At 47.0% G+C, this 1,148,966-nt stretch overlaps 20 protein-coding genes, 1 long non-coding RNA gene, 2 other non-coding genes and 5 pseudogenes across 60 annotated transcripts in view; 18 read left to right on the top strand and 10 right to left on the bottom strand.

Annotated features, from left to right (window-relative positions):
- Positions 1-32,042, bottom strand: part of NRXN3 (neurexin 3) — a 1,586,092-nt gene extending 1,554,050 nt beyond the window's left edge. For 22 of the 23 annotated variants that reach the window (XM_044230674.1, XM_044230680.1, XM_044230666.1 and 19 more), the window contains exon 1: positions 31,743-32,042. The gene's annotated coding sequence lies outside the window, so the exon portion shown is untranslated. Of the gene's footprint in view, positions 1-29,634; positions 30,194-31,742 lie in introns of those variants that run through there. The other variant, XM_044230667.1, reaches the window with a different exon arrangement.
- On the top strand, positions 24,559-136,653 carry LOC122894471 (annotated as a pseudogene).
- A 97,619-nt stretch (positions 136,654-234,272) lies between these two features.
- Positions 234,273-388,384, bottom strand: ADCK1 (aarF domain containing kinase 1). 4 transcript variants are annotated; one of them, XM_044230319.1, is made up of 11 exons: positions 387,994-388,384; positions 347,780-347,925; positions 344,893-344,976; positions 301,482-301,685; positions 274,807-274,965; positions 264,165-264,323; positions 256,497-256,613; positions 242,996-243,145; positions 241,608-241,805; positions 236,391-236,584; positions 234,273-235,034 (listed from the first exon to the last, which is right to left on the bottom strand). In XM_044230319.1, the coding sequence occupies exons 2-11, from the start codon at positions 347,912-347,914 to the stop codon at positions 234,863-234,865; spliced, it is 1,572 nt and encodes a 523-aa protein (XP_044086254.1). In that variant the 5' UTR covers positions 347,915-347,925; positions 387,994-388,384; the 3' UTR covers positions 234,273-234,862. The 4 variants fall into 4 exon arrangements, with proteins under 4 accessions (XP_044086254.1, XP_044086253.1, XP_044086256.1 ...); XM_044230318.1 differs by lacking the exon at positions 387,994-388,384 and adding an exon at positions 356,797-356,883; XM_044230321.1 differs by lacking the exon at positions 387,994-388,384 and adding an exon at positions 348,605-348,657.
- On the top strand, positions 356,322-368,350 carry LOC122893360. Its single transcript, XR_006381619.1, has 3 exons — positions 356,322-356,511; positions 367,149-367,342; positions 367,585-368,350. It is a non-coding gene; the product is annotated as an uncharacterized LOC122893360 (long non-coding RNA).
- A 94-nt stretch (positions 388,385-388,478) lies between the features above and the next one.
- On the top strand, positions 388,479-422,641 carry SNW1 (SNW domain containing 1). 2 transcript variants are annotated; one of them, XM_044229907.1, is made up of 14 exons: positions 388,479-388,539; positions 393,650-393,803; positions 398,347-398,508; positions 406,992-407,087; positions 407,176-407,282; positions 408,605-408,709; positions 410,171-410,240; positions 411,149-411,214; positions 413,320-413,436; positions 414,890-415,031; positions 417,814-417,910; positions 419,616-419,733; positions 421,713-421,876; positions 421,957-422,641. In XM_044229907.1, the coding sequence occupies exons 1-14, from the start codon at positions 388,526-388,528 to the stop codon at positions 422,153-422,155; spliced, it is 1,611 nt and encodes a 536-aa protein (XP_044085842.1). In that variant the 5' UTR covers positions 388,479-388,525; the 3' UTR covers positions 422,156-422,641. The 2 variants fall into 2 exon arrangements, with proteins under 2 accessions (XP_044085842.1, XP_044085841.1); XM_044229906.1 differs by having other exon boundaries at positions 421,713-422,641.
- On the bottom strand, positions 422,631-430,271 carry LOC122893096 (SRA stem-loop interacting RNA binding protein). Its single transcript, XM_044229909.1, has 4 exons — positions 430,135-430,271; positions 426,711-426,769; positions 423,184-423,291; positions 422,631-422,750 (listed from the first exon to the last, which is right to left on the bottom strand). The coding sequence occupies exons 1-4, from the start codon at positions 430,229-430,231 to the stop codon at positions 422,679-422,681; spliced, it is 336 nt and encodes a 111-aa protein (XP_044085844.1). The 5' UTR covers positions 430,232-430,271; the 3' UTR covers positions 422,631-422,678.
- A 45-nt stretch (positions 430,272-430,316) lies between these two features.
- On the top strand, positions 430,317-454,549 carry ALKBH1 (alkB homolog 1, histone H2A dioxygenase). 2 transcript variants are annotated; one of them, XM_044230381.1, is made up of 6 exons: positions 430,317-430,495; positions 433,356-433,464; positions 437,170-437,299; positions 448,455-448,545; positions 451,504-451,697; positions 452,696-454,549. In XM_044230381.1, the coding sequence occupies exons 1-6, from the start codon at positions 430,322-430,324 to the stop codon at positions 453,123-453,125; spliced, it is 1,128 nt and encodes a 375-aa protein (XP_044086316.1). In that variant the 5' UTR covers positions 430,317-430,321; the 3' UTR covers positions 453,126-454,549. The 2 variants fall into 2 exon arrangements, with proteins under 2 accessions (XP_044086316.1, XP_044086315.1); XM_044230380.1 differs by having other exon boundaries at positions 437,137-437,299.
- Positions 454,550-481,536: 26,987 nt separating this feature from the next.
- Positions 481,537-482,346, bottom strand: LOC122894470 (annotated as a pseudogene).
- A 13,319-nt stretch (positions 482,347-495,665) lies between these two features.
- SPTLC2 (serine palmitoyltransferase long chain base subunit 2) lies at positions 495,666-606,609 on the top strand. Its single transcript, XM_044231324.1, has 12 exons — positions 495,666-495,858; positions 523,199-523,393; positions 533,954-534,108; positions 535,802-535,950; positions 537,776-537,900; positions 543,625-543,718; positions 546,956-547,061; positions 547,802-548,021; positions 550,084-550,210; positions 593,072-593,207; positions 595,978-596,107; positions 601,224-606,609. The coding sequence occupies exons 1-12, from the start codon at positions 495,724-495,726 to the stop codon at positions 601,341-601,343; spliced, it is 1,692 nt and encodes a 563-aa protein (XP_044087259.1). The 5' UTR covers positions 495,666-495,723; the 3' UTR covers positions 601,344-606,609.
- Positions 559,615-559,746, top strand: LOC122894729. Its single transcript, XR_006381803.1, has one exon. It is a non-coding gene; the product is annotated as a small nucleolar RNA SNORA31 (small nucleolar RNA).
- LOC122893977 lies at positions 576,242-577,214 on the top strand (annotated as a pseudogene).
- A 580-nt stretch (positions 606,610-607,189) lies between the features above and the next one.
- LOC122894913 lies at positions 607,190-607,296 on the top strand. Its single transcript, XR_006381910.1, has one exon. It is a non-coding gene; the product is annotated as a U6 spliceosomal RNA (small nuclear RNA).
- Positions 607,297-611,861: 4,565 nt separating this feature from the next.
- Positions 611,862-622,873, top strand: ISM2 (isthmin 2). The gene is made up of 3 exons (XM_044230328.1): positions 611,862-611,987; positions 618,822-619,188; positions 622,335-622,873. The coding sequence occupies exons 1-3, from the start codon at positions 611,862-611,864 to the stop codon at positions 622,850-622,852; spliced, it is 1,011 nt and encodes a 336-aa protein (XP_044086263.1). The 3' UTR covers positions 622,853-622,873.
- Positions 622,874-627,993: 5,120 nt separating this feature from the next.
- Positions 627,994-635,684, bottom strand: AHSA1 (activator of HSP90 ATPase activity 1). Its single transcript, XM_044231655.1, has 9 exons — positions 635,508-635,684; positions 633,989-634,179; positions 632,216-632,298; positions 631,697-631,814; positions 630,510-630,598; positions 629,586-629,714; positions 629,011-629,112; positions 628,490-628,541; positions 627,994-628,387 (listed from the first exon to the last, which is right to left on the bottom strand). The coding sequence occupies exons 1-9, from the start codon at positions 635,585-635,587 to the stop codon at positions 628,215-628,217; spliced, it is 1,017 nt and encodes a 338-aa protein (XP_044087590.1). The 5' UTR covers positions 635,588-635,684; the 3' UTR covers positions 627,994-628,214.
- Positions 635,685-635,813: 129 nt separating this feature from the next.
- VIPAS39 (VPS33B interacting protein, apical-basolateral polarity regulator, spe-39 homolog) lies at positions 635,814-660,880 on the top strand. 3 transcript variants are annotated; one of them, XM_044231653.1, is made up of 20 exons: positions 635,814-635,893; positions 640,485-640,577; positions 641,217-641,319; positions 642,992-643,138; positions 643,990-644,028; positions 644,381-644,445; positions 645,156-645,212; positions 646,676-646,768; positions 647,518-647,551; positions 648,037-648,139; positions 649,640-649,667; positions 652,578-652,651; positions 654,822-654,897; positions 655,344-655,478; positions 656,113-656,154; positions 656,482-656,571; positions 657,850-657,936; positions 658,520-658,609; positions 659,016-659,120; positions 659,854-660,880. In XM_044231653.1, the coding sequence occupies exons 2-20, from the start codon at positions 640,485-640,487 to the stop codon at positions 659,872-659,874; spliced, it is 1,482 nt and encodes a 493-aa protein (XP_044087588.1). In that variant the 5' UTR covers positions 635,814-635,893; the 3' UTR covers positions 659,875-660,880. The 3 variants fall into 3 exon arrangements, with proteins under 3 accessions (XP_044087588.1, XP_044087587.1, XP_044087589.1); XM_044231652.1 differs by lacking the exon at positions 635,814-635,893 and adding an exon at positions 636,163-636,288; XM_044231654.1 differs by lacking the exon at positions 635,814-635,893 and adding an exon at positions 636,311-636,796.
- A 2,103-nt stretch (positions 660,881-662,983) lies between these two features.
- Positions 662,984-685,921, top strand: NOXRED1 (NADP dependent oxidoreductase domain containing 1). Its single transcript, XM_044231656.1, is given in 8 exon segments — positions 662,984-663,128; positions 663,130-663,316; positions 666,519-666,690; positions 668,405-668,601; positions 670,427-670,607; positions 671,400-671,551; positions 672,381-672,603; positions 685,639-685,921. Coding segments are annotated over 8 exon segments (1,356 nt in total). The 5' UTR covers positions 662,984-663,062; the 3' UTR covers positions 685,817-685,921.
- Positions 685,922-687,486: 1,565 nt separating this feature from the next.
- On the bottom strand, positions 687,487-701,709 carry SAMD15 (sterile alpha motif domain containing 15). Of its 2 annotated transcripts, none has more exons than XM_044231915.1 (3): positions 699,794-701,709; positions 698,719-698,817; positions 687,487-688,654 (listed from the first exon to the last, which is right to left on the bottom strand). In XM_044231915.1, exons 1-3 carry the CDS (start codon positions 701,558-701,560, stop codon positions 688,436-688,438), a joined length of 2,085 nt encoding a protein of 694 aa, XP_044087850.1. In that variant the 5' UTR covers positions 701,561-701,709; the 3' UTR covers positions 687,487-688,435. The 2 variants fall into 2 exon arrangements, with proteins under 2 accessions (XP_044087850.1, XP_044087851.1); XM_044231916.1 differs by having other exon boundaries at positions 700,055-701,709.
- TMED8 (transmembrane p24 trafficking protein family member 8) lies at positions 689,466-743,884 on the top strand. Of its 2 annotated transcripts, none has more exons than XM_044231918.1 (6): positions 689,466-689,820; positions 726,332-726,410; positions 731,594-731,723; positions 733,331-733,457; positions 733,901-734,206; positions 736,576-743,884. In XM_044231918.1, the coding sequence occupies exons 1-6, from the start codon at positions 689,790-689,792 to the stop codon at positions 736,791-736,793; spliced, it is 891 nt and encodes a 296-aa protein (XP_044087853.1). In that variant the 5' UTR covers positions 689,466-689,789; the 3' UTR covers positions 736,794-743,884. The 2 variants fall into 2 exon arrangements, with proteins under 2 accessions (XP_044087853.1, XP_044087852.1); XM_044231917.1 differs by lacking the exon at positions 689,466-689,820 and adding an exon at positions 701,658-702,009.
- On the bottom strand, positions 713,105-713,390 carry LOC122894298 (annotated as a pseudogene).
- Positions 713,610-715,014, top strand: LOC122894007 (annotated as a pseudogene).
- A 5,164-nt stretch (positions 743,885-749,048) lies between the features above and the next one.
- GSTZ1 (glutathione S-transferase zeta 1) lies at positions 749,049-758,541 on the bottom strand. 4 transcript variants are annotated; one of them, XM_044231246.1, is made up of 10 exons: positions 758,435-758,541; positions 755,442-755,493; positions 754,002-754,139; positions 753,641-753,708; positions 753,075-753,155; positions 752,620-752,745; positions 751,474-751,552; positions 750,895-750,947; positions 750,393-750,442; positions 749,049-749,601 (listed from the first exon to the last, which is right to left on the bottom strand). In XM_044231246.1, the coding sequence occupies exons 1-10, from the start codon at positions 758,447-758,449 to the stop codon at positions 749,475-749,477; spliced, it is 789 nt and encodes a 262-aa protein (XP_044087181.1). In that variant the 5' UTR covers positions 758,450-758,541; the 3' UTR covers positions 749,049-749,474. The 4 variants fall into 4 exon arrangements, with proteins under 4 accessions (XP_044087181.1, XP_044087180.1, XP_044087183.1 ...); XM_044231245.1 differs by lacking the exon at positions 758,435-758,541 and adding an exon at positions 755,777-755,866; XM_044231248.1 differs by lacking the exon at positions 754,002-754,139.
- Positions 758,532-802,808, top strand: POMT2 (protein O-mannosyltransferase 2). Its single transcript, XM_044231241.1, has 21 exons — positions 758,532-759,178; positions 766,158-766,242; positions 771,036-771,140; positions 772,868-772,976; positions 774,924-775,032; positions 776,822-776,981; positions 778,317-778,423; positions 779,088-779,170; positions 781,665-781,774; positions 786,308-786,374; positions 789,097-789,166; positions 791,465-791,543; positions 792,683-792,834; positions 793,502-793,593; positions 794,637-794,713; positions 797,352-797,423; positions 797,728-797,787; positions 797,882-797,987; positions 799,081-799,221; positions 799,379-799,493; positions 800,310-802,808. The coding sequence occupies exons 1-21, from the start codon at positions 758,721-758,723 to the stop codon at positions 800,413-800,415; spliced, it is 2,463 nt and encodes an 820-aa protein (XP_044087176.1). The 5' UTR covers positions 758,532-758,720; the 3' UTR covers positions 800,416-802,808.
- Positions 802,809-806,724: 3,916 nt separating this feature from the next.
- NGB (neuroglobin) lies at positions 806,725-811,700 on the top strand. The gene is made up of 4 exons (XM_044231249.1): positions 806,725-806,813; positions 808,251-808,362; positions 809,018-809,137; positions 810,538-811,700. The coding sequence occupies exons 1-4, from the start codon at positions 806,725-806,727 to the stop codon at positions 810,670-810,672; spliced, it is 456 nt and encodes a 151-aa protein (XP_044087184.1). The 3' UTR covers positions 810,673-811,700.
- A 5,787-nt stretch (positions 811,701-817,487) lies between these two features.
- TMEM63C (transmembrane protein 63C) lies at positions 817,488-888,355 on the bottom strand. Of its 3 annotated transcripts, none has more exons than XM_044231243.1 (25): positions 888,301-888,355; positions 872,540-872,682; positions 858,419-858,473; positions 854,636-854,797; positions 853,842-853,921; positions 853,328-853,409; positions 848,724-848,761; positions 842,911-843,053; positions 841,469-841,517; positions 839,656-839,764; positions 837,688-837,761; positions 836,982-837,062; positions 836,743-836,866; positions 835,880-836,013; positions 834,126-834,248; positions 833,623-833,776; positions 832,281-832,387; positions 831,013-831,099; positions 830,396-830,461; positions 827,564-827,726; positions 827,220-827,325; positions 826,685-826,852; positions 824,629-824,738; positions 823,221-823,289; positions 817,488-820,415 (listed from the first exon to the last, which is right to left on the bottom strand). In XM_044231243.1, exons 4-25 carry the CDS (start codon positions 854,783-854,785, stop codon positions 820,215-820,217), a joined length of 2,418 nt encoding a protein of 805 aa, XP_044087178.1. In that variant the 5' UTR covers positions 854,786-854,797; positions 858,419-858,473; positions 872,540-872,682; positions 888,301-888,355; the 3' UTR covers positions 817,488-820,214. The 3 variants fall into 3 exon arrangements, with proteins under 3 accessions (XP_044087178.1, XP_044087177.1, XP_044087179.1); XM_044231242.1 differs by having other exon boundaries at positions 888,216-888,319; XM_044231244.1 differs by lacking the exons at positions 848,724-848,761; positions 853,328-853,409; positions 853,842-853,921; ... (2 more) ...; positions 872,540-872,682; positions 888,301-888,355 and adding an exon at positions 844,683-844,906.
- Positions 888,356-922,611: 34,256 nt separating this feature from the next.
- ZDHHC22 (zinc finger DHHC-type palmitoyltransferase 22) lies at positions 922,612-933,256 on the top strand. Its single transcript, XM_044231250.1, has 3 exons — positions 922,612-922,857; positions 924,688-925,227; positions 930,424-933,256. Exons 2-3 carry the CDS (start codon positions 924,702-924,704, stop codon positions 930,687-930,689), a joined length of 792 nt encoding a protein of 263 aa, XP_044087185.1. The 5' UTR covers positions 922,612-922,857; positions 924,688-924,701; the 3' UTR covers positions 930,690-933,256.
- A 14,202-nt stretch (positions 933,257-947,458) lies between these two features.
- On the bottom strand, positions 947,459-967,539 carry CIPC (CLOCK interacting pacemaker). Of its 2 annotated transcripts, none has more exons than XM_044230111.1 (4): positions 967,455-967,539; positions 960,841-961,028; positions 954,097-954,266; positions 947,459-951,060 (listed from the first exon to the last, which is right to left on the bottom strand). In XM_044230111.1, the coding sequence occupies exons 2-4, from the start codon at positions 960,974-960,976 to the stop codon at positions 950,164-950,166; spliced, it is 1,203 nt and encodes a 400-aa protein (XP_044086046.1). In that variant the 5' UTR covers positions 960,977-961,028; positions 967,455-967,539; the 3' UTR covers positions 947,459-950,163. The 2 variants fall into 2 exon arrangements, with proteins under 2 accessions (XP_044086046.1, XP_044086047.1); XM_044230112.1 differs by lacking the exon at positions 967,455-967,539 and adding an exon at positions 961,165-961,199.
- Positions 967,540-1,022,662: 55,123 nt separating this feature from the next.
- On the top strand, positions 1,022,663-1,026,809 carry IRF2BPL (interferon regulatory factor 2 binding protein like). Its single transcript, XM_044230394.1, has one exon. The coding sequence runs from the start codon at positions 1,023,579-1,023,581 to the stop codon at positions 1,025,961-1,025,963; it is 2,385 nt and encodes a 794-aa protein (XP_044086329.1). The 5' UTR covers positions 1,022,663-1,023,578; the 3' UTR covers positions 1,025,964-1,026,809.
- A 41,824-nt stretch (positions 1,026,810-1,068,633) lies between these two features.
- On the top strand, positions 1,068,634-1,069,026 carry LOC122893509 (40S ribosomal protein S24-like). The gene has a single exon (XM_044230548.1). The coding sequence runs from the start codon at positions 1,068,634-1,068,636 to the stop codon at positions 1,069,024-1,069,026; it is 393 nt and encodes a 130-aa protein (XP_044086483.1).
- Positions 1,069,027-1,148,966: the final 79,940 nt, after the last annotated feature.

Genomic DNA, 1,148,966 nt, shown 5'->3' with positions numbered 1-1,148,966 from the left:
ACAAGCACCAGGCTACCGATCACTGAAGTCTAACCCCGAAACAGTAACATGGACAGAACACTTTATCAGATCCAAAATGCCAACAATGAGTAATTAATAGTCCCCAAGGCCCCAGGAAGCGGGGAGGCTGAAGCAGAAAGGAGGCGCCTCCCTCCACACTCCCAACCCCTCCCACCTGCCCAGTAATGTACAACCCCAGGCCCCCAAGCCATCTTCTACCCAGGAAAGCCCTTTGGGAAAGTCTGCTCTCTGAACACAGATATGAAAGCAAACATCTCACATGTAAAGAGAAAGGCACAGGGGTCTCAGGTATGAACCTTAGTATGCCCCCATCTTCATAAATGTCTTCAAAGAGACAACAAGCCCCCACCCCAGCCTGGGAGGCAAAGTGGGAGGTCATGGCCCTGATCACAGCTATAGACGGGATGACTCCGCGTGCTGACCACGGGACCATATTCAAGTGTTCAGAGGTCTCTACAACTCCATGATCTCACTTGGAACATGGAGAACAGAAATCCTATTCATCCCATCTGATGTTTGTGCAAATTCTCCAACGTGAGGAATCTCACCCTAAACCTGGCACTTGGTACGTAACTTTGGTGCCACTTCCCTCTCTTGCCTTTCTTTGTTCCTGGAAAAGGCCAGGGAAGCTTAGCTGACAGAACATGCCTTCTCCCCAGCAACCAAGTCTTTCCTCTCTGGGTGTTACTAGGGGACTGGGCGCCATATAAGGAGTCTGTTTGGCCCATGTGACCAACATATAGAACAAGAAGGTCTGGGGCGCCTGGGTGGCTCAGTGGGTTAAGCCGCTGCCTTCGGCTCAGGTCATGATCTCAGGGTCCTGGGATCGAGTCCCGCATCGGGCTCTCTGCTCAGCAGGGAGCCTGCTTCCTCCTCTCTCTCTGCCTGCCTCTCTGCCTACTTGTGATCTCTCTCTCTCTGTCAAATAAATAAATAAAATCTTTAAAAAAAAAAAAAAAAAAGAACAAGAAGGTCAGCCACCGCCATTTATTTTTCCATCTAACAGGTTTCACAAGAAAATAGAGTTAAGAGTTGAGAGGGACTTTAAGGTTACCTAGATGAACCTCCTCTCCCCTGCCTTCATCCCCCTACCTTACGGCCCTGACAAGTGGCCTTCCAGGGGAGCCCCCACCAGCAGCACGTTCTGGTTACGGTATGCTCATGCACTTGACACCCCCCAGACATGGAGACAATCCTGCTCCAATGTGTTTAACAGACAGGAAGTCCACAGAGTCTTTTTACAGAGGCTGATTCAGATTTCCTTCACTTCACATATTTTTACTTTAAAAACTCTGTCAAACCCTATCTGGCTACAGACAAGAACAGACTTTCCTTTCATCTTCAGGCAGGGAAATGCAGTCAAGTCACTCAACCTTTTGTTTCTCCTCCTACTTCTCCCAGGATGGCACTCCGCTCCCCAGTCCTGGAAGACGGGACGAGATTCACCAAGGGCAGCATCTCCCCTCCTGAGTCCATGGTGGACAAGGAGCCCTGGGAGGGATGAAACGGGGGAGGGAGGGGTGCGTTCTGAGATTTCTCCTGCCCTGCTGCTTCCGTTCAGAGCTGCGTCTGCATCAGCCAGGCATTCTTGCCCCTGGCCGAGGCCCTAGCCTGAAAAAGGCCTTGGTCGCTGCAACCCACTTCTGCCCTGGTGACCACGCTCAGAGAGAGGGGGCGTGTTCAGTCGTGGTTTCTTCTTGTGGACCCAGAGGCGCGCTTCTGAAGCCCATCCCTTGAGAAGATGGGGGAGCGGCAGGTCGGAGTGTCTGACTCTGTCACAGCCGCTCTGGCTCTGCCCGCTGCTCTCTCTCCCACCAGCCCATGAGCTCCCTTCCCAAGGGAGTGATACTTCTCCTTTCTCCTCCACCTTCTGCCTCCAGCCTGAGACTTGTCAGCAGCCCCTTCGTGTAGCAAACATACGAGTTGGTTTGCCTTAAAAGGTCAATCGCAGCAGATTGGTACGTGTTCTCTCCCTCTGACGCCAAAGTCCCGTGGAAGCAAAGGGAGTACAAGCAGTCCTGGAAGCAGGCTCCCCCTGCTCCCACTCCCAGCTTCTCACCGCACCACCCCCATGCCTGAACAGTGTCTTCAGCCAAGGAAGGACAGAACGCGCACAGGCTGGATCTTTCTCCACCGTCCCTCCTTCCATGGCTCTGAAGCTCCGCGCACATATCCATTCAAGGAACCCAGCGGAAGCCCTCGGATCTGTGAGCCCCAGAGGGGTCAGACAGATGGAGACCTGGGGTGGGGGGATTCACCCCTTGTGTAGGTTGACCTCTGTGCTCAAAGACTTGGCAATGTGGGACAAAGACAGGCAGCCTATTTGGCTACGTTCTCAGGAAGTCATTTCTATTAATGAGGCACCTGTCCGAAAATGCAGTTCTCAAATCAGGGTCCAGGGCCTCAGAGCCCCAGGAGATTCTTCCAGATGGCCAGCAGGCTGTCGCTTCCAGTATTCATGCTTATGATATGACAGCATCCACACTTCTGTCTCCAGCCATGGCCTCTACTTGGCGTATCTCTGGGAACGGTGGAGTGTCACCATAAGGAGGAGACTCAAAGAGCTCCGGATCCATGCCATGTACCAGATGAAGAACCTGGGCCCAGGAACCAGGAGGAGGCATGCCACTATCGGTGAGACTCGGGCACAGCAGGGGCAGAATCCCCATGCAGATTCTCATTCAGCTACAGCATCCCACCTCAAGGAAACATCCCAAACCATTATCGAGCCACCGCTCTCCCCCCACTCAAGTCAGTGTAGGTTTTTTGTGTGGGTGGGGTATGTAGACCATGGGGGTACTTGGCCTGAATTACTGGAGAACCTGGAGGAAATCAAGGAGAACTAAGTATATTTTTCATTACACAATAGGAAGCCAGCAAGTGCTAGGTTTTCTCTTCCCTCCCTGAGAGCTGTAAGCTCTGTCCAGGACACCATATCGCCACTTACCCTAGTTTACTCTACAGGTGTGGTTCTCAACCATGAGCACGCACCAGAATCACCTAGAAGGCAGTGGTGCATAAACAATGAAAATTGGAACACTGAAAAAAATAAAATTAAATTTTCAAAAATAAAATAAATTTTAAAACAAAAAAATACAATAAAATAAAAAATAAATTTAAAAAAATGTGATATATATATATACCATCAAAAAAAAAAAAAAATGCAGCTCACTGGGCCCCATCCCCAGAGTTGCAGATTCAGGAAGTCTGGGGTGGGACCCGAGGATGTGCATTTCACCCAGATTTCCAGGGGAGAGGGGACCCATTTTGAGATCCATGAACTTGAGTTTCACCAAGACTGACATTTCCATTTCCACAAGTTCCACTCCACCTCACCAAGGTGCACACCCACAACTGATGCACCCTTGTTCATTCTCCTGCCAAGGCTACAACCTTATCTGATGGTTCTGACCAATTAAGGCAACTCACTCATGTTGCATCATAATCCATTGCCCCATTAACAGATGGCTGAAGTTTCAGACTGGCCCTCTTCCCAACATCGCCTGCCGTTGTGCTATACCACGTCTCCCCAATCCAGACAGAGCAGATGAACCAAAGAGGAGTCTCCAACCACCATCTTCACAGCAAACCTTGTTCCTGAAATGCCTCCCATTTCACCAGCCTTGCCAGACACTGTTGACCTCAGGTGCTATCACAGCACAGAGCAGAGATGCCCCACGATGCAGCAAACACCCTTAGTCTCCTCCGTCCATCCCCGGCTTGCAGGGCTTCGCTTCGTTTTCAGAAGCAGCTGGCATTCTCCTGCTGCAGGTACAAAAGTCAATGACGCCCATTCCAGGGGGACAGCCCCTCGTACATGATGCATTGAGTCCCTCCCTGGCTCAGAGCAGATTGGGTTGCCTCCAGTTCAGAAAGGGCAAGGCAGCTGCTCACACCAACAGGTGTCTTCCAGCGGGGCAGCAGCCTCCAGGGCTCCGCAAAGCTCCTGGGACACTGGGTCAGTTTGCTGGGACGTGGCCAAAGCAAGAAAACAGGGAGGTTCCAGGTCCATATTAACCAATGAAGTAGCAAAGGGCGCTTAAGAGCATGGCCGTGTGGTCAGAGAGGCCAGGATCCGCGGTCCCCTCACCTCAGGCCAGCTGCGTGGTCCTGGGAAAGTTGGTGAAGTTTTCTACACCCCAGTTTTCTCGACTATAATTTGAGGAAATAAGGATACCTGCCTTAAATCTCTGTTCACAGAATTAAAAAAAAAAAAATGCCTGTGAAATCCTTAGTAGAGCACTTGGCAAAATAAATGTTAGCTGCTCTTACTATCCATATGATCGAGGAAAACAAGAAGGCCTTAACCCCGGCTCAAACTGCTACCCTCCAAAGACCTCGGGGAGCAGGGCCTCGGATTCAACAAAGGCCCTACAAGCTGTCCGAATGCCTGTGAGCACCCTGGGGGTCCTCGTGCTCCTCATTTGACCTCCAGCAGCTCTAGCCCGGATCCGCCCCGGCCTCTGGCGGCTCCGCCTGCTCTTCTCACCGGAGGCCTCTCGGGCTGTTTTCTAGAGAGTTCATCTTGGCCTCTCCTCAACGTCCATTTTAAGCCACAGCACAGGCTCTGACAATATGCTTCTGCTGACCTTGACACTTCTTCCATTGCTGGCACCAGAACCTTCCGTGGAGCCAGGAGCCCCACCTGCAGCCAGTGAGCTGTCAGAGGTTTTTCACTCCATCACCACAGGACAGAGACATGCCTGTCCCCTGGCCCTGACAGGAATCTGGCAGCTAGGCACCAACTGAAGGAATCTTCCGGAAACCTTCCCCAAACAGTAGGGAATTAGCTGACATCTGAAGTTTGACTGCAGGCTACCTGAAAGGAAATGTAGCTCCAAAACCCAACCCCAGCCTTGCCATCTGAGAAAATTCCATTCTGCTGCCCTCACCTAAGTGCTGGACAACTCCAAGAGAAGAGTTGCACTGTTTAGTAAACTTTCAACCTGCAAGAAACAAAGGCCATCCATGGTTAGGTTAAGGGTTTGCAGGGAGGATATGAGGAGCAGGACAAGCAAGACCACAAAGCCATCCACAAAGAAGTAGCTACACACTCTTTTCTCTTTTCTTTCCCTTCATGCTTTGCTTTCTGTGTCACATTCCATTCTCCCAACTCTGCTGGCCACAATCTCCTATCCTCAGGGCTGAGTCATGGGTTTTTGAGTTCAGGAACTACCACAATCAGCTCAGCTAATTCCAAAGAACCATCAGCCCAACTCATCCTTTTTAAGCTCTAGACTCTAGGACAGGACATTGCTGACCACTGGCAAGATAAGCCATGGCTATGGGATGTGGGATGGGCAGGGTCACAAGATACAAAGCAGGGCTGCTGTCCACTTAGCAGGAGTGAGGGAAAGGGCAGCTTCTCTTAGGAGATGATGTGGCTGAGCCGTGGGGAACAAAAGAAGAAAACCACACTCATGTGCCAGGCAGAAGCCAGCCCAGCAGAGCACTTTCCTATCCAGAGCTTTGTCATGACCTTAGACTGAAACCAGTAAACCACAGCCAAAGGACCAGTGTGAACAGTAGAGCCTGGTCCCAGGAATTTCCCAAAGTGGCACAGAGTCCATCTGAGTCGTGTTCTCATGAACTGAAAATATTTTCAAATGTCCCTTGCTTCGGGAGCTGTATAAAAGCTTTCTTAAAATATATAGGCAGCAATCAATGTTCTGGAATGGACATTAGGAAAGTATCAGACAAGACAAACGCATCTCCCACAGACTAGAAAGGTTTAGAAGCCATCTTGTGTCCTCCTTGATCTAGGCAGGAGAGGAGGGATTAAGAAGAAAATGATCCCAATAGTGTTTCAAAGGGATAATGCTTTGTCACGGACGCCTCAAGGAAAGGGGTCTCAGGGCCAACACAGCTCCTTTCACCAAGAGGGGAAAGAAAGACCACCCCACCGGTAAATATCCAACCAGGAAGCAAATAAGGGAGCCCACACCCTCTCCTGCGAGCCTGTTAAACGAGTCTTGGGTACTTTAAAGGGTCCGAAGCCCCAGTAGTGCCATGAAAAGCAGAGTCAAAGTCTCAGCATGTGGTTGAGCTAAACAGCCGATCATCTCTCCAGCTGCTGGGCATGAAGGTTTGGGGCAGTCCCAGGAACCCACCTGCAAAATCCTGCCACAGAGCCTCAGAGTTAGGCGGACACAGAGGGAGCAAGCAGCGGCATGGGGAGAAAAAATGCCAGTGTGCGGCTAAATGCTGTGCACACGGAAGGTCTTCTCCAGCGCCCCAGCAAAAAGCAGTGGCAACCTCATGTACTGATTATGCACGCAGGCCGCTGCACTAACACACGGGCTGGGCAGGGCCGAGGCTCCCTGGATAATTTAGATGCTGAAGTTGGTACTCTCAGAGCCATGGGCAGAGTTCAGAGGAAGGAGCTGGAGAACAGACATTCAAGACAGAAGCAAACTGTCACCCTGCTGCTTCCGGTGGGCGGGCAGGAAGGTCTCCTCAGGAGATCACGCAGAGTGGTGCCAAAATGTGTATTTGCGTAACACACTGCTTCCACGGCCCATGACACATTTCCCAGCCTCGAATCCCAGCCACCCCTTCCCTGGGCAGATTCTCTCGAGACCAGGGGACTGTCACCACCTACGGGAAGCCTGACCTGCACTCCCAGGTTGGGCTAGGTGACCTCCTTACTGCTCTTCTAATAACCTAAGGCGGCCGCCCGGAACCTTCAGATCCATGCATGCATTCAAAGCATTTCTACCATAAGGAAGCCTTCTCCAAGACACTCGACAAAGAGGGGCCTCCTGTCAGTTTTGGACAGCTCACTACACCCCTTCTTCATAGCTCTATTCCTGCTTGTGCTCTGATTTTTCAGTACTTCTATGCTCACTTTCCTTCCCTCACCCCCCAAAATGTAAGCTCCATTCAAAAAGGGACTTTGTTAGCCCTTCCACCACTGTACACCCTGCACCTACTATAGCACATGGCCCGCACAGAAACACAGTGGATAATGACTTAATAAGTCCTACTAGAACACACTGTGGTCACATTTATTGCTCCTTCTTCCCAACCAGACTGTGCAATCCTTTAGGGCAAGAACGTGTCTAATTGGTCTTTCCCCCCACACACAACAGGAAGGCGGATGGGGTCAAATGTTTCTGGCACCTTTGGGTGATTACTTCCCATCACGGAGATAAGCCAAACATGTCCCCTCATTTAGTATTTTCAGGGTGCTCCCCAAGACTCCTAATCCCTAACAGGAGCTCAGTGTCTATTTCAGGTGATTCACCTTTCAAGGAGCCCATACCTAAGACTGATAATGCATCCTCTATGTCAGCCAGAGGCACATAGCCCCTTACGGCCATCAGACATGGATAAAAGCAGGATTTAGAGCAGGAGGAGCCCGCCAGTCCTTAGTGTGAGTCTTCACCCTGTACTTCCTGGCTAGGCAACAAGCAAAAGACGCCAAACTCCCCGGTCTGTTGTTTCATCTCTAAAAACGGAGGATATTTCCCCCAGCCCACAGGTATTGACTCTACTACCCCATATTGTGGTGACAAAATATAGTAGTTAGTCCTTTGGACCCAAGTTTGAATCCTACCTCTGGTTTTTAACTGCGTGACTCTGGACAGTTACGGAACTGACCGGAGTCTCTCAGTTTCCCCATCTGTCAAGCAGGACTAGACACCATAGTCTACAAGAATCAAATAAGATGATGCATGAAAAGAACTTGCTACAAATGAGCACAGGAGAATTTATTGATGGCTGTGGGTAATAGAAGAAAAATCTTGGTTTGGGACTGAAAAGATTGACTCTAGGAAGCCGGGTGACAATGGGCAAGCTGGGTTCTGAGGTTCAGTTTCCTTGTCTGGAAAATAGAGGAAACTGTCTCTCTTCATCCTGGCCAAGTTCACGCCCATCCAGGATGCTTGCACTTGCTGTTCCCTATAGGACAGTCCCTCCCCAGCTCTGTCGTGGTTTGCCAGGTCTTAGGTCAGCTGTTGCCTCCCCAGATGGCTTTCCTTGTGCCTCTCCAAAATCACTCACCTTCCCTTTGCTTTATGCTATTTCCTTTCTGGAAGTCATTTCTGTATGAATTAGTCTAATTTTTATGTGTTTATTGTCTACCACACTTCTCACAAGACTCTCAGCTCTATGAGAGCAGAAACCTGCTCTGCCCCAGACTCTAACGCACCACCAGAGTTTAGAACGTTACCCTGCACATGCTAGGTGCTCAACAAACACCAAATGAAAGAATGAATGGAAGAATGAATGAATGTATGAACCAATGAATGAACATCCTCCACGATTACTGTGAAGAAACAATTGAAGAACACAATGAAAATGGTTAGCAGAGTCCTGGTTCACAGTAGTCTCTTCGTGTTGATTTTTCTTGCTTTCCCTAGGAACCAATTTTTCAAGAACTACAGTCCTTAAACATTATCTCAGCTTGAGATTTAAAACTTAGTTAAATTGAGCTAAGGTTACCAGACAGAGGAAAAAAGAGAGAGAGAGAGAGGGACAGTCATAATTAACCTTCCCATGCAGATCTCCACCAAGAGCTTCTGTAACACCTCTGCAACGTCTGAGCTACCGAGCCGCCCAGGATCCCCTGAGTGTCCGGAAGACAGGTCATCAATTGAGCCACTTCTGCATCTGCCCACATTGCAGATCAGACACCAAGACAAATGGTGCTCAAATCAGTGCCAAGAGGTCAGTGTGATCCAGGGCATAGATTTAGGTTGGGCCCCTGAGATGACTCAAGACTGAAATGCAGGCCCAGTCAGGCACTGACCAGGATGGGGACTGAGTTATCCATCTGAGAATACTATAGCACCCTTCCCCCTCTGTGACTGTTGCCCTCTCTACTCAGTCATCCATCTCTAAAGTCCCTCTGCTCATTCTGGTCCATATCACACTATACTCCTTCTAACCCACCCAGCTTGGGTAGCTCTCTTACTCTGCCTGAGGTCCCCCATCAACATGGGAGATGAGTCCATCCTCCCTTTTCCTGCCAGATGCAGACAGACTATCCCAAGTTAGGTCCTGACTAATAAGAGGCAATCAATGGTAGCAATGATCTCACCTTGTCCACACATTTTAGGTGTCTACATTCTGTGCCACTGAGCCACAGCTGCCCTGGAGCTCATAGAGCAGCACATCAGAGGTCAAGAGCCTCACCCAGGTGGCTGTCAAGCCCCCATTTCCCCAGTGGGCTCTTGCCCAATGGGCTGAGCCTAAACTCTAGATACTAACCAGAATTTACAGCCTTGATATAAACTTCCATTTTAAGTGTCAAAGAAAAGCTCTGAAGTTCTCTATACTCAAACACCACGCTTCCTATCAAAATGCCAAAGTAAGGCCACAATGGGATTAATCTGTGGTTTTCAACCACTGTACTCATCCTATTGACCCCAGAAAACCCTTACCATATGGAACGAGTGGACTGATGTGGATCTCACATCATGCTCCTGCCCCAAACCCAGTTGGCATCATCTCCACAGGACTAGAGCATGAGCAGTGTTCTCCCATGTTCCAGTCCCTGTGGGTCAAAGTCCAGAGTCAGAGCGGGAGAATTAGCCCAACAGCCAGCGGCAGAAAATAGGCACTATGATACCAACTCTAGCAGAATAGGTTGGGTGAGGCAGGAAAAGACACAAAGGTGGCAGCCCTCAAGCCATAACAGAAAAATGGCTCCAGAGCCTGGGGAGAGGACTTTCCAAGGAAGGCTGACACATAACCAGAAGAACTCTATTTCATAGCCAGTTCAGCTCTAATATGGACCCCTTCAGTCCCACTTTCTCTTGACATCCAAGCTTCTTAGTAAGAGAGCCAGTTCTGTTTATAGGAATGGGGCTTTATCCTCCACTCCAGCAGACTCCTGGGCTAGACTACTCTTCCTAAATAGCACTGCCTTGACTCGCTGGGATCCCTTTCTCTAGTGCTTCTCCAGCCTCCACTCCCCGAATTTACAGTTACTTAAGCAATATTATTTCCCCATGTTCAACCATAAAGTCACAACCACTGTGTGACTTTATGTAAGCCTTAACCTCCTTGAGCCTCACTTTATGTATCCCTACAATTGGGGTTAGGGTTAAATTAGACCAGCTCCAAAGTTTCATTTTAGCACTAATATTTGATAATTCCATAATTATTTGAAAGAAGATTGTCAGCTGGAGTCAACTGTGACAATAATATCTACTTTATCAGAACTAGACCAGGACTGATTGGTCTTCCTGGGTCCCAAGCTAGAAGGGATTTCTCGAGTTTCTCTTAGCTTGGGAAATGGTCTGTAAGCCAATTTCTCCTCCCCCTATTCTTTTTTTTTTTTAATTTATTTTCAGCATAACAGTATTCATTATTTTTTCACTACACCCAGTGCTCCATGCAATCTGTGCCCTCTATAATACCCACCACCTGGTACCCCAACCTATTCTTATTCCATACAGAGGTAGGGGATCAGGAAGGTAGGAGGCACTGGGAGGATTGAGGAGACATCAGGAAGTACTGATAAGTGGCAATTTCTTGTAAGGAAGAGGGAAAAAAAACCACACGTTCAGACTCACTGGCTGATACCTCTCAGGGACCCTTGTACCATTCCCCTTTTTGAAATATGTGAGCTCTGCCCCAGAAATCTGGAACCATGCCACCCTCCCTGGGAGAGGGGTTCTTGTGCCAAGCTTCTGACAGCTACTCACATCAACACCCTGGGAGTCATTCTCCACACTCATCTCTCCCTGATCCCCATACCCAATTCATCACCAGCTCCAGTCAAGGGGGCCACCGGGATATGCCTCAACTTGGCCAGCTGTCACCCACACCACGGCCCCTACTCCATCTCCACACAGTGGAATGTCTGCACCCAGCAGGTGCTCAATAAAGATTTGTTCAACGAATGGAATCCAGGAGGACTTCCCTTTCCCTTTCAGAATTAGAAGACTAGCTCTTTTTGCAGAGTAATGGTGAGTTCAATACTTCCCACCCAGCTAAAGTCTACATAAGCACCGCACCCGAAACCCCATACCACCATCTGAGTTCAGAATCCCTCTTGCCCTCCTTCCCATTCAGGTCTCCAGTTTTCAGGAGTGACAATAAAACCACAGGCATCTCCTCACTCTGTGGGTAAGACGGAAGAATAAGATCAGTTTCATACCTGAGCAACACTGATTCCCAGGAGCCATTTCCTGCCCTCAGACAGGGTAACAATACCCAAACAACACACACCCTGCACTCCCGCACACACACACATCCATATACACCCCTTGCTCTGGCAGCAGAAGGGAGCAGGGCTAGAACTCACACCCCACTGCTAGGGTCACACGGCACCACCCCCACAAGAATATAAGACCTTGAGTCAGCTCTTCAGTCCACTGGCCCAGCTGGCACGGTTTTCATAAATGCAAAAGACAATCCTCTCTCTCCCCACCCTCCCATCCTCGTCACCAAGGTCAGATACCCAGAGCCTGCGCACAGCTCAATGGGGAGAAGGCATGTTTTAATATCCCTGCCCACCCCCAGTTTCTGGAATGCCACATCCATCTGCAGGGAGTCACTTATGCAAAGTCCTAAACTGGGGACCGTGATTTGAGTGGGTGGTTGTCTGGTTTCCCAACCATGCCTATTTCCAGATTTACCTCCAAACCTCCAAAAGCATCACCCCAGCTCTGGACATGTCGGGAGGTCGACCTCCCGGCCAAAGACACAGACCCAGGCTCTCACAGCCCATCCAGCCATGTGGTAGACCGACTCTGGGGACACAGGGATTCTCCATGAGGGGTCCTCCATGGAAAGTCCCAGCCTTTCCCTCAGCTTCGTTGAATGTACTTCCACATTGGCCTACCTGCCCCTCCAGTCGGATCGCTCTGGAAGTATGTCTCATGGTGGTCAGGAACACAGCCTCTGGAGTCAGCACCCCGGGTTCAAATCACCCAGCATCCCTGACCTCTCTACTCTCTGTGTTCTCTGTAAAATGCAACTCACAGTACCTACCACACAATCTTGCCATGAGAGTTAAACACATTCGTTATTGTATTCTTTGTATGTTTTTAATAAATATTTTATTTATTTATTTAAGAGCAAGAGAGCATGAGCAGGGAGGAGGGGCAGAGGTAGAGGGAGAAGCAGGCTCCCCACTGAGCAGGGAGATGGATGTGGGACTCGATCCCAGGACCCCAGGATCATGACCTGAGCAGAAGGCAGTCACTTAACCCACTGAGCCACGCAGGCGCCCTTAACTATTGTATATTAAACTCTCTGCACAGGGAAAGTAATCCTTCCACGGCTGTCAGTGCCCAGCTTTCCAACTCAGCCCCACACACCACACCAGTTACGAATTTGCTTGCACCGAAACACAGTTCCCACAGCCTCCAAGAAAGCTCCATCCAAGCAGAAACTTTGAAAAATAAGCAAAACAAAGAGAACATGAGTTTCCCTTGTACCTTTCCTGAGGCATCTCCATCTTCCCTGTATGCCACCCTTATCTGTTAGAAACAATCCAACTTGTTAATATGGAAAAGAGAGTCACTAAGGCGCCTGGGTGGCTCAGTGGATTAAAGCCTCTGCCTTTGGCTCAGGTCATGATCTCAGGGTCCTGGGATCAAGCCCTGCATCGGGCTCTCTGCTCAGCAGGGAGCCTGCTTCCCTTCCTCTCTCTGTCTCTGCCTGCCTCTCTGCCTCCTTGTGATCCCTGTCAAATTAATTAATTAATTAATTAATCTTTAAAAAAAAAAAAAACAAAAAAGGAAGAAAAGAGAGTCACTGATGGAAGCCAAAAGTCTTCCCAATTCCTAATCACACCCTTTCCACGGTTATCACCGCCATTTTGTCACTAGTTCCCTTAACAATACCCTTCATTCGTAGAATGACCCTCCCCACTCATCCCTCTCCCCAGGAAAGAAAAGCTGTGACTTAAGAGAAAGCCGGAGGGGTGGGGGCGCATCACAACAGTAAAACAGCGGTTCTCTCTGGGAGCTGGGACTGCAAGGGATCTTCATGGTCTTCTTTATGCATTTATTTTACTGAATTTTGGGTTTCTTTTTCTGTTCTTCTTTTCCCCCCATGTACATGGCACCTGTGTTCCTTTTTTAAAATGAGAAAAAATGCAAAGCTATTTCAGAAAGTCCCCTTGTCTCTAGAAGGTGGTTCATGAAGGAGAACGAAGGAAGATGATACATTCTCATTCCATCCTCAAAGACGAGGCAAGAAGCCACCCCATGGAACAGGGCGCCTGAATTATGGAAGCCGAGACACAGACATTCAGCCGCCCAGCAGGTGTTCACCGAGTGCCACGTGTGAACAAAACAAAGTCTCCCAACCCCCAGCCCTTGGGGTGATGAGGTCCTATTCAGGCAGGCAGACAATACGCAGAATGAACACGCATGTCATGTCAGATGGTGTAAGGTGTTTATGAGAATTAAGTCAAGTAAGGGGCTCGAGGGCTGAGAAGGGATGTGCTGTTCTGGAAGGGCAGTTGGGAGGGCTTGCCTGAAGAGGGTCTCTTGTGCAGAGACCTGGGGAATGGAAAGGACCAAAGAAATGGCTAGGACAAAAGCATGGATGTCGGACTGGGCTTAGAGGGTGGGTAGGCACTGGGGTCAGATCTGGGGGGGGTTTGCCGTCATACTGGGCACTGACTACTCCTGGCTACTGTGAGTGGCAGAGGAAGCCACTGGTGAGATTTGAGCAGAGGGACATAATTTGACTTCCATTTTAAAGGCTCATTCCAGCCTGCTGTGTAGAGGGGAAAAGCGCATGGAGTCCACAGTGGAGGCAGGAGTGCAGTCAGAAGGACACTGCAGGAAGCCAGGCAAGAGCTGGTGGCAGCAGTTTTACATGCATATGAGAGATGGTCCTATTCTAGGTCTGTGTTTAAGGGAGAGCCTACAGGTTTTTGCTGACCGTTTGAATTTGGGACGTGAGAGGAAGAAAAGGAGTCAACAACGATCCAAAGTGTGTTAGGTCTGAGCTCCTGGGAGGATGGAGCTGCTTACTTACTTCTCAGATGGGAAGACTGCGTGGGACAGGAGATAAAAATAAAGGACTTCAAAGCACAGAGTGTTTAAGCTGAATTAGTGTTTGACAACAGCTGGAGATGAAGGCCAAGCAGCTGGATATTCACATTTGAGTTGAAGGGAGAGGGTCTGGCCAGACCTATAATTCCAAGAGCCCTTAACTAGGTAGGGTACCTTCAACTGCCCAGTTAATATTCCAAACCCATCTATGGGGAGGATGTTACTTTATTCCTGTCACGTAAAGGGCAACTCTGAGACTCGGAGAGCGGGTAGTCACTTGCCCGAAGTTTATACACACAGAACAGATTCACCGGCACTCACACCTGGGCCAGTCTGATGCCAGAGCCCAGGATTCAGACCTTCAGAAATCCAGATTATAAGCACCAGGAGGCCAATTCAGTGAATATGGCAGCCCGTACCTGCCCGATTCAGTGAGCTACACCCCACCTCCTTAGGGGATCGGTGATTGTTCTCGTTGTCTGAGCAACGATGGCATCCAGGCCCCAATGTGATGTCTAGCTCCTACGCACAGACTTTTGCCTTTATCTGTTGACTTGCCCCTGAGTCTCCAAGGGACCTGAAATCAGGCTCTGAACACCAGCCTTCAGCACTGTAGCCTCACTAGCCACCACCACCCCCAGTTTTTGCCAGGCCCCTCCCTAGGCAGGCCCTGCAGGGGTCTGTTCCACCTGCAGGAGGTAAATGCGGGCCTGGAAATCCCGTGACCTTAACTGCAGGTGCCTCCTCCCTCCGGGGTAAGCTGGTCAAATCGTTTGACTGTTAAGCCTCAGTTTCTTCAACTACCAGTAGGTGGGAGTTAGACAAGAATCTTCTAAGAGTCTACGAAATAGGCAGAAAGGCGAGTTTTTCTAAGCACTGATAGCCTGCAGTGGAAAAGGCTCCTTTTTGAATCCTGTTCTGACACTTAGGGTCAAGGGAAGCCATCAGCAATTTAGCCCCTCCATCCTGTCCCTCCATCTCCAGTATGAGGGTGACAATATTAACTTTCCAGGGGTGTGGGCAGGATTCTCACGGGGCACATGGTCACTCCCTATATGCTCATTTACAAAAGTCCCAAGAGCAAACAGTGAGCCCAAGTTCCCCACCCCACCTAAAGACTCCCTTTCCTGCACAGGACACATAAAGGATTCTGCCATGTTCCACTCGGCCAGCTGACGATTTGTCTCACCTCCTGCCTCAACCTACCCCATCCCCAAGGCCCTAAGATGCTAAGAGCTCACCTTTCCACTTAACCCTGATTTCATTTCTTCAACTTCTGCTCCTAAGAAAACCCAGGTCAAGGTATCAGGAGGGAGAAAAACAGGAAGAAAAATCTCCTTGCCTGTCCCACCCATCACCAGATGGAGAAGCTTGCTATTAGCAGAATCCGATTGACACAAAACAGAAATTACCACCATCATTTGTATCACGGCTACGGTTGCTGGAGACCAGGCAGAACCGAAGTGGTAGAGAAAGGGAAGCAGAGCATGGACGTAGCATCAGACCATCTGGGTTCTAATCCTTCGTGCCAACTACAAGATGACCTCGGACAAGTCACTCGGTTCTGAGCCATCGCTCAACAACAAAGCTTATGTCATTACCTTTGGTAAGATAAGGACATGTGGGCTCAGGGGTGGTGGGAGCCACTTAACCAGTAAAGAAGCAGCAGGGAGTTACCCTAAGTCTGCTTGTGTGGTCCCAAAACTCGGGCTTTTCCTATCACACCTTGATACCCACAGCACTGCGGGCTTTTAAGTCAGAAACGACTGACCTCTCTGAGCTTTTATTTTTCTCATCTATAACGTGAAGACACTGCATCCTGCCTCGTGGCCATATCAGGAGGATCTGAACAGTACAAGTGTAGCCCAGGCACAGTACATGTGTGAAGCAGCCCCCCAGTGACCTAGAGGTTCATTCTCACGGTTACCCCAGGGCTACTGCAGAACAAGAAGCATTCACATGGGCCAGGCAGTCCTGGAACAGAGTAGGTCCTCCAAAGCTGTGCTCTGAAGCTTAAAAGCCTGGTTTAAGCCAATGCCATGTGGCTATGAAAAACAAAGCTAATATCCAAACATGGCTCTTTTGCCCCAAGTCTATAGCTCAGCCAAAAGTCAGCTCAGATCCGTTGGACGATCCTGAAATCTGGGAGCACCACGTCCCAGACCCTTCTGCTCTATTCCTGCCCTACCGCTCTTGCTCAGTTTCCGGCGGCCCAATCAGAGTCACATACAGGAGGAAAAATCACCAAGGCAGAAGAGCCCCCTTTTTGCCGGCTCAGGCGGGATCCCCTAGTAAAACTTCTGCCTTCATTTAAAGGAACAGAAACAAAAAGCATCCTATTGACTTGGAGGCATAAAGCAAATTAATTCTCCAAACACAGTCCAGAGCCTCTAATAGCCCAGCGAGGGTCAGTTAAATATGATCAGAAACCAGCAAAGCAATTCCGAAGCCATCAGATCCCTGAGGAAATGATGATTTTGCCAAGGCACCTATCAATCAAAGCTGATCCTGCGGTCACCGTGCATGTACACACTGCCAGAGGAATGAAAAAGTCTCAAATCCATAAGCATGAACTCAGGTTCCTGCACCTCAGGCTCTGCCTGGGAAGCCACGAGGCCCTTCAGGAGTATTCTGTAGGAAGCACCAACCCTCGGGCTTCCCTAAAACACTCTTAGCTCACTCTTTTCTCTGAAGAATGACAAAAATCGCAGAACAATGTTGACAGATGAAGATAGCTCTGTCCTTTATAGTTACCCCCTTGCTCTGCCTTTCTTCCTCCCTGCCTGTGTGCCAGGATGAGTCACAGGCACCCACGTGGACCCTATTCTGGCCTGGGCTCAGTGATCCCGCCTGGTGGCTTCTGCTGAGAGAGGAGAGCCGTGTCAGCCAGGTAGTGCCCTCCTTGCTCCTCACTCTCCAAAGCCAGGGACTTCTCCATCCCACATCTTGGAGTTCTTCTCTTACTACAGAGGTCAACAAGCCACCCTTCTGCTCTAATATGCCTCATGCGCCCCCGGACTCACACACTAAATTCCTAACGTCTTTGCCTACTATCCCACGGTTACCAGCATCCACTCCAGCCCCCACCCATGGTGAAGCAGCGACATAGTTGCAGTGGGCCACCTCGACCTGGATTTAGAGCCGTCCTGTCACAACTGGTTCAGAGAGGGGCACATGACCCAAGTTGGTCCAACCAAAGGAAGCCCAACACTTTTGTTCAATGGCTAGGGAAGAGAAGTTCTTTCTCACTTTTAAGTATGACGTGTGCCCACATGAGCTCTAGAGCCCCAGAGCTGTTTAATCCCATGGGCAGAGGCAGCCTGAGGCCCCGACAATATTAGGCACCCCTAGAGTGAACCACAGCTGAGGTACTCTAAACCCTGAGTTGCATAAACTCCACCCCCCAGTGTTCCCACTACATTAAGCCCAATTGAGTTGGGATTCCCATAATGGAGAGTGTCCTAACTGAAACATTTACCGTTCCAGGTTCTTCAAAAATGAGCCAGAACATACATCTCCAGCCCCATCTCTCACTTAGCCGTCTACCTACGGGCTATAAAAGATCCTTCTCATGTGTTCGGAGGATGAATTCCTCATTTTCTTTCCTTTCGTTATGTGGTTTCCTCGGCCTGTCATCCTCAGTCTTTCTTCTCCGTCTACAGATGCCATTCTTCAAATTCTACCTTCTCAGTGAAACCTTTCTCATACTCCCTTTCCTGGAAGGAAGTAATCCTCCCTTCCATGAAAACCCACATGGTTCCATCTATCCCAGACCTAGGCCTTCTGCTGTGATTACATATATTCACAATGCCCTTCACTAGAAGATGTCAACCATTACCCTCTTCTGTGTCCCTAGCACCAGACGCAAGACCCCACACCCTCCCCAGACAAAGGAAGGACATTTGCAAAATTGAGTTTGTGGAAGCCTGCACCAGCCAGCTTGTAGTGCTGGCCTTCCAGAGGTCATTCCTCTCTCACTCTGTACCTCCCAAGCCTCCACAGAACCAGTGTTCATATGAGAGATGATCACATGGGGTACACTGTGGACAGGAATGGGGTAGGAGATCAGTAAAGGATCAACAAATCAGACCTGTATTGCAAACCTCCTTTATACACAGTATCCAGACTCAAGCAAGGTCCCTGGAATCCCTCCATGCAGCCCTCGTGGGCTCCTTCTGTACCAGTCCTATCAAATCCGCCACAACCACTGTCATGAAACTCTCCCTAGATCAGTCCCCAAGGCCCACCTTCAGCTCTATCATCAACCACCTGTGTGTCCTTGGGAAAGTCACTGCCCTGCTCCTGGCCCCCATCTCTACCATGAGGAAGGTGAACCAGCCATGCGCTAAGGTTCCACCCACCCTCTGGGCTGCTAGGGTTCTGTTTAAAAGAATAGAACCTCTCCTTTCCAAACCCCTCATTGGGAGAAATCCCAGACTCTGACAGTAAATAAGGGCCAGGGTTTTTGCCACCCTTCAAACCCTTTTCTGTCCCTTCCTCATTTCCTGGGTGAAGGGACACATTTTCTCCCAAGGAGCCTAACATGGTGCCTGCCTTAGACAGCAAAGAGACAGAGACTCAACAATTCTTCCTTAAGACAGAAGATCTAAGACACCAAAACTTGCCAACTGCCTCACTACACCCAAAAAATCTAAATCTGGAAGCTCCACGACATGAGAGGATTCTGTGAGAAGTGCTCAAGCGATGTCTTAAAGTGAAAAATCAAGCTAGTTTGAGAGCTTCCAAAATGGGATGCTCGTGCCTGGCACAGAGTGGGTCCTCAATTAGTGTTAATTAAATGAGCAAATGGACTTTAAAAACAAAAGAGCACACCCTGGATTGTGGATGCTTAGAAATGAAGCGAGAAAGATGCATACCAAAATTTTCCCGCTAGTTATTTCTGGAAGGGAGACTTACTGGTGATTTTTTATTTTGGTTTTTGGTATTTTCTAAATGTCCTATAACAAACATACATTATTCTGTAATAAGAAAATAATTAAGTCACTTTTATAAGGAGTTGAATCTAAAATAATAATAATAATAATAACCACACACATAGAAAAAAATAGACTCCACAACCCACACACTAGCCAACCTTCTTACCTCCCACACATCCCATCCCTTCTCGGAGAAAGCGTCCCTGCCTTCTCGTTTTTGTCTCGATTCCAGGAATCTGGGGACAGCCCTCAAGTGTGAGCCTCATCAGAGTCAGATCCCAGGACTGGGGCAGCCCCCTCCACTCCAAGACTGGAGAAAAGCAGATGAGAAGCTGGCCTGCCCACTTCTGACATCCCCCCCACCTTGCCAGAAGCATCCTGTCAACCCCAGACGAGGCAGAGAGCAGGGCACAGAGAGGCTCCGTCTCATGGGGTGCTCGTCTGCATGCAGAGTCTCTCACCTGTCGGTCAGGTCAGAAAGGAGATTGAAGACATGAAATCCCGTGTCCTGGCAAGCTTTTTAGGAATTTAATATTTCACCAGTGCCATAAGCAGGCATCTCTTCTCGCACATCTTCTTGCCTCTCCCTCGTGACTCAAGACCAAGTCCATGACCTGAGTCTCTATACTTCTTCCTACCTACCTCCCCTCACATCTGCTCAGTACAGATCAGCTCAGGGTGGGCTGGAGGACCCCACAATGCAAGGGTAGAGGAGACCTCAGGTGAACACAGGGTGGGCGTTCAGGGAGGCACCGATGGAGGAAGAGGGGAGAACTACAGGTGACCACCATCTACTAATTAGACGGGGCTGAAGGTGGGGGATACGGGGTCAGAGGGCAAGCATTCCCTATGGGCTTGGGACCCAAAAGACCTAGAAGGCTGACCTGATGGTTCTTGCCAGAGGGAAGAGAAGTAGAGACTGCTCGTGACACAGAGGGGCAGCCATGTCCCAGAGAGAGAAGTCCTTTGCTTGCCCTTTCCCCGCATTCTCCCTGACCCAGAGCAAGCAGGCCTGTGGGTTCTGGGGGGAATCGGCCTGTCACCCACTCTTTCTGACTAGCGTTGCCCAACAGGTGAGATCCGAGCAGCCCAGACGGGGCAGAGGGCAGAGGGCCCACCGTCTGTGAACTTAACCTCTCAAAGCCTCGGGGTCCTCACCTGCAGATGGGGATAAGAATTTCTACTTGTCTTAGTTGCTGTGGTTATTCAGTGACATAATTCTGGTCAAGCATTTTGTACAACGCTTGGCATCTAGAGCTCCAGATATGGCCAGAATTATCAGTATTTTCTTAACTTTTCTGGTCTTTCCTCATGAGGACCTCATCGTTCAGCTCTCAGAACAAGTACCCAGGTCTTCTCACTCTGAGGGAGGATGTTCCGCAATGGGGGTGGGGAGGGGCGATGGTCAGACAAACCTGTTGTCATCCCAGCCTGGGCACTTCTCTGGGCCTCAGTTTCTTCATCTGCAACAAGACCTCGATAATGAGAGTACCCCCTTCCAAGACTAAGTGTGAAGAATTAAGTGACGGGATACAGGTGTCGCCCTTACAATAGGGCCCATCTAGAGCGAGCGCTCGATCAAGGTTAGCTCTCATTTCCTCTCATTTCCTCCATGCCGTCATTCTGCTTAAGGCTCCGTAATGCTCAGAGCCCCCCATACTTTTCCTTCCGAGCCCTCATCATAATTAATAATTACCTATTTCTTGTTGTTGTTTAATATTTGCCCCTCCACCCAAGTCTAAACTCCATCAGGGATCAACCAAGTGTTTCTCTTGATTGTGGCCGGATCCCCAGCACCTGGTACAGTGACTGGATACAGAAGGCGTTTAATAAGTATCTGTTGGATGAATAACTGCGTGTATAGATGATAGAATATTAGCGTTGGCGTGGATGATCACCAAGGTCCCTTCCAGCTCTAAGAGTCTCTGACTATTCTCCATTTTTTGACAGCTTTGGAAGAAAAGTATAAAATGAGCCCCAGAGAAGCTGTTTCACCGATCCCCGGGGAAGGCTCAGGATGGTAGCTGCTGACAGACTTCCAAACACTCAAGTTGTGCAGAGATTTACTCTGATTTTTTTTAAACCTGAGAAGGGAGCCTGCTGAATTTCCAGCTTAGGATCGTCCTCTCCTCCCGTGGGGCTGCTGCACCCAGGGCCCTAAACAACAGCTCTGCACTAGGGAGTGGGGACCCCAGCTAGGTGACAGGCCTTCCCATGTCAGTGATGGACAGCCAGCCCTGAGCAACAAAGGCCAAATCTCATCAAGCAACAGGCAACCACAGCAGGGCCTGTCCTTCCCTATTTGTCCTTCAAAGAGAGAAGCCTTCACAAGGACTGGCATGGAACACAGGAGGCTCTGAGGCTTCCCCCGTGTGGCATGACTTCACCCGGCCACAGAAAGTACTTGCCTTGAATGCAGATTCCTGGGCCCCACCCCAGACCTAAAGCAGATGTGCAGTGGGCCTGAGACCATGCATTTTGTAAAAGCTCCCCAGATGTTTCGATGCATACCAAAGTCTGAAAGATGTTATTCTAAATGAAAAGGAAACATCACAATAAGCCCTGCCCCCGCCGGGTCCAGGGTGTGAATGATCAATGACTTCCGCAATTGCCAACACCCTCTTTGTCCAGAGGCGGTTCTAAACCACTGGTTTGCAAGCCTGATGGAATCACCCAGGCAGCTTTAAAATATACTGATGCCAGTGTCTTACCCCTAAATATTCTGATGTAATTCGTATGAGGTGCAACACAGGTTTGGGATTTCATATGGCGATTCCAATATGCAGCAAAGTTTGAGAACTACTGCTCTAACTCAACCCTCACCCCCCAGCTCACCGTGCAGGCTCCAAGCACCATGAGCACCACAGCCTCTGCCCAACGAGACACTTGGCCTGAGCTCCCACGGGCCGAGAAAGGAAGGAACGGGGGGGCCGGTCACACAGCAAGGCCCCGGATACTTCTGGGGCACATGATCTGGTCAGAGCATCTATCCTGAAAGCCCCACGTGTTTACCGCAGTTATAGGTGACTTGCTGAGCGGCACTGTGTCCTCGGTGTGTGAGAGACAACAGAGCACAGCTGTAAAGGTTCCCAGAATCCTCTTTACTAACGGGACCTCAGCTTTTATCTCAGCACCATTTACCAACTCCGCAACCTTCCACACATCGCTCCAAGCCTCACTTTCCTCATCTGTAAAATGGGAATAACATTCCCTGGCGCTTCATCTCCGTTGCCTCACAATGTATGCCCAAGGCGCTTAATACGGCTGCTGTTGCCTAGTAAAGGCTCAGTCCGCTGGAACCACCAACAAAGTATCAAATGGACCAGTTTGTTGCCATCAGATGCTTCACTCTTTTTTCTTCTTTCTTTTTTTTTTCTCTTCACAGGAGCTTGGACCCTTGGTAGCCATTCCGCCGACCTCAGATACGTTCTGCTCCTCTGGGCCCCCCTTCCTCACCACGCTTTGCCAGTTCTTTGCTCTTGAATTTGCCACTTAACTTGTCTGAGACTCAGTTTCCTTCTCTCCAAAGTGGGGGCATCAAAGCACTAACCCCACGTTTATCAAAAAAGCTAGTGAGGGGACCTACGCAGAGCGCCGGCACGAGCGCCCACACGAGGCAGGAGGCGGCTCAACAAAGCAGAGAGACCGGGGTATGTGAGACATAATCCTTTCTCCTCCTTGAACTGAGGCTTGGCAAGAGTGCTCTCTATCTGCTCAGGCAGCCAGTGGGTAGAAAAGACGCCTCCTGAAGGCTCATGGGGAGATGGGAATTCCAAATTTGGAGCCAGGGGGAGAGGCAGCCCCGGCTCCCCTCCAAGCCCCCTGGGGCAATGCTGCAGAATTCTGACTCCAGCTTGGGGCTCCTCTTACCAGCTCCCCATCCTCCTCACTCCATTTAGCTCTAGCAATCCAATTCCCTTTCCTCCACCCGGAAATCGATGTTTAATTAACACATTATTGGAAAAATAAACACAGTCTTCAATGGGACCGCAATGAAGCTACTTGCAGCTCAGCTTGGGGACCTTGGACCCTCCCCTCAGTCAGAAAAATGTTCTTCCCTTCCCTCCCTCTCAACCAAGAGAAGTTCTTCCTTTCTCGGTAGAGTCCTCCAGCCTGCAGAATCCATGTTCTTCCCTCTGTGTATTTCCCTCCTTGGCTCTAGACAGCGAGACCTTCCCATCGCTTCTTACCCTTGACCTGATGACGTGGACACAGAGAGGAGAGGTGGGACTCGGTGTCAGCACACCTATCATTATTCCACGTCACCTTCTTCTGGATGCCCCTAGCCTCCACCTATGAAGCTGCGGATAAGCGCACCTGCCCCCAACCTCTGTGCTCCAGACCAGAACCAGCACTCCTCCAGTGTGGGGTCTGCAGCTGTCTGCCCAGGCTGACTAGGATGGTGAACCCCACGTGTCCCATCAAGCCCTCCGCCTCAAGAGCTGATCTAAAGCCCTCCCCCTTCCTCATCCCCATTTTAGATGTTCTAACTGCTGCCCCCAGCACGAATCCTAGAGTCAGACGCAAGGTCTCTTACTTCTCACTGTCCAATCTTAGGCAAGCTTTTTAACCCCAGCGGTTTCCTTGTCAGAAAAATGAGAATGCCACCTATCTAAAGGAAATGTGACAGAACACCATGCTTTGCTAACAACAGGTGCTAGATGACAGTCCATCCCCCAGACTTTCCCACTGAGGTCCAGACCCTACTGCGGGGGGCCATGGGGAGTGGAGACTCATCAAGAATCAGGGCCATGGAATAAAGCAGAGGTCAATACACTGCAGGTTCTCTGACTTCGGCCAACTTGTCACCATCCCAAACAACCTAAACTCCTTTTTCTGACAAGGTGCCTGAAGCAAGGAAGAAGGTAACAGACACCACAGGGAACATAGTTTCCAAGTGCCATCAAAAAGGCAATCAGCAAGCAGTGCCATTGCAAGGCCAGCACTGGCCTCTCCCTAAGCCTACAGTGCCTCTGACTGGCAGCAACATCTTTAGCATGTCCCAGACTTGAGGATCAGACTCCCCGGGAAGTGGGTCAATGCTCAGAATCAGGTTCCCTGACTTGGGGAACAAGAGGACAGGCCCATAGAAGTGGTGTGACACAGCAGTTAAGACCAAAGGCTTCAGAGCCAGGCCCACTGAGTCTGAATCCTGACCTCGCATTCCTACCTGCAGGACCTTGGGCATATTATTTAACCTCTTTAGGCTTGGCAGTGGGGGATGGGGAGTGTAATACAGAAATGGTAATAGCATCTACCTCATAGGGTAGATAATGTGTGTCAGGGGCTTAGCATAGTATCTGGTACACAGTGAGACCTAAATGTTGGCTAGTGGGAGTGTAGTAAGACTCTTAAAGTTAGTAGTAAGGGTAATGTTGATAGTAAAACTAGTCAAAAGATTCAGGTCTTCAACCTTTAAAAATGCGGACAAGTTGAAGTATCTCTGGGGAAAGGTTCTACTCCCAGTCACTTCCTCCCTAAAACTGGATTTCCCTCTCTTGTATTCCCCTTTCCTCTCTCTACCCATTAACAGAAAGTGGGTGATGCCATCTCAAAGAAAGATGACTATATGTTTTATCATCTAAACCAGGACACTTTTGAGAGTTAATAATTACACCAGGACAAAGGCCTAGATGGGAACTGTCTCTGCAAAGCAGGGCATCTGGTCACCCCATCTCAAGGTCGCACAGAAACAGCTTCACGCCCTGTCTCAAGGTCCAGGCACAAGGTAAGTCTTCCCTGGTTCTCAGAATCCACTTTACTCTGGCCTCCGTTCTCCCACTGCATGGACCCCCTCAACACACACACACAGAGACATACACAGACACACACATACAGAGAGACATACACACACACACACACACACACACACACAGATAAACATACGCACAATTGGCTAGCATATCTAACCCCTATCTAATTCAAGGTCAAGGCCAACCCTAGGGGTGGAGCAGAAGGACTTGGTAAGGGCCCTTTACCCACATTTCATGCTATCATGCTCCCCAGCTAGCCTCTGGACACAGAAATGAAATACACGGAGGCTAATATCTGAACCCATGTCTCCCTTTCTTGAAAAACAAGGGCTAAGCCAGTCTAGGTGAAGCACACAAGTTCCCAGGTCATCAGGATCCAGAGACCAGCTGCTTGGACTTCTGAATGGAGCCCCTGCTGCCTCTAAGAGTAACCTTAATGGACAGGACTATATGGGCTTGAAAACCTGGAGTATGCAACTGCGGTCTCTTCCTCCAGCCCATTCAGAGGTTGACCTTGACCAGCACTCAGTGACTCCAGTGACCTTGGAGTAAAGGCCACCAGTCTTTCTCCAGTATCTGTCTACTCTGCAAAAGTCAAATCTTCTCCCTTTTAAGACACACCTACCCCACCCACCTCACCAAGACCCACTCCTCTGATGGCAGAAGGAGGAGAAATAAGAGGGGTGCTCAGGCAGCCACCAGAACAATACCCTTTGAAAAGGGCACACATCCCACAAGGCAGCATGATGGTGTGGAGAAAGCACTACCCAGGCAGCCAGGAAACCTGGATTCCAGCTTTGTCTCTGGATCAGATCTGGCCTATGGCTTTGGACAAGCCACTTAATCTCTCTACACCTCAGTTTTCTCATCTGCATTTGAGGGCACTAAATGAGATGATGGTTCATCTACCTTTTATCTCCAACAGTGTAACATCGGGATCATGAACTTGGGCTCTAGAAAAGGACAGATCTGTGTTCAGATGCTTGATTTGCAAGTTTACTAGTTTACTTTGGGTAAGTCTAAGCCTCAATCTCCTCTTCTGTTCAAGGCAGATAATAAGAATACACTACAGTGTGCTGTTTGGAGAATTAAATGAGACAATGAATGTTTACTAAAAAAAAAAATCTTGGGGCACCGGGGTGGCTCAGTGGGTTAAAGCCTCTGCCTTTAGCTCAGTTCATGATCCCACGGTCCTGGGATCAAGCCCCGCATCGGGCTCTCTGCTCAGCAGGGAGCCTGCTTCCTCCTCTCTCTGCCTGCTCTCTGCCTACTTGTGATCTCTGTCTGTCAAATAAATAAATAAAATCTTAAAAAAAAAAAAAAGCTTGGTGCAGAACTTGGTAAAAAAAAAAAAATCCTCAAAAATGGAAGCTATATCACAACTATTACTAATGCCGCCGTAATGATAATGACTAATATTACAGGGATCATGAAGGAGGCAGAGTTCCTCTGAGTCAGCCATGGAGACCTTTCTCAGTCAGAAAGTTTCACACTTTCCAACCCCTCCAGCACATCTGGGACTTACAGGGAGGGATAAGACAGCCAGAGGCAAAGTTCAACTTCTCCAGACGACAAGTCCAAGGTGTTAGAGAAAAAAAGAGAACCCCAACATCAAACCCACATGGTTCTTTCCTTCAATCAACAAATATTTGCTGAGCACCAACTATGTGGCTGAAAGTGTCCTAGACACTGGGAACACCGCAATGACCAAAAACAAAGTCCCCGAGCTCCGGGAGCCTGCATTCTGGAGGAGACAAGAACATCTTCACACTTCAATATATAATATAGTATCAGGTAGGGATTGGAATTAAAGGCAGGATAGCAGGCTGGAAAGTGGCCAGCAGTGGGGTCAGAGGGCTACTTAAGAAATCCAGTCCGGATAGTCCTCTCTGAGCAGGTATCATTTGCACAGGAACCTTCAGGAAGATGTTGGGAGCAGGTCCCACACAGAGCCCCTGCAGGAGCCCAGTTCTGCCACCTGTGGCTGGCCCAGCAGCAGGGCCTCACTTAGTCCACAGCAGAGTCAGCCAGGCTAGACCTCAAGGATCAGAGCCGGCTCAGCCATTTCCCCCTGCAGGTGCATATTTGGGGGAGACCAAGTCTGATCACAGTGAGTGGACTATCCTACCAAGCAGGTGTATTTGTAGGAGGCAAGCTTTGGAAGGGACTCTTCTACTTCTGCAAGTCCCCCATCCACACACCAGGGTCATGTAAGGAGAAGGAATCGGGAATCCCAAGAATATTCTCTTCTCGGTGTTTGGCACAAAAATTTGCCCCTGAGGCATCCAACTCCCTATTTCTCCCCTTTCTCTGGCAATGACGTAACCCTTTCTCCCTAACTCCTCAAGGTCAGCCCTGGGAAGGGAGGGGGACGTCAGAAACAGAGGACAATCGGCATTTTGCTCTGAGGATTTTTTTTTTTCTTTCAGGCAAAATGTTTGCCAATTTCATTTATAATTGCATAAAGAGGGACACACCTTTAGCCAAAGGAGACGGAAAATGGCGTCTGGTAGTTAAGGCAGCTGAGCCCTGAGCACTGGAGCACTAGGGCTCGGCTGTTTTCCCGGCCCAGGGCGATCTCAGCTCCTGGAGGGGCTGTAGCCTCCACCAAGGCCCAGCTGCCCAAGGGTGGCCAGGGCCAGGAGGGCAGGGCCGTGCTCCCAGCTCTGCCTGGGGCTCCGGAGGTAGCAGGGGAAACCCTCAATTTCGCCCACCTCTCCCCCTTCAGTCTGCACCCGCCCACCCGTCATCCACGAGCACCCCCGCCCACAGCCTGGCTTAGGGACGTGGGGACCTCACAGCGATGCTTCCGCTGAAGACCCGAGTGGTTTCTCCCCCTCCACCCCCTTCCCAGCTATCCTGAACACTCCATTGCCCTCTGTCTCAACACCCCGGCTTTTTGCCCTCCCCTCCCCAAGGGGAATTCAGCTTCCCATCCCTGGCACCCCCGCACCTCCCCAGAGCCCCGCGCACGGCCACAGCCAACAATCACACTCCGGCGGCGCAGACGGGCAGGCAGCCTCCTGCGTGACCCGCACACATGGTGTTGACCCTCCCATGTGGTCCACCACATGTGAGGTACACCGCTGTTTGACAGAACACAAACACCCCTCCAGCCCCCTCCCAAAAGGCAACACAAAGGCCACCCAGAATTTCAAGACCAGACAACACTGGACATCAGAGCGAGAGCCGGGTACGACAAAGACATCAGCCCATCGTCGCAAGGAACGATGACAACTCCGGGACATTCTGCAGTGCCCTCTGGCTTGACACAGCCCACTGAGCAGAGCCGTGTGTGCTGGTGTGTGAGGGAGAGCATACATATGTGTGGGGGTGGGGGTGGTGTCTGTCTCTACTGTCCAGGCAGCAAATCCCCCCCAAGAGGTAACCCAGTCCAGACTCTGCTTTCCCTGTAACCTTCCTCCAATGTGCCGCAAATGCATATTACACGGATGGTTAAATTGGATCATTATCACTGGGTGCTTATTTGGCAAAAAAAAAAAAAAAATCATTAATGTCATCTACCCCCACTCCAATCCCCTTCTCAAGAAGTCCCCTCCCCCAAAGACTCTCCAACATGCTAATCCCATGAACTGCGACACACCACAGCTTTCGGGAAAGAATAATGGCGAGGAGAAAGAAGAGAGCGGTGTGGGGAGAAGACGCGGATAGCGTTACTGCATTGCCCGTATGAGGATGGGTGGAAAGGAGCCATGGTGGAGGTAGGGGCGGGGAGAGCCACGGAGGGGAATGAAACCAAACGAAATCAAGTCCTTGGTCGTCTGTGTCCGTGCGAGAGTGTGTGTGTGCAAGAGCGTGTGCAAGTACGTGTGTAGATGTGCCGACTTAGCCCTCCTATCAGAAGGCTGCATCCGTGTGGTATGTAGGAAAGGCCATCGCACCACTGTTGTGTTGCAAAAAAAAAAGAAAGAAAGAAAGAAAGAAAAGAAAAAAGAGCCGCAGAGCCATCAGAATCAGAATTTTCTCATGGAGATGGAAAGAGCTAGGGGAAAGGGGGAGGGGGCCACGGGGTAGGGGAGAGCAGTGTGTGGCAACAGAAGGCAGGAGCATGGTAGAACTGGGGGAGGATTGAGGGGGGGACTTGGTGGTGGGGTGGAAAACACTGCACAAGCATCTGAGCCACAAACACACACAATACCCAAACGCCAAGCCCACTGCTCCACCGCTCATCTAAGACTGACAACCCGTCCCCCATCTCCCGCTGCCTCCCTGTGCCCCCAAAGCTAGTGCGGGTGGATTTCTCTATCTCAGTTTTGCAGCAGTGGGCTAATTACAACCAAGCCCCCTTACCAAATTAACCCCTCCCCTCCCGCTCTTTTTCTCTCTAAAAGGCCAATTGAAGAATAATGTGTTTTTAGAGATAATGGATTTTTTTTTTCCCAAGAAGCGAGAGAAAGGGGGATGCAGGACAGAAATTCTGCAAACCGGTGACTTCCGACCTCACCTCCGTCTCCCCTTATGTCCCCATTTGCTGTAGCATCGCATCTACCATTTCCCAACCGTCCCCTTGTCCCCCACCACCCAAAAGAAAAGACCTTCCTACCATGCACATCGACAAACACACCAACCGCCACCCAATCTCAGTAGCCGATCTCAAAACCCCAAGCATCAATTCACCTCGATACATTCTTTCCCTTATATAAGCAGCAAATCATCAACATATTCAGAAGAAACGCAGCATTAAAAAGAAATTAACCAAAAAAAGAGGCCAGACCCCCATCAAACCCCCAATAATTAATAACAGGAAGCTACCAGAGAAGCAAAGAGATCGTAGTCTCTCAAAATCTAGCATCCCTTTGATTTCTGGCCCCCTCGTCTTAAGAAGCAATTTTTTAAATCATTATTTCACTAGAAAGGGCCGGAAAGCTCCAGAAAAGGGCATTCGCACAGTCCGGTCGTTTAAAAAAAAAAAATTAACCCAGCCCTGTTGCTCACTTTAATAGCGAACTTCCAGCGTCCAGCCTTTTCCCCCTCTTCCAGAAGGAAGACTGGCTCGCAGGATGAACCCCAGGCTGCAGAAAACGGGCCAAGAGTCCTTGCTCTCGACTCCCCAACCAAAAAAATTAAAAAAATAAAAAAATAAAAAAAATCAAACAATAGGAATATCTCTGCACAACCAGCACCCGTCTGAAATATCGTTTGCCCCAATATCACATAGGCAGATTAAGCTAGAAGATTTTAAAAAAAAAAAAAAAAAACCAGCCTTGCTATGTTTCTCTCCCCTCTATCCCTCCGCCACGTACCCAGTAGCCCTTAGGTAAACTTGCCCATCATAACCAGCGGGACCATTTTAACTGGAAAGGCGACGCAGAAGCCCTTGAACGATGAAGGAGGCTCTACCCCACAAAAGCAAATTCATAAAGGGCTAGCTCTTCAGGTTCGCCAGACCTAACCTCCAGGTGCCCCCAGATAGACTATCCCGGGGAACAGAGTCACCCAGTGCGCTGGGAGTTCAAATTTCCATTGGAACCTTCATCACAAAGGCAAACGGTCATCTGACCCCTGAAACGACACTGTCCTCCAGGTGTGACAAGGAATGCCCCTCTTACTCCCGGGCCAACCACAGGACCCAGGGCAGAGAAAGAATTAAGAATGTTGAGGAGGATTGGACTGGTAAAAGAAAACTATCTCCCCAAGCGGGAATGACCGGAGGAAGCGGGGAGAGGACAGCTCCTAACCTCCCACTTCTCCTAGGTGGTCTGTGTCTTGCTCTATCCTAGCCTAGTTGTTCAATGATCTCTGACCTTTGCATTTAAAAAAAAAAAAAATTTTTTTTAAGTAATGATCAGGGGAAATGATCTATCTTATTTGGAGCCCAATAAGAGTTAGCAAAAATATAATTTCCTCACTGCATGGTGCTATTTCTACATCCAGACCAAAAGAGAAGGCATTTAATGGAGGGAGGAAGAAATTTATTTATTTATTTATTTTTTAACAAGTAATCACAGGGTAAGTCACCTGCAAAGCAGCCGAGCCCATAGGTTGGTATTACATCACTGGCCTAGGAAGGGATGGGGGTGGGGGGGGAGGACAGATTATTTTTCCCTTGTCATCAGGATGATGTTTCTAAAGCAGTTAAGTTTCATGGTTAAAAAAGAGAGAGGGAAAGAGCCAAAAACTCTGGGTATAACACAATGCTTTGAAAAAAAAAAAATACATCGAACCAGCCTTTAAGGTCACTGAGAGCTTGTAAAACCCACAGTGCTTACACAGAGTGGAAGTTTTCAGGCAAGCCTGCTACTAAATCATTAATATAAACAAATGGAAGGCAGAGAAGGAAGATTCCCTTGTAACAGATCCAAAGAGGAGCGCACACACGCGCGCGCACACACACACACACACACAAACACTCCCTTTTCACCTTCTCTGATTATGCCCACCTTCACAACAAGATAGCAGGAGTCCAACCTGAATCTTCAGACTCAAGAAACACCTCCTCACACCACTTCTAAAAAAAAAAAAAAAAAACTCACACACACACACACACACACACACACACACACCTCAATTCCTCAACAGCTAGGGAAATCCCTGTTTCAATTCAATTTTGTCTTATGATCCTCAAAGTGTCTCTTTTCCTTCTCATTTGAACCAGTCCTTTCCCCAGGAAAAAAAAAAAAAAAATATATATATATATATATATATATATATATATATATATATAAAATTAGAGGGAAAGTAGCTACAAAATGTCAAAAAACTATCTGCCCAAATGAAGTGATGGGCATACATTATTTCAGACTAATAATCCAAACAAATAGGAGAAAGACTTAAAAAACAAAAAAAAATTACATCCTCTGACTTTTCCAACATCTGGAACACGAAGACTCAACTTCCAGGAGCAACTGAAGGAAAAGAAAGGCAGTTGAAAAGCCATTCCCATGGTCAGCCGAGGCTCTCGGATCCAGCATCCAAAAAAAAATCTAGGTTGGTCGCTCCCAACTGAAAACTTCTACCCTCTCAGGAGCAACCTCTTGCCAGAATGAACAAGAACCTTGAGTTGTTTCACACCCTGCCTGCCTGCCTTTCCCCCAAAACCTTACCTTTCCAGTTGAACAGAAGATTTGGGATCTGTTTGTTTGTTTGATGTTTAGTCAACTGACTTTGCTGGGTATGTTTCCTCTTTGGGAAGGTTCAAATTCCAGAATCTTTCTCTCTCCTTTTCCTTTTCTCTCTCTCTGGGAGGGAGTGGCGGGGAAGAAGGGAGGGGGGGGTGTCGGAGGTGTGAAAAGCAGGTCCGCGGCGGCTCGAGAGACGCTGGCAGCTCCGAGAGAGGGGAGGACACGCTCGCCTCTCCCTCTCGGGAGTTGCATGCAAGAGGCGATGTGTAGGGCTGAGCTCGGAGCCTGAGACTGCCGGGGAGCCCAGGAATTTCACGCACTCCAGAGCCGGCCCCTCCCTCTCCCACACAGACCCCGGCATTTAAAGAGACAGCCAGGCTGCCTGGCTCAGGGCTTCACCTCTTCCCTGTTTTGCAAACAGCTGTGAAGATATCGTCAGGGAGGAAAACTGGTGCAGCCCCCTGTGACTAAGGGGCAGTGTCGGGAGCGCAGTCCTCTTCCGACCCCAGCCTGAGGAAGGTTCTTTACCAGAACCGGGGCGGGCACTGAAATAAAGACAAAATTCTCATTTATAGCTTCAGCAGACTAAGCCACATGCTGAAGATACATGTGTCTCACGGCAGCCAGGAAGTGGAGAAGAGCCTGGCCTAGAAGTGTGCCTCAGTTTCTCTAAGTAGCCACTTCTTGTGAAATCAGGGCAATCCTTGAGCATCTGGTAGAGGCTAGGGCTGTAACTAGGGCACAAAGTCATTCTTTCAACCAGCATTTTAAACGCTTGCTTAGGATGAGTGAGGCCCAGTGCATAGGACAAGGGCTGGGGACATGAAAATGAAGGTTGACAAACTGGGCTTGCCATCGAAGGGCAGTTACCTACAAAGGCAGGTGGAGGCATCACCAGCCCTATCCACAGGGGCTTCGGGCTAAGAGAGACAGAGGCAGGGTTCTAGTGCTGTGCTGGGTCAGGGGGACGGCTCCCTTCTGTGGCTTGCACCCTGAGCTCAGGGCCTGCATATTTCCATTGCACCTCCAAACCCTTCCAAATTCATTGCCCATATTCCTGAACCGGTCCGTGTCTGTGGAAACATTTCCCCATTCGAGCCTAAACAAGAGATGACAGTCGGTGGCACCAAACACAAGGTTTTGTTCAGCATCAGGCCCTGGTGCCTCGCCAGGGAAATAAGCCCCACCCCCTTTCTTCTCCAACCTCCCCGTCCGAAGGGCTCCATGGCACATCCTTCCTCTGGCCAGTGCCAATGGCAGGAATATCCCTGAACAACTGTTGAGCATGTACCCATGCACTCACAGGGGTCAGCTCCTTCGGTCCACGGACACGGCTGCTCTTTGACCGTGGTCTGTCTTACAGTTGAGGAAAGCAAAGCTTTAGGGAGGCTATCCAAGATTACACAGCCAGAAATAACCAGAATAAACTTGAACTCTGACTCCAGAGCCTGCCTGCTCAGCCACAGTGCTCCCTCACCTCCCTTCTATGGAAGGTAGTTCTTAAGTTTCTGCTCGTTCCTGGATATTCTTCTAGCCATCGCAGCACTGACCCAACCCAGGAAACTTGGATACCATGTGCCCCAAGCATTGTGCTAACTGGAAACAAGATGAGTAAGACAAGTTCCCTGCCCCCAAGGAGCCCACGCTGTATTGGTGGAAGACAAAGTCTGTTCCTATAAAGCAAAGGAACAACAGTTGTAAAGCAACGTAAGGGATGCTGTACGGGACTGTCAAGAAGTAAGTGATGAATTCTGACTTGGAAATGGGGGATATTAAGGTAAGCGTGGTGGGCTAAATTGGCATGTGGGCTGGACTTGAGCACACATGTGCAAACCAGCATTCCTCGCCGCCTTTCCAGTCTGTTTTATTTTTTAGATCATAGTCTTATTTTTTTATGTGTCTTTGGGTCCCCCATCTTCAAACACCACTATGGTACTCGGCACCCAATAGGAATATAAACACATACTTTAGTGGATTCATGTCATGCATAACACATCACCTTCTGCCAGTTGATGCCAGACCTGAACAGGCCTTGCCAGCTGATGGGTATCTTCTTTACCCGGCCTTTCTTGAAGTCCGTGTACCTTATTTGTTCTCAGAAAGCAGAAGGGAAATTCAAAGAACACAATGCATGGGGTGGGGCAAGCTGTCTGGAGCTCCAGGGGGAAGAAGCATATAAAGAAACTACCATGATCCAGGAGGATGTTGGGAACAACTAACTGCACACTCACTTTGGGAAGCAGCAGGAGGAGACTTAAGGGACCCACAGGGAAGTGAGGGCACAAGCCCAAAGGAAAAGCCTGACGGCTCATGGCCCTGAGATGTCCCATCAGACTCTTTCCGCAAACACCAGCCTCAGAAAGTCATCCTCTAGAGAAGTCTACTGCACATCTACAGGACAACGAGAGGTTAGTACACGTACCTGGATTCCAACCCCAACTTAGCCACCTACGTTCCATAGGAACTTAAATAGTTTTCTTTTCCCTCTCCCTGTCTTATCATCTTCCCCTACAAAACTGAGAGAACACCTGTACTTAGCTTCATAGAACTGCTGTGAGAATTAATGATAAAATAACTCACAGAACACCCACCCCACAGAAGAGCCAAACAAGTATCTGCTATTTCGACCCAAAGGTCTGCCTTTGCCCCTGCATGGGATTATTAACTTTGGACTGCCCCCTATGGTTAGCATTCTCTTATTTCATCATTTCACTTTTAATATGTTAACTCTGAATATCACTGTAGTTACTCTCATTTACTTGCTTGTAGCCTTTTCCTTTCTAACCTTGTGTACTTTGAATATATTTGTTAGTATCATTTCATTTCATTTAGTAGTTTCTTGGGCTTAAGTGTTATTTACCTTTCAATTACTCTGGTGTACTCTTTTAGTCTGCCTTTTATCATGAAATCTCTAGGCTCATTTTGTTCATTCCTCCACAGCATTTTAGCTGCCTACACTTGGCTCATTTTCAGTGATCCAGCATCCCCCCGTTAGCTCCAGATTTATGAGGACGGATATGTACAAAAGAGCAGAGAAAGACAACATCAAAGACAATAAGCCTTGCAGACATGTAATACAACCATAAGCATAAAACAGTATCAAGTGTTTGCCTAAATGATGGTGCTATGTCAGCAATGGTACTGATTATTTTGAAAGGGAGGACTCAGGGGGTGCCTCGGTGGCTCAGTGGGTTAAAGCCTCTGCCTTCGGCACAGGTCATGATCCCAGTGTCCTAGGATCGAGCCCCACATCGGGCTCTCTGGTCAGAGGGGAGCTTGCTTCCTCCTCTCTCTCTGCCTGCCTTTCTGCCTACTTGTGATCTCTGTCAAATAAATAAATAAAAATCCTTAAAAAAAAAAAAAGAAAGAAAGAAAGGGAGGGAGGACTCAGTAGGGACAACTGAAGCCCTCTGAGATGGTCTTTCTCTGCTCACACCTCTCACCGCAAGTCATAAATTCACAATCAAAAGCCATTAGGTTAGAAGGTCTCCTGGTGGGAAGGAAGCCTATATTCCTTTCCCTGGCCTCTGTGGCTTCTGCCTTTACTCAGTTCAGAGGGAGAACAAAATGAGACAGGGACTGTTTCAGCTTTTCTCAAATGTTTCGGACTGGCACTTACAGGATGGTGCAAGGAAAAATTTCATTGCCAATCAAAAGAACGTGTTGTCTGTGGCATCCTCAAAAAAAATCAGGTCAATGTAATGATGATAATAACCGTAATAAAATCACTGCTACCACAAGTTACCCTGCTGGCCCTCTACTTGGTAGCCTTGAGGTTAAGATCCCAATGCTTCACCGAGAGGACATCTGCATTCAAATCCCAGGTCTGTCATTTGCTGGCTAGGAGACCTTGGCCAAGTTACTAACATTCCAAGCCTCAGTTTTCTCATCTGTAAAATGGGAATCATACCATACTCAACCATTTCCCATGATAATTATATCAAAAGCCCATCTATAATAGTAAATGGCACATGGAAAGTCCACAACAAAGAGTACCAGTTATCACTACCAGAGTGGAATTTTAAATATTTAATATCTGAAATACTACAAGCAACAACCAATCAGCCTGGACACTGGTCGGAAGCAACTGGTTTGACTCTACCAGGGCAAACCAACTATCAGTCCTGATCCTTAGTATTATTACTACCTGCCAGACACGAAAGCAAGCACTTGGCATGTGCTAATGCATTATCTCATTTAATCTTCCACAGTAAGTTGGCTTTATGTTATTTATTGAAATATATGCAATTGCATATCTGGGGGGTGGTGTGGGTAGAGGGAGAAAGAATCCTAAGTAGACTCCACACTCAACATGGAGCCCAACACAGGGCCCAGTCTCACGACCCTGGTGAGATCATGACTTGAGCTGAAATCAAGAGTCAGATGCTTAACCAACTGAGCCACCCAGGAACCCCTATGCAAAATTGTATATTTATTTTATATATATATAATATATATATTTTATATATATATATATATATATATATATATATATATATATCCATAAAATCAGGGTTATAGATAGACCTAACACATAAATTCCTGGTGCCCTAATGATTCTTGTATATGAATTTCAGGGATTTGCTTTGGCTGGGAGTATTAAAACTTCATTATATAGCTTCTTTCTTTTACTTACAGATTCTTTCAATAATCTTTGGAATAATGATAATGGTCAACAGTCTCAGTTTCTTCATCCATTAAATGGGTACACATACTTTCCTTTCTTTCTGAGTTTTCACTGCTCTACCCCAAGCAATCCTGGAAATATCAAAGGTTTCTCAAGCCAAGACCAAATCACTAGAAATTGGACATTAAACAGTTCTGCTAATCCCTGGCCAGCACTTCAGTCAAGATAAGTTCTCAGGTCCTCACATGTCTTGCTCCTGAGCAGATTTCAAATTCAAGTTCAAATGCTGTTGGCTCAAAGCAGTTTGCCCAACTGTCCCTACTAATATCCCTTGTGCTCTTCTTTTCCCTCTCCCCCCAAGAGCTGTGCTGCATTGCTGGCCTACTAGAATTTATTTGACTTTCTGTCACCTACGTGACAATGTTTCCAGTGTTATTAATAAGTGACTGCTTATTAATTAGTATTATTAGACATGCACCATGCAGTGCAGACAGTACCACAGAGGGACCTGGCATCTTCAAGAAGAGGATTTTTGAAGAAAGATTTGTCTCTGCAGCCCAGTTAGAGGACACAGGGCTGGCAGTGAGTCCTGGGGAGCCAACAGCAGAACACCCCAAATTCTGAAAGATGTGCACCTAATCCAGGCCACTTGTGCTCTGACATAGGATGGAAGGAGAGCAAGTGAATGTGAGATTTGCAGGCATGTGATAGCATAAGCCCACCAGGGGAGCCTGGGTGGATTAGCGCCCATGGAGTGGTTCATGAGGCTGCAGGAAAGGCCAGCTCCTGGAAAGGCCAAATGTCTCCAACTCTCAGATCCAATGGGGAGCTCTCTACCCTCATTTTCCTTTTCTGCTTATCTTGTGGAAAGAAAATGTACTCCCCAGCCAGTAGAAACCTCTCTGCCATCTCCATGAATTCAGGCAGGCTTTCGCCAGCTGAGAGGAAACAGCCCTCGGGACAGGACTCCTGACTCCAGCCTCAGGGAGACCCAGGCTAGGACGTGGAATGGCATCCCTGCGGCTGTGTCCTTGTCCCTGAGCACCCAGGCACAAACCACTCCGCGAGCCTAGTGATGACAGAATATCTCTCCAAAAACTTTACAAGAGAAAGACTGAGAAGGAAATTATTTCCTCCCACTCTGGTCATTTTCAGAGCAATTCTAGAATTTTCTGCTTGGGGATCAAATTTTAACATGGTCCAGGTATATCTGGAGAATTAATAAGTTTGAATGTTTAAGTGACAGAGAGTTACTTATTAATACGTGATAACTGCTTTCCCCAAAAATCATCATTTTCTGCACTTCTGATGGAAGTTCTCATCTGTGTTCCACTTCATTGCTCCCCCAGAGAGGTAAGAGCAGACAGGGTTGGCACAGCCACTTTCAGATCGAGGGCTGAGAGGACGGTACTGCACCTCAGGGAGAAGCAGCTAGTGTGGTGGCAAAGGGCATGAACCCTGGCTCTAGCCTGCACGGGCTGGTGTCCTGCTCTCCCCCATGCAAGCTTTGGGACCTTGGGCAAGTTGCCTGACCACTCCCCCCCCCCCCGCTCCCCCGCTGTCTGTTTCCCCTTCTGTACAATGGAGATTGTGATAGGACCTCCCTCACAGGGGTGTTACAACAATTAAACAAGGTGATAGTTTTAAAAGTACCCAAATAATGGGGGTCACAGGAGAAAGGCTATGTAAGTGTTTGTTAAATAAGAGAAATAAAACTCCCCATCAGCACTACTCCCAGGAGGCCCGTGATGATAATAATGGCAGCAGTAATGGGCTGGCTCTGGACTGCGTCAGGATCAGGGACAGAAATGTTAAGCCTGCCCTAGTTCCTGGCAACCTCAAGCTTGTGCAGGTTCAACCAGATCCAGTTCCCTGGGCCTCCCCACTGCCCCGTCGTCCCTCTCTCTCCCTCTGCTGGGCAGCCCTCGCACCTACCCCTTGACACTGCAAAGCTAGCTCAGCTGCAGGTGCAGGCAGGAAAGGCAGCATCAGCAGGGACGACGAAGCCGCGGCGTCCAAAGCACGCCTCATCTCCATCCCCAGCAACCATTCTCTCGGACCCACGCACTAGGACTATTTTTAAATGATATACTTTTGCCCGGTTGTTGGGGGAGGGGGTGGGGTGGGGAGGAGAGAAGAAAGAAACACCCTCCCTAGGATTCAAGCTGAAGATGGAATGATTGCCAAATGCTAACAGCTTTTCGAACAGGACGCAGTTAAAAATATGTCTGAAATGGTTTTAACGCAAACTCAAAAAATAGCTTAACTGACTGGAGAGCCATAGGCAGTGGGGGTGGGGAAGCAGAAGGGGAAGAGGGATTCCCTCGGGAGGGGCCACAGCAAACCTCATCACTGGGACACAGGAGAGATGCCGGATTTATTTTCCCACATGAATAATACCTTTTGAAAACACACACCAGATCTCCAGGGAAAGTAGTGACACCAGGAAGCTTGTTGCTGCTCTGTACGCAGAGAGATGCTCCTGATAAGGCCCCAGCAGGCAGTGAGGCTTCCTGGATCCTCATTGCTCTCAGTGCTCAGGGCACCAGGATTACCTCCAAGCAGTTTGCAGTGCAGATTTCTGGCCTCTACCCTCACCCCCAGTAAACCTGCTGAATCAGAAGCTGCACCTTAACATGACGCCCAGGTGAGTCAAAATCTTAGGTGTGTAGGTACTATTCTAGACTCTACCATGACACCTCAACCCTAAAAGGACTTGACTCAAAATATTTCTCCCCATTTGACGTATGAGGAAATGGACACGAGGAGGGACTCATCTAAGGTCACCAGCAGGATCAGGTCTAACAGTACCATCCAGAGTCTCATGCCCTCCCCTAGGGCTTGAAGGCCCAAACAAGGCTTCATCATCAAACCTGTGATGCCTTCTTTCCAGGGGGCAAAGGACTTGGATCATAAAACATAAAGCAATGTTTTGCCAAATATGCTCAGTTGGTCATTATTCCTGCCAAATAACTCTGTGAAAAGGAGCTCTACAGTTAAATATATTTAGAAAATTCCTAATGCACATTAATATGTTTAAGTCTCTGAGAAGTCCTATAGAAAACAAACTTGCTTAAACTTTTTTAATCCAGTGTCTTCCAAAATTATTTTACCACAAAACCCTCTGTTCCCCCACAGAAGATCTAGTAACATGAAAAAGATCATGCTCTGAGAAATACATGTTGGGATTCACCACCATTTACCACTTAATAACATGCTCAACCAGTCTTCAGGAAAGCATAATATTTCATAATGTTTCTTAAAGGTCAAAAATGCCATTACTCAATCTGTGATTGATTACCTCCTGCAACGGGGAGGTCACTACCTTACAGAGCAGCCCAACTCCTCATTGGATGACTCCAATATTTAGAAACATTACGTTAAGCTAAAATCCTCCTTCTTGCAACATCTTGAGATAAAACAATTGCTTAAATTCTGTCTTCACCACCATTGTGCATAGGGAATTAATCACTGTTTTTCACAATTGTCCCTCATACACAACTCTAGTGATAATAGACTAATAACTCTACTCTGTCCTCTACAGTCCAGACCTTCAACTATTCCCCAGAATCGTGGAATTTTAGAGCTTAACAGTATTTTAAGTATTACCTAACCCAACCTTTTTCTTTTACAAATGAGAAACACATGTCTAAGAATAGTCAAATTACTTGCCCAAGGTCAAACAGGCAGTGGAAACTTTAACCCGGAGTTTTGGATTTGAATATAGCAGGGTTCTTATGTTCTTTCCTTGGTAGGAGAGCTTTCTTTCCTCACCAGGAATTCCTAGATGCTTGAAGTTCATGTTTAACATCCAAGGCCCATCATGAAGAAACTTACAGTCTCCAACATCCTTCTTCCTGATATCCCTATCAGATGTCACATTGGGGGCCAGATGAGTCACAGAGCTCACCCAGCAAGGGGAATTGTGTTCCAGACTCTCCCCCATCCTGGAGTGGCCGAGCTGGGACTGTTCTTCACCCCACGCTGCCTCCTCACCACCACTGCCATCTGCACCCTCCCTCTCAAGGATCACCATCTGTTTTCCTGATACCACTCAGCCGCCCCCAAAACTTTGCTCAGTCTCCTAACCCACTGCTTAAGCCACTCTCCCTGCAACTTATAATTTCCCTTTCCACAGTCCATCCACTCCATCTTCCCCTCCCAGCCCACAACTTCAAGAGTTTACATGTTTGTAATCTCCTGCTTTCTTGCTCACTCCCATGCCAAGCCCCCACTAACCTAGAAATTCCTACAGAGCCCATTGCTTGGACTAAGATTTTGCAACTGTACTATGCATGCCTGCTGAATAAATAAGTGAGGCTCTTTCTTTCTGTTCCTTCTCTATCCCAGCCTGGCCTCCCATTTTCTGAAACATTGCCTAAGCCCACGTGCTCTTCTTCCTACAAGTACCCTCCCATCCTATAAAGCAAACAAAGACTGGGTACACACTAATTGCTTTTTTAAAAAAGATTTTATTTATTTATTTGACAGAGAGGGAGAGATCACAAGTAGGCAGAGCAGCAGGCAGAGAGAGAAGGGAAAGCAGGCTTCCCGCCAAGCAGAGAATCTGATGTGGGGCTCCATCCCAGGATGCTAAGATCAGGACCTGAGCTGAAGGCAGAGGTTTTAACCCACTGAGCCACTCCGGTGCCCCTGTGTACACACTAATTGTTATAGGTAAATGCAGAGTGCTAGTACTGGGTCACAAAGAAATATTCCTAAAGATGACTTCTGCTCCTTGTTTTCATTAGAAAGGTCTGTACTATAGGAGGGCAGTGATCATGTCTATGTAATCATACTTAGCACTTAAAAGTTTTCAATAAATATATGAGAAATTACTAAAAAGTTTGGACACTTATGCAGCACACAATGACTTCCACCACAATGACTTCTGGACCCTATTCTGTGCCAGAAATTTTACATACATTATCTCACTTAATACTTGAAAGAATTCTCTAAGGTTGGGAAAGGAAATTCAGGGAAGGGATTGAGATCTAGGGCCTTCTGCTTTCCATATCTGTGCACATCCCTTTTCCTCTCTGTACCCTCAAAAGTATCCATTAAGAATATCCAACCCCAGGTCCTGAATCCTCTAATTTCTCTTAATAGAGATTAGTTTCAGTGCTTTATTTTCTCTTTTGTCCTTTCTAATCAGTAGTTCTCTTCTCCAACCCCACCACCTTCTACATCTCCAGCCCCTTGAGAAGCCTTTCCCATTCTTTACTCCCAATTGGACGTATGGCATATTCAGACAAGAGCAAATGGAAGTTTTGCACCAAAGGCTACTCTGTAAGCAAATCAGAGTCCTGTATGGAGGGTAACTTGAGAAACAGATTTCAGTGATTAATGCCCTATGCACATTGGTGGCAAAAATAGATTTTAGGCAATTGTTGACTAAGAAAACCACACAAAATATGAAAATCTGGTAACTATGGGGACCAAGGAATCAACCTCTTCTCCCACCAAATGCTCTAATACATTTGCTTCCAAACTCTGAATTAACTGGCTCAAGTTTTCTCTCTACTTTATAGCCTCTGGTAAGTGAATAAGTGTGCATTATCAATGCCAAAAAAAGGAAAGAAAATTATCTCAAAGTTTAAAAAAATCAACTAAATATGGATAAGTCACCTTTGAAGAATTCAATTCTACCAAGAGCTTCACGTTCTTGGTTTTCAAATATTAACTGTCTACATTGTCCTTCCACACCCCATCACATTTTCTCCAATTTTTCTTCTAATCCATGTAGCAAGTGTGGATCACATTAAAAAGGAATGACCCCACCCCCTTTTGGTGCTGATCAGACTTATGAGGACCACATTGCTGGGGTGGTGCAAAATCTCTACAGTAGGCATCTGAGGGGGGAAGAAACCAAGATGCCCCTTTTATGTCCTTTACTTGAAGGAAAAGAGATGACAAGCTTATGAGTCAGTCTAACTGTCTCACTCTCCTAAAGCATACCCCATCCTCCTCCATGTTAATCTTCAATGTGAGCAAACATCCAGAACAACTCTGGTGGGAGAGTGAGACGTACTAGTCTCACAAATACAACTACCAAGATACCTGCTCACTTTGGCTCCCAAGAACTGGTTGCCCTTGTTGATTGGAAGTGGTTTCCTATCCAGCGCTCTTTTTATCAGCCATTTGCTGACTTTTTCTCTCTTTTATGTTTGCTCTTGAAAACCTTTCTGGATTCAGAGGATTTTATTAGGTCTCTTCTTTTCTCTTTGGATTATCCTCCAAAAGTCTAACAAACTATTCTTGAGCATGGATTCATTACTGATCGTATCACATTCCCAGTAGAGGGAATACAGCAATAAACAAGACAAACAAATCTCCTGTTCTCACATACCTTTTATACTAGGAAGGATGATGAGTAGAAAACCATAGAACACATAAACAAGGAGATACTTTTAAATAGTGATACCTACCCTGAACAAAACAAAACCATAAGATGTGATATATAAAAAAAAAAGTGGTTAGGGGAAGAAAGAGCCATTTTATGCTAGATGGGTAGGGAAGGCTTCTCTGAATTTTGACTGGTAAGAAGGAGCCCAGCATGAATGAATTTTACATAGGATAGGACAAATATTACTTGGTAAAATTTCAGCTGAGAGGTAAATAAAATTTCAGAAATGCCATTAAGGTGTATCATTCTTAGAAGTCAATCCGTAAAATGATGGAGGAGACATTTGTTATATGAAGGATGTGAGAACGGAAGAGAATTGAACCACCAAAATACTTCACTTTACCTCAAGGAACATGTAACCACTTCCCAGGAAGTTGTAATCTTCAGCTTTTTATGGCATAGTGATTAAGAAAATTGACTCTGGAGGCAGACTACCTGGCATCAAATCCCAGATCTACTATTTATTAGCTATGTAGCCTTTGGTGAGTTGTATGAGACAATTCTTTCTGCCTCTGTTTTCTGATCTATAAAATAGTTATAATATTACCTGCATCAATCTTGTCTGAGAATTAAACAATTTAATATATGTAAAGCACTCATAGCAAAGCACAAGATGTAATATGTGCTGTATAAATATTATCATCATATCACCAGTGCATCCCTTTATGAAAACACACACATCAGGCATTCTCCCAGGCCACTCCTCACGACAATCAGTGTAAAGATTCTTACAAAAATTGAGGGACCTAGATCCCAGCAGGCAGCAGATTCAAGTCCAAACTTGAAGAGATTTTTTTTTTTAAAGTCAGGGATGGAGACTGAGTTCATGTAAAAATATAGACTTCTGCTTCCTTTAGAACCCTCTCAATCCATGTGATGTTTCTCTACTGTAACACTCACATTCAGCTTATAGAAACTTCAAAAGAAGCTCCAGCATGCCCAGAACTTTTTCCAAGACTCTCGGCTACAACCACTACCTGAAGTTCAGAGTTGTTATTCACCAAATATTAGTACTTGTCAAGGCAAAGAGCAGCTTTCCTGGAATCACAGTTCATCGGATACCTGTGTGAGCCATTAGTGCACCCAAGGATCAGAACTTAATACATTGCCTCACATATTAAAGGTGCCCAACAAATGTTTGTGGAATAAATGAATTACAGCTCTTTCATTATGCTTGCGCTTCAGGTGGACAGTAATATACTCCTTGTAATTAATACAAGCTTGTACTTTCCCCTTTCACCACCAGGAAGAAAACGAAATAAACAAAGCATTATAAAACAATCAGTTGACATCATAGAATAAAAGCAAATGTGAAAGCAGTCATCAGTTCTTAGGGTAGATGGACATCCATGCAGCAAGCCCACGATAGCTTGCTACTCTGATTTCATCTCAACCCTCCAGTGATGGGGCAATGATGCCCCATAGGAGCAACTGTTTGTGGACAATTTTCACTCAAATTCCCTATAGAAGTATATTGCTTCCAGCACCACAGAGAGCTCCCAGTAGCTTCCCTCTTCTAGGAGCGCCGGGCTTTCTCAGCACCACGGAGAGCTCCCTTGCTGCCCAACATCTAGGCAGGACTTCCCATCTTTCATCATCCATCAGTGAGAAGTCCACTTGAAATTGCCAACGAATGAGCCCCAGTAATACCACCTCCACTGAAGTTCAAATATCTGAAAAGGGCAAAAGGTGATCTCGGTAAAAGGGTCCCCAAAGTTCAAGGAATATCCAAAGAATCTGCTATCCTGTGGTAGGGATAGAGAGAGTGGGTCTGAAGACAGCGGACTAATGACTGCAGATCCTTTTGTGCCAGATCGGCATTTCTATTGCTTCCCCCCCCCCCCCGCCAGAAGTAAAATACCCAAGGTGAATTCAAAAACTGCAGTCCAAACTGTGATCAGATCAACGTGGCTGCACCAGACAAAACTGATCTTATCTGTATGGTGACTTTATCCACTTTGGAAAGCAGAACTCATTACAGTAATAAGGAGTGACAGAAATGGGAGGAAGAGCAATCACAGCAGAGCCAGGAAAGAATTCACTTTACTATCATTTTGGAGGATTAATTCTAAGCTTCCCTCCTATAAATGTCATTTTTCACTTCGGCAGGAGGTCCAGGGTCTGAAATTATTCTAGCCGACTTGCAGAACGCATCACTTTGCACCTGATTTGCAATCCATTTCTGCTTCCTTCCACCAAGCTCAGTGGTGTTTGTTTAATGGTCACCTGGCCCTCCGCATGTTCTGCGGTGCTGCCATAGAAAGGTGTACACACACTGGAGGTCAGGGGGTTAGGACACAGGTGATCAGGAAGGTCTGAGAGGGTAAGGAAAATAATGTGCAAGCTTAGGAGCACAAATGAGGTATCCACATTCTCACAAACAGGGTTGTGTGGCTGCAAGAGGAAGAGAAGAGGGAAGAAAAAATGTGAAGCAGCTGTGTGTGGCTAAGAAAATGTATTATTTCTAGACATGGTCCCTCCTCTAGGTCCCTTACCTACTAGCCAATTTAAATGGGGCGACTATATAATTACCTGCCTCCTCCTCATCGGAGAAATTAAGTATTTCCAGTCTCATCTCAGCAGTCCCCTAAATACCAGCCACACTGGATTAATTGCCTTTCCTCAGACTTGCTACACACTTTTTTACACCTCTAGGCTTTTACTCATGCTGTTCCCTTATCCCCAAATTCTCTCCTGACTGTTCCTCCCTCTCCACCTCCCCACCCAATTAAAATTACATTCATGCTTCGAGGCCCGGGTTAATGGCCAGCTCTTCCATGACACTGACCCTAAATCTCCCCCATAAAAATTCACTTCTTTCTCTTTGTTCTCACAACAGGCTATTTTTAACTCATATTAGACTTATCCATTTGCATGTTTCTCTCTCCCTCTAGATTATAAACTCCTTGAAAGCAACAGTCTTTTTAATCTTTGTATTCTTGGCAACACATTGCACCATTCCTCGGTCATCATGGACACATTTCAAAATACGTTTTTGAGTAAATGAACAAAATTTAGCAATATAAAGCACAAAGCCAGAATATATTCCTCTATCATTTTTTGCCCAAAATCTTGAGCTATAAATAACTTGGGAATGGCCAAGTCTTTCCAGATGCCGATTTCCTCCCACCAGTTTAACAATTGGGAGAGAGAAGTCATCTCTGGTATCCCTGGCTAGGGCTAGATCCACAATCCCCGGGGCACCTGGGTGGCTCACTGGGTTAAGTCTTTGCCTTCAGCTCCGGTCATGATCCCAGGGTCCTGGGATCAAGCCCTGCATTGGGCTCTCTGCTCAGTGGGGAGCATGCTTCACACTGTCTCTGCCTGCCTCCCTGCCTACTTGTGATCTCTCTCTGTCAAATAAATAAATAAAATCTTTAAAAAGAGAACTCACTTATTTAAAAAAAAAAAAAAAGATCCACAATCCCCAGCAATAAACAGAGCAGAGCATTTAAGATCAGAGCACACCTCACTAACTCTTACATGTGCCACTAGCAACATCTCTTCAACTGGTGGTCAGATTCTAAACACTACTTACAGACCCACGGTGCTTAAAAGTTCCTACCCTAGGGGCGCCTGGGTGGCTCAGTGGGTTAAGCCTCTGCTTTCAGTTCAGGTCATGATCTCAGGGTCCTGGGATCGAGCCCCGCATCGGGCTCTCTGCTCAGTGGGGAGCCTGCTTCCCTTCCTCTCTCTCTGCCTGCCTCTCTGCCTACTTGTGATCTCTTGTCTGTCAAATAAATGAATAAAATCTTTAAAAAAAAAAAAAGTTCCTACCCTAGCAGCCTTATCTGAATTTTTCCTTTTGAAATTTACAGTATCTCTCTGATTTTACAAGTCCTTGCTTTCCCTCCAAAATTCACAGTCTTGCGGAGCAGTTCTTTACTACCTCACTGAACCTCAGGTCCTGAGTCTTTCAAAGCACCTCTCTACCTGGTGCCAATGTATCATCCCAGAGTCATTGTATGTGTGAGTGTGGACTGAACATGACCAGACACTACAGCATGCACGTATCAAGTTGTTTTCACTCAGCATCCCCCTATGTTCCATTATACAAAGGTCAGTGCACACTCCCATTAGGAGCAAATAAGTCTTCCCAGGAAGAATAATGATAAACTCAATACCAGCAAAATGCCTCCATTGTTTTCTTCACTACCTTTCCATCTAAGGGCAATTGTCACTACCCAGCAGCACCTACATCCTCCACATCCACCATTCTCACAATGGGAATCTGACCAACAGGAAAAGGGAGCTTAGGCTGCTGAATCTCATTTGGAGTCTGCCTCTTCACTGGCAACCTCTGGGAAGACTAGGTCTGGGGTCAATTTTCCAGCTCCCCAGCTTTCCCATTCCATGCATCTCCCATCAGTGGCTTCCTCATTTACCAACCCACGCCTTGCTCAATTCCTTTCAAGAAATCTGAATCTTGATGGGTGGGTTATGACCTTCCCACCTTCTCCGCCCACAGGAGTCTGTGTCCTTTGATTTCATTAATTTCAACTGAGTCTTAAGCTATAGTGGGTTTTGTCTTCTGATAGTCCAAAAATTTTACTTTTCCTGCCACCCACATTCCCTGATAAGACAGACAATGCAAAACACTTAAGAAGGAAGAGATGGGAAAAGCAACACCATGCTGTAGGAGAGGTAAAAGTCTTGCATCCTGAATGATTGCAGAGTCTTGTCATAATCACGTTGAGAACCTTGTGGCTAATTTCCACTGTTCTGGGATTATTCCTCAGTTTTTTTGGGGGGAGGGGGAGCGCTATTTCTGCCAGAATCAAAGTAATTAAAGAAAAAGCCAACATGTAAAAGCAGCAGCAGCATACTGAGTTTGAACTTATTTCTCCCTCTTCAATCCCTCTTCAAAATTGGGATTTACCAAACTTGAAATGGCAGAACTTGAGGACTTGCACGGTTAGTGTGGACTTGTGGCAGGTGGGGGCAGCAGAGGGCCACTGGGGCAGAGGAAAGAAAGGGCAGAAGGCCTGAATTGTTAGTTCCAAGAGAAGGCATCTCACAACAGGCCAGGTCCTCCAACAGGAAATGCAGAAAATGCAGCAAGAAGCTACACAGAGGTAAGTGGGTTGTGAGAGTCATGAGGTCAAGATGTCAGGAATTCATGAGAGAACTGGCAATGCAGAGCCAGCCATGCTAGCTGGGGAGCCTGGGGGTGCCACAGAGCGAGACCAACAACCAGCCGTTACAGAGACGTCTTCCTTCAGTGGCTTCGAGCTCCCACACCATGGGAAAAAGGGTTTCTTCGACCTCAATGCAGGTAGCCCACATCAGCAAAACTATTTTGTTGGGAAAAGGTTTTTGTGGGTTTTTTTCTTTTCTTTTTTTTAAATCTATAACTCACATCCTTAGCCCAACTATAAAGATTTAAGAGTTTCTCCTAGCCAGATAATGTCCCCGCCTTGAGGCATTTGCTAAAAAGCCCATCCCTGCAGTTTCCATGTCACATTCTCCAGCTAGAAAAATTACTCTCAAATGGGCTGCCTAAGGGCCCCGGGGTAGGTGTCAAACAGCTACCCTCGGAAATAAGAAAGCACCTGAACCTCAGCTCTGTCCTGTGTATGAAGAGGGGATTGGACTGGGCCTTTTTCTGTTTCTAAAACCGCTAAGTTTCGAAAGCTGGAAGGCTCAGTGTTCCCTTCATTCTCTTTGTGCTAAGTGGCAGCTCCACACTGAGTGACTTCTTTTGGTGATGATGTCACTTTACTGCTGGTGACCCCAAGAGGGGCACCAGAGCAGTTCAACTGTCCCAAACAATGGCTTCTGGGGCTTGGCAGCATTCAGACGTTATAGATGTGTATACCACACGTGGGTCTTATCCCCCTCCAAACCACCCCTGGCTGCACATTAGAATCACCCGGGAAGATTTTACACCGCTATCACCAGGAATTTTTATTTTATTGGTCTGGAGTAGGGTGAGGGATAAGGATTAAGAGAAGCAAGAGCCCAACCAATCGGATGGATGCTGGCGGTTCACCGCATCTGTATCTATACCACGAGCGTCCAGCCCAGCCGTGGCACGGAGTCATCAGTGTGTTTTAAAAGCAGCCCCTGGGGGTGCCTGGGTGGCTCAGTGGGTTAAGCCTCTGTCTTAGGCTCAGGTCATGATCCCAGGGTGCAGGGATCGAGCCCCGCATCACCGGGTTCTCTGCTTAGCAGGAAGCCTGCTTCCCTCTCTCTCTGTCTGCCTCTCTGCCTACTTGTGATCTGTCCAATAAATAAATGAAGTCTTTAAAAAAAAAAAAAAAAAAGCAGCCCCCAGGATTCTGATGTGTAGCCAGAGTAGAGAACCGGTGAGGCTAAGGCTAACTTGGCCTCTAGGTAAACGTCCAGTGACTGAAGATCCCTCCGTGAATGACAGCAGCTCATGAATGAACTGACCTACGGCACTGTCTACTCTGGGAAAGAAAGCAAGGAGATGAGGCCATGAGCACATGGTTTTGAGGGCAGGCACAATGTCACCTTCCACTTCCACTCTCCAGTGCCCCTCACAGTGCCTGGCATATAGTAGGGAATCAATAATATTCAAGAAATGAATGACGATCACTAGCCCTCCCTGGGCTTCTGTCAGGAGGCAAAATGGCACACATAGAGAATGCATATAAACAGTGTGCACAGGCTTCTCACTCATTCTACAGAGCTGGCTTTATTTTTATTGAATAAAGTGAAGTGGGTTTCGTTCATTTTTCACATCAAGTATTTTCAGGGCAAGCCCTAAGTAGTTTGAGAGGAAGTGGGGATTTCTCATCTTTGTGTAACTACTCCACCTGGATGCTTCTCCTGGGTCCAGGAAAGATTTCTTTGTGGATTAATTTCTTTTTTTTTTTTAATTTTTTTTGTATTAACTTTTTTTATTATGTTGTTAGTCACCATACAGTACATCACTAGTTTTTGATGTAATGCTCCATGATTCATTGTGGGTGAATTTCTAGTAGCGCCAGCCACAACCTATGTTCTCGTCTCCAGAAATTCTGATGGACGATTCAGCATCCTCCTCAGTCCCCGGATATGTCCCTGGGCTTGCTGTCCCAGCCTGAACCATGCTGGCACCTTGTCCCCACTTCTCCTGTCATATTCCCCCAGCCCCCCACAGCACTGACCCACTTCTGCCGTCTGCAACATGGTGTGGGTCTCTGGCTGAATTGCGGAGGAAGGGGGGGAACCAGACAGCTATTTGGAATCTTAATGAGACAAAGTTCATTTCATTATGTTGTCATTTCATATTTCACCGCCTTGACGGGGAAAGCACAGGAGACCCCAGAGGCCCTTTCTGGTTTGCACACAAGGTGGAGAAGCAGGAGGGAGGAGGGAAGTAGTTAAGAGACAGGAGACCATGCCCCTTCCATCAGCCTCATTGCTCACACTCAAACCAAACTAGGAGAGGACAAGTCCTTTCTTTGAGACCAACCATGAGAGCCAGACTCAGGAGGCTGATGAAGGACCTTTTTCCAAGTTAAAGACAGGCTCAGATCAAAACAGGACAGGAAGGGAAGAGCCCCCTCTATGCCAAGCTCTCACGTGTTCTCAAATACAAACAGAGCTGGCCTCGGGGCATCATAGAAATTGCTATTATAAATTCAGATGGTACACCAGGGGGTGCCTCATTTTCTATTATTGTGGTTGGTCTCGTGAGCCACTCCAGCAATAGGATCTCAAAAGTGCATGTGCTACCCCAGGGGCACCGTTAGAAACACATTATTTTAAAGCACCGCAATAAAGCATGAACTCAAACAACTTCATTGAAATAAAGACTAATCTGGAACATGTGTTCTTCAGCCTCCTCCCACCCACACAGCCCACAACCCATACCTTTTTCCCCCACACACAAATACCTGGTGGTCCACTGCCCTGCCTACCGCTCAGTGCTCGATAAGGTACAGGACACAGAACTCAGGTGACCCTCAGGAGAAGAGGACGTCAAAAGGCCAGGCAGCGTTAGACAAAACTCCAAGAAGCAGAGAGGCCACTCCCTTGAGATTCCATACCTGTTAGCAGTGACAGGAGGTCTGGCCAGGAGGCCTGGTTTCTGGCCCAGGTTCAGCCACTAACTAGAGGCATTAACCTGTGCACATCATTTAACCTCTCAGGACCTCAATTACGTTTTTGTAGTTGTTGTTTTTATAAAAGAGAGCTAAATGTACTTTCTATTATTCCTGCTTCACAGGGTTACGATGGGGATGAAACAAGGTAAGGTGGGTTGAATGAAATGTCACAAAAACTAAAATAAACCATCCCAACCTAAGGTCCATTGGCCCTTCTGTGGGGTGTGGTCCAGTGGAAAGGGCCTCTGCTCTCTGGCCACTAAGGCATAGGCAATCACGTGAGGTCCACTATGAGCCAAGGCAACCCCTTCCTCTCAGCTCAGCAGAGCTGGGAACTTTGAGGGAAGGAAGGACAGGCCTTCCTGTCCTTTAGTAGCCTATAGTAGTCTATAGAGGTCAGCCAGGGCTTGGAGAGGGGCTTACCAACTGGGACACTCTAGGCTTTTCTATATAGGCCCAGGAGATACAGGCAGTACAAAAGTGAACCAGTGAAAAAGAAAATCCATTGACCTTCTACTGACAAGGGCTTGGAAGAAGAGATATGCTCCAAGAGGAGAGCAATAAGTAATGAAAATAATCTTGCTGAAATTCATAATCCTCCCTTCCATCAGAGAGCACTGAGCTCTTATGGTCTCTAATCTCCGTGGAGAGTGAGGGCAAGAGACAGTCTTCCCTCTATAGACAGATGGGGCACAGAGAATTCACCTAAGTCAGGAGGCAAAAACAAAGGCTAGAATTCACAGATCCCCACCTCAGAGCCTGAAAACAGGGAAGGGCTGCAGTCTGGACAGACTGGACCAAGTTAAGATAAAATAAGCGGATCACGGGCTGTAGCACAGCTTCCACAGTAGACTCAGCACGCATCTGTGACTAACTGGAACAAGCTTGTGCTCTCGGGTTTGGACAGCAGATCTGGTGACGCAAGGAACGAGGGGACTGCAGGTGCAGATGGGACTACAGGAATCTAGAGGGTAAATGAGGATCAGGAGGCATTAAGGAGTTCTGCTTACCAGAAGCTCAGAGGGGACAAAGGGACTCCCAGTAAAAAGGTGGTTGTGTGAGATGCTGAGCTCCCCACCCATAGCTGCGTCCAAGCAGCATCTGAGTAAAGGACAGTTCTACATCAAGGGAGCAGTTATCCTACACGAGAACTTAAGATCCTACAATTTCATTGCATTTCTCCTCCTTCTGCCCAACCCGCCTTCACACGTACACTATTATCCTCAACTAACCATGTCACCAATCTAGTAAGAGAAGCTGGTTGGGTAATAGAGAGAAAGTACACAAGTCCGCTGAAGTGCAAGGTCATGTTCTTTCAAACAAAAGCTCTGTAATCTGCCATGGCTCAAAAGGCAGATCCAGAAACTATTTTGTGTCTCTCAGTTATAAGCAACTGGAGTGTCACTCCAGGGTTCTTCTGCCCTCGCTGGGGAACAAGGTGGTCTCCCAGGCCAGGAGCTCAACAACAGGGAATGAATCCTGGTCAGTTCAAGCTCACATGGTAATTCCACCCTGTTTGGTAGTAACTATTTTTTAAAGGGCATCGATGCCATTCTGACCAATGAGAACTGAGGGGAAAGCCTGGGCTTCCAGGAAATTTTTCTGTCTCCACAATAAGCATGAGGCTGTTTGCCTGTGACATCATCTTGAGACCATAAAGGGAAGCCAACCTGGCAGGATCAGCCAAGACACAAAGGATGGCAGAACAGAAGGAGAGAAAGAATTTGGAGACATGGTTGAGCCACAGAATGAACTGACCCTAGAATGCCTACACCTATATTCCTTGTTTTTGAAAATGGTATATTTTCCTTATTATTAAAACCACTTTTGAGTCATCTATTACTTGCAGTTACAAAACCATTCTAACTGATAGACACGCCATATTGTTCTCCGCCCAGGGCCTTCACATATGCTTTCTTCCTTCCATCTGGGCTCTCTTTCTCCTCTAGGACCTCTCTCCACCTGGCACCTTACTCATCATTCAGGTTTTAATGTGGACATCAGTTGCTCCAGGAAGCCATCCCTGACCCTTTCCCATCAGCTCCCCCGGCATTCTGTATTTCCCTTCTCCCATGCTCTGCCACCCTTTCCTGCTCCAGGCTTAAAGTTCCATGAAAACAGAGACAATGACCATACATGTTTACTGCTCTGTCTCAAGTCTAGCCCCCAGGACTGTATTCATTCAACAGATACTGGGAATAGTTAACATTTATTAAGCACTTTACATGAACCAAGTTGTATTCTAAGTACTTTAATGCTCACATGAGTCAATGAAGTGAATGAAACTCACCATTTTTCTGGTGAGAAAACAGGGTAGCGTAGCTGGAGACTGGCTGAGTCAGGGTTTAGCATAGAGGTCTCTCTCCTCCACACAATACAAAACCATTTCTGAGCACCTACCATATGCAAGGCACGGTTCCAGGTGCTAGAAAGACAGACAAAGTTCCTGCCTTTGAAGAGCTTACATTTTAATGGGATGAAACAGATAATAAATAACAAATACATAAATGTATTGGTTGAATGAATGAATGACTGCACAAATGAATGAAAGAGAGAGGAGAGAGATAAGATATAAAGCAAAACAATGTGGAATACACAGTGGTGTTGAAATCCCACTACTTAGATTTAAATCCCACTTCCTCATCTGAGAGGCAGGGAAGGAGGGTTGGGGGGGTAGGGAGGGAAAAATTAAGGAAAATGGGATCAGGTGGGAGACAAACCATAAGAGACTCTTAATCTCATGAAATAAACTGAGGGTTGCTGAGGGGTAGGGGTGGTAGGGAGAGGGTGGCTGGGTTATGGACACTGGGGAGGGTATGTGCTATGATGAGTGCTGTGAAGTGTGTAAGCCTGATGATTCACAGACCGGTACCCCCAGGGGTGAAATAATACATTATATGTTAATTTAAAAATATATATATAAATAAATAAGCCCCACTTCCTTATTTATCAATGGTACGGCCTTGGGCCAGTTATTAACCCTCAATGGAACCTCAATTCCATTGTTATGCAAAAATGGATTGGTGGGGGAATAAAATGAGACTGTAAAATGGCCTTTCACCTTATCTGCCATGTAACAGGAACTTAGTAACTCTTAGCTGAATCTAGATGCCCATGAGATAGGAGTCCTATGAAACCAAAGAAATCTTAGAACTGGAGAACTGGTTGAAAGAGTCTATCAAAAATCTGATAAATTACCCTTTCCTAAATCAGCTATCTTCTGAGTCTAGAAGGATTTCAGAGCCAAGCCAGGTCCTCACACCTATCCACCCCCCCCCAAGTTATCATCTACATCTGAGGGAGACAAGATAGGGATTAGCAATGTTGGGGACCAAAGTACTAATTTCTGATACTAATTCACCACTCGTGCTATATGAGAGGCTGCCGATGTATTTACATAATGAAGCCCTTTCTGGCCTGCTAAGGTTTTCATGACTGTACAGGAGACTGTCGTCATTAGTAGGACAGACCCAGGTGGTGGCTGGTGACAGAAAAATGAACTCCTTGGTCCTAATTATTGACGGATTCTGTCTTTTTTTTTAAGATTGCATTGAATTAACTAATGCATATTAACTAATCTATTAAAAACCATTCATTATTTCAAAATGGATGAATGGTTTTATCATTTCAAAATGATATCATTTCAAAAAACTAATTCCCCTCCTCCTATCTTTTTGACTGCTCCAAGGCAAGGAAAAAGTGAACATTACATAGAGCAGAGGAGAGCTGACCCCAGCTAACACCCATGAAGTAAGAAGCATTCTTAACTATCAGACTAACATCCTGCCCAGGCTCAGAGAGGTTCAGGATCTTGCAGAAGATGGCTTTCAAACAAGAGCAGCTCCTACCTGGCTAACATGCCCCTTAAAACACAGAAGCTCCAAGATTATAGGAGAAAATCTTCTGCCTGGTTTTGTAGTGAGAGCTTCCTGTTCTTTAAGTACAGAACCAGAAGTTTTATATCTAGAAAAGTGTTCTCCTTCATTCACCTTTGAAATCCATACACTTAAGCCAATGATTTGCCATGGCTTAAAACATTCCTGGAACTCTGCTTTTGGATATAACATTAAGTCAGATTAATCCACCCAAGAAAACCAAATTTATTACTCTATAGTCACATAGGTTTTTTGGTTTTCCCAAAATATATTAGGCAGTTTAATAATGGAGATGCCTAGGCTTGGCTCTAAATGACTTCAGGCTGTTTCCAAAAATAAAAATCTATCCTCTTTAAGAAAAATATTTGGACCACAGAGGCTATTCAAAGCCATGTGCTATAACATATTTTTAAGCAGCCTAAATGACAGTGTAAAGATTACTGTCTCAGTTCAGTGAATAAACATGCATATGTCAGTGTGTGTGTTTACATCCATGTTTGCAGATGCATAAAAAATTACCAGAAAGATACACATCAGTTTTGACAGGGCTCTTCTCTGGGTGTTAAGATTATGGATAGTTTATCTTTCTATGTTTTCTTGTACTCTCCAAACTTGCTGCAGCAAACCTATATAACTTTTGCATTCAGGAAAAAAAAAAAGCACAATAAATATTTTGTATTTTTAATGTGCCACAGACCCTGAAGGCAACTTCAAATCAGAAGTTACAACAATGCTTGGCTCAGGAAAGCGTCAATGGATTAAATGCGCTGCCTTCCGCGCTACAACTTTTGAAGGGCGCAACCCTCATTTAGATGTACAACTTCTCTTATGTTTGTTTTTTCAAAAAACAATCACTCTCCATTAACTTAGGGCCATACTGTATAATGTCATTCCATCTGTGCCAGTGGCAACTAAGCATTGTAATGAAGACCTCCCAGTATGTGTAGTCACTAACCCCCCATGGACAGAGCCCCATAACAGGCCTGCATTGTGCCAAACGCCGTCTGCTACACAGGGTCATGGTCCAGAGCAAGGCCCCAGTGAATTTCCTTTGAAAACTCCCGCACCAACTCAAGAAACCTTTCTAAAGGAGAAGAAGAAAAGGCATGACCCCATCTGAAATGTAATTTCTTGTGTTCTCTATCACAAGAAATCCAAGGGTATTGGCAAGAAGCAACAATAGCAGGGGCTGTAATGACAGGGTAATCCCAGGTGTTTCAGGAACTGTAAGCAAATAGGAACTTCCGCCCCCTTTTCAGGGACCAAGTGGCCCCAGGCCCAAATTGCTTTACGATGTCACAGTCGATACTTACTAGTAAATGGGACGACAGAGAAGGTGCAGTGAGGTGGGGCCTGGTTTTACTACACTGGCAAGAAAGTGTAAGATTCTTGCAATAAAGAAAACGTACCACTTAGATTCCTGGGATGAATTCTTCAAATTTCCAGCAAACCACTTTTTCTTACAGGAATCAAATTTTCTTTCTCTTGGTGCCTCACATGTCGTGATGTCATCTCCTCTGGTCTTCCTGATGGTATTCTGTCTTCCCTCTTGGTGCACAATCACCAGCAATACTCAAGAGCATCAACAACATTGTACACACTGCTGAAGGAAAAACAGGGAATAGAGGAAAGGAAAGGATCATGAGTGGCAGAATGACCTCCCTGCTTTCTCCAAAGTGGAACTTCAGGGTGCCTTTCTCCTGTATGAGCTGGCCTAAGAGCAGCTCGGGTTGGCTGTACAGTCAGGGGGGCTTAGATGAGGCAGAACAGGATCGACTGCCATGTCTGCCGACTTCATTCTTTTTCATCTTCGAAAACTTAACAAAAGCCCAAGGTTGCACAGAAAACTAGATGGGCAGGGAGATTTGACCAGGAAGAAGGCAACGAAGAGCCACCTGGCCTCACCATATCGCTACACTTGAAATGAGAAGGGAAGCCCTAACCAGCGATGTGCAATTTTGCTGTTTATAGACTACACCACAATAACCTGATGTTTAAAAGAGAGGAGACACAAATTCAGAGTGTGTGGCAATTCTCCTAGAGAATCAGCCCCTCCCCCCATGTAACTAAGCCCTGGGAATAAAGAGGAAGGCATGAGATCTCCCATTAAGTGTCACAGAGTAATCTAGGAGTGCTCCCTTCCCAGCTGGCCCAGATCTCATGATACTTCAATGCAGCCTTAAAGCCACTAAATGTCTTCCATAGCAATAAATGCCTTCCTACTGTGAAACATCTTTAAACTGCTCTGTACCTCTCAAAAACAGACTCCTGAAAGGTAGAACTGTGCATCTGTAATGATGTAAGAGAGAAATACTTTCCTTGCCAAAAAGCTAATCAGTCAATCAACACCTAACCTTTTAGAAAGAATTCATCCACACTTCACTGGGTTTCCTGTCTATCTAAAAAGAAGGAAAGCTTCATGGGATATATGCCTGGCAATAGTTCAGCAGATGGCCAAACTTTAAATATGGAAAACGATCAACCAACCAACCATTTGTGAACATATGTGCTTTTGAGACACAGGACTGGACTCTGGTGGAGACCAAATGTGAAAGAGTTTCTGCCTTTGGTAATTTCTGACAATCATTGGGGAGATCACTTGTTAAAAATGGAGTAGTTCAAAAAATGTTGAACTATTAAAACATGGGAGCACCTGGGTGGCTCCAAAGTGGAACTTCAGGAGAACTTCAATCTGCTTTCAGCTTAGGTCATGATCCCAGGGTTTTGGGATCGAGCACCGCATTGGGTTCCCTGCTCACAGGAGGCCTGCTTTCCCTCTCCCACTCCCCATGTTTGTGTTCCTATTCTCATTATCTCTCTCTCTGCCAAATAAATAAATAAAATCTTTAAAATATATATATATACAAGGTGAAGTACAATAGTTTATAACCATCACGTTCACAAAAATTAGTTTAACCCTTACTATACAGCTACAACAACACAAGGGTCTTTACATGGGATGGAGAGATTGACAAATGGTATGTATGGGTAATATATGCCATGGGCCTGGTTTTACAAAGGAAAGGAAACACGAGACTAAAGCTTTATGAATATAAAAATATCTGAGTGTAAGAAAAGAGAAATAAGAACATTTAAAGTAGAAAGAATAGTGTGAAGCCTAAGCATGGCTGCCTAATGACTGCCAGAGAATCAGTTACTGAGCTACAGGATACCTTGGCCCTCATCAGAATGCTAGGTTTATGGCCATTTAAATCCCATACAATGACCCTGAATGAATGCCTGTCCAAGATGGATGGGAGAAGAGCCCTAGGTAGGAGTTCCTTGGCAAAACAACTCTCTAATCTTCTCTAGAAATGTGACAATCCCACACAAGATAGCACAGAAAAATTATCAAAAAGATGGGGGAGTCCCTCCAGGCTGCTGTAACAGAGTACCACAGTCTGGAGGATTACCCAATATTTCTCATATTTATGTCTCAAATGTTTATTTCTTAGTTCTGGAGACTAGGAAGTCCAAGATCAAGGAGCCAGCAGATCTGGCATCTGGTGGGGCCCTGCTTCCTGCTTTTACATGGTTATCTTTCCTTTGTATCCTCACATGGCCAAAAGAGATGGAGAGTCAGAGACAGCACTCCTGTCTTTTTGTGAGGGTCCTAATCCCATTCATGCGGGTTTGATCCTCATGAACTAATCACTTCCCAAAGGCCCCACCTCCAAATTCCATCACATTGGGGGTTAGGATTTCAACATATGAATTTAGGTGGGGGGGACACCCATTCAGCCTGAGGCAAGTGGCTATCAAAAGGGGTTGTGCTGTGATATTTGGAAAGAGACTACTAAGTGTCAGGGTCCTGAGTCAACTCTACACATCCAGCATCACTGGGTAGCCTAATCACTTATAACTATCCCTTTCTTCTTCTACCTGCTAAGGAAAACAAAAAGAAAAAAAATTCTAAGGTCATGGATATTGCATGGCTTACTTATCATTCAATCCTCCAAAAATCTCTCATGGAAAACTAGAGGCACCTGGGTGGCTTCATAGGTTAAGCCTCTGACTCTTGGTTTGAGTTCAGGTCATGGTCTCAGGGTCCTGAAATCAAGTCCCATGTCAGGCTCTGCACTCAGTGCAGTCTGCTTGTCCCTCTCCCTCTGCACCTCCTCCCCCTTCTCCTCTAGAATAAATAAAATCTTCTTTAAAAAAAGAAAGAAAGAAAATACTACTATAGTATAAAATTCTGTCATTACCAAAACCTAGAATATTCTTGGGTTCCTATGGTAAAGAATTTATAGCCTCTTCTGACTCTTTTCGAACAGGTGGGTAGACCCAGTTGTCAAGCAAAGAAAAAAATGGCTTAAAATAAATTGTAATATTTTACTGTAATATATCAGTCACTGAATTCAAGTTTCTTCTAAACTGCATTAACCACAATGTAAAACAGTGTCCCCATCTGACGCCAAATTCTAAGCCAGTCACTTCAGAGCTGTGTGCTGTTCCCTTCTCCATGATGACCTAATGGCTAAGCATTGATGGTTGCTATTTCCGTAACCAAACAGCACTTCTGTATTATGTGCTGCCTGGCCTGCACCACAGAGGCAGCCTGAAAATACCTCAGCCGCACAGCTTTTTGCTTTTCCCTGGACAAGTGAAGCCTTAAGCAATTGTCCCATCCAGATGTATCTTTCCCCTCTAGATTGGGTCTTACCACCAGCTCAGTCACCATCTTAACCCACTTCTGAGAAACGAAGATTAGAGGCCAGAAAGTATGACTGAGTTGCATCCTCCCAGATTCCTGGCCAAGCACATTTTATTCTGCGGTCACATTTTCTGAGAGGTTGAACAAGTAGATGTTCCAAACTGAGTGATCCCATTATGGAAACTTCAAAGGAATGAAATGAACATCATAGCTCCTTATGTGGGACAACATTCCAAACTTCAAACTATTGTTCCATCTGGAGGACTTGACAGGACTTGCGAGTACCACCCATGTGCATGTGAATAGTCTTAAAGAATGCCAGCACTGGGGCGCCTGGGTGGCTCAGTTGGTTAAGCGACTGCTTTCAGCTCAGATCGTGATCCCGGAGTCCTGGGATGGAGTGCCACATCAAGATCCCAGCTCCATGGGGAGTCTGCTTCTCCCTCTGACCTCCCCTCTCATGCTCTCTCACTCTGTTTCTCTCTCAAATAAATAAATAAAATTTTAAAAAAGTCTACTTCATGGTTTGCCTCTCTTTAAAAAAAAAAAAAAAGAATGGCAGCACTGTGATTTATGGCCTCTACTTATGACCCTGTCTACTACAATAGAAGCTTCTTCCTTCCAGGAGAGATACTACTCTCCTACAGGTAATGCACACCACATCATTCCAAGTAACTCCATTGCCCAGCCTGATCGCTTCAGAAATCACAAGAATACTCAGAGCAAAATGGAGCCCACCACCTTCTGAACTACAGGACCGCCAGGCTGCTTTTACATCACCCATATGGGAGTCCTCTTATTCTGGAAAGTTTGAGATTTACAGACAGCAACATTGGACTAGAGATGAAGATCCTCATCCCTAAGGAAATGAGTTCTAGTGACCTACTTCAGTGGGAGGAATGGTGAGGATTAAATGCTTAATATTTATCGAGCACCTGCAGTGATCTATGTCCTGCTCAGAACATAGCAGAAGAGGCATAACTTCTCTTTCAATCAGGTTAATGAGGAATTGATTTTTGAAGCTTTTTAAAAACACAAAGTACGATAGCACTGTTAAACACCAATCATATTGGAAGTGGTGCTCACCTAGCTGACTGCCTGATATGGAAGGGAAAATGTGGGCATCGATAGCAGATCTATACCTCTTTCCCAGGGTGGTCTTAGAGGGCTTTTACCCTCAGCAGCAAGTGCAAAAAAGCATCCTCGTTGCTCTAAACTGTGCTGGGAATCAGAAGGGGACTCAACTTCTCCCTACAAGTAAACAAGTGCCCTTTGTGGTCAAAAGATGAAGCACAAACAAAATCCAGAAGGGAGATGTAGGCCAGGAACAAGCAAAAGGCTGTTGCAGCCTTTTGCAAAATGTGTGTTATGGTTTCTCAAGACAACTGAGCCACCTGGTGTTAGAACGTTAACAGCTGAATTTCCTTTCATCCTCCCTTCCTCGGAGGGCAAATAAAGCTCGTCCCAAATGTCCTTAGGACAGTGTTAGCCAATATCACTGATGGAGAAGGTAGACTCAGCATAAAGCTTCTTGACTGCAAATGTTCCCAGTGCTGGTCTGGGAACACTCAGAAGCATATCCTGCGCTGGTCAGATTTGGGTTGTGCAGATCAATTTAAATCTATTGAGTCTGGGTGAGACATCCACACTGGCAACAAAAACAAAAATAATGGTAGCTACTGTTTATTGAGTATTTAGCATGTGCCAGGCCCTGTGTTCAAAGGACACTTTAACTATAGTACCTCATTTAATCCTCACATCAACCTCATGGACTAGGTATTGCGATCACCATTATAATAGAGAGATGAGAGACCAAAGGTCAGGGAGGAGTTGCCCAGCTGACGAATTGTAGCATGGGAATTCTATCCCAGAGTGTCAGATGACAGGTCCTGTCTCCTTCATCACCCTACTAACTGCCTTCTAACAATTATAGCTAATATCTACTAAACACCTTACTGCATGCCATACTTAACGATGGGCGGATTACATAGTCAACTCATAACATAGGCAGTTAAGTGAGTAATTTAGCAACTCTGATCTACTGAGGACTGACCTCAGATACCATGCCAAGATGTTTCCTAAGTGGGAAGGAAACAAAGGTCACTGCCCTCAAGAAGGTCATCAATCTTTCAGCTGACCCAGAAGTAAATCCTGAGAGGACAGTGGGATGGGCTCCTCTACAGGGACAGTAATTCAGCTAGAACACATGGAAGTATATAAATAAAGATGTCTATCTCCATTCATTAAAAAGTTTGAATTATAAAACATTTTTTAAGAAATTTAATCTTTTCAGGGCGCCTGGGTGGCTCAGTGGGTTAAGCCGCTGCCTTCAGCTCAGGTCATGATCTCAGAGTCCTGGGATCGAGTCCCGCATCGGGCTCTCTGCTCAGCAGGGAGCCTGCTTCCCTCTCTCTCTCTCTCTGCCTGCCTCTCTGCCTACTTGTGATTTCTCTCTGTCAAATAAATAAATAAAATCTTTAAAAAAAAAAAAAGAAATTTAATCTTTTCCACGAGAAAAAAAATACATAATTAGACCTAATGTAACAATGTATTGCCAAGCAAAAATGCTGAATAGCTGAGAAAAATTCTATTTATCATTCCTTTCATTTTTCACAAATTAGAAGTGCTTCTATAGTGCCTGTAAATAGTTTATTCTCTTAAGAAGATGAAAGAGTCCCTCTGAAATCCAACTTCTGCCTGACTTATGACAAATTCCAAAGTAGTGGTCCCCTGTAGGATTTACATTAATGAACATATATTTTCTCTCATATTGACTTTTTGAAATAACTCTTTCCCAAGGAATGCAAATAGTTTTAGTCCATCATCTTACTTACTTTTATATAATAAAGTAAATAAACTGTGACCCACAGATGAAGTTACATTTCCCAAGTCACACATGGAAATGGAAAAGAATCCAGACTCTGCTCTGCTGAAACTTGTGGTCCAGCCCGTGTTTGCTCTTCACGTTCCTCCCACCCACTGTGGTGAATCATGCCTCCCCCTCATCTTCATGACTGAAGTCTAGAACTCCTCAGTCTGACTGTTCATGTCTTTGTGTACAAATTAATGGTTAATGTTATTAACAATTGTATTTTAGTGATAATGTCACATTTAATGATACTAGAAGTTAATCAACGAGGAAGTCTAGTACCAAGCAAGCAAGAAAGAAAACAAAGAATGAAAGGAAGATTCGTCTATTCATGTGTTTTTAAGTTGAGAAGAAACAAAGAAGTAGACCATGACACATGCCAGAACTGTTAGTTATTCCTCTATTCTAGTCTCTGCTGCCTCCTCACCATGAAATCCCAATTTTGTTCAGGCTACCATACACTCAGCTAAAAACATTAACCTTCCCAGCCTTTTTTAAAGCTAGTAGTCATATGACCCAGTTCTGGCCAACAAAACATAAGCAAAAGTCCATGGAGGAGTTCTGAGAAAAGCTTCTATTTTCTTGATACTGGCACTTTCTCATCTTTCCTCCTCTCACGTCTTTTCTGCCAAGGGTATGAGCAACCACCATAAAATCATGAGGATGAAAGTCACATGTCATGAATGATAAAATAAGAGAACAGAAGAAGCCGTGGTGTTCAGTGACACCCATGAGCATCTGTGCTATGGACACCCCTCCCCTCCTGCCACCTGTGGGCTTCTCTTATGTGAAAAATTTTTAATTTAAAATTTTATTTTATTTTCCTCCACCAAAGAGATTATTTTAAAAGATTCAGTGTATTTGGGAAGCACCCTACAAAAAGATAACCAAGACTCAGGGTACACAGTAGAATGGGTCTCTAGAGGTCATCTAATGAAACATTATTTTTAATCAAATAAAGAAACCAAAGATTAGAGAAGATGTGCTCAGGTCGCAAAGAAGGAAAAGAGAAAAAAAGAAAGAAAAGGCTCATGGACTTTAATAGCCAGAAGCTGGAAAATATTTATTAATTTTTTTTTTTTTTTTTTTTTTAGCAATCTCTTTAGAGTAAGCTGGAAATAACAATGTTGGTCTTATTCTTCTTTAAAAGAAAGTAGAAAATTGCCCTCTACTTATTTGAGAAAAAATATTCAAAAGACAGTTCATTGTCTGTGTAGTTTATACAGTTTCTGGACAGAGCCTTCTCTGTCTCTAGAGGCTTAGAGCAGTGACTCTGGAGCCAGACGGCCTAGTTCAAATACCAGCTCCACCACTTACCGGATGCATGACCTTTGGTAAGTGGTATAACCTCCCCGGGCTTCTGTTTCCATCTGCAAAATAAACTATTTACTAGTAAGGTTGTTGTGGACATTAATTGAGCAAATAATATGTAAAGTCCTTAGAAGTATGTGTGTGTATATTCACAAACATATAACTACACACAGACACACACACAAGCACACGTGGTTGTCATTCCTATGACAGCCACGGTCACATGAAATAGAAGATAAAGGCATTTAAAGAGAGAAAACTCAAGTCCCCAGGGATTTTTTTTAGCTGAGAAGAAAAGCACCCATATAAATGACTTCCTAATTTGAAGGACGCAACCAAATATTTGTTGAATGAATAAATGAACACCATCAGTTGAAGGCAGCTGCAAGCGTTTTTGATGCCTAACAGGCCTAAAGTCCCAAAGAGTCTTAAAAATCTCAGGAAGTATATGTAAGGGTAATGCGGAAAACACAAACTTTAGTCAAATGTGGAAATATGGCTAGAACTAGTTAAGCCATAAATTACAATTAATAAACAGCAAGGAAATACATAATTGTACTTCTGGTGTGTATTTCTTTTATCATCTGCTAGAAAAATAGGGTGTTTAACTTCATCTGTTTTGACAATAAAATTATATTTTTTCCACTGAAAAAATAGAATGGCTACAAATCTGAAATGGGAGCCTTAGCAACCTCAGTTAAATGCCAGGGCATGTGTAGCACCTGGGGCTCAGAACACAGTCCCTGACATCTATTGCCACTTGATAGACATTCCCCACACCTCTAAGTCCACAAGGACAGTAACACCAGTGGACTGAGAACCAGAACCCCAAGCTCTGGGTGTTGTGGCATGACTTTGGGCATATCACAAAACCTGCTTGGGCCTGTTTTCTAACAAGAAAAATCAGAGTCTTGGATTGGATCACTATCAACGTTTGTTGGTAAGTTCAGTCATCCTAAGAAATCTCTTATAGGAATACACCTAAAAGCTCAAAGATATAAATGGTGATAAACACCAAAGATATCAGGCCAAGAAAGTTCCATAAGAATTTTTTCAAGGTTTGACAAACTTGGACTCTTACTTATTTTCGATGTACCTATCCCTATTCACCTGTATAGTTTCCATAGTAATTATCACATTACTGTTGTAGAAGGAGTATCTTTTGCTCTTCAAATACCTAAGTTATTGAAATGACCAGGTATGGTTCAGATGGCACAATATCTCTGAGGCCAGACTCCCAGGAAGGAAAAACAAGGGTGCAGGGAAATAGTGGTGATGATTAGGAGAACTTGCAAGATGGAAACTAAAACACACTCCAAACTTCTATCTGAGAAATCATACTGAATGCCATGTCAATTCTGGGGGCAAGAGCAGAATTTTGAGACAAAGACTGGGTTGTAGTAGGGGACATGTGTTGTTGTCCCAGGGTCTATTCCCACGGTGCCTTTCCTAACATCATCCTGAATTTTCCAGGCAAGCAGTTTAGCAGAGACTGACTCCACCCACAGCAAGAAGAACTAAGTCCTGACTGGTTAAATCATCCTGAATATCTCCTCTGCCCTCTTCAAAGCATTGAATATTGGCTGAATGTTTGGTCCCTCCAAAATTCATATATTGAAATCTAACTGCCATCTTACGTCACTGGGAGGTAGGCCTTTGGGAGGTAATTAGGACATGAAACCTCATGAATGGGATTGATGCCTCATAAGAGAGGTAAGAGAGTTAAATGACACTCTTCCCACCGTGTGAGGATACTACCTGGAAGAACACCTTCACTAAAACCCAACCATGCTGGAACCCTGATGTCACACTTCCAGCCTCCAGAACTGTGAGAGATTTCTGTTGCTTGTAAGTCACTCAGGCTATGGTGTATTATTATAATAGTCTCAACTGACCAAAATCAGACGAATCAGAGCCAGTAAGACTCAATTTTTGGTTAAGCCCTCAAGGACAAGTTTCTCCTTCTTATGGATTTGAATGAGGAAACTGCCATGGCCAATGTTCATAACCATCTTTAGATGCAGGAGGAGAGCCTGCTTGACCACAGAGCTCACATCAAGGAATGGCAAGAGAAACCAGGTTCTGGTCACTTCATCTGAATTCTAATTCAAGTCTTGTGCAAACCATTTAGTTACAAAGCAAAGAGATTCCCCCTTCTAGCTTTAGCCAATTTGAGTTGAATTTTCCATTATTTGCAAGCAAAGACTTCCTAACTACAACATGTTATTGACTGTTGAGATGGGGATGTTAGGAGCCAAACGAGGGTGCATATTAGTCATGATTCAAGGGGAAAAAATTACATAAAGCATATGAGTTAGCAGAAAAGAATCAGCAGAGCAGGCTGGTGGGAAAAGGTCTAAGAGAATTCCACCAGAGGGGCTGGTCCATGTCTACATTTAAAAGATAAGGCACACACCTTCCTACCGGTGTCATAGGATGTCTTATATGGGAGAAATAAAGGCAGGAGACTTCCAGGATTCTGTCAAAACACAGAGAAATTCCACTAAGTCATGTCATGACCATTCTGCTAAAAGAAAGTAAAAAGGAAGGCAGGGCTCGGGAAGTGAAAATCATAAACCATTGTCCAAAGCTCCTGGAAAAGCTGAATATGACTTAAAGCAGCATCAGTAACTACACTGTCCAGCAAGATGCAGTAGTCATCTCTAGGCAGCAGCAATGCATGCAGTCAGACAGCTGGTTTGGTCCCAAGGTCAGTAATCCATTTGGAGGCAAGACCCAGGCAGGGCAAGAAGCAGACAGAAAAAGGTCCCACCTCTTGGGGCAGAAGTTGAGATGAGCAAGAACTAAGCAAGGAGAACCCTCTCCTTTCATTTCAAATGTCATTTCTTCTTTGGTTTTCCCATCCCCAGGGCTTCAATAATTTTGTGATTTGATACTATACTTTATAAAGAACTAGGCAGAAACCCTGGAATAGTCATGAATACAAGTTCTATCAGAGAAATGACTTACATCAGTTTGTTCACGGCTCTATCCTCAGCATCCAACACAGTGCCTGACACATAAAATGTGTTCAATGAATACTTGTTGAATAAATAATTATCCTTGGTAGGTTTCAGCTGCAATGGGGCAAGTGAAGCATTCCACAGGAAAATACTGGGCTACTACATGTGAGGAGGGGAAGGTTAATGGGCCTATAAGTACAGCCTCTTCACTGTTGGCATTAGGGAGAGCACTATACCTCATTTTCTGGGGAGGGGATCGATAGGGAAATCAGAGCTGACATTTGGCTAATACATATCAGTTCCTGTGGAATGGCTGTTTATAACTTAGTGGTCAATGCCATCGTAATACTTGTTTTAAATGCTGAGAATATCACCCAAAGGAGAGAGGGTACAGTACTTTGGAAAGTACTCTGTAGTCTGGACAGTGTGGCCCCTGCGCCTGGGCAGCACTAAGCATGCAGGTGAAATCCATCAGGGCCAAGAGATGACTCAAGATGGCCAAAGCAGAGGTGCCAGGGTGGCTCAGTCAATTAAGGGGGGAATGACAGGAGATGAGGTAGGAAAGAACAGGGACTCAATCTGTAGGGCCTAGAATTAGGACATCCATCAAGTTTAGTGGAGAGCCAGTGTATTTTAAGTAAATGAGAAGCATTCTCTAAGCTTGAAAAGATCATGTCCATGTAGATAATGGACTATAGGAGACAAGTATGGAATCTGAGAGAACAGTCAGGAGGAGGCTCTGTGTGGACACTGGGCAAGTGATACTGGTGGTTAGCAATGGACATGAAGAGAAGAGGAAAATTCTGCTTGGGAGCTCTTAGCACCTTGTAAAAATTTTAGTCCCTTTCTTACAGCAACATCAAAATATAACAACAACAGCTCTGAGCAGTAAATGTGTACCAAGCACTATTGTTCTAGGGATGTCCTTATCACTGAAATCTCCTTTCATCTTCTCAATAAATCCATGAGGAAGTTTATTATGGACTAAAATGTGTTCTCCCAAAATCTACATGTTAAAGTCTTAACCCCCAATGTAACTCTATTTGGAGATAGGGCCTTTAAGGAGATAATTAAGGTTAAATGAGGTCATAAGGGTGGGACCCAGATCCCATAGGACTGGGGTCCTTATAAGAAGAGGGAGTGAGGAATTCCTGGTGGCTCAGTCAGTTGAGCATCTGCCTTTGGCTCAGGGCATGATCCCAGGGTCCTGGGATCGAGTCCCGCATTGGGCTCCCTGCTCAGTGGGGAGTCTGCTTCTCCCTCTGCCTGCCACTCCCCCTGCTTGTGCTCTGTATATCTCCCTCCACACTCCCAACAAATAAATAAAATCTTAAAAAAAAAAAGAAAAAAGAGGAGAAGAATAAGGAGAAGAAGGAGGAGGAGGAGGAGGAAGAAGAAGGAGAGAGATACCAGGGATTCTCACACACAAAGGAATGACTGCCTGAAGACAGGGAGAAGGTGGCTATGTAAAAGCCACAGAAAGAGGCCTCAGGAGAAACCAAACCTAATGATACCTTGATCTTGGACCTCCACCTCCAGAAGTGTAGGAGAGAAGCCTCCATATTTAGGGGGACCTGAGTGTCTCAGTCAGTTAAGCATCTGACTCTTGATTTCAGCTCAGGTCATGATCTCAGGGTGAAGAGATTGGGGTCCATACTCAACATGGCCATTGCTTGGGATTCTCTCTCTCCATCTCCCTCTGCTCCCCCCCACCTGCCCATGCACACACTCTCTCTCCCTTTCATATAAATCAATCCATCCACCCATCAAGCAAAACCTTTTTTTAAAAATTTCCATTTTTAAAGCCATCCCATCTGTGGTATTTTGTTATGGTAGATGGAGATGACTAATACAAAGACTCTGACATGAAGTAGTAGGTAGAGCTGGACCTCAGAGCTAGAGGTTTGAATCCTGACTTAACATCTATTAACTCACTTGCTTCTTTGACTCCTTCACTGTGATGCTCTGCTGCCCACCAGAGAAATGGCAGTGACTTTAATGAATGTAAATTTACATTAAAATTATATTAACTCTACATATCATCCAGTGGAAAATGAAGGCAAAATATCCCTAGCCTAAAAAGAAGGCAATCTGTCAGTGAGTGGTTCTGTTTGACAGTAATGGAGGTGAGTGGGAAGGAAACATCGTGTAGTGCTAGTGTTCAGTGGGGAAACAGATGTGCCCCTAAAGGTTTGACTCTGGACACATGGCCCCTCACTAAAATATGTTAGAACCTCCCACACTGACTGAAGCCACCCTCGTGTGTCCCACTGGGCTACAGAATCATAGGTTAGCCCCAGGAGAAACAATGGAGTTTTTATCTCATCCAAACCTTATGTTCATAAGTGCAAAGACAGAGACCCAAAATGGCCAAGTGACTCGTAGAAGTTCACTCCGTTGGCTGGGGCCCTGCTGTGGAATTGGCCAGCTATAGCTTTAATGGATCAATTCCTTTTTAATCTCCCAGAAATCTACATATTTTAGCAGGATAGCACCAGACCACGCTTCAGCCTCAGACAAGGCTGGAGTTCAGGCTGATCTAATGACCAAAAGAGCTCAAAGGAAATCTCCTGTGGTGCTTCTTAACTATTATTTTAATCCTTTTTTCAAGGACACACAGCCCACAAGATGGTCAGGCAGGTAGGAACAAATTCCTCCAGAGCAATTTAGCCACTGGAAGGGATGGGGCACCATGTTCCCAGTAGATTTTATTTCTTTTTTCTTTTTTTTTTCTTTTTTTAAGATTTGCACATCTCCTTCCACAATTTGCAGTAGGACCACTTCGTGACACAAATTTTTTCCTATTCACATTCAGCTGCCTATCCTTTATTTCTACAGATGCTTCCAGACTTCAGATTTTGCTAGCTCTTTGTCACTGATACATTCCCGCCATTGAGCTGAAGTTAGCAGGAGGAGGGAGGTGGCACTTTTCTCTTGAATGGCTGAGAAATTCCCTCGCCCCCACATCCAATCAGCCACCAAAGTCTGTCATTTATTCCTTCCCAATGTCTCTTACATCTGTTCCTCCCTCTCCACTCCCACTAGTACTACCCTGGTTCAGGACTTGATTGCCTCCTGCCTGGGCTGCTGGTACAATAGCCTCCTGCTTTTCCTACCTCTGGCTTCTCCCTCTCTACCCACCCAGGATACCACCATTCAAGCAGACTTTGTGCTGCTTTACTCACTCCCCTGCACAAAAATCTCTCACGACTACCCATTGCCCATGGAATGAAATCCAGCCAAAGCTCAGAATTTAAACCCTTCATGCTGGTCCCATCTCCTAACTAGATCTCACACAGTCACCCTGTGCTCTAACCAAAAGATTTACCCAAGGTATTGCAAAGATGTTATGCAGCATTTTCTATTATTTCTCTGGTCTTCTAGAACTTCCTGACAGTCTTCCACCAAAGCCCTATTGATTCTCTGAGATTCAGCCCTTCATTTGTTCAACCTTTCCTCATTCAACAAGGCATTACTAAGCAATACAGTGACTCTCCTGAGGCACTGGGGAGGCAATAGGTGTACAAAGCAGATGTGATAATCCCTTGTAGGTATTCACAGGCTAGTGGGAGAGAGAAATAACTAAAATAATACTCAAAATTTGTGATAAGGGCTAGGAGAATCCTTTAAGAAATGGGGCAGAATATTAGGGTACCCCCTTTAGACTTGGAAGTCAGGGAAGCCATCTTTGGAGAAGTGAAATCTGAGTTGAGAGCTGGAAAATGAATTGGCCTGGACCAGTTGCAATGGGTTTTCAAGAAGGCTCCATTGAAGCAAGAGTGATATCAAGGAAAATAGAAGTAGGTCTTTCCTAAGAAATTAGAGAGAAAGGCAAAGCAGAAGCCACCCCCTACCAAATGAAAATGACACACACTTGGAGTACTCATTTACCTGTTCCTTTTGCAAGGATAGGAAAACTTGTAATGTGAAAATGGGCTGTCTGCCCATCACAGATCTAGTTAAGCCAATGGATGGTGCTGTCACTGGGTAAATATCTAGAGCCAAACAATTAGTAGTGACCATGAGGACACGTACCCCCTTGGCAGCCCTGCCTATTGATTCTCCCAGACCAGCTGGGAATCCTGAGAGATTCCCAAAGCTCCAGAGCATGTTTCCTAAGCTGTCCCAATGTCCCAACGCTTTGCATACCTCTGTATGTTACATATACACTCTAACTCTTTCGTTGTGCTCTTTCCCTTTCTCTTTCTCACTCACTCTTTCCCTCCCTTCTCCCCTCATCCCACACACAACATCTGTATGAGTGTAGAGGTAAGGAGCTAGAGGCATGTGTTCTAGTGGGTACTAGAGGATGCAAAGATGCTTAAGTTAGTCTCTGTTAACCTACTACCACCTCCCTGATTTTCGGTCCCTACCTCCTAATCACAGACCTTCTTGGACTTAAGGCTATCATGCAAGTAAAGCCAAATGTCACCTGAATTTGACCAACCTTTGAAACATCTGATTCTTTAAGGAGAGCTCAGTTGGCCTCTGCTTCCCCACACTTCCCAAAATTGTGCCAGTTTTAAGTGGACTCCATACCCTCTTCTTCACTACCATACCAAATTGTATGCCCAGAAACAGAAGTGAAAACCACAGTAGTTCCCTAGGATGGGTCACTGTGCTTTTGGTTACTTTTGAAGAGGCTGGGGTTGAGAAGGGATAGAAGACACACAGGGTCATCAGCCCTTTCATAAAACATACATGATAAGAAAAGGAGTGGAAAGAGATCTCCACGCAAAGGAGACAGATTTGGGAGGTCCCTCAGCAGAAAGATCTTAGCATCTCTAAAGAGCCATATTCTTTAAAAGTTGGCTGCAACACAACAGAGAATTAGGGGGATTGGGAAGTCTGGCATGAGCCAGGTGACCAAGACTTACATTCTAAGTGCGGTAGAAAGCCACAAAATGTGATGGACTTTAAGTCCAACATAGAACCCTCATCCAACTGGAACCTTCCATACCACTTAACCCAAACCCTACTCATTTCGCCTCTTGCCATGAGCAGCATGATGATGCTCCTCTATTGGTATCTACTGATTCCACACTCTATGTTCTACGTGCCAGAGTTTACTTTGGCACCTACAGGCCCCCATGAGATTTGGGCAGAAACCTCCTAATCTAACTCTGTCATTTGACCAGCCAGCTTACCTGGCCCCTTGCTCTGGCTCTTCCTTCCCACTCTAGTTCACCCACTGGGATGGAAAACCAGTCCTAAAGTCCAGCAGCACCTGACCACCCTGTTGCCCATGACTATTAGTACTAGCTGCTCCCAACACTAAGACCTATTCTTGCCAGGATATTCCTGCCCCATCTCAGTTCAGTCTCCTATATTCTCACACTGGCCACCATCAGACCTTAAGCCACAAATTCTTAAACTGGTTCATGAACCATCCATATCAAAATCACCAGAGATGTTTATTACATGCAGACCCCCATTCTGGTGCCACCCTAGACTCTCTCAAGGTGGAATCTAGTCATCTATATTTTTAACAAATTTCCCAAATAATGTTTATGGACATTAAAGTTTGAGAGGGAATTTTTTAAACCTTGGAAATTTGACAGTGTAAGTAATGGTTGCACCCCTTTACCCAAGCCTACCTTGGATTCCTTTATTTCCTCTCTGTCAAAACCTCCCAGGATACTAAGAAATCTAGACCATGGAACCCACAATGGTTCCAAACACTCTAGCTTGAACATGGTTGATAATTTACAAATATGTTCCAAATCATTGTAATTAGTCTGAATATAGACTAGTAGTCTGTTGGGGGACATCCTAAGCATGCTTGTTTCTTTGTGCCATTCTGTGTGGGTGAGAGACATCATTCCACAGAGCTAGTACATAAAATCAGGTGGCAACCTGGATAGTCACACGAGCCACATATCTTTTCCAACAACACAAGCAGCACCCTAAAAGTCAACTGGTCACTTGGTCACTGGTTCCTGCAAAGCACTTCTTTTATGACCAGCCACAAAATACCTGCATATCCAATGGAGACTGGGACACTGATATCCTCTTCACATAAAGCACAGTGTAGAGTCACTATTATTATTTTTCTTGGGACAAAATTAACTTGATTTTGCCCAACTATGTTTATATCCAGGCTAGTAAGAACAACAAAATTGGCTGCTTAATTGAGTACTCTGATCAACACTGTTACCTGTAATAACTCTCATTACTGCCAAAAGCACAGGGACACTGGAGAGCATCTCAGTACAGGCGTACCTTAGTTTATTGCACTTTGCAGATAGAACAGGTTTTGTTTTGTTTTACAAATTAAAGGTTTGTGGTAACACTGCTTCAAACAAATCTATTAGTGCCATTTTTCCAACAGCATTTGCTCACTTTGTGTCTCTGTGTCACATTTTGGTTATTCTCACAGTATTTCAAACTTTTTTTTTTAAAGATTTTATTTATTTATTTGTCAGAGACAGAGGGAGAGAGAGCAAGCGAGCACAGGCAGACAGAGAGGCAGGCAGAGGCAGAGGGAGAAGCAGGCTCCCTGCCGAGCAAGGAGCCGCATGCGGGACTTGATCCCAGGACCCTGGGATCATGACCTGAGCCGAAGGTCACTTAACCAACTGAGCCACTCAGGCGTCCCTATTTCAAACTTTTTCATTATTATATTTGTTATGCTGATCTCTGATCAGAGGCCTTTTTTTTTTTTTTAAGATTTTTTTATTTTTAGAAAAAGAGCATGTGCAAAAGCAGGAGGAGAGGCAGAAGGAGGGGGAAAGAGAGCATCCTCAAGCAGACTTCCTGCTCAGTGCAGAGCCCAACACAGGGCTTGAAGCCACACCCTGAGATCATGACCTGAGCTGAAATCAAGAATCGGCCCCCTAACTGACTGAGCCACCCAAGCACCCCTGTGATCAGTGATCTTTGAGGTTACTATTAGAATTATTTTGGAGGGTCATGAACCATGCCCCTGACTGTTCTACCAACCAGCCATTCCCCTGTCTTTCTCTCGCCCTCTCTGTAGGCCTTCCTTTCCTTGAGAGAAAACAATATTGAAGTTAGGCCAATTAGTAACCCTACAACAGCCTCCAAGTGTTCAAGTGAAAGGAAGAGTAGCATGTCTCCCACTAAATCAAAAGCTAGGAATGATTAAGTTTAGTGAGAAAGGCAGGTTGAAAGTTAAAAGCTAGGCCTCTTGCTCCAAACAGTGAGACATGCTATGAATGCAGTGGAAAGTTCTTGAAGGAAATGAAAAGTGCTACTCCAGTGATCACATGAATGATAACAAAGCAAAATAGCCTTACTGCTGATATGGAGAATCTTCTATGGTCTGGAGAGAAGACCAACCTAGCCACAACATTTCCTTAAGCCAAAGCCTAGTCCAAAGCAAGGCCCTTCAATTCTGTGAAGGCTGAGAGGGGAGTCTAAGTACAGAAGAAACGTCTGAAGCAAGCAGGGGTTGGTTCACAGTGTTTAAGGAAAGACGCCGTCTCCATAACATAAAGGTGAAGCAGCAAGTTATCCAGCTAAAATAATTAATGAAGGTGGCTACACTTAATGGATTTTCAATGTAGACGAAAATAGCTTTCTATTAGATGAAGATGCCATCTGGGACTTTCATAGCTAGAGAGGAGAAGTCAATGGCAGGCTTCAAAGCTTCAAAGGACAGGCATCCTCTCTTGTTAAGGGCTAATGTGGCTGGTGACTCTAAGTTGAAGTTAGTGCTCATTTATCATTCCAAAAATCCTAGGGCCCTTAAGAATGATGTTTAATCTATTCTGCCTATACTCTCTAAATGGAACAAAGCCTGGATGATGGCACATCTTTTTATAACATGATTTACTGAGTATTTTAAGCCCACTATTGAGAACTAAAAAAGGTTTTTTTCAAAATATTCTTGCTCAATGACAATACACCTGGTCTGGTCACCCAAGAGTCTGATGGAGATGTACAATGAAATTAACATTGTTTTCATGCCTGTTAACACAGCATTCATTGTGAAGCCCATAGACCAAGGAGTAATTCCAAGTTTCAAGTCTTACTATTGAAGAAATACATTTTGTAAGGCTATAGCTGCCACAGATAGTGATTCCTCTGATGGATCTAGGCAGGGTAAATTGAAAACCTTCTGAAAAGTATTCCCCATTCTATATGGCTTTAAAAACACTTGTGATTCATGGGAAAAGACCAAAATATCAGCATTATCAGGAGTTTGGAAGATGTCAATTCCAACCCCCACAGATGACTTCGAGGGGTTCAAGATATCAATGGAGGATGTAATTGCAGATGTAGTAGAAAAAGCAAGAGGACCAGATTTAGAAGTAGAGCTTGAGGATGGGATTGAATTGCTGCCATCTCATGACAGAACTTCAATGGATGTAGTTGCTTCTTAGAGGGGAGCGAAGAAAGTGGTCTCTGTAGATGGTGCGTCCTCCTGGTGAAGACGTGAAGATGAAGTGACAACAAAGGATTTAGAATATTACATAAACTTAGTTGATACGGCAGCAGCAGGGTGTGAGAGGATTGACACCAATGTTGCAAGAAGTTCTGTGGATAAAATGCTATCAAACAGCATCTCATGCTACAGAGAACTTGTTTGTGAAAGGAAGAGTCCATTGACGTTGTGGCAAACTTCACCATTGCCTCATTTTAAGAAATTGCCACATCCACCCAACTAAGAAGCCACCACTCTGATCAGCCAGCAGCAATCAACATCGAGGCAAGACCCTCCACAAGTGAAGAGATTACAGGTCGCTGTAAGCTCTTGCAATGGTTAACATTTTTAGCGAAGTATTTTAATTGAAGTATGTATATAGTTTTTTTTTAGACATAATGCTATTCCACCCTTAACAGACCACAATACAGTGTAAACATAACTTTTATATGTACTGGGAAACCAAAAAGTCTCTTTGACTTGCTTTATTGCTGTGGTCTGGAACCAAACCCACAATACTTCTGAGGTATGCCTGTATGGAAAAGCAGAAGGGGACATGGTAGAAAGGGTGTGACTTTGACAGACAGACCCCAGTTTCATTCCATTGCCAGAACTCATTCGTTGAATGACCTTGAATAAGATATCTGATCTTAGCTGCTAAGCCCTAGAACTTCCATTTCCTCATCTGTAAAGTGGAAATATAGTTCAAAATTGACATGGACACAGTAGCCAATAGCCCTTCCCTCCCTTCATGGTGGTTCAAACACGGGCCAGGAGGAAGGAGCCATTGGAACCCAAAGTGTTGCATCGGTTTGCGTCTTAAGCTTATGAAGTCAACATCTGTCCCAGGTCCCTCCACAGCCCCTGAGCCTCCCCATCTTCGGAGACAGATGTGGGGGGGTGAATAATGAAAAGAACCATAAGCCACCCTGGATCAGCAAGTGACAATAAACTGGGATTTGCATAGCTCCAATCTCCTGCCTGGGCCAGGACGCTTATTAGTCTTAAATCATCCAAAAATCAGAGAAGCTTTATGCTTCATACAAGAATAACTGTGGCAAGAGTAACTATGCATTTCACCTAAGCTTCCTAAGAGCAGGGAACATCCCTGCCACATTCTCTCTTGTGAACAGAGAGCACATTCTCTGTTGTAAACTGAACACATCCATGGTAGATGCTGGAGAACCCTGTATAGCCATGGAGCAGGAGAACTTCTCAGGTCTCCTCTCTGCTTCTCCCTCCCAGAGGAGGGACTTATCAGATCAGTGAAGAAGGGAGAAGGACTTAAGTACGCAGCATTCTACCCACGCTCTTCCTCATTAGCCAAGAGCCCTGACGTCTAGGTAGCTTTATCTCTACTTGTCCTTGTAGAAGGTTTACCAGGTTCTGCCCTAGAAAGAAAAAAAATCATAACAACCAATATTTACTGAGCACTTATGCCAGGAACTGGTTTAACATTTTATCGGTGTTAATGTATTTACTCCTTACGACAATACTCCATAATGTATATTACTACTATGATCTCCATTTTACAGATGAGAAAACCAAGACTCAGAGACTGAGTAACTTGCCCAAGGTCACACAGTTACCAAGTGGCAGAGCTGAGATTCAAACCTAGGCAGTCTGGTTCTGTCATTTCTTGGGACCATTATGCTCTATTGCCTCTTGTTACACTGCAAATGCGAGGTATCCATTTGGGGGGGTAACCTCGATTCAGGGGCATGTTTTTAGGAAAGAGTGTGGGGGTGTATGTTAAGTCACATTCTCATACTCAGCCCTGACCTCTTGGGAGGGAGGTAATGACTCTCAACAGCTCTCCATACCCAGCAGAGACAAAAGGCATCAGGAAAATAGCATCGGAGTGTGCACCCAAAGTTACCTGGGAGATCCACCCAGCAGGAGAGCCCAGGTGCCTGCAAGACACACTCAACCATCAGCCTAACTCATTCATTCCCAACCAGAGGCAGCATTCTTTCTACGGAAGGAATAGCAGCTGTGAAAAGCATGTATGTATGACTTGGGAAGGAAGAAAAATTATCATATTAATAGCAAACATTTACATATGACCAGAAACTGTTCTAAGGTCTTCATTCATATTAGCTTACTTACTTCTCATCACAGTCCTATGGAGAAGTATTACTGTTATTCAATTTATAGATGGAGAACCTGAGAGAAGCTAAGTAACAGGTCCAAAGAGATGCAGAGATTTGAAACCAAGCAGTGGGACTCCATAGTCCATGCTCTGGAAGCAAAAAATAGAGAAAGAAAGCAAGCTCAGGCTTTGCAGTCAGAGAGAACTGAGTTTGAATCCTGATTCTGCTACTTATAGCCAAGTAATAAGGCAGTTGTATAGAATCTCAGACTCAGTTTGCTTCTGTATAAAAGAGGACAGCTCCCCAGGAGGACTGTGTCAAGGATTAAGTACCAAAATACAGGCCCACTGACCAAGTACGTGGAAAGAAGTCAGTCACCTACTCCTACCATCTCAACACTAGACCTTCTATTGGGCCCTGGGATGCAAAGTTACCTTGACCTCAAGGATATCCCTGCCTTGCCGAGGGACGCTTGGTGGAGACATGGAAACAGGATTATGACACAAGGTGAGACCTTAGGGAGAGAGACGTGAGCCTAAGGGTAGGAGGATAGAGGGAGGGATTTCTTCTGTCTGGGAGGATCAAACACTGGTTGAAGCTTGATCTTGCTAGTTAAATGGGAGTTTGCCAGGTGAAGGAAAGGAGTGAATATTTGCCGTCCAACTTAAAAACCTTTTACTGCCACCCTTGTCAAGGTCGGCCCTAGCATTTAGATTCTGTCTTCTGTTGCTGCGACATTACGAGAAGATTAAGAATATCTGTTTCACTAACTTCTTTGAAGGACATCATAGGCCACAAGCAAGAGAGCTGACCCCATCCAGAGGGCTGTCTGTGGGTTGCATTTTAAACTGCTATTGTTCTTCTCAGAACACTACAAGCAACCCAAGGGGCTGTTTTATATTCCAAATACCTAAAGATTACAATCCATTATAGGGGTGTATTTGTTCTTGGAACTGAGATAATACTGGGCAAAGCTGCAGAATTAATTGCCCTGGAGCTATAAATCTCCTATTTATTTCTTGATGAGTTTACAATAATAACTTGTAAATTCCCTCACACCTCTCACGGATCTACCTACACACACACACACACACACGCACACGCACACACTTGGGGGATGCCTAGTTGGAAAGGTAAGCCAGGGAGTTGATTGTATCAGTGACAAGAACATAATAATGGTAATTACAGAAGTTACAATTCAGTGAGTGCTTCCTGGATGCCAGGCTCATATTAAGTGTCAAACCTACATGATCTCCTTCAGAACTCCTAGCAACCCCATGAGGTAGGTTATATTGCCCTCTTTTTATTTTTTTAATGATATTTTTATTTATTCATTTAAGAGAGAGAGGAGAATGAGAGAGAGAGAGAGAGAGAGAGAGCATGATCGGGGAGAGATCAGAGGGAGAAGCAGACTCCCTGCCGAGAAGGCAGCCCGATGTGGGACTCAATCCCAGGACTCTAGGATCACAACCAAACCGGAGGCAGTTGCTCAACCAACTGAGCCATCCAGGCACCCAAAGTGCCCTGTTTTTAGATAAGGTGACAGATTAAGGCTCAGAGCAGCTCAAAGAGGAAAGGTAACTTGCTCAACACACAGCTTGTAAACAAAGTCAGGACTCAAACCCAAAGCCAGGGATAATAGGTCCACATCTGTAACCACAATGTTACATTGAGCCATTCTTTGCTCAGAACTTGAGGACCAAAGCACTCTCCAGCAAAGACTTCTGGGAAATCCACCTGTGGATCCCCAGACTTATGGGTGGAGCTCAGTGCCTCTAGGGCTGGGAAGAGCAGAAACTAGGAGTCTGCAGGCTCAGTGCTTTGAAAACCAAGGAAGTAGGCATATGTTTCAGTTCCCAGCCTAAGAGGCTAGGTATTAGGTGAGAAAACCAGCATATAGAGTGCTCAGGGAATGATGAATGCAGACAGGCTGGACAGTAAAGGAGGAGACTGTCATAATGGAGAGGAAGAGGAAAATAAGGCAAATTAACAAATTTTCAGAAAATAGAAACTCAGGAAGGAGTTGCTAGGACATTGTAATAAATTCTGCCCAAAAGCATATTTCTCACCCAGGAGCCCTTGAGACAAATTGACCAAACACAAACCAATACCTACTTTATAACATCTTAGAGGAGCTGCCTGATTCAGGATAAGATCTGCAATGTCCCACAAATAAGCCGGAGCCCTTTGTGCTCCACACTGCTGACCCAAGCCTTATAACAAGATTATACAAGGGCAAAGCCTGAATAATTCATTCATTCAACAAATATTTATACTATAGTGCAGGCAGTGCACCGGGAGCTGCCGATACAGCAATGAATAAAACACTCATAAGGCTTAATGCCCTATGGAGAAGAAAAATAGGTAACATATAAAATACGCTACATGGCCATAAGTGGAGAGAAAGTATGAAAGGGCGGGGGCAGGGAGTGCCAGGTAGGAGATGGGAACAGAGTTTGACTTTCATTAGGAAAGTCATTGTCTTTGACAATGAGCAAAGACAAGGAGAATGTTGTGGGAACAGTGGCTGGGGTGGGTAGGCAGGATTCATGCAGAAAGAAATAGCAAGTGCAAAGGCCCCAAGGCATTAACATGACTGGAGCCACTGAAAACCATTAAGGCTGGGACTGCATGAGGAATGAGAAGTGGATTAGGTGAGAGCGGTCAAGGGTTGAGGAGATCTGAGGCCACTATGGGAACTCTGGCTTTTATTCCAAGTGAAATGGGGAGCCACTGAAGGTTTCTGAGCAGAGGAGTGATGTAGAGAGAGTTATATTTGACCAGCATCATTCTGGCTGAGAACAGACTTGACAGTCTAAGAAATGGTCTAGGGGAGGTCAGTCAGGAGGTTCTTGCAGGAACCAGGTGAAACAGTAAGGGCTGGGATCAGGATGGTCTCTGCGGAGGTTAAGGAGTGGCTGGATCAGGACTGGCCAGGGATAGGGTGCAGAGTGTGAGTGGAAGAGGGGTCAAAGTGAACTGCAAGTTCACCCACACCCACTCTGAGCTCTAAGCTCCTTCCTAAGGAGCATTCAGGTCTAAGCCCCCTTAAATAAAATGTGAGAACATCTTATTCTTCACATTTGTTTGATTTTCTTAAGGTATGCCTGAACCTGGGGAGCGGTGGGGTTTACAATATATAGGGGATGAGGAGCCACTTTCACATTTAAATCCTTCACATTATGCACTAACCACATGGGATCTCGTGTAATCCTCCCCACACCTCAAGGAGGTAAACACCACAATCACCACTTCATAAATTAAGATTCGGAGAAACGAAGAGCTTGTCCAAGGCCACACAGCTAGAGCAGGGTGACCTTTAGTCCTAAAGCCCAGACCTCCTAACTGTGAATCTCATGAGCTTTTTATTACCTAAATGGTTTTGATTTTATTCAACAAATATTTATTGGGCATCTCTAGGGTAAATGCCAGGCACTGTGTTTATATCTAGGGCATAGCCAGAAGTCCTGATTCTGGTATTTGAAGGGAACTCTCAGTCCTGGCTTAGGAGAGAGACAGACCCAGCCCCCCTTCCACTGTCCACACTTAGCAGGTGCATTCCCCTGTGTGGGGGAAAGGGAGGGAAAGACCATGTGTCCTGTGTTCTCCCTTCCCCCTTTCCCCTCCTCTCATTCACAGACAGGCACACCCTTCTCCCTGAAAAACTGCTAGAATTCAGCTCTAGACCCACTGGCTTGGAACTGGCATGCTGACCCTGTGCAAATAAAGTCACTGCAACCCGGGCCCCCAGCTGGGTGTGGCAGAATTGGCCGCAAGCGAAGAAACGATAAAGAAATCTCTAACATGTGCCAAGGGAGGGATTATCATATGGGCTCTTGCTTTTTATGAAATAGGAAAAGTGGATTTTTCTAGTTGACTGCCTTTGATCGTTTTTCCTCCATTTGTTTTAAAGTTGAACATCTGATCTGGCAGGGACTCCTCACATTCAGCTGGAAAAAAAAAAAGATATCTTTTGCACTCCTCTCCCAGACTCCCATCACAGGGGACTGGGGGTGGCAGGGCTTGGAGCATCATTCCACCACCACCCCCTAACACATCACAGCCCTCGGCATAAATTTGCCTAAAATTCCTTCTAATTTTGTTCATGCTTCCCCACCCAGGGACCTTTCCTTTCTGGATTTATCAGAATCTCTCTATGATTTCCCCCTCGTCTATTTCTTTCCCATTACCCTGAACGGTCTTCGACAGGTGTCCCCTCTCCCTGCCATAAGCCACCTGGAAGCTGAAAGAAAGACATCCCAACAGGACCAGGAGGACTGGAAATCTTCCCTATCCAAATCCAACCTAAGACAACTGTTGCCACTGACCTGCAGCTCTCGCATCTGAGTCAGGGTCGTGGCAGGCTCTGCGGCAGCAAGGCAGCAGCGTGGAGCAGGGCAGGGCATCTCACTCTTCAGTATGCACACCAACCACCTGGGATCTTGTTAACATGCAAATTCTGATTTGGTAGGTCTAGAGATTCTGCATCTCTAACAAGCTCCCAGGTGATACCCATGCTGCTGGTCCACAGACCACGCTTTGAGTAGCAAGGATGAAGTAGAAAGCTCATAGGTTGGGAAACCGTGACTCTACCATAAATCCATAAATCTTGCAAGTGGACAAGATTAATGTTTCCAGGCTGTGCCTTGCAGAATATAAACCCCTTGTGATGATCCTTTGAAGAAAATGATGCTATGGTCAAGGTCACGTAAATTCGAGAAATACTACATCGTTTATATGAACACCACACAGGCTAGCAAAAGCTCTGCAAAACCCTGTTTCAATATTGTTCAGTATTGCTTAACTTTGCCTATCCCAGCAAAATGGACTTTCAAGGTCCCATTCCCAGCATGATTTGTTAAGTTTTCAGCCACAGAAATGACAGCCATATGCCATCCCTGTGGCAATAATTCTGTTTTTGTCCAGAAAGGGACCTATTTTGGGGGACCTATTATCACTTAGGCATATGTCTGCCTTTTTAGGTTCTTCTCCTTCTCTCTCTCCTTTCCAAGTCAAAAAGAGAGGGACCGCAAGGGTGTTCTCCCCTCAGGTCTAAGATCTGGAGGGTCTCAGTCACAGAGCATGGGGCCTTAGGCACGGGGGCCGAGGCGGGGTGGATATTCCAGAAAAAGAGCGCTGGCACCACAGAAACTTGAAAGGATCATCACAAGGGGTTTATATTCTCCCACAAGACCAAAGCCTGCCTCTGTACGTAGGATGAGTTCAGTGAAGGCTGGCTGACAGTCTGGATTCAGGCAGCAAAACCAGGAATTCTGATTAGCCCAGTAAAATTGGGAAAATCCTTTCTCTCTCAGAAATCTCTTCCTAATCCTATCTCTGCAAGCTCTCCATGAAAACAAGACTAGAGAGAAAGAGAGCAGGCAGTACCCAATTTCAGTTCCCCACTTCTATGCAAGTCCTTTTGTCAAAGTGCTCACCAGCCTGTTCTAAGAGGCGGCCCTCACAGTCACAGAGAATCATAGAAACTCTTTGTCCTTGTGAGTTCTCGGGAGCTCAAAAACAAACATACCAATAAAACAGACATATAATATGCTTTATTTGTATAGCCCACCATTCTGCATAACACCTTGTAGCCTGAAGCTGTAGCATCAGCAGCACTTAATCTCTGGGGCAGGACACAAGGGGTATAGGAGGGACAGAGACCAGTAGCCAACACCCAACAAAATCATTTTAGTTCTCCAAATGAGATTTTTTGAATTGTTCAAGTACAAAATACACTAATGGAATTGATTGACCTATTAAAATTTTCAGCCACTACCTGTAGCCCAGCGAAATCACAGATTGATAAATGCAATGAACTAGTCATTTGGTAAAAGACTATCTCTGGCTCCACTGGGGCTGTGCAGAGCTGGGGTGGCAGAGGGGACAGGGAGCAGGAGCAGATGAAAAGACTGATCAAGCTCTCTGCAAGTCACTGGTCACTGTGATGAAGGTCTGAGGACAAAAGCATCAAGCATCTTCCCACTCATCCTCAAGCAAGAAATCCCAAATACCTGCACGACCTGATGTGCAAACTTAATAATTTTAGGGTCTTTAACAGTAAGTCCCCCTTAGTGCAGTAACTGACACAACTGGGGGCAGGGAGATCAGGGAACTTACATACAATCACACAGCCAATTAGTGACAGACTTTGAGCCCAGAAGAATAAAGAACTCCCTTCTTGAGTAGAATTCTACAAAACCCTTATCCAGTAACCTCCACTGGACCCCTTAGTCTAGAGGACAGGATTGGGGGCAGAGGAGAGCCAAGCAGGTAGCAGTAGGTACCAAAGGTAAATTCAGTTTAATCAACATTTGCCCAATGCTGCTCAGTCCTTCTATCTTCCAACCAGATACCAGCCAATATAATCACCACAGAAACTATTGCTAGAAATGGAGCCCAAGCTGGAAGAGTCATTTTCCCTCCAAAGTTGAGCCTTTCTTGGGATCGTAGACTGGTGGAATGAGGGAATAGAACCCTGAAGTACAGAACAGCCATCACTACAACATCCTTGACCTTTTCCCCATGTTTACAACTTCTGGCAATCTGAATGTCACTGCAGTTGACTCAGGTCCTTATTTAAAAAGAATTAAGTTTGGGAAAACTCAAGTCTACCAGTTATTATGAATCCCTGTTGCTCACCTGATTATACTGGTTAAATTGGGTGGGTGTGGGGGAGAAGGAGAGATTTTAAAACAAAGGCACTTATAGAAGGGTCTTGGTGACCTATTAATTATAGCATTCTCTTGGATAACTAAACGGCTCCCAGCAAAAAGCTAAGAATACCAAGCAAGTCTTTTCTAACTATGCTTGAAAATCCACAAGGCATTTCTTAAGTTGATAAATATGATTACATTAAAAATTTTTTAAATAAAAATATAGCAAAAAACAAACTGCTCTAAGGTGAGTCAAGAGACAATAAGCAGCAAAAACATAATAACATTTTCCACTCATGTCACTGATAAAGAGCTTATCTTTTTAATATATAAAGAACTATCAGAATCTGTAAGAAAAAGAACTACCAGAGAGTGGGTAACAATAAAGTCCACTGAAAAACTGGAAAATACAATGAGAGTTCACAGAAAATACAATGACTCCTAGAACATATAAAAAAATGTTCAATCGTCATTATAATAAGAGAAATGCAAATTAAAACACACTGCAGGGGCGCCTGGGTGGCTCAGTGGGTTAAAGCCTCTGCCTTGGGCTCAGGTCATGGTCTCAGCATCCTGGGATCGAGCCCCACATTGGGCTCTCTGCTCAGCAGGGAGCCTGCATCCCCCTGTCTTTCTGCCTGCCTCTCTGCCTACTTGTGATCTCTCTCTCTGTCAAATAAATAAATAAAACCTTTAAAAAAAAAAAAAAAACACTGCAATGCCATTCTTCACCCACCATATTTCACTCAGCAAAACTCCCAACAGTTTGATTACATACTTTGTTGATGAAGCTGCAGAGACACATGTACTCTCTTACTTCCTGGTGGTAATACAAGCTCCTACCACCCCAGTGGGGAACAACTGAATAAACTTGATCAAAATTACAAACGAATGAACCCTATGGTTCTGCAATTCCGATTCTGGGAATCTATTCTATAAATACACTTGCCGATGTGCAAAATTACATATGCACAAGGTTATTCACTGAGACAATATTGCAGAAATAGCAAAGATCAGAAGCAACCCAAGGCACCGCTGGTAAGGACTGGTTGAGTAAATTATGGTACCACAACACCATGGAGTACTATGAAGATGTTAAAGAATGATGATGCTTTCTGTTCACAGATACCAATATCTCTAAGCTATGTCACAAGCAGAAATATGCATTACACTAGCTGCTATATAATAAACCTGTTTATGAAGCAAAGCATAAGAATCTTTATTCACATTTGTTTGCATAAGCATAGAGAAACTCTGGAGGCTTCTCTAAGAAACTGATGAGAGCTCTGTCTGCAGTGGGGCTGGAGTTGAAACTGAGATGTCCAGGATGAAGGCAGGAGAGTAAAGTTTTTGAACCACATGAATGCACTACCCATTAAAAAAAAAAGAAAAGAAAACCTAACTTTCAAAAGGTAGTAAGAAAATAAGACACAGTCCTACCTTAAAAAGCTCACAGAGTAACTGTCATATTTATATTGATGCACACGCAAAAGGACCTATTAGATAGCTCTACTTAATGATGCCCCAGAAATAAGAACCTGGTTTAAGCAGAAAATGAAACCATCAGACACCATGGCAAGGCTGAGGCTTACCTACATCTCTCCTTGCCTGCAGCCTCTTGTGTCAGCACCTGTGTATCTGAACATAGCAAGGCTCCCTCGGGAATGAAGGCCCAGCTGGCCCTCCTCCAAGCTACCCATCTTTAGAAACACAGGAAGAATGTCAACATGGCTGCCATGGATATGGGCCCACTGGCAACCAAGACTCCCTGCCAGAGAAGCACCTTCTCCTGCCACCTCCAGTATCACACATGAGTGTTTATATTGAGGGCAGGGGGTGGGCACAGAGGATGCACTGAGTTCTAGGACAGTTCCTTACCCAAACCACCTGCCTTAGTTTGGATTCCCCACCAAAGTAGACCTGGAGACAGAAATTCAAGTATAGATAACTTCTTTAGGAGATATTCCCAGGAACCACAACAAAGGCACAAAGAAGTAAAACAGGAAAGAGAGGAATCAAAGTTGTGTCAATGAACAAGTCACTGCTGTGGGAAAAACTGGAGCTCAAATGCCACCGGGAGACAGTCTGAGAGACCATGTAGAACACACAGCAGGATGAACCCCCAATAGGGGAGGAAGCTGGGATATTGATCCACCAACTGCCATCCCTCATTTGTTAAAGGACAATCTTGGGTGTTATTTTGCTAGCATTTCCATATTGCACAAGTGGGCAGAGTGCTTCTGAAGCTTGAGAATGTCTGCAGGCAGAGATACAGTAAGGCATCATGTCCAAGAACTACATTAAACTGACCTCAGGGTAGGCCTCAGGGATTTGGCAGTAAACCTTCAGCATCTGTCATACTACCTGTGTAGAGCTCAAGAGGTTTAATTTGAAGGAAAAAAGACTCAGAAAGACACCCAACAATATTTTCAAATGTGTGATGGTCTCACACAGAGTTAGTGGAAGTATAAATTACTACAAACATTTTGAAGGACATTTAGAAATAGCCACTTAAAAGTCCATAAATCACCCAGGCAAGCAATAATTCAGTCTTTCCTTTCCTGATGTCTCCTTTCTTCCTTCAATAAAAACGTATGTGTACCAGACAAAGACTAAAATATCATGTTGCTATCCCCACTCAAGGAACCTCCTGGCCACCCTCCACCACACCACCAACTCCAAAGTCATCTATTCCATGTCCCATGTTTTTCAGGTGCTGTAATTTAAAACAGCTAGGGAACCAGCAAGTAACACAGATGAAAAAAGTGAGCCAAAGTAATGAAATAGGAAATAGGAAATGGCAGGGACCATGGCAACTTGAGGATACAAGTCCTCTCTGAAAATCTTTAAATATAATTTAAAAACAGAAAAGGAAGAAAGGAAGGCTACTTTTCAGGATTTCTGTTCCAAAATGGAGTAACAAGGAGATTTAACATCCTGCCTGAAACAACCAAGAAATCAAAATGTATATATATATTTTTAAAAGGTTTTCAAGACACTAGACATCAGACCATGAAAGCCAATGACACCTAAGAGTCAGGAAACAAATGAGGTGAGCCCTAAGATTATCCTAGTTTCCTGCCTTGAGGGAGTTTCCAAGCCATGATGGAAACCAACAGACTCCCTGAGCTAAAGAGACAGCTCCCACCTGAAAGTTGGATTACCATGAAGGAGAGAGTCTCAGAGAAAGAACTTCAAAGATCTACAAAACATCTTCCTCAAATTTTCATGCAAGTCAGGAAAATAACAGAGGCTAGGGAAAGAACCATCTAAAATAATTAGAGGAAAGACACCCAACACCCAATTCGGGCTGGGAACAGTGCCTGTTTCCACTAGCCAGACTGGAAAAGAACAAAATTCATCAGGCATTGAACAAAATACTCAGAAGGGTCTTGCCTCAGCAGTGGAAAATAATCTGCCCTACGTTAATCACTATTCAGGTCCTGTGTAATAAATCTTAAAATCAAGACTTGAAAGAATCATGCTATTTTCAAATAACCTAGGCACATCCCAGAACAATGATCACATTAAATACAATTGATCTAAACACCATTTATAAAAAATTCAGAGATTTCCAAATTGGATAAAAAAAATCAAGATGCAATATGCTGTTTATAAGAAATTACTTTAAATATCAAGACACAGATAGATTAAATATAAAAGAATGGGAAATGGTATACCATGTTAACACTATAAAAAAGGAAGTTTGAGTAGATATATTAATATCAGATATGATAGATTTCCAAGTAAACAATATTACTAGGGAAAAAAAAGATCATTTCATAATGTTAAAGGAATCAATGTGTCAAGAAGATATAATCCTAAAAATTTATATACCTAATTACAGAGCTTCAGAATACATTAAGAACTGACAGAAATCCAAAGAGAATAGACAAAGATGAGATTTATACTCAGATTTAAAAACCTCTCTTCCAATAATTGACATGTAGACAGAAAAATCAGAAATATAAAAGATTTGAACATTATCAGCCAACCTGACCTGACATTTAGAGAACACTCTACTCAATAGATAATACATTATTTTCAAGTACACACAGAACACTTACCAAGATAAACCATATCCTATGTTATAAAAACCCCTCAATAATTAAAAGGATTCAAGCATACAAAGCTGTTCTCTGTCCAGATGGAATTAAATTAGAAATCAGTATTAGAAATATCTTTGGAAAATACTGATATCTAGAAACTAACACACCTATAAGCAATCTATTGGTCAACAAATCAAAAGGGAAATTAGTATTTGGAACTGAATGAAAATGAGAATACAACATATCAAAATTTGTGGGATTAAATTAAGGGAGTATTCAGGGGAAATTTTATAGCACTAGCTGCCTATATTAGAAAAGAAAATAAGATATTAGTGCATGAGCTCTGTCTAAGAAACTGGAAAAACTGAGCAAATCAAAGCTAAAGTAAGCATGAAAAAGAAGTAATAAAGATTAGAGTAGAAATCAATGATATAGGAAAAATTAGGTAAGAACAGTTGGTTATTTTAAAAGAATTTATAAAATTCATAAACCTAGTCTATCCATAGTTTGGCGACTGTGGCCATTGCTGCTATAAACATTGGGGTACAGATGGCCCTTCTTTTCACGACATCTGTATCTTTGGGGTAAATACCCAGGAGTGCAATTGCAGGGTCGTAGGGAAGCTCTATTTTTAATTTCTTGAGGAATCTCCACACTGTTCTCCAAAGAGGCTGCACCAACTTGCATTCCCACCAACAGTGTAAGAGGGTTCCCCTTTCTCCACATCCTCTCCAACACATGTTGTTTCCTGTTTTGTTAATTTTGGCCATTCTAACTGGTGTAAGGTGATATCTCAATGTGGTTTTAATTTGAATCTCCCTGAGGGCTAATGATGATGAGCATTTTTTCATGTGTCTGATAGCCATTTGTATTTCTTGATTGGAGAAGTGTCTGTTCATATCTTCTGCCCATTTTTTGATGTGTTTGTCTGTTTCGTGTGGGTTGAGTTTGAGGAGTTCATTATAGATCCTGGATATCAACCTTTTGTCTGTACTGTCATTTGCAAATATCTTCTCCCATTCCGTGGGTTGCCTCTTTGTTTTTTTGACTGTTTCCTTTGCTGTGCAGAAGCTTTTGATTTTGATGCCCTTCAACGGATGAATGGATAAGGAAGATGTGGTCCATATACACTATGGAGTATTATGCCTCCATCAGAAAGGACGAATATCCAACTTTTGTAGCAACATGGACGGGACTGGAAGAGATTATGCTGAGTGAAATCAGTCAAGCAGAGAGAGTCAATTATCATATGGTTTCACTCATTTGTGGAGCATAACCAATAGCATGGAGGACAAGGGGCATTAGAGAGTAGTAGGGAATTTGGGTAAATTGGAAGGGGAGGTGAACCATGAGAGACTATGGACTCTGAAAAACAGTCTGAGGGGTTTGAAGTGGCGGGGGGGTGGGAGGTTGGGGTACCAGGTGGTGGGTATTATAGAGGGCACGGCTTGCATGGAGCACTGGGTGTGGTGAAAAAAATAATGAATACTGTTTTTCTGAAAATAAATAAATTGGAAAAAAAAAAATTCATAAACCTAGTCTAGCTAGAGCGCTCAGGAAAAAAGAGAAGATGCAAATTACCAATATCAGGAATGAGAGATATAGATGGTATCACTATAGAGTCTATAGATATTAAAATAATAAGAGGATTTTATGAACAGCTTTATGCTAGTAAATTCAACAATTTAGAATGGACAGACTCTAAGACAAAAACAGCTAAACCTTGTTCAAGAAAAATAGGTAATGGATAGCCCTATACATACTAAAGAAATTGAATTCATAATTTAAAATCTTCCCAGAAAAAATAATTCAGGTCCAGATGGCTTCACTGGTGAACTGTGCCAAACATTTAGGTAGAAATACTCTTCATTATATATAAACTCTTCCAGAAGAGGGAAAATTTCCCATCTCATTCTAATAGACCAACATTATCCAGACACCAAAACCAGACAAATATATTATTAAAAAACTACAAACTAATATTCCCTCAAGAATGTAAATAGAAATTTTCTAAATAGTATTTTAGTAAAGAGCATCCAACAATATAGTCAAGGATAATACATACTTACAAAGTAGGATTTATCTTAGGAATGCAGGGTTGGTTTGATATTTTTTTAAAAATCAATGAAATTCTTTATATTTAACAAACTAAGAGAAAACTATATGATGTCAATACACACAAAAGCATTTGGTAATATCCAATGTCTATTCTTGATTTTCTTAATAAAAAATGAAATTCTCAGCAAATTAGGAATAGAAGGTAATCTCCTCAATCTGACAAAGGACATAGCCACAAGCTAACATCATACTTAATGGTGAAAGACAGAAAGCTTTTCTGCAAAGCTCAAGAATAAGAAAAAGATGCTCCCTCCCAGCACTGTCTTCAACTTTTAACTGGAGGTCCTAGCCAGTATAATCAGACAGGAAAAATAAAGGGCCTCTCTAAATTAAAAAGGAAGAAATAAAACTATCTTTATGCAACAGGGCGCCTGGGTGGCTCAGTGGGTTAAGCTCAGGTCATGATCTCAGGGTCCTGGGATCGAGTCCCGCATCGGGCTCTCTGCTCGGCAGGGAGCCTGCTTCCCTCTCTCTCTCTCTCTGCCTGCCTCTCCATCTACTTGTGATTTCTCTCTGTCAAATAAATAAATAAAATCTTTAAAAAAAAAAACAACTATCTTTATGCAACATAGTTGTTGATGTAGGAAATTCAATGGAATCAGCAAGAACTAATAACCAAGGTTGCATAACATGTAAAATACACGATAAATACCCAAAAATCAATTGTATTTCTATATTCCAATGATGAACAATCAGATATTGACTTTTTTTTTTTTTAAGAAAACTGGGAAAGAAAAAAACACTTTCTGTCCCTCCCAGATAGTTTCACAAAGCTCTCGAAAGCCTTTAACCAGGAGAACTGAATATACATGCAATTTTAGACAAGCTCCACAAGGGAAATGCAGCTGGACAGTGCCTGAAATGCAAGTTCTGATCCCAAAGTAATCTTCGAAGATCACCAGGCTGAGCTGAGATTCCTGCCTCAGTGAAGTCTCCAGTTCCTTAACCAGGGAGGTTCCTTCGTGATTCTAGTGTCTCTGTCTTCAAAAACGACGTGACCTCAGCCATTCCTCCTGTAATTGCGCTGAAATGACCATTCAGTAGGAAAGTATGGTAGGAATGCAGGAGGTAAAAAAGGATGAGTTCCTGGGGCAGGCTCAAGGTTACCTCCACGCTGGTCTCCCCGGCTGCAGAACTATCAAAAAAGAAAGTTCCTTAAACCATGGAAAAAGGAATGTACGGATAAAAGCAGAATTTGTCCTCAGAAATTCTGGGCTAGTAAATTCCCAGAGCAGAGCCAAGCACCCAAAAACAGAGAATCCAAAAATCCAAGTCTGTCTGTGGGACAGGAAGCAGAGTAACACCACCTATCACCTCCCAAAAGGCCCCATATTTAGTCTGTAAGAGGGCGCCTTAACAAAGTACCACAGACTGGGTGGCTTAAACATTTTCCAACAATATTGGAGCCTGGAAATCCAAGATTTTCTAGGTTTCAGCAGGTGTAAGAAGGGCTGACACCTTTTTTGGCTTATAGATGGCCAACTTCACTCAGTGTCTTCATAGATGGTCTTCCTTCAGTATATGTCTGTATCCTGATCTCCTCTTAAAAGGCAGTCCTGTTGGATTGGGGTTCACCCTGATGACCTCCTATTCACTGAGTTATCTCTATAAAGACTCTGTCTCCAAATACATTTACATTCTGAGGTACTGAGCATGTGGGCTTCAACATATGAATTTAGTCCATAGCAACTGCCCCTGCTTCTTCCCTGTCATATATTTTCCAGCTGCCAAAAGATCCCAATTTTGCCCGTTCTTCTCAGCCTCACAGATCAGGTCAGAGGGAAACAGAGCTGCTCTTACATATGTCATCTTCCACTGTCCAAAGCCCATAGTTGTTTCTCCCTCAATTTGCTTAGGGATTCCTAATCCCAAAACACCAGTGGGGTCCCTGAGACCCAAGCTCACCTTCCTTCTCCCTTTGGATAGCAGTTAAGTACTTCTCCCTCCCCTGCCCTGTTCATTTTAGGATTACCACAGTTAGAGAGCCAACATGACCTATTTAGGCTCTGACCCACTTACAACAGAAATACCAATCACAAACACTGTCCAGAAGGGGAGGGGGGAAGTGACCACAAATTGAACGGATTGTAAATTAAAAGAGTGATGGAGAAGAAGTCTTTACTGGTGTACCTACTGCGGAAGCTACTGCAAAATGCCCTGAGGAAAGCTGTTATGAAAATGTGCAATACCCAAGTAGCCCCTTTTGGCATCAAGGCACTGTATAGGGTTTCCAGTCTTGTAAGTGACCTAGAAATCAGTGAAATAGGTCCGTTTATCTTGTTTTGCTCAAAGGTGAGCTAAGCATTTCCAAATTTCCAGAGGAAATCATTTTCTGCTAAGAGATGAGACAATCCATTACACGAGTGTGAAAATTGGGGAATCAAGGGAGGGGGAAATACCAGATCGGCCTTTTTCACCCACTCCAGACCAAGAATGAGTGGCACGAGTCTAGAAGCCTCTGGAACAGGGGCTTTTGTAGTAAATACCAGTTTGAATAGCTGCCTGACTCATAACAGCAGTTTATTTTTCTTCTCACTGGGAATGCTCTATTTCCCAATGATAGCTGTGTCTTTGCTAGGTGACAAATCATCTTAATCTCCTGTCACAGCTTATCAGTTCCCAGAAAGAGACTTGGTCCAAGTCTGAGCCAATTAGATTCTTTCAGAAGTCTGCAACTTAAGGAAAGAGGGGGCTGGAGATCTTTGGGATCCCTCTCAAACTCCTGATAAGGGGGCAACTGGAGAAACCTAGGCAGACCTGCTTCTTGCTCTTCCAGAGGCCTGGCTGGTCTCTTCTGCAGATTTTGGCAACCATCCTAATATCCTTCCTATTAATTGCCCATTTGGTTTACATTAGCCAGGGTTGGTTTCTATTAATTGCAATTGAAAGAATCACAATAATAACATTAAAATAATACAGTTTTGTGTTATTCATCTTTTAGTCTCAATACCTATCACAAGATGTAACAGGTCATGTGGTAGACATTCAATACCTTCATTCTAAATTGATAAAAGGCCAATTTTCCCCTGCCAGTCTACATGAGATAAGATTAAGAACAACAGAGTATCCTGTAGTGAAGAGGAAAGGTTCTTTGGTGCCAATCTTTCCTGACACAACAAATTATATAAAGACTCTGCTTTTGGTTTTCCTTGAAAGGGGAAAAGGTGCTAAAGTTTTCTAGCAAAAAGAATGATCTGGTGCCAGATGCCCAGCAAGTCAGAAGTGGGGAATATTCGATCCTAATCTCTGCTGATGTGTGGGCAGCGTCCTCAAGGCTGCCAAGAGCAGGTGGAGGCGATAGGCACTTGTCTTGTTGGGATCCGCTTACCCCAAGTGGAACTTCACACATTTATATTCTCACCCTGGTTCCTCACATTTACATATCCTCTCCTCCATCCATTTGCATGGCCTGGTCTAAGACTTGGGATCTCCAACCAGCCATCCCTCCACCATGTCTTTATTCAGCCATCCACCCACCCATGACCACCCCCTCAAGCTTAGGAATTTACTGAGCCTCTGGTTGTGCCTCTAGACTGTACCTCCCAATGATACGGGGGTTAGGACAATACTCGAAGGTCATTCCAGGTCCCCTCAACTCACCCCCAAACATCTACAGAACTTTTCTAAATGATTGCTCCCTTCCCAGCCTCTTGCTTCCTCATCCAAACTTCACTACACCAATCCTAGCTTCCCAAGATGTCAGCTTAACCATGGAACTTTCTTGTTCCTAAACCTGGAATAAAACTCAAACTGTGGGCTTGGTGTTCTAGAGCAGCTACAACCTGAACCCAACCTTTTTTTGTTTTAACTTGTGTTTTTTCTTCCAAATTTATCTCCTGCATGAAACCTCTACCCTCATAGAAAAAGCCTGTTCACTTGCCTCACTGCTGAGCAGATGGGTACAAGCATGGAGCTTCTGGAAGCCATGCTGAGAACCTGTGAGGAAAAAGTAGCCAACACAGAGAAAGCAAAACTGAGTGGTGGAGAGAAACAGGTTCTTGATGACATGGCTTGGGGACCATGATAGGACCTCTGGTTAAATCTACATCTGGAAATTTTGTCTATATAACATTTTTTTCTTTGCTTGATTCCTTTTTTACCCCAATATAACTACAAGATTACTAATATGTCTACCTACATTTCATATCCCATTTTTAGGCCCTGACTCCTCCTCAAGGCCTTCTAGGTCATGGCAACAGCTCCTGTCTCTGATTTCCTATAATACTATGGGCTGTATCACTCATGGGAAGCTTTCTGTACACAGTCTAGTGACAGGTATTTCTTAACCCCTTAATACAGGTGAAGATCTTCCAATCCCTTCCCACCAACCCCTTCCATCCCAACGTGCTAAAACCAACACGTGGTTCAGAGGTCAGATGTTCAGGCTAGGGCAGCTACAAGAACCCGGGAGGAGCAGAGCCTGTGCGGTCATCCTGGGCTAATGATCTAAACTCTCCCTTTCAGAACCCCCTCTAGCTGAGCCTTGGAGAGCTTGAGCAGTCAGTCTGGTCAAGTTATCTGTCTACAGGGACCAGCTGGGGTAAGAGGTAAAAATAAAAGGTTTCAGAGTAGGTGGAATAAGAGGGAAAGGAGAGGTAGAATTCAGAAGAGAGAACCCCCAGTCTCACACAGGCTGAGACTGTAGGATGAGGCCAAGGAATAGACTAGCAGGGTGAGCAACAAGCCAGCTGGGAGCCAGGTCAACTGAGCACACTCTGTGCCTCTGGCTTTTTGTGTCCCTCCCTCCACTTAACCCTGAGATGCTTCTCAACAAACCTATAAGGGAACTCTCAGCAAACCTTGGGGGGCAGAGTGGGTTAGATCCAACTGAGGCCAAGAGCCATAAGCAGAAGTCTACTCCATACGCCCTCAGCATCCTTCCTCCTGTGAAGGCCCTGTCTTATTGGCAATAGAGACCCAGGTAAGGTGATAGAGCCACCACAGGCACTTCAGGAGCCCCAAGACAGACTCCCAGGGGGTACAGCCTTGCCCTAGTCTTCTCCTGGGCCAGTGTTTCTCCACCACCACTGCCCATTCAAGGACAGATACGATTTCTTACAGTGCCACAGAATTTGTAGTATAAAAAAGGTGCCATGGGGGCGCCTGGGTGGCTCAGTGGGTTAAGCCGCTGCCTTCAGCTCTGGTCATGATCTCGGGGTCCTGGGATCGAGTCCCGCATCGGGCTCTCTGCTCGGCAGAAAGCCTGCTTCCCTCTCTCTCTCTCTCTCTCTGCCTGCCTCTCTGCCTGCTTGTGATCTCTCTCTGTCAAATAAATAAATAAAATCTTAAAAAAAAAAAAAAAAAAGGTGCCATGGATGGGAGCTACAGGACAACAGGCTCCATGACTCAATTAGCTTGGAAAAGATTTCAATACTATTTCCTGATGGCCACCCAAAGAGCTCCAGGGTCACAAGGAGCAATCTCAGGGCCCTCAAAGAGAGTGGAAAGGAGATGGAAAATGAGAGCACAGACAGCACTTCGACCTAGGCAGCTCCTTCACCAGCTGTCTATCCTTGTCTCTAGGATTTTTTCGGGGGGGGGGTGCAGTATGTTTTATTTATTTATACCATTTCAACCATTTTTAAGTACATAGTTTAGTGGCATTAAGTATATTCACATTGTTATGAAGCCATTACTACCACTTATCCACAACTTTTCCATCTTACCAAACTGAAGTTCTGTCCCATTAAACAGCAACTCTCCTTCCCCGCCCTCCCCCAGACACTGGCACCCACCATTCTTTCTATGAATTTAACCACTCTAGGAATCTCATGGAATTGGAATCATCCTGTATTTGTCATTTTGTGACTAGATTATTTCACTTAGCATAATGTCCTCAAGGTTCACCTGTGCTGTAGCATTTATCACAATTTCCTTCCTTTTTAAGACTGAAAAATATTCTATTGTATGTGTGTAGTACATTTTGTTTATCCAGTCATCCATCAATGGACACTTGGGTTGTTTATACCTTTTAACCATTGTGGAAAATGCTACTATGAACATGAGTGTACAAATATCTGCTTGTGTCCCTGCTCTCAACATGTTTAAGCATATACCCAGAAGTGGAATTCCTGGATGATACTGTAGTTCTATTTTAATTTTTTGGGAAATTGTTATACTGTTTACCACACTGGCAGTACCATTTTACTTTCCCACCAACAGTGTACAAGAGTTCCAATTTTCTCCAACAGTGTCCAAGAGTTCCAATTTTCTCCACTCTCTCAACAATACTTGTTACTTATTTTTGGTTTTGAAAGTAGCCATCTTAATGAGTATACTTTAAAAAAAAAAAAAGTTGCCCCTGGAAAGATTTGCAAAAAACTACTCTAAGCACTCAGAGGTCTCCGTTACTTTATCCAGCCTCCCTGTCATCCTGTTCACCCTGCATCCACTCTTTGGCCCAGCAAATCCAAGCTGAGTGAGCTCTTCTTCCCCAACCTCCACCCCCTGGGTATATCATAGAAAGACTCCAGCTACACCCCAGCCAAGCTCCAGATCCAGACTGCCTACCTCATGCCCCACCCCCAGGCTGGTAGGCTGCTTATGAAACATGCCTCCAGAAAACTCCAAATGGCTTCAGACATTCAAGGACATGTCCTTTTTCTGTCCATCCACCTCCAGACCAGTCACCTTGTCATCTCAAGAGCCAAGGTAGCCAACAGCATGTTCACCAGGACATGAAGAGAACACGAGTCCAGAAATCTCTTGTTCCAAATGAGTCTATGCTACTAACCAGCTATATGACCTCAAGACTTATGGAAGGCTAAATATTGTTCCCTGCAAAGAAGTCTACACCCTAAACCCTGGGACCTGCAAACATGTTACCCTCCATGGTAAAAGGATCCTGTAGGCAAGTTAAGGATCCTGATAGGAGATTTTCCAGGTGGGCCTGATGTCATCACAAGGCAGGATCCCAGAGAGAGAAGGCAGCAATCGACCATGGGCGCAGAGTCTGCAGTGGTATGGCTGCAAACCAAGGAATGTGGACAGCCTCTAGAAACTGTAGAAGGCAAGGAACACATTTTCCCCTGGAGCCCCAAGAAGACACCAGTGCTGCAGACATTTTGACTTTAACTCTGTAAGGTTCACTGGACTTCTGACATCCAGACCTGCAAGAGGATAAATGTGTGTGGTTTGAAGTCATATGTGTTATGGTTGTTACAGCAGCAATATGAGACTAACACAGGTCTGTTTCTTCAGCTATGAAATAAAAAATACAGGACCCCTCTGGGTCCGTTTCCTTTGAACTAAATATTTCATACCTTCCCTTTCCAACAGTCTTGATGAAAAGAGCTAATCAGGTGCTTGTTTTGTGCCAGATCCTATTCTAAGTCCTTTATGTGAATTACTTCTTTAAACCTCAAAACAAGGCAGTAAAGCACACAGCATTATCATCCCCTCACAGATCAAGGAGGAAGCCAGAGCCCAGGGAAGTAAAGTAACTTGTCCAGGGTCACACAGTCATAGGGAACAGAGCCAGGATTCGAATGCCAACAGTCTGGCCCTAGAAAACCTGTGCCCTTCACCACCAAGGAAGGCCAATATTGATGTCCTGCTCATAGATGAGGAGGCTCAAGACCTTTGTCAAAACAAAAGGCTAGATCATAGCAAATCTAGACCTTCAGAAGCCAGGGCTGGTCTCACAATTCCATCTGATTCCCAAATTCCCAAGGCATATTTGGACAAAACTCAGGACAACAAAGATCCAACTTCTTATTCCTAAAATCCAATTTTCACACTGATACCACACCTCTGCCCTCCACTCTCTCATCTTAAGTCCTCTGCTCTTTAAATGGAGCAAAATAAATTAACTACATTGATGGGTTTTCTCCTGCTCCTTCTTCCAACCTCACCAACTCAGTCTTCGGTCTGCCACCATAAATCACTGGCAATTCAAAAAATGGTTTCTGAGAAAATGGGCTTTCCTGGCTTGATGGATGTATAAATTTCCATCTCCTCCATACATGTCTTACTTTTCAGAGGGAAAAAAAATCTTTATTGGCGTTAGCACATTTATGAGTTTAAATAAAAACAAATACATCTCTATTGACTATAGTTATTATGCTCAGTTTCATGCAATGTAAGTGCTTCAAATAAAAATAGATTGATTGGAGTGAGCACGTATCTGTCCCAATAATGATGCAGCCGGTTTCCGTAGCGTACGTGCTTCAGTTAATGTTCCCTCGGCTTGCAGGAGGGAAGCACACTGCTGCACCAAGCGTTTAGGCTCCATTTCCGAAGTGTCTAAATGCTCTGGGTAGGTGTGAATGTTTATTAGTGTCATGAAATGCATCCAGCAGGCCAAGTCTGGCCTTTGCAGAAGAGACCAGAAGGCTGTAGCCGCAGATGGGCCAGACAAGGTGGAAAATGCAAATCCTGTGCCCTGTATGTCCAGCACCAACCCATCAAATGTGCACGTGGCACCTACTACACACCTGCCACCTGAGCAAGGGCCAACCTAGGACAGAATACTTCGAATGACTTGCTTAGACCTGTCTCTGAATGGGGTTGTAGCTCATGAAAGGGGAGGGACCTCTCTGTTCTGCACATCACGGATTCACATGCTGGACGTGCATGTCAGACTACAGGATTCAAACCTAAGCTCTATCATTGCAACAGCAAGTAAACATTTATGGAGCACCAGCTGTATACCAGCACCTGTTCTAGGTACTGAGACAAGCACTGAGCAAAGTCTCTGCTTCTCTGAAGTTTACATTCTATAGCAGGAGAGATGTGGCTTCTGAGGAAGCCACAACCTCTGGAACCTTAATTTCTTCCTCAGTAAGATGGGGATAATGGTACCTGCTATGCGGCAGTGCTGGGAAATTTAAATAAAATTCCTCTAATGTATTTAGGTCAGGGTCTGGCGCAAAGTGAGTGCTGAAAGTCTGTTATCAGCATTACCTTCGTAAGTACGGGCTTCCTCACATGCAACCACCCTATACACTCTGGCCTCATCTCTTACGCCAGCAGCTGCTGCCGCACACAGCTCCCTGTGGCGGCTGATAGTTCACACAGGTGCAGCCTGGCAGTCCAATGACCTTAGGTCTACCTCTAGAACGCCCCACCTCCTACTCTAAGGCTCCTGTGTTCATGCCAGGTAAGTAGCCTTGGGACCTGTGTATGTGCAACCTGGACTACAGTGGAGTTAGCATCGTGGGGAGAAGCTTTGACCATGAAGTTATGGGTTGAACTGCATCCCTCAAAATGCTAGTTGACGTCCTAAACCTCCTGCAACATCAGAAACATATATGCTCCCTCCAGGCCCACAGCTCCTAAAATTGCTGGAACTTCCAGAAGTCCTAAGGGTCCTTTGTATGCTAATGAATGATTGGTGGCCAGAGGCTCCTGGATGGCCTGGGGTTGGAAGCTGGTTGTCAGGGGAACCAAATGGGAATTCAGGATTAGAAACTTCACCCCACCCATCACCCTACCGCCAGACCTCCAGGGAGGGGAAAGGGGTTGGAAGTTGAATTAATCACTAATGGGCAAGGATTTCATCAATCGTGCCTACGTGACAAAGCCTTCATAAAAATCCCTAAAGCACTGGCTCCCAAGCTGATGAAGATGGCATCATCTGGGAGGGTGGCATGCCTGGAGAGGACATGGAAGCTCAGCGCCCCTCCCCAACCCCCTTAAACATATTAAGTCTGTGGCCGACTTAATAGTGCTTCCTTGGGGTACCCTGGTGACCCAGTCAGTTAAGCATCTGACTCTTGATTTTGGCTTAGGTCTTGCTTTCAGGGTTGTGAGATCAGGCCTGTGGTGGGCTCCTCGCTCAGGAGGGAGTCTGCTACTAGAGATTCTCTCTCCCTCTGGCCCTTATCCCCCCAAACTCTCTCTCTCTCTCTCTAAAATAAGTAAGTAAATCTTTTAAAAATAAATAAAATAAATAGTGCATCCTTGTTTGGGCTCCCCTCCTTCTTTGCTTTGCTCTTGCTGTTCTTCACTCCCGCCCCCCTTGGGTCACCCCCCAGTAAAGAACTCCCACATGAGCTATGCATCTCAGGTTCCACTTTCTGAGAAACCAAGGGTTTTTTTTTGTTTGTTTGTTTGTTTTTTAAAGATTTTATTTATTTATTTGACAGAGAGAGATCACAAATAGGCAGAGAGGCAGGCAGAGAGAGAGAGGAGGAAGCAGGTTCCCCGCCGAGCATGGAGCCCGATGCGGGACTCGATCCCAGGACCCCGAGATCATGACCTGAGCCGAAGGCAGCGGCCTAACCCACTGAGCCACCCAGGCACCCTGAGAAACCAAGGTTAAGACTGCTCGTACCTGACACATAGCTGACCTTCAACAAATACCAGCTGACTGACTGAATCCATGAAAATGTGGAGGAAGACCCAATCCTACCCTCAAGAGGCTTTCAAACAAATTATCAAAATAAAAACACATACCGTGCAAGGAAATAAATTACAGGGGCATTTGGAAGACAAAGAGAAGAACCTGAAACTCCCAGCTGCCCGATCCAGCAGAGATGGTTAAGATGGAACAGCCATTTCTAGCATTTTCTATGGCTTTCCTCCCTGGCCCCTCCACACACGTATCAATCAGGGTTCGCAGAATGTACTCTACTTTAAGTAAAGGAATCTACTAAAGGATGCTAGGTAGCTCACCGAATTTCCAAATGGGCCTAAGACGGGGGACTACAAAGGCAGGAAAAGAAGGGCTTGGCAAACTGGTGCCTGCTGTAACCAGAGAATCCCACAGAGCGACCTTGGCCCTGGGGAGATCCCTTAATGCACAAGTGAGTCAAGAAGAGGAAACTGTACCACCAACCCTCTATTAAAACCCCAGACCCAGGGTAAGCTGAGCATAGTCTCTTGTCTAGGACTTTCAGACATTACTAAAATGTACCACACTTTCCTATCTGGAAAGTAGCTACGCCAGGATTCCAGCCCAGGGTATAGGCCCCTGATGTGGTTTGTAGATGAGCAGCAGCAGTATGGCCAGAGCTGATGAGAAACACAGAAACAGGGCTCCAGCCAAGAGTGGCCTAGTGGAAACCCAAGGATCACTGTGCCTATCAAAGTCTGAGAAGCCCTGGTCTGCTATCTTTCCTCAACTCCGGGGTTCCCAGATCTAGCTGACCATTAGAATCCCCTGGATAACTTTTTTTGAAATGAAGATTCCTGGGCCCCACTCTAATTGAGCTTATTGACAGGCCTGGGGGTAAGGCCCAAACAGCTGTGTTTTTATCTAAGTTTCTTAGAGGTTCTTGTGATCAGCTGGATTTGGGAACTGCCACCCTACAACATACAGCTTTTGTCCTCCGGGAGCCCTCTTCTCAGTCAACGTCTTGACCATCTCAGAAAGGCCTTAAGTTTAGCATTCCTGGGAATCACCCGGCAAATCTGGCAAATATGCAGACTTCTGGTCCCATCCCTGGAGGTTCAGATTTCATCAGGTCTGGAAGAACCATCAAAGACTGCAGGAGGCCCCTGTCCTCTTACTGTGGGGGCACCACACCACCTCATAATGAACAGATTAAAAGCCATCTGCATCCCCCATCAAATATAAATGACGAGTAACTATGCGAGAGTGAATGGGCTTGCGGTTGAGGAGCTGACAGTTACATTTTTAAATATTTAATCAAATGTTTTAATTTTGATTTTACGATTTTCTTTTTATATATCATAGCCAACATTTTCGTTCCTCGGAGCTCAAATGTTTCTGCAGGCCCTTGAATTGCTTCTAAGCTTTTTCATCCTGGAGCACTGAATACAGTGGCAGTGAGCCCAGGAAGAGCTCAGGACTCTGCATTTCAGGAGGACCTGACGGTGACCCTGGTGAGGTGGTCCACAGACCAGACCTTGCCACAGTCGGGCCACCAGCCTTCAGAGAAGTAAGGACTGGTCTCCGGCACAAGCCTGCATTAGGGTTGGCTGACTGGAAGAAGGAGGGAAGGCAAGAGTTCAGCCGACTGCCTGGAACACGCCCATGGTTCCCCAGGAGGCTCCAACCGTGTCATATCCCCAGTGAGGGTCATGTCATACAAAGAACATGGCATGCAGAAAATGCTGCAACTGCCTGTTCTATTCAGCACCACTCAGACTGTCCCTGGGACCATGGCTGGCCTTACACCAAGGAACTTGAAAGGCTCAGAAGAATATTACAAAGTGCATAAGCAGGTTAAGAAGTGGACAGCTGTAGGAAACAAAATTATTTAGTTTGGAAAAAAGAAGGCTAGATAACCCACAATGGGCTGCAGGCAAATGATGAACAATTAATTATCGGGCTTGGTGGGGAACCCAATCAGGTAGGCCTGCCAGAGCTTCTTTGTGGGATCTCAGCATCTTTCTGGGGGAACTCATAATCCATGAAGTCCATGAAATCCATGAAGTCAGAAAGGAGAGATGAATCTAGGCAGGCTCTCAGACCTGCTCCCATCAGTCCTCATGGGAACCAAGTCTGAAGTCTGGAGGGCTGGGGGACGCTGGAAATAAAACAAGAGCGACATCTCAAGTGAAAATCTGTGAAACCAGGGCAGATGCCGAAGTGCTTTGGGATGCTACTTTCCATCAGAGCAGGACCCCAAAAGTACACTCAAAGGAATTCTCAGTCTTTACCCGACTTTCACCAATCCATGCTTTATACAGATGCAGGGACAGCCTTGGTGGCTCACCAGCTTCAGAGAAAGGATGGACAGGCATGGAGAGGAATCATGGGAAGGCTGGGAGCACCCACTGGCAATCGGTAGGGGAGACCGGCAAGGGGAAGAGCCCCATGGGCTCAGGCAAACCCTGAGACTCCAAACCAGCTCTGATGCCATCACTAAAGACTAAAGACCCCGGCCCCTGGATACTTCCAGACATATCAGGGAGAGGGCTGAGGTCCCAGATAAGCAGGTAAAGTCAGGAGCCAGGGAACCAGTCCTGGCCATTCACATGACCCACTAACACTCTCATATCTGTAAGGCCTGGGAAATAGGTTGGTGGGGTGAACAGTGGGTTGTGGTAACCAGATGGCCATCACAGGATCAAACAGGGAGCTTAAAAGCACTGACCTTGATCCTTCCCTGAAAGGCAGATGCCCTGGGTACATCAAGGAGCACAGTTAGAGTCTCCAGCTCTGAATCAAACTAAGAGAGAGATAGCAATCAACATTTACCCCACTGGCAGCTACAGATCGGCTGGGTGATGTACATTAACATGTACATTACCACAACTAATCCTTCCCACACCTCCGAAGACAGACATGGTTATCTTCATTTCCAGGGCAGGAAACAGGCACAGAGAGGTTTCATCTCTTGCTCAAAGTAACCCACCCAATACACAAAGGGGCTTTGTATTTGAACCCACTTTGAACTCCAGAGCACAGGTCCTCAGCCCCTGCACTCTTCATGCAGCCCTCGTGACAGAACTGATGAAAAAAACGGAAGCAGGTCCTGCTGGGAACACCTAGGCCCTGAGGTATATGGATCTGTGTCCATGCGGCCCTCCTAATAAGGTAGCCGGTGAAACTCATCCTCTGATTACACTGCTGCCGCCAGTGGTGTGGGGATCAGGAGACGCAAACATTCGACGCTTCACTCTCTACCCACAGCCCGCTCAGTTCCCAAAGAGCCACTGCCTGCCTCCCTCTGCCAGGCCTGCCCCAGGAGACCCAGAGCCCCCGTATCTAATGGGTTGACTGAGCCAGCTTCTCTGAGAATAACAAAGACCCCAGACCCCTGCCTCTGCATCATTCCCTCCCCTTACTGTCCCCCCCAACACACATACAACTAGTGACCCCAAGTTTGGCTTCTGCAGTCACTCTGGATCCAGGACTGCAGGGCCCTGCAGCCGTGGGAACAGATGTTCCCCTCGCACATGGCTGGACTTGGATCTCGGCAGTGATGGACAAGCATCATTGCCCAGGGTAGATGGGCAGCTGCAGAGAATGAGGAGGAGGCACCAGCTCCCACCCTCTCCCATCTCATTTGCAGAACAGTTACCACCTCCTTTCCAAGGCGAGGGAGGGCAAGGACAATTCAGATAGTTATGCACAGCCACCCCACACCCTCCACACCACTACTCCCCAGCTGAGCACCCTGGCCAGGACATCCAGAAAGCAACAGAGCCACACCACCCACCCGGCACCTCCCAGGCCCCTATAGTCTCTCTCCTCACCCTTCCCCCTCCCCCAACATCTCTCACTGCTTATTATGCTCTGACGGAATGGCCCTTCTGTTAGCACACTGGCCTCTCTGTTGTACGGGTGTGTAATGGTGGTTTAAGAGAGACCACAAGCATGTACAGCAAAGGGCATGGAGAACAGGCCGCCGTTATTCCTGAATGAAAGGACTACACCTGATTTTTATTTTCTTTCTTTCTAAATGGACCTTGTTTCTTTAAAACTAATTGGCGTGCCGTGGCCATGGGCCTTCTTTGCTGGGAATGAGGTCCTACATGTAGGTCATTCATGACAAACCACCCTTGGCACAAATAACTTGGGGACAGGGGTTATCCTGAGGCCTGAAGCAGTAAGAAGGTACCAGAAACACATACAGAACAGGAAGGTCTCAGAGACCATGGAGACCAGTTGGCTGGGATTGGGTCAGAATTCTCTATGTAAGCTGGAGGTGTCTGTGTGTCTCATACTGTTATGTATTTGTCTCTTGTTTTCTCTGAAGTTCTGGACCTTTTGGCTGTGCTAAAAAGGACTAAGAAAAAAGTTGTGCCTGCACTGGGCCCTGACCTTTAAAGGAAGGAAAAGCATATCCCTGGAATCCCTGCTTCAGTGATCGAAGGGAATCTCTCCCCACAAAGGCAACAGACTCAAGAGCCCTGGAGCTACATGATCCCTCCCTACCTGCCAGGCTTTCCTAACAATGCTGAAATGTCTGGGGTGTTTTTGTTTTTTTGTTTTTTTTTAAGATTTTATTTATTTGATAGAGACACAGCAAGAAAGGGAATACAAGCAAAGGGAGTGGGAGAGGGAGAAGCAGGCTCCCCACTGAACAGGGAGCCCAGTGCGGGGCTCAATCCCAGAACCTTGGGATCATGACCTGAGCCGAAGGCAGACGCTTAATGACTGAGCCACCCGGGTGTCCCATGTCTGTTTTTTTAAACAAGGATTATTAAACTAAAACTTTTTTTTTTTTGGAGATTTTATTTATTCATTTGTCAGAGAGGGAGGGAGAAAGAGAGAGCACAAGCAGGGAGAGCAGCAGGCAGAGGGAGAAGCAGGCTCCACACTGAGCAGGGAGCCTGTTGCAGGACTCGATCCCAGGACCCTGGGATCATGACCTGAGCTGAAAGCAGATGCTTATCGACTAAGCCACCCAGGAGTCCCTAAACTATGATGTTTTTAATAAAGAACATGATTTATTTGCATATACACACACACACCCAACACCCAGACACAAACACACGAGCTTGGTTCAGCCCAGCTGACCATTCTCGCTCCCAGAAGTACTGCTTAGTCTCCAAAAAGCAGGGTTCCCTCCAGAAGGTACCCTCCATATGGTTGTCTCAGGGAAGGTGACTCCTCTGTCACAGACCTGAGGGGTGAGCATGGTAGAGCCAGCCACCTGGTTTTGTAAAAAACGTGTTACTAGAACACAGTCGCATCCACACGCTTCTTAACTGTCCGTGGCTACTTCCGTGCCCCAGCACCAGAGCTGAGTGTGTGCAACAGACACTGGACGGCCTGCAAAGCCCAAATTCTCTCCGGGCCATTGCCTGGGTGCCGACCTCTCCAGTGGCCCAAGACAGGAATGAAGCTTCCTCGAACTGTGCTATGAACAGCCCAAAGAAAGCAGGGGCCTCCCTGGGCAGAAGCAGGGCTCAGATGGGGCACACACGGCTCAGGACCCTGAAAACTCCTCCCAGCAGCTTACTCTCCTGCTCAGTTCCCGTCTCCAGGGCTGCCAGAAAACAGTGAACATGGCAGAGAACTCGGGACTCAGTAGAGGGGAGTCAGGTGGACTTGGGAATCACCAAGCCCGCCTTCTGGGATTATATTTTCTCATCACAAAATGGTGTTGATAACAGAGTCTAATAGGATTATTGTGGGAATCAAATGAGGTATTCCAAGTTACATGGTTAGCATAGTGCCTGTCAGGTATTAAGCATTTAACCAGCATCAGCTCCCAGCAAGGGGTGGTTCTGTAATCAGTAACAGCGTGCCATTAACCCACGCTGCCTCTCCTGGGAAAGCAGCCATCCACCTCCCCACCGACAGGGCCATGGCAATGAAAGGCAGGACCGCAGAAGGACTCTGTTCACAGCCCAACACCTAGAAACCAAGGTGGGCTTAGAAGCTCCTTTGGCTGCTGGGTGCCTAGAGGAAGGTGTTAATTCTCTGGAATTGTTTCAGTAAGAATTTTTCTCAGGGATATCAGTCTCCTAATTGCACAGCACAATGCATACACACACACATTCAGAACCAGAGAGACCGAGGACACCTTCAAACTCCTTATGCGGTAGTTATGAATGAAGGGGCCAGAACAATACCACATTTTTCTATTTCCTCCTGTTTCAAGAATTAATTTCTAAAGGGTTTTGTTTTTATTGAGTGCATTTTGTGGATGCATCTGTGTGCAAGGATCCAAGACACCCTGTCACAAACAGGCAAAGACCCCCAACCATGCAGACCCTACTAGGGCCCCTAAGATAGACAAGCCCATAGGAGGAGAGGGACCATTAGAAACCAGAGGTGGGCACATGAGCAGAATGGGACAAGTGACATGGGTTCTAGAGATTCCCAGATCAGAGACATTCCTAAACATTTTTCTGATCCATGTGAAGATTTGCACATCCACCTACTTTTCTGCAAACCTTCCCCTTTCTTCAACTCTGTCTTAATTTTCTCAATTAGCTGTTAAGACCCTTCTAACAGTTGCTGATCTCCCTTTTTGAAAAGAGGTTATTAGCCAAACAAATTTGTGAATCCTTGAAGTCCCAGCTGAGGGATGGGAAGCAGAAGTCTGTGATACAACATTTTCTCGGGTCTGAGAAACTCTTAGTTATAAAAGCCATCATTGATTTAATAACAGCTCTTAGGGGAGGACAAGAATGAAACACTACACCTAAAGTATACACATTGACTGTAAGACAGGACAGAATTACAGATGCATGAAAATGGGGGAAGGGTCTTAGAACAGAGGAAAAAAATTAGAAAAATTACAACAGCAACAAGAGCTGCCATTTATTGAGCAGCTATTGTGTTCCAAGGATAGTGCTAGGTGCCTCTCCTTTGGTTTTCTCATTGAATTCTGTCCCCCTTATAAAGTAGATATTGTTAGCCCATTTTACAGATGAAGAAATAGAAACCCTGGGAGCCTTCACTCCAGAACAGCTGAGCCCAAAGTAACCAAATCCAGAGCAGCCAAGCTCTACACTTTTTTACATCTCAGACTCTCAAGAATTGGTCCCAGGGATCCACCAGAGACATCAGCCAGAAACCAAGATCCTGGTGAGACAAGCCCAATCCCTTCCTCCGAAAGAAGAAGTCACAGAGCAAAGATGCTTGCTGAGGCCTGAGCCCTCCCTTGCCCTGAGCACTCCAGTCTCCCCGTTCAATAAAATATTTAAGAAGATGCACTTGCATGATTATTAAAACTAGGATGGAAGAGGACTGGAAGAAGCAGGTGTCAGCAAGACACAGTGAGATGGTGGGGAAGGTGGGGAAAGCTCCCTTCCCTGCACAGGAAGCTGGCAGGCTCTGCCCCCTATAATCCTACTCCCAGGGCAGTGCCTTCCATGCTGCCATCCCAAGCCCCAGCCTTCTGCCTCCCCTGCAAACTCCCTGCCTACCTCCCCCACAACACACACACAGAGTCCTCAGGAGCTGGGGCAGGTTGAGCTGGAAATTACCTTTAGTTGGTCTCCTAATTGCAGATATCAAGCAGGAATCCAATCACTCCAGCCCCAGGTGGACAGAGAGGGATCGATTCCAGCACTGCCAATGTCCCCAACTTTTCATCCTCGTGGCCCAAAGGCCATGTGGTAACACCCGATGTGGGCAGGGTAAGGCCAGTGCTTGAGGGCACTTACTGTTGGCCCCTAAGTAATTGATAGAGAACCCACTGGGACTTACCTAGTCCCTCCAATTGATGACTTCCCTTCCCCTGACACTCCCAGGAAGGGAAGGCCTGATGGGGGATGGGACGACCCCGTGGCACCTAACCCTATAATTGTGCACATGACCTTCCTTAGGTAATCACCTGCTCAAGAAACACAGGAAGTGGCAGAGCTTAGACTCAAATCCAGGTATGCCCAATTCCTAGCCTCTTTCACTTTTAATATCACTTATTAAGCACCCACTGTGTGCTTCCTATGTACAAGCCTGGACAGGGAACTGGGGAATACAAAATGAACCAATATGGTACCTGTCACTGAGACACAGTCCACTACTCCCAACAGTCCCACACCTGTCTGCACATTTACAATCACCAGGAGAAGGTATTATGTAATAAGGATTCCTGACCTCCATTCCAGAATGTTCTATTTCTATATGTTTAGGGAGAGACCTGAGAAAGCTATACTTTTTAAAGACTTCCCAGGATGGAAGTGAATAAGTGGAGGGGAAATTTTTTGGTTTCTTATTAATATATATATAAACATATATTTAAATAAGAAGACTGTATGAGTGACATTTACTTTGAATGGGGGAAGGGTCAGTAGTTATCACATTAAAATTTTTCTAATTAAGTGAAAGGCTCCCCTGGTGATTCTGGAAGGGCAGCAAGGTTTGGGAACTCAACACACACACAGTGCTGCCTCCAGCATTTCTTGGGAATTTCATGCCCACTTTGATAAAAGCAGTGGAACGGGGAGCAAAGTATGGCTAATGTACAAGTTCATTCACACTGAGATTTTAGAGGTGGAATAATATACCACTCTCCCAAGGCACCATCTTTTTAAAAGAAAACTTTATGAAGAAAACACTGTTTACGCCAAAAGAATAAATCCCTAATGGTAAAATGTAGGCACCAGCAGAGCTATTTTGAGGTGAGAGTCTCCTGGCTTCTTCAAATAGCACAGTAACTGTCCACAAGAAGGAACTGGGGCCTAAGCGAGTTCCATGAGGCCTTGTCCAGAGCTGGGAGAGGAGCCAGAAGCTTCATCCCTGATGCAAGATGCTGTTCATGCTTTAGCTTTATCTCGTTGCAAGGAGGGTAAGGTTTAGTGATTTAGAGGCCAACCACCTGGTGGCCGCTGGGCCCATCTGCAATAGCTAGCCAGCTCCCGGCTGCCTTAACCGAAATCCTTAAATCCACCAGCCTATCCCGGAAGCCCTCCACTGGGAGAAGGACACTACCCTGGGAAAAACGGCTCCTGGGGATTCCTGAGGGTTCCCACAGGTCAATGAGACTGAGCATCCATCCTGCACCCAGCTCAAGTCTGGGACCTCGAGATCCCAAAGAAAAAGCCAACCACACCTACTCAGGAACCCTGTGATCCGGTGAGGAAAAGACAACAAACCCCATGTCAAATATGAAGGCGAGATAAGGGAGAATGACCAGGCTGAGTGGCCCCTGGAAACCGTAATCCACCAGGGAGGATGGAATAACCTAACAACAGTAAGCCTAGGTGACAGCCAACACCTATAAAGGTGTCATGGGCCAGGCACTATTCTAATGCACTTCACATGCATTAATTCATTTAATCCCCAAAGCAACCCTCGGCATGCAGTGTACAAACAAACTGAGGCATGTTAAGCACACACAGCTGGCAAGTGCAGGAGTTGAGATTAAACCCAAGCAGGAGAACCCGGGGCAGAGGCAGGCTGGTGCATGCCTAACCACTGGCTTTCCAGGGGGAGGGGCCCTGCTGTATTTGCTGATTTCCATGGTGTACACACTCCCGCTGTGGCCAAGATCAAGCCACCCGCATGGTACGACTGAACCCAGAGCTGGAAAGAGATGGCCAACTGCACGCCTTCGTGTAATATTTCCACCGTTAGAGCTATAACAGACACAACTACAAGAGCACAGATCATAATCAAAGTAGTAAAACAAGAAGTGAGGAGCTCTGAATACCTCTTACCTTTGTTTTCAATAGATTTGTAAGTCCTAGTTAATTTTTAATAGTGACTTGAGTAATCAGCTCCCAAAATTCCTAAAAATTTGGAAACTGGCTCTTACGAGCTGGTGCACACCAACACAAGCACCAGCGACCCAGAGCTACGACATTACGGAAGACAAAGGGATGAAAGGGGACACAACCAGTATTCTGAAGGGATCTTACATGGAAGGGCAATGAGTCAGTCCTATGTAGAAGACCAGATCTAAGATTGTAAGGACAACCATACAGACACAGCTGTCCAAAGGCAGAACTGACTTCCTAGGTAAGGACCGAGTTACCCGTCAGAGAAATCCAAGCAAAGACTACACAACCACCTGACATCCGGAGCGAATGTCAGCTCCAAGTTCCTGTTAGATTAGAACAGTGTTGGGGCGTCTGGGTGGCTTAGTCAGCTAAACGTCTGACTCTCCGTTTCAGCTCAGGTCATGATCTCAGGGTCACGGGATCGAGCCCCGTGTCCAGGTCCCCACTCTGTAGTGAGCCTACTTGAGGATTCTCTCTCTCTCTGCCCCTCCTCCCACTTGCACTCTGGTAAATAAATCAATCTTTTTTTAAAAAAAGTGTTTTCCCAGCAGCAGTTTTAGAGTTAACATTGAGATACTGAGTCATAAAATCAGTTTAGTCAGCTGAAGGGTCAACATTTTTAAATGTAATAGAACTGAAAATATAAGTAAGGGTAAGTACTGCTTTGTAAAACTTTGTTATTCTTTATATCCTTAGTATTTATGTGCATATGTAAATGTGTATGCTATATATTGGCTCATATAAAAAACATATGTAATATGTATTTTTTACCATCAGTTATAATCAAAGAAGTTTGAAAAGTACTGGAATAAGTGATAAGGTCCCCTCTAATCGTGAGATTCCTTGATTCCCTATGTTATTAGCTATCATTTGATAGGCACTTCCTGATTCACTAAATCTACAAGAATGGGGTTGGGGGCGATTGCCACACATATCTCCAATCTCTGGCCCTATATCTGGACCACAGAATGTCCTTCTTCAAAGACACGTTCAATGAGGGGAACAGAGATGGAAAGGCTAAGAACTGTTTTCCCTCCAAGGGTGGGAACTTGGTCCCATGCAATTCACCCAGGAAGAATTCAGCCTGAGAGGATGCCCTCCTACGGCATCTCTCCCTGGAACTGTCCTTCAGAGGGCAGAAAGTGCTCTGCAGAGCCCATCCTGACCACAGGATACTCCACCAGAATTTATGGCATGGAAAGGACAGGACAGGGACTCGCAAATGGAGACCAACGAGTTTGTCTATGCAGAATGTTTGTCTGGAGTTCTTCAGAAAGGGGGAATGGGAAGCTTCCATCACAAGAAGAAGGGCAAACTCACACCCAGTGCTGAAACGAGAGAGGTGAGGGGGGCTGGAGGTGGGGTGTACTGTAGAAAGCCTGGGAAAGGAAAAAGGAGAAAGGAGCAGGCAAGAGGACAGGTGTCATTTGGTCCAGAAAAGCCACATGGTAACGAAAGACAGCAGTGCCCGGGATTTGGGTACTTGTGACTATTTACATGTGTCACTACTCTAAATTCTAAATTCCTGAGTTATGAGACTCATTGGCTGTTCGATCCTGGAACCTCCTGAGAAAGCAATAAATATTTATTTGCTCAGCAGACAGAAGAGCTTATGAAAATGGGATCTATTACAACAGAGAGCTCTGCCTATCCCACACCTGACCTGCCTCCTAATTTCAAAATCACTGACAGATTACAGCCCCCAGTAATGCTGCTGCTAGAGCAAGGACTAGAATCCATCCACTCGATGTTCAGCAAGTATTTGAGACCCAACTATGCCCCAGTTGCTTTTCCAGGTGGCCAAGATTATTAGTCAAGCCAAGATCTTGGTGGGATGGCCAGGGGTTTCTAGATTCACAAACCCAAATCCAACAAGCCAGTCTGTCCAAATATAAAAGAGAAGTCTCTCTCCCAACTGACTTAAAGAACTGATTGTAGGTCTCTGAGAGCAAATGGGAGGGTATATTTCCCATTTCTCATCCCCAGCTCTCCCACCTGTGCTGAGGAAAGTGCTGAACAAGGCATAAAACTCTGGCTATTAGAACTAAACTTTGAGTGTGGGATACTTTGCCAAATGGTGACACAAACAGATCTAGGAGTTTGTGCACGCACGCACACACACACATATACACATACACACCTGTACACATACCCTACCCTAAGAGAGAAGTTTCAGGGGAGGCACAGGAGGCACCCCCTGCTGGAGCGAAAGCTGGGAAGACGCAGCAGGGCTTGCCTCCCTCCATGAGGGCTCAGGAAGCCACACAGCACAGCAGGATGAAGGCCGTTCTCAACTTTTGACTTGGTCCCTCACTAACAGAAAACTCCTAAACTCGGCTGAGACTCAGTTCCTTTCCCTGTAAAAGAGATACCAAGACCTATGCTGCAGAGTCATTTTAAGGAGCCGTGAACATGCCAGGTACATAGCAAATGTGCAATAAATGGTCGTTGACACAGACTTTGAGAACTGGGTGGCAGTCATGTCCTTTGCTCCCAGCCACACCAACACCAGAGTCCTTCTCGGACAGTTGTTGGCAACCCCTACCCTAGGGAGGCAAGCAAGCGCAGCACAGGATACTCTGATGAGCCTTTTTCTAAAGCCAAACCTCCCTCCGCCCCCTCTCACTCCCCTCACCAACGTGGGCTCTGCTTGCTTCCCTACACTTGTTCACAGGGCTGGGTATCGCTCACTCCCTCTCCTCTACTCCTTTTTCTACTCAAACTCTCTAATTCCCTCAGTAAATGGATTTCCTTTTCCTTCCTTCCCCAGATACCAAAAATGATTCCCAATCTCACTCTAGATCTCAGACCGAAAGCAAAAGTAAAACCATAAAGAATGGAAGAATGTTTACGTTCATCATGTTTAAAATGACTTATTTACTTATATCAAAAATGGAAAGAAAAAAAAAAAAACAAAACACTTTATGGAGCCAAAGTTGGTCCAGAAGGCTTGGAGTTCAGAAACAAGAAGAATTGAGGAAAACAAGAAATACTTACCCCATTAAGAATTACTCAGAAGAAATGAGTTCAGCAAGATTGCAGCTATGAAATCAACATACAAAAATCTATTGTATTTCAATACAATTGCAATGAACGAACAATCTAAAGATGAAATTAAGAAAACACAGAGGACATTAGGAGAAGGAAAGGAAACGTGAATTGGGGGAAATCAGAGGAGGAGACGAACTATGAGAGACTGTGGACTCTGAGAAACAAACTGAGGGTTCGGGAGAAAATTAAGCCTGGTGGTGGGTACTATTGCATGGAGCACTGGGTGTGGTGCATAAGCAATGAATCTTGAAATACTGAAAAAATAAAGTTAAATTTAAAAAAAGAAAACAATTCCATTACAATAGACTCAAAAAGAATACTTAGGAATAAACAACAAAAGAAGTGTGAAATTTATACTCTGAAAACTACAAAACATTGTTGCTATCAATGAAAACGAAAAAACAAACAAAAAAAAGGAAAGCCATCCCATGGTCATGGAGCATTAGACTTAACACTGTTGAGATGACAATATAGGCCCAGTGGATCCACAGAGTTCATATAATTCCTATCAAAACCCAGCTACCTTTTTTTCAGACATTGACGAGCTGATCCTAAAGTTTCTATGGAAATTCCAAAGATCCAGAATAGCCAAAACAATCTTGAAGAAGAATAAAGTTGCAGGACTTATAGTTCCCAATTTCAAAGCTACTGTAATCAAGACAGTACGGCACTGACAAAAGGACTAGATATATAGACTGGTGGAATAAAATTGAGAATCCAGAAAAACTTTTCTTATGCCTGGTATCTATAGGTGCATAATTAATGTTAGCTGTTTAGCAGTCCGCTTCTCCATTCCCTTGCCACCACGGACCGCGGGGACTCAGCTCCGCATTTGTGGCTCTTCCAATGCACTTGGCCAGGGGATTTCTTGATTGAATTGACAAAAAGAGTTTCATTTTCAAGGCAATTTTTTTGGGTCTTATATAAAGGGAAAAGCAACAAAGAAATCAAATAGAGCAAAGCACACCAGGGAAAAGACTTCCAAGAGCCGCACTAACTTCCCTCACACAAAATAGTAAGGTACAAGTCAACCCATGGGTCCGATTCACCTAACGCTGGTTCTAGGAGTCAGTTCAAGAAGGCTGGACCTCCTAAAACCCACGTATAGAGCCTCCAAGTTTATCCTTACCAATCAGGCCTACTTCAGCCGCAAGAAGTAGAAATCAGACTAAGAGTGGCTTGAACTATAGAGACAGTTTATTACTTACTGGACAAGAAGGAGAAGGTAGAGGTAGATAGTCCCAAAATAAGTACCCCAACTCAGCCATGTTTTGGAGACCTAGTTCCATAAATCCTCCACCGTCCTCATTACCCTACATTTCACTCATAGTCATAACATGGCTGCCACACACTAAGCGTCCTATCACACAACCGTATCCAAAACAGTGTTCGGAAGAGAGAAGAGCAATTTCCCACCACAATTCTCACTTACTAGGAAGGAAACACTTTTTTAGAAGTCCCCAACAGTCTTACTCCTACAGCATCTTGGCCAAAACTTGGTCTCTACAAACCACCAAGCAGGGAAGGAGAATTCGAATGAGCCTATCCTGATCTTATTTTAAACACCTTCTCAGATTCACTTAGCCTGCCTTGCTCAAGGAGAGTGCTCTGATCACCGCCTCCTCCAGCTCATCTCCTGACACGACCAGACTAGCTGGGCCACCCTGAGGTGAGATTTGATGTGGCCCTCACCTCACCCAGCAGCAGCTCTGACTCCCAGGCCTGGCAGGATCATGGGGGCTATGGCTCCTACCTCCATTTTGTATTTGAATAAGATGATACCAAAGGTTTTTACTTTGGAAGTGGACAAAAAAGGAAAAAGAAAGAGAAAGAAGAAAATTAAGTACATGCTCCTCCTCATCTTCTTTACTTAAAACCATGAACTGTGGACACACGCACTCAAAGTTTCCAGACACCCTCCTCCCCACCAAGAGTAATAAGTGGTAAGAGAAACAGGTACAGGCCTCTCCCACACAGATAAGTTCATATAATTACACATTTCCTTCACAGAGCATTAAGTTCACTGAGAAAAACTGATCCATTCTCTTGTTTCTTGCCTGTTTTTAAACCCTTTTGACCTGTCTCAACAAGGGGCCTTAGTCCTGCCAGCCTCCACGGAGAAGCATGGAGGGTACAGGTCCTGGCTGGCAGCCGAGGTCAAGCCCAGCTTACAAATCATGCTCTAGCCACGCTTCAGGCAAATTTCCACCTGGTACTCAGAGAGCAGCAACCTTTAGATTAATCCTGAATCTGTCAGCTTCCGTTATGTGCATTCACATGGGAAACGTAGGGGCTAGAGGGCAGGAGGTTCGATCTGCACTCCAACTCCTTGCTCACACTGCCCTTTTCTGCCTGAGGCACCCATGTGCTGCCCTTTCTCAGCCTGGTTCCCACATGAACCCTTCCTTTCCTGACTCTTGGATGTTCTTTCTCACTTCTCCTGTCTCTCTAGCAACCTCCCTCCTCTGCGATTCCCTAGCAGGTCAGAGCACCAGCACTGGGGTCGCAAGGCTAGAGGTTCCAGTTCTGGGTCCCCACCACTTACTGGTCAGGTTACTCGGTTTCCTTACCCGCATAGGAATAATGCCTGTTCTCAGGGTTGCCGTGAGGACGAAATGAAGTATTAATTGCTAACAGTGTTCCAAGCACTTAAAAAGTACAGGTCACTGTTCTAGATTTACAGATAACCTCAACAGGCAAGGCAAAGGCTTAAGACAGTGTCTGGGATATACAGGTGCACAATAAATGCTAGTTATGATTATGACATCATCATCATCTTTACTATTCAAAGGTTCCCTTCCCTGACCCCCTCTGGCCCCCAGGAATTCATTCCTTCACTCAGCAGTCATATGTTGCCTCTCTACCTGTGGGGTGGCCCTGGGCTGGAATAGAGGAGGCACCCTACCATACAGGAGCTTGGGGACTAGCCAAGGGTTCCCCTGCTCTCCCTGGGCTGACTGAGGATGGTCTGAGCCCAGTCAGAATTAAAGTGCATTACAAAGCCGTATCATTATTCAGCAGGACAGTATTTTGATAACAGCCTCGCTCAACAAGAGCCAGCTCAGCTCCCTCTATACAGAGCTGGCAATTAATCCTGTTAGGGGCCTCCCAAACCTTTGGGTGGCCTGGCATAGGTTTTCTTCATCCTCATTCACCCCACAACCTCTCTTCTCCCCCCTACGGAGACGGAGAACCGAAACACAGGACCGAGGTGGTCCCAGGCAGGGCAGACAACCCTGGGCTGGAAGGCAAAGGACCCAGAGTGAGAGCTCATTGCCACTGCTGTGTGGCTGCACGGGAATCCCTCCAGGTCTCCGTCCGCTCGTCTGTAAAATGGGGGCAGCAATCTCCCCTACCTCTCTTTTGGGACATCCTGAGTATTAAGAGAAGTATTAGGTAAGGAAGGGTTTTAACGTGCCTGAAGTGTAGTGTCCTTGTTACCAGTGTTGCTTCTCAATACAGGGCAGGTGATGGCGGGTAGAAGTTGCAAACCGCACGCCCCACCCAGCTCCCAGCTGTGCTGTGCTCGGCCCATGCTGCATGCTGTGTTTTTTTCATGTGGCTTTGTTGCCAGCATTTAAAAACCAGGAAATTTCACATAAAAGCCCAGATTTCTGGCTTGTCCTGAAAAATCAAAAGACCTAGCGACAACTAACCACAGTGGAACAGCACTTGCCCCTCCGGCCAGGACAATGAGGGAGCTCTGTGCACACATGTACGGATACACACATACACACGCCACTCCCCACCCTCCCCTAGCAGCCTGGACCCTGTGTTGTGACTCCTGGTCCACTCGTAAAACATTTAACCCTGAAGACCATCAGACCGGACACTAAATTCCGGACTGGACACTAAAACTGGCAGCATTTGCTCACACTGTGACCCCAAGAATTACTTCGCCACTCTGAGCCTCAGTTTCCCCTTCCGTTAAATAAGTCACTGATTTAACAAATATTTACTGAAACAGTGCAGACAATGCCGACACTAAGTAAACAAGTAAAAAAATAAACATCATCATTTTCTGATGCTGATCCACCCTATGAAAGGAGTAAAACATTGCGTGAGGTGCCGGAGAGTGGCTGGTAAGGGTTCTGTAGGGCCCCCTTAGGTAAGTAAGGTGGTCGGGGAAGGCCTGACCCACGAGCTGCAGCAAATGATACTACCCACTGCTTCGGGCTGTCGGGGGAACTAAACGTGAGGCCCTTCCTACCTGGCAAGAACGGTGCTAGTCGGGCCCCATCCAGAGCTGAGTCTGGTTAGGAGGCCTCAGGGGGAGGAAGGGAGAGTGGGGGAGGGGCAGCTCCCCGGAGCAGGTGGGACCCAGGCCTCCCCACCCCCACGCACCAGCGCCTTGCTTCCAGCACGCTGCTTTCAAAGCCTCGGCAATTATCCCATCTATAAATACAGCCTGTGAGCGGAGAGGGGCAGAGACACTGGCAGGAGGAATTAACCCTTGAGTGGGCCTCCCCCAACTCTGTTCCCCCGACAGTTTGCCCCTCCTCCTTCCTGCCGTCGGCCCCCGCGCCCTCCTCCTCCCCGAACCCCTTCCAGCCAGCAGCTGAATCAATGTTTGACTTGTGCCCACAGCCGCCCCACTGCAAGCGGGAAGGGATTCAGAGGAGGCAGTCTGTTCCTCAGTGGTATTTGTTCTAGAAGCGGTAGCGTGTCAGCTCTGCAACAACCCTCAGCTGCGGGCCAGCGCCCGAGGGGCCACGCTGCAGGGGGTCCTCAAAGGACAGTTCTGTCTCCCTTCTCACTCACCCTGGGAAGGGGAACCCTGAGCCGCAAGCCTAGGATTGCTTTACATTCGGAAAAAAACCTCTTTGTTCTCTTTGTCCAGTGTTACCCAGCCCCTACTAACGGCCCCTGCCCTGAGCTCCTGGCTCACTGGCTTTCCCTGGGTTCTCAGAGCGATGACTTCCTCCCACCTGTTCCACTGCTGTGAAAAGCAGCCCCCCAGTGCTCACTGAACACCTCCTCATCTCTCCACCACTTACCTCAGACTATATTTAACCCCTTCATACTGCTTCATAGGGCTTAGGATTTTTGATTATCTGTCCGCGTCCCATACATGTGCCTCTGGATACTCACTGTTGTGTCCATACACCAAGCATAGCGCCCCAAACCCACTGGTACTCAAAAATTGATGAATGAGTGAACAGGAGAATGAATGAATGTCCAGTCCCGGGTTAACACCATGAGATGTGCGGAGGACCTCAAAACACCGCCAGAGCCTAAGCACAGGACGTCTAGAGCGGCGCCTTCTAGTCCACACTGTCCCCAGCACTTGGACCAGCGTCTGCCACATGCTTCGTGCTCAGGGAATGTCTGCTGACTGGGTTAAGTGAAAGTTCCTTCCAGCGAAAAGCTCATATTTGGGTATTACCAGCCCAGTGAGAGGCTTTCCAGCAACACTGCAGCACAGTTCAGAAAGGTTTATTTTTTCCCCAGCAAAGCTACCACAGTAAACATTACAAAGCAAACTATAAAGTTGGTATTTAAAAAAATGAACCATTAGTAAGAAGGGAATCAATGAGTTATGATCTATACATGCTTCGTGGGTCCTAAGCTGTCAGCCGTGTGATAGGCAGAGACAGACAGTGGATTCTGGCCACAAGACCTTCCCAGTCAGGGTAGGACGAGACACAGCTAGATTTGTAAGGGTGGGTCAGGGAGGTTTCCCTCATTAATTTACTCCCCAAATCTTGAAAGCGAGGTAACACAGGGAAAGCTCCAAGAGCAGTGCCTGTCCCACAGGAGCTCTGCATCAGACCTGATGGTTGTTAACTATTATCACGTATGAAACACCTGATGCAGGTCTAGACTGTGGGCAGGCCACGGTGGAGAAGACCAGATCCCAGCTCTGCTGGAAACTTCACCCGCACAGAAGGGTAAGTAAATGAACGGAGATAATTTTGGGAGAGAAGCCCTTTGAAGGAAATAAAATCACTGGCAGAGGCCAACTTTAGCTAGGGTGGCCAGGAGAAACTGTGGGAGCAGGTAAGGGGAAAGCAGAGATAAGAATGAGCCAGTCACTGAAGGGGGGGATGGACATGGGACAGGTTGTTCTAGCACAGAGGACAAGCGAAGCTGCTCCTGCAAAGGCACTAGCTAGCTAGAACGGCTGATGGAGTACAGAAACCCGAGAACCAGCACTGCTGGATGGGCGGTGTGCAGGGCAGAAAGACTGAGTCACAATCTCCTGTAATTCCTGCTGTGGACTATGTGCACCCCCTACCCCCAGCCGGTTACCGAAGAGGGACTTCCTGTTTCCTGTGGCAGGGCAAAGGCAGGAACAGCTAGGTAAAATTAAATTGCTTTCTTCATGGCAGGGTTTCTAAGAACATTGAACTTGCTGAAGACTCTTCAAGATGAGAACACAGGGGGCGCCTGGGTGGCTCAGTGGGTTAAGCCTCTGTCTTCAGCTCAGCTCACGGTCTCAGGGTCCTGGGATCAAGTCCCGCATCTGTCTCTCTGCTCAGCGGGGTGCCTGCTTCCCCACCCCCGCCCCGCCCCCCGCCTGTCTCTCTGCCTACTTGTGATCTCTGTCTGTCAAATAAATAAATAAAATCTTAAAAAAAAAAAAAAATGAGAACACAGAAAGCATTGTTTGCCCAGCTTCAGTGACACGGGAGGAATAGTGCCTCACAAGACTGTGCTCCGATCAAGTCACTTCTGGAAGAGAGGCACCAGACACTAAAATCACCCCTGTCCCAGACTTCCTGGGAAAGGGTAGCCTGCTTCATAGGCTTCTTTTTAATTTTTTTTATTTTTAATTTTTTATTAACATATAATGTATTATTAGCCCCAGGGGTACAGGTCTGTGAATCATCAGGTTTACACACTTCCCAGCACTCACCATAGCACATACCTTCCCCAATGTCTGTAAGCTTCATAGGTTTCTAAACCAAAAATCTGATGCTCCCTGGGAGAGGTCAGACTCGGAATGCAACAAAGAATGTCTTCACAGTGGAATTGTCAGACCCAGCTCCTCAGGCCCGTCCCCCCACCCCACCCCCAGCATCCCCTGACTCTGCATCTTTCCCCGGACCCACTCACTCTCCCAGAAAGAAAATGCCTCTGGTGCTCCAGGCCTGGGCACAGCAACAGTCACAGGCCTGGCTTCCTGCTTCCTTCCTGTGTTTACCTGGTTGCCTGCTGGGCGTTGAATTTTGGTTTCTTTTATTCACCCCACACTCACCTCTGTGGCTTTTCTAGTCTTATACACCCTCTTACTCCGGCGTTCAGGCCGTTGGCAGTCACTACCCAGACCAAACAGTCCTGATCCTTGATACAAAACTCAGATGTCAGCACATACGGCTGCCCCTGTTGGAAATGGGTGGTGGGCACTCAAACCTACATCAATTACAGAGATACAAACCAGTCTCCATGGAGGAGCATTATGGAAAGAGACCTACTTCCGCAGGGCAGAAAAATCATCAGTTTTGGCCGAAAAAATCCTAGCAAGTCTCGGTCAAGTTAACAGCTGAGCTCTAGGACCCTGACTGCGTTACCGTCACTCACCACAACCCCCCAAAATTCCCTTTACAATCCCTTGTGTTGATCAAGTGGTAAGTTAAAAAATAATAATAATAAAGGACTTGTGCCCTTGCACAAGATAGAATGACAGGGCCCAGATTTACCCTCCTACCTTAAACTTGGAAAACCAGAAAAGCCATAGGAACATCAGTTTTCAGAAGTAACAGCCAACACAGCAACGTGGTGACCAACAAAAGAGAAACAAGACGGATGAGGCCTCCTATGGCACCAGCTCACTACAAAGAGGTAATTTCTGAGCACGACAAAAGGAGAGGGTACACAATCAGAGCCTGGCAGGCTCTCTGGGTGGAGGGGTCACAAATCAACACTTAGCAACAGCCACCCAGGCTTCATGGCTACTCTTTACGCCATATTCCTCGAATGCTAATACACTGCACCAAAACCCAGCCTTGTACGCAGGCATATATCCCAAATCCCAAGATTAAAGCTTGCAGCCACTCCACCTACTTTCATTAACCGGTCCTCGTAGCCCTCCAAGCAATAGCGATCCAGTTTCCCCTTTCTATCCTACCAACTGCTTTCCCAGACCCTTGTGGCACCTGCACTTGAAGGCTGGATTTGCTCCTGGGCTCTGGGAATCAACAACACCTGTGGAGAGGGAGGGCCGGAAGCAGCAGGTGCCCTTCCACTGACCCTTGGAGGACTATGGAAGCTGAGATGACACTTCTGGGAGATCCTCTGTGTTGGGGTGAAGGGGCTAGAGATCTATCCTGGCTTCCATTAGTCATTGGATGTAATCCACTCCAGAAGTGACTGTGACCCTGAACTGGTGGCTCTTTGTAACTGAGGCAGCCCCAAGCTGTCAGCCACGGCACCCCCAGCAGATGGGGAATCAGCCCTGCAATCCTGACGGAAAGTCTGAGTGGCATATCCAGTGTCCACCAATCCCCTCCCAAAGAAGCTACCAGCACATAAGTCCTTGCTTCAAGCTTTACTCTCAGGGAAACACAACTAAAAACAACTGGGACCCACTGGGAGGCTTAGTTCACTCAAAAGGGAGGAGAGATCCGCATAGTCCACTAAATTGTTATTTTGGAAAAGAAGAAGAGGAGGGCTTCTCTAGAAGAAAAAGGAGTCTTTGTAGCTTCTGGAAATATCTGAATGAAGCCTTAGGAATTTTCTTCCCTCTCTCTTTTCCAGAAAGTCCTTTATGTCACCCAGCTTGAACCTACTAGAAACGGAGAACTTTTTGGACCTCCAAACGCTGAATGTCATTAGTCTCTGTGATCGAAGCTCTGGGCATTCAGCAGCTGAACTGCAAAGTTCTCATGGAAAGCTTGACACTAGGTATGAGAACAGAGCAAGACTGGGCTGGCTGCTCAGGCCCTAATCAAGGTCTAGGTCTGGAGCAGAGCCACACCCCAGGGAGCAAGTTCAACCGAGCTAGGCCCAATATTTGCCTTCTTCCTCGTCTTCCCTAAACACATCTTTCCAGGGCACCACCCAGCTCAAGGCAGCACGAAAGTATAGGGAGAAATCTCAGAGCTTTAAACAGCTTAGAAACCAGGAGGCTACACCAAAAGTGCAAGACACACGTAAGCAAAAATCAGGCTGGTATGCTGTGATAAATGATCCAGGGGGCAGGAGGAGGCACACTCTGTGGGCTGGCCTCATTTATAGTACCGTTCTAGCCAGAACCCTGTGCCATTGGGTGGAATGACACCATTGGCCCCACACAGCAGCCTTAGCCAGAGCCTCCAGCAGCTGGAGGTCAGCACCTAACAGGTCCGCACCTAAATGCATCCAACCTTTCTTTCTCCCTTGCATGGACTCTAATTTGCCCTCCTTCCTCACTGAAGATATGCTCTTTATTGAGGAACAGAAAATAGCGATCTGTACCATGATGTGAGACATCTTATAAAAACCATTGCCATTGGCATCACGTCGAACGAAGATCCAATCTCTGCTTTACCAATTACAGCTCTTGGCCCTTGGGCAACTTCTTCTGCTACCTGACTTAGAGGATGGCTGTGAGGGTTACGTGAGAAAATATATTTGAAACTTGCCCAAAGTGCTTAATAACATCTATTTCCTACCTCTCCTACTGGCAAATGATTTTGACTTCCCCAGTTGTGCAAACTACAGGGATACAACACAGGACTTTTATCAAAGGACTTACCATTTATAAGTTCCACAAAGACAGGGACCATGTTTCTTTTATCCATCAAGTCTACCCAGTGTCTAGCACAGTGGGTAGTCTGGCACACATACATATGCAGAAATATTTGTTGATTGAATAATGGATGAATCATCCCAATCTGAACCTTAAAACCTCCAGGCCTCAAAATAGCATCTACTCCAAGGATGGCAAATCATTGACTTGCTTGCCCACACCAACCGATACTTAGTTAATACATAGAACACTATGTTGAGAAGGATTCTGAGGCCACATCTGTCCTCAGAAGGAGAGAATGATGTGATCAATAAGCAATTTCTTCCCAAAGTATGAAAAGGAATAACAAATCATGAGTGCCTATACTTACCTTTTTTATTCAAACTAACACATCACTTTACTGATGAGGAAGTGGGGGATCAGAGATCACGCAGCCAGTTAAAGGCAGTCTTGAGCACAAACTTCAGCTCTGATATGAACAGAAGAGAAAACAAGGCTGTCAAAACCCTGATCTAGAGGATAATGGCAGTTGGTTGAGAACAGAGGCCAAGAGACTCCATCTAAGCAGACGTTCAGCTACTGCACCCAAGATAAACATTTCTCCTCGACCCCCATTAGCAGGGGGGACAAGCAGTATCCAGAAGAAATGTTGATAGATGGCACAGACTGAGAAATTTCAATTAGGCCCAGAGACCAAACTCTCTGTTCATTCCCTCTTCACCTATCCCTCAGGCCCCTTCAGTTCTGCCTGCGCTCCACCCCCCTTCATTTTGGGTAAGTGGCTCCCTCCCTCTTCCTCAGCCTCCCAGATTCCCCAGTTGCAGCCCTCATTTAAGACAGATTTGTCTCGTCCCTCAAGATCACTGCTTGGGAGAAGCAGAGAGAAGAGTAATTAGCAAATTCAGCATTCTGGTAACCCTTCTACAAGGGAGGCTGATCATTTGTTAGCTTAAGTAAATCCCCACGCCTTGATGAGCTGTCTCACTTTGACAAAGAAATGAGAACAGGCTCACTCATTGCACTGAGGGCTCTGTGTGAGACCTGGGAGGTGAGCAAAAGTCAAAATAATTCTTATTTTTTGATTGAAAACTGAGGACTCTCCCCAAGGAGGGGGAGCCTAACTCCCCACTCCGTCAGTGTGGGCTGCACCTAATGACTTCCCTCCAAAGAGTGCACTACAAAAAGGATAGCTGTCATTCAGAAAAACCTGACAAACACTATCTCAGCCAGGGGGTCAAGGTCAGCATCGTTAATGATAAGTCATATTGATAAGATGTGATGAGGAAGAGAGCACTTCACCTCCGTGGTCTTCCTCCCAAAAACCCGCAACTCTGGTCTAATCTTGAAAAACCCCGACTGAGGGACAGTCCACAAAATGCCTGACCAGTACTCCTCAAAACGGTCAAGGTCATCAAAAACAAAGGAAGTCTGACAAATTGTCATAGCCAAGAGGAACATAATTGTAAGGGGATATTCTGGATGGGATCCTGGAACAGAAAAAGGATATCAGATAAAAACTAAGAAAACCTGAATGAAGTGTGGATTCCAGTTAATAATAGCGGATGCTCGTCAGTTCATCAATTATAGTAAATGTACCATACTAATGCAAAATGTTAATATTAGGGGATATTGGATATAAGGTATATGGAAATTCTCGATTATTTTCACAAATTTTCGGTAAATCTAAAATTATTCTAAAATAAAATGTTTACTTAAAACAAGTGAAGGGAAGTGTCTTAAAGGTTGTCTCTAGAACAGCCAAAGCAGGTGGCTATAGAGGCACTTCTGGTGACAAGAACTGTCTACCTTCTCCCTCCCTCTGAAATGAGTTTTTTCCCATTAAGCAGCAAACTGGCCTCTTCTTTCCCCACCGAAAGAACTTCAAACTCTGGTCTCAGTTCTGCCCTCTGAAACCCACCGAAAAAATATGGAACCTAGACTCTCTTCTCCAACACACCCTCCAATGTTTCAGAGTTATGCTTTATCAAGTCCAAAGAGACCTGCGAACATCTTCCAGTCCCAAACCTTCATTTTAGAGACAAGAAAACTCACAACCAGGGAGGGCAGGAAACTCACCCACAATCACACCACAATCACACAGACACTGAAACCCAGGTTTGGTCACGCCAGTCCAAAGCATTTTTCTTTCTTTTTTTTTTTTTTACTAATTTCTCCCAGAATTCTTTCTTTTTTTTTTTTTTCCAATTTATTTATTTTCAGAAAAACAGTATTCATTATTTTTTCACCACACCCAGTGCTCCATGCAAGCTGTGCCCTCTATAATACCCACCACCTGGTACCCCAACCTCCCACCACCCCGCCACTTCAAACCCCTCAGACTGTTTTTCAGAGTCCATAGTCTCTCATGGTTCATCTCCCCTTCCAATTTACCCAAAAGCACATACCCTCCCCAATGTCCATAACCTTCCCCCCTTCTCCCAACCCCCCTCCCCCCAGCAACCCACAGTTTGTTTCGTGAGATTAAGAGTCACTTATGGTTTGTCTCCCTCCCTATCCCATCTTGTTTCATGGATTCTTCTCCTACCCACTTAAGTATTTTTCTTTATAACATATGCTGCTCTTCAGAAGGTTAAAATGTGTCCCTGTACCCAACGCCATTTCCTTCACCATTATCATAATTTGGGATATCCAGATCTCCAGGACCCTTCCAGGAAGACCCTCATCAGCGGTGAATGTCTTGTTTACCCTCCTAGATAGTCGTTTCAAGAAGCAGTCAGGATTAGGGGTGTTAACGAAACCAATATCTCCTCCTTCCTAACAGTTGATTTCCCAAATTGAGTAGAATGCTCCAGATGAGACTTAACCAATGTTACTCTGTGGTATGAAGTTACAAACAAAAAAGCAGCCCTTGCTTAAGCAAGTCTCAGAGGCACATTGGCTAACTGTCACATGCATGGAGTGTGGATCCTCATGCAGTCTTTTTAGTAAATCAAAATGTCAAGGTCAAAGACACCATCACTTCACCGCCCCATTCCACTCCTTCCTATGTCTTCCAAAACGTTTTCATCCACTGAGAACGAATAAAAGAAGGAGCGAGGCAAGAACTAGCTTTCACTGAAACTGTGCAAGGTGCACTATATATATTACCCATTGATTTATTCAATTAGCATTTATTGAGGACCATGATGTGCCAGAAATTGGGGGAAGAACTGAAAATACAAACGTCACAAGACACCATCCAGGTCTTCCGTGATTTTAGTCCAGTAGGAAAGACATTCATGTCAACAACAAATTGCAGAACCATGTGACAAATAATGGAAGCATGAGGTTGGGATTCCCAAACTAAGTGTCGATTTGTGCTATATAAAAGGTGTCCCATGGTCAGTTAAGTTTGAGAATATAGAATACCATGTCTTCCTCTCAGAAATTCAAAATGTCCGTATGGATGATAAAGAAGTCTTACAATAAAATGTCTGTTTAACCCGGTGGTTTCCTAGACATAAGTGGTCACTGAAATTTTTTTTCTGAACTTTTAAACTTAATTTATATATAATTGACAAATAACATTATATTAGTTTTAGGTGTGCAACAGTCATTTGAAATTTGTATATATTGTGAAATGGTCACCACAATAAGTCTAGCTACCCTCTATCACCATCTGTAATTACAATCATTTTTCTTGTGATGAGAATTTTTAAGATCTATTCTCATAGGAGCTGTCAAATATACAATACACTGTTGTTAACTATAGACCCTATGCTACATATTATATCCGTTTGATGCTTCTTTTAGAGCTGGGAGTTTGTATTTTTTAATTCCTTTCACCCATTTCACTCACCCTGATCTGCTCCCTACCCATCCTCCAGCAACCAGGAATCTTTCTCTGCAACCATGCTCTTGGGTTTTGTTTGTTAGGTTGGTTTGTTAGGTTGGTTTTTTGTTTGTTTCTCAATTCCACCATGAACTCTTTTTTTCGAAGGGTACTTACTAACATACAGAAAATTAATGGCACAGTAATATATACTCTCTATACCCTATTGTCACCTCTAAGGTAAACAAATGTCACTATGGCACCCAAAGGAGGGGGAAAAAAGCCTAACTTGGACTTAGCAGGTTAGAAATGGGAGAAAGCCAAAATATCCTCTGAATAAGTACATAACCATGAAGCTTAACACAAGGACTGTAGGTTAGACGACATGAAGGTAGAGACCTATCTTGGGCCAAGAGATCTTGGATTCAGCTCCAAATTCTATTCTTGCACAAACAACCTTCCAGAGTTTCCTGGGTAGCTCTGAGCTCTTGGACTTGCAGGGAGCCAGTAGAAGTTCAGGAACTATCAGGCCAAAGAGGGGGAGGGCACAATAAGAGAGAAGAAGGACCTCTGGCAATGCATGTCAGGGAGAGAAGTGTAATAGGAGACGGCCAGCAGAGGGAAGTTCCTTGGAGAGGAGAGAGGTATTACCCCGTCACAGCAGGGCCCATACTCCCTGGCATTGCTTGTGGTCATAAATACCTACTGACAGCACCGTATGTATTTCCTATTCCTTATCAATCACCCCACAGCAGGGGTCTAAACTACAACAACTGCTGACATTCTGGACCAGCCAATTATTTCATAGGACAAGAGGACTGTCCCGTACATTGTAAGGTGTTGAACAACAGCCCTAGCCTGTACCATACGCCCAGAGTTGTGCCAGTGGCACCAGAAATGTCTCCAAATATTGCCAAACATCCCCTGGGGTGGAGGTTGGGGGATGGGGGTGCACCATCTCCAGTTTGGAACCACTACCCTAAATGGTTCTTTGGTGTCTATCGCCACCCCTATGCTGCCAAATAAACTCTAAATAAGCAATAAGCCTGCAAAACAAAGATATAACCTCTCCTGAAGATTATCATATGGGCTCAAGCTACTTTCCCATTGCTTACAGCCAGGTCATGTGACTTCTGCTCATTCCTGAGGGCCCATGTCATATTTCACTGTCCCCTTCCATGAAGTCTTCCTGTCGCTTTGAATCAGCTGCAAACGCTTGCCTTCCTGTCCTATCCTACAATTCATGGTACAGCACCCTTAGTATTGGTCCATGACTGACTACCATTGAACATCTATGCGTATTTGACCTTTCATTGTCCTGTAATTCACTCTGAGTGAGCAAATATTGATAGACCACGTATGATGTGTCAGACACCACGCTGGTACAGTGGGACAGAGAGACATAGGATATGATCTCTACCTTTAAGAAGTTCAGTCTCATGGGGAAGATAGACACAAAAGTTATAGTCCTACACAGCTGCTTGTCTTGTCTCCTCTGTGGGATCCCTGAGGATAAAGGCAAAAGTCTAATCCCTCTTTTGTGTCCACCACGGTGCTGAGCACACGGCAGGCGCCCAAAAGATTGTAGTGAACTGGAATCAGGGAGGAAACAGAGCTTCTGTGAGACCATATATCCACAAAGGCAATTAATAGCTACTGAATTTCCACTGGGCAACTTCTTTTATGAAGTGATGGTAAAGTAAACAGTGGTTATCATTATTTGGAAAAATAAAAAGACAGCAATCCTATGTAAGTTACCCTTTCTGTCTCTCTCTCTCTCTTTTTTTTAACTTCTACTCCATGAGATCCAAAAATGTAAGACCCACTGCTAGAATAAAAGAAGTACAGAAAGGGAAGAGGGGGAGGGCAAGAAACACATTTAAACAATTTAGAAGTAATGAAGACTTTGCAAAAAATAACTGTTGAAAACAAATAGTCTAGGGAATACTTGGAAAATGTGAACATATGCAAAATCAGCAAATTGAAAGAGTCTGCATTACCAAGTCTTTGGGGGAATAGACTAACACTAATATTTTAGAAAAATGATGGAGAACAGAAGGACAAAAAGAATGTGGGGAGACAGATGGAGGTATGCACCTTCTCGAGCCAGAAATAATAGGAGCCCTAAATGGCCGTGGTTTGGGAAGGCTAGCCCTAGCATTTCCGAGAAACAATGGAATAGAGTTTAAAATGCTTGAACAACAAAGATGAATCATGCGCACAACTACAGAGCAGAGACACAGTTTCCAGGCAGAGTTAGAAGGCAGAATCCACAGGTGGCAAAGCTCAGAGACCCTCAATAAGTAGTAGCAGGAGTTATTAGCATTATCATTGATATATTAAGTTCCCCTGGCCCTATAACCATGTCTTTTCCTCTCCTGGGTCTTGAACCAGTATCACATGCAGGATTTATACACAAGCCTTGAAAAGAACCAAGATGGTGGCTACAAAATTTTCCCAAGGATACAGCCCTTACTATTCACTTGAAAAACCGAGAGTGACCCGGAAAGGGAAGCGCAACCCAAAGCAGCAGCTGGAAATCTGGACAGTCTGTTCCACCTACCCTCTCCTTCAACCACACCTCAGCCCAGCCCACCCCATCACTGTTCTCCAACAGCAAAACACACTTTCCTGCCCACCCCTTGCAGCCACCAAAAACTCACAAATATGGGCTAAATGCCAGCAAAAGGCTTCTCCAGTATAGAACTGGTGAAGACCCAAGAGCCCATAGCCCATGTCAGGAGGAGGAGTGGTGGTGAATTACACCTGATCATCCCAGGAGTAGGGGAAGACCAAGACCTTCCCCACAGCAGGCACGGGTCAACCTTAGGTGAAAGGGTTCAAACCAAGACCAAGAGACCTTAAAGGAAAGACAGCATTTCCTTAGCCAAATCCAAACTTTGCTCAAATGACACGAACCCTTTGACACAGTCTCTTTGAGGCCACAGCTTCAGCCCTTCCAGTCCTGAGAAAGTTGTAGCCTCGTGGAAGGCTACTGGCCCTGGAAAGAAGCACAATCCTCAAGGCCAGCCCCAGCTGAGAGAGGAGAGATGTGTCCAGCCATAGAACAGGAGAAACTGTCTCTTTTGACCAGAATATAGCCACCCAAGAACTTGAAAATGAGAAAATGATCCTGTCTTCTGCAGTCAGGGCAAAGATGAAAATCTGCCTCATGTAACATATCCATAGATGGAATATGTCCATTAAGAGGAAAGTCTCTTAAGGCAGTTGATTTATCAAACTGCCAGCCCTTTCTCCTTAGGAGGTGGTAAAATGTATCGGGGGGCTCCAGTATTTTATTAAGTTAAGTAGAATAGAAAATATAAGAATGTATCACATATAATAATGGTAAGTATTATTTCCATGAAGTGTGTCTATGTATACACATGTGTAGTAGTTTCAATTTGAAATGTATATCTTTACTGTAGGTCACTGTCAAATTTTTTTGAAAGTCACTGCTATCAAGTAAACATTGGTAGACTCTAACAAAGTTCTAGTCAGATTAATCATCCATATACTTCTCATTAATTCCAAAATATGCATTGAGCCCCTACTGTATGCCAGGGTTACACGGGGCACTGAGACAAAATGATTCCACAGTTCTTGTTATATACTTAACACACTTCTAAGTTCCTTACCTATGCTCATGCATTTAGCCCTCACAACAAGCCCCTGAGATAGGTTCCATCATTATCAACGTCTTATTCAGATGAGGGGGCCCAAGATCACATCGCTAGCAAGTGGCAGAGTTGGAATTTGAACCTGCTTTTATCCGCGAAGCAATAGTGCCCAAGGATGGACCCGATGTTCATAGCAACATCCTTGTTGCTGCAATGGATTGTCTCTACCCAAGGCCCCCACAGACTGGGCCCATATTACCAACTCCCCTGGTCTGAGCTTGTGCTAGCTAGTCAGATGGGGACTTACACGTTCTGGCTCCTTGCGGAGCCTACCACAAGGGAGAGAATACAGAGCATGGAGCATCTGTTCCACTTGGCATTTGTCACCACACATACCGAGGGCCTGGCGTTCTGTTGATGTAGGTGAGCTCATGAGCTCACAGATCGATATTTTGGGGGCTGCAAGCCTGCAGGTCAGTCCTGAACCACAGGGACATGCCCCTGACTAATATGCCCTTGGCTAAGTTAGCTTTCTGTGCCTCAGTGTCCTCAGCTGTGAAATAGAGATGATAAAAGTATCTACCTCATAAGGTTGTTGCAAGGATTTAATGAAATATTATATACAAAGTGTTTAGCAAATGCCTAGCACATGGTAAATGTTGGCTAGTTATTATTTATTGAACACTTAGTATGAAATTTATCATCCAGTGAAAGAGATAACACTTAAGCAAGATCATTCTATAAAATCCTATGTGGGGCTGGAGGAATTCAGAGTAAAGGTACTTAACTCAGCCAGAAAGCTTTGGAGAGAAGACAGTATCTGGAGATAAGTCTGAAAGATTGAACCAATGGGTGAAAAATGGGGGAAGGACATTCCATCCAGAAAGAGAGAACAACTGGGCGAAGACCCAGAGGACTTATGTATATCCTTCTGTAACACAACTGGGGTAATATCACTTTAAAAAAAATCTCCAGTCATGGGCACCTGGGTGGCTCAGTGGCTTAAGCCTCTGCCTTTGGCTCAGAGTCTTGGGATCAAGTCCCACATCAGTCTCTCTGCTCGGCAGGGAGCCTGCTTCCCCTCTCTCTCTCTCTCTCTCTGCCTGTCTCTCTGCCTACTTGTGATCTCTCTCTGTCAAATAAATAAATAAAATCTTTAAAAAAAAATCTCCAACCAAAATTTCTACAGTACAAGTTTTTCCAAAGTCATTTCTGGTATCGGAATAACCATGTAATGTACACAGCTATACATACTCACTTCTAGGCAGGTAAAAACCTCAGCCCTAAATGACATTTAAAAGAAAAAAATACCAGTCCCCAAATGTGTTAGAAATGGGATCTCTCCCATGAGGATGGACATGCTTTAGATATGTGTTTCTCAAAGTGTGCTTCCCAGACCTGGAACCCTGTTAGAAACGCATGCCTCTCACCTAGATCTACCAAATCAGAAATTCCGGCAGTGCAGTCCAGCCATGCACATTAAGAACCTGCTTTGAAGAAACTTGCCAAGGTGGAGGCAAATCTAAAAGCAACAGCAGTCCAGGAAGCAGCTTCTGTAAAGAGCTGTGCTCACAATGCCCACTGTGCTACCCCGTTTAACACAGCAGCTAAAGAGCTCAGGCACTATAAACCCATAGGCTGGGGCTTGAATCCTAGCATTGGTACTCGGTGGCTGCTATTTCCTTCAACCCCTGCATCCTCATCAGCAGGTTGATCTCGGGACTCAGTGTCATGTTCCCTATAAAGCACTTAGCACAGAGCAGTCCACTGAGAGCCAATACCCTGGAAGAAACTCTGGCAAACCTATCCATCCAAAAGTGTCAACACTGCTATGGTTCTAGCAGTCTTTGGAACAGTGGTCTTCAAATTCAGGTACACATACTCTTAAGAGTACAAAAAGGACTTGGTTTGGGAGCATAGATGTATGAGGATCAATTTCCAAACCCTGTTTTCCAGCAGACTCCCCTAAAATTGATCTGCCTGCATTGGGGTATCAAGAGAGTTCTCCTTCCCCACCCACCTTCTCTTTCAGGCAAGACTTTCTCCCACTTACCAAAAGAAAGGCACAGTTCTCACTCATCCCAAACCTGGAGTATAAACTTCCAGGGCTCCAAACAGAGGGAGTAAATAGACATTCTGATGTGAATATCTATAATGAGAGGATAGCAAATTCATTTGCAAGTGAGTAACTCAAATGTCTAGTTACATGCTTTTACCCAAGTCAGGTATTTTCCACATAATCCAAGGAGGACCTTTTGAGCTGACAGCTGACAGATCATCAAATAATAATTTCTGATGATAGATCACTATGTGATTTTTAATATCTTAGTTGGAAGTACTCAATTCAAATGCAACAATGTTCCTTATATTTCCATCTACTTTTATGAACAACATTTTCCATGTACTCATGTGAATCTTTTCAACATTTGTCTTAACAAACAAAAAATACTATTGTATTTATAATTGTCCCATTCTAGCAATAAGTAATATTCACCTACAGGTAGATGAAAAAATTTATAAAATCCCATCCACTTCATATAGATGTACTTCTAATGCATTTCACTTTTTGTGTTTAATAATTGTACATAAAAATATATATTTATGTTGTTTCTCAACTGTATAGTAATAATAATTATAATGAGAATTCAATCCAGAAGAAATGTTTCAATACTTAAAGGCTTTTAGTCACATGAAATGTTTTTAAATGCTATTTCAATTTATATGTATGTTTTTGTTGCAAAGAAGTATGATACTGAAATCAATAAAAAACTTTCAAGAATAAAAATTTATTACATTAGGATAAAGTTCTGTGGGGAGAGTGGAATGAAAATATGAGTCAAGGAGAAAAGAAATGATGTAAAAATGTCTGACTGCTGAAGAAAAGCTTGTTTGGGTATCTGTAAACGGAACAGAGTAGTATCAAATCACATGATATTTAGACTTCACTGGGAACTTGAAAGAGCAAACAAAGGTTTATTTTTAAATGTCAGTATTTACAATATGCCCCAAATCACAATTTTTGCAACTATGTAAAGTTATAATGGGAAACTGTAGATATCAAATAAGAATATGCATGGGCATACATTGTCTCTCCAAATTCTTTCAAGGGATACTCAAGGGAAAAAAATCTGAAGACCTCTGCTATGAAAAACCTCCTCCTTCTTCCCTTTCTTCAATACATAAACATACTACACAGAAGTGATGTTCTTAGGGCTGAATAGGATGTCAAGAAGCTTTCCAGAGAAGTAACCAGCATTGTCTCTGTTTTTAAAACTCACCATCTAGTTGAATGAATTTGGATATTCTAGCTGCTCTTTATATGTAACAGGCTACTCCAAAACTTGGTGACAGAAAAAGTCAGTGGATTGCAGTTTCCACATAATCCAAGGAAGACCCAACTGAGCTGTCAGCTGGTAGATTAAAAATAATTTCTAATGCTTCACTCTAGAGAACAGACAGATGGTTACCAGAGGGGAGGTGGGTGGGGGGATGGGCGAAACAGGTGAAGGGGATTGAGTACACCCATCATGAAGCACAATGAGTAAATATACAGAATTACTGAATCACTCTATTATATCCCTAAAACTAACATAACACTGTATGTTAACTACACTGGAATTAAAATTAAAATTAATAGGTAAATAAAAAGTTTAAAAATAATAATTATGAATGATAGACCACCATATGATTTTGATGTATGATTTAAGAGTAGCTCAAATCATTAAAATGTAACAATATTCCTTACACTCCTCAGGGTCAGGGTTTCACGCAGGGTCCTGGTGGAATGGTATGTCTCCACTCCATGATGTCTGGGGCCTCTACTGAGGAAACAAACATCTGGATGACAGAAACACTGAACCAGAAGAGCTAGACCTGGAGAATCCACTTCCAATGGCTTCTTCATTTATCTGTCTGTTACCTGGGCTGGGCTAACCAAGGACTGGACTCAGTGGGACTGATGACCAGTGCGTCCACACATGGGGCCTCTCCATATGGCTTTGGCTTTTCACAGCATGGACAGTAAGCATTCCAAGAGAACAAAGAAGAAGCTGCATGGCTTCTTATGACCTACTGTCCTGCAGGAGTCATGCAGTGTCACTTTGGCAGTGCTCGGGTGGTCAAAACAGCAGATGCAAGGAAGGGAGCCACAGACCCCAACTCTCAATAGAAGGAGTATCAAAGAATTTACAGTTATTTTTTTAAGACCATCATGATGGTTAAGGTAGGGTTTTTTTGGAACTAACATTCCAAAATGACTGATAAAATAGATGACATAGGGTAGATGTGAAGTTGAATAGCACAGTAGGCTGTTGAACTCAAGGTAGGAAGAGATAAAAGAGAGAGGGAGCCAAGAAAGTCTTCACCATAAACAAGCACAAGCTGAGGACCTATATGTGCACAACCCAGAATAAAATGTCAAGAGGACGGCATAAATACCAGAAGACTCAGTTTCTATGTCCAAATGAGTTCAAATCTCAACCTTCTATCCACAAACAACATGGCTTTGGAAAATCCTAACTAAGCCTCACTTTGTCTATCAGCAGCATGGAGAGCATATGCTAGGGTTGTTGTGAGACCTAAACAAAATAGCATGAGAAGGGTATAGCATGGTGCATGGCACTCAGTGCTCAATAAATACTGTGCATTTGATATTCATTCAAAGAACCTGCACATGTGGGGAAAATGAATGAGCGTCAACCATTACATTGACAGAAAATTGGTATTTGAAGATCTTCTGATGTCCAGGCTAATGGTCAAGCCTTTTGCCTGCAAAGCTCATCCCCACCATTGCTGCCCATTTGGAAAAATCTATATCATTTCTCATGAGAAGCCAACTATCCCAATCTGGGCTACTTTTTCTGAACATTAGATCTGAACTGATTTATTTTATCCCTAAATGCATTGGGCCACATCTTCCTGAATGGATTAAGTCAGACCTTCTATTTTTAGCAGCTAACTCATTCAGTCCATTTCCCTACTATAAATACCTACCTGCACTTGTGTAATAAAGTAGAACTCTTTTGTCATCTGATTGTCCCAGTCTAGATTAGAGGAGGAGAGGTGAGTGGAAAAATGCAAAACAAGATAGAGGACAGAGAAAGAGAGACTGCCATTGCTCTAGGCTGCATACCAGCTATTTTCACAGACTCCAAAGTCCATAGCTGACTGAATGTGGGAGAAAGCCAAGAGATTCTAGCCCTTCTCCACATATTTCTTTGAGAAGTTGCACAAAATGCATATATGCCTCAAATAATAAAAAAGTAAAAAGTATTCATCAAATATTTTTAAGAGTAATTCAGGTATGATGACCAAGTGGGGTTTATCTCAGGAACACAAGGTTCAAATCTCAGTCACTGGGGGCACTTGGATAGCTCAGTCAATTGAGCATCCAACTCTTGATTTTGGTTCCGGTCATGATCTCAAGGTCATGGATCAGGCCCTGCATCAGGCTTCCCACTCCGTATGGAGCCTGCTTGTTCCCTCTCCCTCTACCCTTCCCCCTGCTTCCTCTCTCTCTCTTTCAAATAAATAAATATTTAAAGTATTTTAAACAATCAATGAAATTTAGCATATTTAACAAAATTTTTTAAAAAATGCTTATCTCAACAGACTCAGAAGGATTATTAGAAAATGATTCATAATAAAAATTCTCAGGCTCTCAAAAGTGTAAGAAAGCCACAGACAAGGAAGCTTCCACAACTGCCTCCACTATGACCCCAACTTGCCCAAGACTACCATCACAGAATAATAAGCCAGGATTCACCACACCTATTAGATAACTATAAAATATAACACCAAAATTGAAAAAATTGGAGAAAATATCTATGGAGTCATGTACAAGGGTAGACATAAAACTATAGGTCAAGTGGTAGCCATGAACAAAATCAGACAAGAAAGTAAAGACGAAGAGTTTCTTCATCAAGAGTTCCACAATTCAAGAAATTTCTCTATTTAAAGAACTTTGTCATCTAAATATAGTTAGTCTTCAAGATGTGCTTATACAGGATTCCAGCTTGTATCACATCTCTGAATTCCTTGGTTCTTGAGAAATACTTGGATTCTATCCCTCCTAGTCAGTTCATGGATTCTTCACATATTAAGACTTATTTGGGCTAAATCATACAAGGGATGTTGTTTTGTCACTCTGGACGAGCTCTTCACAGAGACTTAAAACCTCAAAATCTATTGACAAGAAAGGGATAATTAAGTTGGCTGGTTTCGACCTTGCCAGTGTTTCTGGAATACCTAGGAGCATATATTGTCCATGAAGTAATAACACTGGCATAGAGGTATTGCTGGGGTCAGCTCACAGGTCCTGTTGACATTTGGAGTGCAGATATTCTATTTGCAGAATTAGCAACTAATAAGTCACTTTTCCATGGGGATTCAGAAATTGATCAACTCCTTAGGATTTTCAGAGCTTTGGGCACCCCCAGTAATGAAGTGTGGCCAGAAGTGGAATCTTTATAAAACTGTTAAGAGCATACTTCCCAAGTGGAAACCAGGAAGTCTAGCATCCCATATCATAAACTTGGTTGAAAATAGCTTGGATTTGCTTTCAAAAATGTCAGCACATTAACAGGTTAATCCCACAAAACAAGTTTCTGGAAAAATGATACTGAATTATCCATATTTTAATGATTTGGACAATCAGATTGAGAAGACGTAGCTTTCTGACAAAAAGTCTCCACATGCTCTCTCTCAAGAACAGATAGTTATATTTTTGCTCCACCTCTATTTTTGTCTTATGTGCTCTTTTTTGTGTGGTAAAACTTAAGCTGCTCTTCATCATCTAATTTCAAAAGTGTAACTTTAAAATGTAAATATTGTTCTATATCAATTTAAGTATAGTAATTCTGTGTATGAGTGTAGATCTAACTGTAACAAGTATTTGTTACTATAATAAAACTATAAATCTAGTATTGATGACAGGAACTACAGAGTTGGGGGGGTTAAACCCCTTAGTAAATTAAGAGCAGAAGAAAACTTCCCCCCAACCTGATAAAGAGCATTTTTTGGAAAATCTACAGCTAACATCATACTCATGGTAAATAACTGAACTGCTTTCCCCTCAAGATCAAAAACAAGGCAAGAATATCTGCTCTTACCATCTTATTCAACATTATACTAAAAATCCTAGCCAGTTTAATAAGGCAGTCGAATAAATAAAAGACATGCAGATTTGAAAAGAAGTAAAACTGTCTTTGTCACAGATGACATGATTGCCTATGCAGAAAAGCCTAAAATATCTGCAAAAGAGCTGATTTTAGCAAGGACACAGGATACAATGTCTATATTAGAAAAAGAAAAGAATTTTTATATTCTAGAAACAAAGAATTAGAAATTGAAATAAAATAGATACCGTTAATTTAAAAGAAACAATACTATATTAGTTCTCAATTGCTACATAACAAATTACCAAATTAGCATCTTGAAACAACAAACACTTATTATCTCACATAATTTCTGAGAGTCGGGAATCTAGGAGCAGTTTCAGGGGTAGCATGGCTCAGCATCTCTCAGAAGGTTGCTATCAAGATGCCAACTGGGGCTGCACTCATCTGAAGTTTTGACTGGGGCTGGAGGATCTACTTCCAAGATCACTCATTCACATCTGCTGATAGAGGTCTCAGTTTCTCCACGGAGAGGTCCACATTGGACCTTTCAGTAGTGCTGCTCCCATGTCTTCCAGAACAAGCAATATAAGAGAGCAAAGAAGGAGCTGTAATGCCTTTGATTACCCAGTCTCAGAAGTGGCATTCCATCATTTCCACCATATTCAATAGGTCACACAGATCAACTCTAGTACAATGTATGTGTGGGGGGTAGGGGAGGATACTATACACAAGCATGAATACTAGGAGGGAAGGAGCATTTCAGGCCAACCTGGAGGCTGGCTACCACAAATACCACTTACAATAGAACCAAAAGACATAAAATACTTGTGGATAAATTTAACAAAATATGTGCTAAATCTCTACACAGAAATGACAAAATAATTACTGAAAAATCTAAAGAAGACCTAAATAAGTAAAGATATATACAATGTTTATGGATTGAAAGACTCAATATTAGTAAGATGTCGATACTGCCAACGTACCGGGATTCAGTGTAATCTCCATCACAGTGCCACTGGGTTTTTTTCTTAATAAAAATTGACAAACTGATAGTGAAATTTGTATGTAAATGTTAAGGACTTAAAATAGCCAAAACAACTTCAAAAAGAAGAACAAAGTTGGAGGACTTAGACTACCTCCTACACTACATCTTAAAATAGTGTAAGAACTACACTATTTTAAGATTCACCATAAAGCTACAATAATAAAGACAGTGTGCTATTAACATAGGATAGACATATAGATCAATGGAACAGAACAAAGAGTCCAGAAAAAGGCCCACTCATATATGGTTAATTAATTTTTGACAAAAATGCCAAATAAATCCAATAGGAAAATTTTTTCAACAAATGTTGCTAGGACAACTGGATATCCCAGGAAGAAAATAACCTTGAACTTTGCCTTACACTATAAACAAAAATTATCTTAATATTGATCACTGTCCTAAATATAAATGCTAACCTATAAACTTCCAGGAAAAAACATAGGAGGAAAATATTATGACCTACATATAAGCAAATAATTCTTAGACAATATGCAAAAAGCACTTACTCTGAAAGGGGAAAAATAATTGATAAATTAAACTATGTCAAAATTAAAGCATCCTATTCTTTGGAAGACAGAATTAATATAAAACAAACAAAAAATAGATAAAATGCAAGCCATAAATAGAAAAAAAAATATATGTAATACATATATCTGTCAAAAGGCTTCTATTTGGAATGTATTAAAAACCCTCATAGCTCAGTAATAAAATATTGACAAAAATTAGGCAAAAAAGGGGCACCTGGGTGTTCAGTCAGTTAAGCATCCAATCAAGTACCTTGATTTCAACTCAGGTCTTGATCTCAGAGTTGTGAGTTCAAGCCCAGCAATGGACTCCACATTGGGCATGAGGCCAACTTTAAGAAGAAAAAAAAAAAGGCAAAAGGTTTGAACAGATACTTCACAAAAGAAAGACTATAAATGGAAGATATACAAATGAAATGTTCAACATCACTGTCATCAGGAAAATGCAAATTAAAACCTCCAGATACTCCTACCTTTCACTAGAATAGCTAAAATTAAAAGGAGAAACCATACCAAGTGCTGGCAAGGATTTGAAACAAATGGAAATCTCATATTTTGTTGGTAGAAATGCAAAATAACACAGCACTTTGGAAAAACTCAGTGATTTCTTATAAAGTTAAATATTCATCTACTATATGACCCAGCAATCCCCTAAGTATTTATACAAGAAAAATGAGAACCTTTGTCTACACAAACACTTCTTGCAAGAGTTCATAACTTTTTCATGATAACTTTTATTCATAATAACTCAAAATGAGACACAATCTGCAAGTCCATCAAAAAGTGAATGGTAAATAAGTTGTGTTCTATGCCCACAACAGTATATGACTCAGTTTTAAAAAGGAACAAAATACTGACATGAGAAAGATAGAGAAGAGGGGATTGACTACAAAAAGCTAGTGGGGAGCTTGATGGACATGTTTTATATCCTGACTTTGGGAGCGGTTGTGTGGGTGCATAGGTTCAATGAAATTTATTAAACTGCACACTTAAAATAGGCATATTTTATTAGTATCTAAGTTTTACTTCAATAAAAGTAATTAAAACATTATAAAAGAAATATATTTATAGGATTAAAAATTTTCAACTAAATATTGAAAAATTAGTCCTCTTTCACCGCATGTCCAGACCTCCAAATACCCCATCTCCCTACCCAAACATAACATTATTTTCAGTGATTATTCAAAAATGGTCTGTGTGTATATCCCTCTACATTGGTATTTGTATACAGATATTTCTATGTATATCACACAAAAGCACACATAGGCTTTGTTTACATGCAAGTAAACCTCTTTTCTATTATAGTAGCTGTTTTTCGAAGCCTGATGTTCCCTTAGATCACCTCTGATTTCTGCTGCAACTCCCATGGTCAGTCCTTCCCTTGCACGCTGACAAGAGTCCCACCTTGAACACTAGCACTTTTTCCAAAGTCACAGGAACCTGCCCAGTCTACAGGGAGATGCAGCCAGAAGCAGAAGGAGATAAGCCCCTGGACCAACCCCAACCAATACAGGATAGCTTTGATCAATAAATGCCCCAGCCTTCCTTCTTGCCGAAAGACAAACAATTCTGGAAGTTGGCATACTCTGTTTTTCAAAGGTCTGGACTTAGGCTTCCCTTACCTATAGCAGTAACTCAATCAGACACCTTTTTCCCTTCATTTTCTGTCTCACTCACTGTCTTCATGCTCTCGTTCATTTTTCCAGGGATCACTTCCCAAATAAACTACCTGCACTCAAGTCTTTGTTTGAGGTTCTGCTTTCAAGGGACCCCAAATCAAGTCGTGTACACACCTTATTTTTATTTATTTATTTATTTATTTACTTATTTGACAGAGAGAAATCACAAGTAAGTAGAGAGGCAGGCAGAGAGAGGGAGGCAGGCTCCCTGATGAGCAGAGAGCCCAATACAGGGCTCGATCCCAGGACCCTGAGATCATGACCTGAGCTGAAGGCAAAGGCTTAACCCACTGAGCCACCCAAGCACCCCCACACCTAATTTTTTCACTTGATATATCTTGCAGGTTGCACGATGTCAGCCCATACTATCTGTCCTCCTGTGTCTCGTGGCTCTATAGTACTCCACTACATGGTGTCCTATGGTTTTTATAACCTTAACCCCTATCAGTGGATATTTAAGCTGTTTAAAGTCTTTTGCTATTATATACAATGTTTTTTAAAAAGATCCCTATGCACACATCTTTATAACATAAATTCCTAAAAATAGAATGGATAAGGCAAAGTGTAGTTATGGTAATCTTCAAATAGGAAGCATCCCTAAAATCACTGACCTGTAAAATCTAACCTGTACATACAGTTTTTCAGTCATAAATCCAGTGTGTGATGATGTCAGAGCTGATGCTAGCTGCAGCCCTATACCCCAAGGCTCCTTCTGTTCAATTCTCTAGTCTCCTTTTCTATGGGATCCACCTGCCATCTTGCTGTGACCTCAAACACAATCAGGAAGAGGCCCTGAGATGGAGAGAGTAAGAACACAAGCTAAAACAGAGACAGATGGCAACAGAGGGAGAATATATATAAAATCACTAACTGATTGCCAGAAAATTTACAAAATAGTTCTCTTCTTCACAGGAGGAAAGAACACTGGACTCAGAGTCAGGAGACCTAGGTCCCAGGTTCTAAACCTCCCTTTGCCTCAGTTCCCTCATTTGCAAAATGAAGGGGTAGACCTTAATTATTCTCTCTAAAGTCCTTCTCTCTCTGATATTCCAAATTTCTATGACCCAAGCAGCTTATAGAAAGGGCCACCTTATTCTCATTTCAGGTATTGAATCAGCTCCCATGGAATAATTCCAAAGTGTCAACCAGCCACTATCTATTTTTTTTTAAAAAACCCTTTCAACCACATGTAGATGCTAGAATATACGTATGCTGAGCATCACTTCAGATCACAGCAAACAAAAAAATAAACCAAAAAAAATGCAAATACCTCAAGAGCAAATGCAAACAGGGGATCATTTTTCCTTGTAAAATTTGGTAGAAGTAGAGCTCTACAGAGCACACTTTGGGAACAATGTTTTTAACCCCACGAGCAGCTGGAGCTCAGGCTTTAGAGTCAGGAGGATCTGAACTTAAATCTGAGTCCTGGGGCGCCTGGGTGGCTCAGTCAGTTAAGTGGCCCGCTCTTGATTTTGGCTTAGGTCATGATCTCAATGTCATGAGACGGAGTACCACATCAGGCTTTGAGCCTGCTTAAGATTCTATCTCCTTCTCCCTTTGCTCCCCCCTTTCATGTTCTCCCTAAAAAAAAAAAAGAAAGAAGGAAAGAAATTTAAACCTGAGTTCCTTTGTACATACATATGGCCTGCAACTAGTTATTCTGTAGAAATGAGGCAAATAAGCCATTTCGTGCGGCTGCTGTGAGAAACAGGAAAGGTGATAGTGAACTTGTGTCTCATGCTGAGTTAAGTTAGCTTCCAAAGACAGGGGTAAGGATAAGAGGAAGTGTTCAACTTTCATTTGAGCGCCTGGTTAACCCATAGCACACACACAAGCACACATTTTAAAGAGCTCAATTCTTGCTGCAAATCGAACGTTTGTCCCCCTTATTCATATGTTAAATTCTACTGGGAGGTGATTAGATTATGAGGGTGGAACCCTAATGAATGGGATTAGTGCCCTTATAAAAGAGACCCCAGAGAGCTCCCTTGCCTTGCCAACCACATAAAGATGTGGCAAGCAGACAGCCATCTATGAACCAAGTGGGTCTTAGCAGACACAGAATTCACCAGCACCTTGACCTCAGACTTCCCAGCCTCCAGAACTGTGCAAAATAATTTTTTTTGTTTATAAGCTGCTGAGTCTATGGAACTTTTGTTATAGCAGCCCACAAAGACAATACCATTATATGCTAGTCTTTCACCATTTAACCATTCTATTGCTATGAACATTTAATGATTTCCAAACTTTACTTTTATACATAATGAGTTAATGAATATCTCTATATAGTCATCTTTGACAGCATCACTTAGTAGGTCCTAACTAGATGTTAAGCAACCAGGACTTTTCAGTGGGGTGGTATGGGCAGCTAGATTTTAATTGCCCAAGACATAAGTCAACCTCAAGTTCATCCAAAAAGTATTTACTGAGTTTCTAGATGCCAGACACTACCCAGGCACACTTCATATCATCTTACAGCAGTTCCCTGAATGGGTACAAGTATACATGTTTTTACAGAATGGGTGTGGTTTTGTGGTGTAAATTGAATCCTTATGCAATGGGAGAGAAGAGACAAGAGCTGAGGTTTAAATATGACTGTCTCAGCCTACCATAGACCAGGAGGTGAGGGGAAGCTCTTCTGAGACATGAAAAGACAGAAACAAAAGAGCCTGGAATACAAAGGACCCCAAACCGAATGTGGAGAATCCTGTTTCCTCCCATCATCAGAACATGAGGCCGGCCACCTGGGTGCAGTTTCACCATAATTTATTCAACTCGTCAACTATTTACCCAGCATCAATTATAGCCACTAATAACTCAGCTGCCATTCACCAAGATAGAATAATGTAGGGGTTAGGAGTGCAGGCTCTACCTTTGAAAGAAGGAAGTCAGTCTATATAAAATGATCTATAATGATAATAAGTAACAAAAGTAAGGTGCACAACAGTGCGTAACAAAGGAACAAAAAGGTATGTATAAAGAAGAGGGGATATAAATACTTGTTTATGCATCACCTATCACAAAAAGCTGGTGAAAGTGGGACAATTTCGGGTCATGATAGCCTACTAGGGACTCTATCCAAGCAGATTTACCCTACTTCCTTAAATAGCTTAAAAAAAAAAAGAAAAAGCAGACAATATTAAACAATGGTTTTAAGACATTGAGCAGCAGACAGCGTGGAAAGGGTCACCGATGGCTGAGAGGAGGGAGAGGGAAGAGGCAAGTCCTAAACTGTCCCAGTTCACTGCTAAGAGGTCATGTCTGCCCACCGGTCAGGGAGGAGGACCCAAGGCAGAGGTCAATGGTCTCCCTGAGTTCAGGAGACCAAGATGGCATTCAGGTGGTGAAGCAGCTATCCTGGCAGGGAAGAATGTCAGAGAAGAGAGAGCTCTAGCAGTTTGCAGGAATCTCCTCTAGCTGTGGCCTGAGGACTCCCCAGCACGCATGCGAGAAGCCAACAGAGGCTGGGAAGACCCACCACAAAGCAGGTAGCTCAACAAAGTCCTCCCTTCACATGGGGTTGGAGGTGGTTTATGTTCCACCAGCCAGAATGGCAAGACCTCATAGTCCTTGGGGCATGGGGTAGACCCTCAGAAGTGGGGACATATTAGCTCTGGACTGAAGACTATTGTGACCAGCATAGTAAAGGATAAAAGGAGGGCTTCTGAGTAGATGGGTTAGGGACAGGAAGGGGGAGATTGGGGCTCAGGGTCAAGGCTTGTAGTGCACCTACCTATTTGCTGTTACATATTTTTGCACTGTTTCAAATTTTTACTATGTGTAAGTATTCCTTTTTCAAGAGGAGGTCTCTGGAGTCAGACTTAACAGGGTAAGAATCTGACTCCACCTCCTGTGAGCTATATAAACCCAGCAGGTCGCCCAACCATGCCAAACCTATGTTTGTTTCTTTTCTTTTGGATTTTCTTTGGATTTCTTTAGATCATTATGAATAAAATTGAAATGTTTATATAAAAACTAACAGCACCTGACACTTTTGTGAAAATACTGGTTTTACTTTCCGATGACCTGTTTCTGGCAAAACCACCCATTTTTCTTTTTGGAAACATACTTGCCCCACTCACCCATGTGACCATGACACCATTCCCCAGCTCTGAGAAGGGACCTGTGACTATGTCACTAGGAGGTAAGGCCCTTGGAAGGTGATTAGGTCATGAGGGGCAGCCCTCATGCATGGGAGCAGCGGCCTTAGAAAAGGAACCCCAGAAAACTCCCTCCTCAGCCCTGTGTGGTGACAGTGGGAAGGTGCCGTCTATGAACCTAGAAACAGGTCCCACCGGACACTGGTACCTTGACCTTGGGCTTCTCAGCCTCCAGAACTAGAACTGTAAGAAATATATTTTAATTACTTCTGACCTATCACCACATTTCATGTCCCTGGAACAGCAAGTAATTGGTCTAATGAGAGGTATGGAGACTTTTGCTGAAAATCTTGGGAAAGAGTTTCTCACTGTGTTGCTCAGTGAATAGACTAAAGCTGCCAGTGGTCATTTTCAGGGAACCAGTTTGGGAATGGAACTCAGACAGGGGAGAGCAAAGCCTAGAGATAGAGATAGATATGGTCCTGATGCTTCATTTGGGTTCTGGGATCCAGCCATGCCTAAAACCAGTTTCTGTCACTAGAACCGAAGAGGCCTGGCAAATTTAGGAGGGACTATCATTACTCAGTTCATTCAACAAGCACCGACCCATGAAATTCCAGAAACTGTGTCCAGAGCTAGGCACTGTGTCCAGTTTCAAGTCTAATGGAGGAGACACTTACGCAAAGCAACAGCTACTGGGCTAGAGATATTCCCAGGGTGCTCTGGGTGAGACACATCTAGAACACCCTGGAGAGGAACAGGCTAGACAGCTAGGAAACCTTTGTGAGGAAGTGATGCCCCAACTGAGGCTCAGGGAATGCTGAAGAACTGGCCAGGGAAAAAGAGGAGATAAGAGTATTTTAGACAAAGAGGTGAGAGAAAGTAGATGTGCTTGGGGGAGGGCACATGGACACAGGATGGGCAGTGGAGAGAGACGTAGCTAAAGAAGCAAGGGGGAAATCACAAAACACTTTGTATGTCATGCCCTAGAGTGGAGCCTTTGTATCCTAACCATTACAGGATGCCACTCCAAGACTTACCTCAAGGGAGAAGTATGATCAGATTTCTGCGTGGAGCATGGAAGAAAAGGCAAGACAGCTAGGGGAGACCAATCTCCCCTATGTGGGAGAGATCCATGCTTGGAATTATGAGGAACTGAACGAAGAAATTATTAGTGAAAGAATGAATTTGAGAAGTTTTGAGGAGAAAGAACTGACTGGACCTAATGCTGATCATGTATTTCCGTTTCAAACATTAACATAGGAATAAGAGTTAACATTTTACAGTCGTTCATTCCCACCAAGTCCTGTTCTGAGCACTTTCCACAGATTCACCCACTCAGTCCCACCCCTTAAGGGAGATATCACTGTGATTTCTCTTTCAGTGATAAGGGACTAAGCCACTGACAGGTGAGGTAACTTGCCTGAGGCTACACATGGTGGCGATGGTGGCGATCCAAGACACAAGCGTGGGCCGTTGACTGCTACACTCTGCCCCTCACAAGTGCACACTGCTTAAAAGGTAGCTGAACGAGAAGAGGAGCTGGCCAAGGAAAACCAAAATGACTAGGGAAGCAGAGGCCAGCATCACAGAAATAAGGAAGGCGAATACTTCTTTCTTATCTCAGTGGTAATTAAATACTCAATTATGTAATGGGAGGAAGACAGGCCGGGCTTCGCTGGGAAGACAGTGGGATGTTCTTCTGCACATAGTATCTCCTTTATTTTTCATGGCTCTCTGTAAAACAGATGTGTTCACAGCCCCAGCTGTTGGATGCGGAAGTTGAGGGAGATCCAGGGGCTCCCCAAGGCCACATGCTGGGAAGCGACCCGGCTAGTTATCAGGTCTGGAGATGACCTGCATTCTACGCTTGGCTGACTGGAGTAGTGTCTGGGTGTCTGGGGCTGAGACAGAGTGGGAGGGGCACACAAGGATGGCCACATCCCTACTCCCAGTAGGTCTGTAATCCCATTGCTCCCATGAGGCTGTAACAAATGAAGACAAAGATCATGATAAGGCACCAGGAATGTGTGTGCCAGGGAAGTGGTACAGACTCTGGGCACCAAGAGCAGATGAGGAGGCATATCAAAGCTGGCGGACATGGGTTGGGTATTGAAGTATGAGTAGAGTATAAAAATGAGGGGATATGGGACATTTCCAGGGGTTGAGCCCTCACCTGGGTGCTCTGTCAGGGGCAAACACCTGCTGTTTCTACCTGTGCAGCATCTCTGCTATATCCTCTGGTTCTTCTGAGGAAACCTTCCTCCTCATTGGGAACCATGGAGTTTGGATAGAGCTGGCTTCACGTCTACCTCAGATCCCATCAGGGAGGGATCACTTGAGGCCAGCCTGGCCAGTCTCTGAGGGTTCGTTTCCCCCAACCTAGCAATTGGCTCTAGATCCAATCTAACCCAATGAGACTCAATCTCAAGTGTGTGTTGGAACATCAGGAAGGAAAAACTCCCCAGAATGGCTGGCTCTAGGAATGTTATTAGCCTGGAGAAACTGGGGACCATGCTGTAGAGGGGTCTATCTCGGAGTGAAACCCACACTGAGGAAAGGGAATAGGAGGTAGAGAGATCTGTTGTTTGAGTTCCTGGATCCAGTCATGCCTGCAAACACCCCCAAACTTTTCAGTCACTCCAACCAATAAATTTCCTTTGTCATTTATGTCAGTTTGAGTTGCAGTTTCTGCCACTGGCAAGGGAAAGGGGTCTGGATAACAAAGAGCTTCAAAATGGTTATTAAGCTCCAGGAATCCTAAGCCACAGTCCATCTGCCTTTCTCAAAGGAAAGGAGTTCAAGACCGGGAATGGTGAGATAAGATCCATAAGAAAAAGGCCTTGGGCTTCTGTGAAGGGTGAGATGAACATAGACCTTGAAGAAGAAGCTTTCGTTTCAATCGTATCTCAAAAGGTGGATAACTTTTCACCAGCTGGCATTTGAGAAAGCACAACACAGCAGGAAAGGGACCACCTCACTCATGAAGGCACAGAATTAGAAGAATGCAAGGCATGTGCATGGTGCAGCACACGGTGGAACCTGGCTGGAGACCGAACAGACGAGGGGCAGTTGTGAAAGGGGAGGTTGCAAAGGTGCCCTGGAAGGCCTCAATAGCCAAGAGGTGGCTATCTGGGGATGGTTAGAGACCTAGAAAGCATAGTTCTGTGGGATTGGAGATATGTTCTCCTCCAAGGCATGGAGAAATGTTTGGATTCCAGGGACACCAGGGACACCAGAGCAGGCTCTCAGGATACACTTAGCAGGTAAAGAGCTAAGTGTCCCGGTAAGAGATGAAAGAGGGGACTTTGTCCTATGGCCCCACTCTGCTGGGCAAAACACCATTTCATGTCCTTTGAGCCTGGATCCCCTCCTCCCTGCTTCCTGCTGAGCCCAGGACAGGCGATGAGAGGGCCCCCAGGAGGACGCCTCAGTCCCAGGGAGGGGAGAACCGTCTGAGTTTCCTGGCGGCCCCCTGGTTCCCCTCAGCCTCCCCTGCAGTGCCTCACAGCAACCACTGACTAGGGGATGTGTCCCTGCTGCTTGAGTTAATTACAGTAATTATACCTGCTCCCTCTTCGGCTCTGGTTCCCTTTGTTCCCAGTTTCCTGCCCGCTCATTTGCAAATCTAATCGCTCTGTGGATTGATTTTTTTTTTTCCTTTAAAGAGAGAACAGGATGGAGAGACAAAGATAGGGAGCAGAGAATGTGGGAGAGAAAAAGTGGGGGTGGGAGTGGCTGGGAAGGGCGTGGGGAGGGGACAGATGGAGGGACAGTGGTGGAAAAGCAGACAGGAGCAGCAAAGGACTGTGACAGCCAACCTAGGGCACCTCTCTTCTGCAGGGTCACCCTGAGTCACCAGCCAAGACCCCAAAAGTGGAGCTGTGGGACCACCATCAGCACAGCCCTCAGGCCTTTCCGTAGGGTCCCCAATTTCTCCCAGACCAGGCTGGTCTAGCACAAATTACAGGAAGCTGTGAGAGCCCCAATTCAAACAATACCAATGGATACCCCTGCTCATTAGGTAGTGGTCTCCCCAGGGATTCGTGGGACCTTGACTAATGAAGAGCACCTGCCAGACACTTATTTCAGTGTCAGATGCCTGAGAGGGGGCAGTGGGAACTCTAGCAGAAGGCAAGAAGGAAACAACAACTATTCTGATGGAAATCTGAAAGACAAGTGGTTAATCTTTTCTCTCTCACCAAACCCCATTCTAGAGACCCTCAGGAAACATCCTGGTTCAGGGATTTTCCAAAACATACTCTGAGGAGCACTGAGTTTCCATGGAGAATCCTCAGGGAGTAGGAAGGAACAAGTGGGCATATATATCCCCCAAACCCCTTTCCATGACATTTACCCAGCTCATATATTGGGTTCCACCTAAACTTTTATTTAGAAATGCAAATTTATTTCTCTATTTACTGCCTTTTTTTTTTTTTTTTTTTTTTAAAGCAGGCTCCATGCCCAACCTGGGGCTCAATCTCACAACCCAGAAATCAAGAGTCGCATGCAATACAGAGTAAGCCAGCCAGGCACCCTGGAAACAATACAAATTTCAGAGGAGAAGAATACTCCTTCCTATAAGGGATTAGAAAACAACTGATCTAACCCCGAACTTCTCATATGTCAGATAGGGGAAACTGAGGCTCACATGGATTAAGTGGCTTATCCCGTATCACACAAGTCAGATCACAGGCCTTTTGACTCCCAGTTGAGGATTTCCACAACCCTGTGCTGCATGTTAGGGTGCCAAAGGGATGTGGAGATTTTGCAAAAGCTCCTGGGTCTTCTTGGGCCCATCCAGAATGAGGCTGATGGCATCATCCTGCCAGAAGCCCTGGGTGAATCATAATCCTTGCTCCTCAGTCCTCCAACTGAGCCCAATAGATGGAGCATTTAAAAAAAAAAAAAACAAAAAAAAAAAACCTGCAAGTATATTTAAAATCCCACATGCCCTTCCCAGAACCTTGCCACTGATGAAGTTCTAGAACATAGGTGAGGTTCGGTGGGATGAGGCCCAGAGCCAATGACCAAGAAAGAATTCCTGAGACATCTTTGGTGCAAAATGGTGGTTTATTAAAGCACGGGGACAGGACCCGTGGGCAGGAAGAGCTGCTGCCCGGGGGATGTGAGGAGTGGTCTATTACATACTTGTAAGATGGGGAGGGGATTAGGGATGATGTAAGCCTCTAATGAATTTTAGAAGCAAGGTTTCTAGGACCTTGAGGGGCTAGTTATTGTCTGGGGAAAAGGTTATTCATTACCAGTAATAAAACCTTCTCGTGAGACCCTTTAGATGTGTATCAGTGGGCCATGTGCTTGGGAATGATTGTGGACACTATCTTGGAGGTTTAGAGATAAAGTTTCCAAAGGAATTGTTAAGGTAGACTTACAGGATCCTGGTTGGGGGTAGGGGTCAGTCAGGCTAGGATTGTCCTTTGCCCTTAGCAAAGCATCAAGGTGAGGGTAGTTGAGTCCCTAGAGGAGAGTCACTCTGCCTGTTTCAAGGGCTTGTTAGTAGGTAAGGAAATTTAATAATTTTTCTTCTGCCTCTGTGTCCCTCATCACCACCATTACTACCCCATCAAGACGTAGACTCTATTTCTTCTCCTCTTGACCTCGGAAGGGCCTTTCTGTTTGCCACAAGGGACCAAATATGGCAGAAATGATGCTGTATAACTTCCCAAGTTAGAACTAAGGTAATACAGCTTCTACCCGGCTCTATATTTTGGGAAGCTCACCATCAGAGCCTAGTCCCCTAGCCTCCATGCAATGAGAAAGCCCAAGCCAGCAGGAGAGACCACGTGTAGATGTTCTGGTAACACCAACTGTCAATCATGAGAGCCAGCAAACCTTCAGATACTTCCAGCCCCCAGGTGTTGAGTCACCATTAGCCTCTGAGTCTCCCAGCTGAGGCCGCGCCATTGTGGAATGGAAATAAACCATCCCCACTGCACCTTGTCCAAATTCCTGACCAGTAGAGTCTGCGAGCCTAACAGTCATTGCATGCCACAGAGGTCTGGAGTAGTTTGAGATGTGGCATCTAGAAGCTCAAGCAAATACTCCCCACATGAAGTTAGATTCAGTAAGCAAGTGGTCAACAGCCAGGGCTCCCAAGGACAGACTCGATGCAATGAATCCAAATCTCCAGCTAATATTTGACTTCTCCCCCAGCACTTCTAATTAATTCACAAGAGAAGTTCAGAGTTCAGGTCATTTTGGAGACAGAAGTAGGAATGGGAGTGGGTGTTAACTCCCCACACTGGATTCAGCCAGTGTTTACCAAGTAACTTCCATGAGTCAGACACAGAACAGAGTCCCCGCCCTCAAGGAGCATGGTATAATTGGGGAGGCAGACACATCCACACTCAAAAGTAATTATAATGCAATAAGTTAAGTTGCTATTAAAAATAAAAGTACTTTGGTAGCACTTGGGAAATAGTGAAGAGTATCAGCCTCAAATATTTCCTATCCTGGGATGGTTCCAGTCCACTCAGAGGTATTAAAGTTATTCACCTCGTGGTTCTTAGCTCTTGGAACCCAAATCCCTTAATCCAATCTTTGGCATGAAAGGCCTGTGGTGCACCCTTGCTTAGAAAAAGTCAAGGACTTAATAAATGTCTTTACACGTTTCATATAACCCTGTAGAAGAAAATGTCAGTTGTTCTCCAAAATCCATTCTCCCATTCTCCAGAATAACAAGACCCTTGATTTTTTGCTGAGTTTCCTAGCTATCTGGAATAAGGATGCTCTCTCAGCCTCCCCCTCACCGAAGCTATAGGTGGCTATGTAATGATGGGATGTACAGTAGGTGATTTATAGAACTTCTCTGTTGCATCTCAAAGGGTGCGAATGTGCCTGCTTGACACCATTTCCACCTCTCCCCTGATGAGGACATGGTATAAGCCATTTTGTATGATAAGATAAGAGAAACACCTTAGACAAGCCAGAACTTAGATATCTCTTTCAGCTTGGAACCCCAATCTAGCTGTCACAGACTATGTCACATGAGCAAAAAAAAATACACCCCAGTTTTCTTTCAGGCACTATTATTTAAGGGATCCTTATTATTAAATCAATTCCTACCCCAAAAATCCATTAACTCCAACTATTAGCTCTTTATTTAGTCCTATGTGTTTACACACCTACACGCGCACTGTGGTCAAGCCTTCAGCAGACATTCAAGAACGAGTTGAGGAATTTGCAGTTGGAGGAGATTAAGAGCACATTTCTGCCATCACTGCTCCCTGCTGCTTGGGGTACCAGCTCATCAGTGTGCAAGATCAAGCTTTCCCGCAGGGGGTCTGAAGCCCCTGAGGGTACCTACTGGTATGTTGAGTGATATGCAAAGTAATACTTTCCTAGAGACCATTTTGCTGAAAGAGTTGGTGAAAAGGATTTTGAATTGTTTATCTTTTAAAATGCTTTGTCATATACACAAGACAGAAGCAGCAAAATTCCACTTTCCCATGTCACGCAATCTTGCACTTTTCGTGAACACAGGGAAAGTAGGAGATGTTTATGTGCAGCAAGTGATTGGAAAAGTTGTTCTTTTTGTGTTATCAGGGAAACCTCAGTGGTACCCAAGCAAACCAGGCTATTACTTCAGGGAGAGGAGACCAAGCCAGACTTTTCCAAAGCATGCTCTGTTGATAGATGTCACATGAGGAAAAGAATGGAAAGGTTTCATGGTCAAATGAGTTTGGGAAAAGCTGGATCAAATTTTTTTTAAAGGGAGAAATAAGTTTTTTTGCTGTGGGATTTCTCATGGCTTTCACTATGGTGATGTGTATTATGAGTCTCTGGGAGATATAGCGTGTGAGTTGCCCACAATACACCTTCGCAGGGACAGTTTTATGGTGAGTGTTTCCAAGGAATTCATTTGCTGAGTTATGTAAATGTGAGTGTTCTCCTTGTTGGTCTTGTCTGCCAGAGTGGAGGAGTGGGAACATGTTTTTTAACCTATTAAATTCTGGATGGAGTAATATTCCAAGCCAAGCTTTCTGATATCTTGCCCTTCCACTTTCCCACTGCCTCTGCCCAGCCTGGTCAGTGATGATGAGTTTGATGTATCAACACAGCGAGGGTACAGTACTCAGTTATCCAATCAAACACTGATCTAGGTGTTGTGTTGAAGGTGTTGTGTAGATGTAGTTAACATCTACTATCAGATGACTTCAGATAAAGATTATCCTCAGTAAGGTGGGTGAGCCTCATCTAATCAGTTGAAAGGATTTGAGGGCAAAACCGAAGTTTCCCAGAGGTCAAGGAAAATCCCCCAAATTTCTTCACCATAAGAAGAGAAATGTTAGCTGAGATCAATATAATGAAAGGCAAACTCAAACAAGAAAATCTACACATTGCTTGAAGCCCTTTATGAGGTCAGTTTCAGAACTATCTGGGAAGGTAAAGCTCATGTAATGAGAGAAAATGTGGTACAACTTTGCTTGCTATAGATTTGTCTGAGTCTGTTTTCAAATTAGCAGCCAAGCTAAAAAGGGTGATTTTATTAAATTTATTCTTATAAGAACGATATTGATGTACTCAAAAGCATACTTGAACAGTTGGTCAGGAAACCAGAGATAACTGAGATCTCTTTGCTTTATTTTAATAGTCATAGCATTTTTTTCTAGTTATAAAAATAAAGTCAGATTTCTGGGCAGAATCACCTAAGTAGAGAAAGTACACAGAATTTCTCCAAGCATTCAACAAAATAAAGGGAAAAAAATTGTAGCAAACCAACAAAAAGTCACAAGCAGCAACCAAAAAAGGAAGGGGGTAGAACTTTATATGACAGAAGCCCAAAATGGTAGCCAAGAAAAGAAACACAATATTCTGGTATGATCAGAATGGCTCCTGATATCATTCTGAACAAGGGTAGAACATAGGAAGGTAATTGGGTCCAAAGATTCCTGAGAATTCTCACTAATACCCTACAACTTGGGGGACATGGCCTGAGAGAGCAAGTAGGTGATCTAGGAAAACACTACTGGAAAAACCCCAGTGAGGAGAAGCCCCTCCATCCCAGCAGGGGCCTCAGAAGAAGCAGGAAGGGCCACAAGAGCTTAGCATCGTTCCAGGGAGACAGACAACAGGAAAAAGAAAGATGATAAATCTAAGTCAGAGTGTCACCCAAGGACCCAAGGAACAGAACTAGGTTCCCATGAGAGTTTTAGTCTATAGGAGAACTTAAAAATATAAAATCAGTAAATAGAACATAAAAGAACAATAAAATGAAATTACAAGAAATGTCACAGAAATAAAGAAACAAATTGCAAACTAAAATAAACTTATTACAAATCAAATAAATTAGAAGCAGCTGAATAAAATGGCATCTCCCCAGATGAAAAATAGAATTGACAGGATTGAGGGAAAGCCTGTTGTAATCACAGCAAAAGACGAGAAAATAAAACAGAGATTCAAGTAACTAGATAGGGAGTGATCGGTGTACAGGACAAAGATTGTCCAACTTAAGGATGATTGGTGCCTCTGAGGTTTAAAAAAGAAAAAATTAAGAGTCAAGAAATCTTTTGAAATATAACACAGGAAAATTTCACTGAAATGAAGCAAGAATCAGCAAATCAAAATGGCACATCATACATCCCAAGAACAATTATTCCAGAGTAATGACATTGAGATAGACTTTAGTTATTGAACAAAGAAAAAGAATTATCAAAATAAACAAGTTATGATGGACGTCAAGAAAACAAATCCTAGTTAAAGCATTAGACCTTAGAGAAAAAGAAAGAATAAGCAAAGAAGAAAACATCAGGCTTGTTCCAGACTTCTCACAGCAACAGTCAATGCCTGAAGACAGGAAGAAGAGGTCTAGGAAGATCTAAGGGAAAACACATCTGACATAACTGCAAATTACAGCAGATCGTTGCTCAAATGGGGGGCACAGTCAGATGTTCTCAAACATGGTAGAATATGGTAGAACATGGGAATAGAGCACACCAGCACCTTCTTTTTAAAAACTACTCAATGAAACCAGAAGACCAGGGCAGGGAGCGTGTTAAAGGAAGCCCTCAAGAAGACCCCCTAAATGGGGCCTTAGATCACCAAGGACCCCATATGGAGATTTCCCCTTCTCTGGGGGAAAAATGAGACCAATAGACTGTGAGCCTTGTTTTCAAGCAATGAGTGTCAAATACATCTACGTGGAAGCAAACTGAGGATAACTACAAAGTCTTTCCTAGATGCCTCTTTGGAATCTTGCTCCCCTGGTCACTTTCATACCACTTCCAAATAGAAAGCAAGGCAAAATGAAATTGTCATTGAATTTTACTCTGGGCCCACAATTTCTGCACCAAAGAAAGTAACTAAAATCATGAAGTACCTTCCTTTCATGGGAACAAGCATACTGGAAACCCAGCTGCCTGCTCCCAGCCACTGCATTAAACAAGGCCAGCTCTGGAGTCCAGGACCTTTAAGACAATGGACATTCTCACCTCTAGAAACCAGGTGGGAAGCAGGGAGGCTGGTGGTATGTAGATGCTGTCTGGGAGCTGCGTTTGATCAGGAACAAAGGGCACATGGAGTCCTTTTCCCTGCCTATCTCTTGAAGTGCTGAAATTGCCACCTCACTGCAAGATAAGGGAATTACGGCCCCTCTGGTCTGATAGGGAGAATTCACAAGCTGGGACACCCCGCCCAACACCCTGTGTGCACGGACAAACCCCCAGAATGAGATACACAAACCAGTTAAAGTCTCTGTTAAGGCCTCCTCCTGCTTCCCGCCAGAGGAACAAGTAAGGGACAGAGACCCATCTGGAGAGGCAGGATAGCGCAAAGCTTAGATGAGGTCCTTGGCATCGGATGGCCTGGGTTTTAATCTCCTCTGCCACTTCCTGTGTGACTTTAGGCAATTTCCTTTTATCTGTCTGTTGCTTCAATTTCAGCATCTGTAAAAATGAGATGTCAGTCTCATAAGGCAGTTATAAAGATTAAATGTTAATCCATGTAGTGCACTTTGAAAAGCATCTGGCACATAGTAAACTCAGTAAGATATTAGCTAGGAGTGTTAAGTGTGGAAAAGAGTAACTTAAACACACACACACACACACACACACACAATACCACCCTGGGCAAGGAGGCTTCTCTGCCCAGGAGCCGGAAGCATATAAACTTCCATTATAAAATCCTCTGGGAAAACAGGATTAGGGTGCAGGGGACTAGGGTTTTCACCCAGAGCTCCTGATAGCATGCATGTGTGCCCCACCGTTAGAATTCAGCATAAGCCAGGACCCCATCCTCTCTCTTAAAGTCTGGTTGACATCAGGTAATATCCGCTTTAACTAGAACTCGCATGCATTCTATTTGGTCCTCGTCTGGTGGTATAGAGGAAGTGTAATTATTCCCATTTTCAGACAGGAAGACTGAAGTTCAGAACACTCAGGTGATTTTTCCCAGCATCCCAGAGCTTGAGGTAGTCGCACTAGGACACAGATCTCTCCTTGCCCAGGGTGGTATTGTGTGTGTGTGTGTGTGTGTGTGTGTGTGTCAAAGTTACTCTTTTTCACACTTAACACTCCTAGCTAATATCTTACCGAGTTTACTATGTGCCAGATGCTTTTCAAAGTGCACTACATGGATTAACATTTAATCTTTATCATATCACTTAATCCATATGAGTGCCCCCACCCTTGTGTATGTGCCAGTTGTCTCTTGTTGTATCTCTGTCTTTCCCTATTTAGACCTCCGATTCCCCCACAATCTACCTAAAACAAAAGCAGCTTAGGGCAAATAGCAGCTTGGGTCACAAGCCTGCCTGGGATGGAGTTCTCGTGTGCAGAAATACAGGACCACTTTGTTACTCCAGAACAAGAGCAGAAGGGGGGCTCCTGACCAGGAAACAGAGAAGCCAGCCCCTCAGCCAGCCCGTCATCTCTCCTGGTTCTCTTGCACCCCCATTATAGCTCTCCATTCTGATCATTCTTCCAGACCCCACTGCTCATTCTAAGGGGAGAGAATCTCTCCTAGGAGGGGGAAGAGAAGTAGCTCTGGCGGCTGAAGAAGGGAAGCCCCGTGCCGTTTCCTTCATTGAGTGAATTTTGTGGCTTTTCAAAAGAGGCAAACCCGGATCCTGTATCTCACAGCCTCTGAAATGTCAGTACAAGCTACAGAGGCTCATCTTTTTCCCTCCCCACAGTATGGACGCCCCTCCACCAACTGGGCAGAGAAAGGGCGCCACCTCCTGGCTAGACGCGAGTTTAGGACCAATCCGGGCGGTTCGTGACCCACGTCCCACCTTCAGAAGTGCAATCAGCAAGATCGTCAGTGCCTGACACACCAGGCATCCTTCTAGGCTTTGGAAGTTAGCAGATTCCACTGAGCCATGGCAAAATGACCCTGCCTCCCCTTAACAGTTGGAGTCAGCAAGATCACTAAGCTTGGGGTGCAGCTGTGTTCGTCTGGGCAATGGTCTAAATACTGTGTTGGCTTTAAAAATAAATAAACAAACAAAGCACCAGGAAAGGGAAGGGAAGAGTGTTGATACTTGTAAGAAGGTGAAAAGTCTCATAAACTCGGGCCACTGGAGGCAAAGGCGAATGAACCATTAGTTTTGACTGGCCACCCAGCGCTCTCCAGCCAGCCAAGTCTGCATTCAACCGTGAAGGAAAAGTGAAATTAAAGACATCTGAGGTGCTAGAAATAGAGCAACAAAGGTTATGTCGAAAAGGCAAGATGTAATTACAGATTATATAATTTGATCAGAATACCGCCGATAACCTGTAAGTCCATTGTTCAGCTTTCAGAATTCTGCTTCTGTATGTTTTCAAACGTCTCTTATAACAAAAGCACAGGGGGCAACCTCCTCCTGGCCTGCGGTAGGGACCACATAGCAAACTCCGTTTCCTCCAGGGAACACCATGGATACAGCATGACCGGAGAGGAATAGAGGCAGCAGCATGGGAAGAGAGACCACATGGGGATGAAAGGCCTGAGTTGGAATCCTGCCTCTGCTACTTGGAAGTTCTATGGCTTTGGGAAAGTCCGGATCAATCTCTCTGGTCTTAGTTTTTCACCTGCAGAGTGGGAGGATGACAATACCGGGCAAACTTACCTCCCAGAGCTGGGGTAAGGTTCAAGTAAAGGAAATGGGAAGGAAACTAATGTTTATTGTATGTGCATGTGTTGGCAGTGGGCTAAGCCATTTACTAACTTGTCTCATTTAATACCATGAGCAACAGATGATTATTACCTGTGGTCAACAAATGAGGAAATTTGTAGGAACTGAGTCAATTTTCCAGATTCTACAGGTGGAATTTAATTTTGAGGGGCACCTGATTTTTCAAGGCAACACTTCATAAGCTGTGAAGTGCTATACAAGTGTAAGGGCAGTTTTTATCTAGAAAATTGGTGGGCAATGACTTACAAGAAGAAATGAGTGCTCATCAATATGTGAAATTTCTGGACCCATCTTCCTATTTTCCATTGCTCTTTGCCCCAGACTTCAGATTCTCTCTCCATCCAACACCCCAAACCTGGTTTCTGGAACACTCCTGTATAAGTCTTCTATATGTCTCTGCAACAAGATAGAGGGATGCTTTACTAGCTTCTGCTTTACTAGCTTCTCTCTTGTGGCCTTGTGAGTAGCTTTCCTGTCAGAGAATGTCCAACATCAGAGAGCTGGAGGGGAAGCCTGTGGTCTGGGGGCAGACATGTACTCATGGCTTCTGTGATCACATCACTGGAGGCTCCATTTAATATTGACCTTACTATTGGTATTTTGGGCCACCAGGACCACTCTTCCCTAAACACCCCCTCTCCCCATAAGACATAGGATCCCAGATTGGACAGACTGGTAGTTAGTCCTAGTGTAGAGTTCTGTAAGTTCTCTTACATCCCTGCCAACCTCTCAGAGACCCTGAATTCCATACCAAGGCTATAGCTGCCCTTCTCCATCTCTATCTGCAAGGTCAGAGACCCTCAGACCAAACCCATCTAAACAACCTAACTGTCCCCAGTCCGCCCTATCTCAACATCTTGTGTCAGTCAATAACATAACCTTCCACACAGATGCCAAAACTTTGCCCCCAGTGTCTAGCACATAGTAGGAACTCAATAAACACTTGTAGAGTTCATACACTGAACACTGATTAAAGGTCATCATGTGTCAGGTACTCTTCTTGGTGCTGGGGATGCTGGGGTCAACAAGAGAAATGAAAGGGATAGACAAAGGATGAGCATGTAACGTAACCTTTTGTAGAAATGAGTACTAACAGGAAATCTGAGCAGCACAGTGAGGTGGCAATTCTTGAGTGGTGAAGCAGAGGAAGGGGTCTGTTTTTAGATAGAATGGCCAGAACAGGTTTCTGAGGAATTGACATTTGAACCCGGATCAAAGGGAAGCAAGAGCATGAGACAGGCAGATATCTGGAAGGAAAGTATTCCAAGAAGAGGGAATAGCAAAAACACAGGCCTTGAGGTAGTACCAAACTTGGGAATTTGAGTCCAACCAAGGCCACATCACCAGAACAAAAGGATCTAGGAGAAAGGTAGTAAAAGATGAGGTTGGAAAGACAGACGAAGTTGGGTCCTGTGGAGCCTCAAGGCCATGGAAAGGGCTAAGACGGAAGGTCTTTGAAGGCTTTCTGATCAGAGAGTGAAGGCTTTCTGATCAGAGAGTGAAAGAACTGCCTTTTATATTTTAAAATACAATGTATATTCTTATATATCACATGTCATAACTTACATGTAAACTCATAAATTATAGGAATCCATACATGTATGATACATATATTCAATTGTACATCTCACATATTAAATAATTTTCCATATTTTCATCTAAGTTTGATTGTGTCCAAAATATACAAAATGGGATAACTAATGAGCCATGAAGCACACCCTGTTGTCAGTCTTCATATGACAGGGAAAATAATTTAGATGTAAGATAGAGGCTAAAGAGCTATGGTCTAAGCTCAACATAGTATAAAGTCTGATTATGGAATAATCGTCTAAAAAACAGGTATACTATCTTCCAGTAAACCAAAAAAGGCCAATAATTTATTTCATTGTCCCTGAATTTCTTTCTTTTTGCTATATTGTTGATTTTATCAAAAGAAGATATTAAAATGGATTTTAATTGCCTGAGGAAAGTTCTTTCCATGTCATTTTTTAAAATCGGGGTTGAGGGGACACCTGGGTGCGTGCAGCTCAGTCAGTCAGTTAAGCATCTGCCTTCGGCTCAGGTCATGATCCCAGGGTCCTGGAACTGAGCCCTGCGTCGGGCTCCCTGATTGGCTTCTCCCTTTCCCCCACTTGTGCTCTCTCTCTCTCTCTCTCCCACTCTTGCTCTCTCAAATAAATAAATAAAATCTTTTTTTAAGTTCTTAAATTAAAAAAGTAAAGTAAAATAAAATTGGGGTTGAATACACGTAACATAAATTATTATCATTTTAGTCATTTCTACATGTGTGGTTTAGTGGCGTTACATATATTTATATTGTACAACCATCAAAACCATCCAACTCCAGATTTTTTTATCTGCTAAAACCAACACTATGTACCCATTAAACAGCAGCTCCCCATTCTCCCCTCCCCCAGATCCTGGTGTCTACCACTCTACTTTCTATCTCTATGAATTTAACTACTCTAGGTACCTCACATAGATAGGATCATGCAGAATTTGAGATCTTCTTTCATTTAGCATAATGTCTGGGGTCCTTGCATGAACTACTACATCACCACTGTGGAGCGACTGTATTGGGTACCTTAGGACTAGAGGGAGAGTAAAGACAAGCAAAGAATGAGCACTATTTGTCTTTGCCAAGAACTAAAAAGGAATAATAAAAGGCACCATCTTCAAGCCTTAAATCTCCAAGTCCCCCTCTCCTACCCAGTCTCCTACAAGAGTGTAAAGAGTGAGATCTTAAAGATGACTCAATTTTGGCCCAGCATTGTTGAGAACAGTTCAAATTCATATACGGTTTGAAGGTAGAGCTGACAAAATTGGATGAGAGTGTGAGGGACAGGTAAGAAACAAGGAGACTCTTGGGATTTTTGGTCTGAGTAACCAGAAGTGCCATTTCAAAGATGGGGAGGATTAGGGGAGAAGTCAGTTGGTGGAGACAAGACAAGGGTACAGTTTGGGACATGGAAGGATAAGATCCTAGTGAAGTATTCAGTAGGCAATTGGATACAAATGTGTGAAGTTTGTGAAGTTTGGGATGAAAGTTTCAAGGCCAGAGATACAACTTTTTGGAATCATCAACATGTAAGGGGATTTAAAACCATGGGAATGAATAAAATCACCTAAAGTATATAGAGCATATATACCTTATATATATCTATATGTATGGTATATATATATATATATATATATATATATATATATATATATACCCACACTATATATAGTATATATACCTATATACCTTTTACAAGGTATATATATAAAAAAAAAAAGACAAAGAGGCTAACTGATTAACTACATTCTCCACCTTTACCCCTCCCTTCAGTAGACATGTTCTTCCTAATTATGTCTTCCAAATGTAAACCATCTTGTCCACCTCTAGGCCCTTATCTTAGTGAGAAATCTTCATTTCTCACCTCAGCCACTGTAATTGCTTTCAGCTGATCTCACTGCCTCTAGGATCCCTTCATTGGTTGGTTCTCCGTATAGTCAGCAGGTGGATCTTTGCAGTCAAATGCTCTACCCCTGAGCTATACCCCCTCCAGGTGGATCTTTGTAAAGCAAACCTGTTTTTGCCACTCCTGCTCAAAAACTGTAATACCTTAAAAACTCTATAATGAATGGATTAGTCTGGCACCAGTAACTAACATTCACCTCACTCATCACGGAACAACTACTAATTCAATAGGAAGCAGACACTACCTCCTACAAAGTCTTCCCGCCAAAAGAAAGTGTCTAAATCTGAAAAGCCACTAGCTCTATCAGCTCTTAGAAAATGTGGGGGTTAGAAAAGCTGGTTCAAGAGCACCACAAGGATACACTCAGCCAAATCCAAATTCTGGGAGTTCTTCAGGAAAAACAACCCAGTTTCCTTAAAAAAAAAAAAAAAAGTTCATTAAAATCAAAATTTTTTTTATTTGTTGTAAGTCAAAGGGTGGGCATGTAGAGGATAGAGATTGAGAGACAAGAGACAAATCATCCAGAAACTGTATGTGGACTGTGGTTGGACTGTAATTTAAACCACTGTAAAAAGACATTTTTCAGACAATCAGGAAAAATCAGGCATGGACTGGATTTTGCGTGATATTAAGGAATTTTTCTTTATTTTGCTGAGTGTGAAATGATACTGTAGTTGTGTTGTTTTTTTTTTAAGAAATAAACTGGTACATATTTATGGCTTTATTTCTTAAAGAAATTATTCTGAAGCATCTACAGTTACTGAATTTGCTTCAAGATACCCCCAACAATTAAAAAAGAAAATCGAAGGGGGTGCCTGGGTGGCTCAGTCAGCTGAGAGGCCAACTCTTTCTTTTTTTAAGATTTATTTATTTGGAGAGAAAGAGAGAGTACAAGTGGGAGGGAGAGAGGGAGAAGGAAAGAGAATTGCAAGCCAACTCCACACTGAGCACAGAGCGCAGCATGGGACCTGATGCAGAGCCCAATCTCGTGACCCTAAGATCACAACCTGAGCAGAAACCAAGAGCTGGAAACCTAACCAACTGCACCATCCAGGTGCCTCAAGTGTCTGACTCTTGATCTCGGTAGGGGTCTTGATCTCAGGGTCATGAGTTTGGGTCCCGCTTGGGTTCTATGCTGGGCATGGAGGCTACTGTTAAAAAAAAAACTGAAGGAATCAAAGAAACAAAAATGGAATTTAGTTGGGGGCCACTAGAGCTGGACTATGGGTATGCAAGTCTTCATTATACTATTCTCTCTACTTTTAAGTGTGTTTGAGATTTTCCCATTGTAAAAGGTGGGGGGGATCTTCACACAAATAGCAAACAAAAGGCCCTATGTATCTTCATTTCATTCTTCATCTCTCACTCTCATGACATGTCGTGTTCCAATACAACAAAACCCATGGTTATCTAATAAAATATATTCATGATTTATAAACATGTTTCATCTAGATGTTAACTCATATTGATTTTGGTTTCCATAAAATCACAAATCGTCAAAATGACTATAAACAACAATGTATTGTGACAATGGTCTACAACAGAGCAGCCTTTGAGTTGCTAATGCATACATTGTGTCGAAACACTGCATACCCCCTTTCCTAGACGCTTATCCAATTCTCCTTCATACCTCCAACCTTTTCGTATCATTTCTACTTTCTGGGTGTCCTTCCCCACTTCACCACCTGGCAAACTCCCCCAATATTCATGTCAAATGCCAGCTCCGTTATGAACCCTTCCCCTCCTTAACCCTTGCCTCCCATTCTAAGAAGTCAGCTGCTCCCTGCTCTGCTCCTCTGACTCCTTGCATAGACCCCATCATCATGCTACATGGTTGTGGTCATCTCCGCTGCTAAATGAGAACTTCTTGGTGTGTTTTCTCTACGGGTATATCACCCAACTCTAGCAAATGGAAAGTGCTCAATAAATTGTTGAAGAAAAAAGTGAGGAAGGGAGGGAGGGAGAGAAAGAAAAAAGGTAAAAGCAGACACTCCCTTCCTTCCTTCCTTCCCATTTCAGAGATTCCCAAGATAATATCTGTGTTCTCGAAGGACCTAGAAGAATTTTATCCCTCACTACCTACCTCAAGCATCTCCAAGAACCCACTGCCCACCTAACTCACACCCCACCAGGGTGGACAGTCTCTAAAGAGATGCAAACTTTCATCATGGAGATCCCATTTCTCTGCCTCCTCCATTCCCCGATTTAATAATAACAACATGTACAACATATACAGAATTCAACCTCAGAGTTTCCAAAGAGCTTGGCCCTCTCATCCCAGACCCTGCAGACCACAAAGGAGGGTGGACAAAGACCCTGTAGCTGTGTTTCTGGGCCTTTCCTGAAGGCTCCCACTTGGGATGGGTGCCAGCAGGATGCTATGGTATCTCTCAGGATCCAAGGTCCTGATAGAAGAAGGAAATGTGATTATGGTCACTCTTCCCAGCTGATTACTGGCTCAGGCATTCTAACAGGTCTTAACAAAAATTAGCTCTCCACCATGGTGAAGACAGAAACAGCAACCACCAAAAAAAAAAAAAAAAAAAAAAAGACTAGCTATGAAAAAAGTCCAGGGAGAAAACCAAGAGATTAGGCTTATTTTAACATGTGGCCAATTAATATATGAGATCATGGCAGAATTCAACTCAGCAAATGCACATCAAACTGTGCAGTGTTCTTCCAATGTTACAAAAATAAAGAATATGAGCTCCCTATCCCTGAGGTACTCACATCTCAGGAAAAGAAAGGGGAATGTGATACAATGTATTAAGTGCTTCATCTGTCCTGTAAGCGGAGTACTGTATGTTCAATAGAAAAGGGAGTGCATCATGTCTGGAAAGACAGAGAAGCTTCTCAGACTGGACACAAGTGTGTGCACTGATCACACCTATGGAAAAATGCATTTCTGTGGTGACAAGGACATAAAGGAAATTTAGAGGAATAAAGTAAATGCAGTTCAATGTTTCTTGTATTCTTCTTGGTCTTGAGGTTATAATTCGATGAGTCCTTCTTTAATTTAGGGAAACATAAAGGACTTAGATCAAGGAGAGAAGGAAAGCTATATGAGTTAGTTTGGAGGGTTCCATGTAGCCTCTGCCCCCTTTGGAAAAATAGGTCATGGCATGAGCTTTTATGAGAAAACATCCTTGACTAAGTCACAGTTATGAGTGGAGGCTCTGGACATGGACAGTCTTGGTGCTCTCCATGTACATCAACACTTCTATTTATCAGCTATGAGACTATGGCCAAGTTATTTAACCCCTGTAAAGCCCAGTTTCCTCACTGTAAAATGGAGATAATGATTTTGTTGAAAGGATTAAATTGAATGATACCATGAGATTTCTTAAATGGGGATCCACAGACATATCTTCTGAGTCTTAATAATTTTCTTAAACTACATTTTTTATGTAAGAGTTTTCAACTGACTAGCAGGCTTAAGATTCTAATATTAACATATTCCAGATCCTTCTCTGGCTGACTGCCTCAGAAGGAAGTCCTGCTGGACGATTGCAGTATCAGAGTTTTTGATGCCATTCAAGCAAGTGTTAGCAGCAATGACTACTATTTTAATGATGTTAGGCTGGTAAAGAAGGAGAGACAGAGAGAGAAAGAGAGAGACTGACTTACGTGCAAATGCTAGTTTGAGTTAAAGATAGGTGAAATGATGTCATATCACACTGTACGGATGGAAGCTTCAGGGTGGCAGAATGGTTCAATAGGGAAATCTGTGGGAGAACTGAGTCATCACTTACCTACCACAAGGGAGCAGTGATATGACAAAAGAACCTGTACCCAAGTCATGTACTACAATTCACAGCAGGAAATTCAGTTTCAACAAACATCATCATCTGTCATCTTAAATAAATGATGTTGATTTGAATGATTTTGTGTTGTACTTTTGTTCGCACTTAATTTATAAATTTCATTTTGTTTTGTAGTTGATTAAACACTGTAAGCACAAGAAGCTGAGACCTAGTTGTATGTCAATAATATTTAAGAAACAACATGATAAAAAAAAAACACTGAAATCAAGTCAAAGAATTTATGAAAGAATACTTTTCCTTTAAAAGAAGGCCATCTAGTTGTCACCTTGTTAAAGCATAAGAGAAGGCATGCACAGTGGTTATCATGGTGTGTAGACATGGTCATGATTATTAAATCTGCAAGAGAAAACTAGAGTTCTAGTTCCAAGTAAGATGGAAAAAGCTCACTTTACCCTGCTTTTCCCAGTGAAGGCAGGTGTAAATCTTGGACAGAATACAAGAAGGGGTTAGTTGAATACTCTCAAATTAACTAGTGAGTTTGCCATTTTTTCCAAATGGTAGCCCCAAGTCTGAACTCCATGAAGTTCCAAATCCAGAAGGGACATTGGGGCACAGAGAGCCAGTTCTAGGAGAAGCTTTTAGCTCTGGCTTAGGGATCAAGAAAGAGAACTCCTAATACTTAGAAAGACTACAGAAATTCCCCGGATTTTCTCTTCTTTCCCCTCCATTTCTCTTACTGCAGTCCCTATACAATCGTCTTGGCAGCAACAGAATCCCACAGGAACCGAAACTCAGAGAGAAGGAAACCTCCCTCTATGATTGGTAGAACCATGGTTCCAAGAGACTAGTATGAACCTCCATTCCTTTCTTTCCTCTTTGTTTTTCCACAGTTTATCCCCAGACATGGGGCACCCTTGTAAAAGTGGATGGCAAAATAGGGTAAATTAAGTCCTTGGTTTCTGACTAAAGGACAGAAAAGGGAGCCCAGTGATCCAGAAAGTAATAGGGAGGTCATAGAGAGGGAAGGGCTCAGAAAAGTGACCCTATAAAATTGATTATGAACTCCTGAGGTGGTATGCATGGATCAGATCCTAATCAGTACACCAAGGACTTTGAACACTAAACTAAGAGACAGACCACCACTCGGGTCCCACACTAGCCACTAGATGGTACACACATGGGAAAAGGTTCAAGTAACACAAAAGGATTTAAAAACCAATCCATCATAGGAGCAACAACCCACAGAAAGTGAGTTGAAATTTGCAGCATGAACCTGACCAGATAGACCAATTGCCTACTAAAACAAAAATACCAATATTCTCCATAAGATTTTTAAAAGACCCAGAGTCTCATAATGAAATATTCAAAACATTCAGGATATAATCCAAACTTACTTGACAGGTGAAGAACCAGAAAATTTTCAATTCACTTGGAAAAGACAATCAATAGATATCGACACCTAGATGACACAAAAGTTGAACTTACCTGATAAAGACTTTAAAGCAGCTATTATAAAAATACTCCAACACATAATTACTAACACCCTGAAATTAATGTAAAAATAGAAAATTTGAACAAAGAAATGGAAGATGTTAAACACCAAGTGCAAAGTTTGTAAGTGAAAAATATAGTATGGGCTCAACAGAAGAATAGACATGGCAGAGGAAAGAGTCAACCAACTGGAAGACAGATGAATACAGTTATCCAAAATGAACAACAGAGATAAATAAATGGAAAAAATGAACAGAACCTTAAGAGCCTATGGGACACTAACTGAAGTTCTAATATATGTTGTTATTAGAATCCCAGAGTGGAGGAATAGTATGCTGCTGAATTTTTTTTTTTTTTTTTTAAGAAATCATGGCTGAAAACTTCTAATGTCTGGAAAAGAAACCTACAATTTTAAGAAGATCAGCAAACACCAAACACCATAAACCCAAAGAAACTCATGCCCAAACACATCATAGTCAATTTGTTGAAAACCAAATACAAAATAAAAGTCTTGACAGCAACCGGAGAAAAACAACACATTATCTATAGGAAAACAAGAATTCCAATAACTATTGATTTATCATAAGAAACCATGGAGACCAGGAGGGGTGTCACACCCTTCTGAAAGAGCTGAAAGTGAAAAACTGCCAACCAAAATTCTACATTCATCAAAAATATCCTCCAGAAATTAAGGTGAAATGATGACTTTCTCAGATGAAGGAAAACTAAGAGAATCTATTGCCAGCCAACCTGCTCTAGTAGAATTGCCATAGGAAGTTCTTTAGACAAAACAGAAATAATACCAGACAAAAATCTGGACCACCCAAATGAAGTAAGGGCAACAGAAAGGGCAAATATCTTGTTAAGCTTGAAAACCTCTTAAATTCTTTAAAGTATGTTTGATAATCAAAAGTAAAATTATAACATCATCTGGTGAACTTCTCAATGTACCTAGATGTACTATGCAAAACAAACATAACATGAAACAGGGAGAATGGAGGGGTTGACGGTTTCTAAGATTTTGACATTCCACTTAATATGGTAAAGTATTGCCTCTAAATAGTTTGTGAAAATTTAAGATGTATATTATAATCCTTAGAATAGCCACTAAAAAAGGTATACAGAGATCTACTCAAAAAATAATCAAAATGAAATACTAAAAACTATTAAAGTAGTGTAAAGGCAAGAAAGGGGGAGTTCAACGAACAAAAAAGAGGGCACAAACAGAAAATAATAAAATGGTCAACCTAAGTAAAACTTATCAATAGTTACATTAAGTGAAAGTGGTCTCAACATATCAACTTAAAGACAGATGCTGCCAGAATAGGTTTTTTTTAAACTTATGACCCAACTATATGCTGTCTACAAGAAACTCCCTTCAAATATAGTGATGGGGTCTGCATTGGTGGTATAGTGGTGAGCATAGCTGCCTTCCAAATATAGTGATGGGGTAGGTTAAAAAAATAAAAAATAAAGGAAAAGGTATACTGTGCAAACACTAAACAAAAGAAAGTCAGAGTGGCAATATTAATATCAGATAAAAAAATCAGAAATGATAAAATTACCTGGGATTAATTCACCCAGAAGAAATAGCAACCCTAAATTTGTACCTAACAACAGAGCTTCCAAACTCATGAAACAAAAATTAAAAAGAACTGAAAGAAGAAGTAGGCAAATCTATAATTATTGCTGGAGACTTGAATACCCTTAATGATAAATAGATCTAATAAACAGAAAAACAGCAATAATACAGATAAACTACACAACATAATCAAAAACTGGATCTAGATGACATTTATAGATCCCTCCACCCAATCAAAAAAATACACATCCTTCTCAATAGAACAGTTCACCCAAGAACAGCAGAATATACATTCTTGGAACATTCACAAAGATAGACTGTGTTGTGGGTCATAAACTTTAACAAGTTTAAAAGAATTGAAACCATACAAAGAATGTTGTCTGGCCATACTAGAATTAAACTAGATCAGTAATAGAAAGATAACAGGAGGGCGCCTGGGTGGTTCAGTGGGTTAAGCCGCTGCTTTTGGCTCAGGGCATGATCTCAGGGTCCTGGGATTGAGTCCCGCATCGGGCTCTCTGCTCATCAGGGAGCCTGCTTCCTCCTCTCTCTCTCTGCCTGCCTCTCTGCCTACTTGTGATCTCTCTCTCTGTCAAATAAATAAATAAATAAATCTTTAAAAAAAAAAAAAAAAAAGAAAGATAACAGGAAAATCCCAAAACACTTGGAAATTAAACAACACAAAAACACACTTCCAAATAACACAGCGATCAAGACAAGTCTCAAGAGAAACTAGGATATATTTTTAACTAAATAAAAATGAAAATACAACATACCAAAATTTGTGAGATATAGCTAAGGCAGTACTTCCACAACTTCTCCAACATTTGTTGTTTCTTGTCTTGTCAATTTTTGCCATTCTAACTGGCATGAGGTACTATCTCAATGTGGTTTTGATTTTAATTTCCCTGATGGTTAATGATGATGAACATTTTTTCATGTGTCTATTAGCCATTTGTATGTCTTCATTGGAGAAGTGCCTGTTTGTGTCTTCTGCCCATTTTTTGACTTGATTTTGTTTTGGGTGTTGAGTCTGAAAAGTTTTTTATAGATCTTGGATATCAGCCCTTTGTCTGTAGTGTCATTTGCAAATATCTTCTAAGATTCTATGGGTTGCCCGTTTGTATTGTTGACTGTTTCCTTTTCTGTACAGAAGCATTTTATCTTGATGAAGTCCCAAAAGTCCATTTTCACTTTTGTTTCCCTTGCCTTTGGAGATGTGTCTTTTTTTTTTTTAAAGATTTTATTTATTTACTTGACAGAGAGAGATCACAAGCAGGCAGAGAGGCAGGCAGAGAGAGAGAGGAGGAAGCAGGCTCCCCACCGAGCAGAGAGCCCAATGCAGGACTCGATCCCAGGACCCTGAGATCACGACCCAAGCCGAAGGCAGCGGCTTAACCCACTGAGCCACCCAGGCGCCCCATGGAGATGTGTCTTGAAAGAATTTGTTGTGGTCAATGTTGAAAAGGTTCCTGCCCATGTTCTCCTCTAGGACTTTGATGGATTCCTGTCCCACATTGAGGTCTTTCATCCATTTTGAGTTTATCTTTGTGTATGGTGTAAGAGAATGGCCGAGTTTCATTCTTCTGTATATAGCTGTCCAATTTTCCCAGCACCATTTATTGAAGAAACTGTCTTTCTTCTATTGCATATTTTTTCCTGCTTTGTTGAAGATTAGTTGACCATAGAGTTGAGGGTCCATTTCTGGGCTCTTTATTCTCTTCCATTGATCTATATATCTGTTTTTTTGGTCAGTATGATGCTATCTTTGTGATTATAGCTTTGTAATATAGCTTGAAATCAGGAAACATGATGCCCCCTGCTTTGTTTTTCTTTTTCAACATTTCCTTGGTGATTCGGGACTACTGGGTATTTACCCCAAAGATAAAGATGTAGTGAAAAGAAGGGTCATATGCACCCCAAGGTTCATAAAAGCAGTGTCCACATAGCCAAACTGTGGGAAGAGCTGAGATGTCCTTCCACAAATGAATAGATAAAGAAGGTGTGGCCCATATACACAAGGGAATATTACTCAGCCATCAGAAAAGATGAATACCCAACTTTTGCATCAACATATATGGGACTGGAAGAGATTATGCTAAGTGAAATAAGTCAAGCAGAAAAAGTCAATTATCATATGATTTCACTTATTTGTGAAACACAAGAAATAATAGCATGGAGGATATTAGAAGGAAGGGAGGGAAAAATGAAAGGGGGGAAATCAGAGTGGGAGATGAACCATGACAGACTATGGACTCCAGGAAACAAACTGAAGATTTTAGAAGGGAGGGGGGTAGGAAAATGGGTTAGACTCATGATAGGTATTAAGAAGGGTATGGATTGCATAGAGCACTGAATATTATATGCAAACAATGAATCACAGAATACTACATCAAAAACTAATAATGTACTGTATGGTGTCTAACATAACATAATAAAAATGAAAAATTTTTTAAAAGACAGTACTTCTAGAGAAATTTATAGCATTAAATGATTATATTAGAATATAATCAAGGTCTAAAGCCAGTAATCTAGGTTTTCATAGTAAAAAACTAGAAAAATAAGAGCAAAATAAACAGAGAACAAATAGAAGGAAGGAAATAACAAAGATAGCTGAAATCAGTGAGATAGAAAAAAAATCAATAAAAACCAAAAGTTGATTATGGGAAAAGATTGTAAAAATTGAAAACTTCTAAAATTAAAAAAAAAACCTGACAAAAAAGAGAGAAGAGACAGATTGCCAATATCTGGATTAAAAGAGGTGCTTATTGGGGCACCTGGGTGGCTCAGTGGGTTAAGCTGCTGCCTTCTGCTCAGGTCATGATCTCAGGGTCCTGGGATCGAGTCCCGCATCGGGCTCTCTGCTCAGCAGGGAGCCTGCTTCCCTCTCTCTCTCTCTGACAGCCTCTCTCTCCGTCTACTTGTTCTCTCTCTCTCTGTCAAATAAATAAATAAATAAAATCTTTAAATAAAAAAAAAAGAAGTGCTTATCACTATAAACTCCACAGACATTAAAAGGATAGTAAGAAATACTATGAACAATTCTACACTTATAAACTCAAGAACTTAGCTGAAATGGATCAAGTCTTCAAAAATTACAAACTACTCAAAGTCAACTGAAATTTAACAGTTAAGCCCCATAGTACTGTAACTATTAATGAAATTGAATTTATGGCTTAAAGCCTTCCTAAAAATGTAACCCCACAGGACAAGGTGATTTCACTGTCAAATTCTACTAAACATGTAAGAATAAATAGTACCAATTCTGGACAATCTCTTCCAGAACCTAAAAGAGGGAACATTGTATCTCAATTTATGAAGTTCCCACTACCCTGATAACAAAAACCAAAGCCTGTATCCTTCCAAAAAAGAGTAAAAAGAAAAAAGAAAGGAAACTAGAAACCAATATCCCTCATAAACATAGTTGTAAAATCTTCAAAAAATGTTAGCATATTAAATCCAGGAAAATATAAAAAGACAAGGGGAGTTTATTCTGGAAATGCAAGAATGATTCAATATTGGAAAATCAATCCATGCAATCCACCATATCAATAACCCAAAGAAGAAAAACCTTATGATTATATCAATTGATGTAGAAAAGCATTTAACAAAATTCACCATTTAATCACTCTTAAAATCCCAACAAACGGGGAATGCAGGGGAACTTTCTCAACCTGATAAAGGGCATCTAAGGAAACCCTACAGCTAATATCATATTAATGGTGAGAAATCAAATTATTTTCCCCTAAGACTGGGAAGAAAGCATACTCTCACCAGTCCCATTCAACTGGAAATCTTAATAGATTGAAAAGGAAGGAATAAAACTGACTTTATTCACAAACAATATTCTAGATAGAAAATCCTAAGGAAACAACAACAACAACAAAACCTCCTGGAAACAGTAGTGAGTTTAGCAAGTTTACAGGCTACCAGATCAACACAGAAAAATCAATCGTATTTTCCAATACTAGTAAAATCATGCCATTTAGAATTTCAAAAAAAATTAAATACTTAGATAAAAATCTAACAAAATATGCATAGGATCTATAAGCTGAAAACTACAAATTTGAACTAAGTAAATGAGACGTTACGCACTCATGAACTAGAAAAGTCAATGTAATAAACCTGTCTGTTTTTCCCAGATTGATCAATAGATTCAATACAACTTCAACCAAACTCCCAGCAGGACTTTAATATAGATTTGGGCAAGCTAATTCTAAAAATTGTAAGAAAAAGCAAAAGAACAAGAATGGTATTATGGATTGAATGAATGCGTCCCCTCCAAAATGTATATGTTGAAACCTTAATTCTCAATGTGGTAGTGTTTGGAAATGGAGCCTCTGGGAGATCATTAGGTCATAAGGGTGGAGTCCTCATGATGGGATTAGCTCCCTCATAAAAAGAGACAGGGAAGAGCTTGCATCCTCTTTCTTTCTCTCTACTATGTGAGGATACAGCCAGAAGGCAGAAATTCAGGAACCAGGGGAGGGCCCTCACTAAAAATCCAACCATGTCAACATCATGTTCTTGGACTTCCAGCCTCTAGAGCTGAGAAACAAATGTTTGCTGCTTAAGCTACTCAGTTTATAGTACTCCATTACAATAGCCCAAACTGATGAAGAAAAATAGTTTAAATAATTTTGGAAAATAAAGAATCAGATTGGAGAGGAGAGGAGGAGCAAGACTACAGAGGAGCAGGAGACCTAAATTTCATCCAGTCACAGGAATTCAGCTAGAGAGTTATCACACCATTCTGAACACCTACATATGTAACAGGAGATCAGAGAGAAGAACAGCAATTCTAGGAACAGAAAAGGGACCATTTTCTGGAAAGCAGGATGTGTGGAGAAGTGAATCCAAGGTGATATTGGGAAGAGAGGCCATGCTGGGGAGGGGCCAGCTCCTGGCAAGTGGTATAGCAGCAGCGCCCAAAATTGGAATATTTAGAAGTCTATTCCACTGAGGGACATTGCTCCAGAGGCTAAGTGGAGGGCGAATCCCTCATGAAGACAGTGTGGTCTCAGGACCTGAGAAATCACAGAAAGACCAGGGGTGTCTGAGTGCAGCAGAGCTCCCAGGTATCAAAGCACGGAAACCACAGCAGAGACTAAGCCAAGGATGGGGTTCTCAGCTTGGGGTTACTTTAAACCATGATCCGAGGCACTGTGAGGCTGCTGCTCCTCGAGCAAGGATCCCACAAGTGGCATATCTAGGGAGACTCCCCTTCCCACCCTGGAAGGAGTGGCACGGGAGCATGCTACAGGAATTGGCTGGGTTTGGAGACTCCAAATGGGCCCATGCACCAGAGATAGAAATGCTCAGTCACAGGCTGGGTGAGCACAGAATGCGATTGGAGACCAGGGAGACAGGAGGGATTGAAGGTGCACTGAGGAGTGGGGCCCCAAGCTCTCAGCTCCTATGGGGTTGGAGGTTGGGAAGCCACCATCTTCATTCCCATACTCCAGAGCTATATGGAGAGGGTTCAGGGAACAAAATCTCCTGAGAGTGAACCTGAGCAGATTGCTTAGCGGGGCCCCTGGCAAGGGTGGTGCAATTCCGCCTTGGGCAAAGATATTTGAGAATTACTGCAACAGACCCCTCCCCCAGAAGATCAGCAAGAACATCCAGCCAAGACCAGTTCATCAACCAATGAGAACTGCAGAACTCCAGAGCTAGGGGAACACAACACATAGAATTCACGGCTTTTGGGGCACTTGGGTGGCTCGGTGGGTTAAAGCCTCTGCCTTTGGCTCGAGTCATGATCCCAGGGTCCTGGGATCGAGGCCCACATCGGGGTCTCGCTCTGTGTGGAACCTGATTCCTCCTCTCTCTCTGCCTGCCTCTCTGCCTACTTGTGATGTCTGTCAAATAAATTAATAAAATCTTAAAAAAAAAAAATTCATGGCTTTTTCCCCGTAATTCTTTAGACTTTCAAAGTTATGTTTTTAAAATTTTCTTTATCTTTTCTAATTCTGTTTTATTTAATGTTTCTTCTTTATTATTTTAACCTATTTTAACTATTTTATCCTATCAATATCTTTTTTAAAAATCTCTTTTAATTTTCATTTTTATAGTCATATTCTATCTCTTCATTGTATTTAACCATAATTTTTGTATACATATAAGTTTCTCTTTCTTTAAAATTTTGGGATATAGTTTCTTCTAACAGACCAAAATATACCCTAAAGCTAGCATATGACTTTGTTCTAGTCTCTGGCCTAACATTTTTTTTTCTTTTTTCAACCAACTTCTTATCTTATCAGTTCCTTTTTAAAAATCTTTTTAAATTTTTATGTTTACAGCCATATTCTACCCCTTCATCATGTTTACATATATTTTACATATATATCTACAAATATATGTAAAATTATATATATTTAAATTATATATATAATAAATATATAATATATATTTATATATTATATAAAAACAAATTATATAAAAACAAAATATATATATATATAAAAGTTATATATATATATGTAAAAATATATATATATAATTCTTTCTTTCTTTCTTTCTTTAAAATTTTGGAAGACAGTTTCTTCTAACAGACCAAAAGACACCCAAAATCAGGTGAGTGGCTCTGTTCTGTTCACCAGCATAATCACATATTTTTTTCCTTTCTTCCCTCCCCAGTTTCAGGTCTTTTCTGATTTGGTTACTGTATATTTTTCTGGGGTCATTGTCACCCTTTTAGCATTTTGTTCTCTCATTCATCTATTCTTCTCTGGACAAAATGACAAGGCAGAAAAACTCACCTCAAAAACAAGAACAAGAGGCAGTACCAACTATTAGAGACCTAATCAATATGGACATTAGTAAGATGTCAGAACTAGCGTTCAGAATAATGATTGTAAAGATGCTAACTGGGCTTGAAAAAGGCATAGCAAATACTAGAGAATCCCTTTTTATAGAAATAAAATCCCTTTCTGGAGAAATAAAAGAATTAAAATCTAACCAAGGTGAAATTTAAAAAGCTATTAATGAGGTGCAATTTTTAAAAAATGGAGGCTCTTACTGCTAGGATACACAAGACAGAAGAGAGAATTAGTGATCTGGAAGACCAAATGAAGGCGAATAAAGAAGGAATAAAGAAGCGGAGAAGAAGAGAGATAAACAACTACTGGATCATAAGGGGAGAATTTGAGAGATAAGTGATACTGTAAGATAAAACAATATTAGAATAATTGGGATCCCAGAAGTAGAAGAAGGAGAGAGGGGGTAAGAAGGTATATTAGAGTAAATTATAGCAGAGAATTTCCCTAATTTGGGGAAGGAAACAAACATCAAAATCCAGGAGGCACAGAGAACCACCCTCAAAATCAATAAAAATAAGTTAACACCCATCATCTAATAGTAAAACTTACAAGTCTCAGAGACAAGGAGAAAATTATGAGAGCAGCTCAGGAAAGAGGTCTGTAACCTACAATTGTAGAAATACTGGATTGTCAGCAGACCTATCCACAGAGATCTGGCAGGCCAGAAAGTACACATGATATATTCAGAGCACTAAATGAGAAAAAATATGCAGCCAAAAATACTATATCCAGCTAGGCTGTCACTGAAAACAGGAGAAATGGAAAGTTTCCAGGACAAACAAAAACCAAACCAGCCATACAGGAAATATTGAAAGGGGTACTCTAGGAAAAGAGAAGGTCTAAAAATAGTAGACCAGAAAGGAACAGAGACAATATACAAGAACAGTCACTATGCAGGCAATACAATGGCACTAAATTCTTATCTTTCAGTACTTACCCTGAATGTAAATGGGCTAAATGCCCCAATCAAAAGACACAGGGTACCAGAATGGATTTTAAAAAAAACCAATATGCTGTCTATAAGAAACTCATTTTAGACCCAAAGACACCTTCAGATTTAAAGTGAGGGAGTGGAAAACAATTTACCATGCTAATGGACATCAAAAGAAAGCTGGTGTGGCAATCCTTATATCAGATCAATTAGATTTTAAGCTAAAGACTATAATAAGAGATGAGGAAGGACACTATATCATACTCAAAGGGTCTTCCCAACAAGAAGGTCTAACAATTTTAAATATCTTATGCACCTAACGTGGGAGCACCCAACTATATAAACCAATTAATAACAGAATAAAAGAAACACATCTACAATAATACAATAATAGTAGGGGACTTTAACACCCCCCCTCACTGAAATAAACAGATCATCCAAGCAAAAGATCACCAAGGAAATAAAGGCTTTAAATGACACACTGGACCAGATGGACATCACAGATATATTTAGAACATTCCATCCCAATGCAACAGAATACACATTCTTCTCTAGTGTACATGGAACATTCTCCAGAACAGATCACATCCTGGGTCACAAATCAAATCTCAACTGGTACCAAAAGATTGGGATCATTCCCTGCATATTGTCAGACCACAATGTTCTGAAGCTAGAACTCAATCACAAGAGGAAAGTTGGAAAGAACCCAAACACATGGAGGCTAAAGAACATCCTAATAAAGAATGAATGGGTCAACCAGGAAATTAAAGAAGAACTGAAAAAATTCACGGGAACAAATGATAATGAAAACACAACTGTTCAAAATCTATGGGACACAGCAAAGGCAGTCCTGAGAGGAAAGTATATAGCGATACAAGACTTTCTCAAGAAACAAGAAAGGTCTCAAGTACACAGACTAACCCTACACCTAAGGGAGCTGAAGAAAGAACGGCAAAGAAAGCTTAAACCCACCAGGAGAAAAAAATAATAAAGACCAGAACAGAAATCAATGAAATAGAAACCAAAAAACAGTTGAACAAAACTAGGAGCTGGTTCTTTGAAGAATTAATAAGATTGATAAACCCCTGGCCAGACTTATCAAAAAGAAAAGAGAAAGGACCCAAATAAATAAAATCATGAGTGAAAGAGGAGAGATCACAACCAACACCAAAGAAATACAAACAATTATAAGAAAATATTATGAGCAACCATATGCCAGCAAATTGGACAATCTGGAAGAAATGGATGCATTCCTACAGACATATAAACTACTAAAACTGAATCAGGAAGAAACAGAAAACCTGAACAGACCTATAACCAGTAAGGAGATTGAAGCAGTCATCAGAAATCTCCCAACAAACAAGAGCCCAGAGCCAGACAACTTCCCAGGGGAATTCTACCAAACACTGAAAGAATTAATACCTATTCTCCTGAAACAGTTCCAAAAAATAGAAATGGAAGGAAAACTTCCAAACTCATTTTATTAGGTCAGCATTACCTTGATCCCCAAACCAGACAAAGACCCCATCAAAAAAGAGAATTAGAGACCAATATCCTTGATGAACACAGATGCGAAAATTCTCACCAAAATACTAGCCAACAGGCTCCAACAGTACATTAAAAGTATTATCCACCACGACCAAGTGGGATTTATTCCTGCACTGCAAGTTTGGTTCAACATCCACAAATTAATCAATGTGAAACACTACACTAATAAAAGAAAGGAAAAGAACCATATGATACTCTCAATAGATGCTGAAAAAGCCTTTGACAAAGTACAGCACCCTTTCTTGATCAAAACTTTACAAAGTGTAGGCATAGAGGGTACATACCTCAATATCATCAAAGCCATCGATGAAAAACCCACAGCAAATATCATTCTCAATGGGGAAAAACTGAGAACTTTTCCACTAAGATCAGGAACACAGCAGGGATGTCCACTATCACTACTGCTATTCAATATAGAACTAGAAGTCCTAGCCTCAGCAATCAGACAACAAAAAGAAATTAAAGGCATCCAACTCGGCAAAGAAGAAGTCAAACTCTTACTCTTTGCAGATGATATGATACTTTATGTGGAAAACCCAAAAGACTCCACTCCAAAACTGCTAGAACTCATACAGGAATTCAGTAAAGTGTCAGGATATAAAATCAATGCACAGAAATCAGTTCTATTTCTATACACCAACAGCAAGACAGAAGAAAGAGAAATTAAGGAGTCAATCCCATTTACAATGGCACCCAAAACCATAAGATACCTAGGAATAAATCTAACCAAAGAGGCAAAGAATCTGTACTCAGAAAACTATAAAGTACCCACAAAAGAAATGAGGAAGACACAAAGAAATGGGAAAACATTCTATGCTCATGGATTGGAAGAACAAATATTGTGAAAATGTCTATGCTACTTAAAGCAACCCACACATTTAATGCAATCCCTATCAAAATACCATCAATTTTTTAAAAGAAACGGAACAAATAATCCTAAAATTTATATGGAACCAGAAAAGACCCCAGATAGCCAGAGGAATGTTGAAAAAGAAAATCAAAGTTGGTGGCATCACAATTCCAGACTTCAAGCTCTATTACAAAGCTGTCATCATCAAGACAGCATGGTACGAGCACAAAAACAGACACATAGATCAATGGAACAGAATAGAGAGCCCAGAAATAGACCCTCAACTCTATGGTCAACTAATCTTTGACAAAGCAGGAAAGAATGTCCAATGGAAAAAAGACAGTCTCTTCAACAAATGGTGTTGGGAAAATTGGACAGCCACATGCAGGAAAATGAAACTGGACCATTTCCTTAAACCACACATAAAAACAGACTCAAAATCGATGAAAGACCTCAATGAGAAACAGGAATCCATTAAAATCCTTGAGGAGAACACAGGCAGCAACTCTTCAACCTCAGCTGCAGGAACTTCTTCCTAGAAACATCACCAAAGGCAAGGGAAGCAAGGGCCTAAATGAACTATTGGGACTTCATCAAGATAAAAACCTGCACGCAAAGGAAACAAGTCAACAAAACCAAAAGACAACCAACAGAATGGGAGAAGATATTTGTATATGACATATCAGATAAAGGGCTAGTATCCAAAAATCTATAAAGAACTTACCAAACTCAACACCCAAACAACAAATAATCCAATCAAAAAATGGGCAGAGAACATGAACAGACATTTCTGCAAAGAAGACATCCAGATGGCCAACAGACACAAGAAAAACTGCTCAACATCACTCAGCAGGAGGGCAATACAAATCAAAATCACAGTGAGATACCACCTCAGACCAGTCAGAATGGCTAAAATTAACCAGTCAGGAGGTGAAGGGTGTTGGTGAGGATGCGGAGAGAGGGAAACCCTCCTAACATATTGGTGAGAGTGCTAGCTGGTGCAGCCACTCTGGAAAACAGTGCGGCGTTTCCTCAGAAAGTTGAAGGTGGAGCTGCCCTGCGGCCCAGTGGTTACACTACTGGATATTTACCCTGGTGAAGCAAGGTTGGTGATCCAGGAGGGCACATGCACCCAAATGTTTGTGGCAGCAGTGTCCACAGTGTCCGGGCTATGGAAGGAGGCTGAATGTCCATCGGCAGATGAATGGATAAAGGAGATGTCACCACACATACACACACACACACACACACACACACACACAGGAATATTATGCAGCCATCAAAAATTAAATCTTGCCATTTGTAGCAATGTGGATGGAACTAGAAGATATTATACTAAGCAAAATAAGTCAATCAGAGAAAGACAATTATCATATGACTTCACTGATTTGAGGAATTTGAGAAACAAGACAGAGGATCATAGGGGAAGTAAGGTAAAAATGAAACAAGATGAAACCAAAGAGGGAGACAAACCATAAGAGATTCTTGGTCTCAGGAGGCAGACTGGGGATTGTTGGGGGTGGGGAATGGATGGCTGGGTGGTGGACATTGGGAAGTGTATATGCTATAGTGAGAAAAATAAATAAATTTTAAAAAAGAATAAGATTGGAGAAATCACACTACCCAATTTTAATACTCTCTACAAAGCTACAAAGTCAAGACATGGTATTAGCAAATAAAGAGATACACTCATATCAATGAAATAGAATAGAGTCTAGAAATAGAGATACACAAATATGGCCAACTGATTTTTGACCAAGGTTCAGAAGCTATTCAATGGAGAATGGGCAGTCTTTTCAGTAAATGGTGTTGAAACAACTAGACATCCTAGTTCTAAAAAAACAAAAACAAACTTCAAATTAAATTTCATACCACAAAAGTTCACTCAAATAAATCATAACTCCAAATATAAGATATAAAACTTAGGTGAAAATCTTTGGTATCTGAAGTTAAGAAAAACATTCTTAGATTTAATACCAAAAATAAAATCCATAAAAGAAAAAACTGAGGGACACCTGGGTGGTTCAGCACATTAAGCATCAGACTCTTAAATTTGGTCTTAGGGTCATGAGATTGAGGCCCTCAGTGGGCCCCACACTGGAGTGGATACCACTTAATATTATCTCACTCCCTCTCCCCCTGCCCCTCCCCCCATAATGTGGGTAAGCACGTACGCACATGAGCTCTCGAAAGAAAGAAAGAAAGAAAATAAAAATGAAAAATTGAAAATCAGACTTCTTCAAAATGGAAGACTTTTGGTCTACAACGGACACTGGTAAGAGAATGAAAAGACAAACTGTAGTTTGTCTGCAAAATAGTTTCAAATCACATATACAACAAAAGACTTGTATCCAGAATACATAAAGAATTCTCAAAACTCACAATATAAAAACCAAATGACACAGCTTTTAAATGGACAAAGAACTAATATAAACACTTCACCAAAGAGGATATAGAGATGTTTATTAACCATTAGGACAATGCAAATTAAAATCACAGTGACTTACCCACCACACACCTATTAAATGGCTAAAAATTAGATTTAAAGTACCCAAAATACCAAGTGCTAAGAAAATGTGGAGTAACTGGAGCTCCCTGACCTTGCTGGTAGGAATGCAAAATTGTGTGGCCACTCCAGAAGAGTCCGGCAATTTCTTATGAAACATACACTTACTAGGAATCCCACTTCTGGTTATTTATCCTAAAGAAATGAGAACTAAGGTTCACACAAACACCTAAACACAAATGTTTAGTGGCTTTGTTCACATTGCCATAAACTGGAAACAACCTAAACCTCCTTCATCAGGTGAATGTTGAAACAAACCATATATAGCCATGTAAATGCCACTATCTACCCCTCAACAGATACATGCATGACAACTTGAATGAATCTCAAAGGTATTATGCTCAGTTAAGAAAAAAAAAAAAAAAGCCATCTCAAAAGATTACAAACTCAGGGCACCTGAGTGGCTCAGTTAAAGCATCTGCCTTCGGCTCTGGTCCTGATCTCAGGGTCTTGGGATCAAGCCCCATGTCAGGCTCCCTGCTCAGTGGGGTGTCTGCTTGTCCATCTCCCTCTGTCCGTCTCCTTGCTCATGCTCCCTCTCTCTCAAATAAATAAATAAAATCTTTTTTTTTTTAAGATTTTATTTATTTATTTGAGAGAGAGAGAGATCACAAGTAGGCACAGAGGCAGGCAGAGAAAGAGGGGGAAGCAGGCTCCCTGACGAGCAGATAGCCTGATGCAGGGCTTGATCCCAGGACCCTGAGATCATGACCTAAGCTGAAGGCAGAGGCTTAACCCACTGAGACACCCAGGCGCCCCTAAATAAATAAAATCTTTTTAAAAGAAGTTTATATACTTTATTTTTACATTTATATGACACTTAAAAACACAAATACTGTTATGCTGAAAATAAATAAATTAAAAAAAAACACAAAACCATAGTGATGGGAATTAGACACATGAGTGCAACAATGTGAAAGAAGGTGTGAACACAGAGGGACACTGTTCTCACCGGTGGGGTTCTTACATAAATCCACATATGGGCCTAGCTCGTTTCATTCCTTCATCAAACCAGCAAGTATTATTGTATTATTTCAGAATGATTTTGGCTCCAAGGAACAGGATAACTAGCTCGCAGTAGCATTAACAAATAAGGGTTTTTTTCTCACACGAAACATGTGCAGTCGATGGCTTTGTTTTAGCTGCCCCATGAAGACAGGACGCTGGTTAGGTGTCTCCACCTCACGGCCTCTTGGTAAGAAAACAGCAGCTAAAGCCACAGTATTAATTAAATTTCCACCATAAGAAGCAAAAGGCAGCACCATCAGGGAGGTTCTTCCCACTCACCAACTTCACATCAGGAAGGAAGCAGGTATAAACAGACCAAAGTGCTAATCTTGCCACCTTCTCTTATCAGGGAAGGAAAATCTTTCCCAGAATCACCCACAGAAATATTCCCTTTCATCTGATTGACCAGAGCTGATCACACGTTCGCTCCTGGATCAGGAACTGGGTCCACCTCCCCAGAGATCATATGAAGGGATACCTGAGCAAAATTGATATTCCACAGGCAGAGGGGAAAAGGAAGGAATACAGAGTGCCCGCCATTGCACTGCTACTATTCCCTCTTTTTTAAAGATGAGACAACTGTGGCTTAGAAAGGATAAGAGACTTGCCCAAGGTCATCCAGCTGGTAAATGCTGAAGCCAGTTTTCAAAGCCATTACTGTCTGACTGCCAAGTTTGTGCTCTGAATCTCTGTGTCACTCTCTTTGGGATGCATCTGGTGCAGTGACCAATTCCTTCCCTCCCTGGAGTGGCAAGCTGGAGGGCTAGTCGTGACTGCACTGCTAATGACATCCCAGGTCTTAGAGGGAGGACGGAGCAAGGGTCCCATGGTAGATAAACACCCGGGCCATCTTGCATATGCCTCCCTGACCACAAGGGGGGCATATCTGTGTAAACTCCATATTCTTGTGGTTCTGCCTTCCTTGACCTCTCCCTACTGACCTCTGTTTTCCTCCTTGAATGGGCTTTTAGAGATTATCAAGCAGAACAGAACTGAGTAAGGAAGCTGGGCCAGAAAGTCTGCTCCTCTGCCTCACTCCTTTACTTGCCTCACTGGGCTGTTTCCTTGGCCCTGTTCTGTCTGCTCATCTTCTCTTTGTTGGTTTTCCCAGGGACCCTGACACCTAAAATCACTCAAAAGACACTATATATGATATGGTAACTCAAAAGTCACTATATGTCTATATATAGGATATAACACATCCGCCCCTAAAGTGAGGGCCGCAGACTGTATTTCAATGAGAAAATAATTTAGCCCGTAATAAATTTCCTTTCTTTCTCTGTGTTCCTAGTGGGCCTTGAAATTAGCAAGAACAAAATGTCACATTAATTTCACTGTCAGGGGCCAGTGCTAAGGGTGACATTGTAGCATCCCTTGGGATTGTGATGCATTAGCCAGAGGACCACTGGAGAAAGAGAAGCTGACACTCATTGTGAGCAAGTCTCATTCGAAGTCCTGTTGTGTTTTTTCCTGGGCAGTTTCCCAGGAGGATAGAGCTGGGTCTTTAAAAAGTTAAAGGTGTTATGGTTTGGGGTGTAGGCAAGAAGAGCTTTTCCAACAGTCTGGTCATGTTCTCAACACACTGCTTGTATCTCCATCTCTCTTTCAGGAGGTCTTGTAGGGAAAGAGCATCTTGTGTCTAAGTGATGGCCTTTCTGTTCCAAAAGAATTTCTGCAACATTATTGAGTGGGACTAGGAAGGATTAGCAAGTCCTCGGATTACTTGAGCAATAAAGATATACGACCATGGGCCTTCTCATTTGGAGTTCAGTCTTGGTCAATATCAACATCTTACGGCAAGTCGATAAATCTCAGTATCAACCGCAGAAGAAGAAGTGTCAATGCCGGCGACTTGGTTTACAGTGAATCAAGACCTCGACCGAGGCCTTAAATTTGCTGATGCTTTTTTCTGTGGGGTTTGTCGTGGCTTACCCAGCCAGATCGATTCGATGCGTCGTGCTGGGGAAGAGGAAAAGGTTTGCAGCTCTCAGAGTATTAGCAAGTTCATTTCACGCTGATGTTGCGACAGAGGCCAAGGGAAGGTTTACAGAAGCAGCATTCATCAAGCCAGCTGGTCGCCCACGACGGCCCTCAGGCTTGGAGCAGAGAGACACAGAAGGGAGGGGCTAGCGCATGGCAATTCATAGGGAGAATTAAGGCTTCTCTGGCAGAGGCCAGGTAGCAAAGAGAGGAGAGGGTCTGGAGGCTCATAGCCTGCAGAGAGGAGCCAGAAGCGGCAGGAGCCCAGTTCACTTTAGCCATCAGGAGCTATTTGGAACAAGGGCATTTTTCCCTCCCCAGAGTCTGTGGCAGATTGAATGCAAAAATGGCCCTAATTCTCCATCCTTCCCACAGCACATGTAATGTGACTCGGTAGTTCCTCCCATCAAGGGGTTGAGTCTATTTCCCTGTTCTTTGAATCTAGGTTGCCTTGTAACTTACTTGGACCAGCCGACTGCAACAGCACGAGTGGGCAGCAATGTCTCAGTTCCAAGCCCAGACCTCAAGAGACCTCGCCCACTCCCCGCACCCCCTCTCTGCCTCCATCATGAGAACAAGAGCAGCTAGCCTTCTGGAAGATGAGCGAGCACGTGGAGAAGAGCTGTGTCTCCCCAGCTGAGGTCATCCTAGACTAATCAGCCTCCAGCCAATTGGCCAACAGACCACAGATGTGTAAGGAAGCCCAGCTGAGCCCAGCCCAGATCAGCAGAGCTGGCCAACCAATCCATAAACCCGTGAGCGATGATAAGTGGTTATTGTTTTAAATCACTGAGGTTCGGAGAGTGTTGTTGTTGTTGTTTTGTACGTAGCATTATGATGGCAATAGATAATTGATGCCAGGTTCGTCCAATTATGTTAGTAACCATAGCAATGTCCTGGGGAAAGTACCCCAGGCCCTAAACATTAGAGTCCCCAATTCTCTAACGACCTGAGTTCTACTAGCTGGTGCTAAAAACCTGAAGCTTATATACATATGCAAAAAAAAACAAAAAACAAGGTAGGCCCATCCCTTCCTGAATAGACTGTCAGCACAAGGTTATTCACGTTTGCTCAGTTTAACTTCTTGAGGGCAAAGGTCACAACTTCCAAGACAACCAGCCCAGTTTTAGCTCCAGGACAACACAGCTCTGTTATCTGTAACGGATGGGCAAATGCCCATCTAGCTCCACCTCCCCAATCTGCTGTTCTGAGTCAGGGAACCATTGGGTGCAAGGGGCAGGGTCAGCCATTCCGGGCTAAAGAGAAAAGGGCACCTACAGCTGCTGTAACAAAGGACCACAAACTTAAACAATGCCACTTTATTAACTGAATGTTCTAGAAATCCAAAGCCTGACATGGGTCTCACCGAGCTAAAAACCAAAATGTTGCCAGGGCCACCTACCTTCCTGGAAGCTCTAGGAGAACATCTGGCTCCTTAGCTTTCCAGCTTCTAGAGGTTACCCTCACTGTGTAGCTCATGAACCCCGGTGTCCACATTCAAAGCCAGCAACCGTGGATCAAATCCTGTCACGTGGCAGCTCTCTGACCTCTCCTGCCTCCCTATTTTACTTTTAAGGACTCAAGTGATTAAATTGGACCCAGTCAGATAATCCAAGGTCATCTCCCCATCTCAAAGTCCTCAACCTTAATCATAGCTTCACACTCATGTTGGCATTTTAAAATAACATCATCACAGGTTCTAGGGGATTAGAACATGAGCATCATGGGGGTCCATTACTCTGCCTACAACAATTACACTGTGACTTCGTATAACAAAGATTAAGAGACAGGAAGCTTTTCTTTTTCTTGGCTATCTCCATGGAATTGATGGGCCAACACCTGGAATTCTATAAAATGGGCTTATGCTAAAGGAGGGAGAGATGGAAGTGGGTTAATAGCATTCCATAACTCATCCACAGAGCTGCAGAACATCCCTTCCTCCCTGAACTGCTGTATTAAGGCTGTAAGGTGTGGCTCCCCATTCAAGGGCAGGACTAGAAGGTCTTAGCCCAGCAGGAATGCAGCTCACCAGCTGTCCTGATCGGCTTAGAACTTCCAGGAGCTGGTGATACCCTTGTGGCAATTCTTGGAGGCCATTCAGGAGCCAAGAAGACTGCCACCAACAAGGTCCTTTCCCAATTACTAATCCCTTGGACTAAGAGTTTAGATCCCTTGGAGGTGGATCTAAAGAGATTCTGCCCTCAAAGCTCCTACATACTAGAGGATTACACAAAACATGCATTTCAAGAGATCACTATTTGAAATTTTAGAGAAAAGCATTGCAAGCAACAAACAGATAAAATGTGGTGGAAGGTCAAAGCAGGAAAAGCTGGGAGGCATGCACAGTGGATAGGGAGAGGAGGAACGAAGAAGAATCTGGTGAGGCTTTTTGGAAGACATTAAGGAAGCACATTCTACATTTTACAGTTTAAGCTAGGCTGGGCAAACTAATTCTGCAAAGGGGCAGATGGTAAATATTTTAGGTCTGCCAGGTCATATGGTCTCTACTACTGAACTCTGCTGTTACAATGCAAAAGCAGCCACAGACAAGTAACTGTAGTGCATGGCTGTGTTCCAATAAAACTTTATTTATAAAAATGGGCAGTGGGCCACATTTGGCCCATGAACTTTAGTTGGCTGATCCCTGTTTTAAGCCATGCTCTAGGCTTACAGTGAGTGTTCGCATAAGCATGAAAAGATTTATAGAAGATTTAATGTTCTGTTTAAGTTTTGATGAATAGAGAGAACTTGACTATGAAGGAAAGTCAGGAAGAAGGTAAAATTAACAATTTTTATGAAATATTGAAGAGACCAGTCCCTTAAGAGTTTCAAAGAGAGGATTTGGAATAGGAGAAAAACTTGAAATACAGCTAGTTTGAGTAGGGTTGTTTTATAAAGAGCTTTGATAGACAAGTCATTTAGATGTAAGACAATGAATGGGAAGTAGGGAGCTCTTGAGAGTTTGGGGGCTAGAATATTATGGCATGCAAATATTTTTCAAATCACTGAGTAAGTTCAAGTATTGGCCTCTGGGGCTAAGCAAGCCTGCAAAGCAGAGGTCCTGAGCACTTGGCCACGCAGGATAAAAACCTTGGTCCTGTCTCTGGTCAGCAAGTGGTCACGATGCCACCTGTTCCCACACACAGCTGGAATCTCACACATAAGTGGGCCCAGATTTGCGGAAGATTCTAGCTGCCCATTAAGGTGTGGGCCTGGCTTCCCCAAAGCATCAGACATTTTTGTCTTCCTGTCCTCTGTGAGGGCGCCCCTTTCTCCATCCCTTCCCTGCTCCCTCCTCTGCCTCCTCCCCCCACAGAGCCCTCCTGCTGCTGTGAATCACATGTTGTAACAAATGAGTTACCAAAGGCTCCAACAAGCTGCTCATCATTGTCCCCAGCAGGAGAAAAGCAGCCACGACCTGGAGCTGGGACCTTGTTAAAAGTTTGTAATGAGCTGCTGGGGAAGCTATTTCTGCCTGATTAGAATTCTAATGCGCTGCTGACTAGGTGAGCAGGAGAAGGGCTCCCAGCTCTCTCCCTGGCACCCCCACCCCTCTCTCTGTTCTCAGAGCTCCTGTGGCAGGAAATGGTTCTCTGCCAGCAGTTAAGACCGTAAAGAACCAACACAAAGCAGCCCCAGACACTCCTTGTCCATCTTTCTTTCCCTCTTCCGAAGGGGATACCTCCATCTTACTCATTTTTCCAAGCACACCGAACACTGCCACCTGCTAACATCCTAATGACACCACCTGGACTTAACCATAACTGGTCACAGGTGCCCCCAGGGTCCTGGCAAGGTCCTTACTCAGAGATGGAAAAGCAGGAGAACACAGCATCCGACTAGTCACTGGAAAGATGAAGCCAAAGGCCAAATTCCCACAGCAACCGTCAGAGCAAAGTCTTCAACACAAAGAATTTCCCTCGGGTTCAATTCAGAGAATATTTTGATATCCCCATTTTCTTCCAGTTGACTGGCCTTAGAAAGCATCCGGATTAGTTTCAGTGTGAACTGATTCACCACAATAATGATTTTTAGAAGGAAAATGAAAACTCAAAATATATTTTGGGGGTAGTTCACAGTTGAATAAAAAAATAATATTTGGGTCTGGTTTGGGATTCAGGTTGTACTTCTGTTTAAGTTCTGATATTGGAGTAACCTGGATTTTTGAAAGCTTAAGAGATGTTTCATGTGGTCCTATGTTATGAATGCAGGGAAAAGGACATTTTGGGGTGACAGCAAAAGAAAGTCTCTCCAGATTTGGTAAATCCCCTTGGGGTGCCTCGGTACAGCCCTGTCTGGCCCCTCTGCTTAATAAGGGCAGCTCCTATGTCATTCCAAAAGGATTTCCATTAGGACCAAGGGGTCCCTTTGCTGTGCCCTCCACAAAAGCAGGCTTCTGTTCCACCCTAAATCACAAAAATGAGACTTTTTTTGCTCTCACCAAGCAAATCACACCAAAGCAGGTTTTTTCAACCTTGGCTGTACATTGTTATCACCTGGGAGCTTCCAAAACTGCCAGTGCCAGGATATGCCCCCAGAGATTCTGATTTAACTGGTCTGGGGTATGGCTTAAATATTGAGACTTTCTAGTGTGTAGCTAGAGCAAAGAACCGCGGGTCTAGACTAATGTTTCTTAAACATCCACGTGTACATGTATATCCTGGGATCTTGTTAAAATCAGATTCTGATACACTAGATCTAAGATGGGCCTGAGATCCTGCAGTTTGTCTAAGAGGCTCCTGGGAGTTGCCCAAGCTGCTGGTCCTTGGACCATTTTGAGTAGAAAGGGTCTAAAACATACCATCCAGAAGTGTTACTACATTCATCAGACACTCTATTTTCCAGGACTCTGTCAATGATCATCAGCAGAAATCCAACTCAACTTGGAATAATCAAGAGGAGGAATTAATTGGTACAAATAAATAGGGTATCCAAGGGTGAGACTGGCTTCAGGCAAGGAGCTCAAATTTTGCCACTAGGACCTTCTGCTTCTCTTTTGCTTGCCCCTGAGCTTATTCCATTTTCAGGCAGGCTCTCTCCATGTGGCAACAAAGATGGTCCAAGCAGCTCCAGGCTTCCTCATTCACACAGCCAGTGACAACAGAAAAAGGAGCCTGCCCCCGCTTCCTCACCATCCCTACTGGTCCTTGAAAATGATTCACTTTCCCCGGCTTAGGTCATACCCCCACTGCAGGTCAGGGACTGACAGAGCTCCATGGTTGGCCACCTTACCTGAAACACAGGCAGTGGGAGGTGACAGTCTTCCCAAGGAAAGGATGCAGAGTAGACCACAAAGTTGCTGATGGCCTGCGTGAGCACCACAACCATGTACCAGAAGATCCTTAGACTTCTACTACCCTCTCCGCTTTTCTGGCTATGAGCTCTCACCCACCATGACTCTTCTCTGTTCCTCACAAATGGGCTGAGGCCCTCCCTATTACTCAGCAGAATTGCTCTGGTCACGTGATGGCATCCTGGGTGAGCCGAAGCCAGAAAAGGAGTCCTTACAACTCCAGACAACTCCAGCTTCCTCCATCCCTTCTGACCTCCACAACTAGGAGAGGAAAAAGACCAAAGAACAGACAGTGTTCTAGGGATGGAAAGAATGGTCAGAGATCGAGCTGAATTGCTCCATTTCACAGATGAGAACACTGAGGCTGAGGGAGGGCAGCTGAGTAACTTAGTCCAAGAGCACTCAGGCAAAGTCAGGTTTTGACCCCAGTCCAGACTTGATGATATTTATATTATCTCCTCTGAGATCAGCATGAGTCCAGTCCAGACCTTGGGCCTCCTTTGGGTTTAAAAACAATTTTTGGCTAAAAAAAAGGAGAGGTAGGATAGAGGTCACAATCTCAGACAGGTTTCCAGCCCACTGCTATGTCTCTAAGTTCTCAGGAGTCAAAATGTGTGAGGTGTGCATGCCCACAGGGGTCTGCATAGGCTGGGGTATGGAGATACACCAACTTGGGCCCCCAATGACTTTGGATTCTGAGCATCCAGCAAGGAGGAAACACCAGCAGAATCCACTCAAAAGAACCCCTCAGATTCCTGAAAGGGAAACTGACAGCTTGTTATTTATTTATATTATGTATATATTTTTTAAGATTTTATTTATTTATTTGACAGACAGAGATCACAAGTAGGCAGAGAGGCAGGCAGAGAGAGAGGAAGGGAAGCAGTCTCCCTGCTGAACAGAGAGCCTGATGCGGGGCTTCATCCCCAAGACCCTGAGATCATGACCTGAGCTGAAGGCAGAGGCTTAACCCACTGAGCCACCCAAGCGCCCCTATATTATTATTTTTTATTTATAAAAATAGCTAACATAGGTCATGCTTAATATATAGCAGGCCCAACCTAATTTAATTTACACTAACTCATTTGGTCCTCGCAAAGACCTTATGAGATTGCAACAGTTATTATTCCCATTCTACAGATGGTAAAACTGAAAGCACAGAGAGGCTGGAAGAGCTGGTACCAAAAAATGTGATGAATTAACTTTGAAAGGGTCTTCCTTTCAGTAGGCACATATCTGCCCCTCAGCCACCTGGGACACAGGAAAAGGGTTACCACCATGATTCTAGAGGCAGAGAGATTCTGGGCCAGAAAACAATATTCTGGGCCAGAAAAGGTGGAAGATTTCCGGTGTTCGCCTTTGCAACCAGGCCAGCCTGCTGCCCCCTAGAGGTTGCTGCCGCTCCTTGCCATAAGGGGGCACCCGCCACTCCTGGGTCAGAGACCTCTCCACCTTAACTGGAGGAATTTAAAGCAGGGGAGGAACCCGGGGAAGAGGGGTAAGAACAATAAGGAGGGCATCCTGGAAGAGGCGGAACTGGCTTGGGCTTGAGCAAGAAGGAGGATTTTAGTAAGTGAAGAGCATAGGGAGAATGATTCATTCAAAATTTGCTAAGCACCTACAGTATACCTGAGCATGAGGCCAAAGCCTGGTGACAAATGAGAGGGTTCACACTGGGAAATAATCACAATTAAAATAGCTAGGCTTAGTGAAAGCACATCACTCCCACAATTTCTTCACCTCTTCACTTTTCACATGGACAGGTAGGCATTCCAATTTCACAGGCATTCTGAATGTCACAGGCAAGGAGCCTGCAAATATGGATTGGCCTGTCTAAGGTCACATAGCCCCAGTAGCACAATGGAGCCAAGGGCTTGCCTCTCTCCCCAACAGAACATTCCAGAACAGCACCCTGGTAGCTCAGGTCAGCAGTGGTGGGAGTATTTATACCATGGAAATGGACAAACACCTTGAAGAGTCCACTGTTAGACATTATCCAGCACACCACAGCCCAGCCGCTGAGAGAATGAAGGGTGGGGCCTTGAACCCACGTCTCTCTCGCTCTTAGGCTGGTACTATTCGCCACTGGGCTGCCCTCAGCATAGCTCAGGATAACCAGTGCTAGCAAGTTCAGAAAGGAACACTCTTCAAACTGACCGCCTTCAGACCAAATATGGCGTCCGTTCTTGGCCTCTCTATGCTCCATGTCTTCACTGGTAAGACGGGGATCTTAATATTATCTACCTCATAGGGTGGTTGGATGAATTAACACATGTGAGGCTCTTAGAATAATATCTGGTATATGGTTAGCACCATGTAACTATTAGGTTTCATTTGTTAGTTAGGGCTACACAAGGTTTAAAGAACAGGGGCGCAGGGGTGGCTCAGTGGGTTAAGCATCCGACTTTTGATTTCTGCTCAGGTCATGATCTCAGAGTCAGCCATGTTCATCAGGCTCTGTGCTGAGTGGGGAGTCTGAGTTTCTTTCTCTCCCTCTCCCTCTGCCCCCACCCCCCGGCTTTCTCTCTCTCAAAAAATAGATAAATAAAATCTCTTCTAAAATGTTTAAAGAAGGGGCGCCTGGGTGGCTCAGTTGGTTAAGTGTCTGTTTTTGGCTCAGGTAATGTTCCCAAGTACTGGGATCAAGCCCCACATCGGGCTCATTGCTCAGGAGGGAGCCTGCTTCTCCTTCTCCCTCTACCTGCTATTCTGCCTGCTTGTGCAGGCTCTCACGCACATTCTCTCTCTGTCCAATAAATAAAAATTCTTTAAAAAAAACCGTATAAATAAAAAGTGTTTAAAGAACGATATTAACTGGTTGCCAATATTTTTAAATCATATTTTTCTGTAAAAAATCCAGATATCGAGACTGTTTGGAAAAATTGTCAGCTCTGACCTCACTTCACCATGTGACAATAACCAGCTGGAGCCAGATCACAGCTGCCCCCCCCCAACCTCCCTCCTTGCGTGATGCCCTTTGGGGAACTGCTTATATTTCATTTACCAACCCCCCCAGGCCAGGCAGTGCCCATAGGCATCTGAGTTTGAGACTCCTCCTCTCTGCTCCTTAAGATGCCCGAACTGGATGTGTTAGGGTGGATGATCTGCCAGCCATACGTTCCCCTGGCAGGCCAGACATCTGCTCTTACACGCACTTAAAGTGGAGGAAGTTGGTATCAGAGAGACTAACTGTGCCTAACTCAGCGTTGGAAGGGCAGAGACTCAGAGCCCAGGCCCTCCGGTTTCTCATTCAACAGCCACCGCACACTTCCAGGCCAGAGCCTGGACTCAGAAGCAGCTTAGGGAGCTCTCCCAATGTTGCGAGCAGGGCCGGGAAGGGTGCAAAAGCAGAGGGCTCTGCGGGTCCTTCCTGGTTTCCTGCACATGACGCGACGCGGGAGATGTGGGTCACCAGATGAAATTCAGATGCCCATTAAGTTTGAATTTCCGGAAACTTTCAGACCAATGACCAATTTTTAGCCTAAGTATGTCCCATGTATTGTTTGGGACATACACTTTATAAATCTAAAATTTCAGATAATGAATTATCTTAGTATAAGCATTTTACAAATAATGCATCACACACACACACACACACACACACACACTTCCTTTATGCGAAATTCAGATTTAACTGGTACTTTCATTTGGTAAATACCACAACCCTAAAAAGTCCCAGAGGCCTCTGCCAGCCCAGCCCCAACGATGTCAGAGAAGGGCAAAGAGGAGGAGGAAGTCCTCACCCCAGGGCTGTTTAGGTGCTCTGGCTTGGGGCAGCGGCCACACTGCCCACCACCACCGGCACCGGCACATAAAGGTAAAGTTCCCTTTGTCTTCCGTGCATTTATTTTCCGAGTCAGTACCGGTTTTATTTCCTAATGTGGGCAAGCGCTGGGTCTTCCAAAAGTCTTCAGCCGGCTTCATTTCCGCAGGAAGCCAACCCGGCTGCCAGTTGGGGGAGTGGGGCGTGGGCAGCGGCGGTGGCTTCCAATGGGAAACCTGCCACAGGTTCGACCCAGCGGGTAACGCGCCCCACTGGACGGCACCCTCCCCTGCCGGGAGCGGAGACACCTCCTTGGGGCCGTTGCACCCCGAAGACTGGCTCTCGCCCCACCACCCCTACCCCCACCCCCCCGCACCCCGGCCCCTAGGCCGCCAGTTTGCCAGTCGCTGAGCCCTTGCCCAGGCCGCGCCTGCGCCCGCCCGTGTGGCCCTAATGATCCGTGACCTCACAGACACCCGCAGCCCGACTCCCCCCAGCGGCTGGCTACACCACGACCTTCCTTTGCTAACCCAAGGGCCTGGTTAGGGAGGGTGGCAGGTGGAGCCTGGCTGGCTGGGGGTGCCTCCCCCATCCCAGGCCCCCAGTAGGGGGCAGGAGATCGGGCGCCCTGCAGGCACCTGCCCAGGTGAGGTGGGCCAAGGACACGCGTGCAGACGGGGACACGCGTGCAGACGGGAACACACACACATACACACACACACAACGTCAGCCCTGGCTGGGGCCCAGGCGTGCCTTCTGCCAACCTACCCCCCTCCCTGGGTTAATAATGATCAGGCCCAAGGCTGTGCCAGCTGTTCCGGGTGGAAGGCAGCAGCACCAGTGAGAAGACTGCCGACCCCATCCCCCAACTCCTAAAACCCCAGGCGGCCCACGGACAAGCAAGCAGAGGGTCCCAGGGCAAATTTCCAACGGGAGGGTGTGGTGTCCCACACATCCTACCCCACGCAGAGGCGGGAACTGTGGCAGCCAGATGGGCGGCTGGCAGCTCCTGGGAGAGGCTGCCCGCCCCTAGTATCCCCGTCTGATAGCTTTCCTCTCCCAAGTGTGCCTCACCTCCATCCCCACCTTCATCTTCCGGCCCATCACCACTCAGCTAACCCCGCTTGTTTTCTGCTCTGAGCTTCTGACTCTGGATGTTACGTATTTGCTTGTTACTGCCTCTCCCTCAATACCCCCTTTCTCATAGGCTGCCCTGCTCCCTGCACCTGCGTCAGTACACGGCATGCGACTCTTAGTAACTGTGCTGGACACTAGGACAGCAACCACGTCAGCTGGCAAGGGCAGCCTGGCCCACGGTCCCACAGGCCCTTCCCAGGTGGGCCCCCATCCCCGGACTGATGGAGGTGCAGGTCTGGGCCCCACTGAGGACAGCAGAGGCAGGTGCATCTCGCTAGCTCCCGCGGGGCTGGCTGAGGCCATGGACGGTCCTCCCTTTGCCGCATTCCTGCATCTCTTCCCTCCTTTCCGCAGGTGTTGGCCCCAGGACACTCACTCCTTCAACAAACTCCTCCACGAAATGAGCCTGAGTCGTTTGCCAGGAAGCCCGACTGCAACAATCCGCATTTGTGAGAGAAGGGAAGGAAGAGAGAGCCTCGCCTCTCCACTGTTAATAGAGTATCTCAGATTCGCCAGCTTCTCTCCACATGCAATGCCCCCACCGTCATCAGAGTGAGCGCCCTCTGTCCCTTGAGCCCTGCATCTCCTTTGCAGCACAGGCTGGTAGCGCCCACCCCAGACCCCACTGGCCCCCTCCTGGCTCACCTGCAGCTGGGGTGGGATTGAAACTCTCGCCCAGCCCTGGAACAGGGAGGCCACAACCCATGACAGCCAGACTCCCCGATAAATAACCCTCCCACACACTCTGGGAGGACAGGGTCCACAAGAATCTTCAGAGGTTCCCCAGGAAATCCAGCCCCTCTTCCCAGGCCCAATCATCAATGCCCCCCCCCCTTTATTTATTGGCTTTTCTCTCTTTTCTTTTCTTCTCAGGTCCTCTGTTCCCTCCGATGTGCTTTCCCAACAAAGGCTGCCTAAACCCAAACCCCTGTCTCAGCGTCTGCTTCTGGGGGAATCCAAACTAGGTGAGCTTCCTACCTGTGGCCCTGACTTCTACTCCCTTTACCCGTACTTCTTTGTGTTTGTGAGAGGCAGCACTGCTTCCTTTCAGCCCCTTTCACGCCACAGACTCTTCACCTGTGTGGCCCGATTTATTCCTTCGCTCAACAGCTACTCATTGAGTGCCTACCACTTTAGGCTTTGGGATACAGCAGTGACCAAGGGTCAGGAATCCTTGCCCTTGTGGCCTCCCTCCTCCTGTACCCCCTTTCCCATTCTTCCCCAACACGTACAGCTGCTTCTTTCTCTTTGCTCACTCCTACTTACCACTCAAGTCCTAGCTCAAATGTCCCAACCTCAAAGACATCTTACCGCCCCCCCTTCCTCATCAGCCCCCCCTTCCTCATCAGCTCCCCCATCCCCACCCCACACAGAACTTGTCCTTTCTCATTACACTTGTCACCAGATTTCTCTTTCCCAACATCATGCCTCCTCCACGAGACAATGCCCATTGTTCTCTCAATGTATCCTCTGCCCTTAGCCCTGTGCCTAGTACCGAGGGAACGGACCAGTAAATGAATGCGTGAGGAGGTGAACGAAGAATCGAATGGCACCATCGTCATGAAGGAAAGGGAAGCAGAGGAACAAGAAACTCATCCTTGTGGATGGGCAGGGAGAGGGAGATGAAGAGACAATTTGCACAGTAACCAGTACCGGTGACCAAGATGAGCACAAATTGTGGAGGTCTAGACAATGAGGTAGCACCAGAAGGTCCGCGGGGGCCCCCAGAGAGCGGCCAGGGGAGTGCACCACGAGACAAAGAAAAGGCAGCCCGCCAAAACCAAACCATTTATTCCTCCTTCACCATCTCAAAGCCACAGAGGGGCAGCAGTGGAAGGCATCTCAGGGAATATCTGTCCTCTCATTTCACAGGTGATAAAGCCAAGACCCAGATAGGCGACTTGGCCTAGCGAAGGTCCTGTGATCAGTGACAAGCCTCCAAATGCTGAGTCACTGCCCATGGTTTGTTAAAATCTGAGCCTCAGGCTGGCCCATTCCAGGCTGTAGGTACAACTTCCCATGGCATGCCCTCAGCCGTGAGCAGCTCCTCACGGCTCCCTAGGAGAGACAGCTCCCAGGCTGTGTATCAGTCATCAGTGATGTGTGGGATGGTCATACCCTCTCCTGGGAGCCCAGCTCACCCACACTGCCTTTCTCCTACCAAAGGACTGTTCTGAGGAGACTACCCAGACTCTACCTTTCTAGAACCTGTGCTTTGGATTCCAACAATCTTTCCCAGAATTGAACTTTTGCTTAATTCTTGCATGTTCAGGCCACCTCAAAGAAGCTCTGTGACTCAGATGTGACTGCACCACAGATGTGACTCAGACAGTAAAGGCAGGCCTCCCCTGATGAATACTCACTAGGCTCACCCCACCCATTTTGGGGTTTGTCCTAGGACTGAACCTCATCCCAAGCTGAATAGCAAATTGTCAGTGATGACTGTGTAACACCCCAACTAAAATCGTTTTATACTAGGTCTTCAAAATATCAAAAGAATAAGCAAATGCAAGCAAATAGTAGTTCATATTTGTTAAAGGCTTTTGATGTGCCAAGACCTATGTTAAGCATGATGTTGGTTTTAATATAACGATTGTATGAGGCGGAAGGTTTTATCATCAACCCCATTTACTTATAAAGAAACTGAGGCTCGATGAAGTCAAGTGATTTGCCCAGGATCACACAACTGGTAAGTGATAGATCTGGAACTCAAGCCCAGATCCATCCAACCACAAGTTCTCAGCTTCCTCTCACCCTTTCCCAGAGACCAAGTAGGACCCAGACACCAGAAGGGAGCCCAAATGTGTGCCAGACACCAAAGTCTGTGGGAAGATGGTATCCCAGACCCAACTGATTATCAAAGGATGATAAAGCCAGCTGATACCCAGGTAAGGAGAAGAGGGGAACTATTATCACGTATGACCCAGAACCAACATGACCCATGCCTGCCTCTGAGCTTTGTCCTGAGACCCAAAGCAGAATGGGAGGCATGGGAGCCTTCATCCCCCTTCTCTGTCCCATCCATCTCCTTTCCAGTAGCCCTCACCTCCCCCCCAGCCACACACACCCGACAGCACTCCACTGTTACAGAGAGAAGTGGGTAGGGAGTTAGGGATGTGTCATCCTTCGAGAGCAGGCACAGTTTTAAAGTGGATGCAGAAGGAGGCAATCCTAAAACAAAAGAACAGTTGCGCCCCTACCTTGGAATGTCTCAATCAGCTGTAAGGTAATCTGTCCCTACTAGCAGTGAAAATACTAAAATTTGTGGATTAAGTACATTGGAAAACTGGAGTAAATTCAGGATCTTCCCTAAAACCACATCATAGTCACTTGAATTTGATAAGTATTCTTGCATGGAAGAAAAGATGGCATGACAGTTCATTCACTGGTACATGCCTAACTCACAACCCATTCTGAAGATGGCACAATCCACATGAATAATTAGGACCACTATATTATTAGCAATGCAGCATTTAGGAATTATTATAGCACTTCACTTTCTCCCAGGTTTTTTTAGACTATATCAAAACTGGAGTATCCTCAGGGGAGTATACGCCCTGACACGGGAATATCATCCATCACGAACACAAGAGCTAGGAAAAGACGCTCTAAAGAAACTGTGGGCTCAAAGGGTCCCTTTGCAGAGACATCAGGAAGATTTTAAGACATCTTGTAAGATGCTCCCTGGCTTCATTCAAGGAGGTCCCCAAACCCTGCCTCCTCCTTGAGCTCTTCCTCCAGCAGCGGGAGAGAACTATCTGGTCAAGGGCCAGAACTCTCCCAGGGCCAAGGGGTCCACCTGCTTCAGTCAGCTCAGCTGCCATACAAATGCCTTAGATAGAGAGGCTTAAACAGCAGACTTTTGTTTCTTAGAGTTCTAGAGGCTTGTGGAGTTCAAGATCAAGGTGCCAGTAGGTTTGACTCCTGGTGAGGACTCTCTTTCTGGCTTGCAGACAACCACCTTCTTGCCATGTCCTCACATGACCTTTCCTTGGTGTGTGTAAGTGCAGAGAGAGACATCTCTCTCTCTCCCTCTCTCTCTCTCTCTCTTTTTCTCCCTCACTGTCTCTCCCTATCTCTCTCTTTTTCTCTTATCAGGTCACCAGTCCCATCATGAGCACCTCACCCTCATCACCTCATCTAACTCTAACTACCTCCCAAAGATTCCAGCTTCGAGTACCATCACGTTGGGGGTTAGGGCTTCAACATATGAATTTGGGAGGGTCACAGACATTCATTCCATAGCACCAGTGATGGGAAAAATCAGTATAAATACTGGTCCTCAGGTGACTGGTGCAAAAATCATATCATTCATTCATTCATCAAATTGAATTCATGACTACTTACTATCTACTAGGCTTATACTGACACGAATTAGCATTCATCATATAATCAATGCTCTATGCCGAGGTTCCAATGTGGATTCAAGTAAATCTAGTTCCTGTCTTCATAAAGATAATAGTCTTCAAGATAAGACAACCATAATCTGTGGAGAAGAGAGCACCAGTGTCAGTGTGGGTCTCTGCAGAGTTCATTCATTCATTCAACACTCAGCGAGTATGATTGTGTGCTGGACACAGGGAGAAATCAGACATGGTCTCTGCCCTCAAAGAACTCACAATCTAGAACAGTAAGCAGATTGCAAACACAGCGCAGTTAAGTTCTACAGGGCTGAGTCACGACACATACATGTAATATTTGTGTGTGCAATTATATAGCCAAAAAAAAAGAGAAAAAAAATCAGATAACTAACACAGTGGTTCATTCACCATTCCTCCCAGTGAGCTATGTCCCAGCACAGGCATGAGGTGGGACGTGAAACGAGTGCACCTTCAGTGGATTCCACGTCCCAGAATCTCTTTGTGAGATCATTGCCTGTCTGACTGATACTCACTCATGATTAAAAAGCCACATTTTAGAGTCAAGACTCACTCAAGGTCCCTCACCTCAAGTCAACCACTTCGTCTGGTCATCAGCCAAAGAAGCAGCCATCAGTTTCATCATAGGCTGGACTGGACTTCTTTTTCCTTTTTTGAATATACTTACTGTTGCAGTGCCGTTGACATCAATGCGGTATTAGTTTCCGGTGTACAACAAAGGGACTTGACATTACTCCTGTGCTCTGTACATTATTCCATGCTCTCCACGATCAGTGGAGTAGGCTGGACTGGCTGTGGGCTGGGATATACTTTGTAAGTTGCCCAGACAGTTTATCACTCAAGCCAGGACACCCCTGAGAGTGAGGTCAAGAGATGTTGAGAATTACACCAGACCAGGAGGCATAAATTGAGACTATCCTGAACAATTCAGGAATAGGGCATCTCTATTTATGGGTGACTTAAGGGGTTTTTATTTATTTATTTTTTAACCTGAAAAGAGTTTGTTTTTTTTTTTAAACAAACAGAACATTTTGTTATGCAGGTTTTAAATATAAGAATGTTTTCCAGTTTTAATTTTTATTTTACTTCTTTTATTTTTTTTTATTTATTTTACTTCTTTTAAAACAGATTAAAGTTCACAATGATTATTCAAAAAGAACACAGTGAAAAGTCTCCCTCTGGTTTCTGTCCTCAGCCACTCAGTTGCCTGCACAGAACCCAGCATATATATATATATATATATATCCACATACACATACATACATATACACACACACATATATATGTATAGACACATATGTATACATATCAATATTTCACACAAATAATAGCACAGAATTTATACTGTTCTGCACTTATTTTCTTCCTCCTAATAATACAGGTTAGAGATAATTTCATATCAGTATGACAAGCTTCCCCCTAATATATGATGCTTACTATTTCACTGTATGGATGCACATAATTTATTCAACCAGCCTCCATTGATGGACACATAGATTGTTTCCCATCTTCTACTGCAATAAATGAATGACCTTGACTATGCATCATCTAGTATATGGGCCAGTCCATCTGTAGGCTCAATTCCTGGAATTGGAACTGCTGAGTCAAAGGACATATCAGTTCAGATTCTGTTTGGTGGCTCATAACAGAAAAGCCAACACAATTGTCCCTTAAACAAGGTAGAGATTTATTTCTCCCTCAAATCAAAGGAGACTGGCAGTGGGCCATCCAGAGCTGCCCTGGGCTCCCAAGTGTCAAGAGGGACCAGGATTCTATGTTCCTGCTCTACCATCCTATTTTGACTATGGAGGCCTTTTTTTTGGTAAAAGAATACAAAATTACAAATACCTATAGAGTGAGAAAAAATCATAACATAATACATATAAGTTCTTAAAAGCTGAAATAACACAAACATCACATCTGGGAAAAGTAATATTTCAATTAGCAATAATCGCGCCTCGGATAAACCTCATTGGCTGGGAAAAGTAATATTAAAACTATTCAACTGCCCACTCTATCTTTACATGATCTTTGATCACTTTACCACAGAACAATGTTTCGTAATACCTTCTGGAAAATAAATAAAAAGATAATTGAATTTTCCCTTCAACATGCCTCATTAAAATTTATTATTATTGTAGATAGTTAAAATGCATAAAATATGTGAGACATACTATTTGTAGTACTACTACAGATTTTGCCCTACAAATACAGGAATTCTGATTATGTCTACGGTTCCCAATGCCCATCAAAAAAATATCCGGTGTGTTTATAAATGCATAAGCTCAGGTTAGTAAGCTTGAGTCCAGTAGGAGAAACTTGCATCTTACCTAGCAACTGTGAGTACCAAATTCTCCACCTACAGTTTTATACATCTTATAAATGGGAACATATTACACAAACTAGCTTCTGGCCCCATACATTTTAACCTCTTTTTCTCTTCCACTACCAAAATCTTCTGATGCCAGGCGTAGGGCATGTTCACATTGTGATATGACCCCTTGCATCTCGGTATGGCAAAGCTAGGGGAGCTGGCACAGTGAGTAACAGGGGTATTCATGGAAGCTGTTCCCACAGCGGGACGACTAGTCAGTGAAGGCAAACCCCAGAAGTATATCCAGTTCAACACCAACTAAACGCATCTCCCATCTCACTTCCTCCTAGCTGGATCCCCCAAATTCCCACTGGCCATTCCAATACCAGCCAACCCAAGGGAAAGTGTGAGACAAGGGAAACCAGAGTAGAAACAGACAGCAGTCTGAACCATGTGCAGTTGAAACATCTGACTTCTGCAAAGACTTTACAAGAGCACCTGACCACGTGAACACACCGGGGCTCTCCTGGGGCAATACCCGTGCGAGTGAAGGGCTCCAAAAGTACAGCTCCCTTACTTGCATGGCACAATGCCCCTGGCCAGCAAGGCTCTGGATTCAGACCTCTCAATCACACCCCCATGATCTGGGATGTGGAAAGGGAGGCACAAGCTCTTCTTTTTTTGCCTGTGGCAGGTGCTGAGGTGCTGGTGTCAGCAGATAGGAGTTTCTGACTATTAGGCTCCATATTCTGCAGTCCATCCATCACCCAGTTGGGTCTACAAGCTGTAGAGGGCAACTGTGTGGGTCCAGTAGCAGCTTTCGTCTGCTGTTTTTTTTATTTGTTTCGGTGTAATTTCCATTCTCATTTCACACATGCAGGAAAGCAAAGAACACAAATGAGCACCTATGTACTATCATCCCAATTGCAGCCATCATTAAAATTTTGCCATTTTTTGCCTCATAATTGAATCATTTCGTGGTAAATTAAAAAGATCGTAACAATTCACCCCTAAACACATATCTCCAGAGAGTAGGGATGTTTTTTCTTTTTTTTTATTTCTTCCCAGTAATCTTTTTTTATTTTATTTTTTCAGTGTTCTGGAATTCATTGATTATGCACCACACCCAGTGCTCCATGCAATACGTGCCCTCCTTAATACCCACCACCAGGCTCACCCAGCCCCCACCTCCATCCCCTCCAAAACCCTCAGTTTGTTTCTCAGAGTCCAATGTCGCTTATGGTTTTTCTCCCCCTCCGATTTCCCCCAACTTACTTCTCCTCTCCATCTCCCAATGTTCTCCATGTTGGGATGCTTTTTCAATTAACAACAAGACCAATGATACCCCTAACAAAAGTAGCAATAATACCCTAATATCACCTAAAAGTCACTTCATATAAAAATTTCTACAACTGTCCTAGAAGTATATTTTATAGCTGTTTCTTTAAAACCAAGATCCAATAGGTTTCATGCGATGTATTTGTTTGTTACGCATCTTAAGCCTTGTCTTATTTGGGACAACCCCCCCCCCACCACATTGACTCTTTGAAGAGATCAGGCCAGCTGTCATGCTGAATGTCCCACATTCTAAATACGTCTATTTCCTGACTCTGTCATTTCGTTATTCCCAGTATTTCCTGCAAAATGAGGGAGATCTAAAGGCTTGGGGTTTTTTTCAGCCAGATTTATTGAGGTATAATTTATATACAGTAAACATCATCCTTTTTACTTTCTGTTCTGCACGTTTTGACAGATACAGTCAGATAATCTAAAAGATGGTTTGATTCAGATTTAACACCACTGGTCAAAATACTTTAAAGTGATGCTGTGAACTTCCTACTGAACTTAGCACATCCTCAGGTAATGTCTAGTTGTCCCACTATTAATGATACTAATTTTGAACACTGCGTTCCTGTCGCTTTCTGATCTCTGAATGTGTATGTATTTTCTATTGCTGTGCGACAAATTACTACGAACTGGGAGGCTTAAAGCAACACCTACCTATTAGCTCACAGTTCTGTAGGTGGGAAGTCAGGCATGGCGTCGCCAGGTTCTCGGCTGCCGGTATCACAAGGCTCAAATCAAGATGTCAGCAGGCTACACTGTCATCTGGAGCCCAAGCTCCTCTTCTAACCTCATTAAAGTGGTTGGTGGGATTCGGTTCTGACTGATCTTGACTGCCGAGGGAAAATAAGACTGCTACTACCCAGTGGGGACCTGAAGGGCTTATGTCTGGAACCACAGGATTCTTTGGGGTGCCTACTTGGACCTCTATATCCATTAGGAAACGTGAATGGAAAACTACAGTAGCCACATACAGGAAGAACCACTGGGAAAGGACAGTCTTCGGAAAGGCAGGCTTGGGTTATGCCACAGTTAGAGTACCCCGAACAGCCGAATGCTGGCTGATGGCAAAAGGAACAAGGAATAGCTGCAAGAAGAAGGAAGTTGTGATAACCAAAATAGACTAAATATGCAAATATGCATAGATATTCTTCCTTGTTTTCTTAGCTATTTTCTTCCACTTTCTCTCCCCTATTATTTTATATAAGGATGTTAATGACGGCTGCTCTTATAACCTAGTCTTTAGACTATCAGACTGTGACTGAGCGAGAAGGGAAAAGAACATCAGCTGGAGATGGACATCATGACTAACGAGGGTTGGGGTCTTTCCTCTTTAGGGAGAGAGTGGCTACCTTGTTTGCATTACTTTTTTAAAGATTTTATTTATTTATTTATCTGATAGAAAGCAGAGTGAAAAAAGATCATGAGTGGTAGGGAGGGCAGAGGGAGAAGGCGGCTCAGGCTCGATCCCAGGACCCTGGGATCATGGCCTGAGCCAAAGGCAGACGCTTAACCAACTGAGCCATCCAGGTCCCCCTGCATTTATTTTTATTTATTTATTTATTTATTTATTTATTTATTAGCTATGCTTTCTTTTACATGGAAGCATGTTGTTATATCAGTGCTATTAGAAATGTAACTATGGACAAAAGGGCACATATGGATGATGTGGGTGGATCATATTAGATGCTATCTACTCTCTACTATCTATTGTCTCTCAACACCCCTTTCTTTTGTTTTTTAAAGACCCTATTTGTTAATTTGACAGAGAGAGATCACAAGCAGGCAGAGAGGCAGGCAGAGAAGGGGGGGAAGCAGGCTCCCTGCGGAACACAGAGCACGAAGTGGGGCTCGATCCAGGACCCTGGGATCATGACCTGAGCCGAAGGCAGAGGCTTTAATGCCTCTTTCGATGCCCTCCTCTACTCTTCCATAGGGAGATAAGATATAGATCATAGGGGTTAGAAGTGCAGGAACATTTCCCAGATGTCCTTCCCAAATGGGATACAAATAGGCTTAGTTTTTGCCAATGAGATGTGTTCACAGTGAGACATTAAAGACTGCAGGGTGTAGAAACCATTCTTTTTATTTTTTTTTAAGATTTTATTTATTTATTTGACAGAGAAAGAGATCACAAGTAGGCAGAGAGGGAGGCAGAGATAAAGGGGGAAGCAGGCTCCCTGCTTAGCAGAAAGCCCGATGTGGGGTTGGATCCCAGGACCCTGAGATCATGACCTGAGCCGAAGGCAGAGGCTTTAACCCACTGAGCCACCCAGGCGCTCCAGTAGAAGCCGTTCTTAGCCTGGTTCTGATGGCAGCTGACACACACAGGTTCTGGCCACCATGAGTTTTGCAGTAGCCAGCCTATCACTGGCTTCAGGGCTACAAGGCAGCTGTGACTTTAGCTGTGACTTCCTAGTCTCTGGGTGTCAGCAATGGCTTTCCAGACCTTTCGATCACAGCTTAGAGCAGTGTGACCTATAATCCTAGTTGTTGTTCTTTCTGCCCACCCAGTGGTTTTTATCATCATCTGAGTCCCTATATTATAACTCTTTCTGCTTGAAATCTAAGGAGGTTCTGATTCCTTGAACTGAATGCTGAAGACTCTTCCACGGGGTTGGTACACATTTGCATTTCCATCTGCAAAGCTGGAGAGTGCCTCTTGCTCTCCAAGCCTAAGCAACACCGTGTATTATTAAGTTTCTTGTTGTTTGACTAATCTCTTAGGTGAGAAAGGTATCTTAGTGTAGCTTGAGTTTGCGTTTCATTCATTCAGTGACAGTGAACCTCTTTTCATATGTTTAGAAGCCATGAGGATCACATTTTCTGTGCATTGTGCCACCAGCTCACCAAGTCACGGCGGCAACCACAAAGCTTGGACCCCAGGACCCTAATCATACCAGGTCCCCAAAGACTTCCACATTATCAAATCTAATCATCAACCTTGATTTTTTTTTTTTTATACTACCAGCAACATTTAGAAAAATGGCCATTCCTCTTCCTTGAGACACTGGTTGCCCTTGGCTTCCAGAGCTCATACTGTGCTCGTTTTTCTCCTAACTCAAGTTCCTTTTGTATGTTTCATCTCATCTCCCCAACTCAATACCATCAGGTTGCCCTGAGCCCCAGGCCTTGGACCCTCTCTATGGATCCCCACTTACCTGTGATCTTGTCCAGGCTCATGGTTCTCAACCATTTCTGCACTGAGGGCCCCAAATTTATATCTCTAGCTCCAACCTCTCCCCTACTCGAAATCCCCACTTGGATATTTAAAAGCCATCTCAAACTAATCATGTCCAAATCAAACTCACCTCCTCCTCCCTTCCAAAGAAAAGAGAACCTTCTCCTCCCAGTGTTCTCTGTCTCAGTTAATAATAGCACAGCCCCATCTCACCAGCTGCCCAGGTCACAAACCAGGCAGTCCTCCTTGATTCCCCCTTCCAATCACCCCTCATCTAATCCTCAGAAACCTACCAGATCCACTTTATTTTTTTAAAAAGATATTATTTATTTATTTATTTGAGAGAGAGACAGAGAGAGCATCAGCAGGTGGAGGGGCATAGGAAGGGGGAAAGAGAGAAGGAGACTCTCCACTGAGCAGGGAGCTGGTTGTGGGGGCTCGATCCCAGGGCCCTAAATTCATGACCTAAGCCGAAGTCAGACACTTAACCAACTCAGCTACCCAGGCACCCCCCAGATCTACTTTAAAGGCCCATCCAGAATATGATATTTACAGCCCCATTGTGGGTCCCGACTTATATTAGTGGCCTCCAAATGATCTCCCTGCCTTCACTCTTGTTCCCTACCAGCTACTCATAGCACACCTGCCAAAATAATTCCATTAAAATATAAGTCACATCAAGTCACTCCAATCAAAACACCCCCACTGGATTCCCATATTATTCTCAGTAACTTCCAGCTGTTACAGTACCCGCCCCCAAGCCCTTCTTGATCTGCCTTCCTGGCCAACATGTCTCCAATCTTATCTCTACTGCTTTTCCTTTCATACCCTCTACTCCCGCTATAAGGACCTCTGTGTACATCAGACAAACCAAGTGCACGCCAGCCTCAGGACTTTTGCACTTGCTGTTCCCTCTGCCCAGAATGACCTAGTCAGCCAAGCTACTGACTCCCTCATCTCCTCGGTGCTCAAAGGCCATCTCATGGAAGAGACATTGCTTATTTAAAATAGTCACTTCTGCCCTCCCTCCAGAAAGTCCTACCCCCTCTTCCTGCTTTCTCATCATAACACTTAGGATGATCAGAGCCTCTGTCTGCCACTACCACAACCTACTCCCTTCCCAGCTAGGAGTGAAAACTCCACAAGAAAGAGGGTTTCAGGCTATCTTATTCAGTGCTAAATCCCTAGCACCTAGAACAGTGCTTGGCACATAACAGGCACTCTGTAAGTATCTACATGAATAAATGAACGAGCAAAGCTAATAGATAGCCTGTAGGACATTTGTGTCTGCAGGACCAGGAGATGGAGATCTGGGAAGTCATGGGAGTGGGTGAAATTCCCTTGGAAGGAGAAGGTAAAGCTGCAGATGGGAAATACTAACTCACAAGCCAAGACACAAGTGTCTAAGCTGGAGATGAAGAGTTCAGTGAGAACAGGATGAAAATGCCGTAGCGCAGGTGAGGGCCATGAGTAATAGTCAAAGTATAGGGGGCATCTGGGTGGCTCAGTCAGTTAAGTGTCTGATTCTTGGTTTCAGATCAGGTTGTGGTCTCAAGATTGTGAGATCGAGCACCACTTTGGGCTCTGTGCTTAGTGTGGAGTCTGCTTGAGTTTCTCTCGCCCTCTCCCTCTGCCTCTCCCCTCTGCTTGCGTGCTCATTCTCTCTCCCTCTTAAAAAATAAATAATTTTTTTTTAAAAAAAGAGTAATAACCACAGTGTAAAATATGTCAGGTACCCTATATGTATTAACTTACAACAACCCTACATGTTCAATACCATTACTGTTCTTAACTTCCAGACAACTAAGTGAGTACGAAAGGTTTAAGAACTTCCCCAGGGCCATTTAGCAAAACTGGTGTCAGAAGCTGGGCTTTAGCCTTGGTGTTTTTACTCTAATGGCCCTATAATTTCTTTGATGGGAGATGCTGGGGACTGTATCAAGGTTGTGGAGGATCCTCTCTCCAGTCCCCATCTCCATGCTCACCAAGAAAGACAGGAAGAGCATCCTTGGAGTGAGTCAATGTGGCCTTCCAAGGGGGCTAAGACGTGTTACCGAAATGAGCTCTGCGGGGAGCTCCCATCCTGGCTTTGCCACTTAACACTCGGGAACTTTGGCCCAGTTACTGTGTATTCTGACTGTCCCCCGCCCCACTGGGCAAAGAGGGAGCCAGCTCATGTAACCTCACAAGTCCCTTCTGGCTTAGAAATCCCAGTCTACAACCAAGGCATCAACTCCATCAACAAGAGAGCAAAGTACATCCTACAAGATGCACTTCTCCCGAAACACCCAGCAGCAAGGCCATCGGGAAAAATCAGCAAATAACGAGGGCCTGCTAGACAGACCTTTCTGATGGAACTGGAAGCTCTAAGAAGGTTACTAAACACTAGAGACTTCGAAAGGAAGCTTTGGTGAGGACTGGGCATCCTTCAGGGGGGCTCTGCACATTTTGGATGCGTGTTCATCATCAGGGTTCCTCTTCCTTTTGGTATGATAATTATTATACTGGTGAGCGAAACTGGGGACACATGTCAAGGAAGAGGCCAAGAATAAAATTTAATTCCTGAAAACCTAGATCGTAGAAGACATCATGCTAAAAAGGAGGAATTTTTAGACATACTCATGCTTATAAATAAGTAAAAGCCTGTGTTGATTTTCTGCACACACCTGTCCATAAACCGTGTTCGTGCACACAAGCCTGGACACGTGCTCACATGGGCGCGTCTCAGAGTGCATGCATATCTATATATACCCACAGGACTGGCCAGATATGGATTTATGTATTGGAGCCTGGCTCTTTAAAATGGGGGATAATGACACTGAAAATTATTCCAAGCTTTCCAAAGACATAAATGACCAAACTGCCTCCTTACTCCTGAATTACATTACCCAGAAAGAACTTAATAACATGTTATTATCGCTTCTCCTCACTGACAGGATTTCGGGGCTGAAAAGACAAACAAGAAGTACGTTCATAATCACCAGCACAGTCACCTCTGCCGAGCTGCGACCGCCGCTAATTCCAGGTAAGTGCTGTGGGGTGGAAGAAAGCCTGCAGCTGGGAATGTGACTTGGTGCTTGGTAATTGTCACCAGTTCAGTTGGGCTGTCACCAGCTGAGAGGGAGCTACAGGGAGCTCATGGAGACAAAAGAGAAGCCCATCGGGTGAAGGGTAGAGGAGAGAGACTGCATTATGGGAACCAAAATATAATTTCTCAATTCAAAGACATAATATACATAAAATTCCTTGTAAACTATAAAGTGCTCTACCAATGTGACTGAACAGGAAGAGGCATCATTAAGGGGTCTTGTTTGAGTTAGGGTTGCCACATTCAGCCGTAGAGGTTGTGCACTGCTCAGTTTCTGAGAATGTCATTAGTCTACATGAATGGTGCCCCCTGGAGTTGTGTCTTGTGGCAGTCCTGTTGATTGAAGTAGGGCTACGTCGGTTGACAAAAATCAGTATGGGGGCTGCTGTTCCCCTCCTGGATAATGCTTGAGCCCCAGTGATGAACCATCCAGAGAGGTGGTCAGTAATTCCAACAACAACTTGCCAATGTTTTGGGAAATTTGCTTCATGGTAATTAAAAGGCAATTACAATTAAGATCCTTGAGGGCAGGAGCCATGTCTTATTTACTCGGTATCCTGAGTCTCATAATTGGTATATGATAAATATTTAGAAAAAGCTACTAAAAATAAGAATGGATGGGGAAATGAATGAATGAATGAATGAATGAATGAATGAATAGTGGAGACTCATGAGAGTCAACTCCTGGGGAGAATTGGTTATAGTGATTGCAAAGAGCCTGTCTTGCTCAGAAGGTACAACTAACTAACCTCCATGTCTCTTCTTCCATGACTTGGATTATGACAGGTCTTTGGTGAAGGGCTATGGACATACCATGAGTTCAGTAAGAGTTTATTCAGGACTTACGATGGAGGTGCTATGGGGCTGTGTGGTGGAAATGGCACAGGGGTTAGCAAACAGAGCATATCATGATCCCTGCCATCAAGGATCTTATAATTTAGATGGTTTAGTCAGCTATAAGTTCATGGAGAAGGGAAATAATGCTATCAGGTGGTATAAACCCAAATACCAATGAGCAGCAAAGATGGTTCAGTGTCACAGGAGTTCAGGGCAGAAAGCACAGGATTTCTGCTCTACTACCTGCTGTATGATCATGACGAAGTTACTTAACTGTTCTGAGCCCCCCTTTCACAATTTGTAAGACTGAACTAACCATACCTACCATGCAAGGTCCTTAAGCCAAAGATTAAAATCAAGAAGTATTTGAAGGACAGGGCCTGACACATGGTACAACTTTCCAGAAGGCTGGTTCCTTTATAAGAACTTTTCAGTCACCAGTGACGGAATTCCAGCTGGTCCCAACTTAAGTAAAAAGAAGGGAGATATTTCTATATGTATAACTACAAACTGAAGCAGTAAAGGCTTCAGACATAGTGGTATCCAGGAGCTCAACTGATATCGTTAGGGCTCTGCCTACATTTCCATTTCTCCTACAAGCTTTCTCTAGAGATAAGAATAGCTGTCAGCAGCCAGAGTCCCACTTAGCCTCAGAAGGAACAGCTCCTCTTCCCAGAAATTGGAAGGAGGACAGTCTCAGGGAGCACTCTGATTGGTCTGGCACAGCTCATGCAACCATGCCTTACCCAATGGCTGTGGTCAGAGGAATGAGATGGCTGGATTGGTGAGGCCTGAGTTGTGTTCCCTCTCCTGTGTGCATGGGGGTGGGGGATGGTTAGCTCTATCCAAACCACATGGAACGAGGTTCTTAGTGGGAAAGGGATACCTATTTCTTGTGTATACTCAAAAGAAATAAATAAAAGACAGAGCCGCATGTTTCTACAGAAAAAAAAGAGAGAGTGCTCCGAGTTCTTTACGGAAGCAAAAAATATATATCTATGGGCTAAATATGCAAACAGTGCCAGCTTGGGTCCCCACCCAGGGGCTGGGGGGAGGTCAGAAGCTGAGTCCTGGTTTGAGGGAGCCAGAGACATGGGAAGGGGAGGAAGGCAGTGTGGAGTCCCAGCTCACTGACCTCTAGCCCTGTGCCTCAGAGCCCATTTCTGCAGGGACCACGGAGGGCCCTACTGGCTATTCTGGACACCGCCCAGGGAAGGGACATACTGGAGCCCAGGAAGGGCCCTGGGTGACACGTAGCCAGGGTGACTCGGAGCAGCACTGAACATTACAGTAGGAGCAGCTCGGAGTCTCAGAGTAGCACAGAGCAGCCCAGGTGGCCATGAGCACGACCTTGGGCCAGGCACCCTCATGGCCCCTCTGAGACATCAGGACAGCCTCCTTCCCTAATGATCTGTTCCATGTTCTCATCTCGAAAATAAGGGCGGGTGGGGGGGGTGTTTGCTGAGCATCCTGTTACTGTGGCCTTGAGTAACCAAGCATTTAATGTCAGAGAGCAGAAGGGAGGGAAGGGGGGAAGGAGGGAGGAGGGGTGAGAGTGGGAGAGAGAGTGGGCAAGAAAAAAGGCCCAGCATAAAATTTGCCATCATGATTATCATCTCAAATAATTTACCATGCATTCGTTTGCCCGCACGATTTTTCTAAACTATATGTAGGACACAGGAGTTAGGAGAGCAGGCCCCAGAGTCGGGGTGCACAAGCTCCCACCCTGGCTCTCCTGGGTAGGGCGCAGGGCTGTGGAAGTGCTCAAGGGTACTTGGCATCTACAAGCTACTAATGCCGTTGATCTTACGGTGCTGGGGCCAGGGATTGCCCTCCATAAGGCCCCACTTGCTTGAGAGTATCTCAGTTCCGGAGTTTCTATATGTAAAAATGTCTACTGGGCTGCCCCGGTCAGGGGAAAAGCCATGCTGTGCTAGGCTGATTCTAAGATGGCCTCCCAAGATTCCCACACCCCTAACACAACCCTACACATTTGTATAATTCCCTCCCTTGAGATGTGGGCCAGACTGCGAATATGATGACATGTCACTTCACAATTCACTTGTGTTACAGGCAAACATAGAAGAACTTTGCAGCATTGTTGATTTAGAACTAAGCGAAACAGACATACTCCTGGGTGGGCCTGGCTTAATCAGGTGAGTCTTTAAGAGGGACTTTAAGAGCCCTTAAGTCCTCCCTGAGATGAGACAGACTGGCCTTGAAGAAGCATACAGCCATGTTGTCTAGTGCCTACGGAAAGGGCAGGGCAGCCTTGGAGCTGAGCCTCAATCCTATAATCACAGGGAACTGAATTCTGCCAACAACCTGAATGAACGTGGAAGAGGATCCCAGGTCTCAAAAAAGAACACAGCCAGGCTGACCCTCTCCTGTTTGGAATGAGGCCTTGTGAGATGCTGAGCAGAGCACCCAGCTAAGCTATGGGACCCCTGACCCACAGAAAATGTTAAGAAAAATGCGTGGCAATTGAAGTCACTATGTTTGTGATAATTTGTTACACAGCAATAGAAAACAAATATAAATTCCGTACCTGCCTAAGGCCTTGTTGAATGTGGTTTAAAAATGGGGTGTACCTGAGTGCATGCGCTAGAAAGAGAGAGAATTTAAAGTCTAAAAAATGTCCCCATTATTTTTGGATCCTCCTGGAAAATATAGACTATCATTCATCAACAAGTATTGGCTGAGTGCCTACTTACTATACGCACGGCAGCGACCGAGGAGTTTAATCAGGACAAGAAACCAAAACTGGAAATGTGTTACTGCCACTACCCAAGAGAATTAACAGGAAAATGTTTAATGGTTTCATGTTGAACTATAAGGCCTCCTTGAAACCAAGAAACAGACTCTGAACTACAGAGAACCAACTGTGGGTCACCAGTGGATGGGGGGGGATGGGTGAAACAGGTGGTGGGGATTGAGGAGGACACTTGTTGTGATGAGCACAGGGTGGTTATGTAAGTGTTGAATTGCTATTCTGTCCACCTGAAACTAAGATTACACTATATGTTGGCTGGAATATAAATAAAAGCTTAAAAAAACAATTCCCGGGGCGCCTGGGTGGCTCCGTGGGTTAAAGCCTCTGCTTTGGCTCAGGTCATGATCCCAGGGTCCTGGGATCAAGCCCCACATCAGGCTCTCTGCTCAGCGGGAAGCTTGCTTCCTCTCTCTCTGCCTACTTGTGATCTCTGTCAAATAAATAAATAAAATCTAAAAAAAAAAAAAAAGCCTCCTTAAGCCATCCTTATCAGAGTATATGCTTGTCAAGGATGAGTTTCTTTGAGATAGTGAATGAATAATAGTAATGATAATAATAATAATAGAAGGCAGACCCAGAATTTTAATCCAGCTCTGTCTGGCAAATTCCATGCAAACAAACTCCATTACCTTCCATCTTGCACGATATTAAATGGTTCCTTTGCCTCTTGTCTGCTGCACCCCCCACCAGCCAGAGGATGTCTGCCCATGTCTGTGTCCCTCTAGATTTCCTCTGGAAACAATAGAGAACAAGAAATTAAAGCTACACAAAAAACACACTCCCGCATAACTGCCAGACAGATCATACCTAAACTTCAAAATCACAGTAAATACACAAAGTGAACAAAACTTCAAGGTGAGAGATCTCGCACATCCTTGCCACACCACCTACCACCTACGGGCTCTGCTGAAGGGTAGGGAGAGCGTGCGGGCATATCTTTTGGGGGACAAGATAGGGCAAAGGAAGAGAGAGGCAGCCTTTGGCAGCTGCATGATCCAGCACGCCAAAAGAGAACTATAATAAAAAAACTATATTAAAATTTTTTTCACAATTTATTTGACAGAATGAGCACAGGCAGGGGGAGCAGAAGGCAGGAGAGGGAGAGAGACAAGCAGACTCCCCACTGAGCAGGAAGCCTGAGGTGAGGCTCAATCCCAGGACCCGGGATCATGATCTGAACCCAAGGCGGACATTTCATCCACTGAGCCCCTCGGACGCCCCTCATTATATATTCTTTAGCAAATGGAAGACACGACATATTTGTGGCCGATTAAGATTTTTGCACTCTTCAGTGAGGAGATCCACCCCCTCCCCATTTCCTGTCCACCTCCCTCCTCCCTTACGCCACCATCAAGCATCAACAGGCTTCTCTCTGCTGACTGCCTGGGAAGAGAGGAGACAAGACTTCCAGAAGAGGAGGAGAGGGGGTAGGGGGAATCCCCTACTAGCATTTGATTTCAAAAAGCTAGCTATTGGGATCTTCCCTCAGGGAATGCAATAGACTCAAAACTTAAGCAAAGCCTCTGGGAGAAACTGCTAGGAGTAAGAACAAGCCTCCCCTTCCCCCTCTGTGCTCTCCACCACTTCCCCCAACCCAAACCCAACTAAATAAAAAAAATCTTCCAGGCTGGTAGACCAGGAGACAGCCAGGGGACAATTAGGAAAGCTGAGATGTCACTGGGGCCCAGATTGGAGCCCTAGACCCTCTTCCTTTCTCCTATGTGACATCTGAGGAGTGAAGAGAGGTGTGAGGTTCAGTGTTCTGTGAACATTTCCTAGGTAGAGCTGTCTGTGGACTGGACACAGGTCCCCAGAAAAGAGTAGGTCTCAGAGCTTCCCCCGTGCCCCAGCATGGTTCGAGAGCAGCATTCTTGGGATTGCTGTGCCCAGAAGTCCTGACAGGGCTGCCCTCCCTGATGAGGTGAAGCAGAGAGAAAGAGGCCCACTGCCCAGGCAAGCACAGGATTAGGGGCTCACGAGGTAAATATCCCGAGGAAAGGCGAGCAGTGGCCCGGATTGCTGGAGGGCTGGCCCAACCCAGTAGATGCTCGCGTGGCTGGATGGCACCAAAAGCAAGATGGCCGCTCTGGAGGTCCGGGCCCCAGGGAAACCTTTGGAACTCAGGAGGGGAAGGGGAATTACTAAGATGAATCTCCTTCCTGGTAGAACAGGCTTGGGTCTGAAGTGGGGAGGTCCAGTGCCCTTCCTGAAGCCAGCCTCCAAGGGGGGAGAGTCAGCACAGGGTTCGGAGGTCCAGCTGAGGGAACCCAGGCACAAAGGGGCAGGCGGAGGCTGAGCTGCACTTGCCAGAAAGGGCCACACATGCCGCCGAGAATGAGCAGGAAGGGAGAGGCCAGGAGGAGAAGGGGGTCCCACAGCTCCAGGGTCCACAGCCGGCTGAACACCCACAGATCCCAGATAACAGTCCATGTGATGACAGCTCTTCCTCCTTCCTTTTGAGAAAGAGCGGGGCTGCGTGTACCCCTTCCCTGCAGCTAGACTCCTTGTAGATGAGGGGGGCAGAGGACAAAGAGAAAAGCAGAGACTGATCCCCACAGGGCCCTCCTACTCAAGTTCCCAAGCTGACCGACTTCCCTTCCCAAACGAGGGGATAGCTTTTTTTTTTTTTTAAACCTTTGTTTCTCCTATTTTTTTGTAGGACTCAGCTCCTCCTAAGTGGGCAGGAAGTATGGCGAGAATAAATCCCTTAACAAGTGCCAAACTGATCTCTGGGACAGACCACTTCCATGACCACATCTGAACACACGTGGTGAGCTCCTTGATACAACTTACTACCAAGAGAAGAAACTATGGCCTGCCCCATACAAAAACAAACAAACAAACAAACAAAAACACAGAAAGGCAGGAAGTGGCAATTTGACTATAACTGTTCCGTGCTTGGAGAACCACAACGGTACAATCCCTGGAAGCCAAGGGTTGAATAACTTTGCTTTGGCTTCTCCCTCAAGGAGTAACAACGCCTCAAAGAGGGTGATACTGTGCCCCACTGCTCTGCTACTCCCAGGGTGCTCTGCGGTCCAGTAGCATTACCAGGGATCTGTAGGAAATGTAGATTCTCAGACCCCACCCAAATCTACTGAATCAGCCTTTGTATTTTTTTAAGGTTTTATTCATTTATTTGACAGAGAGAGATCACAAGTAGGTAGAGAGGCAGGCAGAGAGAGAGAGGAGGAAGCAGGCTCCCCGCTGAGCAGAGAGCCCGCCGCGGGGTTCGATCCCAAGACCCTGAGATCATGACCTGAGCCAAAGGCAGAGGCTTAACCCACTGAGTCACCCAGGTGCCCCTGTATTTTTTTTTAAGATTTATTTTTATTTATTTTAGAGAGGAGAGCGTGTGCGTGCAGCAGGGAAGGGGAGAGGGTGAGAGAAAAATCTCAAGCAGACTCCCTGCCAAGAATGGGCCCTGAGATGGGGCTTGATCTCACAACCCTGAGATGATGACTGGAGCCAAAACCAAGAGTCGGGCGCTTAACCGACTGAGCCACCCAGGAGCCCCCAGATTCGGCATTTAACAGGAATACATCCTGAGGTTTCAGTAGCAAGGCCTTCTATTACAGACAGAAAGGAAAAGAGCTCGGAGAGACCACGAGAAGTGGAAAGACCCGTGAGAGGATTACAAGTACCTTGGGTGGCAGGTGTTCATAGTATCTATTAATTTCTTAACTAATTATTATTCGACAGCCAAAAGAAAAAAAAATAGACCTAGAGTACAACAGGTGTCTTCTGGTACCAGACCAGCCCGTCTGATCTCACAGTGTGGCATGAGATTTTTCCCTATAAACATTCATAAGTGAACTACTAGGCCAGCGGGACTTACCCACCTGTGACTGCCTTCTGCCCAGTGTCCCTAGGAGGCCTTTCAGGACACCCCTAACCCCACCCCCATCCTCCCACCGCAGGAGAAATTTACCATTTCCTACTTTATTCCCAGTGCAAAGTAGGCGCTCAATAATTGTGTGCCAAATAATGAAAGTGTTGTGCTAGCAGGCTTTGATCAATTAGCGATTGTAATTGAAGCTGAATGTAATTAATTATATAATTTTGGGCCGTTCAGGTTTAATTCTACTAAAATCACATCATGAAACCGGGGCTGGAAGAAGGATTTCAGAGCGAAAGAAAGGAGCTGTGAGTGAAGCTTCCACAGAGAGTAGGTGCACATCGAGATGGTTCTCTTGCCAACAACAAAAGATTTCTGCAACTGTAGAACTAAGGGGTTCGGATCCTGAATCCCATTTGGACTCACAGTCCAAAAATCAAGGACTTCACTACGATACCAGGCTTATGGAAGCCATGGACAATCTCCGCTATGGAATCTGCTTAATTTGGGGACATTAATTTGCCTTGATCCATTTCTATTGCTGCATGTTTTCCATTTTTCATGCTATGTGAATCTCTTTTCAAATCTCACAGCTCTAAAAGGTGCTAGAGCTAAAGAAGGATATTTGGGGAATCTTTACACAATTGCTTTTAGCCCAATCAGACTTCACACACCCTTTTACAACAAATATTTTGTATTGCCCCTTACCATCTGAAATGAAATCCATAAAAACTATAATCTACCTACATTATTATTATATGTAATTTTTCAAAGCCAGATGGATACAGGTGGGTTGTAATAGCCATTCACAGGTGGGCTCAGCATTGCCATTGGTTATGTGCTTTTCTAAAACGGTGAACAATTAACTCCTAAAGAAATAAAACCATCCCTCAATGACAATGACATCTCCGGAAAATTTAATGGGTAGTAAAACCAAGCAAAAAATGCTTTGCCTTTACATGTGAAACGGAGTTAGAGTGTAGATTCAGTTCATTATGAATAGGATTTTCACCACACAAATATCCCCTGGGACATTTGGAAATCACACAGGTCAAAGGAAGATTCTTTGTTGAGTGAAGCTGTGCCCGCCCACAGGAAGACATCTGGCCTCCTTGAGCGGACCCACTCAGGAGCAATCCCCCAGTCACTGTGGTAACCAAAATTATTCCCAAGCAGTAACTGGGGGTAGGAGCACTCCCACTGAGAACCACTGATTTAACCCCAACTCCTTGCAAGTGAGAAATGAGAGATGGGGGAGGAGGAGATTGACCCTATGTGACCAGCTAGCCACAGCCAATAGCACCCCAGGTCTCTGGGCTCCCGTTCCAGGATCCCTCCTAGCTCCACACTGCAGCTTCCCAAGCTGAACATGGTCAGAGGGGATCCAGCTCTTGCTCAGAAATCCTTTGGATTCCAATGCAGGAACCCAGAAGATCAAACTCCCTGCAAAAGAAAACATGGCCACACTGTGTCGATAAAGTCATCTAAGCTAGGACATCACGATGCCTTTAAATCAATCTCTCTCAATGAGACCAAGAATTCTCTTCCCCATCACCAGTAAGCTAGGCATGTCCTGTCAGAGTGAAGAAGTTAACTTATTGTCCCCTTGTGTTCATGAATGAGAGCCCTGAAACTATTCCAGGTAAAGGAAGGATCCAATGTTGAGAGCAAAAATAGCAATCGGGTGTTTGCCAACATTGCTCAATCAGTAGCAGCTGACTGGTATGCTGCACTGGTATGCTGGGTGGCTCAGTCGGCTAAGTAGCTGCCTTCAGCTTGGGTCGTGATCCCAGGGTTGTGGGATCAGTCCCACATTGGGCTCCCTACTCAGAGGGGAGCCAGCTTCTCCCTCTGCCTCTGCTCCCTCTCCCCGCTTGTGCACGCTCTCTCTCTCTCTGTCTCTCTCAAATGGATACATAAAATCTTAAAAAAAAAAAAAAAAAGGGCACCTGGGTGGCTCAGTGGGTTGAGCCTCTGCCTTCGGCTCAGGTCACGATCTCAGGGTCCTGGGATCAAGTCCCGCATCGGGCTCTCTGCTCAGCGGGGAGCCTGCTTCCTCCTCTCTCTCTCTCTGCCTGCCTCTCTGCCTACTTGTGATCTCTGTCAAATAAATAAATAAAATCTTAAAAAAAAAAAAAAAAGACGAAGAAGAAGGAGTCGAGAATCATATCCCGGCTCAAACCCAAAGGCTGCTGTGATCAGTTCAGAGCTGGCACTGGCCATGGTAGGGGCTGGTAGCCCCTTGTCATGGCTTTGCTGTATCCATTTTAGAACCCAAGACAAATCCATTTTACTTTCCTAGGTCAGAATCTCATTTGTTTTACCAGTGACGTCTATTTCATTCCACTGAACTCTTTGTTTAAAATTTCAGACCAAAATCTCCTTCATGATGGTTGACACAGTTCAGTCGTGAGTTGAATTGCTATGAGAGGTTATGCTAGGACCTCATCGCAGAGCCTCCCTCCCCCACGTGGTACACACGTGTTGAGTATATGTTATATACCCATCACTGGCAAACCTGTTGTATTGCACGTAAGAATCATCCTTTCTCAAGGTCCCTAATTCACAAAGATGCATCACACAAAACTCAGCATGAATACCCCCCCTTCTTTATCTGAAATTGATGTACCCTTAGTTAAAAGATCAAGATGACACAGTGCATAATGACTGATGGTAATTGGTGCCTTGAATATTTCTTGCTAGGACAGTTATATTTTGAGTACAAGTGTCTTTAGACAAAATGGCTAAATATTGGTTCTCTTTAAAGTTAATGAAAGTAGGTAACCTAGAAAATGACATCTAAAAGAATACAAAATAATCATTCAAAAAGGCTGTCTGTGTAATATTTATTAGGAATACAAAATTAAGTCAAACGCTCTTGAATGAACTGGTTTTAAAAATCTTAAAAATGAAAACAAAAGGGGGGCCAGCAATAATAGGAAGTTCAAGTGGATCTGAAAACATTCAAGAATACTTAAATTGAGATAAACTTGTCCCTGGAAGAACTGAGCCTTAGGCAAATGGGTTTCTGGCACTGTGATGACAAGCAAATTGGGCTTAGGTGAATTGGACAAGAACCTGTTTGGTGGGACAAGATGGGAGACAAAGGGCACAGGGAGGGGACCAGATCCAGACCAGGACAGTGGTGGTAAACAGGTACAGGAGGGTTGGTGATACAAGGCATCCGAGGAGGTGGAGTCTGGGGGTGGTGGGTATTATGAAGGTCAAGAAGCAGTACAGGCTAACTCCTGGCTCCCAGACCTGGTTGACTAGAGGCAGCACCAGCCACTGAGACGGTGTACGTGGGCCCTCTATTCCCAATGGAACCTGGAGAAAGAATGGCCCCAAAGAGAAACAGAGATAGTCTCATCCAATTTTGCTTCCAGTGCTGCTTCCAGCAGCAGTGAGGCTGCTGACTGGCCTCACTGATCCCCATGAGTTGTTCAGATCCCTTGTTCTCCTCCCAGGCCACAGACTCCCGGTTCACCACTGCCTCCACCAGCAAGAGCCTCCCTCCTACCCAAGGCCAAGGCAGGCAACATGTCTGATTCATTCGGTATCTCCCCTCCCCTCCCCCATAAATAGGTGCTGAAGGAACACACGCTAGATGCACACAAACTGAGGCACGAGTAAGCGGCCCCACAATGACCAGAGAGGGGCCTACTACGGCCTCCACTGTCACACAAGAAACAAAGTGCTCCTTGCTCTCCAAGACTTGCAGAGAGCGGGTAGACAAATGTGTGCAGACTGTGGGAGTGGAGAGAAGGGTAAGGAGAACTGGGAGGAGGAGGAGGCCACAAAGGCACGGTGGTCTTGGGAGACTCCCTAGGCAAAGCAGAACTTGAGTGTTAGGAGCAGAAAGCAGGGGGCCTGCACATAAGGGAGAGCAGAGGAGGCAGAGTGCGCAACAAGGGCAAGGCCATGGAGACAGCTGAGCCTGTTTAGAAAGCCCACAGCCCAGACAGAGGGACAGGGGATACCCCTCCGGTGAGCCCTCATCTCCCTCAGGTGGACAAGTGACATTAAGGAGTACAGGGAGGACAGAGGCCTCCATGCACACAGTCCAGTTTCTAAATTCGCTCCTGGTTAAACTCAAGTTCTGGGAACTAGCCCGCCCAGCACTCAGGCCCACAGGGAACACCTGTCTTTATCTTAAATGCTCCCAGGGACGTCTCTATCAAACTAACACTGTGATTAAAGAAAGAGCTCCTGCCGCTCTCTGGGGGTGACCTGTGGACAGCTACTAGCAGAATCAATAAGAGAAATTAAGCCTATTTCAGCCAAACAGCCCCCTCCTAAGAACCCCATGGGTCATTAGTAAACAAGCATGACTATTCTAAAAAGCACATCCATACACAAATCCAGCCAGCATGGGTGTCTGGGGTGATTTTGACCAGAAAAAAAATGTCAGTTCAAGGAACCTGTTAGGAGCCCTTACTCTCACTGTCTCAACAACAGCAATAAAAAATTTATGGCAACTTAACCCTGTTCATTCTTGTTCGGTTGTGTAGAGAGTGTCCAGTCTATAATCGTCTCCTTATTTTCTAGCCCTATGGATGTGTCTATTATTCCCTTCTAGACTTCCTCTACACTCTCCATGTCCTCCAAACAGGAGTCCAGGGCCCTTAAAGGTAATTGCTGCAATGATATGGGCCTTTTTAGTTAAATATAAAATGCCCAATTCAAAGTAGCTTACAGAAAAAAGGCAAGGCAGATTTGTTGGCTCAAGTAATTGAAAAACCAAGGATGGATCTGGCCTGCAGGAATGGCTTGATCTAGGGGTTCAAAAGATGAGGCAGACAAGAGAGCCACAAGATCTTAGCAACCAGTGGAAAGGTAGTCCTTTACCATAGCTCTAGCTGAGGTCACAGGAAGGTCCTTGGAATCATGAATCCCTACTGAAACCAATCTCAGTGTCCAGAGAGGGGGCCATCTGTCTACCCCCACAGTTTATGGGAGATCCTGGATCAGCACACTTGCAAGAATTGGTGTCTCTGCAGGAAGGGGGTTCTGTGAAAGCTGCAGGGTTGGCTGAGTAGAAAAAAACTGTCAATTTACCTGCTGTGCCTCTGTCTAATAGTTGTTTAGATCTGCTTTTCCCTGTCACTTTTACTGGCGCTACCTGTTCGCATTCACCACAGCCCTCTGAGAAGGGCAACCTATGGGAAACCAGGCAATTTCACAGCAGGGTAAGCAGAAGCTCCAAACCAAAGCAACCTGTCCAGTAATAGCAAAACTAGGGCAACCGGCTGACCTCCAGCAGGCTGGCCTGGTGTGGACAACACTGGCCCCTGCCCAGGGAACCTGGTCCAGGCCAAAGGTAGGAAGAAGATCCAAGTCTGCTCTGGACACACCTTGCCATAAGATTATTACAACATCAACTGTTACAATTCACTTCTAACCAGCTCATTAAAATGGCTCACATTGGTGGCTTCTCCCCTCTCCCCTGTTTTGTCACCTCTCCCTGCATACTTGGGAGAGAGAGAAGAGATGAAAAAGGCAGAAGCCCTCTCTAGTCCCACTTTCCATGGGGCACAATGAATCCCGCCTGTCTTAGCTCCCATACAAGGCTTTCCCCAGAAGAGGGCACACCGCAGCGTCCACAGCAGCATGAGGGGCTTGGTGTTCCAGATGCTGTTGGCTGGGTGAGCCCTGGGCCACACAGGCCCTCCCTCTGCAGAGAGATGACTGCTCATAGGGTATCCCAGCCCAACTGAACCCACTGCAAGAGCCCCCCAGCTCCAGACCAAGGAGGCTGTGGGAATGCAGGGAGGGTTCAACTTCCAGCAGGCTTGGCAGAAGCAGTCCACTCTTACCAAAGGAAATGGAAAGGCAAAGATTGAGAGCCCCAGCCCGGGTTGCAGACCACCTCAGCTCAGAGCCTGCCTCTACCATCCCCTGCCTGTGTGCCTGCAGCTAGCAACCTAAGCCATTTGTGCCTGTTTATTCACCTACACAGAGGGGATAATAGTGGCCCCTAGAGTTCACTGTGTTATCACGTGAATTAGATGTCATCAAATCCATGCAAAAAGGCTAGCATGTGGTCAGTGCTCAGAATTCGCTATTATTGCTAATATTTTATCATTTATTGATAACTAACCCTTCTGCTTAGAACAAAGCCTATCTTAGCATTCCTAACCCTGCCTGCGGGATTCACCAGTAGGGTAGAGAGCATAGTACTGCCCTCCCACCCCAAAGATGTGCACTTTCCAATCCCTGGAAACTGCAAATGTCACCATACATGGTAGGCAAAGGCATTTTCAGGAGTGATGGCATTAAGACTCTTGAGAAGGGGAGATCTTCCCAGATTATCCTGCGGGGCTTGAAGTAATCACAAGGTGCTTATAAAACGCAGGCAGGAGGGTCAGAATCAGAGAAAGAGCTATAATAAATGAAAAAGAGGTAGAACAAATATAGCTGTGAGCTAAGGGATGCAGGTGGCCTCTAGAAACCTGAAAAGGATACTCGTCTAGAACTTCCAGAAAGGATGTAGCCTGTCTGATATCTTGACTTTTGGACTTCTGGCCTCCAGAAGGATAAAATAACCAATTTGTGTTGTTTCAAGCCACTCAATGGTCAGATCACCATGACCTGGCATGGGGCTCCTGATCACCACCTTTAAGCCACAATGTAGGGAGCATTTGATTAAAGAACTCCAGAAGAAAGCCTCCCTGTGCTCGCAAACCATCGCCTTCACATTCATTTCTCCAGCAAATATTTATCACTTGTCCATTCTTGCAAATAGTACATGACCACATTCACCACTTAGGAGGGGACTCATCCAAGATCCAGGCTCCTTCCATACTTCTGGTGGGCTGTTCTCAGCCTGTTGGATTTTCATGGGTGAGAGAGACTAACTGACTCCATTTTTGACATTGATCCTGACAGCTTTTAAGCCCTACAGTTCCCTTCCCTTTGGCCCCAAGTCTGGGCAAACCAGTAAGAAAGTCCAAGTGCTCCCTCCATAGACGGTGGTGGAAAAGGTCAAATCATGGAAACCATGGCCCCTGCAGAGGAGCCTTCATCCTGGTCTTGCCTCAAGAAAAAGCAAAGCTAGCCTCCACCCTATCATGCCTTGTTCACATTTCACTCTAGACCAAACTTGAGCCTTCTCTCAGGGAATCCTTTTGCCAGTTACTATGTGAGCAATAAACTTCACTTCCCACCCATCAGTGCTTGTGCATCATTTGTTCCAAGATCCACAAAGGCCTGGGGGCATGTCTGGAATTCAGCAGAAAATGACAGGTACCCAAATAAAACATCATTGCCTCAAAGTCACAAAATGGCTGCTATAGTTCCAAATATTGAAAACCACATACCAACTCCCCCAAAGAAGGAGCAGAGAAGGGCCACATTAAAAAATGACACCCTCAGGGAGAGGAGTCAAGATGGCAAAAGAGTAGCAGACTGAGTCAACATCAGGTCACAGGAGTTCAGCTAGATAGTTATCAAACGAATCTGAACACATACAAACCCAGCAGGAGATTGAAGAAGTGAAGCAATTCTAGAAACAGAAAATCAACCACTTTCTGAAAGGTAGGATGTGCGGAGAAGTGAATCCAAAAAAATGGGAAGATAGACCGCAGGGGGAGGGGCCAGCTCCTGGCAAGCGGCAGAGCAACCGAGCACAAAATTTGAACTTTTAGAAGTCTGCTCAACTGAGGGACATCACTCCAGAGGCTAAACGGGGCTGGAGGCCTCACAGGGACAGTGTGGCCTCAGGTCCTGCGGGGTCACAGAAGGATCAGGGGTGTCTGAGTGTAGCAGAGCTCACAGAACCAGAGTGGGGGAAGCCGACTACAGAGATGGAGCCAAGGACTGAGCTCTCAGCTCGGGGTTACCTTAAACTGTGATCTGCAGCACAGTTAAGCCACTGCTCTTTGAGCAGGGACCCCCAAAAGCGGCAGACCCAGGGAGACCCACCTCCATCCGCCGGAAGAGCAGAGCAGCAGGATCTGCCGAGTTTGGAGACTCCAAGCGGGGCCGTGCGACAGGGACAGAAACGCTCCGTCATAGGCCAGGTGAGCTTGGAGCACGGCCGGAGACCAGAGAGATGGGAGTGACAGAACGCTTTTCTCCAAGGGTGCACTGAGGAGTGGGACCACGAGCCCTCGGCTCCTCCACGAGCCCTCGGCTCCTCCACGAGCCCTCGGCTCCTCCACGAGCCCTCGGCCAGAGACTAGGAGGCTGCCATTTTCATTCCCATCCTCCAGTGCTCTACGGAAAGCGTTCAGGGGACAAAAGCTCCTGAAAGCGAACCCAAGCGGATTACTTAGCCCAGCCCCTGGCAAGGGCGGTGCAATTCCGCCTCTGGCAAAGACACTTGAGAATCACTACAACGGGTTCCTCTCCCAGAAGATCAGCAAGAAATCCAGCCAAGACAAGTTCACTTACCAAGGAGAACAGCGGACTTCCAGAGGAGGAGAAAGCAAAGCATGGAATTCATGGCTTTCTCCCCGTGATACTTTAGTCTTGCAAAGTTAATTTTTTTTATTTTTTTCTTCTGCTAATTTTTTTTAACTTTTACCCTTTTCCTCTTTTAACGTTTTTTTAACTAGTTTATTTGAACAATACCTTTCTAAAAAAAATCTTTTTAAACCTTCATTATTATAGTCATATTTTATCCTTCATTGTATCTAACGTTATTTTTTATATACATACAGGGTTTTTTCTTCTAAATAATTTCGGGATACAATTTCTTCTAATGGATCAAAATATACCCTAAATCTAGCACAGGGCTTTATTCTAGTCTCCAGCCTGAGAATATATATATATATATGGGTAAATATAGATATATATTTTTTTTAAATTTTGGGAGGTAGTTTCTTCTAAGAGACCAAAATACACCCAAAATCAAGTGGGTGACTCTGTTCTATTCACCTGTCTATCATATCATATGTGAGATATATGAGATAGACTGGTGAATATATATATATATATATATATATATATAGTTAATTTAAAAAAAAATTTTTTTAAACTTCTTTTTAATCCCCTTTCTTCTTCCCCCAATTTGGGGTCTCTTCTGATTTGGTTGCATACATTTTTCTGGGGTCTTTGTCACCCTTTTAGTATTTTATTCTCTCATTCATATATTCTTATCTGGATAAAATGACAAGGCAGAAAAACTCAACACAAAAAAAAAAGAACAAGAGGCAGCACCAAAGGCTAGGGACCTAATCAATACGGACATTGGTAATATGTCAGATCTAGAGTTCAGAGTGACGAGTCTCAAGGTGCTAGCTGGGCTTGAAAAAGGCATGGAAGATATTAGAGAAACACTGCCTGGAGGGAAAAAAAGTCCTTTCTAGAGAAATAAAAAAACAAAAATCCAACCAAGCTGAAATCAAAAAAGCTATTAATGAGGTGCAGTAAAAAATGGAGTCTCTTACTGATAGGATAAATGAGGCAGAAGAGAGAATTAGTGATATAGAAGACCAAATGACAGAGAATAAAGAAGCTGAGCAAAAGAGAGACAAACAACTGCTGGACCACGAGAGGAGAATTCGAGAAATAAGTGGTGCCGTAAGACAAAACAATATTAGAATAATTGGGATTCCAGAAGAAAAAGAGAGAGGGGGGCAGGAGGTATATTGTAGAGAATTACTGTAGAGAATTTCCCTAATAGGGCAAAGGGAACAAGCATCAATATCCAGGAGGCACAGAGACGCACCCTCAAAATCAATAAAAATAGGTTTACACCCCATCATCTAAGAGTAAAACTTACAAGTCTTAGTGACAAAGAGAAAATCCTAAAAGCAGCCCAGGACAAGAAGTCTGCAACATACAATGGTACAAATATTAGATTGGCAACAGACTTATCCACAGAGACCTGGCAGGCCAGAAAGAACTGGCATGATATATTCAGAGCACTAAATGAGGAAAAACATGCAGCCAAGAATACTATACCCAGCTATGCTATCATTGAAAATAGAAGGAGAGATAAAAAGCTTCCAGGACAAACAAAAATAAAAAGAATTTGCAAACACCAAACAAGCCCACAGGAAATATTGAAAGGGATCCTAAAAGTAGTAGACCAGAGAGGAACAGAGACAATATACAGTAACAGTCACCTTATAAGCAATGGCACTAAAGCAAATGGCACTAAATTCATTTCTTTCAATAGTTACCCTGAACATAAATGGGCTAAATGCCCCAATCAAAAGACACAGGGTATCAGAATGGATTAAAAAAAACAAAACCCAATAATGTGCAGTCTACAAGAAACTCATTTTAGACACAAGACACCTCCAGATTTAAAGTGAGGGGGTGGAAAACCATTTATCATGCTAATGGACATCAAAAGAAAGCTGGGGTGGCTTATACACTTAATTATACACTTAAATTAGATTTTAAGCCAAAGACTATAATAAGAGATGAAGAAGGACACTATATCATACTCAAAGGGTCTGCCCAACAAGAAGATCTAACAGTTTTAAATATCTATGCCCCTAACATGGGAGCAGCCAACTATATAACCCAATTAACAACAAAATCAAAGAAATACATCAACAATAATACAGTAATATTAGGGGACTTTAACACCCCCATCATTGAAATGGACAGATCATCCAAACAAAAAATCACCAAGGAAATAAAGGCTTTAAATGACACACTGGACCAGATAGACATCACAGATATATTTAGAACATTCCATTCCAATGCAACAGAATACACATTCTTCTCTAGTCACATGGAAGATTCTCCAGAATAGATTACATCCTGGGTCACAAATCAGGTCTCGACTAGTACCAAAAGATTGGGATCATTCCCTGCATATTGTCAGACCACAACATTCTGAAGCTAGAACTCAACCACAAGAGGAAAGTTGGAAAGAACTCAAATACATGGAGGCTAAAGAGCATCCTCCTAAAGAATGAATGGGTCAACCAGGAAATTAAAGAAGAATTGAAAAAATTCGTGGAAACAAATGATAATGAAAACACAACTGTTCAAAATCTATGGGACACGGCAAAGGCAGTCCTGAGAGGAAAGTATATAGCAATACAAGACTTTCTCAAGAAACGAGAAAGGTCTCAAGTACATAAACTAACCCTACACTTAAAGCAGCTGGAGAAAGAACAGCAAAGAAAGCCTAAACCCAGAAGGAGAAGAGAAATAGTAAAGATCAGAGCAGAAATAAATGAAATAGAAATCAAAAAAACAGCAGAACAAATCAACGAAACTAGGAGCTGGTTCTTTGAAAGAAGATTGATAAACCGCTGGCCAGACTTATCAAAAAGAAAAGAGAAAGGACCCAACTAAATAAAATCATGAATGAAAGAGGAGAGATCACAACTAACACCAAAGAAATACAAACAATTATAAGAACATATTATGAGCAACTATATGCCAGCAAATTTGAATCTGGAAGAAATAGATGCATTCCTAGAGACTATAAACTACCAAAACTGAAATAGGAAGAAAGAGAAAACCTGAACAGACCTATAACCAGTAAGGAGATTGAAGCAGTCATCAGAAATCTCCCAACAAACAAGAGCCCAGGGCCAGAAGGCTTCCCAGGGGAATTCTACCAAACATTTAAAGAAGAATTAATACCTATTCTTCAGAAACAGTTCCAAAAAATAGAAATGGAAGGAAAACTTCCAAACTCATTTTATGAGGCCAGCATTACCTTGATTCCAAAACCAAAGACCCCATCAAAAAAGAGAATTACAGAACAACATCCTTGATGAACACAGATATGAAAATTCTCACCAAAATACTAGCCAATAGGCTCCAACAGTACATTAAAAGGATTATCCACCATGACCAAGTGGGATTTAGTCCTGGGCTGCAAGGTTGGTTCAACATCCGCAAATCAATCAATGTGATACAATACATTAATAAAAGAAAGTACAAGAACCATATGATACTCTCAATAGATGCTGAAAAAGCATTTGACAAAGTACAGCATCCTTTCTTGATCAAAACTCTACAAAGTGTAGGCATAGAGGGTACATACCTCAATATCATCAAAGCCATCGATGAAAAACCCACAGCAAATATCATTCTCAATGGGGAAAAACTGAGAACTTTTCTGCTACAGTCAGGAACACAGCAGGGATGTCCACTATCACCACTGCTATTCAACACAGTACTAGAAGTCCTAACCTCAGCAATCAGACAACAAAAGGAAATTAAATGCATCCATATCAGCAAAGAAGTAGTCAAACTCTCACTCTTTGCAGATGATACAATATTTTATGTGGAAAACCCAAAAGACTCCACTCCAAATCGGCTAAAACTTGCACAGGAATTCAGTGAAGTGTCAGGATAAAAAATCAATGCACAGAAATCAGTTCTATTTCTAAACACCAACAGCAAGACTGAAGAAAGAGAAATTAAGGAGTCAATCCCATTTACAATGGCATCCAAAACCATAAGATACCTAGGAATAAACCTAACCAAAGAGGCAAAGAATCTGTACTCAGATAATAATAAAGTACCCATGAAAGAAATTGAGGAAGACATAAAGAAATGGAAAAACATTCCATGCTCATGGATTGGAAGAAAAAATATTGTGAAAATGTCTATGCTACCGAAAGCAATCTACACATTTAATGCAATCCCTATCAAAATACCATCCATTTTTTTAAAGAAATGGAACAAATAATCCTAAAATTTATATGGAACCAGAAAAGACCTCGAATAGCCAGAGGAATGTTGAACAAGAAAGCTAAAGTTGGTGGCATCACAATTCCAGACTTCAGGCTCTATTACAAAGCTGTCATCAAGACAGTATGGTACTGGCACAAAAACACACACATAGATCAATGGAACAGAATAGAGAGCCCAGAAATAGACCCTCAACTCTATGGTCAACTAATCTTCGACAAAGCAGGAAAGAACGTCCAATGGAAAAAAGACAGTCTCTTCAACAAATGGTGTTGGGAAAATTGGACAGCCACATGCAGAAGAATGAAACTGGACAATTTCCTTATACCACCCACAAAAATAGACTCAAAATGGATGAAGGACCTAAATGTGAGACAGGAATCCATCAAAATCCCTGAGGAGAACACAGGCAGCAACCTCTTCAACCTCAGCTGCAGCAACTTCTTCCTGGAAACATCACCAAAAGCAAGGGAAGCAAGGGCAAAAATGAACTATTGGGACTTCATTAAGATCCACTGGGAGACAGCTGCCAGGTAAGACTGGTACAGAGGGTGCCCAGCCCATTGCTCAGAGATGACTGACCAGAGGGCTCCCTTCCAATGCCCCACTGGTGACTTCTGTTTCTAGAATCACAAATATATCTGGAAAACAAAACACCTAGCACCAGGCCTATCTTTTGCAAAACGGGGCTCAACGTTTAAGCTTCTGATATTACACCCATTTGCCATTCCACCTGTGTGTTTGCTTAAAGAGTTAGCGTGTGGTACATGTCAGTATTAAAACTATACCACACTGCCATTTTTATGAACTTGTGTTGGCATAGCTGCATTTTTTTTAGTTCCTTGGGGGCCTTCTAATTTGGAAATAGCCAGGTCTCTCTTAATTTCAAAGAGACTGTGTCTAATGACCACCTGTGGTGGAGTTTATCAGCTATATTTCTTCCCTCTCTAGAAGACACACAGAAGGGTGTCTTCTAGACACCCTAAAGCAGGGTCCCAACCCTGGCTGGGGAGCTTTAAGGACAAAGGCAGTAAGTCATGTCCATATCATGTTCCCCTGGATATGACGTAATGGGAAGAGCACGTCACCTCTGTGGTTCGTCCCCAAATCCACAACCCAGGTCTAATCACAAGAAAACATCAGACAAGCCACAATCAAGAGACATTCTACGAACTACCTGACCAGTACTCTTCCAAAGCATCGAGGCCATGAAAGACAAGAAAAGTCTGAGGAACTGTCACAGAACACAGTAAAGAGACATGACAACGGAATGCAATGTGATATCCTAGACTGGATCCAGGAGCACTGGGAGGACATTAGCAGGGAAATGGGTGAAATAGGAAGTTTAGTTAAATGTACTACACTAATGATATTTCCTTAATATTCGCCAAGGTACCATGGTTATGTAAGATGTCAACATTAAGGAAAGCAAGCTAAAGGGTATGGGGGCACCCTCTGGGTATTATCTTTGCAACTCTACTGTAAATCTAAAGTTATTTCAAAATAGGAAGTTATAAACAACTAAAAAGTAATTTTAAAATGTCTTATCCTCAATCAAACGACTTCAATCAGAATCTCGGGCATTCGAAGTTCTCCTGATGATTGCCATGTGCAGGTAGGGTTGCGAACTGTAGACCGGAGATTTCAACTGTGAGCACGGGTGTCAGAACTCCCTGCAGAGCTGATTAACACAGATTGCCGGCCCCACCCCCAGAGTTTCAGCAGAGCTCCAGTGGGGTCTGAGAATTTGCATTGCTAACAAGGTCCCAGATTAGGCTGATGCTGCTGGTCCTGAACCATACATTTGGAGCCATCTCTCTGGGTCCTTGTCACTCAAGGTGTGGACCATAAACGGGCAGCAATAGATCCCCTGGGAGCCTGACAGAAATGCAGAGTCTCAGGCCCCACCCAAACCCACCGAATCAGAATCTTGTGTTCTAACAAGAGCCCAGGCTATTTATTGTTATGTGAAATTTTGATTCAGCCTGTTCTAGAGGGAGAGGATGAGGATGGGGAAGCTGGAGAGGCAGAGGTCAAGGGCTTACTATGTATCCCTTTACCGGCCTTAAGAGCCTGGCCTTCCCTCTCACACATGGGAAAAAGAAAAAAAGTTAGATCAATGTTTATAGCAGCAATGGCCACGGTTGCCAAACTGTGGAAAGAACCAAGATGTCCTTCAACAGACGAATGGATAAGGAAGATGTGGTCCATATACACTATGGAGTATTATGCCTCCATCAGAAAGGACGAATACCCAACTTTTGTAGCAACATGGACGGGACTGGAAGAGATTATGCTGAGTGAAATAAGTCAAGCAGAGAGAGTCAACTATCATATGGTTTCACTTATTTGTGGAGCATAACAAATAGCATGGAGGACAAGGGGAGATGGAGAGGAGAAGGGAGTTGAGGGAAATTGGAAGGGGAGGTGACCATGAGAGACTATGGACTCTGAAAAACAATCTGAGGGTTTTGAAGGGGCCGGGGTTGGGAGTTTGGGGGAACCCGGTGGTGGGTATTAGAGAGGGCACAGATTGCATGGAGCACTGGATGTGGTGCAAAAATAATGAATACTGTTAGGCTGAAAAGAAATAAAAAAAAAAATTTAGAAATACCAGGGCAACTATGCACCTATTAAGCCAAAAGCAGAGCTGGGCAGAGTGTTTTCTGCCCCTGGTAGTGCCAGACAGGGGCACGCTGACCTGGCTGGGAGGGGAGCGGGCTGATGGCAGGGGCCGAGGCAGCCTCCGGAGAAAGCAGGCCAGGAGGCACTCACCACAGGAAAATGGACAGCAGTGCTAACCAAGAGCTTAATATTTACTCCGCTGAGGGCTGACCTCATCCATCCTTTAGAAAAAGAGAGAGTGCCAAGCAAGTCTGGGCAGCTTCATAATAGGCTTTACTTTACAGGAAGGGAGGGAGGTAACCGCAGCCTTTTTGAACAAACAGCTTTTCCCAAAATGTTTGCAGATTTCAGGATTAGGAGACTGGGCCTCCTGCAGCTCCCCACCGGCCAGTCACCTGCCAGGAGCATCTCCACGGTGCCTTCCCGATCCCTCCCAACCAACACCACCCATCCAAAAGGTCAGGCTGCAAAGAACACGCCACTCCATGTGGCTCTGTTCATCCTGCCTGCTAACATCTTGCCCCATCCCCAGTTCCCAACTTTTAAGCCCTAGTCCAATGGTTACATCTGGAAACCACGTAAGCCCCAGGTGCCCCTTACGGGGCTCCTGCTAACTCTTACCACATGGAGAGTAATGCTCAACCTCCCAATGTGTCCTGCCCCTGGGGATTTGCTTGGGTGCCTCTAGGAGCTACTCTGGCTTTCTGAGAGGACCTTCATGGGCTGTATACATTCTTAGAGGCCTGGGGAGTGGGCTTGGAGCAATGTCAAAATTAACATGACAATCAGACACAATATTCCTAAGGGAAGAGGAGGGCCACGTGTAGTTTATTTTTCATATACAGATTTCAACGGCCCTGAAGATAAAGAAATCTGAGATTTTAGATACTGGCATGTTTATTTAGCGGATTCTCAATTTCCCATGAACCGAGCATCATACCTGAGAGGCTCTAGAACACATGGCCACAGAGTTGGCATTTCTCTCTACTCTGCCTGAAAAGAGGAAGGGGAAAAAATATCCATGCTGCCCAAATCAAAGAAGCCCACACCTAGACTGAGTAAGTATTTAAGTGTTAAAAGGGAAAACAGTCTTTTAAAATAAGTTGGTGGTTGACTTTCCAATGTGACATTGTCACTGCTGGGAGGAAAAAAGTCACAGGCTTTTACTGGGAAGCATCCAGTCCAAATCAATTCAAGGCAAGTTCCAGAGGCAAGAAAAGGGATCAGAGCAAGGTCCCACCCAGAAGCTCAGTCATGTTGTCGCTGACCCACAGAAATGAGAGAGGGAGAGAATCTGGGTCCCAGATATGGCCCCACCCAGAAGGCACAGGCCCACAGTCAGTCGATACAGACATACCTCAGCCCAAGGGGACAGAACAAGACCCCCGAGGGGTTATTATATAATAAAGAATCTGGTCTGTGTCCGCAGCTCCTGGGAGACAACTGCAACTCCTCAGAATTTCTCAACCATAGTAGTACCCTTGTTTTTCTGGGTGTACCCCTTGCATCACACCTGAGTTTTAACTAGAGGATCCAGGAAGGGGTCACATCAGCCCACCTTCTCCAAGGAGGGGACAGAAGGGCAGGCTGGAGACTGAGTTCCATCATGTGATCAATGATTCAGTCAATGGTGTCTATGTGAGGAAATCCTGATAAAGAGCCTAAACACTGAGGCTCAGTGAACACACCGATACACTGAGAGGGTGACGTGTCCTGATGCCATGGGAGAGAACGTGGAAGTTTTGCGTTCAGGTTCCTCCTAGACCTTGCCTTATGTGTCTCTTCAGTGACCAGGACCAGGATCACTAGTTCTGATCAAACTGTAATCCCAAGTACGTTACTTTCCTGAGTTCTGAGTCCATTCTAGCAAATCCCTGAGTCTGGGGTATGTGGGAATGCCCACATTTGAAGCCAGTTGGTCAGAAGTTCACATGGCCTGGCAACACCCCCCCACCTGCAGCTTGTGTCTGAAGTGAGGACCGTCTTCCAGGAACTATGCCCTGAAGCCGGTGGGCTCGGCACGGACTCCGGATGGCCAGGGTCAGAACCACATGCAGGCCACAGTAGGCCTGCTCTTGCCCTGGGACGCGCGGATATGCTGGACTCCCCCCTACCTCCACAGAAAACCCAATCCCTCCTGAAATTGGGTTTTTTGAGACTCAATTCAGGAACATTTGACAGGCCAAAGATTGAGTGTGATCTAGATCTACAGCACTGGGGAATAAAAACCAAAGCGTGGAGCACTACTTAGCGGCTGTGTGACCTTAGGGAAATTACTAATGCTCTCTGAGCCTTGATTCCCATTTCTATAGGATGAGATTCATGACCCTTCCCCCTCACAGAGCTGGTGGGACAATTCAGTGATGTAACTTATTTACAAAGAGCCCAGCAGGGTCTCTCCCTGAGGAAGGCACTCAAAAATCATCTACTAACTTCCCTCCTTTCAAATTGCCCTATACCCCAAACTCTGGGTGGGTTCCCTGGTTGTTAACTGTCCTGGGTGCTGGGCTCACTGGCAACGTGCTGGTGTTTCAGATCCCAGGGCAGCAGGAAGCCAACCTTTACACTAAAAGTGAAAAGCAAGTAACCATTACCTTGAACAAAAAGGACATTTATATTTACTTCAGTGGCTATAAAAGACACCATAAAATATAATATGCAGCATGTATCCTCATGATTAATAACAGATCTTGCAAATTATTCTCTCAGGTCTCTGGGTGCATCCAACTGGTCACCAAGAACAATTAATTCTTTTAGGAAATAAAGGGATTGCAAATCATCTCTGGTCAGTGGAAAATCTGTTTGTTGTATTGGGAATAAAGAGAAGAGGAGGCTCCAATTTAGCAGTTTCCTGTCCCTGTGAACAGGGTGAAGTAAGATCAGAGAGACTCAAATACAATGACTGTCTGTGAGCTCAGTGATAGGAGGAACTGCCGAATATGGGGTCTCTCGGGCACCTGGAGTGACAGCAGGAATTCGGGGAAGTCCCAGGAACAGGAGCAGATGAGTGAGTGGGGGCAGGGCAGCTCTGGCAGGTGCAAGAGGTGGAAACATGGAGCCCAGACAGGCGACGGGGAGATTTCAGAGTGGAACCCTACCCACAGTGGCTGAGGCTTACACTATAGTCTCCAGGATGGTGGCATCAAATGATGAACCCAAGGCAGGAAGCAAGGAGTAAAACAAAGTAGATGCCAGCTCACAGGGAATGTGGTGAGAACCCAGGGAAACCCAAGTCAGAGGTTTCAGCAGAGCCTCTGAGTTCCTGGCCCTGAACTGAGTTGGGCTTCTTTACTTCTCCAGACAAAGTCTCAGAGTCTTAGAAGGGAAGAAACACCTACAAGGGGCAGGAAGTGGTCACACAGGGAAAGACTGGAAGGATGACAGGGGCCAGCTACCAAGTAGAACACAGTGGCCCACAGCACCCAGGCCCACTCTTACCTAAGGGCCAATGTGGATTCACTCCCGATCTAGAATAAAAATCCCATCAACAAACCCCTTCCCTGTAACCCTGAAGGGATTTTTATTGAAACACAGTACATAAAACATCAGCATGGTCACCATGACAGCAGTGAACTCATGTCTCGGATGCCAAGCCACCTTGCTCGGGTATGACACCTCTGGGAGTGGCAAGGCAAGGAGAGGGAATCCATTCCAAGCAAGCTCAGAAACTCTGCTCTCTTCCAACAAAATCAAACCTCCCATCAGTTAAATATAGAAATTCATGTAGGAAGTCAGTGGGATTCATGGTCCATCCTGACAGGAAGAATGGTTACCGGAAGTAAGGGGACATCCGGCCCAATGGCGCCCACCAGGAGTGGGAAACACTGTTTATGCCATCTCCCTGGATAAGGAGAGAAATTTCTTGCATAGGACAGCTTGTGTAGCCTATGAGACAAGGGCCACAGCTGAGGAGAGGGATTCTGAGGGTGGAGTATAACGGTGCCACAGAAAATGACTGTGGGGCTCCAGGCTACCATGTGACAGACACAGGGCACCTGGGTGGAGACATGACAGAAGAGTGAAGAGTGAAAATTCCACTTGCCCACCAGAGTCACCTTGGAAAGGGAAAGGGGACAGCAGATGCGCTCAGTATGAAGTGGGCAACAGCCGGCAAAGTAGGGCCAAGACCCAGCTGGCCAACCTCAGTGCCTTCACACGCAGAATGAGTTCATGAAGGTTGATCTGCCATAAGTTGAAGGCTTCTCTGAAAGAGATCTGTGTCCTTCTGAAGAGTGAGCGGCTGTTCTTCTTCTTGTGCCTGCAGGAGGGACAAGAAGGAAGGAGAGAACAAGAGATAAATGAGGAAGAAGCACTCATTACCACTTAGAGCAATGAAAGATCATGGCTTAGCCTACTCACCAGACCCCCGCCCTAGTGGGTGACTTCTGGTTAAGTGATCCTAGCACTGCCCACCCAGAGACCAGAGGAACTCAACTACTCCACAGGAGCTTTCCAGTTAAGTGGAATGATCAAAAGCAGCTGTTTCACAGGGCATCAAAGACCTAGAGGACCCACTGGGTAGAACATTCCAATGTTTCCCTTTTTCTGTATGTTCAGTAAATGTATGCCAATCCTGAACCTCCCAAACCCAAATATAAAAGCTTTCCCAAACTTTCTGAGGCTAAAGCACCTGGAAACTAGGTCAGGTGGTCCTGAGAGGCTAAGCCCAGTGTGGAGTCAACCCACAGCTCAATTCCTTCTGCACTAACAAAAGGACAGGATGGAAATTGATGTTTATGATAATGACTCATTCGAGACCTCATTTCCAGAACCCTCAAAGGAAGAATAAATCATGTTCAGCCCTTTTGTGCAGTCTATTTTGCTATAATCTAACTCAATATTTGATCATGGGCGCAGGAGATATGTGGCCAATGCTCCCTTCACCAGACACTTGGCCAGAACGAAACATTCCCTGCACAGGCTGGATGGCATCTGACCCCAGTCTTGGGCTCCCCTCTCAGATGAGAAAATTCAGCCAGGGCATGGCCCTTCCCATGTATCTGCACACTCAGGAAAAAGGCCTAGAACCCTCACTTCTCTAGCAATATCTCCCTGAGGAAGCACCTTCCTTCCCTCACCAACACTCTAAAGGTCCTGAGGCATCTAAAAAGGTCTGAGATCCCCCGTGAGCCTGCTGACAACACTCCCGAGTCACGGCCACACCTGCAAGGCGAGAACACTGGCCTTGCAGCCTAGACAATGCTGGGGAGACAGGTCCTGGGACCGGTTAGAAATGGGATGAACATCAGGATTCCAAGTCCAGTGGACACTTGGGTGGGACTAAGACTCTCAGAAAATGTTTCAAAATTTACTGAGGATAAGAATCGCCTGGAAAGCTGAACTAGGAGGGTGATGTCCCCGAACCCACCAATCTGACAAAGTTACAGGTAGCTCTCTGGACCACTCAAACACACAGCCTGGAACCAGGGACTTTGCTGGAGTCATTTCCCACCCCCAAACTCTTCCTCCAGGGGGAGCTGGCAACTGGGTACCTCAGGCGGGGCCCTGGGGACTGGTGGGAGAAAATGGAGGTAACTGGGACCGCCTCCCCTCTCCCCCAGCGGGGCAGGCAAGGAGAGCTGGGAGGGGAAGGGAGGCCGGAGCCCGCACTCACACGGCCAATGCCCTGATGCAGCAGCGTGACATGTTGAGGAAGGAGCTGGCGCTGGCCCGGGTGCCCAGGGCGGCCTCGATGCCTCGGAGCAGGTCATTGGTCTTGAAGAGGAGCAGCATCTGGCGGGGCACATGGTTGAGGAGCTGGCTGATCTGGGGGAGGTAGTTGGCCGCATTGTTACGGATCTCCGCGTCCTGAAGCAGCAACAGAGAGACAGACGTGGAGAGTTGGAGCGGACAGAGGGGCCCAGGGCAGTAGACGTCAGGGCAGCCTGGCGCGGAGAGGCCACAAGGACCCTCCAGGAGGGAGCTCCCAGCACGGCTGCCTCAGGGCCGCCAGGAACCTCCCCTGGGGGGAGCTCAGCACAAGGGGCTCTATAATCCGACAGACATGGAGGAGACACCTCACCCCAGCTTCTGAGCAAGCCCTAGACACAGGACAAGAGCACGTCAGCAAGGCCCCTTGCCATCCCCAGCCCCCCGTGGTCACCAGCACCCTTGCTCCAGGCCCACAAGCCTGTACGGACTGGGGCAGGAAGTCGGCTTCCTCCCCAACCCCTTGCTGAGGCTGAACTTAGCCAGCCTCTCAGCCCAGGGCTCATCTGTGTGTTACTCTCCAAGATGTTTTCCACTTGCCACCGATTTCAGACCGGGCTTAGAAGGAGCCCCGGGGGCTGGTATCTGCTGAGTCATGTCCCCCATCCCTTCAGCCAAGCCCAGGCTGGTGCAGTGCACAGACCTGAGCTCCTGACCCCAACCCAGCTCCATACTCTGCCTGACTGCACCACACTAGACCTTCCCAAAGCCCCTGCTGCCCACACAGCCATTTCCCATCACTGTCTCCATGCTGGAGCCATCTCAGCCAGCCCAGTGCTGGAGGTCCCAAGATCCAAAGAGCAGGAGCCAGGGCCAGCCCTTACCCCCACCCTGGTGTCTGAGCATGAGATCTGGCCTCCCACCCTTCCCTGCCCCTGAACTCTGCAAGACTCTGGGCAAATAACAGCCCCTGGCCAAAGCCCTGAGTACGACAGTACACTTCTGACCTCTTCTCTGTCCCCAGGGAAAATGCGTGCAGGAATTAATTCATTTGATCCTCACGACAACCCTATCAGGCAAGTGTATCACTCCCATTTGAGAGGAGGAAACTGAGGCACTGAGAAGTTAGGCACCCTGCCCATGGGCCACAGCTACTAAGTGGTGAATCAGGATTTGAACCCCTGCAGTCTGGCTCCCAAGCCCATGTCCTCACCACCAGGCTCTGCTGCCTCTCACCTCTCAGTGGGACTGTGACCCTGGGTAAGTCCTTTCACCTCTTCTAACCCGATGTCCTCATCCAAAAACTGGAAATGCTCATACCCTCTGTGCCCATCTTCCAGCAGGACCCAGAGGATCAGCAGAGATAAGGAATGGGGAGATGCTTGGTGCTAATTGAAGTCACAAGAGGGGCCCAGCAGTGCTGCCAGAGGTTTCCCCACGTGGCCACCTTCTGCGGCACAAGTAGGACTCTCGGCCCTTTCCAGAACACGTCTGTGCTGCTGATAACTGAGTTGCTGTGAAACTCGAAGTGTCCCTCAGGCAGGAGCTATCAGACTGAAGCATCTGAACACGAAGCCAGACACTGAGGCTGCTGTCTCCCCACCGCCTTTCACCACAGCTGTGGACTAGCCTGCCTGAGGGTTACGGCCAGATCAAGGCTTTGCTCACCTCAGGGACCTCCTCAGCAAAGTGGGGACTGGCCTGGAGACAGTCCTTCTCAGCAACTCTCAGAGCAAAGGCAGGCACCTGTACCCAGCCAGACTCCCTCTCGGGGGCATCTCCTCGAGCTCGGACTACCCCGATGGTGGCTGCCTGAAGTAGACCCGGTTGGGTGCCTACCCAACAGTCACTCCCCATTCTCCTCTGACAAATGAACCCCATTTTTGTTCACTTGACTCCTTGGGGCTATGCTCTTCAGGGAGGCAGAGCCCCTCCCTAGCCCCGGGGGGGGGATCTTGATTAATCTCGGCCATTGTCAGCTCTGAGCACAAGGCCTATGCCAAGTGATTGGCTCGGGCATGGACATGAGACACATTTCTGGCCAATGAGACCAAGGGGAGTCTCTGGGGGGACTTCTGGGAAAGGTTTTCCTATTTTTAAGAAACAATATATGAGAAGAAATGGCCCCTAATTCCCACTCCTGGACATCAGGGAATAAAAGTATAAAACTTGGAACTCTCCCAGCAGAACCCTAAGAGTCAGCCCAAAGCCCTGAGCTTCTGATCACCTCAATCAACCAGGCGGGACCCACTCACCTCCAGGCGTCTTGCTATAGACAGAACAGATGCCTAAATGTTTATGCCATTTGTAGCTGGAAAACATCTTCCCTGACACAATGCTGAGGGGTCCCCAAATTCTCAATGAGACTAAGACTCAGAAAAACCGAGCCCTTACATCTCAGAGACTAGACTGGGGCTGGCCTGTAGTGGTCAAGTTTATTCTCTCACTGGTTTTTTGTCCAAAGTGAGCAACTAGAGTCCATGTCTACAGAACCTACTTGAACACCCCTCTGTTAGATGTGGTCCCAGGACTGCAGGGACCTTATAGAAAGACATACAAGCCAGGATCCTTGCCTCCCAAGTACTCACCAACTAGCTGGAGAAGTCATACAAGGACACAAACAGCTCCTCCTGGAGAGTCTACGGTGCACACCCATGAGTGATAACAAGTATTAAGGGGCCACTTTTGGCAAAGACGAAGAGGAGAGGCTTCCAGGCCGGCGCTACGGACTGCACTGTGTCTCTCCCAGACCACGATGTTCAAGTCCTAACCCCAGTGTGACTGTATTTGGAGAGGAGGCCTTTAAAGGGGTAATCAAAGTGAAGGGACTTCATAAAGGTGGGGCCCTAGCCCAACAGGACTGATGTCCTTAGGAAGAGAGGAAGAGACCAGGAGTGTGTCCACACAGAAGAAAGGCCATAAGAGAACACAGCAAGAAGGCAGCCGTCTACAAGTCAGAAGAGAGGCTGCACTAGAAATCAACCCGCCAATGACTTGGTCTTGGACCTCCAGCCTCCAGAACTGTGAGAAAATAGATTTCTGTTGTACAAACCCACCTAGCTAGCAGTGCTCTACCAGCAACCCAGGCAGACTAACATGGTAGCATTTCTGCTGGGTCTTCATAAGTGAGCGAAAATGCAAAATAAGACCCTAAGTTGGTTAATGAAAACACGTACTGTATACTAAATACCTACCGTGCACCGCATGATTGTGTCCATCCCTGAGGCTTTGCATACCACGTACATGCTGACGACTCCCAAGTTTATGTCCTTGAGCTCCAAGCTTGTCTGCCCACGATGCCCCCATGTGAATGTTCTAACTCCTGCCTCCCACCCCCCAACTATGTCATTCCCAAAGTCTTCCCTGTGCCAGGAAGTAGCTCCCCTACCCTATAACTCACCCCAAAAAGGTGTGATGCAACTCTGACCCCTCCCTCTGCCTCCTCTCTACACCCAAGTCGACAGAAGGGCCTCTCAGTCTTGCATCCAAAGCGGTAAGGCTCATCCGCTTCCCTCTACCTCCTCTGCCTTTAGCGTGGTCTGCACCCCCATCACCTCCCAGCCTACCCACCAACTGCCCCACTGCTCATCTTATTCCCTCCAGATACTTAAAATAACAACTCTGAGCACACTCTTCTCCTGCTTGAAACCTGTCAAAGGCTTTGCTTTGTACTGAGAACTATTCCAAACTTCTTCCCATGGCTTGGGAGGCCCCATGTGAAGCCCCCTCTGCCCAGCATCCCAAATTCTTCTCGTTCCAGCACCTCCCTCTCCACACTCCAGATGGTGCCAACACTTTCTCTCCCTGTCCTGGCATATCTTGTGCCCTCTGCCTGGAATGCTTTCTCCAAGCTCTGCCTGTGGCTACTGCCTTCCTTGTCCTCCAGAATCCTCAGCAAGTTCTCTGAGCACCCAATCTACAGCCCTTCCCCCATTACTCACCCTGCCTCCAGTGTCTGCAACCTGCAATTATTCCATTTACCTGTTTCTTCACTTGTTTACTGTCTGTCTCCCTCAAGCACAGTGCACATCATGGAAGGCCTGTCTGTCTGTTCATCATCGGATCCCCAGCACCTAGTCTCGGTTCCAGCAAAAACAAATGTTTGTTCAATGAACAAATTTCAGGACCCATAGGGAGGCACTTTACATACATTATCAATAAAACAGAAATTATCATCCCTGTTTAACAAAGGAGGGAGATGGTCTCTCTTCTGAGATATCAAGCTTTAAAGCCATGCTAGCCTGGGGCTGCCGGCAGTAATCACGGCCACCAAGCTTGCTGGGGAATGATACCCGTTTGCAGGAACGCAGAGCCAAGAGATGGTGAGAAGTGGTCTCTTTGTGACATTGTTTAAGACTCCTTATAGCCATTCCTTAAGGCCCTCATCACAAGGCAGCTTACAGGGGAGGACTACAAGTCTCGGAGACCTGATGAGAACCATCTAAGGTCATGCCAGCAGGAAAAGCAGGAGCTGGAACTAGAACCCGGGTCTATCTGACTGCACAAGTGGGACCTGTCCCTTGCCGTGAGTCCGGGCCTCGGCAGAGTCCAAGCTGGTCCCCACGTGGCTATGGGCAAGTCTGCACGGGTCTGGCACAGGGAAGGACTGAGAAGATAAGCCAATTCTAAGACAGAATGAAGGGTCTGGGAAGGAGGTGGCTGGGAGTACAGGGAGGAGGGGCTCCTAGGACCAGTCTCAGCCCAGGCTCCATGGGATTCTTGTCTAGATCCAACAGAGAATGAGCTACAAAGAGAGACTGAAAAAGCTACTTGCCACACACTCGGGGAGGACAATGGGGCAAGTGGCTCAGGAAGTTTGCACACAGGAAGTTTGCAAGGGGCACAGAGGAGCCCGACTTACTGATGAGACAGTCCCTGGGGATTCCCGAAAGTCCTGGAGGAGAACTTGGTGGAAGCCTGAAATCTTGGGTTAGAGCAAAAGTCACAGCAGTGTGGATTACATGGTTACTGTGAGCGGGTTGCTGAGGCCAGGAGGGACACAGTAAGACACTGTTCCCTCTCCCTCCTTGCATCCAGGAATGCTTCTCCTCCAGGAGATCTCCACTGTTGCCCACTGCCCCATGGCCACAGCCCACCAGCCCAGAACCCCAGACCCTGGACTGGACAGGGTCCAAAGGCCACCCCTGGCCCCACCCCTCACATTCAGGAGAAGCATGCCTACCTCTGTGGCAGTGACCGGGGCTTGGCCAATGCCCCTGTTGACCGAGTCCCAAGACCGGGCAGTCAGCATGCAGGCAAACAAGGGGTAGAGATCCCCAGCCCCCAGGCGCTGGCTGTACTTCTTCACCTTCTCCATGTCTGTCCAGATCAGCGACTGCCAGAGGCGGCAGTAATCTAGGCGGAACTCGTCGGTGAGCACCTGAGGTGGGGAGCCGTGTGGCAGGACCTGAGTCTCCTTTCCCCCCGGGAGACCTAGCCCCTGGCTGGTGTGACACTGTGAAGGGGGACTGTTGGAGACCAGAGCCCCTGTGCATGATCTGCTTCTCCCCCAAAGGTCAGCCATCATTGAGGGTCCAAAGTGAAGGCTATTGTTTGGCCAGCCTCGGTCCTGAGTGGTGGCGGTTACTAACTGCCCACCAAAGTCATACTCCCCTCCTCCCTCCCAGTTAGGTGCAGCGCTCTGCCTGACCTCCAACCAACGCAATGTGGCAGAACCCCACGTTCAGCGCCTGCAAACCTTCCCATGCATGCTCCTCCAAGCCCTCACTGCTGCTGGAGGATGAGGAGACCACCCCCAGGGAAGCCCGGGGGGCAGAGCCTCAGTCAGCCCCTGCCTGCAGACACCTCCATCTACCCAGGACAGGTCTGTGAACGAGCAATTAGACATCTGTTGTGTCTGGGCGATCACACGTGTGAGGGTTGTGTGACAGCAGCTAGCCTACCTTAAACTCATGACCCCATTCACTGAGCCTTTCAAAGGGGCGAAGATTTGGGGAGGTGAGATCAGGGCTCTGAGGGGAAGAGCAGGAGACCATTGGGGAAACCTCTCTAGGACTGTCTGCTGTGGATTCAAGACGGCCCTGGTTCCAGGCATTGGCAGTGAACTTAGCAACTTCCAGGAAGGAGCTCATGGCTCATGCAAACCAGAAGAGTTCCAAGTTCCAGAGGACAGAGGCCAGGCCCATTGAGCCCCTACCAGCTCTGGGCCCCCTTTCCCACTGCATGTTACCTCCTCTCCCCGGCTGAGTGACCCTCTTCCCCCAAAGTCCCAGCTCATCGAAGGGCAGCTTACTTCCCAGCAGGTTGGCTGGGCTTCCCAGGGAAGCACGGTGTTTACAGCTGACGAAGCACCCACACAAACCCAGGCACCTCCCCGTCGACTTCCACTGAAGGCGGTAAAGGAAGGTATTACCAACCTTATTGGACTGGAGAAAGCTCGTGGGACAGGACTTGCACAAAATGGCAGCCCTAGGGGCAGGGCAGGGAGGGCCTCTCCATCCACCCTGGCTCTCTGCCTCCAGTCTGTGGCCAATCGGGGAATTGAGCAAGCTCCCATCCCAGGCAGGCCCGGAGACCCTGGGCTGGCCGGGTGGGAATGGTGTCTCCTACCTGGTAGAGTCCATGGTCCAGCAGGACCACCTCCGCCTTCCCTGTGCCTGGGCATTTCCGTACCAGCACATTGCCGGGGTGGGGGTCACAGTGCACGAAGCCATTGACAAAGATCATCTCGCTATACATCTTGCCCAGGTGGCGTGAGATCTGAAAGAGGAGGGACATGGATGGGAGTTAGGCCGCATTAACACCTGTCTCGGACACTTTGACTTCGGCCCCTGAATCCAGTCACTTTCAAGAGGAAGGCTGGGTGGGCCTGGGCAGTCATGGTGGGAATGATGGTTTGTGATCACACAGTTCTTAAATTTAAGACAGAAGTTCAGTTCTAACCCCAGTTCTCAACGTCAGCTGCATGTAGGGTCACCTGGAACTCAGAAGTGTTGGAGGTCAGCCCCAGGCATCAGCATCCGTTGTCAAGTTCCCGGGGTGATTGTAATACACGGCAAGGTAGAACCACTGCTTCTAGCTTTCTGGAGACTGTAATTCTCACCCCAACCCCCACCCTCTACTCTTTCCAGATCCTTCTCTTTCTTATTCTCTTCCCAACCTCGTCATTTTCTCCCCAAAGCTGAAGATGGGCTGGAAGGCTGCGGTGGGAGTGGGGTCATCCCAACTTCCCCTTCTCCGAAGAGCAAGGCTGGGGGGGTGGGCTGTGACTGAGGGATACAGGACCCCGGCACTCCCTAGGGCTGTCCCAGCAGCTCCAAGGCAGGCCCAGGAGGAACCAGAGACACAAGCCCTGCTCCCCTCTCCCTCAGGCCCCTTTCCCTTTGCACCTCCCCGTCAGAGCCCAATGCTAATCTGATTTATGAGGTCTGCACAGAAGAAATGACACTGGAGAGGCCATTTAAATCATCCTGTCACTGCTGCCCTCCCTGCCGAGGCGGTCTTCTTATCTCTACTCTCTTTTTATTAAAGCTAAAAGCCTCTTCCCAGCTAGGGAACAGCTGCTGAATAGCGCCAGACCTGGGCCCACAGATGGTCTGCCAATGGGTTTCCAGAGGACAAAGAGAAGCTCAACTCACAAAGCTGACACCCCAGGACACATTCTGCTGACACTGCTCTCAGTCCCTGCTGGAACCCATGGTCCCTACTGATCATATCCCAGCCAGAGGAGAGGAGCCGGGGCCCATGGGTGGTGTGGGAACCCTGGAGTAGGGCCTTAAAATGAAGGCTCAGTTCCTTTGCTTGGCCTGTAAAGCCCTGCACAACGAGGCCCAGCTTCCCTCCCTGGTCTCATCTCGTACCACCGTGACACTATGGCCACCCCTGCTCTTTTTCTCTTCTCCCATGGCCCTGTGCTTTCCTACCTCAGGGCCTTTGCACATGATCGTCCCTCTGCCAAAAGCCTTTCTCCCACCTCCCCTTCACCTAGTTCACTCCTTTCTTCCTTCCCATCCTAGCTCAGCGTCACCTCTCTGGAGAAGCCTTCCTTGACCTCCCAGCCTAGATGAGGTTCTCTTGCCACAAACTCTCATAGAACTCTGTACTTTTCTTTCATGAGACAAGCACGTTATTTGGGTCATTATTTGATTAATGACCACATAGCCCACTATTATAAGCTCCCAAGATGGCAGAGACTGGCTCTATTTTGTTAAACGGCTTTATTGGGGTATAATATACGTACTGTCAACCAGTTCTACGATGCATCCACTTAACCTATAACAGGCCAAACATGTGAATATAGGACTCCACCTTCACTATGAATGAGATCCTTGTCTGTGTTTTTTGAGATGCTGTGGTTCCTGTCTTGATGCTTATCCTGACCCCACGGATCTCCTCTGACCCGCAAAATAAATCTTTAAGAATAACCCCACTGTAGCAAAGCTGACATCCTTGCCATCGGCTTAAAAAGCAGGTACAGTTATGATGCCCATTTTGCAGATAAGGAGCTGTGATTCCTCGAGGTTCAACTTACACAGGGCCACTGGGCTACACACAGAGCCAGGATTCGAGCTAGGTGTGACCCCACCGCCTCCCAGCAACCATGCTACTACATACAGGCTCATGCTAACCTCTGCACTTCTTAAGTGAACCTTGTGACCTTAACAAGTTGCTTCTCTCAGCTTCAGTAAAGAGGTTGTCTGAATCCTGACACCTGTCCGACATTGCAGTGGATGAAATGAATGCCCCATACTCTCCAGGCCCTTGGAGGACTTTGCCCCAGGTCAAGTTCTCAGCCTCGGGCTAAGATGTCATCTCTCCCAGGGCCATCATTTTCTGTTTCCTCGGAGAGGGGCCCAGCTAGACTTGGTCCTGGCTGAGCCAGCAAGGCCCCTTTTGAGAAGCCCTTTCGTTAGGCCCTTTGGAGCTCCATGGAGCCATGCTCTGAAAGGCTGCTTTTGCCAAACCAATTGCATTTATTAAGTAATAATTCATTTTTATTTGTCAAGGACGCATATAAGGCCCAAGCAGGGCTCCTGATCAGCCCAAGATAAGCAGTACAGCCAGACTGAGCCGACAGAATGCCAGCCAACAGCAGAGAAATGACATTTCATTTAGTCTGGGCAGACCTGTCATAGGAAGATGTATGATCTCCCCTGAGCTTCCTGAAATATTGCTAATCGCTCTGGGCCCCCTATTACCACACTGAAAGATGGCCCCTAGGGGTCTGGGGACTCAGGATGGGGGAGCCCTTGCCCACAAGGAGTGAGCTGCTGCCACAGGAGGGAGAGGTGCTGCCAACTGTAGCTCATACATACACAAGGAAAGCCACCAAATGGCCTCCCCATTTCAACACCCCATCCTGCTGCTCCTACTTGGGTGTCTTGCCATTTGGGAGATGTTCCTGATGTTCACTTTAACCAGATTTCACCAACATAGATAGAGACAGCAGGCACAGACAAGAGGGAAAACCAGCTGAGGCCGACAGCTTCACTCTGGCGCCATCTTGGTCCTGCCACCGAGGACATGCCTGACCTGGGGTCAAGTCACCTTCCTTCTCGGTCTGGGTCTACATTCCCTGGCTGTTAAGGGGGACTAATTCCATCTGCTCCACTTCCTCACAAAGTAACCTCAACATTCAAGGTCAAAACATGATCACATCTGGGAAAGCACTTTATATATTATACACAATAGAGATAAATAGATAGATAGATAGATAGATGTGCATACACACACACACTATAAAGTGCTTATATTACTACGTAAGACACACAAATGTGTTTATTATAATGCGGTGGCTTATTATTTAAAATTTGGGGGAGTGGGAAATGTACCCAGTATCACTTTCATCAAAGTGTAATTTTCAAAAAGTTAAAAATTTAACTCCCAAAAATATAGAATGAACACATGTCAAAGATTGTTTAATTCACCAATAAAGGAGCAAATAAGAAGGTAAAGCTCGTTCTGAGAATTTTGAAGGACTGCATATTTATGGGAATTTAAACAGGAATAAGAGACTAAGATTCCTGGATTAGATATAAAACTGGTTATTGTCTCACAGAGCAATAAGGAAATAGTAACCTCTGAGGTTATCTTTTCTACTGAGCAGGAATTATTTGCATCTCTACCAGATAAGATCTACAGGTTGACGTATGACTTCAGTCTGAGCCCTTAATTAATTGTCAATAGCAGAGTCAAACAAAAGTACATTCCCCTAGATATTAAAAAGCCTTCAGTGGGCTGCCCGAACAATGCCCAAGAACGACTTTGAAAGGATACACTGCACACTCTTGGCCTTAATTTCTAAATTTTGGGTAATTTTTCTTCACGTCTGTCAGAGTCACAGTAAATAGCTTCTTGGAACCAATTTGCCCAGAGGAGGCAATCAGCACCCTCCTACTCAGAGAGACACGGAGGATCCCAGAAGAAACCCAAGGCGATCACTGGGCGCACAACCCTCTCCCCCACCCCCCATTCCATAATAGTTTAGCTTTGTCTCATGATTAAGAGCAAACAGTTGTAAATTCTGCAATGAACATGGGGATGCAGATATGTCTTCCAGATACCGATTTCATTTCCTTCAGATATATACCCAGCAGGAACTGCAGAATCCTATGGTACTACCATTTGTTATTTTTGGAGGAATCTCCACACTATTTTCCACAGTGGCTGACCCCGTTTGCCTTCCCACCAGGAAGGTACCAGCATTCTTCCTTCTCCACTTCCTCGCCGACACCTTTCTCTCTTAGCTTCTTGAGGACCATTCTAACAGGTGTGAGCTGATGGCTCCTTGGGGTTTTGATTTGCATCTCCCTGACGATGAGTGAGGCTGAGCACCTTTTCAGGTACCCACTGGCTCCTTGTACGTCTTCTTTGGGAAAATATCGGTTCTGTTCCTCTAAAGCTGCCCCTTGCCCTGTGACAGTAGCATCTGCATCAAGACAGGGGAATGCCAACGTCTTAGAATGGTATTAGCCAGTACTGGGGGCCAGGCACCATTCTGGGCATTTTCCATGAACTCACAGCCATCTTCTGTAGTAGACAGCTGAAGGAAGAATTAGAAAAAGGGAAAGCAGCTTGGTCACCCAGCCAGCAGTGAGTGAAACCGGGCTCCAAACCCAGGTGGCCCAGGTCCAGTGAACAGGCTGTCCACCGCCCACTCTCTCCTGTCTCTCCACATGCACGGAAGCTCCTGCCTGGAGGCAGCGGCTGAAGCGAAACACTCTGAAGGTCCACAGGGCATCCAAAAAGGCATTCCATTTGGAGAAAAGGATCTCCGAGGGAAATCCAGGACTGCTCCTCTAACCAAAACACTCACTGTTAACTAAAGCCATACTATAGCTCTTTATAGAAAAAAATTCAGTGACAAGTCTTCATTGTTCTGTGTAAAAACAATGTGCCATTCATGCAAGTGACTTCAGTAACTATACAATGCCTTCATTCCCTGACAGTGGGGAAGTTAAAAAAAAAAAAAGAGAGAAATCTATAAAAAGGTTGAGTGAAGAATTAATTTAGTAAATAATACTTAAATCAAGGAATTATTTTTGGATTTTTCTCAAAACTTGAATTGGCTGGAAGTGCTTTAATTATTCTATAATTGCATGGATTAATTTATTCCCATCCCCAAGGGAAAGTCTATTTGTGTTCTTAGGGGTGTCATGCAAGCAAGGCCAAGATCTCTCAGAGAAAGAGGAGGTTGGTTGCAGGATATTAATAATCACATAAGTATCCTGATGTTAAGTATAAAGAGGTTCATAATTCAAATTATCTTCATTCTTCCATCAGTTTACGGCCAGACTTCTTGAAGCACCGGAGCCTGAAACACCGGGATTTTACTCTCGGCCCTCACGCCACCCCCGGGAACTTCCCTAGGAATACATATACCTCAGATTACTTGCTGCTGCACAGCGAGACCAAATCCATTCATGGAGAGGGTCAATCTTGGATTAGCCAACACGGAGATGAAATACCCGAATGTGAAGGTGGGAACCTCTTCAACCACACACAGTGCTAGAAGTTAATTCCAGGAAACTGGGGAGTTACTCTAATTGTGGAGCCCACTGAAAGTTTCTCTGGGCTAGGCTTACAGTGGGACATCATCTGAGAGCCAGGACACAAGATATCCCCAAGGCCAATAAGGGGTCCTCAGGCCTCCTGGCCAGACAGACTCAAAGCGTCACAGTGACCAGAGGCATGGGGTCCGAGGAGCCATGACTGTGGAAGACAGTGAAGGAGGAGCTGTTGACATCCAACGTCCCCTGCCTCAGGCAACAGGGCACTCCAGAGAAATACTTCTACCTGACCCGGGTCAGTATAAGAAATGGGGAAAGGGGGGCACCTGGCTGGCTCACTGGGTTAAAGCCTCTGCTTTTGGCTCGGGTCATGATCTCAGGGTCCTGGGACCGAGCCCTGCATCGGGCTCTCTGCTCAGCAGGGAGCCTGCTTCCCCCTCTCTATCTGCCTGTCTCTCTGCCTACTTGTGATCTCTGCCTGTCAAAATAAATAAATAAAATAGTAAAAAAAAGAAAAAGAAAAAGAAAAAAAAAGAAATGGGGAAACGGTTTCTTCCCTACACATTTCCTCTTTCTGGCAAGGGGGGCTGAGGGCTGGAAGTCCAATGTAATAACAACTTGTGTTGAGCACATACTGGGGCCACTGCACCAAACACTTCATGTTGCAATCATCAGACACTCCCATGGTCTTTCTCCTGCCCCCCACTTTACAACAGGCAGCTGGGGCTTCCAAAGAGCGAATGACTTCACCAAGGCGGTATGGTTCGTAAGCAGCAGAGCCAGTACCAGAGACCCAGAAAGCTGACTCCACTCCCAACAACCCTGTTGCTGGGGAAAGAAATCTCCAGGAGCCCATCTCGGGCACTGAGTTTTCTCAAACAACCCCGCACTTCTCAAGATTTGGTCTGACACGTTAATGGAGTTCTACATGAGGACGGTGGAGGAGATGTTCCGTTTCTAGAGACTTCGGTAAACAGGATCCCTCATTCCTCTTCAGCTTTGCTTCCCTGGTCCTCTGGGCACCTTCTACCATGGAGTCAGAGGCCCATGAAGTGGGAGACGATGCTGAAGAAAAGTAAGTGTGGTATTCAACACAGGGAGACCGGGGCCTGACTGCAGCATGGCCTTACAGACAGGGGCAGGGGTCACTGTTTGCTCAGTCGAGGACCACTGCTCATTTTCCACATCTACGTACCCAGGACAACAGAGATAAGTGCAAAGGAAGGGGGCAAAGACGAGTCCCAGGAAGACATGCCTCTGTGAATAACATCATGAATTATAAATGAGCTCACACAGGGCCTCCTGGGTGGCTCAGTCAGTTAAGCGCCTGCCTTCCACTCAGGTCATGATCCCAGGGTCCTGGGATCGAGTACTGCATCGGGCTCCCTGCTCAGCAGGGAGCCTGCTTCTCCCTCTCCCTCTGCTTCTCCCCCTGCTCGGGCACACTCACTCTCTCTCTCTCTCTCTCTCTCTCAAATAAATAACCTAAGAAATATAATTAATCAATTAATTAAATGATCTTACACAACTTCACAGCCTAAAGTCTACACAACGACCCTGTGAAGTAAGTATTGTTCAGACTCTGCACAGCTGTGGACAATCACTCAGAGTTTAAGTGACTCATTCAGGGGTCCCTGGCCAGCAAACGGCAGAGCCAGGCATAACCTTCTGCCCCTCCTGCCCGGGCTCCCAGCCTCCCCTTTTACCAAGTTCTGTGCACGCCTGTGAACATCAGTCACACACAATGTGCACACACAGCAGAAGCACGAGGAACAACGGCTGAAAGACACATCTGAGACCCTTCTGCGTCTCCCAGAATGACCCGGAATTGATTTTAAAACTTCTGGAAGGAGAGGTGCCTGGGTGGCTCAGTTGGTTAAGCAACTGCCTTTGACTAAGGTCATCATCCTGAAGTCCCAGGATCGAGTCCCACAACGGGCTCCCTGCTCAGCAGGGAGTCTGCTTCTCCCACTGACCTCTCTCCTCTCATGCTCTTTCTCTCATTCTCTCTCTCTCCCAAATAAATAACATCTTAAAAAAAAAAAAAAAGTACTGGAAGGAAGAAGCATGACAAGGGCTGCCGGCTAAACATGGCCAACTGAACGCATGTGCTGACTCCACTCCCTCCCTAACCTCACAAAGAAGATTAAAAGACACAAAGAGTAGAAAGAGCCCCCAGCAACAGAGAGAACAGACAGAAAGAGATGAGCAAGATGGCATCTGCCGAGGTTGGGGACAGAGAGCTACTGAGACCAGGACCCCAGGCTGGCAAGCAGGGGTGGGGGAGGGGGGCTTGTTGTTTGCCCAAGCCCAGAGATGCTCAGCAACTGAAGGTCCCTGACACCTCTAAAAACTGGAGCTGGGGTCTTGAAAAAGGAAGATTCCATGGGAAGGCTTTCCAAGTATGAGCTGAACCCCTGACCCCCCACCCCACTCCCACCCCCACCGACTCAAGGCAAGATTTTCTTCCTGGAGAGGTAAAAGTGGGCTCTGGAGGCCACATCACATACCAAGAGGGCCATCCCAAAGACAGGGGACTGAATCAAAGTCCAGCCAGTGATCCCTGGAAGCCCCCTGCTCTCTTCCCCTAGCTGGCCCCCAGGCGTCTCTCGCTAGCTCCCCATCTCTGCGCCTTCCCCCACTCTTCACAGACAGCAGCAAGTGTCTGCCTACCAGACCCCAGTGCCCATCCCCACCTCCCCGAACTCCCAACCTGGTCACATTTCTCTCTAGCTAATTTCACACAAATTCAATTGGGCCTCAGCCCAGGCAGGGTCTTAAACACACACTCCCTGAAATCCAATTAACCTTCGATAAAAGGTCTGCAATCAATAGTCGTCCTGTGGCTTGAGGAGGCTCCATCTCGCCTAGGAAAGCGTGCTCCTGCTCGACCTTTACTTTTAATAAAATCAGTGACAGTCACTGTCACCAGTTCTTAATGTGACTGGCAAATATGATCACCATGGCAGGTGCAGAGATTCAAACAAAAGAGCCCCCCCCCCAGGCTGTTGCCCTCCCCCCCCAGGCCTCACACTCCCTGGAGGAATAAGCACACTCGGGTTAGCGCTGCACAGTGTCTGGAGGCTGGCCTTGTGGCAGGTAGTTCCTGGACTCCAGTCAGTGTCTGAACCACCTGAAGAGTCTGTGAAAATGCAGATTCTTGCAACATTTTCCACTCCAGATTCTGATGAGTCAGTCTGGGGTACAGCAGAAATTTGCATTATTAAATAAGCTCCCCCTGGAGATTGTGAAATAAATGGTTGAGGTCTTTGCTCCCAGCAAGCCAAGAATCACTGTTGTGTAAAATAGCCAAGCAGGATGTGCCCTTAGAGTCCAGCTAATCCACTGCCTTGAATAAGAAAATCAAGGTCCAGAGAGGGGGAGTGATTTATCCAAGGTCACACAGCAAGCCACTGGCAGAACAGGGACTGGAACTCAGGTTCTTGCCTCCCAACCTGGCACTTCTGTACCCAAGTCTTTGCATACTGGCTACTTGGACTGGTCTTCGGGTCCTCACACGCGAGGCCCAGCGAGGCTGGAATGCTGCAGCACAAGGAGGCCTCTTCGAAGTGGAGTGGGGCCAACTCAACAAGCGGTTGGAGGGGTCTAGAACCATCCCCACCCACCTGGAAAGCGATTCCTTTTACAGCCACTTCCTGAGCCTGGACTGCAAGCAGAGTCAGCCACGTGTGGCAGCCAGGATGCCACTAACCACCCTGCCACCCAGGATACGGGGTGACATATTTGTCCCTTGTCACTTCCGGCTATCCCATACTTCCCTCCCCAAGGAACACTCACAGACAGGCTGTCCTAAGGAGGGCTTCTTCACTCCAGGGACAACTCACTGAGTCCCACAGTCCTCAGGAGACTTTAGAACTCAGAAGTCTGTTAGAAGCCTTCAGCCAAGTGGAGTCTCCCATACCTCCCCCTTCCTGGTCCCCACCTCTCCCCCACACACACACCCACACTCAAGCCCACTAGTCTTCCCTGAGGCCTGTGGCTCTGATGCCGCATGGTAAGAGACATAAAGATTAGTTTCTGTAAAGTCGGGCCTGCCCCAGTCTTCTCCCAGCTGGTGGTCAGCAACAGCCCAGTAGAGCACAGGGGCCATCCGCGCCCACTGCCCAGCCTGGGCTTTCTGCAACAGTCTTTACTAACAACATCTCAGAATACCAAAGAGGCTCCCAGGTCATGCAAACCCCAGAAGCCAGGGCCAGGGGACTGAGGAATTATGTAATCAAGACAGTGTGGTACTATTGCAAGGATGGACCAATAAACCAAGGGAAGATAACAGAGCTTCCAGAAAAGACCCGCAGATGACTGATGACAAAGATCCCAGACCCAAAAGACTACACTGTGGGATTCCACTTCTATGGAGTTCAGTAGTGAGCAGAAGGGACATCCTGCAACAGTCAAAAAGGCAAGTTTAGTGAGGGTGGGGAAGCCTGCCGGAGGGTTCGAGATCATTCACATCTTTATCGGGCTAGGGATTACATGGTAGATCCATATGAAAACGGGGAAGTACACCATCAGGATCTGGGTGCTCCCCTCTCCGGGTCTCCAATTCCTTACCTGCAAAGAGAGGCACGAAGCCCTCCCTCCTAAGCTTGCAATGGAGAAGGTGTCTGGCACACGGCTGGGCGGGTGGGAAACACTAACCATATAAAGAGGTAAAGAAGGAAAGGACAGGGTCCAACAACGGTAATAACCATGAAAACAACAATAATCGACTAACTCCCAGTCTGGAGCGCCAACCACAGCCCGCTCACACTGCTCATCTATTCCTCCCTCTAAAAGGGGAACAGCATCGCGTGAAACGGAAAAAACCATGTCTGACAGGAGTTCCAGGGAGAAGGGTTGCATTCAGTTCGCACTCGCGTGGTGGGCCGAGCTGCTCGGTCAGCACTGCTCCCCCTTCTTCAGGGAATTACTGATGTGGCCGTCACTCAGGAGCTGGGGGCGGGTGGGCTGGTTCCACGGCAGCCAGAGTCAGAACCCAATCCCCGGGAGGGGATGGAGAAGGTGGAGGAACAAGGAGCCTCCGGCAGAAAGCTGAGCTCTGCCCCCGCTAGCTGTGTGAGGTTGGGCAAGTGGTTCAAGCTCTCTGAGCTTTAGCTTTCTCACCCAGTTACGGGCTTCTGGTCTCCCTTCGGCTAACCCAGGGTGTGAGGCTGGCTGATGTATTCTCCCCTAACTCATAGGATGTCCACTGAAAATCTGCTCTACCCAGAACGCTGGCCTCATGCGCCAGGACGTTTAAAGAGGGCCAGAGGCAGGAGCAGATGAATGGGGTTCTTGGAGGGCAGCACCCTGCCCAGCTCCCGCAGACCCCCTCTGGCCAGCTGCCCCTTGTCCCAGGCACCTCGTTCAGCCGTGAGAAGCAACTACAGCAGAGCACATCTCTGTTTGCACTTGTCTTTGAAAAATCAAAGCTGCTTCTGATGAAACACCACTCTCTGCCCTGGACTCACTGTATCCAAAGAGATTAATGGATTTGGGGGCGCTGCCGAAATGAAAATCCCACCGCAGCAGCAGTAAGTAAATGCCAAGAACCTGGTGGGGGAGGGGACGGTACGAGACCTCTGGTGCCTTTCCTAAGCCACCGGCAGAGAGACCCTGCTCCCATTAAGGTTGTTCAGGAAAAGCTAGAGGGGCTCCCCCTCCTCCCCCCACTCCACTGCCCACTGGAGCCAAAGACTCTATACCCAAGGGTCCCAGAGGGCAGAGGATCCCTGGACAGATGTCTAGGGACACACACCACCCCAATCACCACTGGGGGAGATGGGCAAGCAGGTCTCTCCCTCCCTCTTGTGCAGGAGGAGCTCAACCCCAACACCCTCCCAGGCCCACCCTAGAAGGCAACAGTGACAAGCAGAATCAGAAGCCCCAAGTTGTGGTACTGGCCCAGTGACCTCAGGAAAGATCTCTGCTCTCCCTCAGAGTGTCCTGCCAACTGGAAAGTGGAAGGTTGAACTAAAACAGTCCTTCTCTTGTCCCTTCCCAACTCCCAAAGGGAGACCTCTTCCAGAAAAGCCACAGAGGCGGGGCACCTGGGTGGCTCAGTGGGTTAAAACGTCTGCCTTCGGCTCAGGTCATGATCCCAGAGTCCTGAGATCAAGCCCCACATCGGGTTCTCTGCTCAGCAGGGAGCCTGCTTCCCCCTCTCTGTCTGCCCACCTCTCTGCCTACTTGTGATCTCTCTCTGTCAAATAAATAAATAAAATCGTAAAAAAAAAAAGGAAAAGGCAAGCCCCAGAGGCAACTCTGGTGATGGGGTGGGGTGGGGGGTGGCACGGCCTAGTGCCTGTCCGGCTTCCCGATTCTGCACACACATAACCCCCAAGGCCCTCAAGGGTTCCGGGAGCATCATTCCCTGAGTTTCCAGGAGGCCAAGGCCAGCTGTGGCTGAGCACTTCCCAGCCAGGTCCCCAGTGGCAGTGCCCTATGCTCTTGACGCAAAATCTCCTTTTACAAACTAAGAAACAGTGGACTCAGGGGCCTCGGTTTCAATCCCAGCTCTACTAGCTGTGTGACCTTGGATGAGTTACCTTCCCTCTCTGAATCTCTGATTCCTCATCAGAAGAATGAAGACAATGAGACCTGCCTCCCAAGTTTCTTATGGAAAAAAGCACCTGGTACAGTGAGTTAGGCATTCAATAAACATTTATGGCAAAAGGAGGTAAAGGAGGAAGCAGGAAAGGACAGAGCCCAAAGATGAGAACAAAAACAACAATCTTGCTACCATATGAAGCATGAAGCACCTGCTAGGCACGGCGCTCAGGACTCGTGTGGCCCTCACAACCTTCTTAGAAGGAGGTTGTTGTCCCCATTGGCAGAGGTCACACAGGCACTCAGAGGCCTGAGCTCCCAGCGTGCACCCTCTCCTACATTCCACTGACTCATCTGCTGAGCCAATGTGGAGCTTCCTCCTCCGGCCCATCCCACCACTGGGACCACAGACTCATCTTCATATGTTGCCTGGGGTGGGAGGAAGAAAGAGCATTCACCTCTCTTCATTGCTTCCTCTCGCCTACCCAGAGCAGTGGATCACGTCACCACACGCCTCGACACCTTTCGTGACTCCCCAGTACTTTTGGAGTCCTGCCCAACGTCTTCACTACCTGCCCCCACCCTATTTTTCCACGCTCTCCTGGAAACCCTGCCAAGCTTCCCCATTCCCTTCCCCTTCCTCACGGTGCCATGGCTGCCCCCCAACTCCTCCACCCTGGCAACATGCACCCAGCAAATCCCCACCCGTCCTGCTGCAGTAGCCGACCTGCGGCAGAAGCAAAGCACCATCATCAGCAGCTCCCTGGGGTCTCGCTCACACCCCTCCTGCCACCCAGAGGGGCTCGTAAGGATTTAGCTGTGGGTCTAACAGCAACACTAGGTGGTGAGCTCCTTAAAGAAGGGAATGACATCTGACTCCCTCCAAAGCCCCCTACCTAGGCTCAGAGGAGGGACTTTAAAAATGATGGGTGTTGCTGAAAAAGTACAACGCCATTTCCACCTGTGGCCCCTACGGCAACCAAGAAGATGAAAATGGGGTACAGGTCACCCCACACCGGCCAGCTTTCTTTCCCTGAGCCCAGTAGAGTGGGAGGCAGGAGACAGAGGCCTCCCTTTTCCTGTAGCTCTCTGAAGGAGAAGCAGTTGGCCCCTGCTGGCCTGACCCCCTTGAGGTCTGGCGAACAGCAGGGAGAGGGGAGGGCAGGAGAAAGGGGGAGGATGTGCCCAAGCCCCATAAGGACAGAAGCAGTAAGTCCTATGGATTTCATGCCACTGTTCTCTGGGGCTGTTCAGCTCTGTGGGGTTCGGACAAGTGGACCGATGGCCGTCACTTGTTGGGGCACGAGGGGCAAGAAAGGGCTCAGCATGGGCCTGCACCCCACTGGGCGTGACCAGCCCCAGCTTTAGGAGACAGGGCAGAGGGCTGTCCCAGACACCCCAGGAGGATGCTTTATACTCAGGAACACTGGAATTCTTCAGACCACAGACTCCATTTCAAGGCAGTGAGACCTCACAGGGACATGCCTGCCCTCGGTGGGTGGCCCCGACCAAGCCCATGTTCCTGCACAGCTGCCGTGAGCACTCAAGCTCACCTCATTGACATCAATCTTGTTCCTCTCCATGTAGTCTCTGTCGTTGACCTGGCCGCCATCCACGAACTCCATCAGAAGGACCCGCTTGGTGGACAGCTCCCAGTAGATGCGGGGGACCTGAAAGAGGCAGGGGCAGGTCAGAAGGGCTGGCGGGCCAGATGCTCCAGACAAAGCCTGAGAGGGACCGAGCAGTGACAGGGGAGGGGAGCAGGGGACGGGCTGGGCCATGCTGCCTCCTCCACCAGCCAGGCCCCCGGGCCCTCCTTCAGAAACCCCTTCCTGCTCAGGGAACAGAGAACAGCTTCCCCACCCTGCTCAATGCCTCTAGACACCAGCAAGAGCCAAAACTAAAATCGGGACTTAGGGGGACAGGTGTGGAACCTGCCAGACCTGAGTCGGAGTTGGCACTGAAATCTATTTCCCCCTCGCACCAGGTCCACTGCAGCCTCCTCATGTGAATCTCAACACTCTGCTTTAGTTTCTACACTGGTGCAACGGATGTATTCCATGTCTATGTCTACGAATGAACGAACGAACAAATGAACGAATTTTTATGGGGTGATAAATTGTTCAGTCAGGAAGTCCTGGGTTTTCTCATGTGCGTTTCCTACAAGTCCTCTGTGGCAATGCTGGATCCTAACCCGGCAGCTCTTCCCAGTCCTCTTCCACAGAGACAGGAAAAACTACATACTTTCCCTGCCCACCTTCCCACAGGGATGGTCACATGACACAGTGCTGGCTTATGAGATGTATGTGGAGGACTGCTGGGGCCTTTTTATTTTTTTTTTCCTCATAAAAAGGGATGTTTGGTGGGACATCTGGGTGACTCAGTGGGTTGAGTGTCTGCCTTGGGCTCAGGTTGTGATATCAGGGCCCTGGGATCAAGCCCCAAATTCAGCTCCCTAGTCAGCACAGAGTCTGCTTCTCCCTCTCCCCTCTGCCCCTCCCCACTGCCCATATGCGCTCTCTCCCTCTCCCTCTCAAATAAATAAGTGGTCTTAAAAAGGGGGGGGGGGATGTTTGTAAACAGCACAACTCTTCTTGCCCTTCTTTCCTACCTTGAAAGTGAGTACGATTCCTGGAGCTGCAGCAGCTATCTTGCCACCATGAGGAAAAGTCCAAGAAAATCAGAGATGCCAGCCCTGACACCACCACACCACTAACACAGTATCAGCAGGCAACTGCTGTAAGCCGTCTTGCCATGTGAGGAAATTTAGTCTTTTTTTATTTAAGACACTCTAAATTGGGCTGTTGGTTACCTGCAGACAAATGCATTCCTAAGTGATATGCTCTCCAACCCCCTCTGACTCTAAGAAAACCCAATGGCAAAAAAGAGAACAGATTTCCCCACGAAGGGGCAAGAGATGGGACTGCACCAAGGGCTCCTGGGCTGCCATGTGAGTGAGTGAGACCCCAGAATGCCACCACTGCCAGGAGGGAGGAATGACTGGGATATCCCCATGCCACGTGTCCCCAACAACTTGTGATGGGCTTGTTTCCACTTACAAATAAAACAAAACAGAAGAAAGAGAGAGAGAAAAGAAAGAAAAAGAAAGGAAGGAAGAAACGGAGGTAGGGAGGGAAAGAAACCAAGGACAGTTCATTCAAGGGTCTGGGGGAATAAGGACCTAGCATTAAGACCTCAGCCTTCAAATCAAGAAACCCATTTTCCTTCCACCTTCTGCGAATACTGTCATGTCTTGATTCAGCCACTTAACCTGCAGTGCCTCCGTTTTCCTTATCACAGAGGACTGGTCCTGCTCCATTTCAAGAAGGAGCTCGGAGGATGCTTGGGGCTGCACACACATGCGGAACTCTCCAGGCTCCCTGGAACAAAGGTTCCAACTGAAGTCAAGGTATTGTGGTTTGCTACTTGCCTGCAGTTCTTGCCATTTGAGAATCTGGGCTAGTAGAGACATCTGTGACTCTCTCTGACTGTGAACTTAAAATTCAGTCTTGTGTGGCACTTTTCACAAGCTATCTTTAAAAACATGAGTGCAAGTTTGCTGTTGTTGGCTGTGGCTTCCAAATGGAAGGGACATATTTTTGAGGTTAAGCTCTTTTCTCAGTTTGTTTGGAAATCTAAGCTTGGCCGTGGGCGCCTGGGGCTCCGGGGACAGGAGGTCAGACCCCCATCTGGGCCTGCCTGGGGCAACTTGGAAATCGCTTGAAAGAGCCACAGATGGAAAGAGAAAACCCAAAGTCAGGAGACTCTCTGGGCTTGTTAATCAGGGCGGTGGGAGCGCTGCGCTCCCCACTCCTCCACCTCTCTCCCCAGCCTCCCTCCCAATGCAACGGTCCCTGTCTGGAAACACAACGGCCCCTGCCACAGCTGCTCAGGTCTGAAATGACACAAGACCAAACCTGGGAGGTAGAGAAGTAGGGAGCTCACGGCGAACTGCCCCTTGACAACTATATCACGGAAATGACTACAAAATGCAGATCTGCTCCCTGCTCACTTAGGAGAAACGTGGCTTGACCGGGAGACATAAGGTCAACGACTTGCCCCTCAATCACCTGGTGGGTAGGAGGGTTTGGGAACAAAAGATGAAGTTCACCCCAACACCCATATTTCATCCCCGTGCCTTCTTCTGCTCTTTCCATCGAAGTGGAGAAAGATGAAGAAGAATCATTCTAAAGGGGCAACGAGAACCACCCTCTCATGCCCCCCAAACAAAACTCAACTCAGGGGGGGTCCAGGGGACCCAGTGACCCCACAGGCAGGGTCAGTCTGGCCATCAGGACTCTGGGTCCAAAGTCTATCTCCTTGTTACGGATCAGAGGCCCCACTCCCATGGGTTCCACTTGCTCCCCACCCCAACACACACACACTGGGGCCAATCCTAATCCCAGGAAGGAAGGTACAGATTATGAAAAATTCAAGCCCAAGACCCTGGGCCTCAGTCTCATAGTCTGGCCCTGACCCCGTGGTTCCATTTTGTTCCTGGGCTTTGGTCACCATACCTGTGAAGCAGGCCCTGGTTTGCCTGGGCCCATGCCCATCACTGGGGGAGTCCAGGGAAACAGAGCACAGACCCCTGAGGCAGATTCTCGGGCTAGAGCCCTGGCTTTGCTCCCTCCAAGCTGTGTGACTGTGGGTAAGTTTTATAACCTGAGTGCCAGCTTCCCACCGGTAAAACGGAGATGACATTTACAGCAAAGCAACATTCCCGACTTCCTACTAGCACATGTGGGATCCAGGTGCTCGACACAGCAGTACACACTTCGCACCTGCTGGATGGACAGCAACTGCCATGTGACAGCCATGGAGAGGGTCACGGGTGGTTCTGACACACGACCAGGGCTGAGAGTTGATGCTACAGACAGTTCAGCACAATTCAGCTCTGCCCCATAAATTATTTAACCTGCAGCCAGGCTGCCTCCATTCACAAGCTGCCTCGGCCCCTTACCAGAAGCTGTATAACCTGGGGCCAAGGGTTTAACTTCTCTGGGCCTCAATTTCCCTACCATTGACAAAGAGCTAATCATGGCCCTTCCCTCATGGGACTTTATAATGATTAAGGAGTAAATACATGTAAAGCACTTTAAAAAGGGTCTCACATAGACAGGCACGTAAAAAATATTAACTCCTCCTAATTATTTCACATCAGTGGTTCTTCATCTTTGCAATTCATAGGAAGCTGTGGTGCTTGCTTCTCCAAAAGCATGCATGTCCCTCAAGGTCTGCCCATAATTTCTGGAGAGTCCCGGGATGCTGGCCTTGCTCTAACAAGTGACCCCCCCACCAAAAGCAGGCCCGCTCAGGAGATGACCTCTTTCCCTCGCCCTGCCTCCCCATGTCCAGGCACACTCTCATCTCTTCTGGTCTCAGACCCTGTGCTTCTAAGGCTTCTCCCTCCTCCCCTGTCCCAGCTTTCCCCCCAGGCTAGTCACAGACCTCACTGCCTGTCCCAGCCCCTCCCCACAGCACACGACAAATCCACAAATCCCCTTGTCCTGACTGTTTGGCACGGCTGCCCTCTCACCCTCTCCCGGTCTCCCTGACCCCACAATTCCATTCGGTGCTCGGCTGAGGCGTGGAGATTTAGAGCACAGGCTGAGGTTATGAAACCCCACCGGAAGGTGCCTCATACACGGAGAGGTAAACTCTTCGCTGAGGCTTAATCAGGCACAGATGTTGTGATGGGGTGCCCGTATGCAAAGGCAATCTATCTCCAGTTTTAAGAGCTGAACTGGGTTCACAGTGCAAAATTTGCTTCCCACTTGTTATGCGTTTAGGCAAAATTAATTACTCAGGAGCCTCAGTCGCACCATTGTCTTAGGAACAGTGTGTGGATTTTAGAAGCGGCAGGTCAAATTGTTACATTAATTATTTACCCATTTGGCATCCTCATTTCTGAAATGTGTGTTATTATTATTATTACATGTCTTGGTCTGGCAGATGCTAGTTGGCCCCAGCCAGAGGATGATTTGCTGTTTCCATGGGAACGGTAAAGGAGATGGTTCTGTTTGTCTAGTTCATAGTTCTGGTGCTGAGGAGCACCCCTGACGCTAAGAGGCAACAGAATGTCCTTAGGCGAGCACCAGAGATGAAATCAGAAAATCTGGATGGCAGCCCTGGCTGATCTCCTCTAAGACCTTCCCCTATAAGACGGGGTGCTGGCTATGGGAAGGAGCCGATGTCGTGGTACCTGTGTAGAGTCCGGGGAAGCAGAAGAAACATTTGGTCAATACCATTTGCCCCTTTAAGCTCCTTACCCTGAGCAGAAGGGAGGGTTTGCTCTTGGGCGTGCACAGAAATGCAGCCAAGTCTCTGTCATCGGCTGTACCTCTGCGCAAGGAGATGTCTGCACTGTGGCAACACAGTGTGTCTGTACCCCACTACATGGGACTTTTTTTCATGCAGTAGCCAACCGTGTCTTCCTCAGCTAGGTCCCCCAGCCCCCAGAACAACAAGCTCAGGAAATGCTCAGGAAATGTGGGATAAAGCAACGGAAGACATGGGCGAGACAAGCAGAACCAAACATGGTTTAGAACCCACAGCTCCAGGCTAATGAGTTGGTATGATACCTTGTGTGAGAGGGCCATGTGTTTACTGAATTGGTGGCTTGAACTTCAAGGCTGGGGCAGTGTTACCAGGTCTAGTCTGCCCGTCGGGATTTACAGGTGCAAGCAGGTCTGTACACGCACATCTGTGAAGGCCAGCTGAGGCAAAGTCGAACATCGTCCTGGGGGCCAGACAGACCTGACTCAGCTCACTCAGAGGGTCAAACTCAGCCAGTGGCTCCATTAGTGTGAAGACGCGACACCAATCCACAGCTGTGGCTTTTCTGCCATGATCTGAGCTTTAGGATTCTCAGGTGCCTAGGGTAGGCACACTCTCAGTCTCCCCATTTCTATTAATAAATCTGGATTAGCAGAAGTAGAAACACTACCTCCCTTTCTTCTGATGTCTTCAGAAGCCACAAGAACACTTGAGTCAAGAGCAAGAGACTTCCGAGTTCAAGGTACTGAGACCACCCCCCCCCCCAAGAACAGCACCACCTATTTGCTCTGGAACAAGCACCTGGAGCTTCTAGCGGTTCTATGACTTCCCTTCCCGCACGCTTCAGGCTTCCTGTGAAGAGAGAAGGGCTGATCTCTTCAAAGACTTGAAAGCCAAGCTCTCTATGCAGGGTACCAGAGGGGCCCAACCCCTGTATCGTGAAGAGAAACTCCCAGGGTAAAAGGGTCCAAGACCCGCGAAGGACCATGTATGTTGGAAGAACAGTGGCATGCATCTATCTAGGGAGAAGCCTAGGGAGCCCACGGGGAACGTCAGGGCAACCTCAAAGACCTGTTCCAGAACCAGGTCCTCAGCAGAGCCTGCCCTTCCCTGAAGGACCACGGGAGTCCCTTCTTCGGAATGGAGGACCTCTTGCAAAGCTGCTACTTTGTATCATCTGATGTTGTTCCCCACAGAGTCCTCTAGGATCAGACAGGCAGTTCTTCTCTAACACTTGAAAACACAAACTTTTTAAATGGGATTGATATACTTGGGGGAGGCACTTTGATCGTAATGCAAATCTTGCACTGGCTTATGTGACCCATCCTCCCCAGGAAACACCCCGTGAACACAGGAAACGGTTTCCCTCGGGTGGGCTTGACCCGGGCATACACAAAACACACACACCCCAACATTGCCACAGGCACCAGGAGTCCCACCCATGCACATCTGGGTTACAACTTTCCGCCCACGCCCAGATGACCAGCCTCCCACCACCGCACACTAACGCACAAGCGGCAACTCCAACCATGCTCACTTTCACAAGCAGCTGTCAGGATGAGGCCCTATGTGCTCGGTGGTCTTACGTACTTCTTAGCCATGTAACGTGTGTAAAACTACGCTGTTTCTAGTAGGCTCCCACCTTCTTTTATTTTCTGTGTCACTGCTGACATTGTTTTAAATTTGCATTTTCTCCTTTGTGAGTTGTCTATTTTATTTTCTCCTGAAGTATAACGAACAGTGCTACAATTCGTACAGGCAGATGATTCAACGGTTCTACACATCACTCGGTGCTCATCCCAGTGACTATACTCTTTACCCCATTGTCTATTTCACCATCCCTCCATGCACCTCCCCTCTGGCAGCCACCAGTCTGTTCTCTGTATTTAAGTCTGCTTTTTTTGTCTTTTTTGGTTTGTTCATCTGTTTTGTTTCTTACATTCCATATGCGAGCGAGATCATAAGGCATTGGTCTTTCTCGGTCTGACTTATCTCACTTAGCACTACGTGCTCTAGTCCATCCATGTGGTCGCAGATGGCAAGATCTTGTTCTTTTTCACAGCTGAGTAATAGTCCATTGTGTACACACCACATCTTCTTTGCCCATTCATCTGTGGATGGGCACTTGGGCTGCTTCCTGATCTTGGATGTTGGAAATAATGTCGTAATAGACACAGGGTTGCCTCTATCTGGATCACATGTTCTGTTTTCAGTTTTTTTGAGGAACCTGCACACCATCTCCCACAGTGGCTGCAGCAATGTGCTTTCCCACCAAATGTGCAGGAGGGTTCCTGTTTCTCCACATCCTCCCCAACACTTGTGACTTCCTGTCTTTTTAATTCTAGGCATTCCGACAGGTGTGAGGTGATATCTCACTGTGGTGTTGGTTTGCGTTCCCCTGAAAATGAGTGACGGTGAGCATCTTGTCGTGTGTCCATTGGCACCGCTGTAAGCCCAGCCTTATTTTCCCCATAAGCCCTATGGTTTCTGTTGTGTGAGTCTGCACACTGTGGAGGTTTCTAGGAACACATACATAGCATTACAACAGAACTGACTGTATATTAAATGAGGTATTATACGTATAGTGTTGGGAACAGTGCCAGAGCACAGTCGCAACCATCGTCATCAATGTCCTCATCCCAGGATTCACAGAGGCGGAGACCACAGCTTACAGGCCCTTGGGTAGCACTCGGTGTCTTAGAATTACAGATCATTCAATAAACATGTTTGGCTGATAGGTCAACAATCACATTTGGTATATCTTTGTAACACTGCCCTTAAGAGCTCTGATGTGCAACACTAGGGACAAATCATTCAGGCTCGGAAAGAAGCCTGGGGAAGGAGGCGTCCCCACTCATGTCCTGCAAGGGAGGGATGCTCAGGGCAGGGACCAACGCTCTCTCACCATACCACCATGCCCCCCGTTGCCCTTTCCCTCCTACCTTTAAGAAGTCAAAGTCTTTGAGCATTTGGGCCACTTTCTCGGCATTCCTCCCTTCATTGCGGAAATCCAGCTCCAAAGGCAGGTTCTTCTTGGCTTCATCCACCAGCCACATGAACTCAAACTCTGGAAACAGCTGCTTCACAGCCAGGACAAGCACCTGAAATCCACCGAGGAGCCCATCAGTCAGACCACGGCACCCATCACGGGAGCTCCATTCCCCACCCTCTTGCCTGGGCCTGGGCACTGACAAGTCCCCAGGCCTCACCTGAAGCAAGACCTCCCTGCTTCCCAGGGGCCTATCGCCGTAGTTGAAATCCAAGATGAGAAAAGCCCAACAGCCACCAGCAGCGAGAACCCCCATCTCCAAGCATCACCTGTGTGCCCAGTGCTGGGCCAAGCCCTTCCATTATTACTCCGCTCAGTCTTCACAACTCTCGGAGGTCTGTGGTATACCCTTATCCCCATTTTACAGATGAGGAAGTTGAGGCTCTGAGAGGTTACAGGATTGTCCCAAATTTTCCCAACAAGGAAGCACAGAGCCAGAATTCCACTTGAGTCCACCCAGCCCCCAAACCCTTGCTCTATCTAGCTCACTTGCTGCTCCCAGACGTGCTCCTCCTAGTCCTGTTTACAGAGAGCAGGGAGGGCGCTGCAATTGTAGGACGCTCTGTTCATTTCTTAAGCTGAGGGGTTGATACCCGAGCATTTATAATGTTATTTTCTATACTTTCCGTGTGTCTAAAATATTGCTTGATAAAAAGTACATTCGAATAACAAAACAAGGTTGGATAAGGCAGCAAGAGTAAGAGATAAGGGATGTGGGCCCTGGGATAAAAAGCTCAGGTTTCTGGCAATTTGGCCACATTGTGGATTCTTGAGTGAGGACACGATGGAAACCGGGATTTTAGTAGACCTATAGGGCGCTTATCAATTTAATGATGTGAAATTAAATGTTCCTGGCAGAGAACAGGACCCTGGTGACATCTGCAGAACTTGCCATGACCCCCACCATGGGCTGGGACTCAGTTCTGAGGTCGCCCCACCTAGGGCTCTGGATTCAAGAGAATCTGGGAAGTTTGTGGGTGACGGCTCTGCAGTAGGTTAGGAGGGTGAGACCAGGAACACAGGAGGTGCATTTCCCCAAGAGAAACACAGAAAGGAACTCTCCTGTTCTACTATAAACCCCCCTCTCAGTGTTCAAAGTGACCATTCCTCCCAGAAATTCTTGATATGGATTACAGTCCTAGTTCTCTGAGAAAACCCATCTCCACCCTCTGGTTATGCCAGACAACGATGAGCCTGTGGGTTCACTGGTACCTAAAGACCTACCCCATCTTTTGTGGACTGTTGTATCTCCCACCAGCAAATTTAGTGCCAAAGCCCTAATCCCTAGGGTGATGGTGTTTGGGAGATGGGGCCTTGGGGAGGTATGTAGGTTTCAACGAGGTCAGGAAGGTGGGGCACCTATGATGGTTTTAGTGTCCTGGTAAGAAGAGGAAGAGACAGAGTGCTCTCTTCCACGTAGGAGCACAGAGAGATGAAAGCTCTCTTCAAGCCAGAAAGAAAGTCTTCACCAGGAACCAAATTGGCCAGCATCTTGTCCTTGGGCTTCCAGCCTCCAGAACTACAAAAAATAAACATCTGTTTTCGTTTTTGTTTTTGTTTTGTTTTTGTTTTTGTTTTAAGAGAGAGTGTGAGAGCAAGAGTGAGGGGAGGGGGAGGGGAGGGGCAGAGAGAGAGGAAAGATCTTAAGCAGGCTCCACATGCAGCACAGACCCCAAGGCAGGGCTTGATCTCACAACCCTGGGATCATGACTTGAGTGATATGAGCCGAAATCAAGAGTCAGACCCTAACCAACTAAGACACCCAGGTTTCCCTAAAAGTCTGTCATTTAAGCCACCCAATATGCGGCATTTTGTTACAGCAGCCTGAACAGATGGAGATGCCATCCCATCTACCCAGAAGGACCCACTGAGCCCCAGCTACGAGCCTGGTCTTGGGCTTCCTTTTGCCGTGGTCTGTACGGTGCCCACCACTGGGACAGGCCCATGCAATATAAAAGAAAGAGAACTAAAGCAAGGCCATTAACTACAAGGTATTTATGGCTTTGTTTTTAAACCCTATGTCCTAGACGATGTACCAGATGCCACTCTAAAGGAATCATCACACAAGGTTATTATACTCCATTCCTATCAAAACCCTTTTTAATTACATTCAGCTGCAGTCTAATTTCTTTTAAGACTTGTCTAGTCTTTCATGGGCTAGACCTGTGACCTTATGATAATTGATTTAGTTTATGTTTTGTTGCTGTTTGAGTCATACAAGCTGGGCGGGAAGGGTGGCAACAGCAAGGCCCGGACAGCACGAGTCGGGCCCCGGCAGTGGGGACCAGCAGCCCCCAAGGCATGGTGGCTCATCACCCTGCCCTCAGATGGCCCTCAGCCGCCACCAAAGGGGAGGCAGGGCTGGTGCATGGGAGACAAACTCCCTCGCCTGGGGCCAGGGCCAAATGCACACCCAACATCTGAAAACAACTGAATTCTACCCTTTGGGCTCTGGGTTCAGGGAGAAACCTCTTGGACATTTTGCTCCAGCCTTAATTCCAGAGGTTCTCACCCAGGAGGGACAAGGGAGGGAACCACAGTTCATTTGTTTAGTCGAGAATTCCTGATTCCCTTCCAGTTGACTACCCAGGGCCAGATGTGGGGAGACACAGGGAGCCCCTTGTACCCTAGTCGGATCTCTACCTGGGGATGAGGCTTCTGACCAAATGATATGTCCTCATCGTTTAATATATGGTCACTATTATTTGTGAAATTTTAAACTATCATTGATATCCAAACAGCACTGAAAGTCACTTTCCAGATTTTTCTGTTCCTAATCAATTATATAGTAAGTCATTACTAGGACTATTGGTTATTATGAATACCTAATGCCATTAACCATAAAAGCAGTCAAAGATTTGATTGATTATATGCTAATAACTAATTCATTACCCAAAAAACTTTACAGTACCCACGAAGCTGATGTCTAAAGCACCGTGTGGGTAGTGGCTCAGTCACTCCCTTCGTTAACAGAGAATGAGAGGTTCTGGCGGAATGGACGTCAGTGGTTCACCACTTTCTAAAAGGATACCCTCCCTTTTTAAGGAAGGCTACCAATTTGAAAATTTGGTGCCAGCTATGAAGCCCAGAAAATGTACATGGTCACATCATCTTGTACATAATTCTGGGGGGTTACCAACCCCTTGAATTTCAAGGCAGGGAGGGAAATGGGTCAGGTTCAGAGTCATCTGGTCCAAATCTAAAATGGTTTGGGCTGCTGCCGTTAGAGACTTTTCTTGGTTGAGGAGAATAAAACAAAACCATTTCACCTTCTGTTTTCATCGAATTCTCTTGCTAAGAGCCTGCCCTAAGTAGGTTCATTTAAGTTATTCCTTTTTGACAACAGCTGCAGTCAACTAAAATAAAACAGGTGTTGTTATCAATTTGGCTTTTTGATTTTTCTCCCAAAATGTATCTTCTCCATAAAATTCTTGCAACAGCCAATGTTCCCACCAGTGCCTAGCACGTATTCTATACTCAGCAGATGTTTACTGAATATTCACGTGAATCACTGAGTGAATAAATGAAGGGAAAAAATGAACATTTCAGAGGGCCGGTCTTCTCCCCAGAGATGATTATATGTTCACATGTGTCTTGCTCAAATAAATTCAGTTTTTCTATTTCTGAGGTTGTGGCGGGGAAAGGGATTACCTCTGAATTTTCGGTGACCACAGTTTTGGAATGCCTGAGAATCTTCTACGTGATTTGAAATCTTGTAAGTCCATCAAGGCATGTTCAAAAATTAGCATTTCCTTCAAGGTGGAATAATGAAAATATTTTCCTATGGGGTGATTGGCTCACAGGAGGAAAAATCAATTATGAGCCACACAGAAATATAAAGGAAAAAAACTTGAAAGTCACATAAAAGTTTGGAAACTCGTTACTGCTATTTATGATAATTTTTAAAAGGAAATTATCATTATTTAGTACCTACTTCAGACTGTGCTATGAGGCACTTTATAGACATGCATTCATTTAATCCTCTTCTTGCCCATTTTACAGAAAAAGAAACTAGTTCCGGGAGGTTAAAGCATTTCTCAAGGTCACAGAGCTTGTCATTTCAAATGCGGGACTTGGACCCAGGGTTTTCTCACTCCTTTCTTTGCGCAGCCCTGACTCATGCAACGCAATACAGGATAATACAACAGGAAGTGTGAGATAAGGCGTAAAAAGAACCATTGTGGACTGTTAAAACTGCAACCGAAATAAGACTGACTGTTATTAAGTTATTATATCTTATAAAAGAAATAACGCTCTATGGGAAAACAGCACGCTAAACAGAATGCCTACACGGATCCAATGGCACTGGTAAAAATGGATGTTCGACAAGGATCGAAAGTCAATTCAGAGTGATGTAAACAGCTTGCCATTCATGGGGCTTATCTTTATTCCGATAAGTTATTAAAGTGCACACTTTTTACGAAACAGAATTACAGGGTGAAGAGAAGCTTCCATGGGATAGTCTACATCTCTGGGTTTTTTTAATGTATTTTAGAAAATAAAATCAGCTGTTGGCGTCTGTGCCAACACAAACATTACTAGCCACCCACTGTTCAATCAACACATTCACAAAAGAAACAAGATGACAGACAAGCGTGAGCTAAAAATGTTGTTCAAAAAAAGTCAACGACATGACCGTGACAGGCCTTTATTTTTAGAGACCCTTGGCATGGGCCAGATGATATCAAACAGTGGATCAGATTTGGTACTCAGACTGGAGTCCCACCCCTGTGTGTCTTGGGGACAGGTGGCATGTGGAGAGCAGGAGTTAGATGCTTTAGGGAGTGACAGAGCAAGGGGGGGATTCATCATCAATTCCAGAAGCTTACGAGGGAACAGGCAGTGATACGGGGTGGTGCTACTGGGACCGGGGGATTATGGCTTTACCACCAGCACGCAGGTCCTCTGAGTCCTGCCGTGCCCTCTGACAGAATGGCAGTGAGATCCAGCCCGCTGAGCTCCCTGCTACTGTGGGCAAGGGTTGCTGCAAAGCCAGCCCGCCAGCAGACGAACAGACTCTGCCTTGTCGGTTCACCCCTTCCTGCTGAATCATTGTTCCAATCTCTGGGCCCAATTAGTCTGGCTCTGGACAGCCACTCAAATCAATAAGAGTCACTGGCCGTGCATCTAGAAGTAGAGTTGCCCCAACTATTAAAGGGACAATATCAGGTGATAATGACAAAGCTGAAAAACACACTTGGCTGTGCCTTTCTCTTTTGTGCAAAGTCACCAACACCATCAGGTACATCAAACCCCATTCACCAAGACTTGGCTCCCATCCTCTGGGCATCATTCAAAAGTCTATCCGAGAGACTGTCCCCTGCCCTAAGAGGAGTGCCAGGTTCTCAGGAGACACAAAATACAAAGGTGGCATGTGCTAGTAGGTGCCAACCCAAAAGCCATTTCCCTCACTTCCTGGCTAACAGAACCCCAATTCTGTGCATCTCTCATGTCCTTCAAGGAAGGAAGGTCTTAGCCTGAGAAGGTGAATCATGATCCATCTCCTGTCTCTCACCAAGAATGATTTATACTTGAACATGTGGCCTACTTTTGGCCAATGAGAAATAAAGGAAATGCTATTGAGGGGCTCCTTTTTGATAAGGAATATAGTGGAAGAAACAGGCCCTCTTTGGCACTGGATGTTGTCTACTTGTACCAGCAGGAACTCCTGCAGCTGTTTTGGGACCGTGAGGAGCACTACTTGAGCAGAACAAACCAGAGTAGAAGACAAAAGGAAACTGGGTTCTTAAAAACCATACTGAAGTGCTGGATCAGTCAACCTTGGAACAGCCAACACTACTTCTAGGTGTCTGGAAATGTGACATAATAGAAGTTACTATTATTTACACCACTTTTAGTTGGATTTTTCTGGTACTTGCAGCCTATACATCTTAATGGATACAAGCCGCAGCAGTCCCCCACTTTCTCACTCTCAAAACCCTCACTCCCACACCTGACTTTACAGGAGGTATGTATGTGGATTTAAGCAGCTCACCTCTTCAACTGCAAATAGTCAAAGGTTACCCCCTATTAGTCACTCTCTCCTTAGTAGGAATCACTCTAGTCAGATCATCTTCCTCTCAAGACGATGCTGGGAGGCATCGCACAGTTGGAGGAGAGAGAGGGACAACAGTGGGCAGTGGGAGAGAGGCACAGGGACAGAAAGCACCTGCAGCGGCCATAAGGAGAAGCACCAGAAAGCTACGCTTTTCCTCACCCTGTTCTCAAGCTGCCGGTGGCTAAGGTGGCCTTATGCCCCCCCCGAAATCACTCTTCTCCTGCTAACACACATGAGAATCTTTCTGGGGTACTATTCTGGGTTAGCACTCAGGAACAAAATTATAAGACTCATTTCAAATATAAAATGAGATGAGCTTCCCAGTTAGGCTCCTCTTCATTTTACAGAGAAGGCTGAGCCAAGGAGGATGTTTTCCCCCAGAGACCAAGCCCAGCGGTGCTGCTGTTAATGTTGACGGTACGTGGAGGTGGTGACCTCGGCCTCAGCCTCCGTGCATGACCCCTGTCCTCTGCAGGTGGCTGCCAGGCCGTACTTCCCAAGGAAAGCGTCTGATGCTTATCTCCTGGAGGAAGATGCCAAATCTTTATGAGCGCTATCATTGCCATTGACCTGCTGGCAGCCACTACTTAGGGAGTCAGCACGGCTGTCCTTCCAGCCCAAGTGGGTCCCAGTGGCACCGCTGGGGAGAGGCAGGTTCCTGCCCGACACAGGAGTGGCTGCTGGGTTTGAGGATACCCAGGGACGCTCCGAGACTCCCAGTTCACTCCCAACTGTGGCTGTTGTGTAGCTACTGACAGGTGCTCCAGAAAACTCGGGTTTCCAGAAGGAAGCCTGGTGCCACTCAGGAACCCCACTCCCAAGCCCTGGTCAGCTCCCTTTCCCGTCACACTGAGCTGCTATTCCAAACCTTCACCCCCACCCCCGGCCTCCAATGCCACCTCCTACCCCCTCATTCTCAGCAGATGGTCTTGCCTCCTACTGCAGCGAAAAAAATAGGGCGATCAGGCTGGTTACAACTCAGCTGCCCACTTTCCCTCCGCCAGCCTCCCTGCCCCCCACACTCATGTGCACGCAGCCTCACCACCTTGCTCCAGGCTCCAAACAAAGACTGACCGAGGCTAATGCTTCCACCCGGGTCCTTACAGCCCAATCCCTGGAGTCACCCTCAGGACCAAACCTGCCAGTTACTTCCCTCTCCTGGATCTCCAGCACCTCCCCCCAACCAATCCATGGCCACCCTCTCCCTCAGGGACAGCCTGCTCCTGTCCCCACCTCTGATCCTGAGCTTTGCTCTAAACAGCACACAGGACCCTCCTGACATCACCTGAGTGACACCTGAGTATTCTATGTCAACCATCTCCACTCCCTGGGGCCTCAGTTTACTCCCACCCCCTCAACCCAGTCTCCTTGCTTGCCCGAAGGACTCTCAGTCACCAAATCTGAGAGGCCTTTTCCAGAGCTTTGTTAATTTCATCCACCATTTGACAACACGGAGTAATTCTGGCAGACTGTATTTTCCCAAATGGCTGCAACAATACCTCCCATTCTGATGCTCTTCTAGAACCTGGTCACACCCCCATCAAGAAGTAGAGTACCTCCTGCCCCCCGCCTTTAAACTAAAGGAGCCTCTGTGACTCTTGTTCTTGCCAACAGAGTAAGGAAGAAGTAGTGCTATGTGCCTGCCAAGGCAGGGTCATACCATGGTCATGTGCTTTCTGCCTTATTCTCATGGGACACTCACTCTTAGAACCCAGCTGCCATGCTGCAAGGAAGCCCCAACAGCTTCGGAGAGGCCTATCTGGAAGGACCCAAGGCCCTGCCCCCAGCCTCAGCTGAGCTGCCAGGGACGTGAATGAGCCACCTGGAAGTAGAGAGTTCCATCAGATCATCCAGCCGGCACCACACGAAATTCAGGAGTCTCTGTACCAAGCCCTGCCCAGACTGCAGATTCAGGAGCAAAACACAACTATTGGGGGCACCTGGGTAGTTCAGTTGGTTAAGTGTCTGCCTTCAGCTCAGGTCATGATCCTGGGGTTCTGGGATCGAGCCCTCTGTTGGACTCCCTGGTCAGCGGGGAGCTTGCTTCTCCCTCTCCCTCTGCCCCTCCTCCTGCTCCTGCTCCCTCTCTGGCTCTCTCTCTAGAATAAATAAAATCTTAAAACACACACACACACACAGGTTGTTTTAAGCTGCTTTGTTTTCTAGCTCTCTTCTTGAAGTTGTTTCCATGGAATGTAGCAACACTGGTTCTCCTCCAATCTGTCTGGCCGTGACTTCTCCATATCTCCATTCCCCCAGGAGTTTAACTTCCTGGGCGTACTCCCCCCGATGACAGTATTCCTCACAGCTCTCCCCTTGTCCTCTCCTTTTCTCTTTGCCCCGCCCTTCCAAGTCACCTCAACTACTCCCCCAGACTCACCTACCCACTGTGAGTCCCCTTGCTGCTAAATCCCGCACGCGTGGTTCCAGCCGGAATGGAGACCGCCAGAGCAAAGCCCAATCCAGTCTCCCGACGGTAGTACCCAAGCTCTCGTGGGGGGTCCCATGGCCCACTCCACCCGGCTCTGAGAGCACCCTGACCCCACCACTCTCATAAGGAACTACATTTCCCATCTAGCCTTGGCCCAAGGGCAGCACTGGTGGGAGGCTGGCGGAGAGAGGGAGGTGGAAACCGGCTGCCTCAAATAGCATCTGCAGCCCCGCCTCCCAGGTGAGGGGCTCTGAGGCTGTGATCCACCTGCCAAAGGACCCCCGCCCCCACCAGGGGCCGGCTCTACCAGGTGACCCCAGCTGCCGGCCCCAGGGAACCACCTCTTCTCCCTGTCCCTCCACCTTGAGGGTGGCAGTGGCTTCCAGCCGTTGGTAACTGTCTCACCCTCCCATCTGGCTTCTCTGCAATTCCATCCCGAGAGAGCCCCATCTTCTCTTTTAAATTCCGTCTGCTGGAAATACGTAGCGCGATTTTGTTTCTTCCCAACTGGACCCCGACTGATACACTGGTGAAAGACACCCAAACCTAATCATGACCAGAAACCTACAATTTGTTTTACTCTCCTTCCATTCATTCCTACCATTATTTGCCTCCACCGCACGGAAAGCTGCTCACCACGTCCTGATGACTCTGCCCCTCGGCTCATGCCTCCCCTTCACTCCCACGACACTGCCTGGGTCACATCATTATTGTTGGCTCAGACCAGTGCAGCAGCCCCTCCATTAGTCGCCCTGGATACAGTCTTTCTGCCTTCCTATACATCCTCCAGACTGCCAACAGACTTTTGTCTCTAATGTACATCTGATCACGACATTCCCCTGATTTAAAATTCTCAAATGGTTCCCTGCTGGCTACAGGAGAGAATCAGATCTGCTTGGGTCCACAGAAGATCCAGATTTGCTGTGTATGCTGTTCTGTGCCTTGGCCTGGAAGATCAGGCCCTCTGTGGGGTCCCTGCCTACCTTCCCAGCCCCCTCTGCAGCCACTCCCAGCCATACCACCTGAACCAGCTCAATTCTTCTCCAAGCCCACCCTGTTCCTCTAAGACTGGACCTCAGCGCAGGCTGGCTATCCTTCCCCTGCCCCGCCGTGAAGCCCCGCCCCCAACACACCAGTCGACGCACCATGTGCTGAGGGCACCATGCAGACACCCCTTTGGCGGAGCCCACATCCCCACGCCGTGGCTGTTGGTGTCCAGACCTGCCCTTCCACTAACCAGGGAATTCCCCCGGGGATGAAGATGGCGCTCCCTCACTCTCCCCACGACCCACCTAGCGCCTGGTGCAAAAGTGACCTTCCATGCATGTTCGGAGCTTAGTCAGGGTGAACTGAGGAAACCGACTAGGAGTCCAGAGTGAGGAAAGAGACCCAGGGAAGGCAGCCCGCAGAGAAGGGGAGGGACACACTGGAAGGGGAAACGCCCGCCCTCCCGGGGCCAGGCTGGGCCACCACCCAACCCCCACCCGCCTCACCCTCCCTTGCTCTGCGGACAGAACTAGAAAAGTCCAGAGATACCGTCTCCACCTGGGTTTCTCCCAGGAACATTTTTAGGTGGACAAGCTTGTTCACTCAGAACAGGAGATAAGCAAACATGGAATCTGGGTAAATGTTTCTATGGGATCTTCCTGTCATTTTTACATCCCTTGGTTCTCCACTTGCTCCCTTTTGTTACAATTTAACAAATTAAGATGTAACTTTTCTACCCCCAAGGAAATCACTTTTGGTTCATCTCATTTCTTCAACATCCACCTGAGGTCTCGTTGGTCCCAGCGGCTACACGTCATGCTCGGAGACATCCCCAGAGCGTTCCTAGGAACAGATCAAGACGAACTGATGCGCCCAGCCACGGGTCCCCCAGTCACAGCATTGTCAGGACACCTCCTTTGTCATGGTCTCAAGCTTCCCTCAGCCACTCTGCTGTTCAATGGGTCACACTCCACCCAGTTGCCTTGAACCAACATCCCTGGAGCCACCTAGTTTCCAGAGAAATATAAAGCGAGGACAAAGGAAGGGGCAGGCTCTCACCTCCATCAGGAGAATGTCCTTCGAGCTCTGAGACTGCACCTTTGGATGCTGGACCTTCACGGCCACGGTCCGCCCATCACGCAGCACCGCCTTGTGGACCTGGGCCAGGGAGGCGGCCCCCAGGGGGGTGTCGTCAAAGCTCACAAACAAATCATGGATCTGTCAACAGTGGAGAGAGGACAGAGCAATTAAGATGACTCAGTTCAGTGAGAGGGGACCGGCCAGGCCAATAGATTTTCTGCTCTACCAGTTGTACGCCAACCCAATGCCTTGTGCGGGCTCTTTGCTGCCATGGAGATTCACAACAGGCATATGGAGGGAGCGAGAGAGAAAACACACACAGAGGGGTGTCCACATACGCATGCATGGGTGCCCTGAGCACCTCCATTCAAGGCCAAAGAAGTGTTGTCCAGAACGTTCAGAACTGAGGACCATCTGCTCATTTAGTTACGTACCACTGCACCCCAGGGCTGTTACGCAGGGACACGAAATCAAGAGTTAACAGAACCCCAGCCCCAGACAGCCCAATACAGGGATGAGATACTCCAATCCGCCAACATGGAAGAGCTCAAGGGACCCCAGTTTGGAGGTTCCAAATGCAGTAGCCACCTCTTGTTCCTGCCTGAACAGTAGCTCAACACAGGTCCCCAAACCCACCCTCAGCCTGGCCAACTGGCAGAGACCCCAGAGCTACACACCCCAGCCTTGCTTTTGGTCCCCACCTGCAATGTCACCCAAAGGTGACCTTGGGCAGACCCCTCGCCCTTCCTCTACAAAATGGAATATGTATTGCTCCTTTCTCTTCTGTCTTCTCTTCCTTTCTTCCTTTCCTCCCTCCCTTTTAAAAATGCCAAACCAAATTTTCCTGAAGGGAAAAAAGTCTTTGTGACTTGAGGGATTGCACCTACAAGGTCCAGGTGGTAATATTTTACCAGATGGGGAAAAAAAACCCCAAATGCCTTTTGTAAAAATGTCCAAGGCTGAAATTCTGACCCCCCCTTTTTGAAGTCCCTGTATAACTTTCCAATCCTAGAAGGTCCAGACATATTCTCTCTCCTTCTCTCTCTCTCACTCTCTCTCTCTCACACACACACACACATATGAATGTGTCCACACAGGATTAGTCCCGTGGTCCTCCTTCTCACGTCCCCCAGGCTCTCACCCTGAGGCCCATCCATCCATGCCCCTGCCTCCCCCAGGCCCCTTCTGCATCAGACACTCTCTCCTGCCCTGAGGCCCCCTCCTCTCCTTGGACTTCAGCAGTCAGACGACCCTCGGCCACCATCCCATCCCTCTGCTTACTAGGCTGCGCCGACACCTTGCTAATCTCCCTCATAAATCACTCCCTCCAGCCCTGTCATCATTTTCGTAGCTTTCACTAAACTCTATCCCATTTATCAACATCCTTCAGAAGCCAAAGGTCCAGGCAACATGGGAGGGGCCCACAATTCTCTGTCACGGGAGATGGGTACGGATTGGCTTCCCTGGCCTCCTTCTTCTTCATTGGGTTTTTATTTGTGCCCCTCCCCATGCCTACTTCTTCCCATCCTTCCCCAACCACACACTTGTCTTTTTCCTTCCCTCCTGAGTTTGAGGTTCCCTGAGGACCAGATTGTCCCCACATCAATCATCCTAGGTCTCTCCCTTTATCCTGGACTTGGGCTTGGCTTGGGAGAACAAAAGAACCACCATCCCTGTAGATCCCATTAGAACATCACCTTCAAGTGGGCAGAGACTTTTGTCTTACTAGCTGCTGAATTTCCTGCGCTTAGAATAGCACCAGAGGGGCACCCGGGTGGCTCAGTCAGTTAAGCATCTGCCTTCGGCTTCGGTCATGATCCCAAGGTCCTGGGATCCAGCCCTGAACCGGGCTTCTTGCTCAGTGGGGAGTCTGTTTCTACCTCTGGTGCTCTCCCTGCTCATTCTCTCTCTCATACACACTAATAAATAAAATCTTAAAAAAAAAAAAAAAAAAGAATAGCACCGGAACTAGCTTGTGGCAAATACATATCTGTTGAAAGACTGAATCCCTTGGAGAGGAACTGAATCAACTCTTTCTTCCTTTTCAAGGATGGACCTTCCAGCTCCCACACCCCTCCTAGTCTAAAGGCCCCCAATGTAAAAGCACATGTCCTGTGTGGGATTTACCCAGGTGGACTCTACCCATTACACCAGAATGGGTGTGAGACCCCAGCCTGGCCAATCAGAAACTTGAATACCCTGGGACACACTGATGGGTTCAGAGATGGACATGTCACCCAACTGATCTAATCAGACTCAACTGTTTCACTTTTGTTTGAACTGTAGGAGAAAAGATTCTTTCTCTCTGCTGAACTTGAAGGTAAAAAGGTGAAGTCTAGAGCTCAGGAATCCCAGGGTAGCAACAAAGAGGAAAGCAGAGCCAAGAGATAGAGAAAATCTTGGTCAGCAAGGTTGGGCCCCTTGATCTAGCCATGCCTGAAGACTCACCCTATAATTCCCTTTTTTGCTTAAGTCAGTTTGAGTTGTTTTCTGTCACACAAGGATGAAGGGGCTCTGACTGAGAGTTCTCAGGCCCCATTTGGGTTAGACGAATGAAACATGGGCCTGGTGCCGGGCACCCCCAAGAGGCTCAATAAGTGTGAGTTCCTTTCCCTCCCCTTGCCCCTCCCCTCAGTGCCCTCCTGCTGGGACAGGGATCCAGGAATAGAAGGGAGGTAGACTTCAGCAACATTCCAAGCCATTACGTAATGAAATGAGCAAGAACTGCCTTTAGAAACCCTCTGGTTGTTCCTGAAGGAGCACCAAGGAGAATGCTTTCTGGAGCAGATCTGCAAACTCAGACCTTCCCAGGCAGCTGGAATGGCCCCTCTGCCCACTGCAAAAGGACTTGGGGGTCACTTCACTCTACTCCTCACCCCAAGCCTCCACGTGGCTCCCTGGGAACACTGGCTCATTTCCTAAGAAGGACAGCCAGGCTTCAAACCAGTGTCATTGCAGGGACGTTGCAGAGTCATTGCAACTGAAGAGTGACATGGCATCACTAGGGCCGTGTGGCAAGAACAGCTGCCAGGAGCACTCCAGGGAGAGGTGAAGGAAGGAAAGGGCTGAGACAAGCATTTCCCCGTCTCCTGGGTAAGAGGAAGCCCGGTCTGCCATATCCCCCGGGGACTGAGAAGGGGGCCTCCCACCGTTCGCTGTCTCCACCAGAGCAGGCAGGGGGTCTGGAGCTCAGCCCAGGTGCCAACACAGCACCCTGAAAGAGGCCCCAGCTGTGAGGACCTGCCCTAAGCCCAGCTTGACCAGTGGCAGCAAAGAGAGGCATGGGAAATGCACCACCTAATCTGCACAGGGAACCTCTTGGGCAGATTCCCCACCCCACCTCTGCCCACCCACCACCTCCCCAGGGCCCCTGCAGCCATCCTTTCCCCTGTATCAGGAAGCAAGTCACACTCCCACACCCTCCTGTGCTTACACACACACACACACACACACACACACACACACACACAAAATAATTGATTGCTAGTGAATGTTCCTAGCTGGCTTATAAAAAAGGTAATTAAAGATTGGTGCTGCAGCCTGTAATTAAATATGAATAAAGTATCTCTAAATGGAACCTTGATTCAAAGTGCTCAGTGGAAGTACTTTACGCTGATAGATAGTAAGGAAAAATAGACCCTGTCCCGAAAGCAGAATTATACCCCCCGTGCAGCTGACACCAACGCCGCCCCTTCCCTCGGGCCCCAGCCCCCAGCCCTCTGAGCAGAAAGCCATTAGCAGAAACCAACTGCAGCACGGGCAGCAATTAGATTCAAGCAGGGCCCTCGGCTGCCTCCAGTCGCTCGCAGAAACCTGTCTCCCCTTCTAAGCCTGTCTTTCCCCCGTTCCTCTTTTTTTCCTCTGGGTCTGGCGACAAAATCAATTAAGTAAAACAGCTGCATTTTAAAATGACTGGTTATGTGCTTTTTAATTACTGTCGGCCCATGATTCAAATATATCGATGTCCCTGTCTAGAAAAGGAAAAATAATCAGGAAAAAAGTTTCTCCAGCTCTGTATGGTCTGGTTTTTCAGGGTGTGTCTATGTTTGCATGTGTGTGTGCATGCACACGCGCATGTGTGTAAAAGTGGGAGGTGGTGTTTGTTTTTTTAAGAGCAGAAAACATCAGAAGGGCAAGAAGAAATGTGTCACACACACACACACTCCCCCCCACGGCTCAGGTTAAGACCAGCAGGCTGGCATCAGCTGGGGCCCAGGAAACCTAGACCACGTGATTTTAGACCCAGGTACAGGGCCAAGAGGAAGAAGCTCCAGAAAATTAGCTCTACAGCTTCCCACGAAGCCAGTTTTCTGGTCAATGTTTCCAAAAGGCCACACTGGGCAGCCAAGCACTGGCCAGGGTCCTCGTTTCACCCAAAATAAGGTAACAGGAAGTCAGGATCTTCTGTAAAAGCCATAATATGACTCTTGGAAGGAGTTTCACTAAGTCTCTCCATCCGCCAGCCAGCCTCAGGCCCCTCACCAGCCCCAGGAAGAGAGATGTCCTGGATTTTCCAAGATGGCCCAATTTCAAATATTCCATCCCGCTGTCCCCAGAGTCATGCACATCAGACCTCTTCTGGATAGACTCCTTCAAATATCCTTGACGTAAGATGATGCCAACAAATCTGACAAACCCAGAAGTGGATGGCTGCAGAAGAACAGATAGGAGCTTGCCTCAAAGCCGTCAAGTCCAGGCCTAGCTGCCAAGGCCAGGCAGTTCCCACTTAGGAGCTGGGAAGACAGCCCAGGGCACCTGGGGCATGTTACCATGGCATCAGCAGCAAACAACACCTGGCTCTTGAGGTCTAGAGATGCCCCTGTCCCCATGCCTGGCTGGGTGCCTTCAGCCATCCACCACAGTCTAACGGGGAGAGGGACAAGTCCCTGTACTAATGGAGTAGCTGGAGTGAACCTGCCCCACTCCCCACCCCCAGCCTGAAGCTGATAAGATAGCTCCAGCCTCCTAGGACTCTGCAAAGTCTAGACTTCCCACCTTAAGCAGAAAACCCACCGTCACTTCCCATATGCCTCTGCTGGAAACCCACCTCTTCCTCCCGGCACTGTTTTGCAGGGACCCCTCCATCTCACCGTCACCTCGCCAGCTGCTATCTCACTTTGCTGCAATTCCTGCTCCTTCCACTTAAACATGCCTGGTTTCGCACCCCACCTGTTCAGGGTCATTCCCGCTCCTTCTAAGAAACACCTGACACTGACAGCAACTAGGTGACCCAAGCCCTCTCATCCCTCCTGCAGCAGCTTTAAAATATATCCACAGGTGCTTACGTACCCCCCCCCTTGTGAGGTGCAGCCCCCTGCCCACCTGAGCGTGAGCTAGAGCCGTGACCGCAGCACAAAGAGGAAGTTAGGGCATGCCTTCCGAGACGTCACCGTGACACCTTCCTGTCCTCTCCCGGAGAGCGCATTCTCGCAGCAGTGAGCCGCCATGCCAATAGGACACTCGAGCAGTGCACGGAGAGGTCCGGGGATGAGGAAGCAAGGCCTTCTGCCACAGTGAATCATCTTGGAGGCAGAGTCTCCTCCCCCACTCAGGCCTTCAAATGACTGCAGCCCCCTGCCCAGAGCTTGACTCCACCCTCACAGAGACGGAGCCAGAACCACCCAGGAAGGCATGCCCACATTCCTGGCCCACAGAAACTGTACCGTGTCAAGTGCTTATTGTTTGCAGGTAATCTGCTCTGCAGCAACAGCTAACTACTACACCCCACGCACACCCATGCCAGACATCACTAATCGATCACAGCATTTGTTTCTGCTGTGGGCCCAGATGCTGCCTCAGCATCTCTCCCCACACAGTGCTCTGGGCTGCCACTACCAACTGACCAGAGTTAATACAGGAAATGAAACCGATCTGCCACTCCGTAGCGCAAGTCCATCAGTCAGCAAACACGTACCTGCAGGCCTGCCACATGACAGAAACCATGCTGGGTACATGGGCCAACAACACAGACATCATCTCTGGCCATGAGGAGACCGCCATCCAGAAAATAAGGTAACAGCCTCTAGAAAACATACTTGCATTTTAGCAGGACCTGCTGGCGACAGTGCCCCCCCCCCAGTGCCAATTCACCCAACCCTGGCGGGACTTTCTGGCAAGATCAGAAGAAGAGACCTCCGATATCATGATGTAGACCCTGGGAAGTCGTGGGGGGTGGGGGGGCCAAGGCACCCAAGTGTCTCTTTGTCCCCACTCAACAGCTGCCCTGCCTCAAGGTGGGACTACCCCCACCTCCGGCTTCCCACACAGAGCAATTTATTATAATACAGATAATAATGAGAAAAATAGCTCGAGGACACAGAGTCTCTGTCTTCCATAGAATCTGTGTTCTCTCTGGGGTTCTGGAAGATCAAACTATTCGTTCTGCAGAGCCACTAGCTATTGCTATTGCCTAGCTAGGAAGAAAGAACGAAGGGCCAGCGGCGGAACCTGAGGCCTTTCTTGACAAGGGTCAACCACAGAAATTATAAAATAGTGCCACTCTCTAAATTTGCACGAGGAGACTGGCATAAGCCTGAGCTGTTACCAATGTGCTAAGAGCCTCCAGGTACAGGATAATCATGTGCCTGTCTCTGTCAAGGGCATCACAGTTCAGACTGAGCGTCCCTCCTCCCACAGGACAGTGACCAGCGGCTGGCAGAAAAGCAAGAAGCCAGGAGCAGTCACACCCCAAGGCCATGGGTGTGTTCCCTGAGAATGCCCACCAGCTGGTCAGCACAGTGGAACATGAGAAACAATAGGGCATGGTAATTCCAGTGCAAGGTCTGGGTCAGATTTCCCGGGCTCAGATTTTGGCTCCATGCTGCGCTGGCTTGGTCAGTTATCAAGACGATGACCCATCTGTGTCTTGGCTTCCTCATCTGTAAAATGGGAATTCTAATCCCTACCTCACAGAGTCATCCTATGAAATAACACACAGGAAGTGTCTAGAATATGGCCTATGAAAGAGCCCCGATAATTCTGGCAGGAATACTGGATGCCCATTTCATGCCTCCATAAAGAGGACAGAGCAGTATAATGAAAAGAGCACTGGACACAGAGCCAGCAATTCTAGGCTCTCGGTTCTATTCTGTCCTTGAGTAAAAGCCACCGTATTCCTTTCTCCTCCAATCTATCCTCCACAGGTAGCTAAAGTGAGTCTTCCAAACATAGACTGGTCACGTCACTTCTCTCCGTTTAAACCACTTTTTAAATCACTCAGCCTACCAGAGCCAAAATCCTTAACACAAGCCACCGAGTCTGATCCTGCTCCATCTCCCCCTTCAAATCACAGAGCAACTATTACCTCCTCGGGAGGAGGAAGTAATACGTGTACGTCCTCAGAATTCAGGGTGCCCTTCTGGAGAGCAAGGAACACAGCTGCTCTCTGCCCTGACTTATATTTGCTGGATCTCCCTTTTCCCTTCTAAATGACAGACTTTTTCCATTTTTGCTCAGCACTGTATTCAAGGCCCCTGGCACATCACTGGTACTCAATAAGTATTTCTTAGTCAATGAGTGAGGTTCAATTTTCCCTAACCTCTTCCTGGTGAGGGGACATTGGGCCTTCCAGATGATTCGAGGAGCGAACGCACTTCCCAGAGGTGGCTACAGTTCCTTCAGGGTAGCTGAGGGAACCTGGCGGGTGCTGGGCACTTCGAGACTTGCAGTTGGAAGGACTCTATGGAAATGTTGTGATAATAATGATTAATAAAAAGCAGATAAACACCCAGTGTGGTTGGCCAGCCTGGGAAGCCATCCATTAGATCTGTCACTCATTAGAGGTGGGGGTGGGGGCAATCCAATCAGATCTCCTCAGCTTAAGCAAACCTTCTGTAAATTGTAGGCTGCAGGCACTGACATTTGATAAATTATTCTTCATAATCCGCCGTTGGCTGTCATAAATCTAATCTTTCAACATCCCCATCTTAATAACTTGTACAGCCTCCCTGGGTGACGTGTCTCTGTCTCTGCCTGTGACAGAGATCTCCGGGATAGAAGAAATTGTGCGGAATGAGGTGCAGTATGAAGCCAGGATGCCTCACAAGCCAGGGCCTGGCCTACGTAGGTTATCTGTGGGGTGATCACCGTGTAGAAGCAGTGAGCCATCCTTGGAACCATGGGGTGCCCGAGAGCCAGTGCTTACCCCCCAGCACATGAGTGAGAGACAGGTGGGGCCAGAAGCTCCGTCCCCTCTCTATGGCAACCTACCTAGGTGAGAACTTAGTACCTCTTCCTTGAACTTGAGTTTGGTTTGGTATAAGGGAAGTTAGGACATCTTTGCTCAACAGAGACTAAATGCTCAACCGAACATACTTTCTTACAGCTGCATACTGTTTGTTGCCCTCAAAGTGCTCCTAAGTGCTCTCGGCCTTCTCCTGAGGTTGGACAGAGGAGATACAACAGCGTCCACCTTGTAGAGAAGAGCACATTCGCTAAATGCCACTCGTTTATTCATCCATCCAGTGTTTACGTGACTAATATAAGCAAGGCACTGTGCTAGTCACCAGGGCCTCAGTGGGGCCTGGGTCCAAATCAGGTTCAGCTACCGCCCCCCTCTGGAGTCACCACTGGAAACTGAAGTCCAGTGGCAAGACAGGCATTAATCAAGTAATCAACGGAAAAGGTAAATGGCCAACTTTGATACATGATATGAAGGGAGAAGTAGCTGATACCGTAAGAGCCTGTGTTCAGAGGATTAAACCTGGTCAGGGAGCACTTCTTGGAGGAGGTGACAAAGAACTGAGATCTGAAGAGGCAGTGAACAGATGAAGGAAGGAGGCGACATCTAGGCAGTGGGAAGGGCTTGTGGAAACCATACACAAGGGGAACAAGACACAGGGAAGTGAGAGCCAGAAAGAAGATGGCCAACAACTCCCACCCCAGAATCCAGGCTGAGTTGGGCCCTCCAGATCTCCCCCTGAGGGAGGAGTCCTCACCCGCAGCTCGTGCCCATGGCGGGGCTGTGGGGGTGGGGGGGAAGCCCGGTCACAGTGGCGCACACACATCTCAGAAGGCGCCCTTGCTTAGGGAGGCACCATTTCCTGTAAGGATAGACTTCCCTAGCCTTGGGACAGGTGGCAAAATATCACAAGACAAATGAGCCTAAGTTATGTTCCTATGCCCCGGAGCCCCAAATCCGAGGGCTCAGGTACCAAAGCCCTGGCAATCTTCCTAGAACACCCAAGTAAGAAGTTTTCCAGATTCACTTTGCATGTAACAGAAGCAGCGCCCAGAGATTTTTAAAGGGGGAAAACCCAGACCTTCAGGATCTACAGGGAAGAGAAAGTCTAAATTCTGAGGTCATACATGCACGCCTGGCTGACCTGGCGAAGCAAGGGGAGGGTAAAGAACATCAGCTCTGGTGTGAGCAGCCCTACCTGCCGACAGGCAGCCGTGCGGCCTCAGGAGAAGTGCTTAGGTCCATTAACTTCTGCAAGATGGGAGTGATGATAACAACACTCATTTTGCAAGGGTGTTGTCCTAAGTGTTAAAGGGTATTAGGCATCTAGAGCAGGGGGCAGCAAGAGATGGCCCTTGGACCAAAACCAGGCCCATGCCTGTTTTTGTATACAGCCCACCAGCTAAGAATAGTTTTTTGACATTTTAAATGTTTGGAAAAAACCCAAAAGAACAGTATTTTCTGATACATGAATACTACATGAAATTCAACTTCAGTGTCCCCGAATGAACTTTCACTGGGACACAACCCACCCGTTCATCACACGTCTGTGGCTTCTCCCACGTTGCCACAGCAGAGGTAAGCAGCTGTGACAGTGACTGGTTGGCCCAAAAAACCTCAAATATTTACCAGCTGGCCCAATGGTGGGTAGAGAGATGGCCCCTCAAAGATGTCCGTGTCCCAGTCCCCAAAGGCTACCCAGAGCGGGAGAGCCGCCTGGAGGACTATATGGGCCCGAGGGAGTCACCCGGCCCTTGTAAGAGGGAGACAGGAGGGTCAGAATGGGAGCAGCAAATATGACAGAGAGAGGCAAGGTGGAAGAACGAGAGAGAGAGACTGAGAGATGCCACGTGGCTGGCTGGGACAAGGGAGGACAGGGCCACACGCTGAGGAGCGCGGGCAGCCTCCAGCAGCCGGACAAGGCAAGAGACTCTCCCACAGAGCCGCTGGAAGGAACGCAGCCCGGCCAACCCTTGAATTTGAGGTTTTCTGGCCCACAGAACAGGAAGATTATAACTCTCTTGTCTGAGGCCACTAAAGCCGTGCTCTTTGTCACAGCGGGGCTAGGACCCTAACCCAGGCCTCCACGAGGAAGAAGCCTGCTGACCGCTGATGCGGAGAACAAGCGTATCACTCTCAGGACGGGTCTGCTTCATTCTTTCGCTGAGTTTCCCAGGGCAATGTTGAGGCTAGAGGGCTGGGGACCGGACAGGGGCTGCACGCACAGTGTGCAAACACGGCTCACGTGAGAACCCCAAGCCACGGCACCAGGAAGGCACATCACAGCTCTGGTTCCGTGCCAGGTGATGAGACCTAGAACCAGTCCCGCCTCCCCCTCCCTGTGCAGGTGTCCTCCGCTCCCCCGGCGGCCTCTTACACGGTATTCCTTCCCAGGCCCCAGGTCAAATCCTAAAACCAGACTCTTCCCAAGAAGCTCAGTTTCCTTTTCGACCTCACACAAAACCACCAGTCATCGGCTCACACGGCAAAGAGGGGAGAGCAGTCCCCGGGAAGACATACTCCTGTGATGGTCATTTGCAGGAGGTGCTCCAGGTATGGGAGGAACAGCCTCCCCTATAAGCCTGGCTGTGGGGACAATCATACTCTCTCTCTCTCTCTCTCTCTCTCTCTCAGAACTCTCCTTAGATCAGGGTGCGGAGGACATTTTTTTTTTAATGTCTGGAAACCAGGAACCCAATGTCAGACTCAGCCTCTCAATGCCAAACCCCAAACTGCTCAGTCCCACATAGCCTCTCCATCTCTCTGACCACTGACTCTAAGGAGAAGGGGTCCACTGGGCAAAGCCCAGCCCCTCAGAAAAAGCATTCTCCAAACTGCCAGTGGGGTGAGCAGCTCACACAGCCCCACCAGCCCCTCAGCACCATCTGCAAGATGGGAGTATTCTCGGGGGACCCTCACTGATCATGCCAGTGCCCTGGGAGCCGAGTGTGCCCTGCCCAGCCCTCCCCCACAGACCCTCCCTACTTAATTCTTCCTTGAGTCCTGCTGGTTTTGTCTCCAAAATACATCCGTCCACTCCTTTTCCAAGGCAGCACCGCTCTTGTCCAGATGAACACAAGTGCCTGGTAACTGTCTCCTGGTCCCAGCCCTGGTCCCTGTGCAAACCGCTGTGGATGGTGCCACTCTCCAGAGAGCCCGACACTGGATGCTGAACTCGGGTCCCCGGGTGAGCCCAACGCACATCTCCAGCTGCATCTTTCAGCATCTCTCTACCTGCCACCTCCATCCCCTTCTGTCCCCAGACAGATCCATGCTCTTTCCCACCTGAGGCCTCTGCATCCTCTGTTCCCTCTGCCTCCTTTTCCTAACCCTTCCTGGTCTCAGTTTAATCACCACTTAGTCCTCAGAAAGACCCCCCCGCCCCCCCGCCAGCCTTCTAAACGCAGAGCACCCTCTACTTTTCCCTTGTGGCATTTATCATGAGTGTTTTTACATTTTTATTCTTCTGGTCACTTGTGTAACATCCTGCCATTCCCCTACAATTTGATCGAAGACCGCGGTGGCAGCTTGTCCGGCTACATAACCCCTGGCACGCACATGACCGAAGTCCAACAAACATGGGCTGAGCCAATAAATGAACAGAAAAACGACTCATGATGTCCAACAGGACAAAGGCTGTGGAGGGTCCAGTCCAAAATCACACCTGCAGGACAGCCAAGTCGTCCAAGCTGAGCCCCTGCCCTCACCTGGCCCAGGGCCCCATGTTCCCAGCCCCAGCCCTGGGCCCAGGCAGCACAGGCCCCCTCTGGTCTCTCCAGGGTCAGGCACAGCCCCCAACCTGCCCCCGAGGTGATGGCCACCAGAGATGACATCCTCAGCTCAAGCCACTCCACCTGCCCAAGATGCCCTCTCTGGGCCTTTCAGCTTGTTCTCCTTTTGACAGCACTCAAGTCCTGCCCAGGTTTTGCCTTCTCCAGCAGACCCCAATTCGCGCCTCTCTATGACCCTACTGTGGATTCCGAGAGCACCTGAGATCTGTAGCCGAAACCACGGATGACTCGCTCATCTCGTCCTGACCTCTTGTTGAGCTGTCTCCAGCTCTTCCTGTCCCTAAATCAAAGCCCCCAGGAGTTGGAGTTGTGGGGCGAGTCAGTGACTCAACTAAAGTGGCGAAGTTCTGCATTCTCATTGAGGGAATTAGGGTTCCCGTCCCACCTCTGCCACTATCAGCCCCATGACCTTAGGGAAGTTGCTTCAGTTTCTCTGGGTCTAAAATCCTCACTTGGTAAAGGGGGTTGTTGGAGTCCTTGGTCCCTGGGAGCCTTCCTAATTCTACGATCCTGTAACTCTTAACTTTCCATCCTGTACTCCTGTGACGGTGCCCCAGCCCACACCAGCCTCCCTACACACACACACACACACACACACACACACACATACACACACAGACACACACACACTCAAGTCTGGCTCCCCACCCAGCGTTGGCTTACCCTTCCCGGTGACACAGGCGCACACACAAGGAGTCACCACCAAAGTGGCACAGGCCGGGCCACAGAGCAGGGCCTCCCCCAGCGGAAACCACCACGGGAACCCAGCCTGGGACACGGGCCGGCTCCTCCAGCCCCATGAATAAAGAAGCAGGCACAGCTGGCCTATTCATAATCAGCATAAAAAATTGATTAGCCCTTTCCAGATTAAACATTATTGTTCCAACGATGAACATAAATCAGCCCGACGTGGCCGGCTTGCTTCTCTCTGCTGCCAAGGAGCTGCAGCAGGTAGACCACACGTGGGGACCCGGACCCAGCGGACAGAGAGGAGGACTCCTCCCTGCAGAAGGGCCCAGCTCTCAGAAGGTACTCGGGAGGGCAGACTGCCCCTCACCCCCATCACTAGCCCCCTACCTGCGAGCACAGAGGGGCAGCATCTTTTCCAGAGGTGAGAAGGAGGAGAAGAGCCAAACGACCTCGCCATGTGCTTCTAGAGCACTTCCTCAGCCGTGTGACTGGCCCTTGAGGCAACAAAGGTCCAGAGCCGGGCCCCGGCCAAAGGCAAGATGGTGGGCCGGTGCACTGTTAGAGGAGAGAGTGCGGCCCTTGGGCGCAGACTGGGTCTCCCAGACCCTTCCTGCCCCACACGTCCTGCAGCAGCCTGTGGGATTCGAGCGTGCTATGTCTCTACAGTCAGATAACACTCAGGTTCGGTTCCAGCTGAGCTGCTGTCCTACTGTGTGATCCTGAGTAAGTTACTTAGCGTTACAGCTTAGTAAGCTGTGACTGGGGAAAACCGGGAAAGGACACCTAACTCGCCTCGCTTTTGTGAGGACTAAAACGAGGATGTGGTGCTTGCTTTGGCAGCACATATATTAAAACGAGGATGTGTATTTGAAAACATCTAACGCATCCCACGGAAGGAGAAAACAATAAATAGGCAGTTCCTTGACCTGCAGGGGTTCCCCGTCTGTCTGTCCCACCTCCCACTTGGGAATGCCGGAAGAAGCCATAAACTGCTGGACAAGAAACCTGGGGAAAGGCCCAGGGCTCCTTCCAGAGAGCAAGAGAACATGAGGCTTAGGACCTTGTAATCTGCAGTCAGCCCTGGTTTTGCTCCCGACTCAACCTCCTATCTCTGTGCAACCTCAGACACGTGTCTCAACCTCTCTGGCCTTGACTTGGATGCTAGTACTACCCCACACGGAAGCTCTGGGGATTATAGGGGGCACCGCTGCGCCACAACTGCCGCACCCACCCATCCCTTCAGATCTTTCCCCTGCTGCCTCCTGCAACATCAGCATTTTCGTCTGCTCCCGGGGGGCTCTTTCTCCATCTGGAGAAATTCGCAGCCCTCAGGAGCTACTGTCTCTGTGAAGGTAGGAAGCTGGTGTATAAACACCCAAACTTCTCCCTTGGCCCTTGGGTGGGATGATTTTTTTTTTTTTTAAAGATTTTATTTATTTGACAGAGATCACAAGTGAGCAGAAAGAGGAGGAAGCAGGCTCCCCGAGGTGCAGAGAGCCCAATGCAGGGCTCAATCCCAGGATCCTGAGACCATGACCTGAGCCAAAGGCAGAGGCTTTCTGGGTTGGATGATTTTAAAGTGAGCGTTTGACACTAGTTCCCTGTGTCCCTACGGCGGGAGCGGGTTTAATGCCCTTCTCTTCCTGAACCACACTCCCACTTCCCTCCTGGCTGCCCCTGAGCTTCCCACAAAACCACTCCCACCAGAATCCTGTCCTTGGAGTCGTCTCCTGGGAGTGCCCGGCCGGGATGAGCACCTCCCACGTGGTTAGCATCCAGCTAAGGTGGGCAATCATGTTCCTTCTAAGACACTGCGGGACCCAGGACTCCAAACCATTGCTTCTGCCCCAGCCGTCACCAGTAAAGAAAGACCATCCTCTGGCTCACCTGGACAGGGGAAGAAGCCATCGGAGCCCCAGCAATCACACCCACCCTGCCCACGCTGCTCACCCCAGCCCTGAGCAGTCTGCAAGAAGAGACCCACCCATCCCCTTACGGGAGGGAAGGCAGGCCATGAGTTCATGCAAGGAGAAGATAAGGACCCTGCCCGTGATCTGCTTGGCAGTCCCAAGGGCAGAGGGTCAGCTGTCAGGGCCGCTCCTTCTAGAGCAGTGGCTGTGGCTCTCCATCTCTGACTTGTCGCTTCCTGACCCCACTGCCCAGTCAGGTACACTCACTCTGAGTGCCACTCTGAGTGCCAACCCAGGCAGCGGTGAGAAAAGCTGTCCACGCCCCAGCTCCAGGAAACAGCACAAACAGGCTCAAAAGAAAGAGTTCACCTTGGCCAGATGTGGAGGAAGGAAAGAGCCTCCTGGCACGGCTCCTGCCTTGCACCCCTCCAGCTGTCCTGCACTGTTGGCGGACTCTGCCCAAAAATCAGCCGCAGAGGCCCACGCACACACACATGCACACGCACACACACATACAGACACTATCAGCTGATCAGACTGAACACAGTTCTAAGATCTGGGGCCCATGGTGACGCCCTAAAGCCTGCACATCAAGATGCAGTGCTACAACCCTACCCCCACTGTCTCGCCCTCCAGAAACGAGGCTATCCTCGGGGGCAGCAGCTGCAGAGCGGGAGGGGTGAGGGCTCAGGCAACAGTGCTCAAAGCGGGTGTTCTGCCTCTTCTAGCTAGGAGATGGAGGCTGCTGCTTAACCTACCAGAGCCCCAGCTTCCTCATTTGGAAAACTGGAAGGGTAAAATCTACCAACCTTGTCGAGTTATTGTAACCATTAGAAACAATATCTATAAAACAGCCAGCCACTGTGTTACTACCTGGCAAGTACCAAAGGGAAAGTCTTCTGCCATTATCATCTGAGGATATGAACATCTTTTAGGCCACGTTCTGCCCTACTGCTTCCCACCCCACCCCACCTGTCACCTTGGGGTTTAAATGAAAGGATGGTATCTTCTGATGGACCCCACCTCCTCCAGCCTCCGTGAGTGGCCAGGGACTGGACGGCGGTATGTGTTTCCCAGGGCGACTATAACAAATCACCACGAACAGGTGCTTAAAACAGAAATGTATTGACTCCCTGTTCTTGGGGCTAGCCGTCTGAAATCAAGGTGCTGGTGGGCCTGCGTCCCCTCTGCAGGCCCCAGGGAGGAGCCTTCTCGGCTCTTCCTAACTCCCAGCGGCTGCCAGCGATCTTGGCATCTCCTCGGTTTGCAGCGGCATCCCATCTCTACTGCCACCGCCGCAAGCATCTCTACTGCTCCCTCGCAAGGCCACCAGTGGCCGGATGTAGGGCCCACCCCAATGCACTATCAACTTAAGTTACCGAATTACAGCTGCAAATACCTCATTTCACGTTCTCAAGTTCTAGGAAGACAGGAATGAGGTCGAGGAGTGTGGGGGGACACCATTCCACCCAGCACAACCCTTGACTTAGGCTCAGTTGGGCAGAGTCCTGATCCAGAATTTCGTAAAAGGAAAGTGGAGTGTTTGGGACAAACATGAGAGACAGAGAGGAGTCCTAGAAGAGCACCCCAAAAGCCCCACTCAGCCCCGTGCCTGCCCAAAGCATGGTCACAGGACCCAATATGTCAGCCCTCTTGCCTCAGCTGGTTCCCAGCAAAAGTGCTCATGCCCTCACTGAAGCCAGCTTGAACTGTGGCCCCCAAATATTCACATGTTGGGGTCCTAACTTCCAGGACCTGACCTTCGGAATGTGAGCTTACTTGGAAACAGTGTCATTGCAAATGCTATTAGTTAAGATGAGGTCACCCTGGCATGGGGGGGTGGGGGGCGCTAAGCCAATATGACAGTGTCCTTAAGAAAGGGGGCAACTTGGACACAGAAACAGACACACACACAGGAAGCACACCAGATGAGCGTGAAGGCGGAGACCAGGGTGGCAATTCTATAGGTCAAGGAAGGACGAAGACGGCCAGCAAACCACCCGAAGCTAGAAGGGAGGCTGGGAGCAGAGGCCCCCCACACCACCGCGGGTGCACCAGCCCCCCCACAACCCCCGGGCACCGGGGTCCAGGCTCCTGCCCACCAGAACTGAGACAACAGATTTCTGTGGTTTGAGCCGCCGGTCCGTGTCCCAGCAGCCCTCACGATCTAACCCAGTCCAGCCACAGGGCCCCCCCACCCAGCGCCGCGCCTCTGCGCCTGGGTCCCGTGCAGCCACCGCACCGCCTGCCTCCGACGGCCTCGGGCTTTCGCTCCTTCCATCTTGCTCATCCTCCGAGGGCCACCTCCTCCAAGAACCCTCTTCTGAACTTCCCCCTGAACCTTTCCTGCACCAGCCCCACAGCTGAGTACTTAATTGTTCTCTGTAATTACTTCCTCTGTGAATTGTTCTGTCTGCCCGGCTTGGGGAGGGAGGGCCACGGCTTTGACACATTCTATATCCCCCACAGCGTTGGCACAGAGGTAAGTACCTATCGGCTGCTCAACAAATCTGTACTTTCGGAGGGAGCGACGCAGTCGGTGGTGGCCCCCGACCTTCCAGAGTCTGCAAATGCGGCTGCTGTCAGCTGAGGCGCTTTCTCCAGCGAGCAGGCCCAACACAGCAGCTCAGCGGGGGGCTGGGTTTGGGCAAGACCCTACAGGTTAGAGCCTAAAGGGCCGGGGTGGGAGGGTGGGTGAGGGAAGGGGACATAGCACAGCCTGGTCTGTGGATTGAAGGTGAACGGTGAGCACATGGGTATAATCATCCCAACCACTGGCAAGTAGGAGGGCTTGCTAAAGGATACAAAGAACACCCAGAATCCTCTCAGCATGAGGGACGAACTTAAGAAAATAGGGCTTCCTCAAAGCCCCCAGGAGGCCACAAAGTCCCATGGAGGGCGAAAGCCAGTGGAGCCCCTCTGGGTTTCTCCGACAGCGTGTCTCTGCGTGTTGGCCTCACTCCAACAACAACAACAAGCTCCCAGCCCTTGCAGGATGCAAGGATGAACACTGCATCGGCGTCAGGAGACCGGGTTTGAGTCCTGCTTCCACCAACACCCATTCGTGCCACTCTAGGCCAGTGACTTCCTGCTCTGAGCCTCAGCTTCCTCGCCGATGAGACACAGGCCTTGGACAGGGCGATTTCTAAACCATCACAACTCAGGAGTAGTACGTGATTCTCTTGGGGAACTTTTGTCTAAGGTGCCTGCCACTGAATGACGAAGGCCAAACCAGAAAAGCCAGTGTTTGTCAACTGCCAGGAAGACCCAGGCACCAGTGGGGTGCTGGATGTAATTGGGGGTCCCAGTGTGCCTGCTTCATTTTGTCCTCACAAGAGTTCTGCATGTGACGACCAGAGCTAACACCTGCCAGGATTCACGGTGCGCCCCAGATGGGTCCTAGCACTCAATCCTCATCACGGCCCTATTAGTGTGGAGGTTCTGCCATCATCCCTGTTTACAGATGAGAGGACTAAGTCTCAGAAACAACTAATGATGCAGTGAAAATCTGGTAGCATTTGGGATTCATGCAAGGCTCTCTAACTCCAAAGTCTATTATTAACCATATGCCATACTACCTTGGAAATGACCCTCCAGTTCTCTCCAGAAGACAGACCCTGCCCTTGCCCTCAGCTCATAGTTGAGACAGCCCCAGACACACCCTCACACAGCCCTCCACAGGCTCCTACAGGAACACCCCAGGGGATTCTGGAAGTGAGACCCAGGCAGGAGCAGAGCGGGCCACCCCGAGAACTCCAGGACCCATAACTCCATGATGTCCTGCGTCCGAGTGTCTCCGTGCGGCTAACAACACATTAGTGAGCACGTCTGGTGTGCCAGGCACTGGGCAGTGCTCTGAGAGAACCCCAAGGAGAGTGGGAGACCACCCACCCCGAGAGCACACACCCAGCACTGAAATGACCAGACGGACACAAGAGGGAAACCAAGTGCTCTGATTCACAATCCAACCTGGCTGAGGAGGTCAGTGAAGGCTTCAACGGGACAAGGGCACACAAAGTCATTCTGCAATCAATGCAACCACACTTACTAACACCTACTATGTGCAGAGCCCACACTAGGTCCCGTGGGAGGTTCGAGATGGAAAAACAATCAATCTGAATGCAACAAACAATGGTGTTAGAGCTGTGATAGGACAGAAAGTGCCCAGAGGAAACACAAAAGAGCCACTAATACTGACTGGCGGAGGGGGGAGGCACATGAGGAGGACAAGGGTATGATTTGACTGGAAAACATGCCTCAGTTTCCCATCTGTAAAATAAGTGATATTAGGACTGATCTCAGAGGGTCCTAGTGAGAAGTAAGATGATCTCCAGGAAACTTCTGAGACAGTGTCTGACACCCAGCGAGCATTCAGGCCGTGTGTCCACGAGTGTGGTTCTGTTGTTGGAGCCGAGTTCAAAGGATGAGAGGGGTCTGCTGAGTTAAGGAGGGGAAGTAAGAGGACAGGCCTTGGGGTGCATGCAGTGAGCCCCCCGTGGGGCCAGAGTGTCTCTGTGTGAAGACTGGAGCAGGAAAGAGAGTGGGGAACAGCTCTGACCTCTCTCTGGGGGGCTCTGTTCCACAGGCACAGGAGGGACGTGGCCCAGGCTAGGTAAGGGCAACATGGAAGCTGTGGGGCCACAGAATGAAGGGGCCCTGGAGATGGAGCACAGCCCCCAAGGAGGAGGTTTCTCGGGGCTGGGGCAGGGCAGCTGCTCAGGGAGGAGGCAGGGACACCAGGAAGCCAGGGAAGAAGAGCCAGCGTCATGGCGGCCACCTCAGTCTCTCCCCAGTGACTAATGGCACACTATCCGTCCCGGATGACATTAATGCTTCCCGCCATCCATCTCCTACTCGTTAAATTACCATTTTATGGCCAAAATCTCTCTCCTATAATTGATAAAAATCTCCTTTTGATGTTCAGTATGATTGGGGGGGAAAATGTTTTTTTATTCTTCCTTATGTTTTTAATATAAATGTATTTTTTATTGAGAGCTGCTGGGAAGCCCAGAGGAGGTGAATCACTCTCCCTTGCCCCCCAGTCCTCCCCACAGACAGCTTGGCGGCCACCAGCTCCTTCTGCTCCCCTCCCAGAATGCGCACACGGCAGCCGTCTCGGGGAACCAGAAGCCAGAACAAAGGTGGTACTGAAGACCAAGGGAAGCAAATCTAAAAAGAGCTGAAGCCTTCCAGGGGGTCCTGAGCTCCAGAGCGCGGAGCAGCTGGGGTGGTGAAGGGTGAGCTGGCCTCAGCCAAGCCCCTGCCCGTGTGCACGGACAGGGGCAAGAGCTCCAGGGGGCAGGGACGCCCAGGGGCTGGCACAACACTGGGCAGAGAGCTACGCTCAGTCAATGGGAGGAAGTAAGGGCAGAGAGAAGCTAGAACAACACTAGAAAGAAGGCAGCAAGGAATACAAGACAGAGGCATGTGCCACCAAGGAGGGAAAGTTTTCTGCAGGCACAGGTCCCCCAGGTAAAACTGGCTCCTCCAGCCCTCTGCCCCAACCATGTCCCTTGCCCCAGTCCAACCCAGGGCATGTCTGTCCCCACATACATCCACACCCAGCTCCTCCAAGGCAAGGGAGGCCAAGTCCAGCTGCCATCCTGCAAGGAGGAGGGCTGGGTCCTGAACACAGTACAGCCACCAGCTCGTGACCCTGGGCACCCGTGGCTGCCCTCAAGCCCTTGTCTGGGGAGTCAGCTCCAGGCACCAATAGCACAAAGCAGATGCTGCTGATGGCCTCAGGACAAGGCTATGGTTGACACGGCCAGGCTGAGCTGCCAGGACCACTCCCACCAAGGTGGGGGTCACAGGTAGGACTTAAGAAGCCCAGGGGTCAGGCTCCCAAAGCACTGGAGGGGAGGGGCTTGACCAACAGATGAAATGCTGGGTACTGAGCAGGGAAGAGAAAGGAGGATTCTACTAGCAAAGCAGTATTGGGACAGAGAGCCGTACGAGCTCTCAGAGAACCTGGTTGAAGATCCAACCCTGCCATTTACAGGCCTCTCTGAATCTGGGTTCCTTATGCATATAAAGCATCCAGCATAACTCCAGGAGGGCAGCTAACATTTGCAGGTCATTTTCTCTCTGCCTACAGGCTCCACGTGCTCCACGTCTGTTAATTCATTTAACCCCCACAGTCAGGCTGTGTGGCATGTGCTGTCAGTATCCCTGTTTTACAGGTGAGGAAAATGAGAGATGGAGAGGATAAGTAACACACCCAAGGTCACACAGCCAATACATGGCAAGCACTTTAGCTCCTACTCTCAACAGGAAACTCAGCTGTAGGGACCAAAGGTACAGATGGGCAGTCCTGACTGAGGGCCATGGGGGACCTGCATGGATAATGTTATGTGTCAACTTTGCGGAGCCATGGTGCCTGGACACTTGGTCAGACTTTATTCTAATGTCTCTGTAAGGATCTTTTTGAATAAGATTTACATTTAAGTCAGTAGACTTTGGCGGGGTTCTGGGTAGCTCAGTTGGTAAGCATCCAATTCTTGGTTTTTGGCTCAGGTCATGATCTCATGGGTCTTAAGAGCAAGCCCTGCATGGGGCTCTGTGCTCAGCAAGGAAACTGCCTGAAGATTCTTTTTCTCTGCCCCTCCCCCCACTCACATGCACGCATACTCTCTCCCTCCAAAATGAATATATAAGTCCTTTTTAAAAAATCAGTAGACTTTGAGTAAAGCAGACTGTCCTCTGTAACAAGGATGGGTCTCATCCAATCAGTTGAAGGCTTGAATAGATCAAGACTGACCTCCTGGAGCAACAGGGAATTCTGCCAGCAGACAGCCTTTAGACTCAAACTGCAATTTCCACTCTTCCTGGACCTCCAGCCAGATGCCTCCCCACTCACATCAAAGATGCAAGACTTATCAACCTCCACAACTGCATAAGTCAATTGCTTAAACCAATCAATTTTTCTACTTACTACATACACACACACGCACACATACACACCCTATTGGCTCTGTTTCTCTGGAGAACCCTGACTAATAGAAGAAGGAAATCCATCCCTGGCAGAGGTGCCACCTGCAGGAAGGGGTGCCCAGAGGGGGTGGCTTTCCCTGCTTGTCACATAGCTCTCCACGTACCAGCAGAGGTCTTGCGTGAAATGACAAGGATCAGCCCAGAGTTTGCCATCCCCTATCCATGGCCAGACCCAAGGCCTCCATGGAAGCCCCTGCTCCAGTCTCTGTCCAGGGTCTGCACTGCCCCCACCTGATGCCCCACTACCACCAGGAAGCCCTCACACGGGCCAGGCATTCTCCTGCCTCACCTGCCTGCCTTCTACTTCTGCTCTTGCCGGTCTCTTGCCAAGAGTGCCTTCTCTCTGCCACTCCTGCCAAGCTTAATAAATGACAGAGGTTCCTGGGAGAAGAGCTTCTTCATCACTTTCTTTTTGCTTATACCTTGAGCAAAGCAGGATAAGAATGTCACCTCCCACCTGTACCTATAGATTTGTAAGCCACAAGGTACGCATTCTCCCACCTGATGCACAGTGGTTCCTTTCCATGTTCCATTGGACCCCCTGGCCAGATGGTCCATCAAGAACACGGATCTCCTGTGACACACAGCATGTGTCCTGGGTACTATGGGAAGTTATAGAACAAGTTCAAGTCTAGATCCCCACCTTGTGGGAGCTCAGGGGTAAGAGAAGGCTAAATCAAATTTCAAAGGGGCGCCTGGGTGGCATAACAGGTTGGGCATCTGACTCTTGGTTTCAGCTCAGGTCGTGATCTCAGGGTCTTGAGATTGAGCCCTGTACTGGGCTCCATGTTCAGTGTGGAGTCTGCTCAAGAGTCTCTCTCCTTCTGCCCCTCCTCACTGTACATGCACACACACCCTCTCTCTAAAATAAATAAATAAATCTTTTTTAAAAAGAGTCAGAAATTAATAAAATACTGCAGTTTAAAAATAACACCGGGGCACCTGGCTGGCTCAGTCATTAGGCGTCTGCCTTCAGCTCGAGTCATGATCCCGGCATCCTGGGATCGAGCCCCACATCTGGCTCCCTGCTCCGCGGGAAGCCTGCTTCTTCCTCTCCTGCTTCCCCTGCTTGTGTTCCCTCTCTCACTGTCTCTGTCAAATAAATAAGTAAAGTCTTTAAATAAATAAATAAATAAAAACCAACATGTTTCAGAGTACAAAAGCCAAACCCCAACCCCCAAGACCAGTACAAGCAGTGCCCCTTAACAAAGGTATTTCTGTGCATCACTCTGGCAGCTGATCTCATTTCCTTCAGTTTTTCATACAACTTTAGAGCTGGAAAGAACCTTAATCTGATTCAAGTATATTCCAAAACAAAAACAAAACTGGATCATTTATTGAAATATATTGTAATGAGATCAGGTGTGTGTGTGTGTGTGTTAGTTAAGGAGAGGGTAGGAGAAGGGATGTGAGCATGTCCACAACCATGGATAACTGTAGCAGTGCCGCTGACAATTCTATCATGTCTTCCTAAGTCCCACTATAACTCCTTTCCCCAAGCTCTCCATCTACCTCAAACCTCCCACCTTCCCTTTTCCCCACCTGAAAAAGATGACCTCATCTTCCACCTTGCTAAGAAAATCTGGTTCCACTCCATCCTCCTTTGGTTGGGTCCCTCTCCAAGTTCTCCTCTCCCTTAGGCTCACATTGTGAAAAAAGACATTTAAGGCCCTTCACAGTGTGACCTCAGCACAAACTTTGCAACCTCAGCTCCACTGTTCACCAAACTGAACCCCATATGCTAGTCAACAAGACTATTCACCATGCAATCTCTGTGCTTTATGCTCTCCAGTGCCTGTACACTTGCTTAGCCCATCTCATCCTCCAGAAGTCCCCTCCTCCAACCTCTACTTCCTCCAATCCCAACCATCCTTGAGAGCCTGAGTCAGATGCCATCTGCTTCAGACAGTCTCAATCCACCCAAATGTAACCTAACTCTCTCCCTGTCTGTCTGTCTGTGTCTCTCTCTCCTATAAACCAGTGGGCATTTACATGGCCAACTACTACAGAGACTTGTACCTCCCAATGACCCCAGACTACAAGGGCTAGAATGAGGTCTTACCCATCCTCGGCTGCAAGTAAAGCTTCCAGCACTGCACCTTCCTCACTAAATACCAGCTACTTGGACAACAAAGAGAGAGAAGGAATGGAAAATGAAGGAATGGGTATCAAAACACAGAACTACAGGCTGATCATACCTGTAGGGGGCCTCTGAGGACTCTTGGCCCAGAAGAGGAATGTATAAGGATGGGCTGGTGGTCAGAACCCTGCCATGTCCTCCAGCAGGGAGCCAAGAACTCCTGGGGACCAAGGCGGTCTATAGCCTCATGGATTAGGCCTGTGTGTTCCCCATTCAGGGCACAAAGGTGTCCGCCTGAGCTCCTTCCATGGCATGAGCCATGACCAGGAGAAGAAAGAACTCAAGTCTCAGCCACCTGTCAGGGCTCCCCTCTGCTGGATGGAAAGGACCAAGTCTTCAGCATTCTCCCCGGATGCTCAAGCTCCGGCGCCATCTGCTGGCTACGGGAAGCACTGCACCCAGACCTCCAGTCCCAAGGGCAGTTAGGGGACCAAGGTGGAGACAATTCCCAACCCTGGGAATTTTAGAGTCACCAGAAATGACCCCACCTCCTAGAGTTCGGGCTTCTAACTGCCTCCCATAATCTGTCCTTCAGGACTTCAACCTAGCATTTAAAATAAAAGGAACAAAAAAAAAAAAAAAAAAAAGCAAGTTTCCTTCTGGTAATACTAGCTGAGAAACTTCCAAGACACAGAAAACAGTCAAAGTCCACCAAAGTCAACCACAGAAAGACGATTATCATATGATCTCTCTGATATGAGGAATTTGAGAGGCAGGGCAGGGGGTTGTGGGGGGTAAGGAAGGAAAAAATGAAACAAGATGGGAAAGATGGGATCGGGAGGAAAACAAACCATAAGAGACTCTTAATCTCACAAAACAAACTGAGGGTTGCTGGGGGGAGGCAGGTAGGGAGAGGGTGGTTGGGTTATGGACATTGGGGAGGGTGTGTGCTATGGTGAGTGCTGTGAAGTGTGTAAGCCTGATGATTCACAGACCTGTACCCCTGGGGCTAATAATACATTATACGTTAATAAAAATAATTTTAAAAAGAAAAAAGAAAGAAAACAGATTTCCAAATTATTTCTGCCAGAGAGAAGCTCTGTTACATAGGAGACAAAGCACTGGCCTGGTAATCAGAAGATCCAAGGCCTTGTCCTGTCACTCACACCCTTCTCCCTTAGCTCAGTGGTCCCCACCCCACCCCCAACCCCACACAGCACTATGCCAGGACAGTGCCCCTTTACTTATACCCCCTCCCATGGACTGGCTGCTCTGCAAAGATTTGCACAGATTCAGAGTCACATGCAGATCATGGAGTTCAGAAGAGATGCAAACTCACTGTCATCTCCCGCACCCTGCTGGGGACACCCCGGGGGCCAGCCTCATCTGCCTGGGACAGGGACTGGTATGAGGACACTAATGACCCTGTAAGACCTCTGATGGTGGGAAGGCTCCTCAAGAGGCACAGATGCAATCAACCCGTGCAGCCCCAACACACCAGCCTCGAGCTCTCTCTGGCCACCCTCCCTGCTCTTTCGGCCTGAGATTTAGGGGCAGCTATGCAGACTTTGATCTCTAGGGGCCTTTGGAGCCCATCTAAGAACTTGAACCCAGCCAGCAGGTGGTGATACATGAAAGCCCGTTTCCTGTAACCACATTCCTGAAACCAGGGATGAAACAGAGCTTTCCACAGAGGGTCCCAGGGCAGGCGTGGAGCCCACCACCAGTGGGATCCACTCAGACCTCTTCCTGGCAGGGCATGCTGCTCCGTCAGTGTCACGGGAGAGGCGGGAGGAGGAGGGAAGTGCAAAGTGAGTGACTTTCCCCGCCCTCACACCCCCACATCCACCTACCCTGCTTCCCACACAGCCCCTTTCCCCTCCCTCCACCCACAGACTGAGAAAGTGTGTCACCAGGGAACAAATGCCATCTTCCCCAAGGGAGGAGGAGGAGGCAGGGGGAGAGGAAAGATTTCAATTGTGCGCCTGTGGGGGCCCCGGTAAGAAACCAGAGGCTGTCGAGCTTCCCAGCTGGGAAGAACGCCCCCTCAGAACCGTGACCTTGACATTAGCCTCCTTTCTCCGAGGGCTTGACACACCTGAGGGGCAGGAGCCATAGGCCACCAAGCTCAGTACCACACGGCCGGGGGAACTTAGAGAAGAGGACCTGAAGATCCAGATGAAATCTTTTGACTCCAAACACCCTTTGGCCAGCTGGGTGTGCCCACCACGGGGCTGACACCCCAAACTTCTCATCTCTCTTCACCCTGATTTACAGGGGTGCCACTGACCTGCTCTCGCCTCCTCCTCTGGCTCTCCACAGACAAGCCGGCCTCCAAGGGTTAATCTACTGCCTTCCTTCCCTTGCAGCCGCCCCCACTGAGCTGCCACACGCCAGCAATGATGCACTTCACACTGTTATTACAGTGATTTATTTAGTTTTAATTTGGGGGTGAATCTCGTGCTAGAGGAAGCGGGAGGCCAACGGTCTTGGCAAGAAGCAAAGCCACGCACAGGCCTGTGCCATGCCAATCCTGTCCCCTCCGCCGGTGTCCCTCCATCCTAACCCTACTCCTCCTGGCCTGTGGCCTTGCTCCTGACTCCAGCCCTAAACTGGGAGGTTATCTCCTCTGCCTAAGCCTTTATCCCTCATCTGCAAAATGGAGTAAATAACAGTACCTACCTCCTACGTCTGCCGCGAGGACGAGGTGAGCTACTGCAGGGAACGCGGTACAGCTGTTCTCACGCAGTAAACACTCAATAACGAACAGATGTTATTGGGATTGAGCCTTATGAATCACATTACTTGGTAGAGTAAAAGCAATCGCCTATCAACTATTTCAGAAGGTTCGAGTCATCTTTTCACGGAGGGCCACAGAGGCGCCTTGTAACCCCTTTGATTTCACTCCTGAGAGTTGCCAAGAAGTACATTTCCGCTCTGGGGTGGAGCCCCAACCCCCAGCAGCGAGAGCACAGCAGCCCAGACCCCGGCCCTCCTGGGCCCGCAGCTACCTCCTTGCCCAGGTCCTCGCGGATGACCTGGCGGACCTCATGCATGCTGCTCTGCGGGGCCTGGCTGTGGAGCACCTTCAGGGTGCTGGTGTACTCCTCCGGCAGCAGGTAGTCCAAGGCTCCCAGGTGCTGGCCCACCTTGATGAAAGTGCCCCGGTTGGCACAGCAGAGCTCGCAGAGACGCCTGGCAGAACGGAGGTGCACCTGCAGGGAGAGAGGCCGGGGCCGGAGAGGTGTGAGTGCCCACTGTCCACTGGACATCGGTCCCTCCTCTGGCCCCCTCTGCTGGAAAGCCCTGATTCACTCCCCAGAGCGAGTGAGCAAGTGCACATGCACACACGCGCGTGCACGCACGCGCACACACACACACACACAGTTTCACTCGCCTCCTGCCTCAATGCTCTCCTTCAGCCTCAGCACCCAGGGCAGTCAATCCCAGCCTCAACCTGAGGCTGGCCACCCGCTCGCATGTTTCTGGTTGTCTTCCCATCGAAACTCACCTGGCCCAGGAACCAGAGCATTCGTTCAAGGCTTTTCACCAAATCTACTAATGATTCAGTTGAGGGCGCACGGAGTAAGTGTACGTGCCACCCAAGCCTCAGACACACGAACAACACTATCTGCTTGGAGGTCTACAGTTTCTAAAACACGGTCATTTGTATCATTTCTTTGAATCCCTACAGCTCAGGGAGCCAGGTACTGGTATCTTTAAAAATAAAAAACCCAGGTGTTGTGCTTATGAAGAAAAGCTAATAGAGGTCAAAGGAAGGTCTAGGAAATGCTCCAAACCTAGGGCTCTTTTAACTCAGCAAACTTTTGCATGGATCTCCTCTTAAATGGAGTCTTACTCCATTTAAGTTACTCCATTAAAGTCTTACTGGGACTTTACAACTCTCAGGAGTCTTACTGGGGAATGTCAGGTGCATGGAGCACACAGCTAGGCCGGTCGCCTAGGACAGGGCAGACTGCCTGATGCCCTCTGTCCTTCCAGAGCTAGGGGGTGGCCCCCTTAGGTCCTAGGCTGTGTATTCCCTGTTCTCACTCCAGTTCATTGGAGGGTCTTAGAACTGGGAGGGCCCATCCTTCCTGGCGCTACAGTTTCTGCTGCAGGATGGGGCCATGGGCACAGACAGAAAGGAGCCCAGTGCCCTGTGGGAAGCTCTTCACCCCCAAAAAATCAACCAAGAGGGGAAACACCTAGATGGACTTGCACTCTCTTGAGTGTCACAGAAGATGCCAACATAAGCACGTACTGGAGGCAATAAACCACCTGAAGAGTTAAGTAACTTCTGGCAACAACGATGGAAGAAAACAGTTAAAGATCCCCTACAATGAGTTGCTAGGTGAGCCACACAGAAAACTATTACTTCAGAAATTAAAATACCACCACAGCCCTCAAAAGCCTTGTCCCAGCAGCCAGGGAGCCCATCTGCCCTGTCTGGCCACAGCCGACTGGATGCCCCGGCCTCCAGCCCTGGGAGCTGTCCTGAGGTCCTCCCCACCCCCCAGCATCCACCACAGGCTCTGCTGGACTCCACCACCTCGCGCCCCAGTGCACTCTCAGGGGGCCCTAAATGCACATGGCTCCTTCCCCCGGGGCAGAGTCCTCCAGCCTGGATGTGGGTACCTGGTCCAAACTGGGCCACGGAGAGCCTTTTTTCCCCGAGAGGAGAACACAGGGAGAAGGAAATTAATCCTAAGAAATGAAGGGAGAGAGCATGTTCTTAGATGGGTCGAAGAATTATGGGAAAGGGGTAGATTCTCTTTAAGACTTTGCAACTGGGGACTCAGGGGACCAGTGGCAGATGGTGGGAAATCAGTGCTACGGCCGGCCAAGGCCACACTCAAGCCCTGGCTTTGAGGAAGCAAGAAAGAGGGCAAACGTGATCAAACACAGAAGTGGGCACTTCCTCACATTTGTATGAACAAATGACTTTTTGCAGCTCAAATAATCATTGCCCAAATTCCAGCCCAGAAGAGGAGAGGCCATAGTCACTGGCAGAGTAGGAGGCAACAGACAGGCATCTACAACCCGTAAGTCCTGAGACACAGAGCGACAGCTGCCATGTCCAGCCCGACAGTCCCGGCCGGGCTGCGCAGGCACACGGAGAATGACTCCCAATACCAGGATCACACCGAGACCCACGGGAGCTCAGGTGCAGCAACCAGCGGGGCTGGAATCAGAGGCCGGGCTCAGCTCGGAAGAGGGCAAGTGGGTGTGTGCTGCTGGGCCCATGGCCTCCAAGCTCCAAATTCACCCCTCCCCGCCCTGCGCTGTGACCTCGGGGCTGCAGCCTGTCCTTTCTCCTTTATCAAATGGCTTCTTACTTGGCTTTGTCCACACTGAGGCCACAGCAGGACAAGGAGGCTCTCTTCCCAGTGCCAGTGCGGCCTTTTAGCTCAGCAGCCAGCAGACCAGTGGTTTCGGGGTGCTCCCTGCAGTGGCCTTCCCAGACCGGCCCACCCTCACTAAATTCCCCACTACCAGGCGGGCTCCTGTGATGGACCGACTCGGGCCCAGGCTCTCCAGCACGTGCTCTGACCAGGCCAGCAGCCTGCTCCCATGGACCGTGCCTTCCACTGTGCATCTCCTCACCACAGGGCAGACCTCACTGTGTACCTCAGCCTTGCCGGAGGGAGACCCTCGGCTGAATTCTGCCCTTGCTCACTACCCCCAAGCCCCAGATAGGGTGGATGCTTTATGAGCTTGCTACTTCTCCATCCATAGAATCTTCTTTTACTCCTTTTAGGAGGGAACGACCTTCTTTCTACTTTCACCAGTTAATAATATTTTCTATTAGGTTTTCCCCACTTGAACCCTCTTGCACCGTTGGTGGGAACATGAACTGGTGCAGCCACTGCTGAAAACAGTATGGCAGTTCCTCAGCAAGTTATAAACAGAGCTGCCCTGCGAGCCAGCAATCACACCAGTAGGTATTTACCCAAAGCATGCAAAAATACTAATTCAGACAGATACATGCATCCCGGTGTTTAATAGCAGCAGCATCTACGCTAGCTCAATTATGGAAAGAGCCCAAGTGCCAGTGACTGATGAATGAATAAAGAAGATGTGATACATATATGAATATATATATATATTTGTGTGTGTGTGTGTGTAAATATATATGTATATTACTCAGCCACAAAAGAGAACAAAATCTTGCCATTTGCAACAACATGGATGGAGCTAGAGAGTATAATGCTAAGCAAAATAAATAAGTCAGGCAGAGAAAGACAAATACCATATGATCTCACTCGTATGTGGAATTTAAGACACAAAACAAATGAGCAAAGGGGAAAAAGAGAGAGAGAGAGGCAAACCAAGAAACACTCTTAACTACAGAGAACTGACGGGGTGCTGGTGGAGGGAGGGAGCAACAGGGGACCAGGATTAAGGAGCACATCTGCCGTGATGAGCACTGGAAGACTGACGGGAGTGGTAAGTCCCTGTATTGTACACCGAACTCCAATATGACACTCTGTGTGAACACACTTTAATAAATAAATAGTCAATCAAGAAATAAAAGACTGGGGGTGCCTGGGTGGCTCCGTGGGTTAAAGCCTCTGCCTTCGGCCAGCATCACCTTGATCCCAAAACCAGACAAGGATCCCATCAAAAAAGAGAGCTATAGACCAATATCCTTGATGAACACAGATGCAAAAATTCTCACCAAAATACTAGCCAGTAGGATTCAACAGTACATTAAAAGGATTATTCACCACGACCAAGTGGGATTTATCCCAGGGCTGCAAGGTTGGTTCAACATCCGCAAATCAGTCAATGTGATACAACACATCAATAAAAGAAAGAACAAGAACCATATGATACTCTCAATAGATGCTGAAAAAGCATTTGACAAAGTACAGCATCCCTTCCTGATCAAAACCCTTCAAAGTGTAGGGATAGAGGGCACATACCTCAATATCATCAAAGCCATCTATGAAAAACCCACTGCAAATATCATTCTCAATGGAGAAAAACTGAAAGCTTTTCCACTAAGGTCAGGAACACGGCAGGGATGTCCATTATCACCACTGCTATTCAACATAGTACTAGAAGTCCTAGCCTCAGCAATCAGACAACAAAAGGAAATTAAAGGAATCCAAATTGGCAAAGAAGAAGTCAAATTATCACTCTTCGCAGATGATATGATACTTTATGTGGAAAACCCAAAAGACTCCACTCCAAAACTGCTAGAACTTATACAGGAATTCAGTAAAGTGTCAGGATATAAGATCAATGCACAGAAATCAGTTGCATTTCTCTACACCAACAACAAGACAGAAGAAAGAGAAATTAAGGAGTCAATCCCATTTACAATTGCACCCCAAACCATAAGATACCTAGGAATAAACCAAACCAAAGAGGCTAAGAATCTATACTCAGAAAACTATAAAGTACTCATGAAAGAAATTGAGGAAGACACAAAGAAATGGAAAAATGTTCCATGCTCCTGGATTGGAAGAATAAATATTGTGAAAATGTCTATGCTACCTAAAGCAATCTACACATTTAATGCAATTCCTATCAAAGTACCATCCATCTTTTTCAAAGAAATGGAACAAATAATTTTAAAATTTATATGGAACCAGAAAAGACCTCGAATAGCCAAAGGGATATTGAAAAAGAAAGCCAAAGTTGGTGGCATCACAATTCCGGACTTCAAGCTTTATTACAAAGCTGTCATCATCAAGACAGCATGGTACTGGCACAAAAACAGACACATAGACCAATGGAACAGAATAGAGAGCCCAGAAATAGACCCTCAACTCTATGGTCAACTAATCTTCGACAAGGCAGGAAAGAATGTCCAATGGAAAAAAGACAGCCTCTTCAATAAATGGTGTTGGGAAAATTGGACAGCCACGTGCAGAAAAATGAAATTGGACCATTTCCTTACACCACACACAAAAATAGATTCAAAATGGATTAAGGATCTCAATGTGAGAAAGGAATCCATCAAAATCCTTGAGGAGAACACAGGCAGCAACCTCTTCGACCTCAGCCGCAGCAACATCTTCCTAGGAACATCGCCAAAGGCAAGGGAAGCAAAGGCAAAAATGAACTTTTGGGATTTCATCAAAATCAAAAGCTTTTGCACAGCAAAGGAAACAGTTAACAAAACCAAAAGACAACTGACAGAATGGGAGAAGATATTTGCAAACGACATATCAGATAAAGGACTAGTGTCCAAAATCTATAAAGAACTTAACAAACTCAACACCCAAAGAACTAATAATCCAATCAAGAAATGGGCAGAGGACATGAACAGACGTTTCTGCAAAGAAGACATCCAGATGGCCAACAGACACATGAAAAAGTGCTCCATATCACTCGGCATCAGGGAAATACAAATCAAAACCACAATGAGATATCACCTCACACCAGTCAGAATGGCTAAAATCAACAGGTCAGGAAATGACAGATGCTGGCGAGGATGCGGAGAAAGGGGAACCCTCCTACACTGTTGGTGGGAATGCAAGCTGGTGCAACCACTCTGGAAAACAGCATGGAGGTTCCTCAAAATGTTGAAAATAGAACTGCCCTATGACCCAGCAATTGCACTACTGGGAATTTACCCTAAAGATACAAACGTAGTGATCCAAAGGGGCACGTGCACCCGAATGTTTATAGCAGCAATGTCCACAATAGCCAAACTATGGAAAGAACCTAGATGTCCATCAACAGATGAATGGATAAAGAAGATGTGGTATATATACACAATGGAATACTATGCAGCCATCAAAAGAAACGAAATCTTGCCATTTGCGACAACATGGATGGAACTAGAGCGTATCATGCTTAGCGAAATAAGTCAAGCGGAGAAAGACAACTATCATATGATCTCCCTGATATGAGGAAGTGGTGATGCAACATGGGGGCTTAAGTGGGTAGGAGAAGAATCCATGAAACAAGATGGGATAGGGAGGGAGACCAACCATAAGTGACTCTTAATCTCACGAAACAAACTGTGGGTTTCTGGGGGGAGGGGGGTTGGGAGAAGGGGGGTAGGGTTATGGACATTGGGGAGGGTATGTGCTTTTGGGTAAATTGGAAGGGGAGATGAACCATGAGAGACTATGGACTCTGAAAAACAGTCTGAGGGGTTTGAAGTGGCTGGGGGGTGGGAGGTTGGGGTGCCAGGTGGTGGGTATTATAGAGGGCACAGCTTGCATGGAGCACTGGGTGTGGTGAAAAAATAATGAATACTGTTTTTCTGAAAATAAATAAATTGGGAAAAATAAATAAATAAATAAATAAATAAAATAAATAAAATAAAATAAAATTAAAAAAAAAAAAAAAAAAGCCTCTGCCTTCGGCTTGGGTCATGATCTGCTCAGCGGGGAGCCTGCTTCCTCCTCTCTCTCTCTGCCTGCCTCTCTGCCTACTTGTGATCTCTGTCTGTGAAATAAATAAATAAAATCTTTAAAAAAAAAAAAGAAAGAAAAGACTGGGTTCCATTCTACCCATTTTAATACAGTGTGCATTCTGCAGTTTACTTACACGATAATCAGTGTAAAATAAGATCTCAGAAATTTAACAAATAAAATGGTTTCCCCCGTCAGATTACTGGCATGACCGGTCCCTGATGGATACACAGGATTGGCCCCTGAAATCCAATTTTAATAAATTAGGACAAAAAGAAGGGACTTCAGATCAAGAGGACAATACAGCAGCTCATGTCTACGAGCTGAAGACCAGCTCTACCGTTTTCCTTAGACTCAATTCACATCTGTTTGTTTCTGCTGCCGGCAGCCCTCAGGAAGCACCAGCCTAGAGGATGTTAGTGGAAAGATTTAAAAAAAGAAGAAGAAGAAGAAGAAGAGGAGGAGGAGGAGGAGGAGGAGGAGAAAGCAAGCATCAGTCCCCTGGCCCTCACCGGCAGCTGGAGCCAGCCCTAAGCGGGGTCTCTTGGCACAAAGTGACGGTCACCTTCAAGACAATGTGTGGACAATACGGGGAGCCCTCTCTGCTCACAGAAGCCCAGGAAAGCTGGTCAAGGCCCAACTCACCGGCCTCTTGGTACATCAGCCATGGGGGCACGGACCATGTGTGTCCCCTGCACGCTCTGTGTACCTCAGGGCAAGCTGTGCATACGCCATTAATGTAGATTGATGACGACTCTGGGTTACACACTCACAAAACCACCACCCATGAAGCTGAGTCAGCATCTATGGCAAACGGCACCCACATTTCAACTAAAGAAGCCCCAAAGTCACCTTCAACGAGCTTCTTTATAAATTGTCTCTCTCTCTCTCACACACACACACAGAGGTGAGGGATACTGCCACTCACCAAAAACCAGTAAATTTTTTTTTAAGACCAAATGACACAAATGCTGATCTCCAGGGTCCCTTTTCAGCTCCTGCTCCAAGGGCTTCACTGTTCTTCGGAAGCAGAAGACAGGTCCCACCATTCACCTCCTTAATCTGATCCCCTAAGGGGCTGCACCTGTTGATGGCAGGGACTATCCACAAGGATTTCACAGTTCTCTCCCCGCCCAGGGACCTTTCCTCTGACAAGGAGTCTGCTTGATGAAAAGGCAAAGCTTCTGGAACCTCAGGACCTCAGCATTCCCCTGAATCTAGTCCTGTATGCTACACATCTTCAGGCATTGCACTTACACAGGCCCCAGGAAGGACACGCAGGCAGGTGAAAAGTTAGTGGTACCAGTTCTGTCCAGCAGAGCCTTCTGCAGTGATGGAAATATTCTTCATCTGCCCTGCCCAATAACATAGCAGCCACCAGCTACCAGTGGCCCCTGGACACTTGAAATGTGGTTGGTGTGACAGAGGAACTGAGTTCTTCATTTTATTTAATTTCAAATAATTTAAATTTAAATCATCACATGTGGCTAGTGGCTACCATATTGGACAGCTCAGTCTTATAAATCAGAAACTATAATAAATAACCATTTATGTAGTGCCCTGTTTTTGTTTTGTTTTGTTTTAATTTATTTGACAGAGAGAGATCAGAAGCAGGCAGAGAGGCAGGCAGAGAGAGAGAGAGAGCAGGAAGCAGCTCCCCACCGAGGAGAGAGCCCAATGCAGAACCCAATCCCAGGACCCCAAGATCATGACCCAAGCCGAAGGCAGAGGCTTAACCCACTGAGCCACCCAGGCGCCCTGTAGTGCCCTGTTTTAAGTACTATGCCTGGACTACAATAAAAGCTAAAATATAAGTGGTTGTTACTGGGGTTTTTTTTTTAAGATTTTATTTATTTATTTGACAGAGAGAGAGAGACATCACAAGTAGGCAGAGAAGCAGGCAGAGAGAGGAGAAAGCAAGCTCCCTGCTGAGCAGAGAGCCCGATGTGGGCCTCGATCCCAGGACCCTGAGACCATGACCTGAGCTGAAGGCAGAGGTTTAACCCACTGAGCCACCCAGGCGCCCGGTTTTTACTGTTTTTAAATCTGCCTAATATATCCATAAAATAGATCTTAATATGTGTCTTTAAGGATGACAAAATAATCTCAAAGAGGTTGAGTGACATTCTGAAGGTCCCAGCATCAGCAACGGTGAGATGTTGGTGTGTTTAACCATGTGCCAGGGGCCAGGCATGAGCTGAATTTCTCTATGTATGCACACTGAGGGGACGCAAGCATTGTGGGGATGGTCCCATGGGCAAGGAGCTTATTATAATCCAGACAGAAGGGTGGACGCGCACCCATGAGCTGGAATCACCAATGGCAGGTGATAAAGGCAGCCAGGTATGACATGGGCTAGAGAGAGCACCCGCCTGGTGCTGGGATGGCCACGGAAACTGGATCAAGTGTATACAATCTGGAAGGCAAATGAATGCCATAGTCAGTCTTGAATACAACAAGAGTCATAAAACACAATGATTAATAGCAGTGGCTTTGGAATCAAAAAGTCCTGGGTTCAAATCCTACTTTGCTACTTACTTGTCATAAAACCTTGCACAAGTTCATTCACTTTAGGGCTTCATTTTCCTCATCAGTAAAAGGAAGAGAACAGTGGAAACTGTCACTGGAATGATCCCATGAATCAAGCATAAACAAGAGCTCAGGACGGGATTCAACACACAGTCAGCGCTCAATATATCAGTCAAAAAAGATGGCAGGCGGGGGGAGCCAATGTTCCTAGAAAAATGAAATTTAATAAAAAAAGAACACTCCAGTCCCATCCAGTCTCTATACTTTGCTCAGACTCACAAGTCTGGACCATAATCTAATAGAAACAATAGCTAATTTCATGCTCTGTCATCTAAATGGCATACCATCCATGCATAAGGAATGCAAATAGCAATAGAGCGTTATTCTACTAAATACACTGACCTTATGATCTCTGCCCCAAAGGCCCGCCTACTTCTTCTACTACCCTAACACAGACCACCCATCTGCTCACTGACCCAAGTGCTGCCTTTACAAGCACCTGGTGTGCCTGGCTGTCTGGGTGTGTGGCTGCAGCAGTCCCCACTACAGAGGCCTGACGTTCCCCCTTCTATCCCTGCCAAAACAGGGTAGGAACAGCTGGTGTGGTCTCCCTGCCCCTCCTCCAACTTCATTTTCACTCCCAGCTCAATAACTTGCCTTATGATTATCTCATTACCAATAACCTTGCTGTAATGAGTTTTAATCTGCCTCATATTAATTAAAAGCATTGTTATTAGCCAGCTTGGTTTGGGGCTCGAGAGGGGGACAGTGAATAGCTAATAAGATCAACTCAGTGCTGATTAATTATTGATTGGGAGGGATAGAGCAAAGGCCCAAAGAGGGCAATTCCTGACTCATGTCTAAATACCCAGAAGCAGGAGCTTTGGCCTCCAAACTCAGCAGAAAGGTACCAAAATCAGGCTGAATCATTAAGGCTCCCCATCAGAACGGGACCATAATCTCCAGTGGGATTTAGGGGTGTTTGTGACACAAAGAGGAAAGAGACAGACACACATTACCAACCCCACATGATACAGGAAAAAAGAGAGAGACAATGCAAGAGAAAGTAAGAGACTTCAAAACAAAGATTTTTGATTAATTCTTCTAGTCAAAAAGTCAAGACCCAAAGGAAATGTAATGAAATATAAACAGTGGCATTTCTAGGCTGTGAGACCACAAGAATATTTTTTCCTTCTCCATAGCTTTTTTCTATATTTTCCAAATTTCTTTTTTTTTTTTAATTTCTTAAAGCTCACATGTACTATGTCAATAATGGGGAAGAAATTTTTTTAACATCCCTCTTTCAATATCTTCTACAAACATACAAGTCCAGCTGATTTTTTTTTTTTCAGACTTACAAAATAATGGTTGTTAAGGGACTGAACACCAGGCAGCAAAGGACAGTGATTCTTGAGCAATGAGAAACAAACAACATGAACCCTGTGATTGTTCCAGTTTACTGCATCAAGATTTCCAGGCCCAGCGTCAGGAAAGGGAATCCAGGAAGTGCCGGGAGAAATCCCTGAGTTGAGGAGATGGAGCTGGAAGTCAAAAGACCAAACAACTAGGCTCATAGGACAGAGTACTGTGAGAGGAGAGAGCTATACAAAGAAGGAGCAATGAAGATGTCTAGAGGATCAATCTCACATATTCAGTTCACACATGAGAAAACCATTTGAGTCCAGAGAAAGAATAACCCAAAAAGACAAGAGTTAACAGTACTCAGTGCTCACATAGGACGTTTTCCACCAGCCAGACTGGAGAATCTTGTAATTATTGAGGCACTTGTTATAATACCCAGAAGGGGCTAGCCTCAGTAATGAAGAATATCCTAAACTAAATACTGCTCCATTCCCATCCAATGAATATTAAAAGAAAGGTATGAAAAAGAATGAAATTGTTTCCAAATATTGTGTGTACCAAAACAAAGCTTAAGAGTATTTATAATACAAAAATATCTACCATACAAAAAGATAAAAGTGTACTGTTTGGCACCTAATAAGAAATTACTAGGTATGCAAAGAAGCAGAATAATAAGACACAAAATGAGAGGAAAACTAATCAATCAAAACCAACTCAGAACTAAAAATAATAATAATAAAATATAATTTTTAAAAATCTAGAAATGAAACCCATATTAGAATTAGTACAGAAGAACATTAAAACCATCATTATAACTGCACTTCATATGTTCAAAAGTTAAGCAGAAACAAGAACAATATTTTTTTAAAAAGAGAGTGAGACCCAAATGAAAATTCTTGAGAATTGAGTTTGTTAGCTAAACTATAATGTGAAATATAAAAAATACACTAGATGGGATTAATAACAGATTAGACAATGTAGAAGAAAAGATTAGTGAACTTGAAGACTAGCAATAGAAACTTTTCCAAATGAAATACACAAAGAAAAAAAATTTTTTTAAATAGAAAGACATCAGTGATCTGTGTGACTAATTCAAGCAACCTAGTACACATGTAGTTGGAATCTCCAAAGGAATGGAGATAGGAGAGGATAGAGAAAAAAATATGTAAAGAAATATGGCTGAAATTTTTTCAAATATGATTGAAATGATTTCAAAATTGATTGAATTTTCAAATATGATTTTTTTAAAAAACTATAAACAGATCCAAGAATCTCAAAAATCCCCAAGCATAAGAAACATGAAGGAAACTGCATAATTAAGTTATTCAAAATCAGTAATAAAGAGAAAAATCTTACAAGCATCCAGAGAAAAAATATACATCATGGAGAGAGGAACAAAGATAAAAATGACAGCAGATTTCTCATGGCAACAACACAAGCAGAAGTTAATAGAGCAATGAGTAGAGCACTGAAAGCACTGAAAGAAAATTCCATACCCAGGAAAAACACCTTTCAAAGGACACCTGGGTTGCTCAGTCGGTTAACGTTCTGCCTTCAGCTCAGGTCACGATCCCAGGTTCCTGGAATCAAGCCCCACACTTCGATCTCTGCTCAGTGGGAAGCCTGATTCTTCCTTTCCTCTCCCTGCTGCTCCCCCCACTTGTGCTTTCTCTCTGTCAAATAAATAAATAAAATATTTTTTTTAAGTTGTTTAAAAAAATACAGAAAGGTAAAATGAAACTCTTTCAGGCATATAAAAGCTCACAGAACTCATCTCCCTGTACAACAAAAAAATTGTTAAAGGATATCCTTCACATAGACGGAAAAGGACATGGGAGAAAAATATGGAACTATATGAAAGAAGAGAGACTAGAAATAGTAACTTTATAGGTGAATATACAAGAATTTTTCCTTATATTCTGTATTTCTTTAAAAGATAAGTGACTGCTTAAACAAAAATTATAACAAAGTAATGTGGAATTTATAACATATGCAAAAGCAAAATGTATTACATTAACAGCACAAAGGCTGGGAAGAAAGAAATGAAAGTATACTATTGTAAGAATTTGTGAAATGGTATAGTGTCACTTATACGCAGAATGTAACAAGTTAAAAATGTATGCTGTAAACTCACACAATCACTAAAATAACAAAAAAGCAACAAAGGAAATAAAAAAGAACCATAAAAAATACTCAATGCAAAAGAAAGTATGAGAGGAAATAAGAAATAAAGAGCTAATAGGACAAACAGGAAACAAATAACAAGATGAAAGACATAAATCTAACCATAACAATAATCCTATTAAATATAAATGATCTAAACACCCCAATTAAAAGCCAAAGATTGTCAATTTGGATAGAAAAGAAAGACTCCTGGGGCGCATGGGTGGCTCAGTCAGTTAAGTGTCCTACTGTGGATTTTAGCTCAGGACATCATTTCAGGGTTGTGAGATCAAGCCCCGCACTGGACTCTGTGTTGGGTGTAGAGCCTGCTTAAGATTGTTTCTCTCCCTCTCCCTCTGCCCCTTCCCCTACTCATGCTTGCTCACTCTCCCTTGCTCTCTCTCTAATAAATGCCAACACTAATTAAAATAAAGCTGGAATGGTGATATTCATATCAGACAAGGAAATTTCTATCCATTCTACCTAATTCTAATTCAATTGTTTCACAGCTGAATTCTACCAAATATTTAAGCAGGAAATAATCCCAAGTCCACTCAAACTCTTCCAGAAAACTGAAGACAGAATACTTCCCAACTCATTCTACAAGACCAGCATTACCCCAATATCAAAATCAGATATTAAATACAAGGGGGGATAAAAGCTACAAACCAATATTCATTGTGAAGATAGATATAAAAATTCTTTTTTAAAAATTTTAGCTAATCAAATCCAACAATTTAATAAAGGGCTCTATTCTCATTACATCCTATCAGGTGGTACACAATTTTGATTTTTCTCCCAACAGCCAATGTTAATTTGATCAGTTCATTAAGATGACTATCCACCTGCTTCCTCCCTTAAAAGTTACTTGTTTTCTTTTTATAATTAAGTATTGTGCAAGGAAGAACTCCTGAATCTTATCAAACTCTCAATTTATTCATCTGTTATTTTTGTCCATTTGGATTCATGAATTTCTACTTTTTTCAATAGATCATAGTCCATTGCTATCATTGTTACCTCAACCTCCCTGAGGTATGTTGACCCACAATAAACTACACAAGTACCATCTGATACTTTTTTTTTTAAAGATTTTATTTATTTAGGGCACCTGGGTGGCTCAGTTGGTTAAGCCACTGCCTTTGGCTCAGGTCATGATCCTGGAGTCCCAGAATCAAGTCCTGCATTGAGCTCCCTACTCTGCAGAAAGTCTGCTTCTTCCTCTGACCCTCCCTGCCTCTCCTGCTCTCTGTCTCTCATCTTCTCTCTCTCTCTGAAATAAATAAATAAGTACATAATCTAAAAAAAGAAAGAAAGAAAAAAGGTTTTATTTTATTTATTTGACAGAGAGAGTGTGCACATGCACAAGCAGGGGGAGCAGCAGAGGGAGAGAGGGAGAAGCAGGCTTCCCAGCTAGCAGGAAGCTGGATGCAGGGCCCAATCCCAGAACCCCAGGATCATGACCTGAGCTGAAGGGAAACACTTGACTGACTGAGCTACCTAGTCATCCCTTATGGTTTTTGATAAATGTACACATCCATAAACTGTCACTATAATCAAGCAAGCATATCCAACACTCCCAAAAGCTCCCAATGTCCCTTTGCCAAGCTCCAACCCTCCACATACCTTCCATCTCCAAACAACCACTGATCTGCTTTCTCTCAGTAAAATCTAGAATTTTCTAGTTTTATATAAATGACATAATATAGCTCATAACTATTTTTGGGGTGGCTAACCTTTTTCACTCAATGTAACCTTTTGAGATCCATTTTGTTCTTGCATATATCAAGAGCTTATTGCTTTCCCTTACTGAGTAGTATTCTACTGTATGAATGTACCACAACTTGTTTATTCATTCATCTGTTGATATTTATTTGGGGTGTTTCCAGTTTTGCAGTACAATAAAGCTGCTATAAACATTCATGTACAAATCTCTGCATGGACATATGGGTAAATACTCAGAAATGTAATGGTCAAATTGCATGACAGGTAAATGTTTAAATTTTTAAGAAACTAAACTATTTTCTAAAGTGGTTGTGCATGTTACATTCCACCACAGTGTATGAGAGCTCTTCCACATACCCCCAATGCTTGGTGTAAGGAGTTTCTCTCATTTTGGTCATTCTCATACATGCATGATGATATTTCATTATGGTTTTAATTTGTATTTCTCAAAGACTAATGATGTTGAGCATCTTTTCCTATGCTTACGTGCCATCTCTACATCTTCTCTGGCCAAAAGTCTGTCCAAATCTTCTGTCCATTTTTTAATGGGTTGTATTCTTATACTTGAGTAACAGGAATTCTTTTTTTTTTTTTTTTAGGAATTCTTCATATATTCCATACACAAGTACTTTATCAGATACATGATTTGCAAATATTTTCTCCCAGTCTTAGCTTGTCTTTCCTTTCTCTTAACATCTTCCAAAAAGAACTTGTTTTTAATTTTGATTAAGTAAATTTATTCACTTTTTCTTTTATGGATCATGCTTTTGGTAGCGCACCTAAGAAATCTTTGTCTACCCCCAAGCTATAGTCATTTTCTCCTATGTTTTCTGCTACAAGTTTTATAGTTTTAGGTTTTTACATCTGGGTATGTGACCTATGTGAAATCAGTTGTCACATGTAGAAGGAGATATGTATTAAAATATAATTCTGTGTATGAATAATCTAACAGTTCCAGTAGTTTATTGGAGTGACAGATCTTTCTACAGTAAATAACCTCTGTCCCATTATGAAAAATTACTTGTTCATATACACGTAGGTCTATTTCTGGACTCTCTTACTTGTTCCATAGATCAGTCTGTCTGTCTTTACAATAATCTCACACTATCTTGACTACTATAAGTTAATAGTAAGGCTTGAAATCAAATAGTATTTGTCTTCTAACTTTGTTCTTCTTTTTCAGGGTTACTTTCTAGTGCTACCTCCAAAACCCCTGCATTACCATATCAACTTTAGAATCAGCTTGTCAATTTCTACAAAAGAGCCTGCTAGGATTTTGACTGGGATTGCCATGAATCTAAGGATTTATTTGGGAAGAAGAGACATCTTAACAATATTGAGTCTTTCTACCATGAGCATTATACACCTCTCCATTTATTAGACCTTTTTAAAAATTTCTTTCAGCAATGTTCTGATTCATATATATCATATATAGAAATAAAAATAGAATAGAATTAGAAATTTCTCATAAGAAAATAATCTAAGACATGGAAAATAGTCTACATACAAAGATGTTCAGCACAGTGTTAATTGTAAAAGAAAAACATATGCAGATGCATCATAAAGTAGGAAATGGGAATAGCTAAGCATATCATGTAACAGTAAAAGAAGTATTAAATAGCTATTTTAAATGGACTATATGACAACATGGGAAATGCTAAGGATAACATATTAAATGAGAAAAACAGTTTATTATATTATTAGAACACTATGGATGTAACATAACAGTGTTAAAGTATATCAAGAGGTGCCCTGGGTGGCTCAGTCCACTGAGGGTCTAATCAGTCCCACCTCAGGTTGTGACCTCGGAGGCTGTGGGATTGAGCCCTGGGTTGGACTCCTCACTAAGCATGGAGTCTGCTTGAAAGATTCTCTCCCTTCTTTTCCCCTTCCCTTACTCATGTGCTCAAACTCTCACTCTCCCTCTCAAAATGAATAAATAAATATTTTTTAAAAAGGAAAAGAAGGTATATCGAAATCATAACGAGTTTGATTTGGTAAAATTATGGGTAATTTTTTTCTTGAATCTCTAAATTTTTTAGCAACATTATTACTGCTTTAATAAATGCTTCTCTAATTTTAAATTAGGAAATAATTCCCAAACCAAAAAATTTACCATTTTAAAGTATACAATTCAGTGGATTTTACTATATCCACCAAGCTGTACAACTATCACTACTACCTAATTTCAGAACACTGTTTTATTTTTTTAAATCAGTTATGTTTTTTTTAGTCACACTTCATGTATATATGAAGTCTTGAGGCTTTGAAATAAAAAAAACCTTCATTCAATTTATCAGTGCTCATTAATAGATGGTAAATGTTGTGAATATCCATGTATGAACTTCCTATCATCTTATGTTTTACTGACATCTAATAATTTCATATTAAAATAAAGATCAAACTTAAGTTGCCAAATGACCCATCAGTGTAATGCAAGCACAAATAGGTTCTTGATTTATAATTTTCACATACTCTTCTCCATAATCACCACTATCGAGTTGCTGATTCCCCATACCAGCATTGAACATAAGCTGTCAAGAAACAAAGTCTTACTCATCACACACTCTGTACTAACGATCGTCACCAGTAAAAGCACAGTCCTTTTACAGCACATGAAACCTTTCACACACATCATCTCACCTGATTGAGGGTAAGAGGCCTTGTGGGGAGGGAACTATCATTCTCCCCATTACACAATTGTGGGAACTGATGCTCAAAACTGTTAGGTGGCTTCCCAGGGTTATTTAGCCAATACATAGTAGGTAGATCCAGGGTTCAAGTCACTGCCTTTGATTCCAAAACCCATCTCTTTCTACTGAATTCTGCTGCCCACTACATACACTGTCAAACACTGCTCATGGGTTAGAAGAAAACTCCAGGCAGCCAGTGCCCGCTGTGGGCCCTGAGTGTGGCCTCCCTGCATGCTCACAACGCCCCACTCCCACCACTTGCAGAGCCTCAGCTGTTTCCCACAGCCAAGCCACACAGCCACCGTGGTGCCTGGTCAAGCCTGGACTTCCCGAAGCTGCTCCAGTAAGCCAGCTAGGCCACTGAGATTAGAGATAAACTCACGAACACACAGGGGCCTGGAAAGCACTAAAATCAGGGTGCCACTAAGAGAAGGAAGCAAGAGAGGCTCAGGAGTAAGATCTCAGTACAGCGACTGGATAAGGCCACAGTCCTGTGCAGCCCACAGAGGCAGGTCCAGTCCTGTGCAGCCCACAGAGACAGAACGCTATGGACACTGGCCACAGTAGGAAAGGAAGACAACCTTCACTGATAACCCTCCAAAAGTCGCCAGGGTCTTCAGTATGAAATTCAAACTTCCACTTGCATTTGAAGGCCCAAAAGGATCCACCCCAGGCACCCACTGGCTTTATCTCTTGCCCTATCTCAATGGCTGTCCCCTAACCCAGTGACCAGTCATGTCCTACACCATCCTCTGCTCCCCATTCTCCATACAGGTCACTCCACAATCTTACCAGCCCTCCTGCTTTTCCATCTGTCAAAATCCTCTCCAGCCTGAACCCAGGCCTTCCTTTCCTCCCCTCCCCTCTGAGTCTCAGCCTGGCCCGTTCTCTTCTCTTCCCCTGCTTCTCTCTCTGCCTGCTGCTCTCCCTGCTCTGTGCTCTCTCTCTCTCTCTCTGATAAATAAATAAAATGTTTAAAAAGCTATTAAAGAAAAGAAAAAACTATGGGAGTTTCGTCACCAAATACAAATCCCAAGAGCACTTCAAACCCAGAAGATCCCAGAGCATTCGACAGGGAAGGATGAGAAGCGGGTGTCTGAGGGGTAACCCTGAGCGATTCTACAAACAGAGTGACTGTGGGAAGGTTTTGTGGCCGTATCCATCAAGAACCTAAACAGACAATGAGGTACGCTTGGGTGGCTTAGTGGGTGAAGCATCGGACTCTTGATTTCAGCCTAGGTCATGATTTGGGGGTCATGAGATTAAGCCCTGCATCAGGCCCTACACTCAGTATGGAGTCCGCTTGAGAGTCTCTCCCTTCCACTCCCCCGTCTCTCCCCCTCCCCCACACTGCTCACACACACCTTCTCTCTCTTTCTCTAAATAAAATCTTAAATAAAAATGACAATGAAATAAAATTTAACATTTAAATTAAGTTACTAGTATTTATTAACTATTTACTATGTGTTGGCGCTAGCCTGAACACTTAATATATGTACTCTCTTATTTCATTCCCTAACCACCCTATAAGGTAGACACAATTATTATCACCTACTTTACAGATAAAGAAGCCGTGGCTCAAAAGGATTAAATCACCCACCCAAGGGCACATAGCTAACTTGGGGCAGACCTCGGACCTGAACCCAGGCACTGCAACTTTCAAGACCACAGTGGTCTTAGGACATCTGGGTGGCTGGGTTGGTTAAGCGTCTGCCTTCAGCTCAGGTCATGATCCCTGAGTCCTGGAATCGAGTCCTATGTCAGACTCCTTATTTAGCGGGGAGCCTACTTCTCCCTCTCCCTCTGCCTGCCACTCCCCCTGCTTGTGTGCACGTGCTCCGTCTCTGACAAAAATAAATAAATAAAATCTTTAAAAAAAAGAAAGGGGCCATAGTGCTCTTTAACCAGTGAAGTGCTTCTTAGAATATCTGCTTCTTAGAATTCTTCTTCAGAAGAAAAGATTCTGAAAGAGAACTCAGAAAACCTGGATTCTGCTCCAGTTCTTTTTTTTTTTTAAGATTTTATTTATTTATTCAACAGAGAGAGACACAGCAAGAGAGGGAACTCAAGCAGGGGGAGTGGGAGAGGGAGAAGCAGGCTTCCCGCTGAGCCCGATGTGGGGCTCGATCTCAGGACCCTGGGATCATGACCTGAGCTAGAGGCAGACACTTAACGCCTCAGCCACCCAGGCACCCCTGCCCCAGTTCTGACCCTACCTGACTGGCCCTGCTGGAGAAATCCTGAATGAATCCTCCCAGCTTTCTGGACCTCAGCTAGCCTACCTGGAAAATGAGAGATAAGCCAGAAGCAGCAATAGCGAGGCGGGGATGGGGGGCGTACGTGTCTCCCCTCTATTAGCACACACCAGACATTACTGATCAATGACAGCAAACACTCACTGAGCCCAGGTGAAGACAGTGTATGCTCTACCCTGTGTCAGACAAATGCTACCTACCGAATGAAGTCAGCGGATGAAATGTGTTTGCTTTCCCAGAGCTAGACTGTTCCTAAGGGGTCTTCTGACTCTCAAAATCCACAACTGTGTTACTGGGGCTCTAAAGTCAAAACCCTCATTCTAGCCCCATTGCAACGAGACCGCTGTCCCTACACCTCAATCTTCCTTCTGCAAAAGGGACATTAGGTTATACGGGGCCAAATCTACTTCTTTCTCCCATCTTGGGATGAACGATGCTCCAAGCCAATGCCTGATCTGTGTTACACAGAATGGATCTGCTCTCAATGCGTCCTGCCAGGCACCTTTCCTCTGCTTTTCTAAGAGAGCCTGATAAAGGGGGAGATCCAAAGCCATCATAGGACGATATGGTAGGATGAAGAGGTACAGTTTCCTTTGCATTAAGAACTGTGTTTCCAGAAATTTCCAGTTAAAATGCAAATATGCCCTCAAGATGATAATACACGAAATTATCTGTCATTGTCACCTTGGCAGGAGTTTCTTTACCTGTTTTTTCAGCCTCAGAAACTGAGAGCAGAATTCTATGGAAAGGGATAGGTTCCAAATATAGGTTCTGTTTCAGAGAAGGCCATCCTAAAAAGAAAGTTGTAGGAGGGGGCATTTGGGGAGGGCAGCTGCTAGTGGCTGAGAAGGCTTAATGAATAAAACATGCATCACAGCTGCCAAGGATACTTGCATTTTAATAGGAAACAGTTTTAGGCCAAAGGAATTAATCTCTAATGGTGGAATTACAAGCATCAGCAATGATTTAGGGGGTATTAAGTGAAGAAAGTTGTTCTAGCATCCCTGAAATCCCAACAAATGAGCTGATGTGAGTGTGCAAGCCCTCAGCAAACAGTGAATATGCTGCAAATTTAAGGGATTAATAATATTATTACTGGCAACTTGTAAGTCTGCCTGCCAGTGAGCAAGCCTGCCACCACACAGACAAATCCAGATGCCCATAAGAGCCCAGGACATGCACTCTTTGGTCTGGAAAGCATCCATTTGGGAACCTAGTTGCCAGAAAAACTGAAGAGAACCCTTCCCTCCATCTGCCCCTTAATCACACACACTGAGAAGATGCATAATTAATTTGTTCTCAACAGTTGCTCTGTGGCTAGAAGAGCGAGGGCATTTCTGGAATGGCAATTACAGACAAGAAAAACAAATGTTAGGCCACAAGCAGAATAACATATCCAGCCAGCCTGCTTCCCCTCCCTTCGCCATCCCTGTTCAGGCCATGCCTTGGGTGGGGGACAGGAGTCCTCTTCATTTCCTCACAGTCTGGAGACCTTGGGGACCGGTAGTAAGGAAGAGAAAACAAAATCCTCCAAGATACAGGAAAGGAAGCCTCACTCTAACCTCAGAAAGAGGGAACAGGCACAAAGTTCAGGTGCACCATAAGGGTCAATGGGAGGGGCATTTGGGGGATAACAGCATAACACATATAGGAATTAGACGAAATTAAAGAATTCTTAGGGGTGCCTGCGTGGTTCTGTCAGTTAAGCATCCAACTCTTGGTTTCAGCTCAGGACACAATCTCAGGGTCATGAGATCCAGCCCCATGTTGGGCTCCACACTGGACGTGGAGTCTGCTTAAGATTCTCTCTCTCCCTCTCCCTCTGCCCCACCCGCCACCCCTCCCTCTCTAAAAAAATAATAATAAATTTTAAAAAATGAAAGAATTCTTGCTGATTTCATTCATTGTCATAATGATGGGAATACTTAGAAACTCTTTAAAACTCTTCAGCAGAAAAAAAGAAACACTTTAAAACTCTTCAGCAGAAAAAGAAAATGAAAGAATGATAGCACCATATTTTTTTAGACTTTTTTTAAGTAGGCTCCACTCCCAGAGTGGGGAGCCAGCATGGAACCCAGCGTGGGGCTTGAACTCATGACCCTGAGATCAAAACCTGAACTGAGATCAAGAGTAGGATGCTTAACTGACTGAGCCACCCAGGTGCCTCTATGGCAACATATTTTAGATCTAGTGCCAGAGTTCATCATATTTTCTGTCTAATTTTTAATTCATCTGAATATATATATATATATATATATATATACTCTTTTTTTTTTTTTAAGATTCAAAGACAGATCCTAGCCTGCTGTTCTTAACCCTTCACTGTGTGGCCTAGGAGCCCTGTGTTCTTGGCCCAAGCCAACCTCTCCTGCCTCACTTTGCACCACATGTTCTGCCAATCACTCTACTCCATCCTACTGTCCTCCATTCAGGGCCTTGAATAAAACAGGCTCATTCCCATCTCAGGGCCCTTAGGCTTGATATTTCCTCTTCCCAGGGCACACTGGGCCGACTCTTGGAAGGGCCCCACGCTTGCAGTTTAATGTGAAAGACAGAATAATGCCTGCTCCCCAGCAAAGATGTCCACACCCTAATCCCTGAAACATGGGACAATGTTACCCCATGTGACAAAGGGGAACTCGGGATGCAGATGAAATTAAGGTTGCTAATCTTGAAGTCTTGTGATCAAGAGATGATCTCAGATTATTAGGTGGGCCCAGTGTAATTTTAAGAGTTCTTTTGAGTGGAAGAGGGAACCAGAAAAGAACCAGAGGGCTAGCAGCATGAGAAGGACTTGGCCAGATGTTGCCAACTTTGAAGGTGGAGAACAGGTGCCATGAACCAAGGAATGCAGGTGGAAAACACCAGGACATGAGTTCCCCCTCTAGAGCCTCCAGAAGGAACACACAGCCCTGCTGACACATTCATTTCAGTCCAGTGAGAAGCAATTCAACTTCTGACCTCTAGAACTGTTAAGGAATCAGTCAGTATTTTAAGCCACGAAGTTTGTGGTCAGTTTGTTATAGCAGCAATAGGAAACTAATACAGTCACTGCCTCGAAATTCTTAATTTTATCTTTTAATTTATGTTTTGCAAAGGAAGCCAGATGAGACAAAGGAGCACGCACCGGGGGATTTGGCTCATGCACAGCCCTACGTCCCCAGTGAGTTCTCAGCTGCCCACTCCCCATTCCACCCCAAGAGCCCTGGCTCTACCCAGTCTCCCTACCTTCACCCCCAAGCCAGGCTGCTCTCCACCCAGAGTGGCAATCAGATCACACTGGTGGGAGAGATCGGCATTCTGCCACTGCCCTCCATTGCCCTGGGGGCCTGAGTGCAAGCCCAGGCAGGGCAGAGTCATACATAGGTCAGGTGGTAATCCTCCCTATTCTAGACTAGCATCAGCTTCAACAGGAGACTCAGCAGGGACCCCTCCCCCACCCCCAATCCAGATCCTGAGCACATGCCAGCACCGAAGCTGCAACCTCTTGGGAGCTGCCCAGCGACTGTGGCTTGGGGCTGTAGGGCCACAGGAAGAGGAGACTGATGTCCCCAACCCCAGCCAGTACCCAACAGTTTCATTTTGCACTGAGTCCTGTAAATTATACAGCCCTGCGTCATCTGCTAACAAAATTCTCCCAGCTCTTCCCCATGCCATTCTTTCATCACTTCTCAGTTTCAGCTACAAAACCTCACATCAGAGAGCCCTTCCCCAGCCCTGCTTTAGTCACTTTTTATCTTATGACCACAGTTTCTCTCTCTTAGGGCACTCAGCAACAGCTGACATTATCTCATTTGCCCGGCTCACTGAATCACTAAAAAGAGCCCACTGTGTGCCAAGCCCTGTTCTAAGTGCTGAGGGTGAGCAAGCAGGGAAGACACACACCTGCCCTCCTGAAAAGGATGTTCTCGTGAGCTCCACTGATTGTTAATTATCTCTTACCCCTCAAGAATAGACTACCATAGACCCAGCACCTGGCACAGTGCCTGGCCGATAGCAGGTGCTCAATTAAAATTTGCTACACAATTGGAGCACATGGATGGCTTAGTGGGTTGAGCATCCGATTCCTTTTTTTTTTTTTTATAGATTTATTTTAGAGAGAGAAAGAAAGAGAGAGAGCAGGGGGAGGGATAGAGAGAGAAGTAGAGGGAGAGAATCTCAAGCAGACTACCCACTAAGCATGCAGCCCCGAGGCAGCTCCATCCCAGGACCCTGAGATCATGACCTGAGCCAAACCCAAGAGTCAGAGGCTTAACCAACTGAGCCAGCCAGGTGCCCCAGAGCATCCAACTCTTGACATTGGCTCAGGTCATGATCTCAGGATCATAGGATGGAGTCCCAGTCAAGCTCCATGAAGCCTGCTTAAGATTCTCTCTCTCTCTATTTGACCCTCCCCCTCAAGCTCATGCACACACATGTGTTCTCTCGCTATCTCTCTTTAAAAAATAAAAATAAAAACTTTGCTTTAATTTGTATGAATAGTGAGTGGCTTAGGCACTCTGCGGGGTGACCAGGCAGAGCACACAGACATCCCTCTTCATCCTACAGAGTGTGGGCCATGAGGATCCGGGGTGGGAGAGGGGCACTGCCCCAGTCCCTGAACCACGTTGCCTGAAATTAGCCTCACAGATGTCCCGCCATTACCAGTCAACAGTTTATCTGTATATTTAAGTGAAGTTATTCTGCTAATTGGACATATGTCTTACGGTTCTACAAGGAAAAGTCTATTAAAAAGTCTTGCCATAGCAGGCAAGAGCTCTGAGGGTAGTTTTATTCAGGGACAGGAAGGGAGCTGAGTGGATTTTAATTTGGTAGAAAATAGCTGCTTGGGGCCAAGACGGTGAGAAGCGGGAAATCAAGAACAGGCTATTAGATTATTAGTGCAGTTAACAAGCATCTCCATCAACCTTACGGCTGCAGACTGCCTTCCACCGAGTTTATTAGTTATATCATGGCTTTCCATCTACCCCCGCTGTTCCAGTGAGTCCCATTTTGGAGACGTGGACACTGAGGCAGGAGAAGAGCATCCTACCCAAGCCAGTATGAGTTGGGCCTCACAGCCCCTGTGGCCTCACCTCCTGAGCACAGGAAGGTGTGGGAATTGTGGAGTCAGGGATAAACAGCCCAAAGGGTTTCAGGAGAGATGGCAGAGGGCTGAGGGGGTGGGAGAGAGGGCAAGGAAAACTGATTTGTCATGGCTTAACAAATGCTCAAACTCCCTTGTACAGCAAGGAAATCCATGCCTCGGCTGCTGGCCTAGAGGAGCCCTAGAAGTTCATCCAGTCCAGGTGACAGAGCCAGGAGGCACCCAGTTATAGACAAGGGCTCGGGAGCCACCTGATTTGCAATTAAATCAAAGACCCTGTAGTGGGTTGAATGGCAGCATCCGAAAAGGTATGCCCTTGTCTTAACCCCACTAGACTTGAGACTGTGACCTTATTGGGAATAAAGGATCTCTGTACATGGAACTAAGGTAAGAATCTTGAGAGGAGATCACTCTGGATTGCCCAGATAGGCCCTAAACCCCAGGACAACTATCCTTCCAAGCAAGAAAAGACAGTGGCAGAGACTGGAATGACACAGCCACAAGGCATGTCTGAAGCCACCAGAAGGAGCATGGCCTCGCTGGTACCTTGATTCTGGACTTCTGGTCTACAGAACTGTGAGACAATACATTTCTGTTGCCATTGGCACCCAATTTGTGATGATTTCTTACAGAGATTACAGGAAGCTAATACACCTGCTTACTAGCCGTAGACCCTTGGACAAATCACTTAATCTGTGCCTCCATTTCTTCGTCTGTAAAATGGGGGTAGATACCTCAGATTGTCATTAAGTTAAAGGAGATAATACAGAGAGAACCCTTAGTGCTGTGCCTGTCCCATGCTTTTCGGCCACGTGTTCTTAGCCTCCGAATCCCGCCTGAAGAACTCATTAAACGTAAAGTTTCCCAGGCCTCAAACCAGAATCACTGAAAACAGAACTTTGGAGTATAGAGTCTAGGGACCTGCATTTTATAAGGTCCTCAGATGTCACTGATCATCTGAGAGCCATCCCCACCTCCGTGAGAGTTAGCCAGAATCTCTTCTGTTTCTGGAAAGCTGCCCTTCCAGATAGATTTCCCTGCCATCCTTGGTAACCCATTGCAGTAGAAAACCACCTTAGCAGTAAGGAAGTCCAAGCTTATGCCGTCCCTCATCACATAGCATCACCCCACTTCTCGGTACCGCCTTCAGCAGAGGGAGAAACAATGAGGACGTGGTGAAAGCACCCAATCCAGGGCAGAAAAGGAAACTGTGTGGGGGTTTTCAGTGGGAAAAGCAATAAAGCAGAGAGAAGCCCAGCCATGGTTAGTCCAGATGGAGTCTGAGATGGGCAAGGACGGTGGCTCCCGCTGGCACTTCTCCAGCTCCTGCTCCCTTAGGTGGAGGCTAACCCTCAACACAGCACCAACTCTGGGGAGCAGTACTCACCGGCCTCCTCCACCCACCCCACAGGAACCAGGTAGTGGGAACAGCTGGAGAGCGGCTCTGTGGCAGCAAGAAGCCAGCCCTGTGTGCCCAGGCAGACTGGGTGGACAGGAAAGCTACAGGTACATGCAAACATGGAACTAAGGCAGTATTTGCACTGACCAGTATGGAGGGAGGCCTAGCACATGGCTTTGGCCTCCCATCACCAGAAACACAAGGCTTTTGGTTTCATTTCAGCTGTGGCCTCTGGAAAGAGATCACTGCTTCTGAGCAACAGCAAATACCATCTCATCAGGCAACTGCAAGTCCAAAACAGCCCCAGGAAATACACACGGTGAGCTAGGAGAGGAGAAGAGCTAGAAAGAGAATGGCCAAACCCAGTAGGGGAAAGACCACAGCAACGGTGGGCACAAGCCAGAGTTCAGCCCAGCATCTGCAATCTGTTGGTAAAGTCTCGTTTCTCCCAGGGCGACCCGGTACCGGTGATGGTGTGCAAAAAGATGGTAGGAGAGGCGATTTCCAGTGGTACCTGAATACTTCCTTTTTTTTTTTTAAGGTTTTATTTATTTTTTTGACAAAGAGAGACACAGCAAGAAAGGGAACACAAGTAGGGGGATTGGGAGAGGGGGAAGCAGGCTTCCTGCTGAGGAGGGAGCCCGATAAGGGACTCGATGACCTGGGATCATGACCTGAGCCGGAGTCAGACGCTTAATGCCTGAGCCACCCAGGGACATCCCTACCCAGGACACTTATTTGCATATGCAGACCCCCCCAAAAAAGATAGCTAGTCTATCAAGACTGCAATCTTGCTTAGAACAAAACCAAGGAAAGGAAAAAGTCAATAGGATGAAAAATAGCATACAAATACATGAATAGTTGGTTTCCAAGAAGTACATGGGAATGATAACTAATGAATTCAAGATAGTGCTTGCTTCTGATTTTGTAGGAGGAAAGCTGGAATCAGGGGAGTACCCCAGTGGCTACAACTGTATGGGTAAGGGATTATTTCAGATACAGTGCAATAAGAAGAGTGATCGCTAAATTATTTCTTATATGTTTCTTTATATCTTATGTATTTCACCTTTTTTAAAATTTTATGTTGTTGCTTTTTTTCTAAATACAAGGGATATGCCGGTCACTGATACATCTAGAACAACCAAGAAGACAACATGAGGGACGCCTGGGTGGCTCAGTCAGTTAAACAGCTACCTTCAGCTCAGGTCATGATCCCAGGGTCCTGGGATCAAGTCCCACATTGGGTTCCTTGCTCATTGGGGAGCCTGCTTCTCTCTCTCTGCCACTGCCTGCCACTCTGCCTGCTTGTGCACTCTTACTCTCTTTCTCTCTCTGACAAATAATAAATAAAATCTTAAAACAAAAAAAGAAAAGAAGACAACGTGACGGGCGCATGGCCTGCTTGGGAACACAGACAATCCACTGCACACTGAGCGCTATCTCCCGGGAGATGCCCGAGTGATGCCATTTTCCTCCAGGGTCCTCATGGATGGAAGGAGTCCCACCAAGTCTCTCCCCAGACCACACTAAGACCCAAGTTGGTACTCTTCCAGAACTCACCCCAAATCGGGGCCACCATGCAAAGTTGTGCAGGTTTGCAACACAGTGCTCAAAAGGGTACAAAGCTAAAAAGGAGACCCTGGGTGCCATTGCAGGCTCTCTGTCTCCCTTTTCCACAGGCCTGGTCCTTACGTGACCCAAGCAGAGCACATTAAATGCAGCTCATGCTCCTGCAAAAATTACTGCAAACTCCAAGAAAGCCAGTCACCAAGACAGCAAGGATTCCATTTCTCTCCTTTGCTTCTGTGCACAATACTTTCAGACAAAATGTTCCGGGATGAGAAGGGAGAGCAGCAAAAGGGGGCCTGAGGGACAGGGTGCGTGAAAACTCACCCAAAAGCTTGCACACTGAGTTGACAGATGGTGCACATGCAAAGGAAGGGCAGCACAATTAGATCTAACCATAAGAGAGGAGGCCTTCCCAGGTACACACCCCACCATCACCCTCCATGCTGGGTTAGGAGCCCCTCCCGTGCAAGGCTCCTGCCCCCCTCCCACCCCCCCAACTTCTTGGCTGGGAGTCAGCTGCTGTCAGGAGCCAGAGCTGGAATGAAGACAAATCGATCCTTCTGCAATGGGTGATTTCACACCTGCTTCCCCCTGCTAGACTGTAGCAGCTGGAGGGCAGGGGTCAAGTCTTATTTCCCTTCATATCCTCTGAGGCTGGGCCTCACGCAAGACCTGGCACAGAGCAGGCTCAGTTAAAGTTTGTTAAAATAACGGATGGGTGAAAGAACAGTGAAGACATGCTGTGGTGTGCCCAGGACAGTCCCCAGGTTTCGGAAAATATTCCTGAAGAGCCACACATGGCTACAGTTCCTCTTAAGGGGCAACAAGAACCTTACAGTGCTTCTTGATTTAGCACACCTTCACTAAGCAGGTGGCATGGTTATCCTCAAAACTGCCAGTTGTTCAGAAGCTTAAGGGTTGAAACCCCTTCCCAAAGCAAAGAGCTAGCATCCACCAGTTCCTTTGGAGGGTCCATACTTCCCCACTCTGGGAAATGCAAATCCTAAATCTTTGTTGGATTAACTCTCTGGTTGGTTGATTAAATATAAAAAGGAATTCCCTGGTGGTGCCTGGGTGGCTCAGTTGGTGAAGCGTCTGCCTTCAGCTCAGGTCATGATCCCAAGGTCCTGGGATCAAGCCCCATGTTGAGCCCCATGTTGGGGTCTCTGGTCGATAGGGTGCCTACTTCTCTATCTCCCTCTGCCTGCCGCTCCCCCTGCATATGCACTCACTCTCTCTCCATGTCATATAATAAATAAAATCTTTAAAAAAAAAAAAAATGTTTCCTGGAAGGAGATTCTATTGCCCTTCCTCCTCCTCTCTTGTGTTTCCCGAACCCATACCAGCAGGACAACAGCCTCAGGGCTCACACCAGCATGGATAGACTCAGGGGAGAAGCAACCCATCAGGGAAGATCTAGATGTCAAAGTCCAAGCCCAAGATCTTCCACAAAACTGCAGGAAGCTTGGGATATCTGGGTGGCTCAGTCAGTTAAGCACCCAACTCTCAATCTCCGCTCAGGTCTCGATCTCAGGGTTGTGAGTTAAAGCCCTGCATTTGGCTCCACACTGGACATGGAGACTACTTAAAAAGGGGGCCAAGATGGCAGTGGAATAGGAGACAGAAATGACATCAAGGCCCAGGAGTTCAGCTAGATAGTTATCAAACACCTACAAACTCAACAGGAGATAGAAGAGAAGAGGAGCAGCAATTCTAGGAACAGAAAATCAACCACCTTCTGAAAGGTAGGACTTGGGGAGAAGTGAATCTGAAGCAACAGGAAGATAGACCCCGGGGGAAAGGGGCCAGCTCATGGCAAGTGGTAGAGCAATGGAGCACAAAAATAGAACCCTTAGAAGTCTGCTCTACTGAGGGACATCACTCCAGAGGCTAAGCAGGGGTAGAGCCCTTGTGGGGACAGTGTGGTCTCAATTCCCACAGGGTCACAGAAAGACCGAGGGTGCCTGAGTGTGGCAGAGCCCCCAGGTATTGGAGTGGGAAAGCCAACTACAGAGACGGAGCCAATGAGTGAGCTTTCAGATCGTGGTTACCTTAAACCATGATCCAAGGCACAGTCAGGCCACTGCTCTCTGAGCAGAGACCCCACAAGTGGCTGAACCGGAGAAACCCCCTCCTTCCTCCTCCAGGACAAGTGGCGCAGGAACACACAGCAGGAATCTGCTGGGTTTGGAGACTCCAAATGGGGCCCCGAGCCAGAAATAGAAACGCTCAGTCACAGGCCAGGTGAAGACAGAGCACAGACGGAGACCAGGGAGACAGGAGGGATTGGCTGCTTATCTCTGAGGGCACACTGAAGACTGGGGCCCCGAGTTCTCAGATCCTCCAGGGCAGAGATTAGGGGGCCGCCATCTTCATTCCTGTCCTCCAAAGCTCTGCAGAAAGCATTCAGGGAACAAAAGCTCCCAGAGCGAACCCAAGCAGATTACTTAGCCTGGCCCCTGGCAAGGGTAGTATAATTCCATCTTGGGCAAACACATTTGAGAATGACTGCAACAGGCCCCTCCCCAAGAAGATAACCAAGAACATCCAGCCAAGACCAAGTTCATCGATCAATGAGAACTGTGGAACTCCAGAGCTGGGGAACACAAGACATAGAATTCATGGCTTTTTTACAATAATTCTTTAGACTTTCAAGGTTACGTTTTTAAATTTTATTTTATTTCTCTTTTCCTATTTTATTTAATGTTTCTTCTTTCCTATTTTAACCTATTTTAACTATTTTATCTTATCAATATCTTTTTTTTAATTTTTTTTTAATTTTCACTTTTATAGTCATATTCTATCCCTTCATTGTATTTAACCATATTTTTATATACATTTAAGTTTTTCTTTCTTTAAAATTTTGGGATACAGTTTCTTCTAACAGACCAAAACATACCCTAAATCTAGCATTCTACTCTCCAGCCTGATCACATTCTCTTTTTTCTTTTTTCAACTAACTTCTTATCTTATCAATATCTTTTTAAAAATCTTCTTAAATTTTCATGTTTACAGCCAAATTCTATTCCTTCATTGTGTTTACTCTTATATATTTTTTTTTCTTTCTTTAAAATTTTGGAAGACAGTTTCTTCTAACAGACCAAAATACATCGTGGCTCTGTTCTATTCACCAGTCTAATATAAATATATATATATATATATATACACACACACTTTTTTTTCTTTATTTACCCCTTCCTTCTATCCCTGCTTTTGGGTCTCTTATGATTTGGTTAGCATACATTTTTCTGGGATCCTTGACACATTTTTAGTATATTATTCTCTCATTCATATATTCTTATCTGGATAAAATGACAAGACAGAAAAACTCACCACAAAAAAAAGAACAAGAGGCAGTACCAATGGCTGGAGATCTAATCAATATGGACATTGGTAATATGTCAGAACTAGAGTTCAGAATGATGATTCTCAAGGTGATAGCTAGGCTCAAAAAAGGGCAGGAAGATACTAGAGAAACCCTTTCTAGAGAAAGAAAATCTCTTTCTGGAGAAATGAGAGAACTAAAATCTAACAAAGCTGAAATCAAAAAAGCTATTAATGAGGTGCAATTAAAAATGGAGGCTCTTACTGCTAGGATAAATGAGGCAGAAGAGAGAATTAGTGATATAGAAGGCCAAATGACAGAGAATAAAGAAGCTGAGCTAAAGAGAGACAAACAACTACTGGACCATGAGGGGAGAATTTGAGAAATAAGTGATACCATAAGACAAAACAATATTAGAATAATTAAGATTCCAGAAGAAAAAGAGAGAGAGGGACAGAAGATATCAGGGAGAGAATTACAGTAGAGAATTTCCCTAGTATGGCAAAGGGAACAAGCATCAAGATCCAGGAGGAACAGAGAATGCCCCTCAAAATCAGTAAAAATAGGTACACACCCCATCATCTAATAGTAAAACTTACAAGTCTTAGTGACAAAGAGAAAATTCTGAAAGCAGCTCAGGAAAAGAAGTCTGTAACATACGATGGTAAAAATATTAGATTTGCAGCAGACTTATCCACATAGACCTGGCAGGCCAGAAAGAACTGGCATGATATATTCAGAGCACTAAATGAGAAAAACATGCAGCCAAGAATACTATATCCACCTGGGCTATCATTGAAACTAGGAGAGATAAAAAGCTTCCAGGACAAATAAAAACTAAAAGAATTTGTAAATACCAAACCTGACCGACAGGAAATATTAAAAGGGGTCCTCTAAGCAAAGAGAGAGCCTAAAAGTAGTAGATCAGAAAGGAACAGAAACAATATACAATAACAGTCACCGTACAGGCAATACAATGGAACTAAATTAATATCTTTCAATACTTACCCTGAATGTAAATGGGCTAAATGCCCCAATCAAAACACACAGAATGGTATCAGAATGGATAAAAAAAAAAATAAGACCCATCAATATGTTGTCTACAAGAAACTCATTCTATTTTTTTTTAAGATTTAATTTATTTATTTGACAGACAGAGATCACAAGCAGTCAGAAAGGCAGGCAGAGAGAGGGGGAAGCAGGCTCCTTGCTGAGCAGAGAGGCTGATGCAGGGCTTGATTCCAGGACCCTGAGATCATGACCTGAGCCAAAGGCAGAGGCTAAACTCACTGAGCCACCCAGCCACCCCAAGAAACTCATTTTAGACCCAAAGAGCCCCCAGATTTAAAGTGAGGGGGTGGAAAACCATTTACCATGCTAATGGACATCAAAAGAAAGCTGAGGTAACAATCCTTATATCAATAAATTGGGTTTTAAGCCAAAGACTTTAAAAAGAGATGAGGAAGGACACTATATAATACTCAAAGGGTCTGTTCAACAAGAAGATCTAACAATTTTAAATATCTATGTCCCTAACATGGGAGCAGCCAACTATATAAAACAATTAATAACAAAATCAAAGAAACACATTGACAATAGTACAATAATAGTAGAGGGCTTTAACACCCCCTCACTGAAATGGACTGACCATCCAAGGAACTAAAAGCCTTAAATGACACACTGGACCAGATGGACGTCACAGATGTATTCAGAACATTTCATCCCAAAGCAACAGAATACACATTCTTCTCTAGTGCACATGGAACATTCTCCAGAACAGATCACATCCTGGGTCACAAATCAGGTCTCAAACACTACCAAAACATTGGGGTCATTCACTGCATATTGTCAGACCTCAATGCTTTTAAACTAGAACTCAATCACAAGAAGAAAGTTGGAAAGAATTCAAATACATGGAGGCTAAAGAGCATCCTACTAAAGAATGAATGGGTCAACCAGGAAATTAAAGAAGAACTGAAAAAAATTCATGGGAACAAATGATAATGAAAACACAACTGTTCAAAATCTGTGGAACCCAGCAAAGGCGGTCCTGAGAGGAAAGTATATAGCCATACAAGCTTTTCTCAAGAAATAAGAAAAGGTCTCAAATACACAACCTAACCCTACACCTAAAGGAGCTGAAGAAAGAACAGCAAAGAAAACCTAAACCCAACAGGAGAAGAGAAATAATTAAGATTAGAGCAGAAATCAATGAAATGGAAACCAAAAGAACAGTAGAACAGATCAATGAAATTAGGAGCTGGTTCTTTGAAAGAATTAATAAGACTGATAAAACCCTGGCAAGACTTATCAAAAAGAAAAGAGAAAGGACCCAACTAAAATCATGAATGAAAGAAGAGAGATCACAACCAACACCAAAGAAATACAAACAATTATAAAAACATATTATGAGCAACTATTTGCCAGCAAATTTGACAATCTGGAATAAATAGATGTATTCCCAGAGACTAAAAACTACCAAAACTGAACCAGGAAGAAATAGAAAACCTGAACAGACCCATAACCAGTAAGGAGATTGAAGCATTCATCAAAAATCTCCCAACAAACAAGAGCCCAGAGCCAGACAACTTCCCAGGGGAATTCTACCAAACATTGAAAGTAGAATTAATACTTATTCTTCTGAAACACTTCCAAAAAATAGAAATGGAAGGAAAACTTCCAAACTCATTTTATGACGCCAGCATTACCTTGATCCCAAAACCAGACAAAGACCACAACAAAAAAGAGAATTATAGACCAATATCCTTGATGAATACAAACATGAACATTCTCACCAAAATACTAGCAAATAGGATGCAACAGTATATTCAAAGGATTATTCCCCACAACCAAGTGGGATTTATTCCTGGGCTACAAGGTTGGTTCAACACCTGCAAATCAATCAAAGTGATACAATACATTAATAAAAGAAAGAGGGACGCCTGGGTGGCGCAGTTGGTTGGACGACTGCCTTCGGCTCAGGGCGTGATCCTGGAGTCCCGGGATCGAGTCCCACATCAGGCTCCCAGCTCCATGGGGAGTCTGCTTCGCTCTCTGACCTTCTCCTCGCTCATGCTCTCTCTCACACTCTCTCTCTCTCAAATAAATAAAAAAAATCTTTAAAGAAAAAAAAAAAAGTTTTAAAAAAAAAAAAAAAAAAAAAAGAAAGAACAAGAACCATATGATATTCTCAATAGATGCTGAAAAAGCATTTGACAAAGGACAGCATCCCTTCCTGATCAAAACTCTTCAAAGTGTAGGCATGGAGGGTACATAGCTCAATATCACCAAAGCCACCTATGAAAAACCCACAGCGAATATCATTCTCAGTGGGGAAAAACTGAAATCTTTCCTCTAAGGTCAGGAACGTGGCAGGGATGTCCACTATCACCACTGCTATTCAACATAGAAGTAGAAGTTCTAGCCTCAACAATCAAGACAACAAAAAGATAGAAAAGCTATCTGAACCAGCAAAGAAGAAGTCAAAGTCTCACTCTTTACAGATGATATGATACTTTCTGTGGAAAACCCAAAAGACTCCACTCCAAAACTGCTAGAACTCATACAGGAATTCAGCACAGTGTCAAGATATAAAATCAATGCACAGAAATCAGCTGCATTTCTTTACACCAACAAGACAGAAGAAAGAGAAATTAAGGAGTCAACCCCATTTACAATGGCACACAAAACCAGAAGATATCTAGGAATAAACCTAACCAAGGAGACAAAGAATCTGTACTCAGAAAACTATAAAATACTCAAGAAAGAAATTGAGGAAGACACAAAGAAATGGAAAAACATTCCATGGTCATGGATTGGAAGAACAAATATTGTGAAAATGTCTATGCTACCTAAAGCAATCCACACATTTATGCAATCTCTACCAAAATACCATCAATTTTTTCAAAGAAATGGGACAAATAATCCTAAGATTTATATGGAATCAGAAAAGACCTCGAATAGCCAGAGGAAAGTTTAAAAAGAAAGCCAAAGTTGGTGGCATCACAATTCCAGACTTTGAGCTCTATTACAAAGCTGTCATCATCAAGACAGTAGGTACCAGCACAAAAACAGACACACAGATCAATGGAACAGAATAGAGAGCCCAGAAATAGACCCTCACCTCTATGGTCAACTAATCTTTGGCAAAGCAGGAAAGAATGTCCAATGGGAAAAAAAAGACAGCCTCTTCAGCAAGTGGTGTTGGGAAAATTGGACAGCCAAATGCAGAAAAATGAAACTGGACCATTTCCTTACACCACACACAAAAATAGATTCAAAATGGATAAAAGACATCAATGTGAAACAGGAATCCATCAAAATCCCTGAGGAGAACATAGGCAGCCACCTCTTCAACCTCAGCTTCAGCAACTTCTTCCTAGAAACATCGCCAAAGGCAAGGGAAGCAAGGGCCTAAATGAACTTTTGGGACTTCATCAAGATCAAAAGCTTCTGCACAGCAAAGGAAACAGTCAACAAAACCAAAAGACACCTGACAGAATGGGAGACGATATTTGCAAATGACACATCAGATAAAGGGCTAGTATCCAAAAATCTATAAAGAACTTACCAAACTCAACACCCAAAGAACAAATAATCCAATCAAGAAATGGGCAGAGGACATGAACAGACATTTCTGCAAAGAAGACATCCAGATGGCCAACAGACACATGAAAAAGTATTCAACATTACTCAGCATCAGGGTAATACAAATCAAAACCACAGTGAGGTAACACCTCACACCAGTCAGAATGACTTAAATTAACAAGTCAGGAAACAACAGATGTTGGTGAGGATGTGGAGAAAGAAGAATCCTCCTACACTATTGGTGGGAATGCAAGCTGGTGCAGTCACTCTGGAAAACAGCATGGAGGTTCCTCAAAAAGTTGAAAATTGAGCTACCCTATGACCCAGCAGTTGCACTACTGGGTATTTACCCTAAAGATACAAATGTAGGATCTGAAGGGGCACATACACCTGAATGTTTATAGCAGCAATGTCCACAATAGCCAAACTATAGAAAGAACCTAGATGTCCATCAACAGATGAATGGATAAAGAGATGTGGTATATATACACAATGGAATACTATGCAGCCATCAAAAGAAATGAATTCTTGCCATTTGCGACAACATGGATGGAACTAGAGGGTATTATACTGAGTGAAATAAGTCAATCAGAGAAAGACAATGATCATATGATATGCCCGATATGAGAAATTTGAGAGACAGGGTGGAGGGTTTGGCAGGTAGGGAAGGAAAAAAATGAAACAGGATGGGATCGAAAGGGAGACAAATCATTAGAGACTGTTAATCTCACAAAACAAACTGAGGGTGGTGGGGGGAGGGTAAGGAGAGGGTGGTTGGGTTATGGACATTGGGGAGGGTATGTGATATGGTGAGTGCTGTGAAATATCTAAGCCTGACGATTCACAGACCTATACCCCTGGAGCAATAAAACATTATATGTTAATAAAAATAATTAATTAAAAAAATAAAATAAAATAAAATCTATAAAGAAAAAAAATCCCAACACCCCTATAGACCTCCAGTTTCATCTATACATTAGAAACCTGAGCTAGCTGGTGCCAAAGAGGTGTTTCTCAAGGTCAATGGCATAAATATAAAAAGAGTCATCACCCCACCTCAGTCCCTTACTATACTCCTCTAATCAATATCCTTTTCCCTCAAAACACCCTACCATATGTCATGGTTCTAAAGGTTGACAATCAATGACCCTTCTCTCTAAACGCAGATTTCAGAAATGTTGAAATTGTTACACATACTCAAGCCCGAAGCAGCCCATGTCCCTAAACAAGGTCAGGTATAAACATCACCAGAATTTAATGGGCACAAACAGTTCTTACAACAAAATTACCGCTGCTTCCCATGTGCAGGTGAGTACTGCAGGTGAACCTCCCATCTCTGTTTTATGGGAGCCCCATAGAGGTGTAATGTTCCTGATCTCTCTCTTCCCTCTTGCTCCCTATGGGAGGAGGAGTCACCAATCAGACTGGTGAGTTTGTGAGAAGAAACAGATCGGGCTCAGCCCATTGTGCTCAGTCCACTGCTGCCTCTCATCTCCCTTTTGGGATCAGCACAGTTCCACAGGACGCTGGTGCTCCACTCCTTCCTGCCCTAATAGGTAGCACCCCCCCCTTCCCCGTGAAAGGCTTGTTCTGCCACATCTATGCTGTGTAGGTAAGTCTAGCAAATTCAGGAGTGAAGTACAACAAGCCCGATGGCTCACAGGCCCGAGACACAAGCTCCAACTCAGCATTTATCAGTAATACAGCTGACATTCTGAGCTCTTCTTGGCAGACACCTGCATCTCCTTGGTTCTGCTTCTTAGACAAGGAGAAGCAGAGTATTAATCACCACCTCTTCAAGCCCAAGTAGTAAGGACTAGTGTGACTGATACGATGCACACACATATGGCTGACCGGACACATCTGACACCATAGGAGTCCCACGACCTACTCAGAAACAAGCAATGGTATTCAACGCAAAAGCTTCCTAGTCACAGCAGCAGTTGAGAACCCTCCTATATCCGGATTCTGATTAAGAAAGGAAAAGGCACCCGCGATCGCTCTCTCTCTCTCTCTCTCTCCCTCCCTCCCTAGACACACTTTCTCTTTCTCATGCTTCTGCTCATCGTATGAGAGAGTAGATGCTCAAAAAATTTTCAGTGACTGATGACTTTACACCAGGGCATTCTTATTCACTGAAGGCTTAACAAAACTTCACCCAAGAACTTGCCATGGCTCCCTACTTCCTCTGGTATAAACCTTGGCCTCTCGTCCCTCTGTGAACTAGCTCTAATTCTCTTTGCCAGTATTACCTTCACTCACCCATACCTTAGTCCCTAGTAACACTGAACTAATCTGTTTCTTATAGACAATCCCCAAAATTTTACCCAACTACCTCAACCAAAATCACCTGTCCCCAGTGTTACACATTTCAATCCCACCCACTTTCCAAACCAAGCTCAAATACTCCCTTAACTTATTCAGTCTCACCCAGATTGGGTCACTCCCTCTGCTCCTATATGCCTCAAGGGTCTTAACTATTTTGGGGTATACTAGTTGAACAAGTAAGTAAATATACTATAGATAAAGAGAGGTGGGTTTCTCACTGTCAGAGAAATAAGTTATACATAAGGAATGGGAGAGAGCTAAAATTCTGTGACATTAGATGGGAGTTGGAGATATCAGTATGAACTCATGGTTTCTTCATAGATAGGTGTGTGTGTGCTCATGAGTATACACACATATATCTCCTAGCTTTGTCGCCTGGGAGGGCCTAGAAACAATGGCACTCCCATAGCAATGTGCACATCTAGCCCCAACAACTTGGTTTCTAAATACCCTCTTCCAATAAAAAGAACCAAGGCTCCTTGGAGAAGTGATTGATTCCAGGGCTGCAGGAAGGAAAATACACAGTGAGTCTGGGGATTAGAAAATTAAGATAGTGAGACACCTGAGTGGCACAGCTGGTTGAGGGTTAGACTCTTAGTTTCTGCTCAGGTTGTGATCTCAGGGTTGTGAGATACAGCCCCGCACTGGGCTCCACGTTTGGCATGGAGTCTGCTTAGGATTCCCTCTCCCTCTCCTTGTGCCCCTTCTCCCATGTGTGCACCCATTCACTCGCTTGCACTCTCTCTCTCCCTCTAAAGTGAATAAATAAATCTTATTTTTAAAAAAGAAGAAGAAAGTTAAGATAGTGCTCAAAAAAGAACGGTCACAGAAATCAACCTGAAGGAGTTCCCAATGGCCAAAATTAGAATAATTTGAACAATAAAAATAATGATGGTTTTGGATTATAACCCATAGAATAATATAAATATCCACATGAGTTCATGCTGATAAAAATAATTAAATAAACAACTGAAGGAGAAGGGTCAGTTCTTCCTTACATAAAAATTCCAATTAACAAATGCAGAAATAAGGAAAATAGAAAATCGTTAACTTGTTCATTAAAATGATAAGGAGTCATTGAGGTAAAACTTGTGCCTCTGGATCTACTCTCTGGCTGCATTAAATAATACCCAGTGTTTATTTAAACAAGGCTGCTCATCTCTGTTCTACAAATTCAGCTGGGGCAAAGGCTACTGCCACCACTTTACAGATAGGATAGTACAGGTGTTTGGTGGTAGACCAGAAGCCTGGCAGACCAAAAGCATACTAGTTGACTCAGCACCATGCAAACCTCTCATCATCCTGTTTAGGCCTTGGAATTTCTCGATTTAATTTATTTCCTTAAATTACTAGACCTTCTGTGATTTATCAAAACCTTAACAGAGCTTCAAGATCCAGCATGCTTCTCTAATGGTACCCAGTGTATCAGGATTCGTTTGATTGCAAGTAACAGAAAACTGATCTCAAATCCTCTGAAGCAAAAGGAGAATTTCCTGGTACATATAACTGGAAAGTCCAATGGGGCTTCAGGCTCAGCAAGATCTAGGGACTCAAATGACACTTCTCTCTACAATACTCCATTCACAGACAGGCTTTCCCTTCATGGTGGCAAGATGGCTGCCAGCAGCATTTAAGTCAATACCCTTTACTGGCAGCTAATGCAGCAGAAAAGGCAGTGTCTTATGCAGGACACCCCCAAAAGTCCTAATCAACACTGGCTCAAGTGCCCATCCCTGAATCAATCTCTAGGGCCAGAGGAATGAACTCCATCGATAGCCTAAGTCATGTGCCCACTCTTGGAGCTGAGGGTGGGGTGACCCTCCCTCAAACCCCGGGATGAGTACATAAGATATGGGTGGATCCCCAAAGGAAGTTTTAGATGCTACTACCCAAAACGTGAGTGGCTCTTGAGCTGAAAAATTAACATATGTCTACAATACCAGAATCCCTCGGTCAGAATCAGCTCAGCCCTGCCTCCTCCAGCCCCATCCGGACATCTGTACCGGCCGTGACTTCCTCCTGCCTTGTGCACAGGCTGGTCCACACCTGTCGCCTCTGGTTATAAGCAGCCTGGACACCCAGAGTCTGGTTCTTCAAAGTACTAGGGCCTCAGCACACCCCCTCAGCTGCCCAGCAAAGTGCCACTGAGCCCCCAGAAAACACCCCTTGGCTTTGTTTCCCATCCCCCGCAATGTGAAGCTGAGTCACTGAGACACCAGGTGGCCAAGCACCAACCTTGAAAGTACTTCTCTAAGTCACTGTCTCTTGCTCTAGCATACTCTGGGACCTGGGGACGCTGGCTTGACAGTGAGATAATTATGTTTTACCCTTCACTCATTCCTTTATCAGTCACGAAGACAAGAAGAGATAAGTGTTCCAACGGAAGAACACACTCCTGCAGTATTTGCTGCTGGCTTTTCAGTGCCAGCGACCTCCCCTTCCCAGGCACAAGTCCCGGGGACCAGCCTCCAGCCCTGTTATCTGTGTCAGCTACCCTCCTGTCAAAAAGCAGCCTGCACTTTCCTTCCTGTATCCTCCAAAGCCGTCAACTTCCCCGGGGGCTGCTGGTGCCTTACACGTGAGGGGCCACTGTCTGCATATCACCCATCCCCTGTCTGCTTTCAGGGAGCTTGCCTCCCTGCCCGGCCTGTGCCTCTGTGTAGAATGTCACTCTGGTTGGCTCTAAGGCCCGTAGCACTGGTTAGATGGAGAAAGAGGGGCAGGGAACAGCACTGAGTCTCAGAGCCCAGGCTGTGAGATGTTCCAACACAAACTAACATTTCATCCATTCATTTGCTCAGCAAACCTCTTTATTCAGGACCTACTGTGTCCTGGGTACCGCTGTAGGTGCTGCAGACACGGAGACAAGTGTCTGAGCTCGCGGAGCATCCTTCTTGGTAGACATCGGAGTAATTATGTTTGTAAAGATTTTATTTATTTATTTGGCAGAGAGGGAGAGTACAAGCAGGGGGAACAGCAGACAGAGGGGGAGGGAGAAGCAGGCCTCCCACTAATCAAAGAGCCCAACTCGGGACTCGATCCCAGGACTCTGGGATCATGACCTGAGCCAAAAGCAGGTGCTAAACCAACCGAGCCACCCAGGAGCCCCAACATCTGACTGATTCCTGATACCTGCTTCACACTCACACTTCACAACACACAGTCTCAGATATTATCTATATAATCCCCAACATGTGGCAGAGTCAACTATAGTCTACAGACGAGGAGAATGGTAGCTCCAAAGGCTAAATGACCATCCCAAAGACAGAGCACAAATTCAGGTTTTCGGCGTGCAAACCTTGCACCCTTTCCAGGTCCGCTCCCGAGGAAAGACCTAGCCGGGTGCAGCCTGAAACAGACATTAAGTCAACTCAGTCCTAGGCATCATCACTAGAGGCAATTTTCTGCTTACAAAAAAGATGACCCCATCCCTGACCTAAAAGAATCTATAGGGTAAAGTGAAAGGAAGACATGTAAGCAGTTATCATCTGTGGTAGGAATAAAGAAGTCTGACTACATTCCAGTGGAAAGACGTCTCCGGAAGGACATATAGGACATGCTGATCACTTCCAGGCTGGAACAATGGGCGCCTGAGGCACAAGGACAGGAGGATCATTCTGCATGTCCAAATGTGACATACTTCGAATTGCGTGCCATGTGGATCTACTTCCCATTAAATGATGCTTTGAGGATGAGATTGGCCTCATTCTACAGGGTAAATGATCAGCTTTCTTCAACAAGAAAATAGCTCAAAAAATAGGAGGGAAGGGAAATACTATAGATTTGAGAAGATTTTGGTTGATGTTTCCTAATGCAATGCATGGTCCTCGTTTGGGTCCAGAACGTAATGCACCAACTTTAAAAAGACGTTTTTGGGATTAGGGATATTTGAGTATAAACTAGCTATTAGAAGTTATTAAGTCTGATAGCCATTCACAGACACATGAAAAAATGTTCATCATCATTAGCCCTCATGGAGATTCAAATTAAAACCACATTGAGATATCACCTTACACCAGTTAGAATGGCCAAAATTAACAAAACAAGAAAGGATGGAGAGGATGTGGAGAAAGGGGAACCCTCTTACACTGTTGGTGGGAATGCAAGTTGGTGCAGCCTCTTTGGAGAACAGTGTGGAGATTCCTCAAGAAATTAAAAATAGAGCTTCCCTATGACCCTGCAATTGCACTCCTGGGTATTTACCCCAAAGATACAGATGTCGTGAAAAGAAGGGCCATCTGTACCCCAATGTTTATAGCAGCAATGGCCACAGTCGCCAAACTATGGAAAGAACCAAGATGCCCTTCAACGGATGAATGGATAAGGAAGATGTGGTCCATATACACTATGGAGTATTATGCCTCCATCAGAAAGGACGAATACCCAACTTTTGTAGCAACATGGACGGGACTGGAAGAGATTATGCTGAGTGAAATAAGTCAAGCAGAGAGAGTCAATTATCATATGGTTTCACTTATTTGTGGAGCATAACAAATAGCATGGAGGATAAGGGGTGTTAGAGAGGAGTAGGGAATTTGGGTAAATTGGAAGGGGAGGTGAACCATGAGAGACTATGGACTCTGAAAAACAATCTGAGGGGTTTGAAGTGGCGGTGGGGTGGGAGGTTGGGGTACCAGGTGATGGGTATTATAGAGGGCACGGCTTGCATGGAGCACTGGGTGTGGTGAAAAAATAATGAATAATGTTTTTCTGAAAATAAATAAATGGAAAAAAAAAGAAGTTATTAAGGAAATATTGTTAATTTTGTTAGTTATGATGATGGTATAGAATTTTTTTTTGTTTTTTGGGGTTTTGTTTTTAAATTGTATTTATTTATTTGACAAAGAGAGATGAGAGAGGGAACACAAGAGTGGGAGAGGGAGAAGCAGGCTTCCCGCCAGGAAGGGACCCTGCTGCGGGGCTCAACCCAGGATCCCGATCATGACCTGAGCTGAAGGCAGACACCTAACAACTGAGCCACCAGGCGCCCTTGGAAGTTTTTTTAAGGTACTTCTTTATTAGAGATACAGACTGAAGCATTTACAGATAAAATATGATGCCTGAAGTTTACTTTTAAATATTTAAGCAAAAATAAATAAACGAATTAAAAATGCATAAATGAATAAAGGGGCAAATGGATAATACAAGACTGAGGAAATGTTGATCATGTCTGAAGCCGGATGACAATTCCATAAGGGTTCATTATACTTTTCTCTCTACTCTTGTTAATGGTTGAAATTTCTATAATGAAAAGTTTAAATAAAAATTTTAAAATTAATTATCCCATCCACCAAGAATGATTGAGAAGGAAAACATGACAGAGGAGAGGTATTTGAGCTGAGGCCAAAAGGATGACTAGAAATTTTCTAAGGGGCCAAGGGCATTCCAGGCTGAGCAAAGATATAGATCTATTCCAAACCTCTCCTTGGAGGAAACAAAAGTATCTACACTTGACCCCAAATTCAACTTATATCCAAAAAAGGACACCTTCTTGCTTGATGCCCCAACTCATCTAGCTGTAGCATCAAAATCAACCGACCTATTCCAAGCGAGGAAAGAGGGTGCGGGGTGGACGGCTCCCCTCAGAGGACTAGCAAGGAGCCCCAGTGTAGCCCTGCGAGGACAGGAAAGCAATTAACCTCTTTCAATTGGGTTTTGCCTGACAAAGCACTTCGGAAGCCAACTGAGTTATCTCAGGAACAGAGCCTTCATCCCTCCTGAGTCATCCCAGACACCTTGTGCTCCCCAGAAACACACACCAGCCTTCCCGACAGTGCCTTGTCAAGTAATGACCTCAGTACCATGGGATCCAGCTTGATGGCAGCTGGGCAGCCTAGCCCGTCAGCACAAAAACAACTCCAATGAGGAGACGGTCCTCCCCTCCTTGCTCCCAAGCCCCCAGTGCCAATCCCCTCACAGCCCCCGCCGACCCCCAGGTGCATGCGAGATGCTTGCCAGCTCTGCAGCTACTTTAGGACTTACCCGGTCCTGGTCTGGCTCAGATGGGTCCCCGGGGCTCCTTACCTTGGATCGAAGCTGCAAGTACTCCTCAGAACCATAGGGGACACTCCTCAGGGAGGTGAGATAGTCGTAACTAATGACAGCTGTCTGTGAACCAAGGAAAAGAAAGGCTTAACGCCTGGGGCATCAAATATTGCTCCTCGCCACCCCACCCCTCCGATATCCTACAGCTGCACGCCCCTGACACAGGCAGTATGTCTACAGAAGTAGACAACCCCTCCCCTAAGATGCTCCGCCCCCCAGATCTTAGCCTGGCTGCCTTCTTCCTGACAATCAGGGCTCTGCACCAATGTCCCCTCTGCAGAGAGCCCAGTCTAAGGTTGCCCCACCTGCCAGCAACTCTCAATTACTTATCATAATGACATTATCATACCCAAAATTACCCTGCTCGTTTGTTTCCTTGTATATGGACTATGCTCTCTGCTAGAATTTCAGCTCTATAAACACAGACCCTTGTCCTTCCCATTCATCACTGTATCCCCAGCACCATCTCACTGTGCCAGACACAAAGGTAAATGCTCAGTAGAGACGAGCTGAAGGAACGCTGTTGGATAAACTTAGCATCATAAATAAACATCATTTTATATTTATGTTGCACTGACAGCCTGAGTTTTGATTCTGGGACCCTTGGCCAAAAGCCCTGAAGAAGTCCTCATATCCACATCCCCATATCCATATCCCATGTCCTGAATCAGAGAATCACAGGTTTCCAGATATCACAGACATGGAGGAAGCTGGAGGACTACCCAGGCCAAACCTTCCCTTCTAGAACTGAGCAACTGAGGTCCCTAGAAGCAAAGGGACTTACAAGGTTGTTACAGAGAAAAGTCTATCCCCTTGTTTACACCCCCAAAGCTTTACTCCACTCAACATAAAGGTGTTAAACACCAACCACAAGCAAGGGCTGGTCACTGAACAAGGCACAAGGCCAATCAAAACCAGAGCCCTGGCCTTTAAAGAAGGCACATCCTAGTGACTGGTGTGTAAGGCACTGGCAGATACCTTCCTCCCTCATTCCTAGCTACAGCTGGCCCTTGAACATGGGTTGGAACTGTATGGGTCCACTTACACATGGCTTTGGGGTTTTCCTGGTAAACTGCAGTACAGTACTGTAAATGTATTTTCTCTTCCTGATGACTTTCTTAATAACCTTTTCTTTTCTCTGGCTTACTTTATTGTAAGAATATATATGATACATACGACAGGCAAACAATGTGTTAACAAACTCTTCATGGTATCTGAAAGGCTTCTGGTCAACAACAGGCTATCAGTCCTGAAGGTTCTGGGGAGTCCAAAGTTGACTGCATGGGAACTGACACCCTAACCCCCACGTAGTTCAAGGGTTAACTGTATTCAAATCCCTAAGGCTCCATTAAAGCCCGCTTCCCTTAGGGCACTCATCCTGACTCCCAGCCTACACATCTCACTCCTGTGTCTGAAGTCCCCTAGCAGTGGTCCCCTGAGTCACACATCTTGACCCAATCCATGGTTTTAGAGTGATTGTTTTTTGACCCACTCCTGTGAGCACTCCTCAGTCATAAGATCCTTCAAAGCTGGGTCAAGGAGGGACAGTTCATTCTACCTCTCAAAGCACATAAGACAATGCTGGGCCGCCAAAAGGCCCTCAGTAAACACTCGGGAATCATTTTCTATCCTGGGGCCTGTTTATCTATTTGTCCGTCTGGGTTCTATAACTAGCTCAGGAGAAGACTTCACAACACTGGGTATTAAGGAAACAATCAGACAACAACTCAAACAGAGCGTGCCTCAGAGTCTATCCACACCAAGGGGAAGCAAGGACGAGCTCATCCTGCAGCAGACAAAAGGCAGAGAGGGAGCATAGAAGCCTGTGGCCCTCTGCCCACCAGTGAGGCAGTTACATGTGCATATCCGGGAGAGTGGCTCTCAGCAGCATCAAGAGGCCACGATCGCAGCGGAAGGATGCTCCCGGGCCACAGAGAAAACCTCTAATGGCAAAATATTCAACTCAGATTCTCTGTTAGTTCAGGGGCTGGAGGGGATCCTCAAAAATCTTCCAAGGCCCAGATGCTCTGAGTCCAAGCCCTGTCTCAGGAACCATGCACACTAGATCACGGGAGAGAAACCAGGTTTCCTGATAGAATTTCATGAAAGCTGCCAAGCCTTTCCATATACATTGGCTAAGGAGTACCTGCCCGGGTCTGTCACTAAAATATGATACAGAATCTAAAATGTAAAGGCTTGGGCGGTTGGGTGGCTCTGGGGGTTAAGCCTCTGCCTTCGGCTCAGGTCATGATCTCAGGGCCCTGGAATTAAGCCCCGTATCGGGCTCTCTGCTCAGTAGGGACCCTATTCCCCCGCCCGCCCAGCTGCCTCTCTGCCTACTTGTGATCTCTCTCTCTCCCTGTCAAATAAATAAATAAGGGTACCTGGGTGGCTCAGTTGGTTCAGCAACTACCTTAGGTTCAGGTCATGATCCTAGAGTTCTAGAATCGAGTCCTGGGGCTCCCAGCTCCATGGGGAGTCTGCTTCTCCCTCTGACCTTCTCCCCTCTCATGCTCTCTCTCACCCTCTCTCTCTCTCAAATAAATAAATAAAATCTTTTTTTAAAAAAAAAAGTTTCTTAAAAAATAAATAAAATCTTTTTTAAAATAAATAAATGAATAAATAAGTAAAATGTAAAGGATTTACAACAGAGACTGTGTGCAATTCCATTCTACCAGGATTTGGTAGGACCCAGTGGGGGCGGGGAGGCCACGAGAATAGAGATACAGAAGAGCACACGGCCATGCCTGCTCAAAGCTTGGCACACGTAAGAGTGTTACACGTGAACCCCCGCATCTGCTGTCTGTATGAACACCTGCGGGAAACAGTGCAGTCCCTCGGCCACCTGACAATGAGAAAAACCTACCGTGGCAACTGCTCGGCCCACCCTGACAGCACCGAAGTCGTTAGGATCCAAGTACTTGTTACTGTAAAGGTAGAAGCCCGAGGCAGCCAGAGCCACGCCAGTCCATGAAGCAAGCTTGAGCGCCTTTCTGGCCATGTTCCCAGACCCTGCAGAAGGAAAGGAGACAACAAGGGACAGCTGAATCCCACAGTTAGTCAGACCACGGTTCAAATTCAGGCTCTGCCGCTTAAAAGATTATATTTTCTTGGGTCATTTTCTTAATCTTGCTGATCTCTGTTTCCTCACTTGTAACACAGGATGATACCTACGTCAAAAGTTATTGGGAGGGCCACCTGGGTGGCTCAGAAGCCTCTGCCTTCGACTCGGGTCATGAGCCCGGGGCCCTGGGATCGAGCCTCACATCTGGCTCTCTGTTCAGCAGGGGAGCCTGCTTCCCTTCCTCTCTCTCTCTGCCTGCCTCTCTGCCTGTCAAATAAACAAAAAAGTTACTGGGATAAAATGAAATTGTGCATATAAAACGCTTAGCAGAGTATCGGGCACAAGTCAACTCTCCAAGTTATTACTCCTTGCACAGTGCCGGATACCATTCGAGGCACGGGGGGAGAGGGAACAAAACAGAGTTCTTGCCCACGTGGTGCTTCTGCTCTAGATGGGACGACAGGTCCGCAGCACACAGACATATTAGAACAGCAGCAGGTATGAAGTGCAGAGAAGAAAATGAAAGGGGGTAAGAGGAGAGATGACACGTATGAGACCAAGATGCTGTTTTAGATAGGGAATGTGGCAGAGCACGCTAATCCTTGTTACTTGTAACCACTACTTTACCAGCGTGCACACACAGGTGTCATTTGCCTTCTGTGTCCAGGTCAGAAGTGCTCAATCCACGGCCAAAACAGCAGCTGGTCAGAATCAGCCAGATAAGCTCTCCACGTCTGGCTGATTTCCAAAATATTTATTCAGTTAGAGTAAACTGCCCCTTGTCTAGACCATGAGCTCCTTGAAGGCACACACCATGACTTATTCCGCTGACTCACAGTCCTGCAGGGCACTCCGAGAGTAGGGATTCAAAGTCCACCTGCTGATTTGGTCTGTTGAACCGGAAGTACTCCCAGTCAGTGGGATCAAGAGGGCTCAGGGCTCTCTGATGGCCTTTCTCACCCTACCTGTACTAGCTCAGTCCACCAGGTGGACCGTTGGAGCTTCTGGGGGCCACTGTACCCAACAGGCTGTTTCCCCTTCAGTTTCTGGGAACTCTGTATCATACTAAACTCCCAAACCACAGCTGCAGGCAGCAGGGAAGAAGTCCCATCCAGAAGTGAGCCACCAAACTAACCACACGTGCAAACCCTGTACAGAGGCAGAAGGAAGATTCAGGTTGCCCCTGCTTGCTTCTGCTCTGGACGCAGCCTGTGACCATCCCCTCCCTGCTCTGTGCCTGTTCCCCCCTCCCCCGTGGGAAACTAATGCTACACACAGCCTTGTCTTCATTTTCTTCAAAATCTGTTTGAACTCATGTTTCTTACATATTCACAGGTACATCTTTTTTCCATTCTTTTACTTTCAACTTACATTTTATACTACTTCTCTAAACAACATATAGTTAATTTTCTTTTGCTTGCATTTAATATAACTTGTGAATGTAGATTAAATTTTACTATCTTCTTCCATCTCAAAAATGCAGATCTCTTACACCACATTAACAAAATGAAGGATAAAAATCACATAATCAGGGACGCCTGGGTGGCTTAGTGGGTTAAGCCCCTGCCTTCATCTAAGGCCATGATCTCAGGGTCCTGGGATCAAGCCTCACATCTGGCTCTCTGCTGAGCAGGGAGCCTGCTTCCCCCTCTCTCTGCCTGCCTCTCTGCCTACTTGTGATCTTGGTCTGCCAAATAAATAAATAAAGTCTTTTTTAAAAAGTCACATAATCATCTCAACAGATGTAGAAAAAGCATTTAACAAAATTCCACACCCATTTCCGATTAAAAACTCTCAACAAAATAGGGACAGGGGAATATACTTCAACATAATAAAGACCATATGTGACAAGCCCACAGCTAACACCATACTCATTGGTGAAACGCAGGGAGCTTTTCTAACATTAGGAATAGGACAAGTATTATTCAGCATAGTACTGGAAGCCCTAGCCAGAACAATAGACAAGAAAAAGAGGTAAAAGCCAATCAAATTGGGAAGGAAGAAGTAAAACTATCACTATTTGCAGTGGATATTATATACAGAAAACCCTGAACAATCCACCAAAAAACTGTTAGAATAAACCAATTCAATAAAGTTGTAGGATACAGGGACGCCTGGGTGGCGCAGTTGGTTAAATGACTGCCTCCGGCTCAGGGCGTGATCCTGGAGTCCCGGGATCGAGTCCCACATCAGGCTCCCAGCTCCATGGGGAGTCTGCTTCTCCCTCTGACCTTCTCCTCGCTCATGCTCTCTCTCACTGTCTCTCTCTCTCAAATAAATAAAATAAAATCTTAAAAAAAAAAAAAATTAAAAAAAAAATAAATAAAGTTGTAGGATACAAAATCAGCATGCAAAAACCTGTTCTGTTTCTGTACACTAATAGTGAATAAGCAGAAAGAGAAATTAAGAAAACAATCCCACTTATAATTACATTGAAAATAAAAAGCTAAGAATACATTTAACCAAGGAGGTGAAAGACCTGTACACTGAAAATTATGAGACATTAATAAAGAAATTAAAGACACCAATAAATGGAAAGCTATTCTGTGTTCATGGATTGGAAGAATATTGTAAAATTTCCAAATTACCCAAAGCAGTCTACAAATTCAATGAAATCCCTATCAAAATCCCAATGGCATTTTTTCTCAGAAATAGAACAAACTATTCTAAAATTTGTAGGGAACCACAAAAGACACAGAATAGTCAAAGAAATCTTGAGAAAGAACAAAGCTGCAAGTATCATGGTCTCTTATACTACATTACAAAACTGTAGTAATAAAACTGTATGGCAGTGGTATAAAAAGAGACACATGGATCAATTAATTCCACCAGAGAGTCCAGAAATAAACCCATACACATACGGGCAATTAATTTACGACAAGAGAGCCAAGAACATACACAGGGGAAAGGACTGTCTTTTCAATAAATGGTGATAAACATTAATTGAAAAGATAAACAAAATCTTTTTTTTTAATTATTTATTTATTTGACAGAGAGACAGAGAGAGAGGGAATACAAGCAAGGAGAGTGGCAGAGGGAGAAGCAGGCTTCCCACTGAGCAGGGAGTCCAATGCAAAGCTCAATCCCAGGACTCTGGGATCATGACCTGAGCTGAAGACAGATGTTTAACAACCGAGCCACCCAGGCGCCCCACAATGGGTGATTTTTATGCAAGCTAAAATTTGAGAACCATTCTTCTAAATATTTTCTTTTTAATAAAGAGTCTGCATGTGTTTGAATCCATCAGTGAAACCATGCCCAAAAAAACAAGCCTTCCAACTTGATCATACCTACTCCCAACTCCAGGGGTCTGCAATCACCCGAAAAGTGTGACTCCAAACAATTATTTTTAAAGAAATCATGTAAGAAACTCATTTGTTGCCCTAAACACAAATGCTCTAGCCCAGCTCCTGGGTTCGGTTCCTAACTCTGCAAGAAAGGGATTTGTAAATAAAAAAAAAATTAAAACCTTGCTTTGTAGAAAAGGCTTTATTTTCTTTACAATCTTTTTTTTTTTAATATTCTCTTTATTTATGAAAACTTCCCTAACCCTGCATCATTCTGCCAGCTTTTTTTTTTTTTTTTCCTGCTGACATTTTAATAAGCCAAGAGTTCCTTCCAAACAAGAACAGGCACTCCAGCAGGCCGGGGTTTGGGTCCCTACACTTACTTCCCAACTGGGTAAGCAGGCAAATTGCTAACTCTCTCTGACTCTTGTGACCCTGTCTATAAAATGGGGATGAGGACAGCAGTGTCTACCAGAGGTGGTGGTGAGGGACAAGGAAATCATGCAAAATGTATAGCCAGGTACCACCTACACAGTACAAACACAGTACCAACTGCGACTACTACCACCACTCATCTCTTATTATTATAATTATTATTATTATTATGACTGTTATTAATTACTTTCTCTCCCAATCCATGCTTTGGTAAAGGACCTTATTTACTCCCCTGCCTGTCAGCTTCTGGAGGACTCCTGCAGGCCTCCCTTCTTATATCCTGGCAGGCCCCCACCTAACCTTACCTTTTCACCTTGCTCTCTAGTGTTTTCTATCAAAAAGGGCAGCAAGCTGAGTTCACCCTCTACCTTGTCCCGCCAAGACACGGGTTCCCAACTGGACCTGGAAACAGGCCTTACATTGGGCTGTGTGCCCTCAGCTCCGTATACAGCTTCGTTCTTCAAGATTATCAGTGCAAGAAGGTCCATGAGAGCTGATCCAGGGACCATCCCCGTGGGGCCTTCAGAGAAGCCCACATTACAAAGGTCATATGGAACCACTGGTGGCCAGGAACTCAGCCTCTGGAGTCAGGAAGAATCCTGCTCTACCGCTCACCAGCTGTGTGACCTTGAGCAAGTCACAGCCTCTTGGGGCCTCCCATGTAATTACCTAGAAAAGGAAGTCCCTGACAGTACTTCCATCCTAGGGTTACTGTAAGCTTTCAATGAGATGCTGCTTTAACATAATGCCAAACATATTCTGCAAATAAGACTTCTTTTCCTTACTGTTATTTTAAACTTCGTTTCTTCTTCCCAGAAGCACTGATGAAGAAACAGCTGATGGAGAACTCTTAGCACCTGGGAGACCAGGATTTGGCACAACCTCGTACAATTAATAAACTGAGGGCGGAAGGCCACCCTATCTTGCCTGAACATCCCAACCATTCCCCACTCCAAAAGCATTTCCCTACATCCCCTCTGACTTTTACTCTCCACCCAGGTCATCATTACCCCAACCTTCCTGTGCACGCACATTACCCCAAGTCCCCTCCACCGATGAAAACGTCCAAATTCTCTAGCAAGGCATTCAAGACTCACCCAAACTTGCTAGCTTCATCTCCCAAATACCTCTCCACTCTCAACCACCCCCCACCCCCACCCAAGCCCTCTCTGAAGCCTTCTGTGAGCCAACCACTTAGAATGAGTTGTTTGTTGCTATCTGGTCGTCTTATGCGCTGCTTTTTTCTCTAAGGATCTGGTCCTGTATCTGCCTGTTCTATTACATGCAAAGGGCAGAATTTGTTAACATATCATATAATTAATTAATAAGTCTGCTAACAAATACATGATTGAGTGAGTAAAAGAGTACACTTATCCCCCCTCTATTCTCAACATGGAAACTTCAGCCCAATTATGTATTCCCCTGCTCTCAACTCTCTAATACCTCCCATCTCACTCCGATGAAGAACTCAGGCAATTGTAAGCATTGGCCTACAAAGGGCAGCCCCAGACATTATATAAAGTGATGGGTATGGCCAGAAGTGGCCCAGTGGCTAGAGTCTGCCAAACCTGCCTTAGCACAGTAGGTGCCCCAAAAGTATTTGCTGAATGAATCAAGGGAGAAATGGTACCCCAGGAGGCTGTGCTGAGCCAGTACCAACAGGTCCCCAGGTGAGAACAACCCCAGGGCTGTCAGTTGGATGCCATCCTCCCCCAGCTACCCCCAGCACCACCTCCCAGCTCTTGCCTCTTTTAAACCCCATCTGCCTCATGCTCCATCCTCCAGGCCAGTCCCTGTGGGCAATGAGGCCACCCCTAGCCTTGAGATCACCCACCCTGGGAGGGAAAGCCGCAGCCAAACAGACATGATTCCCAACAAGACCGGTTTTCATGCAAATGTCCTCAGTAATAAAAGAGGTGCAAATTGAAAAACATAAAATAGATGATATAGGAGCCAAAGTATGTCTAAATAGATTGGAGCTGGAGTTTTCCATAATGTGTCAGTGAGTCTTTAACATGCAAATGAGTCGCTTCCCTCCGGGTATTTTAAAAGACCCTGTCAGCCGTGAAATATGTCTGTCGGTGAAAAACACCTTTCATTATTAAACCCTTTGCTAATGAATCGCCTCCCCTGTTCTGTTTACTTGTCTGACTTTCACCTGAGTTGTCTCTCCCAGGAGCACACACTTTGGGGGAGGGGAATGGAGCTTGAGGACACAGGGACCCTAACACCTCCACATCGGATAACATTATTAGCAACAACCAACCTTTACAAAGCCCTTTGCTCTCATTTACCTCCTTAGATACTGAACACGACCCAGGAAGATGAAACAAATATTATTATCACCCACAGGCATAAATAAGGAAAGGAAGGAGCACAGGGGGTGAGATTTTTCCCAGGTGACTCAGGAGTAAACAGCAGCATTAAAGCTTGAGCCTGTCTATGGCACATGACCTCCTTCATGGACTTGCAACCCTCCGTTCACCAGTGTTCTTACCACGGTTCACAGGTAACCGAGTCAGTCACTGTGGGCAGCAACTTCGATTTTTGACCCTCTACCAGGCCCAAACAATGGCAGCACATAGAAGACATGGAAATCAACACAGCAGACTGTCAACCAAAGCACCGCACCAGAAACGACCCATTCCAGTCCAGAAAGCTTAGAAGAGCTGTGTTATCGTTCACTCTATGAGAAGAATGGAATCCATCTTGCTGGGCCATAAGGGAATACCCCAGCAGGTGATAAACCAAGGCAAAAGGGAAGTGCGGAAAGATCTACACCTGGGAAGCTGATGGTCGAATGAAATGTCCAACCCCTGGACACAACTAAATGGGGAACCAAGCATTCGCTTTTTGTGGTGGGTCAAGAGTGGCTAGGCCTATCAGTTACCAACCACCTGCAGCCCCCTCCCCATGCCACATCCCAGCACAAGAAGCAGGGAATCACCCTTCCCTGCTTGGTGCACAAGTGAGAATGACCAGAAAAAAAGCACTTTGGCTCTAATTGCATCAATCCCATAAGTGACCACAGCCTCCCCCCACCTCCTAAAGAGGCTATTAGAGGAATTGAGCATTGTTTCTTCTGTCTGCTCCCAAGATTGGAAAAGACCCAATGAGAGGATCAGGTTTTCAGGGAGACCTGAAAATGTTTCATGACGTGGCTAAACAGCAAACAAGATAGAGGATACCATCATGTCTCAAGTCTGGAAAGAGGCAGAGTCAAAGCCCGGGGACCACAGCATTGGCCTGATTCAGGTTTCTAACCTGCCCTACCACCAATGATGAGGTCCAAATGTAATGATACTCCCTTCCCTAGGGTTTGAGGTCCAGAAGGTGATTGAATCAATATTGATTAAATAAAGGAATCTCTAGGCGCCTGGGTGGCTCCATGGGTTAAGCCTCTTAACCTCTGCCTTCGGCTCAGGCCATGATCTCAGGGTCCTGAGATGGAGCCCCACATCAGGCTCTCTGCTCAGTGGAGTACCTACTTCCCCTGCCCGACCCCTGCCTGCCTCTCTGCCTACTTGTGATGTCTGTCTGTCAAATAAATAAATAAAATCTTTTAAAAACAAATAAATAAAATAAAGGAATCCCTGGCTGAGACCAAGGTCCCAGAGCAGACGGGGAAAATAAATCTCACCCAGGCAAGGAATAGAAATTCTTTGGACTTTGCTCTCCACCATCCTGGGAAAGTGGGGAATCAGGGAGAACAGTGGAAAACCAACCACAGAGAACACGCGGCAGGTTAAGAGATGGGTCATTGGAATGCCTCTGACACAAGAATCCAAACCCAGGAGATTTGGTGAGTGAGTTGGGGGCAAGGGGGCTGAGCAGGGAGTCGGGGAATGGATGCCAGAAACAAGCACTAGTCTTATCTTTAGGTCCCCTTTCTGACAAGAAAATGTATATATCAAGAAAGAACAAAATGCAAGCTCTCCTAGCAGAGGTCAAATCTTATATCTGAGGGCCAAGCCAATAATGACACAAAAGAACATGATGTAACCCAGGAAAAATGACACAAGCGTAGACTTCGTGAAAATCTGCATATGCAATAACGTAGGGGCAAATTAACAGTGTGCTCGGTCATATGCACCTGTTTACCCTAACTACAGAAAGTTAAACTGGCAAACAAGGACACAAAGGCCCATAACCTGACGTGAAGAAAAAGTTGGTGCTTAAGTACACAGGACTTTTTTCCAACAAAGCAGAAGTACTCAAAAGTATGTCCCGCGCAGCTTCTCTATCTCCTAGGAGCATGCTAGAAATGCAAATTCTTGCTCCCCACCCCTGAGCTGGTGAGTCAGAAACTTTGGGGATGGGGTCCAGCATTCCGTGTGGTTTAACAAGCCCTCCAGGGGATTCTGATGCAGTCTAAAAACCTGTACGATAAGAAAATGCTTAAAGAAAACTTATGAAGGCACAGAGAAGTCAAATTCACTTTCAACTCCTCAAATATCTCTTGAGCACCCACTAAATGCCAATTATCATGGACAGGACCAATAAATACTTGTTGAATTGGGTGACTTCCTACCTAGTAGGAAGTAAACGCCACTTAACCTGGGGACAGAGCTGTGCTAGGTGTCTCCCAGAGGCAGCTCTCCATACACAGCACGTTTATAGGATGAACTGAAGTGCAGGGCGCCACAAGGCGCGGAAGATCCGGAGCGCTCTGGGGCACGCCGGGAGTCCAGGCGGAGCTCAGGGGTTTCGGCGGCGCCCCCAAACTCTCGTCCAGATCATGTCCAGACCAAGTCCAGCCCCGCGCCGCCGGCGCCTCGGAGCCCGTAGACCGCCTAGGGAGAAGCCGCCTGGGTAAGCCACCTGATAACCCCTCATCCAGCCCCAGCCCTGCCTACGTGCCAGAGCGTGCCACCCAAGAAGCCAGTCCCCGCTTCCGCCCACTGGTGAGCGGGGCTGAAGAGTCCCCGCAGAGGACCGCCCCTGCCAGTCACGTGGCCAGGCACCGGCCCCGGTGACAAGGTCGCAGGCCGGGGATTCTCTCCCCACTGTCCGAGCAGACGCAAGCTTTGGGCGCGTCTACATCGCCTCCCCCGCGCTCCACGCGCGGTGCAGCCCCGACGCGCCTGCCCTACTCACCCCTAGGGACGCGGGGACGTGACGCCAGGTTCCACGCCACACGCGGGTGATGGGGTTCGCAGGGACTTTGCTCTCCACCACCCTCTGATTGCGCCTAATGAAGCGGAGGCGCCGCGCGGCCTGCCGGGACTTGTAGTTCGTGGTTCCCTAAACCGCGGGCCGGGAGCCCGCACTTTCCCTGGCTTCTCCACGGAGGAGTCGGAGGAGTCAAAACACCAACACCTTACCTGAGCACCTGGGTGGCTCAGTGGGTTAAGCCTCTGCCTTCCGCTCAGGTCATGATCTCAGGATGCTGGGATCAAGCCCCGCATCAGGCTCTCTGGTCAGCAGGGAGCCTGCTTCCTCCAATCTCTCTGCCTGCCTCTCTGCCTACTTCTGTCAAATAAATAAATAAATAAAATATTTTAAAAAAAAAAAAAAAAGACACCTCACCTATCAGAAGGCCTTGTATCAAACCCAGCTGAGGACTCATAGTCTTCCTGAAAACTTGTGTTCAACAGTCTTAACGAAGGAGGCATAGATTCATGTTTCATTGAAGGATGGAGATGTGGGTTTATGTATTTTTTAATTTAATTCTATTTATTTATTTGACAGGGAGAGAGAGAAATCACAAGTAGGCAGAGCAGCTGGCAGGGAGAGAGGGGAAAGCAGGCTCCCCGCCAAGCAGAGAGCCCAATGCGGGGCTTGATTCCAGGACCCTGAGATCATGACCTGAGCTGAAAGCAAAGGCTAAACCCACTGAGCCACACAGGCGCCCCAAGGGTTTGTGTATTTTAAATAACGTTTTAGAACAAGTAGGCAAGCAACTGACAGTTGCTCAATAGTGAGAATGTGCTGGTTAATCTTCATTATCTTTGGCCCCCATTCGTTCATTCATTGATTTGTTTTGCATGTTTATAAGATGTAAGTTGGAGACATCCATCAGATGTGCATTCATTTCACAGATATGTCTTGAGCTACTTCCTGGGGGAGCAGAGTTGGGGCGGGGGTGGGGCAGAATTCACCTATCCATGCAATACAATTTCAGTCAAAGTTCCAGCAGGATTTTTTCTGGACTATCACAGGCTAATCTAAAATTTATATGCAAAAACAAAGGGTAAAGCATTGCCACTCCTGAAGGAGAGTAATATGTTTCAAAGACTTGGCCTTTTGTAAATCAATTTTATTATAATGATGTAAAAATTAAGGCCATTTGGTATTAATTAGTATAAAGATAACCAGAGTGGGGGAAAGAAATCAGCTTAGAGAACCCAGAAACAGACCCAGGCATATGTGGTATCTTGTTATATGACAAATCCCAGATATATGACCTATATTGCCAGATTATAGGTCAATGGGGAAAGACACATCATTCAGTATATGAGCTGGAACAACTAGTTATCTGTTGGATCCCTCATTCACCCCACAGGTAGACTTGCAAGGAGAAAAACAAAATCAAAAATTTTAGAAGAAAGTAGAGGAAAACATCTTGCGATCTCAGGGTAGGGTTTATTAAATGACACAAGCACAAACTATATACAAACCTTTGATAAATCTGGGCTGCATTAAATTCAATAACTTTTCTTCATCGAAGGGCATGAAAAGACAAACCACAGACTAAGACAACCGATGCACAGGGACAGCAGTAGTGTAGAATTGCCTAACACAGTCCCTGCTGTCTCAAGTTTGTGGTGTATACGTGCTGCGATAGGAACATAAATAATTTTCAAGCAGTGTAAGAAGTGTGAGCTGAAGGTATGAACAAAGTGGTTTAGGAACACAAAGAAGGGAACAGTAATTTTGCCCAGGAGAGTCTGAAATGCTCCATAAACTAAGAACTGACTTGGAGGCTGGGATTTAAAGGTTGAATAGGGGCTCCCTGGAGAAGGTTGTTTGCATCAAAAAAATCATATAAAGAAAGCATAAAGATGCAGTAAAATACAGTAAAACAGATAAGGGATATTTAAGTTAAAATGGGAAGTTTAAAACCAGAGAGAAGACAGAATAAATATATTAAATACTTAACATGGTTACTCTAACTGCACCCAAAGTTTAACCATGAAAATGTTACTAGCAGGCTAGCTGTTACCCTGAGGAATGGAAATGGGGGAGGGGGGCTGGAGAACTTTCAGTTTACTCCCTGTGCCCTTTTATATTTGAATTTTTTTTACAATGAATGTGTGTATAACTTTTACAATTAGAATTTAATTATTTAAACATTTTTTTAATTTTATTTAAACATTTTTTAAATTTGTAAGCCTTCAAGTTCAATATGGTATGCTGAGTACATTCCTTTAAGTCCACTCCTTCCTAAAATCCCATGAAAATGACAGGAAAGGAATTTAAAAAAAAAAAAAAAAAAGCATAACACCGAAAGGGAACAAATGAAGAGACAATAGCAGATAGGAAAAATCAAAAAATAAATGTGGGAAGCTCCGGCAAATGAGGCACTTACAGAAAAGCCCCAGAAGTTCTTATTTTAGAGTCTAGTCTAGGATCTGGACCTCCATAATCCTTAGAAAGCTCCCTCAGTGATTTTAATGGGCAGCTTAGTGGAAAAGCTCTCTTTTGGACAGAGAGGCAGTTCATGTAGTGAACGAGTGGAAAAGGAGGCAGTTCATGTAGTGAAAAGCTGGTGAATTGAGAACAGTGGTTCTCAGGCGGGTTAGAATCACCTGGAGAGCTTTAACAACACTCCTGGGGCGCACAGTCGGTTAAGTACCTGACTTTGGCTCAGGTCCGGATCTCAGGGTCCTGGGATGGAGCCCTGTGTTGGGCTCCTGGCTCAGAGAGGAAGTCTGCTTGTCCCTCAGCCTCTCTCCCCATGTGCACACAAAGACACACGTGTGCTCGCTCTCTCGTTCTCTTTCAAATAAATGAATAAAATCTTTAAAACTATTGACAACAACAATCCTCCTGGGCCACACCCTGACCCTTTTAAGGTGTGATGATTTTGTAGAGCTCCCCAGAGGGTTTCAATGTCAATGCAAGGTTAGACTCCCCTGATTTAGAGTTAGAGAGTCTTGTTTCAATGTGTGACTTAAAGTAAGTTGTATGCAATAGATGAATCACTAAATTCTACCCCTGAAACTAATAATACAGTAAATGTTAATAAAAATTAATTTTTAAAAGCAGATGTGCTAATTTGGCAAAGCCTGAACTTCCTTCTTGATTTACCAATAATAAAATGGTAGTTTCCTTCTTGATAAAATGTATTAACTATTATCAGTCCTACCTATCTCAGAGTTTCTTGTGAGGGTCAGGTGAGATGGGGTGTGTTCTTTGGAAACTGGGTATTTCTCTGAAGACATGTCCCATCACACTTAGAAGAAAATCTAAACTCTTTACCCAACTCACGCAGCTCCTCCAGACCTGTTCCTACTCCCTCTGTCTCTAGCCTCATTTCCTACCTTCCCTCCCCCAGCTCATGCCACTCCAGCCCAACCAGCTTCCTGTCTGTTCCTCCACCTGCCAAACTGGCTGCTGCTAAGAGGCCCTTACACTTGCTGTTCCCCCATAATTTCAAAGGTCTGCTCCATCCCAGCAATCTGTTCTCTGTTCCAATATGACCCCTCCAGAGAGGCCATCCCTGACTACTCTCATGTAACCACCACCATCCACCACATTCCCTGAGGCACACTCTATCCATTTACACTGCTTTATTGTTATAACACTCATCAGTACTTGAAATTATATTATTCATTTGTTTAGATGGCTTTTATCTGTCTCCTCCATTCTAAGCTTCATTAAAGCAGGGGTTTAGATCCTTAGTGCCTAGAAGGGAGACAGACAACAGACCAAAGAAACAACAGGATAGTTGCATAATGTAATAAACCCTATAAAGGAAAAAAGCAGGGAGTGTGTGAAAAAGACTAACGAGAGGCCAAAGATAGTGTTTGGATAGAGAAGTCAGGCAAGTTGTCTTTGAGGAAACTACAACCTGATGGATGAACAAGTCACCCATGGGGAAGCTGAGGACTTATATTCCAAGCAAAGGGAACAACAAGTGCAAAGGCCCAGGGGTAGGAAAGAGCCCAGCATGCTTGAGGAACAGAGAGGAGCCCAGTGTACCTGAGGCAGAGAGAATGGTGTGGGAGGAGATAGGAGAGGCAGGTAGGGGCCAGGTCACACAGGGCCTCAAAGCACTCACTGGTTTGGTTTTAGTCCAGCTGCACTTGGAAGCCATTGAAAGGTTATGTTGAGATGGGATATAACCAAAGAAGCTAAATAGAAAATGCACTGAGCAACCAAAACCACAGAGGGAAGCAGCTAACTTATCTCAGAACTTGCCAAAGTCCCGGTTGTGTTTCTGAGGCAGCAGGGCTGGGAGTTGGTAAACTGCGTATTCAGAATACTATCCAAGAGAGGTGTTCATGCAGGACGCTGTGTGTCTTGTCCCTAAAGTGAACCATCTGGGAGGAGGCCTCAGACAGCAGCCAACCAAAGGAAAAGCAAGAGAATCCAACGTGCAAGTTTCTTGATTATGGCAATGAGAAAAGATTACTGCAGAAGAAGTAATAAGGGAACTGTGTTCTTTACGGAAGGGAAGAGCCTTAAGGCCTGTAGTAGAGGAAGCAGGAAAGCTGTATTTGGTTCACAGCAGCATTCCATAGGCGAGCAATACCCTGCTGGAGTCACAGCCACAGAAGGAAGCATGAACTGGAGGGCCAGAGCTTGTGTTAGCACCTGCCCAGGACAGAGTGTCGACCCACAGCCAGGACCAGAGAAGGTCAGGGTCCAGCTTCGCCAGAGGGCAGCTGAGCATTGCCCAGAGGATCTCCAGACCAATCCATACGCCATATGCATTTGTATGCGAGGTCCAAGAGCAGAGGCTAAGGTTGAAGAGAGTGCAGGGTCTGCTGGCTCTGAACACTTCTGGGTATCAATGACCATGAGATGGAAACCTGCTCAGCCTGCCCCATGGGATGTTCAGACTAGCCTGGGCTTGATGGAAATCTAAAGAGATTTTTTTTTTAACACCTGGAAGGAAGGAAATCAAGATGAGTTATTTGGAATTCATTTCCAACCCAGGGGCTGGAGTGACATGGAAAGCAGGAATTTCTTAATCTGCCTCTGACTAGCTGAGGAATCCCACAAAAAGCACATTACACAGTTCGGTTTTCTTCTTTTTTTTCCCAGCTTTATTGAGTTATAATTGTCATACCCTTTAGTTTTCTTATCTGTCATAAAGAAAAGGGGAAATTCCTTGCAAGAAACAGCTAATATATCTCCAGGTAAAAACCAAATGAATTCTTTTTTTTTTTTTTAAGATTTTATTCACTTATTTGACAGACAGAGATCACAAGTAGGCAGAGAAGCAGGCAGGCATTGGGGGGGGTATCTCCCCGCTGAGCAGAGTGCCCAGTGCAGCTGGATCCCAGAACCCTGGGATCGTGACCTGAGCGGAAGACAGAGGCTTTAACTCCCTGAGCCACCCAGGTACCCCACCAAATGAATTCTTAAATCAGTATACTGATTTAAGAATTCTAAATCAGTATACTGGAGAGATTTGTGTGTGTGAGTGTTAAGGGTTGTGTGTACACATATATCATATATTTATTTATTTATGTACGCTAATAAATATTATTTATGCATATATATGGTATCATTTATCAAGCACTTACTATTGCCGGATGCTAGTCTAAGTACTTTAAGTATATTTTCTCATCTAACATTCATGATATATGAGATAGATACCATTTTTATCCCCATTTTATAGCTGAGCAAACTAAGGCACAGAAGTCAGGCAGCATGTCCAAGATCAATTTGCAAGGGCATAGCTGGGATTCTGTCCCATGAGTCTGTCTCCAGAGCCCATGCTCTGGAATGAGCAGCCCACACTGATCATAGGTGTATTAAGAGGGAATCATTTGAGACAAATGTCTGGAGCCAAAGTAAACTATGGCCCTGAGAAAATAGGCTGGCTCAGGTTTATTATCAACCATTAATTGACCACAGCTCTCAGTTAAGAGGCAGGATGGGCTGCGAGTTTGTTTAGCTGGCTCTAGCCCTGCCTATGCTTCTGGTTGGCTGCTGACCTCGAACCTTGGACCAGCCATTTTCCCTCTCTGGGACTCAGGATCCTCTTTTGTAAAGTAAACAAATTTGGGGGGCAGAACCCTTAAGACCCCTCCAGCATTCACATTCCACGATTCTTTGAGTCTGTAAGCAATGTCCAGCCTCCCATAGACTGACATGGAGGGCACAGTTGAGCAAGCCCCTGGGCTGAATACCCTCTGTACCCTGCTGGAGGCCCTCTCTCCACCCTTCTCTGCCCTGCCCCATGCCCAGGCTGCACCGGCTGCATCCCTGGGGCTCCATTGTCCTCTGTCTTACAGTTGGGTTCGGCCACTGGTAAGCATGGGCAGGAGACAGGGGGGCCAAGGAGAGAGAGGCTCAGATATCTGTTCCCCCCACCTCTCTCTCTCTCTCTCTCTCTCTCTCTGTCACACACACACACACACACACACGCACGCACGCGCGCGCACACTATCACTTACTGTGTGTGCTGCTATTCTTTGGGTCTGCGTTCAGGCAGTGGCCGTGTTCCTCTCCTGCCACAGCTCCTGCCTGGGCCCTTCTGCCCAGCCCTAGCTCTCACTGGCCTGCAGGAATACCCACACTGAACCCCCTTAGACCTGGGAGCAGTGACGGCTTTCTGCTCTGCTAGCGCCCCGCTGCTTCCCCACCACTTGATGGGTCCCTACTGCCTGTCCCTTCTCCAAGCAGTTCATTCATTCAACAATGCATTTCAACCCCTGAACATGCATCTATTTCCCATAGGACCCTGACTGCTGCAGCCCCATAGGAAGGGAGGTGGTTTCCTCCTTGTCATTGCTGCCATGACATCAGAAAGTTCTCCATGTCCCAGGATTTGCAGACTCCAACACAGGAACCCCACAACACAGAAATCTCCCCCCAAGCAAAGTCATACAGACTTCCCCACCAAGCCCTACCACTAGCTACGGACCTAGAGACTGGCACTTTCAGAGTAGAAGCAGGATTCCCCAATTCTCCCACAGTGCTAGGAGCATCAACACCAGTATTTTATCAGCCAATCTATAAAAAACCCCTTCATCTCTGAAAGAGAGATGACATGGAGTCTGACCGATCTGGGTTTGAATCTTGACTCAGCTGCTCACTGGCTGTGGCCTTCCTGTGCGTTAGATTCCTCTTCCGTGAATTGGGAATAATGATATCTGCTCTCAGGCTAACTGTAAGGATTGACTAAAACAGTCCATGCAAGGGCTTAGTACGATGCCTGGCAAATACTAAGCAAATGCTCAATAAATGATTGATTCCCTTTCTCTATTAGGCAACGGGGAGGAGTGGGGAAGCCATGAAAACAATTTGATGAGGTAAAGTGGCTTCTCCAGAAATACTATACCACCTCCTTCAGTTATGTAGTGGAATAGCCAGGGACTGGTATGGCTGTGGACCAATGCAGGGGAGGGGGAAAAAAAAAAAAAGAACAACTCATCAGAAAGCAGGCCTTTGTCAAAACAAAACAAAACAAAAAAAGCAAAAAAAAAAAAATTACAATGCTCAAACCCAACTGCAGCAAGCAATTACAGAACAATAGTTAAATACTTTCTATAATTAGAGAGAGAAACTATCACAAGTGATCAGAGCGCCTTTGTCTGCACTGACCCTCTATACCCAAAGATCTTGGCTCACGTGAGATAGAAGCTGGGGAAAGAGGCTGGGGATTTTGTGTCTCTTTGAGTTTTCTTGAGACATTAAATCTCACACCATCCTTCTGTTGCCAAGAAAGAAGGGCAGAGGAGACAGTGAGGACCCCCTCATCTGAAAAGAAAGGTAATTGGAAACATGACTTATGTCAAGGGCTAATTTGATCCTGAAAGAGGAAAGGGTCGTACAGCTTCCCCCAAGAGCTGCTTGGGGGGCTGGTCCTAACTGGTCCTACCCTGAGGAGGGATGGGCTGACGTCTCTATGGGAAGGCGAGGCACATGGGTGTTGGCCTCCGCCTATCATTGCCTCTTTTACTGAAGCCTGAGCAAATTCCTACCATTAACAGGGGATACTCTGGACAAAAGCAAAGGAGAAGATATGCCCACAAACATTCCTGTTAGAGAATTGCTCTCTTGGTTGTGACAGAAGGACCAAGCTAGCTTCCTCGCCCAGAATCTCTCTGCCTGCCCAGGCACTGCTTTTCTCCTGGGTCCCCAGGTTCCTCTTCCCTTCCTTCTCCTCGGTCCCACCTAACTCAGACACTTCCTTCTATATACCCTTCCTATCTTTCCCTTCCTCACCATTCCTGTCATCACAAGCATTGTCAAGCTCCCCATGCATCCCCACGTATAGACTTTTCCACAGACTTCCATCCGGTCCCACTTCTTCCAGACTCCTCTTCCTCACAGACATTCCACAAATCACCACCTAAAATACTGCATTTACGATGGCATTCTCTATACTGGGACTTTCTCAGCTACGGTATGGGTGCCCCTGGTAGGCACTAGACAATTTTAGGTGACGTAGTACACACACTTTGACTTCTGCCCAGGTCCTCTTTACCAGGCCAGTATCCTCATTACTCAGCTCCTGTGAGTATTGGCCATTGACAGTTCACAGCTGCCCCATCCTCCAGAAAATTAATAGGGTGGAAGGGCGCTGCCTCTTTGGGAAATATCTGGAAGGTTACACCCTCACCCATTCCCACATTGTGCTCTCAGGAAGGTATCCTGTTTCTTGAATACTGGGATGCCACAAACGGTTTCTTTGGGAGAAAACCAGGCCAGTCTGGAAAAATCTAGGACACCTGAAGTTCAGTTCCACAAGAGGCCATGGAGACCTAATTGTCTTCCACTTTGTACCTGGAAGAAACAATTATTGGGTGTCTACCGTGTCCCAGGTACTGAGCTACTGTTAAGCACCAGATCTTGTTCTGAGCACACTGATAGAAATAATGTGATTTTCCCGCCCTACTGAAAAACCCACTGCCTGATGGTGGACACAGATTGTTGTTTTTTAATTTTACAATCAATTTTTAAAATGCAGTGTAGACATGTATAAAGTAAAGCTGGGCAGGAGGGGGGCAGTGGGGAAGAAGGGGAAGGCGGGGAGCTCCTCTGTTTCTGTTAGAATGGAACAGGATAAAGTTCAGGATTCATCAGTTGGGTTCCAGTGTAGACTCTCACACTCACTAGCTGAGAGCCCCCAGGCAAGTCAGTGATGGTGTCTGCTAGCAAAAAAAAAAAAAAAAGAGCAATTGAAATGCCCTTAAAAAAGGCTGGAAGGCTATACATCAACTTAATGGACATAGTGTCTGGGGAATAGGATTGCAGATGATTATTTTCTTCTGTTTGTTTTTCTATTTTTCAAACTTTCACAGAGAACAGAATCCTTTTGAAATCAGAAAAAAGAGAATCACTAGATTTTTTTAATGTGATTTAGTTCTCAGAGTATGTTCCAATGTGCACTCTCCAAAGGCATCTCTCCTCCTTCCCTTACTTTATCTGTTTATCTATCTGGCAGAGTTCACCAAAGGGTAGTTTTTAGGACCACCTTCTTCCAGATCCCCTGGAAGTCTTTTTTTTTTTTTTTTAAGATTTTATTTATTTACTTGAGAGAGGTGGGGGAGCACACACAGAGGGAGAAGCAGACTCCCTGCTGAGCAAGGAGCCCCATGTGGGTCTCCATCCCAGGACTCTGACCTGAGATAAAGGCAGACGCTTAACCGACTGAGCCACTCAAGAGTCCTTGAAAGTCTTCTTATAGACAAATTCCAAGCCCTCCTCCCTGGATTCAGATGGCCTGGAGTAGGGCCCAGAAATCTGTATTTTGACAGGCTCCCTAAATGATTCTAGTCTCGCATAAGCCCGAGAACCACTTTGAGGTGAACGAAACATTCCTTTTTTTTTTTTTTTAAGATTTTATTTATTTACTTAACAGAGAGAGAGAGAGATCATAAGTAGGCAGAACAGCAGGCAGAGAGGCAGAGAAGCAGGCTCCTTGCTGAGCAGAGAGCCTGATGTGGGGCTCGATTCCAGGATCCCGAGATCATGACCTGAGCTAAAGGCAGAGGTTTAACCCACTGAACCACCCAGGTGCCCCTGAATGAAACATTCTATCTACATTAATTTTCCAGATAAGTAGGGCTTATCCACACATACGACTTTTTTCTAATTTTATACTTCCTTGTAAAATAAGTTCGCTGAGTAGAGTTTAAGTTTTCTGGATGACTAGGAGTCACATCCATGATATGGTGTAGACATTTCTGTTGAGCTGTATGGGACTGTCTCCTTTTCTAAAGGGTTCTGGGCTGTGACACTTCTATAATTCTATTTATTTTGTACTGTTATTCACCATCCAGTGTTTGCTATTCCTTTATTTAAAATCACTTTTTTACCAGCTCCTAGGACACAGATTGTCCCACGAAAAGAAATTGAGGCTCCTTAGAGCCTCCTATCCAAGGCTCCATCCAGACCTGGAGATGGAAATGAAAGATGATCCTGAAATATCTTGCGACACCAAAAAGCATAGACAATTTGGATTGGATCAGGAAAACTCAGAAGCCAACATGAAGAGCCTCCCACTTGCAAAAGGGTAGGACAGTCTAATTATCAATGGATTGAAGCACGTCAAGCAAGTATCTTTACCTCTGTGAGTTTATAATGGTACTCCAAAACAATAACAACCAAAAAAAGCTAAGTCACCTCTGAAGAATGCTAGAAAACCACCTAATTATTTTTATTTTTTTAGTTTTTCCACCTAATTATTTTTAGACGGGTCATTAAGGAGAATCAGGCATTCATTCTCTTTTTCCTTTGTGAAATTCTCTTTTACAGAAGTATGCCAGCCAGTGAGCAAAAAGGGAATGAGCGAACATCACCAGTCTGCAGTTCCTAATGATTTATGGGTGTAGCAATGGTGACGTCTACTAATATCACAAGAAAGACCACCAGACTTTGAATTTTCCTGATAGAAGTAAACACCACCATCTGTGAAGTCGCTCTGTGCCTCCCCCCAACCCCACGACAAAAAGTCAAAACCTTATATCTGATCAAGCTCCTAGATCTAATGAAGAATTTACAAGAAACAGAGGAGGAAAACCATCACAAAGAGGCAAAATCAAGGCTATAGGAAACTCTAGGAGGCAAATGATCTGATCTCTTCAACAAAATATTGCATGAAAAAAACGAGATGGAAAGGAAAAGAAAGAACCTACAGGTAAAGAGGTATGAGACACATCAACCAGTCACAACGGATAAACTTTACTTGGACCTTGATTCAAATAAGCAATATATATTAAAAAAGAAATCAAGAACACACAGGAAAGATACAAAACAAAAATGCCAAAATTGACTGGATATTTGACGGTACTGAAGAATTTGTTATTTTTACATTTAGGTTTGGTTGTGGTTGTTTTAAAAGGACTGCATCTTTTAGAAAAGAGCACTGAAATTTTTGCAAATAAAATATGACATTTGAGATTTGCTTCAAAATAATCTGGGGGAGGGAGTGGGAAGGAGTACCATGGGCAAGATTGGCCCTGTGTTGAAAAATGTTAAAGCTGGTGCTGAATTCATCAGGTTCATTTTTCTGTTCTCTCTACTTTTGAATATGTTTGAGATTTTTATAAATAAAATGTTCTGCATATTCATGGTTGAAACTTGAAAATTTCAGAAAAGTAAGAAAAGAAAATTTAAATTATCCGTAATCCCATCCCGCTGAGATAATCACTACTATCAATTTACAGTATACCCCTCTTGCCTTTTAAATAATACATTAGGAATCCTGCTGTGAATATTGTTTTATAATCTGCTTCTTTCACTTAAGATAGTATATATTTCCCTTGTCATTAAAAATTCTAAAACATTATTAGTCTTAATAGTTTCAATAGTATTTTAGCTCCTAACATTTAGTCAAAATTAAATGTTGCTAACTAAAAATTTTGCTGCTCCAAACATCTTGAAGATCTTTATTTGGGAAAAAAGTAGAACTAGTAGTTAAAAGAATATAAATATTTTCAGGTATTTAATACCCACTGCCAAACTGTTCTCTAGAAAAGTTTTATCCTTTAATGTTCCTTCCAGGAGTGAGGTAGAATTCCCCTTTTCCCAAAACCTTATACTTCTGGCAGCTTTTATTTTTCCCTATTTCATAAGGAATTCTAGTTCGAAAGAACCACTGATACATGTGTTGGAGCCTGATGGGCCTATCTTTGAATCCTATGAGCTCTGTGACATATTGTGAGAGTTACTTAACATCTCTGGATCTGGGGAAAGAATAGCATTGGGAGGTCATAGCCATTGAGTAAGATCATAAATGTAATGATATATTATGTGTACATTTCTTAGCATGGCCTGGCTTGGTAAATGTTAGCTGTAACTATCATCACTATCATTACCATTACATATTACCTTCCTATAGAAAACAATTCATAGCTCTTGTGACAACTGAGGAGGCTTTTTTCACTTCCTTCTGCATTCAAGCTGTATTTGAAATAAGTTAGGGTGTTTGGGGTTGCATCCCAAAGAAACCCAAGTCAAAAATGAAAAAGCTGCAGCACCCAAAGGTAAGAAGGCCGTAGAGAACACTGTCTGACTGTGTCCTTAGCAACTCCCTTGGTCTGCCCTTCTCCGTCTGTTGTTTTCAACCCCATACTGATGTCCCTGGGGTAATACAGCTAGCCAACAAAAGAGAGGCAACTAAATCTACAGACCTCTTCATTCACTTCTGGGGGGAAAAAGAAAGTTCCTGCCCACTACCCTCCAGTTAGACCTTGAGATACATGATTGGGAACAGTTTTATTTACTTTTTACTCTCTAATTTTTTTTGGGGGGGCGTAGAATTTGATAAGCTGATTCTCAAGGGAAGATCCAAGAGAAGTATTTCTGAGGCTACTGAATGAGCAGAACAAGGTAAGAGGACCAGTTGTAAGAGGAACAGAATAAAGAACCCCAAACAGATCTACACAAACAGACATTTGCTACAGGCAGAGGTGGCCGGCAGATCCGTGAGGAAAGAGCAGAGTTTTTAATAAACGGTACTGATACAATTGAACATCCATGTAGAAACAATTGAAATTACACTCCTATTTCACCTCATGTACAGTAAGGAGTTCCAGGTGGAACTGACCCAAGTGTAAAGGGGAAAACTAGACAGCTGTTACAAGAGAATACAGAAAGGCATATTCAAGACCTTGGGACAGAGGAGAATTTCTTAGACAACACACAAAGAACATTAATCAGAAGATAAAAGATTCATAAATGTGCTCCATAATCAAAATTTTTCTGTTCAAAAAGACATATTATGTTGGAGAAAACAAAAAAGTAGAGAACTAGAAGTACCTGCAATGGACAAAGGACTAGTTTCCAAACCACATGAAGAATTGCCACAAACATGCATAGGAACACCTGGGTGGCTCCTTTGGTTAAACAAGCATTTTACAGCTCAGGTCATGATCTCAGGGTCCTGGGATCGAGCCCCACATTGGGCTCTCTGCTCAGCGGGGAGCCTGCTTCCCTCTCTCTCTCTCTCTGCCTGCCTCTCTGTCTACTTTTGATCTCTCTCTCTGTCAAATAAATAAATAAAATCTTAAAAAAAAAAAAAAGGATGAGCCTACCGAGTGTTGGAGGTGAGACTATAAACTGAATCGACCACTTTGAACCTGGTGTGGCATTATCCAGAAACAGGAAGCTCTACATACTATGACTCAGCCACCCACTCCTAAGTGTATATACCCTAGAGAAATTAATGCACCAATATTTAAGGCCTCATTGTTCAGTACTAACTCCAAATTGTAAGCAGCTCAAATGTTCATCAGTAGCAGAACACATAAAGTCTCAGACAAGTGACCCCATACTCACTGCACTAAAAATAGTTATAGTAATACTAATAACTAATCCTTATAGGGCACTTACTACTGATCTAGGGTTTTAATATATAAGTAATCATTACACATACATACATAGCTTAGCTATGTGTCAGGTACTTTTCTAAATAGGCTTCATGTATTTATCACATATCTCACACTTAATCTATGAAGAAGGTACAATTAATATCTCTTTTGTCAAATGGGGAGACTGAAGTCAAGAGGTTAACTAACTTGTTCAATATCACACAACTAGTGGTAAAGCTAGGAGTCTGCCTTCATGGCACATACCCATTAGAAAAAAGGTCTAAGGCAACCAGCTCATACAGAGTTAATAAGGAGAGCCTCGAGAATTAAAAAAACAAAAACAAAACAAAACAAAAAACAAAGGAGAAAGTCCATTGTGGCTGCCAGTTAGCTCAGATGGGGTCTCAGGAAACTTAGAGCAGAAATCTTTTTTTAAATAACAGCTTTATTGAGATATAATTCACATACTATAAAATTCACCCTTTCAAAGAGTACATTTCAGTGGTTTTTATTATATTCATAGTGTTGTACAACCATCATCACTATCTAATTTTAGGACCCTTTCAACACTATAAAAAGAAACCCACTGGTCTTTCCAGGTCCCCCTTCCCAGTCACCTCCCCCAAACCCTGGCCTTAGCCTCAGGCAACCACTACCCCAGGCTGTTACGGTCTTGCCTGTTCTGAGCTTTTCACGTAAATGGAATCATAACGTCTGGTCTCTTGTGACTGGCTTCTCTCACTTGGTGTAATGTTTTCAGGGTTAGTGTATGTTGCATCATGTCCTGCTGTAAGGGCCTATTTAGCCAGAGCGATTCCATCTCGGATTAAACAGCCATTTTGTTTTTTATGCAGTAAAATATGGTTGACCAGTCCCTGATAACAGAGCCCAAATACAAGGGCGGGTCAGGTCAGGTGGAGATAACAGCCTGAATGCAAGGATGAGTCAGGCCAGGTGGAGACATCCAATCACTATCTCCCTAAAGAATGTGGGCCCCACTTTTGGGGCATCTTTTGGGCGCCAATTCTGACCAAGGTGATAGGCTAGTTCAAATAGCCACTATAGGGTGAATTGTAATTCAATTGGCCACCCGTGTGTGACCCAGTATGACTATGTAACTTTCTCTGCGTGTTACAATCTCCTTGGCCACCTGTGTGTGGCCAGGCTCAATCACATGGCCTTTGCTCTATATAAGTTAGTTTGTGAGGCTGGGAGAGGTCACCCTCTCTGTAAGAGGCAGCCCCGACCAGGCGGTTTGACTCTTGATACTTGGCTCGAAATAAAGCTTTGTTTGACCTTCGCTTTATATCAGTCTTGCTCCTTTGATCACGGACCCTATCACTGCTGCTTCCTTTCTACCCTGTGGGGAAACATTTTGTCTATCCGTTCATCTGCTGATGGACATTTGGGTGGTTTCCACATTTGGCTCTTATGAATAATGCTGCTATGAACCTTGTGTACAGGTTTCTGTGGGAATATATTTTCATTTCTCTTGGGTGTATACCTAAGAGTGGAGTTTCTGGGTCATACAGTAACTCTATGTTTAACGTTTTGAGGAACTGCCAAACTGTTTTCCAAAGTAACTGCATGCTTTATTTCCACCAGCAATGTACGAGGGTTCCAATTTCTCTACATCCTCATTAATACTTGTTATTGTCTGTCTGTTTTCTTCTAGCCACCCTAGTGAGTGTGGAGTGGTATCCTAACATGGTTTGGAGCAGAATTCTTGACTGATGTTGAACGTGACCTTGAACTCAGCAAGGAAAATCTCTTTTATTCTCAAGCCTTCACCCAGCCTCTGCCAAGTCTCTCAGACCCCTGGTAAGAATGGACTCCTTCCTGTGAGCAAGGATAGACTCAAGTCCTTCACTTTCACTTGACCTTCCCACCAGTCACAGCTAGACCTGCTAGCTCCCTTGCTGGATGGATGCCGTCCAAAAAACAAACAAACAAAAATAAAGTTCACAGGATTTACCAACCATGAACATAATTACTTTTGCTATGGGCAGAGCTGGGCTTCCATTCTCAAATTGAGAGGTGCTAGATTCCTTTTCTCTCCACTTTTCTGGACTCCTCCTAGAGAAAGCCTCACTCCTAGAGTCTTCTCTTTTTGCCCTGGGAAAAAATTAATTTGCCTTTGTGGGGAACGGGTATTTAGGGGTAGCTTATTTTTGCAAAGGGGTGTAAATTCCACCAGCCACACAGACTCTGACTTCTATGATTTAAACTCTAAGATATGCTCAGGCCCTCATCTGAACGAATCGTTCTATACTATTATTGATGTGTAACTGGGTGATGGGTGTGAAAACTCCTTCTGTTAAGAGCTTGTGTTGATGGAATTTTTGAGGGGTGCTGCCCCAGGGTACACGTGTATCTGGTGAGTGAGGGACACCTGGGGATGTGGCAGAGCTGGTATAGGAGCCAGGAGGTCTTGGCCACTGACTGGGAACAGTCATCTTTTGTCTGTTAGTGATGTGAGAGCTAGAGACACCAGCCCCTCTGGGAGGGGGTCAGGGTAGAAGGCCAAAGTCATGTCAATAGGCATAGATCCAAAGGCTGCCACTACTACCTCTCAGCCCTTTCTCAAGCTGTCCCATCTGCTTAAGCAACTCTCCAACCCCACCTACGGCCCAAACCCCTGTCACTGTCCTTCTGGGCCTCACCCATTCATAGCACGTGACCCTGGTCAGGTGACATTACAGGAAACATGCTCTGAATTCCCAGGCCAGATTAAGTACCAGGTCTTGGATCCTTCCAAAGTATCTTGGGCTCACCTCCAGCACGGCACTTATCACATTGTGAGGTTGCCTCTTCATGCCAGGGGCTGCCAACCCATATGCCTCTGGAGGCTGAGAAGATCATCAAAATGAAACAGGTCAGACGTGAGAATAATCCTGGCTTTTAGGCAAAAACATCACTCATTTTTCTTAAATCATGCAGCTCCTTTGACCTATCTTATTTCTTTTGAGAGCATCCTAGGTACATGAGAAGTTTTACTTCTATCTTAAGAAAAACAGCACAGTTGCAGCCATGAATGACCAGGGACTCCCTCAACAGGGGTTGGGGGGGGGGTCTGTGGCCCTCAGTCCCACGTGACAAACTATATTCTAGATGATAGCCACTACAGGAGAATGAATGCCCAGTGGTACCCACTCTACTGGTTTCCAAAAGCAGTGGGAAGTCCAGATTTTTATTAAAGTCTCCCCATTTTGAATTGTCTGCATCTAATTCAAATGTTTTAAAAGTGTGTGGGGGTGGGGAGACAAACACAATACTTCTGAAGGCCAGATTCAGCCCACAAGCCCCAGAAGGACCAAGCCCTACTCGTTAGGACTTGGGCTGTGCAGTATTTCACTGAGTCTCCCAAATTAGCACAGGGTCTGGCACAGAAAAATCTAATCTTCTGCCAAATTTGTGATACATTTTTGAAGAATAACAGCTGATATTTATTTAGCCCTCATGGTCACCCAAGCCCTTAAGCCCTTTCCATTCATTATCTCACCTCATCTTCACAGCCTTATCGGGTAGGTGGACTTACTGAAGTTTACAGAGTTAGGAAGCAAAGCGGGGGCAGGACTCAAACTCGTGTCTGACCCCAGGTTTCTTAGACAAGCAGGCTTTCCCACGCAGGGGCCAGTATGGAATAGTGGTTAAGAGCATATTCTTTGGGATGAAAGTCCAGATTGATCACTTGCTGTTTGTCATCCAGGGAAATTTACATAACATCTCTGAGCCTCCATTTCTTGGTCTGTAAAATGGAGACAAGAGTTAACTACTCACAGGGCTGTTGTAAGGGGGTAAATGGAATAAACAGGACTCATCAGCAAACAGTCACTATTGTGCCAGTGTTTTCCCCCGTAGGGTTATTAAATCCATAGCCATGCACACACACACTGCCACTTCATTTTTTTTTTAAGATTTTATTTATTTATTTGACAGACAGAGATCACAGGTAGGCAGAGAGGTGGGTAGAGAGAGAGGAGCAAGCAGGCTCCCCGCTGAGCAGAGAGCCCAATACGGGGCTCGATCCCAGGACCTTGGGATCATGACTTGAGCCCAAGGCAGAGGCTTAAACACTGAACCACCCAGGCGCCCAGACACACTGCAGCTTCTTAAACCACAAACAGGCATATTCTGGTGGGCTCTCTTGTCACCAGCAACAAGTCAAGAAAGTAATGTAAGGAGTCACTTCAGGTATCAGATGGCTGCCTTCTGAGCCAGCAGCCCACTTGATAGGGAATGAAAATGATCAAAACAAATGACAGTGCTCAGGGCAGGGGGCAAATTGTTCCCCCGCCAGGCTGTTCAACAGAAAAGGAATCGTTATCTTGGGTCTAAAGCTTCACCCCCACTGGAGCCTTACGTTTCAAATCCCCTTCAGGTTGGAGCCAACCTTCAAAAAGAATAATTAAATCCGAAAAGAAACGGGGTCAGCAGGACTTGCAAGTGCTTTTGAGCAGGAAGTCTCTAAACTCAAGGAGGGAAGTCGCTGATAGCAAAGCTGCTTTCCTGTACCTCAAACCAAAGGACTGCTCAGTCCCAGGAAGGAGAGGTAGGAACACATTTCACCACATACAAGTGAACCCTAACATTAAGTCACCGACAGCTGAAACATTGATTCTACTCCTAAATCACTAGGTTATCAGAACATTTTTGGTTTGCTTAATAAAAATTACTGCTGTATTTAGGAATAATATAAAAACAGAGATTGCATTTATGATAACAAAGAAATGAAATACCCAGGAATCAATATCCTGAGAGATGGGTACAATCAATATAAAGAAAACTTCAAAATGTTATTGAAAGATACTAAAGATTTTAATAAGTCAACACCTAAAACGGTGTTCCTGAGACATAAAACTGTAAAGATAACAGCTTTAAATAAATTCATGATAAACTCAATAAAAACATTCCTACAAGCTTTTTAAGACATGCTCAACAAAATAATTCTAAATTTAACTTGGAAAAAAATTAATGAAGGGATAGTATAACATACTTTTGATTCACTTTATTCATTTTATTAATTTTGCATTTTACTTGACTTCACTTTTACAACTTTAGTGAATTATATTTCACATTCCATAAAATTCACCTTTTAAAGTGTACACACCAGTGGTTTTTAGTGTATTCACAAGAGTTGGGACACCACCAGCATTATATAATTTTTCAACACTCCAAAAAGAAACCCTGTACCAATTAGCAGTTACTCACATTTTCCATCCTCCACCCCCCCAAACCAAGCCCCAGGTAACTTTTTTTTTTTTTTTTTTAAGTAAGCTCTATGCCCAACATGGTGCTTGAACTCACAACCCTGAGATCAAGAGTCCCATGTTTTATGGACAGAGACAGCCAGGCACCCCCACCCCACTCTAGTAATTATTAATCTACTTTCTGTTTCTATGCATTTGTCTATTCTGGACATTTTAAATGAATGGAATTGTATCTGGCCTTTTGTGATTGGTTTCTTTTTATTTTTTTAAGAATTATTTATTTAAGAAAGGGAGCAAGAGTGAGTCCAAGTGGGGGAAGGAGCAGAGAGAGAAAGCGAGAGAGAGAATCTCAAGCAGACTTCCTGCTGAGCACCGAGCCCCATGTGGGGTTAAGCTACCCAGGTGTCCAGTGATTGGGTTCCTTCACTTAACATAATGTTTCCAAGGTTTCTGCACTCTAGAATTTAACCTTGCACAGAGATCTGGCCTTTGTCCTCAGCTTCTTGGGAGTAATCTCTAAACTCTTAAAATGACATACTTAATAGGAATATCTTTGTTTGCTTGGGAGTCTTGGGTCACCAGATGGCCTGAAAATGATTCAGTGTGAAGACCAGCCATATCAAATAGTCTTGGGGTGGGGGCTGGCCAGAAAGACCAGGAATGTGATTTCGTGTGGGCTTTAGGTCTCCCCCAGTTTATCAATAGATATCTAGAGGGGCTAGAGACTGAGATCAGCCACATAAGCAATCAGATATGCCTACATGATGCAGGCCCAGTAAAACTTTGGACAGCAGGGCTCAGGTGAGCTTCCCTGGTTGGCAATACTGCCTGCATATTGTCTATTTCAGTGCCAGGAGAACAATGCTGTCCTGGCTACACAGGGAGAGGTCAACCAGATGCTTCATATTTGGAATCCTCCTGGGCTCTGTCTTATGGACTTCTTTCCTTGGGGGATTTTACTCTAGATCCTTTTCCTGTAACAAACCATGAGACTATCGACTTCCAGTGAGTGCTGTGTGTCCCTCTAGTGAATTATCCAAGTTAAGAGGGCTATAGGAACCCCCAGATTTATAATTAGTGTTAAAAGTGAAGGCTCTGAATCTTACTCAAGATTCATTCATGTTTTAGCACGTATCAATACTACATTCCTTTTTCAAATAATATTCTATTTGATAGATAGATCATATTTTGTTTGTCCATTCATTAGTGGTTGGACATTTGGGTTGTTTCTACTATGGGATTACTATGAAAAATGTTGCTGTATACATTTATGCTCTAGTTTTTGTCGGGACATATATTTTCAATTTTCTTAGCTATATACCTAAGAGTGGAATTGCTGGGTCATAGATAATCCTACATTTAACTTTCTAAGGAACTGCCAAACTGTTTTCCAAAGTGGCTGCACCATTTTACAATGTACGAAGATTCCAATTTCTCCACAGCCTCATCAATACTTGTTTTTGTCTGCCATTTTTATTTTAGTCATCCTGGTAAACAGAGTTGTGATTTGCATTTCCCTGATTGCCAACGAATGACGTTGAGCAATTTTTTGTGTGATTATAGGCCATTTGTGTATCTTCTTTGAAGAAACATCTATTCAAATCCTTTGCCTTCTAATTGGATTATTTGTCTTTTTCTGGTTGAACTGTGTTTCTTTATATATTCTGGCTATAAGTTCCTTAGCAGATATGCAATTTGCAAATATTTTCTCCCATCCTGTAGATTGTCTTTTCGTTTTCTTGATGGTATCCTTTGCTGCACAAAAGTTGTTTTCATTGGGGGGGGGGCTTTTTTTCCAGTTTTTATTTAAATTCCAGTTAATTAACAAAGAGTGTCATATTACTTTCAGGTGTATGATACAGTGATTCAACACTTGTATACATCACTTGGTGCCCATCACAAGTGCACTCCCATCCCCAAGCCACCTCCCTTCTGGTAACCATCAGTTTGTTCATTATCATTAGGAGTCTCTTTCTTGGTTTGCCTCTTTCTCTCTCTCTCTCTCTCTCTATCTTTTTTCCTTTGCTCATTTGTTTTGTTTCTTTTTTCTTTTTAAAGATTTTATTTAATTCCACATATGAGTGAAATTTTATGAACTTTGTCTTTCTCTTCTTTTGCTCTTATTTTCTCTTATTCTGCTTATTTTGCTTATTTTTACACTATTACTTAGCGTAATACTCTGTAGCTCCAACCAAGTAATTGCAAATGGTAAGATTTCATTCTTTTATATGGCTGAGTAATATACCAACATATATATACACATATGCATACCCCCCACACACACAGAGACATACACATACACACTACATCTTCTTTATCTATTCATCAATCAGTGGACATTTGGGCTGCTTCCATAGTTTGGCTCTTAGAGATAATGTTGCTATAAACATCAGGGTGCATGTACCCCCTTTGAATTAGGATCTTTGTATTCTTTGGGTAAATAATGGCAATTCCTGGATCATAGGGTAGTTTTAACTTTTTGAGGAACCACCATACTGTTTTCCAGAGTGGCTGCACCAGTTCACATCCCCACCAACAGCGCAAGAGGATTCACCTTGCTCCACATCCTCACCAATACCTGTTGTTTCTTGCGTTGTTGATTTCAGCCATCCTGACAGGTATGAGGGGATATCTCATTGATGTTTTGATTTGCATTTCCCTGATGCTGAGTGGTGTTGAGTATCTTTTCATGTGTCTGTTGGTCTTTCTGGGAAAATGTCTGTTCATGTCTTTTGCTCATTTCTTAATTGGATTATTATGTTTTAGGTGTTGAGTTTGATATGTTCTTAATAGATTTTGGATACTAACCCTTTATTGGGTATGTCATTTGCAAAAATCTTCTCCCATTCTGTAGGCTTTTAGTTTTATTGATGGTTTCCTTTGTTGTGCAGAAGCTTTTTATTTTGATGAAGTTGCAATAGTTTATTTTTGCTTTTGTTTCCTTTGCCTCTGGAGATATACCTAGAAAGAAGTTGCTATGGCCAATGTCAAAGAGGTTATTGCCTGTGTTCTCTTCCAGGATTTTTAAGGTTTCAAGTAGCAAAGTAGATCTTCAATCCAATTTGAATTTATTTTTGTGTATGGTGTATGAAAGCGGTTCAGTTTCATTCTTTTGCATGTTGCTGTCCTGTTTTCCTAATACAATTTGTTAAACAGACTATCTTTTTCCAATTGGTATTTTTTCCTGCTTTGTTGAAGGTTAATTGACCATATAGATGTGGGTTCATTTCTGGGTTATCTATTCCGTTCCATTGATCTGTGTATCTGTTTTTGTGTACCACACTTTTTTGATTATTACAGCTGTGTAATAGAACTTGAAGTTTGCTTCAAGGTTGCTTTGGTTATTTAGGGTCTTTTGTGGTTCTGTACAAATTTTAGGATTGTTTGTTCTAGGTCTGTGAAAATGCTCTTGGCAAACCTAAAGCCTGTGGAAGGAAGGAAATAATAAAGAACAGAACAAAAATAAATGGTATAGAAACTAAAAACAAAAACAACAATAACAACAAAAAAGCAATAGAACAGATCAGTGAAACCAGGAGCTGGTTCTTTGAAAAAATTAATAAAACTGATAAACCTCTAGCCAGACCTAACAGAAAGAAAACAGAAAGAACCCAAATAAATAAAATCACAAATGAGAGAGGAGAAATAACCACCAAAACCACAGAAATACAAAGTTATAAAAGAATATTATGAAAAACAACAAACAGGACAACCTAGAAGAAATGGATCAATTCCTAGAAACATAAACTATCAAAACTGCAACAGGAAGAAAGAGAAAACTGGAACAGATGGATAATCAGCAAAGAAGTTGAATCAGTAATCAAAAAACACCCAACAAACAAAAGTCCAGGACCTGGTGGCTTCACAGGCAAATTCTACCAAACACTTAAAAAAGAGTTAATACCCAATCTTCTCAAACTATTCCAAAAAAAAAAGAAGAGGAAGGAAAACTTCCAAATTCATTCTATGAGGTCAGCATTATCCTGATACCAAAACCAGAAAAAGACACCACCAAAAAAAGAGAACTATAGGCCAACATCCCTGATGAAGATAAATGCAAAAATTCTCAATAAAATAATAGCAAACCAAATCCAACAATACATTTTTTAAAAAATCACTCACTTCGATCAAGCAGGATTTATTCCTGGGCTGCAAGGGTCGTTCAATATTTGCAAATCAATCAACATGATACACCACATTAACAAAAGAAAGGATAAGAACCATGTGTTCATTTCAATAGATGCAGAAAAAACATTTGACAAAGTACAACATCCATTCATGATAAAACAAAGTAGGTTTAGAGGGAGAATACATCAACGTAATAAAGACTGTATATGAAAAACCCATTTCTAGTGCTAAGTTGAATAAAAGTGTTGAGAGTGAACATCCCTTTTTCCTGACCGTAGAGGAAAAGCTCTCAGGTTTTCCTCATTTAGGATGATATTAGCTGTAAGAGAATGTGCTTATTCTTGGGAGATGCATGCCAAAGGATTTGGGGATGAAAGGTGTGCAACTTGCTTTCAAGCAGTTCAACTTAACAACAACAATAAGTCCATGTGCGTGTGCATGCGCGCACGCATTTATAGTAAAGGCGACAGAAGGGGAGAGGAAGGGACAGAGAAAACAAATATAACAAATATAACAAAATCTTAATAACTGTTGACATTTTTTAAAGATTTTATTTATTTATTTGACAGAGAGAGATCATAAGTAGGCAGAGAGGCAGGCAGAGAGAGAGGAAGGGAAGCAGGCTCCCTGCTGAGCAGAGAGCCCGATGCGGGACTTGATCCCAGGACTCTGAGATCATGACCTGAACTGAAGGCAGCGGCTTAACCCACTTAACCCAGGCGCCCCAACTGTTGACATTTTTTAGCAAAAACTCCATAACGTAATACCAGTCCGTATTCAAATCTGTTCAAATGTCCCAAGAATATCTTTACAGTTTTCCCCAACTGAACCAGAATCCAATCAAGCTTTTACTCTGTGTGCATTCGCTATGTCTCATCCAGCTCTTCTCATCTATTTTATTACTTTTTTCTTTATAACCTTGACATTTTGAAAAGTCTAGGCCAGTTGTCCTGTAGAACGTCTTGCCTTCTAGATTTTTCTCTTTCCTTATGTTATTTAACTTGTCCTCTATTGCCTGAATTTCTTGTGAACTGGAAGCTAGGTCTGACTTGATCAGGTAATTGGGGAATCACCTGATGTCAGACTGTCCTTCTAAAAATGACACTAGTGACGATGGCAAGACTTCTCCATTATAAAGTTACACTTTTTCTCTTACAGTTGCTAAGTAATCTGTAGGTCTGGCCTCTTTCACTATACTTTGATACAAACATACTTTGATTCCACAAAATTTTTAAAGATTGAGAGGGCATACAAAGGGAGGTGGGGCAACGCTACTTTTCACTGGAGAATGAATATAAATAAAGCAGCAATCAACAGCTAAAGCAGAATGGCATCAAGACATAAAATAAAATTTTATGCAATAAATAAAAACATCCATCATATAGAAGACGAGGCTGTTAAGCAGACAGTAACCTAGAAATAAAATTAATAAACTTAATTAAAAATGAACTTAATAACTCACTTTACGAATGCAAAATGTGAGGCTCAAGATGCTTAATTTATGTTGTTCAGGCCAAGATAACTGGACGTTGTTCTAAGCACTTTACGTGAGTTTCATCATTTCATTGTCCTGACAACTTTACGAAAATAGGTTCTACTTACTCTCCCCATTTTTTTGGCTAGTTAGAAAACAGAGAGGGAAGTTGAGTGGCATGTCCTGGAGGTACAGCAAGCAACTGAGGGAGCTGGGAGAGGAGCCTGGGGAAGCTGACCCCAGAATCTGCTTAACCCCTCCAACCCTACCACCTCCTAAGTCACGTCACTTGTGGTTATAGAGTCCCAGCTAGTTAGTTATCAACTTATCTGAGAGTGCATGCCCCCTCTATTTCCAATACACGGAGTGAGCTGATAGTTCCTGGCCACAGGGTGAGGGGGGCTTCACGGGGCTCTCTATTTTGTGCAGGCAGCTGCTAATTACCTGCGATAATGAGGGATGAATGCTGCAAGGAAGATCCACCAGAGTGGAACGCAAGCCCCATCCCCGACAAAACTGAATAAAGCGCTTGGCCTTGGGGTAGAATATCATATTGCTTTTGCAGTAGATTTGCCTTCTTAATTATGTTTTGTCAAGATTGCTATTAAAGCCAGTTGCTATTCGAATCTATATACCTCAGGGACAGTGCGAAACCACCACTAGCAGAAATGCTTCACACGAATGTGCCTCTATAAGAAAGGAGAGGGGATGGTAGCAGCACTTCTCCGCCCCTTTCTTTCAATCCTGCATCCCAGGTCTTGGTCTGTACCTTACCGACTTCCCATGTTAATTACTTTAACCTTGCCCTCAGCCGCCTCCTTTGTCTCTCATCACCATAGAAACCCACTCTGACTTAAGAACTGTCTTTCTTGACAGTTTTTGTGACCCAGCCCTCTATTTAAGTCCTCCTTCAGCTCCGAATCACCTGCTGAATTAAATCTAAGCTCCTTGATCTTGGCTTCCGGGACCTTCTCTAATTTGCTCCTCTTTTATTCTCTTTTTAGAAATAATACATTCCTAGAGCAGAGGTTAAAGCAGATCAATGCCAACCAAAATATTAACTGTAATAGCTATATATATATATATTTACACAGTGCTTTAGAGTTGAGTAAAACATATTCACCTACATTACCCCAATTAAGTCCCCCAAATCCCTTGGTGATATATATACAGCAGGCAACATGATCAGCATTTTAAGTTTGATAAAATTGGGGCCCAGAAAAGTTAAGTGTCTTGACTGAGGAGGAGAACAAAGGCAAAAGACATGTAGATAAAATTAAATTTCCTCACAACTTGCAGCCCTCTGATAAATTCTTGAGACAGACAGAGCATGGCACTCCTCCAGGAACTCACAACTGTCTCACTGTTAATGCTTTGCTAGAGGCAAAAGGCAACTTTAGCTTGGCTATAGCCAGACCTCCAGGATCCCTAAATCTTCTTTAACATATGAAAATCTCTTTGGAACTTTCCTCTATCTGTAACCTCCCAACTTGAAAGTATATAATCAATCACTCACAATCACAGGGACCCTCTTTCTGCCAGCAGGTCCTGTTCTGCTTTTATAAAACCTTTTTGCACCGAAAACATCTCAAGAATTCTTCCATGACCCTTCTTCGAAGACTCCTGGTCCATATCATGTCACTGACCACGATAACACAGTCTATTGGTGAAGCTATAGCTTGAATTTATATCTTCAGACTCCTAGATCATGCTTGTTAAACTATACGATGTGACTGATAATCCTGCGCTTACCCAAACAAGGTGGGTTCCTCCCTTCCACCACCACCACCACCACCACCCCCGGCTTTTGGCTTATATCCTGTAGCAGACAGGATTCTAAGTCCTATCCCAAGATCTCCTTCTTGCCCAGCATTTACATACGTGCCCTACATTAATCCCTGGGGTGTTAATATGTCATTATAGGGCAAAGTTGACTTTAAGATGAAGAGAGGTTCTGGATGGGCCTGACCTAATCAATGAGCCCTTTAAAAGCAGAGAGTCTTCTCAGTCTGGAGGCAGGAAGAGAAAGTCGGAGGAGATGTGCCCAGCAAATATCCACAATGGAAAGGGGTGGAGAGTGGCCAGCAGGAAGTGAGCGTGGCCCCTACTGACGGCACACCACAAAACAGGGACCTCAACCGTACAACCACAAGCAACTAAATTCCCAATAACAAGAAAGGGCTCGGGGATGGACTGTGCCAGCCTCTGACCTACAGAAATATGAGCTAATAAATGGGTGTTGTTTTAAGCCACTAAGTTCACAGTAATTTGTTACCTGACAATAGAAAATGAATTCATTTTCCATTTCCTTTCTAACAGCAGAGCAGTAGGAACAAGACCCAGCTTTTTAAATTGTCATATAGTAAAACTGAGTTTTTTGATATACAGTTCTAGGAATTTCAACACATGTATAAAAGGCATGTAACCACCATCACAATCAAGATACAGAACAATTCCATCATCGCCAAACACATCTGCCCCCACCGTTAATCTCTGGTAACCACTGATCTGTTCTCTGTCACTGAAATTTTATCATTTCAAGAATGTCATAAATGCAGCTGACCCTTGAACATGGGTTTGACCCATGAGGTCCACTTACAGGTGGATTTTAATTAAAATAGGTGTACTATTTTAAGACAGTACAGTATAGTACTGTAAGTGTATTATCTCTTATGATTTTTTAAATATTTACTTATTTGTTTGTCAAAGAGAGCACAAGCAGGGGGAGCAGTAGACAGAGGGAGAAGCAGGCTCCCTCCCTGCTGAACAGGGAGCCTGCTGTGGGGCTCAGGGCTTGATTCTAGGACACTGGGATCATGACCTGAGCCAAAGCCAGATGCTTAACAGACTGAGACACCCAGGCATCCATCCCTCTTATGATTTTCTTAATAACTTTTTTTGGGGGACACCTGGGTGGCTTAGTTGTTAGGCGACTGCCTTCAGCTCAGGTTATGATCCCAGGGTCCTGGGATCAAGCCCCCCATGGGACTCCCTGCTCAGCGGGAAGCCTGCTTCTCCCTCTCTCACTCCCTCCTTCTCCCCCCAACCCTTGTGTTCCTTCTCTCGCTGTGTCTCTGTCAAATAAATAAATAAAATCTTTTTTAAAAAATAACATTTTCTTTTCTCTAGTTTACCACATTGTAAGTTTTAAGTTACTTTATTTCACAAGAAGTTATAGTAATTACGTTTTTGGGGAGTCAAAGTTATACAAGGATCTGTGACTGCACGGAGGGTCAATGTCTCTAATGCTTGCATTGCTCGAGGACCAATGTAATATGTAATCTTTTGAGACTGGCTTCTTTCACTCAGCATAATGGCTCTCAGATTCATCTAAGTTGTGTGTATTGATAGTTCCTAGGATGGCAGATTTTTAAAACTCTTTATCTAGAGGTTTAAAACCCAGGAAAAAATGGGGCCACCTGGCTGGCTCAGGTGGTACAGCATGCAACTCTTGATCTCAGTGCTGTGAGTTCAAGCCCCACACTGGGTATAGACCTTACTTGAAAAAGAAAAAAAAAAAAAATCCTAGAAAAAAGTACCAAGTATAAAAGGATATTGACAGTAGAAGGGATCTTTGATATTATCTGGTCCCACTCTATGCTTTTACAGATAAGGAGTCTATATCCAGTGAGGGTAGAGGACTTGCCCAAGATTGTTCAGGCACAGGAGATAAGAGATATTCAATCTTCTTTGTAGTGAAGCAAACCATTAAAATCTATAAAGTGTGATAAATGTTAAGACTGGGAGAAAAACAAGTATTATTGGAGCACAGAAAATAAATATCGTATAAACTCCTTTCCATTGTTAATGATAGAGAATTAACTCAAACCAACTTAAAGCCAACAAAATAATTCATTGGCTCACTTAATTTAAAAAATTCAGGATGACTAAATAAATAAATAAATAAAAATTTAAAAATTCAGTATGGTACAGTCTTCACGCACTGCTGAATCCGGGAACTCCCAAGATGTTGTCAGAGATCTCAACATCTCTCAAGTCTCTTATCCTTCTCTTTACCCTTTCAGACTCCGTCTTTCTTGCATAGTGGCTTCATTCTTTCCTGTCACAGGCTCTTGCTGTCTTCCAGGATATATAAATATTGGTAACTCAAGCCTACAATCTTATAGTTTCTGACCCAAAGAAAAGACAGATGCTTTGTCTTCATTAATTCCACTGGTCAAACCTATAGCCATTACTTTTCAATCTCCTTCACTGGTTTCTCATCTCACCAATCTTCCCTTGAACTGCTTCTCCCCTGTAACTATACTCACTCCCCAGGTGATCTCATTCAATTTATATACCATCTAACCCCAAAGGTCTCCAACCCAAACCTTTCCCCCCACATTTCAAACTTGTATATACAACTGCATACGTGATATCTTTAAAGGTTTGTCTTTGTCTAACAACCATTTCAAATGTAACATGTTCAAAACTAAACTCTTGATCTTTTCCAAAAACATGACCCTCTTGCAATTTTCCCATCTTAGTAAATGGCAACTCCACCCCTCTAATTTCTCTGACAAAAACCCTTGGGGACATCCTTGATTATTCTCTTTCATACTTCACATCAATTCTATCATTAAAATTTGTTAGTTCTACCTTCAAAATGGATCCAGATTCCAATCTCTTCTTACTACCTCTAATACTACCTCCCTCCCTAAACCATCAGCATCTATCCCCTGAATTACCACAAAAACCACCCAGCTGGTTTCCCTCTTTCCTTCCTTACTTCTTGGAGTCCATTTTCAACACAGCAGTCACAAGGATCTTTTTAAAACAAATCAGATCATGTGTCTTCTCTGTTCAAAATCTCCAGTGTGATTTCTATATTCTACCAAACAGTGATCTCCAAGATATAACAATAAGTGGGATGCCTGGGTGGCTCAGTGGTTAAGCCTTTGCCTTCAGCTCAGGTCATGATCTCAGAGTCCTAGGATCGAGCCCAGTGTCAGGCTCTCTGCTCAGCAGGGAGCCTGCTTCCCCCTCTCTCTCTGCCTGCCTCTCTGCCTACTTGTGATCTCTGTCAAATAAATAAATAAATAAAATCTTTTAAAATTTTAAAAATAAATAAAAGATATCATAATAAGTGAAAAAAGGAAGGTGAAGAGAAGTGTGTACAGTATCTACCATTTGTCTAGGAAAGAGAAGCATACAAATATATATGTATTTGTGTATATTTTTAAGTGAAAGGATAAACCATAAAAATTTTTTTAAAGATTATCTATAGGGAGAGGAAGGGGAAATGACAGAAGGGTCAGGGAAAGAATCTAGACTTCCCTAAATGTACTACCTGTTTGGTAAATTTTGGCTTTGAAACCATGAAACTGTTTCACAAAACAACTTTTTTTAAAGCAATGTCTAAGAATTCAAAGGAAAAAGAAATAAACCTGACTAGCAAATTAGTGGCATTATCCCACAGAGAGGAACTATTCCAAGTCACTGTATTTATTTATTTTTTAAAAATCTCTATATCCAACATGGGGCTTAGACTTACAATCCTGAGATCAAGAGCTGAATGCTCTACCAACTGAGCCAATCAGGTGCACCTCTCCCTAAGTCACTTTAGAGCAGTGCAATTTGACTATATACACCTAAATATACTCTAAGGGCAAAAAGAATTGCCAAAAAAAAAAAAAGCAGAAACTATTATCATTAAGCATATGTTTAGTAATCATTTCAGTAATGTTATTCTGAAAGATTTTATATATACAGTAGGATAAAGCAATTATATTAATTAATTAGGATAATTAATAGTTATTGCCATATGTAATTATGTTAAAGTCATTAGGTACCAAGATTTTCAGAAGAGATATGTATATAAAATCAAAGTTAAGTAAAGTCTGTGTAATCCTAAATTTGCATTGAAAATACTAATAAAAATTCATGATGCATTTTCTCAAAAAATGTGTGTAAATCTAAATTTTTTAGATCTGTAGTCCAAAAAAGGCTTACAAACAATAATCAACACAATAACAATGAACATTTGTAGCATCCAAATCGTTTTCTCTAAATATCACTTTCCCACTTAAAGGAGGGCTCCTTGGAGAAATGACTGATTCCAAGTCTGGAGTAGAAAAAATACTAGATGAACCTACAACATCTTGTCACCAGAAATTGAGTCATCCTGGATAGGGGATGCTGCTTCTGCTGCTCAAAGTAGTGTGGTTGGTTTGTGAAAATTCAAAGAGCCGTACACTTACAGTGTATGCACCTTTCCGTATGTGTGCTACACTGCAACTAAAAGTTTGTATCTACGCTTTATCATGGAACATGTCAAACGTGTTAGTGTGACGAATTATCCACACAATGGATAATTTCCCCATTATCCAGCTTCAACAGTGATCAAAAACAGCTGTTCTCTTTTCATCTATATTCCACCCACTTCCCTCTCTCCAGTATTTATAAGCAGATTTCATTTATCCTACCAGTTCATCAAAGATTATGCTTAACCCATAATCTATGTAAAACACATAATATAAAACAAGTACATACATAAAACCAAAACATAATACCCAGAAGAAGTGTTGTAAAGGTAACTTACCAAGATCACACAATACCTCCCCAGGAGAGAGTTTTGGGGGTGGGTTGTGGAGTTAGGGAACAGCGTTTAAAGAAAAGTTTCGAGTGTGAATGTTTTTAGAGCGTTCCCAAACTCTCCATTCGACAGTCTCAGGATTTCCTGTTGTTTTAAAACCCAGTCACCCTTTTATTTAACGTTGCTCTTCCCGATTCTCTTGGACTGGAGATCCCTACAATCCGGGAATGAGACTGAGTGGGGAATAAAATAAGCATGTTAAAAGGCATTTCACCTTCGTTATTTTGCCTAGGGAACGCCCTATTTTGTCACACTATACGAGGGATGCATCTGCCTTTCTTAACTGAACCCTTATCTCATAACCGCTCAGTCTGATGAAAACAGAATCGAAGCGTACTCTTGTCCAAAGAACTACAAATCCCAGAAGGCCTTTCGGCCGAGGCGCCTGCGCATCGCGGACTTCTTCCTTTCCCCTCCTCATCAAGGGGAAAGACCCGCCCCGCGGTGCTGTCGCTCGCGCTGGAAGAAGCGGAAGAAGATGGCGCTCACCAGGTGGGTTGTTGATGGGGGTCCCCGATACGGAAGGGTCTGGGAGCACCCACTTTTTTCATTTCTCTGCCCACTGTCTCCGGGCACTGACCTGGCTCGGGACACAGAGCAACGTGGGCCGCGACTACGGCTAGGCACTCCTGCCGGCCTCCGGGGCGACTAGGCCTCACCGAAGCTGGGGTCTTTCCTGAGCTGTTTCCCGGGTTGAGTTCGTTCTCTCACTAGGGCCGAAAGCCTCGGCGTGGCGAATAGTTCTCCTGCCTCAGATGCCAAGGAGCCGCACGTGGTTTTCGCTTGAGCATCATGGGGTTGTGGAGAGCGCTCCGTCCGGTCCACGGCTCAGGCGGACACAGCGGGGGTGTGGAGGGCAGTGGTTTATTTGGGCGAAGTGAAGCGGCGGGAGCCGACTGCCCGGCTCACCGCCGAGTGTCAGCCGAACTCTCGCCTGTGCCCCGAAACAAGGATTCCTGACAAAGGCGGCGGGGGCGGGGGGCGCACTGAACAGAGATCTTTAAATTAGTCACGGTGATGACCACTGTCTACTAATGCGCCGCTGCTCCCTACTTTAACTTTGGACCTTAGAATTTCTTCCGTAGATAGAACCACTTCAGATTTTTGCTGTTCGCAGTTGCCTTGGTAACCGCATGTAAAGTGGTCCCCGCCTTTGAGAAAAAGATGTTTAACTGGGAGATCCCGAAGGGTTACGTAACTCCTACTAGTCCGCGACCTTGTTGCCCCATCTAAGTAGAAAAACTTTACCAGCGAATGCAAGCAGGAAAAGTTGAGTTGTCAGGGGTGGTTGTAAAGAAAGTAATCGTTTTAGGACATGAGCTTGAGCTCCCTAAACACGCTTGATTCTCTTCACACTTGTGTTTCCTGGCTGATGACAGTTATGAGTCCCACAAAATGTTTTATTCAGAAAATTCTCGGGGGAATTCATTTTGGGTGCCTTGCTCAATCCTAGGGATTGTGTGTATACAAAAAAGAAATCCAACAGTCTTTGCAGGGAAGATGGGGTACAAGGCATACAGATATGAAATAAAGAATAGCACAGAATACTCACAGTGTAATACTAAGCTTAAGTGCAAAAGAATTAGATTAGATAAATTGAATGGCTGGGGCAGCTGGGTGGCTAAGTTGGTTACGCATCTGCCTTCGGCTCTGGTCCTGGGATTGAGGTTGGGCTCCCTGTTTAAGTGGAGAGTCTGTTTCTCCCTCTACCTCTGCCTCTCTCTCTTTCCCTCTCTCTCAAATAAATAAACAAAGTCTTTTAGAAAACTAAGTTGAATGGACTAGGGAGGTTTCTTTAGTAAATGTTACAAGTAGCAAACATTTAAGTGCAAAAATTACCAGAGTTAAGAGGAAAGGTATTGTGGAAAAGGTGGAATTTGAAAAGGACACGGGGAAAAATAACAGAGATGTTGTGGGTATTGTGTGCTTAAAATTGCAGTGGCAGAGTGCAGCGTTTAAATGACTACCCTTGGGAACTACATAGTTTTCTGATTTCGTTGAGTTCTGGTTGATTTGATTCCAAGTGAAATGTTATTTATCTCTAAGATCTACCAAGGATTAGTTAACAGCAGGGACTTGACATACTGATGTGTTACAGTACTGGTGTCACCAGTTATTGTTACAAAAGATTTAAAGTCATACTGATTTAGGTCTCTAAATTCAAGTGTATTTGGGGTTATATATCTAATTATATCACCTGCATTTAATATGCTTTATTTGGTGAAGGGGAAAGGGTAGACTAAAATGCCTCAGCAGTGGCCCTGTTGATGTTTTGGACTGGATAATTCATTCTGGAATGGGGCTGTTCTATGTATAGTAAGATATTTAGCAGCATCTTTGGCCTCTATCCATTAGATGCCAGTGGCAGCCCCACCCCCACCCCTTTTCCATTCTCTGTCACCAAGTCTTGACAATCATAAAGTTTCCAGAAGTTGTCAAATACCTACATTGTAGTTATTTTACCCCCCAGTTGAGAACTACTGAGGTAGACTTTCTGCTTGCGTATATAGCCTACAGCCCACTGTGTACTCCTTGCCCCTACCCTGCCACCACAGGAATGTGCCTTTTTGTGGGAATGTCATCCTTTACAAGGAACAGCACAGTTAAGACCCTCTGGAAGGCTAGAGTATGTTCAGACCCTAATCCAGGCCAAGTTACCTATTTATTGGATTGTCTGAACTCTTTGCTTTTGTAGGCTGCCTACCTTTTGATCATATTAGTAACCAGTTCTTCCAGCAGAAGGTAAAGAAAAGAGAAAATAAGTGAATACTTGGGCTTCTTTGTAACCGTCTTTGTATCCCTCCTATGTATTGGATATATGCGGTGTACTGAATATAACTATGATAGAAGCTCAAAACTTTTGACTCCATTCATCCATCCATTCATTCGTCATTCAGTTAGTATTTGTCCAAGGTCTCCCATGTGCCGAACACTATTCTAGTGCTGGTTTTACAGTATTAAATCAGTCGAGCAAACTCCTTTATTTTCAAAGAGCTTAGATTTTAGGAGACAGACTATATATATAGGGGTGTGTGTGTGTGTGTGTGTGTAAACAAATCGATAATACAATTTCAAGGCACCTGGGTGCCTCAGTCAGTTAAGTGGCTGCCTTCTGTTCAGATCATTATCCCAGGGTCCTAGGATTGAGTCCTGCATCAGGCTCCTTGCACAGATAGAAGCATGCTTCTCCCTCTGCCTGCCACTCCCCTCCTTGTGGTTTTTTTCTCTCTCTTCCTGACAAATAAATAAATAAAATCTTAAAAAAAAACAAACAAACCACGATTTCAGATAGTAATTACTAGGAATAAGGTAAAGATAAAAGGACACAGTGACTCGAATGTGTGGGGTGGAGTACTGTTTTGGATGAGGTGGTCAGAAAACAGCTGGGGGCAGGTATAATTGAGAAGAGACATGAATGCTAAGAAGGAAAGACTAAAAGATCTAGGATGGGGGCCCCTGGCTGGCTTAGTAGAGCACGTGAGTGTTGATCTTGGGGTTGTAAGTTCAAGCCCCATATTGGGTTTAGAGATTACTCATTAAAATCTTTAAAAATGAATGAATGAACAAGATGGGATTGGAACAGGGAAGAACCATAAGAGACTCTTAATCTCACAAAGCAAACTGAGGGTTGCTGGGGCTGGGGGGTAGGGAGAGAGTGGTTAGGTTATGGACATTGGGGAAGGTATTTGCTATGATAAATGCTGTCAAATGCGTAAGCCTGATGATTCACAGACCTGTGCCCCTAGGGCAAATAATAAATGATATGTTAATAAAAATAATTTTTTAAAAATAATAAATAAAATGAATGATTGAATGAACTGGGGAAAAGTTCATAAAAAAGTTCTATAAAAGCAATATAGGAAAGAATGTTCTTTTTAAAAAATATTGTATTTATTTATGTGACAGAGAGATAGAGCACAAGCAGGCAGAGCGGCAGGCAGAGGGAAAGGGAGAAGCAGGCTCTCCACCGAGCAGGGAGCCTGATGCAGGGCTCGATCCCAGGACCCTAGGATCATGACCTGAGCCGAAGGCAGCAGCTTAACTGACTGAGCCACCCAGTCACCCCAGGAAAGAATGTTCTTAAATAAATAGAATATTTTATGGCAGATGGAATAGCAAATGTGAAGATCTTGAGATGGTTGAAGGCCGTTGTAGTGACACAAAGATGGTGAATGCGAAGGGCAGCATGAATTTAGTTCTACAAACATTTAAGCAGCCCTTGCTGTGAGCTAGACAATGCCTGGAGAGTTAGGTCCTGTAAGTTGCTCAGTCTAGTGAGAAAAAGAAGGGTAAATGAATAGATGATTCTGATAGAATAAGGTGGATGTTTTAGTAGTGGTACGTAGGGAGTCTTGTAGGAGCATGGGTGGGGGCAACTAACCCAAGTTGGGGGAGCTCTGAATAATCAAATATGTATTGAATGGTATTTAGACACTGTGCCAAGGGGTTCATAGATTTTCTCATTTAGTACTTAAAGCAGCTCTGTGAGGTAGGTAGTCTTTCGATCTGTCTCTACAGATTAGAGACAGGTTCAGAGAGATAGGTAACTTATTTGGGTTACTAACTGGCATAGGTAGGATTTGAACTCTGGGCTCTTAACCATCACAGTACTCAACTCTAGATCGGATTAGATCCCTCTTATATATGTTGTCATTAGCACTCTGTACTTTTCCTTCATCATTTAATAGAATTTGTAATTACGGATTTGTATGAGGGATTGTCTCTCCTCTGCAAAACTGAAACCTGTCTTTCTCAGTTTATAGTCTCATTGCCTGCCTAGCACAGTACCTGCACCCAAGTGATCAATATATTGAATAAATAAGTTCTGTTGTTTACTCAGATATGCTTACTAGCCAAGAATCACAAAGAAACCTTAACTTTCCCATTAAAAGTATTCATTTATTGGGATCCTTTTATGGTACTTTGGGGTATCGGTAATAATATTTATCATACTACAAAGTTGCAAAGAATTGTTTGGTAGAAAGGGCTACTTTGATTAAAGAATAACAAACTTCATCTTTAGAATTTCTGCTTTGAATCTTTGACCTCTTAACTGTTAAATTGCCTTCTAAACTAGATACTTTAGGGAAAACACACTTAAATACGCAACTTGTATTTTCCTTTATCCATCTCTTTGTTACATTCAGTGCTGATCCTTATTTTTTTTGTATTGACACTAAAATGTTAAAAGTAAGAAGCTTAAAAGTAAACCAGTTAAAAGTAAGGACTCTGAAAATAGTAAAGACACTAAGGCAACCATATACTAGGGAGTTATCCCTTGGGTAATTGAGGATGCTTCCTTGCTTGTTATAGGAAAGGAAATGTCGAAGTATACTCAGTAGTTTATCTGTTACATGAATTATCTATTAATTCTTTTATTCTGGGCACCTAGTCAAACGTTTTTTATTGTATGTCTCCGAGTACTTATTTCTTACCAGACAAAATAAAATGACTGATATTTCATACTGCCAAAAATCATTGCAATGTTTGACCTTCTGCTCAAGGGAAAAAGTGTTATGGTAAAAGTCTCTGATGGCCAAATTACAATGATCAAATGTAAGAATTTTTTTTAAATTCTGACTTTTATCATCTTTGCTTATAGCTTTTTACCTGCACCTACTCAGCTATCTCAGGACCAGCTTGAGGCTGAAGAAAAGGCAAGATCCCAGAGATCACGACAGACCTCACTGGTCTCCTCCCGAAGAGAACCTCCCCCGTACGGGTACCGGAAGGGCTGGATACCTCGGTTATTAGAGGTAAGTAATTGTGCTGACCCTTGTAGAATAAATTTAAACCCTAGAACTTCTGCATATGAATGCCAATATGCTAGAAATCCTGGTTGTGAGTTCGTAAGACATATACTCCCCTCAGGGCATTGATCTTTTTCTTCTTGCTTATTATCACTGCTTTGTGATCACAATATTATTGTACCTGCTTATGTGTCTTCTTATGTCCAACTATTAAACTTGTACAAAAGAAACTAACATATCCTCTATAAATATAGCAATTACTGCATATGGAAAATAATGGGAGAAGAAAATGGAAGAACAAGTTCATGTTCAGGTGCCTTTCCCTCCCTTCTCCTTGAATGCACAATGCTACATAACCCTGCAGAGACAGCCTTCCTCTGGGGAAAACTCCAGCAGCATATCTTTTTCTGATTTCCTTCCCATTAAATATAGTGGCAAAAGCACTGGCAAGAAGTTTAAAAGAATAAATAAAAATAAGTGTTTTGCATCATACCTATGCTGCTTACTGTTTGTGGGATCCTGGGCACATCCTGACCTCTCTTCATCTGTTTTCTTGTCTTCAGTTTGAGAATGTTTATATAGGTCTAATATATGGATTAGATACATTTTTAAGAAGGCATAAGAGAATTTGATGGTTGGTTTGGAGGCAGTGAGGGAGAAAGAAGAAAATTGGAAAAATCTTTTTAAATCTCTAGCTTGTTCCCAGAAAACAAACTTCTTTGGCAGTACCTGTCCTCTCAGTTACTCTTTATCCTGTACTGCAGTTCAGTACATATTCCTTTCCCTGATTCCAGGGCAGAATTCCCATGTTTGACCACCTTTTTCATTTAGGAAGAAAAGCAAATATTTGAGACTTCACTATTTTGCTTCCCCAAGACCACGTCCTCTTTGATCAAGCCTTTTTCTTCTCCATCTCTGAATATTCCTTCTGACTCCTGCAAATTTTCTCCCTCCACTTCCCAAGGAATGTCCCTGCCCTATTAAAATTCTCTGTTCTTATACCATTCATTTTTATACCCACATATTTTCATTTTGTGAAATTTGTTACATTCTATCCTTTCATGGTTGTGATTTTTACCTAACAAATGTGGAGGGCATGAGCCCTTACCTTTTTTTGTATGTCTCCAAGGGGTGATCCTAGTAAACTAAGTATTCATTGGACTGAAATTTGTTGCTTTGCACCCAACAAGATGCCATCTGTATTCTCAGTCTCTCCCATGTTCAGCATCCCTCCCTACCTACCAGAACACTCTATAGAGCCTTGAAGACAAACTCCCAATTAGATCATGTCTTCAAAAAAATGTCCTTGTTCGCCTGGGTGGCGCAGTTGGTTGGACGACTGCCTTCGGCTCAGGGCGTGATCCTGGAGTCCCGGGATCGAGTCCCACATCAGGCTCCCAGCTCCATGGGGAGTCTGCTTCGCTCTCTGACCTTCTCCTCGCTCATGCTCTCTCTCACTGTCTCTCTCAAATAAATAAATAAATAAAATCTTAAAAAAAAAAAAAATCATTTAAAAAAAAAAAAAATGTCCTTGTTTATTTTTCCTCAGCTCTCCTCTAGACCTTATTAATTCTAATGTGTGAAGGCCAGCCTTACTAAAATTACTATGGGATTGTTGTTATTGCTTTTGTTTTCACTGATGGTGTAATTTGTGAGAAGCAGGACAAAATAAAAGATTATCAAGGAGGTTATAATGCCCTCTTATCTGGGGCAAAAAGGTAGTGATTGGCATTATCACATCATCAGAGAAGGATAGTGCATCTCTTTGGAGGGATGCTTGATATTCTTTGTTTGCCTCTCAACAGATCATAGGGTAGGGGGTGGCAGGCATCATTTTACATACAACAGAAATCTCTTCCTTATTTCCATTTCAGCATTATGACATTCGGGGGACTATTAACTTTTTTTTTTTTTTTAAAGATTTTATTTATTTATTTGACAGAGAGAGATCACAAGCAGGCAGAGAGGCAGCCAGAGAGAGAGGAGGAAGCAGGCTCCCTGCTGAGCAGAGAGCCCGATGTGGGGCTCGATCCCAGGACACTGAGGTCATGACCCGAGCCGAAGGCAGCGGCTCAACCCACTGAGCCACCCAGGTGCCCTGGGACTATTAACTTTTTAAAATCTTACTTGACGAAAGGTTTCATATATCCTGGTGGAACAGAACAGCTTATTTGAAAATCAAACCAAAATGGCCAGCTAATCTGGAAATACTGTGAATGCTTCTGTAGGGGAGTGAATGTTCTGTGGGGAGAGCATTTTGTTCTAGTTTTCAAAGTAAAAGCTATGATTTTCTGGCAAGCTTAATGACTGCATAATGCCACATCCACAGTTCTGAAGTGCTTATTATAGTTCAAGAACCCCAGCAAATCTGAGCATGTGTCACGGTGATGGCCTGGGTACAGGTAGCACCTTTCTTGGGAATGCTGTAACAGTTTTCTGCCCAGTTTATAAGAAAATGTCTCTCTTGGCTTTATTGTTTATTTGTTGTTTTTTTTTTTTTTTAAAGATTTTATTTATTTATTTGACAGAGAGAAATCACAAGTAGATGGAGAGGCAGGCGGGGGGGGGGGGAAGCAGGCTCCCCGCTGAGCAGAGAGCCCGACGCGGGACTCAGGACCCTGAGATCATGACCCGAGCCGAAGGCAGCGGCTTAACCCACTGAGCCACCCAGGCACCCCTGTTTATTTGTTTTTAAAAATGTCAGAATTTTTCTTCAGCAGGTCAGCATATTATACCTAGGAAATCACATATTCAAGATCTAATGGAATATTTCTTGAAGGAGAAGCTCTTATAAAATTTGTTATTTTGGGGGCACCTGGGTGGTCAGTTGGTTAAGCATCTGCCTTTGGCTCAGGTCATGATCCCAAGGTCCTGGGATTAAGCCCTGCATCAGGCTCCTTGCTCAGTGGGGAGCCTGCTTCTCCCTCTCCCTCTGTCTTCCTCGCCCCCTACTTGTGTTCTCTCTCACTGTGTCAAATAAACAAATAAAATCTTTTTTTTTTAAGTTGTTATTTTCATAAGGGTTTTTTTTTTTGTCAAACCTCCTCTAAGTGTTTGATTTTAATATTTTTTCCTATCTTGTATGTAAGTGATGAATCCCTGAGTAATACTCCTGAAACTAGTATTGCACTGTATGTTAACTAGCTGGAATTTAAATAAAAATTTTTAAAAATATTTTTTCTATCATTTTTTAATAGTATGACTTGACCTATTTTGAACTAAAAGAAGGGAATTTTAGTTCAGTAGAAAATACAAAGTTTTTTAGAGTCATAAGATCTGAGTTCAGGTGCTGCATATGCTAGCTATGACATCTTGGGAAAATCACTTAACCTTGTTAAACTTGAATTTTTTCCATGTGAAAATATGAGGTGTTGAAGAAACACAAGAATTAAATGAGTGGAGGTGTGCCTGGGTGGCTCAGACCTTTGGCTCAAGGCATGATCCCAGGGTCCTGGGATCGAACCCCGCATCAGGCTCCCTGCTAGGCGGGAAGCCCGATTCTCCCTGTTCCACTCCCCCTACTTGTGTTTCCTCTCTTGCTGTGTCTCTCTCTGTCAAATAAATAAATAGTCTTAAAAAAAGAAAAAAAGAAGAGGGTGCCTCGGCGTTCAGAGGGTTAAGCCTCTGGCTTCAGCTTGGTTCATGATCTCAGAGTCCTGGGATCGAGGCCTGCATCGGGCTCTCTGCTCAGTGGGGAGCCTGCTTCCCCTCTCTCTCTGCCTGCCTCTCTGCCTACCAGTGATCTCTCTCTCTGTCAAATAAATAAATAAAATCTTTAAAAAAAAAAAAAAGAAATGTGGTGAACTCATTTCTGGGGCTTTCCTATTCTCTTTATTTGCTTCTCATGGAACATGAACCAATCTGATATTAAAATCTGATTCAAAAAAAAATTCTTTACATTTCTGTGCTATTGTAGCTTCAGTGGTTACTAAGAAAATTATATATGCTAAAACTAAAAATCTTTTCCTTGTCCTAAACACTCTGCTTAATTTCTTAATGTATGTAAATATGTAAAAATCCAGATTCGTTGCCATGGTTTAGAACCCCTTTCATGATCTGGTGATTTTCTACCCATGCAAGCTTATCACCTGTGTGTGTCTTCTCCTCTGTCCACAGCAGGCTTCAGCCCCACATTGGGACTTCTTTCCTAGAACATTCCAAGTTCATTCTTGCAGCAAGGCCTTCACGCTATTTGCTCTGCCTAGAAAGTTCTTCCCTTAAATCTTCTCATGCCTGATTTCTCGTTATTCAGGCTGTACCTCACGTTACTTCTTCACAAAGGCCATCCCTACTGCCCTATTGAAAGTAGCCTGTCTTTGCAGTCCCATTATATTTTCAAAGCATTGTCACAAGCCAAAGATTAGGCTTTTTATAAAAATCTTTGCCCACTAGAATATATAACGTACAAGACCAAGGACCTCTGTTTTCTTTGTTGCTATATCTCTCACAGATATCTAGCATAACAACGTCTCAGTGATTGTTGAATGAATGAATGTATCTTGAATCTGAAATTATGATTAAATATTCTTCTTTTCTTTTTAATATATAGGATTTTGGAGATGGAGGTGCTTTTCCAGAGATCCATGTGGCCCAGTATCCGCTGGATATGGGGCGAAAGAAAAAAATGTCAAATGCACTGGCCATTCAAGTGGATGCTGAAGGAAAAATTAAATATGATGCAATTGCTCGGCAAGGACAGTCAAAAGACAAGGTAATCCTCTCAATGATAGATATTTTTTGAAGAGGTTTTTTTTTGTTTGTTTTTGTTTTATACTGTATAAATGATACATATCTGGCTAGTTCGTTTTATAAAAATTAGCAATGAGGGGCACCTGGGTGGCTCAGTTGGTTAAGCTTGATTTCGGCTTAGGTCATGATCTTGGGGTCCTGGGATCAAGCCCCGTGTCAGGCACCCTCAGTGGGGAGTCTGCTTGAGGATGCTCACTCTCTGTTTCTCCCTCCCCCTCTGCCCCTCCCCTTGCTCATGCATTCTCATACTGTCTCACAATTAAAAAAAAGTAGCAATGAAATATACTTAGGCTAACTGAAGATAGGACTTCATAACAATATGAACAATATATTATTGCAATATATTGCAGTTGCAATATATTAAAGCAATGACTTTTTCCTATGAAATCTCCCAAATTGATGAAAACTTATATATATTTAGGGTTTTCATCTATTTGTTTAACATTTTGTAATCTTTCTCTGTCAAATAAATAAATAAAATCTTTTAAAAAAAAACAATTGAAATTGTTAAATTTTAATTGTTTAAAGCTCTTTTATAGTATTAACATTTTTTAAATACTAGAAATTTGTTCAAAATCTACAGTTCCAGCCCCCGCAAAAAAGTGAAAATTTAGATTTTGTGTATAGTCTTCTGATTCTTTCTCGTGTACTTACAAGGTACTTACATAGATATCTGATTATTTTAAGAGTTCATTTGAATTACACTAACTTTTTTCTCCCTTAAGTATGAAACTGGCACTTGCTATCTAGATTTATGATGGCCCTGCTTACAAAGTAATCCATAGACCAAAAATAAAATTTACTTAAAATAATCTCATCACAGAGCAGCTATACTCAGAGCCAAGGAACTGTTTTTAAGAAGACCTAGTTTTTTCCCTTGTAAATAAGTGCTCCACATAAAGGTAGAGATCTCTTTAGAATTGAATATATTGGGAAAAAATACTTGAGAACCTTCAGTACCTGCCCTTTGTCTCACTGTCCTAGAAACATTTTCATTTTACCTTCTAAAGTAACACTGATGACAACCCATCCTTGCTCCTGCGTCAAGAACTCCTGAGTTCTTAGGGAAAACAGTTAACACTGTCATGCACATCTGTGTCTTGGGTTTCAGCTGGGCTCCCTTGGTGTTCCTCCAAGCTCTAACTCCTTCTCTCCATTGCTCAGCTTAACAGGTGACTAGATGACATCTATTTGCATACAAAGACTAGTGGAAGAAAATTGTCTGCTTTCTTTATCCTGCACATAGGTTTCTCTCTTGATGTTTCCTTTTGTCTCTCTAAGAAAGCTCATGTATCTAAACCTAATCTTGCCAGGTGTGCTCTTGTGTGTCCTGGATCTCATTCCTTAACCTCTCCTTTACAACTTCACTTTTTCTTTATTCTTCTTAACCATGACTTTCATCTCCCCTCCTCTATTGGCTCCTTCCTGTGAGCTTTTATTTATTTTTTTTAAAGATTTTATTTATTTATTTGACAGAGATCACAAGTAGGCAGAGAGGCAGGCGGGGGTGGGGGGAGCAGGCTCCCTGCTCAGCAGGGAGCCCTATGCGGGGCTCGATCCCAGGACCCTGAGACCATGACCTGACCCAAAGGCAGAGGCTTAACCCACTGAGCCACCCAGGCGCCCCCTGTGAGCTTTTTAAATACGCTTGCTTTTCTTATCTCATCTTTTGTAAAAAAATTTTTCCCTGACTACCCTCAGGACTCCCTTTAGCTACCGCCAAATTTCCACCTAGTTTTCTTTACTTTCCTTCAAGCTTTTTGCTTGTTGTTAACCTGTTCTACTTCTTCACTTTGTTTCATTCTTCATTTCACTGCAATAGAGCCTCATCTCAGCCAGTCTGCGGAGATAAACTCTGGCAAAAGTCTCTAAGACTTTGTTTCTCACAACACCATCTTTTTGACTAATCTAATTTAAACCTTGGCTAAAATTGCCACTTAGTTTGGTGACTGTTGGATCTATGTCTCCAGCCCAGTTTTCTCTCCTGGGCTCCAAGTCCTTATATCTTAGTGCCTGTGATGGCAGATCTATTAGATTTTCCCAAAGCACTGCTCAATCAAACCCAATTAAGTGCATAATTTTCCACTTAATCTACTTTCTCTTATTCTCTAATTTAGCCACTGGGAGTGATATCTTCTGACTGACTATGCTAAAAGTCTGGGAGTTCTTTCTCCCCCATTATTTTATTGATTTTTTAAAAATACACTAATAGTAAGTTCTTACTGTAGAAGGTATCAACAGTACTTAAGTATGTATATACAGTTCTGCCTGCTTCTCCCACTTTACTTCTCGGAGGTAAATATTGTTACTCTAATGATATCCATCCTTCCAGATCTGTGTTGTGGATTTAGATATTGATGTATACATATTCCCACTTCACATACACACACACAAACATCTTTTTTTTTTTTAATGAATGAGATTTTAATATTCATAACTTTCATAGACTTGCTTTTTTTACTTAATATGTATTGAAGATTTTTTTTTTTAAGATTTTATTTGTTTATTTGACAGAGATCACAAGTAGGCAGAGAGGCAGGCAGAGAGAGAGGAGGAAGCAGGCTCCCTGCTGAGCACAGAGCCCAGTGTGGGGCTTTTTGTAAGATCCATATACAAATACCTTTTGGACTTGAATATTTGTGTAAAATAGATTCTTAGTGGACTTACGGGGTCAAAGGATATTCAGATGTCAAATGTGACACATAAAGCTATGTGTTCTCTAAAAACTTTGCCGAACACATTCCATTTTATTTTGTTTCCCTTTAGCTCTCCATCTGTTTAGTCACCATGATTTAACTTCTTAACACTTTTCAACTATGTACCCTTCTCTGCTACTTAATTCAGGCCCTTATCATTTCTTGTTTTATTTACCACAGCAGAGTCTTAACCCATCTTCTTGGCATTTGTTTTGCCTGCCTAGGAAAATAAATTCATCTTTGTTTGTTTGGCCTTCTCTTTCTCTCTCCTCCACATACACACATGCACAAGTATGCACACTTAGAATCTTTCCATGACCTTAAGGGTAAACAGCCAATCTCCTTATGGCACACTTGACCGCTTCCCTACCTTTTTAACCTAGTCTCAACTCTCATGACCAGAATACTGAAATCCAAAAGTCAAAAAGTCCAGTTTTAGCCATTCTGTTTATTTTCAGTACAAAGTAATCACCATTGTGAGTGGTTGTTAAAGAAGAAAAAACTTTCATGGTGCCTAGCTAGCTCAGTCAGTGGAGCATGTGACTGTTGATCTTGGGGTTATGAGTTCGAGCCCCCACATTGGATGTAGAGATATCTTAAACCTTTTTTTTAGTCTTTAAAAGAAGAAGAAGAAAAAGCTTTCAGGCATTTTCTTTGAAGATCTGCTATGAGGAACTACTGGCAGCTCCCCTAATATGGCACATTCTCTCTTACCATGGGAACTTCCCATGGATGCCCTTCTGTGCATGGGAAAGCCCTCCCCATATTCTTTGATGAAATTCTATTGCTTTCAAACTGCAGCTCGCTCTTCACTGTTTCAGGGTACTCCTCCTAATCTTCCTTGGCTAAATAGGGTTTCCTTTCTTCCTTTTCCCTGTGTTTATCATAGCAGTCATCACCTTTTGCTTTACTTAACCATTCACCACTGTCTATGTCATTTGACTATAAGCTCTATGAAGACAGAAAATATATCTTCAGGATTCCTCTTTGTCACCTTTGTGCCTGATAGCTTGGCACACAGACATTTGTCAGTGATTCTTGGAGAAATGATAGCAGTTTTCATTGAATAACAGAGTCAGTTCATTCCTGCGAAAGGAAGAAATAGGTCTCTATACAGCAGGGCATACAATGTCTCTGTGCCATTGAGGCCTTCATTGGGCTTTAGCTGCCTTTATTTTGACACATCTCTCATTCTTTGGAATAATCGCTATTCTTTATTGGTATGGACTGCCTCTCCTCTCATTGGTTGGGAAAAGGCAACACTTTAGGACAACAGTTTGGTATTGGCAGGTTGATAATTTTGAATGTCTACCATTTTAGCCCAATTTTGCATTAAATTTCAATATTGGAAACCACAAATTTTCTGATTCCCAGAGAATGTCTGAAAGTTTTTTTTCTTTCTTTCTTTTCTTTCTCTAACAACCATGTATGTTGGTGATTATTTTGGTTTGAAAGTAGAATGGAGTTAGAGTGTTAAAACTGTTAGAACTGTTTATTTTTAGATTTCTGTATTCTGCCCAAAAAGGTCTCTAAAATAATGTTCCTTTGTACATGTTTGTCTGTAATGCAGCCATTACTGATGAATCCAAAACTAATATTCTATAGAGGTACCACTCAGAGGTTCAACCCTGACCCTAACCCTAATCCTTTTTTTTTTTAATTAACATATAATGTATTATTAGGCCCAGGGGTACAGGTCTGTGAATCGCCAGGTTTACACACTTCACAGCACTCACCATAGCACATACCCTCCCCAATGTCCATAACCCAACCCCTAACCCTAATCCTAATGGAGGAAGCTGTGCATGTGTCAGGACAGGACGTATATAGGAATTCTCTGTACCTTACTGTTAATTTTGCTGTGAACCTAAAACTCTAAAAACATAGTTTTTAAACACACACCCACACACAATGAAGATTTTTTTTAACAGAATGAGCAGGGCGCTGAATTAATTCAGGAGGAAGATAGAATAGAGTGGCTATTTGGACTGTTCTAACATTGTTCCTGGTGGATATGTTTCCTTGCTGGACTTTAAGCCCTGGAATATACATTTGAGCTTCTTACACAAATTTAATAAATAAGTATTTTAATTTTTTAAAAAAGTGGATGGGTTAATGCATGAAATTTTTGAATGCATGTAATAATTCAACATTAACTGAGTACATGTTGGCAAATAGATAGGGAGGAGGGGACACTTCTTGATTGTTTGGTACTGTTTTGAGCATTGTATAATGTTTAACATGACTGCCACTACCTGTTAAATGCCTGTAGTGCCTTGGAGGTGGCAGCAATGCCTTATTTTAAAACCACTGATTTTCCTGTTTTGGCTACTAAATGTGGCTTTAAAATGGGGCTTTAAAAATTCAATATCATTCAGGAGGCTGGTGTTCAGAGTCTTTGGCATAGGATGAAAACAGCTTATTGGATTATTGAATTTGTTTTAGAGTGCAAAGATTTCTGATTTATATCAGAAGGATCTGGTTTTCTTCAGAAACGTGAGAGTTCTCACTGAAATATTAATAGTGAAAGGTCAAGAATGGTAAATGCTAGCCCTAGGTATAAGAGATTAAGAAAAAAGGCAAGATAGCAAGGGATAATATTCTAGGGCAAGTCTAAGGCCATAGATCTCTCTACATGTAAAATAAATACTGTATACACAAGACTTACAGTAATACAAAATTGGTAGGGAAAAACATTTCTTTAATTCAATTTTGATGGAACTAAATCCTTTTTTTTCCCCCCGATTGTGACTTGAGTGATAAATCTTAAAATAAAAGGCCTTGAGGTTTACATTTTTCCTTTTGAAATAGTTCTGTGGGAAATGTTACATACATGATATTACCTAAACAAATGCCTTCAACCCCTTTTTCCCCCCAAAAAAACAACTCACAGCAACTTTAAACTGACCCCAGGATAAATTGTATTTGCCTTGTTCATATGATTTCACAAACAAGTTAAGTCTAAAGATGGTGTTTTCTTTTTACCCCCCAAGTGATGAATATGTTGAACATTTATCCTGTCGGGTCAGTCCAGTTCTTTGCCAGTTTTCAGTAATAAAACAAAGTTTCACAGGTGACTTATGGCTTCGTCTTGTTCACACAGTTCATTTATGCTCCTCATACCTTCTAGAATATATTGTATTTTTCAGATAACCCTCCCTAGCCCCTTTGCCTCCTGGGATATACTGAGTTTCTTTAGCACATTTAGTTCTCAAGCAATAAAAATTTGGGGTTTTATAGTTAATCACCATGGAGGAATCTTGCTCTTCAGACGTCCTTCACTCAGCTTTTGAGATGCTAGAATCTTACTGATGCTCATTTAAAGGGCTATTAACTTTGGAATACCCAAATAAGAAGCAGCAAATGGCTCTTGTATGCTAAATTACTATTGAGACTTTGTTGAGTGTGTATGTCTACCAGGGAGCCATTTACTTGGAATCCCTTCCTGTATGATTGCTGTGTAAAAGTAATTAACTCTTCGTAGTCTAGATATTATTTTCTAGAGTACTGTTACATAATTTTAAACTGATGTGGTATAGATTTTTCAGTCTTGAAAAGAAGTAAGACTTTTGAGGTCAGTTAGTAGCTGTGTGATCTTAATGTACTGAGCCTCACTATTGTCCCCAGCGTGACTTTAAGGTCCCTTCTAACTGAACACTGAGAGGTTAGTGACACTAGCAGCTCACCTATCAGTGGTCATGTTTTGTGGTAAAATATATACACTTTCTTGCCTGATCCTCTGTCTCATTCCTGAGAAAAACAAGCTAGAGAGTTCTCTGTAAGTCATGAGATTTTTTTTTTCTGGGATAGAGAACATTCTGCGGGGCCTACAGTATCATCACCTTTAGCATAGAAATGAGCGTCTCTAAAATTCTTAAATTCATTAATTTGTACAAAAAAATGTTGACTTGAATGCCTCCTGTGGACCAGGCATTGTTACAAGCCCTGGAGATACTTGAATGAATAAGAGATTGCTCATTGGTAACATAGATATGATCATATACATATACATCATATACATATCATATACATATACATGTACATAACCTCAGGATTGAGAGAAAAATTCAGGTATTTAATATATATAAAGCAAAAGAATAGTGGCACAAAAGAAGTGCTTAATAAGTTTTAGCTATTATTACGTTAATAGAGATACAGATAAGCAATTAAGTGGAAAATAATTTCATACTCTGAGCAGTGCTTTGAAGACAGTAATTGGGGTGCTGTGACACTGAGTGATGGGGTGGGGAGGGATTGCTGCTTTATCAAGGGTTGTCAAGAGAGGCCTCATCGGTGCATTCATGACCTTTGAACTGAGTGTCCTAGCTTGAGAACTCACATGAAGAACAAGGAACACCACTTTCAAGGCCCAGAATTCAGAGGAAAGGCATGTTGTGCTAAAAAAAAAAAAAAAAACAGGAAGAACTAATGTGATTGAAGCATAATGAACGAGGAAGTGAGAGGTACAGGGGGAGATTAAAGCTGTAAACAAAGCCAGGTCAGGTTGTACAGGCCAGGAAGTATTTTTTGCTCTGTTGTTTGGAATAAGAATTAAAAGAATAGCCTGCATTTCCTTTAAGCTATTTTTTTTTTTAATTGAGATTTTATTTATTTATTTATTTATGAGAGAGACAGAGTAGAAGCGGAGGGCAGGGAGGAAGGGGATAGCAAGCAGACTCTGCACTGAGCTTGGAGCCTCACACGGGGATTGATCTCACCCCTCTGAGATCATGAAATGAACTGAAATCAAGAGTCAGATGCTTAACCAACTGAGCCACCCAGGCACCCCTTATTTAAGCTATTTGTAAGGAATGTCATGGTAGAATACATTTGTTGATATAAGACTTTGGCTCATAGTAGTAATTTTTGAAGGTCTTAAGTACCTGGGAATTTGGTTTTATTTCATATTCATCAGTTGTTCTTTCTTTATGTGTATCAGAAATTCCTGACTCAAGCAGCAAAATCTAGAATGCTGTTTATTTGCTGAATTTCCAGTACCTCTTTTTTTCTATAGTCTGCCATGTAAGGTTTTATGAAAGTATTCAGAAAGTATAGATGGACACAAAAGTGAGTAATACTCTTTGTTGTGGTTCTATCACATCAGCGTCAGCCTCATAGAAACATGGTGAGCCCAGTGGAAACAATAGCCATCCTAAATATAGGCAATGAGTGTAAAATACGCTATGTATATAGACTGGGTTTTATTTTTCCTTTTTTTTTCCCCCACAGAAGGAAGTATTCTGGGTTTTTTGACCATGGCACATGTTCATTTTCTTAGTCTGTGAATAGAGTTGATGCCAGAAAAGACAAACATAAGTAGGGTGAGGTCAATGAAATTTTCTAGGCCCAGTGAATTTAGAAATTATTTGGAAACCTGACTTAAATTCTGATGAGCTTGTAATCCAGGATAATGGTACTATAGGCAATTTATATCATCATTAATTTCAAGTCTTAGCCTCAAAAATAGGGATCACTGATGCATAAGATTTTGTTGGCACAATTTATTTGGATACTGACTTGATTAGAAGATCTCAAATAATTTAAATACATGAGGTCAAAGGAAAATTATTAACTTATATAGCCAGGGCAGTAATTTGTGTATATATTTTAAGCTTCCTTGGTTTTAAAATCTAAAAGACAAAATCAGTGTCCTAAATTTGTAAGTGTGCTGATTTCTGAAATGATTTAATGAGGTTGCTTCTTTTCATTCTCTGCTTTTCTTGAGCCTGCTTGTGTTTGAACGTTTTAGGTCATTTATAGCAAGTATACTGACCTGGTTCCCAAGGAAGTCATGAATGCAGATGACCCAGACCTGCAAAGACCTGATGAAGAAGCCATTAAAGAGGTAATAAGGCATTGAAATTAAGTATTTTAGATGACTTTCTACATCTTTATTAACTTCCGGACACTCAATATGGTATTTCTTATTTCAGATAACAGAAAAGACAAGGGTAGCCTTAGAAAAATCTGTATCACAGAAGGTTGCTGCTGCCATGCCAGTTCGAGCTGCTGATAAACTGGCTCCAGCTCAGTATATTCGGTAAGATCTTGCCTGGACGGCTTCGTTTCATGTCTGACTTGATGGGGATTAGGGGTCCTGGTGTTCTTTCACTGTCCTACTTAGTAATGTAGTAATGTCATTTTTTTTTTTGGAATAGTGACCTGAAGTCTGTTGACTATGTGCAGACTATTGAAAGCAGAAGAATTTTTTTTTTTTAATTTTTTATTTTTTGTAAACATATATTTTTATCCCCAGGGGTACAGGTCTGTGAATTGCCAGGTTTACACACTTCACAGCACTCACCAAAGCACATACCCTCCCCAATGTCCATAACTCCACCCCTTTTCTCCCAACCCGCCTCCCCCCAGCAACCCCCAGTTTGTTTTGTGAGATTAAGAGTCACTTATGGTTTGTCTCCCTCCCAATCCCATCTTGTTTCATTTATTCTTCTCCTACCCACTTAAGCCCCCATGTTGCAACACCACTTCCTCATATCAGGGAGACCATATGATAGTTGTCTTTCTCCGGAAAGCAGAAGAATTTTTTAAAGATATCTAGTAAAAGATACTATTAGGTTATTTTCAAAATATATTTTTTGTTTTTAGAAATTAATAGTTACTTACAGCATAAGATCCAAACCACAGATATTGCTTATAGTTTCCCATTTGTATGTAATAGGCTTTATATAACATAGATTAATGTAATATTTATATAATGGTATAAACAATATTAGTATAGTAATAATATAATTTATTATGTAATAGTAGTTATATAACATGTAATAATAGTATCACAACAGGATATTAATAGTGTAATGATACCATTTATGTAATAATAGGCATCTTTAAAATACTTACAAATTTTGAGGGATTTCATTCAACTTAAATCCTTGTGTAGAGAGATGATTCACACGTAGGTATTATAGGAAAAATGAGAGCTTGTAGGGTTGCTACTATTATTTTTTTTCTGTTTTACAACCTGTGATTAGTCAAGAACTACTAATTCTAAGCTGCCTGCTGAGAATATTATGGGGCGTTCCTTCTGCACATGCAAACTTACAAAATAGGTACCATTTTCTAGACCTCTTATCTGTGAAATTGAACACTCTGCCTTCCATGGTGGAAAATGGACAGGGATGGATTATTTGCGAACTCATATGACTCATGTACATTTTTCTTATAACTCGTTATTGCTGTTCTCTTATTTTCCATTACTGTCTGCTCTGCCTAAGTATTTTGCAACTTTCTATTAATACTTTATGAAAGGAATTAACAGTATAGTCTAGCTTAGAATTATAACAGAAGAAAAATACCCATTGAGCTTGAACTAGTTACACCTTTAGTTTCATCTGCATTCTTCAGATACACACCATCTCAACAAGGAGTGGCTTTCAATTCTGGAGCTAAACAGAGAGTTATTCGGATGGTGGAAATGCAGAAAGACCCAATGGAGCCTCCAAGGTTCAAGTAAGTAGGTAGCGTCGTGAGAATAAAACACTCTTCTTCTTCTTCTTCTTTTTTTTTTTTAAGATTTTATTTATTCATTTGGGAGAGAGAAAGAGCGTAAGCAAGGGGAGAGAGAAAAGCAGACTCCATGCTGAGCTGGGAGACTGACATGGGGCTCAATCCCAGGACGTGGAGATCATGACCCAACCCCAAGGCAGAGGCTCAATCATCTAAGCCACCCAGGCATCCCAATAAAACCCTGTTCCTAAAAAAGATATGAGAGGAGCAAAATATCTCAAATGTCCATCAGTAAGTGAGGATAAATAAATTCTGACACTTAATTATAAATGGAATTTATTTTTTATATTAAAAATATTGATATTAAAACAACTGTTTTAATTAATCAATTTAAGAAAAAAGAGTAAACGTTGAATACATGAAATAATATGGATAAATCTCAGAATTCTTATGCTGAGTGAGAGAAACCAGACAAAAATAAGTACATTCTGTATGATTCCAATTATATAAAACTCCAGAAAATGCAAACTAATCTGTAGTGACAGGAGATAGATCAGTGCCTGTGGTGAAGGAGGGGAGGACAGAGGGGATGAGGGGAACAAGAGGAATAGGCAAGGAACATGCAGAAACTTGGAGGTGATAAGTATGTTCACTATCTTGATTGTGATGATAAGCTTCCCGGATGTATACTCTGTCAGACTTAAACATGCATAGTTAATTGCATGTCAGTTGTACCTCGGTAAAGCTGTTTTTAAAAAAAGGGACACCTGAGTGGCTGAGTCAGTAAAGCATTCAACTCTTGATGTTGGCTTGGGTCGTGATCTCAGGGTCCTGGGATTGAGCCCCATGTCAAGCTCTGCACTGGGTGTGGAGGCTGTGTAAGATTCTCTCTCTCCCTCTGCCCCTCCCTCCACTTCAAAAAAATAAAAATAGGAGTGCCTCCGTGGCTTACTCGGTTAGGCATCTGACGTTTGATTTCGGCTCCAGTCATGATCTCAGAGTTGTGAGATCAAACCCCACATCAGGCTCCATAGAGCATGGAGTCTGCTTGAGATTCTCTTTCTCCCTCTCCCTCCATCCTTCTCCACTCCCTCTCTTAAAAAAATAAAAAGAAAAAAAAGGTAGGGATACCGTGCTGGCTGGGTTGGTAGAACATGTGAGTCTTGACCTTGGGGTCATGAGTTCAAGCCCGACTTGGGTGTGGAGCTTACATTAAAAAAACAAAAGTATATTACACTATGAAATGATAATGATATTGTGGAGGTGAGCTGGGTAGTAATGATAACAAGGTAGGCTGTGTTTTAACAGTTGTGGAAGCTGAGTGACCAAGGTATGATAGATGAACATTCATTATATACTCTATTTATAAAAATATATAAAAATGGGAAGAGGAAACTTGAAACATAGTAACCAAAATGGAAAAATGTCTAACACCTTCTGGTTGTGCTTTGATTTATCCTTCAGAATCAATAAGAAGATCCCCCGAGGACCACCTTCTCCTCCTGCACCTGTCATGCATTCTCCTAGCCGAAAGGTAATCTTTACTATAGTCTAACATCTTTTTTTATACTCATGATTATTAATTTTATAAATAACCTCCTATAGAACAAAGTCTAGATGCCTATACAGGTACATTTTGTCACACTGTTTTTTAGATTTGATTTTCAAGATCAAATGGGGATCCCCCTCAGGACTATAGTGTGTAGTTCCAGAGTGCTTATGAGAATGTGTTTAAAATGTTAGCCATTAGTTTTCAGTTACTATCCTAACCGCTCCCTTAAATGGAATGAGCAGGGTCTGCTATTTGACAAGCAGGATATTATAATTAGAGAAAGTGAGGAATTAATAGGCCTCTGATAATCTCAGTGCCATTTTTTAGGTATGATTTATTATCCAACTAAAAGAGCAAATTTTCATCTTAAAGAAGTCTTGTCACTTTATTTTTTTAATAGACCAATTCTTTATTTTTTAAAAGATTTATTTATTTTAGAGAATGAATGCATGAACAGGGGAGAGGCAGAGGCAGAGAGAGAAGGAAAGACAGTCCCCAGCAGATTCTCCACTTAGCGCAGAGCCCAATGCAGGGCTTGATCCTACAACCCTAAGACCATGACCTGAACCAAAACCAAGAGTTACACACTCAACTGACTGAGCCACCCTGGTGCTTCTCACATCACTTTTACATATGGAAAAATACTAACTAGCATTTATAATTGTCAAAAATAGATTTATAGATTATTTTCCATTTTTTATATTAAAGTTGTTACTAGAGTCCATGATATGGAAACATATAGTGCTACCAGACAAATGGAATTTTGACATTTGACTAAATCTGTTCACATATCAGTGTTCATTAACCTGTCTTTGAAGAGAAGATTGCACTTGGGTTTCTAGCTGGACTACAAATCCCAAAATGTCTCTTTTATTCTGTCATTCACTCAGATGACTGTGAAGGAGCAACAAGAGTGGAAGATTCCTCCTTGTATTTCAAACTGGAAAAATGCAAAGGTAATTAAGTCTCATAAAATCAGTCTCCTACAATTAGAACCTACTAGAAAACAGAAAAGAGTTTTAGCCTCAGAAACTTTCATTAAATCCTCAGCATGTCATTTAGCTGAATGTTTTCAAAAAGGAACACCCAACTTATGTAACTTTCTTTTTTTAATGTAATGGAAACGTAGTGTTCCAGTCACATGAATACTGTGTAGATGCTTTTGGTGAACTGTAGTTACCAGAAGCATGTAGAGAAGGGATAGATAGAATAAAGTAACATAGCAATGAATGATAGTATTCAGAAAATTTAGAACTTGGTATCTAAAATTATTTCTTAAAGAAACCAGTTTATATGATGACAAAATAGTAAATGTTTGGATATATTCAGTGCTTTAATTTTTAAACATTTTTTTCTGTTTATAACAGGGTATGCATAAGCTATTTACATTCTTCATATCTCTAAGCACCAAATGCTTCGAGTCACGAAGTATCTGTAAAATCTGTATCTGTATCCCTATCAGTATCTGTAATGTAAAATACATTTTCTTTTCTTTTTCTTTTTAATTTCATTTATTTGAGAGAAAGAGAGAGCATGCAAGCTGGGTAGGAGCAGCGGGAGATGGACAAACAGACTCTACCCAAGTGCAGAGCCCAACACAGGGCTCAATCCCAGACCCCTGAAATCCAAGAGTTGGATGCTTAACTGACTGAGCCATCCAGGCACCCCTGAGATATATTTTCTAATCACTGTTTCCCCGTTTCCCCCAATTTGTGTTTCATAGTTCTTTTTATTTATTTATTTACTTATTTATTTGACAGACAGAGATCACAAGTAGGCAGAGAGGCAGGCAGAGAGAGAGAGGAGGAAGCAGGCTCCCAGGGAGCCCGATGTGGGGCTCGATCCCAGGACCCTGAGATCATGACCTGAGCTGAAGGCAGAGGCTTAAGCCACTGAGCCACCCAGGCGCCCCTCATAGTTCTATTTTTAATGGGCGAAGAAAGCCATTTTAATTTGTAGGTAAATGTAAATTCATTTTTTTTTTTCTTTAAGATTTTATTTATTTATTTGACAGAGAGAGATCACAAGTAGGTAGAGAGGCAGGCAGGGAGTGGGGAAGGGGAAGCAGGCTTTCCACTGAGCAGAGAGCCCGATGCGGGGCTCAATACCAGGACCCTGAGATCATGACCTGAGCTGAAGGCAGAGGCCTAACCCACTGAGCCACCCAGGCGCCCTGCAAATTATTTCTTACGGGGAAGTTATGCACTCATCCTATAACGAAAAAATTATCGGGTGGTCCAGTTTGACTTGTTAATGTGTACATAACTATGTGGTATCTTGAACTGATTCTGTAACACTTCCCTGTATTAGGAGTAAAGGCTGTGGACAAGAGGTCAACATTTGGGAGTGTAGTCATAAATCTGAAAAAATAAAGCCGAGCCTGAAATGTCCTGGATGTTCAAGCATATTCCTCGAGTTATTGAGGAAAATAGGATGCAAAATTTCAGAACACAGATTCTCAGTTTTCTGTCAAATTTCATCTTTTTTCCATTTACTAAACGTATTCTAAGAATCTTGACTAGTCATTACAACAGTACTGTGCATTAAACTACCTATAGGTACTCTGATTTTAGTGTCTTGTTCCACTTTTGTATGACTGTTCTATTACTTGAGGCACAACTACTTAGCTATTTGATAGTGATTTCCTTTTATTGTAACTCAAAATTAGTGACATGAGACTCTTTGCTCAAAGCTTGGGCTCTGACATCACACTGCCCAAGTTTAAATTTTAGCTCATCCATTTATTAACTGTGTGCCCTTGGGGACATTACCTAAGCTCCCTACCACAGTAGTAGCATCTGTGAAATGGAAACACAACGTTACCAGCCTTCCAGAGTTACTGTGAAGTTTAAACAGGACCACACATGTGAAGTGCTTTTAAAATTGGCCTCCACGAAAAACCCTCAGTGTTAGCTGCTGCTGCCCTTGCATAATTGGGAAGAAAGATGTAAGAAAAAGAACTTCAGCTCAGTGGTGGTCAAAATGGACATATTTAAATCTAATTTTAAAGAATCTGTTGCTGCTTTTTTATGACTGGTGTTTTCTGCCTGCTGTCACACAGGGGTATACAATTCCATTAGACAAACGTCTAGCTGCTGATGGAAGAGGCCTTCAGACAGTTCACATCAATGAGAACTTTGCCAAGCTGGCCGAAGCCCTCTATATTGCTGATCGGAAGGTTGGTCTCTTATAATGAAAGGGTTTAATGCTCTTGATAATTCGTTAAGTCCGTTTTTGGTTACCTAAGATACTGTTTGTTCATTCCGGTTTAATTGATACATCACTGTTTTAAGCCATACAGCATGATGGTTTGACTTAGGTAAGATACTGCTGTTTAAGCTACAGTAGTGAGTTCCCAGAGAGGCTCTCACCTGCGGTATGTGCACCAGAGATGGCACGTGTTATCTGCAGCTCTGTATCTGGTCTCAGCCTTTGCAGACTTGTACACACACCCTAACCACTGGTGATCCTGCTTCCTCATGACGTTGCAGAACCATGTTCAGTAGGCTGATCTCATTTTTATTTATTTATTTGTTCTTTCTTAAGATTTTATGTAATCATTTGACAGAGAGAGAAACAAGCAGAGGCCGAGGGAGAAGTAGACTCCCCACAGAGCTGGGAGCCCTATGTGGGACTCAATCCCAGGACCCTGGGATCATGACCCCAGCCGAAGACAGACGCTTAACTGACTGAGCCATCCAGGCGTCCCTAATCTCATTTTTAAAAAGCTGACTACTGTTTTTAGATTTCATAATTTTTTTCTATTTTAAATATAGATGTCTCCCAAAAGGTGGATAACATAGAAAGGCAAATAAGCATTCTGATGAAAGCTATAGAAAATGATAGTTATAATATTGGTTGTCCTTTACTATTATGGCATTCATAATTTTTTTTTTGAAGATTTTATTTATTTATTTGACAGAGAGATCTCAAGCAGGCAGAGAGGCAAGCAGAGAAGGGCAGGGGGAAGCAGGCTTCCTGCTGTGCCGAGAGCTGGATGTGGGGCTCAGTCCCAGGACCCTGAGATCATGACCTGAGCTGAAGGCAGAGGTTTTAACCCACTGAACCACCCAGTTGCCCCTATGGCATTAATATTATTAATTTGTGTGACCTATAAGTTCACATACATTATGGCATGCATTTAGAACATAGAAAAGTATATCTCCTGCATTGCAGCAAGCACCCTTATAAAAATCATCTCTTGTTAAGGCTTTATCTTGAATAGACTTGCTTGATTTTGAACATATAATCAAGTCTTGCTATGTTACTGACACTGAAAATTTCTTTTTTTAGTCTTGTTTAACTTTTATTTTTAACTTTTTTTAGTCTTGTTTAACTTTTATTTTTTGGGTAGTTTCTGAGAAAGGATTAGTCAAACAGTGAGTTGCAAGATTAATTGGGGTCTTTATAGTTTCAACCACTAAGACATTTTCCAGAGTGAAAAATGTAAGTTTGCAGTGTCTTCCAGGCAAGCTTTCTTTTAGTAGACAAGAATCTTTGTTTTAATCGGCAGTAACAAATCTGAATTCTTTATACCTGCTCTTTCAAGCCAGACTTGAGTCAGGCTATTGGATGATAACTGTAACTTTTCCCCCAACCGTGTCTTACTCAGCATTCAACTTTACTAACAGGCTCGTGAAGCTGTAGAAATGCGTGCTCAAGTAGAGAGAAAGATGGCTCAAAAAGAAAAGGAGAAACATGAAGAGAAACTTAGAGAAATGGCCCAGAAAGCCAGGGAGAGAAGAGCTGGGATCAAAACCCATGTGGAAAAAGGTATGACATTGTCTTTCCTAAGTTGAATTTACAGTGTGAACAATACGTATCTCATTTCAGAGACTCACTGTTGTTCTTACTGCACACAAAGCCAATACCCATCTAGAAAGAAAATGTAGATATTTCACAAATAATATAGAAATGAAAGAGTAACTTCTGCCACTGAGCTGTAGCAGTTGAAAGTGTTTTATATATTTTTAAAAAAAATTTTTTTTTTTTTAGATTTTATTTATTTGAGAGGGAGAGAGAGAGTGAGCAAGAGTGCAAGAGCAGGGGTGAGGGAGTCTCCCCACTGAGCAGGGATCGCCCCCGCCCCCCGCCCCGCCATGTGGGGCTGGATCCCAGGTTGCTGGGATCATGATCTGAGCCGGAGGCAGACGCTTAACCAACTAGCCACCCAGGCACCCCAAGAATATATATGTAAAGAAGGGCCTTCAATATGGGACTACAGTGGACATTTTTAAAGTTCAGAGTGATTTACTTTTAAAAATCATGTATTACTCAAATGATGGGCTTGATTTTTCTCTCATTTTAATTTTCTTGAAACTTAGAAAAATGAGATCAACTGAATAATCCAGCTCTTCCACATAGTAAAACAATCCACTTTTTCTGTCTTGTAGGCTGATAAACCTGTAATCATTAACTCTGCCAATATTTTCCCTCTGGCTTTATTTAGTGGTTTACACTGATATATTAATTCATTTAGAGTGAGAAGAGTAATTCTAATTCAAGAAAGTTGTAAGGGTGGTTTGTTTTGTTAGTAAATCCTAGACTAGTGCAGCAGTTCATTCACTCAGATCATGCCGGTTCTCTTCTAGACACAAGGATTTCTGTTAGGTTGGTGGTGTAGTTTTGGACATTTCAATGAGTGTAAACAGATGAGAAAAGTTAATTACCATTAGTAGATGATTTAGTGATAATAGTATAGTAGTAATTGCTGTGGGGAAAAATGAAACAGGAAGGGGGATAAAGGTGCCAAATGGAGAGGGTGGTCAGAATGGACCTTACTTCTGAGATGGTAACATTAGCACAGAAACTTGAATGAAGTAAGGAAGTGAGCCTTGTAGGTATCTGGGGCTTCGAAGAGCACCCTGGATAGAAGGAACAGTGAGTGCCAAGGCCCTGAGTTGGGTCAAAGTATACCTGGTGTGGTAAAGGAAAAGCAGGGAGGCTAGTATAGCTGGAGTGAAGTAAGAAAGCTGAATAGTGGAAGAGGTGTCAGAGTAGTTCGAATAAATAGGAAGGGTGGTGATCAGATCATGTGTGATCTTTCAGCCATTTTAGGGATGTGGCCTTCACTTCAGATAATAAGGGAAGCAGCTGAAGAGTTTGAGTAGAACAGCATGATTGGCCATAAATGAGCAGGCGGTGAAATGGGCATGCGGAGGAGTAGGGAAACCATTTGGAAGGCTTTTGCGGTAATCCAGATGAGGAGGATGAGAGGCAGGGAAAACATGGTCAGATGGATTTTGGAGGTAGAGTTGACAAAATTTGCTTATGGATTAGGTAGAGGTATGAAAGAAAGAGAGTCAGGGATGACTCCAGAACTTTTGATGTGAGCAATAGGGAGGGGTTGAGTTGCCATTTGCTAATAGTGGGAAGACTGCAAGGGAAGAGGTTTGGGAGGGAAAGATTAGTTTAGTTGTGGACAATGGTAAGTTTAAGATGGAGGTGTAAAGCAGGCAGTTGGTCAGAGGATTCATGAGTTCAGCTATAGAGAAGTCACCGGAATTACTAGAAGTAATGGTCCACCTCCTTGAATCATATATGAATGACTTAGTGAGGCAAGATATAAAGACTTACCTGTTGTCATACACTTAGCCAGGGAATTAGAAGTCAGATTTCCCTATATCTAATTCTCTACACTGGTGAGAAATTAAAAAAAAAAAAAAACCCCACAGAATCGTCCTTGAGGAATTAGCTAAAATTCTGAAAAATGTGTTGCCAGATATTAAAAAGAACGAATGTTGTTTATTATTATTGGAAGATACCACTTATGGAAGACACTGCTCTGAGCACTTTACATGTATTGCCTTTATCATCCTGGCTCCAGCAACCCCTTGCAGAGGTTATAGGATTGTCACTGTACAGAGGAGGAGACGAAGACTCAGAATGATTGAGTGACCTGTACAAGGTCGTATGGCTAATCTGTCATAGGAACAGGATTTAAATCCAGACAGGCTGGCTCCAAAGCTGTATCCCCTCAGACTGGTGAGAGAAGAGAAAATGAAGATAGACATAAACACAGTAGGTAGAGATCAAGATAGAACTAGCCCCTGTGGACCACAAGCAAAAGGTTCTTTATTCAGCCAGTCTTTGAAGATACAAGAGTAAATTTACGCCTGATTTCTTCCTGAAATTTTAATAGGATAATTTAAAAACACACAGAAAAGTTGAAAGAATTATACAGTGAACATCCGTATCTCCTCCACCTGATTCTACAGTTAACTTTTTAAAAAACAAGATTGCTTAATAATCATCTATCTGCTGATCTATCCATTTATCAGTTCGTCTAACAATTTTGATGCATTTCAAATTAAGCTAAAGCCCTCAGTATACTTTGCGTCTAAACACTTGAGCTGCATGCATGATTCTGGAGTTCACATTCAAAAACTAAACCAATACTGTTGGATTTAAATTAATTGCAAGTGAGTTAAAAGGCCGAATGTGACTATAAAGAAGTCCGTGGAATTAATCTGTCATGGGTTAAAGAATATTCTCTTTGTTCCAAATATTAATGGGTAATATAGCGATAAAGTAATTTTCAACTCTGTTCACACAGAGGATGGGGAGGCACGTGAGAGGGATGAAATCCGGCATGACAGGCGAAAAGAGAGACAGCACGACAGGAACCTTTCCAGGGCAGCTCCTGATAAGAGGTAGGTGCTATTTAAGGTAAATGCGAAATATGAGTGTTGGCTTTTGCGAACCTCTTCGAGAAGAGTTTTAGTCCACTGAGACCAGTTTGCTTCTCTCCCTTTCCTCTCTAGATTGATAGCTTACTAAATCAGCACTTATTTTCTTAACACTGATGCTTGCTTTTCTTAGCAGAGGAATTAACTGTCCCTAGAAGAAATCCTTTTTCATCACCTTGTAGAGTCAGCTAGAATTGTGCATGATAGGGATATAGAAAAGGGAATTCAGATCATGTTTGTGAAAAGAAGGTAGTAGATAGGACTGTTCTGATCTGTTATTTTCCTGTTTCAAGTGGTGAGACAAGCTTATTACACGCCTATTCCTCTAGACAGGGAAGAATATTCTGTACCTTCATTGAGATCCTGTATGCAGAGAGCTGTCTTCAGTACAGTGGCGGAGAAGAGCAGGTTTTGTGAGAAGTGAAAATTGGCCTCTTCTCATGAATAGTTACTTAAAATTCAGAAAGAAAGTGCTGCCGTATAAAATGACCTAGGAAAAATTAATACAGCACTGCTAATAAGTGAAGACCTGCATGGAACAAACAAAACACATGTATGGGGCTTGCACTAAAGTAAGGATTGGTGAAGTTTATGCTTCACCAAAAGCTAACAGTGAATTCTGAATGAGGGCTAAATGCAAATATAAAACATTTTCTTTCCATATGAGCAGTTTTCCATGCTCTCATCACTTTGTGAGCTGATACAATCCATTTCTTCAAGTCATGTCTTAAACATGAAAAAGATGATTCCTACTGGTGGTGCTCTTTGTTATTTAATGGCATAGCCCATCTCCCTGGATAAGTGAAGTCATGGAGAAGCAGGAAATCTGAATTTAGAGTCATGGGTAAATGTGCAGTGTAGGAGAGAGAGACATGAAATGTGAAAGCGCACAATTAACAATACTCTTGGTCTGAAATTCCTAAGCTGTAAAAATCAAAATGGCTCTGTAGATAAATTGGGCCCTTAAAACCAGTAAAGTGTTTATGGGAATTGATAACATAGAAAAGCTGTAAACTTGTGATTGCATGAAAATCAGGTTGTCTGTAGAAATTATTTTAAGACCTGAGTTTCTGGTAAAATAAATGATGACAGTTACTCTGGTTTCATTGCAATGTAGATTGCATACATACTGGAACAGCAGGGGCATTAAGATAATCTGAATACTGAAAATCATTCTGAGTAATTCAGTCATTGACATGTTTTCCTCAAAATTCTAATAGGATAAAATTACTGAATGTGGTTTAGGTAAAGAACAGATTCTGGCTTGTTGACAGTGATTCATATGATACATTTGATTTGCATCCAGTCCCCCCCAACCGCCGCCACAGTCCTCATATAATAGCAAGTATAGACCGTAGCAATTTCATATCTCAGCATGTTCTCTCCATAAGGTGATTGCTTATATTAAAGAATTCGCATCAAGAGTGAGTCTCTTGACAGTTCTTTTCAGCTAACAGGAAGGCCTGATTATAAAACCCTACCTCTTCTAATAACCATGTCTCTGAAATGCTATAAGAACTGCCAACCTGATTATGCATTATCAGGGAATATATGTTCACAAGATATGAACAGGACATATTCATTAACTTTGCTTCTGAGATTGGTTGTATTGAAATTGAAATTCAGCTCGTCTGTAGAGTTTTACTAGTGACATTGTATTTTGAAACAGGTCGAAACTACAGAGAAATGAAAATCGAGATATCAGTGAAGTCATTGCTCTTGGTGTGCCCAATCCTCGAACGTCCAATGAAGTTCAGTATGACCAAAGGCTTTTCAACCAATCCAAGGTACCAGGAGTTTAGACATAGCTTGTCTTAAGTGTTGATGTATATACCAGTCCTCAGGGAAAACTAACATTGTCATAGATTTGGATCAGCCGAAGGTGTGCTGGCATAGTGAGAGAGAAAATTAGTAGTTGTGTGTTACAACTTATAGAACTGTTTTATCTTATTTCATCTTATTTGACGTAAGATAAAACAACTCTGATTTTGACCTCTACACTTGGCTAAAATTTAAGATACAATTAAAAAAATGAATGAAATAAGTTGATAAAACTTGGTTTTAATGTATTAGTCTTTTATTTATAAAGTAAAGCCAGTATCCTACAAAAGCGTATCTTGGGTTTTTTGTTGATCTTTGAAACACAAATTTAATGCTAAAGAAACATATAACTTGAGATCTTTAAATGATGAAGCTGTAAAACTAAATTTAAGTGCTAGACTAGTTGTCAGGAAATCTGATTTCTAATACCTATTGTTATTAACCAGCTAGGATACCTTAGGCCCGAAGAAGTGCCTTTATGTGTTAATCCACCCAACATTGATTATATACTTTGCATTAGACAGTGAGATCAAGATAGATGTGCCTTTGCCCTCAAGGAATATTCAAGTCTACCAGAAAAGACATATCTATGTATAAGTAAGGACAGGGCAGACAGCAATAAATACATGGAAGTATAAAGTTCTACTGGGATACAGAGAGGAAAAATTTATTATGACTTTGAGTCTTTAAGATTTGAAGGTGGCATTTGAGTATGCTCTTCTAGTTAATAATAACTTAATTGGATACTTTTTTTACATTCCTGGCATTGTTCTAAGTCTTTCACTTTTATTATCTCACTTAATCCTTACAAAAACCCTGTGAAGTCATACTATTCATTATAATCTCTATTTATAGATGAGGAAATTGAGGAACAGTGGTTTAGCTAGAAATTGATAAAAGATTCAGACGTTTGATTTCAAAGGTTGTGGGGTTTTTGTTTTGGTTTTTTTGTTTTGTTTTTTCAAAATTTTGTTTTTAGTGATAAAACTGGCAGTTTTTTAAAATTAACATGTAATGTAGTTTTAGCCCGAGGGGTCAAAGGTTGTGTTCTTAAACACAGTGCAGTGGTAACTCACCAGCCTGAGCAAAGGAGGGTTAGGCGTGCAAGTTCCACATAGGCAAATACTTAGGACAGTTACATCTTACAGGCTTAAGCTTATTTCAAAGCTGTGATAAAAATTTTTCTAGATGAGCACATTCCCATATTGAGGAACCATCCAAATATATGAAACAAATTTGTTCATTGTTGACTTTGGATTTGCTCTTAGAGCCTGTCTCATGCTGTAATAGTGGTGTTCTCAGGGAGTTAAGAAGTATAGCACCATTATTCTAAATGCCATGAGATACTGTTGGTACAGCATCCGTATCTTAGATTTGGGATTTTGAGTTCAAACCCCATGTTGGGCATAGAACTTACTTACTTAATAAATGAGTAACATCAGGTAAATGCTTTATAGTTCTTTTGTCTTCTTGCCACTATCTGTACAACTGAAATGAAGTACCTGCTTATACTATCCAATTTTATTTTTTTATTTATTTATTTTAAGATTTTATGTATTTATTTGAGAGAGGGAGTGAAAGAACACAAGCAGGGGGAGCGGGAGAGGGAGAGGGAGAAGCAGGCTCCCCGCAGAGCAGGGAGCCCGATGTGGGACTCGATCCCAGGACCCTGGGATCATGACCTGAGCCGAAGGCAGATGCTTAACCATCTGAGCCACCCAGGCACCCTACTATCCAATTTTAATGACTGCTTCACTAAAGTGGTCGAACTTGTTAATTAGCACTTTACTTAGGGACCAAAGCTGGTAAGAATAAAGTTTATGGACTTTGTTTTTTTTTATGAAGATCTTTTTGATTTGCAGTTCAGATTGCTGAAAGTGTACGCTAGTAATGATTATATGAATGTATTCAGATCCAACTTTTAATACATTTTTATTTCCCACAGGGTATGGACAGTGGTTTTGCAGGTGGAGAAGATGAAATTTACAACGTTTATGATCAAGCCTGGAGAGGTGGCAAAGATATGGCCCAGAATATTTATAGGCCCAGTAAAAATCTGGACAAGGACATGTATGGTGATGACCTAGAAGCCAGAATAAAGACCAACAGGTACCTAAGCAGACAGCGCAGTTTCACTGTTGAACCAGTGAAAACGAAAGCAGTTCATAGTCCTTTCTCTTTTTCCCTAGATTTGTTCCCGATAAGGAGTTTTCTGGTTCAGACCGCAGACAAAGAGGCCGAGAAGGACCAGTTCAGTTTGAGGAAGATCCTTTCGGTTTGGACAAGTTTTTGGAAGAAGCCAAACAGCACGGTGGCTCTAAAAGACCATCAGATAGCAGCCGCCCCAAGGAACATGAGCATGAAGGCAAGAAGAGGAGAAAGGAGTAGACACACCTCTCTTCAAAGTCAATGAACTTTTACCCATAACCCTAATGATGCAAGTCAGATGGGGAAAAACACTTTGTACATGGCCAGGATAAAAACCAAATCTGGGTGTCAGACCCCAGCACTACTTTTTATTATGGGAGTCAGGGGGGAGGGGGAAAATTCTTTGAACTATTTAGTTTTTTTTAAAGAGTGGGTTGTGTTTGTGCTTCTCCTACCTTTTGGCATTTATAGAACATACTACCCCACACATGAAATTAAGACCACTTCTTTTTGTGACATTAGTACTTTGGGGTTAATATTTTGTGTAAGAATGACTGCTGATGAATAAAGTTGCCCCAACCACAGTGAGTAGAAGGATGTTCACAAAGTGGAACTGTCCTGCCAAGTGACGTTTGCCCCTACTACATTTTGTTTTAATTTGGAGTGGGGAAATTAAGCTCTTGCTTGGTGCAACTATTTGTTTCAAATAAAAACATTTAGACAAAATTTTTTATTTTATTTACTCTAATAGACAGTAATAGTCTCAAAAGTCTTTCTCTTCATCAGATGTCTGATCCCCTTGCAAAACTTTTGGTCTTTGAGCTTGAACGTAGAGCTAAAAAAAAAAATCCAATAAATATTGTAAGGAAAGATAATATCTGCAAAAGCATTCCAACTGAAGACTGCATCTTTAAGACTGCCTTTTTATGAAGGAGTCAGCACCAGTAAGTCAAAAAAATGTTACCTGATCCCTGGTCTTAAGACTAAATCAGTTTAACCCAAGGTTACACAGTAAGTGGAAAAGCCAGTCTCCCTACCTTATAAGCAGACTGCTGTTCTGTGTTAGATCTACCTTGCTAACTGTTAAAGGGTCTTCCTAAACTACCCTCCCCAGACACCAGAGGACAGGCACCCTTCCACCACCACCACTCTTTAACCAATATTAAAGGAACTTCGGTTAGCAATCTCCCAAAGTCCTTGTCATTCCATCCTTCTGACCTACTAAACGGATATTCAGAAAGCTCATGATGTTAGAGAAGAATATTTACCTTTACTCCATCAAGAATGTGATGTTCTTGTTGTAGTGCATTCTGAAGTTCCTCTTCTGAAGAAAACTGAATCCAACCCATACCTCTGTGAAATCCAGTCTCTTTGTCCTAAAAATTCAAAATTTAGAAAAGATTAATCAGGAACTAGAGAAAGTTTTCATGAGCTCCAACCAAACTAACAACTTTTTCATCTGCCCAAATGGAATAACTGAGATTTTAATAAATGTCAAAAACCTTGCTTGAATACATACTTACCCTCCTAGTTACCAAAGGTCAACCTTTGTGTTAATCTTAACATTCTGCTTTTCTGCTACCACTGGAGGAAGTAAAAATGGGCAGCGAAGTTTCTGTCATTCGAGATACAAACCACACTAACAATAAAAGGGACATTTTGATCACAGAAAGAAACAACTCTAACTTCCTCGATTCTAGAAACTAAAAAATTAGGCCTCAAACCCTAGTTTGTTTCTTGTAGTTTTAGAGACAAATTACTCTCATCACCACCACTACCATTATAATTACATAGTACTAATGAAAAATAGAAAAAAAAAAAAAAACTACCCTCATTTACCTAGCTCTAGATTGAAGTAACACTACTTTGTGCGAAACACAGAGTGCTTATCATCCAACCTATACACAGCACATGTGGAGAAGTTTCTAGTGTGTTTGGGTGCACCCTGCCCCCACCCCACCAGCCCCACTATTTAAGAACAGATATAAAGATATCTATTCACTCAGTACCTCACCAATCTTCTTACAAAGTTACATTATGCTCTGCACCACCCCCAAACAAAATTTTTAGAAATTGTCCCCAAATTTAAAAGGTGACTTTTTTTTTTTTTTAAAGATTTTATTTATTTATTTGACAGAGAGAGATCACAAGTAGGCAGAGAGGCAGGCAGAGAGAGAGGAGGAAGCAGGCTCCCTGCTGAGCAGAGAGCCCGATGCGGGACTCGATCCCAGGACCCTGAGATCATGACCTGAGCCGAAAGCAGCGGCTTAACCCACTGAGCCACCCAGGCGCCCTAAAAGGTGACTTTTTAATTCTTAACTTCTACTGCAGGAAGTTTCCGGTAATATCCCGGTGATTCACTCCTTACCTCAGCTAGTTTCTCCTCTACTTCCGTATGGCCATTTCTGTTAGTAAAAGCCTTAAAATGTGTTTGTGTAAAACTTAGGTACTGTGCATTATAAGATACAGGAACCTGGATTTCTGGGCGCCTTAGTGGCTCAGTTAAACATCTGCCTTCAGTTCAGATCATGATCCCAGGATCATGGGATCGAGTTCCACATTAAGCTCCCTGCTCAGTGGGAGTCCGCTTCTCCCGCACCCTCTACTGTTCTGTCAATTAGTAAGTAAAAAGTAAAATCTTTAAAAAAAAAAAAAAAAGGGATGGGACGCCTGGGTGGCTCAGTCTGTTAAACATCTGCCTTCAGTTCAGGTCATGATGCCAGCGTCCTGGGATCAAGTCCACAAAGCAGGCTCCTTGCTCAGTGGGGACCCTGCTTCTCTTTCTGAAGCTCCCCCTGCTTGTGCACTCCCTTGCTCTCTGACAAATGAATAAAATCTTAATAAAAACAAAAACAAAAAAAGGAACCTGGATTTGAATACATGAATTTGTTTATCAGAAACTAACTTTTGGGGGGCACCTGGGTGGCTCAGTGGGTTAAAGCCTCTGCCTTCAGCTCAGGTCATGATCCCAGCATCCTGGGATCAAGCCCCGAATCGGGCTCTCTGCTCAGCAGGGAGCCTGTTTCCCCCCCTCTCTCTGCCTGCCTCTCTGCCTACTTGTGATCTCTGCCTATCAAATAAATAAATAAAATCTTAAAAAAAAAAAAAAAAGGAAAGAAAGAAAGAAACTAACTTTTGGGGCACCTTGATGGCATAGTCAGTTAAGCGTCTACCTTCAGCTCAGGTCATGATCACAGGGTCCTGGGATCCAGTCCTGCATAGGGCTCTCTTCCCCACCCCCCTGCCTACCTCTGCCTACTGACAATCTCTGTCTGTCAAATAAATAAAATCTTACACAAAAAAACTCCTTTAACTTTTCTCCTGTTAACATTTTACTTAGTTTTACCAAGAATCAAAGTTTTCTTTCCTTTTTTTTTTTTTTTTTTTTTCCTTTAAAGATTTTATTTATTTATTTGACAGACAGGGATCACAAGTAGGCAGAGAGGCAGGCAGAGAGAGGGGGAAGCAGGCTCACTGCTGAGCAGAGAGCCAGATGTGGGGCTCTCGACCCCAGGACCCTGAGATCATGACCTGAGCCGAAGGCAGAGGCTTAACCCACTGAGCCACCCAGGCACCCCTCAAAGTTTTCTTTTGTTTAAGGTATTAACTCCAGGTCCTAAATAATTTTGCTTACACTTTCAAGAAGGAAATGGTGAAAAATGTTACTATTTTGGGAGAAATTTTTAAGTAGGTTCCACACCTATCTAGTGTGGAGCTCAATGCAGGGCTTAAACTCATGATCTCTGAGATTAAAACCTGAACTGAGACCAAGAGTTGGACACTTAATGGACTTAACCACTCAGGTGACCTCGGAGATTGTTTTTTTTTAATGTTCGTCAAATAGGAATTTCATCCTCTTTGTAAAAATTTAGTTTTTAAGCTTATAGAAAAATTTTTTGTGTCCGTAATACTTATGCCTCATTCTTTTAATTACCTGTATTAAAACTCCATTGTATCAGTGAATTAATATCTATTTAATTACATTAATGAACATTTAGGTTCTTTCCAGTTATATTATTAAATAAAGCTGCTTTGAACTTTTTCTTCTTTTTTTTTAAAAAAGATTTTATTTTCAGAAAGAGAGAGCATGAGCACAAGCAGAGGGAGCAGCAGGCAGAGGAAGAAGCAGTCTCACTGTGAAACAAGAAGCCTGATGAGGGACTCAATTCCAGGGCCTGGTAATCTCAGAGTCCCTGAGCTGAAAGCAGATGCTTAAACAACTGAACCACCCAGGTGTCCCTGCTTTGAACATTCTTGACCACACCATTTCTGTAGAATAAATTCCTAAAAATGGAATTGCTAGGTCAAAGTAAATGTAAATTCTTAGTTTTGATTTTTGCCAAAATATCCTTCAGAAATGAAGTAAACTTCTGAGCACCTGGGTGACTTAGCTGATAAGTGTCTGCCTTCGACTCAGGTCATGATCCGAGTGTCCTGGGATGGAGCTCCGCTCTGGGTTCCCTGCTTAGTGGGAAGCCTGCTTCTCCCTCTCCCACTCCCCGTGCTTGTGTTCCCTCTCTTGGGTTAAAGCCTCTGCCTTCGGCTTGGGTCATGACCCCAGGGTCCTGGGATCGAGCCCCACATCGGGCTCTCTGCTTGGCGGGAAGCCTGCTTCCCCCTCTCTCTGCCTGCCTCTCTACCTACTTGTGATCTCTGTCTGTCAAATAAATAAATAAATAGACCTTTTTTAAAAAATCATATAAGCTGATAGGCTTTAACAAAGTCAAGAATTCAAGGATAAAATTAGAGGATCAAAAATTAAAGGATAACATTTTTTTAAAAAGATAATACTCACAAAAGGTACAGTGCACTTTCGTACATGGCCAAACTGTGCAAAGTGTTCTCTCAGCTCACCTGTATAGGAGGAAAAAAAACATGTTAAAAGTAGTTAATGTATTAGTTGATATATTTGGGGCACCTGGCTGACTCAGACGGTAGAGCATGCGACTTTTGATCTCAGGGTCGAATTCAAGCCCAACAACTGGGCATGAAAAAGAAAAAAAAAGTAGTTTTTTTTAGTAGAAAAAAGTAGAAAAAAAAAAGGAGGATGTATTTTGCATCCTCCATCCTAGATTGTAGCTAGAAACCAAGAGAGGACCTAGAATCCCCAAACTTTTTGTGAACAGGAACTACTTTTCATTTCCTTGAAGCCTTAAGATTAAGGAAGTAGCTACGGTACTGACTACTTCCTCAAGTTATGATGGGGCTACATCTGATAAAGCTATCATAAGTTGGAAATATCCTAAGTTGAAAATGCATTTAATACACCTAACCTACTGAGCATCAGAGCTTAGCCCAGCCTACCTTAACCATGCTCGGAACACTTACATTAGCCTACAATTAGGCAAAACCGTAACACATAGCCTATTTTATAATAAAGGGTTGAATTTCTCACGTAATTGACTGACTACTGAAAATGAAAACCAGAATGGTTATATGGGGACAGAATGGCTGTAAGTCTATCAGCTGTTCACCCCCGTGATCACATGGCTGACTGGGAGATGCCCCTTGCTGATGCTGCTCCTAACCCAAGAGAGCATCACACTGCCTATCACTAGCATGGGGGAAAAAATCAAACAGAATGCCTATCAAATAGAATCAAACAGAAATCAAACAGAATGCCTATTATTTTCACCTATCACTTTTTGACTGTAAAGTCAAAAAACTGTAAATCAAACCATAGTAAGTCAGCAACCATCTGTATAAAGCTGCAATGTGCCAGAGATGAGGGGAAATGATGGGGTGCGGGCATACGCAAATAAACTGCTGAGTCGACTGTAGTCATTACTCCCAGCAGATGACTGTCCTCATCAGTTACTGTACTAGGTACATGGATAATAATCCCTGTGAGAAATTCACACACAAGACAGATAATTAGAATACAGTATATTGCCAGCCATATTAGGGATTTTCAAACAAAAGCTCAGTTTACCTCCCTTTCATAAAGTTTACACTCTATTAAATAATGGACACTCTAAAATTTATTGAGATGACCCTACTTACCCTTCCTGCCTTATTACCTACGGCTGGCCCATAGTTACTCTCTAGTACAGCAAATGAAAACTCTATGTGTCCGTCCTACGGATTCCCACCCTCGCCTGTCATTCTTTCCCCTTGCTATGTCAGTAATCTTATCTCTTCCTGCCTAAATTGTAACTATCTTTCAGGACCCAGGCCAAATATAGCCAAATACTATTTTATTGGGCTTCTACTGCCATACAAGGCAATGCACTACCACTGTGAGGCCTCAGAGATGCACAGTAGATCATCTTAAAGATCAAAAACTACCTGATTTCTTCTGAACTACAGTGCTTATACTTTCCCTGATTAATATTTCATATTACTGGGTTATTTCACCCTACTTCATCTAAACTTCACTGGTTCAACAACTGCCTGTATCTGTTATAAGTCTCCTCACCCTCACCACTACACCATAAACTCCCTAAGTGTTGAGTCCACTATGTCAACAGTAACTGACAACAGCAGGGCAGTACCTGCTGAATGAAAAAATGCCTAGCAATCTGTCAACAACCCCCACACACTAAATTTCAGAAGTGCTCTAATAGTTGGTCAAACCATTTGGTAAATTCAGGACCTCATGGATCAGCACCAGGACAAACATGTTTGTTTAACACTAAATAAAATAGTGTTAAATATGCATGTCTTAAACAAGGTATTAAAAGTTCTAGAAAACATCCACTTCCCAAACAAGCTCTGGAAGGTAACCATCTTCTCAAATTACCTATAACTGTTACGGAAAAACTGCTGCAAGCACCTAGAACAATGTCATCCTCAAACAGATACTCCTGAAATATTTGCTGAATGTATGAATGAACCAAGAGAGACTGCTTCAAAATTGCATGTTACACTCTTTTTATGAGTTTTAAACCAACCCATTATGGTCTGGAAACTTGCAACTACAGGATGATGGTGAAATCCCAGAGCCTTTACACAGTTTCACAGGGCCTAAGCAAGACATTGTACTGCCTAGATCTTCACCTGCAACGTATTAAGAAGGTGAGGCCCAAAACAATCTATTTTCCATTTTACTACTCACACCAGGGCCACAAAGGCTAAGAAGTGAGTAATCCTATTTCCATTCTTTTGTTTAAAGGAGATGACCTGACACATGAATACCTATAAAAGTGATGATGGATTTTTAAATTTTGGGTAAGCAAATGTAAAAACCTTTTTCCAAAAGTGCAACTGACAAAAATCAATGTTGATGAGAGATTTCAATACTGATTACTCCCAACCCTCTATCTCCAGCCTAGGCCTCTCCCATAAGCTTATAGTGATTATAGTAATCACGAAAACAACTATCATTTATTGAGTACTTAGTCTGTATCTAGCACAAGTCTAAGTGGTTTACATATAAACTCATTTAACCCAATCAAAAGTCCTATCAAGAAGGTATCACTGTCTCCATTGCTTGATGAAACTGAGAAACAATGAGCCCTTTTCCCAAATTACCTCCCGTTAGGTTACACAACTATTAAATGGCCGAGGTGGAATTCTAACCTAGGCAGCATGGCTTCTCAATAAATGATGCGGTCCGTCTCCGGATGGACCAATGATACACCGTCTCCTCTGTCCAACTGCCTGACGGAGACTTCACAGGCTTTTTTCAAACTCAACACATTTCAACTTTACTCCTCATCCTCTTTAATCTGCTTCCCCTACATTTAACCACGATATTCACCAACGCTAAAACCTGGAATTCGTTCTTCCCTTTCCCTCATTCCTTACTCCTACCCCACTCAAGCTATCGCGAAAAGCCGTTGATTTTGTTTTGTTAACGTAAGTGGATCTGACCCCCTTTCTACCACTACCCTATTTCAGATCTTCGTCTTTGGACTAAATTATTGAAATTGCCTTTTAATGCGTCTCCTCGCCTTCGGTCTTGCCAGTTTGAATCCACCCTCCACACCGCTGTCAAAATAATCACTTCTAAATCGTAAATCTTAACTTTTCAAGTAACGAACCGTTCCACCGAGCCACAGTGGAAAGGCAGGAGACCCTGAATAGGTGCCGCAAAAGCTTAAGGGGCATCCCTGAACGATTCATTGAATTTTTTTTTTTATTTCTGCTCACTGGCTTGCTCAGGAACCACAGCTCTTAATCCAGCCACCACGCTGACACGCATTCCGCCGAAAGCAGTGCTTCTGAGGATCGCTTTTACCTAAAACCTCAACCCCTAACACGTCTCCATCACTCACTCGAGGCCGCGGTCCAGGGGATTTTTCTAACAAAAGCCACGGGCCGGCTAACACTCGTTCGCAGCGCCGCAGCACCCCTCACTGCAGAAGCAGCCATCTTTAGATCGAGGACCTCTGCGACTTGTGGTCGCGACCCCGGAAGAATCTTGCAGATCTGCTTCCGGGTCAGAAGAGGCCAGACAGCGACATGGGGAAGATGGCGGCAGCCGTGGGCTCTGTAGCGACGCTGGCGGCAGAGCCAGGGGAGGACGCCTTTCGGAAGCTTTTCCGCTTCTACCGGCAGAGTCGCCCTGGGACCGCAGACCTGGGAGCGGTCATTGACTTCTCGGCACCCCGCGGCACGGGGCCTGGTGCCCGCAAGGTACGGACAGAGGAGCATCCCGGTTTCCCGGTCGCCTCGCCTCGCTTCTTGGAGGGGCTTCAGGGTCCTCCTCACCTTCACCTCTTTTCGCTGCCAGACTGTTATTGAGTAATTCCCGCTCTCCATGGGCGCGGAGTTTAAGTGTCCACGAAGCGTCACACTTTGGCTGTGAAGAGCTGTGCTGCGGTTCCTCCACGCGGCCATTCCTGGCTGCGGCCTCAATGCTTGGGAATTGTATTCCTAACATTAACTGTCCATTTGCACCTCTACTTCGGTTTGTGTAAAAACGCATAAATTGTATTCATAGATGTTAGGATAGCGCTCTGCAGCTTGGCGCCGGGAAGGTGGGGGGGGACAATTACCTGAGTAGTCCCAGAACTGAGAGGGATCGATGTTGTTAAACCGTTGTCCACAAAACTGCTCCCTGTCGTCTCTGGGCCCTTTAGCAAGAGGGCGTTGAACGATTGAGATGATCTCTCCACGTTTGAAAGTAAAGGGCAAACGAATCCAAACACTATCCATTGTTTCTACCTTCCCCCGTGGAATAAGAAAAGCAACATAAAGGAGGACAGGGGGTACAGGGAAAATCACAAATGTAGTATAATGCGTAACTTCTTTACAGTCGCTGTAGCACTGAGGATCCCTGATCCTTTAATTTGGCCTTAGTGTTGTCCACAGATGGCTGCATGCAGAATTCTTTCTAAGCTTATTATATATAGCCCGCAATAAAATCGGAATGCTATAGTAGCACCATATTTGTCTAGAACTCAGCTTCTTAGGAACTTCGTTTGTTTACAGAAGTGGTCTTAGAGTTGTCAAAATAGCATACAGAAAGTCAGTTCTCTAAGAATAATATACATGGGTCAGATCCTCATTCAGCTCCTTTTGCCCATATTTTGCTGCAATACTTAAATACTTTTAGAATGGGGGTGCCTGGGTTGCTCATTTGGTTAAGTGTCTGACTCAATTTCAGCTTAGGTTATGATCTCAAAGTAGTGAGATCGAGTGCCACGTCAGGCTCCACAATGAGCATATGGAGCCTGCCTAAGAGTCCCTCCTTCTCTGCCCACCCTGCTGTGCTTGCCTGTTCTGTCTCTCTCTCTCTCTCAAAAATACTTTCAGAATGTAAGCCTCTGAAGAGATGATTGTGTCTAGCACAGTATCTTAAACAGTAAGCACTCGATAAATACATTATCCATTGAGCACATAAAAACTTGGATATTTAGGAGCACCTGGGTGGCTCAGTTGGTTAAGCCTCTGCCTTTGGCTCAGGTCATGAGCCCCCAGCATTCAGACTATCTACTCGGCAGGGAGTCCGCTTCTTCCTCTCACTCTTCACTGTGCTCTCCCTCTCTTTCTCAAATAAGTAAGGATTAAATCTTAAAACAAAACAGAACAAAACAAAACCTTGGGATGTTTCGTTCCTCAATTCAAAACAGATTGAAAGTAGCAAACCGGAGAAGAAATTTGCTATGAGAGCAACTAATGAGCAATGAAGAAAGTGATAGCTAACAGGCAAGAGTGGAAGGAGGGCTTTTTTTTTAAAGACTCAGAGGTTTGTTTCAGCTTAGCATGGAGAATAGGTCCACAAATTTAACTTCAGATACGAGGCTGTTGCTGAATTACAGTGCATCACTAAGTATGGTCTGTTTGAAAGATCATTATAAAGTGTTTGAAATAAAAACATCTTATCAGTACCTGGAACAATTGGCTGGTGAGGTCTCTCAGAACATTCCAGATAACCATTTTATTACAGAGACTGGTAATAATAGACCAGCCACTACTTGCTATTTTTTTCTGGAAATCTCTACACTTGGTGAAGTTGGTAGGATAAGAGATCATATCATTTTGGAAGAGACCATCTGATGTATTCTAAGGCAAGCCAGACTCTTAAGTTTATTACTAATGGAGGAATAAAGGGTTTTGTTTTCTGAATGTCCTTACTTTAGTGACTGAGTATTGGATCCCTTAACCAATTTAATGAGCCATCCGTAAGATGCTCTTATATGCAAAGAAAACTTCATGAGCCCTGGAAAAACTTAATTTCTCAGTGATTAACAAAGGCAAAAGCTCTGAGTTTCAGTTTGAAGTTTCATCTAAAAGAATAAACACGCTTTTAGAGAAAACAGGGTTTCCAGTTTTACTGAAACAGTTACTCTGTCTGGTTGGAGCACTCTCTTCATTCTCTTAACCGCCCCTGCCTGATGCTCCTCACAAGTCTGTTAAAACACCAACTGTATACAAGTGCCTCCGAAGCATTATTGTTGGACCGAATTGAGGTCAACAGAATTTTCACTGAGGATATTTCAGTACCTCTCTCACAATTTAGAGCCTTAGAAGAAATCCACAAAGGTGTGGTGTCATACAAAATGGTAGTCTTAAAGGCCAAAATCAGCCTGCTTCTCCTACTGCTTAATTTTATATTGCTTTCTAATATTTGTTAGTATATAGTTGACAAAACTGAGGCTCTAAGAAGTCAAGTGACTTGGGACGCCTCAGTGGCTCAGTTGGTTAAGCATCTGCCTTCGGCTCGGGTCATGATTCCAGGGTCTGGGATCAAGCCCCATGTTGGGCTTTCTGTTCAGCAGGGAGCCTGCTTCTCTCTCCTCCTCTGCCTGCTGCTGCCTCTGCCTCTGCTCTATCAAATAAATAAATAAATAAATAATCTTTTAAAAAAAAAAAAAAAGTTAATTGACCTACCTAAGTGTTACATCAAGTAAGTGGTAGAACTAAGTTTAGGAGCCCAAACTTAGGACTCCTAATTTTTCCTCATACCAGAAATATCTTTAGAAGTTCAAGATTATCAGATCTGACTTGCAAAATAGGTTTAGCCCTCCAACTTCTCTTTCCTTCCTGCCAGGTGGTTAGATCTCAGCTGAGTGTGTCTTCTGTCAGCGACCACGATGCCCATAGAGCAGGACTTCAGCCAGTCAGCAAGTGGCAAGCTTATGGACTCCAAGGCTATCCTGGTGAGTGCAGCTGACCTCAGAAGACAAAATCAGATAATCATTTGTCTAATTTCAGGAGAGGAGTTGTAAGCAGGTAAACAGACAAGAAGGAAAACCGAACACAAAAATATTTCACTCCCAAACTCCTTTTAAGTCTGCCTCATCTAAGATGTCCATTTATTTAGAATTCCCAAAGGTTAGAACAGGAGTCAGTAGTGCCTACCTTAAGTGCAGAAAGTGACACACCAGGTACAAATCAAAAATTATCACATTGATTCTGGGCTCCCTGCCACAATTCCAAACAGCTACTTTGGCAGAAGAACCACTTTGAATGACGGAACAATTCATAATGGTCGCTCTAATCACAAAATCTCTATGTTTTTGGGTGGCAAAAAAAAGAAAACAACCTAAAAATTGTTGCTATTATTAAGGCTGAGCTTTTGAAAAGAACATTAATGAGTTAATGAGATCAAAAGCCCTAATAAACTAAATCATTTAGCATTTTGCACTTCAGTAATATTGGGTAGCTCACATTACACATCTAAAAACTAACATAATGAAAGATGGGTAATGCTTTTAATCTTTTTTTGAGTAAACTCTGCCCCCAATATGGGGCTCAATCTCACACCCCAGATCAAGAGTCGCATACTCCTGAGTAAGCCAGCCAAGCGCCCCTAATCTTTTTTTTTTTTCTTTTAGGATCATGGGGCCATTGTAGATTAATTATTATGAACTATTTAGAAAATGCAGGGCATCTGGGTGGCTTGGTTGGTTAAGTGGCTTCCTTTGGCTCAGGTCATGATCCCAGGGTCCTGGGATCAGACTCCCTGTACAGCGGGGAGCTTGCTTCTCCCTCTGACCTCCCCCCACCTCATGCTCTCACTCTCTCAAATAAATTGGTTAAATAGAAAATACAGAAATGCCTTATGTGATCAAATAAGCTTTTATCTGTCATCCTTTTTCATGGAGAGGACATAAAGTTAACACTGTATTTGTGATTTCAAATACAGATTAAAAGCAAGAAAAATCCCTAAAAATGACAGTTTTCATTATGCCATGGGCCAGGTCTGTGTCACAGCTCTTAATAATTATGACCACTGATACATTTGTTAACAGTATAGGGTGGCATGACAGTATCAGTACTTCCCTAAAAGGCCTTGTACACTTAAATTCTTCATGAAAGAAGAGTCAAATGATGGCTTTAATGTATGAAAGTGTGGCTCGCCATGAATTTGGGTGAATGAGGAGCGTGCATCACCAGTGGTCTTACATGTACCTTTTGTTCTTGAAGGCTGCCCTTGACATTTCAGGCCTACCTCCTGTTTTCAAGGCCTTGTTTCTCTCTTGCTATGCCCTCTTCTCTTAACAAATTGTTTAAGACTACAAAGCTATCAACCCTACTTCGGTTTATCTATTGTCCAAATAATTGTATTGATTTTGAGGTTTTTTGGGATTTCGCACTTAAGTCACAATTTGTGAGTTGGTACCTCATTAGAGGTACCCTCAGAGACTTCATTCAGATGTCTTCCCTGACATTTGAAGCTGCATTTAGTAGAAATCCGATGTCCAGAATGTGGGAAATGACCATCTCTGATTCAGACTTGATCAGAGGGATTGTGTGAACTTCTGCTTGTTGTGAAAGAACCTGAGTAACCACAACCTGTCCTTTTAAGAATGTGCAGGAAGTCATGGGTCGAAAGAAGAGTAAAGCTGAGAGGGAACCTGACAGCATCCAACATTTGAAAGGTTGTCATACCACAAAGGGATGAGAGCAGTAGGTGCTAGTAGCAAAGGCCTAGGTTCTGACATGAGGCTACCTGGGTTCAAGTCATGGTTCTACCATCCACTGTATGACCTTGGGCAAGTTTCTTAATCTTTTCTTGGCCTTGGTTTCCTGATAGGTAAAATGTGTATAAAAAGGTGCTCACTTTGTAAGGTTATTGTGAAGATTAAATGTGAGTACACTGTGAAGTACTTAAGCCCATGCCTGGCACATAGTAAATGATTGATAAATGAGAGAAAGCTAGAGGTATTTTTGAAGAATGAGAAACTAATTTAGGGGTTGCTCTGTGTGTCCAAACCTAAGATCAATGCATGAAAATTAAAAGGAGGCAAATTTTAATTTAGTAGAAGAAAGCAACAGTCGTCTAGAGTGAACTGTCTAAAAGGTATTCATTTTCCTGTTACTGGATAAGCAGTAGTCTTCCTTTAATCTGGTATTTTACGGAATGTTATAATCTTTATTTTGTGAAGTAATGCTGATAGGTGGGTAAGTTGGGGGTTTCCATATCTTTTTTTTATTCCTCTCTCTCAAAATATTGACAGTCCTGTCATACTCTAAAGTTACTTGGAGAATTTTGCTGGTGCATGAAGTGCAGAAGTAGCCTCCACACTCAGAAACAAATGTTCTCTCTCCTGTCCTCCAATTTTAGAGGAAGAGGAACACCTTCTGTTCAAAGCCAGTCCCTTCACCTTCTTGATTCCACCTTCTTTCACCCCTTCCAGCTTTTAAGACCTTGCTCCGCTCCTTTCCTCTCTTCCATTTTCGACCAGTTCCAATCTCTGCTGGTTCTTCCGCATTATCTGTAAGCATGCTTAGGCCTTTCCTAACCCTAAAAACCATAAACTCTCCCCTTAAATTCTTCATTCTTCCATGACTGCTCTTCAACCTTTGTTTCCTTTTATAGCCAGGTTTCTGCAAGGCATTATCCGCATAACGGCGGTCTCTGCTGTTCTGTCACCAGGGGCTTCACTGAGGACAGTTTTTCATCTCTAATTCTTAGGAAAGTACATAGCATATGTTCGTTGAGTGTTTAAAGAATGGATCCTTAGCCTGCATAGGATTCCAGTTAAATGTTGTTATTCCTCTTCGACACAGGAGAAGAATGACGTTAGACTACTTTCAAGGTCACAAAATCCTTTTCCGCGCACATGCTTTAGGTATTTGCATCATGCCGTCCTGAGTGGATGTACTTCACAGCGTCTTTCTTCCCTGTTCTGTCCATCAGATTTCAGTCACAGGCAGAAATCACACCAGTTTATTTTAACTAAGGAATTTAATGTAAGAATTGTTAGCCAGATACTAGAAGCCAGAAAAGGCCAGCAGGGGGGCCTCTGAGCACTCACAAAGGTAGTAATTGCAGGAAGCAGCTACCACCTTTATAAATGATAAATACCGGTGCGCCTGGGTGGCTCAGTGGGTTAAAGCCTCTGCCTTCGGCTCAGGTCATGATCTCAGGGTCCTGGGATCGAGCCCCACATCGGGCTCTCTGCTTGGCAGGGAGCCTGCTTCCCCCACTCTCTCTGCCTGCCTCTCTGCCTACTTGTGATCTCTCTCTCTCTCTGTTCAATAAATAAATAAAATCTTTTTTTAAAAATGATAAATACCTGGTACAGATTTGAGGGGTGACTTGTGGCGTAAGCAGTTCTTAAGTTTGCCTTGGGGTAGCACAGCAGATAGTTGTGGAATATTTGTTTCTCTTGAGAATTTCTTTATTTCTTCCCTTCCTCTAAAATCAGAGAATAGGAATGAGAACATTTGCTTATGAATGTGGAAGCCACAAAGCATGAACAAAGGGGGATAGGGAATAAATAATATGGTAGTGTGTATAAGGATGTCATCGAAAACAAGTTATATCAATAACTGATGGAGAATTTTCTCCTCTCCTTTTCCCCACCTGTCCTTTTGTATAGGATTTATTTTTATCCCAAACCCCTTCCTCCCAGGTTACCAGTGGCACTGGGTGAAGCAGTGCCTTAAGTTATATTCCCAGAAACCAAATGTGTGTAACCTGGACAAGCACATGACCCAGGAAGAGACTCAGGACCTGTGGGAACAGAGCAAAGAGTTTCTGAGGTAAGTGTTCATATTCAGCTCAGCACCCTGCACATCTTTAGAGGACCTGTTCTAGAACAATGCAGTGAAAGTAACTGAACTGTTTTTTCTTTCCTTGTTTCCATGCAGAAACAGCACAGTTACATTCTTTCCCCTGGGAACATTTGGACAGATGCTTTGACAGTTACATTAAATTGAGATCCATTTTAAGTATTTCCTTATCATAGCTCAGATCTTGAGTTCATCCTCATTAATCATCACCTGGTCCAGCTTCAATTCTTTTTTTTTTTCTTTTTTTTTTTTTTTTTAAGATTTTATTTATTTGACACAGAGAGAGGCAGAGAGAGAGGAGGAAGCAGGCTCCCCGCCAAGCAGAGAGCCCGATGTGGGGCTTGATCCCAGGACCCTGAGATCATGACCTGAGCCGAAGGCAGCGGCTTAACCCATTGAGCCACCCAGGCGCCCCAATCCTTTTTCTACTTAAAGTGAGTTCCAGGGGCACGTGGCTAGCTCAGGTGGTAGACCGCGAAACTCATATGTCAGGGTTGTGAATTCGAGCCCCACATCACATGTGGAGATTACTTAAAAAAATAAGATGTTTTTTAAAAGTGAACTGTGAGTTCCTTTGAAGACTTGTACCCTGGAAGAAATTAACACCAAAAGCTCTTTATTTCTACCCTCCTAGATGAAGTCATCGCTACTAGCAGTTTTATAATCAGTTGTTCCTCATGAGAACTAATGTTTGCACCTTAATGTTGAATCAACCTTTATTCATTCACAAATATATAATTGTTTTGAAGTCAGGTGCCCCATCATTCCACAGAAATTTATTGAGGATTAATTGTATACAGGCATGATGCTAAGCACTGGAGATACAAAGATTCTCAGGACACTTTCCTTGTACACAGGAGGGCATAGTCTATGGCAGGAACTCAGTGTCAACAGGAAAAATTATAGCAGAGCTTAGAAAGTGTCAGAATAGGTGTTTAGAAAAATGCTGTGGGGGCCAGAGAGAGACATAATTCCTCTAGGCAGAAGAAGGTATCAAAGAAGAAAAAAATATTTTTTAATTGGGTCTATTCTCTTTCTGCGATCACCTGGGTTCTCATCCCAGGTCTGCCCCTTACTAGGTATGTAAATTTGAGCAAGTTTCTTAACCTTTCTGTGCCTCATAGTCCTCCTTCCCTCATTTAACAGTGTGAGGATTAAACAGGGTAATATGCGAGAAATCTTCGGAGCAGCCCATTAAAACCCCTGCTCTGGCTTTGTGTGTTCTCTTTGGACTTAGGATTTCTAATGGTTCGGTTTTCAGAAACTGTGTCATACTGATTCCAACAGGGGAAATAGAAGAGTTCTTTTAGTTGCAAGAGGAAAGGAAAACTAAAATTCTTTGGTTTTCTTTTGAAGCCTTCTTGGTCTGCAGGTTATGAGAAAGGCAGGAGCAGTGGGAAACACCCTCTATAAAGCTCTTGGTGATGTCTTCTTTAGAACTGAGAGTGAAGTATAGGAAGATCATGGTTGAGTGCAATTTGTTAGAGAGCTAGAGTTTGACGTTAAAAGAGCCTGTGTTTTCAAGTAATTAATTCCTTCTGACAAATAACTGCAGAAATCCCAGTTATCATCTTCCGTGATAATTCAGATGAATCTCATTAATAAATCATCATAAACAGTGGTGAGGGTCTTTTTTGGGGGGTTTGGGTTTTTTTTGTCTTGCCAATTAGTAAAAATAAAAAATGTGGTGGTCTACCTTCTGCTGTCAAGGGTTGGAAGAAAGTGATAGGCTCAGACATCGTTGGTGGCATTGAAAATTGATTAGGACCCTAGTTCTTCTGTCACTATGTGATACGTGTTTTGATTTCCTCATCTTGGGAACAAAGGGATTGGACTGGATAAGCCATTTCAGGTGGTTGGATCATGGTTGGAGTCACCATGGACAGTACATGCCAGCTCTCCCCACTTTTCCAGAGCAGCTCAGAAAGGGAGAGGGCCTGTCATTGAAGAAGATTCCCTAGAGATTCTGATTATTGACCATAATATCCACATTGAGGACTGCTGAGCCAGAGGACCTCTAAGGATCCTTTCCATTTTAACTTTTTAGTGTTCTGTGGTCAAGGAAGAAGAAACTTTTAAGTAGGAAATGAAGAAGAAATATTTGAACTTAGAGGGGAAAATAAGTCTATTCACAAAATTAGGGCACCTTAGTTCTGTGAGTGCATAGTGTCGCTGGAGCCGTCACAAGATCGCAGTAGTTAGGTGTAAGCATCTTCCCTGCAGCATTGTTCATAATGGGTGGGGGGTGAGAAGCATGCTAAGTGTTTGTCAGCAAGAGACCAGATAAATCAGGAGTGAGATACGCCAGCAGTAGAATGCAGCCACAACACAGCCATTCAAAAATCTTAAATCCAACTCTAGCAAATATAGGAAGGCTACCACCATAGTAAAATCAATTTTCAGCATCTCGTCATGGCCGCCTCAGTCTGAGCCACCATCATTTACTGCAGTAGCCTCCTAGCCTGTCTCCCTGTGTCTGCTCTCATGCCTCTTCAGTCTTTCTTCTTTTTAAGATTTTATTTATTTGTAAGAGAAAGCATGTGCACATACATGAGCTGGGTGGAGGAGGCAGCAGGCAGAGGGACAAGCAGACTCCCCACTTGGCAGGGAGCCTGATGTAGGGCTCTGTTGTAGGGCCACAATGAGCTGAAGTCAGATGCTTAACTGACCAAACTACTCAGGCGCCCCTCTTCGGTCTGTATAGAAATCCCTGCACTTCTCTTAGAGTTTCTCATCTTCAGGACTGCAGTTCAGTTCTGATGTCATCATCCAGAATTGACAAGGACATCACACGTTGAGGGCTGGTCTCCAGGGTCTCCAGCCAAGCCAGTCTCACTTAGGACACCAGGCACAAGCTTGGGAGATCCGAAGCTACCCACACTTCTGACCAACTGGTTTCAAACTCAGGGGAGCTCCCATGACGCTCTCAGGTTCATAACTCACTATAACAACTCAAAGAATTTAAGAAAGAAATTCAAGCATATAATCATACTTAGGTTTATAGTTTTATTATAAAAGATGTGAGTCAGGACCATCCCAATGAGGAAAATGTAGGGCGATGTTTGGGAGGGTCCTGACTGCAGAGCTTCCATGTCCTCTTTCCATGGAATCAGGAAGTATCACCTTCCCAGGAAGCTCTCCCAAACCCAGTATTCAGGTTTTTTTGCAGGTTTCACTACTTAAGCATGTTTGATTGAATTATTTTACTCCGTTTCTAGCCCCCAACCCAGCCCCTGAGGTTTAGCTAATCACTTGACTGAAAGCCTCCATCCCTCTAATCACATGGTTGGGCTTCCTAGCCTGACAGACTCATATCCTGAGTCATCTCCTTAGCATAAACTTAGCTGTGGCATAGGGCCCACTGTGAATAACAAAGATACTCCTCTATTTCTCCAAGAAATTCAAGGATTTAAAACCTCCTTCCCAAGAGCCAGGGACAAAGGCCAGTGAAAATTCGTTAATGCAACTCCATCACACTTAGAATAAAATCAAAAGTCTTTACCATGGCCTGCAAAGACCTTGGTGATCCATCCCCCAGCCACCTCCAGTTTCATCTCCGACCAGTCCTTTCATTGATTCTGCTCTAGCTGTAGTAGCCTCCGTGCTCTCCCTTCAACACATCAGACAAGCTGAGATTCGTTTTACAGGCTGTTCCATCTACCTGGAAAACTCTTCCCTTAGATAATCAGGGACTTGCTTCCTTTAAGTCTTTGGGTTTTATCATCTTATGAGAGATGATTCCCTTATCCTTAGATTAAAAATAGTCCCTCATTTTCCCTCACTCTTCATCCCCTTGCCCTCTGTTTTTACTCTTTAGTGCACAATAATTACCAAATATTTGTGGAATTAATAAGTGGATCCTATCTTGTACCTTTTGAATTTTGTGAATATATCATCTATTCAAAAATAACTTCTTAAAGAATATGACGAGGAGAAATATTAATTTCAATAAAGCAACTTTGCTTTATCTATTCCATAAGTTAGCTTATGAAATGTTTTGCATCCATTTTTGTATATGTGGAAGTTTTTTGCATTAATATCCTCAGTGTAGAAGCAGAATTAATCTCTTCCCTTTTTCTACTCCTTTAAGACTTTGTTTATGAAACTATTATAAGCACTTGTTAGAATGGATCCAGTCATGGGGCCCTTCTCCCTCCCACTGCCTGCCATGCCCCTCCTCTGCCCCAGACCTTGAAGTCTTTGTAACCTCAGTGCCAACCACAGTTCTTTGTATATATTAGAAACTGCTTTTTAAATATTACTTTAACTAAATTGATAACCCCCTCCGTTAGGTTGATGAAAACATGCTGAATTTGAGAAGGATCAATTAAAGACTATATAGTACCTTTTCATCTTATTTTCATTACTGAATAATGTACATTTGTGTTTTAGGAAATACTTGATGCTAAAACAGATATGAAGATTAAAATTAACTCCCTGCCTTTGAGGAAGGGACAGTTAAAGGAAGAATTCAGGTACTGACATACAGAATTTGTAGGTGAATAGAAGTCGCAGAGTGCTGGGTGGCACAGTGGAGAGACAGACTGAAACTAGGACAGATTTCCCTGAAGAAGTGAGGTTAAACTGTGTGTGCAAAAGCAAGTCAGAAAAATCTGCTGTATGGAGAATAGAGTAGGAGAGGAAAGAGCATTTCAGTAGAGAAAATGTATGGCCAGAGGCCCATCGGTAAAGGATGGGGAGCGTAGTGCCCCCTGTGGGAAAAGGAAGGGAGGTAAGATGGGAAAGGTAAGAACCGGATTATTAGGGGGGTTGCGTGCCTTTTGGCAAAGTGTGGACTTTGTCCTATGAATCCCTATGGGGATTCATTAGGATTAATCAGATTTTTCACTTTAGAAAGGTAACTTTTTTTTTTTAAAGATTTTATTTATTTATTTGATAGACAGAGATCACAAGCAGGCAGAGAGGCAGGCAGAGAGAGAGGAGAAACAGGCTCCCTCCTGAGCAGAGAGCCCAATGTGGGGCTTGATCCCAGGACCCTGGGATCATGACCTGAGCTGAAGGCAGATGCTTAACCAACCAAGCCACCCAGGCGCCCTTAGAAGGGCAATTCTTTTTTTTTTTAAGCTTTTATTTATTTGTTTGACAGACAGTGATCACAAGTAGACAGAGAGGCAGGCAGAGACAGAGGGAGAAGCAGGCTCCCCGCTGAGCAGAGAGCCCAGTGTGGGGCTCGGTCCCAGGACCTGGGATCATGACCTGAGCTGAAGGCAGAGGCCCAACCCACTGAGCCACCCAGGCGCCCCTAGAATGGCAATTCTTGACAGTGAGGAATATGGATGGAAAATACAGTTGTTGCAAAAAACACAATTAAGAATTTAGCTTATTAATGGAAGAGACATTGTCAACGAGGCCTGGTGACCAAGAGATTATGAGAATTGGGAGACAAGTTCAGGATTATCCGCAGATTTCTCTGTAGCACTTACAGGGTAAAACTGAAGTTTTTGGTGAAGGGTTTTTTCCCCAGTTTTATTGACATCATTGGCATACAGTATTATATTAGTTCAAGGTGTATAATGATTTGGTATGTAAATATTGCAAAATAATTATCTAGGTAAGTTAAGTCACCTCACGTAGTTACAAAATTTTTTCTCGTGATGAGAACTTTTAAGATTTACTCTTTCAGCAAATACACAATACAGTTTTATTAACTGTAGTCATCATGCTGTACATTAGATCCTCAGAACTCACTTATCCATACCCGACCACCCTCAGTTTTGGCAGCTTTTAGTTTTTTCTGTTTCTGCAAGTTTTAGATACCACATGTAAGTAGGATCTTACAGTGTTTGTCTTTCCCTCACTAACATTTCACTTTGCACAATGCCCTGAAGATTCATGTTATCACAAATGATAGGATTTCCTTTTTTATGGCTGAATAGTATTCATTTATGTGTTGTGTATCATGTTTTCTTTATCCATTCATCCCATCAATGGACACTCAGGTTGTTTCTTTGTCTTAGCTGCTGTAATTATTTATGTAAAACTCTGGAAGTCCCTCTAAAAGTTAAAATGGGATTACCAGAGGATGCAGCAATTTCACTTCTGGGAAAAAAAAATCGGTCTCTCAAAAAAATATTTGCCGGGCGCCTGGGTGGCTCAGTGGGTTAAGCCGCTGCCTTCGGCTCAGGTCATGATCTCAGGGTCCTGGGATCGAGTCCCGCATTGGGCTCTCTGCTCAGCAGGGAGTCTGCTTCCTCCTCTCTCTCTCTGCCTGCCTCTCTGCCTACTTGTAATCTCTCTCTGTCAAATAAATAAATAAATAAATCTTTAAAAAAAGAAAAAATATTTGCATCTCCGTGCTCATTGTAACATTATATACTAAGATTTTTAATGGAAATCGGTTTGGAGGAAGAGAAGGAACAGAGACAAAATTCTTAGTGTAGTTTGGGGATTAATGTTTTTGAAATGCCTGTTGAAGTAGCCAGGCAAAGATGTCCAGTATGCCTTTGGAAATACAGAACTGAGCTTTGGAGTGAAGTCAGAGACAGGGAGTTGTGTCAGTTACATGTAAAGACCGTAGTAAAGCTGGGTGTGCAGCTGGCTCAGTCAGTAGACAACTCTTGATCTTGGGGTCGTTGAGTTTGAGGCTCACACTGGGTATAGAGATTACGTAAAGAAATAAAACTTTAAAAAATGATTGAAAAAACAAATATCTGTAATGGGGTTTTTAAGGCTTTTTATCATAAACAATCTTAGACATTTTCTGCCCTGAGTGAGTACTGTTGGTTTCATAATGATTCACTAACGTCCCTTGAAGCAAAGAAGGGAAGGAATTCCCAGTGCTTAGTTACAACACTCAAACTAACACTGCACAAAGAAGACAAGCAGGGCAGTTCATTTCCATGCAGTTAGGATGCATTTGAAAGCAGCACTAGAGGGCATGACTGCTGAGAGAAATACCAGCACTTACATAAAGCACTTATCCATGACAGAAAGTGAGCAAACTGCTGTGTAGGCACATTGACCAGAGGAGAAGGTGGCCAGCTCACCCATCCATCCTCCTCCTACCAGTGCTTGGAGCTGCAGCTGGGGCAGGGAGCGTAGTATGTTTCTGTTTGCAGTGAGAACCCATAATCAGAGTCATACTTGCTTGAAAACATTCTTCTGGATAATTGGATAAAGATTTCAAGTCAGGTACCGACATATCCCTTGCATTCCTTAGAGCAGATATGGCAGCTCTTTTGGCACTGAGCCTTCCTGGCCTCCTTTTAGACAAGTCAAGTTTAAAAAGAGAACAGCCCACCTCCCCCCCGCCCTTATTCATCTCTCAATATTTCCTGCTTGAAAATCATCTGGGCATGGGTTAAATTTGGTTTTGGCCTTAAACTGTTCACAGTGTTCAATACTGAGTTTTTTGGAATCTTGGTTACCCAAAACGCACAGGGACCAGAATGGTCCCTAAGTAGTGCTGAGACAGGAAGTGACTAGTGTTAGCCTGTCCTACTGTCACATCTGGAAGCCAATCTTATAATTATTGTTACTTTCCTACCAGAAATTCCATATACAAAGAAAGGAAATTGTGTTCTCAGAGGCTGTGAAATGAGGGGTAGAATCTTAAACCTATCTGGGTCTGACACATTACACAAAACGTGTGTGTGTGTATAAAATCATCCTCAGATGGTGTAATCAATGATCACAGCTCTTCTTTTACTACACAAGTCTTTAAGTTTTTTTCCTTTTTGTTAGGTGGCCAAGACTTAATGCTTTTACACCCTTACACTAGCCCCCCTCAATAATACAAGGCAAAGCCCAAAGCCTTCCTTAGAGTGATACAGTTAAGGTAGAAAAGAGATGTGCTTTTGGTTTTCTGAAAGAACAGATTTTAAAAGGTATAATATAGGATGTTTCTATTCGTGCTCGATTATTACTATGATTTTAATGATTTTATTGTTAACAATACCATAAAACTGTGTTAATTGTAATAGCGTATGCCCTGTCCTGAGGAACATTAGACTGACTCTTGATGGAAAAGCAGCTTGGTGATACTATATTGAATGTCTAAAATGCCATCGCCTTCTGAATTATTTTTATTTATTTATTTATTTATGTTAGGGCAGGTGGTAGAGGTGAGGGACAGAAGGACAGGGAAGGAGAGAATCTAAAGCAGGCTCCATGCTCAGTGTGAAGCCCCACGCGAGGCTTGATCCCACAACCCTGAGATCATGACCTGAACCGAAATTAAGAACAGATCCTTAACTGACTGAGCTACTCAGGTGCCCCCTGAATTATTTTTAGAGCTGCATTCTTTTACCTTTATTAGTTTAGATCAATCTAATTTTGATATAATAGCATGAGTTTTTCATCAAGAATAAAACAATCCTTTATTGATCTAGAAAGGTGGAAGGTATCTTGTTTTTTAATTTTGGCTAGCATAGTGTTTCTCAAAGTGTGTTCCCTCGTTCAGCAGCATCCCTATCTCTTGGGAACTTATTAGAAATACAGATTCTTTGTCTCCATCCTAGACCTGCTGAATTAGAATTTATAGGCCTGGGCCTAGCCATTTGGGTTTTAACAAGCCCTCTAGGTGATTCCCCTGAGCATTAAAATTTGGAAACCACTTGCCAGAAACTAAGTGGGTTACACACTGTTAACCACAGTATTCTCAGGAGTCCAGAGATGAGAGGTCATTCTTATTTTTCTATCTCAAGGCTACTAAAATAGATTCTGTTCTCCAGAGGGCATCATTAGGGAGTTTTTTTATTTGTATCTTTAGCTGAAGAAACATTGGTAGAACCCATGTTGTGTTAGTGATTATGCATTCCTTTCCCCCCCCACCCCCCAGGTTTTAGTTTTTACACTTAGAAAATAAAATAATGAATGGTGGTTCTACATGGTAACTGCTAATCATGACCTGTCTTCTCTTGTGCCAGAGATCCCCAAGACCACACCCCAGTTTTGATGATACACCGGGAGGGGTCAGCACATATCTGTCCTTGTGGATAAGACTTAACTCTAATTCAAAGAATACAAACCAAAAAGGTGAAGGGAAGAGACACATTGAGCAAAGTCCTGGGACTTTAAGCACACACAAGGTGTGCTTAATTCCCCCCAATAGTAAGCTGTGACAACATGCATGAATTGTTGTCCACCAGGGAAACTTAGTCCCTAGGTTCTTACTGGGGGCTGGTCCCATAGTCTCTATGTGACACAAACCAAATTCCAGACTCCCAGAAGGAAAGCAGCTATTTAACAAAACCATACTGTTTTGCACAAAATTTAGGCATAGTGAGTAGCAGTTCTGGGAATGGTGTGAACTTCCCCATTTCCAATGTTCCAGATGCCTGCCAGCAACCAACCTTGTAAATAGGCCTTTCAGAGGCTCTGCCTTTTTTCTACACCGCTCTCCTCAATCAATCAGTATTTTTTCCGTTTCTTTTTAGCTACTGGCCTTGATGTATATCTGTGTCACAGTGTCCTTAGACTGTAAACTTTGTGAGGACAGATAGCATCTATTTTGTAAACTCTTTCAAACATCAAGGCGAGTGCCACTTGCAGTCTAATAAACTTGCAGCCTCTAATAAACCCTTTGCTTCTGCCTGTGTGGTACGCCAGTATTGCCCACTGCTCCACTCTGTTTAAATGATGGCCATTCTTCAATGCCACGTTCAACTCCCAACTCTGCCATAAGGACTTAACTGATTAGACAGCTTTTTCTTAATTCCAGTGGCCCTCAAAGTCTCATGTTCTACAGTTTAGTACAAATTTTATACTGCCTTGAAATTTCCTCTGATTTTTTTTCTTATACTTACCTGTCATCTCTTGTCAAAATGTAAACTCCTTAAAGCAGTCTAATCTTTTCTTTTTTAAACAGCAGTGGTTCTTGAACCAAAAAAAATTATTTGATTACTGATGTAAATTGCATAGGAGAAATAAACCCTAAAATTATTAGGCTTGGCATTCTTGTATTTTTAGATATTTAGAGGTAAATCAAAGAAGCTTCTTCCTCTAGAAGAAGAGTAGTTAATCCCATGGATTTGATCAGACAGGATATAATTGCAAAAAGGGCACCTCTCTGTTTTACAGAAGCTTCCTGTGTTTGAACAAGGGGATGTCAGAAACCAGATCAATTACAGTGGTCCTTAATTATTAGCTAAGCCTCAGTTATCTAAGCTATGTTAGACAGGGTTGAAGAAGTCATGTTAAACCAGTTATTTTTTATTGTATACAATGTGTATTTTGCCAAACTTTTCCCCCCAACCTATAATTCTGGGAAGCCACCATCGTTAAAAACATAGTGATAACTATAATTAATCATACCTCACTTTCAGCAAACCAGATTGTTCATTTGTTCTGTTAGCCAGATTTTCAATTACCTGTAGTGCCCTTGGTCCAATTTCCAATGGACAGGTAAAGATATTTCTGTGTTGTTCTTATCTTATCATTACTGAGATGCTGGAAACTTGCCATTTAAAATTGATCCCATTCAGCAGAGGTTTTAGAACCAAGGACTAAAAATTAGAAATGCTAAAAATGGGGGCACCTGGGTGGCTTGATTGGTTAAGCATCTGCCTTTGGCTCAGGTCATGAACATGGAGTCCCAGGATCAAGCCCCACATTGGGCTCCCTGCTCGGTGGGGAGACTGCTTCTCCCTCTCCCTCTGCCCCTCCCCCTGCCTGTGCTCTGTCTATCTGTCTGTCTCTCTCTGACAAATAAATAAACAAAATCTTTAAAAAATAATAATAAAATTGATCCCATTCAACAGAGGATTTAGAACCAAGGACTAAGAAGTGCTAACATGGGGACATCTGGGTGGCTCAGTCGGTTGAGTGCCCGACTCTTGATCTTGACTTAGGTCATGATCTCAGGGTCCTGAGATTCCTTGCCATCGCCACCCGCCCCCGCCCCCAGCATACATGCACTCTCTCTCTCTCAAACCAATAAATCTTAAAAAAAAAAAAAAAGAAGAAGAAGAAGAAGAAGAAGAAACAAATGCTAACATGTTTTTTAGTGTTATATATTTGGGTCAACTCCTTTGTCTGTTCTCACTTCCCCTATCAAGGTCTTTGCTAACAGCTTATACCAAGGAATACCAAATTCCATGCATGCAAAGGGCTGTTGGCTGCCATTTGAGGTGAATAAATCCTCTTTTGTTCCCAATCTTCACAGGAACAAAGAAGTGAATAAACGGAGACCACGAAGCTTACTAGAGAAGTTGCGCTGGGTGACTCTAGGCTACCATTACAACTGGGACAGTAAGGTATGCAGAGTTCTTACAGATTCCATTGTCTTCATTTTTAAACTCCTTGGGCTCAGTAGTTGGATATGTTCCTGGGCAAACCTGTACACTGTCAGATTATCCATTGATGGAAGGATCTCTTTCATTTATCTCTTAAAATCCTCTTGATAACAGTATCCCAAGAAGAATGAATAATTTGCCCTTACGTTGTATTATTTCATCAGAAGTCATTGGTGCTTTCTCTTAAGTACATTTCAAGGGTACAGATTTTTCTTTACTGCATTGAAGAGCAATTCTCAATTAAAACCTTTATTTCCATTATTGTTTAATATCTGTTTGGAGTAAAAGGAGCTCCATATGCTTCTGGTGTTCTCCATCAACTCACAAAAGGCACCTTTTCCTGCTGTATAAGGTCTGAGCAATAGGAAATAGATAGGAAAGAATGTCCTTCAGCTAACAAAGTCTGGTGTTTTCTTAAGGTACAGTTTCTTCATTCCTGACCTCCATGTTTCCAAAAGTACCTCCTTTATCATGGGCAGTCTAGTGCCTCTTGTCTCCGTTAGATGTTCGCCACCAAATAGAAGGACTCATTCTGAAAATAAACTGAATAAAGAGATTGGTATAAACCATCTTCCTGCTAACTAGTAACTTTCTAAAAGCTCCATAGTTTCAGTCAAATCAGCCTATTAACAATTACATTAACTGCTCAAAATAATGATAAATGTTGCTTGGAAATGTTCATGACATAATTCTTACTTTCACTGATGCAGATTCAGTGGAAGACTGGATATCTCTATTTGGGGAAATAGCCAGGTGATTCTCTCTGGGTTAGGCAGCCCAGGTTTGAACCTGGCCTTCCATGTGTACCTCATAATGGGATTGGGGTGGAGGGGTGGCGAGCGTCAAAGGTGTAATGCCTGCATCGTGATTGCAGCAGTGCCTGCTTGTTCTGAGAAGTTAAATGCATTAACACAATATATGTTAGCTTGTTGTTTTTTATGATGTTATATTTATTGCTGATGCTGCTATTCCCCAAGGACTTAAAGTTACTCTCAATAAGAAAAATGTGGAGTGAGAAACTATCAGAAACTGAGTGACTCAATGGCAAAAGTGAAAGAGAAGTAAGAAGACTAGTGCATTGACAGTTGGGGGTAGGGTTGAAAGCCCACAGAGGTAACCTAGTGCTAGAACAATAGCTCTGACCAGTTGATCTTTTTTTTTTTTTTTAAGATTTTATTTATTTGTTTGACAGATCACAAGTAGGCAGAGAGGCAGGCAGAGACAGAGGAAGAAGCAGGCTCCCTGCTGAGCAGAGACCCAGCGTGGGGCTCTATCCCAGGACCGTGGGATCATGACCTGAGCCAAAGGCAGAGGCTTAACCCATTGAGCCACCCACGTGCCCCTCTGACCAGTTATCTTGTGAGGGATTGAAACTTAAAAGGGTAGAGAAAAACCTTATAGTTCTCTGGTTTGGAGAAATTAAGTGGGAACTCTTCTTATGTGCACTTAAGGAAAAAGAAGAAAGAGGCTTGGCCATCCATTAAAGACCTTCTACAAAAGTCTTCCTTAATGTGAAGTTAAAGGTCACTTCTGGCCAAAGTGCATACGTTCTCTCCAGAGGTGTGCCTCTGTTGCTACAGCTGGGATGCGTCTGTACCCTGTGATAGGTCAGGGTGCTAGTGGAGAGGTGAGACAGAAGTGGGTCTGCTAATCTGCTGTGAGGTTGTTGGGCAGAGAGAGACATGCGAACAGCAGCAAAACAAAGGAGGGGCATCTGGCCGCTGCGGGCTTACCAAGCAGAGCAGCCCTCGTCCTTGTCTGCCGAGGAGACTGCCACCTTGTTCTGAGCTGCTGGGTTTTGTAGAGAGAGTGTTCTGCCCTTTGATTTGTTTTGTTCTATTTAAGAGAAAAGGAGTACTGTGATCTTTACATGCTACAAATAATTCAGAAAGGTAAATGTTGGAAATTACTTCCGTTTTAAGGTTCTGTCTTGACCATGGTGTAAGGTAGTTTCAGTTCAGAGGTTTGAACATGCCCTCCCATCAGACTGACCAGTGAAGCTGGCAGCATGCCATGTTGTAGGCTGGGGGCCCCAAACCAAAGTGGCAATTGTATTAGAATTGCTTGCTTTTTTTCCTTTTTTTTTTTTTTTTTTTTAAATAAGCTTTGTATTTTAGGATAGTTCTGAATTTGCTGAAAAGATTGTACAGAGTTCCCATATACCCCACACCTAGTTATCCCTGTTAGCATCTTACCTTATTATGGTACCTTTGTCTCAATTAGTGGACCAATGTTAATGCATTATTACAGTGGTGAAGTCCATATTTCATTCATATTTTCTTAGCGTTCATTCAGTTTTCTTAGTTTTGTTTTGTTTTTTAAGATTTTGTTTATTTGGCAGACAGATCACAAGTAAGCAGAGAAGCAGGCGGAGGGGAGCAGAAAGCAGGATCCCTGCTGAGCAGAGAGCCCGATGCGGGGCTCGATCCCAGGACCCCGAGATCATGACCTGAGCTGAAGGCAGAGGCTTAACCCACTGAGCCACCCAGGCGCCCCGGTTTTCTTAGTTTTTAATTGATGTCCTTTTTCTGTTCCAGGATACACATCACCTTTAGTCATCATGTGCCTCTTGGCAGTGACAGTTTTGAGTCACTTTTTTGTCCTATGAAAATGATCCTATTTGGGATTAAAGTATATCAGAGAGAGATGTAGTAATTGCTTCACGTGTAGACTCCATGCAGGGGAGGGACTTGTCTGATTTAGCACTGTGCGGCATGGTGCCTGCCGTGTCCTAGGTGCTCGCTGTTTTGAACATCTCATTAGATTACTGGATGCCTTAAAAACAGATGGATAAATCATGCTATGTTAGGATTACATATAAGTTAGATCATTTGAAAGTGGTAATTAATCTTATGCCACAGTTTCATATTTTCCTGAGATCATTGTTTATTTTTCTTATTTTCCCTACTTTTATCAAAGAAATACTCAGCCGATCATTATACACCTTTTCCTTCTGACCTGGCTTTCCTCTCAGAGCAAGTAGCCGCAGCCTGTGGATTTCAGGGTTTCCAAGCCGAGGCAGGTATCCTGAATTACTACAGATTGGACTCCACACTGGGAATCCACGTAGATAGATCTGAACTAGATCACTCCAAACCCCTGCTGTCTTTCAGGTAAGCTGGTTCTAGGGATTTGGGATTACCTTCTGCCACTTCATTCCTTATTCAAAAGCATTTCTAAACTAAATAAATAAATAAAAACATAGGACTTTAAGAAATGGTTGGACTCTACAGTCTTTTACTTCTGGGTGTCTTATCAATGTTGTCATAAGTAAAATTAACCTCGTCCTTAAGAGTAGTAACCAAATTACAGTTAATGTTTGTGTTTAAGATGCATGGAGTCTACCTTTTGTATTGGAAGGTATCATCAGTGTGTGTGGAAGGCCATAAGGCAAAACAAGCAACCTTTTCAGAATAAGGAAGAGAAAAGCATGAAGGCCTGACTAGTTTACTCTCTTGTCTCCCTAGACAGAAGTTTAAATTGGGCAAAGTGCTGCAGCTGTATCCTACAAAGAAAGTGCCTGAACAGTGTCCTTTATTAATTGCCTTATCTTTAAAACGCACAGGCTGGAAGCTCAGTCAGTTAAGTGTCTGCCTTCTGCTCAGGATCCCAGGGTTCTGGGATCGAGCCCCATATCGGGCTCCCCACTCTGTGAGGAGTCAGTTTCTCCCTCTCCCTCGACCCCTGCAAATGTGCTCTCTTTCTCACTCACTCTCAAATAAATAAATAAAATCTTTTAAAAAAAGTGAACAGGCATGATAAATATAGAAAAGGACTCAATTTATTGGGAGGCTTAAATCTTAAAGATGCATCACTAAAACTTATGTGGGTAATAGTAAAACTAAATTTTTAATCTGCTTATTTAAGCGCTTCAGATTTTATGTTGTAGCAGTCCTGTGGGCTCTGCTAAGTTTAAGCAGCAGATTATGGGTTGGTCACTTACAGACCCAAGCTGGAAGAGAAGGCTCTTAACACAGATTAAAAAGAAGGATGTGAGAGCAGTAGGTGTTGAGCTGAAATATGAAAAGAATGCAGTTGGCAGTAACTTTCCCAGCCTTGGTTAGTAACAGAAACTTACTGTTGTGTGTTCTTTTACTTATTTTTTTTATAGCTTCGGACAGTCTGCCATCTTTCTCCTGGGTGGCCTCAAAAGAGATGAGGCGCCCACAGCCATGTTCATGCACAGCGGTGACATCATGGTAATGTCAGGTTTCAGCCGCCTGTTGAATCATGCAGTCCCAAGGGTCCTTCCAAGTCCTCAGGGGGAGAGCCTGCCATGCTGCCTAGAGACACCTCTGCCCACTGTCCTCCCCAGAGACTCCGTGGTAGAACCCTGCTCCGAGGAGGACTGGCAGGTATGCACCAGCTACTTGAAGACTGCTCGTGTGAACATGACTGTCCGACAGGTACTGGCCACAGACCAGGACTTCCCTGTGGAATCCATGGAGGAGAAGAAGACAGACATCACCACAGAAGGTTTCTGCCACTTAGATGACGAGAATTGCCAAGTAAAACGAGTGAAGTTAAACCCTGACAGCTGAGACTTAGGGAGCCCGTTCTTTTCCTCAAGCAGGTCTCACAGTAGATGACCATGCTTTCTTGTATTGCCATAGACTATAGCATCAAGACAAGCCAGAAACAGAGACAGGGAAAAACTCATCATGGATCACAGTGTTGCCTTGGAACCCATCCTAAAGAGTAAAGCAGCTAGCCACTTCGCTCAGAGATGTGTTGGACATGGGCCGGTCTGGTTAGATGTTGGTTCTGTTGTATGTGAGAAGTCCAAGAAGCAGCCAGAACAGCCTTCCCAGCCTCTGCCGTTACCTCTGAGAGAGGCAGAAGTGAGTCGCCATGTTATTGGAGCCTTAAATACCTCAAATTTTTTTAATGGGAAACCTGACACCCTTCCTGCTACCCCTTCTAATGATTTGTGGTAAAATCATGGTCCCGGGAACCAGTCAGTAGTCTCACCCTCATTCTTCCAGCCATCCAGTGACCTTTGCTTCCGTCTTCTCTGGCCTCCACAGAAAAATCCTATACACATGAAGACAATGGAACTAGAAACCTCATCTCCTAGCAAAGAAATTAATCACAGCTCTCTCTTACCTAAAAGATAAAATATATATAAAGCCACAGGAAGAGGAGCGGTAGTTTCTCCAGATTTCCTTTAGGTCTAAACTCTTCCTGTTGGCTTTTTAATGCAGTTTTAATTGTTGGTCTAAAAAAGCCCCAAGGGTGTTCTGTAACTGTTTTCTCCATGAATAAAACTCTCTCGTTTAAATTAAAGATCTGTATCTGTCTTCGAGGGTTAGCGAATCTGGGATTAGTTTTCTTTTTCCTGCTTTTACTTGCTGCGTCGTTCATGCTGTTGAAGCCCTCTAGCTGTTTCTGCCCTGTACCATCCCGCTCTGCCCTAAGTATTCTCTGTGATTATCTCACAGGAGAGAATATTCTTTGATATTCTAGTCACTGCTATCTTTTGTGATTGTGGGCAGCTTGGGAAATGCATGAAGCACCAAGTTTTAATATTTGTACCCCCACCAGCTCAAGTCACCATACCCTTAGGTGAGCTGCTTTACATTTCTCTGGGCCTCAGTTTCCTCATCCATGACATGAAGATAGTATTGACTCCCAACTTCCATTTCAGTTGATAATGGGAATTTAGTGCTCCTTTCTAGAAACATGGTGTCAGTATCTTATTACTGCATGGACCCAGAAACATCGCCTTTTGTCAGTGTGAACGACTGTCTAGAAGCCACTTGAATACCTGCTGCTTGCGACAAGACTTGCTGAGTCTGTGTGTCTCTGTCCTCCCTTTTTTCTTCTTAGGAACATTGTATATTGAGTTCATATTTTGATACTTGTTTTTTAAGAAATAAAAACAATCATCCTTTACATCTAAATAACCTCAAAACTTAGTGTATGGTGGAAAATTGTTATGTAATTAAAGTTTTGTTTTTTTTTTAAAGATTTTTTATTTATTTATTTGACAGAGAGAGAGATCACAAGCAGGCGGAGAGTCAGGCAGAGAGAGAGAGAGAAGCAGGCTCCCGCCAAGCAAAGAGCCCGATGCGGGGCTCGATCCCAGGACACTGAGATCATGACCTGAGCCAAAGGCAGCGGCTTAATCCACTGAGCCACCCAGGCGCCCCTGTAATTAAAGTATTTTAAATAAATCATTTTAAATTACTAAAATCACCACTGGAAAAATCCCTTTTGTTTTCCCTTAGTGTCCATCATTCAGGACCCACTGAAAATCCACATCTGTTGTTTAGCAATCTAGTAGGTCAGCATCAGAATAGTTTGCTCTTGAGTTAGTTGAGTATCAGACAAAGGTGCTAACTTGTGTTTAGAAACAATGTGGTTCCGAAAAAGTACATACTCAGACTATAAACTCAAACCCCACAAAGTGAGATGTGTGCTATGAGAAGCCTGTGGAAATGGTCCCGCCAAGAGAAATGCAGATCCCAGTCTCCCAGCCCACACTCCCTTGAGAGATGTGCTGATTGGGACGGTGAGGAAAATTATTGACACCATTAAGTTCTCTAAGTTTTATTTATTTTTGTGAGGCACCTATCGTTGAAGCTCTATAATGCGACTCTATTTTCACAGTAAGCAGAAAAGGAGGCAATTGAGGAAAAAGGAAAAATTGGTGATTTTTTTCCACATTTCCGTGAGGATGATCCCTCCCCCAGAGTTGGTTGGTTTTAGTTGTCCACCAGACATTCTCCAAGTCAGGAGACGACAAGTGCTGACCAACCTCCTGCGTGTGTACTGCCCACGGACTAAGAACAGCTTCTGCGTTTCTAAGCGGCTGGGGAGAAAAAGTCGGGATTTGGAATAGTATTTTGTAACACCTGAAAATGAGAAGAAAGCCAGATTTCTGCGTCCGTAAGTCAAGTCCTATGAGAACACAGTCTCACTCGTTTAGAGATGACCTGGGGCTGCTCCCCATCGCGCACAGGACAGAGCTGAGCGGTGGCAGGGGACACCGCAGGGCCTGAGGGAGCCAGCCTCGAGCAGAGAGCGTTGGTGGATGCCGAGAAAGGAAGCTGGACCCCGAGACAGGAACCTGAAACCAGAGGGAGGAGCCAAGGGAAGATCTTTTTTATTCCTTTATTATTTTATACTGGGTAGATACTCAGTACAAGGTAGGATATGCGCTGTAGAGTCACAGTGTTCGGCCTGGGGAAACCGATACTCAGATGACACACTGCCGGTGGGAATGTGGTGGCAGTCCCGGGTTCCATCCCCTTGTCCTCCCAGAAGTGATGTCATTTGATGACAGACTGTATGGTCATCCTAATTCCGTTTTTGAATGTAACGGTGAAGTCCTAAATAAGCTTGATTTTCAGCAACAGGGAGTTGGTTGGCGAAGTTCATGTGTTCATTTGGGAAGTGGTTATCGAGCACTGTTGTCTTTCAAGAGGCACCGTTCTTTGCAAAAAGTGACCTGCCTTTGTGGTTCTATCCTAGTGACTGTGACATCACCATACAAGGGAAATTTGTAGCCATTTAAAGTTAAGTTTTGGAAGAACAGGTAAAGATATGAGAAAATACTCATACTATAATAAGAAGTCTGTCATGAAACTGTGTAATCTTGTATAGAATGTTTACATGCTTTTTTTTAAAACTCAAAGGATAGGCATATAGCAAAACATGAATGATGGTGGGATTATAGTTGATGTTTGGTTGTTCTTTTTCTGTATTTCTGAGTTTTCCCCCAACATTGATAATCTTTTGAAATCTTTCTCTTTTAAAGAGTAAATGTTCATGGGTTTTGGGGGTCTTGGTTTTGTGTGTCTGTGTGGTTTTTTTCCTTAAGAAATACTCTGACCTGGTAATTCTACCTCTACCTGAAATCTGTCAGTCTCCAAATCCAGGAACATCAACATGGTCTAACAAAAGAGGCTTCTTTGAGGAAAATTTTTATGTAATAAAATACTATATGGCAGGGCGCCTGGGTGGCTCAGTCATTAAGCATCTTCCTTCAGCTCAGGTCATGATCCCAGGGTCCTGGGATCGAGCCCCACATTGGGCTCCATGCTCGGCAGGAAGCCTGCTTCTCCCTCTCCCACTCCCCCTGCTTGTGTTCCCTCTCTCAATGTTTCTCTCTGTCAAATAAATAAATAAAATATTTTTTTAAAAAATACTATTTGGCCACTATCAATCATGTCATACAGACATTAAATACGTGGAGGGAGATGCTCATTAGGTTAACTGAGAAACACAGCTTAAACACTGCATGTGTTGCATTTGGCCAGTGTTTTTCTATGCACAGAGTGTATATGCACAGACTGTACGTGCACAGAGAAGGCTAGAGGGTTAGAGTATTCTCAAATCTTCTAAATTTTCTGTACCCAGCTTAACTTATTTCTTTTTTTTTCCTAATTTTTAAAAAAGATTTTACTTATTTATTTGACAGAGAGATCACAAGTAGGCAGAGAGACAGGCAGAGAGAGGGAAGGAAGCAGGCTCCCCACTGAGCAGAGAGCCCGATGTGGGGCTCGATCCCAGGACCCTGAGATCATGCATGACCTGAGCTGAAGGCAGAGGCTTAACCCACTGAGCCGCCCAGGTGCCCCATAAACTGCTCTTTCAAAGAAGGCCTTTGTGCTCCTTTAGAAGGGGGCAAATCCGGTGCCCACGCCACTCAGCCCCAGCAGCTTTGGCAAGTGACCACTCACCTTTACAAGTATGTGCCCTCATCACTTCCAGTCCACTCTGGATCCTTTCAGCCTTTCTGATCTTCCTTCTGCTTTAAAATATGTCTGGCTGGCCAGTCAGTGGAGCATGGGACTCCAGATCTCAGGGTCGTGATTCAAGCCCCACTCTGGACACAGAACTTAATTTTAAAAAACTATCAGGCTAACGTGGGTCCTCTTTTGACCCTGCTTATTACTTCAGTAGAGCTGCTTGCCTGTTTCCAGCACCCTACATCGGGTTTTTCCTAGAAGGACCCCAGGCCCTCAGTGAGACAGCTGAGTTGCTGACCAAGCCCAACTCAGCATGAACTGGCTTGCCGTGTTCTGATTTTCCCAATTCCTTTTTCACTAAGATAAGCCGGTCTTATCCCTCTTCTCTTTTTCCTTAATCCAAAAGGTTGGTTTAATAGAGTAGGAAAAAAAATTACACTCACACCTTCGGTGGATTTGATGAAGGCAAATTAGAACAGTAATGAGGCGGAAAGGAGCCAAATGATTATTGATCTCAGTGTGGCCGGTAGGGCCAGGCAGGAAAGACAACCCGCCTTTCAAAGGTTACAGTGAAAAAAAGCGGTGCAAATCTGGAGGCTTAGCTTGGCTAATACTTTTTACTAACGTTCCTTTTGATCAGCTATCCAAAGGTGAGTTTTCATGGAGAAAAGGCTTTGTTGGCTCTCATTAGGTTTATTGGTTAAAAAAAAAAAAAAGATTTCTAGTAAGATGGTATAGTAGATGAAAAGTGAAATAGAGTGGTGATCAGGAAAGCAAAATTTTAGTAACGGCCGGCACGCTGAGCTGTGCGACCTGGAGTAACTCCCTGAACCGAGCCCCAGCTTTCTCATCTGTAAAGAGATTTGCCCAAGGAATCCTGGGTTATCTGCGGGCTCGGCAATGCTGTATTTCCAAAATGAAAAACTAACCTCAGAGTTTGGATAAGCAAGCAAAAGCCCCACAGACGAGATTTTCGTTAAGGAAATCATGCATGAACCAGAGGAAAGGAGAGAAAAACCGCTACTTCTCGAGAAAGTAATTCAGATAGTCAGTAAACATAAGAAAAGAACCTAACTTGCTAGTAGGTAAGGGAACACAAATTCAAGCAGGAGAGGGAAACCTGTGCCTGTCCACGTGGCAAAATCAAGGAGGTGATAATCTCTGGTCTCCTCACTCACACCCCACTTTTAATCCCACAGTAAATGTTGGGAATCTATCCAGAATCTAACCACTTCTCTTCACCTCGCTGCTACTGCCCTGGCCCAGGGCTCTCTCGTCTCTCAAATGGATTAGTGGGGGAGCCCCCCCCCCCGCTGGCTCCTCCCTGCTCATGCCCCCAGCCCCGGAGCAAGGCCATGGCACAAAGGCAGACCATGTCATTCTTGTGCCCCAAATTTTCTAATTTCTTTTACTCCGTTTCTAATACTTATACTCTTTCTAATCTTACTCCCTACCCTCCCTGGCCCCCATTTCCTCCTGAGCATCTCACCCACTCTGTTCAGGCCACACTGACCTCCTTGCTACACCTCTGAACAGATGTATGGACACAACCCAAATGTTAGTGGGAAAAGAGTTCATTGAATCATGGTTCACGTACTACGGGATTTTAAGACTATGCACCCCTTTGCAAGAATGGCTGATAGAAAAAGGCTCCAAGATACATGGGTTATTTGAAAAATAAATTGCAAAATTATATGTACAGTTAAAAACCAAACCGTACAGTTTGTTTGTTAAAAAACAAAATTATATGTACAGTTATGTATATGTAAATGTATATCTAAAAGTACTGTGTGGGGGTGCCTGGGTGGCTCAGTGGGTTAAAGCCTCTGCCTTCAGCTCAGGTCATGATCCCAGGGTCCTGGGATCGAGCCCCACATCGGGCTCTCTGCTCTGCAGGGAGCCTGCTTCCTCCTCTCTCTGCCTGCCTCTCTGCCTACTTGTGATCTCTGTCTGTCAAATAAACAAATAAAATCTTTAAAAAAAATAAAAATACTATGTGAAAACTAAATAAGACTATTACCTGTATATGCACATAGCTGTTTATAAATACCTAGCTGGAAAGATACATCCTAATGTACTGGTGAGAAGGAGACTGGGAAGTAGTAGGGGGACTCTATATGCTTTTGTGTTGTCTGATTTTTTTATAAGAGCATATATAGGCATTACCTCTGTAAATCCTTTAAATTATGCATAGCAAATCCTATTAAGAATCATTCAGTAATAAGAAATGGAGGAAATTCATCTTTCTCCAAACTCTGGCAGTAACCTTACAGATAAGATCTGGTCTTGTGTCATGTGACACAGTGAGCAGCGGGTTTTGGCGGCTACTGCGAGGCTCTTGTGGTCTCTGGGTTCGGGTTCCTAATGGGCTGGCTAGAGAACCAGCCTCCATCACGGTTGTGTCTCTCCTAAGCTTAGGTAGTCTGTTCTAGCTAGACATTTTGTTCTGACTCTGTGACGAAAGTGCCCGCTGGCTTTGCTTGTGAAGGCAATAAGCTGTCAACCTTGAACTGCACTGTGGGCACGGCAGTGCTCTCCCCTGGAAAGGATCACTGAGTGCTAGGGACAGGGCTGGGCAGACAGCGTCAGTGGTGCAGTATTTCCGTTAGCTCTGAGGCAAGAGCCGGAGGGAAAAGAGGTAAAAGCTGCTGATTTGGGCTCATTGGTGGGAGTGTGCACGTGTACAATCCCTGGGCACGTTAACGTGTTAACAGTCCTATCCCCAGAGTAACACTAGGCCTGCAAGTGTGCCCGACCAGCGGCTGGCTGCTTTCCTCGCTCCCAGCCCTACGTGACAGCCATCAGATACAGGCCCAGTGCTGCAAAGGCCAAAGGCACCATCTCAACAGCTGCAAAAAAGTGAATAAGCCAGCTCTCCTGGGTTTCTGGCTGTGGAAGACACTTCTTTCATCTCTGAAGACAGCCATGCCATGTCTGAGCCATCAGCCAACTCCTGCTTTGGGGAGGTGTCCCCTAGTGGGAAAATTGTCTACAGGAGTAGAAGAAACATGAGCATTGATGCTGGCGGTCAGCCGCTGGCCCCGTTGCTTATCCACCAATGACTGTTTACTGAGCATCTGAGAAGGGGAGTCGCCGTGCGATGGGAATGTAACAGGGGTCATTTCCGCCCTCAGGTCCCACAGTGAGTGCGGAGAACTCTCACATAAGCAGACAATTAGGGGCCAAGTGCAAGGTGCAACTGGAGAGGCCCTGAATGGCTCCCTATAAGAAGGAACATAAAAGCCAAGAATCAGTTAGAATTAACCTCACAACCCTCCTCTTCGGCTCAAGGCCATTTATGATCTCTTCTGTTTCATCTGTAAATCTTTGAGGATTTTTTTCAAACCTTTATAGTGGATTCTGTGCAACTCATGTGGAGAGATTTGTTTACTCTACTCACAGCCCTCGCAGTGTCTGCTGGTGTCTCTTTGTTCACTCTGTCATCTGTTTCCTCCAAAGAGCAAGCTCCTTCAGGGCGGGCTTGTTCCTTTCATGTTCACTGATGTTTCCCTGATCCCTAGAATACCGCCGGGTACATAGTAGCTGCTCAATGAAACATTGTTGGTGATTGAAGAAAATTTTCTTTGCCGTACTATTTTTTTTAATTAATTTATTTATTTGGGGAGAGAGAGAGCATGAACAGGGGGAGAAGCAGATGGCGAGAATCGCAAGCAGACTCCCCACTGAGCACGGAGCCCAACCTAAGGCTCTATGTCACAACCCATGAGATCACAACCTGAGCGAAAACCAAGAGTCGGATGCTTAACCGACTGAGTCACCCAGGCTCCCCTTTGTCAGACTCTTAATGTGACATTGTGTATCACAAAAGTTCTTTGCAAATAATTGGCAGCAGAAAGGTAGCAGCCGCATTGTGTGTGTGTGTGTGTGTGTGTGTGTGTATAAATCCCTAAACAGCCTTTTCTGACAGTCACTCCTTATCCTGAGTAGAGATGTGGCTAGAAAAGCATTTCCAGCATTGTCAGCCAAACCCTATCCAAGTACTCCTGATGCCTCAATCAGGGATCATTCCTCTGCAAGACACAAACCAATCTGATGACAAAAAGCACTGAAGGCAGAAAGTGGCCCCGGCCTCCCTGTGAACCAGAATCAGGAAGGACATTAGGACCACCCCAACTGCCCGATTTCCCTCCTCCACCTCTCACTGGTCCTGGCTGCCCTCCGCCCCTCTGCTTCTTTTTTGCAGATCTTTGCAGACTTTACTTACACAGGGTTGCCCCCAAGTGGCCCCTTCGGTCCCTGCCCTTCCAGGTTGGTTGCCTGTAGGTAATAAAGCCAAATCCAAATGGCTGAAAGGGAATCAGCCCGATATTCTCCAGGTCACTTGTCTACCCCGGTCCATCAGCTGTGGCCAGGGAGCCAGGGACAGCTTCCCCTTCAAAGGGAGGACAATGGACAGAAGGCAAGGAAACGATTAGTGGAAGAAATGATGGCCATCTCTACTGATGTTCATTGCACAATTTACCTTCTAGAATGAAGTGATGGTGAATGGTGACCCCCAATCACTGGACCAGGAGATAAGAGAAGTGGGGCCTGCCCAGGGCTCCCCCCTACCCCCTTCACCAGAGGCTCTTCCCAGGCCCTCCCCCAAACAAAATTCATCCGTGCCCCCGCCACATCCCCACCCCCACCCCTCATCACCTCTTGGGCTTTGTTGAAAGGTTGGAGATGAAGGAGAGGCATCTGGTGCCCCCACAGTCCCATTGCTTTGGAGACCGGAGGCAGTTGAGGTGCTTTCAGCCAGAAAAATATAATTTAAGGGCTCTGGCATCTGGCTGGGAGCAGAGAGCTGGGTTGCCATGGCAATGCCTCGCTTCACTGAACAGCAGCACATCCCTGAGTTCGGTCACATCCACACGGAGGCACAGAACGCGCTGTCAGCAGCCCCCGCCACTCGCCTCCTCCCCCGGCCCAGACACCCGCCCTCAAGCCCTTTCCTGCAACACCACGGCCAATCACGCGGGGTTCAGAAGCGCCCCAGGGACAACAGAGAGGGACAGGGAGCGTCAAGGAGGCCACAGCCTCGGGGACAGCACCCCCCCCCCCGCAGGAGGAGCCTGCGGGAGGGAGGGACGCGGAGGGGGCGTCTGCTTTCCCGCGCTCGTACCGCACGCCCGCGTCTCCGCTCCTTTATAAACTCCCCTGGGCTCCTCTCCAGCCGGTTCATCGTGCCCGGGAGGACTGGCAAGGGGAGAGAGGACCGGCGGGGGCTCCGCTGCGCGCGCTGCCCTCTTTCCCTAGAGGAGCGGGGTTACCCAGAGGCTCCTGCGCACCGACTCCTGCCCTGTCCCTGCGCGCCGGCCCCCCTCACCTCCCAGGGGCGCGCAGGAGTGGGTTGGAGCTGGGAGGCGGGAAGGCACGAGGACGTGCACCGGCTGCTCCTTGCTGCAGCGAGAATCAGAAACAGCCTCTGTGTCCGTGAACGAGGGTTGGGTAAATAAAGGACTGGACGTCAGCGCAAAGACGGGCTGTGCAGAGATTCAAGAGTGATGTAATCCATCTGTGGCCGCACGAGCACGCGCCATCACACTCGATGTTTTAGTCCCTGCAGTTATGTACCCAGGGTGTTGATAGTGGTCGGGGAAGAGGGGTCTGGGAAGAGGGGAGCAGGAGAGGGCTGGTGGGGTGGCCCAGTTCTCCTTTACCACCTAACAACCCGGTCCAAGCTAGAGAATCAAAACCCCCCAAACCCTGTTCTCTTTCCTGATTCCAGGGGTTGGCTAGGTCACTCCTGCGCTGGGTTCCCCGCCTCCCCCCCCCCCCAGCTCTGACCCAGCTGCGGGGATGGGTGGTGGCCACCAGCGGGGGGCCCTCAGCCTCCATGGCTTCTCGCTGCAGTTCCAGAAGCCAGATTCCTTCCAGGACCCCCTAGGCGCATCCCCGGGCCAGGAGAGCAGAAGCAGGGAACCGCTGACTGGCGGAGGCTGGCCCGGCAACTCTGCAACAGCACGCCACAGTGCTCGGCAGGTCAAAGCAAGTCCAAAGTCAGCCCAGTTTAAGGGCCCAGGAAACAGACCCCTCCTGAAGAGGGGAATGGCAGAGTGACTTTGCAAAGGGGCAGCTGGAGTGGGATGGGAAGAACTTGTAAACAAACAGCCAGGGGCACCTTTCTCCTTTTACTCCAGGATTCTGCACTCCATGCTCCTGTGTTACTTGGATAAACTTAAATACATGAAAAGGTGAATCAAAGAGACATATCCAAGAATGATGAGGACTTTGTTGACACGTAATTTGGACGGAAAAGTCAAAGATGACCCCAAGGTTAGTGGCAAGCTGTTTTTGTTGTGGGTTTTTGTTTTTTAAGCAATCTCTACTCCCAATGTGAGGCTCAAACTCACAACCCCAGATCAAGAACCACAGACTCCACCAGCTGAGCCTGCCAGCCCGGTGCCCAGCAAGATTTTTTTTTTTTGTAAAAGCAACTGGGAGAGAATCCTCGGATGTTGGACTATCGCAGGCTAGAGCTGTGGAGTGTTGACTAGTGAGAAGAGTGCATCTTCGAGAAAGAGCAAAGGAAGAAAGCATCACTATTCTGCTACATTCCCAACACGGAGAAGTAAGTGTGATCAGACTTTGAGGTAGCTGTACACATGAAACAGATGCGCATGTTATTACTGCGCTGTCAGAAAGGATGACGGGATTTTCCGTTTTCTCCTGGCTTTCTGCCACTGCTGGTTGGCCGTTAAATACTTCCCCAGAACTGCATTCCCACCCATAAAATGGAATGTTTCTCCCTGATAAGGTCTTTGTGAAAGAAAGTAATGATGTCACGTTTATACAGAGATGGTTCCGGCTGTTGGCGATTTAACACACAGTCCTCAGTCTCAAAATGACAAGTTAGACGCGTCCCGATTCCCAGCATGTCCAGAGAGACGGGCCGGTCTGTGCAGAGCAGTGGGCAGAGCGCCAAGTGAGCAAAGAGTTCCCAGGACACAACAGGAAGCGGCAGAAGAAGGAAAGTAGTAGCAAGAGTCCAGGGGTGGGAGTCCCCCCCGGGGGTGCTGACCCTGTGGGGAAGAAAGAAGTCACAGGCATGGGAGAGGCCCAGAGACAGATGGAAGGGAAAGGTATGAGGCGGGAGACTTCTTCCTCACTCCTGACATTTCCTTCTTGTGAAGGAAGCTTCATTATCAGAGCTTCTGGAACTCTCTTCCCCCCTCTGCTCCTCCTGCCCTGGGGTTGGGGGCGGGGTAGGAGCAGTGACTTACTGTCCATTTTGGGAAGAACATGTGGGCATTTTGACTCAGACCCACACCTCGTCTCTCTGCTGGTCACTTTTCTTCCCCCTCTAGACCCTTCTGTGAGGGGAGACTTGTCTCCACAAGTGTTTCTTAGGACTGGGTAAGTCTGCCCAAATTCTCCGTTCAGTGTCAGCCAGCTCAGTTGGTGGAAGACTGGCCTCTTGTCGCTAATAAAGAGGTGACACGTCACCTTCTATATTTACTTTTGATTATTTTGGCTTTTACAAAACCTGAGAAGGAAATAAGAGTACTACTTTGGGGGAGCCCCCTTGAAGCCTGTGGTAGTTCCTTCTTGCTTCATAGCAAATTACCCTCCGTGTAATGACATAAAATAATAAATATGTATTATCTCACACTGTTTCTCAGGAGGTGACAGCTGCGTGGTTATGAGGCTGTAGGTCAGGGTGCCATCATCCAAAGCTTGATCGGAGCTGGGGCGTCAACCAGCTTCTAGCCTGGCAGCGGGCAGGAGGCCTCAGTTCCACTTCCCTCCCTCGCCCCCCACCAGGCCTCTCCACAGGGCTGCCTGAGTGTTCGCTTGACACAGCAGCTGCTTCTCCTGAGCAACAATCCAAGGGATAAAGGGGAGAAATCACAGTGCCTTCATGACTTAGTTCCCAAAGTAGCACATCCACACTTTCAAGCTGCTCACAGGCTGTCCCAGAAGGGGGGGTGAGGCTCCATTTCTTCAGGAAAGAACTTGCAGATCTTTCTTAAAATCACAGAAGCCTCAACAAAGGACAGGTAACTGGGCTCTCTCACGTAAGAAGCCAGTCAGGAGGTGGAGGAGAAGTCATTCATTCAAACAGCTTTTACTGAGAACCCACTAATTGCTAGGCTCCCTGCCAAATATTGGGTGTAAAGGCAGAAATAACACAAGATGCTTTCACCCAAGATCTGGCTGAAAGAGGACACATCCTTGGGTCCCTCCTTTAACCACATCCCTCCCCAAGAAGTGACTCAGCCACAGCCAAAGGAAGTACCTAGCTAGACCTCTTGACCCTCTTCTAGACTGTGCTCTGAGCACCCAAGACCCCAGAATTCTCTTCCCTGATGGCTCAAGTCTCTCTCCGGGTCTACACAGGCTCCATCGTCAGGTTCATCTCTCCGCCAGTAGATGCACCCCTGGGCTATCTGTGAGCTTGTGGGAAAAGCTTGGCCATGCAGACTGGGGTGTCCACACACTCGGAGAGGACCAGAGGAAGGAACAGGAGGAAAGGGAGAATGACCTGGGAGGGAGACGGACAGCTCAGTAGGTCGTTAGATGCATGGAGATCAAGGTTCCCACAGCACGTCTTGTATTTTCTTCCAAACTTGCCAGTGCCCTTGTCTGTAATAGGGCAAGTCGGCCTCAGCCTAGGTGAGGGGCTGATGTGAGTGGAGATTTGGCTGCCCCCCCGGGGTGCCCCTACTCAGCCGCCCATACAGGCAGCCCCTCAACACCAGGCAGTGTGGTGCCACTTCTGGGCCCAGACCTCCCTCTAGTGGCCAGTCCGGAGACAACAGCCAGAGCTACTGGCCACTCTACAGAATGGACGGACCCCTCTTCCAGAACCCACTTTTCAGAACATACATCTGATTCTGTTATTCTTTGCTTAGAAACCTCAAAAACACAGCTACCTTTCTCATGCCACCCTGCCCCACACACCCTGTGCCTTCCAGGGAAAGATAAAGTCCAGGGCCGTTAGACTGGTTTAGAAGGGTTTTCTCAAGTTGAAGCCAACTTAACATTTCTAGGGCCACTGAGAGCCAGCTCCTCTCTCTCTCTCTCTCTCTCTCTCTCTCTCTCTCTCTCTCTTACACACACACACACACACACACACACAGCTATTGCCTTCAACCCACCCACCATATATTTCTGTGCCTCGTTTGTTTTGCTGACAATAAACTACCCGCCTTTGTCCACCAAACTCTTACTTTCTCCATCAAGACCCACTTCAGGCATCTGTGGTTTCCTGGGCCCCCTGTGGGAGGATCCCCAGTCCCTCCTTGGAACCCTCAGGGTTCCCCTGAACACTTGTGTCCAGAACAATGGCTAACATGGAGCCCTTAACGCCAGTCTCTGGGCTAAGGACTCCAGAGACATTATCTCTTTAATCCTCACGATAACCCTAAAATCCAGGCACTATTATCCTCCCCATTTCACAAATGAGGAAACTGATCCTGAAAATGACCCTTCGCGTCGTGTGCCCACAGTCACAAGTGCTCTCTCCACCTCCACGCCGTCTCTGCAACTGCAGCTCGTCACCGGTCAGACATCCTTGTTTCCTCCCTTGTTTCCTCCCTCCGAGCTCCTCCTCTGGAGAAAAGCCTGTTCTCTTGCCTCTGAATCCCCAGCCTGGAGCACAGAGACCCCTGGGCCTAGAAAGCATTCAAGTGAGTACCTGAACCGAGCAGCAGACAGGAAGTCTTGACTTTGCCTGCTACACTTTTTCTCAGTAAATCTCACATCCAAGGCTCAAAATCTTGTTCTGGACTCAAGTCAGAGCCCGTCGCACTCGGAGCGCAGAAGCTGTGGGCCGAGATCACCGTGTAAACATTCACTAAGGATAAGAAATAGCGTCTGACTTGGGGCTGGTTGTCAAAACAACTGAGCCTTAATTCCCCCAACTCTGGATTAATTCATCCCAGACCAGCCAGCGCCCTCAGAGTTTGCCCTGACACACCCAGCCTCTTCTGGGAGGCTACCTGTGGGCTCCCCTGCCTCGCCAGCCTTCCTCCCTCCGTCTTTTCTGCCGGACTTCCTGCCTCCCTTCTCTACTTCCTGTTCTCGAATCCAGCAACCAGCATTAAATAGTCACTTTTTTCTCCACCTGCAGTGTTCCAGCTGCTAGGCTGCATCCATTTCTTTTCTTCTTTCTTCAAAACGGAAATAAAGAACCTTATTTTCTCCCTGATTATGAAACTAATAGCCTTGTTGTAAAAACAAACAAACAAATGCACAAATATTTAAAGTAGAGAGTAAAAGTTGCCACTCATCCCACTACAAAATAACCACTGTTTTCGATTGGTTTACGGCAATCCTTGTTGCCTGGTGTGCGTGCGCGCACGCCTCTGTGTGTGTGTGTGTATGTGTGTGTGTGTGTGTGTTTTCATTTCATTTTAATTTGAGTCATAAGCAAAGACTTCTTTTGGTAATTTTATTCCAGTAGTTTTAGGTTGAAATGATAATCCTGCTGCGAGGTCTGGTCAAGAACCATCTAGATTCCCTCCCAACAGAATCCTTTGACTTCAGCTGGAGAGGACTAAGAATAGGGGAGATTGGAACTTTCGTTCCAGAAGATTCCTGGAGTCCTTATACGTGGTCATAAAAGGTCTCTTATAAAGTGGACTTTACTGCGCTCCTGGGTGGCTTAGTTGGTTAGGCGTCCGATTCTTGATTTCGGCTTGGGCCATGATCTCAGGGTCATGAGGCTGAGTCCTGCGTGGGGGTCCCACACTCAATGCGGAGTCTGTTGGAGATTCTCTCTCTCTCCCTCTGTCCCCTCCAAATACATAAATTTTTTAAAAATAAATAAATAGAGTGGGCTTTACTAAGCCAAAGGAAGTCTTCCTACACTACTTCCTCAGAGCAAGGCTCCTACTTGCTGCTATTACCAAAATAAATATCATTGGCATGCTATTTCCTCCATAATGATGAAACCCCCACTCTTCTCCCTGGGGAGCCAAGCCAGGATGGCACAATACTAGAGGAGGGAGGGAGGAAGTCACTCCGGCGGGCAGCAGGCCTTCCCCCATTGCACAAGGATGGGCTAAGGCACCGATACATGGTTCCCTCTCCCTCTCCGCGGAGCTCACAGGCTATGGCAAGGAACCCTCTTCTCTGGAGAGAGGCAGAGGCAGACACCATGGGGAAAAGCACAAGGCCGAAAGTAAGATGCCAGACAGGAGTAAAGCAGAAATTGTGCCCCACTGCACTGAATCACACTACCAAGCTCACAAGAAGTGGAGGCATAGAGACCAGGAGGGCCGTTCCATTGTTTTTTGTTTTTTGTTTTAAAGATTTTATTTATTTATTTGACGGACAGAGATCACAGGTAGGCAGAGAGGCAGCCAGAGAGAGAGGAAGGGAAGCAGGCTCCCTGCTGAGCAGAGAGCCTGATGCAGGGCTCCATCCCAGGACTCTGAGATCATGACCTGAGCCGAAGGCAGAGGCTTTAACCCAATGAGCCACCCAGGTGCCCCTCCATTGTTTTCTAATAAGAAATAAAAGTTTTAAATGGATTGCCCAGCTGTTACTGGGCAGTTACTGTGTTTGATGATCAGCGTGTTGTCCCCCTGTGCCTTTGCAATCCCACATGAAAGTAACCCCGTATGAATAACACTAGTGACAGGGACAGCTGCTCTTTGTTGGTACACAGTACGAGTGTAGCCTGTGCTGAGGGTGTTGTCTTGTCTTCTCACAGAAGTCCCTACATACGGCATGATGTGATGGAGTGCTTTATCCCCTCTTTGCAACGGGGTTCAGAAACGCTTAGAGTCAATAAGCGGGGGACCTGGGATTCAAACCCCATTCTGCCTGCCTGCAAGACCCAGGCTTGGAATTTGCCCACTGCCCTCCCCTCCCCGCCCCTGAGGGGAATCCAGACTGCAACGTGGGCTCAAAGCAAGTGGCGGTTCATGGAGACTCAAACACCACTCAGAGCAAACCTCCTGGAGCCCGTCTCGGCGCGATGATGGACCACCAAGAAAGCATTAATCCGACTCCCAAAACAACCAATGCCAAAAGCCCGTTTTCCTCAAGGTTTTATGAGAAGAAGAGCGAAGCAGTTCCATGTCACCGACTTTCTAAATTTCCTCTCTCGACCTCTGTCTTTTCCCCCAGGTCTCTGCCTTCTGGTGGCTGACCCCACGCGCGTCCTCCTGGCTCTCTGCTCCATCCCACGGTCCCCCTTTGGGCACGCCTCCTCTCCTGCCCTCCAGATTTTTCCTTTCCGCAAGGTCTTCACCCGGATCACCTGCCTCAGGGAGAGCAGGTTTACAGCCCCAAACACAGTCTGCAAAGGTGTTTATTGGGCCCACACTATATTTCATAATTTTGAATCACTGCCACTATGTAAAGCCAGCAGATTCCACATATAAATTTGGTTTGCAACTTTAAAAAAAAAAAATGGTTTTTTTTCTCTATAGCAACAACTGGCCAGCGCTGCACCGTAGCTGTTTCCTTTAGAAGTGCAGGCAGGCTCGCCACTTTCTGGGTCTCCTCTCTTCCTGCAGCCTGCGGACAGCGAGTCGGAGGGTCGGTGCCCTTCCTCATCCTTCTGACCTCCTACGTTGCCAGCCTGGCTGCTCCAGGCATTGGAATTTCCAAGACCTCTCTGTTTCTTTATTCGGATGCCAGGACTTGAGAACCACCACACTTCGGAACTGTCCTTGGGGTGGATTTTCCGGCCGTGCCTTGAGTGTATTCGAATGCCTCGTAAATGCAACACCGATTAGGAAGACTGTAGTTCGACACTGGTTCCAATTAAAAATTCCAGGATAGAGCACATGTGCACACGTGAAATTATCCAAGTGGGTGCACCCTTGGAACGCACGCCCTCTGCACTGTGCTGACGGCTGGGCAAAGGTCTGCTGCCTCTCCCAGAGACATACTTTAATCACAGGGCGAAGAATCCACCAGGCAATAAAAAGTGAAAGCTTAACCCGGCACGTGGTGAGAGTGACAAAATGTAGATCGTTGGGGCACTTGGGTGGCTCAGTGGGTTAAAGCCTCTGCCTTCAGCTCAGGCCCTGATCTCAGAGTTCTGGGATCAAGCCCTGCATCAGGCCCTCTGCTCCGCCGGGAGCCTGCTTCATCCTCTCTCTCTGTCTGCCTCTCTGCCTACTTGTGATCTCTGACTGTCAAATAAATAAATAAATTCTTCAAAAAAAATGTAGATCGTTTACTGCTTGGTTTCAGATGGATGCTTCTAGTCTCACTTTTGTATTTATGAGCAGTGATTAGCTCAGGGCTTAGGGATCGACTTGGAAACAAATTATCTCATTTTTATTTCTAGCCCAGGGACTTGTGTAATTAGAGAGCTTGAGATTGCCAGGTGAGTTCTTATTACGTCCACGGATTTTTCTGTTAATCCAGACTTCTGCCATGTTTTGCTGTGATAGACGGTGTTGTTGCTGATGAGGATTCACGGCTTCTCCCTTGGATGGGGTTGTATTTCCTTGCTTTGCGGACCTCGGGCTTGACTATGCGATTTGTTGGGGCCAGTAAAATGCGAGTGGAAGTCATATACGCCACGTCAGACACAGGGCTCTGAAAGCCAGGCTATGTTCCCCAAGGGTCCTTCTTCTCTCGGCCACTGTGAGGATAGCCATGGACCGGAGAGAGGGCAGCACGGAGTAGTGCCTGCCACTTGCTGGACAGAGACTGAGTGAGAAATAAGCCTTTGTTATGTGCCACTGAATTGTCGGGCTCGTCAGATTTAGCAACATGACCTAACCTATCCTGGGGCGCCTGGGGGACTCAGTCCATCAGGCGTCTGACTTCGGATCAGGTCCTGATCTCAGGGTCCTGGCGTCAACCCCGTTGTCAGGATCCCCGCTCACCAGGATGCCTGCTTCTCCCTCTCCCCTTTCCCACTGCTTGTGCTCGCTCTCGCTCTGAAGTAAATAAATAAAATCCTGAAGACAAAACAAAAACCTAACCTATCCCGACCAAGACATGTGTAAACAAACCAAAAATGCTAACTCTGCTTCTGAGGCTGGCAGCACAATAAATGACAATAATCGCAACTATCTCCAACTATCTCTATGACAGATATCTTCTCACTGAGAGGTGAGGGCCACAAATTTAAACTTATAAAATAATTATATACTAATAAAATGTTCTGTCTATATAGGCTACATAAAATTATATATATATAAAATTTAAATTTTATTTAAATTATTTTATGTATAACAATTTATATATAATTAATATATAACATAAAAATATATATGTAAAATCTGGTAACCCTTTTCTTAAAATTTCTTTTTCTTAGATTTTATTTATTTGAGAGAGACAGAGAAAGTGAGAGAAAGAGAACACAAGCCAGGTAAGGGACAGAGGGAGAAGCAGACTCCCTGCTGAGCAGGGAGCCCGATGCAAGGCTCCATCCCAGGGCCCTGAGATCATGACCTGAGCCAAAGGCAGACACTTAACCAACTGAGCCACCCTGGCAACCCCTTTCTAACGTATTTTTTCTTGAGATAGATAAATGGTTTCTTCTTTTTTTTTTTTTTTTAAGATTTTATTTATTTATTTGACAGACAGAGATCACAAGTAGGCAGAGAGGCAGGCAGAGAGAGACAGAGAAGCAGCCTCCCTGCTGAGCAGAGAGCCCACTGCAGGACTCATTCCCAGGACCCTGGGATCATGACCTGAGCCAAAGGCAGAGGCTCAACTCACTGAGCCACCCAGATGCCCTCTTCCTTTTTATTAATCTTTTTTTTTTTTTAAGTTTATTTATTTCTGTTATCTCTACACCGAATGTACGGCTTGAACTCACAACCCCAAAATTAAGTCAGGCCAGGTGCCCCAGGACAGATCAGTGGTTTCAGTCAGACTACTGTGTCAAGTTCTGCTAATCTGGAAGGCCCTCTGTGTCCTTAAGGTGGTTGTGCCTATCTTGGCTCAAATTCATTAGGAGTGAAATATTTTTATTTTTTATTTTATTTTATTTTAAAGATTTTATTTATTTATTTGACAGACAGATCACATGTAGGCAGAGAAGCAGGCAGAGAGAGAGAGGAAGGGAAGCAGGCTCCCTGGGATCATGACCTGAGCTGAAGGCAGAGGCTTTAACCCACTGAGCCACCCAGGCGTCCCAGGAGTGAAATATTTTTAATTTGTGGTAGTGATACATGTATTCACTGTTCACCAGAGTATAATACGATAAGTAAATCCTCCCTCCCTTCCCCAGCGCTCAGGACTACTTTATAGAGTTAATCGTGTTAGGAGTTTCTTATCAGGGCCAACTTCGTGGATAAACTCTCTCTACAGTCACACGGGCCCTCATGCTCAGAAGGACACTTAACTGTTCTGTCATTGACGTCCTGAAATTTTTAATAATATTTTACCAAGGGGCCTAGAATTTCTGTGTTGCCCTGGACCCCCAAATTATGTCACTGGTCCTGCTTCCTGTGTATCTTTCCGGAAACGATGTTAGACAGGAACAAGCATAGGTTGGCTCATCTGTTAAATACAGTGGCTCAAGGCTCACCAACGAGGAGCAAGAAACTTTCTGTGACGCTCTTTGGCCCAATCCAAGCCCCCAAATCTATTTCCTCCTTCCCTTGCTCTGTGTCGAAGTGGGACTGACTCCTATGCACTGCATGTCCCAGGACTTTCTGAGTTAGCTGGCTTTCTGCTCAGTGTGGCTGGAGACGGGGGACTAGAAGGCATGAGAAAAGGAAGTCAGTCTCCTTCCCCCTTCTCCCTCTGCCTTCAGCAGCATCTTTTTAAAAAGATGTATTTATTTATTTATTTATTTAACAGAAGGAGATCACAACTAGGCAGAGAGAGAGGAAGGGAAGCAGGCTCCCCACTGAGCAGAGAGCCCGATGCGGGGCTCAATTCCAGGACCCTGGGATCATAACCTGAGCCAAAAGCAGAGGCTTAACCCACTGAGCCACCCAGGGCCCCCACCTTGGGCAGCATCTTCAGCAGCTGCTGAACCTTTACTGTGTCTCTGGCTCCAGCTGCTTAGGTCTCTGTCAGAAACCACCTGATTCCATCCCTGGGCTCCCCAACACCAACTTTGTTCTTCACCTGTGATGGACTGAATGTTTGTGTCACCCCACCCGAAATTTGCAGGTTGAAGCCCTGCCCCTTGGTGTGACTGTATTTGCAGATAGGGCATTTATGGAGATAATTAAGGTTAAATGAGACCATCAGGATGAGATCCCAATCCAAAGGCGTTAATACCCTTATAAGAAGAGACACGGGAGAGCTTGCTCTCTTTGCTCAGACACAAAGAAGAGATTTTTTTTTTTTAAAGGTTTTATCTATTTATCTGACAGAAAGAGAGTACAAGGGGCGCCTGGGTGGTTCAGTGGGTTAGGCCTCTGCCTTTGGCTCAGGTCATGATCCCAGGTTCCTGGGATCGAGCCCCACATCGGGCTCTCTGCTCAGCAGGGAGCCTGCTTCCCTTCCTCTCTCTGCCTACTTGTGATCTCTGTCTGTCAAATAAATAAATAAAATCTTTAAAAAAAAAAAAAAAGAAAGAAAGAGAGTACAAGCAGGGAGAGCAGCAGAGGGAAAGGGAGAAGCAGACTCTGCACTGAGTTGGGAGCCCGATGCAGGGCTCGATCCCATGACCCTGAGATCATGACCTGAGCCAAAGGCTAATGCTTAACCGACTGAGCCACCCAGGTACCCCCCTCCCCCGCCATTTTTTGATTTTTGTTTTTCAGTTTTTTGTGGGGCGTTTTTTGGTTGTAATGTGTTTAATTTGTGCCATCCACACTGGGCCCTGCAGAGAACGGGTGTCAGCCTCCTGAAAACACCCACCTCCCCGCACAAAGGAGGATAGGGGATGAATATTCGAAGCCAGGGAAGGGAGAGAAGAGCTGTCTACAAGACCTCTGACTAGTTGGAGGAGGTGAGAGAGGTTCCCCCATTTCTTTCCACAAACTCAAGGGGGGCAGCTGAGGGGGTGAACAGCAACCCAGGAAGGGGTGATGTGATTCCACCCATGGGATGTTAAGTTCTCCATGTGAGGAGGCAGGACCCTGGAAGAGGCTCTGTGCTCACGGTGCTGGCTGGCTACTTTGCCTCGGTGACAGCCTGAGAGGGAGGCTGGTCGAACCAGGAGGCTCGGGCAGCAGCAGCCTTATTGCTTCCTTCAGGCGGTGAGGCCTTTCCGGCTGATCTCGGGCAGCCAGCCCCAGCGCTCAGCCCTCTCGGGCCTCAGGAACTCCCAGTCCAGCCGGTAGTATGCTCTGACAGCCCTCCCTTTAGGTCACAGAGACACAGTGAATGGACGGCCACCTCCAAGCCAAGAGGAGAGGTCTCCAGATGAATTCTGCCTTGCCAGCACCTTGATCTTGGACTTCCCAGCCCGCAGAACTCTAAGAAATAAATTCCCCTTGTTTAAACCACCCAGTCTGTGGTATTTCTCATGGCAGCCTGAACAGACTAGGACACCTTTCCAGCTTCGGAGCGCTGGTCCCTTTCTGCTTTTACTAATTCTGAGCTCTCTTATTGTCTTCCACTGGCTTCTCAGATTTTCTATCACCAGTACTCTGCTTCCCACTCCCCTCCATTTCAAGTGCTCGGAGTGGTTTCCCTTCTCCCAATCAGACCCGGAATGATTCACTGTGTCATTCTCAAGGGGCATTACATGGACTAGGATGTACCCAACACCCATCACTGGCCATATAGCCTGCTGCTTAAGAAATTCACCATAGCGGCGCCTGGGTAGCTCAATTCGTTGGGTGTCTGACTCTTGATTTCTGTTCAGGTCATGATTTCAGGGTCATAGCATCAAGACCCATGCTCAGTGGGAAGTCGTCTTCTCTTCTTCTCCTTCTGTCCCTCCCCCCAACTGGCACACTCATCCTCTCTCTAAAATAAATAAATCTTTTTTAAAAAATACACTATAAAATTAGGCTGATCTAAGTTTGGACCCTGACCCCACCCACTTCCTTGTTCAGTCTCCATAGAGGGACACTAGTCTCACTAAGCCTTAGTTTCCTCATCTGCAAAATGGAGATGGGCACCTGGGTGACTCAGCCGATTAAGCCCCTTCGGTTCGGTCGTGGTCCTGGGGTCCTTGGGCTCCCTGCTCAGCCGGGAGTCTGCTTCTTCCTCTCCCTCTCCCTCTGCCTCCCCCTGCTCCTATGCATGCACTCTCTCCCTCTCAAATAAATAAAATCTTTTAAAAATATATACTAAAGTCTATCCCATAGAAGGAATAATATTTGAAAGGTGCTACGATAGTGCCTGGTACAGAAAAAGTGTTCCATAAATATTAGCTAATATAATAGGACTAAGGACAGAGCCTGGTGAGACGCTAACATTGTCCACCATCATTACCAGAGTGTTCTTAAAGCTCATGGTATGTAAACAGTCTTCAAACAGCACTGTGACCCACTTGTGCAGCTTCCTAGGAACTTGTTTATAAACCCTACAGTACCCAGAACAGAAGATGGGAGTGTCTCAGGAAGTCAGGTTGTCCCTGATTTCATGATTACCTAGCTTAGCTTAGGCCTGCTCTCTTTCCTGTACTGTCTACAGCTGGCCATGAACTTGCCCTTGCTCTCTAGGCCTTCAATCAAAGGATCCTAATACCTGCAGCCCTCTCTACCCTTGCCACTCCCTGTCACATAATCCACCCAGATGCCAGCATCTAAGGCTTTCCGAAGTAGCTGAAAACCTAAGGAACCCCTGAAAATTCCAGACCAGAACTCAGCAAACTTTTCCTATAAAGGGCCAGATGGTAAATATTCAGGCTTTGTGGGCCACTTACAGTTTGTGTACTAAGCACTCAGTTCTGCCTTCCTAGCGTCAAAAGCAGCAGTAAGTGCACAGGCGTGGCTGTGTACCAATAAAACTTTATTTCTGGACAGTGACATGTGAATTTCATATAATCACACGGCACACAATATATTGTTTGATTTTTTAATCCAAAAATGGTGTAAAGGTTACTCTTTCCCAGGAGCACCCCCTGATTAGACAACCAACATATCAGCTTATGTCTTGGATCCTTTCTTCCTCTGATAAAGTCCCACGCACTGACTCACGGGAGAAGTATTTGCTGAGCACCTCCTCTGCGCGGAGCACGGCTCTGGATGACCTGTAGTGAGTGAACCGAGCACGCCCGACCCCTCCCGGTGGCCAAGTGGAAAGTGCGTGTGCAGGGGAGCAGGATCGCGCTACTAAATTATGCAGGAACGCAAAGAAAGAGGGAGGAAGGGACGGGGTTAGATCCAAATCGACCCCAGCTTCTGTGTTCCCAGAATTGTCCACTATGACGCCCCAGGCCGCGCTATCTGGCCGCCCTGACTTCCTTCCTGCGCTTTCCCGGAACGCGTCCTTCTGCCCCCCCTCACCCCCCAGCTCTGTTCCGGCCGCGCGTCTGCGCCTGCGCACGTCTTCCGCCCCGACCTGGCGGGTGCACCCGCGAGAGGGAACCGGGGTCAGCCGAGACCCGGCGCCCCACGTCCCGCCCCGGCCGGCCGAGCGCCCTTCCCGGAGTCGCTCCGAGCCCCCGCAGCGCCCCCTCCGGCTGTGGCGTGTATCTGGGCGACCACGTGCGAAGCCGGTGACCCTGGGGGCCGCGTGCCGGCCTCCACGCCGTGTTCTCGGCTCAGTGGGGAAACAGTGTTAAGGGTGCCCCCAGTCTGTGTCAAGGACCTCTTCGGCGACTGCCAGGGAACGCACGCCAGCACGCGTCCCGGGGCCTCAAATCAGCCTAATCCTTGGCTTTCTCTCTTGGGGGGACGGGGGCGCGGAGGTTCGAGGCGCGTCCAGTCCTACCCTCTGTTTTCTCCGTGACAGCTTTTTCCTTCTGCAGGGCCACTCCTTTCCTTCCTCCTTATTTCTCTGGCCACCTCCCTCCTTCACTCCTCGTTCAAGGAGAGTCTTTAGGGGATTGAATTTTGACTTCTTTCCTGACGAATTTTGCAGCTACACACCCGCACCGCCACCCCCGGCCGCCAGAGATAGCTCATCTCTCTCCCAGCTTCTCCACTTGCTGCCAGAATCTTTTCATCTTTCTAAGGCCCCTCCCTGCCCCCTCTGTGACATAACCTGGATCTTATCTCCCTTTTTTGCTCAGCCTATGAGGTAGATAGTTAGGGATATCTTTTAGGCCATGCTTCCCCTTTCTCTAAGAATCTCTCTCTCTCTCTCTCTCACACGCACAGGGGCCCTTGGTAGCCGTGTTCCAGCATGTGACTTTGCCCCCAGGGTGTCAGGGAAATACAGGACCCACAATGGGGTCAAGCCTCCTCTCTCTTCCAGACTTTGGAATTGAGCTTGAGACGCTGTTGCCCCCTGAGCTGGTCTCTTCGATGCAGGAAAATGCAGACAGAGAGGGCTTGGCTGTGTGACTGTTGCATCATGAACGCTGGTGCAGAGAAGAATGAAGAAAGATACAAGTTCTCAGAAGCACAGGGGAGGCTGGAAGAGCGATTAACTGCCCAGGAGTGTGACAACTTTCCAGTTCCTGCTTCCTGTCTGAGAGCCCCTGCCCTTGGCTTCCCTGATGTTCACTAGCAGTATGGTGTAAGTCTGCAGGAGTCTGGATGTATTGGACTGCAAGTAAGAGATAACCTAAGTGACCATGGCTTGAACCATTAGGAAACATCATTTCCTTAAGTCTCAAGTCAGGCAGAGCTAGGGTGTGTGCAGTTCAGCTATATCATCAAAGACCCAGACTCCTGCATCTTTGGGGTATGTTGACTTTTTATTCTGGGCTCCTGTCTTCATGGTCTCCATATGGCTTCCACGGCTCCAGATGTCATGGCCTCACATCATTGCATCAAGTAAGAAGGAAGGAAGCAGACGGAAAGAGGCTTAATTTCTGTGAATGAAAAATCCCTCTTTCTTAGGGTCTCCACAGAAGTTCTTCTATCTTACTGGCTAGAACTGTTTCATATATTTACTCTACATGCAAGACAGGCTGGAATAGTGAGCACCTGGCAAGGAAAAGGGAATTGGATTTCTATGATTATGATTCATAACACTGGCAGGACGTCTGCTTCTCCAAGATCAAGGAATTTCCTCCCTGTACCTGAACAAAATTAGCAGGGAAAAAGGGGGAAAGGGATTTGGTGTTGCTTTATTATTTTTAAAAATATTTTATTTATTTATTTGACAGCTCACAAGTAGGCAGAGAGGCAGGCAGAGAGAGAGGAGGAAGCAGGATCCCCGCTGAGCAGAGAGCCTGATGTGGAGCTCGATCCCAGGACCCTAGGATCATGACCCTAGGATCAAAGGCAGAGGCTTAACCCAGTGAGCCAACTAGGCGCCCCTTTATTATTTTTTTAATTTAAGTTTTTTATTTATTTAACTAACCTCTACACCCAACGTAAGGCTCAAACTCATGACCCCAGCCAAGATCAATATTCTCATGCTCTTCCAACTGAGCCAGGTGGGTAACCCCTGGGTGTTGCTTTAAAACAAAGATTGTTGGGGCACCTGTGTGGCTCTTTGGGTTGAGCCTCTGCCTTTGGCTCAGGTCATAATCTCAGGGTCCTGGGATCAAGCCCCACATCAGGCTCTCTGCTTGGCGGGGAGACTGCTTCCCCCTCTCTTTCTGACTGTCTCTCTGCCTACTTGTGATCTCTCTCTCTCTCTGTCAAGTAAATAAATATTAAAAAAAAAACCCACAAACAAACAAAAAGAATGTTGACCACACCTGTTTAAAATGTCCTATTCCATTTAAGCTAATTTGATTGTGTCTGTTACTTGTAACCAAAAGAATCTTGACTGCTGTAAAGAGGAATCTCTCCTCATCTCTCTGGTTTACCTGGCCTCCTGTCCCACACTTTACCCCTTCCCAGGGAGGCGGAGTCAGGTACCTGGTTGGTATGGGATAGATTTCTCCACCAGATAGGAGTGATTGTTCAATGGTCCTGGCTCGAGGGGTCTGTCTGGTCTCTTTCTTCTTTTCCACTAGGACCAGTGGGAGTGAGCAACATATATGCACACTGCAAACTCAAACTTTCCCTTAGGTAGGGTGCCCAAGGTCTAGACTGAAGGTTAGAAATTCGTTGTCACATTCAAGCCATATGTTCCTAGACCCCACATAACAGTAATAAAGGTGATATTTTGTCAGGTGACATCTTTGTCAGTTACATAATTGTGGGACCTAGTACAAAATGGAAAGTACCAAGAATTGTTAAGAAAGTGCCAAGAATTGCAAGACAGTGATGGCAAAGCATTAACCCAAGTGCAACTCACATGGGCCCCAAACCCATCAATCCAACCCCGTACTTTCACCATTTTATTTCTCAGTTTGTTCAGAACTTTGATAAGAATACGAGTATTATTTATTGGGCCCCTTCAAATCCCTTCAAAACCTAACATAAATTTTCAAAAGCTACCCCCTTTCTTCCCTTGTCCATCCTTCAGTGCACTCATGTACATGCCTACACAGTTACCCAATTCACGTCAACATGGCTTCCAATCACCCCTATAGTTTCAGATCTTCATCAACATTACAGAAATGAATATACAGAATATTGGCTTTGGCATATACAGACTTGGGTTCTGATTTTCCCTCCACTGTTCACTAGCAAGGATTTAAGTCAGTTACTGATTCTCCAAGGAGATCCAGTTTCCTCATTTGCAAGGTGAGGGCAAAGAGTATGTTAGGTTCTTGGCACTATAGAAAGTGAATAGTTTTTTGTTTTTGTTTTTTAAAGATTTTTTATTTATTTATTTGTCATAGAGAGAGAAGCGAGAGCAAGCACAGGCAGACAGAGTGGCAGGCAGAGGCAGAGGGAGAAGCAGGCTCCCCACCAAGCAAGGAGCCCGATGCGGGACTCGATCCCAGGACGCTGGGATCATGACCTGAGCCAAAGGCAGCTGCTTAACCAACTGAGCCACCCAGGCGTCCCAAGTGAATAGTTTTTGAAGGAATATCATAGTCATATCTATTCATCTCTTCCCTCTTTCCTTCCTTTTATTAAACTGTTATCAAGCGCTCCATTGGCCAGGCACTGAGATAGATGTTGAAATTACATGATTATAAAACACAGTCCCTCCCTATCAATGAAGAAAATATTATCGCTGTGAGAGGTGTTTGGGGTTTGTTTAAGACTTTATTTATTTATTTATTTATTTATTTATTTGACAGAGAGAGAGAGAACACACAAGCAGACAGAGGGGCAGGCAGAGGGAGAGGGAGAAGCAGACTTCCTCCTGAGCAGAAAGCCCGACTCAGGGCTCAATGCCAGCACCCTGGGATCATGACCTGAGCTGAAGGCAGATGCCTAACCGACTGAGCTACCCAGGTGCCCCATTAGGATTTGTTTTTTAAAGCTTTATTGAGATGTAATTTATATACCTTAAACTTCAACACCTGTAGTATACAATGCAGTGGTTTTAGTACTTACAGAGCTGTACATTTACTATAATTTAATTTTAGAACATCTTTATGATCCCAAATAGAAACCTTGCATCCATTAGTAGTCAGTCCCAATCACACCTTCCTCCCTTTACCTTTCCCCTGCCTCAGACCGCAGCCTAAAGCAATCACTAATTTATTTTTTGTCTCTGATTTTCCTGTTCTGGAACAATATATAGTCTTTTTATCTGACTTTTCTCACTTACCATAACGTTTTCAAGTTTCATATATGTTGCAACATGTGTATTTCATTCCTTTTTATTCCATTGTATGGATAGATGACCCTTTGTTTATCCATTCATCAGGTCATATGTGCATTTGAGTTGTTTCTACATTTTAGATATTACACAGAAAGCTGCTATGAAGATTTGTATATACGTTTTTATGTTGGCATATGTTTTCATCTCTCCTGGTAGGTACCTAGAGGAATGAAATTGTATAATCTTATGTTACCTCTATATTTAACATTTTGAGGACTCGCCAAATTATTTTACACAGCTACTGCACCATTCTACATTCTCTATCAGCAATGGATGAGGATTCCAATACCTCCACATCTCACTAACATTTGTTGTGTAACTTTTACTGTTAGGTTTTTTTTTTAAGACACATTTATTCAGCGTCATGATCAGACTATTACATTTAGCAATCAACAGCATGGGTGCAAAAAAAAAAAATCTACATTAAAACCCTTTGTTGGAATGCTTTACACTTTCCACAGAACAGAAACTAAAATAACCTGTTATACAATTAGTCACAAATACAGTCCTCGAGTTTTTTGCCCATACACATGAGTATTGTTTAAAACACGTCTTCTTTGTAGGAGCTAGGCCCTGCCACCACTGTGCTTGGCTGAGTTCAGAAATCTGTTGTAATCTGTAGCTTCCCTGTCCCTTCTCTGGCTCTCCTCTCCTGCTAAGCTTTGTTTCCTGGCAATAATTAAAACCTTCTGCCACTGCCGTAGCTACTGCTGCTGCTGGAACCACCATAGCCACCTTGGTTTCGTGGTTTGACAAAGTATTGGCCTCCACCACCGTAAGGGCCAGAGCTTCTGCCTCCAAAATTGCCCCTTTCATGGGTCCAAAATTTGAGGATTGATTGTTGTAATTTCCAAAATCATTATAGCTTCCACCACCTCCAAAGTTGCTTCCATCATTACCAAATCCATTATAGCCATCCATATCCACCACCATATCCACCACCACCTGGACAGCCACCAAAGCCACCTCGACCACTGAAGTTTCCTCCACGACCTAAGTTGTCATTCCTACCAAAACCACCTCCAAAGTTTCCAGAACCACTTCGACCTCTTTGGCTGGATGAAGCACTAGTCATCTCTTGCTGAGAGAGCGATTTCCTTACTTCACAGTTGTGGCCACTCACAGTATGGTATTTTTGAATGACAGTCCTGTCTATAGAATCATGGTTATCAAATGTTACAAAAGCAAAACCCCTCTTTTGCCACTGCCTTGGTCAGTCATGATCTCAATCACTTCGATGTTCCCATACTGTTTGAAATCATTAGATGATGTTCTTCAGTATTTTCTTTAATGCCACCAACAAAAATCTTTCTCACAGTTAAGTAGGCACCAGGTCTTTGAGAATCTTCTCTTGAGATGGCCCTCTTTGGTTCCACAACTCTTCGTCCACCTTGTGTGGCTTTGCATTCATGGCTGCATCCACCTCCTCCACAGGGGCATATGTGACAAACCCAAAGCCTCTGGAGCACTTGGTGTTTGGAGCTCTCATGACCACACAGTCCGTAAGTGTTCCTCATGGCCCAAAATGGCTCCTCAGACGCTCATCTGTTGTTTCAAAGCTCAGAACTCTGATGAAGAGCTTCCGCAGCTGTTCAGGCTGTTTGGGAGACTCTGACTTAGGACGGCAGTGGGAGGGGAGACGTTAATGATGCTTACTGGCCGGCATCCACCGGCAGAAAGCTACTGTTAGCTTTTGAGTGACATTTCCTAAATGACGAATGAAGTCGAGTGTATTTCCATTTGCTTATCAGTCATTTGCTTTCCTTTTTTTTTTTCCTTTTTGTTTGATCAATTTATTTTCTTGTTCTTTTTTAACTGGGTCTTTTGGATAAATGTCTATTCAGGTCCTTTGCCTTGAAAATAGGGTGCTTTTTTTGCTTGTCTTATTATTAAGTTATGAAAGTTCTTTACGTATGTGATACAAGTCTCTTATCAGATATATGATTTGCAAATAAATATTTTCTTCCATTACCTTTTTTTTTTAAGTAGGCTCTCCACCCAGCATGGAGCCCAACATGGGGCTTGAACTCACAACACTGGGATCAAGACCTGAGCTGAGATTAAGTCAGACGCTGAACCAACTGAACCACCCAGGTACCCTGTTTTTTCACTTTCTTAATGGTGTCCTTCAAAGAAGGAAAGTTCTTAACTTTGATGAAATCCAATGTGTATATTTTTACTTTGGTTGCTTATGCTTTTGGTGTCCTACCTAAAACCATCGCCTAATCCATGGCCATGAAGATTTAAACCTATATTTTCTTCTAAGGATTTTATAGTTTTAGTATTTACTTTTAGGTCCCTCATACATTTTCACTTATTTTCATATATGGTTAGGGGTCTAATTTCATTATTTTGCGTATGGATGGATATCTAGTTGTACCAGCACCATTTGTTGAATGGTTGAAAAGATCATTCCTTCTGCCCTTGAGCTGTCCAGACACTCTTACTGAAAATCAAGTGATCATCTATATTAGGGTTTATTTCTGGATTCTGAATTTTATTGCAGTGGGTTTTTTGTTTGTTTGTTTGTTTGTTTGTTTTTAAAGATATTTATTTGACAGAGAGAGAGATCGCAAGTAGGCAGAGAGGCAGGCACGGAGAGAGGGGGAAAGCAGTCTTCCCGTGGAGCAGAGAGCCCGATGCAGGGCTCGATTCCAGGACCCTGGGATCATGACCCGAGCCACCCGAGTGGGTTAAAGGCAGAGGCTTTAACCCACTGAGCCACCCAGGTGCCCCTATTGCATTGTTTATGCTCATTCTTATGCTAGCACACTGGCTCAATTATTTCAGCTGTATAGTAAAGTTTTGAAATCAGTGTAAGTCATTTAATTTTGTTCTTCTTTATCGAGGTTGTTTTGACTAGTCTGGGTGCCTTGCCATTTCCTAGGGTAGATCAGCTTGTTAATGTCTTCAAAAAACACAGCTGGGATTTGGATAGAGATGGCATTGAATCAGCAGTGCCATCTTCACAAGTCTTTCAATCCCTAAACATGGGATATCTTTCCATTTTTTAGATTACATTTTTCAGTAATAGTTTTCAGTGTATAAATCTTGCACTTTTCTATTAATTTTTTAAAAAAGATTTCTTTATTTATTTATATGAGAGAATGGGAGGAGGGTCAGAGGGAGAGAATCGTAAAGCAGATTCGCCTCTGGGTGCTGAACCCAACTCGCGGGACTCAGTCCCAGGACACTAAGATCATGATCTGACCCAAAATCAAGAGTAACTCACTTAACCAAATGAGTCATCCAAGTGCCCCTTTTGTTCATTGTTTTTTTCTCCGCATTTTAGTTTTTTATGGACTATGGTTTAATAGAATGGTTTTCTTAATTTCATTTTGAGAATGTTTATTACTAGAATATAGAAGTACTACTGATTTTGGTTTATTAACCTTATATCCTGAAAACTTTGTATTTAACTTCTCTATTAATACTGAGTGTTTGTTAGTGTATCCTTGGTATTTTCTATGTATAAGATTGTGTCATCTGCAAATAGAGATTCTTTTACTTCTTCCTTTCTAATCTGGATGCCTTTTCTTTCATTTTGTTGCAGAAGGAGGGAGAAAGAGAATCCCAAGCAGACTCCCCACGGTGGAGCCCACTGCAGGGCTTGATTTCACAGCCCTGAGATGGTGACCCCAGCCAAAATCAAGAGTCCGATGTTCAACCAACTGAGCCATCCAGGTGCCCCTGTCCTTTATTCTATTAAAATAATGTATTATGTTAATTTTTTCAATGTTAAACATTAAAGTAAAGTTGTAGTCCCACTCTGTCATTAGGTTTTTAATTATTATAATTATAAATAGATTATTTTTTTTAAACTGAAAAGTAGGGGGAGCCTTGGTGGTTCAGTTGGTTAAGTGTCTGCCTTCAGCTCACGGCATGATCTCAGGGTCGTGGGATTGAGCCCCACATCAGGTTCCTTGCTCAGTGGGGAATCTGCTTCTCTCTCCCTCTGCCCCACCCCACCCCCTTTGGGCTTGCTCTCTCTCTCAAATAAATAAATAAAATTTTTTTAAAAACTGGAAAGTATGAATACATTGAATTATCCACAACTGCACACGTAATTCTTGGGTCTGATTCTGTGAGAATCAAATGCATGAAAAGAGAAGATACATAAATAACCTGACAAACTAACTAAGTATGTTTCACTAGTTTCTGTTAGTGGAGAAAACAAACACAAGTGGGTACATAAATACTTTGAATATAAAATGACTCCTATTAAATTCTATACTTCATTATGGTGTAATCCTTACACCCACTGTGGGGCTCAAACTCACAACCCCAAGTTCAAGAGTCACACACTGCACTAACTAAACCCATCAGGCAGCCGCCCATTGTCTGACACAATAGCTCAAGGGATTCTGTTCTATAAAATTTAGATGATGCAAACTGGTCAATTGACAGAAAGGGATGGAGAAAGGTAGTGAAGAAGGGAGGGATTGCAAAATGTTGGAAATCTTTTGAGGCTGGTGAATATTTTCATTATTTGGATTGTGGAGATGATTCCACAGCTATTTTTGCATACCAAACTTCATCATATCTTACACTTAAATAGATATAGTTTATATGATGCCAATTAAACATCAGTAATGTTATAAAAAAGATTCTCCTGATAGGCAGTAATAGGCTGCTTTAAGTTCCCATTTAATTCCACTGGCATAAGCAATTAAAGAAAATTTCTTGACTCAGTATAACTGAAATTCCTAGAGTAGGTTTCAGGCATAGTTTGATCAGACTACCACTTCCATATATCCGGAAGCCATTCTGCTCACTTCCTGAGGCTGTCTTCATCCTTGCACGGGTTTTCTTTCTGGTAGCCAAATGGCTGCAGCCGCTATAGACTTCACATTCATATAGCACAGCTTTTAGGAGAATAGGTAGGTTTCCTTCCCCCAAACACTGAACCCAAGTTTCCCATCTTGCCATGATTGAATCACCTAAGCTGTGTCTGTCCCTAAGTCCATCACTGTGGCAAGGGCCTAGGCAGCAGTTAACCCAGCTCTAAGTATATGACTACTAACCAGGGAAGGAAGAGTGGAATGGATGGTGGAGAAGCAACCGGCTGACATGTGAGATATGGGTTGGCAAATCAGTATGGAATGGTCAACATGAGGAGAGTCAAGATTGGATTGAAACAGGTGTCATTTATGTTTTGTTTTTTGGGTTTTTTTTTTGTTTGTTTGTTTGTTTTTTATTTGATAGACAGAGATCACAAGTAGGCAGAGAGGCACACAGAGAGAGAGAGGAAGGGAAGCAGGCTCCCCGCTGAGCAGAGAGCCCGATGTGGGGCTCGATCCCAGAACTTCTGGGATCATGACCTGAGTCGAAGGCAGAGGCTTTAACCCACTGAGCCACCCAGGCACCCCAAGGGAGAAGGAAGCTCCCTGCTGAGCAAGGAGCCCGATGTGGGACTCGATCCCAGGACGCTGGGATCATGACCTGAACCAAAGACAGCTGCTTAACCAACTGAGCCACCCAGGCATCCCTCATTTATGTTTTAAAAGATATTCTTGAGGGGCACCTGGGTGGCTCAGTGGGTTAAAGCCTCTGCCTTTGGCTCAGGTCATGATCCCAGGGTCCTGGGATCGAGCCCCACATCGGGCTCTCCGCTCAGCAGGGAGCCTGCTTCCCTTCCTCTCTCTCTGCCTGCCTCTCTGGCTACCTGTGATCTCTGTCTGTCAAATAAATAAATAAAATAAAATAAAAATAAAAGGTATTCTTGATATAAAACAGAAATGTATTATATTTTGAGATGCTAGAGTGTCAGGGCATCCTAACTGCCTGTTCTAATTTCTGTGCTTTTCAGCACATCTGAGAGAATGTTCATGTGACTTTGACGATACTCTAAGAGCATAAGCAACAGAACAGCACTCTTCTAGATACAGGTCAAATGGCTCTCCTAGACATCAGGCACCATAAATTATTGGTTTGGAGGTGGTACAAGATAGGACAATATGGAGGCACCTGGGTGGCTGAGTCATTAAGCCCCACATCGGGTTCCCTGCTCAGCGGGAAGCCTGCTTCTCCCTCTCTCAGTACTCCTGCTTGTGTTCCCTCTCTTGTTGTGTCTCTCTCTGTCAAACAAATAAAATCTTAAAAAAAAAAAAGGACAATATATGAGAAAAAGTTAGGAAATATTGAGGGCACAGGGAAGAACCTCAGGCCATTTTATTTGTTTATATATATTTTTATTTGTTTGAGAGAGAGAGAAAATGATCAGAAGAAAATACAGAGGGAGAAACAGATTCCCCGCTGAATGGGGACCCCCTTCCTCCACCCCAATGCAGGGCTCGATCCCAGGACCCTGGGATCTGAAGGCAGAAGCTCAATGACTGAGCTACCCATATACAACTCAATTCATGTCATTTAAAACTGACAATACAGGGGCACCTGGGTGGCTCAGTGGGTTAAGTCTCTGCCTTTGGCTCAGGTCATGATCTCAGGGTCCTGGGATCGAGTCCCATATCAGGCTCTCTTCTCAGCAGGGAGCCTGCTTCTCCCTCTTTCTCTGCCTGCCTCTCTGTCTACTTGTGATCGCTCTCTCTGTCAAATAAATAAATGAATTTTTTTGAAAAAAACTGACAATACATAACATGTTTAGAGCTAGTGTGGTTGTCTACGAGTCTTCTGTCATCATTTATGCACCCCGTGAGAGTCAATGCTCAGTTCATAAAGATGATATTTTTATTTTTCTGATATAACTACATACACAGAGGTTGTTTATTAATTGATTGGGATGATGATTTAATGAAGATGAAAATGTTAAGATACCAATCACTTTATTCAGTTTAAATAAACAAATCTGGAGTAATTTTGGAGGTTGAATTTGGGGATCAGGGAAAGTCTAAAACCAGTATTTCTTAATTATGTCTTTTAAAAGTGGTAAGAATCTCCTAGGCATTCTTACCTCCTGCTTCCTGTTGTTATCATCATATCCAACATGAGCGGTGTATCTGTTGTTTGTGCCTGCCGAGCACCCATTTTTCTGGAAATAGCACCTGTCTCTCCCATGTCAGAAACCATTGGTCTCCCCTTCTCAGAGCTCTTGCCTCAGAATTGAGGGAGTGGGTGGGCACAAGACTCAGGCCTGGCCAGCAATTCAACATCTGCCTGAGGCATGTGACCTGAGCTGGGCCAATGGGAACTTCACCAGGACTCTCGCTGAAAGTCCAGAAAGGAAGCACACTCACTCTCTGCTGGTATTTTAACGCTGGTGGAATGCAAGCTTGCCAGCCATGAGCCATCTTTACCATGACATGGTGACCCCTGACACGTGAATGAAGCCAACTCAGAGGGACGCCAAGCCAACGATGGAGACGGATTCCTGATGGCATCGTTTGAGCACATGAATGCAGTTAGATCTATCCCCTACACTTTTTGATGATGTGAGACAATAAATCTCCTTCATACTTAAGCCACTTTGAATTCAGTTTCAAAACTGGCAACTCAAAAAGCTTTGGCTAATAGCACCACCATTATCGTAATGTATCCACAGCACCACCTTTTCTTCCTGGAGCTCAAAGCAAAAGTCCACTTCCTGAAGCAGAATCTCAGAGAATTGTGACAGTCAACTGAGTGCATACCCAGAGGAAGTCCAGGGTGACAGTGTGTGGTTGAGTAGGAGGCTTGGCGGTGCTTCCAGGGTGAAGGAAACACACACGCACAGAGCCGCCATTAAGACACAGGCTCTAGCTGCTTATTCCTGGAGCACTCATCTGTCTTCTCTCCCAGCTCCAACTGCAAATACTTTAATAGACACAGATTTTTTTTTTTAGACTTCATTTATTTGTTTGAGAGAGAGAAAAAGAAAGAGAGAAAGTGCACAAGCAGGGGGAGTGGCAGACAGAAGGACAGGGAGAAGCAGACCCCCCTGCTGAGCAAGGGAGCCTGATGAGGATCTCTATCCCAGGACCCTGAGATCATGACCGGAGCCAAAGGCGGACCCTTAACCAATGGAGTCATCCGGGAGTCCTTCCTTAGACACAGATTAAACTCACTCTATTGGGGGCTTTGCAGGTTCCCTGAACCAACCAGGAACCACCATTCCTATTAAAGTTTCGTATTTGCATGAAATCATTCCTTTAAACAGCCCAGGCATCGAAATAATAATGCAATTTTAAGCTCTTGTCCCAGGGCCTACTTAGTTTTGTGGGTACAAATATTGCCACTGAAAATGGTCCAAAAATATTATCCAAGATTTTCTGGCAAAAGTAAGGCCAGAAACTCTGGGAGAGAATCACACTCTTTCACTCACTGTATTAGGTTAGGAGTAGTAAAAAGGGACGTAACAACCCCATTTCTTGTAAATCAAGACTATACGCTCCACAAGGGCAAAGATTATGTTTCTTATTTCCAAGTTTATGCTCTTTTTGTTTTTAAAAAAGGAAATAAACCAGCATGTATATATTTATGAGTACAAAAAGGAAATCATCTTGCTAGGGAATGGTTTTCTGATAATGCCTCTATAAGAGGCTGAAGCTGTGAACATTCAGCATGTCAGTATTGAGAAGCAAGCTGTGTATCACCATATGAAGTCACCATTTCACGGAGGTCCATGTGTCCCCTCACTAAGCAGGCATGGCTCCACATTCTCACCTCCTGTCATGGGTCTCCCTAGGAACTCTGCTGCACACTATTTTTTTTATAACCTAACACTTTTTAAAAAAATATTTATGGGGTGCCTGGGTGGCTCAGTGGGTTAAGCCGCTGCCTTCGGCTCAGGTCATGATCTCAGGGTCTTGGGATCGAGTCCCGCATCGGGCTCTCTGCTCAGCAGGGAGCCTGCTTTCTCCTCTCTCTCTCTCTGCCTGCCTCTTTGCCTACTTGTGCTCTCTCTCTGTCAAATAAATAAATAAAATCTTTAAAAAAATATTTACGAAAAAAAGGGGGGGACATATGACTAGCTCATGGGGGCCAGCAACTCTTAATCTTGGGGTTGTGAGTTTGAGCCCTGCATTGGGTGTAGAGATTGCTTTAAAAAAATATCTTAAGGGGCATCTGGGTGGCTCAGTGGGTTAAATCCTCTGCCTTCGGCTCAGGTTATGATCCCAGGGTCCTAGGATCGAGCCCCACATCGGACTCTCTGCTCAGAAGGAAGCCTGCTTCCTCCTTCTCTGCCTGCCTCTCTGCCTACTTGTGATCTCTGTCTGTCAAATAAATAAATAAAATCTTAAAAAAAAAAAGAAAGTAATTTTTGCCTTTGGTTTCCCATCAAACTGAATTGGGATTCAGTTTTTTCAGGGGTTCTTGAGCCATCAGCCACCTCTCCACTCTGCATTCTAAACAGTCTTTTGATTCATTTCTGCACAAAGCATTTTGTAATTTATTGTCAGGGAGAATGAATTTCTCTTTAAAGCTTTTTTGCTCACCGAAGTGATCTAATAGGAAGCTACCCTCAACCGGCGCTGCGTCTGGAAGCCCTTGTACCCCAAATTCATGACCATTAACCTCATTGTATTTTTTAAAAATTAAATTCTATCCCTAACATGGGGCTCAAACTATCAACTCTAAGATCAAGAGTCACATGCTCTACCAACTAAGCCAGCCAGGTGCCCTATCATTGTGTTTGTAGTACCTGGTGTAATAACATGATGTCCAGAAAAAAGTATTTGTCGAACAATTGGCCAGATACAAAAATGAATGAACAAGCATGAAAAGTTTGGAAAGGAGGGTGCCTGGGTGGTACAGTTAGTAAGGTGTCTGCCTTCCACTCAGGTCCTGATCCCAGGGTCTGGGGATTGAGCCCCATGTCAGACTCAGTGGGGAGTCTGCCTCTCCCTCTACCCTTCCATTCTGCTTGTGCTTTCTCTCTCTCTCAAATAAATAAATAAAATCTTTTAAAAAAATGTTTGGAAAGGAAAGACCAAGTGATGATCTCAGGGCCAGGATCAGATAATTACTTCTATTATCCAACCCTAGTTTTTATACTGAAACAGAGTACCTTTTTTTAAAAAAGATTTTATCTATTTGTTTATTTGTCAGAGAGAGAGAGTGCACGCACAAGCAGGCAGAGTGGCAGGCAGAGGCAGGGAGAGAAGCAGGCTCCCCGCTGAGCAAGGAGCCCAATGCAGGACTCGATCCCAGGACCCTGGGATCACGACCTGAGCCGAAGGCAGCGGCGTAACTGGACTGAGCCACCCAGGCGTCCCATGAAACAGAGTACCTTTAAAGGGCCCTTTCCCCCTTATGAATCTTCTGCAGTCTTATCTGATGTTCATCATTTCTGCCCATCTAGTGTCCACTCCCTTTTTCTACGAGGTTCCCAATTTACTTGTGGGAAATCACCTCTCTTCATTTTGCACCCTTTTTTTGGGAGGGTGACTTTTGGAAAGCAACTCTTACCATGAAAGTAAAGGAACTTTATCTTTCTGTTTGCCCCCCTTCAGCCCCTCCCCATATGGATCCATGTGACCTGAACTCAGCCTATCGGATGCTCTCTCCTGAGACTTTAACTCTTGGGCAAGTGACCCAAGGTGGTAAAAGTGGTTGGAGGTCATTTCTTTGGATGGTTGTATGCTTATCAGACAGTTTCTGCCATAAACCCTCCTGAGTCCCCTGCCACCCAGCCCTCTGAAGATCCTCTTACTTGGGACTTTTTCTAAGCCCAGGTCTCCAGCCTTCAACCATGTCACTGAGCTCCTAATAACCTTCCAATGAGTCACCTTTTGTGTCGGCCAGCCCGTGTTAACTTGTATATGGGCAACCAAGACCCCTGATGGTGCAAGCTGCCTGCTCCTCTGGCTGAATAGCCTGCTTTCTCTCACTTCATTTCTCTTCCTAGGCAGTCTTGCTTGGCCCTTTAAAAATGCTATACTGGAGGTGCCTGGCTTGCTTAGTCAGTAAAGCAGGCACTCTTGATCTCAGGGTATTGAGTTCAAGCCACACGTTGGTCAAAGAGTTTCCTTTAAAAAAGTTTTCTTTAAATGCTATATTGGCAGCCTTCTCTTTCAACACTCCTTCCAAGTGATTGTTATTTGTTCTTTTCATTCCCAGGGTCTAGTTCTTTGTAGTAGACGATGATAGGGCTGTCCTTTCTTCTCTGCAGCAATTCGTCCTTCTCCGTAACTGATTCCTCACCTCCAGCAGCTTGACCTTGTGCTTTGACCACCATGGACCGGGCGAACATTAGACGTCTCACCCTAAGCTGGGCCAATCAGGTCTCTCTTTCATAGGAATTTATAGATTTGACCTAGGGGATGCGAAAGTAGCAGATGACTGAGAGCTAAGCCTCCCAAGTGGGTTGGTTTTATGAGGAAGGCCTATAATTTTCTCTTGCCAAGCTTTGGGATTTTTGAGTCCCCACACTTCCCTATCTTGAGGAGCATTGCTATTATTTTACCTTTCTTTCTTTCTTTTTTTTTTTTTTAAGATTTTATTTGTCAGAGAGAGAGAGGGAGAGCGAGCGAGCACAGGCAGACAGAATGGCAGGCAGAGGCAGAGGGAGAAGCAGGCTCCCTGCCGAGCAAGGAGGCTGATGCTTAACCAACTGAGCCACCCAGGCGTCCCTTATTTTACCTTTCTTGATGAAGTTTTCTAATATTGACCTATGTTAGCTGCAATCACAAGAATCTTAACACAGTCGCCAGATGATAGAAGGCTCCTTGGAGTCAGGGCCAGATTTTCATTCATTTATCCATGTATTACTCATCAGACATTTATTGAGTATTTATTATGTGCTAGGCACTGTGCTAGGTGCTAGGAACCCAGACATGAATTAGACAATCCCATGACCTCAAGGAGCTTGCTCTCTGTCTAGTCAGGGGTATAAATGTATTCATTCCCTCCTTCATTTAGCAAATAATTCATTTAGTCAACAAATGATTACCAGCACTTATTAACTATTATGTGCCAGGCCCTGGGACTAAATACTTTTCTTTTTTCATTCTCACAACTCTTTAAGGTATGTTTCATTTTACAGACGAGGGAACTGAGTCACAGGGAAGTCACGTGGCTTTGCCAAAGTCACAAGGCTTTTAAGTGCTAGAGCTGGGTCTCCAATTCTGTGTGACCATGGACTCTTGCTTTGAACCACCCTGTAATCTCACTCTCAAAAAAAAAAAAATCCCCAAATAATGTGACACATTCTTGCTTACACAGGTGTGTATAAAAGTTCACAGTGAAGAAAGAGACTAATTTTGTGAGGAGGCTGGAGTTCAAGAAAGGTTTTACAGTTGGAATGGTTTGAGCAATCTTGAAGGAAGACTTGTAACCCTGGTGCCTAGCCCAGAACTTTGCATATGAACTCAGTAAAATGGTGGTGAGGTGGCTTATGCGTCTGGAAGGAGCTGTTTCCTGTTTGCAGGGAGCCTGGGGTGTTGCCTACTGCCTTCTGTGGCATCCTTTTTGTGATTTAGCAATGCTGTGCAAGGTTATCAGATCATGTGTGGATTATATCATTGATGGTCACAAAAGCCCTGTGAGGTAAGTAGTACAGGTATTAATTTTGTAAGATGGGTGAGGAGACCAAGGCTGATGTTGCATGACTCATCCAAGACCACACATGGTGAGTAAGTGGCAGAACAAGACAAGGACCTGTGTCTCGCCCTCCGGAGAGAGGGACTACCTAACAGGATTCCTCTAATCTAGCTGCTGGTCCTCACTCTTAGGCTCCAGTTGAAGGCTTTGCTCTTTTCAGCCTCTATACCTGACCTGCTGAAGGTTGCCTCTCCTGGGAACACCCTCCCCTTACTTCTCATTCCCAGTTCTCCAAATACTGCTCATCCTTGAAGATTAAGCTCATCCTACAACATCTTCCCAGGTCTTTTCCAAATTCATTCAGCTTACTATCTGAGCTTCCATTAAATCCCTTAGCTCTGCTTCCAACCGATTTCTACCCTGAAAAACTGTCTGCATGGAAATTCTAGACCTGTCACTGCAGTCCAGCCATCCTCATGAGAACTCCAGCCTTCTGTAGACCTTTTGTTGCTGTTTGTGTTAACACTTGGCTGTCTTTTCTCTCACTAGAATGCAAGCGCCATGAGGTGCAAGCCACACATTTTCTTTTCACAAATTTATGTTCTTTGGGATCATAGTGTTTATTGACTCAAAGAAGGTGTCTGCTCTGTCCACTTGCAGTGAGATTGTTTAGCTCCTAAACCACGCAAAGCTGATAGCTTGTCAATCCCTTTCATAAAGATGGGGTAGGGGGAAGAAGGCAGGGGATCTTATATGTCCATTCAGCAATTAAAAATAACCAACACTTGGGGTGCCTGGGTGGCCCAGTCGGTTTAGCATCTGATTTTTGATTTGGGCTTAGGTCATGATCTCAGGGTCCTGGGATTGAGCCCCAAGTAGAGCTCCATGCTCAGTGGGGAGTCTGCTTGAGGATTCTCTCTCTCTCTCTCTCTCTCTTTGCCTCTCCTCACTCACACTCTCTTTCTCTTTCTCTAAAAGAAATAAATTTTTAAAAAAATAACCAACACTTAATGAATTTTTACTAATGACCAGTTGTTGTTGTTTTTAGACTTTATTAATCTTTTTTTTTTTTTTTTTGACAGAGATACAGGGAGAAAGGGAACACAAGCAGGGGGGAGAGGAAGAGAGAACAAGCCCCCCATGGAGCAGGGAGCCCCCATGCCTGGCTTGTTCCTGGGAATCTGAGATGATGACCTGAGCCGAAGACAGAAGTTTAACAACTGAGCCACCCAGGCGCCCCCAGTGGCCAGGTCTCATACAAAATAATCTGTATGTATTAAGGCAAATCCTCAGGACAACTATTATTATTTCCACTGAACAGATGGAAGACATAGTGCTCACTCAGCTAATAAGTGGCACAGCCAGGATTCAAACCCAGAGCACCTCCAGAGTCAATACTAACTACGACACTAGTTAAATACTTAACTTACGACACAGTTAAATACTTAACTACGACACTAAATTTTTGTAGGTAACCAAAGTCTCTTGTTATGATGTAGACCCACTTCCTTTCTAACCCCAATGGGAAGATAGGACTCGAGGGGTGCAGAACAATATTTATTATGCTCTTACTATGGGTCAGGCATCATGATGGGTGAGCCTATGAAACAAAGTATTAACTCTATTTTAGAGAAGTTGGCTCCGAACGTGGCTAAATATCGGAGGTATGTCTTTCAGTTATTAGCAGAGTTGGAATGAGGCCAGGTTTCCTGACTCTCAAGGAAGTACTCTTTAAAGGAAATTGTACAGAAAACCCTGATTAGGGACAAATGTGAAGGGCAAAGAGGCATCCGAATTATGAAGAAATGTGCTGATGTAGGCAGCGTACTGAAGAATGTTGAGAGAATGCCAAAAATGCTATTCTATAGATACCCACATAGGAATTCCTTGATTAAATAAAGGAGCCCTGTCACCGCCTAGAATTCCCATCCCAGAACTTCCCCGGAGGCAAGGGCAGAGAGGGCGCCACCTGTGCAGGAGAACCGGCAACCGGCTCTGGACACCAGGGCTCAGCCCCCTTCCTCTCCTCACTTTCTAATTGGCCGACTTCTTCCTGGGCCCCGCCTCCTCTGCACTGACCGAGGAGCCGCCGACCCCTCCCCAGACCCCCTCCTCGACACCAGCGAGCCGCCTCTGCTGTCGCCCGTGACTGGCCCGACCGCAGCATGGGATCCGCCTCCCCTCCTCCAGATTGGCCAGCAGTCCCCAGGCTCCGGTCCCTCCTGTCCGCCGGCCCCGCCCCATTTCCCCTCGGCAGCTGGGCCTCGGGCGAGCCCCCGCCTCCGCGGGAGCGGGCCCCGCCCCCTGTGACGGCCGGGCCGGTAATTGGCGGCGGCGTGCAGCCATTTCCGGTTTCGGGGAGGTGGGTGGGGTGCGGAACGGGACTGGAGCGGCCGCCGCCTGGGCCGCCGCCTACAGATCGTGCCGTGCGCCTGGTGCTGCCGGGACGATGCGGCCGGAACCCGGAGGCTGCTGCTGCCGCCGCCCGCTGCGGGCGAACGGCTGCGTGGCGAACGGGGAAGTGCGGAATGGGTACGTGAGGAGCAGCGCCGCCGCCGCAGCCGCCGCAGCCGCCGCCGGCCAGGTATGGTGGGGCCGGGCTGAGCCGGAGGTGGCGGGGCTGGGACCCCGCGAGCTGCGTCCGTGCGGAGCCGGCAGAGGGGGCGGTGGGGCGGGGCGAGGTCGCGGTGACCGTCCGCGGGGTCGGGCGCCGGGCGCGGCTCAGGTGTGCTGGCGGCGGTGTCCCGGCGCTGACCGGGCCTGCCCCAAGCGGGAGGCTCAAGGGCGGCGTGGGGGCTCCCTCGTGTCTCGGCGTCGGAGGTCGTCCTCCGGAGGTTTGGGCTCTGCTCCAAGTCCGAGTACCTTCCTCCCGCCGATCTGGCCAGAAATACGCGCCGGCCCTCGGGGAGGGTCCACTCGAGGGCTCTTGGTTCTTTCTCTCGAGGCTCCCGCCTCATGTCCTCGAGGCGATTGCTTCCTTTTAGAGTCCTGAAACCTCCCAGGAAAACCATCCTCGGGGGCCTCAGGAGGCCAAGAAAGTTAGACAGTGATACCAAACGGATCAACACCCAGGTCTCTTCCTACCATGTACCTAGCCCTTCTGCAAGCAAGGCACTGGACCGCACGTCTGGTAGTGAACCCGGGCTGGTGCCTCACTAGCCTTCTGGTCTTACTCAGCCTGCGGTGGGACCCCATCCCGGGCTCCAGGTTGAGTTAGGTGGTCCCTGGGAGCGGGAGTGCTGTCACCCAAGGGGCTTGCTGAACCCAGGGGGTGACTTGTGATGAGTCTCCAAACCAGTTAACCAAGGCTGAATCCCAGCCAAGTCCAGGGAGTTCTGAAATATTTTGGAAAGGTTTGAATTGAAGGCAGTAATTAGGAACAGCCTTCCAGTTCTCTGGATGGACAGATTCTCCTGAAATGTGTTTTTAAAGAGGAACTGGTTAAAAATATGAAGAGATCAGTGTTGCTGGAACAGTGTTGTAAGATTTGCAGTTGACTTTAATAGTTATACATACCGTTTAGATATTAAGGAAAACGTGGTTTTTTTTTTGTTTTTGTTTTTTTATTTTTTTGCCCCAAAGTCAACCGTTCTGAACAGCAGTAGTGTGACAATTGTGATTTAGTTTGTCTTTAATACAGATATGTAGCAGCTTCCTCCCCCCAGTCAGTAGATGGGATAGATAGGCCTGTTACTGTTTAGTGTGAAACAGAAAATAAAATCATTCCTCTGGGTCATGTTGACATAGCAAGGCTGTGAGAGTTGGAGCGAAAACACATGAAAGAGCCTTGACCTCCCCTGAGGTTGTAAGGTTGAAAGCACCATAATGCACAGATTCCAAAGATTTATTTTCATTTTTAAAGAAATAATTGAGTGAGAGAGGAAGTGTAAGAACACTCTCATTATTGGCTGTGTAAGGGGTTGTTGTTTTTAGCAACATAAATGGCTAATAAGACAAATTTGCTCTGATAAAGAATGTAACAGGAAAACCTGATGGGTGGGAGTCAGAAAATAACTTTGCAGATGAAGGAGTGGATTATGATTTTTTTAATAGGGAAAAGGAAGTCAAGAGAAAGGTGTTCAGAGGTGTTTTGTGTTCAGGAGCTCTTTTCATTTAACATAGGAGTTATGTTCTGATTTAATAGTAAATTTCTCCCATAATCTCTAATAGTCTAGCACTTACAGGTACAATATTATTTTAGAGGTTGCCAACTAATAGTAAGATGAAGACATATCAAGTTGCTAAAGTGAAATTTTAAAATGTGTATGACTCTAGCATCTGGCTGATTTTTTTTTTTCTAGTGTATTTTAGTGAAAAATTCCACTCAAGTCATTGGCATCTGGAAGACTGGGCTACTGGAATGCCTGAAAAAATGGTTAGGCTTCCAGTTATCACTTCTAGAAAACTCTTTGTCACAAGTGTTTTTAAAACAAAGACTTGGGGCGCCTGGGTTGCTCAGTGGGTTAAGCCTCTGCCTTCGGCTCAGGTCATGATCCCAGGTTCTGGGATCGAGCCCCCCACATCAGGCTCTCTGCTTGGCAGCAAGTCTGCTTCCCTTCCTCTCTTTCTGCCTGCCTCTCTGCCTACTTGTGATCTCTGTCTGTCAAATAAATAATAAATAAAAATCTTTAAAACAAAGACTTTAGGGATATAGCTTTGTACATGAATATGAGGACTATTATCTATTAGGTTTTTGTTGTTTTGTTTTCTTAAGTAAAAGAGAGGTTTTTGGTAACTTCATGGGAACAAGAGTATCTTTAAAATACTTTAAGTTGGTTTTGTTTCAGTTACAGTGATAGTGCACCAACTCATATTTATTTTCCCTTCCTTTCTAGGGGAAATGTTGCCAATTATGCCATAAAAATACACATAAGATGTTAAGTGTGCAAGTGTGTGTCATCTTTTAACTAAAATATAAATTTAGAGGGTTTTTTTTTTAAGATTTTATTTATTTATTTGAAGGAGAAAGAGAGAGAGAGCATGAGTGGGGGGAAGGTCAGAGGGAGAAACAGATTCCCCATGGAACTGGGAGCCCCACGCAGACTTGATCCGGGGACTCCGGGATCATGACCGGGATCATGACTGCAGAAGGCAGTCGCTTCACCAACTGAGCCACCCAGGCGCGCTAAATTTAGAGTTTTTAAACCTGAAATATACATTCATTTCCTCACATATCCCACCATTAGTCTTTTAATGAACAGGAGAGAGGTTAGGAGCTTCTAGGATTCTTTCACACTCTCAAGAGTTTTAGTGTATGAAGGTATAGATTATATGTGCTTGCCCTTTGTTGGATTTGGGTTTAGAGTTTGAGTAAATAGATCCTGTGGTAGAAAGGGCATATAAGGGGTGCTTGGGTGGCTCAGTGGGTTAAAGCCTCAGCCTTTGGCTCAGGTCATGATCCCAAGATCCTGGGATAGAGCCCCGCATCAGGCTCTCTGCTCAGTGGGGAGTCTACTCCCCCCCCCACCTCTCTGCCTACTTGTGATCTCTGTCAAATAAATAATAAATAAAATCTTAAAAAAAAAAGGGTATATAAAACAACCAACGTTGCTGTTTTTGTTTTCTGGGTTCTTTCCTCCAGTTTTTTCTTATAGTGGTAAAACACATAAAATTTACTGTCTTAAGCATTTGTAAGTGTGCAGGTCAGTGACTTTAAACGTATTCATCATGTTGTGCAACCATCACCACCGTCCACTTCCAGAACTCTTTCATCTTGCAAAACTGAAACTCTGTACCTATTAAACAGTAACTTCACCATTCTGCTTTCTTTCTCTATGAATTGACTGCTGTAAGTACCTAGTATAAATGAATTCATACTGTATTTTTCTTTTTGTGTCTGGCTTATTTCATGTAGTATGATGTCTTCCTGATTCATCCATGTAGCAGTGTGTACCAAAATTTTCTTCCTTTTTTTTTTTTTTAAAGATTTTATTTATTTGAGAGAGAGGGAAAAAAAAATGCGGAAGCGTGAACAAGGGGAGGAGCAGAGAGAGAGGGAGAAGCCCACTTCGGCTGAGCAGAGAGCCCAGTGTGGGCTTTGATCCCAGGACTCTGGGATCATGACCTGAGCTGAAGGCAGATGCTTAACCGAGAATTTCATTCTTTTTTAAGACTGAATTATATTCCATCGCATGTACATATCGCATTTTGCTTAGCTGTTCATTTCAGCAGACACTTGGGTTGCTTTCAGGGCTTAGGTATTGTGCATAATGCTGCTTTGAACAGGGGTGCACAAATATCGCTTCAGGACTCTGCTTTCAGTTCTCTTGGATGTATACCCAGAAGTGGAATTGCTGGATCATATGCTAATTCTATTTTTAATTTTTTGAGAAAATGCCACAGTTTTCCACAGCAGCTAAATAAACTATTTTACATTTCCATCAACAGTGCACAGGATTTCCAATATCTACACATCCTTACTAACAATTGTTATTTTCTTTTTTTTTTTTTTCTTCATTGTAGCTATGAGATCATAGGGAAAAAGTATGCATATATGTTTCTGCCTCTGGCTCTTGGCACAGAGCTCCTAAAACTTGTGTAATTTCCTAAGTGATAGGAATACTAGGAACATCTTTTGTTCTAATATTTAGTCTTTGACCCTTATTCCTGACACAGAGTTCCTAAATCCCTTGGAATTTCCCTGGTGATAGCAGTGTCTTTCGCTCTAGTGAGGAGACCCTGGGTGGGCTCCTGAATGGGGGCTGCTCACCAGAAAGACCAGATCAGAGGCTTGGAATTGTCAGCCCCACCCTGCCTTCTCCAGAGAGGGGGAAGGGGTTGGAAATGAAGTTAATGATTGTTCATGCCAGTGTGGCGAAGCCTCCATAAAAATCCCCAAAGTACCAGGTTGAGAGAGCTTCCGGGTTGCTGACCCTGCGGAGGTGCTAGGAGAGTGGCGGCCCCTTCCCACACACCTTGCCTGTATCCTTTATCATCTTTTTATAATAAACTAGGAAACAGTAAGTAAATAGTTTCCCCGAGTTCTGTGAGCCATTATAGCAAATTATCAACCAGAAGAGGAAGTGGTGGGAACCTGGTTAATAGCTTATGGGTTCCGTGGGCAGGGAACAGCCTGGACTTGGCCACAGGCACCTGAAGCGGGGGGTGGGGCGGGGAGCAGTCTTGTGGGACCAGGCCCTTCACCTGAGGGATCTGACACTATCTCTGAGTAGAGTGTGTCAGAACTGAGTTAAATTGATACCAGCTGGTGTCACAGAAGTGCTTGGGGGAGTGGAAACTGCCCCCCCATCAGGTGTCAGAAGTGCTGGGAGTGTGGTAGCTCTGAGAGTTTAGAAGTGTCACAGTATTGGGTTCGGTTTTTTACAGCAGCCATGGGTAGACATTACTGGTTTTTAATGACGACAGTACACACAGAGTTTGCCCAAGAAGAGGAGCGATAAAGCAGTGATTTTTTCCTCCCTTGCCATTCAGAGGAGAGGAGGGTCAGCCTTTATTTGAGGTAAAGGGTGGCAGTTAGCACTAGGGAAACTGAAAGAGTTAGAATTGGAAGCTTTGGCAAAATTAGAGCTGGAAGAAACCTTTAGGGGTTTATGTAATTCAGTCCCATTATCCTTTTGTAGGACTTTATTAAAACTAATCTTGATAGATGATTCTATCCTATTTTTAAAGACCTCTAGAGGATTTGCAGGAAATTTTTTCAGCAGCATGTTGCAATGTTCAGTGATTTTAATTACAAGAGTTTTTTTTTTTTAACTGTGGATTTAATGTTTGATTAAATAAATGCCATATTTTTATTGCACCTAAAATATAATACTGTCTGTTTTTACTTTTAGAGCTCCTTATTTACAGCACTTTTTAAAAGATGTTCCATTTCTTTATAAAACTTTTGAGTTTTGGACGTGCAATTTACTTTCCTTAATTAGTCAACGAGTTTTGAAGGAAAGAAACTATCTGCCTTTGAGACTTTTTTGAGCCTAACTTTGTTCCCTTTAGAAGTAGTTTTTGGGTACCTGGGTGGATCAGTGGGTTAAAGCCTTTGCCTTTAGCTCATGGGATCCAGCCTTGAATCAGGAAGCCTGTTTCTCCCTTTCCCACTCCTCCTGCTTGTGTTCACTCTCTCTAGCTGTGTCTCTGTCAAATAAATAAATAACATCTTTTTTTTTTTTAGTAGTTTTAATGAGATATTAGAATGATAACAGCTTTCTAGCTGCCAAAATAGGTAAGATTCTAAGGAGGACGTGGGGCAAAAGTCAAGTTCTTTAGGACAAGCAAAGCAGAGAGAACAAAGAGCTGGCACTGTCCCTTATACTTAGAAGGAGGCAGATGAATAGCTAATGAAGGGTGCTTTACTAAAGAGCCACCAGCTTTTATTTCCCCTGAGAGGAAATAGTAACTGGAAAGTTAGCTAGGAGACAAGAATGGGAGGAGTATCTAGAATGGCCTGGATACCTGTTCAAGTTTTGAAGTCCTGGTGAGATAGCCGAAGACCTCAAGGCTTTGCAAAAATAATGCTGTAACTACAGCTGTGGGACTAGATCTTTGTTTTGAATGCTTTTTGTTTTCAGAAGAACATCTCAGATCTTGCTAGCTAGATCTGAAAGATGCCAGAGTCATTTGAGGTACTCAGGAATTCTTTTTAATACAGATTCTTGGGAAATGAGACCAGTATTTAATATATAAACTGCTATGTTCTAAAGATAGTATTTTAAAACTTGCGTATTCAAAGAAAGCAAACTTACCCACTTTTTGGGGTTGGCCTAGGTGCCCTAGAAACTTCACAGTGCTCTGGGCAAGATAGTTAATTGGTTGAGATTCAATTAGATTCAATTTTTGAAAGAAAGAGGTAGTGTTTATTGGCAGAATGGGCAATTGAGAGGGATGGGTAGAGACTGTTTGCATTCTGAGTGGGTGTGCCTTACTTGATTAAAGACCTGGTTTGTGGCCTCAGAAGTCAGAAGTCAGTTGCCTTCTGAATGGCTCCTAAGAAGACTTCCATAATATAATTTGTAGTTTGTGACTGATTAAGTAAGTCCTTGCTCTTCACACTTTTTTTTTTTCTTCACACTTTTAATCTCAGAAAATTTACCTTAACTTTTGTTGTCTTTTTAAGGCTACCTTCAAGGCCCATTATAAAGGTTCAGGTTGCTATTTTCCCATTTGTTTTAAAATACTTTGCTTCTGATTATAGAAATAATACGTGTGTACTACAGGACCCTAAAGGATTGTGATAACCCGTGGTGTTGGGGGTTAATGTGGTCTGTCTTACCAGTCTGCTGCTTTCTGATCATTTCTGATATAGTGAAATATGCAGCTGTACTGAGACGTGGGTATGACCCAGCCTTACTCCAAATAACACATATTGAGCTTGGGGAAAGTATTCAACACATTTTGTAATCTGGGAAGTTTAGAAACTATTGTGTAGGTAAAGTACTGACTTCTCACATGTGAAGGTTTTGACTTATTCTAAGTAAGCCTCTTGCTGCCTAATTAGTAAGCCCTTTCAGCAAACATCTGAGATATTACTGCAGTAGCCCCCTTTATCTGCAGGCCACATGTTCCAAGACCACCAGTAGATGCATGAACCCACTGTATATAGTGGATAGTACTGAACCCTGTGTATACTATTTTTTTTCTATATATACATACTCATGATAAAGGTTAATTTATAAATTAGGCACAGTAAGAGAGTAACAATAATAACTAATAATAAAATAGAAAATTAAAACAGTATACTGTAATAAAGGTCATGTGAATGTGATCTCCCAAAATATCTTATTGTACTGTACTTACCCTTCTTATGATGATGTGAGATGATCATATGCCTGCATGATGGGACGGAGTGAGGGGATGACGTAGGCATTGTGACACAGCGTTAAGGCTGCTGCTGAGCTTTGATGATATGTCAGAAGGAGGATCATCTGCTTTCAGACTGTGGTTGATCGTGGGTAACTGAACACGTGGATAATGGGGGTGACTACCATATTTGCCTTGTGCCTGCTGTGTGACAGGAACTCAGAAATCTTAGTGGAAGGAATGGATGGGTGACAGTTGAAGTCATACAAGTTGGTGAAGCAGATAGAAGACGGCATTAAGCAAGAAGAGGAGGCTAGAAGGGTGTAATATTGGGGAATCATAATGTTACTGGAAGACTCACACACTGCTGGGGAAGGTTGATCATGAGAACAGAAGCATTAGGAAGTGGTATGAGAAGGAAAGGGAGGCTGTTTCAGTTAGGAAGGGTAAGCAACATCTTGGTGGTGGGAGACCAAAGGTGTAATTACAATAGGTACTCTTTACTGTGGCCAGGACCACCCCCCCAACCCCCCACCCCGCTCCCTGGCTTCTTCACCTGTCTGATCTTCACAAGGACCTTGCAGGGCAAATACAAGCACCATTTCTAAATAAGACTGAATTCCAGACTCTTTAAATGACTGTCCCAGTTAGTTGGTGTAGCCTGGCGTATCTTACTCTATTAAGCTACCAGATTTGGCAGTTCAGAAATTACTGGTAACATTTGAGGGGTTTAATTTCGATATGCCACAGGTTATGCCACACTCTGAACACGTATTTCCAGAAGTGTCCCTTTCCACAGGCAACTTTTGAAAATTAGGGAGTCCATATTTTTTCTTGCAATCGGGATAAATTCCCTACTTTTGGTCAGTAAGTATCTTCTGTGGATGGGCTGGAAGTGCTTCCAAAGCTGCTGGGAAACAAATGTATTTTGACATTATGTGATTTTCCTCTTTGAAAACTCAGAAACGGAGACAGCCACGTGTGCGCGCCCTGGCACGTTTTCAGCTCAGTGGCACCCTGTGCACTTGGGCAGCAAGGCTGTGCCCCGGAATCACCGCCCTCCCCTGCCACTACATCTCCTCTGGAGCACCTTCCGACCTCCAGATAAGCATCGTGGCGCAACAGGGGATGCCGCGGTCAGGAGATGGGTGTACCAGGGCAGCTCTGCCAGATTCTGCTCCTGGTTCTGAGCACTCTTCCGCCTCTGACCTGTTCTGTAACTCCGTGCTCTCTCCACGGTTCTGGAGTGGACAGCGCCTGAGGGACTACATGGTTCACATCACTTTTGCTTCTCTGCAGATGGTCTCTGATACATGGGGGTAGGCCCCTGGTGGCCACATCTGTGCAGCAGGACCGTGTTCCTGGTCCTGACTGACTGGCATGGGGGTAGGCACCAATGCTACAGTGACCCCAGGAACCCTCTTACGGGGATTTAAAATTCCAGGGAGAGAGTTTGTCCTTAAGGAAAATAGTATCTGTGTTACACTCCTCATCAGAGTTTACATATCTGAAAAGGTTTATATTTTTTTCAGTTTTAACAAGTATTTCTTGAACATTTGGATATTTTTTCTTTCTTTCTTTCTTTTTAAAGAATTCAGTGCTTTGGTGCACCTCAGTGGCTCAGTGGGTTAAGCCTCTGCCTTCAGCTCGGGTCATGATCCCAGGGTCCTGGGATCGAGTCCCGCATCGGGCTCTCTGCTCAGCGGGGAGCCTGCTTCCCTGGCTCTCTCTCTGCCTGCCTCTCTGTCTACTTGTGATCTCTGTCTGTCAAATAAATCAATAAAATCTTTAAAAAAAAAAAAAGAATTCAGTGCTTTATTTTTTTAACATATTTGTATTAACATATGATGTATTACTTGCCCCAGGGGTATAGGTCCGAATCATTAGGCTTATACACTTCACAGCACTCAGCAAAGCACAGACCCTCCCCGAAGTTCATCACCCAACCAGCGTTCGTTTGTTTTGTGAGATTTGTTTGTTTTGTGAGATTAAGAGTCTCTTATGGTTTGTCTCCTTCCCGATCCCATCTTACTTCATTTTTTCGTTCCCTACCCCCCAGATCCCCCACTCCGCCTCTCAAATTCTTCATATTAGAGAGATCATATGATATTTGTCTTTCTCTGATTGACTTATTTTGCTCAGCATAATACCCTCTAGTTCCATCCATGTTGTTGCAAATGGCAAGATTTCATTTCTTTTGATGGTTGCATAGTATTCCTGTGTGTGTGTGTGTGTGTGTATGTATGTGTGTGTGAGTGTGTGTGTACACCATATCTTCTTTATCCATTCATCTGTTGATGGATATCTAAGTTCTTTCCATAGTTTGGCTATTGTGGACATTGCTGCTAAAAACATTCAGGTACATATGCCCCTTCAGATCACTACATTTGTATCTGTAGGGTAAATACCCAGTAGGAACATTTGCATTTTCAATAAAATTTAAAATGGACACATGTAGTGTTTCTCTTATTTTATTTTTTTAAAGATTTTATTTATTTATTTGACAGAGAGAGATCACAAGTAGGCAGAGAGGCAGGCAGAGAGAGCGGGACGAGGAAGCAGGCTCCCTGCAGAGCAGAGAGCCCGACGCCGGGCTCGATCCCAGGACCCCGGGACTAAGACCTGAGCCGAAGGCAGAGGCTTTAACCCACTGAGCCACCCAGGTGCCCCTGTTTCTCTTTTTTTAAAGATTTTATTCGTTTGACAGAGCGAGAACACAAGTTAGGGGAGGGGCAGAGGAAGAGGGACAAGCAGACTCCCTGCTGAGTAGGGAGCCTGATGCCAGGCTCCATCCTGGGACCCTGAGATCATGACCTGAGCTGAAGCAGATGCTTAACCAACTGAGTCACCCAGGAGTGACTCAGAAACCCATAGTGTTTCTGTTTTAAAGTCAACATACTTTAGATGCAGTTTTATGTGAAAATACTAGAGTTGGAAAAACATCATTCTTGCAAAACATTAAACTAACACATTAAAGTATAAAGAAAATAAATATCTCCTGAAATTCTACAAGCCAGAGATAACCACTATATCATTTTGATGTATATCCTGCTAGACAAACACACACATAAAAAAAAAATACATAAATATACAAATATATATATATATGTTTGTGTATGTGTAATAGGCAGGGAGGGGGTGTAATTTTACATAAAATAAATTGCTTAATATCAATTTTTTTTTTTGCTTAATATCATTAATACATCCTATCATCAATCAGTAAGACAAACATCATTCTTTTAAGGGGTATATAAATTCCATAATATGAATCTATGGTGTAATTTGTTTAATGAATCCCTGTGCATGATGTGTAGACTTTCCCCCATATTTTAAATATGTGAACACTTTATATATCTCACACTTTTGATTTTTTCATAAGGATAAATGCCTAGAAATAGTGTCACTCAGAAAGTATATGTGTATATGAATGTGTGTATATATATGATTCTGATCAGAATCAGAATATCATTTTTAAATGAATTTAAAGGAAGCTTTAGAGATATTTTTTAAAGTTTTCTGATTTCTAAAGTGTAATTGACAACAATTTAAGTGATCCAAACCTCATCTTTAAATGAGTTAAACTAGTATCTCAAAATATAATGTAACAGAATCGTCTTGGGTTCCTAAAATCCTTTGGCGAAAATGTGGTTCAGATGTCACTTTCCTCAAATTGATCTTTAAGTCAGTGCAGTTCCAGTGCAGAGTCCTACCCTCTAAATGTTTTGGGTTTTTTCTTTCTCTGTCTTTCTTTCTCTCCTTCACTCTCTTTTTCATTCTTTCTTTCCTGACAAATTGATTCTAAAGTTCATGTTCAAAAGCAAAGTACCAGAAAGAGCCAAGGCAGTTAGGAAGAGAAATTAGGTGGGAGAAATCACCTTTATTAGATAATAAGACTTAGCATAAATCTATAATAAAAGTGGCAGTTTCTATTCCAGAAGGAGCACCCATGAATACGGAGTTTGATAGATAATGGTGGTGGCATTTCACATCAGTGGGGGATGGATTAGTGCTGAGACAGGTGGTTTTCTATATGGAAGAAGAAGGGGAAAAAAAGATGGCAAAAGAAGAAAAATTTTTTTCTATATGAAAAAAGAAGAGGGAAAAAAAAAATAACCCCACCACACACTGGTCTATAAAGTCAGTGCCGGGTTGTTAGATACTCAAATGTGAAAATAAAAATAAATATAAAACTTAGGAAAAAATATTTATGACCTTAGAGTATAGAGTGACTTTCCTAAAAGCACCAAAGCACAGATTTTAAAGGTTGATAGATTTGACTGTATAAAACTTTTGCATGCAATAGCATCAAAAAGAAAATGTTTAGGAAAAAATTTAACAAATAGTACAAGACTTGCACACTGGAACCCACAAAACATTTTGAAAGAAATTTAAGAGGATCTAAGTAAATGCAAAGACATCCAATGTTCTAGAATTGAAAGCCTGTTGGTAGGTTTTAAGGAAGGCATGGAGCACTGGGTGTGATGCATAAACAATGACTCTTGGAACACGAAAAAATAATATTTAAAAAAAAAAAAGACTTGGGGTACATGGGTGGCTCAATGGATTAAAGCCTCTGCCTTCCACTCAGGTCATGATCTCAAGGTCCTGGGATCCAGCCTCGTATTGGGCTGTCTGCTCAGCAGGGAGCTTGCTACCTCCTCTCTCTCTGCCTGCCTCTCTGCCTACTTGTGATCTCTGTCTGTCAAATAAATAAATAAAATCTTTAAAAAAAAGACTTACTATTGGGGTGCCTGACTGACCCAGAGCATGGGACTCCTGATCTTGGAGTCGTGAGTTCAAGCCCCATAGTTGGCGAAAAGGCTTACTTAAAAAGAGAGACTTAAAATTGTTAAGATGGAAATACTCTATGAATTCAATGCAACCCCTGTCAAAATCCCAGCTGACTCTTTTGGAGACATTGACAAACTGATCCTAAAATTTATATGGAAATAAAAGAAACCCAGGAGAGACAAGGTGTTGAAAATGAAGAAGTAAGCTGGAGGACTCACCCTTCCTGATTTCAGAACTCCCCATAAAGCCATAGTAATCAAGATAGTATGGTACTGCCATAAAGATATACTTAGAGATCAATGGACTATAATTGAGAGTCCAGAAATAAACCCTTAATTTATGGTCAGTTGATTTTTCTGTAAGTGTACTGAGACAGTTCAAGGGGGCGAAGGATGGCCTTTTCAACTAATAGTGTGGGGAAAACTGGATATCCACATGCAAAAAAACTAATTTGGATGTCTACCTCATACCATATACAAAAAAATTAACTCAAAATGGACCAAAGACCTAAATGTAAGAGTTAAGAACTGTCAGATTTTTAGGAAAACACATAGGTATAAATCTTTGTGAATTTTGATTAGGCAGTGGATTTTTAGATATGACTCTAAAGGTATAAGCAACCTTGGAGTAGGTCGAAATGAACTTTTGTAATTTTTTGTACTTTGGTATTTCTAAGGACACCATCAAGAGAATGAAAAGAAAATCCATAGTATGGGAGAAAATATTTGAAATCCTATAGTAGATAAGGGATTTATTATCTGGAATATGTAATGACACTTACAACTCAACAATAAGAAGACAACTCAATTTTCAAATAGGCAAAGGATTTGAATAGATGGTTTCTCTGAAGAAGATGTACAGATGGCTCATAACCCCATGGAAAGATGCTCTGTGTCAGTCAATTAGGGAAGTGCAAATCAAAACCATAGTGAAATACCACTTCATACACACTGGGATAGTTAAGATAAAAAGCCATTAACAAGGGGCGCCAGGGTGGCTCAGTGGGTTAAAGCCTCTGCCTTCAGCTCAGGTCATGATCCCAGGGTCCTGGGATGGAGCCCCACATAGGACTCTCTGCTAAGCAGGGAGCCTGCTTCTTCCTCTCTCTGTGTCTCTCTGCCTACTTGTGATTTCTGTATGTCAAATAAATAAATAAAATCTTTAAAAAAAAAAGCCATTAACAAGTGTTGGTGGCGATGTGGAGAAATTGGAACGCTTATACATTGCTGGTGGGATCATATAGCCACTTTGGAAAACAGTTCCTAAAGTGTTAAACATAAACTTACCATATGATTCACCATTTCTTCTCCCTGGAAAAATGAGACATACGTACACACAAAAACTTCTACATGAATGCTTATAGGAGCATTATTCCTACTAGTCAAAAGGTGGAAACAAGCCAAATATCCATAAATTTATGAACAGATAAAATATAGTATAATCTTACAGTGGAATATTCTTCAGCAATAAAAAGGAATAAATAACTGATACGTGTCACAACATGGATGAAAGAAACATTATGTGTAGCGTAACAAGCCAGACATAAAAGGCTCTGTACTGCATGATTCCCCTAGCATGAAATGTTAGGATAGGTAAATCCATAAAGACAGAATGTTGACTAGGAGTTTGCCAGGGCCAGGGGTGGAGTTTATTTTTGGGGTTATGAAAATGTTTTAAAATTAAGTTGTGGTGATGGTTGTACCACTGTGTGAATATAATAAAAACCATTGAACTGTACACTTGGAAAGAACAAATTTAATGACTTATTTATTCTATTTCAATAAAATATGACATCATAAACAAAGTGACACCAAAAGTGAAAAAACAAGCTGTGGACTGGGAGGAGACATTTTTTTAGCATATCACTGAGAAAGGGTTAGTATCCGGGTCAGAAAGCCTTATAAATTAGGGAGAAACAAGCATGCACTCCAGGAGAAAAATGGGCGAAAGAAGGAACTGTCAATTCATAGGAAAGAAGGAACTTGATTGGAAAATATATGAATATGCCCATCCTCACTTTGTTCAAGTTACTATAAATTAAAACTGTTAAGTAACTGTTTTCATCTGTAGCTTTTGAAAGCTGTAAAGATACGATCATAGTAAAGGTTGACAATCTGATGTTGCAAAGGGAACTGTATACAGGCGCTTTTAGCACAAATTGGTACAGTTGCCTTGGAGAACAATTTGCAATTTCTACAAAAGTTGAAATACACATTCCTAATGACTACCCTATGCAGTTTGTCTGTGGGCATATACAGCAGCTGAGGTTTTCAAACATTTTTGTTCCGGCTTACACTAAGAAAGAACATCTTTTTTTTTTTTTTTTTTTTAAGATTTTATTTATTTATTCGACAGAGAGAAAGTAATCACAGTTAGGCAGAGAGGCAGGCAGAGACAGAGGGAGAAGCAGGTTTCCTGCTGAGCAGAGAGCCTGTTGTGGGGCTCGATCCTGGACCCTGAGACCATGACCTGAGCCGAAGGCAGCGGCTTAACCCACTGAGCCACCCAGGCGCCCAAGAAAGAACATTTTTATATCAACCTTATGTACATGTAATATGTGAGGTATTAGGGCTTAGGATTTCAACACATTACTTTTGGGAGGATCAGTTCAACCTGTGTCACATGGTTTTCGGAAGAAATTCTGCTCATGGCACAAGGAGACGTGTTTAAGAAAGTTTACTGTAAAAACATAAGAACAAAAAGTTGGAAGTAATCTAGCTTTTCATCAGTAGGAGCATGACTTATCCACCCATCCCCACCCCCACAACAAACAAAAAAAACCAGTATGGCATATTGTTACAACGAATATAGCACTGGAAAGATTAATCTAGATCTGTATTATACACATGGGCAAATCTCAGACACATATTGTTAAACAAAACTTGCAGAAAGATACATACAGTATGATATGTATATAAGGATTAAAAACATGCAGGGCAATACTGTATTGTTTATGGCTATGTATTTATGTAAGAAAGGTATTATTTTGGCAGTGCCTGGGTGGCTCAGTCTTTAAGTGTCTGCCTTCGGCTCAGGTCATGATCCCAGAGTCCTGGGTTTGAGCCGTGCATCGGCTCCCTGCTCCACAGGGAGCCAGCTTCTCCCTCTCCTGCTCCTTGTGTTCCTCTCTCGCGGTCTCTCTCTGTCAAATAAATTTAAAAAATAAATAAATAAAATATTTTTTAAAAAGATATTTATTTTTAAACAGGTGATAAACAGCAAATTAAGAGTAGCTTTTATACTTTTGGGGGAAAAGGGTTAAAATAGCACTTCTCTAGGACAAACTTTTAAAAGAATTGGGGAACTGCTTTAACATGAATCAGAGCATGACGCTCTCCAGAGAGCTTCTTATCACTGACAACAAAAGACGGTTTCTGTTGGTTTACAATGCTCTGTATCATTGGCTCCGAACATGTCCTCCCAGGTCACTGTCCTCCAGCCAGGCGGGCCTCTCTGCCCTTCCCCGAACACAGGGAGTGCTCCTGACCTAGGCTTGTGTCCTCACTTTAGCTCCGCCTGGAAAACTTCTTAGCTTTCTTCCCACCTCTGTGTAGATTTTGCCTACCCCTTACTTCTTTTGGAGAGGTTATCCTTGGCCACCTCTTGCCATGATTTTTTTTTCCCCCTTGTTATAGAATTTACAAACTGCCGGGTATTTTGTTGGTATATCTGTATTGCTATAAATACCAATAAATATTGGTATTTATTGGTATATCTGCTTGATTATTTATTGTCTGCTTCTCCCACTGGAGCGTATGGCATTGTATTCTAGCTCTCAGATCATGCTTAGCTCGTTGTAGAGGCTTAGTAAGTATCCGCGGAATACGTGAAAGAATGAAATCAACGATAACTTGAATGTTTTATTTAGTGGGAAAAAACAAGATCTAAAGCCTATAAGCTAATTGTTAAGTTTTGATAAAACTGTGTGTTGCGTAGATTTTTATCTATTTGTGTTAGTTACAGTATGCTATTTCATATGTACTTGCTGGCTGGTAAAAAAACACTTGCCCAAAATCACATAAACATCCGCAAGAAACAGGTTGTGATACGTGCGACATTAAAGACACCCAGAGCGCAGTTGTTAGTGTTTTGGGCTTGCAGGTGGTTCAAGTCAGCAGGGGCTTACTGAGCAGTCCTGGTAGTGGTGACAGCTTGTGAGGAGGAATAAGAACAGGCTGGTGATGGTCCAGTGGTCCGGAAATGGCACAGACCCACTCTACTTTATCGCCTTTCTGTTAGTTCTTCCTAAGGAGCAGCGTGGCCAGTGGTGCAACTTCTGTAACTCCCATTCCCATTGTCTTACGAGAGGTCTAAGCTGTGAGTTGATGCTGAGTGCTTCCCTTAGAGGAGGGGAAACCTGTCAGCCTGATTTTCTGCCATTTCTCCCTTTCTCACCTTGATTTGAAATGCCGTGAGGCTGGGCTGAGAAACCTGGTCTGCGATCACGATGGGACTGTAAAAGAGCTACCTGTCAGAAAGCTGCCGTACTTGCTAAAGGACAGTATCTTCATCGCCTCCTGTACAGGCTTGGCTTGTATATAGAGGCAAAGGAAGCAGGTTATTTCTAGGACAGCAAAATTAGTGTTCTGATTTCCTAAAAACAGACATTTTCTTAACAGAGGAAGCTCATATAACTACTTACCTCAGTCCAAGTATAGCTAGTCATATGGACGGCGAAATTAACTAATTCTATATGAAGAGCAAAAAGGAGCACAAAGGGTGAGTTTAAAGTGAAAGTCTAATTTTAATGATGATTTTACAATGATCAGACTAAGTTGTAGTATTTCTGAAATCATTGAAGAAAAACTGGATCCATAGAAAATCTCAGAAATATGACTAAGAAATGGCAGTAAGTGGAAAATGTAAAGACTTGGATTCTAATCCCAACTTTGAGTTGAGTTTTCTTATGACTAGACAGATTGCTTAATCTTCTGTTTTTGGTGTTGTCATTTAGTCATGTGAAGAGGAAGAGTGAGAATCACTCGTAAAAGAAATGCTTTTCACTTTGTATTTTTTATCCTGGATATTTAAATGTAAATCCCTTTTGACAATATTCTTTCAAATAGTTTCCTTATTCTTTTTTATCTCAAAAACCATGCTGTTCTTTGCATCCTTTGGTGGAAAAAAAAACACCTGAAGAATTTGTGAATAATAGGATTATTTCTTACTTTTTTTTTAAAATTTATTTATTTGACAGAGATCACAAGCAGGCAGAGAGGCAGGCAGAGAGAGGGGGAAGCAGGCTCCCCGCCGAGCAGAGAGCCCCATGTGGGGCTCGATCCCAGGACCCTGAGATCATGACCTGAGCTGAAGACAGAGGCTTAACCCACTGAGCCACCCAGGCACCCCTATTTCTTACTTTTTTATTTCCTTTTTTTTTTAAAAAAAAGATTTTATTGATTTATTTGACACAGAGAGAGAGAGAGATCACAAGTAGGCAGAGCAGCAGGCAGAGAGAGGGGGGAAGCAGGTTCCCCACTGAGCAGAGAGTCCCATGTGGAGCTGGATCCCAGAACCCTGAGATCATGACCTGAGCCGAAAAGGCAGAGGCTTAACTCACTGAGCCACCCACTGCCCTTTTTAATCTCCTTTTTTTAAAAAAAGATTTTATTTTTCAGTAGTCTCTACACCAGTGTGGGGCTCAAACTCATAACCTCGAGACCAAGATTCATGCACTCCACTGACATAGTCAGCCAGGCACCCCGGAGTATCTCCTCTTTTTATTTTCCAGTACAGAGTACAGTCCTTGACATACAGAAATGAAATATTTGTTGAGAAGAATGAGATGATTATGCTGATTTTGAGCTCCTTTGTAGAAAGGATGTCTAAGGCTGGGATCCACTGTGTGTTTGTTGCAGGCCCCTCCCTTTACTATGACTTTATCTGCTAAGCATTGTAAGATTGTGGTTGATTTCAAGTCACCTGTCTAGTCCAGCTCTCCAGCTTCTCTAGCACTTGATAAGTGTCCTGTGCAGAAAACTGGCCTTGCATCTGGGGCTGTGCTAGAATTTAGTCTGTCACACCATCCTATAGAGCTGTCATAAGCTCCACTGGTTTTTCTTTCTCTTAGCAGATTTCTGCTTATGGCAAACCCAGTTATGGTCATTCATGCTCACGTTCTGCAAATACTACCAGGAGAGAAAATGACTAGCAATTTCAGCTCACTAAGGAAAGGTTCTTCCCTCTCTGGAATTTTAGTGTATCTTGCCCTCTTTGGTTTGCATGGACCTGCAGTTTAATAGTTTAAATAGTTTTAAAAACTATTTTTTGTCTTAACTAATCTATGTTGTTTTATCTAGTTGTTCTGTGAAATTGATGGCTTGCCTCTACCTATTAATTTTAACCTAGAAGCATTTATTTTTCTATTTTTTTGGTTTTTGTTGCTGTAAATAGGACATAAAAATAAAGTTGCTCACACAGTTTAGAGATGATTTCTCTACAGAAAGTCTGAAGGTAGACTGATCACACTTGGTAGGTAGATTATGAGCTATCTCATCCTCTTTGTTGTTCCTTAATCTTTTAGGATGTTTTTATTCACATCTCAGTCTCAACCCATCTCCATTGCAAGCCATGGGGAGAGAGAAGTGGAAGGAGAGCACTTGCTGTTTCAAGGCTGTAATCCAGCTCTGGTACCTGTCCCTTCTGCTCATTTCCTCTTTGGCCAGAATTTCATCACATGGCTATGCAGCCGCCGGAGAGATCGGGAGATGTAGACTGTAAGCCGGGTGTCCATGGACCCAGCTAAAACTGAGGTTCTATCACTAAAGGGAATATAGGGAGGGTGTCCATAGGGAGCCAGTTAGCCGTCTTTGTCATAGTATGGTGTGAGGAGAAGCTCTAACCAGTTTTTTTCCTAAACAGTCAATTTTCTTAAGCTCTTGTACTAAATAATCTATCATACCCCTTTGGTTTATGATTTTCAACCATGAAAGAGTCTTTATTAATGGTTATGAGCATGTTCTCTGTAGTTAGGCAAAGTTAGCAGACAGATGTTGTCTGAATTTTTACACTCTGAATATATATTTCCAGAAGTGTCCTCTTTTTTCCATAGGCAGCTTCTGAAAAGTAGGGAGTCCACATTTTTTCTTGCAGTCAGGATAAATTTCCTACTTTTGGTCAATTAGTATCTTCTGTGGAGTAGGCTGAAAAGTGCTTCTAAAGCTCGCTGGATAACAAACGTGTTTTGGCATTTTGATCTGTGGTTTTCTGTTGCCCTTTTTAAAAATACTAGTTCAGATTTTTTGTTTTCTTTTTTTGGTCTGTCTTCATGTGTATTAATGGGAACCTGAAAACTGTTTAGTTAGAGCAGGCAATGAGAATTTCATGTCCTTCAATACCTTGTAATTTTTTTCAGTTGATAGCAACAGAAACTGACCCTATCTAAACCAAAAGGTGATTTATTGCAAGAATGATAGGCATGCAAAAAATAAACAAAAGGAGGGAGTAGTTGGGTAGAACTGACGAATAACTCAGAAAAGTCAGGCAGGAAAAAGCACAGCACCTGGGACTTCAGTAGCAGGAGTTTACAGACCTTTTCTTGAGGATGTTGGAGGTCTAGTGCCCTTCACTCTCTTAACCTATTGAAATCTAAATCTAAATCCCGTTAGGTTCATTTTGGCATAGGTGCTTACCCCCATGCCAGTCAGTTAGGACCCAGGAACACGGTCCTGCTGCACAGATGTGGCCACCAGGGGCCTACCCCCATGTATCAGAGACCATCTGCAGAGAAGCAAAAGTGATGTGAACCATGTAGTCCCTCAGGCGCTGTCCACTCCAGAACCGCGTGGAGGGCATGGAGTTACAGAACAGGTCAGAGGTGGAAGAATGTTCGGACCCAGGTGTAGAATCTGGCAGAACTGCCCTGGTACTCCCATCTCCTGACCGCAGCATCCCCTGTTGCGCCACGATGCTTATCTGGAGGTCGGAAGGTGCTCCAGAGGAGATGTAGTGGCAGGGGAGGGCGGTGATTCCGGGGCACAGCCTTGCTGCCCAAGTGCACGAGGTGCCACTGAGCTGAAAACGTGCCAGGGCACGCACACGTGGCTGTCTCCGTTTCTGAGTTTTCAAAGAGGAAAATCACATAATGTCAAAACACGTTTGTTTCCCAGCGAGCTTTGGAAGCACTTCCAGCCCATCCACAGAAGATACTTACTGACCAAAAGTAGGGAATTTATCCCAATTGCAAGAAAAAATATGGACTCCCTAATTTTCAACAGTTGCCTGTGGAAAACTGAGGACACTTCTGGAAATATGTGTTCAGAGTGTGAATCCTCGTGTGACTGGTACAAAGCTCCAGACTCTTTTCTTCAGCATGTATGGTGTGCAGTAGGGAGAGGCTAGTACATTTCAGTAAAATTCCAAAGAAGGGCCATTTCAGCAGAACTAGTTTTAAGGAACAACAGAACATACTACTGGAAGTGAATGGGGTTTGTTTAGCAGAAAAGACATGGTGGCAGTCCTTTGATTGCCGAAGAATAATGGGTGTTCATATTGGATGTTAATTTTTTTTTTTTAATGTTCCAAACTATCTGCCAGGTGGGTGGGTTCTGTCATACTGTTGTCACATTCAGCAGGAATATATCTATTTGTTCAAATATCTATTTGTTCATATCTATTTGTTGCGTGCTTTTGTTTCCCACTAATTATTTCCCCATTTTTGCATCATTACATAGTTACCCTGTGTTCTTTCATGGGATTCTCGAAACTTCTGCTTAGGATCATTCGTTATACATCAGTGTACAGGGTAATCAAACCTTACCTTTTTCTCTGTTCTGAAACTAGAGAGATAGAATGCAACACATGAGCTAGGACTTTTTTTTTTCTATAAAGACATTATTAGGACCATTGGCAAAATTTAAGTGAAGTCTGTAGACTAGATATTAATTAGTATGTATTGGTTTCTTGATTTTGAAAACTGTTCTTTAGTTATGTAAGAGAATATCTTTTTTTTTTTTTTTAAAGATTTTATTTATTTATTTGACAGAGAGAAATCACAAGTAGACGGAAAGGCAGGCAGAGAGAGAGAGGGAAGCAGTCTCCCCGATGAGCAGAGAGCCAGATGCGGGACTCGATCCCAGGACCCTGAGATCACGACCCGAGCCGAAGGCAGCAGCTTAACCCACTGAGCCATAGAATATCTTTGTTTTTTAGAGAGACACACTAATGTATAAAGGTACATCATAACTGCACCTGCCTCAAATGGTTCATGCAGAAAATTCTCCATTGTTCTCTCTCTCTACACACACGATACCACACCACACAATTACTTTTTCCTGAACCAGTTGGGAGTAGGTTGTATACATTCTCTCCCTTTACCTTTGTGTTAGGCAGCTTGGGCTGCTCTAACGAAATACCACAGATGAGGTTGCTTAAACAACAGATGTTTGTCACGGTTCAGGAAGTCCAAGATCAGGTTTCTGGCAGACTGAGTTCTTGGTGAGGCATCTTCCTGACCTGCAGATAGCTTTCTCATAGTGTGTTCATGGGGCCATTCTTCAGTGGAGATCTCTGCCTTCCTTATAAGGGCACTAATTACATTATGATGCTAACCCTCATGACCTAATGTAACCCTCATTACCTCCCAAAGGCCCTATTTTGAAATGGCATCACACTGGAGCTTCAATATATGAATGAGGTAGCAGAGGGGGAGACAAACATTCAGCTTGTAACGTTCTGCCCTCCCTCTAAAATCATATTCCTGCCTGCAAGATACTTTTGTTCTGTCCCAGCAACCTCAAGAGTCTTAACTCATTCCAGCATTAACTTTAAGGTCCGTAGTCCAAATCATGTGATATGAGTGAAAGGCGAAATACAACTTATCCTAAGACAGTTCCTCTCCAGCTGTGAGCTCTTGAAGCATGTAAGTTACGTGCTTCAAAAATATGGTGGTGGGACAGGCAGAGGATCGACATTCCCATTCCAAAAGAGAGAAATCAGAAGGAAGAAAGGGGTGGTGGGTCCCAACCAAGTCCAAAATTTAGTAAGGCAAATTCCACGAGATCTTAAGGATCAAGAATAATCCTCTTTGGTTTGATTCTATGCCTCTGGACCCATTGAGATTGGGGTCACTCACCTCTACCCCCTATGCTTCAGGCTTCCTTTCCGAGGCACTTACCTATTGATTCTATCTGAAGTGATGGTTGCCTCACCTTTGAAACTGAGAAGGGTTCCCTGATGATCTTTAAACTGTCTTTGGAATTATTCTTTTCTTATCTTGAAAATAGCACAATTTCTGGCTCTGTGGTCCAGTCCTGTAGGATCTAAGAATTCCAAACACCTGTAGCACGTGGTTTCCAAGCATCAGATAGTTCCACAAAGCTTGTTATGAAATATGCCACAGTCTCCTGCTCTCTTCTCTTTTTTTCATCTCCTGTGTTTACCTCCACATTTTCAAATGCTTATTTTACTGCCTCTTGACTTTTCACAGTGAACATTATTTATTATTGCTTTATTACCATTAGGAGATTTGCGCTCCTTATCTAGGGGAGGATTCTTGTTGGAAAGACTCTGGCAGGAAGTTTGGTGTGACTGGAAGGATAATTGCGATGTGGAGAGGGTCTCCGTGGCAGGGAGACCAGACAAGAAAAGGAGGGTATTGCAGTGGTTCAACGAAGAAAGAGACACTGAGGGTTTTTTGGTTTTGTTTTTTTTTAAACTGAGGATAACATACATTCAGATAAGTGCGTAAAATATATCCTCCATGACATATACACTCCATGTGTGTACAGTGTCTCCAGGACCTCTCTCAAGATGTAGAACATTTCCAGCCTCCTTAAAATTCCCTGGTGTCCCACAAGAAGGTCTTGAACTAAGGCACAAAAATTCATTACTGGTTCTAGAATGAAGTCTGAAAATGAGGTGGAGCTAAAGATGACTCCAAACTTGGGAGACTGGGTGGACTGGGTGGTGATGCTACCAGCCGGGTGGGTGACAGAGGAGGATAATCTGATTTCAGTTGAGGGAGGAGTGAAGGTGGTGAGAGAGGTTCAGCTTTAGACCGGTTGAGTTGGGATGTCCATGTGGAACTTACAGGTGGCAAGTGGAAATGTACATTTGGAGTTCTGGGGGAAATTTGGAATTGACATGGAGATTTGTGCATACTTACCAGCGTTTACAGTCTGTTTGAGATCTAGCCGGTAGATGAGAATTCTCTGGAGAGGCTGTAGATAGAGACCTCAGGTTATCATGAGAGGCATATGTTGCTTTTATTAACTCTGTTTTAGCCCAAAAGTGAATAAAATCAGTGAGAAAATTGTTTAAACATTTTTAAAATAACTTTTTAAAAAGATCTATTTATTTATTTGAGAGAGAGAAAGAGAGAGAGCATTAGAGGGAAGAAGGTCAGAGGGAGAAGCAAACTCCCCATGGAGCTGGGAGCCATGACCCTAGCTGAAGGCAGTTGCTTAACCAACTGAGCCACCCGGGCGCCCTCAGTTTAAACATTTCTTACGAAAATTCAGTAATGTGTACTCTGTTAAAAATGAAAAATCAGATTGGTTCAGAGGTTTTATTTATTTATTAAGATTTTATTTATTTATTTGACAGACAGAGACCACAAGTAGGCAGAGAGGTAGGCAGAGAGAGAGGGGGAGGCAGGCTCCCTGCCGAGCAGAGAGCCCAATGTGGGGCTCGATCCCAGGACCCCTGGGATCACAACCTGAGCCGAAGGCAGAGGCTTTAACCCACTGAGCCACCCAGGCGCCCCGGTTCAGAGGTTTTTAAATAGGAAGTAGGCGTTTTGCCTCTATCCCACTCCCCACTTCAATTTCTGTGTCTCCTTCCAGGTGATTTTAGTGCATGTATATTGTTTATGGTTTCTCTTGATTATACCTTTCCATTACTGCTTTGGTTAAGAGTCTTTTTTCAGCTGTTTAATGAGTATAATTGATGGCCTTCAGGCATGTGAACAAAATGGGTTATTGGTTTGTTTTTTTTTCCCCTCTCCTCTTCTTGTAATGTATTTTATGATAATGTGCTTATGATTTTGACCGAAAAAAAAATTTCTTCTTTGGCCTTTTTTTCTTTTGCATTTTATTGAAAAAAATATGTTACTTTTCAAGCAAACATATCTTGGTTTTCTTTGGAGTCCTTAAATCTTCCCTTGATTAATAATACTAGCATTGTTACACTCTTACCTGTTTAATGTGAGCAGACTGACAACTTTTTTTTTTAACCCCTGGAGGGAGTAATATAATTTTTTTTTATTGTCTTGTTGAAAGTATAATTCTCGTTAGAATGAATGAAAGGCCTCTTAAGAGCCCTCTTGCTTAGTGGATCCAGAATATAAAATACCCTGGAAGAGTTTGTAGCCCATGTTTTGTTCAGTGTGAATTTGACCTCCAATGTAGTTGAGACTAAGGTATTAGATGTGGGATCTGGAAAGGTCCTAATACGAATTGTGTAATTACTGTAACTTGTTTAAAGCCCTCTGGTACTTACTGTCGAAAGAGCAAAAAGCATAATGTGTATTTTCATTCATTCAACAAATGCTTATTGAGCTCCTGTAAGGTGCCACTTTCTCTAATATTGATAGTAATAAAAGGAACCATTGCTGAGTACTTACTATTTGTTAGCACTTAATACATGTTCTCCTGAGTGCGATGTGCCATAATGAGCAAAATAAGCCTGGTGCTTTCCCTTATGGAACATGATACATGTATAAGATGGTGGTAATACTACCTTTTTTTTTTTTTCCCATTTTTTATTTAAATTCAATTAGCCAGCATATAGTACATCTTTAGTTTCAGATGTAGTAATACTACTGGATTTCAATCATGTCAAAAATAAAATTTGGCATCAGTAATTGAAGAGTAGGTGATTTTTTCCTCTAATTTCTAAGATTCTGTCAACTTTCAGAGGTTTGCATATCACTTGGCCTGTACATTCTCACCCTGAATGATCATGTTTTGAGTGACTTTTTTCTAAAAGTTACTTAATAGCTGAATCTCAGTTCCTTAAAATGCAGTTAATTTAAAGTGGCATTGTGATAGAATCACAGTATGTAAAAGCAAACTCATGATTTAACTTCTTCCTTCCTAGACAGTCCAGCCAACTGCATGAATGTACATGGTCGTGCTGGTTTGGGTGTGTCTCAGATCAAGGAGATATCTTTTAAAGAGATCCACCCACAGCATTCCTGACAGACAAATCTGTCAAACATTTGTTAGAGACTTAGGAGCTCTGAAAATTGCCTTACTTTTTACTAGTATGTTCTATTGAGAGAAAACAGTTCCAGAGTTAAGGAGAGTTGGGTACTGGTATTAAATACAGTGTTCTTTTATATACTTTTTTTTTCTTTTAAGATTTTATTTATTTGTCAGAGAGCACAAGCAGGGGGAGCAGCAGGCAGAGGGAGAAGCAGGGTCCCTCCTGAGCAAGGAGCCTGACAGGGAACTTGATCCCAGGACCCTGGGATCACGACCTGAGCTGAAGGTAGACAATTAACTGCCTGAGCCACCCAGGTGTTCCTAGATACAGTTTTTTAAAGAGATAATCAGAATATTATTTTGGGGGGCACATGGGTGACTCAGTGGGTTAAAGCCTCTGCCTTCAGCTCAAGTCATGACCCCCAGGGTCCTGGGATCCAGCCCCGCTTTGGGCTCTGCTCAGCAGGGAGCCTGCTTCCCTCTCTTTCTCTGCCTGCCTCTCTGCCTACTTGTGATCTCTGTCCATCAAATAAATAAATAAAGCCTTTAAAAAAAAGAATATTATTTTTGTTGTGTCTTAAGTATTTTTGATTTGCTTTGTCCAGCTTAATAACTTATTTATATGCTGTATTAATTTTTAAACAATCTCTTCAGTTATTGGCTTTCTTCTAGCTATTCTGTTCTAAATACATTTCAACCTTGTTCCTGCATAAAAGTTTAAGTAGTAAACATTGACACAGACTTCCACCTCTTTGAGGAAGAGATTGATGAAGATGCATATCAGTTTTACATATGGTTTTCCGAAGTTCTTTAGGCCATCCAACTGAAGCGGTGCCACCAGATTCCAAGTATCATGCCTTTCTGAAAGGCCTTTCCCTTGTCTAGAACAACTGTTTCTTTTCCAGCTGTTCTAACTTGCAGCATACAGATAGTTTTCCCAAAAGAATATTATTGGGATATAATATTCTAAAATATATTTAATCCTTGGATCAAGTTGCCTGAGAGGCCAAGAAAGAATCTTTTATTCTTTCATAAAAATAGGGGTTTTTCGTAATTCTAGTACAGTGTGCAGTTGAAAATATGTTCCTGCTGAATAGTGAATGAGCATCCTTACTGCAGTTGGCTGTTTCAAACTTAAGGTTAAAGTTAACACACAGACGTCTCTGATGAGATTTTTCCATAAAAGATTTCCATTAAGATTGGCCAAAGTGTAAAGAGCTTTGAGCTCTGAGATCAAAAGTGCAATAGCTTGGTATCTGTATTAAAATTCAAGTATTCCAAAGGATGAAACCAGGGATAATCTTAAAGTGGAAATGGATACTTTGGTCAAGCTGAAGGGGGACAGAAACTTTTTTTTTTTAAGATTCTATTTATTTATTTGACAGAGAGAGAGAGAGAGAGAGATCACAAGTAGAGACAAAGAGACAGGCAGAGGGGGGGGGAAGCAGGCTCCCCATTGAGAAGAGAGCCCAACACCCAACTGGATCCCAGGACCCTGAGATTGTGACCTGAGTGGAAGGCAGAGGCTTAACCCACTGAGCCCCGCAGATCCCCCAGTTACTGATCACTCTTAACTGTTTTTCCCCTTGTGTTGCATTCCACTTTCTACTTCTGTATAGTACTAGACACTTTTATATAAGCATTTTACTTTTGTGCATACTTTATTTGCATTACCTCGACAAAAGCTGTTAATAAACCATGGGTTTTTACAGGGGCCTAGTGCTGGCCCTTATTTGGAATACAGCAGCTGGTGGCTTTAAGACTATTGAGCAGGGGGGATAAAAGACCGTATAGCAGGAAAACATAAATATTTTAGTTTGCTCTGGGACTGATTTACTTTGAATACTTCATTTGTAAGCTAAAATGCTATTTTTCAGGATAGGCTTTTTCTTTGTTGATTCGTTTTTTTATCTGCTTTTTTAGAACAAAGGAAATTATACACGATCCAACCAAAGTATTTTAAGATCTAGTTAAAAAATCAAATAATGATAGAAATGAGTGTTAAGCATTGTTCTTAGGCAGTTACTTCTCTGTTTGTTTTTTTTTCTTTGCTGTTTATCTAAAGTATATATAACATATAATGTTTTTGTTGAAAAAAATTATGCCCTGCTAGGTCTTAGTGGATTTTTTTTACTATTAGAGAATTCTGAAGTTATGCAAATCTGTAAGGAATTAGATTTTAGGTGGTAATCTTTTTCTTGGGATCGAAATAAATGTCTTTAACCTCTGTTTTAGATCCATCATGTTACACAAAATGGAGGACTTTACAAAAGACCATTTAATGAAGCTTTTGAAGAAACACCAATGCTGGTTGCTGTGCTTACTTATGTGGGATATGGTGTACTCACTCTCTTTGGATACCTTCGAGATTTCTTGAGGCATTGGAGAATTGAAAAGTGTCATCATGCAACAGAAAGAAAAGAACAACAGGTAATTGTTAAAAGTCTTTGTATGGAAACCTTTTATAGACATCCTAGTATTCTCGCTCATTTTTTTCTTTAGAAATTTGGATACATGTGGGGCACCTGGGTGGCTCAGTGGGTTAAGCCTCTACCGTCTGCCCAAGTCATGATCCTGGGGTCCTGGGATTGAGCCCCACTCTGGGCTCCCTCTCAGCAGGAGCCTGCTTCTCCCTCTCCCTCTGCTGCTCTCCCTGCTTGTGTGTGTGCTTTCTCTCTCTCTGTCAAATAAATAAATAAAATCTTTAAAAAAAAAAAAAAGGAAATTTATATACACATTAAAATAAAAATATTCTAGATGCAGTTAAATGAAAGTATTTCACAAAGAAAGTGGAAAACAAGGTTAAGGCATGGAGAAATCAAAGCATTTAACATATTTCTTTTTTTATTTTTTAAAGGTTTTTTTATTTGAGAGAGAGTACACGTGCCTATGTGCTGGTTGGGGAGGGGCAGAGGGAGAGAATCTCAAGCAGACTCCCTGCAGGGTATTGAGCAGGTTGCTGGGCTGGGCTCAACCCTGGACCCTGAGATCCTGACATGAGTGGAAACCAAGAGTTGGATGCTCAACCGACTGATCCACCTACGCACTCCACATTCAACAGATCTAATTTAATGAGCACAAGAATTGATTCCTGTTTGCTGAATGAGAAAGCTAAAATTCACAAGTTAAAAATTTAACATTTCCTGAGTTGCTTAGTGTCAGAGCTGGTACATAGACATGGGTCTGTAAAAATGCCAGAAGCCATGTTCTTTATGTTGATGGTGTTGTGCTGTATCTCAAGTTGTATCTCCAGTCTTCTGAGAAGACAAAGAAGTTCTGGAGGACTCATGATGTGTTTTCTCATAGGCACATTATATGTAGGTGTTTGGCTCACAGATAGCTCCTTTTCCCAAACAAGCCTAAAAACAGAATGTGGCTGAGCTACTCTGTTCACGGTTAAAAAAACAAAAAAGGCAATCTTGTTTTAGTAATTGTAAATAGAGATGATATTGATTGTCCCTGGGGGGAAGATCTCACTTCGCTTTCCTCCATATACTCTTCGTCCCTCTAGAGTTCTGCACAGGCTACATGTATTGCCTATTCTCAAAGATAAATAAAATTAGAATGAAATGCCGGTTTTTCTAAAAACAAACTGTTTGTTCTTGGCATGTGAAGTATGGAGAGGTTGTCCTCTAGCCCAAAGAATATGCTAGATTAGAGAAGGGCTTCCGAAGTTAGATTTTTTTGGTCATCATACCTCTCAATTTTTGTGGGTATTAGAAGAGAGAGGTAGATATGGTGGCAGCAAAGTTACCATTGAGAGAGGAGCCATTAGATACTGGGAAGGGGTGGTGGTCCTGTGGGGGGAAGGGCAGAGGAGCATCTAGAAACATGGGGAAAGAAAGGATCAAAACCAGTCAGTACGGGGATTGAAGATTCTGGTCCTGGGAGAGCCCAGGATCCAGGCTTTCTTTCCTCTCATTTCAGCCATTCTGCACCCTTCCTAGCTTCAGCACCACGAGCTGGTCCTCCTTCTCATTGCCCTGAAATGCCTACAGATTCATTTCATGAAAAAGGTATTTCTTGAATACCTAATGCCAGCAAAGCCCTGTATTCAGAGTTTGGTCCAGTAGGCCAACTAGTTTTGATCATTGAAAACCAGAACACATTCTTAAATTTTTTTGATTCTTCTTTTTTTCTGCCTCTGTACTTCCCAAATAGACTTTGGGGCTAGAGTGCATGGCCAGTATGTTGATTTTGTACGTGGCTCAGGTGGGGCCTGCTGGCTGTGGGTTAGAGCTTCTTGTGTACTTACGGGCTTGTCCAGTATTTCAGTCACTTATTTACAGCCTGATATCTTCCTATCAGACTGAGTTGTTGGTGGTTGTGACGAATGGGAGCTAAAGTTTTATTCCCATATTCAAAAAAACCCTTTACAGGGGCCTCTCCTACTGTGGGCACCCTGTAGAGATCTGCTAAGTAACATGCGAAGGTGGAGGTCAGGGGTGCTGACTGATGGGGAGAGTGGTCCTGGCTGAGGGAATGGTGTAGGCAAAGGCATGAAGGATGTTTGGGAGAACCTGGAATGTGGATGTATGAGGGATTGGGTTGTGAATGTCAAGCGAACTTCGGTAGGCAGTGAGGAATCTGGGTAGTTTTTGAACAGGGGTGTGACAGGAGAGTTTGCACAGCTGGTATTTTGTCAAAGTGTGATGAAGAATGAATGAAACAATGGAGTTGCATCCAGATTACTTTGTGAAAGAGTACATGATGTTTGGAACTTGTCTCATGTGCCAGAGGGTGAATTGGCTCCTGAGTATTATGGTGGCCTGTGTGTGCTTGACCTTGGTATTAAAGTATTAGAACACATAGATTTCATTCTTTGGTAGTTTCTGATTTTGTTGAGGAAACAAAGTCTTCCAATCCAGCAGGTCTTTGTAAAGCCCTATACAGATAAGTAGTGTTTGAATTGTATGTAGATGTAGAACAAAAAAATAACTGAGTAGCATTGAGTTAATCAGGAAATAATTCTTGGAGGAAGAAGTAATAGGAGGAAATATGTGGGACAGTGGTGGGGGGCATTTGCAATTTGAAGGACTATGCTAATTTATTCAAATTCATTTCAATGGGATTTTCACAGTAGATAACATTAACAGTTAAACCAGCTGAATTCTGCCATTTTCTTACAAAAATTCAGCTTTTGGACGGAAGGAAGATCATTCAGCCTTATGGTATAGCATGTTTGTTTTCTGATTCTGGATTAGATGTAGTGAGAGGGATATGCAAATTTCAAAGTGTTACACTAGAAGAGATTAGGGAAAGTGCTTGGTTGGATCATAAAATGCAAATATAATGTTGCCACTTCCTCATTTCACTGAGTGAATGGTATTTATAACTACATCCTTACTTTCTTCCTCATTCCGTTGTAAAAGAGAGTCTATTTTAACTAACTCTGCTGGTTCTTCATATGTTGCTTTGGGTATAACTGAGTCCCATGGTCCCACTCTAAAGATAAGTTAGGGGCTCCTGGGTCATTCAGTTGGTTAAGCAGCTGCCTTATCTTGGCCCTGGGGTCCCGAGATGGAGCCTCACCCCTGTATCAGGCTCCTTGCTCCACGGGGAGTCTGCTTCTCTCTCTCTCTCTCTCTCTTCCCTCTGCCCCTCTCCCAACTCATGCTTTCTCTTACTTTCTCTCTCTCGAATAAAAAAATAAAATCTCAAAAAAATATACATAAGTTAGCAAAAGAAAAAATTTAAATTTAAAAAATAAAGATGAGTTAACCTGCGTTTGTTCTATATAAATTGCAAAAAATTCTTTGAATTCTTTACTACTTGATCTCTGTTACTAGTGTTGTTTTGAATTAGAATGTTGTTTTTCCCAGTCTCTGGTCTGTTTCTTTTTCATGTGAGGTGAAACTAGCACTCCAGAGCTAATCTGTGTGATTCGATAAAGCAAAAGGTTGAATTTTAAATGTTTTAGTATCTAGGTAGGAAACACCTAGTCTAAGAAGCAAATTGTGGCAGGTGATTACCACACGCTTACTAAACCTAACATTTTGCCTCTACAGTTTGTTCATGACCACATATTCAAAAACCGGAGGGACAGGACATTGGGAAGGGACATTATATATTCACCCCCGATATGTTTAATTTTCAAGATACAAAAGAGGGAAATTGATTGAAGTATATTAACAGGAATTCCTGGAAGGATTTTATTCTTGACCTCCTTTTAGAAAGCGGTCTACTGACAATATTCTGGCATTTGGAAAAACTATTAATGTAGTACAGTTACTTGACATATTAAGCTGGTGGATTATCATTTGGCTTGTCTTTTTTATTTCTGGGGATTTACAAAGTGCTCTTCTTGCCATTGTTCTATCTGTGTGGATGGCAGTCCTCTCTTTTTTTTTAAGCGCTCCATTGAGATATAATTTATGTACCATAAAGGTTGCCTGTTTAAAATGTATATAATTTAGTTGTTTTTAGCATTACAGTTGATCTTGAGAAATGTGGAGGTTAGGGGTGCTGACCCTTCCCCCACGCTGTTGAAAATTTGTAACTTTTGACTCCTCTGAAACTTAACTACTAATAGCCTGCTGTTGACCCAAAGCCTTGCTGATAACATAAACAGTTAACACATATTTTGTAAGTTGTATTTATTATATACTGTATTTGTACAATACAGTAAGCTAGAGAAAAGAAAATGTTATTAAGAAAATTATAAGGAGAGGGGCGCCAGGGTGGCTCAGTGGGTTAAAGCCTCTGCCTTCGGCTCAGGTCATGATCCCAGGGTCCTGGAATCGAGCCCTACATCGGGCTCTCTGCTCAGCAGGGAGCCTGCTTCCTCCTCTCTCTCTGCCTGCCTCTATGCCTACTTGTGATCTCTCTCTCTCTCTGTGTCAAATAAATAAGTAAATAAATCTTAAAAACAAACAAACAAAAAAAAACCAGTGCGTAGGGGTCCTGCACCGCTCAAACCCATGTTGTTCAAGGGTCGACTGTATTTTCACAGGTGTGTAGCCAGCACCATAATCTAATTTTATGACATTTTTATCATCTGAAAAGGAAATCCTGTACCCATCAGCAGTAACTCATTACTCCCCCTCATTACACTAGGCATCTATGTCTAAATGTTTCCTGAAAATGGGATCGTACAGTGTGTGATCTTGTGTGTCTGCCCCTTTCATTCGGAGGAGTCTTTTTGAGGTTCGTCCACACTATTGTAGATTTCAGTAGTTCATTCCTTTTTAGTGCTGGGTCGTAGTCCATCGTATACAACAGTCTTCTATTTTTACTTACTCTAGGGACTTCTCACTGGCATAAAACTGTATGCCAAGTAAACCTTTTTAAGGAGTTTTGTCACCGAGAACCACTTCATTCTTTTGCACTGGTGACATGCATAGATTTGCAGACGTGTCCCTGCCGCTCATTGGGCTTTTCTGTTCAGAGCACCAGTGCAGCTGTTTTTTAGCAAGGTGCCCCCCGTCCTCTGCTTTTTTGGGGTCTTTTGAATCTTTAGCCTTCTATCTTTTGAGCTACTCTTTGCATTTAAAAATTTGGAACTGTTTTTTACTACTCACTGAGAATGCAAAAATTTAAAAAGATCTGGTGCCCTAATATCCTAAGTCGTTCCAAGTTTAATTGAGTTCTGTTAGGGTGCTAAGCAGATAAACTGATTTAAAGTGTTTTATCAGAAGGAAGAAATAAACTTTTAAAAAATAGAATTCCTAGATTCTTAAGACTACTCACAAGCCCTCCACAATTCTTTGATCCCAGTTGAAGAAACCCTATTGAAGTTTTGTTACATTTTAAGCTATATTTTGGTTTTATATATTTTTCTCATGAAAGTGTTTTTGAAAATACCATGACAGCTTTGGTAGTAAATATTTGCTCTACTTAAATCATGGCGCTTGTCAGAGACAACACGTGGTGACTGGGCCAGTGCTCAGCTGCTGTTTACTACACGTTCCATTTTGGCCATTAGGAACCTAGTGGATCAGCTTTGCATCTGTTTGTCCTCTTCCAGATCGTTCCCAGTAGCATAGACATGTTATTTTTCCCATCTGAAAAACAAACTTTCTCTTGATCCTTTCTCCTCCATCTACTGTTCCGTTCCTTCTAACGCACATACACTTTTTTATTTGCTTGCTTACTTGCTTAAGTGAGCTGTACGCCCAGTGAGGTTTGATCAAGGGTCCCATGTCCTGACGACTGAGCCAGCCAGGCACCCGTCTTTCTTCCTTTTAGAGTAAAATTCTTTGACGTAGGTGTTTCCAGGATCTTGCTTCCAGTTCTTCACTGAACTCAACTCCAGTCAGGATTTTGCATCTACCACTTCAGCTAAAATGATTCTTAGGATCACCCATGACACCCGTGTTGCAAAATCTCATGTTCCTTACTCAGTCTGTACCTTGTTTGGTCTGCCAGTCGCATTTGACAGAATTGATCACTCTCCTTCCAGAAGCATTTTGCTTACTTGGTTGGTTTTCAAGCATTATACTAGTATGCCTGGTTTTTCTCCTGCCACTCTCATTCTCTCTTGCTAGATCCTTCTCATCAGCCCAAGTTCTGAATGTTGAAATGGGTATGGCAGTGGCTTCATCACTGGTCTTCATCTCATCTGCATACACTCCTTGGTAATTTCATCCATCATCATGGCTTTTGGTACCTCTGTATGCTGATAACTTCCATGTTTGTATCTCTGGCACTGACTTCCTCATTGAACTCTACACCTGGGTATCTAGCTGCCCATCTGACATCCCCACACAGCCATCTCAAACTTTACATATCTAAAACTGAGCTAACATCCCTCCGACCAGCTGGCTCTATTCCCCATCTCTATGGATAACGGTTCTCTTCTGCCGTTGCTGAGGCTGAAAACCGCAGTGAGTGCCTTGACTCTTATTTCTGCCACACTGGATGTGTAGCCCATTAGGAAATCCTAACTACTCAACCTGGACATCAGCTCCTGCTTAGCCTTTCACTCATCTGCTCCAGCCTCACTGCCCTTTTGGAGTTCCCTGGTATGTCGGGTACACTCCTGCCCCACTGCTGTTGCACCAGCTGTCTGCCTGCCAGGCAAGCTCTTCCTCCAGATGGTCAAACGGCAAGTTCCTTCACTTCCTTTTCCTTTATTCTACTCTGGCCACCCTCGCCAAGTTTTAGCATGGCTCCAGCATTTTATAGCCCCCTTCCTATGTGATTTTTATTTCTATTAGCATTTTTCACTGTTTAAGATCCTTTATATTTTATACATTTGTCTTGCTTAGTATCTATCTCTTCCACCAAAATGTAAATTCCACAAGGGCAGAGATTATTTTTGTCTTTTTGTTTACTATTGTACACCCACTGCCTAGAAGAGTGCTTTGCACTTCTTAAACATTCAGTAAATGTTTAAGATAATAATATTGGGAGTGGTGGTAATAACAGTGAAAAGTGTTGAGTCTTTTGAAGTATTCATAGTCAAGGTTGTGTGTATATGTGTAATCACGCACATACGAACACACAGATGACTCAGTTTCAGATCTAAGAAAACAGCGGTCTTTACTTTTGAAATGTCATTGCCTGTCTCCAATTTCAGTGGTTGAGAGTTTTGAAGCATCCTTATCTTTGCCAGATACATAAGCATCTTAGCACCCTCAGACGAAGTAGAGTTTCTTGTGATCAGATGTTAGGCCAAGCAAATTGGGATGCACATCATTGAGTCAGGCAGCTCAACAAGCTGCGACACACAAACCTTTCAGACAAAATTGTGTGCCATGGAAATGTATGGGCATAGACTTTGGAGTGAAAAGACCTGAATCAGTTCCTAGCTCTGCCTCTGACTGGTTCCCTAATTGGGAAAGTCATTTTATCTTTCTGAAATTGGAGTAATATATTTTTTAAGAGGTTGCAGGGGTATTTAAGAACAAATGTATGTAATGGAAGACGTACCGTAAGTGTCCTAAGTACTCAGATGGGAACTCTGGCTGCTGTTGTGATTAGCATCGTCTTTGTTATCATCATGTTTGGACATCTGTGTTGGGCCAGAATTGCTCTTAACAACCATGGGCAATTGTTATGATGAAGTCAGCTTCTGGAAGTGCGAGTACTCAGCCTTTTCCATTGTGCTCTTTCGGCCTGCACAGGGGCTAGAATAGGCGGTCCCTATTTATTTAAAAGAGTATAGGATGTTTTCTAAAAGACTCAACTTCAACCAATAGAAGATATTTATTGGCTAATTACTAAGATGACTCCAGACTACTTTTGGTAAGGTCTTCAATGATCCTGAATGAACAAATCCATGAATTTGAAGTTTTCTCTGAGGCTACTGGTAGAAGTCACTTACCAGGGTCCTTCACATCCAGCAATCCAGAGTGTAGCCTCGACGAGACATTGCTCTCTGTTTATCATGGATATCTGCTAGTGTATGGGTTTACTGAAAGGTCTTGAGGAAGCATGTGCATGAGTGCATCAAGTTCAAACAGGGCATGGAGGCTCTTTGCACTTGACTCTTATCATTGTCTCTCACTTACCAGTTCAGTACTCTTGTCTGGGCAAGTGTCCCTTTAGAGTGCTTGTTACACTGTATTTCACCTTCCTTTGTGTGCCACTCCACGCTACTCCAGTAAGAGATCTTGGGAGTGTGGAGGTTGTTTGTGTCTTACTCATTTTTATCCCTAATGCCTACCTTAGTGCCTGGAAAGGACAGCTCAGTAAATGTTTGTTCAGTGACCAAGCAAACAAGTATTAGGTTGGCCCTGACTAAAGTCATTTCCCAGTGACTGAACTGAGGAGGAAGAAGGGGGTGGTGGGGACGGGGAGTGGGATGGGGGACAGGATGGGAGGGTGAGGGCAGGTGTAGTGGGGGTGTCATAGTTTGCAGAGAGAACTGTCTGGCGGAAGTATTCAGTAAAAGGTATTTGAATGAATGAATGAAGAGACAAGTCCTCTAGTCCTTGAATATTTAACCTGTATGAGATATTTTTGGAAATAGGCACTCACCCTTGTTGCCTAGAACTAGAACCCTGAACAGTGTTCCCTTTCCATTCCCATTCTTCATTGCTAAGTTGTGGGGAGTTTGGGTAGCTGTCGTTCAGCTCTCTCCAGTCACCTCTTCAGCTGTAGTCAGACTGCTACCCTGGGTATGGCTGTTCTCTTCTGCCATTCTGTCCCAGCTGCCTTTGGTCTCTAACATCCCTCACTGTGGCAACTTCCCCATCAAGTCTGTTCCCAAATCAAGGACTTAGTTGTTCTCTGATTGTGAGGATGAACAATGAGCAGTGAGCTCCCTGATGTTGGCAGTCTCGGTGACGGAGATCTGAACGCCTTTCTCTCTCCCCTCCCAGCCACACACCACTAGGTCACTGGTTACCCAGAGCTGCCTGCAGCCTTCTTTCTATTCTGGGGTTTGGTAAGCCTTCTGGTAGATGGGATCAGACTTTTTAACTGTTTTCTGATGTTTATATAGTAAAAACAAAAATAGTGCTCTTTGTTGCTAACAAAAATTTGTGATGGAGAATTTCTCTCAGGTGTTTGAGTTCATACTTTTGCCGTTAATGTACAGTGGTTAGTACTGTTCACCCTATTTGGTGTGAATTGAACAGGATTGAAAACAACTTTTTGGTTTCGTTTTGTTTTTTCCTTTGGGAAATAAATGCGTGTGAATAGTAGCCAAGGAAAAGTCCTAAATTAGAATTTGGATGTCTTTGTTCCAGTTTTCAGTCACTCAGTATTCTTGTTGGAAGAGGAGACTATCAAAAGGGATATACCAGTTAAGTAGTGAGTTTCCAATTGTGATAGGTTATTTATGGATATTTTCTCTTAAGGACATGTAAATGTTGGAAACAGTTGTGGAAGAGATGGTATCAGGTACTTGTACATTCCTAAGAGTACTTTCTGACTCTGCTTAGCTTAATTTAAGATTTTATCTACTGATTACTTTAGAGCCCAATGTCATAGAAAGTTGTTGATTATAAAATTTTATGAAGAGTCTTCTTTAGCAATAGGTGTTACAAAATAAGGCTTAAACTTGAATGTTTCTGATTAGCTTATTTAATGTAAGTCCAGATCTCAAGGCTGGAAGTCCAGCAGTTTGCTAACTATAGAAAAACTATAGTGTAGTTTTCTTTTTGTTTGGTTTATTCCTTATCTTCAGGAGTTGAGTTGATCTAATGTGCTCTGATCATGTTCTGAGCAGTGGTCATACCACATGGGACATGACATTATGCTTTCATTTTAGCTCCACCCAGATTATTTTTTATAGACTTAATTTTTAGTGTAACTTATTTCCTAGTAGAAGGGAGAGCTTTAAGTACCTGGTCATGGGAATTCATCATATTTTTCTTTTTTTATTTTTTTTTTTAAATCCCATCCAGGGAAAGAAACCTGAGATAGATATCTTTCTATATAAACTACCTTTAAGTGTTTCTTGTTTATCACTTTTCTTTGGAGGTTTTTCACTTTGATCCTCAAAAATATGCAGAGGCTGGAATTTTAATTCCAGAAGTGCTTTTCTTGTTTGAACCTAAAATTATAGTGTTTTTTAATGGCATTTCCCAATATATGACTTGGGAGGCAGAAGAGAAGTCTTTTTGAGGTTATTAGCAAGGAAAACCATTTAGATGACAGAATTGTACAACTAAGTTTTATTTTTATGACACCTACTAATCGAGTTAATTTCTTTGGCTTTATATTCATGCAGTCAGATAGTTATTTACAGCCATGTCATACAGGTTAACCACCAGAGCTGAGTGACATTCACCTGATTAAGAGTTGTTTTGCTTTTTTTTTTTTTAAAGTAATCTCTGTGCTCATTGTGGGGCTTGAACTCATGATCCTGAGATCAAGAGTTGCATGCTCTTACTGATGGAGCCGGTCAGATGCTCCCAGAGTTGTTTTAAAGTTGTTTAAACGTAGAGAATCGATGCCTTTGCAAATGTTTTCCTTATCAGTTAATTCAGTGTAATTGACCTCTCATTCTCAAGCACTCTTGCAACATGGGAGGGGAGGTTGTAAAAATTTTCTAAAGTGATTCAGTTAAATTCATGGTATTTCACCATCTGTTGGCAGGACTTTGTGTCATTGTATCAGGATTTCGAAAACTTCTATACAAGGAACCTCTACATGAGGATTAGAGACAACTGGAACCGGCCGATCTGCAGTGTGCCCGGAGCCAGGGTGGACATCATGGAGAGGCAGTCTCATGATTACAACTGGTCCTTCAAGTGAGTCTCAGTTGGGAAATTATTTCTTGACAGCAAGAAAAAAAAAAAATTCTTCACTTTAGAATGCATCCTGTTGCGAATTGGGTAATCTGTTAGAGCGAGTAGGAGCTGAGAGTACAGTACAACACACTTCGTTTCCTTGCATATTGTTCATTGTTACCAGATTTTTTTTGTTATCTGGATTTTCAAAATGCATTTTTCTATTACATTTGATACTGTGTTGGGTTATAATTGAAAACAAAATTTGACTTACTAGAAAGAAAAACAACAATAACAATAATAAACAGTGGTGTCCTATTACACCACTTACCAGAATTAAGTGTCTGAATTTACTTCTGGATATTTTGAGTCCTCAAATGATTGAAGGACATATGAAATGGTTTTACTTAAATAGATTGAATAGTTTGGAAAACTTTTCATATTCATACAATTTTATAATTTAGATCGCACAAGTATTACATGGTTGCATTGTTTTTTTGTTTTTTTTAAAAAAAGACAGATAATACAGATAAATGAAATGTTCCCCCATGACAACTAACCATTTCCGTTCTGCAAACCCACTTCTCCACAAGTCTTCACTCCCCAGAGGTGACCACTGTTACCTGTTTGTTGTGTAGGAGTCCTCCAGATGTTTTTTGTGGGGCATGTATGTAGTGAATCTGTGGAGTGACATACAGGTAGTTTTTGATTTATAAAAATGGGATCATATTACAGAAATCATTTTATGTCTTGCTTTTTTACTTGCTAACATGCTGGTAATCTGTATTCACAGCAAGTTCATTATTAGTAGTGGCTACTGATTATCCCAGAGTATAGCCATATATAGTATATAGAGGTTGGGCTGCATCAGTCTTTGTTAAAAACCTCAAAACCTCAGAGATCAAACAGAACAGTTTATTTCTTGTTCATACTCTGTGTCTGCCTTAGGTTGGTGGAACCTCTGAACCATGTTGTTCTCACTTGCGGGCCCAGGCTGTTGGAGCTTCCACATGTGGGATGTCACTGGTCTGTGTGCCTGGGAAAGGGACATGGCAGATAAATTGTGTAGTGACTTTTTTTTTTTTTTTTTAGGATTTTACTTTATTTATTTAAGAGAGAGGGTGCAAGGTTCGCGGGGGTGGGTTTAGTTGAGGCACAGAGAGAGAAGGAGAGAATCTCAAACGGACTCCCTGCTGAGTACAGAGCCCAACTCAGGGCTCCGTCCCACCACCCTGAGGTCATGACCTGAGCCAAAACTCAGGAGTTGAATGCTAAACTGACTGAGCCACCCAGGTGCCCCATTGTGTAGTGACTCTTAAAGGATCTTTATGCATGTATTTTTTCATATGTGTGAGGAAATTGCTGAGTTAAAGTGTGTGTATGTCTTTTAAATGGGTAAGTACTGCCAAAGTGCCTTCCAAAAAAAGAAAAAAGTACTGGCTGATATTCTTATCTGCAGTATATGAGACTATCCTGGCTAACATGGATATGGTCATTCTTTAAATCTTTATCGTTATTGATAAGCGAAAATTAGTATTTCAGTTTTCATTTTCTTAATTGGTAGTAAGTTTGAGCTGCTTGTCACTGAGGCTGTAATAATCTCCTTATTTCCTATATATTGTGCTTCCTTTTGTATTACCAATATGTTTATTATCACATGTAAGTGTTTGATTTGCTCATGAGTTTCATGAACTTTTATGCTATTGAAATACAGGTACACAGGGAATATAATTAAAGGCGTTATAAACATGGGTTCCTACAACTATCTCGGCTTTGCACGGAATACAGGATCATGTCAAGAAGCAGCTGCCAAAGTCCTAGAGGAGTATGGAGTCGGAGTGTGTAGCACTCGGCAGGAAATCGGTAAGTGCAGGCTCTGTTTGACCAGCTGCTGTTCTCCACTGTGCTACTCAGGAGGGAGTAATGCTGGTACGGAGCTAGAATGTAAGCATCCAAATACGTACTTTGCCGTATAGTTTCTGAAGTAATGGATGATTTTAAAGCTTTCCACACATTTTGACACATATTTACCTTTTCCATTGTATAATAAAGTGCGTCTAGAAAGATTCCATAAACATTTGATTCATTTATAACTTTAATGTTGACTTTTACAAATGATAGTGGTTAAGGGTGCCACTTACTAGTACTGACTTCATGGACATATGAGGGTTAATGTGTTAATGTGTTTCCAGTAATTGGAGACTGATAATAATTCCTATCTTATAGGACTGTTTGAAGAATTAAATCAGCTAATTCATGTAAAGTGCTTGTGACATGGTAAACACTCAGTAAATGTAACTGTTTTTTTTACTAGTGTAAATCTATAAAATGTAAAGGTGAACAGATTTATATAAAAATAGTTAATTTTTTTTAAAGATTTTGTTCATTTATTTGAGATAGTGCGAATGCAGAGAGAGAAGCAGGCTGAGCAGGGAGCCAGATGCGGGGCTCGAACCTAGGACCCCAGGATCATGACCTGAGCCAAAGGCAGGCGTTTAACCAACTGAGCTACCCAGGAGCCCCTAAAGAGAATTAATTTTTGTTCATAGGAAGATTTCAGATTCTTCGATTTTGTTTGAGAGAACTAAAAACTACAGAAATTATAAGGCAACTTCCAGGATATTTGTTACTGGGAATCACCCCAGAATTATTTAAAACAATAATTCCTCATTATTTCTTGTGGGTCCAAAGACTGGCAAATGTAGCTGGGTCATTTCCACTCAGGGTCCTTAATGATGTGGCCAAGGAACATGGTGCCATGATGACATTTAGTAGTCAAACCTTACATCTTTATAGCACTTTATACTTTATAAATTGCTTGAACCTATTCTCTCTCTTGATCCTCACAACAGTATCATGAGGTAGATAGAGCAAATATTATTACTGGTATTTAGCAGAAATTGAAGCCCAGAGAGGTTAAAGCTTTGAGAACGTGCAGCATCCTAGTTCAGCAGTCTTTTTTCTCATCCTCTTTTCTGAATTTAGCCAGTATCATTGATCAGTCTTGTTTGGTTCTTAAGGATTTGAGTATTGATATAAAATCACAGTACAAAGTGAGGGGGGGTTGCTTTTTAATTTGTCTTTTGCTACATAACAAATCATTCTAAAACTTAATGACTTAAAACAGAAAGCATTTATTTGCTTGTGATGCCGCAATTTGGGGAGGGCTTGGCATTTATCTTGACTCCATGTGGTATGGGCGGGGCATTCTGGACAAAGACAGAGGATCCAGGACGGCTTCACTTACATGTTTGGCACCTCAGCCAGGTAGTGGGATGAGGTGAGGCCTCACTGAGCCCTGCATTCCGCTTCCATATAGTCTCTTGTCCTCCAGAGCCGCTCCCTCTCTTTACAACAGCTAGTTAGACTATTTTACATGGTAGCTGACTCCAAAAGTACAAAAGCAGATGTTGCAAGGCTCTTAAGGCTTAGATTGGAACTGGCATGTGTCAGAAGGGATGGGAGAAATTGTTGGCAACTTTCTTTACAGGAATTCCATCCCAGGTGGCGAATCTGAATGTGTTCAACTACGGTGTCCTTGATCAGCCCTTTCTCTTCGTAATACTCTCCCATGGAGCTTAGTCTGAAAAGGTCGTCCCTTGTAGCCTATGATTTCTTTTTATAAAGTAATGAGTGGTTCTTAAATTTGGGATTTAGTGGTATTAACTTCATTAACTTCTCCATGCAGGAAACCTGGACAAGCACGAAGAGCTAGAAAAGCTTGTGGCAAGTTTCTTGGGAGTAGAAGCGGCTATGGCATATGGCATGGGATTTGCGACAAATTCAATGAACATTCCTGCTCTTGTTGGCAAAGTAAGACTTAGACTGTCGTTTATGAAAATGCTCTTGCATATTTTGTTTTGTTTTGTAAAGCATACACAGCAAGCCCAAGGCTGTTGTAAACTTCAGACTACACGTGGTCTACCCAAAGATATTTCTGTCACAAATTTTCGATAAGTAAATCCCAAGGAGACTTTATCAGGTGAGGCTTTCTTGCTAGAACCCATGATTCTTTCTCTTCCATTAGATGACTCTTGCCTTCTTCATTTCATACAGTTTTGAAAGGGATTCTAAGAAATAAAAAACCTCATGAAAGGCTAAAATTTTAAAAGAAAGAATGTTTAAATTGGAAGGTTACTTAACATATGAAAATACATGGGTACCCTAATACTTGCTCTTATCATAATGCATGTTGCTCAGAGATACGTGAGCAAAATATGTGTATATATGTAAAATACATGCAATGATACAGGTTAAAAGTAATAATATAAGTAAATAATAATGAAGATTAAAAATAACAGTAATAATAGTAATACAAGTTTGTGTGTGGGTAGAGTTTGTAAGGGGGTAGTTAAGGAGAGAAGAGATAAGAGATTTTGTAAGTCATATTTTAGGAGGTTGGCACTCTCAGCTTGAAAGGGCCCTGAAGGTTTTTGTTTTATTTTTTATTTTATTTTTTTAGAGAAAGTGTGGGCACACACACACAAGTGCACAAATTGGGGGGTCAGGAGGGGCAGAGAGAAAGAGAAAGAGAGAATCAAGCAGACTTTGCACCCAGTGCAGAACCCAACATGGGGCTTAGTGCCATGACCCTGAGACCAGACCTGAGCTGAAATCAAGAGTTGGAAGCTTAACTGACTGAGCCTCCCAGGCGCCCCTAAAAGACATAGTGATTTTATTTATTATTTATTTATTTTTATTTTTTAAAGATTGTATTTATTTATTTGACAGAGAGAGATCACAAGTAGGCAGAGAGGCAGGCGGGGGGAGGAGGTAAGGGGCAGGGGAAGCAGGCTCCCCGCCGAGCAGAGAGCCCGATGCGGGGCTTGATCCCAGGACTCTGGGATCATGACCTGAGCTGAAGGCAGAGGCTTTAACCCACTGAGCCACCCAGGTACCCCAAGACATAACAATTTTAAATGTATAGGTACCTAATAATAGAGCTTCAAAGTACATGAAGGAAAAACTGGAAGAAATTGAAAGGAGAAATGGACAAAATACATTATTTTTATTACAGTTCTCCATTCCACTCTCTGAATAATTGATAGAAGAACTAGACAGAAATTCAGTAAGGTTATGGAACACTTGAAAAACACTGTCAACCAACTTGACTTAATTGACATTTATGAAACACTTCACCTAACAACAGCAAAACATTTACCAAGATAGACCATTTTCTGGACCATTAAAAAAGCCTCAACAAATTAAAAAAAATTTTTTTTTTTAAAGATTTTATTTTATTTTATTTTATTTTTTTTTTTTAAAGATTTTATTTATTTGTCAGAGACAGAGGGAGAGCGAGCGAGCGAGCACAGGCAGACAGAATGGTAGGCAGAAGCAGAGGGAGAAGCAGGCTCCCTGCCAAGCAAGGAGCCCGATGTGGGACTCGATCCCAGGACGCTGGGATCATGACCTGAGCCGAAGGCAGCTGCTTAACCAACTGAGCCACCCAGGCGTCCCTTATTTATTTATTTGACAGACAGATCACAAGCAGGCAGAGAGGCAGGCAGAGAGAGGAAGGGAAGCAGGCTCCCAGCTGAGCAGAGAGCCCCATGCGGGACTCAATCCCAGGACTCTGGGATCCTGACCCGAGCTGAAGGCAGAGGCTTTATCCCACTGAGCCACCCAGGCGCCCCAAATTTTTAAAATTTAAATTGTTCACAGTGTGTTCTCTGATCATAATAGAATTAAATTAGGAATCAGTAACACAAAGATATCTGAAAATCCTCTATTATTTGAAAATTAAACAGCATACTTCCAAATAATCCTTAAGTCAAAGAAGAAAGGAAAAATAGAAAATACTTTGAGCTAAATAGAAGTGTAGCATGTTACAGTATGTGAGATGAAGCTAAAGCAATACTCAAATGGAATATATAGCTTTAAGGGCTTGTAATAAGAAAAGAAGAAAAGTTTTGAATCTGCCATCTACATATGGACTTCAAAAAAGAACAGCAGATTAAACCCAAAGATTTCAAATAGAGGAAGGATAAAATAAAGCTAAATTCAGAAATCAATGAATTAGGAAAAATGAGTGAAAGCAAAGATGGTTCCTTTTTGTTTTTTTAAGATTTTATTTATTTATTTGAGAGACAGAGAGGGAGAAACTGGCTCCCCCCTGAACAGGGAGCCAGTACCAGGGCTCGAATCCATGACCCTGGGATCATAACCCCAGCCAAAGGCAAACCAACTAACCAATTAAGCCACCCAGGTGCCCCCCAAAGGTGGTTCTTTTTTTTTTTTTTTAAAGATTTTATTTATTTATTTGACAGAGAGAGATCACAAGTAGAGAGGCAGGCAGAGAGAGAGATCAAGGGAAGCAGGCTCCCCGCCGAGCAGAAAGCCGGATGCGGGACTCGATCCCAGGACCCTGAGATCACGACCCAAGCCGAAGGCAGCGGCCCAACCCACTGAGCCACCCAGGCGCCCGCCCAAAGGTGGTTCTTTGAGAAAATGAATAAAATTGATAAATCTCTAGCCAGACTGGTAAAGGTAAAAAATAGAGAAGATACAAATTACCAGTAGCAGGAATGAGAGAGTCCATCATTCTACACATCCTATAGATATTAAAAGGATAACAAGGATATATTAAGAACAGCTTTATGTTGGTAAATTCAACAATTTAGATACAATGGACAGATACCTCGAAAGACATAGATATATGGTTTTTTGACTTCACATTGATTATAATACTTTCCTGTCCTGCATTTGAGTGGTATAAATCTTGAGATTCTTATTTGGAATTTCTCAGAATTTTTCACACTAGAGGGTTAAATGATCTCATCCTGCTCTTTCCTGGATGTTCAGAAACTAATCACATAGAATTAGAGATCTTATATACAGACTTGGAAGATACTACCTTAAAGATTTATCTTTCAAATCAAACATTACAGTTAAATGTTACTAAGTATCATTTAATCCATTAAAGGCAGGAACTAATCCAGTTTTAATATTTCTTTGAATCTGATACTAAGTTTCTATGTGAGGTGGTTGATTTTTCAGCTTAAAGGCAGGCGGAGACAGTATATTACAGATTAAGAGCATGTGTTCTGGAAGCAGAAGCTTTCTAATGAGTCACTCACTAGGCTTGTGACCTTGAGCAAGATCTGTAACTCCTCTAAAAGGGAGTTTCCTCTTATATAATGTGGGGATAATAATAGTACCTGCTTCATAGATTTTTTTTTAATGGGGGTTAAAAGTAATAATGCCTTTAAAACCCTTAACCTAATGCCCAGAACATATTAAGCACTTAGCATTTAACTGCTGACATTTAATTTTTATTTTATTTTTGAACTCAGGATATAATAGAGCCTCATAGTAGATTGATACATTGAAATGGTGAATAAGGCTGCCTAAAAGGAGGCACATAGCAAGTTATATTGCAGATTTTGTCAGAAAAAAAATGAGCAGGAAAGAGAAGAAAATAAAATTGTATGGAGAGGAAGGAGGGGCATCCTTTTAAGGTATAATGGAATGCCAGGAGTGGTTAAGTAAAGGGTTTGAAGATTTGCAGAAGAGAAATTCAGTATCTCTTCATTTTCTGCACCCTCCTCGCCTTTTATTTTTCTTTCATTTTTAACTTTTTTCAAAGATTAATTTAGCATTACAGAAGAGTTGTAAAAGAATACAGAGTTCATGTATACCCTTCAGTAAGTTTCCTTTTATGTTAATATCTTATACAGCAGTGGAATTTATCAAACCCCAAAACTAAGCTTGATACAATACAATTAACTGAAGTACAGAACTTATTTCAATTTCACCAGGTTTTTCTACCAATACCATTTTCTGTTGATCTTCATGGGATCTCCTCCATGTCTAGTATGTGACAGTTCCTGTCTTTCCTTGTCTTTCATTATCTTGACTCTTCCTAAGGCAGAATTGTTGCTTCTCCCCTATTCATTTATATTAGTAGAGATTCGTGAATATTTTATTATTTGGGTCCAACACGGTTGCCCTTTATTTTGTTGCTGAAGTTCCAGTTTTGGCCTTTGGGAGATCTTTCACGTGGGCTCCTGTGCCATTTGATTCTGCGCTTATCCTACCACACCCCACCACCCCACCCCGCCCCAAAGACACTTTCTTAATTTGTAGCAGGACAAGAGGCTCTGGGCTTTTTTTTCTTTCTTTCTTTTTTTTCTTTCTTTCTTTTTTTTTCTTTCTTCAAAACTTATTTTAGTTTTGGGATCAACCAGTTATTTCAGCCCTGGTGTTTTTGTTTTTGTTTTACTGGAGGATGGTATTTAGAAATCAAGGTGTGTTGTGTTTATGGCCACTTGGGTGTCACTGCTTCTTGTCCCTCAGTGCATAGAGCTAGAAAAATATCTGCAGATATGCTTAACTCGTGCATACACTGTGTGCATGTGTATACATTACATATACATTTTAAAACCCATCAGCCCTTACTGCTACCTCCAACTCTACTTTTTAATGCACACATTTTTAACAAAGTAGCTTTTTATTTTAATAATAAAAGATTTGGGGGCGCCTGGGTGGCTCAGTAGTTAAGGGTCTGCCTTCGCCTCTGGTTATCCCAAGGGACTGGGGTGGAGTCCCACATTGGGCTCCCTGATCAGCAGGGAGCCTGCTACTCCCTCTCCCACTCCCCCTGCTTATGTTCCCTCTCTCACTGTCTCTCTCTGTCAAATAAATAAATAAAATCTTTAATTAATAATGTAATAAAAACTTGGCTCACAGTAAAAATTAGACATCTGCTGTTAAAATTTAAGTATTCCTCTAAGAATATTTTGTTAAAATCAGTGTGTGTGGGGGTGTGTGTATGTATCTGTATTCTTTCTTTTGTTCTCCTGAGAACATGCTGATACTTTCTGTAACTTACTCTTAAAATCTAATTGGGTATTTTGAGGATACTGTTGACAGAAAAACCTGTTGCTGAGTTCACATCTTAATGGGTTGAAGGGCCTGATCTGTGGAAGAGTAGGAACCTGGGATGAAATAAAATCCCTGAGAACGTCAGCCCTTTCTTGTTGCCTTAGGAGAAACTCATGTTATATATTAAAGTAGAGCTTATTGAGGGATTTTAAAGGCAAAATTGAGGCCTACACTTCATGTCAGTGAGGAGAGTATTAGTAAGTGGAATCCTCGTTGAATTGGGAGGTATTATTAGGAGTGAGAGGAAGAATGCTATACTCCCTCAGCGCCCTTGTCCCCCGTCTTTTCCCATGAGTAGTAGTACATCATACCAAAACTCATGGAATACCGTCAAACCAGCAAAACTGACACCCTACGAGTACTATCTGATACATCAGATTTTAGGTATAAATAAAAGCCTCTTTCTACATATCTGAATATTTAAGTCTGTCACGGGACTGAAGAAATTAAAAGGCTAGAATTTTGTATCTGCTTCCAAGTTAATTTTGCAAAACAAGAATATGTATACCTTTCTTCTTGAAATTGATAATTTTGCTGTTGTATAAGCTTCCCTTAATAAAATAGCATTATTAATAATTTTAGCATTTTGTCATTTGTGTAAGTAAGGCTTTCCCCCTAGCTTCTGACCTTTCTGTGCTGGTGGTTTTGCAGGGTTGCCTGATTCTGAGTGATGAGCTGAACCACGCATCGCTGGTTCTAGGAGCCAGACTCTCAGGAGCAACCATTCGAATCTTCAAACACAACAGTGAGTTTGATGACTTCACTGCAGGCCTCAGTGTTTCATATTCTCTGGGTTAATGGCAGTGGTAACATTAGTTGCATTAATAATGGGAGATACAAACGAAGTATGTAGCAACATTTAAAATGTCCTTCTGGTCCAGTCCTTTAAAAGTTACCCTCTTCCTCATTAGAAATAGAGGCTGAAGGAAGCCTTTTAGTCCCAAGTACATTTTCCTTTTACTTAACTTTCAACTTTTTCATCTTCCTTGTTTACAAGTCACTCGTTCCATGTGCGTTTACTAGATGCCTGTGGTGTATCTTTCTGTAACACCAGGGCTACTGAGATGAATAAAGCAGGGTCTCGTCTTAAGGATCTCCAGCTGGTTAATGAAGAGACTATAGAGAAACCACTAGTGGAATACCACTGATACAGAACAGATACTGGACTAGAGATGTGAGCAGATGCTGGAGGCACGGAGGAAGATGGCACTGCCAGAACGTTCTCCCTAAGTGGAAGTGTCTGGTGTATTAGCAAAATAACGATTAACAATAAAAAAGTAACTTTTGTAGTTAAAATACTCATGTATAGGAAGGAAAGATTACCAAACTATACGCCTAACACCATTTTTTTTTTTTTTGGGCAAAATGTGTACACATACAGACAAAAGTCTGGAAGAATAAATACCCACGTGTGAGATCTGTACTCTGGATGGAAGGCTTATGCATGCTAATAACTTTCTTCCTTCTGTCTTTGTCTTATCTAAGATGTTTTATAATGAGGATGATACAAATAGTATTTTGTTTTATGAAGTCCGTGGCATTATTAGACACAGTTGTGTAACCGTCTTGCTTACAACACATCATGAACTTCGCTTGACTCCATGGGACTCTCCTCCTCCCCTAATGCCAGGGTGGCGGGCGGAGTTGCCCGCGTTCAGTCCATCCCTCAGTTTGGACATCAAGGTGGTTTCTCAATTTTTCTACTAAAAACAGTACTATCTACTCACATTTTTGCTCAGTGATCGTATTAATGGCTTAACATAAATTCCTAGTAGTCTTAGGATGCCTGGTTAAAAGGTTGTAAAATTTTTAGACTTTTCCAAATTGCCTCTAAGTATGATGCAAATTTTTACTTAGCAACATGACAGTGACTGTACTCACAGGCTGACATAGGACATTATGAATCACTTAAAATATTTTCTTTTTTTTTTTGTAATTATTTTTATTAACATATCATGTATGATTTGCCCCAGGTGTACAGGTCTATGAATCATCAGGCTTACACATTTCACAGCACTCACCATAGCACATATCCTTCCCAGTGTCCATAATTAAAATATTTTCTAATGGAATCAGTCAATAACATGTTAATTTCTATTTCTTTAATTATTAGATGCTAAACAGTTTTTTAAAAATACAGTTAATTGTGTTTGTATTTCTTTGTGAATTGGCCATTTTCAAATTGTTTCTGTTTTCCACTGAGTATAAGAGCCCTTTATATTAATTATTCTTTCTTCTGTGTTGCAGTATTTTTTATTTCATTTTTAACTTTGTTTTTAGTGTATTGCTGGTAGATTTATTAAAATGTTGATGTTGGGTGCCTGGGTGGCTCAGTGGGTTAAGCCCCTACCTTCAGCTCACGTCATGATCCCAGAGTCCTGGGATCGAGCCCCACATCGGGCTCTCTGCTCAGCAGGGAGCCTGCTTCTCCTCTCTCTCTCTGCCTGCCTCTCTGCCTACTTGTGATTTCTCTCTGTTTGTCATATAAATAAATAAAGTATTTTAAAATAAATAAATAAAATGTTGATGTTGGCACATTTATTGTCTTACAAGTTTTAGAGTTTACATAATGCCTTCCCTGTTTTAAGATCATAAAGTTATTCTATATTTTCTTTTTGTGTTTTTTTTGTGATATATTTTTTATTTAAGTCTTCAATTTGCATGGAATTTAGGGAGCATAATACAAGAGAGATAATTGAATCTTTTTCCTAAGTAGGTGATACGGTCAAGCATTCTACTATAGGTACTTCCTTTCATCTAAAATTTTGAGTCAGTATTTTTCTCTTCCTTTCTGTCTATAAACAGAGGAAACTAAAACAATGAGCGCATTTTTATTTGTCTCCTGCTGGTCGCCACACATTGGTATCTGCAGCAGACATAGCAGCTTCACAGTATTTTCTGGGGTAGCATCCCCTCTCTGGGTTAGGTAGCATATTGTGTTGTTATGAGTAACTGAAGGTATAAGTACAGTCACAACCTTTGGCCATCTTACTTGTGGTATGTGTTTTTATTGACTTACTTCTGTTTCCTAACCAAAGTCCTTTCATGGGAAGAGCAAAATCAGATAACTTTGTAACCCACTCTTTCAGTCCTGAGCAGTAGAGAGTATAAAATCACATTTTATGATGGGGTGCCTCCCACCTCTGTTAAATGTACCCCAGACTTAATATTGCATAGATTTGGGGGCAAAGGTCCTTAAGGCCATTATTTCAGGGCAGACATTTTCAGTATGAAGCCTACTGTAGTGGTGGCAGTGGTCTTCACAGCCTTTATCAGTAACAGGAGAATGACGATCCTCAGTTGTAGCACAAGACAGGTTGTTTTCTGGGCTTGGTAACCGTCCTTAGGACCAGAGAGCTGATCAAGTCAGACATGGAACAGTCTCAGCTGATGGCCATGTGTTCTTAGCACGTAATCTCATGCATGCCCAGACTGATGTATTTTGAGCCCACTGCTAAGAGAAAGCTGTTTAACAAGCGTTTATTGAGTGTATCCTAGGTGAAAGGAAGCAGGGCGTGTACTTTGAATTTTCCCCCGTATTTGCCTTTTAGGAGGTGTGTGCATTTGTTTATTTGCACTCTTGGTCAGTCTTCTTTATGCATGTATTTCTGAATGAGTCACTAGGATTAAAGATACAGTTGATTCCACAAATACAAAAAAGCAAAAAGTGAACAGCCAGGTGTTTAACAGGAAACACCGGTCATTTCACAGGCGTGCTACGCAACAGAACCGCCTGTGCCGCAGTCATTTAGTGGGATTTCTGTGGCTGTGAACATTCATTACCTTTTAGATGAGACTGTCATTCAGGCTAACTGGAGATCACCCATTTTGCCTTATCTTTTTCTGCTCAGTTCTGGTTATGTTAATGTCCTTCTCTGTCTGAGACACACTTCCTGAATAAGAAATGTGTATTTGCATTTCTGAAATAAAGTTCGGAAAGAGGAAGGTACTTTGTGCTGAAACTCTGTTTTGTGTGCTGCAGATATGCAAAGCCTAGAGAAGCTGTTGAAAGATGCCATTGTTTATGGTCAGCCTCGGACACGAAGGCCCTGGAAGAAAATTCTAATCCTTGTGGAGGGAATATATAGGTAATCCTGCTTTCTTATTCTTATCTTTCTGATTTGGCTCCAGGAAGTTGTAGAATATTTTAAGCAGAAGGGAACTAGAATCAGGACCTCTGTGGACACTGAGGAGGCAGCGTTGATGATTTGATAGTAAGATACCTGGAAGCAGAGTTAGCACGAGCACCGAAGTCTTTTTGTCTGGTTTTTCCTTATTTTTTCCATCATGCTGATGGTCTTCAAATCCCCTTTCTTTTTCGCATCCTTTATTTTTCTCCTGTTTGTGTACATATGGGCAAGAACTGGAATATATTTTTCTAATGTGTCAAAACAAATTCTACATGATATCATTTTAAGAAAGATTTTATTCTGGTTTATTTGCAGCCCTTGCACTTACTCTCTTACGTCCTATCTTTTTTATTCTCTTATTCTGCCATTTTAATTTCATCTGCAGTGTAATACAAAATCTAATTTTGCCTGTAATTGCACGTGTTAGAAGACTCTTCCGTGACCTTTATCCATCTGTGGCGAATGAAGATCAATTCTGTTCTGGTGCTTGTTTGAAAAGATCCAGTTTCCTTTCCCCTAGACATCTGCCTAGCTGTGGCATCATCTGACTTTGCCAGTTTAAAATCACAGGCAGAGTTGTCAGACCATTTAAAAAAGCAACAAAAAAGTTGGAAAAAGGAATAGTAATAGTAAAGTGGCCAACTCCTAATTTTGAGTTAAAAAGACTCAATGTGTGTGTTTTGTATCCATTTTGCCAGCATGGAGGGATCTATTGTTCGCCTTCCTGAAGTGATTGCTCTTAAGAAGAAATACAAGGCATACTTGTACCTGGATGAAGCTCACAGCATTGGGGCCCTGGGCCCTACAGGCCGAGGCGTGGTGGATTACTTTGGCCTGGATCCTCAGGATGTGGATGTTATGATGGGGACGTTCACGAAGAGCTTTGGGGCTTCTGGAGGCTACATCGGGGGAAAGAAGGTAAGCAGGCCCTTTGGATTGAGCAGCTAAGGGTGCAGGTGCTTCTGGCTACCACATTTGGTGACTCACAGGGAGCAGATAAGCATCCCGAACTGGGATGTGGAGATCCTGGATTTGTTTGTGGCTTCGGCTCACACTGCCAGCGGGCTTCACACTTCAGCTGCTCAGTGAGCGATTCTGAGCAACTAAAGGCTGGTTCTGTTCATTGTTTGTTGTTTTCTTATTTGAGCTTCGTCCTAAACGACGTGCTGATCTGACATACAGAACACCCTCTTGTGTGAAAGGACGCGCAGTGGTGCTGCCTGTTTGCCAGTCTTCCTCCGGGTTTGACTTGCACCCGCGGTTTCCCAAAAGTAGTGAGTTTCTGAGAGCCAGTGGGAATAAGACCGGTTTCCCCGCCCTTGGCCTCAAAGGCATCTTGGTGAGCATAGAGACAGGAAGGAAAAGATTATTTTGCATGATCTGGTTTACTAGAAGGCATGGTAGTTTTCAATTTAAAAATGGTGTAATGAACTCTGAGGCATTTGAGAATCACTATGGTGTGGTGGAAATTGTTGAACCGTGAGACAGAGGCCTAGGTTTGAATATCTCCCTTACATTGTGAGCCCTGGGGCAAAACATTTATTAACCTTCGCATTTCCTTCTCAGTAAAACAGAGATAAATATGCCTAGCTTTTAAACTTGTAGTAAAGGTTGAAAAAACAGTGTATGTCCATGCTACGACATGGATGAACTTGAAAGCATTGTGTTAATTTAAAGAAGTCAGTCGCAGAAGGTCACATATTATTTATTTTATGTCATATATCCAGAACAGGTAAATTAGAATGTAGATTAGTAGTTGCCAAGGGCTGAGGGGATGAGGTGAGTGGAAGGTGACCGCTGGTGGGGATGAGGTTTTTTTCTAAATTAGATAGTGGGGAGCCTGGCTGGCTCAGTTGGTAGAGCGTACGACTCTTGATCCTGAGGTCATGGGTTCAAGTTCCAGGTTGGGTGTGGAGCCTACTTAAAAACAAAATAGCTAACTAACTAACTAAATAAATACATATTTTCATAGTGATGAAAGTTGCACAGCTCTGTGAACATACTGAAGCCACTGAGCTATACACTTCAGAAAAGTGAATTATATCTCAATAAAACTTATTGTCAAAAAAACCTCCATAGTATTAATAAAAATATATTGTCCAGTATTTTGTGGCATAGAGTAGGAACTCATAAGTATCTTTAATTCCTTTTTAAAATTTGACATTAGGGAAGCTTAAAGCATGGACTTTCTCTTAGTCATGATTGTCTTTAGGGAAAACTCATTATTGGTTTCAGTCAAGTTTGGTAGATTTTTTTACCTAAAATTTTTGTTAATGGGACCAGGCTGACTTTGGAGAGTTGTTTGCTTTTTGGTGAAATTTACTGCTAAACCAGAGGACTTAGAATAAACTCTGGGACATCATTTTTGTCTGGTATATCTGTGGTTTTGTGGCTTTTATTACAGTTTTTAGTGTTTTTGAAGTGATGGACTCTTTTATAGTCATATTTTGTGTTTCCTTGTTGGGGTCTGGTGCGTGAGCTATTTTGTGTGCCTGTTTTATTGAAAGAGTTAGTGAAGTTAAAAGGAGAGAATAGGGATATACCACTGATTGTTTTGGACTCCTTGCAACTGACATACAAAGTTTTTCTTCGTTCAGTGAGCTGGCTTTCCTGTTCTCATGAAAGACCCAGGGAATTTCTCAAAAGCAGTCCAAGCACTTTAATTCAGCGTTCTAGATCTGTTCATAACATTAAGTGAGATGTTCTCCAAATTTAGAGGGCTTCTTTAAAGCTAGTTTTTCTTTCTTTCAAGTTGTGTCCTGTTTAAAAAACAAACAGCCCGCGTGAGGGTGTTGGCATGTGTCAGACGCAGTTGTCGCTGAGAGTGTCCTCTGACCATGGCAGATAGCTTGCAGCTCAGATGAGCGGCCCTCTTCCCGGGCTGTGGAGGGAGGAGTCTGCTTTTACCTGGAAGGCAGGCAGTGACGTTGCGGAGAACTGAGGCTTCCCCTCTAATGCCTCACTTCTGTGAACTCCCCAGGAGCTGATAGACTATCTGCGGACACATTCTCACAGCGCCGTGTACGCCACGTCCCTGTCGCCACCGGTCGTGGAACAGATCGTCACCTCTATGAAGTGCATCATGGGGCAGGACGGCACGACCCTTGGTAAGTCTCTATTTTCTTGGAAGATTTCCTCTGCTCCGTAAATGCTTAGCAGTCAAACGAGCTCTTTTCCTTGAACTTTTTCCCTAAAATGAGGAGTCGGGTATATGGATGGGCTGAACTGGCAGGTGGGTGAGGCCTTGGTTGCTACGGACACTTTGCAGCATGTTTGATACACATGTGCCAGGAGAACTAGGTTGGCTTGCTTCCTGTTGCACTTTCTTGTCTATAGATGGTAACTATAGATGGAGGCTTTAACCTTACTGTCTTACTGTCTTCATAAGTCTTCAGTGATAAGCTGCAGGGTCTTTCCTGGATTGCACAATTTTTTTTTTCTGAGTTGCTCAATTTTATATGAAGATGTAACTGACTGTGTGTAGTGATGTTTCATTCCTGTTGTATTTAAAAGCTGCTCTTTGCATGTATGAATGTCCTTGATTCAGTGCCTTTCAAAAGAGTTTCTAATTGAACAATAGGTAATAAAAGGCATCCTGAATTTGTTTATTCTGTCTTTGGTGGAATTTGTAGTCCAAACCCGGCGCTCTGACATGAACACACTGAAATGAACAATGAGCAAAATGTGACACTTGCTTTCTCTTTTACTTTTATTCTGCATCACTAGAGGGCAGTGTTGATTGCAGAAAAGTTAGAACAATTGTCATTTTTGTTTTGTTTTGTTTTTTCACTTCTAAAAGTATTTCCATTGTATGAGACATAGATTAATTTTACTTGCTTTTTAAATGCTTCTAAAATGAGTTTTATTCTTGTCAAACATTTTACACTATCAGCTTTGAGCTCTCGACTCTTCACTTATATAATTTTTTCTTATAAGATTCATTTGATTTGCATTGGAAAACAAGAAGGAAGTAGTCTGATCTTGATTGATGCAAACCTGTTTTCTTAAATCGGAATTTTTTTCCAGTTTTTTTTTTTTTCTGATCTGTAGTATATCCTTATTATCTCTAGTGAGAGATTTTCAACATGTTGATGATTTTCAGTCTCATGAATTGATTCCTTGGAGAAGAAAATAGTTCATTCATGTTGTGAGCACAGCACGGAGCCTGGGGAGTAACTCCCTCTTCACATTAGCTGTGTTACCATCCCTTCTTCCTCCTGGTGTTCATAGAAGTAGTGTGTTTTGATCTGAGATACATATTTATATAGCTAGCAATTATCTAGTTACTTCACATAAGTGCATCAACCTTAATTGATTCAGCATACAGACAGGTGACTAAAATGAATGGCTAATAGCCGTCAGAGTTCATTTTGGATAATTTCTTTGCCCTGTCCCAGAATGTGGATCTGTGTGATGTGTGACCTCTGCATGAATGACTTATTGGTACTAAGTAGTGAAATCTAGTCTCTGCCGATGGTGAGAAAATGAAATGTGGTAATTAGTTACAGGCTTTGGGTTAGCACTCATTTTCCAGTATATTTATTGCCTCCCTGACCACCCCCGAGGCTTAGTGGTGTGAAACAACAGCCATCGGATTGTGCTCACAGATTCTGTGGGTCAGGAATTCGGTCAGGGCACAGCAGGGATGGCTTGTTTTTGCTCCAAAATATCTGGGGCTGGAGCTGCCAGGGAAGACCCAAGCCCCAGGTGGCTGGGGGCTGGGATCATCTGGAGGCTTCTTCCCTTCATGTCACTGGGGCCGAAGTGACTTGAACACTGTGCTCAGTTGAGGCCGTTGACCAGAGCACCTTCATGTGACCTCCCTGTGAGGCATGGGCTTCTTGTCGCATGGTGACTGGGGATCCAGAGGGGAGTGCTTCAGAGCAAGCGTTCCCTAGGAACCTGCTGAAACCCCATGACCTTGGCTGATCTGTTGTTAACAAGCGGCTCACTGAGGCCAGTCCAGACTGCAGGGCGTGGGAAATCAGACTCCGCGTCAAATGGGAAGTGGGTCCAAGAATTTGTGGCCATTTTTACAATTTGCCACTACCAGCTTTTATATATTTTAAAAATTGCTCTCTAAAACTTTTAATTAGTATAGGCAAACTTCTTTTTGCCACATTGCTTCTCTGCCAAAATAGAGGATAATAAAAATGTAACCCAAGGGGCACCTGGGTGGCTCAGTGGGTTAAGCCTCTGCCTTCGGCTCAGGTCATGATCTCAGGGTCCTGGGATCAAGCCCCCACATTGGGCTCTCTGCTCAGCAGGGAGTCTGCTTCCCCCTCTCTCTCTGCCTGCCTCTCTGACTACTTGTGATCTTTCTCTGTCAAATAAATAAATAAAAGTCTTAAAAAAAAAAAAAAGTAACCCAAAGTAGAGAGAAGTACCATCTTTCTTGAATCTGGTTACCTGATCTTAATTACATTTTACCTGATTTCTTTTAGATTTGATTATGTGAGGTAATGCTTTTTTTTTTTTTTTAAGATTTTATTTATTTATTTGTCAGGGTTAGAGGGAGAGAGAGCGAGCGAGCACAGGCAGACAGAGAGGCAGGCAGAGGCAGAGGGAGAAGCAGGCTCCCTGCCGAGCAAGGAGCCCGATGCGGGACTCGATCCCAGGACGCTGGGATCATTATTTTTATGGCATCATAAAATGCATCTTCTTACTGTTCTTGTAGTAGAAAGAAAGTGTGAATCAAGCCACAGCCCTTTGTGCCTTAAGGTGATCTTTTAAAAAAGGTACCTGCAATTAATTTACCTGGGTGTGAGTTTGTAGTAGAAGTGGCCTGCCCTGAGAGAAACTTCTGTGTTCAAGACATTGAATTTCATTTATTCCACAGACACAGAGTATCTCACTCTGTGTTAGACTCTGAATCAGAATGCACAGGAAATGGGCATACAAGCAGATGGTTTGAGAGGAGTATATATACTTGGGGAGTGCTGGAGATGCAGAGGAGAGAGTCTTGTTGTATCAATCCTGGAGAGTACTTGAACAGAGAAAAATTAAAATTTTGCCAATCACTTTACCAAATATCCTCCCTCTGTGTGCTAGGTGCTATCACTAGACACTCTGATGCATCAAGGATGAAAAACCCCAAGTTTTTTGCGTAATGGGGTTTCTAGTACAGGAAGTAAATTATATAGTGTGCTAGAAAATAAGTACCCCGGGAGAAAGGGAAGTAGGGAAGGTGGGTGACCAGGGGTTCTGGGGAACCAGTTTACAGTTTTAAACAAAATGGTTGCTGAGAAGATAAGACTTTAGCAAGAATATGAAGAAGGTGAGGACTTGGCCCTGAAAATCCAGGAATAAAAAGGCCTAGGGAGGGAGGCTACTCTGTTCAGGACCAGCAAGCAGACCACTGTGGCCTGAGCATAGTAGTGTAGGCAGAGGGGTTGTGGGGAAGGATAGAGGTGCACAGGGTGGCAGTTCTGACGGGAAGCAGACTTGTGAAGGGTTTAGGGTGACACAAAAAAACATAGACACACTGGTTCTCTTGCCCTAAAATCAAATTCAGATTCTGGTTCAGTATCGAACTCAAGATTCCTGTGAATCTGTGGGCTGCTTCATGCTGACAGGCTTCTGGGGTGCATCAGACAGGTGAATAACGTTATTGGTCCTTCATATTTTATGAAAAGGTATAGAAAATACTGTACCCTTGATCCCATATTTTACTGTTAATATCTCACCCCATCTATGTCACTTTTTAAAAATAAAAAGATAACTAAAGCTCCCTTTAGTGTCCCTTCTTGATTTTTTTTTCTCTCACCCCTTCCCCAGAGACAATCATTATCCTGAAATTGTCTCTTTCTGTACTTTTATGCTTTGACTGTGAATTGTATCCATATAGTAAGTATCCCCCACTGTTTGCAGGCTCACTTTTGCTGTGACGATTTGCAGGAATGCTTGTGAGATTTAACTGTCTGAATCCAAAGCCACCTTGATAAATTGTCATGTGAACAGCAGTCGCGTTCTCAGCTGGGTGCGAGTCCAGGGGGAAGCTGTAGGGTGCACTTCCGCCTTGCTTCTGCTCTTGCCCTGATAGGACCCAGTCTCCTGTCCTCTTGAGTTGTTAAATGAGTTGTGAACTATCTCTGTCATCTTCCCCACGTTACTGATGAAAATGTCCTGCGACATGTAGAAAAACCTGTGAAGAAAGTAGGTGAGCAAAGGAGGCCCACAGATGTCCCTACATTTGCAGAGCATGTGGGAGTGCTAAAGCTCATAGAGACAAGGGATGGCCCACCTGGGACCATGTTGGACTCCATATTGTCCCCCATCGTTGAGTCATCACACGTGCAAGAGCACTTCTGTTGTCTCAGGGTAAAAATAAGTCACTGGTATTTTAGATGCTGTCCGTTTTACAGAAATTCTTGGCAGGTTATTATGTAGATATTTAAGAGTATTTCATGGCTTGGGAAAAAGTATCGTTTGGAGTTTTGGGTGAGCTAGGAACATGTGATTTTTCCTATTTTTGAATGATGTAATGTAGACTCAGCTACCTGAAAATTCACGCTGTAACACACATTTAGGAACAGACTGCATTCCAATAACAAGGACTGTCTATGTTGTTTTGTGTGTGCAGTGGGGTTTTTTTTTCCCCCGAAGATTTTTATTTGAGAGTGAGAGAGAGAGAGAAAGAGAGTGCCAGAGCGTGAGCAGGGGAGGAACAGGGGGAGAGGGAGAAGCAGACTCCCTGCTGAGTAGGGAGCCCAATGCAGGGCCCTGAGATCATGACCTGAGCCAAGGGCAGAGAGAGTTAACTGACTGAGCCACCCAGATGCTCCTGTTGTTTTGTGTTTTTAAATGTTACATAAATTGGTCATATTGGGGAAGTTGTTCTATAACTCATTATATTTGCTTAATATTATTTGTTTGCATTATTCCTGTTGAGTGTGAAGTTCTTAGTCATTATTTTCACTGTTGTGTAATATTTACCGAGTATTACCACAGCTTCTGTGTTCATTACTCTGCTGATGGACATTTAGGCTGTTAGCTTTTTTTTTTTTTTTTTTAAGATTTTATTTGTTTATTTGAGAGACAGAGAGAATGAGAAAGAGAGTGCGTGAGAGAGGGGAAGATCAGAGGGAGAAGCAGGCTCCGCACGGAGCAAGGAGTCTGACGCAGATCCAATCCCAGGACTCCAGGATCATGACCTGAGCCGAAGGCAGCTGCCACCCAGGCGCCCCCCCCCCACACTTTTATAAAAATTTCTATCTATTTGAGCTAGAGCATAAGCAGGGAGAGGGTCAGAGGGAGTGAGAGAAGGATAATAATTCTTTTCCACTGTGGTCTCTCAAACTGAGAGAAATGGCTTTTCTTTAAATCTTGTTTATAATAATGTTTTATAAAAGTTTTCCTTTTTGATATGGTAGAATTTGTGAGTCTTTTCCCATATAGATAATGTGTTTGTGCCTTGAACAATCTTTTCTTTAGTCCCTGTCAAATGTATCTTCTGCAAGTGTTTATTGCTTTCTTCTACTGTTTTGTATGAATTAATTAATTGGTGGTATGTGTTTCTGTACAGCTATATGGGTGTGCCTGATTTATTTTAGGGGTATTTTTCATTTTCATCTTGGATTATCTAGGCTTTCTAGAACCATACATTTTAATACTGTACTGTTCTTCAGTTTCTATATTTGAAGAAATTTACCCGGAAGGAATCAGGTTTACATCTGAGCTGCACAGTATTTTCTGTGTCTTGTTGAATTTCCATACTGCTGTGGATTGGAAATGGGGGAAGCTGAAAGGCTGTGTCTTTTGTGCTAATACCCTTTTTCTCCCAAATGCCCTGTTTCACAGCTTTATAATATCACAGATTTATGATTTTGTCTCACAGAGCCAGTGTTGAATGTTTGAACACAATGTTTTGTTTGAAGTATGTATGCAAGTCAATCAGTAGGCTAACTGCTAGTGTTACAGTTGGTGTCCAGTCCTGTAATACCGAGCATATAATGAAATCTCTAAGCCTTGCCTTTTCATTATAATTTTGACTGTCTCAAGTCTTTTTGTTACTTGATTTTGATCTTTTTTCCCATAACTGATAGTGTAACTACAGCACAATTCCAGTGAACTTATAAAGTTTATTATTGTCTCATTCAGTGTGTCTAATAACTTCTGATTTTGTCTTGAAGCTTCTGAGTCACATGTTAAATTTTTCTTAAAGATTTATTTACTTATTTTTAGAAAAGAGAGAGCACGCATGGGGGTGGCAGGGGTGGGGAGAGGGAGAGAGGATCCATGCAGACTCCGTGCTGAGCGCTGACCCTAACCCGGGACTCGATCCCAGGACCCTGAGATCATGACCTGAGCTGAAATCAAGAGTTGGATGCTTAACTGACTGCACCACCCAGGCACCCCTTGAGCCCTGTGTTATCTTATAAGTACTCACATTTTGTTTTGTCCCTTTAGCAAACATCTTTGGTAATACAAAGATGAAATGGAATAAAGTATTAGAATAATAGTGATAAAATACTGCTATATTTCTATATATATAAGTATATATGCATAAAATACTGTTATAGAAAGAGGGAGACTGTCCCAAAAATGAACTTTCAGTTAATAACCAGTATCATTGGGCAGTAACTCCAAAAGCTTGTTGGCCAGGTGACATAGGTCGGCAACCAATAGCTTAGGGATGTCACTGTATAATGTGTGAAAGCTCACTAACCCTTGATGTAGTTTTTCTTTTTTCTTTTTTAAGATTTTATTTATTTATTTGACAGAGAGGCAGGTATTGGCGGGGGGGATCTCCCTGCCGAGCAGAGAGCCCAATTCGGGACTTGATCCCAGGACTCTGAGATCATGACCTGAGCCAAAGGCGGCGGCTTAACCCACTGAGCTACCCAGGCGCTCTAATCCTTTATGTAACTTTTCTATGTCATGTCAGCTCCCCTGTTAGGATCCTTGTCTTGCTCCTCCTTTGCATCTTAAATAGTGCCTATACCAGAAACTTAAGAGTCAGTAATTGTTTGACTTGATTATTCACAAAATTGTTATGTCTTCCCAAAGAGGAGTATAAACTCCATGAAAACATGGAGTTTTGGCTATCTTGTTTACTTCATTGCTTCTGTTGAAAACCATGTCTGGCACATAGTAGGTATGCAGTAAATGCTTGGTAGATGGTTAAATGAATACTTCGGTGCCTTGAAGAGAGGTATTGTAAGAGTTAATGACCTATGATTTAGTCCTTATTATATTCTTTGTGTTCTTAAATGATGAGGACTTAAGAAATTTATAGACCTAAGAGGATAAGATCCCTCATTCACTCATATAGGATTATTCTTGAATGGAAGCCTCATGTATACTGACCAATGTTCTTAGAATTACAGGACTCGGGAAAAAAATATGATAAATTTAAGATTGATAATTTAGTTTTAAAGATATAAATGTATCTTTGATTTGATGTTGTTACTAATTTTCTTTTAATGGGATAAATCTTCAAACTTTGATGAAACAGGTAGTTTGTCCTTTGCTCTTTCTAGCCAGGTCCTCTTATAACCAGAAGCAACCATTTGGAAACTCGCTTTCCAAGCCCGGGAGGCATTTGTTCCATTCTAACTGGCAGTTGTATCTCATCAGTGAAAAAGAAATGGAGCTTAGGTATCATTGGAGGAACATTCTAAATCAGATTAGGATAGAGATGCTAAACTTAGTTTCTTACAAATAGGATTTATAGCTAACTAAAACAGATTAGACTTGAGTTAAAATGTATGTATTTGCTTGTCATTAAATACTTCACTTGGATTTTAAGGTTATCTATTAGTATCTGTTATTCTAAGCAAAGATGCAACCTGTGTCAGAATGTAGGATTTATGGCAGGGTATATTTTCACAGGAGCTACTGTTCTTTCTCCAGTTATGAGCTTAATATGATCTTTTTCTTTTTCCCTTCCAAGCCAGAATTAATGGATCTAAAATAGTTGTTTTATAATGATAATACAATGAGCTATGAAATGATGAACTATTCATCTTCATTTAAGATGAAATTAAGACTAAAATGTGACTTGGGGCACCTGCGTGGCTCCGTCATTAAAGCATCTGCCTTCAGCTCAGGTTCTCATCCCAGGGTCCGAGGATCGAGCCCCGCATCAGGCTCCCTACTCAATGGGAAGCCTGCTTCTCCCTCTCCCACTCCCCCGCTTATGTTCCCTCTCTTGTTGTCTCCCTCTCTCTCTCTCTATCTCTGTCAAATAAATAAATAAAATCTTTAAAAAGATAAAAAATAAAAGCCTTTAAAAAAATAAACTAAAATGTGACTTGAATTGTTAGGGGTTAAAAAAAAGAAATCACTTAGCTTTGATACTTGGAAGACTTTCTTGTTTAATACAAGCAGAGTAAAATCATATTACTGCTTTTAATTAGTTTCAAGTTTATAGGGTCAGTTACAGGTAAAGCATGGGAAGTTTAGCAGTGGCTATAAACCAGATATAAATAAGAAAAATCTTGACAGTGTAAACAGTAGCAGCCTGGAAATGTGGAAAGGGGTAAAGGAAGGTGAGGGACATGGAAGTGTATCAGTTTCTGTTATGTACTTGGTGGAAAGTCAGTGGCTACTATCTTGTTTATAAATGAGCACATTTTGAAGTGAAGGAATCGGCTTTAGGTTTATGAAGGTGACTGGACACTAGAATTAAAAACAAAGCTTGGTGGTGATTAGTCAAGAAAACATGGAAAGTAGCCGGAGCACAGCTATCTCACCAACCACCAGGTAGGGCTGCTGGAAGGGGAAGCAGAGGGCTAAGCACATTGAGCTCTGTAGTGCTAGCTGTCAGAGATGCCCGAAGGAGAACCTGGCACTGGTTCCTGGGATAGGAAAGGAGGTGGCTGGCTGAGGAGGGGAAGGGGGACTTCTGTACTTTGTATTTAATATTCTGTACTGCTTGAATTTTATTTTACCATATGATTATGTTACTTTTATGACTAAGACTTTTTTGTTATCAGCTTCCACAGTACATGAATACCTTCTTTGGGAATAAATCTTGCTATTTATTGCATATATACAGTGGAATACTATGCAGCCATCAAAAGAAATGGAATCTTGCCATTTGCGATGACATGGATGGAACTAGAGGGTATTATGTGGAGCAAAATAAGTCAATCAGAGAAAGACAAATATCATAGTTCCCTGATATGAGGAAGTTGAGAGGCAGTGTTGGGGGTTTGCAGAGTAGGAAAAGAATAAATGAAACAAGATGGGATCAGGAGGGAGACAAACCATAAGAGATTCTTCATCTCACAAAACAAACTGAGGGTTGCCGGGGGGTGGCGGGTAGGGAAAGGGTGGTGGGATTATGGACATTGGGGTGGTGGGGTTATGGACATTGGGGAGGGTATGTGCTATGGTAAGTGCTGTGAAGTGTGTAAACCTGGTGGTTCACAGACCTGTACCCCTGGGGCTAATAATACATTATATGTTGATAAAAATAAATAAATAAATAAATAAAAATACGACTGAAAGTAAGGCTTAAACATACACACAAAGTATACATGGTTGATTGTTAAGAAATGTTCTCGTGCATCCATTTGACAGACCTGGAGCAGTTCCTGTCTGCTGCTAAGGTTTCCACTACAGATGCAAGAAAAAAGTCCTCGCGCTTTCTGTCTGTCTCATTGTGGCAGTCAAGATTGAATGGGGGAGTACAGGCTAAAAGGGGGGAAATTTCTGCAACTCACGTAAACCTTGTCAACAATGAAGATCTTGGTTTACTCCAAAGTGTCTAAAATTGGAGTTTATGGAAATTGTTGGAAAAGAATTTCCCAGACCTTGCCTTTTGATTAATTTCACTTTTAAAAACTTAAGGGTTAAAAGTAAATTAAATGCAAGCCAGTAAAGGGGGAAAAAAAGCTTTCACTTCTCTCTCTCTCTCTCTCTCTCTCTCTCTCTCTCTCACACACACACACACACACACATCTACCCAGTAATGGAAATTTAGCAGTAAGGTCTATTTACTAGTCAAGGCAAAACATGTCTGAGCAAAGAAACTAAAATTGTGCTCTTCCATTTTCCAGAGCTGTGCTTAGTTGTATTTTACTTCTGGCCACCAGAGATGTAATTAATAACATGAACAGCCCCCAGCTTAGTGTCTGACTTCCAGTAGGCTTTTGATAAATTTGCTGAATAACTGAATGAATGCACACGTGATCCATAACTATTAGAAAATGGTGGGTTCTTAAAGCTTCAGTAGGTGGATGTTAAATCAAATGGCCAAATCATGGAACGAAATAAATAGGTACATTTTACTAGGTTAATTTAAAAGTGATGACAAGTGGGACCCGTGGGTGGCTCAGTTGCTTAAGCGTCTGCCTTTGGCTCAGGTCATGACCCCGGAGTCGGGGGATGGAACCCGGTGTCTTCAGGCTCCCTGCTCTGCAGGGACTCAGCCTATCCCTCTGTCCCTCCCTCTGGCTCCAGTGTGCACCTCTCTCAAGAACATAAATAAAATCGTATTTATTTATTTATATTTTTAAAGTTAAATATTCATTTATTTTTTAAAAGATTTATTTATTTATTTATTTGACACAGAGAGAGAGAGAGAGAGAGATCACAAGTAGGTAGAGAGCCAGGCAGAGAGAAGCAGGCCTCCTGCTGAGCAGAGAGCCCCATGTGGGACTCTGTCTCAGGATGCCTAGATCATGACCGGAGCTGAAGGCAGAGGCCCAACCCACTGAGCCACCCAGGCGCCCCGATAAAATCTTTTTTTTTAATGACAGGCAATTTTCCAGAAAACTGCACTTTTTCTACTTCTTATTTTTGAAAGAACTGGGCCTATTTAGGTGCCTGTTGGTGTGGGAGAAAAAAAGAATACCTTGGGCAGATTGAGATTTAATTAAAATTAGTTTTGGCTCATTTGAATTAATTCCTATAATAGACTTGTTAATGATGTGTTAAATGATCATCTTGAGAATCCCAGTAACTGTCAAAAATTGATTTAGGAGAACTGAGAATCTTTAAAAAAAAGCATTCCATGAGTCCCCTGCTAAGGAGGCAGAACTGTTAAAACAATCTTGGTGGGGGAGGGCGGGCACAGGGAGAATTTCCTGCTTCTCTGCGGGGGGGCTGACAGCTGTTATATCCACTTGTTGTGTTTGGCTGATGGGCAGAGCCTGGACACCCCAGTGCTTTCTGAGCCCAGGACTGTTGGCTTCCACTTCTTCTTCATTATCATCTGCTTTTACCTAATTTGTTCATTTCACTATTAGAAGTTCATGTAAATAAAAAATCAAGGCTTCTAATAAACACAGTTGTTGTTGTTTTTTTTAAGATTTTATTTATTTGTTTGACAGGCACAAGAGAGGAAACAGAAGCAGGGGGAGTGGGAGAGGGAGACCAGGCTTCCCATTGAGCAGGGAGCCCCATATGGGGCTTGATCCCAGGACCCTGGGCCCATGATCCAGACCTAAGGCAGACGCTTAATGACTGAGCCACCCAGCCGCCCCTAAACACAATTTTTTTGGTTACTTATAGCTTAGCATTGTATCTGACACCAAGAATCAGATTAGATTACCTCCTGTCTTTATAATTGACTGCCTAAGATGCTGTTAAAAAATTGTTGGATTCCACATTTATAAAACATTCATCAAGCATCTCCTCTGTACCCTGTGGTAGGTTTGCAGTTGACCAGTGCAGGGTTAAACAACGCATGATCTCTGTCTTTGATAAAATGTACACCGTCTAGTGGTAAAGATAGGATTCCAGAGAAGGGCTGGTCTTAGAGACACAGGCAAATTCTTCCTTTGTTCAGATTCCCCCTTCCTCTGGTTCCTCCTTAAGTCTCCTCTCCAAAAAGCTCCTTCCTTACTACTCAACACCCCCCAAACACACACATACCAAAATCTTAAACTTCCTTAAAACTAGCTAATTATTTGAAGCAAACTCAGATCTTATTAATCTTATGTTCCTTATCAATATTTCTAAGTGAATTTTTTCTATAGAAGCTTATCACTCTTTAAAAAAAAAAAAAGAAGCTTATCACTCTAGTAAATTACCAGCTATCAAAGGAAAAGAAAGATTTTCCTTTTGTAAATTAGCTTCATCATTATATAGCCCAAAGGGCTTTTTAACCAATGGTTTAAGCTTTCTAAAGTCAGCAAGCAATATGACCACTTTATGGTGGAGAAATTTGCACCCATAAACAGTAGAAGTTTTCTCAATATCGTGTCTCTGAATAGAAGGAATGTGGCTTTCTTGAACTGCATCCACTTCTAAAGTTGCATTAAGGATATTTAACATTTTATTAAAACATTAATATTATTAAATAATATTAACATATTATTAAACCATAAATTATTAAAAATTTATGAACTCTAATTTTCTGATTTCTGGTCTGCTTATTTTCCAAAACATAGCTAAATTTAGTTGTGAGTGATCAGCCAGACAAATGAAAGCCTTGTGGGGGCATTTACCTATCTGTTTCTCTCTCCTTTTGTGCCTTGTTTGAGAGTTTGTTTGAAGCTGGCTGTTTAGTAAGATGCCCACAGGCAGCAGGCAGGCCTGGGAGCTAACCTTTGAACAAATGTAGACTTATTCATTCAGTAGAATATTTTTCTTAGTACAAATCATAAATAAGGAGTTTGAGGTTGTTCCCCTAGGACAGGAAAGGAGTCCTGTACTAGATGTACCTCATTTTGGGGATTTAGTAAAATGATATAAAGAAACTAATTCTTAATTAAAGTACCGTGAGTTGTTTGCTTTTTAAGACCGAAGTGGGTCAATTACCTTATTTATATTTCATAATCAGATTTATTTTAAAGATTTTCCCCCAAAATTTGATTTATTCAGTTACCGTTTAGCTGAAACTTAGGACCATTCCTTCAGTCTATTCTTATGACTTGATTGAATTTGTGAGCCTTATAATCCAGGCTCTGTTTTGTTTGAAGAAGAACAACTTTCTAAACCTCAGCATGATTCGAAGTGCTTTTTTCCCCCAGAATTATTTCGAAGGACCTTGTCTAAGAGACTTGACCCTAGTTTTTCATCAGCTTTGCTATTTATTGCTACAAGAATATGTAATATTTATAAACAAGTGAGATGTATGGACTCTGATCTCCATTAAGAACCAGATACCCTTCTGAAGACTTGCCAGATTTGAGAGTTTTCTGAAGAGGAATTGATTTAAAAAAAAAAAAAAAAGTCATCTATGGCTTGTCTAATTATCCAAATATTTGACTCTGCCTGCCATCTGCTTTGGTGGTGGAGCGAGGTTCAGAAGAACCTCATTCAGGTATACTCTTGTGGGCCTCTGTTCTCAAACTTTTGTCCACGGACCACCTTGCATCAGAGGCACTGTTAGTGTGGTGGTTCCTAACCTTGCTTACACAGATGAAAGCTTCAAAATTAATCATACTACTGTTGTCAGGGCCCCTAACAGACCCTCTGAATTTCTAGAGGGTGAGGCCCCTGCAGGATGTTATTTAAAAGCACCTCAGATCTTAATATAGCCAGGGTTGAGCATCATTGATGTAGTGCTTGTTAGAAATGAGGATCCTAGTCCACTCTACAGATCACGAAATCTTAGTGGACAGGGTCCTAGAGTATGCACTTTAAAGAAAACTTCAGTTTATTTTATTTTATTTTTCTTTAAGATTATTTATTTATTTATTTATTTATTTGACAGAGATCACAAGTAGGCAGAGAGGGAGGCAGAGAGAGAGAGAGAGAGGAAGGGAAGCAGGCTCCCCGCTGAGCAGAGAGCTCAACGCAGGGCTCCGCTTGATCCCAGGAACCTGGGATCAAGACCTGAGCGGAAGGCAGAAGCTTTAACCCACTGAGCCACCCAGGTGCCCTGAAAACCTCAGTTTAAAATGCAAACTAATTCGTTTGTTTGTTTGGGCTTGTTTACACCAAAGGAAACCAAGAGCTTCTCTACTGAGAGGTGGTAATTTGGGAAGGAAAGGAAATTGGAAGGCCAGACATATGGTCTCTTTCTTTTGAAAGAAAAATAAGCGACATGTTGGCTTGTGGAACAGGAACTTGGTGGTAAAACTAAGTTGCCAGTTTTCATCATTTTTGGAAATCTGGACGATTTGATGCTTTCTTCTAGAGAGCTGATGATCCTTGCTCAGTGAATCAGAGGCATGGGTGGAGAACTCAGAAATCAATTTGGAGGGGAGAAAGAGAATTAAGAATTCAGAGACCCATGGTTGGCTCTTTAAGTCTAGGTGCATTTATTTTTGTTTCACTTTTTTAAAATGGCCTGTTAATTCAGAATTAAATTTTTTAGTACGGAACCTACAGATGGCCTTGCCCACTATACACTTTTAAAAGTACAATACTGATTCGCTCTTGAAACTCACTATGGCCTTGTCTTCCACCTCTGCAACTACTGAGTTCATTCCAAGCCTCACCTTTACCAGCAGTTGCCTTATTTGCTGACCTTCCTTATCTGAAGGTGGGTGCTTGAGCAGGTACAGATTTCCTCATTCCTGGAGTTTGGTCTAAAATTAGCTTGTTATGTGTTCAACCCCAAAGGACAGTAGGATAGTCTTTGGACAAATACAGACCTTCTGTCCTGACAGTGAGCTGGCACCCTTTAAAACTCAGTTCCTTGGGGTGCCTGGGGGGCTCAGTGGGTTAAGCGCCTGCCTTTGGCTCAGGTCATAATCCCAAAATTATGGATTTTGGCCTATTGGTCTCCCTGCTGGCCTATTGGTCTCCCTTTCCCCCCCATCCCTCCCTCGCCGCCCCCTCCTACCTCCCATGCACATGCTCTCTCTTTTTCTCTCATTTTCACTCTCGCTCTCAAATAAAGTCTTTAAAAAATAAATAAAACTCAGTTCCTTAATTTTTCAAAGGCACTTGGCCTCCTTTCTTCCTTTTGTTTAGGGCTGTCTGTTTTTGATGGTGCTTTTTGGCAACTATTCTTTGAAACTCTTGAACATCTTGAAGCCTTAGCCCCTGCTGCTTGGTACACATCCTGTAGCAGTCCTCAGGAAATCCTAGTTTTGGGCCTTGAAACTGATGAAAGGATTAAGCTGCCACTCTCGACAGAGGGTGGTAAGCGGTGCTGTAGAGAGTCACTGTGCAGTGTGTGCTGTTGACAAAAACTCTAGGTGCAGGGGAGGGAAGGAGCGGTAGTGATACGGAGTAGAGTCAGATACTCAGCTGCATCTGGTAGGGAGATGAAACACCCAAGTCTGCTTTGGAACAGTGTCCCTAGGGGAGGGAGAGGCAGGCTGCCTGCTTTGATGTTCATTAGCTTGACAACTGTGTGAGCTGAACACTTTATTTGTTCCCAGTCCAGCAAAATAGTGGCTGCTTCTAGGAGATACTGAACCTAGCCCCCGACTCATTTTGCTTCAGTGTTAAATAGTTACTGAGCTCCTGCTTTCTGGAAGTCGCTTATAAATATCCCTTTTACAAGTGGAGTACAAGTGGAGTACGAAAATTGCTTGTAAAGAGTGGGTCAGGGGTACATTTATGTTCCTATTCCTTGGGTCTCTTAAAAGGACCTTCAAACAAAGATTTTCTAGTGCAATTTAGTTGGTACTTAAGGGGAATGTGTTATTCAAATCAGTCTGCCCTGCCTTCTAGCTAATATTGCCTTTATTTTTGTTTTAGATAACATTCCTGGTTACTTTATCCTTCCTTCTCTGAAATCACGTGAAAAAGCTGAACTCATAAATTGAAATTCCAACACAGTGTGGTTGTGTTGGAATAGCTTCACTGTGTTTTTTCTTCACATCCCATGCTTTTCTCTCTCACCCTTACTTCCTTTCCTAGTCCTGTTTAGTACTTGAAGATAGTTTTAGGCATAGCGATCTTAATTTCAATCTGCAGGTTGAAATTCTGCAGCTCTTCACGTGGAAGTTAAAGAACAAAGGAGGACCTTTAATGGCAGGTGATTTGTGTGTTTAGGCATTCTTTTGTCCCTCTCTCTCCTTTCCAGTAAGCTAAGAGATCCTACTCCTCCCAGTACTTCCTGACTGGGTACTTGTGGCAAATGTACAATCTGTTGATCTGCAGAGTGTTGTGATGAGTGAAAAGTGTTGTCTGCCCCTTCTCCACCCACTTTAGAGCTGTCCATAGAAGGTGACCACGGATAATTGAGAAACGTGAATGCTGCTGCTTTAGGAAAGAAACTTAGATGACTTAGTTAAGAATTCATCACTGTTCTGCCAGCCTCTATACTAAGGTATCATCTAGATGTGCGGTAAAAATAATAATATGGAGTGGAAGTTCCTTCGTGGCTTAACCTTGTTAATTGTCAGTATATTTCTTTTGGCATGGAAATCAACTTTGGTACCTAGGTACTCATAAGATTCATAAGGTAAGCGAAAGTTATCAAAATTTGTAACAAGTACCAAGTGTTTGCCTCTATTCCTAGAAAGGTTTTCTTTTCTCCATTAATGGATCTTTACCTTTACTGTACTTAACTCAGTTTTTAATTCTTTAACATACCCTGGTCTTGTAGGAATGTACAGAGTATGGCTATAAGATTTTTGGTCTCAGATGCTGTTGTATGTGATTTGAATAATGTGTACCATTCTGTGATTCCTAAACAGCACCCCACTGATGGCAGGGGTGAGGTCTTCCCTCAAGTCCTATTTTTTGCCATTGATGAAGGGTAAAGGAAGTACCTAGCTTTTGTGTTTGGTATGGGAGGGGGTTCTTATCTCTTCTTTATAATCAAAACTGTTTAAATGAAGTACAGTAATTGTATGGGTTAGTACTCTTTCTGATTCTGTGCTGATTCTTCAAACATTAACAGTGGGGATGGTGACCATTTGAGGAGAGAAGTAGAAAGATGATAGTAGAAGATGACTAGCTTTAACAGCAGCTGGGGATTATTTTTAACGTCTAAGTACAAGTGTGGCCATTGTTCAAGAAATTGTTCTGTTGGGGTGCCTGGGTGGCTCAGTCCTTAAGCGTCTGCCTTCAGCTCAGGTCATCATCCCAGGGTTCTCGGATCAAGCCCCAGGCTGGACTTCTTGCTCAGCAGGAAGCCTGCTTCTCCTTCTCCCACTCCCCCTGCTTGTGTTCGCTCTCTCGCGGTCTCTCTCTGTCAAGTAAATAAATAAAATCTTCAAGAAAAAAAAAAGAAAGAAAGAAGGAAAGAAAGAAAGAAAGAAAATACTCTATTAAGTATCCCCTGAGTCCCACTGGGCTTGGGATAACTTGGTCAGAAGAATAGATGGCTGTTTCTTGCACAGGATCCTAAGCTTTCTGAGGCATCAAAGCTGCAGTCATTATCATAAAGCATTTGCTGGGCTTTTCCTGTTTGGTGTTTTTATAGAAAGGAAGAAGGAGAACGGAAAAGAAGATATTATAAGAAATTGGCTCACACAGTTATGGAGGCTTTCAAGTCTCAAGATCTGCATTTGGCAAGCTGCAGACCCAAAAGAGCTGATAGAATTCTAGTCTCTAGTCCAAGTGCCGTTAATCTCAGGACCCCGGAAGAGCTGACGCTTCAGTTCAAGTCTGAAGGCAGGAAAAACCTGATGTTTGCCAGCATCGCAGGCAGGACTTCCTCCTGTTTGAGAGGGCCCGTTTGTTCTCCCGAGGCCTTCAAACGATTGGGTGAAGCCCACCCACATTAGGGAGTACAGTCCCCCTACTCCCCCCCTTTTTTAAAAGGTTAATTTACTTATTTTAGAGAGAGCTGGGGAGGATGGCAGAGTTGAGGGAGAGGGGGTCTTAAGCAGACACTGCACTGAGCATAGAGCCCACCACGGGGCTCAAATCTCACAACCCTAACTCATAACCTGAGTTGAAACCCCAAGAGTTGGAGCTTCACCAGCTGTGCCACCCAGGTGCCCCCCACCTCCCCGACAGTCTTTACTCGGGTTTACTCAGTCCACCAATTCAAGTGTTAATCTCATCCAAAACGTGCTCACAAAGCACACCCAAATTCTGCTTGACTCTACGTCTGGTCACTGTGGCTCAGTCAAGTTGACATACAGCCGTCCCAGCATTCTTGATGCTTTTTTGAATACTAACATTTGCCTGCAAAGTTTTCCAGGCTCAGTAGAAATATATAAGTGAATGAATTCTGTACTAGTCCTGTCGTTTTTTCCTCCTCTATATTGTGCTTGGCAGTGAGGACACAGTTTTGGGTTCTAAACTCTGGTTCTCTTCAAATGTAAACCGTTTTTATAATATTAAGTTAGTTAACTTTATATTTTAGTTTCTGTGTGTTCGTTGATTTTTAGTTGGTCCCGATCATGATGTTTACACCCTGGGCAGTTTGCCAGAAAGTAGATCATCTGTAACACGAATGCATTATTGCTGCTCAGGGATCAGTCTTCAGGATCCAAAATGCACGATTTTTAATGCCAGTGTAAATGTATTCATCTATTTTTATTCTTTATTTTGTTTATAAAACTAACCCATGCTCATATTCAAAACCCAGATATCACAGATAGGTCACAGAAAGTACGGTCTCTATGATTGTGTGTGCGTGGATAGCCCGTGTCAGCCGTTTGGCACGTGGTCTACGGATTTATCACTGTCACTCCTTTTTAGCAACACCACTTGATTAGAAGAGTTTGGTAGTTATGGGAAGGAAGAAAATGAGAATGCTTACTGCCTTTTTAGCAGTTACTGGGGACAGTTTTGATCTAGGGTTGTTGGACTGTACTCCATAGTTTGGACAGAACAGAAAACAGGTGAGTCCTGCTAGGATACCTCCCCTACCCTGTGTGTTTATAGTGCTTAAGAAGAACAAAGAGGGACGCCTGGGTGGCTCAGTTGGTTGGACGGCTGCCTTCGGCTCAGGTCATGATCCCGGAGTCACGGGATCGAGTCCCACATCGGGCTCCCAGCTCCACGGGGAGGCTGCTTCTCTCTCTGACCTTCTCCTAGCTCCTGTTCTCTCTCACTGTCTCTCTCTCAAATAAATAAATAAAATCTTTAAAAAAAAAAAGAAGAAGAAGAAGAACAAAGAGAAGGAAATCACGGATTGCCTGGGTGGCTCAGTTGGTTAAGCGGTTGCCTTCAGCTTGGGTCATGATCCCAAGGTCCTGGGATCTAGTCCCATGTTGGGTTCCTTGCTCAGCAGAGAGCCTGCTTCTCTCTGCCTCTGCCGGCCATTCTGCCTGCTTGTGCTCAATCTTTCTCTGACAAATAAATAAATAAGATCTTAAAAAAGAGAGAGAGAGAGAGAAGGAAATCGCATTGTGAGAAGACTGTCAGCTTGTGCATTCTCTGTAAATGAGGGCACTAACAATGCCTAAACAAGTGATCATATCCAAATTGGCTTGAATATCAGAATCTTGTCATTATGGTAAGTGAAATGTTCCATATTTTTCCAGCATTTCATGTGGGTACCTTCATCTGATAGCACCCCATATAAGACTAATGTATTACAATGTTAATTCTCTCTGAGGTATTAGAAAATGAAACAAAAATAAAACAAGCCATTCTGTTACTGTTCCTTGTTAATTCCTGCCCGTGGTTGGTGAGAGTTGAGTCCAGCCAGTTGCCCTCCTCACCTGTGCCCTGTGCCCTGGCAGAACACAGGTAACTCTTGGGCAGGAGGCTCTTCCTCATCTTGACTTGAGCCTTGGTGGTGTCTTCTTTTTCTTTTGTGTTTTGTGTACTGACATCAGTTTTGACCTGTATGTAATGGCCGGCAAATGTGCGCATGTGATAGAACTATCATACACTAAGGAATGGAGTATGCCAGATGTGCAGGCACACATTTCATGATTTCTGGAAGTTTCTTCAAGGCAGGGGCTGAGAACTCAGCCAGTAATGATCAGCAAGAAGTAGGATTAGTTAGTGAAGGCCTTTGATACTGTGTCAGGCATCACAGATGTTACTGCAGCCTGGGAGTAGCGACTGGGAATTTTGAGGATAGTAGAAGAAACCGTGGAATTGCCAGAAACCTGCCAGAATTATAGGAGATTCAGGAGGAGAAGCAGTCTCCTCTGTGCCTGTCTGAACGTCCATCTCCATAGGATTATGCTGGAACACATGTGCTTGCAGATCCCTCACCCTCCTGAAAGGGGTCATGATATAACCAGATGGCGCAGTCTCTATACCTAGAATTCTCGCATTTCTAAGCTCAAAACAGTAATTGAAATGAAAATGGGCCATGATAAGGCATTGCTTGGGAAAAGTTACCTTTGACAGATGAATGTGCCGCTTTGGGTTGAATTTTTTGTTCTTCTGTATATATAAAGTGTTTGCAAACAGACCTTCTTAGTTAATTTTTGCTTATTTGTGGATTTTGCATGTTTCATATATTTTTGGTTTTGCAAATAGATTATGGCACATTTGTCATCCTGATCCCCCTGTGCAACTACACATGTGTATCATTTCCTCTAAATATTGTTAGGGGATATGGTGTTAGTCCTTTCCCGTCTTGGCAGAACTGCCCTTTGTGGATTTTGCCAAAGTTAAATGTTAGCAGTATGGGGCTTCTGGGTGGCTCAGTCATTAAGCATCTGTCTTCAGCTTAGGTCATGATCCCAGAGCCCTGGGATCAAGTCCCACATCCGGCTTCCTGCTCAGCAGGAAGCCTGCTTCTGCGTCGCCCACTCCCTCTGCTTGTGTTCCCTTTCTCGGTATGTCTCTGTCAAATACATAAGTAAAATCTTCTTAAAAGTAAATAAATAAAAATGTTAGCAATAAGGTAAGTCTGCTTTGGATAGTAAAATATATTTCAGGAGCAGCTGGATGGCTCAGTCAGGTAAGTGTCTGCCTTCCGCTCAGGTCATGATCTCGGGGTGCTGGGATCGAGCTCCATGTGGGGCTCCCTGCTCAGTGGGGGGTCTGCTTCTCCCTCTGTCCCTCTCCACTCCTCATGGCTCACACACTCTCTCTTCTTCTCTCTCTGTCAAATAAATAAATAAAAATCTTTAAAAATTAAAAAATACGTAAATTTCAAATTCAGATGGAGACTTTTTTGGTTATCTGAGCACCATTACTGCTGTACCTCACTCTACCCCCATCTGCACAGTTAATTGAGAATACGTTGTTAAATTTATTTTATTAGCAGATAAGAGCTGTGTTTGTTACATTTTTTTAGTCTTTATTCCTTTAATTGGTATCTGATCTTTCACACATCCAGATAGAGCTTCTTACTACTTTTCTTTTATCTGATTTTGGCTCCCTTCCCCCCCAATTAGTTTAAGGCACAATAAGATTTCGTTCACTCAGCAATCACTTTTTGACTACTTACCATGAGCCAGCTATGAAGAATGACATAGTATCTTCAAAAACTTCTTAAGGCAAAGCATTCAGTTTTTTGAAATCTCAAAATAAGCGACATTTTCCTAGCATTTCTTAATACCTCCTAACACCTTCTGTGTTTTATTTTATTAATTTTTATTCTGCCCCTTTTGGCATCTAATTAGGTTTTAGAGGTAGAAGAGTCATTTGTCTTTCTTCTTCTCTTTTTCTCTCTCTCTCTTTTTTTTTCTTTTTCTCTTTTTGCTCAAGATTTCTAGTACCTCCTTAGAAGACAAAGTATATATACTCATCTATTTCCTGGCTTTTTTCCAATTTGAAGAAAGAAGAATAAGTCCTTAAAATATTGTTATAAGTAAAATAATAAAAATACTAAATTGTTACGTATATAAACAAAGTAATTGAAACAGTGAGTTTTTAAACACCATGTACAAGGCATTTTATTAAGCACTTTGCCTGTATTATTTAACTTAATCCTTAAAACAAGCTAACAGAGTAGGTGAAATCATCATCGTCATTTTCAATTCCATTTTGCAGATGAGGAAACTGGGCTCAGAGAGGTTAAATGACCTAGCCACAACTTGACAGCTAGTCGACGGTGGAGCCAGAACATAAACGCAGATAGTCTGACTTCAGAAGTGTCCAGACTAAAGCTCAGGAGTGAAATTAGGAAGAAACAGTGAAGTTATTATTTCATGTCTTTCTCAGACCTGTTTTTACTGCTTTGATGTCTTACTTCAAAAATGGCTCTCTGATGGTTTCAGGTTTTAAAACATCAGCACAAGCAACTCTGTATGCCTGTTTCAGACTAGGGGAGAGAATCTGTTTAGCCCTGGTAGAGACCAGGTCCCATCCCTCTTACGGTGAGGAGTGGTTTTCAAAAATAAGGGCCTCTGGGACGCCTGGGTGGCTCAGTTGGTTGGACGACTGCCTTCAGCTCAGGGCGTGATCCTGGAGTCCCGGGATCGAGTCCCACATCAGGCTCCCAGCTCCATGGGGAGTCTGCTTCGCTCTCTGACCTTCTCCTCGCTTGTGCTCTCTCCCACTGTCTCTCTCTCTCAAATAAATAAATAAAATCTTTAAAAAAAAAAAAATAAGGGCCTCTGCTTGCCATCTTGAATACTCCAATTACATAGGTAATTGGCCTCATCTGGATGGCAATTAATGGGTGATGTGATGGCAGAGATCAGGGAACACTGGTTAAAACTAGCTTTGGAAAGTCAGTAGTGTATGTTAGAGGATGTAATATATGAGGTGTAGTTATAAACTTCTATGTATCATATGTGTTTAAATGATGGTGATACCAGCTGTGTCCTGTGTTATATGTTAAGAGTGTGATAAGAGATTAGAAAGTGGAGGACTAGAAACAGTGAGGGAAAGCAAGAGGATCCTTTATTTCATCTTTGAAAGCTAAGCTAGAGGGTCAGATCATGTAATGTGGAAGATGTAAATGGCACAATTTTAAGGGAAAAATACATGAATGGAGGGAAATGATAATAGTGAAAATGTTATTGTGTTTACTATCTACTGAGCACTGCTCTAAGTGTGTAAATAAATTCTCAGAACAAGTATTAGACAAAGTTCTCCTTCCTTTATAAAGTGAAGCAGCAGAGAGGGTAAGTTGTTTAGCCAAGGTCGCAAAGTTACAAGTGATGGAACCAGAATTTGAACCTGGATGTCAAGGTTCAAATGTCAGAATGCTTTTTGTATATGAGATATTTCATTATTATTTGCCTTAGTGTAATTGAATATAGGTAATTCAGCTGTAAATCCGAATTAATTTGAACACATAAAAGGGTTTCCATTTTCTCAGACCAACTTGAATGTTTGTATATTTTGGGGGGACATGCTGGGGAGAAAAATGTATTTGCCCTCAGAGTTTGCAGTTTGTTTTGCGGTCAGGAGACCACACATGAAAGGTGTAAGAACAGAAACAGAAACTTATAAAAAGAACAAATTAATGACGTACAGAGTAGAGACAAGTCTTAAAAGGTGCCAGAAATTTTTCCATAACCTAATTTTTTTTTTTACTTCTGTCCTTCATCTATCTATCTATCTTTCTTTCTTTCTTTTAACATTTTATTTATTTATTTGACAGAGATCACAAGTAGGCAGAGAGGCAGGCAGGGAGGGGAGGGGAAGCAGGTTCCCTGCTCAGTAGAGAGCCCCATGCAGGGCTTGATCCCAGGACCCTGAGATCATGACCTGAGCCAAAGGCAGAGGCTTAACCCACTGAGCCACCCAGGCGCCCCTGTCCTTCATCTTTCATAGTGCTCTTGGTTCCTTTGAAGTTTTTCAAGCTTAGAAATACACAAAATATTGGTAGAAAATAACAAAACAAAATGGAAATGAAAAACAAATTGCTCATATTTAGTTATTTGTGTGATTTTCATCTAAAATGCAGAAAAATGGGTGCCTGGGTGGCTCAGTGGGTTAAGCCGCTGCCTTCGGCTCAGGTCATGATCTCGGGGTCCTGGGATCGAGTCCCGCATCGGGCTCTCTGCTCAGCAGGGAACCTGCTTCCTCCTCTCTCTCTCTGCCTACCGCTCTGCCTACTTGTAATCTCTCTCTGTCAAATAAATAAATAAAATCTTAAAAAAAAATAAATAAAATAAAATAAAATAAAATGCAGAAAAATTGCCCAGGAATTTTTGTTAGTAGAGCTGTGTATTTACCACCAAGCTAATGGTGGAGAAGGACTTAGGGTTTTAAGAGGTGTGGACTTTTTTCGAATTTATCCCTTAAGTCTTTTGTTTACATAGAAAAAAGTGAGTTTGGGATAAATTATATTTTATTCTTCAAAAACAAAAAAAGTATTGTTTATACCTGACATATAGGCTAGAAGATTGGGATGAAATGGGAATGATTGACTGCTGATGTGTGCTGATTTCTTGGCGGGGGGGGGGTGCAATAAAAATGTTCTAAAGTTAATGATTATGATGGTTGCATAATTCTGCAAATATACTAAAAACATTGAATTGCATGTTTTAAATGGGTGAACTGTATAGAATGTGAATTGTATCTCATTAAAAAGAACCTTGACCTCTAGTAAGTGAACATTGTGGTAAAATATATGTAACATAAAATTTTTAACATTTTGGCTAATTTGGGGTCTACAGTTCACTGGCATTAAGTACATTTTACAGCATTGTACAACCATTACCACTGTCCATTTCCAGAATCTTCTCATCATTCCAAACAGTAATTAACTTCAAATATGCCAATCTAAGTTTAGAAGTAGTAGGCTTGACCTACTTAATTTTAAACCTTTAGACTTTAAAAATACTTGAGCCCCTAAATTGAGTTTTGTTTCGCTAAAGTTTTTAGGCTTTTCCATTTGTTTGCCCTCAGACATGCTTTTCTTTTGTGTTCCCTCAAATAATGGCATCACTATTTATTAAGTTGTCCAAACAAGAAATCACTGTTATATTTTCTTTGCTTCTACATTCCATATATTTAATCACCAGGGCCTTTAGATTGTGCCTCCTTAATATCTTTTAACCTGTCTGCTACTCTGTATCCCCACTGTTATTGGCTTAACTTAGACTTCTATTTTCACATGGATTTACTAGTTATAGAAGGATCAAGAAAAAATTATTTGGAAGAATTAAGATAAATAAACAATGCTGAAAATAAGGAATAGGAGACCTCCATGCAGAGAGTTCAGTGCGGCGTGATGACTCTTGGATATCTTTCCTGAATACTCTAGTCCAGATTGTTCTTCCTATCCAGGATTCATTCATTTGTTAAATATTTATTATGTATCTTCTATGCACTTTAACAATTTGCAACATTTCTATATACCTTCAAAATATACCCCCCATCTGCTTTTCATACCTGTCGCTGTCACCCTAGTCCAAGCCACTGTCCTCTCCCACGACCTCTCTGCTTCTGTCCTCACCCCTCTTGAAATGCAGCGGTCAGGGTGATCCTGTGGAAACACCAGAGAGCTTATCAATCTTCTGTTTAAGAATTCTCCCAGGGACTCTTCTGCTTCTCAAAGTCAAAGTCAGAGTCAGAGTCAGAGCCTTCCTTACAGTGAAGACTGAATCCCTTGTTATCTGGCCCCTTGTGGACCTTCTGTACCATACACTCCCTTGACTGGCTCTGTTCCCACCTGCTGGTTCACTCTGCTCTAGGAAATGGCAGGTGTGCTTCTGCTTCTGGGCCGTGCACTTTGTGGAGATCGTGTTCGGCTCACCAGGTCATTTCTCACACACCAGCTGAGTGGGATATTTATTTTCTCATTGTCCACCCTCCCACATCGGAATGTATGCCTCTTGCGGGCAGTTTTGTCTCTTTGTTCCATACACTGTGTCCAGGGCCTGGATGTCTGGCACACACTGGTGGATACTCAGCATCCGTTTGTTTCATGTCTGTTTGCCTAGCACATGATACATTCTTCCCTTTCTCTGTAGTCTTCCTGGTGAGATTTTTGTCTTTGGTGTAAAGACTATGATGCTACTTCTCTGTCTCCTGTATTTCTACCAAATAGACACTAAAATAAATGAAATTTTTATCCTTTATTTTTATGTACTATTGTTTTTTTAACAGTTTTGTATCTTAAAGTTAGATAAGGTTTCAAAAAAATGTTAGTAGTCTCCAAATTCAACTTCTTTAGGTGTTTACCTTTCTTTCTCTTTCTCTGTTTCTTCCTTTCTTTCTTTCCTTTTTTTCTTTTAAAGATTTTATTTATTTATTTGACAGCGGACCAGTGAGAGGGAACGCAAGCAGGAGCAAGGAGCCTGACCCAGGGCTCGATCCCAGAACCCTGGGATTGTGACCTGAGCCAAAGGTAGACGCTTATCGACTGAGCCACCCAGGAACCGCCTTTTATTTCTTTAAGAAATCCTGAAGCAGGCTATGGGGGGAGCAGGCAGGATGACGAGGGGCTAAATAAGGAGCTCAGTGGCAGGTTTGCTGAGATCACTGAGATCAGTGGCCTGTGGCCGTTGGTGGGAGGTGGACAGAGCCTGAGGTAGCAGCCAGGGCGTTTTGGGGCCTGGGCCATGACAGGCAGTACTAGGGAGTGGTGCCTCATGAAAAGGGACCCTAGGATCTTCACAGAACTCGCTAAAGAATTTGGTTGCCAAAGAGCCCAAGTGGAAGAATTAAGGAGTTTAGAGCCTGAGAATTTTGAAGAGTTAAAGCCAGTTGATGGGTTAATTTTTCTTTTCAAGTGGCAGCTAGGAGAAGAACCAGCAGGCTCTGTAGTTCAGGACTCTGGACCTGACATGATATATTTGCCAAGCAGGTAATTAATGATGCTTATGCTATTCAAGCCATAGTAAGTGTGTTATTGAACTGTACCCATCAAGGTGTCTGTTTAGGAGAGACTTTATCAGAGTTTCAAGAATTTTCACAAAGTTTTGATGCAGCTATGAAAGGTTTGGCACTCAACAGTTCAGATGTGATTTGACACGTACACAACAGTTTTGCCAGACAGCAGATGTCTGAATTTGGTGCAAAGACATCAGCAAAAGAAGATGCTTTTCACTTTGTCAGTTATGTTCCTGTAAATGGAAGATTGCATTAATTAGATGGATGAAGAGAAGGACTGATTGGTTTCAGTACACGCCTCAAGATGACTGGATCAGTGCAGTGAGGCTAGTCATAGAAAAAAGGATACAAAAGTACGGCAAAGGTGAAATTTGATTTAACTTAATGGGCATTGTATCTGATAGAAAAATGATATATGAAGAGAAGATAGCGGAGTTACAAAGACAATTTGCTGAGGAACCAATGGATACAGATCAGGGTAATAATATAACTGCTGTTCAGTCAGAGGTTCCCAGAAACCAGATGCTTATTAAAGAAGAAATACAGAAACTAAAAAGATTTGAAAATATCAAAAGGAAGTAGAATTATCTGCCTTTCATTTTGGAATCATTAAAGACTCTAGCAGAACACGAGCAGTTAATACCACTAGTAGATAAGGCAAAAGAGGACCAGAATGCAAAGAAAGCACAGAAAACCAGATGAAGAAGATGCTTTGGGATGTGTGCACATTTCTGCTTCTGCACTTACTTAATGGAAACCGTTAAGAGTATAAAGAACTTTGAGGGGCACCTGGGTCGCTCAGTCAGTTTAGTGTCTGCCTTTGGCTCAGGTCATGATTGCAGGGTCCTGGGATCAAGTCCCATATCGGGCTCCTTGCTCAGCAGGGAGCCTGCTTCTGCTTCTGCTTGCTGTTCTCCCTGCTTATGCTCGCTTTCTTGCTCACTCTCTCGCTCACTCTCTCTGACAAATAAAATCTTAAAACAAAAACAACTGGATCTCTTGTTTCTCCTTATCATTAATGAAAAAAAATCTGTATTTGTCTTTGATATCTGAACACTTTGAAGATTTTGAAACGAGTTTTGTCTTGAGAAAGTATGGTTTTAATGCAGCTCATTTGAAAAAGACAAACTTTATAGTGATTTTTTTGCTGCAGCCAGGAGAAAAAGCAATAAACATCCCAATTTTATTTTAGCAGGCTTTTTTTTTTTTTTTAAAGATTTTATTTATATTTGACAGAGAGATCACAAGTAGGCAGAGAGGCAGGCAAGGGGCTGCGGGCAAGGGGCTTAATCCACTGAGTCACCCAGGTGCCCCAATTTTAGCAGACTTTAAAAAATCCGCACACAACTACTTTATACGCACAGTTTTAACTCTTGGTGAACAATATAAATTGGTCATTTTCTCAAATCTGAGCACTTTTCTTTTAATTGACAATACTGAATTTGATGAAATAGTTCATCATTTATATGGAATAGTTTGTGTGAAACAAACATGTTTTGTTGAGACTTTTATAGATGTACATATTTTTTTAGAAGTAAGGATCAGTTTAATGCAGATTCAACATTCAGTTGTTTTCCTTTAGGCTCCTGAAAATCCCAGAGACTTCAGAATATTTTTTTATTACTGTTGGTTATCAAATCTAAATGTTCAGTTACCAACACACTCCTCTTTCTTGGAAGAAGTAAATTATTTTTAGAACTCTGATTTCCTGATTAAGTAGAGTCAGGAATCCCAGCAGTTCTCCCCATTAAAGGATATGCTTGCACATGTAAGGAATGTTCTGTTTACCGAGGGTTTATTTAGTTCAGGAATATCTTAAGTCTTTGGGACAAGTCCGGCCTTCCCTGAACTGTGTGCATCTGCTCCCTCTGCTCAGCTTTACCCAGTCTAAAATCAAAGTCAAACCCTCCACTTTCCAAAAGAACCCATCCTTCTCTTCTAATTTATCAAAAGCATTAGTCCTAAGAAATTAATATTTTGCCAACATTACCGTATTTCATGATCAGGTTTTCAGATTTGAGTCTTTCTTAGAAAACACAGTCTCAAGAGACTCTGTTTTTCTGTGAATTGATAACATTATGCTCACCCAGAGATGTTTAAGCTTTTTTAATCCCAAATTCACCTCTCCGGCAAACCCTTGTTTTTACTGCATTCCTACAGTAGCATCATTTTTAACTTGTTCTCTGCTGAGTATTTCTGTGCCCCATCACACGCTGATAATTCCAATTATAATGCCCCGTAGCTCTCCTAAAGGCATTCGTCCAGTAGGCAGTGAGGACAGACTTGTTAGCAATACTTTGTGCTAGCCTTTCCTTAGTTTTTCCCTCTTGCAAAATATGTAGAAGAAAAACCCAATACTAAAATATCTAGGGAAAATGACTTTGTGAGAATGAAAGCAGATGCACAGGTGGAAAATAAATATTTGTATGGTTAGTATTGTCTGATTTGTGCCTTCATTCATAGGATTTTTTAAAAAGAGAAGGTTAGGGCCAGCCCCTTTATGCTTTCATTTCCTGCCTCTAGGCAAGGGCTTTAATTCCGTAAGTACTGTTTTCATAACACTTCCCCTGTCTTAGAAATTCCTGGAACACCCAGCACCAAAAATTTCAATATTTTTCCAGGTTTGTCTTAAATAACAAAGGCTGGCAGGAGAATGCCTGAGACCACCCCATAATATCTAGATAATTCTGTGGTGTGTGTGTGTGTGTGTGTGTGTGTGTTTTAAGTAAAAGGGTGATTTTTTTTAAGCGTGATTATTATATAGTAGTTGGATATTTTTAAGATATAAATTGAGTTATCAGAAATTTAGTATCATTCCAGTTTTTTTAACTTCTTTGATTTTCCAAGTATTTAAATGCTTATTTTTACTTTAAGTATTAACATTCCCACAATAACATGCACAAATCTTAGGCATACAGTTCAGTGAATACTGAATACACCTGTCTAACCACCACTCAGATCACGAGATTAGAACGTTTCCAGTTTCCCAGAAGACTATCTTGTGCCTCTTTCCAGTCTCCATTCCTCCTTGCTAAAGATAATTTCGACACTATTTTGACTTCTATCACTGTATATTAGTTTCGCCTATTCTTGAACTTCATATAAATGGAAACATCCATGCAATACATATTATCACTCTTTTGAATCTGGTATATATTATTCATCATTATGTCTTCTGAGATTTATGTGCACATTTGGGTGGAAAAATATGGTTCATTTGCATTGCTACCTAGTATCAAACAATAAATATTGTTAGAATATATTACTAGTTATTCATTCTGCTAATGGACATTTTTAGTCGTTTCCTGATTTGGGCTGTTATTAAGAGTGGCTGTCTTGTATATATCTTATGGCACACAATTCTGTTCTGTGTTTGTACCTAGGAATGGAATTGCCAGGTCATAGAATAGACATATGCTTACATTTAGCATATATTGCCATTTTTACAAAGTCTCAGTTCACAGTTTCACTAGTAACATCTTGAGCATTCCATAGTCTTGTCAACACTCAGTATAACCTTTCCAACACATTTTAATGTATTTAAAAACACATTCTAGGGGAATTAGAGAGGGAAGAAACATTATTTATTCTTACTGAGATTAGGAGCTGTATCATTTTATCTTAAATGTGTTTATTCACTACTTGCTTTGCCTTGCCTTGTCAATCCAGCTCAATATTTTTTTTTTAAAGATTTTATTTATTTATTTGACAGAGAGAGATCACAAGTAGGCAGAGAGGCAGGCAGAGAGAGAGGAGGAAGCAGACTCCCCGCTGAGCAGAGAGCCCGACGCGGGACTCGATCCCAGGACCCTGAGATCATGACCTGAGCTGAAGGCAGCGGCTTAACCCACTGAGCCACCCAGGCGCCCCCAGCTCAATATTTTGACAATGTTTACTGCGTTCTACCCAAGAAAAAAATGTACAAAAAAAGCAGAAAGAAGACCTAACCAAATGGAAAGGTATCTGTGCTCATGAGTTGGAGGACTTAGTATTGTTAAGATGACAGTACTTCCAGGGCGCCTGGGTGGCTCAGTGGGTTAAAACCTCTGCCTTCGGCTCAGGTCACGATCCCAGGGTCCTGGGGTCGAGCACCGCATCAGGCTCTCTGCTCAGTGGGGAGCCTGCTTCCCTACCCGCCTCGCTCTTCCTGCCTCTCTGCCTACTTGTTCTCTCTCTCTCTCTCTCTGTGTCAAATAAATAAATAAAATCGTTTTTTTTTTTAAAGACAGTACTTCCTAAGTTGATCTATAGATTCAACAATATCCCTTTCAAAATCCCAGCTGCTCTTTTTGTAGAAATTGGCAAGCAAATCCTAATATTCATTTAGAAATGCAAGAGATCTATAATAGTCAAACTGGAAAATGAACAAAATTAGAGGAGTCTCATGTCCCAAAGCTGTAGTGTCAAGCTAGTGTCATATTGGCATAAGTATAAATACATAGACCGAGAAATACACGGAGAGTATAGGGGTACCAGGATGGCTCAGTCATTTGAGTGGCTGACTCTTGATTTCAGCTCAGGTCATGATCTTGGGATCTTGGGATCCAGCCCTGTGTTGGGCACTGCATTCAGCGAGGAGTCTGCTTCAGGATTCTCTCTCTCCCTCTGCCCCTTCTCCTGCTTGCTCTTTTTCTCTCTCTCTAAAATTAATAAATCTTTAAAAAAATACACACACACACACAACTGAGAGTCTAGAAGTAAACTTATTAATTTCTGATTAGTTGGTATTCAACAAGACAGCCCAGTGGGGAAAGAACAGTCTCTTTTAGTGAATGATTCTGAGACAACTGGATATCCACATGGAAAAAATTAAGTTGGGGGCGCCTGGGTGGCTCAGTTGGTTGAGCGACTGCCTTTGGCTCAGGTCATGATCCCGGCGTCCCGGGATCAAGTCCTGCATTGGGCTCCCAGTTCCATGGGGAGTCTGCTTCTCCCTCTGACCTTCTCCCCTCTCAAATAAATAAAATAAAATCTTTAAAAAGAAAATTAAGTTGGACCCCTGTCTCCCACCATATACAAAAATAAATAGGGGGACACCTGGGTGGCTCAGTGGGTTAAGCCTCTGCTTTCAGCTCAGGTCATGATCTCAGGGTCCTGGGATTGAGCCCCCCATCGGGCTCTCTGCTCAGCAGGGAGCCTGCTTCCCCATCTTTCTCTGCCTGCTTCTCTGCCTACTTGTGATCTCTCTGTCAAATAAATAAATAAAATATTTTTTAAAAAATAAAAATAACTAGGGGCACTTGGGTGGCGTGTTAAGTGTCTGCCTTAGGCTCCAGTCATGATCCCAGAGTCCTGGGATCGAGCCCCGCATCTGGCTTTCTGCTCAGCAGGAAGCCTGCTTCTCCCTGCCCCACTTCCCCTGCTGCTTGTGTTCCCTCTTTTGCTGTGTCTGTCTCTGTCAAATAAATTTTTTTTTAAATCTTAAAAAAAAAACAGAAAACAAAACAAAAAACTCTAAATGGATCAAGGGCCTAAATGTAAGAGCTAAATTTACAAAATTCTTAGAAGAAAACATAGATGCAAAACGTCATGACTGTGGGATTAGTCAGGGATTTCTTTCTTTCTTTTTCTTTTTCTTTTTTTTTTTAAGACTTACTTATTTTTGTGAAGGAGAGTATGTGCATCCGGGGAGGGCAGAGGGAGGGGGGGAGAGAGTCTTAGGCAGACTCCTCACTGAGTGCAGAGCCGCACTTGGGTCTCAATCTCATGACCCTGAGATCAGTTGGATGCTCGACCAGCTGCACCATCACGGCACCCAGGCAGGGATTTCTTAGTTACAACACCCAAAAGAACAAGCAAGCAAGAAAAATAAATTTTCCATCAAAGCTTTTGTTCTTTGAAAGACACCTCATCCATAAAGTGAAAATACAGCCCTCAGCATGGGAGGAATTTTGTAAATCATGTCTGATAAGAAAAAACATTTACAACTCAAACTAAACAACACAATTAAAATGACCCAAGTAAAAAATGGGCAGAGAATTCAAATAGGTATTTCTCCAAAGAAGATACACAAATGGCCAATAAGTGCAAAAAAAGAGAAGGTATTCAAACCTTCAACATTCAAATGTTAGACATTAGAGATATTGAAAATCCAATGAAAACCACAGGAAACCACTTTGCACATACTAGCGTGGCTAAAATAAAGACAATAACATCGTTAGCGAGGATCCAAGAAATCAGAAAGCTCCCATGTTACTGGTGAAAATGTTAAGTTGCCCAACCACTTTGGAAAACTATTATTTTTATTTCCAGCTCCTCACAAAGCAGACACCATAGAATTAGCGTATTACCCAGAATTCTCTTCCTAGATATATTCCCAACCAAACTGAAAGACCATGTCCACATGATAGCTTGTATGTGAATGTTTATAAGCAGCATTTTTCGTGATAGCCAAAAAGTGAAAACAGCCCAGTGTGCATCAGCTGATGAGTGGATGAACAAATTGCGGTGTGTTCATGCACAGACAGTGAAAAAAGAACGGAGTACGGATGCACGCTACAACACGGATGAACCTGGAGACCATCATGTTAAGTGGAAGGAAGAAGACACAATAGGCCACATATTATATTTTTCCATTTCTATGAGACGTCCAGGGCAGGCAAATTCATAGAGACAAAAAGTAGGTTAATGAGAGAGGAAATGTGGACAGACTGCTAATGTGGATGGAGTTTCAGGGCGGGGGGTGGATTATATACCAGTGATGGTGGCACAACTTTGTGACTATACTAAACACCTCTAAAGGTGTGCATTTTACAGACTGCGAATTACATTTCAGTAGAAGGAGGAGAAAAACTAAAGAGAGTACTGAGGGAGTACAATGATAGAAGCTGTAATAATTTGGAACAGTCAATTAATGGAATAGAATTGCAATTCCAGAAAGGTAAGGAAAGGGCCTGCTGAAGAGAGGCCCTACCTAACCATACAGTATTACCTTTTAATACACTGTTAATCGGTTAGCTCGTACTGGGTTTTCCCATGTGTGATTTTATACTTTAAATATACCAGATTTCCCCACATGTATATCTTTCTCTAGATAGTTGGTGATTGACTCTAAGGGAGGTAAAAACGTGCCCAAGATCTATATACAGCTAATGCATCTCCCACTTAAGTTTTAAGGCTAAAGAGAAAAGAAACCTATGCTCCCTCCCTGTGAAGAAATAACTTTAGAGCCAATAGTAGTTCTCAACTAACCAAGAACTCTGCTGCCTTCCTAAGACACTTGGGAAACGTCTAGGGGCTTGTTTGGTTGTCACAGTCTGGGCTGTGAGGAAGTGGTATTGGCATTGATCACCAACGGGTTGGTGATTCTAAATGCTTTTCAGGACACTGGACAGCCTTGACCAAGAATTGTTAATGTCACTAGCAGTCTTACTAAGAAATACTGGCAATGGTTGACTGAAATTTTCCAAGATCCCCCTCTTTGAAAGGTGGAACAGTATTAGAAATCCTGCAATGGAGATTTGGAAGTGTTACCAGTCAGGAGAACCAGTTCCAAACTCAGATCCAGCTCCTCACCACATGAAGATCGATGCTGGAGAGACAGGTGATGATGGGAAAGGAAAGGTTGCTTTATTCAGGAAGCCGGCAACCTGGGAAGATGGTAGACTAACGTCTCAAAGACCATCTTCTCCATCCAGGGCAAGGCCGAGTGTTTTAAAAGGGAAGGCACAGGAAAGGGGAGGGGGCCTGCATGCAGGAGAAGCTGGGTCCAGCCAGTTCCTCCTGAGTGGACATGAGCCTGATGCCTACTGGCATCCTGGCAGCTGTTTCCAAATGGAGTCAGGCCTTATCTTCTGGGAAGGTTGAGTCCTTCATGCCTCAAAGCCAGTGGTCTACAAAGCTCGAAGAAAATAAGTCAGGTCTGCTACAGGTCAAGGGACTTAGGTCAGAAAGCAAAGAATGCAGGGGCGCCTGGGTGGCTCAGTGGGTTAAAGCCTCTGCTTTCGGCTCGGGTCGTGATCTCAGGGTCATGGGATCGAGCCCCACGTCGGGCTCTCTGCTCAGCGGGGAGCCTGCTTCCTCCTCTCTCTCTGCCTACTTGTGATCTCTGTCTGTCAAATAAATAAATAAAAATATTTAAAAAAAAAAAAAAAAAAGAAAGCAAAGAATGCATAAGCTTGAAGCAATTCAGCCCTTAAGACCAGCTGAAGTGCTTTTGTGAAGGAGGATACAGGATGAACGGAAGTCTCTGGGCACCACCTCTTTCCCTAGGAGCAGATGGAAGGGGCCCAAGAATCCAGGAGCCAAGTGGCCTCAGGGGCAGGCACTCTCAGTGACATCAACAGTTACTCAGTTCTCCTTTTTTGTTCCTGTTAACTAGGATTCCCGTATAAGACCTGCTTAATATAGAAACTAGAGTGGATCAGTGAGCAGTGGTTAAGGACACAGTCTTAGAAACTAGAGGAACCAGTGGGGGCGCCAGGGTGGCTCTGTCAGTTAAGCCTCGGACTCTTGGTTTCAGCTCAGGTCGTGATCTTGGTCAAGAGATGGAGCCCTGTGTCTGGCTTGGCGCTCAGCAGAGACTGCCTAAGTTTTTCTCTCCCTCTCCCTCTGCTCTTCCCCATCTCTCTAAAATAAATAAATAAATCTTTAAAGAAAGAAAAGAAAAAAGAAAAAGAAAAAAAAAAAACAACTAGAAGAACCAGGGAGTTCAAATCTTGGTTCATCCATTGGATGAACCAGGTGTTGGTTTGTTTCCTCGGCCACGGAATAACTCTCGAACCTGCCGGTTTCTAAAAGGGGAAGGAGGGCAACCCTCCTAAATCTCTTCTTCCTCTCAGAAGTTACTGATGTAGGAAGGATGCTGTGGCTTAAGTATTGAGCATGAAAGGAATTTTGATTCTCAGCTGAGGTCTACTGGTCTCTTTTGGAAGTGTCATTGTGATTTTGCATCTGAGATCTTATACCATGCAAATAATTGACGGTTCTCAAAACTCCTGTCATAACAATAGTTAAGGCAGATCTGATTCCCTCTTCACCTCAGTTCAGAATATTTCCAGGCTGGGCAAGAGATTGAGCTGTTGTCCTAACATGGGATTCAGATTTAGCACCATTAGTATAAGAGAATGCCAGTTTAGATTAATAAGAATCAATATATTCTTGCATTCGCTCATGGTAGACTATAAGGTAGTATCTTATCAGGGGGTAAGGCTGGATGGTAGTCGACATGGAAATATTTAGAGATATAGCAACTGAAACAAAAAGGAAAGGGAAGAAGCATTTATTGAGCCTGGCACTCTGTTTGCTATACTAGGTACTTTCTGTGCCTTGAAGGGAACAGTACGAAGAGCTTTCATAATCACCATGGGCATAGCCTTTGAAAACGTAGTTTGCATGTGATCTCATTACCTGATATTATATAAACATTTGTTTAAGAGATCTTTAAGATATAACCTCATTGTAAATTTCAATGGCAATATATGCTTAACACAGCCAATGTAATCCAACCACAGTAAACTGTTGGAAAAAGTAACTTTCCAAGTAGCAAAACTGAGACATTTGGACAGAATATTAAACTAAAAGGTTGGTAGTTAAATTAAGTTCTTAGATATAAGGTATTAAAGAGATAGTATATGGGGAGAAAAAAGCATATGAAATACACACAATAATGTGTTTAATAGTATAAATTAGAACAAGGTGATGGGTAATATTTTTCCATATTTTATCCTGGCTTATGACCCTTACCTCACAGTTAATACTAAAAGTAATTGAAACCATTCTTGGGGCTACCTGGTCTGTTTGGCAGACCCTCAATTAAGAAAACCCTTATCTGCTTTGAGATTATGACCTTTAAGAAAGGGGGAGTTCTTCAGGAGAAGAGGTCTTTTCAAGAAGGAAAGAAGTTCTTCAATTTCAAATTCTTCCAGCCCATTATAATTGATAGGAAAGTATAAGTCTGAAGAATAGCAGTAATTTTATTTTATTTTTCCCAGGAAAACAGATTATGTCAGCATATCCAGGAAATCTAAGAAGATTAGGAGCTATATAATGGAGTATGATATGAGTTAGGGGACCAACTCTGGTTGAACATCATTTCTATTTGTGTCCTTTATTTTGAAAGATTTCAGTTAACACTGGAAATGTTATTTTTGAAGTTGCAGACTCAAACACATTTTTTTGATTATGTTATAAGTTATATAAAAGCTCATCAGCTAAATTGACAATTATATTGCTATTTAAGCAGGTGATGAGTACATGCTATATTCTTTGAAGCGTAAGTTCTGAGTAGTTAGCCCTAATGCCATTTAAGACAAAAATGTCTGCTGCCTTTTATATACCCTTACTTTGTACATAGGTCTTATCCCGTTTTTTCTTAACCAGTCCTGAGACTTTAGAACATTTGTAGCTCACAGAATCAATCTGTTCTGGTTGACACCTGTTTGGGAGGGCATATGAAATTTTATTTGAGTAATGATCCAGTAGTTCCTTCAAACATTAACGTTTACATGGCTGAATGCGAATCCTGGGGAACCTGGATTAAGACATAATAAAATGTACCTTTTGGAGAACATCTGGAATGCAGTTGGTTCAACTTCACAATCTGCTTGGCAGTAGTTAATATATATAGCTCCAAATCTAATCCTTTTTCGTAAAAGTGATGTAAAATTATCAATATAGTTTATCAGTAGGTAGGTAATCATGATGTTCCTCCTTTTTAGGTTTTCTGTTTCTTTAAAAGAATTAAATCTAATGATGCCATCACAGTCTATTGATCCTTTATTACTTCCTAAACATAAAATTTATTGCAAAGAAGTTGAGGATTCAAAAGGGCCTGTTAAAGTTATCTTTTACATGTTCTGAGAAATTAAATTACGTACTCCTGTTTCCTTTTCTTTCTCTCTTTTGTACGACGGCACAGATTTTGACTGAAGAACTCTACACACACACACAGCCACAGAGTGAGGCTTAGTTGTAAAGTTCAAGAGAATCAGGGTAGAGGTTTTCCTCAGAATTGCTTTGTTGCTTTTTATCATCCTTAAAAGTAAAGATTTATTGGGGCATCTGGGTGGCTCAGTGGGTTAATAAGCCTCTGCCTTCGGCTCTGGTCATGATCTAAGGGTCCTGGGATCAAGCCTCGTGTCAGCCTCTCTGCTCGGTGGGGAGCCTGCTTCCCCCTCTCTCTGCCTGCCTCTCTGCCTACTTGTGACTACTCTGTCAAATAAATAAATTAAAAATTTTGTTAAAAAAAAAAAGTAAAGATTTATGTTTGAAAAGTAGAGAAGAGTCTACGGCCATACCACCCTGAATACGCCTGATCTCGTCTGATCTCGGAAGCTAAGCAGGGTCGGGCCTGGTTAGTACTTGGATGGGAAAAGTAGAGAAGAATGCTGACCTCTTCTTTCACCATCTGTGTTCTCAAAAAGGATAAAGACATTTTAAGAGTTAGATTTTTTTTTTTTTTCAATAAGGCTAAATCTTTTTACACTTCACATGTTTTAAATCCCTATTGGAGGGGCATCTGTCTGGCTTACGTGGTAAAACATGCGACTCTTGATCTTGGGGTCATCAGTTTGAGCCCCATGTTGGTGTAGAGATTACTTTAGAAAAAAGAAAGAAAGAAAGAAGAAATTGCGATTAGACCATTCTTCCAGCCCATTGTAACTTGCTGCAACTCTGTGGTAAGAAAACTCCTTAGAAATGAGCTAGCAGAGTGGACTTAAGTAGCGATTACACTTCTTGGCATTAGTATTAACTAGTATTTTATTTTACTTTTTTAAGGATTTTATTTATTTCAGACAGAGATCGCACACACAAGGGAGAATGTGGGGTGGGTAGAGGGAGAAGCAGACTCCCTGCTAAGCAGGGAGCCAGCATGGGGCTGGATTCTAGGACCTTGGGTTCAGAATCTGAGCTGAAGACAGAAGCTTAGCCAACTGAGCCACCCAGGTGCCTCTTAACTAGTATTTTAGATGATATTTAATTAAAAATGGGTGATTGTGTTGTCTTTGTAATTCAGCATCACCTTAAGAATAACTATGTAACTGGGCGCCTGGGTGGCTCAGTGGGTTAAGCCGCTGCCTTCGGCTCAGGTCATGATCTCAGCGTCCTGGGATGGAGTCCCGCATCGGGCTCTCTGCTCAGCAGGGAGCCTGCTTCCCTCTCTCTCTCTGCCTGCCTCTCTGTCTACTGGTGATCTCTGTCTGTCAAATAAACAAATAAAATCTTTAAAAAAAAAAAAAAGAATAACTATGTAACTACTTCCCAGTATATATAAGTGCCAGAGCTTACTGAATTGTGTACAGTTATTTGTGTGTTTTTCCTGTTACCGTCTTTGAAATTTTTAGGTTGAACCACAAGAAATTGTCATTTTTAGGTCACAAATAGTCAAATATTGGCAGTTTCATGGTTCAGGCTATGACTTTTGTAGGTTCAATAGACCACTTAATGCGTGTGATTCACTGCGACTGCCATTTCGGATTGAGCTGACTTCTTTCTTTGACGCTTCCAGTCTTCCTTCCTGTCAGTACTCACCAGCAGTGATTGCCGTTTGCTGGTTAGGCCGAGTTTATTGGAAGAACTGCTTTTCACTTGTCTCATACTTACCCTGTGTCTCCTTAGGCTCATTCATCCCAACCCCATTCATTTGCCAGTCAGTGCTGTTTTAAAAATAAGACTCAGATACTCCTACTCAATAAAGGACTAAACACTTCAAAGTTTGAAAAATACCTGATTGCTTGGTATGGTGTAGAAGAAAAAGCACTGACAGAATCAGAATATCTTGATCTGCCTCCAGACAGAGAGGCCTTAGAGAAATACTTTAACATCCTTGGGCCTGTTTCTTTATGTGTAAAGTATAAACAGTACATTCTTTTACTATACCCATCTAAAAGCAGTTAGGATCAAATGAAATTGAGGTGTTAATTCTTTTTTTATTATTTTCATTTTATTTTAAAATTTTATTTCAATTCCAGTGTGACTAGGATGTTTAAATATTTGTTTCGGAGAGAATTCTTTTTAATCTAACTTTATAGCTGCCAAGATGAAGGCCTTTAATCTCTGATGTCCATTAACATGTGAGTGGATAAACAAACAGAAAAATGGTGGTATATCTTTACAAAGGAAAACTGTTCAACAATAATGGGGATGTATAAGTTGGAGATTTTAAATGCCTGTTCCCAGTATGTTCAGGTTGTAGTATGTAAGTGTCGTTTTAGGTGTGTTTTCTTCTGAGACTCTTGTCGGGGAGCAGGTGGTGATGAATAGTGAGACAGATGTTCAGTTGCTTTCATTAAAGAAAACTTGCTTAGGACGCCTGGGTGACTCAGTGGGTTGAGGCCTCTGCCTTCAGCTTGGGTCATGATCCCAGGGTCCTGGGATCGAGTCCCAAGTCGGAGTCTCTACTCAGGAAGCCTGCTTCTCCATCTCTCTCTGCCTGCCTCTCTGCCTGCTTGTGATCTCTGTCTGTCAAATAAATAGATAAAATCTTTAAAAGAAAGAAAGAAAACTTGCTTAGAATGATACAGTAATTGGAAAAGTTAAGGTCTGGGGCACCAGGGTGGCTCAGTCAGTTAAGCTTCTACCTTTGGCTCCGGTCATGATCCTGAGTCCTGGGATCAAGCCCCTCTTGTGCTCCCTACTCATTGGGGAGCCTGCTTCTCCCTCTCCCTCTGCTGTTCCCTCTGCTTATGCCTGCTTTCTCTCTCAAATAAATAAATAAAATCTTTTTTAAAAGGGGGGGGAGGAGAAGTTATGGTCTACATCCTTAAGATTTCTTTTTTTCCTTGATATTTTTCTGATATTCTTGGAATGAGAAAAAAAATTTTTTAAGTAGTTGGTTTGTGATGAGAAAAAAGTAGCAAGTTGCAAAATAATAAAGTGGGTGCAGAAAAAATAATATATACTAATATGCAGATGTATCACTAAATTTTTTTTAAAACCATCTTTAATGAGATATCATTTATATACAGTACAGTTCACCAATTTTAAGTGTATAATTCCATGAGTTTTGACAAATGTATACAGTCAGGTAACCATACCACAATCAAGCGATAGAATATTTTTGTCATACCCGCCCCCCAAAAGTTCCCTGCTACCCCTGTCTTGTCAGTCCTCTCTCCATTCCCTGGCAATCATTACTCTGTTTTCTGGGTCTATAATTATGTCTTTTTTAGGATTTCCTATAAATGAATGCGCAGTGTGTAATCTTCAGTGTCGCTTATTTCGTGTAACAATGCTTTTGAGATTCATCAGCATTGTTGCATGTATCACTTGTGTGTTCCTTTTTATATATTTCATTTCTCCCTTTATCACGCTTCCTCCACCATTCTGAATGTATGGAGGGCATTTACGATAGCATTTTGTATATCCTTGTCTGCCGATCCTCTGTTATTTCTGGTCCGTTTCTGTTGATGGACTTATCTCCTGGTTGATTGGTCATATTTTCCTGTTTCTTTGAATGTGTGGAATTTTTTATTGTCTGCCAGATGTAAATTTCACATTATCAGGGGCTGCACCTTGTTGCATTCCTTTAGGTAGTATTGGACTCTGTTCTTCGAATCAGTTGGATCCTTTTCCAGACTTGCTTTTAAGGTTTGTCAGGAGAGATCCACGCAACTTTTAGTCTAGAGCTAATTTCGTTCCACGACTAGTGTGATCTGAGGTCTTCCCATTTGGGGAGGTGAAAAGACAAACTGTTGCCAGCTCCATATGAGCCTGGGAACTATTGACTCTGGGGCTTCTTTCCCCAGCCCCTGGTGGTTTCTTCTCATGCGGACCAGATGGCACTCTGCCAAAAGCTCAGAGGGACCCTGCTGCAGACCCCACACCTCTCTCTGCTCCTCTTTTCTCTCCTGTATCCGGCCTGAGAAATCCTACCCACCTTAGCATCCCCAACGCCCATCTGGGGCGTCCTCACTGGACCAGACTAGATTCCTCTCCCTGGGCAGCAGCCTGGACCTGCCTCCAGCCAGTCAGGGAGCAGTCCAGAGGCTCATGTTTTGTTTTCCTTCTCTGCAACAGCACAGTCCGGCGCTGCCCATGGCCCGGTGTTTGAAAAACATTTTGTATACATTTTGTTTTGTGTGCTTTGTCCAGTTTTCTGTTGTTGATAGCAGAAAGGTAAAATCTGGTTCTGGGTACTCTATCCTGGCCAGAAGTAGAAGTCTCTTTTTTCCCAGGAAAAAAAAGAGACATTCCTCCCCCAGAAATATGTGTAGGTATTTCTGGGGGGAAACTTGGGCATGGGGCTCATCAGTTCTCAGCGTAAGGAAATGTAACGCACTTTAATGCCTGCTTTACTGTTGTGAGAAGTGGCGTTCCTCCGCTCACAGTGAGCCAGTTGAAGTCAACTTGAATTTATTTGCACAAAGTATCAACTTTGGGTTATTCGTAGCAGACTTATCTAGGGTAGCTTTTCGTCAGTGAATGGATGGATTATTTGGTATTCTAAGGATGTTTCGTAGCCACCTGTATTTCTGACCAACTGATTAACTTATCTTTTGAATTTTATGACGTTTGTATTTTGTAAAATGTGAATTTGTTGGCTCTCTAATATACGTGAGAAAATAACTGCGACCTTTCCTTGTTTGTGAGTGTTTGTGGTCGAGAAGACCCTAAAATAGTTCTTGGCCCTTTGCAAGCTGATGTTTCAAATTTAGGCTTTCTCTTCAGAGCAGAACGATTCTTTGGATGTCTTTTCATAGAGTGATCTACCATAATGTCAAAACCCAGTCCAAATATTTAGTTAGTTAGGAGTTTAAGAAATGTTTGTTTGAACCATTTGTATTTTAGGGAAGATGAATAAACTAAGATTAAAAATACGATTTTATGTTATTATGGATACACTACTGTTGTCTGATAGAAGTTTTAGGAAGATGGTGACATAAAATCAAACTTTTTAAAAATACCACCCACATTGAAGTATTTTTTTCTTTAAGCTTTTATTTATGTATTTGACACAGAGAAGGAGAACAAGCACAAGCGGGGGGAGTGGCAGGCAGCGGCAGAGAGAAAAGCAAGCTTCCCGCTGAGCAAGGAGCCCGATTTCGGGGCTCGATCCCAGGACCCTGGGATCATGACCTGAGCTGAAAGCAGCCGCTTAACTGACTGAGCCACCCACACGCCCCTAAAATCAAACTCTTTAGAGGAAAATTTAGGGCTCTAATGGCTGTATATCTGGTCGTATGTGTAAAAGTATTTGCAGCGCGGTTCATTGGAAGGAATATTGAAGATGAGAGACCTAGATTCTAGTCTCCCCTTACCACCGTGTGACTGCAGACCAGTCACCACCTTGCTGAGAGTCATCTAATCTGTGAAGTGAAGAGCAGGACCGGAAGGGACGGCAGAGTGGAAGCGTTGAAGGATGCGAACGCGCCAAGACCATGCTAATCGTTGAGCTTCATTTTGGATGTTATTACAGAATCTGCCGGGAACACCTACTGTGACAAACCACAAAGCAAGATTTGCTTATATTCCATACAGTTTGTTATGTGAAAATATCTTGTGTTAGAAATGAAGAACCGAATACATGAATGATTGATAAAATGGAGATAGATTGCTGTCTTTTTTCCACTCCTTTTTTCTTAGTATTACTTTGTGTTTTCTTCTTCATGATTTCCCAGGCAAAGAGTGTATCCAGCAGTTAGCTGAAAACACGAGGTATTTCAGGAGACGGCTGAAAGAGATGGGCTTCATCATCTATGGGAATGAAGACTCTCCAGTTGTGCCTTTGATGCTCTATATGCCGGCCAAAATTGGGTATGTTCTGTTGCAGACTCTAGACTGGCCTCATTAGACTTAGGACTCCTGTGATATTAGACTCGGGCTTGTGTATTTTGTTGGGAAATACCATCTGGGCCTCACTATGTTAACCGTCAAGATTTGCTAGAAATTCCAAATTAGTGGATTCCGGGTTAGTGGATTCTAATTTGTAAGACATGTTAACTTGTTAGTCTTTCATTAAACATATTGAGTTTAATGCTTTCTTCTAGGAAATTGGGATAGATCAGTGGACAGAACACAAATATAAAAATCCCTGCCCTTGGGGAGCTTATATTCTAATGGGGCAGGAGTCAGAGAAATGTAGTAAATAAGTTACATAATTTATTAGAAGACATTACATGTTATAGGGGAAAGTAGAGCAGGATAGGGGGGATTGAGAGTGTCCCGTGGGCAGGCAGATGACGCTATGAAACGGGGAGGTCAGTGGGGAGCAGGGGAGCGGGGAGGGGAAAATGACATCTGAGCTTGAAGGAGCAGAGTTAGCCACTCGGAGAGAGAAGATCTCAGAGGCAATGGAGAGTATGAACCAAAGCAGAGGTGTGTGTAGGGTTTTCTCTCCTTTAAATGGAATTATCGCAAGTAAACCAAGAGTTGTCTGATCTGGAGGACTTCCTCTAGAACTGTTTCTTTAGAGAGAACTGGGTCTAACTTGCTCTACAGGGGAAGCTACTGTGTGCATTATAATTAAGATTTACAGAGGGTGAGGCAAATGGAAGAAAGAACTAGACAGTTTGGGAGGGTCCAGTGTGGTTGGTGTGAGAGGAAGTACTAGAAAGAGAGGGGAATGGCTGGCATTTATGTAATTAGTTACTCAGGTAATTAAAATGGGGGGGCGGGTTCTTATTCTCAAACAAATGCTTTAAAATGCTAAGGGAAGGGGTACCTGGCTGGCTCAGTTGGAGGAGCATTGATCTCTCGATCTCAGGGTTAAGTTCAAGCCCACATCGAATAGAGATTACTTATATAAACTTAAAAAACAAACAAACAAACAAAAAATAACAGCCTAAGGGAGTAGTCAAGAAACAACATAATTAGCAAATAAAATGTACATGAAGTTAGAATTGTGTCGTTTAGACAAGATGTGTATATGGAGTAAGGTCCCATGCCACCAGTTTGGTCTGGGGTGGGGAGTGAAACAAGATTTGTGGAGTCTGGGCAGTCAGCTGAAGCCTGGGGATGAGGTTGCCTCACAAAACCAAAGGAAACCCTAAATTCCAAAGACAGCTTAACATTCAAGTCAGTCAAAAAAATACTAGGTCTTTGGGACACCTGGTTGGCTCAGTCGGAGGAGCGTGTGACTCTTGATCTCGGGTGGTGAGTTCAAGTCCCGGGTTGGGTATAGAGATCACTGAAATAAATAAACTTAGGGGGAAAAAAAAGAAATGCCTGGTCTAGAGCTAATGCTAGTCGGCCATTCTGCCAGCAGAAAGAAATCAGTGTTACAGCAGATGCTCTCCACCCTTAATCTTCTTTTTTTTTTTTTAAAGATGTTGTTTATTTATTTGTCGGAGAACACTACCAGGGGGAGCAGCAGGCAGAGGTAGAAGCAGGCTCCCTGCTCAGCTGGAAGCCTGCTTCTCCCTCTCCCTCTGGCTGCAGCTCCCTCTGCTTGTTCACTTTCTCTCTGTCAAATAAATAAATAAAATATTTAAAATTTTTTTAAAAAGAATTATTTAAACTTCCAAACTTAACATTTCAAGGACAAGATTTTAAACTCATGTTCATTTTGAAGCCTCTGAATCACTCTTATGTGTCAGAACACTTTAAGGCTGTAACAGCAAATTAGTTTAGGCAAGCCCTGTCAAAAATAGGTCTCTGAGAACTATATTCTTCACCTTCGTGAAGGAGACCATTTGGGAGAAGACCACTTTAGGATTGAATTGAAGAAGTCTGGCAATTTTTTTTTTTTTTTTTAAGATTTATTTCTCCATTTGAGAAAGAAGGTGTGTGTGTGTGTGTGTGTGTGTGTGTGTGTGTGTGTGTGTGAGTCTGAGTGCATGAGCCAGCAGTGGGGAGGAGTAGAGGGAGAGGGGGACAGGCTCCCTGCTGAGCACGAAGCCTGATGCAGTGCTCCAGTGTGGGGCTCAATCCTAGGACCCCGAAGTCATGACCTGAGCCAAAATCAAGACTCAGCTGCCTAACCAACTAAGTTACCCAGGTGCCCCTAAGTCTGGCATTTTTTTTTTAAAGATTTTATTTGTTTATTTGATTGAGAGAGATCACAAGTAGGCAGAGAGGCAGGCAGAGAGGGGGTGGTAAGCAGGCTCCCCATTAAGCAGAGAGCCCAATGCGGGGCTCGATCCCAGGACCTTGAGGTCATGACCTGAGCCGAAGGCAGAGGCTTAACCCTCTGAGCCACCCAGGCACCCCGAGGCAATTTTAACTTGAAAGAAGTTAGACGAGGGGTACCTGGGTGGCTCAGTGGGTTAAAGCCTCTGCCTTTGGCTTGGATCATGGTCCTGGGGTTCTGGGATCGAGCCCCGCGTTGGGCTCTGCTCCGCAGGGAGCCTGCTTCCTCCTCTCTCTGCCTGCCTCTCTGCCTACTTGTGATCTCGGTCTGTCAAATAAATAAATAAAATCTTTTTTAAAAAAAAAAAAAGAAGAAGAAGAAGAAGTTAGAAGAGATTCCTAATAGAAGTCTCCAGGGTCTGTATCATCTAAGAGTTTAAATCATTCAGGACCACAGGACCTTTGTGTTGTGGTTTATTACTCTTCCTGGTTTCTTTACCCTGTTTTCCCCTCGCAGCGCCTTTGGACGGGAGATGCTGAAGCGGAATATCGGCGTAGTTGTGGTGGGATTTCCTGCTACTCCAATTATTGAGTCCAGAGCCAGGTTTTGCCTGTCCGCAGCTCATACCAAAGAAATACTTGACACTGTAAGTAGACACTCTCATATTGATGTAAATATATCTATGCTACAGAGGCCTGGATATCAGATGAAATTGATCATCTGTTGATCCTGAAGTTCTTGGAGCACCTGAGGTATTATTCGGTAAAATAGAGGAGGGAGTATGCAACGCTGCTTAAAATATTGCTAATTACCACCACCACCCCACACACACAAAAAAGCAAAAGCATTAGCATTGCCCACTAGACCCTGTGTGATCAGGGCTGTGGGGAATTGATGGCTTTGTCTCGTTCCACGCTTTGCTTTATTATGGCCTCTACAACCGTCTCACTCTCTTTGTACTCGAGCTGTTTCTACTATAAGCCTTCTTACATGTTGTTCTGTGTCTCCAGAATTTTCTCTCTTAAGTCCTCTCTCTCCTTGGCTGGCTGACTCCTACAGATTCTTCCCATCTCCACTTAAAGGAAACTTGCTCGAGCGTGTTCCCCAGTCCTCTTGCTTGCCATTTCCTTGGACTCTTAAGATTCTCCCTTAGTAAATCCTCCCCATCTGGAATTATTTGATGGCAGTCTTCTCCACTGGATAAATGTTGAGGGCAGAGACTACGTCTCTTTTGCTTGTTCTGTATCTCCAGGATATACCACAGCCAGGCATGTAGGAAGGGCTCATAATTATTTATGAGACCATTTAATTATGGTCTCTTAATTCTTATATTGTGATATTCTCTTAACGTGCTATTATTTCACATTTAAGACTTTAAATAAGTATTGCTTTCTGGGAGTTTATAGAATTCTAGAATGCGATATCTGCATAAAATTATGGTTGACCTAAACAACATGAGGGGTGTGGTGTAGGGGAGCTAACACGCTGCCCCATCCCAAAGTAAAATCTACATGTAACTTTTGCCTCCCCCAAAATTTAAATATAGTCAGCTGGAAGCCTTACTGTTATCACAGACAGACACTGAACACATATTTTGTAAGTTATATGTATTACACTGTAGTCATACAATTAAAGTAAGCTAGAGAAAAGAAAATGTTATTAAGAAGATTGTAAGGAAAAGACATTTATAGTACTGTATTTATTGAAAAAATCCACATATAAGTGGACCCACACACAGTTGAAACCCTTGTTGTTCATGGGTCAGCTGCGGTTTCTAGAAGTACCCACTGATTCTTTGGAGAGTTACTCATCTTGAAGAGTATGAATACATGTTAAGGGTTCATTGTAGCAGTTTAATTGACATTTTTATTTCTGGGCCTCTGAAGACTGATTTTTCATCCTTATTTCTGTCAAACAAAACTTCCGCAAGTACGAGTATGTTCTTCATCACATCCTGACCCTGTAAAATTGGATTCCATTTATTATTGCTGCTGTATCTTCCTTTTCTTTTATTTGGATTGTGCCTTTCAGTGTTTCTTCCATTCTCTTCTATTTAGATGTTCAAAAGTTTGTCTTTCCTTAAAGAAAAGAAAAGTTTATATGGGACCGTTATGGGGCCCCAGGTAGCCAAAACAGTATGGAAAGAGAGAATCTAAGTTGGAGGGCTCAGACCTCCCAGGTATGAAACTTACTGCCAGGCGGCTGTAGTCAAGGCAGTGGGGCACTAGCGTGAGGACAGACATGAGGCCGGTGCTGGAGAGGAATGAGAGGCCATGAATACACTTGGGCATCTGTGGCCACTTGATTTGCCACAGGAGAGCCTGGACTCATTAGTAGGGAAAGAATAGTGTCTTCAATGAACAGTACCAGACAGCTGGATAACCACATACAAAAGCACGAAGTGGGAGCCCTACAACGTGGGTGAACTTTGAACACATCATGCTAAGTAAAAGAAGCCAGGCACAAAAGATCACATTATGAAATGTCCAGAATAGGCAAATCTGTAGGGTCAGAAAATAGACTGGTGGTTGTCAGGGCTTGGGGAAGACAGGGAGAAGGATGTGAGTATGGGGTTCCTTTTTTAAGGTGATAATACTTTAAGATTAGATACTGATGAAAATTGTACACCTCTGTGAATATACTAAGAAGGTGACTTTAATGGCATGTTAATTGTGTCACAATGAATTTATTTTTTAAAATGAGAAAAGCAGGGTTATCGATCAGCTCCAGGGCACAGCTATTCTAGAATATTCTCTCATTCAGGGACCAGACTCCACTCTATGATTTACACGATTTTTCCCCTAAGAACCCATCTCACCCTGGGATCCGGTGGTCAAGTGTAGATGTTTTGCTAACAGATGGCAATACTTACAACGGTCCCTTATTCCTGCTCAAACCAGGTGACCCACATAATGGCATAAAAGTTACAGTTTTATGTAAATAAAACCTATTTATCTGAAATATTTGTTATGGGATCAGAGGAAATCATGGACACTAGATCCCTTTAGGCTACTGTGAGTTTTTCTATTCATTTTCTTTTTTACATCAATGAAAAAAATATTCTAAAGTCAGAGTTCATAAATGTCTTTCACTTTGTGATCTTAGTAAGTCCTGTGTTGTTTTAAATTAATAAATCCTATATCTGAGGTCAGGGGATAAATGGTTAATGGGTTCTTCCCAGCTGAAATTCAATCCTAAATTGTTTCCATATGGAGCTTTCAGTTAAACCTTTTCTCAAAGATACCACTGTTCTTTTTTTTTTTTTTTTTTAAGATTTTATTTATTTATTTGACAGAGATCACAAGTAGGCTGAGAGGCAGGCAGAGAGAGAGAGAGGAGGAAGCAGGCTCCCCGCTGAGCAGAGAGCCTGATGCGGGGCTCGACCCCAGGACCTTGGGATCATGACCGGAGCCGAAGGCAGAGGCTTTAACCCACTGAGCCAACCCGGCGCGGCGCCCCCCGCCTTTTTTTTTTTTTTTTTTTAATTTATTAGAGAGAGAGAGAGAGAGCACAAGCAGGGGAAGCAGGAGAGGGAGAAGCAAGCTCCCTGCTGAGCAGGGAGACCAGTGTGAGGCTCGATCCCAGGATCCTTGAATCATGACCTGAGCCAAAGGCAGACACTTAACCAACTGAGCCACCCAGCTGCCCCAAGATACCACTGTACTGAAAGCATACTGAGGTCCAGCTCTTTTTTTTTTTTTTAAGATTTTATTTATTTATGATAGAGAAAGAACACAGCATAGGGGAGCTGGAGAGGGAGAGCAGGCTCCCCGCTGAGCAGGGAGCTCGATGCAGAGCTTGATCCCAGGACGCTGGGATCATGACCTGAGCCAAAGGCAGCCACTTAATGACTGAACCACCCAGACACCCCTTAGGTCCAGCTCTTACTTTGCTTTCTATATTTTCCACATTTGGAATGAAGAATGTTTTCTTATGCTAAAATAAATAAGGAATGCTATTTATTGGTGGGGGGTTTTTCCTCTCTACAAATGCTGATTTTTTTTTTTTAAGATTTTATTCATTTGAGAGAGAACGAGTGATGGTGGGGAGAGAGAGAGAAGCAGACTCCCTGCCAAGCAGGAAGCCCGATATGGGGCTCGATCCCAGGACCCCAGAGATCAAGACCTGAGCCAAAGGCAGACACTTAACCAACTGAGCAATCTGGGCGCCCCTACCTGCAAACATTGATTTTTTTCTTCTTTTTTTAAAGATTTTATTGAATTATTTGACAGCGAGAGACAGCGAGAGAGGGAACATAAGCAGGGGGAGTGGGAGAGGGAGGAGCAGGCTTCCCGCTGAGGAGGGAGCCCGATGTGGGGCTCGATCCCAGGACCCCAGGATCATGATCTGAGCTGAAGGCAGATGCTTAACTACTGAGCCACCCAGGCACCCCCACCCCAAACATTGATTTTTAAGTTAAATTTAGGGGCACCTTTGTGGCTCTGTCTGTTTAGTATCTGTCTCTTGATTTCAGCTCAGGTCACGAGATTGAGCCCCACATTGGGCTTCACGCTCAGCAGAAGAGTCTACTTGAGGATTCTTTCTCCCTCTGTCCATCCCCCGACTCATTCCTTTTCTCTCTCTCTCTCAAATACATCTTTTACTGATACTCAACTGACTGACTCCTGTTATAAAGTAGAAGGTATGCATTTTCATACGAAATTATGACCATAAGAGTGGACAGAAGATGTCTGTGATGTGATGGGAAATTGGAGAGAGCCCTGTCTCCAAAGCTAAGGCCCTTCACCCTGGATTTGTCACATTATTCCCTGGGTAACGTCCCCAGGCTCAGAGGGAGTGAATGACAGGGCTGGAGAGACGCTGTGGAAACTGCATTGTGTGGCCTGCGTGAGGTGCTTTTATCGAAAAGCCTTAGAACCTAGGATTATACTATTTTTACAGTCTTCTTCAGATTTCTCCGAGAAGTATCTGGGGCTTCGAGTGTCCCATGTCCTTCTGTTGGATTTTTCTTGAGAAATCGTGAATACATATCCCTTTGTATTGGGATCTTCCGTTCTGACCCTCTGAGCCGCGGTTTGGAAAGGTTACCTCTGTGAGCTGATGGGTGTCGCAATCAGGAAGAGACTTCTCATTTCATAACTTTTTGTAGTGCTTGAATTTTTTTTGAAAAACAAGCAGCTTTTGTAAGAAAGAAAATTATATTGAGGTAAGTAGTTTTTGATGGGAAGATACGACGATCTCGCAAGGGTAGGATTTTAGAGTTCAGAATCCTGCCTGAGTTGAAGTCCTGGCTCTGCCCATTCTTGCTCCCGCACCCCCACCCTGTCCATGACCCACCCAGTCTCCTAATGGCTTCCCCGCTTTCTTACTAAGTCTGATCCGCGGTGCACCATGGGGGCTCTCGTCACCTTGTGCCTAGGGCGCATCTCCATGCAGACTTCCCATCGGCTTTTTTCTTGTGAGATAGAAGCTGTGAGGACTGACGTATGAGAAGACAAAGGACCGTGGTAGCCAGCCTGGCAAGCGCAAGGCGCATGTTCCTTTTCTCCAACTTCAATGAACGCCGCCCTTTACCCTGCGTAATTGCTCTTCACAACCTGTTAGTCATGACCAGACCGACGTCCTTGCTCAAAAAGCAGCTCTTTCCACAGCTGTCCTGTAGTCTGATCAGAGTTCATGCACTAGACACACACGGTCCCACGAGAGGATAATATTGCCACGAATGTTTTTAGAAACGTTAACGCACCAGGCGTGCCTGCGTCCTGCTGGCCCCGACTCACCTCCGCTCCTCTGTGTTTTAGGCGCTCAAGGAGATAGATGAAGTTGGGGACCTGCTGCAGCTCAAGTATTCCCGCCATCGGTTGGTGCCTCTACTGGACAGGCCCTTTGATGAGACAACCTATGAAGAAACAGAAGACTGAGCCTTTTTGGTGCTCCCTTGGAGGAACTCTCCCTCACCCAGGACAGTGTGTGGCCTTTCTGAGCCAGTTCCAGGAACCATACTTCTGTGGCCATCTCACGCAAAAGACATTTCTAAATGGCATTTTGTAAATAGTAAAAAACTGCTTCACATTCTTCCTTTGCTACATTTCACCTTTAAAAAATAGAGGTGACCCACTCTACTTTTTTGTCCATTAAAAATGTTTTATTTTATAACTCTCCTTCTTATGAAATCACGCTGACCCTAGCTTGGCCCTGGCTAACCACACAGACCGTTTGCCTCTCCTCGCCACCTGCAGACTCGGCCCACCCACAGCTCCCGCTGGCCCCACCATCGCAGCCTCCAGACTCACCCAGCCCTCCTCCCCAGGGAGCAAGTGCCTTCCACTTACTTCCAGTCCAGGTCTCAGAGGCTGCCAACCTTGGAATCCTTACTAAACCAGTCAAGTATTCAACCAAAGTGTTCTCCCTTTTGTCTGAAGTTGGGCTGTTTAAGGAAAACCGTGAACACTAACATTGCTAAAAACCGCCCCTTGTGAATTCCCCCTGACCAGGAGCCTCCCAAGGTGTCGTCTTGTTCTGGTCACCGGGTGATTTCTTCTTTCACCATCAGATACTGATAATGGTCACTGTCTGAGATATGTGTCCAGTTTCTGGGTTCTTCTAAGCTCTAAACTAACCTGCTATCTAAAATGCTGGAATTGTTCAGAAAGCACCCACATCCACCCTGGCGCGACAGACCCTTGTGGTGAGGCCACCTCCCGCCTCCCTGTGTCTTCTGTGCACACAGCTGCTCAGCCAGCAGGGGGCGAGGGCTGAAGGGACAGAGCTGGGGGACAGAGCTGGCAAACGTCTGTGCTTGCTTCCTACTCTGCTTTCTACTCTCCAGAACTGTGACCGCCTCTGCCTGGGTCTGGGTCCAGATCAGGATTTAAACTGATAAAGGAAAATGTTGGCAAATCCCCTGCTCAGAAATCATTTGTCATGTTCCTGTTTAAGGATTAAAGTTATTAACTTGCCCGTTTTAGAAACTGACCTATTTAAACGTTACTCTTCTGAGTGCTAGTTCTCCTTTACTCTTGATATCCTAAGACAATTCTAATCTGGCATCTGGGGTTTAGGGTCTCTCTTTTTTTTTTTTTCTCCCCCCCCACCACCCCGAGAAATTCTGAACATTATCTCTTTGCTAAACTGGGATCCTCTATTTTGACTCTTTTCATACTAGGTGAGAAGACTAGTATCAGAGAGCTGTATAAAACTGCTTGACCAAAGAACAAATCTGAAAACCACCATGTTAAAGCTCTTCCTTTTTTCTGTTGACCAAAGCCTAAGTGAAGAGAACTTTTGACGTTATTACGCCCACGACCAGCTTGTCTTCTAGTAGCCATCGGAGTAGTACGGGGAAGGCTCGGGAACAGCATGGAAGAGCCCTGTGTAAAAATAGCTTTGCACGTCTCTCTTTTTGGAATCCCTCCTTGGGTTGGTAGAGATTGTCCTGTGCTCCTTGTCTTCAGCTGCAGCGCTTGTTCGACACATGCGGTGGAGATGGGGAGCGGCGGGACTGTCCGTGAGGGTTTGCTTTCCTGTCTTAAGTTCTCTTCAGTCGCTCTCAGCATCTGAGAGCCTTCGGCCTTTAAAATATTCCAAGGTTCTGTTTTACCTTTTTAAAGCCTAGAAAAGGGTGAATCAAAGAACCAAATAGAAATGCAGGGACTGTATTTAGCACGGACAAACTGAAGTAAAAAAAAAGACATTGTGGTAACTAAGTCACTAGCCCTGTAGAATAAGATACATCGCTCACCGCCGCATCTCGTTCCTCACCGTAGAAGCCTACTAGAACACCAGATAGCTTTTGCACTGCAGACACTTACCAAATGGTGTAGGGTTTGCGAAAGTCCCAAAGTTCAAGCAATGAACTTCACCTTGCTACTCTTTTACTTCGGCTTGCATGGAGTCACTGCAATTTCAAATGTCAATATGGGCATTGAAATACATCATAAATATATATATGTATGTATGTATATATACATATATATGACATATATTTGCTGGTGCAAAGTTATGTCAGAATAAATGTAGTTAAGTTACAAGTTTATTTTGAAGAGACAAAACTGTGATCCACACGGGATCTCTGCTTTCTGGAGGACAAAATGCTCAAAATGCTGGTCGTCTCTCAGAAACTGTAATACAGATCTAGGGTCCAGTCATATCACAGGCATCATTATTTAACAAAGCACCGGGGGACATGCAGGTGTCTATAAATATAGTCACTGGGAATGAGTAGACCTAAGTATTGTGTCGTGCGTGGTTGAAGGTCGCCTGGGTCGTGAGTTGGATGGGACGCACACAGGTGTCAGCTCACATCACCACCAAAGCGGGTAGTCGAGTCAGTCAGTAGAGATGTGACTAATCCTTACCACTTTTTCTCATCCCTCTTTCTATTTAGCATTGCCTTTATCCATTTCCAGCTTATAAGAGCTTTTTTTGGCAGATCCCATCAGAAACCAGAAACTTCTAACTAGGAGACATCAGAATCACAAAGAATGGATCAAGAGGCAGTGGCAGACTTTCCTCCCACATTTATTTGAAAAGTTTTACCCTAAAATATGGCATTCACTCTACAGTAAGTAAATAGTCAAAGAGCGTGTTCGGGGGCTGGGTCCTTGGAGCACTTTTAACTTTTTGCTTTGCTCTGGAAAATTTCTTCCCTTTAAAAATCATCCTAACCCCCAGAACCCCAAAGTCCTGCTTGCTTGTTTGAAGACCTTGGCATCTGTCCTATAGTTACTATCTTAAACTTTGACGACAGGGTGAGGGCTTCCCATGGTGAAAACACCCTTCTTCCTGAAGGAGTCACGGAAGGTGAAGAGAAACGCCCCTGTAAAGGGCTCAGGGTTGTAAGCAATGAGTCGTGGAACCACTACATCAAAAGCAAAACAACGGCTGAGGGCTATGTGTTTGCCAACGCCCTTTCAGAAGCCCAGGGATGAAATCCTGTGCCAGTGACTTGTCACTGCATTTGGCCTTTCTTTGCACCTTCCCATTCTTGAGTTTTAGAATGTCAACTCTGGAGAACACCTAGATGGTGGTGCTGTGTTTGGAGGATCACTGGGTCAGATACCCTGTCCTGGGACACCCAGCCCTCCATTTCCAGAGGAGTCTAGGAACTTCTTTCTTCCCTACTTGAGGGAGCCTGTATCTAAGTTTGTTAGGACTAGTCCCGTCTAGCTGAGTTTTTTAGTGTTTAATCTGCTTTGCTTCATTTCAACTAGTGAAAACCAGGAGAAGAATGGCTTACGTGGAGAGACTTCTGGCTTCTTAGGGAAGGGGGGAAAAGCGATGCTATCTACCACTACCTGCCTCTTTCTCCCCCCAACCCTGCTCCCATCCAAACTGATGAGGCACTCCGGCCCCTGGTTGTCCTGGATCGGGAAGCAGCACAGGACCGCTAGTCCGGCCATAGGCTGTGGAGAAAAAGAATGTGGATAGTTCTTATTTTGTAAGAATTTGTAGATACAACTGACTGGCTGTGGGTTCTCTTGTATGAAGAATGGCTGTGACTAATCCCCAGAGTGTCTTTCCTTTCCTGGTGTTCGAGGTAAGCCAAGATGGGCTTTCATCTCTGCTGGCTGTAGCCGTGTGGTCAGCAACGGGGGAAGAGCGTAGGGGCTTTTCCTTCAGAAGGTCTGTCTTCACGAAGATCAGCACTACTGAGCCTTTCGCCCAGGTGAACTCGGCATCACCCAAGGGGGTCGTGAAGGGGGAGTTACGAAAACCAAATGATTCTTCGTGGCTGTTGAGCAGTTCTGGCTTAAATGCAGCCCCAGAGCCTAAAGGTCTGCAGCTGCCTGCTTACCACGGAAGCTCAGTGCTCAGCCGGCAGGCATCTCCTCCATTAACCAGCTAATGAAAATACCTCCCACGTGGAGAGAAATGTATCTTCTTCTCTGCTCAGCTTTATCCACGGGAAATGTAGTGTTTAGGCCCCTACCCAATTACCATGTGCCCAGATAGCCTAATTGGGAAAAGGTTGCCCTTTTTGTCATTTCCAGTGACTTCTGTTCTCCAAGAACCTTATGCTTTAGGTGGAGTCTTCTGGGGGCGGCGGGTGTGGGAAGGCAAAGGAGTTAGCTTTCGGACCTACTGAAGTTGTTGATTCTAGTCTTCTCCAGCCCGGAGGCATTCTTAGTCGGCCCCTGGGGAGTGGCCTGATGGCACAGCCTGATGGGGCAGTCGTGGTCAAGGTCTTGTTTACTAGAACACAGGATAGACGGCCCTGAACTGTGACTCTGGTATGATGAGTTCTGATAAACTGACCCTGAAGAACACAGTGGTTCTGCCACTGCAGTTAGGCGTTTTTGATGAAGCAATACCCAAAGCTCCGTCCCTTTGGAGAAGTTGGGAAGCTGAATGCAAGGTGAGGACAGGAGCAGTCCCCTGATATGCCCGGTGTCCTTCCTTGTTGCCATCTCCGTGGATGAGTGGATCCCTCTCTGCCCCAGGAGCCCTGAGTCGGTTCAGAATCTGCTTCTCCCCACAGTTCTCAGTTTTCTTGTGCGAAGCTTGGCTGGGCACAGGCCTTCTACTGGGGTGTGGGACCTACTCCTGACTGAGGTGGAGTGGTAACTTGTCTTCACCCTTAGCATTAGGTCCTGTTACCCCAGGGGCGCTAAACCGATGGTTGGAATGACAAAAAGCATCCTCAGTGGTTCTTTACGGGGTCCTGGTGAGACCACTGTCCGTTCCGCCAGCGTGCCCACACGGTCTTGATGATCCCTCTCTGTGGAAAGGTCGCGAACATTAAGAGAAGGGGGAAAGAGAATAAGGATAGAGAAATCGCTTATGGGGAGCTGAGATCTTCTTTTCTTGGCCTTTATTTTTCCATTGACCAATTTGCCTGTAAACTGGACTTTGGAAGAGGTGCTGTGAAATCCCTCTCCTTTGCTGTGATGCTTGTATAATCTGAGAAAGCGAGAGGGCAAATGTAAATAAAAAATTTTAAATTCTAGTACTGTATTAAAATGTCACTCTTCTCTCTCTCTTACCCCGTCTCCCTTTTTTGCCGGATGATTTTTTTTTTTTTTATTACACCTTGTTGGATGACTGTGAAGCTCTAAATGATGGATTGGGTTAGGCGTATCCGTTGGAGAGCACATGTTAAGAACCGAAGGGGAACTACTTGAGATGACTTAAGAATCATCCCATGCAAATATATTGTTTTGCCCAAATAAACTATTCAGAAAGTGATCTCTGCCTCCATTCATTCAACCAAGGAAAACGGAGTGCTGTTTCCATGCCAGGCTCTGCACTGAGCATGACCAATACCAGCCAACAAACAAATAGTAAACAACCATATGGACACACATCATTGTACAAACTGGTAAGTGCTGTGAAGGAAAAGTAAAAGCATGTTAAAAACCTGTAACCCGTATGTGGGTTAGAGGTGACAGAAAAAACTCTTCTAAGGCATGGAGGGTCCAGAAACATGTGGCTGATGCTCCAGGAGCAGCAGGGAGGCTGGCGGGGAGGGGCAGAGGCCTCCTGCGCTGGGCTGTGAGGGGTGAGCGGTGATCGTACACGCTGAGGGAAACCAGGGAAGGGTTGCAAGCATTGAAAAAGATCTCTAGTGTCCTCTTTTGGTAGACCTTGGCAAATTGGTACAATGTATATGGACATGCAAAGGATCTAGACCAGCCAAAAAAATTTTGAAAAAGAAGTTGTACTACCTGATTTCAGAGCTTTGTACAGAGCTATAGTAACCAAGACTGCATTTGGCGTTAGAATGGTCCGAGAGAACAAGTAAGACATCATAGAAAGTCCAGAGACAGTGCTCACTTCAGCAGCATGTATACTAAAATTGGAATGATGTGGGGAAGAGAGGCATGGACCCCGCGCAAGGATGCCATGCAAATCCACGAAGCATTCCATATTTCTGAGAAACGTATACAGTCGCCCTGAAACTAACATAACACTGTATGTTAACATACTAGAATGAAAGTTAAAAGTCCAGAAATAGACCCACACATATACGGGTAGTTGATTTTCAACAAAAGTGCCAAGTTAATTCAACTGAGAAAGTACAGCCAGCTAATGGTGCTGAAACAACACAGGTGTCTGGGGGAAATGACCTTCAACCCTTACCTCACATTATATACAAAAGTTTACTCAAAACCATAGATCCAAACATTAAAACTATAAAACTTCCAAGAGAAAATAGAAAATCTGGTCCTTGGATTAAGCAACAATTTCTTGGAACATAAAAAGCATGGCTCAAAAATACTAATATACTAAAAAAAAAAAAAAAAAAAAAGTGAAAACTTTTAAGACTCAGTAAAAGGAAAACACAAACTCCAGATGAGGCTAAAACATCCACAGTATATGTCTAACAAAGGCTTTCCATCCAGAGTTTAGAAAGAACCCTTAAAACTCAATAAGGTAGGGGGGTGCCGGGGTGGCTCAGTCATTGGGCCTCTGCCTTTGGCTCAGGTCATGATCCCAGGGTCCTGGGATCCAGCCCTGCATCGTGCTCTCTGCTCAGTGGGAAGCCTGCTTCTCCCTCTCCCACACCCCCTGCTTATATCCCCTCTCTCGCTGTGTCTCTCTTTGTCAAATAAATAAACAAAATCTTAAAAAACAAAACACCTCAATAAGGTAGGACTAAAACTACAAAATAAAAAATAAGGCCGCACTGGAGCGCCTGGGTGGCTCAGTGGGTTAAAGCCTCTGCCTTCAGCTCAGGTCATGATCCCAGGGTCCTGGGATCGAGCCCTGCATCAGGCTCTCTGCTCAGAGGGAGCCTGCTTCTCCTCTCTCTCTGCCTGCCTCTCTGCCTACTTGTGATCTCTCTCTGTCAAATAAATAAATAAAATCTTTTTTAACAAATGAAAAAAAAATAAAAGCCTCTGCCTTCGACTCAGGTCACGGTCAGGATCCTGGGATCGAGCCCTTCATCGGGCTCTTTGCTCAGCAGGGAGTCTGCTTCCTCCTCTCTCTCTGCCTGCTACTCTGCCTACTTGTGATCTCTCTCTGTGTGTCAAATAAATAAATAAAATCTTTAAGAAAAACAAAAGGCAGAACTAAAACTAAAAAATAGGCAGAAGGTTTGAACACTTCTTAAAAGATTTTATTGGGCGCGGAGAGGGGGCGCGGTACCTGGGTGGTTCTGTCGGTTAAATGTCTTCCTTAGGCTCAGGTCTTGGTCTCAGGGTCCTGGGACTGAGTCCCACACAGGCTGTCGCTCCGTGAGGAATCTGCTCCCTTTCCCTTTGCCCCTACCCACCCTCCTACCCCAGCTCATGCTCTCTGTCTCAAATAAATAAATCTTTAAAAATTTTATTTTTATTTTTAAAAGATTTTCTTTCTTTGAGAAAGAGCACATGCACAGGCATGCCAGGTGAGGAGCAGAGGGGGAGGGAGAGACAAGCTGGCTCTGTGCTCAGCAGAGAGCCTGATGTGGGGCTTGATCCCAGGACCCCGAGATGGCCACCTGAGCCAAAACCAAGAGTCAGAAGCTTAACCAACTGAGCCACCCAGGCGCCCCTAAAGATTTTATTTTTTAAGTAATCTCTACACCAAAAGTGGGGCTTGAATTCACAACCCTTCAATCAAGAGTCAGTGCTCTACCGACTGAGCCAGCCAGGCGCCCCAAAAGATTTGAACAGACTTGTCACAAGAGGAGGTATACTAATGGCCAAAAAAGCACATGGAAAAAATGTTCGACACATCTGGTCTTCAGGGAAAAATGCAAATGAAAACTATAATAAGATTCCACCACTCCCCCACCCACCAGAATGGCTAAATTCAAAAAGAGTCACGATACCAAGTGTTGGCAAAGATGTAGGGATGGAAAGCGCACAGCCATTTGAGAAAACAGTTTGGCAGTGTGGGGGCAGCAATTTCATTCACCCAAGAGAAGTGAAAGCCTGCGTACACGTGCACTTGAATACTCACAGCTGCTTTATTCATAATAGCTCTAAACTAGGAACAACCCAAATGCCACCATTGTGAACGGGTGAGCAAAATGTCGTGTATTCATGGGACGGAACACTGCTGAGCAACGAGGAGGAACGAATAGCTGATACCTATAGCTATACGGACGAGTCTCAGAAACATGCTCCAATGAAGAAGCCAAGCACAAAAGAATACAATAATACCATTCTATTAATATGAAAATCTAGAAAGGCACAACTAACCTGCGGTGACAGTGGACAAGTGGTTGCCAGGAGCCAAGACTGGGAGGTAGGAATTAACTGGGTGCAAGAAGACTGTTTGAAGATCATTCTCAAGAAGTCACGACTCCCTTACAGATATAAAAATGAGCACGAGTTAAAGATTTTATTTAACTCATGAATGAGGAAATGAGTAAGGATATGACAAGCAATCAAAGGAGACACTGAGATACAGCAGTGACAGAGCAGGAATATTGAAATGAATGTGCAAATGAAGGCAAAACTGGTTTCTTCCACGCGGGGAGAGGTCAGACATAATTTTCACTTCTATAGACAGGAATGATTTTACTTCGCTGCTCTTACCTACACCCTACAGAGCTGTAAAACAGCTCAAAGAATGAAAGACTGGAATCAGATTAATGCAGAAGGTTGTACGATGTTTAGATGATGCACTGTTTTCCACTGAGGATAACCAATAGCACCGGTGAGGAGTGAGTGAGGACAAGAGTGGATCCCGCAGAACCAGTCCGGAGACTTTGACAGCAGTCCAGGTAAAGAGGGGAAAGGGGTTTGGGATACAGCTGTAGTGCCTGACTCAGAGGTAGGCCCATCCAAACGAATGAACTTGAGCCTGACTTTGATCTGGTGGAAGGGGTGGAAATTTGATGAAAAGAAAATAGGTTGTGTGTGAAAAAGAAATCTTAAAAAACTAAAGAACCAGGTAGCCTCACCTTTCGTCTAGAAAGAGCCATATGGTGTAGAAGGTGCTCAAAGGCCAGTTTCTTTTGGCTAACATTTGAGTGTTTACTGTGTTCCAAGCATCTTACTAGGTTGAACCACATGAAATTGCCAATATTTGACCCCTTGGACCAAAAAATGGCAACTTCATCCTAAAGAAAATCTTTGAAATAGATTATTTGCATCTGTGAGGTAGGTACTCCCCCACCCACAAAACACACACTTTTATAAGTGAGAAAAGCACCAAGAGGTCCAAGACCTTGCCCAATAGTAACTTCTTAGTAAATGGTAGAGGCAGGATTCAAAACCCTGTGGCAAACTCCAAACCCGTGTTGTAAACTCTGGACGCACTATTGAAATCGCTGCGGAGTCCTGGGCTGTGCTGTTGCAGACAGGAGTGGTTTCACAAAAGAGGTCGCTAAGACCTGACGGGCGGAGGGCACTTTCTGAGCGCCTGTGCATGAGCTTTGGGGATGAGATTGTGCCCGGGGCCCCTACGAGTTTTACTTTGGCTAATCTCAGATCCCAAGTTTTACCCCAATGGCGGGTTTCCTGGCCCTCCTCCCCAGCACCCCCAGGATCTGTTATCCCCACCTTGAAACCAGGCAGCCTTTGTGGCCCCGGGGTGGCCATCTTCCTAGTGTCTTCTGACAGCTCCTCACTGACCTGTCCCACCTTGTGTCACTGTGCTTACATTCCCTCATAGACCCCACATGCCACAAGAATTGTCATTGCCCCTAGAAGTTCCTGATCTTTTCATTTCATGACCAGCGTACCCTACAGGTGAGGAAACACGCACGAATGTCGATAGAGGGAGTGGTGATCCCATTGTTTTATCCGGGATTAAACTAGGTGACATCCAGTAGCATGGCACCATCTTCTGACCACGACCTCAGACGTGTCTAGCTGCTGGCTGTCCTTCTGGGACTTATCCTCACATTTGAGTCTCAAGTCTCTCTGGGTTTTCGAAGCGCTCTGAGAACATCCTGAGGACATGGGGCGCACTGCGGCAGGTGTTTCTCTGGGTGGCTCCTCCAGCAGAGGAGCTGGGAAACCTTGGGGGAAAGACTTCCTGGCCTTCCTCCCCGAGCAAACCGACCTCGGGGTGTAAATAAACACCTGCCCAAGAGCTGAGGGCGCCCGCGCGGGGCTTCGGCGCGTCGCCGCACCCCCGGCCCAGGCGGTCCGCGTGTCCCTGTGCCGTCGGCGCGCCCGCCGGTGGGCGACCCGCACGAGCGGCCGCGCGGGGCTGGAGCGAGCCGACCGTCTGGCCCGCCGCGACGTCCCCCCGCCAGGAATTCGCCTGGGGCTAGGGCGGCAACAGCGACGGGTACGAAGGGCAGGAGGCGGCAAGACCAAAGGGAGTCTCCCGCCCGCCGAGACTGTCCACGTGCGCCGAGGAGCCGCCCTGGTGGGAACGGCCGCGGAGGTCCCGGGCGCTGACCCGAGAAAAGCGCGGCACCACCGCGCTCCTGCGATCTGCGCGCTCCCGCTCCACCAGCAGGAGGAGAGGCGGGGCGCGAAGGGACGGACGCGCGGGAGACGCTCGCGAGGCGCGGAGGGACGGTGCGGAGCTGCGCGGGGAGCGAGACCATGCCTGGGCTGTCCGACCGCGCGGGGCTCCTCCTCGGCCTGGTGCTGCTGGTGGCGCTGCTGGCCGCGAGCCGGGCGCTCCCCCAGAGGAGGCCGCGGTCCCGGAGCCCCTCGAGGCTGGCGGAGGTGAGCGGCGGGGCCGGGGCGCGAGCGGCGACCTCCGAGGGCGGGCGCGGGGCGGGGGCCAGGTGCGCGGGACCTGCGGGAGCCGGGCCGGGCGGCGGGCCAGCGGGGGAGAGACTCCACTGCAGGGCTGAGCGTGGGAACCCGGACCCCGTGGGACAGCCTGGCCTCTCCCGCCCGCGGCTGCGTCGCCCTGAGCGAACCTCTCCTGCAGACCCCCATCCAGGGGAGCGCTCCGAGAGGAGCTGGAACGATGGGAGGGGAACGCGGCGCCGAGTTACTGGCCAGTGCATCCTCAGATCAGACCTGCAAAGGATTTTATTCTCTTTGGGTGTGAACTGAGATGAGAAGAGGCAGGGAGTGGAGTCTTTCAACTTGCAGGGGAGTAAGATCAGCCAGGGTCCTTGGTATTACTATGTGCTTGAAAGAGCAGAAGAGGTCGCTAAGACCTGACGGGCGGAGGGCACTTTCTGAGCGCCTGTGCGTGCGCTCTGGGGATGAGACTGAAAACAGGAGCGAGTTGGAAAAGGGTGGTTTAGACGTGGAGAGGAATACGGTCTGCCAAAACTTGCCTCTTTGCACCTGGGGCCAGCGGTCCAGCCATTCCTCCGTGAACTGCAGTGGGCGCTCATCCCCATGGGGTCAAAACTCTCCAGATTTATTCCGGGATATGCAGGCTGGTGTGGCAGGGGTTCTGGGCTCCTCCCATGTAGATATTATTTGAGGAGGAGGAGGACAGAGTAGTTCTTCCCATTTTCCGTATGAGGACACCGAGAGACACCCAGCCGGGTCGGGGAGACTAGACGGTGAGAGGTACCACAGCTTGGGGGCCAGTAGTGCCCAGGATGCTGAGGCCCTCCAGAGGCCGGTGGGAAGCAAGGGCCTGGCCTGTACTTGGGGTCTCTATGGACTGGTGTTTATCTGCCTTTTTTTCAATGCTGCCCTCCTAAGGAGACTTTTAGATATTTTTCCTCCAAAGTGCCTTTTCCTCTGAAATTTTAATACTGTAAATATACTGTTTATGTACTATGGCACTTTGGTATGTTACAAACCATTGTAATATCCAAGACTTTTTGCCTCCAACTTCCAATTTTTGCCCCTTGTTGAGAGTACATCTTATAGACCAGAGCCCCTCAACGTCCACACTCCTGCCATTTTGAGTTGTATAATTCTTTGTTGTTCACTGTAGCATGTTAGCAGCATCCCTGGCCTTGACCCACTAGATATCTACAGCACCCACTCCTGGACAGAGCCAGACATTGCCCAGTGTTTCCTGAGGGACACCCCTCCCCCGGCCACCTCTGTTGGCAACCACTGCTGTAGACAAATCTGGAGGAACTGAACAGCCTCTGGCCAGTGCCACCTCCTAGAGATGACAGTGGTCCTACAATTAATTGACTTGTTTTTTTCCTACTCATTTGGCATTTTCTATTTTAGTACTTATGGTTTTTTATTGTAAGAATTCTTTTTTATATGTTTGCCATATCTTCCCCTAAGACTAGCCTAGAGAATGAGTTATTTCAGAGCCAAAGTCCTATCCCCAGCCCTAGAATAGGGCCTGTCAGAATCCTCAAAAGCATGTTAGAGAAAATTAGTGCCACAAAGGAAAAACAGAGCTTGGAGCCCAGGGCCTGGGGTTCTGGTCCCAGTGGGTCATTAACTCATGTATGACTCACCCATGATCTCCTATTTGAAATAAGGGACTGAGGCTTCTCCGGGATCCCGTCTAGCTCAAACACTGCCTCAGAAGTCTGTGTAATATGTATTAAAGCTGTTCTATATCAAGGCGTTAGCTAAGAAATCCCACTGAGATAAGGCAGATTGGTGTTCTAGGGCCACAAGTGATTATGACAGGAATAACTGACAGCTCCAAAGACTTTAAAGAAGCAGCTGAAGAACATACCCCACCCCCACCCCAGATCTAAAGGTATAGGATGACTGAGGGGATGCGAGCCTTCTGTGGGCCTTGCAGAGTCCGTGCGAAGTGCTTTATGGGCTGTTATTTCATTGTCACGCCATGCTGACATGGGTGTTATTCCCATTTTCCAGAGGGAAAATTCAAGGCACAGAGCCGGTAAGCCTAACAGAGCTTGGGAGCCAGGGCTGTCATTTCAAGAGCTAATCCAGGGACCTTTAGCCTGCTCATGGGAAGTCTTGAAAAGTCTCGAAATCATCAGCATCAGGAACAAAACGTGCCACCCTCTCTCTGGGCAGGCCTGTTGCTGAGCCTCGGTTTATCCTCACAGTCAAATGGGAGTAAGAGAGCCCGTTCTGGTGGCTAGCCTGCTAGGTGAGAAAGCATGGCTCACGTGTGTGGCATCGTCGTTACAAGGATTTGTTGGGGGCTAGGAGAGCAAGGAACAGCAGAGCTCTCTCCCTTGGGTGTCTTCTGCTCTAGCTCAGCTCACACCACCACCCACACAGCCACTGTGCCTAGCTTCTTGCGTTCCTTGCCTTGTTTTCCTCATTTTAGGGTTAAGGAGACGGACAGTGGGTCTAATCACTAACCCACAGTTCTGCAGCTAGTAAGTGGGGAGCCGGGATTGCAACCCAGCTTGGCTCAACTGTGGGACCCCTGGACACCTTGCCCTGGCACCCACCACCTCCTGGGCAGCCAAGGGAAGACCTGGGGGTGGGGGAAACAGAGTTGAGGACTTGGGGGTCACAGGAGGGTGATGGAGATGAGAACTAGGAGGAGAGGAGAGAGGGAGGACAGCTTCTCCAGGCTGCAAGGACTGCCCCGCAGGCAGGGTCCCCCCTGGGCGGAGCTGCAGGCAGTCCTGCTGTTGCAGCGGGGATGTGGTCCCCGCAGAAGAACCGAAGAACCGCAGGCAGGAGGGGACGACGGCCTGAGAGTGAAGAGCGCAGGCCCAGAGGAGGGAGCCTGTGGGCCTGGGCCCCCGTCCCACATATGGCTGGGGAGCTCGGTCAGCACTTCCGTCCTGGGTGTCCTCCAGCCAGGTGCCTGACATCAAGGACTGGATTGCAGGAGCCGGGGCACCAAGAAGCACTTACTTTCCTTCAGGTTGGCTTTCCTTGGTTGGGGTGTGCCCCACTTCCTAGCCTGGTCCCTGAGTGAGTGTGACCCCAGCCTATGTGTGATGCCAAGCCTGTGGCTTCGCCCTCAGCCTCCCCCAGCAGCTGGTTACCTCCTTGGACCTTGACTTTGACCATTGCTCTCCCTCCTGACCATTCTTCCAGCTCAGAGTTTGGAACTACTGGAAAGCTGGTTGAGGGAGAAAAGGAAGAATAGAATGCGTGTGTGTGTGTGTGTGTGTGTGTGTGTGTGAGAGAGAGAGAGAGAGAGAGAATGGGGGGACCCCTCCATTAGATCCAATAGATGTTGACACCATTGCCCCAAAGCATGGACTTGGGTATTTGTGCCTGTGTGAAACTCCCCGTGCAAGGGTAGCAGATGGGGAAGCTGGTCCTGTGGGATAGGACAGGTGTTCTTAAATGTGCTGAGCCTCAGAATTCAGGCCATGGGATCACCCCCCTCGCCAGAGTTTTTGCATAGGGAGTGGTGCTGGGGACTTCAGACCAGCTAAGATGTAAAGAGCTGGCAGGGCCTGGCAAGAGGGGTCCTCCCTCTCTCGACACCATCTGTCACCACCTCTAGGTGAGGCTCACTGCACATTGTCCATGCTTGAGGCAGCCCTCGTTCTAACCCGACAACCATGCAAGACAGAGACTGCTGTTTCCTTAATTTATGGAGGCAGTATTTAAGGCAGATGAAGTTAACCCGCCCGAAGTCACACAGCTCATAGGTGTACAAGTTGGGACTGGCACCCAGGCCGTGTGGTCTCCACCCTCCACCCGTCACTGCCCAGTTTGGCTGCCAGCGAGATGGCAAAAATGGGAGGGCTCCGTGAATACAGAGGTGGTTGTGCAAGGGGGTAGTCGTGAGTGCGTGTCCACACACGTGTGTGGGCACCGAGGCACGGGCGCGGAGGTCAGACAGAGCTGCGTTTGAACCCGAGCTCCAGTGCTGTAACCTCGGCGACCTCACGTCAGTCCCTGGCCCGGTCTGAGACTCCCGTAGGCTCCTCAGTCACACGGAGAGAGTCACAGTCACTCCTCTGGGTTGCTCGTGTTCATGCAGCTAGGCAGTGATTTATTGAGCTCCTCCTGTGTACCAGGCACTGCACTAGGCACAGGCTACAGCAGGAACAAAGCAGACAAAAAGTCTTGCCTGCAGTCTAACTGGGGTGACAGAAGGCACATCAAGGGCCTAGCCCAGGCCCGGGAGGGAAGATGTGCTGTCTGAGCATCACACATATGGCATCACACATATGCTGGGGTCACACTCACTCAGGGACCAGGCTAGGAAGTGGGGCACACCCCAACCAAGGAAAGCCAGCCTGCAGGAAAGTATGTGCTTCTTGGTGCCCCGGCTCCTGCAATCCAGTCCTTGATGCCAGGCACCTGGCTGGAGGACGCCCGGGACGGAGGTGCTGACCGAGCTCCCCAGCCGTATGTGGGATGGGGGCCCAGGCCCACAGGCTCCCTCCTCTGGGCCTGCGCTCTTCACTCCCAGGCCGTGGTCCCCTCTTGCCTGCGTTCTTCTGCGGGGACCACATCCCCGCTGCAACAGCAGGACCAGCACTTGCAGGGCCGGGCCCTGGCCTTTCCTCCAGTTGCCAGTGTCTGGCGGCCAGACGGCTGTCACTGCCGCTAGGGCCTGCTCTGAGCTGTCACGGCCAGCCTGAGGCGCCCGGCGAGCAAACCCTCTCCTCCCTCCGGGATCCCTCAACCAGTGACTGGCGGGGCTGGTCGGTACGCAGCCCAGCTCCCCACTCCGGGGGGGAGCAGCTGAGGCACCCGATGGGACTGAGTTCCACTTGTCACCGTGGTCACTAACCTGAGGGAGCATTTCTGAATTAGTTGCTTCCCATGCCGGACTCACGCCCCGACTCCCTGCTCCTGTCTCCTGGGATCACCTTCCAAAGGAACGACTTGCCCTTGAATTTTTGTGTCAGGTTTGGCTTCTGAAGAAACCCGAACTAAGACGGGTGTCCGCCCTCTACTCCTCCACTCCACTCCACTCCACTCCTGGGGTTTCCTGGGTCTGAAACACGGGGCAGGAGGCCCGGGAGCAGCTCGAGAAGGGTGGCCCGTGTGGCTGGGATGTTTAGCCGGGGCTTTCTGTGGCCTTTGTCATCATCAGGTCCACCTGTGCACCAGGGAGTGGAGAGATTGAAGAGCCTGGAAATGCACCTTCTGAGCACCTGCTGGGAACCAGCTCTTTCCCATCACTAGTCCCCATTTTACAGATAAGGATGCTCATAGAGGTTACGTCCCTGTCATGGTCCCCAAGGTCAGAAGTCAGGCTATCTGGGGATTTAGACCTAAGCAGCCAGAAATTCTTTTTAATATTTTATTTATTTATTTGACAGACAGAGATCACAAATAGGCAGAGAGGCAGGCAGAGAGAGAGGAAGGGAAGCAGGCTCCCCGCGGAGCAGAGAGCCCGATGCGGGGCTCGATCCTAGGACCCTGGGATCATGACCTGAGCTGAAGGCAGAGGCTTAACTCACTGAGCCACCCAGGCGCCCCCCTGACCGTAGTAGTTCTGCATTTTGTGCAGCATCTACAGTTTGCAAAACACTTCCATCAAAAGAGAGGGCACCTGGGTGGCTCAGTTGATTAAGTGACTGCCTTCAGCCCAGGTCACAATCCTGGAGTCCCAGCATTGAGTCCTGCGTCGGGCTCCCAGCTCCATGGGGAGTCTGCTCCTCCCTCGGACATTCTCCCCTCTCATGCTCTCTCACTCTCTCTCAAATAAATATAAAACCTTTATATTAAAAAAAAAGTCCACAAAAAAGCATAGAATCTAACTTTTAAAAAAATAATAATTAATTAATTTATTTATTTATTTATTTTAGAGACAGAGCACACACCAAGAGAGGGAGGGGGAAGCAGAAGGAGAGGGAGAAGCAGGCTCAGCAGGGAGGCCCACAGCCTGCCTCCCCCTCCCCCCACCAGCCTATGCAGGGCTCAGTCCCAGGATCCTGGGATCATGACCTGAACCGAAGGCAGACAACCCACTGAGCCACCAAGGTGCCTCTCAAATTATTCTATAATAGCCAAAAATAATGCTTTCAAAGTTCCCTTTCACATAAATGATTTCATGTTCCTTATTTCCTGTCCACCATGGGGTGAGTGAGGGAACACCCTTTGCTCCCCTTTTGTCCCCCTCCCCAAACTTCCCCAACCAGAGACACTATGGGAGTTTGCTATCTTTGCGGTTATTTTCCAGTCCCACAGTGAGCCCCCAGGGTGTTAGCAGCCCCTATGGCTGGGCTGGGCGCCCACAGGCCACTGGAGCCATAATTCCCAGCCAGTGCATCTTTTTTTTTTTTTAAGATTTTATTTACTTATTTGATAGACAGAGATCACAACTAGTCAGAGGGGCAGGCAGAGAGGCTGAGCAGAGAGCCCGATGCGGGGCTCGATCCCAGGACCCTGGGATCATGACCTGAACCCAAGGCAGAGGCTTTAACCCACGGAGCCACCCAGGCACCCCACCAGCCAGAGCATCTTTAAGAGTAGGTCTCTATCCTGGCACAATGTTAAAGCCGCCGTGCCTGGCCCCATGTCAGGTAGTTAAACACAGGTCTAGGGTTGGGTTGGGGATTTGATACCCAGGGGATTCCGATGCACAGCTGAGTCTTAAATTGTGACCCCATGTGCCCTGGGAGGCCAGGAAGTTTGGTGAAGAAAATGAGCTGGTTTGGAGGGAAGGGAGGACCTCTGCCCCTATTGTCATCCGTCCTATCCTTGGTGTCTTGCTCTGAGCTCTCCTTTACCCGCCTGCCTGTATCTGTCCCTCTGCAGGTGACCGTTGAGGTGGTAGAGGAGCCCCAGGCCCAGGTGGAGATGGACCTCCTGGCAGAGCCTGGCAGTCACTGGCCCCAGGGGGCCTCGAGCTGGCTCCCTGTCAAGGAGCTCTTCTGGCCCCAGTTCTGGGGCATCCTGGAGGACAAGGAGGGGAAGACCGATCTCAAGGGCGGAGCCCCAGGGGAAGAAGACAAAGAGGAGGAGGAGGATTACCCTGCAGAGTTCGGCGAGAGTGAGGACCAGGAGGCCAGTGATTACCAAGAGTATGACGAGGAGGAGCCTGGGTTCAGTGGGACCACAGGCAGCCAGGAGCAGGGCTGGCTGGACCCTGGGAACTGGACCTTCAAGGAGCCGGACGGCTATGGTGAGCACCCCCATCTTGGCATTCCCAGCTGTGGCTTCTGGAGGTCCTGAGTGGAAACGGGGCTAGAGAGAGGCCTGAGAGCTTCCCTAGCAGGGGCCGCGGAGGATACCAGGAGCTAGGCCTGTACAAACACCATCCTCCCCTAAATAGCAACATTACCCGTAGCTGGCAAAATTTGGGTTTTCTTTTTTTCCCAAACATTTGACCTCCACAACAGCCCTAAGCCCCCCTCAGCAAAGCGGACATTTGTGATTTTATATATATTCATATCTGTCAGTTGCCAACAGTTCCCAATGTTGGGAAACATTTTAAACCCCACCACTCACAACTGACTTCAGTTTCAGACTGTGCGGTTTGCATCCTGGCTCTGCCGCTTTCCAGCTGAGTGACCTTGCGCAAGTTACTTAACCTCTCTGTGCCTCTTTTCCTTCCTCTCTAAAATGGAGAATGACACAGCCCTCACTAAGTAAGACTGGGTGTAGAGGGTATTAAGTGAGTTAATACACTTAAAGTGCCTGCATGTAGTAAACTAAATAGTGGCTGTTTTTATCAGAAAACCACCTAACAGCCCAGGCCATCCAGAAAATGCCCCCTCAGCCCTGGCCAGACCTCCATAATGGCCGTTTTTATGTTTTATGCTTCAGTCCGGGCTTCCCTGGGTGCAGACCTATTTCATGCACCGCCGCAGCCATTCTCCCCGGAGCCCTGGCATTTGGTCCTTGGAGGGAGGTGCCGTGCTGAGAACTAAGACCAAAATAATGTAAACTGGCAGAAACTTCAGGCTTTCCAGCTCATCTTCCATGAATTGTCCTTCAGCTCCTGGTGCCCGCCTGCTCAGACCTGCCTGGGAAGTGAGGAGAAAGCGAGTTTTGTCAGTATTATGTCAGGACTCTGGGGGTTCCACAGAGACACCCCCCCCCCCGCCCCCGGGTCCCAGCCCTGCACAGCCTGTCTTGGTGGACGTCGGGTTCCTCAGACCAAGGCGGGTCCCCAGCGTGGGAAGTCAGGATCTTCCTTAATATCCCAGTGCCAGGGGGCACCTGGGTGGCTCAGTGGGTTAAAGGCTCTGCCTTCGGCTCAGGTCATGATCCCAGGGTCCTAGGATCGAGCCCTGCATTGGGCTCTCTGCTAAGCAGGGAGCCTGCTTCCCCCTCTTTCTCTGCCTAATTGTGACCCCTCTCTCTCTGTCAAATAAATAAAAAATAGCTTTAAAAATTAAAATAAAAATATCCCAGTTCCGGGGTGATCTTGTCAGCTGTGGTTCTGACGGACGTGGTTTGCACAGAGGTCTGCTCTATGGGGGTACCCAGCTGAGGGACCGGTGGGGGCTGGAATCCAGCCCTTGCTTCGTCCCTTAGGCCGGGAACCCTGGCAAGAGCAGCGTGCTCCCGAGGAAGGGGTGTGTTTTGGTGATGGGCCCTGGTGCTCCCCTGGTGCTCATTCACCCCTGGCTCCTTGCCTTGACTCGGACTCGGAGCGTCCAGAGTAGTGGAGGCCCTGGTCTCCCAGCCAGAGGAGGATTTGGCCCTGCAGCCGTGCCTGTACCACCACCAGGTCCTGAGCCTACTGCCTGCCCCCTTGTCATGGTGATACGAGCCCCAGGGCCGGGGCCGGCAGAGGCAGCTGCTTACACACTAGTGATCCCCTGGGCACAGACGCCTTGTCTGAGGACGGGGCCTGGAGAAGGGAGGCAGGGGGCTCAGAGACGCAGTGGTCTGGCCTCGGCCCAGGCCTAACCTGGGTGCTGTGGGCACTGAGAGCCTAGTGAGGGCTGGGCCTCCCCCACAGGGAGCACGGAGGTGCCCCAGGGTCCCACCAGCCTGGCCGCCTCTCCTCCCAAAGGCACCGAGGACAAAGAGTCCTTGGGCTTCCCCAGTGAGGGGTGGCAGCGCCCGGCCCACAATGCCCCAGACATGCTCGGCCCAGGTCAGTGGGGAGCTAGGCCCTGCTCCCAGGGGTTTGGGGAGAAGCTTTCCAGGAGTGTCGAGCATCACTGCAGACAGGAATCTCACCTCCATCCATGGAGGCAGGATACTCGTTCCAGCTGGAAGATGACCCTATCCGGCAAAGGGACCTCGGCCTTTCTCAGTTCCCCTAGCCAGGCCATTGACCTTCCCCAGCCTGACATTCCTGCTGGGAAGAAGGTCCTGATGGGAGCCACAGAACTTGGAGGTTGCCCTGGGGGGGCATATTCTGCCTGGCTGTGGGATGGGATGGGATATTCTGGCTTCCACTCTCGGTCACTCTGGGGGCTCCCAGGCAGGCTCTGTGTGGGAAGGGGTGCTGTCAGAAACAGGGCAGGGACCAGAACTCCTGAACTGCTCCTTCCAGCAGTGTAGGGGAACAGGCTGTTTTTACGAGAACATTCTACATCTGCATCTCTTGGGGTCCCTTGCACCCCACAAGGAGGGTGGCAGCTGCCGACAGGCCCCTTGCAGGTGGGGCCCATGCTCACTACTGTGGGGCTCCCTGAGCCGGTGGGGTGTGCCTGGTGCTGTGCGGGGCCGGGGATCTGCCCTCAGGGAGCTCGGGCCTTAGGAGGAGAGACACAAGGCCAGCTTGAGCACTACGTGGCAGGGCCTGCCCCCACATTCTGGAGCAAAGAGGAAGGAGCCATGTTTTCTGTGTGGCCACATTCTCAAGGGAAAGAGAAGAGAGGAGGCAACCTAGACAGAGGGGGCGCAGAGAGGCAGGGTAAGCCTGAAGCTGGTGGAGGTAAGAACGAGAACGGACCAATGGTGAAGACAGCAGAACACTTTCTTACCAAGTGCTTAAAACAGTGGTGCCTGCCCCCAGCACCTCCCAGTTTTTTCCCCAAGACCCCAGATCCTTCCTACCACCCAGCACGTAGAGGGACAGCCCCTTGGCCAAAATCGTTTTGAGCTGTGGCCTCTGGCTTCAGGTTTCCTGGGGAGGGGGCCGTGCGGTAGCCCTTCTCTGTCCACAGGGGAGGTCAGGGTGGGGGAGTGCCCACGGGAGGAGGGGCGGTGCCCACAGGGGGAGGGGCGTGCCCACAGGGGAGGGGCGTGCGCACGAGGGAGGAGTGGTCGGTGGTGCCCTAGTGGTCGGTGGGTGCACCCAGGTCTGGTGGGCGGCCTTCCCTTGATCAACGCCCTCTCGGTGACCGGCTCCCCTCCCTCCTGCAGAGGGGGACAGCTGCGAGAGGTGGCTGAACTGCAAGAGCGACTTCCTGGCCAAGTACATGCGTCTGGTGCTGCAGGATCTGCCCAGCTGCCCCTGCTCGTACCCGCTGGAGGCCGCGTCGAGCACCGTGAGCCTGCAGGACGAGCGCCGCGGCCGCAGCTTCCGCTGGAAGGACGCGAGCGGCCCGCGGGAGCACCTGGACGTGTACCAGCCCACGGCGCGCTTCTGCCTCCGCTCCATGCTGTCGGGCGAGAGCAGCACCCTGGCCGCGCAACACTGCTGCTACGACGCGGACAACCGGCTGCTGACCCGGGGCAAGGGCGCCGGCGCCCCCGACCTCATCAGCACCGACTTCTCGCCCGAGCTGCACTTCAAGCTCGACACGCAGCCCTGGATCCTCTGCAAGGGCGACTGGAGCCGCTACCACACCGTGCGGCCCCCCAACAACGGCCGGGCCTGCGCGGACAACCCGCCCGAGGAAGAGTACTTGGCCCAGTTGCAGGAGGCCAAGGAGTACTGACGGGGGCGTGGGGGGGCTGTGCCCGAGAACCCGCCTCTGCAGACCCCGGCCCTCTGCCCGCACCCCTGGGTAGGCGCCGGAGAACCCCAGACAGGTTGGCACCCCTGGGGTCGATGGGGGGTTGGGCACAAGGCTGAGGGGTGTACAGGGGCCAGGGCAAGGGATGGAGCTCACTCCCCGACGTCGAAGGATGTACCTGAGGAAGCGGGAGTCTGGCGGAGGGGGTGGGGGTGGGGCGTTGCCCTCCCCTGCCTGCTGGGAGGCCTGTCCCAGCCTGGCCATGCACTTTGTCCCCTCTCCCCCTGAGCTGGGCTCTGTGCACAGGTAAGGGCCGGGCTCCCCAGCACACAATGATTCCCCGGCCGGGTGGCAGAAAGTCCAGGTCCTGAGGTGCTACTCAGGCTGGCAGCCAGCCTAGTCAGTAGCCCCCTCCTTACTCTGGGTGGCTGCATGAGGCCCTCTTGCCCCAGCCCTGCTGGGAGCCACCACAGACCAGGAGCGTGCCCCTTGCAGGATAATCTAGGCTCCAAGCTTCCCTTTGAGGGACACCTTGGGTGGAGGGCTGAAGTCAATCTGCGGGGCCCAGTGTGGACAGAAAGGTTGAGGCGGCCAAGGCAAGGGATGGCTCCAGGCGGGGAACAGGTCAACCTATTCAGGGCCCTCTCTTTGTCTAGCATGTCTGTCCTGTCCAGGTTGTAGGTGGGCACGTGCAGGCCTGGGAGATGGTGCATCTTGGGCTAGGCTCAGGACGAGTTCAAGAGGATGTGCCCCACGGTGAACTGGGAAACCGGTTCTCTGGACTGGGTTGGCAGCAGGGAAGCCCAGGTCTGGGCCAGTTCTGTGGTGGAAACGGCCCCATCACGGCCCACTTCATGCTCCGAGCTGATGTTATCGAGGCACCGAGTTCAGGGCTGGGAAGAGAGGCGCCTGACTGGCAATCCTAGCTCTCCTTGTGCTTCTCCTGCCCCTCACCCCCGCCCCTGAACCGTACTTCCGGTCTGTGGAGTTGAAGTGATGAAGTCCCAACTGTCCTGTTCACAGAAGCTCCAAAAGCTGGGGACCTCCATCCCCAGACAGCTGCCCTGAAGCTCTTCGTGATCCTCCGCAATAAAGCGCTTTATTTTCAAATTCTGTCTGATGAGGAATTGGGAGCCTCCGCAGAGGTGTAGGGAACCCTGTTTGCGGCGCAAGCCAAGCCCGCCGTGGTGGGGTTTGCGACTGCTTGACCCAGTTGGGTGGGTAGAGCTCCTGGAGTGCAGAGGTTGGATGTAGGTGTGAATCATCCCACACTTCTACAGTGTTGCCTGGCAGGCGGGAGAGCTGGCCGGACCTCAGGGGCACGTTTGCTAGTTCCTGGGGACAGGAGGACTTGTGAGTCAGAGATAAATGGCATGCACTCCAGAGGAAGTGGTTTGCTGCTGGGCCCAGAGTTGCCCAAAGGATTACAGTTGTAAGATGACGGAAGTGGACCTGCACTCTGCCTTGGTTGCTACCCGTAACAGACACTGCACTGTCACTGCACAGAGACACATCAGGAAGGAGAATGAGACAAGGTGTGCCCAGCCATCACCTGGAGACACTCAGAGAACCAGATGTTTCCATAACCACCACACCTAGAGGTAAGTTTATTAGTCTGGTCCTGGACTACAGTCTAAAAACACTGTGGTGAGACTAAAATATTACAGGGGCAGCAAGGGCCGGATCTCAGGTCGCCAGAGGGGATCCAAGTTCGTTCCCTTTCTCTCGGCTGGGGCAATCAGCGTGATATTAGCACAGGAATGTTTTTGTTATCTTTTAGCAGAAACTTACTTACTTATTTGAGAGAGAGAGAGTGAGAGAGAAAACAGGGAGAGGAACAGAGAGAGAGGGAGAGAGAATCCCGAGCAAGACTCCAGGCTGAGCAGGGAGCCCGACAGGGGGCTCAATCCCAGGACCCTGAGATCATGACCAGAGCTGAAATCAAGAACTGCCACTCAAACAACTGAACCACCCAGACACCCTGGCAGAAATTAAAAAAAAAAAAAAAGGGGGGCGCCTGGGTGGCTCAGTGGGTTAAGCCTCTGCCTTCGGCTCAGGTCATGATCCCAGGGTCCTGGGGTCGAGGCCCGCATCGGGCTCTCTGCTCTGCAGGGAGCCTGCTTCCTCCTCTCTCTGCCTGCCTCTCTGCCTACTTGTGATCTCTGTCAGAAAAATAAAGAAAAAATCTTAAAAAAAAAAAAGATTTTATTTATTTGACAGACAGAGATCACAAGTAGGCAGAGAGGCAGGCAGAGAGAGAGGAAGGGAAGCAGGTACCCCGCTGAGCAGAGAGCCCTATGCGGGGCTTGATCCCAGGACCCGGGGATCATGACCTGAGCCGAAGGCAGAGGCTTTAACCCACTGAACCACCCAGGTGCTGCAGCAGAAATTCTTAAGTAAGAAGATAAGAACATCCCAGAGTCTGTTTCCATAGGAATCTGCTAATTCTCCTCCTTTCTGATATAACTTACCTTGACACTTAAACACATTGTGTAAATTTAATCTGTATCTAATGCTTGTCTGTTACCCAAACTGAATTTAGCCGGCCATGTTTTTGATCTGTAATCCAAGTGGCAGGTGGAATTGCTATCATGTCAGGCCACGGCTGACGGAAGATAAAGGCGGTCGGAAAGGAGCCTTGAAGGGGCTGGAGAGCCAGTCAGCTATAAAATGATGTTTATTCAAACTACAAAGGAGAAGGAGGGGCTGTGCAGGGGGCTGAGGGCCCAGGACACAGGTGTGTGGAGAAACAGTGATGGGGAGGTCGCTGACCTTGCCCAAGGGAGGATTTGGTGTGACTGGTACCTGGCCCAGGAGAATCCACGCGACCCCCCGCCCTGTTTGGGTCCAGTGTTGGCGAGGTCACTGTCTTGACTCACTGTTTTTCCTGTCCCAAACACCGGGAGCCCTCTGTGGCCATGCAGCCAGCGTTAACATTGCCACTGCCCAGTCTCCAGGATGGTTTTGCCCAGTTTCCCTCCGGTGTATCTTCTAAAGGGTCCTAGGTTAGGCAAGACCAGTCAGATTGAATTCTTACCAGGGTTTAAAACAACTGGTGCTATGAACCCTTCTTGATCCTGCTGACTTCCCTTGTTTGTTGGAAGACAGAACGGTTCAGCAGCCTTTGTCCTCTTAGTCACAAAATATGCTTCTGTAGGCTCCTCCATTACAGTTAGATTTTCTTAACAGGTTGGAATGCTTCTCAAATTGCATCTTGACCCCAGTATCGCCTGCGGTATTTATTAAACTCTTAGGTTCATGGGCTACACCCCACACTGAGTCAGAATCAATTAGGGGCGGAGTCCATAAAATTTGCTGACTTTAACAGGTTCCCCCCCGGTGATTCTGAGTGAGGTGAGTCCTTGGCCTATGATTCACAATTTGGCCAATTAACTAGCTTTTCAAAATAATTCTAGCCCCAGGGAAGATGCTTGGGCTCTGGAGTCCAGCCGTTGGTAGGGGACATTTGCCAGATGCTGCTAAGTGCCAGTGTTTCTGTATGTGTTCTCTCGAATGCTCTGATAAGGTGCTTCCTGTACCCATTATCCAGGTGAGAAAATGTGTCCCATTTGTAGGAAGGAGCACAACTTAACACAAGTGCAGTCAAGTCCGCAGTTGTTTTTTTAGCTCTGTTATTCTGCTTTTTAGTCCCAAAAATGCTATCAGGAAAATGGCGGTGGTAAAAACTCTTAACGGCCGTCGTCAGCACTGGGGATGTGAACTGTCACTGAATGTGTTATGGGACAGGTGATCTGCCCGATGTTTTGGGTTTTATTAAGGACTTTGTGATCTCTGCTTCAGATTTTTTCAAGAAATCTAGACTTGGTTAACTCCCAAGCCAGGTATGAAAGGGCTCCTGTTTTGTTACTCTTCTGTGTGAGGAGCAGGAGTCTGTTAGGAGGGGCCCCTAGGTTTGAGTCAAGCTACCGTCCAGGCTTTTTACTAAAAGGCATCTTTTTGGCCCCCAGGAGGCAGATCTAAAGCCAGACTAGATGCTAATTAGTTCAGTCCACCATTGTTTGGGTAATTCAAGCCCAGAGTGGCTTTCGGGGGTCTAAATGATCCCCATGGGTACTAGTTTTCTGCTTTGACTACAATGTTGTGGCCAAGTCACGGTGTTAGGATTAGCCCGCAGGCCTCGCTGCCACCTAATAAAAAAGAGACAAAAATAGTTGAAGGAAATAGCTGTGCCTGCAGGGGGTCAGTGTCTGGGTTAGAGTCCGGAGGGATGCCGGACGCCAGGGCCTGGCTGGTCCAGGACAGTGACCCTCCCATCTGGGGGTGGGGGAAAGTTGCTTCTCTTGCCACGTGGCAGCTGGAATCCCATTTGCATACATCCCCGCCACTTGGTCAGTGCTCTGTAAACTTGCGTAGCGGAACCCGGGATTAGCAAGAACATTTGTGTCTTACTCTTTCTGGGAGAAGTAACAGGCCTTCCAGGAGGGATGCCTGACACACCAGCAGCTGTCTGGGGGGCGGGGCATGGTGAACCCAGTGGCAAGGCAGCAGCCAGTGGTGTAGACTCAAGCACCGGCTCTGCAGGTTAGTCTTTGATCCCAGTCTCACCTCTACTAAATGGCCATTGCCAGTCTTGGGTATTACTGAAGAAACGCAAGATCTGGATTCTTAGGCAACAGAAAATGCTGATAGTATCTCTTCCCCACGGCTATGATGGAGGTTAAGCGAGGTGTGCACGGGGCTTCCACAGCGTCTGGTACCTAGTGACTGCTCGGGAAGCAGGAGCCGTGAACCTGAGGCCCGCTCTGTTCAGCCACTGTGGGCAGCTTTCCACATCTCACAGCAGCACCCAGTGCTCATCTGTTCCTGCAAGAGGATTTCAGAGGCCACACGGAGAGGGGAACCCAGGATGCCACCTCCACCAGCAGTAAGGTTTCTGGGCACTGTCCACCCCAGAGCACCACCCCCGGCCCTGTCTTCCGACCGTGAGGAGAGCAGCCCCTTTGTACCAGTCCGCAGAGAGGAGTGCAGGAAGCAGCAGCCTTCCTTTATGCCTCTACCCTCAGCCAGAATGTAAACAAAACCTGTTTTTTCCCTCCTTTAACTCAGTGTCTTCTAGGGGACTCACGAGTACAAGCCACCCCATCAACAGAAGATGCCAGATGTGCGCGTTTTTTAAATTACGTTTATTTAGCGTATGTACACATAAAAGAGAAATCCCCCTCTGATCCCACCCAGCAGAAAACATGCACAAACCCCAGCTATACGTGGAGGGAAGGGGCCCCAGCCCCAAGTTAGTGGTTGGGATGGTGCAATCCTGGGAGTCCCACGCCCTAGTCAGGAGAGGGCTGGGCCGAGGGGGCAGAGAGCCCTCCCGTCGCCAGGCCTAAAACAAGCGCGCGCCGTAGCCGAAGGTCTGTTTGATGCCCTCGAAGTAGTACCGCTGCCAGCCCTGCCGCGTCCTCTCCTCCTCGGGGGCCGGCACGCCTCTGCCTTCCATGCACAGCTCAGTCTCTCCGTTCTTGTCCAGGAAGGTCAAGGTGATGGTGGCAAAGTGCCCTGGGGAAGGCAGAGAGGATCCAGGGTTTCCACCAGGACTTGAGATGAGGGGAAAAGAACGAGTTCCAGGGATAACAGCCAAGGGCAAATCCGTATACTTACCTTCTGGCCAAGATTTAAACCTCCATTTCATCACAATCAGTTTCTCAGGGACCTAAAATAACCGAAGAGATCACTCTGAGCTGTGGACTCCCATGTCCCCGATCCTTTCATCCGGAGTCTATCATCCATGTGATTCTACCACTTGGGCACAAAGTGGACAACCATGGAGTTGGCGGCTTCTGCCCCAATGCCAGCCCCACTTTTCCCCTTACGCTGAAGTACAGTTGGGTCAGCCGTGCCCAGGGGACAGTTCAGTGCTACACATGGAAAGCCACCGCCCACCGATATGTATGACCCCTCTTCCACAAAGGAACATTTCAAGAAGAACTAATTTTACTCCACTAAGGAAAAAAATCAGAGGAAAGCAAGGAAATTTAACTACAACATTCTTTTGGAAATCAAAAATAAGTCTTCGCAAACTGGAGAGATTAAATTTTACCTACAGAGCTGAAGAAAGAAGGGAACGATGTATTTCTCTCACCAGAGACTACATCCTGGGTCTGGGGCTAGCAGGCACTCACCAGATCAGTGAACTCCCCAGAGACGTTGCCATCTACCAGGTGAAACTTCCCACCTTTGTCTGCTTCCAGCATTGCGGGAGCATGGGTAAAGGCCTGAACGAGCTGTGGAAACAAAGTAGGTGGAAGACGATGTCCCTCTCAGTGGGACCCAGGGACCAAGGCAGCTGACACCTGCACGCCTCAGCTCTCATTTCCAAAGGCACCACTTTGCCCAATGACCAGGTTCTATTCTGTTCCACTACAAAGGAACAGCCACTACTCAAGGCTTTGGCTTGAATAATGCTTTGTGAATCCAGGATGCCATTCCTTCAGATCCGTTCCCTTTCCTAACAAGAATGCATCCAGTGGTGCCCACTCACACCACCCAAAACTAGTACATGGGAGGAAAAAGAAGGCATGTCCACTTTGCTGAGTAGGCTGAACAGAAGGGTCTTTCCTTTGCCTCCGCCTGTAGGAGGAAAACCTCAGAGCTCTGCTTTCCAGGACCTGCTTTGCACACAGAGGGGACGTGCCCACAACCCAAGTCACCCAGAACAGCAGATGCCCTGAGGCCTGAAGGACAGGATTATACTTACCTCTTGGGTGGTAAAGACTCTATAGAGCTCCTCTGGTGAGGTCAGGAAGGTTTCTCTAAGGGTGATCTTACAAGTGGGGATTTTGACACCAACAGGTCTGGCCTGGGTTTTTGAAGGAGCAGACTTAGCCTGTGGAGGCGGCAGTGAGAAAGGTTTAGAGGGATGGGGAAACCTGCAGGAACACAGCTTCCAGGACAGGCCTGTTACTCATCCTCACAGACGTCTCTGCCTCTGGTGCTAAGTACCCCAGGGGCTTGGAGGGAATGTGTATGGATGGTTCAGTCAGAAGAGGGGCTTGCCCAGAACGTCGATTCCCACTGAAAACACCATCCCGGGTGAAGGAGGAGAGATACTCACTGAAAACCCCACTGACCAAAGGATGTGGCAAATCATGAGGTATTTCAGTGTAATTCTCAAAGAAAAAGTCTGTGCTTAAATAGCTGGAAGCAGCCACCTCCCCTCTGGGATTCCCTTCACCGTGCTGACGAAGGGCAGCAGACCAAGTGCTGAGCGTGAGCCGCACAGGTCCGCCTCCACAAAAATACGTGCTCACCCTGCAAATGTGAAATCGATCCTTTCCTGACAGGTGAATGTAGGGATCTAACCCCGGTACCTTCAGACCTCCAGTGTCAAAGTAGGACAGAGCAGCACCCCAACTGGAAGGAATACCAAAGCCATATAAAAGGTAAATGCTACCCTGTGTTCATAACCACCTAACTTGTATTAAATGCAGTCAGGAGACTCGGAAGCCCCCGATAGCTTCCATCTGCTCTAGGGGTCTGCTCTAAATGAATAAAAACCAGGTTAAAGAGGAACAAAACAACTACATACTGCGGACTCTGTGAAAAGCACCATGGGCAGATCATATGCCACTCTGGCTTGGAGGTTAAGGTCAGAGAGAAAAGCATATGGAAATACATGTACCTTGCGCTCCTCAGTTTTCAGTGCTGGCCGCCCGGTTGAGTCTACTGCCTCTCCGTTCATCGTAGGCAAGATCATGCCCTGTGTGAACTCTGAAAAGATAAAACCCCCACTCCTGGAAGTTATTTCTTAGTAGATGAGATCTGGGGCTTCTTTAGAGTTTGACAAACATGGACACCTTACCCCAGAATGAGGTAACAACAGAGAAAGAGCCTATCTACTTCATGCCTTTCCCTTTGGTCTATGCGAGACAGGCATCTGAGCATAAGCTGTAGAATACATAATGTTAACTAGGGTTGTTTTGAACCCGATTCCACTAGAAGCATCATACTTGTTAAATGCAGATGAGGTCTATCACGGATAGGAGTGAATGAATGCAGCGGCACTTGCAGTGACTTCAAGAGGAGGGCAAGATGCCCACAGATGCAGATTCAGTCCCCCTTCTCCGCTCTGCCTACCTCTGGAGAGCAGCCACAACTAGTCACCGCACCAGAGCACGTGTTCCCACCAAAAGAGGTGTGACCTTCTACGCTGGTTCCCTTGGACAGCCACGCTACGTACTCCAACATCAAAATCAGAACATACGGGCAGAACTGAAATTCTAAGGGGGAGAGCTAACTGCTGCCTAATGACCCCCATGGGTCCCTGGAGAATGCATATCAAAGACAGTCCAGAACTGTGCTCAAGCAGCGAGTCTGGGGATGCCAAGTCTAGGTCAGCACTGTCCAACAGAAATACAAGGTCAGCCTCACACAGAATTTTACATTTGCCAGTAGCCACATTACAGCATTAAAACGAGTGAAATTAATTTTGACAGTATATTTAACCCAGTCCTCTGCTATCCAAATTATCATTTCAAGGTTATCAATATAAAAAAAGCTATTGATCATTCACATTCTTTTTTTGGGTACCAGGCTTTCAAAACCCACTGTATTTTATACTCAGGGCACAACTCCATTTGGACTAGCCACATTTTAAGAGCTCAACAGTCAATATATTGGACAACCCATCTCTAGATCTCTCCCCTTATTGAGGTTATAGACGGACTCTGAGATGAATAAGCCCCCTCCCCCCAAATCTTTATTCATTTGGCAAAGAAAGGACTGTCAGGCCCCTTCATCAGCAGTCTGATGGCCGGGGGTTGGGGAGGCACTACCTCCTCAAGGTATAGAGAACTACTCAGGGGATACCTGTTTTGAGGGTGCTGATGTAAATTCCCATTGCTTCTCTTAGAAGTTTCACCCCTTCTTCCTTCATTAAGGCCACGAGATTTGTGTCAGGCTCATCTTTGGCAAGGCTCACACTAATCTGAGTGAAAGATCAGAAGTAGGTGGTAAATAACGTGCGGGAGACCCACAGCGTGGAGTGCGGGTACGGAGCAATCAGGGAACTGCTGGCATTTCCCCAGGAAATGCGTGAGGGCTGGGGTATTTTTTCCAATCCCCATGAGTGTTCCTTCTCAGGTTCTCTCTGTCAAAGCCACGGTGGCTAAGTCAGAACCCAAGTGACTAGCTAAAAACAGAGGAATTAAATGAGCCCGAGCTGTGCTGGCAGCTCCCAGTGGCCCCACAGACCTAGGAAATCAGCTGCAGACTGAGGTTCTGAATGCTGGGACTCAGCCTGGGCTTTAATCTTGAATGCCAGGTCATTTTTCTCCTCTGGGAAAGGAGGATGTGGAAGACTCAGAAGAGGAATTAGGAAGCACAAACCTCTACTTCATCCACACTGTTTTCATCAGACAAATTGGGGATCTCCACATGTCCCTTGTACTGCACTCCAGACTTAGAGGTACCTGTCAAAAGCAATGCCAGGTCATTAGTCTCTCCTGCAGGCAAAGTCTGCTCTGGAGTTCTAACTACTCCTCTGTTTATGCTTCTTTTGAACTACCGAACTGACCCTCTTTATTCTGAGAATGCCAGATGCAATCAACCCTCCCCCCACTTCCTCAGAAGAAATGTCTTTCCTCATTAAATCTGTTGAGATCAACCGTGGTATTCCTGTATGGGACTGGGAGCTATACGGATGTGGTGCTAGCGTGAATTCTGCCAGGGAGCATTCGGGTCAACGATCAAGGCGGTCAGTTCTGCTAAGATGCTTGTTCTGAAAATAGAAGTTTGCTCCAATGCGACTGACATATTAGGGGACAATCTGATCACAGCATGAATTTCATGCTTGCTAATACAGGACTTCTTCGTAAGAAACACTAGGTGAACACACAAAACCACACCCGGCTGAAAGAATCTGCACAGGAATACACAAGACACACACTTTCCAAATACTCATCTACTAGCAACCTCAGGGGCCCATGTCTTACAAGCCAGGCCACCCACGCTGGTGTCGTCATGCCCCCTCTGATTTCAGCTGACCCTCCTTCCACCAATTCACTATAACCCGCCTGCTGTAAACCTTCTGATGCCCACTCTCACAAGTGAACTTCAGGTCTTTGTCAATGTAAAGCAACATGTTTACTGTATTTTTAATATATTTCTTCCCATCTAACGTGTAGAGCTGTGCTATCATTTTTTACATTCCTACGTTTAAAAAAACGTGTCACCAATGAAGGTTTTAGGTGTTGTGTCCTGTCCCTAACCCTAACCCTATCTTCCCTATAAGCCCTGTGGTTTTGGTTGAGCAATTTTACACAGTATGGTAATCTCTAGAACACATGGGTGACGTTATAGCAGATTCAAAATTAACCAGCAAGTCGTTTATCTTACTTCTCTCGACCTCAGCGTCTCAATCTATACAAAGAGCACTGGGCAAGAGGACATCTAAGGGTCCTTTCAGACTACAATACTTCAGTAGTAGAAAGTCACAAACAGATAGATTTACTTTCCCCCCTCTTTATTACCATTTACTTGAGAAATGCTCATTGAAACTGAAATCTATTTTAAGCTTTGCCCCTACATGTACTCCTTTAGCTTTACTGCCTTTTAAAATTCAGCCTCCCAACTATCGGGATCATCTAGGTGGGGCACACATATGGCTTTAATTCTTTGCCAATATCTTCACAGGAGGGACATAAATGAGAAAATAAAACGGCCCCAAATTACAGTCACCCACAAACTTCATCAGCACAGTAGTTGAAACTGATAGATTCACACTGGAGAAAGAAAAGATAAAGACTAAAAGAATCACCCTTCCCATCTTTAAATCAACCACCCAAGAGATAAAAGCCAGTCTGAGAAATAGGACCTTATGTAAACTGTCCTAACTTATGTGGCCCAAAGATTCAGTGGCCCAACCACCTCACAGGTGGGGACTTGTGAGACACATCCCCCACTTTCCCCCAGAAAGGAAATACGTTTAGTGTCCCAAAGCAGCAGAGAAATTCTGGCACCCAGGACTGACTGCTATGGACTCCAAAGCAGCACCATCTCCCTGGCAGAGTTCCTAACTTCCCCCAACTGTTCTCCCTGGCTCCGAAAGAGGTCAACCAAAATGTGCTTAACGTTTATCCCAACAGCCTGGCATAGACTTACCTGTCCAGTTTAGTTTGATGCTCCACTCATAAAAGAAAATCAGTTTGCCTTTGCGATTGTTAATGGATGCCTCTCCATCAAGCTTATTCACTTCCGTCACCTCACATCTGCCTTCCTCATTTTGCACCCGCACTGCCAGGAACAGGGTTTTCAGCTTATCCGTGGACCAATTTGAAGCATCCCTTTCTGTCCTGCAAAACAGACATAAAGCTATGGACCAGGAGCCGCATGAAAAGACACATGCTTGCTCTGTGCAAGAGAATCCAAGGCTCAAAGAGGTCTGGCAAGAAGTTTGAAAAGATCAATCCCACTCCAGGACATCCACCCATTTAGGAAGGCAAGGAATCCCATACTGTCAATAAAGACAACAGCTGTGTGGAATGGTTGCAAGTCAAATGGAAAATTATGCTTTCCTTTCTCAGCATGATGGTGCTAGGGTCAGTATCTGACACTTAAAACATGGCGCCCCCGTTTGACCAAATGGAAAACTGTGACCATCCTGCTGAGGTCAGGAGTACAAGAGTGGGCCACAGAATGCAGTATTTAGCTAACAAGTCCAGGAAGTAATAAACTGATCATCTTGACCTCATTAGCACAGTGTTCTGACCTGTCAAATTCAAGCTGTGCTCAAAATCCCCTAAACATTTTGTGTCCTCTAGACGGCCATGAAAACAATGTAAGTCAGGGCTTCAAAACACAAAAATTAGATCAAACGCCGGCAGGCTGAGATATAAAGAAGAAAAATCATTCTTTCTCCCGAGGTACTAACTAGTAGAGAAACCGAGAAGCTAGGAGCCAAAAGAACTGCAACAAAGTAAAAATACAGTAAAGACAGTGTGAACAAAGTTCAGTGCACTGAACAGATAAGAAAATAGTACTTTTAATTTCATAAAGGAGAAGAGGCTTTGAAAAGTGGTTACGTTATAAAACCACGATTGCCGGGCAACCAGGGGCAGTCCCGGGAGTTACAACACAACCAAATGAATAGTTCCGGGTGAGAGGCCACGGCATCTTCAGCATCACTGAGCTCTCGGCACCCGCAGAACACGTTCCAAACCTTTGCCCTCTAGACTTAGGCAGCGGTCCCCTACGGCTGACTCCGAATCTCACCCATAAACCGCAGAAGAGCAATTCCAAACCCGCAGCCCCGACCCTAACCCAGCATCTCCCCCACACAATCCACGGCAGTGTGGGTCTCGCTGGTTCCTCCGGCCACGTGTGGCTGCATGCATCGGCATGAGGCTGCATGCATCGGCTAGGAGGTTATGTGCTCGCATCTCCGGAACCCCTCCTCTGGGTGCAGCCCTCCCCGTCGCCCCCTCGCCCTCCAAACACCGAAACAGAGGCAGGTGGTGGTGTGTGGAGTGACCTGGGACTAGGGATCCCTGCCAGAATAAGAATCCCGCCCCATCTCCCGGCAGGGCTGCCCCGGACCCTAGCTTTGTTCCGACCGAGGTTCCAGGGACCCGCAACCCCGGCCGGGCCGAGCGCTCCCGCGGCCTGGCCCGCTGGCCCTCACCAGTGCCAGTTGTTGACGTTGGTGGCGTCCGCCCGTTCCTCCACGATCCAGCGTGGGTCACCCTCACCCCACTTGGCCATCGGCTCTCCTGTCGCTCCGCCACCAACTCCCGAGCAGCCACAGCCACAGCCTCAGGACCGCCTGGTTCCAGCCGCCGGCAGCGCCTGGAAACTACTAGAAGCGGCCGCAGAACCTCCTGGCTTGCTTTTCCCTCCACCCCCCGCCCCTCCCCGCCTTTACTTCCGGCTCCTCCTCACTCCCACCCGGTACTTCCGTTCCACCTCGTCTAACTTCAACTTCTGCCTGTTCTAGAGTTCCTTCAGGCTCCCTTGGATTATCGCTAAAGGGGCCCGAAATGCAACCGCTCATACAACCATTCATCACCGGTAAGGCCACAAAGAACACATCTCATTGTTTCCCTAGACTCTGAATTGGCCCTGCTGAGCCTCATGGGAATTGTAGTCTTGTTAAGTAACCTGCTGGATAACCGCGAAAGGTCGCGCTGAAAGTAAAGGACTTAAGTGCGGTGCGCTGGGAGTTCTGGGAGTTGTAGTCAAGGAGCCCTGTGTCTCGTCCAGAACGTGTGGAACGATGTAGAGGAAAAACTACAATTTCCAGCGTGCTGTGCGACTCCTTTCTTGACACACGTGCCCTTTTTCCGCCCCACCCGCGACTAATCGCTTCCGCCCATTTTCTATGCCGCTTAGCCTGACTAGAAAGGGTGGTCCAGCGGCGGAAGAGTCTGACGCTGTCCTGAAAGGGTGGGCTCGGTGTGGAAGAGGTGAGGGTGTCCCAAGCCGTGTGGGCCGCGTGTCTGGCTGATTCCAGCCTTTCCGCAAACTTATCCTTTCCCCCTGTTCTCTGAGGAGGCCCGGCTCTTGCAGTCGGAGCGACCGAGTACGTTGGGAGCCCGAGTACGCTCGGCGTTGGGGCTCTCGGTGAGCCTCGACATTTGATTTTGAAGGAGCTTTTATTGTGCCGGCGATCCGCCGGGCCCTGGCGAGTGCAGTAGATCCACGGCTTCCTGGACGTTCGTCGGTAGAGTCGTCTTCGACCAACCCACATTCCCTGGTCTTCGTTCATAGTCACCTATCACGTAGTTAAGCCTGGCTCCGAAGAGGATGATTAAATCCGAATCCAGCTTCTCGGTAGCTGGTTTGTGAAGCGTCCTGAAGTAGGGAGCGTGTTGGTCGTGGATTTGATTTTTTTTTTTTTCGGATGCCTGTTTTCCTTCCCTTTGTTATGTCGTGTGGATTTGCTGCCCTGTCTTGTGGGCTCTCAATGAACAGGTGACGACAGGGACAAGCCTCTGCTGTATTGGAAATCATGTTGAAGCACCCTTTTCAGTCGCTCTTAAAATCGTACCTGGTTTTAACTTCTAGAGCGTTAAATTAACTTTCTCTCTTTCCTTGGCAAGTAAATCTAGGTTCTGGGTTGGCTTTAGAAGTACAAATTGGTGTCAAGTGTCCATTGCGGTTGCGTGGTTAGAAAAAGATTCCAGAAATCCTCTGGTAGATTCCTGGGCTTGTTGGACACATTCTGTGCTTGTTTGTAGATATTTACAGACATTTATTTACCGCAGGAAGGTAAGGACCTGCCCTGGTTTTCCCTAGAGTGAGACAGGGAAGGACCATGCATGTCAGAGTGGGAAAGATCCAGGAGCCGGAAAACCTGGATTAGAAGAGCAATTAGCAAAGTGGTTTTGGTACCTAATTCTTTTGTGCCTCGTTTTCCTCATCAGTGAGTTAGAGATGGAATCTGCCAGGCCTATGTTATAGAGCTGTTGTGAGGATGACAGAGTGCTCTGTAAGTTGGCATCTGTGCCAGGGACATTTACATGCTACCCACTGACTTCAGTGATTGTGAGAGCCGTTCTCAGCATTTTTGTGTCAAATTAATTGTTTTAAATTTTTAAGATTGCTTAAAAGTATTTTCTTTCTAGATTTTTCCAAGTTACCATGATGCTTTATTAATAAACATCAATACTGAGCATTAATTTTGTGTCAGGCACTAAGTGCTCTACATGTATTAACTAGTTTAAGCCTTCCAACAATTTTTTGAGGTAGGCATCTATTGTTATGCCCATTTTACAGATTGGGAAACCAAGATGGAAAGGAGTCAGTAAAATATCCTGTGCTAAAAAGATATACATTTAATATTTACTTTTTTCTTGAGATTTTATTTATTTATTTGACAGAGAGAGATCACAAGTAGGCAGAGAGGCAGGCAGGGAGAAATGGGAAGCAAGGCTCCCTGCTGAACAGATTCCCAATGCCCAGCTCAATCCCAGGACCCTGAGATCATGACCTGAGCCCGGCAGAGGCTTAACCCATTGAGCCACCCAAGCGCCCCTAATATTTACTTTCTGCTAGGTGTTTCCTGAGTCCTATTTCTTCTTCACTGCAATCCTGTAAAGTAGGCTATCATTTTCTCCAACACCTAGACGTAGAATTATTTAACCAGTTTGCTCAGAATTGGGAAACCAAGATTTGAGGGTTTTTTCCCTAAGATTTTATTTATTTATTTGACAGAGAGAGGCACAGAGAGAGGGAACACAAGCAGGGGTAGAGGGAGAAGCAGGCTTCCCACTGAGAAGGGAGCCTGATGCAGGGCTTGATCCTAGGACCCTGGGACCACGACCTGAGCCAAAGGCAGATGCCTAACCCACTGAGCGACCAAGGTGCCCAGAAACCAATATTTGAATTCAAAGCTTCCTACTATAAAGCCTGGGCTTATACCACCATTAGGGATAATTTCATTGTATGTGCCAGCTCTATTTGGCTTTAAATACCCAGAAGGACTTTTAAATTATATTTGGGTTCAGTAGAGCTCAATTAGTGAGGTCTGCCGTGGGAAGGGATCAGATAGGAGAAAATACCCACCATAACTTGCAATGCCTGTATCTGAAAACACAAGAGTCAGGAAGTAAGAGTGCAGATGATTCCCTGGCTTACAGTCCTTCACCTTACAATTTTTCAACTTTATGGTGGTATGAAAGTGATACACTTTCATATATATATATATATAAAGTTTGTTTGTTTTTTGGTTTTTTTTGTAAAGTAAGCTCCACACCCAGTGCACAGCCGAACAGGGGGACTGAACTCACAACCCTGAGATTGAGACCTGAGCTGAGATCAAGAGTCAGACCCTTAACCAACTAAGCCACATGGGCATCCTAAGAGTGATACACATTCAGTAGAAACCATAGTTTGAATTTTGAATTTGGATCTTTTCTTGGGCTGATAATATACAGTATAATACTTTTTTGGTGCTGAGCAGTGGCAGTGAACCACAGCTCCCAGTCAGCCACATGATCACAAGGTTGAACAACTGATATATTTAAACTATTCTGCACCCACACAATCATTCTGTTTTTCACTTTCAGTACAGCAATGAATAAATTATATGAGATATTCAACACTTTTTATAAAATAGGCATTGTGTTAGATGATTTTGCCCAACTGTAGCTAATATAAGTATTCTGAGCATGTTTAAGGTAGGCTAGGCTAAGGTGTGCTGTTCAGCATTTTCAGCTTAAAATATTCTTGACTTATGTTGGGTTTATCTGGATGTTAACTCCAGTGTAAGTTGAGGAATATCTGTAGAGTACATCCAGGGCCATCAGAAGCTTCAACGGGGCGCCTGGTGGCTCAGTTGGTTAAGCAACTGACTCATAGTGTTGGTTCAGGTCATGATTTCAGGATCATGAGATCAAGTCCCGTATCAGGCTCCGCGCTCGGTGGAGTCTGAGATTTCTTCTGTCCTTCCTCCTACTCATGCTCATTCATGTGTGCTCTCTTTCAAATAACTAAATAAAATCTTAAAAAAAAAAAAAAGAATTCTTATATCTCAATGCTAAGAAAGAAACAAACAAAAAAAACCCCAGCATTAAAAAAGAAGCTTCAGCAGGGCTGCCATGATGAGTCTATCTCAAGCTTCTGTTGTGAAAGGTACTATTGAAAAAAAAGGTAAAGCAAATTGATTCTTTAAAATTTGATGTGTAGCCTTTGGAGTTATGTTTGTTGCTTTGGGAGTTTGGGTAACTAGTTCTTAGTTTAAATCAATTTTCACTCTACCCAGTGGCATTGATAATTTAGTTTGTAATTCTAGGGCAAAACTTTTTTTTCAGAGTGAAATCTGATTTTTTTTTTATAGTGAAGTTTATTGAGTACAAATCTCCCAAAGAGGAGGGGATCTGAGAGGGTTGTCCTGAAATCTGATTTTAGAATAGTTATGAGAGAGACTTAAAGGGTTTTGACTGATTGTTTATATACATTTCTTAGCCACACCCTCAGTTCCTAAAATATAGCCAGTACTTTTTGATAAATCAGTCATAATTTGAAGATGCAGGACAGTTCTGCTTCATTTAATCATTCGTATCTTCTGGCATTTAGCAAGCATAGATCAGAGCAAGATATTTGCCAGTTTTATTCGCTATAGTATATTCCAGGAGCCTAGGACAGTGCCTCAGAGATGGCCCTCAGTAATAGATATGTGTTGAATAATACATGAATGCAGTTATTATTTGTTTTGTCAATACTTTGATCTTGTGCATTCAGCAAAATTTGTGATGCATTCTTATAACTCTTTCCTGTTTTGTACTATTACTTTCATACGTATCAATGCTGAATACCCCAGTTCTGTTGCAGGGTCCTTCAGGAGAGGGATTGTGTCTTGCACTTTATAAATATCCCCTCAGTACCTGAGAGAGTGCCTTGAACAAAGTAGGTGTTCTAGGAATGAATGACTAGTTGTGGTTAAGTAGAAGATCAGAAGTATGGTTTGATCAGTTGGAGACCCAACGATTGGATTTGATGTGACAGACTCAGTATTTCCCTTCTTAGATTCTTTTAAACATCTCCAATAACTGCAGGGTGGGGTGGGAGGGAGAGTTTGCAGTGATGGAACCTGAAGCTTTTGGAGCTCTTTTGGAAGCAATCCAGGGAGGGACGTATGTCTGTCTTACTCTCACTCCAGATGAATCGGACAAAGGTTGATGAGGAAGAGTATTGGAACAGCTCCAAGTTCAAGGCTTTCACCTTTGACGATGAAGATGATGAACTCTCACAGGTAGGTTTTCATGAACAATTGCCGCAGGTCACACCTCCACAGTGCCACTCTAAAATTCCTTTGCCTGATATCCTTGGTAACCTGGCTTTTGACTGTGTCTCCCTTAGGCTCAAAAATGTTTTGGGTCAGATCTTTAGAAAAATCTTCATAGAGAAGAGCCCACATAAAAGAGCCAGAAGGATTGTAAAAACCAACTCTCTGCCCTTCTTACTTTTATTCTTAAGGTGATTTCAGTTTCTTTTTTCCTCCTCAGAATCCCAAGTCTTTTATCATGTGATGTAATTTGTTATTTTTGCACGATGAACTGGACTGGATGTTGTCTTTATTGCTTCTGTTTTACAAATGGGGAAATGGGTTTATTTTTGGAGAGCTGGATAAAACTCAGGCAGGTTTACACAGCAAGTCATTGCCAGGTATGTGATTAGAACTTAAAAGCAGCTTTCATTCCTTCTAAGTCTTGCCACTGGACTGCAGTGTTGGCTAAAAAGCAGTTTGTTTTCTTGGCAAATATTTAGCAGCCTAGGCGTTCGACTGCAGAAAGTGTTGGCCATCTTCAGTCCCAATGGCAACCTTCTTGGTTGTCAGAGAGAGGTGGGAAGTAGTGACTGCCTGAGTACCCTGCCTTATGTCCCTCTGCAGTTAAAGGAATCCAAGAGAGCAGTGAATAGTCTTCGCGACTTCGTGGATGATGAGGATGACGATGACCTGGAGAGAGTCAGCTGGAGTGGGGAACCTGTGGGAAGTAAGTAGAGGAGACTGTAGGAAGGGATTGATCCTCAGGGTTCTTGTCACTAATGAAGGCGCCACTTGCTTGTCTCCTCAGTGCTTGTTAGGAAGGGGAATGAGGGGAGACTATTTTTACATGAGCATACATTTAGAAATTTAACCCCAGAAGAAACTTGAGGACACAACAGCAGTAGCTGCCATATGGCTCTCCAGGTCTGCCATCCTGGGGCTGTCTTGGCTGGCTATTTCAGACTCATTTAGGATGCTTGTTAAAGTTAGGTTCCTAGGCTTTACTCCAGAGACTGATTTAGTAGGTCTTGAGGGTGGGGGTTCGGATGGGGGGTGGGTCTTAATTTATAATAGGTACTGCAGCTGCTTCTGATATTCAGTCATATTTGGAACTGCTGGCTTACTTGCTCATAACTGGCTGGCAGGACTGACTTCCTTAGCCACCAGGCCTCGCTGTCTGGCTATTTTATAATACCACTTAACACCTTTGCAGAGTCCATCTGATTTTTAAGAATATTTTTTAAAATTTTCTTAATATAGGAAATACCATCAGGATTTGAAAATCAAGTATTTGAGGCATACAGTGCAAAGTTGCCCTCCCACACTACCATGCATCTACTATTCTCAGTTCCTTCTATCCCCAAACATTGCTGTTGTTTGCTTCTTACGTGTTCAACTGAAGATCCTTTTTACGTGTGAAAATGCATGTAGGAATTTATTCTTACTCCCCTTTTTTACACCAGTGGTAACATCCTTTATGCCCTGCTCTTTTCACTTGCCAATATAGCTTGGAGATCTTTCTGTATCCATACATAAAGAAATTTCTCACTCACTCTCTCTTAAAACAGGAGCATAGTATTATGTTGTATGGATTTTCCATAACTTATTTAACCGTTCCACTTTTTTTTTTTAAAGATTTTATTTTTTTGACAGAAAGAAAGAGAGCACAAGCAGGGGAAATGGCAGAGGGAGAGGGAGAAAAGCAGGCTCCCCACTGAGCAGGGAGCCTGATGTGGGGCTTGATCCTAGGACTCCAGGATCATGACCTGATCGAAAGGCAGACACTTAACCGACTGAGCCACCCAGGTGCCCCAGCCAGACCACTTTTGATGACCTTTAGATCATTTCCAATCTTCCCTTGTTTATACTGCTATCAGTAACCTTGTTTCCTGCCCAATATGAGTGCATGAAAGATCAGTTTTTAGAGTGAAAACACTGGCAGAGGATATTGGCATCTGTACAGGGTACACATTGCCAGGTTGTTCTCCACAGGGGTTGTACTCCCACCAGCAACGTTCGAGTGTTCCTGTTTCCCCATAGCCTTGCCACCAGAGTATTTGAATCGGACTTTGGATCTTTGCCAGTCTTCTAGGGGCCAGCGGTATCTCAGCGTACTTTACTTTGTGTCGTTCTCTTATTAAGTGTGAGGTTGAGCATCTTTTCCTATGTTTAATAGCCACTTGAATTTCCTTTTCTGCGATCCATTTATTCATTTCCTTTGCTCCTCTTTCTGTTGATTAGTCTGTTTGATTTTATCCTTTCTCCCTGCTCCGGCTTTTTAAGTCCGTGTCAGTAAGCGACTAGGGCCTCTGGTGAAAACTTATAGTGTTTATCAGAATGCTGGATGTTAAGGATTCTTTTGGATGAGAATCACTGACTTAGTTCTTACTATCTCACAGGTATCTCATGGTCCATCAAAGAGACTGCTGGCAATAGTGGGTCAAGCCAGGAGGGGCGTGAACAGCTAAAGAGCCGAAACAGCTTCTCCACTTACGCGCAACTACCCAAACCTTCTTCTACCTACTCCCTGAGCAGCTTTTTTAGAGGTAAAGAGTGATGATTAAAGGGACAGAGAGTCCTCCTTTTCTCTTTAAAAAAAAAAAAAAAGAGTCACTCAGGCTATGATTTTCATTTACTCTGGAAGAAAAAGATTATTGAAGGATAAAGAATTATCTTTGGAGCTGACAGGGATTAAAAGTGGGAGAAATGAGAGAAATTCAGAGGGATTGGACTGGGTTTTAGGAACGTGATGAACAAAACTGATATTAGCTCTGTGGCAAGTACTGAAGATATTTGCTTAGGTCAGAATTCCTGCCTACCCCTATGGGTATCTGTTGGGAACCCTTGTGCACTGCTAGTGGGGATGTAAAATGGCCCAGCCCCTGTGGGGCACAGGATGGCAGTTCTTCAAAAAAAAGCCAGACAGACATACAGGGCCAGATACTGAATGGTTCCATTTCTGTAAGATTCCTAGCATAGTCAGGTTCATGAAGACAGCAAAATAGTGGTTACCAGGGGTGGGAGGTAAAGAGGCATGGGGAGTTATTGTTTAATGGGTAGAGAGTCTAATTTTGGGACGATGAGAAGGTTCTGGAGATGGATAGTGGTGATGGCTATACAGTGTGAATATACTCATTGCTACTGAACTGTATATTTAATAATGATATAAAAAATTCTAGTTTAGGTCATGTATATTTTACCACAATTTAAAATATTTTCCACCCTGTGTGTCTCATGGCACCTCAAATTTCTGAAGTCGAATGGAGGTATTTTTTTTTTAAGCCTCGAGTTCCCATATTGCATAAAAAGGTTCTGTACACACTGCATCCTTAACCAAGTCTGAAATGGCTCTCACTTGAACCATTAACCTCTTCCCTTATATGCTCTTTACCTTCAGGGAGAACTAGACCTGGAAGCTTCCAGTCCCTTTCTGATGGTAAGCACTGATCCTCTGCTCTTGATTGCTGTGGGAGATGTTACTGATACGGGGTGCAGTCTGGGGAGTCATGGGGACTGGTGGTAATTAGAATTTCTTCTGAATCTACCACTATTATTAGAGAAATTTTCTGATACTGAGTAAGGAGGTCAAGATCATGCTGGCTTTAGGAGTAAGGAATGACTTCTAGGGATGCTGTCTTTGGGGAGGAGCTGAAATCTACTTTGGGCTGTAAGGATACTTCAGATGCCTTGGGACCTCACAAGTCAAAAAAGGTGTGTGAGAAGGAAGCAGAAGAGGAAAGGATTGACCCGAAGATGGTGTTCTGAGCCAGCTGCCTGTTCTGTTTCAGCTCTGTCGGACATACCTGCCAAAAGCTATGCTCCAGAGCTGGGCCGACCCAAGGGGGAGTACAGGGTGAGTTATTCCTTGCACTGCACAGTTCAGAGCACTTTGAAGTACATTATCTTGCTTGATCTTCCCAACTTTTTGAGCAGCTATTATTTTAACTTCTTTGTAGATAAGAAAACTGGCTATCTAAACACCAGGGCTTGCCTTGGATCTCACAGCTGTTAAGTGATGTAACTGGGACTCACAATCTATTTTCTGATTCTGTCTTGGTACACGTTCCTTACCCATTATACTGCCTTTTGGAGGTTGTACTTTGAAACCTTTGATCATTGCTATGGTCTGGAAGCTTGGTGGAGCTCATTTTCCCAAGAAGCACATAACAAAGCACATTGATTCATAAGGAAGAAGCTGTATCGTAAGATCCAGAAGAGGAACACATTTTCCTCTTTCCTTCTGTCTGCAAGACCATTCATTAGAATCCCAAAATGTGACTAACTTGTGTCTGAGGAATGAAATCCTGAACCAGTAGGCATAGGGTTTTGTCAGTTGATTCCTTCCCTCTTTGATCCATTTCTTTTTGCTTTCATTGTCCCTGTTCTAATTCCTTCAAAAACTCAGAACAAGACCATCCCTATTCTTCATTTTTTTTCCCATTCATTCCCTCCTACAAAATATTTCCCTATCAGAGAATAAAGATGAGTTTTAGGTGAGGAGCTGAAACACTGGTAATTCTGATCCCTTAACTTCCTGAGATGCATGTGTTGCTAACATTCCAGGATTACAGCAATGACTGGAGCCCCAGTGACACAGTGCGACGCCTCCGGAAGGGTAAGGTAAGGTCACTGGAGAGAGAATTCTTGTGGGGAAAAGCCACCATGACTGGGAGAAAATATTTGCAAAATACATACATTGTAAAGGATTTTTATCCAGAATATATAAAGAATATTATGTTTAATAAGATAATCCAATAAAAAACTTGGCACAAGATTTAACAAGTTATATCAGAAAAAAGTTATATGAATGTCCAAAGAGCACTTGAGAAGATCTTCCACACCCAAGTTGTCAAGAAAATGTGAGTTAAAACTGTGAGATACTACTATACAGCTACTAGAGTGGCTAAATTTAATACTGATCGTACCAAGCACTGGGAGGCTGTAGAGGAGCTAGAGCTCTCATACAGAGAGCAAGAGAGTGAAATGTTAAAACTACTCTGGAGGGGCACCTGGGTGGCTCAGTGGGTTAAAGCCTCTGCCTTCGGCTCAGGTCATGATCCCAGGGTCCTGGGATCAAGCCCTGCATCAGGCTTTCTGCTTGGCTGCTTCTTCTCTCTCTGCCTTCCTCTCTGCCTACTTGTGATCTCTCTGTCTGTCCAATAAATTAATGAAGTCTTAAAAAAAAAAAAAAAAAAAACCTACTCTGGAAAAGAGTCTGGCAGCTTCTTACAAAGTTAAACATACACTTAATTTTATTGGTAGACATTTACAATCCAAGATAAGTGAAAACATATGCTTGAAGGTACATACCCAGGGGTACCTGGGTGGCTCAGTAGCTTGAGTGTCCGACTTTTGGTTTCAGCTCATACCATGATTCAGTGTCCTAGGATTGAGTCCTGAATCGGGCTTGTGCTCTGTGCAGAGCCTGCCTGTCCCTCCCACTCCGTGACCCCCCCCACCCGCTGTGTGCACGCTTTCTCACACGCAACGCACTCTCTCTCTCTAACAAATAAATAAAATATTAAAAAAAAGACTTGTACACAGACTTTCATAATAGCTCTATTCATAATAGCCCCCCAAATGGCAAACATCCCTCAGTAGGTAAATGGATAAATGGTAGTATAGCCATACAATGAAAACTACTTACCAGTGAATAGGAGCAAACTAGCAGTACTCATCACAACATATAGATTCCTCTGAGGATTGTGATATTGAGTGAAAAGTCGGATGCAAAAGAGTACATATTGCATGATTCTATTTCTGAAATTCTAGGAAAGGGAGACTTCAGTGACTGAAAGATGAGTGGTTGCCAGGAGCTAAGGATGGGAGGAAGGTGTTGACGTCAAAGCCTACGAGGGAACTTTTTGGCGTGATGGAGTTGTTCTGTATCTTGGTGGTGGGGCAGTTACATGGAATTTTATATGTGCTTGTCAAACTCACTGAACTCTACACTTGGGTCGATTTTATTGTATGTAAATTATACCTCATTAAAGAGAACAGGTCGTCTCCACCCTTATGCTTTGGCAAGACTCCATCAGGACATCAAGACTTCTTACACACTAATTCTGTTCTTATTCTGCCAGGTCTGCTCACTAGAAAGATTCCGCTCCTTACAGGACAAGCTACAACTCCTAGAGGAAGCAGTAAGCATGCATGATGGAAACGTCATCACTGCGGTAAGCTGTGCGTTTTGTTTGTTGTCTGCTTAATTGTGGTTTTCATTACTTTCTCAAAGTCCTGTCAGAATAGGACTTTAACATTTTAGGTTAAATGTGTAGTAGAGATCCTGGATTCCTCTTCAAGTGTAGGATTCTCGGTAATACATGTTCTGAGACTCAGCTGGCAGGAAATGCATTGTATGTGGAACTTGAGATGATAAGCAAGAAGCAACAGGTTGGCTACTCTGTTCTAAAAAGTAATCTGAGGGGTGCCTGGGTGGCTCTCTCGGTTGAGGGACCGACTCTTGATTTCAGTTCAGGTCATAATCTCAGGGTCGTGAGATCAAGCCCTGCATGGGGCTCTGTGCTCAGTGGGGAGTCTGCTTGGGATTCTCTCTCTGCTTCTCTCCCTGCTTGTGTGCGCACGTGTAAGTGCACATGTGTGTGCTCTCTCTCTCAAATAAATCTTTAAAAAAATAAAAACAACAACAAAAAAGTAATCTGAGGCAGAAGTATGAGAGCAGTCTTTCCCATAGGGAGGTATCTCTTGCCAGTATGGGAATGGGCAGGTGGACTCCTTTCAGACACAGCTCAATTCCAGATGTGTGTCACCTGGCCTTCTGTCACATAGAGAAATCTGTTGTCTGGATGTGCCAAGACTCCTAACGAGGCGCTGACCTCATTCCTACACTTCAGGAGCTCAGGGCAGGGCTTTGTGTTTGAAAGGTTACACAGGGTAATTTACTCTTTATTCTCTTTTCCTCTAGGTTCTGATCTTCCTGAAGAGGACCCTGAGCAAAGGTGAGCGTGGATTGAGAGAAATTATCAGTTGACAAGATGCCTGCTACATTTTGAAGGGAGACTGGCACTGGGGTCTCCATGCCAGAATTCACCGTCATCAGCTGTGTCTCAGAGACAGCATGGGGGGTCCCAAGATTTCAGAGTATTCATCTCATCTGTAAGAGCAGTTGTTCATCCTGCAGGGTGACCTCCCTGCTTACTAGACAGGCTGATGGCTCTGTTGGTTTGAGGACCTCAGAGTCCATGCTCGGTGCCTGCTGGTTGGTGTGGTGAGAACTGAAGGCTGACTGAAGGGCCAAGAGTGGCCCTGGGTCGTGAGGTGTGTCGGTGGTGGGTTGAGCCAGAGAAATTGGTACCATAAAAAGCTGTTCCTCGCTTGTGATTTGGCTTTGAGATGTTTGGAATGTATGAGGAAGGAGACCAGTTTCACACTTGAGTGTAGTAGGCTTTAATCTTTCCCCACCTAACTCCCGCCTGCCTGCCAGAGATCCTGTTCCGAGAGCTGGAGGTGCGACAGGTTGCCCTGAGACATCTCATTCACTTCCTTAAAGAGATAGGGGATCAGAAGCTGCTTTTGGACCTCTTCAGGTAAGAACCGATCATCTTGTGCAGGAAGTGTACTAAGTACTTTATTCAAGGCTCGCTGGAGGATACAAAGAGAAAAGACACTGTCCTTTTTTGCTGTTAGGTGAGATACTGAAACACAACAGGATAACTAATAATGCCCCTCAGCTGGCAATAAAATGATAGTGTAGCAGGGGTTAAGAACCAGGCCCTGGAGGCCAACATACCCGCGCTGAATATGGGCACCACCACTTTGTTCATAGAGTGACCTTGAGCAAGTTACCCAACCTCTCCAAGTGTCAGTTCCACATCAATAAAATGGAAATGATGATTCCTATCCCACAGGTCATAAAGATTAAGAGTCACTGTGGGAAGAGCACTTAGTGTAATGCCTAGCCTGTATTAGTAATATTTTTAAGTGTTTTATTATAAAAGAACTAGAATAAAGAGATTTCTTATTACTTGGTCCCCTATGATGCCAGTGGGAAGTACAGTGGAAGAGCAGAAGCAGCAAATACAGTTTTCACTCAGGATACCCAAAGAAAGCCTCATGGAAGTAGTTAGGAATTGAGACTAGGTAGGAATCTGGTAGGCGGAGAGGCAAGAGGTGGGCATATCTGCTGGAGGCTCAGGGTGTGTGGGGGGTGTCTTCTACCAGATTTTCCTTCCTTCCCTATCTGATTCTAATCAGTAGAAACTATTTCCTGCCAGTAGATTAAAATGTATCTTTATTATGTCCTTTCTTCAATGTCAGGGAAGTGATTGGAACCTCTTTTTAGGCTGATATGTGGTCCGACGTAACTCTAGTTAACGCAGTGATCTAGCACAATGATGAGCTGTCCCAGAGTCGGAGGTGGGGAAAGCAGATCACCTGCCCAGGGCCAAGATTACAGATGGTTAGCCAGGGATTTGCAGAAGACATGTTCGTTGAGGCAGGCTGTTCCCTTCCTCGGTTCCCTTCTTTTCCAATCAAGAAGGCTTTATTAAGCATCAGCTTCAGGTCAAAGCCGTGATTTAATTACAGTGGTCCATTCAGAATAAGAAGGAATCAGAAGACAAAGTCTTTGTTCTCCAAGGCTTTACACCGTTGGGAGAAACAAAGGTTTTTCTACACTGTATGTGAAAACAACAGAGAACAATATAGGAAATTTCTTTCCAAGATTGTACTGTCCGAGAAGAGTGCTTAATCTTTCCAAAAAGCCCTGCAGGATTAACGCTGGACCTTTATGTGGAGGCTCTGAGCCTTTCTATCAGGCCTGTTAGCGTTACAAAGTTGCTAGGGGCCTGCAGTGCCTTCCTTGCTTTTCACCCAGAGTGATCAGGGGAACAATGATATCTGATGCACCATGTGTTTTCAAGAGATTGCTGGTGGTAGAAAGTTTAAGAAGAGGAGGGCTTACTCATGTATGGAGGTGAATTGAATTTGAAATTGTCTTTCTCCTAGAGCAGCCATCTTATTTTGTGAGGTTATATTGTCACACATCAATAGCTAAAAATGCCCTGCTCCCTTCTGTTTCTTCCCAGGTTCCTAGATAGAACAGAAGAGCTTGCGGTAAGTGTGGCCTTTGTTTCAGTTGGGGACCGGTTTAATAGAAATCTAAGCCAAAACCCAGTCTCCGAGATCAGGCTACTTAACAGTTTTCTTACTTTGGTGTTGATCGCATCCAAAAGAGAAAGGCATCTGGGAAGCCTGAAAACTTAATCCAAATGGTGTAGTTTCTTTTTAGATGCTCTTTTGATAGGACTTATGAATAAATATTTTTTTGAAGAATGAATAAAAACTGGCCTGCTCAGTTAATAATTTTATTTTAGTTTCTAGTTGTTTTCAGTTCCTGGTTTGTAGGAGCTTTTGGGTTTTGGCTTCTAATAGTAGAAAATGTTGTAAGTTAAGAGGGATGATAAACCAGATATGGGTCAAGAAGGAAGATAGGTCAACCTGGTGGTACACTCCATACACATTTTGGCTGAGAGCTTGATGACTGTTAAAACTGATTTTTGGCAGAGTTTCACCATTACAGAATAAACTCCTGGAACACAAGAATAAAGCTGAAGTTGTACCGAAAATTTCATTCTATCATTAAAACCGTAGTGATCCACTTCTAAAAGTTTGCTGTTAATAGTGCAGGGGTTAGAATTCCTCAGCACCAGCAGTGGCCATCCCTGCCGTTTCGTTCCATGAGTTCTGCACCGCACGTTGGCGGTGAGATCATTGCTCACGGTCAGCTGACCTGAGAATCTTGCTCCCCTTTGCCCAGCAGAAGGTAATTGAGGAAAATGTTTTTCAGTAACATTTTATAAAAGGAACTTGTAGTTAATATTCAAGGCATGGGAAACTCTCCGAAATCCTTTATCATAATGTACTGAAAAGGACTGGCAGTCTGTAATAATCATTTGGAAGAGCTTTTTGTTTACTTTTTTTTTTTTTTTTTTTTATCTGCAGAGATTTGAAACTGTAAGGAAGTTTTTCCTACAGCATTCTTACAAAGTTTGATTCATGAAAATAAATGTGTTTTGGGTAACTCATTTTCCTCCGAAACTTTATTTTCTCCCTTTTGCTATTATTTTTGAACTGAAGATGATTTATCCTGCATGCTGTTGTAGTTTTCCAACCTCGCAAACTTCAGAAATGGCCAAGTTGACAGTCTGCTTTCAGTTTATCCTCATAGAGTGGGAAGGTTACCTAAATAGGACTTTATTGAAAGGCTTAAGGCCAAGAGGAAATTGAACAATTTGAATTAACTATAACTCAAAGATGACTTTCTTTGATACTCGGAATGATTATATGCCAGATATTTTATGAAGATTAGATTTTGATATAATCTCTTCATTTACATTTTTATACACTTGTTTCTAAAAGGATATACTGCCCTTCCTAAAGCCAGTTCGTTCTCTTAATATTGATATTAACTGTCAGACTGTTAATTTTTTAATCCTTGGAAAGTTTTTTTAAAGATTTTATTTATTTATGAGAGAGAAAGAGATAGGAGCAGAGGAAGAGGTCTCAGGACCCTGAGATCATGACCGGAGCCAAAACTAAGAGTCAAAGAGTCAGAGCTTAACCAACTGAGCCACCCAGGCTCCCTGATTCTTGGAAAGTTTTAATAATTGTACACAAAATTGCAAGTTTTACAATCACCATTAATTATTGCATCAATTAATCCTTGTAATAATAAATAGGGATTTTTAAAAAATATATTTTATTTATTTATTTGACAGAGAGAAATCACAAGTAGGTAGAGAGGCAGGCAGAGAGAGAGAGAGGGAAGCAGGCTCCCTGCTGAGCAGAGAGCCCGATATGGGACTGGATTCCAGGACCCTGAGATCATGACCTGTGCCAAAGTCGGCGGCTTAACCCACTGAGCCACCCAGGCGCCCAATAAATAGGGATTTAAACTTAAGTTCTTTTCTTGGAATCCGAAACAGAAAGCACATAAGGAGATTTTCTTTCAGAGTTATATGTGGAACCTGTAGTATATGAATGTGAATCTTCAGTCAGTGTCAGCAGTGAATCAGAGGACAGCGCTTGTTCCTGTCATTTATATTGTTAATTACTAGAAATTTACAGGGTCATGTTATCATTGATCATGTATAATGTCAAGGGTGCCAAAAATAATGCTGAAGTAAGCATTTAGTTCTTTGGCCTTTCAAAGGCTAAGGCTGAAGCAAAAGCTGGCTTTAGTTAAATAGTGAGGCTGAAGCCAGGCTTCGGGGTAAAGCTAGGTGCGTACCTACTCAGTACTTCATTATGGGCAAGCACTTGTCAGGTAAGCGCTTCCTACGGTGATGGTCGTCTTCTCCATCTGTGCTGTTGGACGTGGGAGCACTAGTCACGTGGTAAAATGAGTAACGTAAGTAAGGATAGGAATTGTTCAACTTAATTAATTTAAACATAAATGTAAACCAAACGGGGCAGTGCTTACTGTATTGGGCATTGCAGTTACAGATAAACCCAAGAGTGATTTTGAAGATTTTTAAAAAATTTTTATTTATTTGACAGAGAGTGAGAGCACAAGCTGGGTGAGCAGCAGAGGGGGAGGGAGAAGCAGGCTCTCCCCGAGCAGGGAGCCCAACGTGGGGCTTGATCCCAGGACCCTGAGATCATGATGACCTGAGCCAAAGGCAGACGCTCAACCATCTGAGCCACTGGTGTCCCAAGATTTTCTTTTTTTTTTTTTAAGTAATCTCGATACCCAGGATGGGGCTTGAACTGAAAACCCCGAGATCAAGAGTCACACACTCTACTTACTAAGCCAGCCAGACCCCAAAGAGCAATTTTCAATTACTCTCTACCCTCCCTACATGCCGCCTATTCACACTCAGAGGAATCTCTAATAATGAAGAGTTTAGTTTTTTAAGGATGGAAAGTCTACTTACATCGCTACTTAACACTTTAAAAGAGGCAAAATAGACAAAATGGTTCAAGCCTTTCATTCATTCATTCATTCATTCATTTATCTTGTAGCTGTCTCATTATCGTGAGCACTTGAACATACAGGACCCTGAGAAACGAAAAGAATTTCTTAAGACCTGCATTGGGTAAGTCTGGGGGAGAAATGTTTTGAAGTATAAATATTCTTACACAGAGAACGGAAGAGACTAAATGAGGGTGGAGGCGATATGTAGTTGAAGGGAAAGGCTGACGGTGGGTCATACAAGCCTCATTGGAGGTGGTCTCACTCAGGGACTCCAGACAGTAACTCCCCAGTAGAGTTTTCACTGATGGGTAGTAAATTGAGAAAAATAAAGACAATATAAAGAGGGTTTTTTTTTTTTTCTATAGTTAAGTTTATCTAATTTGAAAGACTGCCTTTTATTTTGGGATTTTTTTTTCCTCCTCTCTCCCTTTTTTGGGGGTAAAATGGAATGTAATTTTTTTTTATGACTTTATATATTAAAAAAAAACGGCTGGCAACACTTTATCTTCCATATTGTTTTCAGTGTTACTGGTCCCCGAGACCCCAAAGCACAGGAACCACTGATTCAGTACAGGTGTTCATCCGGATATAAGTTCCTGTAAAAACCAGAGCCACATACTATCTTCAGTGGTGGGCACTCGGTGCTCTTGGAAGTAGCTTATTCTGTTGTTAGACAACCTCCATTATCATAAAATACTTTGTTATATCAAGCTGAAACTTGCTTCCTTCTGTCTTTCAAGACAGGCATAGAGTCCACACAGTAGATCTTTTTTTTTTTTATTAAGATTTTATTTATTTATTTGGCAGATAGAGATCACAAGTAGGTAGAGAGGCAGGTGGGGTGTGGGTAAGAGTGCTGAGAAGAAAGCCCGATGTGGGACTCAATCCCAAGACCCTGAAACCATGACCCAAGCTGAAGGCAGAGGCTTAACCCACTGAGCCACCCAGGCGCCCTACACAGTAGGCCTTAATTTACATTCAGTATTCACAGTTGCTTTAGTCATTCCTCATGGGATAGGAGTTGCAGGATTCACATTTAGAAATTTGTCTTTGTCCATGCAGTCCTTAATTTTAATGTTACCAGATACTAAGCTATGTCACAGTGACCTCTGGTGAACAAAGAGGAATGTTGGAATAGTGAAGTAACTGAAACCTATTGCTGTCTCCCTTTATCTCTTCTATAAAAATTGGCTGTGGCTCACACTTACCTGGGATAGTGTAACTGAGTTTCAGAATTCTTTGGGGTGAGTAGAGTACTGGACTAAGGCAGTACTTTCTAAAGAAGAGAGCTGTGAACTGGAAGCTTAAAAATCTGGCTGCTGCCTGGTGGCTCAGTGGGTTAAAGCCTCTGCCTTCGGCTCCGGTCATGATCCCAGGGTCCTGGGATCAAGCCCCGAATCGGGCTCTCTGCTCAGCGGGGAGCCTGCTTCCTCCTCTCTCTCTCTCTCTGTCTGCCTCTCTGCCTACTTGTGATCTCTGTCTGTCAAATAAATAAATAAAATCTTAAAAAAAAAAAAAATCTGGCTGCTGTTCCTGGCATTATATCTCGGTTTACCACGTATGACTTTTAGGCGAGATACTGTTTGTCCCTCAACTTTTTCATGTGTAAGAGGATGGGACCCTCGAGATCTGTGTGGATATGGGACATTCTTACCAGCCTATATACGTACCTCTATGCCTAGTAATTTAATTTTATCTTATACCTCTGCAGTAGGAAATAGCTAATGATTGTAAGCCCCTCCTAAAGAGAGTTAAGAGTTGACATTAAGGCCAGACAGGAACCACAGGGCTTCCCTGGGATGTGGATGCTGGGCCGTCGGCTGGGCTCACTCATACACTAAGTGACCAGTTTGCCAAATGTTCCAGCTCCTACAGTGAGAGATTTCTAACTCATTCCTCAGCAAAACCACTGATGACTGTATATTTTGTGGACTTTCAGATCGCTCTTTTTTTTTTTTTTTTTTGAGGTTTTATGTTTTTTTAAGTAATCTGCACCCAACAGAGGTCTGGAACTGACAACCCTGAGATCCACAGTTGCACACTCTACTGACTGAGCCAGCCAGGCGCCCCTCAGGATCCCTCTTGAATTGGCAAAACCTAAAATATAAAATCCCAGCCAAGGGTCTATTCTGTTTCCTCTCTCTCTGCCTTGCAGGGATGCTCTAACGGTGCACTGGGATCAGATTTGTGAGGTGCTGTGAGCCTCTTACTTACAGTGGTGGTTTGGTCTACTTGGGTTTGTTTCTTGTTTCAGTAGAGAAGGAGGTACTAACCTTCTGGCTCTTTACCAGTTTGCCATTTTCAGCAGAAGATTCAGCACATATTCAAGACCATTACACCCTCCTGGAACGCCAGATCATTATTGAGGTTAGACTCCTTGTCGCTACATTTTCTGCTTCAGTGCCAGTGCTCAGTGCCATTCAGCATCTGGGAGACCTCTGTGCTCTGCCGTGTGTGTCATTTCCTGGTAACATCCTCTAAGAGCCTTTCATTTCCTCTTTCTGTGATTGCCCTTTTCCCGCCATTGTTCTCAGGCTCCTTTTTCTTCTCACTTGCTGTTGACCTGGAAGTTTTCCTCTCCCCGCCCCTCCTCAAGAACTCCCATTTCATCCTTACTTCTCCAGTCTTCATTCAGCATGGATCTATCATCATTTTATGGATTTTAAACTCCCCTGGGCTATCCTGGGCAGTTTCTTTCTTCTTTGCCTCTTCTCTAGGAAAGGAAGCACAACTGCTATAGTATTTCATGTTTCTCTTCTGTCTGTACTCTGCGTACATTGTTGTTTTTTCTCACTTGGTTCACTCCACCACAGGCAAATGATCGACATCTAGAGTCAGCAGGACAGACTGAGATCTTTCGGAAGCACCCCCGCAAAGCTTCCATCCTCAACATGCCGTTAGTGACAACGCTTTTCTACTCGTGCTTCTACCATTACACGGAGGCTGAGGTAGAGACAAAGTGTGAAAGATCGCACGCACTCGCACCGCACCAGAGGAATAGTGTTTGAAGACCCTTATTTCAGTATGCTCTTAACAGTGGGTGTACATAGTTCCTGGGGAGGAGCTAGGTACTTCTAAGAACTTCTACCTGGAAGCTTCCCTGGCCCTCAGAAGGGGTGAGCCAAGAGGGAAAAAGAGGTTTGGAAGGGCTTGTGTGGCTTCCAACGAGCTGGCTTGCTAGCATAGCCCATTCGGTCTCACCAGTGCTGGTCCCACAGCAATCCCTGCTCAATGGTCCCTAATTTGAAATGGGTTCGCATGGTATGAAGAAGAGCAGCAGGGTGTTAAGTGTTTGTGTGTACTTAAAAAAAAAATGTTTTTTTGAAGAGGTTCAAGTTTAATGTCATAGGTGGGAATGATCATAATGATCACAAGATTGGCATTAAATTGAGAAATACACCATACCTATTAATCCGGTCTTACTTAGCCCAGTTTGACCTGGTGGAGTTTTTCTCTTATTAACTTCTGTGTTTAAATGGCTACAGAGAGGAACGTACAATATCTAAGTAGTGGAAAGACAATGTTAGGGTGGTATTTGGGAAAGTCGGTAACAGTAAAATTCCATCTCCACTTTGATCCTAGGGGACGTTCAGCAGTCCGGTCAACCTGAAGAAGACGTTTAAGGTAGATATAAATTGATCAGTCTTTGGTAAAGTGGTGTCAGGGTAACTTTGGAATAGCTATTGCTTGATCATCCTGCACAGGAAGTCCTTTGACAGTCACGGTTAAAGGCAGAAGGAGTGAGTGTGGGAAGTGAGGGAAGACCTGAACGGCATGGCATGGCCGGCAGCAGTGCTGGGACTTGGGAAGGAAGAGGTTCTTGATAACTTTGCAGGATTTGCATTTTAAGGGACAGATTCAACACCAGGGAATATTTTTGCCTGTCTTTCCTAGAATTCTCCGCTGATGCATTTCTACTCCCCCTTAATTCCCCTGGTCTCTGATTTTTAGATCCCAGACAAACAGTATGTGCTGACAGCCCTAGCAGCTCGCGCCAAGCTTCGAGCCTGGAATGATGTCGATGCCCTCTTTACCACGAAGGTGCGTGCCCCAGGACTGTCTGGTGCCACTGGGGCCTTGGACGTATCATCTTGTACTCCATGCCTCGTGGGGATCTCACATTCTAGTTACTGGGTTACATTTTTCCTCCAACTTTTGATTTTCCAAGATGTCAAACTGAAAGAAAAATTGGAAGAACGGTATAATAAACATACTAGTAGTCTTATTCCATGGATTTAGTAACGTTTTTTTGCCATATTTGCTTTCTCTTTTTTCTTTTGCTGAACCATTTGAAAGTATGTCACAGACATTATGACACTTCTCCTTTGCATACTTAAGCATTTATTTCAATTAGAACCACAGTATTAGTGTCATTTTCAGGATATTTAACATTAATATTATGATATTGTGTCTATAGTCTATATTCAAATCAGCTCATTAGAGCTTTTTGGTTTTTGTGTGTGTGTGTTTGCTGTCAGGATCTGGTCAAGGATTTTGCATTACTTTGGTTGTCATGTCTCTTTATATTTTAAATATCACTTTTTCAATAAATAAATAAATAAATATCATTTTTTCTACTGTGGGTTTGAGAATTTTCTCTCTTTCCGCTTGTTAGGTTTTTGTTATTGTTGTTGTTGTGTGGGTTTTTAAGATTTTATTTTTAAGTAATCTTCACACCCAATGTGGGGCTCAAACCCATGACCCTGAGGTCAAGAGTCACGTGTCCACCTACTCAGCCTACCAGCTGCCCCCACCCTTTTTGGTGGTGGTGGTGGTGGTGGTGGTTAGTTATTTAATTAGCTACATTGACTACCAAAGCAATACATGTCTGTCAAAACCAAACACTATACGAGAGCACAGTCAAATTATATGAAGTTCCTTGTCCATTGTCTACCTGTTCCTGTCTCAGTCCCTACTGCTAGGCAAATACTCTTAAAAGTTTGATGGGTAGTTTTCCAGACTTTCCCTCATGAATTTACAAATATATTTACCTGAATATAAACACAGAGAATAGGATTTTTTCTACCCAGATAAGTTCATACAATAGGTATTATAAAGTAAATTGCTTATCTCAAATGGGCATATTTCATAGACTTTTTTCTGCCTGTAGATCTAAGAACTTATTTCATATATCTGGCTCTTTTCTACCCTCTTAAATTCCTTGACTTTTCTGAAAAAATCCTCTCTTCACTTCTCTATCTCCCACCTCCCATCCACCTGTGCTCACCATGTTATTCTAGTCTGACCATAAAATGTATGGTCACAAAGTGTGTTGAGTCTGTCTTGCCTAGCTACTGCTGCCCTGTCTTCCCTTTTCAGAACTGGCTGGGCTACACTAAGAAGAGAGCACCCATTGGCTTCCATCGGGTTGTGGAAATTTTGCACAAGAACAGTGCCCCTGTCCAGGTAATGGCCCCTAAAAAGTGTTGGGTGCAGGATCCTCTAGGACACCCAGCTTTCAGCCTCTTACTGGTCAGTGATGGGAGACTTGAGACCTGCTCTGCTTTGTCTTAAAGATAACATAATGGCTGTAGTGGGCCTTGAGATAGAAAAGGCGAGGGAGGGAAGTTTTCCTCTGCCTTCAGAAGTAATCCCAGACTGCCCTTCTCTGAGGAGCATCTACTGTGTTTAGCCTATGTGAAGCACTGGGATACTAATCAAATGATATAAAGGAGAGCTCAGTGAGAAAGGACATCAAGGAGCAAAGAGCACAGCACTGGAGCATATCTAGAGCACACCTGTTCGCCTGGGTACCCAGCTGTCGGGTAAGGCAGTGTGTGCTCTTCCCATCTCTTCTGGGTGAGCATGGAAGTACTGCATACAGTCTGCCTCATTCCCCATTGCAGAACTCATCCCATGGTTGATCATGGGAGCGGTAGGCATTAGATATCAGAACTCTTGCCTTCTTGAGGATTTTTGTTGTCTTCCTTTTAGAGTTCTTTGTTTTGTGGGTCTGGAAGTCATTAATCAGAAGTATCTTTTCCCGTAGGTATTACAAGAATATGTTAATCTGGTGGAAGATGTGGACACAAAGTTGAACTTAGCCACCAAGTTCAAGTGCCATGATGTCGTCATTGATGTGAGTCCCTAAAAAAACGAGAACCCTAAGTTGAACCCTTGGTGGAGAGTGGGGGATTATGATATTCTCTGTCCTAGATCCTGAGGTGCTTTCAGTTTTTACTTGATAGACAGAATGATCTGGCAAGAATTAGTTTGGAAGGAGTTCCCTATATTGTTTTCGCAGCCTTTTGACTATAATCTGTTTTTATAAATTTGTTGCACTCAAGGAATTCACAGAACTGAATCCAGCCACATAAGCTCTATAGACTTCTCTTCAATAAGTTCTGTAGGTGTTTGACCCCACTGTCATCCCACTGCAACCCCTCAGGCTCTCCTTGAACCTTGGCCCCATGTTGGGAGTGGCAGAAAGAAAAAGGCCCTCGTAGAGAAGGCCGATTGGAGGTTTTATATCTTTTGGTGTACAGACTTGCCGGGACCTGAAGGATCGTCAGCAGTTGCTAGCATACAGGAGTAAGGTGGATAAAGGATCTGCAGAGGAGGAGAAGATTGATGCCATTCTGAATAGCTCGGTGAGCAGCTTATGCCTTCCGCGGTCCCAGGAGACAGTCCTCCTAGTACCACCAAGTATATATCCCCAAGGCCTGATGGGGTCAGAGTTTGCAGACCGTCATGGGTACAAGGATCTCCTGCGGGCCTAAGGATCTGAAGCACTGCTTTGAAAAGCGGAAATTATTCCCTAGATGTGGGATGATCCAATGGTAATCTGGGGACATGGGGTTGAGACTTCACATAGCACCGTGGTAGTCATTAAACGTAGCAGGTAGGAGATGCTAGTCCAGGGGTTATGGAAGCAACGGCTGCAGATTTGGAATATCCTGATAGGAGTTCCCTGGGGCCAGTTGAGATCTACCTGTTGGAAATAAGTGGGTGAAACAGGTGTTAGCTATTTGGGCAATACAGCTGGCTCATCTCTCATAGTGGGAAGTTGCTGAGCTTTTCGTTAATATGAAGCTTAGTTCCCTGTTAGATGTTTTGGGAACTACTCTGGGATCATCTAAAGCTGGTGAGTCTTGGTCCTATGGAGGGCAGAACCAGAATAAATGGCCTAAATCAGTCTTACAAGGTACAGAATGGGTGTCAGATTCATCTTTGAATAAGCAAACTCCTCCATGTATTAGAAAAACAACTCTTAACTTCCCTCTCCATTCTTCTTCTTTCTTTACCTAGCCGTTAGCCTTGTTTTATTATCCCCTACCTCTCTCTCGGGGTCGTGGAAATGGATATGGTTTGTTCTTTCCACAGCAAATTCGATGGAAGAATTAAGTGGTGTCAGTTGCCCCGAACCTGCCTCATTTCTTCCTCTCCTGCCTGTGAAAGTAGAGCGTGCTCTTCGTTGGGAGAGTTACGGTACCACACATCGCTTGGACCCATCATTGACAGGCAGTGCCTGCTACTCTTAGGACAGAAACCAGCGCCTGGGCACAGACAGCTTCAGACTGATCTGTCCAAGGATCATCGTCTAAGGGCCAAGATCTAAAGCTTTGACTCATGAGGAAGATTTTCTCCACCTGGTGCTCACATGAAGGTGGGAGTAATCTCTAGATTGGGCCCATATTGGGCAGGATCTCTCTTGGTCTGGGAAAAATGACTGCTCTAGAAAAGAAGTCAGGTCAGGTGTCATAGAGTGGCCACTCCATTCCTCTCAGCTAATTATGACCCTGGACTTGGTGCTGGACATTGGCAGTTCTGCTCTGAATGAAGTCAGAGTAGAACCAAGATGGCTATCTCCCAAGGGACCTCAGGAAGGGGTGCCAGTAATAGCCAGGACCTGTTGGAGGTGCCTTCACACCAGACTGCACAGAGTTCTCCACGTAATGACAGATTGCCCAGATGTCGTGTTTCTTCAACCAGTGCCCTCTGCTGCCCCAGTCTAGCCTCTGTCCGAGACACTGGTTCTCCTCTCACCTGCGCACCGAGATGGCCTGGTGTGGGAGATGAGGACATCCCCGTTATCTTTGCCTCTACTTCTTCCACCCTAGACCCATAACCTTTTATGGAGCTCAGATTCAGCAGTGCTGGAGTGCTCCTCCCTTATGCACAAATCTCATTATTTCACTAGGAGCTTCCAGAAGGTTCGCCAGGGCTAAACTCAGAAGCATTTCAGATGGTTAGGATATTAAGATGAGGTTTTAGTTTCACACTTGGTTTTCAACAGGATATTCTGTAATACTAGCCTCCTGCCCTGTGCCAGTATTAGCCTCTCTTCTCTGTGACTGAACTGGGTTTCCCCGACATGCCTAGACTCATAATAAAGCTTTTTCCTCCTTGGTGCCTTCTCTTTCCCTCCCAGTTGTTTTGTGCAGGACAGTGAAATGATTTCCTTGTCTCTTGGGACAAGAGAAACCTGCCTCAGTGACTGTATTCATTATCTGTCACCATAAGTCATGGAGTAATGGTGTTCATGGCAAAGAATAACTGTATGGTTAATGGAGCACCGAGCTTGGAGACAAAAGACCTGGCCTCTTAGCTCTACTGCTGATAGGCAGTGTGGTGGGTGATTCCCTTTCTCGGGACTTTCTCTCTGGACTTACTATCTTAATCTGTCATAGGATGGTGTGTTTCTCTCAGAGCCTGTAGAATTATATGCTCCTGTGGAGTCGGTGAAGTGATAGAGGAAAAGGAGCTATATAGAAGCACACAGCAGGGGGCGCCTGGGTAGCTTAGTTGGTTAAAAGTCGGCCTTCTGCTCAGGTCGACATCTCTCGGTCCTGGGATTAAGCCTGGCATTGGCATGGGGCTCCCTGCTCAATGGGGAATCTGCTTTTCTCTCTCTGCTTCTCTCTCTGCCCTCTGCCCTTCCCCACTGCTCGCTCACTCTATCTCTTTCCCCCAAATAAATAAAAATCTTTTTTTTTTCCAAGATTTTATGTATTTATTTGACAGAGAGAGAGATCACATAGATAGAGAGGCAGGCAGAGAGAGAGGGGGAAGCAGGCTCCCAGCCAAGCGGAGAGCCTGATGTGGGGCTCGATCCCAGGACCCTGAGATCATGACCTGGGCCAAGAGCAGAGGCTTAACCCATTGAGCCACCGAGGCACCCCACCCCAAATAAATAAAATCTTAAAAAACGACAACAACAACAAAACATATAGCAGGCTTTAAGGGATGTGGTTCTCAACTGGGGACAATTTTCCCCTCAGGAGACCTGTGTCAAAATCTGGAGATGTGCTATTGCTACAACCAGTGGGTGCTACTAGCTTCTAGTAGGTAGAAGTGGGAACACCACTGAACATCCTACAGTGTAGGACAGCCCTCTCCAACAAAGAATCATCCTGCCTAGAATGTCAGTAATGCAAGCCTACGTTAAGGTGATCAGACTCCATCTCTTACTTCTCTGCTTTGCAATTCCAGGTAACTTCATAGTTCCTTTCCTAATCATCCCTCTTGCATTGAACAGGAGTTTAATTTGCTAAATTGTGCTGAAGTTACTGGCTGATCATCCAATAAACCATGGTGGCTTGATTAATTAGTACACTATCAGGATTCATTTAGAGAAGCAGAATCATGAGGCATATGCAGTCTGTCTGTATGTGGAATTCATTAGAGGCATTTGACTTCATTCAAGTATGGCGCTGGTTAAACAGTCTCTGGAAGATAATTTTCGTATGTGGTGGTAGAGCTGGATGTCTGTAGGGCATGCAGTGGGGAAGGGAAGATGGATAAAATGTGAGAAAAAGCAAGGGCAAGATGGAGCCCAGGAGGATAGACAGGAACCCTTGTCAGTTCTCACTGGCTCCAGTGTTGAGGACGTGAAAGTCCTACAGCTGGTGGCCTTTATTGCAGACCTGACCACAGACCTGGCTCAGGAGAGTGAGAAGCTGTACGAGTGTCCAGGGGAAGTTGTAGCAATTGCTGGTCCAACTGCGGCCTCACACCAACACGGTACCTAGCAGACAAAGTACCTGCCCTCACCTTGCAAGCATCAACACAAAATGCTGTTGCTTCATTTCAGCCTTCCAGATCTTGCACAAAAGTCTCTTGTGGCACACCCTAACCAGAAACATTCAGGGAAGGGAATTCTGGGAAATGTAATTCAGGCTAGCCAACTTGCCATATTACAAAGCCACAGCCACTGGATCCCCATTTTTGAGAATGTGTTAGTGAAGGATGGGCTTAGGGTCCACATCTGTACAGGTTCACCAATGCTGCATGGTCAGGCTGAGTGGGAAGGTTTTGAACTTCTTTCTCCTTCAGGACAATAACATCACATGCAACATAAGGAAGTGCTTTCTGGAACTTGATAAGAACTTGCATACTCTTCATTTCAAGTGCTAAGATTGAGAGTGACTTAAGAGCCCTTGTATGATGGTCAACTAATCTTCGACAAAGCAGGAAAGAATATCCAATGGGAAAAAGTCTCTGTAACAAATGGTGTTGGGGAAACTTGACAGCGACATGCAGAAGAATGAAACTGGACCACTTTCTTACACCTATACAAAAATAAATTCGAAATGGATGAACGACCTAAATGTAAGATAGAAAACCACCAAAATCCTAGAGGAGAAAACAGGAAGCAACCTCTCTGACCTCAGCTGTAGCCGCTTCTTACTAGACCTACCTCTGGAGGCAAGAGAAACAAAAGCAAAAGTGACCTACTGGGACCTCATCAAGATAAGAAGCTTCTGCATAGCAAAGGAAACAACAAAAGCAGAAGGCAACCAGTGGAATGGGAGACCATATTTGCAAATGATATGTTGGATAAAGGGTTAGTATCCTAAATCTATAAAGAACTCATCAAACTTAACACCCAAAAAACAATCCAGTTAAGAAATGGGCGGAAGTGGGGTGCCTGGGTAGCTCAGTCAGTTAAGCCTCTGCCTTCAGCTCAGGTCATAATCCCAGGGTCCTGGGATCAAGCCCTGCCTCACCTTCCCTGGGAGCCTCCTCCTCCTCTGCTGCTCACTCAAAGTAGTACGGAGTTCCTGCTTCTGCTTGCGTGCGCTTTCTCTCTCTCTCTTTCTCTCTCTCGTCAAATAAATCTTTTAAAAAGAAGAGAGAAATGGAGAGAAGACATGAATAGACACTTTGCCAAAGAAGACATCCAGATGGCTAATAGATACATGAAAAAAATGCTCAACGTCCCTCATCGTCAGGGAAATACAAATCAAACCACAATGAGATACCACCTCCTGCCTGTCAGAATAGCTAAAATTAACAATGGAGGAAACAATAGGTGTTGGTGAGGCTGTGAAGAAAGGGGAAACTGTACACTATTGGTGGGAATGCAAACCGGTACAGGCACTCTGGAAAGTAGTATGGAGTTTCCTTAAAAGTTAAAAAATAGAACTACCCTATGGCCCAGCAATTGCACTGATAGGTATTTATCAAAAGGATATAAAATAAAAAATGCTGATTCAAAGGCGCTTATGTGCCCCAATGTTTATAGCAGCATTATCAACAATAACCAAATTACGGAAAGAGCCCAAATGTCCATCAATTGACAAACAGATAAAGAAGATGGGTGTATCTGTTCGTATATCATATACACTGTGCATGTATATATGTACATACACACAATAGAATATTACTCTGATGAAAAAGAATGAAATGATTTCATTCTTTTTCATCAGAGTAATTTGTAACAACGTGGATGGAACTAGATTTGTGGATGAGTAATTTGTAACAATGTGGATGGAACCACATTTGTAACAATGTGGATGGAACTAGAATGTATTATGCTAAGCTAAATAAGTCAGAAAAATCAGATGATTTCACTCACATGTAGAATTTAAGAAACAAAACAGATGAACATAGGGGAAGGGAAGGAAAAGGTAAAAACAGAAGGAGACAAACCACAAGAGACTCTTAACTATAGAGAACAAACAGGGTTGCTGGAGTGAAGGTAAGTGGGGGATGGGTTAAATGGCTGATGGGCACTTGGGAGGGCCCTTGTTGGGATGAGCAGTGCATTCCTATGTGGGTGATGAGTCACTGGATTCTGCTCCTGGAAGCAGTGCTGTACTGTATGTTAACTAACTTGAATTTAAATTAAAAAAAAAATTAAAAAGAGCCCTGCTATGAAAGGGATTAGAGAAGCCAGAGACATGAAAGGTCACATATTGTGTGATTCCTTTCAGATGAGATGTCCAGAAAAGATAAATCCACAGAGACAAAAAGCAGATTTGTGGTGCCAGGGCCTGAGGAGGGTGGCTGGCAAGTGGGAAGTAACTGCTTAATAGTTATAAGGTTTCCTTTCATTGGGGAGATAAAAGTGTTTTGGAACTAGAGGTAGTCGGTGTGAGTGTATTGTGAATTGTTCACTTCTAAATGGCTATGTTATGTGAGTTTCATCTCAAAAAAAAAATTTTTTTTTTTTTTTAAATTTAAAAAGTGGTTTAGAGTGGTGCCTAGCGGCTCAGTCTGTAGAGAGTCCCACTCTTGATCTCAGGGTCGTAAATTCAAGCCCCACATGGAAAGTAGAGATTAAAAAAAAGTGGATTAGGGATTTAAGCGAGTTTTGATTTCTGATCTCAGTTTTGCCATTGCCATAATAAAATAGAGTTCTGAATATCACTGATTCTTTCCCTGGCTTTATTGAAGTATAATTGTATAAAATTAAAAATTAAAAAATTATATTTAAGGCATACAACATGATGATTTGATATATATTGTGAAATGATTACCACAGTTAACACATCTGTCATCTCATACAGTTATCTTTTGCGTGTATGTGGTGAGTACATTTAAGATTTCAAGTATATATTTCAAGTATATAGCATATATTTCAAGTATGTCAATTTCAAGTATATAATATAATTAACGGAAGTCACTATGGTGTACATTAGATTCCCAGAACTTACGCATCTTATTCATTGCTCTTGAATACAAAAGGAGTTTGAAAAATAACTGCTTGAGTAGTGCTGAGATCTCTATGATATTACAGTCTAGGAAAAATCTAGAAGTCTAGAACCTTCTGATAGGAAAAGGAGGATCCCATACTTCCCTATTCCTAGTGCTCCTAGAAGAAGTGGAAAGGGGTGCCTGGGTAGCTCAGTCGGTTGAGTGTCTGACTCTTGATTTCAGCTCAGGTCATGATCTTAGAGTTGTGAGATGAAGCCCTGTGCAGGGCTCCACACTCAGTAGCGTGTCTGCTTGAGATTCTCCCCCTCTCCCTCTGATCCTCCCCCCTCAAATAGATAAATCCTTGGGGGGGGGGCGAAGCTAGTGGAAAGAATTCCTGTCCTCATGAGGGAGATCTGAAAGCATCTCTGTGGGACTGGCCCCTTTAAGTCTCAGAGACTGAAGTAATCTGGTAGCTAAGGAGTCATAATGACAACTTTCTTGGTAATTCTCCTTGGAAATGTAGTTCTTACCCTCCAAGACCAGAAGTACTGAGGAGTAGTGCCACCTTCTCCTCACTTTGGTTGGTGAGAGATCAATGTAAATGGGTTTATATATCTCTGGCTTCCTTTTCTAAAATCCAAATGTCCTTGCCCTAGGCAGGGGACCATGTTAGTGAATTTGGGCTCTTTCCCATCCTTTGCGGAACACAGAGTTTAGTGCAAAGAATTCTTCTGAAGCATGGTGTACATGGCCAATCCTATTTCTAAAGCCTTGGAGGGAGTGGAAGAGAGAAGGTCCTGGCCCACGAACATCCATGCCAATACACGAGCATTACTGCTAATGTAAATGCGTCTGTTGAGAAAAGTGCGTGTAGCTATGTGGAGGAACACTACTTTGGGTTTTTGTTCAGGTTTTTCATAAATCCAGGAATTCATGAAAAACCTGAACAGACCTGTGGGCGATCAGTGCATGGGAATCCTCCAGGACTCACAGTGCAAGTACAGAGCGTCGGGGGAGAGAGGTGCTGTCAGCCCACCATCATGAGAGCCTGTGACTTGGGCACATGCCCTCCTGCATAGACTTCCAAGACAGGGAGCCAAACTGATTGCTATCTGTCACTGCAGGAGATGGTGGCTTAGAAATGGACATGCTAGGGGACCTTGAGTCCCTGCAGTTTGAGTATGGGATTCAAGAGGAAGATCGCAGCTGGCTGTATTTGCAGGGCCGTTCTCGAGGGCTGATGATCAAGTCCTGTGCCCATGCAACCTTCTTCTGCAAGCTACTGTGTAATTTGAGGTAAGCTAGGTCTCCAAGGTCTGGCAGATGGAGAAAAGCCTCGCTGAGGAGTATCCAGACAACTTAAACTTTCTATGTTGGAGGATAACTTGGGCAGGGTGTGTCCTCCTACCTTTTCCAATCCACAGTCAAACACTACGAGTCCGAAGGCACTGGGAAATGAATACCAGAGTCCCTTGGCTGTGGTTACATAATGAAGCATAGCTTATGATTTTGTTTTGGTGGGTGGATTGGCTAAATGATCATTTCATTTGTTCAGCCATTCATGGACCCCCTGGGACCACCAGCTTGTCTTCCACTGCTACCAATGCCTAGCTATCCTGTGGCTGTTGGCTGAAAATGAGGGTGGTTCTTCCTTTCAAGGGCTAAGCTAATGGTGGAATTCTCCCTAACAGGAAAGCCACCTGAAACTTTGGGGGTCCTTTTGGTCAGGTGACTTGCATGAAACCCAGGGATACTGATTTGCAAAGAAGCTCAGTCTAGTCCTGCCCTCTGGTATCTCTGTACCATGTGGCTTTGATAATTTAAATAGGAAGTGTCTGAGAACCAAGTATCTAAGCCCAGACTCTTGGATTGTGTAAGCTACTCCTGGAACATTGGTAGTGCCCCCTGACCCCCAAACTATTTTTTTTTCTGAAATTAGATCTACTCCTGGATGGTGGGACCAGATCTGAATTGAACATGTTATATATATATAACAGAGTCTCTGTCTATAGCAGAGACAAAAAGAGGCGTAATGGTCTACCGATTGGTTGATAAGAAGACATAAACCTTCTGGTTGCATCCCAGATGAGTGGTGAGAAACCAGAATGTGACATTTCTGGGAGGCATTTTATATTTGGAAGGATCAGGCACAGAGAAAACATTTTCCTTTCAACGTAGAGAGAAGCCTTAAATAGAAAGTGGCTTGTGATGTTTATATGGAAACTCCAGAGCTTAAGACTAATTCTAATAGAAGTAGAAAACAAGTATAAGATTGTCATATAACAACAGAAAACAATGCCTTATGGATTCAGAGGTCCGACTTTGTTCACCTTGGGCCAAGGAAGCAGATCCAGAACCCACAGTAAGTGAGCCTCTGGAAAAGAGTGACCTCAAACCTTTGATCCTCCATTTCTCAGGTTTGTTTCCCCCTAATACCACTTACTCTGATAAATCAGATGTTTGAAAAAAGCTAAGTTCCCTGGTTACCCAGATGTATGCAAAACTACAATAGCAAACCAGAAAGAGTCGGTATGTGGTAGGACAGGGGAAATCTTATCATGGTGGCAGTGAAAACTGGCCGCTGTCCGCACAGGAAGTGGGGACGGAGCTGGCCCCCAGTGTCCCAGGGTGCTGCACAGACAGTCGGCAGTTCACAGTGATAGTTCTGAGTCAAACGGTTAAGTATTCAGACCTTGTGTTTAAGCAGGCAGGGAAATGCATGGTACGTGTAACAACCGCAACACAATATGATCATTTAAAAAAATGTTTTAGACAAGTTTTGGTCCCTTGAAGGGGTACGCTTTACTTTGTGGCAAATTCACTTAGGGCACATTTCCTTCCCTGGCAATGCTGGAGAAGTGGCCCCTAACCGGAATGCCTTGTCTCTGGGGCGCTTAATGTGCTCCAGGCTGCCATGTGAGGGTGTTGGCGCACAGAGCATTGAGGTTCACAGTGAAGAGCTACAGAGCACACGTGTATTTATTTATGTATCTGTGTGTTCATTCTCCAGAGAATCATTCCACGAGAAGCAAACTTCCAGCTGTCTCTCAACTGGCGTGCTTGCTGACATTCCCAATGATGATGAGCTAAAGGTAGGCATCATCGGAGGCGGCCACCTCGGGAAGCAGCTGGCTCGTGTACTGCTTCAGCTTGTCCCCATCCCTGCTGAGAACCTGAGGATCTCTACTCGGAGGCCAGAGGCCCTGGGTGAGGAGCAGTGTGTGGCAGAGAGGGGCTCGGGGGTTGACGAGGCCATTTTGAAAGGGTCCCTTGAGAAAGGCACCCCTGCACAGAGATGCTGAGTTCTCTGCTCCCTAGCCCTGAAAAAAGTTAGAAAGGTGTTTGTGTGTGTGTGTGTGTGTGTGTGTGTGTGTTTAAAGATTAATTTATTTATATATTAGAGAGAGAGAGAGATCATGTGCATGCCAGTGGGGGTAGGGTCAGAGGGCAAGTTAGAGAGAGAATTTCAAGCAGACTTCCTGCTGAGCATGGAGCCTGAAGCAGGGCTCGATCTCATAATCCTGAGATCATGACCTGAGCCGAAGTCAAGAGTCAGACGCTCTCCTCGCTCATGCTCTCTCTCACTGTCTCTCTCAAATAAATAAATAAAATCTTTAAAAAAAAAAAAAAAAGAGTCAGACGCTCAACAGACTGAGCCACCCAGGTGCCCCTTAATCATCATTTTAATATGCCTTTAAAATTTTTTGTTTTAATATATTCTTCATTGATCACTAGAAGAACTGAATATGTTTTATAGCTCTATTTCTATTTCTTTTTTTTTTTAGTTCTTTTTGTCCAGTTTTTCTGTTGCAGTGCCTGAATTTTTCTTATTAATTTGCAAGTATTCTTTCTCTATTAAACTTAAAAAAAAAATCTTGCCATGTGAGACAAATTTCTTAAATTTCATCAAAAGAACCAGTATATGTGTTTCAATAAGGTACATATATTCTTTGGAAAGCATTATATTTATTAATAATAAAATTACAGTTTTAGAACATCCCTGCATGTTGCATAAGGAAGAATTCAAGATGCTTAGCATCAGTTTTTTTTTCTTTTTTTAAAAGATTTTATTTATTTATTTGACAGAGAGAGAGAGAAGAGAGCATGAGCTGGGGTGGGTGCGGGAGAGGGAGAGGCAGGTTGTCCACTCAGTAGGGAGCCCAGTGCGGGGATCATGACCAGAGCCGAAGGCAGACGCTTAACCCAGGTGTCCTGGGTTAGAGAGTATTGGGCTCTCTGCTCAGCAGGGAGCCTGCCTCCCCCCCCCCTGCCTGCCTCTCTGCCTGTTTGTGATCTTGTCTGTCAAATAAATAAATAAAATCTTTAAACACACACACACACACACACACACACACTACCTTATGTGAGTTTACGTTTTTATGTTTGAAATCCATCTCAGATAAGTACAGTGATTAACTACCAATGACTGAAAGCAAATACAGGAGTCATCACATTTCTCTCAACATTTCAAACTATCTTGTTCTCAATATACTTTACTGAAACTGTCAGTGTATCTTTCCGACTCCTTCCAGCCTCTGTCCTGTGTTCTTCTACTGTCCTCGCTTTTCCCACCAGCTAAAGCCCTGTGATTTCTCAAAATCTCAGTTTCCTCATCTGTAATATAGGAATAATACTAGTGTCAAAATGTCTTTGTGAGGATTGCCTTACATAAGTATGTAAAGTACTTTGTATGCCACCTGGCACAAGATAAACCGTCTGTAAATTAGAGCAAGAAGCCTTCTTCCCGATTATTTTTCTTCCTAAACAAACAAACCTGACAAATTCTAGCATTTGGTCTAAAAGCAAGATAAGGATGAATTACAACCTCAAGCATGGCTCCAGTGACACTAGCTGCTTTGCTAATGGCGTTAGGGCATGGCCCGAATGCTTTAGAAGACGTGAGGACGGGGTCTCTTTGATTTACGTGGAGACAGGACTCGAGCAAGAGTCGTTGTCATCCTCTCCCCACAGCTGATGTTTAGGTCAAACTCCTTTGTACTGTGATCTTTCTTTCTTCCTTTATCCCTCCCAGATGAGTTCCAGAACCTGGGAATCCAGTGTTTTTACCATAACCCTCAACTGGTGGACTGGGCCAACGTGATATTCCTCTGCTGCCTGCCATCTCAGCTGCCTAATATCTGCCTGGAAATTCAAACCCGCCTCGAGAAAGACCGCATCGTGTACAGCTTCGTAGCTGCCATCCCAATAGCCAGGTACCCTGTTTGCACGGCGCTGGCAGAGCTGCCCCATCCCCTCCTATCTGGCTCCACCCCCCACCTGCACCCCAGCCCCTTACATCCCGCTTGGAGTTGGTCATTCACAAGAGTAAGGCGGAAACAGCTTCTTCTGCAACACCCAGCCTGCCTTTCTTTTTTTTTTTTTTTAAAGATTTTATTTATTTATTTGACAGAGAGAGATCACAAGCAGGCAGAGAGGCAGGCAGAGAGAGAGGAGGAAGCAGGCTCCCTGCTGAACAGAGAACCCGAGGCGGGCCTCGATCTCAGGACCCTGAGATCATGACCTGAGCCAAAGGCAGCGGCTTAACCCACTGAGCCACCCAGGCGCCCCCAGCCTGCCTTTCTAATTGTGTCTTCCCCACTTCTCCATAACCAGCCCTTAAGGCTGGAACGTTTTCTTTGATGTGCAAGTGCATTGCTTCCCTCCGCTGGAAGCTGACTAGTGTTCCCCTCTTACATCAATGGGAAGGAAAACCGTCAGTCAACAGCATGAAATGTGATTGACGGCGTGTGTCAAATATTGTTTTGTACCCCTGCTGTCTAGCCTAGCGCCCGGTGGGAGACACTAAGTGTCCGGTAGACTGCAGAACAATCCGACTAGGAAGCAGTGCCCTCCAGTCTGCCCCAACCACCACCACATTTGCCTCCAAGGGGTGCTGTGCAGGGCAGGAAGTCACTGGGGTTGGATGTGATCCAATGCAGGGGATCGTGGGGTGGTTTATGGGAGTCCTAGCTCTGCCCTCCCTGTCTTGGGGGCTTTCCTTTCAGGTTGAAACTCCTACTGAACCACACCAATATCTTGCGGCCTCAGTATCAGTGTGTTGAAGAATGGGTCAACATCTGGGGGGCCAATAAGGACATCACAGCGGCCCTCCAAGATCCTGTGATTCTTCAGGCCACCTGCCCGTTCAGTTCGGCTGGTAATGGCTCGCCGTGTTTTGGGCAGTCTCTTCAAAGTTACTTTCCTCTCAGCCTGGTGCTATTTTATAATCCCAGCGTGTGTGTGCTTGTGTGTGTCTTGGGTATGGGTGTAGGGGGCTACAGGCTGGACACATTCTCAGCTATTTACGTTTTTTTGTTTTGTTTTTAAAAATGTTATTTATTTGAAAGAGAGTAAGAGAGAGGGCATAAGCGTGGGGAGGGGCAGAGGGAGAAGCAGGCTCCCCGCTGAGCAGGGGGCCCAACACGGGGCTCCATCCGAGGACCCCAGGATCATGACCTGAGCCAAAGGCAGACTCTCAACCCGCTGAGCCACCCTGGTGCCCCCAGCTATGTAGGTTTTGAAAGGGAACAGTTTCGGTGGCGAAAAGCCTGCCTGCTTTAGGGAAAGCAGAGAAGTCTGAGCGTTGTTAAGGCTGAACCAGAAACAGCCAGAGGTAAGAGCCTGTTTAAATAGGAGGATGTGATATTGGGCCTTAACGGCTTTTCCCTGCTCTAATCTTGTATTTTCCCTTAACTCTCTTCTTCTTGATGGAAGGATCATTCTAGAGATTTCTAGAATGCTTTTGCCATTAGCAATGCCTACATTAGTCACCCCCATCCTCCTACGGTAGGGTTAACATGCCATTTGTTATAAAGGGCACAGTTAGGGCTCTGGGCTTACAAAGAGGGGTGTTTGCTTATCTTCAGGTTCATATGACCCGCCTGTCTTGGAGAAAAGGCGGCTGTTCACTGTCTGGGTTTGTCCTACATTCTAGGCAAGCCCTTTTGGTGATGCTAACTGGTATTTCCCTCCCCATGAACGCGCAGGGGGAATAACCCTCAATTTCAAGTGGCTGGAGGGAGTGCTGTACACAGTCCTAAACGTCTGCACCGCCAGGGACGTGCCTCACCTACGGGCGCTGCAGCTGCTGAACCAACTGCTCCTCTCTGTGCACTCGGCAGCCTGTGGGAAGGATGGCGCGTCTTGCCCCACCCTCGAGTTACGTGATCTTGTCAGCCAGGTCTACAGCAAGAACCTGCCTCAGCGGAGGTAAGGCCTCAGACGGCTGGTGACTCTAATTTCTGCCACACTGTTGTAGCAGGTGCTTTGTTCTCTTTTTTCCTCTAATGTAATCTTTATTTCCTTTTTTCTCTCATGTAATCTTTAAAATTTTATAAAAATAATACATTCTTGGTTTTTTTTTTAAAGGTTTGATTTATTTGAGGGGGAAAGAAGAGAGAGAGTGCACGAGCAGAGGGGAGAGGCAGAGGGAGAGGGGGAAGCAGACTTCCCACTGAGCAGGGAGCGGGGCTCAATCCCAGGACCCAGAGACTATAAACTGAGCTGAAGGCAGACACTTAACCAACAGAATGGGTTGAAGGTGCCCCGAAACAATATATTCTTGTAAAAATTCCTTCTAGTGGAAAAGTGAAAGCTCTCCTTGGCTTTCCAAACACCATTTCATATGGCTTTTATATTTTGTCTTTTTAATCTATACATTTGCAAACATATATTTATGTTGTCATGATATTGTAACATGTATGCATATCTATATACATTTCAGAAACATGCAGACTATGTATACTGATTTTCACTTGCTATGTTATAGAAGCTGTTCTATGTCAATACAATCATATCTACTTCATTTATGAGCAACTGCATAGGTTATCTGTTGGGTACATTATTTCATTAGATTTATTCATCTTCTTTCTTTTTTTTTTTTTTAAAGATTTTATTTATTTATTTGACAGACAGAGATCACAAGTAGACAGAGAGACAGGCACAGAGAGAGAGAGAGAGGGAAGCAGGCTCCCTGCTGAGCAGAGAGCCCGATGCGGATACGGTCCCAGGACCCTGAGATCATGACCTGAGCTGAAGGCAGCGGCTTAAACCACTGAGCCGCCCAGGCGCCCCTTCTTTTTTTTTTTTTTAAGATTTTATTCATTTATTTGACAGAGATCACAAGTAGGCAGAGAGGCAGGCGGGGTGGGGGGGCAGGCTCCCTGATGAGCAGAGAACCCGATGCTGGGCTCAATCCCAGGACCCTGGGATCATGACCTGAGAGGAAACAGAGGCTTTAACCCACTGAGTCACCTAGGCGCCCCTCTTCTTTTTTTTTAAAGATTGATTTATTTATTTGATAGAGAGGCAGTGAGAGGGAAAACAAGCAGGGGGAGTGGGAGAAGCAGGCTTCCTGCTGAGCAGGAAGCCGGATGTGGGACTCGATCCCAGGACTCTGGGATCATGACCAGAGCCTAAGGCAGAAGCTTAACCAACTGAACCACCCGGGTGCCTGGTCTTATTTCTTCTTGATGGCAATGTAGTTTTCCAGTGCCCCAAATTCTGAATATGGGCTCCAACTAAATATTCTTTTTTTTTTTTTAAATTTTATTTATTTATTTGACAGAGAGAAATCACGAGTAGGCAGAGAGGTAGGCGGAGGGCGGGGGAGCAGGCTCCCCGCCAAGCAGAGAGCCTGATGCGGGCCTCGATCCCAGGATCCCAAGATCACCACCTGAGCCGAAGGCAGAGGCTCAACCCACTGAGCCACCCAGGCGCCCCCCAGAGATCCCAATGTGGGGCTCAATCCCAGGACCCTGAGAATATGACCTGAGCCAAAGGCAGAGGCTTAATCCACTGAGCCACCCAGGTGCCCCCCACTTTATTTTTAAGATTTTATTTATTTGTCAGAGAGAAAGCAGAAGCAGAGGGAGCAAAAGGCAGAGCAGGCAGAGGGAGAAGCAGGCTCCCCGGTGAGCAGGGAGCCCGATGGAGGACTTGATCTCAGGATCCCAGGATCACAACCCGAGCCAAAGGCAGATGTTCAACTGACTGAGCCACCCAGGCGTCCTGCAACTAAATATTCTTGTACTTACTTTGCACACTTATACCAGTATTTCTGTTGGATGAATATCTAAAAGAATATTTTAGAAGAATATTTTTGGGTCAGAGGTGAAATATATTTTATGTTTGATAGGTATTCCCGAATTGCTTATCAAAAATATGGTGCCTATTTACATTCCCACCAGTACTATGTGGGTGTGCCATTTCTCTATAGCTTGATTACTTGACCAATCTGTTTAACCTTTGATAATCTAATAGGGAAGAATTTTTGCCCTTGTTACCAGTGACCTCCATGCCACTAAATTCACTGGATACTTTTATTTATTTTAAGATCTTCTTTTATTTTATTTATTTTTAGAGAGAGAGAGTGTGCTTGCGTGCGCACCAGTGAGGGAAGGAGCAGACGGACAGGGAGAAAAATCCCAAGCAGACGCCCCACTGAGTGCAGAGCCTGATGTAGGGCTCAATCTCATAATCCTGAGACCAGATCATTGAGCTGAAATCAAGACTTGGGTGTTCAACTGACAGAGCCCCCCACCCCCCCAGGTGCCCCCACTGGATGCTTTTTAACCCTTTTCTTCCTTGGCTGTTGAACGTTCCAACCTTCTTGAATCAATCTCTTCTCTTGACTTTCCTGATAACCTCACATTCTCCTGTCTCTCCAGCCACTCCTTTGCCAACAGCGCCTCTTCTGCCTCATCCTGTATCTGGGAGTTTCCAGGGCTCTGTCCTAGGCCTTCTTTGCTTGCCATCCTGCACTTCGTTCATGGGTACTCACCACTTCGGGGACTTTGGCTGCCATCTTTCCGTGGACAGCACACAACTCTGTATCTCTACCCTAGACGTCAGCTTGAAACCCAAGAAAGTTTGTGGCCACCATCTCTCTTCAAACTCGACTAGTCTTAGCATGCCTGCTGTCATACCTGCTCCTGCCTAAATACATGCTCCTTGCCAAGTTGTTCAAGCCAGAACCTTGCAAGTAATCCTCAATTATTCTAATCAATCACCAGCTGCCTGTGAGGCACTTTCTGTTGGGGGATTTTCCTTCCCCGTTAGCCTGTGATTCCTTTATCTCTCTTGCCTTGGATCTCTTTTCCTGGATCCCTCTTCCTCTGGCATGGATTTTTTCTTTCATAGTGGTGGATCATATCCTCCAGTAGCTTCCTTACGAAAGAATGCATAGGAAGTAACTTAAAGAGACTATGTCTGAAAATGTTTTTATATTAACATAATATTTTACTGCGAACATAGCTAGGTATAGAACTCTAGGTTAGAAGTGATTTTCGCTCAGAATTTTAAAGGCATTGCTTCATTGTCTTATAGACAAGTTGCTGTTGAGAGGAACAGTGCCATTCTAGCTTTTGAATTCATCCTTCGAAATCTGTTTCTTTTGTCTCTGAGAACTTATAGGATCTTTTGACCTTAGTATCCTGAAATTTTATATTGCGTCATGATGTGTGTCTATTTTATTTTATTTTTGATGTGGATCTATTTAAACTCACTGTGTTGGGCACAGGGTGAACCTTTCCTTTTTTCCCTCCCTTAATTTAAAAAATTTTGTGAAATATAACTCTTACACAGAAAAAGTACATATCCCATAAATACCCAGTTTAATTAACCATTGTAAAGGAAATACCCATGTAAGTGGTACACATAAAAGAAACAGAACAGTCAGTGGTCCTTCTTTTTTTTTTTTTTTAAAGATTTTATTTATTTATTTGACAGAGAGAGATCATAAGCAGGCAGAGAGGCAGGCAGAGAGAGAGAGGAGGAAGCAGGCTCCCCGCTGAGCAGAGAGCCCAATGCGGGCCTCGATCCCAGGACCCTGAGATCATGACCTGAGCCAAAGGCAGCGGCTTAACCCACTGAGCCACCCAGGCGCCCTCAGTGGTCCTTCTTAATCTGAATGTCGTGTTCTCCAATTTTCTCCAATCATGTCTGATAATATTGTCTCCTTTCCTGTTTTCTTTCTTCTTTTTCTAAATATTTTATTAGTCCATTGTTGAACCCCCTGGACTGGTACTCTGATTTTATCTTTCCTACTTTTTAAAAAAAGATTTTATTTATTTATTAGAGCACAAACAGTGGGAAGGGACAAAGGGAGAGGGAGAAGCAAACTCCCCGCTGAGCAGAGAGTCCAACATAGAGCTGGATCCCACAACCACAAGTCTATAACCCAAGCTGAAACCAAGAGCTGGATGCCTAACTGACTGAGCCACCCAAGTACCCCTATTTTGAATATTTTCTTATTTTTAAAAATCTCTTTAAGATTTTATCCATTTATTTGGCAGAGAGACAGCGAGAGATGGAATACAAACAGGGGGAGTTGGAGAGGGAGAAGCAGACACCTCTCTGAGCCTGGAGCCCCATGCAGGGCTCATTTCCAGGATGCTGAGATCATGACCTGTGCTGAAGGCAGATGCGCAAGAAATGAGCCATCCAGGCTCCCCTTCTTATTATTTTTTAAAAAGATTTTATTTATTTAAGAGAGAGCGAAAGTGTGAGAGGTCACAGGGAAGGGAGCAGAGAATATCACTGAGCAGAGAGCCCGATTCAGAGAGCTCCGTCCCAGGACCCTGAGAGTGTGACCGGAGCAGAAGGCAGAGGATTAAGCAGGGACCCCTATTTTCAATATTTTCAAAGATTTTTTAGAAGTCTCCAAATATCCCTTTTTTATATGGCATCCTGTTGTGTTTTCACTATGCAATACCATCTCTTATCCCTTTGAGAGTGTAAATGAGAGCAGGTGTTTTACTTCTGTGAGGAATCTGTCTCCCTCAGGTTGTTCTCTGATTATTTGTTTTGGTCTCTATCTTTGATTTTCAAAGCTTTTTTATATGGAGAACTCTGTCTGCTCATATTTCAGATCCCAGCACTAGAAAGTTGCTTGGAAACTCTGAAGTCAAATGTTCTACCCCCGAGCTATACCCCTTTTTGAAAACTGTTTGTGCTAGTGTGGTCTTTACTCCAGAATGATTTGATCAACCATTTCCTTGGAAAACCTTGAATATTGAAATTGTTAAGTCTTTGGGATCCAACTTGGGGAAAGAGAGCTGTGTATGTGTGGAAGAAGAGGGGTGGTCTTAATCTCAGGAAACAAACTGAAGGTTGCTGGATTGGAGGGGGTGAGAGGGTTGGGTGTCTAGGGGATAGACATTGGGGAGGGTATGTGCTGTGTATGGTGAGTGCTGTGAGTTGTGTAAGACTGATGAGTCACAGAACCGTACCCCTGAAACAAATAGTATAACAAATATATGTTAATAAAAATTATTAATTAATATATTAAAAATTAAAAAGAAGAGGGTGGTCCTATCACTAGATTTTTAAAAACTTTCCCCCCCTATATTTAGCAAATCCTTTCCTTCAATAGTGCCTACTGTCCCCCTGTCCAGGAACCTTCTAGTTAATCCTTCCAGAGAATAAATTTTCTGTTGGGGAGGAGGAGGGTCAGTCTCCTGAAGGTAGAGCATTAGGTAGGGGGCTGGGAGGGCCTCTCTCCATTTTAAGAATTTTTTTAAAAAATTTTTATTTATTTGACATAGAGAGACAGTGAGAGCAGGAACACGGGCAGGGGGAGGGGAGAGGGAGAAGCAGCCTTCCCCTCAAACAGGGAGCCCCATGTGGGCTCAATCTCAGGACCCCGGATCATGACCTGAGCTGAAGGTAGATGCCCAGTGACTGAGCCACCCAGGAGTCCCTCCTTTTTAAGATTTTCAACCCGTCATCCTATTTTTAGTCCCATCTCGCTCCCAATTCCTGATGTACTTCTTGAGTCTTCCATAGGTTCTGTGATGTAAATGGACTGAGTCTTGGTTTTCCCTGTTGCTGACTTCAGATTCAGCTCAGTGTTATCATTTGTCCATATTTTTTCCAGCTTCCAACTTGCAGCTCTTGTGTTCATCTTATTCTCATTTTATATTCTTTGCTTATTTTTCCTTTGGATTATTTGCTTTTATTTATTGTTTTATAAAAGGTTTTTAGTGGGAATGTTATGTATATTGGAAATAATTTTTGTATTTCTCTTACTTTTTGGTATATTTTGCTGTTTACGGACTCTAATTTTTGTAGTCAAAATTGTTAAATTACTTCATGACTTTAGGGTTTCAAGTCATACTAATTAAGAACCTCTTCATCCTAAGATATTCTATATTTTCTTCTAGTAAATTTTTAAAAAATATTTAAACCTTTAATCAGTTTGGGATTTTCAGTATCTTCTATTCATTTTGGAAAGCCAGTTGCCCTAACATTATTTATAGAGTAGCCATTTCTTTTCCTACCAATTTGAAATGAGATTTTTATCATTTGCTAAACTGCAAGATATTCGTGGGTATATTTTTGGACTGTATTCTGAACTGTGGACCCATTTTTCTATTCCCATGCTATGATTAATTACTGTAATATCTCTCTATATTTTGGTATCTGTAGACCAAGTCCTCTTTAATCTTATTTTCCAGAATCTTAGTCCTTCTTACACAATTATTCTTCATGTGAATTTTTTAAAAAGATTTTATTTATTTATTTGACAGGGAGAGAGAGAGATCACAAGTAGGCAGGGAGGCAGGCAGTGGGGGGCGGGAAGCAGGCTCTCTGCTGAGCAGAGAACCTGATTCCGAGCTTGATCCCGGGACCCTGAGATCATGACCGGAGCTGAAGGCAGAGGCTTAACCCCACCCAGGCACCCCTCTTCATATGAATTTTTTTTAAAAAATTTTATTTATTTATTTGAGAGAGAAACAGCATGAGCAGGGGAGGGCCAGAGGGAGAGGGAGAGGGACAAGGGAACTCCCCACTAAGCATGGAACCTGACTCCGGGCTGGATCCCAGGACCCCAAGATCATGACTTGAGCTGAAGTCAGACACTTAACTGACTGAGTCACCCTGCTGCCCCCTTCATGTGTGTTTTTAAAAAATAACCTGGAAATTTAGAAAATTAACAAGTGCTTGTAGTAAACAAGGTATTAACCAAAATGTACCAAACAGAAAGTGAAAGTACTACCCTCAGATCCCACTCTCCAGATGTAACTACTATTAATATATGCTGTGATAAGTGAACTGAAAATGGGCTGTTTCTAATGTTAAATCACTGAGTAGGATGTTTGCTCTTGGCTTCTGGCACTATTTATCAAGTTGAAAATGAAGGAGAAGTGATAGAAGATCATCCTTTTGCAACCTCTAATGAAATAATCTGGGCAACATTAGGTGAAAAGTTGATGGGAACTTCATAATGAGTAGATCAGCCTGAGTCTGTTAATCAGTTTTAACACTGCAGAAGGAGAGACAATGTGTTACTAGATAAAAATAGACACAAATTTGAAAAAATAGACACAGAAGAGATGTCCTTTTTTTTTTTTTAAAGTTTATTTATTTATTTATTTATTTGATAGAGAGATCACAAGTAGGCAGAGAGAGAGGAAGGGGAACAGGCTCCCTGCTGAGCAGAGCGCCCGATGCGGGGCTCCATCCCATGACCCTGGGATCATGACCTGAACCGAAAGCAGAGGCTTTAACCCACTGAGCCACCCAGGCGCCCCCCAGATGAGATATTCTTATACAAAAAAAAGTCAAACCTGAATTTGATCAGGTCTGTAGATATAAATTCAAGAGGCAGGAGAGTGTTAAATGACCATGAGCTATAATCAGCAAAACCCAGAATATGGGAAACTTTAGAGGCTAAACAACTGAATTTCTTCAACAAATAAACTGCAAGAGAAAAAAAAGAGGAAGGGGAAATCAAAGGTTTAAAAAAAAAAGACTTAAAAGTCACATGAACCAGGTATCTGGATGGCTTAGATGGTTAAGTGTCTGCTTTTGACTCAGGTCATGGTCTCAGGGTCCTCAGATGTAGCCCGGCATTGGGCTTCCTGCTCAGCAGGGAGTCTGATTCTCCCTCTGTCTCTCCTGCCAACCCCTCTGCTGTGTGTGCATGCTCTCTCTCTCTCTCTCTCTCAAATAAATAAATAAAATCTTTAAAAATGAAAAGTCACATTAACCAAAATATATGTGTAGACTGGGTTTCATATCTCTCCCTTCCTTTAATTAATATAAAAACAACATAAATAGATTTCCTAATATTAAGCTTTCATTGCATTCTTAAACTCTACTTAGTGATACACTTCCAACTCTGTTTTGCTTGTATTTTATTTAAGACATTTACATCATACTCAAAAATAAAATTGGTCTGTCGTTTTCAAATTTGGTGTCAACATTGTATTAACCCTATAGAATTAGGAAGCCTTTAGTTCCGGAACAGAACAGAGAAATTATAGATTTCTTGAAGATTTGACAGAACTTTACTGTAGGTCTCTGTGGTCCAAATATCTTGCAGGGGAAGTTGCTATTTGACTGTCTTTTCAGTTTTTCCAGTTTATGATCTGTTCGGGTTTATAATTTCTTGAGTCAACTTTGGTTGATGGTATTTGGTTGATGGTATTTTTCTAGCAGAAATATTTCATTTTTATCTGGATTTCAAATTTGATGGCCCATGACTGTACTTGTATTTTTAAAATCTCATCAGATTATATCTCATTTTGTATTTCTAAGATCACATATGTGTTTAACATTTTTTTCTTGGTTAAATTTGCTAGCAGCTTGTCTATTTTATTGATTTTTTAAAATAATCAGTTTATAGTTTTATTTATTCTACTGGCCAACTTTTTAATTCAAGTATTTCTACTTTTATCTTTAATAATTTGTTCCTCTTTTCTTTTGTGTTATTTTGTGGCTCTTTTTCTTAGCTTCTTGAATATTTACGGTTCATTTAATTTCAATCACATTATTATTATAAAAATAGTAAGAGCTAAGAATGCTCATCTAGCCTCTTCAGCTATGTGCTATTTTGGTCTTTAAAATAACCATGACCTTGTTGGGCACAAAGTTCCTGTGTTATTCAAACCCATTATGTCCTTGCTACTCAGACTAGCTGGGATCCGTGTCATCATCTGGGAATTTGTTTAGAAATACAGAATCCGGGGCCCCACCCCAGTTATATGAAATCAGAATCTGCATTTTTACAAAGTCCCAAGTATTCAAGTTGGAAAAGTGCTATTTTTTATTCTTTTTCATCAGATGATTTGTTAGAATGAGAAGTGTGACATATTAGTTTTTCCACTCTGATTGTAGTGTCTCACATTTTCTTTATATTTCTAATAATCTTTGTAAAGTTTGAAGCCATATCATCTGACGAAAAAATGTTCATAACTTTTATGTCCTCTTGGTGAATCGTACTTTTTTCCCCAACACTTGTTTAAATTTTTTAAAACGCTTGTTTTACCTTTTTTTTTCTTTTAAGATTTTATTTATTTATTTAACAGAGACACAGCAAAGAGAGGGAACGAAGGCAGGGGGAGTGGGGGAGGGAGATGCAAGCTTCCCACTGAGCAGGGATCCTGATACAGAGCTCAATCCCAGGACCCTGGGATCATGACCTGAGCCAAAGGCAGAGGCTTAACCACTGAGTCACCCAGGCGCCCCATTAGCTTTTTTTTTTTTTAAGATTGTATCCATTTACTTTCGTGTGAGAGAGAGAGCATGAGGTGGGACAGGGAGGGAGCAGAAGGAGAAGCAGGGAGCCCAATGCAGGGCTCCATCCCAGGACCCTGTGATCACAGCCTGAGCTGAAGGCAGCCACTTAACCCACTGAACCACCCAGGCACCCCTAAATGAATAATCGTTAGAACACAAATAGATTGGGGCACCTGGGTGGCTCAGTGGGTTGGGGCCTCTGCCTTCTGCTTAGGTCATGATCCCAGGGGCCTGGGATCAGGCCCCACGTCGGGCTCTCTGCTCGGTGGGGAGCCTGCTTCCTCCTCTCTCTCTGCCTGCCTCTCTGCCTACTTATAATCTCTGTCTGTCAAATAAATAAATAAAATCTTTTAAAAAAATAAATAGGTAAAAGATTTATTTTTTTTCCAATTTATTTATTTTCAGAAAAACAGTATTCATTATTTTTTCACCACACCCAGTGCTCCATGCAAGCCGTGCCCTCTATAATACCCACCACCTGGTACCCCAACCTCCCACCCCCCCGCCACTTCAAACCCCTCAGATTGTTTTTCAGAGTCCATAGTCTCTCATGGTTCACCTCCCCTTCCAATTTACCCAAAAGCACATAATAAAAGATTTATTTTAGAGAGAGAGCAGGGGGAGGGGCAGAGGGAAAGGGTGAGAGAGAATCCTCATGCAGACTCTGCACTAAACACCGAGTGTGACTTGGGGCTCGATCCTAGGACCCAGAGATCATGACCTGAGTGGAAAGCACGAGTCTGCTGCTCAACTGACTGAACCACCCAGGCACCCCTCAAAAAACTTTTGAGATCATTGTAGGCTAATGTGCAGTTTTTTTTTAAAGTCGTTTCAGGGGTAGAATTTAGTGATTCATGTAACACTAATGTATCACTGTAACAGTGATGCATGTAACACCCAGTGCTCATTACATCAGGTGCCCTCCTTAATGTCCATCAGCCAATTATCCCTTGCCCTGACCCACCTCCCCTCCAGCAACCCTCAGTTTGTTTCCTAGAGGTCAGTGTCTTTTATGGTTTGCCTCCCTCTCAACTTTCATCTTATTTTTTGCTTCCCCTATGTTCGTTTTGTTTCTTAAGTTCCACATATGAGTGAAATCCTTCACATGCAGTTTTTTAAAATAATACAAGGAAATTCCACATACCCAATTATCTACTTCCTCCCAACGGTACACATTTTAATACAAATATCTCTACATGGATATGATAAAGCTATGATAGAATACTACAAGCAGGATAATGCCACCGATATAGTCAGGACCTAGAACTGATCTGTCACTGAGTGACCCTTCATCTTGGCCATCTCCTCATCAACTTGGCAATTGTTAATTTGTTTTTCATTTCCATATTTTGTGATTTCCAGAATGTTACATAAATGGAATCATGGAGTATGTACCCTTTGGGATTGACCTTTTTCATTCAGCAAATTCTCTGGACATTCACCCAAGTTGCTGTGTGTATTAATTGTTCATTCCTTCTTATTGCTGAGGAGTATTTGTAGCATGGATGTACCATACTTTAATCATTCATCTGTTGAAGGACTCCAGAGCAGTTTCCAGGTTTTGGCTGTTTTTTGTTTTTTCTCTTTCAGTTTTTGGCTATTAGGAATAAAGTTGCTATGAACATTCGTGTACAGATTTTTTGTAACTATCATTTTTCATTTCTCTGGGATGGATGCTCATGATTACAATTCTTAGGTCATTTGGTAGTTGTATGCTTTTTGTTTGTTTTGTTTTTAAGACACATCCAAACTGTTTCTCAGAGTGGTTGTACTGTTTTACCTTATTACTAGCAATGTATGATCCAGTTTCTCTACATTCTCACCAGGATTTGGTGTTGCCATTTTTATTTTACCATTACATTTGTAGATTAATTTGTGGACAAGTGACATCTTTATTATGTTGAGTTTTCCCACCCATGAACACAGTATGTTTCTCCATTTATTTAGAGCTTCTTAATTTCATCAGCATTTTGTAATTTTCAGTATACAAGTTTTTTTTTTTTTTTTGTAAAGTTTTATTTATTTGGGAGAGAGAGCACAAACATAAGCAGGAGGGGTAAGGGGGAGGGAGTGAGAATCTCAGGCAGACTCTGTCCTGAGCGCAGAGCCAGATGCCAGTCTCAATCTCATGACCCTGAGATCATGACCTGAGTCAAAACCCAGAGTTCACCACTTAACCAACTGTGCCACCCAGGTGCTCTAGTATGCAAGTCTTATGCATGTTTCGTTAGATTTACATCCAAGTATTCCTTCTGTGTATGTGTGAATGGAACTGCATTTTTAATTATAGTGTCCAAGTGTTCATGGTGTGTGTATGTGTGGGTTTTGTATTGTTTGTTTCCTGTGATTTTGCTGAACTCATTTATTAGTTCTGGGAAATTCTTTTTGTAGATTCCTTGGGATTTTCCACATAATCATGTCATCTATAAATAGAGACAGATCATTTTTTCCCCCAATCTGTATGCTGTTTTTCCCTTTTCCTGCCTTATTCCATTGTCTACAACTTCCAGTATATGTTAAATAAGGGGGGTGAGAACAGATATCCTTGCTTTTACTCTGATCTTTTTAACACTGTAACAACCCTATGTCTTGATACTTTTTAACTTGAATTAACTTGAGTTATAAAGTTGCTCTATTCTCATTTGTGTATTTATTTCTACTTCTTTTCCTATAAAATTGAAGGTATCTTAAAAGAAATGAGATATTTTCTATTTTTTAAAAGATTTATTTATTTATTTTAAAGAGAGAGAGAGAGAGACAGTGCAAACACTGGGGGAGGGGCAAAGGGAGAGGGAAAGAAACCTAAGCAGACTCTGCATTGGGCATGGAGTCCTATGTAGTGCTCGAGCTCATGACCCTGAGATCAAAACCTGAGCAGAAACCAATTGTCAGACACTTAACTGACTGCACCACTCAGGCCCCCAGATTTTTTATATTCCTAATGTCCATGATACTCTTATGCATCTATGTCTTTTTCTTTTCTTTTCTTTCTTTCTTTCTTTTTTTTTTAGAGAGCATGTGCATGCAAGCAGAGGGGAGAGGGAAAGGGAGAGAGAGAATCTTTTTTTTTTTTTTTAAGATTTTATTTATTTATTTGACAGAGAGAAATCACAAGTAGATGGAGAGGCAGGCAGAGAGAGAGAGGGAAGCAGGCTCCCTGCTGAGCAGAGAGCCCGATGCGGAACTTGGTCCCAGGACCCTGAGATCATGACCTGAGCCGAAGGCTGCGGCTTAACGCACTGAGCCACCCAGGTGCCCCAGGGAGAGAGAGAATCTTAAGCAGGCTCCACATCCAGCACCGTGCCTGACATGGGGCTTGATCTCATGACCCTGGGATCACGAGTTGAGCCAAAATCAAGAATCCAATGCTTAACCCACTGAATCATCCCAGTGCCCCTTATGTATTTTATTTCTAAATTTAAGGAACAAATACTGAAAAGGATGTCAATGTCATTGTTATAATCATTCTTAAATTATGAATTTCCTCCCAAATGCACTTAGAAAAATGTACTTAAACATGCAAAATGCATCACAAGTACAATTAAATCCACATAGTGAAAAGCTGTAGCTGAATGTTTATGAATTTTAATTAGTTTGATGTAAAAAATAAAGAACCTTATTTCCAAATGTTGGAAAACTTTAAAGGAAATGTTTAACAGCCAAATCAGATGTATTAAACAGACATAAGAAAGTAACAGTATTTTTTTTTTTTCACCCCAGGCCTTTCCCCTGGTTTGATCTGACTGCGGTGCAACTCAAGGAAACTCCCTTTAGTCAGCATCTCTCAATCAGTCCTGCTCTCCAGGACCACCTTACCTATCGATACTGTGATTCATTTGGTATCTCCCTAACCAAAGAACAGCAGCCAGCGGTTTCCACGGGCTCTGCCTCTCAGTAAGAGAAGAGACCTCAGGAATTTTTTTCCCTCCACAGTGCTTGCACCCTGATTATCACAATTGTCACTGGGAGTCATGCGAGTGTACTGTGTTTGCCACATATTTGGGCATTGAGGAATTAGAAAATGGTACTAATTAATCTTTAACATATAGAATAAAATGAGATCTTTTATATCAGTATATCTGGGTATGTCTGGCTTTTGGAAGCAACCAAATGAAACCATAACCTGACACACTTAAGTTGCTTCCCCAGGAATATAAATTATCTTTCTTCTAAAAGCTAAATTCAAGAAGTTAAGTCATAATTAGACAATACATACTGTGACTTGTTTTCCTATAGCAGTGTGTAGCTGACAAATGATACGTCTTGATTTTCCTACCACTTTGGATAAAGAAGTAAAATGTGGTAAATGATCTTAATTGAATTATGACTCATTTCATGCTTATTTCAGCTATATATAACTTCCCCGGAACTATCTTATTTAAAACTGTTCCCATTTAAACCATTTTATTTTTATTTTTAAATAGATAAGAAAGTACTGCATGACAGAGAAAAAAATAGCTCATCTCAAATTATTGGACACTTGGAGTCAGGACCCTTTCCTCTGAGATCTCTTTAGGCAATTTACATAGAAATATTTCCCAGTGGTACCCTAGCTGCCCCTCACTGACCAATTTAAACCACTTTAAACCACAAAACCATTTTTATAAACAGGTGGCATTTGTATTAAATGGCTAAAAATAGTTTTGCAAAATATAGATCTTATTCTTACAGTGCAAAGTGATTCCCTTTATGTTTTGCAAATATTTTGTCAGTGATAGAGAGTAGAAGACAACAGAAGTGAAGTGACTATGAGGGCAAGGACGACGACGCTGACTCTGCTCTGCCATTGACCAGAACCACTGTTTGCTAAATGCGGAAGTGCTCTTGAACAAAATCATTCACTGTACATGTAAACCACCATGGTGTTAGGTTAATCATTTACGTTTTTCCTTTCTGCATAACTGTAAGCCAGGCAAACTCGATGGTATAGTGTAGAATGGTCTGAGACAAAATTTCATTGGTCCAATTTGGGGAAAAAGTACGTTCATCATCAGATAGTAATGCTTGGTATGAATGCTAATTTGAGGTACTGCTCCTTGTCTTAGGGGAAAAAAAAAAAGAATTGGGATTCTTTTGACTATTCATTCAGGTGTAGGGAACTGGACAGAGTACATCATTGCCCTTCTGGATTGTGGTAGTCCTTTGGTGGCTCTTAAGAGTTAAGCAGTGAGGCTGGGAAGAGGAAGAGCAGTTAAGTTTACACAACTGGAGAGGAACTGGTGTCATTCAAGCAAGAAGTATTTTGCCATTTCTTTTGAGCAGATTGAGTCATGGGTAGACTCTAGCCTGAATTAATTAATTAATTAATTCTTTCACTCTTCCTTCCTTCCTTCTCATTTCCCTTTTCCTTTCCTTTCCCTTCCTTTCCCCTTCCCTTCCCTTTTCTTTCCCTTCCCTATCCCTTTCCCCCCTTCTCTTCCCTTTCCCTTCCCTCCCCTCCCCTTCCCTGTCCCTTCCCTCCCCCTCCCTTCCCTTCCTTGTCCTTTCCTTCCTCCCTCCCTCCTTTCTTCCCCCCCTTCCCTCATAAACCCTACCCCCAATGTGGGGCTCAAACTCACAACCCCAAGATCAAGAGTGCATTCTCTACCAATTGAGCCAGCCAGGCACCCCTTGAATTTCATTTTATAAAGGTCTGGAAGGTACCACATAGAAGAGTCTTGTAAATAAACCCCAGTCCCTATTCCATAGTCAGTGGTACTTCTGTAAGCCACATTGTAAGGATAAATATAAATTTTTAAAAATACTAAAAACCTTTTTTCTCTAATGCAGAAAGGGAAAGACTCCCCTCCCCCCTTTTCTTAAAATATTTTCTTTAGAAAACATGTAATTTAAATCCTTTCTCTGTTTTTGAGATGTATGTAAATCCTCTAACAAGTTGAAGAAGTCACCGGCTGGTTTTTTATTCCAAGACTGTGTGTTTGGGAGGCTTTGGAGCCATGTCTTTGAAATGGGAGCACTGGGGAGGACGGCACCCTGTCTCCCTGACCCACGTGCCTGACTCCACATAGTAACTTCCTGTTTGTCATCAAGATATGAGAAATTTTATTCTTCCTTTGGCTGGTTACCTAAAAGGGTGGCATTTCCTTGACTTCATAATCTTTAGCAACTTCCCTTGCCTGTGATGCCCAACACTGCTGATTTAGTGCTGATTCAATAATACAACTGTTTCTTTTTCTGCATTTGCAGAGAACCTTATTCGGGTTGGCGGGAGATTTTACTTTTAATTCCATTTCTCTAATATGTTCCTACGACCAGATGCATTTCTAGAATTTCTCAAGAATTACCCAGAAAGAGAAATATTGCTACCTTTGCTTAAACATGGGGCTAACTTGAAACACAAACAAAGAGAAAGTGCTGAGAGGTGGTGATAGAACTGGAAGTGGAACCAGAAGTTCTAACTCTAATCCTTAATGAAGAAGAGAAGAGAACCCGAAAGAACACACTTCTTCCCCCCCAGTAGTTCAGTTTGATCTTCCAAGGTGAGTGAAACAGCTTTCCCCTACAGTTCAGTGTCACGCTATGCTTCCTTCTCTTCGGGGGTGGTTATTTTTGGAGCATAATCCTGTAATCCTTCTGCTTGCACAAATTCAGAGAAGGTCAAGGAATCAGATTTTACCCCAGCGTGACCTTTTCGCTCTAAAAATAAGCCGATATTGTCCCTGTAGGGCAGGGTGATGGTACGGCTGAACAATGGCTCTTCAATTCCGAGGAGCAGCCGTGTGTGCCGAGAAATTGCCTACAATACAAGGATAATTTCTTAATGAAAAATTAACTGAAAATATAACTAAATCAAAGAAGTTTTACTCATTTTCCTAGGTCTCTTGAGTGCTAACCTCTTAATCTTTGGGAAAATAAAATAATGAAATAACACATGGAAAGGCTTAGTAGACAGGTCATTATCAAAGTTTTTATGAAAAACATCAAGTGGGGCGCCTGGGTGGCTCAGTGGGTTAAGCCGCTGCCTTCAGCTCAGGTCATGATCTCGGGGTCCTGGGATCGAGTCCCGCATCGGGCTCTCTGCTCCTCCTCTCTCTCTCTCTACCTGCCTCTCTGCCTACTTGTGATCTCTCTCTGTCAAATAAATAAAATCTTAAAAAAAAAAAGAAAAGAAAAACATCAAGTGGGCACGTGAGTGGCTTAGTTGTTAAATGTCTGCCTTTGGCTCAGGTCACGATAGCAGGGACCTGGGATCGAGCCCCACATCGGGCTCCTGTTTCTCTCTCCTACTCCCCCTTGCTTGTGTTCCCTCTCTCACTGTATCTCTCTCTGTCAAATAAATAAACAAAATCTTAAAAAACAAAAAAGAAAAAGAAAAAATCAAGTAATTTATTATCTTTTAATAACTTCCATAAAGATGAAAGATGTTTCTAGGCCCTGCATCAGCTTGCCATGGATGGGTTCATTTCTTTCTTTGGGCTGAACAATCCGATCAACCCTGTGAGCAGATAATTTGTTTAGATTAAGAGCCATGACTACCTCTGGGAAGGTTAATAAATAACTTGTCTATAAGGGGCTCAGTTAACTTGCAATTAAGAAAAAAAAAGTCATTAGTCAAATAGTTATTCAATTTGACTAAACACAAATCTCAAACACTAAAAAGTCAGATATTAATGTTCTAGCTATTTGGGGGAAGGGGCAGGGGAAAAAAAGTTCCAGCTGTTTTATTAGTACTTATCCTTGTGTATTTTTTACAAGGCTCTTTGCCACAATTCTCAGCGTCTCTAAAACACGTTTTGTATTCATTGACCACCATGCCACTTGATATCCTAGATTAAACTGTCACTGCATTTTCAAATTCTAGCTTTAATCATAGGTCTGCTATAACATTGCTATCTGAATCCATATTCTGCATCTGGATGAGAATGTAATCCATGAAATTTCTGCTAGAACACAGCCAGAGCGGTGAGTAGATCCCTTTCTTTTCTTTTCTGTTTTCTTTTCTTTTCCTCTTTTCTTTTCTTTTTTTTTTCCTCCTCTTTTCCTTCCCCTCCCCTCCCCTCCCCTTCCCTTCCCTTCCTTTTTTTCCTTTTCCTTTCCTTTCCTTAGTTTAAAACTACCGGCTATAGTTACAAGGTTGTAAAATGGATTCGTGCTACATTCTTAACCTGATGCAAAACTGTCCATTAGTAATGCATCTTAGATAGATAAGATACATGGTACCTGGGTGGCTCGGTTGGTTAAGTGCCCCACTTTCGGTTTTGGCTCGGGTCACGATCTTGCAGTGCAGTAGTGAGATCGTGCCCTGTGTTAGGCTCCAAGCTGAGTGTGGAGCCTGCTTAAGATTTAAGATTCTCTCTCTCCTTCTCCCTTTGCCCCCTCTCTGCTCATGCCTGTACATGTTCGCTCTCAAACAAACAAAAAACAAAACAACAAACAAAAACAACAAACCAAAAAACCAAACTATTAAAAAAAAATAGACAAGATATACCTAGGTGGCTCAGCCAGTTAAGCAGCTGCCTTCGGCTCAGGTCATGGACCCTAAGGTCTTGGGATCAAGTACCACATTGGGTTCCTTGCTCAGCTGGGATCCTGCTTTTCCTTTTGCCTGTTTCTCTCTCTGCCTGCCACTCCCCCTTCTTGTGGCATTCTCTCTCTCTGATTTAAAAAAATGTTTTAAAAATGTAGACAAGGCACATTTTTCTCACATCTTTCTTGGTTTTGTTTAGACTCTGGAGATGATTTGTGGGTAAGAGAGTCTACACTGTTGCCTTGTATTCCTACTGGGAATACAATTGAGGTCTGTAGCAACTGAGGTTTCTAAAAGTTTAGATCCAAATGACTATTCTTTAAGGATTCTCATTTGTAACTGATGCTGCTACAATGAGCACCTTGTTTGGTCTGTTCCACACCCTGAATGCCCCGACCATAGCGGATTATTTGACAAATTCACTGAGGCTTTATAGAGGGTTCCCCAGGAGGGACCCTGTAGTCATAAACAAATTTATTCACTATTAACCAAAAGAGTTATGTGCCCACTGTAGACTGAGAAAGTCCAGTACTGTTTAATATTCTAATGCAGAAATTAAAAGTATGATAAAAGCCCTGGTTACATGTGGAATCAGGAAATATAACCATCTCTCTTCTGCAAAGGACTAAGAGGGTCCTTTGATGGGCTATAAATTAATCTAAAACTGTGAGTTCTTGAAAATCTGTGAATAACAACAGATTTTATTTTTTCCCAAGACTTAGAGCAACTTACTTGAGTAACTTAATTGAATTATGGAGCAACTGAACATGCATTACTTTAATAATTGCAGGATTATTAAATATAGGTATTCATGAAGACTATTAAGGTTTTCTAAGGATTCTTTTTTTTTTCTTTTTAGATTTATTTATTTGACAGAGAGAGACACACACACACACACACACACACACAACGAGAGAGGGAACACAAGTAGGGGAAGTGGAAGAGGGAGAAGCAAACTTCCCGCCAAGCAGGGAGCCCAATGTGGGGCTTGATCCCAGGACCCCGGGATCACCCTGAGCCAAAGGCAGACACTTAATGTCTGAGCCACCTAGGCGCCCCTCTAAGGATTCTTAATTCCACATTCTAGGATGGTGGCTCATGTTCAATGCTTGGCATCAATACAGAGCACCTACTTCACTCAGTCTCAAGCAGATATTTTAACACCTATCACTTTCAAGAGGATTCTATTATTACTATGTCATCATTGTATCTTGTGTTGATTATGGTTTTTAAAGGCTGCTATTCTTTTTTTTTTTTTTTTTTTTTTAAACGGGGCTTGAACTCATGGCCCTGAGATCAAGACCTGAGCTGAGATCAGGAATTGGATGCTTTTTTTTTTTTTTAAATATTTTTTTAAAGATTTTTTATTTATCCACTTGACAGAGAGAGATTACAAGTAGGCAGAGAGGCAGGCAGAGAGAGAGGAGGAAGCAGGCTCCCTGCTGAGCAGAGAGCCCGATGCGGGACTCGATCCCAGGACCCCGAGATCATGACCCGAGCCGAAGGCAGCGGCTTAACCCACTGAGCCACCCAGGCGCCCCAGGAATTGGATGCTTAATTGAGTGAGCCATCCATGTGCCCCCACAGTTTAGTAATACTGTTTGGTTACCTTATGGTATGTAACTATGCACATTTGCACAATGGGAAGCTATAATTTAATTAAACCTAAAAATATCTTAAACTTAAAGAAATCATAATTGAATTATAAAGATATGGTTCAAATATGAATCATCTATATCACCATTATTAAAGCAGATGTATAGTCTCCTTAAAATCTGCCTGTTGATTCATATAACAATGTGGATTAATCTTTTTTTAATAAAGATTTTATTTATTTATTTGACAGAGATTACAAGTAGGCAGAGAGGCAGGCAGAGAGAGAGAGAGAGAGGAGGAAGCAGGCTCCCTGCTGAGCCTGGGATCATGACCTGAGCCGAAGGCAGAGGCTTTAACCCACTGAGCCACCTAGATGCCCCCAGTGTGGATTAATCTTAAGTGCATTTTGCTAAGGGAAAGAAGCCAGACTCAAAGCCTACATATTATTTGATTCCATTTATGTGACATTCTGGAAAAGGCAAAACTACAGGGACAAAAAACAGATGGCCAGGGTTTGTTCTGGAGTGATTGGCTAACTACCAATCTACCAAGGGACACAAGGGGAATTTTAGGGTGGCAGGATTGTTCTGTATGGATCTTGTGGTGGATACATGACCCTGCACATTTGTGAAAACCCACAGAACTGCCCACTGCAGAGAGTAATTTTACAAATTTTTAAAAAGCCAGGATGTCTGAGGAATGCATGATAGAATACAGGCTGTGGACCATGAATCTAATTGTATTACAGAGTGAGACATAATCTTACTGAAGGGGGTAGGGAAGAAAGGAGCTGACCTAAATAATTTTAACTTTGAAAACCAGTGTTTTGTCTAGGTAGTGTAAGGCTAAAGACAAAAAGAACTGTAGACAAACACTGTACTCTGTTGGTGTGTTTCTCATAGGCATACATATTTATAGATAAGGAGATAAGCGTTCTCCTGACAGAGGAGGACATTAGAAAGAAGCAAAGTGGGACAGGGAATAGGAAGGATGGGTGGGCCAGAATGAAGCCAGTGCTGGGCTAGAGTCAGGGATAAAAGTATGATCTCATGCTTACAGAATGGAGATAGAAATCTGTGTGTACCTGGGATTTGTATATGTACATAGATTTCCTACATCTTTCTTCTCTGAGTGCCCAGAAGCCGTGACATCCCCATAGCAGCAAGCACAACCTGGAATGCATCTTGGTTTCTAAATACCATTCCCTGCTAAAAACAATCAGGGCTCCTTGAAGATTGTCTGAAGTAACATGTAATGCTCTGGCTAGGGTACTAGGACCAAAAAAAATAAGGGGTGCCTATCAGGAGGACACAGGTGCCAAACTGAAAGTGTCCCAAAAGGCAGAGAAGGGACAATTAAAAGCAGAATTCCTTATAAAGGGTTCCAGTTGAACATGGAAGAAATGAGGAAAATAGAAAATCACCACTAGAACACCATAGTAATCACTGCTGCAGGCAAGATCCACTGATGGATGCTAGAATTAGTAGGCCAAATTTTAAGGAGAAACTGGATATTTGCACAGCCTCAAACTACCTTCTCCTATATATTTTTTACTTTGGTAGTCCATAAACTCTGGTACTCCTCTCTCCAGGAAGTGGATCATAATTCCTCTCTCTCTGAGTGTGGGCTAGACCTACTAACTCACTTCTAATAAGTAGAATATGAAAAGGGAACATAGTAACTTTATAATGAAGAAGCCTGACAGATACCACCTTAACCAGGTGATCAAGCTTCACATCTCTAGTAATAAACCACTTTGATATCATGTACTCCCTGATGAGATGAAAAGGGTGCATCACCTCTGTGATAGTCTCCCCCAAAATGCGTATCTTCATGGGGAACATGAGACAAACTGAAATTGAGGGAAATCTTCAAAAAACTCGACTACTGCTTTTCAAAGTGTTATAGTCATGAAAGACAAAGATCAGGAAACTGTCACATGTTGGAGGACACCAAGACAACAATGACAGCTAAAGGCTGTCATACGGGGCGCCTGGGTGGCTCAGTGGGTTAAAGCCTCTGCCTTCAGCTCAGGTCATGATCCTAGGGTCCTGAGATCGAGCCCCACATCGGGCTCTCTGCTCAGCGGGGAGCCTGCTTCCTCCTCTCTCTCTCTGCCTGCCTCTCTGCCTACTTGTGATCTCTGTCTGTCAAATAAATAAATAAAATCTTTAAAGGCTGTCATACTACTTTAGTATCCCTGACTGGATTCTGTAAAAAAAAAGGATTTCAGGGATGTCTGGGTGGCTCAGTCTGTTAAGCGACTGCCTTTGGCTCAGGTCTTGATTCCAGGGTTCTGGGATTGAGTGCCGTATCGGGATCCTTGCTCAGTGGGGAGCCTGCTTCTCCCTCTGCCTCTGCCTGACACTCTGCCTGCTTCTGCTCTCTCTCTCTCTCTGACAAATACATAAATAAAACCTTTAAAACATAAAATAAAAAAAATTTAAAAAGGACATCAGTGGAAAAATTGCAGAAATCGAATAAAATCTGTAACTTGTTTAATAGTATTGTACCAATGTTAATTTTTTTCTTTTTTTAAGAGCAGGAGAGAGGGGTAGAGGGATAGAGGGAGAGGGGGAGAGAGAATCTTAATCAGACCATGCTCAGTGCAGAGCCTGAGATGATACTCAGTCTCACGACCCTGAGATCAAGACCTGAACCAAAATGAAGAGTCACACACTTAACTGACTGAGCCACATAGACACCCCAATTTCTTTGTTTTGACAAATGTCCCACAGCTACATAAGATGTTAACATTAGGGGATGCTGGGTTTAGAGTATATAGGAAGTCTGTATTATCTTTGCAACTCTTCTGTAAAACTAAAATCATTTGAAAATCGAAAGTTGAAAAAAGAAAAATATTTTCATCTAGTGATAATTTGCTCAGGTGTTATGAATCTGGACTATTCAAATAGTTTGCATCAAGGCAAGTGTAGTAAAATTGCTGGGACATAAAGCTTATGAGGCTATATTTTGTAATAGAAAATCATGCATACAAAAGGAATAGGTAATTCACCTATATTTTTCTTCAGATATTTATCACAGAGTTCTTTTGTTCACTTGATGGAGTTAACAAAAATATTCTGAGAATTATTTTCTTTTTCTTTTTACAAGATTTTATTTATTTATTTGACAGACAGAGATCTCAAGTAGGGGGAAAGGCAGGCAGAGAGAGAGAGAGAGAGAGAGGAAGCAGGCTCCCCACTGAGCAGAGAGCCTGATGCGGGGCTCAATCCCAGGACCCCGAGATCATGACCTAAGCCAAAGGCAGAGGCTTTAATGCACTGAGCCACCCAGACCCCCAACAATTATTTTCTAAGAAGCAAACATAAAGTAGGTATAATGCTATCTTGTCTAGCTTATCCATAGGATAAGTAAGATTGACTTCCTCTCCCCTTTTTACCAAGCCAATGTGGCACTACAAATTGGAGTAACAGGAGAGTGGCTTCAAGAGCTCCCCTGGTTAGGTTCAAAGAATTGGTGGGTCTTTCCCTCTGTACTCCCCGTCAGTCTCACCCACACAGTTAAGTTATTCTCTTGTCTTCTCAGAATGTTGGAGGAAGGGCAAAGGGAACAGTACGTTCTCTCTGCAAGGGTAAAAGCATGAATAATTGCAAAATTAAGGAAGTAAAAGGAAGTTGAAGAGAACAGAAACTGGCCATACAGTCACTGGGAAGCTTGTAAATGGATGGCACAGTCCAAATGTGGTTCCGTTTCTTAACAGCATGCTCAGAATTCTGCACTCACCAGCTCTTTCCCCAGTTCTGCCACTCTGCCAAAGCCCATGAATGACAAGGCAGGAGAGGTTTGTTTGATTGTTTAAAGATTTATTTATTTGAGAGAGAGAGAGAGCCAGTGAGCAAGCGAGTGAGGGGAGGGGCAGAAGAAGAGAATCTTCAAGCAGACTCCCCACTGAGCCCAGTGTGGGGCTTGATCTCACCACCCATGAGATCATGAGCCATGAGATCATGACCTGAGCCAAAACCAAGAGCTGGACACTTACGTGACTGTGACCCCCAGGCGTCCCAGATGATGCGGGAGAGTTAACATGAAAAAGAGTACTACACTGTGTAGTGTTGTTACAGGATAAATTGTGGATATACTAGGCATTGTAATTACAATGGTGGGATTAAAAATGCTTATATATCAGTAAGAAAGGTAAGTACAGCATACTCAAGTGTTGGGGAATGTGATAAAAAAGATGTGACTGCCGTTTGACCCGTGAACTTGACCCAGGCACTCAGAGGTTCCTCACCCCCTCCTCGTCCTTGGAATGTGGGTTCCACTTGCCTTTCCCATTCCCAAAGGCATTAACGACATGGCCTTGAGAGGGGGATGTGTTGAAAACACTCGCACAGTATATGTTACTGAATCCAGTTAGTGCCTCTTAATAAACTTTTGAGATTTAAAGGCCAGGTGTGGAGACCCATTCATCTTGCTGCCTTTCAAGACAAACCTCGTATGTAAATTCCCTTTTTATATTATTAAAATTGGCACCGACCAACCTGGAGTGGCCTGCCTCTTTCTTCATCTCTCCCTGACCTCTGAGTGCAGGAGCCAGTTTCAGATTACACAGGGAAAGTTCCCCAGAGGACTGAGAACCAACATTAAGCTAATATATGATCTGTAAAAAGTTTCCTCTGTCATAGTGTATAATTAGCTTTTTTATATAGATCTAGGTGTCAAGTAAAGCTTCTTTAAGATACCTTTAAATGTCTTGATCTTTATTATTCTAGTGACTTCAAGGAAAGACCACATTTGTCTAGTGACTGATAACTATTCTCAAGTTTACTTATTCAAAGTTCTTGGGGATTGGATATATCATTTACTCATGAGCATTTCAGATTTTTAAGACCTCTTATTTCTTGCAAGCCCAGAAAAATAATAATTAGAATTTTTCTTATTGCATTGTTGATATTGTATTTTTAGAATCAGAATGTCAAAGAAGCCAAATAAATTGGCAGATTCTGAAAAATGGTTTCTCATAAGCTGAAATTCTTGGTATTTAAACATTTCAGGAACTTGTATTATAAGGTACTATTTTGCTAATTCTATTCCTTATTTTTATTTAGAACATCCAAAACACTATAAACATAGGTAGAAATTAGAGCTCATAAACACAGTCGTATCATCTTTGAACATAAAAAGAGTGAGATATTTTACCTTGTGGTATTTGGTATCTATGTGAAAGTATGGTTGGAAATACCAGTTTGTAATCAGTGGTCCTTTTCCACATTACATATGTAGTGGTTCATGGTTATAAAATTGTTCATTTAGAGAGGTATGGTGGTTTAATAGAGCATGGAAGTCATACAGAATGGATCTGAATTCTGCCTCTTAAACTTACTATCTGAATTATCTTGTGTAAGTCGCTTCATCTTTCTGGGCCTCAGTTTTCTCTTCTATAAAATGGGGATTAAGTGAAATAATATATGTATGATGCCCCAAACAGGGTAAGCACTCAGAAGAGAGCTATTAGTAGAGTTCAAAAGATTAAATGTTCACTTACGACTAACTACATTTAGTAATTTAAAGGATTTCTTTATATCGTGTTGCCAGGAAAAGGGCTTAGGTATTAACAAGTATAATTTTTTTTATTTTCTAAATCATATGACTTATGGAATTACATGGTTTTAATGCCTGATCAAGAGTCAAGTAGGGAACAAATTCCAGGGCCTACCCCAGCCCTAATGAATCAAAATCTCTGTAGCGTGGAGCTTAGGAATTAAAAAAAAAAAACAAAAACTCATCTGATTCCAAAGACTATTCAAGTTTGAGAACCACTGAGGCAAAGCTTATGTGCAAGTGTCCTGAATGAACACTGCCATGTTGGAGGGGGGGTATCAAAGGCAAGGTTATAAATATGATTATGTGTGTGAAGCTTTGTCAACTCTAAAACACTATAAATGGAGGTAGTGTTATCCAAAGAAGCATAATCACAGACTGCTGGTGCTGGAGAGATCTTAGGAAATTGAGGTCCAGAGGTTCAAGTAACTTGTTGCCAAGTTAGGCAGCAAAGCAGCCAAACACATAGGTGTTAGAAAAGTGCCAAATGGGTGTTAGGAAAGTGCCAGTGGGAGCTTGGTGGGGGGAGAGGTTATTGGGGTTGGGGAGGTTAGAAAAGATTTCATGGGGAGACAAGAACTAAGCTGGATCTTAAAGGATGATTAAGGTTCATATTAGTCATACAGGGGAAGGGACTGAGCAGAGAGGCACAGGGAGGAATGCACAGGAGTTCAAGGGTGTGAGTCAGACCCCAGTGAGGCTGAGCAGGAGACTCTAGAGAGAGGTAGGGAAAAGAGTGGTGACTGGAGAAAACTTGCAGAGTGCCTCAAGTCCTAAGCTAAGGAACTGAGACTCTCTCGCAAGCACAGGGGATCCAAAGACGGTTTCTGAGTAGTCTGAATAGTTGGAGGGTGAGAGTCTAGTAGCAGGGCCCTTGAATTCAAAAGGCCTATTAGCAGGGGGCTAATGGAATATTCTAGGAATGAGGCAAGAGAGGTCTGAACAAGTGAGAATGGAAAAAAACCAGATGCTATACAGGGAACCAGCAGTTCTTGGGATCTTTGCAGGGATCAAAGCAGACAGAAGAAAAAACCACTGTGTGTGGGAGAGGGTGCGGGTAGGGGGATGGGACTGGAATTATGATCATATCACTGACAGAAAGAGGAAGCCGGGATGGAAGAAAAGGTTGGTCTGAGACGGTGCTCTTTAGGGAAACATTAAACACAACTCACCTTCATGTCCTCAAAGTCTGTTATCCCCATCTGAGGGAGGTTTGAGCAGTTTACGTGAATGAGCTTTCGACCACAGATGAAGTTTGTGGTAAAACACTCCTGTTAGTACAAGAACATCACTCAAATGATTATGGTAAACAGAAGGAAGAAAAGAAAGAAAAGAAGAAAGAATGGAGCAAAGGAGAAGAAATATTTGGGGGGAGAGACAGGAGGGAGTCAGAGAAAAATCAGGTTTTTTTCTTAGTTCTGTACAGGGAAAAAACTTTTAGTTTTAAATTCAAATTTAAAATAATCCTAATAATCCCACACATTTTCCATCTGAGCTCTCCACTAAATTTCATACTGTTCCTTAATATATATATATATATATATATATATATTTTTTTTTTTTTGGCATGATACACCTAGTGCTTCCTTCATGCCTCAGTTACATTTTTAAGTAGTACCAAAGATTTCAGAACTTATGTTCTTTTGTGGTAGCCTAAGAACATGATTGGCATCAGTGAAATGAGAGGATTCACCCTACCTTTTTTTTTTTCTGTTTTTAAAAATTATTATTTTTTTAGTGACATATAGTTGACATTCACTCTATCTTTTTAATAAAACTACTCTTGGTGAATTGGCCATTTAAATTAATACTGTTAGGGGCTCCTGATACACATGACGTATTTGGGGCAGACACTTAAGATTAATAGTACAAGTTAAGGGAGCTGCCAGTAAAACAACTTGACAAAGTACCAAAAAGTCTACCTTGGACAAAATTTGTTAAAAAAAAAAAAAGTTTTCTGTGAAAAGACGCCTATATACATTTATTAGTCTTTATTCAAGAATTGCAGAGAAGTATACGATTGTGATAAATAGGGAAAACTATAAATGTGACCCACCCTCCCTCTATCAAAATACAAAAGACATCAGTGGAAAGAACAAACTTTAAATCCAAGTTACCTCTACCATAGTCCAGGACTTTTCTATGACCCTTCTAGTGAAGAAGAGGCAAGAGCTCAGGTAAGGGTAAGAGGAATAAGAGATAGAAGGACGAAAGAATGTTAATTTTATAAAAGTTATTTTTGTATACCTTGTACTGAGGGAAGCCTAGCTCACTAATCCACTCTGCAACTTTCTCTGGGCTCCATTTAAGATATTCAAATTGTAGTTCAGTACTTTCTTTTGGCTGGGTTTCTTCATCTTTGGGGCCCTGTTTCATCTCTGGGGACAATTCTACAACTTTTTCACTAAAAGACACTCTTAAATCCCTCTGAGAGTCTGAGAGGTAAGAGTGTAAATCATCAGTAACTTCCAACAGTCCATTAAAATCTTTAGAAAACTCATTACTTACCCTCATTGAGTCTACTTTACTTACTCTCAGAGACTCAAACGTGGACTCTCTTTTAGCCTTGGTTTTTTTTACTGACCACTTTCTTGTTTCATAGTCAGAGTGTTCTAGCTTATCTTTGTCTGGGGAATATTTAAATTTGACTGGTTTTGGCCTATCTTCCTTGAAAAATTCTGTATATGACACTATTCTTAGTGGCAGTTGGGCTTTATCTGGTAATTCTAGATCTTTCTCTTTAGTTTCTTCTGTTTGTGTCTTCTCTTGAACCTCTGGTTTGGTTTTCTGTGGTGGCCTTTGACCTGTTTCCTCAGTTAATTTTCTTGGTTCTTTCTTTGGAAACTTTGGCTCTAGATCATTCTCTTCTCCTGACTTTCTTATTGTCTCCTCTGATTGGGACTTCTGTGGTGGTGCCAGCCCTGTCTCCTCGGTTGATTTTCTCTGCTTATCTTTTTGATCTGATGGTTGAGTGTCCTCTACTGGTTCTAAAACTTTCTTCACAGTTGACTCTTTCAGTGTCTCCTCTTCAGCTTCTGGTTTGGTCTTTCCTGATGGCTCTAAACCTATTTCCTCAACTGATTTTCTTGATTTTTCCTCAGGAAATTCTGATTTGGTGTCTCCGAGTGGCTCTGCAACTTTCTCCTCAGTTGATTTTCTTCGGTCTTCCTCTGGATTCTCTGGTTTAGTCTCTTCTGGTGGCTCTACACCTGCCTCCTCAGTAGCCTTACTTCGCTTCCCCTTTGGAAACTCTGGTTTAGTCTGTTCAGGTGGCTCTGTCCCTTTCTCCTCAGGTGATTTTCTTTGTGCTTCCTCTGGAATGGTCATCCTTGGCGGCTGCAGATCTGCCTCCTCAACTGATTTTCTTGGTTTCTCGCTTAGAAATTCAGGTTTGGTCTGCTCCGGAGGTTCTGGACCTGTTCCTGCATATTGCTTTTTAAATGAATCCTCCAGAACCTCCAGTATGTTCTTTTGTAGCAACTCTAATCTTGACTCACTGAACGAGGCCCCTGAAACTTCAGACTCTGTCTCCTCTGGGAGCTCCAGATCTGTTTCCTTATCTGACTCTGTGAGTACATCCTCTGTAACATCTAATTTGGCCTCCTCCGGTGGCTCTAAATCTGGCTCCTCTTTATCATCCATAAGGACCTCGGAATCCTTGAAAAGCTCTTCTCCCATCTCTCTCCATGTCTCTGACGTTGCCTCCTGCGGCATCCCTGGCTCAGTCTCGCTAGGAAGGTCTCTCTCGGACTCCTTGGGTATCTCCTCCTTGGACGTGCTGGTCGGTTTTGCGTGTAGGTGTATATTCTCCGGCGCCCCCACTTTGAGCTCTTTTTCCTCCATCTCTGGCGGGGGTTCCTGGTCAGTCTCTACAGGCAGCTCCGGGCCTCCCTCTGCCATCGTGTCAGTTTCGGGGTCTTGAGCCACTTTAAGAGCCGTAGGCAGTTCGACCTCATACTCCAGATCTTCTCCTTCCACTGGGCCGGAAACGTCAGGCTCTGGGACTTCAGCCATGACGCACGTTAGCCGACGCGCCCAGGCCTCCTAGCAACCCCAACTTCCGATAGCGTCTCTATGGATACCATGATTTCCGGCCGAGTCTTCCTGAATTTTCCCCAGGTTTTGTTTGTTCTGTCAAACCGTGACTAAAAACCTGCGATCAAAAGCACGCAGGCACCCTCCCCGCGTCCGCGTCGGCTGCCTCCGCTGCCCAAAGCCCCTGCGGCCGCTCGGGGGCCGGCGCGCTGCCCCTTCCGGCCCGCGGGCCCCGCTCGGCTCCTCCCGGCGCGCGGCCGCTGGTGCCGCGCTCGCTCGGCCTTCGGCTGTTTCCGGAGCCACTGGCGGCCGGCGGCGGAGGTGCTCGCGGAGCCGGCTGCAGATGTCGGAGCGGCAGGCGGCCGGGGGGCCGGCGGGCCGCGGCGGGGACGGCCCGGGAGTGGAGGGGAGCCAAGCGGCCGCCTCAGGTACGCAAGCCGGGGGCCGGCGGGTGGGTCCGCCCGACCTCGGGGCCCCGCTCGTCGCGCGAGGCTCGGCCGCGCCCTGTGCCGCTCTGCCCCGCGCCCCTCGGCGGCGCGGACCCGCCCGGGCGTCCCCTTCGCGCGCAGAGCCACCGCCAACGCTCCCCCGCGGCCGCGCCCCGGCCCCCGCCGCCCCCGCCCGGCCCGGGACTGCGCTCGAGCTTGCTCGCTACTCCTGTTTCGAAACGCTGTGGTGCCCGCCCCGCTCGCTTTCTCCGTTCGGCCCAGATAGCGGTGACGGGGCTGCTCTGCCCCCGGCGCCTCCTGAGCTTCAGCTCGCCCGCGGGTCCCTCCTAGGAAGCGGCCGCCTGCCCCGCCGGCCTCGCTGCCCCCTGCTCGTGGCTCCGCACCCCGCTGCCCCGCTCTGTCCCGGCGCAGCCTTTCCGCGCGCTCTCTGCCCGCGGCCGGCGGGGCAGGCTCGCCCGCCGCTGGCCTGCACCCCGCTTGGCCCCGGCCCCCCAGCACACAAGCCCCCGCGCCTCGCAGCCGCCGCCTCTCGGTCGCTCGGAGAGCGGGAAACGAGAAGCGGCGTGGGAGCCGGGAGGTGCTCTGGAGTTGAGCGTCTTGAGTAAAGGCACGACCTCGGGGCTGAAATAGGGACTTTGGCGACCTGCGTCCTTTGCTGGCGGCAGCCTCGTCTTCTGGTTCAGGAGACGCGCGCCTTTTCTACCCACGCGGGTTCCTGCGCGGGGGGCTCAGCAGCCAGAGGCGAAGGGTGCATCCACCGCACTTTGAGCCCTCGGGCTTCCTTCTGCTCGCCACACGTGGAGCTTCAGAGGGTTGGGGGAGAGAGCTGGTTTCACTAAGTGGCAAGTAGAAATTAATTTTTCCAGTCTGGAATGGAAATAGATACCATCAGCTATAGTGGTAGAGGTGGTGCGGGCGCCGGGGTTGGAGTCTGAATCCTCAGTGTACTGATTAAGTGACCTTGGGTCAGTCACTTCTCCCTGTCTCCATTTCCCCATCTGTAAACTGTGGGTACTGATGGTACCCGCCCAATAAGATTGCCCGGAGAGGGGCGCCTGGGTGGCTCAGTGGGTTAGGCCGCTGCCTTTGGCTCAGGTCATGATCTCAGGGTCCTAGGATCGAGCCCTGCGTCGGGCTCTCTGCTCAGCGGGGAGCCTGCTTCCCCCTCTCTCTCTGCCTGCCTCTCCGTCTACTTGTGATTTCTCTCTGTCAAATAAATAAATAAAATCTTAAAAAAAGAAAAAAATGATTGCCCGGAGAGTTATATGAGCCACTGTGGGTGCGGCCCTGGTGCCTAGCCCCCTGCACACACTGTAACTGGTGGTATTCATTACTCTGAGAATCAGATCTGTTGTGTGCCCACCTCAACTCTATGTGCTGTCAGAGGTGTTCCTGGATGTGCGTTTTCCTGCGTTATGATTCTTGTCCTCTTTTACTTCTGGCCCATGTATCTCCCGTCCTCTAATACTACTTCAGTCAAACACACAGACGGCATTGAATCACCCAGCTTTCCCCCATGACTATGATTTCTTACTTTAAAACATCTAACAGTTTTTGCCCTTTTTTCCTTTGTATGAACTTTTATGCTTTGTAGTATGTTCAAAATTGATGGCATGTATTTAACATTATAGCAGTAGAAATTTTAAGCATAATTTCCAGAAGATTCAGCAGAGAGTCTCATTCAGCAGACATATCTCATTGCATATGTCAATATTTATAAGTTGAGGGTTCTGCTTTTTTTTTTTCTTTCTTCTTCCTTTTTTTTTTTTTTTAAACTTCTCCTTAAGCTCCTTGTATGCTTATGGCAAACAAACCCAAGCATTTGAAATAGAAAAGTCTTAAGAATAGTCAACTCTGGGGACGCCTGGGTGGCTCAGTTCGTTAAGCGGCTGCCTTCGGCTCAGGTCATGATCCCAGCGTCCTGGGATCGAGTCCCACATTGGGCTCCTTGCTTGGCGGGGAGCCTGCTTCTCCCTCTGCCTCTGCCTGCCATTCTGTCTGCCTGTGCTTGCTCTCGCTTCTCTCTCTATGACAAATAAATAAATAAATAATCTTAAAAAAAAAAAAAAAAAAAAGAATAGTCAACTCTGATGGAGGGCTTGTCTCTGAGAGAGTGATTTCCTCCCTCTACTTTTAAGTTGGGTTCTGCATTTACTCCCCCCAGCCAGGACATTGATAGAAATACTTCTGGTTACTTAATTCCTCTTTCCCTTCTGAGGGTGAGTGTTGGTTTCTTTTTCTGTCATGTAGGGGCTTGTTACTGTAGCCCAGAGCACACTCTTTCCCTTGAGGTAGAATTTGTTGCTAATAAAATAATAGTAATGATAACTTAATTGAATGCTTCTCTGTGCCAGAAAGTGGACAAAGATTTACTAATATTACCTGACTTACTCTGGTCAACAGTAATTTTCTCCCCATTTTATTTTATTAAAAGATTTTATTTATTTGTTTGGCAGGCAGAGATCACAAATAGGCAGAGAGGCGGGCAGAGAGAGGGGGGAAGCAGACTCCCTGCTTCCGGATGTGGGGAAGAGATCCCGATGTGGGGCTCTATTCCAGGACCCTGAGATCATGACCTGAGCTGAAGGCAAAGGCTTAACCCACTGAGCCACCCAGGCGCCCCCATTTTATTTTATTTTTTTTTAAAGATTTTATTTATTTATTTGACAGAGAGAAATCACAAGTAGACAGAGAGGCAGGCAGAGAGAGAGAGAGAGAGGAGGAAGCAGGCTCCCTGCTGAGCAGAGAGCCCGATGAGGGACTCAATCCCAGGACCCTGAGATCATGACCTGAGCTGAAGGCAGCGGCTTAACCCACTGAGCCACCCAGGCTCCCCCATTTTATTTTATTTTTAAAGATTTTATTTATTTGAGAGAGCATGAGCAGTTGGGAGGGGGGCAGAAGGAGAGGGAGAAGCAGACTCCCCACTGAGCCCGATGTGAGGCAGAGCTGGACCCCAGGACCTTGAGACCACAACCTGGGTGGAAGGCAGATGCTCAGCTGATTGAGCCATCCAGGCACCCCTTTTCCTCATTTTGTAGAACAAACTATGCCTGAGAGGGGTTAACTTACCTGCCTAAGTTACTAAGTTACTGTGGCGATTTTACTGTCTGTATGAAAATTTCACCTTGTTTCGATGATGCTTACAATCGTTTGTTTTTATTGGCTATTGATCCAGTATTGGTATTCTAGGGCGGGTTATGGTCTTTGCCCTCAAGGTGTTTTTAGTTTGGTAAGAGGAGAGAACCTGGGGAACAAACATCAGCAACTCAAAACGTTATATAATTGAGTGTCTATTATTATAGTTCTTTTTAAAAAAATATTTTATTTATTTATTTGACAGAGATCACAAGTAGGCAGAGAGGTAGGCAGAGAGAGAGAGAGAGAGGAGGAGGAGGAAGCAGGCTCTCTGCTTAGCAGAGAGCCTGATTCGGGGCTTGATCCCAGGACCCTGGGATCATGACCTGAGTGAAGGCAGAGGCTTTAACCCACTGAGCCATCCAAGCGCCCCTATTACAGTTCTTTATTTACTTACCCCCAAGAAATCAGCTTGAGGGGAGGACAGAATCTGTCTCCTGTTGATCTCCTAGAGCCCTTTATGTTGTGTCCTAGAGGTTCTATAAGTATTTGCTGGATTGTGAGACAAAGTCTCAACACAGAGACTTGGAGGAGCACCAAATACATATGAAGAATTAGGGTTGAGATAATGAAGAATGTTCCTGGGGTTAAAGCAGGAGTGCTCAGGGGATGTTTTGGCTGTCACTGCTGGGGCTGGAGAGGAGGGGGAGGGCTGTCAGGGATAACTAGTGAGTAGAGGTCAGAGATGCCGCGCAACACCCTGCAATGCACAGGGCAGCCCCCCCAGCGGAGAATTATCTGGCCCCAAATATCAGCAGGGCTGCTGTTGAGAAATGTTGAGTTAGCATGAAGCTGGGTTTCCAAAGAGGGGTGGAAATCATGCATCTGGCTTGGCTCTGACTTGTATAACCTGGGGAATAAACTTAAAAATCTGCTTCAGGGGCGCCTGGGTGGCTGAGTTGTTAGGTGTCTGCCTTTGGCTCGGGTGGTGATCCCAGGCTTCTGGGCTCGAGCCCCAGCTTGGGCTTTCTGCTCAGTGGGAGCCTGCTTCTGCCTCTCCCACTCCCTCTGCTTGTATTCCCTCTCTCGCTGTCTTTCTCTCTGCCAAATAAATCAATAAAATCTTTAAAAAAAAAAACTGCTTCAAATTAGGATTTTAATTGGATCCTTCTGCCACCTTCCTCTAAAAAATGATCCAGTGGGTAAACAATAGAGGCCTGAGATAGAGTGAAATTGAAGGAGGTTTCTGCCATCCCCTCTTAGAGGGACAGCAATAAGAAATGAGTTTGAACATTTTGTTGTTATTGAATTGAAGATTTTTATTAAAAAAAAAAAGTAGGGGCGCCTGCGTGCCTCAGTGGGTTAAGCCTCTGCCTTCAGCTCAGGTCATGATCTCAGGGTCTTGGGATCGAGCCCCCCATCGGGCTCTCTGCTCAGCGGGGAGCCTGCCTCCCCGCCCCCCACCTGCCTCTCTGCCTACTTGTGATCTCTGTCTGTCAAATAAATAAATAAAATCTTAAAAAAAAAAAAAAGTAAAGGTTTTGATCTTTCAGTGTATCTTATTCCTTCAAAGCAAGAATTTAAAATGATCCGGGATAATCATAACTTGTTTTTTAATATAGTCTCTGCAGAGAGTACCTTTTGCATGTGTTCATGTTTGTTAGCTGAAGTTTTAGTGAAGTCAAAGAACTTCTTTATGTTCTTCTGAACTCAGCGTTACAGTGACCACAGTGCTCTTACTGTTTTGGAACTGTAATTATTTCTAATAATCTCTTATTTGGGGCACCTGGGTCCTTCAGTCCCCAAGAGAGATATCACTCTATATAGTGAAACTCTCGGAGGCATACATGTTGCATCATTTAAGAATAGACTTTTTTTTTTTTTCAAAGTTTAGGGAGCTTTGTGGGAAATAAAGGGCAATTCTCTGATGGCCTTGAAGTTAACATTAGAAATGAGATAGGTGTAAATGACCCTGAGAGCTATCAAGGCACTTAGCCACTAACGACTGGACACACGTCAGGTGAACTTGTCCTGATTCTTATGTAGGTCTTGGGGCAGTGTGATAAGTCTTCCTGCAGTGATGGAAATGTATATTGTAGCTATTGAAAAAATTGGTGGCTATCTTAGTGGATGGAGCAGAACAGTGGAAATTTATGCCAAAGAGCCCTTTCAGTTTATTGGTTTTCTATTGTAGTTTTATATCAAAATGGTATAAATTTGTCTGGCTGTGGTAGTGATTTTTTGGTTTTGTTTTGTTTTCTGATAATGGTTGTATTTTTGTGGTGTTGAGATAGCCAGTTAGTCCTGTCATCATTCCAGGATGGTATAACCCAAGGTTTGTGATCTGAATGACCAAGAGGAGCTGGTTTCACTCATAAGGACTGATGAGAAATTGGATCATGAGGTCTTGGGATTTGGTTGGAATATAAGCTCAGCCAGTTTTTTTGTTTAAGCCTCTTGAGTTTATAACCACATAACCTGCTTTTGGTTCCTCTGCCCTTGAATCTAAAAGGCCAGGCTAATTATCTCTTTGCAGCCTGTTTAGTGAAGGAGAAGTCCTATGAGACCTGTTCTAAAGAACTCTGACCTGATATTCAAATGCTTTAGAAAAAACCCGTTTTTTGGTTCTTTGGAGAGAAAGTACAAAGTACACAATAAGTTTAAATCTGTAGCACAATCGGAATGCTGGTAACATAGAAAGAAAACTAGTATTTTAAATATTGTCAAACATAAAATAAATCATTATAGGAAAATTTCTTTTTTTTTTTTTTTAAGATTTTATTTATTTGACAGACAGAGACCACAAGTAGGCAGACAGGCAGGCAGAGAGAGAGGAGGAAGCAGGCTCCCTGAGGAGCAGAGAGCCCGATGCGGGGCTCGATCCCAGGACCCCGAGATCAAGACCCGAGCCGAAGGCAGAGGCTTTAACCCACTGAGCCACCCAGGTGCCCCAGGAAAATTTCTTTTCTTAACTCTTCACCTTGCTTTAGAGGCTGTCATCTATAAATTTATTCTTGAGCTTCCATTTTCCTTTCTCTGTTTATTGTTTCTAAGACTTTGGCCATGCAGGTACCATGCCATGGTTTTGCCAGGTTAGAGAATACATTCTAAAATTATTTGGTTACTATTTTTAATTTAAATTGACATTTAAAATTTTGTTTCATTTTAAATGATACCTGTGCTATTACTATTTTTGATGTATCAACTTTTCCCAATACATGTTAAAATAAATACACGGCCATTTTAATTTTAAAAAGACACATTTTCCCATATCCCATTTAAATTTGCAAAACCTGTCCTAGTTTCTCTGGTCTCTTCTCAGAGTACTTGTAGAATTGGTCTGTTTGGCTGACACATTAAAAGCTCTGTATGGAAAAATTGGCTTTTTCTTCTTTATAGTGGTCTAAATGTCACTAAGTAGCTTTAGGAAACCCAACGATCTGTTTATAATGGTTTTCTCTCTCTACAACAGGACTGCATTTTCCACACCTGATACTGCTGGAAATAAACTTCAGTATTTCTCCTTTTCTTACTTCCTGCCTCTTTGAACACTGTTACAAGTTGTTTTACCAGTAGTTCTTACATGATTTAGCATGTACCTTAAAAATCATGAGCACTGTTCCTTTTTACTCTTTTATCCCCCCTACATTAAGCTGTTCAGGTGCTAGAAGTGGCTTCTAGCATATGAAAAATGCTCAACCTAATTTCTGTTAAGGGACATGGAAATGATATATATGTCGGGCAGTTTGATCTCTCACTATGTTGGCAGGCGTGCAGGAACAAGGACTTTCATGCATTGCCATTAGGATTGTAAATTAATACAAATGCCATGGAGGGCAATTAGTCAGTATCCATCACAATATGCTCTCATTGATCCATTCCTTCCAGGAATTTATCCTCTAGATTTATTCTTTTGCCTATTTAAGGACACACAAGGTTTTTATAGCATGGCTTGAAATGGTAAAAGATTAGAAAGGACATAAATGTCCATCAGTAGGGAACTGGTTAAATAAATTATGGAATATCCAGCCAATGAAATATTAATCAACTATAGAAAAAAATGAGAAAACTTTTCATGTATAGTTATGGAAAGATCTCTGAGATATAAATGGGAAAAAAGTATCTTTAATATGCTTATTATTTGTATAAAAAAGAATATATATGAACACACACACACTTACGTGCATCAGGTAGCTCTGGGAGACTCTACAAAACCTCATAACGTTGGTTGCTTTTGGTGGTGGGGATGGAGATGGAAGTTTTCACTGTATACTTTTATGCTTTTTGAATTCTGGATAATGTGGATGTATTATCTATTCAAAAAAAAACCTCAAATGTGTCATGAGATTCTTCACTGTGCTTGTATTATAAAAGACATTCTGTACATCTTTGACATTTCTGCTAATCAGGAACTGACCCTTTCTGGGCTTTTTTCCTCTCAGATGAATTTTTTTTTTTTAAATGAAATACAGTTGGAAATTTCCTTAGGGATTAATTTCATATTATTCTTCAAATCCACTACTGTTTTTCATTATTTTTGTGTGGATTTCATTTCTACGGATAAATCAAAGGCAGATAGAACCACCACTTACACAAGCTGATACTGTGAGCCAATGACAGAAAGAAGGCAGACTTTTAAAAGTTCTATTTTGTTTCCATTTTATTCAGAAAGGTATTTTCAAACTGCAAAAGGTAAAGAGGCAGTGTTGGTTTCTATTTTTAGTAATGGCAGACTAGGTAATCGGATCAGTTCTCCCACTGGAGACAATTAGAAAATAATTGTCAGCATGCAAGTATTTGCTTGAAGATCCTGGAGAGCTAGCCAGGTAATGAAGAATTACCAGGCTATAATCAAGGTGAGGGCAGAAGTAAAAAGATAGAAGTCCAATGATGAGAGTCCATTTTGGGGGCTCCTTTCTCCTCTGATGCCATATGCTGGGTTCTTGAGTGAGGAAGCTGGTCAAGACTGTGAATGTGCCTCTGTGGACTAAAGCAACAAGAAATATTCAGAACCAGAAACAACCAAATAGGGGAAACTGTGGTGAACTCCCTTTTCTCTAGGTTGGGACTAGGAAAGGCCATGTTCTGCAAGTAAGGTTAAATTAAAAACAGCTATTGCGGGGCACCTGGATTAAAGCCTCTGCCTTGGGCTCAGGTCATGATCCCAGGGTCCTGGGATTGAGCCCCACATCGGGCTCTCTGCTCCGCAGGGAGCCTGCTTCCTCTTCTCTCTCTCTCCGCCTGCCTCTCTGCCTACATGTGATCTCTGTCTGTCAAATAAATAAATAAAATCTTTAAAAAACAAAACAAAACAGCTATTGCGGGAGTGTAACTCAGTTTCAGAAAAATCTTAAGTTCACGAAATTGAGTTAAGGTGGCCCCAGGCTGCTTGTGTCCCCAAGTATGTGAAAGAAGCAAAGGCAAACCTTTGGAGGCTTATTTAGATTTGGCTTCAGATTGTTTTTACAGACAATTTTATGAGAACAGTTTCTGGCACATTTGATTAATAGCCAGATTCCTGGAAGAGAACATGAACAAAAATCAAAAGAAACAATAGACAGTATGAATCGATCCAAAGGGGCAACAGACTGAAACATAATTATATTTGTTATGTTCAAGATAAAAGACGAGTTTGAGAAATTTGGCAAAGAATTAAAATCTTTAAAAATTTAACCGAACAGAAATTATATAATTAAAACATACAGATGAAAATTTAGAACTCAGTTGATGGGTTTAGCAAAAAGTTTCTATGTCTGAAGAGAGTATAGTGAACTGGTCAGAAGAAAATGTCCAATAGGAAATATGTAAAAATGCAACAATGGGAAATTCAGGAAAGAGGTAAGAGACATAGAAGATATGGTAAAAAGATCTAATATTTATATAATTGGAGTCCTAGAAGATGAGGAGGGCAAGAATGGACAGAAGCAATGCTTGTTGAGATAACTGAATTTTCCAAAGCTAATAGAATGCACAGATTTAAGAAGCCCAAACAGGATAAGTACAATGAAATCTACAGTAGATATACATTAAGTTAAAACTGCCATAAAACTGGGGCGCCTGGGTGGCTCAGTCCATTAAGGATCCGACTCGCATTTTTTGCTCAGGTCACTGTCTCATGGGTTGTTAGATGGAGCCCAGTTGGCCTCAGGCTCTGCACTCCCCAGGGAGTCTGCTTGAGACTGTCTCCCTCATCTTCTGTCCCTCCCCCAACTCGCATTTGCGTGCTGTCTCTCTCTCAGAAAGAACTTTTTTAAAAATTGCTATAAAAGCAAAGTAAGGAAAAGTAGCCAGAGAAAAATTACAGTTTGCCTTCAAAGGAATAGTAATTGGACTGACAGCTGACTTCTACACAGAGCAGTAGAAGCTAGATCATCTTTAGAATACTGAAAGAAATACCAATATAGAATTTTTTTTCCCCAGGAAAACAGTCTTTAAGAATGAAGATGAAATAAAGATATTTTCAGACAATCAAAAACAGGATTTGTCACCTGCATACTGGCACTTAAAGGAATAACTGAAATCTTTAGACAGTATCAAAATGGTCTCAGATGAAAGGAAAATCACAATTTCTTCTCACTCACATTAACATAGATGCAAAAAGTGATGAACAGAATGTTAGCCGACTAAATCCAGGAATATATACAACCAAGTTGGGTTTTCTCAGGAATGCAAGGTAGTTTTAACATTCTTTAAAAGTCAGTGTAGGGGTGCCTGGGTGGCTCAGTGGGTTAAAGCCTCTGCTTTCGGCTCAGGTCATGATCCCAGCATCCTGGGATCGAGCCCCGCATCAGGCTCTCTGCTCAGCAGGGAGCCTGCTTTCCTTCCTCTCTCTCTCTGCCTGCCTCTCTACCTACTTGTGATCTCTGTCTGTCAAAAAAAAAAAAATAATAATAATAATAAAAAGTAATAAATAAAAGTCAGTGTAAATTTCCATTTTAGTATACTAGTGGATAAAGATGATCAGTTTAATAGATGCAGAGAAAATGTTTGATAAAATTCAATCTCCATTTATGATTCAAAACCCATAGCGAAGTAGGAATAAAAGAACAAAAAATCTATAAGGAGCATCAAACTTAATAGTGAGATTGAAAATTTTCTTCTGGAGATCGGGAATAAGACACGGGAGTCCATTCTTACCACTTAATATTCATCATTTTATTGGATATTCTAGCTAATACAGTTAGCCAAGAAAGAGAGTATATGAAAATTAGAAGAGAATCCTGTTAAATCTGGTTTAATTTGCTGGTGATGACTATATATGTGGAAAATCCTGGAGAATCCACAGATCAGTTATTAGAACTAACAAGTTTGGCCAGTCTGCTGGGTACAGAGCCAATATGCAAAATTTCATTGTGTTTATGTATACAAGCTTACCTCAGATATTGTAGGTTCAGTTCTAAACCACTGCAATAAAGCAAATATTGCAATAAAGCAAGTGAAGTGCAATTTTTTGGTTTCTTGGTGCGTGTAAAAGTGATGTTTTTACTCTATTGTAGTCTTTTAAATGTGCAATACTATGTCTAAAAAAAGTACAATACCTTACAAATATTGCTAAAAAATGCTCACCATCAACTGGGCTTTCAGCAGAGATGTATTCACTGATCGTAGATCCCTATAACAATAATAATAATGAAAAAGCTTGAAATACTGCAAGAATTATCAAATGTGACACAGACATGAAGTGAAGAAATGCTGTTGGAAAAATGGTGCTGATAGACTTGCTTGACACAGGGTTGCATCAAACCATCAATTTGTCAAAAATGCTCTACCTGCAAAGTGCTGTAGTGCGAAGCACGGTAAAATGAAGTAGGCCTGTACTAACTAGCAGTGAAGTTAGAAAATATATAAAAATGTAATTTACCAGAGAGTAAAGAAAGTTCAAATACCTAGGAATAAATCTCATAAAATATAGGCAAAGCCTTTGTGCAGATAATAATAATTATTATTATTATTTTAAATACCAGGACATTTATTGTGTGATTAATTGTTGAAATCCTTAAGAGCTGCTGGTTGCTGCAATAGCTGTGCTCTTGGCTTTAGGTGATGTTCCTTCACGGAATCCAGGCCTAAATCTGGGGTAGACAATTTTCAGCTGCCTCATTCGACCAGCCCCAGTGGGATTTTTGCCTTGGCACTCCAGTGATATTTTCTGTTCCTCTTGGCAGGATAGTACATTTGTCACAAGTCAACTTCCAAGGGTGATAGGGCTTAGAGCCACAGTGGTGGCACAATGTGCCCGTCTTATTGCAACACTTTCCAAATGATGTCGTTCCCTTTGTCATCTTGTGTCTGTGGCCAAGACCCTGTAATTATTGAGAGACATGAAAGAATAAATAAATGGAAAATGTATCATGTTCTTAGAAAGACTCAATATTGTAAAGATGTCCATTCTCCCCAACTTGATATATAAATAAAATAATCCCAGTAAAAATCCCAGCAGGGCATTGCTGGAGTTCTTGCATGGAAATTTGACAACCTGGTTCTAAAAAATATATAGAGGAATGAAAGGCCATAAATAGCATATATAAAAATACTTGAGCGAATAAGAACAAGCTGGAAAGATTTGCTTCATTAGGTATCAAGATTTATTCTGAAGCTTTTATGAAATAGTCTGATAGGCCCTAGAAATAGAATAAAATCCTAGAAACAAAATCTTTGATTTGCAATAAAGATTGTACCGTAGAGTAGTGAGAAAAGAATGCTAAATATTGCTGGGACTATTGAATATCCTAAAAGAAAAGAAGGGAAAGAAAAGAAACTTGATCCTTACCTCACACACTGTGTACACACACACACACACACACACACACAATCAATTCTGTTTGGATTGCATACCAACATGTGAAAGATAATATAGGAGAATATATTGACCTCAGTGTAGGGGAAGATCTCTCAAAGAGGACATACAAAAGACTAAAAAGAAGAGTGATACATTTTGACTACATTCAAATGAAGAACTTTGCATCAGGATAGGACACCATTAAAAGAGTGAAGGTAAATCACTGTAGGAGCAGGTATTTGTAACGTGTAATTAACAAAAGGTTTGTGTTTAGAACTCCAATAAGTAATAAAAAGACAATCCAGCTTTCAGCTTTTGGCTCAGAAGTGGCCAAGGTGCAACTTTCTTTGGTTGCCCTTAACCTGGATTCATCTGATACCGGCTGCCTGCACTGAGCTGCCTAAATTCAACCCTAATGAAGTCAAAGTCATATACCTGGGGTGCACCAGTGGGAAAGTTGGTGCCCTTTCTGCCCAGGCCCCCGAAATTGGCCTGAGTCTTTCTTCCAAAAAGGATGATGGTGACCTAGCCAAAATAACTGGTTATCGGAGGGAGGGCCTGAGGATTTCAGTGAAAATGACCATTCAGGACAGATAGGTCCAGACTGAGGTGGTACTTTCTGCCTCTGCCCTCATTATCAAAGCCCTCAAGGAACTGCCAAGCTGTAGAAAGTAGCAGAAAAACATTAAGTACAATGGAAATAACAGTTTTGATGAGATTGTTGACATTGCTGGACAGATGGGGCACCCATCTTTAGTTAGAGAACTCTCTGGAACCATTAAAGAGATCCTCAGACTGCCAGACTGGGCTGTGATATTGAAGGCCGCCACCCTCATGACATCATAGATGACCTGGACAGTGGTACAGTGTGGAATGCCCAACTAGTTGAGGACTACAAAGGAAAATATTTCAGTAAAGGATCATTTGATTAAAAAAGAAAAAAAAAAGACACTCCAATAGTAAAATAGGCAAGGGATTGAATAGGTATTTTATAAAAGAATATTTCCAGATTGTTGAGAAACAAGTCATCAATGATATGCAAGCTAAAGGAGCATACACCAATCAGAATGACCCAAATAATAATTATTAATATGACCAAGTATTGGAGGGGATACAGAGAAATAGGAATGTTCCTCAATACCAGCAGGAGTGTATTTGCTACAACCCCTTTGGAAAATAGTTTGGCATTTTCTACCAAGGTTTATTCATATTTCTATGACTCAACCATTCCATACCTAGGTTTACATGCAGAATTAATGCATGCACATGTATACCAAGAAACATGAACAAAAATATAGTAGCATCATTCATAATAGCTAAAAACTAGAATGAATCCAAATTTTGTCAATGGCATATTGATAAATTATGGTATATTCACAGAATATTATATAGCAATAAAAATGAACAAACCTACAACAACATAGTTGAGTCTTTCAAACATGTTGAGTTAAAGAAGCTAGTCTTGAAATATTCTGCATTATTTCTCTTTATATAAAATTCAGGCAGAATAAATGCTGTTTAGGAATGCATATTTAGGTTGCCCGACCAAAAAGAAAAGCAAGGAAATGATTCTCTAAGTTAGGACAGTGATCATGGAGGAAGGGTAATAATGATTGGCAGTAATGGTGGGAGGGTCATGAATAGGACTTGTAAAGTGCTAGGAATGATCTGTTTCTTGGCCTAGATAGTAGTTTATTTAAGTGGTTGTTTTGTGGTAATTTATTGAGCTGCACATTTTGGGGTTATTTTCTGTATATGTGTTATATTTCACAATAAAGGTTTGAAGAGCAGTCATTGTGTAATATAAGTATTAAGAGTGCTAGCTTTAGGGGTCCCTGGGTGGCTCAGTCCTTAAGTGTCTGCCTTCGGCTCAGGTCATGAACCCAGGGTTCATGGGATCAAGCCCCACATTGGGCTCCCTGCTCAGCGGGAAGCCTGCTTCTCCCTCTCCCACTCCCATTGCTTGTGTTCCCCCCGCCCCCTGTCAAATAAATAAAGTCTTTAAAGAAAAAAAAAGAGTGCTCGCTTTGGACTTGGACTGACTGAACTCCTATCACTTCTATTTCTGTTTGTTGGCCATCTTGGGCAAGTTACTTGATTTTGCTGAGCTTCAATTTCTTGAATGATAAAAAGGAAGTAATGGTAGTATCAACTTCAATGGTTATGCAGTTCAGTGAGGAATCAAAAATATGATGCCTAGAAAATGCTTAAAAAGTAATTGACATAGTGAGGCTCACTAAGGCTCACTAGGTCTTGGCTGTGAAGATGAGCAGAATGAAGATAGGACATCTAACTACTTTAAGTTCAGACTTTTGGATCCAAGCAAGTGCTATCCAGGTCTTTTGGTGAGAGTTCTTGATTACAAGCAATGGAAACTAATGTTGGCTGCCTTGAGCAGAAAATGGAATATTGGAAGACTATAGGAGGCTCACCGCATTGCTGGAAGGCTGAAGAGTAGGCTGATCCAGAGGCTAAGCAGCAAGAATAATCCGGTGAGGGCTGTTTGGCTGCTGCTAGATGCATCCTCTCCCTCCTTTGTACCACTATTTCCAGTTCTTGGTGGGACTATTTTACGTCATGTGCATGGTGTCTAACTTCCTGGGTTTGGAAAAGAAGGATCTTCCATTCTGACTTCCATTGTGTACTATTTAGGAAGTCAGTCCCCTCCAGGAGAAGGTTGAGTGTTTGAAAGCCAGAAGATCTGAAGGCGACTGCTACGTCCAGGATCCTGAAAGAACCTGCAGTTGTAATACTGTGCTATCTTTGAGGACTGTCAGGGACTAGAAATGAACCCATGTATCAATTATCCAAAGGGGAAAAGAGATTAGAATCCAGAATCTGTAACCATTAAACTTGAAGCAGCTTCTCAGCAAAGTTCTAGAATATGTCACACAGATGGTTTGTGAACAGTTAGTAAGGCAATAAGTGTGGCCAGCATGGGCATCCTAAAAACAAATTTGACCACCTAATGATTTTCTAATCGAGTCCTCTCTGCTCTGTCTCAGATACGAGGTCCTCATTAGCTCTTGTGTGAACTTTGCTAAGGCCTCTCATCTGTCCGGTTAAGACCCATCTTACCATCAGCTGCTATAGGATCCTCCCCAAAATGCAAATTTGACTGTCATTTCCTAGCTTAAATTTAAGCTTAAAATTCTTGATCATCTGTGGGATAAAGGTCCTTCTCAGTCTTTCCTGCTAAACTGAAAGCTTTATGAGGCCTAGAACTGTGTCTGGCCTAGAACTGTGCATCATCTCCAGTAACTACTGTGGAGGCAGCACTTGTTAGGAATTCGTTAAGTATTGAGTTAAACTGATGGAATTTGTGTCTCTTGGCTCAGGTCACTGCACACACAGAACTTCCTGTACACACTGAATAGCCATGGTATTTTATTTGTTTATTTTACTAATGTTCTTTTTGTTTCTGTGAAGTACTTCTAAGTATTTCCTTTAATTTTTTTGTGTATAATACCATATTGCTAATTATTGGCACAATATTGTATAGCAGATTTCTAGAACTTACTCATCCTAAATAATTTAGACATTATACCCATTGATTAGCAACTCTCCATTTTCCTCTCCTTGAAGACCCTGACAAACATCATTCTACTCTCTGATTTTATGAGTTTGACTATTTTAGATACCTCCATAAATGGAATTGTGCAATATTCATCCTTCTATGACTGGCTTATTTCACTTAGCATAGTGTTCTCAGGGTTCATCCATATTACTACATATTGCAGGATTTCCTTGTCTTAAAAAATATTATAATATTCCATTGTATGTAACTACCACATTTTCTTTTCTTTTTTTTTACTACCACATTTTCTTTATCCATTCATCCGTCAGTGGACAGTTAGGTTGTTATCCCATCTTGGCTATTTTTAGTGCTACACTGAAACATTGGAGGGTTAATATCTCTTTGAGATCCTGATTTAAATTCTTTTGGATGAATACCTGGAAATGGGATTGATAGATGATATGGTAATTCTATTTTTAATTTTTTGAGGAATCTTTATACTGTTTTCCGTAGTAGCTATGTCATTTTTCGTTCTCATGTAGGTGCAAGGGTTCCAATTTCTATGCATCCTCTGCAACACTTGTCTGTTTTTATTTTGATAATAGCCATCATAGCAGTGTAAGATGATATCTCATTTTTGTGGTTCTGGTTTGCATTTCCTGATGATTAGTAATATTGATCATCTTTTCTTATGCTTTTTGGCCATTTGGATGTCTTCTTTGGAGAAATGTATATTTCAGTCTTAAGCCCATTCTAAAATTGGGTTATTGGGTTGTTTTGCTATGGAGTTATAGGAGTTTTAAATTTATTTTGGAAATTAACCTCTGTTCAGATATATGGTTGGCAAGTATTTTTTGTTGCTTCATAGGTTGTCATTTTCTCTGTTTGATTCCATTGCTGTACAGAAGTTTTTCTGTTTGATGTAGTCCCACTTGTCTATATTTGTTTTTGTTACTTGTGCTTTTGGTGTCATGTCCATAAAATCAGGAAGCTTTGTTATGAGACCAATATCATGAAGCTCTTCCCTGTTTTCTTCTAAGAGTTTTATAGTTTAAGTCTCATGGTTGTTTTTTTTTTTAAAGATTTTATTTATTCATTTGACAGACAGAGATCACAAGTAGGCAGAGAGACACAGAGAGAGAGCAGGAAACAGGCTCCCTGCTGAGCAGAGAGCCGATGCGGTGCCTGATCCCAGGACCCTGGGATCATGACCTGAGCTGAAAGCAGAAGCTTTAACCTACTGAGCCACCCAGGTGCCACTAAGTCTCATGCTTTTAATCCATTTTGAGTTTATTTTTATATGATGTGAGATAAGCATCCAATTTCATTCTTTTGCATGTGGATAACCAGTTTTTCCAACACAATTTGTTGGAGAGACTATCTTTTCCCCATTGTGTATTGTTGGCACCCTTTTCAAAGATCAGTTGATCATATATGTATAGATGCTTTTCTAGACTCTTACTCTGTTTCATTGGTCTCTTTATGCCATACTCTTAAAAAATTTCTGTAGCATTGTAATATATTTTGAAACCAGCAAGTATGACATCTCCAGTGTTGTTCGTCTTTCTTTCCTTTTTTTTTTTTTAAAGATTTTGTTTATTTATATGAGAAAGAGGAAGAGAGAGAGAGAGAGAGAGAGAGCACAAGCAGGGAGAGGGGAGGGGCAGAGAGAGAAGCTGACTCCCCACTGAATAGGGAGCCCACTTGGAGCTCAGTTGCAGGACCCTGAGATCATGACCTGAGCTGAAGGCAGACCCTTAACCCATTAAACCACACAGGCGCCCTAAGGTGGACATTTTAACAGTGTTAATTAAGCTCCAGTCTATGAACCTGGGATGTCATTCCTTTTTTGTGTGTGTGTCTGCATTAATTTTTTCATCAATTTTTATAGTTATGCCATGGTGTTTTTCTGTGTTCTTGCTTTTGCTCATTTAATCCTCTTCGCCTGCAGTGCCCTTTTTCAATGCCCTTGCCTGTGGCCACGTCCTGCTGTTCTTTAAGAAAGCATAATTGCTGTATCTTTCAGGAAAAGTCCTTTGATTACCTTTCTTCCCTAAATTAAATACCACCTGTGTTCCTGTAATATCAAGGGCAAAATTCTATTCTAAATAATAACACATTGTATTACAGTTGTCTGTTTATGAGTTTTTCTTCCTCTGTAGACTGAGCTGTTTCAGGGCACAAATCATGTATCATTTACCTGTATTCCCAGGATGGAATATGGTGCTTGGCACATAGCAGGGACCCAGTAAAGGTCTGTTGAATGTATTAGGCAAAGCCATTAACTGATGGTTCCCTTTTAAAAATTTAATTTAATTTAATTTAATTTAATTTGCGAGAGAGAGAGAGAGAGAGAGAGAGAGAGAACAAGCATGGGGTAGGGAGGGGCAGAGGGGGAATGAGAAACACCCTTCCCGTTTAGCACGATGCGGAGCTCAATCTCAGGAAGATCATGATCTGAGCTGAAGGCAGACACTTAACCCACTGAGCCACTTAGGCACCCCTCATGGTTCCCTTTTTGATGTGGTTGCTGTGGTACCTTTTCTCATCAGAAGGAACTGGGACTCCTTAGAGAAATGGCTGGGGCAGAGCATATGTAAGATGAGCTCGGAACTTTTGTTATAAGCAAGACTGCTCGGACACAGGAACCAACTCGAAAGAACTCCCAATGGCCAAAACTAGGAAAACTTGAAACACTTGAAATATGTTAAACTTGGAAAAACTTGAAAAACTTGAAATATGTTAAAAACTGCATGTTTCTAAAACTACTTTACAAAACCCCCCAATCATTGTATAGAGATTGCTACGATGCTTAGTATTCTGACAGTGAGAGAAGACTCAATCTTCTATCCTGCCTTTCTTTCCTTTTTTTTTAATAGTTTTTTTTTTAAAAGATTTTATTTTTTTATTTGGCAGACAGAAATCACAAGTAGGCTGAGAGGCAGGCAGAGAGAGATAGGCAGAAGCAGGCTCCCTGCTGAGCAGAGAGCCCGATGCAATGCTCGATCCCAGGACCGAAGGCAGAGACTTTAACCCACTGAGCCACCCAGACGCCCCTCTGCCTTTCTTTCTTGAGTAATACTTCAGAATAACTAAATGGCTGATGGGGAGGAGATCTTTTTCTTTAATAGAAGAATTCTAACTCATAAATGTGGAAGGTACTAGAACTATGAAAGGCATTTTCTGTCTCTTACGAAAGGAGGGATCTATTTTAGACAGTGATCATGAAATGGCTAGTCAAGTCATAGGTGAAATAAGGCTGAAAACATGAACCCACTTATCATTTTTTACATCATTAAAGTTGTGACAAGCATATATTTTGTGCTTCCTGATGTGATGCAATAGGAATTTCATGTGCCATGTCTAGAGTATTCCTGTGAGATCAAAACTGAACCTGAATCTAAATCTCTAGGTTAACACCATCCAAAAGAATTTTCTGTGATGATGAAAATGTTTCTGTGCTATCCCGTACCCACTAGCAACCTGAAGTTATTGAGTACTTGAAATGTGACTAATCAGACCAGGAGACTGAGTTTTAATTTTTATTTAATTTAAATTTTAATTGAGCTACAGGTTAGTGGCTACTGTATTACAGGACAGCTCTAGATCTAAGATCGATTTTCAGGTAATATACTGAATAGAAGAATCTTGAAAATTTAGTCATCCAAATTCAGAATGTGGGAAAATCTGCAGGTCATATGACTTTTCATTTCAACAAATACATTGTATGAAAAACAATGGGGTGAGGAATGATATAGATTAAGACATTTAAGATACATATAAACTAAATTTAGTGTGTGAACCTTATTTGAATCCTGATTTCAAATAAACTGGCTGTTAGGAAAAAAAATCTGAGACAATGGAGGCATTTGGATGTGGATTGGATATTAAATGATATTAAGCAATTGCCAATTTTGCAGTAACAATAATGGTGCCATACCTATATTGAAAGCCTTTTTCTTTAGAGATGTATTCTAAATGAATATAATGATGTCTTCACTTTGCCTTAAATAATCCACCGTGTGTGTGTGGGGGGGGCAGGATGGTAGGGAACAAAAGAAACAAAATGTAAAATGTTGTTGAAAAGATAATGAGTACATGAATCTCTGTTCCACTGCTCTCTAATTTTGTGCATATTTAAAATTTTCTGAAATAAAGAAGTTTTAACTAACTAGCATTTAAGTAAAAATTTGAAAAAGAGGGGCACCTGGGTGGCTCAGTGGGTTAAAGCTTCTGCCTTCAGCTCAGGTCATGATCCCAGGGTCCTGGGATCGAACCCTGCATCGGGCTCTCTGCTCGGTGGGGAGCCTGCTTCCTCCTCTCTCTCTCTGCCAGCCTTTCTGCCTACTTGTGATCTCCGTCTGTCAAATAAATAAAATCCTAAAAAAAAATTTTGAAAAAGAAAAAAAAGTTTTTACAAAGCAGTAGTTAATATACCTAAAATGTATAAAGGGACTAAAAAGGCAAGGGAATAATTTACTCAGAATTCAGAATACGGGGAGATATGATCGGGAAGAAGCATTAGAGGACTTTTAAAGTACAAATAATTACCTCATTACTAAGTAGGTATTGGTATTAATGTTTTTAGCTTTGTGTCTCGTTTTCGTGCCACCTTTTATATTTATGATATATTTTACAATAAAAAGTAGAAAGAAAGCTAACCGTTAGGACATAAAGAAATCTCACAGAATCAAATTGCAGGAAGTACTGTTGAATGTTACGAGAATTAGAAAGTAAGTGGTCAGGTGGGGTCTCTGTGTCTCCTTTCCTCCTGGACCCCAGGGTCCCTTGTTTCTACTTCTCTTTGCATAAATGATCCTTTTCCTGTCTCTGGCAGTTGTCTTCAGTGCTTAGTCATCTGCTTTTACATGGCCTGTGACGGCTTCTCCCAAGTGGCAGGCTCTGTCCATTACCTGAAGCTCTTTACTGTCTGTTTTGGCCTGTGGTACCAACCCCAGATTTTGGGGAAGAGAATTGGGCTGACTTTTGGGCAGATGTTCACCAAAAATCAGTAAACACGGCCAGCGTAGTAGATCTTGGTTACAGGAACTATTCCTTCAAGACTATGGACAGAAGAAGTTCTTAAGAAAGGATTGTAGACTTCTGTGATATAACATCATCATCTATGACGGTGAAAGATTTGATACAAACTCCAGCTCTAACAATAGAGGCTTGAGGATTGGTTAAAGAAATTGTAGTATAGACTACTGGATGATGCACAGTCGTTTAAAATTATGATATAGCACCATTTCTATTGGCTCTGAAAAATTAGTAATGTTCAAGTACATCTGTGCATGTCCTTTCAGAAATATAAATACAAGAAATGTGTGTGTGTGTGTGTGTATGGATTTGAGTTCTAGAATGAGTGGAAACTCTGAAACATTAATGGAATAATTAATGAAAAGCTGTAAGTTACAGGACCTTGAGCTAGTGTGTGTTATAGTCCCAACTGATCAACTCACGATACAGTATTTTCCAGTAGAACTTATGGTCCTCATGCCCCACATGAAATTAGTGACTGGTGATAGGAGGCAGGATATATAAACATACAGATGTATATACATCTCTCTCCTCCTTCATTCTCTCTCTCTGTCTATATATATATATACATATGTATGTGTATGTATATTTATAAATATATAAATATGTTTCTGAAAGAATATGCACCAAAATGTTAACAAAGGTTATCTTTGGCTAATGGGTTTGTGGTTGGTTATATCATTTTTTGTTTCTTTTTGCTCGTTTTTCTACACTCAATAATGGGTTATTTGTATATTAAAGTCTGAAGGGTAAATGTAAAATGTTTTCTTACGTGTATTTAATTTGTTCTACAATGAGTAAAGCATGCATTAATATAATTTCAAAAAGTTAATTTGAAATAATATAGATATGCAGGAGCCCTGCATTAACGTTAAAAAGTCAATTATTTTCAAAAAATCTGTTTCAAAAATAGAGGACAGGTGATACTGGGCATGGAGTAAGTTTATTTTTATATGCCCTGGAGATCTTGATTGACTTATTTAGGCTAACAGGGTAAGTCTGCACTTAAAAAAAGTCTAGTGCCAAACCAAGAAACCAAGAAACAATCTTTTAGCTATAGAGAACAACCTGACGGTTACCTGAGGGGAAGTGGGTGGGTGGGGGATGGGTTAAATAGATGATGGGATTAAGCAGTGCCCTTGTGATGAGCACGGGGTGATTTATGGAAGTGTTGAATCACTATATTGTACACCTGAAACTAATATTACATTGTATGTTAACTAACTAGAATTTAAATAAAAACTTAAGAAAAAAATAAAGAGGGGCGCATGGGTGGCTCAGTGGGTTTAAAGCCTCTCCCTTGGCTCAGGTCATGATCCCAGGGTCCTGGGATCGAGTCCCGCATCGGGTTCTCTGCTCAGCGGGGAGCCTGCTTCCTCCTCTTTCTCTCTGCCTCTCTCTGCCTACTTGTGATCTCTCTCTGTCAAATAAATAAATAAAATCTTTTTTTTAAAGAAATAAATAAGGAAACACACAAAATCTAGTGCTCAGAGTATTATATCAAGAAATATTGTATCCTTATTAAGAGGTCATAGTCTTAGTGTACTCAGTGTGGATTAGAACACATTTGAAGAAGTTGTCCATTTTAGCTCCTTACTTCAAATGGAACAAAGAGGAACAACACAAGGAGGCCAGTGTGGTCAGAGGTCACCTGAGGGATGACTGAGAGGGCTGGAAATGGTCAGCCTGAGGAGGAACTTGCAGGAAAAGTGATAGCAGGCTGTAAATATTTGAAAGGGTATGGTGGGGAGGGATTGAAGAGCAGAGGTTATTGCGAAGTAGATTCTACTTAGGTCAACGTAGGGAGGAACTTCGCACATTATCTCTGTCTGGTGAAAGGACCTCCTCACAAAGTAGCAGAGACTGGGGGGGAACATCTGACAATTGCCTGAGCCTCCGTTCCTTTGCTGGGAGGTAGAAAGAACACATAGTCCTCCTGAGTGTCTCTTTTACTGTCTCACAGACTCCCACTCGCAGCACTTCTGACAGCAGATGTGGGATTTTTTCCCCCTCACACCAAGTGATTCTGTGACACCGCCTGGGTGTCCTACAATTTAACTGAATTGTGACACTGCCAGGGGATAGCATCAGATTTCACCGGTTAAGGGCTTCGTCCCATGAGAATGTTGCCTCCCCCCTGTCACCTCTCCCCTTTCACAGGTTAAGGGCTTCGTCCCATGAGAATGTTGCCTCCCCCCTGTCACCTCTCCCCAGCGTCAGATGCCCGTCTCAGGTAGTAGGTCCCAGGTTACCCACAAGTGCTGTCTGACTTGACTCTGTGTTGGGGGTTCCCGTGACCTCCTCTTTGGATTTGATAATTTTCTACGGCAGCTCAGAGAACTCAGGGAAATACTTACATTTACCAGTTTATTAAAAGATACGAGAAAGGATACAGATGAATAGTCAGATAAAGAGACAGGGAAGGCAAAGTCTGGGAGGGGCCCAAGGACAGGAGCTTCTGTCCCCTTGGAGTCGGGGTATATCGCCCGTCACCCTGCTGGTATATGGATGTGGTCACCAACCTAGAAGCTCTTCAAACCCTGCACTTTGGGGATTTTTAAGGAGGTTTTATCACATCACTGTGATCAGTCATTAACTTCATTTCCAGCCCCACTCCCCTCTCTGGAGAATGGGGGGTGAGGCTGATAATTCCAAGCCTCTGATCATGGCTTGGTCTTTCTGGTGAGCAGCCCCTATCCAGGAGCCCACCCAGAGTCACATCTTTGGAACAAAAGACACTGCTATCACCAGAGAAGGTCCAAGGGATTTAGGAACTCCGGGTCAGGAACTAGAGTCAAAGATCAAGTATTAGAACAAAACATACTCATAGTGCCCTTTTCACTTAGGAAATCATCAGGATTTTCAGAGTTCTGTGCCAGGAACCGGGGGCAGAGATGAATGTGGACATTTTCTGTTACATCACAAGAGGGAAGTTGGGTGGCCTCAGCTCGCTCTAAGTTCTTTCTATGTATGAGAGTATGAGCTGATGAACAGAAAAATAAATCTTTTCACATATTAAAAAAAAAGTGAGACTAGATTTAAGTTGAATCACAAATATTTGCCCATCATTTGCACTTTTATGTTGCTACCAAATGCAGACATTTGCAGTATTTGAGGTTTACGTCATTTAAGTTGTTTTTTGTACTGAGAAGTGGACTTTAGGCTTTGGTTTCTCGTGGTCTTGACTAGAGGAGGTTAAGCCAGAGCCTAGCTAAATACACTAAACCATATGCTTTTCTGAGTGCTCAAGGAAAGGCTAGATCAATAAACCATAAAACTTAGTAGGACCTAAAGGTTAGGAGTGTGAATCCTGTCTCTGCCGTAGTGGCTTTACCTGAAAATGGCAATAATGCCAGCCATAGGCTTGTTATGAGCTTGGGAACATGGCTTTCATGATGCATTTCACCTGTCTACTCCTTGAAGCTACCTACCAGTTCACCAGTAAGTCACCGGTGAGTGAGTGAAAGAAATGACAGAAATCCTTTCCCCAGGCTGCAGTGAGCACACCGAATGTAGAGGTGACACTCCATCCTGTGATGCTGAATTCCAGGCATTTCATCCTAAATCTCACTCTGCCTTCAATGTTTTGCCTAATTTAACCATATGGTTCCTGAGAAATGTGATTGTTGAATTGGAATGAATTTTGTAGGGGCTTGTTTTGGGAAGGAGCGTATTTTCTTCATGAATGGGTTATGCCGGTCTGAGAGTACTTGGATGTGAGTGAAGACTTGAATAATTTATGCACTGGGCCTCTCAGAAATAAATGTCCAGAATATTTTTGGAAAGAGAAAGTTGGTTGAAACTGCCAGATTTTTTTTTTTAAATACAAGATAATTATGATTATGTTCCCTCTCAAATACTGAATTTTTCTTTCCTTGATTTTCTAGAGAATGAAGATCTAGAAAACACCAAGGTCACTTCAGTGGCTTCTGCCTCTGATCCAGAACCCCATTCCTCACCTTACAGGTATGGGCAGCAGCTGCTTGGCTCCTAGAAGTTTATTGTCTGAGATAAGGAACTGATGAAAGGCATGGACAGCGACTTTCAAGGGGTGGACAGGTTGGAGTGAAGAGTGTAGATGATTTGGTCATCAGTCAGTCAATCCTTAAGTGTGTTTGGGGGCAATGTCAGATCTCTTTCAGGTGATGAAATTTTCTTTACTCTCAGAGAGCAAAACTGTAACAAATAGTGTAGTATCTTCATTTGTCCTTTTCAGAAGCCCAGTTTGAAATGTTAAAACATTAGACATGGATCCCCAAGTGCACTTTCAAGAGAATGTGTGGTTGGTTTTTACCCAGAAGATGCATGAACACACACACTTTTGGAGTTTTTTTTTTTTTTAATGTAATTTTTAGATTAAGCCATTATGATGACCTTCAGATTGTTATTCTTTTTTTTTTTAAGATTTTATTTATTTATTTGACAGACAGAGATCACAAGTAGACTGAGAGGCAGGCACAGAGAGAGGAAGGGAAGCAGGCCCCCCGCTGAGCAGAGAGCCCGATGCGGGACTCGATCCCAGGACCCTGAGATCATGACCTGAGCCGAAGGCAGCGGCTTTACCCACTGAGCCAGCCAGGCGCCCCTCAGATTGTTATTCTTAATTTCCTGCTCCATCCATTTTGTCTACCAACTGTCACTGATACCACACTGTATAGCAGAAAGGGAAGAGTTGTACTGAGCTCTGGAATAAGTGGAAACATGAAACGTGCATGGCATAATTAATGAAAACCTGCATTTTGGAGAAATAATGGAGCTGATCGAGACTATAGTCCAGTTGATCCACTCATGGCACAATTCTGTCCAGTAGAACCACTGTGGTCTCCATGCCTCACAAAAAGGTGATGGCTAGGGGATACAGAGGAATATCAGAATACTTAAATAATCTCTTATTTCTTTTTTTAAGATTTTATTTATTTATTTGACAGAAATCACAAGTAGGCAGAGAGGCAGGCAGAGAGAGAGAGGGGGAAGCAGGCTCCCCGCTGAGCAGAGAGCCCTGTGTGGGGCTCGATCCCAGGACCCTGGGATCCCAGGACCTGAGCCGAAGGCAGAGGCTTTAACTGACTGAGCCACCCAGGTTCCCCAATCTGTTATTTCTTTTTAAATTATTTTATTTTATTTTAAAGTAAAATCTATGCCCAGTGTGAGGCTTGAACTCAAGACACTGAGATTAAGAATCGCATGCTGTACTGACTGAGCCAGCCAGGTGCCCCCAATCTCTTATTTCTTCAGTAGAAGTTCTTTATTCTTACTTTTATATATGAAATAAAACTTTTTTCCCCCAGAATTCAGATGATGAAAGGTAATGATTAGTGTAATAATATAGTTGGTGATATATAGGCATACTTTTAAAAATTTTTCTCTGTAATGACAATAAAATACTTCTTACAGACTATTTCTATTTGTTCAATACTGTACTAGGTGTTAAAAGGTATTATGTCATGTAATCCTAACAGCCCTGAAACAGTTATTTTTTTTTCCACAATGAGGAGAACAAAACAGTGAATTGAAAAATTTCCCAAGTTTTAGAGCTTTCGGTTGGTTCTACTCTAAAGCTTGTTCCCATAAGTCACATTAGAAGGGTTTTGAGTTCCATGCTTAGAGCTACTAGGTTATTTATATAACAGTCCTTTCAGAAGACAAAGCCTCCCGAAGGCTTTGATGATAGGAGACAATTCTTGTCCTTATCAAATCCCAGGAGAGGAGGTCCTTTCCCTCATCCTGCCATCACCCTTTTTCTGTGCATAGTGATTTGAAAGATATTTGGGATATGGCTTTTGGCACAGAACTGATTTTTCCTCCTAAGAGTAAATAAAGTTTTTTGAGTGAGAATGTACAACATTCTTAGAAAAAAGGAGGTTTAATGTTAAAGCTTTGTTTCGAAAATCTGGTGTGCGAAGCAAGAAATCCAGCCCAGATGACGCCTGAAGTGTACTGTTTATGTTTTGTCTATATTAGAACTGGAAGGGCACAGTTCTCTCTCTTTGCTGTGAGGCTAGCTCGGCTGGCCAGGCTCTCCCCTCCCTTGGGATGCCCTCCTTACTCCGGGTCAGCACACACAAGAAGGCTTACAGTGGGAGTTTTTCCTTGACGTGGTTTATCACTGGCATCAAGTGATTTGCAATTAACTTTCCCAAAATACCCTTCGTTGATTCTTCAGAGCATAAAGTGGTCATGTGAATATTAAATTTATGTGGGCTGTTGCATGTCCTGCTTAGAATTGTTTTTTTTAATAAGCAGAACCACGTTTGTGCAAAGTCGTTTGCACAAAGGCAAAGAGACTTTAGAAGTGCACACAGTAAGGTCACGCCTGTGGTCCGATCCACTGTTACATGCTCCCATGCCAGCACTCCTCTCTTGCTCCCAAACAAAAACTAACTTATTGATTGATTTATTCAACAAATATTTTGGGACTGTCTCCTGTTTATTCATTCAACAGGTATTTGCTGAGAGCCTGCTTGCTACTGACAGGGCAAGCACTGTTCTAGGCAATGAAGATACCATAAATGACCAAACAGTCCAAGTCCCTGGTCTCATGGGGTTTACATTCTAGTGGGAGGGCGGACAGAAAGCAAGTATAACTCATATTTCATACACTCTGAACTTGCCACCAACTGTAAGAAGTACTGTTATTTTATGAACTACCAAGAAATGGAAGAATGCCCAAGGTAGAGAGTCTAATAAGAGATACACACACACACACACACACACACCCCTCTCCACCCCCACACTGTGGGGCTAGGACACCAAAAGCCTAAACCTTCAGTGAAAAGATAAGAAAAAACGTCCCTCCAGGGGCGCCTGGGTGGCTCGGTTGTTAAGCATCTGCCCTCAGCTCAGGTCACAATCCCAGAGTCCTGGGATCGAGCCCCGCATCGGGCTCCCTGCTCAGCAGGAAGCCTGCTTCTCCCTCTCCCAGTCCCCCTGCTTGTGTTCCCTCTCTCACTGTGTCTGTCAAAAAATAAAGAAAATCTTAAAAACAAAAACGTTCCTCCACACAGAAGGATCACAAGGGAACTTCAGTGTCTCCACTTGGCACTGTGTAAGGAGTGGAAAAAAATATCTCCCCTGAGAATATGAACCACGAGTCTGTAATCACCAGTTTGTGGTCTAAATTCAGTCTGTCAGTGTGGCCTGAACAAAACCCTCACAGAGAACTTATTTCAAGTTGTCTCAGTTGGAAGCCTCCGTGAGTACGGGCAGGAGCAAACGCAGATCTCCTGGAGAAGGACTCCATGTCAGGCCTGGGCAGTTGTAAAACACTACTAATTTTTAGGACATCCCCCATTTTTTCCTGTATTAAAATCTGAAAACAAATATACATCTTGCAGTCAACCAAATACGGTACATTATATGCCGGTCGTGGTGAGTGCAATGAAGACAAGTGAACAGGGTTAGGGTATAAGTTCGATGGGGCCAGGATAGGGTGAGCGATTGCACCTCTTGACCTCTGGGGAGCCTCCCGAGAAGTAACAGCTGAGCAGAAGCCTAAAGGAAGGAAGCCCTCAGGTACCTGGGAGAAGAATATTCTAGGCTGAGGTGATAGTAGGTACAAAACCCTTGAGTGGGAGAGGGCTTGAGGTGTTTGGGGATTCTCAGAGGTTCAAGAGGCCATTGTGACTGCAGCAGACCAGGCAAAATGACATGGCCTCTTTCTAGGGGACGAGGGTTCCATGTGACAGGCCTGGCATAAATGCTGTGCATACCGGGAGTGAGACCTGTCCCTGGCCCTGCCATCAGGCTCACCTTCTAATAGACGAGACAGATCAGGATAAACAGCGTCAAGAAACAAAAGCAGACTGTAATTTCTGGGGTTAAATAGGCTTACAGCCTAGACTAATTTACATTTTACCCAGGATTACCCAAGCAAACCCATACAATCAACAACATCCCACACCTCTGGTTTTTATAGTAACTTCCTCTTGTTTGTTCTGAGGGAGGCTGGAATGACCTGGATGTCCCAAAATATGGCTTTATTTTATCTGAAAAAGAGGCAATTTGTAGAGTGATTTTTTTTTTTCTTGTTTATGTTTAAAAAAGAGAGAAAGAAGCTAATAAACACCAAAAGAAGTCCTTTGTCCCCCATGATGTCTGTAACACTCCCATCACTTACTCAGTTTTCCTGGGGAAGTGATGCTTGAAAAAGCAGTAGTTCTCAACCTTTACACAATTCAAAGTTGTTGAGGACCCCAAAGGATTTTTTCAGTGGGCTGTATCTATCAGTGTTTACTCTATTAGAAATTAAAACTGGAAAATTAAAAAATTGTTGTTGATTAATTAAAAAATGAAAATGATGAACTCATTGCATGTTAATGTCAGCGATATGTTTTTAATGGAAAACAACTATTTTCCAAAGCAGAAATAATTTAGCGAGAGAGAGCGATGTTGTAATTCTCACGTCTGGCTTCACAAAACACAGTTGGATTCTCACATCTGCTTCTGCCTTCGTTCTGTTGTGAGATCACGTATCATGTACTGGGAAACTCTAATGTATACTCTTGAAAAGAGGAAAATGAAAAAAGGTGATCATTTTTTAGAATTATTATAAAACAGTCTTAAGAGCCCCAGCAGTCCCCGCACCATAGTCTGATAACTGCTACTCCAAAGAATTCACGCCACCTCCTGCTGGCAACAGATTTCCGAGAGGCCTGGGGTATGGTGCTTCCGCCCCGGCTCCTCACTCACTTTCTGGTCTCTCAGGAAGCCAGTGGAAAAGGAAGAGAGCAGAAATGACTCCCTCGCTTCCTTAAAAGTAACTCTTCAGATGCTTGTGTTTTAAGTCATTGGAATAGTAGATTAGTGTGCTTAAAAAAGGAAAGAGAGTGTTGACCGTCTTTCATTACCTGGCGGCTGGGTGTGCCGTGGAGGATGGTGTGAAGTGGATACACCGACACGCTGCTCGCGGCATAAGGGATGAGGCAAGAGGGACGACCAGAGACCGGAGGGGGACTGCCTCCTGAATCCACGTGCCCTCCCTCTGTTGTGGGGATGAATTTCTGGCTTAGGCGAGGCCTAAGGGACAGGAGACCTAAATGCGAGAGCAGAGGTTGGGAGGTGGCCCTCGAAGGATGTTTTAGTCCTAGTTTCTCTAGGACTGCTGTGCCTTTTAAGAGTCTTTGAATTGACATGCTCTCTTCCTCTGAGAGGCCACAGATGGTGTCTCCAGCGAGCGACGATGCCCCAGAGGGTCTGCGGAAGACAGCTGGCACCTTGGAGTTGCAGGCCTCCGCGGAACAGGAAGTGCTCCCTGCAGACCAGGCCCAGGTCCTCAACAAGGTAGGGAGGACATTGTCGCCGTCTCTTTGGAAGGAGCAGTTTGTGGCACCAGATTTAGATGCATCTGGATGGGTTGGAACTAGAAAGCACTGGGGAAGCTCACTTTTAACCATGTGGAGGACAGATATACGGATATACGTGTCGCCCTCCGGTCCCCTCACTGAACTAGCAACTCTTCAAAAAAGCAAGTGTTGGAGTGAATGCTCACATGGTGTCTAAAATCCTCTGGGTGTGAGGAGCTTTGATATGTGGGATTGTGTTTCAGCTTCAGTTTTCTTCTGGTAGATCTACTTAATATTTATGATAAAGTTTCCCTAGAAGTGGAATAGACAGCAGTGGTCTCCCTGCCATGGAGGAGTGCGTTGCTTGTATCATTATTAACACATCTGTCACAGTAACAAATGGTACTAGTGACAATGAAGACAGTACCTTTGCATAATGCTTTATAGTTTACAAAGCACTTTTATGCATAAAAATGCTTCATTTACTCCTGAGAACCTGTGAGACAGGTACTGTTATGTTCCCATTTTACAGATGAGGAAACTAAAGCTAAGACCTATCAGTGACTTTACTAATGCTGCACTGCTAATACGCTGCAAACTAAATCCTTTGTTTAGCCTCTGGAAAAGGAAAGAATCATGTAAGTGGGTTAGCCAGAGTCTCATTTACCTCATTAAGCAATGCAGGTAAAGAACTCTCTTTCTCCAGAAAGAGGTATAATATCTCCAGAAAGAGATATTATAAGAATATAGTCTGGGAATAATTCAAGATTGCTTTCTTTTTCTCTCGCAAATATAATTCTGGACTCTTAACTGGACAGTCATCTCATTGGCATGCTGACCGGAGTGGGGAGTGGGTGTACATGTCTTGAGTTGCCTGCTGACTGCTTGGAGAAGGAGCAGGAAATGATGGCATAAAAGCAAGAAACAGGAACATCAAACCGAGTGGTCTGATGTGAAATGCACAAGAGGGGTTGAAGCGTCTTGCCATGGGCTAGCGAGGGCTTTGAGTTTCAAGTGATGCTTGTACTCTCCATGCAGGTTATGTGTCTGGCAGCAAATGTACTGTTTAAATACATTGAAACAGTAAAATGGTGATTATTTATAGAACACTGTTAGTGGATATGACAGCCGGTGTCTTGGGACATCCCAGTTGTGCCATGGATGAGTCAGAGACAGAGGATATAAATCAGATCCTATCTCTGCAGGGCTTTGGTAACTCGATTGACAGGGATCTGGAGGTTCTCCGTGAGTGGGAACTGTAGCAGGAGGCTGGGTGGTAGAACGGGAGTTGGGCTAAGCCCTGGATGCCAGTGCTGCCTCGAGGGAGGTGGCTGGGAAGTGCTGTGTAGGCCAAGGCTAGATCAGGGCACGGCCCAGAAACGCTTTTGGTGCAGAAGTCGGTAGCAAGCATGGAGGATGTTCACCGACAAGGATTTTATAAAGGGTCTGGAGTGGGATAGTGGCAAAAGGAGGAGGGAACCTAGCCGGCGGGCTTTGAGCAGGGAAGGTGGAGGCAGTAGCTCAGGGGTGGGCAGCGCCTTCGGGAAGGAGGCTGGTTGGACTCTGCCCTCTAGTAAGTGCTCTAATCAGAGTTCCGTTGTGCAGATGGCCAAGTACCAAGTTCCACAAAGGTCCGGGGACATCGTTATGATCCAGTCTGAGCACACAGGAGCTATAGATATCCTTTCCGCTGATTTGGAATCTGCAGATCTCCTGGGGGATCATCGGAAAGGTGAGACCTTTGGGGGTATGGAAGGTGATTTCTCTACTCCCAGTGGGTGCTTAAAGAAAGGCAGGCAGGGGGCTTCTGGGTGGCTCAGTCAGTTGGGCGGCTGCCTTCAGCTCAGGTCATGTCCCGGGGTCCTAGGATGGAGCCCTGTGTCAGGCTCCCCACTCAGCAGGCAGCCTGCTTCTCCCTCTGCCTCTGCCCTGCATCCCCCGCCCCCCTACCCCGGGCTTGTGTGCTCTCTCTTTTTGTCTCAAATAAATAAATAAAATCTTAAAAAAAAAAAAAAAGGCAGGCAGACTGATGGAAGGAAAGTGAGAAGGTGACTTGTGAAAGGCAGTCAGAGAAGCCAGGAAGTAGAGGGAAGGTCTTCGACTGCAACACCCTCCCTAAACCAAATGCCAGGCGTTCCTCTTGGTTTCTCAGCAGTGAGCTGCTTGTCCTTTCAGTGTCCCCCCCTCTGATGGCTCCTCCGTGCATCTGGACCTTTGCCAAGATGAAGGAATTCAAAAGCAAGCTGGGCAAAGAGAAGAACAGTCGTCTGGTGGTGAAGCGGGGTGAGGTGGTGACCATCCGGGTACCTACCCATCCAGAGGGAAAGCGCGTTTGCTGGGAGTTTGCGACTGATGACTATGACATTGGCTTTGGAGTTTATTTTGACTGGACCCCTGTAACCAGCACTGACATAACTGTGCAGGTCAGTGATTCCAGTGAGGATGAGGATGAAGACGAGGAAGAGGAGGAAGAGATTGAAGGTAAATTTAATTTTAACATAATTTGCATTTTGCTTTTTCTGGCTCAACCCAATTCCTAGTGACCACTTCCTGTGTTATACCAGTCCTTTTCTTCCTTAGAATGCAAGTGAGGGATCGCTGTCAGCATTCTAAGCTAAACTGAGTGATGCAGGCCGAAGTCAGACCCTCAAAGAACATTCTGGTGGGGATGCTATTGGTGCCTTGGTAGAAAGCTTCTTTTGCTTTTTAATCAGTCCCTAGCTATTTCCCCAACATCTCCGTGGGGTCAGGGATGGAGTGGGCAGGGAAAGGGGTGGGTCAGTGATGCAGTAGAGAGATCATATGTAAACCTGGGATTATTTTATATTTCTCTCATAGTTTGGGATATTTACCAGTTTTAGTCTGGAACCAAACCGAGTGATTACAGCTTGCTAACTGTACTCGCCTCTGAGCTGTCCCAGTTGGCTGACTACTGTTTACTTCTTTCTTTATGCCCAGAGCAGTTTTCTTTTTAAATATTTTATTTATTTATTTATTTGAGAGAGAGAGTGTGAACAGGGGGAGGGACAGAGGAAGAGGGAAAAGCAGGCTCCCTATTGAGCAGGGAGCCCCAACACAGGGTTTGATCCCAGGACCCCGAGATCAAACCCTGAGGCAAACACTCAACCAACTGAGCTACCCAGGCACCCCCAGTTTGTTTGTTTTTTTTTTTAAGATTTTATTCATTCATTTGACAGAGACACAGCGAGAGAGGGAATACAAGCTGGGGGAGTGGGAGAGGGAGAAGCAGGCTGCCTGCTGGACAGGGAGCTGGATGTGGGGCTCCATCCCAGCACCCTGGGATCATGACCTGAGCCGAAGGCAGATGCTTACTGACTAAGCCACGCAGGCGTCCCTAGTTTTTTTTTAATTTAAAAATTTTTTTATTGAGATGTAATTGACATAAAATATATTAGTTTGGTGTGTACAGTATGATGATTTAATATTTGTATATATTGTGAAATATGCCCAGAGCACAGCACATGCCCAGAGTAGTTTTAAAAGTGGGTTCTGTGTTCCACTCATTTGCAGTGCCTGCTCAGGATGACCCTGAGGCTTTTTTTTGTTTTGTTTTGTTTTGTTTCGAAATAGTAAGAGTAGGCTCTAAGTAGGTTCCAAGCATCTTGATTTTTTATATAATCTTAAAATCATTCCCTTGCGGGAGCCTGGGTGGCTCAGTGGGTTAAGCCGCTGCCTTCGGCTCAGGTCATGATCTCAGGGTCCTGGGATCGAGTCCCGCATCGGGCTCTCTGCTCAGCAGGGAGCCTGCTTCTCTCTCTCTCTCTCTCTCTCTCTGCCTGCCTCTCCGTCTGCTTGTGATTTCTCTCTGTCAAATAAATAAATAAAATCTTAAAAAAAAAAAAAATCACTCCCTTGCTTCTTCATGGAAGAGCAAGTCTGCAGGGAAATCTTCAGGTATTTAGGCAGGAGAACCCCATGTCTTAATTTGCCATTCTCAGGTGGCCAGGTAGTAGTTCTAGGTTGCTCTGTACAGCATGTTTGTATTTCCTACCTCTGTTAGCTCTTTATTTTTCCTGCTGAATGAAAAGATGTCAGAGTCTTCCCTTCTAAATCTCTTTTCTTGGGGCGCCTGGGTGGTTTAATTGGTTAAGCACCAGACTCTTGACTTCAGCTCAGGTCATGATCTCAGGGTCCTGAGACTGAGCCCCCTGTCGGGCTCCACACTCAGTGGAGAGTCTGCTTGGGATTTCTTTCCCTCTCTCTCCCTCCTCCTCTGCTCCTTCCCACTGCTCTCACTCTCTCTCAAATTAATAAATAAATCTTTAAAAAATAAAATAGGGGCACCTGGGTGGCTCAGTTGGTTAAGCATCTGCCTTCGGCTCAGTTTGTGATCCTAGGGTCCTGGGATTGAGCCCCGCATCAGGCTTCTTGCTCAGCTGGGAGTCTGCTTCTCCCCGCCCCACCCCTGCTCTTGTGTGTGCTCTCTCTCTCTCTCTCTTTCAAAACAAATCTAAAAAAACTAATGAAATAAATATATTTTCTCTCTCTTGGAAATGTCCAGACACTTCTGGAACTAGGTTGGCTCTGTAAAGCGAAATCATTATTAGTCAGTGGAGACCTTACTGGCATTTGGGTGGAATGCTTCTTTGCTGAGCAGGTACTATCCTGATGTTCAGTGCTCCTGGACACTTGAGCACCCAATGCCAGTATCACCCACAGGTTGCTGTGATGGTCAGAGGCCAGCAGACACTTCCAAGTTCCTGTGGGAGGACAAGAGCATCTCCCTGGCTAAAAGCCCCTAAGTTACCTGGTCCATTCTTTTACCTTGAGGTCAGACTTATTCTTTCTCTGAAGTCATATCCAAACACTCTGCCATTTTGCTCACACAGACCCTGTCCCAGTTGGCGATGTAGAGAGAGGCTCCAGGAGCTCCCTTCGAGGTCGCTATGGGGAGGTCATGCCCGTGTACCGGCGGGACAGCCACCGAGACGTGCAGGCTGGCAGCCACGACTACCCCGGCGAGGGCATCTACCTGCTCAAGTTTGACAACTCCTACTCCCTGCTCCGCAACAAGACTCTCTACTTCCACGTCTACTACACGAGCTGAGGGCCCTCGGGGACAGGAGGCAGGCGGATGTTCGCTGGCTGGAGCGGGCTGCCAGCTGGTGCCTCTTGTTTCGGAAAGGCAAGAGCTAAAAGTCGAGCGTGAGGTGCCTGACCCTCACGTCCTGCCTGGCATGCCTGACTGTTGACCCCACGTAGCTTTTCCCCCTCCTTGGCTTCTGCAGGTGATGGTATAGTGCTCCTGTTCTGTAGTCCTTGACTCACGCTCCTTTTGCTTCAGTCTCCAGCAGAAGTCCCTCTGGGAAGGAACCTGTTAGGCAAGAGCCTAAAGGGAGGTTGGTTGGGTGTTGTCTTTTAAATGAGGTTTGTTTTGGTCCAAGGTATTAGTCCAGTTGTTGCTCTCTCCTCTCCCAGAGCCTTTCCTGCAGATCTGTTTAGTGGCGCTCACTGTTCATCTGTTGGAAGTGCTAGAGGAGGAAAAGCGCATTGTGAAGGAGCCTCCTTGGATGGAGTGAGCTCTGTCCAGCCTCTCACCACTGCCATCTTCCCACCTGCTGGTTCTCCATGGTCTGTAGCACAGGCCGGGAGCCCTCACTGCCTTTGGAGGGGGGTCAGTGGTCCCGACTGTCCGACTCTGCCTCTTGCCCTCCACTTGCCTTTCCCCACGTCTGTGTTCCGTGCCCTTACAGCAAGAACGTCCATGCCATCTAAAGTGGTGATCACGTAGTTTAACACCGGGGCCGGGGATAACCACCTCTATCACTTCCTGCTTCAAGAGTTTGCAACCTGTAGCCTGGGTGCTGGCTGTTGGAGGGGAACGGGTGGGAAGTAGGTACGGGATTGATCTCAGAATCCACATCTTTGAAAGTCAAGTGTTACTGTATTACTTTTTTTAAAAAAAAATCAAAGAAGAAGGTATAATCTGAGAGAGAAGGTTAAAAAAATAACAACACTTCCGATTCCCCACCATGCTTTTTTATCTTTAGGAGTGTTATTTAGAAATTTTGCTCTAGAACCCATCGAATTTCCAGAGTTTCTGTATTTAGGTTTCTTGCTTTGAGGGCTTTAAACTTTTGGAGTTCAAAGTCTCTTAGAAAGGTTGATGAAGCTTCACTGTTGCTGCTGATTGGAGTTGTTCTTTACTAGGCCAAAGCTGGCTTCTCCCCAAAGACTGCCTTTCCCACTGTATTAGCCCCGAGGCCTGGAGTGCCCGGGGTCGGGGAGGCTGTCATCAGTGGTTGTAGCAGGAGCAGCAGGGCAGGGCCTCAGGCAGAGAAGGGACCACTGTGGTTGTCTGTGCCTCCTTGTTTCTTATTCCTTGTGTCGAGTCTGTTACTGCCCTAGAATTTTGAGGAATAATTCGACTTATTTATTACTTTATTTATTTTTGAAGCACATTTCATTTTGCCATTGAAACAGTTTCCCTCTGTTTCTTAGAAGGCTTCTGTCTCCTTTGAGCCACGGAGGCCACCTCTTCTGTGGAGTCAGATGACGATTTTAGGAAGAGTTGGGAGATGACCATGTTCCCTTCCTACAGGTCAGTCCCGGGATGCTTTGGGAGGACTCTGCCCTTCCGAGATAGATGGTGCCGCCTTACCTCAGCACTCCCTGTGACGAGTTCTAGGTTGTGAGGGACCTGGTCCATTCGCCCAGGATGGAACACAGAGGAATTGACCTGCCTGTGAGGGACATGGTATGGTTCTGGGATTTCACAGTCCTACTTTGAGGAGTTATCCTCATGACGGTTCCTTTGGCTCGTTCCATCCTTGTGCAGGTGTCTCACATCAAGACTCTCCCCGCTACGGGGTCAGAGACTCAAAGACCAGGGCCCCTCCCAGTAGTTCTGTAGCAGCATCTGGGTCCTGGAGCAAAAGGCCAGACGGCCTGCACTTTCTCCGTTCCCTGGGGAGCAAAGCCCCAAGTAGGACAGGATGCTGTGGACTGAGCAGCACCTTACCTCCATTATTTTATATTTCAGTGCATTTTGTAGAAGATGACACTGGCCAGAATGCATCTACCTTGTAAGAAACTAGAAATTATTCTAGTGACTGTTTGGCTGTGAGAAGCAGACTCTCTGTACATCACATCATCATGAGATAAGCTGAGTGAGCACTCTTCTGGCACCGGAGTTGAATCACGCCTTAGCTAAGTGAGGATAATCCTTATAAAAGATTTCTACTGAGCTGTTCTCCTTTCAGCTCAAGCCTTGCTTCTTGTTCCTGTTTATTATTAACTTCTGGCTTTCTCTTAAAAGGGAGCTGTCAGGCCGTAGCAAGCTCTCTGGGACTACACTGTTTGTTTATTTTTGCCGTGAGCTGCTCTGTGCTTATTTTCTTTGGCATCCTAGTTCTGGTGCATCAGGGAAGCCCAAGGGGCCTGTTCCCGTCACCTCTGTGTGCCTCTTGTCTGGGCACTTTTGAAGTCCTGGACATGGTTCCATTTCTTCCTTGCGCTGGCGTGTCTTTGTCCCATTAGCGCAAAATGGCTAACAGAAGATATTTTCACTATCTGATTCATTCCTCTTTTCCTATTCAATTTCTGAAATCACACTTTCGGGACCAAATATTTACTTGCGGAAGCACACGGATTTAGTGAGAATTTTTCAGCCCAGCAAATCCTCAGAGGTCGTCCTTTCCTTAATCTCTCCCTTTCCAAGTTTAGAGAACCAGACAGTGAAATCAGAGTCATCTGCCTCATCCTGTTCTCCAGAGCACAAATAAATACTAACAGTCGGAAGAGAGCGCTTTGTCGTGGGAGAGAGATTGAAATTCTCTACACAGAGCAGCTGGCTTCTTAAATTTCTTCAGTTTGTTTAGCTTTGCCCTCTGTTGAGGCTTTTATAAAGGAAGACCTGTTTAAAGTGTTAATTTTTTCTAACGTTTTATCACAAAATGTGTTCTGCAGACGGAGAACTTAAAAGCAGCAGATTGTAAACACCCTTGGGTATACCCACCATAGAGGTTTTAAAATTATAAACTGCTAATTGAAACAAAGACGATTTCCCCATTCTTTTCCTTTTGACAAGCGTCCGATTAGGGCGTTCCCTGCTCGGACATCAACTCTCCTGTGTCAGAGGGCCCCTGGCTTTTTAGCAGATTCGTTTCCTCCAGCAGGAGTTACTTGGGAGGTGGTCCTCCTTCATTAAAAAAAAAAAAAAAAAAAAGTTCTTGATCTCCATCTTTGAAAAACTCATGCTGTATTTCCCTCTCTCTCAGGCCAGAGCTGCCCTCTTTCCTTCTTTAACTGACCAGGTTGAGGGAGGGAACTGTGAGACTCTTCTGGAAGGACTTCAGTCTGCTGCTTTACAACAGGTCCTCAGGTCTCCGAAGTTAAAACTTGATCCTCAGACAATGAAAAGCTTTATAGTGGAAGCAGGTAACAACTTCAAATGAGGCCATTCCTCTTTTCTTTTTTAAATAATTCATGCACTTAAAGATTTTTTTTATTATTTAAGAAAGGAAATGTCAGACTTTTTAAAAAGTTTATATTGCCCCTCATTATGTGTATATGAAAGAGTTAAATCTGAGAATTCTCTATCTTATATTAACCAGTGGGATTAGATATTATTGTTACAGAAAATATCTGAGTTTAGATACTTCTGGTGAACCCTACCCTCTTTGAAAGAATTGGGCAAAACCCAAATCCTAAAGTCTGTACCTTTATATTTTATTTTTTAAGACCACTTTTCTGCAGAAAGTTGCATTTTAACCCCAAAGTCTGTCATTCTGAGGTATGGAGTTGAGTGGCCCTACCATTTACATTAAAGGAGTATTTTCGTGGAGGGTGAGGGAGGGGCAGGAGGGAAATAGTTTGGGCAGTTTGAGGCCTGCCTTTTAAAATTGATAGTAAGGAAGAAAAAAAAAAAGAATAAAATGAGGGGAAGGGAGATAAGCTGTCAAGTGTGTCCCGGACTTTTGCTCATATCCTAATTTTGTTCTTTAATCTGTATTTTATGAGTTGGAATTGTTCTTTAAGCCAAAAGCCTTGCTGGTTCTCATTGTGCTTCTTGGAGAAACCCCAGCCCCCTTTGCTGTCTCTTCCAACTAGATCGACCTTAGGAATCTTTTGGAGTAGGTCTCCTCTACTAAGTGTAATCCCCCGACCCGAGGCTGCGTTTCTTCGCCGTATTCTCTGGGGCTGAGAGTCTAGTGCTGTGGAAAAGGGTGGTGAGACTGACAAAAGGCTGAGAGGGGGAGCCGCTGCGGCCCTGCAGCCCGAGCTGGTTTGAACGGTGGCCAAGACAGGGGTGAAATTGGTTAATTTTGAACAAAATCACAGAAGGGCCTCAAGCCACAAGCTGTGCCCCTCTAGGCTGACACCATCCCCCCTCCGCCCGTGAGGTGTAGGACTCAACATCTTCTGTAATCTTTGTGGGATGGTCATCCACCCAGCAGTAAATGGAATCGTTCATTCTCCCTTCTGAGAGCTTCCAATTAGAATTTCTCCTGACCCTAAAAAGTCCACATCAGCCTCCTGAACTAGTCTCTTTCCACCGGGCTAAAAGTGTATAGAGCTCCTGAGAACCTGGATTTCCTGGAAAAGGGAAGAACACCATCCCTATAGAATCGCAGTGGTTGAAAAGAGTTGGAAGGGGAGTTTCTGTCTGAAGGAAGGCAATTTCATTTTTTATTGTGAGCAGTAGCAGGTTCAGGGGTTTATGCTCTTTGGAGAGCAAGTGATCATATTCAATGGCGATTGGGTTGTGCTCGGGGAGCCATTTCTTTGGGAACTCATTAGGGAATGGGTGTCTAAAACGAATCACAAGCCAGGTGCTTTCCAGAAACCCTGTCTGTGGTGAGTATCTTTATGGCCAAAGTCCCAGTCTTCATGTGCATGGAATCCTATCCCTGGGCTCTCATTTCCATACAACTGAGAGATAAAAAGAGTCTAGGCTCCCTCCATTTCTCTCTGATATCTTGGTTATTTACCATATTGTTTAGCATTGGCAGCATGGTATCTAAGGCCTCTGTTTACCTGATTAACCAGAATTAAATAACAGTGTTTGTTGAGGGGATAAGGCATCAGTGTCGGTTAGAAGTAGGACTGGGGAGCAATTGTGACTTATAGTCCCATATTGGGATAGCTGGGTGACTTGTGTGGGACTGTCCAGCCATCCGCTGGAACTCTTGTGAACCTTACCAAGTGAGTGAAGAAGCTGTGTCAGTGAAATACTGATGAAGACAACAAAGTATCTGAGTTGAGTAACAGATAGAACAAGCCCTCCATTTGTGGGAATGGTGGTCTGTCCCTGGCTGTAAAGGTGATTATAATATGAGTTTGCAGCACTTCAGTGTTCTCAGAAGTAGAAGAACCCTCTGGGAGTGGGTTGCTGGTAGCCGCTTTCCTGGAAAAGGGGGAGGCACCCAGAAAAACACTGCTTTGGCTCAGTGGGTACCTGGTCATGGTCAGTGTCACCCTTTTGATCCAACCCATCCAGCACCTGTGAGCACTCCTTTGACGTCTACCCATTTATTTAGATTCTGAGATTAGGGCAGGATTTGAGACCAAAGGGTGAAAGAAAACTTTGGTAAGTATCGTGTGGCCAGATTTCAGAAATCACCACTCCTTTTGAAGTGTTGCCTCTGCCTGAACCGCAAAGGCCACACAAAGCCCCTGCTGTTTGAATCTCTTGTCATTAAGCTAAGAAAACCCACTAGCCCAACGCCTTGTGATGGAGTTCATTTACAAATAGTCATTCCCTCACAAAAAACAAGTCCAAAAGTAAGATGCTGGCTTTGAAATTATTTGTGGTCCTGGTCAATGGTTTGAACCCATGATCTAATTTACCATTGTATGTACTTTGATTTTTTTAGGCCCCAGGTATGTGGACCAGAGTTAATTTCATGGCTCTTCTTTACACTGAGACTTGAGGAGAAGGTGTCCCAGAAATCTAGATGTACAGGCTTTATTAAATTCCATAGTTTTCTGTCCTTTTAAGTACTTATCTAAGGGTCAAATAATATATGTGAAATGACTTTCAGGGGACAAAGTGCATTTTCCAAAAGTTCTGATATAGGGTCACAAACAAGTTTAGAGTTTAGGTTTGGAATAGTCTAGCATATAGGGTTCCAGAAGAGCCCTTAGCTAACAGTCAGCTTTAGGAGTTCTCTTCCTGAACTCACTTCTTCACTCAGGTTTGATATCTCTCTGTCTAAAACGTTCCTTGTTACTGTTGTTGATTCTTAGGTTCAGGCCAAGAATCATATGGAAAACATTATCTTAGTTTCTTCCCTTATGTCTTAATTAGTACATTTTACTAAGAAATTCCGTATTAAGAACCCAACTGACATCCCTTTCTGAGATTATTGTCCCATAAGTGAAGTTGTTTTTATTTAATCAAGTTGAATTTCTTTCCAAGTAGCCATATTCAAGAGCAAGTGAAGTTTAGAAAAGGCAGTCCTGTAACCCATGACTCTGGTGTACCCATTTGCCCTTAGTGATGGGAATCGTTTTGGAAATTCTCAGAAGAAAGTTGCTTTGTAATCAAAGTGATAGATTATAAGAAAGCCAGACTTTGGGTAAGGATACTTGGAATAGAGGGAGGTGCTTACAGATTCCTAAACTACTCGATGCCGTTTAGCTGGTATTTCTGAAAGGCCTGCTTTGGTGCCATGCACTGAGACCTGTCAGTTGTTTGAAAGATGATTCTGCCTTCTTGGCAAATTTTTAAGGAATTGGCAAACTACAAAGGCATTCTTTCCTACTTGTTCTCTTATCATGCGTTGGCGCTGATGTTACATACAGAAAGGGGTCTGGAAGGGACACAGTGTCACCATCTTTTAAGTACAAAAATAACCCAACAAGTTCTTTATTGCAGTCATCTTATTTTACGTGTCCCCTGAGAAATGCTGTCAACATTTCCTATGATTTCTAAGAGCTCTGTACCAAATTGTCTTTCAGTCGTTTTGTCCTGCTGAGTGGTTTTTCCTTTAAAATACCTTCTCTTACCACCCTGTGGCTTTGAGTGTGTTGCTGTGATACACAGATGATTCCTGGGCTATGATTCCTTAAATAGCTCAGTTCTTGTGTTTTTATATTATGTAACAGATTTGTGATGCTTTTGTGCATTTCTTTGTCTTCTCTTCCAAGTTTTGAAATCTGTCCTAAATAAACTTTTTCACTATGCACCTGAAACATTTGAGTTCTATCTTAATGAACCTGGTTTACATTTTACATTTTTTATTCATCTCTGTATTTTTCCTAGAGGAAAGATATTCTATAAATCTATATAAATTATTCTGTAATCTATTGATTATAAAATTCAAGAAAAATTAACAATTCAGAAAAAAACTGAGAATAAGATTAATGACCGATCTTTCAACTGTGTTTACATTCATGGCAGAGTATTACATACTGGGAACTAAGTTTAGCCCAGTGGCAGAAAAAGTGGGTTTAGAGCAATGATTGGTAAATGGAACATTATAGTGTTTAATCGCTGTCTGGTTTCCAGTGATGTTCATTTTCCAATGAACTTTCTGTGTTCAATTTTGGAACTGGTACAGTGGACACCAGGTTAATCATGAACACAGTCTGGGTGATATTATTTTCATCTCAGAAATAACATCCTAAGATGTCTTAGCCATCTCTTAAAATGTTGCTTGTGCACATCACTTGGGTTTATTACAAAATGAGAAAATCTCCTCATCTGACCAGGAAGGGTACCATTGAAATCTTCTCTTCAGTGGTATGTGTGCTTCTACCCCAAGCCTGTTAGATCTTTCTCTGCCTTCCCATGCAACATAGTTCAGAGGCTGATGTATAAAGGAGGAAGAGATTGGAAATAATTGTGAGTTAAATGAATATAATCTGTCTACCATACTACAGCACAACTAGGAGAAAGCTCCAGAGTACATGGAGCTGGGGGTCTTCAGTGAGTTATGTTTGGGTGTGCTGAATGTAATATGTCACCACTAACACATAACATGCTGAAAGTTATTTATTTATTTATTAAAGATTTTATTTATTTATTTGACAGACAGAGATCATAAGTAGGCAGAGAAGCAGGCAGAGAGAGAGAGGAGGAAGCAGGCTCCCTGCTGAGCAGAGAGCCTGATGTGGGGCTTGATCCTAGGACCCTGGGATCATGACCTGAGCCGAAGGCAGAGGCTTTAACCCACTGAGCCACCCAGGCACCCCTGAAAGTTATTTATTTTTAAAGATTTTAAGTACTCTCTACACCCAGCATGGGGCTTGAACTCACAGCCCCAAGATCAAGAGTTACACACTTCATGGACTAAGCCAGCCCGATGCCCCATATTGAAGGTTATTTTTTAACTTTTAAAGGTACTACTCTTCAGGGCGCCTGGGTGGCTCAGTCTTTAAACGTCCAACTCTTGATTCTGGCTCAGGTCCTGATCTCAGGGTCGTGAGGCTGAGTCCCACTTTGGGTCTGGGCTGGGCTCAGAGGCTGCTTGAGATTCTCTGTCTCTCCCTTTCCCTCTGCCCCTCCTGTCTCTCAAATAAATAAAATCTTTAAAAAAAAAAAAAAAAGGGCACTCCTGTCATCTCATGGACCTGACATAGCTCGGGATTGGATTCAGTCTGATGTGCTTTAACCCATGAGGTTTCTGCTAAACTCAGCAGCCATATTAGTTCACATATTCTCCCGAAGTGGAATGATGCCTGCTGGGCATTCTGGAATGGAGAGCTAATTAAGTCATGTTGAAAAGTTCGGAGGAGCCGATATAATAAGTCCTTTTGAGTTGTGTGTTCACTGGTGTGTTCAGTGAGCTCACTACTCTCCTTAATGGATACGTATTTTGCTTTGGAACAAAAATCCTGTATATTTTTCCTTGTCCTCAAGTATTTCCTGGCAGCTCCTCCTTCCGGTTTTCATCCTTCTAAAGCATTTGCCAGGACTTCCTACTTCTGTAGAGGGGAAAGCAGTAGCAGGCCACTCCCGCATCTGCCCGTCATCCCGTGGCCTCTGTCCCGGTGGCTGCAGGTCAGGTCTCCCTGGGGCCTCTGACCAGCCGGAGTCAGGGATCTGCCCGTTGTTCTCCACAGGCCCCACAACTAAGGTGGAAATGAAGGACTTGACTTTTACCACCCACTCAGCCTGTAGAGAGGAGCTCCTACTGGAAAATATCCCCTAAATAGGTGACAGTTTTGAATTGAGAGATACATCTGACCCCTGAAAACAAGCACTTAGTTGCAGACGTGAGGAAGTCACAGAAGAGCTGGTTTTCAAAGCCCTTTAGAGAAGCCTCATTCTTGCTAAGCCTCGGAGCCATATGGAAATCTTTGCTCCTTCATGATCTTCTAAGGCCCCCAAAGAGCAGAGACATTCCGGAAGGGAGGGGGTCGCCAGCCATGGCTGTATAGGAAAGACAGGTTTCCATCAAACAAGCACCAAGGGAGCAAGGCTAGTCACCCTGCTTGGCATGGGTGGGGGGTCAGGAGTGCAGCCCTAGAGGAGCTCAGGGGAGCTCTGCTGTCGTGCAGGGAAGATGGTTTAAAAATGCCACATTCTCGGGGCGCCTGGGTGGCTCAGTGGGTTAAAGCCTCTGCCTTCGGCTCAGGTCATGATCCCAGGGTCCTGGGATCGAGCCCCGCATGGGGCTCTCTGCTCTGTGGGGAGCCTGCTAACTCCTCTCTCTCTCTCTCTCTGCCTGCCTCTCTGCCTACTTGTGATCTCTGTCTGTCAAATAAATAAATAAAATCTTAAAAAAAAAAAAATGCCGCATTCTCTTATTCCCTGGAGCACAGCTGAGTTCCTCTGGGAATAAAGAGGCGCTGTCTCCCATGCACCCAGCCACAGATCCCTGGAGAAGGGTTTCCAGGGCAGAGGGCTGAAGTCGGCAAAGTCTCGGGTCTCCACATCCCTCAACGACAGGTCAGCTGATCATGCTGGTGTCCCGGACTCCACGGAGGGCCCTTAAAATCATCCATTAGGCTGTCACACAGAATGACAGCCTCACTCTGACTCAAAACCACAAGCCCCGAAACCAGACCACTCTCCTTTCTCATAAGCTGTGCTCCTTCAGCAAGGCCAGAGCCTCTGCACATCCCAACGCCCCTGTCCCCACGCTCCTTTTCCACCCCTCAGTTCACCCTGAGCTGGCGGCTCCCCAGGCCTGTCTTGTCTTGCAGGCCCGCAATTCCCATCGCTTCCTCACAGGCCTGGTCCCCTGAAGCCCACGGGAGACACCCAGAGTCATTGTAGGCCCTGGAGAGCACAGACACTCTCCTCAGATTGGGGTGAAGAAGGTAGCAAGGGCGGACCCTAGCCCTGGTCCTGGCACCAGCCTGTGGTGCTTCCAGCTGTGTGGAAAGCTCCCGAGGTTTAAGGCTCTAGCTTCAACAGATAAAAATCTCCTTTACAAAAACATCATGAGAGAAGAAGATGGATGGACCACTGTCCTCCTAAAGCCAGTGCAGCCGAGAGTTGCAGAAGTTCAGTCACTCCCTCTGAGTGGCGCAGATAATCCATGTGGGATGCCCACAGAAACCCAGCACTTTCCAGGTGTGTCACCTCAGAGGAGCCTGGGATGAGTTTCTCTGGCTTGGACACATTTCTGTTCTTGTGGGGCAAGGTCAGGTTTGTCTTGAGTTTGAGGGTGGAGGGGTCTGGGGTGAGGCAGTTAGAAAGGGGAGCCTCAGAAACGGGGCTCCAAGGACCTCTGCTGAGCCCGGAGGAAACCCCACATTTGTTCTCTCCTCCTTCCATCCACCCACAGCTGATTCTGTTTCTATCTGACATGCACCAGAGAAGTCCTGCTGGGCTAGAGGACCAGAACTATGGGAATGTTGAGAAAAATTATAAAGGGAGTTTTATGCCACAGATGAGGGATGGTTTCTCTAGTGTTTTGACAACAGAGGCTGTATCACCTCTTTACCTGACTTAGAAATTCCTCACAATCCATTAGGCTTTTGCCACCAATTTTAGGATGGTAGATAGAGTCCCAGGTTAAATGAGTTAATACTCTGATAGTGTCCAGGAGGAGACCTGGGGCTGAAATATGGCAGTTCTCCGAAGGCATCTTGGATCAGACAGACAAGCAGACAGGAGACAGACTAACCACACTGAGTGGGATAGAGTTCCTCGTAGCCAAGTAAATTTCCCAGGGGAAGTGAGGGACAGGAGTTCAAGAAGAGCAAGGGCCCTGTGGGCCACATTCCCAGTCACAAGGTCACACATCCCAGCTCCCAGGCGGGGAAGTCACCAGGGAAGGGTCACAGCAAGCTGTTGTCTTTAAAATCTATGGGTCCATAGTCTCTCATGGTTCTGAAGGGGCGGGGAGTGGGAGGTTGGGGGAACCAGGTGGTGGGTATTAGAGAGGGCACGGATTGCGTGGAGCACTGGGTGTGGTGCAAAAACAATACTATTACGCTGAAAATAAATTTAAAAAATTAAAAAAAAATCTGTGGGGCCTTTAATCCCCTTCAACTGCAAATGTCCAAATCAGGTGCAAATCCTGACCCCTGGGCTGAAGAGATTAGTCGCTTGAGCCCAAGTTTCCCAGCAAAAGCCCACGTGGGAGCTTTGCCCAGTGTGGCAAGTCTGGAGTAAGCTGAGGGAAGGATGGTGGCAGGCCCAGTGGAGCCACCGAGTCTCCCTTTGTCATTGTGGTGTCTCACATACTGCGCTGGGCTTTTTTTCTGGCTCTGCCAGAACCAATGCATGTCGGGAACAAGAGTGGCCCATTTGGGTCACTCTAAAGCCTGGAAACAAGGTTCAGGAAAGAAAGGCCACAAAGGAACCCGGGAGGATGGGAGAAACTAGGTGCCCTGAGATGCAGGCTGAGGAAAAGGGACTCGTGGCTGAGAGCGGTGGCTTCCTTCTGAACCGGACACATCTACCTGAATTCACTGTTCAAGCCTTAGCCATGCAGGGGAAATGAAGTCCCAGGTACAGGACGTAAAAGTCATTTTGTTCCACTTCCAGAAGGGACCTCACGGTAAGCTGCTAGCTGGGTGGGGTCTGGAGCCTGCCTGGGTGGTGGCGGGTCACGCTGCCCAAGGAGGAGCCTGCCTCCGATTGCCAGGGCCCTGCAGGACGATTTATTCCAAGTGCCCACTTCCGGGACTGGTCTGGAGAACGCGGCCCCTGACGGTCTGGGACTGGGTTGAGAGGCCCCGCTTCCCATTCCATGCCCCAGTGGACCACTTACTGGTACTCAGCTGGTCACAGAATTCTTTCTTTCCTGCTGCTTCTATCTGCTCTCTTCCGGATCTGGTCTGATTCTCTCTGGCAGGCTTTTGGACTTCTTTCCCTCTCCCAGCCCAAATGCCAGGGACTTCCAGCCAGGAAGAATGTTCACCTTCTGGAATGTAGCTCAGCCTTAACTGAATAACCTGGAGGCCTGGACTTCTGTTTAATCATCAAATTTCAGAGTGGGCATTCTCTAGAGTCTGGTACAACTGTGGGGATGGGAAGAAGCGCGCAGGCTCCCTTACGTCTCTCTGGCGCACCCGCCAAGCATCTTGGGCTACTTTCTCCCCTCACCTTCACGATTGCCCATGACGCAGATGACTGGTGATGTTCCTGCCTCCCTCCCTCCCAGCATCCTCTCCCCCGCACTACCTGCACTGGACAGAGGAGGGGACTGAGGTACAAAGAGGTACAGTGGGAAGGCGGATCCAGGGCTAGAGTCCAAGTTCAAGGAGTTCAGGTCTCCTGCTTCTCCAGTTAGGGCTCTCTTGTTTCCAGGAATGTTCAGCAACCCCGGCTTCTGCTCCTGCACCTCTCCTGCCCCCTCACCCGTGGGGCACAGTTGGAGAGCTAGGCCCTCAGCTCCGGGGGTGTGTCTGGCTGCCGGCAGGGGTGAGACACCTGGAAAGCCTCCAAAGCCAGCAGTGTCTTGTTGATGCGGCTGATGGTCGGGTAGGGAGTGAGATCCACCTTGAACCTGTGGCAGAGAAACACCCATCTAACACCATTTCGACACTAGGTCTGCCAGGGCACAGGGAGACTGTCCTTTGAGCAGTGAAGGAGGCACAGGGGCGGCTGGATGAGGCCCTGGGGTCACCAGGAAGTTGCCCAGCCACGTGGGAGTCTTATTCACAGGCGGCTCTGGGGATGGGCGGGTCTCATGCAGGATGGTCTAGCATCCCTATCGCTACTGTTCCTATTCCAAGCAGTGGCTATTCACCGAGAACCTACTATGTGTAGGGCACAGTGCTCATAATTTATATGCACAGATAACCGCCCCACCCATGTCGGAAGCTTCTCAGGGGTACTGCGTGGGTAGGAACATCACCATGTCCCAAACGGAGAGGTACTCTTCTAGATGCCTTCCAGGGAGGTACTCTCTCCTGCCTCACTGAAGGGCTGATGGGAGGAGCAGAAGAGAGCTCCCTGCCAAGCACGGACACAGCACCTCGGGGGGAGCAGGCTCTTGGGGTGGCTTCTTCTAGGGGTGTCTACTGGGCAAGCCACCGCCTCTTAGGGGCAGAGGCTAGACAGGATCGGAGGAATGGTGGTTGGCGTGGTGGCGGACACTGCACTGATTTCTCCCGCCGGGCTCTTCCAGGCCACAGGAGCTGGGAAGGCCCGGCACAGGAGGCTCCTTGGCCAGTCTAGGAGAATCTCTAGAGGCCTCCCCAGTAGCTGTAGTTGGGGCCTGACTGTGAGAGGAGGCGGGACATTTGGAGGGAAGGGACCCGGTTAAAGAGGGAGGCAGGCGGGGCTCTCTCTTACCTTTCAGCGTTTGCCACCTGAGGCACTAAGCAGAGATCAGCCATGGACACCTGCAAGAGGGTTGGGGGGTTTGCATCCGGATGCATGGCCCGGACTCACAGCCCCTGACATTCCTGTCTTTTTCTGGCTCTTCCGCCCCATCCCCACTGCCCCAACTCTCTCTCCTTCCCCTCACAGGCCTGTCTGGGTCTGTGCCTAGAGCTGCCATGCTTCTCCCAGGCCAGGCTCCAGCTGTCCTGACAGCCAAGTCTACGGGTGGCCAGAGAGGCTTGGATTGTCTCAGTGGATCTTCTCGTGCTTGTTAAAAGCCCCCATCAGGGCACTTACGGAGGGCTCCTAGCAGGGAGGAGACACCTCAGGATGAGGGAGGGGGCCCTGGAACCAGAATTCGGATCTTGGTCCCTCTCCGCATCCCCATGCCTCCTCAGGAAGCTCTCCGGCCTGCACCCACCCTGGGGATGGAGAGAGACGGCTGCTGCGGGAAGGCCTGGGGAGGGCTTACCTCGTCTCCCACGCAGTACTTCCCCGCTGTGTTCCGCAGGATCTGCTCCAGAGCTGTGGGGAGGACACATGAAGAATCTTACTCTGGGCCCAGAATGGACCTTGGCCCCCCAGAGTTTTGAAATGGGCACATGGCCGAAGGAATAGGCCAACCAGATCTGGACAGAGTTCATGGGGCCGTGGGGACAGATAATGTTTCCCTGGGTTCCTCAAGTCCAGCTGCCATTCCCTCCCCGAGAAGGGACAAGGCCGGCCACTGGCCAAGGGAGGAGCTCTCACACGGATGTGCCGGCACGTTGCTGGCCTTCATCTCCTGGCTGGAGCGGGCAGTGAGGCAGAGCATGGACCGCCAGCTCCAAGGGGTTGTGGGTCTCAGTGGCTGAGGTTCCCAGAAGTGCCCGAGATGGAGGCCAGGTCTGGATACCACCCAGCCCTACTACCTCCTCAGCCCCGCACCCCTCCCCTCAGCCATGCCATTGTCAAGGGCAAAGAGCCGGGAAGGCTGTCAGATGCCCAGGGCCCTAGGCACAGGGGTCATTTTGGAGTGGTCATAGTGCGGCTTGCAGGAAGACGGACTCACCGTTAAAGCCAGTGTGGATGACCTTCTGGGCCCAGGCCAGCTGGTTCTCCTGTCCCACTTGCTTTAGGACAGACAGGTTCTATGCAACCAAGGATAATCGGTGACTGGCTTTAGAAGCCAGGCAGGGCCTGACCCCCAGCCAAGTCCCCTCAGGGCAGCTTGGTTCCCACCCGGCCCTGGCTCTCCACCTGTCCTCTCCTGGGTCCCTATCAGGGCACTGGGAGGGAGCGAGGGATTCCAGCAGCTGCCTTCTCAGGTTGCTCGAGTGGGACGTGCAAGGTGGGGCACAGGGTGCTGTCGTGGCACTGAAGTGTGTGGCCATGACCTGAGGCCCATCTCCTCGGCACACAAAGCGGTCTCCCTTACACAGCTCCTTGTGAAGGGAGCGGGGTGCGGCACGGGGGCGGGGCTGGGACGAAGGAGCACAGGACTGGGCTCTGGTTCCATCCTTACAGCCCTGGAGCCATTTTACTTGAACTTCGGCTTCCTCATCTGTAGAATGGGGCGTCTGTCTGCCCCAACGTCCTTTGTTAAACAAGACAAGATAACTCGGGGTTGGAGGCTCGGTGCACCGTCTGGGCTCCTGGGATCTGGGGCTTGCTCTGCCACACTTAGCTGAATGACTCTGCAAACTCTCTCTACCTTTCTGGGGCCATCTCCTGATTTGCAAAATCAGGAGTTAACACAGATGAATTGCTTGAATACTTGTTTATCTTTTTTACCATTGAAAATGTTAATAAAATTTTTTGAGGATCCCAATCTAGAAAACAGAAGAGATGAGAGGGAGGCTCTTCTGGTTAAAGGCAGGGAATGGGGGGGGGTGGCCCAGAGCCTGTGCTGCTCAGCCTCACCCCTGCCACACGGCCCCTCCCCACCCTTGAGCACCCCTGGATGAGTCCAGGGGAAACCTGGGACTTCTCAGAATGTAGCTGGGAACCCAGCATGGCAGCTGATTTCTGGGATCCCGTGCCCCTCTGCCATATGAGCTAGGTCTGAGCCCCTGAGAATCCCTCCCGACCTCCTGCCACCCCCACTCCCAAGCTGGGTCCCCCACTGTGGCACCTCGCAATCAGCACGCGTCTAAAGGTAAAAGCGTGTGAGGGGAGGCATGCAAGAGGCGTGCAGGGGTGCAGTCCAGAGCCGCACCTGCAGGGGCTGGATGCCGCTGGCGATGGTGTCCGAAATCATGCGAACCTGGGCCCTCTTCTTCGGGTCTTTCGGCAGGAGGCGTGGAGTGGGCCGAGTTTCCTCCAGGAACTCGATGATGGCCAGCTGTTTGGAGGGGAGCAATGAGGCATGGGGAGGGCATGCGGACCCTGGACCAAAGTGACAGGGCTAGCAGGCTCCTCCTTGACCTCAGCTGGAGCCCATGAAGCCCAAATTCCCCAGGAAGGAGCTCTTGTTGGACCCCTGTCCTGCAGAATTTGTCTCCCCATAGGCTCAAGTCTCCCTTCTCTTCCCTGAACAACCAGGCAACCCTCCTCCCTCTGACAAGAACTTATCATGCCCCTGCTAAGGGCCAGGAGCTTGGCCACGCAAACCAGAGCTGGGAGGACCTCTTGTTCAGGCTCTTGCCAGGGGCCTCCAGGCCCTGCACTCACAGACTGACTTATGGTGATGCCATCGATCTTCAGGGCTGGCACCTGCTTCATGGGATTCAGTGCCTGGAATTCTTCAGAGAACTGTGGAGACAAGGACCTGATGACTCAGTTGTCCAGAGCAGAACCAGGCCAGCGGGAAAACCTGAGGCCTGCAGCCCCCCTGCATCTTCCTCCCCTGGGGAAGGTCCTGGCTCCAGAGAGAGAGGGGGGACCCAGGCCATATCCCCAAACCCAGTGGCTGCTGAGCTCCAGGATTCACCCCAATGGCCCAGCTATGTGTTTTTCCCTGTACCTCACACTGTGGTCATTAGGGCACGTCCAGGGGTCCCAGCATGGGGCAAGGACCCACTCACCTGGGGTCAGGCACTGAGAGACCAGGCCATGGCAGGGGGTCTGGAACCTGGGCCCTTTCCCATGGCTCCTTGAGCTGCACAGCCTATCCACCCCCCAACCCCCAGTCCCACCAGGGAGAACCAGCAGATTCACCTCTTGGGGGGCAGAAATCTGCTGGGTCCCTCTCTAAGACTTCTAACTCCCACGTGGTGGCCTGGGGGCAGCCTCCTCACCTGCTGTCCCTGATCCTTTATGAGGTTGACAGGTATGGTCTCATAGTCGATGCCTTTCAAGGCCAGAGCTACGAGAGACAGCAGAGTCAGGGGACAGCTTCTGGCTCCACTTCCAAGGGCTCCGTGAGGCTGCCGAGGGAGGCTTCTTTCTCCACGCTGCTAGGTGATCAAGGCCCGGCTTGGCCTCCCCTGTCTCTCTAGCTTCCCGGATCACCACCTGTTCCCCTGCCCCAGGTCTCTGATGCTCTGCCTCTCTTGCCCCCGAACTCTCAGAGCCTTACTCTCCACTCCCCCACGGGGTCCCCGTGTGCCTGGGCAGCCCGGGAGCTCCTGGAGGGCAGCAGGGAGGTGTCCTGATTACCTCTGCCCCCTCCAGGTCCTGGAACAGTACTTGTTTGCCGGAGATGTGCAATTACTGTCTCAGGAAGGCATCCAAGAGCCAAGGAAAGGGGCTCAGGTGACCCCAAAGCGCGCACACGGGGTGGGGGGGCGGTGACACCCGCCAGAGAAGGATCCCTTTCTCATCCGTTTTCTCTGTCCTCAGACTTGTTGACTACTGACTCCAAGCAGAGCTTTGGGGGCTTTGTGGTGGTCTCATGGCATCTGCTGTGACTCCCAGTGACCAGATTTCCTCTCTGTGCCCTTCGATCCTTTTCCTTAGCAAGTCAACCGAGTGAAGACTGTGTGTGTGTGTACGTGTGCAGACATGCACTGAAACATGGGGATGATGGTCTCCGAGGAGTGAGGGGAAGAGGCAGAGACGTGTCGCAGTGTGAAGAGAGCCTGGGAGACATGGGGCTCCTCCTCTGCGCTGGTCAGCCCCACTGCGGACAAGCGGCGGGAGCCACGGCAGCCCTGCAGAGACAGCACTCCTGTGGCTCGCATCTGGCCGGCTAGGGCGGAGGCTCTGGGCACAGGGGAGATATCTTCTTGGGAGAAATGTGTCCTCTGGCCCCCCAGTGCTCTTGCCTACTGATTCCAGCAGACACCAAGTGACGGTGGGGTGGGGGAGGGTCACGGTGGATGGCTGCCCGGTGAGGGCCAGACTCCCGGAGACAGACTGCTCGCATTCAGATTGCATCATGTTTGCTAGCTGTGCGGGACAAGGAGCTTGCTGAGTTAATGAGCCTCTTTGCCTTTGTCTCCTCATCTGCCAGGCAGCATGGTGCAGGAGTTAAAAACATGGGACTCTGGAGTCAGACCACCTGTTTGAATTCCATCTCGGCCTCTTGCTACCTACACAGCCTTGGGCAAGTTATTTAAGGTCCTCGTGCCTCAGTTTCCTCACCGGTACGATGGGCACAATAATGATGCCTCCCTCCTAGGGTGCCGCTGACACCCTAGGAATCATGTACATAAAAACACTCAGCACAGTTTTCCCCCAGTATGAGCGATGCCTATGATCTTTGCCAAGGGCTGTGTTAAGCTGAGGGAGGGCGGGGTCAAGCTGGGACTACACCGGAGGGCCCCGACTTCCGCTTGCATGAAGCCTCCGGGGTTGACACAGGCCAGATGAAATAGATAAGAACTGAGGAAGGCCAGCTGTTCCCTGCCAGTTACCAAGCACCTCTGGGTTTTGTGAACCTGCTTTAAGCGTGGTTGCTAAGTGGCTCTGGAAAGCAGTGTGGGAGAGGCAAGAAACAACCCACCCTTCCTGCTACCCCCACTCTCCTCCTGTTGGACTTCCTAGGCGGAGGAGCCCTGACAGAACAGCCCTCTGTTCCCCGCCAGCTTTTCACTCAGGGCTCTCTCTACCCCCATCCCCTCCCACCAAGGCTCTTGGTGGAGGCTGGGCTCTTACCGATTCGAACTCTCCATGAGCAGGAGCTCCGGAAATAGGAGTAGAGGATGGGCTGAGCAGAGACAGAATAAGGATGCACGTTAACCCATGCTCGCGGGGTTCTCTGCCCCTAGGGCACACTGGGGTGGCAACAGCCCTCAGCCAGGGGGCTCCAAGCCAGCGGTTTCTTCCCATCCCACCAGGCCTCCTTCCACACCTCAGGAAGACTCAGAGCTCTCTGGGTCAGAGGACTTGGGAGTTATGGGGGGTCCCTCAGCTCCAAACTGTCCAGTCATGCATCCCTGAAGTCCAAGGGGCCCCCAAAGGGGCAGCCAGCCTGCAAGTGCCCTCCTTACCTTGCTAGACTCGGTCATGGTGGTGTGGTGACCCTTGGCCTCCCAGGGAATGGCCCCTCTCCCAGAACTTGCAGAGCAGGGGGAGGAACCCTGAAGGGGGTGGGATCCCATGAGCCAATGGGAAGCTGGGTGAGACAGGCTTCAGGGAAACTTTGACTGTGGTCAGAAAGGGCAACCCTTTCCAACCTGTGGGAAACTTTTTCTGTTCCTGGTGGAACCCGGTTTGGTGTCCTGGTTTGGAAGCAGCGGTTCATGTGGTGCTCTGGGCTGAGAGCTGGTGTACCTGGGGTCTGATCCCAAGGCAGGAACCCGCTCTGCATGACCTTGGGCAGATCCCTGCCTCCTTATTCCCTAGTCTTTTCTCCCTCATCCGTACAACAAAGAGTTGCCTTAAAATGATAGCTGAATTCCTTCCAGCAGTGACAGAAAGACCAGGAATTCTAGTTTTTTGATGCTTTGGTGACCCTCTCTTTCAACTCACCACCCAACCGCCCTCCAGGTTCTTAGCTGATCTCATAAAAATAGCTGAGGGGATATGCCCATTGACTCCAAAGCCAAGGTCACAAGAGGACAGCCCACAGGGTTCTGTGTGGTGTACATATACTTAAAAATGTTTCAGTTGGGGGCGCCTGGATGGCTCAGCGGGTTAAAGCCTCTGCCTTTGGCTCAGGTCATAATCTCAGGGTCCTGGGATCGAGCCCCACATCGGGCTCTCTGCTCAGCGGGGAGCCTGCTTCCTCCTTTTCTCGCTCTACCTGCCTCTCTGCCTATTTGTGATCTCTCTGTCATTGTGATCTCTCTGTCAAATACATAAAATCTTGTTTTAAAAAAAGGTTTCAGTTGGTTGCCAACATTAACAAATCAGGATGTTTCATATACAAATCCTATTTGTTTTTTCTTACAAAGGCAGAGACAGTGGTCTTGGGTTCCGGAGTAACAACAACTGATAGGAGACAATTAACAGCCTCTTTCAGTCATGGCATGCCCTCTCTGATCTGCCCTGTGCCCTACCTGGCCCTCTTCTTTCATTTTTGTTACCTTGAGGCACTGGAGGAGGCTGAGTGTGTGATCTCTGATCTGAAGTTTAAGAGACTCAATATTAAACTTCCCGGTGCTTCTTGAGTGATGAGCATTTCAAAGCAGGGCCCAGGATGGAGCTATCAGTAATTAGCTCTCATGCATCTTTCTTTGGGAAGACGTAGGTGTATCCATATGATTAAGGAGAGAGAACACAACAGAACTTCTAGATCACCCCTGTCTACCATCCCTCTGACTACAGATATTTCACTCAAGTTCCCTCTGCCTTCTGCACCCCTCAGCACATCACACTGCTCTGTGATCCTGTCTTACCATCCCTGAACTACCAATTCATCTTCTAGGTGGGCAAGGGCACTGTGGGAACCTAGGCCCTCCCAGGTTGATTTCCAGGTCTGGAAGTTCCAGCCTGTACTGGAGACACTTTTGTAGGGAAAGTAAAGACGGTCCTGGTTCGGAGAGCAGGTGATAGACAGCAGGTGTCTTTATAAGGGGAGGAGTTAGGAGGCCAAAATTAGAGGTACCCTACTCCAAGGTACATCCCTGTCCTTGTCTGATCAGGCTGGAAGGGCCCTTGGGGCCATCTGGCCAGGACTGCTGGTAAGGGATGGGACCACTGGAGAGCCTGAGACATTAGCTTGGAATCCCTGGAGAAATGCCTTACCGAATTACTAAATGTTCCATCTTGACCTGTACTGAGGGTGACCACAGAGTCACTGTGAATGCCACTGCTCTCCAGTTTCCTGCTTATGGACCATCAGGATTTATAATGGAGAGCACCTTCTGCTCTTCCTCTTACCAGTGATAACTATGTCAACTGACCCGCGTTCCTTTTTGCACTTGTTTTAAAGCCCAAGTAAAATATTCATCTCATTACCACTCCTGGAGGAACCTCGTTTCCAATTCAAATATGGATTCTGACCACTCTAGCAGATTTTATTTTAAAACCATTTCTCACACATCGTTTTGAGAGAAAGACTCCTAAAATCCCATTTGGGAGTGGGAGAGCTATGCATTATTAAGGTGGTGCTAATTCCATCTGGTGTGCCTGCCACCTTCCTTGATGGTTCTCAAACTTGAGTAAGACTTCAAAACGCTCATGGGGGCGCTTATTAAGCATGCAGATTCTTGGGTCCCTTCCCCCAAAGATGACCCCAGGGAAACTCCCCAGGTGATGGAGAGGACTTCAAGTGCTAGTGCCTCCCCACCACCCAACCCCGGGAAGGCCCTACGCTAACAGTTAGAACCCCTCGGGCCGACTGGCCAGGAAACAGCACGCGGGATGTAAGGAAGAGGGAGGCAAGGGACGACGTCTGGAAAGCCCGGCAAAAGGGACAGTGAGAGACAGGTAAAGCGCGAGAGTACAGCGACTCCACAGCGCCCCGCACGCTCGACGAGCGTGAGCAGCCTGCAGCCCCAACCTCCCCGGACTACAAGCCCCAGCGAGCAGCGGGAATGGAGGGCAGCGCGCAGGCGCAGAGCGGAGCTCGCGAGGCGCTCTGCATGCCGGGAGTTGTGCGTTGTGGAAGCCGTAGGAGGGGGCGAGCGGCGCACCTTTGACCCCCGCCCCGCAGGGTTTCTCATTCTCAGTGGCGCCCCTATCCCCGGAAGTGTGACACAGACCTTCCCCGCTTGCATCTCGCACCTCCGGCCACCCTTCTTCCAGGCCGGGAGACTTCGCGCCTGGGACTCTCCGACTCGTCCCGCACTGAGGCCCAGTGAGGCCCCGACACGTCAGAACCAGCGCTTCCGTCGTGGTAAAGCGAGGGGTTGGGCTAGAATGATCTTTACTGTCCTGTCTGGGTCGCCCCGCCCTGCTGCCACGCCCCCCCTCCCGAAGCTGCTGGGAGTTGCAGTTCCTTGAGCCTGTTTCCTCCCCGGCCGGCCCGCCGGGCCCGGGCCATCCGTCATGCTCTGCGCCACCAGCCGCCTCCTAGCGGCCCGGACGGCGACCGCGCTCCCCGCGCAGCCCAGAGGCCGGGGCCCCGGGGCCCGCTGCCGGCGCAGGGAACTACATTTCCCAGGGCACCCCGAGGTGCCCCTGGGTGAGTTCTTGGCGGGGCGGCTCGCAAGATCGAGCGTGTCGGCGAGCCGGAGGGCGATCCTGAGGAGGGGCAGGATGCCGCCGGCGGTGGGCGGAGGCCCCGCAGGGTCCGAGCTGCGTCCCCGGCGGGGCCGCTGTGGGCCCCAGGTCACTAGGGCTGTGGGCCCGGACGTGGCTGCCGAGCCTGCAGCGCGGAGCCCCAAACGGCCTGCTCGGGGCTCGCGGCGCTTCGAGGCAGCCGGCCGGTGGGCCCTGCTGGCCCTGGTGACGCTGCTGTCCTTCGCCACCCGCTTCCACCGTCTGGACGAGCCGCCGCACATCTGGTGAGTGACAGGAGGGACTCGGCAGGTCCCACGGCGACGGGGTGGGAACGATGCACCCTCTGATTGGCCCGGGGGCACGGAGGGGGCGGGAATCACAGGGGGAGGGGCGGGGCTGCGCTGGAGGAACAGGTTGCGGGAGGTTGCTTTGGCCAGGTGCGTGTATGAGAGGAGTCTTTTCTGTTCCCGTGGGTGGCAGTGGGATTCCTTAGGATCCGAGGAGTCTCAGACTGTGGCTTTGACCTTCCAAGGAGAACTGGAAATTCTTATTACAGAATTTTCTAAGGCCTGAGTTCCTAATCTGCAGGATTTCCAGGCATCAGGGGAGGTGAAAATCATCCTTGGGAGCAGGGACAATTTGTGTGTCCAGAGATGGCGGCAGGGGCCTCAGGAAGCAGGTCTGAGGTCATCTTGTGACCCCATCTTGTTTTCTTAAAGATTTTATTTTGTAGGACTTAGATTTTATGAGATAAGAGTAAAAAGTCTCCAGCTAGAAGGAGGAAAAGTTTTGCGCAATCTGAAAATGGTTAATTTGTTTAGCCAACAAGTGATAACATGTTTTGTCGGTATCCCTGACTAGGTTAGTGTAGGGGATGTTAAAAATGGAACTCCTTGACCAAAAAGCAAGCCAGCTAACAAACTACCTGGGTTAGCCTACTTGGAAGTGAATAAATTACTTTGTTATTGTTTCATGAATGCTGGCAGAAGACACGAGACTCCTGGGTCAAAGACAAAGGACTCATTACTCACAGGGCAGGAGGCAGCATGAATATCAACATACTGGATTAAGTTTGAATCTTCCCTCCCTCCTCCACCCTGCTGATCAGCAGTTGTTAGGGGGAAAGAAAGACAAATCATGTCCAGGTATGGTCCAGGAAGAATCTAAAATTTTCAAAATATGGGTTTATATAACCCTCCACCTCTTTCATCCAAGAGGAGATGAACCCTTTCTGGTGAGGACTGCATTAGGTGACGAAACTGCTTTACCAAGGTGTGTGAACCAGGAGGAGGTGAGGGAAGTAGAGTCAGAAATCATTTTGAGAAGATTGTTCTGTGCTCAACAATATCAAATGCATTTGGAGGGTAGGGAGTGTGGAATGCCATCAGATACTTCGACTGATTGTTGGCTCATTATTTTGTGGCCATTGCAAAAAAAAAAAAAAAAAGAGGTACGCTATTGTCAGACTTAGATGGTTTGGAAGGACATAGTTTAGTTTCAAGTACTGCAGTAACATATGTGGAGTTAGATGGTTGGACTGGAACAGCATCATCAACACATTAACCTGAAAAAGTGTCAGTAGCAGTGAAGTGCCAATGATAGCCCGGAGAGGGATACAAAGTCCTAACACAGTCCCTTTCCTTGGAGCAGGCAGGGCCAATCCCCCCATTGTGGCCTCCTTTATTGCAGGATGAATTGGCCAACTTTTGGCAGGAGTCACAAGTCAGCACAATGCAGTGATGGCTTCTGCTTCAGAAACATATAGCCCTTTATTTCATGCCCAGTCCATGATGGTAAATGTGTTTCCACATGTGGAGCATTGATGAATCCTGGTGACAATGGCAGTAGTCTGTTTGGTACAGGCTTGATCTGCAGCTTGATTTAACAGAATCCTGGTCCTCACTGTGGGCGTCCATATGAGTGATCCAGATTGTCCCACTGACAGGCAGCCATGATTGTTTTGCTACAATTCTTGGCCCTAAAGAGGGGTGATTTAAATTTCTCAATATATAGTCCTCTAGGTGGCACACCAGAAGCTACACTAATGGCAAAAGCCCAAGAGCCAATAAAAATAGAACTTGTCTGTTTCTCAGGAATATTGTGCAAGGCAAGGGTGATGAGCCCATTGTATCCATCAACCCTTACTGCAGTTGGCCTTCCAGAGTTGTCACTGGGACTGGACTGCTGCCTTGGACGCTATCCATGAACCAGGCACAAGCCTTGAGAGGAAAGCTCTTGTGCATCAAGGCTCCACTGAGCTAGTGGTTTTGCTTTGGGTGGTGGAATGGAAGATAGTTTCTCTCAAAGTGGAAGCTCCCACCTCCTCTTATAAAGTCAAGATGCCTCTAGGGCCAGACCAGCTAGATCACTTCCATTTCACCATCAGGTCTTATTGAGCCTTTTGTTAGCCTTATATTCCAAGTCGACTCACCCCAAGGTGGCAATATCAAGCCAAAGAATCCTAAGGCCTTGTGTTGGTGGTATAGTGGTGAGCATAGCTGCCTTCCAAAGAATCCTAAGGCCTTCATCCGTTAGGCGCTAAATTTTAGTAAAAGCTTAGTAGTAGGTTGATAGCTGTGCTTTTAAAAAGTGTGTGCTTGGTACCTGCGTCCAGCAGATGGTGCTGTTATCCTGAAGAATGGCCTCTCTTGGCTCCAACTGCCATTACGTGTTCAAGGTTGTGATTTCCCTTTCTCTTCTTGGAATCGATAGTATTTCTCCTGGACCACATGGCTGTCCATGAATGGGATAATCCTCTTTGCCAGTATACATTCCACAGTGGGAGCCACAACAGTCGTACAAGGGCCCTACCTACAAGGTCATTTTATCTTCCTTTCCCCACTAGGAGCTGGCTCAAACCTATCAGTTGAATTTGGGTGCTTTTCTCCCCTTGAACTTATGTGTCTAATAGGCCTGCATCAGTAACTACAATGGCAGCCATCCAGAGATTATGCTGTTCTCCAGTGGAGAGTGTGGAGTGCTGGATGCAGGTGGTGGGAGGAAGCTTTTTTCTTTCCTTTAGCCCCTCTATAAGCTTGGCATGCCTTTTCAGTGTGTCAGCATACTTCTATGGTGAGCCCCTGGGCTTAAGGGCTCTTTTCTTTCAGCCCCTGTGCACACTGCTCTCCCTGTAGTCCCTAGCACCTCTGGTAACCCCTGTGTCTAGCAGATTGTCCCTCTCCTTGCCATGGGATTGAGTGAGCTGGAGATGTAGACCCCTGCCCTGAGTTTGAGTCCCTCTTTTCTCTGGAGTTCTCCAGCATCCTAGGATGCATGTGTGTGGCCTTCAGTCCCTTTTAGGGACTGGGAAACCTTGGCCCCACCTTTAATCATTTTACTCCTTTTAACACAGCTGAGATTGTGGTAGAGGCGGAGAGATCATGGGACACAGAGGGAGAGAGTGGCTGTGAGCGACTAAGCAAGGAATGTTTACTTTTGTCTTGAGCACACAGCTCACCCCAGGACTTTTCAGTGTTTTCATTTTGCCCCAAATTCTGTGTTGAATAGCAAGGTCCTTCCTGCTAGCACCATTTTTGTCAGCTTTGGAGACTCCTTGATTTAGCAGCCACATCCGTATTGCCTTTTGGCTGGGGCTGCTAGGCTTGCTGGCCCATGGTCATGATTACGTCTCTTTGTTTTTCCCAGAGGAGAGTGAGCAGTAACCAAGGCAGCATTCAAACAGTTTCTTTCTCCATTCAGCCTCATTAGTAGGACAGTGGGTCACTCTCACTACCTTCCTTGCCCACCCCTCAGGGGAGGGCATTCACTGACCAGATTCCATCCCCAGCTCATTGTCCTTTCTCTTACAGAAACCCATGTCTCAGCACCCTATGCTTGTGACCATGGACTGTCAGGGTCTGGGATTTTGTTTTATCCATCTTGCAAACTCGTGAGTTAGCCTGTCATTGTTTTATGGGTGCCGGCAGATGGCAAAGTACAGAGTCGGAGACAAAGAACTTCATTTCTCAGGGCGCAGCAAGCAGGGTGCACAGCGGCACGCAGGCATCCGTTCCTCTTGCCCCCGAAGTCCCATATGATGCCAGGGGTCCGAGTGACTGCCTGCACAAGCAGCGGGTTGTATCGGAGCTGAGGGATACTGAGCTTGGGGAATCCACTGTTTTATAATAAACTGTAAATGAGAATGCTGTCTGTCCCAGAGGGAGGTGCTGACTCTTCCCTCAAGGTTGTTTTCTGCAAACGTAACCCTGAGAAATGGCCGAGGAAGGAGTGGCCAGGACGTCCTTGGCATACCTTGCAAGGTCTGTAGCAGCAAGAGAGAACCAGGGAGGATGGTCTCTCCCAACACAAACACAATAAAAGCTGAGAAGAAATACGAATGTTACTACTAGTTTTACTTGGGAAAATTTTGAAGTAAAAAATCTCATGTTTCCAAACAGACCTCAAAACTGACCACAAGTGTTGGGACAGTTTACATAATGCCCAGTTGGGATGATTTAAATGTGTGGGACTTTATAGTCTACAGAGTTCTTTCACATATGTATTTTTTTTAAAGATTTTATTTATTTATTTGACAGAGAGAGATCACAAGTAAGCAGAGAGGCAGGCAGAGAGAGGAGGAAGCAGGCTCTCTGCTCAGCAGGGGCTCGATCCCAAGACCCTGGGATCATGACCTGAGCCGAAGGCAGAGGCATTAACCCACTGAGCCACCCAGGCGCTCCCACATATGTCTTCTGAATTGAGTTCTAATGCTTCCCTGTGAGGGGGACATGTCAAATATTTCTGTTGTCTTCATTGTGTAGATAAGAACCGGGATCCAGAGAGGGGGACTGACTTTGGCGGGTTGTGCTGTCAGTAAGTGGTGGGGCTGAGACTGATTTCTCTTTCTGCCAATCAGTTTGGTCACATGCTTGCAAGTTATTTCTCTCTTGGACATCACCATACCACTGTCCTCACTCCCTGCCAAGCTGAGTGTTTAGCAGGTAACAGATGCAGAAGTAGGTTTACTTTTCTGCCTATCTATTGGACCCACTAAGTTAAAGGGAAAAAAAAGGAACCCTACATTTTGGGGAAAAGCTTGGTTAGCTCCTTACACTGGAGGTTGGTAATAATTGCTTATGAAAGCTGACCTGGGAATGGCTGGTCACTAGAAAGTACCTGCTCTTCTGGGCTGTGGGGAGGAACTGACAGAATGGCCAGGCCATACAGGATAACTGGGCTGCTGCTCTTCAGTCTTTGTGTAGGATGCGAAAAGGTTTATATGGTTGTAAGGAAGAACAAGATTTTTGCATTGTGTTTAAAAGCTAATGTATTAGAATCACTTGTCTACTTGCAAAACAATTTATGCAATGAGGATAGCTTATAGATAGGCTCTTAACTCAATTTTTATATACTGGTTAGTTCATTATAATAAGCTCAGTGAGTTCAGGTTCAGCAGGTTAATTATCAGAAAGTTAATGAGCAAGATTAGACTCCTGTGACAACCGTAGTTTGTAGGCCATTACTAATCAGTAACTGGTGGTGTAGTCTGTAATAGTAATAGTAGTCTATTTCCTAGGAGCAAAAGTAGTCTCAGGGTCAGAAGGTAACAGACTTGGAAGAGAACTCTTACTGCAAAACTTTCTATATTATAGAGAAACTCTGGTCTTTTAAAATAAGTAGAAACTCAAGCTACAGAATAAGGAGAGATTTTGCTCAAATTTATAACTGGTTGGTAAATATTTGATGACCTTTCTCATCTGTCTAAATGAAGATTAACAATCTGTGTGATGGGGATACCTGGGTGGCTCAGTTGGTTAAGCATCTGTTTTTAGCTCAGGTCGTGATTCCAGAGTCCTGGGATGGAGTGCCACATTGGGCTCTTTGCTCAGCTGGGAGCCTGCTTCTCCCTCTGCCTGCTGCTTCCCCTGCTTGTGCTCCCTCTCTCCCTCTCTCCCTCTGACCAATAAATAATTAAAATCTTTTAAAAATAACAAAAATAATCAGCCTGATATCTTGCTTCCTCAAATCACTTGTGTAAAAAAAATATATATTTTTAAGTAAACTCTATCTCCAGTGTGGGGCTCAAACCCTTGACCTCTTGGGTGGCTCAATTGGTTAAGTATGGGACTCTTGGTTTTGACTCAGGTCATGATGCCAGGGTTGTGAAATCGAGCCACATGTGGGGTTTTACTCTCAGTGGGAGTCTGCTTGAGGATTCTCTCTCCCTCCGCCTCTCCCTCAGTCCTTCCCCTCAGCTTGCATGCATACGTGTACGCTCTCTCAAATACACAAATAAATAAAATCTTAAAAAAAATAAAGGCTTATGACCCCAGGATCAAGAGTTGCATAATCTACCAACTGAGCCAGCCAGATGCCCTAATGTGTCAATGATTTTTTAATCTAAATTTTCTCATTAATTGCTTGAAACTTATAGTCTGTGTGTGTGTGTTTAAGTATTTATTTATTTGATAGAGAGAGAGAGAAAAACAGCCAACCAGAGAGGGAACACAAGCAGAGGGAGTGGGAGAAGGAGAAGCAGGCTTCCTGCTGAGCAGGGAGCCTGATGCAGGGCTTGATCCCAGGACCCTGGAATCATGACCTGAGCTGAAGGCAGATGCTTAATGACTGAGCCACCCAGGCGCCCCTACTCTTTGGTTTTTTGGAGGAAACAATCTCCCCACTGAGCCCAAAGCCTGACCTAGGGCTTGATCCCAGGACTCTTGAGATTGTGACCTGAGCTGAAGGCAGACACTTAACCGACTGAGCCACCCAGGTATCCCATAGTCTTTGATTTTTTTTTAAAGATTCTATTTATTTATTCATCAGAGAGAGAGAAGGAGAGAGAGTACAAGCAGGCAGAGGGCAGGCCGAGGCAGAGAGAGAACCAGGCTCCCCGCTGAGCAAGGAGCCTGATGTGGGACTCGATCCCAGGACCCTCGAATCATGACCTGAGCTGAAGGCAGTGGCCTAACTGACTGAGCTACCCAGGCGCCCCCATAGCCTTTTATTTTAACCATGCTTTATTGTGGTTATTTGGATTGCATGATAATTCATTTATTTATTTTTATTTCTAAGACTTCATTTATTTGAGAGAATGAGAGAGAGAAACAGAGAAAGAGAGAGGGTGTGCAGGCAGAAGTGAGGGGAGGGGCAGACAAAGAGGAAAAGCCAGTTGAAGCAGGGAGTCCTATGTGGGACTGGATCCCAGGACCCCGGGATCATGACCTGTGCAGAAGGCAGACGCTTAATGGACTGAGCAACCCAGGCACCCCAGCTTGTATGATAATTTTAAAATTCTCATTTCTCTTTCTGTTTTTCCCTTAGTTGGGATGAGACTCACTTTGGAAAAATGGGAAGCTATTATATCAACCGCACCTTTTTCTTTGATGTACACCCACCTCTGGGAAAGGTGAGCAATGTGATGACTGACATCTCTCTTCGAAGGGTTGGAGTGGAATCTCAATTTTGGATTTGAATCTTGGGCTTATGGAAAGAAATCCCTGACATTCCAGGCCAGCTGCTTTGGTGGAAAGTCTTTGATGTTTTGAGGAGTTCTCTGGGCCCAGAAATGGAGAGAGAGTCCATCAACCAATGGATTGATATACAAAATATGGCATATCTATATGATGGAATATTATTCAGCCATAAAAAGGGAATGAACTGTTGATACATGCTACAAAGTGGCTGAGTCTTGTAAACATAATGCTAAGTGAAAGATGTTAGACATAAAAGGCCACAATAGTATATGATTCTATTTATATGAAATGTCTAGAATAGGCAAATCTATAGAAGCAGAAACTAGATTAGTAGTGTGGCCACGTTCTGGTGGGGAAGGAGGGTTAACGACTGATTGCAAATGGTTAGGGAATTTCTTCTGGGGTGATGAAATGTTCTGGAATTAGGTAGAGGTCATGGTGGCACAACCTTGGGAATATACTAGAAACCACTGAGCTGTACACTTTAAAATGGTGAGTCTTACGGTATATGAATTTCACCTCAGTTCAGAGAAGTAAACAGTGGAGAGAAGGAGTACGTTGCCTAAAGCAGAGATTGCTGAGAGGAGCTCATTGTCGACAGGGGAGCAAAACTCCCTTTCCTCCCCCACTCCCAGCAGGTACCTTGTTTGACCTGTACCTCTCACATGTTTTACAATTAGAAATCCCACAGTGAGAATTCATTTTACTCCTCTAAAAACAATGACCTCTGAGAAGGCCATCGATCAGCTCTTTCTTCCTAACTGGAGGCTGAGATCTTTAGCACCAAGAGGCAATAGTGTCCGTTACAAAGTGGGGGCATGATCCTGGAGCAGGGAGCACTTGGGGGTAAAGGCAGAGGTCATGGGAGGCAGGGGTGGTGATATGGGACAGGTGGGCTTAGGGGTACGAGAGCCTTGGGTAGAGACCAGAGAGGGGTGGAGAAGGAGGGGGGATAGTGACCTATTTCAAAATTCCCTCTGAGCCCAGAGCTGGAGTGGAAAATATTATGCCTCTTCCTTTAGAGATAAGATAATAGCAATAAAAATCAGAGCAATTGAAAACTTTGTTCTAGTCACTTTTGGTGATTATCTTCTCTCTCAGAATAACCTATGAAGTAGGTACTGTTGTATCCCCATTTTGCCAATGGGGAAACTGGGGCAGAGAGAGGAAAAGAAGTTTGCCATAGGGAAGAAAGCTGGTTAAGTGACAGAGTCAAGTTTCAGGCTGGTTTAACGTCTACTCTCTTAACTGTTACAGCACACTGCTTCATGATACTTGCCTTGTCCCACCACTTAGATGGTATCTGTTCGCTCCTGTAGGAATAAGCAATAGAATGTGTTGAGTGTTTGCACTGGGCTAGTGGGGGAGCCAGCCCCCCTGGTGGAGGAGATTTCTTTTTTTTCCCCTAGGGAACCCAGCCCAGTCTTTCAGGTGCGGACTGCCTGTCTGTGTTTGGAGTCCCCTAGTGCTCAGCACGGTGAAGACATGCCCGTGGAACACTGGCTGATTTGTTTTTACTTAAGCCTCCCATGGCTCACCTCTGGTCCTTGTGGGTAGGGGGAAATGTGAAGCTTCTTTATAAGGCTGCCCCTGGGGATTTCGGTCAGTCTGCCCCCCTAATTTATCTCCTGATGTCCTGTGCTCTACCTGGTTGAAAGAGAGTGATGAACATAGTAGCTTTCATAGGTTCTAAGGCCAAGCCAGTCAGAGAATCAGAAAGCCCCTTGAAGCTGTGAATGGGAGGTTTTCTTCTGCAGTACTGAGCCTGCTAGCTGTCCCTCCATGCCGGCCCCCAGCCCTGGAGGAAATAGAAATGCCTGCATAGAGTGAAACATTTGATTAACACAGAAGGAAGTAAAAGGTCAAGATCTACCTCTCCCCACATTTCTATTAGTTTCTTATATAAGTTTTCTTAGAAATTCTTTATGCAGGTTGCCTAGGTGGCTCAGTTGGTTAAGCATCTGCCTTTGGTTGTGATCCCAGGGTCCTGGGATCGAGTCCCACATTGAGCTCTTTGCTGAGCACAGAGCCTGCTTCTTCCTCTGCCCCTCCCCCCACTTGTGCACACTCTCTCCCTGACAAATAAATAAATAAAATCTTAAAAAAAAAAGAAATTCTTTTTACTGATACAGGAGTATATTTATAGATGTGCACATGAACAACTTATATATACAAATAGGACTAAACTAAAGTTGTTCAGCAAGTTGTATTTTAAACAGGATATATCTCAGCTTCTTTCACATTAGCACATAAAAATCCACTCCATTTTAAAAAAATCTATTTTATTGTATTTTTTACTTTTTAAGTTTGCGTATAGTTGACACACGATGTTACATTAATTTCGGGTATACAACGTGGTGATTTGACAAGTTTCTGTGTTATGCTGTGCTCGCTGCCAGTGTAGCCGCCATCTGTCCTGTTACATCGCTCCTACGAGATCACTGACTGTAGTCCTTATGCTGTGCTTTTTATTTCCATGACTTACTCATTCCAAAGTGGAAGCCTGTATCTCCTACTCCTGTTCACCCACGTTGCCCATCCCACACTCCTTTCCCTCTAGCAACGACAGTTTGTACTCAGTATTTATAGTTCTGAATCTGTTTTTGTTTATTTATTCATTTTTTAAAGATTCCATTTATGAGTGGAATCGTATAGTGTTTGTCTTTTTTAGTCTGGCTTAGCAGAATACCCTCTAGGTCCATCCATGCTTTTTCAAATGGCATGATCTCATCCTTTTTTATAACTGTGGTACTCCATTCATTTTAATGGCCGTGTATTATTCCATTATACAGATGTGCCATAAATTATTTTGCCCATCTTTAATTGGCGGACATTTATGTTAATTCCAGTTTTCAGCCATTACAAAGATTTTGAAATGAACATCCTTGTACATACATCTTTTCATAGTTGTGCAGGTGTATCTAAAAGGTTCTTAGCAGCCAAACTAAAAAGAGTCAAAGGATACACACGTTTAAATTTGTGTTAGATACTGCTAAGTTTTTCTGCAAAAATATTGTAGTGATATATATTCTCCCCAATAGTGTATGAGGGTTCTTGCTTCTCCAACACCATTGCCAACACTGGTATGATAATACTTTCAGGACTTTGCCAATTTGAGAATAAAATATGGTGTGTCACTGTTTTCATTCGCATGTCTTTATGAGTTGTGTTGAATATTTTCCTCATATGTTTATTAGCCATTATTGTTTTGTTTCCTATAGAATTTGCTTGTCTTACTGAGTTGAATGAGTTAGTTAGGAAATTAGCTCAGGGCTACTTTTAACCTTGAGGGCACTGAATTTCAGCTGCCTTGTAAGGGCTCGGCGTAGTGCCCAGCAGAGTGCCAGGTGTTTGACCTATTGCATTGTCTCTGATCCTCACAACCCTACCCTCCCACTGCAAGGGAGATTTTACTACTTGTAGCTCAGACATATGAGGTATTGTCCACAATCAGAGAGCTGAGATGCAAACCATCCATGCATTTCTTCACTATACCAGACCTGCCAAGCAGTCTGGGAATTTATCCCAGCACCAGATGGATTTGTGAATTTGTCTTCTGAGGTCCCAGGTGGGAAAGGGCATGCGTTTGATTGTCACCTGTCAGTTTTTGTTCATCTAGGTATTTGGATGGCTCTGTCTTTTCAATACCTCCTCTTACTTTATGTTAAATAGTTACATTAACTTCTGAGCCCTAGGATTCCCCACCCCCCCACAACAGGGCTTTATAATCATTTACTGTTGAATTTTGGCCTCTATTCCTTGACATGAAACTATAGAGAATAACCTTCATTAGAGCTACTCATTGTAAAAAGGGAGCTGGTTCGTGGTCCAGACCCAAGCCGTGTTGCAGGGAGGGGCTTTCTTAATACAGCCAGAATATTCTGTCCCTCTGCACAGCTTAACTGGAGCACAGGTGTCTGGGCTGGGCAGCCTGGTGTTAAAATTGCTTGGTATTTGCTGACAGTTTTCATGGCTTCACAGCTTTGAATGCTTGTGTGGAAAAGAGACTTTTATACTGTTGGAAGTTGGAGAGTTAGAAATGAAGAAGCTGATCTTGAACATTTTGAAGGATTCACAAATCTCTGTCTTAGTGTAATAACTGCTTTGTTCTGGTTTGGAATGTGCCAGGGTTGCCCTTCTTTGAAATATTGGAAGTAGGAGAAGCTGGTCTCTGGCCTTTTGGTACTTTTTTTCCGTTGGGACTTTTCTCCTCTGGGGAAATATGTCTATCTTAGCATCCTTTTAACCTCCTTTCTTCCCTTCTGCCTGTTGCTGGTATGGAACTCCTTGGCCACTTTTCTCCGTCCTCATTCTAACTTGGAATCTCATCTTCCTTTCAGAGGGTCTGTCTCCCAGGAATCAGCCCTGCCTATGGCCTCCCCCATGGGCTGTCATGTTTTATTTCACAGCAAATGAAAGAAAGCTGAATGAGAAAGCCCTTCCTGGCACTGCTCTTCAAATTGTGGGGGTTTTCTTCCCAAGTGTTCAATCTGCACTATTCCCAATCTGCACTTAACACAAGAGAGGATTTGTTTTAAGCAAAGGGCTCTTTAGACAAAAGGTTCTTTGCTCTGCAACAGCTGCAGGAGAAAATGTCACATTGGCAACTCCTATGGACAGTTATCATGGGAATCCAAACTCTGGGGGCAGCTGGAGGGTAGTTTTGGGACAGAGGAATCTTAAAAGTCTCTCCTCATCTTTTTGTTTGTTCTTCTTCTCTCCTCAGATGCTGATAGGTCTTGCTGGCTACCTGAGTGGATATGATGGGACTTTTTTGTTCCAGAAGCCTGGGGACAAGTATGAGCATCACAACTACATGGGAATGAGAGGAGTAAGGCTTCCTGACTTGCTCTAGACCGAACCCTGGGGCCACACCCAGTCAGAACTTACAGTTGGAGCCGTGGAGTGGTGGCAGGTGTAGACAAAGGGACTTTGGGTGGCAGTGGGAGGGGACGAAGACTGGACCCCCATCCTGTAGTGGAGATTTTGGTATAGAGATTCAGAACTGTGGTGGATAAGAATGTTAAGGGAGGCCACAGATAATACAGAGGTTTCATGGGTAGGAGCAAGCACACAGTCACCTATTGCCCAGCCCATGTGAGGCTTCAGACTTTGGGTTGGAGAAGAACCTAGGACCCAGGCAGCCAGGAGGCTCCTGCAGCCCTGACATTGGCCTCAGCACGTTGGCAAGCGGCACGTCATTCCCCTCTGTGGCCACACCTGCTGGAGAGTTGCCTGTCTCTGAGGGCTCTTCTTAAGATCTCAGCATCCCACACTCCCGACACCAGGTCACTGCTTCTTTCCCCATGAAGGTTTCAGGCACCCAAAAGGGGTTTTCCAGTCTTTAGAAGAGGCTACATGTTTTTCCCAAGTCATAGCACCCATCTTGAGGAGCATCACCGGGCCCAAGTACCCAACTCTGTGGGGACCCCTTATCTGCAGCTAAATTAAACCTACAAAACCTGACTTCAGATGTGGAGCTCTCAGAACAGGTTGCATTTATTTACAGGCTCTGTTCCTTAAGGAGCTCAAAGCACTTTAGATAAATATTGTGTGCTTACTTGAGCTAATCACTGGGTGATTTGTATGGTCATATTATACTGTATTAAATAAAGATTGCCCTAGCCCTCGAGTTCATATTCTTAAGTGGTTCTGCGTCTTCTTAATGATTTTTGAACATCACATAGCATATGTAGTTGGATAGAGGCCTGACTCACTGTGGACTTGCTGTGGAAATTGAGAAGGCCAAATATGACAGCCTCGTTTCCTTTCACACTAGGACACGCTTTCAGTTGACAAAAAGTGACAACCCAAATGTGAGAATTTCCATTTCCCCGGGCTTGTCTATTTACTCTTGATGGACAGGGTAGGAAGGTGGAGAGAGAACGGGTGGTTCCAAACAAAACAAAAAAACAATTCTCCAGATACTGAAGTGTCAGATAATTTTTTTTCCAGACTCAAAATGCAACCTGTAGATTAAAGAGTCATTTTCTGGTGTGATTGAAGAAAAGAGCCAAGGGAGAAATAACAGAAATAATAATAGAATTCTCTAGAATAATAAAACAACATAGAGAGGTCTTTCTCTGCTTGTACTGACAGTTGTGTAGTAGAAGCTCATGTTTATTGAGTACTTTGTGTCTGCTGATAAAACTAGTTCATTTAATCTCCAGATAAAAGTCTCTGAGGCAGGAACTCTAATTTTTCATATGACACAGATGGGGAGGCTGAGGTCCAGAGATGTACACTTTTAGTCCCAGCCAGCAGTGGATGGGCCAGTCTCACCTCAGAGTCCCCTATTAAACTGTGTGCCATCCTGTGCACACCTCCTCGGCTGAACTTTGCTGATTTCATGTCAGTGTTCAATGGTGCTAATGGGCACACACATGTCACTTGATTTGACGATTCACTGTCACACCACCCCTTTTTTGCTTATAGATATTCCAGGTGATTTCACATCACCAAGTCGTGTCTGCCCCAAGATCCTCCATTTTAAACAGTCATTTGTAAGATCTTTGATGCTTATCTGCCTGTTTGACTGCTTCTCTTTTCCTTCCATAGTTCTGTGCTTTCCTCGGTTCCTTGCTGGTCCCCTTTGCCTACCTCACTGTACTGGAACTGTCCAGGTCCCTCCCGGCAGCTCTGCTCTCCGCTGCCCTCCTCACCTTTGGTAAGTTGTCTGATACCATGATTCTTAGGAGATTGACTGCCATATTATGAGTGGAGGTGGAAATCAATACATTTAAGGGTTCTGTCCATGACACAGTATTTAAGTAAACTTAGGATTGGGTAAATGTATTACAAGTCTTCTTTCTTCACCAGTGATTATTACATATTAAAATAGTTGTGTGTAGCACACCTTTATATTACTAAAGGGGAGTGCTCACATACATAATCCCAAGAATAGATTATCTCCAGGTTATCCACATTTGAATTTGGTGTAGATAAGAAGATAAATGTGTGTGTGTATGTGTGTGTGTATTTGAAGGATGCTTATGATTCTAATACTGGTTCTCTCAGGTTACTATCAAGATCTCTCAGGTTGCTATAACTTTGCACTCCTCAAACTTAAATTCAGTTGATTCTAACTAAATGCGAGGGCAGGTGTCTCAGAAGTAGCTGGGTGACGGGAAATAACAAAATGGGAACTTCATTTTCTGTGGATAAGTCCCACATGGATAAATGAGCATTGATCTGTAGAAATTGGTTCTGTGCTATTCTGATTTTTATGAAAGTGAATTCATGACCTCATAGAACTTAACATTTAAAGAAGCCCAGGCCAAGTTAGGTGGATATTTTGGAGGTGATTCTGGCTGTATTTTGACAGGTTGCAAGATTATAGGGCCTCTCTGTAGAGGATTGGTGGCTTTTTCTTTGTGTCTTTAATTTCCCTTCACAGTTATTCATCCTCTGCATTTATTCTTTTTTTCATCCCACAACTGTTTTTCCAGCATCTCCTCTGTGCCAGGCCACTTTTCTGGGCCTCCGAGGATATGCTGATGAGACACTATGCTGTCATGGAAACTACCTACTGGTGGGGCAGAGGACAGATAAGCAAGTAATATAAGTCTGAGATGTAACAATGTAAGCCATAGTGCAATGTAGAAAACAGAGTAGGGTAAAGGAGAGAGTAATGGGGAGGGATTCTCTTGTAGGCCGCAATCTTGAGCGGATTGCTGAGTGAAGCAAACCATTAAGCCGTATGCAGAGATCTGAGTGTTCAGGCAGAGGGAACAGCATGTGTGGTGGTTCTGGTTCAAGGCAGGATTTGGTGGATTCAGGGAACAGCAAGAAGGCCAAGTGTGATCAGAGTGGAGTGAATGAGGCAGAGGGTATTGGGAGGGGAGGTTGTTTAGGGAGGGAGACCATGCCGGCTTTGGCAGCTGTCATGAGGACCTGGTTAGTCTGTGAGCGGCAAGACATTGGAGGCTTCAAGCAGGGGCTTGATGTCGTGACATTTTTTTTTTTTTTAAGATTTTATTTATTTATTTATTTGTCAGAGAGAGCACGAGCGAGAGCGAGCACAGGCAGACAGAGAGGCAGGCAGAGTCAGAGGGAGAAGCAGGCTCCCCGTGGAGCAAGGACCCCGATATGGGACTCGATCCCAAGACGCTGGAATCATGACCTGAGCCGAAGGCAGCTGCTTAACCAACTGAGCCACCCAGGCGTCCCAACATTTTGTTTTAAAAACAATCATTTTGGTGCCTGTGTGGAGAATCATTTGCCGACAGAGACTAAATGTAACATGCTAAGACTCTATCCTAGGTATAGGTAGTTTATGGCTATGTAAGCAGGCTGGCAGAATTCCCTTTTTGATGGTGGAAATGAGGAGGAACCCTTGTCTCAGGACTGCTCCATCTGTTTGAATGACATGGTCCTTTCTTAGATCATGGGCCTGAAAGCATTGTGAGATAGTTTCCTATCCCTGGGCTTTGGTCAACCCCAAAGCTATGGCCTTCCACCTCCCTGATGACTCAGTGACTCATCTGGTCTTGACCGCATAAATGCTTACATGCAATTTAGCATTAGGTACGCTATTTCCTATTGTTGGGGTGTTTGGTTCTCAGGGGGGTCCATCTCTGATTTCCTTTTTCACTGCTGAGCTCATGTTTTTCAGATACGGGATGCCTCACTCTGTCCCAGTATATCCTCCTTGACCCCATCTTGATGTTCTTCATCATGGCTGCCATGCTGAGCATGGTCAAGTACAACTCTTGTGCTGACAGGTCAGAAACACCATCTTTGTGGGGTGGGCATTGGGGGTCAGAAACTGTGCAGCTCCAGAATTTCTGTAATGACCAGGGGACAGGGTGTGTACCTATAGGACTTGTCTTGAAACTGCACTTAAGGCAAGCATAGCATACTTTATTTGTTTATTTTTAGAGAGAGAGCATACACACATATGCTTGCATGTAGAGGAGGGAGGGGGCAGAGGGAGAGGGAGAGAGAATCCCAAGTAGGCTCCACACTTAGCATGAGGCCAATGAAAAACTCAGTCCCATGTCCCTGGGATCATGACCTAAGCCGAAATCTAGAGTTGGATGCTTCACCAACTGAGCCACCCAGGCACCCCATAAAAATAGATTTTAATATGTTTTCTAAACATATTTTTATCTTTGTTTTGTGTGAAAATAAGAAAACGTCAATTATCTGTTTTAAGAATATTATAATGGGTGGATTTGGGTACTGGTTTGTGGATATTATGGAGGAGTTCTACTGCCTTCCCCAACCCCACCATCTTCTAAGCCACCCTTGGTACCAGTGCTGGTTAGGGATCCCAAAATAACTTTTCCCTTCACATTCTCTGTCCTAGAGGGGAGGGAACCAGGACAGAAACCGCCTGGGAGCTATTTGTCTCCCTGCCCTCCTCCATGGCTGCATCCATTCCTGACCCACTGACAGGAAGAATATATATAAAGGTTGGCTTAAGCAGTCCATACCAGTCAAGAGGATCTCTGCAGGCCCTGGTCAGTTCTAAAGCTGTTCTGGAGGGCCTGGTCTTCTTCCAGAATGGTCTTTTTCAGATCATCCTTTTGCCTCTGAGAGAGTAGAGTAGGTCATTCATTCTATTCAAACCAAAAGAGCTGGCTCCGCCTAGGCTTTTCTAGGAGTCAGCTTGGTTTCTCCATGGCCAGGCTCATTAAATTATATTACGATAGTAAAGCCAGATCCAGTGACTACCATCTCTCTCTGGCTTTGGGTGATTATCTCCTTCTACCACGTCCGCCTCCACCTGCCACTTCTTGAATCCTTACTCTGTGCCAGGTACTGTGCCAGGGGCCGGAGGTACCTAAGTCTCACAGTTAAGGAGCCTTCACTCTGGCAGAGGAGGCAGCCAGCCAGTGGGAAGTGGCAGCACCGAGCACTGGGTGCTGGAAGTGTAGCAAACCTTGGAACCGACCGCTGGGGTTAAGACGCGCTCTACCACTTGCTAGCTGTACTGCTGAGCCTCTCTGTAACTCAGTTTCCTCCTCTGGGTGGAGAGGATCATCATACCACCCACCTCCGCTGAGTTGTAGTGACTGTTAGTTTATATGTGTGAAGTACTCAGAACAGCGCCTGACACATAGTAAGCAGTACTTGGTGACTTCACAAGGGCCGCAGGTGACCCCAGGCGAGGGCTGGCTGAATCTGGTGGGCCTCTCTGGATTTGCCTTTTCCTCCCACTTGATCGGTCACTACTGAAGAACAAGACTTTTTCTTACTTCGAGCCCGGTACTTAGCCAGGAAAGCTAGAGCCCCAGCCAGAAAAACATCCTCCTTACTCTCACCCTGCTTCCTGCGGTTTCGGGAGTTTCATAGACCCCATGCTCCTTGGAGCCACGCCATGGCCCCTGAGGTTAGGAGCCCTCTAGAAAGACGGCAGGCCCAGCCTGTCAGGGTCACAACACCTCTGCCCTTCCCCACTGCTGCTCTTGGTTTTTTTTTTTTGTTGTTTGTTTTGTTTTGTTTTGTTTTGTTTTTTTAGTTTGGTTCCAGCTGCCAAACTGAACTCTGTGTCTTGTTGGTTTTCAGGCCCTTCTCTGCCCCCTGGTGGTTCTGGCTCAGCCTGACTGGCATTAATCTGGCTGGTGCTTTAGGGGTCAAGTTTGTTGGCCTCTTTATCATCCTGCAAGTGGGGTGGAACACCATTTCAGACCTTTGGCACCTGTTTGGAGACCTCAGTCTTTCAGTGGTGAGAACCCAAGTGCTTGTGGAAATGTCTTTGCTCCCTGGTATTGTGCAGCAGAGCCAGTGGCCTTTCTCTGCCTCTGCTGCAGGTGGTAGAGTGGCTGTATTCTTGGCCTGAGGTGGGCTGGATCCGGCCGTTGTCTGTAGGCAGCCTGACAGTAGGAAGTAGGCCAGGCTCAGAGGCTAGAGAGGTTTAAAGGGAGAGGATGAACCAACATCCTTGGAATTTTCTTTTAGCATTTGTTTCTGTGATGTTTTTTAAATGCTCTGCAAACTGCCCAGCCGGGGGAGTCTGTCCAGCTGGACTCATGCCAATATATGGAAGATAATTGCTGCTTGGGATCGTGGGTAAAATGGGTAGGATGACTTCATGAACTCAGTGTTCTTTCTCTGACCCAGGGTCTCCAGATTTGGAGGCGAGTAAGGGCCTTTAGAGTTTATTAAAGTATTATTAACTAAGCTGATTCTGTGCCAGGCACTGGGCAAAGGGCTTCACCCTCACTGTCTCATTTACCTCTCCTAACAGTCCTGTGAGGTAGGTCGTTATTACCTTCTCTTCACAAATGAGGAAGTGCAGACCTAGAGAGGTAATTGTGCATCCAAGACTGTACAAGTGATAAAGGTGGATGTAGGATTCAGGCTTAGAGGAGGCTGACTCCAGACCAGAACTACTTCGCCACAATGCTTTACCATCGCCTCTGAACCAAAACCTTGATAAATTCATTTATTAGCTCAGAAAATACAGACAGACCGCCTTTAAGTCTGAAACATGGAATATGCAGATGAATAAAACAAGGGGCATGCTGGAGTATGCTGGGAATAAAACAGGGGCATGCTGCCCTCCAGAGACAATGGAGAGAGAGAAATAAGTGAATGGGTGATTACAGTCCAGCCAAAAAGTGCCGTGAGGGCACAGTGGAAGACGTGAGCCTGGGTCATGTGGTCCAGGAAGGTTTACTGGGGGGAAGCTGAGGCCTGAGCTATAGATCAGGAATACTTATGTGTGTGTCAGATAGGGCTGGCGCAGTGCAGGAAGCGTAGGGACCACGCGGGGAGCTCAGTGGAACTGGGAGGCAGAGGGGACTGATGAGTGATGAGGCTGAAGATGCAGGGAAGGTCTGGGGTCCTGGGTGAGGGCCTGCATAGGCAGCAGGGCCCGGAGTGGGGAGGGGTATTATAGAAAGACTAGGGTTTTCACTTTTTTTGTTGTTGGCTGTTAGTTTTTCAATTTTTTTGTGATTTTGACTCACACATAAAAAGTTACATATAACGCACATATAAGGTACAAAGTAGGATAAAATCCCATGTGCCCAGCACCCTGCACTGGCTGTGTTTGCAGGTGACTGTGGGGAAACACCTGACTGCTCGTGTCCTGTGCCTCATAGTGCTGCCCTTGACTCTCTACACGGCCACTTACGCTGTTCACTTCATGGTGCTGAACAAAAGGTACAGCAGAGCCTTTCCAGCCTCTTGCTTCCCATTTTCCTCTTGCCTCTCAGCCTGCGGGTGGGCTCTGTGATTTGCTGGGTCTGTGGCTGGGATGTTAGAGGGACCTGGTGGGTTTTATCTGTTTGTTTCTTCTGTGTTCCATCTTTTGGGTATCCAGAGGGCTCAGAAAAGCCAGAAGGAAGAGGAGAACTTCCTAATAGCCAAACTGCCCCTTATCCCTAAGCAGAGCCCTGTGCTTAACAGGGATGGGCCAGAATAAGGCGTGCAGTTGGAGGAGGGCGATAATCTCAGCAGCACTGGCTGTAGCTCCCATTTACCAAGTAGCGACCCTGTGTCAGCATCTTGTACATATTCTCTCGCTTCATCATGATCCTTTTTGAGTTGTTTTTTTTTGTTTGTTTTTTTTTAATCCCCAATATATGAATGAGGAATTAAGGCTAAACAAAGTTAGCTACTGCTGAAAGTCACCTAGCTAGTAAGTGGCTGATTTGAGATCTGGACCCCTATTACTCCAACTCCGCCACTGTGTCTGTCCCATAATACCATGCTGCCACTGTGGTTGTCTTTTTTTTAGATTAGTTGCACAGGGCTCTTCCTAGGTTCCCAGGAAATTAGAATTCCTCTCTAGGAACTCACCTCTTTTCTGCTCCTTTTCCCACAGCGGTCCTGGTGATGGCTTCTTCAGTTCTGCCTTCCAGGCCCGGCTCTCAGGCAACAACCTTCACAATGCTTCCATCCCTGAACGTGAGTATCTCGGCCTTTATGAAGGTAGAAGGGCAGAAGCCTTTCTGGGTAGGTGAATTAGAAAAGACGAGTATGATAGCCTGAGTTAGTTTAGCCTGTAGATGGCAGACTGGGAGCCACATCCAGTTAGATCTGGGGTGGGCACGAGTGACTTGGGACACAGGAAGGGCAGCCTCCAGCAGCAAGCTCTTCGACTGTACAGAGCGACTTCTCCCTTGTGGCTGTGGAAGCATCCAAGTCAGCTCTGTGGGAAGGCAAGCGGAGAGAATCTGGTGAAAGCACAAGGCGCTGGTGCTGGTGGTCACTTTCCACCATTGCATTCTGTGACGCACATCCAGCCACTTATTCGCAGGTCGTAGTTCAGCACGTTAGCCACACTGGCGGCTGTAGAGGGCCTGCCCTCCAGAGTGGAGAATCCGGTAGCTGTGTGTGTTAAGTACATAAGGGATCGAAGGGTGCAAGAGATCACTTCTGCTAGGGGGTTGGAGGGCATCAGAGCTACATAGAATGAGATGCCGTGGAGTCTGGCCCTGGAAGAATGGGTAGATTTGAACGGGCAGAGAGGGAGGAGAGGGCATACAGCGCAGAGGGGACAGCATGATCAAGGCCATGAACAGGGCACAATGTAAGGCACAGATTATCCATAGAAAAGTAGTAGAAGATAAGGCTGGAAGGATAGATTGGGCCCAGATTATAAGGGTTTGAAACGTTTGGGTGAGGTATTTGACTCATTAAATAGACAGTGGAGACACAGCAGAGGCCTTTGAGCGTGAAGGAGGACAGGAAGGCTGTGCTGTAGGGAGGCAACACTAATACGAAGCATAGGATGGCTAGGGAGGGGACGGGATTGGAGGCAGGGTCCCCTCTGGAAAGCTATTCTGGGGACTGGAGCTGGGTATCGTGGTAGCAACCATAGGAGTGGGGCACATGGGCATGGACAAGGGAGATTGGACATGGAAAGAGAAAAGGAAAGATGTCACTGAGGACTTCAGCCCAGGTAATTGTTTCTTGGAGGCACAATGACATCTTCTAGTCTTTCCAGTGCCTTGCACAGTACCTAGGACACAGGGGCCCCGCCAAGACTGTACAGAATGAGAAATAGGGGAAGCAGGTTAAAAAGTTCGTTTAGAAAGACAGATACTGGGTTCCACTGTAGAGAGGCTGATTTTGAGATGTGTGGGAAAATCCATGCAACAGGACGAATGGGCTTGTGGCTGATGCTTTCAGAGGAGGAATCAGCCAGCTAACAGGAAGAGTGATACCGTGGCAGTGGCTGTGATCCGTTAGAAACCTGTAGAAAGAGAATGAGATCTGGGCTGGCTAAAGCCAGGTCACTGGGAGTGCAGGAGGGAGGGAGTTAGGAAAGGATGCTGCAGAGGACAGTCCTTGAGGGAGCGTGGGTTGAGAAGGGGGGAATAGAGCATTTCCAGAAGCAAAGATGGTCAGTGGTGTGCGGGGCTACATATGTTGGCCTGGGTGAGAGTGTAGAAGAATGGAGCTGTGGGGTTTGGCAAATGCCTGCCTGCTTGTTGTTTCAAACCTAGCTCACTGTGATCTCTTCCATCAAGCCAGCTTCTTCTTACTCTTTGCATGAAAATTCATCCTACTCTGCTCTGGGCTCCCACCGTGTCACACACCACCACTCCTTTGCTGGAGCACTTGCCCACTGTCCTGTGCTCATCGGTGTGTGCCGCCTTCTTCTCTAAGTCTGGGCTCTCCCAGGGCCATAGCCAGGACCCCTCCAGCTTTGGATCCACTCCGTATTTGATACGATCTGCTAACCAAAGGAACGAACGGAGGAGGACCGGAGTAGTCTATCACTGATGGAGCGAGACATGTCTCAGTGGACTGGGGAATGCCAGGGCAGCCAGATTACAGGGGACTGAGAAGAGGGACAGTAAGGAGGAAAAGAGGCTTCTCAGTTACCCAGGGCCTGCAGGCAGAAGGGATCTTCTTAGTTTATTCCTTTTTTTTTTTTTAAACTCTGAATTGAAAAAACCAACAAACCCAAACACCATCGAACAGCTGCTTCATATGGTATCAGATTCAAACGACACAAAAGGACTTTGCAAAAGTGAAAATTATCTTAACAGTCTATCATAACATTATATCTATCTTGAAGAATATGTTAGGTAAGACTTGAAACGCTTCTTCCTTTATTGTGTTTAATGTATGTATAGACTTTGAAGGATGGGCTTTTTCTAATCTTTTCCTTTTACAAATAGTGCTTTGATAATACCCCTGTTAATATCAGCTTCTTCTGAAGTTCTGAGGAGGAAAGGGAGGTAAGGACACCAGTGAGACCCTGTAGTGAACTCCCACTTGCGTTGACACCATGGGAGTGAGAAGGCACCTGTGTGTCTCACTTTAGGCAGTGCTAGGCCCAGTGTGGTCTGTGAGAGGGTTAGTGAGTCCTGTGGCTTCAGAGGCCCCTTCCAGTCAGGGGCCACCGCTAGCACCATGCCAGCTCACAGCCTGTCTTCCTTCCTCCCAGATCTGGCCTACGGCTCCGTGATCACCGTGAAGAATCTGCGGATGGCCATCGGCTATCTCCACTCCCACAGGCACCTCTACCCCGAGGGCATTGGCGCCCGCCAGCAGCAGGTCAGTGAGCCTTTTGTACTTCCTGTACTGTAGCAACACCAAGCTGTTGGCCAGGATGGAACCTGCCCTTCTCTTTCTTGCCCCCATCCTTTTCCTGCACCATTTTCCCTGCTTGAAACAGTCTTCCTCCTGCGCCCTAATCCTTTTCCTCTGGCTAGCTCCAGCTTCTTTAGGCTTCAGAGCAAGTGTTGCCTCCGATTACCATGACCCACCTCTACTGCTTACTGGGGTAAATGCCCCTCGCATGAGGGGTTTGCCTGGCATGCTTTGTAAGCCTCTGTGCTAACCCTATTCACATTGAACTGTGAATTCAGTTCCTCTTGTCTCTTGCTAGCTCTTGGAAGGCTCACGGTGCCTGGCTTGACATGGATGATGGTCAAGTGTTGTGGTTGTAAACACAGACCTGGAAACCAGACTACATTATCTGGGTTTGAATCCTTTTTGCACCAGAGTAAGACTTTAAACAAGTTACTTGACCTTTTTCTGCTTCATTATCTTCATTTTTAATTAGGGAAAATAAAGAGTGCCTTTCTCCATCATAGGGTCATTGTGCAGATTAAAAGTATGAAGTACATGTGACATGCACCCTGGGGTCTTAGCCATGAGTATTACCTGAGCGAGTGAGCCACACTGTGTCCATGTCCCTGTCTATGAGTATTGGGTGTGGCTGTGGCAGATGGTGCCTGAGAGGGAGAGGCAGGATGTTGGAGAGGTTGGGGAGCCAAGTTGTGCAGAGGCCTTCTGTGTTACAGTAGATTTGACTTTGTTCTGTGGACACTGGTGAGGCGCGGAGATTTATGAAGGCGTGATAAGATGTGATTAGATTTTTAGGTGATAGATTGAAAGGAGGGGCAGATTGAAGGCAAGAAATGAGTTGGGAGGCAATAATCATGACAGAGAATGGTGAATAGAGGCAAAGACCATGAACAGAGGTGGGAATTGATTCAGGAAACACTTCACAGCTCAGTGTCAGGGCCCCATCACTGGCAGCTGTCAGGGATAAGCTATATCTAGGTCTGTAGGTTGGAGATGAAGGTGTCTGTGGTAATGGTGTTTCACCATAGTCAGAAATGGAGGAGGAGGAATAGCTCTGGAAATGAGAGAGTTTGTTTTGTGTATTTGAGGTTTGGGGCTTGTCTCAGGAAGGAGATCTGTGTGCATAGCGTATGGGTATCTGTGACACAGTGGGATGGGTGGCATTGCCCAGGAAGGGTGTGCAGAGGCAGGAGAGGCAGTGAAGGAGCCCTGGGGGGGCAGCAACACTTAGGCAGTGGTAGAGATGTTCTGAGGGGTGCTGGTAGACGAGGCTGAGAAGGAAGGCATGAACAGGGGTTGGGAGGAGAGCCCAGGGCAGACAGCATCCCAGGAGGACTGGTGGTCAGCAGTTCAGGTGCTGCAAAGGTCTCAGAGAAGGTGGGGGCTAAGAAAGAGGCCACATTGAATGATAGTAAAGGGGGCCTCGTTGCTAACTGGGACTGCTTCTGAGGAGTGGTGAGGCCTCAGGTCTCAGGAGTAGGGAGCAGGGGAGAGGGGAGGCGTGTAGGCTGCAGGAGAGGCTTTTGTGCTGAGCGGCTTGGAGTGATGCTTCTCTTCTGGCAAAATGACCGGTATTTTTACTTGGTAAAAAAGTTTTACTTCCTAAAAATCATTATTATTATTTCCTTATTTACTAGTTCACCAGGAAGTTGATGCAGAGTGTTGGGTTTTAGTATCAAGCTTCCCATTCTTGATTCTCCTGTTGTCTCTAGCACTTTCGAACCCACTGGAGAGTTTTTAAAACATTCCAGTGCCTGGGTACCAAATAGAAGCTCTGACTCCACTGATCCAGGTGGGGGCCCATGCATTGTGCCTTTCTGTTTTGCCGTGAAATTCTCCTGAAAAGGCTAGTGGATGGCCAGAGCAGAAAACCACAGCTAGCCCTTCCATGGGGAGCTGCAGCTGTCATGGAGAAGCTCAAGTTACAGACGTGTTGGCCAGCATTGTTTACACTGTGCAAAGGGAGAGAAGGACCTTGTTACGCTAGTCCTGGTGTTACACACTCACAGTCATGTGTGGAGATGTGAAGTCATGATAGTGATGTAGAGAGAGCATGTGGGGCCATGACATGGAAGAGTCTGGTTCTGTCCCAGCTGAATCACACTGAGCCTTTCTTAGCCAGTTTCTTCATCTGCCAACTGGGGAGTTGGACTAAACCACTTCTAGTGGCCCACACTGCCCTGGAGTTTAGTGTCTTGTCAACAGCCCTAAGAGTCCATTTTAAAATATTTTTAAAGTATAACATTTATAAAATAAAATAACAAAAAAACCCAAAACCGAAAGCTACATTAATTCCAGAAGATCAGTGTTTACCCACATAGTTTGGCGTACAACATTCTGTTGTTACAGGAGATCAGTGTTTCTAGGAGACTTTGTGTTGTAAAAAAATCCATTGTAAAAGCAAATGTTTCTATGGGAAAAAGAGGCCATGGACTATACTCGTAATAATGGACTATACTCGTAATAAAGAAGTAATTTTTCTTATATAATTTTTTTTTAAGATTTTATTTATTTATTTGACAGGCAGAGATTACAAGTAGGCAGAGAGGCAGGCAGAGAGAGAGAGAGGAGGAAGCAGGCTCCCTGCCGAGCAGAGAGCCCTATGCGGGGCTCGATCCCAGGACTCTGGGATCATGACCTGAGCCGAAGGCAGAGGCTTTAACCCACTGAGTCACCCAGGCGCCCCTCTTATATAATTTTAATAGTAAGTTTTGTTTAAAAAAATACACAGAGTACATACACACAAGCAACATAAAATCTTAAGATCCTTTAAGCAAATCTAGGCCGGTGGACTCTCTTTGTTTGGGAGTATGAATTTAATTTCTCGATGGCTGCCAAAATGTTTTAGTTTCTCGTATTTTTTTCTTTTTTTTTTTTAGAATTTATTTGACAGAGAGAGATCACAAGTAGGCAGAGAGAGAGAGGAGGAAGCAGGCTCCCTGCTGAGCGGAGAGCCTCATGCGGGCCTTGATCCTAGGACCCTGAGATCATGATCTGAGCTGAAGGCAGAGGCTTAACCCACTGAGCCACCCAAGCACCCCCCTTTTTTTAAGTTGGCTCCACACTGGGGGAGCTGGGCTCCAGTATGGAGCTTGAACTCATGACCCTGAGATGGAGACCTGAGCTGAGATCAGGAGTCTGATGCTTAACCAGCTTAGCCATCCACGTGTCTTGTACATTCGAAATACCATCATTCCTGATTTTTTTCTGAGAAAGGAAAAGCCACTGAAACAAAGCAGCCATAATACATACATAATTTTTTCCCTAACTGCTGATTCTAAATTCCTTTGCAAGTAAATCAGTAATGTTTTATCCAATTGGAGTCATAAAACCCACTTTGCATGTATTTCTATTGTTTCTGGATATTTGTGTTCTTGTTTATGTAATTGGCATAATTGTTATGTGTATAATTTCTATCCTGGGAGCTTCGGAGTTAGCTGCTTGGTTCGATAGGCCGTGGTGACTTTGAGCAAATTACCCATCCTTAGTTTCCTTGTAAGGTGGGGCTAGCTATGGTGCCTAGCAGAGATAGAAGACTTGCCCAGTGCTTAGAACAGTACCTAGTGAGAAATCGCAGCCCCTTTCAGCATCAGCATTTTATAAACCTTTTCCTATGCTGGTAAAAAATGCTCAGAAACATTTTTTGTGGCTGTGTAATGTTCTCTCCTGCAGACGTATCATCATGTTAGCTATTCCCCTATCACTGGATGTTTATTCTGTTTCTGAATTTTTGCTATTAGATTCATCATAGCATGATGTGAATGTTCACATGCACACACACACACACATTTAATTTTTTAAAAATTGGTGTCTATGAAATGGCTACAGGCTAAACCCTCAGGCTTCTAGGACAAGATATATATGGAGCTATTTAGTTTCATTTGGTCACATTCTAGAAAATATAGCATGAATTTTTCATTTAGAAAATTTTAGGCATGTTCTTAATTACTTCTTAAAATGCACTAAATCAGGGTACCAGCGTGGCTCAGTCAGTTAAGCGTCTGATTTCTGATTTCAGCTCAAGTCATGATCTCAGGGTCCTGAGATTGAGCCCACATCCAGCTCCACGACTGTGAAGCCAATGTAGCATTCTCTCTCTCCCTCTCCCTGTGCCCCACCCCCAGCTCATGCTCTCTATCTCTCTCTAAAATAAATAAATACAAAATTTAAAAAATACACTAAATCCTGTTTGTGTGCTGGAGACTATGTTACACAGTGTATCATGGTTCCTCCTCTAGAAGGCTAAAACTTTAAAGATAAGATGCAGAAATATACAGAGAGACCGATCAAAAAGGCACTTGAGGGAGAAACCTCTAAATGCAGATGGAAGGAGAGAATCTCACTAGGGCTACTTTGGAACCCTCCTGGGCAGCATGGCCCCTCAGGTTGGTAGCTGGGGATTCTGAAAGAGGCTTAAGCAACGCTGGTTTGCTCTTGATTGTCCTGTGGCTACACCGATGTTGATGGTATTCTCTCTCCCACCTGCCCCCAACCCAGGTCACCACCTATTTGCACAAGGACTACAACAACCTGTGGATTATCAAGAAACACAACACAAATGCAGGTAATGTAGGAACTGATGTTTCTTGCATTACTGCTTACTCTGAGCCATTTTTAACATTTCTCATGCCTTCAAATGGTACGGAGATGGGCATTCCTGAGCTTTCCTTGGCAGTACCTTTACTGATCTCATTTATCCTTTCAACAGCTACTTATTGAGCATCTGCTATCTTCCAAGCACTGTTGTCAACATAGGAGGTAAGAAGTGAGCAAGACAGATAAGATCTCACTCTTAAGAGCTCTCATGCTGAAGCCAGAGAGCCCGGCCAAGGCTCAGACTTAGTCTAGACTGGTTACCTAGACATGCTGCTGGGGGCTAGTTGAGTAGACCCAGCTGAGGGCACATGGTGGCCACTCTCGTTTCTAATGAGAGCACACTAAGCCTTGCAGACCTCAGCATATGGTGCAGCTCAAGTTGTCTTGATTGGATAGAGTACTGCTGCCCTCTGGTCATCCCTGGACTGGACCAGTCAGTTGTAGATCTCAGAGCCTGTGGCTGGGCTTGTCTAGCCTGGTGCTTGGGTCCTCACTCCTTACCTGCTGGCCTGCCCCCTGGGTGGCCAGGGCAAAGCTGCTCTGAAGCACATTTAATGGGCTCTTGGGGCTTTATGACGTGGGCTATATCCAGATCTTTCTTTGGTCAGGGAGCTAGCTACCTGCCAGCTGTGCTTTCTGAATCTATAGCTGAGAAGAAAACAAAGGGCATCTTCTGCTCACCTCTGAGCCCCTGCTGATTGTGTCACAGGCTTTCTCTGTGACTCCTCAGTAAACTCCGCCTGGCTCTCCACCTTTCTGGAGTCAGTGGCTCCTGAGCTTTGGTGTGGCAGTAGGTGGCTGTTCACCTAAATTCACCCTTTTTGTTCCTTTCCTCACCTCATATTGCTGCAGTCTTGTGACAATATTGATTGTTTTCATCCAGGACAAACGTTAAAGTGGCCTATCGCAAGGAGGGGTTATGAGGCAAGACTGCTTTACGTCTAAAGTTATGTGGGCATCGACCAAATCTTGGAACATCTCTGATCTGTTATTCAATGTGGCTTCTAGCTTAAGGTGGTTGCATTTCCGCCAGGGAACTAAGGTGTGTGAAGGCAGAGAGCTGCAAGCACTTAGGGAAGTGGGAGCCATACAAATTAAGGTCTTTTTTTATGTATTTCTAGGAATTTATCCATTTCTTCTAGGTTGTCCAATTTGTTGGCATATAGCTTTTCATAATATTGTCTTATGATTGATTGTATTTCTATAGTGTTGGTTGTTCCTTCTCCTTCCTCATTTGTGATTTTATTTATTTAGGTCTTTGTGTTCTTTTTTTTTTTTTTTTTTTAATAAGTATTTTTTTTTTTTTAAAGATTTTATTTATTTATTTGAGAGAGAGACAGTGAGAAAGAGCATGAGCGAGGAGAAGGTCAGAGAGTGAAGCAGACTCCCCATGGAGCTGGGAGCCTGATGTGGGACTCGATCCTGGGACTCCAGGATCACGCCCTGAGCCGAAGGCAGTCGTCCAACCAACTGCGCCACCCAGGCGTCCCGAGGTCTTTGTGTTCTTGATGGCTAAAAATGCCCCTCCCGCCACATCCTTGTAAAATGAAACTTCCCTCCCATTGACTTACTTGATTTGTTGCCTTTGCTGATTAATCTTTTTCAGAGACCTTAGGGTCCATGTAGGAATGGGCATCCCTACACTTGAGTTTTCTTTTTATTTTTTTTTAAGATTTTATTTATTTGACAGAGAGAGATCACAAGTAGGCAGACAGGCAGGCAGAGAGAGAGAGAGAGGAGGAAGCAGGCTCTTTGCTGAGCAGAGAGCCCGATGCGGGACTCGATCCCAGGACCCTGAGATCATGACCTGAGCCGAAGGCAGCAGCTTAACCCACTGAGCCACCCAGGCGCCCTACACTTGAGTTTTCTAATTCTCTTAAAAACTAGTGATTTGTTCTGGCACATTTCTCTTTCCTGACCTTGAGTGTTAGTGTCTCACTGTTTGGGAAGAAGTTTGCAAGGATCTTTTTTGTGTTGCTGGTTACTACAACTACTCCTTTTCCATTGTCATTGTCTTGCTAGACCTGATCTGACTTGGTTTCTAGATGATGTGGTCCCTTTCTTTTGTCACCTCATCATTTTCTTTACCTCACGCTTAGCAAGTTTGTTGTCAGAGACAAGATAATAACAGACAAAATTTTCAGGGCTTAACATTGGACTCTGAGGAGAGCGAGGCATATGGTCATTTACATGGAATTAATTTTTGGAAGCCTATGTTTTTACTACTAAAAGGAAAATCTTATTATTTGACTTCCCAGCTTAAAAACCCTCCTATGGAGGCTTCGGGGCCTGTCAGACAAAGACCACATTTCCTAGCCTGGCTTGTCCCGTGTGGCCTTACTTGTTCACATCCTCATCGATTCCCACAGTCTTTCCCATTCCTCTCCCCAACACGCCCTTCCCACTCATAGGAAACCGTTCGCTATCGGTCAGATGTGTTTTATTCTTTCATACATCTGGCCCCACTTGTTGACCTGACAAAATTCTCCCCTCCTTAAAGAGCTTTTCAAGCATATCTCTGAGCCACCCTTCCTTGAGACAGTGATTGGCCCTTTCTCTTTGTCCTCCCAGCACTCTGTACCTCTAGGGTCTATGATATTATACTGTAATTCTCTACTTGCAGGCCCTCATTTCATACAAGCCTAATGAGTGAATGACTTCAGATATCAATGCTGGTTTCTTCTTGGCAGATCCCCTGGACCCTTCATTCCCAGTGGAGTTTGTAAGACATGGAGACATCATTCGGCTAGAACACAAAGAGTAAGTAAATTGGCTCTCTGGGATGAGTGAGTGGTATGGGCACCAAAGGTAAGGAGTTCTTCTAAGCTGGAAGGAAACAGAAGTCCGATTCGGATGAGGCTCTAGTAAATGGAACAAGGCTGCTGTGCTAGAATGGGAAAGCCATTTTATGAAAGCCCAGACTTCTTTTATGAAGTCTGGTGAAATAAGCAGGCCAATTTTGTCTGCCTGTTTTGGCTTTGGGAGCTTTGAACTTTGAAGATACCATTCAGTTTCCCTTTTTCCAGGGGAGGGAAAAAAGTATCTGAGTTACCCAATGCTTCTTCTCAAGTGGCTACCTTTAGGAAGATGTAGAAGTCTGTTTCTGAGAATATGGCAAACTGGTTTATTTAAGCAATGTTCTCACTGAAAATGACTAAAAATGCTGGAATAACATGAAAACGTCCTAAAGCATCAAAGAGCTGACAAGGCAATAGGGAGTTACCAGGACAAAATCTAAGTGGAAGTGGGGTGTGGAGATTCCAGAGAAATGAGTGGGATGCGGCAGCCATCTCTGCCTTGATCCTGCAATCTTGAGTTTTTGATCTTTGGTTTTGACTGCTGAGAGAGAGAGTTGTAAATTCAAAGCTGTAGGCTCACCCAAAGTGGTATGTATTAAGTGATCCTTCCCCCAAACTTGAAACCACAAAGGGCTAGAGCAGGGGGAGCAGGGGTTGAGGAGGGGCTATTTCTGGTTCCTGAAAAGTTGTATCTACCAATTGATCCTCACATGGATTTTTGGCCCAAATTAATTTCATCTGGATGGTCTGAAAATCTTTAGGCCATGAATTACAATGAATATAATCCTAGACTGGTAATATTTCCTAGGTGCCTGGCTAAAAGCAGATGTAAATCCTCTTTTGGGAAAGAGATTGCCCTCCATTCCCATAAATAGTTTTTCAGTGATGATGAATAGTACATAGTAAAAAATAACTAAGCACACAAGGAAATAGGGCACCATGTGCAGGAGCGAATAGGAATGATAGATAGCAGAGGCAGCTCTGCAAAATATTGTATAGTAGGATCATTCAGTATGGAGTATTTTAAAAATCAGGGATTATATATAGGGAAAAGCTATGCTGTGTGTGTGTGTGTGTGTGTGTGTGTGTATGTATACATATATATATATACACACACTGTATATATATAGAGAGAGAAAACCTTTTTCCTACTATGATTGTGAATATTTTTGTTTGTTTGTTTTGTTTTTGTTTTTTTATTTGACAGAGATCACAAGTAGGCAGAGAGGCAGGCAGAGAGAGTGGAGGAAGCAGGCTCCCCGCTGAGCACAGAGCCCAATGCGGGGCTCCATCCCAGGACTCTGGGATTATGACCTGAGCTGAAGGCAGAGGCTTTAATCCACTGAGCCCCCCAGGCACCCTTTACTTTTGCTTTTTTTTTTTTTAAAGATTTACTTTAAATCTTTACTTTAATTTTTTTTTTTAAAGATTTTATTTATTTATTTGACAGAGAGAGATCACAAGTAGGCAGAGAGCCAGGCAGAGAGAGAGAGGGAAGCAGGCTCCCTGCTGAGCAGAAAGCCCCATGCGGGGCTTGATCCCAGGACCTTGGGATCACGACCTGAGCTGAAGGCAGAGGCTTTAATGCACTGAGCCACCCAGGTGCCCCCGCCCTTTACTTTTTAGTTTTTATTATTTATTACTTACTTAGTTTCATTTTGTTTTATTAACAGAAAGTTATCATTTATTGTTGAGTTTTATTTTTAGAAATTTGGAAATTTCCAGAATTTTTTTAGTGAACACTTATTTCTTATTGTGGATAAAAGTAAGAAGTATTATAAAACGAACAAAGTAAATAAAGCCAAATTAATTCCTCCCTTCTCCTTCTGACCCCCACTTTGTAAAATTGGTTATGAGGGCAGAAAGAGTAAATGGGAGGAAGGAGGCTTACCTGGCTTAGGCATGAGTAGATTACAAATCTTAATTTCTTCTCCCCAAAGCTGCCTCATGAGTCAGGCAAGCTAAGTGCTTCAGAGCCACCAAATGTGGTAAGTCATCCCCCTACTGCAGAAGTTAACCCCTTTCTTGGCACAGGGTCCAGGGCTCCTACTGTCTGTCCCTCATGGTTTGGGCAATTCTCTGATTCTCTGGATGTTTCTTGTGAGTAAATAGGCAAGACATTACTGATTTTTTGGATTTCATAGCTCAGATTCTAATTTTTCTTGCACTAACAGATGACTCTGAATATCCCTAGTAAAAGAGGAGACCATACATTTCTCTTTTCCCCAGGATAATGGCGTTTCTCTCTCTTAACTTCTAGGACTTCTCGGAACCTGCACAGTCACTATCATGAGGCCCCCCTGACCCGGAAGCACTATCAGGTCACTGGCTATGGCATAGTAAGTGAGCAACTGGAGTGTGATCAGGCTGTAAAAAATTGTGGGGCCTGGTTTATGGCCATGAGACAGAACACATCCTCCCTGGAATTGTGGAATTTTCCTAAGGATGACAGGCTACACAGGGACTCTATTAACGTTTGGAACTTTTTGGCAAGGCTTGCTGTGGGAAAAGCAGCCCATGAGTCTGTTTGTCTCCATCTCTTCCCTCCCATAATAACCATGCCATTTTTCTGTTCTGACACTTAATAAATGTCACATATGAATACTGTTTGGGTCCCTTTTTAAATCACAGTGGACATAGAAGCCATGGACCACAAGATGATCCTAGGTAAATATATAAATATATATTTATGTATTTATTCTTTACCAGATCCCAGATCCTCATTGACTTCACTTTTAAGGATTACTTCCCTGTTCTGCAGGAGATGTTAACCACAGTGCTTTTAAATTTTTTACTAGCGTGGGGTGATGCAGTTAATAGAAAAAGAAGCTCAATGAGTACTTGGGGAGTGAATTGGAAACAAAAGCACTGGAGAGGGCAGCTAGACTTAGGACTATCTTACGTTCCCTTGCAGGGGCTTTAGTGCATCAGTAAAGATTCTGTGTTCCTTAAGGTGGCCTTCCCAACCCCGCTCCCGCTTGCTCACCCCATGCTACTGGGGCCACTAATTATCATTTTCTTGAGGGCATCTCCTGAGGAGAATTAGACACAAATGTCTTAATTTCCAGAATATCATCTGCAGGCCAAACCTTTCTGGCTTAGATGAGTGAGTGTCCAGATGGCCAAGTAATGGGTACAAATGGCCCAAATCTATTTCTGTTGGCTCAAGGTGCTGTCATGAGTTTGCTTTAAGAGCAAAGACATATGTTTAGAATTTAAATGTGAAGCACTGGAGTGTGGGCTGCAGGAGTCACACTACTTTTCTTAGTTGTGGTGGCGAGCACTGGGGGAATGTCCGTCACTTGGGGTGTTTCTCTGGCCCTCTCATTCCCCTTCCTGCCTCATCCACTGAGGCCTATTTTGTCTTTGACCGTTGTAACATGGTGGCATCGGAAGGGGGGCCATCTCTCTTTCCTGACATGTCTTCTCTAAAGTCATCTTAACTTTCTTTGTATTTTTCCCTTGATTGACATGGCAGAATGGGACAGGGGACTCAAATGATTTCTGGCGGATTGAGGTTGTAAACAGAAAATTTGGAAACCGGATCAAAGTGCTTAGAAGTCGCATTCGCCTCATCCATCTGGTCACAGGTTGTGTCCTAGGCTCCTCGGGAAAGGTCTTGCCCAAGTGGTGAGTCTCTGGGGTTTTGATGTCCCAACTGAGGCTCCTTCCCCTTTCACACTACAAGGAGTATACCAGAAACTTCTATTTCCCAATTGTCAATGTTCACCTCACGTTTTCTTATATTTTAGTGGTAGATGGAGGGAGAAAAGGCATCACGTGTGTTACAGAGCACAGAACTCCAGAGTTCCTTTGGTGTTTTATGTGTTCTGAGAGTTGAACAGAATAGTTGTTCATCTGTCTTGGACATTCTATGTGCTCTGGGCCTTTTTTTTTTTTTTATTTTATTTTTATTTTTAAGATTTTATTTATTTATTTGACAGAGACAGATCACAAGTAGGCAGAGAGGCAGGCAGAGAGAGAGAGGAGGAAGCAGGCTCCCTGCTGAGCAGAGAGCCCGATGCGGGACTCGATCCCAGGACCCTGAGATCATGACCTGAGGCGAAGGCAGTGGCTTAACCCACTGAGCCACCCAGGCGCCCAACTCTGGGCCTTTCTAAAGTGGGAATACTCTGGACTCCTCCTAGGACAGTCATGGAATATAACAGAGTGAGGTTGAAAAAAGTATGGCCACTGGGTTGAAAAGAGCAGGTTCTATAAATGTAAGAGATTTGACAGTGCGACTCTCTGGTGAGTGTCACGTCTTCTGAGAGACCTCTGTGACTGCTTTTCACAGGGGCTGGGAACAGTTGGAGGTTACCTGCACCCCATACCTAAAGGAAACCCTCAATTCTATCTGGAATGTGGAGGACCATATCAATCCCAAATGTGAGTGAGATTACTTCTTGGAAACATAAGTAACTCTTACCTTAGAAAAATCAATGTTCATAGATTCTGCTGCCACTGTATCTCATTGCTGTCATTTCCTGTCTTTTTTGAACCTAATCTTTTCATATGAGGTGTCTTGACAGGTAGCTCCTTTTTCTTCCCATCCATGTCAACTTCCCATCCTCCTTAAACTCCCCCTAAGTTGACCCGTGACCTCACTGTGGGCCAGAGCTAGTTTCCTTGTTCCATTTTCCCTGCTTCTTGTTGGATCTGATGCTTTTCCTTGCTGCCTGCAATGCGGGTCTACTTATCTTGTCTCCTTCTGGGCTTTTCTGTCCCCTGCACCTGGGTTCCTCCCACCCTCAAGGCTTAGAGCAGGCTGGTGCTTTCCAGTGATGCCCCTGTGGAGAGCCCCAGCCAGCCAACACTTTCACAGAAAGCAGTGGCCATAGCCCTTGAGCCCCCATATCTGTACTCCCAGCTCCAGTGTGATGTTTCTACAGTAATGTAATCTTCAGCTCAGTAGTCTTGGGATCCATCGTTTGTCCTCCTCAACCACCCCTCCTAAGCTTCTGCTTGATTTCCCCTCTCTGTGCTTCCTATTTCATTCTCCTTAGTACCTAATTTAGCCAACCAGCTAATTACTTTACTAATGAAAAAACTCTTTAGTGAGTATAGTGGGAAGCCTGGGGGCCCCTGGGACACATGGTGAATGAGGTGGACTTGGTCCCTCCTCACAGAACCGACCCAGCATTCGAGCCTGTACCGTCATGGAGGGTGATAGTGCCGAGAGCAATGGCCGCCCTGGGGATGGACCTTGTCGCATTTGTGTTTCTCCAAGTGCCTCACGAGGGCTTTGCACAAGCTGAAGGGATGATCAGGAATTGGGCCAAGCTTTCTTCTAGCTCCTCAACACTCTAACATACTCATTAGCCAGTGCGTCAGGAAAGCTACACTCGGGCTCCGGGAGCGGTGTTGGAACACAGACACTGTGAGAACGTGCTTGTAACCGAGGTTTTCTTCTCTGTCCTTTCCTTGTCTAGTGCCAAACATCAGCCTGGACGTGCTGCACCCCACTTTTCCTGAGATCTTGCTGGAGTCCCACATGGTGATGATCCGGGTACTGTGGGCCCCTCGCATTTGAAGGCTTCTCTGTGAGCTCCGACCATCCACAAATTTGCATCACAGATCAGGAGCCATGGTGTAGATCCACTGTCCCCTGATGGGGGACTTTGAAAGGGTCTTCGCTTCTGCTTTACTTGGTCTTTGAAGGCATTTCCCTTATCGCAGAATGATGACAGTGATGGTGATGACGGTGACGGCGACAGACTCCAGTGCACACTTACGTAGCTCTAAGCACAGTGCCGCACCAACTTCTTCAGCCGTCATCACAGTCGTATGGGCTGGTTGTCCCCACTTTACAGATGAGGGAATTGAGACACAGATTGGTCAAAGAACTTGTCCAGGGTCACAGAACTAAAAGGAAGAGTTGGACCAGGTTTCAGAGCCAGGCCGGCAGCTTGCAGAGTCCGCGCTGGTTACCGCCACCCCCGCTGCTTCTAAGTGATCCTCCAATCTGTTCCAACGGCAGAGCCCCCGAGAACCAGAGTGCTCTTGGTTGAAGGTCTTGAGACATTGATAGCTCCTTCCATCACAGGAAATTAGAATGACTTAGCATGAATACTGATCTGAGCGTGCTGTTGATCTGCAGCATAAAGTGTCCACCACGAGCCCACTCATGTTCCCAGACACGGGGAACTGTTGGGGCACGGTTGAGTCTACCGCAGGTTTCGTAACACTCGTTGGTACTCCCTGTCATGAGCGTGTGACAGCCGTCCTAGCCTGAAAGGTGTAAGAACAATTGAGAGAGGAGATGCTTAAGTTGAGGAAGTTCTACGCAGTAGCTCACTTCACCCCTGGGCAGCAGAGAAAGCCTGCTGCAGTGCTGATGTGTGGGGGACGCCTTTGCTCTGGTTTGTGGAAAGCCAGCGTCCCGCAGCAACGGTGTGTAGGAATCGCTGTATCTTGAGCCAGGTACATGGTGATCGCTGCACCCCTGGGGGCGCAGAGAGGTGTAGTGCTCATTGTTTGTCCCCTGCTGAGGTGCTGTCAAGTGGACTTTCCTGGAAGTGATTATGTAAGCAGTCCTCAGTAAATACAGTTGACTGACTTCACCAGATTTGATCAGAGAATTCAAATTTTGTCATTTCTGCACATGGGGAGGTGATGACTTGACATTAAGTGATCTCTGGGTCACTTCTTCTCTGACTTCCTGCTTGTAGCTGTCACTGTGGCCTGATGACATAGCTCTTTTGAATACGTGCCTGTCAGCCAAAATATCATTCTGTGTCAGGGTAGAATTTTAAGACGAAGTCTAAATAGTCTCATTTCTTCTTTCATTGTCTAAGAGGTAGAGCCAAAGAATAAAGGGGCACCGGGGAACTTTCTTATTCAACCAATATAGAGTCAGGGTGGGAGGGTGATCAAAATAGTTCAGATGAGAGAAACTGCACAGGAGAGGGCTTCTCTGCTTGCTAAGTGGAGGGTCTGAGTTCCATGCAGAGAAGGCTGCCTTACCTGCTGAGGTCAGCTGGGATGAGCCCACTCTAGATTTTAAGCATAGAGAAGGATGTATAAATGCTTAAGCCTGTAATGGTTGTAGACTTTTCCTTCCTTCCATTTCTTGGATTAGTAAAGGAACTGGATTTCCGAGGCTAACACAGTGAATAGATTTTCCGTGGCTGGTTAGAGCTCTGGCTGGAGTCCTTGAGTCTGGGACTGAACTGCAATGGTTCGAAGGAATGGATTTCCCTTAGCAGCTCCTCTGGGGCCCGGGATGATTCATTCTTCATTCTGAGTCCTTCTGTGGAGAAACCCTGACCTAACTCCTAACACCTCACTCCTGCTCTCAGGAAGTGGCTTCTCAGTCTGCTCTGATAACGAGGCTGGCACCGGGCCTGGTGCTTACTATCCAGGGTCCTGATCTTTTCCTTCTTGTTTTGGAAAAACCCTGATTGTGGCATGTAGAGACAGGCTGTTGGACAGTCGTGGCTGCTGAATTAAAGGTGCTGGATCTGGGTCCTTCAGGCTAAAGTGTTCACTCTGAATGGGGGTAGTATCACTCCCAGAGTAAAATGTATTCTCGGACGGCAAAAAACCGTTAACTTTCTAGTGTATGAAGCACAGGTAGTCATCCAGTATGTAAACACATTTATAGTATAGCTGTGGTATTAAAGTGTCATGGGAGGCATTTAGGAAAAAAATGTCTAAAAAGCCCCAGGAGGGGCAAGAATGAAAAAAAAAAAGTTGACAAACACTAGACTAAAGTAACTTTTTCCAAGTTCAGGAACTCATTGGACTGTCTGGTTTTGTATTTGAAATTGGCCTCCAGAGGAAACAAGTAAGCCAGCCTGATTTTGTGTTTCGCACTAGCCCTCTAGACACCTTCTGCTTGGTCCGGAAGATGGATATATGTTTTGTGCTCACAGGAAACAAGTCCTTTTTTCTCTCAAGTAGAGTGGGTCTGAATGGACTGTGTTTGGTGGCAGTGGAAGCTTGTGTGTTGGCAGAAGTAAGGCAGTCGTAAGCAGGTGAACAGTGACTGAGAAAGCACCAGATTCTTCCCCTGCAAGGGAGGGAGACAGGGGAGGTTTCTCTTGACAGTTGGTTATCTGTCAGAGATGCCCATTCCCCACATTTCTGTCAGCTCTCTAGATCTCTCTGCCTTGACCAACTTCTTTTCTGCCATTTTCCTGCAGGGGAACAATGGCCTCAAACCCAAGGACAATGAGTTCACATCCAAACCCTGGCACTGGCCTATCAACTATCAGGTAGGGCTTAAGGCTAGAGCTGCTCCCAGGAAATGGAGCCAAAAAAGAGACCATTGAGACTTGGTGAGGGTGGGGTGGACGACTGGGCAAGGCCTTACCTGGCATGAGGTGGCCGAAGACGGGGCTCTGTTTTCAGTCCTGATTCTGAGCTGGCCTTCCCAAAGAGCTCACATAGAATCGGCACTCCCTGAGCCTCCTGCCCAGGCTCGCTTCCTATGGAAGGTAGCTGGTCTTCCTTCCCGCCAGAACACATGTGGCAGGGTGCACCGGGTCCAGGATCAGCAGGGTGTCTTCCGCTCCGCAGGGCCTGCGCTTCTCAGGGATCAACGACACAGACTTCCGCGTGTATCTGCTCGGCAACCCGGTGAGTGCCCTGCACGCTCCCTGCGTGGGCCCTCAGCCTGGGTCCGCGGGGGCTGCGGCTCTTGTCTCACCCGCCCGTTCTCCTTCCCATGCAGGTGGTTTGGTGGCTGAATCTGTTGAGCATTGTCCTCTACGTCCTCTTGGGGAGCATCATTGCTATAGCCGTGCAGAGAGGGGCACACCTGCCTGCGGAGGTGGAAGGTCGGTCCCTGGGGTCTTCCTCCCCAGACCTAGCACCTGGCCGGAGCCTGCTCTGCCGACGGGCCATTCTGCCTTCACCACCCCACCGCTTCCCTTGTCCTTTGCTTTTTATTTTTATTTTTTTTAAAGATTTTATTTATTTATTTGACAGAGACAGATCACAAGTAGGCAGAGAGGCAGGCAGAGAGAGAGAGGAGGAAGCAGGCTCCCTGCTGAGCAGAGAGCCCTATGCGGGACTTGATCCCAGGACCCTGAGATCATGACCTGAGCCGAAGGCAGCGGCTTAACCCACTGAGTCACCCAGGTGCACGTCCTTTGCTTTTTAGAGCTCAGTCACCAAATACCCAGTACTGTGTTAAACACTCCATCCTCTCAGCAGCCCTGTAGAATAGAACATCCTTAACCCCATTTTATGGCTTAGGACGCAAAGGCACGAAGAGAAGGGACTTATCCCAGGACATATACTAGTTAAGTGTAGAGCTAAGGTTCAGGCCCAAGTGGTCTGACTTTAGAGCCCTCACTTCGAACCTCTATGCTCTGTATAGAGCTGCCCACCTTTTCTTCTCTGTTGCTCTCTGTTCCGTGGCCTTGTCCTCTAGTGGGGTAGGGACCACAGCCCCTGAGACTTTCCCACAGGCTCTTTTTACCCTATGCAGCTCCCGTGTGAACAGCCATGGCCCTAGACCCCCTCTGTCCCATCCACCCTCATCTCTGACTTCACCGCTGCCCTGTCCGCCACTGCAAAGATCCTTGCAGCAGCAGAGATGTGGGAGATGGCAGTGGGGTGGGGGCAGCTGTCTGTGGGCCATGCAGCATCTTGGCTTTGGAGGCTGGGCTGTCTCCCGCTGCTGTTTGGTGCATCTGCGTGGGTGCTGAGGCCTCTCCAAGCAGGCGGTGTGAGCGAGGCTCTCGAGGGCCAGCTGCTCCTCTGGTCCAGCTGCTGTGGGCTCGCTTAGCAGCTTGCTTAGCGCTCCAGATGAGGGAGGCACTGGCCTCGTCCAGTCCCCCTGCAAGGAAGGGGCAGAGCTGGACGAGAGCAGGGGTCTCTGCCTCCTCCCTGGCTGCTGACCAAGCTGTGCTGCTTGGGGTCCAGGGCTGTCCCAGGTCCTGCTGCAAGGAGGCGGTCAGCTCCTGCTCGGCTGGATGCTCCATTACTTCCCGTTCTTCCTGATGGGCCGGATCCTCTACTTCCACCACTACTTCCCAGCCATGCTCTTCTCCAGCATGTTGACAGGTCAGCACCGCCTACCTGGCCTTGGGGGAGGAGGGCCGGGGAGCGCACCGAGGGGGAGTCTCCCTGCTTCCTGACCTAGATGGCTGCTCTGTGCTGCTTCCCGGGAAGCCATCCTCTGACAGCCTGGGGCTAGGCCTGGCTCTCTTCTTTCTCCCAGGGATTCTGTGGGATACTGTCCTGCAGCTCTGTGCCTGGAGTCTGGCCTCCCCTTTCCTGGCCAGGGGCATGTATGCGGCAGGACTCCTGAGCCTGCTTCTGGGAACTGCCTACAGGTGAGTAGCCTTTACCCCTCGTATTGCTGCCCCCCTGTTCTCTGCCCCCACAACTCTGATGCCTCTGCCTTTGGTGCATTTTAGAGTCCTCCGGGGTGCTCTTAAAGCAGAGTGGTGCCAGGGCCCCATCTCTGGAGACTCTGATTCAATTGAGCCAGTGTTCAGGGCTCCCCAGGTGACCCCAATGTGGAGCCAGATAGGAGAAAGTTGGGGCTGTGTGTTCTTTCTTTTTGCCAGTGGGCCCCAGCTTTTGTACCATCCCAGCTGCCTTTCTTTAGTCGCCTCGGCTTCCCACCCAACAGCACCGGCGGGGGTGGGTGAGGCAGAGGGTGAGGGAAAGGTGTGGGGCGTAGCTCAGAATAACTGCCAGGAGGGTGTTGCTTGGCCTCCCTGCCCCAGCTCTGGGCCAATCTCAGATCCCCTGTGAGAGTCACTGGCCTTAAGGGGCCTGGGAGGCAGCGTTAAAGTGTAAACAGGAAATGGTGGGCCCGTGATCTGAGGGCACATGCACGTTTTAACAAGTACTCTGAGCCAAACAGCCATGGCCAGACCCGACCAGACCCCGGGACTGGTCTCTCCCCTGGGCCTCCTGGAAGGAGCCCTTTCCTTCTTTGTCATTAAGCCAGCATCTGCTAAGCCCTCGGACTATGGTGTGCCTACATGCTGAACTCAGACATGGTGATGAGGAGTAGGTCCTGTAGGTGGAGAAGAGCTGATAAGCTCCGGCAGGGGCGGCTGAATTCAAAGATCCGTGGGGCCCTTGCCTCTCCCGGGACACTGGGGACCAATGGCCTCGCTCTGGATTCTCTCTCACAGCTTCTACCTCTTCCACCCTCTGGCTTACGGGATGGTCGGTCCCCTAGCCCAGGACCCCCGAAGTCCCATGGCAGGACTAAGATGGCTTGAATCATGGGACTTCTGAGGCTACTGCTACTCCAGCCTGAGTCCAGGAACTTTCTGGGGACAGCCAGCTGTGCAGCCAGTCCCTAGACCTTCCCAGCTGTGGGCAAAGCTGCTCGAGGGGCCCGAGGAATTCTGCTGCCTGCCAGGATCCAGCTCCGGGAGCATACCTGGAATTTAACCCAACTCTAGGGAGAGCCGCAATGCTGCAGAGACCCCGCTGCTGGGAATGGCTGAGCACCAGAGGCCATCTCTCAGGCCCGTTTCCCCGAGTATGCAACATAAGGAAGGATGAGTGTGTGAGAGCGTGGGGGTGAGTGTGTGGGAGTGGGCGGGTTCATTTGTCCATATACCTGTGGAATATACAGACCGTGACTGTGGACAGCTGAGTGTCATAAACTGTAAGAAATAGTCCAGGGCTATAATAGTATTTTCTGGTATTTCTTTCACACTGGATTTAGTTTGAAAAAAAGAGCCACCCCAAATTCTCTGACCTCCAAGAAGGCTGAGCTCACTGGGCCCACTTGGGGATATCACCAAGGACAGACAGATGGGGCTGTCAAAGCCGAGCTGCCTTCTCCCCACAAACAGAACTGAGCGCCCCTGAGCTGGAGGGCCGGCCTCCCAGCTGCTTCCCGGGGGGAACTGCCAGCAAGTCCCTGGGGCGGCAGGTGCCTGCACTTCCTGCCTGCAGTGTGCACAGAGGACTGGGCTCTGGGTGACTGGTGGGAGGAACGGCGTCCTATCCTTGGCTGCTCTGTGTTCCCAGGCCCTGTGTGCCAGAGGTGGTTCCTGCTGTCCGTCCTTCTCCCTCCGCATCCAGCCTGGCTATGAGGTGGTGCAGATGCGTTCTCCCCATGGTGGGGAGAACCTCTGGGGCCCCTTAGCAGCCAAGGCTGGTGGGCAGCAGGGCAGGGATCTGTGGTGCCATGCTGGGGTCCCAGTGGGCTGCCACAGCCCATCAGGGTTGCTGCTCCTGTCACTCATGAGATGTTCCCCACGTCTCTAGTCTTCCCTGCTGTGCTGGATACATTTCATTTCCCTCTCTCTGTCACCGTTTCACCGATCTCTTTCTCCCAAAGACCCAGAGCACCTAGAAATGCAGCAAAGCTTCTACTTTCTACCACTTAAAAGCCCAAGCAAGAAGCTCAGAGCTGTTCCTTTCACTTCCTCCCCAAATGCACGAGATTAAGAAAGCCCTTGGGTCAGAACCGCACCAGGCCCAGGCCCAGGCTTCAGCCACCTCCCCCCCGCCGGTGCGTGACAGAATATTTTGTCTCCCAGAGGACTGTGATGCTTCCTGGTTTAATGATGAGGCTCTGCCACACTTCATCCTCCCTCCACTGTACCCCCACCGATTCTGACAGGGTCAGAGCTCTTTAGAGCATCTTCCGGAGGCGGTTGCCACGGAGACTGGAAATTGGGCCCAGGGACAGGCTGTGCTACCTACTGGGCATGGGGAAGGACGCTTCTGGCCATCCTTAGCCGTTCTGACTGGCCATCATTAATGTTAATAGAGGAAATGCAGCAATGTCAAAAGCAAGGCAGGTTTGTTAATTAGATCTGGGATGCGATGACCTCCCTCTCCCAGGGCTGCAGCCCTTTTGACTTCCCCTAGCAGGAAGTGCTGCCTGTGTGCTGAGTCTGGGCTGTGGCCTTAATTGTGTTTCTGGAAGGGGGAGGAGAGCAGGGATGAAGAACCTCTGCTCACCCCTTCCGCCCATCGCCCATCGCCCCACTGTCTCTCCTCCCCTGGGTGGAGCTGGTGTCTCCTGAGCTGGGCGGGGCAGCCATCTGGGTGGGCTCTCCTGGAGGGAGAAAGTGGGAGTCTGTCCTTGCCCCTCAGCCAAGAACTGTGGCCCCACGACAACTGGGAGGGGACCGAGGTCCCCTTGTACCTTCTTATTTCCTACTAGGAGCTGGTTGGAAGGGAGGAACTCCGAGGAACCAGAGAGGCAGCCACTCTGAGTGAGGGCGGGGAAGGAGAAAGCTTCCTGCCCATGGCTCCCTCCTAGTTTGACCACACTGGGGACAAGGGGCTCCTCTGTCTTCTCTACTGCTTTCCAAGGATGAGAGAAGAATTGTTGGCTTACTCCCTCCTCCTCCTCTTAGCCCAGACTGGCAGGCGTTCTCTGTGGACAAGGCCGTCTGGGCTGGTGCAGCTACCGTGCTCAGGTTCGGTTGGTGGCAGACACTGGGGACGGGCCATCAAGGTGGGGCTCCGAATGTGGGCTCTGGGGCCCAGGAATTCATGGAAATGTGACGTGCCCTACAGACTTGCTGGTGGGGGAAGAAGATGTTTGTTAGCACAAACTCCAGCCAGCTTTTTGAGCCACAATTTTATATATTTTTTAAAAAGTTTCCACGGATAATCAGAAGCCATTTACTTTTGTAATAAATAGCTCTTATTTTGAATGCCATGGTGTTCTTCTTGTCCTTAATTGAATCTGACTTTCCTTCGGGTTCCCAGAGAGAAGACAGGAATGTTTTGAGTTCAGGAACCATTCCGCCGTGTCTGTGTCCGAGGCCCTGGCTGGGCAGGTGAGCCTCGTTACCCCAGGGGACATTTGGGCCCTCCCACCTACAAGGTTGCTTGAGTAATGTTGGTTGTTTTTTTAATTTATTTTAACTTATTCCAAAATAAGTAGGAAACTGGACCTTACTTTTTCTCTTATAACTGGCCATGTAGTAGGCAAGCAGCGCGAGAGAGTAATAGCTGTCCGTTCCTGAGGCAGCTGTGTGGCCCAGCATTGCAGCAGCTTCCATTGTGCTCACCACAGGCCCCATCCCGCTAGGGCTCTTCTGTGTGAGGAGTGACGCTAAGGGTCCAAAAGATGTGAGATGTGTTGGCAGTAGATGGGGGCGGAGAGGAGTAGCCTCTCTGGGAAGTGGGGGCGGCCTGACTCCCCCGCCCTCTGGGGACCAGAGTGGCTGGAGGGGGTGGGGAGGGGCTCATGCAGATCTTCAGAGCATGGAAAACACCAAGTCTGGGTGGGTTAGAAAAGGACCAAACACGTCTTGGCTGGCACAGCTTACTTTCCCAAGCCCGATGGCTCTGTGTCACCGGATCCTCGTGAAGGCACAGCGAGGTCAGTGCTGGCTGATTAATCTCTCAGTGCTGAGAGGTTGTTATCTGCCTGAACATCTGCCTGAATTCCATGCTCAGTCAACAGCGGGGCCAGGACTGAGCACCAAGTCAGCCTTTTCTGTTGCTCCAGCTTCGTCCTGGGGCTAGAAGCCCCTTCCCAGAACAACCTGGAAAGCCTAGATCCCTTGGGGAGAAGGCCTGGACGCAGCTCAGCGTCCAGATTTAGCATGTTCCTTTGTACATGCTGCTTAGTGCATCCACAGCTGACCCGGGGGCCGGTGTTGGCTGCTGGACCCAGCCCAGTCGTCTCGGGGAAAAAGAGCCCTGAGAGGTGGCACTTGCCAGTTTCCATGGTGTAAATACTCCCACCATGGCCCATTTCAGGCTACCATCCTGATGTCACTGTGTGAGATTTTGGAAAGCTAGCTGTGTACAGCTGGCTCTCTGAGGCCACCAAAGAGCCAGCTCGGGGACACCACTGACCCAGACCCAGGGCCCTTGGCTTTTTCTCAACTGTGGACACAGCTCTTGCTCATAGTCCACCAGAGTGGAGGAGGCAGTGGAGCACAGGGGCATGGAGAATGGGCTGGAATCAGACTTGAGGGCAAATCCCGGCCCTGCCGTGTACATCCGTGGGATCTGGGACACGTGACCACACCCCTGGGCTTCTGTTTCCTCCATGTAACCAGAGGACAACAAATGGTACCTCCTCAATAGTGGTCTGGTGAGGATGAAGAGTGAATGATGTAAAGACCCTTGCAAAGAGTTGGGACCAGATGGCCCAGTGGACGCTGGCTCTGTTCCTGTCGCCAGCTCCACGTCAGTGAGCATTGGCTCTAGAACAGCACTCCCCTTGCCTCCACTAGAACCTGCTACCAGGTCATGGGCAGATGCCAGGCAACCATAGGAGCTCCTGTGACTTCTTCAGCCCTCCGACACAGACTCAGACCCTCTGTCTCCTGGTCGGAACACTCTCCCTCCTCCCGGCCCTGCTCAGGCCCAGCCAGGTTCTCAGGTCCTTTTTCCAGGGAAGCAGAGATGACAGCGCCCTGAGCCCCCTCCTCCTGCCTTGAGACAAGAGTGAGTGCTGCCTCTACCACTTACCAGCTAAAGCCATTAGCTGCCATTAACTTACCAGACCCAGACCCTGTCCAAAGGGGAAAGGAGGCAAGAAGGTCCCCAGTGTAGACTCTTGCCAGGATGTGCACCCTGAGTGGGGTGGGAGGCCTTAGATAGCCAGGTGACATGCACAAGGCACAGGGCATCTGGGCACTGAAAGGTGGAAGTCACCGGAGACCTATGTGGCCTTCCCCCCAAGACCTGCTGACCTGGCTGCAGGGTCATGGATACTGAATGAGAAATCCAGCCCCCGAGTAACCTAGCTTTCCTCTCCCTTTTGCCTCCAGTCCCTTTGTGCTCTTACTCGGGGATCTTGAACTCTTTCGGACAAAAGCCAGGTTGCCTTACCCTTGCTCTCCTGCTCAGCGCAGAGACCCCAGAGGTGTGTGGGGAGATGGGGAAGAAAGGAATAAGGTATATTCCAAATTCCTGGGCATGGAGCCTCAGCCTGTTCATGACCCCTGGCCCGAATACCATCTTGTATCCATGAGCCAAAGGAGGTGGGCTGAAAGGCTCCTTGAGATCCCACTACCCGACCCCCTTACTGAGGACACTGAAAGAGAGAAGCAAGGAGGCCGAGAGGAGCTGGGCTCAGAGACTGGAAATAATGAAGGATAAATGGGGGTTTGGCTCTCCAAAGCCTGGGTGACTAGCCCTGGGCCAGAGGAACTTTCATGCTTGAAAGAAAAAGGCTTTGGGGCACGTGGGTGGCTTAGTCAGTTAAGCCTCCAACTTGGTTTTGGGCTCAGGTCATGATCTCAGGGTCCTGGTGTGGGGCTCCTTGCTCAGTGGGGAGCCTGTCTCTCTCCTGCTGCCCCTCCCCCACCTCCTTAAAAAAAAAAAAAGAAAGAATCAAGCTTGGGTGTAACAGGTGGTCAGCTTCATACCCTGAATGACAAGCATGAGATTCTACTATCTGAACTTCAACTGAAAGAACAAAATAGTACTTCTATTAAAATTTTTAAAAGTCTATTGAAAATCGTGGAATAGTAGAGTGCTGGAATTTAGCTCCCTGGATATCCAGGTACTGCAGTGGTCCCAGCTGCAGGGTCCTAGACCTGGCCCTGGCCAAGCAGAGCTTCGACCAGACTGGAGCTGTCTCAAGAACCTGCAGGCCTGGGGCGCCTGGGTGGCTCAGTGGGTTAAGCCTCTGCCTTTGGCTCAGGTCATGATCTCAGGGTCCTGGGATCTAGCCCTGCATCGGCCTCTCTGCTCAGTGGGGAGCCTGCTTCCCCCCCTCTCTCTCTGCCTGCTTCTCTGCCTACTTGTGATCTCTGTCTGTCAAATAAATAAATAATCTTAAAAAAAAAAAAAAAAAGGAAGAAGAAGAAGTACCCCAGGCCTGACTGGAAATGGGGGCGGTCCTGGCCCTGGCCCTAAGATGTGAGAGCCCTGGGGTGCAGGGACAGGGGTTGGAGGTGGAGGTGGGGGATGCTTCGGTCAGACCCAGAGTCGGGCAGAGGGCCTCTCCAGCCTCAGCCTGGTCACACAGGCAGGTGCTCGGCATCCCCGTCCCCATGTGGGAGCAGAAGGAAGGAGAACCTGTGCCAAGGGGGTGGCGAACTCTAATGCCTCCAGGTAGCACCTGAGGAAAGCTTGCAGAGAGGTGGCACGCGCAGAGCCTACCTAACGCGGTCAAGTTCAGCTAGTGCCCTAACCAGCAAGTGGTGGAATCATCACCAGTTTCCGGATGAAAAACTGAGGCCCAGAGAGGCTTGACGATTTCTGTGAAGCTCTGAAGCCCAGGCGTTTCCCGGGCCACCAGGCCGTCCCTGGCCACAGCCGGTTGCCCAGAGATGAGCGCCTTGACGGACGGAGGGGGGCGGGGGCCGCGGTTGCTTTAAAGCGCCCGGGCCGGGCGGCGCGGGGCGGGGCGCTGTCGGAGCCGCGGGGCGCAGGGCGCAGCGGCCAGAGCGGGGTCCCCGGAAGCGCCAGCCGGGCGGGCACGGCGGGACGCCTCCACCTGGGGCGGGGAGGGAGCGGTGGTAGGCCCCCGCCCGGCGCGGGGGGCGCCGTACGGGGGTGCAGAGTGGCCCGCGTCGCCGCGGAGATGGCGCGGCACGTGCGGTGACGGTGCCCGCGCCCCGAGGGTCCCAGCCTCGCGTCCCGCGTCCCCGGGCGACCATGGAGCGCCCGGAGCCCGAGTTGATCCGGCAGAGCTGGCGGGCGGTGAGCCGCAGCCCGCTGGAGCACGGCACCGTGCTGTTCGCCAGGTGAGGGCTCCCCGAGCGCCCCGGGGGTGCGGGTGGCGGGGTGCCTTGCCAGAAATGGATTCCCGGCGGCTGAACAGGAAGGGTCCGGAAGGGGAGGGAAGGTTGGCCCGCTGCCCTGGCGCCGGGGCCCTTCCAGATGTGCGCCAGAGGAGCGAGCGCAGCGACGGGTGGCGCAGCCCCTCCTGGGCTCCACACCTCCCCACCTCCCACCTCCCACCTCCAGCGGTGGACGCGCTTACGGCGACTCTCCGGGGACGGGCGGGGGTCCTCCCCGGCGGATCTCCTTCCACTCCGGCCAGCAGGCGCTGCTCCCCGTGCTGCGCCCCTTCCCTGGCTCGGCTCCTTAGTGCTCAGTCCTTGGGTGGTGCCTGAAGTGTACCCCCCCCCCCCCGAGGGCTCAGGCGGGGAGGCTGTGCTGGGGCTCCCGAAGGGAGGGCACGGTCCAGGCCCTAGGGGTGCACACTGCCAGCAGCCAGCAGAAGGGCAAACCTTTCCCAGGGAAGGACCGGGCTAGGACGGGAGAACCGCCAGGGCAGGGATGATAAGACCCCCATGGATCACCGTGCAGGACAGGGGTGCGCAGACCCCAAGGGGAAGGGAGGTCAGTCTCCAGCCTTACCCCGAGAGTCTCTAGGTAACCCCTCAGCCATCTGCAGAGGCAATGGTCTGTCACCATGGTTTCTCAGGAGTTTGGCTCCCAAAGCCAGCTCAGAACTCCTGAGAAGGCTTTTGCAAAACCTCCTCCCCAAGGGGGAATGCATTCGCAGGGCTGCGCAAAAGCCCAATAAGCCCTCTCAGAAGGGACTGATAGCTTCTGCTTGTGCCACGGTTTTCTCCGTGGGTTTAGGGACCCTCTGTGGTTCTGCTACTTCCAAGCTGTGTGATCACAGGAAGCTTACTTAAACTCTCTGGGCTTCTGTTTCCTCCTCTGTAAGACTGGGATAACAGTTATACCTACTGCTTAGGAGTGTGAGGGATCCGTAAGTTAACCACATGTAAAGTACTCAATGTCCAGTAAGTGTAAGGAGTTCTTAATAGTTTGTCATCACTGGCCCAAGCCCCTACAGACATGATGAGACTAGAAGGTTCTGATCAAGAGTGGAAGGGAGAGAGAGAGACAGAGACAGAGAAGGGAAGAGACAGAGAAGGGCTTTCCTATTTGAGGACTCCTTCCTCTCCCAGCCCTCTGAACTGTTTATAGAGGGGCTGCTGTATGCCGGGTCCTATGAGTGGCCTAGGGACTCATTGTTCTTTTCAGGGTGCCCCACGGGCTGGTGAGAGAGGTGGGAAAGGGGTGTCCGCAGAGCTGGCAACGGGGTCAGTGCCAGGTTGGAGGGTGTGTTCTGGCTTCCAGCTGAATCCCTGCCTCCCTACCCCCAGCCCAGCACCGCTGGGCCCCCAGGGCTCCTGGGGCTGATGCCTGGCCTCCCCCCACAGGCTGTTTGACCTGGAGCCTGATCTGCTGCCGCTCTTCCAGTATAACTGCCGCCAGTTCTCCAGCCCGGAGGACTGCCTGTCATCCCCAGAGTTCCTGGACCACATCAGGAAGGTGAGGCGGAGGTGGAGCAGCCTGGAGACCCAGGAGAAGGTCCTCCCAGGACAGAATGGGAGACTCGGGCTAGGGGAGGTTACTTCTGCCTTGGCCAACTTGTCCCTGCTCCCCCCTTGCCCTCAGCGTTGGCACTGATCCACTAGGGGTTCCCTTAGAGGCTCATGACTCTCAGAGTGCCTCAGTTTCTCCTCAGCCGGGGCAGACAGCACCGTCCCAGCCATGTTGTGGGCCCTGAGACCCTCAGAGGAGAGGAGCTGCCTTCACAGTATAACACTAGTAGTAGTCTGGCCACATGTTGAGTGCCTACTCTATGTAGGCACAGATTGCCTTGCATTTCTTTTCTTTTCCTTCCTTCCTTCCTTCCCTCCTTTCCTCCTTCCCTTTCTTTCTTGTTAAGATTTTATCTTATTTTTTAAAGTTATTTGTACACCCAGCCTGCTGCTTGAACTTACAACCCCGAGATCAAGAGTCACATGCTCCACCAATGAAGCCAGCCAGATGCCCCGTGGCCTTGCATTTCCAGATCCTGGAATACAAGGTCCTGGTGGACCTGTCCTACTCTAGGTTGGGACTCCCCAGGTTCTGGACTATGGTTGTGAGCAGGTGGGATTGCTCTGGCCTCTCCGGTTCACTGCTGCCTTGGCCTTGGCAGGTGATGCTCGTGATTGACACTGCAGTGACCAATGTAGAGGATCTGTCCTCGCTGGAGGACTACCTTGCCAGCCTGGGCAAGAAGCACCGTGCAGTGGGTGTGAAGCTCAGCTCCTTCTCGGTGGGTAGAGGCACTTCCTGACCCGAGGCCACCATGCTCCCAGTCCTCCCTGTCCATCTGTTCTTTCTCCCCATTCCCACACCCTCAGATGACTAGGGCTGGTGGGCTGCAACTGGTACTTCCGTGCTGTGTGACCCTTGGCACTGCCTTGACCTCTCTGAGCCTCCAATTTTTCTTCCCTGTTGTGGCTTTTCTTAGAACCATGGAAAGTTTAAGAGCCCCTGGGATTAGCCAGTCTGCTTGGTTTCCTATCGCTGTGTATAAAACCATCCCAAGCAAAGGATTGCTCCTTTCTCTGGGTTCAGTGGGGGCAGTGCTTTTGTTCCACATGGCGGGCCTGGAGGCTCTCATGTACTGCACTCAGCTGGGGGCTCAGCTGGGCTGCTGCATCCAGGATGGCCTGTCATCCTTCAGGATCTCTTTCCCTGTGGAGTCTCGTTACTCGGTGGCATCTCTGAGCGTCTTTGCAGAGTGGCGGCTGGATTCCCAGAGGGCAGAGCCCCAGCGTGCCTGTCCTCTTCCAGCCCCTGCTTGCATCCCTCCTGGTGACCGCTCAGGGTGGAGCGACCCCACTCAGTGGGCGTGAATCCTCGAGGTGTGGTTCACTGGAGGCTGCCGACGTGACAGTCTACCCCAGAGTCCCCTTCCCTCGCCAGATGGTCAGCACCCAGAGGAAGGGACAGAGTTAGTCTTGTCCTGTCTTGAGCACTGCCACAGTGCCTGGTATTTAGTGGATCTTCTGGATCTTCAGTAAATATTTCAGTATGTCAGTAAATATCTGTGGATTAAGTAAACTGTATTTTGTTCTAACAATAACAAATGAGAGCCATTATTATTCTTGAAGTCCTACTGTATACAGATGCTGTGCTAAGAGCTTTCTGTAGATGATCTCATTTGCTTGTCCCAGCAATCCAATGAGTTGGAATTTTTACTTTCCCTGTTTAACTGAAGAAGCAACTGAGGCTCAGAGAGGTCACAAAATTTGCTCAAGGCCACACAGCTCATAAACGGTAGAATAAGCAAGTGAACCCTGGTCTGTCTAGTCGCAGAGTCTGGGCTCTTAATACCATGAGTGAAGCCTTGCAGAAGACGAAATGGAGGCCTGGAGGCAATGACTTTGCTTTCTCTAGGCTGGGGGCTCCCAGGCAAGGCCTTAGCCCCAGTCGTAGGGTGCTTTAAAGGCTGGGAATGGAGCGAAATACTTCAGTCACTATAAAGCCTCAGATTTAGGGGGAAAGGTGGGTCCCCTATGGTACCCAAGGATTGGGGCAGAATCCTGCTTGGGAAGCATGGACCCCGTGCAGGAGACAAGAAGGGTCCGGGCCTCCGTTATCTCACCTGTGGAATGAAGCAATGCCTCCCCGCCTTCAGGAATGACAAGGTGCCTCTTGCCTCTGCAGACGGTGGGGGAGTCCCTGCTCTACATGTTGGAGAAGTGCCTGGGCCCTGCGTTCACACCAGCCATGCGGGCCGCCTGGAGCCAGCTCTACGGGGCCGTGGTACAGGCCATGAGTCGAGGCTGGGATGGCGAATAAGAGGCGCGGCCCTTTCCCCGGGGTCCTCCACCTGGCGGCTGCCATCTGTTTGTGTCTGCCTGTTCCTCTGTGTCTGTGGCAGCCCAGGCTCCCTTAGGCCTCCCTGCATCTTGGTCCTTATCCCCTTGGCTGTCCTGGGAGGTGACAGAGCAGGACTGGGTCTCTGTCCCCCTCACCTCCAACTGTAGATGGGGGTGGCTTTTCCTTCCACAAGGGGATTTCCCTGCACCCCTAGTAGCCTCTTCCTTGCCTGCCTTCTTTCCCTCTGGCATCCCCTTCTCCACTAGGAGAAGAGCAGTGTTTGATCACAGACGTGGCATGGGGCTGGGAAGGTGGGGAGCTCTGATCGCACGGGTGCTTGTCAGCCGCCCTCGTCAGGTGGGCCTAGGCCAAGCAGGGGAGTGGGGGGCAGAGCTGCGGACACCTTTCCGTTTTGCCTGCCTTCCATGCTTTTCTCTCCCAGGGGCCTTTGCCTTTCACAAGAGGAGGGACTTTGTTAGCCTTTGTGGTAGAATCCCAGGGAGTGGGAGCAGGTAGTCAAGGGAACCACTGAGGACAGGAGAGATGACCTCCTCTGGGTCCCAGATGCCCCCTGCCAGGGTAGTATTTCTTTTGCTGTATCCTGTTCCCCCATTCAAGCTACTGCTGGGAGCTCCTTTAGTACCACTCTGCAGGAACAGCTAGCCAGCCGGGGGAAGGGGGAAGTGCAAGGAAGGAGGGGTGATTTCATTTCAAAGAGCCAAAGAGACCTGAGTTCTGGTGGCTCTTCCCCACCCCCTCCAGCAGGGCTGGGTCTTATCCCCTCCACCCCCACCCCCCAGCCTCCTTTCTGCTACTGCTCACGTGGACTGTGGGGCCACAGCTCCCCATGTTTAATACCTGCTGCGTGCCTAGGCTGCTGGACCAGAGAGAGAGTGGCCGGAGAGGCCCTCCGCCCTCACCCCAAGCTGTCTGCACTCTTACCTTCTGCTCCGTGTGCTGGTTGTGTAAACTCATGAGGAATAAACCTGCTCTGTGTGCCTCTCTGACCTGCCGGGACTGGTCCTTTCTTGGTTGTTGACTTGTGGCCAGAGGAAGCTGCAGGACAGGGGACCTAAGGGCAAGGTAGGAGGATGGGGTGGGGAGGGCCGAGGCCAGGATGGGTATAAGAGAAAGGAGAGGCATGGGAAGGCCAGAAGCCGGTGGCGGAGATGGAGCTGGGGGTCTGTGATGGAAACTGGCTGGCTGGGCACTAAGCTCAATTCTTCTTCTTCTGGGGCATGAAGCCAGACAGCATTTCCTAGCCTCCTTTGCAATTAGGTGGGGGCATGTGACGGAATTCTGACCAATGGAATGTGTGCACATGTGCACCCCCTCAAACCCCTGCATGCTCCTCTGAGTTCTGTGATCCCTCTGCCCAGCCTGATGCACAGCTTACAGTGACCTTGAGGGCCACGTGTTGAAGATGGCAGAGTCACAAGGTAGAAGGAGTCTGGGTTCCTGAAGCGCTGCTTGGAGGAGCGTACCCACTAATCAGAAGAACCTGGTAGGACCCAGGAGCTTCTCCATCCTGAGCAATGAAGACTCACCCATTTTGAATTTTATAGGAAAGAGACATAAACTTCTATTATGTTTGTGCCATTATACATTTGGGGTTGTTTTGTTCCAACACACACCCACACTAATCCACTGAAGCAGATCGCTGGTCAGGAGTCTGGGAGCCCACCTCCTGGCGGACAAGGTCAGGCCAGGGAGAGGAGTGGGCCAGGTGCTGGGGCAGCAGCAGAGGGCCCCAAAGATTCACAGGGTCTCCGAGGAAATCTTGTAGACCTTCCCTGGTTGGGCAGGTGCCAATTCCAGAGTGGGCTTTCTTAAGGAGATTAAATGGGTTTACCTTTCCGGAGTTAAAGAGCAAGTATGAGCAAGTGTGTGTGTGTGTGTGTGTGTGTGTGTGTGTGTGTGTGTGGTCAGGAGGATCAGGCAGATGGGGGTAGAGACCCAGCCAGGACCTGGAGACGGGCAGCAGCATTTAGAGTGGGTCTCACGTGAACAGGCTGTGAATGGCTAAAGGGCCGCCCCTGGGCCCGCTGGTGTTGACCTAAGACTTTAGTTTTCTCAGCCCAGACCAATGTTGCTGGTGCCGCCAGGGCCTCCCTAGCTCCCAGCTGGAGCCTGGTTTTTTTTTTTTTTTTAAAGATTTTATTTATTTATTTGACAGACAGAGATCACAAGTAGGCAGAGAGGCAGGCAGAGAGAGAGGGGAAGCAGGCTCCCCGCAGAGAGGGAGTCCAATGTGGGGCTCGATCCCAAGACCCTGAGATCATGACCTGAGCCGAAGGCAGTGGCTTAACCCACTGAGCCACCCAGGCGCCCCTGGAGCCTGGTTTTGGGTAAGCTCAGGTGACCCGGCCTGGCAGCCTGTGTGACGACGGACATGGAGCCTGGGACATGTTAGGAATGCTTTTCCCTGCTGTGGCACCACAACAATTTTCTCTGGAGCTCAGGGCTCCGGGGAGAGAGGGCCTCCTCCACTGTGAGCCCTAGTAACATCGGACACTCGGGGGGCCACGCTGGGCCTGCAGCTCCTGAATATTTCCCTGGGGTGGCCTGGTTCCAAAAAAGCCCAATGGCCTTCTGTGCCCTGAAGCTTGGGCCATCCTAAGCTCGGGCTGTGTGTGTGTGCATGTTTGTGTGCGAGTGTGTGTGTGCCTGGGGTGGGGTCTGCTTGCTTCTTCCTCCATTCCCATCTCAGCTCTGATTTCTCTCCTGTGTACCTCTGCATTCTGCCAGCCCCCACCTGCCATCTTCTACAAGGGGCCCCCCCTCCCTCAGCCCTTCCCTTGCCAGCTACCACCCTGCTTCTCTATTTCCTCTGGTAGCAGAACTCTTCCGAAGGGTCTTCCCTCGCCATTCTCCACATTCCTTTGAGAGAGTGGGGATCTACTTCAACCAGGCTTTCACGCCCGCCCCCTTCTGTTCCACCAGGCTCCCCCAGGACCTCCGTCCTGCCCAGGTCAGAGCCTGAGTCCCTGTTCTCACCTTGCTCCTCTGATCAGCAGCTCTTGGAATAATTGATCACTCCTTCCTTTTAAACTTTTTCGTCTAGAAATATGTCACATACACAAAAACCCGAGCCTAGTGAATCTCTGTGTGCCCTTCATCCAGCATCGATGTGAGCAACTCCAGACATCCTCCGCCCCCTTTATTCTGCAGAGAGGTTTTTCTTTTTTATTTTTTTAAGACTGTATTTATTTATTTGACAGAGAAATCACAAGTAGGCAGAGAGGCAGGCATAGAGAGAGAGAGGGAAGCAGGCTCTCTGCTGAGCAGAGACCCCAGTGCGGGGCTCGATCCCAGGACCCCAAGATCATGACCCAAGCCAAAGGCAGAGGCTTTAACCCACTGAGCCACCAGGCGCCCCTATTCTGCTGGAGAGTTTTAAAAGTGAATCTCAGACTTCGTGCTCTTTCTTCTGTAAAGACTTCCACGGAAACATGTGGCTGATGATACCTTTTCCACCTTAATCTGCGCCATCAAAATACCTGCCAAGATGAGCAGTATCTCTTAGCATCACCTAATACACAGGCTGGTTCCAGATTCCCCTGATTCCAGATTCCCCTGATATCTTTTGCAGGTGGTTTGGTCAGTCAAGGACCAAACATGGCCTCTGGTTGGGCCTCTTAAACTTCTCATCTCAGTCAGCCCCTGTCCCTTCTCCCTATGCCTTTGATCTGTGGGAGAAACCCGCTCACTTGTCCAGTGGCATCTCAGCGTTCTGAGTTGGCTGGTGCTTTCTTGGGAGTGTCTTTGAACTTACTCCTCTGTGCCCTGTAGTCCCTGACACGTGTGGTCAGGACTGGGTGCTCCCCGCTTCCTTTCTGAGTCCTTTTCTTCCCCCTTGGATTCCAGATGCCAGGGTCTCTCGGTTTTCCTCCTTCATCAATGCCCATTCTGCTCCCTGAAGATTCCCCTCCCATCTGCCCTGGACCCCCCCGACCTCCAGCTCGGGTCCCAGACAGTTCCATGCTTTAAACACCCTGGATGGATGCTGACGACTCCGGTCACATTTCCAGCCTAACGCCCCCCACTCCAGACCCGTACCCAGCCCCTGCTCAACGTCCCTACTACGCATTTCAAGCATGACACCACCAAAGTAGAGCCTGGTATGTTCCCTGACAGGCTCCTTCCAGCATCCTGTGACTTGGTAAACCCGTTTATCCAGCCATTCAGGCAAAAGAACTGGGAGGCCCTCCGCACTTCCTTGCTTTCTCTCAGAGCCCACATCTAATCTGTCCACAAGTCCTCAGACCTGATCCGAGCTTCTCCATCTTCCCCTTATTCCTTGCCCCAGTCTTGTCGGAGCTACCACGGTGTCTCTCTGGAGGCCTCCTGCAGAGCCCCAGTGGGGTTTTGTCCTCCACGCTGTCTCCACCGAGAAGCTGCAGTGATCACCTCGGAGCCTAAGGTGATCACATCTCTTACCCACTTGGAATCCTCCAGTAGCCTCCACATCGCTGGAGTAAAGCCCAGGGTCCTGCTGCCCTCCCAGACGGCCTCCCCCTGCTGCGTATTTATTTCCTCCGGATCCGCCCCCCACTCCCTCCATGCAGCCCCCACGCCCCCACGTCTCACCTCCAGAGCCTCCCCATGTGCAGCCACTCCCCACCCTTCCTCAAAGCACTTGACCTTGCTGACATCCATCATGTACCTGGCTTATTGCATTTATAATCTTGCAACCCAAATGGGAAGGTTGCCGTGAAAGCCACGTGGGGCTCTGTGTTCAGAGGGGAGAGGAGCAGCGATTCTTCAGGACTTGTTGATGAGGACATGGTGGCCTCAAGTGGTCCTTGAGGCCCTGAGTGTGTCCCTCCGGCTCAAACAATGGTCCTTGTTACAAAATAAGATGATGATAATGGAAGTCGTGCGGGTGCTAGGGATTAATCGCTTCGAAGACAGGAGACAAATGCTCGGGCCTGTGGATGGCCTACCCACACTGGACATCTGAGCTCCCTGGAGGCCTTCCCAGACTGTGGCTTTGTCCTTAGAGACGCTGCAAGGAAGACACAGCGGGAGGGGCCGAGACCAGCTTCCCCCCTCGCTTGTCCACAAGAGCCTTGCCCTCTCTACCCTCCTGGACACTAGAGTCAGCTGGGGGCAGGGGGCTTTTGTAAAATAGGGGTGCCTGGGCCCCACCCCAGAAACTTTGGGTTGTTCGGGGATGGGGCGTGGACACTGGGATCGTTTAAACTCTCCCGGGAGATTCCCACTTGCAGCCAGGGTGGAGAATGGCAGCATCTGCAGCTGGAGATCTGCAGGACTGTCAGGGCCCAGGGCCCATCCGATGTTTAGAAAGCAGCCCTGCTGAGAAAACTGTGCACTGCCTTCCTGTAAGCCAGCTCCTCCGGCTCCCCTGGGGCCTGCTCCAGAGCTGACTCAGGAACCCGGCTGTGGCCAGCTCGAAGTGTCCTCGGGACAGACCTGAGCTCCCCCCAGCACTACAGAATTAGGTGGTGGGGAGCCAGCCCTGGAGGAGCCTGAAGCCGCCCCAAAGTTTGGCCTCTAGGCAGAGGGTCCCAGAGCCCAGTGCCCTCCTGTAGCCCACAGCCCGGCTTGCAGTCAGGGGCTCCAGTGCCCCGGTGGGCACAGCCCTGTCTGGTGGCAGTCCTGGACCTCCCTAGCACCAGGCCTCCCTCGTGGCCTCCCTCTCAGCCTGTGCCACAGTCCCGTTCCCAGCCCCGCTCTGTCAATCTTCTAGGTCTCCAGTCCTGCTGGCCTGCTGATACAGACTGACCAACCCCTACCCTCCCTTTAGGACTTGACATGGCTGGAGTGATAGCCAACCCTTTGCAGCTTGTCTATCTGTCTGTCTTACCCTGAGCAAAGTCCCCTGAAATGTCCACTGAACCAAGGAATGGCCCAGAGCTGTGATCTGGGGGACCCTGGAGGCTGTCGAGGAGAGCCCGAGAGACAGCTGTTATGACAAGGCTTTGAAAATCGCAGGAAAATGTTCCTGGTCCTACAGCTGCCATCAGCCCACCCCGAGACTGTCCTGTTGTCTCAGGGAAAGGTGAGGAAGGAGCCCTCCCCCTTGAAGCCCCGTTCCCTCTGTCCCCCCAACTGAGTCTGTTCCACTCAGTCACACGACAGAACAACTGTCATTCTACCCCTGTTCTCGGGACCAGCCTAGGGTCATGGAGCTGGCTGCAGGAAGGCCAGAACTTTGGTCTCCTAGACCAGGACAGGCGCCAACCTCCCCCCACCTCACACCAGCAGGGAATTTCCCCCCAACTTCAGGTACAACAGCAGATCTAACTAGCCTTTGCCAGATAGCGTTTCTTATCCCATTCCGGCCTGACAGCCCCATGTGCCTCCCTAAGGCCCAGCCTCTCTCCATTACCCCCTGTTCTTGTGCTGCTGTGTGGCCAGTGCAGACCACTTTTTCTGGGGCCCTCCCCTTGAGATCTTCATTTTTCTAGTCCAGCAGCTAGTCTAGCCAGTGGCCCACTCTGGGGGGCCAGCACTCACCCTGGGGCTTGTGCTGCCCGGGGGAGGCTACTCAGCGGCTTCACCGGTAGCCCTCGGACTAGGAAGTCCTCTGCTCCTGCCCAGGGGGCTCTGAGCGCATCCGCAGCAGAAGGAGTGGGGCAGATCCCCCCATCTCTCTGCAGACCAGGCAGCGCTTGTCGGGCCTTCCTCTGCGAGCACAGGGGCCTGGAAAGGCCTTGGGAACCGAAGGCATGAAGCAAGGGAGGACGCTCCAGCCTGGCAACCTCAGGGAGGCTCATCCCTTAGCAGCTCTGGCTCCTTCCAGATGCAGAGGCACAAGCCAGCAGAGGTTGGGAGGACTTGTTTATTCAAGGCACGGTCATAGCATTAGTAACAAGAAGGTTCGGCATTCTGGCACATTCCTTTAGTGATGGTGGCCAAGGGAAGCCCACACCCCACACGGGGGGCCCCGGAGGATGCAATGCTGCTGATAGGCACTTTGCTTCCAGAAGCATCTCAGGAAGAGACAGGCAGGCATGAAGCTTACTCTTGGCCCAGTGGGGCACTTCTTAGAGGCTCTAGGCAATCCTGGGTTCCCTCAGAGGCAGCCCCCTCCAGAAAGAATCAAGTCTGAGAGGTGGTGCTTCTGTGGAAGGTTGGGGAAGGACAGCTGGGAAGAGGGCTGGGGGTGGGGTCAGACGGTGGTGGGTGGAGGCCAGTGGGCTGAGAGGGCAGGCCGGAGGGGAAGCGCCTGGAGGGGGCCTGGGTGTGGTGCGAAAGGAGCCAAAGCATGGCCTTCGCAGTGACCTCAGAGACTGAGCAGTGGCGGGGAGGGGGCCTGCCAGTTGCCCTGGGTCTCCAGAAAGAGTTGAGAAGTGAAAGGATTCTGGAATTTTCCCAACATTTCCACCATCTTTTCTCAGAACCAACCGCACTTGGCTCAAATGCAGAGGGGCAGTTCCCCAGCTGTGCTGCCGTGTAATCGGCTGGGCTGGGACCCTTTCCATACGCAGCATCCAGAGGCTGCCAGGTGGGCAGGGGACAGAGAGAGGAGGGACAGTGGCAGAAGCGGCAGGAATAGTCCAGCAGGGACTGCGGGGAGGGGGGGCAGGCACCAGCAAGGAGTGCCCAGGGAAGGAGAGCCTGTAGGCCAGCTTCTGGCAGGAGAGCCACACGCACACCAAATATATCTTCTGGGGGGTGGGGAGGGCCTGGAGCCGGCCACCTCCTCATGAAATGGGCAGATCTCCCGGTTGGGGCCCGGACCGCTGCTCTGGAAGGGATCCTGCCCTTTGTTGGCTGGTGAAATGCTAGGAGAAGGGGGCCCAGAGGGGCCTCGGTTCATGAGGGACTGGCTGGGTATAATTTCCTCCTTATTCCTAGCAGGGCAGGAGTGGGAGAGACTGTGACTCCCCAGCTGACTCAAGCTTTCTGGAAAGATCCCTCACGCCAAGGTCTGGGCCAAGCCCTGGGAGTGTGGCAATGTTTGCTTCTCGGGGGCTATTTCTCGAAGTGAAGCCTGGAGTGTCTGCAGCTGAGGTGTGGGCATGGCGGAGCGGGGGTGAACCCTAGGGGTCTGGGTTCAGGGGCGCCCATGTGCCTGGGACCCGGTGGGGAGGGCTCAGGTGAGGTAAGCCTGGGGCCGGCTTTCGGCAGAGTGGCTGCAGGGACCCACACTCTTGCAGGAGGGGGCTCAGAAGAGCCCTAGAGCACGCAGACCCCTTTCGACTTGGCCCCTTCTGGTCCCCTGAAGCCTCAGCCAGCCCTTGTCTGCATCCTCTCCTGCTGTGCTGCGGGGTAGTCCTGACGGGGGCCTGTCCTCAGAGGCAGAGGTCTGCGCCCCGCTGGCTCTGGCAAAGGGGCTGGGTGTCCCCAGCATGGTTCCTACTCAGGAGTCGGTCCCTCCAGGTCTTGCGTGGTGGTGGCCCTGGGAAGGCAGCTTTACAAAATCCCCCAGAAAAGGCTTCTCCGTGGAGGACACAGCCCCCACCCCCAGCCTGTTCCTGGCAGTGTGTCTGTAATGCCTGGGTCAGGACCATGCTGGAGGCCGCTCCAGTGGTCTTCGGTCCAGGATGCAGGTGGCCCCGAGAGAGGAAAGGTCCCGCTCGGGAGACCAGGGAACGGCCTGTGCCTGCAGCCTGAAGCACGGGATTCTTACCCTGAGCGGCTGCCCACCGTGGCTACGCTGGGGGTCAAGGTACTCGGGGTGGGTGTGAGGCAGGAGCAACTTTCAGTGGCCCCATCCTTGACCTTGAGGGTCCTCTCATTAAGGCCTGGGGGCTGGGGAGCTGTATCTGGTTTCCTATCACCCAGCGTCCGGGGAGAAGACCCCGCTCCATGAACTCTGCCTCTGGCCCTCCCGCCTTGTAGTAACCAGCCGAGGTTGCCTTCATCAAAATGCACACAGGTCCCGTTTAATGAGCCCCGAGGGACAATGTCCCAGCTGCCCTTGCAAGAATAGGAAGGAGGAAGGTCTGTACCCTGCTGCTCCCGGGGATGGCCGCCGAGGGGCGGAGGACCAGGAAGGGTCTCAGCTGGTCCTAGCTCTGGGTGATCCCCCTATCGGGGCTGTTCTGGATGAGGGCCCGAGCACACCTGTGCATCCTCAGGCCGCAGGGGAGGGATCAGAGCAGGGCTGGGGTTGGGGTGAGCGCTGCCCTGGGAGCGCCTCAGCAGGGCAGCTGGTTAAAGGTTGGCAGAGGCCCTGGAGAGTCTTCCGCGGGCGTCTTTCTGCCTCCTCCTTTCCGCACAATTCCACTCGGACCCCGGGAGGGCCCCTCAGCCTGCAGTCTCTGTGCTCAGGGCTTTAGCCACCTTTCCCGAGATGCGGTGCCCACCTGTAGCCTTCATCCCACCCCCGGCTCCTTCTGTACTGCCCAGCACCTCCCATTTGAGCTGCTCAGCAGGTCCGGGCCTCCGTGTGGCCAACAGCCGGGGCACAGGTGTCTCCGTTGAGGCCTTCATAAAGTCTGCAGGAGGTAGTGGGGAGGGCCTGGTGGCCCTCCTGCCTCCCCCTGCTGGGCCCTTCCCTGGCCGCCGCTCCCGTGGAGTTGCCAGGTGGAAGCCTCGGGTCCTGGTCAGTGATACTGGCTCTGGCCCTCCAGTTCCAGCCCTTCCTGGAACTGGGCGGAGCCCAGCTCCTGTGCAAAGCCCCTCACACCATTCTCCTCTTCGTCCTCCTCCTGCTGTCTGTTCATGGTGCCGTAGGTGTGCCGAGCCGGGGAGGAGGCAGGGGACAGGTTCATCTCCGGCTCCTGCAGCACAGTGGCCACGTACATCTGCTTGGGACAGAGGGGAGACAGGGGTGAGGGCACACCTGGGGCCGGGCCCTGGGCACACCCTCACACTCATGCCCTGCCCTGCGAGCCTCTGCCCCTCTTGAGCCACGAATCCTTCCTTCACCCGCAGCAGCCCGAGGTCTGGCCGTTCGGTCTGCTGAGTGCTCTCAATCATTCAAAGGGCAACTCCGACTCCAAGGGTGAGTCAGTGCAGGCCTCCTAGCCCCTAGCCCCCTGCTCCTTCAACAAGGTTCCGATCATTCTTGCTTCCAGGTCAGGCTGAACCCGGCGGGGGCAGATGATGCAAGCCTCCCCGATCTGGGGTCTGGAGAGACCCTCATCCCTGAGCTAGTGCTTTTCTTAGTACAGCCTAACAAGTGCAGCCACACCTCCCCTGGGGTGTGTCATTGACTGGCCGAGGTCTTGGCCATGGGACCTGTCAAATCCAGGAATGGTCCCGGAATGCCTGGAAGAGCAGCAGAATAGAAAAACAGGAAGTACTAGGGACAGGGTTCTTTGTCATCCTTCCAACGGCTTTTACACCAACTCCTTATTTTGAAAACAGGGGATTATGGGATAGAATTAACTCTTTCCTGTAGGAATTCATGTCAGTGAAACCAGAGCAGAGTCCTGGTTGATGAGGGAACACTTTTCTTCCAGAAGAATCTAGATATTTGCAGCATTCCAAAGTTACACCCCATATAAACCTTCTGGTTGTAAACCTAAGGGACAAAATGGTAACTGAACAACAGAGGGGCCGCTGTCATCCCGCTCATCTGGGAGTCACCAGCATCCTTTGTGGGGAAAAAATGGGGATAGTCTGTGTCTCCTAGTGTAGGCACAGCACCGCCTGCCATGTGTTTTAGCCCCTAGGGCTGAATCAGAATCTCTCCAGCCTTTGGACTAAACTTCCAGTTTTCAGGGAATACACAGGGTAGTGGAACCTGCTGCCAGACATCACGAAGAAATAGCCAGAAAAAACCCAGAAGGTGGGGACTTCTGCAGGACACTGGCTGGATCTCTCTGACAGGCAATAAACACACGCAGGGACCAGACGCATCCAGCGCGGAGCCCAGACTGGATCTTGGTCTCGATAGGCTTGGTGAAAGATATTTCCGGAACACTCAGGGCGACTCGAGTAGGGCTGAGTATTTGAAGACATAGAAACTTATGTGTGTGGAAAGAGAGAGACTGTTCACTAAAAATGCAGATTATGAAATGGTATGAACAGTATCATTTCATTTTAGCAAAAATTTTATATATATATATATATATATACCCAAGAGAACTGACAGTAAGTTATCAATAGTCATCTCTGGGTGGTGGAATTATGAACTTTTCATTTTCTTGGTTTTGCTTCTCTGTTTTTTTCCCCATAATTATCTGCAGTGTTCAGATATGACTGTGGTTGTCATGAAAGATTAAGAAAATCAATTCCAGTGATTTTTTGTTTGTTTTTAAAGCTCAAGCTTCAGAATTCAACTTCAAACTTTGTCCTGCCACTGCCTTTCTCAGTAATGCTCTGGGGTCTCAATTAGTTGACCGTGTTGAACCTCAGTTTCCCCATGTGTAAAAGAAGGACAAAGACTCCCTACTGGGTGGGCCTAACCTATCCTAAGGATTAGGAACTGAGAATGGCAAAGTCAGGCTCCTAAGAAGATTCCAGAGGGGTCGTCTTGCCAGGGCCCCTGGGGAGAGATGCTACCTCAAGAGAGGCCCCTGCTCTGATGGGGACTTTCCAGCATGGGTGTCCCTTCTCCCCATCACCTCCTACAGGAAATCTGCCCGTCTGGAGGGTTTTTCCCCCTGGGAGGTGAGGCTGAGCCACTGCTCTGTGCGCCGGGCTGGGCATGTCCGCCCCTGCTGGGTCTGGCATTTTCCCCAGCTCTGCGGCGACCCAAGAGCCCCGACTCCACCCACCCCTCTGGGCCCTGCTGCCCACTCCGCATTTTCACCACGCCGAAAACTGTCTTCCGGTGCCCACACGCTCCAGATTCTCTCTTCCGGGCCTTGGCACAGGCTGATCCTCTTCCTTGAATGCTCTTCCCCCACATCCTAGTCCGCCTAGCAACCCCTCCTCCCACATCCCTAGAGTCGGATTAGATGTTCCCTCCTCCGGGAAGCCTTCCCTGAGTGCTCAGGCTGGCTGGGGCCCCTTCTTCCGTGCTCCTGCAAGGCACCCTGGCGTCGGGGTACCCAGCTCAGAGCAGACATCGGTGGCGCCGCATCCACACTGGAGGCAGGGCTGTGGGCGAGCGCTCGGGCCGCTCCAGGCTGAGCCACGGCGAGGGAGCCAACAGGCCACCCTGCCTGGCCCCCTTGTTCTGACTTGGCCTCGTTTCTTCACACGCTGAGGGGCTCGCTTGTGCGGCGCTGCTGCTGCTTTACCCTTCAGTGCAGGCCTCCGATCGCTCCTGCTGCTCTGGGCGCGCCGCTCGGCCTGGCATCTGTGCCCTTGGAGGCAGCCTTCGGTCCTGAGGCCGAGCCCCAGCACGTCCCTGTGTCTATATGACTGATCTCGCTGTGGCTGGGCCCGCCCTGACCTTTCTCTTCCTCTTTGAGTTCCTTTTAGAGTATGTCTGGCCTCTTCTGTCTTCCCATTCCTTCAGCCACGGCCACGGCAGCAATTTGACCTGGGCCAAGTCCTGCTGGGTCAGGGGAAGGAGCCCAGGGGCCCTCACCTCCTCCCCAGTCCCCGGGGTGGGCACGAAATGCCGGCGCCCCCCCACACTGCGGCTGGAGTAGCCCACTCCTGCAGGTACCCACTCCCCCGACCTGTCCCCCAGGGGGAAGGCAGTGACTCACAAGGGAGGTGGGCGTAGAGGAGGTGCTGCTCGGCTCCATGTCGAACACAGTCTCCATCTCCTCCTCGGGCTGCAGCAGTGGGGGAGAGATGTGGAGGGTCACGGAATGGGGGTGTCCACCCTCTGCTCCCTCCCTCCCCAGATCTGCACCTGGGCCTCTGGCTCCCCTGGCGCTCAACGCCGTCTTCTGTTTTCCCAGACCTGCAGAGAGAGGCCCGGGATGCTGGTGGCCCTTTGGAATGTTCCATCCCCAAGAACCACACTGGGGGGAAGTAAGGAGAGGTGGGGTTGGGATTCAAATATGAGCCTGTTGGACTCTCGGAAAGGCCTTGACTTCAACTGTCTCTTCTTTCCTCCCCAGGGTTCCCTTCTCTCTGGGACCAGTCCGACGTCACGGTCTAGAGGCCCTGCTGTCTCCCTTCTCTGGAGTGGACCCGTGGGCCACCAAACCACATGGCATTGTTGGATGGGGAAGACAGAGCTGGAGGCATGGTCCAGTCTAGTTCATTATGGCTCTCGAGCCAGGGATGAAGGCAGGGCTGGACAGAGAGGGCCGTGGGGGTCTAAGCCCAGGGCCACCAGACGCGATGCCACTCAAAGTAAAAGGATCCTCTTCCAAGAGGCTCCCTCCTTTGACTCAGCAGGATACCAGAACTTTAAATTAACTTCCTTCCTTTCCTTTATGTACCTTCATTTTAAAAAGACACAATTTATTATTATAGACAGAAAACCTGCATTTGTTGACATAAGCAGAAATAATAGATAAATGTGAACCAAGAGAAAAATGGGTAACCATGAAAATTAAAAAAAAAAAAAAAAAGTTTTAGTATTTAGAAATCATTCCAGCATGGCCACAGAGACATGCCACCTTGGGAAATGCCCACGGAGGGCACACAGCATTGTCGGCATGGATCTCAGCAGGCAGGGACTATCTCCCTTCTCTAACTATGGGGCCGGGCTCTGCTGGCTAAGAGCCAAAGGAATCATGGGGCCCCGAGAGCCAGGCCTCAAGGTCAATAGCCTGGGCTTCCTGTGATAACTACCCACCTCCCTCCCCAGGGCATCATCCTTCTCCACAGCCATCCTTCCCGCCCCCCCCACCCCATCTTCTCTGCCTCAAGCATCCACCGGTGCTTACAGCTTAGTGGCTGGACAGGCTTGCATGAAGGAGAGAAGGGCTAGCGGCCCGCTGTTTGGAGGTGGTGCTGGTGGGGGGGAAGGAGGGAGGAGACGACAGCTACCTTTAAATGTCCCCACTGCGCAAGGGGGACGGTGCCTGGGCCAGTGCAAGGGAACCTTTCATATCTGGTGCCCGGGGTACAGAGGTCAGGAGGTAGCCTAGAGCCGTGGCTCGGTGTGAGGGGGCAGGGGGCAGCGAGAACACATGGAGGAAAGGAAGGGTAACTCACCTCATAGTCAGATACCCCCTGGAGCTTCCCCAGAAGGGTGCTTAGGAAAGCGATGACCATGGAAAAGATGAGCGTGGACAGGGAGAAGAAGGTGATGGTGTGGAGTGTACCTGCCGAGGAGAAGAACAGGCCGTGCGTGGGGTTTGGTGCCTGAGGCCCGGAGCTATGGGCAGAAGTCTGCCAGCAGAGACGCCAGGCCCCATGGGGCCCCCCTCAGCACCTCTGTGGGGGCTCTGAGTTCAAGGCAGAGAGGTCCCTGCCCCAGTCCTCTTCCTAACAACTGCAGTCGATGCACCTGACAGTGACCTCGTCCCTTGTGCTATGGGACCAGCTTGGAATTCGGCCTCTTATGGATTCTGTGACAGAATTTAATTGCCTTAAGTATCCAGTCCACTCAAATGCCCAGGAAATGCATCCTTCTCAACCTGTCAGTTTGCCTACGTCGTCCTGGGTCACAGTTCTGGGAAGTCACTCCAGGTCATCATTCATGCTGCTGCCCCCAAACACGGTCTCTGAGCCACGCCGGTCCCTGCGAGCTCCCGCACAGCCCTCACCTGTGCTAGTGGCACTGAAGAGCTATCCAGAATTCAAGTCACTTACACGTCGCTCGGGGACATTTGGTGACTTTTTATGATGCCAATTTTCTACTGAGGTAAAGAGTAAAGGCTAGCCGTCGGAGGCTAGCCCGTAAAGATGCTTGCTGCTCGTTGTGTTTCTGTAAGAGCAAAAATGGCCGAGAGCTTCGGGATCCCACCACGGAGAGCTGACAGAAGCGGGTGGAATTCGCTCAAGGCCTGGGCTCACACAGGATGTCGGTAACACCGGAAAATCCCACAGAACGCTATGGTGAGGGAAGAGACTCAGGATACACAACGGGACGCTATGACGTGGAAATGATGGTTTTGAAAATTAAGAATAGACAGGGGAGTCTGGGTGGCTCAGTGGGTTAAAGCCTCTGCCTTTAGCTCAGGTCATGGTCTCAGGGTCCTGGGATCGAGCCCCGCATCGGGCTCTCTGCTCAGTGGGGAGCTTGCTTCCCCCTCTCTCTCTGCCTGCCTCTCTGCCTACTTGTGATCTCTGTCTGTCAAATAAATAAATAAAATATTAAAAAAAAAAAGAAAGACAATTAAGAATAGACCAGTAAGCCCGCTCCTGCTCCGGCCTCTCCCCCAGGCTGTGTGCACAGATTGAGGTCCGAGAGCGACAGATGGCAGGCTTGGGGGCGAAGATGGGGCTTTCAGATCTCGATAATAAACGTACATGGTCTTTTATACTTAGGAGAAAAATGATTTTTAAAAAACTGAGGTTCGCTAGGTGGCGGGGGAAGGCTAGGGGGTTAAGAAACGGGGAGACGGCGACAGATGGAGGGTGCACAGAAGTGGAGGCGAGCGGAGCGGTTTCCAGCTGCCGCCGTGACAGCAGACGAAGAAAATACGAAGAAAATATGGTTTCCCTTCTCCGCTCCACTGAGGAGCTCAAGGTGCAGGGTCCCTGAGGGAAGGCGGGTGTGGGGACAAGGCAGGAGGCGGTGCGGTGGCAGAGAGGTTAGTGTGAGCCTCTTCCCTCAGAGGGGACTTCTCGTGTGTGGTCCGCGGGGACAGGGACAGCAGCTCTCTGTGGCCAAGAGCAGGATCTGCCACTGGGGCAGACCCCGAATCCTCCTCCAGGTTTTTGGCAATCTGGAAGACCTGGCATCTCACCAGATCCCAGGGGGGGAATGTCACCAGAATCGGGCTCCACGGCTAACATATTCCTGCCCGCCCTGAGTTAGAACGAAGGAAAGTGGTGCTTCCCGCTCGGAGGGTCCTCAACCCAAGTGCACACCATCTGGACCACGCTGGTCCACGCCCTCCCCTCGGCTGCAGAGGTCTGCAGGGACTGAGGTCCAACCCCTAACTGAGGCCTGGAGGAGCCACCGGGGACGGGGGCTGCAGCCGTGAGCAGACTTGCTCGTCGCAGACCTTCTCTGCTTGCCCAGAGCACAGGTGCTGCTGAGGGCCTCCTGTGGAGGTGGGAAGCGGACGGAGGCAGGAAGGCCGGTGGGCCTGGTACCCACCTAACCGCAGGACGGAGAAGAAGAGCATCCAGAACAGCCCCAGGAGTGGTGCGAAAATGGCCTGGTAGACGGCGGTCATGTGGATCTGCTCGTTGAGCTTGGTGGGCGCGTAGGAGTAGTACATGTTGTAGCGGTCGGTGACATGCTTCATGCACAGGTAAAGCAGCCCTGCGGGGCGGGGGGCGGGGGTGTGGGAGGGCAGCTCACACAGCAGCTCAGCCGCTGCTTCCAAGGCCGGGCCCCCCCCGCCCCCGGCCACAGAAGCCAGATTCAGGTCTGTCTGGGTAGCAAGGGCCACAGACGGGTCGTGGGAGCCCCATGGTGCTGACCTCCGGGACCCCCGTTTCCCTTGAGCCCCCCAGAGTCTATTCTGTCCGCTGGGTGAAGGGTCACTCTGTCACCAAGCATCGACCCACCCCCTCCCTGCTCTGCTCACAGTCTGTCCCCGGAATTCTCGTGCTCTGAGGTTGGGGGGCTCAACCCCTCCTCCCGGCCTGAGGGTGCGCAGCCCTGGGGGTGCCCGAGGGAGACTCACCGAAAGGGACGATGATAGGGCAGGTGATGCTGTAGGCGATCACCACGCTGAAGACGTTCATCATCCAGGCGTACTCGCGCCCGTACTGGAAGTCGATGGCCTGGCTCTGGGGCGGGGAGCAGGGGTCACTGGAGGCGGCCTGGCCCCCTTGGCTCTGCTCCGTCTACAGCTCCTTGACGACCCCAGGGGAGCTGCCCGGTGGCTCAGGCCTGGAGGCGGCTCCCTGCCAACCCCAGCCCACCTCGCCTCTCACCTCGGGTCCCTCACCACCCTGGTAGGCTCCCGTCATGACCCCCCCCACCAACAAGGGAAAGGCTGTGTGCGGGCAAGAGCCCGGCCCCCACCTTTCTGATGTGGACTCTCTCTGGCTCGGACCTGGAGAAGAAGAGGCGGGTGCTATACAGGAAGAGGGACCCCAGGCGCAACAGCTCCATGCCCGTGCCCAGCAGAGCTGCCGTGATCACGTAGTTGACGAAGAAGGCGCCGTTGTCCGGCAGGAACACACACCTGGCCGTGTGGATGGTGGAAGAGGGCATAGAAGCCGGAGGGAGGAGGAGAGGGCCGGGACATTGGGAGATGGGTGGAGGGTGGGGATGGAGAGGGGAGGGGTGGAGGGTGGGGATGGGGGTAGAGATGGGGAGAAGGTGGTGATGGTGAGGCGATGGAGGGTAAGGGTAGGGGTAGTGATGGAGAGAGGGGCAGAAGGTGAGAGTGGAGATGGGGAGAGTAAGCTTGGGATACAGGTGCCCCCAGCCCAGTTTAGGTTAATGCACACCCTTCTGAGTAAGGATGGGGCTGGTCTACATCAAGTGTGGGTGTGTTGGGAAACACACTCTGGCTTGATCTAAAGTAGGGGTACGGACCAGGACCCACAGACCCCAGAGAGTCCGTGGGGAGAAGCTTGGGGGTCTGTGACCTTGGATGTGAACAAATGAAGAAAACACGTATCTTGACATTCACGAGCCTCTAACTGTAATGCACCACCTCTTTCCACTAAGAACACGGGCAGGGCGCCTGGGTGGCTCAGTGGGTTAAGCCTCGGCCTTCAGCTCAGGTCATGATCTCGGGGTCCTGAGATTTAGCCCCACATCAGGCTCTCTGCTCAGCAGGGAGCCAGCTTCCCCCACCCCCCCTGCCTGCCTCTCTGCCTACTTGTGATCTGTCATATCAATAAATAAAATCTTAAAAAAAAAAAAAAGAACATGGGCAACAAACCACAGCAATGTCAACTATGGCTGTGACCCAGTCACCAGTTGAAATCAGATATTTTCTGGGGGCGCCTGGGTGGCTCAGTTGGTTAAGTGTCTGCCTTCAGCTCAGGTCATGATTCCAGGGTTTTGGGATCCAGCCCTGCATCGCATCGGGCTCCCTGCCCAGCGGGAGGCCTGCTTCTCTTCTCCCTTTCTCCACGGCTCCTGCTCTCTCTTTATCTCTCTCTCTCTCAAATAAATAAATAAAATCTTAAAGATATTTTCATAGCCCAGTACAGTTGGTAGCGGTATCTGATAATACCCTTGCACTTCTATATCATCGGTTCAAAATGACGGTAGTTATTAAACACGCAGCTAAATTAGACATGCTAACTTTACATGATGGAGATGTTCCTGTCCTCAGGTGTGTACTTGACACAGCTGGCCAGCTTCAGCTAGGAGTCACTCAGTCACCTGAGTGGGTGGCCGTGCTGCCTGTTCTCACACCGGTGACCCAGGCATCTCTGTCACCTGTCATGTGTCCCCATCTACATAATTCCGTCAGGTTCTTTGAAAGGAGAAATCTGTGAGCTCCCTGAATACACATCAGAACGCCTTCAAAACCTATTCTTTCCGGATGGCATCAAAGTTGAGTCATGGACCTATAACTCTTTTCTCCCTCAAACATGCACTGCAGCGAAGTAACTGACCCAACCGAAGATGAACTCATTCCTCTTAAAAAAAAAAAGAGTCCAGCCACCCGGGTGGCTCGGTGGGTTAAGCCTCTGCCTTCGGCTCAGGTCATGATCCCAGGGTCCGGGGATCAGGCCCCAGGTTGGGCTCTCTGCTTGACAGGGAACCTGCTCCCCACCCCGCCCCAGCCTGCCTCTCTGCCTACTTGTGATCTCTGTCTGTCAAATAAATAAATAAAATCTTAAAAAAAAAAAAAAAAAGGAGTCCAACGTAATATAAGTAGAATGAAACTGCAGAAATCTTAGAGAATTCTGGTCCTTGCCCTATAAAGCCAGCTGTGAAAGCCTGCATGTCATTTGCACCATTACACCTTTGGAAACTGGAATTTGCCATATTTGTAAGCTAAAAACAAGACAAAATCAAAATTGGCTGGATGTCCAACATGACACGCGTGTTGCTTTGTCAAAGATCCCGCCTCCCACCCAACGGAATGTTCTGCTGGCTAAGCAGTCTCGGCGTTCATGCTGATGCTTCTGAAACAATAAAATGTAACTTTGGCTCCCAGGTATGTAAAATGCATTGTCCTCTTATTAAATGTGCTAGTAAGAATTTTATTACAAATGTACTTTTAAAAATATTTTGAGGGGCTCCTAGGTGGCTCAGTGGGTTAAGCCTCTGCCTTCGGCTCAGGTCATGATCTCAGGGTCCTCGGATCAAGCCCCACATGAGGCTCTCTGCTCAGCGGGGAGCCTGCTTCCCTCCCTTTCTCTCTCTGCCTGCCTCTCTGCCTGCTTGTGATCTTTCTCTCTCTGTCAAATGAATAAATAAAATCTTTTTTAAAAAATGCTGAAAACAATATTGCGGCATAATTGGTTTTCTTTGTAATGCAGGTATTCTGTGCATTTAAAGAAATCGATTCAGAGTAAACCGGCAAAATCTGAATAAGCCCCGTGGGGTGTATAATGTCAGCTTCCTGTTTGTAATTCAGCGCCTTAGTTATGCAAGTTACCGGAGCGGGAGCTGGATGAAAGGTACACAGAGAGTGTGGGGGCAATTTCCTACAAATTTCCTTTTTACAAAACTTCATTTGGAGAAGAGATCCTTGGGCTTTCCCAGATTGCCAAGAGGGTTCCAGGCCTGGGAAAGGTGAAGAGGCTCCTTCATGACAGTCTTTGTGTACAGTCACCTCTACCAGTGTGAGCAAATGAAGAAGACACGTGTCTACCTGGTGTGGGCCCACGGGAGCCCCAGGGGACATGGGGGCACGCCTGGGGCACGCGCTCTTGTACTCACTGGAACCTGATGGACGCCTGCTCCAGGTAGTAGATGTCAAAGAGCCACCGGAAAAAGACATCCAAACTAGAAGCAAGAACAAGGTAGGCCCTTGAGTTAAGGTATCGGTGAGCTGAGTCTTGGGGTTCAGTCTCTCTTGGCCTGGCTTGCTTCCCTCTGTCCTCCCTGACTCAATCCCTAGAGACTCTGGCATTCTAGTGTTCCAGCTGGTCAGCCCATACTGCCTCTCCGCCTTCTTCATGCTGGGCCACCCCTGCCCTGAACCCTCTGGCCTCTCATCTCAAAGCTGCCTCTTCTAGCAAACTTTCACCAGCCATTTCCCCCACTGTGTTCTCTCCCTCTTCTGGATTTCCAGCACACGCGGGCTGCGTTTTTCCCATCTTGGGCTATCAGTGAGCTGATAGGCTCAGCTTGTTGCCCCCACTGGATGATAAGCTCTTTGAAGGCAGAGTTCATGGCTGACCCCTTAAAGTTCACAGGCTACCTGGCTCATGCTAGGCTCAGTGACTGTCACTTGAGAAATAGATTTGTAGTGAGGTATCTGGTATCTGAGAGAGGAGGTTCCAACTCTAGGGAGAGCCTGTCTGAGGGGGGAGGGATGCTTGGAGGGGAGGTACCTGGTCAGTCCCATAGAGGGCAGAATAATCACCATGAACACCAGAAAGATGTAACACTTGTTCACGATGATCAGATTCTGGCTTGATCTAGAAGGGAACAAAGAAACATGTGATAAGAACCAGAGGCCTAATAACTACAGAATGCATGGAAAGACAGAGACAGCTACCTAGCCTCAAAAATGGGTTGGACAGCGCCTACCAATGCCAACCCCACAGATCGCTGGGAGCTGGGCGGCCACTGGGAGCAGCAGCACCAACCAGTCAGGTCAGCCTTGGGTACGGGACGGACAGGAAGGGCACACAGGTGCTGTGCGCTTCGTGTCTTTGTCAGAAGGACATTACCACCGATGCCCAGGATCCCTGCAGAGTGTCAGAAATCCACATAAGCCATGTCCTTGGCCAGAGAAAAGACCAGTAAGTGTTTCTGTTAGGACCAACCTCATAGCTTACTGCCTGGTCGGATGGCAGGAACTTCTGGTGCAGGAAATCACTTTCAAAACCCACACAGCCTTCAGGCAAAAGAGGTTCACCTGTCCCAGGATGTGGTAAATACTTTCCACTCAATTGGCTTCCACCATAGAATGGGGAGGGCTAACCAGCCATTAGGGCTAAAGCTCCCATCGTTTAGAATGTGGGTGCCAGGGGCGCCTGGGTGGCTCAGTCCATTGAGCATCTGCCTTCAGCTTAGGTCATGATCCCGGGGTCCTGAGAGAGTCCTGCATCTGGAGCCTGCTTCTCCCTCTGCCCCTCCCCCTGCTCACACTCTCTCTCAAATAAATAAAATCTTTAAATAAAATGTGGCTGCTACATGGGCTACATGGGTCTGTAGTCAGGTTGAGTTCATGGGCTCCTCTGTGGCGTTCTTCTGCTCTCTCCTCCTCACCCTGGGCGTCCTGCCTGCAGTTCCGAGCTGCCTAGCTCTGCTCACAGCTCCCTCCCTTTGGTGCGTAGCTGGGGGCTGAGGGAGCAGCCCAAGGGGCACATGCCTGAGACAGTGGCCCCATCTCAGCATTCCTGAAGCCAGAGACCCAGAGACAACTCAGTCCCCTCTTTAAAACACACACACACACACACACACACGTATATATGTATGGATATGTATACATCTTGGTCTTTTGAGATAGTTTTGGGCATTGAAGCCATCCCACGTCAGTTCAATTCCTCAGGCCAGAGGGGAGACCCCGACACCAGGCTGGTGGGAGAGTGGACAGGGGAAGGGGCTGGGGCTGGGGCAAAGAGCGGGCGGGGAGAGGAGGCCCCCATCTCACCTGGTCCAGTGGGCCTCTAGGAAGGCAGAAAAGTAGACAATCAGAGGCAATATCACTGTAAATGCCCAGAGCATCAGGGAAGGGAAGAACTGGGTTATGACTGGGCTCTGTGGGGAGCGGAGAAGGGCGGAGACATCAGTGTGAGAGGTGACCCTTCCCCTTCCGGGCCACCCGTGCTTCTCCTACACCTCCCGCCTCTTCCCCCTGAGCTTAGTCCCACAGCAGGTTTGGTTTCCCTGAGGCTGTGCAGTGGACGTGGCCTTCTTCATCAACCTTGCCGGCCAGGGGTCTGCTTGGCTGGGGTGGGTAGAGGCTGGCACCCCAAGACCCAGCAGTGCCCTCATGGGGCATGGGGTCTTCTCCGCTGAGGTCCCTCCCTGCAGGGGCAGCCTGGGCCTCCCCTGGGGACTTCGCCCTCAGGCCAGAGCCAGCTGCTGTCACTGACATCTCACAGCTCCGAGAGAAGACAGTCCCTTCAACGTGATGTGGAGTGAAAGGTGGCGGAGAGGTGGGGAGCTGCGGTGCCCTCTGGAGGCTGCTGTGAAGCTGACAAGGGGGGTCAGAAGCAAGCAGCAGAGGTGGTGTGGCTTGACTGTGTGTGTGTGTGTGTGTGTGTGTGTGCGCGCGCGTGTGTGTGTGTGCGCGCGTGTGCTTGCGTGTGTGTGTCAGAGATAGGGATGGGGATAATATGGAAGCGGAGGCCTTCTAGGCACGTTATGACAGCCCGGAGGCTATAGGATTTGGAAATGGGTCAGTCCAGCTCCTCTGCAGTCCCCTGTTGGGGAGAAGCCGCCTCTAACTTCAGGGCTGGCTCCCCTAGGCCCAGCGTTCCCAGCCCGGAGGGGTTGTGTCTGGAAGTGAGGGAGGCGGACGTCCCGCTTCTCTCGGACAGCTGTGTTGGGACTGACCACCCCCGACCCTCTCCCTCAAACAAGGGACCCCCATCTCTAGAGACCTGGGGAGAACAGAGCTGTCACACTGGCCACACCCTCTGCTGTACCCTTTGTACCCCCAGCTGGCGTCAGGGGACCCAATCTAAAGAAGCCCTCCAAGCCCCCTCTGGCCTAGACTACCCATCCCCCCACCTCTCCCCAGAGCCTGCCTGCGACCCCCACCCCCACTCTCCTTCCTCTCCAGCTCCAGTCCCTCAGGATGGGCAATGACCTGCACATTCACCCCTTTAGAACAAAGTCAAGTCCAGCCACCATGGACTCCGCCGCCACCCCCGCCATGTTGGTGGTGCATGGGAGCCGTGTTCCGGGGGGCCCCCCATCCCATCCTCGCCTGAGTCCTTCTCTCATCTCCCTGGGGCCCCCACGCCTGGCCCAAGCAGAGGCGGCACCTGCAGCTTCTCAATGGGGCGGGTGACGTTGTACATGTCGATGGTGTTGATGATGATGGCAGGCGTGGTGAGGAAGAAGAAGAGGAAGAAGAGGAAGGTGTTGATTGCGATAAAGCGGGCCCACCAATGGAAGCGGCGGACGGACAGGTGTTTCCTGGGGGGAGGGATGGAGGAGGGAGATGTGCTTAGGACCTCGGGTCCCAGCCCTTCAATGGGGCCCATGTGGGGGTTCCTGCATGTCAGTGGGAGACCCAGGCTGCCCTGGTCTAACTCAGCCCCTGGGGACCACCAGACCTGCATGCACACTGGGCCCTGGGTCTTCCCCCTCATTCACACCCTTGGTCAAGGCCCTGGTGGTGGGCTGGGTTTGGGGGTCGGCCGAGGCTGCGGTGCTCAGGAAGGACCAGCCCCATAGGAGAAGAGACCCCATTCCTTTCCCACCCTGTTCCATTCTTCAGTCTCAGAGGAGCTGGAAGGAGAGGGGAGGGGCAGCGGGGGCTTACCAAATGATGTCTTTAGGGTGTGGGGCCAGGGCGACCCTCCAGCGGTAGGATTTGACAATGGTGCTCACAGAGGACTGCTGGGGGGGCACGCCACAATGGATGTACTTGTAATCCTCTCGGATGCTATGGAGATGGGGGGAGGAGACAGAGGTCTGGGGCTGAGGACGACAGGCTTAGGAGGGGTCTCATGCCGGGGTCCTACAGATGGCCCCACTTTCTGGGGATTCTCGAAACCTCGAGTATGCCTCCCAGGGCTTTAGAGGTGGGCAGCTCCCAGAGCCTAGTCCCTGGAAGAAAGGGGCAGCAGTGGGAGGGACTTCCCTGGGTTGGGGGGGTGGGGAGGGCGGGGGTACAGCATGGTTCTCAGATAAAGTCTTTTCCTCTTGACAGCAGGGACAGCTCAAATACATGCACTTTCCTCGAGGCTGATGTGGGAAGAACTAATTTCAGCCTCATCTCAGTATTAATAGCTACCAACTGAGTTCTTTTTGTGTGCGACACTGTGCTAATGGGCTATGAAGATAATTCCAATTGAAAAGACTACTAAATTTAGGTGCCTGAAGACACAACCAAAGAGGGGCAGGTGCCGGCACTGGAGTTTGGTGTTCTAATTTATATTTCTGTGATTAAAATTCATATTTCTGTAATTAAACCTCAGACCCTTCCTACTGGGTGACAGAGTCTCAGAACAGAAACAGTAGTGGAGCCCTGGGTGGCTCAGTCAGTTAAGTATGTCTGCCTTTGGTTCAGGTCCCAGGGTCCTGGGATCAAGCCCCGCATTGGGTTCCCTGATCAGCAGGGAGCCTGCTTCTCCTTCTGCCTCTTCTCGTGCTTTCCCTCTCTTTCTCAAGTAAATAAATAGAATCTTTAAAAAAAGAAAAGAAACAGTATTGTCTTACATCGGTATATTGTTTTATGCAACATATATACTAAAGGGAACACGCATCCCTTCTTAATCCTCTGCAGGGTAGACAGGGAAGATATAAGTAAACAAACTGGACAGACAAGAAATTGGAGAGTGTAAGTGACTTGCAAAATTGCACACAATTGTATTTGACTAAATTCTAGGCTATTCCACTGTTCCTTTGTACAGTGTGGGTGGGTGAGGACAAAGTGTTGTGTATGGTCAGGCTCCCTCAGAGAGAGGAGGGCGTCCACAATCCTCAAAGGACTGAGGCCTGGGTTCTCATCTATTTGACCCTATCCTAAGGATCCTTCCAGAACATTCCCAAGTGCTCTGAATCGACTCCTTATCAAGGTAGAGCTGCCAGAGGCTGGGGCAGAAGAGGAAGGAGGCTATAAGGCTATGAATTAAGGGAAAACCTGCAGCAGGAGAGCAGGCAGCTTCTCGATCATGTCACTTTTGGTGAGGAAAGGGGTGATGTATAATGGGGGAAAATGGATTCATTCTTCTCAAGGCCTGGAAGAAGAACCAAGATGTCTACTCTGACCACCGCTGTGCTGAAGCAAGGACATATGGGGATGGGGAGCTCGGGGCCTGGGTATCTATGGAGACAAGGGGAGTCTGGCAGCTGTGTGGAAATGGACGCAGACATGCTCCAGAAAGCAAGATGGCGGCTCCCTGTGAGGAGACCTAAGGGACTGAGGGACGGTCAAAATTTGGCCACCTGGAAGGGAGGTTCTCTCTCCTTCCCCCCTTGGCTGGAACGGGGTGAAAGAGGATGTTTTAGAGAAGCAGAAGCCCATTCTCAGGGCTGGGCTGAGCGCAGCAAGCTGCTGGCCCCGGCACTCACTGCTTCGTCATCCTGGCGTCCTGGAAGGTGACAAAGATCAGGTCCAGACGCTTCAGCCGAACGCGGTTGAGCTCAGCGTTGAACTCATCAGTCAGCTGCTCCTCCAGCTCACTGTAATACTGCTCTGCATCTACCTGGGGCGAGATTTGGCCCTCAGAGCTGGAGAAGCCAGAGCTCTAGGAAGGCCTCGCCTGGACATAAGGCCTTTCTCCATCCAGGTGATGGGTCCGAGGCCTTGCCTCCATTCCCAACTCCCTTCAAAGCCTGGCAAAGAGCTCAGGATCCCAGTGGGCTCCCAGATCCCACTCTGAGAACGAGAAAAGGCTATGACTCTGAAATCAGCTCCCTGATCAAAGAGCAGGGCCCAGGGGTGCTTTTGAACTTGGGCTGGACTCCCAGAGGAGTGGCAGAATGCGTCTGCAGCATTTTCAGGAAATGGGGATGATTCTCTTTTCTGGACTGGCTAGAGTGCAGTCCTGCCCTGTGGCCTCCCTCTAGCCATAGCAGTTGGGTGATAAGATGGAGCCCGGTGCCTTCCAATGCTCTTGTCCTAGACCTTTGAAAGCCCGAGGAATTGCAGCCTACAGCAGCCTGACATGTTCTCTCTGGTCCTCCCATCCAAGACCGGAAGTGGGCAAGAGCAAGCCACCGTGGATCACGCCAGAGGGGGATCCAAGAAAGGCTTCAGCTCCTCTGTATTCTCCATAGGGAGGCAGGGCTTGGTGGAAAGGGAGGAGGAGCCAGGAGCCACAGCCCAGAGCACATCTGAATGGGGCCCGGGGATACAGAGGCCTGGATGGAGCTGGAGGCCCTGTGCCCCAGCCCCTCCTCTGCCATGTCCCTTGATTCCCAGGGCTGGGTACCTCTTTGAAGCAGGTCCAGCACTTGCAGAAGCACAGGCGGGAGCAGGGGTGGGTCTTGATCATCACCTTCCCACTCTTCTTGGCCTTGGCCGTGTAGTAGAGCCGGCCCCGCATCGCGTGGCGCCTGTTGGCCGACAGGCAGAGGGAGGAAGCATCTTGTGGTCGGGGGGCTGGCAGAGCCACACCCTCCCCTTGCACCCCCCACCCAGATCCAGGGAGACCCCCCCCTGCAGACTCACCTCTGATCATCCAACTCGATCAGCATCCTGACGTCATAGCAGAAGTGGACTCTGGTCACCACGCACCCAGGATAAGCCTCGCTGTGGCCACAGACACAGACGCTAAGCCAGCCTGTGGTGCTGGGGACTGGCCATCCTACCCCGACTCCTACCCCAAACTACAGCCCACACAGCCAGGTGGCTCAGCTGCCTGTGGTCCCTGGTTCTCAGGTGGGAGACTCGATTCCTTGCTCCTCAGGTCAAATTTCAGAGCTGATTCCTGGTGATCTGAGAATGACTACACCCTTCCCAGATGATCCAGAATAGGGCCAGGGGACAGAACTGGAAATTCCTGCCCATGGGAGATAATGAGCTCCTGGGGCTAGGAACTTGGGTCACAAAAGATGCCCCAACATGACCTGTTCTAGGTAACTGTGGTCTAGGAGCTCGCCGGGCCCTGTGGTTGGAGCAATGAGGGAAAGGAAGAAACTGATACCCTCCCCCCAACCTCCACCAAACACACTCATGCCATGCAGGAAAGCCCCTGCCTTGAGAAACTCTGCTCTGGCCTCAGGGCCTTCCCCATTCTGGAAGGCTAATCCTGAGCCAAGTCCAGGATGGGCTACCACCCGGGGTATCTCTCACTCTACTTCCTACCCACAGGATGATCTGGGCAGGGTTACCGGGAAGGAGGCAATCCGTGCTTTGGCCCACTTGACCGACTTACTGAAAATGCTTAATGATGATTTCCGGGTCTTGGATGTCCGTGGGGACATAGGTGATCATTAGCGTCCTTGTGACCTAAGTGGGGAGGGCAAATGGAGAAAGAAGACTGTGTTTACGTGGGACTCCCGGATGTCTGGGTCTTTGTGGGCCCAGAACTGTCTAGGGAAGGCCTGCTACTCGACCAGGCTGCCCCTTGGTGGAGAAGCTCCATGACAGCTTCCCTGGCCCGCTTCCCCGATGGCAGCAGGCCGTGCGCTGGGGCAGCTGCGGGCAGGCATGCCGCGTCTCTGGGGCCCTGCTGCAGGCCCCCGGCCACAGACAGCTGATGTCAAGGGAGCAAGAGCCAGAAGGGGCAGACAGCGCTAGCCAGGGAGGAGGACCAGAGCTCCGGGACCGAAGGGGGCTGCTCATGCTCTTGTGTGACCTGTCCCCGCCTTCATTCCAGCTGGTCACCTCTCCACTGTGTGGAAGGGCCGTCCCTAACGTGAGACGGGCAGGGGAGTTAGGACGGGAGTAGGCCCTGGGGCGGGGATGGGGAAGCCCCTCAAACTTCACATCTTATTCTGTGCGTGGGAAATGTCTTCCTGAGCCATCCCCTCAGCCACGGCTCTCTCCTCAGGACGAGGGTGTCCCCCTCAGCCATGCCCTCTCTCGAGCTCCAAGAGATGGGAGTCTCAGCAGAAGCTTCTGGGGACAAGAAGGAAGACCGCAGCAGCTGAGTCCAGACTGGTCAAGAGTGCCCAAGCCTCTGTGCCTGCAGGCCAGTGTATTCGGGGTAACCTTTCAGGGGGGTGTGGATTGCGTCCTGGGGTGGGGGAAAGTGACTCGGTCCCTCAGGACGGCTGGCAGAGAGGGAGTTGGTCATACTCTCTGGAGCTCTGAATGGCTGAGTGCGGAGCCAAAGGGGTTTCCCTTCCCCACCAGAGCCAAGACAGTCCACACGCCTCCTCCTTTGCTGGTGCTGGGCTGGGGCTGGAGCTAGGGTGGGGCTGGGGGGTGCTGGGCTGGGTCTGGGCTGGGTCTTAAACTGGGTCTGGGTCTGGGGCCGGTGTTAGGCTGGGCGGGGGCCGGACTGGGGCTGGGCTGGGGCTGGGCCGGGGCTCTGTGCGTGCTGGTGCCGGTGTGGGTGCGTGTGTGGGCTTGGGCAGGCAGCACTGCCAGGCCCAGTGCTGCCCTCAGCCTCATCTCTACGCCCTAAGGGCAGCTGTGCCCTTTAAACACTGGGACTGCCTGTGCCAGCCAGCAAGGGATGAAGAGTCTGGAATGCAGCCTCAACCAGCAGTGGACCGGGAGTCGGTGGGAACATGCCCAAATGCTCCCCTTGGCTGAGAAAACTCTGGAGTTCACGTTCTCTCCCAGGGTAGTGGGGGTAGCTCCTGAACTGCTCTCTCTTACCTACATCTCCTTTTCCATCCTATTTCCTCACTCTCTAGTGGTTTTTCCTAGGATCGCTTTCAAAATAAGTGAATGCTGTGTAAACCCTCATCTTAGGGCCTAGGAGCTGGGGTGACCCAAACCAGGACAGTGGGGCATACCTGGGCCAGGCCCTGGGGTCTCTGACCTCAGGGACTGTGGAAGGGCAGGGAACTTGGGCACTCCGCAGCAGGGGGCACGGAGCACTTAGGGTTAATCTTTTAGTCTGTGGATGGTGGGGAGCCAGGGGTCTTCAGAGAGGGGCTGGGCAGCAGGACACAGGGTAGGAGGGGCCTGGGAGTGGCGGTATACTGACCGGTTTGGAAGCCTTCCGGGGGTTCACCAACCAGGACAGCTGTGCTAGGGGCCAGGTAACGATTTCCAGGGCCAAGGGGAGGAGGCTTGCCCTGCACGGGAGAGACGCCCCCCACCTCTGGCCCCCTGTGCAGACTATATGGAACTGGGGGATGCCTCTGAAGGTCGGGAGTGGGATGGTCCAGCAGGCGAGGGCTCTGGCTGGGAGGGAGCAGGTCTGGAGTTCTTTTCGCTTACTCACCTTGTAGCTCCTCTTGGGCACAAACCCTAAGCAGTGGTGAGCCATGAAGACGAGGTTGAGGAGGAAGTAGAGGAAGGAGAAGCAGCTATGCAACCACAGGACCTTACTCCTGCCAGGAACAAGACACAGGAGGGGTGAGAGCACCCTCTCCCACCCAGGCGGTCTCCCCTGGGCCACCCTCAGACTCTCGGGCTCCTTAGAAGGGGGAGCGGCCATGGTAAGAAGGGGGAGGCCCACGCCAGCTACCGTCGGCTAACATTGACAGGGCTTACTACATGCCAGACCCGGGGGGGGGACGAGATGCTTTCTGTACATTTTGTCACCAGATTCTCACACCCTGTGAGGGTGCTACGGTGACTCTCTCTGTTTTATCCGTGGGGAAATGAGGGTCAGAGGCAGAGGTCGCTCTCAGCCATGGCAGCACTGGGAGATGAGCAGCGGATGCCCGGGGACGTCTCACTGCCACATAGGGCTGCCGGTGGCTTCAGCTCACGCCCCCACAGCTGCCTGACAGCCCAACAGAGGGGACATCTGTCCTCGGTGGTGAGGGATAGGGCGTCCTACTCGGGCCTGAGGGAGGAGGGCCCAGCGGATTCGCTCTGCCTCTCCTGGGACAAGAAGACGGGTGGCACCAGGACTTTGGGCTTGTATGATGCTGTCCCAAGGCATGTGGCCAAGAGGACTGCTCAGAAATAGGGCCCACCTTATTTGGTGCGGTTTGAGAAGAGAAAATCTGCCTTGTTTCACAATCTCTCCTCGCCACTTGTCCTGGTGACAAGTGCCTGACGTTTCACCAGATATTCCCCATCTAGCTAGGGGTCTCAGTCCTCCGTGTCCTCAGAGGTGGTGAGTTTCTACGGTTTCTAAGGAAACATTCCAGCTATCTGTCAACATGGCTTTATGGATGTTGAAGGGTCTTTACTGCCCTACTAAAACATCTTGTCGGGAAGGCGTAGGCACCTTACACTTGTGGCTGGCCTGGGAGACGCCGGTGAGGAAGAAGCCAGAGCCCCATTCTACTCTGGAGTTGGATGGATTTGGAGTTGGATGGATTGGAGGGGGCAAGGGGCAGAGGGGTTGGGATGGAGCCGAGGACATGTGGACCCCCAGGCACACCTGCTGGACCTGCCCCTTTAGCTTTGTCAGGAAGTCGGTCACGCATGGCCAAGACCCCCAGGTGGCCTCTTTCCTCAGGGTGGACTGGCAGGGCCACATCTGGCTCGGCAAACATTGGTCGAACCACCGGATGGGTCGGCTGCTGTTGAAATCCACAAAGCACATCCAACCCTTGTCCTCCCCTGCCTCCCTCTAGACTAGGAGTGAAGCTCAGGGTGGGTGTGCACGGCCCCAGAGCCAGAGTCAGCTGACATAATATAGGAGGGGCATAAAGCCAGGTCACGGGGGTCCTCAGTCCCCACCCTCCCGTATGGGAATCAGGTCTACCCTTTATTCATTATACAAGGGATGGTATACACTATTTTGTGGGCAGGAAATAATATCTTAAGCCTCTGCTTGCTACAGGGTCCTTGATGCTTCGGGGTTGCACGTAGGAAACAAACAGGACAAACATCTTTGCAGATCTTCAGGAGTGGCCAGTTAGGGTAGTTCTACCTATTTCAGATCTGGGGACACCGAGGCACCAAGAGGATGCAACGTCTTCCACCACCTCCCCCCCACAGTACATGGGTCCCCAGGAGACCAGGCCTTTCTCAGTAGCAAAGCAGTCCCCATGTTTTCGACCCACACACCAGACCTTCTCTCCCCACCAGTGCCCCAGCCAGCAAACCAGGAGGGAAGAGGATCAGGTACCTACTCTATGGAGACATTGACAATGGTGGTCCGACCAAAGTGGCTGTTCCAATCTGGAAGAGAAGAAAGTGGCTGACCTCAAGGCGGGTTCCTCAACGGAGTGAGTTGAGGGGCCGCTTGAATTCAAGGCTCCTGAACGAATGCCTGGGGTCTGGAGACACTCGCCCATGTCCTGCCCTTCATTCTTGTTCCTGAGAGCTTGCCCCCAACTCCCAACAACACCAGCAGACTCCTCTGCCCCCGGGGACTCCTGGATGGGGCTCTATGGCCGTGATGTGAGACTACATCTTCGTGTGGCATCCCCAGTGTCCACAGACACCAGTAACTGCTTATTGAAGGAGTCCAGGGCCCCACCATGAGAGTGGAGGGATGAAACCAGCAAGGCTATCACCAACGGCAACCATCATGACAAGAATGTCACGTTGCCTCATTGTGACAGAGTAAATCCTCCCGGCAATTGTCGGTTTAGACATCTCTGGGTGTTAGGAAACACGTCCAGAAATCCTGCATTAATATAACAAATACAAAATATACAAAATAGCATCGCCAACACACTGGCTGCTAGGAAGAGAGTTGAGAAAGGCAGAGGTTGCTGACTCCGGTAGCCGCATTTAGGAGCACAGACGTTGCAGGCTACCTTGAAGTACCTGAAGCCTTGCTCTGGCTAGAGAAAATAGCCCTGGGAGGAACCAGGGCGCCACTGGCTGCCACCTGGGCATCTGGGGGCTAAGCGACACCACCTCGTTACGCAGCCTCCAGCTCTGTCCCTCCTCATATGTTAAGTGAAATGCTGGCTGTTAGTCCCTGAGCACCCACTACGTGCCAGGCACCGGACACATGTTGTCTCCCAATTCCCCCGACAGCTAAGGACCTGATGCCTGGGGAGACTGATCTGCTGAATAGAAGATGAAATGATTTGCTAGTTTGGGCAAAGGTATTTTCTGGGAAGCTGATGTGGGTCAAAGCCGGGGAATCAAGTCTATCTTTGAAGCCCAAGCCCAGTCTGTCCAAAGGACCTGCCCATTTATATAACATGAATAGCGAGACTTCCTGGGAGACCAATTTGGCGCTTCCAGTGCCATGTTTGTCACCCCAGGGGCAGGGGAGAGATCAAGGTCGGGGATCTCTGCCGTAGGTCACATGCCATCCAAAGGCCTAGCCGGTACCTCGCCAGGTGTCGCGTGGGGCTGCCACTAAGCCTTCAGTTTCAGGCTAAATTCCCACCACACACCTCCTGTCCCAGGTCCTGAGCCAACCTTAGGAGACGGACGTCTCATCTCGTCTCCATGTGGGAGAACTGAAGTTTGGGGGCGCCTCAGGTCCCATAACGAATTTTGAGACGCAGGATGTGGTTTTGGATTTCTAGACTACTGAGATCCAAGCTCTGTCCTGCCTTCGGGCTGTCCTCCTGTTCCCGTGGCCCTGGGCTCACTGAGCTCCGCCTACCCAGAACGGTGCCGGTGTAGTTGATGGGCAGGATGATACCCAAGGACGGGATGCAGAGGATGAGCATGAAGATGATGAGGTGGTACTGGAACATGATGTAGATGCGGGCATCATCTCCACACTTGCTGATCAGATCCTCGTTCCTGGAAGACACACAGACAAGGACATTCCTCAGGCACCGGGGCGGCCACGACGTACACTGGAGGGAGGTAGAGGAGGAGGAGATTATCACCCTACTCCTAGTTTTTATTTGTATTTATCTATTTTTTAAGAAAGATCAGCCTTTATCCCAAAGCCTCTGTCATGTCTGAAATGTATTTCCCAGGCATATCCAAGGCAGAAGCTGTTACATACACACACACACACACACACGCACACACACGGGAGTCCAGAAGCACTTTTGAAATCGAGCAGTCATTCCCTCTCTTCTTGCTTCTTCATACAGGCTGAGCTTGACATGGGCACCAGACAAACCAGTAGTGATACAGAATTGCATCCGTGTTTTTTTAAAGTGGTTTCTTTTCATTTGTAAATTAAAAAGGAATTCTTATGGGAGCCGTCATGAGCTATCACTCCACAGTGCCAGATGAGTCAAGGTTAGAAAGTCAGACACTACCAAGTGTCGGCGAGGGTGTGGGGGCCCTGGGAGCTCTCTGCCACGCAAGGGGACACACTCTGGCCCCACCGCTTCGGCAAACGATATGGTCAAGGAAATTGAACATACGCACAACCTGTGATCCAGCAACTCCACTCCCAGGGAAAACACACGGACATGTGGATCGAGAGACATGTAGAGGAATCTCAGACACATCATTTCCAACAGCCCCAGACAACCTGCGTGTCTACCAAGGGTGGAAATGGACACAGGAATTGTGAGATATCAGGGGCCCGGGCTAGCTCAGTCCGGGGAACGTGCGACTCCAGATCTCGGGGGGTTGGGGTGTGAGTTGAGGGGCATGGAGCCTCCTTAAAATAAAAAAAGAATTGTGAGATAAGGAAGTGTATGCTCCTATGTGAGATACATAGATCACATTCTATATAGAGTGAAATACTATATGGAGATAAAAATGAATGACCATGGGGCACCTGAGGGGGTTCAGTGGGTTAAGCCTCTGCCTTTGGCTCAGGTCATGATCTCAGGGTCCTGAGATTGAGCCCCACATCAGGCTCTCTGCTCAGCAGGGAGCCTGCTTCCCCTTCTTTCTCTGCCTGCTGCTCTGCCTACTTGTAATCTCTCCCTCTCTGTCAAATAAATAAATAAAATCTTAAAAAAAAAAATGAATGACCATAGCGGGACTTTACAAACACAATGTTAGGTGAAAGACCCAACACTGAATTTTTCATACACGGAGTTAAAAAACAGGCACCCCTGAACAGGGAGTGAGAAATCAGGATATTGGTTGTCTTTGGAGAGAGGGAGATAGAGGGAGGTGACATGGGGGTTGGGAGGGAGCCGGGGGAGAGCTCCTGGAGGGTCAGCAACATTCTAATCCTTGATCTGCTTTGCAGTCCTATCCAGGAAGAATTTTGGTCCATTGCCTCTGCTTTGCCGCCGTCCTGCCAATTCATCTCCGTGACTATGGTATAAACAGCATTGCATGTGTTGCCGTGTTGCTTAGCTTTTAACCTGAAGCCTTTTCTGACTGTTTCACGGTCTGTCTACAGGGTTCATGGCCGCACGGTGACTGTGGTCTCTGCTTACGGAGCCCTGATTCACACCCAGTACCAAGGTGGCCTCCCCACTCCGCCGGTGGACGTCCCAGTTTACTCACCCCTGCTCTCTGGTCGGGCTTGGAGGGCATATGCAACTTCTAGCATCCAGTCCGGGATTCAGAGTTATTTTTAAACAATACTATAAAGAGCATAACTTCAAGGCATTTCAATAATCCCCATTTAGGGAATTATTTAGAGTTCTTGATTTATTTTATTTATTTATTTTTTTTAAACTGCAAGCCGTTCAAATACTTCCTGCCCTGGACTTGAGAATTTAATTCCGAGAATGGGGTGGGTGGGAACTGACGAGAAGGCGGGTCCTGGGAGGGGAACGAAGGGAGGTCCTTGCTGCTGGCTTGGGTGCCAAGCCCTGGTCACTGACAGGAGCGTGCCTTGGACTGGATGTGGCTGAGAGAGCCTCCAGGCTCAGGAGGGAGCCGAGGGGAGCTGCTGGGACCAAGGACACAGGGATTTCCTTCCTGCTCCCCCCACTGCACTGGGCACTGGGCCCAATGCTCCATCTCTCTGGGGGGGGAAGTCAGGTTATCCTCAGCAGCCTACCTTACAGCTCCGGGGACAGCCTGTGGATCTGAGTCCGTCTGCATTCCTCCACCCCATCCTTTCCCCTTCTGACCCCAGCATTCCAGCCACCACCCTCCTCCTCACAACTAATTCTCCTCGTGGCCCTGGTCGTTTCCCTTCTGCTGCCTCTTTCTGGAGACCCACTGTACCCACGGTCCTCTCTCATCTTCAAGTTCGCAGCCACCTCTTTCCACACCCTGGAGCTACCACCGGGTTCAAGGGCACATTGGCTACTCTGAAAGACAAGAAACTCCTCAAGCCTCCATTCCCTGACCTGCTTCCCTCCTCCTGCCACCCTCTCCCTCTGCCTCTACTTGCCCTTGGAATTGCCCTCCTAAAGGAGACCCAAATCACGATGTCCACGCCCTCTCTTTCTCTCCTTCCACTCAGCCGGGAGCTCGGAGCTCGCAAGCTGCCCCCCCACAGCCTCGTGGGTTTAGTGAGTCCAGCCCTAGAGGTGGCCGCCTCTTCCTCCTGCTCCCACGACACTCTTTTTGATCTTGCTTCCTGCTTTGGGTAATCAATCTGCTCCCACAACTTCAACTAGGACCTCAAGCACCCATCTCCCAGGCCACGCCCTCCCACTCGGACCCTTCCCCAAAGCTTTAACGAACCCTGTCTTCCAATAGCTTGCTGGTCAACATACGGGTTTGCCCTGGCCATATCCGTCATTCCCCAACACCTTTGTATCTCAACAGCTCCCAACCAGTGGCATCGCTTTCTTCCCCAGAAACCAGACCTGGATCACTCCTTCCCTTAACCAGTTGGACGCCAGGCGGAGACCATGGCCCATGGACTATGAGCCCCATGATCTCTCTCCCTTTGCCTCCTCCCTCGGTCAGCACCTCCTCTCACACAGACACCGGAAAAGCCTCCTTAGATGGTCACCCTGCCTCTGGACTTTGTCCATAGCCAACAACCTCCACCCGGCCCATACTCCTGCCTACAGATTTTCACCCTGAGTAGTCTGCTCAAAAATAGGAATGGGCCCTCTACTGCTCTAGATCAAAGCCCAGGATTCTCAGCATGGCAGTCAAGGTCCTACTGATGCTTCCAGCCTCTTTTAGCCTCTCTCTTGCCATGTATCCTGGGTTCTAGCCACACCAGAATGACCACTTCTGGATGCTTCTGCCCATCTCTGCCCCAAACTTGCACTCATGCAGCCATTTCTTTGTGATGGGCCCTCCACTGGGCCTACTGTGGAAATTCTTCCCATCTTTCCAGGCCTAGCTCAAAACTTGCTTCTCCTGAACCCCCCAGTTCAAATTAATTTCTTGCTCCCCCAAATGTCCCTTGCCCAGCAGTTATAACCTCCCCATTATGAATTATATGTAGTGAGTCTTATTAACCTTTGTCTCTCCAACTATGCTGCCTGGTCTCTGTGTCCGGGGACACTGGCGTCCCTGTCCCTGCTCAACAGATGTGTGAGGCTGTCTTCTAGACATCCCAAAGGGTACAGGAGGCAGAGTGCATATGGCCAGGCTCCCTCCCTTCCCGGATGATGGGTTCCCAATGGAGGTGGCTTTGGGTGAAGTCGGGGATCCGCACCCAGACACACGCACTCGATGCACACTGACGTCCCCTGACCTGCAGGTCCAGGCACGCACACCCCAACACACCCCAACAGCTGCACGCAGATTTGCACCAACGGAGTGATGTGCCTCTTTACTTTCATATTTGCACACACACCACAGAGGCACCTACCACATGAAGTCTTGTATTTGCCACGCTTCTTTCCTGAAATACGGACATGTTTCTCCCCACCCTGTATACACCCACTGATGTGTCAGCAGATGGCAGAGGAAATCCAGAAAGTCAGCCTCAAGCTACCCAGGACTGGGGATGCAGTCAGCGCCGACAGACCCAGGCACTCCGGAAGCCCCTCCCTCTCACCCCTGCAAAGGGCTAGCTAATGTGCCATCCTGCCCAACATTCATGACTTTGCTGAACCCAGGAGCCTAAAGCCAGCCCGGACAGTGTCCCGAGGCCACCAGCTCCAAAAGGTCATAGGCCTTGGTGGGCATTTAAAAAAAAATTTTTTTTTAAAGTAAATGTTTGTTTAAAGGATAAAAGGTTCAATTCCCTAAAAACTGTTGACAGGGATTGCGTCTCTGGAGGAGGGCTGGAGGTGGACTTTCATGCTTCTCTGAATGAAAACATATTTCATGTGAGCTTGTGCATGTCTTAGAAGTTACCAAAGCAAAACCAGAGAAGGTACTAAGAGCTAAATCATTTTCCCTCCACTCCCCCTGCATGTGGCTAAGGTCCCTGGACCACACACAAACTAGCTGTATCCTCTCCTGGGGACCCTGATGAATGATGTAGGTAGACTGGGTAGGGGGTAGAGGGCAGGGGCAAGGCCACGGGGACCCCCCATCAGTGGGGTGGGAGCTTAAACATCAGAGACCCATGGTCCTAAGCCCAGCTCAGTGTTCCCAGGGTCTAGGCAGGGTGCCTGTGCCCCCTTCAGCAGGTCTGGAGAAAGACAGGCACCCTGAGGTGGCTCATGGGGGTCAAGGGGGCTCTTGGGAGGGTGTATGAATGCTCCCAGCCAGGCCCGTGACTGGCGGGCGTGGAGGCACGTGCAGGAAGAAGGAAGTCCTAGGAGCCTTTGCCAAGAAAGCAAATCAGCAGGCCCAATCCAGCCCCTCCCTGCAGGTGGCCTGGGAGGGGCAGCAAGGCTGCACCTGAAGGCAGGCACCCCAGGCAAAAAAGGGCCCCAGAGGAGGGGTTTGAAAGACCGACAAGGCAGGGTGTATGGGGAATATTTAGGGAGTGCCTGGGAATGTGCAGGGCTATGAGGTGGACGCAGAGCTGTGTGCACAGGCACGATCGTGCGTGTGTGTGCATGCGTGTACACACACGTACACACAGGGGGCACAGAACTCTAACGCTCAGCGGAAGCAGGATGGAATCGGGAGCGGGAAGTCAGAATCCGGATGCAAGGGGGAGTCAGAAGAAAACGGGGGACCTGGGGTCTCTCTCCTTGCCAAGTGGGGTCTGGTCCTAAAGAGATCCGGGAGGCAAGTGGGCAAGGGGCTGTCCCTGGGTCATCAGTGCCGAGGCAAGAGGAAGGGCGCCCTTCTGCCCGTTGGTTTCTTTTCCATCTCAATATGATGGAAGGTGCTCACAGAAATAAAGCAAGTAGCAACGCAGGAAGAATTTCTTCCTCCTGGGGTGGATTCACACACGGTCCTTTCCTGAGGGCTGCGGGCTGTGTCCAGTTCCCATTCCCACAAGCCCCCGGCACCCCAGAGGGCGTCCTCTGCCTCCACAGGGCTGAGGCAGTGTCAGGGGGAGTGGGGGCTCAGTTGGGTAAGCGTCTGCCTTCAGCTCAGGTCATGATCCTGGGATCCTGGGAACAAGTGCCGCATTGGGCTCCCTGCTCAGTGGGGAGTTTGTTTCTCCCTCTCGCTCTGCCTGCTGCTCCCCCTGCCCCTGCTCATGCTTGTGCTCACTCTCTGGCAAATAAATAAAATCTTAAAAAGGAAAAAAAAAAAGAAAGTTCAGGCACTTACTTCATGGTGACGGTGTTGAAGAACCAGGAATAGAAGCCCTGGGGAGAAGGGAGAGAACGTGTGAGAAAATCCAGCCCCGGGCCTGCCCTGCAGCTGTGGGAAGCCAGGCGGAGTGAGGCAGCGCCCACAGGGCCCTCCTTCCAGGCAAGAGATGGCAGCGAGAAAGAGCCGGGTTCTGGAAGGAAGTGGGCTCCTCTGGAATCCGTGGTGACTGTCCAGGGAGGGGTCTCCCCGGAAGCGAGCTGTGAGTTGACGTTCCTGCCATGTGGTTTCCTGTTACAGGAAACAGGGGTTTCGTGGGCTTTGGGCCAGAGGGACAGAAGGGACCCTTTGTGGGGTGGATGTTGGCTGCTTTCTGTCTGTCCCTCGTTGCTTCCTTCTGGGGAATGCCTCCCACCCCAGGCCTGTGGTCTGGGGGGCTGTCCGTGAGGTAGGGGTCTGCCACCCGTGGTCAGAGACAAATGGGAGCATGACCCAAGTGGGGCCAACCAAAACTCTCTCCGGGGGGTTGATGGACCAGGGATGTGGGGAGAGGGGGGTCTCTCTCCACCTGAGCTCCTACACCTTGCCGAGCACCATGAACCCTGCAGTAGCTTGGTGCCAACTTCGACGCCACAGGCAGAGTTTGTCTGAGGAAAAAAGCCCGCTCAGAGGAGAGAGGACCGGAGCGGGGGATCCTGGTGGTATCTCTTGGGCTTCCCGGATCTCCCTGTCCCCAAGGCAGCCACTTCTCTGGACTCTCCCCTGGGTCTCTTCTCTTCTGTCTGAGAGTCCTGCCGATTATGTCTTTCTCTCAAGGTCTTGCTGTCCGGTTTCTGGGTGGTAGGGGAAGGCAGCCTCAGCCATGGAGGCCGTAGAAGACCTAGAGAGGAAGTGTGCTTGGGAAGAGTGTGCACGAGGATAGGCTGGGCCCATGGCCCTAAAAGCTGCCAGATCCGGGAGCTGGTCAAGTTACCCTGGTGCGTGCTTCCTTCTGGGACCCTGCAGGGTTTAGCAAGATCGGGGGAAGCTGCGATTCTTGATTGACCCCACTGACCACAAACACATCAGTGAAGAGGCAGGCCTGGCTGACTTACATTCCCCGGCACCACACTGACTGGGGAAGGGCTGTTGCCCAAAAGGAAGCAATATGGCTTGGTGGGGGGGGGGGTCAGGCAAGCAAGAAACAGAAGCAAGTTCCTTGTTCTCTTCAGTATATGGCCCACCAAGTCCCCTTCCCTGGATTGGGGTTGCCTGATGGATGTCCACCTCGGGGGGACCATTTCCCAGTTCTGTTCTAGGGAACTAAGATAAGGACACTCTCTCGAAAAGGGTTGGGGGAGTGGCTCAGTCAAACTCTTGACTTTGGCTTGGATCATGTTGTCAGGGTCGTCGGATCAAGCCCCGTATGGGATTCCATGCTGGGGGTGGAGCCTGCTTGGGGTTCTCTCCTTCTGCCCCTCCCTCTCAAATAAATAATAAATAAAATCAGGACAGATGCCCGGGCGTGATCCAGAGCAGTGAAGGGAAATAGAATGTTGGTGGCATTGACTGGGAAAGTCCCCAGGGAAGGACTGAATCGCTAAATAAGAAAGAGTTGGGCTGAGAGTCTGACCACCCCTCCGTGCCCTGGGGGGTCTTTCTCCACCACCCACCTTTGGGCGAACGGGGTGTGATTTATTTAGGGAACAAGTAGGTCTGTGGACGGTCCCTCGTGGTCGTGAACGGTGGAGGACCCACCTTCCTGGGACTCCCTTCCGCCCCCTCTCGACGGAGGGTGTCAAGGGCGATACCACACGAGGCAGGGCCCTGTCCTGGAATTCACACGGGACTGGACTGTCCGTCAAGGGGCAGAGGTCATGAGTAAAAGCGTGGTCCCTGCGAAAGTCACAGCGAGCCTGTGGGGACCATCTCTCTCTGCGCTCACGGACAACAGATACCCACGCACACACGCTCCCCCGCGTGTCCATCACAGCTATGAAAGGCCTAAACTGTCCAGAAATCTCAGCAGCTGAACAGCGGGCGCGAGCAGGGATGCCTCCTCCCCTCTTGCCTCGCCCCTGCAGGAGCCCGCTCAGCTGACAAAGCCGAGTGACTGTGGCTGGTTCATGGCACCTCTCTTAGTGGCCCACCCTCCTCACTCCCGCCACACGGGGTAATGACCCCTCTGTTGACGCCCCGGCTGAGGCCCCGGCATCGTGACTGGGGCGCTCCTGGGGCCACCTCCCTGCCCCCCACTCCCCCTGCCTGCCTCATTTCTAGCTAGCTCTGCAAGGTGATTGCCTGCTGTTGCCATCATGATTTCTCAGCTAATTTTTTTTTTAAATAAGTGACCTTTTTTGGCCATTGGACACAAAAACCCCAACCAAAGTCATGTTTCTGAAAATAACCCTGAGAACGACCTTGAAAGGTAAGGTGTGAGGTAAGGCTGTCCGTATTCTACGGAGAAACCCTGAGACACGAACTGGTCTGCGGCTCCCCACACGGCCTGGGGCAGACCGTGCCAGGTCTCTCGGACGGATGAGAGCGGAAGTAAAATGGTTCTACTCACTCACCGCCTTCAACAAAACCTGTCAGATGCTACTTCCACGGCAGGCTGGAGGGGTGCGGGGAGTGGGGCGCGCAGGACCCAGTCAGCGCCCGCTCTCGCCGCGGGATCAGACACACGGGACAGATCGGGTAGATGAGAGACTGTTACCGACTGGGGTAAGAGCCTTGAAGACGACAAATGCATTTTCCATGCATCGAGAACAAAAGATGTGGACACACGGGGGTGGATGGGGCTCCCGGGGCAGCGGTGCAGGGGCTGAAATCTGAGCAAAGGGTCTGCGTGTTGGCCCCGAGTGGGGGCCGCTGGAAGGTGGGGGACAGGGAAGAGCTGGCAAAAGGCCCAGTGGAGGGAAGAAGGTGGCGATTTTGAGGATCTAAACGGTGGGCGATGTGGCTGGGGATGGGGGAGCTGGGAGGAGAAGGAGAGGCCGGACAGGGGGGAAGGAGACAAACGTACAAGGCCATGGCAAAGCAGCTGCGCTTTATTCCAAGAACATTAGGGAGCCAGTAAAGGGGAATGCGTGTCCCCGCTCCTGGGAGTGCCCCGGAAGCAGGTGGAAAGCGGGGGCGCAGGACACAACAGTGGACGTGGACACTGGTTAGAGGCCGCGCTGGTCATTCAACAAGAGACCGACGGGGGCCTGGACTGGGGGGGGGGGGAGAGGCAGAGAGGAACAAGACCGGGAAGGTGATGGCAACACAGCTCGGTCATGGACTGGCTATGCCTGGGGCTTGGGCCACAGCAAGGGGGTCACCTGGGTGGGTGGTGGGTAGAGTCTGAGACCAGGGATCGAGAACAGAGGGTGGAGGGACACGGTGACATGTTTTGGACATCCTGAATCCCAAATGCCTTTACAATATCCATGTGGAGCTACTCTGAAGGCCATTGGATAAATGTGCCTGGAGCAGAGGGAGGTTTACTTGGAGATGGAAATACAGGAAGGGTCTGTGGGGAGGGGGCAGTTGAGGTCATAAGTATGGGTGACACCGCCCAGGAGCGCGAGGGGGAGGCCTGGGACCCGCTGAGGGAAACGGGGGCGCTGGAGGAGGAGCCAGCAGAAGACAGAGAGGAACAACGGAGTGGTAGAAGGGAGCCCCAGAGACGGTGTCACAGAAGCAAGCGGAAGGGCCTATTCAGGAAGAGAAGATGGTCTATAGGGCCGGATGTTTCGGGGAAATCACCTGGGATGAGAACTCAGGGAAGTCCACGGGGTTTCACAGCGTGAGACAACTGGTGAGCTGTCTGGGTAGGAGGGAGGGCAGAAGCCACGCTGCAGGGCTCGAGGAGGGGCGAGTGGAGAGCACAGATGCAGGCAGCTCTTGCGGCTGCGCCGTGATGGGGCAGAGGGAGACAGGCAGCTGGGGGCAGTGGCGGGGCCCACGACCGTCCTCGACCCTCTCTGCAACACTCCAGCTCCGTTCCATGACTGCGGCCAGCCTTCCTGGCCCCTCCTGGAATTCATGCACTGACCACCGTCCTGTGTGCCTCTGTCTGGGGGTCCCTCAGCCAGAGAGAAAGTCCCATGACGCTGGACTTGGTCCATTTTGTTCACTGCCCAGTCCCCAGACCAGGGGTGGCCCACAGCAGGTGCACCAGGACAACGGGCTGAGCGAATGAACAAGCGTGGGTGGACAACTGGCATCCGACAGGGAAGAGAAGACCGGGCTGCCCGTAGCAGGGGTGGGAGGCTGAGGGAATCCCTGCCCGATGCGAGACGCCGCTATGTGAAGTGGGACCCGAGTCCCTGGCTTGGAGTGTGGGCTTGGGCAGGGCCCGGGCCATGACAAGGGCTGAGGATTTGAGAAGAGCAGGAAAATTCGTTTTAAAAATCCTTTTAAAATGATAGAATTAACTCTTACTTGGAGGTAGGAACAGTAAATAGCTCCTTCTTTCTGATGGGGAGACGGAGGCTTGGCAAAAGGCTGAGGAATTTGTCCAAGGTCATATTGCCAGGTTTGGTGTCGCAGGCTACAAAGCCCCTGAGTGCGAGCTTGCTCCTTGCTGCACACGGCTGGGCTGCTGCCCAGAGTGAGGAACCTTCTGGGCCCAGGCCCCTCCCGCCCCCAGCACTCACCTTGTCCTTGTGTTCCATCTCCAGGGAAATATCTGACGGAGATGTCTTCTCACTCTGCTCCCCATAGATCAGTGAGGTCAGGCTGCGGCCAGGAAGAGCAGTGGGCAGGGGGGCAGAAAAGGAGAGAAAAGGCCTCAGGGCCTGCTGTCCCTCTGGTCCCGAGGCCAAGAGCTTCAATACGCTCCTGTCCAGGACCAGACATGCCTTAGCTCATATGCTGAGCACAGAGCTCTGGGGATAGACCCCATTAAGCACCCCTGTTGCCAGGTGCCCAATGTAGCTTGAGAACCATGGGATCCAGAAAGTCTTAGATCAGACAAAAAAGAGGCCTCGTGTCCAGAGATGACTGCCTGTCCCCCAACCCGCCACCCCCGACCAAGTTCTCTTCCTGCAAGGAGGGACAGTGCAGGGCAGGAGCGGGTGCCGAGAGGGTACCTGCTGGGTCCTGGCTGTAGCAGCACATCCCCCAAGGAGGCGAGCAGCTCCCTCATCCTGACCCCCAGCTCCCCCTCACCTGTCATTGTGGATCAGCAGAGCCAGGCGCCCATAGTCCCACGCGGCTTTCCGGAGGAAGGAGTAAACCAAAATGATGACCTATGGGCCAAGGAAGGGGATGTCTTCTGCTTGGCTGTCTCCTGCATCCCCGTGGAGTAGGCCCTATTCCTCAGGCTCCCAGGGGTTCCCTGGGCCCTCCCCCTCAACATCAAGCCCAGTTAGGGTGGAGGCTATGCCTTCTTCAACTCTGGATGCCTCCCCAGCAGAGTGGATTCTCAGAGTTTGCTAATGACAGCTTTGGTGTCATGTTTGGAACCATCTGACAAGCACATTCCGTGAAGGGGCATCTGCCTTCAGTGAAGCGTCTGCCTTCAGCTCAGGTCATGATCCCAGGGTCTCGGGATCGAGCCCCGCATGGGGTTCCCTGCTCAGCGGGGAGTCTGCTTCTCTCTTTCCCTCTACGCCTACCCCTGCTGTGTGCACTCTCTCTTTCTCTCAAATAAATAAAATCTTAAAGAGAGAGAAAGAGAGAAAACATTCCTTGAAGAAATAGCAAGGGGAGAGAGAAGGGAGGCCCAAGGGCACTGACCAGGTGGGTCTCTGGACAGCAGTGTGGGGAAGGGAGTCTTAGGAATTCTGCCTCTGCCCGCAGTCCCCTCTTCCCGGACTGCCCTGAACGGGACTGCCATTTAGGGAGTCCCCACTGCTGTGGCTGGCATGCACTTGGAGCACTGAGGCCCCTGCTGCATCACTTGTGCCCGCCCCCGCCTCCTCCTGCTCCCCTCACCACCCATCACGGAGCCCAGGACTTACCACCCACAAGAAGATGTTGAGGAACAGCACGGTGGGGATGCCCCCGAAAGGCTGTCCCTGCAAGACGGTGCTCCGGGAAGGGAAGCATTCATTCGATGTCATGTTCTGAGGCTTTTCCATTGTGTTCAGGCTGCCCGGTGGGACAGTCATCCTGAGAGCTCCCTGGTGACAAAGGGACTCTCAGGTCAGACAAGAGACCCTCTCTCTCTGTAAGCACAGAAGCCTGCCAGGGAGATAGGGCGGGGCACACTGCGTGCCCATGGCCAGACTGGAACAGGCCAGGGCAGGAGGCTCAGCCCTGAGACGGCACGCAGCCTTATCCCATGAGACAGCAGCTGCTCCAAACCCAGAGCCATGACGGCAGAAGAGCCCAGATCCCTTTACTGAAAGAGTTGTCAAATGCACCTCCAAATGGATCTTCTTATTCCTACTTTTGTGAAGTTTTTCTTGCATAACATTTCCTGCATGAACAAACTTCACAAAGGTGGGTAGGACCCCAGAGTGGGAGTATTCCGTTTGGAGAAGAGAAGTGCATTCACGGGACGCCTGTGCAGACAGGGTCTAACATTCTATGATTCTCTGATCCAGTTTCCAGCAAAAGAACGTTCCTAGGACTAAATGAGGGTAAGCGGCACAGAGTAGTGACTTGGTAAATATCACTGTCTTAATGTTGAACTTGAACCAGGGAGATTGGCACCTGCCCAGGGGCTCGAGCCAATCTGGTGAGGGCTCAGGGTCATGGGCATGAATATTCACAAGACTTGGAGAAGAATGGGAAGCATCGAAGAAAACGGGAAGTGACTAGGAGCTGCTTGAAGTTATCTCCAAAGTTGTTCTGGTTTTTAAAGATCATTTGTTTTGGCTCCAGACCGTGTCTCACCCTAGGAGGTCTTTACTCCCGTTCAAGAAAAGTAGGCTCATTCCTTCATTCCTTCATTCAACAAATATGTAGTGAGCAGCTGCCTTGTGCCAGACCGATGCTGGTGGTGCATCAGCAAATGTATGAAAGGGATCACTCTGACCCTTGGTTTGAGAATACAGGGGGGTGGTTCAAGCAGAGAAATAGAAACAGACAGGTCAGTTAGGAGGAAATCGTAGCTTAGAAGGAAATCGTAGCAATCCAGGCAAGAGGTAAGCATAGCCAGGATCGGGACAGAAACAGAGGTGGTGGTGAGAAGTGCCCATATTTTGGATGTATTTTGAAAGTGAAGCCAAGACTTGCTGATAGAATGGATGGTGGCGGGTAGGGTGTAAAAGAGAGGAGTCCAGGATGACTCTGAGGTCTCCAGGTCCAGCAACCAGAAGAGGGGAGATGCTCTTATTGGGTGTGACAGCCGGAAGTGCAGGGTGGGAGGCGGTCAGGAGCTGGGTGCTGGATATACTAAGTGGATGTGCCAGGCGGATGGCTGGAGCTGAGTCTGCAGCTCAGAGGAGGTTGGGAGACATTAATGGGAGCATCAGCAGCAGAAAGAGGACTCCTAGAGGTGCAGGACTGGATCGCCAAAGGAGTGGGCACAGAGGGAGGCTCAAAGTCTGAGCCTCAGGGTGTTCCAGTGCAGGGAGCTGAGACAGAGGAGGAAGACACAGGAAAGGGACTAGAAGAGTGTCCAGGGAAGAAGGAGGAACAGCAGGAGAGGGTGGTGTCCTGGAAGCTAAGTGTCTCCAGGAGGAGGGAGGGACCACATAAAAGGACAACTGGGAATCAGCCATCCTTAAAGCAACGTGGAGGTTTAGTCCGTGGCCAGACTGGAACAGGTGCAAGAGAGGAGGATGCCCGCAGATCTGGAGCCAGTGGGCGTGAACAGCTCCTTCAAAAAGGAACAAGAGTTTGGAAGTGGTTAGGATGGGAGAAGTAGCAGAACGGGGTATGCCAAGGGGAACGGTCCAGTAGAAAATGTGGGAGAGACAGGGCATTGCTGGAGCACTGCGAGGACGTGGGAAGGGCTGGGAACTGGGGCCCAAGTGAAGCTGGCCTTGGCCCAGAGCTGGATACTGACCCACGACAGCAGGAGGGAGGCAGGGGTGCTGGCGGGGCTCGTGGGCGTGCCCTCCCACGGCTTCTATTTCTCAGCCTCGGAGAGAACAAGGTCTCAAGGTGACTGTGCAATGCTGGTGGTGGTGGGCAGATGTGGGATGTTTGCGGACGGGAAAAAAAGGCAGAAATAGAAAGCTAGAGGAGTCATGGAGTGAATGGAGGACGGGAATGGGGAGGACTGCCGGGCAGCCCTAAGAGTCCACTGAAGTTCGTGGTCTTGAATCGACAGCAAGAGCAGCCAGACTCACTGGGCATTTCCCCCGCTGTCCTCATCCGTACGGTTGCAGGTGTGGAAGGGGCGCACACTCAACCTAAGCAGGCTAGAGGTTTCCCCAAGATGAGAATAAGAGGCTTGGCACTGAATGTAAGGGAATCGTTTTACTGACTGGCCAGGTAAGGAGAGAAAGGAGACTCACGTTGGGTGAGGGATAGTGACCGGTGCCAGGGGTCCAGCGAGGCAGAATTGCCAAGTGCCACAGGCTGTGAGCTGACAGATAGGAAACTGAGCTGTGTGACCCTGAGACCGAGAAGGGATTGGTTATGGGTAGTGAGAAGGTCTAGGACATGACCATGGTGTGAGCGGGGTAGTAATGTCAAGGAATGGAGAGGTCGGAGTGTCCTTTGTGGAAATCTTTAAGAATGAAGACCGGCACAGCACTGGTGTGATGAATGAAACACTTCCGGGAAGGAGGGGAGTGACCTGGTGGGGAGTGGGGTTAGTTGGTGCCTGTACCCAAGATGGGGTGTGGGATTCTAGGCTAACACTTTGGGTCCAAGACAGAGACTTCAGCAGGGAGGAAGGAAGAGGAGTCTGGGGTGTTGCAAAGAGGAGCAAGGAAGATGTGTCTCCCATCCACTGGCCTTGGAGGGGGGTAAGGGAAGTCCTATCCTGAGGAGTCTCTGGTTTCAGGTCCCAGTGGGCAGGTGAGGTGCTGCAGAAGCTGTGGGTGTTTCTGGGCATCGTGGGCTCTGTGGCACTGAATCCCAGTTCCAACACTCACTAGCCACCTCAAGCAAGTCACTTCCAGTCTCCCTGCCTCACTTGCTCATCTGTAAAGGCGGGGAGGGGGGGAAGTGTTAGTAACCAGGACCCACTTCACAGTGCTGTCAAGAGGGACAGGTGGGTTAAGATTCGTCAGTCTCGGAGAGCAATGCCTGGAACACAGACGTATTCCAAGCACACTTGTCAGATGAAAAGTTGACGCAGGGCTCCAGGGGACACCGTGGAATGCTGGCCGGAGTTGGGGAGGCTCGGGGGATGGGGATGAAAAGGGGCATAAAGGTGAAGAGACAGGTGTGCAGGATAGGGGAGGTGGCCTGGGGGTGTGGGGCTCCCTGTGCTAACTCGCAGAAATAGGAAAACACCAGAACTCACCCTCCTTCCAGCTAGATTAGCAGGGAACTAACCGGAGCAGGGAGCCTCCTGCCTATCTTTTTCTGCTCCCCTCTCTTTCTGTCCTAGGTTGCCCACGGTTTTATTACTCCAGGTCACTTCTCAATTTACTGACAGTATCATGATTAGCTAAATGTAAACTTAAAATGGTTTACACTGAACACGGTACCTTTAAACTCCAGCCTTCTGTCAGAGCAGCCAGAGTAGCTAGTAGCCTTTCTCTGGGCATCTCTGGGGCCCTGCGGCAGGGAGCTGCAGTTCTGCTAGTGGCCACCCGGGGGAGCCCGCGCTGAGGAAGCCGCTGGGGAAGGGCCGGGGCGCGCAGGAAGGCCTCGGAGAGCGAGCGGGTCCTTACCTGAGTCGGTTCTCTAGGGAGTCAGGCCCGGGGCCTCTGCTCAGCTCTGCGGCAGCTGCAAGAGGACAAAGGCGGTGGAGAGACCAGAGTTAGCGATCCAGGCTGTGTTCGTGGGCCGCATCATCCCTTAGGGTGCTTTGCTCATCTTTGTGCTCGGGATGCTCAGCCTTTACCACAGGTGTGTTTTGCCCATAGTTTTTCTCAGTCTGTGGCTCCTCTTTTCTTTTTCTTTTTTTCCTGGTATCTCTGAAGCACCAGGGTTTGGGATTTTGACAAAGTCCAATTTAACAGATTTTTTTTTTTTTTTAAGATTTTATTTATTTACTTGAGAGAGAGGGAACATGAGAAGAGAGAGGGTCCTAGGGAGAAGCAGACTCCCTGCTGAGCAGGGAGCCCGAGGTGGGACTCGATCCCGGAACTCCAAGATCATTACCTGAGCTGAAGAAGGTTGCTTGGCCAACTGAGCCACCCAGGCACCTTAACAGATTTTCTTTTATGAACCCGGCTTTTAGTATGGTGTCCATGAAATCTTTGCCTACCCCAAAGTCTTACAGATCTTCTACGTTTTCTTCTAAAAATTCACATCGTTGTAGCTCTGACACTAAAGTCTGAGAAGCACTTTGAGTTCAGGCTGGCACAGGTGGTGAGGTGAGGGTCTAAGTTCATCTTTCACATGTGGCTATCCAGCTGCCTGGCACCCTTTGTTGGACTCTCATCTTTAAACTGAGGGGAAGAGCTGGGACACCCCCCAACCCCCCCACCCACCCCACCCCGTTAGGGCTGTCTGGGGGACTGGAGCCGGACCAGGGAGGTGAGAGCGCCCAGTGACCAGGAGTCCAGCTGTCGGGTTGAGTGACTTGTTATTTGGGTAATACCGTGCATGATGAGGGAAGGGGGCGTCCCGGGCTGGGAAAAGCTCTGGCTTCCATCTGGCTCTAAGGAGGTTTGAGTCCTGCTGCTGCTCTTTTCCACTCAGCTCCCACACACTCATTCTCTCTCCTTCCAAAAGCACCCCCTCTCCTCCCTCCCTCCTCCTCCCTTCCTTCCTCAAAGAAGGGCTGAGTCCCTACCATGTGCCAGCCATCCTGCCAGGCTCTGGGGGCCCAGCCGACCTGGTTCTGTCCATATGAGGCTCTCAGACTCAGCGGGGAGACGCGTAGGCACGCCAGGCATATGCCACTACACCCTCGCCTGATGGCCCAGGGCAAGGAGGCCATGGGGCAGGCCCACCTGGAGTGGCCAGAGAAGGCTTCTGCGAGGAAGTCACCTCCGGGTGAGATACGAGGAGGAGGAGTCGGGACAGTGTGGTGGGAAGCGTGGACAGAGGGGAACCATGCTGGCCAAGACCCAGAGTGGGGACAGAGCATGGCGTTTTGGGGAAGGTAAAACCGAACAGTCATGGCTAGAGCACAGGGTGGATCACTGGTTCGTGCTTTGTTTGCTTTTATAGTCATTCGGCAAGAACTGGCAGCATAGCGACTCTTGCCAGGTCCTCTTCAGGGGGTTCCCAGCCTTTGGGATTTGGGGAGAGGATTTGCTGCTGGAAGATGCATGGCCCAGGTGGCCGTTCTCCCTGGGAGGGGCTCCAGATTAAAGGTGCAAGCCTCTAAGCTTGGAGTGGGGTGTAACCTATAGGCAGGGCCCAGCAGGTGCAGCATGCTGGAAGGTGAGGCAGGTGAAGGAAGCAGATGAGAGAAGGAGGTGAGGAAGGACAAGAGAGAAGAGAGCCTCGTGCCCACTGCAGCACCTTCCCCAGCGTCCTCAGCAGCAGGCACAGGTGGGATGAGGGAGGCTGTTATAGAGACCCAGAGCACTGCCCCGCCTTTCGTCCTCACCCCTAGACTGTGCCTGGACCCTCCTTTCTGGAGAGATTTCCTCCTTCCTTCCTTCTAGCTCTTGGGGGTGAAGAACAGGGGTAGAGGGCTTTCTGGAGACCAAAGTATCAGCACTGGAAAGAACAAAACTTGCAATATGTGGGATATAAAGGAACACTGAGCAGGGGCACCTGCCTGGCTGGAGCAGGGGGCAGCAGGGGACTCCTCTTAGGGCACAGATTTCACAGCAGAACACAGGGAGGCGATCAGAGCCGTGGGAGGAAGTGGGTTGTCTGCAGCCAGACTGTCTGGGCTGAAATCCCAGGTCCAGCCTTGCTAGCTGTGTGACCATGGACAGCGACCTCACCTCTGTGAGCCTCCGTTTCCACCTCTGTAAAGTGGGGCTAATAGAAGCAGAGCCTCACGAGGTTATTGTGAACATGAAACAAGCGAAATCACACAAAGCCCTTTGCAGAGCACATGAGAAAGTGTGTTCTTAGTCCGTACTGTCGTTATTGGCACTAGCTTATCGGTGACACGGTGGTGAGGAGCCAGACTGGACCATTCCTGGTGTCCATCCACCTACTCTGTTCTGGAACAGGCCAGGGGAGAGATCTGGGATATGGGAAGGACTGTCCAATAACCCATAAACTGCTGCCTGTAGGTGGTTGTTGCCTCTGTCCTTCCTGTGCAGGAGACACAAATGTCAGCCCTGCTTTTTGGGCCAGCGAGGGGCAGGGAGAGACGGTGGAGATGCTAGCTGGTGAGTCAGGATTCTCAGCCCCCTCCTCAGCTGCACGTCCTGTCTGATGGGGAATGCGTGGTCTTCCTCCTTTTCCATTTCTCCCCCAGCCCAGCCTCCACTGGCAGAACCTGAAGCCTTAGCAATCCCAGGCCTGGACAAGATTTACTTCCACAAGTGGGTTTTGTAAAGAACTAGCTCAGTCTTTATTAGTCCTGTGGCCCTTTGCTCACCTGCTTCCTTCCAGACCTGGCCTGGTTTTAGCCACTGCTGTCCTAAGTAGCCAGGCCAGCACTTTGCTCCCCTCTCGCCATCTCAAGGCCAAGTCCTCTGCATGAGGAACCCAAATCCCCCAAATCCCAGAGCGAGGGTGGTCCAGGAGCCCTGGGGCTGGGGGGATAGGAAGGAGAGCAATCTTATTAATAGCCAACATTTAATGAGCACTTATTATAGGAGGAAATCTTCCCATTCAAGTACAGCCCATTTAATTCTTACAAGTACCACAGGGTACCAAAATCATCCCCGATGCAAGAGAAAATTAAGAAAATTAAGGCCCAGACAGGTTCGATAACTTGGCTAAGATCATGGTGCTAATAAGTGAGAGGCTTGAACCTGAGCAGTTTGTAACCCTCTGCTCCCTCCTCCTGGACCCTCTTGACCTCTGCTGGGCTGGAGTGCTGGGCAGGGGGCAGAGGAAGGGGGTGACTTTGCGCAAGCCCTTGCCCAGGGATGGAACCTTGTCCAACCTTTCAGGGTGGTGCAGTGGAAACTGCCATGGACTTGGGGGCTCCCGGGGTCACCTGTGGCCTTCTCTTCTCTGGGCTTCTGCCTGTAAGATGAGGGGTTTCTGTGGGAATTCTCCAAGGGCCAGGCTGGACCAAGGATTGTGGATGTCTCTGAGACACAGCCTGCTGCCACCCAGTCTATGCCTCTAAGCATGCCCAAAGCCACCACCATCCTTGTGGGTTCTCAGGCACAGATCCAGAGGCCTGCAACTCGGTTGGACAAGCAAATCACTAGAGGCCAAAGGCACGTCCTAAGGCAAGAAGCTGGGTGGGGAGGCCACCCCCGCCTCCTCCTCCAACCATGTCCCCCTTGGAGTGCACAAAGCCACAGCATCTGCTCCCCAGCCCCCACCATCTGGCCTTCTCACAGCCTTCAATTACTCAGCACCTTTCTGGTGACAACAGGAGAGATGCTTTGCCATGGTTTTGGACCTGAAATGAACTGGAGCCCCCGGCCATGGGCACCCACCACCTCCCCTTCTTCTCTGGGTCGCACTTGGTATCCCTTCCACACCCTCTGCTCTCAGATCTGCATCCCCCTTTCCAGGGTCTACTTGGCCGCAGGTTCTCTGAGGGCCCCAGAGAGAGGGAGGAGGGAAGCGAGGTCCCTGCAGTGAGGGTTCTGGGTAGTGTCCCTCCCCAGCCACCACACCAGTGGGCCATGAATCTTCCCTGCCCTGAACTGCCCTGAATCTCCAACTCCTCATATCGTCACAGTGAAGGGGGTTTCGCCCAACGTTCCACGTGAAGAAATGGTCCCCGGCAGGCCACGAGATTTGCCTAAGGCTAGGGAAAGTGGTGGGACGGGCATCAGAACTGGGTTTCCTGGCTCCCCATTCAGCGTTCTCAGGCTTGGATGGCTGACCCCGCCGCCTGGGGCTGGGGTGGGAGACCCTGGGAAGGTGTTTTGTAGATCAGACACTCAAGCCCCACTCCAGACTCTAAGAACAAGAACATCCAGTCCGTTTTTAGGTGCAGCTGAGATGGAGAAACAGCGGTTTAGGGTCCCCAGGATTATCTGCATCTAGATAAGGCATTCCTGCAGATCTAAAAGGTCTTCTGCCTCCCCTGAAAGGAAGGAGGGGGAGGCGATGTGGCCATACCGGGCGGCAGCTCAGGACCCGGGTCTTTGCAGCCCCTTGGCTCTGTGAGAATCTGGGGAATGTTGGCTGGAGGTCTGCAGAGGCCATACCATTTCTTACCACTTGACGTTTCTCCCTGTGCCTGTGGTCACTGGCTTAGCCACTTCGTGGGGCAACAACCCTGCTATCTGTCTTGTCCCCAGGTATCCCCAAGCTGTGCCACTTCCCCCACCCTGGGGCTGGCTGGGGCCTTTACAGCCCCCGGGGTCCAGCTCCAGTCCTATCCCCAAAGCCTTCCACCCTCCAGCGAGCAGCCTGGTCTGCACCCTGTCCCCACCCTCTTTGTACGGCTGGCCTTTGCTATCACTGCCTGGTGCTCTGTCGCTTTTCCGTGGATGTGAGCAGCCAGTTTCCCCGACAGGTCCCTTGATGACAGCCCCCATCATGTGGCTCTCCCACAATGACCAGCATGCTGGAGGCCTCAATGAAAGACAGAAGGGCCTGCACCCAGGGCCATACTCAGGAGCAGGAAGTAATAAAATGTGATTGGCATATGTTTGCATAACATGAGTCACTCATTTTACAACCCACCCCCCACCCCCCCCACCTCTCCATCCCCCCAACCCCCGTCTGACCGGCACACTGGGGGTTACTGGAATCTTGCTCCCTGGATCACAGCATGAAGTAGAGGGAATGTATGTTTTGGGGTCAGGATAATGGGTGTGATCTGGCTCTATTGACTGCAATTTAACCTACTGGTATTCAGTTTGTCTTCCATAAAATGTACATAATCAGGGCTCAGCTGGTTAAGCGTCTGTCTTCAGCTCAGGTCATGATCCCAGGGTCCTGGGATCGAGTTCTGTATTGGGCTCCCTGCTTGGCAGGGAGGTTGCTTCTCCCTCTGCCCCTCCTCACTGCTCGTGCTCTCTCTCTTCTCACTTCCTCTCCCTCAAATAAATAAATAAAATCTTTTTAAAAATACTTCTAAAGAAAAGGGACACCCTCTGTTCTGCCTACCTCAGGGCAGCTAAGACTGTCCAAGGAGAGAGTAGGGAGAGACCAGTAGAAACCGTGAACACCATGAATGTCACTTATTGCCTTTGCTGTCCTTTTCCTAGCACCGAGGTCAGCCTACCCCCCGCCCCCACCAGCCCTGAAGCCTCAGCCGCTGGGCTCTCTGCGGACGGGGCGGGGCAGCGGGGCCCTGGACGCCGTCCGAACAGCTGCCATCTACTGAGAGAGTTCCATGTGCCAGGCACCGTGCCAGGCTTCTTAACTAGCACCCTCTCGGTTGACAAATCTATCAGATCGTGTGTTAGGTGCGGCCAACGGCCCTCGTTCTAGCAAACATGCCCTCTACAAGCTAGAAAGTGAGACGTGACCCGTCCAGCACCTCCTTGCAGCTGGGGCTCCGACTTCAAGTCACTTCCCATCAGGGAAATGCCCTGCACATAGATTTATAAGTGGAAAGAAGGAGGAGGCATCCTCCGGGGCTGGGGCTGTGTGCTGCCGACCAGCAGCGTCGAGGAGAGGAAGGAGTTCTCAGCAGCAGACTGATAGCCCACTGCTGGCTCCTGGGGGCGGGGGGTGAGAGACAATCACACCGAAGGCCACAGGGGTCCCCGATCCCTGGCTTGTAGGTGGAGAATCGTGAACCCAGGGGTGGAGGAGTCCAGTTCTGGCTTTCGCATGGCTCTGCTCCTTCAACACCTGAGCTCCTGGCTCCTGGCCTGCTCCAGGGGGAGGCCCTCTTGGCCCCAGAGACCCCTCCAGTCTTATCTCCTCCACATCCTTACAAGAAGCCTCAGCCCTAGCAGATGAATGGCCCCTCATCTCCTCAAAGCCCTTGGCTTTCTCTGTTTCCTCCATTCCTCTCCTTTGTGGAAAGGCCTCCAGATCCTCGCTGAGGAAGAATGCTCCCTCCACTGTCAGGCCCAGCTCAACTCTGCTTTCTGGCACCTTTCTTAACTTGGCCAGCAAAGCCTGTCTATCCCTCCAGCTCCATCTCATCCAGCTCTCCCCTTCTCTCATCCCCTGGCCTTCTTTCTTTCCCTCAATCCATGGCGCATGCCATCTTCTCTCTTGCTGCCACAGGACCTTTGCATATGCTGATCCTTCCACCTGGAGTGTTCCTCCCTTCCACTAGTTAATTCATTCTCCTCTAGTTAATCTCAGCTCAGTTTTTGCTTCCTTAGGGAAGAAGACCAGACCAGGCCAAGCTCCCACATTCCAAGACTCAGAGTCTCTTAGGAGACAGACACAGTGTGACATTTAAGTAGAGGTCCCTAGGGACCCCAATCCTGTCTCTGCTATTTACAAGCTACGTGTCTTGGGGCAAGTATCTTAGCTTCCCTGTGCCTCAGCTTTCTTATCTGTAACATCTACCTTATTGGGTGAATGTGAGGATTATATCAATCAACTCACTTAGAACAGTGACTGCTACAGAGCAATGGCTCAATATAGCTAACCAGTATTTTCCTTGTTGGTAACTGGTACATTCGATGTTGATTTACGGGATAACATGCCAAACGGCCGACTCCCTCAGGGGATACAAAGCTCAGTGATGGCTAAGTGTGCTTAATATTTTTTCTGCTGCACTGGTTAGAGCTTGGTGCCTTACAGATGTTTGTGGAAGGAAGAGATGGCTGGTAGTGGGCTGCGCTGGACCTCACTGGCCCCCTGATCTCCATCCCAGAGTGTTTGGCTGGAGGGGTACCTCCGAACCCTGTAACCCAAGCTCCTCCTCCCACGGATGAGCAGAAGTTGCTGCTGCCAAGTATCTCTCTGGCTTCTAATCTCATGGGGCTGGGCAGCCCCCAGGCACCTCCATCTCCCTCTGGAATTGGGCTCCATCAGTAGATTGAGGGCATGGCGAAATCTTGGGCTGAGCAGCCAGTTCTGACTTGATTTTTTAAAAAAAGGAAAAAAAAGTGGCACGTCTCTTTTCTCAGTGTTGTGGAGCAAACACATTCCCACCACAAGCAGGTAAAGCTGCAGGCTTCCCTTCAATCCTGAGATGTTGCCGCAGTTCTCATCTCGGGGCTAACAAGTGGGACGGAGCCTTCAGCTGGCAGAGACGGGGCAAAGGGCCCGTCACCATCCTCATGATCACGGGGCCAGAGTGTTGTTCTCTCCCCAGCCTCCTCCCTGCTGGATTTCCCTGCAGGAGTCCTGAGTGGACCGAGAGGGGAGGGCTCAGGAGGGGAAAGACAGCTGGCTTGATGCCCGAGCCAGCCCCAGTCAAAGCAAGATGAAGGGGCCTGGCAGCAGAGGCACGCAGGCTGGAGGACACTGTTGGGTATCATCCCCCTCACCTTCTGCGGGCCAGCATGGGCTCTGGTGGACGGTGTCCCACTCTGGAGAGACAGACAGACCCAAGGCTCTGCAGCCAGGAGGCTGAGCCCCAGCCCACGCAGCCCCCACCAGTTGCTGGTTCTCTGATGCGTAGCTGGAGCCAGCCATAACTGAACACCTGCTGGGTGCCGGCACTGGACTAGAAAGTGGGGGGAAGCTCAACAGCAGACGAACTTGGCCTCAGTGAGCACTCCGCCAGGGGAGCCCCGGAAACAGGAAAGCAGGCCATCAGAATAAAGGGCAACAGATGCGCTAATTCCGTGAGGAGGCAAGATGGGGACGGCACATGGAAAATGCTGCCTCCCGCACGCCTGCCTGGTCTCCGGAAGGAGACCCCAGAAACGCCTGACAAGTGGCTGCCTGCGGGGAGGGAAATGAGAAGCCGAAGCAGGGGGAGGAACTGACTTTCGTTATATTCTCTTTCTCCCTTTTTGAATTTTGTACTGTGCCGACCTAACCGATTCAAACAGATCAAAGCCAGACCGCGCTGAAAGGCGGCCGCGTGGGAGAAGCGCCAGAGGAGGACGTGACCCGGAGAGCGAGACCGCGCAGCCCTGACCGCGGGGACTCTTCTCCCCGCAGGATCTGAGGCTTCTCATCTGCCAGGGTGCATGTGTGCACGTGCGCACGCGTGTGTCTGTGTGAACACACACGTGTGCGGCCAGTAATCTCTAGGATCTTTCTTAGGCCTCACATTCTAGAAATCTGCCCTGAATTTTGCTACAGGGGTTGGTCCCAAGAGGATGCTGGCCAGTGGCAGTGGGCAGGGGCTAGTTTTGAGCCCAGGCTGGAGAAACACTCGTTCTGGTCTGGGGCCACTTGGGAAAGAAGAGGTGTATGGGGACTGTATTCTCTAGGGCACCTGCCCGGTCAGCAAAGGGGTCTCCAGCTCAGGGGTGTGGGGCTGGCAGGAGCTATGCCCTGGGGTCCTAGCCTGATGGCTTTCTCAAAGCCTTCTGCAGAGCACAGACCCCTGAGACTTGACCTCCTATGAATCTGAGTCACTGGGACACATGAGCGTGGTTCTCAGTGTCTCCTGGAGAGCCTGTTCCACACAGATGCTGCCCCATTCCCGGGGTTTCTGGTACGACAGGTCTGGGCTGGAGTCCGGCAGTTCCTGGGTGAGGCAGACTCTGCTGGATGGGGCCTCGTTTCGGGGCTCACTCCATTAGACCAGGGAACGGGGGATGGGAGTTGTCTCCATCCTCCACCCCCTCCCCCCCGCCTCAGTGTGGGCGTCCTGGTCTTTTAGGACAGGCCCTGGAAAGGTCAGGCCTGGCAGGCTCCATCCTATCCTCTCAGTCTGTCTCTCCCTGCTGCCTACCTGTCACTCATGAAATCATTCATTCAGTGAAATAACGGGCCAGATTCTGTTCCTTGCAATTAAGGTGCTTATGGTCCAAGCATTAGATTCTAGTAGGTCCCCAGACCACAAAGGAGCCGTGACAGGTCTGCATGACTGTCCTCCAGAGGCCTGGCGAAGGGGTGCTGGGAGCCCAGTGGAGGAGCCGTGGACAACCTGGGAAGGCTGCCTGGAGGCGGCACCAGCCAAGGCAACATCAGAGGGCAGCAGTCCCATTAATCGAGGGCTTACTGCCAGGTGCTGTGCTGAGACTGTGTCAGCACGAGCTCCTTCCCTCCTCACAGCTCCATGACCGAAACTACTTGCTGAGGAGACTGGCAGCCACACACCTAGCCTTAGGGGCATGTGGGACTTCCAACCTGGAGATGGGAGTTGTGGCCACAGGGAGGCAGAGGGCACGACATTCCCTGAGACCACGCATGCACAAAGGTGGAGAGGGAGGTGGGCTTGGCTTATGTAAAGGCTTTCTCCCAAGAGAGTCTGGGTCCCAGATGGAAACACATCACCCCTCAGGGCAGCAGAGATGGGAGGGACACCCAGTTCTGTCCCCATCTGTCTAAATAGGGCAGGAGCCAGCCTGGCTGCCTCCGGGGGAGGTGGGGAGAGGTGGAGGGAGGGGCCAGAGCGCAGCTGCTCCAGCCTTGGGTGCGAGCCAGATGGCAGAGGCTGTAGCGCCCAGCTCACAGGCTTCCCAGGGCCAGCAGGGAAGAGGGGGCCCAGAGCAGAGTGGCCTGAGAAGCACAGTGCTGTAGTGGGGGATTTCTGGTTACAGATCTGACTGTGGTGAAGGCTAGCCCTGGACAGTGGCTGAGGCACAGGCCCCATACTCTGGCCCCAAACAATCTCTGGTAAGCTCTGTGGGTCCTGGCCTCCTCAACGAGATCATAAAATCCCAGACCAGGGGCCAGCCTCATTAGGACCTTGTTCCTGCCTCTTTGATGGGGGGGTCAAGAAAACCACTCTGATCCATGCTGAAGGAGGGCTCATCTAGCTCCCTGAGTTCAGAGGATAGAACTGAAGGAAATGAGCACAAGCTATAGCAAGAGGTATTCCAGTTAGACACAAGGAAGCACTGGTCCGGGATGCTGAAGGGAGTAGTAGCAGAAGAGACCTAGCCTTCTGTCTCTGATGGTCTAGCTCTTTGGTGGGGGTCTCTGTCCCCTTTCTTCACTCGTTCCTCCATGCTGTCTCACCTGTGTCTTGGTTCTCTCTCTCCTTTCCTGCTGACCTTCCCCTTCCTTTTTTTTTTTTTTTTTAAGATTTTATTTATTTATTTGACAGAGAGAGAGCACAAGCATGGAGAGTGTCAGGCAGAGGGAGAGGAAGAAGCAGGTTCCCTGCTGGATCCCAGGACCCCAGGATCATGACCTGAGCCAAAAGCAGATGCTTAACGGACTGAGCCACCCAGGCACCCCTGGCCTCCCCATTCTGCCTTCTTTGTGTGAGTGGGCCACACCCCCCAGAACTTGTCCCGGTATTGCTGGGGGCCTCTGAACTTGGCCACACTCAGTTCAGCCAATGTTTGCTGAGCCTCACACCCGCTGAAGGTGAAAGGGCCTTTCCCAGGGAAAGCAGTGCACACACCCACGGCAGAGCAAGGACCCTGTAATGAGAAGGGAAAAGCCAGGATGGTAGGGCTCAGAGACCACAGCTTCCCAGGGGCAGGGAAGGCTTCAGAGAGGTGGCAGGCAAACAGAAACAAGTGGGGACAGGGGCAGTTTGGGTAGAGGGGACAGATGAGTGATGGACGGAAGCAGAGTGTGGAATATTCCAGAAATGGCAGGTAGACTGGCATGGCTGCCAAGCTGGCATAAGCGGGGTCTGGTGAGATAACAGGAAGGTCCTGAACCTCAGAATGAATAATTGTGCTTAACTGTGTAGGCAATAGGGAACTACTGAAGGCTTCGGAGGAAGGGCATGACATTACCTGGGCTGGGACTAGGAGGCTTTCTCGATTTAGATCCTATCCGGGGATCTCATGAAAGGCACCCGGCCCCCATTCTGAGTTCATGGGCTTGTCAGGGGTTCCTGGGGCGGGGGGTGGGGGGGGACAACTGGTGTCTCCGAATTCACCTTTCGGTGAGGCTTGTCCTGATGGCCCTATTTAATAATGAAACTCCCCAGGCTCTCCCAGTACCCCCTCCTTCTCTATTTCCCCGGATTGATCCCCTGTCATCCTTTATGCTGCTCACTGTCTGTCCTCACCCCCATGAGAAATGAATGAAGACGCCATGAGGGCAGAGTCCATGTCTGTCCGTCTCCCCGCTCAATCTCCCAGGGCTCCCCCTAGCGCCTGGAATCCCAACAAATTCATTCATTCGTTGCATGCCTAAGGAGGAACACAGCACCCTGCATGAAGCCGCGTGGTCTGGTGTTTTCTCTCCCCGTCACTCCACTCCCAGCTTCCTGAGCTTGGCAGCACCAGCGCGGAAATCTCTGCGAACGCCGCCCAGAGCTCTGCTTCTGCCCCGCCAAGCCTTGCTCCCCTGCCAGGCGTCTGGGAAGATTTGGACTGTTCCTCCTCCCCTCCCTTGCCAAACATACCACCACTTCCCTTCCTCCTGGAGCGGAGGCCAAGTGAGGAAATTTTCAACTGAGGAAAGTGAGAGACTCGCAGGACTGAGGCAGCCGCCCTGGGCCGCTTGGAAGAGCGTCTCCGGCGGGTGGAACAGAACCACCACAGGTCACGGAGCGCCCGCCCCGCGCAGGCACTGGACAGGTGTCCTGGGCATGTTGAGCCATTTGGCCTCTCAGAAACCCTATGGGATGGGTTTTATTCTCCTGTTTTACAGATGGAAAAAATAGAGGCTCCGAGAAGCTAAGTGACATGGCCACGGTCTCCCCGCCTGGTGAGGAGCCTGGTTTTGGACACGGGTCTGTGTCCTACTCCTACTCCAACCCAGTGCCTCCTCTTCCGTGCCAGGGGCCTCCCTTCTGCTAGGGAAACAGTGGAGGTGCGGGGCGTGGGGCGGGCTGGGCTCTCCGTCCGGGGCACCAGATCACAGCTGGTCTCTGCTGGCCTCAGGCTTCCCAGCCAAGCTCCAGGAGCAGAGGTTCTGGTCACCTCCCGGTGCTGAACAAGGACAAGGATGTCCTGTCCACCTGGCCTGAACTCATCCAAGAATGGGAATAATAACTGTGGGCACAGCCTGCTCTGGCCTGGGCTGGGCGTCTTCTCCTCACCCTGATGGTACCCAGAGGGCTGGAGTCCAAATGCCGCTCCCTGCCTTTGAGGCCCCCGCAGACCCAAGGGAGCCCAAACTTGCCCTGTGGGCAGAGCCAGCACCCAGCATCCAGGGCAGAACTGGGGAGGCTGAAGACCCTAGAGCAAACTCCCAGCTGTGGGGCTGTCCGGGGCTGCACATCCGTTCCTTGAGGAAAGTGATAAAGCTTCTGTTTTTGAGGCCCTTAAAGGACCTCAGAGACGTAGTCACCAAATGGGCAACGGGGAGCCGTGGATGCCTGTGGAGCAGAGCAGGAAGGGCATTACCCTGCTCAGGAAGCAGAGTGTGGCTTTGGTCATGACCCGAGCTAACGTGTGCGAAGCACTCACAGAGTGCTGGAGGTGGTCCCAAGTGCTTTACAGGTGTTAGATTTAATCCTCACAGCTCCCCTGGGGTACTGTTGCCATCCCCATTCTATAGATGAGAAGACTGACATACACAGAGATGGCAGGGCTCGTAGTGGTGGAGCTGGGACCCGAACCCTCCATGCCCCTCAGTCTGTGTTCATCACTACGATTCAATGCCGCCTCTCACAGAGATCAAAACTGGAGGGATGAGGGTCTGGCGTGGGCTGGGGCGGAGGGCATGGCCAGAGGGATGGAAGTGAGATCCTGCTTCTGGCTAAGACTCCTTGCCCCGGGGGGCCTCTCAGGCTGGACCAGGAAACTAGGAGGGAGACGTGGACATCCAGCACTTGGATCTGCACAGAAACGAACTACATCTAGGACCGCTTTTGTGGATAATGGCAACAACCCCAATCTTCTCGGCCAACAGCCCACACATGATAATTTCTTCTTTGGCGGTCAAGACATAGTATAGACTCTCAAATGGAGATATCTTATCAGTGGGACAGCCTTCATCCACTCCCCAATCCCTTCTTGATTTTGTTAACTTTCTTACTTAAATTGGGGAGAAAGCCTCACTGTGATGCTAACTTGGCTTTTAACCTCTTCTAGCTCGGGATGTCCGATCACCACCGGCATCCCTGTCACAGAGCGGATGGTTGCTAGGAGCCACTGGGTAGGTGGAAACAGAGGAGAGGTAACGACTGTCGGGGGAGTGGGGTCGGGGGAGAGACTGGCTGAGGCCAGGCAGGGAAGAGGCAGCCGAACCCGGGAAGGGCTGCCTGAGACCCTCGGGTATCCTAGACAGTTTTGACAAAATTACATCTGGTTTCTCTGAGACATTCAGCTACAACACTGTCAACAGCGCTACTGGTATAAGTAAGGCTTGAGAAGTAAAAAGAGACTGAGGTGGGATATAGCACTAAGATGCCTTCCAGCTCGAAGAGTCTACGAAGATACCATCTGTCATAATCCCTTCCTGAGGAAAACGCGGTTACAGGCAGGGCGCTCTTGGGAGGGATGTGTCTGGCTGCGTTCTGGGCCTGTCCCAGACTGGGCTCAGCGCGGGCAGGAGCCACAAGGGACCCAGCTAACCGCTCAGCCGGGGGGTGTTTCTGCGGGGCGGGGGACATCCTGACCAGAGCCAGAGTAGCCTCTGGCCCCCTTAAGGCCCAGGCTTCAGGAGCCAAGGTCACCTGGGACAGTGTCCTTCAGAAAGAGGACTGGGCTTTCCTGCATGCCCCCATCAGGCCGGTGTAGGTTTAGGAGGGCTTTGGGAGAGCGCTCACCCAAGCCGTGGCTGGAGAGCCCCAGGTCACCGGGAATGGGGTGGCCGCATTTCCTAAGGCTGACAGAGGAAGCTGGTGTTAGGGTCTTAGCACTACTGCGTGGGACGGTGGCAAGAGCACCTACCTGGACCAGCAGGTGAGGCGTGCGGCTCAGGCAGATGCGTGGTCACGGACCCTCCCTCCTCTTGATCAGTCCTCAGGTGCTTCTGAGTGGCCCAGCCTTGTCCCTGCTCGGTTCCTGACCACGACGATGGCTCCTCCAAGGCTCTGTGGCACGGGGACAACAAAGCACTCTCAGATCTCCCCAGCCTCCCTGTGGCTCCTCACCCAGCCCAGCAGCCTGAGCCCCACACACGTGTCAGCATCTCGCCAGGAGGCCTGCCTCAGGGGAGTCCTCAGGCACCCCGGTTGACCCCCCAGCTGGCCCCCTATCTCTGCATCCAGCTGCTCATCCCTGGGATGGGTGAGTTGGGGAGCCGCCCTTCATCCTAGGTGAGCATGAGCCTGAGGGGAGGGACCCCACAGACAGAGCACTGCCCTCAAAGCCTAAGCACTGGGGCACCTGGTGGCTCAGTCGGTTAAGCGTCTGCCTTTGGTTCAAGTCATGATTCCAGGGTCCTGAGATCGAGTCCTGCATCGAACACAACGCTCAGTGGGGAGTCTGCTTCTCCCTCTGCCTGCCGCTCCCCTGCCTGTGCTCTCTCTCTTTCTCTCTGACAAATAAATAAAATATTAAAATTAAATAAAATAAAAAATAAAAGTCCCTCCTGGTGACTTGGGAGCACCCCACTTTCCCACGTGGGGGGACTTCAGCCCAGATACCCAGACACTGCCAGCAGGGCTGAGCTGGGGAGCTCAGAGGGGCCCATATTCATCAGGGGACTTCAAGTAGGACTTCAGCACCTTCTGGTGAAGGGGGAGTCTTGCTAACATGTAGATTTAAGGGCCCTACCCTAGCCCACTGAATCAGAATCTCCAGGAAGGTGCCTGGGAATGTGCATTTTAAAAGGTTGCCCACGTGGATGCATGTGAAATAAGAGTCGCTGGACTACGTGTCAGGAAAGGGCCATGACCAAGGAGGAAGCTTTGACCACACGCATAAAGGGGTCATTGGTCTCTCTCCCACAAGCAGCATCACAGGAGCCCCGTCTCTGCAGACAGACTAGCCAGGGGTCCCCAGCAGCTGCTGAAACCTCTCCAGGCCCCCTTTCCCTGAGGACAAGATGAAGACTGGAGATGTCTCTTTGGCTCTTCCAGATCGAAAATTACAAATGTCAGAGAAGGGAAGCCCATGGAGAAATACAAAAAGAAAGTTCAGGGTGAGGCACTTAACCAGTATTCTCCCTTTCTGTTTTTCCTAACTAGTCTTTTTTTTTTTTTTTTTTTAAGATTTTATTTATTTATTTATTTATGTGACAGGCAGAGATCACAAGTAGGCAGAGAGGCGGGCAGAGAGAGAGGAGGAAGGAGGCTCCCTGCTAAGCAGAAAGCCCTATGCGGGGCTCCATCCCTGGATCCTGGAATCATGACCTGAACTGAAGGCAGAGGCTTTAACCCACTGAACCACCCAGGCACTCCTTAACTATTCTTTTTCAATTCTGAAAATAACATGCTTATCAGGGAAAAAAAAGTCAAAGCATTCAAACTAAGGCACAGTGAAAAGTCCCCTTGTTCCCCAAACCTCTGTCCCACTCCCAAACACAGCCACATTTCCCGTGTAAGTTTCCTTCAGAAAATTTCCCATAAATATTGACAAATACATATCCATGCCTGCATCTTTATTCTAAGCCCAGCCTAGAACAGATTCCCGGTACTCTGTTTCGTTAGTTAGCACACACAAACCCCATCTCCGCATTAACACACACCCCACACCTCACACACAGCACACACACGTCCCTCGCTTTTACAGCAGTTCACGTGTTCCACTGAAAAACGCACTGTAATTTCTGTGAGTCTACTCCTGTTGATGGATGTTTAGAGGTTGTTTCTACCTTTTGCCTGCAAAAAACCATCTTTGGTTATATATCTTCATACCTATGTGTGAGGTGAGCTGTAGGATAGACAGTAAGGAGATGAGGGTTACATGCATCTAAAATTCTGATAGATATTTCCGAATTGTCTTCCAAACAGGATGAACCAGTCTGAACTGCCCCAGCCACACACAAGAGTGCCTGCCCTCCCCCCCCCCCCCGATACCGTTTGTTAACAAATCTTTAAACTTTGCCAATACCGGGGCACCTGGGTGGCTCAGTGGGTTAAAGCCTCTGCCTTTGGCTTGGGTCATGATCCCAGTCATGATCCCAGAGTCCTGGGATCGAGCCCCACATAGGGCTCTCTGCTTAGCGGGGAGACTGCTTCCCTCTCTCTCTGCCTGTCTCTCTGCCTACTTGTGATCTCTGTCTGTCAAATAAATAAAATCTTAAAAAAAAAAAATTTTTTTTAAACCTTGAAAACTGATGTCTTGTTTTGATGTGTCATTTTGTAATTATCAGAAAGAGCAGATGTTACTTTCATGTTTATTGATTGATTGGCCTTTGCATTTATTTTTCTGTGAACTGCTTATGTCCTCTCCAATTTATCTTACTGATTTTTTAAAAGCGTCTTTGTTTTTTGTTTTTTTTTAAAGATTTTATTTATTTATTTGACAGAGAGAAATCACAAGTAGACGGAGAGGAAGCGAGAGAGAGAGGGAAGCAGGCTCCCTGCTGAGCAGAGAGCCCAATGCGGGACTCGATCCCAGGACCCCGAGATCATGACCTGAGCCGAAGGCAGCGGCTTAACCCACTGAGCCACCCAGGCGCCCTGTTGTTGTTGTTGTTGTTGTTTAATTTAAATTCAGTTTAGTTAACACAAAGTATATTATTAGTTTCAGGGGTAGAATTTCCAGATTTATCACTTGCATATAATACCCAGAGCTCATTATCTCACATCCCCTCCCTAATGCCCATCACCCACCCATCCCCCTACCTCCTTCCCCTCCGGCAACCCTCAGTTTGCCTCCTAGAGTTCAGCATCTCATGGTTTGCCTTCCTCTCTGTTTTTATCTTATTTTTCCTTCCCTTCCCCTATATTCATTTATTTTGTTTCTTAAATTCCACATATGAGGGAAATCTTATAGTATTTGTCTTCCTCTGACTTATTTCACTTAGCATAATACCTCTAGTTCCATCCACGTTGTTGCAAATGGCAAGATTTCATTCTTTTTGACGGCTGACTAATAGTCCTCTGTGTGTGTGTGTGTGTGTGTGTGTGTGTGTACACCACATCTTCCTTATTCATTCATCTGTCGATGGACATCTGGGCTCTTTCCACAGTTTGGCTGTTGTGGACATTGCTGCTATAAACATTGGGGTGTGTGGATCACTACATTTGTATCCTTTGGGTAAATACCTAATAGTACAATTGCTGGGTCATAGAGTAGCTCTATTTTTAACTTTTTGAGGAATCTCCATGCTGTTTTTCCAAAGTGGCTGCACCAGCTTGCATTCCCACCAGCAGGATAAGAGGGTTCCCCTTTCTCCGCATCCTTGCCAACATCTGTCGTTTCCTGTCTTGTTAATTTTAGCCATTCTGACTGGTGTGAGGTGGTATCTCATTGTGGTTTTGATTTGTATTTCCCTGATGCTGAGTGATGGTGAGTCTTAAGAGGTTTTTCTAAACTGTCATAGGTCTCTTTTATTTTATTTATGACATCTTAGGCTTACAGAAATTTCTAATTTTTCTGTAGTCAGAAGAATTTCTTACTAGAGTGTCTTAAGAATACTTGCCCTTGTTTTTCACTAGTACAATTTGGGTTTTTTCCTTTCTTCATTTTAATCTTTTTTTTTTCCTAGAATATATTTTGGTGTAAGGAGTATAGTGGGGCCAAGCTTTATTTTTCCCCCAAGGAGGTAGAGAGTTGCCCCAAAGTCATGTAGGAATATTCTCTTCCTTCCCTCCATCCCCCCACCCTTCCTCTAATTCAAAATCTCAATTTAACCATGTACAAGGATGGACACAAAGAGCATGACCTCTGAGTCAAGTGCTGGTTCAAATTCCAGCTTCACTGGATCTAAGCGAAGTTACCCGACATTCCTGTGCCTTGGTTTTCCCCTCCAAAAATGATAATAATAACAGCATTACCTATGATGAGGATTAAGTGAGTTATTTCAGTTACGGGGCTGTCTGTAACAGACTCACCTGAGCAAGCCTTAAGACACATGTAGGCTGCAGGCAAAAGGATGGGAGAAGATACTGTATGCAAATGAGAACCAGAAGAGGAAAAAAAATTATCTATAAAGAACTTCTCAAACTCAACACACAAGAAACAGATAATCATGTCAAAAAATGAGCAGAAAACATGAACAGACACTTCTCCAATGAAGACATACCAATGGCTAACAGACACATGAAAAATGTTCATCATCATTAGGCATCAGGGAGATTCAAATCAAAACCACATTGAGATACCACCTTACACCAGTTAGAATGGCAAAAATTAGCAAGACAGGAAACAATGTGTTGGAGAGGATGTGGAGAAAGGGGAACCCTCTTACACTGTTGGTGGGAATGCAAGTTAGTGCAGCCAATTTGGAGAACAGTATGGAGATTCCTTAAGAAATTAAAAATAGAGCTTCCCTATGACCCTGCAATTGCACTAGTGTGTATTTACCCCAAAGATACAGATGCAGTGAAAAGAAGGTCCATCTGTACCCCAATGTTCATAGCAGCAATGGCCATGGTCACCAAACTGTGGAAAGAACCAAGATGCCCTTCAACGGACGAATGGAGAAGGAAGATGTGGTCCATATACACTATGGAGTATTATGCCTCCATCAGAAAGGACGAATACCCAACTTTTGTATCAACATGGACGGGACTGGAAGAGATTATGCTGAGTGAAATAAGTCAAGCAGAGAGAGTCAATTATCATATGGTTTCACTTATTTGTGGAGCGTAAGAAATAACACAGAGGACATGGGGAGATGGAGAGGAGAAGGGAGTTGAGGGAAATTGGAGGGGGAGAAGAACCATGAGAGACTATGGACTCTCAAAAACAATCTGAGGGTTTGAAGGGGCGGGGAGTGGGAGGTTTGGGGGACCCTGGTGGTGGGTATTATGGAGGGCACGTATTGCATGGAGCACTGGGTGTGGTGCATAAACAATGAATTCTGTTACACTGAAAAGAAATTAAAAAAAAAAAAGGATGGGAGAAGATACTGTATGCAAATGAGAACCAGAAAGGGGGGGGGGAGAAGAACCAGGAGAAAGCAGGGGTGGCCACACTGCCCCCAGACAAAGTAGATCCAAAGTCCAAAACTGCTGCAAGGCACAAAGAAGGCTATTCTAGAATGATTAAAAAGGTCAATTCTCCAGGAAGAGATGATAATTATAAATACATGTGCACCTAACAGTAGAGCACGCAATTATATGACACAGACAGAACTGAAGGGAGAAAGAGTAACTCAACGGAAGAAGGAGTTTAATAAACCACTTGCAATAATGGGTAGACCCCCAGAGAGATCAATAAGGACCCAGAGGACTTGAGTATCTACAACACTATAGACCTACTGGTCCCGATACATGGATGTGGGACACCCCTCGCAAGGGCAGTGGCACACACACTCCTCTCGAGCGCACTAGGGACTGCTCTGTGGGCTGGGTCCCAGGCTCGGCTACAGGTGGGGGGCGTTCCCACAGCTCCTGGTACACAGGGACCACTGCATGGCAGCGATGACTGCCTCTCAGATGTGCTTGGGTCTCTGTCTACATAAAGGCGTCTGTTCCCTTGAATCGTCAGCCCGTTTCAGCATTTGACAAATCTTTATTACCATTGCTGGGCCCCCTTCTAAGTGCTGGGGAACAGAGGTGAACGGCAGCAGCCAGACCAGTTCTTGCCACCTCCCGTTAGACTAACTCCTAGTTAGGTTTAACACGTTTACTGATACTGTAAATGTTCCCTTCCGTTTTATTTTCTAAGAATCTAAAGTTTCTATGTCATAAATACCATTTTAATACTTATTAGCAGTCATCTTACTCTATTCCTTTATGATTTCTCATAGTTTCAGGAGATGACCTTGTTCTTTTTTTCTCCAGATAATGAATCTTATCGTCTACAACGTGATAAGCTGGCCTCCTTTTATAACTTCTATTTTCAAAATTTGTATTGGAGTGTACTTCTAGAGGAATGTTAAAGAATGTTTAAGGTAAGAGTGGTCATTTTCCCCTTGTATGTGTGTATATCTATACACACACATACACACACATGCATAATATTATGTTAAGCCATGTCCATCTATTCCTATTAAATAAGAGTTAAAATCGAGACCTCGAGGAGTCAAAGCAATCTTGAAAAAGAAAAGCAAAGCTGGAGGTATCAGATTTCAAGTTATATTACAAAGTGGTAGTGATCAAAACAGTATGGTACTGGCATAAAAACAGATACATAGTTCGATGGAATAGAACAGAAAACCCAGAAACGAACCCTAAATTATAAGGTCAATTAATCTTCAACAGAGGAGGAATGACTACACAATGGGAGACAGTCTCTCTTCAACCAATGGTGTTGGGAAAACTGGACAACAACATGCAAAAGAAAGAAACTGCACCACTTTCTTATACTCCACAAAAAAATAAATTCAAAATGGATTAAAGACATAAATGTGAGACCTGATGCCATAAAAACCCTAGAAAAGAGCACAGGCAATAATTTCTCTAACATCATCTATAGCAACATTCTTCTAGACATGTCTCCTGAGGCAAGGGAAATGAAAGCAAAAATTAACTATTGGGACCACATCAAAAAATAAAAAGTTTTTGCATAGTGAAAGAAACAAAACAAAAAGGCAACCCACTGAATAGAGAAGATATTTGCAAATGACATATCCAATAAAATATAAGTATCCAAAATGTACAAAGAACTTCTAAAACTCAACGCCCAAAAACCAAATAATCCAATTTAAAAATGGGTAGAAGTCATGAATAAACATTTTTTCAAAGAAGACAAATCCAGATGGCCAACAGACACATGAAAAGATGCTCAATATCATTCATCATCAGGCAAATGCAAATCAAAACCACAATGAGCTATCACCTCCCACCTGTCAGAATGGCTGAAATCAACAATACAATGTTGGTGAGGATGTGGAGAAAAAGAAACGCTTATGTACAGTTGGTGGGAATACAAACTGGTGCAGCCTTTGTGGGAAACAGTACACAGGGTCTTCAAAAAATTAACAACAGAACTACCCTAAACCCAGTAATTGCACTTAATGGGTATTTACCCACAAAGCCAAAAACACTAATTCAAAGGGATACACCCATCCCTTTGTTTATAGCAGCATTATTTGCAATAATCAAAGTATACAAACAGCCCAAGTTTCATCCACAGATGAATGGATACAGAAGATGTGGTATATAGAGACAATGGAATATTATTCAGCCATAAAAAAGCATGAAATCTTACCATTTGCAATGACACAGATAGAGCTAGCACGTGCTATGCTACGCAAAGTAAGTCAGGAAAAGACAAATATGATCTCACCCACATGTGGAATTTAAGAAACAAAACAGATGATCAAAGGAAAGGGAGAAAGAGAAAGAAAAACCAAGAAATAGACTCTTAACTATAGAGAACAAACTGATGGTTAGCAGAGGGGAGGCGGATGGGGTCAATGGGTAAAATAGGGGATGGGGATTAAAAAGTATACTTCCCAAGATGCAAGAAAATAAAATAAAGTGACAAAAACATTTAAAAAGTGGAGATACAATCAGGGACATATGTTGAACTTTACCAAATGCCTTTAAGCCATTTTTAGCATTTATGGAGCTGTTTATGTGAGTTTTCACCTCTTTTGACCTATTACTTGGTTCAAGATAGTCCCACCCGCTTGTGGTGCATTTGGTTTTTAAACATAACCCTGTGCGATTCTATTTGTTGTTATTAATTTTTGAATTTTGCACCAGTCTTCAGAAATTGGATTTTTTTTTCAGTCATTTTTCCTTTTTGGTGTTGTCAGTGTTATGCCGGCTTCACAGAATAATTTGGAATCTTTCCTTCTCTATGGTCTGGCATGGTTGGTGCAGCTTCAAACACATGTAATTAGGGGCGCTTGGGTGGCTCAGTCAGTTAAGCATCTGACTCTTGATTTTGGCTCCGGTCATGGGATCGAGCCCTGCTTCGGGCCCTATGCTGGGCCTGGAATCTGCCTGGGGTTCTCTATCTCTCTTATAATAAATTATAACTCTCTCATAATAGATTAATATTTTTAAAAACATAGCAATATCCTTTCCTTGGAGGTTTATAAAAATTCAAAGTGGGCTAAAGCTCAGGGTTTTGGGGGAGAGTTTTATGAAAACTCAGTTTCTCTCCTGATTATTGATCCATTCACACTTTCTAGTTAGTTCTTCTGGGGTCAAACTGCTGATTTATATCTTCTCAGAAAACTATCAGTTTCAGTTGATTTTCAGCCGAATTTACATGTGGTCAAGTACAGAATCCTCCAAGAATCTTTTTTCTTTTCTCTGCATTAGCGGCTATTTCCCCATTTTAATGTTCAATTTTACATATTTGGCTCATTCCTACCCCAACCCCCATTAGATTACTTAGACCTTTAAAAAGTCATCCAAGGACACATGCTGTTCGAAGAGTAGCCTACTGACCATGTGCATGGCCCAGAGACTGAATAGCTGGAATCAGGGATGAGGATGAGGAAGGCAGTGGGGGAGGGGCATTCAGAAAACATTTAAAAAGTGCGGACGGCCCCTGCACATGTGCCCTGGCCTTGAACATCCCATATCTCCTTTTCACAAGTCCCCCTCACCCAGTAACACGTGACGACTCCCACCCTGTCTTCAACCCCCAGCTGCCACCTCCTCTTGGAACCTTTCCTGGCTTCCCTGGGAAAAGTCAATGCCTTTCCTCTGACATTCAAGTTTACTTTTTTTTTAATTAAAAAAAAGGTTTTTTAAGATTTTATTTGTAATCTCTACACCCAACATGGGGCTCGAACTCACAACCTCAAGATCCAGAGTCTCAGGCTTCCATTGACTGAGCCAGCCAGGTGCCCCTAATTTTGAAAACTTAAAAAAAAATTTATTTAGGGGCGCCTGGTTGGCTCAGTGGGTTAAACCCTCTGCCTTCAGCTCAGATCAGGATCCCAGGGTCCTGGGATCGAGCCTCAAATCAGGTTCTCTGCTCAGTGGGAAGCCAGCTTCCTCCTCCTCTCTCTCTTTCTCTCTCTGCCTGCCTCTCTGCCTACTTGTGATCTCTTTCTGTTAAATAAATAAAATCTTTAAAAATTTTTTTTAAATTTATTTGAGAGAGAAAGCACACAAGCGAGGGGAGGGGCAGAGGGAAAGAGAGAGAAGCAGACTCCCCGCTGAGTGGGGAGCCAGATACGGGGCTCAGTCCCAGGACTTGGGGATCATGAGCTGAGCTGAAGGCAGATGCTTAACCAACTGAGCCACCCAGGCATTCCATAATTTTGAAAACCTTTAAACACAAAAAATTAAAAGAATAAAACCAATGGAATGAACTCGTGTTAACATTCTATCATTTTTGCCTCAGATCTTTTTTGTTAAAAGCAGCATTACTCGGAAATTAAAAGCGCTTCCTTCCATCCACCGGCACCAGCTCCTTCTTCCCCTCGCCCAAGACCACAAGTGCGAGTGTAGTAGCTACTGCAACACGTCTGCATCCCTAAATCACAAACAGTTTTGTCTGTGATCGCCACGGAAATGAAATGTTCCCGAACGGTATTATTCGGCAATTTCCCATTTCGTGCAATACTGTTTGAGGTTTATTTATGCTAATACCGATCGCGCGCGCGTTTATTGAGATAGAAGTTACAAAACATAAAATCTCCCAATTCCGTGTGTTTTAACTGCTGCGTGAGATCCCATTTGTAGTTGTCTGCTCCATCCCCGTAGACGCTGAAGACACTGACGTGGAGAACTCTTTTGTGCTTCCAGCCTTCCTGCCCTAGATACCCTTGGAGCTGTCTCCTCAAGCACACGTGTGAGTTTCTCGAGGTAATTATACACCTAGATGCGAAACTGTTGGTCATAAAGTATGTACCGTTGCAGCTTTGAATGTCATTGCGGAAACATCCGCGGTGCTTCGTCCGCCATTACTCCAGCATTTCTGCAGCTGTCGCCACGATCAGTTGGCTTGCCCACCTGCCCCCTCCCCCACAAGTTACCAGAGGACATGTGTGTGACTGGCACTCAGTGAACACTTGACAAATGTCAGGATGAGCTCACTGTCTAGCACAAGAGATAGATGCTAATGGGACAAGTGCATTAATAAAGGCTATGAGACCTCTCCTGGTGGGGATCCAGGGAAGGCTTCATGGAGGAGGCGGCATGGGAGCCGGAGTTTGAAAGGCAGGAAGGGTCTGACCGAATGAGGCTGGGGATGACAGAATGACTGGGCTGGGAGGAGGGGGTGGGTCAAACGGCCTGGGCACCTTGGATGTGACCGAATGGTGGTTCTTAGCTGAACCATAAGGGGGCTATCCCCGCTCCATGCAGGAAGAGCCTTGAGCCAGAACAGAGTGTGTGGGAAGGTGGAAGGAAGCAGGAAGACAGGTTGGAAAAGGTAAGTGGGTCTAACCCAAGCTCAGTCTCCAATGGCAGGCTCTGGGGAGCCAGTAAGAAGTGACCAGGTCAGAGATGGGCTCAAAGATGACTCACCTGATAAGAGGCAAATCGCTGGGGTACCCAGGCCCTGGAGTAGGAGTAGGTCAGAGAGCCTGCCCCCCCCCCTCCACATCTCTCCTCCGTCTCTGGGGATGGATCAGGTCACCGGGCCTGGACTTCTGCCCCAGACCCACAGCAGAGTGCTGGGACTCAGCCCCTCCGCGTCCTCTGCTTTGCAGTCCTGTGAGCGCAGGCCGTTGCTGCCTGTCCCCTTCATTCTGGCTGCTCTAGGCAGGTGTCAGGCCAGGGGACTGGGGAGACCCTCCATGAAGCATGAAGCCAGGGCCCCTGCATTGAATCTCGTGCCCTGGCCTAGCTCAGCCCGTCTGATCAAGCCTGCAGTGCGTCCCAGGGCCCGAGGTGATGGTGGGGCGGGAGTCCTGTCCTTCTGTATTCCCTGCAGTCCTTCAGCAGAGCCCAGCTCTGGGCACCCGGCCCAGAGTAGAGGGAAAGGGGAGACACGCACGACCTTCGCTTCCAAGTCCTTTTGTCTTAAGCCACTTCAGCAAAACCACCAGCAGCGGGGATAGCAGGTGAGCGGAGGTTGTCAGCCATGCTCGGGAGAAGGGGCACTCCTCGGGAGTCGCACAGGCCTGGACCCGCTCTGGGTCTGGCCGCTCTGGAGCCGGCAAATGTATGTGCGCCTGCGTGTGGTTGTGGCTGTTAAAACCTCTCTGAGCCTCAGTGTTCACATCCATCAAGTGGCGCACTCACACCTGCTCTGCCCCTCCCCCAGGAGTAACAAGGAATGTGAGGTCACTCAGTGGCACCAGGACCTCAGGGCAGGGACACGGTTCAGGCTGTCGTTCCACTGGCTGAGCAGCTCTCCCCAGAGCCTGGCTGCGTTTGCAGGTCTGGGCACATGAGCCCCCAGTCCAGAAGGACTCTAGTCCTACCGAAGGACAGACGTCCCCCACACCTGTCCCCCATGCCCCACACACACCCTCTGATTCTGGGAAGACCAGGCCATCTGCCCGCTCTTTTGGAGGGAACAGCTCAGTTCAAACAGTGCCCGAAGCTGTCCACACTGTTGGTCAGCCACAGCCACCAAAACGTGGCCAGCCTGCCCAGAGACCCCGGACAGCCGCCACTGAGCCGGTAAAGGGGGGAGCGCATGGAAAGAACGGGGTTCCGGGTCTCTAAGCACACGCAGGTATGTCTGCCTTTCTGCTTCCTGCCGTTCCCCCACCCCCCCACCCCGGGGGCTGGGCTGGCCCCCTGAGGCAGGGATTAGCTCACCAGGTTGTGAACAGAACACTCAGAGAGAGAAGTGAAACAAGCAGATAATGAAGAGGGTAGAAACTTGGCTCCCATGTGCCCCCAGACAAGGTGTCTGTGTGTGCCTTGTCCCTCGTGCTCCACGGCCCCCAGCAAAACCCAGTTGCTGTCCCCAGGGCCTCATTTGTTCTCTGCAGCATTTCCAGCCTAGGGTCCCCTCACTGCCACTCAGACACCTGAGGCGCTGAGGCCTCCATGTCAAAGCCCAGCACACGGCCACATCCCCAGCCACGTGGCCACAGGCACATCGTGCCCATCTGTACCTCCAAAGACCTCAGGATGCCCTTCTCTTTTGACAGGATCCTATGGCCAGAGGCCAGTGTCCCTCTCGTGGGGCACAATTCTGGGAAGACTCGGCCCATCTTGTCTTAGGAGTGCTTGTGGGGAACAGCAGGATGGAAGGGTGGGGACGACAGCCCGGGGGATCCCAGGACACTTGGATCCTGGTTTTGAAAACGGCTCCAGGCTTCAGTTCCCTTTTGGAACAATCCGAATCACCAGGAGGAGGCAGGGGGTGACTGTGGGCATCCCCCTGCCCCCGCCACCCCACCCCTGCCTCTCCCTGTTTCGGCAGCCACGGGTGCTGGGGAGTAACATGGCAGCTTGGTTGCCGTCCCTGCCCTAGAAACACGGGACGCAGGGGTCCGGCCACAGGCGTTCTTTGTAAGAGCTGCCTCAGTTTGCCCAGGGCGGTCTAGACAGATCCATGACAAGGACACACGGTACACCATGAGCTGCCCGGTTCTCATCCTAGCTCCCCCTGGAACCCTGTTCTGCACAAGTTCACCGGCCAATTCACGGCAAGAACGGGGGTCCGGTCCACAGCACCCAAGCTGATAGGTGAGTAACGCAGGAAAACGGTGGCTTTCCCAAGACAGAGAGAGGACACAGGGCCCTGCCCCAGGCTAAACAGTGTTTTAAAGCAGCTGCCCTCACTTCCTCAGAGTGTTGTCATTACGGCCGTTCCCAGAGCGAGCCTGCCTGAGGCTCCAAACGCCGGGTGGTCTCCTGCATTCTGGACACTGCGTGCAAACAGCTCCCAGGACTTTATGCCCATCATCTCTGTGGTTCTTCCACCAGCCGCTTCCCAGGAAGAACCAGAGGAGAGACAGTGTCCCTGGGCCGTGACAGGCAGCGGGGAGGGTACAGACTGGCAGCAAAGTCCACAGGGTCCCCGGTCACCAGTGCTTGGCTGTGGGGGAGTTCTGCTAAATATCACAGGCAGCCAACAGAAGCCCTCAGGGGCCAAAACACAACCCCGGGTGCACAAGGGAGGGATGGCCTGCCTTCCAAGCCTTCGAGGAGTGCCCTAGACTGTCCACAGGGGACAGCGCATACCCCATAGAGGGAAGAGCCACATTTTCCCGCAAGAAAGCTGGAAACAGCTTGGATCTACACCAGTGTCCAGGAATAGCCCTTCCCATCTGTAATAAATGGGTGACATGTTTTCAAAGCCCTTTGACCCAGCTGGGGAAGGTGTTTTCGTGCCCAGCTGTCAGGTAGGAAAACCAACAGCAGGGGGCCAGCCAAATAGGGCTCTGGTCCAGAACCTATGCCATGCTTCTCCACGAGTGGTTCCTTTCCAGGAGCCTCTCCGCAGCCTGACCCTGCCTCTGCTGGCGGGGAGGGACACACCACCAGCTTCTCAGGATGGGGCAATGGTCCTTGTTCTGGAGACCCTCAGGGCATCCCAGCAGAGGAACCGGACACCAGGTAGGTCCTCTTTTCTCTCTGGCATTGTACTGTCACCCCATGGGCAGCTAGTTCTGATCTGGTTTACTGGGAACCCCATCCATCCCTTCCCACAGGTCCCCTTGGTGATTACTGGTGATCCCCCCACAGCCCAAGCCCTGCTGCAGAATCACCAGGGTCCAGCTTCTGGGGCTCTGTGCTCAGGGACTGTGTTCGAAGAGCGCCACCTCATGCGCCGGGAACAAGGCGCATGGAACAAGGAACACTCAGATTAGGCTGGGCTGGGCAGGAACCGCCATCCTGCCCTGCAGTCCGAGGGGGAATTGAAGCCACTGGCCCCGTGGGTCCGCTCCCAGCTGTGGTCACAACAGCTGGCACCCGGACAGAAAGGAGAGGTGCGATTGCCCCAAGAGCCCCAAGGAAACTGTCCCTTGTGGGAACACGATGGGAAGGGAATTGAGTGACTTTGTCTCCCCTCTTCTAGCTGCTTTCTTTCTAACTTGAAAACATCTTGTAAAGAAGGAGAAAATGCTGGCGCTGTCCCCTCTGACTGACAGCCGCCTCCACCCCTCAGGAGGCACTCAAGGCCTCACACTGCGAGGGCTGGTGGCGGTGGGAGGAGAGGAGAGAGGAAGGGGCCTCATCCACACCCCTGTGCTGGGCCAGGGGTGTAGGAGACCTGTGTGTAGGTGAGAGACCTGGAGCAGCTCTCTGCGCCCTCTGTGCCTCAGTTTCCTCCCCTGCACCATGGCGCTGGCTGGCTCTAGCGCTAAGGTAAAATATAGCTCTCTCCCTACCTCAGTTTCCCTGGAGAGAAAGGCATCTGCTTCAGACAGAAGGAGGACAAGACGAATTTGGGAAGAGTTCACCTCCAAGAGCCACAGAAGCAACAGTAGTCCATTTCTCCAGGGGACAGGTGTTGGGGAGAGAGCAAGGGTGAGATGCTACACCCCGGGGTGGCGTCGGGAGAAGGCCATCCTGCCAACATGGTTCCCTGGCCTCTTCTCCAGTGAGACGCAGGCCGTCAGAGGAGAAAGTCCATCTCCTCATCCCCTTCCCACAGCAGCCTGAGAACTTGCAGGTGGCTTTCAACAAGGCCAGTACAGGGACTGAAGCCTGGAACTGGGCTGCCCCCTCAGGGCTTCCTCTCCAGAAGCCAACTCTCCCTCTCTCCCAGAACCCACAAGGAGATAGAGGCCCACAGTCCCCTCTGCTCGGATGAGCGTTTTTCATGAGCGATTTTCTCCTGTCCCCAGACAACTCTTATCCTTGCAGTGTTCACACCCGAGAGCCCCTGCAGAAGTTGTAACCTCCTCCATTCTCAGGGATGGGAAAAGAGGGCCCTGCAGTGGGGGAGGTCATCCACCCCAGATTGGACCAGGAGCCTGGAGAGCAAGATTGGCCCTTGCCCCTCCAGAGAGCATTAGATGGTCAAGGCAGTGCCTGGGAAGACAGCTCTGTAGGACCTGCTAAGTGACCTCAGTGAAGCCTCAGCACCCCCCGGCCTCAGTTTCCCCAGGTCCTACACCCAAATCCAAAGTTTCTCTCTCAAGGCCAAGAGGGGGATGGATGCAAGAACCTTTCTCTGCGAGCATATGAGAAAAGGTGGCATCCTCTAGTCCAGGGGGCCCAGGAGCCCAGCCCACCAGTACAGAATGAGACCCCTACCCGGCAGCCAGCAGCGGTGACGCTGTCGTAACTCATAACGGTGCAGTACACTGCGGGGGAAGCGCACCCCCCTCCCAGCCCAGCCCAGTGAGTGGGCGGCACAGCCCTGGGGAATCCCTGGGTGGGGGTACTCGCAGAGGCAACCCACCTGGCTGTCAAGCAGGCGGAGGCTGGGGTTAGGGGTGGGGAGGGGTGAGGGGAGCCTCCCGCCCACCCCCCCAAACCCAGCGAAGACAGTCGACCAAGCTACGGCCTTCCCTGGTGGGCAGCTCATTCCACCCTTCCCTGGGTCCAGGCCGGCAGCCAGCCAGCGTGCCAAGGGACTGTGGCGCAGTCTCCCCCACCCCCACCCCGCCCAGTCCGAGGTCCCGGAAAGCAAAGGGCAAGCAGTCCCTCCCCGCCCCCTCCCCCGTCCAGGACCCGGATTCCGCGCCCCTTCTCCCGGCCTGATCAGTCCTGGCTCACACCACCCGCATGCTCACCACATCTGCGCCTGGGCGTCACGGCCCAGCCCCAGGCAGGGTGCCCCGGCCGCCGGGATGCGGTGACAGGCAGCACGCTCCTTACCTGGGAGGAGACAGCCAGCCGGTCCTCCTCGCGGGCCTGGTGAAGCCAGCCCCACCTGGCAAGGGACTGTCAGCAAATTCCCCTCTGCATCACCGCGGGAGCGGCATCCCGGCTCCTCCCCGGCTGGAGCCTAGCTTGGCTCCGCCCCAAAGCTGCTCAGACCCACCGGGGAACCCAGGAGGGATTATCATATACAAAGGCCCGGGCTCCGCCTCAGAGACCCTATCTCTTCCAGGAACCATCTGCAAACTACCATCGCAAATGCACAAGGCTGCCGATCCCTGCAGCCATGGCTCCGGCACCCTCTGATGCCGTGGGCCTCGGCAGCTATCTTGCAGCTCTCCGCCCACCCTACAACCTCACCCCTACCCCAAGCTCTCCTCTGAGGCGTGTCTTCCTTGCGAACCTCCCCACCGGGCGCCAGCCAAAGCAAGGAAAGACGCAGAACGACACAAAGGTAGCAGGGTTCTGCCCCGCCCTGGGACCGGCTCCTGGTGCCCAGTAGCTAGTACTCCCTCTTTCTTCCCCAGCAGAGAAAAGATCTACAGATTGGCCACAGCCCTGCCTGGGAGGCCCAAAGGAGTGGGCTGGGTCATTTGCAGTTAGCCTGGGCCACTGTCCCCTTCCTGTCTCCAGTTTCATCAAAGTCCTGGCTATTGGGCTAGAGACGCTACTTTGGGCCCTGGAGGCAGGTACCCCTGTTTGAACCCCCAAAGAGCCGTATGCAGAGTAAGGGGTAGTAGGGAACTCACTCTCTTTTTCCCAGACAGGGGCCCGCCCAGGCATGTTTATTTTATAGACATTATCCCGTACTATCAGTATAATGGCTAATGGGTGAGGAGAGCTGAAAAGGGACTGTCTACAGTTTTATAAGGGTAAGATATTGATCATTAGGAGTTATTAGCAATCAGATGAGAAGACCTTAGAGGAAGCAGCTGAATACAATGTACAAGATGCTGTGGGGAGGGGAGCTGTGCCTTCCTGGGGTGTTTCTCAGCCAGATAAATGCAAGAGCAGCATTTAAGAACTCTAGCTGCCTGGATTCGAATCCCCGCTGGGCCATCTAAATATGGGGCTTAACCTCTCTGAGACTCATTCTTTGCATATATAGAATGAAGGAAATAATAACAACATTGGAAGGCGGTTATGAGGATGAAATGAGATATTGTGCACGAAGTAGATGCTCAGTGAATATTAGTGGTTGTTTGCCATCGTTACTGTCCTGGGTACTGGCAGGAGAGAGAGAAGCCTGAACAGAAGCAGCTTGTTGTCTCTTTCCTCTGCTTCCTCATTACAGAACTAGTGTCTGACCTCAGGGTGAGAGGGCTTTAGAATGTAATGGGGCTTTAGAAAGGCCCAGTGTTAAGTGGAAAAAAACATGGTCTTCAGATGCAGTTGAACCTTTGTTCAGATCCGGACTTTTGTCTCTTACTAGCTATGTCACCTTGTACAAGTTGCTTAACCACTCTGAAATTAACTTCCTCATCTGTAAAACAGGCACCTTGACACAAATAAAAGGAGTCCGATTACAGTACCTACCTCACAGGGCGGGTAGGAATATAAAATGCATAGAAGGTACTTAACTCAGTTTTCCACATACAGAAGAAGCAGGTCACTGTTGATCTCTCCTTTCTTGGAAAGACCTAGATAAAGTGGAGGGAAGACCCAACACTGAAATTCCCAGGCATCCTGGACTGAGTGTCCTGGGAGGAGACTGAAGGGTGGGTCTTCTAGCCCAGATCAAGAACTGGTTTCAGCAGCTCTCCAAGCCCTCTGCCAAGGTCCCATCCACATAGAACCTGCGCAGCCTGCTTCCCTAGTGAGCCTGACCCCTGGACATGCCCTCGGCCCAAGGAGCCGAGGCCAGAATGGAAAGCTGGAAGCAGGTCTTCAAGGACCTCAAAGACAAGGCTCAGAGTTTGAGTTCAAAGTTTGAGTTCAAAGTTCAAGTTCAAAGTTTGAACTTTACTAGGTAGGCCCTGGGAGCCATGGAAAGTGTTTGAGCAGCAGCAAGGGATAAGACGGATAAGCCCACACCTAAGTCACTCCTGCTCCTGGAGGCAAGACCTAGGAGGCATCAAGGATGTGCACTAAAGGGAGACACAGAAGAGGAAGAACAAGAGCCCATGAAAATGCCAGATGAGCATTATAGTGATATAATCGAAGACATGACCCCTCTGTCCTAACCAGTGTCCTAACCAGCTGAACACCAGCCACCTAGCTGAGGGTGAAGCTGGTAGAAGGTGCTCAGTAAAGGTGTATGAAATGAATAGCTGAGGCTTTGTGGGCTTGGGGAGGCGTTTGAAGGAAAGGTGCTTCCAACTCGTGGGTGCTGAGAACATTTTTCATGCTCTTATGTGGACTGAGGTAGGAGTTCTATGAAAGACAATGACTACTATGCTATTGTCTTTATGACTGTTTTGTTAACCGCCAGTGCCTTGTTTGAGAACATAATCCAGAACAACAACAAAGAAACCAAAGGCTCCTGAGCCATCCAGACAGATGGAACTGTCACACTGTCAGAATTGGTGCTTTTTCTGCAGAAGAGCACCTTGTAGATATCTTCAATGAGAGCCCACCTACATTTACTCTACATACAATTTCAGCAGATCCAGGGTGGCAGAGACTGCCAAGTGTCCCCTGATCGCTTTCCTTCCCACTTCCTTTTAGCAGCAGAGCTTCCAAGATTTAAACTGGATTCATGGCTACCTTGCCAGAGACTACATTTCCCAGCCTCCCTTGCAGCCAGGAGCAACTACAGGACTAAGTTCTAGCCAATGGGAAATGAGTGAAAGTGACATGTTTCACTTCTGGGCCACACTCTTAAAAGGAAGCTGCCTGCTCCCCACTTCCTCTTTCCCCTTGTGCAGACTGGACCATGGGCATGGGGATGGGTGGGGAGCTGCTTGATGAAGCTGGCAAGGACAGCACCCTCGGGTTGCCCACTCAACAAGACATTAAGAACATAAGTTGCATGATGACCTGGAGGAGAAGAGCCTCGGATGGCTGAACACCTTGGTCTCTGTCACAACAGCTGAACCAGAAGCCTAACTGACAAACGTAGTCTCCTGATTGTCAGATCCACAGCAGATGAGCAGGAGCACACCGGAAGAAGAAAGGACTCATAAATAAGCAAGTGCAGTGAAACAAGCAAAAGTCAAGAGCAAGAGAAGATAGAACAACTATGAAACAAAGTCAGAAGTCTTCTAGTTCAGGGTCACTCGGAGAGGCCTGGGGACATCATGGCATTACAGGGTAATGTTGGAAATACGCTACATCATTAAGAGAAGGTTAATTCTGACCAAACGTTTTCATTTAAGATGAAAACAAGGTTAATTTAGAAAGTATTTCTGATCTAAAATGGTTAACATAAAATAAAACATATGTTTAAAGGTAGAGACCTTCAGCATCCAGAAAACTCAGCCATCCAAGGTGACACTTTTCTTCAAGAATCAGAAAGCAGAGATTTTGGTTCATTGATTATATTTCTTCTTCCCTACTAGATTATGGATCAGATCGTACCTCCTTTTTCTTTTAATTCCTATTATCTAGCACAGTGCCCTGACTCAATAAATACTTCTTTTTTTTTTTAAAGATTTAATTTATTTTATTTGACAGAGATTACAAGTAGGCAGAGAGGCAAGCAGAGAGAGGAGGAAGCAGGCTCCCTGCTGAGCAGAGAGCCTGATGCGGGGCTCAATCCCAGGACCCTGGGATCATGACCTGAGCCGAAGGCAGAGGCTTTAACCCACTGAGCCACCCAGGTGCCCCTCAATAAATACTTCTTAATGGCGTTGTTGCAAGGCGGGGAGGGTAGATTCCAGAGCTTAGCAAGGTAATTTTGATTATTGATCAGTGAGATTGCCTGAGGTTCTCGACCATCCCAGTGAACAAGTGCAGGAGCATAGCCCTCAGAAGAGTGTTATGGGCCCACAGTGACCCTGGGACCTCCCCACTATTGTCTAGAAATCATCTCATCAGAAATTCCCCTGAGCTCATAAAGACATACATACACAAGGATGTTCATTGCAGAACTGAATGTAATTGCAAAAAAACAAACACAACTGTATACAACCTACACAACTGTTCATGGCCTTTCTGGACTGCCCAGATGAGATGCTCAGGAAAACTCAGTATGACAGGGGAAAGGTGGGACACACAGGAAGAGTCAGCAAGATGGGCTAACTCCCCATTTTTCATTAGACTCCACTGGTTTTAGGCTTCAAGGCAGGAAGGGTACACCTGCCTGAGTCCCCAACACCCTAGACCTGGAGCTGGGTCAGCACTGCTGGGTGCTGGATAAGACTGCTAGGGAGTAAGCAGGGGAGGGTGGCTGTGGGTCCAGAGGTGATAGACACGAGACTCCACAGATTTTGCTATAGGACCCAGAATGTAAACTCATGCCACTAACAGGGACAGTATTTTTAAGGCAGAATCACATCACTATTCATACCTTAAATGACCATCCAGATACTGTAGGGTATCTGCTGCGCCCCAAGAACCAAATCAAAGCTTTCCAAGAATGTGGATCCATGTTTGGGGTTTGGGTTTCTATCACACACTCTAATCTGCTTTTCTGAACAGGAGGGAATTTGATTTCCTGTGCAGAAGGGAGGGGAGCAATGTATTGGGGGTGGAAAATGATTTTCCCAGTTTATTCCACCTAACCAGACATGAGATTATAGATTTCAAGATAGAACAAGGCCTCAGGCTTAAGTCCAGAAATATAGCACTGACCCCTCATTGGAAGCTGGCATTCCCCAAGTTGGGGGGCCAGAGTGAAGCCAGGCCCCAATAACCACTTGGCCCTCCATGGCAGAGCCTCCCCTCTGCTGGCACAGCCTGGCCTCCCTGCCCCCCTTCCTCCTGGCCTCAGACTAGGGCCCCACTCACCAGTGCTCTACCACTTAGATGTTCTTAGCTAGTAGTAGCCTCTTTTACTAGTGCTTCTCTCCCGGAAGACAGGAAGTTCATGACTGGTGAGAGGTCACTTTTATCCACCATCAACCAACAGCCGCTGCCAATTATCAATATTAGAAACTTCTGGTGGGCCAGGTCAGAGCAGATGCTGATGACATCACAAAGGAAGCAGCTCTGTTGTGCTAGAACTCTGTTGGTATTTGAAAGGGAAGGTTCTCCCATCCAGAACTGAGACAACTGTGAGCATGACCAGACAGATCTTAGTGTTCGAAGCTTGTGCATTTTTATCCCAATTCTGTCTTGAGTCTGGCTGATGCCCTGCAGGATTAGGTTGATAAGAATACTTGAGTCTTTGGGATAGGGAGGGAGACAAACCATGAGTGACTCTTAATCTCATGAAGCAGACTGTGGGTTGCTGGGGGGAGGGGGGTTAGGAGAAGGGGGGTAGGGTTATGGACATTGGGGAGGATATGTGCTTTTGGGTAAATTGGAGGGGGAGGTGAACCATGGGAGACTATGGACTCTGAAAAACAATCTGAGGGGTTTGAAGTGGCGGGGGGTGTGGGAGGTTGGGGTACCAGGTGGTGGGTATTATAGAGGGCACGGCTTGCATGGAGCACTGGGTGTGGTGAAAAAATAATGAATACTGTTTTTCTGAAAATAAATAAATTGGGGAAAAAAGAAAAAAAAAAAAGAATACTTGAGTCTTCATGTTGATATTCCATTAAGGCTAACTGCTCCCCACCTCCATCAGGGGGATTCTCACAGGACAGAAATACGGCTTTCCTACTGGATTTTCTCTGGACTATACAGAGAGGATCCCCTCTTCACTGCCAGGCTCTCTAAATAACATTTTTAAAAAGATTATTTATTTATTTATTTGAGAGTGAGTGAGAGAGATCACAAACAGGGAGGGGAGATTAGAGGGAGCAGACTCCCCACTGAGCAGGACACCCAGTGAGGGACTCGATCCCAGGACCCTGAGATCATGACCTGAGTGAAAGGCAGTTACTTAACCGACTGAGCCACCCAGACACCCCCATTGCCGGGCTCTTGAAATCAACTGTTATATCCATTCCACTGGGAACTGGCATCTGTTTCAGTAATGAGCCCTTTTTTGGTTTGGTTTACAGCCTTTGTTAACTTCATGAAATACAATACACATACAATAATGTGTATATATACAAAATATAAATGAGATTAAATAAAAATATGATTATTTGTTTTAGTGAATAATCATATAATTATATATGATTATATGGATATAATGAATATGATCATATTTATAATGAATAATCATAAATTGAATATGAATAATCATGAAGCATATATGTGATGAATATGATGAATAATCATATTGATGATTATGAATCATAATAAATAATCATAAAGCAAAGTTGTATAACCACTACCCAAGTCAAGAAATAGGACATTATTACCAGACATTTCCCTGTGTTGTTTCACAATCGTACACCTTCCTCCTCTATCAGATTGTCATCCAGAGATGTCCTGACGTTGATGGTAATCCTGTTTTCCTTTTCTTTACACTTTTACCATCTGCAATCAGTATAGTTTGGTTTGGTCTGTTTTGTAAGTGCGTATTAATGGAATCAGAGTCTCTATGTACTTTACATCGGGCTTCTCTTCCTCCACATATTTTTAAGATTTATCTGTGTTTTAGCATACAGCTGTAGTTTATTCCTTATTATTGCTGTATTATGCACTAAAGTCTCACCTTTGGTTGACCTTCTGTCTCTGTGGAAGCAGAAAATAAAAGGTAAGGCAGAGTTGTAAACTGCCTGGCTGAATTTTTGGAGGATTGCCCCAACATAAACACACAGTCCGTCTTCAAAGACCAGCAGATGTTTTTTCTGTTGTTGTTCCAGATGTTTAAATAAATCTCTATCAAATCAGCAGCTGGCCACAAAGCTAATGGAATAGGGATGTCAGTGGCCACACACAACAAAAATATAGATTGTGCAAAATTAGTTCAGAAAAGACACTAAGCAAACAATTTCTGCTACAAGAAGCAACAACAAACTCTGGAGAAAGACAATAATTCCCAGAGTTGCCACATTATAATATTCAAAATGTCTAGTTTTCAACAAAAAAATTATGAAGAGAAACAAAAAAGTATGGCTCATATACAAGAAAAGAGGTGATTAATAGAAATTGTTGCTGAGGAAGCCCAAACATTGGACTTCCTTAAAAAGACTTTAGGTCAACCAGTTGAAATATGCTCAAAGAGGCACCTGGGTGGCTCAGTGGGTTAAAGCCTCCGCCTTCAGCTCAGGTCATGATCCCAGGGTTCTGGGATTGAGCCCCGCTTTGGGCTCTCTGCTCAGTGGAGCCTGCTTCCCCCTCTCTCTCCCTCTGCCTGCCTCTCTGCCTACTCATGATCTCTATCTGTCAAATAAATAAAATCTTTTTAAAAAATGCTCAAAGAGTTAAAGGAGACCATGAGAATGATGTCTCGCCAAATAAAGAGATAGAAATTATAAAAAAGAAAAAAGGAAATGATAAAAAGGAACCAAATAGTAATTCTGGATTTTAAAATACAATAACTGAAATGAAAAAATTCACCAGACAGGCTCAACAGCAGATCTGAACAGACAAAAGAAGGAATAACCAAACCTAAAGATAAGTCAACTGAGATTATCCAGTCTGGGTAGAATACAGAAAAAAAAGAAAAAAAGAAAGAAATTAAAATGAATAGATCCTAAGAGTCTTGTAGGACACAATCAAGAATACCAATATGGCATAATGGGACGGCCAGAAGGAAAGGGAGGGGGACCGAAAGAATATTTGAGGAGATAATGCCCCATATTTTTCAAATTTGATGAAAAACAATCTATTCATCTGAGAAAATCAATGGAGTACTCATAGGATGAACTCAAAGACATTGACACCAAGGCATATTATAATTAAACTGTTGAAAGACAGAATCTTGAAATCAGCAAGAGAGAAGCAACACATCTTGTACAAGGAATTAACATTCTGATTTATTGTTGGAAGTCAGGGAGACCAGAAGGCAGTGGGATGACATAGTCACAGTGCTGAAAGAAAAGAATTGTCAATTAATAGATTCTCTATCCAGCAAAATTATCCCTCAAGAATGAAAGAGAGGGGTACTTGGGAGGCTCAGTGGGCAAGCATCTGACTCTTGGTTTTGGCTCAGGTCATGATCCCAGGGTTGTGGGATCAAGATCTGTGTCAAGCTCTGCACTCTGTGGGGAGTCTGTTGGAGATTCTTTCTCTCCTTCTCCCTTTGCTCCTCCCCCCGCTCATGCTCATCCTTTCTCGCTCTCTGTGTCTGTCTAAATAAATCTTAAGAAAAAAAAAAAAAGAATAAAATGGGACTCCAGTGTGGCTCATTTGGTTAGGTGACTGCCTTCTGCTTGTGTCATGATCCCAGGGCCTTGTCTGGAGCCCCATGTGGGGCTCCCTGCTCAGTGGGGAGTCTGCTTGTCCCTCTCCCTCTGCCCCTTCCCCCACTTGTGCGTGCTCTCTCTCTGTCTCAAATAAATAAATAAGATCTCAAAAAAAAGAAATGAAGGAGAAATAAGACATTTATAGATAAACAAAAACTGATATAGTTGACCACCTGTCTTTTGAGAAATGCTAAAGAGAATCCTTCAGGTTGAAATGGAAGGACGGTAGACAGTAATCTGATTTCATATGAAGAAACAAGAAACACTGGTAAAGGTCACTGCATAGGTAAATATAAAAGTCAGTGTTAATGTATTTTCTTTCTTTCCCATATTATTTAAAATAAAACTGAATAAAACAAAAAATTATAAATCTTTGTCAATAAACACACAATGTATAAAGATGTAATTTGTGACAATAGCAACATAAAGGTGGGTACAGAGCTATGCAGGGGCAAAACGTTTTGCATACTACTGAAACTAATCTGAGCTAGATTGTTACAAATTAAGATGCCAATTGTAATCCTCAGAGCAATCACTAAGAAAATAACTCAAAAATACATAGTAATTAAAAAATGACAGTGGCGCCTGGGTGGCTCAGTGGGTTAAGCCGCTACCTTCGGCTCAGGTCATGATCCCAGGGTCCTGGGATGGAGCCCCACATCGGGCTCTCTGCTCAGCAGGGAGCCTGCTTCCCCTCTCTCTCTGCCTTCCTCTCTGCCTACTTGTGATCGCTGCCTTGACAGGCAATAAATAAATAAAATCTTAAAAAAAAAAAGAAAATAGAAATAGTATATAAACATATATAATAATCATTATATAAAAAAGGTCACTCTATCAAGAAGGCATGAAAATTGTAAACATATATGTATTCTATCAAATATATATTTGATATATATGTATATATACATATATATCATATATATGTATATAACATATATGTATATTATCAAAATATATGAAGAAAAAGCTGACAAGATTAGGGGAAGTAAACAGTTTGACAATAATGCCAATTTTGATAATGGATACAACTAGATACAGATCAGCAAGGACATAGTAGACTTGACAATACTATGAATGAACTAGACCTAAGAGATGACTCTGGAATGCTCCACCCAGCAACAGCCCATTCTTCTCAAGTGCGCATGCAGCATTCTCCAGTATAGACCTTAGGTTGGGCCACAAAACTGTTCTCGATAAATTTAAAAAGATTGGAGTTATACTAAATATGTTCTCTGAACACAATGGAATAAAATTAGAAATCAGTAACAGAACTAAATCTGGAAAACTCAAAAACATGGAAATTAAACAATACATCCTTAAATAACCCAAAGTTCAAATAAGAAATCTCAAGGGAAATGAGAAAATATATTGAGATGAATAAAAATGAAAATACAACTTCTATAATTGACGATATGTGATGAAAGCAGTGCCCAGAGGGAAATTTACACGTGTAAATGCCTCCACTAAAAAAAGAACAAAAATCTTTTTTTTTTTTTAAAGATTTTATTTATTTATTTGACAGAGAGAAATCACAAGTAGATGGAGAGGCAGGCAGAGAGAGAGAGAGGGAAGCAGGCTCCATGCTGAGCAGAGAGCCCGATGCGGGACTCGATCCCAGGACCCTGAGATCATGACCTGAGCCGAAGGCAGCGGCTTAACCCACTGAGCCACCCAGGCGCCCCAAGAACAAAAATCTTTAACCAATAACCTGTTCTTCCAACTTAAGAAACCAGAAAAAAAAGAGCAAACTAAGCTCAAAGAAAGTAGAAAGATGGGGTGCCTGGGTGGCAGTGGGTTAAAGCCTCTGCCTTCGGCTCAGGCTCAGGTCATGATCCCAGGGATCTGGGATCAAGCCCCGCATCGGGCTTTCTGCTCAGCAAGGAGCCTGCTTCCTCCTCTCTCTGCCTGCCTCTCTGCCTACTTGTGATCTCTGTCTGATAAATAAATAAAATCTTTAAAAAAAAAAAAAAGAAAAGAAAGTAGAAAGAAGGAAAGAGTAAAAATTGGAGTGGAGGGGCGCCTGGGTGGCTCAGTGGGTTAAGACTCTGCCTTCTGCTCAGGTCATGGTCTCAGGGTCCTGGGATCGAGCCTGGCAACGGGCTCTCTGCTCAGGGGGAGCCTGCTTCCCTCTCTCTCTCTGCCTGCTGCTCTGTCTACGTGTGATCTCTCTCTGTGTCAAATAAACAAATAAAACCTTAAAAAAAAATTTGGAGTGGAGACAAATGAAATAGAGATCAGAAAAACAACCAAGAATCAGCAAAACCAAAAGTTGAGGCTCAAAAAGATTAGCAAAACTGACAAACCTTTAGCTAGACTAAACAGAGGGAGAGAAGACTCAAATTATTAAAATAAAAAATTGTGGGGACATGACTATTGACCCTACAGAAATAAAGAAGGATGATAAGAGAATATTATGAACAAATATATGCCAACAATCTAGGCTCTTTAGATGAAATGAATAAATTCCTAGACACACAATCTACCAAAACTGACTCAAGAAGAAGTAGAAAATATGAATTGACCAGTAATGAGTAAAGAGATTGAATCAGTGATCAAAAAAGTTCCAACAGAAAAAACCCTTGTGCCTTGTCAGTAGGATTGTAAACTAGTGCAGCAGTATGGAGGATCCTCAAAAAATCAAAAATAGAACTACCATATGATCCAGCAATTCCACTTCCGGGAGTATATCCAAAGGAAATGAAAATATTAACTTGAAAAGATATCTGCAATCCCATGTTCATTGCAGCATTGCTTCCAGTAGCTAAGACATGGAGACCATCTCAGTGTCCATGACCAGATGAATGGATAAAGAAATCCTGGCGCGCGCGCGCGCACACACACACACACACACACACACACTCACATTGGAATATTCTTCAGATGTAAAAATGAGGAAACCCTGCCATTTGCAACACCTTGGTTGAACGTTGAAAGCATGATGCTAAGGGAAATAAGTCAGACAGGGAGGCGAAATAAAGCTTTGCTTGCCCTTAAAAAAAAAAAAAAGAAAGAAAGAAAGAAGTCAGACAGGGAAAGACAAGTAGTATACGATTTCACTTATATGCGGAATCTAAAAAATAAAATGATGAATAAACAACCAAACAAAAAGCAGAAACAGACCCCAAAATAGAGAAAACAAACTGATGATTGCCAAAGGGGAGAGGGGACGGAAGACGAACAAAATGGGTGAAGGGGAGTGGGAGAGGCAGTTATGGAATGAGTCAGTCATGGGACTGGAAGGTCAGCGCTGGGAATACAGGCAGGGGTGCTGTGACGGTCTGTGTGGTGACGCGGGTAGCTACACAGGTGGGAGCATAGCACAATGATCAGACTTGTCGAATCACTATGTTGTACACCTGAAATGCATGTAACGTTAAATGTCGACTTTACTTCCGTTTTTAAAAAGTTCACATTTTGGGGGAAAGCTTGGGTGGCCCAGTCAGTTAAGTGATCTCTCCCCTCACCTCACGCTCTTTCTCTCTCTCTCAAATAAATAAAGTATTTTTACAAAATTAAAAAATAAAAAGTGTACAATTCATTTTTAGCATATTCACAGAGTTGTACAATCACAATCTGATTTTAGAACATTTCTGTCATGCTGAAAAGAAACCTCACGTCCATTAGTAGTCATTTCCATTCCTCTACCCTATCCCTCCCTCAACCCTAGAATCTACTGAACTACTCTCCGTATTCATAGACACGCCTGTTCCGGGCATTTCATGTAAATGGAATCATCCAATATGATTCTAGGTCTTTTAAGACTGGCTTCTTTTATTTATGTATTTGTTAAAGATTGTATTTATTTATTTAACAGAGAGAGAAAAGTCACAAGTAGGCAGAGAGGCAGGCAGGGGGGAAAGGGGGGAAGCAGGCTTCCTGCTGAGCAGAGAGCCTGATGCGGGGCTCGATCCCAGGACCCTGAAATCATGACCCGGGCTGAAGGCAGAAACTTAACCCACTGAGCCTCCCAGGCACCCCTGGCTTCTTTTACTTAGCATAATATTTCCAAGGTTCCTCCATACAGTCCATTTACTTTTACTATAATTGTTCATGTGGTTGGGCTTATGTCTACCATCTTGCTCTTTTCTTCTATTCATGCCATTAGCTCCTTTCTTCTTTCCTACCTTCTTTCAGATTGAGTATTTTTAAGAGCCCATTTTATTTCTGTTGCTATGTTAGTTATTCCTCTCTCTTTTTCTTTAGTAGTTGCTCTAAAGTTTATAATAGGCACAATATGCATCTTTAATTTCTCACAGTCTACCTCCAAATAATATTATGGGACATAATATTATATTATATCTCTTCACAGATAACACCAGAAACTTACAACACTGTAATTCCGTTTCTTCTTCGTTTGTGGGTTTCTGTCATACATTTTACTTCTACATCTGCTGTAACTGTTTAGTACATCGTTATTATTTTTGCTTTACATAAACTTATTTTTATTTTACATAGATTTTTAAAAAAGATTTTATTTATTTATTTGACAGATGGAGATCACAAGTAGGCAGAGAGGCAGGCAGAGAGAGAGCAGGAGGCAAGATCCCCGCAGAGCAGAGAGCCCGATGTGGGGCTTGATCCCAGGACCCTGGGATCATGACCTGAGCCGAAGGCAGAGGCTTTAACCCACTGAGCCACCCAGGCGCCCCTTTACATAGATTTTTAAATGGAGGGAGGAAACATCTCTTACTTTTACCATGTCTGGTATTTATTTCTTTCCATTTACTTCTTTGTGGGGAGTTGAGTGTCTCTACCTTGTATCATTTCCCTCAAGCCTTTAACACACCTGCCGGCAATGAATTCCCTCAGCTTTATTACCGGATACAGACTTCTAGGTTGACAGTATTTTGTTCAATTCAATTAAATCTTAAAGATTTAATTCCTAGTCTTCTGTCTTATATTGTTTCTAATGAAAAGCCAGAGATTATTTTTATATTGTCCTTTGTGTATGTAATGACTCCTCCCTCAGCTCCTTAAAAAAAATTAAAAAAAAATTTTTTTTTACTCATTGGTTTTCAGCAATTTAAACATGACATGGCTTGCTGTGGTTCTCTTTGTGCTTGGCATTGATTTAGTGTTTTGGATCTGTGGGCTTATGTTTTTCATCCAATTTGGAAAAAATTCAGCCATTATGTTTTCAAATACGTGTCTGCGTCCCCCCCGGAGTGTAATGACATATATAGTATTCCAGTTGATATTGTCATAGTTTGCTGAAACTGTTTCTTTTTTCAGACAGTTCTCTGCTTCTCCTGCAGCCTCGTTAGAAGACACCAAAACCTGCGGGGGAGCCCCATGCCTTTAACTGGAACTCAAATCTTTATAAAGCAATGTATCCTTTCCATCAGATTTAGTTGTATATTTGAAAAATGAAAAAGAGGGGCGCTTGGGTGGCTCAGTGGGTTGAAGCCTCTGCCTTTGGCTTGGCTAGGTCATGATCCCAGGGTCCTGGGATCAAGCCCCACATCGGGCTCTCTGCTCAGCGGGGAGCCTGCTTCCCCTCCTTTCTCTCTCTGCCTACTTGTGATCTCTGTCTGTCAAATAAATAAATAAAATCTTAAAAAAAAAAAAGAAAAATGAAAGAGAGTGCAAGGATGTAATCAGCATTCAGAATAGTGGTCACCTCCACAAGAAGGTGGGGAAAGGTGATGGGAGGTATACCATGAATATTTGGCTGTACTGGCATGCTTGGTTTCCTAAGCAGATAATAAGGGAATGAGTTTTGGGGTGTTCTTTTTAAAGATTTTATTTATTTTTGTGAGAGAGACAGAAAGAGAGGGAGAGAGAGAGCACACATAAGCAGGGGGAGCAGCAGGGGAGACCGATGTGGGATGCGGGACTCGATCCCAGGACCCTGGAATCATGACCAGAGCCGAAGGCACCCATGTATCTGACAGCCACCCAGGCATCCCAGAATTTGAGATTTTTGTTGTGCTATTCTTTGTACCTTTTTGTTTAAAATATCACTTAATTTTAAAAGACCACAAGGATATGAATCTCTGCATGTCAAAATCTCCAAGGGGTGCCTGGGTGCTCAGTCAGTTAAGCGTCTGCCTTCATGATCTCAGGGTCCTGGGATCAAGTCCCAAGTCAGGTTCCCTGCTCAGCAGGGAGTCTGTGTCTCCCCCTCCCTATGCGCCTCCCTCTCATGCTCGCTCTCTCTTAAATAAATAAATAAAATCTTAATTTTTTTTAAATCTCTGAAAGTGTAATGAGAGCATTAAATGAGATATTTGAGCATAGAAGATCTGCGTCTAGATTTTAGCTCCCTGGCACTGTTTTTCCTGTCCTTCGGAGATGCATCCTTGGTGCTCTGCCTCGTCTTTCTGTCACCTGAAGCTGCTGGCGGGGCTCCTGTGACTTAGCGAGCAAGGGATAGAGGCGGTAGATACCCATGGTTCATTCGTGGAGTCTGGTGCCTCGAGGCTGGTACTACCTGCTTTCTAGAATATTTTCCTCCTGACTTTATTATCAGCATATTATTGGTATGCAGGAAAAAATGACCAACATGCAAAAGCCTTTATGCTGCAGCGAGAGATTTCTCCCAGATTTCATCTCCTCTTTAGCTGAGCTAGGCTTAATCCTCTTAGCTATGTTCACGGAGTCCTTTCAGCTGCTTCTAGAACTCTTCCCTTCCTTCTGTGTCTCTCCGTCTGACCAGCTGGAGAACCAGCTCCCTCCCTGCCCTGGGCAATTCCCTCAGCAACATAGCGGAGGCGCATGAGGGTGGCTAACATGTGTTAGACTTGAACTTGTTGAACCCTCATGACAACCCTACATGGTAGATCCTATGATCGTTCTCACTTGATCTTCGAAATATCTCGGGTATGGAAAATATCACTGTTCTCATCTAGAACCCTTTAGGGATGAGGAAACTGAGGTTCAGTAATTTGGGCAAGGTCCCCCAAGCAGGAGGGGACTCTGCTAACCCTGAACCCGTTTCTCTCTCTAGTCACTGGGTTTCTTGTGGATGGCCGGGAGGACTTCCGGGGCCACCTGTAGAACAATGAGAGACAATAAATCATGGTTGATGTAAGTGGTCTGTTGCACAGCAATATTGAACTAAAACAGTTGCTGAAAATTAGATTGTAGATGAACGTTTTCTCCATATTTACCCTGTGTTGTTAAGTGAAAAAAAGCAGGTTATTGAACAGTATATACAACGTGATTTCACTGTTGTTAAAAAAAAAAAAAAAGGCACTTAATCTGAATCTGTCCAGTTCCTGAGTTGGGGAGTGTGTTTGGTGTGGAAGGATGCTCGTATCCCTAACAAGATGTTGGTGAGTTCAGACCCCATCGCCTGGGCCACCATGACTGGAGCCCGAAGGTGGGGGTGGGGCGTCCCTCTCTCGGAAGAGAGAAGCTCTGCCACCTGTGGCCCTCCCAGGGCATTCTCAGGCTCCAGAACCAGCCCTGTGACTCCAACCAGTGTCATTCCACTTCTTCCTCCTGTCTACCAGCCGGTGAGGATGGTCGGCGTGCTCAGTTTTGGGTGGCACCAGCCACCTGATCTTCAGGGCCAGGGAAAAATAAAAATGTTTGGCTCTTGGTTCAAAAATTATGAAGAATTTCAGGGCGCCTGGGTGGCTCAGTGGGTTGAAGCCTCTGCCTTCGGCTCAGGTCATGATCCCAGGGTCCTGGGATGGAGTCCCGCATCGGGCTCTCTGCTCAGCAGGGAGCTGCTTCTCCCTCTCTCCCTGCCTGCCTCTCTACCTACTTGTGCTCTCTGTCTGTCAAATAAATAAATAAAATCTTTAAAAATAATATGAAGAATTTCAAGACAGCAGAGCATTCAGCCAAGCATGGGGTGCTTCTGGTCCTGGGTTTCTGTGGGACTGTGCAGGTCAGATGGCCCAGGCTAGGACAGGAGTGCTCTGGTTTCCCTCCTACTTTCTGGGGGTGCAGGGAGGCTGCTAGAGATTACTCCCAGAGTGGGTGCCTGTGATGGAGGACTGGCCTCATCTGGGTAGCAGACCTTGTCCTCCGGGAAGGAGGATGGGCGGAGAATGAATGGAGGCAGAAGGCAGAGCCAGGCGCAGGGGAGGCAGCCTGCGTGCCTCTATCCAGCCAGGCAAGGGTACAGGAGTTTCCTGGGGGTGGGGGGCAGGGGGTAGCTGGGGAAGGCTTCCAGTGGTGGGCCTCAGGGGCTAGAGTGAACTGGGTATTTTGGAAACCTCTCCCCAGAGAACTCCCTACACCCTACTTGGAAGCCTGCCCCAGGAAGCACTGGTCTTGAGGGAGTATTGGCCAAGAAAACAAGATCTGTGGCGGGCGCCCTCCAGCTCTCACCGCCCCCCCATCACACCCCAAGCTCAGACCCTGTGGGTGAAAGCGTTCTGACGGTGGGGGAGGGAGGAGGAGCCCCCCACATTAGCCTTGCTTCGCACTGGGGGCAGGGGAGGAGAATCACCCTAGATTTGCATGTGATGTTTCATTCTTAAAATTGGACTGGATTAACCTGGGTTTTAATAATTAAAACAACAACAACAACAACAGGAAATCTGATCAGAAAACTAGGAATCTGGAATATTGTTCAGAGACAGAAAAGATGTGACAAAGCACGTTGAAGGCTGTGGTTAAAGACAAAGCAAATGCATTTCCCATTTGGATCTTGTCAGATTCAGGACTTTTCCAGAAAGCAGGTCCGTAGGAATAGAGATGTATCTGGAAGAGCATAGAGCCGGGTGTTAGACAACAGCTGGGTTTGGGGATTTTGGTGCTAAGACAAAAAAATGACTTTCCATAGAAGGAAGCATTATGTCTTCCATCCAGCCTGACCCTGGAGCCAGACCCTGCTACTTACTGGCAGCCCCAGCCCCCAGGGGGCCCAGCATTCCCCGGCTTTGGGAAAGGGGTCTTCCTTAGCCTCCTCACCACACCTGTGTGAGTCCCTCTGGACCCACAGCCCCGGCCTCATTCATCTGTCCCCCACAGTGTGGGACAAGTCTCATAAAAGTCCGTTACATCAAAACACCACGTCAGAGGCAGGGAGCCTTCTATCCGCTGTGAGGGCCTGATTTACAGGTGATGGGCCAGGAGGCAGGTGCTAGATGAGGAGGGGAGATGGAGATGAGCAAGTAGGGTGACCAGCTTGTCCCTGGGACTGTCCCTTGTCCCTGGCCCTAGGGGGCAGCGTCGGGTTGAATGGAGGAGAGGGCTGATGGAACCGGGGTGAGGACAGAGAGAGGGGGGTGGAGAAATGGCAGCTGAGGGACAGGGGCCTGGGAGCTGCCTTTCCTTTGTCTGCTTGGCTTTTATATCTTGTGGGGAACAAAGCCTCTCTCTGCTGGGAGGGGCTCTTTTCCTTAAGCTGGGAGGGGTGTGTGTGTGTGTGTGTGCTCAGAGCTCACGCTAGCTAAAGCGCTTTCTCTCTCTCTCTCTTCTCTCTCCCTCTCTTTCTCTCACAGCAGGCCTGCCCCCTCCTCCATAGCTCCAGTGGGAATGACTCAGCAAGAAAGCCAGGCCTGCTCCTCACTCTGGCTCCTGCCGCGCTGCTGGGCCCCCACCCAGGGCTCCCTGCCCCCTGCTTCTCCTCCCTGTGGCACCCAACGCGTGAATCTCCCGGACTCCAGTCACCAGGGCAGGGGACTCCCCAGGCTGAGGCCCCTCTTGTCTAACTCGGTGGCCTTGAGGAGAGGCGCTGGGCAGGACAGCTGGCCCCGACTCACCCCGTTCCTACCCTCTCCCCCCAGGAGCTAACATTTCTGGCTCCCTGAGCTGGGTGCAGGGCTAGACCCTTGGCTGCACATTTTCATTTCATCCCCACGTGGTGAGGTTGCTGCTCTGGTAATTGTCACCTATGGATTCAAAAAGCGGGGTACAGGGGCTGGCTTGCTCCTTCATACTCAGTTCTGGGGGCTGCGCACACCCGTGTGGGCTAAAGTGTCCGGGCAGCACTCACTTGAGAACTGTGCCCCAGAGGGTTACTGGCACGCAGAGGGGCCCCTGGCGGGCTCAGCTGGAAGAACATGCAACTGTTGATCTTGGGGTTGGGAGTTCAAGCCTCACATTGGGTGCAGAAATTACTTTAAAAAAAAAAAAAAAAAAGAACGGTAGGTAACAGCTGGAAATAATCTGTGCTAACCCAGAAAGGCACATCAAATAAATCACGGTGCGTCTGCGTGACCCCATGCTCCCATTACAAAGCCTAGGTGAGGGGCGTCCGGTGGGGCTCAGTCAGTTGGGTGCCTGACTCTTGCTTTTGGCTGGGGTTGTGATCTCAGGACAGGGGGAGGGAGCCCTCAGGGGCTCCTCGCTCAGCTGGGAGTCTGCATCTCTCCCTCTCTCTCTGCTCCTTCCCCCACTGACTCTCTCTCTCCCGATCTCGCTCTCTCAAATAAATAAATAAATCTGAAAACAAGTAAACACAAAAAGATAAAAAGGCTGAGGGCCTGTGTGTGTCCATGGACATGAACAATCACCAGGTAGAGCAACCGGGCTGGGGAAGGTTGTTGGGCGTCTTAGCAGCTTGGAGGGCGGGTAGACAGGTGCACCCAGCCCTGCTGATAGCCTGAGTGAGGCACTGGCACGAACAGAAGATAAAGCGGAGTGCATAGCCATGTGCCAGTGGGCTATCGTGTGTGTGTGCACATCTGTGTGTGCGTGTGCATGTGTGTGTGCACCCTTAGACAGAGGCTTTCACCTGCACACCAGCTCTGGAAAGAGGCACAGGACATGGTGACGACAGCCATCTCCTGGGAGAGGAACAAGAGCCTGGGAGCAGTGGGGAGGAAGAGGACCCTCACTTACTGTACTCATGTGGGGTCTCAATTTCATAGATTGACCCTGAAAATGAGAAACCACAGTTTAAAAAGCACAATGCAGTGTGCAAAAGCAAACTTGGCATCTGTCTGCCTCCAGAGCTCAGATGTTGAGACACAGGAGTGTATGGCCTGAGAAGCATTTAAACTAATAGTGCGTGTGTGTGTGTGTGTGTGTGAATGTTTGAGCACAAGCATGCTGGTGAGCATGAGTGTGAGGGTATTTGTACGTGGGAGTAAGGGTATGCAGAAAAACTGTCAGAACATCCAGGTCTTGGGGCACGTGGCTGGCTCCATTAGGGGAACGGGGGACTCTTGATCTAGAGTTGGGAGTTCAAGCCCTATGATGGGTGTAGAGATTACTTAAAAATAAAATCTTAAAGCAAACAAACAAATAAACAAGCAAAAAAGAACATCCAGCTCCCGGCCCCCAAGTCTGGTTTCTTGGTTTCCTGGGCTGAGGTAGCCTTGACTCCTCACTGCCTCTCCCCTCCCCCCACCCAGAGTGCTGCATGAGCTGTGAGGCTAGGAAAGCAGGCTGCCCAGATAGGCCTCCAGGTGCCAGACTCTGTAGAGATGACTCTGGTAGAGGGGAGAGGGCACTTCCCTTTTAGGGCCTTCTGGAAAGTTCCAGACACATCCCTGAGCAAGCAGCCTGAGATGTAGGGAGGGAGGGTAACAGGCTGGGGGGGTGGGGAGCAGGGAGCTAAATGCAGGGGTATGTGGCCTCCTTTGAGGAGAGGATAGGGATTTTTCTGGGCCTGGAGAGATTAAAGAAAGGGCAGAGTCAATGTCCCTGGAGAACAGGGATCAGGGTGGGGGGCAGCTGTCCCAGGGAGTGGGAACAGAGAGGAAAAGGAAGCAAGCAGTGGTGCCTACTGTGATGTATGCTGGGTGACCGCCCAAGCTATAGGCCAGGTACTGGTCCAAGCAGGGTCGTGTTTCCTCTCCTTGCTGGAAACATAGCCCTGAGAAGCTGATGGAGACAGTCAGGACTCTTGCCCCCAAAGTCTCCTCTGCCACCTGACAGCCTGCTTAAAATTCCACCATCAGAACCCTACCTGGGATGTAGAATTCATGGAGATGCTGTGGCTTGGGCATCAGAGAGCTGGCTTCAGTCACAGGGTGCCACCTGCGAGCTGGCCGGCCAGTGCCCGTGCCCAACAGCCCTCAGGCTCAGAGATTTGATCTGCCAAATGGGGATGGGGTACCTAAGGCACAGGGCTGGCATGAAGATGCAGGGAAAACAGGCTATCGTCTGACCCCGTATCTCTTGCCCTGGGGTGTCCGAGGGCTTGAGATCCCCTTCTTAGAGAAAGAGGTAATGAATAGGCAAACGAGTATTTCAAAAGGGTGGGAAGAGACAATCAGGTGGGACCATGGGGCCTCAGCCCTAAGAAGTGTCTCCTAAGCAAGAAAGAAAATGTGGTGGCGGGTCAGGAAAACGCATTTAGCAGCATTCTAGAAACCTCTGCCCAACTCACCAAGGCAACCGCCACCGCTCCTGCCTGTGCAGCAGCCGCTGTCACAAGGCCTCCCCCTCATGGCTCCCCACACCTTCACTTCAGCCAGATTTCACTCTAGAAAGGGATGAGGGGGCAGTGCAGGATGCTAGGAGGCTTTGTCTCAGCGGGTGGAGGGACCAAAGCTGAACCTGCAGGAACAGGGCTGGGCCGCTGGGAGCTGGGGGGTTTGCAGTACTGAACGTTGTCAATGATAATTACAACCCAGTACAAAGGTTCCTTACACACAGAGAGGAAATGATATCCTTTTTGTCTTTGCATTAGTCTTGCTTTGTGATCATATGGTTATTGAGTTATTAAGTCTTGCTTAATTTATGCCACAGAGACTGCTTTTTGGAGGCACCTCCTGTAGGCAGGAGATGGGACTTCACAGGCAAGAAGTGCTAGAGAAGTCTTAGAGTTGCTCAATAACCGTTTTCTGTCCCCCTCCCGCCCCCCGCCATGACTGGGCGCATCTGCAGTGAAGACAATTTCCTAGCCTTCTTTGCAGCTAGAGATGATCACATGACTGTTCTAACCAATGGGAGATAAATGGAAGTATCATGACTAACTTCCAGGGAATGTTCTTAGGCAGAGAGGGTATGTCCTTGCTCAGTTGTCTTTCCTAATTCCCACTGGTGGAATGTTGACTTGATGGCTGGAGCTTGAGCAGCCATTTTGGACCATGAAGTGGAAGCTGCATGCTAAGAATGGTGGGGAGATGTTATAGACGAGGTCTGGGGGCCTGATACTATACTATACAGACGAGATCTGGGGGCCTTTGTCAGCACAGAGGCGCCACCTCTACCATGAGGATGAGAACTACACCTGATAGATGACAGAACAGGGTACTGGAAAGAGCTTGAGTCCTTCCTGACACTGTACTGTGGCCATATTAGCTCTGGACTGCCTGCCTCTAGACTTCATCCACAAGTGAGGGTAATGCATCTATCTCATTCAAGCCATTACTTCTTTGGGCTTCTTGTCTCTTCACAGCCAAACCAAACTGAAGTGGAACTCATAATGAGTTTGTTTGCTGCTTCCTCAACCTTGCCCCAGGATGAGCAGGGCAGAGGAGCCCCCACCTAAGACTCTCTTGGTCTGGATCCTGGAGGTATTTATTGTGGTTGGGGCCAAAGTGGTATCTACAGTGTCCTGTCATGAAGTGGCCTAGTAACTATAAAGAGAGAGACAGCGCAAGGATTCTTTCTTCTTGGAGTCTCAGAGCAACGGGCTGGGGCCGATGACTCAGGAACAAAATGGCAACTATGCCCATTTTATTGCCCCCCATAAGACTGTAAGCAAGTAGAAGGTACAGACTGGCTCAGAGTCTAGCACATAGTAGATGCTCAATAAATATTTGTTCACTGGCTAGCTGGCTGTACTGTACTAAGGAGTCTAGAGTGGAGATGGAAGTGGCCAAAGTCCCTGGAGGGTGGTTGGAGTGGTGGTGGAGACCGGGAGAGAGATCCCTTAGGAGAAGGGATCTGGTGGTGGTGGAGGGTTGTGTGTGTGACACAACTGGAGGCACGTGGCCCACAGCACACCCATGCCCCAGCAGTGTAGCAGATCCTTCCAGAGTCATTGAGGAGAGTTCTGCATTGTATTAATGCACTCTTTGTACAAAAGAAAACTGGGTCCCAGAACTGCAAGTTCACTTGGTCAAGATCACTCGCTAGGAGATGCAGGATCTGGGACTTGAACTCAGGGCTTCCAATCACAAACATTACCTTCTTTGGAACAAAGGATGCAGGTAGGGATTTCTGACTCTAGTATCTTTTTCCCTAAGGCCTTGGGTGCGGTTTGTAAAACCACAAAGTGAAGAGGAGGTGGGATAAAGCTGGAACAGGGTGTCAGGCAACCTCTCAGTGGATTAGAGGGCTGGTGGACAGATGGACCCAGCACTGCAGATAGCCTGAACAGTGCATTTGCACAAACAGAAAAAAACGTGGCCTTAACTTAAGATACTTTACTGCCATCTGCTGGAAAATGGTCACAATAACCATACAAATCTACGTTGACCGAAGGGTGAGAAATGATGCTCTGGAATTGTAAAGTGCAGAACCTGAACAACTGTACAGGGCAGCCCTAGACATATCTACTCTTGCCTGAGAGAAGGAAAAAGACAGGTTCCCTGCTACCATGATAGTTCAAGTTCTGCCCTCATCTTTGCTGTTTGGGAGTCCCTGGTTCAAATAATCTATAATGGTCTGCCTCCCACAGGTTCTCCACCCAGACCCCCTTCTTCTATTCTGCTAGTCAAAGCACATGTCTGGAACACCTACCCTAGGCCAGCTTCCATGCTGGGAACTATGGGTACAATGTGGGCAGAACCTAATCTCTGCCCTTCTGGAACTTAGAGTCCGATGGAAGACAATTGACAAGCCATCCAAACTTGGTGTGAAATGGTTGTAGAAGGACATGTGTCAGCTGGACTTGGAGGCTTATGGAAGGTTTCCTGGAAAAAAAAAGCCAACTATGTGAAGCCTGAAGGTTGAGTACAATAAGGTAGGCAGAGGGGCAGGAAGTATGTTCCAGGTGGGGCCACAGCCCATGCAAATGTCTGAAGGCTCAGTGAGTGTGTAGCCTACAAGGCTTTGGGTAGAACCTTGGAGCATCCCAGATGGTTCTTTGGAGTTCCAGGAGACCCTGGATTCTGCCCAGGGCAGGCCCCTGTCGAGGTGGGCACTGGAGACAGGGAGTCGGGGGCTGGCTTCTGACTGAGGTGACAATTGGATGGGAGACTTTACTCACTCAATCTTAAAACTGCTGACCAAGAATGATTACTGTGCCCACACTCTATGGCGTGAACTGAGGCTCAGAGAGGCTAAGGAACGTGCTCAATGTCACACAACTGGTGAGTGACTGAGTCCCACTGGACCACATCCATGTGACTCTGGGATCTGGTAGCGATGCCCCTTGCGCTGTGTGTGTCTCTGCTGAAGGATGTCAGGGAGGAGAGCAGCCCAGCTCCTTCCACCTGCTCTAGGCGTTCAGGTCTCACCTCCCCAGTTCCAGATGTGGAAAGAGGAGGGAGGGGCAGGTCCTCACAGGAGAGGACAACACTCCACGGCCACCACCCACACAGCCCAGGCAGTTCTGCTCCAAGCTAGAAGGCCAGCGCCCAGCACGTTCCCCAGGCCGTCTACATTCTTGTGTCCCCCTCAGCTCAGGGACAGTGCGTCCTCCCCCTGCAAGGCCTCAGAATAACAGCCTGCCGCCTCCTGTGGGGGCTCTGCAGGCTCCTTGCTTCTTTCTCAAGGCTTCGGGCTGGTACAAGGGCACAGAAATATACTGAAGTATGTTTTCCTGTCTGGGTCAGGGAGTATGTTTTCCTGTCTGGCTCAGAGAAAGTACGTTTTCCTGTCTGGACTATTTGAGTCCTTCACCATTTACTAACCCTGACCTCTGGAACATTTTCCTAACCCTCTGGCTCTGCCCCAGTAAGAAGTGAGCAATATCTCACCGGGCAGTTTGAGACCTCCAAGAGATCGTGCATATCAAGTCCCTGGCACGTGATCACCATTTACCCCGTCCCCTCCCCCGCAAGTGGTCAGCTGTCATCTGCTGTGATGGAAGACTCAGTGACCAACAATCTTGACCTGCCCCTGGCGCCGTTAGGGTCTATTACTACACAGACGCATGCACGCACACCTGCACACACGCACCAGGCGGAGGGACGGCTCACTCTGGGAAAGCAGAGGTTCTGATGCAGTTTCCTTCAGCAACAACCAAGAAGCAAAGGACATGAATGGAGGTAACGCGCCTAAGAGGGCTGAGCCCGATGCAGAGGAGGGTTGCGTAAGCGCTGCCCTTCACCTTTCTTCCACCTTCAAGCTCTGGCTGGAAATGCATGCAGCGAGGAGGGCTTGGGGGCCCTTTCAGCTCTCTCGGGGGGGTTGAACAGTTGGGGGTCACGGGGATTGGCCCTTACAGCTTTCATTTACCTGCAAGAGAAGTCTTTCGGGCTACTCCCTGGCCAGGCCTCTAGAAACTTCCATTAGGACCAGAAGCAGGACCACCCAATCCTCCAGCTTCAGTTTCCTCATCTGTAAATTTAGGCCAGTAATACTTACTTTGCAACATCATTGTGAGCATTAAAATGCAAGAAGTACCTAAACTGTCTACCACGATGCCAGAAAGAAGATAAACACAAAACAAATTACAGCTATAATCACAATGACAGGATTCAGAAGGGTTTGGAGCTGTCTGAAGGATGCTAGTCTCAACCACCCAACTGCCAACCATTGTGGGAGGTTGCAAATGCGGGTGCCATCGCTGATGAGGAGCCAAGATACAATCTCTCGCTACTCCACTCCTCTGGTGGGAGGGAAGCTGGTACAAACTTTTAGGAGGGTAGTTTGGCAATAGGAATCTTTCTGACCCAGCCACTCTCCTACTAGGAATTCAGCCAAGGAAATAATCACAGAGCCCCACGGAGTTGTTTGTGCTAGGACATTCATTGCAATGTTGCTAATAATAGGGAGAAATTGGAAATCATCTAAAGTTAGAGATGCACTCAGTACACACTTGGGCTGAACGCCAGGTGGACAAGTGTGGAGATCGGTATTCAGCTGAAATCTAGGCCAGAGTCTACTATCCCCTTCATGGAGCAAGTGTTTTTGATAAAGGAGTCCATCTAAAATTGTAATTGAAATTAGTCCTGATGACAATTCCATTGTTAATGAATTGCATGGTCAGTGCTGAGCAAGGTAGCGTGGCAGGTGCCGGGCCAACCGTCTCCGAGCGCCAGCAGTGGTTGGCTTGCTCCTGATGGTCTGTTATGCACGTTTGCATTAACAGATCAGTGCTTCCTTTTGACTGATGATGGTGGAGGAGTGTGAGCCTCCCTTTTTTTGATAATCTCTTCTTCTCTTTATATTCGTTTCCATGTGGGGTCAAATATGACTCACCATGGGTATTGTTATGTATGATACAGCTTTTCTTCCTCATGAAATTGGGAGATTGATTGACATCCTGCTTTAAGTTTATCTTTACAAGATGAATCGTAAAGATATTCACAACTGGGCTTTTTAATGGCCTAAAAAAGAATAAAGTAACTAAACTTTTAGGACTTATGGTCTAAAAAGAATAAAGTAACTTAAAAAAACTGACAATTTTTTAAAGATTCTTTTGTTTAGTGCTACTGAATACTAGTATCCCAAACAATTCTACAAAGATCAGAACTCTGATAGAATTTCATTTCCATTATTCTGCTTTATATTATTATTATTTTAATGTTTTAGTGTTATTGCCTCAAAAAGTATCTTCTAAAAGTATCCAGCTGACATGTTTCTCAATATCTCAATATCCTTTCCAGAATGCCTGGGTGACTCAGTCAGTTAAGCATCTACTTTGGACTCAGGTCATGATCCCAGGGTCCTGGGATCAAGTGCCACATCGTGCTCCCTGCTCGGTGGGGAGTCTGCTTCTCTCTCTACCTGCAGCTCCCCCTAATTGCACACTTGTTCTCTCTCTGTCTTTGACAAATAAATAAAATCTTAAAAAAATTTTATTAGTTTTCAATGTTTCCTTCTATATTTAAACACTTGAAATGTCTTAATTATTTTTGCACATGAAAGGGACAATGTTTATAACTATCATGAGTGATACAGCATTTTACTCTTATAATAATACACATACATTTAAGCTTTAACGGGTTGATAGAATTTCAACAAATAAAGCATGAAAGATGATATTCATTACAAGCTGCATTTAGAAGGTTATCTTCATTTGAAAGTGATTATTAACAGTAAATCCGAGTAACCTGCCATGTGTGTATCACAGAGATCATTATGCTTCTTGGATGCAAAGATGATGTCATATGGCCACAGAATCATGGATCAGTCATACACGAGTTCAGGGAACCCAGACATGACAATGAAGTCTGGACGAGCCCTTCAGCCTTTCAACGACCAAAGCCAAAGTTGAAGCTGAAGAGCATCTCTTGATGAGACGTTAAGGTCAAAGCCAGATTTTGGTGTATCCCTACTAAACAGTGTCTCTTCTGTAAGAGAAACAATCAAGCTGGCCGTTACAAAGTGACGTTAGGGGCTCTGGATGGCTCAGTTCGTTGGGCGACCTTTGTTTCTGGCTCAGATCATGACTTCATGGGTTGTGGGATGGAGCCAGGCTCTATGCTCCGAGGGGAATCTGCCTGAAAGATTCTCTCCCTCTGCCCCTCCCTGCTCTCTCTCTCTCTCAAATAAATAAATCTTAAAAAAATGATTTGGGGAAAGTCAATTTGTCAACATGGGAGGACTGTTTTATTATTGCAGAATTTTAAAGGCTGGTTATAAAAGAGAAAGAAGATATGAGTCCAAAATTATAATTAAAAGGAAAAAAATCTGAATGAGTAGAAGATTAGAAGACACATACAAGATATTAATGATTATTATCTCTGGGTTTAGGATCAAAGGATTTCTGCCTTATTTTTCACTATAACTTAAAATTTTCATATAAAAACATTACTTGTATGGTTTTTTAAAATTAAAAATACCTGTGATGTAATAAGCATTAAATATTATATAAGACTAATGAATTACTGAATTCTAACTCTGAAACTAATAATACACTATATGTTAAACAATTGAATTTAAATTTAAAAAATTAACATATTAAAAAATAAAATAAAAAATATTTTAAGTATATCTTTTCTCTTTCTCCTTTCTGTTGCATCCAGGGCCAGATGTCAAGCCTGCTGATCTGGCCAGATGATTTGGGACACTTGACCATGGCTGCCTATGGTGCTCACTGCCCATATTCATTTGAGGTCAAGGCTCTGTCAGGTTGGAGCTACATTTCCAGGGCCTGTTTCCATGAGGAAATGCCCAAAGGAAGACACAGGTCAGTGGGAGGGTGGGAAAAGGCAGAAGTAGTAGCCCCATTTGGCCCATGAGGAACCATAATCTTAAAGAGACCAAACGTTCCAGGAAACTCCTGCTTCTGTCCTGAGATCTGTGGGCTGGATAACTTGATATGTCTAAACTTCTCCATAGTAGACGAAGAGATGCCACGGTTGGCCCCCAAATTAATTTTCCTTTTCCTCTTTATTAATACAACCCACAAATTTTACCTGGTTCCAGAGGTGCCTGTGGCTAGGTGTGGCCACGTGACTACGTTCTGGCTGATGAGAGGTAAGTGGATGTGTTGTGCCCAACTTCCAGGAAAAGTCCTTAGAGAGAGAGGTTTGTCCTTTCTCTTTTTCTCCTTCTTGCTGACTGGAATATGGACATGGTGGCTGGGACAGTAGCAACCATTCTGGGTCATGAGGCAACATGCTCAGGATGATAGGACAACAAAAATAGAAAGAATCTGGATTCCCTGTGCTCATAACACCTCCATACCTGCCCTGGACTGGCTCTTTTAAACTTCATTAATGTGAGAGTGAAGCAAACTTCCATCTTTGTTTAAACCTGTGTTTGATTAAGATTAAGATTAGGTACACTAGCTATCACTTAGTTAATACTTACTACGCCGCCACTATTCTAAGTGCTTTGCAGATGCCATTTGGTTTAATCTATATAGCAACCCTATGTGTGGGAATTATAATTAACCCCATTTTACAGATGAGAAACCTGAGACCCAGAAAGGTCAAATGACTTTCTGGAAGTTGCACAGGTGACTGGTGGAACTGAAATCTGAACCTAGGTCATCCAACTCGAGCACCTGTCCTCTCCCTGCTCTTTTGGACCCTCTTCTTGGGCTCCCTTTTATCTTCTGGTTCCATCTGTCACTTCCATCCCCTACTGCATGCTTATTTATGTTAACTGTACTTCACATCCCACTCCATTCCTGATCTCCAGCAAAAAGCCCATTCTCTTTATACCTTATTTCACTGAGAAAAGATTTTGACTGGCTAATTCATGCTAAAGTATAAGAGGCCAATATCTGTATAATGTGTTACTTTTCCATAAGGAAAACGGCCTCTTTATTTCTATGTCAACTTGAGGGTTTAGATGTGAGAGACAGAAGGAACCACATGGGGTGAGACTTGGGCACTGGAATCATGTGACCTGGACTTTAATTCCTCTGCCAGCATGCTTTGCAGTCTTGGCCAATCTCATAACTGTTCTGAGCCTCCACCTTTCCTTCTACAAAATAGGTAGAGTTAGACTTTCATCAGACAGAGCTGTTGTAAGGATTTAATGAATTAACCAGTGTAAAGGCACTTGGCCCCCTATCAGCCTGACATATAATGAGTGTCAGTAAATATGAATCCTTATTAGTTGAATTCTCTTTATCCATTGCTTCCCATAGCTTTTTTGTTAAAGGTCAGATACTGAGGTGTAATTTACATGTAGTAAGATCCACCCTTTTGAGAGAGAGCGCCCTGTAAATTCTGACAAACACACACAGTCCTGTAACTATCACCACAACGAAGGTATAGATTATTTATACCCCCAAATAGTTCCCTCATGCTCTTGGTCCCTCAGGCTATCTCTTATCTATTCTAATATTTATTGAGCGCCTACTGTGTGCCAGGCTCTGTGCTGGGCCTAAGCTGCAGACAAAGCTGGTGGGCAAGATCCTGTCCTTGGGGGGTTTATAGCCCACAGGATAAAAAGAAACGATAAGCAAGTAAACATACAAACGGGACCATCATGGAGGCAGTCTGCTGCGCAGCAAGCAAACAAGATTATTTGGTGGCTGCAAGACTGTTTCAGTAGAAGGGATGGGTGCTGTTGAGTTGGCATCTTTGTCGTGTAAAACTGATGACAAAATGCAAGTTCCCTAAAATCCCCATTTGAGGGGTGCCTGGGTGGCTCAGTGGGTTAAGCCTCTGCCTTCGGCTCAGGTCATGATCTCAGGGTTCTGGGATCAAGCCCCGCATCATCGGGCTCTCTGTTCAGTGGGGAGCCTGCTTCCCCCCTCTCTCTGCCTGCTTCTCTGCCTACTTGTGATCTCTGTCTGTCAAATAAATAAATAAATAAATCTTTTTTTTTTTTTAAAGCCCCATCTGATGGGCAGAGGGTCTGAGGCTCAGAGAAGCTAAGGCATGTGTTCAAGGTCACACAGCAAGTGAATGGGAAAACAGGGAGTGATTCAGGCCAAGGCCAGCAGACACTGAAAGTTCACACCAAAAGCTTTTGCTCCCATCCCCACCAGTCACACCACACTGCCTCTCTCCTGGGCCCTGGGCCATGTCTGCTGGAGCACCGGAGGAGTTGGAAGCAGTGGGTTCAGGGGTATGAAGTCTGGGCTGCCTGCTGCTCTGTGACCACTACAACACATCCAAGAGTCTTACAAGCAGCCAAGGGCATAGCAGTGGCTCTCCTGGTCCCACCTCTCTCCTCCTCTAATTGAGATGTCAACCTTCTGTCTCCTTCCCTCCCATTCCGGACACCTTGCAGCACGCTCCGCAGTAGCGACAGCTGATCTCCCCCTGTGCCCCTGAGCGCCCTCCAGCATGAAGACATAAAGTGAGAGTCTGGCAGCCAGATGAGTGAGCCCTCCCTCAGCCCCTCTTCTTTTTGGTCTGCTCTCTTTTTCCCTCTTCTTCCCTCCTCCTTCTGCCTCCCTCCTCTTCTTCTTCCCCACACCATGCTCCCTCTTTCTCTCTCCCTCTGCCTCCTGCAGGCTTTGAGACCAAAGGGCCAATTAATCTTGCTGCCACCACCTTGGCTAAGCTGCGCACTGGTCCACAGGCAGAGGCCTCCCTACCAGGACTGCCTGCTTGGTCCCTGGAAACCATGGCTAATTGGTAAAAGATCACATTTGTTTTTCCACAGCCTGAACCCTCCAAAGGAGGTTCTGCCAAGCCAAGCCAAGAATTCCACTCTTCTGCATCAATCACCAGGGAGACCGCTGGGGTAACCTGTCACTCAGAGGGTGACGTTCAGACCTGCTGTTCCTACCTTGACATGTGGGCTTTGCTGACGAGCATTACGGCTCCCAAATCCATACATGCTTTCCAGCAGCACACACTGCAGAATGCTGGAGAACATTTGTTTAATGTGCTGCAGGCTTGCTTTATTCATGGAATTTTACATAAATATCTCATGGAAACATCATGCAGGTCTTTTATTCGGAGGGGCTACATTGTATACCTGCTTCCTTCATGCAAGTGAGATGTTCCAGAAAAGTTAAGTATCAGTGAGATTATCCCCACATTGAGTTACATTTTACATCAAACATAGGCAAATCTTGCAAATTAACATGCAGCAGATCTCTGAACTCAGTTTCGTTATAAGAAAAATGAATTTAATAATTTTTTCCCCAGCTAGCTCACAGGGCTATTGAGAGATGCGTGGAATAAAATTTTAATTTCGTGGATGTACTTTGTAACCTGCAAAGTACTTTATTACAACAAAGAAATGTTGTTGCTAAAATGAAGACATAATTGGCCAAGTACCTTACCACCTCTAGTAGAGATTCTGTACTAATCCGATTTCCATGTATGTGGTTTGCTGAGACAAAGATGATACTTTTATGTTTTTTCTACCCAGGCAGGCAGGGATGGTATCTCACTAAGCCTTCTGAGACTCGTGGAGCACTTTGTGGTTGCCCCAGGCCATGCCTTGCTATCTGCAGCGAAGAGCATCCTGTCTGAGGCCGTCTATTAAAATCTTAATTTCAGGGCACCAGTTTGACTTCAGACCCCAGTTTATCTTCACCCTGATCAATATGAAATAATGAGAGTCTGAGAATGAAGGAAAATCCCCACAGCCTCGTTCACTGGGGCCCCTTGCATTTTGGAATGTTCTCCATCCTAAACAGCTGGGAATTGTAGGGCCAGATAGACATGTGGGGTGGGGGGGTGGTTCCCCACCCAAGGGAGAAGCTGTTAGCTGCACAGAGTTCCTCTCTTAGTATACAACATTTTGAGGCAAAATGGAAAGATTGCCGCTTGGGAGGGAATTGGGTTTATTCAAATAATAGCAGCAAACAGCAAGATTTATGGTGCGTATTTCTGGGAAAGTGCTCTGCAGCAATCAGGGGCCTGTCTGTGTTGCTGCCCCCTTGGGACTGCCTGCAGGTACAATATAGCTTAACTATATGAATATGCGAAGGGCCGTGGGGAGTGTAGTTTCTAAATTATTTTCTGATGCTGTTTATGGAGGATGTGACTGTAGCTGGGGTGGGTCGTGGCAAGACGCACGATCAGTGGTGACTATGGTCTTAATCAGACATTCCAAAGACCTTGGGACATTGCTTTTTCTCTCAGAAAGAGGCCAGTATCAGCTCATCGGTTAATACACTTGTACTCAGTGAGTCTGCTGGGCGAATCATCCTGTGAGGAGGTACGGAAGAGACCCTAAAATATTTCCAACATAGACCAGGAGCTCTCGCTTCAGCTGGAAAGGCAAGATACTCTTGTGGGGTAAAGATAAGGGCCCTGGAGTGAGCTAGGAGGAAGAAGAAGTTAACACTGTCCCATCTTCTGCCAGGACAGAGGAGCTTAAATTACATTATCCTGTTTGATCATTCTCACCGAGAGGTAACATCTGCATCCCATTTTAGGGGTGAGAAGACTGAGGGCAGAGAAGTTAAGTGACCTCCTCCAGGTCCCACAGCCGGTAAGAAGCAATGAAGTGTTCATTCTCAGTCTGCTGAATTCTGAAGGGTCTAGAATCACCGGGATGAAGTTTTTAAGTTGACTCCCTATTGATTTTGTCAGGGATAAGCACCAATTTCAGAAAAACAAAATAACATTTGGCTGCGCTTCCTCTTACTCAGTTCGCTAAGTGGGGGGTGGGGGGCACTGAGGAAACACTAGCTCTAGCTCTGAAGCTTTAATGTCCCTTCCTGTCGCTAGACTCTAAGTAAGTGATTGTTCTTGTCCATTTGCATTTCCACAGCCAGACTCTTTCCTGCCTGAATACTCCCTTCCCCCACTGCCATCTTCCCACGTTCATTTAGCTTCTCTCTCTCTCTCTCACCCTACACACACACACACACACACACACACACAGTCGCACACCTTCCCACCACACACCCATATGCAAAATAAAATTAGAAATACTGCCCGACTCTCAAGGTATTTAGGGAATGGAGATCTTCAATCAATAGAGCCCAAATCAAGCACTCCAGGCTCCCTTCCTCCCCAGCCAGTGCTGGAGGCCCGTGGAGCTTACGGAAGAGGGCCCAGACAGCCATGGTCTTGACACAAAGCAGCTCTACAGGAAAAAAAAAGCCATTTGAGCGTTCCTGAGTCTGTCCTGGAGCCACCGGAGACACAGAGCCATCCGATTCTCAGAATCCAGGATTCTCAGAATCTTTTGCTTACATAGAAGACCCTTGGAGAACATGGAAAGCTTCCCCAGCTTCCTTTTTATTTTGACATACACTGATGTAATCAAATACCAAGAAAACAGTGTCTGATGGTTCAAACTATAGGCTGAGCTGCTAAGCATATGGTCCTCATGTTAAGGGGTTGCCTTTGTTTTTAATCAGCCATGTGAGAAAGCAATAGACATTTATCTATAATGTTAGCCTTCACCCAGAGGAGTGGGATAGGCTGCATGAGTGAGCTATGACAGCCCAGGAAACTGAGGCAGTGGTGGCACCATCACTCCTGTAACGTCTCTAAAGCTTTCTCTGCTCTGTCCCCATCCCCACTGACACACACTGCCCAAGTGTCCCCGTCATCTTAGTGGGCCTCAGTACCCATCTCAGAATAGTGGAGTCAGGAAGGGGAAAGACTGGAACAAGGAAGTGGGGGTGGGGCTCCAGGTGGGAACTCCTGGTTCAAGCTCTGGGTCTGGATCAATTCTTCTGCGGGGGCACCTGGGTGACTTGGTTAAACCTCTGCCTTTGGCTCGGGTCATGATCCCAGGGTCCTGGGATTGAGCCCTGCATTGGGTTTCCTGCTCATCGAGGAGCCTGCTTCTCCCTTTCCCTCTGCTAGCTGCTCCCCATACTTGTACTCATGCTCGCTCTCTGTCAAGTAAATAAATAAAATCTTAAATATATACATACATACACACATACATTCTTCTGCTTTCCTCCCTTCTCCCAAATCAGAGCTCCCCCTGGGTCTCAGGGTGACTGGGGTCGAATAGAGGCGGAAAGCCTGTGCATTAGTTCAAATCCAGGCTCTGTCACTTTCCCGTTGGATGACCTTGGCCATGTGACAGGTTCTCTCGTGCCTCAACCTCCTCATCCCATACAATGGGGATGACTGAACTTCGGCTGAGAGGGTTAACAAAGCTGTCTTACGCTAAGGGCTTAGCACAGTGCCTGGTACATACAAGAGCCCAGTAAATAGTGTCAATAATTATGAACTAGTAAGTAGTGCTTACCATGGGCAGGCCCTGTCTCAGGGCTTTACATATATTATCATATAATTCTTACATCTCTGTTTTACAGATGAAAAACTCGGATCTGAAGATCACACAGCAGTGCATGGCGGACACTGAGACCCAGGCAGGCAGGTTCCAGAGTTCGGGGGTCTCAACCCCAGTGTGCATAACATCCTTGATCTTTATGGGTGTTGCCCCAGGCGAGCTGAGCTCTCAACCCCCCAGGCTTCTCTCCTTCTGAGAGAGTGGGGAGCTGCGAGGGTGTCAGCCACAGCAGGAAGGGAGGGAGCAGAGGATGGCTAGGACATCCACATCAGCGCGGAATCCAGATTCCCCAGTTGGAATCGGAGGCTGAAGTCAGGCAGGGCGCCCCAGCCGGCTCCAGGGAAAAGGGGGGGGCAAGTCCACGATGCTGAGAGGGGTGGCCAGAGCGCCGCCCCCAGGAGGGGAGGGAGGGAGGGGTGGCGGGGTTGAGGGGTGCCCAGCTGCCATCCCCGCTGCCTCCTGGCCCCCACTCGCTGGCTCCCAAGTGGGAGGAAGGCAGCTGCCCGCTTCCTCCTCCCCACATCCCCGCTACCTGCCCAGTCCCCCGAAGCGAAGCGTGAGGAGGCTGTGAGCCAGCGGGGCCGAGCCCACAACTTTGCAGCCTCGGGGAGGGCGAGAGCCGGCGTCCAGGGCTCCTCTTGTCCGCGACCCGAGCTCGGTGAGTTCGTTTCCCCACCCCTCTGCGGCGGTGCGGTGGCAGCGGCGGCGGCGCGGGGGGCGGCTTCCCCGGCGTCCAGGAGGCGGTGGCCGAGGAGCCGGCGGTCACCCGCGCCGCCAGCCTCCCTAAGGCTCCCGGCTGTGCCGCCCTCCGCCGCGGGCGAGGCCGCCGCTGGTTAACGTGCGGACGGCTCCTCACGCCCCCGGGCCGCCCGGGCGGGGTCCGCGGTCAGGTGCGGGGCCGGGGGGCTGCGGCCGCCAGCCCGCCGAGCGCCCCTAGCTCCCCCAGCCTCTGTCCGCTTTCCAGGCGCCGCGGCGCATCTGGAGGCTGCTCCCGCGCCCCCCTGGCGACCGGCGTGGGGAAAACACTTGCTTCGCCCGAGACCGGCGCCGGGGGCTCTCTGGGGTGGGCAGCGCTGCCGCAGCCCCCGGGGAGCGCCCGGTCGGGGGCGGCGCGGAGCCCCCAGCGACCACCCCCGGGCGTGCTCTGGGCTGATCCCCAGCGGTGGAGAGAGGCTCCTGCTCCCCATGGCTGCCGCAGGTCCGCAGGGGCACCGGCAACGGCAAAGGGGACTCCAAGGTGATCAGTCGCCCATTCCGGACGGGACAGCCTGGACCGAGGCCTCGTGGCACTCGCCCATCCTGGGTGCAGCCGCCTTCCCAGAACTTTTCTTGCGCCTAGGGCTCGCCGACTCCTTAGCCCCTGGAAAAGTTCTCTCGGGAGCCAGGAATCCTATTTCCCGGTGGCTTCCGAAGCTGGGCTGGAACCAGGGCTTTGGGGGGCAGGGTAGAGTGGGGATGCGGCGGGGGTGCTTGGCGGCGGGGGTAGATCCGCGGAAAGGCTGGCAAGCATCCGCTCCCTCGCGCAGGGCGGGCTTGTTGGCATCGAAAGGGTTTCGGCGCCATCGGGGTTGTTTGGGTTTCTCGCGCCAGGAGGATGGGGGGAGGGCACGAAGGGGGGATTTTAATTTCGTCGCTTCAAATGAAAACGATCTTTGCCAAGAAATAGCCAGGGCAGCCAGCGATGGAGAGAGGGGCCGACCAGGACCGGCTGATACAGGTATCCGGTTGCACCCCCTTACCTCACCCGGTGGCTGGGCGCCGGTGTGAATGTAGTGATTGTTTTAATTAATTGTTTTTAAAGCCAGGTGTCAGCGGCTGCGTGTGTGAGACACAAATATATACATACACAAACACAGATACCAGGCAAACACAGATTACATGTGGAGTCATACACAAGGAACCCCCCCCCAACACACACACACTCCCCACCACACACACTTGCAAATCACAGACCTACAAGCACACAGACTTCCAAAGAGCCTTGGGTTATGGGTGTGGTCCCTGAGTATTGCCCAAGATTGGGTGGGGGTGGTTGGGAGGGTCAGAGAAAAGAAGGTGAAGCAGGACTTCCAGTAGGTCATTTCTCTCTGGCCCACCCAAATTCTTTGCTTTCTCCTTCAGGGGGGTCTGGAGGGGAAATCCCAAACCTGCCATAAAGGGGTGGAGCCCTAGCCCCATGGTCCTCATCCCCTTCAAACAGCCAATAAGCCCTGCCCTTGACCTCCTTGGGCTTGACCCCAGGGCTCCAGAGTCTCAAGGTCGAGGTCTCTCGGAAACTGAGGGGGCAGGCACCTGGAAGTAGGGCCTGACCCCCAGAGACCGTTTCTGTCTCACACCAACCTGCTTGGTTTAGGGAAGAGAGGAGGGGTGGCAGCTTCCTGAGTCCACCAAGTGAGGCCTGGGGAGGTTGGATTTGGGTTGGGTGGGACTGGTGGACGCCACCCCACGGACACAGCAGTGAGTCTTCCTCTCACCCCGGGCCTCTTAGGAATGTAATCGAGGATGCTGGCCCTGAGGCTGCTCAACGTGGTGGCCCCCGCCTACTTCCTGTGCATCTCCCTGGTGACCTTCGGGCTGCAGCTCTTCCTTTTCCTGCCCAGCATGCGCCAGGACCCCGCCACCGCCAGGCTCTTCCCTCCCGCGCTGCTCCACGGGGCTCTCTTCCTGTTCCTCTCCACCAATGCCCTGGGCAATTACGTCCTGGTCATCCAGAACTCCCCCGACGACCTGGACGCCTGCCAGGGCCCCTCGGCCAGGAGGGCCCTGTGCCCCCCGCCCAGCACCCACTTCTGCCGAGTGTGCGCCAGAGTCACCCTGAGGCACGACCATCACTGTTTCTTCACGGGCAACTGCATCGGCGGCAGAAACATGCGCAACTTCGTCCTGTTCTGCCTCTACACCTCCCTTGCCTGCCTCTACTCCATGGTGGCTGGCGTGGCCTACATCTCCGCGGCCCTTTCCACCTCCTTCGCCCACCCCCTGGCCTTCCTCACTCTCCTTCCCACCTCCATCAGCCAGTTCTTCTCCGGTGAGTGGCCTTGGCTGGCAGGTTGGGCCCTACAACGAGGACCTTCCACCCCACCCCAAGTTTGCCAGATTTAGCAAATAAAAATCTAGGATGCCCAGTTAAATTGTAAGGCCAGATAAATAATGCATACCTTTTCAGTATGTCCTAAATAGTGCATGGGGCATACCTACATTTTAAAAATTCTGTTATCGAGGCACCTGGGTGGCTCCACAGGTTAAGCTGCAGGCTCTTGGTTAAGCTGCAGGCTCTTGGTTTGGCTCAGGTCATGATATCAGGGTGGTGAGAGCAAGCCCCGCTTCCTGCTCCGCACTCAGCCTCGATGATCTTCTCCCTCTGCCACCGGCCCCCACCCAGAGTGCTCTCTCTAAAATAAATAATCTTTTTTAAAAAAATAGGTTAAAATTCTGCTATCTCTTTGAAATTCAAGTTAACTGGGCATGCTGTATTTTTCCTGGCCACCTCCCTCTCCACTCCCCATCCTCATTCATCATCTCCTCCTTGCTTGCCGGGAACCATCTGCGCATAGAATTTCCTGAGGCTCCGGACGATACCCCTGCTCTGTGCCAGGCGGGGCCGGGTGCTGACCACCCCTCCATGCAGCTTCTGAGGTATACCCGCGCTATGACCTCCCTCCGCTTGGACTCCAGTCCTGCCCACACATTCCCCCAAGGATTTTTGTCCTCCAAAGTTCTTGCCAACCAACCACAGTAAGACTGACCAGGGTGCCAGGCCAGCCCCAGCAGGAAGCTAAGTCCTGCTGTCCTGCCCACTGTGTTTGTCCCCACCAGGCTGCTCTCTAGCCTGCAGACAGCTTAGAGCAGAGGGCACCCTGGTTGGAGATGCACCCCTGTTTAATGGATCCATTTTCCCATCACAGAGCTGTGGGACTGCTGTTGGATTTGACCCTCCAGGGAGGCTCTTGCACTTGCAGGAGCCAGGCATGTGGCCCTTCCCACTGGCACTCAGCTGTGCAAGCAGTGGGGACAGGGAGGACTCATTTGTTCCTGGCCTAGAGGGACCTGGCTCCTGGTGGCAGTTCTTACCACTTTACCTGGCCTTGAAATTTACCCCTCCCTCATTTCCTTCCATTCCATCCCTACCCTGGCCTTTGACGTCACCTCTCTTGGTTCTTAAAGTTGGTAGTGTGCATGCCTGTGTGGGTGCGCACGAGTGAGATTGTTATTTCCATCTCTCAGATGAAGACATTGAGGCTCAGACAGGATTAAATGGATTGCCCAGGATCTTACCACTCCTGACCACCAGCCTCTGCCCCCCCCACTCTACTCCCCCAAGCCCTGAAACAGCCCCCAGTAGCACAAGGAATGCAGCATGATTTTCATCTAGTGACCTTTCGGGGACAAAGAAAGACCTTGCAGATACTTCCACCGAGAGCCTAAGATAGTCTTGTTGTGCCTGGGCTGGCCATTCACAAAAAAGTTGTGCTCCACTCTGGGGGAAGCCATCATTGCAGTGTTTGTTGGGGCTGCAGCCCAATCCTTCGCAGGAATAGAGCTGTTGCGCCATCACACAGCGGAATTCAGAGGTCCACGAAGGCCCCAGCTGTAGGGTTGCCTTAAGGTCTGATGGCTGAGTTCGGCCCAAAATTCAGAGCTCTGGGCCTTCTGGATCCTGGCATGGGCACAGGAGTCTGCTGGGCCCAAAATAACCAGGCCGGGGGAGGGTGGGTGGGCGGGCTAGAGGGTGGAGTGTGAGCACAGGCAGGTGGAGGGATGAGGAGAGCCAGAGAGCCTGATTACACTTCTTTTCCAAGTTGCTTCATCACATCAGAATGAATGGTTCCAACGGGAGGATCTTGAAATGGTTTGATCTGAGATAAGCCTGGGCTTGAGGCCTGTCCATATGTGCTAGGTTTGGGAGACAGGATAGAAAGGAAGAGGGGCTCTTGCTTTGATCTGGGGGGAGAAGAGAGCCAGTCAGCGCCTACATTGGGGGCTCAGATCTCTGTTGCAGCAGAAGGATGAGTCCCACCCCCTTTTGCTTTCTTCCCATCCCCACGGAGAAAAGGAGGCCAAGATTTCTAATCACCAACTCCCACCCCATCCATCTTCCTCCTCTGCTGACCTGACTCCTCACTCCCTGCCCACATTCACACCTCACTCCTTCAGCTTCTCCTTTCCTATCTCCTCTCCCCCTGTTCTCAATCCAAACACTCGCAGACACACTCTCTCTTTTCTGCTGGGTGGAGGAGTTGGAGCTGGTGGACAGGGGGGAGCGGGAAGGCGAAAGCGAGGTCATAGACGGAGCTGTCCCCGGCTGTGGTGCTGCCCCGAGTCAGGCCTGCCAGCGGAGCGCAGCACAGCTCTGAGTGCCCGCCCGCGGCTCAGGCCGAGGTGGGAGACTGGCCAGTCTGATTTTGGAAATGGTACTTTCTTTGGGCTTCAGGGGATTGGTATAAGTTGTGTCGCCCCTCTGAGTCTCATTCATCTCATCTGGGAAATGGAGACGTCGCCATCTGACCCGTGTCATGGCATTTGGCTAAGGGTGCCAGTATGGCCACCAGAAGGCCCAGGAGAAAAGGAACTAACATTTGCTGAGCACCTATTATGTGCTACCCACCATGCAGGTTTCACTTCACTCAATCCCCATAAGTCCAGGAGGTAAGTAGTCTCATATTCATTTTAAAGGCCCGGGAACCCAAGGCTCAGCAAGTTTAAACCACTTCTAAACTAGAACACTGGTGTGACTCCAACCCAAGATTTAATCTCAGGGCTGCCAGCCCCTGGAGCTGACCAGGGCACCGCACGGCCTCTCTGGAGCTGCCTCTGCAGCTGCTGCTTGATGAATGAGCCACTTTGGGAGGGAGGGAGCTTCTTGTCCCTCAACGTCTATTAAAGATGCTAGGTGACCATCTGTCAAAGGTGTCATAGATGCTTGGTAGGCAGGAGGGGTGGAAAGATTGGATCGGCCCTTGAGGAAAATTCTGTGATTTTCTAAAAGAAGCGGAACTATTATTAAATAATTCAGAGGAGCTGAGGCAGCCAGGCTGAGCAACTTCAAACACTTCAAGAGAAAGCAAGTCCCCAGAATAGCCTTTTGTAGCTGCTGCAAGGGGCCAGGAAAAGGCCACGAGGTCTTTTCCACATGTCTTGATTTAGTGCCAGAAAAAAGCCTATGGAAAACAGCTTCCGTCAGCCCAGGCTTATCCCTGCGGCTGAGTTGCAAGGGAGGCCAGGCATTTGACAGCTCTGATGTTCTCACATCCCAGCTCGAGGGCCATCTTTGCCCGTCAGCATTCCTGGAGCCCAAAGGGCACCATGGGCCCAGGATCCTTCATCCTACACGTGGCTGCCTGAGCTAAGCTGTGCTGACAAGGAAGAAGTGGGTCAGAGGGATGGAACAGCCTGTCTAAGTCCTGTCCCTCTGCTGCCCCCACGCCAGCTGAGGGGCTGCTCAACCTGTTGGCTGGAGTGAGCTTTCCATCCCCTGGGCAGCTGGGATTATTTGTCTCCAACTTCGAGAGGAGCTACTGCTATCAAAGCTCCCAGGACTGATGGCGAGAGGAGGCTGCTAATGAGCAAACCTGAATCCGGCCCATGGCCTCCTGGCGGCTGAGTCCACCGGGGCTCAGACTGGACAAGTTTTAAAAGCCCAACCCTTGGGGGTCTGGAAACTGGGGATTGAGGAGACCAGGGAAGAGGGGGACCAGAGCCAGGGGATGTTGGTGGAGAAGGATATGGTTGACATTTGCAGAGGCTGAGGAGGCTGTAAGGTGGAGACCCTGGAGTGGGTACATTCATCTCATTGGAAGTGGGTGGGGGCACCTGGGCAACTCAGTCATCAGGTGCCTGCCTTTGGCTCAGGTCATTATCCCAGCATTCTGAGGTTGAGCCCCATATTGGGCTCCCTGCTAAGTGGGGAGCCTGCTTCTCCCTCTCCAGCTCCCCCGTGCTTATGTTCCCTCTCTCGCTATCCCTCTCTGTCATAAATAAAATCTTGAAAGAAAAAAAAAAAAAGGAAAGGGCGGTGGTGGGCTTGCCCTGCAGGGAGTGAGGGGCTGAGGAGGGCTTTTGAGTTCTCTCCTGGACCCACTGTCTTAGCTGCTGGACAAGTCAAGCTAGGTGTCTCCACCATGGCTTTCAAGCCTGCAGCCCATCCGGGACTCCAAGCCCTGGAAAGAAGGAGAAAACTTGATGGTCTTAAGAGTTAAATGTGAGCCCTTCTTGGATCTAGTCTCCTCATCTGTGAATGGCCCTCACAGGGAGCACTGCACTGAGTGTGAACCACAATGCTAATCACTTTGTACACCATTTCCCTGAATTGTGCAAGGTTACTGAGATCTTATGGGATCATTATTATTATACCCATTTTACAGATGAGCAAACCGCAACTCAGAGACATTAAGAAACTTGTACAAGACCACAGAGCTGGGAGATTCAAGCTAGCATGGACTGACCATCCCAGATCAAGAATGTGAGATCTCTTGCTCAGTGGGTATTTAAGACCTATAATAGAGAGTGCTAGTTTGGAGGGATTTGAGAGTTCCTGCCCAAGGCAGGAAGCTGGACTGATGACCTTGGGGGCCTCTTCCAGCCTTAGCAAGGCTAAGGCTGACAGGACAGCTCTGGCCAAATGCTCTAGTGGCCATGCTGTCCTCTTGTTAACACTAATGACTGAATTATTCTCTAAGTCAGTGCTTTGCACTGCCCTTGGAGCTTGTGATTTATTCTTCTTGATGACTAGACCCTGTTCTCCATCATGCTGTCACTTTCGGGAGTCTTCCCAGCCAGTGCTCCCAGCTCCATAGGAAGGTGGCATTGCGGTCAAGGCAACTGCCCAGGAGCCAGCTCCCTCTCTAGCATCCCCAGCTCACCCCCCTCACCCCCTGCGAAAACATCTTCTCCCTGATCCCAGATGCAAAGAGAAGGCAGAGAGAGACGGGGTCTCTGACTCCGAGGAAATGTTAGCATCCAGGCACTGCCCAGGAGGCTTCCTTTTCTTCTGCCCCACGGCCCCAGGTCTCCCCTCTACCCTCAGGAGCCATTGGCACTAAGAAAAAGTTAGGTCAACTAGTTCATCCTTGCTCTCCCTCGATGCAGCAGCCCTGAGATTGCTACAAAATATAGCTTCAGTCTCATTAATCTCCCTCTCTCCCTAGCGGAAAGCGCCTGCATGGATTGCTTTTCAGTACGTGGCCTGGGTGTAAAGAGAGTTTGGTGTTTCCCCGCCCCCCTGCAGGAGCTGTCCTCGGTTCTGAAATGTTCGTCATCCTCATGCTCTACCTCTGGTTTGCCATCGGCCTGGCCTGCGCAGGCTTCTGCTGCCATCAGCTGCTGTTGATCCTCCGGGGGCAGACCCGTCACCAGGTGCGGAAGGGGGTGGCGGTGAGGGCCCGGCCCTGGCGCAAGAACTTACAGGAGGTCTTCGGGAAGAGGTGGCTGCTGGGCCTGCTGATCCCCATGTTCAATGTCGGAGGTGAGAGCTCCAAGCAGCGGGACAAGTAGCAGGCATTCCCATCATTTCTCTGTGTGTGTCTTGACTCTCCCCGAACATAAGACCATGACACTCTTGTCTCCACCCATGACCCAATACAACCTTGAGCTGGCAAGATCCTAGCATCCACCCCTGGTCTGTGACCTACAGAGACCTATGTTGCCTAACAGATCATGGCAAGAAGGAAAAATGGTCAGTCCTAGGAGCCAGCCAACTGTTAGGAGGCCTCTGCTTTTGTTTCTTCCCGTTGGAGCCCCTGCCCCGCTCTGCCTTGTTCACCCACTCTCTCATGTCTCATGTCATCCCTGCTATCAGCTAGAACTTTCCCTCTCAGATCCATGTTGGGAGTGGAGAATGGATTCTTGCTGTTGGTATGATTCTCCCCAGGATCCAGAGGCTGGCAAAAATGTTTAAAATTACCATGTGTAAGAAGTAGCCAAGTTGGCTCTGCCAACTGCTTGTGAGGTTGGGAAAGGAGGGGTGTGTTATCCTCTCTATGGAATTGTAAGCAGTGGAAGGGAAACTCAGTAGCTTACTGTCCTATCCCCAAACTGCAAGGCCCTTTCTCTGGGAGGCAGCAGCTAATGACCAGGGATTTCCAGGTGCTGTCCCCTGTCCAGCCTGCCCCAGCTGGCCACCGCAATCCAGTCTGGGACCTGCCTGGATGCTTCCTTTCCCTGGCACTCTTCCAGGTTTCCCCACCTTGATCTCCAGCCTCTGGGTCTTTGCTAGGTGCTGGGGAGGCAAGGAAGAAGGAAGAAGGAAAGGAGAAATACTGACAAATGAGAGAAGCATGTGACTGCATAACCATACAGAAGGGGGCGTGTATGTATGTGCATGTGGTGGGGGAGAGATGGTGAGGAGGTTTGTTGTGAAATAGAGAATGCTTAGGGGAGTGGAGGAGAGAGGTCACACACAGGTTGGGCACTGGGATATTTGTGGAATGAGAATGAGGGGACCAAGTGGGTTCATTTCTGAAGGATGTTCTAGCAGCTAAAGCTGGTCAGTGTTTGAATGGCTGCCTGGGGAAGTAGAGTGCCCCATGGAGGTGTTCCAGCAGGGACTGGTCAGTCATCTGGCAGGCATGCCATGGAAAAAATTTCTGCACAGGGTCAGGAGAGGGAAGATCCTTTCCCACCCCCAAGATTCTAGCATCCTCTTTGTGATTGCTGGTCCAGAGGCAAGAATTATAGAGATGCCTGTGAATTATTTGCTTTCATGAAGCAGGGAGCCGGCATGGAGGGGTCTGAAAATCATAATGCAAACTTCTAGGACCCTACCCAGCTACCAAGGAGGGAGTCTCTGGAGAGACAAGATGACCTGGGTATTAACGCTAGTTGAGGGAGGTTGGCATTGAGGAAAGGGAGATGGAGTAGTGTCAGGGGCAAGTGCGGGTAGTGGTGAGGGAGCTGGAAGGTCATGCTGTGCTCTGAGAGGTGAGATGGGGAGAGCTGAAGCTCAGGAATGGGGGAGACCAGAATATATGGGTGTAGTTGTGAAGCCAGTCCTGCTTACCTAATTGGCTCTGGACACAGCTGTGTGTTCTGGGACCCAGAGGGTCAAATCTCTGTGACATATTTGGAAGTTTGGACGGCACAAGTGCCCCTTCTGACTGAATCCCAAGGCCAGTCTGCCATTCATGCAGACAGCAGGGTTGAAGCCCACACCCTACAGTGTCCACAGCGACCTCAAGCGTTGCCACACAGCACCCTGAGTTCTTGAGCAGAGTTCAGGAGGACTTTACCTTGGTCCTGCCTTCACGCCCTCTATAGGGCTAATGTAGAAATGGCACCCCTGGCTCACACTCCCTTCTGTATTCATTCATTCATTCACTCATTCATTCATTCGTACATAGATATATTTACTCAGTGCCAACAATGTGCCAAGTCTCTTCCAGGCACTGGTATACAATGATGAACAAGACACACTTGTGATGAGCACTGGGTGTTACATGTAAGTGATGAATCACTAAATTCTACTCCTGAAACTAATATTACATTGTATGTTAACTAACTGCAATTCAAATAAAAACTTGAAACAAACAAACAATGATGAACAAGAAAACAAGATCTCTGCCATCTGGGGCATCTCGTCACTGGCCTCTTGCACTGACTCCCACCCCTTGAAAAATGGTTTTTCTGACATCTTGGTGTCAGCCGGGCAGATCCCTTGGAAGGGAAGGATATTTGCAGAGAAGGCTGAAGAGGAGCCCAGGCTGGTGGGCTGGAAGTCACTGGGGATCATCTTCACCCTCAATTTTGTCCATACCTCAACAGTGGGCGTGGAAGGGGCAGAAAGAGAGGCCCTGGGCAATCCAGGCCTTGGCTCTCTCCCAACCCCAGAGCTCAAGCTCGGAAGCTAGCCATGCCATTCCCAGCCTCCTGGAGGCTCAGCACTGTGAGGCTTGACATGGGGAGAGGAAATAAAAGGGAGACCTGCAGGGTTTGACTCCTGGCAGACTGGGCAGTGGGTGGTGAATGTGGGGAGGTTGCCAGGTGTGGGACCGGAGTAGCATTTGTACACATGGCCCTGTATTGTTGATGAAGAACATCAATAAAATATGTGTTGTTATCTCGGATTTGATGTGATCGCACGGGTGCTGTGGTTGGTAGCGGGGCTGGCAAGGCTAGCATGCACCAACGCAGTCATAATAGCTGTTGAAATACTTAAGCTAAGTATTAAAAACCCTTCTGTTCTAGTAGGTAAATAGCCATTGTCCAGACTCCCCCAGTAAACCCCATCCCCCTGCCCCAGCTGCTCCCGTGCCTCGCCTCGAGCCCCTGGCTCACCTCAGAATCCAGTGATGAAAAGGGCCATGCCTGTTACTTGCATGGAACCCTGGGATCCTACTCCAGTCCTTCAGCCAGTGTCCTTTGTGAATGAGCAGGGTTGTGTTGTGTGGTCGGTAAATGTGTACTACCCCGGGGCTGGTAGCAGGTCTACATGCTGGGATCTGTGGAGCCCTGGGGACCAGGGGTAGAATGTCGAACTTGAGAACCTTCCTCCACTTCCTTCCGCTTTTCTTCCTCTCCCAGCCTTTCCCAGGTCAGAGAACAGTGGGGAGAGAATGAAGTGGAGAAGCCACATGGTTCTCCATCACAGCCAGAGCTGACCATCCTTGAGGATCAGCCAGGCTCCCTGACCTCTCTGAGACTTCGGGCTACCCGGTCCTCGGGGCAGCTGCGAGGGGGTTGGGCCATGCAGGGAGAGAATGGTCCTTGAGCAGGTGCATGAGCATGACGTTTGACGCATCCTAAAGATAAGCAAGCCTAGACTAATGGATGACATAACTACAGAGTGCTAGTTCCACTTGGGCTGGTGAAGAACCTTCAGCCAAGGCCAGTATTGTATATGGGTCTGCATTCTGTACACATGCCAATGAGCAACAAAGAAGGCAGACCCCAGGTATACTGGGCAAGGGCGTGGGGGATAAATGGAGGTGTGGCTAATCTTCAGCACATTCTAGAGCATGGGCTGTCTATACTCCACAGGGCAGACACTCTTGCCTTTTCACCATTGTATCCTGAATGCCAAGCAGGGGCGAGGCACATAGTAGGTGCTCAGTAAATATTGAGCAAATGAATGCTTAAATTTTGTACTCATTTGCTCACTCCACATCTCTTCTGTTCTGTGCACATTGTGGGGCTGCAAGACAGATGAGACAATGCTGTCCACCAGGGGTTCACATCCTGGAGAGGTTCCTGGGAGAGCCCAGAGGAGGAAGAGAGCCCATCCTAGCTGTAGGGTCCAGGGAGTTTCCATGTGAACTGCAGAGCCTGGAGAGGTGGATGAGACTTAAGCAGGTGGAGATGGACAATGGGGGCTTTCCAGGAAAAGGGAACAGGCCTGGAACCTTGGAGTGATCATGGGATGGTGACCATAGGGGACAGCACAGAGAGGCAGAGGGAGTTAAATCTAGGAGCTGGCCCCTGAGCAGAAGGGGGCCTTGAATGCCAAATTAAGAGATCTGGAGTGAAGTTGATAGGGTAACCATTGAAGGTTGTGAACAAGGAAGCTACATGATTAGAGCCAGACTTCAGAAAGTGGGGCTTTGGTGGCTAGGCTGGAAGGGGAGAGCACCGGAGAGGAGGCATTGTCATGAGCCGAGGGTGACATAACCAGGGTTTGGGCGGGAGCACTGGCTGTGGGCTGGGGAGGAAAGGAAGTGTCAGAGCCATTGCACAGGCATGGAGCTTGACTTGGAGGGGTCCAGGGGGAGAAGGCCCGAGAGGATCCTGAAGGTTGAGATAGGATGGTCAAGGTGACCTCAAAGGAAAGGCCATCAGGAGCACTGGAGTGGGGAGAAGATCATGACCTCGGGGTTCAGGGTAACCAGGATCACTCCCCTCTGTCCATGGCCCATTGGTTGGCGATGTTATCCCTCTTAACTAACCTGTAACCTCTGTAACCTCGCGTTGGAGGAAGAGATTCGGGGCAATCTGTACATTGTGCCATGCAGCACGGCCTCCTGGCTGCCAAAGCTGGGAGAAACCATCAGCCCGTGGCAATAGAGAGCACAAGTCCTTGAGGAGACCTGAGTTCCCACCTGCTCTAATGAAGAAGCCAGTCTGTAGGTCTCAGCAGATATCTTTTAGCTAGTCTCCTTTCCCAGGAACGTGGCTGTCCTTGTCACTCCATGCACGCAAACCACAGTACAGTATCCTGCAACTGAACTCATTACTCCCCTCATCCTCTGGGATGCTCTCCAGGATGCTGGGGAGGCAGCTCCTCCTGCTGGGGAGAAAAGGAGGGGCTGGGCAGGGAGCTGGGATACATGGCTCCTGCCTTATCCGAGATGGTTTAGAAATGAGGCCGATCCTTGGACCTGGTCGCCAACCAGAGTGAGCCTGTTAGCGGGATGGGGGGTCTGGGGTAGCTCCGTTGCTCCCGATGTTGATTTCTGTTTCTGTCTTCATTCCTCTCTCTGTGGGTGGTGCTGGCCCAGCACCTCCAATCATTCCTCAGACATTCATTGATGCCCACTCCGTGCCAGGCATGATGCCAGGAACCGGGAATGCAAAGATGAATGAGACCCATTACCTGACCTCAGGATGCTCTCAGGGAAGAGGACCAATTGCAGAGAGTTATGAGGGAGAAGGACAGGGCACTGCAGAAGAAGAGCACTCACTTGGTGGGCAGGCTGGAAGACTTCCCAGAGGGGCAACGTCAGGGTCATACAGGATGAATACGAGTTGCCAGCCAGGAAAGCAGGGCCATAGGTAGGGGTGGGGGTACGAGGGACTGTGCAGGGGCAGGGATGCCACGTGACTCCTGGGAATTGTGAGTCTCCATTTAGGAGTAATGGGGGCCTGAGTAAGCATGCTGCCATCACAGTTGGAGAAGAGGTTCGTCCTCAAGCCATGTTCCCTGCGGACCTGCCTCTTCCCTTTGATCCCTTTACAGGTTGTCCTGCTTGGAAGAATCGAGCACAAACTGATGTCTAGTTTTTCTAGTGATCAGCAGGGTCCTCTGGATTGGAGACCAAAGGCAGAGGGTCACCTTCATTTCCCAGGAGTTTCAGTTTAAAGCCATTGGAGAACTCAACTGGAAACATCAGAAATCCTTGGGCTCAAATAAGAGCCTCTTGGGAAGAGCTCCTCATCCCTCTTTCCTTCCCATACAACTTTGGAAGTGGTTTAGAAGGAAGCTGTTTCTAGATGACTACCAGGGGCTCATGCAGAGGGGTGGGCTTTCCCCCCTGTACAGGTTCTCACCCCACTGGAGAGGCCTATGTTCCCTTCCTGGCCCATAGCAACGCCCTCTCTCTACACCGCCACCTAGTGGCCGCCTCAGGCCTCTTCCCATTAGCTCTGACTGGTCCAGCCCCCAGGGAAATCTGCCCTCCCCTATGGGTTTTGCCTCCCAGCTGAAACTTGGAGAGCGGGAATGGCAATGGTGGAGTCCTCTGGTTCCCCCAGTACCTAGCAGACGGTATAGAGCCCTGACACTATGGCTGATGCGTGAGTAATAATAAGTAATAATGACCAACATTTACTGAGCATTCACTATGTGCCAGGCCCTTGTCATACACCCTTTACCTATAGTAACTATTTTCATTGCAACCCCTGCAGGCATGCTTTATTCATTACCCTTATGTTCTGGGTAAAGACACTGAGGCCCAGAGAGGTCATATAAGTTGGCCTTGCAGCTGGTAAATGCCAGCGCAGGGATTCGAACTCAGGCTATCTGCTCCCAAGTTCATCCTTTTATCCCAGGCACTAGACTGTCTTTGTATTGTGGACTATTGTGGACATCCAGTTAATGCCCTGCAGAAAGTAACAGTCAAGTTTTCACTCATGAATTCATTGACCCATTCATTCATTTAACCTGTGTATGGGGCACCTGTAATTCAAGAGGTGCTGGTGGGCGCAGAGAAAGGAATTAGGCACAGCCTCTGCCTTCAGAGAGCTCACAGCTGCTCAGGGTGAGTCCATGCGAGAAAACGGGGTGGCTTCAGGACCCCAAGAATCTTGAGGTGTATCTACCCCACCCAGACCGATGATTATGGCCCAGTTGCCTAGGATGAAGCAGCTTCTTCCAGAGGCTACTCGTGGATATCTGCGGACAGTCCAGGCTCAGGACCCTCCCCTGGGTCTCAAGGAGGATGTCTAGCAGGGGAAAAAGGCCTGAGTTATTTCTGGGCTGCTGCCCACCCCCAGGCAGTGTCAGTGTGCTTGCGGGAGGGGACCAGACACTGCCAGGGAGCTGAGCACAGCGAGCACGTCTCCACACCCATCCCCTGGAGACCGGGGCAGGGGGGCCTCTGAAGACCCGGAAATGGAGCAGGCTCCAAGGCAGAAAGCATCTGCCAAAGCTCATCTGTGACATTCGGGAAGAGAGAAGCCTCGGGAGGGGCCACGGGGATGGCTGGTGAGGCAGAATCCCTTGTTAATGCCCCTCCCCCCAGTTAGGGCAATATTAGCACAAAGCTCTGCTGGCAGGAACAGGGGAGTGACCTGGAACCCTGAGGGGAAAGCCACAGAGGACCAGGCCTTGAGGCCTTCCTGGGAGGAGGCAGTCCTGTGTGGGCATCCTCCCAGAGTCCCTGTCCCCAAATGCCCCCTTCCTGGCCTGCTTGTGACGCCTGAAATCCCCACCGGTAATATCTCCTTAAAAACTTAAAAATAGCATTGGTCCCCCAAACTCCTTTCAAATTCTGGGATTTTCTTGAGCTGCCTTCTTTCTCTGCCTGACAGCTAGCTGAGAACTGGGCCAGAGGTGGTCTGCATAGGGGATTTCAGATAGAGTGTAGGGAAGTGTGGTGTCCCCCCATAGTCTCAGAGAAAAGGGACCCTGCATGAGCAGTGGGAGGGATGCGGGGGGAGGGGGGTACTTCTCCACAGCATGGGGCAGGAGGAGTGGCAGGAAGGAGGCCTCACTGGGCAGAACCCAGCAAGGGGCTGCCTCTCCCCATCCAGGGAGTGGCATCTTAGATCACCACACCGAGGCCAGAGTGCCCAGTGGTCCTGCCACCGAGTCCCTGTCACCCTGGGAAAGTCACTGCCATCCTCACACATAGGACTCACTCTTAGGCTTAAGCAGGAATTGGACACGCTTGGCCTTCAATGGGGCACATTTTTTGAATGACCTCCAAAGGGACAAGCCACTCTGTTTTGCCTCAGACCTTACCCCTCACAGGGCTGCCCCACACTCTTTCCTTGCTTCTTTGGCCCCTGGAGGCTTCTGACTTGGTGACCCCTGAGAGGCTAAGCTTCAGGAAAGCCGAGTCTAGTCCCAGCTCTCTCCTACATAGGCTGTGTGACCTTCCACAAGTCACCGGGCCGGCTGGCCCACCTGCTTAGTCTGTTTGCTGTGGACGGTGGGGGAGAAGGCAGGAATAGTGCTTAAGAGAAAAAGCGGTGAGAGGTAGGATTCACAGTCGGAAGGACCCCGGGAGGTGAAATGCCGTGAGGTGGGCTTTGCCGGACTCCCAGCCAGCAGAGGTCACCAGCAGCAGAGGAAGGGCTCTGCCCGCTTTTACTCAGGCTGCAAGGACCGCTCGCATGGTCCAGGTGCAGAGGGAGCCAGAAGACCCGAGGAGGCACGCCGCGGAAGGAGCGGCCAGGTGAGCGAGCATCGAGGTCCCTCCACCCGAGCGCCCGCAGCCCCAGCGGAGAATTGCCGCGCTCGTGCTGGGTAGTTTAATCAACAGGGGAGCAGGGGAGGGGACGGGCGCCTCGCCGGAGAAAGGATTTAATTAGCAACGCTTTCAGGAAAGAAAATTAAATTACAGGAAACAGTGGTGCGCTCCAAGGAAGACGAAACCCCTAAACCGATTCCCCGGGCCCCCGCGCACGCCGGGGGGTGGGGGGTGCCCAGCGGGTGGGCCAAGGCTCCCCGCGTCTGTCTCGGGGAGGCTCGGAACCCGCTGCAGTGGCGCGGCGCCGTCGGAAGGGGGCGCCGTCGGGTCGCACGCTCGACTCTCCAGGCGTCCGCGCGGGAGAGGACGGGGGCAAACCAAGCCCGGGACTGGACCGGCGGCTGGGTGTCTTGCCTCGCCGAGCCACACAGGGCTTCGGAGGGCAAAAGGGCCAGATCTGGGTTCAGAATCGTGCTGCTAACAGTGGTCCGACCCGCGACTCATCGTGGGAAATGGAGGCAGGGAGTGGCCGCCTTGTCCACATCCCGCCCCCTCCCTGGTGCCTCAATTCCTGGGACATCCTTAGCGCTCACAACCCCTCTGTCATCCCTCCCGGTGCCCCCTCCCCTCGGCAGGCACGACACTGGCACCGTGTCCCTCCGCCCCACTGCCTCCCTATCACCTGGTGGTGTTGTTATTGGTAACGATAGCAACATTCTTGAGCTCGTGCTAAAACCAGGTGGGAGATAGGTATTTGGCATAGGGAAATTCGCTGAATCATGACCACAGCCCAGATCTGCACAGAGGAAACCGGACATCAGAGAGACCCAGGAAGTAGCCCAGGAACACACAGCTGGTAAGTCATGACCCTGACATCACACCTATGGGCCTGTGAGTTGTTCCACAGCAGGGGAAACCCATGTTTGATACCCAGCCCTAAGCGCAAAGCTTCTCTCCCCGGAGGCACTGGGTAAGGATATGTTGAATGAATGGTGGGCCTTTTCTTGCTTGCGGGAGGGGGTGCTAATCACTGAGGCCATGAGGTGGAAATGGGCTTGGACCACAGACAGCATCGAGTAAATATTGGTTGGTTGCCAGTGCTTCTCAGACTTGACCCTGTGCAAGGATCACCTGGGGATCCCGTGAACACCAAGACCCTGAGTTAGCTGGGCCTGTGATTCTGCCTTCTGACGCGCTCCCAGGCGATGGCCACGCTCTGGATCACACTGAGCACCCCTGAAGCAGCAGCCGGCCAGCTGAGCTGGTCTGGGTCCACGATCAGCCTTTCATTTTGTACTTACAGGCAGAGAGCCGCAAAGGGCCTGCTGCCCCCAGCACAGAGCCCCTCTTTAGTACCCACGCTAGTACATGTGCCAGCCCTCCTCCCCACCAGCCCCCGTCGCAACATCGGTCTGGCCATGGGGAGTGCCTGAGCAGTCCCAGCCTTGTCTGCACATGTGCGCTCACTTGAGGACCTTTACCAGTTCCTGATGGGGAAGGGGGAAGGGAGGGCCAGGTCCTACCTCCTCGAGACTCATAGAATTCAGCTGGGGTGTGGCCTGGGCATCTGGACTTTTAAAAGCTCCCCAGAGGGGCACCTGGGTGGCTCAGTTGTTGAGCGTCTGCCTTCGGCTCAAGTCGTGATCCTGGGGTCCTGGGATCCAGCCCCACATTGGGCTCCCTGCTCGGCAGGAAGCCTGCTTCTCCTGCTTGTACTCCCTCTCTCACTGTCTCTCTCTCTCTGTGTGTCAAATAAATAAAATCTTAAAAAAAAATAAAATAAAAATAAAAGCTTCCCGTTGGCTGCCATGGTGCAGCCACGCCTAGAGGGCCACTGCTGCGGAGGTGCCTGGAGAGAGCAGTAGCGGGAGCAAGGGGGGTTGCCGAAGTACCAGGTGCTGATGCAGGTGTGGAGGGTGGACTGTAGGTGAGCCTCCAGGCTGTGTCACCAGCCAGGAGGCTGGGCCGGGTGTGAGATTAAGGGTCCTAGTGAGGGCAGGCCCATCAATAATCCAGATTCCTCTCAGCTCCCCATGGCCCTGAACAGGGGTGAGGCTTGGGGCAGGCTGGGAAGAGCATGTTTGCCAAGGACTCTGCCACGTGTGTACTTAAGAAGGGTCCTGTGCTGGGAGCAGCAGGGCGCGGCAGCAGGCTGGGAGCTGGGCGGGTTTGCTGCAGCTGCCTTTAAGTACAAAGTGAAAGGCTGACCTTGAACCAGGGCCAGCCTAGCTGGCCCTGTCCTCACTCCTGGAACTGCACATTTCCCCTGCAGTAACAATCTAATGATTACTGTTTCTTGAGCACCCGCTGTGCGGGACCTCCTTGCTAGATACATCGTACATCACGGCGCAGTAATCTTTGAGAAGAGCTAGTAACGGAACACATGAAGAAACAAAGCCCAGAGAGGTTATCTAACTTGCTAGGATCACACAGAAACCAACTGGATCCAGACCCAAAGCCATGATACCACCATCCCACCATGATGCCTCTATTCATGCTCTGTCCTTCGCTGGCCCCTTACTCTAAACCCATCCAAGCTGCACCCTATGTCAAGGCTGGGCCCAAAGCTCACCGAGAGCCCTTGGAGAGCTCCAGGCCCAATGAGGCCTTGGAGAGCTCCTGGGCTCTGGTCTGCAGGCGGCCTCGGGCAGCAGGGCCCACCCCTGTGCTGCCGCTTTCCCCGGAGTCCCGTCTCCCCGCTCAGCTCTGAGGGCTCCAGGCCCCAGACCTCATGCATCTTTCTGCAGGCCTTGGGCCTCTCTAAGGCATGGCAAGTGAGAAGCCTACAGCACAGACCTTAGAAAGGTGCTCGTGCTTGGGGTGGTGCCCTGTTCCAACGGCTGCATCTGGCAGAACGCTGATGCAGGTGCTATCGTGGGTGAGCTCAGAAGTCTGGAAGCACGGTGACAGATGGTAACTACACTCATCGTGGGATCATTTCACAATGTATAAAAATGTCAAATCACTATGGTGCACACCAGAAACTAGCATGATATTGTATGTCAATTTACTTCAGTTAAAGAAAAAAAAGGACCCCGGGGTGCCTGGACGGCTCAGTCCGTTAAGCATCTGAATCTGGATTTCTGCTCAGATTTTTTCTCAGGGTTGTGTGATCGAGCCCCGTGTCGGGCTCTGCTCTCAGCCAAGAGTCTGGCTGTGATTCTTTCTCTCCCTCTGCGCTCCTCCAGCTCACTTACTGTCTTAAATAAATAAATAAATGTTTAAAAAAAAAAAAAGAGTCTGGGGCAAGTTGGTTGGTTAAGTGTCTGCCTTTGGCTCAGATCATGATCTCAGGATCATGGGACTGAGTCCTGAGTCAGGCTCCCTGCTCAGCACAGGAAGTCTGCTTCTCCCTATCCCTCTGCGCCTCCTCCCTACTCATGCACTCTCTCTCTCTCTAATAAATAAAATCTTAAAAAAAAAAAGGAAGTCTGGGGTGCCTGCATGGCTCATTTGGTTAAGTATCTGCCTTCAGCTCAGGTCATGAGGCCCACATCGGGCTCTCTGCTCAGTGGGGAGCCTGCTTCTCCCTCTCCGTCTCCCTGCCACTTCGCTGTACTTGTGGTCTCTCTCTCACTGTCAAATAAATGATAAAATAAATAAATAATAAAATAAATAAATAAAATCTTAAAAAAAAAAAAAAAAAAAGAAGTCTGAAGGTGAGTGACCAAACAGGTAACCCACTTCTGAGAACTCTCCACTAGAATGCGGTGTTGGGGTGAACTTAGCTAATACGCGATGCCTATTCTCAACTAGCAGTTTACCATTAGGGACCCTTGGATGCTAAACCCAAAGGTTATCAAAATGGTAATCTTTAAAATAAAAGGAGAAGCGAGTAGGACATACCACCTTGCCAGACTTACATACCCAGCTTTGAATGTATAAGACCTAGTGAGATCCGAACTACCCAGGGGGAGACTGACGAGTCCGTGGTCATTGCCAGCCTCCTGCGAGAATATCAGCGGAGCCCAGGTCTGTTTAAATGACCGCCTTACAACGAGGCCAGCACCTGGCACAGAATTATCTGTTACTCTGAAGAAACAATGACCATGTCCTGGTAAGCTTCAGGAGTCGTGAAAACTTTTAGGGGCAGTAGAAAGGATCAGGCTTTGAGAAGAATACAAGTTTGGGGAGAGCGAGGAGGAGGAGTGACAAAGGGAGCAGAGAAGACCCCGGGTTTGAGGATATTTTAATTTCTCCCAAAGTAGGAACTGCCCCGGGGCTGACCTGTGCTGTCAGGTGCCTGCTCGCGTCTGACCCTGGGGGGCCCAGAACCCTTTCCTCTCAATTAAACACACACACATCATCAGCGTGGCAAACGTTAATGACTGAGTGGGAGCTCCCACACCGCCTTGGCCCGCACAGTTGGTGGGGCTGGAGAGCCGGTCCTGCCGCCGTGGCCCACCCTGACTGGCACCAGCCGCAGCATAACCAATGCTCTGAAAACGCTTCCAGAACGAAAGCAGCTTGACTGTGAAGCACAACTTCCAAATATATCTTGACTCAACAAGGATCACCTTAAAGGCTTTAGAAAAGGGTTTTCCCCTTCAAGTTATTCTGGCCCCGCAGCCCCGCCCGCCAGAGCGTGAGAACCATCTGTGGAAGCTGCTGTCTGCACCACGCCTGACCTTCAAGGTCAGCGGTAGCTACCCTGGGATGTTTGTTTTGGTGGTTCACTGCCTTTCCTCTGTGTGTTTTGCTGAAGTGAATACTCATTTGCATTTCCTGAGTAGCTGGGCGACAAGCGGGCAGCCCAGGAGCCGTGCTGGAGAGCAGAGGGGAGCCGGAATTGGGTCCTCGGCACGGGCGAGGACCCCTGGGCCTCCAGGAACCAGGCTTTCCCGCATGTGTCAAATCTGAGTCAGGGCCCACTGAGGGTGCAACTCTTTCTGCTTGTGGACATCTTTAAGTGTCTTCTCTTCCCTTGACTTTGAGACAGATTCTGAATTTGGGTAAGGGATGGATAAGGACGGGTGACCGCAACCGGCTTTGGGGGTAGTTAGGGTTTTGCCATCTACAGGTGGTCACAGCTGGTGGCTTCTCTGCCCGGACCCTGGAGCTGCCATGTTCCTAGCCCCAAATGGAGGGTGGGCTCCAGGCCAAGGGCTCCTGTCTGTCCCGCAGCGGTCAAAGGCTTTTGGAGGAGGGCGGGGAGGGTGGAGGCCAGTAAACAGACGCCTGCCGGTTCCAGAGACTGCTACCAGAAGGAGAGAGCCCTCTTCCAAGTCCCTGCAACTCCTAACGTGAGTAGGGGAAGCTGAAGGCAGCTCTTTGCACTCCAGCTCTCCCGCAGCTCGGAAGGGCCGGCTCCGGACACTGATTATTCCTGCACGCGGGCTGGCCGCGCGCTCCTGCTTCCAGGTTTCAGCCCCCCCCCTTCCTTCCCTAACAGCTTCTGCCCACTCGCTGCGTTAACTTCCTACTCCACAGGCTTTTCTCTCTCTTGCTCATCTTCTCCAGCTGCTGTAATTTGAGGCAGGAGCCATACAGACTGTTCTTCCAAATAATTCTCTAATGGCTTGCATAAACATCCTTGGGGGCTGGGGGGGCGGGGAAGCCGTGTGCTCCAAAGAACCAAGCAGGAATTCCGAGTGGAAGAGGCCAGAGTGGTCACAGGACACCAGGGACTCACAGGATCCCTCCTTCTGGGAAACCAGTCAAAGGCTGGGTGGATACGTACTGTCTTCCCCCCCTTAGCCAGAGATGCGATTTTGGTAGAAGACAGTCTTCACTATTCCAAGCAAATGACAACCTGAGAGGGGCTGCTAGGTGTGCGTGCAAGGGGGCGGCCTTGCTGTGTGCAGCGGGTTTAACCATTTGGGAGGCATCACTGTTCCTCACCGCAATCTCGGGATGTCAAGTGGACAGCAGGGATCACTCCTTCCTATAATAAAGGAAACTGAGAGGGGCGCTTGGGTGGCTCAGTGGGTTAAAGCCTCTGCCTTCGGCTCAGGTCATGTTCCCAGGGTCCTGGAATTGAGCCCCGAGTCAGGCTTTCTGCTCGGCTCGGCGGGGAGCCTGCTTCCTCTCTCTCTGCCTGCCTCTGCCTACTTGTGATCTCCGTCTGTGAAATGAACAAATAAAATCTTTAAAAAAAAAAAAAATAAAGGAAACTGAGGTTGCGGAGACAGAGGCTGCTTCCGGCTGCCCCTTTCTCCCGCCCTCCCCTTTGTGCTGTGTTGTCCAGGCGGACCTCATCTCCATCTCTCTTCCGGCGTGTTTGCTAGTGGTGCCCGAAAGCCTGGGACCAGAACAAAATCCTCAGAAAGCAGGACCTCGGGGCACCTGGGAGACTCAGTTGTTTGAGCACCTGCCTTCAAATCAGGTCGTGAGCCTGGGGTCCTGGGATCGAGCCCCGCACTGGGCTCCCTGATCCATGGTGGAGCCTGCTTCTCCTTCAGTCCCTCTATCCCTCCCCTTGTTTGTGCTCTCCCTCTAATAAATAAATAAAACCTTCAAAAAAAAAAAAAAAAAGTAGGACCTCATTTACATGGTCTGTGCCCATTTACCTTAAAAATAATGTTAAGGGGGCGCCTGGGTGGCTCAGTGGGTTAAGCCTCTGCCTTTGGCTCGGGTGGTGATCTCTGTCTGGGTCCTGGGATTGAGTCCCTCATCGGGCTCTCTGCTTGGCAGGGAGCCTGCTTCCTCCTCTCTCTCTGTCTCTCTGCTTGCCTCTCTGCCTACTTGTGATCTCTGTCAAATAAATAAAATCTTAAAAAAAAAAAAAAAAAAAAAAAGTTAAGTCAGGGCACCTGGGTGGCTCAGTGGGTTGGGTCTTTGCCTTCGGCTCGGGTCATGGTCTCGGGGTCCTGGGATCAAGGCCCGCATCGGGCTCTCTGTTCGGCGGGGAGCCTGCTTCCTCCTCTCTCTGCCTGCTTCTCTGCCTACTTGTGATCTCTTTCTCCCTCAAATAAATAAACAAAACCTTTAAAAAATAATAATAACGTTAAGTCAACCTAAGAGGCTCCTTCTAACACTCATAGAAACATCTTCCCTGATCGGCGGGGAGAGGGATTTGGACTGAAATGCAAGCTAATGGACATGCCGTCCAACATATACCACCGGTTATCGTCCAGTTCAGATGAAAGGAGGGAGCTGTTTGCAGATGACTGACTAGGAAGGGCGTGATTTGATTTAACCCCACACGATTCTCCTGTGGGGCTCATAATTCTTTGAGAGCAGGCTTTTATATGGGAATTGGCAAATTCATGTTAGCTGCAACCAGGCAATCACAAGAAAGGAAAAACCAGCGTGGACCGGCAAAATGCTTCCCTTCGAGCCACAGAGAAGTTAAAAAGCCGACAGAACACTTCAAAATCATCTTACCAGAGCGCTAGGGACCTGCTTTGGAGACAACCCTGGTTGTTTTAAATCTGTTTATTTTATGGCTCACCTGTAACACAGCTGACAGAGCTTTCAACTGGTGAGGGCTGGGCAGAACCGTGGGGAGAACGAGTTCTGATCCTTCATTATTCAGCCAAGAGGAGTGATGCCTAGAGAGGCTCAGTGACTTACCCAAAGCCACCCAGTTCATGCGTAACAGAAGAGACAGGAGTACGCAGGTCTTTAGACCCCATCGCACCAGGCTACGATCTGTCGTGATGCCATCCATTGGATGGCTCCAACAGGCGTCTTAGGTGGACAAGTATTTCCCCATATGGGAATCACACCAAGGGGCAGGGGCCACAAACTCAAACAGCCACGCTCGCCTGAATATCTCAAGATCCTTTATGTGTGGTCTGCCTATCTGATGCCACTTCTTACGGGAAGATGGTTCTTGATTTCAGCGGGGACCTTCTCTAGCTATCTTGACATTTCATTTACGTGGTTATACAGCCATACATTTTAAAGCTACTTAGAAAATTATGTAGGACAGAAATAATGCTGTGAGAATTAGACTCTGGCAACCCTCTAGGCCTTTACATGAGGATAAGCTTGTATTTTTCCAGTGTCTTAAAAATCTGGGGAGGGGCGGTTGGACTGGCCTTGGGGAGCAGGAAGAGCAGAGCATTAGGAATCTAAGAAGCATGGAGGGAGGCCTGGAGTTGTACTTGCTAAGGACTTCCGTGGTAGGAAGAACTTGATTTAATGGGGCGTTAGCTCATGCCGGCAGACAAATGTAGTTTCAGCATTTGTGAAAGTGTCAGATCAGAAGAAAGAAATCCTTGGATTGTATCTGACTGTCATCCTCCCAATCCACCCAATATAAACCTCCAAGACACCAGGAAATACCGGACTATTCACTTGCCTTAAGATTGCCTGCATTTCAAGCTCACACCGGTTCCACATCGAATCCCAACATTCCCAGGTGACCTGAGTACATGTTTGAAACTTAATGCAAATGTCGTTGAGCCTCGAATAACATGATACCCCACATGAAAATCCACGAATAGGTTTGGACTCTCCAAAACCTTAAATTCTAAAAAGCCTACTGTTGACCAGGCGGCTTACCAGTAACCACAGTCGATTAACACCTATTTTATACGTTCTATGGATGATGTACTGTATTCTTACAATGAGAAGCTGGTGGAAAGGTTATGAAAACCGTAAGGAAGCGACATGTGTAGCGCTGTAACATCCTCATCAAAGAATATCCACGGATAAGTGGGTCCCTTCAAACCCATGCTATTCAAGGGTCGACTGTACTTACTCTAGATTTCACTTAGTATTTTCAAGCACTTATAAAGCAAAAAGGCCGAATAGTTTTCAAGTAAGTGAATTTTATTTTTCTCTGACATTTCACAGTCAATTTCTACAAAAACTTCATTCTTCCTCAAAGGAATTCACATTTGGTAAATAAATTTCTACCCTAAAGAATTCATAGCAGGAAAAAGACTTCAATATACGCAAGAGAGTTACTTTTCTGTTGAAGGAATCATAGTAAAGTCAGACAATATGATAGTCAATAAAAAGCCATGAGTGTAATAAATTACAAATGTTATTAAACTCCGTTCCCATAACCAGTTCCATCAGCAGCTTTTTCTAGACGTTGTCTCACCCTTGCCAACAAAATCTGCCAAAAGTTTTCTTTAAGTGTCGGTCTGAACTCAGATTTGCTTCTCATTCTCAGAAAGTAGTAACCCTGCCCCAGTGCTTCATACCAGATCAAATCACGCCCGCTAAGACCATCACTACTTACAGCCTCGTGCAACCAACGGAGATCCTTCTGGTCTACTCCGAGCTTCCTTCATGTGCCGATCTGGCGTCTGGCCCCAAATGTCTGGGAGCCTCAGTGGACCTCTTCTTCCAAGAACTAACTTCCCTATTCGGCTTCATCTGCTTACAGCTCCACGAGGGAAAGAACACCCATGCAAACAGCCTACAGAGACTTCCCGCACGAAGTCACACGATGAGAAGAGCCAGGGACATGCTGCTCCCCCCTGCCACTCAGCAGTGCAGATCAATGGTGGCTTTCATCATCTTTCACCATAACAGGAAGGGAAATGCAAATCTTAATCTAGTAAAAAGAGTCCAAGAGGCTGATATCTCCACAGAGGGTTTTTCCGATGGAATAAATTTGGTTCTCAGCAAGCGTGTTCAGATTTTTGACACTCAGTAAGACTCATGACTGGCGCCCAGGCTGTTCTGAAGGCACCTGTCCCTGTATCTTTGCTGCCAAATACCGTCAGCCAGAAAGGAAGCTTCGTCGCATGGTGCACAGAGCAGAGCTGCCACAGTACCACACGGATTCCGGGGCGGCGAGGGGAGCGGGCCAAGAGGGGAATATTGAAAGGAGCTGAGAGTCTGCTTAAAGACACTTTTGTGGGGATTTTGAAACGCCTTCAGGAAACAAATGGCAGGTAACAATTCTGCACTGATCGGGAGAGTGCAGGGATTTTTGCCAAGCTATTTCTAAACTGGTCGTATCTAAGACATTCAAGTTTAGTGACAAAGTGTGGGCAATCCGATGCCTTGAAATTTAAAAACTCTGTGGACGGTTGTAACTACCAGGTAAAGGTGAGCATTAGCTTCTGGCCTTGGTGAAATTTTAAGAACATTTTTCCCTGCAGAAAATGTGAAGCTGGTCACACGGAATTTCTTACTAAGGTAATCTCTGTGGAGATTTTCAAGAGGATGAAATTTTTAAATGAGATTCCAATGAGATAAAAGTCTGAAATGGCACTACTTAGGAATCCTGTTTACCTCTCCCACGACGCTCCAAGAATTGGTCTCACCTGGAAATTGTTATCGCACCCTCCATTTCCAGATAAGCTTCAAATAACCAACCCCACACCTCTGGCTTTGCCACCAATATCCAGGGCACAAAGGAGACACAGAAGACTTCCCCGCAAGTGTTCCATGTCACCGTGACATGCGACAAATGCAAACCTGGGATAGGAAAACACAATCAGCACGAAGAGTGGTTTCCAATGTTTTGGGCACTTCAACACCAGGACCTCAGGATGGTTTTAATTCAAAGTTGATCAGCTTAGTAATCGCTCCTTTCCTCTTTTACAAAAATGAAAGGGGATAAAAAAGTGGCAGCAGAGAGTTAGCGTACATACATTCTCAGAAGCCACTAAGTTATCTTTTGAGATTTTCACACATACCCAGGTTGCATTGTTTCAAAAAGAGGCAGGGGTGGGGGTGGGAGCATACATTTCCAGAATCCTCCAACTCCCAACCAAGAGATGCTGGCCATGTCTACTTGTTTCAGAGTCGAAGTCAAAAAAGCAATTCAGCAATTACAATTCCAGATGGTACTGAACCCCTTCCATACTTTAAAAATCTGAAGTATTTTGCCTACCAGTTTAAGTGAGGAGAAATCTGGCTTGTGATTAAAGTGTAAGAGTTCACTCGTGCGACCCTCTCCCCTTGACTTTCCAGTTTAGGAAGACAGCGCGTCACGTGGCTCAGCGCGTGCGCCCTCGGCCCAACCTGCGCCCGCGGCACTTTAGTGTTTGCCCAGATGGCACGATGCCTTGGGGAACGCGAGCTCGCCTCCTCTTTCTGTCTGTGACTAAGACATTCGAGGGAAGCTCCACAAAGGGATCCTTCTGTCACCTACTCCCTGGCTTGACAGGTGACACTCCGTGTGCTCCTCCCTGTCACTGTACCCTTGTTCACAGTGTGTGGGATGGTGGGCGGTGACAGCTGCGACAGCCCCACACAACCATCTCTCCTGCTTTGCCCCGTGACCCATCTAAGCACCTGCAGGCTAAGGGAAGGGGACTCAGGGCATTCACAAGTCCTCGGGGACTCAGAGGAACAGAGCCGTATGTAAACTGTGCACAGACCACAGGTTAGGACAGCGGCCAGGTATTGGCATGTGGCTTCCTAAGTGAGCTGCCCAACAGTCGAAGTGTAGAAGGAAAAGCTCTTACATAAGCTGTGGGAGACAGGAGTAGAAACAGCCAAAGAGTTAAAAAGAACCACTCAAGTCACCGGAAAATATGCCTTCTGGGTTACATGTCTGGGTGGTCAGAAAACGCCTCCAGCTCACTGCCGGTGTGCCTAGAGCCCGAGGCTAAAGATGCCTGCAGCTTGGCCCAGGCCTGAGGAGCCCTGCTCTTGGTGGCCTCGATGAACAGCTGGGTCTGCTCCTTTAGCTGGTCTAGCTCCACCTGGGTCGCCTGGTTCTGCCGGATCAGCTCCTTGGTTTTCAGCGTGATCTCCAGCAGACCGGACTTGTGCAGCACGACCAGGGTATTCTGAAAGCGCCTGTGCTTGCTCTGCCGCTGCTCGGCGGCCAAGAGCTCGGGGCTGCGGCACAGGTGCTCGGCGGCCCACAGGGGCGAGCTGTAGCTGGCGGCCAGCGGCGACAGCGGGGAGCTGCTCTCGAAGCCGTGCAGCGTGCTGTCTGCCGCGCACACCGGGCTGGCGGGGGAAGCAAAGGTCAGGCTGGGGGCTTTAGCCACGTGGCTGCTGGACACCGGCTGAAGAGTCTGCGGGCTGCCACCTGCCACCAGAGAGGGCACGCCCTGCAGAGCGGAGTCCTCCGCAAGCTTGGCGCCCGGGGGTGCCGGCGCCGGGGGGCTGAGGGGCACGGCGCCAGGCTTGGTGGGCTCGCTGGAAGACAAGCTCGGCCCAAGTCTCTCGGTACAGACTTTCTTCTGCATCCCACTTTCTCCTCTCTCTTCTGGGCTGAGGGAAAGGCCCCTTTTGCCTGGGTGGGGGGCGATTTTGGTGTAAGAATTCAGAATGGGCAAGTAGTTCCTGGAGTCCGACTTCTTCTCGCCCGCGTGGCAGGGGCTCACGGGAGACGGCACCGGCGGATGGAGGAACAGGAGCTGCGGCTGCGCGGAGATCACTTCGAAGGACGGCTGGACGGTCCACGACTGGAGCTGGGAGGAGCTGCTGCCCTGCAAACAGAGGAGAGCAGCGCGCTGCGGTTACCTGCGGAAGGAGAGGCGCTGGAAGCTCCTGTAGGGGACAGGCTTCCCTCCGGTTCCAGGGAGCCCTTCTCAAGAGCAGGACCGGAAAAGGGGTCTGAAAATCCATCTGGGTCTGACATCAGCAGTTTGGGTCTTGTTTTTGTTTTGAACCTTTCTTAAGGGAAAACCGAAGGAACTCTTATTACTCTTACAAGCGTTATCCCGCAGAAAGAGAAACTGTAGGAAGGCGAAGTAACGACAGGGTGAAGGTCACAATGGAAGCAATGAACATACGGACAGTCTGAAGTCCTGACCGAAGTTAAAATGTGCTTATCTCAAGACAAGTGTGTCTTTACACCCAAGTCTGTCTTCATTTAGCTGTATCTCAGACCTTTCACCTGAAAATGACTTTTGATTTAAGAGGTACATATTGTCGTGGCCCGTTTTTAAGTCAGTGACGCCCGGTAACCAGAAAGCCATTCAAGACCACAGTGCTTATGTGGTGCTTACTCTGGGGGGGACACTGCACATGATGGTTTCTGTGGGTGCTCCCCTTTCATCTCCCTAGCGCCCATGTGGAGTTACTGTTTCTTCTCACAAATAAGAAATAGAGGCTCAGAAAGTGGAAATAGCTTGCTTTAAGCCTCTAAGCTACTAAGTGATGGAGCTAGGAATCCATCCTTGGTCTGACTCTAAAACCCATCCTAACCATTCACTACTCAGCTTTTGTTACGTTACCCCTTGATTATACATTTTTTTATTCCTAAAGTACTGATTCAGATGGAAGTCTAATAAAGAAGGGCATGGCTGTTTGTCCCCAATGTTTAAAAGCCAATCCAGTTCCAACTCGGTCCCAAAGATATGGGTGTAGATGAGGCTAGGAAGAGAGCACTCAATGAAGGTTCTTAACCCTGGTGGGGCCATTTATCTGAAGAAAGCTCTGGACTCTCTTCCTACATCTGCATACCATGTTGCACCCATGTCAGCTTCTTGGATGCCTCTTTAAGCCAAGTTCAACTATAGCTCATCTGCACAGAGGCTAGGATGACCCAGAAAATCCATTCTGGAGTCTGGCTGGGGTAATGTGCCTAAGCAAGCAGGGCCAGGCCTAGAAACCACACTTCCTTGTCACAGGTCCAAAATTAGAGGTCTTCTGAAGTAGAGATCAGCCTGGCCCACTTGGTCAGGAGCAAAACTTCAGGCTATCCCCCTAGTCACTTACGCCACAAGGACAAGACCTACGAGGCAAGCGGATCTAGAAACTGTGTAACTCACTACTCTCCCAAGATGATTTCAGTGGATGATTCTTCCTAATGCAGCTGTATGCTATCCGCATAGATACTTAGCTTATCTGATCTAATTATGAGATCTGACAATGTGTTATTCACACCGAAATCATCTGAGGGAACACGGGACAAGATTTTCGGCTTGGATAGGATCTCAGAATCATTTCACATAAAGCCTTCGTGTTAAAGATGAGCAAACAGACGTCCACGATGGTTAAGCAAGGATGTGCAAGATCTCATGGTCCGGGAGCAGAGAGGGAACCAGACCCTCACAAGAAAAATACCTAAAAGCAAGGAGCAAATATCAAGACATTACACAATATGCAGAGATTTTTTTTTTTTTTTTAAGTGTATGATTATTTTCATTTTGGGATGTGCTAGATTCAAGCATGTGTGAAAACACAAAACAAAACTCCTAGACTGTTCCTCTAGGTCAGCCTGCCCCGGAGCCTCCAAGCTCCTCATGGAGCCCAGCAGCCTTCCTTCCCAGCGGTCTTTGTCCTGAAGAATGCCGCTCTGTTGGAAAAGCCTACTCACTCCTCAACGGCGGGCTGCTCAGCCCTCGGGAGCTGCCAGCCGCGTCTACAACAAAGAAGGCACATAAACACAGACAGACACACGAGAAAGAGCGAGAAGGGAGCCGGAGAGGAAGGCGGGGAGGAAAAAAGCCAGGAGGAAAAAAAAAACCCAAGAAGTGAGTGGCACTGGGCGGGAGGCTGCCTGAACAATCTCTTGTGGGCTCCATCTCGTGCCTTTATTCCCTCTCTTTGCTTCAGTAAGGACAACTGCGCTCCCAGCTGAGATGTGATCTGCCAAGGAAAAAGCTTCAAAAATTCTTCGTTCTTTCCTCCAAGTCACTAGGTTGCCTTGGTGAAAATCAGTTTGTGTGCCTCTGTCATAATGAGGTAAACAGTTCCAATCTTAGGGTTTTCTGTCAGGCTCTCACCAGGTTCTTCCACCTAAGGTGGGAAGGTCAACCACACAAAGCCAGATTTCTGACTTCACCAGCCGCAAGCAGCCTCAGCAGTGGACCCACGCGAGAACTTCATACCCTTCAGAGCAAAGACGGGTAAGGTTCAATGTTCTTCAGCCAGGTTCATGTGACTGAATTCTCTGTTTCAAACACCGGGCTGAGCTGACATTTCCATTTCTAAATCTTCTTTTCTTCATATCCAGACAATAATCACATTATATGCACAGTTATGTAATCAAGCCCCAAACGGGGTACTTTCAATTCCACAACAATGCTGTGTGGCATCTACTGGGAAAGCCACAGCCAAACCGAAGAGCTGCTTTCTCACTGATGACACAACTTTGAGAGAACACGGAAATTGCCTCTACTGCTCCAACAAATCAAATCAATACATCCTACCTCTCTCAATTCAAGAGCAGCCCAAATTAAAAAGAGATTCTTTTGTTTCTACCCTCAACTCTGCCATATGTTAGAATGCACCGTGGAAGTTATGACATTTCTGCTTCGTTCCTTTATTTCTGGGGTCCCTCTGGACAAACCAGGAATACAGAAATAAAGCAGTCCTACTGTCTGGAAAATGGGAACACAGGTCACAATTACTGCAGTCCTCTGAAACCACTGTCCCCAGGACAGAAGCACACATCAGTGTGGTTCCCATGGTCTGCTTCTAAACTCTCTCCTTGACGGAGAGAAAAGAGGCACTGTACAGAGGGAGCTCAGAAACTTGAATGGGCAGACACATCAGGAGACAGCAGTCCTCCTCACCTGTTTGACCAGCACATTCTTCATGACGACCATTGGGGACAGCGCGGGGAAGGCACTGCCTGCGGTCTTGGAGTTCTGCCTTGGCCTGTCTTCCCGGCTCCAGCCTAAGGCACTCAGCATGTCCTCGGACTCCATCTGCTCTGCAGAGCTCAGACACTCTGAGCTCCCATCTGCTGGGCAGAAGAATGGTCAGTTCGCATAGGATCCAGGCTGGGGGCTCCTAAGCAGACCTTTCTAAGGAGTTAACGGATTTCTCGAAATGGAATGGAACATTTGTGATATACGTTTTTTGTGAATTTTTCTGGAAGGGTCTTTAGCTTTTATTGTAGTCTCAGTGGAATTCACACATGAACCCTCCTACCTCAAAAGATTATAAATCGCGACCCTAGGACAGCAGACTTCCTTTCTAAGTCTGTTACAGACAAAAGCTTGCATCAGTTAGGGTTTATGTGAAAGTAATTAAAGCCAGCTGACAGGAGAAACAGGGTGAAGGTTTCAAAGCTAGGTCATTACTTTCAAGAATCTGCTGCTGAGAGGGGAGGAACTGCGTGTGTGACCTGGGGCAGGATGAAGACCTTTAGAGGCTCTGGGCACCACAGGATAGAAGAATAAAGACAAAACCAGCCTGTAAACCTCAAAACTTACATCGATGCTGAAATGTAAAGAGCTCCATCCTAAATTTTCTCATTGCACAATTCTGGGTAAGTTCATCCAAGCTGAAATCTGAAATGTGTCTTTGTTTACCGCCCCTCCACCCAACACCTCCAACAAAGGGGGTGCTGGTGTCCTAAATGCACACTGAGTGCACCCTGGGGATCCGGCACAATGGGAGACAGAACAGCACTCTCTGGGGGAAAGCAAATGAGGGCGCCCCATGTGAAATCCATACAGAAGGGCCTTAATTAGCGACCTGCTGGAGTAAGCCGGGAGCCTGCTCTAACCCTGCGAGCGAGGAGCCTGGGGTACACTAAATGCTCATCAAGAATCGCAGAGTAATTGGGCTGAGGCAGGACGGAAATGTGACTATAATTCAAATGAGCTTAAGTGTCAACACTTGCATTTAATCAGAATGTCTAGAGATGTTTTCTAGAATTTACGGATGCTGGGGGCCTCCCTTCGATCCACTGAAGGACTGATCTGGCACCCAGGCAAGTGGATTTTCACAAGGCACAGGGATTCTGAGTGTGCACCTCTAGTGAAGAACCAGGGCCTGAGACAAAGGACCTCAGAAGCAAAATGCATGCGAGCGCATGAATCTTGTTGGTTTCTAAACGCTATTCTGCACAAAAAGAAAGACAGGGATCTGTGGAGAAACAGCTAAATTCAGTTCAAGTGGAAGTGGAAAGTACAAGATGAGCCTGGACATCTTATTGTCGCAGAAAGCCAGGAAGTGCTCAAACACAAATGCGGTCAAGTCAGAAAGACACAGAACCATCTAGAAAGGGCTCCCATTGGCCAAGTTTGGGACAATTATACAGGACTGACAGACTGAATTACAAGAGCATTCCGTGAATCCGCAGCAGTGCTCAAAGCGTCTACAGAAGTGTCTGTACTACTCTACAGAAGTGTGCCTGCTCCACAGAAGTGTCAGCCACTAAAATGTACAAAGAATGGTAAATCAGAGCACATTCTTTTTTAATTGTAACTTTTTCCCCCAAAGATTGTATTTATTTATTTGACACAGAGAGAGGCAGAGAGAGAGAGCACGTGCACAGGAACACAAGCAGGGGGAATGGGAGAGGGAGAAGCAGGCTCCCCACTGAGCAGGGAGCCCCATGTGGGGCTCGATCCCAGGACCCTGGGATCATGACCTGAGCCTAAAGGCAGATGCCTAATGACTGAGCCGCCCAGGTGCCCCTCAGATCACCATTTTTAAGCCAAAAATGTAGTACAGGATTTAGGCAAGCATCATCAGTGGTTGTTAAAACCACTGGTCAAGAGTTTTTGGGAAAGAGGACAGTCACACAGTGTCAAAGTATCATCCCATAAACTATGTACTAATTACAAAGAAAAAAGGTACTTTTGCAATAAAGCTATCTCATATAAGCTTACAAACGACCTTAACCACGTGATCAGCCAGGGCATCACCAAAACAGACAAACTCAGGAGTCTCATTATGTGCTACGGGAATGATGTAACATCAAAAGTGCAGTATTCTGGTAAAAACAAAATGTTTATCCTGACTCTAATAATGGGGAGACTATCAGAAAAATCCAGAGAGTGAGACATTCTACAGAACAACATGCCTAATTCATTCAAGTATGTCACTGGCATTAAAGAAAACAAAGGGACAAAGGGGAGGAAGGAAAAGGCGAGGAAAGGTGAGGACGTTGTTCTAGACTAAATCAGACTAAAAAGGACAACTAAAATGCACAATACTTAATTGGATCCTGGATCCAAAACAAACAAATCGACAAAAAGACAAACAGTTACAAAGGACATTATGGGGACAATAGGGAAAATCTGAATATGGATTATGGCTAATTAATAACTTATATCGAGTGAAAACTCTTGGTTAGGACCCTGATGCTAGAATTATTGCAGAAGAATGCTACTATTTTAAGAGATTGGTACTGAAGTATATTTGTTTATATATAGATATATACGGTACGAACAGGAGGTATTATGTGTATAGAGACATACAGCAATATGGCAAAATGCTATCCCTCAGTGGATCTGAATGAGACATCTGTGATGGTCATTCCATTTTGTGTACATTCGAAATTTTTCAAAACACAAAGTTGGGAGAATAATTCAAATGGGAAAAACTACCTAGGATTTACAAATCCCATCACGCTCCAAGGTACTCTGAACGGTAACTGGCGCTGATGAACTCACTCCCTGGCAGTGGCCCAGGAGAGACCAGAGGTACATACGAGGCTGCTCTCTTTTTTTTTTTAAGATTTTATATATTTATTTGACAGAGAGAGAGAGATGACAAGTAGGTAGAGAGGCAGGCGGGGGGCGGGGAGGCAGGCTCCCTACTGAGCAGGGTCCTGGGCTCGATCCCAGGACCCCGAGATCATGGCCTGAGCCGAAGACAGAGGCTTAACCCACTGAGCCACCCAGGTGCCCCAACATAATGCTTCTTAAAGCACTCTGACATAGAGAATTAGGCAACTATCAGGAAAACCATCCAGACTTTGGGACACACTACAAAACATGTGACCTGACAAAGCTGAGGCTGTTGGAAGGCATACCGAAACGTGAACATCCTGGCACTAATCGGTGGTAGGATTACGGATAATGTTTAGTTTCTTCTCTGTGTGTTCCTGAATTTCAAAGCTCCTACAATGAGCATGTATGACCTTCAGGATGTGAAAAATGAACGTGATAGTAAAAGGAAAAAAAAGAGACATTAGGCCTACAATGTTTCCTAAACCGGTCTGATCACAGAAATCACCAGAGACGTGTGTAAAAAGCAACAGAACCCACTTTTCAGGGCCCTCCCACCAACCTTCACTATCATGATCTCCAGGAGGGGAGTCTGGTGATCAGTAAATTCTCCCTCAGAGAATGAACCCTGCCCACATCTTGGTCTCAGACTTCTAGGTTCCAGAACTGTGAGATGACAAATGTGCTGTTCCAGCCATCCGGTTTGTGGACTGTTATGGCCATCCTAGGGAACGTGTACACCACCCTAACCAATAAAGGTCTGGCTGCAATAACCTTAGCTTACTCACAGCAATACTGTGATCATTCAGATAACAGGAACTGCACACGTATTCACGTGCCCACCCCAACTTCAACCCTAATCTTAGCCCGGGCCCTGATGAGTTTGGGTCAAAGGTCAGTATATAAGGAATGCCAAAGCAAGGGAATCTTGTGGCTCTCTTATAGAGCACCAAAAAGTGTAGAGAGCCACACCAATTGTAGGTTTCTTTTTTTAATTTTTTAAAAAGATTTTATTCATTTATTTTATTTATTTATTCTTATTAACATATAATGTGTTATTTGTTTTAGGAGTACAGGTCTGTGATTCAACAGTCTTACACAATTTATTTTAGAGAGAGAGCACTTGAGGGAGGGAGAGCACAAGCAGCGGGGAGGGGCAGAGGGGAGAGGGAGAAGCAGACTCCCTGTTGAGCAGGAAGCCCAATGCGGGACTTGATCCTAGGACCCTGGGATCATGACCCAAGCTGAAGGCAGATACTTAACCCACTGAGCCACCCCAGCGCCCACCCCATGTAGGTTTTAGTCCCCACACAATATTTTCACTCCAGTGTAGCAACTGTGAGCCTCTCAGCCAATGTTTACTCCCCATCACTGACTACTCCTGATCAATTACTGAATGAACAGATGAACAGATGAGGTGGATTTGGCTGACATTAACCTAAAGAATTCATCAGAGGGGCAACTGGGTGGCTCAGTGGGTTAAGCCTCTGCCTTTGGCTCAGGTCATGATCTCAGGGTCCTGGGATCAAGCAGGGAACCTGCTTCCCCTCTCTCTCTGTGCCTGCCGCTCTGCCTACTTGTGATCTTTGTCAAATAAATAAACAAAATCTTTAAAAAAAAAAAAAAAAAGAATTTCATCAGAGTGGGCCACTTAAGTACTTTCAGCAACAGTGCTGAAAGGTAGGGCATCTGGAGTCACACAGCCCTGGATTCAAATTCCAGCTCTACCGCTGACCAGTTGCCTGATCTTGGAAATGATACAATCCTTTTTTAACAACATTTAAAAAAAATTTTTAAAAGATGTGCTTATTTATTATAAAGAGAGAGTGCGTGCACGCGCACGTGAGCAGGGGAAGCAGCAGAGGGAAAGGGACAAGCAAACTCTGTACAAGGGGAGCCTGAGGCGGGGCCTGACGCACGGCTCAATCCCATGACCCTCGATCATGACTCGAGCCGAAATCAAGAGTGGGACATTTATACGACTGAGCCACCCAGGCGCCCCGGAAATCAAGTAGTCTTTCTATGCCTCAATTTCCTCATCTGTAAAATGGGGAACGTTAACAGTCACTTTCTTACAGGACAGTCGGTCTGAGTTATTTTATGTGAACTACTTAACACGGTCCATGCCACAGTGTGCCGTGGCTGGGTCCCACCAGCTCACATGGACTAAGACTATACATCTTCTCTAATTCCCCCAATCTTCCCATCCCCACATTTGGTAACATCGTATTAGTAGCTTGAAATTAATTGGTCCTGGTGAGATGTATGCACCATGGAAACTGGCAAACTTGCCAGCCAACCACTGGTTACACAGAACTCATACGGTAAATTCTATATAAATGTTAACATGATTATTATTACTCGATAGATATTCCAACTCCCTTGGGAGTTTGAAAAGGCATTCTGCTAATTAAATAAGTAATACTGATGAGATTCCTTTAGCAACTGATGACCTCCGGGGAATCCGGACGTACCTGGGTGGTGGTGATCAGTATGTTAACAAGAATCTCAGATGAGTCTTCTGATGAGTCAAGCCTCAGAAACAATGCTGAGAGAGAATAAAAACCCAAAGGGCTAATAAGCAGGCCCTCCTTCCCTGGACTGTCCTTATTCTAATCCTTCGATTAGGCTGGTACTCTGTTCCTCTCTGAGCAACAATCTATTTTTAATTTGGCTTCGCATGCAGCATGCCTACAGGGAGAAAACACACCAATCTAGGGATGAGAGAGTTCTAATTTTCCTAACAGCTGCATTTTGCACTATAAATTAATAAATCAACAAGATGGATTGATGAGTCTCTGCGAAGCTGAGTAACATAAATCTTCCTCTAGGAGAGGGCGCTACTCTCAGCACGCCCACCCAGCCAGGAGTCCCTGGCATCACCTCGCTGCGTCCTCTCGGCCAAAGATGCTGATACACTCAAGCCATATTTAAGCCATTATCCTCAAACCTGGAAGTAACAGGGCCCGGCACAAAATTAAAAGATTCGCTGTGCAGGCAGCTAGCCCTTTCACATAAGGTTTAAAACAAACTAGTAAGGAAACCTGAAAATCATTCTACTTGCTGGTCTCGAATAGAGTCTCCAGTTTGGAACTGTACTGGGGGGTCTCTTAGTTCAAATACAAAAATGCACAGATCCTGGCAGGGGTGGGTTGTGGGGGGAAATGTTCTTAAACATGGCAAAATTGGGACGCCTGGGTGGCTCAGTTGGTTAAGCAGCTGCCTTCAGCTCAGGTCATGATCCCAGCGTCCTGGGATCGAGTCCCACATCGGGCTCCTTGCTCGGCAGGGAGCCTGCTTCTCCCTCTGCCTCTGCCTGCCTCTCTGTCTGCCTGTGCTCACTCTCTCCCTCTCTCTCTGACAAATAAATAAATAAAATCTTTAAAAAAAAAAAAAAAAAAAACATGGCAAAATTACTTTCTTACTGAAAACAAGTTACCTAAAATTATATACTATTTCTGTTTCATTTGCTACTGGTGACCCCATGCAGCAGTCTTTTCTTCCAGCAATGTAGCTGTTCCTCTGGAAAAGGAGCTAAGCCAACAGAATTGTAGTTAAGTATTTTTTTCCCCAGTAACCACTTGCAACAGTTGGACATGGAAGATTTAAAGTTGAGAGTCTGAGTTGAAAAAAGATGGCAGATCGTTCCTTCAAAAACGAACCCCCGGTGACTCGGACGGCAGCCCACAACACGGGCACCAGAATTACCATTTAAAGACGTAAGACAGTTAGATATCCTATACATGAAAGCTTCCCATATTTATCACACAAATTTCAGGGAGGACATTTTTAGGAGGAGTTTTAGGCAAATCATTCACTGTGATGTGGAAGGAAGAAGGTATTTTTAACCTGAAAATCCGGAGTCCTTATCTGACTCAGCAACCGCCATGCCGTGTTGACGAGCTGCCTTCTTCATCTCTGTGCCTTTGCCCAGTCTGGCCGAGAGTCTTCTGGGGCTCTCCCTGGACGGGTTTTTCCTCTCCATGTTTTACTGGGCTGGAACTGGATTCATCAGCCCTCCTTTCAACTGGATTGCCCTGGGGAAAACAACAATTATGTCAGAAGACAGTGCCTGGAGAGGGGACACAGGTGATCCTGCTGGTGAGGAAAGCGAGGGCAGAGAACACTGGCCTTGCTCACTTCCTCCGTATTTTCTCAGAGGCCTCCGCTTACCCAGGCTTCAAGACTGCTGCACAGGAGAATGGTTTCCACCCAAAAGGAGGTTCACTGTCCTCTCCTGCCCTCAAATTCCATTACAAATTCAGGGCACGCAAACCACGCTCAGTGGAAGCTTTGTAAACTGCTAACAAAGACACACTTGATTAGGCTTTTTGGAAGGGGTAACTCCCCCTGCTCCCCGAGGAAGGGAGGAGAGGTGATGCCCATCTTGGACAAGGCTTGCCTTCCCAGCATGCACCAGCAGGCCCCAGACAGCAGAGTTGTCTTCACTTCTTTGGATGAGGTACTGAACACAACTCTTCATATGTGCAGGCTACGTTTTGGCTTAAAAAGAACTTTTCTGCACAAGTAAGACCACGTATAATAGTGCTTTGATTCCATACAAGTCCACACGCAACGTTACTGCTGTAAATGTCCTCCTCCATTGCTCCTCCATTTTACAGAAAAGGAAATTGAGGCTCAGGGTAAGGGGCACTCATTTAGAAAGTTAATCTATCCAGCGCCCGCTATGACGCAGGCCTTGTGCTAGGACCAATACCAAGTGCACACAAGAGACATGGTTAGTACCTTGCTGAAACTTACGATCTAGAGAGTCAGACAGACACTAATCAAGTAATCATACAATTATTTATTCACTTAAAAAAATTTTTTTTTAGATTTTTTAAAAGATTTTATTTATTTCTTTGACAGAAAGAGATCACAAGTAGGCAGAGAGGCAGGCAGAGAGAGAGGAGGAAGCAGGCTCTCCGATGAGCAGAAAGCCCAATGCCGGGCTCGATCCCAGGACTCCGAGATCATGACCTGAGCCGAAGGCAGAGGCTTAACCCACTGAGCCAGGTGCCCCTATTTAATCACTTTAAAAAAAAGATATTATTTATTTATTCTGAGAGAGAGAGAGATCATGAGTGGGGGTGGGGAAGGGGCAGAGGGAGAAGCAGGCTCTCTGCTGAGCAGCTGAGCAGGGAGCTCGGTGTGGGACTCAATTCCAGGACTCCAGGATCATGATCTGAGCTGAAGGTAGACATTTAACTAACTGAGCCACCCAGGAGCTCCCCTAAATCACTATTTTTGGTAACAGCTATAAAGAGGTGGGGCTAAAAGCGGTTGGGGGCAGGGCAGGGGGTACTGGGCAAGGGAAGGATTTCCTGAGGAAGTGATGTGTAGCTGGGATCCAGAGGAGTTAGCCAGGGATCCGGCTGTGAAGGCCCTAAAGGAGCAAAGAATCTGACACATTCAAAGAGCTGAGAGAACAGGGAGGCCAGAGCATGGCGCAGGGGGTAGAAGGCCATGCACCTGCACCTAGAGGAAGCGGTGGGGGCCAGGCAGGCAGTGCCTTATAACCCATGGTGGAGCAGCATTTTCAAAGCATTCTGGATGCTGGACTGAGGTTAAAGTGGAGAGAGGCAAGAGAGGCTCTGAGATCATGCAGATACTACCCCAGAAGCCCTGGGGAATAAAAGCGGTGGCAGTGGTCAAAGGACAGAAGGGAACAGACTGGAGATAGATTTAGAAAGACTTGGTGGGGCTCGGTGACTGCATGTTGGGAGGTAGACGGTGGGACCATTTCCTAGGCTAGGCAGCCCAGGAAGGGCGCAGAGGGACTCGGTGGCGTGGCTAGGGCAGTCCAATCTTGGCCATGTAGACAGAAGTGGCTGTGTCATCCAAGTGGAGAGGGTGCGGAAGCTGTCACATGTGCAAGTTGGGAGCCCAGAGAAGCTAAAGAAGCCTAGACTTGGCCCAGTGACACACAAGTCGACAGCATATCCAGACCTGGCTAACAGTGCAAGGAATGAGACAAATGAACCCTTCAGAAGGCTGGCAGAGGCTGAGAACATTCCAGATATTTTAACAAGGCCATCTGCGTCCCCGTGGAATGGCAGTGATAAGGATGGCATGGTAAGAACACAAAGGTTATTGGGGGGATAAAGAAAAGAGGGAAAATGGCAATGACGGTGACAAATGGGTAGGCGCTATGGTCTGAATGTTTGTGTGTGGTCCCTCCCTCGCGCCTCCCTCCCTCGCCCCAATTCGTATGCTGAAATCCTAACCACCACCATCCCCAGAGGATGGTAGTAGGAGGTGGGGCCTTTGGGAGGTGCTTTAAAGAGCACAGTGGAGGCCTCCGGAATGGGGTGAGTGCATTATAAAGGCGACACCAGAGAAACCCCTTGCCCCTTCCACCACAGGACAGCAAACACTCTGTGACCCAGAACATGACTGTGCTGGCCCCCCGACTTTGGACTTCCAGCTTCTAGAACTGTGAGAAATACATTTTTCTTGTTTGTAAGCTACCCAGTCTGTGCAGTTTTTTTTACCGCAGCATGAATGGACAAATACTAGGTCCAAGCAACGCCTGGTGAGGCTCTAAACCACAGTGCCCTTGCGCCTCCATCCATCTGTCCTTCTGAGTGGAGAGGAACACGAGCTCCCTGCCAAAGGGCACTGTATCTGGAATATCCTAAAATGTCAAGTCTGAACACTTCTCTAGCAGAGGATACAGTGAAGAACATCACCTACACCAGAAGCAGAGGAGCGGGTCAAGATAAAATTAAAGACAAGGATGTTTATAAGCTTCCTGGAGCAACCCTCTTGCTCCTACTTTTTTGCATGCATGCAGACTAAAGGGAACTTATCTGAATGAGACTCAATTTTAAGCACAACTCCAAGTAAAAATTATTTTGTATCCTATCTAACTCACTCACGGGGACCGGCTTCCCCCATTCAATCCATGTCATACCAAGTACTCTTGGTCACAAGTGAAGTCCCATGTGCATAAAAGAGAAATGATGACACTGTTCCCCCCTTGCACAACACAATGGAAAAGCAGTGTCTCTACTGCATGGCTATGAAATTGGACAGCATGAATAAACCAGTTAAAAAGGAAACCAAGGGGCACGCGGGTGGCTCAGTCATTAAGCGGCTGCCTTCAGCTCAGGTCATGAACCCAGTGTCTGGGATGGAGCTCTGCATAGGGCTCTCTGCTCAGCAGGAAGCCTTCTTCTCCCTCCCCACTCTCCTGCTTGTGTTCCCTCTCCTGCTGTGTCTCTCTCTGTCAAATAAATAAATAAAATCTTTAAAAAAATTTTTTTAAATGAAAAAGTAAAAAATTTAAAAAAGTAAAAAAATAGTAAAAAAAGTAAAAAAGTAGAAAAATAGTAAAAAAAAGTTTAAAAAAAAGTAAAAAATAAATAAAAAGGAGACCAAAATGTAGAACTGTATGTTTCATTAAATCAGGAACCTTTTGAATGGAACCCAGCAAATGTGCATAGTTTAATTTTCCTGAAGTAATTCCACTGAAAGGGATCAGGAAGCTTCTTCAAAATGGACGGAGCTGTAGCTTGTGGATGGGCCATCAGCCTTCCAGAAGTCTGACCCTGCCCTTAGATCAGGAAGATAGCTCGTGTGTGTTGCATCTAATTGAGGGTTTGGCAAGGTTTTTACATTACCTTACTAGATATGAACTATTTTACAGGTATTTTAGATAAAGCATCCCAATTTAGTCTACAGTCCTTTTGGTAAGACAACCAAAAAGTCTTGCTCCTGTTATGCAAGTGTGGCCAACAGAACTTCAGAAGATACACAGGAATTTTCTGGCTCATTGAGAAGTTGCATACTTGTGGAATCAAAACGCAAACGCTGACTAATAGGTTAAAAGGAGAACAGACGCAAAAATGTTAAATCCTAGAGAAGTGGTAGCAGTTGGAAATAAAGAATGCATAACCCACCTTGGAAAAGCAAATGGACTGCTTTGGATATGAAAGTGACTAAAAATGTGAAAGCCGGCTGTCCAAAGCAAAGTTCCTTTTTTTTTCTTTTAGCAAAGTTCTTTTGAAGCAACAGAAAGCCTTGGTGTCTGAGGAAGGTGAGATGGACTATGAAGGGCTACATTACCCCTCCGTGACCTGGCTTCTCTGAGAGGAGAGGCACCACCGTCCTGGGAGTGGCACAGAGAAGTCCGTGAACAGACCTGCTCACCATTCGAGGCCCAGGAGAGAGAAGAGCGCCCAGTGATGGCAGTTAGCCCCCTGCTCTCAAACCCAGAGCCTTGCAAGTGGCACTTTGAAAACCTCAAGATTTTTTTTTCCTCCTCAATATTATTTTACAATCAAGGCAGATGCTCCTAAGCAGACTAGCGGTGGAAATTGGGTTACTCAGCTCTTACCCACCATGCCATGTCCTGCTTCCTGGCACAGACTGGAAACCACTAACACTGCTTCACAAACATCTGAGATCCTCACATGCCTCACTCTCCATGGAAAGGACTTCCAGCTTAAGTTCCCCCAGACTGTCAGAATCAACCTAGCTGGGCCTCTCCTAGGTGCATATGTGACACATTGTCCAAAACGTTCCCAGGGGGAATAGGACACATAAAACTCATAATGGAAAGTGAATCAATAAATATAGAAGTTTATACAAATAGGTATAACATAAAATTCTAACTAGCGCTCTCTAGCACTTGGCTTATTTCTGCACCCCAGACCAGTCATCTGTCTCCTCAACCTCGAGTTGTTTTTCATCTTTGCAACCTCAACCCCCCACAACTAATGTGTGAGGTGCCCAACAGAATAATACATTCCAGCAAGTCTTCTGTCCTGCCGAGCCCCGCTGACAGCCTCCTCGAAATACCCCAACAGCTTGAAGGTCACGACTGTGCGTTTCCAAACACCATAGTCATCTCATGACTTGACTTCCAGGTCTGGTCTCCTGGGGGAAACAGGTACCTCATTTGCCCCTTATTCTAAGGGGAAACCTCAGGGATAAGTCCACCAACCGAATTAAAGGCTGTCTAATCCAGAAACAATCTTTACAGAGATTTAGACTTATAATAAAAGGGGGAACCAAGGTTTACAAGGAAAGGATCTGAAATGCTGCTCTCAGATCTTTCCTTTTATAGACACTTGGCAACTTTCCCAAGAGCTCAAGTTCCCCTTTAAAAACGTATCACATGGAGAACATGCGTGCATGGACGGAGGTGTGAGGTGAAACTCAAGCAGAGACTTAAATATGAAAAAAGCACAAGGCCGTAGAAATTAAGACCTTACCACCCAGAAAATCATGAGTAAACCCAGTTATAATTAGAAATAACATTACTAGGCTTTTCCTTGAAGTTACTTTGTCTTCGTCTCCATGTGGGAGATACCATTCTGGGGAAATGTCTGTGTGCTTTAACAGAGGGAAGACACCCTCCCCCACACACCGAAATCTCAAATACTCATTTTCCCCTTTGCATCCATTTCCATTCTCCAACTCGGCTGCAAATTTATGTCAAAGATCCTGAACCCCGATTCCATACAATGTCCTCTGTCTGGAACCAGATAGGGCTCCTTCCATTCTCCTCTTTCAAAGAAGAGATAAGATGAGCGAAATTCTCCAGATCGCCAGCTTCCAGAAGGGTTCACAGTAACCGTGCCCACCTCCCCATTCGCACCAGCCCACGCTGCATCTGTGCCAGGCAGCAGGAGCACGCTCCAGGCATCCACCAGCCTGCCAGCTCAGCAGGGCAGAACTGGGCAGACCCTACGACCGTGCTGTGACTGGCACACCACCAGACTCCCAGGGCAAACGCCCAGGCAATGTGTACTGCCAGGACTTGGGCAATCACGGGGAGCCTGGCTGCGGCCTGGGCCCTGGGCCTGGATCAGAACTCCCCGAAACCCACCCACTAACCACTAACTCCTTACTTGGCACTGCGCACCTTCTCCCCCACCTCCCCACGTCCCGGCACCATCTCTGGCAAGCTGGCCCACCCAGGAGAAACCACCAGCCAGCCAAATGGGTGACATCAGGTCTCTGCAAAAGACCGCACACCTGCGTCCCGGGCCCAGGACGGGGCACTATGTCCACCCGCTAACTGGAGGTCCAGGACCCTCACCGGGTAACAGCCCCGCTCCCATTCACCTGCCCGTTCCCTGCCCCTCTGCTCAGAGCCCTGCAGGCCTGCGGGCTTTCCGCCGCTGCCTGGACGCCCAGGAGGGCTAGACCCGGGCCCACCCGCCCTGACTGGGTACCCTACTCGCTGCCCATGCAAGTCCCCTCCCCACACACAGCCCCCAGTGTCCCGCCATCCCCTCTCCCACGCAGCCGCGCCCCTCGCAGCAAAAGCTACCAACTAAAAGGGAAACAGACGCACCGCCTCCTGCTCCCACCATTTGGCCCTCTGTCCCCCGAAAGTCCCGTCCTCGCTCTTGCCTACGTCGCTTCCCTTTTCTCCCCTACTCCTGCCTCCTTTCCCCACGCTCCCTGCACGAACCTTCGGCCCCCAGACCCAGCCCTCCCTCTCTCACCTAGGGCCGAGGTCGCCTCTTCACGACCGGCCCAGCGGGTCAAGCGGCGCATGCGCGAGCCCGGCCCCGCGGCTCCATGACAACCCCGTCCGCGCCGGGTCTCAAGCTATTCCCCACCAGCTCCCGCCTCCCGCCCATTTCTCCTCCCTCCGCCTCCGCGGCGGCGTTCTCCGGCCACGTGACTCGACTCGGAGGACCTGGCACCATGGAGACTGTCGAGGTTCTCCTAGAAGGGCCCCCCCAACCGGAAGGCGAGGCGGGTACGCCTCCCAGGGAATCGCGGACATCCCTAAGAGGCCTGAGCTCTCTTCGCGGAAGGCGGGCGTCTCTATGGTTGGTTCCCAGGGTTCGCCGCCATTTTGTATAGGGGACCTTGAACTTAGAGCCGCGGGGGCACGGCTTCGAGGCGGGGTTTTGAGGAGCCACGGGTGGGCGGGCTTCTAGCAGACAGAGCAGGAGGCGTGATTCTCCTGCGGGAGAGGGTGGTGGTTGGTCAGGCATGGCTCTCTCGGTGTGGACGCAGGGACACCCTCAGGATTGGGGACCGGGACAGGCCTGCTGACGTGCACGTGAGGCCGAGGCGGTGGCGTGCGGCGTGGGAGGGCAGGCGCGCACCCTCGCGGCAGTCTGGGCTTGGCAGGGGCGTTCCTCAGCGCCCCGCGCTTGGCTCACGTTTTTGCCACGCCTGTCGGCTGGCGTTCCCCGCTGCCTCTGGAGACAGACCTCCGTGACGCAGGGGCGCAATCAGTATTTCTGTTGGGCGGTTTTACGTTCTTTGATGTATGGCTCCCTTTGTCCCGTGCTACTGTCCGAGCTGCTGGGTTTTATATGGATACTGCCTCCTGCCAGCTTTTGGTGAAGTGTGACAGTGAGCACACTTGTAATAGCTAAAGGAAAAGGGCTTGGGATTAATTCTCTTGCATCGGATCAGGGAGGGTTACTAATTGGAAAAAAAGTCAGGTGACGGGTGGAGGCAAATTCTAGAGGTGCCCTGTCCAGTCCGGTAGCCACTAATCACTAGGAGGTTTTGAACTAATTAAAATACGAAATCTCAGTTTCTCATTTGCACTAGCCACATTGTAAACGCTCAATGACCACGTGTAGCCAATGGCTACCTGACTGGGCAGTGCAAGATTATAGCACATTGCCAGAATACACAGAGTTGTATCCCATCGAGCTGATCTAGATCAAGGGACGGGGAAATAGGCGGTGTCGGTAATCCAAGCCTTTGTTTAAAAAAAAAAAAAAATCTGCTAGGTCATGGTTAATCACGTTGGCCCTCTAGACACAGATAATGCTAATGCTTTGCTGCATATGAATATATTTATTAGCATAAGCCCCACCAACAAATAATAATTGAATGCCTACAGCACGTAAAGCTTTTGTTGAGGGGATGGTGGGAGTGAAAACAATAGTTAACAATTATCCAGTAATTAAGAGCCAGGCAGCTTTACATGCATCCTCTTAACTGTGCTTCTGCAAATTTATGAGGTTGGTCCTAGTATCTTTGTAGCTGATAGATGAGAACACTGATGACACAAACTACTAAGTCCAAGATCTTAACCGTTAACCATATTGCTTCTTTGGGGGGGGCAGAAGAAAACAGTCTTTGTCTTCAGATACCTTAGAATCTGATAGGGGAAAGACATGTTCTAATAAACTATATGAGAATGTGGTAAATGCTGGAGGATTCTGAATAGAAGCTAATTAATAAAATCGAGGAAGAAAAAAATAGCCTTCAGTTGTTTTTTGTTGTGGGAGAAGGAAGAGAGCAGAAGGTAAAGCTTTAAGAAGGACAGATAAAAGTTGGATTTACTGGAAGTGAGTTGAATATAGTTGCATGTAATGGAAGTAGACGAGGGTATAATGCATACCAGACAAAAGAGAATAAATGAAATAAGCCAAAGCATGAGGATTATTTTAGTCCTTCAAAGGTGCAAGGAAACCAGGTTTACTTGATTTTACCTATCTGATGAGCATCCATGGTATATCATTAACTTTTTTTTTTAAAGATTTTATTTATTTATTTGACAGGCAGAGTTCACAAGTAGGCAGAGAGGCAGGCAGAGAAAGAGGAGGAAGCAGGCTCCCCGTGGAGCAGAGAGCCGATGTGGGGCTTGATCCCAGAACCCTGGGATCATGACCTGAGCCTAAGGCAGAGGCTTAACCCACTGAGCTACCCAGGTGCCCCATCAATAAATTTCAAAGGCAAGTTTGTTAATGGAATCAAATGAATCAGACCAGTTTACTGATAGGTGTGATTTTTTTATTGAGTATGGTTCTATATCACTAATGATACAATATAAGAAATTCATGAAAATGGGCAACTTTTTAAAAAAATAATATTTTTCTATAGCCAAACCAATATAAAAATTTTTCTTCCTGGCTTTGTTAATTTGCCAGGGTTTGTAAGTCAGCGTCTTGGTTGATAGTTTCCTGGAGCCGTGGCTTCTTTAATCTGTACTGTCACACTCACATTTAGGCTATGACGGGGGAGTGGGTTTCCAAGCAAAATGTCTTGGTGTAGAATCCTTTTCAGTTCTAGTTCTCAGTTCCCAGTTGTGGTTCAAGACTCATTTTGCTGCCGCCACTACCAGCAGGGGGCGACCTGCTCCCTTAAATGATAGACTCAAGGCTTTGTAAATTGGCTTCTTTTCCTTTCTCCTGTCATGGAATGCCACAGTCTGGGGCCAGGAGTTGCCCTTCCACCCAGCCTATTTCATTAAGTTGTTAACTTCCCCGTCCACGTGAGGATTTGCATTTTCATGCTGCGTAAAGGATGCCATGAAGGGTCAACGTTGTGCTGAGTTTCATTTGAAGAAATTTTCAAGCATACGATATAGTATATAAAATACTTGTAAATAGTCGCTTAATACTTATTTTAATATTTAAAGTTGAATTTAAAATTAAAGTTCATTTAGAACTATTTTAAAGTAATTCAGAATAGCATAATAGCAGTGAAAGTATCCAAAAGATCTGATTTCAAATCCCTGCTCCTATCAATACCATGTCCTAAAAGAAGGGCATTTTAACATCTTCCCCCCCACATAGACACAGGAAGGAGGAGAGGCCATCATCTCATGATTTGAAAAATAATTTCTCCTCCATGAAAAATTCATTACATGATTCTTATTTTTCCAGTGTTGCTGAAGACCCGTGAAAACATCACCCTAAGGACTGGCGTCAATTCTTGGACTAGCTTTTGAGAACCATCCATTTTATTTTCCCAAACCTTAGTCCGGCCATCTGTAAAATAGTTATCCTCTAGTCTGAATCTAGCATTATTAGCACTGACCTCTTCATAGTGTTTTAAGAGGCTGTGCTGGGAAGGTAGGCATCTGTGTGCTCTGCGGTCCCAGAGCCGGGAGTGCGAGAGAAGAGGACAGGGGCCCCAGCCTGTGCGTGGGCAGAGGTATCTGCGGATCCCAGGCTATCGGGCAGAAGTGGGTGAAAGTGGGATGTATGCTCCTTTTTTTCTTAGCAGTTGGGTGACCAGGCCCCCATCAGCCAGCTTGGTTTGGGGCTCACAGTCTTAGGCGCTATCTGGAAGAGCCAACAAAGGATAACATTTAGATTACCATCAGGATGTTAACATACAGGCCCGGGTTTGGTTTCAGGGGCAGTGGAGGCTCACCATCTTCTTGCCTGTACCTGAAATCCCTATAAGTAGAATTGTTTGACATGCAAATACTCTAGAACCCAAAACATTTTTTTTCCCATGACCACTAACACAGAGTGTTTACTATTTACCAGACACTGTCTTAAGTGTTTTGCCTAGATTTACTAATTTAATCCTCGCAGAGTCCCATGAGATGGGTGTGGTACCACTATTCTCAATTTATGAAGGAGTAAACTAAGGTAAAGATGCCATGGTATTTGCCAGCGTCCCTGGTAGTAAGGAGCCGCGCCAGGATTTGAATTCCACAATCCTTGCTTCCAGCCATCTGCTAGACTGCCTTCATGTTCCGGTGGAAGCAGTACCACCACACCCTTTCCTGCTGTGCTAAGGGGGGAGGCCAGCGGGGAGCCAGAAGGCACTAGGTACAGCCAGGAACAGAGCCTGCACACCACACAGGCAGCCCGGGGTAGAGATGTTTGGTGTGGGGTGGGGGTGGGAGGCAATGGTGGTTTCAAACCACTTACCTTTCCAAACCACTCAGCAGCTGCCTTTTACCTGTTAGATCTACCTAGAATCTTTATAGTGGAGAGAGAGAGAAAGAGAAGGAGAGAGAGAAGGAGCAGGGGGAGGGGCAGAAGCAGACTCCTCACTGAGCAGGGAACCAGCCTTGGGGTTCAATTCCAGGACTCTGGGATCAGGACCCTAGCTGAAGGCAGAGGCTTAACCAAGTGAGCTACCCAGGCGCCCCTATAGTGGAACTATTTTTAAAGTGTCCTCGCCCCCCACTGAATATGAAGTTTGGTTGTTTGTTTTTTAAGATTTTATTTTATTCGACACAGAGATAGCACAAGTAGGCAGAGCGGCAGGCAGAGAGAGAAAGGGAGAAGCAGGCTCTCTGTGGAGCAGGGAGCCCAATGCCGGGGCTTGATCGCAGGACCCTGAGATCATGACCCGAGCCGAAAGCAGCTGCTTAACCACTCGGCCGCTCATGTACCTTGAATGTGAAGTTTTTGACATACACTCACAATTTCTTTTTCACTCAATGGCCCAGAAAGCTGTTCAATTTCCCTTTTGTGTGGAACCCTTTGATTTTTAACTCATAGGTTCTCCTGGGCCACATATTATGGGCTCCCCTCTCTTCTGTATATAGCCCTTGGGTCCCAGCTGTGTTCCCCAGCACAGGGCTGCCAATAGGCTGGGCACACAGGCTGAGGCAGCAGAAAGCCAGAGGGGGTCTGGGGCTCTTCCTTGGAACCTGACACTTCCCTAATAAAGCTAGCTACAAAGCCCAAGATCAGGGGCAGCCTCTGCGCAGACATTAATTATTCCCCAGATGCAACACTTGCCATCTCTGGTGACTTGATCTAGACTGGTTTGCATGGTAATATCTTCGGTACCTATCTGCCTTCCCCACAGGAGTCTAAGCCCCTTTAGGGCAGGGATTACATCTAATGCCTTTCTCCCACAAAGCAAAAAACAGCATATAGTAAGTATTCAACCAAGTTGTCTGCAGTGGGACCTCCTGCTTCCTGAAAATTTAAGAGTGCACTCACAAGACTCTAGAAAAGGAAACCTGCACCAGCCAGGGGAGGGAGTCACCTAGGTGGCCACTGGTGCAAGACCAGACCGTAGAGGTTTTCTTTTGTAAGTTCCCTGACACCCTCTGCTCCGTCCCACCTCCAAGCCTCGGGCACCCAACAGCATGTGTCACTGGGGCTTGGGGAAAGGCGGAGTGAAGGTCATTGCTGACAGGTTCCGCTGCACACTTAGTAATTCTGGCGAGGAAATTCCAGAGTGTCTGTTGTTTCTACCATACCAGTCATTGGAGGTCTCTCCTGTTCTGGGCATTTGCTCAGCGATGCTCTTGAATCCTCCTCCCTAACATTTGATCTGGCTCTATTGGAATGGCTGACTTCATTTGGAATTCCATGAAGGATCTTCTAAGACCTAGTGGTCAGGAAAGGTGACCGATATAGTGAGTGGCTCTACTTTGCAGACAGAGACAAGCCCAGAACATCACACACCAGCACGCCTCTTTCCAGCACCGGCTAGGCAGAGCTGGTCCTTTGAACAGGCTTCGCTCCGCACGATTGGCCGGCTGGGCTAGTTTGTCAGCATCACCAGAAGTTGGATAAATAGGCACCAGATGTTGGGCTAAAGCCTTACCCAACTGTTCTCAAAACTACCTGGTTGATTTCATCTCAATTCTCAATCTGCTCTCTCTCTAACTGATGGCCTGATCCCAGAGTCCAAAAACTCAAAATTCTGTCTCAAACAGGAGATTTTCTGAAGATGTTTCAAATATATTTGTGGGAGTAAAGAGTGGGTAAATATTCTTCTTCTTTTTTTTTTTTTTTTAATCTGGAAGGTGGTCCCTTTAAAACTTCCTCCAAGAAGGTAGCCTTCCAAATTGAAAGGGGCATTTAAATTTGATTTCCATTTTTCCTAATGTTAGAGAAGCTGTGAGATATTCCTTATTCACTCTCCAGCGCTTTGTCTGGTTTTCAGCCTATTTCGAAGACAGTGCTGTCAATACCTACAGTGGAGTGTAGTCTTTCCAAGGCAACTCATTTGCCTAAAAGGTCTGGGAAGTGCCGTCCAGACAAAGAAATTACTAAGAGCATTTTCTTCAGGTATAAAAAAGTGCAATTTATGCACCCAGAACTAGGGTTTCTTTGAGATGGTGAGCGTCCCTTTTAAGACTTAAAAGGCTGCTTTTATCTGGTAAAAGTCTCATCCCAGCTGGAGTCAAGGGACCGGCTGCTCCGGAGCCCTTTCCGGAATTGACAGCCATCCCCACACAGAACTACTGGGCTTTTGGTCTCCTGCTTTCTGGAAGGGGATAACAGAATAACCCACAGCATTTACCCACAGGGTAAAGCCAAGAAAATTCACCAGAATGTCTTGTGCTAATAGTTTAACAAATTCTCCCCCTGGCACTTTCTGACAGGGTGTGGGGATTTTCTTGTGTCATCAATTTTAGGAAGAATTGTGTCATCCAGGTGCAGGGGTTCCTGGCTGTCCTTTACCTGTTGTCTCCTCATGTCACATACAGCCAAGAAAGCAGATGACAGGCTCATCTCTATTACACAGGGAATTACCCAGTGGTTGCCTAGCAACTCAGCGCAATCAACACGGTCTCTGTGGTGGAATGTAGGGTGGTTGGCTTTCCAGAATGACTGTGTTGGGTGCTCTAGAAAAATAGGTATGTTTTCCTGGATTTAAAGCTATTAGAATGGCCTTTTGTGTTGCTTCACTGTAGTATTCCTTTCAGAGTAGCCCATTACCAAAAAAAAAAAAAAGACAAATCTCTAATCAAATCATTAATACAGCAATTGCTTCAATTAAATTCAATTCAGTAAACATCTTCTGTGCGCTGGGTTGTGTACTAGATACAGTAAAGAGTTAGGAGGAAGAACAAGTATGGTCTCTGTCTCAGGGAACTTCTGTGTTTAGTAGATGTGTATAAATCATTTGTTTACACGTGTGAAACAGACAGCTCTGATGTGTAGGGAAAATAAAGGCATTTTTATTTGGAAGAGTTCCTTTGTGTTTGATCAAAGGACTTTTCACTTTTATTTGGATTCCTTCCTTTATAGCTTGTAGCCACGATCAGTTCAAAAAGCTGCAGTCAGTTCAGAATCACTTCTAAGGCATAGCTCTTACTGGAATCTCAGCAATTAGCGCTCTTACACAGCTCTTGGAGAGTGACACTGCCAGTGTTGTGGGGTAGGGTGATGCCGCCCCGCGTCTCTACCGCACGCTTTCTGCATAATTGCTGCCAAGGTGTTCACAGCCTCCCCACCTCTGTTCTGCACCTTCCAGTTGAAAAGAGGCTCCTTGCCTTCCTTTGTCTACTTTGCAGCAATGTCATCCGCCTCCCTCCACTTAAGGAGGGACTTTAGAATGTTCCAGATCTTGCATTAGGGAGTCTTCTGATCCCTTGAGGGGAGTTCTTTCCCGCTGGGGAGACAGTTGCTAGGCAGAGCCTGGGGTTCGACTAGCTCCTCGCCCTGCAGTTGATGTGTTTGGTGGACTGGTTTCCCACCTTCCTCACAAATCCTGTGCACACTCATTAAGAACCCCCCTGAGTGGCCTATAGCTGGAATCCATAGAGAAAAGAGAAAGCTCTTGAGGACAGCTGTAGCGTGGCACCAGAGTTCTGCCCCCCACCTTCTGTTAGCACGCTTTGGTTTGCTTCACCCTCCCCGGATCCCAGGGCAGGACCTGCTTCGCGCTCATTGCCTCCACCATCTCGTGCCCTCAGATCCTTTGCCAGCAATTTCTCAAGAAATCGTTCAGACATCTTGTGTCCACATGGAGCGCCTGGCCATTGCTTTCTGACCCAACGTCAGGCAGAAGAAAGGGGGCAGAGGGGATGAGAGCACTGGACAAAGCAGATACTATATCAATGTTTGCCTTATGCTTCTTTTTTCTTTTTTTAAGATTTATTTATTTATTTATTTGACAGACAGAGATCACAAGTAGGCAGAGAGGCAGGCAGAGAGAGGGGGGAAGCAGGCTTGCCAGTGAGCAGAGAGCCCGACACGGGGGTCGATCCCAGGACCCCGAGACCACGACCCAAGCCGAAGGCAGAGGCTTAACCCACTAAGCCACCCAGGCACCCGTGCTTTATGCTTCTATATTCTACCCTCACACCTTCTCCCTAGCTCCTCCGGCTTCCACAGACGGAGCTCCAGAAGTGTGAATACCTATCACACTACTGAGTACTAACCTCAGCTTTCCACTTCCGGTCAAACCAACCAACCAACCAACTAACGTTGACTATGAGCTATATGTCTCCTAATGGTCAGGGACACAGTAAAGAATAACATGTAGTTTCTACGCCTGAGCAAGTCACAGATTGGTTTTGTTAAGGGCTATAATGAGGGCTGGGAACACAGACAGAGGAGCAGTGAATTCAGATGGTGGGTTGGGGGGTGAGTTCAGGAAAAGATGTGCAGAGAGCCATTAAACTAGACCTGGGGGGTTGGCAGATAAGGTGGGGGGTCTCTCTATTTTATTTACTTATTTAAGGGGGCTACGATGGAGTGTCTGTTTCCCTTCAGTGTTGGGAAATCCTTTATTGCTCTCCTCTAAATCCTTTCCCCTGTAGTTTACCCTGTATTCCCTCTCATTCCCATGTCAGGCAAAATAGCAAAAATCTTTGCCCAATAACCTAGTCACTCAGAAGCCTCTAGCACATCCTATGTGGGGCTCTACCTTAACATAGAATAAAAGGATTTCCTTCCACCCCAAAATCCTGCAGCTAGACTTCTCTATCCACGACCCCAGGAACAGTTTCTGAGTAGTATCTACCTACTAGGGCTCTGCCTGGAAAGGTGGGAGGAGATAGGGCAATTGGCTACCGGTGGCTTTGCCCCAGATAACGGCCCTTGGAAGAGTATGTACTGTAAGCATATTTCATGGCATCTTCACTAAAGACAGAATATTTGAAGCTGAATGACTATAGAAGAATAAAGTCCAGTGTCTCACAGCACCCTGATATCAGACTTCGCCAGCCTCTGGGTTGTCATGTTGACATCCAGACCTAAATTTCATTAGTTCTGAGTCTTCTTGAACACCTGTCGAACTTTCTTCTGATTCCCTCCCTGCCACCCAACTCTTCCTCAGTGATCTGAACAGATCTGCCAGCAGATTCATGATGCTCTCCCACGGCAACCCCCCCATTGGTGGTCTACCCATCACACCCCCTTAAAAAGGGGTACCTCATCAGCTTGTGGGGCCTCTGTGAGAACGATGTTCTTATCATGGTGACTCCTGGGGGCACCTTGATTTCAACCTCAGATCATGACCTGTGGGTCATGATCCCAGGGTGGTGAGATCGAGCGCCTTATCGAGCTTGTCATTCAGTGGGAGTCAGAGCCTGCTTGAGATTCCCTCCCTCTCCCATTCCCCTCCCCCTTCTTGTGTGTGCACGTCGCGCTCTCTCTCTCAAAGAAGCAGACAGTTTTTTAAGTTTTTTAAACTTAAAAAAAAAATAATAATGTCACTCCTGTTGTGCTGAGCACAGCAGTCTCTCCTGGGGCCACCCTAAGTCACTAACTTACCCAAAGTAGAGGGCAGGATGGAGCCGTGGGGCACAAATGAACTTCTTGCATACTGGCTGTACTTTGCCACCTGGGTTCCAGAGCAAAACTGTTTGCATCTTCAGTTGCTCAAAGTCTTACACGATTACTCTCCTTTCATCCAACCTCATCCCTCACTGGGGCTGCAGATGAGTCTCTCTGGCCAAGATGGGAGTTGAGGGCTCATTCGTTCCTTCCTTTCTGTTTCTCCACTGGGAGCTCTTTACCCAAACAAAGGAACTCCCACAAAACCAAACAAATAAATCTCGAAACCTTCCTACTTCAATAAAAAATAACAGAAGTGTGTCAACTGATGCAAACAGATACTAATACCTGGGGTGGGGGCTGTTGGTGGTGTTCTGGAAACTTGATCCCATAATTCATGAAACTCAGGAGTGCTGGTTTCTTGTGTGACTTGAAAATGAGGTCACGACTACTCACCCCCCCCCCGGGCACCTGGGTGGCTCAGTGGGTTAAAGCCTCTGCCTTCGGCTCAGGTCATGATCCTGGTGTCCTGGGATGGAGCCCCGCATTGGACTCTCTGCTCAGCAGGGAGCCCACTTCCCCCAATGCCACCCCCACCCCCGCCTACCTCTCTGTCTGCTTGTGATCTCGGTCTGTCAAACAAATAAATAAAATCTTAAAAAAAAAAGAAAAAAGAAAAGAAAAGAAAGAAAGAAATGGGATTGCCCTAAAAGTAGACCTCACTCTGCAGTGGACAGAGCCCAGGGTATGGCACTGAAGATCTCATCTGAATCCAGACCCTGTCACTTATAAGCCAGAGTCCCCTGAGAAAGTCCCTTTACCTCTCTAAACTGCTATTTCTCTTTTATAAAATGGAGTGATGACAATGTCTGCCCTCCTTCCCAGGGTTGTGAGAATGGAAGGGGAGAGAATAAATAGAAATAAGAATGCTTTGCGAACAGTAAAGTCTCTTTTATTCTCCTGAGGGGAAGCAGGAAGAAATCACAGCAGCTCAGTCCCATGGGTGTGGCTTTGGGAGGCCGGCTGCGTCTTTCCTGGGTGTGGCTCTGTACCCACACATCGTACCACCTGTGCCTCCAGCACAGCTCTGAGGCCTGGAACTGTCAGAACCCATCCAGATGTATGACCTTGTCCTGAGTTGCGGTGGAAAATTCAGTCTGATGAGACCCGTGCTAGAACCAGAGAGAATGGGTATGATGGCGGCTAGAAGAACGTGAGTGGGCTCCCTGACCTCTAACATCAGTCAGATCCCCTTTGCCGCTGGAGGCCAGCTCCTCTGAGCCACTGCTCATCTCAGCATCATTGCTGAGATCTCCCCAACAACACTGTTCTTCCTACCAAGAGCACTGGTGATGCAGCAGATCTTGAAAGAGTGTTTCACTATGATGCCTGGGATCTTTTCCAAGCCGTGGACACTTTCTTCAAGTTTGATGCTGGCACTTTCTTGATCTTACCAGAAGGATCCTTCATATGCAGGGAGTGACAAACAACAGTACTTCTGAAACCAGGAAAAGCAGAGCTCTTGCCTACGACCCACTCACCATTGGCACAAACATATATTATGACAACAAAAGGCATGCTATATTGTGTCATATCCTTGGAAAGTCCAGCGGGTGTCACTAAATGGTCATGACTTTGGCATTAACAGTGTTTTGTAGCGTGAATGGCCTCCGCCAAAGTCCCAACTCCAGCAGCAAAGACTGCTCTCCGTCTAGGCATCCCTCACCCATCTCCCAAACTTTGGGACGGATCCATCTAAGTGGGGGAGTTTTGACGCTCTCTGTATTGGATGACGATTAGAGTTACAGTAGCAGATGGATTGGCTAGCTTTCTTGCTTGCTTGCTTTCCTTCTTAAAGATTGGCCTTAAATAGGGGTGCCTGGGTGGCTCAGTCATTTAAGCAGCTGCTTTCAGCTCGGGTCATGATCTCAGGGTCCTGGGATCGAACCCCACATCAGCCTCCCTGCTCAGGGAGTCTGCTTCTCCTTCTTCTTCTGTGCTCTCTCTCACTCTCACTCTCTCTCTCTCTCTCAAATATATAAATTAAAATCTTAAAAGAAAAAATATTGACCTTAAATTGATTTTGATATAAAGGCTCTATTGACTTGCTGCCATTTGCCACTTAGAACCTTGTCCCTTTTGCTGTTTCAGTCTAATATTTATCTTGCCCATCTTGTGGCCTATTGCTCACCCGTTCATGGCTACCTTGATGTCCCCTGTCTAATGGGCTCTGAGCAGCCTCCAAGGTGAAGCTCTTGGCCCCATGAGGGGCAGGAGGCATCACCTCCCATGTTCTGCCAACTAGTCATACTGTAGCTCTCCTCCGTCACACTCTTCCCCTCCTAGGGTTTTCTCATCCTCTTCTTCCCTGATGTCCAGGCCATTGGTTCTCCCCTCTGGATGATATGAACCTAAAGGCCTCTGACTAGAAGTACCCAGGGCACTCGGAGTGGGGGGGCGGTGAGCGGGGTGAGGATGTTACCCTACAATGTGTGCGTGCACATACACGATGTTCTCTAGGACTGGGGTGAGGGTTGGTGTCTGTAGGCACTTGACACCATGGCCTTGGAAAATGGGACTCCTTGGCAATGAGCCCTGCCCAAAGTCTGGAAGACAAGTCAGCAATACACTTTACATCTTCTTCAAATGTTGAGAGAAACTGATTGTAGAAATTGACTTTTATGGTCTAAGTATATTTTAAGTTCAACACCAAATGTTCTGTTTCCACTGCTACTTGTTTAATATCCCTCTTTCAACATTAGCCTTTGGCCAGTGAGGGTGTCTGGGGCTGGAAATACACAGAATCTCTATCAAACGAACACAGAACATCACTTCTACATAATATACGATATCCAGAACAGAGAGGAAGCCTCGATGAGCATCAAGCAATCAACAGTCTGTGACAAAGGCAGGTCAAGGCTGAAGCAGATCATCGGCACAAGTGTTCTTAAAAGATATGATTAGGTGCTCAGTGTTTAGTCAATGGGGTGACATGTCGTTATTGTTTTCTCATCGTGGCTGAGACTGAATTATGAAGAGATGGTTTCTGGGTCTTAACACAAAGAGGTGGTGTCCAGCCACAAGGAACCTCATGTGCATTGATTGGATAATAAACACCTAAGCGGGTCTTCTCTACCCATTATTCTAAATCTTCACTGATAAATCACTATACTGCGTTGGGACTTGCCCGTTTTGTAATGTGCTGATTCTAAGTTACTTCGTTATATAGAATGGAGCCGCATAACCTATTTTCCTGGGGCCTGACTTAAAGTGGTCCCTGATGAGCACTGTGTATGGCCAACGACAAAGTGAATTTCAGAAATATCAGAATATGAAGAAAATCTGATTGTAAAATAGATGAAATGCAATAAGTTAGTGGCTTAGAAAAAAAAACAAATGGTTATCTCACTGAAGGTACTGATTCTAGGCTGGAAGGAGGCTCTGCTCCATGGGGTCATTCAGGGATCCAGCTTCCTTGCACCTTCCTCTGTCATCCTCTCGGGCATCCTTCTCACTTCATGGTCAAAGCCAGGTCTCAGGCAAGTTCATGTTCTGTTCAAGGGAAGGGGAAACAGTGTCACGAGGCAGGCCCATCCTCTTAAAGCATAGATCTGGTTGTCCTTCTATTCATAGAGTGCAAACTTGGTCACGTAGTCACACCTAGCTGCAAAAGAGTCCTGTCCCTGGCTGGGCAGCCAGGGCCTGACTATAGCTGTTACTCTGGAGGAAGGGGAGGAATAATCTTGGTGAAACTCTAGTAGTCTCCATTTTAGGAACCCATTTGAGTGAACCATATCAGCAGCCACTTTGTCATGTAAGAGACATGTGACAAAGCTTTTGTCTGTCACCTGGAGGTTGATTCTGACAGTCGTGACACAAGGTTTATACTGCGACTCAGCAAAGTTCTCCTTATACAACCTTCACCTTGCTGTATTTCACAACAACGAGCTTCTTTTCAGTATGAAAACTGGTACCTCTCTGTTGTTTTTTGCCATCCAGAATCCTTTCTCCTCTCCTCCGGGAGTTGTACCCTGATTCTCCTACTGGGAACCCCCACTTTTCCATCATCGATGTCCTATACACAGAGTTGACTCTCCTCCTAGACCCAGAGGCGGGCATGTGACTACAGCCTGGCCAATTGGGTGATCCCATTTCCCAGTGTATTGCTTGGTGGTGGACCTTGACCCAATCAGAGCAATGAAGTGCAATGAAACTTTTGCTGAGAATGCATAAAGAAAAGTACTTGGCATTTTTTCCTCCAAAGTCTCAAACTGGGAACATACAGGACTAGAGACCCGGCAGCCATCTTGCCCCTATGTGAAAAGAATATGAGGAAAAGCAAAGTCAAGAGATAAAGATTAAAGCAAGGGATGCCTGGGTGGCTGAGTGGGTTAAGCCTCTGCCTTTGGCTCAGGTCATGATCTCAGAGTCCTGGGATGGAGCCCCTCATCAGGCTGTCTGCTCAGTGGGGAGCTTGCTTCCCCCCCCCTCTCTCTGCCTGCCTCTCTGCCTTCTTGTGATCTCTCTCTCTGTCAAATAAACAAATAAAATATTTTTAAAAAATAAAAAAGATAAAACCAAGTCCTGGTACTATTGTTTGGGTTCCTGGATCAAACTAGGCCTGATGCAGCTCTATGCCTAAGTCACTGGTCTTCTCAGTTATGAGAGATGACATCCACCTCCCCCCCTCCTTGAAGTCCTATAGAGTTGAATTTTCTGTCACTTAGTGCAACCAAGATAACCTTGATACAAGGACCACAAAGACTTGGGGTAGAGTGAGGAAAATTCTCTTGGGATCTGTGTAGCCTAGCTCTGCCCTAGATCTCCATAGCTGTCTAATTGCTGAATGGGCACTGCTTCTAGCCAGTGGTTCTCAGCCAGGAAAGGCTTTGTCCCCCAGGAACATTTGGCAATGTCTAGAGACAGTTTTGATTGTCACAGTGAGGGGGAAGGGGAAGGAGGAGAAGCTCCTGGCATCTTGTGGGTGGAGGCCACATCCTAAACATCCTACAAAGCACAGGGCAGCCCCCACAACAAAGAATCTTCCAGCCCAAAATGTCGTCAGTGGTGAGGTTGAGAAGCCCGGCTAACCCCACGCAGAGTTCAAACACTCGAGTTAATCCCCAGTCCAAACACACTTGGGAAACTGAGCTCCTTGAAACAGCTGTGTTCTCACCAGGGAAGGCCTCACCCTGAGACCCTCCAGGGCTCATCAGCTCCAGGCAGAGAGACAGCAACTCGGTCATGATTAAGCTCTTTGGGAAACTGATCCAAGAGATCAACCATTGCCTGGTGGGGGTTATGAATGCTTCTTGGCACCCGGGAGAGGGAAATGGGTGGCCTGTGACAAAGAGATTTTATTTAAGGCCTAGCATCTTTTATTTTTATTTTTTTTAAGATTTATTTATTTATTTGGCAGAGAGATCACAAGTAGGCAGAGAGGCAGGCAGACAGAGAGAGGGCAAAGCAGGATCCCTGCTGAGCAGAGAGCCCGATGCGGAACTCAATCCCAGGACCCTGAGATCTTGACCTGAGCCGAAGGCAGAGGCTTTAACCCACTGAGCCACCCAGACACCCCAAGCCTAGCATCTTTTAAAAGTGTTGGAGCCCTCTCTCCAAAAGACGGAAAAACGAGGCCTGTTTAGGTCTGAAATATCACTGTTATCCTTAGCACAATAAATGTTTTTTTACTGACATCCAGAGAACCAGGGGTCTCTCTACTCCTTGTATCCTCTGTGCTGGGGGAGGCGGGCTTTTCTAGAAGCTCTGACTGTGGAATGCCTTTGCTTCCCAGGCTCCCATCCCCACTTGCATTCCAGCCCACGCCTCAGCTCAGCTGGGTCCTTTCTAAGAGCTTCTTGGTGGGTGTCTGAGCAGCAGACCAACGCTCCCAAGACCCAGGACTCTGGTCCTGGTGCCTTCTCTCCAAGGCCTGCCCTTCCTTATCAGCCTGCCTCCTAAAAAGGGACCGAGGTGCCCAAACTTGCAGCAAGGACAATGAGAGAGGGGGACTCAGGCAACTTGATGATTTTTTTCCCCCAGTACTAACAAATAAGACCGTTAAAGCACTAATCAGATCACAGCTCCAACAACCCTAGGGAATTTAGATTTTTTCTTTTTCTTTTTTTTTTTTTTTAGCAGAATGTCCCCCCTGGTGTTCAATCTGGCTTTGCCCAGACTCCTTTCCCACTTAGTTGACTGCACACAGCTTTCGAAAAACAGCTTTTGTTTCCAGGCGGAGCTGTATCCTCCCAGGAACCTTGCCTCCAGGCCCTGCAGCCTGCAGAACTCGGGCCTCGCCTCCCCCTCCAGGGGTGAAGTCAGGCCAAGACAGGGTGAAGAATTCAGAGGGTGTGGGTGTTTTGCTGGGGACAAGGAGTCCCTTTTTTTTTTTTGGTCGTTGTTGTTGTTCTTGGTGTCACTTCCAGACAGATAGGAAGGAAAGAAGTAGTAAACATTGTTCAATTCTGGACAAAAGCTGAGATGAAATTTTCTTCAGGAACCTCCCTGTGGGTCCAGGCTCTGTCCTTGGAGGTAGTGGGTGGGGAACGGAAGACCTAAGTTCCCTTGAGAAAGTTCAAGTTCAGAGAAGCCAACCCCTTGAATGTGGGGTGTAATCAAAACACCCCTCAATTTTTGCCTCTCACTGTCCCCGTGAGCAGCTCGGGCAGGGAGACACGCCTTTTCTGTTCAGGCTCAGGTAAGGTCACGTTATGTCACAAAATCCCACGACCCATCTAGAGATGAAAAGCATCCGGTCACAGGAATGCTTGCCTGGCTGGGTGGGGGGGGCCTGTGACCCCGTCTCTGGGTTGTGAGTTCGAGTCCCACATTGGGTGTAGAGATTACTTAAAAATAAAATCTTGGCGGGGGCGGGGGGGAAACATCCAGTCATAGAAATGACACTGGTCTCCCTTCAGAGAAAAGAAATCTTCCTCTTCTTGCTCTCAGCTCTGTAGTCCGGGGCAGCTGGCCTGTAGGGAGAGGCCCATGGCCAGCTTCCGTCTTTTTCTCAACTGACCTTTTTTCTCACCTGACCTCTTCCCCTTCCTTGCTGTTTGCTTTCAAGGTCTGAGTGGGAGGGACTAAAGGGGTGACGGGGAAAGGGAAGATCTGTGAGAACAGGGGAAAAGGGCTTTTTTTTTTTTAAAGATTTTATTTATTTATTTGACAGAGAGAGACCACAAGCAGGCAGAGAGGCAGACAGAGAGAGAGAGGAGGGAGCAGGCTTCCCGCTGAGCAGAGAGCCCGATGCGGGACTCGATCCCAGAACCCTGAGATCATGACCTGAGCCGAAGGCAGCGGCTTAACCCACTGAGCCACCCAGGCGCCCCAGGGCATTTTTTAAAAAAGATTTTATTTATTCATTTGGCAGAGAGAGAGACAGCCCAAGCAGGGGGAGCTGCCGGCAGAGGGAGAAGCAGGCTCCCTGCTGAGCAGGGATTCCAACACGGGACTCCATCCCAGGACCCTGGAATCACGACCTGAGCTGAAGGCAGACTGTCAACCGGCTGAGCCACCCAGGCGTCCTGAAAAGGGCGATTCTTACGTCACCACAGATTTGCCCGCTCTCTGGGCCCAGCAGATGGTGAAAACCGTCTCCTGGGCCATCTCCCGCTCTCCCAGGTTCTTCAGAGACTCCCATCTTCGAGGCTCTGTCCTGAGGGACCCATCTTCATTTCCTTTCCGGGTAAACCACTTGTGACACCATCTTCAGCCCCTTCCAGCTTCTTCCTGTTAAGATCCCTGGACGCTCTCAGAGCGCTTCAAATGACCCCATGCCGGGCCTCTCTCCCACAGCCTGCATCTCCTCCCTGGGAAGCACTCACAGGCCCCTGCCCCAACCCCAGCACAACGCATCCTCTTCTCACAGGCCTGAGGGGGCCTGGGGCTCTGGATGGTTTCATGGAAGCCCCCGCCTTGAGGCTGGCGACGAAAGTAGAAGGGGCCCACCTTGTTGAGGGTAGAACTCACAGGACACTTGACTCTTACAGAAGGTTTCCATTTCCCACCTGGGCTGTTCTCTATGCTCTGACCCTTTTCAGATCCTTGACGGGCTGAGGGGCCCAAGTGCTGTGATCTGGCTCTCCACTGTTTCCCCGGGGGTGTGTCTCACGCTCCGTCTGCGCTCCGCCTGCTCTCTGATGCGGTTCTAGGGCCTCCAAGAAGGCCCCCAGCTGTCCTCACCTCCTGATTTTTCTCATCCTTGAGTGGGTTCCTCCCACCCTGAAAAGGGCTAACCCTTGTAACCAACCCCTTGCTGTCACAAACATGATGGTATCTGACTTCCGAGCTACGTCATTGTGTGGGTTTCAGAGTGTCCCCTAAAAACATGTTGGAGCTTTGACTCCCAGTGCCTGTGAATAGGACCTTAGTTGGGAAGAGTCTTCGTAGCTATAATCAAGGGCACGATGGGTTAGGACAGGCCCTAAATCCAATGACTGGTGTCCTTTTAGGAAGAGAGACAGAGAGCAGACAGACACAGGGAGAAGGCCCTGTGAAGACAGAGGCAGAGTTTGGAGTCATGCGACCACAAGCCAAGGAGCATCCGGGAAAGCTGGAAGACACCAGAAAGGATTCTCCCCTAAGTCCTTTGGTGGGAGAGCTAGAACTAGGATCTGGACTCCTCACTTCTCGTCTTGGATCGTGCTTCCTGCCGATACCCTGATCTCACACTTCCAGCTTCCAGAATGTGAGAGAGTAGGTATCTGTTGTGTTAAATAAAACACCTTTGTCACAGAAACCCTAAGAAGCTAGTACAGTCATAGGAGACACTGTGCTCTCTACCCTGCTCTCTCTCCCGTCCCATATCCTAAGGGAAGCAGGCCGCCATGCCATGAGGATCCTCAGGCAGACCTATGGAGAGGCCCACATGGCAAGGAACCAAGGACCTGGTCAACAGCCTGCGCCATCTTGCCACCCTATGAGTGAGTAGCCTCAGAAGCAGATCCCACAGCCTCAGGCGGGCCTTCAGATGGCTGCAAACCCAGCTGATATTTGGGTGTTGCCCCCTAAAAGGCGCGGAGCCAGAACACCCAGGGAAGCCATTCCCCCGTTCCTGGCTCCCAGAAACTGTGAGAAGAATAATGCTTATTATTATTTTAAGCTACCAACAGCTGAAGTAATCCATTAGGCAGCAACAGATAACTAAGACTGATGTCTATTGTACTGGGGCCTTGGGATAACCGGAAACAGGAAGGGTGGCACCGTGGAAACCTCCTACATCACTTGGAACTGTCAGGGGCCCCAGAACCATTCTCTTCAGGGACGTTTCATGCTGTGGGCTCCTCCACCATTTGTGGGTAGGTGTCCCCGTCATTCCTTTATGGATGAACACCTTCCGTGTGCTGGACACCGTGTTAGGGGCTGGGGCTGTAGGTGTGAACAGACTTGTTCACGGCCAGCCGCCATGATGGCCATCCCTCTGCTGACTAGGCAGCTATGGGCAAAAAAGACGGCCCTCCTCTGCAGAGGCCCGAGAAGGAGGGGGCCTGGGGACACCAGGGGGAGGAGCCTTCAGCACTGAGATCCTGCAAAGGCAGGAAGAGTGCGAAGTTTCAGGGTCCACAGTGCTCCTAGCTGCTGACTCTTCATCTAAAAGATGGGGATAAGAGCCCATACCCCCTTGGGTTGTCAGGAAGATTAGATAATACATGGGATTCATGGGAAGAGTAAACAGCCCACGACACTTTTTCCTCTCTGAGTATTATTATTGACATCACTGTCCCTCTATGGCCACCAGACTCTTCTAACAGGTCAGTATTTGAAAAGGGACAAATTAAAATGAAACAGATGTAAATTTGGAGGCTGATGGAAATTTGTGGCTGGAAGGCTGTTTTCTGTTTTTGGGAGGGATTCTGTTCCAGCTCTAAGACAGCTCCCTGTGTAAGGTGATGAGTGTGATTAATTGCAATCAGCTCCTCTCCACATAATGAGGAAAGCTGGATGTCACCCCATGGCTTCCATCCAGGTGAGTGCAGTTACCCAGTATGTCCACAGGATGTCGCTAACAATCACTCTTCGACTACCTGCAGCCAAACCCCACCGCTCAGGGCCTGGAACTCAATAGCAGACCCCATTCAGGGGTTTAGCAATCTTCAGCAACACCCTTTGAAACAGTTCTTTAAATGGCAACGCAGTGTGAGTAGAAGCGGGGGAGGGGTGGTGGTGGCCAAGAGTGACTTGGCCTGGGGAATCCAGGTGGCCAGGTGTGGAGCTAGAGGAGGACCAGGGTCTCCTGTGTCCCAATGAGGTGTGCTAACCGCACATCTGTCCAGCGTGTGTAAGAGGCTGGTGGGGACAGGAGCCTGGTTTCTGGGTCTCTAGGATGGCCACCCCCAGGAATGTGATTTGAAGACAGGGGTTCAGGGGACCTCTGGAGGGCCTCTGCTCCTTTCCCTTGAGCCCCAGGCCAGCTCTGCAGGCCCCCTAGGCTGCCAGTCTGATTTCTGCTGGTTGAATGGCAGGAACAATGGAATTAGCAATTCGTCCTTAGACTAGAAGGTGCTCATAAAGCCAGGTCCTCAGAAAAATGCTTGCTCCTAGCCCCTGCTCCTGAGCAGAGGGGTCTTTCTAGTTCTTGGGGAGCCCAGGCAGTGTCTAACTCTGGCATGAGGAGGCTCCCAGCCAACACAAATGTCTCCACCCAGAGTCATTGTCCAGAGCCTACTCTGACTGGAGGTGAAGCACCAGAGAGGTAAGAATTCTGGCCCAGGTGCCTGACTTGCACAAAGGGAAGGCCATTCTCAGGGGCCAGAGCCTGTCTGTGGAGGGGCCACGGCGTGTACGCAGCAGATGCGCAGGAAGCTCCTTTCCCATTCCTTTCTCGCTTCCTCGGAGCCTTTTAGAAGGGACCAGCCTAGCCCATCCCAAGGCACTGCTCTTTCTTTTCCGATGATGATGATGATCGGGAGTGCTGTGATTTATTTCCCCTCCCTCTTCATTTTGGCAGAATCACCTCTCGGCAGAGCAGAGGAGCCGTTTGCTCTGGGACTCTGATCCACAGCACCTGGAGGGCCTGCCTCCCAGCTCCTGCACTGGAGAAGCAAACAATGCAGTAAAAAGCAAAGCATTTCCTCCTCCGTGAAATGGCAGCAGGAGCGAGGGAAGTGGGCCTCCCGCCACTGTGCATTTGGGTTAGGGTCTAGCCACTGTATATTTGGAGGTGGTCAGCATCTGCACCCCTCCCGTGGTTGACCTGGTGTGGGGAGGACCACCCCCACCCCTACTCAGAGGCAGAGAGGATGGGAGGGAAGGGAATGCCCAGGACTAGGAAGTGTGGGGGTTTTTTGGAGAGCTGTTGGAGGTAGGGACAGGGACTGGGAGAGATAAACTCAGCCTGGGATTGGTTTATTTTTATTGCTTTTTAAAATCATGTGAATAATCTATGTTCATTGAAAAAAATTAGAAAGCACAGATAAGCCAAGAGAAGACAACAAAAGTCATCTGTTAATATCTTGGCAAATATCCCTTTTCTATGCTTAGATACATAGACAATACTTTTGTTTCATCAATAAAATGTTTTCTTACTGTACACTGCTTTTCAACCTGCTTTCTTGGGGCGCCTGGCTGGCTTAGTTGGTGGAACTCCTAACCTTGGGGTTGTGAGTGCGAACTCCAGGTTAGACAAAGAGATAACTAAAAAAAAGAAAGAAAGAAAAATTTAAAATAGAATAAAAAACAACCTTGTTTTGTTGTCTTTTTTCAATAGAACAATATACGAGGACATCTTTTCTGGCCAGCAGATATAGTATACTTTATCTCCATGGGTGTTACTGGCTCTGGGGTGTTAAATGGTGATTAGAACTTGCCTCCATCACTCTGCCTGTCTTTCCTTAGCAGCAAAATGACCTGGGCACCTGCATGGGGCTTGGGACTAGACGTTGGTCCTTGGGCAGCTGGAGGAGGTTGGACACGATCAGAATAAGGACCTGCCTTCCCGACAGAACCCTGATGATCTTGACCTCTTGAGCCCCTGGCAGAGTAGAGCACCAGGGGAGGGGAGTGAACAGAAGACAGAGCTGTATGGAAGGGGAGGGTGCAGGTGAAGTAAGTGGGAGCCAAGGTGGCCCACCGCTTTAGCCCACCGGCTCTGGAGTCTGACAAAGACCTGGTTTCCAAACCTGGCATTGGAGCTAACTAGCTGTGTGACCTGGGTCAAGTTACTTAACCTCTCTGAGCCTCCCTTTCCCCACCTGTAAATCATAGAGGCACCCACCTTGCCAAGTTTGTGAAAATGACGTTAGGTAATACACGTAAAGCACTTGGTGTCCTGAACCGTGAGTGCCCCGTCAGTGGTAGCCAGAGGTATTTCCATCATTACCGGGTAAGCAGGCCTGGAGAGCGGGGACAGCTGTGCATAGAAGATGAGTGGGTGTTTCTCCAAGTTCATGGCTATAGCTGAGTTTTCTGTGTGGCAGCAGGGATCTAGAGAGGAAGTAATGGGGAAGGGGGTTAGAGGGTGAGCGCTTATCAACACAGCTCCTTTGAAATCAGGTAGAGGCTCTGGGCACCCTTACAGTTAAGGAACATGTTGGGCCGGTCCCTACCGCACCTCCTTCTCCAGTACTCACTGTGCTGGAAGAGAGCCCCCTCCTCCTGGGGGTGCAGGGCAAAGGTCTCCAGCTGGATCATAAGAACGAGGTAAGTGGTGCCTGCACCTGTGTTTGTGCAGGTGGGGGAGAGAGGGTTGTATTCAGCCAGAGGATCCTGGCCCCAGGGAACAGGTGGAGAGGGAGCGGTCACCAGAGGACCGCTGCCTGGCGGCCAGACCACCTCTCCAGTGAGCAGAAGGGGGTGGGTACCGTGACCTTGAGCAGCTGGGAACCTCATGGTCACCTGGGCCCACCCTCCAGGGGAGCAGGTGCCCCACGGGCCTCCTTGCCTGCCCATGAACAGCCTGGGCCTCGGACCAGGCCTCCCCCTTCCCATATGGCTGCTAACGAGGAGCAGCTTCTCCAAGGGCAGAGGGCTGTGCTCCCAGCAGTTGGACTGGAGGTAGATGATCAAGAATGGGAGTGTGTCTGCCGGTGTTCTTTTAACTTCTCCAGAAAGGTCACCAAGGGGTCTCCATTACAAGCGGTCTTGAGCCCAGTATGATTTTCTCCTACAATTGAATCTACTCTCTGGATGGCTTCCAGTGTTCAAGCCGATGACAATTGCCTGTCTTTGCAATTGATTTCCTGGAAGCTGCCGGCCGGCCGGCAGCCACATGATGGATATGTGCTAGGGGGACGGGTGCGGCAGAGCGCAGGAGACTATAAGCCGCCCCCACCCCAACACACACATAGCGCAGCAGGGTCTGTCCAACTGAGGGCGCGTGCACTTCTGCCCACCCGCTCCACCCCGAGCTAGCAGTGGCTAGAGGGCTATCCACACATGTGCACCGAGAGGCGCGGGCAGGGATGCTGACTGCAGAGTCATGTGCATGGAAAAAACCCAGAGACACCCTATCTGTTCGAGGGGGATGGAAGGGACCACCACATTCTGAATGTGGTGTCCCCTGTCATTGTGCGGAACCACCACGTACTGTAAAAAAGCCTTTTGATTCATGCTCCCCAGAGCTGGGTGAGCAACGGGGACCCCGAGAGAGGGTGTGAGTGGAAAGGGCATGATTGACTTCACTGTGTTGTCTCCGTGTGCAATATTACACAGAAAAAAAAACCCAAAAAAAAATAAAAAAAAAACCACCAACGAGGATGCTCCGTGTATATTGACAGGAGAAAATGTCCAGCATATGCTGTTGTGGGGAGACAACTGCAGAGCGATGTGGTCAACTGGACAGCGTTTGTGTAGAAGCAAAGAAAAACAAAGACCCTGGCAGCGTACCCACGTACACATGGGTATACACGTGTGTGTGTGTGTGTGTGTGCGCGCACGTGCATGTGTAAACGCTAGGCAAAGCCCATGATGGCGCACGGTGAACTGTTACACAGGTTATTGCTGGGCATAGTGGTGATAATTGATGAGAGATGGGAATCAAAGGAACTTCTCACTTTTTTCTCTCTTTACCTCTGCGTTCACATTTTTTTTTAATGGAGAGAAAAAAAAACAGCTGAAGAAAAGCATGCTCGTCTTCCATGTGCTGCTTGCCTGGCTCACTCGTACACCACAGTCTTCACCAAATTCCCATTCCTTGCCATACTTTTTGGGGCAGTGAGTCCCTCCAAGGTCCCTTCGTGCGTCCTCTCAAGGGGGATGTCCTGGGGTGAAGGGCAGGGGGTTGCCTGGCCTCCCATCCAAAGGCCCCAGGACACTGGAGAGGCCCAACAGAGGCGGACATCCGTCCTGGATTCCGCACCCGGGTCTCGCACTGTGGGCTCGTGTTTCCCAGTAGACACGGCGGAGACAGCCCATCCTCTGCGGGCGTGCAGCAGGGGAGACGTGGGGGAAGGAGCCCAGCAAGGCTGAGGGGGTACAGAGGGTGTAGTCATGTCCAATAAGGCTCCTTTCTCTATGGGGGAGGGGCCACGCCAGGGCACGAACCTCTGCCAGGCCCAGCCCCAATCCCCCAGGAACCTCTGCTTCCTCCTTTCTGTTCTTGAAGGAAGAACAGGGAATGAGGGCCAGACGCCCGGATCACACCGCTCTTCTGTGCCAGGAGCCTGCCCAGGTTCTTGACCCTTAGCTCATTTCACACCTCTTCCCCACGCCACCCTGTAGGTGAGGCTCAAGGGCATGGGGGTGGGCGCTACTGGGCCTCACAGTCATGGAGCAAACACGGAGCTGAGATCCGTGCCCAGGTCCCTCTGGCCCACTACTCCCAAGGCAGCCTCGCAGCTCGGCGGGCTTCCGGGAGGGTGCCCTTGTCACTCAGTCCCGGAGAGCAGAGAAAGCAGTGATGGAGGGAGCCAGTGGGAAGGACCTAAGCAAGGAGCCCAAGGGGGAAACTGGTCTCCCGGGCCTCCTGAGGGCTCCCTGCAGCTCCCAAGCCAGCTCTGCAAGGGGGCTGCTTCCAGATCCTCCTGGCTTTCTCCTGGCTTGTGCTGGCTTCTTTTACTGAGCTCAGACCCTGTTCTCCTTGGGGGAAGGGGGGGGGTCGGCCAGGCTTTGTCCTGCCTCATGGACTTATCCGTCTTTCCTCTGGCATCCCTCCTCCTGGCCACGTGGGCAGGACCCCTTCTCCTAAACTCTCATCCCTTCTCGCCAACACCCTTTAGCTAAGATTGGGTTTTCCATGAGCGCAAAGAAGCAAACTCTGATGGTCAGTACAGCTCAGATCCCAGCTCTGCCATCACCAGCCACGTGACCTAGAGGATGTCTCCAAACACCTCCCTGTGTCAGTGTCTCCATCTGTGAAGGGACGGTGATAGCATCGCCACATGCAAGTCCTCGGCACAGCCCCTGGCCGGTGGCTCAAGCTGTCTTCACCATCGCGGTCTCTCTTCCTCCCCCCTCAGGAAGGGCGCCCTCCTGAAGGGCGGGTCATTCGGCAGACCCGAGCCTGGGAGGAAATCAGAGTGGGCTGGATGGAAACCAGCCCATGGGCCTGATGAACGGCCATATGGTGCTTTTCTCAGAGCCATATAAGGGAAGAACAAGTTCATATGCCAGGTGGGATGCTGATGGAGGCCAAGAAGGGAAATAACAGAGACGTGTTTTAAAACGCTCTTTTTGCTCCCTATCGTTCTCCAAAGCCCGTGGCCTCCCATGTCTGGTGTGCAGGACGCCACATGGGGAGGGAGGGCAGGGGGCGTCCTTTCTATAGGGAGATGGGGGAATTCCCTGGGCATCAGTGGAAAAGCCCCACGGAGAGGCAGGGCAGTGAGGGGGGAGAGGGAGGCTGTGGACAGTGGCCAGCCCATCCTCAGAGAGACGCAAAGGGCCTGGCGCACGGCCCAGCTCAATCGCCACCGGGGCCCACAAGGATGCTTGGAAGCAGCTGTGGGCAAAACCAAGGTGAATGTCTTTAGCAGAATGCATTTTCTCTCTCTTGCTTTCTCCCTGCAAGAGACCCCTAAAGAAATGTAGGTTTTCTTAATAAAAATTAAAAAAATAATAATAATAATAACACTCAGAACCCTCACCGTTAGCTCTACTTCCTTTTCTGGTACATTTGTATTTCTGTGTCTTCCCCACCAGGTTACTCCTGAGGGAGAAACTCTGTGCCCCGCCCACCACCCTGTCCTGGTGCACCGTACCCGAATGAACGATTGATAGGTACTTGTGGACAGAATAAGGGAAGGAGGGGTCTGCAAACCTGCGCAACCTGATGAGGGCTCTCACGTGTGAACAGGCTTCCCATTACACAGTTGCACGGAACCCGCTGCTTCTCATGACTCTTACCACATTCTGCAATCAGCTATTGGTGCTAATACTACGGTGATGCCTGTTCTGTTCCTCCTTGTCTCTCCTTATGCCTGGTATGGCGCCTCATATATGGTAGGTGTTCTGCAAACAGTAGCTGTGTGAGTGAATGAATGAAAACATACAAACTGCACCCAGGGCCTCAGGGGACTCTGAGCTCCAGCAGAGCAAAGAGAGGCAGTGGAGGGGAGTGCACTGTGAAATGGTTGCTGGGGTTCACACCTGATCAGTTGTTACTAGCTGTGCAGCCCTGGTTGGCTACTAAACCTGTCTGTGTGTCGCCTTTCTCATCCGCACAGTGGGAATATTCATAAAGGGTTAAATGAGTAATATACGGAGAGTGCTTCCATGTGTGTCTGCCACACGCGCAGCTCTACCAGAAGCTATGTCCTATTGTTACCAAAGTGCCTAGCAGTGAGGTCCATCTTGCTTTAAGCCTGGACTCTGTCCAGGGATCAGCTTCTGGAGAATTCTCTCTAGTAGACCCAAGGAGGTAGCCCAGGGTTTACATTGGGATGGACTCTCCCACGACTTGCCATCTCCACCTGTCCACCCATCGATGATGGTCTTATGCAGTGTGTGTGGGGGTGGGGCCTGGCTCCCCCCTCCCCTGCCCCGGCTGCTCCCCACTGCAGGGAGCTGGCATTTCTGGCCTTCCCCCACCACCCGCCTGGCATGGAGCTGACTCACCGCCAGGAGGGGTGGTGATTAGCATGCAGGGCAGGTACTGGGAGGAAAGCTGTCTCCATGCAACAGCTCTTGATGTGTTTCTCTGATTAATGTGGCAGAGAGAACATTGCAGCTTTTTCCTGAATGGTCGCCACGTGGAGCCGGAGTCATTAGCATCACGTCTCCCGCTTGCCATGACCTGCTGACCACCCTAAGTAGATAAAAATGAAAATGGCCAAGACAGCTGCAAGGCTCAGAAACAAACTGCCTGGTGGCTCTGCAGAGTCTTTTATGTGGAAGGTTCCGGAATTGCCCCGCCTTCCCTATACCCTCAAAACCCCGTAAAGCCTTCCTTACAGTTTCTGCTTCTCTAACTGCTGCTCCCTGGGGAGGACAGGACCCCTTTCTTGGGAGTGGAGCCCAAGCGTGAGCAGTATCACGGCCTCCCGAGGGTGTGTGCCCCAGGTGAAGGAAGATGGGAGAAGGGAAACAGGATCCAGGGAGAAGGACCAGACGGGGCAAAGGACAGGAAGGGCGTGTGGAGGGAGCTGGCGCTCTGAGGGGTCCACACTAGAGCAGAGAGGACGGCTGGAGTGAGGACCAGGGACCTGGACTTTATCCTGAGGGCAACGGGGAGTTACCTGGGTTAGAGGGAGGGAGGAACCTGGGTTGGAGTGGAGTGTGCCTCAGGGTCCCTCTGTTCCAGCATGATGGATGTTGGGGGCCCAACGTGGAAGTGGGAGAACAGTTAGGAGGCCATTGTCATAATCCAAGCAGGCGACGATGCTGCCTTCCACACATTCCTTAGGGCCCTTCCTCCAGCCTGGGAGCTGGCGCATCTATTTGCAAGTTCTCTAGGACAAAAACTGAGACAGCCAACAGGCACCTCACAGCCTCCCAAGGGTGGGAGTGATGATAGGAGGTATGTCTTTGATTTCGCCTTGGCTCTGCAAGGTTGGGGTCAGGTTGCCATACCATTCTGACTTATTGGTTTTGGATTTTTTTTTTCTTTTAGGTTTTACATATTTATGGGGAGGAGGGGCAGAGAGAGGGAGAGAGAATCACAAGCAGACTGCACGCTGAGCGCAGAGCCTGACGTGGGGCGGGAGCTCACGACCCTGAGATCACGACCTGACACGAAATCAAGAGTTCGAAGCTTAACTGACTGAGCCCTCCTGGTGCACCGGGGTTTTTGTTTCCTAAGTTGCCCCTCTCCTTCTCTGAGTCTCAGTTTCCCCAGCCAGGCCGTGAGGGTGGAGGCAGGGAGGGAGAGACCAGCTCCCTGGCTCCCTGGGAAGAGCGATGACGGGACAGGCCCAGCAGTTCTCTGCGAGCGAGAGAGCGCCCATGCCAGCTCCCCGCCCCCACCACTGCGCCTCTGCCACCGCCCCTCCTCCATCAGCCAGCCCCGCGCTGCCTGCCAGAAAGCAGACCCGTGAACCCAGTCCGGGCTGGAAGGGAATGAGCAATGGCGCTAATTGCGGAGCCGCCCAGAGAGGCTGGGAGGTGGCAGAGGAGAGAGAGAAATCATCTTGCGATGCGCCAATTACTGATCAGCTGGGACATAATTGCGGGGCTGCCATCCCGGCTGCTGGAGGTACCAGGCCTCCCTCTCGTTAATCAACGATAATCCAGAATTACGACCCTTAATGACTTGCAAAGACACTTCTGCACACACGCACACATGCTCTCACACGGACACAAGTAATTGATAATCAACCATGTAATTTGAGGCAATAATTCTGTCCGGGCCAGCTGAGAGGCTCCACCCCGCCAGCAGAACAGAACCCAAATCACTGCCAACCGCTGCATGGGGTGGGGGTGGGGGGGTCATCCTCTCCGGAGGAGGAGGGCTCCTCCCTGTCTCCAGAGTGGGTGCCGGGGGGCCTCCCGTTGTCTCCAGACAGTAGGAGTGTGGAGAGTTGTTGTTTCCTACTTCCGCTTGTCTGGAGTTTCTAACTTTTTGCACATTGTCATTTGTAGAGTTTGCAAACCTCATTGCTGCCTTATTTGTGGCCCTGAACGGAGGGTCTCAAAACTCAGTAATGCATTCACATCACCTAGAGAGATGGTTAAAAATGTGGATTTCTGGGCCCCACTCCCAGGAGAACAAGACTCCAAAATTGGGTGTGGGAGGCAGGAATTGCATATTTGGTAAGTGCCCCCAAGTGATTTGGATGCAGACGGCCCACACACCACACTTAGAGAACTAATACTCTAAGTATTAGCCCCACATTGGGCATAGCTAATACTAACCAGGGGCTCTTGACCCTGGAAGAACACTAAAGTCACCTGGGGAGCTTTCAGAAAATTCTGATGTCTGGGCTCAACCCCAGGGGGTTCAACTGGCAACTGCCCTCCCAACCTGTCCTGTTCTCTCTACTTTGGGAACTGCTACCTGAGTCCTCTCCAACCTTAACAGGCATAGGAATCACTTAGACCTCTGGTTAGATGCAGGTTCTTGTTGGGGGGTGGGGGTGGGGGGTTGTCCTGCTTCCTAAACACATTTCCAGGGGATGAAGACGGGATGGGTCCTGAAGTAAGAAACTCTCTTCCTTCGTTCCAGCTCAAGAGCATGAACGCAGGAGCCAGAAAGTCCCCATTTATGAAGCTCTTCTTCTGGGAAAGGCCCCGCGCTGGGTCTGCAAAGGTGAATCTGACCCCGTTTTGTTCAGGTGGTTGACTACCTGCAAGTGTCAGGTTCTTGTAGGTTCCTGAGAAAAGACAGGCTTAGGCTGGTCCATGGAGTGTGCCGCTCTTGATCTTGGGGTCATGAGCTCGAGCCCCATAGTGGGCGTAGAGCTTACCGAAAAAAGTGGGGCACCTGGCTGGCACAGTCAGTTACACATCCATTTCTTGATTTTGGCTCAGGTTGTGATCTTAGGGTCCTGCGATCGAGACTCATGTTGGCTCCACACTCAGCATGGAGTCTGCTTGGGACTCTCTCTCTCTCTCTCCCTCTGCCCCTCCCCTACTAACATAAATAAATAAATACACCTTTAAAAAAGACAGGTTTAGGCTAACTCAGGGTCTGGGATCCTAGGAAGGAGGAAAAACTGGTGCCTGCCCTCAAGGAAACAAGATACCGTAAATTCTTGTGAATCCAGGCCCAGAACATGAAGGTGTTGTCGGGCAAGAGGGCACCGTAAGACAAACCATGGTGGGCCTTGTCCCGGGGGTCCACCAGACTTCACGGAGTCCCCCAAAATAACAGTGCCCTGGGTCATACCCAGGGCCTGGGTGAAGGCAGTGAGGAGGCTGGGGATGGTAGTCGGTCTCCCTTGATGGCCACAAATGTCTCCCACTCTGGTATGTCCATGTTGCCCTTCAAGAGGAGAAACACGCTTCCCCTTTTCCTGAATCTGGGCTGACCCAGTGACTTGCTCTGACCAGCCGACGGCTAGCCCCTCAGGAGCCTGACAGCTTCTGCCTTCATGTATTTGGAAGTCAGCTGCCACGTAAGAAATCCAGCTACCCTCAAGCCGCTGTGTGGCCACCTGGAGAGGCCACGTGGAGGAGGGCTGAGGTGCCAGGCGTGGGAATGAAGCCTTCTTGGTCCATCCTCTCCTGGTCTCACAGCTCCAGGTAACTTACCCGCTGAGAACCAGCCTGCTGAGCCCTGCCCAAATTCCTGACTCACAGAATCACGCACGAGAAGGAATAAATTGTTGTCTTAAGCCATAATTCTTCTAGTTAATGGTGTCACAGCAATAGGTTACTGAAACACTTGGGTTCTTGTCTCTTTAGAGACACTCACAGGTGAGCTCCAGAAGCTTGCTGGGCCTGTTTTCTCATCTTCGAGGTAATAGTCAAGTGAGGTTATGCAGCCAAACCCCCGTGCATGGGGCCCAGCCCACCACTCACGCTCACCCCGAGAATGTGGGCTGGATAGCAAGGTGGCGTCAAGGTTCCCGTACCCGGCTCCACCCTGACTTAATGAGGCCATGCGGATGGCATTGTCCCAGGTCGTCGCGTGAATGGCCGTCATTCTCCTCTGATGGGAATGGCTTGTCAACAGGTGGCTTCTGAGCCAGACAGGCACGGACACAAGCCCTTCTCTGCCAGTGCCTAGCTTTGTGACCTCACATGAGTTATTTAAAGTCTTTGAACCTTGGTTTCTTCACCTGAGAAGAGAGGCAGTGAGGCTAGCTCCTCTTCCGGGAAGCCTACCCTGATTAACCTCTCCACACCCCATTTCTCGAAGCAGAGCTTTGTCACACCCTGCCTACATGCCAGGCGCTAGTCTCTGAAATTTCAGAAGAGGGTTGGAATTCGCCATATTGGTTGGACAGAGGGTGTGATCCTACTTTATTAATGAGAACAGCTCCTCTTTATTGAGAGCAAGAGTTTGCTAAGTGCTTGGCATGCACTGTCCTCACAGCACGCCTGGGAGGGAGGCCTGGTTATCACTTCTCCTGCCTGAGAAGGGCGGTGGAGTCCTGCAGGGGACATGGTACTTGCTGCTGTCGCCGAGCAGGTGTGGGTGTGCACGCTAGTCCTTCTCCCTACATACATTCAGGATTGTAGACTAATGACAAAATACGCAAGGGAAATACTTGAACAAATCAAAATGGATGATTTCTCCTCTAACGCACCCTTCCCCTGCTCATTGCCCTGTCTTCAGAAGTTGACCTCTTCTCACCAACTTTGCCACCATGACTGTGGCAGCAGCCACCATTCCCCTTGCCTACATGTCTCCCACAGCCTGGTCCCCGTGCTCTCCCACACTTACCTCCTACAGAATGAGTCTATTCAAGGTGCCTGGGTAGCTCAGTTGGCTAAGCGTCTGTCTTGGCCTAAGGTCATGAGCCCAGGGGAGCCTGCTTCTCCCTCTGCCTCTGTCTGCAGCTCCCCCTGCTTGTGCTTTCTCTGTCTGTTAAATAAATAAATGAAAAAAAAAAAAAAAAGAATGAGCTTATTCAAATGTAGGACAGATGATGTCACTCCTCCACTCAGAACTCTACATGGCTCCCAGCTCACTCAGAGTAAACACCAGTGTCCTTCCAGTGGCCCTCAAAGCCTGACACCTACTGCCCCTCCCCATTCTCTCTCTGACATATGTCCCTTTCCTCCCCTTGTTTTCTCCAGGACAGCTTCTCTGTTAATAGGTGTGCTTCTGCCCCAGTGCCTTTGCACTGGCCTTTCCCTCTGCTTGGGACTCTCTTCTATCAAGTAACTTCACGCTTCTCTCCCTCACTTTCTTTAGATCTTTACTTATGTGTCACATTTTTAACACAACATTCCCTGACCACGCCCTTTAAAATTGCCCCCCATGGTGGGACACACAAACTCCCTACTCTGCTTTGGCTTTCTCCATAGCACACGTAACCATCAAACATGATTATGCCACTTGTTTATTTACTTTTCTATCCCATGACCCTCCCCACACACACACACTCTCCACTGACGGCATGAATTTGTGTCTATTTCATTTACTGCTGTTGTCCCAATACCTTGCAATCATTAGCTCAGTAAAACTTTGCTATGTGAATGAATGCAAAAGCACATAAACACATCCTCAAAAAATAAACTGGACAGGGGCACCTGAGTGGCTCAGTTGGTTAAGTGTCGGCCTTCGGCTCAGGTCATGGTCCCAAGGTCCTGGGATTGAACCCCACATCAGGCTCCCTGCTCACTGAGGAGGCTGCCTCTCCCTCACCCTCTTCCTACCACTCCCCCTACTTATTCTCTCTCTGTGTCAAATAAATAAATAAAATTTTAAAAATGAAAAAATGAAAGAACTTTAAAAATATTTTAAAAATAAACTGGATACAATTTGGGTTGTGTTAATACGGTGTTAAAGCATCTCTCTAGAATGGAGGGTTTCCAGTGTTCATCTTTGTTGTGTGTGTGTGTGTGTGTGTATGTGTGTGTGGTAAAGGCCCCCGGGAGTGAAAATTGCTTATTGTGGTAGTGATGGGAGTTGTTAATAAAAATTCATTGAAAAAAAAAATTTCATTGAGAACGGGGGCACCTGGGTTGCTCAGGTGGCTAAGTGACAGACTCTTGATTTCAGCTCAGGTCATGATCTCAGGGTCCTGGGATCGAGCCCCACATTGGGCTCTCAGCTCAGCAGGGAGCTTGCTTCCTCCTCTCTCTGCCTGTCTCTCTGCCTACTTGTGATCTCTGTCAAATTAAAAAAAAAAAAATCTTAAAAAGAAAAAATCATTGAGAATGTATTTTCCTATCCTTCTCAAACCCTTGCAGCCATAGCAAGAGACAGAAGTTGCCTGGTAGTCTGGGAGAGAACAAGGTAGATAGGAGGGCAAATAGCCCTCAGCAGGCTGACACCGTGAGACTAAGCAGTCCAAGTAATTCAAGGAGGATACACACGTGTGGCAGGGAATGTGCAGTGTGGGCACTTGAACGCTCAGGTTTGCTGTTTGCACGATCCTGCCACATCCAGTCTGATGGTCTCACATGAGAGGTTAGGGTTCCACCATTAATCTCCAAGAGAAGGGCCCGGAGCCCAGGCTCCCAGAGTACTTGGTGGATAGGAGCACCTGGGGAGCCTGGCATGTCACAAGAGCATCACAGGGTCCCTTCTGGATCAGCCAAACGAGTGACAGCCCAGGTTCAAAGAGATGAGGTTTCCGTAGAGAAGACTTGACTGCTTTCAACTCCCCCAAGTGACCTTGTGTCCTCCCTCTGGTTTGGGAGGAAGGGTGAAGAAGACTTGTGTGTTACAGATGAGGACACAGAAGCTCAGGGGGATTCTATGCCTTGTCCAAGGTCACTCCACATACAACCAGTCCAAGGTGCAAGGAATTTTGCAACTGCTGTATGCAACACCGATGGTTTCTGGGGCGGTGGGCGTGGAGTTTGAGCTTGAACCCGTGCCGGGTTATGGTTGACTCCGAAATTAGTTGGCTCCAAAAAAACCTAGTTTACCTGTCACTCATTTTGCATCCCTCTGAAAGCCTGCTTGGTAACACCTGGAGCGTGCTCTGTGAATATTGGGTCAATATACTAGGGCAGCAGCAGGTTGTACTAACAAGGATCCCCCACATCACCCCCAAACTCCCCAAGCCCAGAGACCTGCACCTTTGCTCCTGGCCAGCAGGGGGCGTGCACACATTGTTTCCAGTGGGCTTCCCACAATCTCCCCAGGCGCCCCGCACATTCTCCCCTCCTGTGATTGAGAACCATGTGTGAGACATACAGGGGCCCTTGATGAACCAGTCTGTTTAGTGTCAAGAGCCTTCAAACTGTGTGGTCTTCCTAGCAGGCAGCCCTCTGGCAATGGTGGGACTAATATTGACTGAGGCGTCCTTCTACCAGGCACGGTCGTAGGCACCTGGCAAGGATTATCTCAGTTCATCACACAAACTACTGAAATGATCAATTTAATAAGTGAGAATATTAAGATACTAGTTTTATTTCATTTTACAAATGATAATACTGAGATTTGGAGCCAGTAAGTAGCCTGTGACCCCTACCCTTGAGATCCCCCCTTTCTGCTCCCAGGGGGTGGACTTGGGCAGGGGGGATTGGCTGAGGCCTGGACCTCCAGAGGGAACTGGACTGGAAAGAATACTTCTCAGAAAAGGAATAGTTTATGCTCTAGTTCTGCCCGGGATTCCTGCCTCCTTGTGGTCTGTTCTCCAAAGCTCTGGGTGGGCCACTTGAGAAGGCCTGCCGTTCTGGGCTGCTCTCAAGGAGCACCTGGGGACCTTTCCTCCTGGTGTCACTCCCAGCCTCATGACACACACTGAGGAGTGGTGTCAATGAGCAGCGGTGACAATGGGGGGGGTGGGGAGCCCCATGGGAGGGGAGAAGGCATCACAGCTTGTAATAATAGGACCAGTAGCCCAACCCCTCCACCATTCTTTGTGCAAGGAGACCCAGACAGAGGCGGCAACTGATCCGAGGTCACCTGGATGATAATGAGAGAGCCAGGGCTGGAACCCAGGTCCCTGAGCCATCAGGCTTTCTTCAGGCTTTAGCTGATCATGTTTGCTAGGGCCTGGAATTGCCCTCTTCCCACCACCTGATTTCCCATCACATCCAGGCCATGTTTGACATCATGTCCTGCCTGTCCTGTCCTGTTCTAGGCCCCAAATCCTACCCCTCTTTCCCACAGGCTCGCTCCCTGATTACAACCAGGGGCTCTCCTTAGCCCGTGGCACATGCCTTCCAATCTAGGTCGACCTGCCTCATCCCCCCTGATCTTTGAAACAGGTGCCGACAGGTGGAGGGCAGTGTATGGGATAGGACAATGGGCCAGGAGCTCAGACACTTGCACTTGAACCTGGCTGGACCACTGACATGTGTTCTCTCAGGGAGGTCGCCTTACTTCTCCAGCCTCAGTTTCCCCCACGGTCTAGATCAGTGTTTTTCAGACTCTGTCCATAGGGCCTGCCTCTGGCTCTGTCCCATGGACAGGGCCTTGCCCCTGCCCGAATTCGGCTGTAGCAGTCTTTCCTTTTTTCTTTCGGAGGGGAAGATTCTGAGGTGGTAAAGATGATTTGAAAACCATTTTGAGGTCCTTTCTACTCTAACCTTGTTAATGTTCATACTTTACTCACCCCCTAGTTGTTAGTAGAAATACAGCATCTCACACAGTCTTCTCAATAAACAAACGTGGGATGGGATTGAATGGCAGTTCTGGGAAGCAGAGAAGGGGCAAACAAGCAGGAAGTCAATGGCCAGGAGGCAGCCAGGAGGACAGGGGCCAGGAACAGGCTTCTAAGGTGGAGATGGTCTTTGAAAAGGGGCTGAGGCTGCCTTAGTCTGTGGTTTCCGCTCCCTTCCTCCTCCGGGTTCCCTCCTGGCTTGCCCAGTAAGTGCACCACCACCTCTTCCACAAGCCTCGGGCAGGGGCCACAGTGTCCTTGCACAAACCCTGCCCCCATCCCCTGCTGCCAGGGCCGCCCACACAGTTGGGTAGACTTGAGTCTGGCAGACATCAGTGTGGCCAAGCTCTCCTGGAACAAGGTTCGAAAGGGCTTCGGGGCTGGCACGGAGCAAAACTCTGCGGCCTTGTCCATGGGCCAAAAGCCAGGTGGGCCCTCCAAGGCAGGTCCTTCCAAAGCTGCGGATGTCTGCACGGCTCCTCTGGGCGCCCTGGGAGCGGGACGGTTTTGGTGTGCCTTTGTCAGATGCACTGTGTGCTTTCCGTATGTCAGTTCTGCTTCCAGATCTTGGCTCCTCCTGAAGCTGCAAATTACACTCTAGCCTTCATCCCATAGCCGGGCTTCCATGCCCCAGGGTAATAGGGACCACCCCGGATCGTGCAAGTGTGGCCACCCACAATTAGAAAAGCCTGTGTTGTGCATGGTTTAACTCTGACCAGGGTAAGAAAAGGCCCGAACAGTACAAAGGGGAACCACTGTGACAGCCCCAAGAAGTTCCATCAGGACATTTACTAACATGATGTTTGAATTTCAGCGTCATTGCCATCTTCGCTGTCATCCCAGCACCCACCCACCTCTGAACGGCTCTCAACGTTATTACCATCTGCCAAGTTCCTGGGGTCACTCCTCATAGTCATTGGTGCATTCATTTCAGAAGGTCTCAGCAGGAAAGTCTTTCATCCTTTTTAAGAACCTACTGTGTGCTGGGCACTTTGTCCACTTAGGTACTTTACAAATTTTATTTTATTTAGTCATCATGACAACCCTGTGGAGTTGACGCTTTTGGCTGCAAGTAACAGACCTCAACAATACCGGATTGAGCCCAGGGCCCCTCATTGAACAATGAAGGAACTCATGAACACAGGGAACAGTCCAGAGGTAGATGCCTCCAGCTGCTAAACTGTATTGCCAGGACCCAGGTTCTTGCCATGTTCCCATTCTATCACCTTCAGTGTGCTGGCTTAGCTAGTTATCTTTATCACAAGGTGGCTGCTATTGCTCCAGCCATCACTCCAGATAGAAGATCCGGCTGCAAGAGGACAACTGCTGGGGCTCCTCAGTGGCTCAGTCAGTTGAGCGCTCAGCTCTTGGTTTCAGCTCAGGTCATGATATCAGGGTCGGGGGATCACGTCGCACATCAGGCTCCGCACTAAGTGCAGAGCCTCCTTGAGATTCTCTTTCTCCCTCTCCCTCTGCCCACCTGCTTGTGCTCTCTCTCTCTCTCTAAGATAAATAAATAAATATCTCTTTTTTTAAAAATATTTTATTTATTTATTTGACAGAAATCACAAGTAGGCAGGCAGAGAGAGAGGAGGAAGCAGGCTCCCTGCTGAGAAGAGAGCCGAGGGATGCAGGGCTGAATCCCAGGATCCTGGGATAATGACCTAAGCCAAAGGCAAAGGCTTTAACCCACTGAGCCACCCAGGTGCCCCAATAAAAAAATCTTTTTTTTTTAAAGTCTCAAAAGAACAATTATTTCCTCTCGTGTTTTAAGAGCAAGTTAGTACATCCTAGAACAACTCTCCACCCTCCACCCCCAACAAAGAACCCTCTTCACATCTCATTGACTGGAATTGGGCGGCAAATCCATCAGGACATTAATCACTGGCCAGGGGAATGGCATACCAAGATCAGTTTAGACTAATTAGGATTCCCCCCTCCCACTCCAGTCATCTTCAGGAGTGGGTAGACTCCTGAAAGAAAAATTCGGACCATTAAGGAAAAAGCAGGATTGACCATTGGATGGCTGTCGTGTGGGCAATTATCCCACACCCCATTTTACAGATGGAAAAACTGAGGCTAAGAGAGATGAAGCAGTGACTTAAAGTTACAGTAAGATGCTGAGTTAGGACTTAACTCCAGAATTGTTTGACTGCAAAGCCCTGGCTCTTTCTACTATAGGAGGTACCAAGCACCATTCTATATGTGCTTATGAATAAGAAAGACTGGTCCACCAGCATCTACCTCAGATTCCTGTTGGAGAAAGGGAGGGTGTAAATAACATCCATATACACTCACATATTATTTCACTGTCCATAAAATTATGTCATAAGAATTTACATTCAGGTATGTTCATTTGACCTGCATTTATCCAAGGTCTTCTAGAGACTTTGACTTTGGGGACAGACTGGTAAGCCCCAGTCTTGAACTTTAGAGAGTGTCTGATGAGGGACTGTGTGTAACACTTAGGTACAACTCTTTGCAATATATGCAGATCGCCTTGGAAGTACAGAGCCAGGAAATGCTGGAGACCAGTATCACAGGAAAGATAAAAACTAAGTGGGGTTTTGAGAGATGCATGGAAGTTTGCTCAAAGAAGAGGAGGGGGCAAACTTTTCTTCTAGGCAGAGAAAAGAGCCCTGCAAAGACTGGGCTTGAAAGGTCATGTTGTGTTTGAGGAACAAAAGGGGATTTAATGGGGTCAGAAAGTAATCTAGGGGCAGGGAGAGGCAGAGAGGGGATTGTAGGCAGTCTTCCAGCAGTCTTGCCTTCCAAACTGAGGAGTCTGCCTGCGTTGTTAGGACCTGGAAGATTTTGAAGCAGGGAAGTAAAGCGATCAAATGTGAATGATTTTGAAGATTTGGAACTTCGTGATGAGTTCAAGTGAATGTGAGTGGACAATGCAGAACGGAGGCCGCCATGGCTCAGACACAGATGTGTGTTCCAGATACATGGATTCCGGAATAAGTTAAGATAAGTCATTGACAAGGGATGATGTCTTCCTGGTATCAGCACCATGTCCAACTGTAATTGGGGCCAAAGAGTCTGCACAGGGATGTGCAGAAACTTGCATAGCTTGGGGCGCCTGGGTGGCTCAGTGGGTTAAGCCTCTGCCTTCAGCTCGGGTCATGATCTCAGGGTCCTGGGATCGAGCCCTGCATCGGGCTCTCTGCTCAGCAGGGAGCCTGCTTCCCTTCCTCTCTCTGCCTGCCTCTCTGCCTACTTGTGATCTCTGCCTATCAAATAAATAAATAAAATCTTTAAAAAAAAAAAAGCCAGTGTCTATTGAGTGCTTGCTACACTGTAGGCACACTGCTAAGTCCTGCATTGTCTCATTTATTTTTTTTTATTTTTATTTTTTTTTATTTATTTTATTTTATTTTATTTTTTTATTTTTTTTAAAGATTTTATTTATTTATTTGACAGAGAGAGATCACAAGTAGGCAGAGAGGCAGGCAGAGAGAGAGAGGAGGAAGCAGGCTCCCTGCTGAGCAGAGAGCCCGATGTGGGACTCGATCCCAGGATCCTGAGATCATGACCTGAGCCGAAGGCAGCGGCTTAACCCACTGAGCCACCCAGGCGCCCCGCATTGTCTCATTTAATTCTTATTTAAACCCTGTAAGGAAGTTTTAAACTAAATTATATTAAATTGCCCATATTTGAGGTGTCTAACTATGAAAACTGATGAGGAAGCCTGGAGGTTGGCTCAAGTCACACAGTCACACGCAGCAGACCAGAATCCGAACCCAGGTCTGATAAGTAAGGCAACCCTAAGTTCCCACTGTGGCCCCCACTTACTAGCTGTGTGTCCTGGGACAAGTTACTTAACCTCTCTAAGCTACTGTTTCTTCACTTACATAATGAGGGTAATAACGGAACCCACTTCATTAGGTGTGGGTTAGAAGAGAGAACGCTTAGCCCAGGGAGAGGTTCCTGGGGAATGTTAGTCGTGTTTATCATCACTTCTATAAAAACTCTGAAGCCTGGACTTTGAAGCACCTCTCCCAACCTGCTGGGACAGAGCTGCCTTCTGGAATCACTGTTCCCCTGGGTAGAAAGGAAAGAGATTTGACTGCAGGAACCAGATCAGCGTTACTGATAGTCTTCGGGCTCACAGGGCGAGGAGAGCCAGGAGCTACGTCCTCTCGTTTCCAGCGCCCCCGGCCTCTGCTTATTCCTTCCTCTCCTGAGCTCTCTGGGTTCTCATGGCCACAGGGGACTGACCCAGGGGGAAGTAGCCTTCCCACTGCAAGAGTAGCCAGGACAGCTCTGCTCCCACTCAGGGTGGCCTTCCTAGGAAGCTACTTCTGTCTCCTTGCCCCAGGAACCAGCCCGAATGGCTGTATTTCCAGGATACCCCAGCTGCTCTTGCTTTCAAGAACCACAGTGCATCATCGAGGAGTCCTGCCAGTCCCCATTGCCCTTGGATCTCATGCCCTTGGACCTCATGCCCTTGGACCATTCTGGCTTTGTGCACAGATGTCTCTGATACCTGCGTGCTTGGATCTCCTGGCCCAGACGGAGCTGCCCTGGCGCGGGCTGGGGCTTGGCACCACCTTGGCAGCCTCAGCCCTAGGACACCTTTGGTTTTATTACATTCCACGCTTGGGTGGGGCTCCCGCCTGCCGGGTGGGTATGGACTCCCAGCTCTTCTGCCTCTAAATCTCGAGTGTTCGCTCTTTAGACAGAAATTACAAGGGCTGCTAGCTTGAGAAGGAAGTTCAAAGCCCGGCCCCCAGCAGTTCTCAGCATATCTCCTGGAGCTGGGCTGCTTCTGAGCACAGACCCACACAGAGGCTACTGTGATAATGAGAGGCTGAAGGAAGTGGAGAACAGGCAGGCCAGCTAGACCACACCTTTGGTGCAGCACTTTCGGATGCGTTCACATCTTCCCCCACCGTCGGCTCCTTTGCTTGGCTGTACTCTTGTCTAAGACCTGGCTGCCCCCGGTTCAGTCTCTCGAAAAAAACACGCTCAGTCCCCTCCAGAGAAACTCAAAACACAGACACTCCTTATGCGTTTTCCTGGAAACATTCTATAGCTCCAGCCTGGGAAAGCTTCCAAAAGTTTTCCGAACCAACGATAATAACAATAATAATAAAAAAGAGGTAGGGGGGGAGGAGAGAAGCTTGGGCAAACGCCCCTGTTGATGAATGTTCAAGGGAACAGACTTGGATTGTAGGGAAAGGAAAAGGGAAGGGTTTTCCAGGTCAATTTAAACATTTGTGCTGTTTGCTTTAAAGGCAATTTCAAAATAGTTGGCCTCCCCAAAGCAATTTTTTGGAATCTACCCAGAGGGCAAAAAGGTACCCTTCCTTCCCCCATCTGCAAAGTCTTCACACTAGAGGACCCACTCATTCCTGAGCTCTGGCTTCAGAAACAAGGACTTTCCCAACCTTCCAAGATTCCCTGCCCTCAGTCACCCGGCTGACCCAGAAGGAATTATGTTTGCTCCACCCAGCAGCACCTGCCTTCCAGCTGTGGGGCTCTTAGGAAACATTTAGGAAGCCTCTGGCTGGGAAGGTAAATGAGGAATGTGTCCTGGTGACACCTGGTCAGCCGGCTAGGCTAACGCTGCCAACAGAAAAGCGGCGGGGAACGTATTTTGACTTAGGGTCCCCTCCCTACGTCCACTACGTGGAAGAGTCCACTTACAGCATGAGTGTTCCGTGGTCCCCCAGATAAAAGTGCTGACCAGCCTGACCCCCCCTCACTGTGAAACACAAGAAACCAAATGCAGACATTTCTGTGAAGACTCAAAAATATTTTCACTTACTCATGAGCTCTCGTCTTTTAATTAAAGCACAACATCTTGCTCAAAACAAGCCTTTGGAACAGCAGAGTAAACAGAACCTTAATTTAGGAATTTGCCAGCCGATCTCAACTACTGCGGGCAGGTTACGGCAGCAGAGGGGAAGCAGACGACGGACCCCCGAAGGTCTCCCGGGGACGCTCCCTGCCCTCCCAGATCCCAGAGACGGTGTCTCTGCCTGACCGCCCAGATGGAGATGGGGTGGGGGGTGGGGGAAGGCTCAGAGACCAACGAGGATCCTTTAAATACATAGAAGTTGGCCAGACAGGGCAGGCCTGAGCAAATGGCTTTTTAGGCAGCTGAAGCCCTCAGCAGCTGTCAGAACAACGGCCCCCACGCGCGCCTGGTGGCTGAGAGCCCTTCAGCCTCCACTGGGGCCTCTCCCCTCGCTCGCTCTCTCCGCCAGCATGTGACCTTCGGGGACTGCACTGTAGACCCTTGGGTTAATGACACCATCTCACTACCTGGTTTTAGACCGGCTGGCGGCAGCTGCCTAGCGGCTACCCGCTGTCCTGCCCAAACCGCTTCATTTCCTGGCTCCTGTGATTCTGCACCTTGTCGCTAGCCTCATCGGCCACCCAGCCGGACAGCAACAATTAACCGCCCAGGGAATGCTTTGAGAATCCTGCATCCAGGGTGAGGAACCCCACCAAGTTCTCCATTAATTCCCGAGGCTGGAAGCGGATATGGAAATTTAGCTGGGGAGCTGGTGGCCTGTGTCGCAGAGGGCCACCAAGCTATTGTGAAAGTGCCCTCTCCCTTCTTCCTGCTCCTGCTGTCCCACTTCAAACGCTCCCTGGGATCCACCTTTTTAACACCTCCAGGGCCACCCACTTCTCTTCCAGGTCCTTTGAGAGGGCAGCCCCCATGGTTGCCATGGAAAGTGCCCCACCCCCAGACCATTTGGGGCTTTGAGACCCTAGAAGGAAAGTACCAGGAAACCCCTAAGCGTTCTCCCTCCCGAAAACAATGGCTTCCAGGGTCTGTGCCAGACACAATCACAGCACCCGAAATAGACTCATTGTCCTCTTGTGCAATATCCAGGAATTTGGTGAAACTCATCATTTTTCAGGTTACCGATAATGCAAGTCTGGAAACTGAAACAGGAAGGAACACGGGCTGAAAAAGCTTTTCTCCAGCCCACCATGTTCCTCTCCCCAGATGCAAGATAGGTTTTTGTTTGTTTGTTTGTTTGTTGGGCCTTTTTTTTTTTTCCCCCCAGCAGTACTTTGGTGGGGTTAAAATTAGCTGGCAGCATTCTGGTCACATGCTAGACAGCAAAACAAAAGGGAGTTGTTCCCGGGCAGCTCCTGAGGCAGCCCCAACAGACCTTCCCAATCCATGGACTTCTGGGAAGCTGGCTCCTCGGGCCCTGGTACAGAGGGGCCACGCCGCCAAGTGCCCCTGTTGTCACCCTGCTCTCACAGGGCAGAGCATGGGCGGAATCCGGGCTTTTCGGCATCTTGGAGCTGGCCTCCATCAGGGAAGGCCCTTGAGGGCCACAAGATGGCTTTTGCAAATCTTCCCATTTGGAAGAGAGGAAGGCTGAAAAAAAGGAAGAACTTTTGAAGCCAACAAATCAGCAAGCACCACAAAGACTTGGAGAGAAAGAGGAAGGGCAGCATTTGAAATCCTATTAGGGGGCCTCGCCTTCCAGGGGAATGGGCTGCTCTGGGCATGCTTGAAACCTAAAAAATCATACATCCGAGCTCTATGTGGCTGGCTTTTCGGAGGAAGTCTTTATTTCTGGACCCTGATGATAGGGGCTCATCGTGATCTGCTTTGTTCTCGCAGCTTCAAACTGTCACCAGAAGCTCTGGATGAAAAATGCAGCCTCTGATTCATGTGCACAGTCAGGAAACATCCCTTGCGCTCGGTACAGAAACATGTCCGTCAACTTGGGAAAGGAATCACCACCACAAAACGTGCTTTTGGCTTGCCAAAGCTTAGCAGCTGCCAGAGCCAAAAACCCAGCTGCCTGGATTGTCTGGGGAAGGTGGTGGTTGGGGTGGGGGCGGGGGGGTGGAGTAGAGAAAGAGGGGCTTTCTGAATCACCTGATCTGGGCTTCTACCTCCTGTTTAATTCCAAGCCAAACCCCACCTCGAAATGGCTTGAGGGCCTACTGCTCCTAAAAATCCCGGTGAACGCTACCCCTTCAAGCTCTGAGCCCGCTGTCAAGGTGAAGCAGATGGCTTTTATTGATTAATTTATTTATTTGGAAGGGGCTACTTTGAAGTCAGGAAATTCCAGCGAGACAGCGTGTTGCCCTGGCCAGGACCGCTGTGACAATCCTCAGCAGACACCCAGAGAGAAGTGGGTTAAAAGAAACGGCAGCTAAGCTCCAGGAACTTGGATTTTTTGTCTTTTCCCCTGTCCCGGCCTCTGTGTGTCAGCGGAGCGCTTATGAAGAAATAGCTCCTTTGGCTCAACATTCTGTGGTATTCAAGGGTTCCTGTGAGCTATGTAGGGCCTGCTTTGTCGAAAGGGCTTTAAGAACCAAACGGGCCTCTGGCTTGGATCTCATCCTGACGTCCTCCTTATACAGACAGACCCAAACAGAAATTTCTCCCGGCCCTAACGCCCAGCATATAAAGTCCTCTTTAATAAACATACACCATTTTTTTTTTTTTCTAGTGGAACAGCCTCAAGGTGTCAAAAGTACATAAAGGTCTAAAAGCTGAAACCCTAGATAAACAGTGGGCTGAAATATATTTAGCAGAAAATACTGAAAGCCACAGGAAAAATATGTTCTCTTCCTGGGATGTTAACGAAAGGTTTAGGTTCAGGAAACCCTGAGGAAAGAGCAAGTTGGATTGAGGAGGAATACTGTGCAATGTAAATAAATCCCTAAACCTCTTTGGCCTTCCTGGGCCTTGGCTGGAATGGAGTATTTCATTTTTTTCCCCCATTAAACAGGCCACCCGGAGAGTTGGCATTAGAGACCTGAACATGTACCAAATCTGAATGTGCTATTTTGTTTCTGTACATTGAATCAGGCTGTGTTTCAAAGAGCAGCTTGTGCAAAATGGGGGTGGCGGGGGGAGGCCCCGCATCCGGACCGGTGCGCCCTCGCTTACAGTGTCAATGACAGCTCGATTTCACCTCCGATCACCCAGTGTCTGGTCCCAGATAGGAACATAGCCACAGTTATTGCTGCCCAAGGTGATGTCATGCTCATTCTTAAACCCAGGGTTCTCAGGGACTCGGTTGTGCCTCTCCCGCAATAAAATGGCTTCAGAAAGACCCACATTTCCTGCCGTCTCAAGGTAGGGAGAGAGAGAGAGAGAGAGAGAGAGAGAGAGAGAGAGATCGCGCCAGCGAGCAGGACAGGGCCGGCAGCCACTCTCCCTAAGATGGATGCTGCATGATGTAAGCGGCTGGCCAACTATCTGGCATCCTTGCAGTTTTAAGTTGCCAGCAAAATATTATTAAAAAGATAAAATACACGCAAACCGTGCAGAATGTAAGGCTGCTGTGTTTACATCCGGGTTTTGATGACTCAAAGACTTACACTCGGGCTTGCTGAAAAGCTCTATTAAAAACACAGCTTTGTGAAAGCCCCCAGGGAGCAGGAAGCGGGGGGCCGGGGGTTCGCGGGGCTGTTGGAAAAGGGGGTGGGGGCGGGGAGGGGGTTGTTGACCCGCCCCGGACGGCGCCGATGCCCTCGGTCCTGGCGCCGATGCCCTCGGTCCTGGCAGCCGCTCCAGGCCTGGGGAAGTGCTTCGAGGTGAACCTTCCCTGGGCTTTGGAACCAGAGCAGGCAGGGTTAACCTTTTTCCAGAACATTTATTTCACCATCTCACTGACTAGAGGGAGGAGGGGCAGGAGGCAGAGCGAGAGCCTGCCGCGCTGAGAGGCTGCGGATCACAAGGCCATTCTGATAGCCTCCTGTCCCCATGGCAACTGCAACGGCATTTATCAGTTCCTTCTGCGCACAGGCACAGCAAATCTGCATTGCACATGGCAGGCTTCCAGCATTTCAAATGAAAGAGCACTTTGAACGGCTGCCAAGTTTGGAAGGAGCAGAACTGTCAGGGCTGCTTAAAGCTGGCAGTTTATACTGGGGAGGCTTTCGCTTCCCAGAATCCTCCGGGCCTGGCAAGCTGCCAAGTACTTAGCGGAAGCTAAAAAGTAACTCGCTCGGCTCCCTCCTCTCCCCTCCCCTCCTCCCCTCCCCCTGATCACACTCCCCCCTCCACGCCATTCACCGCAGTGCTCTCAAAATTTTCCACATGTCCTGTGTCACCAGTGCAGGCTGTACAATGAAAACCAGAACGCAGGCTGCCTACGACCGGGCTTCTATTAATAAGGGCGGGAGGTGCGGGAAACGAGGCAAGTCGGGATCAGACACTTGACAGTCGGGGCACCCCGTCTCCGCTGTACCTGCCATAACCACTGGGTGTGAGCCTGTGTGTGTGTGTATGTGTGTGTGTGCGCGCGCGCGCGCTTTTCACCCTTAAAAGTACATTAATGAAAATAAAAATAAAAGCAGCTTCAGAATGGTGCGCAGCCTGAGTACCGGGGGCGTGTAGGGGTGGGTTTCGGTTGGGTGCTTCGAAGCTTCGTTTTCGGGTGGAAAATGGAGGTCATGCAGGCAGCGTTGTTCAGATCCAGCCTTTCCAAAAGCCCTGGGGAAGAGGGTTGTTATTGAGAACTGAGCCTGTTTCTGGAGCTTTCCTTGAATCTCTCGGGTGTCCCCGTGAAAGCTCTGAGGCCACCGATGGGGAGGGAGTTCGGAAATGGTTTTCAATGGAAAGTTTACCAGATAACTTCTGACCATCAAACAGAGCACAAGGGCTTCTGCTAGCAGAAACTGGAAATTGGCATAGTGTTCACTGTGTTGAATTTTTTTTTTTTAAATTATAATCTACACTGAGATCAAGGGCCCGAGCTTTATTTTCCAGTACAAATAGAACGAAAATTGTCTGCCGCTTAGGCGGTTGGATAGAGTTCAGGAAAACTATGTCTGGCATTAATTCCAAAGTGGAGGTTTTGGTTCAAGCGAGGCCCATTAATTTCAGTAAACTGTTTTCACTAGTCCAGACCCTGCTGTGCAAGGACTATTTATTACCTTTTGCTAACCTGATGTATACAGAGTTGTAAAGCAAAGGGAAAAAAATCCAGGGTGGAGATATCTATATCTTGGATCAAATGGGTTTTGCACCTTCCCTTTGGGGGCCATGTTTTATGGGGCATTTTCTATCCTTGGTTTTTATCAGCCCCAGTTTTGTTTTGTTTTTTTTAACCCATCTTGCAATGAATTAGAAAAAAAAATCCCGATGGAAAGGAATCTGGCGAAAGCAAATACCTATCTTTTGCCTCTTTCTGAAGGGCACCTCCAGGCCACAGGATGTTTTGTGTGCCTGTCCCAGGCTTCCAGGTCCAGTGCAAAGCCCTGACATGATTCACCCCAACGAGTGGGTCTAAAATACACCAAGACAGTCAATTTTGGCATTTGTTCTCCCTTAGGAATTTTACTAGCTGCCTTAGAAAAGCACATAAATTGCTTCCCCCTCCCTCTTTTTTTTTTTTTCTGTGTCTCCTCTGCATCCCCCCTCCCCAGTCCATCTTGATGTCATTTCAAAGAGAAGGATGAAAAGGGGGGATTTGTCAGGCGGTCAGGTTTGTGAATGTGTGTTTCCAGCCCCCAACACACACACACACACACACACACACACACACACACACACACACCAGCTGAGAATGTTAATCAGAATTAAAAGCCAGTCAGTACTCTTAAAGCATCAAACAGCAAGACTTAGAGGAGGGGGAATTGGGGGGGGGGGGTAGAAGGGGTGGGGCTGAAATATAATTCAGTCCTCTGTAACTGACTTACTAAAAGAAAGCAGGGGAAAGGTAGCACCAATTTGATCAGCTTGTCAAATGTCAAAATTATTGGTCTTTTCTTTTAACTACCGCCCTCCCCCCCACCCCCCAGCACAGTCAAGTTTTGTGCCTTTCCCAAGTGTGATTAATCTCTGGCAGAGGCCAGAAACAGAAGTAGGTTTCTTGGCTGCCCGTTCTGATAAACAATCTGTTCCTGGGAAGAGTAGGTGAAGGGGGCGTAAATTGAGGGGTAATCTTGGGGCGTGGTGGCCGCGGGTGGGGGACGGTGGGAGTGAGGGGGGCGTGGAGGAGAGGAGGGGATGTGGAGGCCAGCTTAGCTAACTCTTGCAGGGAGGCCCGCCCTCCCGGAAAACGCAAGTGCCCTTCCTTTGGAGCGCGTGGTTTTGGGGTGGGTCAGGTTTCCTGCCCTTAAGAATGTGAGCAGACAGTGGATCCATTCTTGCTGCCAGTTCACAACGTCCAGGAAATGTCGGAGGGACACCGAGGCCTCGGGGAGCAGGAGGAGAGGGAAGGGCAGCCGCGGGATGGGGGTGGAGTGGAGTTGGGTTACAGACCATGGGCTCCTGTGCGGCTTGCCACTGGGGAAACTGAGGCAGTCACGGGGCTGGTTGGAGGGGGAGGCTGGGTGGGGCCCTTGGTGTATTGCAAAGCGGAACAGGGAAAGCCAGAAGATGTTCAAAACAAAAGGACGGACCATTTCCCTGCGTCGGAGGTCGCTGGGACGGAAACTGCAGGCAAGAAGGCTGGCTGTGGATTTGGCAGTGGGCTTATTGTGTGGGCACGCAGGCAGAAAGCAGCAATATGAAAGAGTAGGGAGAAGGAGCAGCTCCAGTTGAAGAGAAATCAGTGCGGAGAAGTCTGTGCGTGGCTGGGAAATGTCACTAAGGAGAGTGCAGTGGGACCCAATACAAGGTGAATAATGGGCTGCCTTTTGGAAAGACACGTAAAAATATTGATAAAGGCGAGAAACCCGCTTTTTTTCAGCTTGAATAGCAAATCCACCTCTCACCTCCTGCCTGTCCTCCCCACCCCAACACATTGGCGCAGACACACACACACACACACACACACACACACCCTTGTCCACCCTGCATCTAAGAAGCCTGGGCCAGGCTCGCTTTCCTTTGGATTTAATTGCACAAAAATGCCGAACAAAACCCTGTAATTACACCCTTAGTCCCTGCCACTCAGGCCCAGCACACTTCCTGCCTAGTTTTGTTTTTTAAAGAAGAGGTCATTGCCTCTTTTCTTTCCAAATTGACCAAAACAAAAAAGTAAAAACCCCAAATAAATCCAACCGCTCCAAGCTTCAGCACACCAGGGATTTGGGGATGGGAAATCCATGTCCCTCTAGGAAAGAGGAACGAAGACAACCTGACCTTCTGCTTTCTCACTTTGGCTCTTAGGTAGAGAGGGGCAGTCTGTGTTTATGCATTTGCCAGCGCAGAAGAATAGACGTGCCAGGCTGGTCACCCCAGAAGGAGATCTCTCAGGGGCAGGGTGAGGAGGGTGGGCAGGCCTCGATTTCCAGCCATTTTACTGAGATGGGCTTAGAGCTGGAAAAGAGATTGGGGACAATGGTTCATCTTTCTGTAGCCCTTAACACGCAGAATTACATGGTAAGCCCCTGAAGCAGGGGGAACACATTTTAACATCACACTCACACTCAGTGGGTGAGGAAACTGAGGCCCAGAGAGAAGAAATAGATTAGCTAAATCAGTCATGTGGCTGGGAGGAGCAGTGAAGAAGCACTGTCACCATCTCTGAGAACTTTTTTTTTTTAAAGATTTTATTTATTTATTTGACAGACAGAGATCACAAGTAGGCAGAGAGACAGGCAGAGAGAGAGAGGAGGGAACAGGCTTTCTGCCAAGCAGAGAGCCCTATGCGGGGCTTGATCCCAGGACCCTGGGATCATGACCTGAGCAAAGTCAGAGGCTTTAACCCACTAAATCACCCAGGTGCCCCTCTCTGAGAAGTCTTATGCCCTTACCTCAGGAAACCAGGACATCTTGGAGGAAATGGAGGCTTCTAGATTTGGGGCTGAAGCCGATCAGACTTGGTTTATCATGAGATCCCCGGGACTGACAGAGAAAGTGCTCTAAATGAATAGTTGAGAAACAGAACCAATGGCAAAGGGCAGGACACAGTCAAGGAGCTGGGGAATGGGAACCCACCAGGCCATCTGGTGGCCCTGCTTCAGCTTTGAAACAAAAGAAAGTAATGAGAATAGTTTCACACCCATTAGGGACATATCAGGCTGGGATCCTCTGGGTCTGGCTGGAGAGGGAAAGTCAAGTGTGAAAGCACAGTGGTCCTCTAGATGGGTCAGGGTTTGGGGTACCCCTTGTTCCCTCACTTTCTGTCTCTCATATGCCTAGGCCAGGTTTGGTTGTTAAGGAGTATAGACCTCTCCTGGGCTAGAAGTGGCTTTTTGTTTTGTTTTTTAAGATTTACAGGGGTGGGGGGAGGAACAGAGAGAGGGAATCTTGAGCAGAATCCTCACTGAGTGCAGAGCCGCCCCCCCCCCAGGGGCTTGATCTCACATGATCCCGAGCTGACCCCAGGATCATGACCCAAGGGGAACTCAAGAGTAGGACGCTTAACTGACTGAGCCATCCTGGCACCCCTGGGCTACAAGTGTTTTGAGGGCAACAGCCAGAGTTATCCAAGGGCCTCTAGCCCAAAGATAGGACAGGAAAGATTGGGTGCATGTGCACAGCCCGTGTTGCCTGAATTAGGTGAGAACAAAGGGTGGTTTCTCATAGGAGATGGCTTATGGGTCTGGATGGAGGTTCTTTCCACCATAAAATGCCCCCTCTCCACATTCCTCCTTCCCAAACTTCATCATTCAGCCCGGAGTCCTCCTCGGGGGTGGATATTTAAAATGCAACTGTTCTTGTAAAGGTAGGTAGGGTAATTCAGTGAGTTCCCTAATACTTTGCTGTATTCTAGAGCTTCAGATTTTCCTCCATCACCCCTACCTAAGGCCAGGGTATTGAAAACCCAGAGAGAGAGAGACAGAAGGAAAAGTCTCAGGGGATGCCAGGGAAGCATGGTTATAACATTTTGCTCAAAGCTGACCAGTGACTCATTTTACCTCCGAAATAACTGGCGTTAATTTGTGCATAATTTTGCATCTGTTGGGATGGCAGTGACATTCTTCACCCACAAAGTCCTGTGGGGAGAGGCATTTTACTTTCTTCCCGCTTCTTAGAGGCATCTGGGAACTCTCCCCATGCCCACCCCCAAAACAGCTAGCAACTGGTGGGAGAGAGTAAGGAATGCTGGGTTTAAAGCCAAGAGAACCTGGTTTCCAGTAACTCGGAACTAGCTCTGGACCTGCTTTCCTCACCTATACAGGATGGTGATGAAAGTCACACCTACCTCACAGGGCTGGTGTGGGGATCGGTGAGATAATGTCTGGGAATGCACTTCAGGGCCCTAGACAAATGTCGGTCATTTTATTGTTCATAATCTCCTACATTTTATTAAGCACATTATAATACTGTATTTTCCATGCAGACCAATGAGGCAGACAAAGGAGTCAGTGAAATTACTCCCATTTTACAGACTAAGAAACCAAAGTTCAAGTGATTTGCTCGAGGTCAGATAGCTATTTAGGGTCACCCAAGTCCAAGTTGAACAATATAATGCAATGTAAATGTATAATGTAATGTATAAATGTAATGTATATAATGTAAATGTATAAATGTAATGTTTAATGCACTGTAAATATGTGCAATGTAAGCGCCTTCTTTCCCTTCCTCTCCCGAATTAGGGGTTGACCGCCCAGCTCAGGCAAGTCCACGCATTTGCAGATAGTGGCCATCCACCCCAACCCGTGACAGCAGTGATGGCTGCCTGTCAGTAGCAGACTTGACCGTAGGACCCAGAGGCCTCAGGGAGGGCTTCCAGCTCTGAGGCCCCGCCTTCTGGCGGCCCCCAGCAGGAAGGCCAGGGCGGCAACGGGACTCCAAAGCCGGGCAGTGGAAATCCCCAGCCCTGGTGCGGGGAGGGTGGGAACCCACAGGCTCTCCGGCCCCCTGCTGAGGCCCACGAGCACACGTGGCAGGATGGAGGGTCCAGGGTCTGCGCACCTGTGACCTTGACAACTCCCCACCCTACTCCCAGCTCCAAGCCCTTCTTCTCCGCTACTCCCCTTCTTGGGGTGCGGGTGTTTGTTTTGACTCAAACTGGTCAGTGAATAGCACCCTTGTCTAGTGCTCCCCCTCTTTTCCCTCTAGACCAGGTACCTAGGAGGCTCATTCCAGGGTTTCTTTATTTTTGGACCTGAAAAAACCACACCAGCTTTTGCTGAGGACAGCGTTAGGCTACCCCCGTGCCCTGGCACATTGGCAAAGAGGAAGCAGGGAGGAGGCAGGAACCAGACGCGACTGCCTCTGCCTTTCTTCCCTTCCCTGCTCCCCGCCCCTTCAGGAAGAAAGCAGTCAGAGATCTGATCGCTCGCTGTGGCCGCCGTGCCAGCACCAACCACTACGTCCTCCTTTTCCTTCCACCCAGTTTTGCTCAGAGCGCCGGGTGGCCCGCGCGCCGCAGGCTGGGCAGGTCCTGGCGGGCGGCGCAGACTCCCCTCCCCAGGGGTTCTCAGCGAATCACGCTGTGCCTGAGCTTTCACGCTCTAGTGGCTCTTGCGTAACCCTACGCCCTGGCCTAAGTTAATGCTTTTTTTTTTTTTTTCTTTAAATACCAGAATTAATACTTTAGGAAAGGGCCAATACTTCCGCCACAGAGCCCGCCAGGAGTAAATGTGTAAATTACCTTGCGGATAGCAGATCGATTCTCCCACCCCTAGAGCCCGGGGGTCGGTGGGTGGGGGTGGTTCCTGGCTCGTGGGGATGGGGGCCCTTGGAGAGGCCGGAGGAGGGCCCAGCCCAGACGTTTGTTTTGACCGGGTCCTGCTTAACCGCCAGGCTCAGCGTTACCAAAAAAGGCCTTTCTCCTGCCAGAGCACTTGGCCCTGCTGCTTTGCAAGCGGGGGTGACGCGAGGTTCAGCCCGGGCCTCTTCGAAGGCCGAGCCAGTTGGCTGCGGGGATGCCAGGCCGAAGAGTCCCCAGCCCGACCCATCTCTGCCAAAAGCCGGCTCGGGGATCAGAAGGGAGACTGCACCAGAGCTTAGAAGTGCGTGGACACGCCGCATGTGGCTTTCTCACCCTTAAGGTTGGGCTGTGGCCTCTGGAAAGGCCAAGTGGAGAGCTGATCTTTTGGTCCAGTTTGGGAATGGGGGGTCGAGTTCTCTGAGGGTGCCAGCTCAGATAGCAAGCTGAGGGGAGACACAAACTTAGGAAGGGCATTTAGGGAGGACTGCAGGCGTTTCCCCTGGAGCCTGATTGAACCTCTGGTTTTGCTTGTTTCCCAGACCCCACTGCAAAGAAGAGTCTCTCCACCAGATGCCTTAGGCTGAGTAGGCTGAGCACTCCCCACTTCCTTCCTTCCCATACTGTGGACGCAGTACTGTCACATGGGATTCGCCTCCGGGGGAAAATCCACCTCCAAAACATTGGTTCTTGCCTCTCGTGGTCCTTGACATCCCCAAACACAGGCCATCTCAGACAAGCAGTGAGGACAAAACTGATCACCATAAACGATGGTGATTCTTGGATGGGGGTAGGGAATCATGAGAGCTATACTTTTTAAATTAAAGTATTATGAGACTGTAATGGAAGTTTGTTTAAATGCATGTTTATTTCTAACTCACTGTGTCTGAAGACACCCGGCATGTATGTGTATATATATATCCCTCCTTTAGTAACAGCGAAGACGGAGACAGACAGGGAGATGGAGACATATGTGCGCGCATACCAAACATAACACTGTGACATAGACTCCCAACGTGCTTTCTCTAGCAGCCTGGCTAGAGGGTTGGGAATAGGCTGCTGTTCCTCAGTATTTTTGGTTTAATAAAGGGATAGAATGAATAAATATTAATGTAAAGAAATGGGTGAAGCAGCCTAGCCAAACCTAATGAGCCTGGAGCCATGGGCTGCTGGGGATGTCACTACATTTTCCAGCCCTGTGTTTTGACTCACTCCAGGGTGGCTGGGGTGTGGGGAGGGCTGAAGTTTGGAAGGGTGAGGCAATGCTGCAGAGCAGCTCTTTACAGAACAGTCACTGCTGGGAGCCGGTCGGCCAGGGAAAGCTTATTATTGTTGGGGGGTGCATAGCGAGCTCACTTTTTTTGCAGGAACAGAAATCTGGCTGCTCTGAGATGAAAGAGGGGCTCCCCCGGGCTCTTCCTTCTCCCTTTCTCCCTATCCTTAAAACTCCCCTTTCCCGGCTCCTAGGACCCCAGAATGAGTGGGAGAACCTTGTGCTGAGGAGTTGCTGGATGGAAGAACAGGCTCTGAAGGTCAAGGGTCAAAATAAAAAAGACTTCTTGTTTCTTCAACTGAACTTTATTTCAATTAGTAGTTAACAGTCATGATGAGAATAATGATCCTTATATTTTATACAATTTATAAAGGGCTGTCATATGTTAACTAGCGATAGTACCCACGTTAATAGCAATACTAATAATAACCAACACTTACTGCCAGCTTCCTGGGGGGCTGACACAGTGCTCCAAACACGCCCGCCCGCTGTTATTTGTTTTAGTCTGTGGTAGTGGCAGATCCAAAACTTCTGTATGTGTAAGAACTCACTGGTACAACCTGTTTGGAAAGGGAAGGATAAGGGTTGGTTCTGAACGTGTATTTGCATAGCACTTTACATGAGAGGGTATGTTAAAGAAGAATGGGGGGACTGATGGAAATTTTGAGCACTACAAACCATCTTTGAGAACCTGAGCTAGTCACAGCTACTTCTCAAACCAGATTTACTGGATTCAGATCCCAGCTCCATCTCTAATGGCCGCCTGACCTTGGGCAAGTTATTTAACCTCTTAGTGTTCACGACAGAATCTACCTTTTAGATAATATTGAGAGCTTAATGATGATGCAAGAAAATTACCTAGCAGTGTCTGGCTAACAGCAACCTCAGTGAGTTACCTCCTATTATGACAAGAAACAAAATGAAATCTCAAACCATCCTAGTAAGTTGGGAGCTATGATCTCATTTCACAGATGGAAAAGAGAGAGAGTCCGTGAAAGAAAGTAACTACATCAATGTCACAAAGCCAGTAAGTGATAGAGAAGAAATTCCAACGTGGTCCGCCAAACTCCAGAACCTGAAATGCCATTCTATTGCTTCTCCTCCTCCAGCCTTGCCCAGGATTCTCTCAATTTTCAGGGCGGTTGGGGGAGCAGACGCAGTACATAGAAGAATCAGTTGAACTGCCGTCACTACAGCTATGACCAACATATCTGTTCCACAATAAGCAATAATGATGAGCAGTGGTTCCCTAACATTAGAGAAAGTATGGCCTTGCTCAGCCTTCTGGGGCACTGTGGAATGAAATCACAGCACGTGAGAATTTTTGAAAGCTGCCACCGTGCTTTACAAAGAGATAGCAATATCATTAAATGCTGCCCCACCTTCTTTTATCAAACCCGGAAAAACCACTCACCTGTTCAGCCTCTCCAGCACCTTCCTCCTCCCTGCCCCCAACTGCAGCTGTGCACAGCCCATAGACTGTTTTCCTTAAAGGCCTCCGGGTGCTCATAGCTTCTTCAGACATTCAGCCAAAATTTTTAGAGTGCGACTGGGGGGAGGAGTAGCTCACCCTGAATTCATTTAGCTCTGTCGTTGAAACTCAGGTTCCTACACCAGAGCACAAAAACAAATCGAAAAGGCAGTTTCTGGGCAATGGGAAACAGCTCATTTTGCAGGTGCTTTGGCATCAGTGGTAGCAATGAATGCAACATCCATATCGGGGGTGGGTGGGGGAGGTTTGATTACAGATGAAATGAGTAATACCCTATACGAAATTCGCAACGAAAATCTTGAAAGTGGACATTTAAATGCACTGCTCGGGGTGGAGTGGGGAGCGGGATCGGAAATGACGCTTGTGGTTTTTAAATGCGTTTCTACTTGGGAAAGCCAGGCGGGGAAAGGAAAGGTCATCGTCTGTTTAATTTCCACCCCCCCGCCGGGGCCAGGACGTCCAGCATTAGCTCGCCAGGCCTCAGCTGTCGTACACACTCGGCGAGGGGGGAGGGGAAGGCGGAGGCGCGGAGGCGGGGCCTACTGGGAGGAATCTGGGCGTCCTGCCGCGCATGCGCCTCTCCCGAGCAACAAGTGGGCTCCACAGACAGAGGAAGTGTAAAGGGGAGGGAGGGGGGAGAACTGGTGCAGAGCATGGCGGTGACGTCAGCGCTCCGCCCGGGCGGCATCCCGCGCGGCCAAGCCGGGGACAGCGCGAGCCGCAGCGCGAGCTGGAGCGCCGAGACGCGCCTCCGGAACGTAGAGTAACAATCACAACCCCACATTCCGGGCGAGTGCGAGCGGGAAGGGATGCGACCCGGGCCGAGGCGCCGCGCGAGCGCCCTGCAGCCAACGTGAGCGCCGCCAGCCGCGGCGGCCCGGGCGCCGGCCAGGCCTGGGGGCGGCGGGAGCCTGCGTGCGTGCGCTCCTCTCCTCTGCTCTCGTGCGTCCTGGAAGCAGTGGCCGCGGCGGCTCCCTCCGGCCGTGCAAACCCAGCCGCCGCCAGCGGAACGGCAGACGCTGCGGAGGGGAGAAGCTCCTCTCGGCTGCCATCCCCTCCCAACCCCCGGCCCTCCGGGGAAGCGGCGACTTCAGCAAGATTGGACCCGGGCACCGGGTGGCACTGAACCCTCTAGCCTTCGCCCCAGGGAGCCCGGCGGGGAGAGGACGCAGCTCGTAGGGGGGCCCCCAGGGGAGAGGAAGAGACAGCCCCCTTTCGAGCTTCCAAGCACCAGCCACTCCGGGGAGGGGGCCAAGAGCCAACGGCGGCCAGAACCCGGCACCCTCGCCCCCTCCCCTCGGGCCCGGAGCTTCCAGCCCGGGTCCGCGGCACCAGGAAGAAGGCGCCTGAGCTCCCCTCCCGACGACACAGCCGCAGTAGGAGGTGGGGGCGAGGAGCGGGCTGAACTCGTCCGCCGCCCTGGCAGTGGAGCCCCCGCGGAGAGGCGCTGAGCCGGCGGTGGAGACTCGCGCTCCCTCCAGCCCCTGGGGCAGAACTTTCTCGCCCCCCCTTCCTCCACCGCAGCCGGACTCCCTTCCCAGCCGGCCCGTCCTCCCGGAGGAGAAGGCGCCGCGGAGACAGCCTGGGCGGGGGCCTACCTTCCCCAGGGCCGGCATCATGTCGGCGGCGCAGGTGTCCTCGTCCCGGAGACAGTCTTGCTACCTGTGCGACCTGCCCCGCATGCCCTGGGCCATGATCTGGGACTTCTCGGAACCCGTATGCCGCGGTTGCGTCAACTACGAGGGCGCGGATCGCATCGAGTTCGTGATCGAGACGGCGCGCCAGCTGAAGCGGGCGCACGGCTGTTTTCAGGACGGCCGCTCCCCCGGGCCGCCGCCGCCCGTCGGGGTCAAGACGGTGGCCCTGTCGGCTAAGGAGGCGGCGGCTGCAGCAGCGGCGGCAGCCGCCGCCGCACAGCAGCAGCAGCAGCAACAACAGCAGCAGCAACAGCAACAGCAGCAGCAGCAGCAACAACAGCAGCAGCAACAGCAGCTCAACCACGTCGATGGTTCCAGCAAGCCTGCTGTGCTGGCGGCCCCGTCCGGCCTGGAGCGCTATGGCCTGAGCGCTGCCGCCGCCGCCGCCGCGGCTGCCGCCGCCGCGGTGGAGCAGCGTAGTCGCTTCGAGTACCCACCACCTCCGGTGAGCTTGGGAAGCAGCAGCCACGCCGCGCGGCTGCCCAACGGCCTGGGGGGCCCCAATGGCTTCCCCAAGCCGACACCGGAGGAGGGACCCCCGGAGCTGAACCGGCAGAGCCCCAACTCCTCTTCAGCCGCGGCGTCGGTGGCGTCTCGGCGCGGGACGCATGGTGGGCTAGTGACGGGGCTGCCCAACCCGGGGGGTGGTGGAGGCCCCCAGCTCACGGTGCCCCCCAACCTGCTGCCGCAGACTCTACTTAACGGCCCGGCCAGTGCCGCCGTGCTGCCCCCACCGCCGCCCCACGGCCTGGGCAGTCGTGGGCCCCCGACGCCCGCGCCCCCAGGGGCGCCCGGGGGCCCCGCTTGTCTTGGGGGCGCTCCGGGCGTGTCAACCGCGTCGTCCTCGGCGTCGTCTTCGACCTCGTCGTCGGTGGCGGAGGTGGCTGTGGGTGCTGGTGGCAAAAGGCCTGGCTCGGTCTCGAGCACAGACCAAGAGCGCGAGCTGAAGGAGAAGCAGCGGAACGCAGAGGCCCTGGCCGAGCTGAGCGAGAGCCTGCGCAACCGTGCGGAGGAGTGGGCCAACAAGCCCAAGATGGTCCGCGACACGCTGCTCACGCTGGCTGGCTGCACGCCCTACGAGGTGCGCTTCAAGAAGGACCACTCGCTGCTGGGCCGCGTCTTTGCCTTCGACGCTGTCTCCAAGCCCGGCATGGACTACGAGTTGAAGCTGTTCATTGAGTACCCCACGGGCTCAGGCAACGTGTACTCCAGCGCATCTGGTGTGGCCAAGCAGATGTACCAGGACTGTATGAAGGACTTCGGCCGGGGTCTCTCCTCCGGCTTCAAGTATCTGGAGTATGAGAAGAAGCACGGCTCTGGGGACTGGCGCCTGCTTGGAGACCTGCTGCCTGAGGCCGTGCGCTTCTTCAAGGAGGGCGTGCCCGGCGCCGACATGCTGCCCCAGCCCTACCTGGACGCCAGCTGCCCCATGCTGCCCACGGCGCTGGTGAGTCTAAGCCGCGCCCCCAGCGCGCCCCCGGGCACCGGGACCCTGCCGCCCGCCACCCCTTCGGGCCGAGGCACAGCCGCCAGTCTTCGCAAGAGGAAGGCGTCCCCCGAGCCCCCGGACTCCGCCGAGGGCGCCCTAAAACTGGGCGAGGAGCAGCAGAGGCAGCAGTGGATGGCGAACCAGAGCGAGGCCCTAAAGCTCACCATGTCGGCCGGGGGCTTTGCGGCTCCGGGGCATGCCGCGGGGGGTCCGCCCCCACCGCCTCCGCCCCTGGGACCCCACTCCAACCGGACCACCCCACCCGAGTCAGCCCCTCAGAACGGGCCGTCCCCCATGGCCGCCCTCATGTCGGTGGCAGACACTCTGGGCACGGCGCACTCGCCCAAGGACGGCAGTTCCGTGCACTCCACCACTGCGTCCGCGAGGCGCAATAGCAGCAGCCCGGTGTCACCGGCCTCCGTGCCCGGGCAGCGCCGCTTGGCATCGCGGAACGGGGACCTGAATTTACAGGTGGCGCCCCCGCCGCCTAGCACCCACCCGGGCATGGACCAAGTGCACCCCCAAAACATTCCGGATTCCCCTATGGCCAACAGCGGGCCCCTCTGCTGTACCATTTGCCACGAACGTTTGGAGGACACGCATTTCGTTCAGTGCCCATCCGTCCCCAGCCACAAATTCTGTTTCCCTTGCTCTAGAGAGAGTATCAAGGCCCAGGGGGCCACCGGCGAGGTGTACTGCCCCAGCGGAGAAAAATGCCCTCTGGTTGGGTCGAATGTACCTTGGGCCTTCATGCAGGGCGAAATCGCGACGATCTTAGCTGGAGATGTTAAAGTGAAAAAGGAGAGAGACCCTTGAACCACAAGACCGCCACCTCCTCTGCCCCTGACCAGCTTCTCTCCGATCCAGAGGGCCCCTCCCCCACCCACAGCGACCCTCCCTCCCCTCACCCCCAAGATGTAGAATTGTGAATATAACAAACTGCAAAAAGTTAGTCTTATGTATAGACATTATTTTCGTCGTATGTTTCTATATTTTGAAACAAAAGGTATGTAACTTCTTCATTTGAAGGATAAGCTGGTTTGTGTTAAGCAGTATAATATTGGTTGGGTCATTTGCATCATTTCGTTAGCATTTATTTGGTGGCAGAGTGTTTGCCTAGGTACAGAATTAATAGCCCTTAGCAACGACTGCTGCTGGTGTGTATTTTTGTAAATGTTATGCACTCTCTGAAAGGAAAAAAAACACAAAAGAAAATGACTTTTTTTTTTTTGCCAAGGCCAGTGTTGCTGCCTAAAAAAAAAAAAAAAAAGATGCTATAAAATGGTGAAAGCTTCTTTCTAAACAGCCCCAAGAGTTGAAGTCTTCACTTTATTTTGTTCCATTTTGTTCTGTTTTGCTTTTTGTTTTTCTGTTTTGTTTGCAAAATGGTAAAGGGGGGGATGTTGGGGGGGGGCGGGGTGTTTTCTGTTGCAAGTTTGTGAGGGAAAATGTTTTGGTTTGTTTCTACTGACCTGAATGTGTTGGATCTTCACGTGTTGTTTTGTTTTTGCTTTATTGATGCACGGATGCTTTTGAACAGTAGAGCGAAATGCTAGACATGGGGAATCTGCTCTGTTTGTCCTTTATACATTTCTGTAGTTAACAGAACACTGTAATGTGCCTTGGAGCTTAGTAACTTGTAATAAATTCAATTGATATTAATTCTGCCCCGAGTCAGCAAATGTGTTTTTCTAGAGCTAAGGCCACATAGTTCCAACATAGGGGACACCCTCCCTACCAACATAGAACACAAATGCTGGTTCCTCCACAAACCTTCGGAGGAGGTGGCCTCTGGGGAAGGCCCCTTGCTGGGGGACTGCCCCTCCCCCCCCCAGGCTATTTACATTCACCTCTTGGTGGGGGTGGGGGACAGTTGCTGACTAAGCAATTTCTGTTTACTCTTCTGCATCTCTATTTTCCCAGTGAGCACCCCAGCTGCAAAGGACATTGTCGGGACCTTGCCTTGTGGCCTCAAGTGTGTGCTGATCACCAGTGCAGCTGTGACTTGTGCAAGTGGGGAAAAAAAAAAAAATAGGATGCTTCGTCTCTTAGATGGGGCAGAAATCACACATAACTGCACATATAAAGCAAAAATGCCACAGAACTGGGAGCTGTCAGTGGAGGCAGGCGGGGTGTGGGCACCAGGGAAACAAATGCATGTACTGAGCCAGGAGAGTTGCCAGCAGCTTCCAGCTGATGCATTGGAAAAGCAGTGCCACCTCATTCATCACTCATTTTTCTACCCTCCCTCCTTCATGATAAGTATTTCTAAAGGCAGAACACTTCACTGGTCGGAAGATCATTGTGGGGAACAAGGCAAGAGAGAAAAAAGCCAAATCCAGTTCCTGAAGCAAAGGTCACTTATGACACCAAATAAAACCATTCCCACTGGTGAAAAAATTCAAGTATTCATCTAATCAATCTAACTGGCGGTGTTTGTACAGAAGGTACAGAGGTACAGAAGGGTAGGGGACCAGGACAGTAATGTCCTTTAGAGATCTGAGCCCCCTTGGCTGAGACCAGAGTGGAACTTTCCCAGAGCTAGGGCAAGGCAAACAAACCTGGTATGGACCTTGTACTTTGTGGGAGGTGAATGGAACAGTAGAAAACAGGAGAGAGGTAGCAAAACAAAACCCCTCTGAAATTCATTCCTGGTCACACCTGGACTCCCAGGAGGGGGGCATCCTGGGCCAGGTCAGCCCCCATCAAGGTGAGGAATAAGCCAATAAGGGGAGAGACTTGGTGCCTCACCCTACTCCTATCAAAGAGGGTGCAGAAGCAGGAGGGTAGGGAGGTGGGTATGGGTGCAGGCATGTTTGGGGAAAAGCAAATCACTGGTTTGCCCAGAACACCGGTGTGGAGGTTGGGTAGGTGTTGGGACTCGCTGTTAATAACACCCTTTTAGTTTCTGTTCCTGATTAACCACCACCATCACTGAAATAGTGGAAACCATGATTTTGTGTGTGTGTGTGTGTGTGTGTTAGGGTGTGGATAACTGGCAATTGATGGATCTGCAGCCTCTTAATCCTGGTACATGGGAGGTGGCTGTCTCACCTCTTTAAGAATCTCCCCACATATAAATAGATATGCGTGTCAGCTTCCTGCAAATGTGTCCGTGCATTTTCATCTGCTGCCAAGTGTTGTATTGGTGCTTATGAGTCATGAAACCTATTTTCATCCTCAGGGGTAATTAACTTGGGGGTGATAATGCATAGCAGACTGTAGGAAGAGTTAATTCTAAAACCCATCCTTGCCTGGTTACCAATCACGCATTTCACTTAAAGGTCTGGGTTGGCTTTTCTCATAAGCTCATTAATAAAAACCAAGCATGTTTCGCCTGGAAGAGCCTGTAAGGTACTCCCAACCCCCACTCCCAGCACACACACTCTTCCAATGGGTAAAGCTCAGCAGCCTGAGAATACAGAGAGTGTCACGGGTGTAATTTAACCACCATTGAATGAAGGAGCCGTGGGTGCCGCCACAGCACTGAACTGCGCATGTGCATTTCGATGTGCGGATTACCTGTGGGGATGCGGACCCTGCGAGTCCAGTTCAGTGGCTGCAAGTGGGAATCGGTCCTGTTACTTGTCCCTGTGGGCACCACCGCTGCTGGGGGCCTGCCGCTGTGTCTTCATTGCTGGGGTGTTATGCTCAGGAACTTTCAGGATTACAAGACCCTTGCCTTAGTCCACTTAGGTAGGAAAGAGCCTGTCATTAGGAGCTGAGAACAGCGTAGTTGCTCCCCCTTCTTGTTGCTGGGTGCGTTATTTTCAGGAACGGCGGTAGCTGTAATAATGAGGCATCCAGCAAAGGCGGCCAGTTTGGTTTCACGAAGGAAGACTGGCTTGATGAGGCCTGGGGGAGAGGTGGGAGGGAGTGGGAGGGAGAGCGAGGGTTGGGTAGAACTCAGGCTGGAAGTGAATTATAATGGCACAGTTAATTAAAGTTTACCCTAGCCAGGGGCCATTTCTTAAATGGCGGCTCTCCCTTCTCTTTTTTGGAACCATGTGACCTTTCTCTTTGCTCTGACCCATTCAGCCGCGAGTCTGGTCGTCTTAACGGGTCTTGCTCTGATTCCGCAGCTAGGTTCCCCCTTCCCCAAAGCTTTCCACATTGCACGCCTAGGAAACGTTTTCTTCTCTGGCACGGGAGGATTCTTAGGGATTCAGAGATTCAGTCGGAGATCCTGGGTGAGCCTAGGCTCCTTCAATACCCCTGGTTGGAGCTCCCCAGTCCCCCCACTTCCCATCCACCTCCGTCCCTTCCCCTACAGAGCCAAGGTGGCCAACATTTAACAATCCATATTGTATTTACTTATATGTATTATTTATATGACTAATCCAAGCTGGATGTTTCTTTTAATGGGCATGGATGTCAGGCAAGGAGAGTTTTGAGGGAAGGGGCTGATGGGGGTCATTTTTTGACGTTGACCTCTAAAGACTGCACCATAGGAGAGGGTCACTGTGTCCTGCATCGACACATGAACCCACTCAGCTCAGGTAGGCATGCTTGCCTACGTTATCGAATGGAAGATTCGTGGGTGCACTTTCACGTGCCTCCAGCCCAGACTGTTAATGTAATGACTACTGAAATTCACTTTTGTTTTCTCTCATACTTTATCAAATCAAGGAAACGAGAACTGGGAATGACCTTACTACGGTCATCTAGTGAAGTGCTTTCTAAACCGTTTTGAGGTCAGAGATAGCGCAGAAAAATCTGATAAAGATACGGATCCTTTCCCAGAAAGTACAGGTGCCCTCGTATACATGGATTTGTAAACATTTTTTCCTTTTTAGTATCAATTTTATGTATTTATTTTTAAATAGATAAAACATTTCTTTGCTACAAAATTCAGAAGGTGTCAAGGGGGTATATAGCCCTATAAGGGCTTTTTGGTGTCATTGGCCCCTCTGCACCCCCCCCCCGTTCCCTTCTGGAATGCCACCAGTACTACTCGATTTTTAAAGGAGTCTATGCCCATCTCAAGTTCAGCCACAGAACCTGAGATTAGAACTTAGGTCTAGTCCATCCACCTTGTAAAGATAAGGCTGCCAAGGCATAGACAGGGGGAATAAATTCCTGTGGTCACGCGGTGGCAGAACTTGGACTAGGTCCCTGTTAAGGACCAGCTCTAATGGATATTTTCTTTAAAAAAATAAAATAAGTAAATAATAAAATAAGGACACCTGGCTTATCTGGAACAGTGTATGAGAAAAGGTGACAATGAGGTAGAAAAAGGAGTATGAGTGCCTGCGCGGGGAGGGCTCAGTGTTTGCATTAACTCTCAAGGGACTAGGAACAAGCATTTGCCCCTTGGTCTCTTGTAGCCATTCCACTTGGGGATGGGGATATTCAGAAAAGTTTCTAGGTTTCTGACTGTAAATGTGAGGGGAATCGGAACCAACGGAGTCTTAACCTTTAAGCTGTGGATCTTCACGCTACCTCCCCCTTTGCTGATAAGAAACTTCTGATGCTTTAAACAGATAAGCAACCATCTGGGCTTAGACGTAAATAGGGAGAGAGAAAGATCAACCAGGACTCCTCCTGCCTTCTCCTGAGCTAATTTGGGACTTCTCTCCTTTCTCTCCATCACCTTCCTCTACCTGGCCCTCTCTCCCTGCTGACAAAGAGGGAACTGAAGGAGACAAGAGCCCCCTCCCTTGGCATCATGAGCTGGGTAGATGCCCACAAGGCCATCCAAGCTTTGGGCCAGCCTTGGAGGAGGGCTTGATGACTCCCATTTTATAGATGTGTCAGCTGAGCTCAGAGAGGTTAAATACACAAGGGCAGCCCTATTATGTAATTCAAGTCCAGGGCACCCTGGAGCCTGGACTCTATCCCAGGACTCCAAGGTTGTTCCATGCAAAAGGTCTCTGACTTCTGATCCTGAGGGCCCAAGAAATCCAGGCTCCAAGCTTACATATCAACCGTCAGCCCTCTTTCATCTTCCAGAGCCTCTGTGTGAACCTGGCCAGTGCCAGTGAGCAAGGTTGCACACAGGAGGGACAATTGGGAACCTCCTAGGAGAGGGGCTCTGCGCTGAGCTCAGGGAGTCTCTCTCTCTCTCTCTCTCTGCCCCTCCCCCTGCTCGGACTCTCTCTAAATAAATAAATTCATTAAATCTTAAAAAAAAATTCATTAAATCTTAATCTATCTCAGCTTTGACTGAACAGAGAGGTGGGCAGGAAGCAAAGAAAGGTTCTCATTTCTCTCATTTCTAAGGCACCTTGCTCCTCTGGACCGCATCAACCTCACAAGCCACCATCTTCTCTGGCATTCTTGCTTGTTTTAGGGGAACAGAAGTGGCAATGAACTCTTGAGCCTGGCCTGGTTATCCTGTCTTGTTGGGGCCACAGATGTGCATCCACCCTGTATAGGAGACTGTGTGTAGTGTGTATGCAGTCTGTGTTTAGTCTTGGGGTTTGATCCAGAAAACTTACCTCTCTGTGAGCGCCACAATGTGGGCCCCCAATTTGATGGGCCCCCTGTCCAGGTTAGACTCCAGAGAAGTACCCCAGCCTCCTAGCAGGTGTCCAACAGGAATGAGCAGCCTCTGCTCACTCCAAGCCATGGCTCTGTAGCAGTCAATTCTTCTGCACATCTGAGCATGTCCCATGCTTGCTTGGAAACCTCCGTTGGCTCCCTGTTGCCCTACAGGATACAGCCCAACTCCTTGGCTCCACCATTTCTCTCTTCGAGGGGTGGGGTATTTTAATTATTAAAAAGACATTACAGGGGCACCTGGGTGGCTCAGTCGGTTAAGCATCTGCCTTCAGATCAGGTCACTGTCCTGCAGTCTTGGGATGCAGCCCCACGTCAGGCTCCCTGCTCGGCAGGGAATCTGCTTCTCCCTCTGCCTCTGGCCCTCCCCCCTTGAGCACAAGCTCTCTCTCTCAGATAAATAAATGAAATATTAAAAAAAAAGATATTCCATATACATGATTAAAACAAAAAGAAAATCAAACAGCATGAAAAGATCCTCAGTGAAAAGTTGGTCAGTCTCCTTCCACTTTCAGGTGTTTAGTCCCTCTCTCCCGAGGGAAGAACTTCTGGCAGTTATTTCGGGTACAGTTTTAGTATTAGAAGCACAAAGAAGCTTAGGTTTATAATACATATCTCCTGTGGATAGATCCTGGGACAAGCCAAAGATAAGAAGGAAGGTCCAAGACAAGCAACTGACTTGGGTCAGAGCCCCAGTCTGGGTCTGGGATGTCTCCTGACCCCCTAGCTAGGGATTAGCTGTAATTCTTCATAGACTCCTGGACAAAAGGCACATGCGCAACGTATGTCCTTCGCCCATACACAGTGCACCTGCTTTGCTGTGGTGTGTTGGGCTCCTTGAGTGAGCTCCTGTGTGGTTCAGAGGGTTCTCTGGAGGAAATGGGGGTGGGGAGAAGTGGGGCAGTGGCCGCAGGGGCCAGGTATCCCCAGCAACCTTGCGTCCAGAGCCTTTCTCCTCAATAGCTGTGTCCCTTCCTCTCCCCGCACCGCGACAGACAGCTCGGTGAAGCCTAGCTTCCCTGCTTCCCCAGGTGACAGACCAGAAACCTGTGACTAGAAGAACAAGCAAGGGAAGAACATTATTGAGTGTAACCTTTGGAGCTGACAGTGGGTCAGGCATTGTCATATCCTATTTCTCTTTCATTACGGCTGCTTGTTGCTCTCACTTTCCTGTGACAGGAAAATACCCCCAGGAGGTGCTGTTATTGCTCCCATTTTCCAGACAAGATAACCAAAGCAGGGAGCCGTAAATACCTCGCCCCTGCCCGACCTCACTGCTGCAGGTGATTCACAGGCTCCCCTCGCCTGGGCTCCCCCACTTCCCTTCGCAGGAGCGCAGACCCTTCTATGGACGCCCGGTTTTGTTGCGAGGAGTGAGGAGCGGGCGTCTGAAATCCCCCGGGTTAGTGGCTCAGCAGCCGCAGTGCCAGGGGGTTCGGCCGCCTAGGAGAACAGGTATTTGGGTCGCCAGGGGCGCCGGGACGACGCTGGCCGCCAGCACCCCGGGAGAGGCAGCTGTGGAATGCCGGCCACGTGAACGCGAAGGAATTAACTCTGCGCCCCTGGGTCCTGGCCCAGACGGTCATGTGACACCTCGTACACCACCCCCACCACCCCCACCACCCCACCCCCTCCCGCCGCAGCCCCCGCCCCTCCTCGTCTGCTCCAAGCTGTAGGCCCGCAGTGCTCTGTCTGGCTGGAGCCGGGCAACCGGTTCCTGACTCATGGAGTTGCCAGCATGGCCAATTAGCTGGGGGGCCAGGGAGCCCTCCGGAATTAGGATCGCCTTAGGGGAGGGGGAGAGAGAGGCGGCTGGGAGCTTCTCCGGTAGGGCGGAGGGGGAAAACTGGGGACCCCAGAGAAAGAGATTCTGGGGGGTGCCCCCCACCCCGCCATTACCTGGGGTTAAGCTGCCTGGCCCTGCTGGCTGCCCAGAGGCAGCTTCTCTGGCTCCAGCCTGGTCCTGCCCCAGAAGGGTCTTCATGCCATTTGGGTGAGTGGGACAACTCAGCTGGGGCTGGGGCAGGCAGGGCAGGGGCTGGGGCAGGCAGGGCAGGCCCTAGGAGGGCAGGGGGAGCTGGCACCTGCAGTTGGTCATCAGCCTCAGGCACACCCCATGCCTTGTAACTGACTCCTACCTGGGCTCAGCCTCGCCCCTCCCCTGCAGAGGCAGAAGGGGTCAGCAGGTACCTGCCAGCCACGCCGCTGCCTCCAGCGCCTTGGGGAAAGGGAGAGCCTCTGACAGCCTGCACCAACTTTTCTTAATCCCACGTGGTTCAGGTCAAGCCCTTCTCCCTGGGAAGCAGCTGAGTCAGAGCCTGCAGCCTCCTTATCCAACTTCATCTCCTGTCCCACCTGCCAGTGGCTTCCTACCAGGGCTCCCTCTCCACCCCACTGAGGCCAAGCGCCTGCGGCAGGGTTCCTGTTCCCTCAGGACGCTAGAGGCGACTGGACGCTTAGAGCCCAGGCTGTCGCTAGTCTGAAAAGGTTGCAGCCTCTTCTTTTGGCGCCCCCAGCCCCTCTGCTAAAACACACAAGCAAGTCGGCAAGGCTCTCTGTGAGTGTGGGTATTGTTGCCACCCTTATTCTTGCTTAGTTCAGGTGCCCCCTCCCCTCCATGCCTCCACCCCCTCTGCTGGCAGGGGGGAGGGGATGGGTAAGTGCTCTGACCATGAGGCCACAGGAGCACAGATGGGGTCTGTCCCATCTGGGGCACTGGCAAAGACCCTTCCAGAAGGTTGGGGAGAAAGGGGCTAGGAGGCAGGGGATCATGGTTCCACCAGAAAAGGGCAAGGAGTTGGTTTGGTTTCACTGGTATGTGGGGAGAGGTGAGGTGGGACCAGCAAGCAAGGCCTCCTGAGCTAAGCTGAGGAGCTTGAAATTAATCTTGAAGGGCCTTTGAAAAACGTGAGCAGAGGGACGCCGTCTGGTGTGCCGTTTGAAAAGATCTTTCTGGCAGTAGCATGAGGACTAGATTAGCTCAGAAAGAGAACCAAGGCTGGGAAACCAGGTAGAAATCCATTGTAGGTGTGCCTGGGTGGCTCATTCGTTAAGCTTTTGCCTTCGCAGCAGCCTGAGCTCCCTGCTCAGCGGGGAGTCTGCTTCTCCCTCTTCCCCTGCTTGTGTTCCCTCTCTCACTGTCTCTCTCTCTTTCTGTCAAATAAATAAATGAAATCTTTAAAAAAAAAAAAAGACAATTGCAGGGTTCAGGCAGGAGGTGATGAAGCCAAAGTAAGGAGGGACTGTGGCGTCGGGGGAGGGGGCACAGAGGTGTTGGGTGGAGAGAAGGCAGGCTCTGGTGCTAAGATGCTCTGGTGCATGAAGGACAGGCCGAGGGAGGAAGGAGGCAGGGGTCGCCCTCAGCTCGGGTGCCCTGGGAATGCAGCATGAGAGCAGGTTTGGGGGAAGAGGTCTGGTCCCTTTTGGTGACACTGGCCTGAGGTGCCATGGGCCAGCTGGGGGGAGAAGCCAGGTAAGTAGGTGGATGTGCCTGCCTGAACCCTGCAGACGGGTCTGGGCAGGAGCCGAGAGGGGTCGTCTTCCTTGTGAGTGGTGGCAGAGGCATGCATTTGGATGAGGTCCCAGGTGGGCAGAATGACAAGGCTGTGGAATACTGTGGACACTCACCTTCCGGGGCTGGGGGAGGAGGTGAGTAGCCGGAGAGGTGGGAGGGCAGCCACAGGAAGGCACGTCCCACCTGCCAAAGAAGATGCTACCGGATGGTGTCTCGGATAGGGCTGGCTGTTGGCTGAGAAGGAGGAAGATAAGGCATCAGGGAGGTCCCTGGAGACCCTGGCCCTCGCAATATGTGCAGGATGGAGATGGAGGGCAGTGCAGGGGCAGCAGAAGACCCAGCTTGCCCCAGAGTCTTGGCTCTGAAGGGAAACAGAGAACTTGGCAGCCAGGGGGCAGGTGGGAGGAGTCTCTCTGATGCTCGAGGAGACCGAAGCATGTCCATAGGGGAGGGCTAGTGGAGAAGGAGAGTATACCAGAAGGGAGATGTAATTAATGAGTGATAGCCCCCAAGGGAGGAGACATCCAGGAGAGGCAGTATGGGACTCTGAAAAGTCAAACTGGGAGTCTCCGTGCACATAGTGCTGACTACGGGCCAGGTGCTGTTCTAAGTGCTTTACATCCCCTAACCTGCTTAGGGGATAACCCTACAAAGCGGGTGTTGTTATTGCCCACATTTTACAGAAGAAGGATCCAGACATAGAAAGGTTAAGTCGCTTGTCCAAGATTGCAAACCTACCATGCGATGCGTCTGGCGTGTCAGGACTTGAACCCAGGCACGGTGCCTCCAGAGGTGTGTCGAGGTCAAGGGCATGGACTCTGGAGCCAGGCAGCCTGGATTTGTATCTCAGCTTCTCCACTTATTTGCTTCAGCTCCCTGTCCCTCCGTTTCCCCTCCAGGAAAATGGGCATGAGAATTCTACCAAAATCACAGCGCTGTTGGGTGGATTTAAGGTATAAATGCCTGTAAAACACTCAGAGCAAGGCTTGGGGCATAGAAAGCACAGGGGGAGGGACTCGCCTGGGATGGAACTGGGTGTCTGCTCATTAGGTCGCCTGTCCTGGTTCTCAGGCCTGGGGTGCTTGACTGTAATGACTGTCGGGACCTACTTCTGGACGCGGCAGAAGCTGAGAGCGGCATGGCCAGGCCGGAGCGAGTGGGGGCGGCAGCTTGCGGCCTTGGCCCTCCAGAGGCCCAGAGCTAGGCTGAGACCTAGTATTGAATAAAGCCTGCTGGACGGCTGGGTGTGTGGCTTCCCTCTGCCACCAGCCAGCTGTGTGCTCTGACGCCGGTAATGAACATCTCTGAGGCTGTTTCCTCGCTGGAGGATGGAGCTGGAATGACCACATCACAGGGCGGTACGGGGGTTCAATCGGCTGCCGCGTGGAGAGTACCGGTTCAGAGTTCGCGCTTAGCAAGTGTTTGCTGTCACGCGTGTGGCTGGGGTAGAAAGGTATTTGGCACGTGAGTAACACGAAGTCTGTGAGAGAAGAGGCCCCGAGGCCCCTCCCTGCCACCCTGGGAACCACCTTCCAAGGAGTGGGTGGTCAGCTCCCCGTCCACCATCTTTGGCCACCTCTGGCCAAGAGCTTTGCCATTTCCCGAATGAGCGGAGGGAGAACAAATCCCACCTCTGGTCCAGCGGTTGGAATTTCAAGCTGCCAGATCTAGTTCTGGGGCCGTGTGGGACCCCACTCCTTGCTCCCCCTACCATTCCGCACCCTCGTTTCCCAAGACCTTGTCCACTCTCACACAGGCCTCGCTCTGCCCGAAGGTGGGGCTAGCCCAGCTTTCACTTCTCTCCAGAGAGCCTCCCCCTCCAGGGGACAGAGCTCTGGGCTGCTGCCTTCTTTTCAACCCCCTTGTGTCCCCACCCTTTTCCTGATCCTTGATTTACCCTGAGCTGGATTAAGACCTTTAAGCAGCCCTGAGAGCTGAGAGGTTGAGATGTAAACCCCCTCCCTTGCCCGCCACCCATCTACGTACAAACTCAAAATAAAAACCTCTCTAAACCTTAAAATCAGTGTGCGGAAGTCCAACAGACTTCTGATATTTTTTTCCCCCAGGATGACTATTTCCTTGCTATTTTTGAAATACTAGGAGCCAGCCCTTTAAAAAACCAAAGCAAACCAGAGCGCTGTTGATGCCCTTTTACTGCCGGTGCCCTAAGCACATGCTTAATCTGTCTGTTGGGCCACCTGTCTTCGCCTGCCCCCTCCCCTGTGCCAGAGCCGGACAGAGGACTGGGGCATTGGGTCACTCTTCCCAGAGACTTCCCCCACCCCAACCCCGCCCCAGGGAGAGGGAAGCCCTGGGCCAATCAGTTGCTGCAGGGGAGGTGACGTCAGGAAAGCCCAGAAGGTTCCACTTCCGCCCCCGCCACGGGTGCACCCGGGCCCCCGGCCAGTCCTCCAGCTGGCCAAAGACGACTGGGCTGCGTTAGTCCCCAGGCCTGCTGCCCCACGCTCCACACCTGTCAGGCAGGTCTCCTGGTCCCAAGCCACTTGCCTCCCTTTTGGGGCAGGAGCCAGCAAGTGCCGGCACTACTTCTGCAGACCGGCTCTTCCAGATCCTGCTTGTAAACGCTGGTGAAAAATGAACCTCACGTGTCTGATAAGGGGGGTGCTTGGTGGGAGGTGGAGAAGGCAGGCAGAAAGCTATGCACCGGCAGGAAGAACCAGGCAGGCCTCCTTAAGCACCATCAGGGAACATCCCAGAGAGAGAGGCTGATTGAGCATCCTAGAAAATTCTAAGTGGGCGGGACCTTTTGGAGCGGTTCATCTGCAGAGAGAAAACAGGCCTAGAAAGAGAAGGGCAGGGAGTTTCCACAAGGTGACCAACAGACAAATGGCCGTTGTCTCAGTCCTCCCTTGTCCCTGAGTGAGGCAGGAGGAGGACAGTCCTCTACCCCCTGTCTGCTCCTCCCCTGAGCACTCCCTGACAAAGTCAGGAGACGCCCCGTATCCCCGCCTGCTCCCCCGACCGCTTTCTTGCTCAGCTGCCCCCCCCCCAGCCAGTGCCCTGCACCCATCCAGGTGGCCCCCTCATCTCACCAAGGGAAGAGACGTTCATCTAGGGTCCAGCCCGTAGGAAGCCATATAGTCTTCTTGATTAATACACCGAAGCCAGAGGTTAGAAGGTTTCTGCAGTTAGTTTCACATTCCGGGGGAGAGAAGGAAAGGAATTGAGCGGATTTGGAGCACTTTACAAGGGCAGGGCCTTTCTTCTACTGGATTCTGAGCCTTGGAACAGCCCTTTGTGAAAAACTCTGTCCCCGAGACCAGCCCCGGAGCCAGAGTGTCAAGGCACAGGCTCAAGTCTCAAGGTCTCCTCGTGGCCATGCTGGGCGCCGGAGCCTGTCTCCCCACCTGTGTGTGCCCTTTGCATCTGCAGCACTGCACCCTATGGCCCCACTCAAGGCCATGGCCTGCACTGAGCAGGCTGCACTATCTCATTTCCTCCGCAGGACGCCCACGTCCGAGCTATGATTATCCCGCCTTTTCACAGACGGAGAAACTGAGGCACAGGGACTTTTCACAAGGAAGATGTGGACCTAGAATTTGAACCCAGGGCGGCAGATGCTGAACCCCACCCCACACTTTCAGCCCCTCGTCCCCTGTCCTGTTGTCGTAGGCTGGGGGTTTCAAGCCAGCAGTTCAGAGTCTCCCCGGGGAGGGCAGGGGCTTCGGGTCCTCATTCTGAAGCTGGTGTTGACAGATGGCCACTCTGGCGAAAGGCTTGGCAAGGAGGAATTGCAGATAGGGGCTAAGGGTGCAGCTCGACATGTGTGTCTTTTGCTCTCTTGCCCTTTTTTGGAGTTCTAGCTTTGTTTTCCTTGCTCCGGGGGACCGACCGATTGTATGTTTCCTTCCTCCCTCAGGGCTCCCCCGAGAAAAGGCCATAAAGGACAGAAATGGGGTGTTTGGGAAGAATTCATTCAGCCTTGGGGATTAGACAGAAGCGCGTTCGAAGTTCTTCTGTATTAGTGATCTTGGCGAAGTCACTCAGAGCTTCGAACTTCTGTTCTGTGAAGCAGAAAGCATTACGCTTCCTTCCAAGCGTGATGAAGGGAATCGAATGAGATAGCAAATGATTGTGAACTAAGCATGAAGTCCTCTCTACTTGTGGATCGTGATGTGTGGGTGTTATTATCATTCTAAAGGAAGAAATCGGGGTGGGGTTAGGGAAGGTTGTTGGGGAGAGACAGGCTGTTGATAAAGTGTATTGTGTGTCCCAGAGCCCTGAGACACCGGGACCGAGTGAAAGCTGCAGATGGGCTTTGCCTTACCTGGGAGCTGAACTCTGGGCCCTTAGGGGTAGCAAGAAACTCACTCTGCCTGGGGGCAAAGTGGCAGCTTTGCAGGGGGAGGAAGGGAGCGGCAGGTGCTCACACCGCCCCAGGCTGAATCCACCAATGGACCCTTCCAGAGTGCAGGGCCCCAGGGCCTATTGCCAGACAGAAGCAGTGACATTCCCTTCCCAACTGATAACACCCCAAGAGTGTTGTGGACCCCCCCCCCCCCCCCCGCGTAAAGGGGCTCTCTGACCTGTCCGGAAAGCTGATTGGCTGCACCTGTCAGGGACTTTTTTTTTTTTTAAGATTTTATTTATTTATTTGTCAGAGAGAGAGACAGCAAGCACAGGCAGACAGAGCGGCAGGCAGAGTCAGAGGGAGAAGCAGGCTCCCAGCAGAGCAAGGAGCCCAATGTGGGACTCGATCCCAGGACGCTGGGATCATGACCTGAGCCAAAGGCAGCCGCTTAACCAACTGAGCCACCCAGGCGTCCCTGTCAGGGACTTTTGTTTCCAATGAGCCTGGTAGCTTTGGGGCCACTGGCGGGGTATAAGGAAAGCGCCTACACGGAGCCAGGGGTCCGTGGCTAGAGGAGGAGGACTCACTCTTCCTGGATTATGTAACCATTTACCCCAGCCCCCTGCAGAGACGCACAAACAACAACTGATAACTCCGAAGAGATACTGATCTGGTTGGGGCAGGTCATTGAAACCAGGAACAGTCCCTGCCAAACAGGAATGTCTTGCCTCCCCCAGCAGAGCAGTTGCTTGGGTTATTGGGGAGGAGTGAGAGGTGTAATCACATTCTCAGAGTCAGAAAGCCTGGCCTGTCCTTGCTCTGCTGGGTCTTCTGGTCAGTTACCATTTATTCGGCTTTTGGAATGTGGTCATAAGTAAGCCAGAATCCTCGTTGATAGGCTCAGCCTAGTGGGGAAGAGTTCCAGAAACACACAGCTTGATAGTGCAGGAGCCACTGTTTTAGGTTGGGCACTTCGGCTTGGGTTTTGACAAGTGAGTAGGAGTTCAATGAGCAGCAAGGGAGAAATTCCAGGTCTTAGTTGTTCAATGCTTAATTTAAAAAGCCACCCTTGTGCAGAATACCTGAGCGCTGGGAGGTGCTCCAGGTTTGCAGGAAAGCACGACTCAGGAATGAAGCCATTCTTGGTCTGTTGGGGAATCTCTCCGATACTGTAATTTTGGCCTCTGCCCCACCGGTCAGGCCTCTAGCTCTTCCCTGGGTTCAGCTGGAAGAAAATTTGGCCCAAACCAAATTTTTCTCTCTGAGAAAGCCATTCTATGCCTCCATGGCTGGAGCACAGAGGTCAAGGGAGGCCGTCTTAGTGGTGCTGAAGACAGTGAATATACAGATAGGAGGCCATTGGCCCCGCCCTGACTGCCCTCGGCGGCCACCTTCATCCTTTTTAACCTGCTCTTGCCTGGTTGCGAAACAGCCCAGCTGAGGCCCGACCTGCCTTTCCAGTTCTCTCGCTGGGCTCAGTAGTTCAGAGCCCAGGCTCCTCCGTGGCTATCTTCCTTCATTCCCAAGGTCCTGAGCTTGCACAAACAGCCTGATGGATTCTGCAGCCCCACAACGACTCTCAGATAAGTCCTCGTGAACCGCAAAAGTCGTGGTCCCAGACCGTGTGCCCACAGGCTGTCATCCACTTGGACATGGCAGAACCTGGGTTCATCCGTTCCAGGACCAGACGAACCAGCTGCGGGGCCTGCCCATGGAGCAGGCACACCTGGTCTTTCTGTGACCGCAGCTCCCCATTACTTAAACAGCAGGGAATGCAAAGCCATGTGCAGATTTGGTCTCAGCTTAATTTTTTTCAGTGAATTAAAGGCATAGCCAGTTATCACGTCTTACCTCTTTTATCTCTCCCTCTCTTTATATATGCATACATATAATTTATTATTATTTTTTTTAAGTGGGCTCTGTGCCCAACATGGAGCTTGAACTCACGACCCCAAGATCAAACGCCGCATGCCCTAATACTGAGCCAGGCAGGCGTCCTCATGTCTTAACCTCTTCTCAAGTTCAAGTTTCCCCGTGTGGCCAGTAAGAGTGGGGCTTCTTTACCGACTTCACCAACGGGAAAGGCAAGACACCAAAGAGTGATTTGCTCCCAGGTCCTTTATTTGCCAGATACCTGTGGGTCACCTACTACCCGGCCAATTTCCAGTCCAAGCACAAGGGATCCATTTAGAAGGAAGCAAAACAGAGGTCCTGTCCTCACGAAGCTTTCATTCTGGTGGGACAGATGGACAACGAGTAAGTATCAGGTCAGAACATGCCAGGCGGTGGTAAGTGCTAAGAAGATGGATAGAGTAGGTCGGGGAGAGTGATGGACTGGCTCGGGAAGAGTGTTGTCATTGCACATTCTAGAAGGCCCTGCAGGTGAGGTGACATCAAAGAAGAGGCTTGATAGAGACACGAGGCAGGAGTCTTCCATGCCACTAGACGACGTCATCATAATCCCACGGTAATGCTCTCGGCGCTTTGACCTATCTGTCTCTGGCACCCTGCCGCTAGGCAGTAACTCTTTGAAAGAAGGAATGACACTTACTTGTGTTGGGTCTCATTCTGTTCTGAATACGGTCTATATGCTGTTGGCCTGTTTCTGTCTCCCCCTCTAGAAGGTCTTTTGTAACACAGAATGCCAGTCCAGGAACGTTGCTTGGGACAGACATTGGTGGACCGAGCGCCCGGCAGACAGAAGGCACGAGCCGTGGCCTGGAGCTGAGTGGGTGGCCCAGGCCGAGGGCAGAGCACATCCCATTAGAGTGCTCTCTAATTTCAGTCGCTGCTGTTGATTTGGTGGCTTTGTGTTGGTCTTCTACGGAAAAATAATTGCAAACATCTGTATCATGTCAGCTGCTGTCCTAAGCACTTTGCATACATTAATGCATTTACGCTTCGTAAGAGCCCTAGGTGACAGGTGCTATGATCACACACCCGTGGTACAGGCCAAGATTCTGAAGTGATTCAGCTACGGTCAACATGGCTAATACTTGGCAGAGCCACGACGTAAACCCAAGAACCTTTGTTCGTATCCTTACCCTGAAATTTATACTCCATATCCTTACCCCCTGGACTGGTCCCCTTGATCCTTCACTCGGGGGTTTGTGCCCTCTGAGTCTCTGGGATAAGCCAAAGGGTTTTTGAGATTCAACTTCTGGAATGGTCAACAATAAGCAAAGATTTCGGAAAAAAAAATTTAATTTTAATTATGAGTCATTTAAGACATTTTTATACAGCTATATGTTATTGTGAATAACGCAAAAAGCCAGGTGAATTTTTAAGATAAAAAAGGAGGCTTCCAAAAAATGGCACCCTATTGGTGGGTTGCAAGGTTTCTATCCCCAGGACCCCTCCCCAGACCCCCAGCCTAGGGTGAACTGTCATAATCTGTGACTTGTCCTCATCCCAGCTTGGGTGTGTGCACACGTATGCACCGATCTATGCATGTGTGCGCGCACACACACACAGAGTCCCCAGTCACTGTGACTGTCTGGACAGAAGTGAGTCATGGACCGCGTCAGACCAGGATGCAGTAGGAAGTGTCGCTTTCTGATTATTCTTCCTTAGGCCTGGATTAGGGGTATGTGTTGGGGGATGCTGGGCAGGGAAGGGGTGGGGCCTTGGCTCTCCCCCAGAGCCTGCGCAGGGCTCCGAGAGCTTCGGTTTGTGCCTATGGGACACTGTCCTACCAGACTCATCCTACTTAACACCACCAAGACAGCAAGGCAGGAGGCAGGAGGAGGCAGGAGGAAGCAGGAGGAGGCCCTTCTCATCCTCAGCACCAGAAAACACCCCACCCAGGCCCAGCGTCCGATTTGCAGAGCACAACCTTAGATGTCCCCTCCTGCAGGGTGAGAAGCGTGTTCGGTGGCGTGTGCTTTCTGCATGTCTGAGTGTGTCAAGCCCAGGAACCAGTGTCCTCACGGCCACGTGCCACAGAAGGGCTCTCCCAGGGGAGGCCATGCCCACGGGAGTTTTAAAGGCAGAGCAAGATGAACGTAAGCGGACGCCACCATCCACTATCGACCAGGTGCTGACATGCCTCGCGGAAGACAGACCTGGTAACGAATGTGCCGGCGTCTTCACTGACACGCAAAAAGCAAATACGCAAGCTAAGGGAGTTAGTCACACAGGGAGACAGCAGCGGCAGTGGAAGGAAAAGGGCAAGGATGTGTGTGGGGTGTGTCTGGGGGCTAGGAAGGGCTCAGGCAGGGCGAGCCGAGAGGGAGCCAGAGAACAGGATTGTCTGTGCATCTGGGAGGAAGTGTATGTGTGAGAGAGAGAGAACGTGAGAGAATGTGTCTGAGAGTGGGTGGGAGTGGAGGGGCGGGTGAGGGGAAAGGAGTGTGACTGACAGAAGGAGGGAGGGAGCGAGACAGGGGTGCGGGCGGCGGGCCTCTCTTATCCTTCCTTCAGCCATGAGGGCTTCTGGAAAAAGCCCTGCAGTTTGGAGTGAGGGACATGCAGGAGAGGTGAGATTTCATTACCTTTCCCTTTGTGTGATATTTTCGCGTTAGGAATGTAAGACGGGGACTATAAATAATCCAGTCACAGCTGCGACGTCCTCGAGATTTATGGTGCATGCCAATGCCAGCCAGCTCCGGGCTGGGGGGGCTTCGCTTTCCAGAGTTAGGATGAAAGGCGGACTCTCCCCCACTTAGACACCCTCCCCCAGGGCCGCACCCCTGCCCTGGAGCCCCCCATCCTCCTAGTCCCTCTCTCTCCCCACCCACAGAGCCCAGGAGAGAGAGAGACTCACAAGTGCTTAGACTCCCCCCTGTCCTGGGCAGCCTGGAGCTGAGTTCTTTATTTTTTTTTTTTTTAAAGATTTTATTTATTTATTTGACAGGCAGAGATCACAAGTAGGCAGAGAGAGGGGGAAGCAGGCTCCCCGCTGATCAGAGAGCCCGATGCGGGGCTCGATCCCAGGATCCCGGGATCATGACCTGAGCTGAAGGCAGAGGCTTAACCTACTGAGCCACCAGGTGCCCCTGGAGCTGAGGTCTGAGGAGGCAGCTAGGGAAGGTCAGCAAAATCAGGTAGCAGGGGGCGGGGTGGGCAGAGGTGCAGACCTGCCCTGGGGTAGGGGGGAGCCCCCTTCGCTCAGCTGCCTCAGACCAGGGGGGTCGACAGGTGGTCCAGACATAGCTGGGTTCAAGTCTGATGAGGTCCCTGAAGCCCAGGCCAGCAGTCCTCCATTCTTGTTCTTTCTGGGCAGGGACTTGTTCTGTGAGACGTCAGCAAACCCCACCAAGCTGGGCTCGGTCTAAGACTCCTGCGGGAGCTGACGCTTGCCCCCACCTCCCAGGAGAGGGCAATCACCCTGTTGGCCTGGGAAAGGGTCACATTCTCCAAGAACTTCCGAGCTGTGAGCCTGGACAGTGACACCCCAGGGAAGAGATAGACAGTGTATTTAGGGTAGTGAGAGGGCAAGAAGGAGGCATCCTGGTCTCCCAGGTCACCTTCCAGGAGCCGTCTCCAACGCCGTTGTGAGGGCAGATAGAAGAGGTGCAGGTAGATGTTTGGGAGCCCGGCCATAGGCTTGTCCTCAGAACCCATGGGACTGGAGGAAAAGGAGGGTCAGGGGTCTGGGGTGGGGGAGGGGCGGAATAGGTTTGAGGCAGCCCTGTGACATGCCCTAACCGAAGTAGCCCACAGAGTGCTTGTCTGGCTGTGTCCCCTGCTAAGCCCGGGCTTCCTGGGGGCAAGAAACATAAACCCCACTGCCCTTGCTGCAGTGGGGCCAGGCTTGGTGCAACTGTTCTGCAGAACAGGGGGACCCTGGTGCCAACAGGTGCACAGACTGGAGTCCTGGGAGGGAGTGTGTGTTGGGGGTTGGGGAGAGCAGGGCCAGCTTGGTTCCCTCCTGTTAGTCCTCAGGCTGTCCCTGGGGTGGAAGGCCTCTCCGCCACACACACCCCACACTTTCCCTGGAAACCCTGGGGTGGCATGGTCCTGTCACCACAGGCACCAGCCTATCACGTCCGCAGTTTTCGCTTTGCCTTTCTTCTAATTCTCTGAGCAAATATTGAACATCTAGAGAGACATCCGAGTCCTGGGCTTGGTGGTGGAGGGGGGAGATGGCTAACAGTGGCTGGCTGCTTCTTGGGGCAGCTTGGCCCTAGGGCTCTGACAGAGGGAGGCTGGGGGTGGGGGTTGGCTCAGGGGGCAGGGCGGGGCCCTTTCCTCAGGGGGTTCCTTCAGGGAGGTACCTCTGTTGTACGACTGTGGACTTCCAAAGCGGCCCCCGTTGTGCCTTCTCTTGGGGCCACGGGGGGGGTCTCTTCTCTCTCAGCCTCCAAAAGCAAACACCTCTGGGAGTGGGGCGCACATCGTAGAATTAGATCCCCTGGGGTGTCCCAGAGGCACCTCAGCTGAAAATACAAATGACCTCAAAGCAGGCTTGCCTGATTAGGGGACCAGCAGAGCCGTGACATTCAGAAGGGCAAGCTGGAGGTTCTGAGGCTGTGTCCTCGCCGGAGGCATCCCTGCCACACCTGTTAGGGCTCACCACTGAGTGTGTCATCACGCTGTCCTGCCTGGTTGTCTGATTGCTAGCAGCAGGAATGGACTCTGACGTTCTTCCCCTGCCCCCAACCCTCAGAGAGAGAGCATGTGAGCGGGGTGGGGCAGGGAGGGGTGGAGGGCTGAGGAAGAGAGGGAGAGACAGAGAAGCTGAAGCAGCCTCCCCGCAGAGGGCAGGGCCCCCACGCCAGGCTCATTCTCATAACCCTGAAATCATGACCTGAGCAGAAACGAAGAGTCAGATGCCTGACGGGGGCCTGCAGGCGCCCCTGGACTCTGACATTCTTAAGCAGAGATCTGGGGCTGCTCACAGCATCCGCAGGAAGGCTGGACTCCCAGCTAGGAAGATGGGCAGGATCCAAGAGATGCCAGGCAGTCAACGTCATTGTCAAAGTCACACCATTGGGCTGTCTGCCTAGGATGCCTTTGCTGTTACCGGCCCTCTACCATCAATGGTATGATGGCAGGTTATCTGATCTGCCAACTTGAGTGGACCACGGGATGCCAATATTTGGCCAAACATTATTCTGAAGGTGTTTCTGTGAGGGCGTCTTGGGTGAAGATTAGCATTTGAATACTTAGGCTGAGTAAAGCAGGTTGCCCTCCCCAGTGTGGTGGCTTGAAGAGAACAGGAAGGAGGAAGAATGGAGAATTTTCTGTCTGCCTGACTCTTGAGCAGGGAAATCAGTCTTCTCCTGCCATCGGACTTCAACATACCCCCACTGGCTTTTGTGGTCCTCTAGGTCTTTGGATTCAGACTGAAACTGCCACTATTGGCCCATAAACTCTCCTCAGGAAGGGAAATTCCCACCCTATTCCCCTAAACAGGAAAGGAACATTCTGGATAGTCTGTCTTCCCAGTGTGTTCCTCCAGACCTCCATCCTTCTATCTCCTCCTGTCCCAACACACACACACACACACACACACACACTCTGACTTCCAGAAGGCTGACCTGTGTGGGCTACATCAGCCAAACTTCAGGCCTCTGGCTTCCAGGGTCTCCCACTGGAGGAGACTGGGAAGGGAGATGGTGAAAGATGGGAGTATTTCCTCCCTTATTTCCTTCCTTTGCTGCTCTGGCTCTCTTCAGATTCTAGTCATCTCCCTCTCTGCCCACCAGGGTCTTCACTACTCCTTCTGGTCTCAGCACTGTCTGCCCTTGGCAAATAGTCCCCTTCTGAAAGATTCCTCAAATGCCCTGTCCGAGGGTAGTGCCCCTCTCCTGCTGTCATCTTACATGGTACAGGAAGTTTGGAGACTATGAGGCAACAGAGTCCCAGCAAACACCCACAACGGGGTGGTGTGGAGACCCGGGGAGACGGTGGCAAAAGCCTGGACTTTGGACACAGACCTACTAGGGTCTGAATTTTCAGTCCTACTCTTAATGCCTGTATGAACTCGGTCAAGTTCCTTAATCATGCTGACCCCTCTTTGTTCTTCATCTGGGAAATGAAAGTTAATATTTATCTCATAGATTTCGTGTGAGAATTGAATGAGATAAATTTTTAAGCACTTAAGCACCAGGAGATCAGGGATGGCAAAAAAGGTCCCCCTTATGTGCCAGCTCCAGCTGATGGGTGAGGACTCCTGGAGCACTGTGTAGGAATTAAGACATTTCATCCTGGTCTGGAGGGGATGTGTATGCTTGTGATTGATTAGTGATGTCTGTCATGGCATAGCCTGGAAAGTGGCAGTGAGCTGTGCTCACCTTCTTTGTCATCAACATTCACTAAATGATGGCTATCAGGTTTTATATTTCTTTGCTCCTTGGGAAGGCAAGTTGGCCAGGATCCTGTTTGACCACCAGCATGGCCCAGATCCTGAGTCATTGGACCCCCTCTCCTGGCACAGCCCAGACTTCTCAACAAGGCAGATGCTCTGGCCAGCCTTCTCCTTAAATCAGCAAATTGCTCACCTCTGTCTAGGCTGTTGAAAGTCTTCTTTCTCTGGGGTCTTTTTCCTGTTCTTTTCATCTCCTAATTCCCCGCCTAGTGCTCTCTACCAACAGATAACACATATACCACTGTGTCCACCACCCTCTCCCCCTAGAAATTTATAGGGAATCCATCCTATGCCACCCCACTTTCCAAATCTCCCCTCCCCCATCCCCATTACCTCCCACCCCAACCCAGGGGGCCTGGCATTCCTCAGCAACACACACCAGACTTGGCTGAAGACAGAGGAAGTAGAAGAGAATCATGGCCCCAGGTACCCTACGATATGAGCTGGAGACTTAGTGGTCAGCAGGTGGTTCTTGGACTAGCAAAAAAGATAGAGGGAGCAAGGACTCTTGTCCAGAAATAATTTCCCGTCCAGTTTCATTGGGACATAGGAGCAACTTTTGCTTATTTATTAAAAAAAAAATTTGCTCAGCACCTACTATGTGCCAGCCAGCAGAGCATCAATCAGACATCGTCTTTGCCCCAGCGGGGAAGCAGCCAAGCGTAACCCTGTGGGTGCTGGGCTGTGCGGTAAGTGTTGGTATTGACGGGAGCACAAGGAGGGTCCTTTACTTGCAAGGACATGGTGGGACAATCAGGAGGACTTTCCTGAGGAGGTGGCTTCTAAACGGAGTCTGGAAGATAAGGAAGCCGTTCCAGGTGGTCATGGGAACAGCATAAGCAAAGATTTGAAGGTGCTTGCTCGAAGAACTGCTGGCGGCTGGCAGGCCACGGTGGCTGGGTCTCAGAGCTGGAAGCCGGAAGTGCTGGACAGGAGTTGGTGGGGGGAGGGTGGAGGAGTCCTCTGGGGCCTTGAAAAAGGTCTTTCTGAGGAGCCCAGATTTTCCCAAAGCAGCCCCCACTCCACCCATCTCACCCCCACCCCTCTCTGTCCCCCTGTCCTCTGCCTATCATGACTCATGAGGTCCTGAAAGGAAACCTCCTGGGAGCTACAGGGCTTCTCAGACCTTAGAGGGCAGAGCCCCCCCCACCCCCACAACCCCCACCCCCAAGGCCCCGTGAGTCCCTAGGAGTACAGTGAGAGCTGCTTAATGTCAGGGCTGGAGGTGGCGGCAGCTGGGCCACAGCCGCTGCAGGAGGAGGAACTGCAAAGTAAGGATGGGGGGGAGCCCCCAACCTGACAAAAGAAGGCTTTAAGGCAGTCTTGCTAATAATTGGCTGACCCAGCCATCAGGTGCAACTGAGGGCATTAGAGCAGGCGTTAGAGCGTTTCCTTTCTCCAGTGACTAAGTAGGCTTGCACTATTGCCTCCTCTCATAAAACCCCTCACTCCTTTTTCCCAGCCCCTTCCCCTGCTCAGACCTGCTTCCCTTTGGAAAATGGGAAACAGCGTGGATGTTGAGATGTGTGTCTGGATGCAAGCATGTCATGGACGTGTAAGGAGGTGTGTAAACGGGGCATGGACGTGTAAAGAGGTGTGTAAACGGGGCTGTGTGTCCTCGCCTGTGCACGAGAATGTCTCTGCTGGGGCCATGAGTGACAACGTGGGTGCGTGAGCCTGATCTGCGTCTGTGTGCAAAGGGGAACCGTGAATACGGGCGCACGCACGCGTGTCGGGGACAGGCCGAGGGTGTCTGTGAGTGTGGGAGACCTGAGGTGTGTGTGGGATTACAGTGAGTGTGCACGGGGTTCTACGCACCTGGCCCCGGTGACCGTCGGCAGGGGAGCTGCTGTTAGACTGGGGTGTTTGTATTAACCAGAGCAGTAACATGCCCAGCTCATCTCTCTGCTTCCCCTCCTGCTTCTTTGTAATCCATCCTCCACGGAGCAGCCAGAGCAAGCTTTTAAAAATGCAAATCAGACCGTGTCATTTCTAGGCTGAAAACCCTCCAGTGGCTTCCCACTGCATCTGGAGTCAGTCCAAACTTCTGGCGATGGCGTGCCTCTGCTCCCGTCTTTGAAACCGTGTGGCCTCATCTTCTCTCCCTCCTCTGACTCCTTCTGTCTCAGCCACACAGGCAAGAGGCTTTACGCTTGGCCTTCCCTCTGGACCCGTTTGCAGCAGGATGCTGTCCTGGCTCCAGGTTTCAGGCCCAAATGGTGCCATTATCTGTGGTGCCTTCTCTGACTTCCCAGTTTAAATCGGTGCCTCCAGGGGTTCCTGGCTGGCTCAGCTGGGAAAGCACAGGACTCTTGATCTTGGTGTCATGGAGCTGGAGCCCACACTGGATGCAGGGGTTACTTAAAAGAATAAATAAGCTTAGGGCGCCTGGGTGGCTCAGTGGGTTAAGCTGCTGCCTTCGGCTTGGGTGGTGATCTCGGGGTCCTGGGATCGAGTCCCGCATCGGGCTCTCTGCTCAGCGGGGAGCCTGCTTCCTCCTCTCTCTCTGCCTGCCTCTCTGCCTACTTGTGATCTCTCTCTGTCGAATAAATAAATAAAATCTTTAAAAAAAAAAAGAATAAATAAGCTTAAAGAAGAATAAATAAGCTTAAAAAAATATTGGTGCCTCCGGTTTCTCTCTGGTCCCTCACTCTGACTTTTTTTTCCTCCCCAGCACCAGTCAGCTGGGTCTGAAGCGGAGCCGAGAGTTAGGTCTGCACGGTGGGCTGGTGGGAGCAGTCACCATGAAGGACTGGGCGGGGCCATCAGACCATGTGCAGATGACAAGGTCTCTGCCAGCCCCCTGGGGGCACCCAGGGCAATGACTGCCCATTGGAGTGGTCCTGAAGCTGGTGGAAAAGATTCAACCCTGTGCCACATCTGGCTTGGTCGAGGGCTGGAACCATCAGCTCAAAAGCTGAGAGCAGGGCTCCTGGGTGGCTCAGTCGGTTAGGCAGCTGCCTTCGGCTCAGGTAGCGATCCCAGGGTCCTGAGATCAAGTCCTGCATCGGGCTCTCTGCTCAGCGGGGAGTCTGCTTCTCCCTCTCCCTCTGCCTGCTGTTCTGCCTGCTTGTGCTCACCATCTCTCTCTCAAATAAATAAATAAATAAATAATCTTTAAAAAAAAAATGCTGAGTACCTCCACTGCATGAGAAGGCAAGCCACAGACTGGGAGAAAATGTTTGCAAAAGACAGATCTGAGAAAGAATTGTTATCCAAAATATGCAAAGAACTCGTCAAACTCGGCAATAAGAAAACAAACAGCCCAATTTTAAAAATGGGCCAAACACCTGAACGGACACCTCACCGAAGAAGAGATCCATGTGGCCAGTAAGCCTACGAAACCATGCTTCGCATCCTATGTCATGAGGGAATTACAAAATAAAACAACAGTGAGATACTCCTACACACAATTAGAAAGGCCACATTCTGGAACATGCATGACCCCAGATGCTGGTGCCTGCTTGGCTCAGTCCATAGAGCATGGGGCTCTCGATCTTGGGGCCATGAGTTCAAGCCCCACATTGGGTGTAGCGCTTACATTAAAAAAGAAGTTAAAAGGAAAAAGAACTCTCGTTCAATAGTGATGGGAATGCAACACGGTACGGCTACTTTGGAAGACAGTTGGGCGGTTTCTTAAAAAGGCAAACATACTCTCCTATACAATCCAACCCCCAAAGGAGCTGAAACTTGCGTCCACACAGAAACCTGTACTCAGATGTTCATAGCAGCTTTACCAAAATTGCGCAAACTTGAAGGCAACGAAGACGTCCTTCTGTAGGCGAGAGGATAAGCAAACTGTGGTCCAACCAGACAATGGAATATTTTTTTTTAAAGATTTTATTTATTTATTTGACAGAGAGAGATCACAAGCAGGCAGAGAGGCAGGCAGAGAGAGAGAGGAGGAAGCAGGCTCCCTGCTGAGCAAAGAGCCCGATGCGGGACTCGATCCCAGGACCCTGAGATCATGACCTGAGCCGAAGGCAGTGGCTTAACCCACTGAGCCACCCAGGACAATGGAATATTTTTTTAAAGAGATTTTATTTAGGGGCGCCTGGGTGGCTCAGATGGTTGAGAGTCAGCCTTCAGCAGGTCATGATCTCGGAGTCCTGGAATAGAGCTTCCCACATCAGGTTTCCTGCTCAGTGGGGAGTCTGCTTCTCCCTCTCCCTCTGCCCCTTCCCCTGCTCATGCTCTCTCTGCCTCTGTCTCTCTCAAATGAATAAAATTTTTAAAAAAATATTTATTATTTGACACAGAGAGAGAGCACAAGCAAGGGAAATAGCAGGCAGAGGCAGAGGGAGAAGGAGAAGCAGGTTCCCTGCTGAATAGGGAGGCTTTCATGGGGCTTGATCCCAGGCCCCTGGGATCATGACCTGAGCCAAAGACAGATGTTTAATTGACTGAGCCACCCAAGGGCCCCCAGACAATGGAATATTATTCAGCACTAAAAAGCAATGAGCTATCAAGCCATGAAAAGACACGGGGAAAACTTAAACGCATGTTTCTAAGTGAAAGAAGCCATTTGGAAAAGGCTAAATACGTTCGAACTATATGGCATTCTGGAAAAGGCAAAACTACCGAGACAGTAGAAAGATCGGTGGTGGCCTGGGGTTAGGTGGGAGTTGGGCCGCACAGCTGAAGCACAGAGGATTCCTGGGGCAGCCAAACTATGGTGTATGGTACCGTATTGGTTGATAAGTACTGGTACATATTTATCAGAATCCACAGAAAGTACAACACTAAGTGTGAACCCTAATGTAAACTCTATACTTGGGCGATAATGATGTGTCAACATAGGTTCATTGGCTGTAAGGAACATAGGGCTCTGGTGGGCATGGGGATGGTGGGGGAGGCTGTGAGGGGGCAGGGGTGTTCGAGAATGGTGTTACTTTCTGTTCCATTTTGCTGTGAACTTAAAAAATGCTCTAGGGGCGCCCTGGTGGCTCAGTGGGTTAAAGCCTCTGCCTTCGGCTCGGGTCATGATCTCGGGGTCTTGGGATCGAGCCCCACATCGGGCTCTCTGTTCAGCGGGGAGCCTGCTTCCCTCCCTCTCTCTGCCTGCCTCTCTGCCTACTTGTGATCTCTGTCTGTCAAATAAATAAATAAAATCTTAAAAAAAAAATAAAAATGCTCTAAAAAACAAAGTCTATTTAAAAAGAAAGGAAAGAAGGAAGGGAGGGAAAAGAAAAGGGAAAAAAGCAGAGAATAGGACAGAACAGAACAAAAATCCTCAGATCTCCTCTCTGGTCTCCCTTCTCCTCTTCGGCCCTCAGCATCCTTTCCTTCTGCTGTGCAAGTGTTTTTTGACCTTCTCATGGGGGCCGTGTTTGCTAGGCCTGTCTGTCTGCCTGTCCTTTTCTTTTATGGCTTGCCTAGATCCTTTGTTCAAGATTTTCCAGCTTGGGGGGGGCTGGGCTGGCTGGGAGTTTCTTCAGCTCTGCAGTTCCTGTCATCCTTCCGGGCACCCCCGACAGTTTCCTCCCAGGCCACCGACCTCTCACCCGCAATGACAGCCATCGGCTGCTCTGTAGGGTCCGTCCTGGTATAAATGTGCACCCTGACAGATCCCCAGCCTGAGGAGCAGGAAATCCAAGAGAGGAGAGAAGAAAATCCTGCATAACTCATTAGTACCGCCTCTTGGTGTCCGACAGAAGCTAGAGGAAGACATCTTCCCTCTCTGTTCTTTCGGGACCGGCTTGGGGGGGATCCCACAGACTGGGCGCCCACTTCCATTTCCCAGGCCTTGGTCAAGACTTTTAGAGGCACCAAACCCCATGGCTCTCACCACCATGAGCAGTGAAAAATAGTATCAACACTGGGCCGCCGAGTTAAGTGTGAGGAAACGCTCCAACATTTGGAATTTTCCCATGATGATTACTTGGTAGTTTCATGTTTCTGAAATATCCAATATGAAACTCTTTTTTTTTTTTTTTTTAAACCACTGAGCCTGAGATTCCTCCTTGGGGATCTAAGTGCATTATATTTGATTATATTTCTTTGCTTGTTTGTTTTAAAGAATTTATTTATTTATTGAACAGAGAGAGATCACAAGTAGGCAGAGAGGCAGGCAGAGAGAGAGGAAGGAAAGCAGGCTCCCCGCTGAGCAGAGAGCCCAATGTGGGGCTGGATCCCAGAACTCTGAGATCATGACCTGAGCTGAAGGCAGAGGCTTAACCCACTGAGCCACCCAGGTGCCCCTAGAATATGAAGTTCTTAAGTGTTTTTCTCCTTCTTTGCTCCTTCCCTAAGTGTGGGTTTTGAGGGCCATGTTGCTTTCCCCTGTAATCAGCCCGCTCATCTTCCTGTCCCCGGCAGGCCTGCCCTGTGCGGAGACTGAGGGGGGCCGGGGCTCAGGCTGACCTTGAGGACCTCAGGCAGGGTTCCTTCTGTGACAATAGGCCTGGCGGGCAGCGTTGGGTGGGTCACACGATCGGGTTCTTCCCTCTATTGTCTTTACACACCAGCTTCCGGCTGACAGGGGTGAGGGGCAGCGAGACAAGTAGGGAGCAGAGGGGTCAGGGTCCCTGGTATTGGGAAGAAACTTTCCCCTTGGCTAGGGTAGCCCAGCTTAGAAAATCAAATCTGAATCAAATCAACAGATAACTGTTGAAACCTATATCACGGTAAAAAGTTAGTTGTGTTGGAGAAGGAGGTCAGGACCAGGAGGCCACGGTGGAGTCTTACCAGGCCTGAGGGAGGTGGCCTTAGGCTCTTCTGGGGGTGGCCTAGAGGGTGGAACAGAATGGTCAAGTGCAGCCTACAGACATTCCTGCCATAACTGTGTATTGAGCCCCACTATGCCCTGGGCACCCCAGTAAATGCTTCAAATACAAGGTCTTATCCCCACCGGCATCCCTGAGCATGGTGACATAGGAAGCGTGGGTGGGGTTTTCCAGCCCCCGGGAAGGCCAGCTCCAGGACTGCAGAGCCTGTCTGGCTTCTGGAAGCTGACCCCCGGTCACAGCGCCTGGTGTAGTGACCAGTGGACAGCAGGCCAGCTATCAAAAGCTGGCCAAAGAATGAATAAATCAAGGTTGGATTAACTCCCTGCGGCCCCAGATCTGTGTTCTTACCTGGGTTCCACCTAGTCTGGGGACTGGGGAGCTGAAAGCAAAAGCCTGGGGTCTTCCTGGTGGCTGCCGCTAGAGCAAGGCTGGTGGGAATAGGGCGGGTGAGGGGCACCGTGGCTGAGGCCTCTGGGCTTCATCCTCTCCGAGAACCTGTGCTTTCACCCTGGCCCTGCGAGCCACCGCTGGTGGCCATGTGCAGTCCCAGAGGACTCTGGAAGGGGTTTACCGCAGAATAAACACCCAGCGATTCAGAAGAGCCTGCCCTGCTGGCCACCGGCTCCCGCAAACCTGGCTATTGTCATGGCAACAGGCCTGGCTAAAGCAGAGCTTGCGGAAGGCATCCCAGTGAAGCCCTTCCTGGCCCACCGCAGCCCTTGGTCACTCCCAGCTCGCCCGTCCAGGTGGCCTGGACGCCAGCAACACTGATGCCCAGGCTGAGAAAAATGGCCTGGGGGGTTGTGGGAGGATGGGCAGAAGTGCAGCCTTTAGGGGTCCGATGGCCTCCGTGGAATCTTTGGCTCAGCTGTGTAAACTTGAATAGTCAGGGTAAACCTTTCAAGCCTCAGTTTGCTGCCCTGCAAAATGGACATAATAAGGTGTGCCCTCGCTGCGCTGCTGGCAAGACAGATGAGGAATCGCACGGGAACGCCTCGTAGGACACTCCGCGCAGAGCAGGCTGTCCTTCCTGCTGATCACAGGAGGAGCTGCCCAGCGCATATCCCCAGTCTGCGCTCCTGTTACCGCAGGGCCCCAGGGCACCTCGGGGAGGGGGGGTACTCAGAGTTACAGACGCACAGAGCGGTGATTCATCTGGAAAAAAAGGAAGCCCACAGCCACTCACACTGTACGAAGCCTGGAGGTTGCCCCGGGAGATTCCCATCAAACAGCCCATTCATTCCACCTTGAACTCAAACCTCTCTGGGCCTCCCTGGGCTCTGGGACTCCCAGACTAGAAACCCAGACAGACAGAAGGAAGCTGGTGGAGGAGGGGGAGGGCCTGTGTGCACAGAAAGCAGGTCTGACTGGGTCCGAGGGGTGAGGTGGGGCTGGGCCTGGCAGCCCGGGTACGGGTACGGGGCCGCCTGCTGTCAGCTACAGTTAAGCAAAAAGTCTCCTCAGGGAAGTGACAGCAGAGAGCCCAGCGGTATTAATGGCCACCATTTATGGAGGGTTAGCCAGGGGCCAGAGTGATAAAAGCAAATAAGGCCACAGTGCCCAGCTCCCCCTGCTCAAAGTGCTTGGGAAATTTCTCCCCGATGTCCTCCCCAGGACCCAAAATGGCCTTCGAACCCCAACCCATCTCTGGGCTTCTCTGTTCCCAGTGCTCAGGCGTTCCTGGTTTGGGTTTTCAAATGAATCTTGCCTTTTCCGTCTCTGGGCTTTACACACTCGACTTCTCTACTTGGACGCTTCTTGACTGTCTTTCCCCAATTCGTTTACTGGATTTGATTGGTTGTACGAGTCATCCAGGTGCCCCCAGCCTGTATTTCTTTTCTTTTCTTTTCTTTTTTTTAAGATTTTATTTATTTATTTGACAGAGAGAGATCACAAGTAAGCAGAGAAGCAGGTAGAGATAGAGGGGGAAGCAGGCTCTCTGCTGAGCAGAGAGCCCGATGTGGGGCTTGATCCCAGGACCCTGAGATCATGACCTGAGCTGAAGGCAGAGGCTTAACCCACTGAGCCACCAGGCACCCCCAGCCTGTATTTCTTAAAAAGAAGGACATTCTCATATAATGAATAAACATAGTACAATTATCAAAATCAGGAAATTTGTATGGCTACGGTTCTATTGTCTGATCTACATACCTTACTCAAACATTCCCAGCTGTCCTACTAATGTCTTTAGAGCAAAAGGAGAAGGATTTTCTGCTCTGTGCACTGTCTTACTCTGTGGAAGTGTCCTGTTTCTGATCATCTACTACTGGTAGCAGCCATTCATGATTTGTTTTTTAATTGAATGATTAATTGACTGACAGCAAGCGAACACAAGCAGGGACAGCAGCAGAGGAAGAGAGAGAAGCAAGCTCCCCACTGAGTAGGGATCCTAACGTGGGGCACAATCCCAGAACCCTGGGATCCTGACCTGAGCTTTAGGCTGATGCATAACCGACTGAGCCGCCCAGGCGCCCCTCCATTCATAATTCTTGTCTAAAATATCATGGTAACTGGCAAATGATGATTTCCTAATTCCATCATTTTTCTACATTTGTTTACATTTGTTTCTTAGCATTCTTTGTAAGGAAGAGTGTTTTTCCCCACCTGCCCATTCATTTATTCATTTATTTCTTTGTCAGATGGACTCATAGATTGTTATTTTATTCTTTGGCTGATCTTCTATAACTCTTAGTACTTATTTCAGTGCTCACAGGATGCCAAATTTGTCCGGTAGAAATCCTCGTACACTGGCTTCCATTCCTATCGACATGTCCTCATTATTTTTTTTTTTAGCACATCATCACATTCTAGCACAACAAGATGTTCCACAGTCATCTTGTACTTTCCCTGAGCCAGCCCTGGAACTGGCTGCTTCCCCACAGTGGCCTGTTTTTGTTTGTTGGTTCCTCCCCACCCCCACCCAGTGGAGAATGGTATTTAGAAACCAAGATCTGGAAACTGGGGTGCTCTGAACTTCTAGGGAAGATGCCTGTTTTAAATCTCTGACAGCAGGTTCCATTCTGTAGACTCCTCCGTCTGGCATTTGGCTCTTTTCCTTCTGCTGCTGCTTCTATTTCGGCAGAAACTGAGCCCAGCGGGGAGCAGTGCACAGCCAGGACCCCGTCCTCACCCTTCCTGCCCTTCTTAGTGCTGGCTCTGCGTGGCCCTCTTGTCCTGTCTCTCCCCCTTCCATGGAACCTGCACCTGGGAACCTATCTGGTATCAACCTAGGGGTCTTAGGTCAGGAAGCTTGCTGCAGAGCACCGTACATTTCTCTTGGATTTTACCCTCACTGATCTCTGATGTTACCCTTTGGTTTTACATTGGCTGGGAGATTGGAAACTCCTCTGGGATTGAAGGAAAGTCTAAAAGAACTTTTTCAGTAAGCACAAAAGAACTTGTCTAGGGGTAAGAATGTTCTATGTCGTGGTTAATTGGCACAAATTTTCTTTCTCCTTGTTATCCAAAATAAAAGTGTATCATCAATCAATAGTGTGTTAGATCCAGTGAAATAGAACACATCTCATTATCCTTCAAAACTGAGGTCATGCTGCTTCCTCATGAGTACTGTCTCTCCATAGTGCTCAACACAATTGGTAACATCGATATTGGGGTTGTGATTGGGTAATATTTGTCTGAAGGCCTCATGGGGACATAACCCTGCGTGTCTTGTATTCTTAGCGGTATCCTCGAGGCCTCGCCCACCACAGACGCTCAGTACAGATTTGTTGAAATAAATCACTGAATTAATTTAATGTTCTCAACAAGCCTGTAAGGCAGAGATGACTCTTCCAACTTTGTCAATGGGGACTCTGTGGCTCCAAGAACCCAGGTTTGTTCCATGTTGTTCCACCGGTAAGCGGCAGGATGGGGATTCAAACCTGGATTTGTCGGATTCTGATGTCTGAGCCAAGTGTCTCAACAGAGGAAATGGTTTTAGTGGAGAACTGAATTGAATTTTTATTCCCCTGATGAGTTTGGTTCCCCGAAGGAGTGTCTAAACTCTTAGAAATTAGGGCAGCACAAATATGATCCAGGAGAGGACACAGAACAGGGGCTGGTGACGTGAAACCTGCCTCCCAGGGTCCTTGTTGGAGGTGCGCTGCCCTCAGTTCATCCTTTGCCATATTCCCACAGGGTGGGCCTGGACTGCTCTCCCTCCTTATGAGAGGGTCAGCCAGAGGTATGGGTCAGGGGTAAGCAAACTCACGGGGCCCCACACCCCAGTTCTGCCTGACTAGCCCTGCCCACCCCTGCACCCCCATGGTGCGGCCTATGCCAGAAGGCACACTTCTCTTAAGGGCCTCCTAGATGTACCCAGCAGCTGGGCAGAACAGAGATTACACCTTTGGTTTTGAAGATAGGAAAGCTGAGTCTCAGAAGATGTAAATACTCGCCAGTGGGTAAGGCCCCCGATTTCTCCATCTGTACAAGGGTAGGATCTGACTTGGTACATCACAGATTTCTTCAGCTCTCCACAGAGCTGTTTGCTGACCTAAGGCCGCCTCCCACACTTCCCCTCCTCGCCATGACCTTAGGGCTTTCCTGCCCTCTTCCCAGGGGGCAAGGCAGCTCTACCATCTCCCTGGGAACTGGCTCTGTTGGGACACAGTCCTCATTCACATTTCAAAGGCCTTGATTTCCTAACCCAGATGAGACTGACCCTCCACCAGCTCCCTGAGAGAGAGTATGCGCCTGACGGAGGGTTAAGAAGAAAGGACCTTTGCGGTTTGAGAAGCACTGAAAGATATTTCCACATCTGAACAGATGTGGTCCTGGAAACACCACAGATTATACTAGTGGCTACTGCTTCCTTACACTCACGGAACTCAGGGGCCACGTACTCCGTTCTCTCAGCAGCTTCGCAACGTGCGAGGTGGGGATAATTCTCTCCCCATTTCGTGGGCGAGGAGGTGGAGGCCCCGGGAGGTTAAGCGACGTGCCCAGCTCAAGATCTGGAATTTGAACTCCTTGAGGCTCATAACCACTGCACTCCACTACCTGAAATTCCATTCGTGGCTATCTGGCCATTTCTGGAACGCAGACATAGTGGGGGAAAGCTTGGGAACACCAGCACCTCAGTGTGAAGGCGGACAGGCCCAGTAGCTGCAGATCCCCAGATGCTTCTCAGGAGGTGGGGGTTGGGGGGGCAGGCCAGGCACCTGCTGAGTCTGATTCTTGAGTAAAAGGTGGGGGCAAGTGGAGGAGGTGGGTCTGTTTCAAAAGGGCCATTCGCCTTCTGGAGACTCCTACCCTGGTAATGGTGCCTGGGAAGTCCCTGGGCTGGGGACAGGAACATGACCGCCCTCTGACAGGCAGGGACAGCCCTGCTGGGGCGGTGAGTGAGGTGGGGTGTCCGGCAATGATGCAATGTCCCATGGCTGCCTGGCAACGGGTCCGGTTTGTCATCTTGCGTGTATCTGGGGTCTGTGATTCGGAGGCTTTCCCTCTCTGGTAAGCCAAGGCCCGGGAATTTTGGTAGGAGAAGAACAAGTAATGCCTTTCACCTGTCCCCACTCCAATGTTCACTCCTGGGGAGAAGGTGTAGTAATGGGGGGAGGTGCGTGTCCATGGTGGGGCAGAATCCAAGGTCCAGCCCTGGGCAGGGAGGGGCAGTCCTGGGCAGCCAGCCGTCAGAAGCACCTCCGGTCCGCCTCCTCCTCTCCTCACCCCCTGTGCCAGCCCCGAGTTCGCCCGAGACCAGACACACTGAGGCCCGAAACCAGATCCTCACAAAGGAGAGCAGCTGCAGGTAACTTCCAAACCCACCCCCCCAGTGTTCAGACAGGGCTGGGGTTCCAGGTGCAATGGAATGTCAAGGGTGGCGCCTCCACCTGCTCTTCCTGGGGGACCAAGTCTACAGGAGGGACAGTGTGCTCATTCAAGATGGCCTTCAAATAAACTCCCCAGGGCCTGGCCCACTGTGCACCCTGCTTAGCATGAACCCGTACGGCTACAGTGAGCCAAAGGACACACTCACCTGTACTGCTCTCTCCGGGGCTGGCCCGCCTGGCCCTGTGAACACACTCAAGCCACATTTGCACCTGCATTTGTACACACACACACACACACACCTGACTGAGACCCTAAGCCCGGCCAGCTCTCCAAAGCAGGCATCCCCAGCCACAGAAAGAGCGTCCTGTCATTATCACAAGGTCATCTCCTGTTGGGTAGAGACACAAGGGAGAGAAATCGTCAGCACTGCTCAGACAGTGATGCTTTCTGTTCTTCCTCACTTCCTCTCCACACTTGGCTCTTACCCCACGCTGAAGGCCACTCGGGACAGAGGCTGGCTCTTTGAAGAAAGGGTTAACCTATCTGGGGCTGAGTCTCCCATCCCAGGATACCAGAGCCAAGCCTCCCTCCCACCTGCAGAGACTTAGACACAGCTCCTCTCTGGGGGTCAGGAGAGCTGGGCGCTCAAGACGGAGGCTCACAGTGGTCACAGCACAGTCCTGGCTTTTTCTCTGAGATCTCCGCTGGTGATGTGGCTGCATCCTAAGGAACTACTAGGGGTGGGCAGGGGAGGAGACGAGTGGGAAGGTGGGAGCCAGGATGGGGTGTCTGGATTGGACGCAATGGCTGTGGGAGGCCAGGCCTCAGCTCAGGCTTCAGGCAGACCTAGGCTCTTGGCATTGGCTTAAGGGGGACATTTGAACCCAGGCCTCCTGTCATATCTGACCCAAAGGGACACTGCCTCGGGCCTCCCTCTTCTCCAGACATTGCTCTAGAACAAAGAGATCTTGTTCCCAACCTATGTGGGGTTAGAGACCACTATGAGGAATTTGTAGCAGTTATGGGGCCCATCCCAGGAAGACAGTCCTACAGGCATTAGGTACTACAGCCCAGGCCCATTTGCGGACACGTCCTGGGATTCTTCATACAAACCTTGCCCCCAATGCTGACGTGTCTGCCAGTGGTCGGCTGGGGGCCGGGGGCAGGCTTGCAACAAATGTAAGCTTCCAGGCCCAGCCTCCACCCTCCAGAAGCAGGATTGCTGGGGATGGGTCTGGAGGCCTGTCCCAGAAACGAGTATTTACCACATTTGGGGAGCTGGTTGAAGGTAGTTGGGGGAGGGGTCCTAGAGAGAAGGTAGTTGGGGGAGGGGTCCTAGAGAGAAAGACAGAGGCCTGGACTCCATGTTCAGACATAAGTGTTTGGAACGTTGGGATGGGGATCAGGAATCTGCATTTTAATCAAGCATCCCAGGGGCACCTGGGTGGCTCAGTCTGTTGAGGGGTTGGCTCTTGATTTCGGCTCAGGTCATGGTCTCAGGGTTCTCTCTCTCCCTCTGGTCCTCCTGCCCCCCCAAACCCCCCACCTGTCTCTAAAATAAATAAATATTTTTTAAAAATCAGGCAGCCTAATGATTTTGAGTCAGAGAGACTTTGGGGAGGGGAAGGGGAGCTGTGACTCAGTCCAATGTGTGCATAAGGCTGGGTGGGGTGGGGGGGCGGTGCGGCACAGGAAGGCCTATTCACTTATTTCTACAATGTGCCAGAAAACCATTCTCAGTGCACGCGGGTGGCTCAGTCGGTTAAGCACCTGACTTCGGCTCAGGTCATGATCTCAGGATCCCGGGATCCGGTAGCATCCGGCTTCGTGCTCAGCCGGGAGTCTGCCTGTCTCTCGCCTTCTATCTCTCCCCACTCATGATCTCTCTTGTCCTTCTCTCAAATAAATAATAAAATCTTTATTTAAAAAAAAAAAAAAAGACAGAAGACTGGTGTAGCGACTTACATGCCAGGCCAGGTAACGGGTTCTCCCTCAGGCTCTAGGCCTTGGTTTCTCGAAATTCAGCGAAATTCAGAGCCTTTGCAACTCCAGCAGTCTGTGCCCACGTCACGCAGCCCTGGCCACATGTGGGAGCAGCAGGCAGCCGGCTCCCCTTCCCGATACTCTGCCCCTTCCCAGGGAGGCCCTGGGGCCCAGAGCTGCCAGCCCCAGCGCCGCCCCCCACAGCAGGGCCCCCGCAGGCCTTGAGGCTGCCGCTGGCGGAGCCACTCACCAGCCCTGAGTTGTTCCCAGCCCTGAGGCAGCCGGGCCCCGCTGGGCACGACACCGTTGCTAGTGGCAGCAGCGAGGTGTGCGAGGTGTGCGTTAGGGCTGGATGGGCCGTGGCTGGAGGCTGAGGTCTGGCGGTCAGGGCGTGTGGGAATGTCAGACCCCTGAGGCTGGGACAGGCTGACCCTGTGCTCCTGCCACCTATGGGGAAGCATTCCCAGGCCCAAGTGGGGGTGGGACCCTGCACAGGTGTGGGACGCCAAGGGGTGGGGCTTTGGGTTCTCTCCACCAAGGCTCGGGAATAAGATCCTTGGGAGCTCAGCAAGCAGGTGGGGCCTTCCCTTGGCTGTCCCCCTTCTCTCTGGACAATCAAACAGCGTTCACGGTGCCGGCAGCCCCTGAATGCTCCCAGCACACGCCTCTCCCCACCAGCCCTTCTCTCTCCCTCTCCTCCATCCTCCGGGCAGCTATGGGCAGCCAAAAGCTCCCCCCACCGCCCTTACATCCTGAATCCAAAACCCCAAGGGAAGGGCGCCTGGGTGGCTCATTCTGTTAGGCATCTGCCTTCGGCTCAGGTCATGATCCCAGAGTCCTGGGCTTGAGTCCCACATTGGGCTCCCTGCTCAGTGGGAAGCCTGCTTCTCCTCTCCCACTCCCCCCTGCTTGTGTTCCTTCTCTCCCTCTCTGTCTCTGTCAAATAAATAAATAAATTTTTAAAACAAAAAAAACCCCAAGGAAGTGGAGTCAGGGGGAAGACAGAGAGGGAAACCTCCCGCTTTCCCAAAGTTCTCCTCAGCTCCACTATTTTGACCCTGTTCTGTTCAACAAATGCACAGGCTGAGAAAACTGTGCCAGTCCTGACACAGGGAAAGGGCTGGTGTTTAAAGTTCTATCAGTCATTTTATTGGATGTTTGTGTTTTTTGAGCATCTACTATGTGCCAGGCACTGGGGACACAGCAGTGACCAAAGGACATAGTCTCTGCTTTCTTGGGGGCACCGATTACAGAAAACAGGAGGCCCTCTCTTGGGGCCTCTGTGTCTTTGTCCCTCGGTTGGTCCCTGGTCTTGCCCTGAGAGCTTGGGGAACAGAGCAGAATTCAGGGGCTGCCCACTGCACATGTTTTTCCTAGAGAGCCCCTGCCTGCTGGGCCTGTGCTCAGAGCCCCTAAGCCTTTCCCCTGGGCATCTGTCCCTCCCCCCTCCCCTTCCATCTTGTCTTCCTTCCTCGCTCCCCTAGCTTTTGGCACTGGCCACAGCTCTCAATCCTGGCTGGTCATTGGCAGGCCTGGAAGAACCTTCATGAAGCATACACCCCATCCCAGGACAGTCAGATTCTGTAGGTATGGACTCGGGATGGTCCTGGCCTCTAGATATTTTAAAAGCTCTCCAGATCTTTCTGAGGCAGTTTGTGATTCTAGCTCCCAGACCTATAGGGAAGGCCTATGGGCATTCTCCCTGCTATGACCTGGAGCTCTAATACACTGATAGGTGGGCCTGGGACCTTTGGAAGAACATGGAGGGCCTCAAAGCCAGGTCAGAGGAGATAGGACTGAGCCCAGCTGGTACAGATATGCATGCTCAGTTGTAGGACTGATAGTCCCACAAGGAGGTCAGTGAGAGGGAGGGATCCTTTGCCTTCTTTCCAGGCCACTCCCAGAGCCCTCTGCCCCCTCAAGGCTGCAGAAGGCTCCTGGGTCAGAGCCCGTTTCTCTGAGGTCAAGGAGGAGAAGGAGGAGAGAAGGAATGAGACAGCCCTAGCTTCTTTCTCTCCTTTCCCTCTTAAATCCTGCTCATCTTTAAAGGCACAGTTCAAATTTTATCCCTTCCAGGAAGCCTTCCCTGATTGCCCAGATCAAAATCGACGAATCAGTTCCCCATAGGACTTTCACAAGGTCTTCCTCTGGATGCGCTTTGTATACCTGACTCATTGAACTTAGATTTGGAAATGACTTGGAAGTCAGCCAACTCTGGTCGGCTTCAGGCAGGCCCACACTTAACATCTCATAAATGTGGGCATCTCGCCCTGAGGCCAGAACCCCAAATACCGGAGGCCACCTGCAGATACAGGGGTGCACTTATTTCAGTCACACCGTTCCTGTAAGGGAGTAGGCAGGGCCTGGAGTTCCTGGAGGCCTGGGAATGTGGCTTCCATGGGCTCCTCAGTGTCAGGGCTCTGGGGCTTTGCCCTGGGGAAGTCAGGGGACAATCTGCTTTGTCCCTCCCTCAGAGGGACTGGACGCTTCTACCAAAAAATCTGAGCACAATTTTGGGCAAACAGCCCTCTTTGTGGGGCCAGATCAGGGCTCAGCTGGGGAAGGATTGTGGGGTCCCTTTCCCCCACATGTAATACAAGAAAAACCACATCAGAAAATAAGTACAAAAAAGCCCAATAAAGATTCTGATTCTTCCCATGATGACCTTTCCATTTTTTAAATATCACACTTTTGGGGGGGTGTCTTGCTTTGCTGGTGATCTCTGCAGCACCGTGTCCTTTGCATATTGGGAAATCAAACAGTTTTGCACATTGTATGTGTGTAAGTTTCCACACCTGGATTACATATGCGTACAACAGGTACACACACACACACATATCTCATATCCCATAAACTAGTGGTTCTCAGCTATGGTTGCCCATCAGAACACCTGGAGAATAACAAAATCCCAGTGCTCAGGCCACCTTCCAGTTACAATGGAAAAAAAAAAACCAAAAAAAAGAACTTTCTAGGGGTAGGATCCAGATGTCAGTAGCTTGCAGATCTCCCCCAGTAACTCCAGTGTGCCGTCACGCCTGAGAACCACGGGTGTAGACGGCTGTTGTCTGATGCAATCCCTTCCCTGAGTCATTAACAGAATGAGTCTGCAGACTCTCAAACTCTTAAGGGACCCCACCTGGACAGAGAAAGGTGGCAAAGGCTTGGTCTGGATGCAGGACCCCCAGCTGCCAGGTGAGACTGATGGTCAAAACCATCTTCAAGTCCTACAGGATTCTTAGAAAAAGCTTTGACAGCAAGCACTATGGGTGTCAGGAAGGAAAGGAAGAAATACACTCTTTAGGGAGAATCTGGGCCCCATGTCCTGTTGCTCTGAGCATCCATAGGGCCACAGCTGTTTTTCAATCTCTCTCTCTCTTTCTCACTCTTTTTCTGTTGCTCCTCTTTATGATGGGCATTAACTAAGGGGACTCCTGCCCACCTCCCCCAGGAGACAGCAACTGGAACAAGCTGCTGGGGAACTGAGATGAGGGAGGGATTAGTGAGGGTGGCTTGGAGAGGCCTCTGGGGTCTGCAGCCTGGTCAGGAGTCTGAGGTCCAAAGATAGCGAATGATGGAAGGAACAGACAAGACTGTGGATGGAAAGGAGGGACAGATAAGGGAGTAGGGGCAGTGCTGCTGCTTGGGCCAGGAAAAGTTCATGTTTTGTTACTGATTTTTAAGAGTCATTACAAAGCTGAAATATTCGTATAAAAATATGGATACTATTGAAATAGACAGATAAATGAAATGTCCTCGGGCGCCTGGGTGACTCCGTGGGTTGGACAACTCCCTACAGCTCAGGTCATTATCCAGGAGTTCCAGGATCGAGTCCCTCATCGGGCTCGCAGCTCCACCGGGAGTCTGCTTCTCCCTCTGACCTTCTCCCCTCACATGCGCTCTCTCACTGTCTCTCTCTCAAATAAATAAATAAAATCTTTAAAAAAAAAGAAAGAAAGAAAAGTCCTCGCCTTTCCTCCCATTTCCTCTCTAGTATTCTGCTTCCCACTATTATCATTTTGGTATTTATCATTTCAGACCATTTTCTACATATACATGTTTCCACACACATTGTTTTTATTGCGTTTAAAAAAAAAAAAAAAAAACTTGGGTTATACTCTCGTCTATGCAGCTTGTCTTTTAAACCATCTACCACGGGCACCCTCTGGGCCTGTTCCTAAGTCAGAGCCGCTCACTCCTTTGGACAGCTGCACAGGATTTCATGGCCCTTAACTATTACGGGAATGCCACCTGCGACAGCACACTTGTTCAAGTATTTCTGTAGGACACCGTCCTAAAAGCGGAATGGTTAGATTGGAAAGGATGCGCATTCCTAAATGGGTCAGACTGTATACAACTGTCCCTCGCAAAGCATCGCCGGGCCACCAGCGCACCCTCTTTCTCCTAATCGCCTGGGCACGAGGCCTTACCGACGCTGCATTTCCCCAGGTGGGTGGGGCACGCGACCAGAACTTCAGCATGGGGGTTTGGGGGCGGGGAGCACAGCCTCCAGGTTGCTGTTTTCCAGCTGAGATAAAGGAGGAGAGGCGGGAAGGGGAGTGATTTCTGGCAGCAACGTGCAAAAGGAGAGAAGACACGCACCACGGCTGGCTGTCACCCTTTTGGTGGTGGGTGGCTCGGGAAGGGCGGTGGGGACAAGAGCGCACCAGGGAGTCTCCTGTGCCCCCGCAGTGCCCCGGGGTTCACAGCCCCAGCCGGGAGCGGGCAGGGCGGGGTTAGTGCCACCGGTGAGGCTCTAACTGGTCCCGGACCCCCTCTCCATCCCACAGCTCTGGCTCAGTCGCCCCTCCCTACCTAGCCGCGGGGTTGCTGAGCAGGTGCCCGAACCCCTTTGGGCCTCTACATCCCCACCTGTTAATTTAGGGTGTTGAAGCTGATGTTCCTCAGCTGCTAGGGTAAGGATGAAATGACCCAATGGTTGTCAAGTTTAGAACAGCGCCTCTAAGAAATGTCAGCGGCATGGAGTGACCTTTCAGCTGGTCAATCATTCCCGGCTGCCCGCGCATGCGCACACGCTCGGGCTCCTCTCCCTGGGGTAACCGCTGTGGGCAGTTCGGTGCATTTCCTTCCAGACTTTCTGGAACATGTAGACACACAACTTGTGTGTGCATGTGGGTGTCTGTGACAGTTAAAAATACTCCCGTGTGCCTACTCTACCATTTAGGAGTTTTTTTTTTTTTTCTTTAAAAAAGAATTTTTTTAAGCAACTTTATTTTTTGAACAGGCATTACATGCACATGGTATAAAATTTAAAAAGGAAAAAAGGGTGTACAGTGAAAAATAAGCATCCTTCTCGGTTTCCTAGCGAGGCAGGTCCCCAGTGTTATCAATTTCTTGAGTATCCTTCAAGAGATATTTCAAGCACTTGTATAAACATGTAAGTTTATGCATTATTTTTCCTCACACAAATGGTAGCGCACTTTACATAATCTTCTGCACTTCTTTTTTTTCATTTAATGATCTATCTTGGGTATATCTTTTCATATCACCACACACACAGTTATTTTTTGAAAAAATTTTGGCTGCCTTGCGTTTGATGGTTAGAAGTACCATTACTTCTAAAACCTTTCTTTAAAAAAGGAAATTTAGATTTTCTAATAGGTTGCTTATAAATGAAGCTATAACAAATATCCTTCTCTTTATAAAGAGTCTTCTTTGTGAAGTGAATGGAAACCTAGCTAGACTGACTTAAACACAGAAGAGGAAAATGGAGTTTGAAGGTTTGGTCATTGCCGAAGACCAGATACCATGCTGACATCAGTTAAGGACTGATGCAGTCACTCGGTGTCCTCACAGATCTGGTTCTCTGTTTTCTGTCTTTTGATGGATGGCCTTTCTCTTGAGGCTCCACTCAGTGGTTGCTCCCCTGGCCCCTTCACCAGCTCTAGGGTCTTCCCACATGGCACAAAAAGGCTGCCATGGTTCTAGGCCTCTGGCCTCACAGCACCACTCCATCCAAGGCAAGTTTGAATGTGTCCTCTGTAGACTCTACATGGAAGGAAGGCAATGACTTGTCCTAGGAAACTCAGTAAACCACAGTATCTTCTTCACTGTCCTGGTCACTTGCCCTTTTCATTTTAATGTTATCATGTACTTAATAGTACAGAGTCAGCATGGCTTCTTTGATGGACACTGTGGTGTTTGCATTAAAAACAAAACAACCTGGGGCTCCGGACTGGCTCAGTCAGTGGAGCATGTGACTCTTGATCTCAGAGTTATAAGTTCGAGCCTCATATTGGGTGTAGAGATTACTTTAAAAAAAAAAACAAAAAATCTGAAAAAAAGAAAAATATAGCTTTTCCTCCCTGGCCGCTTGAGGCTTGAAGCTTGAAGCCGTCATCATGAACGACACCATAACTATCCGGACCAGGAAGTTTATGACCAACCGACTACTTCTGCGGAAACAAACGCTCATTGCTGTTCTTCACCCTGGAAAGGGAGCAGTACCTAAGACAGGAATTTGGGAAAAACTAGCCAAAATATGCAAGATCGTACCAGATGTCATTTTAGTGTCTGGATTCAGAACCCATTTTGGTGGTGGCAAGACAACTGGCTTTGGCACGATTTATGATTCCTCGGATTATGCCTACAAAAATGAGCCCAAACATAGACTTGCAAGACACGGCCTGCATGTGAAGAAAAACACCTCAGGGAAACGGCAAAAGGAACTCAAGAACAGGGTGACGGCAGTCAGGGGGATGGCAAAAGCCCCTGCTGGCGCTGGTGACAAGTGAGCTGGAGATCGGAGGCCAGAAGAAGTCAAGATTCTGCCCGAACTTTATCTGTGGTGATTGTGCAGATGTTTCATAAGAGGATTAATAAACTAAGAACAATAAACAAATAAATAAAATAAAAAATAAAACAACCTATAAACAATGTTGGAACGAACATCTGCGCTAGTTGGGATACAGTTCAGTTGCTTTAATAAAGACCTACAGTAACAGGTGCTTAGTGAAACAAGCTAGAAGTGATCTCTCCGTTGTTCGTAGGTGTGTAAGCAGTTTAAGGACGACAGGGTTGGTCTACTTCGTCAGGGAAGGAGATCCCTTTTGTCTTGTGTCTTTGTCTACATTGTTGAAGACGACTCAGCGCCATATTCTTTGGGTCCACTGGATGGTGGAGGTGGGAGAGGTGGGACAGAAGACCCCACACCTCTCAGTGCACACCTCAGAAGTTGCACATCGCTTTTGCTCACACCCACTGGCCAGAACTTGACCACGTGACCACACCTGGCTGTGCGAGAGCCTGGGAAATAGAATCTCTACACTGGGTAGGTATGAACCCCATGAAAAGTTGGGGGTTCTGTTGTTAAAAGAAGGAGGGAAACATCTAGTATGGGGTAATTAGCCATCTCTGATACAGCATCCTCAAACACTGATCTGTAAAGAGCTCTATATTTTTGTAGAACGGAATTCTTCTGGATACCCTCTAGAATGCTGCTAGGAACCTGTGCTCCCACTGGGAGCCCCTGGACTCCTGCTTTCCCACATATGTTACCCATCTGCTGCGGCCAGCACAATCCCAGGCGCGTCCTTGCCTGGACCCTGCTGGCCACACCCGCCGCGTGGACCTGGGGCTCTGCCTGTTCAGCCACTAGCTCTACGGTCTGGGCCATCCTCAGATTCTTTATCTGCAAAATTAGGATTTTTTAAAAATTAAGACATTGAGAAAAAGTAAATTGAGGTATTGAACTCTCGTCTAGGTCCTACAGAACGTCAGCTTCTCTTTTGGCTGTAGAGTTAGTTCCATGAAAGGAGGTAGTGTGGCAGTGGGAGAGGCAGCTTCGGTGAAACATGGCACCTAGGGAGAGGGAGGTGATGGTCCCACCCTGCGTGCTGGCAGGACCCGTGCAGGTGGGCGGGGTTCGGATCTGGACATGTCTCTAAGCGTCCACAGACTGGAGCCTGGTCAGGGGAGAGCCACTGAAGCAGAAATGAGTGCGTGAAGGGAGGAAGAAGAATGGAAAGAAATGGAAGCATTTAATCTGGGGAGAGGAGAGAGAGGGGGAGAAGGAGGCAAGATGCACCTCCGGGCCAGGAATGGGAGTGTTGGGGGAAAGGCTGGTCATGGTATGTGTTGCCTCCAGGAGGAGCCACAGAGCAGCGAGGAGAATGTATAGGGCTGGAGGCAGGGGCACAAAATAAGATATAATCTCGCTGTTTTACATTTTCGGTGGAAAAATCGTATGTGTACTGTTTAATCTCCACCCGCAACTTCACCCGTCCGTCCACCTGCCTCCCCTCGCAGTAACCATCAGTTTGTTCTCTGTAGTTAAGAGTCTGTTTCTTGTTCGTCTTTTTTTTTCCTTTGCTAATTTGTTTCTTAAACTCCGTGTATGAGTGAAATCCTATGGTATTTGTCTTTCTCTGACTTATTTCACTTGGCATTGTACTCTCTAGCTCCATCCATGTCATTATAAATGGCAAGAATTTATTCTTTTTTTATGGCCGCGTAATATTCCATCAGTTAGATGACGGATGGCACTTTTTCTTTAACCATTTATCAGTTGGTGGACACTATGGCTGCTTCCCTGACTTGGCTCTTGTAAGTAAAGCTGATAAATATGATGGTGTCTATATCCCTTCGAATTAGTGTTTTTGTATTCTTTGGGTAAATATCCAATAGTGTGATTTCTGGACGTTAGGGTCGTGCTACTTTTAGCTTTTTGAAGAACCCCCATGCGGGTTTCCACAGAGGCTGCCCAGCGTGCATTCCCAGCAACAGTGTAGGGGGTCTCCCTTTTCCCACATCCTGGCCAACACCTGTTGTGTCTTGTGTTGTTGATTTGATGTTGAGCATCTTTTCATGTGTCTGTGGGTCATAAGAAATGATCTCTTAAGGAGTGTAAAGACATTTAAATAATACTTGACTGAAAGGGGAAGAGGCTATTTGGTACCTAGAGGCCCGCTGCGAGCTGGCCTGGCTTAAGGCTGCTCTTCTCTTTGCCTGTTACTCCCCAGTCTCAAAACCAGACTATTCTTTGTCACTCTCCCTCGGCCACCACTGAAACTGTCCCACTGCGGCTCTTGAATGTCCTCCCTCTGCTCTGTCTCTTGGAAGCTCTCCTGGCCTCGCCATTTCCGGCCTCTCAGTGGCACGCCACACCGTCGATCACATCCTTCTCGAAGCATCCGGTTCCCTCTCTTGTGGCTTCTTCTCCGGTCCTTCTCTGCCAGTGGCTTCTCTTCCGCAGGCCTTCCTGCCTTCTTACTGCACAGCTCACCTCACCATCTATTAGCTCCGCGTGTAGGTGGCCACTAGTCTCCGACTCTGCCCCGGGCCCCTGGTCAGGGGCCCAGAGCTCTATGAGCAGCGGCCTGCTGTCCCATGGACACCTGGAATTCAACCTGTCCCAGAAGGACCTTGTCTTGTCCGCCCTGTACCTCTGGCACCTCCAACCTCATCCTCCTGCAGGGAACAGAGAACCACCATTCGTGCAGACACCACGGACTGACCTCTCTGTGTCCAGTCTCGCCCTCCAACTCCATTCTATTCGTTATGCTCCCGTGGCTCAAGGCCCTTCAGGGGCTCCCCATCACCGCAGGACAGAGTCCAAATGGCTAAGCAGGCTGATAAGGTCCTTTTCGAGCTGGTTCCTTCTACGGTGGCAAGCCCAGCAACTTGTGCCACCCCCGCCCCCTTCCCTGTGGGCTCCAGCCAGCCTGCTCCAAGAGGGCATCGCTCACAGGCCTGAGAAGGCTCTTCCCTTCTTCCTGCCCCTGGCCAACTCCAGGTCAGTCTTCAGCCTTCGGTACTGCCTTCTGTCCTCCAGGGAGCCCTGCGCGCGCTGCCCAGGCGGCCTTAGCTGTCTCTCACCATGCACCTGTCTAGCACATATATCTAGCTGCACAGGCTTGGTCCACTGTTTTTCATTGCTTGAGTGCATCTCTGTATCACCGAGGCTTCTAGAACCGTGTGTGCAGGAACCTTGTTCATGTTGTTTTCGCTGCACACTTGAAGCCTGGAACAGAAGGCGTTGCATAAATATTTGTTGACTACCGTTGAGTCAAGACCTGACTAATTGGGCGTTGCCCAGGGCTTCAGCAATGGCCCTCACCTTGAGGATAGGCCAGGGCTCTGAGCTCCGGCGTAAGGAGCTGACAGAGAAGTAAGAGTGGCTGGAAAGTGAAAGTGAAGCTGACTGGGGAGGAGAGAGCCCCAGAGGGCCCAGAGGAGGGGCTGGGCCAAGAGTTCATTCAACCCAGTGTAGCAAGGGAGTCAGGCTAGGCTGGCGCAGGGCTGGGATGGGAGGGGGCACTGTGGGCAGGGAGGTGAGCAGACTGAAAAGAGAGAAAATGTGTTTTGTAATTAGTCATTGCCCCTAGGGGTGAGCCTGAGAGTTTTCACCGGAGGTGGGTAGACCAGATTTGCAAAATGACGAACAGGGGCTAACCACCAGCTCAGAGACTCCGTGGGGCTTCCGGGTTTCCGCGCGGAGCAGAAGTTGAGCTTTCTAGTTTTTTCTCTGTACCTCCTCACTGCATTCAAGATTCTACCACAGAGTGGAACTGGGAGGGGAAGGCCTGGTGGAAAGATTTACCCAGGGGCCAGACCTGCCTTTCCTGACTTCCCAGGCTGACCTCTGCCTCTCTGCCTGTTCTCACAACAGAGACTGGGGACACGGTGGCCCTTGCCACTTGGAAGGATCAGCCAGTGACCCTACGTCTGGAGATGTTGACTAACTTGCCCTGTGGGGGTTCTTGGGAAACATGGAAACATTCCGGGGATAGGGAATCTGGGTAAAAGCCACCATCTCTGCCTTCCCACTAAAGAAAGTGGCAAAGCGATTGGAGTACCTTTGGGTATAAGAGGAATGCCTCATTCTGTGCCCAGGAAAGTGCAGGGCCGTTGTTCCCCCCAGATAATCCTGAGGATACTGGAATTAAATGTTAGGACAAGAACCTCTGTTTCTCTCTCTTTCATACACACACACACACACACACACACATACACACACACACATAAAGGGCACATTTTGGTCTTTGCTCCTTTGGTCTTTTAGGGCAGTGGCTTCCAAAAGTGTGTGTGTGTATGCGCGGGCAGGCTGCGCGCACGCGTATTAGGGGAGGGGAGGGGCAGAGGGAGAGAGAAACTTCTTTTTAGATTTATTTATTTATTTGAGAGAGAGACAGACAGAGGGACGGCAGAGCGAGAGAGAATCCCAAGCAAACTCAGGGCTCAGTCTCACAACCCTGAGATCATAACCTGAGCCAAAATCAGGAGTCAGACACTTAACCTACTGAGCCACTCAGGCGCCCTAAGAGCAGTGGCTTTCAAATGTTTAAAAATCATGACCTACGAGTCAGAAATGCATTTCTTATCTCAACCCATTCCTCTGATGAGTGTTTACATACCTATCCTGAACTAAAGGTTTTATGCAACTAGACGTTCCTTTTCATATATGTAACCTGTGCTTACGTTTTCCCATTATATTATCTTTTTTAGAAAATTCCGAGTGCAGTCTACTAAACTGACTTCATGGCCCACTAGTGGGTCTCAGCCTACAATTAAAGAGCCCTGCTCTAGGGGGAAGAATCAGTTCTTCTCTGGACTGGGTCTTCAGCCTCTGACCGCTGGAATTTGGCCCCAGTTTCCCTGATGAGTTTCTTCCCTCCATGTTCTCCTTACACATACACCCTGCACCAGACCTATAGTCCCCAAGTCACCACCATCATCGGGTTACCGGATCTGTTCTGATCAGCCTTCCTCGGATGCCCCCAGACCCTGCTCCTGGCAGACTGAGATCAGCCCAAGGTCCCAGGAGGGCCGCCGTGTTCCTATCTGTGGGCTTCCAGCAGCAAGGATAAAATACTTAAACCATAAGGGGTTAATCGAATCACACACCAGGGAGCCCAGAGGTAGGGGGCTCCAGAGTTGGATAATTAAGTGATCACGTGGCCTTCCGTTTATTTCCCCCGTTGCCATCCGCCAACCTTTGGAAATGCCTTTCTCTACCTCGGTCTCCATGCGACAAAAGCGCTATGTTAAGGGGCTTTTGTGGTAGCAGGAGATGGGGAAGGGTGGGGCCGGGGTTGCAGCTGGCTCAGTGAGCCGTGAGCGAGTGAGTCACTGAGTGGCTGGGCCCCTCCAGCCCCATGTAAGGACAGACTGCTGCCGCCCACTGCCCGCCTGGACTGTGTCTGGACAGAAATGGGCATGTCTGCTTCGCAAGGGGCCCCACCTCATGCTCGGATAACCCTGTGAATCAGGAAGGCCAGAGATGCTTATCGCCGCCTTTCCAGGAGTCACAGGCCCCCAAAGCGGAAATGACTCTTGCCTTCCCCTACAGATCCAGATCGGTGCTGAGCAGAGGGAACCCAACATTCGGTCTCCATCTCAGGGCTAGATCCCTTGGAGCAGGAATAAAAGAAGGGGTCTGGTGCTCCCTTACACTTTGCACTTTTTCCAAGTCCTCTCTCCAGTGTCCAGACCCCTTGTGCTGGGTCTTTCTGCCACCTGCCCCTTGTCTGCTGGTCTTCCCAGGGAGAGCTGGAGGCGGGGCAGGGGTGTGGTCCCGGAGGAGTCCCCACTGATGTCTAGGGCTTTGGTAGCATCTGAATCATAGACTTAGCCATGAGCCAGGGCTAGCAGCACCTGGGACAGTGTGTGAGCTGTACAGGAACCTCAGAACTACCTCCACTGTATAGATGGGGACCCCCAGGCCCAGAGGGGGATAGTGATCTGCCCAAGGCCTAATTAACACAGCTAGTTAGCAGCGGAAGCATGAACTGGGGTCTCCTGCCCTCCAGGCCTCCACTCTCCCTGCTCCCACCTGCCTGGATCCCTGGTCTGCTTTCTAGTCCAAGCCTAGGCAGCAACTCTGAAGTTCGAGGCTGCCTGATCTATGCTCCCCTGCCAGGGAGGGGGGTGGGGCGGGGGGGAGGGGAGATGGGGAAGGCCCTGTGTGCTTTCCCAAGCTGGTTTTCATCTCCTGCGCAAGACAGTGAAAGGACGGAATGAGAATCCACACTGCAGGGCTTGAGACAAGCAATACTAACCCTTCTGAATAAAGTCCTACTTTCAATGAAGGGGAACAGGGCTTGGCAGGCTCTGGGAAGGATCTGCTCCAGGAGCTGGTGCTAGGGAGGGTGTGGAGCCAATCTGTGCAGGAGCTCTGCCTGTGGGCAGGGAGGGCCCGCAGGGGTGTGTGCTGGTGCATATGTGTGTGTCCAGGAAGAAAGTGGGCGGTGTAGACATCCAGGAGGCACTGGACGGGAGCTGGAGTGCCAGAGTTCTCTCCTCTGCGTGTTAGCCCTGTGTCCTTGGCACTCAACCTCCCAAAGCTTCAGTTGTCCCAGCGGCAAAATGGGGATGCTGAGGAACTCCCTCCCAGGGTTCATAAGAAGCTCCAAACAAGTCGACAGACTCCCGGAGACACAGCATGAGGCTGTTCTGGGCTTGGAGCTGTAGGAGGTGTCCTGTTCCTCTTGAGCACTGGCAAGAGCAGGGGCTGTCTAGCCGTACTTGCTCTGGGGCAGGATAGGGCAGGGCTCAGCCGCTCGGAGCCCCTCTCCTATGACTTCCTCCCCGGCTTCTTCGGCTGCCCAAGGCAGCACTAAATCAGGTCACCACTTGTCTCTCCTTGCAGTGGCTGTCCTGCCCAGCTCCCAATCCAGGTCACTGGCTCCCACACCCCCGCCCTCCCCAGCAGCCTCGGAGATCAGTGCTTTTGTTCTTAAGTGCGGCTCATTAGACCCTGGCTGTGTGCCTGACACTGGGCCTACTGCTTTAAGAAGAAATCACAGGCCCCCTTTGCAGCCTGTGATATGCCAGACTCCATCATGAGGTGCTCTGAGGGAGACAGGATCACTTCTGTTTTATAAGTGAAGAAACTGAGGCTCCATAGGTAAGTATCTCAGTCAAGGTCACTCAGCTGGCAAGGGCAGAACCAAGGTTGAAACCTAGATCAGTCTGGTCGCTGAGCCTGTGCTTTGAATCCCCAAGGTCCTGTGATAAGAAGACAGGACACAAAGGTGCAGGCAGGAGCTGGCGGGGTGGGGGGGGGTGTCCCTGGGGAGAATAGGTAGGGCTCAATCTGAGGTCCGAGGGGAGTGTGCAGGGCTGCGGGAGACAGGAGGCAGAGGCCCGCAGTGTGTCTGATGGGGAGGTACACACACACACTCACCCAGAGACACGTATCACACACGCACACAGACACACACGCACAGACAACGCACACACACATGCAGTCGTGCAGACATACAGGAAAGAGGCTGGCAGACACCCAAAGACCCACAGGACCGGCACGCACAGAAAAGCCACACACAAAGACCCAGCTGCACACAAAAGACACTCGCAGGCCCAGAAATCATACCCATGTTGAGACACAGGAGAGACACACACAGACCCAGTGTCGCTCAGACTCATACACAGACACCTACACACACACAGACGCCTCCCCCACCCCCCGCCGCCCCGCCTCCCCGCCCAGCACACAATCTGGAGGGAAGGGAGGGAAGAGCCAGGGCCGCCTCATTTCCAGGCCTCCTCCTCTAAGGCGAAGGGAAAAGCCTTCCCCAGAAGTGCTGAGTCAGCAGCGGGTGACAAATGAGCCTCGGGGCGGCGGGCTCAGGGAGAGCACTTAGCCTGCGGAGCGCCTGCCTGCCAGCGCCAGGCCGCCAGGCCCGGGCCAGCGGCAAGGGGGCAGGGAGCGGCCACAGGCTGCCCGCTCCGGGGGAGGCCCCAGGGAGGAAGTGACTCACTTTGACTTTGCAAAGCCAGACTCTGCAGCCCAAGGTCACACAGCAGGCGCTGCCAGCGGGCTTCCTGCAGAGAGGCGGGGTGGACCCCAACCGGTGCGGAGCCGCCCAGGTCAGGCCTAGGAGAGGCTGGACCCAGGTGGGATGGAGGCAGGGGGCTGGCCCTTGGCCCTTGTCCCTTTCCCCTGTCTGGGCACCACCAGCAAGAACAGACAATGGACCCTAAGCTCTGAGACTGGCTCAGAGCCCAAGTCTGGGCCAGGAGACCTTCAGGGTCCTTCACGAACACTCCTCTTCACAGCCTACGGTCCACATAGGAATCTAGGGAAAGGGGACATCATGGCAGATCTGGGCGGTCACAGCCACCCCCAGCCTGGCTCTCCTGCCCTCTTGCCCTTGTGATTTATTCTTCAGGAAGCAGCCAGCAAGGTCTTTTCAAGACATCAATCACATGATTTCCTCCAGTGGCTTCCCACTGCATTTAAAATAAATTCAACCCCTTGTCGTTAGTAACATCTTTCTTTCAAAGGCGCCTCTCTTGACTGTGGAAGAAGGAACTGTTAAAATGACACGAGGGCCACATGGGACCCGGGATGTCCCTGGCACACAGCCCTAACTGGCCTTGTTTCCACCTCCTTTGTCCCCACCCCCAGCTTTGCATGAGTGGCCCAAATCTCAGTAGAAACTCTCCCCTTCTCAGAGAGATGGTCCCTGACAGCCTCCCGCTTGTCAGTCCCCGTGCAATGACTCCCTGTTAGCTCTTTTAGAGTATTTGCTGCTTGCTGGGCTTATCTTTTTTATTTGTTTACTCCTGTGCCGTCTGTCCACGCCCCTCCCTCCGCGAAAGCTTCTTGATAGCAAAGATCTTTTCAGTCTTGTGCGACCTTGCGGGGGTCCCTAGTTCCCCCGCAGAGCGTCTGGCACACGGGGGTGTTTGGGAGTATTTCCTATGGGAGAGCGAGAATGAGGGGCAGGCCTGAACGGGAAATACGGGATTTCCAAAAGCACAGGTCTCCTTGGGGACCCACGGGTAAGGGGAGGGACAGAGGCTGCGGGGAGGTGCTGGCGTGAAGGGCCTGTGGATAGGGGCTACAGCACGGGATAAACACTATAGACACCGCAGCGCCCCTGAAACTAGCCAGAAGGCTGTGGAATAATCCAGGCCTGGCTCTCTCGGTTGTTAGCTCCGTGTCTTCGGGCTAGTTATTTACTCTCTAGAAAATGAGAAGGAAGACACTCGTTCTTCCAGGTGATTGAAGGTTCTGGGTACCCCCCCTCCCACTCCCCGCAACTCCCTGAAGTCATTTCCTCTCCATGCCAGCTCCTAAGACACAGGGCTCTGCCCGAGAATCCAGAAATGGAGAATTCCTTTCCTTAGGAGGGTCTGGAAGATGCCAGCTGTGTTTCCACTCCAGGTCCTGCCAGGCCCTGTGGCTCAGTTTCTTCCTAGGTGGACAGGCACTGAGCAGGGTTCCCCTGCTCAAAGGTGGCCCTCTGGGGACAGTGGGGAAGTTTGACAAAAGGAAAACACTACGAAGTCCTCCCATCCTGGCTCTGTGGCTTCAGCGGCCTCTAAGCTGGTGGACTTTTTTTTTTTCCTTCTGCTGATTGACTCCTGTGTTTTCCATCCCTGCCACCCTAGAATGAGGATCCAGTGAGAGAATCATCTTGACAATGCTTTGGAAAGTGTTCCTGCTGGAGGAAGGTGAGGATGTCTCTGCAGCTGAGATGCACGCACAGCGGTTTGGAGAACAGAACGCTGCTGAACCCACTTTGTCTCCATGCCCGAGGGCCCGTCTTCCTGACAGCCCAGCCCCTACCCCATCTCCGGGAGCTGGTGCGGCAGCCCCAGGCCCGGCTGTTCCTGCTTTGGTGGAGAAAACAGAAAGTGAAAGTGGCTCTGGGGGGAAGCAGCCCTACAGAGCCCGCAGCCTACCAGCTGTCTGCAGAGGGACCCCAGGAAGGAAGGGCAGCTGCTTGCCCTCGGGTCCCCTACCCTGCGCTGCTCACCCGGGGCCAGCCCCCCGTGCCTGCGGTCTTTCCTGCCGCAGTCCCGGGCAGAGCAGCCTGCCTGGGCAGCAAGACGGTGGCCTGAGGTCACCACCAGTCCCCAGACTACTGTCCTGACTCAACCTCCCTTGTGGGTGAGAGGAGGGGAGAGAAGTCCTGGCAGCCAGTGGGTTGGCCCCGTGGGGTGTATCAGCAGCTGGGGCGCTGGGGCGGGCTCAGGATGCTGCCTCAGTCGAGGCTTTCCTCTGAGGGCTCCCGGCAGGGCTTCCCGAGGGTGTCACAGGGAAGCCCAAGGTATGGGTGTGGGTGGAGGAAAGTGAGAGGCAATAGCATCGGTCAACCTCAAGCACTAACCACAGGCCAGGCCCCACGCCAGGTGCTCCGGCCACCCAGCAAAGCCCCGCCTGCCCCTGATCCACCTGTGAAAAACCCCGTTCCATTGGCCTAGCTGTCTCCATCCATCCTTTAGTCCACAAATAATTTTTTTTTTAAAAGATTTTTATTTATTTATTTGACAGAGAGACCACAAGCAGGCAGAGAGGCAGGCAGAGAGAGAGAGGAGGAAGCAGGCTCCCCGCCGAGCAGAGAGCCCGATGTGGGACTCGATCCCAGGACCCTGAGACCATGACCTGAGCCGAAGGCAGTCCACAAATAATTTTTAAGATCCTCTGTGTGCAGCTGCTGTTCTAGACACAGGGGACACAGCTAAGGAAACTTTTTTTTTTTTTTTTTTAAATCCTTGTCTTCACGGAGCTTCCTATTCTAGTGGAGGGAAAACAGTCAACAATCAACAGACAGAGGCCAGGTGGGATGCCGATGGTGACAAAGGAGGGACGGGGGGATGGGGTGCTGGAGTCCGGAGAGGTTTGTGATTTGAACTAGAGAGGGTGGGGAAGGCCTGGCTGAGAAGGCGGCATCGCTTCTGATTCTGAACCTTTCTGTAATCTACACAAAAGTCAAGGACATGGGTATGATTAGTCATCCTGAAGAAGGACAAAGAAATCAAGCCCCAAGAATGAGTCCAAGGTCAAACGGCTGGGACGTGGAAGAACTGAAATCTGAGCTCAGTAGCCTAGCCTGTGCTTGCAACCACCACACCGTACTGGGCGCAGAGAGAAAGAGAGGACGGAATGCAAGGGAAAAGGGAAAAAAGGGCGTATGGGGGCCTTGCAATGGTGGCCATCTGTTTTCCAAACTGAAAATCAGGACATGACCTGAAAAGATTTTCCTGTTGCTCATAATGAGAGTGGCCGTCTGGGAGAGGCAGTTTGGATGCTGGCCCGAAGGGTGGGATTTCTGAGACATTCCAGTGGCTTTTGGGCTCACGAGGCAGTCCAAGGGTAAGGCATTGCCATGGCAACCCAGCCTGGCCTGGGGGCCAAGAGCCTGGTACAGGGCCACATGGCAGAGAAGCTGAGCCGGGCACAGGCCCAAGATTCTGCAGGCCAAGGGGGTGGCCAAGGCTGAGGAGGAGGTGGGGAAGGGAGAGGGGTACGACCTGGCACCCGTGCTCTGGGCCGATTGGGAGGCTACGCTGGCAGATTCCCAGAAGCCCCCTGGCAGGAGTCTCTGAGGCTTATGGGGCAAGAACCCAGGCTTTCCTGTTAGACAAGTCTCATTTGAATCCTCCCTCTCTCTGGCCCTGGGCAAGTCACACAACTCTGATGAGCTTGTTTCCCCATCTGCAAAATGGGGCTAAGAACTCATCTCTAAGGAGGGTTGCAAGGATGATCTTGCTGGGATCCTTCAGAAGCCGTGGCTGGTACACTGCAGACTCAGTCCATGGTCACTGCGAGTTCCCTCCACCCGGCAAGGCGCTGGGGGCATGCCAGGATGGTAAGCCGGGTGGGAAACGGATGACCCCGCCAGCCAGGGCAGTCGCAGATTCCCAGCCAAGCCCTGCACATGGGCTGCGGCTTGGTCAGCAACACAAGAACAATACCCTTCCCGAACAGCCAGGCCCACAGTGCAAACCCTGGCCTTCCCCACCCCTCCTCCCTTCACTGTACAGCCCCAGTGCCCTGCTTCATAAACCTCTCCCCTGGGGGCTCCAGGACCCACATGTCCTCTGAGCCGGCGGGCAGTGGAACAGAGACATCCCCCTTGTTCCTGCCAGGTGACACCTTCCCTGTTGTCTGAGACTTTCAGCAAACTGCTGCTCCCACTAGTCCTTAAAGAAAGGAAAGAACCAGAAGGAACTTCAAAGGCTTTTGCCTTCCACCCTCCCCAATACGTCTTCTGTGGGCTGAGCTGCACCCCTCTGGTCACCGCCAGGGCAGAGTCAAGAGCAGCTGGAATTCCCGCCCCACCAAACCTCGACCAATAATTCACCACCGTGGGGTCTTGAGCATCCTCTCTGGGCCTCCTTCCCTTCATTTGTAGAGTGGGGATTTAGACTAGATGGTCTCTAAAGTCTAGTCCTGACCCCTAAGGGACTACCTTCCTCCACTCCTTCATCCATGTGCTCTGCCATTCACAGCACTTACCACTTTTTGACACTGCGTCTGTTCTGTTTGTCCACTGGCTGCCTTCCTCCATGCCAGTTCTACCACAGCAGACTTTTTGTTGGTTTTGTTTCCTGCTATACCCCTGCCACCGACCAGAAGGCTATACAACTGCCACCAGGTTGCAGAAGCTTGCATCTGTCCGCGTCCTGGAAGAGAATGGGCTGATCCAGGGCAGTTGCACACGTTGTAGTCAAGGTAAGGGGAATTAACAAGGAACGGTGAAATCTCCTGGAGCTGACAACAGGGTAGGGGCTGGGTTCCTGAGGGAGCATGGCCCAGCTGAGTTGTAGAATAGGATGACAGGACAAGAGCTGTGGGCCTGGGGCTGAGGAAAGCAGCCACTGCCAAACCCTGGTTCCAAGCAAGTGGGGGAATAAAGACCGCCATGTCCTTCTCCTGCTTTTTACCTTCTGCTGCAGCTTCCCATTGGCTGAAGCCATCCAGAAGCCAGACAGTAAAAGAGCTCTGAGACACGGTCCTTCAGTGGTCAGACTCGGGGCCACAGGAAGGGTAGAAGAGGGTGGACTCTGAGCCTGGAGGGGGCACGTGAAGCCTTCCACGTCTCATGCAAGAGCTGCTTGCTGAGCACCTGCTCTGGGTCTGAGTCCGTCCACAGGAAAAGAAACGCGTGCATGACGTTTTACAGAGCAAGATCTCTGCCCTCCAGGAGGCACAGACAGGCCCCTGGCTGGATCTTGAAGAGTCTCTCTTCCCTCTGCCTGGAGGGGAGTCCTCTCTAAATGTAATCTGAGGGCAGCAAGTAGTTAAATCAGTCTCATTTGCAAAATCCCACCGACAAATAGAAATGAGGGAGGCTGAGGAGTGAAGGGAGGACTAGAGCAGGAAGAGGGTCTGGAGGCTGTGGGGGATGGGAACAGGAGGCAGAGCCACGAACAAGCCCGAAAGGAAGGTGACCTTGAAGTTGTGGTTCAGGCTACAGTTTGAAGGGTTCAAATCCTACTCCTTCACTCATTTGCTGTGTGATCTTGGGTCTGTTCCTCGACACCCCTGATTCTGTTTCATCATCTACACAAGCAGGGCCAGTTGGGGTTTGGTGGGGTTGGGTGGGGTGTCCGGGGAGGGGGGTGCGGGGCTGGGGGGAGAAATCGGATATAGGAATTTTGTGCGGATTAAACCAGAATCCGTGAGAAGGGCTGAGCACGGGGTCTGGGCACACGGTGAACACTATTATGATAATCAGAGACAGGGGCCATCCCCCCAACCCCCACCATCGCCTTTCTCACCAAGAGGGATCTCCACCCCCTCTCCAGCTCCATTTAATTCTGAATGTTTTAGGTCATTCTATGCCTGGCGTTCTGCCAAGGCTCTGACAAAGACAGGAGTTTCTGCTCATTCATCCTAATGCAAGTTCCTGCATTTATGATAATAGGGAAAAAAAATGCATGAAAGGACTCGCTGCCTGTGGAGGGGAAATCTGCTTAGAATTGAAAATCCGAGTCCTTCCTTGGCCTAGCCTTTCCTTTCCAGCGCTTTGGCAAAGGCAGCCAAGGGGAGGGTGGCTGGGGAGAAGAGGAAGGGGAGGGAGGGCTAGGGGAGGAAGAGCCGGCCGAAGAGGACCACGGGCATTGGGGGGCAGGGGCAAGGCCCTGCCCCCGCCCCCGTGAATGGGCTTCAGGGTGGCTGAGGAAGCCTGCCAAAAAGGCAGAGTGAAAAGGCCAGGCCCCGAGCGGCGGCGCGTTGCGCGGTTTCCATGGCGACACCAGCTGCTGCCTGCGCCAGGCGCTGGCTGCCTCCTTCTGCGGGGCCTCGTCTGCCACCACATGGTTACCCGGCTCCGTGAGGAGGAACAATCGGATGGGTCGCCTTGGCCCGGTGTGTTAGGTACCCCGCAGGGCTCTGCAGGGGAGACGGGGTCCCAGGGGCTGCCCTTGGAGCCTCTGGAAACACGTGCCTCATCCCGCGGGTGTGGAGGGAGGGGATGCCACGGGGCCAGACAGGTGGGACAGGCTCCCTGAGTTCTGCGCGCCCTTGGTGGGAAGTGGCCGGCTAGAGGGCCTCTGGAGGTCGGAGGAGGTGGTAGGACCCAGAGGCTGGGGGAGGCTTGGCAGCAATCTGGGAGAGGGGGCAAGGCTTGCCCTAGGGCCCCTGCAGGAGGTAAAAGGCGAATATGAACTCTTTAAGAGGTAGAAGTGACCACTTCTGGTGCTAGGGGGAAGAAGGCTGAGGAAGTAGAGGCATCTAGAACATCTATCTCCCAGGGCAGCACGTAGGTGGGGCTGTGCTCCCTAAGGCAGAAACCCGGGACCTGAACTGTCTGACACCAGGACTCTCCTTACCCTCCTTGTCTCCCGGTTCCCAGCCCAGAGCCTCTTAAAGGACTTGGATCAAGGAAGGGATGCTCAAGTTTGATGAGTGAATAAGTGAAGGGGGAAGAGATAAGAAAGTATAATAAAAGATAAGAGATACGAGATGTGCTCCACCCAAGTAATTACCAGCCCTCCAGGTGCACACCACTCCAGGAAACCCCAGCCGCCACCCCCCCGCAGCTGCACTGGCCTCCCACCGGCAGACACACATTTTGTGGGACTTTGTCACCTAGATGTGTGGCAGTGCTTTTGTTATTTTTGGTCGTTTTAGCATCCAAATCAGGTATCACAAATTTATTGCAATTCTGTTTGTTTGTATTTATGTACATATTTATTCATTTTTAAAATTTTTTAAAAGTGAGTGGAAGTAAGTGAGCTGACCGCCCACCATGGGGCTTGAACTCACACCCTGAGATCAAGAGAGGCGTGCTCCGCGGACTCAGCCAGCCAGGAGCCCGAATTCTGTTTGTGTTTGCTCATTGCAGAGGGTTTTTTTTGTTTTTTGGTTTGGTTTCTACAAGCTGCGTCAGGTTGGGGTCCCATTTCCTGAGCCCTGAAAAAGGTCAACCTGTGAGGGTGTTGGTTTGCAAGCGGCCCTCATTTTGAGGAAGCAGATCTGGCAGGTGGCTGTTTAGCAGAAGGCAGTCCAGGATTATCCTCATGCTCTAGGGAAGAAGTCTCTGCAGCTTTCCTTTCCGCGGGTGCACCCAGAGGTTGGGGCTCCCCGTGTTTCTAGAGGGCTCAGTGGACATGGTATTGTTTACTTCTTGAGCATCAAATGTTGACCATGGGAGTGTGAGGTCCTTGAAGTAGGGACTTGGGGATGGCTTACGGAGGCGTCCGTCCCTAGAGCAGTTTCCAGCTATCAGGAAGCACTCAGATTTTGTAAAGGATGAGTAAGTGGATGTACAAATGGAGACATCTGGGAACTGGCCAGTTTTTCTCATGGGTTCCTCCTCTGAGGGGGGTTCAGGAGGCCGGTGCCTGGTTTTCTCGTTCATCTCGCTGTTTCCAAGGAGAGTCTGATTCCCAGCTGCCCTGGAGACCATGAGGGCAGAGGTGTTACATATCACCCAACCGATGTTCTCTGTGTGCCTCCGGGTGCCAGGCCCAACGTGGGGCACAGCAGGTACAGTGGCGGGCGAGACAGACAGGGTCCGTATTCTCTTGGAGCTTACATATGAGAGTGGCCGACAGAACATCGTAAGTGAATGAGTGAATACATTAAGTGGTATAAATAAAGTGGAAAAGGGCCTGCGAGAGAGGCTGGAAAAGAGAACCTGATTTCCATAGGGCAGTCAGGGGAGGACTTTAGATGGCACTCTAGCTGAGACCTAAAGGTTGAGAAAGAGCCAGGTGTGTGAAGAGCTAATGAAATGTTGTAGGGAGAGGGACCAGCAGGTACAAAGGCCCCACGGCAGGAAAAAGTTTGACATGCTTCTGGAAGGCCTGTGGTCAGGGAGGTGCATCTGCATCCGGTGTTGAAGGGCCTTGTAGCGCACAGTGAGGGCTGTGGTCATTTGAAACACACTGACAACCATCGTTAGGTTTGTTTGTGTGAGTGACAAGATGTGACCGGTGCTCTGGCTTGGAGGTGGAGGAGGGATTGGGCATGGGGAGCACAGTTAGGAGGTGAGAGGTAAGGGGACATGGGCAGGCGAGGGAGGCGGTCATAAGGATGGAAAGAAGTGGGTAGGAATGAGCCCTGGCCGGGGAGGGACTGAGAGGATTGTTCGTGGGGGACTGGAGCGGGGGAGGATGGGACAAGTCCCTTGGCCCCTGGGTTTCTGGCCTGGGGAATCCAAGAAACCTGGTCAATGATGCAAAGTCCAGTTGCTATCAGAGAAAGACCTTCTGTTTACTGGGCATGTGAGAATCTTTCCTCCAGAGCCCACACAGGCTGGGCAGGAAAAGGTTCTGCTCCTGTTCATTAACTAACGAGCCCCTGTGTGAATGGCTCCTCACGGGCAGGGGCCTGGGAGACACGGAGTCAGGAGAGCAGAGCTCGGAGAGAGTTGTTATCAACCGGAACGGTGTGGTTTTGAATCGTGTAATTCTTTCTGTGGCTGTTCCCCCACTTCTAGCGTTTGGAAGCAGGCCTGGGTCCCATTGTCTGGACACAGGACTCTATTTTTGCAAGGCCTTTCTGGGGGGAAAGGGGAGCAACTTCATGGCCCTGGAGGGCCGATGTTGAGAAGCACAGGGATGGTGATTCCAGCTCAGCTCAGCAAGGGCGGACTTGCTCATCATCTCAGCTTTCTCACGGGGATGAGCCTCTCATCACTAGATGTATTCAAGGCTGGCAGGAGACTGGGGCATCCTCAAAGGGGGAGCCTGAATCGCTGCCCTTGGGAAGGCCTGTTTCCTCCAGCTTCCCTGCATCTCAGGACAGCAGCTGCCTCCCATGACCTGCAAAAAAACCCCCTCTGCCGGCCCATTAGAGACCGCAGCTCAGTCACGGAAGCCTGCCCTGTTTGCTCTGGGCTTCACAATCTCTGTTTTCGTCCCCCCCCCCCGCCCCCCCCCCCCCGGGCCGGCAGGAGCACAGACCCCCATGTGGGCGGAGTAGTAGGGCCCAGCTGAAGGTGCGCACAGGCCTAGTCCAAGGTCTCCCGGCTTTTCAGGAAAGGGCATCCTTTAGGGCCGGGCATGGCCACCAAACACTCCCCCTGACCAGTTAGTCTTCTGCGGGGACACCCTAAGGGCACCATGGGTATGAGGAGGATGTTGTCCTATCAAGCCTTCCCGGCAACCCCCAACTCCCCACCGCTGTTCCCAGCAGCAGTGGCCACCAGAAGAGCGGCTTGCCTGCGGATGGAGAGAGCTAGGCTGGGGTCCTCAGGGACCGCGGCCCCCATGGGCCAAGACAGGCTGCGTGGTCCCAGCGGCTGCAGTGGGTCCCCCTGAGTGGCGGGCGGGGAGAGGGTGGGCCAGTCTGCAGCCCTGGAGAGAAAGAACCTGCCCCTGTGGAGGCCGCCCCAGGCCACACAGGCCACCTGGCATCTCTGGGCTACCTCAGAGGTCTAGTTCTTTGTTCGCATCTTGGAGGCTCCGGTTTCCTATCTGGAAATGAGATACGCTCAGAGCTCCTTTCTGTGTGAATGGAGTGAAATGACGGACAGGACAGACGCAGCACCATCCCGGCACCTAGTAGTGCTGGACAGTGAGTTTTCTCCAGGAACTTTCTTTTCCTCCATGTCCTCCCCACCCCTGTCAACTGGAGGAGCAGAATCGCTCACCAAAGCTGGGAGAGCTGTGCTTGTAGGGAGAACAAGGTCCTTTGCCGTCTGAAGGAGCCCTGCCTTTGCTGATAGGGCTGCAAACTTGTATCTTGGTCCAAAATAATAAGGCCGGAGGCAGGGTCAGCTGTGGAGCTGTGGGCCGCCTGAACTTGCCCAGTCGGTGCTGTGGAGTGAGGCCAGCAGGAGTGGGCTCCCCATATCCCTGGGCTGTGGCCCCACACTTTGGGGCAGGGTCTGGGAAGGGGACTGTGGACCTGGAGATAGCAGATTAGCGTTCCAGACTGGAGGCTCAGTTGAGGGCTGGGGCCTGCCCAGCCAGGTGGGGGAGGAGGGGGGAGGAGAAGGGGGGAGGGGCTGGGGGCCCCCCTAACTCTTCCAGCCAGCTGGCCCTGTTATTTTTAGCTCTGGAATGCTCCTCGAGCCCCCTTCAGTGCTGTTTATCTTGCTTTTGTGTCCCCACTCCTCTCCAGGAAGCTCTGCAGCAGGAATGGGTCAGTGAGGGGAGGACATTGGGGGTGACCCAAAGAACAGGAGAAATTGGCTGGGGCTGGGCAGCGGGAGCAGTGGGAGCAGTGGGAGCTGCTCCTACTCTGCCCCCAACTCCCACCCACAGGCTGTCTTTTCCTCTTTTCAGCCTTTCCTGTCCTGGTTTGGGGCCACCGGTTTAGCCCTGCTTCCTCTTCATCAGCTGTGCTTATCAGACACCCCCCACCCCCCAGCCAAGGTGTCACTTATACTTCCAGGCCCTCCAGTGAGGTCATCCCTAGGGTGGGGCTGGCAGAAAGGATGGGAACCTCAGACCCCTGTTCCTGGGTCAGGATACTCTGGGTGCCTTGGAGAAGTCCCGAGTGTAAATGAACAGGAACAGAATGTATGCCTTTGAATTAGTGCTTTTATATATTTTTAAGTTTATTTACATTTTTAGTCATCTTTACACCCCATGTGGGGCTCAAACTCACAACGCTGAGATCAAAAGTCAGGTGCCCTTCTGGCTGAGCCAGCCGGGTGCCCTGTGCTCTAGTTACTGGGGTGTGTCACTCACCGGGTTCCTTTCCTTCCTCCCCAAAACTGCACCAGTGCACAGTGCAAGGCCTACCGGCTGGCTGCCTAAACATAGGGCCTTCCAGACTACACCCCCCCCCTGCCAGACCCCAGTCACAGGGCACAGAAGAAAGGGTCAGCAAAGGAGAGGGGGCAGCGGCTGGAGGCAGGGAGGCAGGAAAAGTGGGAAGTACAATCCTGGAGTTACCATGATTTCCTCCTGGGTAGGTGAGCGGCCTCTTCTGGTTCTTTCCTTTAAGCCTCCTAGAGAAAGGCTTTTCTCCTCCCTCTTTCTCATATAGGAGGAGCCCACCGGTCCCTTTGGAGGGTCTGGGATGGATTGGAGCCAGATCTCAGGGAGAGCGGCTGAGGGGGTCAGTGGGGACCCCCCAGGAGCCTTGGTGCTGAAGGATTTGCAAGAATATTCTGGCCACTGGCTGCTGTCCATCAGTCTGTCAGTAACTTTCTGTGCTCTGGGCCTAGTGGCAGCCTTGACAAACCATATGTGGGGGCGCTTGGGTGGCTCAGCCGTTAAACATCTGCCTTCAGCTGGGGTCATGGTCCCAGGGCCCTAGGACTGAGCCCACATCGGGCTCCCTGTTCAGCGGGAAGCCTGCTTCTCCCTCTCCCACTGGCCCTGCTTGTGTTCCCTCCTTCGCTGTCTCTCTCTCTCACTGTGTCAAATAAATGAATAAAATCTTAAAAGAGGGGCGCCTGGGTGGCTCAGTGGGTTAAGCCTCTGCCTTCAGCTCATGATCTCAGGGTTCTGGGATTGAGCCCCGCATCGGGCTCTCTGCTCAGCAGGGAGCCTGCTTCCTCCTCTCTCTCTGCCTGCCTCTCTGCCTACTTATGATCTCTCTCTGTCAAATAAATAAACAAAATCTTAAAAAAAAAAAAAATCTTAAAAGAGAAACTATTTGTCCACTTGGGGATGGGCCTGCCCAGGACAGTCCTGGATGCAGGCAAGGGAGGGGGAGCCAGTCACTTGGGGCAAACCCACCCCCACCCCCAGGCATGAGACTAATAACACTTAGAGGTGGAGAAGAGACAGCAGCTGCCATATTCCAGGAAAGGCACTGACCTTTAGAACCAGAGACAGAAATAGCCCGGGAGAGGACAGATCTATGTGGGAGAGACGTCCAGGCTGGGCAGGGGCAGGCCCAGACAGGAGGAAGGGAGGACATCCACGGCAGCGCCAAGAGCCCCAAACACTGTGCCAGGCATTTCACACGCTCTCTCTCGCTTCCATCCCACCTCCCTGTCTGCGGGGTAGGCTTGAGCATCACCATGTCACAGATGAGGAAACTGAGGCTCAGCGAGGCAGAGCCAAGCTTATAATGGGCAGGGTGGGGACTGACCCCAGCCTCGCTGGTCTGGCAGCCCATGTCCGCACATCGCCTGCCGCACCCCTCCCCATGCCCGATTACTACTGCCATCCTGGGGAAGACAGGGGTTCTCCGCTGAACCTGTCCTCACAGTCGGCCCCATGTGGGGGAAGAGGGTAATCTCTCCTGGAGGCCTCAAAAGGTGAACCTCAACTAGTTATGTTTATTAAATGACCCCAGATGGGGCCCCTGGGTGGCTCAGTGGGTTAAGCATCTGCCTTTGGCTCAGGTCATGATCCTGGGGTCCTAGAGTCGAGCCCCACATCGGGCTTCCTGCTCAGCGGGGAGCCTGCTTCTCCCTCTGCCTCTGCTGCTCCTCCCGCTTGTGCTCTCTTACTCTCTATCTGTCAAATAAACAAGTAAAATCTTAACAAAAAATTTTTTTAATTAAAAAAAAATTTTAAATAAATGACCCCAGAGCCCCTGCACCTGGGCACCTGGTGATCAACTTCCCTTCCCTTCCTTGCTCACAGAATGAGGGAAGGTCAGCTGTTCTCCCGCTACTTCTCCCAAATTGCGCTGGGCTCAGGGCTGGGCAGAGCCCCAGGAGACCCCTCTCCTGAGGCAGTGGCCAGGACAAGCTTGGGGAAAAGGCCCTAGCTCAAGTCGAGGTCTGGGGAGGTGAGAATAAGAAGCTCAAAATAACAGCTGACGGGCGGCTGGCTCCCCATGTCTGTCCCCAAGGCCAGCCGGCTTCCCAGCCTCGGCAGCTCCCAGCTGTTTTTGCTTATCTCCAGCCAGGGAGGCCGGTTGCCTGGATACCAGTGTTTCTGATTAGCCATTGGGTCCTTCTGGGGCGGGTGGAGTGGCTGCATCCCCAGCCAGCTGGGCGCTCCTGAACTGGCCCTTGGAAGAGTGGCAAGGTTGGAATCGGGGTGCCAGGGAGCATGCTTACAAAGAGACATCCCCCTTGCCAGGCTGTGTGACTTTGGTCACAGTAACTGCACCGGGGCTATTTATTTGTGAGGAGGGACACATATCCCCTGCCTACAAGAATGGCTTAAGAATAAATGCGGCAATTAGATGGGTGCTCAGGGCACAGTTCCTGGGGGATTATAGCCCTCCGACCCCACCCGTCATGGCTCAGCCCCTCTGGGCCCTGCTGTTTGTGTGGCCCTGGGAGGCCGGGAGGGTCAGTGAGACAGGCGGCGGGGAGCCTCAGAGGACCGGGCAGTGCTCCTGTCTCTTTGCTCCGGGAGGAGGTCCTGCCCTACCGGCCTGGTGCCGATTCCTGTGTCCCCCACCCCAGCCCTGGGGGCGCGGGCCGTGGGAGAGAGCAAGGCCCTAGGAGGGGGCAAGAAAATAACCAAGATGAGTCATTTTTCTCCTTGTAGCCTGAGGACCGGCGGTCCCAAGGGAACGTCTTCACCTGAGAGGCTGGCTCGGCGGCTGCCAGCAGGACGGGAGAAGCCCCCCGCCTCTGCAGAAAGGGTTTTCCCGAACTCCCCTCCCAGTTCTCTGGGGCCCCTGTCCAGAGCCAGGCCCACGGAGCTGGCAGCGGCTCAGGACGAGAAGCTGCAAATGACCAAAGGGTCCCCGTGACCCCAAGAGGCCTACGTGGCCATCACAGACCCTCTTCTTGACCCTCTTGACTGAAGAAATGGGCAGAGGAGAAAAGGCAGAGTGGGAGGGGCCGGGAGGGGTCCGTGTCGCCAGGGCCTTGACTTTCTTACTCTCTGAATGGAGCATGCGAACAGCCTGTGCCTGTCGGTAGCAAAGACGGAAGCCCATGAATAATGCAGAGAGGAGCACAGGGCAGCTAGAAAATGGTTAGCTTCATTAAAGCAGTGAATGGGCCCGGAATACAAAATGGAGGGGAGGCGGGGGGCTGGGGCGCCGAGGGAGAGCCAGGGCCGCCGTAGGGGCTCTTCCAACGGCCAGGTCCTGTCACAGGGCCTCCCCGGGGGGCTTCCGTAGCCACCCTGGGCATGTAGACCAGACCCGACTACTGGGTCCTGCCCCAGGCCAGCCTTCCGGTTGGTTTGGGCTGCGGGAGGCAGGGCCGGTCTCGATCTCCTGGAGGAGCTGGAGCTGGAGGGCTGGAGGGAATGAACATTCTCGGGGAAACTGAGGGAGCTTCCAGGGATGCCCATGGTGGGGGAAAGTGGACTTTCAGCAGCTTGGGAATTGGGGGAACTCCAAAGGAGGGGTGTTCTTGGGGGATGCCTGGGTGGCTCAATTTTTAAGCCTCTGCCTTCAGCTCAGGTCATGATCCCAGGGTCCTGGGATGGAGCCCCGCATCAGGCTCGGTGCTCGGCGGGGAGCCTGCTTTTCCCTCTCCCTCTGCTGCTCCCCCTGCTTGTGCTCTCTCGCTCTGTCAAATAAATAAGTAAAATCCTAAAAAAAGGGGGGGGGCGGGTGTTGTTCTTAAGAATCAAAAGAAGAAAGGAAATCCCATCAGGAGAGATCTACCACAAATCTGGAGGGAAAAACCCCATCACCTCATGGGCGCAGCCATCTTACCCAAGAGGCCTCAAAGTTACACTATGGGTGTTTTTCCCTGACTTCACAAGGAATCTAGGGAGGATTTTTACAGGACAGAGACAAGATCAAATTTGAATGAGCAGATCTACCCAGACCACTAGGTAGACACTGCAGAGTGGCCAGAGAATCTGGAAACAGAGGGAATAGCCCCGTGTTGTGAATTATGTGAGAGCCACAAGCCACATCATCTAATCGTCTATACTTGCTTCTGCTTCCAGACTGGGTGGTTGCTTTGTGATTTGGAAAGAGGTGGGCCATGGGTGAGTTAAGGGACCGTTGGAGCAGCCCCGTGCAAGAGGCTGGTGTGGCAGAGGGCCTGGGCCGCCGCTGATGGTGGGAACGGTGGTCCACAGGCAGCGCCGACCACTCTTGGCGGCGGGGGAGAGAGGTGAAGGAGACTCCCTGCCTTCTGGCTTGGGTAACTGGGAGCAGTTTGTCCAGAAGAGACGCCCCGAGGCTTTAGAGCTGGGGATAGAGGGAGGATGCTGAGAGTTTGACCCTGGGCCTTGCAGCTGTGCTGGGCTCTGTGAGTACAAGGCTGCCGTCCTCCTGCCTCCCCTGCCTACTGGGATGAGGACTGTCCTGGCAGCTGGGGCCTGGGGCTCTGGGTGACTCTCCTACCCAGCACAGCTTCCCTGCCAGGAGGGGACCCTCGGCAGCCCTTGCTACTCGCTGACCTCTGAAGTAGGGAACCTGAGGCCTTTCTTCTGTCTGCTTTCAGTGAGGCCCTGGAGCGGCCCCATGATGTCTTTCCCATGGGCAACACCCCAGGAGAAAGGCTTCCATTTTTCTCTGCCAGCAAAAAGCCCCGAGGGGCTCCAGTGCCCTGGTGAGCACCGAGGGGTACCCTGGGGTGTTGCCCTGCGGGGGTGGGGGTTGAGTGCAAACCTGTTCCCTCCAGGTGAGCATTTCTGCTCTCTGTTGCCTCCCAGCTCCCTGAGGGGCTCCTGGGTCCTCTCTTGCTGTAGCCAACTCCACACCGCGGTGCCACAAAACAGTTTTCCATAAACATGTCCCCAGACAGCTGGTGCACGCAGATAATCCGATTCCAGGAGCAAGTGGCAGTCTGGAGAGAGGACCGCACTGGGAGGCCCAAGTAGGGAAGAAAGGGAAACAAGTTCAGCCAAGACTGGGGATGGGGGAGAAAGCAGGCTGTTTAAAGAGGCCCAGGGGCATCTCAGTCCATTAAGCATCTGCCTTTGGCTCAGGTCATGATCCCAGGGTCCTGGGATGGAGCCCCGCATCAGGCTCCCTGCTCGGCGGGGAGTCTGCTTCTCCCTCTCCCTCTGCCCCCTATTCATGCCTGCTCTCTCTCTCTCTCTCTCTCTAGTGCTCTCTCTGTGTCTCAAATAATAAATAAATACAATTAAAATAAATAAATAAATACATAAAGAGGCCCAGAATGCTGGGTGAGGCTGCGGAACAGCTGGGTGTGAGAGAGGAGGCGGCCCTGGGGCTGGCAGGGACAGAGGGTCCGGGGAGCAGGTGAAGACAGGTGGGTATAAGTCGCATGGAAAACAGAGGAATGCAGAGATGCAGATCAAAGGCGTCTGGGCAGGATCTGACAGATACGAAATCATTGATTCACACGTGCTTTGTCCGTGCGGAAAAGCTGGACCTCACGGCCGTGAGGGGCAGGGACAGGGCGGGGCTCCAGAAGCCAGAGGGTTGTGCCAGGCAACCCAGAGGCAGGAGAGAGCCTGCTGCTTCCCAAGAGCCACAGTTGGGTGAGGGCGTGGCTTGAGTATGGTTTGTGTGTTTGTGTGTTTGTGCGTGTGTACGTGTGTGACGGTACAAAACGAGATGAGCTATACCAGTAGGTAAGAATAGCCTCGCTAAAGGTCCTGTGTTCTGTGCTGCAACTCTTTGTACCTTAACTTGAATACAGTGGGACATGTTTGGGAAATAGGGTAAGATTTGTGTGGTGTTTGTGTGTGTGTTTTAAGATTTTATTTATTTGTTTGAGAGAGAGAGAAAGAAAGAACACAAGCGGGAGAAGGGGCACAGGGAGCAGCAGGCTTCCCACCGAGCAGGGAGCCCAATGTGGGGCTCAATTCCCAGACACTAGGATCATGACCTGAGCCAAAGGCAAACGCCCAACCGACTGAGCCACCCAGGTGCCCAAGATTTGAGGACACACTGGGGTGCTGGAGACTGAGCCAGAAGCTGCTGGTGAGGAACTGGCAGGACATCAAGGACGAAGTCGGATTAACTGACTGAGCCAGAAAAGCTGCTTGGGGGGTGGGAGACGGGGGATGGATCAAGGAGGGGGGGAGGGAGTGCTTTGGGTGGAACAGGGTCCTCCCCAAATTCACGTGCACCAGGAACCTGTGAATGTGATCTTATTTGGAAATAGAGTCTTTGCAATGTAACCAAGTGAAGATGAGGTCATACTAGAGTTGGGTGGGCCTAAATTCAAAGACAACATCCTTATAAGAAGAAGGAAGTATGGACACAGGTGAGCAGAGACACGGAGGGGGAAGGCAGTGTGACAGTGGAGGCAGAAATGGGAGTGATTGGTCTATACACCAAGGAGAACCCAAGATGCTGGCAAACATCAGAAGCTGAAAGAGGACAGGGAAGGATTCTCCCCGAGACCCTTCCGAGGGAGCAGGGCCGTGCTGACCCCTTGATTTAGGACGTGTAGCCTCCAGAACTGTGACAGAATAAACATCTGAAATGTTAGGTCACCCAGTTGGTGGTAATTTGTTACGGCAGCCTTAGGATACTAGTATGCTCTCCCTGCTTCAAAGAAACAGGGACTCTGAGGGGAAGCCAGTGGCGAATCTGACTTGGTCAGATAAACCTTCAAAACACCGAGGCCCAAGGCAGGCACGATCCAGAGGGGAGCCAGAAAAGAATGTTGAGCGGGTCCGGGAGGCCCTCGCAAACGAAATTCTCCGCTTAATCATTGAAAGGTCTTGATGAGAAGGAGAAGGGGAGGAGCCTCAGAGATGAGGAGCTGTTGGATGAGCTCAGGCTGGGGCAGGACACGTTCAAAGCTGAGGAAGGGCGTAGAACCAAGGACAAGAATAAAGGAGCCACAGAGATGTTAGGAACATGAGCCCGGCCCACTGCACCGCACATGGGGCTCAGGCTTGCAGGAAGGGCCACCCGCCAAACAATTTTTTGGCAGGTGGGGGAACGGGAAAGTAGGGAGTTAGAATCACCCGTGGGGTGAGGGCTAATTTAGCATGCATGGATGATAGATATGCCCAGATGTTATTTGTCACTGATCTTCTCTGTAAAGATAATGGAATAGGAAGCACAGTCCCCCCTCCCCCCTTTTTTTTAATGGAATGCACAAATGTTAACAAGAGGGAATTGAAATGGCGGAGAGGAGATAGCTGTAAAGGGATGAGCTCCCTGTCACAGGAGGCATCCAAGCAGAGAGTGGAAGAATGTCTCCTCAGGGCTGTTGTAGAGGTGACTCCTCTAAGACTTTCTTGTGGACACAATCCATGACTCGTTGTCAGGTTTCCTGACCGTTGGATCTCCTCCACCACGGTCAGTACCCTAGAGGCACTCTTGCTTTGCCTTGCCTCGCTTTAGTGAGGAAGTAGCAGAAAGACAGCATCACCTCAGTGCCTTGGCCCTGACTGAGCAGTACCGAGCTGATCAGAACCTTGTGATGTGGTGTTTTTCTTGTTGCGAAGGCCTGTCGACCTCGAAAGGACCACTAACTGTGTCAGCTCTATTTTTATTACCAGGCACTGAATGCAACACCCCAACACCAGTCTCCTGACCCTCCCCCACTTCGTGCCCAGCTAACCATCTTAGGTCCCCCCCCTCCACTTGACCTTGGGCGCTTCCCTCGCCGTTCACAGAGGGGCACAGAGGAGCCAGGCAAGGTCCTCTCCTTCTTGGCAGTGACCAGGCGGGGAGCCGTTTCCCTCCTTCTCCTGCTTTCCCTGCTTCCTTGGCCTCTCTTTGTTCTCTTCTGTCCCTCTCTCCTCCTTTACAGAGGGCAGGATTAGCTGACTGGGGATGAGCCAGGGCCAAGCCCTTGCCTCCCAGTCCTCTGTCTGTCCCTCAAACGGAGGGATGATGGGAGTATTAGCATGACTCCCCCCACCAGGCCCCTGCGCCCCCCCCAATCCAAGATGCTCAGATTTCCAGATTTCTGAGGTGCCTGGTGAACCCCCCTCTCCACCCCTACAGTGTGTTGGCGGTAGGTGTGGGAAGGAAACAGAGAAGTGTGTCCTTGGCTGAGGACAAGAATCTGTGTGACTGGGGCGCCTGGGTGGCTCAGTGGGTTAAAGCCTCTGCCTTCGGCTCAGGTCATGGTCCCAGAGTCCTGGGATCGAGCCCCGCATTGGGCTCTCTGCTCAGCAGGGAGCCTGCTTCCTCCTCTCTCTCTGCCTGCCTCTCTGCCTACTTGTGATCTCTGTCTGTCAAATAAATAAGTAAAAAATCTTAAAAAAAAAAAAAAAAAAGAATCTGCATGATGTCTTCTTTGACCTTGAGATTGCCTTCCACACACCTTGCCCCTCAGGAGGCAGGGATCTGGCATTCGTCCCTTTGGGCCAGTCAGCAGAGGCGGCTCTCACAGTTCTCTAGCATGATTGAGCCAAATTCCTAGTCTGAGGCATGAGAGACGGGGGTGGGGGGGGTGGGGGCGTGGGGGTGGGAGACAGGCGATGCCAGCGCCCACCTCCCCGGGGATCGGGATCGGCCTCTTAACATCATTGTCACCTCAGTCTGTGCAGATGACAAGGGCCTCACTCACTCTCGGCTGCCCTTACCTGGCCCCACAGGCTTTCTCTCCTGCTCTGACTTGAGATTCCTGGCACCTTTCTCATGCCAAGTGGAGAGTCACCTCACCCCTCTGGGCCCGGCATGTGACGCGAGAGACGGAGCAGACAGTCCGCCTGCTCAGGCTTGGAGGGAGAGCTGCCTCTGGTTTGTTCCACAATCTGGCCTCTTTCAAATTCCCTTCCCTTTATCCTCTCAGATCAAACAAATACACCTGTTGTTTATTCTTTTTATATATTTAATATATGTTCGCTGCAGAAAAGAAACGAAAAGGCTATAATAAGAACCATCACCTAAAAAACCCTCGCCGTGAGCATGTTGGTATGTACTATTTTTTCTTTCTCCCCTCAGACACTGAAGATTCATCAGTGACAAGACAGGCAGGGTTCCCACTCTTAGGTGCTTACATGTCCGTGGGAAAAAGGATACAGGATCTTTGTACCATCGACTGACAGACAAGACAGACCTCTTGGTCCGCTCCCTCTCTCCTCTGTCTCTGTCTCTGGCTATCGATTTCCTCTCCAAGAAGCCTTCCTTTTCTTTTGCATGTATGTGCTGTGGCAGAAACAGGCTCCTTCTGCAACTCGGAGGTGCTGGATGTATGTCTAGGGGGCTGGGCTCTGGGCCAGGTAGGGGAGAGGACGGCCCTCCACTCCTGCCAGAGGCAGGATTCCTTTGGGTCCTTGTCCGAAGCGCTGAAGTCAGCCTGCGCCCCACACCCTGGACCGGAGAAGCTGCACCCCAGTGTAGGGAACATGGAAGGAAGGGCCCCTGGGAATGGACAGACGTGCCCCCTGGCCAGTCGCGAGGGTGCACCCACATGGCTCCTACCCAGCCGGGGTGGGGGGCCAGGACCCAGTTTGTTCCCCCAAACTGTGCCATGCATGGGGACACCCATTGCCCTTTCTTGCCTCCCGAGTGGTGCGAAGGAGAAAAGGGGGTGGTGAGGTGGTGAGGAAGGAAGGGAAAGTGAGAGAGGAGGGGAGGGAGGGGAGGAGAACCAGCCTTGTTTCCATAGCAACCACACATGTGAGCCAGCTGCTGTTGCCATGGAAACAAGGGGAGCCTGCTCAAAGGCTGTGCTGTCTCAGGGGAGACACAATTTTTGACAAAAAATACCCTTTGATAAAAATAAAGAAAAAATAATGAAAGCCACCCTCTCCGGGATTGGGGGCACTGCCGAGTGAGGTGACAAAGGGAAGGAGGGGGCTGGGCTGTGGGGGAGGAGGCTGCCTGCAGCTGAGAATTGCCGAGTCAGTGTTTTAGAGCCAAGGGGGCCTCCAGAATCACCCCCACTTAATGGATGCGGGAAGGAGGCTTATGGAGGGAGGTGGGCAGCTCACTCAAGTTTCCAGGGCAGAAGGGAGCAGCTCAGGCACCCCCAGAGGGAGAAGGGAAGGCACACACTGGTTCCCTGGGGGTGGCTGGGCAAAGCCAGTGGGTTTTTCCCCAGCCCGGGCGGGGAGACCAGGCAGGAAGGGAGAGGCAGGGCCAGGTGCAAGCCCCTGTAGCTGGGAGTATGTGTGCCCGGGCACCCTGGCCTCTTCTTCTTCTTCTACCCCACCCCTCTGCTAATCTCAGCCTCTCGAGGTTTTGGCTGCCTCTCAGGGGACCAAGCTCAGGGCTAGAGAGAAATCACCCGTCAGAGACCATGAGGGAATTTCCCAGTGTAAAGACGGGAGAGGGAGAAAAGGAGGGGAAACGCCCAGAGAAGGCTATGCCTTTTTCTGTCTTCTCCAGGGAAAGCCCTACCGGACCTGAGATCAGCTCAGTGGTGGGACCTCGAGGCACGTTCATGGGCCACCTGGTTCTAGATGAGGTATTTGGCCAGAAGGAGGTGCCTCTGCTTGGGGTCCCATTCAGGGGAGATCAATCAAGACCCAGCTCATACAGGAAGGTGAGGTCTTAACAAATCAAGGTTTTCATAGATACAGGAGTTTCTGAACTGCAGGTTTCCAGGCAATAGAGCTGGGCCCTTGGCCAGATAGGGGAGCCTCGGTGGGCTCTGAGTGCCCTCCCGTTTAACCAGGACCATCTCCGTTTTTCTCTCCTTTTTGCTTTTTCTTTCACGAAGCATTTTCCCAAATGCGATCTCCCTTGCTACCCTCTGACTAAGCTGAGATGTAGGTGCACCGGTCCTCATCCTAAAGATGAGGACACAGTCTCAGAGAGGGGGAGCCCCTCTCCCAAGGGAACACAGCTCACCACAGCCAAACAAGAAAGGATTGAAACCCTGGCTCCAGCACAGAATGCCCACCCCCTTTCAAAGGAAGGGGAAATGAGATGCAACCAAAGGCATGTTCCTACTCAGGGTGTCCCCTGGCCTCTCCTTGAAGAGCCCAGAGGCGGGACAGGATGCTGCCCTAGGGCCCACGGCCAAGGGCACATTAGGGGGAAGTGACCTCGCTGCCTTTTTGTCCTGGAGGCCTATCTCCTATTTTCCTTGGGAGCTTTGTTGAGGCCTTAGCCGGGGGGGCCTGGAGGAGAGGGGGGGTGGCAGGAGGGTGGGACTCTGCCCTCACCTTGTAGAAGCTCCGCGTGCCTCCTGTCAGCTGCCCTTCACCGCTCCCCACTCTAGCCTCCAAGGCAGAGACCACGTGGGTGAGTTGCCATGGAAACTGCGGAGTTCTTTTTGAAAGCAGAGCTGGGTGTAATCCGAGATGGCTGGGGGAAGGGTGCTGAGGCCCGGGAACCTAGGTGGGACGAGTCCACCTGTTCCGCTACGGTCTCCCTAGCTCACCGCTCCAGAAACCATCTATTTCAAGGCCTCACTGCCCTTCTTTCCCAGAAGACACCCGCCTCCCGTCATTGTCGTCATGCCCTCTCTACCCGAGTCTGTTTGCGATCACAGGCAGTAGCCCCACAGGCCCTGTCCTGATTCCCCAGAGAAGGAGCGGTTATCCTTGTTATACAACAGAGTGTGGCAAAAAAAAAAAAAAAAAAAACAAGAGAGATCATTTTTGCCATCTGGAGGCCTGGACATAACCTCAGGGATTTGGATTATAGGGGGTGTGTGTGGGAAGGAGGGGGAACCCTGGGGACATGGTGCTCCAGCGGTGGGAAGCTGGACCCCACCCAGCTTCTGCCCACCGTGGTTCAACAGCAAGAGTTCAGGCGGGCTGACCTAGGAAACTGGAAAGCTCCAAGTCTGACCTGGGAATTGAGAGCTGGGTTTGCCCTGGGCTCAATCAGAATTTCCCCGTTACCGCAGCCAGACTCTTGCTGTCCACCTGCTCGTGCCTGATTTAGGCACTGTGCTTGGTCTTGTCTGCGGTCACTCTTCTTGTGTCCTCTAACCCCACCCCAACTAAGAGCAGGAGGGATAAGAATTTTGCTTCTCCACTTTGCTGTGTGACTGGGGCAAATTGCCTAGCTTTGCTGAGCCTCAACTACTTCTTCCATGAAGCGGGGATAAGGAAAAAACTGCCTCATAGGGTTGCTGGGGGATTGAAAGAGACAATACATTCAAAGTGATCAGCATAGCACCTCGTTTCAACACCACAGAAATATGATTATATTATTATCTATCCTTCCACACCCAGAACAAGCTCCGCCTCCTCCAGGAAGCCTTCCTTTCTCTAAGGAGGAAGGAAGTAGGGATTAGGAGAAGCCAGGGTGCCAGGCACTTCCTGTGCACTTTTCCATTGCATTCTTGCAACAGCCCTGGCAAGGAGGTGCTCTTCTTATTATCCCCATTCTATAGAGGTTTACTCTGAGGTACAGTGTCTTGCTCAAGTTCATTGGCTTATAAGAAGCGGGGTCAAGATTCAAGTTCACTCTATCTGGTTTCAAAGTTTTGCACTTTGTTTCTTACCCCAAGGTTCACCTCACCTATGGTACAATCCTCCCCCAGCCGCTTTCCTTCTGACTGAGAGCAGCTTTTTATTGCTTCTGATTTCTTTCTTGCCTTTCTCACCTGGCCTCCCTACACCAGGGCAGAGAGAAAGGAGGCGAGCAGAACCAGGGAGGGTCAGAACTCTGATCGCCCCTGCGGCATTGGGACGCTAGGCAGGAGGGAGCTGGAAAGCAGGTGGCCTGGCATAGGAAATCTCTAAACAGGGAGCCAGGGCCACTGTTGGTAGGGGTTGTCCGATCTCCGGAAAAAAACTCGCCCCAACTCATTCTGATTTTCTGCTCAGCTCTGATCTTGATCTCTGGATCCCAGTCTGCCAGACCAGCGCTGGTGAGGGCTTGGTAGATGACCTTGACCTGGCTTTGTCAGTCTGGGGACTTGAAGTGTCTCCTTGAGGTGACGAGGAGACCTAGAGGTTGGGGGAGGTGGAGGAGAAGGGGCGGAGGAAGGACAGGAGGGAGGGAACGGAGGGGGGAGGGAAGGACACCGGGGAGGAAAGGCAGGTGGGAGGGGAGACTGCCAAGTGTGATTCTGAGCTCAGAGGGAGAAGAAAGGATGAGAAAGCAAGAAATGCGCTTCAAGGGCAGGATGAAAGGGGGAGGGAACTGAGGTCGGTGGGAGAATGAGAAGAAGGAGGAGGCCAAGAAAGTGAATGAGGGAGCGTGAGCAGGGGAGAGGAAATGGCAGGGTGGGAGGGGCGGAGGGAGAGAGAAGAGGAACAAAGACAGGGCTGAGCAGCTGCCACGTCTCCCTCCCGCCAAGCAAAGGCCTCGGAGGGCCGCCGAGGCTGAATGAGCCGGGAACCAGCCATGACTCAGTCTCGGTGGCTCCTGCCCGCCAAATCCTTGCTGGCTCAGCAGTTTCCATGGGGAAGGGGGCACACGTGTCCTCCACCACGCACCCCTTCTCTGCTACAGTGTCTTCTCTGAGGCCCCACGAAACCCCGACCTCCCTAGTCTTGGTGCTGGTGCCTGCCCTCAGAGTTCTCCCAGGTGCACAGTCTTGAACAATTTTTCTAGAACCTTCCAAAGAGGTGGAAACCGGCCACTGTGCTAGGAGGCTGGGGTAGGGTAGGAGCAGGTGTATATGCAGCCCAAGGAAATCCCCCTTTTTTCACTGATGAAGCCGGGCCCCTTTCTAAAGAGACAGGGCCCAGGAATGGCTCCACCTTAATAAAAGAACGAAAATGTATTGAGAGCTTAGGAAGAGCTAAGCAGGTTGTCCTTTATCCTACTCAATCCTCGCAGCAACCCTGAGAGGTCTGTACTATCATCTGTTTCCATTTTCCAGAAGGGGAATGAGAGCTAAGGAGACCCAGCTCCCGGAGCTAACAATGGGGGAGGAGAAGCCTTGGTGTCTAACTCGTGGGGTCAGAGGTCATGGTCCCGCTGGACTCTGAGGGGATGGGTAGGGGAATGGTAGCTTTGAGGGCCCACGGAGAAGCTAATGTCTGTGATGGTTTGGGCAGGTCTCAGAAGTCTCAGTTTCCCCACCCAACATCACTGTTGGCTGCAGAAATGTGTGGGTTGAGAAGCTGACCAGAGGAGCAAAGACACAGCCAGTGAGGGCCTCCTTGAAGGTGATATCCATTTTGGGGGGGAAGACCTGGGTACCCGGAAAAGCTATGTACCTAGTGTCCCCTCTTACCAGCCTCGCGGGCATCTCTAGGGACACCAGAGGCGTGCTCAGAAGGCCCCGCGTTCCTGAGGCACCCAAGAAGCTCTTTCTAAAATGCTCTCACATTGGGGTGAACACACACACACACACACACACACACACACTCTTACCTTCACAGTCCCCTTCTGTGGCACATAACGTTCACTGTGTGCTTTATAAGACTGGAGGAAGCTGAGGTCACACACTTGGCACCAGGGACAGCAGGCACCATCTAGATGCCTGGGTACTAACGTGACGTGTCTGCCTTCGGGGTCCCTTGTGGGCTCTCAGGGGAGGAGTGGGCACTCAGCATCCACTCTGTACCCAGGCCTCAGCCCCACCCCCCCTACAAGACCCAGGGATCATCCTGCAGACGCCGTGGATACCAGTCACTCCTTTGGCCACCTGGCAGGCTCTCCACACCCTCGTCAGCCTGAGTGAGGAGCTGTGCCTGCTTCTTGCCTGCCCCTGTCACCTTCAGTCAGGCTCTACCTTAGACTTTGGACAAGGGCTTCCCCTCCCCCACTCCCTTCCCCCCCAACCCATGGTCGTCCCCTTCCCCAGGGACCAGGCCTATGGCAGATCTTGGTAGCCTAACTGTGTTGCCATGGTGGCCCTCACTTGGGTTTCAGTGGCTGTAGTGGGAGGGGGATGTCAGGCAGGGCAGGGGTGTGTGTGTGTGTGTGTGTGTGTGTCCATTTTCAGCAGCAGGTGAGTGGGGCTGAAGGAGTGGGATCCCATCCTCCTAGGGAGCAGCCAGCCCCTCCCAGTGCAATCCCAGCCAGCTTAGCTGCATCCCGGAGGCAGGAAAGACTGTAAGACAGACAGAGGGACCCTGGATGGAAAACTGGAGGGGGGAGGGTGGAGATGGGCTTCAGCACAGTTGTCAAAGGAAGAAGGCCCGGATGTGGGGTGGGAGCTGTTGGAAGGAGGGAGCCAGGGCTGCAGAAGTGGAGATCCAGAGCCACCGAGGGGGGGACCCGGGATGGGGTGGGCCCCTTATTTCTGCCAAACCCCCCTCCCCAGGTCTCCCGCTGCGCTTCCCCAGCGGAGAGAAGGCCCCTCTGCTCCTCCAACATGATCTGTAATTTCCGGCAGACATTTGAGGTCCCTGACATCTGCATAATGTGGGCCAGTCTCTTAGCAACGGGGAACAGCTGTCTGGCATTTCCAAGATTAAACTGTAACTATACACGGTCCTTGCCAGGGAGAGGGGGAGGGGGAAGGGGATAAACACTGCCTCCTGGCATTTTCAGACTCATTTAGCTTTTATTCATTTCCTGCCTCCAGTAAAGAGGCCAGGGATTCGGGCTGGGCCGGGCTGTTACTGCCCCTGCCTCAGCGGCTGCTGAGATGGCAGATTGCTCTTCACCCAGATCCGTTTGCTCGTAGGAGGGGAGAGGGACAGGGAGAGCGGACAGCACTAGCCGATTGTTTTCTATTGTATTTATTTTTTTCTAGGTGCGGTGATCCTGGCACGCACCTCCCAGGGGCAGCTCCGGAAAAAAGGCTGTGTGGTCCAGCGGTTAAAGCTCCCAGGCCCCTCTAAGCCTGGTTTAATTCCGTCTAGCTCCCTGGCTAATAGCTGTGTGACCTTGGGCCATACCCCTTTACCTGTCCACACCTCCAGCTCCCCATTTGTAAGAGGAGATCATTCTATCGCCCCAAGGGGTGCTGTGAAGATAGAAGCATGATTAGTAATGGAGCCCCCGTGTTCCTCAACCACCCTCCTGCCTGGTCAATTGTGTTAGCGACCTCCGGCTTCGCTATGGGGCAAAGGTAGGCACAGTCCAATTCTCAGCAAGCCACTACCTTGAAGAGCCCCAGGCAATGACATTTTTGCCCCATAGGAATTCAGCAGCACTCAGCAGTCCCCACAGGGCCCTCTCTGCTGCCCGGCCTGGAGGTGGCCTAGACCTTGGCCCGCTCAGGCCCAGGCAGCCCCTTGTCCCATCCCATCCCCTCCATGGCCAGCTCCCACCATTTGGCTGCAGCTCCTGAACTCCTGAACGCGGTGTTTTGGTTTTGATGCAAGAAGGGGGGAATTAAAAGGGCGGGTGTGGGGAGGGCCAGGAGGACAGGATGGGAGAGGGAGGAGGAGGGAAAAACCCTTTAGCGGCCCGTGCTGGCCAGTTCCAGGAATGTGTTCTCGGACATCAGTGCCAAAGCAGTGACCCAGGCAAGGCAGCCAGTTCGGGAGAGGGAGCGGCCGGGCGCGGGGGCAAGAGCTCCCCCTCCCTCGGCAGCCTCTGCTGACTCACGGCTGCTCCAGCTGGCAGGAGCCCTTCCTGGGGACGGCTGTTGCTAGGATTCCTGGGAGATGACTGATTGCTTCTCCTTGAGCTTGGTGAAAACATGTTTGTAGACTGCACACAAACACACACACACACTCCTGTGGACTTGCACGCCCAACCCGGGTACCTGCATGTGTGCGTGTACGTGTGCCCAAATATGGGAAGGCACACCGAGCGTGCGTACTTACTGCTCCTGAGGCCGTCGTGACCCTCACGTCCTAGTGCCCGCACACCCGTGTGCACCAGAGCTGACCCCGAGGAGGGGCGGAGCCCCGCCAGGTCTGCACAGGCCGAGTAAGTCAGGCAGTGGGGAAGCTGCCAGGGTCTGGGCCTGCTTGAAGCTGAAGGAGTTTTCAGGTTGCCTTAAAACATTCTTGGCCTCTGGCCCTCCTCCCCTCCCTTGGTTTCTCGGCTTCCTTCATTCTGCTTGAATGATCTAATCTTCCCTTCTCCCTCGGCCTGCCCAGTTTTTGATGTCTGGTGTTTGAGGCTCTCAGCTGGAAGCTGGAATCCTCTAGGGCTGGATTCCTGGCCTGGTCCTGAGGCCCCAAGGGGGCTTCTAGGGAGCCTCAGTGCCTCTGCTCCCCTGGTGGGAGGGGGCTGGCTGCTAGGAGGACTCCTGGGTGGAAAGTGCTGGGCCTTTCTCTGGGCTCTGTGCCAAGGGGATTCAGGAAATGTCAGTCGGTCCTGAATTTGGGGCCCAGAGCCTCGGCTGGGGAGGGCCCGAGGTCTCATTGTCCAGCAGGCAGCCACAGTTGCCCGGCTCCTGGTTGCCAGCTCGATGTGTGACCTTGAGCACACTGGGCTCTCTCTGCCTTGGTTTCCCCACCCGCTGGGCTGAAGTTGGACTCCTTGCTGAGCCTGCCAGGGTTTTACTGCGACACAGCTTGGCAAGCGCTTGGGCACCGGGCGAGGTTGTTTGTCACGGGTTCCTAAGGCGGGGCGGGACAGGTGGCCCCAGGCCAGTGTGGAGCCCGCACTGCTCTCGCCAGCCCCGTTGGGCTCCTGCTCAAGTGTGGCTGTTTCAACGCACCCACCCCAGGGCCCAGTCCCACGAGCGCTCTCTGCTGAGATCCAGTGGCGGTTGCTAAGGAAGGCCTGGTACCCGGTCCCCAAGGGAGATGCTGCGGCAAGGCTCTGCCAGCTACGAAAAAATATCCGCCCGTGCTCAGGGTCCTTGGTCCTGAAATAAAGGCGAGGCCGGCTCCATGGTTCTTGCTGGTTTTGACACGCGGTGATGTGGGGCGCGGGTGGAACTAGAGAGTAGAGCAAATGACAAAAATAAAAATGAGCTGCACAAAGAGACAACTCTTTGTGTGGATGTCAACAGCCCCGTGTAAGCTCCAACCACCAGAACTCTCTAGAACCCCTATTTTGTGTAGTGTCATGAGAATCTTGCAAAAGAGTTGACAGCCCCAAGGCAGGAGAACATGCAGCTTCGTGTTCTGCAGACACCAGCCTCCCTCCCTGGGACGCACCGGTCAGCTGCCCAGCACCCCAGCTCCGCCCATGCCCCCCGAGCCCAGCTACAGGACAGAGCCGCAAGGACCCGCTGTCCCCCGTCCTCCTTTTCACCCGGAGGAGGCTAGACCTTCTGTATGAGTTGCCTGAAGGTCAGGTTTGGGGATTACAGGGTAAATCAGTAAAAAGAGAAGCCCAGGGTGGTAGTCTCTGGACGCCAGCCCTACCTGTGGAAGCAGGCTTGCTGGAGTCCTGCTGGCCAGCGTGCGAGCGGAGAATGGGCTTTGTGGTACATCTCGATTCAGCTTTTCCTCCATGCCAGACAACCCGCTACCTTTGTTGCATTTATCCATCCATCTCGTCTTCACAACAGCCCCGTGAGGGAGGCGCTGTCATCGTCCCCATTTTCCAGATGGGGAAACCGAGGGTGCAGCGATGTTCAGAGGCAGCTACTATAACGGGGCTGGGATTCCAGCCGCAGCAATTTGTCTCCAGAGCACTTAACCACTTGCCTTCATTGTCTCCTCTGATCGTCACGCTTCTGGTTGGCTCAGGTGACCCCGCGTGTCACCACCCCCTTCCCCACTACTGTCACAGTCGGAAGACGCAAGAGTTCCGCTCTTCTGGTTCCAACATGGGTTCTGTCTCTGACCTCTGGTGAGCTCCCACATCTTTCAAGACAAGCCTCCGAGCCAGTTTTATTAACCTCTTCACTTCCGAGTAACCCAAGGCACATGATTCCCCCCACCCCCACCCCCGGACCTTCTCTTCTCCCTTCTGTACAGTGAGAAAGGCCTAGGAGACCTCCCCAGTCCTCTGCTGCTCTGGCACAAGTCTTGGGAATTCCTTTCTTCAGGCCTCCCAAGCACAAAGCCACAGACACGTACTGAGGTGCTCAATCAGACACGCACACACACGTGCACTCACAGACAGACACACAGAAGTGCAAAATCTTGAACAGCTTGTTCTAGGGAAGTGGGGCGGGGCTGCGGGGAGTCTCGAATGCCTGTTGTATTTTTCATGTTAGGAGTGCTTGGGGGTGGCTCTGAGCAGACTTTGGACAGTTGGGGTCTCGCACAGCCGGTGTCTCAGGTGACGCAGGGGCACACCGGTTCCTGATCATGAGTCTTGGGTCCCTGCCGAGGGCTCGACTGTGACTAGCGCCCGTGGGAACAGGGTGTTTCCTGGGGTCTCCCGGACACAGCCTGGCACAGTGAAGTTTCCAGCAGGAGACCCGCTGGTATCTGTGTATTGGTGAATAGAGGAAGGACTCTGGATGATTTGTGCTAAGGGAACCTCGGGGCGAGACGCACCCGCCATCTCTGTATCACTGTCAGCAGCCATCCCCTAGACCAAACCCACAACGGCCTGTGTAAGCCCGCCCCTCATCGGTGGGCCCACCCCATCTGCCAGCACCCGTGAAAGCTACACCCGCACCCACTGTGTTTCCTGTGACTCTGTCCATGGGCTCCTTTCCTTTTCTATCCCCTTCGTGGAGCGGTGCTTGTACTCATTGAATACTACCTTTTCTCGGTCCCCCGACCCCTTCTGATTTTCCTCTCCAGGTAAGAGCCTGATGGAGGAGTCTGAGTGCCCGCTAGTGAGAGAAGGACTCCGCGGAGCCAGAGGGGCTGGGTTCCCGGGGCCACCTCATTTGGCCTTTCTCTCCCCTGAGCTCCCCAGAGGCCCCGCTGATGCCAGATGTGCCAGAACCGTACCCAGACTTCTGTGAGCTGGAGGGTGAGCCCTCGTCCGTCCTCAGGTGGGGTGGGCTCGAGGAGAGTCCTTCCACTGCCATGGCAGGGTCTCCTGTGCATGGAGCCGCAGGGTTCACACCTGGGACAGGTGGGTTCCCTCCCTGGGCCTGAGGAGGTTGGGCGGGAACCCAGTGTTCCATGCCGCTGGTGTCTGGGTGACGTGCCTTCTGGGCTCAGGTTAGGTGGGGGACGACCGGGGTGAATCTCATAGTCCTGCCTGACCTTGAACCGACTTTCCTCTTGAGGGGCCGGGTCTGTGCTGTCTGGAGCTGATGAGATACGTCTGTCGGTGTTCATGGTGGGTCTACAGGGCCCGGGGACGGTGTCTGTGAATGGGGCTGGGGTTTGCCGCAGGTGGGGGCCCAGGAAGCTGAAGGGAGCTTCTGCAGAGGGGGCTGGAAGGGTGGAGGGAGCCTCAGTCCCACCCAGTAGCATGCTGGGGTGAAAAGAAAAGCTCGGCAGACAGGCCAGGAATTCTTCCACCTTATTTCCAGTCATGGCTGGAGACCTTCGCTGTCCCCAGGCATGTAGACCACAGCACACACCTTCACAGGGGTCCTTCTGTTGGCCTTGAGGCTAGGGGGACAGAGCTACTGCTAGAGGGACAGGCCTCCTGCCTTTGCTTCCCAGGGTCAGGGCTGGAGAAAAGCCTCAGCCCTCATCCTGCTGGCTACACAGCGACACCTGGTGGGCCTTGGGTGTGGTCACAAGAAGATGCCAGAGGCCCTTTGCAGGCCAAGCCCCTGGTTCCAGTGTCCCATGGGGCGTGTGAGCCATGCGACCAACCTGTTGGGCTGCAGTGCCAGTCCCATCCCCTAGCAGGCTAAACCCCATGACTACCCCCAGCCCGAAGTCCTGGGCACTGGGGACCTCGGGAGATTGGAGATGAGCCTTGGAAGGATTCAATGCCCCATCACACAGGACCTTTGGGGACCTGGCTAGGTGGTGAAACCATGATGCTTGGTCACTGGGCTTGGGTGAGGTTTGGGTGGATGAGAAGGATCGAGGGCCTGGGATGGGCCCCAAACCCCAGTGCCCTGGGGTGACTGGGTACAGAGCAGATTCTGCTACTCTCCTCAGGGCTGAGTCAAGACCTGTGCCGGGCTCTGACCTGGGCTTACATACCCTGAGCCGGACACCTTGGCTGAGTGGGTTCCGCACAATTCCCCTGGAGCACCTCCCATACAGGGGCCTGAGCCGCAGTGTTTTGAGAACCAGAGAATGAACAGGAAGGGTTTTGAGCAGCTGTGTCGCCCAGCTCTTGCTTTTCATGACATGACTTAGGCAAGGTCCCCTTGGAGGAGAAACAGCCTTGGAGGGGACAGAGAGACGGGTCACTTCCAGTGGACTGTGAGGCAGAGGACCCGAGTTCATTCCACGGCATCTAGATGCTGAGCTCATAGGCCATGGCGTCCTTGCTGCGGATTCTCACAGGGGACAGATTCTCACGAGGGACGTTGTGCAGTATTTTCCTTATCCCTTTTTTCTGTTTCGCAGCATTGAGGGCTGCTGGATTTGTTCTGTGGGGCTGGGATTCAGTTTTATAGTATTACTGTAGGACCCTAGTTCTTTAACTTCTCCATGCCTCCGTTTCCTCGTCTGTTTGATGGCTACAACGCCACCTACTTCACAGGGTATCTCTGCGGATTCAGTGAGCTAAGGCATGGCAAGGGTTTCGAGCTGTCCCTCACCCAGGGTGACAGCTGGGAGCTCCTGGCTGAGAATGATTTCCCTGCCCCTGCAGGAGGGAGCACACGGGGCCTTCGAGGGAGGGGATGGAGGGGACTGTGTCATGGGCAGCTCAGGCTATTTTAACAAAATCCCAAGGACTGGGTGACTTAAACAACAGACATTTATGTTCTCATGGTTCTGGAGGGTGCAATCTGAGATCAGGGCATCAACATGGTCAGGGTCCAGGGAGGGCCCTCTTCCTGTTGTGCAGACAGCCGCCCTCCAGCTGTGTGTTCACATGCCCTCTTCTTCAGGCACGTTCTCGGAGAGATCTCTCTCTCTCTTTCCCTCTTCTTATAAGGACAGCAGGCCTATTGGTCAGGACTGTGCCCCTATGACCTCATTTGACCTTCACCATCTCCTAAAGACGCTCTACAGATACAGTCACCTTGGGGGTTAAGGTGTCGGAGTATGACTTCAGGGAGGACACAATCCAGTCTATAGCAGAGTGGAACCCGGCTCCAAGAACCCAGATGCTGCAGGGGTACCAAGCGGTGACTTCCTTGTGACAGGCCCTTCTGGGCTCTGTGGCTGGGGCTGTTTTCCACATTCAGCAGCTTGAGGCAGTAGAAAGGATGATTCCAACCTGCCGGACATCACCCTGGCCTGGTGGGCTATTCTAAGCCCCAGGCTCCTGTAATCCCAGGGCCAGGGGACACAGACCGCCAATGATGGGGTTGAGGATGAATGTAGAACCCTTGCTGACATGTGCCACACCCCTGAGGACCCCTGCTCCCCATCTCTCTGACCTTGCTGGAGGCTGTGTGTCATAGATGCCACATGCCTATTTCCTGGGATGCTATGTCCTGGGGCCATATTTCGAGGCTGCTGTCAAATTTGAGTTCGAAAAATGTGCACGGTGGTGTTGGCCATGGATTAGGTTGGGAGAGCTCCCCTCCAAGGCTGAAGTTAAGAGACCATCAAAGCACATGACAGGAGAGATATGCCAGGGGTTTTGGGGTTTGCTGCCCCAGGCTGGGGGTGTAAGCTGGCTGATTCTCCCCCTCCATGTGCTCAATAGCCCTCCTTTCTTTCATAGCCCTCCTGCTAAAGGCTTATAATAGAATTCTTTCAGTTGTAAGTTACAGAATTCCAAATCATGCTAGCAGAAAGGGAAATTATTAACATAACTGGGTATCACCTTCAGGCATAGTTTGATCCAGGGGTTCAAACAATGTCATTAGGGATTTTTCTCTCTCTTGGCTCTCAGCTTTGTCTTACTCCATGCTGGCTTTATTCTGCAGATGGGCTTCCCTCCTGTGTCAAGATGGTGACAGCCAGTAACCTTAGAATCTCATTTTTCCAGCTTAATAAGTCTCTAGAAACATCATTTCTGTCTTTTATACTCCAGGAAGGACCCTTAACTGACTTGCTTGGGAGCATGTCCATTAATGAACCCATCAACATAGAGTTCTCTGCCTGGGTGGCCTGGGATACTTTCTGACCCCTTGCATTCCTGGAAGTGGGGGAGGGCATCATGATTGACAGCTGCATCAGCACCACCTGGAGGAAGGGGGAGGGGAAGTGAGTTGAGTATGCAAACCCAGGCTGTTCTTCTCCAAAGGATTTGTCCACGGGGCTTTCATCTTCAAATCAGAATGTCAGTGCAGGAGCGTTAAAACTTACCAAGTCCACCTTTGCTGTTTTGACAAAGAAGAGAGCTGAGGCCAAGGTAAATGCCTTGCTCAAAGTCATCCTGTGTTCTGCAGAGGCATGACATCATTCCTGGCTCAATTTCCAATTATTCCAGTCAGGAGCCAAGTGCTGCGGCCAAAGGGGTTGTCTGAGAATCCCCTCTTCTCCTGGAAGCCTAGAGGGGACCCAGGGGGTGAGAAGGGTCGGGCCAGAGGCTCCTTACCAATCAGCCCAAGCCATTTGTCTCCCTGACTCCTCAGCTTTCTCAGGATCACAGGTCAGGAGCCCCTCTACCCCAGGGAGACTGCCGCTGGCTGTCAGGACCAGAAAAGGTGGGGCTGGGAGGCTGGCTAAGAATGGGGGGAGATTACAAAACAGGAAGGTGGGTCTCTGCATGTGGGAATGAGTCATCTGAGGGTCCGAAAGACAGGCTAACCTAGGGGGTGAGGCGGCTTGGCAAAGCCGGGTGAATTCTGATCTACATGGGACCCTCAAGCAGAGACATTTTCAGTGCCCCGTGGTAAGCAGGCTTCCTCTCCCAGGCCAGGACGTGAAGGCAGCTTCTTCCTCCTTCTGGCCACATGATCACAGCTTTCTCCCTATCCCATGGGCACGGGGCCACCTAAACCTGCTTGCGCACATCCTCCATGGAACGCACCCCCCGCCCCCGCCCAACTACCACGGTGCTCGGCCATGCCCATCCCTCACCAGAGAACACTGCCCCGCTTCCCTCGGACTCTGCTACCCGCACGTCTGGCCTGCCTCAGGATGGGTCTTCTCTAGGATTCTACCTTGCTCACTCTAACCCAGTGGCTCTCAACTTCAATTTTTCCTCCCTACCCCCACCCCATCTGGGGGGAATTTTGACAATGTCTGGAGACATTTGGGAGGTCACCACCAGCAGGGGAGCAGGAAGAAGCCCAGGTCTGATGGGCAGAGCCTAGGTCTGCTGCTGAACACTTTCCCCAGCACAGAGCAGCCCCCAGAACAAAAAGAAGTATCCAGCCCATCTTAGGAATCGTGTTAGGAATTGTCTGAGGTTGAGAAGCCCTCCAGGCTGTGCCCCAGCCCCCTCAGCCTCCGCCCCAGGGAAAGCCCCTTCCCGCTGGTTCAAATCCCAGCTCCTCTGCTCCCTGGCTGAGTGAGCTTGGGCAAGTAACTCAACCTCCAGGCCTCTGTTTCTCATCTGTACAATGGGGCTAGTGATAGTACCTACCTCAGAGTGTCCTGAAGGTTAGATGACTGTATGCACACAGGTGTGCACGTGCGCGCGCACACGCACACACACGCACATGTGCACACACGCATACACACACACACAGGCACACAGAGTTTAGAGTGCCTGGCTCAGAGAAAGCACTCGATGCCTGCTAGTGATTATTATTCTGATCAGCAGTCCTTACGGTTGAATCTCTTCTAGGGGAAGTTTTGGAAGTTTGTGTGTGCCGTTTTGGGGGTGGAGTGGTGGGGACAGGTCTTCTATCTTAGTCCTGCCTGAGGATTTACATATTGAAATACACATATTGTTTTATTATGAACTGTTTCTTTCGCAATATGTAAGGGCATTAGATTGATCAAAAAATATTATGTCCGGGGCGCCTGGGTGGCTCAGTGGGTTGAGCCGCTGCCTTCGGCTCAGGTCATGATCTCAGGGTCCTGGGATCGAGTCCTGCATCGGGCTCTCTGCTCAGCAGGGAGCCTGCTTCCTCCTCTCTCTCTCTCTGCCTGCCTCTCTGCCTACTTGTGACCTCTCTCTGTCAAATAAATAAAATCTTAAAAAAAAAAAAAGAAGCACTTCTGAGGAATTTTCTAAAAAAAAAAAAAAAAATATGTCCAGAGGTGCGGGGATGGCTCAGTGGGTTAAAACCTCTGCCTTCGGCTCGGGTCATGATCTCAGGGTCCTGGGATCAAGCCCCACATCAGGTTCTTTGCTCAGTGGGGAGCCTGCTTCCTCCTCTCTCTCTCTCTCTCTGCCTGCCTCTCTGCCTATTCGTGATCTGTCTGTCAAATAAATAAATAAATAAATAAATAAAAATTAAAAAAGGAAATTATGTCCAGGGGCGCCTGAGTGGCTCAGTGGGTTAAGGCCTTTGACTTCAGCTCAGGTCATGGTCCCGGGGTCCTGGGATTGAGCCCCATGTCTGACTCTGCTCAGTGGCGAGCCTGCTTCCTCCTCTCTCTCTGCCTGCCTTTCTGTCTACTTGTGATCTCTGTCTGCCAAATGAATAAATAAAATCTTTAAAATATATATATTATGTCTGTAGATTTGGTTAACAAGTTTACTTTCAGATTGTTACATTATTACACAACACATTATTTATTTATTTATTTAGTTTTTTCTTTTTTTTTTTAAGTAATCTCCACACCCAATGCGGGGCTTGACCTCAGACCCCTGAGACCAAGTGTGGTATGCTCTACTGACTGAGGCAGCCAGGCGCCCCTATTACACAATATTTTAAAAATAACTTTTAAAAGGAGCATTGTTGGGGCTCACAGGACTGAGAGGCACAGTTCTAGATAACTGAATCCAACTGTCACTCCTATTCTTTTTGGGTGAGGGCACCCCAGCCCCCCACCTACCGAAGACTGGGCATAAATGCCTAGATTTAAGCAATTCTCACTGGCTCTCCCCACCCCCTCCACGCACACCCAGGATAGACTGGGTCCAGCACTGCCCTCTCCCACCCTCAACAGCCCCCGGCAGAGCAAGTATAGGGCTAGAAAGGTGGACCTCAGAGCCGGGGTACCCGCAGCTAGGGAAGACACCCAGGCTTGCCTGCCGGTTGCTCAATCTAGAAAAAGTCTGATGTTTTCCGAAGAAGGGCATTGCTTCCCACCACACTCTCTGGCAGGCTCAGCCCTTAGGATCCTGCATCTCACGGCTGGTCTTGGCTGGAGACCCGCCCCCCTGCCCCCGCAACCCCCCAACACAGGCTGGGATCTTTCTATTAGGTTTGTCCCTGTCACAAAGCAATCACTGTAAGAAAAAATGGACAAAGTCACAGAACAGAACTCATACTTACTCCTTGTACCCGAAGCAAGCCCTTGCTAATATTTTGACTTTTTTTCTTAGAATTAGAAATCATACTTCTGCATTTTATTTTTAACATATGTTGTGTTGCAACCTTCCCCCCGCCCCCTGCCCCATCTATATATCTTGAACGTCTTTCCTGGTCATTAAATATTCTACCAAGAAATGTCAATGACTGCCCAGTATTCTATAAATAAACCATTATTTAGTTAACTAGTTTATTGATTGTTGGGCATTTTAGATCTAATTTTTGACCTTGTTTGAATCCAGGCTCTGAACTTAATACCTGTGTGATATCAGGAAAGTCACCTCCTCTTTCTGAGCTTCTGTTTGCTCATGTGTCCACTGAGTTGTCAAGGGCCCCAGTGCCCCTGGGTGTTCTTTCAAAGATCCCCAAGTTGGTGTGTTATGAAGCGCTTGGCACAGTGCCTGGGACACGTCCCCCAGAATGTTTTCTGGAAGGAAAATCTTCATCCCTTTCTCTGGTGCACTTTCTTCTGCTTGCTCAGGAGCCCCACCCAAAGAAGATGGCCCCAGGGTCTTCTCATGACTACCAGTCTCAGGGTAGGAGCCTGTCTCCCTGCTCTTGGAGGCAGAACAAGAGATCATCATGGACCCTGGATTGGAAAGGACACCTGGTGGGTACTGGGCTACCAACCAGGCTGACATCTTCCGTGGCTGAGTTTGGATTTCCGAGGAGGTCTCTTAGGGCCTAGACTTTGGAAGTTCCCATGAGTAAGCTCCATGGGCTAGCAGGAATGACTCACTACCCACCTCTTCCAAGGTGAGTGCAGAGGTCTACTTGGGTCCCTGCGCCCACACCAGGCTGTGTGCTCCAACCTTGATGTCCAGAGCTGCAACACTCCTGGACAGCGGCCATGGTCCAGGAGCCTCACATGCCTGCCACGGGCCATTCTATTCCTGGGTGAAGGTCTGAGCATGCCTGCCCTGGACCAGCTCAGGGGCCCACATTTCTTCAGCCAGGCCTCCCCAAGGCCCAGCCACTGCCTTGACTAATCACAGCGCCTATTTCTACTGCAAAAGGAAGTGCCCAGGCCCACACTGCTGACTATGAAAAAGGCATCTCAGCAGAGATATTTGCTTCCAACAGCCGGAATGCAGACCCTAAATAACCCCAAGTAGAAGACTCGTGCACAGGCCCTGTGCATGTACACACACACAGGCGCGTGCGCACACACATGCGTTTCCTTACACCCCTCCGTATTTGTGCACACACGTGCACACACACGTGCACAAACATGGGCATGCCCATACAACCACCCTGTACAGGGGTCAGACATTTTTTTTTTTTTAACTCAGCTTAGGTTTGGTCATGATGTTTGGAGGAAAAAGCGGGGAGAATGACTTGAGACCCCAGATGCCAGATGGCACTCCTCCTTTCCCAATTATGACTCTACGTTGCTCCAATTTTCGTAGCCCTTGAAGGGTGAGGGAGAAGGCCCATGCGTTGTGAACGGGAGAGGAGACAACTCGCACCCCCTCCCGTGGCACCGGTTTGACTGTCCATCACGCACAACGCTCTGACTGGGCTAAGAGGTCCTTACCTCTTCCTGACCCGCATGGTAAGTGTAGGAGGTCAAAGAGCCAGGGCAGGTGAGGAAGGGAGGAAGGGGCCTGGGAGCGAGGCCTCGGCAGGGAGGCGAGTACTGCCTTGAGGAGGAAGCAGGATTGCTGATGACCCGGAAGTACTGAGAGGATCTTGTCAGAAAAGGTGGGCAGCTCCATCCCCCCAACAAGCCCTAAACCAAGACGGAATGGGTGTAGAAACCTTCAAAATGAAGCTTAATTTAACCAATATTAGGGAGGAAAAACAATCCCGCGGACTTTGTCCTCCTTGGGGGAGCGCTGTCCCCCCTCGGGGGCCCATTCCACCCCACTTTCTTCCTGAGACAAGGTCTTCCTAAATGGGATGCGTGGCACCTTTCTGCCACTTCTTGGGGAGCTTCAATCAGGGAAGGTCTGGCCCAGGGGCTAGTGGGACTGGGCTCCTGCTTGCTGTCACCAACAAGGGACCTGAGGGCCAGACAGTCGTTGGGCTCTGCCCCTTTACCAACTGGCCGAGGCTGCTGGGCTTTTTCATTCTTGTGTGATGGAACTGTCACTCCCTCTCTTCCACCACCGCTGTTCTCCACCTGGGGTGACCTTGTCCCCGAGAGAGACACGCGGCAATGTCAGAGACATTTTTTGGTTGATACAAATGGAGGGCGTCCCAGTGGCATCCAGGCGGTGGAGCGGGCTGGGAATGTCCTGCAAGGCACAGGACAGCTCCCTGTGACGAAGACTTCACTGGCCCGGAATGCCATGAGTGCCGAGGGGGAGAAGCCCTGCTGTAGCTTATCCATTCCTCTCATGGTCATTGCCATCCCTCTGCCTTCAGAAGGGGTGTCCGTGCACACAGGACAGACCAGGAAATTCACCAGGGCCCTCTCTGGCAGGGTGGCTTCCCCCACCCGGCTGGACCCTGGCCCCTGTCTCTACCGTGGCTTCTGCTCCCTGGTGTTCCAATCCATGGCCATCCCTGTGCTTTGTCTGCTCTACCGTTTGGCTCTTCCAGGCCCCCGCCCTGCAGCCAGGCAGAGAGAACAATAGGCTCTCTTTCTTTCTTCTGCGTTTTCCACCGTGTCCTGCATAGGCAAGAGGGTCACGCTTGTGACCTGCGGGTAAGTGACGCTTTACCGTATTTGGTTTGGGAATGTACCATATGCGTGATGTGCCAACACTCTGTTCTTGGCTCAGGCTTGCTCATTCCAGATTTTTAAGGACTTCTTTGGTTGCAAATAATGGAAATGCACTCTGGCTGGGCTAAGCTAAACAGGAAATCTATTGGAAAGACCCCAGAAGTATCTCAAAAATTCCAGGGCAGGCCTTCCACGGGGCCTCGGGGATGTACTCAATCCAGGAACAAGGCTCTGCGGGGACCCAGAGAGCCCTTCCTCTCCTCTCTGCCCTCTTCCCATCCCTCTCCTCATCCACAGCCCTGCTTTCCCGGACGTACAGAACTTGGGATAGAAAATAGCCAATAAAGGGTACCCTGGGTGGCTGGCTCAGTGGGTTAAGCCTCTGCCTTTGGCTCAGGTCATGATCCCAGGTTCCTGGGATCGAGGCCCACGTCAGGCTCCCTGTTCAGTGGGGAGCCTGCTTCCCCCTCCCTCTCTGCCTGTCTCTCTGTCTGCTTGTGATTTCTCTCTGTGTGTCAAATAAGTAAATAAAATCTTAAAAAAAAAAATCCAGTAAAAACAATAGTAGCCGAGTCTACGGTTGCTCCATTCAGCCGTAACCAGCCTGGGCTGGAGCCTCTCGGTCTTGATCCCTGATCCCTGGGGAAAGACTTCCATTGTACAGATGCAAATAACACACGAGATATCCATGGTGACATACACATCGATGGCCAAGGCAGGACACTAAAGACAGCTTGTTGGAGGTGCAAAGCAAGGGCTTCTGTTTGGGGATGAAAGAAAGCAGAGACAGTTACTAGCACGTGTCTGGGATGGGGAGGGTCCGGCTTCATTCGACTCCATCCAACATACTGTTAAGAGCAACAGCCCCAGCTCCGGTCCCCAAGGAGTTCCCGCTCTGCCGAGGGAGTCAGACAGATGCACAGGCCAGGAACTAGGATGCCGAGCCGGAACGACCAGAAGTGTCATATAGACATAGTGCCCTGTGGGTGCAGGGACAAGGGGACAGCTAACTCCGCCAAGTCAGGTTCCCTCTTGAAAAGCAATGTCTGAGCTGAGCCTTGGAGGATGGAGTGAAGAAGGACATGCCTGAGCTCCTGGAAAGCTCCAGAAGGCCCGGGTGACTACAAGACAACATCCTTGGGAGGATTTCCTCTTGCTTCCCCGCCATCCTCTCCCTTTCTAACCCCCATGTGAGGGGCCAGTTGCTGCTGTCACAGAATGCCCCCAGCTTAGTGGCCTAACACAACACAAATGTATTCTCTTACGTTTTAGAGGCCAGAAGGCCGAAGTGAGTCTCATGAGATTAAAATCAAGGTGGGGGGGGGACAATTTGGCAAGGGGAGTTTCCTTGCGTTTCCAGGTTCTAGAGGCCATCTGCATTCCTTGGCTCATGGTCCCTTCTTCCAACTTCAAAGCATATGACTCCCACCTCTGCCTCCAGGATCCCGCCTCTTTCTCTCACTTTTGACTTTCTTGTCTCCCTCTTATAAGGACCCTTGCCATTACATAGGACCCACTTGGATCATCCAGGATTTTTTAAAAAGATTTTATTTATTTATTTATTTATTTATTTAACAGAGAGAGAGAGAGAGAGAGAGAGAGAGCAAGAGGGGGAACACAAGTAGAGGGAGTGAGAGAGGAAGAAGCAGGCTTCCCCCCTAACAGGGAGCCCGATGAGGGGCTGGATCCCAGGACCCTGGGATCATGACCTGAGCCGAAGGCAGATGCTTAACGACTGAACCCCCCCCAGGTGTCCCTCATCCAGAATTTCTATTCTCAAGGCCCTTAACTTAATCTTACCAGCAGAATCCCCTCTGCCATGGCAGGGGACGTTCCCACGTTCTAAGGATTAAGATGTAGCTATTTTGGGGTTTGTGGGGGGGTACCAACTGATCTCTCACAGCCTCTTTACCTCCTTCCTTCTCCCTGCTGGGGGCAGAGGCATTAATCTAATTAGAAAGCATGACACTCCAGGGGTGGGCCCTTGCTTCCAGTGTCCCAGTTTCTCCAGCTGTGATTGGAGAATCCACTGGAGTTGTGCAGGGTCTAGATTTCAAGGGGGACAGTTGGAGGGCCTGCATCTCTGTGTTCATAAAGCTAACCCTGTGGGCAGACCCATGCTTACTCAGGTCCTTCTGGTTCCTTCCTGATGGTGTAAGATCCCAGGGAAGAAGTGATTGTTAAGCGATTCATGCCTGCCACAGTAGTGGGCTCTCGGCTAGGTGGTGTGAGAAGGAAGCCCAGGGCCCAGAGCAAGACACGATGGAGTTTCGTGTTCCATCATGGGGCTACCTTTTGTTTAACTTATTATTGATTGATTGCTTGATTTTTAAAAAGATTTTATTTATTTATTTGGCAGAGATCACAAGTAGGCAGAGAGGCGGGGGGCAGTGAGAGCAGGCTCCCTGCGGGGCTCGATCCCAGGACCCTGAGACCATGACCCGAGCCAAAGGCAGAGGCTTAACCCACTGAACCACCCAGGCACCCTTAACTTATTATTTATTTTAAGGATTTTATTTTTAGGTAATCTCTACACCCAAGGTGGGGCTCAAACTCACAGCCCCACGATTAAGAATCACCAGCTTTTCTGCCCGAGCCAGCCAGCTGCTCCTATTTATTTTATTTTTTAAAGTAACTTCTACACCCAACATGGGGCTCGAACTCACGACCTGGAGATCAGGAATTCATGACCTGGAGATCAAGAGTTGCATACTCTATCAACTGAGCCGGTCAAGTCTCCCCGGGGCTACCTCTTAAAAGGACGTTAGAGGGGCTCCTGGCTGGCTTAGCTGGTAGAACATGTGACTCTTGATCTCCAGGTCGTGAGTTCGAGCTCCATGCTGCATGTAGAGATTACTTTAAAAAATGAACAACAATAAATAAATAAATAAAAGAGACATGAGAGCAGATCTTAGGAGCATGTCCAGGAAGACAGGATTAAAAATATGTCACATAACAAGCAATCACAGGAAGTTAAGAGAGTCATTAACATTTGTGGAGTGTCTAAATGTGAAGGTCCTTTGCATGGAGGTGCTTTAATCACTTCAGAAACCCTTGAGAAAAGCACATTTATCCTCTTTAAACAAACGAGCAAACAAGAGCGCAAAGAGCTTAAAAATATCTCCTGAAGTCACCCAGGGAAGAAGGAAGTTGGGGGCCGGTGGGACCACTTGCCCACAGTCAAGGTCTCAGCCTCTCCATGCAAGAATTCTGAAGTCCCAGAGGAAGCTTTTGAAGTAACTGCGAGGTGCCTACCCCGGGCTCAGTCTCCCTTTTTTCTGTACCAATAGTACCATCGTTGTATCTGAGGCAGCAATGCGCCCAGATTTAAGCAAATAAACGAAAGACGTCCTCCGCTCTTATGCAGCTCGCGGCAGCCATGTGACCCAGTTCTGACCTATGTGACATACATAGCACTTTGCCGGCTATTTCTGGGAAAGTTTTGTTTCCGGATCGCTTTCCTCTTTTCCTTCCTGCGTGGAGTGTAGACTGGAGTCCGGTGGTGTGGGAGCCACTTTGCCACCTTGAGGCAACCGTGAAGATAAAAGTCGCTTATTAGGATAGTGGAGCAGAAAGGCGGGAGACAGCAGGGACACCGAGGTTGTGACGCCTGCACCGGGCTGCCCACCCAGCCCTACTATAATGTTGAGAAATCTCTCCCTCTGCACTGGGTTAAGCCACTGTAGTCTGGTTTCTGTTTCATGCAGCTGAACTCAATCCCTGTTTGTAAAAAGGGACATGACAGCTCTAGAAGCACTGTCTTTGGATGTGGGTTTGGACTTGTCCTATGCTGCTCGGGACCGTGGAAGGTTTAGGGAGACGAAAACTGGCTCCGTCAGATGGAGGAAGAACCTTCTAGCTCTGCTCTTGTTTCTTTTCTCAGTGGACAAGCTGGACAAACATGGGACAGTTTGAGCAGAAACTGGATGGCCTTAAGTGGGGCAAGGTGAAGAGACGATGTTTGGATCAGGTAACAGGCAAACGAGATGATGTCTTCATATCTAAGCACGTGAGAAGCTGGGCTCTGTCAACATATGACCCTCCTAATTATGTGTTTGCAGGACTGTGCAGTGGGCCTTTTCCCACACGCACATGTAAGGGAATAAAACAATTTCCAGAGCTGGGGCAGTCCTGGAAGGAAAATCACAGTGGTTGGGGGTCCGTGGCTGGACTCAGTAACGTGGTTATTCTGATTTTGCGTTTTGCCTTGGGGTCTCCCTCTTCTGGCATGTTGTCTCCCAAGAGGTGTAGCGCTCAAAATCTTCCCAGTTATAAGTGGCATAAAATCCCCCAAAGGATTATCGACTCAGTTAAATAAAAGTCTAAGGGGTGGTCATTTTCAGGCATGGCTGGATCCAGGTGCACAGATGACATCATCAGGAACCCCTTTCCTTCTCTCAGTGCTGCTTTTCTCTGAGCAGACTTCATTTTCAGGCCGTATTTCACTTGGCAGTGACCAGATGGCAAGCAGCAATATCAGACTTGCATCATAGCCATGCGAGCTGTGAAATAGCCCTTCTTCTCCAATAATTCAGCAAAAATGCTAAACAGGGCTGTCATTGGCTCGGGGAGATCACATGTCCACCTCTGACCAATCGTGGCAATCAAAGGCACAGAGTGCTGTCATTGGTTGGGTCAGAGTCATGTGCTTCCGGGGTGGTGGTGGTGGGGGGGGGTGGGTTGCTGAGCTGTCAGCCCTCCCTGGGCTGGAGGAAGGAGGGGTGTGTTCTCACCAGGGAGAAGAATAGGATGCTGGATGGGCTAACACAACAGATGTCTCTCCACTGTGGGGATGCTGTTCCCCCTTTCACACTCCGACTGAAGGCTAGGCCCATCCCTCAGAGTCCATTTACATACTCAAAAGTGTCAGAGTCTTTCTAAGACTATTCTGAGTCTAAGGGAGACAAGGGGACCAGTCAAGGATTCTTCAGGAAGCACAAACCCAGTCTGGCTCCCAAGTGAGAGTTTATTTATTTATTTATTTGTTTGTTTTAAAAGATTTTTATTTTTTTCTTTGACAGACAGAGATCACATATAGGCAGAGACGCAGGCAGAGAGAGCTGGGGAAACAGGCGCCCCACTGAGCAGAGAGCCCGATGTGGGGCTCGATCCCAGGACCCTGATACCATGACCTGAGCCGAAGGCAGAGGCTCGACCCACTGAGCTACCCAGGCGCCCCCCAAGTGAGAGTTTATGACTTCTGTAGTTAGTTCAGTTGGTGCTTGGATGCTGCTCGCAGGAAACGCTTGCTTGGCTTCCACCGGTCACTGGAAGGCACTGATAGAATTTGCCCAGATAAAGAAGTTAGACTTTTCGACACGTGGATTTATTGCGACTCAGTCGAGAAGACTTCTAACTCTCTTGCCCACTTCAGTCTCTCTGATAGTGTTCTGGAGGCCACCACCTCTCTAGTCCCTTCACAGAAAAGGAAAGAGTTGTCTACGAATGTTGCCTTGACTCCCTCACCAGCTGGCTACTCTGTTTGTATTTATTTATTTTTATTGTTTTTTTTTTCTTTTTTAAAGATTTTATTTATTTGTTTATTTGACAGACAGAAAGCACAAGCAGGCAGAGAGAGAGGAGGAAGCAGGCTCCCCGCTGAGCAGAGAGCCCGATGCGGGGCTCGATCCCAGGAGTCTGGGATCACGAACCGAGCCGAAGGCAGAGGCTTTAACCCACTGAGCCACCCAGGTGCCCCTATTTTTATTGTTTTAATCAAAGTAATAGGTGTGTTTTAAAAATCAAATACACTAAGAGGCTTATCCCAACTCAACTTCTCCTCCCCAGAGGCAACTGTATTTATCTGTAGTTTTAAAAAAGATTTTATTTACTTGAGAGAGAGAAGCAGACTCCCTGCTGAGCAGAGAGCCCTACTCGGAGTTTGATCCCTGGACCTGGGATCATGATCTGAGCCTAAGTCAGACGCTTAACCGAATGAACCACCCAGGAGCCCGCATTTAACTGTATTTTTATTTAAGTTTTAAAAAGTAATCTCTATGACCAATGTGGGGTTGGATGGAACTCACGACCTCGAGATCAAGAGTTTCATGCTCTACCAACTGAGCCAGCCAGGTGCCCCTAATTTTTAAACTTTTAGAAAATAATTTCGTATGATATGGGACCCCTGGGTGGCTCAGTGGGTTGAGCCTCTGCCTTTGGCTCAGGTCATGATCCCAGAGTCCTGGGATCGAGCCCCGCATCAGGTTCTCTGCTCAGCTTCCTCCTCTCTCTCTACCTGCCTCTCTGCCTACTTGTGATCTGTCAAATAAATAAATTAAATTAAAAATAAAATAAAAAATACTGTTTAAAAAAATTTCCTATGGTATTTACCTCCAGATTTTTAAATAAGATAAATATATTTATATATAAATATATAAAATATATAGCTCTATATATTATATAATATAAATATATAAATATATGATATAACTATAAATATAAAATATATAAAGATATTAATTTATATAAAATATATATGTTTTTAAAAGTTACAATCAATTAACTTTCTATAGTGAAATCTTGGGATTTAGTCCTCTCACCATATACCCTAATCCTTGGCCCAATGCACCAATCCTCCTATGACACTTTTACATAAACCATTAGTGTTTACATTATTATGTGCATGTGAAATTTGCTCACAGCTGAGTCTTATAGTGCACTATGATTACATTTTCTCTCTCATGTAACTGGAGTTACTCATTTGCCTGTTTCTCCTTCTCCTTCTTCCTTCGCACCCCCTCTCCCCCTCCTCTTCCTTCTTTGCTTGGTTAGCTTCCCCCTCCCCCCACTTCTTTTCTGGAGCCCTGTCCTGCTTCAAATTGAACTAGCTGACCTCGCTGTTATCCTAGAATGTTCGTTCCCTCCATCATCCTCGGGGATCCATTATTCCTTTCCCTTTCTTTTTGCTGGCACAAATCCTTCCTTTTTTCCTGAAAAAGTGTGCATTAGAGGTAAACATTTTGAGGACTTGTTTGTCTAAAACATTTGCATTCCCACCACACACTGATCGATAGTTTGGCTGGATATTGAAATACAGGCTGGACATCATATTTTTTCCCAGAACTTTGAAAGTATCGTTCTGTAGTCTTCTAGCTTCCAGTGTCACTGATGAGAGGTGTGAGGCCATTTTAATTCCTGGTTTTCCTCCCCAGGGCCTTACAGAATGCCTGGGACCTGGTAACACTCAACAAATGTTTGTTGAAGGAATGAGTAAACCCAGGCCCACTGGTCACATTCAGGATGGTTGGTGAAGCTGTAGAGCTTGACGTACTGACTTAGAGCCTGTTGCTTTGCCATCATCATCACCCACCCACGGTTTCTGGGTTTTGTAAGGGGTAGGGCTCTCACCCTAACCCTATCCTGGAGGGATAGATCCAAAAGATTCTCACCACTGGGTTCCAGTGAGCTTTTAGCCTGGCTAGTGCTGGTTCCATTCATCAAGCTGCTACAGAAATCTATTACATCCAAACGTTCCTGGAGACCATTGATTGCTTGTCACCCTCTTCCTATTTGCAGGGGGAGGCGGTTCAGGTCCTGTATCTAAGGCCACTCCTACCAACTGGCTCCTGACCCGTCATAGTTCGCTGCACCTGCGAGCCATCCCTGTAATAATAATCTTCAGGAGGCTTCTGCCTTGGTTCAGGCCATGACATCTCTCTCCTAGAATACTCCTACAGTCTCCTAACCTGTAGGCTAAGCAGTTTTGAAACAGATCCACAAATCTTTGACACTCCTCCTTCGAAAAGGTGGAGGCTAATTCCCCTCCCCGTAACTGTAGGCTGGATTTACTGACTCACTTCCAACGAATGGAATTTGGCAGAAGTGGCTTTATGTGATTAAGTCATAAAAGCTCTTTGGCCTCCCTTTTGTGCTGTCTTGGATCGCTAGTTGTGATGTTAGCTGCCATGTTGTGAGTAACCCTAAGGAGAGGCCCATGTGGTGAGGTTCTGAAGCCGTCTGCCAACAACATGTGAGGCAGCCATCTTGAGGAAGACCGCCCAGCCTCAGTCAAGGCTTCCAACAGCCTGCAACTGCAGGAGAGACCCTAATGCAGAAGTACCCGGTTGGGCTGCTCCCAGATTCCCCGACGTCAGAAATTGTCAGGTAATAAATGTTCGTTGTTCTGAGCTGCTAAGCTTTACAGTAAAGGTTATGCAGCAGTAAACAGCGAATACTCCATTTTGGAAATTACCCTCCAAACCACTGCCAAAAGTCATCTTTCTAAAATGAAAATCTGATCAAGTAATTAAAAAAATTTTTAATTGAACTATAGGTGACATACAATATTAAATTAGCTTCAGGCATACAACATAGCGATGAAACACACATTATCTACATGACAAAATGCTCACCCAATAAGTATATTGCAATATTATTGACTATACAACCCATGCTGTATTTTTTGTCCCTGTGACTTATTTACTTTAAAATGGGAAGTAGCTCTTAATCTCCATCACTCATTTTGCCCATGACCAATTAATTGTCTTTCTTTTTTTTTTAATATTTATTTATTTATTTGACAGAGAGAAAGAGAAAGAGCACAAGCAGAGGGAACACCGCATAGAGGAAGAGGGAGAAGCAGACTCCCCACTGAGCAGGGAGCCTGATGCAGGGCTTCATCCCAGGACCCTGAGATCCAGCCCCACATCAGGGTCCCTGCTCAGTGGGGAGCCTGTTTCTCTCTCTGCCTCACCACCCTGCCCCCCACTTGGGCTCTCTCTCTCTCACACTCTTTCTCTCAAATAAATAAAATCTTTAAAATAAATAAATTAATAGATTGATTAATTAATTAATTAAAAACCTCATGCTGGGGCTACCCACAACTTTCAAGGTCAAGTCCTGACTCCCTGCTTAACACTCAGGGCCTCTGTGTCGCACATGGTCTCTCTGCTCCCTCTGGAGTGGAATTCCGGCCAGACGTCTCACGATCCTTCCTGTGGGACTCCTGGTGTTTCCTTAACCGGCCCGTGCTGTCTCTGGGCCCTCGTTCATGTCGTTCTCTCTGCCTGGATTAATCTACGTGCTCCTCTTCCTCTAACTATCGAACCAGCTAACTAGCCCCCCAACAATCCAACTAAAAGAATGTCATGGGTGCTGGTAGATGGTGAGCCCTCCTGCCCTTGGGGGTCTGTGGCACATGGATTCCACTTGGCACCAGGGAGCCTCACCTCCTGGGATTTGAACAAAGAGAATCGAGCCAAAGGGGGAGTGTGGGGCGGGTAGCTAGAAATGAATTCCTGTTCAGAAGCCCTTTGTGACTCATCCCCAAGATAACCAGGAGATACTGGGTAGTTGGGGCGCGCTGACTCGTTGCTCTGTAATTGCTCTCAAGTCAGCTCATGTTTGTGCATCTTATTTCCATAATGCAAACTCCGTGGCAAAAACTATTCATTTTACCCCTTCTTCTTCTCTGCCTGTTCCACCCTCTCTTCCCGATCAGTGCCCTGTATCCGGGGTGTGCCCGCCCCACGGACACAGAGGGAGAGCTGGCTGGGGAGGGCTGGGGGGGATTGCCGACTCAGGAGGGAGACCCACCCTCTCTGCTCCCCAATCTGTCACACGCAACCTCCTTCCCCCCACCCCCCCACCTCCCCACCCCCGCTGTCTTAGGTCGGGTTGCCTAGCAGCCGTTTGAGGTGGGGATTCTTGCACAAGTGAGTTCTGGAGGGAGGGTTCTCGGGTGAGACAGCGAGGGAGCGAGGGGAACAGGAGAGGGTAGGGAAGATGCTTGGCATCTTGGTGGGTTTGGCTGATGTGTCATGTTAGCTGTTTCTTTGGGGAGCTCTGGAGTGTGAGCAGCGCCACAGAATTGTCACCTCTTGAGGCAGGGAGGCTGGCCTTGTGTGTTCATTGCCAAATTGGGCTCAGCACTGGGGAACAACCAGCATTCCAGGCTGGGCTGCGGTGGGGGGCAATTCTTAGAAGAGGTCCATGGGGAGCATCTGACACTCTGTGCTGCTGTAGGTAGGGTTGCCATCCTGGCACAAGGATCTGGGTCACTGTGCCCAGCCTCTTGGATGTGTCCCTCCTGGCCTGATGCTGCCCCATTGGGTCCACAGACACCCAAGGTTCAGGCTCCCAGAAGCCCAAGGTTGGGGGTTGGCGGCCCAAACAGGCCTAGAGTTTACCCAAGGAACCGTTTATGAAAGAAGGCTTTGTAGGGGGCTGAACAGAGTCCCTCCCACATTTGCATCCCCCTGGAACACCAGAACGTGACGTTATTTGGAAACAGGATCTGTGCAGATGTAATAAGTTAAGGATCTCCAGGTATAATCGTCCTAGATTTAGGACAGGCCCTAAATCCAATAGCTAGTGTCCTCATACGAAGAGAAGAGACACAGAGACACACAGGAAAGAAGGCCACGTGACAAGGGTGGCGATCAGAGTCATGTGTCTACATGGCGAGGAATGCTAGAAGCATCAGAAGCTGGAAGAGGCAAGGAAAGACACAGCCACCCCTCCCCCAACCCCTCCCCTGGGGCCTTCAGAAGGAGTATGGCCTTGCCAGCATTTTGATTTTGGACTGTTGACTTCCTTTTAAAAAAAAAAAAAAAATTATTTATTTATTTATTTATTTGACAGAGACAGATCGCCTAGGATCATGACCTGAGTGGAACAAAGGCAGATGCTTAGCCGGCTGAGACACCCAGTTGCTCCTGTAGGTTTTCAATTTTTTTTTTTTTTACTTTCTGCATGTATAACTTAAAAAAACACAAATCAACATATTTTATTTATTTATTTTAAAAGATTTTATTTATTTATTTGATAGAGATCACAATTAGGCAAGAGACAGGCAGAGAGAGAGGGGGAAGCAGGCTCCCCACGGAGCAGAGAGCCCAATGTGGGGCTCGATCCCAGGACCCTGAGATCATGACCTGAGCCAAAGGCAGTGGCTCAACCCACTGAGCCACCCAGGCGCCCCGTCAACACATTTTAAAACAAAAAGAAAAATGTTCTGGTGCTTGAAGATAAACATGGGAAGGAGGGAAAGGAATTACTTTACTCCTTCCTTTCCCCACGTGGCCAACCCTGGGCATTTTCCCTGGGAGGCTTTTCATCTGTTCGAGTATCTCCCTCGGGCATCGCCCAGTGCCCAACAGGGCGGGATGCTAAGGGTGGCAGGTGAGCTCAGCGGCGCCCCTGGAGCCTGGAAGCCAGGAGTGGAAGAGTCCAGGCACAAGCAGTCACGTGTGGGCCGCAGAGGCTGAAAGCTAGCTGCGCAAGTCCACACCCAGAGGCCGGCTGGAGGAGTTGTGTGTTCAATTTCATAGCACAAAGCCTTGCACTCGATTTTTTTCTTAATTAGCTAAATCACCATGTGGGTGGGGGGGACAGAACCCATTGCAGTTTCCAGGGGAGAAGAGAGGGCTGTGAACGGGGTCAGGGAGGGCTTGGCCAAGGGTGGGATAGGGGGGCGGGTGAAGTTCTGATCTTGGCAGCTGACAGCTGAGCTGTGGTGAGGAGCTGAGCAGGGTCAGGTGCGGTGCTGGGTCATGGGAACGGGGTGTCCCGCGCCTCCTGGGCACCAGCTCTCTAAGCGACACATGTTAATGTAATGTGTTGACGTGAGGGTTTCTAAGACCAAGATGAAAAATCACTGGGAGCAGAGCTTCCCCAACTCTCTGCGGTCAAGGACCAATTGTCTTCTTAATGTCTAGTCCATGATGGGCCATTTCTTTTGTGAAATATAACACAAGAGAATTGCTGGAAAAAAGGAAATGAACAAAGGACGTAACATACAAGCCCCCCCCCAATTTTTTTTTTATTAGATTCAAGGGACATAAAACAATTCTGTCGAGTTGCCATGAAAGGATCTAAATGCTTGGGGACAATTGCAATACTTACCCGGATCTGAGCACGCAGCTTGCACAGGGGGCCCAAGCCCACTTCGAGTTGCCCTGCTCCAGAGGGAGCCTTGGGGAGCAAGACGGTGAGAGCTTCAGAGAAGAGGATGGCCAGAGAGACTGGGGCCTTGAGGGCAGTGTCCCAACCACCCCCTCCCGGGCTCCCACATCCTGGTCTGGGACACTCCTGGGAGGAGAAGGCCCTGGGGAAGCAGGCAGATCAGGCTGGGATCAGTGAGGTCCTGGCATGTTCATTCATCAGAAGGCCTCCATATTGTGTTATTTAAGTGTTTGTTCAACATTTGTTTGGAGGAGAGGCTGGGCTCTGCCTGGGGTGCAGAGTTGCAGGAGGGGAAGCTGTGGGAGGCTTCGGTTTCTCCCTGACTCCCCTGGGCAGTGTGGCCCTGCTGCCGGTGGCTGACCCCCTCTTTCCCCACAAACCCCCTGCCAGAGACAGGGCCATCCTCTTTGGAAGGAGGCTCAGGAAAGAGCCCTGGATGGAGAATGTTCCTGGGCGGCAGTCTCTCCCCACCCCCGCCGGCAGCTTGTCGCATTGCTTCCATGGGCCCCGATGAAGGTCTCCAGCCCTTCCCAGAGAGGTGCTGGAGAATTGGGCTCACTCCAATCCTGTTAGGACTGGCCATGTTTTAGCAGCCAGTGTGGGATCCTCCTCCTGGCTTAGTATCTGGACAGCTGCCTGGCAGGCCTCCTTTAATTAGCTCTGTGAGGGAGCAGGTTATTAACCTGTTTCCCTGCTGCGATGGGACAAGGATAATAAGAATAAAAATAGCCACCCTCTCTGTCTCAGAGCGGGCTACCGGGCTCAGCACCTCACGTGCTCGCTCTCCACTCAGTCTCACAGCCCCGGGGCGGGGTGTGTGGACCATGCCCCCATTTTGCAGATTAGCAAAATGTGGCTCGACATTTTAAGCAAGCGGCTGGGGTCGCACAGGTGGAGCTGGGAGAGGTAGGGAGAGCCAGGTGTGTCCTGCTCTGGGCCCACGTTCTGCACCAGGGCATGGGGGCCTTCAACGAGCGGTGGGGAACAAGAGCCCAAAGTGAGATCTAGGCGTTTGTCTGGAAGGAGCCGGGCCAGTGGGGGTACAGAAAGCTGAGCTGCAAGGTAGCTGGGGCGGGGCGGGTCCATCTGGGCTCTGGGGAGGGGCAGGGCTCGGAGCAACCATCATCCTCTCCATCCCCAGGGATGGGCTGTAGGGGGTGAGGTGGGAGCAGGCAGCCGCAGCTCTCCTGCCATTGCTCTGGGCTGAAGGGATGCTGGCGGGTGCCCATTGCTGGGCCTGGCTTGCGCAGGCACTTTCCACTCAGCCCTCTCTGGGGGCTACACCGTGCCAGGCAGGTGCTCGCCAGTGGTTTTACCCTAGGACCCTCCGCAGTTGTCCCACAGCAAGACAAGACAGTGAGTCCACTTGGGGCTTTGACATTTTTTTAAAGGCTAAAAAAAGGAAATGATTTGGGGGATACAACCGGGCAAGACTAATGACCCCTTCCTTTGCACCTTTTCCCAGGAAGACCCCGGAAAGAGAAGGTCTTCAGATCAGAGGGAAAGAAGGCAGCTGCTGTGAGACAGCTACCATCTGGGCCGGATGCGGGGCTGGGAACTCTGCCTAGACCGAGTCACCTCTTCCTAGCGGCACTGAATCCTTAGCAGGGCAGACATGAGAAGCCCCACTTAGGTCTGGATCAAGAGTAGAGGGACGGGTGCCCTACCTTCCGGCTGTAGCTCTGGGAGGTCCGCCAGCCCCAGAGATGTAGTGACGGCCGCATGGGGTCCTTGGTTGGCCTCACCCGGAGTCCCCACCCTCCCCCCATGAGATGCACCCCAAGGCTTTTCTGCACAATTGAGGATTGTGAGGCTAAGGCTGGAGGGCCCTGATGAGGGAGGCAGACCACGGGGATAGAGCATGAGCCCACACGGGGCAGATCCACACTGAGCCACGAGCCCCAAAACACCAACCCTGGACAATCAGCCCCAGAGAGGAGGAGGATAAGGAGAGAAATCCTGATTTTATTGGAGTTTAAACAAGAAGCAACTTAGAGATAATTGCAGTGACTAAGTTTATCTGAAAGTTATCAGATTAAATGTTATCTGAGATAATATGGGGCCAAATGCAGCTTATGATAAAAATAAGCTGCATAATGAGAAGAAGAAAACTCACATGCTTGCATGTCAAAGCATGAGGAATGTAGAATGATGTCCCTGGAAGACGAGGCCAGCCTTCTTCACGGATCCTCGAGGCTGAGCTCCGGCTCAGCCCCAGGACAACTGCTCTGGCCTCCCTGCGGATCTCCCGAAGCCAAGGGAACTTCTGAGGGTCTAAGCTAAGGGTTGCCCTGTGATTCTTTCCGGCAAGATGTAGGGGAGGCTTTCTGGCCCCCAGGGGAAGGAGAGAGTGACAATCCCACAGGGGGACGCCGCAGTAAATCTGTCCCTCAGGAACTCACACGTCATGGCAGCCCCCAGGGAGAAACCTAATGCACCACTGCGTTTCAGAACCTTGCTGGACTCCACGTGAGCTTGATCCTCACAGATCACTGACGTCGCAGACAACGTAAAGGTTATGAAGCAAAATCAACAAACTCCACAGGGGAACCCACCACCTCACTTCAGGACTGTGCACCGCATCTATTCCTCACCGCAACCTGTGAGATCCCATTTCACAGGTGGAGAAACAGAGGCTCAGTGAGGTCGAGGTCACAGGAACCAGTGAGTGGCTGAGTCAGGATTTACACCCTGTTGGTCTGTGCCCTTCCTGCCCCCTTAGCTCTCTCACAAGGGGTCCGAATTCCCTGCCCCCAGACCCTCTGTGCCCTCATCTTCTGGAGGACTGTAGGCTGCCCCCCCCCCCCCCGCCAGGTGTCTGCATCCCGCTGCAACACAGAGCTTGTACAGAGCCCCCCACCCCCACCATGCTGAGCTGAGTCACCCCAGCCTCTGGGCACCCCCCCCCCCCCCCCCGGCGTCAGGACAGCAGAGGAGCCCGCAAGGTCTCACTCAGCACCCCCTCAGCAGCCGCATGGGGACACCAGGACTGCCCAGAGTTGAGAACACCGGGTTTATCAGGTGTTTCCAGGCTGAACACACAAAGCGGCTGCTGGCCACAGAGAAAGGAAGGCTGGGCTTGGATGATCCGTTGGTGGGAGACCTGGCCAGGTACCCCGAAGCTAAAGGCTGGTCCCTGTCATTTGATTTCTTTTATCTCCTCCCTCACTCCATGTAAATGGCAAGCCAGGGGCTTGGTTCCTAGAGAGGGAGGGAAGTGTCACGCTTATTTTCCCAAGGGACCTGTTCTAAAGGGTGAGGTGGGGAGGGGGTTCAGTCAAGTTGGTTCAGATCTGCCTGTGGCTCAGGTCATGGTTCCAGGGTCCTGGGATCCAGCCCCACATCGGGCTCCCTGTTCATTGGGGCCGGCTTCTCCCCGTCCCTCTGCGTCTCCCCCTGCTTGTGCTCTCTCACTCTCTGTCAAATAAATAAATAAAATCCTAAAAAATAAATAAATAAAGGGAGTGCCTGGGGGCTCTCTTACCCTTGGCTCACCTGGTTAACATTTAACTGGCACAGCATTGAAATGCTTGCCCGCCCCCAAACCCTCCCACTACTGTCCCAGTCACTTCCCCTGGGAACCTGAGGACCTCTCCCAGAGCCCACAACTACAGAGACATCTCTGTGGCCTCCAGGACCCTGACCCGTGCCAAGGACAATGTCCCATTCTTACTATTGAGGCTGTGCCCTTGGAGTCATTAAAATGTTTGAATATCACCCCTGGTGGGACCTATTGTCTCAGTGTTGAGACAACACCATTTTGAGGAAAGTTAGGGACTCTGACTTTAAGCTCTGTCACCAGTGAACAATGGGACCTTGGACACACAGTCTTTCTCCTCTTTGGGTCTCAGTTTCTTAATCTGTAAAATGAGGGCGCTGGATCAGGGGAGCTCTGAAGGCTTTGATAGAACCCTGGGATTCCGCCTTCTCCCCAAAGCCGGGGTGTACGTGTGTGGGGGGTGGCGAATCCCCACTTTCCTTGCCACGGAGCCTTATCTCCAAGAGGGACAAGACCCGCTGCCTTCCATACCTTCAGACTTTCAAACGAGGTGGCCCCTGGTTTGATGGTCCCTGAGCCCCTTTCTATGTCCCATCCGCATCCCCCCGGAGCGGGTCCAAAACTGCAAGCACCTCAGATGCGCCAGGCAGAGCCACAGAGCCGGGCGGGACTGCTTCCCCCTGAGCAGCCCCCCTTCCTCACTGTCACCTACTTCTCCCCCAGCCCCTGTCCCAGGCTCCGCCCCGCCAGATCCCAGCTGGGGAGCGCCCCCACCCCGTGAGCACAAAGACCAGAGGCTCCCAGAATGTGGGTTCTGATGAGGGTGGACCAGAGGGCCATGACCAAGTCCGAAGGAGTGCTGGTATGTGGCAGTGGGAGGGGAAGACTGGAGGGGGGAAATGGCCCCTTCCCCATCCTCCTGAGCAGGCTGTCCTGGGGTGCTGGCAGAGACTGAACCCCTAGCTCCCCTGTTCCCTGAGACCCAGGCAAGCCGGGTGGTCCTGCCCTCACCTTTCTATCAGAAGCCCCAAATCCCACAGGCCAGGAGACAGTGGGCTCTCCCATGGGAAGACATGGTAAATTATGTCTGTGCCATGTCGGGGGAGGGGATCTGTGATTTGCACCCAGAGGGAAAGGGAGCCCTAACAGAAGAATCCCTGTAGATGTGGGAGCTTTCCCCACTCAAAGGGAACACCCGTGGTCTGCGGATTGGCTGCACCACCCGGGGGGGTTCTGAAATGCGGACCCCGGGGTCCCAGGATGGAGGGGGAAGGGATTATTCCTGCACTTTCAACAGGCTTCCCTTGCCCTCTGATTCTGACGCACACCGAGGTTTGAGAACTTTGGAGAAAGTGAACATGTGCTCTAATAAGCTTTCTAACCTTCCCCCCTAGGACATCCAGATGGAGCTCTGTCTTTGCAGCTATGGTCTGAAATTCTCTAGCCCTGCAGAGTCCTGGGAGCCTGTTACCTCCTACTTCCCTCTCGGCTCAAGGTGGACCCCACATGCTCAGCAACACTGCATGCAAACTGTGGCCTTCCTGTCCCAGAACTCTGTCTGAGGGCGACAGCCGGTCCCGGTCCCGTCCTCGGAGGGTCGTGCCTTCCGAACTACAACCTCAGAGCACTCTTCTTCTCTTGGTACGGAGGGCTGGCTTCACATCGTCATGCCTTAAAGTCCGATCTGGTGTTCTTCCATGGACAATCGGAAGCAGCCTCGAGGAAGGATTCCTAACCCTGGTGGCATGCACCCCTGGGAAGTCCGAGGACGGTCTGACCCCCTGAAATTGTATGCAAAATTGGGGGAGGGTGCATTTTCCTGGGGTAAATACCCAGTTTCCATCAGATTCTCAAAAGCGTCTGTGTCCCAGAACATACTAAGAAATGTGTTAAGGACAGGGACTTTCTCTTGGACAACCCTGTGTACCCCGAGGTGCCCCCTCACCGTGGAGCTCCCCATAGGACACATATGATCATGACATTAGCTGGGTTTGTTTCTGGAGGGGTGATGGTCTCCACCTTCTAGATGCGCTGACATGGGAAGGGCCATCACCATGGTAAGAAGAGAGTAGTCCCTTCTCTTTTTGAAATATCTCTAAGGGGACCCCTTTTAAAATGAAAGGAGATGATGAATGAAGATCTGTGTTCTGCAACTCTTACAGAAATGATAGACCCAGGGACAAGTCCAGTAACCTTTAGATTCTTTCAACAATGGAAGGAGCTCAAATCAGGCCTCCAGGGTGGGAAAGGGGGATGCCACTGTGTTGGTGGCCAGAGCTGCATCAGGGCCCGGGGAGCTCTTTCAAGGACAGGTTCAGATCCCCTGTGGCTTGACAGCACCAAGTCTGAGAGCAGGCCTGGAATAGGCTCTGGGCTGTTGGAGCGGGGCGCTGGGCGCTGGGTTGGGGGGGCAGAGTTCTGCCACAGAAACCACTACAGAAAGGGGCAGGACCTGTTGACTGAGGACTTCCCTGCAGCCAAACCCCTCCTCCATCATCCTTATTGAGGTCTGGGTTCACAGGACCCCCAGCAGGGGGCTGTAGCTCTCCCCTTACAGGTAAGGGGTGTCAAGTGTTTGGCCCAAGGCCCTGAGGCCAGTAAGTGGCAAAGCTGAGATCTGATTCCAGAACTCTCCTTGTCCCTGTCCAGGGAGGCCCCCCAAGAAGAGGGCAGCAGGAGCCTTGCTCTGCACAGACACTAAGCTGTCGACCTCACCCTGCATGTTGGGGGCTTCAACTTCCGTGTCTGCAAACACCTCGTCTCCAGGGAACCACAGTGCCAGCCTGAGCCCGGAGAAGGAAGGGGGAAGGAGGTGGAGACCGCCTGTGGTTGTGAGCCTTGGGACCCGGGTCCACGGCAGGAAAGCCTGCCCGGGACACAGGTCTGAAATGCGAAAGTTCACCTCCCCTTCTGCCCATCCTTCCTTCCTTGCAAAAGCAAGTCTTCACTGCCAATGTCACCGAAGACCTCCCTGGTTCTTTTCTCGAGCTTTTACTTGAGGCTGGCCCAGCACAAGCTTCCCACAAGTGTGAAGGATGAAAGCCTGATGGGAGGCCCGCCCCTCTTTGGCCCTCTCCAGGCCTCCCAGGACAGTTTGCATTTTCCTGGGAGGGGATTAGCAGCCTGCGATCTGGGGGCAATGCCAAGGAGGGCGTCTCCAGTGGCCCAGATCTCAGCCTCAGGGACAGAAGGTGGGGGTGTTGAGACAGGCGCTGCCTGGGCTCCTGGCTCCTGCCTAGCCTGGCCAGTCTGTGCCAGGGAGGGCGGACTTCCTGGGCCTGACTTCTGAGAGTCAGGCCAGCCTCCAGGCTGGGCTCCAGGCAGATCCTCGCATCTCTTTCATTCCCCCCACAACACACCCAGGGTTGGGCCCCCTCTCCACCCTCTTCTGGGGAGCCTGGATTCTCCCCAGCCCTGGCCCGGGACCCAGGGCCACTCCCCCTCCTGCCAGCTCTTTCCCGGCACCGGCTGACCCCGGACCAGCTGTGAGGGAGGTGGGGAGGCTGCTGGAGTCACTGGCCAGCCTCTGGGAGGTGGAAACCAACAGTCGGCCTGGACCAAGCAGGCAGGGCTCAGGCTGGGGGCGGGGGGCAGGGCGAGCAGGCCCCAGCAGCATTCTGGAGGAATTTCTGAATTACTTACTGGCTGGAGACCAGAGGCTGGAGCAGGCCTGGGCTGGCCCTGCTGGCTGAAGACCTCGAGCAGCCTCTCTCCTGGCTCTCAGGCCTGACTGCCTCCCGCCTCCTCCCTCCACCCCGGTCTGCCTTCGCCTCCTGCAATGGCACGTTCCAGCTGAGGGGTTCACCCGGGTACCTCACAACCTCATTTCTGGAAGAGGCAGTCGGGGCTCAAGGAGGAAGGACTGGTCTTCCCCTGGCCCCTGCCCTTCTTTTTTCTTGGCCTTCTGGGCAACCTGTTGAAGTCAGGGCCGCTCTTGATCTGCCTGCTCTTCTGAAAACATACTCCATCTGTCCAAGAGACGAGGCCGCTCCAGTTCCGCGTCTTCGTTGAGTTGTTGGGGAGTGGATGGTGGGCTGGCTGACACCCTCCCCTTCGGTCTCCCAGACAGGAATGCCCTTCGTGTGCAAATGTCTTCTCCCTCAGACGGGACTGGCTACATAATTTGCAGGTCCCTTTGTCAAAAAAGTGAGCAAAGATTTTAAGACCGTGACAAGGACCATGAAACCAAGCCCCACGCCCTTCTGAATACGGGGCCCCATGTGACCGCACACATTGTACCCATAAAACCAGCCCTGCTCCCAGAACACTCTGGGTCTTCCTTGGCCCCTTCTCAGCTCCCTCCTGGACTAGGGCCTGTTGGTGGCCGGAAGGCAGGTCTGAGCAGACATTCACCCACTCTGCCTCTTTATAGCTTACGCTGTCCTTAGTGGCGGTGTCTGAGGTCCCACATTCACGTTCCCCCCGGGGAAACAGAGGCAGCCAGTAGACTGGGGCCTCATGGGCCCATGCAGTGCCGCCCATCTCAGACAGGGGGGGGAGGGCTTGGCAGCGACGGCTAGGCCCAGGGGCTCCCCTTTGCTGCCCGTATGGCATAACAGCCCCAGAGCTCTGGCTGGGGGCGAGGTCAGGTGTCCCAGTGCCTGCCTGGCCTTCTGTCCCCCATGAGTGGCATCCCTCCTGAGGGGCAGGCGTTGGGGGAAAGGGTGCTGCTCTGGCAGCTCCAGACCAGGCCCCCGTGCAGCCCAGATGGGTAGCTTTGTCCTTTGTCACTACGTCACAGAGGCTGACCAGCTGCCATCTGGCAGGGGCCTGGCCTTGGGGCCACAGAGTCCCCCAAGCCAGAGGAACGGTGGGCCCGGGGTCCAGGAGTGTACTGACTCAGGAGTTTCGATTCCAGTAGCCGAAGCTCAGCTGAGGTCAGGGAGAGCAGGCAGGTCCTGCCCAGGGACAGCTGTCCCCGTCCAGCTGCACGGAAACGCCAGGCTGGAGGGGAGGAGGGCCTGAAAGGAACAGAAACTGGCGCTGCTCTGCCCTGGCAGGCCCCTAGGGCACAAGCCCGTGCAAGACCCTTCTTTCTCTGTAGCCTCATCCCCAGGCTTCCAGGCCGGCCATGAGCCTTCCTGATGGGGACAGCTGCCACCCCCACCCCCCGCCCCCAGTGAGTAAGCACTTGGTCAGGGCCTGGCCAGGACATTCATGGCCTATGGGCCGTGTCCCATTTCTTCTCACAAGAGCCACAGAGGTGGATCCTATTGTTCCAATAACAAGAGTCTGATGAGCTGAGTGACTGGCTACTGTCCCCACGGTGGCCACCTCGTCCCTGGACACTCCTCCTTGGCGGCAGTCCTTACCGCAGCCCGCCTTGGGCGGCTCTCTGCTCCCGTGTGCCTCCCCATTGGGGTTTAAGCTCCATGTCACTGAGCGGAGCTGCTGTTTGAATTCACATCTGGTCGGTCGTCACGCTGGTGGGGCCACACACAGTGCCGGACATCCAGTGGGACCTCCACAGAGGATGAGGGGGCAGGAGGTGGCCGAGCAAGCATTCCAGCACAGGCCGGCCTGACACGAAGCCTCTGCCCCCACCGCTGGACGGCTCCAGCCCCTCACCCGGGGCCCCCCGACATACTCCTGCCAGGCTAATGTGGGTCCCTGCAGCCCACCTGAAGGGGGCAGGACTGAGCCTGGCATCATGGAAGGAGCTTGGGACAAGGAGGAAAAGGCCTTGTCACCCTCTCAGTTCCCAGTCTGGGGTCCTTGGCACTGAGGTTTCAGGGGACAGCCTACTGGGCCAGTTGGCTCCTGGCTGACTTCTTGCTCCCCCCACGCCCCCAGCCCTGTGAGGCAGGGGTCTTGGCAGCTGGAAGAGTCTATCTCTGTAGGGGTTGGGTAGCAGGATGGGTGTCAGCAGGGAGGCCTTTTCTAGAAGAAACACGTGCATTTATCGCCCACTTCCAGTCTGGCCCCCTTGGAATACCTGCTTTTTTTGGAGCTGGACCCGCGGCCTCTGGGCCGATACTCCTGTCATCTGAGGCATCTGTGGGCGTGTTAACCCACGGGCACTGCCGGGCTGCTGGAGGGTAGTGTGTCTTCTGAGGCAGCTCTCAGGAAACCCAGCAGCCGGGGTGCTGAGAGCAGGGATCCCCTCACTCGGTCTTCCATTCTTTCCACGTATCCGTCAGATATCTCGGAGTCCAGATATACTCTGTCCCAGGCATGCTGCTAAGCCTGGAGATCACAGATGGGCACGCAGCCCCAGATTCAAGGGGCTCCTAGTCCTGTAGGGGAGGGACACCAGGGAGAGTGGGGACAGGAAGCATGGGAAGGGTGGCCTGAGACTCCTGGGATGTCTTGGTTCAAGTAACAAAATTCAACTCAAAGAAGACATTTACTGGTTCACTTCCCAGGGCGGGCGTGCGGCAGGGTTGCCTAGCAACTTAAAGATGTCATTGAAGTCAGGCTCATCCCTGTCTTTCCGCCCTGCTATCCTCAGCATTTTTGGTGACGCCACCTCCTGCCCACGTGACAGATGCTGCATCCTTGCACAGTCATGCCCAGAAGCAGAGTGGGGCGGGGTAGGGGGGCAGAGTCTCCCTGTGCCTGTTTCCTTTTATCCAGGAGGAGGGATTTTCCCACAAGCCTGTAGCGGCCTGCCCTTCGCATCTCGCAGCCCAGCTGGGTCACGGGGGCATGGCTAGCTGCAAGGGAGGCTGGGAGAGCGCGGGGCCAGAAAGCTAAGCTGCCAGCAGGTCTGTGGTTGTGAGGACCCGCTTCCTGGCGTGCAGGTGGCCGTCTTCTCTGTCCTCCCGTGGGGGAGGGGCAGGGGAGCCCGCTCTCTGGGGCTTCCGTTAGAAAGGCCTTATTCCCACGCATGAGGGCTTTACCTCATGACCTAATCATTCCCAAAGGCCCTAAGGGTTTCACCTTGAGGGTTCGGATTGAAGCTCATGGATTTGGAGGCGGGACACAAACACCCCCCCCCCTCCCCAGCAGGGCTTCTCTGTGCATCACGTGTCTGGCAGCTCCTTGGTCTCTACCTGCTTGATGCACCCTTTCCCAGGCTGTGACAACCGAAAACCATCTCCAGACGTGGCCAAATGTCCTTTCGGGGATGCAGGATCACCCCCGTTGAGAACCACGGATCTAGTCTTCAGGCCACGCTGAGGAGACAGGGAAGGTTTGCCCTGAAAGCCGTGGAGGAGGACGGCTGACCTGGCTGAGGAAGGCGGAGGGCCCCTCCCTCCTCCTCACACACGTCAGGCTTCCAGCAAACAGAGAGGGCGAATCCCTCACATTTGTGTACAGCTTTATAGTTCGAAACGCGCTCTTTTTGATTTAATCTTACTTATTCCACATCACAGTCCTGAGGAGTAAGCGCTTGCCCCTCACTTGCAGGTAAGGAAACTGAGGCTCAGAGAAGCTATGGATGGTGGCACAAAGGTCTGACCCCAGCGGTTCTCCCCATGGCTCTGGGTGCTTCTGAGATGGTACAGACAACGGCATTGTTACGTGGCTGATGACGGTCGCTGTGGTGGGGGCCACTTTCCAGTGATGTGGGCGCAGAGCCGGAGGGGGGGTCCTGGGCAGCTGTGGCAGCCTTCGAGACCGTGAGGTTTACGACTTTTGCCACAGATCCCGTCCCAGCCTGACAGCCCACAGTCCCGTTGGCTGCTGGTGTGACAGCACGGAGCTAAGACTCCTGAGGGGCCCTGGCAGATAAGCCATTGAGGACCCTCTCCTGTCCCCTTCTTCCCTGGTGGCTTTTGCCCTCGGCCTGCCTGAGCTCTCCGTCCTGCTCACCCACCCACACTGTTCTTGGGAGAGGCCTTGGGGTGAGTTTTTTGGGCTTGACCATTTTCCTCAAGCACCCCATGGGTCCTATGCTCTGGGGACCCCCCCTCCTCCTGGCTAGGGTAGCCTCCCGCAGTGCCCCATGCCGGTTCTGCTCTCCCTCTCTTCTCTGTCCACGCTAAGACCCGCAGGGGCCTCCGCTGTTCTCCTGCCATTCAACGCCCTCTCTCTGACACCCAGGCCTCCCAACATACTCCCTGCGCCTGATCCTTCCCACAGAACCCATTCTTGGATTCTGAAGGCCTGCGTGACTCCCCGTACAACAGCTTATAAATACCCCTGAATAGGGGCTCCTGGGTGGCTCAGTGGGTTAAGCCGCTGCCTTTGGCTCAGGTCATGATCTCAGGGTCCTGGGATTGAGTCCCGCATCGGGCTCTCTGCTCAGCGGGGAGCCTGTTTCCTCCTCTCTCTCTCTCTGCCTGCCTCTCTGCCTACTTGTGATCTCTCTCTGTCAAATAAATGAATAAAAAAAAAAATCTAAAAAAAAAAAAACCACCCCTGAATAAATTCTGGATTTTCTCTTCATCCCCAACACCCAAATCTCCTCCATTAGAGGCTTTCCTGTGTCAGCCATGAAGACTTTATTCTTCCAGGTGTTTGGGCTGCAAACCTTGGGGCATCGCTTTCTCGCACAGTCCATATCCTTTCTGTTGGGGAATCTTGTTGGCACCCCCTTTAAATACAACCGGGCTCTGGCACCCGATCACCCCCACAGCTTCCCCCTTCAGCTCTTGCCAGTATGATTTTAATGACCTCCCTAGGGACTCTCCTGATTCTGCTTATGAGTCCCTAAAGTCAAGCTTAACCCATCGAGGCCCAAACATCCCTTCAAATGATGTCCGAGTGTGCCCTCTTCTGCCCCAAACTCTGCAAGGGTCCCCGTCACCCAGACCCTGTTTTCTACATAGTGGCCCTCAGGGCCCCACCTGGGCTGACCCTTCCCTCTGACCTCCTCCCATCCTCCCCACCCCCCACACCTGAGCCGTCTACTCCCCTCTCTCTGCTCCACAGGCCTGCACAGGCCAGCTCACAGGTTCTGCCCAGGCACGCTCCTGTCTTGGGGTCCTTTCTCAGCCTAGAAACCTCTTCCCCTAGATGTTCTTCAGGTCATTGCTCAAATACCACCTCTTACTGGCCTGAAATTGTAACCTCCCCCAGTCCACTCCCCACGCCCAGCAATGACTCTCCTGAACCCCTTCCCAGCTCATCTCCAACCCCCATAGCTCTTAACATCTTCTCACACTTCTGTAGGACTCACTTATTGATGTATATATTGTTTGTGGCCGGTCCCTTCCTGCTGGAGTGTAAACTCCTTGTAAGAGATGGGTTTTGCTTTATTCACTGATGTATCCCAAACATACCCACAATAGCACTGCACACGGGGGAGGCTCATGTTTACTGAATTTAATTGAAGTCACTTACACTTTAGTATAAACTGAAGTACATAATCCCTCTCCCTACCCCCATCCCTCAAACTTGCATTCCCCACTAATTTTAAGAAAAGGTTATTTCTTGTAGCACAGTGCCCTTGGGAAAGTCATTCTGGGGGCTGTGAGTTCTACAATCTTTAAAGAAGGGCAGGGGGATGGAAAACCCACTGGGAAGCCAGGGCTCAAGGGGGGAGAAGCAGCAGCTGGTGCCTCAAAAGGCAGAAGGGATAGAGGTGGCAGCCTCCGGGGTGTGGCAGAAAGGGAAGGGACGGCAGCTGGCCAGGCGCAAGGCCGTGGCGCGGTGCTGAGACCTGGACAGGCGGCTGGCTGGAGATGCGTCTTGTGCGTTTTCATGGCAGGATGGGCAGGAAGCTGGCCGGACTCCTCATTTGGAGGCGGCCAGTCGCTGCTGGAGGAGATGCAGGCAGAGGCAGAGTCCCCTGCACCCCTAAAGGAGCCGAAGAGGCTGGAGCTGCAGGGACCCTCCCTCAGCGAGACGCTCCACCAGGGCTCTGGGTGCACCTGACATTCAGACCGCTAAGGGCTTTTAGAAAATGTGCCTTTCGTTGTGACTTTTTCCTCATTCTAAATAAACATCCATTTGCTGTACCTCATGTTGCATTTGTAAGTGTATGTTTTTATAAAGAGGTTCCCCCAGATGGTGCAGCTCAGCCCCACAGAACCTGCCCCTGCCCCTGGGTGGAGAAGCTTGCTCTCCGGACAGGGTGAGAGTTCTGGCCCACGCTCCTCTGCTATGACCAGTGTCGCTGAAACCAGCGGCACGACAGCCCTTTTTGGGGCATCTGAATCTGATTTCCGGGAGTCAGTCTGGGGTCCTATTTTCTTTTTCTCTCCCCCAACCTCCGCGTTAGAGAGCTGCGGCTTTCCCGAGGGGGAGAACTTGTGGGGTTGAAGCGTCCTCTGCTGGGAAATCGGAGGTACGGCCAGGAGCGGTACAAGCTGGGAGTGGCTGGGAGTTGAGTTTGTCCTAAGGATGCTGGCAACAAAGCAGGTTGGTTAGGACACAACCTGGTCAGGACGGACGTAAGCCCTCTCGTTGGGCACAGACACCCTCTTGTCGGTCATGCACATATTGGAGCACACACATTGTCTCTGTCATTCAAACACGATCATGTACACAGTTTCCATGTCCATCACCCCTGGGGCTGGGGCAGCACCACCGGACTCAGCGTTGGACTCCCCAGACTACTTCGGATGCCAGCTGCAAGGGGGCTCCCCAGGACAGCTGCACTTCTGATCCGCCAGCCACAACGTGGGGGTGTCCCAGGACCCCCTCAGGTTGGATAATTCCCTGGAACAACTCACAGAACTCACTGAAAGCACTATAGTTCAGATTCCAGTTTTTTGTTTTTGTTTTTTTTTAAGATTTTATTAATTTGACAGAGAGAAATCACAAGTAGACGGAGAGGCAGGCAGAGAGAGAGAGAGAGGGAAGCAGGCTCCCTGCTGAGCAGAGAGCCCGATGCGGAACTTGATCCCAGGACCCTGAGATCATGACCTGAGCCGAAGGCAGTGGCTTAACTCACTGAGCCACCCAGGCGCCCCCAGATTCCAGTTTTATGATGAAAGCTGTGTCTCGGCAGCTGGCACAGGACGATGTGTCTAAGGCAAGATCCAACAGGCAGGCAAAACGTCCCTTCCTAGGAAGCTCCTCTGAGCCTCACTGTCCAGAGTTCTCACTGGAGTTTCATTAGGTAGGAATGACAGAACACGGCCCATGTCATTGAACTCAATCTCTAATCTCCTCTCCCATCTGCTGAAAGTCCCAACCTCTGTTCCCAGCTTGGTGGTTCAGTCTACCAGCCTCCCGAAGCTGTCTAGGGGGCCCACCCTGGGTCGCCTCATCGGCATAACAAAGACACTCCTGCCACTCAGGAAATTCCAAGAGGTGTTTTATATATATATATATATATATATATATATATATATATATATTTATAATATATATTAAAAAAATATATATATACACTTATACTAAAGTGTAAGTGTATATATATACAAATATATATATATATTTGTTTTAGAGAAAGAGAAAGGGGGGGGAGGGACAAAGGGAGAGAGAGTCTCAAGCAGATTCTGGGCTGAGTGCAGAGCTGGACAGGGGCTGGACCACGACTCTTGAGAACAAAGCCTGAGCCGAAACCAAGAGTTGGACACTTAATCCCCTGCGTCCCACAACTGCCCTGCATGGGTTTTTAAAGTGGGTAGCAGGAACTGGGAGAAAGACCCCGTACGTTCTCGATGATACCACAACACATGTACACCCTCACAAGACTTCCGTCTTCTTCATCCTGGCCACCGCGGCACCCGCTCGTCAACCCCACTCTGGCTCCCCCAAGACTCCCTAAGGTGGGGACCAAGCAGCCAAAGGAGCCCTCCAAGGGCCACGCCACCAACCCTCCTTAAGAGGCAAACCCCTGGGCCTCAAGGTGGGCCTCCCGGCCCCCTGGCGTCCCTCCCCCTCCAGGACGGCTGCTTCCTGGAGGAGAAACGTTCCCTTCCTGTAGTTCAAGGCCACTGGTCTGCAGCCAGTGTTTAGGATGCAGGCTGGCCTTGCCAATCATTGTTTGATTTTGTTGAACACAAAACCCATCAAAACAAAACCAATCCCAAGCCCCCTCTTGGCAAGGCTGCCCGGTCCCCTGAGGACACGGCAGCTGTCGCCACGGCTGCACGGTGCACAGCCGGGGCTGCCGCTCCCCAGCTGACCTGCGGGCGGGCTCTGTGTCCTTGCCGACCCCAGCAACATCATGCCGGCTCCCAGGGCTTGTCTGGCTGCAGTGCTGTAGCTCTTGGAGAGAATTTATGATGGGCCTTGGTGCTCTGAAATGCCGGCTCCTAAATCCAGCTCAGAGAGTCGCTGTCTGGTGTGGGCACGCTTCGGAGTCCCTGCTGCAAGTCCCAGCTGCCCCTCCCCCCAGGCGAGGCCTTCTCAGCCTAGGAAGAGGGGTTCAGACCTCAGCAGCTGAGAAAAATACTGGATGTCCACTGTGTCCCCTGCACCGTTCACACAGTGCTGCTGGTTCCTGGTCCTCCCCGCATCCCTCCAGTTAAGATTCTGGACAGGGGCTCCTGGGTGGCTCAGTCGGTTAAGTCTGACTCCAGCTCAGGTCATGATCTCAGGGTCCTGGGATGGAGCCCTGTGTCAGGCTCCCTGCTCAGCGGGGAGTCTGCTTGTCTCCCTTCCCGCCCCCCCCCCGCCCCCGTGTGCTCTCTCTCTCTCTCTAATAAATAAATAAAGTCTTAAAAAAAGATTCTGAACAAATTCTGATTTTTATGCAAGTCTTTAACCAAAGCCTGAGACTAGAATGTTTCCATGGTGCTTCAAAGACCCAGTACTTGGATAATTCAAAGATGGCTTCTTGGTTTGGTTATTACCATGTCTGCTGGACCTAGGGCTCCTCTCATCCCTCCTCTCTGAAAGGAAAGCCCACCGTGATGAGGTCACCCATATAAGAAGTCCTAACTGTGTGCTAGGCCTTGGGCTCGGTGTGTCACGCGCATGAGCTCATTCAATCTTCACAGCCATCCTGTGGGGCAGGATACCATTATTGTTTCTGTCCGCAGATGAGGAAATTGAGATTCAGAGGGACTGAGGGACTTGCTCAAAGTCACGGAGCTGGCAAGTGGGAAAGCCAGGCAGAATTCAAACCCAGAGATGCCACATATCGGAATCTGTGTGCTTAGCCACTTTATGATGCTGGCACACCGAACTTTCCAGACACTTCCTTCTGTTCTCCCATCCTACGACCCCTGGTGCAATTCCTGAGCAATGCAGGGGACAGGGAGAGCCTCTGAACCTGACCTTCGGACAGCTGCAATACAGCATTACCATCTGCCTTTGCCTCCCTCCCATTGGTTAGTCTAGCCTGGCCGGGAGCTCAAGCTTGCTTATGGGTTTGGTTATTTCTCACTTTGTTGCAGGAGTATAAACAATGTAAGTGCATTTCAACTTCCCTGTCTTGATCTGAAACTGCCCCTTGGAAGCCACAGAGGGGCAGGAAGCATAGTGGTTAAGACCCCAGGGAGCCACAGCAGTATCCTTAGGGCTGATTCTCAGCCTTGAGTGAGATGCTTAACTTCTCCATGCCTCCATTTCCCCAACTGTAAAATGGGGATAAGAACAGACATTCTATACAGGGTCTCTGGGAGGAGCAAAGAGCACACAAAGCTAATTGAGTTAGGGCAAGAAAGGAGGGTCACACCCAGGGTGCTGTTTCCAGGGGCTGCAGCCTGACCCGCTTCGGGGCCAGTCCCTCTGGGCCATTTCCACCTGCCAGCCTCTCCTACTTCTGCAAGTTTCCTCTACCTCCACCTTGGGCTCGCAGCTCCCACCTGGGTCCTCCTGCCCACCAGCCTCCAGACTTGGCAAGCCAGTTGTCAGAGGATGAGTTCCATGTGCAGTCTGCCCTCCGCAGTGAATCACTGTTTCCTCCTGGCTCTTGCCCAGCTCCAGGGTGGGCAAGGGAGGGGACTGAATGTTTATGGTTTTTACCAGCCCCTGATCTTCTTCCTTACAGCAAGGGAGAAACGATAGGTGTTAGACATCTCAATTCACAAGGACAACACTGAGCCTTGGAGAGGTTTGCCCAAGTGTCAGGCTGCTGGACCCTACGGGGCTCAGATTTCAGGTGGGGGTCTTGTGGCCGGGGGTGGGGTGGGGTGGGGGGGTTATTGTGGGTGGCAAAGCCCATAGAACAGTCTGTAAGATCTGGAAGAGATGTGCTCACCAGGACTTCTGGAGCTGACCTGACACCTAGTGGCCACTCGTGGGAATTACTCCCACTTTGGGAAGGCTCCCAGGCGGTTACAAGGCAGGTTTTTTTTTGGCTTGGCCATCCTTCACCCACTTGGGGGTGGCAGTGTCAAGGGAAGGCCTGGAAGGTCGGGCGTGGTGGTAGAGGTGGATTCTAGCTTCCTGATCTCCATAATTCTCCCAAAGCTACCCAAACAAAAAATAACATTTGATCAGAGGATTGCTGCCTTTTCATTGTTATGCAAGAGATGGATTAAAAGCATCTTGAGAAAACTTTGCTGTTTTACTGATCCGTGGCCCACAGTCCTCAAATTCTGATACTCTGTGGCTTCATAATCCTCAGGGTTCCACCAGACACCAGCAATTTTTGGATGCTCAGTATGGGCAAGAGACTTGATGGAGAAATTTATAGATTATAATAAACTTAAAAGACATAGCCTGACTTCAAAGGGATTCGATTTATTCGTGGAGTTGGAGCACAAGACATCTACATAGCCTGAGGAGTATGGTAGATGTGAGCTTCAGCCCTCAAATCCCTTATTGCATTTATTTTCTTTCATTATCCTCATTTTGACTCCGAGCTCCCATGCCACCCAAGCAATGGAAATTCAACCGCAGACTAACACGTCGATTACGGAAGGGAAGGGGAAAATGCACTGTGGGGAGGAGGCATAAATTATTTCGAATAACGGTTCTGCCCCATGTGCAAAGAGGTCTTGGCATCAGCTTGACCCCCAGTGACGCAAAGTGGAACCCAGGGTGGTAACTGGGTGCCTAGACGCCGGTCTGGCACTCCACCGGGGCTCAAAGCGTCGGTTCTTGGTTACCCCCCAATTTTCCCAGTTTTCCATCACCTGCCCAAAACAATCGCCACGTGCGTGCATTTGTCCGTTCCGTGGGTTTTATTGAGCATCTACCAAGTGCCAGGTGTTGTGCGGTGCTACAGAAATGCATGCTTTGTTCATCCATAAAGATAACTGGCAGGGTTGATCAGAAGCCTTTAAGGTACCCATCCCCCTACCTGTGCAGCTCAGGCTGGTCTTGACTATCCCTGCTTTTATGCTAAGCAGGCTTTTTCTCCCTAGCTTCCAAGGAATTTTAGAAAAGAAACGTGGAGTAATGGATTCCCCAGAACAGATTAGGAAGCCTTTAGTTCAGCTGTCCTACTTTTCAGATGGAAGCATAAGGCTCCAAGGTCAGGTGGCTAGGTAGCGCCAGGCCACGACCACATGCCAGGTCTCCGTCTCCCATCCTGGGCTCTCTCCACGTGGCCCCTCAGCATTTTGCTTCCAGAGGTCCCTGATCTTGTTTCATGAGCATCTGTTCCCTCAACCGCTGCTTCCAGCATCTCAGAAATCTCTCTCCTGGACACAGTTTACGTTTACTATGATGACCACTGTTTTGCACTGGTCTCCCCTGCTCCCACTCCCCGCTTTTCTCTCGCTGCCTACCAACAACCCCATCACATTCCCAATTTGTTTTCACAGCTCCCACCAAGGCTGCTGAGGATGCGCCCCCTGCTGGTCACTCAGACGAGGCGGTGCTGCCCCCGGGGAAGGGCACCCCACCAGCAGCCCAGAGACGCGGAGACCCAGGCAGACTTTATTGGCTCGCTCACAGCCTGGCCTTGATGTGTGTCTACGGGGGTTTCAGACAGATCTCCGCCTCCTCCCTGCCACCGTCTGACTTGCCAGGACTTCTGGGTCGCCAGGACTTCTTTCCAGACCAGGCTTGTTGCTATGGCTTCGCCGTGTTCAGGAGACTGGTTTGAAAGGCGAGGGGATACACAGTGTCAGTGGAGGCTCGGGGCAGGCTGGCGGGAATGTCTAGGCAGACTCTGATCCACGAGAGACCATTTTTCCGCCCACCCCTCCTGGTGGCAGAGGGTTGAACTCGGGTAAGTCTCCGTGCCGGCCCGGGGATGGGGCAGTGAGCTGGTTCACGTTGTTGGCAAGGGTTTGGCAGTAGATTGACATTCAGAACGTGCACCCCCTTCGGCACAGGGATTGCACGGGATCTGCTGCGCTGAGCCCTTGTGAGAGAGACTGGGGCAAACGCCAGAGATGAAAGGATGCTGGTTACAGTCTTATTTGTGGTGGCAAAACAATGGAAATGCCTTAAACATCCATAACATTGAGCTTCAAGGATGAAATGTCTGTGCTATGAACTAGCACATGGCATTTAAAAAGACGGAGGTGGTTCTAAATGTACAAACCTGGAAAGATTGCCAAGACAGACTGGGAGGCAAAGCAAGTTCAGAGGAACGTGATAACGTGGGTCCATTGATGAGAAATAAGAAACAGAGTGTGTGTGCGGGTGCAGTAATAGATAAGGAAACATGTGTGTCCCCTGAGCCTGCCACACGCCAGGTAACGTTCTTAACGTTTTACAGGCGTTCATCCATTCAGTCCTCAAAAACTCCGAAGCCGTGAGTACAATCATGAGTTTCATAGTACAGATGGGGAAACTGAAGCCCGAGGAGTCTGGGTAACTTGCCCAGGAGTGGGGCTGGCCTGGGGCCTCAGGTGGTCTGGCCCTGGAGCCCATTTTAAACCACTGTATCACCCGCACACACGCTGATCGGGGCACAGGACGGAGGTACCCGGGGAGGGCTTATGGGGCAGGGCCAGAGGGGATCCCTTGACTAGAGCTCCCGAAGGACACTATAAGACAGCTGCGGGGCCAGAC

This window comes from Neovison vison, chromosome 13 (assembly GCF_020171115.1).
Source record: "Neovison vison isolate M4711 chromosome 13, ASM_NN_V1, whole genome shotgun sequence".
Lineage (NCBI taxonomy): Eukaryota > Metazoa > Chordata > Mammalia > Carnivora > Mustelidae > Neogale > Neogale vison.
Note: the sequence above shows the minus strand (reverse complement) of the source record. Positions and strands in the feature narration are given on the sequence as shown.

Bases quoted from the DNA above. Each gene is read 5' to 3' on its own strand.
- ADCK1 (XM_044230319.1), bottom strand. From the start codon at position 347,914: ATGGCCAGAAAGGCGCTCAAGCTTGCTTCATGGACTGGCGTGGCTCTG. The intron at 256,614-264,164 runs GTAGGAGGGAAA...TGCCTCTTTCAG, and splicing joins AAGACTTTGACTTCTTAAAG to GTCCCCCGCATCTACTGGGA. The intron at 241,806-242,995 runs GTAGGAGACACC...TCCCCACCTCAG, and splicing joins TGGACCATGGACTCTACCAG to GTGCTCACCGACGAGTTCCG.
- SNW1 (XM_044229906.1), top strand. The intron at 417,911-419,615 runs GTAGGTGCTATT...ATTTTGAAACAG, and splicing joins AGGGCAGCTCCTGATAAGAG to GTCGAAACTACAGAGAAATG. The intron at 419,734-421,712 runs GTACCAGGAGTT...TATTTCCCACAG, and splicing joins GGCTTTTCAACCAATCCAAG to GGTATGGACAGTGGTTTTGC.
- LOC122893096 (XM_044229909.1), bottom strand. From the start codon at position 430,231: ATGGCTGCTTCTGCAGTGAGGGGTGCTGCGGCGCTGCGAACGAGTGTT. The intron at 426,770-430,134 runs GTGAGTGATGGA...CCTCCTATACAG, and splicing joins CCCCTGGACCGCGGCCTCGA to GTGAGCTGAGAGAACACTTT. The intron at 422,751-423,183 runs GTAAATATTCTT...TTTTTTTTTTAG, and splicing joins ACATTCTTGATGGAGTAAAG to CTCTACGTTCAAGCTCAAAG.
- ALKBH1 (XM_044230380.1), top strand. From the start codon at position 430,322: ATGGGGAAGATGGCGGCAGCCGTGGGCTCTGTAGCGACGCTGGCGGCA. The intron at 437,300-448,454 runs GTAAGTGTTCAT...CAATCTTCACAG, and splicing joins CAGAGCAAAGAGTTTCTGAG to GAACAAAGAAGTGAATAAAC. The intron at 451,698-452,695 runs GTAAGCTGGTTC...TTTTTTTTATAG, and splicing joins AAACCCCTGCTGTCTTTCAG to CTTCGGACAGTCTGCCATCT.
- SPTLC2 (XM_044231324.1), top strand. From the start codon at position 495,724: ATGCGGCCGGAACCCGGAGGCTGCTGCTGCCGCCGCCCGCTGCGGGCG. The intron at 534,109-535,801 runs GTGAGTCTCAGT...ATTGAAATACAG, and splicing joins GATTACAACTGGTCCTTCAA to GTACACAGGGAATATAATTA. The intron at 550,211-593,071 runs GTAAGTCTCTAT...ATGATTTCCCAG, and splicing joins GCAGGACGGCACGACCCTTG to GCAAAGAGTGTATCCAGCAG.
- ISM2 (XM_044230328.1), top strand. From the start codon at position 611,862: ATGCCTGGGCTGTCCGACCGCGCGGGGCTCCTCCTCGGCCTGGTGCTG. The intron at 611,988-618,821 runs GTGAGCGGCGGG...GTCCCTCTGCAG, and splicing joins GCCCCTCGAGGCTGGCGGAG to GTGACCGTTGAGGTGGTAGA. The intron at 619,189-622,334 runs GTGAGCACCCCC...TCCCTCCTGCAG, and splicing joins CAAGGAGCCGGACGGCTATG to AGGGGGACAGCTGCGAGAGG.
- AHSA1 (XM_044231655.1), bottom strand. From the start codon at position 635,587: ATGGCCAAGTGGGGTGAGGGTGACCCACGCTGGATCGTGGAGGAACGG. The intron at 634,180-635,507 runs GTGAGGGCCAGC...TCTGTTTTGCAG, and splicing joins AACGTCAACAACTGGCACTG to GACAGAAAGGGATGCTTCAA. The intron at 629,715-630,509 runs GTACATGTATTT...CCGCCTCCACAG, and splicing joins TGAAAACTGAGGAGCGCAAG to GCTAAGTCTGCTCCTTCAAA.
- VIPAS39 (XM_044231653.1), top strand. From the start codon at position 640,485: ATGAATCGGACAAAGGTTGATGAGGAAGAGTATTGGAACAGCTCCAAG. The intron at 644,029-644,380 runs GTAAGCACTGAT...GTTCTGTTTCAG, and splicing joins CTTCCAGTCCCTTTCTGATG to CTCTGTCGGACATACCTGCC. The intron at 647,552-648,036 runs GTGAGCGTGGAT...CCTGCCTGCCAG, and splicing joins GAAGAGGACCCTGAGCAAAG to AGATCCTGTTCCGAGAGCTG.
- SAMD15 (XM_044231915.1), bottom strand. From the start codon at position 701,560: ATGGCTGAAGTCCCAGAGCCTGACGTTTCCGGCCCAGTGGAAGGAGAA. The intron at 698,818-699,793 runs GTATACAAAAAT...TTGTACTAACAG, and splicing joins TAGGCTTCCCTCAGTACAAG to GAGTGTTTTACCACAAACTT. The intron at 688,655-698,718 runs GTGAGTTGTGTT...CTTGTATTGTAG, and splicing joins CAGACTTTGAGGACATGAAG to GCAATTTCTCGGCACACACG.
- TMED8 (XM_044231917.1), top strand. From the start codon at position 701,925: ATGTCGGAGCGGCAGGCGGCCGGGGGGCCGGCGGGCCGCGGCGGGGAC. The intron at 726,411-731,593 runs GTATGGGCAGCA...TTCCTCTGAGAG, and splicing joins CCCCATTCCTCACCTTACAG to GCCACAGATGGTGTCTCCAG. The intron at 733,458-733,900 runs GTGAGACCTTTG...TTGTCCTTTCAG, and splicing joins CCTGGGGGATCATCGGAAAG to TGTCCCCCCCTCTGATGGCT.
- GSTZ1 (XM_044231245.1), bottom strand. The intron at 753,709-754,001 runs GTAATCAGGACA...TGTCTCTCGTAG, and splicing joins AGGACCTGGAGGGGGCAGAG to CTCTGGCCTTGAAAGGCATC. The intron at 750,948-751,473 runs GTGAGTCCGTCT...TCCTCCCCACAG, and splicing joins CATCCACACTGGCTTTAACG to CTCTGGAGCAGATCCTGCGG.
- POMT2 (XM_044231241.1), top strand. From the start codon at position 758,721: ATGCTCTGCGCCACCAGCCGCCTCCTAGCGGCCCGGACGGCGACCGCG. The intron at 771,141-772,867 runs GTAAGGCTTCCT...TTCCTTCCATAG, and splicing joins ACTACATGGGAATGAGAGGA to TTCTGTGCTTTCCTCGGTTC. The intron at 779,171-781,664 runs GTGAGTATCTCG...CCTTCCTCCCAG, and splicing joins CAATGCTTCCATCCCTGAAC to ATCTGGCCTACGGCTCCGTG.
- NGB (XM_044231249.1), top strand. From the start codon at position 806,725: ATGGAGCGCCCGGAGCCCGAGTTGATCCGGCAGAGCTGGCGGGCGGTG. The intron at 806,814-808,250 runs GTGAGGGCTCCC...CTCCCCCCACAG, and splicing joins GGCACCGTGCTGTTCGCCAG to GCTGTTTGACCTGGAGCCTG. The intron at 808,363-809,017 runs GTGAGGCGGAGG...TGGCCTTGGCAG, and splicing joins TCCTGGACCACATCAGGAAG to GTGATGCTCGTGATTGACAC.
- TMEM63C (XM_044231243.1), bottom strand. From the start codon at position 854,785: ATGACTGTCCCACCGGGCAGCCTGAACACAATGGAAAAGCCTCAGAAC. The intron at 848,762-853,327 runs GTGAGTGCTGGG...CCTTCTCCCCAG, and splicing joins AGATGGAACACAAGGACAAG to GGCTTCTATTCCTGGTTCTT. The intron at 827,326-827,563 runs GTGGGGGCCGGG...TCCCCGCCCCAG, and splicing joins AGAGAGTCCACATCAGAAAG to AGCCAGGCCATCGACTTCCA.
- ZDHHC22 (XM_044231250.1), top strand. From the start codon at position 924,702: ATGCTGGCCCTGAGGCTGCTCAACGTGGTGGCCCCCGCCTACTTCCTG. The intron at 925,228-930,423 runs GTGAGTGGCCTT...GCCCCCCTGCAG, and splicing joins CATCAGCCAGTTCTTCTCCG to GAGCTGTCCTCGGTTCTGAA.
- CIPC (XM_044230111.1), bottom strand. From the start codon at position 960,976: ATGGAGAGGAAAAACCCGTCCAGGGAGAGCCCCAGAAGACTCTCGGCC. The intron at 954,267-960,840 runs GTTAAAAATACC...TCTGCCCAGCAG, and splicing joins TAAGGACTCCGGATTTTCAG to ATGGGAGCTCAGAGTGTCTG. The intron at 951,061-954,096 runs GTGAGGAGGACT...CTCTGTTTGCAG, and splicing joins AGAATGTGCTGGTCAAACAG to GGCAGCAGCTCCTCCCAGCT.
- IRF2BPL (XM_044230394.1), top strand. From the start codon at position 1,023,579: ATGTCGGCGGCGCAGGTGTCCTCGTCCCGGAGACAGTCTTGCTACCTG.
- LOC122893509 (XM_044230548.1), top strand. From the start codon at position 1,068,634: ATGAACGACACCATAACTATCCGGACCAGGAAGTTTATGACCAACCGA.